At 42.5% G+C, this 1,054,970-nt stretch overlaps 5 protein-coding genes, 2 non-coding genes and 1 pseudogene across 13 annotated transcripts in view; 3 read left to right on the top strand and 5 right to left on the bottom strand.

Moving 5' to 3' along the window:
* Positions 1 to 99,036, top strand: part of LOC126475225 (puromycin-sensitive aminopeptidase) — a 157,633-nt gene extending 58,597 nt beyond the window's left edge. For 2 of the 4 annotated variants that reach the window (XM_050102898.1, XM_050102899.1), the window contains exons 8-14: positions 12,377 to 12,611; positions 35,050 to 35,321; positions 49,164 to 49,383; positions 79,548 to 79,747; positions 83,305 to 83,412; positions 92,023 to 92,145; positions 97,667 to 99,036. In XM_050102898.1, the coding sequence (XP_049958855.1) occupies positions 12,377 to 12,611; positions 35,050 to 35,321; positions 49,164 to 49,383; positions 79,548 to 79,747; positions 83,305 to 83,412; positions 92,023 to 92,145; positions 97,667 to 97,891 (1,383 nt within the window). In that variant the 3' untranslated portion in view covers positions 97,892 to 99,036. Of the gene's footprint in view, positions 1 to 12,376; positions 12,618 to 35,049; positions 35,322 to 49,163; positions 49,384 to 79,547; positions 79,748 to 83,304; positions 83,413 to 92,022; positions 92,146 to 97,666 lie in introns of all 4 variants that reach the window. The other 2 variants (XM_050102896.1, XM_050102897.1) reach the window with 1 other exon arrangement.
* On the bottom strand, positions 79,106 to 79,178 carry Trnat-agu (transfer RNA threonine (anticodon AGU)). Its single transcript has one exon. It is a non-coding gene; the product is annotated as a tRNA-Thr (tRNA).
* A 32,402-nt stretch (positions 99,037 to 131,438) lies between the features above and the next one.
* LOC126475224 (uncharacterized) lies at positions 131,439 to 134,724 on the bottom strand. Its single transcript, XM_050102895.1, has one exon. The coding sequence runs from the start codon at positions 134,509 to 134,511 to the stop codon at positions 133,819 to 133,821; it is 693 nt and encodes a 230-aa protein (XP_049958852.1). The 5' UTR covers positions 134,512 to 134,724; the 3' UTR covers positions 131,439 to 133,818.
* Positions 134,725 to 134,863: 139 nt separating this feature from the next.
* LOC126475223 (uncharacterized) lies at positions 134,864 to 313,935 on the top strand. 4 transcript variants are annotated; one of them, XM_050102890.1, is made up of 12 exons: positions 135,011 to 135,172; positions 146,967 to 147,036; positions 154,566 to 156,697; positions 168,592 to 168,717; positions 186,927 to 187,106; positions 241,773 to 241,922; positions 248,680 to 248,806; positions 272,212 to 272,339; positions 285,916 to 285,990; positions 286,078 to 286,129; positions 295,261 to 295,554; positions 312,871 to 313,935. In XM_050102890.1, the coding sequence occupies exons 3-12, from the start codon at positions 155,306 to 155,308 to the stop codon at positions 313,287 to 313,289; spliced, it is 2,943 nt and encodes a 980-aa protein (XP_049958847.1). In that variant the 5' UTR covers positions 135,011 to 135,172; positions 146,967 to 147,036; positions 154,566 to 155,305; the 3' UTR covers positions 313,290 to 313,935. The 4 variants fall into 4 exon arrangements, with proteins under 4 accessions (XP_049958848.1, XP_049958847.1, XP_049958846.1 ...); XM_050102891.1 differs by lacking the exons at positions 135,011 to 135,172; positions 146,967 to 147,036 and adding an exon at positions 134,864 to 134,920; XM_050102889.1 differs by lacking the exon at positions 146,967 to 147,036.
* A 3,481-nt stretch (positions 313,936 to 317,416) lies between these two features.
* Positions 317,417 to 873,739, bottom strand: LOC126475222 (F-box only protein 32). The gene is made up of 9 exons (XM_050102888.1): positions 873,478 to 873,739; positions 716,836 to 716,892; positions 487,528 to 487,622; positions 350,482 to 350,531; positions 345,820 to 346,006; positions 341,149 to 341,321; positions 339,502 to 339,755; positions 327,184 to 327,420; positions 317,417 to 318,642 (listed from the first exon to the last, which is right to left on the bottom strand). The coding sequence occupies exons 1-8, from the start codon at positions 873,609 to 873,611 to the stop codon at positions 327,222 to 327,224; spliced, it is 1,149 nt and encodes a 382-aa protein (XP_049958845.1). The 5' UTR covers positions 873,612 to 873,739; the 3' UTR covers positions 317,417 to 318,642; positions 327,184 to 327,221.
* LOC126476740 (U6 spliceosomal RNA) lies at positions 635,061 to 635,165 on the bottom strand. The gene has a single exon (XR_007587203.1). It is a non-coding gene; the product is annotated as a U6 spliceosomal RNA (small nuclear RNA).
* Positions 647,979 to 648,096, bottom strand: LOC126475753 (5S ribosomal RNA; annotated as a pseudogene).
* A 127,899-nt stretch (positions 873,740 to 1,001,638) lies between the features above and the next one.
* On the top strand, positions 1,001,639 to 1,021,531 carry LOC126475219 (nuclear envelope phosphatase-regulatory subunit 1). Its single transcript, XM_050102885.1, has 4 exons — positions 1,001,639 to 1,001,776; positions 1,001,972 to 1,002,043; positions 1,002,128 to 1,002,262; positions 1,021,102 to 1,021,531. Exons 1-4 carry the CDS (start codon positions 1,001,749 to 1,001,751, stop codon positions 1,021,245 to 1,021,247), a joined length of 381 nt encoding a protein of 126 aa, XP_049958842.1. The 5' UTR covers positions 1,001,639 to 1,001,748; the 3' UTR covers positions 1,021,248 to 1,021,531.
* The last annotated feature ends 33,439 nt before the right edge of the window (positions 1,021,532 to 1,054,970 follow it).

Below are 1,054,970 nucleotides of genomic sequence, written 5' to 3'. Positions count from 1 at the left end.
GGATACATGATTTTACTTCGGCTGCTTATCTGATGTGCCAAAGAATGTGATATGTGTACAGATATGGCACACTTCTGGACTTACTTTGGAGATAATGCGTCATACCTCAAATACTTTTATACAGTTTCTCATTCCATTATTTAGTTCTGAAAGATGCTTGTTAAGACCCATGAAGAATTTTCTCTCTCTCAATTAATTAATTATTGTATCTGTCATCTCAAATTGTAGGAATTGTACGAAATTTTGGAGGTACATTTGGTTTTTACTTCTAGTCGGGCATTCAGTAGGCTGTCATGTTTGTTGTGAATGTGGTTGTATATTTCCAATTGCTCTAACAAATGCATCTGTACACTCTCTCTCCCCCTCTCTCTCCCCCCATCTCCCCCCCCCATCTCCCCCCTCTCTCTCCCCCCATCTCCCCCCTCTCTCTCCCCCCATCTCCCCCCTCTCTCTCTCCCCTCTCCCCCTCCCCGCTCTCTCCCCTCTCCCCCTCCCCGCTCTCTCCCCTCTCCCCCTCCCCGCTCTCGCTCCCCCCTCTCCCCGCTCTCGCTCCCCCCTCTCCCCGCTCTCGCTCCCCCCTCTCACCCTCCCCGCTCTCGCTCCCCCCTCTCACCCTCCCCGCTCTCGCTCCCCCCTCTCCCCCCTCCCCGCTCTCGCTCCCCCCTCTCCCCCTCCCCGCTCTCGCTCCCCCCCTCTCCCCCTCCCCGCTCTCGCTCCCCCCTCTCCCCCTCCCCGCTCTCGCTCCCCCCTCTCCCCCTCCCCGCTCTCGCTCCCCCCTCTCTCCCCCTCCCCGCTCTCGCTCCCCCCCTCTCCCCCTCCCCGCTCTCGCTCCCCCCTCTCCCCCTCCCCGCTCTCGCTCCCCCCTCTCCCCCTCCCCGCTCTCGCTCCCCCCTCTCCCCCTCCCCGCTCTCGCTCCCCCCTCTCCCCCTCCCCGCTCTCGCTCCCCCCTCTCCCCTCCCCGCTCTCGCTCCCCCCTCTCCCCCTCCCCGCTCTCGCTCCCCCCTCTCCCCCTCCCCGCTCTCGCTCCCCCCTCTCCCCCTCCCCGCTCTCGCTCCCCCCTCTCCCCCTCCCCACTCTCGCTCCCCCCTCTCCCCCTCCCCACTCTCGCTCCCCCCTCTCCCCCTCCCCACTCTCGCTCCCCCCTCTCCCCCTCCCCACTCTCGCTCCCCCCTCTCCCCCTCCCCACTCTCGCTCCCCCCTCTCCCCCTCCCCACTCTCGCTCCCCCCCCCCCCTGGCGAATTTCTGGCCACTGTCCTCCCACCGGAGTTGCAAGAATTTCTGTGCCTTATGTTGTCCCTACCAATCCGGACTTTGTGGCAGAAAATTTCGCTCAACACTTTGCTCAAGCTTCGGCATCAGCTCAGTATCCACCCACGTTCCTCCTCCTGAAAGTGTGTTCAGAACGACTTCCTTTGTCTTTTGTTTCTCGCTGCACAGAACCATATAATGCCCCATTCAGCGAGTGGGAATTTGCCAGCATCCCCGCCCTTTGTCCTGACATGGCTCCTGGACCGGATCGGATACATAAGCAAATGGTCCAACACTTATCGGTGGCTGGCCACTGTCGTATACTGACCCTCTTAAACCGTCTGTGGTATGAGGGAGGATTTCCTACCCAGTGGCAGTAAAGCATTGTTGTTCCGGTGTTGAAGCCAGGGAAGCTACCTCTTCAGTTGGATAGCTACTGTCCAATTAGCCTTACTAACACCCTCTGCAAGCTCCTTGAACGCATGGTGAGTCGGTGACTGTTTTGGATCCTTGAATCCCTCGACCTTTTGTCATCTACTCAAAGTGGTTTTCGGTGTGCTCGCTCTACGGTGGATAACTTGGTCCACCTGGAGTCTGCTATCTGGCTGGCTTTTGCCCATCAGCAACACCTCCTTGCAGTCTTCTTTGGTTTGCATAAACCCTATGACACCACCTGGCACCACAACATCCTCACCACCCTTCATGAATGAGGCCTCCATGCCACTCTGCGTGTTTTTATCCGTAGTTTCCTTTCTTGTCACTCTTTTCGGGTCCAAGTTGGGTCCTCCTACAGCTCTCCTCATCGGCAAGAAAATGGGGTTCCACAGGGTTCCGTGCTGAGCGTCCCTCTCTTTCTCATAGCCATTAGTGGTCTGGTGACAGCTGTTGGGCCGACAGTGTCTCCCTCTTTGTATGCTGATTATTTTTGTATCTACCTTGCCTCCTCTGTAATGGGTGCTGCAGAACACCGTCTACAGGGGGGCAATCTGTCGGGCGCACTCATGGGCGCTCTCCCATGGCTTTCAGTTTTTGGCGGCCTAGACTTGTTTCATGCATTTCTGCTGTCGCCATACAGTCTATCCCCGTCCGGAACTGTTCCTTGATGGCCAGCCCCTCAAAGTGGTGGACACCCATCGCTTCTTGGGTCTAGTCTTTGATGCCTGGTTGACATGGCTCCCTCACCTTCGCTAGTTGAAGAGATCGTGCTGGTCCCATCTCAGTGCTCTAAGGTGTCTGTGCAATACCACCCGGGGTGCAGACCGCTCTGTTCTCCTGTGATTGTATCAAGCTTTGGTCCAGTATCGTTTAGACTATAGAAGCCCTGTCTATGGTACTGCGTCGCTTTCGACACTGGAGAAACTAGACACCACCCACCAGTGTGGGGTCCGACTTGCGACTGGTGCCTTCCGGACTAGCCCTGTACTTAGCCTTCTCGCAGCAACAGCTGATATCTTATGCACTCCGCATTCGCTGCACCCCAAAGCACCTTAATTATGCTCTCCTTTATCCAGACATGGAGATTAACCTGCTGCAATGGCGGCCGCGATGTGGGCCTACCATGGCTGTCTGCATTCAGTCGCTCTTTTCTGAGCTCCAGTAATTGCCTTTACTACCTCTCTTCTCCGCTCACGCACGTACCCCTCCGTGGTGCGTCTCTCGGCCGCAATTCTGTCTTGGTCTCTCTATCGATTCAAGAGATTCTGTCCCTCCAATGGCTCTTTGCCACCAGTTCTCCTCTCCTTAGTTCTTTTCAGGGTTCAGAAGTGATCTATACTGATGGTTCCATGATTGCTGGCTGCACTGGTTTTCCTTACACCTACATGCGACACACGGAACTTCGTTCCTTGCCAGAGGGCTGTAGTGTTTTACTGCAGAATTGGTAGCCATCTCGTGCGCACTGGACCATATCCGCTCCTGCTCAGGATTATCCTTCACTATCGGTAGTGACTCATGGAGCGGTTTGCACGCTATCGGCCAGTGCTTCCCTCGCCTCCTATTGGTCATTGCTATCTGGGACTCCCTTTCCCTCCTCGCTCAATGTGGATGCTCGGTGGTTTTCATTTGGACCCCAGGCCGTGTTGGGATTCCTGACAATGAACTTGCCAGTCGACTGGCTAAATTAGCTACTACCAGAGCATCTCTTGCTATTGGCATTCCGGAAATAGACCTTCGCTTGGCATTACGTGTCAAGTTTTGCACCTTTGGCATGCAGAATGGATCACTCTTTCTTCGCCGAACAAGCTCAGGGCAATTAAGGAGTCTACAACTCCATGGTGGTCGTCCTTATGGGCCTCTCGTAAGGCCTTTTGTCATCCTCTGCCGGCTCTGCATCGGCCATACTTTTTTGACTCACAGTTATCTCCTCCGTCGTGAGGACCCCACCCTCTCTGCCATTGTAGATCGATGTTGATTGTGGCTCACATCTTATTGGACTGCCCCAACTTAGCCACCCTGCGCCTCTGGTGTAGGCTGACAATGCCTCAGCGGCGGATCTCGTTTTACGTTTTATTCGTGAGGGGGGGGTTATCGCTTTATTTTAGGGAGGGACCTTCCACCTTATCGGTGAGCGGAGGGGATGGCAGGCCCTCTTGCTCCCCCCTTCACCCCGACCGGATTGGCTTCAACTGGGCTTGGTGGTTCAGCCCGGCCCTCTGCCTTCCCACTCCTTTCATTATACGGGGTCTGTTATGTCTTGAGCGTCGCTCTTGTCTCCTGTGCTGCTTCCTTCCCGCCCCTGCCATTAGCTCTTTTCCTTCCTTCCCTTAGTTTCTCATTTTATGGACATTGTATTTGCCTCTCCTAATGTGGGATTTTATTGGTTTTTGTTAATCTAAGGTCGGAGGGACTGATGACGTGTAGTTTGGTCCCTTCTACACCCAACCAACCAGACATAATTGTGAATGTTGAAGGTGGTGTCAAATGTAAAATCACTGATTGGTCGAAAGCTTCTGTACAGTCACTCATGGACGAGTCTGGCATGGTGGTAAAAGACAGCAAAAGGAAACCAGAAATACTAAATTTCACCTTTAAGAAATCACTGATGCAGGAGAATTGTACAAACATATCGTCATTTGATCACCACATAGACTCACTTGTGGAGGACGTAATTATAGGCATCCCTGGTGTAGAGAAACAACTGAAAGAGTTGAAAATGAGTAACTCACCAGGTCCAGAAGGAATCTCAACTTGGTTTTACAAAGAGTACTTTGTGGCATTGGCCCCTTACTTAGCTCCATTTATTGAAAATCTCTCACCCAGTACAAAGGCCTAAGTGACTGGAAGAAAGTGCAGGTGTCTCCTGTATATAAGAGAAGAAAAGAGCGGGCCCGCAAAAAATTGCAGGCTAATATCCTTAACATCAGTTGGAATTCTTGAACATGTTCTCAATTAGAATATGATAAATTCCCTTGAGATGGAAAGGTTCTGTCCACAAATCAGCATGGTTTTAGAAGGTATTTGTTCGAAACTGAGCTTGCCTTGATATCCCGTGAACTACGGGTGATGGGCAGTAGAGTGGTTCCAGTTTGTGGATTTCCAAAAAGTCATTTGACACGATGCTCCACTGCAGAATATTAACAAAGGTACAAGCATATATGTAACAGGTTCATATGTGAGTGGCTCCAAGACTTATTAAGTAATAGAACCCAGTACATTTTCCTCAACAGTGAGTGTTCATTAGGGACAATGATATCATCAGGAGTTCCCCAGAGATATGTGATAGGACCGCTGTTATTTTCTGTATTCTTATATAATCGGGCTGACAGGGTTGGCAGTTGTTTCCTGATGATGCTGTGATGCAGGGGAAGGTGTCACAGTTGAGTTAATGTAGGAGGATACAAAATGACTTGGACAAAATTTCTAGTTTGCGAGATGAATGGCTGGTAGCTCTAAATCTAGGAAAATGTAAGATAAAAACAAAGATGAGGTGACTTACCGAACAAAAGCGCTGGCAGGTCGATAGACACACAAACAAACACAAACATACACACAAAATTCAAGCTTTCGCAACAAACTGTTGCCTCATCAGGAAAGAGGGAAGGAGAGGGGAAGACGAAAGGAAGTGGGTTTTAAGGGAGAGGGTAAGGAGTCATTCCAATCCCGGGAGCGGAAAGACTTACCTTAGGGGGAAAAAAGGACAGGTATACACTCGCACACACGCACAAATCCATCCACACATACAGACCACGGATTTTGCAGTTGCTGTCAAGGACTGCCGACGGGTGCTGCAGCGATTCAAGTGACATCCTTCACAGACCAACCTCCTCACTTTTAAGTGTCTCCATGCTAAGGCTTGTTACCTTATTAAGCGGAGTAAAAAGGAATGCTAGGAGTGCTGTGTTTCCACCCTGGGGACATACACCTCTTCATCGCAGGTTTGGTCAAAGCTACGTAGCCTTCTGGGCTGCCAGAGACAGTCATCTGTCCAGTGTCTGAACCTCCAAGGTGCTCTGTGCACTGATCCATTGGTCCTCGCAGAACACCTTGCGACACACTTTGCAACGGCATCATCATCCTCTTCCTACCCTGCTACCTTTCTCCGGCAGAAACGCAGAGTTGAACAGACCCCCCACTGTTTCATTCTGCACCATGTTGAGCCCTGTAATGCACCCCTTGCTGAATCTGAATTGGTGTAGGCTCGTAGTTCTTCACAAGACACAGCCCCAAGGCCGGATTCCATCCACAACCAGATGATCCAACACTTGGATGTTCCCCAGAGGCAATAGCTCCTCTGGGTCTGCAACCACATTTGGCTTACAGGTGCTTTTCCATCACAGTGGTTAGACAGTATAGTTATCCTCATCCTTAAGCCCAGGAAAACTCCGTCTCTCAACAGCTAGCTCCCATTTAGCCTTACAAATGTACTTTGTAAACTGCTCAAAAGGATGGTCAACTTCAGATTATGTTGGGTTCTCGAGTCTCGGGGCCTTTTGTCCCCGTATCATTGTGGCTTCTGGGCAGGGCGATCTCCAACTGACCACTTACTCCGATTGGTATCGGCCATCTGACAGGCTTTTACTCATTGGTGGCACCTTGTTACGGTCTTCTCTGACCTACATAAGGCATATGACATGGCTTAGTGCCGTCACATTTTAGTTACCCTCCATAACTGGGGCTTTTGGGTCCCCTTCAGATTTTTATCTGTGAGTTTTTATCTTACCTTACTGGCTCTTCCAGGTTAGAGTTGGCACTTCACTCAGTTCCCCTCAGATTCAGAAGAATGGTATCCCACAGGGTTCTGTGTGAAGTTCACACTCTTCCTCATTGCCATCAATGGGCTTGGAACCTATGTTGGGCCTCTGGTTACGTAGGCATTATACGTCGGCGGTTTTTGCATCTGGTGCAGCACCCACTCGGTAGCATGTGCTGAGTGCCAGCTCCAAGGCGCCATCCGACGGGCCTCTGTGTGGCCCACCACCCATGGCTTCCAGTTTTCTCCCTCCAAAATGTGGGTTATGTATTTTTGTTGTCAACCAACAGTACACCCTGATCCAGAACTTTATTTAGGCAACCAGCTTCTCGATGTTGTTGTACAGTCCTGTTTCTTGGGCCTTATTTTTAATAACAAGCTGACATGGCTGCCCTACATTCGCCACCTAAAGACTACATGTCTGTGGAAGCTTAATGCTCTCTGCCTTCCCGCCCACACATCTTGGGATGCAGACCACTCAACTCTTCTCCATCTTTACCGTGCTCTGGTCTTGTCCAGACTAGATTATAGTAGTCAGTTTTATGTCTCAGCAGCTCCTTTCACATGAAACTCCTTGACCCTGTCCATCATTGTGAAGTGCGTCTCATTGTTGGTGCCTTTCGCACTAGTCCTGTTGATAGTCTCCTCACAGAAGCAGGGATTCCCCCTCTACGCAATCGCTATTCGGCAATTCCCTGACTATCCTGTGTACCCTGTGCTCTTCGCCAGTGAGGGATGTCTCCCTAACACCTGCCAATGGGTGGGATTGCTGGTTGGCATGCATCTCGTTTCCCTCTGTTTGGATCTCCATCTCCACTCATTGGACTGCACCCCGTGTCTTTCCTCCCATAACCCCCCCCCCCCCCTTGATGGTGCCTAGACTGTGGATTAGGACTGATCTATTCCAGGGTCCTAAGGTCTTTGTCGCTCCTATGGTTTCTCGGCGCCTTGTCTGTGCCATCCTTGCAGAGTTTCAGGGTGCCACCGTCTTTTACACTGATGGTTCTAAGACTATTGATAAGGTGGTCTACTACTGGCTTCAAGCACCTATGTTTCTCAGGTCTCTCTCTCTACAGTGTTTTAATTTGTTCAGACTCCATGAGCAGCCTGCAGGCTACTGACCGATGCTACTCTTGTCACCCTTTGGTCTGTGCTATCCATGACCTTCTCCCTGCCCTTGAGCGTGCCGCCTGTTCAGTCCTCTTTCTCTGGGTCCGAGGTCATGTGGGCATCCCAGGGAATGAATTGGCTCACCGTTTCGCTGGAGAAGTAGATACTTACCACCCATTTCCTTTCAGGGTTCCAGCTGCGGATATACGGATCTCCATGAAATGTCTCTTTGCCCAGCAGCGGAATGCCACCTGGAGTGCTACTGCTCATAGTAATAAACTCCGCACAATCAAGGAGTCTACTGCAGTTTGGCACTCTTCCTTCCACTCCTCTCAGAAGGAGTCCACTGTTTTATCCTGTTTACGCATTGGTGATACCCGGCTCACCCATTGTTTTCCGCTAAGTAATGACCCACCCCCACAATGTAGTTGTGGAGCTAGACTGACTCTCTCTCACATATTGGTGGAATGTCTCCTTCTTTAGGCCCTTCATGTTAAGTATAGTCTTCCCAATTCCTTAAATTTAATATTAGCAGACAATCCCCGGGTGGTTGAACTGGTCCTTGGTTTCCTCTGTGAAACTGGTTTTTATTTCGAAATACGAGGTTCTCCTTTAGTCTTGGAGCAGGGGCAGGTTGGTTGTGGTTGGGACTTATTATAGTCTTCTCAGTCTGTGACCCCATAACCGCTCTCCCTTTTTCCAGTTTTTAGGTTTGGTCTCACCTTTTATGCCTTTACTGTGTGTGTTTAATGTTCATTTTTTATAATTTGACTCCCCTGACAGGATCCGTCCACTTTTAGCAGAGCCTCTTTTTTTCTGTAACTCACTTCAGAATCGCAGGTCTGATGACCTCGCTGTTTGGTCCCATAATCTGCCTCAATCAATCAATCAATCAACATTAACGAGTATTATCTGTTCTGTGCCTTGGTTACTTTTGTATCTGAATTAGAAGGAAGGCAGAGCAAGTGGCCCACTGCAACGCACCATATCAACACTGGGGATAATCCACCAATTAGCCAGCACTCATGCAGGGTGTAGCCAGCTCAAGAATGTTAATTTGGTAGGAAGTGGTAATGATGACATTGAACTGTCAGAGTGTCCTTGATCCTAGACTGCTTGCAAGGCGCAAAGTATTTCTCAGCTGTGGACAAGGAGCCAGGCTACTGGCAAATTTAGGTTGTCAAAGATGACTGGGAAAAGACTGTCTTTATAACACTTGACAGCGTGTAGGAGATTAAATTTATATCATTTGCCTTATGTAATGCTCCAGCTACATCAGAGTGCATGAACTAGCTGTGAAGAAGTTCTTTTTTTTTGCCTTAAGGAGGCACTAGAGTCTTCTCCAGTCCTAGCAATGTATGATGAGAATGCCGAGGCAGAACATCACACCATTGCAAACAGTTATGGGATAGGTGCAGTTGTTGTGCAAATTCAGTGAAGTGTTCTAACCAGTCTGAGGTGATTCGCTCCACAGTTGAGAAAAACTACCTTCTAATTCTTTGGGCCATCAGCAAGTTCTGGCCAATTTTTTTTTTGTGGAAAACCAATCACTGTTCTTTTCTGTGGCTGACTAGCCTGAAGGAGCCATCAGGATGACTGGCGATAAGGACACTGAAGCTTCAGGTGTACGATGTCATATGATACACACAGACACAAGCACAGTGACTGCCTTTTGTTGGCTGAACACAGCAACATAGATGAAAACTGTCATCACTACATCAAATGACATTGCTGCTGAAAAGAGGAAAGACACAGCATTGCTGAAAACTATAGAAGCCGTGAAGGAGGAGGTGTCCAAAGAAGAATTTCAATGAATAAACAGAACATTACGTAAGTGGAATAGGGCAGAAATGGTTACTCGTCACCCCAGCTTTCCATAGTGCTACATCATCTGGTCATCTGCGATTCATGAAGATTAAACAGAATTGTACACAAGTATCAATGGCCATGTCTCTGCCGATCCTTTGAATGCTACATTAATCACTGTAAGGAATGCCAGCGAATGCAGCACATTCCACGATTACTTCCAAGGCATCTGATACCAGTTCAGCTCACAGCAGCACCATTTCATCTCTTTGACAGGTTCCCTAAGCCAACCAATGGGTATTGATGGATAATAGTCTGCACTGTCTACCTCACCCACTGCTACATCACCAAAGCTGTGCCAGCTGCCGAAGCTCTGAAAACTGCAAAATTTCCTTGTAGAAGACATTATTTTGAAGAACAGAGCAAAGGGTCATTCTGAAAGTCAAGAACTTTTGTTTCTGCAGAAATGTTTCCTTGATATAATGAAAATAAACTGTATTTTACTTACAATTTGCTACCCAGCTACTTTTCAGTGTACTCACCGTTCAAATTTATGGACTTTGCATACTGTTTTACCAACTTTTCTGTGCCTTGTGCATAATCAGTTGCCACCAAATTGTTTGAACCACTGATTAATGGCTTCTTTAAGTTTATCACCACTTCTGTAGCATTGTCAGTTCAAAAAAAACTTTCAATTTGGGGAATAAGTGATAATCACTTCGGGCTAAGTCTAAACTGTATGGCAAATGTTGAAACATTTCCCACCGAAACCACTGAAGCAAGCCCTGTGTCACTCCTGCTGCATTTCATGGCACTTGCTTTTAATGGCATGATGAAATCATTGAAGTGTCTGACAGTAGGCCACAGCATTTATGGTCTCATTTCTAGGCATGCAGTCAATCAGTAGGACACCCTTATGATCCCAAGACAATGTAGCCGTATCTTTCTGGTTCTCAAAATTTGTTTTACTTTTTTCATTGAGGATTGCGAATGATGGCATTCCATTATTTGGCACTTTGCTTCTGATGTGAGATGTGATATCCAAGTCTCATAACCTATGATAATATGATTCAAAAATTCCTCACCATCCTTTTCATAGTGACTGAGAGATGTCCGTGCAACTGCCATTCGTTTGGTTTTGTGTTTGTCTGACAAAATTAGAGGAACCCGCCTGGCACACACTTTTTTTATAGTCCACATCTCCACTAGCAGTCTCATACAACACAGTTCTTGAAATATCTGGAAAGAACGAATACAGTCCACTAACAGTGAAATGCCCATGTTCTTTGATGTTTTGTTTCAGCTTTTGGTTTGAGTTCACCAGTCACCAATGAGGGCTGATCCAAGTGATCTTCTTCGTGAGCATTCTTCTGTCCACTGTTAAACACAATACACCACTTCTGAACTTTCGCTTTGTTCATCACATTACCATACAATGTAAACTTCAGCTATTTCGATGGGTTGGACTTTTTGCGCGTTTAAAAAACGGATAACAGAACTCACCACACACTTGGTGGGATTGTCAGTTTTGTTACACATTTTAACGCACAGCGAAGCAGTAAGTAACCGTATTGGATTGCAGCTGCTACCAAACTGAAGCAGATGAGTACCAAGGTCAGTGGTCAGTTGGCAGTGATGGAGGGGGGATGCGGTCACATGTCAAAACAAAATGCTCTTTACTTTCCAAATGACCCTTGTACTTTCAGGGTGTGACATCACCCACCAATATGACAACTGCCTATCCCCCACAGATGAACGATCTCTCAGAATGCTTCAGTGAGACTCTGGCACATAAGCTCTTGATGTACGTTGATGTCAAACAGAGAGATTAGGATACCGTACTGCTGTTGATGACATTTCCAAATAACACAGCAAAGGAAGACACAAAGACTTCACATTCTCTCTCTTGCATGGTCACAACGCCAAAACAACAATGGATACACTCTTCTCATTTAAACCAGAACTGGCCAATGAGATAAAGCCTGGGAGGCTTGGTATGGTTATTTTGGGCTATGTGGAAAGGAGGACCATGGGAAAAGTTACTAAAGCACTACTCTGAGCTGTATCATATTCTTCACCAGATACTGGATATCACATACAAAGTTGAGGGTTATGATCCTGCACCAAGAAGACAAAAGCACAGGGGCATACATATCCTCCATATGAGCTCTACTACCATCCTGAGGTGTAGATTGACGATGGGGCTTCTTCGTCAGGGGAACTGAAGACCTGCTTGATGATCTCAAAGCTTCGATGGGAGAGGTTACATTTGTGAGAAAGATGTGGCAATGCAACAACAATGCAAGGATCCTCCAGTTCTGCCATAAAGAGAACCCTACAAGATCTAGTTCAGAGATGCACCAATGAGAACCTCTGAAACAGCAGGTTGCTGTTTCTTCAGGAGAGTGAGCAGTGCTGCGAACTGTATTGCATGGAATGTGCAGTGGCAGTTATTGTCGCTGGCTCATGTGCTGCAGGTCACAGGCTCAAATTGTGTCACCCACAGTTATTTGTTATTTACTATTTATCATTTCTGGAAGGTGCTCGTAACTTCTTATGTTTTGTGATGCGCGCATATTCTGTAATGTGATGTCTGTATAAATAGAAGTGGTTTTACCCAGGAAGCAGTTCTGTCCTGTTTGGTACATTGGTGTCTGTAATAAACGTACTTTCAGTGCTAAGTGTTGTACTTCATTCACAACCCTGGATTTGATTGTAATTACAATGTGACAATATCACTCATCTTTGCAGTTATTTGAGAATTAAACTTTTGCTGTTATCCTTTGCCTTCCTTTATAGATTAACATTTCAAAATGGAGTACAGCATATCTGCTACCCTCATATGTATATCCAGCACTTGGTCAACTATTCTTCTAAATTTGAGCCATAGTTATTCTACAAGCTCCTGCCCAAATGGAATTGTCTTGTATTCCTCCTTGAGATATGACACTGCTGCCTCTTTATTTAGTTTACTGGACATGCATGATAAGTAATAAAATTTTTTGTGTGTTTTAAATTTGCAGGACTTCCGCAAAGGTATGAATATATATCTTACGCGACATCAGTATAAAAATACTTTCACTGAAGATCTATGGGCAGCACTGGAAGAAGCAAGCAATAAACCAGTGGCTGCTGTTATGTCAACGTGGACAAAACAAATGGGGTTCCCAGTGGTGAAGGTTTTAAGTAAACAGTCAGGACCCACGACACGGACCCTTACACTAACTCAAGAAAAATTCTGTGCTGATGGTAGCACAAGTGAGTGTGAGTAATGTCTGATTAGATTAGTCTTGCTTTGGGCTCCTTTCGGTTGTTAAAAAATAAATTTCAGCATTATGCACTTATTTTTATATATTATACTGTGAAACATGTGTTCTTCAGAATGCTACTGATACCTTTACAAAGAATGAACTTTTAGTGGCTATATTTTTTTGAAATTTTATTTAAGTGTAAAAAAGCCTTCATTTTAGCACAAAATTGGGCAGCATATAATTGTCTGGAATACCCAGTTAAATACCAGGCTCAAATAGTGTTCTGTTAGTTTATTAGGATGCTACAAGTATACCTTATAATAATATGAGGCATTTTCAGAAAGTAAGTGCACCGTGACCATAATGGGCTGTAGTTTTTTGTTTTTTGAGGGTTGGCAACACAGAGTCGTAGAGGGCTATCCCCTGACCAGAGCGATCATTGCAGGAACACGGTAGTACATAAAGTCATGTTGCAGTGTCCAATTATGTGAAAGATGTCAATAAGAAATCCAGCCAGGAGCAAGCTACATTCTGTGATCCACTTCCTACTCACAGAAGGAATAACACCTACGGAAACTTTTTCACGCACCAAAACAGTTGATGACAGAGATGTTACGAACGGAAATAGTGTAAGTGGTGTAGGGAGTTTAGTAGATCCAGAACAAATGTTCCTGATGAACAGAGGAGTGGAAGACCTTCATTTTGATTGATCATTTGGGGCAATAAATTTAGGAACCTTCGTGAAGACTGTTGATTTGCAGTGGATGAAATTTCTACGATGTTTCCACAACTCTCCTAATCTTTCTTATACAAGACATTCGCAGAAATGCTGGGATATGGGAAACTGTTAGCAAGATGGGTCCCAAAACAGTTGACGTAGCAGCACAAGAAAAATTGAGTCAGAAGTGCATGAGAGTTTCTTGAATGACTTGTATTAGAAGGCGAGGATTTTCTGAGTTCTATTGTCACTGGAGATGAAACATATGGCTCATTACAAGTCTGAGACAAAAAGGCAGGCATCACAGTTGCGTCACATCAATTCCTCATCTGCCAAAAAATTCAAAACCCCAATTTCGGATTAAAAAAAAAAACCTCGGTGTTTTGGGGCCGAAAAGCCATCAGTTTGGTCAAATTTCTGCCTCAAGGGGAGACCATCAATGCTCAGCAATATTGTGAGACCCAGAAGAAAGTTAAAAGGAGCATTCAAAACAAGAGGAGGAGAATGCTGGCAAGAGGAGTGTGCTTGTTGCACAACACCACTCATTCTCTCTCAGCCTTAGCTCCCAAGACACTCTTGGATGTACTTGGTTGGAATGTTTTGAACCAAGTCCCCTGACTTGGCACTTTCATATTGTAATCTTTTCACCTCCGTGAAGGCACACAAGAGTGAAATTAAATTTTCAACAGATGAGCAGGTGCAGAACAAAGTTCTGAAGTGGGGGAAGGAGCTGATGGGAGAGTTTCTTGTGGAAGGCATGAAGAGGCTTGTGCAAAGGCTCACCACATGCCCCCTCAGGGGGCTCAGCATTTGGTTGCTGGGTATGGGCTTGGCGACCCCGGGGTCCCTGAGCTGGGGACTGGAAAGTGCCACCAGTCCTCAATACCGTAAGCCCTGAGCGTGCTTCAACAACCACCGTAGGGCGCGACGGTGGAACATTGTACGGTACAGAGCCCAGGGATCTTGGCTTAACTGCCTGGGTCGCGAGGATGGTATAAACCTCTATAAAAAAAAAAAAACACCTCAATCTCAAGGTGTGCTGCGCGCTGAGGAGATGCATGGCTGTTGAGGTAGAACAGTTGCTAGCGGGCGACCTCTGGGGAACCTGCTGCCCCCCCCGGTAGTATTAGGCTTACCCAGGCAAGCGGGGCTCTGTCTCGGTGGACATTCCTTTCCCTAACTGCTCGTGGGACCACCATGAAAAGAAATACGAATAGTGCGCAAGCACAAGTCTCTAAGAAAGGAAAGTTCAATGCTTTACAGTATGACCCCCAATCGTTCCCTTTCCTGCCCACACCAGGGGAGGAACGTTGGTCTAAATTACCTGGTGAGACGTATTCTCCTCGATTTCTGGTTTGCAGCCGAATAGATGGGGGACTCGTTTCTGACCACAAAGCCTCAGTTTTTTGTGGAAAATTTAGAGGACAAGTTTGGAGAAGTTGAGGGCCTGTCTAAAATGAGGTCTGGAGCAGTCCTCATACAGACAGCATCCCCAGCACAGTTACGGGTATTGCTTGCTTGTGACAAGCTCGGTGATGTTGCAGTCTCCATTATGCCTCATAAGAGCCTCAATATGGTTCAGAGACTTATTTTTCATTGTGACCTGTTGTTGCAGTCTGACAACGAGCTCCGTGCAAATCTGGAATGCCGTGGCGTCCACTTTGTATGATGTGTCTTCAGGGGACCTAAAGATAGTAGGATCGCCATCGGCGCTTTCATCTTGGCTTTTGAGGGTGACACCCTGCCCGAGAAGGTCAAGATAGATGATATATCGATATGATGTTAAGTCTTACGTCCTTCCTCCCATGCACCACTTTAAGTGCTGGAGGTTTGGGCATATGTCATAGAGATGACGCCAACCCTGCCTGTCGGGATTGTGGACGTGCCTCCCACACCAACGTCCTGTGTTCGCCGCCCCCTGTTTGTGTCAACTGTGGACAGAAACATTCACCTTGCTCGTCAGACTGCGCGGTTTATCAAAAAGAACGGAAGATTATAAGACCTTGGACAGGCTCACTTACACAGAGGCTAAACTTAAATACGATTGACTTCACCCTGTGCGCATGTCATCGACGTTTGCTGTAGCAGCTTCGATGTCGCCATCCCTGATGATGAGCCCCCAAGCTCAGCCGCTTTTTGTGGGCACTCCAGCCCAGCCGTCTATTCCTGCCCCCCCCCCCCCCCCCCTGGTAGTTGGGGGAACACTCTCTTCTGTTGCTCCCCTGTTTTCAACATCGGGAGTAACAACCCCTCATTCTTTGGGGACTTCAGTCCCCACCTCTGAGCCGGAGAAGTGCCCGCCTCCTCCGGATCCCCTCGCGCGGAAGGGATTGCTTGGTGCCCTCCCTCCCTTCCACGGTTACTGCCCCTCCCGATGTCAGCCAGTGGCTGAAAAAGCCACCACCTGAGGGCCGTAGGGCTTCCAGGTCTTCCTCGATCCATGAGACTGGGTCGGAAAAGCCCACCAAGCCTGATAAACTGGACCCTACCAAAAAGAAGAAAAAGCAAAAGAAGGACATAGAGATAGAAAAGGAGTTCACCACTGCACCTGAAGCTGCTCGACCCGCAGCTCCTATGGAAGTTGATCAGGCTACTTCGCAATTGGTGGCGGAGAGCGCTTCTAAGGCATGACCTATCCCCCCCAGTCGGATACCATTATCCTTCAATGGAATTGCCATGGTTTTTTCCACCACCTTGCTGAGTTGAAACAGCTTTTGTGCCGCTTCCCTGCCACTTGTCTGGCTCTACAGGAAACCTGGATTCCTGTTCGGCTGACCCCCTCCCTCCGTGGCTACCGGGGTTACTATAAGAACCGCGTAGAATACGACAGGGTGTCTGGCAGTGTCTGTGTTTATGTTCTTGCCACTGTTCCTAGTGCCCCAGTGCCACTTCACACGGCTCTCAAGGCTGTGGCTGTTAGAATCCGGGCAGGAATGGAGCTCACCATCTGTTCCCTCTACCTTCTCCCGGATGAGGTTGTCCCTCTTGCTGACCTAGCTGCCTTGTTCGCCCAGCTCCCCTCGTCGTTCCTCCTTTTGGAGGACTTTAATGCCCACCACCCTTTATGGAGTGGGGCCCAGATCTCGGGCCAGGGTAGGAACGTTGAGGCTCTCTTGGCACAGCAGGACGTTTGCCTCCTTAACGTGGGTGCTCCCACATATTTTAGCTTGACTCATGGCACATACTCGGCCATTAACATCTCTCTTAGTAGCCCAGGTCTTCTTCCATACCTCAGTTGGAGGGTCCACGACTACCTCTGTTGTAGCGACCACTTTCCTATCCTGGTTACTCTTCTTCAATCCCAACCCCCTGACCAGCTGCCACGATGGTCTCTTCGTGGAGTTGATTGGGCAGCCTACACCTCAGCTACTGTGGCCATTGCTCCACTTCCTGGTGACATTGATTTGGCAGTGGACGAGGTCACTATGGCCATTGTTTCTGCTGCCGAGGCAACTGTCCCCTGTTCTTCAAGTACCCCAAGGCATAAGTCAGTCCTTTGGGAGTTCCAAAGTGTCCTTACAGTTTGCCCCGATACCTCTCCAGGTCCAGACCGAATTCACAACCAGTTTCTTTGCCATCTCTCGGCGCACTGTCAGGGTGAATTACTCGCCCTATTTAACCGAATCTGGACGGAGGGCGTTTTCCCACTTGTTGGCAGGATAGCATTACCATCCCGGTGCTGAAACCTGGTTCAGATCCGCTGGTGGTTGATAGCTATCGCCCTATCAGCCTTACCAACGTTATGTGCAAACTCCTGGAACAGATGGAGAGCCGGCAGCTCATGTGGATCCTCGAAGCTCGGGGCCTCCTGGCCCAACAACAGGGGGGCTTCCGTCAGGGCCACTCAGCGATCGACAATTTAGTCTCGCTAGAGTCGGCTATTCGTACAGATTTTACTTGGCGAGAACATCTAGTTGCTGTTTTCGTTGATCTTCAGAAGGCGTATGATACCACCTGGCACCATCATATCCTTGCTACGCTGCACGAATGGGGCTTACGGGGTCCACTTCCGATTTTTCTACAGAATTTTCTCTCCAATCACTCCTTTCGGGTTAGAGTTGGCACTTATTTTAGCTCTGCTCGCATTCAGGATAACGGTGTCCTGCAGGGCTCGTCTCTGTGTTCCCCTCTTTTTGGTGGCGATAAATGGTCTTGCGGCTGCAGTGGGCTCATCGGTCTGTTCCTCTCTATATGCCGATGGCTTTTGTCTTTATTACAGTTCCCCAAGCATCAGTGTCACTGAACGGAGGCTGCAGGGAGCTATCCGTAAGGCACATTTTTGGGCATCCAACCGTGGTTTTCAGTTCTCAGCCTCTAAGACCCGAGTGATGCATTTCTGTTGTCGTCAAACGGTCCACCTCCATCCAGAGCTCTACCTTGCCAATGAGCTCCTTCTCATTGAGGAGACGCATCGCTTTCTTGGCATGCTGTTTGATGCTCAGCTCACTTGGACACCTCATCTTCGCGAGCTTAAACAACAGTGCTGGCTGCACCTGAACATCCTTCGCTGCCTCAGCCACACCGTTCGGGGGGCTGCACGAACAATCATCCTACAGCTCTATAAGGCCTTAGTCCAGTCCCGTCTCGACTACGGGAGCGTGGTGTACGACTCAGCAGCACCTTCAACATTGCAGATCCTCGACCCGATTCAACATTGTGGCGTCAGACTGGCAACAGGTGCCTTCCGCACTAGTCCGGTGACTAGCCTTCTTGTAGAAGCTGGAATCCCTCCCCTACAATTCTGCCAACAACTGTTGCTTGCGTCATACATTGCCCGCGTCCATGCCTCGCCCGACCATCCAAACTGCAGGCTCCTTTTTCCATCTTCTACACTCCCCTCCCCATGACGGCGGCCTAGCTCAGGTCTCCCGATCGCGGTCCGCGTTCGTTCCCTTCTCTCATCACGCGAGTCCTTTCCCCTTCCGCCATCCTGCTGGCCCTCTTCCTCTACCCCTCCTTGGTCCCTCCCTCGCTTGCGGCTTTGCTTGGATTTGTCCTGCAATTCCAAGTTCTCCTTTCCACCTGCCAGTCTTCGTCAACAATTCATGGCTCTTCTTGCCTCGTTTTGCGATGCAGATGTAGTCTACAGCGATGGTTCTGTGGTCGATGGACACACTGGGTTTGCTTTCATCCATGGCAACTACATTGAGCAGCATTTCCTGGCTTGTGGGAGCAGTGTTTTCACTGCAGAGCTGGTTGCTCTTTATCGTGCACTTGCTCCTGCCCTGGGGAGTCATTTGTCATATGCAGTGACTCCCTGAGTGGATTGCAAGCACTCAACCAGTGTTTTTCTCGGGACCCTTCGGTGCGCGGTATTAGAGATGCTGTTTTTGCTCTCGCCGAGTGTGGTCGTTCACTGACGTTTGTGTGGACCCCGGGCCACATCGGCATTCCAGGAAACGAACGTGTCGATCGGTTGGCCAAGCAGGCCACCCCTGGAGCTTGGTCTCGTGGAAAGAGACCTCCGGTCAGCCCTACATTGCAAGGTCCGTGATGTCTGGAGCTCTGAATGGTCTGCCTTGAACACGCCAAATAAGCTCTGCATGGTAAAGTCGTCCACGGCCGTATGGAACTCATCCTTGAGGAGCACGCGTACGGACTCCGCTGATTTCTGCCGTCTCCGAATTGGACATATGCGGTTGACCCACAGCTGCGTCCTTCGCCGTGAGAACCCGCCCAAGTGTTGCTGTGATGCAGGGCTGACAGTGGTCCATCTTCTGATGGACTGCCCCCTATTAGCCCCCTTGCGGCAGTCCTTTAATTTACCAGCTGCACTTCCTTCAATTCTAGGTGACGATGCCTCTATAGCTGACTCAATTTTACGTTTTATCCATGCAGCTGGGTTTTATCACTCACTCTAGTGTGTGCACACTCGCATGATTTCTCAGGCTACACCCACTCCAGCAACTTTTAATTGTGACATGGATACCAAAATAGTGTCTTTTATGGTTACAAGTTGTGTTGGTACCTCTATCAACGCTTTCCATCTGGAGGTTTTTTGTTTGTAGTTGAGTGGTTGACCTTTTACCTGATCCATCGACCACTATAGTCTGTTTTACTCTAGTCAACTATTTGCTCTGCTCCTTTTAAGTGTCCTCTATTTTGTGTTATTGCGGTGTTCATTTTAGCTCTGTACCCTTTGGTGTTCCCTTCCTCTGGGTGCAGAGGTTACGCTTTTACTGTACAGGCCTTTTACAAGTATGTCTGTTTGGAACGGGGGAGTGATGACCTCGATGTTTAGCCCCCATCAAACCCCAAAACCAAAAAACCACCACATGCACTGAGTGGGATGGTGATATTTGGAGAAATAGTCAACAAGTGTATCAACAATATCCTGTAACTTTGTGTTGCAAGGACACTTTTTCTTAAAAAAATATAAAAATCTAGTACACAAGTGTTCAGAATATGCCTTGTAAGTTTGAATGCAACATAAGTTAGAATTATGTTGTAAGCTGTAACCCATTTTAGTATGTTTCAAATGCTCTGTTCTGTTGGTTTCTATGTATTTAATAGTACAATACTGGAAAGTCCTGGGTAAACCACAAAAATGGTAGGAGTGAAGGTAAGTTGTTGAAAGGGAGCTAAAGAATATTGAAATCGTACAAAGATTTCAGACAATGTTCTTCCTTGGAGTAAATACACACATTCCAAGTGTGACTGTTTCTGTCCGAATTTATTATTGTTTGCCTGTGCTAAACCACAAGGCAGTGAGTTGCAGGCAACCAGAGTAACAGAGCTAGACATCTCCACTCACATTTCTTGTCCTCATAGCACTTCAGTCCATTCCAATTTGTTCCAGGCCGCCATCCCGTATGGTCATTGTTATGATCTTGTTGGACCTCAGGAACAACCTTGTGTTATTAGGATTTTGCTGATCTTGCTGACACCCGTGTGTTGATGCAGAAGGGAATATTTTGCTCATGGTCCTGTGGTGCTGTTTTCGTAAGTGGGTCAATCCATACCAAGTGGTCTAGCACTGGTTGCTTGACCATCTGAGAAAATTTTATGTTTGCTGGGTGAATTCCTCAATGTTTAGTAGTCACAAAAATATTTAAAAAAAAATTATTGTGTATTATTTTGTAATGGTGGCCATATTTGTTCCAGGCCACATGCGTTTTTTCGTGTTTGCAAGCATCTACATTTTTTGCAATTATTCAGTAGTGGATTGCCTAAGCCTTTCAGATAAAATACATTTCACTCCGGGCTACAATTTAACATCATTATCACGTAGCTGAATGTATTCTTTAATATATTTTTGATAGTTCAAAGTTATCAGCCACAAATTAAAAAACTCAATTTTTGAACAGTAGTTTTCCAAAGAAATATTAATTTCTCAGCTTTAATGTTTTTTCTGTTATCACACTGTATCGTATAGTTACTTTTTATAGAGTATCAATGGTGAGCAGCTACACTTAAAAAAAAAACACTATTTTTTAAAAATTGATTTTTTAATTTTTAATTTTTTCATTTTGTGGCCTGCAGTGTCTTTGTCGGGAGACCAGATAAAAATCTGAAAATTTTACAGTTAATAGACCTTGATGATATCAAACTTCAGTATAAATTTCAACTTTGAGATTCAATTGGAAGTTATGGAAAAAAGATTACAAAGGGGAATCAAAAATATGCTTTTTAACATCTGCGATATTTGGTAGGCTAGTCAGAAAAAATATACCAATTGCATAATGTAACACACCACATTACACTAGCTAATGATTATTTGTCGAAACAATGCTGTGGTAATTGTTTCAGCAGACTAACAATTGCATCTGCAAGCCTGTACAAGTCTGATTGTTGTCTTCCCCCTTACACCAACAGTTGTCTACTCACACTTATTTAGCTAGCAGTTCTTGAAGTGTGCAGTTGAAAAATGGTGTCTCAGTGTTCTGTCGGTGTTGTTATTAATGAAGCATCTCATAAAAGTGTGTATGGAGTGTATCCTAAAGACATTACTTTAATCGAAGATTTCAGTGAAGAAGAAAAAGTGTTTTTTACTTATGAGGCGGCCCAGAGATCAAATCAACATGCTAACACCATGAAATGAAGTACTTAAAAAAATTTCACCACCTTTTAGTCAGTCTTGCATGTACCCTTTTGAGAAACATACGAAACCTATACCAAAAGGTCTGAGAGAAATATCATTTGATCTTTATTCTAAAAATAAAAGCCCCTTTGGCAATCTCATACCAGGAAAATCATTGTGTCCAACATGTTATTCTAAGATATTTGTAATTCACAAGGGAAAGGGTAGTGAAACCTCAAATACAGAATTTTGTGACTTATCAGCAACCATTAAAAAAGTAGATACAGCTTGTGAAATCCTGGGTATGTCGCTTGCCAGTAAAATTAGAAAACTAAGTCAAGATGAAAGACCAAGTGCCTTGAATACAAAAATTGAGAACGTGGCAGCTACAGTCAAAATTTGGAAGTTTCATTTCAAAATACAATTTGTACTAAAACAGGTGGAACTTCTAAAACTTCACCAACCGAATACGATGATTTGATAGAAAAACTAAAAACTAACTGCAGTACTTCAAACAAAGAGGATAAAATTAAGTTTATCAGTTTACTGCTGAATTCTTGGAGTCAAGCAAAAGTTAGTGATGAATTTAATGTTTAGAACATCTTCTTAAGTTAACAAGGCAATTAATAAAAGAATAGGGAATTTTACCAGCATTACAAAAGAAAAGTGCATCTAATTTGGTAGATGAAAACACAATCAATAAAGTTATTAAGTATTATGATGATGACAATAACACCCATTTGCTGTCTGGCAAAAAAAACTGTTTCTGTGAAAGAATATAGTTCTAGGATTCAAAGACAAAAAAGGTTAATATTGTGTAATTTAAATGAACTACTCACTGAATTTAAAAAAGAAAATCCTGACATTAAAAGTGGAAGATCAAAGTTTTGCTAGTTGAGAACAAGATGGTGTATTGCCTCAGGAGCATCTGGCACGCATAATGTTTGTTTCATCAGAACCTAAAGTTGGTGATAAATGGGGCCAATCTTAGAGTTGACTATAAAGACATTTTGGAAGTTATGGTATGCAATATTGACAGTTACAATTGTATGATCAAGGGAAAATGTGAAGATTGTCCAGACAAACAAGCTTTACTTGACATGTTTGAAGAATCCGAAGGTGACGATTTGATGCCTGACAATATAAAATACAAACAATGGGTGACACAAAACAAAGTGAAATGGTGACAGTCATAAAATCACGAGAAGAGTTTTTTGAAGTGTTGGTGGCTAACCTTGAAAATCTGAAAATGCATCATTTTATTGCAAAAGCTGAAAGTAAATTTTTGAAAGACAAAAAGCAAACCTTGGCAGCTGATGAATGCTTAGTTCTTGCTGACTTTTCGGAAAGTTATTCCTTTGTTGTTCAAGATGAAGTACAAGGGCACCACATAATTAAGCAGGCCACAGTTCATCCATTTGTATTCTATTATAAAGATGAAGATAAACTAATGAGCCAAAGCTTTTGTGTCATAAGTGACTACCTTGAACACAACACTACAGCAGTGTACATTTTTCAACTAAAATTAACAAACTACATTAAACAGCACCACCCTTCCAAAAAAAAAAAAAAAAAAAAAAAAAAAAAAAAAAAAAAAACTGATTTACTTTTCGGATGGGACAGCAAGTCAATATAAAAACAAAAACAAAAATCTTTATTAACAACTCCTTTCATAAAGAAGATTTTGGGTTTGATGTAGAATAGCACTTTTTCACTTCATGGTTGGGAAGAATGCTTGTGGTGGTGTCGAGGGTACAACAAAGCGAGCTGTCACAAAAGCAAGTCTGCAGCGGACCGATGACAATCATATCATAACACCTCAAGAAATGTTTGAATTCTGTAAAAAACATATCAAAGGAATTACCTATGTTTTTGTACAATGTGACGAAATACAAGAAGTGTATGACAGTGTCTTGAAGAAAAGGTACAACACTTGGCAGAAGATTAAAGCCACTCGATCTTTTCGTTGTTATGTACCCCATTCACACAACTTACTGAAGTGTAAGATCACATCAACTTCGCCTGATAGTGAACTTCATCAGTGTGGAAAACTTGTACAACTGGTTCTTCAAAATAAAGACATAGTGGCTTGTGTTTACGATGAGCAGTGGTGGATTGGCGAAGTTGACAATATTGACTGTCAAAACCAAGATGTACATGTTCTATTTTATTACCCTCCAGGACTATGGACATCTTTTAAAAAAATTGAGAAGGATCAAGTTTGGATGCCACTTAAAAATGTACTAAGGAAGCTGTCTCCCATGGAATTTACAACTGTGACTGGGCGAACTTATAATCTAACACCCAAATGGAGTGAACAAATTTCTCAAATGTTCAATGAGTGATGTACTAAAAACAAATAACAAGAGAACAATATGATGTAATTAGTAGGCTTATTTTCAATTAAAAAAAGTAAGTAATCATAGATACGTTTAAATTATATACTGTAACTGATGTATTTTATTCCATAAGCCTGGGTATTGCAGATGTTAAAAAAATGTATTTTTGACTCGTGTTTGTAATTACTTTCCATATTATCCAATTGAATCTCAAAGTTGAAAATTATACCGAAGTTTGATTGTTGTTTGTTTGATGTTGTAAAGGTCTATTAACTGGGAAATTTTCAGATTTTTATCTGGTCCCCCAACAAAGATATTACAGGCCACAAAAAGGAAAAATTAAAAACAAATCCATTTTTTAAAATAGTGTATATTTTTAAGTGTAAGTTGCTCATCACTGATACTCTATAAAAAGTAACTATACTATATAGTGTAATAGCAGAAAAAATATTAATGCTGAGAAATTAATCTTTCTTTGGAAAACTACTGTTCAAAAATTGAGTTTTTTAATTTGTGGCTGATAACTTTGAACTATTAAAAATATATTAAAGAATACATTCAGCGAAGTGATAATGATGTTAAATTGTAGCCCAGAGTGTGTTGAAATAAATGCATTTTATCTGAAAGGCTTAGGACAGTCCACTACTGAATAATTGTAAAAAATGTAGATGCTTGCAAATTCCAAAAAACACATGCAGCGTGGAACAAATATGGCCACCAATAATAAACAATAATTTCTTAAAAAATATTTTTGCAACTACTAAACATTGGGAATTCACTGACCAAATATAAAATTTTTCTCAGATACTCAAGAAACCAATTATTTTTTCTTGGACCACTTGGTATGGATTGACTCAAGTGCTATATAGTCTAGGTCTCACAGAATGTTCTTGTTGACTTTGCGGCATCCTTGCAGTCGCCGTGATTTACATTTACTTGCTATTGTGGTTTATTGTTTTTCTCTGAGTATTGTATGGCACGTCTTTGTGGTGATGCACAAGTAATAGTCTTAGTGTTTCAATTATTACCCCAAAAAAATTGGCTGTGACCATAACTCTTTGCACTTTTCCCTCGCTGCACGTTCAGTACGACACATTTTTCCCAATGACTGACTTGGTGGAGGTCTTCATTGTAGAAGTTTGCATTGTGACTGTTCAGACAGTTCCAAATTGAAATTTAACTAGTCTTCTTTCTTGGAAATGCCTGCCATACACTAGTTTCTTCATCTGAGGAAAGAGGAAGGAGTTACTGGATGCCATGTCAGAGGTGAGTCGCCCAAAGAAGCAGTGTGTGTTACCTGTGCAGAATGAGCTGGGGTGACAGTGTATAGCAGAAACAAACCCTCAGGTAGCTTCCTGCAGTGCGTCAATGTGACAACCTCCTGTATACTCATTGGAAAGATTTCAATAGTATGCTCATAGTTTGTCTCTCACAGGCATAATATGTTAGCACCCCAGAAGGCACTCAGTATTACATTGGTTTTTTGCCTTTGTCAGCAGTGGTGAATCCATGTTGCTTACTTTTCTCCTTTGTAGTTTATAGTGGCACCCAACATATCTGCTGCAGCCTTGGTTGGCAGGCTTTATGAATAGTTGTGTGCATTGTTGAATGTGAGTGTGGCCGCTGTTGTTATGTTTAGAATACCATACAAGATGTGGAAAACTAAACAATGGCTGATTTGTACTTTTGTACTACATTGACCTTTGAGCTCCATAGCCCTCACTTTCATGTGATTCCTGTTTCTTCACAAAGAGAAGTTCTCCCACTTTGTTCTTTGTCATTCAGAGTTGTGTGACCAAAATGGTAATGTCGGCACCACCTAACCACTATGTCATATGATTTTTTTTATTGCCATATACTTCAAAACATGGATGTTTTTCCCCTACTGTGCAGAAAGTGAATTACCACACAATACTCCACTTCATCAGTACACTGTACTATTCTGTTGTGTCTCCTCTGGTGGCGTGGTGTGGTGCAGGGGTTTCAGTGTGTACCAGGACAGCAGACATGTACCATGTAAACAAACGAAAGACTAATTATGGAACTTTAATGTTTTGAGATAATGATGATAAATATTTAGGATTACACCTTATATACTTGCAGTGTTTTCCATATATACTTCAAAGACCCACAGTGCTTCACATGCAACATTTCTTAGAATAGTTTTCTGGCAGCACTCCTGCAGAGTTCAGAATCAAGATCTGTATTCTTACAATGAAAAAGTATATGTTCCAGATTCCATTCTGAACCCACACACCTCTTAGCTATTTTTGCATGAATTTTGTGTAAATGTGAAGGATAGGAGCAATGATAAGTGAGAGATAGACCATTCCTCATAGACTCCTTGATACCAGCCATAAGTATTTGTCCATATTTGTTGTCATTTCTTCTCCACCGAACACTGTACTGTATCTGCACTATCCTATAACACTCTAGTTACTGCCTGCACTTTCTCTGTATTTTGTCTTCAGGGCTAGTCCATGGTTTGACTCGTTCCATCTGCAGATCTGTAATGTATGATCCCCAGATTACATGTAGGGACTAGACCTGCATGTGTCAGTTGTAAGGCTATTTCCCTTCACATTTTCCTCAGAAGAAATCGAAAAAGAAATGATAGTCAGAAGGACTAATTCAGTGTGTAGGAAAGTCACAACAATGTTTGCTGAAATTAAAAGTGAGGGTGGTAACATTGAGAATGCAATGGGAAGTCCACTGATAAATTCAGGGAAGAGGGTAGATAGGTGTAAAAAGTACTTTGAAGGCCTTCATGAAGGGGTAGATTTGCCAGATGCGATAGAAAAAGAAGAAGAAGAAGAAGCAGGAGTCTAGTTAGAAAAGATAGAGGATTCAGTATTAGAATCAGAATTTAAAAGAGCTTTGGAAGACTTGAGATGAAATAAGGCACAATGAGTAGATAACATTCCATCAGGATATCTAAAATCATTGGGGGAAGTGGCAACAAAACAATAATTCATGTTGGTGTGTAGAATGTTTGAGTCTGGCAATATATACCGTCTGACTTTTGGAGAAATATCATCCATGCAATTCCAAAGACTCCAAGAGTTGAGAAGTGCGAGAATTACCACACAATCAGCTTAGCAGGTCATGCATCCAACTTATTGACAAAAATAAAAATGGTAAAGAAAATTGAAGATGTATTACTTATGATCAGTTTGGCTTTAGGAAAGGTAAATGCACGAGGGAGGCAATTCTGATGTTGTTCATAATGGAAGCAAGACTAAAGAAAAATGAAGAGCCGTTTGTATGATTTGTTGACCTGGAAAATGTGTTCAACAATTTAAAATGGTGCAAGATATTTGAAATTCTGAGGAAAATAGGGGTAAACTATAGCAAGAGAGTGGTAATATACAATATTTACAACTGCTAAGAGGGAATAATAAGTGAATAACCAAGAACACATTGCTTGGATTAAAAACAGTGTAATACAGGGATGTGGTCTTTTGCCCCTACTGTTCACTCTGTACAGCATAGCAGCAATGATGAAAATTCAGGAATCGGATTAAAATTGAAGGTGAAAGTATATTAGTGATACACATTGCTGATGACATTGCTATTGCGAGTGATCTGCTGAATGCAGTGATCAATCTAATGAGTACAGAGTATGAATTGAGAGTAAATCTAAGAAAAGATGAAATTAATGAAAAGTAGCAGAAATGAGAAGAGTGAGAAACTTGAGATTGGAATTGATGGTCACGAGGTTGATGAAGTTAAGTAATTCTACTACCTAGGCAGCAAAACAACCAATAATGGATGGAGCAAAAGGACATCAAAAGGAGACTAGCTCTGGCTAAAAGGTGTTCTCTGGCCAAGAGGAGTCTACTTGTATCAAACATAGTACTTCATTTGAGGAAGAAAATTCTGAGAATGTATGCTTGGAGCACAGCCTTGTATGATAGTGAAACATGAGCTGCAGAAAAACCAGAAAAAAGAGAGTCGATGCATTTGAGATTGTGCTGTAGATAAATGTTGGAAAATTACGTGGGCCCATAAGCTAAGGAATGAGGAGGACTTGCCTGTAAATGAAGAGGAAAGGAATATGTGGAAAACACTGATAAGGAGAAGGGTCAGGTTGTTAGGACATGGGTTAAGACATCAGGGGATGACTTCTGTGTTACTAGAGGGAGCTCTAGAGGGCAAAAACTATAGGGAAAGATAGAATACATCCTGTGAATAATTGAAAAATAGGTTGCAACTGCTAATCTGAGATTAAGAGTTTGGATCAGAGGAGGAATTCATGGTGGGCCACATCAAACCAGTCAGAAAACTGATGACAAAAAAAAAAAAAAAAAAAGTCAACAGTTACAGAAAGGATAAATTGATGCTCATCATAAAGATGATACATGGCCGGGAGAAAAATGGAGCATCATGCACAGCATGCAGATGAACATAACCTACCAAATTTCAATGGCTGCTTCACAGTCCAGGCCACCTGGTTTGTCCCCGCTGCCGCCGCCACCGCCGCTACCACCACCACCACCACCACCACCACCACCACAAGCTTTCCTGAACTGCTAATCTGGGTGCTATCCTTACAACACATTCACTGCTCCAGAAATCATGCTGGCCTCAACCTATGGTAATCATTTGTCCTTACATACTTACCCAAAATTTCACGCTGCATGCATGATCAGAATCTTTGTGGGTTTGCATCTAGTAGGTAATTCTGTTGAAATATTGATTTCAGAATCTGTTCTGATGTTCTGTAATGCATGGACGTCAATGAGATAGTATGGTAGTTCTGTTAAACACTTCTGGTATCCTTTTTGTAGATAGGTATGTCCTGTCCTTCCTTCCAATCACTGGGTACAGTTCGTTAGCTCAAGGTATCTACAGTGTAATGTATTACAGTGAAAACAGGATCTAACTGAGGTGGAAATTGTATATAGGATATGACAAGGATTTCTTCGTGCCCTTAATCCTTGTTCAATGTCACCGATTTTAGCTGTTTCTCAATGAAAATGACACTAATATCTACATCACTCATCTTTGCAGTGGTGTGAAAAGGAAACTGAAGCATTTCTTCTGTATTTTCCTTTGTAATGGAAAGATATATGTAGTGAGAATTATTAAAACACTGTGGAAGGAAGAATAGGATATCTGGTCAGGGCATTTCAGAGCTGTCAACACAAAATTAAGTAGGGGTAATTCTGGAATAGGTTAAAAAATGAACAATAAGAAGAAGAAGAAGAAAAAAAGAAATGTAACTTACCATAAAAAATGGTTGTATCTGGTTCATAGTGTGGGTTCCTGTAGTCATGTCCTACTTCATGAACCACGGGCAACGTATGAGTGAGTGGCCAATTAAGTGGTCCCAACAGTCGGGATACCAGTTACTTTGGAATAAGGCTGGGCATCTCGGACATATTCTGAGTCTTGGTCACCTTTGTGCTCATACGGCAAAGGCTACCAAATCCACTGGTTAGTCCCTCAACTGTTAGGGGTAAAACTCAATGGGACATGGGGCAAGTAAGGCTAGCAACCTGCTTCCTTGGTACTTTAAATATGATGCTGGCAACAATCAGAGCAAAATGCCTCGGACCTTTGGAGGTGACGGAGTCCCACCTCTAACTGACAAACCAGGGACTCCTAAGATACGACCTGGCAAACAAATGGTAATGAGATGGGGAGCTATTAATATCAATGGGGGCTATTCTGGGAGGAAGGTAGAGCTGGCAGAGGCTGCAAGTAAGATGGGGCTGTTAGTGACATTTGGGTAAGGGGTGAGAAAGAAGAGGTAGTGGGAGAATACAAGGTCTATCTGTCAGGAGTCAAAGCAGGAATAGGACAATGGGGTGTAGGGCTTTACATCAGGAAAGAAATGGAACCCAGCATAGTTGCAATAAGGTATGTAAACGAACGACTGATGTGGATAGATTTGACAGTGTCGAGCAAGAAAATTAGAATTGTGTCAGTACATTCGCATTGTGAAGGGACGGATCAAGATAAGATAGATAGTTTTTATGAGGCACTCAGTGATGTAGTTGTTAGAGTAAAGGACAAGGACAGTGTTCTGCTCATGGGTGATTTTAATGCCAGGATTGGAAATCGAACAGAAGGGTACGAAAAGGTTATGGGTAAATTTGGAGAGGATAAGGAGGCCAACAGGAACGGGAAACAACTCTTGGATTTCTGTGCCAGTATGGGCTTAGTAATCACAAACTCCTTTTTAAACATAAGAACATTCACCGGTATACTTGGGAAGGCAGGGGAACCAGATCTGTCATTGACTATATAATATCACATCAGGAATCCAGGAAGGCTGTGAGGGACACACGTGTATTCAGGGGATTCTTTGATGACACTGATCACTATTTAATCTGCAGTGAAATTGGGATTGTGAGGCCGAAAGTGCAGGAGGTCAGGTCCATATGTAGGAGGATAAGAGTGGAGAAACTTCAGGATAAGGAAATCAGGCACAAGTACATAACAGCAATCTCAGAAAGGTACCAGTTAGTTGAATGTAGTCAATTACAGTCATTGGAAAAGGAATGGACAAGGTACAGGGACACAGTACTAGAAGTGGCTAAAGAATTTCTTGGAACAGTAGTGTGTAAAAGTAGGATGAAGCAAACAGCTTGGTGGAATGACACAGTCAAGGCAGCCTGTAAAAGGAAAAAGAAGGCGTATCAAAAATGGCTACATACTAGAACTCAGGTAGACAGAGAAAGTTATGTTAAAGAAAGAAACAAAGCCAAACAGATAATTGCAGCATCCAAGAAGAAATCTTGGGAAGACTTTGGAAACAGGTTGGAGACTATGGGTCAAGCTGCTGGAAAACCATTCTGGGGTGTAATTAGCAGTCTGCGAAAGGGAGGTAAGAAGGAAATGACAAGTATTTTGGACAGGTCAGGAAAACTGCTGGTGAATCCTGTGGGCAGATGAAGGGAATATTTTAAAGAGTTGCTCAATGTAGGTGAAAATACTATCAGTAATGTTTCAGATTTCGAGGTAGAATGGGATAGGAATGATTATGGAAATAGGATCACATTTGAGGAAGTGGAGAAAATGGTCAATAGATTGCAGTGCAATAAAGCAGCTGGGGTGGATGAAATTAAGTTGGAACTCATCAAATACAGTGGAATGTCAGGTCTTAAATGGCTACACAGGATAATTGAAATGGCCTGGGAGTCGGGACAGGTTCCATCAGACTGGACAAAAGCAGTAACCACACCAATCTTTAAACATGGAAACAGAAAAGATTGTAACAACTACAGAGGTATCTCTTTAATCAGCTTTGTGGGTAAAATCTTCTCAGGTAAAGTGCGAGTATTAGTTGAGGACCAATTGGATGAAAATCAGTGTGTGTTTAGGACTCTTAGAGGTTGTCAGGACCAGATCTTTAGCTTACGGCAAATAATGGAGAAGTGTTACGAGTGGAACAGGGAATTGTATCTATGCTTTATAGATCTAGAAAAGGCATATGACCGGGTTCCTAGGAGGAAGTTATTGTCTGTTCTATGAGATTATGGAATAGGAGGCAAACTTTTGCAAGCAATTAAAGGTCTTTGCATGGATAGTCAGGCAGCAGTTAGAGTTGACGGTAAATTGAGTTCATGGTTCAGAGTAGTTTCAGGGGTAAGACAAGGCTGCAACCTGTCTCCACTGTTGTTCATATTATTTATGGATCATCCGTTGAAAACAATAGACTGGCTGGGTGATATTAAGATATGTGAACACAAAATAAGCAGTCTTGCATATGCAGATGACTTAGTTGTGATGGCAGATTCGATTGAAAGTTTGCAAAGTAATATTTCAGAGCTAGAACAGAAATGTAAGGACTATGGTATGAAGATTAGCATCTCCAAAACAAAAGTAATGTCAGTGGGAAAGAAATATAAACGGATTGAGTGCCAAATAGGAGGAACAAAGTTAGAACAGGTGGACGGTTTCAAGTACTTAGGATGCATATTCTCACAGGATGGCAACATAGTGAAAGAACTGGAAGCGAGGTGTAGCAAAGCTAATGCAGTGAGCACTCAGCTACGATCTACTCTCTTCTGCAAGAAGGAAGTCAGTACCAAGACTAAGATATCTGTGTACTGTTCAATCTTTCGACCAACTTTGTTGTATGGGAGAGAAAGCTGGGTGGATTCAGGTTACCTTATAAACAAGGTTGAGGTTACGGATATGAAAGTAGCTAGGATGATTGCAGGTACTAGTAGATGGGAACAACGGCAGGAGGGTGTCCACAATAAGGAAATCAAAGAAAAACTGGGAATGAACTCTATAGATGAAGCAGTCAGAGCGAACAGGCTTAGATGGTGGGGTCATGTTACATGCATGGGAGAAGCAAGGTTACCCAAGAGACTCATGGGTTCAGCAGTAGAGCGTAGGAGGAGTCGGGGCAGACCAAGGAGAAGGTACCTGGATTCGGTTAAGAATGATTTTGAAGTAATAGGTTTAACATCAGAAGAGGCACCAATGCTAGCACTGAATAGGGGATCATGGAGGAATTTTATAAGGGGGCTATGCTCCAGACTGAATGCTGAAAGGCATAATCAGTCTTAGATGATGATGATGATGATGATTTTTCTCAGAAGCTTCACTGGATCTGCCTGCATTGTTTTGTGTGTCCACATATTGGCCCCAAATGGTTTTTGTTGTTGTTGTTGTTGTCTTCAGTTCGGAGACTGGTTTGATGCAGCTCTCCATGCTACTCTATCCTGTGCAAGCTTCATCATCTCCCAGTACCTACTGCAGCCTACATCCTTCTGAATCTTAGTGTATTCATCTCTTGGTCTCCCTCTACAATTTTTACCCTCCACGCTGCCCTCCAATACTAAATTGGTGATCCCTCGATGTCTCAGAACATGTCCTACCAACCGATCCCTTCTTCTAGTCAAGTTGTGCCATAAGCTCCTCTTCTCCCCAATTCTGTTCAATACTTCCTCATTAGTTATGTGATCTACCCATCTAATCTTCAGCATTCTTCTGTAGCACCACATTTCGGAAGCTTCTATTCTCTTTCTGTCTAAACTATTTATTGTCCATGTTTCACTTCCATACATGGCTACACTCCATACAAATACTTTCAGAAACGACTTCCTGACACTTAAATCTATACTCGATGTTAACAAATTTCTCTTCTTCAGAAATGCTTTTCTTGCCATTGCCAGTCTACATTTTATATCCTCTCTACTTTGACCATCGTCAGTTATTTTGCTCCCCAAATAGCAAAACTCCTTTACTACTTTAAGTGTCTCATTTCCTAATCTGATTCCCTCAGCATCACCAGACTTAATTGGACTACATTCCATTATACTCGTTTTGCTTTTGTTGATGTTCATCTTATATCCTCCTTTGAAGACACTGTCCATTCTGTTCAACTGCTCTTCCAAGTCCTTTCCTGTCTCTGACAGAATTACAATGTCATCGGCGAACCTCAAAGTTTCTATTTCTTCTCCATGGATTTATATACCTACTCCAAACTTTTCTTTTGTTTCCTTTACTGCTTGCTCAATATACAGATTGGATAACATCAGGGATAGGCTACAACCCTGTCTCACTCCCTTCCCAACCACTGCTTCCCTTTCATACCCCTGGATTCTTACAACTGCCGTCTGGTTTCTGTACAAATTGTAAATAGCCTTTCGCTCCATGTATTTTACCTCTGCCACCTTCAGAATTTGAAAGAGAGTATTCCAATCAACATTGTCAAAAGCTTTCTCTAAGTCTACAAATGCTATAAACGTAGGTTTGCCTTTCTTCGAAGATAAGTTGTAGGGTCATTATTGCCTCACGTGTTCCAACATTTCTACGGAATCCAAACTGATCTTCCCCGAGGTCGGCTTCTATCAGTTTTTCCATTCGTCTGTAAAGAATTCACGTTAGTACTTTGCAGCTGTGACTTATTAAACTGATAGTTTGGTAATTTTCACATCTGTCAACACCTGCTTTATTTGGAATTGGAATTATTATATTCTTCTTGAAGTCTGAGGGTATTTTGCCTGTCTCATACATCTTGCCCCTCCAGATGGTAGAGTTTTGTCAGGACTGGCTCTCCCAAGGCTGTCAGTAGTTCTAATGGAATGTTGTCTACTCCGGGGGCCTTGTTTCGACTCAGGTCTTTCAGTGCTCTGTCAAACTCTTCACGCAGTATCATATCTCCCATTTCATCTACATCCTCTTCCATTTCCATAATATTGTCCTTAAGTACATCGCTCAAATGGTATGTAACAATATACCACACAATATGGTATTAAAGGAGATTTTTAACACATCTGTGATTTTTAAATGTAATTGAAGTGTTACTCAGCCAATACATTTTGGTAAAATATTTTGAAAGGTTCATGCTTCAAACTGCACCATGCCCTGTTATTCAATAAAATTTTCCGTAGTAAGTCATACCGTGTGATATAGATGCAACTTTTACAGAGTGTAATACAGGTACTAGAACTCCTGCTGATTAAAATACACATGATTCAGTAGATTTTGCTTCAGGGATGTTGTGGTTTACTTGGTAATTTGAATGTATTGCGTCTGTGTTGGTTACATAAATAATAGTTTGTGAGCCCTGTGTTAGAAGATTTTTAAAGGCTAATTAAAGTGTGGAGAATTGCAGTTTCAAGTGCAGATAGTAAGAAATATAAATAGAAACATCAGAATTAGTGTTTGAATGATATCAGATACAGATAATCTGTGTGCAAGAAAGAAAAAATAGGGGAAGGAAAGCTTTAAGGAGGGTGGACAATTTTCTAGACTCTAGGTTTGACTTTCACAAAAGATATTGCAGTGTTCTAGTTACTAGCTGTGGCAGTAAACACATCAAAGATAATATTGAAACTGTACTTAGATTAAAATAACAGTTACTGTGTCATCTTTATTGTGGGTATGTGTACAGCCATGTCAGCCAGGTAGGTTTTGAATGGAGGGACACACAGTTCCGTGTGAGTTAAAAGCTGGATGTTGGCTGGGTGCAGACAGACAGGCTAGTATTCTATAGTTACCCAACAGGCAAGCAGAAGTGCCATTTTTGTATCACAGTATGGTGCTCCTGTTAAAGCTATGGTTACACAAATTAAGTAAAGCTACAATTTTTATAAAGTTCTACTTTTTGTGTAAGAAAATAATTGTAGGCTAGGTAGGAGTGTTGATGAATGTGATGATAAAAATCTCATAAATCAGCTTCACTGATTTTTCTTCCACATAATCTTGTTTGTGTCATTGATATCCAATGAGATTCTTACATATGCCTTCCATTTTATGCTGTTGCCCAGTATTTATTTTTAGAAAAGGGAAATGTACTAAACTAACCAATTAAGTCCTTACATTTTGGTCTGTTCATGCATGTAATAGTATCACAATATACTATTTTACTAGAAGCTTAGAATTTAATTGTATGTTGCAGGTAATGGTTGTCTATGGATGGTTCCCATAATGCTGAGTACGTCTCGGAATCCACATGACGTTGCTTTCAGCACTGTATTAGAGACACGCTCAGCTAACATCACTCTTCAAAATGTGTCTGCTTCAGACTGGGTTAAAGTTAACCCTGGTACTGTTGGGTACTACCGGACACAGTACCCACCAGATATGCTGGAACTGTTTGTACCTGCTATCCAGAACAAATCTCTGCCACCTCTGGATAGACTTGGATTACTAGATGACCTCTTTGCAATGGTTTGTACAATTTTCTTTTTGTTAATACTACATAATATAGCATGGTGTTAAGGCATAGACTTTGTTATTAATGGTATTCACTGGTAATAATTAGGAAAAAATTACATGGAGAAATGCATGACACACACTGTGCTGTCTTACAATACATTTATTCATTACCGGTTTCAGTCATGTACTTCTTCACAGTGGAAAAATCTATTGTGACAACTTTATATGGCATACATGCTATTTAACCGGAAAAGTATACACGATTGCTGACTTGAAAACATAAGAAAATAATAGTGCATAAATGTTTTGTAAGACAGCACTGTGTGTGTGTGTGTGTGTGTGTGTGTGTGTGTGTGTGTGTGTGTGTGTGATGCATTTCTCCAAGTATATTGATGCTGTTGACAGTTACCTGAAAAAAAAAAATATTGGGAAAAAATTAGTTGTTCTTGTTTCTTTGCAGATTTGCGTAACTAGTTTGTTTATGTGTTGCCGAAGGAAATGATATTTAAATGAATTGCTTAACAATATTATTATGTTTATTTCCTTGTAATAGCATTGTTTTTAGGGACGTAAGTTAGTAACAGTTTTGTCAGTTTTCAACTTTTGTAGTTTTATACTGCTGACTTAGGCAACTGCTAATAAAAACATATGGAATTTGGCGGGTGTGGCTGTGTCACAGAACTATTTACATTTATAGGTCACTTTTTAGCCAAAAAATTGGCTATGTTTCTTGGCGTAGTTTTTAGTTTACAAAGTCTGCTAAAAAATAAACATCCAGATACAATAGTTCGAGTGTTCAACAGCCAAGTGTGCAAATTTAACTGATAATGACAATAAGTAATTAATAGTGATTTGAAAATGTGCCATCTATTACTTGGTGAAATTAGCATCTGTTTTGAGTGGAATTAGCATATTTTTTTTGGCATAATAAGTATCTGTTTCTGGCAAAACAAGTTCTGTTTATTTATGTATTTATTTATTTTAAAGTTTTCTGCTCTATGTGCCTTAACACAAAATTTATAGAAAAATAATATTAGAGAGAGAGTAATAATTAAAGAAAATAAAATTTTTCATTCCTACAATAACAGCTTTCTGAGTGGAATATTTGTTTCTGCAAATAATTCAACAGGTCCCCCCACCCCCCTCCCGCCCCGCCCCCTCTGAGTAAGCTTTCATCAAATGATCGGTTCTGTTCAGAAGCAGCAGCATTTTCTCATCAGTGAAGAAAATGTTCTCCTGATTTAAGGTGTTTCTTGACACTATCTTTCCCCACTCAGTTTGATAATTACAAAATCTATAGCACACTAGTTTTGAATCTGTAGCGTAGCCCTGAATAGCATATTGCAGAGCCTTTTTGTGAGGCGTGCAATCCATACATGACAACAGTATTATGAAAAGAATAGATTGTCACTCACCTTATGGGGAAGACACTGAGTGCAGACAGGCACAATGAAAGACTGCTGCACATTAAGCTTTCAGCCAGAAGGCCTTCTGAAGTAGAAAAACCACACACACACACACACACACACACACACACACACACACACATTCATTTCATTTCATTCTGACCACTTTCTCTGGCCGATATGGCCAGAATGTGGACAGCAACTGTGCCTGATGGGAGAAGCAATCAGGTCCAGGTGGTGGGGTAAGCAAGAGGCTGAGATGGAGAGGGAGAGGCATAGCCAGTAGAGGTGGGATAGGTATAGTTCTATTAGTGGGAGTGTGGATGGGATACAGTAGGCTTGCTAGATGCCATGGGAAGGGTTGAGTATGGGAGAGGAGGGGAGTTGAAGCAGAGAAGGGGACAGATAGATGAAGGATGGGGACTGACAAAAGATGATGCGAGAAGTGTTACGGGAACATAGGATATGTTGCAGGGAGTTCCCATATACGCAATTCAGAAAATTATTTTTGTTATGCCTATCTGCGACTAGAATGTCTCCTCTATATGGTGAGTAGTGATTTGCCCTTTTCATAATATTCTTGTTATTTTGTCCAGCACTTTCCATACTTGACAACACTACAGATAGAATCGACAAGGTTCTTAAGAGTGGAAGTAGAAATAAAAATGACGCTATTAATGCTTTACAAGAAGACTCTTCGTGAAGACTCTTAGTGTGGTGTTATAGGTCAGGAACAACAACATAGCAAGTGGCTGCTGTGAGTAAACAAAAGAAAACTTCAAAAATCCCAACAGGTAAGGAAAATTGTGTGGGGGAACAAGCCCCACTTTCCACTTACAGATCAGCCTGCCCATATCTGTGTTCTTGTGAAAGCAGAATTGACATAGGGATCTCAGATTGTTTCTGGTGTCACGAAAGTTGTACTTGAGCCTCATGATGGGTCAGGATTGCTATCTTTGCTCATTTTGAAATAACAATCTATGCACACTGCAAAGCAAAATGATGTACACTGAGCATTTGGTAATGGCTGCCACACAAATGATGTGCCATAACCAGAAGTAGTTTACTTTTTTCATATTTATACGCAGAAAATAAAGATATTTCAAACTATCTCTGTTGATGTAGTTAATCTGGATACTATGTGCTTTGAAATAGCATTTATTACATAAATTTGCATTTTGTGGCAGAATTTGCATTTATCACGAATGATGTAAATTTTTCAGGTCCCTCTTATTTGTGTTATTTTATCTTTATATTTTTGTATCAATTTGAATGAAAATTGACTTTTTGTACCTGTGTTGCCAATAAAAACTTTCTATGTTCTTGTGCAGTTTTGCATCAGTGAACTAAAACTTGTTTGGTGTAGCTAGGATTTTAGTTCTTAATAGAAGATTATGTACACCGTATCTGTGATGAAACATCTCCTATAATTCATGAGCTAGCGTCTACATGTGTGGTAGCCCTAAATGTTATTCAGTTAATGTTTGCTGACCATTTCCGTTGGATGTCTGTTTTGATTATTCACACAGCTTTGACAAATCAGCTGGTAGAGTTTAATCTACAGTGACATGTTTAATGCAAATCTGAATTTGATATATTTTATATTCCTTAAAGGAGTTCTTTGCTTAAGAGTGCTGAGGCAATTTCCCGGAATCAGAGGAAGAACATATTTTAATGCCATGTAAATAAACTTGAATTAAAAACACAGTGTGATAGGAGTTAAAATACTGCTTAGCATAAAAGTAACCTTCCTTCAGAAAATCTTAAAACACCTATTATCAATACATATCTTTGTAGAACTCTTCCCCAGGTTTTGAAAAGTTCAAGAAAAGTTGTTTAATTCTTCCTTTGGTATAACACACATAGAATTGGAAATAAATATAAAGGCAGGGTTTCACGAAAATAATAACACAATGTCTGAAGCATGCATGTATCATACTTACTGTGAAAGTAGTAGATACATAAAAAACATAATTATGACGAAATTACATAGTTTCTTTCATAACAAGAGTAACATAACAAGGCATGTGCATTTCCTCGATGGAAATTGTTGTAGAAGCACGAACTGTCCTGTTGAGTTACTGCATTGTTAGTACTCCGTCTAACCTCTGTTCTTCCTAATTACCTCAAAATTCTCTTCGGCATTGATTTTGTTGTGGTTTGTAGTTCTTGCAGTGAAATTGCCTCCCATTCTGCTTGTGTTGCTCTTTTCAGGTTGGATAAGGTCTCTTAATTACCATTTCCCTAGATCATCTGAAATCCATGCCCATCCCACTCCCACCACACATCTTCCTTATCACCATTGATGCCACCTCCCTCTGCATCACCATTCCCCATGTATGTTGTCTGTCTGCTGAACATATCCTCAGTCAGTGCCCACCTGGTCCAAAGCCTAAGGCATTCTTGCTGCTCACCTTAATCAACTTTATACTTATCAACAACTGCTTCACCTTTGAGGGGCAAACATACAAACAGGTGAGGGATATGGCCATGGGAACCAGGATGACTCCTTCCTATGCCAACCTTTTCATGGGTCACTTGGAGGGGGCTTTCCTGGGATCCATAAGCCTTCAACCCCTGGTTTGGTTTAGATGTGATGATGACATCTTTGCCATATGTATTCATGGTGGTACTGACCTTTTAAAACTCCTGGAATCTCTGAATTCATTTTCCCAATTAAATTTCACATTGTCCTATTTCGAATCCCATGCCACTTTCCTTGATGTTGATCCCATCCTCACCAAAAGCCAGTTACACACTTCTATCCACATTAAACCTACTAACCAACAACAGTATTTACATGTTGACAGTTGCCACCCATTTCATGTCAAACATTCCCTCCCATACAGCCTTTGGCATTCAGGAAAACATATTTGTTCGGATGTAGACACTTAAGAGCAATACGTTACCATTCTCACCTTAACCTTCACTGGACATAATTACCCCACCAGCCTAGTTCAAAAGCAGATTTACTGGGCCGTCATATCTGATCCTGGTACTGCTGACCCTCCAAAAAACAACCTCAGAGTACACCACTTGTCAATCAGTGTTACCATGGTCTTTAATGTATTGATCAGCTACTTCGACAAGGCCATGTCTTCCTAAAATCGTGCCCTGAAATGAGATCTGTTTTGTCAGAGATTTTGCTTACCACACTTGGAACAGCCTTTCTTCGGCCTCCCAATCCCTGCAGTATCCTTGTCAGACACTGTGCTTCTTCTGCACCTGTCTCCGTACTCTGTGGCTCCTACCCTTGTCACTGTCCCTGCTGGAGGACTTGCCCCATGCACCCTCCTACCACAACCTATAGCAGCCCTGTAACTGACAAAACATACTATCAAAGGGAGAGCCACCTGTGAAATGACATGTCATATACCAGCTGTTTCGTAAAGAGTGTCCAGCCAGTTACATTGGCATGATTAACACCAAGTTATCTGTTATGATGAATGGGCATAGGCAGAGGGTGTACACTGGCAACAGACAATATCCTGTTGCACAGCATGCTCTGCAACATGACAGTCATAACCTTGGTGCCTGTTTTACCACATGCACCATCTGGATTCTTCCCCCTCACACCAGTTTCTCAGAACTTCACAGGTGGGAAGTAGCGCAACAGCATGTCCTTGGTTGTCGCCACCCCCCTGGCCTTAATTTACTTTAATTTCTTCTGTCCCAGCATATCTTCACAGTAACTACTCCTTCCTTAACTACGTTTGTTTTCTACATCTTTCATATTCTGACCTGTCTGTTTTTCGCTGTCCCCCTCCCGTCTCTATTACATACAGTGCAGTATCCTTTTCACTCTTATTAACTTGTGCACTATGTTTTAGCAGTAATTTCTGTCTTGCATATTACCCTGTATTCCACCTTTAAGCTCTTAGGTTTTCAAATCTCATCCGGTACTGTCCCCAACATTCAGTCTTCATTTTCATCTCAGCTGGTAAGTCTGCCCTGAATCAGGGTTCTGGGTGACTTTTCCAAACTCTACCCCTTTTCCTAAACATCCCCAGTCCTTTTCCTTCATCCCTCTTTCTTCCCCTTCAACCCTTCTGCCAGGAGGAGGAGCTACTGGCTTTGAAAGCTTACATACGTAAAACCTTTTTTATATATAAAAACAAAGATGAGGTGACTTACCGAACAAAAGCGCTGGCAGGTCGATAGACACACAAACATACACACAAAATTCAAGCTTTCGCAACAAACTGTTGCCTCATCAGGAAAGAGGGAAGGAGAGGGGAAGACGAAAGGAAGTGGGTTTTAAGGGAGAGGGTAAGGAGTCATTCCAATCCCGGGAGGGGAAAGACTTACCTTAGGGGGAAAAAAGGACAGGTATACACTCGCACACACGCACATATCCATCCACACATACAGACACAAGCAGACATATTTAAAGACAAAGAGTTTGGGCAGAGATGTCAGTCGAGGCAGAAGTCTAGAGGCAAAGAAGTTGTTGAAAGACAGGTGAGGTATGAGTGGCGGCAACTTGAAATTAGCGGAGATTGAGGCCTGGCGGATGACGAGAAGAGAGGACATACTGAAGGGCAAGTTCCCATCTCCGGAGTTCGGATAGGTTGGTGTTGGTGGGAAGTATCCAGATAACCCGGACGGTGTAACACTGTGCCAAGATGTGCTGGCTGTGCACCAAGGCATGTTTAGCCACAGGGTGATCCTCATTACCAACAAACGCTGTCTGCCTGTGTCCATTCATGCGAATGGACAGTTTGTTGCTGGTCATTCCCACATAGAATGCATCACAGTGTAGGCAGGTCAGTTGGTAAATCACGTGGGTGCTTTCACACGTGGCTCTGCCTCTGATCGTGTACACCTTCCAGGTTACAGGACTGGAGTAGGTGGTGGTGGGAGGGTGCATGGGACAGGTTTTGCATCGGGAGCGGTTACAAGGATAGGAGCCAGAGGGTAGGGAAAGTGGTTTGGGGATTTCATAGGGATGAACTAACAGGTTACGAAGGTTAGGTGGACGGCGGAAAGACACTCTTGGCGGAGTGGGGAGGATTTCATGAAGGATGGCTTGGTCGTACTGGAAGCAATTGTGCAACAGGCTTTTTTGATCAAGAAGGCCATGAATTGGCCTTACAAGGATTTATTGCCATATTTGTATGATCTTTCCTCTCCCAACATTATTTGAAATATTGAGTTGACAAAGTCCTCTCTGGCTGCTTTGAACTAGGGAATGGTTTCCCCTCAAAGTATGTTTCAATTGTACCTTGCCTTTGTCACAGCAATTAATAGTATAATGTTGACAATAAGTCTTCCTGTCGTCCTGTTGTGGGATATTTGTTTGTGAATGACTTCTGTCTCTTATTCCTCCTCCAGTTTTGCAACAACCACCTGTCATTTGCTGCTGACATTTAAAAGGTTGGAGATGTAGACAGGGAAGAAATGTTTAAATTTTTTAACTGAGAAATATGTGTTATCTTTAAGCATTCTTGTGTGTTTATAACTTCCATGAACTTGAGAATGAGGCTCACGGTTTTTAATTTTAAATAAAGAGTGAGATTCCTGAACCTCATACTTGATACTATATTATTTTGTTGCCAAATTGTCAGGATGTGAAAGCATATCCCAGAAGCACTAAATGTTTTAAAATGAGTAGCCATAAGTGATACGGAGCATACTGAATGTATCAGCTCCAATTTTACGGAACCTTCATGCTATCTTGGCTTGATGTTTGAATGTGTGATATATGGGCATGCAAGACTCTATTTAGAAATGTTCGACATGGTGCACTATTGGGAAGAATTTTTAGAATCTGCCCTGTTCTGATCCTCTGAGCTGAATTCAGTGAGCTGCCACTTAACCAGCAGATGCTGACTGCTCATAGTGTGATAGTCTGTAAAACATCAGTGCTACAGATGATAGCATACCATATTGTTGTTCACCTATCAGTGGAACAGTTGATGACTGTGAGCAACAAGGGATTTTTGCATTCACACCTTCTAGAAATGAGCGTTGCTGATTTTGAAGCTCACGCAAAGACTGGAACAGGTATCTACCTTAGCATTTTAAGAGTCTCAGAATTATTTTAGGTTTTGAGAAGAAATGCATCCAAAATTTAACTATTAAATCATTATAAAAATAACATTTTGAGGGGTATCACAATTTTAATGTAGTATGCACTGATATGTAGAAGCACAGGGGGCTCTGTTGGCGTTTCACTTACTTGCCCAACCATACATTCAGTATCTGTCTCCATATCAGAGCAGCGTATTTAGTGTAGAATTGCATGTGATCCTGAAGGTGGCAGATGAGACATCACCAAAGCAAAAAGTTTGTCATCTGTTCTGTTTCTCAGAGTGCCCAACATTCATTACAGCAAAAGTATTCAGCAGAGTAAGTGATATAAACAGTAAAGTGCAAAGTGCTACTGCTCTGACAGCAGGGGAAGCATGTATCATTCTGCTGGGTAGCAGAACCTGAGTAGATCTGAGAAAATGATAAACCAGACCATGCTGTGAGAGAGACGTGCAGGAATCTCGATGTGACTAGATATTCCATTCCCTTGCATACTGTCATTGCTCTATTCAGTCAGAGTGCCCAGAAATTGTGACAAGTGGAGAGCCTGACAGTAAAGGACAATAGGCTATGGTTGGTGAACCTAACTGTATGGCATGCATCATACTGATCACGTTGACAGGGTGTACTGGGCCTGACCTGCTTCCAAATTGAACATTAGATTAGATTAAATTAGTTTTTTCGTCCCATAGATCCGTGCTGAGGAGATCCTTGTGGATGTAGAACGTGTCAAGATTTTTTTTTTTAGCGTGTTAACTCATGGTTTTGTACTGTGGTGGAGGACTCCCCCCCCCCCTCACTTTTCATACTTTGATGAGAGGGTAGAAACAAATTGAATCGGTCATTGCAGAAATGGAGGAAGTCAAGGAATGTAATTTTTATATTTTTAGCCTGTAATAATAAAGATCGCAAATGTAATTTTATTGATTACTAGTTTCAGCTAAACTAAAAGCCATCTTCAGATCTGTAATATAGAAAGTTGCATATAAGAACAAAAATGTTCAGTGTTATGTTCCATCACACAATATATACCATAAAAAAATACTATGATTAATGTACAACTGCCAAATAGTGGGACACATTGTCAAACTCATTTGAGGAGGATTGTTTGTCATTCAATCCATTGGAATGGTGATGTATATTATCCTAAAAATATTTAAATTGTGACTATAATATTATTCTACAAGTATGCTTAGCAAGGAAATATACACTTGGTGCACAACTCTTACCCAGAATAGAAGACAGTTTTCACTTGTGGACAGTGAGATAATGCTTGCCACATTACCTTACTCTAAAGTGACATCATGATGTTATGGACTCTGTAAAAAGAGATGTTTAAACATCATGCGTCACCCACGACTTAAGCCATGGTAGACCTGGAAGACCCTGTGCTGTGATTTGTGACATGAGTGATGTATGATGATTATGTTTACCAAGGAAGTTGCACAGTACTTGTTTTAGTATGGAATAGGCTTCTCGTTATATGGAGTCCATAACAATCACTGTTCATGACGTCTCTTTAGAATAACGTAATGTGACAAGTATGCTCTCTGTGTCCACATGTGAAAACTGTCCGATTCTGCCAGTGTGCATTACTTACAATGGCCTTCTATTCTGGGAAAGAGTTGTACTCCAAACGTATATTTCCTTGCTGTGCATTCCTGTGCTATATTAGTATTTTCTTGATTTAAATATGTTTCTAGGGTAATTTACATCATCGTCACATTGGATTGTACATGTTCACACAAATTTTGATCAACTTTCCTACTATTTGGCAGTTGTACACTAACCAGTGTATTTTTTTAAGGTATGTATTTTGTGATAGAACTTGCATATTAACAATTCACGTTTTGTACTTCTTAGATACAATTTTCTATGTTACAGATCTGAAGATGGCTTGTAGGTAAGCCAAAACTAGTAATCAATAAAATCAAATTTGCAATCTTGACTACCGGGGTTTTTCTAAATCCACAGCTTTAACACAACAGATCACTTATCTCCAAATTTGACCATGCCAGACAAAAAGTTCAATTGCGCATGTTTCAAGCCTTATGTATCAAACATGTTTCCAGAATATTCTTTAATCACATCTCGACCTATCTCTTATCTGCAATGGAGTATCTGTCCTGCTATAAGAATGTATTGAAACACATGTATTTTCAGCAGGTATTGTTGGAAAAAGTCTGAATTAGAATGATATAAAGTCTGCAAATGACGTACCCTAAATTTCGCACTTTGTAGCTCGTAAATCTTGTTTTTCCCATAGAAAGAAATGTAAGGCACTGTGTAATAGTGTGTTGCTAATTTCGAGTATAATAAAATCATACGTTACAATAAAATGGAACATGATATAAAGTATCTATGTAAACCAATAAACAGCAGAATCAAGTTTAACCAAAGTTAGGGTAAGATGAAATAGCATAACATTGAAGAAACAAGACAGACTTGCTTTGCGTACCCAGTACTATTGGTTAATAGAGAGCTATTTTAAGTCTTAAAGTAAATATTACAAAGTGAACCTCCTGCATCAGATGTATTTTTTCTCATGGTACAGCATTCCAGTTTGCATTCAATCCCCTTAGTCTTTCAGGGATTCTCCGTCATAGAGCAAATTATACAACTGCTCAACTTGGTTCTTACCTAGACCATACAGACAAGCAAATGCTGTCTTACTAATTTCTGCCTTTGTATTGTCACTATTAATGACATTTTCTTAAGATTTCACTCTCTGACCTTGATCATCTTAATTTTATTTGTTCGAGATCCGTTAGTCTTTATAAGTGAATAATTTAGTGTGTCAAATGTGTGTTAGTATTCCCTTACACCATTTTAGTATATAAAAAAAATGATGGTCGTAACCACTGATGAACTGTATGCAAGCGTAGGGTGCAATCCTTTCTTAACAGTGAGTTTAGTACTAGCCTGAATGATTATCCTATCTTATGGCTTGGTACAGTCTTTCCAACCTAGTTGACATGTTGTATATCTTTAATTTATTCTTCTTGATAATGTTTCTGCACTAATCACTTTCATTACGCTTATAATTTACTTCTAATGAAACAATCTTTTCCTGTAAATTTTGTATTAAATCCAATTTATCCTCCATTTTCCTGGAACTCACTTTATTGACCGTTGGGTGCATGCCCTTTGGTTACTTTAATGCAGAAAAGAGGCCAGTCGCTGACATACCATTTGTGAAACCACCGGGTTTCCTGCAGTAGTCTGCTCTACATTTCAGATAACCAGATTTGTTCCATTCCTGCTTAGGAATGTGCACATATCGTGAAAGAAAGCTATGATGCTCTTAATTAATTTTGCCAATTTTCTTGAACCATCCCGTTTCTGCGGTGACCTGTACAATTTAAGTGAGGGCATTCTCTTTATTTTAGGTTGTCGCTAGTGTGCTAAAATTTTGCTTAGTGTCAAGAATCCACCCTATGCTTTTACGAAGGTGTTAATGTGTTGCAGAATGGCTGACCTTTACTCCAGTGATCACTCAGCCACATTTTTGTGTCAAACTGTATTATATCATGTCATGGAATATTGTAAGTTTTCAGACTGACATTAAAAATGATTTCAGTTGTGTGTGTGTGTGTGTGTGTGTGTGTGTGTGTGTGTGTGTGTGTGTGTGTGTGTGTGTGTGTGAGAGAGAGAGAGAGAGAGAGAGAGAGAGAGAGAGAGAGAGAGAGATATTAACTACTATGGTACATTTTTAATCACACTTGTTTCATCAGAAATTCCAGTATGGGTGCTAAAAACCTAGCTGTCTTGTTTCCAAATCATCAGCGTCAATTTGCCCTCCTTGAATTGGCAGCTCAATGATTCATGTTATGTGGCACTGGTATCACCTGCAAAAACAGTCTGCAGCACAGCCAGGGGTACTTCAAGGGCACTGTTCTACAACAATCTGTTGATAAAAAGTCTTGAGGATTTTTTTCTAGGCACCAAAAATCCTGTTTTATTGTGCGTGTTGTAATGGTCACATACAAATGGTCCTACGAATGCAACTAAAATCAGCTATTTAGTATTTTACTTGAGACAAATTAAGGAAGATGTTACAAACTTCAGTGGAATTGTGAAGAAACTTCTGTAGCTGTTACTTGAGTTTTGATTGCTAAGCTGGCATGGGGTGACAATAATTTGTTTGCTGTAGTTACAGTGCCTGAAACTTTTTGCTTATAAGAACTCCTCCATGCTCTCCACCAAATGACAAACACAATATTTTTTGTGGATTATAGCACTTCACATTAATAAATTCAAAAGTACAAATGTCAAACTCTTGCAGATCGGAATAAAACTGCACTAAAAATCAACTAACTTGTTGGGTTCATTGCTGCACAAGAAATAAAGTTTTAGAGGACAGGTTCATGGCTGTGGGCAATCTAGAGGAATCCTTTGTAACAACCTGGAATCCCAAACCCCTCTTCAGCTTCAGATTCATTGATGACACCTCTATGCTTTGTACCAAGGGTGGGAGCACCCTAATCTGCATTCTTCCAGAACCTCAGGACCTTCTCCCCATTCACTTCACCTGGTCCTCCACAGCCCAACAAGTTTCCACCTCGGCAATGGATATATCAGTGCCTCCATCTGCATCAAATCTACCAACCAACATCAATACCTCCACTTAGACAGCTGCCACTCATTCCACACTGAGAAGTCCTTTTCACACAGCCTAGCCATCCATGGTCATTGCATCTGTAGTGACAAGCTGTCCATCTTCAAATATGCAGAGAGGTCTCACTGAGACCTTTACAGACCCAAATTACCCTTGCAACCTTTTCTGGAACCAGATACCCTGTGTCTTGTCACTCCAGTCTCACATCATCCACTCACATACTCACTATCCAGCCACAAAGGGAAGCACCTTTGTCTTGTCTCAGTGCCACCCAGGAATGGAGAAACTGAATCACATTCTCTGCCAGAGTTTCAATTACCTCTTGCTGTGCCCTGAAATGAGAAATATCCTCCTCATTATACTCCCCACATGTCCCACAGTGGTATTCTGCTCTCCATCTGGTGTATGCAGTATCGTTGTCTATCCATGCTCTACCCCTTTGCTCCTCACTCATATTCCTGCAATAGCTGTAGATGCCAGACCTGTCACATACATACTACCAGCTACTCCAGTCCTGCAACAAGCACCTCCTACCCTGTCAAAGGCAGGGCTACCTGTGAAAGCAAACATGTGATTCCACAAACTAAGCTGCAACAAATGTGCTGCTTTCTACATGGGCATAACATCTAACAAACTGTAGCTGTGAAACACTTGGACTATCTACTTGCTGAGTATGTTGCCCAACATGTGTCATACTGGTGGCTGTTTCTCTGCCTATGCCATCTGGATTCTTCCCACCAACACTAACCAGATGAAATTACCGTCTGCAGCCACGTAAACTATGTTAGTGTTATTCACTCACTCTCCAGGTTCGAGTAGTTTCACCTACAGTCTTTTTCAGCCTTTTCATTGTACATGAACCGTGACTGGGGTTGCCAACTTTTATGAAAGAAAAATAATGTATCTTATTTCAAGAAGAAGTGATATATATTAGTTCGCTCGGGGAAACTTTTTTTGCGTGTTTCACATTAAGGAAATCTCAGCAGGCCATTACTAGTTACTGCGCAAGCTGTGAGAGTGGTAGGTTACTACTTATTTTACTGCCCCTTCCTCCTCCTCCTCCTCCTCATCCCCTCTTCAGCCCCTCGTTCTCTCTCTTCCTCCCCTTTTCACCCCCTCGTTCACCCTGCTCCTCCTCCCCAAACTGTAGCCAGTGGTTATAGTTGCCCACTGTCATCCAGTGTCATTTGAAGTTTTTCCATCAGAAATAGCAGTGGGTACAATCCAGCATTATAGCTGTTAAACACTATTCTAACACAGCAAATGAAGTTGTAGGTAGTGGGGAGTGGACATGGTAATTACAATGATAAATAATCACTTGCACTCCCATCACTTACTGTGAATACTTCTATTCTCGCACCATATATACAAAACGTGTAACATTGAGCATGTACTACAGAGAACTGATCTGGCAAAGATAGAGTTGTTCTTGCTGTGGTAGGGTGGAGATATTATGGGGGGAGGGGTTAGAGCCAGTGGTTTTACATCCCCACAAAGTGCTATGTTGTGGTGGAATGTGGACAGTGTGCTGTGATTGAGAGAATTTTGTTCCAAGTTGTGAACTTTCAGTTAACAATTGTAATCAGGCTATAATTAAGTAGTCTTAATAATCAGTAATTTTGAAATTTGTTTTGTGAACAGAGTAATTGGGTTTGACATCATTAATTTGTATTTGTTCTTACAGTTGTGACAGTGAATATATGTTTTTCATTACATTCTTTGGTCCAGGAGTGCATACATTAAAACAAATGGACCATCAGCTACTTTTATTGAGTTCAATAATTTGCTTCTCAACAGGTTCAAGCTGGACAGACTCCAACAGTAGAAGTTTTGAAGCTAATGGAAGCATTCAGTGATGAAGACAATTACACTGTATGGTCTAGCATCAGCAACTGCTTAAGCAAATTGTCAATCCTACTTTCTCACACAGATTATGAAGATCTTTTCAAGGCATATGGACGCAAGTTAATGGCCAGGGTTGGTCAGAGGCTTGGTTGGGATCCCAAAGAAAATGAAAGTAAGCAAAAAAATAATAATTTTATTATTGGCTTATATTGCTGTTATTCACTTTGTGAGGGTGCTTAACTAGATGCTATGCCTCATTTATATTCAGTACAGAAATTCTGAGAAATATTGTAAAGTGTTGTTCTTTTTATATTGTTTGTCCATTCACAGTATGACCATATCGACTATCAAAACATAAGAGACTTAGGATACGTTACAGTTATGCTTTTCTAAACAATGTTATCATCATACAGATAAGATTCTGATCTCATTCTACTTAAAATCATGTTCTTATGTGAAACAAATGGCTTAGGGGGCAAGTGCCAGGCTACAAATCCAAAGCTTCTGGGTTTGATTCCAGGATTTTTTGCCACTTTAACACTTTCTCAACCTCTGATAGCGACTTGTTAATATGTGAAATGTTAAATTGCACTGTGGTTTGGAGTCGATATTAAACTGTTGCTCCGTCTATAAGTGGTTGTTTCAGCTAGTTCAAAAGTCAGTGTAAAACCTCCAATAGGACCATGTCCAGTAAACCCACTATGGTGGTCAAACTAACCTTTGGCTTCCTGATCACTTTAAGTGGTTTTGTTTCCCAAGTTAGGTTTCCATGGTTGCACAATGAATGTTTTGCATGACATCCACTGCATATTGAAACATTACTGCCTCATATGGTGTGACCAGTCTAATTATAGTGGCTGTCAAACTAAAATATAGTTATTCATTTCCCCAACTCAAAGCAGTTGTGTGCATCACGATTAGCCAAATGGTGATGGGTCGAACCAGACAGTTGCAAAGTAATTACACGATGAGTATGTTTTAGGTAGTTCACCTAATTCTTTGCAAACGAAGTAATCATAAGAGAGCTGTGGAAAGGGCATCAGAAAAATCATCGTATGGGATTACATTTCTTCATTGCACAGCAGACACTCAACTATCCAGCTTGTTACTATCCGACTTCCGTATCATTTGGCCTACTTAATCCAGCCTACTTTATTAAGACCATAATAATACTTCTCCATGATAAAATGAGGATTAATTTATTGAACATAGCAGCCCTTTCCAAAGCTTTAGCAGGCAGCTGCAGGCTACAATGCTGTATGGCCTTTTAATATGTTTTACGCATATTTTGTGCTTCTAGCATATCTGGAGGCACAATTCTACAATACGTACTGTATTGTTAATATTGAGTAAATTAACAGGAGCACAAACCAGAAACTATAATCGACATATGTAAAGAGCAGCTCTGTGTTCTTTGTTACTTCAGTGACTATTGATATGCAACCACACTGATAATCAAAACATTAGGGCCACTGATCACCGCAACGGATGCCGCCTGATGGCTTTGCAACCATGTGACATGGTAACAAAGTATTCAAGTGGAGTAGACGTGGATGGGGTTCATCTTAGTGAAGATATGCGCTGCAAATGGGGAAAATCCAAAGTGGCTTTGACAAAGGGCAGATTTTTATTACGCAGAGCTTGTGAACAAGTATCTTGAAAATGGTGAAAGTGGTCAAATGTTAATGTGCTACTGTTCTGAGCATCTACGGATAGAGGGAGGAGGACAGTGAAATTACCTCTAGGCACTAAGAACATGTCGTTCGGAGATTTCTCTTCTGTAAAGTAGGATAGATGATGGTCTGTAGCACCTCTGCCAAAAGATCACTGTGTTGGTGCATGCACCAGTGTTTCAGAGCACACCGATTATTGTACATTGTTGAACATGGAGCTTTGCAGCATACCACTCTTATGTGTTATTTTGTTGACTCAATGACATCATCAGTTAAAATAACAGTGGGCATGGGACCATTGGGATTCGATCTTCAATAAATGGAAACATGTTGGCTCTTAAGGTGCATCACATTTTTGATACACTAGGTTGATGGTCATCTCCACAGACACTGTCATTGAGGTGAACGGCAGCACGAAATGTGGAGTGGGCCGTGGATGCTGGCTGGTGGAAGCAGTGTTATGGTATGGGAGACATTCTCCTGCACTTGCGTGGGATGTGTGGTAGTTACAAAGCCGGTGTGCACTCTGTGTGCATACTGGGTGGAGTCATTCCAGACATGGAACGGGTCCTCCCAGATGCCATGAAGAGCACAGGGGCAGCCAGCTGAAGGTGGTGGCTCACGTCAGTACCAATGCTGTGGGTCACTTTGAATCAGAAGAGATTCTATCTGGTTTCAAGCAGCTAACAGAAATGGTAAAGGCTGTCAGTCTTGCTTGCAAGATGAAAGTAGCGCTGACTATTTACAGCATAGTCGACAGGACTGAGTGCAGACCTCTGGTACAGAGGTAAGTGGAGGGTCTGAAACAGAGGCTCGGGCAGTTCTGCGACCATGTAGGCTGCAGATTCCTTGACTTGCGCCAAAGGGTGGTTGCCGCTGACCAGTTCAGGAGTCCACTATACACAGGAAGCAGCTGCACGGGTAACAGGGGCTGTGTGGTGTGCACTGGGCAGTTTTTTAGGTTAGAGGTTCTTGGGAAAACACACAAAGGGCTTCAGTCACAAAGGGTGAAGGCCAAACACAGGAAGAATGTAGATCAGGAACCATCGGTATAACAGTTGTAAATTGTTATAGCTGTGTTGGGAAACTTCCAGAGCTCCAGGTGCTAGTAGGAAGCACTGGTACTCAAATCATTACAGGCACTGAAAGCTGGCTAAAACCGGAGATAAGCTCAGCCAAAATTTTTGCAAAGAACCTAACGGTGTTCCAAAAGGATAGGCTGAACGTAGTTGGCAGTGGCATGTTTGTTGCTGTTACAAGTAGTTTATCTTGTCGTAAAATTGAAGTAGATAGTTCCTGTGAGTTAGTATGAGTATGGGCAAAGATCATTTTTGGCATCTGGAATAAAGTAATAATTGGATCCTTTTACCGACCTCCCAATTCAGACAATAGAATTACTGAAAGGTTCAAAGAAAACTAAAGTTTGATTTCAAACACATACCCAACTCATACGATTATAGTTGGTGGTCACTTTAATGTATCCTCAATATCTTCGCAAAATAGATATTTAATTCCAGAGGTACGCATAAAACATCATCCGAAATTGTGTTAAACACATTCTCTGAAAATTATTTTGAGCTGTTGGTTCATTACCCCACTTTAATAGTAAATGGTTTTGAAAACACACTTGATCTCCTAACAACAAGTAATCCTGAGTTAATGAGCATCAAAACAGATACAGGGATTAGTGAACACAGGGTTGTCGTAACGAGATTGAATATTGTAACCCCCAAATCCTCCAAAAATATATGAAAAATATAATTATTCAAAAAAGCAGATAAAAATTCACTTGAAGCCTTCCTGAGAGACAGTTTCCACTCCTTCCAAATTAACAATATAAGCGTAGACCAAATGTGGCTTGAATTAAAAGAAATAATATCAACAGTAATTGAGAGATTTACACCAAATAAATTAACAAACGACAGAACTTATCCTCCTTGGTACACAAAACTGGTAAGAAAACTGTTTGCAAAAACAACGAAACAAACCTGCCAAATTTAAAATCCCCAAGATTGGCGATCTTGTACAGAAGCTCGAAATTTAACGTAGACTTCAGTGTGAGATGCTTACAGTAGTTTCCACAGTGAAACTTTGTCTCAAAACCTGGCAGAAAATCTAGAGAGATTCTGATCATATGTGAAGTATGCTAGCGGCAAGACACAATCAATGCCTTCTCTGTGCAATAGCAATGGAGATACTATCGAAGACCACACATCACATATCACAGTGCTGCCAGAGCAGAGTTACTAAACACAGGCTTCCGAAATGCCTTAAAGAGAGAGAGATGAAATAAATATTCCAGAATTTGAGTCAAGAACGGCTGCCAACGTGAGTAATGTAGAAGTAAATATCCTCAGAGTAGTGAAGCAACTTAAATCACTTAATAAAAGCAAGTCTTCTGGTCCAGACTGTATACCATTTAGGTTACTTTGAGAGTATGCTGATGCAATAGCTCCATACTTAACGATCATATACAACCATTTGCTCAACAAAAGATACATACCCAAAGCCTGGAAAGTTGCACAGGTCACGCCAATATTCAAGAAAGGTAGTTGGAGTAATACACTAAATTACAGGCCCAAATCATTAATGTCAATATGCAGCAGGATTTTGGAACATACATTGTGGTCAAACATTATGAATTACCGTGAAGGAAACTGTCTATTGACGAACAGTCAACATGGATTTATGAGACATTGTTCTTGTGAAACACAACTAGCTCTTTACACACACGAAGTGTTGTGTGCTCTTGGCAAGGGATTTCAGATTGATTCCTTATTTCTGCATTTCCAGGAGGCTTTTGACACTGTACTACACAAGCAGCTTGTAGTGAAATTGCATGCTTATGGAATATTACCTCAGTAACATGACTGGATTCGTCATTTCCTGTCAGAGGGGTCACAGTTCACCATAACTGACGGAACGTCATCGAGTAAAACAGAAGTGATTTCTGAAGGTAGTGTTACAGGCCCTTTGCTATTCCTTATCTATATAAACAATTTGGGAGGCATTCTGAGCAGCCATCTTAGGTTTTTTTCAGATGACGCTGTCGTTTATCGGCTAATAAAGTCATCAGAAGATCAAAACAAATTGCAAAATGATTTAGGAAAGATATTTGTATGGTGCTATAATTGGCAATTGACTCTAAATAATGAAAAGTGTGAGGTCATCCACATGAATGCTAAAAGTAATCCATTAAACTTCGGTTACACAATAAATCAGTCAAATCTAAAGGCTGTAAATTCAACTAAATACCGAGGAATTACAATTACGACAACTTAAGTTGGAAGGAATACATAGAAAATGTTGTGGGAAAGGCTAACAAAAGACTGCGTTTTATTTGCAGGACATTTAGAAAATGTAACAGATCTACTAAGGAGACTGCTTAGAATACGTTTGTCCATGGTGTGGGATCCTCACAAGATAGGTTTTATCAGAGTACATCGAAAAAGTTCAAAGAAGGGCAGCATGTTTTGTATTATCGCAAAATAGCAGAGAGAGTATCACTGAAATGATACAGGATTTTGGGTGGACATCATTAAAATCTGGTGATAAAATGCCATCAGTCTCTAAGTGTTCCACGTCTCAGTACAATGCCAGGAAGTATGATCCTAAATTGTTCTCCTCCCTGGTCACACCATGGAAGGAACACCAGGCTAAGGATGGCAGCAAACCTTATTCACCCTGGTACCTCATATGTACCCGAGTTGATGGGGCTCCTTTGTCTCGATGAAGCCTCAGTTTTTTTGTAGAGCATGCGGCGGGGTGGTTCGTCACTATGTTTGATTGCACTGTGTGAAGCAAGCTGCAGAAATAATGTCCACCTACCTCAGTATAGCGTTCATTCACCACCTGTTGCTCTGCATTCGATGGTATTATGTAGACAATGGTAAAAGCAGTGTTGAAGAAAACCATCGTCCATACTTACGATTGCAAAGTCCGCGTAACTCAGGTAAAAAAAAAAAAAAAATAAACTTGTAAATCTCTAGTACTAACAGGCAAAAATGGATGCTTCATTCCTTCATTGAAAATGTCCGATTATCGATACTAATGTTTTTATTGTCTTTTAGTTATGGTGTCAACAAGCCCACATTTACGTCGATAGCAAATCCACTACTAGTTCATGCAGCTTATATCACACGCTAGACAGTCTAACAACCCTACCACAACAAAGGTCAAAATTTAATAATGATTGTGGTGCTGCTCACGCTGCTAAATACTGCATTTTCAGGCAACAAAAAAGTTATTATGCGCCAGGTGTCATTAAAGCACAGTTAATAAAGTCATTTCATGTAATAATGAATAAACTAGGCACTCATCTTTTTGTGTTTTCCACGCTGATCTGGTTGTAAAATCATGGCTCAATCGTCAAAAATCTAGGTGGTGATGATTCCAAGCTCGCATGCAAAGAGGCCTAGGTTTTATTCTGCTATATTCAAAAGTTTTATGGATGTGTTCCACAAACCATTCTTGAAGATTAAACCTTTGAAAGTTTGCACAATGGTGATGTAAAAAAGTAATCAGCACTCCGAATTTAAGTTACACTTCTTTTTTATTACTTTTGCCGCAATATCACGTAACACACAAAACATCACTTCACAATACAAAACATACTCGAAAAATCTTCCTCACTGTTAAAGTTCACATTTTATAAGCTGACTACAATATGCGTCTTTCCAACATGTCGTCTAAGACTTGACTTTTTCAAGGTCCAACACTCTAACAACTAACTAATAATCGCTTACGCGCCCAAAAATCAGAGTTACAAGTACAACAAAGATCATAGTGACAAAAGAAAGAATACACATAAGAATAATATCATTGCAACACAAACATATCGATGTATCAAAGTACCTCTACATTAATGAAATCAAATCTGAATGTTGTCTCAGAAATATGTTAACTATTCTATAGAAACACAGTAGAATATTGCTGATATTGAGAGGTTGAGTTGAGGTGCCGTAATGGTTGTGTAATTCAAGTACCATTACAACAGCCAGAAAAGCACTAAGTCCAACCCAAAATATTACGAGATTAGTACAGTCAATACTCTGCTATGGAATGAGTTTCACACTCGGTCCTTTTCTGTGGTTTCTTCAAAAGAAGATGCTCGCCAAAAATGTTCTGTAAATGCATACTGAACATGCCACGCAGAATCCTTTACAAAGGCTGATAGTTTCACATGTGGTTTTCTCTACGACAAACACTCCAGAATCTCCCAAACTTCACAGAACTGTCCGTAACTGCATCTGCTTGAACAGCGATATAAACCAAATGCAATATAAGTCATTTCTTCATCTTTTACAAATAATTTTCTCGGACACATCTAACATGACCTCGACTGACAGCTAGTCCACGACAGCATGAATGCTGTTTCTTTCAGGGCATATAACTCATCCCAATGTGTGGGAAAGACTTTAGTCTCATTGGTTGATCAAAACGAACAGCCAATCAGATTAATCTTTCATTATCATATTTGCGCTCAAACTGCTTTACTCCAGTGAACACTCGCAGATGCATCTATGTCATTTCATGCTGCAAGTATTAGCAAAATGTTCCACTGAACCAAATGAAATGAAAACTAACAGTAAACTATGCTTGAAATATACTTTAGAACTGATTCTCCTCTTATTACCTTTCTGGCTGCCTTATTGCAAAATCAAACGCTCGTAGACGTACATCACCCACCAGTTACGGGGATTCACAGTTTCTCATGACATCCTGGTGACGTAACTCTTGCTAGTTACGTAAGGTGTAATACAGTATAGAATTGAAATTTGACATATGTCCCACCTACACTCTCACATTCACTCTCATGTACTCTCACCCTAACACAAAATATAAATATAACTGTTATTTCCATTACGAATGAAAAATTTTCGAAAGTTTAGAATTGAAAATCTTTATAAAATAAATTGGCACACTAAGAGTGCTATTACTGTTTTCAAATAACAAAATAAATATAAACTGTTCTTGTTACTATCTGAATTTACTTTCTTAAGTGTCAGGTAAGTACTTTTTTAATAGTTTTTGTATATCTCCGAAACTATTATAGATAGCAGTATCAAATTTTGATAGAGTTCGTCTGAATAATAAAAGGTCGTGTAGCAAATTTCGAATCAAACAGCTAATATTTAATGTAGTTATTTAGTTTCTTAGGTGAGGTGAATAAGTGATTTTAGTACACACCACGGTCCGCTTTAGCGACAGGTGCGGCTATGGCGCATACAGCAGGCCACATGCTGGCTGCCTCCGAATGCTACTATACTGCAGGCTTCCAAAAACAGCCTGCCATAAAGTAACAAACTTACTGCAAAAATCTGCAGTCGCGCAATAGCTGCAACGCTACACACCCCCTTAGAAACTGAAAATTTTCTTGATCATATTTTTATGTTTCTTACAATTTTTTGCTGTAATGTTTTTCATTCATTACACTGACACTTTTCATTAAACTGTTTTTTCCAAAAAATTCTTTTTCATTTGATCAAATTATTTAAATTACACCACATCACAGCAAGAGATATCTATTTACATCAACTGTTAATGGCTAGGGCTTGATGACGTACAGGAAATTAATTTTACAAAAAAAGAAAATTATTTTTCATCAGCTGAAAACAAATAAAACATCTAGTTTTCGTACCGGATTCTTTACAATTTAATACTTTCTTATTCAAAGAATGACTACAACCAAATTCAACCTTCAAAATTTTCATATTACAAATTTTTTTCTAAATTCTTTAAATTCTCAAACCATTGAGGAATAATATATGACAGCTGCCACCCATTCCATATCAAACGGTCCCTTCCCTACAGCTTATGTCTTCGTGGCAAATGAATCTGCTCCAGTCCTGAATTCCTGAACCATTACACCAATAACCTGAAAACAGCTTTCGCATCCCACAGCTACCCTCCCGACCTGGTACAGAAGCAAATAGCTAGAGCCACTTCCTCATCCCCTCAAACCCAGAACCTCCCATAGAAGAAACCCAAAAGTGCCCCACTTGTGACAGGATACTTTCCGAGACTGGATCAGACTCTGAATGTGGTTCTCCAGCAGCGATACGAATTCCTCAAATTCTGCCCTGAACTGAGATCCATCCTTCAGGAAATCCTCCCTACTCCACCAAGAGTGTCTTTCCACCGTCCACCTAACCTTCGTAACCTCTTGGTTCATCCCTATGAAATCCCCAAACCACCTTCCCTACCCTCTGGCTCCTACCCTTGTAACCACCCTCGGTGTAAGACCTGTCCCATGCACCCTCCCACCACCACCACCACCACCTACTCCAGTCCTGTAACCCGGAAGGTGTACACGATCAAAGGCAGAGCCACGTGTGAAAGCATCCACGTGCTTTACCAACTGACATGCCTACACTGTGAAGCCTTCTATGTGGGACTGACCAGCAACAAACTGTCCATTAGCACGAACAGACACAGGCAGACAGTGTTTGTTGGTAATGAGGATCACCCTGTGGCTAAACATGCCTTGGTGCACGGCCAGCACATCTTGGCACAGTGTTACACCATCCGGGTTATCTGGATACTTCCCACTAACACTAACCTATCCGAACTCCAGAGATGGGAACTTGCCCTTCAATATATTCTCTCTTCCCGTTACTCACCAGACCTCAACCTCCGCTAATTTCAAGATGCCGCCGCTCATACCTCACCTGTCATTCAACATCATCTTTGCCTCTGTACTTCCGCCTCGACTGACATCTCTGCCCAGCCTCTTTGCATTTACATATGTCTGCCTGTGTCTGTATATGTGTGTGTGTGTGTGTGTGTGTGTGTGTGTGTGTGTGTGGGCGCGCGCGCGCGCAACTGCATTGAACACCGCCACGATGCCTTACAGGAGAATTCGTCGTCGTTCCAGACACACAATTTTTAAAACAATCGAGAACATGGAGTTTTCCACATCAGCCGCAGACAAGAAGAGGAATACTGTGAAGAATATCGCCGCTACAGCACTTGTCGATGGACCATGTGTATTTTGTGGTTGTAGACTTAATTATAGTATTGACATTAACGATACCTTTACTCATGGTAACGGTTGGCTCACTGTAGCCATTGTACGAGGTGGTACCGGAGTTCCGTCTGTCGGTGGCCTTGAAAGTTTTGTAGACAGAGACATTATTGCCTACCGTACATATCACATTGGAGAACTTGCTAATAAAGACTTTGGTAAATCAGTGTATATGTCACCTTCCCCATTGTCTTTGTATACTCGTAGTAAGTGTATACCTGTCCTTTTTTCCCCCTAAGGTAACTCTTTCCGCTCCCGGGATCGGAATGACTCCTTACCCTCTCCCTTAAAATCCACATCCTTTCGGCCTTCCCTCTCCTTCCCTCTTTCCTGATGAAGCAACCTTGGGTTGCAAAAGCTTGGAATTTTTGTGTGTGTGTGTGTGTGTGTGTGTGTTTTTCGTTGTGTCTATCAACATACCAACGCTTTCTCGTTTGGTAAGTTACAGCGTCTTTGTTTTTATATATATTTTTCCCACGTGGGATGTTTCCCTCTATATATATTTTTCCCATTACGTCGTCTATTCTTTACACTTTTAGGGGTGTTCCTGTGTTTTCACTAATGAAGTAAAATGAGTATGGGTCATAAGCACTTACGCTGGAATCACAAAATGGCTGATACTGATATTTAGCGTCCAGCTCTGTCTCAACCTCAGGTTCTCCATCAGCACCTGTAATATACGTATATCTCAGCATCCATTCTCAATCATGTATATAAACTTTACTGTCCTCCATTTTTACTTCTTATTTACTCAAATAAATTCTTTCTCGGGCAAATTCATATTTCATTGCAATTTAACATCTTGTTACATTTAGTATTAATTAATTCAGTGAAAAATGAATTAACTGCTCCCAAAATTGGCACTACTACTGAAATCATATTTTCAAAATCTGTGCGTAATTTAAGCAAGGTACTGTTACAAATATTGCTAATTCAAATTTGCTCTTTCTTATCCCTCTTTCAGAAAATCAAAATTCACTGCTCGCCTTCACACAAATGAGCTACTGTACACAAAGAACAAAATATAACATCATAAAGTATCCTGCCAAGTTATCTCCGCCACCATCTGCTGCTCTGAAAAACATCATTACTAATTACATAAATAAACACAGAATTATTGAGCGCTGAAAACAGTTCAGTCCACATCCTGCAGTCCTGCAGCACCTCCTATCTACATCATACTAAAAGAGAAAACAATTTTATTGCATTACTAAAATTTACTTATGTCGACTTCAGTAGATTTGAGACACCTCTTACATACTACTATATACCAAAATTATCTATTCTACATAAAGTCCTTATAAATTTACTGCAGATCATTCTTGACAGCTTCTGTGGCTTTAGTGAAGTCCTCACATTAGACATACATTTACATAAGGAATACATTGTTATTGGCAAAGAATACCAAAAGTCCATGTAGAAAATTTTGAGCATAACCCATGCCACTTCTGTGGCTCTGCACTTCTCGTATACAATATTTAAGGAATACAAGTTATTGAAATTACTAGGATCCACCTAAGCTAACCTCTCTGTGGCTTCCAAGTCATCTCAAATACAAAAATTCTTTTTTACTCGTTAGGCAGGCAGTCCTCTCTTGCCTCTGACACCTTACTCTTACAACATCTTTACAAGTCACAAAAGCTTCTAAAATCTCTTGCCATATTACTGTATTGTCACATTAAAGAAGACTTTCATTCCTCTGTCTTTCTGGTTAGTGCTTTTAGTTTCTACTGGGACACTTTCTCTCTGTATACCTTGTACTACTCCACAAACTCTATTTACTGACACTATTTACATTGATAGGGAAGAAAGAAAGATGATAGTCAAAGTTCTGAATGAAGAAGCAGAAGATTGACAATACGAAAAGAAACAGAAATAGTATTGTCAATGACTCCAGCACCTAGTGTATGTCAAATACTTAGCATTGCATCGAGTGCAACGCCCTCTGAGGCCTGTAGTTACTGCTACTTAATGGCTGCTCCATTATGTTGTCATTCAAATCACAGGCATTACGCCACCCCCTTGCCTCTGATAGATCTACTTCTCTCTCTTCGGCGTACTCATAATAGCCTTCAGTTAATTTAGCTGTCCTGCAAAGGTGTATTGGCAAATCTTGAGCAATAGAAAATCTTTCGCAAATGAAATGAACAGTTATGGTTTCACCCTGTACTATAATTACCACCACCAAACTTCCAAAATCTAATCCACCTTCGTATTTTTGTAAAAAGTCGGCACCTACCAGCATCTCATCATTAAGTCCTTTAATAATCAAAAAGCTCTGTTCCAACTGACCCTCACCTAGAGTAATGGGTATCATCAACTCTTGCTTAACTACCTTTTCGCTTCTACCAGTGGCCACAATAATGTTTAATCCACTCACTGGTATAATAGTTACATCTTTTCTTTCAGGGAGAGCATTCACAAATTCCTGTGACACCGCACGTACTTGAGAATCACTGGCAACAAGACACTTAACTTTTTCGTTAAAAACCATTGCCTCAATTATAGGTTGTCCAGGATTTATTTTTAGACATTTACATTCAGGCCCGTCTAGCAAATCGTGCACCACCTCTTGTCTGTCAAAACCTACCCCTCCTGTGGAAATTAACTGTACATTTATTGACTCCTTTTCCACCTTATTTCTACTACTGCTAGCCTCTTTCACTAAGTTACTCATAATGAAAAAAGCATTTCCTTCTTTTCCTCTTTTTTCCCCTCATATATATTCTGTTTCTACAACCCTTCCTGTGGTGTTCACAGAACTATTTATATTATCCCCTTCTTCTTCCTCTCCTGATTCCTCATCTTCACTTTCTGAAATAACTTCACTTACATTACTCAAAAACTCCTCAACCCAGTCATCCTCTTTCTCCTGCATTTCCATAATATTAATTCTACAATCTACAGGTTGCCTCATCTGTTCTGCGGTGCTGATCCACCCCAACCTCTTGATGTACGTATTTACTTTCTAAAATAAGTTCCTCTTTAAAATGGTTCTGCTGATATCTGTCTGAACTTTCACTCTTACAAAATGGTACTTCCTTTTCAAGAAAAACAAATTGTTTAGCAGCATCACTCTCCTTAGCCCTTCTATTTTCGTTAATATTATTTTCAAAATACTGTTTAGTAGGTGCCTTCTTTGCAAATGGTTTTGCTAGATGGTTTATTCAGTAATATGTACATCTGCGAGTGTCAGCATCATCACAGATTCCTAACAGTTTAACTGCTGTAATCCGCCATCGCCTCTGATGTTTCTACCACCTGACAGGTGACGCTCATCCATTGCGTCATCGTCTCTCAGCTGATTGCAGAGGGCATGCCGGTCTGGGTTAATGAACCTGCTCCTACTGGCACTTCCCTTTTCTTCCCCTTCCTCTATAACCGATCACTGGCGGCACTGAAACCATGTTTATACTGATGTCTGCTCGGTTTTCACTGGGTCTAGTGGGAGGCCTATATTCTTTCCTAGCACTTTCTTCTTTTTTTAAGAGGTTCTCAACTGTTTCCAAATAATGAACAAAACAGTCAATGTTATCCCTGGGAGCAGAAAAGATCTTATTTCGACAATACAGTGGCAACTTGCTTTCGATCCCCATAATAATTTGTTCTGCTTCAACCTTGGCATTTAAATATCACAAAGTAGTTATCCATTTCTGTACAAATCTTTTAATGTCCTTTCTTTTTGGATCATACTTTTCCCATGACCAACATTTTTCCTCATCGAAAAAGGCTTGTTTGAAATCTGTTAAACTGTCATATTTATCAGAAGCTAAATTCCCCCAGATTCTAGCTGCTTTCGTTTGTCTCTCCATACTTTAGGTAACACATCTTCATAGTCACTCCAAAATTCTTAGGGTGAACATTCTTATTTGGATCAAATTTCAAAAATTGTTGATGAGTTACATATGCAATTTCAGATGATTATACTACTACACCATTAGTTGCTACACAGCCACTATCGTTGTTAACATTTTGCTCTACTCAGGTTAGTCTACCCTCGTGCTCACACAATTTCTCATTCACACTGGTACTGAATTGTTGGATATTAGTTTCTGTGTTAGTAATTTTACTAGCCACTTGCATACCAAACTTTGCAGGCCCATCTTTTTCTTCTTTGATTTTATTTTCTAATACAGTGTGGCTTTCCTCACAGCAGCTCTCTGTTTTGTGTACCTGTTCATTAACTTGGTTTAATTCTAAATTTATTTTCTCTTTGGTTTAATTCTAAATTTATTTTCTCTTTGGTTTAATTGTAAATTTATTTTCTCTTTAATTTGTTCAGTATCCTCAGCAACTTGTTCAGTTCGGGAATGTAATTCACTTTTCACCGTTACAATAGCAGCATTGCATTCTCGCCTGACCTGATTAATGTCACTTTTAATGTTATTACTAAACTAAGTCATATCATTTTTTATAGAGCCCTTCAGCTCAGACATTTTTTTGTCCATTTTAGATTCCATTTCAACTGACAAGTTACTAAATCCCTGGTCAAATTCAGAATGCAGTTCATTCATTTCTGAACTTAATTTACTCATTTTAGCATCAGGCTTAGTACCCATTTTATTTATTTTATCGTAAATATCCAAACTTAATGAAGATTTAATTTTGTTACCCACTCCACTTATTCGACCATTAAGATCTGACCTCATTTCTTTCATTTTCGTGTTCATATCACATCCCACTTCCTTTACATGTGTCAAAATATTTGTTACCATTTCGGAAATACTATCCATTGGAACACTAGTAACAGATATTGGTTTTGGCTTTGTTTCAGTCACAGTGACTGGCCTATACTTAGCAGTGGCTTCTACCATGCTCTGTTCATTTTCTATACCATAACTAGAACGAATTGAATCTGGCAAACCACTATCCTCTGTTTGTGACACATCAAAACTGAAACCACTACTGATGAAATCAACTTCATGGTCTACATTACCTAAACTACCTTCAGTTTTTCATATACTAGGTCCTGATTACTTTCCACCATGATGCAAAGTTTTTTCACACACACACAAAGAAGTACGACGACACTTATTTTTTCTTCCTTGTGATCTGCACGGCGAGGCGATACAGCGGGTCCGTCCCCCAACTTCACATACGCCAAAACACGGGTCCCCGTTTCCCTTCCAGCTGCAACCACCCCACAGTGGGCGGTGGTCTTCCATAGTGTGATGTCACCTATCGAGTCTGCTGCCTCATTCCACTCGTTGTCGTATTTTCGATGCACGTTCAATTGCACACATGTCTTTAGTCCTACATTCCAATTCCTTCTTTCCCATGCGTGTAAACACTTTATGAGTTCAATTAAACACTACTGCTTTTTTCATATACAGTTCCTGCTCTTCCAAACTCTTATTTTGTACTAGTTCCTGGCCAATCATCACCGATTGCGGCGGGGCGGATTTTTCGTTATGTTCGATTGCCCTGTGTGAAGCAACCTGCAATAATAATGTCCACCTACCTCAGTTAGCGTTCGTTCACCACCCGTTTCTGCATTCAATGGTATTATGTAAACAATGTTAAAAGCAGTGTTGAAGAAAACCATCGCCCATACTTAGGATTGCAAAGTCTGTGTAACCCAGGTAACAAAATAAACCTCTAAATCTCTAGTACTAACGGGCGAAAATGGATGCTTCATTCCTTCATTGAAAATGTGTGCTAATCGATACTAATGTTTTTTATTGTCTTTAGTTATGGTTTCAACAAGCCTACATTTACGTCAATAGCAAATCCACTACTAGTTCATGGAGCTTAAATCACACGCTAGAGAGCCAGAAAAGCAGTAAGTCCAACCCAAAATATTACGAGACTAGTATAGTCAATACTCTGCTATGAAACAAGTTTCACACGCAGTCCTTTGCTGTGGATTCTTCAAAAGAAGATGCTAGCCAAAAATGTTCTGTAAATGCATACTGAACATGCCATACAGAATTCTTTACAAAGGCTGATAGTTTCACATGTGGTTTTCTCTACAACGAATACTCCAGAATCTCCCAAACTTCACAGAACTGTCCGTAACTGCATCTGCTTGAGCAGCAATATAAACCAAATGCGATATAACAGTAATTTCTTCATCTTTTACAAATAATTTTCTCGGACACGTCTAACATGACCTTGACTGACAGCTAGTCCACGACTGCCTGAATGCCGTTTCTTTCAGGGCATACTCTCATTGTTTGATCAAAAAGAACAGCCAATCAGATTAATCTTTCATGATCATATTCACACTCCAACTGCTTTACTCCAATCAACATTCGCAGATGCATCTACGTCGTTTCATGCTGCAAGTATTAGCAAAATGTTCCACCGAACCAAACGAAATGAAAACGAACAGAAAACTATGCTTGAAATATACTTTAGGACTGATTATCCTCTTATTACCTTTCTGGCTGCCTTATTACAAAAGCAGACGCTCATAGACATACGTCACCTGCCAGTTAGGGGGATTCACAGTTTCTCATGACATCCTGGTGACATAACTCTTGCTAGTTACGTAAGGTGTAAGACAGTAGAGTTGAAATTTGACACATGTCCCGCCGACACACTCACATTCACTGTCATGTAATCTCACCCTAACACAAAATATAAATATAACTGTTATTTCCATTACGAATGAAAAATTATCGAAAGTTTAGAATTGAAAATCTTTATAAAATAAATCGCCACACTAAGAGTGCTATTATTGATTTCAAATAACAAAATAAATATAAACTGTTCTTGTTACTATCTGAATTTACTTTATTAAGTGTCAGTTAAGTACTTTTTTAATAGTTTTTGTATATCTCCGAAACTATTATAGATAGCAGTATCAAATTTTGATACAAAGTTCGTCTGAATAATTAAAGGTCATGTAGCAAATTTGGAATAAAACAGCTAATATTTAACGTAGTTATTTAGTTTCTTAGGTGAGGTGAAAAAGTGATTTTAGTACTCGCCACAGTGAGCATTCTCACAGTTTGCTTTATCGACAGGTGTGGCTATGGCGCATACAGCAGGCCACATTCTGGCCGCCACCAAATGCGACTATACTGCAGGCTTCCAAAACAGCTTGCCATAACGTAACAAACTTACTGCAAAAATCTGCAGTCGTGTAATAGCTGCAATGCTACAAGCATTTAGAGGAGAAGTTAGGGGAGGTGGAGAGCTTGTCCAAAATGCAGTCAGTCAGTCTTGATGAAAACGGCATCCTCTGCCCAGTCACGGGCATTACTCGCTTGTGACAAGCTGGGGGATGTTTCCGTTACCATCATGCCTCATAAGAGGTTAAATATGGTCCAGGGTATTATATTCCACAGGGATCTTCTTTTGCAGTCTGACCACAAGCTGCACACCAACTTAGAGCGACGAGGAGTCCATTTCGTCCGGTGCGTCCGTTGGGGTCAGAGTGATAATCAGGTTACGACCGGTGCCTTCATCTGGTTCTTCAAGGGTGACACATTACCCAGGAAGGTTAAGGTGATGGTTTACCGCTGTGATCTCAAGCCATATATCCCTCCCCAGATGTGGTGCTTTAAGTGCTGAAAGTTCGGCGATAAGTCTTCCCACTGTTCTTCCAGCATCACATTTCGAGATTGTGGACATCTATCCCATCCCAGTACTCTGTGCCCCGCCTCCCATGTGTCAGCTGTGGAGAGCATCACTTCCCTTGCTCACCAGACTGCAGGATTTTACAGCGAGAAAGGAAAATCATGGAATACAGGACCGTGGACCAACTGATCTACACTGAAGCTGAGAGGGCATTTGAGTGCCTACATCCTGTGGCTATGACCACCTCATATGGTACCATTACGAGAACAGTTGTAGCCCCATCAGTTCTGCAAGTTCCAGTCGGCTCTCAGATCCGGAAGATTATACCTGCCCCCTTAATGTTGGGGGGGCACTTCCCTCCCTGCTGCTCCTGCACCACTTACCTTGGGAGCACTGTCCTCCCAACCATCAGGGACACCAGTCTCCACTTCTCAGCCGGAGACACATAAGTCTTCTTCGGCTCCTCTCACTAGGAAGAGGTCCCTTGGGTCACTCCCTTCCCAGGTTTCTGCTAGTGGTAAAGATGACACCCGCCAGTGGCTGAAGTGCCCAAAAGCAGTTGATCGTAGAGCTTCACGATCATTTTCCGTCCCCGAGATGGAATCAGTGATGCCCTCCCAGCAACAGCAACCTAAGGATCAGCGAGAGAAATCCAGAAAGAAGACCCCAAACCAAGGGAGTCTGGTTTACGATTAAGCGGTGCCCTCAGCATCGCGTTTACTCGACCCAGTGCAACACTGTGGCATTTGCCTAGTGACGGGAGCTTTTAGAATGAGTCCAGTGACCAGTGTCATGGTGGAGGCCAGAGTCCCTCCATTGAAGGTTAAGCGTGCACAACTGCTCGCCATGTATGCATACATTCGTAGTTCTCCTGAGATCAGAATTACAGTCTCCTTTTCCCACCCACAGCAGTTCATCTTCCACATCAGCGGCCCAGGTCAGGGCTCACAATTGCGGTTCATGTGCAATCCCTTCTCTTCGAACTGGAGTCCTTCTCTTTACCACCTCTACTTGAGGTCCATTCAAGTACACCTCCATGGTGTACACCTCATCCGAAGCTTTGTCTGGACATTTTGCATGGTCCTAAGGACTCCATTAACCCTGCCGCTCTCCGCTGTCACTTCCTCTCGATTCTTGAAGTTTTCCGTGGCTCTGAAGTTGTTTACACCAACAGCCCAATGGCTGATGGTAATGTTGGCTTTGCCTACGTCCACGTAGACCATATTGAACAGCATTCCTTTCCTGCTGGCTGCAGTGTACTCACTGCAGAGCTGTGACCATATCTCGTGCATTTCAGTACATTCATTTCTGTTCTGGTGAGTCGTTTCTTCTCCGTTCTGACTCCCTGAGCAGCTTACAAGCTGTTGATCAGTGCTACCCTCGCCATCCTTCGGTTGCAAACATCCAGGAGTCCATATCTGCCCTGGAACGGTCCAGTCACTCAGTGGTGTTTGTGTGGACCCCAGGACACGTCAGAATCCCAGGCAACGAACTTACTGACAGATTGGCCAAACAGGCTACGCAGAAACCACTCCTGGAGATGGGTATCTGAAATTGACCTGCGTTCTGTCTTACACCGCAAGGTTTTTGAGACGTAGTGGCATAACAGTGTGCACAACAAACTACGTTTTATTAAGGAGACTGCGAATGTGTGAAAGTCTTCCCTGCAGGCTTCTTGCAGGGAAATCAGATGTCCTTTGTCGGCTCCGCATTGGCCATATGTGGCTCACACATGGTTACCTCCTCCATCGCGAGAACCCACCTCAGTGTCGCTGTGGCTCCAAATGATAGTTGTCCACCTCTTGCTGGACTGGCCATGGCGGTGGACTTTTAACTTTCCCAGCACCCTACCCTCAGTGTTGGGCGACAATGGCTAACAGCAGCTTTATTTTTACATTTTAGTTGTGAGGGTGGGTTTTATCATTTGATTTGAGTTTTAGCGCATGTCCTTTGCCCCCTCTGTGTCCTCCACCCTAGGACTTTTAGGGTGGAGATTGGCTGGCTTTTCTTTTTTATTCACTTGGTTAGCCAGCCATGTGAATATGATTTCTTGTTTTTGATCTCTTCTCGCTGTTTCTTGCGTCTCTGTGGTTTTCTTGTCCTGTTTTGTCCATTGTAATATTTGTTGTCCTTCTGTCATTCTTGTGGTTCTTCCTTTCTCCTGTTATTGTATCGTACATCTTCTTTGTTTTCTTCTTTCCCTTTGGTAATTGTTCTACTGGGAACAAGGGACCAATGACTTCGCAGTTTAGTCCGTATCTCTCCTCTCCCCCCCCCCCCCCCCCCCCCCTTTTAAACCAAACACACATCATTAAAACAAAGGCATTTTTTGATGTGGTGGAATCTTCTCATGAAATTCCAATCGCCAACTTTCTGCTCCAAATGTGAAAATATTTTATTGATACTGACCTACATAGGGAGAAATGATCATCATAATAAAATAAGGGAAATCAGAGCTCATACGAAAAGATATGTGTTCGTTTTTTCCACGTGCTATACGAGATTGGAATAATAGAGAATTGTGAAAGTGGTTTGATGAACCCTCTGCCAGGCGCTTAAATGTGATTTGCAGAGTATCGATGTAGATGTAACCAATGACACAGTGACATCTACGAACCGTCTGCCTCCCTTCATGTTGGATGTCTTCCCCACTGGTGATGTCATCTTTCAGCATTATAGTTGTCTGTGTCTCGGAGCCAGAAGCATGCTTCAGTGGTTTGAGGGGTATTATAGTGAACTCATGTTGATGTATCAGGGACAAAATTCACGTGATGTAAATCCTATGAAACCCATGTGGGTCACTATCAGGCGCCATCATCATGTACACAAATCAACGACCCATTATTTATGCAAATTAAAAGACCCATGCATTGAAATCTGATACCACATGCCTCCACAAACCTATCAACAAACTGTCGGGTCCCAGATATGCATAATCAGTGATGTACATCATTGCAAAAGTGGGCAAATAAGCTATTAACTAGGTGGTCATAATGTTGTGGCTCATCAGATTACATGCTGTAATGTGACTGGATTTTAGGGTAGCAGCCAAAGCTATTGCTTCGTAGTTAGGGTGGGAAAATGCACTGTTGGAGAGTGGAAGACGAATCCAGCAGAACTGGAATAAATTAAATTAATAATTGGTTCCTTTTATTGACCCCGGACTCGGATGGTACAGTTGCTGAACCGTTCAAAGAAGAAATCAGTCCCATTTCAAATAAGGCCAATGGCCGAAAGCTTTAATTGTGAGAGTCTTTTTGTTGTGCTTATCTGCAACTCAGCATCTCCGCTATATGGTGAGTAGTGACTTTCCTTACCATAATATTGTTACATTCCATCCTGGATTTTCCACTATTTGAAATCGTACTGAAGGCATTCTCAGAAAATTACTTTGCCCAGTTAGTTTAGAGTGCACTTGAAGTGTAAATAGGTGTGAAAACATACTTGACCTGTTAGCAACAAATAATCTTGACCAAATATGGAACATCATGATGGATACAGGGATTAGCGACCACAGATAAAAATTGGCTTGACGCCATCCTAAGAGATAGTCCACTTCTTCCACTTTGACTATGTAAGCATAGACCAGATGTGGTTTTTAAATTCAAAGAATAGTATCGATGCAATTGAGAGATATATTTCAAATAAATTAATTAGAGATGGTCCCGATTCCTCATGGTACACAAAAAAAAAGGTCAAAACGTTGTTGCAGAAGCAATGAAGAAAGCATGCCAAATACAAAGGAGTGCAAAATCCCCTAGATTGGTGAAGTTACATGGAGGCTCGAAACTTAGTGCTATCTTAAATACAAGGTGCTTTTAATAGTTTCTACAACTACGCTCTGTCTCAAAATCCAGAGAGATTCTGATCGTATGTAAAACACACCATCAGCAAGATGCAATCAATATGTTGTCTGTGTAATAGTAACGGTAATGTTACTGATGCCAGTGCCATTAAATCAGAGGTTCAAAACACAGTTTTTCAAAATTCCTTCACCAGAAAACACGAAATAAGTATTCCAAAGGTAGAATCGAGAAATGAATAGCTTAGATGTAGCTATTGTCGGTGCCATGCAGCAGCTTAAATCACTTAATAAAGGCAAGGCCTCCAGTTCAGATTGTATACCAGTTACATTCCCTTCAGAATATGTTGAAACAATTGCTGCATACTGAGCAATCATATATGATTGCTCCCTCCCTCGAAAGGTATGTACTTTAAAGACTGGAGAGTTGCACCGGTTGCACCAATACTCCAGAAGAAGGAAAATAGGAGTAATCTGCTTACTTACAGACCTATATCACAATGTAGTAGGTGAATATGGATTGGGGCTAAGAAATGAAAGTTTAATAAGTCACAGCTGCAAAATACTAACGCGAATTCTTTGCAGACAAATGGACAAACTGGTAGAAGCCGACCTCGGGGAAGATCAGTTTGGATTCCGTAGAAATGTTGGAACACGTGAGGCAATACTGACCTTACGACTTAGCTTAGAGAATAGATTAAGCAAAGGGAAACCTACGTTTCTAGCATTTGTAGACTTAGAGAAAGCTTTTGACAATATTGACTGGAATACTCTCTTTCAAATTCTAAAGGTGGCAGGGGTAAAATACAGGGAGCGAAAGGCTATTTACAATTTGTACAGAAACCACCACCGCAGTTATGAGTCGAGGGACATGAAAGGGAAGCAGTGGTTGGGAAGGGAGTGAGACAGGGCTGTGGCCTCTCCCCAATGTTATTCAATCTGTATATTGAGCAAGGAGTAAAGGAAACAAAAGAAAAATTCGGAGTAGGTATTAAAACCTATGGAGAAGAAAGAAAAATTTTGAGGTTCGCCAATGACATTGTAATTCTGTCAGAGACAGCAAAGGACTTGGAAGAGCAGTTGAACGGAATGGACAGTGTCTTGAAAGGAGGATATAAGATGAACATAAACAAAAGCAAAATGAGGATAATGGAATGTAGTGGAATTATGTCGGGTGATGCTGAGGGAATTAGATTAGGAAATGAGATACTTAAAGTAGTAAAGGAGTTTTGCTATTTGGGGAGCAAAATAACTGATGATGGTCGAAGTAGAGAGGATATAAAATATAAACTGGCAATGGCAAGGAAATCGTTTCTGAAGAAGAGAAATTTGTTAACATCGAGTATAGATTTAAGTGTCAGGAAGTCGTTTCTGAAAGTATTTGTATGGAGTGTAGCCATGTATGGAAGTGAAACATGGACAATAAATAGTTTGGACAGAAAGAGAATAGAAGCTTTCGAAATGTGGTGCTACAGAAGAATGCTGAAGATTAGATGGGTAGATCACATAACTAATGAGGAAGTATTGAATAGAATTGGGGAGAAGAGGAGTTTGTGGCACAACTTGACTAGAAGAAGGGACCGGTTGGTAGGACATGTTCTGAGGCATCAAGGGATCACAAACTTAGCATTGGAGGGCAGCGTGGAGGGTAAAAATCGTAGATGGAGACGAAGAGATGAATACACTAAGCAGATTCAGAAGGATGTAGGTTGCAGTAGGTACTGGGAGATGAAGAAACTTGCACAGGATAGGTTAGCATGGAGAACTGCATCAAACCAGTCTCAGGGCTGAAGACCACAACAACAACAACAACAACAACAACAACAACAACATCACAAATGTCAATTTGCAGTGAGATTTTGGAACAAATACTGTGTTCGAACATTATGAATCAACTCGAAGAAAAAAAGTTATTGACAGATAGCCAACAGTGATTTAGAAACACAAAGTAATAAGTGCTGTCAACCAGGAATATCAAATTGATTCCATATTTTTAGATTTACAGAAGGCTTTTGGCATTGTTTCTCACAAAGGAATTCTAATCACGTTGCATGTCTGTGGAGCATAGTCACAGTTCTGTGACTGGATTCGTAATTTCCTGTCGGAAAGATCATAATTTGTAGTAATTGACAGAAAGTCATCGAGTAAAACAGAAGTATTATCTGGCATTCCCCAGTGAAGTGTTAAAATTTGACCAGCCCTCTTGTAGGTGGTGCTGTGATTTACCACCTTGTAAAGTCATCAGATGGTTAAAACCAATTGCAAAATGATTTAGACAAGATATCTGTATGGTCTGAAAAATGGCAATTGGCTCTGAATAATAGAAAGTGTGAAGTCATACACATGAGTACCAAAAGAAATTACTCAATTTCGGTTACTTGATAAATCGCACAAATCTAAAGGTTTTGAATTCAGGGATTATAATTATGAATAACTTAAATTGGAATAGTCACATAGATAATGTTGTGAGGGAAGCAAACCAGAGATGAGATTGTGATTTATTGGCATGCAACTAGTCTATTAGACAGACAGCCTACACTACACTTGCCCATTCTCTTCTAGAGCATTGCTGTGCGGTGTGGGATGTGCTTCAGATACGATTGACAGAGGACATAAAAAAGTTCAAAGAAGAGTAGCTCACTTTGTTTTATCACTGGAACAGAGGGGAGAGTGCCATAAATATGATCGATGAATTGGGGTGACCATAATTAAAACAAAGGCGTTTTTCACTGTGACAGGGTCATTTTCATGAAATTTCAGTCACCAAATTTCTTTTCTGAATGCAAAACTGTTTTATTGGCTCTCACCTACATATGGAAAAAGAATCGTAATGAAATAAGAGAAATCTGAGCTGGCACAGAAGATTTAAGTGTTCATTTCTCATGCACGCTGTTAGAGCATGGAACAGTAGAGAAATAGCTTGTAGGTGACTCGATAAACCACCTGCAAGGCACTAAATTGCAATTTACGTATTAATCATGTAAAAGTAGATGTAGATGAAATTGAAAAGTGGTATGCTTCCCCAGCTAGTAGAAGTGGAATAATAGTAAGGAGTACTATATTGAAAGGTAAGCATGAAAAAACTGAAGAAGATTTATTTCTGTGGTATGAATGTGCGAGAGGGAAATGTGTCCCCATTACTGAGCCAATATGTGGGAAATACCATTGCAATTTCAGCAGCATATAAGAAGGGAAGATTCAGAATTTACTGCCAGTGACTAGTGGTTAGATCGATGGGGGAAAAAATTAGTATTCACCAGATTACCATTAGTAGACAAATCTTTATCTGCTAAAAAAAATCTGCTATTGTTTAAAGACTATCTTTAGAAGTTAATTGATGATGAGGGAATTTCTCATGGAGAGTTGTACAGTTTTGATGAGAGTGGTTTGTATTACAAAATGCTCCTTACGAAAATGTTTGCTTCAAAAAAGGGAGCTGTGGCATGTGGATACAAGAAAAGTTAGGAATGAGTTCTTATATTGGTTTGCAGTAATGCAACTGACAACCACAAGCTTAGGCTTTCATTAATAGGGAGATCACAGAAACCTAGAGCTTTCAAAAATCTGAAAAATTTGGAATCATTGTCTCTACCTTACACTCGTCAAAAGAAAACATGGATGGACTCAGAAATCTTTAGAAAGCTGTAGAGAAATATTTGAAAGATGACAGTTTACTGAGGAATGCTCTGCTGCTTATTGATAATGTGCCTTAGCGTCCTACCAATAACTAACTCACAAATGTTGATATCAAGGCATTGTCTTCACCAGCAAATGAGACTGCTCTTTGTCAGCCAGTGGACCAGAGCATCCTCGAAATGTGAAAGTAGTAGTATTGCTGCCATTTCCTCAGTTCGTTGGTATTAGCAGTCGATAATAATGAAGACTGTGTAACTATTCTGAAGAGAACTGATTTGGTGGATGTCAGAAGGTGGTTAGCTGAAGTCTGGGAACAGACCCTGAACATATCACTTGTAATAATGTAAGGTTGTGGAAAATTCTTGGACCATGAAGGTGGACATTTTATTTTTGAACCCACATGTGTAACTGAAGTCAAAGACAGAAATGATGATATTATTTTATTGCTGACAAATGTACTGGGTTGTGAGCATGTTGATGAAGAGGATGCCACAGAATGAATGGCAAATGATGAAGTTGATGAACTGACAGTGGTGTTGTGGAAATGGTGAAGAAGAGGGAAGTAACACAAGAGTTGGAGGCAAATTTAAATGACAGGAGATATCTCAACCTACATTTAGAAGGGTTCAAGATGATTGAGGCAGCACTACGTACATAAGCGATCAGGAGGAATGAATTCCAGCTGATATTATCTGTTTGAGTAAGTGGAGTGATATTGCGGCATGAAAGAGGGCTAATGGAGGAAAGAGTCATCTATTAAAGACTTTTTTAAATGCAAACCTGTAAGTTTCTCCTGTTTTGTTAGGCCAGGCTTTTCACATGTGTGTAATCATACATTCATACTTAACAATGCAGATAGATTTATTTTTTCTGTAGTAATTTTTGAAGGATGCAGTATGTATATAACAAACGCTTACAACTAGTATGTATTACATAAGAAGTAGGGAAACATTAATGATATTGAGCTTTGGTACAAAAATGAGTGTTTTGAATGGTACTGCTGGATATTAGCAAAATTTTATTAATAGGACTTGTGAAGTGTCAATTGTGAGATGCATTGTGCTCAAATACACATTATATTTCTGAGACTAGATAGTAAACAAAGGAGGGAAATGGTGTGAAGAAAACTGAAGATAATTATTTGACAACCGTTAGAAGAAACACAGCATAAAAATATTATGTGCTACAAGAAATGCTATTTTGGACACCTTTATGACAATCATTGCAGTTACAATAATCGTAACTGCCACATCAGGCAAAGATGTCTTTTTATTTTGACATTTCCTGTCCCGTCCATAGGAAGATTGTTTGAGTCGCTCTCAGTTTGTTCGGCTTATAGATTATACACCAGTAGTGCTAATTTGGCTTTCCTCTGGAGACTTGACTGTGTGGTTATACAAGAAGAGAGAGCTCTCTAGCTGTAGGTGCCAGAAACAGAACAAATTATACACTAATACAGCTGAATTTAGCAAAGAACTGTCACTGTCTAATTGCTACCATAAATTAAACAGTTTGTTTATATGAGTTTTGCACCAACCCACATATGTGTAGTGCAGGGTTGAATCTGTCTGGTCATTGTATTTGGAAACATAAGTAGTGCAGATAATGTTCTTAAGAAAATTGTGAATTGCATCAGTTGAAGACTGATTGAACATAACAATATAATATAGTGTTTAATGCAGTCATTTGATGACTTCACAGCAGAACAAGTCAATGTAATTTGCATTCGATCAGTAAACTAAGACTGAAGCTGATTGTTTTCTCTTTGAGCAGTTATAAAAGAACTATGACTTCCATTCTGTACGTGAAAAAGGCTGCAGTAAGAGTACAACCTTTTGTATCGCACCTGGAAGGCGGCGCGTGGGTCTGCTCCTGAAAACTGAAAGGTTGGCCGAATGACTAAAGCGAGTAGGAGTAGGAGGGGTAAAACACTTTGTACTGCATGTAAAATTATAGATGTTTATTATAGGCAAAAACCAAGTTAATAAATGGTTACATAACTTCGCAATGATGAGCACTTAGGTGCGAAGTCTTAGACCCGTCGTAAGTAGTGCAAAGTCTCTATATGAAGCGTAGTACCCTGGCCGTTTCCTCTTGATCAAAATGGGTAGAATCTGCAGCGGCACTCATAGAGCTGAAAGCACCTGCTAGAGGGCCCTGTCGTCGGTGTCGTAGTGCCAACCTATGAACTTGCACCTATGCCGTGGCATTGTAGCTATCGATACCGCATAACCCACAAATAATGTTTAGACTGCAGGAATAGTGGGATTACTGTAAATCCATTTGCAACATCTTACATGTTAGTTGTCCAATGTATTAAATCGTAGAAATTTTCTCTACTGAGCCAAATGATAAGACACTGGACTTGGGAAGACAGCAGTTCACATCACCATCTGGCCATCCAGATTCAGATTTTTCATGATTTCTGCAAACTGTGTACAGAAAATGTTTCCTCTGAAAGGTCAAACTGATTTCCTTCTCCATCCTTCCCCAAAACTTAGCATGCTTCATCTATAATGGTTGTGCTGTTGATGGGCATAAACCCCAATATTAAATTTATAGCCATTATCTCACTTAAGGATTTAAATGGTGCTACCAACATTACCAGTTAACGGTAATGTTATCATTACATGCTACGATACTATCCCATCACAAATTAGTGTGTCTGTTAAGTATCGCCACTTGAAAGGCTGCAATTTGACCCCTTTCAAACTCACTCAGGTTACTGCAGGAAGCACAAATGCATCTCTGTGGCATGGTTTCCTGTTTGCTCCACACATTTGCAACTTACTAAGTCTTCCCCAGTGTAACCATTGCCTGTTAAAGTGTAGACACAGATGATGTTATGGTAGCTATGCCATTATGCTATCTATTGGTGGATTACGTTGGAACCATTATCAGTACATCTACTATCCCCAAGGTGGCCTATTCTGTCAATTTTGAAGCAACAGGTCATCTTCAAGAGAAATAAGTTGGGTTGTAGCCTTCATAGGAGGGTGGGAGACCACTTTGGCACAGTGTTCCTTGAGGATCCAGACTATCTTTGAGGCAAGATCACCAATGTAAGGCAGAAAGACAGTTGACTTGAAACTATTATTCTCTTTAACAGATGATTTGGGAAAACTGATTCCTAATGGTGGAGTGTGCAGTACATGCATGCATGCACACACACACACACACACACACACACACACACACCACATACATACATATTGACGATCACGGACCCTAAAGATCATGCACAGGCCTTATAATGTTCCTCCATAGGTGGTGATCTTGTGCACTTTGGATCCAGTTCTCATTGACACCTAACTGCCGGAGGTCCTTTGCAGTCCCCCCTACCCCATACATTCCTTGCCCCGTTATTGGAATTTTGTATTTTTAGTATGCAATGTATGATTTTTACTGTTTTTTATGTCTGGGAAGAATTTATAGTATTGCTCGCAGTTCACCTTTAAGTCTTATTTTCCTGGTACTCTGCATCAGATGAAAGCTCTGTCTTCCTATCTCGAGATAAATGGAAAAACTGCTAACGAAGTAACAAGTACTTAATAGTTTGTAAATATAATACAGATGCGTAGAAGAAATACAAATGCTCCTTCTGTGATGGTACATCAATTCACAATATCAATAATAGCACCATGACTGAAAAAATGAAGTGACAGAACAAGAGTACTACTACATCTGGAGCAAGAAAGAACTGTTACTGAATAAAATTAGCCATTGTAGAAAAAACAACACACTCTGAATGTAAATGAAAAGAGGGGCAGAAAGCATTAGAAAAGCATTTGGAGACAAAATTGTGATAATAGTGAGGGAGAATGTCACATGAAGGAAAATACAAGGAGCATTCATTAAGTAATGCAACACACTTTTTTCCTTGGACAATTTGAGTTGAAAAAAATGTGGAATTTGTTGTGAGACATCTTGGAATATTTCTGTTTCAGCCCCTATAGTTCCATGAATTCAGATTGGTGGTGGCACTATATGTAGCATTCAAAAAGGCATCTGTAACAGAGGTGCATTCCAAGCATAGAGCTGTCATTGAGTTTCTTTTGTTGGAACACCAGAGCATCGCAAATATTCCTAGGTGCTCGCAGAACTTCTATAGAGACCTGGCATTGAATTGAAGAACAGTGAGTTGTTGAGCAAGGCATCAGTCATAATGCAACAAGGTCCGGCAAACATGTCTGATCGCCCACATGCCGGACAGTTCTATACAACTGTGAATCCTGCACTATTGGAATGTGCGGACACACCCATTCGAGGTGATAATCGGATCAAAAACAAACACCTTGCTGCACCACTGGACGTCTCTGTTGGTAGTGCTGACATATTCACCCACCAGTTGGGGTAATCAAAGATATGTATTTGCTGCGTTCTCTCACCACCTAACAGAAAACGATAAAGAGCAACTAAGTACCATCTGTGTGGAATTTCTTGCGCATTACGTGGATGAATGCGAAAAAAAATTTTGAACACTGTCATAGATGATGAAACGTGGATTCACACTTCGAACTGTAAACAAAACACCAACCCATGGAGTGGTGTCACAGTACCTCTCTTCTTAAGAAAATGCTCAAATCCACACCCTCAGCTGCAAAATCATGGCGACGGTCTTCAGGGATTCTGCAGGGGTTATTGTGTTTGATGCCCTCCCACATGGTGCAATGGTATACTCCGAAGTGTATTGTGCTACCCCCAGAAAACTGAAGAAACGACGTCTTCTGTTTGTTGCCCCAAAAATGCTAACAAGCTTCTGCTCCATGACAATGCAAGGCCTCACACAAGTCTTCATTCCCAAGAGAAGCTCACAAAACTTAATTGGACTATTCTTCTTGATCACCCTACAACCCAGATCTCACACCTTCTGACACCCATCTGTTTGGCTCAAAGAAGGGTGTACTCTGTGGGAAGCAGTATGTAGATGATGATGAGGTAATTGATATGGCAAGACGTTGGTTCTGGTGTCGACCGGTAACAGTTCCATGCAAGCATACAGGCCCTCCCAGTAAGGTGGCGTACGGCCGTCGCATTGAGTGGAGAGTGTTGATGGTAGGCAGTGAAAACCTCATAACTCCATCTGTCTGTGAAAACCTTGTAATTCAAGTAACCAGTAACTCCACTGACTAAGAAAGAGTTCTCTAATTTGTCAATAACAAGGCTTCCAGAATTACAGACATTGACTGCGAGCGGGCATTGATTGAAATTGGTGGGCAACATTGAAAATTTGTGCTCGACCAGGATTCGAACCTGGGTCTCCTGCTTACTAGGCAGATGCTCTGACCACTAAGCCATCTGGATTCTGTGATCATTGCAACTGGATGGGCTACCCTAGCAGTATCCCACGTCAATTATCGTCATTACTCATGGCATTTTGCAGATTCTCATAGGAATTAGAGCCTTACACACACACACACACACACACACACACACACACTTTTGCCACTTCTGTAAAAGCAAATGGAGTTAAGAGTTTTTCATTGTGTACCAACCTTTATGTTAAAAAATAAGGTCTTGTAGCCAAAAGAGTGGGAAATAATATGGTGTATAGGAATCTTAAATAAAACCAACCTGCTTTCAGAAAAGAATGTGTTGCATTACTTATTAATGGCATGTATTTGTTTAAAGAATTTATTTCCAGTAGCAATTGATACATTTTTTGGATCTAGGTCATCTTGATACCTTGTTGCGGTCACTAGTTATTGGGAGACTGGGCTGGTTTGGTGAAAAATCTGTTATTGAAGAGGCAAAAAAGAGATTTGATCATCACTGTAATGGGAAATGTCATTTGCCTGCTGATCTCCGCAGCCCCGTCTACAAAGCAGTTTTGTCAGTCGGTGATGAAGATACATACAACACAATGCTTAAGGTAAGGTTATTAATTAATACAATCATTTCTCCAGAAAAAGTATGTAATTGTTCTACATGTAAAATATTTTGTGTGTGTGTGTGTGTGTGTGTGTGTGTGTGTGTGTGTGTGTGTGTGTGTTTGGTTTTTCCTTTTCCCCCATCTTTAACTTCTGTGGTAGTTTCCAATCTGTTTATACCAAGTTTAATGTTTGTATAATGCAAATAAGCTGTTGCTTGGATAATGTAATTTTACTGTTACATATACTGGTTGCTCCAAGTTGATGGATACATTCAAATGTTTATTGGAATTCAAAAGGAAGCAGTTGCTGACAAGTATGAAAATAATCGAACTATCAGTTTAAGAGGTCATGGCTGCAAAATTTTAATGCGAATTCTTTACAGAAGAATGGAAGAGCTGTTAGAAGGGAATTTTGGGGAAGGGGAAGGGTAGAAACCCATGAAGTGGTATTGAACCTGTACTTTAGAGTATAGATTAAGGAAAGGCAAACCTACATTTATAGCATTTATAGACTTAGAGAAAGCTTTTGACAATATTGGCTGGAGTACTCACTTTGAAATTCTGAAGGTAGCAGGGGTAAAATACAGGGAGTGAAAGTCTATTTACAACTTGTACAGAAACCAGATGGCAGTTATAAGAATCAAGGGCATAAAAGGAAAGCAGTGGTTGAGAAGGGAGTGAGATGCATGTGTAGCCTATTCCTGATGATTTACACATTGAGCAAGCAATAAAGGAAACAAAAGAAAAATTTGGAGTAGGAATTAAAGTTGAGGGAAAAGAAATAAAAATTTTTGAAGTTTGCTGATAACATTTTAATTCTGTATGAGACAGCAAAGGGCTTGGAAGAGCAGTTAAAAAGAATGGGTAGTGTCTTGAAAGGATGATATAAGATGAACGCAAGCAAAAGCAAGACAAGGATAAAGGAATGTAGTTGAAGTAAATCAGGTGATGCTGTGGGAAGTAGGTTAGGAATTGAGCTGTTCAAAGTAGTTCTGCTATCTGGGCAGCAAAATAACTCATGATGACCAAACTGGAGAGGATGTGAAATACAGACCAGCAATGGCAAGAAAAGCCTTTCTGAAGAACGGAAATTTAACATTGAATATTGATTTAAGTGTTAAAAGTATTTTATGAAGGTATCTGTCTGGATTGTAGCCATGTATGGAAGTGAAATGTGCACAATAAATAGTTAAGCCAAGAAGAGAATCGAAGTTTTTAAGTGTGGTGCTACAGAAGATTGCTGAAGATTAGGTGGGGAGATCACATAACTAATGAGGAGGTACTGATGAGAAAAGAAATTTGTGGCACTACCTGACTATGCACACCTGCTAGTAGCAATGCTCCGGTGCCATGGCAAAACATGAAATAGCCTACAACAAAACTGACACAACTGTTCTGAAGTGGACAGATTGAGAGATAGCAACGTGATGTTTTTCGTATACGTTGGGGCACTTCACACGTATTTTCCAGTGATATAAATTGCTGTTTTGTTTACTTGTGTCACTTTCCTTTCTAAGTGCGATATCGTGTAGAACTTTTGTGAAGTGATATTACAAAGGCAGTAGCCCAAAACACCTGTAGTGACGAGTGATACCACGGTGGAGATTGGTTAATCTCCATTCCCATTAATTGATTCTTCCGTCACTATTTGCCAGAACTACTACATATTTGAGAATGAAAAACACAGAATTCTGAATGTCTTTCAGTATTAATCTACATAGTGAAATGGTTTTCAGTTTACAATACCATTATCAGACAGTAACTACCGTCATCAAAGAGGATGCTTTACTGATCAACAACTTTGATAAAAGATATTGAAGGAGGGTGGTTTGAAAAGTTCTCGGAATGGAATAGAAAAAAGGTACTTACATCACCGAAACTTTATTTTTCAGTGTAGTCTCCTTGTATATCAATGCACTTGGTCCAAAGGTGTTCCAGTGCCTTGATCCCATCTCGAAAATGAGTTTCCTCCAGGCCTGCAAAATAGTTGTCAACTCCGGATATCAGTTCTCCGTATCAGGTGAATAAGGCAGGTGTGGCAACAATTCATACCTTAGTTCGTGTTATTTTGCCAAAGCGATGGCACATGTTTCTGATCCAGCATAAAGTGTCACGGCACCTGTCTTGCAGATATTTTTTTCATTTCTAATTCTTCAGTTAAAATGTGATACATCCTTTCAGATGACATCTGGCAAGCATGAGCAATTTCATGCACTTTCAATCGGTGATGCTCCATGACCACTTTTGCAATGATTTCTGGAATTTTGACACATTTTGGCCGACCACTGTGCGGATCATCATCTGAGCTCTTCTGACCAAATTTAAATCCATTTGTCCACTTGGCAACAGATGAATGTAATGGAGCAGTGTCCCCCAATATATTCTGGAAATCGGCATGAATGTCCTTTGCTTTCATACCTTTCTTTACGAAGTACTTAATCACTGCTCAAATCTTGATTGATTCCCCCCTCCCCTCTTCCTCCATTTTTGCAAATCATTACGCGGGAACAAGAACAGAGCCATGTCACCGCCACTGCTCTCTTCCAAGAGCACTGACATGGTAAGTGTTTACAGCTAGTGCTGATATTTCATGGTGATTCCGAGACCTCTTCAGACGACCCTCGTATATGGAGAGTGAGGTACAGAAGTAGCATAACTATCATCATTGGTAAATAGATGTGAGTAGAACAAACCAAAAATCATTAAGACTAAACATGGAGAAAAAGCTGGTGTACACAAGGATACAAAAAAAGATTGCTACATCTGAACATAAATTTGTTACTGTTATAAATATTAAACGAATGATAGGTTTATATATGTAAGTGTGAAGAATTATGCTCAATAGAAGAGTTTATGTATGAATGGTAGAACAACTAAATATATAACCATTTAAATTATACAGACAGTCCTAATAGAAAAAATACAAGGCATGTGCTGTACAGTATTGGAGAAAAACTTGAAAAGGTATTACTTATAGGAGATGATGCAGAAACAGAGTAAGAGGTATCGTTGGAAATTTTAACATAGTTAGAAATACACAAGTTCAGCTACAGAACAGTAAGTATGAAGAATTACATTTTACTGCAGCAGAGATGTTCATGTGACAAAACAGCAGAATATATGATAATTTGAAATACATTGATAAGAATCACAATAACTTAAATACAAGACAAAATAGATGAAGGCAATGGGACAGACAGTGTGAGAAGACTAAAAGAAAACACAGCTCGATATTTTTGTGGTTTTTTATTTGTGAGTGCACTGAATAATACCATTGCCTATGGTCTACATAGTACACATTTCTTGACTGCTCTATTCAGTATTATTTCTTTATATTAGGTTTATAAAATGAGCACATCTTTAAATTTTGCTTTATTACAACAACAACTTATATTTTCGTAACATATTTGTTGTAAGTAAGTTTTTACATCTGTGTTTCAAATACTGTTTGATAATTACCTTCGTAAAAGTTCTTCTTAACGAATCTAATGTGTTTTGTATTATGTTATGTAACATTTAATTAATATTATTGCTGCTAACTGAAATTACTTGTATAGTTATACAGAGAAGCTGATCTACATGAAGAAAAAGACAGGATATCAAGAGCCCTTGGAGCTATTGGTAATGAGGCCATTCTGAAGAAGGTGCTGGATTTTGCAATGTCTGTGAGTAGTTTCGTTAATAATAGTATTATGGCTGCATATTGATGTATTAGTTTTTTTGTTGGTTCTGATTTCTTGTATTTCTGTTTTCTTGCCATACATTAATCAGAATTTTTACGACAATGCTGAAACAGAGAAGCTTAGAATTGCATAAAAATCAAACTACAGAGATGATATTTTAATGATAAATGTGGTAATCACATTTCACTGTATTGTTTCTCAGTCTTTGCGTAAGGATCTTAATAACATTGGAGAATAACCACTCTGACCTGAGCCTTCACTGGACGTAATCCTCCCAACAGCCTAGTTCAAAAGCAGATTTCCCAGGCTGTCACGTTCAATCCTGGTACTGCTGATCCCTCCAAAAAACCACTTCGGAGCAAACCACTTGTCACCCAGTATTATCATGGTCTTTTATTTATTAATCAGCTTCCTTGACAAGGCCATGTCTTTCTAAAACCATGCCCTGAGATCCATTCTGTCTTGAGATTTTGCCCACCACACCTAGCATAGCTTTTCGTCACCCTCTCAATCTCTGCTGTATCCTTGTCAGTCACTACACTCCTTCTGCACCCATCTCCATACCCTATGGCTCCTACCACCGTCACTGTCCCCACTGCAAAACTTGCCCTGTGCACCCTCCTACCACCACCTATTCCAGCCCTGTAACTGACAAAACATTTACTATCAAAGGGAGAGCCACGTGTGAAATGATACGTCGTATACCAGCTGTTATGTACACAGTTTGGACTTTTACATTTGCATGACTACCACCCAGTTATCAGTTAGGATACATGGCTGTAGGCAGAGTGTGTATACCAGCAACACACAGTATCATGTGATAGAGCACACTCCACAACATGAAAGTCATGAGCTCAGTGCCTGTTTCACCACATGTGCCATCTGGATTCTTCCCCCAGACATCAGTTTCTCAGAACTCTGCAGGTGGGAACTATTGCCACCCATCTGGCCTTAATTTATGTTAATTCCTTCTGTCTCAGCATTTCTTCACAGTAACTACTCCTTTCTTCACTCCATTTTAGTTTTGTACATCTTTCATTTTCTGACCTGTCTATTTTTCGCTGTCCCCCCTCCCACCTCTGTTACATACAATGTACTTAGCTTTTCACTCTTATTAACCAGTGCATGATGTTTTAGTAGTAATCTCTGTCTTGCATCTTGCTCTGCCTTCCACATTTAAGCTCTCAGGTTTTCAAATCTCATCCGGTCCAATCCCCAACAGTCTGTCTGTCATCATCCCATCCAGTAAGTCTCCCCTGATCTAGGGTTCTGAGTGACTTTTCTGAACTTTACCTCTTTCCCCTCTAAGCCTCTCCAGTACTTTTCCTTTACCCCTCTTCCTTCCACTCTTCTGCCAGGGGGAGGAGCCACTGGCTCCAAAAGCTTGTAAAAGTTAAACCTGTGTGTGTGTGTGTGTGTGTGTGTGTGTGTGTTTTGTTTGTGTGTGTGTGTGTGTGTGTGTGTGTGTGTGTTTTGTGTGTTTTGTGTGTGTGTATCCTACATTATGTTGTCAATAATTGATTATTTTATTGTTATAATGGAAGTGTTGTGTTAGTTAAAACTGTGTAACCCCTCACTGATCTTTATTAGTCACAGCAAGTTGCTGCCAAACTACCTCAGTTGCGCTAAGAACACATGCAAGATGTCCCCGGAGGACTGGTCAGTATTCAGGGATATGACAGAAACCATCTTTACAAACAAAAAAAGTCCAGTAACCATGGACTTTACAATCATACCTTAAGAGCTGTGAGCAGTTTTTCTGTAGGAGAGACGAATTTCACGGTAGTGAATATGAACAAGTGCTTATTACTCTTAAGATATATTGAGCAATTCTTCAGTAGGAGAGATGTGTTTCATGGTAAGAAAGATGAACAAGAGCTCATAGTTCTTAAGGCAGGGGTTCCCAACCTGGAGGTAACTAACCCAAAGGGTAAAATGTAATTTTCTGATTGGTAAAAACGAAAGGGTTCATTGTACCATATTTGTGCAAATATTGGCCACACTTTTTTCCTAAATTTTGGCTAAAAAAATCGTGACACGGCCAGTGATTGAAGTAACTTAATACAGTTGCTGTTCTGTTCTTAAAAAAAATTAAAGCAACTTTGTTTCATGGAACTGCAACAGATGGTTCACTTTCTAAGGCGGCATGGTGGGGCGACTGATGGGAGTCGATGTTTCATTATAAGTAAATTGCCTCGGTACCAACAGCTGTACCACAGCCTACATAGCCATCCATAGTTAATAGACAACAGTGTGTTCAGCGCATCTACTTGCTTGTAAACATAAGCAGATGTACGTAACACGTGGAATTCCAAATTGCAGAATTGTTGTGTGTGTTTGAATTTGATAGGGTTTAAATTTCATGATATGTTCGACGAAGCTACTCGTTGCTACAAAATATGTAGCAGCTACTGGATAAATCAAACTTACTATTAAAGGAATTCGAAATCAATGTTGCCACTTCTAATGCATATTTTTACTTTACGCATTTTGTTTTATCTTTTGGAAACATTATCAGCTGTAGCATTTTTGTCTGATTTCTTCTTACATCTGGAAATATCATCTGCTTCTACATGTCTAGTAGTTGCAAATACGGATATTAGATACCTTCAATAAGTGTAAAGCATTTACAAACACTGGGCCACACAAACGAGGAATTGTTATCAAATCTAGAATAGACAGACACAACATAAAATAGATTGACAACAATACATTTTTACTGCTTTTGCTGCAAATACATTACTAAGAATATGAATGCACAGCAACATTACACAGTGTGACTTCATTTATTTATTTATTTATTTATGCATTTATTTTACCTGGCAAGATTAGGGCCTTCAGGCCCTCTCTTACACCTAACCAGGCATACTCAGATTCAACAAATTTCAGTTTCTACAGAACATTAAGGACATATAACGTGTTATACAGTATTAATGTTAAAGAAAAAAATAGAGATTATAAAAGTAGTATAATGATAATTATAACAATCAAAAAATAATTATAACAATCAAGAATAAGAATAATAATAGTAATGACTGTGTATATGAAAGTAAACATATTTTTCTTTTATGAATGTCAGTCCTATTGCTAGTTGGGAATTTTCTCGTTATATTCTTGCAGCTTGTGAGTTATTCTCATCAAGCAGAGACATAAGACGATAGAATGGGGTGAAAGAGATATAGAAGAGGTAGATAGGTTAGAGGAAGAGAAATAGAATGGTAAAATTCGAAGCTATGATTGAGAGGAGGAAGAAAGAGATGAGAGGGGCACAACAATGGTGGCTATACCGTCCCTAATATGTAAGTCTTGAGTTCCCTCTTGAATGTTGAGTGGTTCTGGATAAGACGCAGATCACAGGGGAGCGTGTTCCATAGTCGTATGGCTGAGATGGAGAATGACACGGAGAAAGATTTTGTGTTATGTACTCCAGACTATCAGTTTTATCCAAATCAAGCAGAATCATTTAACTTTTCATAACTGGGGTTCACAGTCACGTAAAATTTTTTGAAAGACATGTTTACGCCAGTGACTGTCAAATTTTTTATTTCCACTATTGCAATTTCGGCCTTAGGCCATTATCAAGTGCAGCCGAAATACAAATTATTTATAAAATATTTTACAAAACTCATTGTGTATTTTGACATTTGGCCTATTACACAATTTGAAAAATGGATTTAGATCACCATGTTTACTTACATGTTTTGGCTTTAAGCCATGTCAACTTTACATACGCTGACACATTTATATGTCATTAGCTGTTATATACAGTTCCTGGACTGCAATGGCACTGTACTCGGAACAAGTAGCCTGTAAACAGTTGTTCGATGCTGCAGTTTAGTGCAAAAGTTACTAGTGATGGTGGAACAAACATGTGTATGTACAGACTGTGCTGTTTTAAGATATATGAACATGTGTGCATGCACTACTTAGCAGTGTTACGAATGTATATAACAAACAAATGACAACGACATTTAAATGTGTCAATGTGTGTAAAGTTGACATGGCTTAAAGCCAAAACATGTAAGTAAACATGGTTATATAGCTGCATTTTTCAAATTGTGTAATCGGCAGAAAGTCAAAATATACAATTTTTGTGCAGCTGCACTTGATAATGGCCTAAGGCCGATATTGCAATAGTGGAAATAAAAGTTTAACAGTCACTGGCATAAACATGTCGTCTTTCAAGCACAACACTTCTCAGCATCACCAGTGTCTGGTTCTTCACCCTCGCTAGATGATCGAGAATGTTGCTCAGTCACTACCACAAAGGAGGTCATCTTCAGTCTTATCAAGATGATTGGAAATTCCGTTCTCCCCCCCCCCCCCACCCCCCGCCCCCTCCGCCCCACACACACACACATTTCATGAAGTTCTTCCAATATTGACCACCAAGCAGCCAAAATCAGATGGAACACTTCTGCCAAAGAAGCATGCTGCAAACGGCCTCCTGGCATCAAAGTTGGCTTGCTCTTTATGTAATCTCACTCACTAGAACTGACATACTAGTCTTGAATGGATGATTTTATACACATCCAAAGGTTGCATCACACTTGTCATGCTGCCGGGAATAATAACTACATGACAGTTTCAATCAGTCACCAGCGTCCCCACAAAATTGTCTAGGACCAGTTCCTCTGTCATCCACCCACCATCTCAACCTCTCAAAATGATACCAGGTGGGACTTCCACCCTTTTTTTGGGGGGGGGGGGGGGGTAGTTAAAGTTAAAAACCACACAGCGGCACTTTTTGTCCATCAGCCATAATAACATCATTGTGCACCACTACTTTTCAGCACCACAGGTACATATTTGCACGCTAAGTTTGCCTACATTATTTACCGTAGTGCTGCTGAGTGTATCAAAATAGATCAGTGTTTGGTCTGCATTCCCTATGTGGCAAAGTGAACAAAAATTTTTGTGTTGAAGTTGGATTATGTAAAGCTGAAAAGATATCAAACTTTTCATAAGTTTGTGGCAGTTTTTGTGCAGTTGTAATTCTGCACCGAACAGATTGATTGTTTTGTTGCATAAATCGCCAAACCTATGATTATGAAACTTTAAATTCTACCAGCAAACTGTTTCTTTTATGTGCTACTTTCCAGCTTTCAGTTCGAATCATTTCTATCATAATGGCACTTCCACATTTCCTATTTTAAATTACAAAGTCAAGAAAGTCTCTTTCCACGTATGGATATTTGCACTTTTGCCCTTGAAATGCGCATGGACTTTTTGTACTGTTTAGAAGTTTTTTTTTCTTTTTTGCACACAATTGACAAAAGTCTTTTTCAACAACTTCAAATCTGTGTCCAGATTCCCACTTTTCGTGTCCTTTGTATTGCTGTTCATTTGAGTTTAAATGTATATAGCTAGTACAACCCTTTCCATCGTCACTCACAAACCAAAAGCTCAACTTTCCTCTCACTCTCAGCTTCCTTACACTGTCCTTTAAATTAGTCACATCACCAGACCTCCCGATATAGTATTTTCATAGCAGTGACAACAGACATGTACAAGTCAGTTGTAGATAGTCTGCCATCTAGGGGCAGAGGGATGAAACTAAGATTTCAGCATATCTATTCTATTCTGTCAACTTAATAGAAGAACTGTAGTTACGAGGGAGTTGAAAACGGAGGAGGAGAGAGATGCAACACAAAGTAATGTTGAATTGAATTTTTCACAACTTTAGTAGTGTGATCAATATTAGAGATAGACTTTTTACTGTAATTCGTGTCAGAAGTTTAGGTGCGGCCTGTATTTGCATGAAGCCTATATTCTTGCAAACATGGTATTTCAGTCATGAAACCAAATTATTTTTAAAAGATCAATTCTATTATCGCCATTTTGTAAAACTGTAATAACTACGAAATTTACCAATAATTACATTTTGTTTTTTGAAATAGTGTCATTAATGTGTTCACAATGTGATGAAGGTTACACTTAGTGAAACAAATGTACGAACACCACCTTGCTCGCATAGTCCACCCCCAACCCCCTTGTACACACAGTTTTTACCATGTATCTACAACAGTAAAACTGACCCATATACATCACATATGCTTAAATACCTCATGGAAATACAGCCCTCCTTTTTCCATAATTGTTAGATCCCAGTTTGGCAATCATCTAACAGTGTACCCATGCTGTGCATGGTGGAGGGTAGTTGTGATACCCCAGACCTACTCTGCATCACCATCATAGTCATCATTATTATTATTATTATTATTATTATTATTATTATTATTATTATTAATGCTGGCGATGAGACACGAAACATTGGCAGCCGACATCTTCACTTTTTTCTGTTAATTGTCGAAGTATTTTGCAACTGTGGAAGCATGAAATGTCTTTCCCTGGACTCTTTTTCCATTACACAATGATCTATTATAATTGCATCATAGCAACACAGCAAAAGGACCACTTCTTATTGGTACAATTCACAATGCTCACAACATGATAATTATGTGAACTGGACACTGTTTGGTATCTAATGTTTTCCATTAGGACTTCATGTATGTTGCGCATGTGCATGGAGCACATTCCTCTTACCATGCCTCTTCCCGCCTAATAGCAAACAACCTGTGATGCAGTCATAGCATTTTGCATTTGAGCTGTGTTTTTCATTGTGAACTGAGACTGAAGCTTGTTTAAAATACTTTGATTACACTATAGTAGAGTAAAATATTTTTTATAATGAACTCTAAAAATATGTAGTTCAACAAATTTTATAAATTAATGAACAGTTTCTTTTAAGATTCACACCATGAAAGCGGTTACATAAAGCCTTTGTACCACTAGCTTGCACTTGCAGTTAATTACACCTGTCTGTTTTAAAGAAATCATATCAGAGTAAAAGTCTTAATTTTACATTACTCCTTTCACTCTGTTCTTTTCTGTGCTTATTGATTCATCTAAATTGAGAATAGAAAATTCTGCACAGAAATGAAAAAAGATAGTTGGCATGACCAAGTATTGACAAAAGAAATAATCATATGATACAGTTAAATGATTTTCATTTCTGAATGAAGTTTAGTTATCATTTACATTTTTATTGATTTCAACACACAATTTTCCAAACTGCAGAGTTCTGTGGTTTTGTTAAACTGCTAAAAGTGTCAGTATGATTTCACTGAAAAGGGGACAGATGATTTCCTACCCAATACTTGAAAAATCAGAGCTTTTTGCAGTGTTATGTACTTCTTTTCGGGATCTTCTTTTGGTTGTAATATGTTAATTTCAGTGTCCCATTGAAGTGTTGGCCCTTTTCAAGTGTCATGATACTTGTAGTTGTATAATAAATAAAGTGCAGTACATTTGTTGTATTGTTATTCAGAGCTTATAATATTAAATGTTGTTATGAAGTTGCTTTATGCACATAATCCACAATGTATCTCCAGTGAATTTATTGAAAACTTATTGTCCAATTTGGTCTGGCATCAACAGGGATGAGCGTATTTGTATTAAAATATTGCAGTTCTTTTCTGATAGAAATTACACTGTGCTTCTTTTCCAAAGAGACTATAAACCAAAGGGTAACACTAGCACTGATAAGAAACTATCCATTGTATTTTCTTTTAGTAGTTGTTTATTTTTAATATACTAAAACTACCAGATTCATTTAGATAAAAGATCAGGTTAGATTTGATGTATGTATGTATGTATGTAAGAAAAGAGATTGATCATTATTTTATTAAGATTAATCATTAAACATTATTGTTGGTTAAATGACACTGAAAATTTTGCAATATCTCTGCTGTTATCTCACTGCTTTTTCAATTTTGTTAAAACAGCACTTTCTTTGAGATGTTCATATGAAAATGCTGTTTTACCTATCGGTTTCGAATTTTTTACGATTCAGTCACCTGAATATCAATGCCAAGGGAGTTACTGCTTCAGGCAGTTAAAAAAATTTAATTACCATCCAAAGAAAACTGCAAGAATCACTACATTTGGCAATCAGTGTTACATGATCCAAGTACTGTTGCTCCTGCCTGTAAGGCTTGTCGTATTTGGTTACAGAAATGAGAGAGTTGAAAATGTACTTGATTTTGTTGTACTTCCAGCACTGAAGTGATATAATGGATGTGTGTAGCACCCACTGCAAATATTAGAAAATAATAGTACATTTGAGTAATATCAAATTCATTTAGTGCAATGCAGCAGCAGGTATTTTTGTAGTATTTGGAATGAAATCACCACAATAACACATATTATTACAAAATCAAAAGGTTTGTTATGAAACACTGTAGATGATCCAAATATTTATTATTAGATAGTAAAACTTCATCACTGGCTGTTCTACATTGTTCATTAAGATATTTAGTAGCAGATGGACGTACAAAGCAAGTTTAAATTTAGTATAGTTGGAGGAGAATCTGTGCAACCTTAACTATTGAGTCTGCCAATTATAAAGCTCAGATAAATTAACTGTGATATCCTAGGTCTTGCATTGCTCATTGCTGAAAGTGTGAGGTGGTTTATAGCCTCTTCACTCTGCTTGTTGTAATGCTGCATCTGGATTTGAGCCCTAGTTATAAATTATATATTTTTTCTATAAGCAAGACTGTCTAATTAAAATCTGCAATTTATTTCCAGGAAGAAGTTCGTTCTCAAGATACAGTATTTGTCATTATTTCTGTGGCAATGACAAAAGTTGGGAGAGAGCTTGCCTGGAACTTTTTCAAGGAAAATTGGCAGGAACTGATGAATCGTTATGAGGTATGTTAAGTGTTCCTCCCATTTCCTTGCAAAATGCCAGTATGTAATAACATTTTGGGTTATCACATTTGTGCCAGCAGGTTTGTTCTGAATGAATTTCTCCTTGTTTGCAAAGACAGAGCCAACCCTTTACACTGGGAATTTGCTTAACCACAAGAAGTCCTGTCAAATGAAATTGCAGATGTAGAAATTAAGTTCCTCATGACAGCATTATTATGTAAAACATTGGTTTTCTAGCTGTATCAGATTAGACTAAAAACTTGAGCTTTCTTTGCTAACCTCCTTCGCCTTCATAGGGAACAGCTGACAGTTGTCATGCTAATACAGATGGCATCATTGTGTTAGATGTTGGTAGGGCCAGTTTCAAAGGAAATTATTCTTATTTCACAGTAGTCTCTCAAAAGTCCAATCTGACTGGTGAGCATTATTTTTACATTAATTAAATAGCATACTTCTAAGGGGCTTATATTTCAATACTTTTAATGTATTTTGGTGGTCTAATTTCTGTAAAAGACAAATATTTATGACAGAACTGAACAAATTATAAACATTTTTACCTTGGAGGACCACGGCCAGTTATTTTGGCCAGTGTAATATTTCTTACTTTTGATGTCTTTAAAGATGCAACAGCGGATTTTTGCATCTGCTTACCTCATTTTATTTCATTGTTGTGATCTCATTCCCTCTTCTTCTTTCCATTTTACTTTATTTAGTGGAACAGTGGCCATACTGGAGATGCGTTCTCTGTCAATGCATTGTTGTACTGTGCAGAAATTTAGCGGTCCTCATTATGATGATGCGCCATTGTTTCCATTCAGACGAGCTTCTGTAAGTCCACAAAATTTGTATGCAATATTTTGGGCCAGATGCCTTGTCGGTACACTGTCAAGCTTGGCTACCAGAGATGGACATTGCCGAATTAAACACGTGGATCATCTACAGAGAGACAACAGGAGAAAAATTTATGGGCGAAAGTTTCTTTTCAGATTAGCAGAGCAACTCCCCTCTGTGTATTTACAATCAAGGAAAGGACTTGTCCATACATACATTGCAACCACTGAAGCACGAGGGTTGGAACTTTAATAGTGGCAACTATTTATTTACAGCTCTTACAAAATAGATATGTGTTTCAAAGTTTTACTGACCTTCAAAGTAGTCACCAGCATTATGTATAACCCGTTGCCAGCGATGTGGAAGTCGTAGGATATTCTTAGCAGTGCCAGTTGTGTTGACAGTTCGAGCGGCGTGGTCTATTGCCTGACTGATTTGTAGCAGTTCTGAAGTGAATGCCATGAAGTGTTTCCTTCAGTTTAGATATTGAGGTGAACTCGTGTGGGCTTAAGTCAGGGGAGTGCAGTAGATGGTATAGCACTTAGCAGCCCCATCAGTCAAACAAATCAGTAACAGCCAGGTCGTGCAGAAAATGTCATCACTTCTGTCTCTAAGCTGGTCATAGGTTGTGTTCCAAAAATGAACAGCATAGAGACAGAAGTGATGACACTTTCTGCAGGACCTGACCATCATTTTGCAGAACAATGCTCAAGCACGTGCAGTGCAAGCTGTTACTGATTTATTTGACTGATGGGGCTGCTAAGTGCTATACCACTTACTGCACACCCCTGACTTAAGCCCTCACAAGTTCGACTTAAGCCCTCACAAGTTCAACTCGATTTCTAAACTGAAGGAAACACTTCACAGCATTTGCTTCAGAACTGCTACAAATTCCTTGGGAAATAAACGACACCACTCGAACTGTCTACACAATGCTGGTGACTACTTTGAAGGTCGGTGAAACTTTGAAACACTTATCCAGTGTGAACGAGCTGTAAATAAATAGTTGCCACTATTAAAGTTCCAATCCTCATATGTAAGGTACTATTACAGAAGACATGCCAGGTAGGAGCATGCAAAAGTTCAAACAAAACTAAAAATCTGTGTTTGCAGTACAAGAAATTCATATGTGGTCCATGTGCATTAAATGTTCAGTACACGCGTGCAAACTTTTTTGATAAAGATGGTGGCTTTGATCGAAAAAGTGTCATATTCTATAATTGCCACAGCAGTTTGTCGATTTCCATTTGTATTTCCTAATAAATATATGTTTATGATCTGTTTGGGCATTAACTGAGAACAAGTCACAGAGATAAAAAATGTTACCTTATAATTACATGCTTGTTTGCATTTGTTACTTTAGTATCCAAGTTCAGTTTCAGTGAATATTGGGAATATAGTTTCTGTGGAAAGTTTAAGCATATCACACTGGTAGAGTATGCGTAATACACTAGTGACTTTAAAGTCTGAATTGATATTTTAGTAAAGAAAAAAAAAAAGGAAAAAGAAAAGAGAGGTCAACATCATCGGTGAAAAGACAGGTAGCAGTCCTTCCGAGTAGTTTGCTAATTCTGGTCCTCCTAGTGTCAAAATTATTGTTGCACATTCTGATCTACAGTCTCTTTGATGAAAAGAGTCCCAGTAGATTTATGCTTGGAACAAGTTTTGTTCAACCAAAAATAATTTTATGTTCAGTTATCTCGCTCCTGGTGGTCTGCTTCTTAATGGGATTGTTCTACCACAGTCTCAGTCAGTCAGTCTTCTTGTGCTCTTGTATCTTTTAACTTGCAATGTAGTAACTTATCTTTGCAAACAATATCAGTTTTTCGACAGCTCAGATAATTGTACATTTTTTTGCAATTTGCCATTCACCACTAACATGGTCGGTCACTCTTCAAAAAAAATTGTGTAGTTTTCCATCTTCTAATAACCTTAGGGAAGTAGTCAGGCAAGGAGATTCCGTATCACCAGAAATATTACAGGCAGCTCTAGATGAAGGTTTCAAATCGCAAGACCCATTTTGCAGACTATTCTATTGATTCCAAATTTATTTTTCTCAGAGCATCATAATATTTGCTCTTCTATGGCCTGACATCAATTTACTCAAAGCACCTTCAAGTGATACAGATGGGGATCAAAATTTCCATAGAGGGCTCATTATAATTATACAACAAAGAAAAAAAGCATGAAATACAAATTTGAGATTGCAATTTTGAACTCTTACATCAATACAAAACTTTTTCACACACAACACCTTTTATGTGATATTATAAGTATACTTTCTGTCAAGTAAATGGCAATGCCACCAACTTTATTATATGCTCTGCAATAAGATGATGATAGGTTATGTTTTGTTGTTTGGAAACAACGACTGTTCTTACTGATTCATGGTGTTCTTTAATAACTTATACATATGGAGCCACTCCTGCAATAATGACAATGTTATGAAAAGAATAGACTTCTACTCATCATATAGTGAAATTTTCCATTGTTCAGTTGTGTAATAAATTATTCAGAAGTACCTAAGCATTGTATGCTAAAAACCAAAAATAATAAATTACTCTCTTGCTAGTTTAGGTATGTGTGAAATATGTATGAATTGCATACACTGTCATTATATAGTGTAGCACAGGTGGTGAGTGTGTCCCACAAAAACATGACTCTTGTTCTGCAGTTACATTGCTTCATTGACATGGCATTTTGTGATTCTTTTCTGAGTAACTCTTAATTTTTTATTCTTGATAGGTATGAGCTTAGTAACACTACAGTGCACATTCAAAATATTGTTCAGTATTTCTAGAATAGTGGAAATTACAGAGTACCTCCCTAATCGATTGAGATTGAGATCATGTATTGTGTACAATCCTCTTCCTGTGCAACTTAATCAACGAATGTTATGTTTTTAAATCTTGTGCATTTACATTGTATCTCTTTTATCTGCTCTTTCTCCCCCCACCTCTCTCCCTCCCTCCCTCCTTCTCTCCCTCCCTCCTTCTCTCCCTCCCTCCTTCTCTCTCCCCCTCCCTCCCTCCTTCTCTCTCCCCCTCCCTCCCTCCTTCTCTCTCCCCCTCCCTCCCTCTCCCCCTCTCCCTCCCTCTCCCTCCCTCTCTCCTCCCTCCCTCCCTCCCTCTTCTCCTCCCCCCTCCTCCTCCTCCCCCCTCCCTCCTTCTCCTCCTCCCCCCTCCCTCCTTCTCCTCCCTATACATTTTTACCTACTCCACTCCACAAAAAATCCAACCCCACAGGTCTCCTTTCTGGTTGTCCTTTTGTGGCTGGCTAAAACGTTCTTACAGAATAAAAACCTCCGTCTTTGTTGACCAACATCGCCAAACTAGTGTCCCTAACCTCCTATCCTACATTCAAGACACTGCTAACTTTCTTTACTGCCTCTCCACAGATTCTGCCCCATTACTACCAGACTCCTTGTTGGTCACTGTGGACACGACATCCGTGCACACCAACCACCACCAAGCCCATAGTCGTGCGACCATGGAACACTATGTTTCCTAACATTATCCTGATACCAGACCTACCACCTCTTTTGTAATCCCCCTATCCAGCCCCATCCTGACCCACAATTATTTCACTTTCAAAGGTCAAATCTAAGAACAAATCTGTGGTACTGTCACAGCACCATCCAATTTCAACTTGTTTATGGGCCATCTGGAGGTATCCCTCCTATCTATTCAGCACCAGATAGATGTCACCCGTTTTACATAAAAAGGTCTTATGGCTTTGCCATTCGTGGATGCCACATCTGTGGTGGAAAGCAGGAGTTGCCTTACCAGAGCCTTTACTGGCAGACAGTATCCTATCCAGCTCATCCACAAACAAGGCTCCCATGCCATCTGCTCCTCTGACACCGGTAAACCTGTTAACCAGCCACTGACCAGCCCTCCCGTGATCACAAAGTTTCGCCCTGGTCATCAAAAGCTCAAAAACATTTCTCTCCAACCCTCCATTTTTCCCCTCTCCCTCTACCTGCATCTGTTTTTGTTGTATCCTCTGTACGCTTTTCATCTTGTTGTGCAGCTGCGAAGCCATCTCTTCAAAGACTTACCTCTTTCCCACTACCCCCTCCTTGGGTCCTTCCCTATCCCATCTTCACCTGCATCTGCTCAGGCAACTGCTTTCCATAACAGAGTATCAATAATTGGTCTTGCTGTGGCCACAGGAGTGTGTGTGTTTGGGTATCAGCATGGTTTGTGTGTGAATATGTGTGCTACTGCTAGAGAAAGAACTGGTGCTCAAAACTTAGTGTGTGCTGTATCCTGTTGTGTGTTGCTGTGCTCCATGAATCGATCTGCTGTAGGTGAGTGAATGTCTTTCCCTTATATTAATTGTTATAACTGGTAGCAGTTTTAGTTGATGTAAAGTAGTGCAAACAAAGGGAAAGATGGTATAGGACTTGCGGAAGTGATGTTCAGTTGTATTTTATGTTAACAATTTTTTGTTTGTTTATACTAGCACACCAAAACCCATAGTCCCTTTAGCTCCAGGAGCTGGCTTTAGTGATTATTTAGTAAAGAGAATCTCATAGTGTTCTGCATCTCAGATATTTTTTAAGTACAATTTTGCGAAAACCCTTGTCACTCACATTATATTTCAGTTTTGTTCTGCTGTAGGGATTTTTTTTTATGTATAAAAATTTTCACTTATTGATACAAAGTCTTCTCTCTATTGCATATAGGGAGGTTTTCTGCTAGCTCGTCTAGTAAAATATACAACGGAGAACTTTGCCAGTGAAGAACAGGCTACAGAAGTGGAAAATTTCTTTCGTGAACATCATTCTCCAGGTACAGAACGCACTGTCCAACAGAGCTGCGAGACAATACGGCTGAATGCTGCTTGGCTAGCACGTGATTCGGAATCAACGCGAAAGTACCTCATTGAGACACAGAAACACTCTTCGTAACTACTTGGCTTGTGTAAAGTCATATGTTGCTAGGGAATGCAGTTCTGTGTAACTAAAATAAAAAAAAGGTTTTTATACAGAAGAAAACTTCTTTAAGTGGAATTTGTGCTTTTATATTGTGCAGTGCACTTGTGGTGTGAAACTATCAATAACAGCAACATTCACTTTTTCTGTGTCGTCTTAATAATGTATATGCTGTTGCCTGTATGTATGTTACGATAGGAATTGAGAAGAGTGTGGAAGAGAATATCGAGACAACTACCTGTAATAATTCTTTCATACAGTACAATTGATTACCCGTAATTAGACTAGTTCTGGAGTAAGTTTTAGCTTAACATTTGCAATAGTTTATCATTTCAGTTGAATGTAAAATAACATTGCTGTCGTGTTACTGTTTACTTAAGAAACATGAGGACATTTTCTTGTGTACACAGCTCATAATGTGTATACAGTTGTCACCTCCCATCCTGTCAGAGAAGTAAACAGGTAATAATTTAAAAAAAGAAAATACCAAACAGTGTACAAATCATAAGTGCCAGTAAATGAACTATAACTTTGTTTTGGTTAGTATTTTCGATGCCTAAAGGCCATTGAGGACAATGTTGGGCTGTGTAAGCCTTTCTTTAGGTCATTTTGGTATCTGTCAATATGGATGTCCTGCTCTGATTTTGGTACTTAATACTTCTGTTAAGAATCGTTTTGTTTTAAAACTGTCAGAACAATAACCAGAGCAGTTCCTGTTGATAATGTGAAGTACAATTACAATATGATACCTGATAGTATGTTGTTAGTTACGTATGCACATATGTACATACTTTTTATAAAATCTTATTTGAGTTCATCTTATATTTATTGATTTGTTTTGTTAACTTAATAAGCTTGTATAATTTTATCTTTCTGGAAAAAGGTCTGACTTTTCATATATTTGACACACAAAATACATTGTTATTTTGTATTATTAAAATTGTATCTTTAAAAAGGCACTTCAAGGCAGGCACTTGGCAAATTGGAAAACAAATATAATGAAATCAGTGAAAAAGTATTGTATCCCAGAAACAAGTTTATTTTCTGTTGGATTCTGTAAAATTTGAGACTTGTGAAAAACTTGAACATTTCAGAATAAATATTCGTGTTGTTCCATCTTATATCCACCTCATTTCACATACCCATACACGTAAATTCGCATTTGATTGTTATTCAATTTTATAATGGTCAAAAGGCTTTCTACATTTATTCATGTATAACTGAATTGTTACTTGCCGCTTTGCGTCGTCATCCTCTGTAAAGATAATGACGAAGACATGGTATGCCAGCTAAAGTCCTCAAATCACATCTGTGAGGAGGCAATGTTCAAATCTGATTGGCATTTCAGTTTTTTAAAGCAATGTGGTTCTTGCAACAATCATCTTCCACATCTTTTTCCCTGCTTTGCTTGGCCATTTTTGAAGAAAAAAGGAAACCAAAAGTAAAATCACAGAATGAATACCAGCAGTTAGATGAAAGCAGCTATCTGAGTATAAGGGTGAGAGACAGCACCAATTATACCATTCTGTTGTTTATCTGTACCACAATGAAAATGACTGCTTTAGTGTACATTCACCAGTGACTCTTCCAGAAAAATTGAGATCTGAGGAACTTCCTTTTGAAAATTCCCATGGAAATGGTTGAATTTGTTTCTACTTTATTCAGATGCAGGTCTGATTCTAAATTAATGTGTTTTTACAGGAAGACATACACGTGTCAAAGTGATTATGTTGTGAGCATATGCTTCAACCCAGTTAAATGGCTGAGTCGTGACAGTCTTGCAGCCAACTGGTTGGAGGTTAAGCTTATAATGAAGTGTGCTGTCGTGCAGACAGCGTTTACTTTACATCAGAGTGGAGTGGGGCCCAGGGATGTAAATCCCAATGTTTGTGCTAAACACAATTGGGTTTGCCAGTGTATACAGAGCTGACAGTATTAAGTTACATGAAACTGCAGACATGCACAATTAGAAAAAGCTTTTGGTCACAGCTTTTATCAGTAAAACACACACACACACACACACACACACACACACACACACACACATCATTCATACACACAAGCAAGCACACCTTGTGTACACATGACTGCAAATTATAGCATTTCGGGCTGGAAGCATTCTTCTTATAGTTAGTGTCTTCTGTCAAGTCTGTAGATAGAATATTACTTCTGAATTTGCTGAACACTTCATACATGGCTCTCTTTAGGCTAAGTTTGGCTCCATGCAGTTGTTGATTATCTGTGAGGTTTTGGAAAAATTTAAATTTGCGGCGAGCCTCTCTTTGCCTTCATAGCAGCTTTCTAACTTGGCTGTTGCACGGTAGATCTTTCCCATTCCTCACAACATTGCTCAGCAGATACTTCATCTAAAGAATATTGTTGAATATTTGATCTTCATCCACTGAAACTTGACATTATTAGTGCTGGAGCTGAAATTTTCGTATTGACTACCCAGGTAAATTGAGACCTGAGGAACTTCCTTTTGAAAATTCCCATGGAAATGGTTGAATTTGTTTCTACTGTTTATTAGGGCTGGAGCTGAAATTTTCGTATTGACTACCCAGGTAATCTGAAATTGTTTCTTGTCTCACTTAAGTAGAAATATCATACTACCTTTCTTTGCGTTCCTATGTACTTCCTATTCAGTGATGCTGTGACAGCTATATGATCACCAATTCCCTGCTTTATGGTTAATGAGTTGAAAAGTTCAGTCAGTCTGTCACTAACAGATCTACAATGTTACCTTCACAAGTCAGTTCGCTGATGAACTGCTCAGTGTAATTTTTGGTATGGTATTTAAAACTATTTCCTGTCCCTACTACCCAACATAATTTCTTGAGTCTCACAATCTCCACCTTATACTGTAACATGACCAGGAAATTTACGTGAAATATTCTCAAACTTTCCCCACAAATGTTCCACCACTACTGCTCCTGTGGCAGGGAGTGTATAAAAGCTACATTTCGCGTTCAGAATCTGTACTAACCTCATGAGATATCGCATTTTTTATGGCTACAAACATGACTCCACCACCAGTGTTCAACCTGTCCAATCGGTGTTTGGAATTTCATGGTTATTAACATCTGTTTCAGCCAGCTTCCTGTCACTTGTACTAAGTGAGTATTTCTACCATTAATAAGCAAGGCTAGTTACAGGACCTGTGAATAGATGCTCCTGCAGTTAACTACTACTGTATTAACATTTTCTTCCTCCAATTTGCCATGAAAAATGCTAATTTCTTTAATTGTGGTAGTATTCTTCCCTTTCTGAAATCGAGACACATCTTATCGGACTCGTTGAGGGTATTCTCAGTCCTAAAAATCCAATAGCAAACCACACATACTCTGCTGTGCTAGTAATGCTTTCTTTCTGCGTATAGTACACACTAGACCTATTAAGGGGGTTCCTACAATTCTCACTCCAGTAGTGGAGATCGAGAAATCTGCATCCAAGATTGTCACACAATTGTCTGAGCCTCTGATTGAAACCTTTCATTCAGCTCAAAGCCAGAGGACCACTATTGATGCTAGGAACAATGCTCCAAAACATTAACTCTGCTTCTACCCTGCAAGTAAGGCTAGCTGTCTTCACCAAAGCAGCAGGCCACCTGTAAGTAAGAACTGAGGATGGCATGTGAAACCAGGTGGCAGGTGTCATTTTTGCCGAGATGAGCCACAATTGCAGCCAGATGCACTCATTGTGCTCAATTGTTGCTTGCAAAGCATCTTTCACAACTCAGACTTGATCCCTGGCAAGCAAACAGCTTGGACACTAACCTTCTTTTCCAATCCACCCACTATTTCCCTAAGGCGTTCCATTATCTGCCAACATTGGAGGCCCCCCCCCCCCCCTGGGAAAAGCTTTTGGATTGTACAAATGAGAATGGGATGTTCCTTAAGACAATCACAACTGGAAATGAGACATGGGTCTACGGTTATGATGTAGAGATTAAGAGTCAATCTTCACAGTGGGTTGGGAAAGGCTCTGTACGACCAGAAAAAGCTCGTCAGGTCAGGTCAAATGTCAGAGTTGTGCTGATAGTTTTCTTTGACTTTGAAGGATTAGTTCATCATGAATTCGTGCCACAGGGACAAACTGTTAACCAATGGTACTATTGGATGGGTTACGACGCCTGCGAGAAAATGCAAGAAGGAAATTGCCTGAAACATGGCGAGACAATTCACGGCTATTGGATCACGATCACGATAACGCACACACATTAATCCCTGTTGGTGTGTCACTGTTGCACAAAAAATGAAATCGCTGTGCTGCCTCATCTTCTGTACTCTCCAGACCTGACCTCTGCGGATTTTTTTTATTTCCGAACTTGAAAACTCCATTGAAAGGATGAAGATTTGTAACAACAGATGAGAGAAAAAAAAATTTGCAGATGGCACTTCATGCGATCCAGCAAGAGGCTTACCAAGACTGCTTCCGGAAGTGGAAACGGCGTTGGGAGTGATGTATCGATTGTGGAGGAGTGTATTTGGAAGGAGACCATGAACAGTAAATAAAAGGTAAGTGCACAAAAATTTTGTGACAAAGTTACGGAATTTTCTGGACAGACCTAGTAAGCTCCTGAATCACCATCCAAGCCAAAATAGGAACAGGATCAATACTCTTGTAATCCCAAGAAGTATATTTGAGGTGAAGCACCTTGGACACACAATACAAAATTGGAGTGTTTTGAGAACCAAAGAGGAAGAGCACTGAAATTGTCAATTTAAAAAAAAAAAAAAAAAAAATAATGTAATTGGATAGATAAAAAAATCTGCTCACCTAGTGGCAGCAGGAGAACACACATGTTAAGGTATAGAAAACGGGAATCTTTCCGAGCCAGTGACTCTTCCTGGCAGAAGGGTTGAAGGGGAAGGAAGAGAGTTGATAGAAAATGACTTTAGAAGAGGGTTTGAGTGATAAGAGTTTGTGAGAGTGGCAAAAAACAAGCAAAAGAAAGAGAGAAAAGAAAGGAAAACAAGGAAAAATATTTAAAAAATCGTGGGGAATGACATGGGGTGAGTGGGTGAGAATTTCTCTTTGGAATGTAAAGTTGGACCTTTTCCTTAAATAAAATGCAGAATTTGGTCAGTTATAGATCACTTAGCACCTAAGACAGAATTACAATCTTTTCCTTCTTATCTTCCCAGAACTACCGTACTTTGTGTGTTTCTTGTGTTCATTTGACACAAACTCCTAGATTGTGAATTTCAAATTTTGCTGTATTGATCAGTAGCCTGAAACTTTCCCCATTTTCTATGCTGTCTTCCACGATGTTAAATTTCCTGAAGTCCCTTCTCATCTCTTCCAGCCATCCCTTGATATTTTATAATTCTGAAATGAAATTACAAATTTTCTTTGTTAGCCTTTTGTTTTTCATTTTGTAAATTGACCATAAAATTTTAATCTCTTCTTTCTTATTGTATCTGCGATTGTTTCTATGTTTCTGTACTGATCTTTATTTCTCCTCTTGGTCCATCTGTTATCTTTGTTCTTTTGTGGTACTAAATTTTTTCTGAGTGTTTTCCTTTTTTCTTCTCCAGTTCTTCTTGTTCACCTCTTCTATTCAGTGTTAGGCATTCAGATCTTAAAGTGCTTCCAGTTTAATTACTGTTCTGCAAATTTTTGCCTGGAATGGTACTGTTCTCTTATTATATCTTGTACCCATTCTCCCAAATACTTAACATTATCATTGCACTTGATGTTCCTGTGTTGTGTTTGTACATATTTTTCTCAATTGTGTTTATGTTCAATGTATTCTATTTTCTCATATGATATTTGCAATCCAGTTTTAGGTGCAATTTTGTCAAGTGTTTCTATCATTAATTTTGCATTTGTTTTGCCGAAAGCAAGGCATTTCCCTCAGGTCTTCCTCTAACTTGTCCTATATGGATTCCTTAATTTTTTTTTCTAGTAATTCTTTATCCCACTCTCTCATGACCATGTCTAAGACCAGCTTGCAGAGAATTGGTGAGAGCCAGTCACCCTGCCAAACACCTGTGTTAATTCTGATGGGTTCAGAAACTTCCCCTAGAAATTTAATTTTTGAAATTGTCTCTGTGAGTGTGTGTTCAACTAACTGTCTAGTGGTTTTGTTGATACCTTCTTCTTCTTCTTCTTCCATGTTAGGAATATCATGTAACAACTGTTCTGATCCTAAGGATGGTTTTCAAGTTACAAATTTGCTCTGGGCACAATCTATTTTTTTTTTTTTTTTTTTTTTTTTTTTTTTTTTTTTTTTAACCCGCTTGGTACTTGCCAGTTTTGTGTTCTACTTTTTGGAGTATATGATATGAAAAAACTATGATTGGAAACAAAGAGTTGTTGTTGGGTTGTTTTGGGGGAAAGAGACCAAACAGCGAGGTCATCGGTCTCATCGAATTAGGAAAGGATGGGGAAGGAAGTCGGCCGTGCCCTTTCAAAGGAACCATCCCAGCAGTTGCCTGGAGCAATTTAGGGAAATCATGGAAAACCTAAATCAGGATGGCCGGACGCGGGATTGAACCAGGAAACAAAGAGAGAGAGAAGAAATGCTATTGGGAAAGCCATCAAAACAAGCAAAATTTTAGAAACAAGGCAAACAGAAAGAGGGAGTCATTATAGAGACATAATCTTCTGTGTTTGAGAAATAAAATAATGCAGAAGATGGCTGTAAAAGTCAATCATTGCGGTCTGGTGAAAAACAAATGCACAAAAATGAGAAAGAATTACATAGAAGCAAGGTAAGTGGAGAGTGGGAAAGGAAATTTCTACCAAATTCCCAAATAAATCAGTAAAAAATGATCAGGAGAAGGCTCTACAGTGTAGTGAATCATAAACAAAGTGTTACACGCAAATTAGTAAATAACAGTGGACCCATCTAATAACATGGAAAACAGTGCTAGAAAATATGTAGAGACAAGATGCTGGTTAATACAGGCGGTATAGGTTAACAAATTAGCGACCTAGCACATAAGGTCAAAAACAGACAACAGTTTGAACGAAATACATAACAACAAAGACTGACAAGGGAGTTACACAAGAAAGAATGCTGGCAACATGGGTAAATATATCAACAGAAATAATCAATTTTTGAAAATATAATGTAACTGGATATACAAAAAAAATTTACTCGCCAAGTGGTGGCAGGTGAACACATGTATCGGTATAGACATTTAAAAACTTTGGAGCCAGTGACTCCTCCTCCTGGCAGAAGCGCTGAAGGGGAAGGCAGAGAGGTGAAGGAAAAGAACTTCACCCCTCTTCCTTCCTCTTAACCCTTTTGCCAAAAGAAGGAGCCACTGGCTCAAAGCTTTCAAATTTCTATACCTTTATGTATGTGTTCTCCTGTAACCGCTTGGTGAGTAGATTTTTTTATCCATCCAACTACTTTATTTGAAGAATACTGAAAATATGACAAAACCAATAACGGCACAAATGAACTAAATCAATGGCCTAACAAACAGTTCCTCTTAAACACGTTGATGATGTCCTCTTTCTTCGTTTGGGTCATCTAAGGACCACACACCAATTTCAATGCTTCCTTCAGTATTCTTTCATCTTTTCATTATGTATCCTTTTTGTCTCCTCAGACCATTTTGACCCTGTCTTCTTCTCCCTCTTGCCTTGGAATCCTTCCATTTTTGACACTTTCCTCTTGAAACTCTCTCTTTCTGTTGCTTTTTTTCACTTATGTTTTTTCTTTCCAAATCTTTCCTAACTTCTTGTATCCAGGCTATTGCTGACTCCTTGTCCCAAAGTTATTTAAAAATCTGTTTGGTTAACCTGTTGCTGTTCGTTATGTATAAGTGTCCAAAAAAATAGCAGTCGCCTCTTTCATAGTGTTTCATTTATGTTTTCTATGTCGCGATAAACTTCTTCATTGCTTCTTAATTTCCATATTTCTGTATTTTTTGATGGTCCAAGTACTTTTTTAATGATTTTTGTTTCTAGGCCTTCAAGTTTGTGTAATTTGTAGTTCAGTACTAAACATTCACTTGCATAAAGACATTCTGGTTTTATTACTGTGTTCTGTATCTTCACATTTTTAGACAGGCACTTTTTGTTGTAGACATTCCTAGTTATTCCAATAAGCTCTCTCCATTTTATGTACTCTTTCTTCTATAGCAAATTTTTCTTTCTAGTGTTATTTGTAGTTCAGTACTAAACATTCACTAGCATAAAGACATTCTGGTTTTACTACTGTGTTCCGTATCTTCAAATTTTTAGACAGGCACCTTTTGTTATAAACATTCCTAGTTGTTCCATAAGCTCTCTCCATTTTATGTACTCTTTCTTCTATAGCGAATTTTTCTAAGCCATTTTCTTGGATAATTTCTCCCAAATATTTAACTTTATTTTCCCTCTTTATCCGGCCAATATCTGTTGCTAGGGATTCCGGAGCATTTTTTATATCTGTCATAAATTTTTTTTTTCCACAGATATTCTTAAACCTGCTTCGTTGGCTATTTCTTCTAAGAGATTGATTTGTATCCCAGCATTTGTTAGGTTTTCAGAAAGAATGGCAAAATCATCTGCAAATGCTAAACAGTGAATTTCAGTGCCTTTGTTTTTAGTTCCCAGTTTGATTGGTGATAGCTTCTCTTCTTTTAGTTTTTGTTTCCATTCTCTTACTATTTTCTCTAGTACATACTTAAAGAGGAGGAGACATGCCATCGCCTTGCCTCACACCTGTTTTTATGTTGAATGCCTTTGATATTTCACACTAAAACTTTACTTTTGATTTGGTGTCTGTGAGTGTTTCACAAATAAGGTTTGCTAATTTAGATTTGATGCCAAATTCTCTGATCACTTTATCTAGTGTTTCCCTATCAACTGAGTCAAATGCCTTTTTAAAATCTATAAAAATGTTACAAGTACATCTTTGGAGTTTGTAAGTCTATGACAAATTATGGACTTTAGATTGAAAATCTGTACTGAGGAAGATCTGCCCTCTCTAAATCCACTCTGTTACTCTTCCAATTGGCTATCAAGTGTTGCTTCTACCTTCTTTAGTAGTATTGTTGAAAATATTTTACAACCCACTGGCAACAAAGATATACCTCTGTAGTTATTTGCATTTTGCTTATCACCTTTCTTGCACAAGGGATGGATGATAGCCACTTTCCAGTCTTGTGGTACCTTTTCCGTTTCCCATATTTCTTCAAACGTGAGCTGAAGGTTAGTTATAATTTTTGGTTGAGACCATTTAATAAGTTCGGCTGTAATTGAGTCTTCTCCACTGGCTTTGTTGTTTTTCAGGGTACTTATTGCTTTTTTAATTTATTGAGCTGTAGGTGGTGGATCTGCTTCTGTATTTTCATGAAGATCTGGGAATTCTAGCTTACAGTTTGGTTCTTCACAGTTCAATTACTTTTCAAAGTACTTTCTTAGTATTTCACAATTCTGGCTGTTGCTTAGGCCTATTTTACCATTTTCTTCTGTGAAGCAAATACTTGGAGCTTGGTTGGTAGCCCTTTACATGACTTTTTAAACATCTGAGAGAAATTCTGGGAGTTATTTTTTACAAAGTTGTTTTGTATGTCAACAAGTTGTGATTTTTCAAAAGATCTTTTGGCACTCTGTATTATTCTTGCTGTTTCTTTCTTTTACATTCTAAATGCATCAAGGTGTTCAGGCTTCCCAGAACATTTCCATTTCTTCCACTGCTTTGTTCTTCCACTGCTTCCTCACAGATTTCATTCCACCAGACTTTCTTCTTCATTTTTTATTGTTCCAAATACATTTTTCGCTGCCCTGTTGATTTCTTTCGATATTTCTGTCCATTTCCCTGATTTAGTTCCTTTAGTTTCTTCCAGAAAATCTTTTATTACCTCTTTGGTGATGTTGAACCTGTCTGTACTATATTTAATTAATTTTTGCTGTCTCTCTTCATTTTTATTGGGGAGAAGTTTCAGTTTAATTTTAGTCACGTTATGATCAGAATCAAATTCCGTGTTTCTTGCTAATTTTACATTCATGATTTCTTCAAAATTGCACGTAGAAATAGCCTTGTGATCTAACTGGAACTCCCCTAGCATTGGATTCAGAGAGATCCATGTTTTTGCCTGTTTTTGGTAATTTTTTGAAGAAAGTTGACATTACCCTCAATTGAAATGTTCTACAAAGACTGATTAGTCTTGTGCCATTTTTGTTGCTTTTATGAGCTGGATAATATCCTACTATTTTTCGAAATGATTTTTCCCTTCCCTATTTGTGCATTAAAATCCCCCATTTGTATAACATTTGATTTTGGACTTTTTGATATTTCTTCTTCTAGAAGTTCCCAGAATGCTTCTACTTTACTTGGACTTTTCTTATTGTCATCATTGATTTGAGCATGACAATTAAGAAAGGTATACTGTTTATTTTTGCATCTAACTGTGAGAAGAGATAGTCTTTCTGAACTGGATTTGAATTCTGTAATGTTATCTACTAAATTTTTATGAACATAGAAAGTGGAACCAAGTATTGGCATGCCTTTCATGATTTTCATTGCTGGGTTACCCTTAAAAAATGTATGGATTTTGATTTCTGTAACATTTTCATTCAAAAATCTTGTTTCTTGAACTGCTAAAATTTGTATTTTATGCTTATCTAAGAGAATTTCAAGTTCTTTTTGTTTACCAATTTTTAGTAATGAGTTTACATTCAAGGTGCCTGCAAAGAATTTCCTTTTGAAGAGTTTGGAAGGCTACCAAGGATGCTCCGACTCATCCTTAATGCAGATGTTGGGACTCCCCAGAACCCTAGATCCCGATGCACTGCATAAAGCAATGGTGGATTCTTCTTTCGAGTTACCACCTGGGGTAGTGCTTTCTTCTAGCGGACTTTCCATTCTGCAATTGAAATTGTACATTGTACATGGTAGGAAATAAATTCCAAGGTAAGATCGGATTGTTAGTCCAAAATGATTATTTTTCAGGGTTTTCTCCATTAGGTTCTTCCGCTCTCTCTGCCATTGGCAGTTAGGATTCCTCTTCCGCCTTTGAGACCATTGACCAGGCTTCACCTCTAGCCCTAGGCAGGGGCCCTCACAAGGTGCTACCATCTGGAGCCAGATGGACCCAGGTTTTTTTTTTTTTACGAGGTGTTCCTCTCTCTCTCTCTCTCTCTCTCTTTTATATATATATATTATATAAACTGTTTATGTGTCTGAATCTGCTCATAGCATTAACTTACATCCATTTGAAATTGCTGACTCAAATGTTCAGCATTTTTCTAAATTCCATATTTCAGAAGCTTCTTGTGTGTATTTTCATATAAGACTGCATTCGAGACAAATGTAAGGAAGAAGAGCTTTAAGAAGACCAAAGAGGTCTTATCCCTGCATATTAGTCACAGGAGCAGAATGTCAGAACTGTCTGAGAAGTGATTACCAGGTACCTAGTATTTTACAACCAAGTGTATAGTTCAGCATGTCACCTTCAAGGATGTAGCCAAGATTTTCTCAAATGGGTGGGGGGTTCCAATTTGTTAAAGAGGACTCATGTTTTTTATTTATTCTGAAAATTTATATAAAGAATGCTAAACCATTTTACTCGACAATGATCTCGAAATGTTCACTAAGCAGAGATATAATCTTGTACTTAGGAGTGCTGTATATTGGCTATCCACTAAGAAGCAGTCAGGCTCCAATCCCCCTTCACGCTCCAAGATCATTTTACACTCTTCTTCTTTCAGTCTGGATTTGAGCTGAGGAAGTGCTCAGAAATGGATGAGCACAATTTTTGGGACACCATAATTATTACCAACAGGGTTTTTGAATGGAGAGATCTCTGTTCAACGGGAAAGCTAGAACAATTTTTGGTGGTGAAAATGCAAAGGATCTGAAATTATTCAGCCTTACACTTCCCCAAATTTCCTTATTTAAGTATGCATCTATCACTTCTTGTAGAGTAAGAAACGTCATTTTCTGCATCAAAGACAAATGCACGAGTCTAAACAATGAGAATTTGGATTATTATTTATTTATCACATGGTTTTTCGTGCCAGGAGTCTCCAAAGAGACCTTATAAGCAGCTCTTTTCATTTAAGCAAAGGTGCTGCATCTTTAAGGAAATTGGAATCTGTTATGAAAGAAAGGTATTGGGAAAGAATTAGCTGTGGCCTATAGGTAAGAGACCAGCCCTAGAATTTGCCCAGACTGAAAATGGGAAACCACAGAAAACCATTTTCAATGTTGCTGACAGGTGGATTCAAATCACCTCGCCTCCCGAATCCAGGGACTGCTAGTTCAACAGCTAAACATGCACAGCCACTGCAAGTCAGTGGAGAACTTGGAAAAACTAGTTGTACATTGTTTTAAAAGAAAATAAAATCCATCAGATCAAAAGACTGAAGTCTGACAGTGCATGTTTTTCCTTCAATTGTGTGTTTAGTAATTTGATAGTGCATGAATGAATGCATATTTTAAGATTTAATTGTGCATGGAATTGGTGGCTTCAGTTATTACGGTATTACAAGAGTGTAAATAGATTTTGGAGGAAAGGGAGAGATACAGGGCACAGTCAGTTCAGATGAATTCAAGCAGCCCACTGAAAAAATCTTTTAGAAATGAAAGAACTGTAGAATGTGCTGTCATCAGATACCCCTTCTGCTCTCCAGAAACCCCTCACCATTGTTTCGTATCAGAACTGATTTTCATAACTGAGTACCACCCAGCTGACCAGATTCAGCAGTATTTTGTCATTTGGGCTACTACTGATAGAATATTCAGCAATTTTTTAAAATAAATACAACAATTACCATTTGGGAGATATTTTTGTTGACCAACGTAATTTCTGGGCAACAAAGACAAATGAATGTGTACTTTCATGCACCAGTTTTAATTTAATGTTATTTACCACTCTGCTGCCTTATAAAATACTGAAATACTGCAACCCCAAAGTTTCACCAGCCTCCAAATAACGTCTCCAGTGCTAATATTAAACTGCTATAGATGGGTAATTAGGCTACTATAGTAGTGCATATATATTTTTAGCGTACTATAATGCCATTAAATGAATAAAAATTAGTTTTCCTCTTCATTCTTGATACAATCTTACCCATAATTAGAAATAATACAAAGCACACAGCAAATAAATAAATAAATAAATGGTAGTAGCACTTGCATTAAATTCAACTGCAAGTAAGAATTGAACTGATTAACAAAACAACAACTGAGCTCAAGCAAGGCTACCAAACTGGTGTTGGCTAAAACAGGAATGGGTGATAACTGATAGTGCTATGGATGAATACAAAGGGCATGCAAAAAGTTTTGCACAGTTGTCTCTAATTTATTTATTTTTTGCAGGAGGAGAATGAAATTTTTGTGAACATACTTGGAAAATTTTGCTATACATTGAGCCTACTCAATGTAGCCTCCATCAGCTGTGACACATCTGGCCCAAAGTTCTTTCCATGATGTAAATGCACTTTGGTAAAATTCTGGGGATTGCCTTTTACACCATCGCTTGACACAGGAAATAAGGTCTTTCTCACTATCAAATGATTTACCAAGCAGGTGGGCCTTCAGACTACTAAAGAGGTAAAAATCAGATGGAGCCAAGTCTGGATTGTAGGGATGATGAGGAACAATTTTCCAACCCATTTTCCTGATTTTCACCTGCGCCATAAGGGCTGTATTGGGTTTGGCATTGTCATGGTGTAGTCTGATGAGCTGACCCTGAAGCTGTGGTCTGTGGGTCTTGAAGGCATATTGCTGCTTGTCCAATGACAAAAAGTAACAGTCCCAGTTAATTGTGGAGCCAAGTTTCAAAAAGTCAATGAAAATGACACCACACTGATCCCAGAAGGAGGAGGCCATCACCTTTCTGCCTGCTGTTTGTGAAAGTCTTGGTTTCTTCTTCCGAGCGGAACCCGGACGACGCCATTCCATGGATTGGGTTTTGCTCTCAGGTTCGGACAAAAACAACCCTGTTTCATTCTGGGTAATGATGCCGTCAAAACACTGTTTCCACCCTTCAGTAAAGGTCTTCATGAGATCCTCGCACACATTCTTCCTAATCATTTTAATTTCTCTTGTTAATAATCTTGGCACCCAAAATGCACAGATTTTTCTGTACCCTAGTGACTGTACCAGTGATAACACACTACCCAATGACAAACAAGTCATTTCAGCAAGCTGCTGTGTCATCACACATCTGTCATTTTTAATGATTTGAGCAACGGTCTCCTTATTCACATCACTCAATGCCATCAATGGCCAACCGCATCATGGATTGTCCAGTAGAGAAAAATCACCTTCTTTAAACCTCTGCAACCACTGTTGGATACTGCTGTGATCCACTGTGTCCTGCCCATAAACAGGTAGCAACTGCCTGTGGATCGATGTTACAGAGTCATCACCGATCTTGAACAGGATTTCCATCACCGACTGTTGTCACAACTTGACATCTATTTCACGGTCCATTATGGCTCACCTGTAAATAAAAGAAAATTATTTTATATACCAACTTATAGCTAAATGTTCCAAGTATGTTCACAAAAATTTCATTCTCCTCCTGCAAAGAATAAAACAATTAGAGACGACTGTGCAAAACTTTTTGAATGCCCTTTGTAGTTAGTTTACATTTATAGTTGCTGACTGTCAATCTTGCTGACTGTCAGTAGTGTGTATCCATTTTTCGTCATATGATTGAAAATCAAAATATCTTCCAGTTTTGCTGCACGGCACATAGGTAATGTGTAATTTCATATAGGTGTTTTTTTTGGGGGGGGGGGGGGTCTGGATGCCTCCCCACACCCCACCCTCTACCTCCTTTGCCTACATCCTTGTCACCTGTTACTCAGGGTCTTCAAAAAGATGATTGTGTAATAATTGTAAGGCATCCGGCAACAATTTGGACCATTGTCTTAATTATACAATTATGGATGATATCAGGAATATTGCTGAGAATGTTGCTCACATTAGGCTGAAGATTGTGTCTCTCATTCAGTGTTATGATAAACTTTGAATCAACTATTTGTGGAACCTGTAGCTGTAGAGCTGGAGAAATTGCCAAAATGAGACAGTCACATGTGGGTGGGCAGAAACATATAACTGAAACTTTCTATTGACCAAAAAATTCACTCTCATATATAACCAGAAACATTAGGGGGAACTTCAGTTCACTACTATGTATGTTCCCTGATCATAGTGTCATCATTGGAGGGTGCTTTAAATCATCCAACAAACAGAATAGTTACAGCTTTGTAAGTGGTGTAGGTGACAGGACATCCTGCGAAACAATGCTAAATGCCTTCTCTGGAAATTAACTAGAACAGGTAGTTCGGAAACTCACTCACGATAGAAATAAGAGAGGAGATTAGTGTTTAATGTCTCTTCAACAATGAAGCCATTATGACTGAAATATATTGGTTCTAATGCAAGCAAATACACCTGACCTGGCCTGTTTTAGGAAATTCATGTTGACACTGGTGATTAGTGACCATCAGGTAGTTACAGCAACAATGATTACTAAAGCATAAAGAACAACTACAGTAAGGGGAAGGGTTTGTGTGTACGATAAATAAATGTCCAGACACTCTGTGACCAAAATGGTACTGAAACAGAGGATGACAGACTAAAGGCCGAAATACTAAATGTCTTTTTCCAAAGCTGTTTCACAGAGGAAGACTGCACTGTAGTTCCTTCTCTAGATTGTTGCACAGATTACAAAATGGTAGATATCAAAATAGACGACAGAGGGATAGAGAAACAATTAAAATTGCTCAAAAGAGGAAAGGCCGCTGGACCTGATGAGATACCAGTCCGATTTTACACAGAGTATGCGAAGGAACTTGCCCCCCTTCTTGCAGCGGTGTACCGTAGGTCTCTAGAAGAGCATAGCGTTCCAAAGGATTGGAAAAGGGCACAGGTCATCCCAGTTTTCAAGAAGGGATGTCGAACAGATGTGCAGAACTATAGACCTATATCTCTAATGTCGATCAGTTGTAGAATTTTGGAACACATATTATGTTTGAGTATAATGACTTTTCTGGAGACTAGAAATCTACTCTGTAGGAATCAGCATGGGTTTCAAAAAAGATGGTCGTGTGAAACCCAGCTCACGCTATTCGTCCACGAGACTCAGAGAGCCATAGACACGGGTTCACAGGTAGACGCCGTGTTTCTTGACTTCCGCAAGGTGTTCGATACAGTTCCCCACAGTCGTTTAATGAACAAAGTAAGAGCATATGCACTATCAGACCAACTGAGTGATTGGATTGAAGAGTTCCTAGATAACAGAACGCAGCATGTCATTCTCAATGGAGAGAAGTCTTCCGAAGTAAGACTGATTTCAGGTGTGCCGCAGGGGAGTGTCATAGGACCGTTGCTATGCACAATATACATAAATGACCTTGTGGATGACATCTGAAGTTCACTGAGGCTTTTTGCAGCTGATGCTGTGGTGTACAATGGAAAATTGTACTGAAATGCAAGAGGATCTGTAGCGAATTGAAGCATGGTGCAGGGAATGGCAATTGAATCTCAATGTAGACAAGTGTAATGTGCTGCGAATACAAAGAAAGATAGTTCCCTTATCATTTAGCTACAAAATAGCAGGTCAGCAACTGGAAGCAGTTAATTCCATAAATTATCTGGGAGTATGCATTAGAAGTGATTTAAAATGGTATGATCATATAAAGTTGATTGTCGGTAAAGCAGATACCAGACTGAGATTCATTGGAAGAATCCTAAGGAAATGCAATCCGAAAACAAAGGAAGTAGGTTACAGTACGTTTGTTTGCTCACTGCTTGAATACTGCTCAGCAGAGTGGGATCCGTACCAGATAGGGTTGATAGAGGAGATAGAGAAGATCCAACGGAGAGCAGTGCGCTTCGTTACAGGATCATTTAGTAATCACGAAAGCGTTACGGAGATGATAGATAAACTCCAGTGGAAGACTCTGCAGGAGAGACGCTCAGTAGCTCGGTACGGGCTTTTGTTAAAGTTTCGAGAACATACCTTCACCGAAGAGTCAAGCAGTATATTGCTCCCTCCTACGTATATCTCACGAAGAGACCATGAGGATAAAATCAGAGAGATTAGAGCCCACACAGAAGCATACCGACAATCCTTCTTTCCACGAACAATACGAGACTGGAATAGAAGGGAGAACCAATAGAGGTACTCAGGGGACCCTCCGCCACACACCGTCAGGTGGCTTGCGGAGTATGGATGTAGATGTAGGTAAACTAGATAAAGCTATAGTTGTGTCATATCTCAACAAGGAAACTTAAACATTTATCACTGACAGGAGCCTGTAGAGGAACTGTGGCTCAAGCTTAAAAGAATACTTGACTAAGCACACATCTACTTAGTAGAAAAGTTCATGATGGGAGTGACCTTCCATGGTATTCAACCACTGTAAAGACAGCAACTACTCTATAATAGATATAAAACAAAGCATAAGCCTATAGACAGACATATTCTGAATTAAACACATTTTCCTGTCAAAAGAGCAATGCAAGAAGAATTCAATGCCTTTTGTAGCTGAAACTTATCAAAAGGTCTCTCACAATATCCAAATAAATTCTGGTCATATGTATAAAGGAAGAACAAAAAGTTTCCATTTGAGGGTGTTGCTGCTGCATATATGAAATGCACACACTTTATTCAACATGTAAACATCACTATAGATATCTGGATCCAGGTTATGACATGTTAGATATGCCTGCCATCCTTGGCAATGGTGTGGTGCAGACGAAAACAAAATTCTGCATGACCCACTCAAATGCCAGAACATTGATGCTATTGATGACCTTCTGAATGGCTGTTTTCAGCTCAGCAATGGTTTTTGGGGTTATTGCTGTACACTTTGTCTTTAATACAGCCCCACAAAAAGGAGTCACATGTGTTCAGATCCAGAGAATATGGCAGCCAATTGAGGCCCATGTCAGTGGCCTCAGAGTACCCCAGAGCCAGAATACAGTCCCTAAAGTGCTCCTCCAGGTCATCAAACACACTCCTACTTCTATGGGGTCGAGGTCCATCTTGCATGAACCACATCTTGTCAAAATCAGGGTCACTTTGGGTAATGGGAATGATATCTTCCAAAACCTTCACATACCATTCAGTAGTCAATGTTTACAGCTTCTGCATAGGTAGTGTTCCTGCTGCTGTCGAAGAATCCTGTCAGTGTGTTCTGACACTTCAGCTGAGTGTTTACTTAAGTTTTCACAACACTGAATGAAACATATATTCTTCAAAGTTCCTACTTTCTTCTGAACATGTAATTCAACAACCTGTGCAGGAACAGCAACACACAGTTGAAGTAGCAGCTTTCCGTGTAGAGCAACTTTATGCATGTATCAATGACCTACATCTACAGGTACTTCCATACTCTGCAAACCACCAAGAGGTGCCTGGCAGAGGGTACATCCCACTGTACTACTTATTAGGGTTTATCCTGTTCCATTAACATATGGAGCACGACAAGAATGATTGTCTGAATGCCTCCATGTGTGCAGTAATTATTATAATCTTATCTCCAAGATCCCTATGTGAATGATACATAGGGGATTGGAGTACGTTAGGCAGTTCTTGAAACTTTGTTAAGAGACTTTCTCGGGATAATTTATGGCTGTTTTCAAGAGTCGTCCAGTTCAGTTCCTTCAGTAACACTATAACACACTTCCATGGATTAAACAAACCTGTGATCATTCGTGCTACCCTTCTCTGTATACACTGAATATCCTATTAATCCTATCTGGTACATGTCCCACTCACTTGAGAATATTCTAGAATAGGCTGCACAAGTGATTTGTAACCAATCTCCTTTATAGACTGGTTGCACTTCCCCAGTATTCTACCAATAAATCAAAGTTTACCACCTGCTTTACCCTTGACTGAACCTATGTGATCATTCTATTTCATATTTGATTTGATTTTTTATTGGTCCAGTTTTATCATACAGCACAAATTGTACAATTGATATTGGACAGGTCAAAGATAAGTTACAATAATACATAGTATTAGCAAAATAGTAGGCAAATTAAAAATAGGTACCTATTACAATTAATTTTGTTACGTATTCAGAAATTCTCTGACAGAATAGAAACAGTGCTTCATTAGAAATGCCTTTAGTTTAACTTTAAATATTGGATGAGCAGCATTTTTTATTTCCTCTGGTATCTTATTGTGTAGTGTTACACCAATGTTAATTATGCTCCTCTGATAGGTGGTGCTTTTGTGATATTTGTGATGTACATTTGATTTCCCTCTGGAACTATAGTTGTGTACATTTTTTGTTCTGTAGCAGTTTGCCTGTTTGCAGGAGGTAGTCCCTAGTGAACAAGATAGTTTCATAAATGAATAAACTTGGAACATTTAGAACACCAAGCTCAGTAAAATGGGATTTACAGGACTCCATCTTTTTAAGGTCACAAATTATTCTTAGAGCTCTTTTTTGCATTCTAAAAACCTTTACACTGTGAGTTGAGTATCCTCAGAAAATGATCCCATATTGGACTAGTGAGTGGAACTGTGCAGAGTATGCCTTTAGTACTGTTGTTTTGCTTGTTGTAGCCTTTAAAATTCTTAGGCCATAGCACACAGATAATAGTTTTCTAGACAAGTTATTTATATGTATGTCCCACTTTTAAGTCTTGCTGAACTCATAGACCCAAAAATTTTTGTGACACATTTTCTAGGGGATCACTTTTTCATTGTGCTTGAATAGACATTTGATTAGTTGGGGGAATTAAATGAAAATCAACACACACAGTTTTTTCAGTATTTATAATGAGATTGTTTTTTTTTGTGAACCACTCAGAAAGTCTTTTCATAGAACTTTCTGCTCTGGACTGCAAAGTTTCTGGACTGGATCCAGTGAGCAATATGCTGGTGTCATCGGCAAACAGGATAGTTTTTGTGGGACTCATATTCAACTAAGTCATCCACGTAAGTTAAGAAGAGTATTGGACCTAAGATTGAGCCCTGTGGTACGTCATATTTTATTGGCAATTCGCTAGAAAGAAAGGAGTTGTTTCTTGTTTTATTCATACTGAAGTGATACTTTCTGCCTGCAGTTTTTTTTAGATATGAACACAACCAGCCATGTGCTGCACCTCTTACTCCTCATCTTTCTAATTTTTCAAGCAGAATGTTATGGCCCAGGACTTCAAAGGCTTTTGATAGATCTAGAAAAATACCTGCAGCTAATTTATGTTGATCACGGGATTTCAAAATGCAGTCTAAGAATTCGAAAATAGCTGTCTGTGTAGATTTATTTTCTAAAACCACGTTGTTGTACTGTAAGAGGTGCATATTTATTTATGATGCTTAAAAGCCTGTCGTAGAAGAGTTTTTCTAGAATTTTTGAGAAGAAACTTAACTGTGACACGGGTTGATAGTTTGATATTTTTTCAGAAGAACCTTTCTTTAGCAGTGGTGAAACTTTTGCTATTTTAAAAATATCTGGAAATACAACAGTTTTTAAAGAGAGGTTGAAAATTTTTGCCGAGTGGTTTGCTATGTGGTGAGCAAACGATTTTAATATGAAATCATGTACTTCATCAAGACTACTTGACATTTTATTGCGTAATGATTTAATTTTACTTGTAATTTCATTGGGGTTATGTTTCATAAACATACATAGAAGCAGTCGAGATCACTGACTTGCTGGAGAAACTTGGGACTGGTCTTTGACAGTGTACTTGAATGAGGTCTTCAGCTAGTGAAGTAAAGTATTCATTGAATTTTTCCACAATTGAATTTGGGTCTGTGACTTTTGAGCCTTCTAGTGTTAATGATACATTCATTTTCTTTGGCACTGAACTACATGTTTCTTTCCTTATAACTCTCCAGGTGGATCTTATTTTGTTAGATGAGTTTCTTATGAAATTGTCATTTCACATAATTTTTGCCTCTTTGACTACTCTACCATAGTTTCTTTTGTAGGCTTTTGAATAATCTGCGAATTCTTGGGTTACTCTATATTTCTTATAACAGTACTGCACAAATCTGTTTCTCTCACTGGAAATTTTTATGCCTTTAGTTACCCATTGCTTATTATTGTTACGTTTTACTGTTTTTACTACTTTTGGAAATGCTACATTAAAATAGTGAAGTAAGATGCTCTGAAAACTCAGGTACATGCTATCAACATTGATCTGAGTGGCGATGCATTCCCAGTTTTCCTTCGCCAGTAAGAGATTAAAAATTTTTCAACTACTTTTTCAGAACTGCTACTACTTGTTGGCATTTCTATACATAGTAGCTGTGCCTCATGATCACTATAACCCATGCTCAGTACTCTGCTTGTGGATCTGTAATTTGTTTCTGAGATGAATATTTGGTCAATAATGTAATTTGTGCATTCTGTTAATCTTGTTGGGCAGTGTATTGTGGGGATCATATTGACTGTGTTGGTCATATTTATCAAAGCATCTCTGATGCTGCTGTCTTTGGAAAAATCAATATTGAAATCCCCTACAAAGTGATACAAACCAGGTATTTGCAGGAGTTGGCCAATTCCAGCAGCAACTAATTAAATTATAGTCATAGGATACTACAGTTTTTCATCTTGTGAAGTGGAAAATTTTACATTTCTGAACATTTAAAGCAAGTTGCAAATCTCTGCACCACTTTGAAATCTTATCAAGATCTGATTGAATATTTATGCAGCTTCTTTCAGATAGTCTTTCACTGCAGATAACTGCATCATCTGCAAAATCCTGATTTTACTATTAATATTGTCTGCAATGACATTAAAAGACAAAATCAACAGCAAGAGTCCCAATACACTTCCCTGGAGCACACCTTAAGTTACTTCAACATCTGACGACGACTCTTCATCCAAGAAAACATACTGTGTTCTCCCTACCAAAAATTCCTCAATCCAGTCACAAATTGCACTTGATACCCCATATGATCATACTTCTGACAATAAGTGTAGGTATGGTATTGAGTCAAATGCTTTTTGGAAATCAAGAATATGCATCTATCTGACTGCCTCGATCTAAATGTTTCAGAACATCGAGTGAAGAAAGTGCGAGTTGGGTTTCACATGATCAATGTTTTTGAAATCCGTTGCTCGTTTTTGGGGGGAAGGAGACCAGACAGCGAGGTCATCGGTCTCATCGGATTAGGGAAGGAAGTCGGCCGTGCCCTTTGAAAGGAACCATCCCGGCATTTGCCTGGAGCGATTTAGGGAAATCACGGAAAACCTAAATCAGGATGGCCGGACGCGGGATTGAACCGTCGTCCTTCCGAATGCGAGTCCAGTGTGTTGAAATCCGTGCTGGTTAGCATTGAGATCATCCTGTTCAAGATACCTCATTATGTTTGAGCTCAGAATATGTTCTAAGATTCTACAACAAATTGCTGTCAAGGGTATTGGACAGTAGTTTTGTGGATCACTTCTATTACTCTGCTTGTAGATGGGTGTGACCTTTTGTCTTTTTCCAAGAACTGGGCACAGTTTTCTGTTTGAGGGATCTATGATAGGTCATAGTTAGAAGAGGGGATAACTCACCTGCAAATTCAGTATACAATCCGACAGAGATTCCATCGAATCCTGGAGCTTTGTTCAATGTTAATGACGAGCTGTTTCTCAACACCACTGACGCTAATACTTATTTCATTCATCTTTTCGGTGGTAGAAGGATTAAACTAGAGCAATTCTCATGGGTTTTCTTCCGTAAAGCTACATTTCAGCTGTTGCTTTGCTATCCTCAGTTTCATTTCCTGTCTCATTCACTAGGGACTGGACACTAACTTTGGTACCACTGACGGCCTTCAGATACAGCCAGAATTTCTTTAGGCTCTGTGAAAAATCACTTGACAATCATTCAGCATCACTCTTTGTTTTACGCCTATTACACAGTAATCTCTGTTTCTTTACTGTGACCGTAAACCATGGAGGTTCCCTCCCATTATGCACTGTTCTACTGGGTACATATCTATCCAGTGCATGGTCAACCATTCTCTTAAACTTGAGCCAGTGTTCCTCTACATGCTCCTGCCCTGTGCTGAAAGTTTCAAGTTCCTCACTGAGATATGGCATTACTGATTTTTTTTATTTAGTTTACTGAACATATATATCTTTCTGCTCGTTTTAGTTGTCCTTTGTACTATGGTAATCACTGTTGCCACAACTGCGTCATGCTCACTGAAAGTTTCACATTCCTCATTGATATATGGCACTACTGATTTCTCATCTAGTTTACCAAACATATATATCTTTTTGATTGGTTTAGTTGTCCTTTGGTAATCATTGTTGCCACAACCGCATCATGTTCTCCGATACCAGTTTCGATGTGGACATCCTCAAAGAGGTCAGGTTTACTTATTGTCATTAGATCCAACATACTTCCATCATGAGTTGGGTTCTTAAGTATCTGTTATAGGTAGCTTTAGTAAAGTTTCGCATGAAGTCTTGTCACACCCACCACTAACAAAACTATAATTTTCCAAATTAACAGTTGGATGTTTAAAGTCTCCACCAATGATTAGATTATGATTGGGGGACTTATGTACATGTGATCTGAGGTTTCCTCTAAAATTTTAGAAGAGCAAATCACTGGACAGAATTACTTGCATTTTCTGGGAAATTCATTTGTTGAACACCCTGAGGATGTTCCTTTGCCACGTAGATAGCAACACTGAAGAGCCAAAGAAACTGGTACACCTGCCTAATATCGTGAAGGGACCCTGCGAGCACACACAAGTGCTACAACACAATGTGGCATGGACTTGACTAATGTCTGAAGTTGTGCTGGAGGGAACTCACACCATGAGTCCTGCAGGGATGTCTATAAAGCTTTAAGAGTACAAGTGGCTGGAGATTTCTTCTGAGCAGCACACTGCATGGCATCCCAGATATGCTCAATAATGTTCATGTCTGGAGAGTTTGGTGGCCAGCAGAAATGTTTAAATTCAGAAGAGTGTTCTTGGAGCCACTCTGTAGCAATTCTGGACATGTAGGGTGTCGCACTGCCCTGCTGGAATTACCCAAGTCTGTTGGACTGCAAAATGGACATGAATGGATGCAGATGATCAGACTGGATGCTTATATACATGTCACCTGTCAAGAGTGATATCTAGATGTATCAGGGGGTCTCATATCACTGCAACAGCACATGCCCCACGCCATTACAGAGCCTCCACCAGATAGAACAGTCTCCTGCTGACATGCAGGGTCCATGGATTTATGAGTTTGCCTCCATACCCGTACATGTCCATCCACTTGATACAATTTGAAACGAGACTTGTCCGATCAGGCAACATGTTTCCAGTCATCAACAGTCTAATGTCAGTGTTCACGGCCCAGGCAAGGTGTAAAGCTTTGTATCATGCAGTCATCAAGGGTACACGAGTTGGCCTTCAGCTCTGAAAGACCATATTGATGATGTTTCGTTGAATGGCTCACATGCTGACACTTGTTGATGGCCCAGCATCGAAATCTGCAGCAATTTGCAGAAGGGTTGCACTTCTGTCACCTTGAATAATTCTCTTCGGTCGTCATTGGTCCTGTTTGCAGGATATTTTTCTGGCTGCAGCAATGCCAGAGATTTGATGTTTTACTGGATTCCTGATATTCATGGTACACGCGTGAAATGGTCGTACTGGCACATTCTCACTTCATCGCTACCTCGGAGATGCTGTGTCCAATTGCTCGTGCGCCGACTATAATGCCACGTTCAAACCCACTTAAATCTTGATAACCTGCCATCGTAGCAGTAGTAACTGATCTAACAACTGCACCACACTTATTGTCGTATATGGGCGTTGCTGACCACAGCACTGTATTCTACCTGTTTACGTATCTATGTATTTGAATACACATGCCTATACCAGTCTCTTTGGCGCTTCAGTGTACGTGCTTCCAGCACGATGGAGCTCTCCACATTCTACCAGATAGGTGAGGGACCATCTCAACCGAAATTACCCTAATTCTGGATGGTCATGGCAGTACAATTAGCTGCCCACCAAAATTGTCAGACATTATGCCATTATATTTTTGTTGACGGGATTGGATGAGTCTGAGTAGTACAAATGAAAGGTGACTACACGAGATTAACTCCTTGGGAATATTGCAGATGCTATGCCCTCATTAGGAAACATGCAGATGCACTCAGATGAGCAACAAACATTTTCTCCCATTCCAGAATGAGATTTTCACTCTGCAGCCGAGTGTGCGCTGATATGAAACTTCCTGGCAGATTAAAACTGTGTGCCCGACCGAGACTTGAACTCGGGACCTTTGCCTTTCGCGGGAAAGTGCTCTACCATCTGAGCTACCGAAGCACGACTCTCGCCCGGTACTCACAGCTTTACTTCTGCTAGTATCTCGCCTCCTACCTTCCAAACTTTACAGAAGCTCTCCTGCGAATCTTGCAGAACTAGCACTCCTGAAAGAAAGGATACTGCCGAGACATGGCTTAGCCACAGCCTGGGGGATGTTTCCAGAATGAGATTTTCACTCTGCAGCGGAGTGTGCACTGATATTTCGCGGGCAAAAGGCAAAGGTCCCGAGTTCGAGTCTCGGTCAGGCACACAGTTTTAATCTGCCAGGAAGTTTCATATCAGCGCACACTCTGCTGTAGAGTGAAAATCTCATTCTGGAAACATCCCCCAGGCTGTGGCTAAGCCATGTCTCCGCAGTATCCTTTCTTTCAGGAGTGCTAGTTCTGCAAGGTTTGAAGGAGAGCTTCTGTAAAGTTTGGAAGGTAGGAGACGAGATACTGGCAGAAGTAAAGCTGTGAGTACCGGGCGTGAGTCGTGCTTCGGTAGCTCAGATGGTAGAGCACTTGCTTGCAAGAGGCAAAGGTCCCGAGTTCGAGTCTCGGTCGGGCACACAGTTTTAATCTGCCAGGAAGTTTCATTTTCTCCCATGCGTGCACAAATACATTCTAGTTGACACCGGGTTTTTCAAACGTTTATTGTGAACTATACAATTGCTGTAATGCGATGTGTACGATAATGCTCAGAGAAGAATGCGTTAATAAAAATTCACAACCCGGTAAGAATACTGACACAACTAAAAAAACGCAATACCTGAGAAAAATTGATTTAAAGAATTCTACACGACTTGTAATGGAATAATATAAACTTCCTTTTAATTTCAGGTAAGTATTTTTGGCAGTAAATTCCATTTTTTTAAACAACAGTAATATAGACATGTAGTTAATTTTTCATAAGCATTGAATTTTTTAGTTGTGTCACTATTCTTGCTGGAGTGCAATGTATTTTCCATTTGATACTCTGTAAAACTATTGTGCATGTGTATGTCTAACAATACACTGAATACAGAAAATAAACAACAATGTTATATTAAATATATTCTACCTAGATAACCATTCAGAACACGGCATTTGTCCACGTAATGTTTTTCACTTCAAATGATATTCCTGAATACTGACCATTCCTCCGGGAACACCCTGTATAAAGAATGTGTAGTTGATTAGCTTCTGTTTTAACTGTAATATACTGCAGATACCTTTTTTGGGGGGGGGGGGGGGGGGGGGGGAATCTGTAACTTCTTGTGACTGGAAGACAGCGCAGGTCATACGCGGCTACAAGAAGGGCAGCAGAAGAGACTCACAAAACTGATGCACAACCTTGTTGACATCCAGCTGTTGAGGATTCCTAGAATATATTCTGAGCTTAAACATAATGACATACCTCAGACAAAATGATCTCTTCCATGATAACCAGAATAGATTTTGAAAACACAGGTCGTGCTAAATTCATCTCGCATATTTCTTACATGACTTTCTGAAAGCAATAGATCAAGAAAATCTCATGGATGCAGTGTTTTGTGACCTCTAGAAAGGATTTGACTAAGCACCCTATGACAGTATGGTCATATGGAGTATCAAATGAAATAGATGACTGAACTGACGGTTTCTTGATAGGGAGGACACAGATTGTTATCTTGGATGCAGAATCGTTGATGCAGGGAGAAGTAAGGTCAGGATTACCCCCCAGGAAAGTGTGGTGGGGTTCTTCCTAGTTATGTCGCACATTAATGAACTGGCAGACAATATTTACAAGAACCTCAGACTTTTGCAAAGACTGCAGTTACTTATAACGATGTACTATATGAAAAAAAAGCTGCACAAATATCCAGTCAGATCTTGACAATGTTTTCTAATTTCCTTTTTAAAGGAACATTAAGCAAAACAAGATACACTCCAAACCTGCACATCATAAAGTAAAAGAGTCCCATCTAGGGTTGTAAGTTGTATCATGGTTGCCACAAGTATCCTCAAGTGAAATTCTCTGATTTCCAGACAAGTTTTAGCATTTATCCTGACAAATTTTGAGATAACAACAATGAGTAAAGATGTAAGTTGACAATCTGACTTTGCAGCCACAGAACAAGAAATAATTGTGCCAAAGAAGGAAATATCTAAATAAAACTTGCAAGCAGGCAGCGTTTGCTAATGTGAGCAAAAATCTTAAGAGCTAACATCAACATCTTTGTAATGAACTGTTTTTAGATGGAGAAAGCAAGCAAAATCACATGTGTATTTCATTTAGACCACTGATGTTATTTTATTTCAATAAAACAAAACACATTTGGTGACAAAAATATGCATTTCCTTGGAGTTGCAAAACAGATTTAAAATAACTTCACTGATTTCGGAAATAATCTTGGAAAAAATAGGTCTCTTGAAAGATTTGTATAAGGTGGGGAAAAGAGTTATGTAAAACCACAATATAAGTGCCCGCCAATAAAATGGTTATACTATGTTCATTACTGTTGGTTATTACCCACTGTGTTACATGTATTATTTTACAGGTATTAATTGATTTTTCTTTCAAGAAATATTTGCACACAATGGGTACAAACCATCAGCGACTGCCAAAATTTTCTTCTTCTTATCGACCATACTTTCTAATATATAAACTACTTTCGAAGTGTCGGAATGTACAAAAACACATAAAATGTCTATAAAACCCCACACATTGCAATATACTGGCGGTGAGACAGTCGCAATTTCTGAAATCCATCACCTGTGGCCTCTGACCTACTGAGGAATACTGCAGTCCTGTTGTTGTGGTCTTCAGTCTAGACGCTGGTTTGATGCAGCTCTCCATGCTACTTTATCCTGTGCAAGCGTCTTCATCTCCAAGTAACTACTGCAACCTTTATCCTGAATCTGCTAAGTGCATTCATTTCTTGGTCTCCCTCTATGATTTTTGCCCTCGATGCTTCCCTCTAATACTAACTGGTGATCCCTTGATGTCTCAGAAAGTGTCCTACCAACCGAACCGTTGTTCTAGTCAAATTGTGCTACAAATTCCTCTTCTCCCCAATTCTATTCAGTACCTCCTCATTAGTTAAGTGATCTATCCATCTAATCTTCAGCACTCTTCTGTGGCACCACATTTTGAGAGCTATTTTCTTCTTGTCTAAACTATTTATTGTCCATGTTTCACTTCCAAACATGGTTACACTCCATACAAATACTTTTAGAAACGACTTCCTGACACTTAAATCTATACTCTATGTTAAAAAATTTCTCTTCTTCACAAACGCTTTCTTTGCCATAGCCAGTCTACATTTTATATCCTTTCTACTTTGACCATCATCAGTTATTTTGCTCCCCAAATAGCAAAACTCATCTACTAAAATGTCTTGTTTCCTGATCTAATTCCCTCAGCATTACCTCATGACTACATTCCATTATCCTCGTTTTGCATTTGTTGATGTTTATCTTATAGCCTCCTTTCAAGACACTGTCCATTCCGTTCAATTGCATTCCAGATCCTTTGCCATGTCTGACACAATTACAATGTCGTCGGCAAACTGCAAAGATTTTATTTCTTCTCCATGGATTTTAATTCCTAGCCCAAATTTTTCTTTTGTTTCCTTCACTGCTTGCTCAGTATACATCAGGGATAGGTTACAATCCTGTCTTACTCCCTTCTCAACCTCTGCTTTCCTTTCATGCCCCTCAACTCTTAAAACTGCCATCCGGTTTCTGTACAAATTGTAAATAGCCTTTCGCTCACTGTATTTTACCCCTGCCACCTTCAGAATTTGACAGAGTATTCCAGTCAACATTGTCAAAAGCTTTCTCTAAGTCTAGAAATGCTACAAATGTAGGCTTTCCTTTCCTTAATCTATCTTCTAAGATAAATCGTAAGTTGAGTATTGCCTTGGCTGTTCCAACATTTCTAAAAAAACCCATACTGATCTTCCCTGGGGTCAGCTTCTAGCACTTTTTCCCATTCATCTGTGAAGAATTTGTGTTAGTATTTTGCAGCCATGACTTAGTAAACTGATAATGCAATAGTTTTCAAAACTGTCAATGCCTGCTTTCTTTGGTATTGGAATTATTACATTCTTCTTGAAGTCTGAGGGTATTTCACCTGTCTCACATCTTGCTCACCAGGTGGAAGAGTTTTGTCATGGCTATCTCTCCCAACACTATCAGTAATTCTAATGGAATGTTGTCTACTCCCAGGGCTTTGTTCTGACTTGGGTCTTTCTGTGCTCTGTCAAATTCTTCACACAGTATCATTTCTCCCATTTCATCTTCATCTTTGTCCTCTTCCATTTCCATAATATTGCCCTCAAGTATGTCACCCTTGTAAAGACCCTCCATACACAACTTCCACTTTTCTGCTTTCCCTTCTTTGCTTAGGACTGGTTTTTCCTCCGAGCTCTTGATATTCATACAGGTGGTTCTCTTTTCTCCAAAGGTCTCTCTTAATTTTCCTATAGGCAGTACCTGTCTTACCCCTAGTGACATACGCCTCCACATCCTTATATTTGTCCTCTAGCCATTATTGCTCAGCCTTTTTGCACTTCCTGTCAATATCATTTTTTGGATGTTTGTATTCCCTTTTGCCTGCTTCATTTACTGCATTTTTATATTTTCTCCTTTCATCAATTAAATTCAATATCTCTTCTTTTCCTATAGATTTCTACTAGCCCTTGTCTCTTTACCTACTTGATCCTCTGCTGCCTTCACTATTTCATCTCTCAAAGTTACCTATTCTTCTACTATATTTCTTTCTCCTGTATTTGTCAATTGTTCCCTAATGCTCTCTCTGAAACTCTCTACAGCCTGAGGTTCTTTTATTTTTTACAGGTCCTGTCTCCTTAAATTCGTGACTTTTTGCAGTTTCTTCAGTTTTAATCTACAGTTCATAATAAATTGTGGCCGGAGTCTGCATTTGTCCCTGGAAATTTCTTACAATTTAAAATCTGGTTCCTAAATCTCTGTATTACCATCATATAATCTATCTGAAATCTTCCAGTGTCTCCAGGCCTCTTCCTCGTATACAACCTTCTTTCAAGATTCTTAAACCACGTGTTAGTTATGATTAATTTATGCTCTGCACAAAATTCTACCAGGCAGCTTCCTCTTTCATTCCTTACCCCCATTCCATATTCTCCTACTTTTCCTACTACCGAATTCCAGTTCCCCTTGACTATTAAATTTTCGTCTCCCTTCACTATCTGAATAATTTCTTTTATCTTATCAAACGTTTCTTCAACCTCTTCCTCATCTGCGGAGCTAGTTGGCATATAAACTCGTACCACTGTGGTAGGCTGGTTTGGGATGTAAAGGGACCAAACTACAGGGTCATCTGTCCCTTCTTCCTGATGCAAACGAGGCTCAAGGTAAAACAACACTCAAATTTAATTTGTGGAGGTAAAATGGGGTAAAAGAATGGGGAACCACACCGAAAGAGAAGGTGTGAGCTTCATGTCTATCTTGGTTATAATAATGCAATCACTATGCTATTCTTAGTGGCTTATCTGTACTCCTATTTTTTTTTTAAATTCATTAATAAACCTACTCCTGCATTACCCCTATCTGATTTTGCACTTATCACCCTGTATTCACCTGACCATGGATAAACCACATAAATCCATGGCATTATGCCACACACAAACAGACCCGGCCTGCACGCTGGTTGGTGAGACTGGATCTTATGGGCAGGATATGCACATTAGTGAGAAAGGAAGAGCTTCAGATCGGCTGGCCCGAACCATTACACACACCTGCAGAAATGGCCTGTCATGAAAATTCACTGGTGTGGCCAGCTATTCAGGAGTCACAGACAGTATGTTGATGAAATGGTACCGCAGTGATCAATCCATGCAAATGATAACTTATGCAAATACTCTGAAAATTAATAATAATGATGATAGGTAGCAACTCACCATAAAGATGATCACTGAGATGCAGACAGACGCATAGCAAAGACACTCCACTCTCACAACTAAATTTTTGGCCATAGCCTTTGTCAGAAAGTGAGGGCACATATAACATTCACACACTCATCCAGACATAACTCATGCACACACATCCGCCACCTCTGGCTGCTGCATCTACAGTCTCTGGGAATCAGATCCAAACAAACCACACTTCACGTCCTCACTTATCTCTTGCAGCTGCAAGGCTAGCGGTGAAAAGTGGTGGCAGCACTGACTGCAAGCTGGGGCGAGTGATAGGAAGGGGAGCAGCAGTAGTAATGAGGGAGTAGAGAAGTGGCGCACGTGCTCAGCTGCACCCAACCAGTGATGATGCACGACATCTCAGTAAACAAACCATTTCATCTACTGGGACAAAAACGAGATTTTTCCAGTGTTTTTTTCCAAATGTCCCTGATATGTTTGGAATTCCCTTATTTCCAGAACCTGTGGCAACCCTGCGTATGCAAAGTAGCCTAAACAAAACATTTTTAAGTAATGGAAAACAGTCATATAATGGAGATGAAGAGTGCTGTATGGTTACACACACACACACACACACACACACACACACACACACACGAACAGTAACATAGTGACACAGCTTACAAAATTATACTATTCTTCAAGCCCCATAGTCATACACAAGTGCATCCACGTGTGTTCATTTACAATCTGTGGAGCATATCTGGGAAAACATTACCATTTATTTCACTCATATTTCTATACATAGTGTGGAACAAGAACCAGTTAGGACTTCCATTTAGTTAGGAAAAACAAACACCCAAAACAGCATTTTCTATTAGGGAATTAAATTGTATAATAAACTGCCAAATAAAATGAAAAAGATTACTACATGACATCCACTTAAAAGCAGAGTTAACACATTCTTCTTAAGTAAGGCATATGACACAATGAATAAGAGGTGGTCTCAGAGTAGAGGGAAGTAATGAAAGGAGGTAACTACAATCCCTGTCACATTTCAATATGTGGTCACGATTCACTTCTTTCACAAGGAAATCATGCGTTAAGGTGCAAAATAGTAATGTCTTGTCGTTTTCCTGGAGTTCAACCTCTCGCTCAACATGGTGGGATGCCAACTCAGTTTTTTCAGGTGGACTAAGGAGTTTAATATATGAGGCATCAAATCTGCTTTCTGAACAGATTGGAACTGGTGCAAGGGACAGGCAGCACCATGAGTTTACAACAGGTACCCTTAGTGCATTCAGCAATGAAGAATGGAACTGTGTTTTACACGAGTTACCTGAAACCACCTGTGTGTAAATCAAGTAACACTGCACAATAATGACCAACCAAACAGGATAGTTAAGCCATCAATAAACCGAGCTTATATTCAGGAGGATGAAGTTGCTCTTTCTGGCTAGCCTCATTTGTGTTTTTCTAAACCACTAAGGCAAGTGCCTAGCTGCTTCCTCAATCAACGCCATGGCTAATAACCTGTCCTATCCTCATAAAGCATATTATGTATGCTGTGTGTTGTACATTTTGAGTCACTGATTTGTTCCGTATTATACTGACAATACCTACATCGTTGTGAGATGATCCGAGGTTGAATAAAGATAAAGATGATGAAATTGGTCCCCTAATCAGGCTGCACAGCACATTAATGGAGATAATAGAGGGAAACATTCCATGTAGGAAATATATATCTAAAAACAAAGATGATGTGACTTGCCAAATGAAAGTGCTGGCAGGTCGACAGACACACAAACAAACACAAACATACACACAAAATTCAAGCTTTCGCAACAAACTGTTGCCTCATCAGGAAAGAGGGAAGGAGAGGGAAAGACGAAAGGATGTGGGTTTTAAGGGAGAGGGTAAGGAGTCATTCCAATCCCGGGAGCGGAAAGACTTACCTTAGGGGGAAAAAAGGACGGGTATACACTCGCACACACACATATCCACACAAATTCAAGCTTTCGCAACAAACTGTTGCCTCATCAGGAAAGAGGGAAGGAGAGGGAAAGACGAAAGGATGCGGGTTTTAAGGGAGAGGGTAAGGAGTCATTCCAATCTCGGGATCGGAAAGACTTACCTTAGGGGGAAAAAAGGACAGGTATACACTTGCACACACACACACACACACACACACACACACACACACACACACACATATCCATCCGCACATACACAGACTATCACAGATGATGTGACTTACCGGACCAAAGTGCTGGCAGGTCGATAGACACACAAACAAACACAAACACGAAATTCAAGCTTTCACAACAAACTGTTGCCTCATCAGGAAAGAGGGAATGTGGAATGTTTCCCTCTATTATATTCATATATATATAAAGTATCCTGAAAGCAACTGTATATGAAAAGATAGAGAGAGAGAGAGTGTTTCAAGGCTGATTATTTCTGAATATACTACAGCACATATGAGTTTATTACTAACATTTATACACATCTGATACATTTCATACATCAGTGTCTAGAAATTAATTTCTTTTGCATAAAAATAAACATAGCAAGTCTCCTCAATAAAAATGGAACATCAAACAGAAAGTACTCAACTGATTATTATGAGGTTCTTAACAATGTATCTCATCACACACATAAATGATAAATCAAGTGAAGCTGTCTCTGTCAATATTACAAATATACTTCTCAGTAGTTCAATGTAAGGGGAGGGGGGAGGGGGGGGGGGGAGAGTCGAGGTATCAGGACCTAGTTTACAGCTAACAGATTAATTACTTATTCGAATAAAACATTATTCAATACGTCATACACATACAAATATTATACTCTTAAGTGATGAAAGTGTTATCAAACCAATCAAAAAATATCAAAGTTACAAGTATGCAGTTCAGTACAGTTTTCATTCTTTCTGTATGCTTTTACTGACAAGTTCAGCAACTGAGTTACAGAATTAATTAGTATGTAAACATGTTGCATCACACACTAACAAATCATGAGAAATTGCTTTCAAAAGTGAGAAACTTTCTTCATGTGCGCGCGCCCACACACACACTACTTCTAAAGGTAATGTAAGGGCATACACCACCTATCAGCTGTCTTAACCACTGACCAAAAATATGTCGGTACTACCTAAAATGATGTGTACGAAACGATGCAAACTCAATATAGGTGTAAAGTTTTGTTAACATTTCTGGTACTTTACGGCAAAACTAACAGTAGTGTTATGAAGTGAATCATAATATGAAACATGTCAAATGACTGCTCAATCTCTGAAAGTTTCAATTGTCACAGTGCAAATGACAGGACTGCCAAAAGGATTGGCCCAAAATTCTCTCCAAATTTAGGTTTTACACTAGGCACTGAAGTATTTATGATATGCTCCGAGGCATCCCACTAGGTAGTGTCCATCACAATGACAACAAGGTATGTATTAGTAATTGCAAAGCCTTTTCCACCTGACATTTAATTTAAATGGGCTGCTTGTAATTGTAAGCTTGTGATTTTGTGTGAAGTTTCAAGTAAAGACCATAAAAGTGTAATGAAATACTCACAGAATACTATAAAAACAGGTGTAGTAAGATGATACTAACAACAGTAATACATCCCAAAAAAAGTAACTTACTGATATCAATAACCAGTTCATAAAACTGGACCCGAGTTTACATACCTATAATTAAAACAAGTTTTAATCCCTAGCTTTCCCACATATACACATTTCCTCACCATAAGGTGGACATCAAAAAAGAAAGAAGTGCAGGGGGCTGAGGAAAAACTAATGTTGCTCCAAACCATGAATAAGACGATATGAAGGCCATGTAAAAATTCTTGAAGTTGCACTACTGTCCCCCAGTTAAAAAGGATTGAGCGTTTCATTGAAAAACAAATTTTCACCTTATTCTCCCACTTATCTCATTCATTATTGCTGAAACAATTTTAAAGGAGGTCTTCATTCCCTTATGCCAAACCATTTAGCACCATTGAGATAAAAGGTTATGTACCAAATGCTATCAAGGCAAAGTTTATATTGTAAGATTTACGTAGCACAAACAAACTAATTTGCCACACATTGAATTATAATGTGATAGGCTGCCAACTGATGTAAGAGTCTGCTGAATCACCATTATAACCATATTAACACATTTCTGCAGACTCTTATCACACGAGCTCGCAGTTGCAAATTTTATTTTATTTTATCTTTTAAGTGACATGTTGTGTAACATTACACAAGAGAAACAACGATAGCCTATAGCCTATGTCTGCTTAAAATCCAGGTACAAACAATCAGTTATTTAGGCTACCTTTCATTTGAATTGACATATAAACTGAAAAAATGGCGGTGTTCTAGCAATATTTAACTCCATTTTTGCAAAAATTCCTTGTTTTGATGGTAAAGAACAGAAACTCCAATCAACATTATTTCGGTACTATTTTGACTTGCAAACACTTACAAGCTACCTGTGCCACTTAAAGTGATTTAACTGCCTTTTATAAAACAATACATGTAGTGCGACTCTGTAGGATAAACTACTATACCAGTATTTTAGGAAGTTTTACACAAAGGCAAACAGGAAAGTAAAATACAGACAAGCATCAAAACTGTCAACTTGTCGGGTAAAATAAAATATGTGACTGAACATGCTACATACAGGTTTACTTCTGCATTAAAAAGCATTTCTTTAACATATTTCACTTACTCAAAATATCTGTTAATCACTACTACTTCAGGACGACTCATATATTGACTATATCCATGTCACACACACACACACACACACACACACAATCTGAATGCGTAATTTATGCACAAGGAATTACACGGTGTGTTCTGTTCATTCATCTTCATTTTCATACAAGTGATTAAGTGACACTTTTCTTAGAGTTGATTGAGAATTGTCTTTTTTGATCTTTTTTGGCCTAGTTTTCTTTTCCATCCCAACAACGTATTCTGGCATCACGAGTTTGGAGCTCCTAAAAACTGAAGTCTTTAAACTCTCTGTTCTACTTGCATTCGAAGTTTCTTCTACCAATTGTTCACTTGCTTTCTTTGCGACCTGATGTGAAGGTTTGAAAATGATTCGTCTGACTTCCTCCTTGTTACCTTCTGGAGTTTGTTTCTGTTTCCTTTCTTCCAACTCTCGAAGAAATGACAGAGCAGCAGCTGTATTAGACTGATTTGTCATATCGTCTGGCGACACATCCCCGAGAGTATACTTCACCCATTTGTGCGGATTTCTTTGGTGATCTGGTATATCTCTAACACGAAAACGAGGAGGGAAGTCGATTGGTTTCTTAAAAATACTCTCTTTACCTCTGAAATGTTTCGTTTCTGATCTTTTCCTCTTCAGTGACACTCTTTCACATGTGCTGTCGACTTCCATAGACTCCGGATAACTCCTGTCAGGATCTTCCTTTTCCTTTTCATGTTTCTCCTTATCAAATGCGTTTATTAAGTTTAATATGTTTCGCTGCTTTTCTACAAAGTCAGTATTTGTGCTTCTTATATAGAACTTACAATCCTGCATCTTACGAACTTTAGTAGTAATTAGATGTGAGTAAATACTACTATTCGCTCCATCCACGATACATAATTTTTATTATGTTGTAAACAATGTAACACGCATTAACAGTTTCCACCGTTTTCGTTCCACTTTTCCCCAAAACATACACTGTCTTCTACAGTGAACAGAGTACAGATTACAGACGTTGTTCACTTGACTAAACCAAAGACTTTAATTCCAAATATGTCCCAAGCATCGTTTAGTTTCAGGTCTCTATAATCGTTTAGGTAGAAGAGAAAGTCTCAAAAAATCAAATCAAAAATTCATATTATATTAGATGAGCCTATTAAAAGCAGTGTACTGAAACTAGCAAATACTCTGAATGTCATTTGTGGGAAAACAATGTACCTCAAAGAATCGAATTGCATGACGTGTATGTATAAATTTGAAATTCACACACGGTTATTCAGAGATCTATTACAAAGTTATTGTTATTATATTATCAAATGCACAAGAAAGTGTTTCAAAAAGAAATATTCATACATTTGCGAAGTGTCATCCATTGAATTTGCTACATATCGACCAACAAACTCAAAGTTGACATGGCGATGGCGGTGGATTATGAATTGCCTCTTATTTAATGTTCCGCGTTTAGTGTTGACACTCTCTGATTTGTTGTATGAAAGTAAGTATTTTTTACACATTTTGTGCTACTTCAAAGTGTCTGAGCGCCGTGTCCATTTTTTTTATGTCCTTGTATTTACGGGTCATCGCAATAGTGTATCGTGAGAAAATGTGAAGGTAATTCGAAAACACATGTGTTGACTTGCACCTGTCAAAGTACTTAACGTATTACCACGCAATTGGGATTTTGACGAATTTAGTTGAATACGACCCAGTAATACAGTGTAGGCTATAACGTGGCCGGCGCCGTAGGGCATTTCTGAATCTAGACCAACTTCGACTTGTTATTGACGTCTTTGCCCTGGCGTAACTTATTATAATATTCCTAACTGCTATGAGTTCAGATGTGTTTGCATTTAAATGGTGTAATCAGTGTGACATATTCCTGTAATTACTGGACGCTGTTCTTTTCCATGAGTTTGTGTAATGTCTCCTAAAACTTTTGAGGATCTCTTTGTATTTAAGAATGTATGAAGGCTTCATGTTAATTCAGACGAGGAAGGACAATGGTTACAAGTTTCGTGATTATTTCCACACGCCATCAAGATGATTGGTAGAAAGTAGATGTAGAACTAAGTGCTCAACAAGTCCTTGTTGTGTGATTCAGCTGTGTGCCCAAAAGTCTTGAGGCAGTAGGGCAGGTGAATCACACTGGAGAGTATTGCTCAGCTGGCTAGAGAACCATTGTCAAACAACCTGAGTGACAGATAGGCTGTGTATGCTGTGTCACCCAGAAAACACGTTATATAATGAAGTATTGGCACACACATTATGCACATATATTGCATATAAAGTACAAAAAATGCAGTGGGGTCCACTATATAACTTTTTACCCATTGTGAGCTTCCACCCGCCACCAGAGTCAGTCAAAAATCATTGTGTGTGTGTTGTGAAAGCATAATAATTAAATTCTGTAGGAATTTCGTTGCAATTGAATGTGATTCCTAATTGTTTTATGCCGTGTTGACTCTTAAAAGTATTGTTTACATTTGGTATGACTTGACCTTCATATGCAAATTTCTGAAGAAGTGGTTAACATAAATATAGCCAACTAAGTATCTGTTGGATCTGATGGGTGGTGGTCAGCAGGAATTGTGCAGCTGTATCCACAGTTTTTGTCAGGAGATGACAACAGAATAATGTAAATGGATGCTATTTTCCAAATTCACTTTACTCCAATGTAGTATAGATTTGTTTTTGGCTTCCTTATTGCCTCAATGGAATGCATATGTTGGATTGTTAACTGAGTTTATGGGTTGAACATAGTGGTCTAAACTCAGAGACCACCTTTCTAATAGCTTTTTTCTTTTTATGATTATTACAGAAATAACTGAAGCTTATAATTTCTTCTGTAGTTTGTATAAATATGTTTTAAGATTTCATTCACAAATTTTCGTTCATATTCAGTTATGTGCACTGTGATGCACGAAGATTACTACTGTTGCTATTGTTTTCAGGTTTATATTCTCTTTATGCTGTTATAACATTTCAAACTAATTTGTATGTTTAGTTGCAATGGAACTATAAACTATTAAAGCTATTCAGAGTACAGTTTTGATGTTTTTAAAAAAATGTTTCCGATTAGGAAAACACACACACACACACACACACACACACACACACACACACATATATGTGTGCACCCCACCTCCCCCGCCACCCCCAGTCAACGGAAGCATCCGATTCCACCTGTCTGCTTTGACCCATGACGTAAGGGTGTTGGGGTGTGTGGCGTCATTACGGTGTGGAGTTTGAGTTGATTGTGTTTGAAGATGTCGTTGTCTTGTGTTTGATAGTGCAACGAGTCAGTAGTTATAGTTGACATATATAGGTCAAGGGATATGGCCGATTCCAATTTTTGTATTTTTATATGTGGGTATATATGTGTTGGTACCGTAAGCTGTGGTCAAGGGAAATGTCTGATTCCAATTTTGTTAGTTTTTTGCTGTAGGCACTGGTGTTTTGGTATCGTCAGCTGCCATTGGGCTATATAGGTCAACAGAAGTCAGATTCTTGTAGATTTTTGTAAAATTTTTTTTTTATCATCTTGTGTGTTTTGGTATCATAGGGTGGTTTTTTTCTTTCTTTCTTTTTTTTTTTTTTTTTTTTTTTTTTTTTTTTTTTTTTTTTTTTTTTTTTGCGCTGTTATATTTAGCTTGTTCTCTCCCTAAAACCCCCAATTTTCCACAGTTCTCTCGTTAGTTTGATTGTATTTTTGGAGGGAGATGTTATTGTCTTTGTTGGAATTTAGAATCGATGCCTCTGCTACATATTTATCTTTGTCGCAGTTGCTAGGGATGCTTTTATAGACGTTCCTATTAACATGGTTGTGTTTTGCCTATCCTTGTGTTACATTCGTTCTGTGTGTGTTAATTAAAGCATTTATGTTCACTTTCAAACCTTAACCGTGTGTTTATTTAAAGTTTAATAACAACAGGTTATGGGCCCAGGTACAGTCACCCAGCAGTTTATTTCAAGTGAATGAAAACATTTTTTTCATCGCAGATACAGAATGCCGATATGAGTTTAGTCAGTGCTAATTCGTTGCTGTTAATTGAAAAACTGAAAGGAAGAGAAAATTACAATACATGGCAATTTGCAATGAAAACTTATTTACAGAATGAACAATTGTGGCAGTATATAACGGGTGAGATCAAAGATGAAGTTAATATATGTACCACAACGGCCAAAATAAGATCTCGATATTTATGTGCATCTGCAGAGCAAGTTATCTGCAAAAGAATTGTGGGATAAATTAAAAATAAAAACTTACGGGGATTCAGGACTTTATCGAAGAATAGGCTTGTTGAGAACGCTTTTAATGACACGATTCGAGAACTGTGTGTCTGTGGAAGAATATGTGTCAAGAATAATTTCAACATCAAATAAATTGAATGATCTTAACTTTGAAGTGAAAGGCGAGTGGGTAGGATGTATCTTGTTAGCTGGGCTGCCTAATGAGTACAAACTAATGATAATGGGTTTAGAGAACTCCAACATGCCAATAATGGATGATCCCATTAAAAACAAATTGCTACAGGAAGTAAAGGACGAAGCGTGTGGCTACTCATATGTTAATCATGTGGCTCTCCAGGCGAATAAAAAAATACAAGCGAATCAGCTCACACCACAATCCCAAAGGTCCGAGATGGTACAACTGCAACAAGTATGGACACACAGCGAAAAATTGTTGCAGTAGAAACAAGGCAAGCGGAAAATCAGTGATTAAAGAAACCAGTTACAAGAAATTCTTCATGATGCCACTGTCAACTAAAGCTGTACACAGAGAGTGGTTTGTGGCTTCTGGTGCATCAGCTCACATGTCAAACTATCCATATCATTTAAATTTTGTAGTGTCAGTTCCCAGTTCACAAGTGGTTGTAGCCATCAATGAAAATTTACCTCTTAAAGGGACAGGTTGCACGCATATTAAAGCTGTGGCAGGCTGAGAGAAAATAAATATTAATGTGACGGATGTACTTTGTTTCTCAGCTGAGTACAAATTTACTTTCCGTAAGCAAAATAGTGCAGCAGGGTCACTCGGTCATTTTTGACAGTAGAGGCTGTTGCATTCGAGATACAGAGAAGAAATTGATAGCTACAGCATTGTTAATCAACAGAATGTATAAGCCGGACCAACCCAGTGATCGCAGTGCGGAAACAAAATATGCATCCATGTCTATTGTTGATGCGAATCTATGGCACAGAAGATTAGGCCACCTACACTCAGATGCGATGGAAAAATTACGAAACGGTTTGGCTAATGGCATCAAATATAAAGGAGCCGTCGACACTCCATGCGTTACATGCGTAGAAGGTACGCAAACTAGATTTTCCTTTCTACACTCCACTTGTAGACCTAAAAGAATTTTGGAGTTAGTGCATTCAAATTTGTGTGGACCCATGCAAACCACATCGATTGGTGGAGCTAAATATTTTCTAACTCTGATTGATGATTTCTCCAGAAAGATTTTTTTGTATCTGTCAGCAATAGATACCAAGTACCTGACATTATACACAATTTTAAAAAGTTCATAGAGAATCACAGGTGAAAGGCTTTGTATCTTGCGAACTGATAATAGAAATGAATATGTAAATGAAAGACTGACGAAGTTTTTAAGGGAAGGAGGAGTTGAACATTTAACTACTGTTCCCTACACTCCAGAATGAAAGGGTGTTGCAGAAAGGTACAATAGAACAATCGTGGAAAAGGCAAGATATGTTATTTGAAGCGAAATTACCTATGAATTTTTGGGGAGAAGCAGCCTCCACCGCAGTGTATCTCATTAACAGATAACCGACAAAAGCTTTGAACAACATAACGCAAGAGGAAACTTTCTCAGGAAAGGAACATGACCTCAAACATCTAAGATTATTCGGCAGTAAGGCATTTGTACACATACAAAAAACCATTAGGCACCAATGGGACAAGAAATGTGTTCAGTGCATACTCGTCGGATAATGTGAAGACAAGGCATATCGGTTGTTCCATCCGGTTCAACAAAGAATCATTAAATCCAGAGATGTGATATTTAAAGAAGAAATAATTAAAAAGAATAATAACAAGCCAGGAACAGGTGATCGTCAGATATCTATTCTGTTCACAAATAAGGAGAACATCATGATTCAAGATGGCTCAAGGGACAACAGATCAGATAACAGCATTTCAGAAGAAACAGGCTGTCGAAATAGAAGAATCTGAACTGCCTCAACAAGTGCTCACTAGGGAACCTCCCCATCGCACCCCCCTCAGATTTAGTTATAAGTTGGCACAATGGATAGGGCTTGAAAAACTGAACACAGATCAATCTAGAAAAAAGGAAGTAGTTGTGTGGAACTATAAGGAAAAAATAAGCAAAATATACGGACTGAGTAGTCCATGCACAAGATAGGCAACATCAAGGAGAGCGTGAGCTCAGGAGCACCGTGGTCCCGTGGTTAGCGTGAGCAGCTGCGGAACGAGAGGTCCTTGGTTAAAGTCTTCCCTCGAGTGAAAAGTTTTTTAAATTTTCAGACAACTTTTATCTGTCTGTCCGTCCGTCCGTCTGATGCGATCACTTTTTTGGGAGTGATTATCACATCCGCAAGGAAACCTAAATCGGGCAAGGTAGAAGAATCTTTTTACCCATTTGCCAATTGTAAAAGTTAGGTGGGTCGACAACATATTCCTGTCATGTTACGCACATGCCGTCACCAGTGTCGTATAGAATATATCAGACGTATTTTCCTGGGGAGGAATCTGTTGACCTATGACCTTGCGATCAAATGTTTTCGGTTCCCATTGGAGAGGCATGTCCTTTCGTCTACTAATCGCACGGTTTTACAGTGCAGTCGCAGAACACATACACTAAACTTATTACAGTGAACAGATGCCAATGAACGAACGAACAGATCATAACTTTGCGAAAATAAAGGAAGTAAACTTTTCACTCGAGGGAAGACTTGAACCAAGGACCTCTTGTTCCGCAGCTGCTCACGCTAACCACGGGACCACGGTGCTCCTGAGCTGAGACTATCCTTGATGTTGCCCATCTTGCGCATGGACTACTCAGTCCGTATATTTTGCTTATTTTTTTCATAGTTCCACACAACTTCTTCCTGTTTTCTCGATTGATGTGTGTTCAGTTTCTCAAGGTCTATCTACTGTGCAACTTATAACTAAATCTGAGGAGGGTGAGATGGGGAGGTTCCCTTGTCAGAAGATCTTCCATAATACCCATACCAAAGCAGGTGGATGATTATGTAACCTATTGTACTAAAGAAGATTCACAAGAATCAGAGCCATTAACTTTGGAAGAAGCTTTGCAATCCAAGGATTCAGAGAAATGGTTTCAAGCAATAGAAGAAGAATTGAAGTCGCATGCAGAAGATAAAATTTGGGAATCAGCTATCCTGCCTCAAGGCAAAAAAGTGATTGATGCTAGGTGGGTCTTTAAGATAAAATGAGACTTACAAGGACGGATAATTATCCATAAAGCTCGACTTGTAGTTAAGGGATGTTAACAAGTTAAAGGTTTAGACTATGGAGAAACATACTCACCAGTGATATGATACAATTCACTCAGATATTTTAGTCTAGCGGATAAATATGACTTGGACATTGATCATTGTGATGTGGTGACAGCTTTTTTGCAAGGTGATTTAAAAGAAGAAATTTGTTAAAATTCCCACAGTTGACTATGTGACAAAAACTGTCAAACATGAAGGTATTAAGATTCGAGAAAGCAGTGTACGGACTTAAACAGGGAAGTCGATGTTGTAATATCAAACTGGACAAAGTTCTACTAAGTCTAAATTTCAGCAGGTCCAACACTGATCCACGTGTTTATCACAGAAACCAAGGAATCGATATATTAATTGTAGTTATTTATGTAGATGGCACGCTGATATTTTGTAGCAATATGCAACAGAAAATTGCATTTAAAGAACCACTAAAGGAACAACTTAAAGGACCTTGGAGAAGTATCCAATTGTGTAAGAGATCATAAGCTTGGACTTTTATGGTTGGATCAGACTCATTATATAAATCAGATTTTAAGGGAGTATAAATGGAATACAGTAATCCCGTATCCACTCTGCTTGACAATAACCAAGTATTAACTCATGAAATGAGCCCAAAAACAGAGACAGAAAAAGAGATGCCATAAAGTCCAATATAAAGAAGCCATAGGTACTAGACCAGATCTAGTGTACACAATTGGAGTTGCTAGTCGGTTTAATAATAACCCTGGAATATCCAACTGGCAAGCTGTAAAGCGAATCCTAAGGTCTATAAAGGGAAATAAAGACTTCAAGCTACAATTTTCCGAGGAAGGTCATGACATCACAGGTTACACTGATGCTGTCTGGGTGCTGGGACATAGGAGACAGAAAATCAACCACTGGTTTTTTATTTGTCACAAGGTGCAGCAATATCATGGCATAGTATAAAGCAACAAACAGTAGCTCTCTCGATGACAGAAGCAGAATATATGGCTTTAACTTCTGCATGTCAGGAAGCACTTTGGCTACAACGTCTGCAAAGAGAGATATCCCTTTTCCCAAAAGAGGGCCCAATAAGATTGTTTTGCGACAACAAAGGTGCAGCTGATCTGTCAAAGACAAGTGGATACAAAGGTTGCACTAAACACATTGACACCAGGCATCATTTCATCAGGGTAAAGATAGATACAGGAGAAATCACAGTGGAGCAAATTTCCACAAATGCAATGCTTGCAGATATGATGACAAAGCCACTGCCAAGAACCAGACATCAGTAACTAACACAAGAATCTGGACTCAGAGAATGAAGTACTGACACACATCACTTCTAGTGGGGGTGTTGGAATTTAGAATCGATGCCTCTGCTACATATTTATCTTTGCCGCAGTTGCTACTGATGTCTATAAAAGCATTCCTATTACATGTTCAAACAAATTTCGGGCTTGCAGCCGGTCGTCGTTCAATACGTCGCACGATATTTCAACTGGGCACCTGCCAGTCGTCTTCAGGTGAGCCGTCGGGGTGCAAGCCCGAAATTTGTTTAAACAGTCAATTCGCCGGGAAAATTTTAAAATTCACATTCCTATTACATGGTTGTTTTGCCTATCCTTGTGTTACATTCATTCTGTAGGTGTTAATAAAAGCATTTATGTTCACTTTCAAACGGTAACCGCGTGTTTATTTCAAGTTCAATAACAACAGTTTTATTTATACATATTTTCGTGTTTGTTGGCATGTGTATGTAGTGATATCATAGACGCCATATTGGAGATGCTTAAAATAGCCATTTCCGTCATATTGGTGATGTCATTGGTCAAAGCAGAGGGGTGGAATCGGACACTTCCTTATTTCCCCTTCCCTTATCCATGTCACCTTCAGCTACCAATTTAATACACACTCAATTTATTAGACAATATGGTGAAATAACTTTTCAGGTTCTTCTCCTCAATCTACAGTGTGACCTTTTTTGAACACATCCGATTAATGAATGAATATTTTACTCACCAGGGTATTGTATGTTGTTGTCGAACTACTTGTTCATTTAATACCATTTCCCAGGCCAGAACTCAGACCTTTTGTGATTTAAGCCCTTTTCAACTAATCTGTTTACTGCCTAAGGAGGATGCTAACAATTGCTTATCCACAATTTCCAGCATAAAAACTCGTAGCTTTCACGGTGCATTTATTAACTTGAGTAACCACTGCTACAAAATCATCATGATCACTAGTCCTTGTCACTATAGTGACAGACAGTAGGGTCAAGCCTGTTTGTAGCTACAAAGTCCACAATTGACCTTGATAGGAATACAAATTTTTTTTAAAAAAAGTGTAATCAACACTTCCCTCCTTATGAGATCTAACCTGTCTGTTTTGTATACATTCTATGCTTAGTTAAAAATTAGGGCATACTGAAAAGTAAGGCCTTCAAGTTTTTTATGTGAAAACTCTTAACACTTTTTAAATAAAATAAGTGTTGTTAATGTTCTACATCTTTATTCTTCATGTCTGCATATTTATTTCTCAACTTAAGTTAGTATGGTGGAAAAATACATTTCCCTTAATGAGAGTCCAGTTTGTTGACACTGTCACTGCAGAATGACTGCCTTTATTGATGGAGCCGCAACCTCAACTTTGCTTGCACTGCTTCATCCTTATCAAAGAGAAGACCTCGAAGTTATTTAAGTTTTGGAAACAGTTGAAAATAGGATAGTACTGAGTCAGGACTGTGTGGACGGTGATTGATGACAGTAATCTCAAGGTGTCAGATTTCTCAGCACTTGTGTATGGACTGGCATTGTTATGCTGAAGGAGAGGGTGCTCTGTGTGTGGGCAAACTCTTCAGGTTGCTTTCCACCACCCATACGGTTCTTCTGATTTTTGTCTCGATTACACATCATCCCACTATACTTCAGAAACTGTGTGTGTAAATTGTAGCAAAACTCCTCACAGTCATTGCCCTTGTGGACAATCTCTTTTGTACCAAGCTGTCCAGAGCCATCACCTTCCAGAACACAGGTTTGCCCAAATTTTTATTTTATTTTTAGGAGAAGGAAATATGGGAATAAAAGACCTCTCCTTTAACAGCTTGTCAAACTACGAAGGCCATATGAACGGCTTATGCAGTGGATATGGTATCAGTTCTCTGTTAAGTCATGACTATTTTATAAATCATGAAACCGTTCGAGAAAGAAGTTACCAACTCCCTTAAACACTACCCATACTGCATGATTGGGCACCCCTCAGCTGATTTAGGTGGTTGCCCTCCATCTCTGGAGTTGCTGGAGAGATGGATGCTCTGCAGAACATTGTCGTCCTGGACTGTAACTGATCCCACACACAAATAATTATCATTGAAGGAAAGGAGCAAGTGCATCAGTATGTATAGTGATCCACTCATCCTCTTACCCGGTTGTTCAACCAGACAAGCCTCCACAATAGTTAAGATCTTCTAAAGAATAAAGGAAGTGAAGGAAAAAGAAAAGATGTAAACAAAATTTGCATTAATGGTGCACTTGATCTTGAATCTACTCCTACAGATGTATTACCTGTAGACATCGTTATTACACAAGTTGTACAAGAAGCTGAAGAAGGAGCAGAGATATAAACATACCACCTCTGATGTTTGTTGCCCCCAACACTTTCTCTTATGCTGATAATGCCATGGAACTGTTAAGACTGTTATCACAACCTAGCTGAACTCACAGTTGATGTCCCTCTTCTCCATTATATGTATTCCACAGGAGGAATTGTGATTCTTGGAAAATCACCTGCCAGCAGACAGGAACTACAACATTTTTAGGAACTACCAAACTATTGCCATGATGGTTACAGGAAGTATTTTCAGATTGGTGCAGCTGTCAGTTTTCAGTGAACAGTTACTGCTGAACACCACACTAGAGTTTGTGGCCAGTTGAATGCAAAGCCATCTACCTTGGCAATGGTTTGCAACTTAAGAGATGGGAGAACTATTGCATCAGTTACCCATCCCCTTTATCCTGCTGGGTGGTTTCAGTGCCCACTATTGTGTGTGTGTGTGTGTGTGTGTGTGTGTGTGTGTGTGTGTGTGTCAGTGAGAATACAAACTGTAGAGGTCAACTAAGTCAGTGGCACCTTGTGCTTTTTAGCCTTTGACTAAAGAATAAAGTAACCCCACTGCACTTTAGTAGTACCTATGTCACATTTATTGCAATTGATTTAACCCTCTGCAGGGCTAGACTCTCATCTCTGATACTATGAAATGTCCAGTGATTTGCATGATATCTTTACACAGCCATTTTATTGATACCAAATTTGAGGCCCACTGGTGGTCTACTAAGGGGGTCCACACACAACCCAATTGGCAAGCTCCTCTGAAGCCATTGTCACAGTATCTCAAGAAAAGGACATTGACGAGATAGTGCAAGAAACAACTAATGTGATTATCCATGTAGCCCATAACAATACCTTAGTCCTCCAGATCATCAGTACACAAGTGTATGCCATGATAGTCTCTAAAATGAGCTGAGGCCATCAGAAACAGGGGAAGAGCCCGACACGAGTAAGGGATAAGATTTTATAGTAAAGTTCTAGTAGAATGTAAACATTTTTGGATTAAAGGAGACCATTCACCGAAAAGTAGACGAGTTGAGCTATGTTTCAGAGGAGGCTGGGGGTGGAGGGGGGTTGCCTGCCTGTGAAGGCTTTTGTAAGACCTTAGCAAAGGAGTCCTCGTCAATGCATGCACCGTAGAGACACACCGTAATATTGAAGCAGGAAAAAAAAAACTACTACTACTTTTTAGACTGCAAAGTGAGATTAAAAAATATTTTTGAACTGACCTTTAAAATCCCTGAAAATTGTCATCTGTACTACTACTTCTTCTTCTTTACTGCCATTGACCACGACTGTTCTATTCACTGACGCACGTTTGACTGTAGGTCGTTTGAAAGCTCCCTTTAGTATGAATTCATTTTGGGTTTTATCCATCATCCATTTGTGCAAAACCTCTCTAGTATACACTTCAAATGGTTTATTTATTGATACATCAAGAGCTTACAGTTGTGAAGAAAGTCCTCCCGGAATAACAGCAAGCTCTGTATTGCCCTATCTCAATTCATCATTCACAGAATTTTTCAAATGACTGCCTACTAAACTAATCTAGCACAAGAAGACATCTCTTCTTCAATAAAGCACCTTTCTTTCTCTCCCATACTCTGTTAATCCAGAATTTCATACCAGTCTTGTCCATCCAACTCTTGTCATGTATGTGAACACAATCACTTGGCGGTATTTCAGAAGGTTTTGACATTGTTTTGCACTTGAATATGATAATTGGCTTAAGTTTAGTGCCATCAGCACAGCATGAAAGAACAACAGTTAGTACTTTTTTATGTCCACTTGTCTTTGTATTTACAGTTTTAGCTCTTTTGATGTCAAGGGCTCTGTTACTCAGCACATCAAATGTCGGCGGAGGAGTTTTGTCCATATTCGCCACTTGGCTGAGTTACACATTGACTTTCTTTTGATGTTGAATAATAAAGTGATGGGAAGATATTTTCTCTTCATACTTTTGTAGCATTTTGTGAGGTATTTTGATTTTGATTCACACGCCAAGTCCATGAGGCTTCACAAACTTGTAGCACAACCAACTCCACCCTTAGTCTGTTAAGCTCCACTGTAGAGCTAGCTTGAGAGCATGTATTTGAATCATTTTTGTATTAATTTCAATGCCGTCTTGACAATGTCCTTGAATCCATTTCAGTACATAATCTAGTTCTGGCCATTATGCATTCAGTTCTTTATTTGCACATTAAGTCTTACTCATTTTTTTTCAGTTCTTCTTTACTAGCCCACCAGTTGCAAGCGGTTTTTCTGGTGGTGGAGGGATGAAATGCTTCTCAGCTGGTCTGTTTACATATTCTTCTGCATATGCTATTACTATCAGTGTATAGCCCGCATCATATGAATACCTTTAATTTTTTCCATTACAAAACTAGCTACTAACAAAAATATTGTACTGTTACTGACAATACAAATCACTTTCAGTTAGAGTTCACCAGCCCCGTAGACTGCAATGATGCATCATACTCTCGGGTAATCTGTATCACTTCTTAGTCTCGGATGTTATTGAATTTAGCATATGTTCAAATTCAGGAGTAAGTAAGAAACAGGTATTTTGTTTTCTCCAAAAAAAATTCCTGCCCTGAATACAAGCCTCCAAAGATGACACTGCGAACACCATTTTGAAGATGTGAACTTAGGAAAAATTATTAAAATGCTGTATCTCTGTAATAGTTCTGGATATTTTGTTAGAGTTTTTTTTATTTAAAAGATAATTGCTTTATGATTACATTGGTATCCTTAGTTTGAACTTATCTGTCAAAGTTCTTTTATTTTGAAATTTTTAATAATTTACAGATTTTTTTTAACAATGCCAATCCAAAAAAGTTAGATTTTTTTGTTTTCTGTCAATTAATACCATGCTATATTCTCTGTAAAGGAGAGCTTCCACTTTTAAGTTGGACAGATTTCATTTTTAAAAATTTTTTTTGTAACTTTCAAGAGTATTGTATGTACTGAAGTTGTTTTGTACTAATTTCTTTGTTACATTGTTTATTTCTATTGTCTTTGTTGCAGTTACTTCTTATCACTTTCTTTTGTTGCAGTTACTTCTTATCACTTTCTTTTGTTGCAGTTACTTCTTATCACTTTCTTTTGTTGCAGTTACTTCTTATCACTTTCTTTTGTTGCAGTTACTTCTTATCACTTTCTTTTGTTGCAGTTACTTCTTATCACTTTCTTTTGTTGCAGTTACTTCTTATCACTTTCTTTTGTTGCAGTTACTTCTTATCACTTTCTTTTGTTGCAGTTACTTCTTATCACTTTCTTTTGTTGCAGTTACTTCTTATCACTTTCTTTTGTTGCAGTTACTTCTTATCACTTTCTTTTGTTGCAGTTACTTCTTATCACTTTCTTTTGTTGCAGTTACTTCTTATCACTTTCGGTGCTGCAGATATTTCTTAAACTTTGTTGTAGTTTCTTGTTAGTTTCTTTGTTGTGGTCGTTCGTTGCATGTTTCTGTATTGTAATTGATCAGTGCTAATTTGTTTACTGAAGAGGCGTCTAAGAAATCTGAGACCATCCAGCGAGTTCTGTGTTTTTGTGAAGGATTTGCCAGTTGACACAGTTGCAGTTGTTTTGTGAAAAGGACTGTTTGAAATGTCTTGCTACTGGGGCCACAGGAGAGTGAAGTGTGCTGACTATTTGCATATCCATAAAATAGTGATATAAAAGACAAACAAAAAAACAGACTTCTTTCAGGTTGAGAATCAGCATTCTCATTTGAAGACTGTTTCAAAGTGAAGATGTTTCCAGTGACGACTTTTTGTGTTCTAAATGACAGTATCTGAACAAGGTGAAGCCTACCATGGTGCAGATGATGCAGATTTTGCATCAATAGAGGGAGAATTAAATATCCTGAATCAATCAACTACAGAGGTAGTTGTTAGTCCTGTTGAGAAACCATGGTCAGTGAAGTCGAGTCTTAAGCTCTATTCATCAAGAAAGTGTAGAGAAATTACGAAAGCTATGGATGAATACACTACAGCAAAACTGACCACACTCTTCATAATAGAAATTCCGTCTTCAGAAGAAAATGAACCAAAGCACTCTTGCACCTCTTGCCAGGAATTTTTCACAAATATCAATTCAACTGTTGAATATTGTGCATCCTACAGTGAAAAGGTGCAAGTTTTAGCTATTATTCCAGAGACATTTTCAAAGAAAACAGTTTTGAACCAAATTCCATCAGTATCAAAGTACATGGTAGACAAATAAAGAAATGTGAGGTCTTTGAAAGGAGTCTTTGGAAGCCCAGATCCCTATTATGGTCATCCTGTAGAATTAGCTAAAGTTCAAATAGTGCAGCCATTTTATCTGGAAGATAAATGGGACTGTTCACACCAGAGTGCAAACAAAAAAGTCAGTATGACTCTAATAGTTGAAGGTGGAAAAAGTTGTGAAAGTGAAGACATACATGACTCGCGGTATCAAAGAAACTTTTGCTATTTATAAGAGCAACTATACAACTTCACATATTGGAAGAGCAAAATTTTATGCACTACGACCTAAGTGGGTGGTTCCACACCCACCTAGATATGTCTGTTTATGTGTATACTGTGCGAATTTTGATCTTTGTGTGGTAACTTTGAAGAACTTGCTGGAGTATGTGTCATATGGCACCTTGGTTGGGCATGTGAAGTCATTAGAGTCTGTGAAGTAAAGCAAGAGACTTTTTTGTTTCAAGAATGTAGTGACTGCTCTGGAAAGGGAGGACTTTCTTTACAGACACTTAGCCTGAACAATGAAGCAGAAATTACATGTGTGACATGGGAGGAAAATAAACGAATTAAGAAAACCATTGCCTTTGACAGTTTCGTTGATGACCTTAGTAAATGTTCAGTGAAAGCAGTAACACACCAGCATCTAAATAAGTTGCAATAACAACACATTGCAGAAGTGAAAGGGTGTGTACAGACTGAAGAACTATGTTTAGTGCTTCACTGTGATTTTGCTGAGAACTGGTCTGTAATACTTCCACAAGAATTACAAGGGTATCATTGGCATAATGACCAGGTTTGAGGTTTTACAGGAGTGACATATTTTCAAAACAAGACCACAAGTGTTGCAGTTATGAGTGATGACACGGAACGTGACTCAGCACATGCTTTGCTAGCAGTGCGCAAAGTTCTTCAGCTGCAAACAGGGGCAGAGAAGATCGTCATTATTACTGATGGTGCCCCTAGTCATTTTAAAAATTGTTACCAGCTGTTTGAATTGTGTAAGTCACTTGTGCCAGTTGACTGGGCATACAGTGCTACTGGTCACGGTAAGGGGCCTTGTCATGGAGTAGGAGGCCTGCTGAAGCACCATGTTTCAAAACATAATCTTTAAAGACCAAATACAGCTGCGATTCAGAATGCTGAGGATTTTATGAGGGTCATTAAATCTCATACATCCACAGCTCTCATTCTTTTGTCCAAAGAGGAAATAGAATAATTCCTTGAGCAGAAAAAAAAGAATGGTCCAAACTATTCTAGTGTAAGGAATTCAGAAGACAGATTTTTGGACTCGAAGTGATGGACGAACTCGTCTTGTAAGCACTGTAAAGAGCAAGAAAGAAGAAATTTTGTTCGTTCGCCCAGCATCTCAGAAACAGTAGGATAATATTCAGATTCACAAGCAGAGATTATAGACACCAGTTATGAGTTAAACGAAATTCCAGCTGAAGGACAGCAACAATGCCATCAGTGTTCACTTCCTGTTCACAATGTTTTGAAGATTGTAAGTGCTCCAGTTCCTATTGGTTCAACAGGAAGGCATCATTCTATATCAAAGGAAGACACTGAACCATTGGAACACATTTTTAGTTCATTGACTGGCTAATTTCAGTACAAAACAGTGCACAGAAGCTGTATAAATTGAAACCTTAAAGTCTTTGGACCTTTCACATACATTTTGGAACCATTTAAAATGCTTGAAAAATGAATCTCTTACTCATCTTTCAAAACTAAAATTATGTTAAATAAGGCTAGGTTTTGATTTTTTGATCCCGTTATGTGATAATGTGGCAATAAAACAGTTTTTATGTATGGCAAAAATTTCAATTGTTTATAAAACCTGTTCAACATAAAAGTGGAAGCTTTCCTTTTCAGGGAATGTAGAACTATATGGTACTAATCAACAGAAAAAAATCAAAATTTTATGGATTGGCATTTTTTAACTTTTTTTCATAAATTATAAAAAATATTCAGAATTATATAGTAAAAGAACTTTGATAAATAAGTCCAAATGGAGGATTTCTTTGTAATCATAAAGCAAAATATCTAGAACTGCTCCAGAGATACAGCATTTTAATATTTTTTTCCAAAATTCACATCTTCAAAATTGTATGTGCAATGTCATCTTTGGAGGGCTGTATCTCGGAGCAGAATTTTTGTTTGGATAAAACAAAAACAATAGGTGTTCCTTACTTAGTCCTTCATTTTAACATATGTTAAATTCAATAACATCAGAGACAATGAAAGTAAGAGTTTTTCCTGCCTGCCTGAATTGATATGGACTATGCTTGCTAGACAATGTCCTACATTTGTGTTGGAGGGACTGGAGGGAGACAGTATTAGGTTTCCCACAGCATTGAATATATTGTCATTTTCAAGACAGGCGGGAATTTTAAGTCAAACAAGGGACATTTTAATATTACTTTTGAGTATAAGATGCCCCTGAATTTTTGAGGCAATTTTTGAAGAAGAAAATGTATCTTATAGTCCGTAAAATACAGTAAGTCATCAGAGGGTGACCTGGTTGCATGGGAGTGATTTTTTTCGCGCGCGCGCGCGTGCGTGTGTGTGTGTGTGTGTGTGTGTGTGTGTGTGTGTGTGTGTGTGTGTAGCCATGAGAGAGGTGGATGTCAATGTCCAAGAATGTGGCATGTTAGGTAGAGAAGGTTCATGTGGAGTGGATGGGAGAGGTGGTGTTGTGGTTGTGAAGGAATAAGGATAGAAAGTCTTGGCTTGGAATCCAGTCATGAAGGTATCATTAATGAACCTGAACCAGGCTAGGTGTTGGGAGGTTTTGTAGGCTAAGAATGTTTCCTGTCGGACTATAAACAGGTAGGTATAGAAGGGTGCCCTTTGGCTGCCCATGCCTGTGCCATGAATTTGTTTGTATACCTTTCCTTCAAAGGAAAAGTGGATGTGGATTAGGATATATGTGGTAAGGTGTATAAGAAATGCGATGGTGGTTTGGAGTCTGAAGGATGTTGGGAAAGGTACTATTTGATAGTGGCAAGGTCATGGGCATGAGGAATGTTGGTGTGTAGGGAGGTGGCAACAACAGTGATGAGTGGGTATCCAGGTGGTAAAGAGATGGAATGGTGGAGAGGCAGTAAAGGATGAAGTTAGTGTCTTTGATGTGAGAGACTAGGTCTTGGGCAATTGATTGGAGGTGTTGATCAAGAAGAGCAGAAATTCTTTCAGTGGAAGCTCAGTAGCCAGCTACTATGGAGCATAAATGGTTGTTGTGTTTGTGGATGTTTGGGATCAGATGGACGGTAAGTTGCAGGGTGTTGTGGCTGGGAGGAGGTGGATTAATTCAGGCGAGAAGTTCTGAGAAGGGCCTATGGATTTTAATAGAGATTGTAGTTATGTCGGCCACCTGGGATGGGATCACTATGGCAGAGTTTGTAGCTGTCGAGTTAAGATAGTTGACGGAGCCTTTCTTCAGGTAGTTGCTGCCATTCATCATGCCAGTGGTGCAGCCTTTGAATGGAGGGAGGATGATCATTTTAGATTATATTTTGAGGTAGTGGATGGCTGTCATTTCCTCTGCTGAGAGATTGGTGTTCTTAGTTGGTTAGACAGGAGGGGGAAGTGGATGTTCACAGTTGGATGGTGTACTTCATTCACTGACTCTCAAGCATTCCCACGCCTTTACCTTCTGGATCCCTACTCGTCACTATTGATGTCACCTCCCTACATAGCAGCATCTCTCATGCCCATGCCTTGCCACAATGAGGCCAAAATGAAGCACTGGCGCCATACAGGGGCATAGGTTTGAAGTGTGTGTAGAGAGAGAGAGAGAGAGAGAGAGAGAGAGAGAGAGAGAGAGAGAGAGATTTGCTCTAGCTTATAAAAGATTTACTCAGGAAGGTAGCAAGTCTTCTTTCCTGTTGTCTGTGTCTATTGATGACTGAACTCTGCTTTTCGGCGAGTACTCACCTTTAACTCACAGGTATTTGCAAGGAGTAAGGGGACACCCTTCTGTGAATAATCTTAGTTATATAAATGAAAAACATGTTATTTAATCAAACAGCAGAAATGGGAGTGTTGGGAACGGTATGTTGCTTCAATGAATTCATCCAAAACAAATGACCCTAACTCTCTTCACCGAGCGAGGTGGCGCAGTGGTTAGCACACTGGACTCACATTCGGGAGGACGACGGTTCAATCCCGTCTCCAGCCATCCTGATTTAGGTCTTCCGCGATTTCCCTAAATCGTTTCAGGCAAATGCTGGGATGGTTCCTTTGAAAGGGCACGGCCGATTTCCTTCCCCGTCCTTCCCTAACCTGAGCTTGCGCTCCGTCTCTAATGACCTCGTTGTTGACGGGACGTTAAACACTAACCACCACCACCTAACTCTCTTCAAATCCTTCCTTTCACTTATTCTATTACTCTGCAGCGCATAGTTAAATAGTGATGACATGTTTCAGTTGTAGAAAAGTTACTTCAAGTCATATTAACTTTTATAATCAATCACAATGTAAAATGAACTTGTGATCTGAAACAATTTCAAATAGCTCAGTTTGTGCTGTTAAGTGTGCCCATTTTTTTTCTAAACTGTGAACTATTGTGAAAAAGGGAATACAAATCAAAACAGCCTCATTCACTGACAAGAGTTCTGGTATTTTACATCTAGAAAATTGATGAAATAAGCATATTTAGTCCCTGAATAATTCCATTTCCTCAGCTACTCCCTCTTTTCTCTCCTCTTCTCCTGTGTGTAGTAATGTTTGATGCAAAAAATGCCAAAAACATATTGTACAAGATCTCTCAAAAAAGAATTAAACTTTCTGTTATCAACAAACTGGATGTTACACAACTACTATACTATACTGAACTGTGTTTTCACGCGGCAAGCAGTTTCATCAAAAGCAGTCAGCTCAGTTACAGTGAATAAGCAGTTTATTACAGGCATGTTCTAGCACTCTTCTGGAAGGCAAAAATGGTTTCCTGCTTAGCTCCACAGAAAACAAAATTGCAAAAGTATTTTGAGCAGTGGCTGGCACAATTACAAATGTGCAGAGTCAGATGAGACCTACCTTGAAGGTTACCACCACTAACCGAACAAACTGATAAGTATGCAAATTAGCTGCCACAGTTTCTTTTTTGTCTGACCTTATATACAACATTTAATGGCAATGTAAAACAACATATCTGCGGTAAACTGCTAATCCACTGCCATTGAGTTGTTTGAATTTGTGACAGTTTAAGGATGCAGTTAAAAGGAATGGTGGAGAGGGGAGGGTCACACACTAACATGCCACATCAAACAAGTGTTTATCTTTTTTTTGTCACAGCATGTATTTTAAGGAAAGAAAGATTTATTTTCTCATTTCATTTACCTTATATTTATGACAGTGATTTACTCTCTTCACTAACTTCGTTTCATTACATGCAGGAAAACAATTATCAATAAAGAAAACACAGATAACCAGTAAAAAGAGTGTATCACCATGCATACCTATTTTTATTTCCATTTTTTGTGTGATTTTCAGGTAAATAGAAGGGTTAATTCTAAGCTTTCAGTTACTGAACTTTGTGAGATGTATTTGTCTCTTGTGGTAGTGATGATGGTTTCTCTTTTCTCCCCACAGTTTAAACCACAAGCCGATCCTCACATTGCCAGATGTGCTTCCAAATTCTCCACTGTGACTAAGTGATTGCAGTACAGCAATTTCTCTTGAACTAACAGAGAACTACTCTGAGTCCGAGCAGCATGCTGCAACATGTACAGTTCGAGATAATCATGTCATTGTAGAGATGTGTTAAAGGAACTAATGAAAGTTGAAGAACAGAGCTACATCATTTTTGCAGCTGTTTGTATGCTGTGAACGAACTATAACAATTTTAATTTTGTGAGACTTTGTCCTGATAATTTGAAGTTCAGAGAAAGTACTGTAATGGTTTTATCATAGCTTTTTAAGAAAACATTTTATGCTGTAGTTATGTGTTTTTCTTGCGTTAGCACTGAATTATTAGTAATGAGTATGTCCTGTAGAACACAAACCTAGCTTTTTCTGAAGCAAGTCTCAACAACAGTAAAGTGAAAAATGACAGTTCCAAAAAGAACTTGTGTATAAAAACAATGTTCCAAACATCATTTTTTTTGCTGTACCAAAACTGTGTGCAGTCTATTGTGAATATATACCACGTTCTAAAAATTCAGATAGTGTATGAGACCAAGAAATTGTGTATTGAAGTTTTAGCTGATTTACATTTAGAAGGAAATGATTATTATTTATAAAATAAAATAAGAAAAAACTTCTGTTTTGTATGAACATCGGTGAACTTTTAATATTAAAGTCGTCATTAAATTAGAAGTGTGAGTTTTGATATGAAAATTTTTGCTAACAAATTTTCATATGCCACAAACAGTAAGAAGATTAAATCTGTACAAGAGAGGGATAATGTAACGTGTTCAGAATTAGCATACAACAAAATAAATTGTGATGAAGTGTCACAGTATAGCAGTTCAGATGTCACAACGGGCAGAATATCACCCTCTCAAAAAAAAATTGAATCTTTGCATGTTTTTCGCAATGAGGAAGGAAATGTTACCAATAGGGCCAGTAAAAGCAAAAGTTTATCTTTGGGGAAGAGCAGAGTACAAACCATTCATAAACTTAAGGAACTACGTGTTGTTCTGAAAAGATTGCCTGAACTGTGGTTAAGAAAAAATCAGTTCACTGTTGGCAGAATCGATAAACTATCAAATCAAAATAAATATACTTCCAGAAACATAGCAGTTAAACCAAATTCTTGTTCTGATGTCAACAAAAGCAATTGCACCAAAGCACAAGTTACAGATAGTTCTGATTCATCATCAACTCTAGATGCAGTGCTTCACAAAGGAATCACTGATTCCTCAGCAGTACAGGATGCTGAGCTGATTTTGTTTTTGTCTAAGTTTAAAACAGAGCATCCAGAATTTTTAGTCAAGAAACTGCATGTATCTTTACACAAATTGTCAAGTAATTTACATTCATATAATTGGTCTCAGATAGAAAACATTTATCAGAGATGCAAAGATTGCCACATCATTACTGTTCATAACAGCATTAATCAAGAAAATTCACCCAACCGAGCGGCAGTCGATAAGAGTTCAACTCGGTTAGAATCAAGTAAGAAACTGAGCATTTTACATGGGAGTGAAAGTTCTTATGAAAATTTGAATGTGGTAGTTAAGAGAAAAAGACAGAGAAAGTGGCATTTCAATTGCATATTTTGTTCAGATGATAATGAGACAGCTCAACAGAACCATTTATCCAAAAAATGTAGAGGACTTGAATCAGTGAAAACATTTTCTCCTTTTGTGCTAACAGAGATAGAACTCAGTGAAAACGAAATGGATTCCTCAGATACGTCTTATATTCCTGCTAAAGAAAGAAAGCGTACTGTTCATAGTAAGCAAAATATCCATAATAAAGAATTATCGAGATTGCGCAGGGTGTCGCCCATGGAACTTATAAATGCTGTAAAGTATGCAATGCATTTGGCACTGACTGAGCCATGGTTGCAGCTGGATGTGTCTGGTCCTCCAGAATGCTGTGAATCTCAACATCATAGGATGGTATTGCATTGGATGAAGCCAGATATAAGTATGTCTGATTTATTCAGAAATGCTCTGTCACAAGGTGTATGGCTCCCATCTTTACTTCACATGATGATTTCTGCTGGGGCAATTCCTCAGCCTGAGGATGTGCAAAACATTCTGCTGTTTGTCATGGTATGTATTTCAGTAAACCTTTTGTTTCTTTTGTTTGTTTGTTTGTGTGTGTGTGTGTGTGTGTGTGTGTGTGTGTGTGTGTGTGTGTGTGTGTGTGTGTGTGTGTGTGTCTAGAGTTGTTACCTTCACTGTTTAAAATATTTATATTTCAGTAAGGAATTTCCATATGAAATACTTTCTGTATAGGTAAAATGTAATAGTAGCAGGTGTCCAGTCAGTTTCTTAAAAGCTTGGGTTTCTAATAAACCATTTGACACAATGTGTTCATTTTAAGTAGGTGAGTATTAGAATTTCATAGTTAGAGAAACTTAAATATTGGGGCAATTTTGGCCTTCACTGTAAAATACATTATTGTTGCTTAACTCTCATCATGAGTTTTACTACTGTCCATTAACATAAGATAGTCAATACCGTGTAATTTGAAGGTGACTGGTAGTGGAAATCAGTTATCCACTAGCAAAAATAAGCATACATAAATACTACATTTTTCAGACTTCTATCTTGCATTATTTTATCCAGTTTTACACTTATAAAGATAGGCCATAGTCACAATCAATAAAATTTTTCTGGTTTGTGACCACATTGTCAATATGTAAAACTACCGACTTTTAGGTCACTGTTGCATATGACCTTCAGGGTGTTTTTGTTTACTGCTGAATGAGAAAATTTTATTCCTTATATACCTGCAGATGTGGCTGTTACCTAATTCTGATAGGCTGTTAAGGATGAAGGAGAGGGATGGTAGAAGTTCTTTGTTGGTATTCTTATTATTTCTTTTGACTGATGGAAACTCAAGGTTCTGATTGGTGTTTGCGTTACTGCATGTTATTGCTGGAAATTGACGAATGGAAAACCAGATGGCAGTTGTGACACGGCGTCATTTTCCTGCTTTCTAGCAGTGACAGAGACGCGATAGTACTCTATGTGCCTGCGGCCATTGCAGTCTCCAGCATGCCTGTGCGTATTGTTTCACGTGAGCTGTCATAGCGTACTGGTGTTATTGCTGGCAGCCAAGATGTTGGAAGTTGATACCATTCTTCTCTCTTCATGTTGGCAGGTCGCTTGGCTATTTCTATTGCCTCTCTAATCTTCCTCCTGAAAGTAAGAGGCTGTTTTACCAGTAAACGAGCTTCACCAAAATCAATCTGCTTTCCACACATATACTGGTGTTCTACCGCTGATTTGGTGTGTTGTCTTAGTCGGATATATCTTTTGTGTTCAGATACACATGTGCTGATGGGTCGTCCCGTCTTGCCTACATACATTAATCAACATTCGCAACTGATTACATAAACTTCAGCAGCATGTAGTTTCTCCAATGCCTCTTTCGTTGTGCGCAGAACATCTTTTATTCTGTTGCTGCTTTGGAAAATTGGCTTGATGCCTGCTCGGCGGAGCAGCAATAACTATCTGCTAGCAATAACACCACTAAGCTATGACAGCTCACGTGAAGCAATACGCACAGGCATGTGGGAGACCACAACGGCTGCAGGCACATAGAGTACTGTCGTGTGTCTGCCGGTGCTAGAAAGCAGGAAAATGATGCCATGTCACAACTGCTGCCTGGTTTTCCATTCGCCAATTTCCAGCAGTCACATGCAGTAACGCAAACGCCAATCAGAACATTGGGTTTCCATCAATCAAAAGAAATAAAGAACTTCTAACATCCCTGTCCTTCATCCTTAACAGCCTATCAGAATTAGATAACAGCCACATCTGCAGGTATATAAGGAATAAAGTTTTCTCATTCAGCAGTAAACAAAAACACACTGAAGATCATTTGCAACAGTGACTGAAACGTCGGTAGTTTTACATATTGACCATGTGGTCACAAACCCAGAAAAATTTTATTGTGTGTTTCAGTTTTACATTTCATTACAGTCTGTGTCATGATTTTCATCTTCCTTACAGTATGAATACTCTGTTGTTCCGTTGCACATGGGCTCAGAAAGTTAGTACTATTAGTCTATGTCCTCGTTCAATATGTTAGTGCAACTGGCAATCATTAAGTTTTGGGAGAAAAGAAAAATCAATGAATATTTTTGTCAGGAACAGCTGGAATGCAGATGCCAAGTGGAAAAGTCACCACATTTCTTGAACATAAAGTCTGACAGGAACTGAAATTGAAGATAGCAGAACAAAAGCAGAAATGCTTAACTTCATTTTCAAATATTCGTTTACAAAGGAAAACCCAGGAGATTTGCCTCAATTTAATTCTTGCACTACTGCGAAGAAAAGTGAAGTAAATTTGTCCCTTGTACTGAGGAACAACTGAAATTAATGAAATTGAACGTAGCTCCAGGACATGATGGAATCCTTATCAGATTCTATAGTGAATTTGTGGCTGAGTTAGTCCCCTCTTTTAACTATAATCTAACGTAGTTGGAATAAAACACTTGTTTACAAGAAGGGTAGTAGACGTAACCCAATATCTTCCACATTGATATGTTGTAGAGCCTTAGAATATATTCTGAGCTCAAAATTAATGTAGACCACAACAACAACAACAACAACAACAACATCTCAAACAGAACGACCATCTCCATGCCAACCAGCATTGATTCCAAAAACATGTAAAACCCACCTCACAATTTCCTGAAGTGTCTTCTTAAAAGCTTTGGATCCATAGTCAGGTAGAAGCAATATTTCTTGATTTCTGAAAAGCATTTGACTCAGGGCCATGTCTACGCTTATTATTAAAAGTTCAATTGTATGAGGTATCAAAGAAATTTGTGACTGGATTGAGGATTTGTTGGTAGAGAGACCATAACAAGTTAACTTGAATGGGGAGTCATTGACAGTGAAGTAACCGTGCACGTGCACCAGGTAAGTTTGTTGGAACCCTTGCTGTTCGTGCTGTATATTAATGATATTGTGAACAATGTCAATAGTAACCTCAGACTCTTTGCAGATGATGCAGTTACCTAAATGAAGTATTGTCTGAAAGAAGTTGCATAAATATTCAGTTGGATCTCAAAGATTTCAAAGTGATGCAAAGATTGGAAACTTGATTTAAATGTTCGGAAATGTAAAATTGTGTCTTGTCACAAAACTTAAAAAAAAAAAAAAAAAAAAAAAAAATAGTGGTATCCTATGACTATACTACCTGAGAGTCAGGGTTGGAATCTGTAAACTGGTACAAATATCTGGATGTAACAATTTGCAGAGAAATGAAATGGAACCATCGTATTGGCTCACTTGTGGATAAGGCAGGTGGTAGATTCCAATTTATTGGTATAATACGAGGAAATGCAATCAGTTTGCTAATGGCATCAAGTATCCCAAGAAATCCTACTTAAAAAATTTTAGGAATTGGCTTTCAATGATGGCTGTAGGAATGTACTGCAATGTTCTATGTATTTCACTCATAGGAATTGAGGCAAAGGTTATATTAATTACAGATCACATGCAGCCATTGTTTAAAATCGTTCATGCTGTGCTCCTTACCTGAATGGAACAGGTGAAAATCCTAACAACTGGTACAGTGGGATGTACCTTCTACCACACACTTCAGTGGTTTGCGGAATATACAGGGTGAATATTAATAAAACTAATAAACTGATGGACCAGACTCCTGACTGGAAATGAAGGAAAAAAATGTCCTTTGAACATGTGTCCAGAAATGGATGATTTGTATGCAGTGCCAACAAATCGTCTCTGAACACAGTACAGAACTGCATCACATCCATGTCACAACAGACGTTCAAACTGGCCTCCATGGGACGCAGTGTCATGTGGGATTCACTTACGTTTATATGTGAGAACGTACTTTGGCTTAAAGCATGTTGGTGGTCCACTTGCCTGGAGCTTGTGTACTAGGGTTCGTCTCGACGTCTTGTAGAACCCCGTCCTCCATTTTGTGATGGTACTTGTTTTGGTATAGCCGTGCTTCCCCTTGACTACACACAAACACCATCTCAGCTTGTCCCTGACATGAATACCAGACCATTCCGCTGCTTACGGTTCACTGCTGCATCGATCACACAGCCTGCATCATACAAGGAACACGTGGCATGTGGTCAGAGGAGCTGCCATTTGACAACGCCATCTACCATGGCAATGATGCATTTCCGGACCTATGTTCATAGGACCTCTTTATCTCCATTCCTGCAGTTTGTTAGTGTTATTAATGTTCACCCTGTATATTCTATGTGGTCTACACCTACAGTGGAGCTTTTAAATTGGACTGCTGATATTTCTTCTGAAAACGATGTTGTGGATGCTTTTAGAATTATAATTATTTACACTAGGCTGCTCGATGGTCTGATCGATGCAGAAATCCAAGTGTACTTCTGAGATCTGGGTTTCATTGCTGTGCATCAAGTGATGAAAGAAGGAGATGCCTCCTTAGTGCCCATATGCACTCTCTTTCTCACTTTTGGTAGAGTGGTTCTTCTGTCAAAGATCATAGCAAGTTATGAAGTTGTCACAGTCAGACTATATATTCTGAATCCGATGGGCTACTACCAGTTTCATTGTTACGACCACAGTCGAGAGTCCTGTCGACACCCAGCCAAATCTGTAACCTGTGGCAGGGATGCTCACGAGGACAATTGCCCGCCTCCTTCTCTCCACTGCATCAAATAAAATGGCGACCATGCCACTGCCTCTCATGATTGTCTCGTGTATCTTGATGAGCGAGATGTCCAGGAGATCTGAGTGAAGGAAAAAGTGCCTTATCCGGTTACTCGCAAGTTGTTGGGTAGTTGGAAACCCTGCGTTCCACCATCTGGCCTCTACAGTACTGTTCTTGCTACATCTCGCTCAACGAAGGACATGGCCATGCTGACATGGGACCTCACTTTCAGCACCGCGGTTGTGAAATCTGCCAGTTTCATGGTAGTGTCCCCGTTCTTCTTCCAGCTGTGCAACATGTCACCAAACTTTCGCCTCACTGGGTGAAGACACAAGCTACACAACCAGCAGGTTGGAAAGGACAGAAGGAATACTCCTTTGAAGACTTCCAATGTCCCTCCCGCCAACCAACATCTGAGTCTTCTTCTGCCAACCATAAAGTCTCAAATAATTCAAACAAAGGCAAAAGGTCACCTCCTTCACTGCCTCGAAGATCCTCTTCGATGATGTCATGTGGTACCCTCGGCCGCCTGATTTCCTTATTGCCGATGCACACCACCAACTGTTTTTCTGCCCTGGACTCCGCAGGGCAAGAATGTCAGGAATGCCGATGCTTCTGCAGACCTCTTGGAGCAGGATCCTCCTGCCTGTGTGCCCTGTAGCAGTGAGTATTTGAAGGCTGGCACCCTGCAGTCACCGAAGTGACGCCTCTTCATTTTTTTCGTTATCATGGCTCTCCTCGAATGGAGTGTTTGTGGTCTTAGATCCAACAAAGAGGATTTATGGCTGCTCTTAGAATTGCACCATCCATTTGTTCTCTGCCTTCAGGAAGCAAAATTGCAACCTCACAACTGCTTTGAGCCCATCTTGGGCGGGAGTCATGCTGCTCATATGGGATGACATTCATAGTCAACCCAATGTGCTAACTACCCGCCTTCAAACTGTTGCCGTTCACTTTTTCCTTCCTCACATGACGTTTTAACTGTGTAATATTCGCGTCCCTCCATCATTCGATGTCACCAGGGCAGATTTCCTCCAGCTTATTCTGCTGCTGGGTTGCTTTAGTGCACACCTCCCAGAACCTGTCCAAGGTGTGTCCTCTTGGCTGACCTTCTCAATCAATTTAACCTCATCTGCCTTAACATGGGAGCAACCACATTCCTTTCGGACTTCACACACACACACACACACACACACACACACACACACGCACACACACACATATATTCCCATTTGGACCTCTCCTTCTGCACTGCCCAGCTTGCCCAATGTCTTGAGTGATCTGTTCTCTCTGACACTTACTCAAGTGACCATTTCCCATATGCTATCTGTTTGCTGACTCCTACCTCACCTATGTGCTCACCCAAATGGCAGCTTACTAAGGCCGACTGGAGGCTTTACTTCTCCCTTGCTACCTTCTACGAACAACATTTCCCCATTTTTCATGACCAGATGGAATATCTTACAAACATTATCCTTACCACCACAGAATGTCCCATTCCTTGCACTTCCTCTTTACCGCCCTGTGTCCCAGTCCATTGATGGACTGAGGTGTGCCGCGACACAATTTGCACGTGGAGACATGCTCTCCGCCTTTTTAACCGACTTCCTACAATGGCAAACTATTCATTATATACAGTTGTGTCCACAGCATCGTTGCGTTCGTCAGGATAGCAAAAAACCTAGGTAGATTTAATTTACTAGTTCTGTTAACAGTTGCACTCCCTCTTCCGAAGTGTGGGCCAATCTGGGACCAAGATCCATTCCCCGATTTACGGTCTGCCAGTAGCAGACAATGTCATCGTGGACCCTATTGCTATCTCCAACACCTTGGTCTGCCATTTTAGAGATTTTGAGCTCCTCCCACTATCATCCTGCCTTCCTCCATCAGAAATGAGTAGAGGTGGCTTGGATGATACACTTCATGTATTGGAATTGTGAGTGCTACAATGCCACTCTTAGTAGGGAGCTAGATCATGCTCTCACTTCATCATGATTCTCTGCCTTGGGGCCAGATGCTGTTCATTCAGATATTGGAGCACATTTCTCTTGGGGGCAAGAACTTTCTGCTTCATAGGTACAACTGCATCTGGGCAGAGGGCATGTTTCGCAGACACTGGCATGTAGCCACTGTCATACCCATACCTATGCCTGATAAAGACCTTCCTTCTCGCTACCACCCCATTTCTCTCACCAGCGGTTTTTACAAGGTGATGGAACATATGATTCATGCTCAGCTGGTATGGCGGCTTGTGTCTCACAATTTACTCACCACTGCACAGTGTGGATTTGAAGCACGCCGTTCTGCAGTTGGCCATCCCGTCACTTTGTCCATCCATGTCATGAATGGATTTCTGCAGAAATCCCAGACTGTGGCCGTGTTCTTTGGTTTGGAGTAAGCCTATGACACATGCTGGAGGACTGGTATCCTCTGTACTCTCTCCACATGGGGATTATGTGGCCAAATGCCCCATTTCCTTCAGGAATTTTTAAAAGACTGTGTTTTCAATGTACGTGTGGTTTCTGCCTTGTATGACACCTGTATCCGCCATTAACCCTATAATTGCCTGTCTCCCACTGGAGGTCTCCAGCTTCTTTTTCGTTGACAATTTTCCCATCTATTGCAATTCTCCACAGACCTGCCTCATTGAGCGTAGCCTTCAGTGGTGTCTTGATCATCCTGACTCAGGGAACATTGACAATGGATTTTGTTTTTCCACTGACAAAACTGTTTGTATGAATTTCTGGCAGCCCAGTTGGTTTCTTCCACCGTATTTGTATATTGGTCATGTTGCTCTTTTGTTTGTTGAAACTACGATAGGAGACTCATGCTCGGTAGGAGACTTTCTTGGTCCTCCCAAGTGTCTGACCTGACAGCCCGCTGTACGCGGTCCCTCAAAGTCCTACATGTCCTCAGTGGTACTTTGTGGGGAGCAGATCGAACGACCATCCTCTAGTTGTACCAGTCCCATGTCCGTTCGAAACTAGATTATGGATGTTTCGTATATGCGTATGCATGTCTGCCCCTCTTATGCTGTCTCAATACTATCCACCAACATGGCATCTGTTTGGCCACTGGTGCCTTTTACACTAGCCCGGTTGAGAGTCGGCATGCAGAAGCTGCCACTACCACTGTCCTACTGCCGTGACTTTCTCCTTAGCAGAGATGTGTGCTGTTTGTATGCCATACGTGGCCACCCATCTTATGCCACCTTCTTCGGTGACTCCTTTGATTGCCAGTATGGGGCGCGCCCCTCTTATCTGTTACCTTCTGGAGTTCACATTTAGCTCTTTGCTCTGCCAGCTTAACTTCACGCTACCTGCAACTTTCCCGGTTGGTGTAAACCCTTCACCACCTTGGCTTTGTGTGGTGGCCCATGTTCAGCTCAGCCTTCATTTGCTTCCTAAGGACACTACTCGAGCCTCTCTCTGTTGCCTTCAGTTTCATGACCTTCGCATGAAACTTCGTGATAGTACCCGATGGCTTCAGATTGAGCATGGAGTTGGGTGCGCCTTTGTCATTGGCGCCGTCATTTTTCGGTATCAGCTTCGGAACACTGCTCGGTATTTACAAAGCTTGTGTGTGCTTCACACCGTCCATCCCTTAGTGCAGTGTGTCCAGGAAAGCTGTCAGTTGCTCATTCTTGATGGAGCCACTGTGATGTTCATGTGGTTTCCGGGTCACATCGGTCTGACAGGAAACGAGGCTGCTGATGCAGCTGCCAAGGCTGCAGTCCTCGTACCTCAGCCCGCATAGTTCTCACATTCCCTCTGATGATCTCTGTGTTGCTGTCTGTCAGCAAGTGGTGTCATTTTGGCATCACCACTGGTCCTTCCTTCATGGGAACAAGCTCTGGGTTATTAAGCGTCTCCCAGTGGCTTGGATGACCACCTCTCGGCCCTCTCGCCATGTGGTGATCTTTTTAGCTGGATTGCATATTGGGCACTATCTTTTTGTGGTGCTCCCCACCACTGTGTGCACATTGTGCTCAACTTTTGATAGTCAGCTGCTTCCTGACGGAATGCCTTTTTTTTTTAACCCTTTACATTCTTGTTTGTGTTTGCTGTCTGGCCATTTTGGCGAACAATACACGGACTGTCACCCCCAGTTTACTTTTTATCTGTTGTAGCAATATGGCGAAGGCCATTTAATTTTCAGTTCAGGACCTACGTTTCTCTATGGTGTATTATATCGACCTTTCTCCACATCCCAGTTTTAAGTTGTCTTCTCTTTCGTCGATTGGGATTGATGTGCTGTCGTTTTTAACTCCTCTTAGTCTTCATGTTATACAGTTTTGACATGGGTGCATATGACTCTACTTGTTTTAATGCCTTAAAAAAAAAAGACCATAATAGTTCAGTTGCCACATGAAAATTGATAATTTACACAATCATAGAGTTTTGCAAGATAACAGAAGGTGCCCAATTATCTTATTCTTCAACTCTGCCAAGACTTGTAGTAGACTAAAGTTTAGTTTCCTATTGTAACTTTTAGAGAGGTGAACAGTTACATTGTTAACATGTTATTATCTTACAAAAGTATCTGTATTCTATCACAGGCCGCCCTTCCAAAAGGTTTTAGGAAGATCCACAGACCAAGGTGAATCTGAAATTTGTTAATCTCACATGATATGCAATCTTATTTCTGTCCTACTACCTGCTTAATAGCGTGTTTGTCCATCTTTGGAATGAAATACATCCCAGATTATTCGTATCAGGGATGCAACAGTTTGTTGGTAAGGTTGTGGAGATGTGTCTATGCACAGGTCATGTAATTTATGTGAATAACGGACTGCCAATTTGCGTATGCAGTGATGTCACCCGATAGTGATGCAGATGGGTTCCATAGGCGAATTTGGTCGCCGATAACAATAATACTCCTCATACCACTGTTGTACGGTTCTGGCTCAGAGACACAGACAGTTACACTGCTGGAAGATGACATCAACGTTGGGAAAGGCTTCAAGCATGAAGGGATGCAGGTGGATCGCAGCTGTTGGTGTGTTGTTGATTATTACAATAGGTTCCATGCAAGTGCAGAAGAATGTCTCCCATATCGTAATACCGCTTCCTCCAGTTTGCATCCATGGCCGCTGCACATTTTGAGCCACCATTCACCTCGATAATAGCTTTTGTGAAGATGACCATCCACCTAGTGTAGCAAAAATGTGATTCACCTGAAGAGCCGAAACGTTTACGTTGATGGTCGAATCTTAATAGTTCTATGCCCACTGTGGTTGTTATTGACGATGCCATTAGGTCAATATGTGAACACATAGGGGTGGTCTGCCATGGAGCTCCACATTCAACAATGTACGATGAATGGTGTGGTCTGAAACAACTGTGCAGGCACCAGCATTGTGCTCTTTCGGCAGAGATGCCACAGATCACCATCTATCCTGCTTTACAGAGCAGACAAGCCTCTGAACCCCATGTTCTGTGTAGAGTGAGGGACATCCAACCATTTAATGTCTAATAGTAGTATCGCTGTCCTATCTCTTTCTGTAGGACAGTAGCATGTAAATGTTCGACCAGCTTCACCATTTTCAAGATACTTGTTCGCATTCTCTGTGTAATAATACTCTGCCCTTTGTCTAAGTCGCTTATCTCAATGGATTTCCTCATTTGCAGCCCTTATCTTTACTAGGGTGATCCGCCATCCGTGTCTGCTCTACTTACACACTTCTGTTACCATGTCACACGGCCTCAATGCCATCGGGCAGCATCCAGTGTCCGCAGTGGGCAGTGGTCCTAATGGTGATGTAAGAAGACCTACATTGTGGTGGAGAAGCCAAATATCTGGCTCAGTAATCTTAAAAGCCTGCTGGAATTTGGAAAAACAACTTAAAAATAGATGCAGAGACTTTGTGTAAAATGTGGAATCTGTCACTCAGTTTGTGAAGAAATTAAAGTTAGATTGCTCAGCACAGACAAAACACACATAGTACAGATCTCCATTCGTATAACTGGGTATAGAATATTATATATAAAAACAAAGATGAGGTGACTTACCGAACAAAAGCGCTGGCAGGTCGATAGATACACAAACAAACACAAACATACACACAAAATTCAAGCTTTCGCAACAAACTGTTGCCTCATCAGGAAAGAGGGAAGGAGAGGGGAAGACGAAAGGAAGTGGGTTTTAAGGGAGAGGGTAAGGAGTCATTCCAATCCCGGGAGCGGAAAGACTTACCTTAGGGGGAAAAAAGGACAGGTATACACTAGCACACACGCACATATCCATCCACACATACAGACACAAGCAGACATATTTCAAATATGTCTGCTTGTGTCTGTATGTGTGGATGGATATGTGCGTGTGTGCTAGTGTATACCTGTCCTTTTTTCCCCCTAAGGTAAGTCTTTCCGCTCCCGGGATTGGAATGACTCCTTACCCTCTCCCTTAAAACCCACTTCCTTTCGTCTTCCCCTCTCCTTCCCTCTTTCCTGATGAGGCAACAGTTTGTTGCGAAAGCTTGAATTTTGTGTGTATGTTTGTGTTTGTTTGTGTATCTATCGACCTGCCAGCGCTTTTGTTCGGTAAGTCACCTCATCTTTGTTTTTATATATAATTTTTCCCACGTGGAATGTTTCCTTCCATTATATGGGTATAGAATATGCGTGTCAAAAATGGAGCAGCTGTTGTTGCCTCACAGTACAGTTGAAGTCCACAGTCAGCATATTTTTGTTGTTAGTCAATATCTTCATTTAATGGTTTGTGTGTGTGTGTGTGTGTGTGTGTGTGTGTGTGTGTTCATGTTTGCCGTAGGGGAAAGGGGTGGAGTTATTTGGCCCTAGTGGTCCATATTAATATTATGCTAGCCAACTTCCCTATTGGACAGTATCTTTTGTGATTCAGATATAATTTTTCCCCATTTAGTAACATTAAAGTTACAAAGGGACGCTATCCACATTTATTATTCGTATCTGTTGCATTTCTTTCTTGTACTGAAATAATGCTCTGTAGTACATTCTTAATTTGGTTCCACAATTGTTAAGTTACATGGTGGAAGGTTTTCATATAGTTAGTATGTACAACTGATCAGCATCTATGTATTGTTTGTTTTTTGGACCATTATTAATGCTATTTTCAAATATTTTTATTTAATATGTTCACTGTGCTCCAATTGACCTGTATGTCTTCTTTTTAGTACTGTAATGTTTTTGTTCCGTTTCATTGTGAGTGAGTGAGTGAGTGAGTGAGTGACTGACTGACTGACTGAATCTTCTTCATTGTGGAATAAGTAGATGGTTGTGATAATGCCTTCCATCTGAGTCACACTGTTAAATTCTGTTGTTTGTTATTTGTTTTTCAGACATCAGAAGACCAGATAGTAAAAGAAAATGCATTAACAATAATACAGATGTTATTTGATGTATGGCCTCCATGCTGTCTCCATACGGGCTCTTATTACAGTTCTGTCTTCAGAAAGTCGCACAAGGTGAGCAAATAAAGTATGGCAACTCACAATATAGTGAAGGCATTGAGGAATAAATAGGCACAAAAACAATACTGAAACATATCTAAAGTATTTAGGAATACAACAGGTTTTGTGAGCCAGTTGATTTGGCATCATTTAGTAATGCTCTTTAAATTCATTAAGCTGATAATGGGATTTTAAGAATTATAGCTGTTGAGCAACCATAACTGTTGTGATATTCTAAATGATTAGAGAATGTAATTTCTAAAAAATACAGAACAGAAAGAAATATCTCTCATTCCAGTTTGTAAATGAGTTGGATTAGATGAAAGTAAGTTGAGCGAACTAGGAAATGTTTACAAGTTTACAAGGGGGCCACATGGCAGTTGAATTTATGTTATTTTTTTATATTTATGGTACATGAAGTAGTACGGAAGTCAGATACCAATTTCCCAAATCAGTTTACGGAACAAAGTGGCGCAGTGTTAGCACACTGGTCTCTCATTTGGGAGGATGACTGTTCAAACCCACATCCTGTAATCCAGATTTAGGTTTCCTGTTATTTCCCTAAACCACTTCAGGCAAATGCTGGAATGGTTCCTTTGAAAGAGCACAGCCGATTTTCTTCCTGATCCTTGACACGATCGAAACTTGTGCTGCATCTCTAATGACTTGATGGTGGTGGTACGCTAAACCCAATCTTCCCTCCTTCCTTCTTCCCAAATCAGTTTGGTGAAACTCTCAAAAATTCTCAAGAAAAGCAATTTTGAAGTTCTCCAAGCATCTTTAACTCTCTAAAATTAAATGGCTTTTTTGATGGGCTGCATAGTTCTGTGGTGGAATGTGTACCTGTTGTATGTGGGGCCTGGTTTAGATTCCCAGCTGACGTAAATTTTTTAGCAAAGTTACATGTTCTATAATCATTCCTGTGAAGAGTAAAATGCATTAACATGAAAAAAATCATTAGTGTTGGAGACTCCGATCTGCAGAACGCCAGTTTTCTTTCTCCTGATAACAAGTCGTCTTGAGTAGTCCCCGCCCGGAGATCCGAATAGGGTACTATTTTACCTCCGGGATATTTTACCCAAGAGGACGCCATCATCATTTAACCATACAGTAAAGCTGCATGCCCTCGGGAAAAATTACGGCTGTAGTTTCCCCTTGCTTTCAGCCGTTCGCAGTACCAGCACAGCAAGGCCGTTTTGATTAGTGTTACAAGGCCAGGTCAGTCAATCACCAGACTGTTGCCCCTGCAACTACTGAAAAGGCTGCTGCCCCTCTTCAGGAACCACACATTTGTCTGGCCTCTCAACAGATACCCTTCTGTTGTGGTTGCACCTGTGGTACGGCTATCTGTACCGCTGAGGCACACAAGCCTCCCCACCAACGGCAAGGTCCATGGTTCATGGCGGGGGGGGGGGAGGGGGGGGGGCTGCAACACCTGAGAGAGGTCTTCCAACAAAATGGCTACAGGTAGGTATTCTAATAGGGGGGGGGGGGGGAAACTGAAACACGTTCAAACCAGTGATTACCAGTTTCAGAAGCTACTGTTTGTTTTCTTTCTTCACCTTTAGGAATTTTTTGTTTCACAGAAATGCTTGTAAAATGTGTGCCTTTGTGTCAAAGCTTGCACATGTGGGAATTGAACCCAGGCTGCCTGCATGAGAGGCAACGATTCAACAACTGAGCAATGCAGACCATTTTCGTTACTTTAGTGAATTATAGCTGCACAGAATTTTTTAGACTTGCACTGGACTACTTTGCAGATTGATATTATAGCTGTGAATTTCAGTTCCATAATACAAAAAATTACAAAAAACTGATTGCCATGTGGTCTTATTGGTAGATGATAAGGAATGTAGGCATATGAGAGATAGTTGCAAAGCCATTACAGCTAATAGCTTGGAAAAAGAGGAATGAAAAAAATCAGTATGACTGTGTAACAACCTGTAACTTAAATGTGACTGTAGGCTTTCCCGGCGTAAACTATTGATGAAGGTTTCTCGGGTCTCCAGCCGGGTGGTAGCGTTGATATCTCGCGACGTTTCGGGAAGTGTCATACTACCCATCTTCGGGCGAAGTGTCGAGATTCGCAGAGAGCGGGCTATGTATATACGTGGTCACCCCCCTCCACTAGACCTCAGGTGGCTGCGGTGGACCAGCGGCATGCGCGTGGTGGTGGGGATGGCGGTCGCCCCCGGCGGCCGCGTTCGGTTCTCGGTGTAAGCATTCTGTTTGCATCAGCGACGGAGGACATTGACGGGCGCGCTCCCGACGGATTGCCGCTATCGCCGGGTTCCATGCTGCGCTGAGTTGGTATCCCTTGTCTCTGTTGACCAGATTCTCGTGAATCGCCGGGGGCGACCGCCATCCCCACCACCACCGCGCACGCAGCTGGTCCACCGCAGCCACCCGAGGTGTAGTGGAGGGGGGTGGCCACGCATATAAATAGCTCGCTCTCCGCGAATCTCGACACTTCGCCAGAAGATGGGTAGTATGACACTTCCCGAAACGTCGCGAGATATCAACGCTACCACCTGGCTGGAGACCCGAGAAACCTTCATCAACCTGTAACTTCCTTCTTCCAAGCACACCGAACCAGGAAGGGATGTTGGCACTTGTCAGTTCAGTATTACATCATCACCCATCGCTCTTGCAGCTATGCTGTCAGTTAACCATATAAAAATAGCTTATACTAATGGCAGGACCCTCATAACTACACTCATAAGTTGCTGATCATTCTTGGATGGCAGTGGTCTGTAGAACTGAACCCTCAAATATCATCCTGTATATGGCAAAGTCCTGCCAGTCTGGTCTTGTATGCAGTACTGAATAAATGTACTGAAATTGTTGTGGTCTTCAGTAGTAGTTGTACTCAGTCCATTCATTGAACCTGAGATCCCAGCCACCTTAGCAAAACTGGGCAACCAAGTTGAAGCAGTCACCACCACCACCTGCAATGGCCCAGAACCTGCAGATGTGCGAAACACATATGGCTCACTGGATATACACTAGGTTAGCCATGCTCTCACATTGCTTACCATACAACACAGAACATCTGTTGTTAGAGGTGCGATTGTTGTGTAAATTCCAGCAGGTGCAGGTATCTGCCCAATCAGTGTTAGTGGTGCAGGTCATCACAGATAAATGGGGGATGATACCAGCATTTGCAACGTGTTTACGCTTGGTCTCTCTCTATCCTTAGCATCCAATATTTATGAGATGTCACTGGGTGAGAAAGTTGACTCGTGTAGGGCAGTTCAACTTACCTTAACATGTTGCTGAGCTGCTTGTGGATAAGCAGTTTGACGGAGAAACTGAATGATTCAAGAATATTTATAATGGTGGAAATCACTTCACAAACCAGGCCTTTTCCCCAACAATGGAGAAGTAGAAAGATTTTTTGAACAGTTTGAGGACTGCAGTAATGGTGGGTAAATCCAGAGTATAGCATAGCTAAAACTAACAGGTTGCGTGGGTGCTCATAATGTGGTATGAGATACTAAGATGTGTGAAAATTTTCATAGGCTGTGTTGCCTGGCCACCAAGAGCTGTTGCAGGACGATTTGATTCATGGATCCAGTTATATGGCTCCTTCTGTGTGTAGCGATTTTACGACTATGACGGGTGGGACCTGAAGATGGCATCAATGTAATGCTGAAACTGGTAGCACATAGAAGTTCATAAAATAAAATAAATTTCTACAATACATATGGCTGTTGGTAAATTATCGAATCAAGAAGTTCATGCCAGCCGTCATCTCACGATCCAAAATGGATCAATGAAGACTATCCACCATTGTGGCATCCGTTTGGCCACGGGCGCCTTTTACACCAGCCTGGTTGAGAGTCTGTATGCTGAAGCTGCTGAACTACCCCTGTCCTACTGCCGTAACTTTCTCCTCAGCAGGTATGCATGCCGTTGGTCTGGCATGTGTGGTCACCCATCCTACGCCGCCACCTTGATGATTCCTTTGATCGGCAGTATGGGGCTCGTCCTTCTTCTCTGTTGCCTCCTGGAGTTCACTATCGGCACTTACTACAGCGGCTTAACTTCGCATGACCTGCACCTTTCCCTGTGGGTGTGAACCCTTCACCACCTTGGCATTGTGAAGCGGCCCATATTAACTTTGGTCTTCATTCGCTTCCTAAGGGCACTACTCCAGCCTCAGTCTATCACCTTCAGTTTCACGACCTTCACATGGAACTTTGCGATATTATCTTTGTGTACACTGATGGCTGTCGGCACCCATGTCTTTAGATATCAGCTTCTGGCACACTCCTCAGTATTTATAGCTGAGATCTTCACCTTGTATCAGGCCACAGAGTACATCCGGTGACATAGCCGTTTAAATTGTGTCCTCTGCTCAGACTCACTCAGCAGTCTTCAAAGTCTATGTGCGCTGTACACAGCCCCTCCCTTAGTGCAGAGGGTCCAGGAAAACTGTCAGCTGCTCAGTCTTGGTGGAGCCAGTGTGATGTTTCTGTGGGTTCCTGGTCATGTCAGTCTGCCAGGAAACGAGGCTGCTGATGCTGCTGCCAAAGCTGCAATCCTAGTACCTCAGCCCGTGAGTACCTGTGTTCCCTCCGATGATCTCTGTGTTGCCATCTGTCAGGATGTGTTGTCCCTTTGGCATCGCCAATGGTTCTCACTCCACGGGAATAATCTCTGGATTATTAAGCCTCTCCCAGCGGTTTGGATGACCTCCTCTCAGCCCTCCTGCTGGGAGGAGGTTAGTTTAACTCGGCTGCATATTGGGCACTGCCTTTTCAGCCATCATCATTTGCTAAGCGGTGCTACCCCACCACTTTATATACATTGCGCCCAAGTTTTAACTGTCCGCCACTTCCTGACGGAATGTCCATTTTTTAACCTTTTATGTTCCCGTTTGGGTTTGCCGTCTGAGTTATCGGCTGCTGTAGCAAATGACGTGCGGGATGTTGACTGTGTTTTACTTTTTATCCGCCAAAACAATCTGGTGACAGCAATTTAATTTTTAGTTTTGGACCTCTGTTCCTTTATGGTGTCTCTTTTAGCCCTTTTTCCATGTGCCTGTTTCTGTCCGTCTTCTATTATGTCAATTGGAACTGACATAGAATCATTTTTAACTCCTCTCTGGCTTTGTGTTCTATAGTTTTGGTTTGAGCGCGTATGGCCCCAGTGTTTTTGTGTCCTAAAGCATAACAAAACAAACAAACAACACTGGTTGATGAAACCCAGTGTAAAATCATTTATGTGTAACTAACTGTGCTCTGACTTTTGAATATGCCTCCAGCATATAATTTACTGTCAGTCTCCCCCATGAACTTCTCTTAAATTTTTTTAAAGCCTTGCTTCCTCTTTGTAGTTCCCTCCAAGTTCTGTTTATTTATTGACTCAATTCACTTTGGCATAGTGACTGGTGACATCATTTCGTAATGCATAACGTTTCTTTATTTAGCTCTGAATTTTGTGTTAGCATGTTGCTTTCCCCTTATGTTTCTGTTTCAGTTATTGGTGCATCATTTCCTGTCTTCATTCCCTTGATTTTGGTCTTTTTTCAGGTCAGTTAGCTCTGTGAGATCCATCTGTATTTCCTCTGCATTTTTCTTGACCTTACCTGTCTTGCTACCGATCAGTCAATAATGAGGTGGTACGTACACCTATACAAATGTTAGGAATGGACTGTTCCCTTTTTACTCCATTAGCTTGTCTCCCTCCCTATGTAAATCCACATTAGCAACCTGCACTTGAGCTAACTGATCCAGCAGCTGCTGAATTGTTTTCCAAGTTGATGCTTTTTCACTTACTGCCATTTTTTCATCTGTTAGTGCCAGAAGTGAACAATATATCCCAGAAAAGAGAAAAGGAAGTGCGGGAAACAGCCAGACGGGCCCATATAGAAAAGAAACTTAGTTGACACTTACTTGTATGTTTTCATTGAACTCTGCTGCTGCACTGCCACAGTAATAATAATAATAATAATAATAATTTCAATCTCAAACAGCTTTTCTGACACCACTTTTGGAGGCTGTGGGATCAATGTGGGTGAGCAGTTCTATGGTGGAGGTGGGAGTCGGTGCAGAAGATGAAGATACCCAGTGGTGACAAATTATTTATTGATGTCTTAAGTTGGACAGGCATCGATACAGTGCCCACTGGAGGCGGGCGGTGGCGGCGGCAACAGGGAGTGAAACACTATTGGAATTTGTTGGCGATGGTGCACTGGAGTCAGCTCTTTTCATCAATATGGCTTGGCAGCAGCTTTGCTAGCAGTGCATTGGACTACCTCAGTGCTGTGTCACACAAAAGCGCCCTTCCTCTCGTAACTGCGATGGGAATCAGCCAACATATGGTCCCAGTGGTAGTCAGTGGCGGCCCTGTGCCAAACCCAGGGCTGGTGCTTGGACAGTAGTGGTTGGTGCTGTCAGACCAAGGTGATTCGGAGCTGACAGGACATTACCTCAACCCTCAGCCCATGTAGGTTGTGGCCGGACCCCCTGGCTGGCGGTTCCATTGGTATAGTGGAAAAATGTTGGCAGGCTTGCAGAGGCAGCTGACACATGGCAGACACTAATTTGAAGCCCAGCTGTCGAAACCTGCCCAGCCTGTCCAGATTGCCAGTCTTTATATACAATGGGTCAGGTCTTGTTGTGACTGAGGTCAGATACATGACCTGCCAAACGCTGCTGAAACTGAAACAGCAGTAACGTGGGAGTGGGAGCACTCGGTTTTCGTGACTGAGGGGGGGGGGGGGGGGGGGCTGACACACACATATTTTTCCATTAATTATTTAATTTTTCCATTAATTATTTAATTTTTCCAACTCAGATTTCATTAAAAATGCTGGAAATCTCACCAAGTGAGCAAAACAATTTCGATAACGTGGTGTTGAATTGTGCTGAAAACACAGATGCTCACTGGTGCAAAACATGAGACCAACACAAAATTAAAACTGTTCTTACACATTAGATCAGATTAGTACTTGTTCCATAGATCATGAATGCGACAATTCGTAATGATGTGGAATGTGTCAGGTTAATAAAAGGTGTCTGTACAAGATATTACATTACATAAAATATTACATGACACTTAATTCCTTTTTTTGGGGGGGGATTCCCCACTTACTATATCCAGAAATTCATTTAATGAGTAGGAGTAGTACTGCATACAACAAACACACACGACATGTGTTCCTAACCCCAGCATCCAGAGACTTAGCCTTCTCTCAGGTGACATGGAGTAGGGCAGAACTAGCCAGAAATATTGGCTGCCTCTTGCAGTTGTGGTGATAGCTTGTTCTCTTTGTGTCACCGAGAAGTGGAGTCATGTATCAGAGGTGTTTGTGATATGCTTTTCGTCATGCCAACATGGGCAATGGATGCATACTGTGTAGTTTTCTTCTGTATAGCTGAAATGCTTCAAGTATTTTGTTCTGGTATTTGATCATGATTACTCATTCATCAAATTTTGGAAGGATTGGATAGTATTCTTACTTTATGCCATCTTCAGTAAAAGTTGTTTCTTGTAGGGACCAGCAAGCTGCCGTCCCCATGCTTTGCAGTGATTTTGTGTGTGTGTGTGTGTGTGTGTGTGTGTGTGTGTGTGTGTGTGTGTGTGTGTTCCTAATCTATCATCATGAATTAGGTGTTCTGAAATATGTTTGTTCCTCTGGAAGTCGTTTAGCAACACACAAAACACACACACACACACACACACACACACACACACTACATTCACCACAAACCATAGGGACATCAACTTGCTGGTCCTTATGAGAAACAACTTTTACTGCAGATGGCAGAAAGTAAGAATACTATCCGATCCTTCCAACATTTAATGAATGAGTAATTATGGTCAGATAACAGAACAAAATACTTGAAGCACTTCAGCTAAACAGAAGAATACTAAATAGTATGCATCTTCACTGTATTGCCCATGATGGCACAATGAAAAGCATATCACAACCACCTCTAAATACATGACTCCACATCTCGGTGACACAAAGAGAACAAGCTATCACCACAACTGCAAGAGGCAGCCAATACTTCTAGCTAGTTTTGCCCTACTCCATGTCACTTGAGAGAAGGCTGCTGGGGACCTCAGGTTGCGAAAACAGCTGCCAAAGATCATCTCTTTGACAGCAGCACTGTACACAGCAGGTGGTGGGATTTCAGAAACACTGGAGGGCAGCAACACAATGGCACAGAAACATCTGAAAACATTGGTTATTACCTCGATGCTTACGTCATAGTTGCTGAGATGCTGGCTTGACAAAAATTCTGAGCCAGTGGGTATCGGCAAGTGCCTGGATTTCAGCATTGGGTTCTGGCTTGAGCATGTATTGCTATACCTCCATGACTGGGATTCAAAATCCCCCTATCAATTTTTACTCATCAGTTTTTATCCCTTTGGTTGTTTTTTGTTAGTTGGTACATCGCTCATCTCCCCCCATGGGTACAAGAGAATGGGATTATGCAGGGCTCCATACTGAGTATTACATTCATCACGACCTATGGACTAGGACCGCTACTGGAAAACCTGTCACCCCTTCACTGCATGTTGACTACTTGTTTTTGGTATAGCTCTCAGTCTGTACCCTTTGCTGAATGCCAGCACCCAGGTGCCATCCGAAGTGCCTCTGCTTGGACCCTGTCCCATAACTTCCAATTCTCTCTTGCGAAGACACAGGTCGTGCATTTCTGTCATCACACAACAGTCCGTCCTTATCCAGAAGTCTACTTGGGTACCAAGTCATGGACTTAGTTGCACAGTCCTGATTTTTGGGACTCTTCTTTAATAAAAAGCTGACATTGCTGCCCCACATTCATCAGCTTAATACTAGCAGCATGTAAAACTTGACTCTGCTTCCTTGCCAATGCCTCTTGGGGTGCAGATCACAGTACTCTCCTTCATGTTTACTAGGTCCTAGTCCCGCACCAATATGACTATGGTTCCCAGGTTTATGACTTGGCAGAACCTTCTGCTTTGAAATTCTTGTGCCCAGTCCATCATTGTGGAGAGAGTTGCCTCTGGCACTTTCCATTCTAGTCCAATAGACAGTCTCCTTGCTGAAGTGGGTCCCACAGTACTTACTCTTGCTCTTTTATGCAATCATCATGCGTATCCCAAGGATTGAACTGGTCTATTATTGGCTTGAGAAGCAATTACTCACCCAACATTCACTTTGAAAATCTTACGTGCAAATTTGCAGGTGCAAAGAAGAACACTCTTGCTTACCTTCTTTGCCAGCTGCCTCATTCATTCCTTTTTACTCTATTCTAATTGCTTTTGGGTTCAGATAACCCCTTTCCTGCAGCAACCTATTTTCCATTTTAGGGGTAACACACTAATGAATAGTGGCTGCTGTCCATCTTTAATGCTTGGACTACAATGGATCAGGGATGGGACTCCCGTGGGAGGGACAGCCTATATCCCCTGGCCCCACCCACTTGCTAACCTGATTATTTTTCTCGCCTTGTTTTATTATTGATGGTCCAACTGACGACCATTACATTTTTAGTCTTCTGATTTTTACTATTACAACTCACCCAGCTAGAAGGCATTCTTTACTCTGTAACTGTCTTTGCCCTTCATGTCAGGATGGCAGGGGATCCGTTGTGGGCGGAGTGTCTCTCGCCATAAATGAGACTGAGAGATCCCACATCTTCTCTAATGTGTGGACTGGCCCTACCCATATGCTTTTACTTCTCCTTAAATTATTTCTCAGCTCTGGCATCAATATTGCATTTAATTCAAGTACTTTCGTAATCCATTCAATTTCTTTCAAATGTCACTAACTGTAGGTGAAGTATGTCTTGACCGAAGGACTGATGACATCGCTGTCTAGTGTCTTAACTCCCAAGCAACAGATTTGGGCTTTTCTTACAAACTTGGTGATTTACTAATCAGTTACTCCTGAGAGCCTTCAAGATTCTGCAAGGATGATTTTCCTTCTTGATGGAGATTTAGGGTCATTTTCAAATTCACTTCATACAGTGAAACCTGGAGGATAGCAGGATAGATGCTGGGGCATTCATTTGAGCTTTCAAAGTTGACTCGCTTCTGCAAAAGGTGAAAACAGTGATCTTATCATTGTGATATCAGATCACATGAACTGTTGGCTGTTCGATGTTTCAAATGCATACACTTTGGTTACATATTATTACACTGTGGGAACAACCCATTCTATGTAGATTGTGGCAGAGCATTACATGAGAATGCTCCATGTGGTCAAACAACTAGTTAGTCCATGAGACTAGTGAAGAGATACAATTTAATACTTCATTGGAAGTGGTAGCCCTACATATACACGTCGATTTTAAGCATTGCAATACTTTCTACATCCAAAGCATTATCGAAATGTCTCGCCAAGCAATCTACTATAACCGCCATTTTATAATTTCAGTTTTTGTGTTTTAAATTCTGTGTCTCCCACTAATTTTAGTGCAGCATATGATGCTTTGTCAGTTGTCAGAATATTGGTCTGTAGTCTCAGCTTTCTCTTGTGGACTCATTTTAACATGCACGATGTTTTATGTGATAGTGACCACTTTGACTGCCCATTCTCTGCCGCAGTGATACCCATCAGGATACTCTTCAGTTTAGAAAAGCTGATTGATTTCTTCAAATCCTGCTATCCCCTCTCAAGATAGAAGTGCATTTATCCTCAGACATATGACAACTGTGATATTACATGCATCAGATGCAGTGATTCCTCTTGCCTCACAAGGGAAACTCCCTATCGCACTCCCCTCAGATTTGGTCTTAAGAAGGCCCAGTGGAAAGCCCATCAAGAACTGAATATGTATTAAGCATGAAAACAGGAAGAAGGTGTACTGAACTGTGGGGAAAAAAAGCAAAATAGAAACAGTGAATGGTCCAATCTCGAGATGTGTAGCATCGAGCATACTTGCATAGCCATGGCATCATGATTATGTGGGTACGATGTTGGACTGGGAAGGGGGATATCCATGTTCAAATCTCGCTCATGCCCCAATTATTATTATTATTATTTTGTTTTTTCCCCACAAAATTATGAACTGTCCGTCCAGTTATTGAAGTGTCTGTTCACGGTATTCACATTTTTGTTTGTGTAGTGGTGTAACGTCCGTTTGCAAGGTGGTGTGAGAACGGAAGTGCCAGGCACACATACCTCCTATTTGTTCTATCCAAGTGCCACATGTTATGACTCTTGCATTCCGTTTTGGAAGTTTTGATGCTTGAATTGTTTTTTTGTAACATAGTTCTTACCCACTTGTGTGTGTGTGTGTGTGTGTGTGTGTGTGTGTGTGTGTGTGTGTGTGGGGGGGGGGGGGTTCCTTTCCTTCTTTTCCTCTTTTTTTTTATGTGTGTGTGTGTGTGTGTGTGGGGGGGGGGGTTCCTTTCCTTCTTTTCCTCTTTTTTTTTATGTGTGTGTGTGTGTGTGTGTGTGTGTGTGTGTGTGTGTGTGTGTGTGTGTGTGTGTGAGAGAGAGAGAGAGAGAGAGAGAGAGAGAGAGAGAGAGAGAGAGAGATCAATGCAGCATCTAGCCTGCTCTCACTATTCATCACATTTACTTCCAACGGTAATATATTCTTACCATATGATATGTTCTGTAACCAGTGTATAATATGACAGTTGCCAAGACTTCAGAAGGAGAAAAGATAAGTGACCAGATGGAAAGTTAATAATTTCGTGAAAAAAAAAATTTGGGGCATGAGCGAGATTTGAACACCAATCTCCTCCTTCGCAGTCCAATAACGTGATAACATAACCACAATGCTGTAGGTACACAACTATGTTTTTCAGTACACTTTCTTCCTCTTTCCATTCTTGATCTGTTTCCAGTCTTTGACGGCGTATACACTAGGCTGTCTTATGACTAAATCTGAGGCGAATGCAATGGGGAGTTTCCCTTGTCAGTTTCCCACTGCCATAAAACTCAGATAACATGACGGGACAATGAATGAAAGTTACCAAAAGGCAATATAGCGGCATAATGTTTGTCAAGGAATGTACTTAACACTTTCAGAAGACTCAGTCCAGACCTGCTATCTAATTAAAGAAAACTCCAGGAAGAGTATTGGAAAAGATTAGTACTCACTCATTATTGGGAAAAACAACGCTGCGAGTACCACTCATCCTGCAGCATTCTGTGGCACCACTCATTCTGACTCCCTATCATTTTTGATGAGCAACTAGCAGTGCAGTTTGCTTGAGCTTTGGCATCACAAAGTTACCCTCCTGCCCCTGACCCCTGCGAATCTGAGTGTATAGTATTTATCCAGCCTTCAGTTCTCAGCTTCTGCAAGCACACAATGACCAATAAAATAAATGTGAACTGTTCAGCATCTTAGTACAGTGCAAAGAGGCACCAGGCACTGATCACATACATGAGCAGATGACACACTATTTATCCATAAATTACAAACATATTCTTGCATTTTTAATCATGTTTGGCATTAGGATTAGTTCTTATCCCACTGGAATAAACAAAACATAGTTTCTGATTTTTGAACCAAGAAAGAACCCTCATGAGGTGAACACAATCACACCAACTTTCTTTTTTTATAAATGCTTTATGCTACTGTTAGACTAAATGATGAACTGGTGACTGGAACTCTTGTGACTGAAAGACCTCTATCCATATTTCTGTGTGGGGTTTGGAAAGGACAGTCAAGAAACAACCACATAATTAACTCTGAATCTGCCATTAGAATGACATCACCCATTATTATTATTATTATTATTATTATTATTATTATTATTTTGAATGGCTCAATGGCGTGGTGCAAGCCTTTCAATTGGACACCACTTTGAGGACTTATCCAATAATCCCATGGGGAAAGTGGACATAATTCTTTAATGTGAAACCTGAACTATGTGTCATTTCTTTACATTATTGGAGGTTGAAGGCTAGGTTAAAGGTGTCCTGAAAAAGTACCTGTGGTTCAGTCGGAATGCACTCCCACAATCTCTCTGCTTCCAAGCATGTTCTTTACCACTAGGCCACCAGGTGCCATCTAATAGCACTTAAGACTTTTAGAGGCTGTGTGACTTGCAGTCTCACCTTCCTTATATGTTGATGTTTTTTGCACCTATTACATGTTTTCAAATGGGAGTATTGTACATGTTCCTACAGGGTGTTGTAAGAAACGTCCAGTTGTGACCACTCACCCATGGCATTCAGTTCACTATTTGAGACATGCATGTAATGCGGTCATTGAAGAGTTCTCCCAGAGTCAGTCCTCTGTAAAACGAGTTACGGAATGTAGTGGAAGTATACTGCTTTCTAGGTCTAGTTTTTGATGCTAAGAAAGCGTAGCGACTTCATATACACTGTCTTAAACAAGTGCCAAACAAAACTTAATCTTGTGTGCTGTGATTGCGCCACTGTTTGGTGACTATATAAAGTTCTTGTCCTATCCCCTCATTGCTATACTTTTAAGATGCAGTTCATCACTGTAGTTTCGGACTTGAAATTAGCGTGTATCAGATGAGCCATGTAGGTATCATCCTGAGAGACGGGCATACACCCTTTCCAATTCGATGGCTCGAACTATTACTTAACTATCCTGCCCATGTACTTCATCTAAAAAAAAAAAAAATCCGAACCACGATATTTTCTTCCTGGCCAAAGGGTATGACGCCCACAAATACACCTCTGTGCAATGTCCTGATACCAGCCAGTGTACAATCCAAACTCTCCAAACTACATGTGACATTTTGAATCTTTTCACAATTGTCTTCACAAACACCCCTGATAAAGTCTCTTGCCCATAACTTATATATATATATATATATATATATATATATATATATATATATATATATATATATATATATAAAAATATAATAGAGGGAAACATTCCACGTGGGAAAAAATATATCTAAAAAAGAAAGATGATGAAACTTACCAAACAAAAGCGCTGGCAGGTCGATAGACACACAAACAAACACAAACATACACACAAAATTCTAGCTTTCGCAACCAATGGTTGCCTCGTCAGGAAAGAGGGAAGGAGAAGGAAAGACAAAAGGATATGGGTTTTAAGGGAGAGGGTAAGGAGTCATTCCAATCCCGGGAGCGGAAAGACTTACCTTAGGGGGAAAAAAGGACAGGTATACACTCGCACACACACACATATCCATCCACACATACACAGACACAAGCAGACATTTGTAAAGGCAAATGTCTGCTTGTGTCTGTGTATGTGTGGATGGATATGTGTGTGTGTGCGAGTGTATACCTGTCCTTTTTTCCCCCTAAGGTAAGTCTTTCCGCTCCCGGGATTGGAATGACTCCTTACCCTCTCCCTTAAAACCCATATCCTTTTGTCTTTCCTTCTCCTTCCCTCTTTCCTGACGAGGCAACCATTGGTTGCGAAAGCTAGAATTTTGTGTGTATGTTTGTGTTTGTTTGTGTGTCTGTCGACCTGCCAGCGCTTATATATATATATATATATATATATATATATATATATATATATATATATATATATATATATATCCTTCAATCCTAAAGACATGACAGCCATACCTATTCTACAATGATTGTTTCATGTGATTCCGAGTTCAGAAATAAGCTGCACTGAAGGATCATGTTGATTACTGTGCAGGCTATGCATCCCCACCCATATATAATACACACACACACACACACACACACACACACACACACACACACGACCATGAAAAACAGTCTTTGCCATCGGAATGTAGTATCTTTACTGCAAAATTAGTTACTGAAAAGGACACCCTTGTCCTGATTTGTGGATGACCCTGTTCAATTACTCTTCATATCTTGGAATAGAGAGTGGTATGCCATTACTGCCATGAACAAGCTGTGTACCATGTGAGTCTAGAACGGCATGTGAGTTGTCTTGCAGAATTTGCGTCCTGCCGAGGATCTGTAATTCTGTGCCAACTCAACACTTGAATGTCCACCTCTGTTGCTGAATCATTAGCATGGCTTGCTGCTGTGCAAGGGACCTAGGTTCGACTCTCGATACTGCAGTTGTTTTTTTTGTGGGGGTGGGGGGAGGACTGGTATGGGCTGTACTCAGCCATGTGAGGCTAACTACTGAGGAGCTACTTGGCTGATTAGCAGTGGTTTGCAGGTCAAGAAACATGACAGTGACCGGGAGAGCTGTTTTCTGACCCCCTGCCCCTCCATACTGTGTTCAGTGATGCAATTGACAGAGGATGACATAGGTATTGGCCTGTCTATGACTAGAAGGTAGAACTTTACTCCCACCCCCTTTTGTACCACATCTGAATGACACATGAATGCATTCTTAAACATTCCACTCCCATCTTCTTGTGTTGGTAGTGCCCTTAATGTAATTCTTGTTTGCCGTATCCCACCCATAATGAACACTGCAGTGCCTAAGTAACCTCACCACACCTAAACTATCAATGGTAAATATTGTACACGCAGCCCAAAGTGTATGCTAAAGGCAGGTGCACAGATGATATTATGGGTTGGTGTGTCTCATAGTACGCTGCTCCTTGCCATTGTGCATTGTGTGACCAGCCTTCTCCTTATGTGTGCACCACTATAGTGGACTAAATTTTAATAGATTGCCTCACTTTTACCATGGTAAGGTGAACTTCAAAGGCAGCCAGCTCATTACCTTCAGTTTTAGCTGATGAAGTCCACGCAAAAATCCTGGTTTTACATTTTGTCCAACAGTGCAGCTTATATTATCTTATTTTAAGGCGGATAATCTAATCTTGCCCATCTCCAGACAGAGGTGGGTGTGGCTGGTTGTATCCCACTTCTGTTTCAGCCCCGGAGGACTTCCAGCTATCCATGGCTAACAGGATAAACTTTTGATTCATTTATGCTTTACATTCCTCACAAATCTAATCTCAGGGTGTCACCTGACTTCCTCTTACCATTTTGTTGACCCTGCTAACTTTTATGATGAAGGGAATGCTTCCAATTCAGTGTGTAGTAGATACTGCTCTCATACCATGATGATGGGAGGCCTTCAACTGTTTTTCAGACACTATTTTCTATCCATCCCATGGCACTTTCTTCTCCTTATGTAACTGGTGTTATCCTTCCTCCCGTCTCCTTACTTTTTCCATCCCAGATGAAAATACTGAGGGTTGATATAGGTCACCATCTGGTTTCTTTTGCAACAATTTTTATTGAGATTACACTCCCTGGAAGAAAAAAACAACAACCTTAAAGTGTAAAGCCCATCATACTAAAACATTGACTTATTTGTTCTACCGAAAATGTGTTTTCTCTGTAGGATGTAATTATCTTGCCACTCACACCAGTCACTCAGGTACTCTCTCTCTGTACTCATCTTGTTTCTATACCATAGTACTGTCACACTTCGTAACTGTTGACTGTTATCTTCCTCTGTGCTTCCCCACCTATGCTAATTCAGTGACTGTTTTGTACTAGAACTGCTGTCGACCGATACTACTTTTGTAAAGTAGTTGACCATAGTATAAAATAATGAATGATCTTCCATGAAATTGCACTGGTTTACAATACAAACAAAACATAAAATAAGCAGTAAAGAATTACAGTTGTAATAAGAATAATAACAGAGTGCCCATTTGGCTGTATATATGTTAAATGAGAACTGTGGTGAATTTCCAGATACATCTTCTATTCTGAATAAATTGTGGCTTACCTTGTGTATTTCTGGCACTGTCACTGATTAGTATAACTGTAAAGTAACCCACAAACAAATATACATTATGAAAGAAACTGAGTTGGTATATGAATCATTTCAGTGCTTCTCTCTCAGGTAATTTGAATTTAGCTGCTTGCTTTTGTGCACAAATATAACATAGCTAATTGTGAGTGATAACCTGGTTTTTACTGTGGCATCCAAACATCACAGCTGACAAATTGTTAACTACTTTTGGAATGTAACGTCTCACAATATTTTAATGAAGAGAGTTGAAAATAGCCATTTGCAAACGTATAGGATCATTGACCATAATCAGCTGTCTTGTTTTTTATATCAAACCGATGATGTTCCATACTTTGCATTGTTGTAGTTCTGCAGTCTCCAGCCAGAAGGTCTCTGGAGCAATAACTTCACTGAAAATTAATGTAACTCAGAACACAGCAACATAATACTGCCTGGCAACAAGAAATGGCTCAAATACTTTGTGGAATATATGGATGGGATCCAGTGAGATGTTTCGTAAAACACACAATTGTCATTACCAACAATGTACACCCACATAATAATTATTTATTGTAGCTGGCAGGGAACAATTGATTCAAAGCTTTCAGTTTCATAACATTAATTTTTGCTATGTCCTCTACAAATTGTAGTTTAAATGTGTTTTCACAGTTCTGAATTCATCTGCTGAGCATGAATGTCCATGTAACAGTTGCTTTTCTGTAGAAACCGTTCTCTCATCTGCCACAGTTCACCTTCCTTCTTTCTCCTCACTGATGAATAAATAACTATTAACTTTTCTGGCAGTCTCTCATATTACTCTGTCGACCCATACTTCTTTCAAAAGAGTCCCAGCAATTCTGGTTCTTCCAGTGTCTTCATTCCTTAGTTGATAATCTTTTGTATTGACATTTCAGCTCATGTTTCTTTCTTTCATCTTCTTACATAAATTACAAAATTTACAATGATGTTGCATAAAACACAACAGAATGTATATTTGGAGATAACATAATATTCCTTTAATTTTAAGCTTCATCTTAGGATTTCTATTTAAAAACAATAAAACACACATTGCCAGTACATCAAACCAGCGTTACAGTCATGGATAATAGATGAGAAGTTCCTATTCAAACTGATCTTACAGAGAAGAAAATCTGTTGCAGTACCAAGAAAAAATTTTACTTGCAGTTTTTTTTTTCTCTCCACTAATGCTACTGATGAGTGATATTGAAGAACTTTGCAGGTTATCCTGCACACATCTACCATATTTACCATATGAAGCACTTCTGCAAAAATTTCTGTTATCTTTTAAAGAAATCATCACTATTTTTTGAGCAGTTCTTTTTGCCACCCACAGTGTAGCCGCTATAACTGAAAGGATGAACATTTTCTGCTCATACACACCATATCTACAGTCTAAGGTGATAACTGACAGTAAATATGCATGAATGCAAATGTGTCTTTAGATAGATTACCAACTTGTTTTGGAGCTGGCTCAGGTTTCTGTCTTGGGTGTGTTGTAAATAAGTAGTTGACTTTTTTATGTGCCAGTTCACTTTTTTGTGTTTTAACTCTATTAAAATGATATTCTGTAAAATTTGTTTGTAGGTTGGGTGCCAGGAATACAATGGATTGCTCTTATCAATGGTTGCAGTCCTCCATTCCCAGTTGAGTTGTAAGGTTGAGATGGCATCTGACTTGGTCACTTATTCAGCTTTAGTCATTAAAATTGTTGTCAGTGCATTGGCAGCTGATGTGGCAAGTTGGCTTTCCCGACATCAGACGAAGGTAATAAATAAAATAAAATAAGTGGGGTTGTTGTGAAACTCTTTAATTAAAAACATTGAAAGCCGTAGCTTTTGTTAGTTTTTCAGTGACTAAAGAAGAGATTACATGCTACATATGCTAAGATGTATTAACTACCTGTGAATGTGTACCCTCCAAACTACCATTTGGTGTGTGCTGTAAGGCATATATGAAGCAGAATCTCTCCCCCTTCCTAAGATCATTTGCTAACAGTAGATTGTAGATACCTATTATGTAAGATAAATCTCTCTAATTTTGCTGTCAGTCTGCTTACTGCAAAGTCTCGCTCTGCCGCCCCCCCCCCCCCCTGCCCCCCAAAAAAAAAAACCCTCCACTGCCCTGCCCCCCCCCTCCCACCCCTTACCCACATGCGTGAACACACACACACACACACACACACACACACACACACACACACAAGAACACACACACAGAGAGAGAGATTATGTTGCACCATAACTTTTTTCCCAGTAGCATGTCATTATTTATTCAACCAACCCATCTAATCTTCAGCTTACTGCTTATCAGCAACATTTCAGTTATGAACATGGCTGCATACAAGACAAATAACTTCAGAGAAGTCTTCCTAGCACTTTGATTTGATTTTGACAAGGAAGCTTAAACAGCTTAGGTCTAAACTGCCACTGCCCGCGCCGAAACGGAGTTTATTGTGCGGTATCACTCCCTGTATATGTAGTAAAGCTAACCAAGGCCCTTAAATAGTGCAAGGAGTCCCTTTACCAGTTTTTTGTTAGACACAATTTCTTCAGTGCCAGTTGTCCCAAATATTCTGTATCTTACGCTGTCCAACACCATGCATTCAAAGATAAGGTGTGATGCAGTTTCTTCACTCTCATCCCCTCATCACAGATCCTACATTAGGGTCTTCTTCCATTATACCCATTGTGTGTTGGTGTTTTATGAAATTCCCCTGGCCGGTCATCAGTCTAGTCATGAGTTTGATCTCTTTCCTGTTCAGTCCCATGATTACAGAGCTTCTTTTAAAACATGGCTTGGGCATCATTACCTTACCATGTTTTTGTTTATGGAGCTTGATCCAATATTATTCGTGATGTTTCCTAAGCCAGTTCCATAGTTCTAGTTTGATCATAACCTTGGTGATTGTCAGGACAGGTTCCGGCCCAATAAATGGAGTCGTCCCCATCCTAGCCAATCTGTTGGCTTGTTCATTGCCACAGATCCCTAAGTGGCCAGGGACCCACACTACATTCACCCTGTGATGTTCTTCAGCAATCTTAGATCTTGTTGCAAGAGCTGCCAGTAATTTTAGGGCTGCCTGGCTGTCTGAATAGATGTAGATGCTACAGTCCTTGTAGCACTTACGCATATTCTCCTCCACACATGCCCTGATTGCTTTAATTTCAGCTTGGAATACAGAGACCAGTATTCCTAGAGAGATGATGCCCGCCAGTCTTGGCTGAACCCCACACTCCCCTGCCACAACGCCTTGGTCTGATTTCGACCCTTCAGTGAACCAAACCATGTCCCCTGTACGGTGTTGAACTGTAGTTTTCCACTGCTCCCTGCTTCCAATTATTATGTTGCAAGGCTTGTTGGAGCAGTTGGGAGTTGTTATATAGTCAGCAGGCATTTCCCCAGCCATTCCTATATGTACCTCACTCACTATGTTAGTGTGTGATTCTGGATATCCCAGTGAGATCCAGTTTTTGCCAGTTTTAAGTCTTTAAGCACCAGCTGCTACCTTCATCTTTACCGAAAGGTGTAGTGGAGGCATGTTCAGCTTGGCTTCCATTCCAGCAGTTGGCATGCTACTAATTATGCCTGTTATGGCTAGGCAGGCCAGTCTCTGCACCTTAGCAAGCTCCTTAGGTCTAACCACCGTGGTGTATATCCAGTGCATACCTCTGGGGATTAGGCCCCAGTTTTTACCACAAGTCCTTCTGGTACTCACTACAGTACTTTTTGCCTTGGAGCAGATGCTCTTAATGTGAGGGGTCCATGTTAGTTTCTCATCTAAGGTTACCCCTAGATATTTCACTATCCCCTTCACAGGTAGAGTTTCATCGAAGAGCTTTAGATTCCAACTTGAGTGTTGGATATGCCTCTTCATAAATGGCACCACAATAGTCTTCTTAGCATTAACCCTCAGATCCTGTTTAATGCACCAGTCTTGCACAATGTCCGATCCTCCTCGTGCCGTGTTTCTAACTGTGTCAGTAAATTTGCCAATTATTACTATGACAAGGTCATCTGTGTATCCTGGGCAGAGGCATTGTCTGGAATTTAGTTCCACAATGAAGGGACAGAGCTCCTCCTTGTGGGCAACCTCTAGTGGTGTTAATTACCATATTTTCGTTCATCATGGTAGCTTCTACCTTCCTTCTTTTAAGCATAGCCCTGGTCCACCTACATATAGTGGTTCCTAGGTCATGCACCTCTGCTGCCTTTACCATGGAATCGAAGGTCGTGTTACTGAAGGCCCCCTCGATATCCAGGAAGATGCAGAGGGCTATTTCTTGGAAGTGAAGTGCTTTCTCCACCCTCCCAATGAGTTGATGGAGAGCTGTCTTGCATGATTTACCTGGTTGATATGCATGTTGGTGTGAATGTAGAGGGGCTGTAATTAGCCTCCTCTCCGCAATGTATACATTAACCAGTTTTTCCAATGTTTAGAGAATGGGAGAGGATAGACTGGTCGGTCTCATATCCTTGGCCTTAGTATGATCAACTCTCCCTGGCTTTGGAATGAAGACAACCTTCACTGCCCCCTAAGCATTGGGAATGATTCCTAGTTCTAAGCTAACCCTGAATAAACTGCATAGGACTCTTATGAGATTCTCTCCTGCCTGTTGCAGGAGAGCTGGAAAGATTCAATCTGGGCCAGGAGACTTCAATGGTTGGAATGTTCCCATTGCCCATTGTATTTTATTGAAGTCCATGCCCTTCTTGGCCGATTCCCAGTCCTCTCTCTGAGTGCCTGAGAACCATTGTCTGTCCGGGATCACGTTCTGTTCTGTGTTGTCTGGCAGAGCATATTGAGGAAAGTGAGTTTTGAGGTGCAGTTCCAGCATTTCATGTGCTGTTTTTGTATATTCCCCATCCTCCTTCCTCTACATACCTATTGGCTTGGTTGGTACTCTAGTGAGGATTATATGAGGTCTGGCTTGAGGAGACATGCTCTCCAATTCCTCACAGAATGCCTTCCAGGATGCCTTGTTTGCTTGTCTGATTGCAAGGTTGTAGTTGACAAGGGTCTCACGATATTTTACCCATTGTCCTTTACGTCTTGCAAGGTTAAACAGTCTTTGTACCTGTTTCTTTGTACCTGTTTTCTTTGCATTTCCAAGTTATTATTCCACTAAGGCACACTCTTATTTGTGCACTTCTTTGTGATTGTGCATTTGTCCTGATAGGAGGTCACTATGACAGAGGTAACAGCCTCTGCTCCTTCATCAAACTCTACTTGACTCCTTATTGAGGTTTTAACTTCAGATAAGACTAAGTAAAGGTCCCTCCTATATGTCTACCAGTCTGTTTTCCTGGGATTCCTATAGGTCATGGTCTGTCTGATTCCCATTTCAACCTTGAATTTAATGTACGTGTGGTCTGGTGAGGATGGCTCTAACACCACATGCCTTTGTTTGACATAGCTGCCCTTCATCATGGAACCAAAGGTTATGCCAATTATTTCTTCCCTTCTGCTATTCCTGAATGTAGGTTCTTTGCCCCTATTCAGGACCTCCAAATTATTAGCTAAAAGAAATTCAAGGAGGTACTCACCTCTACTGTTAGTGTCCTTGCTGCCCCACACTAAGTTGTGGGCATTGGCATCACATCCCACCAACAGCTGGACACCTTGCCGATGGCAAACCTCTACAGTCTCCTCACCTCCAAAGGAGGAGGAGGAGAGCTGTCTTCATAAGGAAGGTATGCTGAGGCCAATACAGTTTCTCTCGTGATACCTTCCTCATGTTGCTGCAGTCTAATGGTCACTAGGTCCCCGGAGCAGAAATCCATCACTGGCATGAAAGAAATTCCATTTCCTATATAGATGCATGTTCTTGAGTTTCTTAGATTTCTAGCATAAATCAGCTTAGCTCCATTGCCTCCGAGGCCCAATACTCCCTGTTTATATAAATAGGGTTTTTGTATGAGGCCCATGTACACTTCCTGCCTTCCCAGGCAGCAGCTCAGGGCAGCAGAGGCCCCTTTACTGTGCTGCAGATTAATCTGCAGCACCTCCAGTCTCCATCCTGCTGCCATCATTACATTTAAGGTCTTTGATAACTCTGATGGTGACTTGCGAGAACCCTATAAACAATTTCAGGTCTTGCTCTCACTTCACCTTCAGGGTCTTCTCTCCGACCACCACCACCACCACCACCACCACCAGGGTTCATGCTTTCAGTACAGCCTTATGGTTGATCACTCTCCAGTCTTCTATCGAAACTTTTGGGTTCTGGGCCCCTATTTTCTCGAACAGAGTCCTAGGAGAGACATCCATAAGGATCTTTGGTACCCGTATTGACACCTTTGTGGTCTTACGAAGCTCCACTGCCGTCTTGACCTGCAGCTTCACATCTTCCCACGGGGATATTATGGGCACCTTGTCCTTAAGCCATTCCACCGTGTGCGCCCCCTCACAGACAAAAATGAGGTCACCGTGATCTAGATAGACCCTCCTGAAGTTGGGTCCTGGACCAGTGTCTCCCCCCCCCCCCCCCCCCCGCCCCCCCAAATCTTTTCAAAGATGGCCATCTGTACAAGTTCCTCCTGCTGCGAGGTGATGGCCACCAGTGGATAGCCTTCCTGGATAACTGCCATCTTAGAAACCGAGACTGCAGTACTATAGGTCTGTTTCCCTATTTCTTGCCTCGTTTCTTTTCTGGGCTCGCTTATCCAGGGAGGAGAGAGTCTTAGATTCCTCCCTTATCCTCTTGCTGCCTGTCTTTGACATTGTGGTGCTCTGCGTATTCCCTTCAACTTGAGACAGTTTTTTCTTGAGGGTCTTAGGTTCAAGTCTCTTTAATTCCCTCCACTTGCCTTTAGGAAGCCATTCCTTCCCTTCCTTGTTTCTCTGTTCCCTGAGTAGTTTCCTGTTCTGGGCCTCAGACAAGGCTTTAAACTTGATCGGGTCCAACTTCTCGGTTACAGTTCCCACTTCTGGCTCAGGTCTAGATCCTGATTCAGTAGTGAGAATGCCTTCCATATGTCCTGACCCTGATGTTTGGGTGTCTGAGGTCTCAGTTTGTCCCTCAGTTAATTTTAATTTATTTTCTTCAGTCGTGTCCATATTGGTCCCACGAGATTTGGGGATCTACACGGTCCGCACCATGAATACCCTGCATGGTGTAAGGCTACTTACTCAGGGAGGTCGCCTGATATATCTGAGGCTCCATTTGTGACACATCTTCGCATGTGCCATGAACCCCTTGGCACAGATCACATCACACCTTGGGTTGGGAAAAGGAATTGGGTAAGGACTCTAGGAATGCATAGGGAAGATGGGACATTGTGGGTCCAGGGGTAAGAATAGGCCCGAGGTATTCCTGGCTGTTTTAAGAGGCGACTAAAAGGAGTCTCACACGTTTTGGACTTTATGTGATGGTCCCCTGTAGGGTTTGACCTCCATTCTTCAAAATTTTTCTGAAGAGCAAGCCAATTGGGGAAGGATGCCTTACATGGTGCATCATGTCCATCGTGCATTGAGATCTTTCGCCCACTTTCTCGTCGTTGCATTGCAGTCCCGCTCATTCTCTGTCTTTTGGGTGAGGACACTTTCATCGGTGTTTTTCCCGCCATGCACTATGCAGTGCCGTTTCCTGTGCCGATGATGACCATGGACTTCTTTGCACCTGATACCCAGCACAGTAGCCAGTCTGTTGTGGTGGGGCTGCCATGTACCCTGTTGGTTGTAGCCCCCTGGCAACACAGGGATCGCTCTGCTGATGCCTGCACCGTTAACTCCCCACATATGCCAAGGTGTAGATGCCTATCTCCCTTTGGCATCGGGACTACTGGCAATGGCCATCTTGCCAGGTCGCTCTTGCTGAGCTGGATGGCGCCCATGGGGAGGGTCCATGGTCGGAGTGTGTGTCCTCAGAGCGGATGACACGCAATGAAGCATGGTACGTCATCTCTTGCTGGTGGGAACCCACCAGCAGTCCCTAAGTGTTCCAGGGCTCAATTCAGTGCCTAGAAGTATGACCCCAAATCGTTTCCCTCCATGGCCACACCATGGGAGGAGTGCATGGCTAAGGATGGCAGCGAAGCTTATTCATCCCGGTACCTCGTCTGTACGAAAGTGTGGTGTGCATACTGTAAGACCTTCGGTACACACACCATCAGATTATTTGACTTGTTGCTCTAACGAAGTAGGCGAGTGTCAGCAATGTGTCTCATGGTCTTATCGTGGCATGTTTATCTTCTGCAGTTAGGTCAGACGATAGAATTGCCACTTGCACACTTAGAGTCGCAGATTGATGGTGACCAACTTAAACAGAACTTGATTCATTTTCGCACATATTTATTAAAATAATAAAAAACATAGATATTACGTAACTTGATTCTGGATGCTGTTTACAATTGACAATCTGAAGTTCCTTTGGTCTTGGTACGTTAATCTTATTCTCACATATCTCTGATATTTGACAAAGTGTCTATACATTTATCTTCATGACTATGTACAGGAATATGGTAATCTTATTAGGCGCAGACTGAAACTTGACTATAGACTAATGCAGACTGACTAATCGGAGGTCTGTACACTCGTTATAATACCTCGCTCATTCAGGTATCACTGCGCGAGTGTGATCCGCGAGGAGAAAAGGTTCTACGTTAGCAGCAATCTCATTGGCTGTGTTACATATTAATACATGGATCGGCGGAAGTAGAATTTGGTAGCGCGGAGACGGGCGAGCGCTGCGCCTGCGCTGTTGTGCTTAGCGGGGCACGCTCTATTGGGAAAGTTGTGTACGCGCTGACTACGCGGAACTATGTACACAACAGAAAGTTGTCGGGGAATCGTTCATGTAAACGAATCATCAGTTTTTTGTGCAGCATTTAGAGGACAAGTTTGGAGAGATGGAGCTCTTGTCCAAAATGTGCTCTGGGTCAGTCTTAATAAAAAAAATAAAAAAAATAAAAAAATAAAAAAAAAAGCATCCTGTGCCCAGTTACGGGCATTACTCGCCTGTGACAAGCTGGGGGGTTGCTTCCGTTTCCATGTTCTTGAGGGTAAAAAACCTTGTTTCACAAAACGACTAGCATCCAGTGCACGTTTGTCAAATCGATTATTCATGTGACTTTGAAACGCATTCCTGTTGGTTTTTGAACATTTTTTAACACATTCTAAGTTGATTTCTGAATGAATCGGAGGTTGATTTGTGAATGCGTGCATAGTGTACATGATTTCTCTGTCAGGGAAATCCTCGTCGCATGTAGAAACAAACTTCCCTACAGACAAAAGGGGCTATATGAGCTGAGCGGAGTAAGGCCGAACGGGTGAATGCCAACCGCTGTCTGATTGTGTGGTTGATTGGGTTTGCGAATGATGAGCGTTGTTATAATTACTAGTGACATCCATAGATTTAGACTGCAGGAGTTGAAATAACGAATAACAGGTAAGAAAGACTATGTATTACCTTCTCGGTGTATCCAAGAAAATGAAATGTTGACAGGAAATTTTTGGCCAGATCGCTCTTCTAGTAAGGGCCAATTGTACAGTCCCCGGCTAGCAGCCGCATTAAGTTCTATTCTGTAGGAAGTGCGGAAAAAGCGTTGTACAAACATGTAACGACGCCTGACCGGAGAATAATCGCGGGATAACTAGACTGGTGATTCTGGCAGAGTTAATGAACTTAACCTGCGAATAAGCTTTGACATTGGCAGGAATAGTTACAGAATTAGTGATAACAAGACAGTTTGTTAGAAATAGGAAGGAGAAGAAACGTGTACATCACACAAATTATGGAACAATATGACGATTCCAAGCTTGTATAAAAATTTCGTACTACTACTTTCCGATTTCATACTTGAGAAACTGGAGCTTGTGAATGAAGTGTGAAACTATTTCCTAACGTAAAGCTTTTTGCTTGTAGTAGTTCTAATAGGCACTTGATATTGGTACATTGGGAATTATATTCTGTCGTTACAAAAAAGACCCTTTGTGCCAAAACAGTCTCGTTTATTTGATGTATGTTACAATTGTTGCAGTATTAGAAAGGCCTATTTTGTTTTATCTAGCAGACAGTGACAAAATAGATGTAATCAGATTGGGAAACCACACCAGTCTTGGGTCCTATTTGTATTAACAGCTTTTTCAGTATTAGACAATGACTTTTTATGTAGCAAAACGTTTGACGAACTTTGAGGTAATAGATTCTTTTGCAGAAAGGAAAGCACGCCATGTAAAGCTGTAGCAAGATTAGAGAGAGAAAATTCTAGGAGCTAAGAATTGTAGAAATGTGTATTGTCTGGCGTGTCTTGTCTCATGTCTTTACTAAGAGGAAGAAGAAGAAGAAGAAGAAGAAGAAGAAGAAGAAGAAGAGGGACAGGATGTCAAACCGGCTGACTGTAAGCGGAGAGGCACCACAGGACATTTTAATTTCCACTGTCCTGAATATGGTTTGATAGCATCCATTACAAAATATACACGTTTCAATTCCACAGAGTGAAGTACAGTGACGTATGATAGAAGAATGCTGTGTGAGGAGGCGAGGCACTGCACTTTGGCACACTTATGACCAAATAACACGTGTTACATTTCCTCAAACACATATGTTTTATCCATCAATCTCTTCAGAAAGATGTGCGCTACAAAATGAAAAAAATTTTTTTTTACGTCCAATCTTAAATGCTCGAGTGGGTGGCGGGGTATTGCCCTGGTTCGGAAATATTGTAGATCCAGGGCTGATGCGCAGAGCAATCTGAGTTATACTGAGGAAGCGGGTAGTCTCCACGTGACCCGTGTTTACATTTAGTGATTTTGCTGTTTCCTGTTTGTTTACTGCTCTCACGTCAAATGAAAACAAAACAGATTTCTGTGGCCGGGAGCTATCGAGTCAATTAAAATACATTCACATAATTACGGAAGGCTAAAATGTGTTACCAGTTGCAGATTTTATTTTATTTCCACCTTTCTGACAGTCAAGCATTAATTGCCTTGCAGAACAATGAAGTCATTTTTGTCGGTTTGCTAAAGAAATTTTCTCTTATTAATCTTTACCACTGAGGCAGACAATATATTTGAAACGAAGTGTTTAATTCCACACACTGTTCACTGCATTTCAAGTGCACACTTTCAACTTCTAGCACATATGACATAAGAGAGAACCAAACATGGGATAACACAGTACTGTTACTCCAAGAAAATTTACATCCCGGAAACCACATTGAAAACTTAATAGTAGGTCGTGGCCTACTTCACTGGGAATCTGGACATATGAATGTGCACTTTAAATGTGTGTGCACATTTTAGTATGGGCCACGAAATTTCGATGCTCTTGGAGTATCCTCTGATGTCTTGTTTCTTTTGTGACGTAATGTAAGATCTTTTAATGTTTTACACGTACGAGCATATGGGCTCCCTGAGTCTTCGTAGCTGCGCAAGCTTGGTGACGCCTGTCATCTGGTGCTCTCTGGCAACTGCAGAAACAAACCTATTTCTAACAGGTCGCAAGAAAATATTCTGAATGATGGTTTGAAAAGTGTTACCATCAAAGTACTATTCTGGCAGTTACACTGGAACTATGTGCGAGAATGTACAATGGATTTCTTAAATCACAGAGCATTTCCCTCTCATTTAAAAATCAACTCTTCAATGACGAGCCATGTAGATGAATTTTGAGCCCAGAAGATCAGAAATTTACCTTGTTATTAAAAATTTTACTGGCACATTTGTGTTATATATCTTAAATTGTAATATGCGCATAAAAGACCAACATTATATGTGAAAGCTTTGCATTTTGTGTGGCAACACTATGTATATTAATTTAAACCATTAACTTTTTCTGTTTGTGTGTTTGCGCTACTTAACAGTGATGTTGCTATTGGCTGGCTACATCACGTGTCCTAAGCTCTGAATAACCGCTGTCATCGGCTGGCGAGATTACGTGACATGAGCTATGACTGGCTAACAAAAGTGCATGCAATCTCGATTTCAATTCTTCGGAAAGTAACATGTTGTGTTTGGTGGAATTCGAATTTATACTTTTGTAATACAAAAATATGCAGCGTACATGTTGCTGCACATCAAAGATCTTTCCAAAACGTGTTTTTTTCCCTGTGTTTAGATTTAGATAGCGCCGGGAAATTTTACGCCTGTGTCTAAAACCATTATCATTCAAAGGACTGATAAGTTATACAGTTCTGAGAGAAAATGTACTGTAAGTTAACAGGGAAAAAGTACGTTTTCACCCAGGAGAAAGTGTGTTTTTAACCGGGAAATCTGGGAATTTTTTTCCTTGTCCGCGTATACACCCTGCAGGATAAGGACAGTGCAGGAAATAACTGTCTGCAATGTATATCTTTCTCCAGATGGTGCAGTACCCCCGAATGTCCTGGCTGCCCTGATTGATCAACTCCCTAAACCTTTCCTACTTCTGGGAGATTTTAATGCCCATAACCCCTAGTCGGGTAGTACCATGCTTACTGGCAGAGGCAGAGAAGTCAAAAATTTACTGTCCAAACTTGACCTCTGCCTCTTAAATAATGGGGCCGCCACACATTTCAGTGAGGCTCATGGTAGTTACTCAGCCATTGATTTATCAATTTTCAGCCCAGGACTCCTCTCATCTATCCACTGGAGAGCACATGACGACCTGTGTGGTAGTGGCCACTTCTCCATCTTCCTGTCACTCCCCTGGCATCATGGCCATGGATGCCTACCCAGATGGATGGGAAGCCTTCACCTCTGCTGTCATCGTTGAATCTCACCCACATGGTGCCATCGATGTTGCGGTTGACCAGGTCACCACAACGATTATTTCTGCGGCGGAAAATGCAATCCTTCCTCTAGGGTGCCCCAGCGAAAGACAGTCCCGTGCTGGTCACCGGAAGTTGCTGAGGGTATTAAAGAGCGTCGGCGAGCTCTACAGAGACATAAGCGCATCCTTCCCTAGAGCACCTCATAGTCTTTAAACGGCTCTGAGCCGTCATTTGCCAGCTTATGCAGAGACGGAAACAGGAGTGTTGGGAGAGGTATGTCTCGACCATTGGGTGCCATATGTCACCTTCCCAACTCTGGACAAAGATCAAACGTTTTCTCGGATACCAGACGCCAATGGGTGTACCTGGTGTTCACATCAATGGCGTGTTGTCTACCGACACAAATGCAATTACCGAGCACTTTGCTGATCAATAAGCTCACGCCTCTGCGTTGGAGAATTATCCCCCAGCCTTTCGCGTCCTCAAACAGCGGATGGAAGAGTGGGTTCTCTTGTTCACTACATGCCACAGTGAACCCTATAATGCCCCATTTACAGAGTGTGAGCTGCTCAGCGCCCTTGCTTGTTGCCCCGACTCAGCTCCTGGGCCAGATCAGATTCACAGCCCGATGATTACACATCTCTCGCCTGACTACAAGTGGCATCTCCTCGTCATCTTCAACCGGATCTGGTGCAATGGCGTTTTTCCATCGCAATGGCATGAGAGCACAGTCATTCCGGTGCTTAAACCCAGTAAGAACCCGTTTGACGTGGATAGCTATCGGCCCATTAGCCTCACAAATGTCCTTTGTAAGCTGCTGGAACGTATCACGTGTTGGCTGTTGAGTTGGGTCCTGGAGTCATGTAGCCTCCTGGCCCCATGTCAGGGTGGCTTCCACCAGGTTTGCTCTACCACTGATAATCTGGTATCCCTCGAGACTGCCATCTGAACAGCCTTTTCCAGGCACCAACACCTGGTTGCCGTCTTTTTTGACTTAGATAAAGTATTTGACTCGACTTGGCAACATCATATCCTTGCCACATTGTATGAGTAGGGTCTCCAAAACTTCCTGTTGCTTCGTACTTTCTGTGTCCAAGTTGGTGCCTCCCATAGCCCCCCCCCTTTCCATATCCAGGAGAATGGCATCCCGCAGGGCTCTGTATTGAGTGTCTCTCTCTTCCTAGTGGCCATTAACGGTCTAGCAGCAGCTGTAGGTCCTTCAGTCTCACAATCTCTGTATGCAGACGATTTCTGCGTTTCGTACTGCTGCTCCAGTACTGGTGTTGCTGAGCGGCGCCTACAGGGAGCCATCCACAAGACGCAGTCATGGGCTGTAGCCCACGGTTTCCAGGTTTCAGCCGCAAAGTTGTGTGTCATGCACTTATGTCAGTGTCGTACCACTCATCCGGACCCAGAACTTTACCTTCATGATGATCCACTTATTGTAGTGGAGACATATCAATTCTTGGGACTAGTTTTCAGTGCTCCATTGACTTGGCTTCCTCATCTTCATCAGCTTAAGCGGAAGCGCTGGCAGCACCTAAATGCCCTCTGTTGCCTGAGCAACACCAATTGGGGTGCAGATCTCTCTACGCTGCTGCAGCTGTACAGAGCCTTCGTCCAATCCTGAATTGACTAAGGGGGTGTGGTTTATGGTTCGGCAGGGCCCTCAGTGTTGCATTTACTCAACCCTGTGCACCACTGCGGGGTTAGATTAGCGACAGGAGCTTATAGGACGAGTCTTGTGACCAGCGTCCTGATGGAGGCTGGGGTCTCTCCAATGCAGATCAGACGTGCACAACTTATCGCCAGTTACACTGCACACATTCGTAGTTCTCCTGAGCATCCGAATTACCGTCTCCTTTTCCTGCCCGCAGCACTCCATCTCCCACATCGGTGGCCCAGGTTGGGGCTAACGATTGCGGTTTGCGTGTGGTCCCTTCTCTCCGAACTGGAATCCTTCCCTTTACCACCTCTACTTGAGGTCCATTCACGTACACCTCGATGGCGTACACGTTGGCTGCAGCTTTGTGTGGACCTTTTGCATGGCCCTAAGGACTCCGTTAACCCCGCTGCTCTCCGCTGTCACTTCCTTTCAATTCTTGACGTGTTGCGGGGCTCTGATGTGGTTTACACTGACGGCTTGATGACTGATGGTCACGTAGGCTTTGCGTATGTTCATGGAGGACATATTGAACAGCACTCTTTGCCAGATGGCTGCAGTGTTTTCACTGTAGAGCTGGCGGCCATATTTCGTGATCTTGAGCACATCTGCTCATGCCCTGGTGCATCATTTCTTCTGTGTACTGACTCATTGAGCAGCCTACAAGCTATTGACCAGTGCTACTCTCTCAATCCTCTGGAAGCGACCATCCAGGAGTCCATCTATGCCCTGGAATGGTCCCGTCATTCAGTGGTGTTTGTGTGGACCCCAGAACATGTCGGAATCCCAGGCAACGAACTTGCCGATAGGCTGGCCAAACAGGTGACGCGGAAACAGCTTCTGGAGATGGGCATCTCCGAAACTGACTTGCGTTCTGGCTTACTCCACAGGGTTTTCTGCCTTTGGGAGATGGAATGTCATAACAGTTCGCACGACAAACTACACCTACATCTACGTTTATACTCCGCAAGCTACCCAACGGTGTGTGGTGGAGGGCACTTTACGTGCCACTGTCATTACCTCCCTTTCCTGTTCCAGTCGCGTATGGTTTGCGGGAAGAACGATTGCCGGAAAGCCTCCGTGCGCACTCGAATCTCTCTAATTTTAAATTTGTGATCTCCTCGGGAGGTATAAGTAGGGGAAAGCAATATATTCGATACATCATCCAGAAATGCACCCTCTCGAAACCTGGATAGCAAGCTACACCGTGATGCAGAGCGCCTCTCTTGCAGAGTCTGCCACTGGAGTTTGCTAAACATCTCCGTAACGCTATCACGCTTACCAAATAACCCTGTGATGACACGCGCCGCTCTTCTTTGGATCTTTTCTATCTCCTCTGTCAACCTGATCTGGTATGGATCCCACACTGATGAGCAATACTCAAGTATAGGTCGAACGAGTGTTTTGTAAGCCACCACCTTTGTTGATGGACTACATTTTCTAAGAACTCTCCCAATGAATCTCAACCTGGTACCTGCCTTACCAACAATTAATTTTATATAATCGTTCCACTTCAAATCGTTCCGCACGCATACTCCCAGATATTTTACAGAAGTAGCTGCTACCACGGAGCGAGGTGGCGCAGTGGTTAGCACACTGGACTCGCATTTGGGAGGACGACGGTTCAATCCCGTCGCCAATCATCCTGATTTACGTTTTCCGTGATTTCCCTAAATCGTTTCAGGCAAATGCCGGGATGGTTCCTTTAAAAGGGCACGGCCGATTTCCTTCCCAATCCTTCCCTAACCCGAGCTTGCGCCCCGTCTCTAATGACCTCGTTGTCGACGGGACGTTAAACACTAACTACCTACCTACCCCAAGTAACTGCTACCTGTGTTTGTTCTGCTATCATATAATCATACAATAAAGGATCCTTCTTTCTATGTATTCACAATACGTTACATTTGCCTATGTTAAGGGTCTGTTGCCACTCCCTGCACCAAGTGCCTATCCGCTGCAGATCTTCCTGCATTTCGCTGCAATTTTCTAATGCTGCAACTTCTCTGTATACTACAGCATCATCCGCGAAAAGCCGCATGGAGCTTCCAACACTATCTACTAGGTCATTTATATACATTGTGAAAAGCACTCCCCAGTGGCGCGCCAGAGGTTACTTTAATGTCTGTAGACGTCTCTCCATTGATAACAACATGCTGTGTTCTGTTTGCTAAAAACTCTTCAATCCACCCACACAGCTGGTCTGATATTCTGTAGGCTCTTACCTTATCAGGTGACAGTGCAGAACTGTATCAAACGCCTTCCGGAAGTGAAGGAAAATAGCATCTACCTGGGAGCCTTTATCTAATATTTTTGGGGTCTCATGAACAAATAAAGCGAGTTGGGTCTCGCATGATCACTGTTTCCGGAATCCATGTTGATTCCTACAGAGTAGATTCTGGGTTTCCAGTAATGACATGATACGCGAGCAAAAAATATGTTCTAAAATTCTACAACAGATCAACGTCAGAGATATAGGTCTATAGTTTTGCGCATCTGCTCGACGACCCTTCTTGAAGACTGGGACTACCTGTGCTCTTTTCCAATCATTTGGAACCTTCTGTTCCTCTAGAGACTTGCGGGACACGGCTGTTAGAAGGGGGGCAAGTTCTTTCGCGTACTCTGTGTAGAATCGAATTGGTATCTCGTCAGGTCCAGTGGACTTCCCTCTGTTGAGTGATTCCAGTTGCTTTACTATTCCTTGGACACTTATTTCGATGTCAGCCATTTTTTCGTTTGTGCGAGGATTTAGAGAAGGAACTGCAGTGCGGTCTTCCTCTGTGAAACAGCTTTGGTAAAAGGTGTTTAGTATTTCAGCTTTACACGTGTCATCCTCTGTTTCAATGCCATTATCATCCCGGAGTGTCTGGATATGCTGTTTCAAGCCACTTACTGATTTAACTTAAGACCAAAACTTCCTAGGATTTTCTGTCAAGTTGGTAAATAGAATTTTACTTTCGAATTCACTGAATGTTTCACGCGTAGCCATCCTTACACTAACTTTGACATCGGTTAGGATTTGTTGTCTGAGAGGTTTTGGCTGCGTTTAAACTTGCAGTGAAGCTCTCTTTGCTTTAACAGTAGTTTCCTAACTTTGTTGTTGAACCATGGTGGGATTTTCCCGTCCCTCACAGTTTTACTCAGCACGTACCTGTCTAAAACACAACTGTGTGTCATTAAGGAGACTACGAATGTGCGGAAGTCTTCCATGCAGTCCGCTCGCAGGGAATCAGTTGTCCTCTGCTGGCTCCGCATTGGTCATAAGTGGCCAGTGGTTACCTATTCCATCGCGAAGACCCACCTCTTTGTCGCTGTGGCTCCCAAATGAAAGTCGTCCACCTCTTGCTGGACTGCCCATTTTTAGCCCTCTTCGGTGGACTTTTAACTTTGCCAGCTCTCTACCTTTGGTGTAGGGCGACGCCAACGTCTCAGCAGCAGCTTTAGTTTTATATTTTATCCATGTGAGTGGGTTTTGTACTTCTATGTGGGTTTTAGTGCAGGTCCTTTGTCCCTCTGTGTCCTCCACCCTAGTGCTTTTATGGTGGAGGTTTTAATGTGTTGCAGAGTGGCTTGCATTTCCTTTTTATTTCCGAGGTCGGCCAGCTGCTGTAATCTGCATTCTTGTTTTACTCTCTTGTGTCACTAGTCTCTCTCTGTTGTTTTCTTGTCCTCTTTTTGTTCCTTTTAGTGTTTGTTGCCTTTCCTTTGTTCTTGTGGTTCTTCCTTTCTTTCCATTTTGTGTTATATTCCTACTCCATTTTATTCTCACACTTATGGCATTGTTTTATTAGGTACAAGGGACCGATGACCTCGTAGTTTGGTCTCCCCCCCCCCCCCTCCCCTCTTTTAAACCAACCAACATTGTTGGACACCCTTATTCTGATCCATCAGCTGAGGCCTTTCTGGCAGAAGGTCCTCTACCTACGGCATAGCCCTCAGCTTCATGCGGATACACAGGCCTCTCCACCCGCACGGACAGTGCTTCGTCAAGGTGGTGTGCCTCGGAGAAGTTCCTAGCACTTAAATTTATATTACATAAAATAAGGGAATGACAACCAGTTACAGTACGTATAAAAGGGCTCCTAGTAAGAGTACACACATTCACACAAAACCAGGAAGACATCTGTGTTTGAGTGTCTGTGTGATTGGGTGTGTGAATGTGTTTACTTTTTCTAGAAGAAGAGCAATTGCTCGAAAGATAGTGTTAACTGTTTTCTTTACTTGTTTTTGTGTGCCAAGCATCTACCAGTCCTCTAAAGTGGTTGCCTTTCCCTTATTCACCCATCATCAGTTATTTTTGTGCTCAAATAATAATAATCATCTCTTCTTATGTACTAATTTTTGTATAATATTGTCTACAAGTTTGTTTACCTGATGTAGACCCTCTATATAGGATGAATTTTCTGAATGAGGACAAACTAGAGAAACAATCCCTAAGAAGATAAGAAGCAAAAAAGGCCTTATGGATATATGGCTGGAAATGCATAGAGTCTGTGCTACGAGGCCTTTTTAAGTCATCACACCTGTACAGTACAGTACACACAGTGCAATGCATGAAGTGCTGTGACGAAGCCATTGTTAGACAAGGTGTTCAAAGTGCCCCACACAGGCCTTTAAGCATAAATGAACATGATGCAGCAGTGTTCAGATATATCATATTGCAACTGAATGGCATCATATGCTGCATGAAAGTATTGTGTTTCCATCTCCCAGGGTGGGTTCTACATAGATGGCTTCTTTCAGATGCTCTCACAGGCAGAAATCTGAAGTGTTGAGGTTTGGCGACTCGAACACCTTGTGTAATAAATCTCCTGAGGTAAATTTTGTCAAGATTCCACCACACAGAAATATGAAAGTTAGCTGGAGCACCATCATGTAGTAGCCCCATTACTTTAGTGCCACAAAAGGCACATCTTCCAGCGGTGCAGGCAGTGTCACCCGCAGGACCTGCAAATACACCTTGCATTTGAGACGTTGTGGGAGAATGACGGTCCCATGAGGTGATTGCCAATAATTCTCACCCACACATTGGGTCTGAATTAGTGTCGATGGTTCACTGTCACTGTACCGTGGAGATTTTCTTTAGCCCACAGAATAATGATGTGTATGTTGATAATACTGTCCCTTGTAAAATTGTCTTCTTCTGTGACTGGGATTGGGGTCAAAAAACTCACTACCCTAGTAGCCTGTGCAACAAACCAGTGACAAAACCATTGCCACAGAGGCAGATTCATAGATAACAAGGTCTGCGTGCATTGTAAGTGATACAGATAGTTGTAGTCGTCATAGAGAATGACCCACATGGTCACAGTGCTATTGCTGTTGATGGGAGTACTTTTCCCAGTATGATCGTGCTGCCACCTGCCCATTGCCATTTGCCTGTTCATGTGTAAAGACCGTGTCAGCCTGTTCATGGTTGGTTTACTGGACCATTGTCTCTCATTGTCGCACTACCCAACCTGTGTCCACGTCATAATCTGTCAGCAACAGCAACGAAGTGATTGCCCCCTAATACCAGCGTGTAAGTACACCACTGTAGGGAACAACTTTGCTGCCCTTTTGAGTGTAGAACTGATACATGAGTACAGACACAACATTTCCACTTTCCTGGTGCATTCTAATGGGCGCTTTCAATCACTGAGCACTACATTCTCAAAGTTTCTTTGTCTCCACCTCCAAGCAGATATACATTCCATGCAACCCATGTCTGTATGACTGTTTTTGCTCCTTGTCCTCTCAGGAATAATTTCCTTCAGTCTGTCCCCATTTAGGAAAAACCAGCCTGTATATTCCTCTCACCTTCCCCTTTTTTTGCTTTGTAAAGGCTTGCCATCTGAGTTATTGAGTCTCAATTAAGATAAGTGTTGATCTCACACCACAACTCTTCTGCCTGTTCTGGAAGACTTTAACACAGGGGTGTTACGGGGCCCATTGTCTAATTTGCCGCACGGGTATGTTTCTAAGGAATTGTGATATTTAGGAGGTGTTTATCCTCAACATTGACAGATAAACACTTCTGAACTGCTACAAAATCCTCCAGTCATTATCATCTGTAAAGATTTGCATCTTTCACAGTCGTTGTTCATTTAGCAGTTATTGATGTTACTGATGATGTACATTCCATTAACTACCCCCCACTTCAGATCTCTTTTCCAGATAGAGCAGTTCCTTAAAAGAAGTCTTCTGAGTGTTACAACAGCTAAACATTGTTCAGATGATTGGCTGTTTTTTTCAAGAACAAGAAAGTGTCCAGGACTGAGAGTTTTACATTATGGATGTTATCCAGTATACCACTGACTCATCCATTCTAAAGTCTTCAAGTCTCCATATGTGGCTGCTTGGCTTTTAGTGGAGTGACAAATGTAAATCATGTGGCACAGTGTTGTTTCAGGCTATGCCCAACCTTAGGGAAATTTTCAAGAGTGACCAATATTTCCAGGTCTCAAATTTGTCTCTGAGCACTCAGGTTTACCACATCTAAGATATCTGAAGGCAAGATCCCCTGCAATTCAGGGCGCTCACCATTCTCTGAGTACTTGCTTGGCTACCACAGCACCCCAATTTTTGCCACACTACTTCCTCTTTCTGTGGTGCAAACCTACACTTCGACTATCTCTTACCTCTCTGACATCCTGTCAGATGGTACATTTTGGTGCAGACGCTGTCTGGACTTGGTTCACAATTTTGGTCTTGATTTCCAGTGTTACTCTCAGCAATGTCTTCAGTTTCCATTAACGATTATGTGGTCCCCATTATTGGGTTTGACCTGTCATTTTTTCCAAAGTTTACAGAAGTGTTGTGCAGGGAACTGTGGTGTGTGTTCCACCTCTGTGTCCTTCTACCCTGGCATCCTTCCTTCTTGTTGTCGTAATATGCTCAAACCCCAGCACGGTAGCCATCCCATTGGGATTTTGAGAGGGGGAGGTGGGGGGGTCATCAAGTACATGCACAGTGGTAGCACCCTGACAGCTATTACATGATGGTGCTCCAGCTAACTTTCACATTTCTGCGTGGTGGCATCCTGATAAAAATTTACCTCAGCAGATTTGTTGGATAAGGTGTTAAAGTCCCCCACCAACGAATTACTGGAAAGGTAGCTATTGCTGTGGCTGGGTGACACCCATGGAAAGAACCCCCTTTTAGAATGGGTGGCACCATGGCGGATAGTTCACACACGAAACGAGTTAAAATTTCTCCTGCTGTGGTCACACAGCCCCAGCAGTCCCTTCAAATGGAAAGGCCTAACACGATGCATTGATGTACAGTCCCAATGCATTCCTTTTCCTGGCCACGCTCTGGGAGTAACACAGGACTAGATGACAAGGAGAAAAGTCCTGCACCCAATATGTGGTCTGTGCTAGGACCAACGAAGACACCTTTTCGACCAAAAGCCTTTATTTTTTGTCAAAGACATTGAGGACAAATATGAGGAACTTGCAGCCATTGTAAGATGAAGAGCAATTCCCTCCTGATTGAAATATCATCTTCTGCGCAGTCACAAGTGCTGCTCTCATGTGAAAAGTTCGATGACTCTCCTGTGACCGTCACTCCCCACAAGTGTCTCAATATGTTCCAGGGCATCACTGTGATCTTCTTTTGTGATCTGACAATAAGCTGCTGGCCAACTTAGTGCGATGGGGTTTGCGCTTAATCTGTCGTTTCCTTATGGGACTGAGGAAACAGTTGCTATCAGGGCCTCCATCTTGGCCTTTGAGGGTGATATATTACCTGAGAAGGTACAGATGATGGTCTATTGTTGTGACGTGAAACCCAATGTTTCTCCTCCTGTGAGATGCTTCATGCGTCTGAAGTTCAGACATATGTCTTCCCATTGCACCACCACTGTCTGCAGGGACTGTGGACGTCAGTTACTCAACAATGTTCCTGGTGCCTCTCCCCGCACCTGTGTAAACTGCAGCGAGCTCCACTCTCCCTACTCACTGGATTCCTGCAGTTTTAAGTGTGAGAAGAAAAGCCAGGAGTATAAGACCCTGGACAAGCTCACGTATCAGGAAGCCAGAATAAAGTATGAACATTTTAATCTCATACAAATGACACAGTCTTGCACTATAACATTGCCTTTTCTGTCAGTGGTGCTTTCCTCTGTTGCGCCTTGTACAGTGGGCCCTCAGAACTGCACACTAATACCTGCCTCCCCTCCCCGGAGGAGGTGGCGCCACTTCTGGTGCTTCCACTTCAGAGGTATTGGCACCCCACCTGCCGAGGACACTGGTCCCTGTCCCCCAGCCAGAGGTGCCTCAGCCTCCTCTGGCTTCTGAAGCAACCATAGGCTGCTGGCCATCAGACTTATTGTTCTTCCTCTGTCCCTGAAACCAATTCAAAGAAGTCTTCTAAGATGAACGAAGCTCTGGTGGCCCTCACATCACCGAACTCTGCATGTACTCCCTCTGTGCCCATGGTAGGGTTCCCGATGCCCCTGGGGCACCAGATCTCCCCAAGCAGTGTGCCGCAGAACCAGTGTCAGTGGTTCCCCTGATGTCTCAACCAGTAGCAGCACATGACCCAGGGTCATGACCTGCCCCACCCTGTTTCTCCGGTCACTTCATGCATTCACTGTATTCAGTCAGTTTGATCCTCCAATGCTTTTGCAATGGATTTTTCCACCACCTGGCTGAGCTACGACAGCTTTTCAGCACGTACCCTGCATCTGTATTGCCATCCAGGAAACGTGGTTCCCAGCAACTCGGGCCTCTGCCCTTGGTGGCTACTGATGCCATTTTAAGAATCGTACTAACATACAAAATCAAATAGGGGTAATGCAGGATTAGGTTTAATAATGAATTAAAAAATAGGAATGCAAGAAAGCTACTGTGAGCAGCATAGTGAACGCATTATTGTAGCCAAGATACACACATAGTCCAAGCCTACCTCAGTAGTACGAGTTCATATGCCAACTATCTCCGCAGATGATGAAAAGATTGAAGAAATGTATGATGAGATAAAAGAAATTATTCAGATAGTGAAGGGAGACGAAAATTTAATAGTAATGGAAGAGAAGGAATAGTAGTAGGAGAATATGGAATGGGGGTAAGGAATGAAAGAGGAAGTTGCCAGGTAGAATTTTGCACAGAGCATAAATTAATCACAGCCAACACTTGGTTTAAGAATCTTGAAAGAAGATTGTACACATGGAGGAGGCTCGGAGACACGGGAAGGTTTCAGATAGATTATATAATGGTAAGACAGAGATGTAGGACCCAGGTTTTAAATTGTAAGAAATTTCCAGGGACAAATGCAGACTCTGACCACAATTTATTGGTTACGAACTGTAGATTAAAACTGAAGAAACTGAGAGAGTCAGGAATTTAAAGAAATGGGACCTGGATAAACTGAAAGAAACAGAGGTTGTAGAGAGTTTCAGTGAGAGCATTAGAGAACGATTGACAAGAATGGGGGGAAAGAAATACAGTAGAAGAAGAATGGGTAGCTTTGAGAGATGAAATAGTGAAGGCAGCAGAGGATCGCAGCAGAGGATCAAGTAGGTAAAAAGACAAGGGCTAGTAGAAGTCCTTGGATAACAGAAGAGATACTGAATTTAATTGATGAAAAGAGAAAATATAAAAATGCAGTAAATGAAGCAGGCAAAAAGGAATATAAATGTCTCAAAAATGAGATTGACAGGAAGTGCAAAACAGCTAATCAGGGATTGCTAGAGGATGAACGTAAGTATGTAGAGGCATTCATCACTAGGGGTAAGATAGATACTGCCTACAGGAAAATTAAAGAGATCTTTGGAGACAAGAGAACCACCTGTATGAATATCAAGACCTTAGATGGAAAACAAGTTCTAAGCAAAAAAGGGAAAGTAGAAAGGTGGAAGGAGTACATAGACGGTCTACACAAGGGCAATGTACTTGAGGACAATATTATGGAAATGGAAGAGGATGTAGATGAAGATGAAATGGAAGATATGATACTGCGTGAAGAGTTTGATAGAGCGCTGAAAGACCTAAGTCGAAACGAGGCGCCGGGAGTAGACAACATTCCATCAGAACTACTGACAGCCAGCCCTGACAAAACTCTACCATCTGGTGAGCAAAATGTATGAGACAGGTGAAATACCTTCACAATTCAAGAAGAATATAATAATTCCAATCCCAAAGAAAGCAGGCATTCACAGGTGTGAAAATTATCGCACTATCTAGAATGAGATTTTCACTCTGCTGAGGAGTGTGCGCTGATATGAAACTTCCTGGCAGATTAAAACTGTGTGCCCGACCGAGACTCGAACTCGGGACCTTTGGCTTTCGCGGGCAAGGTCTCCTACCTTCCAAACTTCACAGAAGCTCTCCTGCGAACCTTGCAGGACTAGCACTCCTGAAAGAAAGGATATTGCGGAGACATGGCTTAGCCACAGCCTGGGGGATGTTTCCAGAATGAGATTTTCGCTCTGCAGCGGAGTGTGCGCTGATAAGAAACTTCCTGGCAGATTAAAATTGTGTGCCCGACCGAGACTCGAACTCGGGACCTTTGCCTTTCGCTGGCAAGTGCTCTACCATCTGAGTTACCGAAGCACGACTCACGCCCAGTCCTCACAGCTTTACTTCTGCCAGTATCTCGTCTCCTACCTTCCAAACTTTCTTTCAGGAGTCCTGCAAGGTTCGCAGGAGAGCTTCTGTAAAGTTTGGAAGGTAGGAGACGAGATATTGGCAGAAGTAAAGCTGTGAGGACCGGGCGTGAGTCGTGCTTCGGTAGCTCAGATGGTAGAGCACTTGCCCGCGAAAGGCAAAGGTCCCGAGTTCGAGTCTCGCTCGGGCACACAGTTTTAATCTGCCAGGAAGTTTCATCGCACTATCTGTTTAATAAGTCACGGCTGCAAAGTACTAACATGAATTCTTTACATATGAGTGGAAAAACTGATTGCAGCCGAGCTTGGGGAAGATCAGTTTGGATTCTGTAGAAATGTTGGAACACGCGAGTCGATACTGACCCTACAACTTATTTTAGAAGATAGATTAAGGAAAGGCAAACCTAAATTTCTAGCATTTGTAGACTTAGAGAAAGCTTTTGACAGTATTGACTGGAACACTTTCTTTCAGATTCTGAAGGTGGCAGGGATCAAATACAGGGAGCGGAAGGCTATTTGCAATTTGTACAGATATCAGATGGCAGTTATTAGAATCCAGGGGTATGAAAGGGAAGCAGTGGTTGGGAAGGGAGTGAGACAGGCCTGTAGCCTATCCTCGGTGTTATTCAATCTGTATATTGAGCAAGCAGTAAAGGAAACAAAAGAAAAATTTGCTGTAGGAAATAAAATCCACGGAGAAGGAATATAATCTTTGAGGTTTGCCAATGATATCATAATTCTGGCAGAGATTGCAAAGACCTGGAAGAGCAGTTGAACGGAACGGACAGTGTCTTGAAAGGAGGATATAAGATGAACATCAAGAAAAGCAAAACGAGGATGATGGAATGTATTCGAATTAAATCAGGTTATGCTGAGGGAATTAGATTAGGGAATGAGACACTTAAAGTGGTAGACGAGTTTTGCTATTTGGGGAGCAAAATAGCTGATGATGGTTGAAGCAGAGAGGATATAAAATGTAGACTGGCAATGGCAAGGAAAGCATTTCTGAAGAAGAGAAATCTGTTAACATAGAGTGTAGATTTAAGTGTCAGGAAGTCTTTCCTGAAAGTATTTGTATGCAATGTATGCTGAAGATTAGATGGGTAGCTCATGTAACTAATGAGGAGGTACTGAATAGAATTGGGGAGAAAAGGAATTTGTGGCATAACTTGACTAGAAGAAGGAATCAGTTGGTAGGACATGTTCTGAGGCTTCAAGGGATCACCAATTTAAAATTGGAGGGAAGCGTGGAGAGTAAAAATCGTATAGGGAGACCAAGAGATGAATACACAAGCAGATTCAGAAGGCTGTATGTTGCAGCAGTTACTCGGAGGTGAAGAAGCTTGCACAGGATAGAGTAGCACGGAGAGCTGCATCAAACCAGTCTCTGGACTGAAGAGAAGAAGAAGAAGAAGAAGACAACAAAAACAACAACAACTGATGTGAGAGAGTATCAGGTGAAGTTTGTACGTTTAGGCTGGAGTCTACGTATAGTGTTCTCGTGCCCCCTTGATACACCTTTGGAGGCTGTGTCTGTTCGGTTAAGGGCACACTAGGATTTTAACAGCTGTGATGTTTATCTGACTCCTGAAGATGTAGTGTCTGCATTACTCTCTCAGCTCTCCCCACCTTTCCTAGTCTTGGGTGACTTAAATGCCTATATCCCTTTGTGGAATGGGGCAATGATCACAGCCATTGTAAAGACGTCAAAACTTTACTGGCGCAGCTCGATCCTTACCTCTTGACCTCTGGTGCCCCCACACACACTTCAGTATGGTACAAGGAACTTATTTTGGCCATTGATCTCTCCTTTTGCAGCCCTGGTCTTCTACCATCTATCCACTTGAGTCTACAATGATCTGTGTGGCAGTCGCTACTTTCCAGCCTACCTGTCCCTCCCTCAGCATTGCTACCCTTGACGCCTGCCCATATGGGTTCTCTGTAATGCTGACTGGTCGTCCTTAGCTACATACAACAGCAGCCATTCTTTTGGCAGCCAACCAAACCATCCCCTCTTCCTCGAGGTCCCCCCGTTGAAGATGGTACCCTGATGGACCCCAGAGATCGCTGTGGCCATTAGAGATTGTAGGTGAGTTTTCCAATGCCATAAGCAACACCCTTCACTAGAGCATCTCATTGCCTTTATAAATGGCTTTGTGCCCCCGTCCTCTATCTCATAAAAAATGAAAGCAGGAATCCTTGGAATAGTACATTTCCGCCATTGTATCACATCTCTCTCCATCACAGGTATAAGCAAAGATCAGGCACCCCTACAGCTTCCAGTCTCCTTTAGGTATACCAAGTCTTTCCTTGAATGGTGTCATTTATTCAGATGCTGTTGCCGAACATTTTGCTGAGCATTATGCTTGTGCACCTGTGTCTGAGAACTGCCACCCCATCTTTTGGCTCATAAAACAGTAGGTGGAGCGAATGCAGTTACCTTTTACTGCTCACTACCTGGAGCCATATAATGCTCAAATCAGTGAATGGGAACTTTCCAGTGCCCTAACCCACTGCCACAATACTGCTACAGGGCCAGACCATATCGACAGCCAAATTCTGAAACTCTCTCAGTGAATTGTCATCATAACATCCTTGCCCTCTTTAGTGGAACCTGGAACGAGGGTGAGTTCCTATCTCAGTGGTGAGAAGGCACAATAGTCCCCATACTGAAACCGGGTAGTAATCCCTTAGAGATGGACTGTTATCACCCAGTTAGCCTTGTCAGTGTTCTCCGTAAGTTTATCGAAGGCATGGTGAGCAAGTGGCTGTGTTGACTCCTTGAGTCTCGGGGCATTTTGGCTGCATCTTAGGGTGGTTTTGGCAAAGACCGCTCCACTGATGATTATTTGACTCACCTGATGTCCATGATCCAGATGGCCTTTGCATGTTGTCAGCACCTCATCGCTGTCTTTTTTGGCCAAGAGAAGGCTTATGACATGACATGATGTCATCACATCCTTACTATGTTACATGAGTGGGGTCTCCAGGGTCCACTCCTGATTTTTGTCAAGAACTTCTTGTCGCGCTGTACATTCTGGATTCAAATGGGCACTTCACTCAGTAGTCCCCATATCCAAGAGAACGGGGTCCAGCAGGACTCTGCACTGGACGTCTCCCTTTTTCTGGTTGCCATCAATGGTCTAGTGGCAGCCTACGGGGTCTATGGTATCGTCGTCCTTATATGCCGATGATTTTTGCTTTTGTTATTGCTCTTCTAATATCGGTGTTTCTGAGTGTCACCTACAGGGCACCATAAGAAAACTGAAGTCACGGGCTCTCACCCATGGCTTTTGGTTTTCTGCCAAGACTCGTGTCATGCACTTCTGTTGCCGTCGTACTGTCCACCCACACTCAGAGCTTTACCTAGCTGATCACTTACTTCTTGTAGTTGACATGCCCTGCTTTTTGGGGCTGATCTTCAATTCCTGGCTGACATGGCTTCCCCACCTTCGCCAACTTAAGTGAAAGTGCTGATTATATCTTAATACACTATGCTGCCTCAGTAATAGTAGATGGGGTGCAGATGACTTTACCATTTTGAGGCTCTACAAAGCCCTGATTCTGTCCCTCCTTGATTATGGGAGTCTTGCATATGGTTCAGCATCACCCTCAGCATTGCAGATATTGGACCCCTATTCATCATTGTGGGGTTTGACTTGCGACAGGAGCCTTCCCAATTAGCCCTGTGAACAGCCTACTAGTCGAGGCTGGATCCCTCATTTACCTATTGGGCACCAGCAACAGGTGTTGAATTACACTACACATGTTTGTAGCTTCTCTGAACATCCCAACTGCCGTGTCCTTTTCCCATGAAGGGAGCTCCACCTTACACAACAGCAACCCAGAGCTGGGTTTAAAATTGTTGCATGCCTCCAGTGTCTCCATTTGGAACTGCAATTTCCTCCACTGTCGCTTCTGGTGAGGGAGTCATTGCATCTGCCCCAATGGTTTATGCCCCAACCTGGGATTTCTCTTGAAGTCCATTTTGCTCAGAAGGATTCCATTGACCCCATCTGCTCTTGGCTGACCTTGAGGCATATCCAGATTTGGAAGTGGCATTCACCGATGGCTCAGTAGTCGATGGATGAATAGGCTTTGCATACACACATGCACAGTGCACACTCTGCCAAACAGCTACAGTTTCTTCACTGCTGAGTTGATGGCCATCAAAATAGCCCTTAGCCATGTTCGCTTTTGCTCTGGTAAGCATATCCTAATATGTGGTGACTCACTCGGCGGCCTTCAGGCTACAGACTAGTGTTGCTTTCCTCACCCACTGGTTACTGCTATCCAGGATCTTGTCTCTGACCTCCATCAAGCTGGATGTCCACTCATTTTTGTTTGGACCCCAATCGTGTTGGGATTTTGTGAAATGAGCGCACTGACCAGTTGTCCAAGCCGGCCACCAGGGTGCTGATTCTAGAAATGGGGGTCCCAGAACTGGGCCTTTGGTTGCTTGTACGCCATCGATTGCTGGAAGTCTAGAGTTCAGAATGGTCTGCTCTGATCTCCCCAAACAAATTGAGGACAACTAAGGAGACCAAGACTACATGGCAGTCTTCCCTATGTGCTTGTTGCACGGAATCCACCGTCCTCTGTCGACTCCGCAATGGCCATACGTGACTGACCCATGGCCACAGTCTCCAACATGATGATCCCCTCACTGCTGACGTAGACTGCCCTAATTTGGCTGCTTTGAGGCAGCATCTTAATCTTCCTGACATGATACCTTTGGTGCTAGCAGGTGATGCCAAAGTGGCTGAGCGGGTGTCAACGTTTTGCCCACCAAGGTGGTTTCTGAACAGCCCTGCAAGGCAGGGCTTTTTGCCTCATTGAACACCTGAGGAGTTGTGGGGGCACGCCACTTGTGTCCCCCCCCCCCCCCCCTCCCTCGCAGGGGTCCCTGGGTCCCTTGACTCCTTTCTCTGTTGGCCAGCTTGGCCTCTACCCTTCCTACCTTTTTATTCTCTTTAATTTTTGTAATTTCTTGATTTTTATGCCTTGTCTTGACTGATCTTTTCATGTCTTGTCTGTGCTGTCTTTTTTTCTAGGCTTTTATCTCTGTTGTTTATTGTGTTAATTACACGTAGACTTTCCAGGATTTGCCTTTCATCCCCCTTCCTTTTACAACTACTTCTGGTTTGCCACTTACAGATGAAGGGACTGATGACTTTGCAGTTCAGTTCCTTTCACTCCAAACCAACCAACCAGCCAACCATTGTCCCATGGTGTGTTAAGTACCCTGAAATGCATTACTATTGGGTATTGGGGAGCAGATATGACACATCTGCTCCACGTTTTATAAAGTACTAGTGTGTTGCTGGCTAGATTATTGGTGCACTCAAGTGACTTAATATCTGAAGACCAGTGGCACAGTCCATAATCAGAGAAGTAGCTGCATATACAATCAGTGTTGTAAGTGTTTCTACATTGGGGCTAGATGTAGGTGCGCATGTTCTTGACTGTTCCAAAAAATACCACCACTCCATACTGTTGAGTTGATTTTTATAACTTCCCCTCAGCTGTGTGCAAAATCTGTCTATTATTCCTAATTGAAAGAAGGCACAGTAGGAGTAAAGTAGCTTTGTTATAGTCCTTCCAAAAACAAAAACAAAACACAACAAAAAAACTGTTCGTCACAATTTATAATTACAAATTAACTCTGCCTCTTCCGAAGACTGGTGCAATGTAGTTCTCCGTGCCTCCGTCCAAGGCTATCCTGTGCAAGTTTCTTCATCTCTGCATGACTGCTGCAACCAGTGTTTACTTGAACATGTTTGGGCCTTGGTTTCTGTCAACAGAGTATTTCCTTCTGAATACTACAGCAAAAATAATTCAGGTAAAATAATTAGCTAAGTGGTCAACTGAAAAAGAGTGCATGGCATGTTCTGTGTTTTGGATCCTCAGTTTTCATAAGTACTTCTCCTTATGCTTATGGAATGGGCACAGTGTGTTGCTATTGGTGAAAGGGTGTAAAACTGTTCAGTACTCGGTTTCCCAGAGCCATGTATTAATTGTATGAAAATAGATTCGTTCAATTGTTATGTCCCCCTGTGAGTTTGGGGGTTAGAATAGGTCCGAGGTATTCCTGCCTGTCGTAAGATGTGAGTAAAAGGAGTTTCCTTTCTTTTCAGCCTTCAGTTTTATGGTTCCCTTTAGGGTTTGACTTTCCAAATTCTTCCGAAATTGGCGACTGGTGCCTTACATGGTGCATCATATATCCATCGTGTGTTAAGATATTGTCATGGCTCTGCAAATCTACCCATAATCCAGCTATTTGGGTGAGGACACCTTCCGGGGTGCATCATCTACATCCATTGTCTGCTGTCGTCTCCTGCATCCATGATCATGATGGATATCTTCACACCTAGTACCCAGTGCGGTGGCTAGTCCATTGTGGAAGGGTCATCATGTATCCTCTTGGTCATATCTCCCTGGCACTACACAGGAATCGCACTGCTGATGCCTGAGCTACAATATCCCCACGTATGCCAAGCAATAGATGCCCATCGTTTTGGGGCATCAGAGCTCCTGGCAATGGCCATCCTGCCAGGTGGTGTTTGCTGAGGCTGGCTGGCCCCAGCAGTCTCTAACAAAGGCAAGTTGGACTTCTGTGCCAAGAAGTATGACCCCCAATTGTAGCCCTCCCTCACTATACTGACTGGGGAATGTAGGACTACTGAAAAAAGAGCCATATTCGCCTTGCCACATTTGCCAAGAGGTAGACACCCGTCCTCTTGGAGCATCAGGGCTCCCAGCAACGGCCATCCTGCCAGGTGGCCTTTGCTGAAACTGGGTGGCAAAACCGATGGGGACTCTTTTCTGGCTATGACGTCTCTACTTTTTGTCGAACACCTTGCAAATAAGTTTGAGGAAGTAGCGGCATAGTCCAAAATACAGAATGGGTCAGTCCTCATTCAGACAGCATCCTCAGCCCAGTCACAGGAATTGCTTGCCTGTGACAAGCTGGATGATATTCCCATTTCGCTCACTCCCCATAAAAACCTCAACATGTTTCAGGGGATTATTTTTCATCACAACCCCGTATTGTAGTCCGATGATGAGCTACGCATCAATTTAGAACAACGGGGCATTCACTTCATCTGGCACGTGTATAGGGTACGTAAAGATAATAGGGTTGCTACCGGTGCCTTTATCTTGGTCTTTGAGGGTGATTTGTTAACTGGAAAGGTCAAGGTGCTGGTATACTGATGTGACATAAAACCGTATGTCCCCCTCGCTCCCACCCCCTTATGTGGTGCTTTAAGTGCTGAAAATTCAGACACATGTCCTCCTGGTGCAATTCTAGTGCCACATGTCGAGATTGTAAATGTCCACGGCATCCAAGTACTCCATGTGCCCCTCCTCCCAACTGTGTCAACTGTGGGTGGCACCACTCTCTCTGCTCACCAGACTGCGCGGTTCTCCAAAAAAAGGAGAACAATTATTGATATAAGACCCTGGACAGGTTGACTTTATCAGGAGGTTACAAAGAAGTATGACTGCTTGCACCCTTTTGCTTAACATGGTCATATGCTGCAACTACAATGATGTCTCCCTCACTGACAATGGTAGTCTCCTCGATTAAGTCTTCTATGGTGGGCCCTGAGGGCTGCCTACCTGCACCTCACCACCCTCTTTCCCCCTTGGTGGTTTGGAGCACCTCTTCTTCTGTTGCTGCCGAAGCACCTACTTTGGGTCTCCTCCAGCTCCTTTCACTTGGAAGGGGTCTCTTGGGACTCTGTCTTCCTAGGTCCCCCTCCCATACAAAAATGGACATCAGCCAGTGGCTGAAGGAGCCACGGAGCCACAAGCTTCTGGTCAAAGGGTTTCACGGTCTTCCTCAGTGAGTGAAGCTACTTCAGAGAAACCCCCCAGCAGGCCTCTTAAGATAAGCAAGAGGGCAAGTAGATGAAGAAGAAGTCTGCTAAGAAACAAGAAACTCTGGTGGGCCAACACCAGCACTCCCTACCAGTTCTGCATCTGAGGATGAGGTGGAGATTTTAACATCCCCCAAGGATCTCACCAACGCCTCATCTGCAATGGAAATGGATACAAGTACTCAACGTGAGGCAGCAGGTGATCCTGAGGCATAAACTGCTTCCTTGGTGTGATTGATGCCTTCCCAGACCACAGAAAGTGTCATCCACCAGTGGAATTGTGGTGGTTTTTCCACCGCCTGGCTGCGTTATGACAACTCTTACGCGTTTCACCTGCTTTTTGCATTGCCCTTCAGGAAACCTGGTTTCCAGCAGGCTCTTGTTTATAAGAAATGCATGTTAAAGATACAGATGTCCCTGTGCTACAGGGATATACACTGTACCACAAGGATCACCTATCGAGGGAAAGGGACAAGGGCTGTGTCAGAGTGTTTGTCACTAATGTGCACCACTTCTCTGCTCTCCCCTTGGCTACTGACCTGCAAGCAGTTGCAGTTCAAATTTGTGTGTGTCAAAGGATCACTGTTTGCTCACTGTATTTACCTCTGCAAGATGCACTAGACTCTGAGGCTCCCATGGATCGTATCGCACAACTCCCATGACCATTTCTCCTCCTGGGAGACTTCAATGCCCATCATGTCCTGTGGGGCTCGACTAATAATTGCCCTTGGGGTCGGGTCTTGAAGGGCCTCATGATGTCTCATGAGCTGTGCATCCTTAACACGGGTTACTCACACACATTTCTCTACTGCTATTGGTCATTCTCAGCCATCAACCTCTCTTTTTGATCTACCGGCCTCGCTGACTCTGTTCAGTGGGAGGTCATTGATGACCTTCGTTCCAGTGACCACTTCCCAATCTGCCGTCACGTACTAAATGACACACCACCTGAAGTTAAGCACCCAAAATGGATGGTCAGCAGGGCTAACTGGACACATTTCAACCAGCTGGCTGTGTTCGGACACAGCAGCAGTGTCCAAGGATGGGTGGACCACATCATAAGAGTGATCCATCGTGCTGCTGACCTCTCCATCCCACAGTCCCCAGGTTATCTTAGGAGGTGACCAGTACCTTGCCGTTCTGTGATCTGAAAATCGTGTGGGGCTCTTCGACATTTTAAATGCCAACCAACAGCAGACAACCTTAGAGCCTTTCAACTCACGGGGGCCAAGGCTCGACGTGTCTTTCGGAAGAGTAAGAAAAGGTCATGGCAAGCGTTCCTGGATACCGTCAATTGCTCCACTTTTTCTATAAAAGTATGGGAAGCCATCTGGAGGATTTCCAGTAAATGCAGCCATTTACCGATAGCAGCAGTGTTGAAACAGGGGTGCCTCCAAACAACACCCAGAGACATTGCTCAGATGCTGGCCGAACACTTTGCTCAAACTACTGCCAGTGCAAGGCAGGGTCTGGCATTCGTCACTATCGTGTGACTATAGAGTGGGAAAAGTTGGACTTCAGGTCCAACAGTTCTGAGGCCTACAACTCCCCTTTCTCCATGTGGGAAGTCGAGTTGACACTGACTGAGATCTGTGACACTGCACCATGTCATGACCAAATCCGGTACTGCATACTTCAACATTTGTCAGCAGCATGAAAGGAATCCTCCTCAAATGTTTTAATCTAATATGGTAGACAGTCAGTTTCTCCAACTCATGGAGGGAGGCAATTCTGATCCCTCTCCTCAAACCAGGAAAGGACTGCAGTAGTTATTCGAGTATCGCTTTAAAGAGTTGTGTAGAAAAGACCCTAGAGCGAATGGTTAACCATCAGCTGGTCTGGTTGTTAGAGACCAGGCAACTCCTTAGCCACTCTGTGTAGATTCTGAAGATTTAGGTTCACTGATGACAGTCTGACCTTCCTAGAGGCTGCTATTCAGCAGGCTTTCCTCCGTAAGCATCGATCTATCGGCATATTCTTCGATATAAGTAAGGCTTATGATACTATTTGCTTTTGTGGCCGCCTCCCCATCTTCGCACTGACTTTCAGTGATTTTTTAGGACCCAAGTTGGTGACACGTTGTCTGATCAGTGTGAGCAGAAGAATGGTGTTCCTCAGGGCAGTGTTTTAAGTGTTACCCTCTTTACCATAGTCATCAACAGTACCACATCTACGGTAAAGAGTCCTTATTTGTAGACGATTTTGCTGTTTTCTGTTCCTCCTCCAGTGTTACAATAGCGAGCTGTCAGTTGCAACTTATACATTGCAGAGGTGAGAGGAGTGGGCTGCAGAGATGGGTTTCCAGTTTTCTGCAGATTAATGTGTGTGTCTTCTTGTTCTCATCGTCTTTTTAATTTGCCTGCCTTGAATATGGGGGACACCATCCCACATTTTAGAGACACAGTGCGGTTTCTGGGCCTCATTTTTGATTCCTGATTGTCATGGTTATCACACCTGAGAGACCTGAAAGCCGGAACACTGAAGGCACTGAACATCATCAAGTGCCTTGGCCACAGGTCTTGGGGAGCGGACATGGCGTGTCTCCTTCAGTTTTATGGGGCTTTTGTGTGTTCGTAGCTGGACTATGGTTGCACAGCGTATGGATCAGCGAGGTCCTCTTACTTGTGGATCATTCAAGCTGTCCATCATGAGGGGATTCGGCTAGCCAAGAGTGCTTATCGGACCAGCCCTATACCTAGCATCTGTGATGAGGTGGGGGAACTGCCACTTACCATCCAGCACCAGCTTCTCATGGTGCATCAGGCATGTAAGTTGCTTGCAGCTCCAACTTCACCTGCACACCATACTGTTGCTAGTCCACCTCTGGAACCCCTTTTTGCCAACCCTCCATGAGCCATGGTGCCATCTGAGTGTCCTTGACTCTCTCCAATGTTTGTACCCAGCAGATACAGTAATCCAGAATGCTCTCCTACAACTACGATGGCTGGGGAAGGAGGTGTCTTTCTGCTGTGTACCTGGGCACATTGGAATTGCGGGTAATGAAAGGGCAGATCAAGCAGCCAATGAGGCATGTCATGATCCTCTGGTATTTCGGTGTGTTATGCCCCTGCATGCTATCATCTCACTGTTGAGGTACAAAGTCATGTGTCGATTGGGAGACGAGTGGCTGACAGTGACGGGTAACAAGCTCCGTGTCATCAAGCCCACAACTCAGCTGTGGAGTACTTCCTTTCAGCGACATCAGCAGGACGAGGTCCTTCTTACTCGTCTTTGCATAGGCCACAGCCCTGACGCATGGTTCTTACTACGGCGAGAGGACCTTCCAATGTGTGCCATATTTTATTGGACTGCATTTTATTTGCTGACCAGCGGATTGCGGCAGATTTTCCGGCGGATCTGCTGTCTATTTTATGTAATGATCAAACGAATGTGGTTAGGGTTTTAAAGTTTTGTGAATTGTGCTGTGCTTTTAACAAGAATTTAGGGAGATGTTCTTAACGTGTCAGAGGGTGGTTGGCTCACCCTAGTTTTTTGTAAGTGGTCAGCCAGTCACATTTCCCTGTGCTTTTCTTGTAGTTCTTCTGTGTGTTGTTTTCTCTGTGTGTTAATTTCTTGATTAGCTCTCTTCCCTCCTAATTGGTTTTAGTGCATGTGATACAGATTGACTGTGTGATCATTTCGAGTGCCTGTGTGTACAACACTTTAAGTTCGTCTCCAAATTTGTTTGTTTTCATAAGTGTAAGGGCACTGATGACCTCGCCATTGAGTGCCCATCAGATCCAAACATACACACTTCAATGCCTGAGTCACACTGAGTGGGGTGCAGATTGCCCTATGCTGTTACAGCTGTACAAAATCCTGATACGATCCCGTCTTGGCTATGGGAACCCGGTGTATGCCCCAGAATCGCCCTGAGCGTTGTAGATGCTGGACTCTGTACACCATTGTGGGGTTCAACTTGTAACGAGAGCTTTCCAACCAAGCCGAGTGAACAGTCTACTCATGGAAGCTGGGGTTTCCACCATTCTGGATCAGATGACACCAAGTGCTTGCAGATTATACTACACACATTCACAGCTTGCCTAAATATCCCAATTACCATCTGTTTTTCACTAAGATGTCAGCCTATCTCCCTCAGTGGCGGCCCAGATCAAGGACTACAATTGCAGTCCATGTCGGGTCCCTTCTCACTGATCTCGAGTCTTTCCCCCTCTATCACCTTTCTTGCAGGTCCACTCATGTACACGTCCATGGTCCAAAGCTTCATCTGGACCTATTGCAAGGCCCAAAAGATTCAGTTTGTCCTGAGGCCCCCCACTGCCACTTTTTCTTTATTCTTGGCAAGTTTCAGGGCACAGAAATAGTTTAGACTGATGGCTCAATGGTCGTGTTGGCTTCGCTTATGCTTACGCTAGACATACTAAACAGTGCTCCTTGCTGGTTGGCAGCATTGTTTTCACTGCATAGTTGGTAGCCATCTCTTAAGCATATCCGCTCCTGAACAGGTGAATCCTTCGTCATCTATAGTGACTCCTTACGCAGCCTACTACCTCTCAACCTCTGCTTCCTCTGCCATCCTCCGGTGCTGACTATCCAGGAGTCTGTTTATGCCCTCGAAAACCGTGGGCATTCAGTGGTCTTCATCTGGACCCCAGGTCATGTTGGAATCCCATGAAATGAACTTGCCGACAGGCGGGCCAAACAGGCTATCGGTAAATAGTCTGGAGATTGGAACACTGGAGACCGATCTCCAATCGATCTTATGCTGTAAAGTTCACTGGACTTGGGATAATGAATGGCACACCCTAAGTACGCTAAATAAATCACATGCTGTAAAAGAGACGACAAATGTGTGGAGGTCATCCATGCACGCCACCCGCAGGGACTCTGTTGTCCTTCGCTGGGTTCGTATGGGCCATAATTGGCTGACTCACAGTTACGACCTCCATTGTGAGGACCCATCCCAGTGTCGCTGCACCTCTCGATCGATGGTAGTTCACATTTTGTTGGACTGCCCCAATCTAGCCATCCTGGAGCTGTATTTTAACATTCCCAACTCACTGTGTATGGTGTTAGATGACAACGCCCATACGGCTGATCTCTTTTCACGTTTCTTTTGAGAAGGGTAAAGGGGGGGGGGGGGTGTTATCACTCAAATAAGGGTGTGTGTGTGGCTTTCTCTCTCAGGCCTTCACGCTGCCTCCATTTTAACTCTCTCTCTCTCTCTCTCTCTCTCTCTCTCTCTCTCTCTCTCTGCCTCTGCCTCTGCCTCTGCTATTTGTTCACCTTGATGTTCATCTTTTCCCTTTCTGTGTTTCTCTAACATTGTGTTTTTAGACTGGAGACGTTAGTGTGTTGCAGAGTGCTGGATCATCCGTTTTTACCTTGCGATCAGCCAGTCTGGGCCATCTGCTATATTTTTTTTAGTGCGCGCGCGCGCGCGCCCACGACTGCAGTCTAGGGCAACTGAAATAGCACTGCAAGCGGTAGCACCAGTGCATGATGGGAGTGGCGACAGTATGGGGGTAAGGAGGAGGCTGAGGCAGGGAGGAGGAGGGATAGTATGATGGGGGAGGTGGACAGTGAAGTGCTTCAGTTTAGATGGAGGGCAGGGGAGAGATGGGGAGGGGAGGTGGGACGGGGGTATTAGTGGAAAAGGAAAGATGTACCGTATTTACTCGAATCTAAGCCACACTCAAATCTAAGCCGCACCTGAAAAATGAGACTCGAAATCAAGGGGGGGGGGGAAAAAAATCCCGAATCTAAGCCGCACCTGAAATTTGAGACTCGAAATTCAAGGGGAGAGAAAAGTTTTAGGCCGCACCTTAAAATCGGAACAAAGTTGGTCCATTGTAATATGAGACACAATTTAGGTCGAATGAAAGACGATACAGCTACAATAGTTTGGTTCGAGTCGTAAGCTTAGCAGTTAAGCTTTACCAGGTAGCCATTGCTATGCGTCAGGCGTTGCGTCCGTATTTATACGGGTACCCTCCCTTTTTCACGTGCTTCATGTGGTTTGAATCGATTGCTTATTTTGCTTCGATCTGATAAGTACTGTTTTCTTTGTTATAGGCGTTTACGTCACTCTAAGCTGAAAATGCATTACTGTACTACGTCATGCATTGTTTGTTTACGGCCTGTCGCCGCCCGCGGCATGGCTTGCTTTTGTGCGCGCTACCGCCGCTTACAATTAAAAAAAGAGAGGAATTGTCTCATTAGCGAAACAATGGCAAGTGACTGCTACTTGTTGTTACTTTCACTGCTGCTTTCTTTGATAATGATCAACAAGAACCAAATAATAGACTGCGTTTGATAGAACATGTTCTGAACGAGAGTTAGGCGAAAATTTTTCTCCGTTTGAAAATCTTTGCAGCCGCTGCTTTAGTACATCAAATTCTGCACAGAAATTAGTCATTTTAGATTTAAAAATCTAGTCAGTTGCCGTGCTTCATTTCTGACTGTATCACTATTAGGCATAAGAATAATACGAATATAAACATGACACGATACGTATATTCTTCCGCGTTTGCTGTTGTCTCTCACTAGTTTCGTAGTTTATTAGGCAGACAGGATTTAAATGAGATAGCAGCAAACACGAAAGAATACATGGCAAAATGTTTATATTCGTATTATTCTTATGGTGAAGAGAAAACTGCACGTGATTCACATTTCATCAGGTTCCTATTAGCAACAGTCTTGCCAGTCGGATTTTTCGTAGTACATTGAAATTCTGCTACTTTCGAAGATGATCAATACGGAATTTGTATTTACTTCGTTGGATAATGTATGAAAATGCAGTGGTCGAAACTTGGGGCGGAGAAAAAAAAGCTCGTCTTCCACTTTTTTTTTTTTAACTGACGCAGAGGTTTTGGCGCCAGTATTTATCTCTGTGCCTACAAAGCATGCCTGTTGGCACCTACCAACATTTTTCAGAACTTCCGCTTGCTTTGCACTCGATTCTAAGCCGCAGGCGGTTTTTTGGATTACAAAAACCGGAAAAAAAGTGCGGCTTCGATTCGAGTAAATACGGTAAAAACACTGGATGTGATGGTGGAATGATGGCTGTGTAGTACTGGAGTGCGAACAGGGAAGAGGCTGGATGGTTGAGGACAGTGACTAACGAAGGTTGAGGCGAGGAGGGTTACAGGAACGTAGGGTGTATTGCAGTAAAAGTTCCCACCAGAGCAATTCAGAAAAGCTGGTGTTGGTGGGAAGGATCCGTATGGTACAGGGTGTGAAGCAGTCATTGAAATGGATGTTCAGCAGCAGGGTGGTCCATTTGTTTCTTGGCCACAGTCCCTCGGTGGCCATTCATGCGGACAGCAGCTTGTTGGTTGTCATGTCCACATAGAATGCAGCACAGTGGTTGCAGCTCAGCTTGTAGATAACATGACTGGTTTCACAGGTAGCCCTGCCTTTGATGGGATAGGTGATGTTAGTGACTGGACTGGAGTAGCTGGTTGTGGGAGGATGTATAAGACAGGTCTTGCATCTAGGTCATATTACAGGAATATGACCCATGGGAGCAGGGGTTGTGTGAGGATGGACGAGTATATTGTGTACATTCAGTGGACGGCGGAATACCACTATGGAAGGGTGGGAAGGATAGTGGGCAGGACATTTCTCATTTCAGGGCACAATGAGAGGTAGTCGAAACCCTGGGAAAGAAAGTAATTCAGTTGCTTCAGTCCTGGATGGTACTGAGTTACAAGGGGAATGCTCATCTGTGGCCAGATGGTTCGACTTTGGGTGGTGGTGGGAGACTGGAAAGATACAGAACAGGAGATTTCTTTTTGTACAAGGTTGGGAGGATAATTATGGTCTATGAAGGCTTCAGTGAGACTCTCGGTATATTTCAAGAGGGACTGCTCGTCACTGCAGATGCAACGACCACGGGCGGCTAGCCTGTGTGGAAGGGACTTCGTGGTATGAAATGGGTGGCAGCTGTGGAAGTGGAGGTATTGCTGGTGGTTAGTAGGTATGATATGCATGGAGGTACTGATGTAGCTATCTTTGAGGTGGAGGTCAACACCTAGGAAGGTAACTTCTTGGGCTGCGTTAGGACCAGGTGAAGCATATGGGGGAGAAGTTGTTGAGGTTCTGGAAGAATGTGGATAAGGTGTCCGCATTCTCAATCCAGATCGCAAAGATGTCATCAATGAATCTGAACCAGGTGAGGGGTTTAGGATTCTGGGTTATTGGGAAGGATTCCTCTAGATGACCCATGCATAGGTTTGCATAGGATGGTGCCATGCGGGTGCCCACAGCCATACCCTGGAATTTTTTTTTTTTTTTTTTTTTTGTAGCTAATGCCTTCGAAGGAGAAGTAAGTGTTGGTGAGGATGTAGGTGGTCACGGTGACTAGGAAGGACGTAGTTGGTTTGGAATCTATTAGGTGTTGGAAAAGGTAGTGTTCAATAGCGGTAAGGCCGTGGGTATTAGGAATGTTAGTGTAAATAGTAATGAGCAGGGCACTGTATGGTAAAGGGATAGGAACTGTGAAGGGTCTTTGGAGAAAATGGTTGGTATCTTTTATATAGGAGGGTAGGTTCCAGGTAATAGTTTGAAGGTGTTGGTCTGCGAGATCAGAGATTCTCTCAGTGGGGGCACAGTAACTGGCCTCAAAGGGGTGTCCTGCTTGGTTAGGTTCATGGACTTCAGGAAGCATATAGAAGGTAGGAGTGGTTGGGGTGAGTAGAGAGATGGACTCTGGGGAGAGGTTCTGGGATGGGTCTAAGGATTTGAGTAGTGACTGGAGGTCCTGCTGGATTTTTGGAATGGGGTCACTGTGGCTGGGATCACTGTGGCAAGGTTTGTAGTTGGAAGTATCTGACAGCTGGCAGAGTCCTTCTGCCAGGTAATTCTTACAGTTCAAAACAACAGTGGTGGAACATTTGTCTGCAGGTAGGATTATAAGGTTGGGACCAGTTTTTAGATGGTGGACTGCAGTTCTTTCTGCAGTTGTAAGGTTAGTTTGCATGTTGAGGGATTTGGGGAATGATGGTGAGGCAAGGTTTGAGGTTAAGAAAGTCTGGAAATTTAACAGGGGATGATTTGGGGGCAGTGGTAGTGAATCACAGTTGGATGGAGGAGTGAACTGAATTAGTGAGGGTTCAATATTGGTCTTTGGTTCAGTCTGATTGGTAGGGCTGGTAGTGAGAAAGTGTTTCCACTATAGGGACCAGGAGAAGGAGAGGTGGTCTCTAACAAGTCCTGCATGACTGAATTTTGGAGTGGGGCAAAAGGTGAAGCCCTTGTAAAGGACTGACATTTCTGTGGGGCCAAGGCTTCTAGAGGAAAGGTTGATGACTGTATTGCAGGTCTGTTTAGGTTCTGGATTCTGTGTGGTGGTGGAAGTTTTGGAGGGTGGGGTAAGTGTAGGTGGTCTGCGAGACAGGGTTTGTCAGCTATAAGGGGACGTGGGAGAGGTTTGGAGGTTGTTGTAGAGGTGGTGGACAGTGGTACTCCAAGGTGGGAGTAGGAAGTGAGCAGGATGGAGACCTTTTTGAGGTGGCATTGTGCATGTTGCTCAAGTTCCTGCAGGACAAGAATTTCAGTGTGTGTTACGGGTTCCAGGAATTTGAGATTGCACAGCAGGAGAATTTTGCGGATGGAGAGTATAGGCACTGCAAGGAAGTTTCGGCTTGGTTGATAAGGTTTTGCAGGACAATATTTGTGAGGGCTAAGGATTGGCGGAATCTGAACAGGTGGAAGTCATTGTAGGAGGGGTGGCAGCCAGAGATGGGTAATTTGATGGTAAGGCAATTGGGGGGATTCCATGATCCGAGCAACGATGCAGGAACAGTGTGTGGGACTGGGATCATTTGCGTCACCTGGTCCTACGCAGCCCAAGAAGTCACCTTCCTAGATGTTGACCTCCACCTCAAAGATAGCTACATCAGTACCTCTGTGTATACTATACCTACTAACCACCAGCAATACCTCCACTTCGACAGCTGCCACCCATTTCATACCAAGAAGTCCCTTCCATACAGCCTAGCCGTCTATGGTTGTTGCATCTGCAGTGACGAGCAGTCCCTCTCGAAATATACCGAGAGTCTCACTGAAGCCTTCACAGACTGTAATTATCCTCCCAACCTTGTACAAAAAGAAATCTCCCATTCTATGTCTTTCCAGTCTCCCACCTCGTCCCAAAGTCGCACCATCTGGCTACAGAGGAGAATTCCCCTCGTAACTCAGTACCTCCCAGATCTGAAGCAACTGAATTACATTCTACACTAGGGTTTTGACTACCTCTCGTTGTGCCCTGAAATGAGAAATGTCCTGCCCACTATCCTCCTCACCCCACCCACAGTGACATTCCACCGTCCACCAAACCTGCACAATACGGTCATCCATTCTTACAGAACCCCTTCTCCAAACTCCTTACCTCATGGCTCATATCCCTTAATAGACATAGATGCAAGGTCTATCCCATACATCCTCCCACCACAATCTACACCAGTCCAGTCACTAACATCACCTATGCCATCAAAGGTAGGGCTACCTGTGAGACCAGTCAAATTATCTACAAGCTGAGCTGCAACCACTGTGGACTGTCTGTCCACATGAATGGCCACTGACAAACTGTGCCCGAGAAACAAGTGGACCACTTTGTTGCTGAACACGCTGCCAAACATGACATCCTTCATTTCAATGACTGCTTCACACCCTGTCTATATGGATTCTTCCCACCAACACCAGCTTTTCTGCATTGCACAGGTGGGAACTTTCCCTGCAATACTACGTACGTTCCCGTAACCCTCGTGGCCTCAACCTTCATTAGTCACTGTCCTCAACCATCCAGCCCCTTCCCTGTTCCCATTCCAGCACTACACAGCCATCATTCCACCATCATGCCCAGTCTTTTTAGTTCTCTCCTTTTCTGCTACTTCCCCCTCCCCACCTCTCTCCTGCCCACCATCTAAGCTGCAGCAATCCAATGTCCACCAGCCCCACCGCAGTATCCCTCCCCCTCCCTGCCCCAGCTTCCTCCTTACCCCCACGCATTCGCCACTGCTATCATACACTAGTGCTGCTGCTTACAGTGTAGTTTCAGTTGCCTGAGTCTCTCTCTCTCTCTCTCTCTCTCTCTCTCGCTCTCTCTGTGTGTGTGTGTGTGTGTGTGTGTGTGTGTGTGTGTGTGTGTTCTGTTGCCTTAATGGCCGAAAGCTTTATTTGTGACAGTCTTTTGTTGTGCCTAGCTGTGACTCAGCATCTTCTCTATATAGTGTGTAACAACTTTCTTTTCATAATATTAATCATGAAATCCACATGCACAAAGACTCCAACTGGAAAAGAATGATAGGAAGAAAAATTGAGAGCAATTGAAAGAGTTAATACAGTGATTAAAATGTGACTAAGGAATAGAAATAAGAAAGTTAAATTTAAACAAATTAACTGAATAAAAATAATAGTCTTTTTGACTATGATTTAAAACTAAAAAAATTTCAAAGCACCGGGTGATGTTTGAACCCACAACTTCTTGCATGTGAGGACTGGATCTTTATCATCACACTACCCGTCCAGTCTGTGAAACATTACTTGTTTAAAGCTGTAAAACATCGAGCAAATTTCCGAAATTTTTTGTCATCAATTACTTGTAAGCGAGAGCGCCCCAGAGTAAATGGCTGCGGTATGTGATACCTGTGACTGTGACCTAAATCACCGTATAGATGGATTCAAAAAGTCAATCACACCACAGGGAATCTTTTCTCGTTAGTGGAAAGAGCTTCCGTGATCCAGCCCAGAACAGCTATGACAGTTTCTGACTAGGATCATTTTTATACTGATATTAAACATCAGGGAACATATTAAAAATGATGATTATGGGCCTCATGACGACAGGTAGCACTCTCCAAGAAACGAAACTACAAAAATGCTTAACGGTCAAGCAATAATATACCTGCTACACTCCCTGCTTGTCAAAATCATCTCTTAAAATAGCTAGTATCTTGAGAAACAAGACGTGAGGTATTTTTTTGACTGTGTAACGAAATCAAATAGATACTGCACCTGGTTAAGGTCAGTCCTGGCCTCAAGATCCGTAGAATTCACATCTCTCGTCAGTGATTAAGCAACTGTATCACTCATTCAGTCCATGTAATTTCCTAATGTTGTGCAGATAAAGACAGAACATAAAAAATGAAGATGCAGAAAAATGATCAGTCACTGAGCACAGCCTCATGAATAAATATAAAATTTTGTTTGGTCTACCTACTGGGACTAAGTCATCCTAGAGCAGAGAAGTTATAGAGATGGATTGTGCAGCAATAATTTTTAACTGAGACAGTGGCTAATCCTTGCGGTGCATGGAAATGACCTTTAACATTAAGAGAATACAGAAATGCTTATATATCAATGGAAGTGGGTCACCATTAATGTTTCTAATTTGTTGATATCAGTATGGTCTGTGGCAGCATGGCATCATTATATTGTCAATCATCTAGTTGTAGATTCGGTATTCCTCAAAAAAGTTGCCACAATAGGTGTTACGGCAGTCAGTTGCTTTTGACAAAGGCGGTGAAGTAAGAAGACTGAGAACATTTTATGTGGATGTTGTTAACTGATGGTATCTTTTATTCAGACAAGGGGCTAGAGATGGTTTGAGCAGCAGTGGCAGTTAAAAACTATGTGAAACAGTGTTATCAACTGAACCCTTTGTAACAGTAATGTAAAGTAAAAGAAAAATCCATTATCATCATAGCTAGAAAAAAAATGCAAGGTGAAAGGATTACATGCATTGGCTTGTAGTTTTACTGAATGAAAGGCCACAAAACAATTTGTTTATATTGCCCAAAAACTTGTACTCAAACATGATTTTCAAGAAGAAGCAGTCATTATTAGTTCATGCACAGTGTACATTTTGGTGAATTTTGGATGCAGCTTCATCATTTTCCTTTCTTTCTCATGAATCATTCTTTTCTCGCTGTACATAAGAGAAAGTTAAGTTTGTAACATAGCATCTTTCAACTTAGATACAGAGTGTTGAAATATTTTCTTCTCCGTGCACCTCATAATATGTTGGGCCTACAGTGAACTGTTGTTATCACTAGACAGAAACTGCAGTTCAGCTATTGATGGTGCTGGGAGTGCAGGCCTAAGAAATGAAATGGCACTCGGTCTGAGGTGATTGAGATGAATATTAGCATAATTAGACAGTTATACTCTGCAGTAGAACACTGCAATAATCACATTACATCTCCCCAAGTTTTAACCTTGTCAAAAATCATTTCTCTACTCCAGCAATATTACAGAGATTGAGTAATTGATAGACATACGAACCACTTGCATACAAATTTGCGTGGCTGCATTGTCCTGGCCAACTTCATTCTATTTAGCCAATTGAACTTCAGTACAGATACAGTGTCATTGACTGGGACAATGTAGCTGAGAGGACTGCAGCAAATGCAGCTGAAATTCAGAAATACCTTCTACGAAGACTACTGCTGTGTACGTTAATGAGGAAATGAGAGCATAATCATTAGTGTTCGCATTGATTCAGCACATAGGAGCAGAACACTAATCTGGATCAGTAAAGCTTGAATCGCACACCTTAATCAAGTTGGATCTATTTTGTTAATCAAAACATGACTGAGTTAGTGAGGCTATCATCATTGTCAACTGAACACACTCACTCATTCACTTGATACAGATACAATTTGGGCAAGTCACATCATGCAGAGCAGGCCAGTGAGTATAGTTGCTACACCCATTGCAGCTTCATTCCTCCAGTCCAGTTCTGTTGTACTATACTTGACAATTGCTGTAATACCCCACTGTGCCAAATTTGTATCTACCTTTTGGGAGTGTAAAAAATGGTATGTGTGTAACTATTAACAGATTCTTTTCTTTTCCTTCAGCCTATTACTTGATCAAACAGTCTATGGATGTACTACCTGGTCATAGTGTTCAACGGGCACAGTATTTCAGTGATCATACATGTCAGCATCGTCAAGTGCACTGATGAATTGGCTCCTGGAGTATAGGGCAGATTTATATCCTCTCCTGTTGCAGGCTGCTTCTGTTGCAGTCCAAGGGCATGCATTGGTGGGAGAAGAGGTGATACATCAGTGGCGGGTATGCCCACCATGGCATCCTGGCTGCGGTAGCATGGATTTAAACACTACGTTCGTCCTGGCCACCATCTAATTGTATTTGCTGAGTGTCTTCTTAATTATACCCAGTGCTGTTTCCTAATCCTTGCCGAGATTATAGCCACAGTCCTGGTTGATAAAATTGCCCCTGGCGCATATATTTCACTAGCCTCTGTAATGACGATGTCCCAGTATTTGGACATTTATGCTAAAACCATGGTCCATTTGTATCCCATCATATGAGCTTCGGACATCACTGGCGACCATATTTGATGGTGCACATCTTTTGTCCAATATATGTCATGCAACATTGGCACCAATCAAGTAAATCTTGGCCTTAAATAAACAGTAACTTTGATGCCCAATCAAGTAAATCTTGGCCTTAAATAAACAGTAACTTTGATGCCCCTGCAAAAATTAATTTTTTTCTTTTCCTGTTAAAACAGTTCAACATTATGTTCCAAAAGCGTTACAATAAGCAAAATTTCTCTCTCTCTCTCTCTCTCTCTCTCTCTCTCTCTCTCTCTCTCTCTCTCTCTCTCTCTCTCTCTCTCTCTCTCTCTCTCCCCCCCCCCCCCCCTCTTCTCTCTCTCTCTCTCTCTCTCTCTCTCTCTCTCTCTCTCTCTCTCTCTCTCCCCCCACCTCTTCTCTCTCTCTCTCTCTCTCTCTCTCTCTCTCTCTCTCTCTCTCTCTCTCTCTCTCTATGCTTCCAAAATTTCAAACAAAACAATTTACTCAAAGAGTTTCCTTAGGCCACAATATTTTAGGAGAAACCGACCCGGTGTGAGATCAGGGTGCAAGTCTGCAGACTGCACATTAAACTCAGAGATAGACCTCTGGCTCCCGATCCACAGCAACATGACGTGAAGTTAACACTGGCTCAACTACCACATATATAAAACCTCTCTTAAATAAAATAGGGATAAAACAATAGTTCATTGGCCCATGTCAAAAGACTGTACTCAAGGCCAGAGCATAAGCTGGCAAGAGAAATTTAACAGTGTTAAAATGCAAACATTAATCTCCAAAAAAAATTGTATTAAAGTTAATCAAGAATGCCAAACAACCGAATAATGCAAGGTCTCTTTTTCAGGGTGCAACTACCAGTTACCTCAATTGTGAACAAATGCTCGCCTAGGGAATTTGATTTAAACATGCCAGCACTTCAGTATGTGTGAAGGATTACTCTGGCAGTTATTAACTGAAACTTGACAAGAATTATAAATCATGAACGCTTTGCACAATCGTTGTTACTACTGCCAATGGGAGCGCCTTTCTTGATAAACAAAAGCTGAACATTTAAAATAAAGTAACACATACAGGTCACAAGACCCTTTAAAAGAATTAAACATGAATAACACTAAAGGGCTTGACTTAAACAGATTTCCCTGCAGGGTTTGCCTTCTTAGTTTGAGGAATTAGCCACAATAGATCCAGGAGTTTGCCTGTGAGGGAGAGTCTTGAGCACACATGACAAACATTCAGAAATAGACACTACCAAAGCAGGGCTGCAAAATGGACAGAAGAGAGTTGGGCATCAAGCAGGCAATAATCACTAAACTGGTGCAGCACATACCAGAGCCATCGCCAGAATGAGTGTCACAGAAATGTCAACGAACGCTCGTCATTAAAAAGGTAGTGGCAGAGCCCAAGCTCTATCTGCGATCAAGCAAGACAAGCGAGCTAAGCAAATGTGTGCTCAAACCACTTATCAAATGGCTGGCATACTGCCATAACTTCCACAGAGCTCTATACCAACAGTGCCAACACATAGGGTGTGCTGCTAGAACATGTACATGGCAGGAAAGCTGATCACACTGACCCAAAAACCAGTAAGCCCTACTTCGTGTGCCATCTTCTCCAAGGCTCCGTACGAGCCTTTGCCCAACTGCCCACCATTACACCAACAACCTGACAACAGCTTTCGCATCCCGCAACTACCCTCCCGACCTGGTGCAGAAGCAAATAACCAGAGCCACTTCCTCATCCTCTCAAACCCAGAACCTCCCACGGAAGAACCACAAAAGTGCCCCACTTGTGCCCCACTTGTGACAGAATACTTTCCGGGACTGGATCAGACTCTGAATGTGGCTCTCCAGCAGGGATACGACTTCCTCAAATCCTGCCCTGAAATGAGAGCCATCCTTCATGAAATCCTCCCCACTCCACCAAGAGTGTCTTTCCGCCGCCCACCTAACCTTCGAAACCTCTTAGTTCATCCCTATGAAATCCCCAAACCACCTTCCCTACCCTCTGGCTCCTACCCTTGTAACCGCCCCCGGTGTAAAACCTGTCCCATGCACCCTCCCACCACCACCACCTACTCCAGTCCTGTAACCCGGAAGGTGTACACGATCAAAGGCAGAGCCACGTGTGAAAGCACCCACGTGATCTACCAACTGACCTGCCTACACTGTGACGCATTCTATGTGGGAATGACCAGCAACAAACTGTCCATTCGCATGAATGGACACAGGCAGACAGTGTTTGTTGGTAATGAGGATCACCCTGTGGCTAAACATGCCTTAGTGCACAGCCAGCACATCTTGGCACAGTGTTACACCGTCCGGGTTATCTGGATACTTCCCACTAACACCAACCTATCCGAACTCCAGAGATGGGAACTTGCTCTTCAATATATCCTCTCTTCCCGTTATCCACCAGGCCTCAATCTCCACTAATTTCAAGTTGCCGCCACTCATACCTCACCTGTCTTTCAACAACATCTTTGCCTCTGCACTTCCGCCTCGACTGACATCTCTGCCCAAACTCTTTGTCTTTAAATATGTCTGCTTGTGTCTGTATATGTGTGGATGGATATGTGTGTGTGTGCGAGTGTGTATGATTCCAATTTAATCATCTTGTTTGGGGTTGAAAGCTCACATTCACTGTTTTTTTTTTTCTGTGTTCGCAAGCTAAATTTGGGTTTGAAATAAATAGACGTGCAGGGGATGACATATAGGTGTTGAAACATGTCCAGGTAATTACAAAAATGGTGCGTTTTGCAGAAGGCAGAGTTTAAAGACCCAGTTTTAAGAGATATTCTTGGAATGAGTGAAGGATTTGGGATGTGAAAAGAAACCACTTGACCTACATCAGGAGAACCAATATCATGCTACTGAAGTGATGATTTGGAGAAAATTGAGTAGCACACAGATATCACAAATTCGTAAATGAATCACTTGAATAATACCCAGAAAAGACTTTGAGATGTTACAGTACAGTCTTGGTAATTCAAGGTAATTGGGACCAAATAGAGCTTGTATTTGAAAAAACTTGAATTACACGAAGAGTAAAAATTTTAGAGAAATTTTATTTAAAAACAGATTCAGAACTTGATGTTTGCAGCATTTTTTACAGTAAACAGTTATTTCATCAGTTAGCATATTACTTACAGTTTGTTTTAGAAATAATGTTCAATTGTAGAAACTCAGACATTCACTTTGAACCCATACATATTACATGAACTACTGTACAACTATTACTACTGTTGTAGAAGCGTAACATCAGCTGGTGTCCACTTAATTGCTGTTTGCATTTTCAGACCTAGAAAAATGTCCCACAAGATATGATAAATATTTCTTTTCATTTTATTCTGATGCTGTGTCACTATTGTTTTCATTATTTTTTTTAGTTTTCATTGTGTTGTTCTGAGGGAATTTCCCAATATCTCTTTAGTGTTTCTGGTTGTAAATGATCCCAAGCTTCTGCAAACCGATATTCAATATCCTAAAAATTATATTTTCAGGGCAGCTTCTATTGATTGGGGCTCATTTTCTGTAGAGTGCAGAAGTGATTGCAACAACTTAAGCCAATATATTTTTTTAAAAAATGCCAGCATTCCTCGAGACATTGCTTGGACAAGGCTAATAAAATTGGAGGTAAAAAAATTGCCTAAATGTCTAGACTATGAAGTTCTTCGGTGTTGGGGTGATATCCTGCATTGTCTAAGAGTAAGAATTGCCTTGAATGAAAATTTTTTGCTTCTTAGGTTTTTTTTTCCTCTCTCCCCCTGGCACAAATGTTTTGTAGCCAGTCACCAACTGTTGTTTCATCTATGTCCAACTCTGCTGCTATCTTTTTTGTAGTCTCCCCTCTTCGAATCTTTTCAGTGCTAAAACTTTTGTCTCCAAAGAGAGAAGTTTCCTGTTTTGTATTGAAGAGTTAGCACTCACTGGGGAAACAATGTCAGGAACAATAATAAATAGATAACACGACCTGACTACACATGCACACCGCAGTGACCCTGAGCAGACACTGGCTGACTGTCGACAATTGAAACAACAATAGCTGCTAAAGTGGGCATGATTGTAAACAGTGTATGCACACCCATCTCAGCCACTGATCACTCCCTCTCAAATTTCTAGGACTCAGTTACCAAGATCTTACTGTAATAAAAAAAAATTACTGTCTTCAGAAAATACCAGAGAAGCAATTCAGGCAGGAAATCAATTGTGGCATTTTGGCAGTGTAAGGTAGAGTGAAATGTTGAAAAATGGAAAAGTATTAACTTGAATGTCCTGTCATTGTAGAAGTCATTTAAGAAGGTGTAAAACATGGGATTGGACAAGGACTTTAGTAGGAAACATCATGACATTTGATTCAGCTTTCAGTATCTCTGGATGGCAGTACATGACAACATCCTGCTACTGCAAGATGATGATGTGCTGATACACATAGTTACTAAGAAAATATTTGTATCATGGAACAAGAATAAGCAGCCAAAAGGGACATGTTGTTATCGTGTGGAACTTTGCTTGCAAGTGCTGTACGTCATCTGAAACATGTTTCTCAACTTCCAAATCATAAAAAAATACTCCTAGCATCTGGTGAAATAGGTGGCTTCTTTAGGGAGGAAAAATGAATTGGTTGGGAGGGAGGGGAGGGGCAGGTCATTCAGACACTAAGCTAAGAGGGACCCATCTGTTATGGAGGGAAGGGGAAAGCTTGGAGCACTGCTTTCTGTTTTGCCTGCCATTCTGTCTCTTTGTGCTGTAACCATTTTTGGCTTTTGATTTTCTTTTTTATAAAATCACAATGAATCACATTGCGTTTTCCCAAATTCTTAAGCTCAATAAATATGAACAAAACCTTAAATGAAACAAGTTTAGGAACTGGGCTGGTTGCTAAATAATAAAATTGTGAACTTCATTATATTGTCGTCATGTTCAATATTGTTGCCCCTAACTTGTAGAAGCTTGATTCACTCCCCGTCTTGATGATTTTTTTCAGGGTTTAGAACTGTGGAAATACCACCGTATTATAAATCTTGTCAAAAGTAATGTAGAGCTGTACATAACGCAAAAATGTCATTTATTGTAAGTAGTCAGAAGCACTGGTTTCAGAGTAGTTAATGTCTAATACAGTCAAAATATAATTTCAAAAGAAACAGAAATATCTGTCAGCCCTGGAAATATCAGTGTTTCCTTTATCTTTCATTACTGTAATGAAAAATAGGTTCATATGGCTGATTCCACAACACACATTACAACAGTTGAAGCATCTACAACTTTCCATTTCTGCAGGTTGATTTCTAATGCTGGAATTTCAATAAATCCTGTTGTACCTTCCAAATCATCACTCAGTTTTCCTGGTTGTAGCATTACTCTGCGTCCCGTAGCACACAAACACAGACAATTAAATTGTTCCAAATAAGTTTTGCGCCACTTGCATATCTGTGAACAATGTGGGTGTAGGTTCCCAGGGAGCAGGCGGTGAAAGAATAAGCTCTATAGAAATTATTACTTTACTGTAAAATAGCAACAAAACAATAACCAACGTAAAGGTATTGTTTAAAATCTGTAAAATCAAAACCTACTCAGAGATAACATTCAGTACTGTGTTGCTCCAGCCCACACTTTGTTAGCGTGGAGTGTTCACAAGATGGTAGAGATATTACTTATCAAAAGGGCCTGTAACCTACAGCTCCAGGGTTTCCAACGTGGAAGGTGGTTTCCTGTGATGGCATAATTTAAATTGCAAGTGATCTGAAGCATAGTCACTTAGGTACATGTTAGCAGATACAGCAGTCTCATTTGGTTGACTCCTCCCTCGTATAGGGAGATGTTCTGGAGGTGGTAGTGTAATGATCTCATCACCAAATATTGATCGTAAGGCTACACTTTAGACTGGAGGATTCTATCCTGACACTGCGCAGTTCATGGTAGTGACGAGAGGCATTTGCCATTAATGAAAGATATTGGCAGAAAACATAACTGACTCACATACATGTGGAACTGCTGGGACATCAAGCCTGATGCATTCATTGGTATTGGCACATTCCACTCTCTTCTATAACTGTACTCTGCAAGCCTAGCGGCCAGACGGAGTGTACTTTGTGTAACAGTCACTCCCCCTCTTTCCTCTTCCAGTCACATGTCATTTGTGGGAAGAAATATTGCTGGTAAGCCTCTGTGTGGGCTGTAATCTCTATAATTTTATCTTCACGGCCTTTTTGCGAGATATACATAGGAAGGAGCAGTATAATGGTTGACTCTTCAAGGAGTGTATACTCTCAGAATTTTGTCAGTAGAACATACTGTGAAGCAGAACACCTGTCTTGCAGCATCTGAAACTGGAGTTGACAGTGTTTCCATGACACTTTTGCACTTACTAAATTAACCTATAATGGAATTTGCTGCTGCTCTTTGAATCTTCTCAGTTTCCATCCTGTCCTCTTCTATGACAGTCATTAGACATCAGACAAAGCGTTCACTTGTTTGCAAAGAGTATCCCATGCCAATGAGCCAGGTTCCGTTTCAGATGTTCTCTCGCTAACGTGAGTCCATCACATTGTTGAGGTTTTGTGCTGCTCATAATGGGCACCTATGGGAAAAATAATTGTGTGGAAATAGTTTGTAGTGTGAATGTGTGCACTTAGGTTAGAAAAAAGCTAGTGCTTGAAAGCTAGTGTTTCTGTGCTCCATGCATCAATCCACTGTAGGCAAGTGATTTCCTTTCCTTTATTTTACTTCTATTAAACATTTTTTAGAAATACGAATGTCAAAAGAAGTGAGTGTAATTAAGAGAGTTCAGTTTAGGGTAAGAAGACCATCTTGTGTGTTCTAAACTAGTGACAAAGGGTAACTCAGGGCTTTGATTATGGTGCATGGGTTTTTATTGTGTTTGAATTGATGTTTCTTTCACATTATTTTGTTGAATTGTTTTGCTGTGTGTCTGTTGTTATACTTAAATGTCATACCATTATTATGTAATGAAACAGAGCCTTTTTGTTTGAAATGTTATTTCGTAAGTCCATTCCCAGGTTTTAAAGAACTAAGAGATCGAGTAATTTTCGTGGCAGAGTCAAAGGTCCTGTCGAGACTTATTGCATGGCCAATCCTGGCTTACAGTACTCTGCATCTTAAAAGTGCCATTTTGTAAGTGGCGAGCTGTATTCTGATGTATCTGTGGCTCACAGCACAGCATGAGATTAGGCTAAGATTTATCGGGCTGTAACATTTCAAACATGCCAAATTTTAGACACATTTGGCTTACAGGCCAATTTTTTATCTTGTTGAAAGAGAATTTTAATCTCCACTCATAAAATGGTTGGAATTATTGTAGTGTTGTTTTTATTGTAGTATTGTTTTTATCTGCAAGGGGGGGGGGGGGGGCTTAAAAGAGAATGCGCATTTGCAGCTTTGCTTGAATTTCAGAGAGGTACTCCATTAACAACTTGCACCAGTTGGAGACGGCTGTAAGGTATGTTGTTGTGTGCATGTGTAACAGTGACAATATCACATGCTGCTTAACATTATTCAGGCAAAAATGTGATTATAACAACAGTGTTAATGGAAAATCTTTGAAATTTAAGGAATGCAGGGTCTTTATGATAAGCTATTTGAAAATTGAATTTATAGTCATAAATAAATAGGTAAAACAGTAAGTGTGATTCGTAACTGATGTATGAAATAGCATTTTTCAAAATAATCACACAGTGGCACAGTTTTTGAACACTACCAGTATGGCTTCAATTAGCTACACAACAAACTTTTACCATGCAGACATGAAATAACGGAAATTGTTTGTCTTGAAATAGCTCATGATTCTTTATGGAGACAATCATCACTGTAAACTTTTATTGTTGTGGCTTGTGGGCATGACTTTGTATGGTCCTCATTCTCTGTATGGTCCTCATTCTCTGTATTATTTTTCTTTAAGTTTGGAGTTCATTGTGTGTTGGCACACATTTCAACAAGAAGATGATAGTATCTTTCAAAGAAGTGCAACTGCTATTTGTTGTGCATTGTGCACATTAAGAGATCCTGTTAAATGCTGATTATGTGCGAGTGATTTTTCTCTTTTCTGTTTATCTTGTTATCTTCCAGTAAGTGTTCTTAGAACAGTTTGTCATAAAATCTCAGAACTGTTTTGCCATTCACCGTGAATCTAATATGACTGTGTCCTACCCTCCCTCCTTTCTTTGCTAAGATCCTGGGTATGTTCTTGTGATGCTGCCAACTACTACTCAGTTATGCAACTACCATCCACCATTTCTCTAGCCATCTCAGTTACCGGATTCTTTTCCACTCCCAATAGTGTCAAGCCCGTGACAACTGACCCAGTACAGACTTCTAAATCAGAATAAGTTTGCAAATTCTTCATATGGACTTGCACCTCCCTTCTCAAGAATTGACCTCATGTGATCCTCCACAGGTATGTACAAGGTCCAAGGCCAAAAACTTATGTTACCTGTATTGTTTCCCAACATAGCTTCCTCTTAATCATTAGAGAATTTCAAGATGCTGTAATCCTTGAACATGGTGCCTCTAATAGATGCAGAAAACCCGGTATATGCTTTGTACATGCTGAAGGCCAGGATCAACACTCTTTGTTAGAGAAACCTCTCTTGTCATCAGGAAGAAAGCTCACCACTAGTATTGTCCACTATTTGCAACCTTCTTGATCTTGACTGTACTGCTTACTCAGTTGTTTTCCTTGGATCGCAAGTCATGTGGGATTTCTGGAATATAAGCTAGCTGAGCACTCAGCCAGGTAAGTGACCACACAGTTGACATTAATAATGGGGATACTAAGCACTGACATACTAGCACTGATGAGATTTTGTTCCATTAGAGCCAGGACAAGGAAAACTGGAAGCCATCAAGAGATAATGTTTGTTCCTGTAGGTTCATCTACATCTACATATGTATTCCACAAGCCCTAGTTTCTCTCATCTTATCTTTGTGGTCCTTATGTGAAACGTACATTGGTGACAGTGGAACTGATCTGCAGGTGGACTCGTGTACCAGTTCTCTAAATTTCCTCAATAGTGTCTTGCAAAAAGGGCATCGTCTTTTCTCTGTACGTCTCTCCCACAGACGGGGATGAAACATCAGTGAATAGTTTTATACTTTGAATACAGCCTTGCAGCCTGGAATTTTTAACTGTAGCACTCAACATTTTCTAACAGATACATGCCTTATAATTTGTGCTTTATATGTTAATTACGTATTGATTCTCACAAAAGCTTTTTCTTGGTTAATTGTTCTATTTAACAAATTAATTTTCATACCATTAATTTTACTTTTCATCTTCTTTATATAGAAAAGCACAAAAACAGAATATGAGGTACCTCTCGCTCAGATAGCCCTAGGGCAAACAGGGGATGCACAAATACAATTCTCTGACGTAAAGATCATTGTGAAACTGTGCATCTGTGATCGGAGAACAACACTGCATCATAATGTTTTTATGGTAAGTAATCACACACAGCCATTCAGCATGTGCATTACATTTTTGAGTGGTGTGCCATAGTTTAATTCTTGAGAACATAAGTATCATTCTTCTAGAGAGGATATATTTCGCCTTGGTGTCTGTCCATGCTAGTTGTTGTGGAATGAGTGCTCCATTCCACAAGACATTCTGCATGGCCATGTTCCGTTTGGGTGTTTGCTGATCTGTTGGTAACTGTGTTGCCGTGTCTGGCGTGCGCATGCATTATTTCTAGGGTTAATTGCACATATTAGCAACACAGTAATTTTCATGCACTATATATTAGGTGGTAATAATTACAGAACAACATAAAGAAGTAAACACTCATCCATATGTCATATGTTCGTATACACAATCGGTAACTACTGACACACTTGGAAAGACAAAGATAACTCCATTAATAAAGCCAGTAAAATAGAAACAACATACAATTACATCTGAAAAAAGCAATAGATGTTGTTGTTGTCTTCAGTCCTGAGACTGGTTTGATGCAGCTCTCCACACTACTCCATCCTGTGCAAGCTTCTTCATCTCCCAGTAAGTACTGCAGCCTACATCCCTCTGAATCTGCTTAGTGTATTCATATCTTGGTCTGCCTCTGCGATTTTTACCCTCCACGCTGCCCTCCAATACTAAATTGGTGATCCCCTGATGCCTCAGAACATGTCCTACCAACCGATCTCTTCTTCTAGTCAAGTTGAGCCACAAACTCCTCTTCTCCCCAATCCTATTCAGTACCTCCTCATTATTTATGTAATCTACCCATCAAATCTTCAGCATTCTTCTGTAGCACCACATTTCGAAAGTTTCTATTCTCTTCTTGTCCAAACTAGTTATCGTCCACGTTTCACTTCCATACATGGCTACACTCCATACATATACTTTCAGAAATGACTTCCTGACACTTAAATCTATACTCGATGTTAACAAATTTCTCTTCTTCAGAAACGCTTTTCTTGCCATTGCCAGTCTACATTTTATATCCTCTCTACTTCGACCATCATCAGTTATTTTGCTCCCCAAATAGCAAAACTCCTTTACTACTTTCAGTGTCTCAGGTCCTCATCTAATTCCCTCAGCATCACCCGACTTAGTTTGACTACATTCCATTATCCTCGTTTTGCTTTTGTTGATATTCATCTTACACTCCTGGAAATGGAAAAAAGAACACATTGACACCGGTGTGTCAGACCCACCATACTTGCTCCGGACACTGCGCGAGGGCTGTACAAGCAATGATCACACGCACGGCACAGCGGACACACCAGGAACCGCTTTGTTGGCCGTCGATTGGCGCTAGCTGCGCAGCATTTGTGCACCGCCGCCGTCAGTGTCAGCCAGTTTGCCGTGGCATACGGAGCTCCATCGCAGTCTTTAACACTGGTAGCATGCCGCGACAGCATGGACGTGAACCGTATGTGCAGTTGACGGACTTTGAGCGAGGGCGTATAGTGGGCATGCGGGAGGCCGGGTGGACGTACCGCCGAATTGCTCAACACGTGGGGCGTGAGGTCTCCACAGTACATCGATGTTGTCGCCAGTGGTCGGCGGAAGGTGCACGTGCCCGTCAACCTGGGACCGGACCGCAGCGACGCATGGATGCACGCCAAGACCGTAGGATCCTACGCAGTGCCGTAGGGGACCGCACCGCCACTTCCCAGCAAATTAGGGACACTGTTGCTCCTGGGGTATCGGCGAGGACCATTCGCAACCGTCTCCATGAAGCTGGGCTACGGTCCCACACACTGTTAGGCCGTCTTCCGCTCACGCCCCAACATCGTGCAGCCCGCCTCCAGTGGTGTCGCGACAGGCGTGAATGGAGGGACGAATGGAGACGTGTCGTCTTCAGCGATGAGAGTCGCTTCTGCCTTGGTGCCAATGATGGTCGTATGCGTGTTTGGCGCCGTGCAGGTGAGCGCCACAATCAGGACTGCATACGACCGAGGCACACAGGGCCAACACCCAGCATCATGGTGTGGGGAGCGATCTCCTACACTGGCCGTACACCACTGGTGATCGTCGAGGGGACACTGAATAGTGCACGGTACATCCAAACCGTCATCGAACCCATCGTTCTACCATTCCTAGACCGGCAAGGGAACTTGCTGTTCCAACAGGACAATGCACGTCCGCATGTATCCCGTGCCACCCAACGTGCTCTAGAAGGTGTAAGTCAACTACCCTGGCCAGCAAGATCTCCGGATCTGTCCCCCATTGAGCATGTTTGGGACTGGATGAAGCGTCGTCTCACGCGGTCTGCACGTCCAGCACGAACGCTGGTCCAACTGAGGCGCCAGGTGGAAATGGCGTGGCAAGCCGTTCCACGGGACTACATCCAGCATCTCTACGATCGTCTCCATGGGAGAATAGCAGCCTGCATTGCCGCGAAAGGTGGATATACACTGTACTAGTGCCGACATTGTGCATGCTCTGTTGCCTGTGTCTATGTGCCTGTGGTTCTGTCAGTGTGATCATGTGATGTATCTGACCCCAGGAATGTGTCAATAAAGTTTCCCCTTCCTGGGACAATGAATTCACGGTCTTCTTATTTCAATTTCCAGGAGTGTATATCCTCCTTTAAAGACACTGTCCATTCCATTCAGCAGCTCTTTCAAGTCCTTTGCTCTCTCTGACAGAATTACAATGTCATCGGTGAACCTCAAAGTTTTTATTTCTTCTCCATGGGTTTTAATACCTACTCCGAACTTTTCTTTTGTTTCCTTTATTGCTTGCTCAATATACAGATTGAACAACATCGGGGAGAGGCTACAACCCTGTCTCACTCCCTTCCCAACCACTGCTTCTCTTTCATGTCCCTCGACTCTTACAACTGCCATCTGGTTTCTGCACAAATTGTAAATAGCCTTTCGCTCCTTGTATTTTACCCCTGCAATCTTCAGAATTTGAAAGAGAGTATTCCAGTCAATATTATCAAAAGCTTTCTCTAAGTCTACAAACGCTAGAAACGTAGGTTTGCCTTTTCTTAATCTATCTTCTAAAATTAGTCGTAGGGTCAGTATTGCCTCACGTGTTCCCATATTTTTACGGAATCCAAACTGATCTTCCCCAAGGTTGGCTTCTACCAGTTTTTTCATTCGTCTGTAAAGAATTCGCGTTAGTATTTTGCAGCCGTGACTTATTAAACTGATAGTTCGGTAATTTTCACATCTGTCAACGCCTGCTTTCTTTGGGATTGGAATTACTATATTCTTCTTGAAGTCTGAGGGTATTTCACCTGTCTCATACATTTTGCTCACCAGATGGTAGAGTTTTGTCAGGGCTGGCTCTCCCGAGGCTGTCAGTAGTTCTGATGGAATGTTGTCTACTCCCAGGGCCTTGTTTCGACTTAGGTCGTCTTTCAGTGCTCTATCAAACTCTTCACGCAGTATCATATCTCCCATTTCATCTTCATCTACATCCTTTCCCATTTCTATAACATTGCCCTCAAGTACATCACCCTTGTATAGACCCTCTATATACTCCTTCCACCTTTCTGCTTTCCCTTCTTTGCTTAGAACTGGGTTCCCATCAGAGCTCTTGATATTCATACAAGTCGTTCTCTTTTCTCCAAAGGTCTCTTTAATTTTCCTGTAGGCAGTATCTATCTTACCTGTAGTGAGATAAGCCTCTACATCCTTACATTTGTTCTCTAGCCATCCCTGCCTAGCCATTTTGCTCTTCCTGTCAATCTCATTTTTGAGACGTTTGTATTCCTTTTTGCCTGCTTCATTTACTGCATTTTTATATTTTCTCCTTTCGTCAATTAGATTCAATATTTCTTCTGTGACCCAAGGATTTCTACTAGCCCTCGTCTTTTTACCTACTTGATCCTCTGCTGCCTTCACTACTTCATCCCTCAAAGCTACCCATTCTTCTTCTACTGTATTTCTTTCCCCCAGTCTTGTCAATTGTTCCCTTGTGCTCTCCCTGAAACTCTGTAGAACATCTGGTTTAGTCAGTTTATCCAGGTCCCATCTCCTTAAATTCCCACCTTTTTGCAGTTTCTTCAGTTTTATCTACAGTTCATAACCAATAGATTGTGGTCAGAGTCCACATCTGCCCCTGGAAATGTCTTACAATTTAAAACCTGGTTCCTAAATCTCTGTCTCACTATTATATAATCTATCTGATACCTTCTAGTATCTCCAGGCTTCTTCTATGTATACAACCTTCTTTTATGATTCTTGAACCAAGTGTTAGCTATGATTAAGTTATTCTCTGTGCAAAATTCCACCAGACAGCTTCCTCTTTCATTTCTTACCCCCAATCCATATTCACCTACTACGTTTCTGTCTCTCCCTTTTCCTACTATCGAATTCCAGTCACCCGTGACTATTAAATTTTCGTCTCCCTTCACTATCTGAATAATTTCTTTTATTTCATCATACATTTCTTCAATTTCTTCGTCATCTGCAGAGTTAGTTGGCATATAGACTTGTACTACTGTAGTAGGCGTGGGCTTCGTGTCTGTCTTGGCCACAACAATGCATTCACTGTGCTGTTTGTAGTAGCTTACCCGCATTCCTATTGTTTTATTCATTATTAAACCTACTCCTGCATTACCACTATTTGATTTTGTATTTATAACCCTGTATTCACATGACCAAAAGTCTTGTTCCTCCTGCCACCGAACTTCACTAATTCCTACTATATCCAACTTAAACCTATCCATTTCCCTTTTTAAATTTTCTAACCTACCTGCCCGATTAAGGGATCTGACATTCCACGCTCCGATCCGTAGAACGCCAGTTTTCTTTCTCCTGATAACGACGTTCTCCTGAGTAGTCCCCGCCCGGAGATCCGAATGGGGGACTATTTTACCTCCGGAATATTTTACCCAAGAGGACGCCATCATCATTTATCCATACAGTAGAGCTGCATGCCCTCGGGAAAAATTATGGCTGTAGTTTCCCCTTACTTTCAGCCGTTCGCAGTACCAGCACAGCAAGGCCGTTTTGGTTAGTGTTACAAGGCCAGATCAGTCTATCATCCAGGCTGTTGCCCCTGCATCTACTGAAAAGGCTGCTGCCCCTCTTCAGGAACCATACGTTTGTCTGGTCTCTCAACAGATACCCCTCCGTTGCGGTTGCACCTACGGTACAGCTATCTGTATCGCTGAGGCACACAAGCCTCCCCACCAATGGCAAGGTCTATGGTTCATGGGGGGAAGCAATAGATAGTGCTGCCTAAGTCTGCCTGTTGTCTCAAGAAGACAATGACATTTATACGCGGTAATAAGATACCATGGCAAATATCATCACTTTAAACTTCCAGGCTGATAGGCTGTGGTCGAAGTATAAAACTCTCCCCTGACGTTTCGTCTCTGACTGCGGGAGACATCCTCGGAGGGACAGCGGCCTCCGAGGATGTCTCCCGCAATCGGAGACGAAACGTCAGGGTCGAGTTTTATACTTCGACCACGGCCTATCAGTCCGGAAGTTTTAAGTGAAGACAATACTGGCCGTGAAAGCTTACGTTGTATGATCATGGCAAATATCAGTTCCTGTGGATTACAGAACAACTCGGAAACAGGAACTAGCACAAAGAAATCGTGCAGTGCCCACATTACGTGGCTAACCACCCAAATCAATTAGATCAGTCACGAGTTTCAGGAATTACCTTGTGTACTGCATCTGTGAATCACGAGCTCCGCAATGGAACTACTGTGTGTGGGAACATTATGCACTAAGTCTATCTTAGATGATAGAGTGGTGAGAGGCAAATCCATATTCATAGCATATTACGATTCTAGAGAAAGCTTTTTATAATGGGGAAATACACTCTTTGGAAGTGTGAAGGGAAGACGGATGAAGTACAGGCAGCTGAAGGCTGTCTGTAACTTTACAGAAATCAGACTGCAAATATCTATGAGTTTAAGGACAAGAAAAGGAACCGGTCATTGAGAAGGGAGTGAGATAGGGTTGTAGCCTGTTCCATGTGTTTTTGTTAAGAATATATTTCGTTTGACGTAGACAGATACATTGACTGTAACTCAGGTATATGCATTTAATGCATTATATTTTACACTTCAGAATGGCCACATAGGCAAAACCATGTAATAGTTAACAGTATAATAACACTTAAAGTTTGTTTAATCCCACATATACCAGCTAGTGTAGGAAATTTATATAATTCAAAAAACCAGTGAGAAACAATAATGGAAATTTGCTGGGTGGACCCATACGTAAAATAAGGGAAAACCAACCCCTGACTTACAGTGGATCGATGCATGGAGCACAGAAACACGCAACAGGAGATAGCATTTGCACTAGCTTTCAAGCTATAGAAAAAGAGATATTGCTTGAAGGTTATTGTGAATGCTGTTTTGTTTCGTGTGTTTCTGTGCTCCACGCATTGATCCACTATAATGTAGTGGTTTCCTTCCCCTTATTTTACATCTTAAACCAAGTAGAAATTCAGAAAGGGAACTAAAGTTCAGGGAGAGGAAATGAAAATTTTTAGTTTGTCAGTGATTTGTAATTCTGTCAGAAGCAGCAAAAAGCTTGTTAAATAAGTTTAAGATAATGGATGGTATGTCAAAAATAAAGTATCTGTAACATAAATATTAATAAAAGAAATGAGAGACTAAAAACATTAGATGAATATTGCTATTTTGGCACCAAAACTATTAAGGATGCCAGAAATGTTGTCACATTTAATATCACTATTGTAAAACATGTACTTTTTGTGTAATGAGTCATCAGTGCCACTTTTTTCTTCATTTATTTGTTTTGCACAGGATCTTCTACACCTCATTGCAGAAGTATATAGAATACGCTACGCAGTTCCACTTAAAGAATATCCAGGCTTAGGAACAAACTGTCATTTGCTTGCTAGTGAGATAGTTTCTCAAATGGAACACTGTGGTGAGTATTCCTCTGCATTAAACAATCTCTTTTTATTCATGTTGACATCAAAAATGCTATACATATGATCTTGTTCCCAATGAAGACAGCATTAAGAGCTATGTTATTCTAGACTTAATAATATAGCAATGAAGTTGTTATTTGCAGAATATTCCATTGGAACATAGACATGTTAAAAATGAAACATGAAGTACCAATGTTCCACTATAATACTTATTTTATATTTTGTTGCAAACTGGTTTTATTTTCCATCCAGTGCACCATCAGACGACTTAAGACTGAACCAACAGTCCACACAATATCAGCAAGAGCTTGTAGCTGTACAAAGATTGTCATCTCCTGTGGTGTGTGACGATTTAAAGAGTGTGCCTCTATACGAAAAGCTTAAAATTTCATTGCTTCAGTTTGACATGGGCACAAATTAAGAAATGTTATGTAATGATACACTGAATGTTGTAGACTCCAAATATGTGAATTTGGGCATTTGTTTTGTACTCATTTAAAATTGAAGCATTACACTTTTGTCTTTTTGTGTAGGTGCATAAGCTTCAAATTGTCACATGCTTGGAAATAGGTCTTCCTACATTTTATGTTACTTTGATTTATTTGTTTATCATAGTCCACTTTCTTGATGACAACAGTGCACTATTATGTAAAGAATTGCTTGTAAACGAATTTTCATGATAATCCATTTTCCTTTCCATGATTTTTTTTAAAATTATTCTAAACATTGAATTAAATTTATGCTGTTTATGTTTTTCTTATCTTTATTTCTTTCTACTATTATTGCTCTAACATTCAGATGGTACGCTCTCTGCATGTAGTTTTCCTGTGGCATCATTTTCCAGTCTCTTCCTTTAGTGTGACAGAAAGGGCCATAGGTTTTCGTTATTTCATATTGTGAAGTTTGATAAGAACAACAGTCTCTGATACAAATATTTGTTTATTGAATTACTGGTTTTGAATATTATGATGATTTTCAGATTGATCTGCCATGAAGTGAGCAGAGTAAACAAATAAAATGTATTTCCACAAATAGTGTCCTCATAGACTACAATCACGATAAACTGATAAACACCATGGCCCATAATGCTGGGTCGTCTCTGGTATACTGTGCTTACAACAATGTTGCAAACAACTGAGGGGACATATCCGCTAGATGTCACTGGCCGAAGACAGTTTGCTAAGGTGTGATTCTGCATAAAACTGGATACATTAAAATGCACTTTAAGATAGAGCTGGAGTTTTAACATGGCTTCCAAAGAGAAATATTAGTTTGAATTAGCACTATAAAGTTAATTAACAGCAATATGTAAACAGATAAAAAAGGCACAGGCACAGTGGGCATACCAAGAATGGATTTAAGAGGCCATGGATGATGTGAGGCCACAGTGTGAGGAAAATGGACAGAATCAGAAATACAATTGATGAAAGCTCTAAAGCTTGAACTGTGAGACTGTTGCGGTATTTACAAAATTTCATAACACTGGATCAGTCACTATGAAGATAACTGTCACCCTTCATCCATTTCAGTCTATCTTGATTAATTTTACAGTTGTTTTTATACCTACTGCTGTTAGCACTGTTACTCCACTACAACTTCAATAACAAATAATGCTACTGTTGTTGTTCTTGTTCTGGTCTTCAGTCCAAAGACTGGTTTGATGCTGCTCTCCAAACTACTCTATCCTGGGCAAGCTTCTTCATCTCCAAATAGTTACTATAACCTGCATCCTTTCGAATCTGCATACGGTATTCATCTCTTTGTCTTTCCCTACAACTTTTACCCCCGCCCCACTCTCCAATACTAAATTGGTGATCCCATAATGTCTTTCTCATGGCAACCAATTTCAGATTTCTTTTCTCCTCAGTTCTATTCTGTACCACCTCATTGATTACATTACCTACCCATCTAATCTTCAGCATTCTTCTGTAGCCCCACATTTCAAACGCTTCTGCTCCCTTTTTGTCTAAACTGTTTATCATCCATGTTTCATTTCCATGGACACTTCTGCAAATGCCTGCAGTAAAAACTTCCTTACACTTAAATCCATACTTGGTTTTAACAAATTTCGCTTCTTCAGAAATGCTTTTCTTGCCATTGACAGTCTACATTTTATGTCCTCTCTGCTTCGGCTGTCGTCTTTTATTTTACTGCCCAGCAAAGCTCATCTGCTACTCTTGGTATCTAGTTTTGTAATCTAATTTCCTCATCACCAACTGATTTAATCAAAGTACTTTCCATTACCCGTGTTTTGCTTTTGTTAGTATTCATCTTATGCCCTCCTTTCAAGCCACTGCCCATGCTGTTCAACAGCTCTTCTAAGTCATTTGCTCTCTCTGATACAATTACAGTGTCATTGGCCGATAATAATGTTTTTATTTCTTCTCCCTTAACTTTGATTCCTTCACCATTATTGCTTGCTCAGTGTCCAGATTGAATAACATTAGGGATAGGCTACAAGCCTGTCACACACCCTTGTCAACTACACTGCTTCCCTTTCACATTTTTAAATTCTTACAAATGCAGTATGGTTTCTGTACAAGTTGAATATAACATTTGATCCCTGTATTTTACCCATTTTACATTCAGAATTTCAAAGAGTGTATTCCAATTGACATTGCCAAAAGCTTTCGCCAAATGTATAAAAGCTGTAAACTTAGGTTTGCCATTCCTTAACCTTTGTTCTAAGATAAGTCATAGGGTCAGATTGCCTTCCATGTTTCTACATTCTCCAGAATTCAAATTGATCTTCAATACTAATACTTCTACTGCAGTAATATATTATAATGTCAGGGTCACTGACCCTTGGAGAACAGTTAAATAGTACATTGTCTTATGCAACTACACTATATTTCTCTTTACTGTAGTCTGAGATGGACACACACACACACACACACACACACACACACACACACACACACACACACACACAGAGTTTACTACTATCAGAATATATGTAGCTTCTCTCGACATTCCGTACCAGATATGCCACTCTATCAGGTCCAGCAATATTTTGCTGCCTCCAGACACTGAGTCTTCTCTGTCTTCTCTGTCTTCTTAGGTATACTTGAGGTTCCGTCCCTTCACTCTTCTGTTGCTGTGCAAAGCGATCATGGAGCTATCGGAATTAATTTGCAATCCTTAGGGCCAAACACTGGTCTTACTTGTCTCTGCTGTGGTGTTTGTGTCCAGTTGTAACATATTGCTTTTTCTGGGAAGTATCAGCTAAAGCATTTAATGTATCAAAGTTCTATTTTGTTCTCCTTCTTCTTCTTCCTCTTCTTTCGCTTCACCATCTTCGGGGTGCATTGGATCAATCATTTTTTTGGTGTGTGTTGTTCTTTTGTCAATGCCCAGTATTTCTTCATTCTTTCTGATCTTCTCTTCTTCTGAGATGATGTGTTTGGGTTTTTGTGTAGATTTGTCTTGGAACCTTGTATTTTCACCTTTAGTAATTAATTGAGCTGTTTGATTGATTAGTGATTTTTGCTGAAATCTTTAGTTCTGGTAGGTCTTTCTGAGTTTCTTCAGACCAGTTTAGTTTTGCTTTGCGGTTATGGAAAAACTCGAAGATTTGCACCTTCATATTTCCGTGGCGCAATGATTGTTCCATAAAATTTCGTATGTATACCATCCAGCCATCTTCAGAGCGAGCTGAGGTGACTGACACTCCGGCACTTGCTGTGTCGTTTTAAACCTGCGGACCGCGCCACTGTGCATGTGGCCACAGATAACACAAGGTGCCAGAGATGTCGATTGGTGGCAAAGACTTATAACAGAAGCATGAAATTAAATTTATGGCTGAGCGGTTGATCAACATGGTGATATCGATTTATCACTGTGAGCTGCGCTGTAGCGACGTCTTTGTGAGTTTATCATAGAAAGTGCCAGATTCCATGATTTGTCCGAAGCTGAAGTCACCATCTCTATTAAATTCACTGCCAACTGAATTTCGATTGCTTCTTTCACTGTTGAGTCCCAGAAAGATGAAGTCGATGCTAAAATTTTTATGTTATTGTATGCCATAGAGTGCCCATTATCGACGCAGTGCTCTGCCACTGCCAGTTTATTACATTGTAAGAGCTGAGTGTACTTGCAGCGTTTTGTGTATCTCTTGCATCTCTCAAGGAATGTACATGTCACCTAAATGATTTGTGAATGGCCACACTTACAGGGAATGTTGTAAACCCCAGGCATCCGAAGCACCAAATCATCTTTAATGGAACCAAGGAGTGCTGCTGTCTCTGGTGGAGGGCAGGAAATAACTTTCACTTTGTGTTTGCTGAGGATCCGTCCTATTTTCGATGATAGGCGTCCCACATAAGGCACTACAACTGAAACCAGCAGCGGGTATAAGGGATGCAGAAGAAGACACAGAAAGTTTTAAATCCATGGCTTTTCTTCCATATGTGGGAAGCCTATTGTCAAAAATAGGACGGATCCTCAGTAAACACAAAGTGGAAGTGATTTTCCGCCCTTCACCAAAGACAGCAGCACTCCTGGGTTTGGTTGAAGATGATTTAGTGCTTCAGAAACCTATACTCCATTCACCGAAACAAGAGACGTACTGTAAACACGGAAGGCGCGTGACCACAGCGTTGCCGTCGAGGGGTGTACAAGGCAGGGGCGTCAGAAATTTAAAAATGAAGGTCGTGTTTTTTATAATTTGGCACCTGAACATGATAAAGTGATCCGAGAACTACCTTCCGACACCTTTTTTTACATTACATTGAAATTTATTATCACTGAAAAATAGAAATATTTAAGCTTTCAGGAAAAGTTGTTTTTTCGCATTACTCTATATTTATCACGCCATATCTCCTAAACTGTGTGTCGCACAGCAAAATAATTTTATAATTGCCTTCAGTACTATATTTAGATGACGTCTGCAAATTTTCAGCCCAATAGAGTCAGTAATAGTGAAGTAATAGATTAAAATCTCACATCTGATGCAGAACTTTACCAAATCATCATCCGAAATATAGTAAGCGACAAACTTTTCCCTTTAAATTTTTTTGTGGAGGTGTAAGCGAGAAAAGTTTCAGAAAGGTTTGAATTTAATTTTGTAGTTTGTTCGAATGCGATGGGTGCAACCGTTTGTCCTTTATGAGCGATGCATTGTGCGGTTCACAGGCGCGGCGCTCAGTCAGTGTGGCCGTCTCAGTTGCAAGGTGTGAGCTCGTTAGTGGGTGTTGTACAGCGGCGATTTTGGGATATCTTAAGTTCATCTGTAAAGACGCTTGAAAGACTAGTTGTTAATTATTAGAGTAAGTATATGTGTTTGTAGTCATGCTGAGCATTCACTGTTTATGTGCGCATCCAATAGCATCGCATGGTTTCTTATTTTATATGCAGGGAAAACTGTTCTCAGAATTCCTCCGTACCACTGTGAATCAAATGCTATGTTTCAGCGAAAAACAAAACATACAAAATGCCGGAAGTTAACGTACTGCTAGAAGAAGCAGTAAGAACAGTGACTGCAGAGGATTGGAACAAGTGCATCCTCCATGTCGTAGAAAAAGTGAAAACTCAAATGTGGAAATTAGACTGCATTATAGAGGAGAGAGAGGAGCGGTTCGTTATAAACCTCAATGAAAACAGTTCAAGTTCGACAGAGTGAACCTTGTTTCGTCCTTTGTCATTATTATTACTGGTATTGTTATTAAAATTAACAATTAATTGTGTTTGAATGGAGCATTTTGTTAGCAACCTGAATGAAAATAAATCTGCTTCGACAGAATGAACTCAGTTTAACATATTTGTTGCCCAGGTTTCTCAAGGTCCGCTGTGACAGCTCGGCAGCCAGCCGAACGCCGCCAGCTGCAAAGCGTGCGCCAAGGATTTTTCCACACCCCTACATATCACGTGAACACCAAATACTTTCTCCGGAAACGAGCGTAGTCACTCACGTGACACTGTTTATATTTCGTCCCAGCTCTCGGTGAATAGACTTTAGGGTTCACAAGATCTCCTGTGAGTGTGGTTGTTCATACATCAGACAGACAATACGTACAGTCCATGGGAGACGCACAGAGCACCGCAGGTACACCCAAGTCTTACAACCTAATAAATCAATAGTGGCAGAGCACTATATTGACACTGGGCACTCTCTGACACACTATAATGTCGAAATTCATTTTCTGGGAGTTACTAGAGAAATAAGCAATGGAAATTCGGTTGGCGATGAATTTGAGTAATAGAGGTAGCAGCTTCAGCTTAGGCAAATCATGGAATCCGGCACTTTCTGTAATAAACTCACAAAGACGTCGTGATGGTGCAGCTCGCAGTGATTCATCTATATCACCTTGTGGCAACTGTCATAGATCTAATTTCATGTGTGCTCTATGATACATCTTTGCCACCAATCAGCGTCTCTGGACCTTGTGTACTGTGGCCGCATGCACAATGGTGCAATCCACAAGTTTAAAAGGAAGGAGCAAGTGCTGGAGCATCAGTCACCTTGGCTCACTCCGAAGATGCAGCCAAAATATTAGAAGTGAAATTTATGCAGCTGCATGCCCGAAATTTTATGGAACAACTCAAAGATTTGTTTGGTTAATCTGTTAAGAGTTCATTCTGAGAAAATGCCCATAAAAATGTATCCTCCTTTTTGGCATTGCATCTGAAAGTTTTTAGATTTGCTTGTAGGGAGTTTCATTTTTTATGTATACTATCTTATTACCTTGGACTTTCAGTTGTATGATTTTCCTTAAAATTTTTCTGCCCTTTATCTCAAGTTTCTCCATTTGGCATCTCAAGTTAATGTTTAGTGTTTCTGCTGCACACAGTGCTACTGGCTTAATCACTGTCTTGTGATGTATGATTTTGGGTCTCCTTTTTTAAGGTATCTTTTGTTAGTTGGAAGGCCAGTTCAAGTTTTTCTGTGGATTCCATTGCTTTGCTTTCTCCAGCATTCCAACTAATCTATTCTCAGAGATATTTAAATTCTTTTGCTATTTCAGTCTTTTATTCTTGGACTTTGAGGTGTTTGTTAGTTCTTAATGTTTGTCATAATTTTAGTTTTTTTCAAAGGCGGTGTGAAGATCTATTTTAACTGCTTGTTTCTTCAGTTCAAGGGTTTATCCCTGTGCTTCTTTCACTGTTTCAGCAAACAGGGCCATGTCATCTACAAAGGCAATGCAATTTACTTTAAGGTTCTTCTTTTTGCAACCCAATGTTGTACCACTCTTTATATATATGTTCCATTCTCTGATTACTGTCTCAAGCGCACAATTGAACAGCAATGGTGAGAGCCCATCCCCCTGTTGCACACCCATTTTTATTTCGAAGGGTTCTGATAGTTCACCTATGAATTTAACTTTCAAAAATGTATTTTTAAGCATTGTTTTTATGGTATTAGTTGTTTTCTTATCCAAATTCATTTATTTCAGGACTGCTAAAAGAGATTCTCTGTGAGTTGAATGATACGCTTTTTTGAAATCAACAGAGGAGATTACATATGTCTGTGCTCATGATTTGTTGCATATCATAATGTTTTTGAGTTCTAGTATTTGTTCTGAGCATGACCTGGCCTTTCTAAAATCATCATGGCATTCCCCGACTTGTGGATCCAATTCTGGCTCTGCCCAGTTCAAAAGGACTTCAGAAAGAATCTTGTTATGTTACATCCAGTAGTGATATTCCTCTATAATTGTTGGAGCCTGTCGTTAAGCTTTCCTTGTGGATCAGGTGAATGAGAGCTGTTATCCATTCTGCAGGGATCTCTTCTTCTTTCCAGATTTTATCTAAAACACATTGAAGGGATGTAATTGCATTTTTGTCAGATTTTTTCCATATTTCGGTTACTATTTGGTTTCCTCTGTATGCTTTGTTATTTTTCAGTTCTGAAATTATCTTTTGTCGTTCTTCAGACGCTGGTGGTTCTGAATCCAGCTTCTGACTGTCATTTCGGATAGATTCAAATTTTTCAAGGATGGGTTCACAATTCAGGAGCTTCTCAAAGTACATGCTAGTATCTTGCAATTTTGTGTGTCTTTGTGAGCAATGGTCCCATTTACAGCTCGAATTTGGAGGGTGGGAGCTTTCTATCTTGATAACATTTGTTTGAACATTCTGTGAAAGCTTTTTGTGTTTTTTAGTAAATTCTTCATCAATTTGGGAAAGAAATCTGTTTTCATGACTTTTATTAATCCTCTTTATACTTCTATCTACCACTTTTCTAACCCTAATGATCTAATGATATTAATTGCTTTCTTCTGTTTTCTGTGATTACCAATTTTGCAATGCCTGTTTTCTTGTTTCATGGAGGGCATCATATTCTAGCAACCACCAGGCATGCTTTTTGCTTTTTATATTGGGTGCTATTCATTTGGCCATAGTAAAGAGATTTTCCTTGATATCCTCCTAACTTTGAGTCTGAACTGTTTCTCTTGCTTTTATGAATTCATCTGATTTTAATATTTTTTGGTGCTGTATTTTTTACCCTTGTTTTGTTTTGTGCTGTATTTCCTGTTCAGGATGACTTTGAACTTAATTTTAGAGAGGTGGTTGTCCACATCCAAGTTTGCTTCCCCGAGTACCCTATCATCATGATTTCTTTGCGATAAATTGCCGTGATTGTCACATGATCGAGTTGAAATTATCCTGGGTTTAGAATTGGAGATATCCATATCATTTGTTTTCATGGTAGTGTTTTGAAAACTATAAATTTAAGAATTAGATGGTGTGCTTGGCAAAGTTCTACACTCCTGGAAATTGAAATGAGAACACCGGGAATTCATTGTCCCAGGAAGGGGAAACTTTATTGACACATTCCTGGGGTCAGATACATCACATGATCACACTGACAGAACCACAGGCACATAGACACAGGCAACAGAGCATGCACAATGTCGGCACTAGTACAGTGTATATCCACCTTTCGCAGCAATGCAGGCTGCTATTCTCCCATGGAGACGATCGTAGAGATGCTGGATGTAATCGTGTGGAACGGCTTGCCATGCCATTTCCACCTGGCGCCTCAGTTGGACCAGCGTTCGTGCTGGACGTGCAGACCGCGTGAGACGACGCTTCATCCAGTCCCAAACATGCTCAATGGGGGACAGATCCGGAGATCTTGCTGGCCAGGGTAGTTGACTTACACCTTCTAGAGCACGTTGGGTGGCGCGGGATACATGCGGACGTGCATTGTCCTGTTGGAACAGCAAGTTCCCTTGCCGGTCTAGGAATGGTAGAACGATGGGTTCGATGACGGTTTGGATGTACCGTGCACTATTCAGTGTCCCCTCGACGATCACCAGTGGTGTATGGCCAGTGTAGGAGATCGCTCCCCACACCATGATGCCGGGTGTTGGCCCTGTGTGCCTCGGTCGTATGCAGTCCTGATTGTGGCGCTCACCTGCACGCCGCCAAACACGCATACGACCATCATTGGCACCAAGGCAGAAGCGACTCTCATCGCTGAAGACGACACGTCTCCATTCGTCCCTCCATTCACGCCTGTCGCGACACCACTGGAGGCGGGCTGCACGATGTTGGGGCGTGAGCGGAAGACGGCCTAACGGTGTGCGGGACCGTAGCCCAGCTTCATGGAGATGGTTGCGAATGGTCCTCGCCGAAACCCAGGAGCAACAGTGTCCCTAATTTGTTGGGAAGTGGCGGTGCGGTCCCCTACGGCACTGCGTAGGATCCTACGGTCTTGGCGTGCATCCGTGTGTCGCTGCGGTCCGGTCCCAGGTCGACGGGCACGTGTACCTTCCGCCGACCACTGGCGACAACATCGATGTACTGTGGAGACCTCACGCCCCACGTGTTGAGCAATTCGGCGGTACGTCCACCCGGCCTCCCGCATGCCCACTATATGCCCTCGCTCGAAGTCCGTCAACTGCACATACGGTTCACGTCCACGCTGTCGCGGCATGCTACCAGTGTTAAAGACTGCGATGGAGCTCCGTATGCCACGGCAAACTGGCTGACACTGACGGCGGCGGTGCACAAATGCTGCGCAGCTAGCGCCATTCGACGGCCAACACCGCGGTTCCTGGTGTGTCCGCTGTGCCGTGCGTGTGATCATTGCTTGTACAGCCCTCTCGCAGTGTCCGGAGCAAGTATGGTGGGTCTGACACACCGGTGTCAATGTGTTCTTTTTTCCATTTCCAGGAGTGTATTAGCCTGGTGCCATTTCTGTTTGGACTTTTATGGACAGTATAATCTCCAACAATTTTCTTATATTTTTTCTTTACCAATCTGTGCATTACAGTCTCCAAGAAGAATGATGAAGTTTTTATCAGTAATTTTCTGAATAGTGTCATCTAGTGGGTTCCAAAAGGTTTCCACATTTTCTTTGTTTTTCTTGTTATTTTCATTTATAGTGACATGGGCACTGATGAGTGTGTAGATTTTGTTTGTGATTGTGAATGTAAGAAATGAGTATCTTTCCAATGGGGAATCAAAGTCAGCTATTGGGTTTAAGATATTTTTGTCTATTATAAAGGCTGTTCCAAGATGTGGCACATTTTTCATCACACACGGTCCTACTTTGCCTTTGCACATCCTAAAACCTTTGGAGTTGAAGGTATATGTATCCATGTATAGCGTTTCTTTTAGTGACTGCTACGAGTATGTTGTAATACTTTTTCCATCTTCAACAATGAGTTTACATTAAAAGTTGCTAAGTATGTTGATTGTTCATATTAAAATTTGGGTGAGGTTCCAAGACACTATGACTTGTCTGTGTGATGTTGCAGGCTCCTCAGAATAAGAATGTCTGTTGATGTACTGGTGTACAGTGGGCTATCCACCTAGCATAAAATAGTTTACATCACACACTTCCATGAGTGATGAAAGTTACTTTGGGAGTAGCCCACAAGAAAATACAACCACGGTTGTGAGTCCTGAATGTGGTTCTTCCACTCTCTCTGATGTTGGGAATCTGAGTTTCCCTTCCACCTTTGAGAGACTGTTGACCAGGTTTCACCCAGATAACCTAGACAAGGGCCCTCACCAGGTGCTACCATCCAGAGCCAAATGGACCCAGCTTTATTTACAAGGTGTTACTTCCCCCCCCCCCCCCCCCTCCCCCCTTCCTCCATCCCCATCACTTGTGAGATGAGGCCCCAGACTTAGGACTGCAATGGTGGAGTTCCTCTTTTGCCCTATTTATGTCATACACAGTTTTACTTCTTAACACCTGCTGGAAGTCTTTTGCTGGATCTTCAAATAAGGAAGATTCTCATAGGCCCTGATCTGGAATACCAAGTTTGCCACAATCACAGCTGCTTATTCCCCTCTCACTGATTCTGTACAGATATGTAGGAAATGGCCTATGTCCAGAAAGATAATTGACTGCTCCCCTACTTGGATCAGAATGTTACCTGATGCCTTTCATTTACATCAGGAAGAAATTGAAACGTTCTTCTTCCTGTGTCTGATGACTTTCTCTGCTGGCATTCTGAAATTTTACATTATTTATTGCTAATGAATTTGTTGCCATTTCCCCAAGAATTTCACGTCTTTTTGTACCTTTTTTTCCAGCCAATAGATGGCAGCCTTTTTTCTTATGTGTAGGTTCAGGGGACAAATGCTCATTAATATTGTTGGGGCACCCATAGAAGTTCTATATAACATTATTGGCAAACAGCAATCTGTCAGTTAAGTAAAATTAGTCTCGATGACACTCGAACAACTGTACAATTGAGACTATTTTTTACCAATTTATCCATAGAAGTGAAGCCAAAAGACCCCACATAATTGTGCCAGTGTTCCTCGCTGAACTTTCCTGACCACAGTGACAGATCTCACCAGTTACAACCTGTGTGGCTAAGTACTGGCACCATAGCCCACAATTACAATTTATATAGACTCATGGTATAGTAAAGTTTGGGCAAATGAAACCTTTGTGCCATGTTAGTAATTTTCCCCACCATACAACTCCCTTTCCATATGTGGGGGTTGAATGTTCAGTGTTCATCTAGGTGCACATCTAAATACCTGTTGAAGGTATGTCTTCAGATTATAAACTGATTTATATTAAACTATGGATCCCTAATAAATCTTCCTTCAAGTACTGGGTGATTATAAATAGCTCCTGTTTCAAAACACTGTATTAAAAAAAATTCACAGAATGAAGTAAAATTTGAATGGAATATTATCAAAGAAGGGCGAAAAGTTACAAAAACAAAAAAAGTATTTCAATGAAAATTTTACCAACACATTAGAGCTTTGTGCTCCACGAGCAGATGGTGAAAGCAGGCCTGCAAGCAGGGCGTACTGTACCCCCTTCCATCGTCACAAAAAATTGGTGGGTGGGTGGGGAGAGTGTAGAGACTTGTGTTAATGAGGAAATTGGAGAAATTGGTCCTCAGGTAAATACTAGAAGAAATTTAGACTGTGTTTATGTTCCTTATTGATTTACAGATCAGATATGTCAAGCTGCAGTTCAGTGCAAATTGAGTACTCGAAGCTTTTTCATTTTCCCATTAAATTGTGCTATGAATCCTGATCTTGTTTCCCACCAGCATGACTCTCACTCCATGTGTAGACACACGAACTAATAAATTCAGTGACAAATGTGTATTTCCACACTTTCTTCAAGGCTGCTGGGAATATCACAGCTCTGTGCCTGTGATATCTACACTTTTAGAGAGTGCTAAAGAACATGCAACACACACAAAATATTTTGCAAGCAGGGCTGTGAATGTTGTCTGCCATAACGTGCGCGGGACCAGCGATTGTCACCTTTGATAACAGCGCAATGCAAGATTGTTCTACTTCAAGTGGACATAAATATTCAGCAGCAACTATCAAGTATTTATTCATGAAATCACCATCTGTGAAAGAGCACAAAGACTTCATTAAAATTAAGCTGTTTTGAAGCTCGTCAGACCAGCACACTCACTTAATGTTTCCTCCTCCACAGAGAGCGTACTTTGTGTTTTCCGCTCCCTTGTTTCACGTGGTAAGTTGTGTAGTGCCTTCCTGAAAGTAATAAACTTATGGAACACTCAAACATTCTGCAAAGCTAACTTACGTGTAAAATGCTAAGATTCCTCACACCAGTTCCACAGTTGGCACTTCTCTCGTGTTGTTGCAACCGCATAATGTGTGCACATATCCTGCACTCCCCACCTCACTGCAACTGCTCTGCATGTGACTTAGAATGTGAGCGGACACGAGTTCTCACACTCAGAATAAGTGAGATGTTAATCCCTGCAGTAGATGGTGCTGCAAGCGTCATAACATAAATGGATTCGGCTACAAATGACAGCTGAATTGCAGTGTGACAGCTATGGTGTGAGCTGCACGATAAACCAACCGTACTGCGCAATATGCATGACGGAACAAGTTTGACGTTCAACAGTTGTAGTCCTGCTAGTTCGATAAGCCCATCCACCACGGCAAAGTCATACCACTTTGAATGAGAAAAATCAGTTTTTCACTGTCCTAAGGCCAAAAACCACATAAAAAGCAAAATTTGTGAGCATACAAGCTGTGGTGGGAGTTTAGAGTGGCAGTTTCCCACCGCAGAGCACATGGTTGGCGGTTCCTATGGGGCCATGGCGAGCGGCTAGCGTTTACGCAGCCTTGGAAAAACCTGAGTGGGAGTTGGCAGGGGCACCTATGGCTGAGTTTGCGTGCTAGGTGAAATTTGTATGCCAGATAAAAATTGATAAAAACAAAACTAAGAGTGACACAGAGATGCGAGTTGGCACTCATGGACGGAAAAATATGTGAAACTAAATTATCTAGATGCACAACAAATATATATAATAGTTTAAAAGTTATAGTCGTCATAAAAATCGTAAATTTATGAAAGTTCAAAAGCTAATATGTTGGCAATGCTTTGGCCGATTAATATGAACAAAGTGTTTATGGATGCAGCTAGTAGAGCTGCATTGTGCATTCATAGCTGATTTAGCTGAATAAGTACCAATTTTGAACGAGAGGTTGGAATATAGGATTCGACTGAGAGAATCTGTTTTGGGTAATAAATAAATTTAAAGAGGCAAAACTAGTGGCAGCATTTTAAAGTTGAAAGAGGTGGATGAGTAGTTAAGTAAGTATTTTCAATTGTTTATTTTGTTTAGTATCCAAAAAATCTGGGAAAAGCAAAATCATGCCACAAGAACATTATTTGTGAAAACCAGTGGCAGGTATGAAAAATTGGACTTTAAATTGTTATTGCCCAGAAAATGTCCATATTTTTCAGTGTATCATATGTCTTTTTGTGTCTAGTTTTAGAGTATTCATAATTTTTTTGTCAAACATTGTTTTGAGTTAGGCAGTCGTTTCGAGGGTGCATAGGGTGGCCATCTCTGATGGGGGGGAGTTTGTTCTGAGCGACACTAAGAGCCGGATGTGCTGCCCATCTGGGGTAGCCACATCCAAGGACAAGCACGTATATAGCGACGTTCGAAAGCGATAAAGTGGATCGCAATATAGTGGTTTAGGACACCAGACAAGAGTGTATTTTGTGAATTGTGAACAGACTGTCGAGTGCCGTGATCGCAACATGTGAATTTTATAGTGAAGTCTTATAGCATCAATTATTAATATTGAGTTTATGACGTGTGAGAGCTGGCACCACCCTATGACAAAAAATGTAGCCAAACATTGAGATCAGCCACATGTTTGGGCCACTCAATTAAACTGAGTGTAACAAGTACTTCAATGTATAGTGGCCCAGTACCGTCATAAACAACATTGGGTTTTAATTGTCTTGAGGCCAAAAACTACATAAAAAGCAGCAGTGACATTGGGTTCAACTGTCCTGAGGCTTGAAACCGCATAAAAAGCAGCAGTGAAGTTGGTTTTTAATTTTTTTGCGTCTGGCTTGAGACACATTCAGTGTGCTGTCCATCATTTTCCGCCATGATTTGAAATCTGGAAACACCATGTTACATGACCAACAGGAGTGCCCCAGGAATCACATTCAGAATGTCACAATGCATACCTTTGATTCAGTTATGTTTGTATCAGAGCACTGAACACAGTGTCTTTCAGACAATCCCACAGCCAGAAGTCATGCAGATTAACATCAAGTGATCTGGCTGGTCAGGCTGTAGGAAAATGACAGCTGATACTTCTAGTATTTCCAAAACGTTTATGCAGCAGTTGCTTCACTGGCTCTGCAATGTGCAGAGGAGCACAGTCTTGCATAAAAATGATACTGCCCCCACATCCTTTCTGTTGACGGGTCAGACTAATGTTAATACACAAAACACTTTCATAGCATTTACAAGTGATGGTACAGGTAACGGAACCTGCAGGGACCATCTCCTTGTAAAACAAAAAATATGGTCTTGCAATAACTGATAACCGCACCACACAGTTACCTTTGCAGAATGAAGCAGTACCAGTTGATGTAGCTGATTTTCCGTTGCTCATATTCTACAATTTTGTGTATTGGCATTTCTTTTGAGACGGAAGTGGGCTGTGTCTGTCCATAGAATGCTCCATGGCCATTCATTGTCCAATTCCATGCGAGCAAGAAAGTCTATAGCAAACGTTTGTCTTATTGGCAGGTCAGCATGAGGAAATTCCTGAACAAGGGTAATTTTGTATGGCTACCAACACAGGATGTTCCGTAGACAGTCCTCACAGGCATGTCTAAAGTTGAGGCACTTTCCTGTGCACTGTATGCTTGCACACCATTATTCAACTCCTCATGCAGTGCTGTAGACACTACTTCTACTGATGTTGGATCAGTTGTTTTCCTCCCTCTGTCATATTGCACTTCGAAAGAACCTGTCTTTTTCCCACATCATTTTCTCCAGGCCCTTAGCAGACATCAGACCAGTGTCTTTTTCATACCCTTGAGTGTTCAGAATTTATGCAGAGCATTGAGACAGTTGTGCTGAGCATCTCAGACACAACTGAGGAATGGCTGTGTACACCAAGTCTTTTATTTCGATATTCTATATTTTGCTGCTTACAGTGCCATCTAATGGCGAAATTTTAGCTAACCCCCCCCCAATACGTTTCTCCATTCTTCAATAATATTCTATTCAAATGTGACATCATTCTGAGCAGTAGCTATTTTTTACAGTGTTTTGAAACTGGGACTGTAATTGTAATCAGTGTGTTGATTTTTGTGGTGCTGCCTTGATTCACACCTGCAAGCACCAAGTCGTGCACGATTCCAAGGAATTTGCCACAAATATGTCCTAGCAAATTTCAACTGGTGGTGTGCATTAACTGTACAGCCGCCAACAATTCATAACTGTTTTGTGTTCTATCCAGAAATGGTTCTAAATTAATGTGCCAGAGTTCAGGAGCACAGTACGTTTGGTAACTGTTGACATGAGACTTGATATTGTCTCACATTGGTCTCAACAGTAATACAATACACAGTAGTATAGCATTGTTGGGCAGGCTGATTCCCTTAAAGCCTTCCTCACATGGGCGAATGGGCCATGTTTCTCATTGAGAAGCACAGCAGACGTGGTGTCTGTCATACTTGCTGCGCATTCTGAAATAACCTGCTACATCTCAGGGAATGTACTCCTCATCATGATTTGTGCCCTCAGTGCTCTCCAGTGGCAGTCTGTGGCAGCACCTGGCACATAAATCACACAGTTGCCTTACAAAAATAGACATGCATAAAATGATCCATTAACTTTGTATGCAATTGCCGAAGAAAAGTCGAGGAAATTGCGATGAAGATGGCTGTGTCAATGACTTGAACCGCGAATAATGCTGACAACCAGCTGACACACATACTAGTAGAAATTATTCATTAACTCAGTTGAATCTACACCCCATTTTTTGCTTTAAATTGAATATAGTTAAAGTACAGTGTCTAATGTCAATTTACTCGTGCACAATATCCATATTCTCAATGTTGCTATGGTAACCAGATTCGGACACGACCAGAAGACACTGGCCAACCAGCTAAAGATGTCAACAGTGATTTGCTGAAAAATATGGAAAGACAAAACAGTGCTGGACAGACAGCAAAGAAAACAAGGCAGAATGTCAAGTCCAGAGAGTGAATTAAATTGAGACCCTGTACATAGCAATATCAGGAACCAAACAATGATGAGTGCAACAAACAATATGAGGTCACAGTTGGAACACAACTGAGATCCGGGCCTCTGCACAGCTAGCTATATAGTGTGGCCATGAGCACCGATAGTTTGGCATAATTGTGTGGCCCCTGCATAGCATTTGCAAATTTTAGGGGCAACGGCCAGCGGCTGTTGTCTAATTCCATGTAGTTGGTGTTCCAGCAGAGGAGTCACCAGCTGAGAGAAGGAACATGAGTCATGGGGCAGTGCACTAGGAAACGATGGTCTGGGAGATGACTGTTGATTGGATGGATGCTGTGGTGAGGTTTCTGTCTCCTTACTTGCATCCACAGGAATCACAGATGGTGCTCTAGGGTGCAGAGTGTACTAATGTGATTGATGGATTTGCAAGCATGGTAACTCCAACACTGAGCAACCCACTGATTGATGTGCACTCAGTAGGCGGGGACAGAGCTGGTTGGTGTGTTGACTCTTGGAGTATTGACTGTCATAAGATGCTGCCCATGGGTGGCCACCACATAGCTGGCATCCATGAAGATTTTGCTTCTTATGAACGTGCTCAGACCACTGAAACTGGGAGGTATCATCCAGCATGTCAGATTCAGGGTTCTGAGGGCTGTGGCACCAAGAGATGGAAGAGAGTATGTGGCTTTGTCCACAGAGGAGCTGCAGGACAGCGGTGGCCCTGTAGGTGCTTTGGAACATGGTGAGTGCCAATGTAGTGGTAGATGCGCCCACTGCTTTCTTTATTTGTTGTTTAAACCATCGTACCATCCATTCCACTTTGCCATTGGATGGTGGGTAAAAAGTTGGGCTAAACAGGTGTTTGATCCATTGCCATTGCAGAACTGTTCAAAGACTGCCGCCATGAATTAAAACCTGTTGTCTGACACAAGTGTGTGTCCCTTCGGTGGAGAGAATCTGGATAAGTACATTGAGGGTGGCAGCTGTATGGGTGGACACCATGCTAACCTCCTTTGGGTAGTTGGAAGAAATGTCCACAATGAGCCACGTAGAGCCCACAAAGAGACCAGCAAAGTCCAGATGAATGCAGTTCCAGAGCAACAGGGAGTAGGCCTGGGTGCGGAAGTCTTTGATGGAGCAGCATGATATTGAACATATGCAGGACAGCTGTGCACCATGACCTCCATGTTTTGTTCAGTCCTGGCCAGTAGGAATGTTGCCTGGCAAGGGCTGTCATCTGTGACGTACCCGGATGATAACAGGGTGGGTATTGCTTCTGCATCCAGCAGGATGCGGAGGCAGATCAGAGACAACAGACAAAAGACGAGTGAGATGAGCTCAGGCCTGGTTCCAGCAGATTTTGAAAAATAAATAGACCGCCCTTGTAGTACATAGTGTGTGACACGTTGTAAGATAGGGTCAGGGCCCATGTCGGCAGCGATGTGAGTAGCAGTAATGTGCAACCCATCCAAGGTGCTTTGTCATTCTGTATCATTGTGGAAACAAGAGATCTACTGGTCAAATAATGGGTGTGGGTTTGAGAGTAGACAATAGCGCATCTGTGTTTGCGCAGTAGGCTTGTACTTAATGGTGTAATTGTAGGCACTGAGGAAAAGAGCTCGATGGTGGAGCCTTTGAGCCTTCCACATTGGAAGCCAAAAGTGTGGCCTGAAGAGTGCTACCAGTGGCTTGCGGTCAGAAATGAGAGTAAAGTTGATTGCAAAGAGGTACACATGGAATTTTTTAATGACAAAGATGATCACCGGAGAATCTTTCTTGACCTTTGAGTAGCTTCTTTGAGCAGGCAACAGTGTCTTGGATTTATAGGGGAATGGTTGCTAAGTGCCTTCGTCATTAAAGTACACCAGCACTGTACCAGTGCCATAGGGGGAAGAGTCAGCAGCTGGACATTATGGAGAAAAGGGCATAAGGCTGGGCACTAAGTGTAACGTGTTCTTCAGGTCTTGGAAAGCATGCTCACGGGCAGCCAACCACTGAAATTGAATGCCCTTTTTTCGCATTTGGTTAAGTTGGTGCATAATGTGTGTTTCTTGTGGGAGAAACTTAGAATAATAATTCACTATACCCAAAAAGGCCTGAAGCTCTTCTAGGTTTTGGGGATGTGGGAGAGAGTCGACAGCCGAAATGTTGCGGTAAGTGAGCTGAATTCCGTCTTTGTTGACCAAGTGTCCAAGTTATTCCATTTGCACCTGAAAAAACTGCCATTTCTATAGGTGGCACTTGAGCCCTGCATCACACGACGTAGCATAGTTAAGTCGTCCAGGTAATTGGTACAAGCTGGGATGGAGATGGTTAACTGTTACAGGTATCTCTTGAAGATTGCTGGAACACAAGAAATCCCAAAGGGCAAATGTTTGCATTTCTACAAGCCAAAGGGTGTATCGAGGACCATAAAGAGTTGCGATTTTTCATGTGGTGAGATCCGTAAATAAGCATTGGCAATGTCGAGAAAAATATCCACCGCTGACAAGCTTTGTGAGATCATCTCCAGACATGGTATTGGGTGGATTTCCACATGTGCCTGGCCATTGATGGTTGACCCTAAATCTCCAAAGAGTCAGAAGGAATCCTTTTGATTCCTTAACCACTACCAGGCCTGTGGCCCAGGCAATTGTTTTGGCAGGTTCAATTACGCTGGCTTCATTCTGGTGATCTAGTTTGAGTTTAACAGCTGTTCGTAGGGAGCCTGAGGTCAGCAACACTGAAAACTATGTTGTTGTTGTTGTTGTTGTTGTTGTTGTTGTTGTAATACAATAACTGTTAATGAATATTGTTTTATTTTAATTTTCATTTAGAGTGAGCACAAAGTAACCAGTCATGGAAAATGCCTTAATGCAGCCAGGGTTAAAGCTCTGTCTTAGTTGATAGCATCTTGAGCTGTGAAAGAGAAAGGTAGCAGGTTCAGGTCTTCCTCCTTCCATCCTCCCCTCCCACTAAAAAATTCTGGATCTTTATTGTTAATTTAATAAAAGTACTACATGCAGTAGTCAATTTCATTTATTAAAAAAATGTAGTGTGACTAGGGCCTCCTGTCAGGTAGACCATTTGCCGGGTGCAAGCCTTTCGATTTGACACCTCTTTGGTGACTTGCATGTCGACGGGAATGAAATGATGATGATAAGGACAACACAACAACCAGCCCCTGAGCAGAGAAAATCTCCGACCCTGCCGGGAATTGAACCCGGGTCCATAGGATTGACATTCTGTCGTACTGACCACTCAGCTTCCGGAGGCGGACAGTTTTATTTATTGTAATTAATGTATTTGCTGACTTTTGTTGCAAAGGCCCAACAATTGAAATGTTTCCCAGTGACCAAAAATTTTAACATAACTGCCAGTCTGTGTCAGAAAGTAAACTCAAGTTAGTTTTACACAGTGAAAGTTTCTGCTATTCTTTGTAAAATATATATATATAATCTCATGGTTTTGTGTGCTGCTTCATTTTTTTCTCTCTTTCAGTGATGGTTTGCGGCTTTGAAAAAATCTCCTCCTCCGTTCAAATGACCGTAGAAACAAATCTCGATCTTCAAATCCATATGTTGAAGTATAGTGTGATTGGATAGATAAAAAAATCTACTCTCCAAGTATTGGCAGAGCACACACATAAAAGAAGGCTTTAATTAGGCGATATTTCGGAGCCATTGGCTCCTTCTTCAGCCAGAAGGGTTGAATTGGAAAGCAAAGGGGTGAATGAAAAGGCCTGGAGAGGCCTAGGGAAAGCCACCTAGAACCACAGGTCAGCTGAGGCTTACCGGACTGGATGAGAAGGAAAGACTGATTGTTGGGGAGTGCACATACAAGATTTGAAAACATGAGAGCTTATAAGTGGAAGACAGGGTAATATGCAAGACAGAGATTACTGCTAGAACATCATGTAAGATTTAAATGAGAGTGAAAAGCTAAGTGCTTTGAATGTAACAGAGATGGGAGAGGAGGGTGAAAACTGGACAAGTAAGAAAATGAAAGATGTACAAAACTAAAATGGATTGAAGGAAGGAGTAATTACTGTGAAGAAATACTGATACAGAAGAAATTAACGTAAATTAAGCCCAGGTGGGTGGTGAGAACCGAGGTCTTGGTGTAGTGCTAGTTTCCACCTGTGGAATTGTGTGAACTGGTGCCTGTGGGAATAATCCAGATGGCGTGTGTGGTGAAACAGGCACGAAGGTCACAATTGTCATGTTCTAGAGCATGCTGTACAACAGCACATTGTGTGTTGCCAGTATACAGTCTCTGCCTATGTTAATTCATCCTAACATAATTTGGTGGTAGTCATGCTGATGTAAAAGGTCGAATAGTGTTTGCATAACAACTGGTATATGACGTGTCATTTCAAAGGTGGCTCTCCCTTTCATAGTATATGTTTTGCCAGTTACTGGGATGGTACAGGTCGTGGTAGGTGGGCGCATAGGGCAAGACTTGCATCGAGGACGGTCTCAGCAGTAGGAGCCATAGTGTAGAGAAATGGGTGCAGAAGGAACATAGGCCCTGACAAGAGTATTGCAGAGAGTGGGAGGGCAAAGAAAAGCTATGCTAGTTGTGGTGGGCAAAATCTCAGACAGAATGGATCGCATTTGAGGGCATGATTTTAGGAAGTCATGGCCTTGTCAAAGTAGCTGACTAATACACTCCAGACCAGGATGACACTGAGTGACAAGTGGCGTGGTCCAAAGTTGTTTATTGGAGGGACCAGCAGTACCAGGACTGGATTGATGGCCCAGGAAATCTGCTTTTGAATCAGGCTGGTTGGGGTAATTACATCCAGTGAAGGCTGAGGTGAGAATGGCCAACTCCCACCACACACCCTACTTGTCAACATTGATGCCACTTCCCTCTACACCAACATACCCTGTGTACATGGTCTGTCTGCTGCTAACATTACCTCAACCAGTGCCAATGTGATTACAAACCTATGACTTCCTTTCTGCTCAATGTGATCGCCTTTATACTTACGAACAACTACTTTACTTATGAGAGGCAGGCATACAAACAAATCAAGCGTATGGCTGTAGGAACCAGGATGGCTCCTATCTATGCCAACATTTTCATGGATCACTTGGACGGGCTTCCCTGGGATCCATAAGTCGTCAGCCCATGGTTCGTTTTAGGTATGTTGACAACATAATTGTCATACAAACTCGTGAGGCTGACCTATTGAAATTTTTGGGATCTCTACATACATGCTCCCAATTATGTTTCACGTGGTCTGATTCCAAATCTAATGCCCCTTTCCTTGATGTTGACCTCACCTTTTCTGAGGGTCAGCAACACACTTCTGTTTATGTTAAAACTATTAACAAGCAACAGTACTTACATTTTGACAGCTGCCATCCATTTCGTGTCAAACATTCCCTACTGTACAGTCTTGGCATTCGAAGCAAACATATTTGTTTAGAAGCAGACACTTTACAACAGTACACCATGATTTTCACCTTGTCCTTCACTGTACAGGTGTGTCATCACACCCAATCCTGATACTGCTGCCCCCCCCCCCCCCCAAAAGAAAACTTAGGAGTACACCTCTTGTTACTCGATAGTATTCTGGTAATCAATGTATTAATCAACAAGGCTATGATTTCCTACAGTCATGCCCTTAAATAAGACCCAGTCTGCCTCACTTGTTGCCCACGTAGACAGAGGATGTATACTGGCAACACCCAATATTCAGTTTCTGAGCGTGCTCTACAATATAATAGTCATGAGCTTGGTGCTTGTTCCACCACAGGTGCCATCTGGATTCCCCCTCTGACAAGGGTTTCTCAGAATTCTGCAGGTGGGAATGGGCGTTACATATGCTTGATTCTTGACAGCAATCTGGCCTAAATTTACATTAATTTTTTGTGGTGACAGCATTTCTTTTCAGTAACTATTACCTTTATTTCTGCCCTTTTGTTTTTCTATTTCTTTTTATTTAGAACCTAGCTATTTACCCCCCCCCCCTTCCTGTCTGCCTTAGTTGTCTGTTTTTATTGATGCTTATACGATGTTTTTTCAATAACCCCTTTCTTGCTTATTACTGTAGCTTCTGCCGTTAATTTGGTACCAGCAGCAACAGTGAATCTTTACTTTTGATCCCATCCAGTAAGTCTTCCCTGATCTGGGGTTCTGGGCAACTTCTCTGTAACAGACCCCATTTCCTAAACCTCACCAGTGCTTTTCCTTCATCACTCTTCATTCCCCCCCCCCCCCCCTTTTCTGCTAGGAGAAGTAGCCACTGCCTCTGAAAGCTTGTGATTTCCACGTCTTTTATGTGTGTTTTCTCCTGCTCCCACATGGTGAGTGAATTTTCTTAACTATCTAATTGTATTTTTGAACATTGATTATTTTCGTTGATATAGGCTGTTCTGACAGGATTACCACACTTAGTAATTTGGTACCAAGATTTTTGAAATTAATGTTTCTGTGATTATTTTGTAATTGTGTTACAGGTATGAAAAGTGAAAGCATAGGCCAGTTTCTTTGTGTTTTGAAGCCTAATTGGTTGTCGATGCTTGTTGGTCAGAAGTTATTGGAGAAACTTCAAGGACCACTGCGTGGATCAGTGATAGATACAGTGGTGAGTGCTGCAACAGAGACTGTTTGATAGATTTTTTTAGTAGAAGTTTAGTATGAGTACCAAGACAGAGGACACCAAGTTTGTATGTGTTCAGAGTGGGATAATGTACATGGCAAACTGGATGTATGCTGTATAACAGAAAACTTTCAGATGACACAAGATGACAACCTAATTTCTGCACACAGTGTGTGGAATGTGTAGGCAGATAGATATATAACATTGTGTACATAAAACAAGACAGATGTTGATGACACCAACTGTTTGAACACCCAAGAACATTTCGAAAAGATTTTATATATGTAAAAACATTTGAAATTCCTATCACCAAAAACATGCTGAAACAGTCTGTCAGACATAATGGGTAACACTTTTTCAGAATGTGTGCGAGCTCAGGTCAAAACACACATGAACACTACTAAAGACAACAGATGTTTTCTGCCATTAATGAACAGTACATGGACCACACTGCAGTAGAATTGTTTTTTGTATCACAACAATCTCTTGTGCAATATATGAGTGTCAGACATATTAATGAAAACCTTTGAGGCTAATGCAGATAAAAAAAAATGTTGGCCAACCGAGCAACAACAGTGACAAGTGGACACATACGGTCTTAAAAAATTGAACTCAAGATTCTTCTTTCCACAAGAAGGTGGAAAAGAAAAGAAATACGTGAAGTAAAAAAAACAAAAAAAAAAAACAAAAGAAAACATATCCCCTCTTCCTCGTTGTTTCTTTCGTGGTGGTGGTGGTGGTGGTGGTGGTGGTGTCTTCAGTCCAAAGACTGATTTGATGCAGCTCTCCATGCTACTCTATCCTATGCAGGCCTCTTCATCTCTGAATAACTACTGCAATCTACATCCTCTTGAATCTGCTTCTTTATTCATCTCTTGGTCTTCCTCTACAACTTAACCCCCCCCCCCCCCCCCCCACACACACACACACACACACACACACACATTTCTCTTCAATACTGATGATCCTGTGACATGTGAATGTGTCCTATCAAACAAGCCCTTCTTTTAGTCAAGTTGTTTCACAAATTTTTCTCTCCAATTCTGTAGAGTACTTGCTCATTGGGTACATGATATACCTATCTAATCTTCATCATTCTCCTGCATCACCACATTTCACACATTCCTATTCTCCATGTATCACTTTCATACATGGCTACACTCCATATAAATACATCCAGTAAAGACTTGCTCACACTTAAATCTATATTCGATGTTAACAAATTTCACTTCTTCGGAAAAATAAAGTTTGCATTTTATGTCCACTCTGCTTCAGCCATCATCAGTTATTTTACTACCCAGACTTACAGTCTCACTGACAAGCTTTTATCTCTTCTGCCTTCAATTTAATTCCTTCTCCAAATTTTTATTTGGTTTCCTTTACTGCTTGTTCAGTGTACAGACAGAATAACATTGAGAATAGGCTACAACTGTGTCTCACTCCTTTCTCACCCAGTGCTCCCCTTTCAAGCCGCTAGACTGTAATAACTGCCAGGTGGTTTGTGTACAAGTTGTATATATCTTTTGCTCCCTATATTTTACCCCTGTTACATTCAGAGTTTCAAAAGAGAGTATTCAGGTTGACATTTTGAAAAGCTTTCTCCAATTCTACAAATACTATAGTTTTGAGTTTCCTTAGCCTGTCATCCAAGATAAGTCGTAGGGTAACCATTGTCTCACTTGCTCCTCCATTTCTCCAGAATCCAAGCTGATCTTTCCCGAGGTTACCTTCAACTAGTTTCTCAATTCTTTGGTAAACAATTTGTGTTAGTATTTTGCAGCCATGACTTATTAAACTGATAATTCTGTGACGTTCACACATATAAGCACCTGCTTTCCTTGGAATTGCAATTATTACAGTCTGCAACTACTGAAAATGAACCACACATTTATTTGGCTTCTCAACAGATACCCATCTGTTGGAGCTATTTTTAAGTTAAATTAATTTGATAGTTGGAACTTCTAAGATTATCATGCCTGAATTTCAAGTGGGGGCAGGAAGGAGGGATATTAATGGTAGAGGTTTCTGATATGGCGCGGATTTGGTGAGCACCTCACGAAGGTCAGTCCTCATTGGCTGTGTTTGGGTTCAGCAAACATGGCTTCACTAAGCTGGTGGCAGCAAGTGTGAACCGTAACTGTGTTTTGCTCATGAATGGGCAACCACTGTGCAGCAGTGGAACCTTGTGTGTCGAAGGGAGTGAAGATCTTTGCTTATCTGTCCTGATCGTAAGGCACTTCAAATGTGTAAGGGTTACCCAGACAAGTAGGAGTCTGTTTGGGTGGACTCTTACTTTCATAGCTGCTCACGAGACTTCTACAGAAGTTAAGATTGATAGAAAAAACCGCTCCTAGTAAATAGGGTGGATGACTTGGTGAGCACAACAGTCCCAGAAAATGAGAGACAGGAATACAGTAGCACAACACAGTTCAAATTCCAGAAATTGATTTTAATTCTGATGTGATAAGATGAAAGTTTTGAAATCTATCATCCTTTTCTATCCAGAAAACAATGTCTGGAATGGCTGGAAACCTGAAATCAGTGAAAAAGTTCAAAAATCAAACTTTGCTAGCAGAGTCCTCTACCTTGTAACTGACAACATTAAATTCCAGATGTCTTGGGGAGTGGAAAATTGTGACAGGCTGCACAATACTCTTTTAATTACAGCAAAGGAGTTTGTTGCACAAGGGTATCATTGCGATGTAAATATATGAACTGAAAGAAGAATGGGTAAGTGAAAGTGTCATAGATGTAGGGAAATATTATCAAGAGAATTAATGGTGTGCTCTTGAAAACAGCAGCTTTTACCTGAACTTTGACGCCTGAGCTCCCAGCTTACATGAAAGCAGGGTTCTTATGCCTAAAGGGCGACCCTGCATACCCAGGCTGTTAAAAGTGCTTTAAGCATCAGGAATGCGGACGTTACATGTAAGGGACAGGCACTGCAGAAATTGTGAAGCAGCTGATATTCAAAGAACCTTATGCCCACTCTGCTGCCCTGTCTTAGCTGTCATGTCATCTAGAATTGGAATGGGGATGAAAGAAAACTCAAAAATATAAAGAACACCAAATAAGTACCTCACAGTGATGCTAAGATGATGATCAAGGCACAACAGCCACCTGTCTTTGCAACATTGTTTATCATAATGGTAAAGAATCATCCAGCAATAATAAATGCAGTAACGTGGGTACAGATAATTGATGCAAACTAGAGTGCATGTACATGCAAGTGTAATTCTAAAAGCACACCAATATCAAAGCAGGTAATGTCCTCCAGACAGTCAAGCCTACCTGGAGTTACCATTAGTGGACAGTCTACCATAGAAATAAAAACATTCAGTTCAAAAGCAACAACAAAAGAGGAAAGAGCTAAAACAATCAGACCACCTTAGTTAGTTGTATGCAATGAACCAGATTACATAAATTCAGAAGATATGGACATTGAAACCAAAAAGTCTCTCACCCACACCACTTAATATCAGAAATTCCCCAGCCCTGTAAAGAGAAATGGGAAAGGCAGAGAAGGACCTTCCCACTATATTTCAGTGTATCATCAATGAGTTCAGAACGCTCTTGAAGAAATTGAGGCTTCTCATACAGGAAAAACTTCTCTTCCTATGTCTACAAGAGACATATTTTAAAGATACTGATACTTTTTTTACTTGGAGACTATAGCCCCATGAAAAAGGCCTTTCTGGTGACAGGGTGATGCTGGGATACCAGTCTTTGTCAAGACCACATACCACTCCTTTCTGTGATGGACCAAAACACTGGAAGCCATGGCAGACATAGTTCATGGCCCTGTCAGTGTCACTGTGTGCTCTATTTACCTTCCACAACATAAGCCCTTGGAAGGTGAAGATCCCTTAGGCTACTTACTGCTGAACTTGTTGCACTGTGAGACTGTATCTCCACCTGCCCAGGGTTCAAGTATTGAAGGGATCTCACAGACTATAGTTATCATATTGAAGAACATGAGTCAGACAATGCTCATTGGGAGTGGATCACAACTGCCACAGAAGCAACCACTTCCCAGTCAGGATCCATCTGACAGATAGAGCAGATCCCAAAAGGAGGCTGGCAATAAGAGGCCAATTCTAGACCTACATCTGTATCTGTGTGGATACTCTGCAAATCACGCTCAAGTGCGTGGCAGAGGGTTCATCGAACCATCTTCACAGTACTTTATTGTTCCACTCTCAAACAGTGGCGGAAAAAACAAACGCCTATATCTTTCCATGCAAGCTCTGATTTGCCTTATTTTATTACAATGATCATTTCTCCCTATGTAGGTTGGCATCAGCAAAATGTTTTCGCATTCGGAGGAGAAAGTTGGTGATTTCAATTTCATGAGAAGATTCTGCTGCAACGAGAAACGCCTTTGTTTTAATTATGTCCACCCCAAATCCTGTATCATGCCCATGCTTCTCTCTCCTCTGTTTCTCAGTGATACAAAACATGCTGCCCTTCTTTGAAGTTTCTTGATGTACTCTGTTAACTCTCTCTGGTGAGGATCCAACACTGTGCAGCACTACTCCAAAAGAGGAGGGAAAAGCATGGTGTAGGCAATCTCTTTAGTAGATCTGTTGCATCTTCTAAGGGTTGTGCAATAAAACGCAGTTTTGGTTCACCTACCCACAACATTTTCTGTATGTTCTTTCCGATTTAAGTTGTTCGTAATTGTAATTCCCAGGTATTAGTTGGATTTATGGCCTTTAGATTTGACTGATTTATCATGTAAATGAAGTTTAACAGGTTCCTTTTAACACTCATATGAATTACTTCACACTTTTCATTATTTAGAGTCAATTTACACTTTTCACACCAGACAGATACCTTGTCTAAATATGCTCACCATTTTGTTTTGTTCTTGTGGTCCAGTTACTCCGTACACGACCATGTGCTATAAGAGTGTGTCTCACTATTTCCATTTTCTGAATGACAAACATGTCTTCAGTGATAATCTGCTGTATTCTTTCAACTATTTACATCAGTTGTGAAGCCAGATCCAATTATCAATAACTCAGAACTTCAGACACATCATTCAACATGTCTGGCCACACCAAACTCGCCTTAAGATCTACAATTTACACTCTTCATTTTTCTTGGGTGTTTACCTTGTAGTATGTCTTGACCTTCAAGGGGCATCACCAAGACGTAGATGTTTGATTCTTAATTTCTTTCTGAGTGTTTGTGCTCTTGCATATTTAATTACATAAAATCCTTGTGTATTCTCATATCTGAGAGGAGTAATATTGCTTATTGATAGCTATAGAGTATAAATTCGCGGAGTCGTTAGTTATTAGCAGTAGGATGGATAGGGTGTGTGTGTGCTGTGTGCGGGCGCAGGAGGAACTGGCCGCAGTTCGCAAACAGCTGAGCATGCTGTTGGCCATGGTCAGCTGCCTTCAGGCTGCTGCCTTGAGGTGCAGCGACGGTGGAGGGTCTGGTGCATCGCTTGAGACACGCCAGGTGTCGCTTGCTGCGTCCGCTGACTCGGCCGCCAAGGCACCTTCTATTGTACCCGGCGCATTGGGGCCGCCCTCACCTCAGGGTGAGTGGTGGACTGCAACGCGTTCACGTCGCTCAAGGCGGAGGGCCAATGTGGAGGCTGGCCTCGCCTGTTCATCCTGTCAGTGGCAGGTGGCCGCTCCTTCACCAGGGCCCGAGCAGGCACACGGGGGCAAAGGCTTGCTGGTTATTGGGAGCCCCAACGTTAGGCGGGTGATGGAGCCCCTTAGGCAAATAGTGTACAGGGCTGGAAAGAAATTCAACGTGCACTCAGTTTGTCTGCCGGGGGGCCTCATCCAAGATGTGGAGGTGGCCTTGCCTGCGGCTATCGAGCGTACGGGGTGCATTCATCTGCAAGTAGTTGCTCACGTCGGCACCAATGATGCCTGTCGCTTGGATTCTGAGGCGATCCTCAGTTCGTACAGGCGGCTGGCGGATTTGGTGAAGACCGCTGGCCTCGCACGTGGGGTGCAAGCACAGCTCTCTATTTGCAGCATCGTTCCCAGAGTGGATCAGGGTCCTTTGGTTTGGAGCCGAGTGGAGGGTCTCAACCAGAGGCTTCGTCGACTCTGTGATGGTCTTGGCTGCAGATTTCTAGACTTGCGCTATTGGGTGGGGAATTGTAGGACGCCCCTAGATCGGTCAGGGGTGCACTACACAAAGGAAGCGGCTACTCGAGTAGCAGAGTACTTGCGGCATGCACATGGGTTTTTTTTAGGCTAGGCAGGAGTGCGAGGTGTCTTGATGAACACTCACCAGTCAACGTGCAGGCAGGGAAATCAGGACGCGCTCAGGGTAAAGACACTTCAGCTATCAAGATATTAGCAGTAAATTTTCAGAGTGTTTGGAATAAAGTTCCTGAAATTACTGCCCTCCGGGAAGCATGTGGCGCGCAAATTATTCTTGGGACTGAGACCTGGCTGAACCCTGATATAGGAAGTTCTGAAATATTTAGTGAGGGTTGGAACGTGTATCGGAAAGACGGATTAGACACCGTAGGAGGTGGTGTCTTCATTGCAGTTGACAAAAATATTGTGTCTACTGAGGTCGAAGTAGAGTGTGATTGTGAAGTTATCTGCACACGTTTAACAGGGCTAGGGGAAATAAAGTTAATTGTGAGGTGTTATTACTGGCCACCAGGTTCCACCGTGACAGTTCTAGCATCATTCAGAGGGAGTCTACACTCTGTATCGCAGAAGTACCCGGATCATGCTATATTAGTCGGAGGCGACTCCAACCTACCTAGTATAGATTGGGATGTCTATGGATTCATTATAGGTGGTACAGACAAGCCCTCATGTGAATTACTTTTGAATACATTATCCAAAAACTGTCTTCAGCAGCTAAATCGACAGCCAACGCGTAATGGAAATATTTTAGATCTGGTAGCCACGAACAGACCAAACCTCATCGACGGTGTTGGTGTTGAGACAGGGATTAGTGATCATGATTTTGTCATTACGACTATGGTTACGAAAGTTAAAAAGTCGGTCAAGAAGGCTAGGAGAGTATTCTTACTAGAAAGAGCAGATGAGCAGTTGTTAGCATCCCACTTAGTAAATGAATCGACTTCATTTACTTCCGGTACGATGGACATGGAAGAATTACGGGCAAATTTTAAACACATTGTAAATCATGCATTGGACAAATATGTGCCAAAAAAGTGGGTTACGGACGGAAAAGACCCACCATGGTTTAACAGCGCAATTCGGAGAATGCCCAGGAAGCAATACAAGAAAGATCGGGAGAAAGAGGACAGGCAAAAGTTAGTAGATTTTCGTGCTGCTGCAAAAAGAGCGATGCGCGAAGCATTCAACCACTACCACCATCATACCTTAGCAAAAGATCTTGCTGAAAACCTAAGGAAATTCTGGTCTTACGTAAAATCGGTAAGCGGGTCGAAGGCTTCTGTCCAGTCACTCACTGATCAGTCTGGTCTGGCAACGGAAGACAGCAAAACGAAAGCTGAAATTTTAAATTTAGCATTTGAGAAATCTTTCACGCAAGAGGATCGTACAAACATACCGCCATTTGAGTCTCGTACAGATTCCCGTATGGAGGACATAGTGATAGACATCCCTGGGGTTGTGAAGCAGCTGAATGGGTTGAAAATAAATAAATCGCCAGGTCCTGATGGGATTCCAATTCGGTTTTACAGAGTGTACTCTGCTGCATTTGCTCCGTACTTAGCTTGCATTTATCGCGTATCTATTGCCCAACGTAAAGTCCCGAGCGACTGTAAAAAAGCGCAATTGATGCCTGTATATAAGAAGGGTAGAAGGACGGATCCTCAAAATTGCAGATCAATATCCTTAATGTCGGTTTGTTACAGGATTCTCGAACATATTCTCAGTTCGAATATAATGAATTTCCTTGAGACAGAGAAGTTGCTGTCCATGCATCAGCACGGCTTTATAAAGCATCGCTCCTGCGAAACGCAACTCGCCCTTTTTTCACATGATATCTTGCGAACCATGGATGAAGGGTATCAGACGGATGCCATATTCCTTGACTTCAGGAAAGCGTTTGACTCGGTGCCCCACTGCAGACTCCTAACTAAGGTACAAGCATATGGAATTGGTTTCCAAGTATGTGAGTGGCTCGAAGACTTCTTAAGTAACAGAACCCAGTACGTTGTCCTCGATGGTGAGTGTTCATCGGAGGTGAGGGTATCATCTGGAGTGCCCCAGGGAAGTGTGGTAGGTCTGCTGTTGTTTTCTATCTACATAAATGATCTTTTGGATAGGGTGGATAGCAATGTGCGGCTGTTTGCTGATGATGCTGTGGTGTATGGGAAGGTGTTGTTGTTGAGTGACTTTAGGAGGATACAAGATGAGTTGGACAGGATTTGTGATTGGTGTAAAGAATGGCAGCTAACTCTAAATATAGATAAATGTAAATTAATGCAGATGAATAGGAAAAAGAATCCTGTAATGTTTGAATACGCCATTAGTAGTGTAGCGCTTGACACAGTCACGTCGATTAAATATTTGGGTGTAACATTGCAGAGCGATATGAAGTGGGACAAGCATGTAATGGCACTTGTGGGCAAGGCAGATAGTCGTCTTCTATTCATTGGTAGAATTTTGGGAAGATGTGGTTCATCTGTTAAGGAGACCGCTTATAAAACACTAATACGACCTATTCTTGAGTACTGCTCGAGCGTTTGGGATCCCTATCAGGTCGGATTGAGGGAGGACATAGAAACAATTCAGAGGTGGGCTGCTAGATTTGTTACTGGTAGGTTTGATCATCACGCGAGTGTTATGGAAATGCTTCAGGAACTCAGGTGGGAGTCTCTAGAGGAAAGGAGGCATTCTTTTCGTGAATCGCTACTGAGGAAATTTAGAGAACCAGCATTTGAGGCTGTCTGCAGTACAATCTTACTGCTGCCAACTTACATTTCACGGAAAGGCCACAAAGATAAGATAAGAGAGATTAGGGCTGGTACGGAGGCATATAGGCAGTCATTTTTCCCTCGTTCTGTTTGGGAGTGGAACAGGGAGAGAAGATGCTAGTTGTGGTATGAGGTACCCTTCGCCACGCACCGTATGGTGGATTGGGGAGTATGGATGTAGATGTAGATGTCTATGTCCAGCAGGTGCTGTCGTGCTCACCACTCTGTGCCTCGCTCCTGCCGTGTTACATCACTGCATATGTACCATCTGTACAGGTCACAAATCAAGGCAGATACTACATAAAATCTTTATAAAAGACACGATCATCTTTTGCCAGCATGAATATCTTCAGTGGAACATAGGTCAGACTCACAAATAACCCAGTGTTACAGTGCTAATTGCAGAAAGGTGACACCTGTGTTTTGGGTTCCATGGATTAGGAGAACTTCGATGGCTCACCTTCTGATCACTATTGTTGCTCTGTTCTTGCACACACATTTCTTGCCTTTCGCCACTTCTCAGACTAATGCTAAGCAGTGGCGTGAGCTGCTGCAGAGACCCCTGTATTGTTGGGAACTGTGTCAAATTGCAGTGTATCATTTATTGTAAGAGTATGTGTGAAATATAGTAATCACCCGATTAAGGAAGCTATTGCGGTAATAGTAACCTTGCAACTAAGCCAGGACGACTGGGTCAGTGCCCCTGATGCCCCAGATATGCAAATCGTTTACCAGTTTTACCCAGGTCAGAGATCAATCTGTTTTAGGATATGAACACCAGTTAATTGAATATATAGAATGAGAGGCACCAGATGTGAACAAGCATTTCAGTCAAGACTATGATGGAGAACCTGGAGTGAGTGGTGTATGCAATGGTTTGCAAAAAGTGACCATATCACCTATTAAATGTAATACTTAAAGCTGCTGTAGAGTCCAAAAGACTAAGCCATGAATAGCTCTGTATTTCGAAACAGCTGACAATGTCTACAGATATTATGGTCACTACATGCTACAGTGGCAGGATTTAAAAACTTTTTCCACAGGTACTTCCAAGGTAACACTGAGGGCATCAGATTCAGCAGGTTGGGCTGATAGATAAGAAACTACCTATATGCTTAGAAATTCATAAATGTTTTAAGGCTCTGATAAACATAACTCATAAGAGTAAGAAATGAAATGAGCAAAGTGTAGGAGTAGGTCTTAAAAACATAATCTTACCCTTTCTAGATTCAGTACAGACAAGAGAAAATTAATACAGCACCTAAGGCCTTGCAGTCTGAGAGTGTGGACATTGCAGCTGCATATAACTTCTTAAAGCAACTCTGTTTTTGTCCAGTGACAACATTTATTCACAACTTCATATGTGGTTTTAAGGACTGATGTTCGTTACACACACACACACACACACACACACACACACACACACACAGGTATCCGCTGCTACTCAGTTTTGTAGTGATTCACAGAGTAAAGATGGAGGTGTGTAAATTTGTATAGAAAATGAGAGACAATAAATACTGTTTTTTTTTCCCCCCCCCTACAATAATTGAACCATTTTGAAAACACAAGAACGAGGAAAAATTCATTTAAGTAATTTTTGTTTTATGAGTGATAGACCATGTTGGAGACATCAGAGGCTATAAAGAGTCAAATACAGGTACAAACTTTAACAAGATCAGCAAGCTGAAGTGTTACGGAGCTGTAGTGGCGAATAGTTGGTACCGTTTTCTTTAAGGCACTAAGGCTCAAAACTTGTTTAATATCATACTTTAAAAGCATAAAAATATTTTGAACACACAAGAATCCTTCAGAAGTACAGAACAAGTTTAACAGAAAATGGAGGATTGAAATGAGACAAGCTATGGGCCTTAGTGATAAGTAAAGCAAACAGTGCCAGCTCTCACTCACTACAAGCTCCATAATACACATCGACATGACTCCCAATCTTAGACAGTGGTCTGATGATGCTGCGACATGACTGTTTTAGAATTTGTGCTTAGCTTGTTTTTAAGTCTGAAACTGCTACCTGAATCTCTGTAGCCTCTTATGTTACCTCCAGCATTAGGAAACGAAATGTTGGATCCAAAAACATGCCTTGGACGATGGCCTAAAGCCCATAAAACAGAAGTTGCTGGCTGTGAAAGCCCACATTGTATGATCATTTAAGTAAGGCTAGAATTTAAATCAGTAAGTGCATTTCATTAGCAATTTTCATTTTTACACTGATAATCAAACTTACTTGCTTTGAAATCATCTATTCAAATCATCTGTTCATTCTTATTTTGTTGTTCAGCACAGTGTTAGATATTATTTCACTTTTTGTGAATTGTTCAGTGTTGTAATTAATTAATTAATTAATATTCTTTTATTCTGAACATAAAAATATTGTCTTGCCGATAAATGCAGATTCTCATAAAGTGCTGTTTGATTTTGTATTTAATAAAAAAGTGCAGTGATGCAAGAATGAAAAGCTATTTCATGTGTGCATAGGTTAGGGATTATATTTCACTTCACCAAAGTATTTAAAATAAAATAGAGTTTTTTTTAAGTTTATCTCTCACAGGAGACAGTCACAATGAATGGCGAAAGCCTAAAGAGGGTAGAGTGCTTCAGAACAACAGTGGCAAGTTATGGAAATCTGGATTCTGAGATAGAGCACAGAATGCAAGCTGGATGGAGAATTTGGGAAAGGATGTTAGAATCCTCTGACAAGAATATAAATGACCTAGTCAGGGCGAAGACATTTTAAGCAGTTGTAAGGCAAGAATTATTCTATGGAGCAGACACATGGGCAACAGCTAAGAACCAGTGCAACGGGCTAGAGGTATGTAACATGAAGATGCCGAGGTGGATGTGTGAAGTCATCAGAATGGTCCAGTTGCCAGATGAGAAAATCTGAGGAATCGTAAAAGTTGAGGTATCCAAAAAAGTGCAGGAGAGAATACTCCAGTGATATGGACGTACAAGAAGAGGAAAGAGTCATGTTGCAGGGAGACTAGTGGAGATGGCAGTGGAAGGGATTACGAAAAGGAGGATGCTTAAAAAGAGATGGTTGGACTGCATTCGAGAGGACCAGAGGGAACAGCAACTGACAGAGGATGACATGCAGGACTAGGAAAGGTGGAAGAAACTTGATAGAAACATTGACCCTGCATAAGGCAGGAAAAATGACAAGACAAGAGGAGGATGGTGAGGATGATGATGGTGATGATGTGAAGGTTGGTGAGGATGATGATATTATTTCATTTTTTGTCTCAAGTGGGAGGAGAGCAGTTGGGCAATGGAGAGGGTGGTGTGCGTAGTGCGGGTGTGAGGGGTGCTGGCTATGAGAGATGATGTGAGGGCAACATTTTGTTCAGTTGGGAATGGGGTGGATGGGAGGTAGATGTACAGGAAGCAGAGGAGGCTCACTTTGTGTAATTGCTCGGAGGCCCCCATGGCTATTCTTACACCCCTGGAAGATCTCCTTGGCTACTAATGAGACCAAGGTTAACTTTAGGTTTGATGGGTTACAGGAGGGTCTGTAAACCCCAGATTACATTGTTCTTACATAAATTTCATGAGGTTTTAAATCAGTAACAGGAATTTGTTGGTGTTTATAGAGAGAGATCTACACAAGGGGACATCGGCTGCTCACTCATGTTTCTTAGGTGTGTCCTCAGGCAATGGCTCCCAGGGCAGTTTTCAATGTACTACAAAGAACTATTTGTTATCATGAGAGAATTTGAACAGTTTAAACAACATCATGACAAGTTTTCCTTATCTTTGTAGATTCCCAAAGTGCCTTTCTTGCCACTGGACTGATATTTCCAGCAGAACATGGTATATGGTATTCAGGGGTAGAAGAAGAAGAAGAAGAAGAAGAAGAAGTTGCTCTTATACGCCTATGAGTGGGATGTTGTCCTCCAACACGGTTTGTCCTGAGACTGGAACAGTGACCAGTGTGTGAAATGTGTGGAACATAGGTGTCAATACACCATACTTTGATTGTGTTCTATTTGCTGGCCTCTGAGCAGATCTGTTTGTTGTACGGGATAAGCCCACTACTGTCAGTGATAATGAGATGATTGTGGTGTGGGTTTTAATGTTTTGTGTGTTATCTGACCACCTTCCTAAAATATTTGGTGGGAAATTTTTAGTGTGTGCAGAGTAGCTGAGTCGTCCACTTTTATTAAGTGGTCGCACGATCAAAATAATGAGGTCTCTTTTCAAAAGGATTATAATGCTATTTTATAATGGATTTTATTTAATGTTGCCCTGCATTGTTTTTATTTGTGTTTCATGTTATTTTTTGTTATTTCAATATTATATTTTACCATATTGTGATTTTGTGGTGTTCCTGTGTGGTTTTAGAGTTTGTTGTTGTTTTGTTTTTAAGTACATTCATTTCTCTTACATATAATGTTGTTGATGATTCTATAACAATCATCATCATCTTTACATTCAGCTACTGAAGAGTTAAAATTCCAAACATGGCAATACTTTTTCCCTGCTCGTATCCCTGAAACAAAATCTAAATATTGCAGGGATTTCCTTTAGGAAAATTTTCCGATTTTTCTCATGATTTTTCAAAGTATCTCTTCTTTGTTTTAGTAGTATTTTATAATAATTTTCAAATTATTTTTATTAACACTAAAACTTTTGTTTATACAGACCAGTTACATATTGGAGTACAAAGATTTTCTGAAAAGAGAAGTCACATGTGATGAACAGTATGGAAAACATAAGGTTAGTGAATAAATTTTAAAAGGAGAATTTTAGTATATGGCTTTCATTGTCAGACATAAGAGTTCAAAGATTTTCTTTCTTTCTCAGGTCAGCACCAAGGATACAAATGCAAAGAAAGTAAACAAGAGAGACTGCAAAGGTAAATTTAAGTACCGCTGCATTATTAATAGATATTTTTGGTACACATCTTTGATCAAAATTATGAAATGTTTCATAAAATAGTAGTGTAAATTGAGGATGAACTGCCATCACTGCCTCCCTTTTCACTCTTCTTCGGTACCGAGCGAGGTGGCGCAGTGGTTAGACACTGGACTCGCATTCGGGAGGACGACGGTTCAATCCCGCGTCCGGCCATCCTGATTTAGGTTTTCCGTGATTTCCCTAAATCACTCCAGGCAAATGCCGGGATGGTTCCTCTGAAAGGGCACGGCCTACTTCCTTCCCCATCCTTCCCTAATCCGATGAGACCGATGACCTCGCTGTCTGGTCTCCTTCCCCAAAACAACCCTCTTCTTCGGTATGACATTATCAGGTTTCAGTCAACTCCCAGGGGGCTCCTGGTTCTTTTGACTTTGACCTCCACTTTTAAATTTTTCTGTCTTTAGTGTGTGTCATTTGGGGAAGAACCAAGCGTCTATGGCGTGGATTCCTCTCCCCCCCTCCCCCTCCTTCCTTACCTTCTTCCTTCCCTGCTGTAGCCCCCCCTCTGCCCTGCTAGGTCACCAGCATGTGTAGTGGGCCTGTTATGTACCCGCTTGGCAGAGCTCTTCTCTCCCCTGGTATGACAAGGAGTGGTTACTTGTCATCCTGGAGCATCAGAAGTCCCAGCAACAGCTGCCGCCGTGCCAGACGGTGTTAAGTGCATATACAAACCATAATCAAAACTGTAAATATTGCTCACATGAAGCGTTTCTAATTTCCAAATGCAATTTAAAAATACTGTGGGACATAGATACTTCTGATTTGCAGCATCATGTAAAGTAACTTACAGATTTTTGTACAAAAAAATTGATGCAGTTCTATGCAGACACTTTTTGTAATTCATAAAATGTTGAGCTTAAACTCTGTCGCAACCCATGCACACACGAACATCTCTTTGGAGATGCAACCTCTTGCATCCACAGTTTTTCTGTGGTGATTGCCAAAGTCAGATAAAGACAAGGCATAGACAATGTGTTTTACATAAAGCCTTAGGAAGAAATCCAGATAGTTATGTCCAGTGATCTCCATGACCACTTGACTGCCGCATCACATTGTATCTGTCACTGTAGAAATGTTCTGTCCAGGAAGACAAGAATGTATAAACTCCATTGCGATGGAGCACCGTCCTGCAGGAAGATCACATTTTGGTGAAGGGAAAGAAGCTGAGGGACAAAAATTGCTCAAGCAAGGCCAGATCAATGGTTCCTGTTACTATATGCACAATGCAGAAAAATATTCTAACTGTGCTGTCTTTCATGAGCACAAACCACATGTGAATGTTGTTTTATTCAACCTTCCAACATGTGTGTGAAAGGTTGCTTAGTCAGGGAAAACAACATTTCTATGTAGCATCTTGTCAACTGTTGAGTAAGAGATGCTCAGTGAACTGACTTTGATGGGCTTATTTGAAAGGTCTGATCTCCTGTATCATTTTGTCAGGTGTGCTTTTTCTGACAGAACTTGTCTGTCTGTTTACATCCTAGGAGCTACAAACTTGTCATACCAAGCTGTAATTGTCATAATGTCTGGTGGCTCCCTTGGAAATTCATGTCAAAAATTTCTTTGGGCAGTAAAGGGGCCTAGAATAGACCCGCAGCTCTTCCTCGCCTATCATAAGAGGCGACTAAAAGCAGTCCTTTTTTTTTTTTTTTTTTTTTATTATTGGGTCAAGTTTTTTTATCTTGATTTTGTGACTGTTCTTCAAACTTCTGGAGGTTTTCACTCTGTTCACTTTTTTAACACTTTTTGCTTTGCCTTCTTTTGGCTTTTTAAATTCTGATCTCCTTTTTGGGTTTGACCCCCACTTTCCAAATTTTGCCAAAGTGTGGGCCATTTGAGGAAGGATGCCTTACTGTGGTGCATTAACTCCCCACTGTGCACTGTTATCTTTTGCAGCTACCAGTCAGGTGGACCTACATCTGCACCCGAAATCCAGTGTGGTAGCCAGTCTGTTGTGAGGGAGGGGGAGGGGGGGTTGTCATGCACCCTTTCGGTGGTAGCCCCCTGACAACATAGAGACTGCACTGCCAATGCCTGAGCTGTAACCTCCCCATGTCAGCCAAGGAGTAGATGCGTGTCCACTTCGCAGTACCTTTACTCCAGGCAACGGCTACTGTGCCAGGTGGCCGTTGCCTTGGCAGGGTGGCACCAACGGGGAGAGCTTCCAATTGGAGTGAGTGACATAGGGGTGGATGATCCACAGTGAAATCGATCAAACTTAATGGTTGCCTGCAAACATGGCCCTCTCATCAGTCAGGAACAGTGATTTTAATGCAGACGTTTACATCCTATTGCATTTCTGTCATTGACCATGCCTCAAGACTAGAGCCAGATGAGGAGAAATGGAAGTGGACAGTTTGCTGAGTTCTTGGTTTGTTCCTGGACTATTGGCAGTTCTTTTGCTACAACAAAGCCATTGTTTTCCATTGAAAATATTGAAGATCAGTTTGGGGAAGTTGCGGTGATAGAGATGATGAGAAATGAATCTTAGCTGATCAAACCATCGTACACCAACCAATCTTGGCCACTTCAGGCCTGTGTCAAGTTACGAGATAGACCAGTCACCATTTCTCCTCATACCAAGCTCAACAGAATTGAAGGTTTTACCTTCCATTGGAACCTAACACTACAAACTGATGAAGAGCACTAATTTGGCATGGTGTGGAGTCCATTTTGTTTGCTGCATCCAGAAGGGACCCAAGGATAATAGAGTGGACACTGAAGCTTTTATCCTAACCTTCGACGGCAACATTTTACCTGGTAAGGTTTTACTTTAGAAGGTTAAGGTCATGGTTTATAGGAGTGATGTCAGGCTTTCTTGGTCTGATGAGATGTTTTAAGTACCAAAGGTTCAGACACGTGTCCTCTCACTGTACTAATGAGGCTATCTATAGGACATGTGGATGGCTGTCCCATGGCGCAGCCCTTGTGACCAACCCCATCAATGTGTCAACTGTCCAGAACCACATCCTCCTCATTCACCACATTGCCCATTGTTCAAGAGGGAGAAGAAAATTCAAGAGTACAAAATGCTTGACCGTCTGCCTTACCAAGATGCAAGGAAAAAAGTTTGAAAGACTTCATTTGACAAATATGGTCTCCAACTCTGCAACTGTCTTGTCACAGTCCACACTTCAAGCAACGACAAGGTCTCACACACCACCTCCTAGCCCTGGTCGTATTCCGGGGCCTGCCCTACAGTTGGAGGGGGAACACAACTCCTTCATCCTCTACACTGGTAGCACTGGTGGTTCCCACACCAACAGTGCGGCTAGAGATGCCTAGTCATCCTCTTGTGTCAGGGATGTGGACACCTGTCAATGTACCCCCTCTCAGGGCAAGGACCAGCAACCACAAGCTGCAAGCTGTAGAAAAGTATGGTCCTCTTTGGTTCCGGAAGATAAAATGGGGAAATCTTCACCAAAATCGAAGTCTCGGAAGGAAAAAAAACGTAAGCAGAAAGGTAACTACTTTCCGAGGCTTCAGATGTTCCACTTCCCAGCCCCTGCAGTGGGTGAGCCTATGCATACAGATGACAGATCACACAATCAGATGGCCACAACATGGCAGTGAAGTAATCACATCTATCTTTCCCATTCGCCACTTTCTCAGACCTGACTCCAATGTTCCTTCAATGGAACTGTAATGACTGCTATCACCATTTGACTGAAATCTGTCATTTAATGGCTACTTGCTTCATAATTGGCATAGCACTTCAGGAAACACAGTTTACAGCAACACACCTCCCTGCTCTGAAAAACTATAAACCCTACTGTACCAATCACATAAATGTTGAGAGAGCATCCAGTGGGGTCTGTACCCTCATATGCTCAGACATTTTCAGTGAGCAGGTGCCCCTTACCACCACACTAGAGGCCATGACCATTAGTGTCTACCTGTCAGTTCGGATGACAATATGTAATGTTTATCTACCATCAAATGAACCTTTCCGTTATCATGAGCTGTTGGAGTTAGTGGCACAGCTCCCTGCTCCCCTTCCTTTTATTGGGGGCCTCCATTGCCAATAATCCTCGGTTGTGTGGCGACACTATATCTCACAGTGTCTTGAGTACTAGAACACCTTTCCAGAAGTAGACATCTGCCTACTCAACACTGGAGCTGCAACACATTTCAGTGTGGCTCACGGAAAGTTTTCAGCTATTGATCTCTCAATTTGGAGCCCGAGTATCTTACCGCTGATACAGTGGCACATCCATGGCGATCTTTGTGACAGCCACCGTTTTCCTATCATTCTCCCCCTCTCCACTCTCTGACTTCTGGAACATGCTCCATGTTGGTAGATGCAGAAAGCTGGTTGGGTGGTTTTCTGCTCTACAGTCACTCTTGCAACCAGTCATGTGATGGGTATCGACAAATTGGCACAGGATATTGTTGATACTATTACTCATGCTGCAGCAGCAATGATACCCTCCTCCTCTGGCTCATCCTGATGACCACCAATTTCATGGTGGTCTAAAGACATAGCCACAGCTATTAGGGAACGCTGCAGGGTACTTCAACGGCACAAGGGCCACACCTCTTTGGATAATTTAGTAACATTCAAGAAACACTAGGCAAAAGCACGGTTTTTAATAAAGAAAGTAAAGCAGGAGTGTTGGAAGTAATATGTCTCAACTATGCAATCCCACACCCCATCGTCCCAAGTAGTTACTAAACTCCAGCACATTTGTGGCCATCCACCACCCAAGGTGGTTCCTGGCATCCTTGTTGGTGGTAACATCTGCACTGATTCTGTGGTACTTGCCAAATGTTTTGCAGCACACTTCACTGAAGTTTCCGCTTGAAGTAATTACCATCCTCATTTCCTGATACTGAAACACCCTACTGAGTGCCGCCCACTGTTTTTCCACGCACACTGCTCTCTATCATATAATGTCCCCTTTAGTGAATGGGAGCTTCGCAGCACTTTGGCAGAGGGTCGAGATACGGCCCCTGGACCCGACAAAATCCACAACCAAGTGCTCAAGCATCTTTGTGGCGACGGCATGAAACATATCCTCAGGCTCTTTTATTGCATTTGGCGGGAAGATATTATTATTCCTGTCCTGAAACTGGGGAAGAACTCGCATATTTTAACTAACTACCAGCCAATCTCTCTGATGAATGGGCTGTGTAAGCTATTCAAACAAATGATCAACTGCTGCATGAGTGAGGTTTCCAGGGCATATATCCCCAATGGGGGTGCAGGTTACTTTCTTCCCCCCTCGCCTTGTTTTGCCTTTAGACCCTCTTGTGCAAGATTTTGCTAGGGTTATCTCTGTTCTCTATTACTCATCATGTTACAACTACAGCCATGGCCTTTTGACCCCATACCATTAGTTACAAATACTGGGAAATGGATGTCCTCCAGTGGCGGATACATATGGGGGGCGCATGAAGCGTCAACAGATGCAAAATTATTTTTGGCGACATGAGAGAACTGCAAACTTGAGGTCATAAATCAATTGTCAAGACAGAGAATGTAAAGCATTAGGGAAAACAGAGACCATATTGTACCTGTAATCATATTTCATGAAAAGCAAAATATTCCTCTGTGGGGGCGTGGAGATGATGGGAATCTATTAGAGAATGAAAATGATCGTGAAAGTATAGCGAGTAACGAGGAAAACTTTAGAGCTCTTCTAAGATCTAGAATTGATGCTGGAGACTTGCAACTAAAACATCACCTTGAGACCACTAAAGTGAATGCCACTTACAGAAGTAAAATAACATCTAACAAACTTATTTCATGCTGTGGAACAGTGATGTTATCGAGAATTCTGGAGAAAATCAGAGATTCTTGTTATTACAGCATAATCTTCAATGAGACTACGGACATGGTGCACTTCGCGCAACTGAGTTTAGCTGCAAGATATGTTGATGGTGATGGCAAATTGTACAAAAGATTTTTGGCTTTCATTGACATTAATAAAGACAATGATTGTAGTGGAAACATTGACGATGAACCTCGAGAGTCAAGATGAAGAGTGTAGCGTTACTGTTGAAGTATTAGGTACTACAATTTTCTCTGTCACTGGAGAGCTGGGTGGGTATTGGCTGTGATGGTTGCGCAACTAATATGTCATAATCGAAAGGAGCTGTGGCTACAATAAAAAAGAAAGCTATCAACGCGCAAGTAGCACTGTGTCAAAGTTATCAGCTCAACCTCACTGTCTCTCACAGTTGCAAAGTTAAGTGTGAGAAACTCACTTGTTACTATTGAAGTAGTAGTATTGTTCTTTACAGCATCTAGCAAGCAGTTCGCAACAGTGAAGAGTCACCTAAAACACTTGCTGCAGTCACATCGTCAAACAAGATGGGTTGAGTGTCATGATGCTGTTATTCAATTTGCAGCTGATCTCAGAACAGTTTGCAAAGTTCTTAAAGAAATACAGTGTTGTATGGATAGAACAACAGCTGCCAAAGCCAATATTTTCCTTCTAGCTCTCTCTAATTGTGGGTTTATCATCACTCTGTTCACACTGACTGACATTATGAGCATAACATAACCAATCAGAAAAATCTTACAACACCCTAGCTTGGACATCACGATGGCAAAATCAAAATTAGATTTGATGCTTAAGGTGTACAATGGCATGAGAGCTAATGCTGATAGCCACTTTGCTCGTATTGTTGAAGAAGATGTGGAGATGAGTGTTCCTTGTCTTACAGGCAGACAAAGGCACAGGGAAAACTGTGATCGTAACGATGCTGCTATGACATATTGGAAAAGAATTGTATTTATCCCAACACTGGACCATGTTACGACTGACATGAGAGAATGTTTTGCTGAAGAAAATATTTATCATTTAAAATTCAATATACTTTTGCCCTCGCAACTACTGAAACATGGCGGTAATGATCTGGCACATAAATTGAATCAGTGCTTAACTGAACTACCATTCTTTGAAGAATCACTCTTTGTGATTAAAAAGAGATTGATGGGAGAGATTCTTCAATACAAGCAAATGACTATACATGCCCTTAATGATCATGATTCTGTTATGCAAGCGTTGTCTGTTTGTCCTAGAGCTGACTATCCTACTTTGCACATACTTTACAAAATATTTGCTTGTCTACCTGCATATTTTGCTACAGTAGAAAGATGATTTTCAACATTGCAACGTACAAAGATATGGCTGAGGTTGACAGTGGAGGAGTATCAACTTAATGGCTTACATAGAATTCATCATTTAAGAAGAGAACCACAGTTGTAACTTTTTTATATCATAAGATGGCATTGTCTAGTATATGTGTATAATCAGTTTAAATAAAACTTTCTTAAACTTTGCATGTGACTTGATTATTTTTTTATTATGGTAAAAGTAAAGGTAGCTTAAGATATCTTTAGTGCCCCCTCCTTGAGGTTTCTCTGTATCTGCCACTGATGTCCTCTCCATACAATCATAATCACAAGGCAGAGTTAACACTGAAACAATATGGCTACACTAAAGTCATCATAATACTTTTTGTATTGCACACGATATTGAAAGTGAAGGTTGATAGTGACAAGAAACAAGTGAATCTTCACCAGAAGTCACACTTTCTTCTGACTTCTATCAAAACAGTTACTCCTCTCAGCCACCAAGCTGAGTAGAGCTTAGCAGGAGCAGGAGACAAAACACTAGCATCACAAACTGTTCCGACATGTGCAGATTCAGATCTGCTGACAAGGGAACCTCCCCATCGCACCCCCCTCAGATTTAGTTATAAGTTGGCACAGTGGATAGGCCTTGAAAAACTGAACACACATCAATCGAGAAAACAGCAAGAAGTTGTGTGGAACTATGAAAAAAATAAGCAAAATATACAAACTGAGTAGTCTATGGGTAAGATGGGCAACATTTAGGACAGAGTAAGCTCAGGAGCGCCGTGGTCCCGTGGTTAGCGTGAGCAGCTGTGGAACGAGAGGTCCTTGGTTCAAGGCTTCCCTCGAGTGAAAATTTTACTTTCTTTATTTTCGCGAAGTTATGATCTGTCCGTTCGTTCATTGACGTCTCTGTTCACTGTTATAAGTTTAGTGTCTGTGTTTTGCGACCGCACCGCAAAACCGTACGATTAGTAGACGAAAGGACGTGCCTCTCCAATGGGAACCGAAAGCATTTGATCGCTAGGTCATAGGTCAACCGATTCCTCCACAGGAAAACACGTCTGATATATTCTATACGACACTGGTGACGGCATGTGCGTCACATGACAGGAATATGTTGTCGACCCACCTAACTTGTACACTTGGCGAATGGGTAAAAAGATTCTTCTACCTTGCCCGATTTAGGTTTTCTTGTGGATGTGATAATCACTCCCAAAAAACTGATGGAAACATATGAGTTTGTCACAAACTGAAAATAAAAAATTAAAATATTCACTCGAGGGAAGACTTGAACCAAGGTCCTCCCGTTCCACAGGTCTTCACACTAACCACGGGACCACAGTGCTCCTGTGCTCAGACAATCCTCCGTGTTGCCTATATTGCGCATAGACTACTCAGTTTGTATATTTTGCTTATTTTTTCATAGTTCCATACAACTTCTTCCTGTTTTCTCGATTGATGTGTGTTCAGTTTTTCAAGGTCTATCCACTGTGCCAACTTATAACTAAATCTGAGGGGGGTGCGATGGGGAGGTTCCCTTGTGAGTAGAGCACCCGGGACTCAAGAAAGTAAATCATGTAACATTTGTAAACACTGGTTAAAGACAAACACACTGTCAGCATCATTTTATACCCATTACTTCAGTTTTTTCTGCACAAATGATGTTTCATAAAGCATAAGTAACAGTATGTTATAGATATGTTAACAAAACAAATAATTTGATGGGAGCCATAAAAAAAAGGTCGAAAAAACGTTAATTCTGGGAACACAAAAGTGGAGTTGTGGTGTATCTGCATTTGCATATAAATTTACTCAAGTTTGTCAGGTCAAAATAAAAACGTGGATCTTTCTGAGCGTAACCCAATGTTGTAAAAAAGATTAAAGGCAAAATATTTGTTCACGTGTTTGTTTCCATAGACAGGTCATGTTATTTAGTTAATAAGAAACAAAAAATATTAAGAGGTAATAAATTTTTACAGGTGAAGTGCAGCTGCATAGATCATGTAGACGTGGAAACGTAAATGCTGTGCACAGAATTTTAGAAGTGCCAGGTGTAGATGTCAATATTTGTGATAATGCGGGTTGGACACCACTACATGAAGCTGTTCACTACAGCCACACAGCTTGTGTGCAAGCACTATTAAATTTTATACCATCTCCTGGGAGCCCATACGTTTATACAGCAGCACGAGCAGATTGTGGAACAACACCGTTGATTAGTGCAGCAATTGCTGGAGATGCGGACATGTGTCATCTGCTGTTACAGCACACAGGTTGGTGAAAAACATTATCTCCTTTTTTTGCCACTTTCTGTGTCTTTTGTGCTCAAGTTTTGAAATATATTGTTAATTTTTGGTAGAAATGTTGTATATTGCAAGACTAATGAAAGTGTACTTTTCATCCTATGAATAAGTCAGGGTAAATGAAATTTTTCCAGGCCTTGAATTGAATCTAGATTTCCTGCATATGGTGAGCAGTCACCTTAATCACCATCATCAGAGCATGTCTCCATATCTGATACAAAAGTTTGTCAATCACATGGTCTCCCTCAGGGTATGTGGAACAGCACCACTGTAACAATAGATCTGATTGAGTACTGTGGCTTCTCTATGATAGAGCTATATGAAGTTCAGAGAAATGAAATGAAAAGAGTCAATGGGAATGAAATAGATGAAGATGCAATAAAATGACATATCAGTGAAAACTATTCAAAAATGCTGAACTGGCAGTATAGTGAGTATTGCCTTAAGCTGTTGCGCATGAATTGTGACATAGTGGTTAGTGTCACTGACTGGCATTGCTAGTTCAAACATGAGCATCAGAAATTACTTCTTTTTAGTATTTATCATTTCTGGAAGGTTCTCAAAATTTCTTTTGTTTGTAATGTTTTTATAAATAGCAGCACCCTCTTTACAGTAGTGCAGTTCTGTTCTGGCTGTATGTTGGTGCTCGTAACATGGTGGAGATGCTGGGTAGTTCAAGACTGTGACTATGAAATAGACTTTAAAATACTGTAAAGTTGCTAAAAAAAATATTCAATGTTTATTATGAATTTCTTTATTGTTTATTCATTGACAATAAACAGTAAAGAAATTTACAAAAGAAAACCTGTGAATATTTTTGAGCGGCCTTACAGCATTTTCAAAGTATATTTCATAATTACTGTGATGATAATTGCATTCCCCTTTAAGGATTTTCTATCTGTTTTAGCTTAGATATACTTTAAAACGTATACATCACCTTGACCCCAGTTAGGCAATGTAAGAGCCGTCGTCTGCACTGACGGGAACTAGAACATAAGTAGTTCATCATTTCAAGGTTTGTGTATTGAGTATACCAATTGATTCCATAACAAGAAGAAGTCAGCTGCACATCAGTGTTTTCCAGAGATACTGGTCAGAATTTGACAAAATAGCTGAAAGTATTCAACCGTGTCTCCAAATGAAATAGGTCGGATGACATGATGTGTTTAGTAAATGCCAAACGAGAACCCAGAATGCAACCAATGCAGGTACAACCATATTCTCTGCCAAGAACAATGCATGACAGAATAACAGACATTTATAAATTTCGAAGACAGAGGGCAACACACCAGTGTGTTTCCGCTGTGGATGCACTGGGGCACATTGTATGCTAATGATGAGAAAGAAGATGAGTTTCTGACGACGACGACTACTACACTGCCAGGTGTCAACATTATAATGGCTCTGTTCACGGCAGTCAAGTAGAGGTGATTCTAGTTGATTTATGGGACGAAGCCCATCTCCGTGCCCTGGACAAGGTCGCTCCCCAACGTGCTGTAACCATTCCTTGTCAAAGAAGTACCAGCTGCTTGCCTAGCCACTGAGTTAAGAAAACTAAGCGAGATGACCTTCTGTGGAGGTGAAGCTGCCATAGAAGGAAATCCTGTATGGACAACAGTTACCAGGATGTAAAGAAATCCTCTTGATGTCATTATTGATGGCCAACCAGTTCAGACAATAGTTGACTACGGGCTTCTTTGCAATAATGTTGAATGCTTAGCATCTTCAGCTAAGAAATGACTATGTTTCTTGATATGAAAGTTAATGTGCTGAAATTCCCAAATGGGGAAATACTTCCAGCCAACAGCAACATGTATTGGAAGAATAACTATCTACAGCAGAATGCAGCTGTTCAAATTGATCATTTTATCAGAATGTAATCATGTTATTCTTGGATGGGATGTCTTGCAGGCATCACAAGCAGTTGTATGCCCGGTTTCACCAAGCTTCATCTAAATGAGCTAGACAAATGTCAACTCAGTGGCTTCTTTATTTCTGACATATCATCAAAATCTATAGCATTTCATCATCACTAGTCAGAATGAATTGACAATGCATTTATTTTGACAAACTCTGTTCGAAATAGTTGCACAGTAGGTCGTGAAAGTCCTGTATCGTGTACTAACTGGTACTATTGAGCCCCTCCCCCCTTCCCCCCTCCCCCCTCCCCCCTTCCCCCTCCCCCCTTCCATCCCCCCCCCACCAGTGAACAAATGATGATTACTATGTACATAGTGGAAGTTTGGTAAAGCTGTTCAGTCTCTTCTAGTACACCATAATAACACAAAGAAAATGGAAAATACTATTGCAACAAAGAAGAAGGGATCCAAATTTTCTGGTGGTGAGAAAAGTTCATTTATAGGGCCCATTTCCAAAATGAGAGAAGTAACTGAAAACAAGAAAACAGACAGCACAACATCGTGTGTAAAAGACAAAGCACAGGAAGTGGTTGCAAACTGTTTCAATTAAAATTAATTTGTAAAGAAAAGAATGGTGAAGCAACTAAAACTGGTTTATGAGAATTTCCAACGAATGGCAAAACAAAAAAGGAGCCAAGATGAGGCGAACATGTTTAAGACCGGAGGTGGCATTGCTACATCTCCATAACAGAACAAGACATCTTTGGAGCTGCTGCAGATAATCAGAGCTCAGTTGGATCCACTTCCCAGCAGTGTTGATTGTGATGCTTCTTATGCAACATGTGCATCTGATAATCATCAGAAATCACTCAGTGCGTTTTTCCGCACTCAGGATAGCTCAATCTTAATTTTAGAGGAATCTGTCCTAGATATGCAGACATAAATAGATATACCAGTACATCCAGAACAAAAACAACTACTGACCATCACTTCCGAACATCCATTGTCAACGAGAGGCTATCGACAGCAAGAAATAGACCTTCCTTGAAAAAAATAAAGCAGAAGCTCCAAGAGCCTGTGAGTAAATACAGGAACGGTCAGAAGTGAGAAGAAATCTGTTTAACCAAGAACTATATTTACTTTTTGTAAAGCAGAAAGAAGAATGTGAACTGCTACAGATGCAAAAGGAAACAAAAAGAATGAAGCAAGAAAATAAAAAACTGAAGACATCCATGCTGCAACCAAAGCTTTTGAATTATACATATAAAAAGTGAATTTCTGTATTCAAAGGCCATAAAAGTAGCCACTGTAATAATCAACAATGTTGTTACTGATGTATTTAATCCCAATTATAGAGCCAGGAATCTCCTTTTTCAAACTCCATACCATTATTTCTTAGCATTTCTGGTATTAATGTGAGCTCTGTTGTAATTTTCTTCTCCTTGATTTCTTGGTTTAAGAATAACGTTAGAAGGAGTGGCGGAAGCCTTTATCCATTTTCATCAATAAGTATCCTGCTTGAACTCTTTCTGTTTCAAATAACACTCTAATTTCTGAGATGTCAAAAGTAAAACTCTCATGAACTGACCCTGGGCAGCAAGCTACTATATTCCTGACTAGTTGAGTAATCAGGTCTTCTGCTGGTTGTTAGCATTGTTCTTGCATGATATTTCGATGATATGACTTGCTGTCTTGTTAGGTGCTCCCTGAGACAGGTCCTTGGGTGTATTGGGTTCAGGATAGTGCCGGGCACTCCATCTGCAGTCCAGAGGTGGATCTGGTTGTTGTCTCTTGCTGCTGGTGTTCTGATTGCCATCTGCACGCAGCTTGTCCATCCTCTGGTGTCACGCCCATCATCTGATGTTCCCTTTTCGAGCCGCACCACATGAGGCATTCCGTTCGTGGTTTGTACCCATCAGGACGGGTCTATTTGTCCTCCCTTGCCACTGGTGTTCAGTACGCCTTCTGCACCCACTTGACCATGCTTCAGGTCCATGCCAGATGTTCTGCCTGCTGAATGCTGCCACCTCGGCTGTTGTTCGGTTGTCTTGAGTGTTGTGTGTGAAGTATATGCCTACTGGGGCAGGCATTTGGTGTTGTACTTCTCATCAGGCACTCCAGGCATTCTCTCTCCTCTGTGGGAACAGTCAGGTGTTTAGTCCGATATCTGCTTCTGTTGGGCCTGTAAGGTGAACTGTGCATTTCCAGTCTGTAATGCTGATGTTTTGTCCAAGTGATGTTTCCACAGTCTCCACTCACATTTCTATTTCTCATGGAATCTCGATGTTACCTAAGTTGTGTTTGCAGAAAATTAAGTGTTGGATTTCAGGTGGTGCTCACCTGGTATCCAGTGTCATGGTTGATGAAATTCTCTGTGGCTGACTTTGAGATCAAAATATCCTTTTATGGCACTCTCCCATTATCTCGTGAGTCTGTGTCACAATCTTGGTGTCATCATAGGTCATCGAGTGACGGAGTTCTGAGCAGTTTTCTTTACACTGATGTTAACCATCTGGTTCTCCAGCTGGTGGATGATGTCCCACACTGGCATGGCTTCTGCAGCTCCAGGTCATCCTTTACATCCTGAATGGAATAGAGTTCCAAGTGCTCAGTTTTTCTGTGCCGGATGGTGGCAACTATTGGCTTGTAAATACGTCAGTGTGAGTAGGTTTGTGGTACGTACTATGCCCAAAGATGCCAAACTGACCATAATGTCAGAGTGTGTGATGTGTAGCTGCCTAAAACATTATAAGAAGTCTTCAGAGTTCTGAATGTGGTATACTCATTTATGCACTTGGGATGAAAGCATCTTCATCAGGTAGGTAACTGTGGGATAGGTAGCTGTACCATTGTTGCTAACAATCGGTCCCAGAGGTATCCTGTCCTTCTGAATTATGGGCAGCCTATAAAGTCTGGGTGACACTGGTGCTTTTGACTGCAGCTCCTTTACGATCTTTTCAGGAAGGCCCATCTCCATCAGATCATCTCTGGTCTTTTTTGTCCACTTTGCCCGTGGGGTCGCTCCCTACTGGTCTAAATGCTGGATCTTCCAGAAGTTGTCACACCGGTCTGTCATAGTCTGCCTCCTGTAGGATGACTGTGGAGTTCCGATTCTACAGTGCTGTCATCCTACTGGAGTTGCGTGAGTACCAGCCTTTCATTGCCCAAGATGTTGCATTTGGGATATTGGTCCTAGTGAGTGCTCTCTAGGTCTCTCGTCGGACTTCTTCGGCCACTCTATAAGGAAATATGTTGGCTACTTGCTTGACTGCACTGATGAAGGAAAGCATGTTTCCGGGGGTCACTGCAAAGTTTAGACTCCTGTTGAGTACTTTTAAGTTGGTCTTGTTGAATTGATTGCCACTCAGGTTGACCACCATGCGAGTATCCCCATTCTAATGCAACTTCTTGTTGAGGTGGTCAAATTTGCCTCTTTGGCAGGCCATGGAACTAGAGAAAGATGCTCTAATACCATTCATGGATGTACTAGTTGAGAGGGAGGCAGATAGCACCATTGGGCATATTATGTACTGCAAACCAACTCACGCTGACTTACTGACAAGGCAATAGTTGTGACCATCCGGCAAGAAGAACAGAGTGCTCAGAACTTTAGTTCATGTTGCATAGACCCTTTCAGATCCCAACAGTCTGGCGGCAAAAATAGAACATGTACAATCAGTGTTCTGCAAAACATGGATACTCGTCCAGAGCTATTCAGAAGGCGTTTCGCCTGGCCAGTCTGCCAGAGGGTCCAGAAGATGATCAAGAAGAGACAAAGAACATGGCATTTCTGCCATATGCTGGACCGATCTCTGCCAGAATCAGCAGAATCTTCTTGAAACATATCAAAAGCGTATTCTGCCAACTCACTAAAATTTGGGCACTGATGGGGAGTATAGTGGATGAGCTGGGGCTGTGGATGGTGTATATTTACAACTAAACATGCCAGTGTAGACGTCATACATTGGCCAGACCACCAGGATGGTGAACATCAGCTGTAAAGAGCTCCAGAGTCATACCAGACTTAATGCAACCAAATCAACAATAGCGGAGCACTGTCTAGAACTTGTACCTGTCACAACGTGGCAGCAGTCAGCATTTAGAACGCCTGGCATGGTGCAGACACATGAAACAGAGCATCAGACGATGGGCACAATACCAGAGGACAGCCAAGCTGGGTGTGGGAAGCTGTCAGGAGCACCAGTGGCAAGAGAGGACAACCAGAACTGCCCCTGACACAGTGTGGACGGACAAAGAACATGGCTTCTGCTCCAGGCATAAATACTGCACTCGACCCACTCAAGGACCAGTCTCAGGGAGCACCTGAAGAATACAGTGAGTCATGCCATCAAAATATCGTCCACTGCAGACAATGCAGGGAGGAAGCTAGTATTGAACTGCCAATTGGATGTGCACGTGACTGAGAAACACTGTCAGCAAGATTTAGCTGTTCTGCCCTGTTTTCGGATGCTTACAAATCCAGAGCTGTGAAAGACAGACCGTGAGGACCATGGTAAAACACTGTATCTATACTAGGAATCATCCACCAATTAGCCAGTGTTCATGTAGGATGACTACATTGAACCTTACCTCTGGTCCTAGTGAAGAAGAAATATGGAACATGGCATAACGTATCTTTGTTGACTACCAATGACTGAACAAAAGCATGAAAACAGGTGTCTACCAGAGCTACCCATTGATGCTAACCTAGACTGCTTGAAAGGAATAAAGAATTTCTCAACTACGGACATCCAAACTGGCTTCGGGCAAATCAAGGTTGACTATGCTCAAAAACAAAAGACTGCCTTCGTAATTTCTCTATGGGTTCAGAGCACTCCAGCTACATTTGAATGTATGATGGACACACTGCTTCAATACCTTAAATGGAAGACATGTCTTTGCTATCTGGGTGACACTGTCATTTTTTAAAAGACAGTTGAAGGACATCCAACACATCCATTCACAGATGGGCATCATCCCCCAAACCCAGTCTGTGAATAGATTTCCCGCACCATATTATCACACACCCTTAATCCTCACAACACACACTAGAATCAGTGTGGCAGGTGGATTGGGGTAGGGATTGTCAGGTGGGAGGGATAGAAGGAAAAGAGGTGGGAAGGAGGAGGAGGGTTTAGGGAAGGGTAGTTTAAGGGATAGAGGGTTAGTTGGTAGCTCGGGGAGGGTGTCAAGAGCTTGCCAACAGTTTTGTATGTATTAGCTGATATCAATCCAGAAGTGAGAAGAAGAGGAAAAAGCAGTAATTTGGAAGGCATTGCAAATAATATGATCCAGTTTTCACTATAGTGCATAATATGGGATTTTTTTACAAGAAAGAAAGAAAGAAAGAAAAAATACCCTTGTGGTAGTGAAAGCTTTTTGGATTATACTATGTCCTGAATTGAATCCTTCTTTGCTAAGATCCATATGTGATTCCTAGTCCAGCCCACTGTTTTAATCTGGCCATTTTCTTCATTACAATGTAGATGACTGCAAGTAGCTCTGTTATACAGCACCAATAACATTAACTGATATCCGTACACTTGATTTTAAATGCCCCCATAATCAAAAGCTGCGAGATTGGATACTGTTAAGGCCATTACTATGGGAGAGAGTATTACTGACACAGTTACTGCCACGTCCATTATGATAGTTGTTGGAGATGATGTGTTGTGTACAGGCACTTGCCTGTCCTGCGGAGATGAAGTATTGCCATCTTTCTTAAAGACATCGCATAGTAACAGAGCACATAAGTTTGCAAAAATTCACAGTAGTACAGTTAGTACAGTTAAAAGAAAATGGACCATAAACAGTGTTGTGGGAAATATGTACTATACTGTTGGGGCGGGTTGATTCAAAGATTTGCACTATTGCTTGTTGGAACTGGACCATCATATTTAAAAGTGAGTCTTTTGTATCTGCCACTAAGTGAAAACTATGTCTTGCCGGACCACATGATGTTTAGTAGGCAGTCCCTGTTATTTTTCTATCTGTTGAAAACCAAATATGGAAATTCTTTGAGGTCTTGCATAAGTTTCAGTTCCTGTACATGTTGAATCTTGTCAGGGTAATTTTTGAGGATCATCTTAAGTGATCGTAAAACAGTGTTATTTGTAATGTGAATTAATCTTCAGATTTTGTACACGTGTTCAGCGTGTGCAGATGCTGCTAATCTTGTGTCACCGTCATATTATATTTTTGCACATCTTCAGTAGTTTGCTTTGGTCTTCCAGTTCTTTCAAGTGCTTTCAAACAGTGTACCATCTTAAATATTTTCATCATTGTTTTCAGTAAGAATAAGTAGTAGCCTCTTTCCGCATATATCATCAGATACAAATGGAAACTCCTGGATGGAAAAATACATAAAGAAGCGAGAGGCAACCAACCACCTACCTAAACAGGAATGGCGTGTGGCACACACCGATATCAGTGGCTTGAGTAAGGATAGATTATTATGGCCCAAGAAAACCATCTTGGAAATGGTAAAGCTGTTCTGCTGCTACTGTTGTAAGCATCTAAGGTAGTTAAAGTACTGTGAAACCATGAGTATGCAACAAGGTGTTGAAGATCCACACCTCATCACAGAATGAGGTGGTCAGAGGCTTGCTCGCCCTCTAAAGCAGAGTAGGTGGTGATAAATGGCAGCTCTGATGACAGAGTACAATGCTGGTGCAGGCAGAAATGTTGAGCAACACACTATTTAGTGCACATTATTGAATATGGGGCTCTACAGTAGGCAACCCCAAATGTTCCCAGTCCCATGTTGGCTGAACATCATCATCATCAATTTTGATTGCAATAGGCACAGGATAATCAGTATTATACTATGGATCAATGAAAACATGTTGCCTGGTTGGATGAATCACATTCTTTGTTACACCAAGTTGATGGTCATTTCTGGATACACTGCCATTGAGGCAAAGAGCTATACTAAACGTGTACCGTGCCATGGATGCATGCCATTGGAAGCAGTACAATGCCATGAGGAACATCCACCTAGGCTTCCATGAGACCTTTTCAGGTAAAATGTAATGTAAAGACTTAGAATATTTCTCAGCAGCAGACACTAAACAAGCAATTCTATTTGGAGATTAAGAAAAGAGACTGCACAGAAGTTTGTCGCAGAAATGTCTGACATTGTGGACTTTCAACAAGTGGTTGCTGCACTGTGACAATGCTCCTGTGCACACAGCTGTGTGTTCACCAGATTTAGCTCCCTTGGACTTCTTCCTTTTACGTAGGATGAAAAGGGACTGGAAAGCAAAGAATTTTACTGATGTCGACGATGTAAAAAGTTATGTCACAGTGATGCTTACTAAAATATTCTGGGCCATTATGCCATGGTCGAATGAAGTTCGTATATCTTTGAAGATCAAATGCACATCCTGACTTGCTACCAACTGAAGTGAAATTCCAGTTCTGCATGCTCCTGCATAAGGCGTGTGTCACATATTTTGAATACTCAACACAATTGGCCATTGTCAGTTGCTGTAACCCATAGTGGAAGATTGGTATACATCATCTTCAGCACTGTAATCTATATATTATTCAGGTCTACACCCTCTCCCTTCCAATTAAAATTATTGGGTTGTTTAGCAATTTCTGCGGCCTACCTGTATAGTTGTCCAGCGTATTCACTTCTGCCTGCCAGTACCTCAGTTTTATGGAAAATGAACCCCATGCTGCAGTGCATGTTCTGCAGCAGCTAATCCATCTGGTTCTCTCCTTGTACAGTTTTCCTTGTGTTCTTCTTCTTGTTTTATGGCCATTCTTGGTAGCACCTATGTACACATACCCACAGCTACACAGAATCTTACAAATTCTAGTGTTTTCCAGTGGTTTACATATGCCTGTGGCCAACATTGTATTCCTGTATTTTTTAGGCTGTTTTGTAGATTACAGCAATGTTCCATTTGGCAAGATCTTTCCTATGCCATCAGTGACACCTTTAATTGGCATTAATAAAACCTTGAATTTCACAGAAGCCTGTACATTGCTATGATATTTTCATGGTTTTCTTAACATTTCACGTGTGTAACACAACCAATCACATGTGTACTTTTATTTTTTTTCTGTGGCAGTACCTTACTGTTCTTGCAGTTGTAGGCAAATGTGGCGTTCAGGCAGTACAGCTGGCAGCCTTTTGCCCTCACACTTGAAGAAAGCTGGCAACAGCAGCATACAGAATGTAGATCTGGAGAGTAATGCTTATCTGTGAAGGCCTGAGTTCAGCTTACTGGGCAAGGATTTGCTCATTATTATAAATGTGCTGTCCACTGGTGGCTAGATTGTATGAGACAGAACTTCTAGTCTTGCTAAATTTGTTAGGGACCTACTCTTCTAGTCTTGCTAATTTTGTTAGGGACCTACTCTTCTAGTCTTGCTAATTTTGTTAGGGACCTACTCTTCTAGTCTTGCTAAATTTGTTAGGGACCTACTCTTCTTTTCCTAAACCCTACAGTGAAAGCCCTTCTTGCCACCAACTTCTCTGACCAAAATTCAATGTTCCTCACCCATATTGTACCTCTGTCCAACTGTAACCCTCCCTATCTTCTACCCTGTTAACTCCTGGCCACCTTTCTGCAATTTCTTATATCCAATCTTGCCTTGTCCTCTTTTTGTGTGTCCTTTACCAATAAGACAAACCTCACAATGGAGAAAGAACAGTCACCCACATCTCTAAGATAGCCTGTGATTTGATCATCCTTCCTGCAAAAGCTCCAGCACTGTCATGATGAACCACCGTGATTATCTGTCAGAAGGTATCCATCAGTTGCTTGCCTCTTTCAGCTACAATACCTCAGCATCATGGGTAAGGACGTGCTCGTTATTACAGATGTTCTGTCCACTGGTGCTAAGACTGTGGGGGACAAAGTCCAGCATATCCTCCAGTCATTACTCAAACCCTTTGTTCCATCTCAGACTCTCTCCCCCAAATCCATCTCGCATCTTACCCCAGTTACATCTTGCACATGCACATGCTTCCTAAAACCCATAAACCTAAGCATCCTGGGTGCCATATTGTTGCTGGTTACTAAGCTCACATGATAAAGAATCTCAGTTGATGATGACTAACAGCTTCTACCCATTGGCTCCGTCCTAGCTTCCCATATAAAACACACAAACTATTTATTTCATTGCCTATCAACCACCTCTATCCTTAAACATTGGATATCCACTTGGCACTCTCCTATGCCATCTTGTTCATGATGAGTTGTAATGAGGAAACCACCTTAGCCACCCAACGTCCTAAACCCCTTGTCTGGGTCAGAGTACTCAGAGATACTTTCATGATATGGACTCACAGGAAGACATCCACACCCCTCATTCTTCCACTAACTCCTGTCAACTTACCTTATTCCTCCTCAATCCAATTCGCTGCCATCTTGTATACTGACCTATGTCACTCTGATATTTCCATTAAAAACCTCTGTCCACATCAAGTCCACCAACCATTGGCAGCACCACTGTTTTGAAAGCTACCATATCCTCTACAGTAAAACGGCTTTTGCAGCAGTCTGGTCACCCATGTACAGCACATATTCCTAGCCCAGTATGCTGAAGGTCATACTAAGTTCTTCACAGGCAGACACAGTCCACAAACAAATTGCCCATGTCGTATCTACACATATTAGTCCTCCAATCACCCTCACGAACCAGCTGCAACACACCTCCTCTATTAAGCAATATCACCCCAAACTTCTGGAAACTTTCACAAAATTCACATTTGACGGTGCAGTCATTTGGCTGTAAGTGTTGCAACAGCTGTATGTGATACAGTTTCTGCAGAATCTTGCACACAGTTGGCTGCCTTGCATTACGTGGATTTCTTTGGGCTAGGAAGGAATACATATTGGACGCTCTCAACTGTTTCCTCCGTGACAGGTGGTCACTCAGAGCTTTTCCTTACAGAGGCAGCCAGTACCTTTGAACTATTGATAACATCACAGAATGTATTGGTGAGTTGGTGGCTGTATGTTGTACTGTGTTCGGAATCCATGCTACACACTAGTGATGGATTCTGTCTTCTCATATTGCAACATGCAAAATGCTTTCTGTTTATTAGTCGCCATTTTGTGAACTGTTACCACTCTGCCACCTGATGAATCAAAAAGGAATGATATAAACAAAACTTTAAAGTGTACTCGTTCGAATGGATATTAGTACAAATGGGAGGCATTAAGTATTTGAGGCTATAAGATGTCAAAACCCAATAAATCATTTGTTAACCCCTCTGTATATTCAAGGAACTGAAATTGTTATTATCTCTCAGGTTTTCTCAGCATGACTCACTGAGTGCTATTATTGTTGTTGTTTCTGCTGTGTGCTGTTACTTATACTCTAACCAGACAGTGAATACACATAGCAGCACAACTTGCACCACTTGAAGAAGCCGACTAGGTTGGTCATCAAAATATTGTGCATAAAATGGAAACAATATCTCAGTTGAACTCCTGGAAACTGCTGAAACAGTTACCTCTGCTGACAGTGAAAGTATTATAATCAAGCCTAATTGAGAAACTTCAACACTTGTAAAAGTAAAGTTTTCTTGAAAATTAACAACTAGTTTTCTGCAGATGGACTGTCACTGAAGTTGGATGAAAGACACTGCATGTAGTTAGTTATACACTGAGGTGACAAAAGTCATGTGATACCTCCCAGTATTGTGTCAGACCATCTTTTGCCTGGCCTAGTGCAGCAGCTCTATGCGGCATGGACTCAACAAGTCATTGGAAGCCCCCTGCAGAAATATTGAGCCAGGCTGCCTCTATAGCCATGCATAATTGCGAAGGTGTTGCCAGTGCAGGATGTTGTGCATGAACTGATCTCTTGATTATGTCCCATAAATGTTTGATGGGATTCATATCAGGTGATCTGGGTGGTCAAATCATTTGCTTGAGTTGTCCAGAATGTTCTTCAAACCAATTATGGACAGTTGTGGCCAAGTGACATGACATTGTTGTTTGGGAATGTCAAGTCCATGAATGGCTGCAAATGGTCGCCAAGTAGCTGAACATAACCATTCCCAGTTAATGATCTGTCCAGATGGACCAGAGAACCCAGTTTATTCCAAGTAAATACAGCCAACACCATTATGAAGCCACCACAAGCTTGCACAGTGCTTTGTTGACAACTTGAATCCATGGCTTCTTTGGGTGTCACCACACTCTAACCCTACCATCAGCTCTTAATTAAAATTGGTAATTACTGACCAGGCACAGTTTTCTAGTCATTTAGGGTCCAACTGATATGGCCACAAGCCCAGCAGAGGCACTGCAGGTGATTTTGTGCTGTTAGCAAAGACACTCTAGTGGGTCATCTGCTGCCATAGTCCATTAATGCCATATTTCACTGCTCTGTCGTAATAGATTCATTCATTGTATGCCCTACTTTGAATTTTGCTGTTATTTCATGTAGTTTTGCTTTTCTGTTGACACTGACAATTCTACACAAATGTTGCTGCTCTCGGTCATTAATTGAAGACCATTGGCCACTGTGTTGTCCATAGTGAAAGGTAGTGCCTGAAATTTGGTATTCTCGGCACACTCTTGTCATTGTGGGTCTCAGTATATTAAATTCCATAATGATTTCTGAAATGTAATGCCCCAAGCGCCTACCTCCAACTACTGTTGTGCGTTCAGTGTCTGTTAATTCTCGTCGTGCGACCATAATGATGTCAGAAACCTTTTCACGTGGATCACCTGAGTACAAATAACAGCTCAGCTGAAGCACTGCCATTTTACACTTTGTATATACGATACTACCACCATTTGTATATGTGCATATCACGTATTCCATGACTGTTGTCACCTCAGTGTATGCTGCGCTGTGCCTGATCGAATCATCCTAAATAAAGCCTCAGGATAAAGCAATAAATGGAACAAAATATTTAAATTCTGACGTGTTTATATTGATAATAATGTGATCTGGAAGCCACATGTTACGCACTTTCTTACACATGTGAATTCTGCAACTATGTCACCATGGATAACAGCAAATTTTGGAAACGAAAATGTCAAAAAGATGATTTACTTCTCTTATTTTCATTTCACCAGTGCCTCATTGCATCATTTTGGTGGCACATCATCAGCCTGGAAGAAAATGTTTACTCTTTTATGAATTTTGTTCATAATAACCATACAGCAGTTGGAAAGTAACTGTAACATTCATAAACACTATACTGTAAGGGGCAGTGACTATTGCAATCCACCACTGCACCTCATTCTCATTTCACTTAATAGCAAAGAGATTACACTTACGATCTGGGCAACATATGAATAACTAATTGACTAACTGTAGTGCAGCAAATGAAGATGATGTGACTTACCAAATGAAAGTGCTGGCAGGTCGACAGACACACAAACAAACACACAAAATTCAAGCTTTCGCAACAAACTGTTGCCTCATCAGGAAAGAGGGAAGGAGAGGGAAAGACGAAAGGATGTGGGTTTTAAGGGAGAGGGTAAGGAGTCATTCCAATCCCGGGAGCGGAAAGACTTACCTTAGGGGGAAAAAAGGACGGGTATACACTCGCGCGCACACACACACATATCCATCCACACATATACAGACACAAGCAGACATATTTAAAGACAAAGAGTTTGGGCAGAGATGTCAGTCGAGGCGGAAGTGCAGAGGCAAAGATGTTGTTGAATGACAGGTGAGGTATGAGTGGCGGCAACTTGAAATTAGCGGAGATTGAGGCCTGGTGGATAATGGGAAGAGAGGATATATTGAAGAGCAAGTTCCCATCTCCGGAGTTCGGATAGGTTGGTGTTAGTGGGAAGTATCCAGATAACCCGGACGGTGTAACACTGTGCCAAGATGTGCTGGCCGTGCACCAAGGCATGTTTAGCCACAGGGTGATCCTCATTACCAACAAACACTGTCTGCCTATGTCCATTCATGCGAATGGACAGTTTGTTGCTGGTCATTCCCACATAGAATGCGTCACAGTGTAGGCAGGTCAATTGGTAGATCACGTGGGTGCTTTCACACGTGGCTCTGCCTTTGATCGTGTACACCTTCCGGGTTACAGGACTGGAGTAGGTGGTGGTGGTGGGAGGGTGCATGGGACAGGTTTTACACCGGGGGCGGTTACAAGGGTAGGAGCCAGAGGGTAGGGAAGGTGGTTTGGGGATTTCATAGGGATGAACTAAGAGGTTACGAAGGTTAGGTGGACGGCGGAAAGACACTCTTGGTGGAGTGGGGAGGATTTCATGAAGGATGGATCTCATTTCTGGGCAGGATTTGAGGAAGTCGTATCCCTTCTGGAGAGCCACATTCAGAATCTGATCCAGTCCCGGAAAGTATCCTGTCACAAGTGGGGCACTTTTGTGGTTCTTCTGTGGGAGGTTCTGGGTTTGAGAGGATGAGGAAGTGGCTCTGGTTATTTGCTTCTGTACCAGGTCGGGAGGGTAGTTGCGGGATTCGAAAGCTGTTGTCAGGTTGTTGGTGTAATGCTTCAGGGATTCCGGACTGGAGCAGATTCGTTTGCCACGAAGACCTAGGCTGTAGGGAAGGGACCGTTTGATGTGGAATGGGTGGCAGCTGTCGTAATGGAGGTACTGCTGCTTGTTGGTGGGTTTGATGTGGACGGACGTGTGAAGCTGGCCATTGGACAAGTGGAGGTCAACATCAAGGAAAGTGGCATGGGATTTGGAGTAGGACCAGGTGAATCTGATGGAACCAAAGGAGTTGAGGTTGGAGAGGAAATTCTGGAGTTCTTCTTCACTGTGAGTCCAGATCATGAAGATGTCATCAATAAATCTGTACCAAACTTTGGGTTGGCAGGCCTGGGTAACCAAGAAGGCTTCCTCTAAGCGACCCATGAATAGGTTGGCGTACGAAGGGGCCATCCTGGTACCTATGGCTGTTCCCTTTAATTGTTGGTATGTCTGGCCTTCGAAAGTGAAGAAGTTGTGGGTCAGGATGAAGCTGGCTAAGGTAATGAGGAAAGAGGTTTTAGGTAGGGTGGCAGGTGATCGGCGTGAAAGGAAGTGCTCCATCGCAGCGAGGCCCTGGACGTGCGGGATATTAGTGTATAAGGAAGTGGCATCAATGGTTACAAGGATGGTTTCTGGGGGTAACGGATTGGGTAAGGATTCCAGGCGTTCGAGAAAGTGGTTGGTGTCTTTGATGAAGGATGGGAGACTGCACGTAATGGGTTGAAGGTGTTGATCTACGTAGGCAGAGATACGTTCTGTGGGTGCTTGGTAACCAGCTACAATGGGGCGGCCAGGATGATTGGGTTTGTGAATTTTAGGAAGAAGGTAGGGGTGCGGGGTGTCGGTGGGGTCAGGAGGTTGATGGAGTCAGGTGAACGGTTTTGTAGGGGGCCTAAGGTTCTGAGGATTCCTTGAAGCTCCGCCTGGACATCAGGAATGGGATTACCTTGGCAAACTTTGTATGGGGTGTTGTCTGAAAGCTGACGCAGTCCCTCAGCCACACACTCCCGACGATCAAGTACCACGGTCGTGAAACCCTTGTCCGCCAGAAGAATGATGATGGACCGGTCAGCCTTCAGATCACGGATAGCCTGGGCTTCAGCAGTGGTGATGTTGGGAGTAGGATTAAGGTTTTTCAAGAAGGATTGAGAGGCAAGGCTGGAAGTCAGAAATTCCTGGAAGGTTTGGAGAGGGTGATTTTGAGGAAGAGGAGGTGGGTCCCGCTGTGATGGAGGACGGAACTGTTCCAGGCAGGGTTCAATTTGGATAGTGTCTTGGGGAGTTGGATCGTTAGGGGTAGGATTAGGATCATTTTTCTTCGTGGCAAAGTGATACTTCCAGCAGAGAGTACGGGTGTAGGACAGTAAATCTTTGACGAGGGCTGTTTGGTTGAATCTGGGAGTGGGGCTGAAGGTGAGGGCTTTGGATAGGACAGAGGTTTCGGATTGGGAGAGAGGTTTGGAGGAAAGGTTAACTACTGAAATAGGGTGTTGTGGTGCCAGATTGTGTTGCTTGGAATTTTGAGGTTTTGGAGGGAGTGGAGCTGGAAGTGGGAGACTGAGTAGGTGGGAGAGACTGGGTTTGTGTGCAATGAGAGGTGGTTGAGGTTTGCTGGAAAGGTTGTGAAGGGTGAGTGAGTTGCCTTTCCGGAGGTGGGAAACCAGGAGATTGGATAGTTTTTTGAGGTGAAGGGTGGCATGCTGCTCTAATTTGCAGTTGGCCTGTAGGAGGATGCAGTGAACAGTCAAATCACCTTTGTTTTTTTTTTTTTATATATATAAAGTCTGACACTGATTGATTGTTGTTTGTGAACCATACTACTGCTGTTTATAAGATCTGTATGTAATAATTTAGTACCTAATTCCACATGATGCAGTCTGTGGAGTACAGTGTGTCAATGCAGACATCACACTATCTTTTTGAATCATTCTTCATGCTGATGAATATATTGCTAATTTGTGTTGGGCATGTTGTTGCAGGCATTGTGCTACTTGAAGATGTTCTGGAAGGTAATGATATAAAACCACAACTAAAGGAGCACATACCTGAAGAAATACAATCACTGCTAAAGACAGCAAAACTGAAATATGAAAATATCATAGAAAGACATTTGGGAGTATCATTATCAGTCGAGATATGGACTCGCCTACATCCTCTGCTTTTACCTCTTGTCTGCAGTCACATGGCCACATATCATGTGCCACTTGTAAGAAGTCAATTTGGGCAAGCGCGGTGTGGTGCAGTGCAGGCATCTTCTACTCATGTTGAGTACTCAACTATACGACAAATCATGAGAACTCTCCGAAGCTTTGAAAAAATGAGAAAGGTTATAAACCATCTTTGTAAGCGGCATGAAATTCCAATTTCAGCTGTACATAATTTTCAGAGCTACTTTTAAAAAAAGTATTAAGACATTGGAGGCATATTAGTTCCTTTGTTGTTAGTGAATTTGTGACTGCTTGTTGGTGTATTGTAAGACTGTTAGCGTAATTCATTCCTTAAAATGTGTTTATGCCTGTGACATCTCTGACTAGCTTCACAATAGTACTGTCTTTTAAATGTATCTTCTCTGATGGTTTCTTGAATTTTATTTGTAACTTGGAGGACAAAACACCTTTTAGGTGCAAATATTGGTATCATCACTTGTTCCCCGTAAGTCATAAATGTATTGTCTCGTGATCACAACCAAAGCTCAATATGTATTTAGAGCAATGATCTTTTCTACTCAGTATTCTTATTTTTGGTTTGGAGCTATTCAGGGGAACCTTCTATTATTGTTTCCAAAGTGAGTAGTCATCCACGACCAAAGTTGCATTATTATTTTTACAAGTAATATTTACTTGCTATACTCAGAAGCTTACTTTAATTGTATGAAAATGTAACACTAGTAATTCTAAGAATCCTATTTTAAGTGATAAAACTGTTTTGAAACTGATGTCATTCCAGTTTAATTATTTTGATTACATCAGCTATTTTAGTTGCTAATGTGATGATACTTTTTGTTTGTTTTAGCTTGTATTTGATACAGCCACATTTCCTTTTTTGCAGACTAGGGATTTCTATTTTTTAAATAAATATATTATTTAATAATATCATTGACATTCACTCCCACCTCAAAATAGACCATAAAGTGCTTTGTGTAACTGCCTTGTCATCACGTGGACATAGATGCAGAGTGCAGAATGTCTGAAAATTAAATGGTAAATTTCCTTGACTATTCAAAATATATTATAATTTAAGATTGCAGATTTTGTAACTAATCAATGTTTCAGATTCTTTATAGAACATAAAGCTATTACAGAGCCATTGATTTAAAAATACTCAAACAATGGAAAATCCAGGGTGGAATGTAAAAATATTATGAGAAGGAAAGTTGTTACCATATAGCGGAGATGTTGAGTCGCAGATAGGCACAGCAAAAAGATTTTGACACTGGAAGCTTTCGTCAACAATAGACACATACACGCACACACACACACACACACACACACACACACACACAAACCTGTAGTTACACTGGCAGTGTGGTTCCAGTTGCCAGAGAGTGCAGTCGTTTGTGTGAGCGTGTATGTGTGTCTATTGTTGACGAAGTCCATCGACCGAAAGCTTTAAATGTGAAAGTCTTTCTGTTGTGCCTATCTGCGACTCAGCATCTCCGCTATATGGTGAGTAGCAACTTTACTTCTCATAATATTGCTACCAAAATACTCGGTATTTTCACTTGTTGTTATTTCATCACAAAACCAATGTCCAAACATAGGTCACAAAAAGTTTTCACAGGCACAAGCAGCAGTAATTACCTCTTCAGTGACTAAAAAGTGGTGGATGGGGATTGGAAAAAGAAAATAATCCAGGAGGGGATGGTGGTAGGGGGGAGTGGATGGGGAATCACAACAGACCATTGTTGTTCGGAGCAAATAAGACTGTAACCTATAGGCATAAAGCATTTGCAAAAAAATTAATAGCCTGTCAGAAAAAGCATTCACATGCACAATCAAGGAGCTGATACTGGTGTGTTTGCCGGTTAGTTTGTAGCCCTTCTCCCTTTCCCTCCCCAATCACTATCATCCAGCTATTCCGCTAAGTGTTTTAAGGGTAACCCCAAAACGTTGATATTGACAGTACTGCCACTTAATTTATTCAGCAGCCTTCTCTGCCTCCTCCATCCTAAACAGGTGCCTCTGCTCATTTATAGGTTAGTGTTGAAATAATAAGTGAGTCATATTGAGGTCAACTTTTCCATTGTTGCAATGCATTAAGTTCATAAGAGCTGTTTGTCATGAACAAGTTAGTTGTATGTGTAACTAAAGTATATATCATTTAGCTGTCATCATTTAAAAATGAATTTGCAGTATTCTCTAAACTATTATGCAGCAGTAAAGCAGCAACCAAATTAGTTTTTGCAAATTCTACACTTGTAGGAGTAGAGGAAGAAATATGTACACCAGGGAAAGATCGTCTTCATGTGCCTTTGTCCCAGATCAGCGCAGGATCAGCATGGTTATCTACAGATTTGACATGGTTAAGTTGAGGGGTGGTTAGATGCCTTTTTCACCACTCCGTCACCCCAGGACGGAATGTGCATACGCCGTCTGCCTGTGGTGTTGTTCATGTAAAAATGAGCAAAGTTTTCTATATGTTTATGTCTCGTGTAACTAAGACAGGACTTGCCTACCAGCTCAGTATTCACTTAGGGACATGTGGGGAACTGCCTTAACACCACGTCTAGGCTGGCCTGCACACTGGATCTTGTCATGAAACTACCAGGCGGGTTTGATCCGGGGTCAGCGCACCTCCTTATTCCATCCCAGGGCATAGCTACCTGGCCAGGTAAACTAAGGAAAGTCGAATTATTCAAATCATTAAGGCATTTGTGGTTGTCGAGAGACTATTATGAAAAAACTTTTTATTCTCTTTATTGTTTCTTCTTCACACTTACCTTTTTACTTTTGCCTGAATTAGAAAGAAATACACTCCTGGAAATGGAAAAAAGAACACATTAACACCGGTGTGTCAGACCCACCATACTTGCTCCGGACACTGCGAGAGGGCTGTACAAGCAATGATCACACGCACGGCACAGCGGACACACCAGGAACCGCGGTGTTGGCCGTCGAATGGCGCTAGCTGCGCAGCATTTGTGCACCGCCGCCGTCAGTGTCAGCCAGTTTGCCGTGGCATACGGAGCTCCATCGCAGTCTTTAACACTGGTAGCATGCCGCGACAGCGTGGACGTGAACCGTATGTGCAGTTGACGGACTTTGAGCGAGGGCGTATAGTGGGCATGCGGGAGGCCGGGTGGACGTATCGCCGAATTGCTCAACACGTGGGGCGTGAGGTCTCCACAGTACATCGATGTTGTCGCCAGTGATCGGAGGAAGGTGCACGTGCCCGTTGACCTGGGACCGGACCGCAGCGACGCACGGATGCACGCCAAGACCGTAGGATCCTAAGCAGTGCCGTAGGGGACCGCACCGCCACTTCCCAGCAAATTAGGGACACTGTTGCTCCTGGGGTATCGGCGAGGACCATTCGCAACCGTCTCCATGAAGCTGGGCTACGGTCCCGCACACCGTTAGGCCGTCTTTCGCTCACGCCCCAACATCGTGCAGCCCACCTCCAGTGGTGTCGCGACAGGCGTGAATGGAGGGACGAATGGAGACGTGTCGTCTTCAGCGATGAGAGTCGCTTCTGCCTTGGTGCCAATGATGGTCGTATGCGTGTTTGGCGCCGTGCAGGTGAGCGCCACAATCAGGACTGCATACGACCGAGGCACACAGGGCCAACACCCGGCATCATGGTGTGGGGAGCGATCTCCTACACTGGCCGTACACCACTGGTGATCGTCGAGGGGACACTGAATAGTGCACGGTACATCCAAACCGTCATCGAACCCATCGTTCTACCATTCCTAGACCGGCAAGGGAACTTGCTGTTCCAACAGGACAATGCACGTCCGCATGTATCCCGTGCCACCCAACGTGCTCTAGAAGGTGTAAGTCAACTACCCTGGCCAGCAAGATCTCCGGATCTGTCCCCCATTGAGCATGTTTGGGACTGGATGAAGCGTCGTCTCACGCAGTCTGCACGTCCAGCACGAACGCTGGTCCAACTGAGGCGCCAGGTGGAAATGGCATGGCAAGCCGTTCCACAGGACTACATCCAGCATCTCTACGATCGTCTCCATGGGAGAATAGCAGCCTGCATTGCTGCGAAAGGTGGATATACACTGTACTAGTGCCGACATTGTGCATGCTCTGTTGCCTGTGTCTATGTGGCTGTGGTTCTGTCAGTGTGATCATGTGATGTATCTGACCCCAGGAATGTGTCAATAAAGTTTCCCCTTCCTGGGACAATGAATTCACGGTGTTCTTATTTCAATTTCCAGGAGTGTATGACTGAACTGAAGGAGGTCAAGAACTAATGGATTAATAATTAACCTCTTTCTTATATCACAAGGTGGGAGAGGAGGAGGAGGATATTCAATGGTTGCAGCAATGAAAGTTGGAATGCATTACAGCATCATTTAAGGTGGTAAACCACTTCATTTCAAAACTTTATTCATCTAAGACAATGTCAAATAAATGATATAAAAATGTTCACAGAACACATTTAATGTACTTCTGAACCTTGTTTTCTGAACTGATAAGTCACTTTAGAAACAACAGAATTTTCAAAATATAAAATGCTATCCAGTACGTAGCAGAAAAATTCTTTGTCACAATAGTTTGGTTCAAAGCTAAGAGTTGAATGTACTTATACAATAAGAATTGTGTGAACATCACAACACAGCTCAAATAAGCAAGAGCCACTCATGAACTCTAATAATAATTATTCAAACGGCTCAACCAATATTTGATCATAGTGTAAAATTATAATTGAGATCTAAATTACCGTACATTGGAAGACAAAAGATTATTGTACAGTTTATATTGTCCTTTCATCAAATTAATACACTTTGAAAGATGTCATGTGTATAACCCAACTAAATAATTTTTTTGAAATGAGCTGAACTTTCATCCCATTCTAATATCACAAAATGAAACAAAGGAACACTGCAAATGACAACAGCACAAAATAAAATGACACTTTTTTAACCATCAGAATTCATAGAGCTTTCTCAAAGTTTTTTTACACTCATATAAACACTGTAATGATACTACTGAAATGATTGGAATTGTTCATGAGCTTCCCATATTAAAGTGCTGTGAGTTGCAATATAATTCCAGTGTACGTAAGAAAATACTGAACTTGTCAAGATTGAGACACATACATTGGCTTACTTCCATGATTCACTCAAAAAAAAAAAATTAGAATCTAATCAGTTTAGCTGCCAGCTACGGCACATATTGTGTCTTGACTAGTGAATAGCACAACTACTGATTACAAGGTAATTATCATAAACATCTCCAGAAATTAAGTAAATGGTACATTTGTATTTACAAACAATGACTGTTTCTTATGTAATCACAATAACACTGATCTTTCTAAAACTGTTATGAATTTAATCAAAACTTATTTCATTCTCAATAGAAATACATTTTAAGCTTAACCCCAACATTTCCAAAAACCACACAAAAATAAGTCACTTTTTAAAGGTTCATATGATTCACTTTTTATATGTTTATTTTAATGCAGTTTTAACGTCAGAGCTGGACTATTTTTAACAATGTTGCACCACGTTTATGTACAGTCTATGAACAAAGGTTGCTTCAGATCTTGACTGCAACATTAGCCTTCCAATTTTTTCTCTGTAACAGAAGCACAGAAAACTGTAAGTACAATATAAATTTTATGTGTAAGAATCACAAATTGGAATATCGTCTCCAGTGCACAAAATGTTGCAGTGAAATATACACTGAAGTACATTCATAAAATGGCTGCATATAAGAACAATGTTGTGTGTCCCAACTTGTGAACATTAGGAGAAACAATACAAAGAACCAGTACAAATTTAAAAATGTATTACAACCAACTATTTTAAAAATTACTAAAAATTCATTAGAACTCCATTAATGTACCTTTACTGTTTATAAAACACTGTCTACCTCTTAAGGAAATCATACAGTAAATGGGAAATACACGATAAGTTCTTGAGAATCTATCTATGGAGGAGAGGAAGAGAGGCAAGTGGAGCAACTGTTGCTTTAAGCAATTAGTGCTGTGATTTGGTTGACCATTATTTATTTTCTTCAATAATTGTAGCTGTGGCTGCAGATCAGTGTATTTGGGAGTCTCTGTACTTCACTACTTAGCACTCCTTCAAGTCAGAAGTGTGTATGCTGTTACACATGCCAACATGCTACATATTAATTAGCTACAGGTGGATGGTTACTTTTTCTGTACCCTGAAATTTTGTTGGTTGGTTGAGAATTGGGAAAAAAATGATTTTTTTGCCAGCTAAAGAAACATGAAAATGAAAGCTTGACAAATAATCGGATGTATTTATTTCTGTGTTCATGATTGTGGTGCAAGGAGGGAGTGATACAAATAAATACCTCATGGTTCAGTGTTTGCTTCGGAATGAGGTTCTGCAATAGTTAACATTCTGGATTGACAAAGAGGAATAACAATGTTAAAATCACCTTCTGGCAATGATAACATTGTTTCTTGAAGTCCACAGCCTATTTCTTTTCCAAGCCTTGGCCAACTGAGGTTGATGCCTAAGAAGTAAATATCTTTTCATGGTGTGCCCTAGCCAACGAAATGGATAAAGCATTGTTTTGCACTTCAGACCTTGTTTCAGTTAAAGACCTAAGTGCTACTTGTGTCAAAAGCATAGTAATATCCATATCAGTTATATATGTAGGGAAGTAAACTCGTCACAATGACCATTAATAAAATTTCATTTACAAATAAGAGTACTTAATAAATCACTCCTCAAAGATCATCATCCCTTACACTACTTTTCCCCTTTAAAGTAGAAGAAACCTTGTCCTTGATCGAGACAAAACATTTTGTGATCTATTCAGTATATATTACAATTATAAAATGTAAAGCAGACAAGCAGAGCTTTAACATCTTCCTTTTGTTTCTCGGCTCAGAATATATTCTCATTAATTGTAGTAATATATAACAATGCTTTTATTCAAATTATCAGTTGTGCTCACATTGTTAATTTTTATTTTGTTTCTAGACTTGTCAACTTGTAATTCAATGCAGGTCTAGTTTGAAACATTTTTCCAAACACACAATGAAGTATATCATTTTACACCCCCATCCCACCTCAGATTGTTGGCTTTTCTTGATAACACCTTTAAAAATAAATCTCACATTTAGTGGTTGTGGAAATCTGTTGTTTTCAGTACTAATGATAGTACACCCTGTAAGCAAATTTTGGTCTCGGGCAAACCAAGCGGTTGCTTATAGCACTTTGGCGTTAAATTGGACCCCACTTCAGCCTTAAATTAGCCCTGCTTATATGAAATATATTATGTAGAGTAAAACTGAACACTGATGATTACAGAAAGGAAAATGACCTGTCCACATATCATGTAATATGGTAAAGAATTTCTTATATTGTTAAGCATAAATGGATGTCCCTTTTAAAAATGAAGGTGTAGGGACAAGTGTTATCTACAATTAATTGTACATTTCAATGTTATGAAAAGGTTAGTTGCTACTCACCATATAGCAGAGATGCTGAATTGCAGAGCCACAACAAAAAGACTGTCAGAAAGTGAGCTTTCAGTCACAAGGAATTCATCGGAAATTATATATATATATATATATATATATATATATATATATATATATATATATATAATGGAAGGAAACATTCCACGTGGGAAAAATTATATATAAAAACAAAGATGAGGTGACTTACCGAACAAAAGCGCTGGCAGGTCGATAGACACACAAACAAACACAAACACACACACAAAATTCAAGCTTTCGCAACAAACTGTTGCCTCATCAGGAAAGAGGGAAGGAGAGGGGAAGACGAAAGGAAGTGGGTTTTAAGGGAGAGGGTAAGGAGTCATTCCAATCCCGGGAGCGGAAAGACTTACCTTAGGGGGAAAAAAGGACAGGTATACACTCGCACACACGCACATATCCATCCACACATACAGACACAAGCAGACATATTTAAAAGTCTTTAAATATGTCTGCTTGTGTCTGTATGTGTGGATGGATATGTGCGTGTGTGCGAGTGTATACCTGTCCTTTTTTCCCCCTAAGGTAAGTCTTTCCGCTCCCGGGATTGGAATGACTCCTTACCCTCTCCCTTAAAACCCACTTCCTTTCGTCTTCCCCTCTCCTTCCCTCTTTCCTGATGAGGCAACAGTTTGTTGCGAAAGCTTGAATTTTGTGTGTGTGTTTGTGTTTGTTTGTGTGTCTATCGACCTGCCAGCGCTTTTGTTCGGTAAGTCACCTCATCTTTGTTTATATATATATATATATATGAATGATTGAATATAATAGAGGGAAACATTCCACGTGGGAAAAATATATCTGTAAACACAGATGATGTGACTTACCGAATGAAAGTGCTGGCAGGTCGATAGACACACAAACATACACACGAAATTCAAGCTTTCGCAACAAACTGTTGCCTCATCAGGAAAGAGGGAAGGAGAGGGAAAGACGAAAGGATGTGGGTTTTAAGGGAGAGGGTAAGGAGTCATTCCAACCCTGGGAGTGGAAAGACTTACCTTAGGGGGAAAAAAGACAGGAATACACACACACACACACACACACACACACACACACACCCCCATCCGCACATACACAGACACAAGCAGACATTTGTAAAGGCCTTTACAAATGTCTGCTTGTGTCTGTGTATGTGCGGATGGATATGTGTGTGTGTGTGTGTGTGTGTGTGTGTGTGTGTGTGTGTGTGTGCGCGCGAGTGTATGCCTGTCCTTTTTTCCCCCTAAGGTAAGTCTTTCCGCTCCCGGGGTTGGAATGACTCCTTACCCTCTCCCTTAAAACCCACATCCTTTCGTCTTTCCTGATGAGGCAACAGTTTGTTGCGAAAGCTTGAATTTCGTGTGTATGTTTGTGTTTGTTTGTGTGTCTATCGACCTGCCAGCACTTTCGTTCGGTAAGTCACATCATCAGATATGTGTGTGTGTGTGTGTGTGCGCGCGCGAGTGTATACCCGTCCTTTTTTCCCCCTAAGGTAAGTCTTTCCGCTCCCGGGATTGGAATGACTCCTTACCCTCTCCTTTAAAACCCACATCCTTTCGTCTTTCCCTCTCCTTTTCTCTTTCCTGATGAAGCGACCGTTGGTTGCAGAAGCTAGAATTTTGTGTGTATATTTGTGTTTGTTTGTGTGTCTATCGACGTGCCAGCGCTTTCGTTTGGTAAGTCACATCATCTTTGTTTTTATATATATATAACATTCCACGCGGGAAAAATATATTTAAAAACAAAGATGATGTGACTTACCATACGAAAGCGCTGGCAGGTCGATAGAAACACTAACAAACACATACATACACACAAAATTCTAGCTTTCGCAACTGCTTCATCAGAAGCGAAGCAACCATTGGTTGTGAAAGCTAGAATTTTGTGTGTATGCATAAAACGGGAAAGCGCTAGTAGATAGACACAATAAAAAAACACACAAAATTTCAAGCTTTCGCAACCCCGTGGGTTGCGAAAGCTTGAAATTTTGTGTGTGTGTGTTTTTTTATTGTGTGTATCTACCAGCACTTTCCCGTTTGGTAAGTCACAGAATCTTTGTTTTTAATATATTTTTCCCATGTGGAATGTTTCTTTATACACACACACACACACACAACACCAAAGTTTCTGGCTGCTTAGGTCAGACTGTGAGCAGCAGCGGATGATGGGAGAGGCAACCGGGTGGTGGGGATGAGGAGGAGGCTGTGGCAGGGAAGGGGAGGGATAGTAGGATAGGGGTAGGGCACAGAAAAGTGCTGCTTATGGGAGCATAGGGGGACAAGGTGGAGAGAGAGTAGAGCAGTAGGTGCAGTCAGGAGTTTAGTCAGAGGGGAGGGGGAGGAGTAGCAAAAAAGGAGAGAAGTATAAAGACTATGGGTGTGTTGGTTGGATAGAGGGCTGTGTATTGCTCTAATGGGCTAGATGGATAATGACTAATGAAGGTTGAGGCCAGGAGGGTTACAGGAACATAGTACATATTGTGGTGAGAGTTCCCACCTCTGCAGTTCAGAAAAGCTGGAGTTGGTGGAAAGGATCCAGATGGCACAGGCTATGAAGCAGTCATTGAAATGCAGAATGTCTTGTTGGGCAGGGTGCTCAGCAAGGACATGGTCCAGCTGTTTCTTGACCACAGTTTGTCGGTGGCCATTCATGTGGACAGATAGCTTGGTTGTTGTCATGCCCACGTAGAATGCAGCACTGTGGTTTAGAGCTTATCTTGTAGAGCACATGACTGGTTTCACAGGTACCACTGCCTTTTTGATGATGCTTGTGACCAGACTGGAGTCGGTGATGGTGGTGGTGGTTGTGGTTGTGGTTGGAGGATTTATGTGACAGGTCTTGCATCTAAGTCTGTTACAGGGATATGACCCATGAGGCAAGGAGTTGGAGCAGGGGTTGTGTAGGTTTGTGGGTGGTGGAATACCACTGTGGGAGGGGTGGGAAGGATAGTGGGTAAGACATTCTTGATTTCAGGGCATGACAAGAGGTAGCCAAACCCTGGCGGAGAGTGTAATTCAGTTTCTCAAGTCATGGGTGGTACTGAATCATTAGGGGAATGCTTCTTTGTGGCCAGACGGTGCGACTTTTGGGGTGGTGGTTGATGGGAGAGATAAGGCACGGGAGATCTGTTTTTGTACAAGGTTGGGAGGATAATTGAGGTCTGTGAAGGCTTCAGTGACACCCTCGGTATACTTAGAGAGGGACCACTCGTCACTATAAATGCACAGCTGTATGGAAGGGACTTCTTGGTGTGGAATGGGTGGCAGCTGTCTAAGTGAAGATATTGCTGGTTGTTGTTAGGTTTGATATGGATGGGGGTACTGATATAGCCACCTTTCAGGTTGAGGTCAAGATTGAGGAAGGTGGCTTGCTGGGTTGAGTAGGATCAGGTAAAGTGAATGGGGAGAAGGTGTTGAGTATCTGGAGGAATGCGGATAGGGTGTCCTCAGCCTCGATCCAGATCATGAAGACGTCATCAATGAATCCAAGGCAGGTGAGGGGTTGGGATTCTGGTTGTTTAGGAAGGATACCTCTAGATGGCAGACAACTAGGTTGGCATAGTATGGTGCCGTGCAGATGCCCATAGCCATACCCTGTTTTTTTTTTAATACCTTCAAAGGAGAAGTAAGTTTGGGTGAGGATGTAGTTCGTCAGTGCAACTAGAAAGGAGGCTGTAGGTTTGGAATCCATCGGGCCTTGGGAGTGTAAAGGGAAGATGCATCAATAGTGACGAGTAGGGCACCATGTGATGAAGGAGCAGAAACTGTGGAGAGTCAGTGGAGAAAATGGTTTATATCTTTTATATACAAGGATAGGATGCGGTTAATGGCTGAAGGTGTTGATCTATGACAGCAGAGATTCTCTCAACAGGGACACAGTAACCAGCCACAATAGGGCACCCTGGAGGTTGGCTTTATGGACTTTAGGTAGAATATAGAAGGTATGGGTGCAGGGGGGGGGGGGGGGGGGTTTAGGAATGAGGAAAGAGATGGACTCTGGGAAATAGGTTCTGGGATGGGCCTAAGGCTTTAAGGAGAGGCTGGAGATCAGCTGGATTTCTGGAATGCGGTATGTTGGTGAGGGTTAAGGACTGGTGGAATCTTGAACAGCTGGATGTCATGTGGAAGGAAGGGTGCTAGCTGTCAGATTCCTCCACCTGCAGAGTCCTTCTGTCACTTAGTCCTTGCCATTCAAAAACGACAGTGGTGAAGCCTTTGTCACCAGGTAGGATTATAAGGTCAGGACCAGCTTTTAGGTGGTGAATCGAAATTCTTTCTATGGAAGTGAGGTTAGTTTGAATGTTGAGGAATTTGGGGAATGATGGAGAGGCAAGGTTTGTGGTTAAAAAAATTCTAAAAAGTTAACAGGTGGTGATTTTGGGACATCAGGGGTTGATCACGGTTGGATAGAGGAGTGAACTGAGTCAGAGTTCAGTACTGGTCTTTGGTTGAATCTGATTGGTGGGGTTGCTGGCAAAATGTGTTTCCATTGTAGGGACCGGGAGAAGGAGAGATGATCGAATTTGGGAGTGGAGCAAAAGGCGAGGCCTTTGGAAAGGACTGATATTTCTGTGCGGCTAAGGCTTTTGGAGGAAAGGTTCGTGGGTCTGTTTAAGTTCTATATGGTGATGACAGGGAGTTTTTGAAGGTCAGGTAAATGTAGTAGGTCTGTGAGTCAGGGTTTGTCAGCTATGAGGGGATGTAGTGGGGGCTTGGTTGCTGTTGTAGAGGTGGTGGATAGTAGTAGTCCAAGGCGGGAGTAGGAAGTCAACAGGGTGCAGAGTTTTCTGAGGTGGCATTGTGCATGTTGCTCTAGTACCTAAAGGGCAAGAGATTTGATGTGTGATATGGGATCCAGGACTTTGGGATCGCAAAACAGGAGAGTTTTGTGCATTGAGAGGAGGTATTGCAAAGAGATTTGGGCCTGGTTGATATCGTTTTGCAGGACTATATTGGTGAGGGTTATGGACTGGTGGAATCTTAAACAGCTGAATGTCATGTGGAAGGAAGGGTGGCAGCCGGAGATGGATAATTTGATGGTAAGGTCATTTGGAGGCATTCCATGAGCCAAGCAACAATGCAAGAACAATGTGTGGGGCTTGGTTGTGGCTAGGGATAAAGAAACATAACCCCTGCTCTCAATCCCTTGCTTCACATTGCTGTAATAGACCTAGATGCAGGACCTGTCCCATACATCCTCCCATCACCACCACCACCACCACACCCACCACCACCTACTCCAGTCCGGTCACAAGCATCACCTATCCCACCAAAGGCACAGCCATCTGTGAAACCAGTCATGTGATCTACAAGCTAAGTTGCAACCACTGTGCGGCATTCTATGTGGGCATGACAACCAACAAACTGTGGCTAAGAAACAGCTGGACCACCCTGTTGCTGAGCATGCTGTCCAAAACGATGTTCTTCATTTCAATGACTGCTTCACAGTCTGTACTATATGGATCCTTCTCACCAACATCAGCTGTCCAGGTGGGATCTCTCCCTGTAGTACACCCTATGTTCCCGTAACCCTCCTGGCCTCAACCTTCGTTAGTCATTGTCCAACACCCATCTATCACCTTCCCTGTTCACACTCTGGCACTACACAACCCTCGGTTCCACATATGCGCCCACACACTCTTTACTTCTTTGCTTTCCTGCTCTCCTCCTGCCCTCTGTCAAACCTCCTGATTGCATCTAGCTGCCCTATTCTTTCTCCACCTTGACCCTGTATGCTACCCTTATCCCTCCCCACCAACTGGTTGCCTCTCCCATCATGCGCTGCTGCTAACAGTCTAGTCTCGGCAGCCAGAGGAGAGAGAGAGAGAGAGAGAGAGAGAGAGAGAGTCTTTATGTTGTACCTGTGACCCAGCAGCTATTCATTTCATAATACTGTTACGTCCATCCTGGATTTTCCATTGATAACTGTATATTTCATACGAGAAGTAATAATCTCCAATAATTTGAAAGTTCAAATGTAACAGCCACCACAAGTACTTACTTCCAACTTACACAGTGCAGATGCAAAAGAAGAATGAAGAAAATGTACATCATATTATCGTATTCAGTCCAGTGCTATGAATGTTTTTGCTGACATACTATTTCTGTGTATAGCAGAGCTTTAATTATGTGGAAGTTTCGATATCATGTCACCGATGTTGAAGGGTTAATCACTTCACTGGGGCAGAGTGCTAAAAAAAAAAAAAAGGTGTGCCTCTTATGCCACAAAACATGGAAAATTTGGTAAAGCAGTAGTACAGCAGTTCAATAATGCTCTTGGATACGCTGAAGTGTATGAGATATAAGTTAGAAGATTTAATGGTGGAAGTAGTTTTATGAATTAAGGCAATAATAAATACACACACATAAGTGATTGATGAGGATAAAATGGAAAGGACAGAGCTACGTTCCATGTGATTACCAGTACTACACTGATCAGTCTAAGCTAAAGAACATTTTGATATTCTCTGTGCGAATCACTTAAGGTTTATTTTGTGCAGTTGTAGACTCATCCACTGCAAAATGCATATTAATCGATCACTAGACCAGTCTCCATACTATTAAAAATAATGGACATTTTGAGCAAATGGTTTAAACAAAGATGTTTGTTGTGGCTGTGAAACAGTTATACAATACATGCAATGAAAACAGGCTGACCTCCGTGCAGAATAAATTCTTCTGTAGAATTTCCCATATCACAGAGAGAAGAATTTCAGGAAGGCTTGAGGTGGTATGGGTACATAAAGTGTGTTCTTGTCAACATTTTCCAACTTCTCCTGGAATTCTGGATCTTGGTCCACAATGCAAGGATGTCCAATAGATTTCCAAAACAAACAGCGGCAACTTCTACACAATTGTATCATTTCTGCATATTCTTCTCGCAAACCAAAGGCTCTGTAAAATAAAAGCAATCTCTCAAATTTCCTCGTTCACATGGCATTATATTATTTAAAACCTGCTATCAGTTTTACACATTTAGGAATATGTCAATGATAAATGACCAAAATATCAGGAATATTTTCAGTTGTAGAATATCATTCAATTATTCTAAAAGTATATATAATCTGGAACTTAAAAAAACCATTTCACATTGCAAAGGTATTTGTCAGCAATACTACAAGACAGAATACGTGCAGTTTGTCAGATTCTGTTGTCTAATTATCCGCATAGTATCCTTAAACAATGATGTCTTTGTTCCACTTCAATTTTGAGTTTATAGTACTGTTGCACTGGGTGCCACAGATGTAGAAGCAAACCATAAATATGGCAATGCATGCACTGTATGACATGCAGTTATGCATTTATCGTAGCTCCTACACACAAGTTTTGCGGGGCCAATGTGTGAATATTTTTTTCTCTCCATACAAAACAGCCTCTGTTGACTTCTCTCTGGAAGTGGCTCTTACATTTTAATGCATACAGATAAAGTGACTAATAACATTTCTCTACATATTACTTATCATCTAAAGCTTAAAGATACTTATTTGGGATATTTACTGCTGATATGGAAAGGAAAATTGCAGACACAATGTCGGGCCAGAACCTGGCTTTTGTCAGTAAAATTACAAGAACTACTAATAGGATTACTTTTTCTACTTCAGTGTGTTTCTATCTTTTGGGACTGTTAGTTCCTTTGTCAGTGCAGAAAGCGACTGAGATTAAAAGGAAGAGGCAGAGAAGTCCAACACCAGTCTGAGAGGAAGACAAAAATGAAGCAGGTCGAAGGTATATTCCCTCTTCATCTTTGTCTCCCCTCATCCTGACAATTGGTGGGTCCTTAGCAGCCAAGAGTTTTGACCACCTCGTCCTCCTCCTCTTACTGAGGGTGGGGGGCAGGGGGTGGGGGGGGTGGGGGGGGGGGGGGGGGGGTGAGGGAACCAATAGTTCCAAAAGCTAGGCTAGTTTTCTCTACTTTTAAATGTTTCTGTTGACTTTACATTAAACTTCGCCACTTGACAGTAAATACTAGTCAGCCTATCATCTGTGTGTGTAATTTCTACACTTTAGTTACTGAAAAGTCTTAGATTTTTCTTTCTTTATCAGCCCACCCAAACTATTTCATTATAGAATCAGAAAGACAATCTTATTGCATGCTGCTTTACTGCTACCATTGTAACACTGTGCATTTTTGCTTTACTTGTTTATTTTTTTGGTAGGAGTCTCTAACAAAAAGCACTTGTCCATCTCCAATTTGACAATTTGTTTCTTAACACATTATCTACAGTTTGGCCCTGATTGTCTAGCAGCTGGAGCACTGTACTGCACTCCTGAAGGCCCCAGGTTCAATCCCAGATAGGCTTGCACCCCAGACTTCATTTACTTTTACCCACAGGTTACATCCCTGGTACATCATTGTGGAGACTTTTATTGCATGGCTTGTTTGTCAAAATACAATCTGTGATGTCAGTTGTGTCAATTGGACGTGTGATTCGTCATGACAATATTCCTCACTCTTTGGCTATTGCAGTGGTAAGGGATATATTTTCATCAACTATCATGCCTTGTTGTTGGCATTTTGTTACTATATAAACCTTCATGCGCTTATCTTCCACAGGGAGTCGTCTCTACTTGCTCCAACAAACTTTCCACGAAATTATGGCTTGTTTCTACTGGAAAGCATCAAAGCTTTATCTAATGTGATCTCCATGCATGGAGAAACTGCAATGAAGCTTACCATGACAGCATTCAAGTGTTCTGTCATTCTTAATGGTCTCTACAAATTACGCATTGTACCAACGATTTTCTTGTGTGCTTTGTCTGTAGGTGGTTGGACACTATCATCACATTTTATTTTTGGTTGGTGACCCAATGGCATGCAGCATTAAATTTTTATATTGTTGTACAAGCGTATTATAAGTTTTCAAACACTGTCCCGAATTTACTTGCAATCTTTCTTAGGTCATATGCACCCATGTCAGAACCTTAGAACACTAAAACAACAAAAAAAAAAAAAAAAAAGTTAAAAGCTACTACACGGTAAGCCCAATTGATGGGTTGGAAAGAAAGCTAAAAAAGGACTTCGTCTTGGAGACAGATTCCTAAAATACGCCACAGAGACAATGTAGGTTCTGAACTAAAGATTAAATGTTCTTTGCTGTATTGCTACGGCAGATAAAAGTAAAATGCAGGTGACAGCTCACGTGTCATTTGCTAAAAAGGCCTCTAACTCAGACAGCAAACATACATTAGAATGTAAGTGGCTTAAAAAAATGGGCATCCCATCAGGAAATGGTGTACCATCAATGATTGATGACAATAAGTAGAAAGTGGTGAGGGTTCACCATTTAACAAATGGCGATGGCTAAAACAACAGTGCCCAATGCCTAACCTTGCTAAAATGATCTTTTGGTGAGCGGGCTGAGAGATGGTTAGCCAAGCCGTTGGGAGACGCTTAAGTTCCCGGAAGGGAAGACCAGTAGTGATCCAAAAGTGACACCACCTGCTGACAGATGGCAACATGGAGGTCATCGACAGGAATGGAAGAACTAGTGAGCTGAGGACTACAGCCTCGGCAGCAGTGTCCGCAGCCTCATTTCCCATCAGACAGATGTGACCAGAAACCCACATAAACATCACAGTGACTCCCTCAAGAGCGAGCAGGTGGAAGCTTTCTTGGACCTGTTGCACTAACTGATGGACTATGTACAGCACACACAGGCTCTGAAGGGCACCGGGAGAATCAGACCAGATGACAAAATTGAAAAGCCTGTGTCGCTGGATGTACTGTGTGTCCTAATAGAGGACAAAGAGCTCTGCTGTACATACTAAGCAGTGTTCTGGAAGCAAATACCAAAAATCGTTGGTGCAAATGATGAAGGCACAGCGGACACCATGATCAATCTGAGAGCCACCAGTGTTTACAAAAGTGCTATAAGGAAGTTCTGTGTGTGAAGGTCAAGAAACTTGCAGCAAGAGATCGAATCTGGGGTAGTTTCCTTAGGAAGTGAGTGAAGTCAAAGGTAACGTGCGTGGCGCACAAAGACAAGGTGGTGAAGGGTTCAGACCCATCAGGAAAGTGGCAGGTAGTGTGAAGTAAGCTGCTGTAGCAATAGCTGAATGCAAACTCTAGGCGGTAACAGAGAAGAGAGACGTTCCCCATACTGGCGGTCAAAGGTGACATTGAAGGAGGAGGCATAGGGTGGGTGCCCAGGTATAGCAGACAAATGGCATGCCTATCTACTGAGTAGATTATCATGCTGGTATGACAACGGTAGTTTGACAGCTTCTGCACACATACTCTCAAATTCCATGACAGTGGATTGTATTTAGATAGTGTACGATTGCTGAATGTGCGTATGCATAAATGAAACACCCATAGTTTAGTTTCGAACAGAGAAGGGATCAGTGTAAACAGAGAAGAGTAGTCCGACTGCTCTCCAAAAAGTACCACTTAGGACACTGAGGGACCACAGGCAGCCAGGGAAAACATGGGAGGATCAAGAATGTTTCCTCTCAAGCATGAGTCCGAGGAACTTAGTAGTTTCAGCAAACGGAAGAGCAAGATGTAAAGAAAGTGGAAGAAACTCATTGTGCCACCAGAAATTCCTACAAACGGTTTTATCAGTGGAAAAGGGGAAGTAATTGTTGATGCTCCAAGAGTAAAGATGATTGAGACATCACTGAAGGCACTGCTCAAGGGGACAAGTCCACGGAGAATTACAAAATCATCGACAAAAAGGGAGCCAGATATGTCTGATGGGTGACAGCCATAAAAGGGTTAATGGCTATAGCGAAGAGGACGGCACTCAGGATGGAACCATGAGGCTTCCCGTTTTCCTGGATAAATGTGTCCAACAAGGCAGATCCCACACGAATCTTGAAAACTCTGTCTTTTAAAAATTCATGAAGGAAATGGGGCAGGTGGCTTCGGAAGCTCCATGTTTATAGAGTAGGGAGGATACCAGTCCTCCAGCAGATGTCATAGGCTTCTTTACAAATCAAAAAACGTAGCCACAGTCTGGTATTTCTGCAAAAAATCAATCATGACAAAGTGAGATAGTGAACTACAGAATGATGCACTCAAAATCCACATTTTGCTGCGCAGTGGTTAGTAAATTGCGAGGCACTAGTCACCATACCAGCCAGGCATGAATCGCATTTTCCATCACCTTGCAAACACAACTAGTGAGAGAAATGGTGTGGTAGCTAGAAGCAAGGTGTTCGTCCTTAACAGGCTTAGGTAGGCATCTGCGAAACATGCCTTCTGCCCAGATGCAATTGTACATATGAAGGAGAAAGTACTTGCCTGCAGGCAAGTGAAAGGTGCTGCAACATCTGAATGTGAGCATCGTCCGGCCCTGGGCCGGAAGATTGGGATGTTGTGAAAGCATGATTTAGCTCCCTCATGGTGAAGGTGGCATTGTAGCATTCATGTCCTGAGGGGAGAAAGGTATCACCCGAGCCTCCTCCACTCGTTTCCAGTGGAGGAAGGCGGGGTGATAGTAGGTAGAGCTCGAACTTTCCACAAAATAGCGGCCTAAGGTGTTGGAGATAGCAAAGTGGTCTGCAATGACATCATCATCTACAGTCAGGCTGAAAATTGGGAATGGACCTCGGTCCCAGAGAGCTGTCGGAGGTTGGCCCACAACAGAACAGGTACAGAACTGTTAAAAAGGACTAGGTAGTAAATGAAATTCAGTTACCTTTTTTGTTATTGCAAAGAATGTGATGACACTGCGCATGCAACTGTTTGTAACAAAAACAGTTCGCCATCGTAGGATGACAGTTGCAAACACAGAAAGCAAGTCTCTGTGAGTGAATTGCGCTGTGACACATCTCAGTCACCAACGGACTAGGACACAGTGCAGTAAAGGTGAAGTGCGAGGAATGGAACATTCTGCAGTGGTAAGGGCAACATTGATAAGGTATTCTACCTGGTTATCACAAATGGAGAGATGATGAAACTTGGCTGCGAAAGGCAAAGATCCTGAGTTCGAGTCTCAGTCTGGCACACAATTTTAATCTGCCAAGAAGTTTCATATCAGCAGTGCACACACGGCTGCAGAGTGAAAATTTCATTCTGGGGAAATGATGTTTGTCGCTAGGGAGAAGTAAAGCCTCCAGTCAGCCTTAGAAAGCTGCCAGTTGGATTTACACTTAGGTGGGGTATGAGACTGCAAACAGATAACATATGGCGAAGTGGTCACTCGAGTACATGTCAGAGAGAACAGGCGACTCGAGATGACAGGCAAGCTGAGCAATGCAGAACGAGAGGCCCAAATGGGAATATGTGAGTGTGGAGTCTGAAGGGAATGTGGGTACTCATGTGTTCAGACAGATGAAGTTGATTTGATTGAGGCCAGCCAAGAGGACACCTCTTGGAAGGGCACCTATGTAAGAGCCCCATGGGGATGGTGGGCATTGAAGCCACCGAGCAGCAAAAATGGGTGAGCAAGTTGACCAATAAGCTGGAGGAAGTCTTCCCTGGAGACAATGGATGACGGAGGGATGTTACAAATTTAATGAAGATAGTGCTATTTCTCCAAAGGGATATAAAACAACTATGTCTTCATTTTCTTGTGACAAGCATAGAGTCATCATATTATTTTGCCCTTGGTAAGATATTTGTTACCATCCTGATTTTGTGTGTTTGCACAACAAATGGAACCTTACTACTGATACTTTAAAACTGTTAGGTCTTACTGCACAAGGCAGATATTTTGATCTTCAGTCCAGATACAGCCTGGAAGATGGATGTAAAATGAGTTTTAAAGATATTAAATTTCTTGCGTGAACAAACCAGTGGCCATTCGTGCTGCCCTTCTCTGTATACATTAAATATACTGCGTTAGTCGTATTTGGTACATGTCCCACACACTTGAGCAGTGTTCTAGAACAGTCGCAACATTGTTCTTTCACTATGCAGCTAGGGTTACTCATTGAAAATATGGGGCATGCCCAGAAAGTAAGTACTGTTTGGGGGGAAAAACTCATAAAAACAATTTTTTCAAATTAAAATTTATTTTTATAAGAAAGAGCATTTTTTAAACTATTTTTTTACGTAGTTGCCACTATTGTTCAGGTATTTGTCATAGTGGGGAAACAAACTTTTTTTTGCGCTCTTCATAGAAAGATGCCACCAGTGAAGACAGCCTCTTCTTAACACTGCATTTTGAGTCATCATTGTTGTCAAAGTACCTTCCTCCATGATCATGACCCAAGTTCAAGAACAAAGGGTTGTTGGCAGGTGGGGACTGGGGCTGTGCGACAGGTGGTTGAACTACTCCCAACCAAATTGTTGAATAAGATTTTGAGTGACACCAGCAAAATGGAGACATTTGTTGTCATGAAGCAAGACAGTGCCCTGACTGAGCAGTCCATGTCTTTTATTTTGAATTGTGCACCAAAGTTTCCTCATGGTTTCACAGTATTGTACCCCACTGTCAGTTTCACCTTTGGAAAGGAATTGAACTAGCAAAAAATGACGCAAAAAATAAGTGTTAAGCAGTGGATGTTTTCACTGGCAGCATTTTTCTATGAAGAGGGAATAGAAAACTTGGTTTCCTGTTGTGACAAATGTCTGAGCAATAGTGGCAACTATGTAGAAGAATTGTTTAGGAAAAGCTCTTATCTGTAAAAATAAATTTTGGTTTGAAAAAAAAGTTTTTGAGGTTTTTTCCAGAACAAGACTTTCTGGACATGCCTCATATATGTAATAAGTGCTATAACTTCATGAACACTACTGAAATCGAGATTTCTGTTCTGTTGGAGAGAGCCTACTGCCATTGTCACGTCAATTGGAATAGTTCACACATCCTGTAACTTTGAATCATCAAGCCTTGACCTGGGTGACAGTGTAGTAGCCTAAGCTCAGGATTGGTCAAAATGTACAGTGTCAGTGCATTAGGTCACGAATGCTTGATCTGTGAGGAACTGCAGCTGTTGTTATATAAGCAGTATGGACTTTTCCATGCCATCATATCAAGAATGATTGTAGGTAACTTTATTCAGGGAGCATACTGCAGTGTACCACCCACCAATTCATTGCCAGAAAACATCAGCAAGTAGTGATAAGATACAGAACTCAATCTCCTCCCTACGGGTGCAAAGGCCATGGGAGACTGTCTGATCAGACTCGCCACAGTGCACAGAGATCAAAAAAATTGCAGAAATGCCCTGGTGGACACATGAAACAAATAAGCGCATCTCACTTGCCAACTGGGCACAGCTAAGGCAGTTGAAAAGAGATTTTTGTGTGTCAGGATATACAGCTAAGGCAGTTGAAAAGAGATTTTTGTGTGTCAGGATATGTACATAGAACAAATTGGGGATCCAGATACATGAACCAAAGCTACTCACCAGCGAGCTACATAAGAACCCACTGTCAGTATGGCATACATTGTTACTTGTCCTGTACAGTCTATTTTGGACACCACTAAACAACATAGGCATATCATGGGCCCAGCTCTGACCAATCACAGTGAGTTGGGGCTGGTTGTTCCATGGTTGTGGATCGGGGTGGTTCTGTAATGCTTTCAGTGTCTTGTGAAGTTTTCCCATTATCATTAACCTGAAAGGGGCTGCTACATGCTACTAGGTTGGTGTCTAATTCAGTTGCTCACTGGATATGTAATAAATAGTAATATTACAGAAAAAGATGACATGCTTAAAATATTATATTGACATTATTTCCAGTGTCATGGGGAGTGAGTACCAGATCACCAGCATTGTGAAGCCTAGTGCAGGGTTGGCTCAGTTGACTGACAGCATAGGGGAGTTATGTAGGAATTGTACGAAGGAGGATCAGGTAGTGACAGTGGGTGGAGCAGGGACTAGTCTTGATAGGGACGGGGAATATGATGCAGGTGGTGATCTGGTGAAGACAGCTACTCAAACTTGTGGCACGAATGTGCATTTCGTGAAACTGTTTGAGCATCGTGATCAGCCTCATCTTAATGCGGCTGTTAGGTGCGATAACATGGTGCTAGAGAAGGCACTGATGGCAGAGGACATGGGTCACATTACAGTGGTACTGGTTGAGTGTATCAGTAGATCAGGTTTCACTAGGCATGACCTGCACCTCAATAGGTGTGGGAAGGGGAGGCTAGCAAAGCTTATAGGTAACAGTGTAGTTGGTGGTGGCAGGATCACTCATGGAAAAATTTCTGTAGTAATAGGTGTTAGAGCTGCGCCTTTTTTAGATTAAAGGAAGGTATACCTCCTTAAAGGAAGTCCCTCTAGCAAAGGAATCACCTTCAGGGTATGTCATGTTTCCAAGTAGAGAAGGAATTAATATATTTCATCAAAATATAAGAGGTATTATAGATGTTGAGCTGAAATTATTGGTATACCTGACCGGTTTTCAAGGAGTTCCTTGTGGCGTGGGGGAGTGGCCATATATGTATTTAAAAAAAAAGTAATTCCATTTGAGTCAATAGACATATCACAGCACTGCACTGAACAGAACATATTTGAAAGTTGTGCCGGAGCAGTTGAATTTAGTGAAATTAAACATCTAATTTTTGTTGTTTATATGTCCCCCCACTCTCACTTCAGAGCATTTCTGCTCAAGCTAGAGAGGGTTCTTGATTCACTTTATAGGAAGTACCAGAAATTAGTTATATGTGGTGGCTTCAGTATTAATTATGTGTATGATTGTACAAGAAAAAGTAGATCTTCTAAATTCATAGGATCTGATGCAGACTGTGTTTTTCCAAATAGGATGCATGGGAGCAGTAGTACAACCATAGACAACATTTTTATTCATTCTTCATTACTAGATGGGCATTCTATTAGTAAAAGGGTGAATGGCTTTTCAGATAATGATGCACAAATTTTAACACTAAAAGGCTTTTGTACTCAAACAAAATGTCACTATGTAGGAATGTTAATCCAGCAGCAAGAGAGAGTTTTTTTAAACCTCGTCAAGGAACAAGAGTGGCAGGACGTTTATAGTGCCAGTAACATAGATGACAAATATAATGCTGTCCTTAACTCATTTCTCATGCTCTTTGAGAGATGCTTTCCATTAGAATGTTCTAAATGTGGTACTAGCAGTAAAAGGCAGCCTGGGTGGCTGATTAGCCACACTCAAGCTACAGTAGCCCATTACAAACAGTACTGTAAGGTGCTTAAAAATATTATTAGGAAGACAAAGAGTATGTGATGCTCAAATAGAATAGCTAATTCATAGGATAAAATTAAAACCATATGGTAAGTTCTGGAGGTCTGGTCAGCAGCCAAGGTCGACAGTATAAAGTCAGTTCGTAGTAAAAATATTTCTGTTACTGATAAGTCAAATTTATGTACAGTATTTAACAATCATTTTCTGAGCGCTGCTGATGCATTAAATAAAAATTTAGTTTTGACATGGAATCATATAACTCTGTTGGAAAATGCCTTTCCGAGATTGAGGTCTGAAATACTCCTCTGTGATACAGACAAGGGGGAGATTGAGTAAATGATTAAATCACTGAAGACTAAGGACTCTCCTGGATATGAAGGAGTGCCTAGGAGGATATTAAAGTACTGTGCTGCACATGTTAGCCCTGTACATAGCCACATTTATAACTTTTCCTTTAAGAATGGTCAGTTTTCTGAACAGTTAAAGTACTCAGTAGTAAAGTTGCTTTATAAAAAGGGAGAAAGTGCTAATGTATACAACTTTAGACCTATTTCCATGCCATCAGTGCTTGCCAAAGTTATTGGAAAGGCTGTGTATGTAAGGATAAGTGATCATTTTATATCACTTAATTTGCTATCACACATACAGTTCGGCTTTAGAAGTTGTTTAACAACTGAAAATGCTATGTTCTCTTTTCCCAGTTAGGTACTGGATGGATTAAACAAACGGTGTCAAACGCTAGGCATATTTTTTTGATTTAACTAAGGCGTTTGAGTCTGTTGATCACAAAATATTGCTCCAGAAGTTGGACCATTATGGAATACAGGGAGTAGCTCACAATTGGTTCACCTCTTACTTTAACAACTGACAGTAAAAGGTCATTATTCACCGTGTTGAGAATGGGTGTGTTGTGGGGTCTGAGTGGGTTGCAGTCAAATGTGGAGTGCCCAAGGGATCAGTGTTGGAGGCACTTCTGTTCCTTATTTATATAAATGATATGCCCTCTAGTATTACAGGTAACTCTAAAATATTTCTGTTTGCTAATGATACTAGCTTGTTAGTAAAGGATGTTGTGTGCAACATTAGCTCAGTTTCAAATAGTGCAGTTCATGACATAAGTTCATGGCTTGTAGAAAATAAACTAATGCTAAATCACAGTAAGACTCAGTATTTACAGTTTCTGACACACAATTCAACAAAACCCTACCTTTTAATTTCATATAATGAGCATTTGATTAGTGAAACTGAACAGTTCAGATTTCTAGGTGTTCAGATAGAAAGCAAAGCCCACGTTCAGGATCTTGTTCAAAGACTTAATGCTGCCATTTTTGCTACTCAAATGGTATCTGAAGTAAGTGATCGTTCAACACAAAAATTAGTCTGCTTTGCTTATTTTCATTCACTTATGTCATATGGTATTATATTTTGGGGTAACTCTTCCCATTCTCAAATAATAGTTTTGGTTCAGAAACAGGCAGTATGGGCAATAAGTTGTATTAAGTTCACGAACCTCTTGTCGACCTCTGTTCATTAATTTGGGTATTCCGACGTTGGCCTCTCAATATACAGAGAGAGAGAGAGAGAAAGAGAGAGAGAGAGAGAGAGAGAGAGAGAGAGAGAGTGTGTGTGTGTGTGTGTGTGTGTGTGTGTGTGTGTGTGTGTGTGTGTGTTTGTTTGTTTGTGTCTCTAACAACATACCAACGCTTTCGTTGGGTAAGTTACATCATCTGTGGTTTTAGATATGTTCTTCCCCAGATGATGTAACTTACCAAACGAAAGTGTTGGCATGTTGATTGACACACAAACACACACACAAAATTCAAGCTTTCGCAACCAGCAGTTGCTTCATCAGGAAAGAGGGAAGGAGAGGGAAAGATGAAAGGATGTGGGTTTTAAGGGAGAGGGTAAGGAGTCATTCCAATCCCGGGAGCGGAAAGACTTACCTTAGGGGGAAAAAAGGACAGGTATACACTCGCGCGCGCGCACACACACACACACACACACACACACACACACACACACACACACACACACAAGCAAAAATGTCTGCTTGCTTTGTCTTTAAATATGTCTGCTTGTGTCTGTATATGTGTGGATGGATATGTGTGTGTGTGTGTGTGTGTGTGTGTGTGTGTGTGTGTGTGTGTGTGTGTGTGTGTGTGTGTGCGCGCGCGCGCGAGTGTATACCCGTCCTTTTTTCCCCCTAAGGTAAGTCTTTCCGCTCCCGGGATTGGAATGACTCCTTACCCTCTCCCTTAAAACCCACATCCTTTCGTCTTTCCCTCTCCTTCCCTCTTTCCTGATGAGGCAACAGTTTGTTGCGAAAGCTTGAATTTTGTGTGTATGTTTGTGTTTGTTTGTAATAGTATCAGCTTATTCCCAAGAATAAGCAACTTTCACTCTGCAGAAATCCAACCTGCATTTGGATCGGACTTGCTGCGTCCATTTTCAATAAGCTACCTCAAGAATTCAAAAATCTTTGCAGTAATCCACACGCTTTCAAATCAAAACAAAAGTTTCCTCATGGGTCACTCATACTCCATTGAGGAGTTCCTTAAAAAATTAAGATGATTCTTATGTTATATTGTTGATTGTGTTTACTTAAATGTATGGCTTGACATTTTTGGGTTCATAAACATTTTATTTTTGTCTGTTATTACTTTTATGTTTATGTACTGACACTTTCCATGACCCTGGAGATTGCTGTGTCTAGTCAGGATAAAGTTGCTGTAACTCTGAAATTATGTATCCAAGCTGTGGCTCCCCTGACTACAAAGTCTTCTGCATAAATTGTTTAGCTTTGTAGTTTTGACTGGTGACTACGTGTTCCAAGTATGTTCATAAGAGACAAAGTATTAAAAAGGACAGTAAGTGCAAATGTGTTTATTAAATATGTGAACAAAAATACATACTTTCGTAGTTTGTGGTATGTGCTCTGCCAGTCATGAGGAGGAGACTGTCCTCCTTGGACATGAGAAATCTGTTGTTGTGTAAAGTGGAACTGACATAATTCTCGCCAGATGCGCTGCTCATCAACAAGCCGTCGCATGACACTGTAGGCACGTCCACTGCTCTCTAAATCCTTATGGTCAGCAAGACGGAGTAAAACTTCACGGACACATTCTTCAGGCAAGTTCTGTAGCTTTGGGAAGACATCATCACCTGGCTGCAAAGATATTTTGTTCATACTGTATTATGCAGAGGATGACTGAACTCGAGTACCAATGAAATTTCTGTTATTGAAGTAACAATACTTTCACAGAACGTGTTTACACATACTCTTTAACCTAATACAAATATTATCAGCTTCGTAGTAGTTCTTTTTATGTGCATAAATACTTCACGCTTATGAGTGGGAGTGCAAGTGATAGAATTTAATAAGACATGAGCTCTGTGTATAAGACCCTCAGAGCATAGTTCCATATATAGTGGCTGCAAAGGAATTATTTTAATTTACTGTCAAATGCTACTCTAAAATTAATTTTTATATACGTTACAAAACCTTCCACTCCAATTTGGCTTTATATTGAGAACTTTCTGTTCTTGCTGGCTCCAGCCAGATTGCATCTCTGGAGTGGAAAGCTCGCAATATACAGGGTGATCAGAAACTTGAGAAAACAGCAAGTAAGGTGGGATGAGAGATAGTTGTTAAGAAAAAATTCATTATGTTGCACTGTTTCCAATGTAATTGTCATTAAAACCAGCCAATCAGGTCATTGCGAGCAAAAATTCAAGCAGCCTGCAAGATACAATTACTGTCATTTGTTCTCACAGCGTAGGTGATAGCACACAAGACTTGGGCTTTGATTCAATCCTTACTACTGTCCAATGTCCAGTTTTTGTATCACTCTCTTGTTTGGTTCTAGGAGACCTAATGAAAAACACATATAACAACACTAACTTTGGCAGGCTGCTTGAATTTGCACATACAATGACCTGACTGGCAAACTTTGATGAGAATTAAATCAGAAACAGTGCAACTTACAGAATGTTTTTCTCAACAATTATTTGTCAGCACAGCCTTACCTGCAACACCCTTACAAGCTTTCCAGAGTGTCTGACTACCATGTATATAATGTGAGTTTAGTTATCGAACACCACCACCACTTGCGCTATGCTCAGTACTTCCCCTATATTGTGACTGGATGTTGGCCACATCCCACTTTCAAATGTCGTCTGAGTTGATGTGGTTTAGTAGCATATGCAGTAAGCATTATGGGACTGCGCAGACAACAACAGTAATGATCTGGGTGTCACCAAGAATCATAATAATAAGTACATCTTTCCAAACTTAATGCTAACTAGACTTGAAAGAAATGGTTTTTAACAAATGTGAACAAATCTGCTGGAGAAACAATATATTTTTTTTTTAAAGTACAATAGCCTGAATTTCTTTAAAGCAAGCCTCCAATTAAACAAATTGTCATATAAAATAGATGTATTAAAAGCATAAAAAGTGACTTCAATTTATCACAAGAACCCAATAAATCAGATACAAAAAGATCAGATATTCAAGTTAACATTAAAAAAATAGGAAGAACTGCAAATAGATCACAAACCTCACGGATTTCTATACAGTTAGCTATAGAGAGTATACGATTTATTGTTCGTAAGTGCTGCTCCCACAAAAGTGTGCTGCCCAGAGGTCGACCCCAACATGCGCAGTCAATCATCATCCTCAGCTGTTGCAGCAGTTTGTTAAGCATATGGATGTTCTGTTGGCTTGCAGACACTATAAATAAAAAGATAAAGACTCATTTCACTGTCAGGGTGAAGAGGGTGTTGAAAAGTATATCTTGTTACAGCAGACAGTAATGGGTAAAACATAGGACCAGAAACAAATACTTTTCTAGATATGCATTATTCTGTCCTGTGTGTGTCAATAATGAGAGGTGCTCAATGTCATCACTCATTCTTCAGCATTCCTTTTCAGATAATCGTGAACTCATGTGAACACACCCGACTTTTGTCGCACACATGGACACACATTCCTGTAATGTGTGCAAATATCAACAAGTTTGAAATGTACCAAAGCTCTTAAATGTGTCCTTAGGCAGAACTAAGAGATTAAGGTCTTTTGAATGAGGATGACATGCTACTGAATGTCACTGACGAATCCATAATCATTAAACTTTTGTATTATTGATAGTCATATGACATAGAAAATTGTGCGGATTCCCATCATGCACAAACCACATCTATTGTCTTTCTATGAAAGTAAAATTCTCCAATAGCACAGGTAACTTGTCATGATAAAATGCTGATAAACAGTACCAGTTAGTGTGTTCAGTGAAGTGTGTTGCCTTAGGAACTTGTCACCCACAATTCCTGTCCACACGTCCATATTACTAAGCGATTACCCTGGAACCTAGTACCAGTTGCAGGTTTCCTATTTAACAGCTTCCACAAGCAAAAAAACATTTACTTATTTCAACATTTCACATAATTACTGACCAAATTTTAAATGCTGTCATAATCTAATATTAAAAAAAGGTAGAATCTTATGTTAAAAGTTGAACACAATAAGGCAAGGAGTACAGTTAGAAATTGTGTGGCTTGAGGCTGCATAACTGATGGTGTGCAAATACCTGGACTTCATTCATCCAGAATTTGAGACTGAGAGCCCTTTGTGTCTTCCAACAAACCTCAAGCATAATTTCAAATCCTTCCTAAAATTTTTCCTGCTTACATGCTTAAGATCAGATATTTAACACATCAACGCATTTGTAAATTAATGAAATGTTTGAAGCCATTTTATACCTGAGAGGTAGTGTCATTAAATTATCAGGCGTTTACTTGTTGATACTAAAAAAAATCTGATGCTTTCCTTCCACAGTTGTGTAAGGATCTGCTTGTCTCTTATATGTAATTATTGTGGTAATTTACCATCCCACTTTACGAATCCCAGCTCATACATAAATAAAAATGCAAGCAGTGATCTTTGGACCTTTAGTGCTTATCTTATAATCTTGCATGGTGGTCTTATGGCTTGAACCTGGTACATGCTGTAAGCAACATGAATAATCTAAACTGTCATGCAGAACTGATAACACTGAGTGTGGGTTAGGCATTGAGTAGCTCCAATTCCAAACACACAAATTTTATGATCTTCAGTGTTCTCATCGCAATAATGGCTTCTCCATATCGGGTCCAGGCAGATGACTAAGTACAGATACTAACAGGAAGGCAGCCTTCACCATTTGTGACAAACAAAATGACCCATATCTCAAGTATTTGTTTTTAAAAGTGAGAGAGTCTCTCTCTCTCTCTCTCTCTCTCTCTCTCTCTCTCTCTCTCTCTCTCTCTCTGTGTGTGTGTGTGTGTGTGTGTGTGTGTGTGTGTGTGTGTGTGTGTGTGTGTGTGGAGGGGTCAAATATGTTTACAATCTATTTATTTCTAGTTTAGAAGAAATGTAAGCATTTATTGAGAAAGTGAATTGTGAAGGTTGGAAAATCACCTTTTAGGATGTACTTGACAATAAATTACAATGAATTGCATGCAGAAATGTTTTCCAATCTTTCATTACTTTTCCTGTCAGAATGAGTCATAAAAACCAGCGTATTAATTCTGATGCAGCTCTGTTGTTCAAGCTGCTTCTATGTTAGCTCTAGTCAAGACTTCACTGCTTGGCGAAAACTGCATATATGGACCAGCAGCCAGTCACAGAGCCTCTAGACCACAGCTAAATAATCTGATAACATCTTTATCTCTCTTGCATGATGATTTTTAATTGATTTGATTATTTTCACTGCAGTTGTCATTTAAATTTGTACCGAACTAAGAACTGGTTTAGCCAGAATATAGTTATTTATTGTAGGAGAAGTGTAACGTAACTTCTAATAACCATACAATCCATCATAATTAGTTACTTTTCTAAGAATTTTTTTACTGCAAGAGCTACTTATCAATTAGAAAAGCTCTTATAAGTATGTTGTGCTTCTGTACTTACGGGTTTTTGCGCAAGCTTCAGTATCTTATGAAATATTTAATGAAATTTTGCCGTGTACTTCGAGATGTGTGTCAGTGTATTAAGTTAAATGTGAGTGATATCTTGGTGTGATAATTCATGATAATTATCTCATCAGAGAACAAAACAGGTCATGTAAATTTAAGAATAAGCATAGCATTCAAATGATGAGAGCCACGCAACATATAGTTGGCAGATGGGAACTGCCATTTGGGACGAATATCAGCATGAGACACAGATAACACAAAGAACAGAAACAGACTCGTTATCTGCCAGACATTCTGAGTAAGAAATGTGTGGTATCTTAAACTGGCAAAGAATATGTTCATTTATTTCTCCAGTTACTAGACATCATCTAACTTTACAAGGAAATCATAAAATGAGTGAACTTGCCAATAACATGAGCAAACTAGGTCGTGGAGTAAAGCTCTATTCTGTAAAATTGCTTAGCTGGGATATTCAAGTTTCAGTGTCACCTTCCCACACATTTCAAATCGGTTTCCTTCAAAATTTATCAACTTACACATTGCATTACAGACACCTTTCAACCTTAATCTGTGAATACCCTGCCTTGTTTCCTACAATGTTTAAAATTCTGTCAGTACAAGCACAGCAATATAAGTCTCATAGTACTCAGAGCCCAGCACAGCAAAATATCTTATCCAATACACTGAAGCGCCAAAGAAATGGTACAGGCATGTAAATACAGAGATATGTAAATAGGCAGACTACAGTGTTGCAGTCGGCAACACCTATGTAAGACAAGCAGTGTCTGGCACAGTTGTTAGATAGGTTACTGCTGCTACAATGACAGGTTATCAAGATTTAAGTGAGTTTGAACGTGGTGTTATAGTTGGCGCACGATCGATGGGACACAGCATCTCCCAAGGTAGTGATGAAATGGGGATTTCCCCATACGAACATTTCACAATTGTACCGTGAATATCAGGAATCTGGTAAAACATCAAAACTCCGACATCGCTGCGGTCAGAAAAAGATCCTGCAAGAATGGGACCAATGACACCTGAAGAATATTGTTCCACATGATAGATGTGCAACCATTCCACAAATTGCTGCAGATTTCAATGCTGGGATGTCAACAAGTGTCAGCGTGCAAACCATTCAATGAAACATCATCGATATGAGCTTTCGGAGCCGAAGACCCATTCGTGTACCCCTGATGACTGCATAACACAAAGCTTTACGCCTCGCCTGGACCCGTAAACACAGACATTGGACTGTTGATGACTGGAAACATGTTGCCTGGTCATTTGAGTCTCGTTTCAAATTGTATCAAGTGGATGGATGTGTACGGGTATTGAGAAAACCTAATGAATCCATGGACCCCGAATGACAGCAGGGAATCATTCAAGCTGATAGAGACTCTGCTATGGTGTGGGGTGTGTGCAGTTGGAGTGATATGGGACACCTGATACGTCTAGATATTACTCTGACAGGTGACATGAATGTAAGCATTCTGTCTGACCACCTGCATCCTTTCATGTCCATTGTGCATTTTGGCGGACTTGGGCAATTCCAGCAAACAATTGACACCCCACTCATCCACAATTGCTGCAGAGTGGCTCCAAGAACACCCTTCTGAGTTTAAACTTTTCCACTGGCCACGAAACTCCCCAGACATGAACATCATTGAGCATATCTGGGATGCCTTGCAATGTGCTGTTCAGAAGAGATCTCCACCCCCTTGTACTCTCACAGATTTTTGGAAGCCCCGCAGGATCCATGGTGTCAGTTCCCTCCAGCACTACTTCAGACATAAGTTGAGTGCATGCTACATTATGTTGTGGCACTTCTGCATGCTTGCGGGGATCCTACATGATATTAGGCAGGTGTACCAGTTTTTTTGGCTCTTCAGCGTATGTGCTTACTACAAAAAAATTAAAATGATTTATAAATTAAATTGTCTAACAGACCTATGTCTGAAATTATGTTGCCTGAATATAAAAAGAAAGTTTAGGCGCAGAGTTCAAACAACCCAGGACTCAGAATAGCACTGGTTTAAGATTTTTTGTTTTTCAGTCGTAGGTTTGTTTCATCTTTACTAATTGTACTGTTACAGTGCAAGTACTTTGCAACACAAGATCACAGTCGTAGTGATTTTTGGAGACACTGTAATGAATGAATTAATTAATTAATTGCTATTTTATGTGGCCACACAAATAATTTAGGTTTTGAGAAAGATGGTTTGAATAAATGAGATTGGCATCCTCAAGAAAACATTTTTTTAAGTAATTTTGCTTACCTTGATAAGCAACTTCTTCCAGCATGTTGAACAGTACCTTCTGTGCACAACCAGAGAGCATGGTAAGCTTTTGTGAGATCAAGAGATCAAGAAGTTTACAGATATAGTTGAAACGTCTAACATCATGAACTGCATTCCTAAAGTCAAGACGCTTAAAAGCATCACTCAGTCCATTGAATCCAGCTATCTGAAAAACAGATGTGAGTCTGGTTAGAGTACATTACCAAAATCTTTTCTGGTGGTTTCTGTAAAATGTTTTTCTTTGTCAATTGCCCCTCTTAATGTGAAAATTCAAAGGATAAATTCGCATTTAGCAATTTTGAAACATCGTGAGATAATGCTCAAAAGAATGAACTTTATGCCTTATCTGACTAAATGTTCTGGTAACCAGTAAATGATAGAAGCACTAGATCACTAAAATCACATAATGGATAGCAGCCCATCCACTTTCATATCTCTATACTAATTACTATGGAAAAATATATTTTAAAAAATGCTGTGACTTACCAAACGAGAAAGCGCTGGTAGACAGACACAATAAAAAACACACACACACACACAAATTTCAAGCTTTCGCAACCCACAGTTGCTTCATCAGGAAAGAGGAAAGGAGAGGGAAAGACGAAAGGATGTGGGTTTTAAGGGAGAGGGTAAGGAGTCATTCCAATCCCGGGAGCGGAAAGACTTACATTAGGGCGAAAAAGGAACAGGTATACACTCGCGCGCAAGAAAATATCCCTTGGACACCCACAAATGGGCAGAAGCAGTAGCATGAATATTGCCTTGTCAGAATATTACACCAAGATTCTGCAACTTTAATCATGTAGTGATAACAATATCACTAATTGAAAACTTCCAGACCATTCTTTCATGTAATATGATGTTACACAGTGCAAATTATGATCTGGTGATTGTTGCCTGAGCAGCTACTACTATATTTCAACTACTATGTGCTTTTATTCAACACACTAGTGCCTCAGACAATCTTGACCTCCTTTTGAAGCAGCTTGACTTGCTCTTACTTCATCTATTTAATTCTAAAAGAGGTGTCACTGTACTTGCAGATTTCAGTAGCAACTTCCTAACACACAGTAGTGGGAAGTCATATCTGGAAAATTTTATGTACTTTTGCAATCTTATCCCAGTGTTCAATTTTTCCACCAGAATAATTTCTAATTCAAGCACCCTAATTGACAACATATTTATAAACCAAGGGAATCTGAACTGTATCAACATTAGTAAAATACTGAATGGCCTCTCTGATCATGATGATCAGAGACTTACCATTCATAATATGATTACCTGCCAGAAAAAACTGAGCCCCAGTGGAAGGTAATCAGGCCTATATACGATGAAACAATTAAAGCCTTTATGTCATGCCTCCAAAATGTAAATTTGACTCACACATACTAAGAAACGGATATCAATTCAAAATATAATTTGTTTAGCAATGAAATTGCATCATTATTTGAAGTTTCCTTCCCAAAAAAGGTTTATATGAATTAATCCAAAGAAATCACAAGAAAATCATGGATCCTACAAACACAAGTGTGAACTGTACTTCACACCAAAACTTTAGGAAATCCTGCCCAAACAGATCATAAAAATACTGCAAAATATTAAGCAGAGTAATTAAATTCCAAAATCAACCAATCTTGTAATGAAATCAAAACAATATGAAATATAATCAGGAGTGAGAAAGGTGTCAGTAGTGCTAATAAACATATATACTTTGTTTTAATTATTGATGATAAACATGCAAGCAATCAAGAGATAGTTGCAAAAACTTTCAATGACCACTTCATAAGTGCTGCTGTGCAAATAAGCTGTGATGTCTCTTTAGGAAGTTCCATGGACATACTGCGACATCATTTTCCCAATCCAGTAAGTAATTAAGTGTATCCCCCATAACCAGAAATGAGGTAAAGAAAACCATTGCATCATTAAAAAACAAAGGATCATCTGGTGTAGATAATATGTCCAATAAACTGGTAAAAGCCTGCTCTGATCAACTATCCAAAGTTTTAGCCCACATTATTTAACAGCTCTATGTATCAGGGTGTCTTCCCAGATGGAATGAAGCCACTCCACAAAAAGGGAGACACAACACGTCACTATCTATCATCCCATATCACTTTTGACCATTTTTGCAAAAGTCCCAGAAAAATTATTCATTCCAGAATTGTGATGCACCTTGAAAATTTTTATACTCTCAGTAGCAGATAGTTCTGTTTCCAAAAAGATGTGTCCACTACTGAAGAGCCCTTAAAAAAAAAAAATGAAGCCACTCTGTATCTTCTGTGATCTCTGTAAGACTTACAACTGTGTGGATCACAAAATCCTTGTCAACAAAGCAAGCCAATATGACATCACAGGGGCAGTGGAAAACTGGCTACAATCTTACCTAATTGATAGGAAGCAGAACGTAGTTCTTGATTAGAGCAGCATAGCAAGGGAGGATGTGGAGTCCGACTGGGGTACTGAACTTCATAGAGCCCCTCAGGGATCGGTCCTCAACCCACTGCTGTTTCTGATTTAAATAAATGACCTACCTTTGTCATACAAAACATCCACATTTGGTATGTTTGCTGATGATACTAACATTGTAATAAATAACAAACAGTCCACAGACATAGAAGCTGAAGCCAACAAATCGCTTTCAGGACTCTCTAACCTAGTTCAGAGTAAACTCAGTAACAGTAAACCTAAGCAAAACCAATTACATCCATTTCAGCTTAGATAACCAAGTCCCACAAGAGATTCCTATTTTACCTGACAGTCAACAAATACAAAGAGTATGTTGCAGCAAATTCTTAGCTGGAATCATCATATCCTCCAAACCATAAAACGTTTGCCCTCCACGCTACTTTTGCCATTAGAACAACCTCACAAATTGGAGACATCAGTGTCACAAAATCTACTTATTTTTGGTACTTCCACTCCATAATGTGCTATGGAATTATCTTTTGGGGCAATTCACCTTCATCAAAGAAACTCTTCTTGCAGCAAAAAAAGGTGGTCCAAATAATGTGCAGATTACACCCGAGAATTTCCTGCCATAATCTGTTCAAGAAGCTCGAGATACTTACTGCAATGTCCCAATATATTTACTCAATTATGAGTTTGATGGTAGACAATCCTGACCACTATTAAACTCACGAAATGTTCCATGATCACAACACAAAGAGGAAGGCTGACATCCATCGTGAACTAAAAGAGCTAACTTGGGTGCAGAAAGGTGTACAATACTCCAGTGTTAATATTTTTTTTCATTGCCAAACTCCATCAAATGCCCAACAAGTAACAAAGTGTTATTTGAAAATAAATTAAAGATACATTTACTTGAAAAAGCATTTTTTTCATTAAATGAAGTTTTTGAAAGAGATGCATAAAATTTGGATATATATATGCACTGCATGTTTCTCAGGTTTTAAACAACATGTGTTACTCCTTGTCTTTATATATATATTTTTTTATTTTTTCTGTTATAGTTTTACATTATGTACTTTTCCTGCAACTGTTCCAGTAAAATAACTGTTATGTCCTATGTCTGTTTTTGTAAAGTGACTACTATGTTCTATAAAAATACACTTGTTTGTTCTTCGACTCATTCCACGTCCTAGTTTCTCACACACAGGTGTATGTATAAAAAATAAATAAAACAAAAATGTGTACACTTCAGTCTGATGGCTCAAAGCCTGGGCTACAAGGAGCATGCCACAAATATTTATGAGAGTAGACATTCTTACACACTCATTAGATTGTGGAAGTAATGTCATACTTCCAGAAATACTAAGAAGAATCATAAGACTGCAACGTCACTCAGAGAATAGCTTTCAACATATGAGCTCATCTGATTTTGATATTTACGGATGGCTTTTTGGCTATCAGTTAATTCTCGCTGTTCTTTATTAGAGTAGAAGATACAACGAATGTTTGTGACCACCACTGTAATTCTTTACTTCAATGTGTATGCATCAGAAACTGCCTCAAAGTTCCAACACATCACCCATTCCAAGCAAATGGTAGCACACTGCTTACAAAAGGCAAGGATTTGTGCTCAAGTGGAATGACACACCATTTTAACATGTCTTAAATGTTCACAATAAGTCCAGACATGGGTATTCACAGCAACTTAGCTGATCTACCAAGTTTGCAATTCTGATCATTTGTTCATGGATCTGCAGTTTATGCTAATATAGGTGTAATTTAATGTGTTGACTGTCGTGTGGCTGCCAACAAGCACGGCAGAACTGCAAGTCTGACATCATGTAGCCGGCAGTGGCCACAGGATAAAATCTTTCAGCATACCTCCATGTGCTTGGCCTGGCCTGGCCTGGCCTGGCAGTAAAACATCCATCACTAATAGTGTGGCACTAAACATGTGAGAGATGTACCATCTGTTTTAAAATGCATACAAATAGCATGTGAACATCAAGAAACTTCCATCCATGAAAATATTTTTGTGAAATTAAGGCATTCTCTAACACCGCATGGAACCTTTTCTGTGGAGTGATACAACTGAAAAAAAGTAACAACACAATAGCAGAATTAACTAGCTCAAGGGGGTAGTGAATAGCCAACTTTGTCCTCTGCTTGATCTCCTTTCCACCCAATGACCTCTGAAGTCATGACTAATATATAACATTTGGTGAAAGTTACCTCTCGTGTACACTTGATTGTGATGTGGCAATGTGGCTTCACTGTCCCATCTGAAACAAGAACAATAAAAGTGCCATATTACACAATCATTGCTGTAAGACATAATGAATACTATTTTACAAAACCACAAATGAAGATTAAAATGGTGAAAAGACTGTATAAATAATTTCTAATTACAGTAAAATATTAATGACAAAGACAGCATTATCCTTTGTTCAGGCCATTCAACAGATGATTCTGTTTCAGAGGCTCCAAGTATTGTTGAGACAACTTTTTAACATCTTTTAGCACTTATGCGATTGTCCCTAAACCATACTGGACGTTTATCCAAAGTGATTATTGATACATAGAATGACCTACCATTTTTATAAAATTGGCACAAGAGGAATTTGAGGGTAGTTATAGTTTGTCATATTGCGAAACATCTATTGTAATCTTGAAGCAGGGTGGAAAATAACAGCTCATAAAAATCAAATGTACTGCTATACAAAGTAGCTGTGGTATGTCAGTTACTTTTTAATAACAGAATGCGAAGGGCTGTACAAGACTTCTGTTTCTGACATTGAAGTAGTCAATACAAAGCTGCGTAACTCAGTGAAAGCAACTTCTGTCTCATTTTCAATGTGTTGGGTGAAAAACTTAGTACCTTCTAGAATCTAAATTTTTTTTGAACGATAGATTTGAAATCTTCATTTTTTACGGTGAATAACCTATGTTGCCAGAATGTTGTGCAACTGCATAAAGTATCATTTTCCATTTGTTTTTATTTTATTAATTCTGATTTGTATCTATTTTTTAGTTTAAGATAATTAAATCTCTCTCTTTAACTGTTTTTGATCTGCCAAAGTTCATTTACATAACTCATTATCTTTTCAGGGCAGGTGCAAATCACTGGTGAATACTTCTACAACTACTTTTCTTTTGTGTTTCTATGTTTCTTTCTACTGTGTTCGGCAACTCTTGTTAAATATATCGCAAAGAAAAAGGCAATTCTCTCAGAAGCATAATCAGTAAAATTGCAAGTTAGGCCACTTCATTGTACTCCACTGTGATCTACAACCATTAATACCCATCTGATTAACAATCCCTACATATCTAGGTTGCCATTTTTTATTTTGTCTGTAATTTTAGCTGTTTTTCTTCATTATCTGATAGACACAAAGCATTGATAAACTCTGTTTTATGCAAATTCATCTGTATGCTAGTTAAAAAACATATTTTGTGATCTGAGGAAATTTGGCAGGTGCACCTACTTTATGCTAAAATTAATGTCAGTATTTCAAAATATTAAACTTGTATGGCTGTTATATTTTTCCAAGAAGGAAGTTGCATTTTCTAAGAGCTCTAAAAGCACATTAATACTGCCTTAAGGGAACACTATATGGGTAATGCAATCAATTTGAAATCTGAGAGTTATATTTTCAACATAGTAATTTCTAATGCCAATGGTAGTGAATTTTTTTACAAGACCATTACTGAGATAAGCTGATGAGCAAAAACATCATGACCATGCCACCGTGAGACTGAGTGCCACCTGACAGTGTTGTCAGCATGTCTCGTGGTAAGGAAAGTAATTGAGAGAAAGGTGAATCATTCTAACAATAATATGAGTTGCAAATGGCAATATCCAAGAGCAGATTGATATGGCCTGGCACCTGGGAATGAGCATCTCAGAAACCGTGAAGATAGTTGGCTGCTCATGTGGTACTGACATGAGCATCTATGGAAAGTGGTTGAAGGATGGTGAATCCATGAGTAAGGGACAAGGTGTTGGACTTCCACAACTCATCATAGAACATGAAGTTTGGAGACTTGCATGCTCTGGAAGAGATAGGTGGTGTCTGTGGCATGCCTGATGGTAGACCACAATGCTGATCCAAGTACAAATGTTTCAGAGCACATCATAAAGCATTCGTTGTTGAGCATGGGCCTTTGCAGGAGATGACTCGTATGTGTTCCCCTACTGAACCATTGACATCATCAATTACGACTGCCGATAAGTGGAAAAATATCGCCTTGTCTGATGAATCGCATTTTTTGCAACAGCAGTTCAATGTTTGTGTCCAGATATACCATCATATTGGCAAATGGTTTTTCGAAACCATGACAACTGTGGATTACATGAACATTAATGCGTACCACCTTGTTGATGGCATCTTCAGCTGAGCAACTGTCTGTGACACATGGCCAGAATTGTGCTATAGTGGTTTGAGAAGCATGATAATAAAAGCTGATGTCTTGGCCACAAAATTCACCTCATCTGAACCCGATGGAAATCTCAGATGCTATCAGGTACTAGCTCCACACTCAGAAACTACCAGCCCATAATTTTTGAGAATTGTGTGACCTGTACATAGCTTGTTGAATCCGTGGCACACAGAATAGCTGCTGTATTGCTTTCCAGAGGTGGACCAACAAACAATTAAACTATTAATTTTTTGGCTCATCAGTGTATACTGAGTAACCTCCATTGTTGGTAAAACTTGTACAAAAACTTAATACAAAGTTGTAGTTTAGTGGCACATAACAAATCATTTCATTTCATCAGTGTTCATTAACATACAAAATAGAATTTTTGGTTTCTCCTATTAGGATACTAACCTCATCTACTTCATTTTTGATAAACTGATATTTTCAAATGAATGTGCAAAGCCATTAGAAGTGAGAGGACATGTGACCCATCTGAGTGCACTGGCACAATTGAATAGGTTGCTAACATTTCGTTGAGACTTAGTGAGGATCTAGTGAGCCCTTCAGTGCTAGGATATGAGCCATAAAAATTGATGCTTCCCATTGAGATTAATTTTTTTGGTCGATTTTACACTCAAAACAGTAGCTTTTTTGGGAGGATATTCATTTGAGTGTTGAGAGTGAGGATGGAAATCATGTGATAAGACAGAGGCTGTAGGGTATGAAGGTGTCTTAGTGCACACCAAACTTCATAGTGCAAACATTTTTGGAGATGGACAGAAAATGCATTTAATGTTACGTCGAGCCAAGATTCTGACGATTTTGTTCAATACTTTGCCAGTATACAGCAGATATACCATTTCTTATCCTCCTCATCTTGTTCTACTCATTTGACTGTAGATTCTGCTTAAAAGCATACGGAATTTTTCTCCCACAGTATCCACTCTACTTGAATATGTCCTTAAAGTGGTTGAACTCACTTGGCAGGCTTTCTTTGAACAACACTGCATGGGGCATGTGGACCAGTGCATGTGGCACACCTCATTTTGAAGGAGAATGGCATCTGGAGGTGTTGGAATCCGAACATGCTTTACAAGATATGTTAATCACAAATTGTGATGTGATGTGGCCACTCAGGAGTGAAAGGCTTCATGGGTTTCTCCAACTGAACTCCCTGCACCCCTAGATTCACTATGGAGGCGGAAGACAATGGCGAACTCTTTTTTGAACGTCCTATTGAAGTGCAAACTGGACAGCATTGTGGGACACAATGTTTATAGGAAAGCCATTTGTGTCTCCACATCTCCATCTGCTATTATTCTTTACAATGTGGCGGTTTGCCATGTACTCTGGTCCACAGGGCCACTGCAGTATCAGACAAAGACAGGCAACCAAGGGAGCTTTACCATCTAAAGGACGTATTGAAGATGAATGGATTTGGTGGGAAACAACTGTACATGCTTTCAAGCAGAATAAAGAGCCCAAGAAACTAGAGCAAGATGAAGAGGATAAGACAATGGCAATGTATCGAACAAACTCAGAAGACTCTTGCCTCAGCGTAGCATTAAAAGCACTTTATGTCCACCTCCGAAAACAAGCCCAATAAATTTCGCTGAAGGATAACTTGGGCTCTGTAAACTGGGTGTCAACTGTGTTTCAAGCAAATGTGGTAAGGCAGACTGTGCAGACAGTTGAAGAAAGGTGGAACTGGCTTAGGAGACACACTGATCTTAGGCAATCAACAAAATCTGCAGTTGCAGAACATTGCTTGGCTACAGGGAACTCAATGATATATGAACATTATTTAGGGTCTGTGTTCTAAAGGAAGCTGATCAACAGAGCTAATGAGCTTCACTCTCAGCAAAGTGTGGGACCCAGCACTCAGCCATCTTAAGTCACAATGTCAACTGAGTGTGACTTATGGGGATGGTTGAAGCACTGAGACACCAGATTCGTACCCAGCAGTTGGCGATTCGCCCTCGTCCTCCCCCCCCCTCCCCCCCCCCCCCACACACACACACACACACACATCCCGATGGTGCATGTGACCAGGTAGTGAGGGAAGGAATGGGGAGTGGTAGAAGTATAAAGGAGGCATGATGTAGCAACATCTTGTGACGCCACATGCTCGTGGTACCAATGCTCAAGGCATCAGAGGCAGCTGCTGTCACAATAGCGATATCAGCCACCTACGTCACCTTCATGTCAGCATACCGATCACCACGTGGCATTCTCGAGCCAGCAGACAATGGGGAGCTATTGTCTCTCCACAGCAAAATCTTTGCCACGGGGGACTTAAAAGCCAAACATGCCACCTGAAACTCGAAATTCATGAACACTAGTGAGTGTCGCCTACTGTGAGCTACAGAAGACCATGAACAATAATTGTGGTGTCAAACGACTACACCATCCTCACATGAGAATGCCACACTGATGTCCTCAACGTCGCAATTGAGAGCAGTATCCTGCAGCTCATGACAGCTTCAACTGGGATTGTCCAACCATCAGACCACATCCCACTGATCTTCAAGTCTGTCGGGGATGCTGCACACGGAACTCAGAGAGATATCTCAAAATGAGTAAAACAAATTGAGATGACTTCCAGCAGGAATTCACGCCAACAGTGGCAGCAGATACGAGGTACTTTATTTTATTTCATTTCAGTAACAGTACAGTATAACCCACCACCTTGAAAAGTGAGTTGAATGCTTCTAGATCTAACAGCAAAGACTTATACTTATTATTATTATTATTTCAATCTTATTGGTATACAGTTGTTAATGCTTTTTCAAATAATATAAAGAACATAATATATGACATGAGGCATAGTCACATGAGACATTGTGTCACTTCACTTGAAGGCTGTCATAGCATCCACACCACCTGATGTCGACAGTCAAGCAAAGCGTCCCCCTCCCCAGATATCTTGGCTGCCATCACCACCATGAAGAGCCACGTGAGTGGCACCTCACCAGCCACAAAATGCATCCTCAACAAGATGTGCTAAGAGCAGCCTGCAGTGGAAAACCACAGAAAGATGGAATGCTCCTGGTCTTGTGTCTTTGAAGGGCTGGATGACGGATCAGCGCAGCGCCTGGTGAAATCTATGTTGTGGAAATCACAATACTACCTCTAGCAATAGGGCCAAACATCATCTCACGGACAAACACCAAGGCAGAAGAAGCTCTCGTGATGTCTTCGCCGAGAATATTCGACCAGTGGCAGACTTGGCACACATCCAAGAGGTAGCCACTCGCCTGCCACGGTATATTCAAATATGGGATAACGAAGGTGCCGTCAATCCGGCATCTGGGGAAGAGGTAGCACAACTACTACGCAACGTACACAGCAGTAAAGCGAAAAAGCCCTACCTTGTAATGAATCAGATCGTAAAATAGCTAGCCGGCCGTTGTGGCCGAGCGGTTCTAGGCGCTTTAGTCCGGAACCGCGCGACTGCTACGGTCGTGGGCTCGAATCCGGCCTCTGGCGAGGATGTGTGTGATATCCTTCGGTTAGTTAGGTTTAAGTAGTTCTAAGTTCTAGGGGACTGATGACCTCAGATGTTTAGTCCCATAGTGCTCAGAGCCATTTTAACCATTTTGAAGTAAAATAACTCCTACCACTAAGCAGAACATAGAGCAGAGACTTTCAACAAGATCGTGCTACAGAAGATGTTACCATGGCGTGGAAACACGCAGACGTCACAGTGCTGCCAATGGCAGGTGAAGATCTATGCTCACCTTCCATTTGTCAGCCTGCTGCCAGCCTCATGTAAGCTACTTGAAAGACTATTACCTTCGAAGACTGATGTCTCACGTAGAGGCAGAATAACTCCTTCCCGGTGAACAATTTGGCTTTTGGAGAGAACACGTTACCACGCACCAACTTCTGAGGTTGGTAGAGGAGGCTCTATGTGCTCTACAACATAGAGAGGCCGCCCGCGGTAGCCGAGCGGTCCTAGGCACTTCAGTCTGCATGCGGCTGCTACGGTCGCAGGTTCGAATCCTGCCTCGGGCATGGATGTGTGTGATGTCCTTGGGTTTAAGTAGTCCTAAGTCTAGGGGACTGATGACCTCCGATGTTAAGTCCCATAGTGCCTAGAGCCATTTGAACATAGAGAGTATTTTGGAGCCATCTTTCTGGACATCTCTTGCGCCTTTGGCTTTGTGTGGTTCGAGGGATTCCTCTAATGTCTACTACTACTTGGGTTCCCTGTGTCACAAGTGCATCCCTTCCAGTCGCACCTTCAGAGAAAAACCTTTCGCATCTGCGCCCAGGATGACGGTTACGCCAAGAGGGACATCACAGTGGAAGTGCCACAGGGTTCACTCCTCGGACCAAAGTTATACGTGCTGTACACGTCTGACCTTCCCAGGATAACCGGATATCATGGCACTGTATGCAGGCAATACAGTGCTGTATACCTGCAGTATAAATGCCATGACGCTGCAGCGACACCTACAAGCAGCGTATGATGACCTCGAGCACTGTAAAGCAAAATGGCCCTGCACAAGGTCGCTGATGTTCCCTATCTACGAGAGCTCTTCGAGCATGCAGTCAACAAGTTCTGTCGGAGGACACGCCATCAAGGAATGAAATAACAGACGGCTAGGCGTACGACCACACTGGCTGCATACGACGAGATGGTCTGATCTGTGCACACTTCATTTATAAGTACTTTTGTGGTCCTACTCTCATGTTACTACTATAAAGCACCATGGGCAGGGGAGAAAACTCACGCCGCTATTTTTGGCGATTCTTGTCTGTAATATTTTGGTGAGTGTGGGTTCTCGTTACTACGTTGTTTTAAATTGTCCTGCCTTGTACATGCCAAGTGTGTGTTTTAAATCCTGTGTCTTCTATATATACAGCTTGTTCACTTCTCCGTGTCACAACTATGAAGCCACAGGTGCAGGGCAGACAACACACGCTGTTGCTGTATGGCGATCCTAGTATGTAATGTTTTGGTCGATATGGGCTCTTGTTCTTGGGTTGTTTATTTCGGGTTTGCGTTAGGTGTTTAGGGAATTTTTGTTCAGGGTTACTTACATATGTATCGTAACATACCTCCCTGTCACGATTGCAAAGTCGTGAAGGCAAGGGAGACAACACATGCCTATATTGTATGCCGATTCCAAGAGCGAAGACGCGAATTCTACAGGTATTATCTTAACATGACGGCAAGGTACGCTGTCGAAATATCGTGTTACGTAAAGGTCGGCACACTGCTGGACACCCGACAGTGCAAACCACTGCTACTGATGAACAAGGAAGCTAACAATGTAGCTGTTTCTAAAACGCGCTATCAACTTAAGCCAGCGTTGAGAATGAAGCTATCAAAATGCCCGTAACTGGCAAATGAACACTTATTATGTTACCAATGCAATCTCCAGGGCCTCGCAATAATTGGTAACTGCTTCAGGAGAAATAGTGGAACGGGACAGCAGCAGTAGCAGCAGAAGAAGAAGAAGAAGAAGAAATACGATGACCCGCTCATTTTGCCTTAGACCAAAACAAATGGTCTGAGACCAAAGCAGAAAAAATAATTCCACGCCAAATGCTTCCGCTACACTGAACTTCGTTGTTAATACTCTGCACGAGGATGAATACCATCTGCACTTCACCCATCAGGCCCACAGAAGCCCATCTGAGAAACACAACACAAAAGAAGGTAAAGATGTCATCAATCTGAAGTCTGGTCTGAACACCGTCGTCCTTTAAAAATCTTTCTTCAGATGGCATACTGTTACCTTCCTCCAGCCTTTGAACGGACTTACCCAGCCAGTTACAGTGGGACCTACAGTCTAACGTGGGCTCAGAACCGCGGTTCAACCCGGTATTTGTCACATCAACAAACACTGCTAGAGGTGAAAGAAGTGATAACTGACGGAGTGGAGATCAAACACAGTTTGGCACTTCACCACTGAGCAACAACACACCACTTTATAAAAGCTTATGGCCTTGTGCACTCATTTTCTTGGTTAGGATCTAGGCAGTAACACAGTTATGAAAGGCAAGTTTTATGGGCAACTGAATTCGATGAAATGTAAAGACAAGAAATTACAAAGTGAAATTCGTTCAGAACTTTTGAATTTGCGACGTAATAAATATGTCCTGACAGGTGAAATAGTGAAAAAAAATTGTTGAATGGGATAGAGAGTATGAATTATCATATTGTCTGGGATTCACAGACTGTGTCCGAGTTCCAATAAAAAAAACCTGTCCTAACAGCTCTTGAGACTCATCTTTATGTAGTAGTATACATAATTTAAGTGGTAGTTTAGCGTTGCTACCAAAAGTTCATTATGGATTTACTTCAGACGGGTACAGGTTACAATTTCATTAAAATGTGCGGTATATAATTAGATATTACTTATAAATGAAGAGAAGCTGTAGTTTAAGGTTGTTACCAAAATTCTCGAAAAAATTCTAGACCGATTTACTTCAAATTTGTACATGACGCTCTAATAAACGTTCGTACGATATATATATATATATATATATATATATATATATATATATATATATATATATATGAGTATACTAAACAAGTGAGAAAGACCGTTAGCAGAAATATTGAAAAGTTCTTCATCGTTTCACTTCAATTTTTTCACGATATTAGTTTATTTATGGCTGTAATTTGTCAGCAACTGCACTACCTATTTTTCAATATAAAATTCAGTCATCATTTGCAAATATATTTTTATTACGCTTTACAAGGTTTGACAAATTAATTTGTCATCGTGAGAAGCCTACAGAACTGGAGATATTATAAATCTTTAGACCTTGGCTATAAATTTATATGAAGTATATGTTCATGTTGTATGTGAGTATTGTACACACAGATTTACAGTAACTGAACCACATCTGTGTGCGTGTCAAGATGTTGTGCTAGCAGCAAGGAACATAAGAAAACGTATAAAAATTTAACGAAGGTATATAACGAAGACCGGAACTTTTCGACTCCGTGAATGTAGAAGAGGGTATCAGTGATCATAAGTCAGTGGTTGCATCAATGACTACAAGTGTAATAAGAAATGCCAAGAAAGGAAGGAAAATATATTTGCTTAACAAGAGTGATAGGGCACAAATCGCAGAATATCTGAGTGACCACCATCAAACGTTCATTTCTGAGGAAGAGGATGTGGAACAAAAATGGAAAAAATTCAGAAACATCGTCCAGTACGCCTTAGATAAGTTCGTACCGACTAAGGTCCAAAGCGAGGGGAAAGATCCACCGTGGTATAACAATCATGTACGAAAGGTACTACGGAAACAAAGAAAGCTTCATCATAGGTTTAAGAGTAGTCGAATCATAGCTGATAAGGAAAAGCTGAACGAAGCGAAAAAGAGCGTAAAGAGAGCAATGAGAGAAGCATTCAACGAATTCGAACATAAAACATTGGCAAACAATCTAAACAAGAACCCTAAAAAGTTTTGGTCATATGTAAAATCGGTAAGCGGATCTAAATCCCCTATTCAGTCACTCGTTGACCACGATGGCACCGAAACAGAGGACGACCGAAGAAAGGCAGAAATACTGAATTCAGTGTTCCGAAACTGTTTCACTGCGGAAAATCGTAACACGGTCCCTGACTTCAGCCGTCGCACGGACGCCAAAATGGAAAATATTGAAATAAACGATATCGGAATTGAAAAACAACTGCTATCACTTAGTAGCGGAAAAGCATCCGGACCAGACGAGATACCCTTAAGATTCTACAGTGATTATGCTAAAGAACTTGCCCCCTTTCTATCAGCAATTTATCGTAGATCGCTGGAAGAACGTAAAGTACCTAGCGACTGGAAGAAAGCGCAGGTCGTTCCCATTTTCAAGAAGGGTCATAAATCAGATGCGAATAATTATAGGCCTATTTCGCTTACGTCAATCTGTTGTAGAATAATGGAACATGTTTTGTGTTCTCGTATTATGACGTTCTTAGATAATTCAAACCTCCTTCATCATAACCAACATGGATTCCGCAAACAGAGATCATGTGAAACTCAGCTCGCCCTATTTGCCCAAGAAATTCACAGTGCCGTAGACACTGGCGAGCAGATTGATGCCGTATTCCTGGACTTCAGGAAGGCATTTGATACGGTTCCGCACTTACGTTTAGTGAAAAAAATACGAGCTTACGGAATATCGGACCAGGTTTGTGATTGGATTCAGGATTTCCTAGAAGAAAGAACACAACATGTCATTCTTAACGGTTCAAAATCTGCAGATGTAGAGGTAATTTCGGGAGTACCGCAGGGAAGCGTGATAGGACCTTTATTGTTTACAATATACATAAATGACTTAGTTGACAACATCGGTAGCTCCGTGAGGCTATTTGCAGATGACACGGTTGTCTACAAGAAAGTGGCAACATCAGAAGACTCGTACGTACTCCAGGAGGACCTGCAGAGGATTAATGCATGGTGCGACAGCTGGCAGCTTTCCCTAAACGTAGATAAATGTAATATAATGCGCATACATAGGGGCAGAAATCCATTCCAGTATGATTATGCCATAGGTGGTAAATCATTGGAAGCGGTAACGACCGTAAAATACTTAGGAGTTACTATCCGGAGTGATCTGAAGTGGAATGATCACATAAAACAAATAGTGGGAAAAGCAGGCGCCAGGTTGAGATTCATAGGAAGAATTCTAAGAAAATGTGACTCATCGACGAAAGAAGTAGCTTACAAAACGCTTGTTCGTCCGATTCTTGAGTATTGCTCATCAGTATGGGACCCTTACCAGGTTGGATTAATAGAAGAGATAGACATGATCCAGCGAAAAGCAGCGCGATTCGTCATGGGGACATTTAGTCAGCGCGAGAGCGTTACGGAGATGCTGAACAAGCTCCAGTGGCGGACACTTCAAGAAAGGCGTTACGCAATACGGAGAGGTTTATTATCGAAATTACGAGAGAGCACATTCCGGGAAGAGATGGGCAACATATTACTACCGCCCACATATATCTCGCGTAATGATCACAACGAAAAGATCCGAGAAATTAGAGCAAATACGGAGACTTACAAGCAGTCGTTCTTTCCACGCACAATTCGTGAATGGAACAGGGAAGGGGGGATCAGATAGTGGTACAATAAGTACCCTCCGCCACACACCGTAAGGTGGCTCGCGGAGTATAGATGTAGATGTAGATGTAGATATATACAATTCATTTGAAAAAAAATGGCACATAGATCTAATATACAGGGCGTTCACGTTAACTGAAGACATTTAAATATCTCGAAAACTACACATTGGATCAAAAAACGTTAAGATGCTAATTTGGTTGTCTCGGAGGGGGACATCCAACGATACCACACTTGAACCCCACCCCACCCCACCCCCTTGTTTGTCTGACGGGGGCAACTTTGAAATCTTCAGTGGGAACCTCCGTTCATTATTGCAGATTACGATTCTACAGAAAAATCTCCATTCGTTATATCTGAAGCATTTTCTTCGTTTCGTCATAGATGGCACTGTGATCGGGGGAATACAAACGGGTACACAATCGTAATTTACGACATGCTACTCAACGGCCCTTGGATATCCAGTGGCACGTGGGACACCACTTCCATGCTGAGAAGGTAGGACAAGTCAGTATTTCATAACTTTTAATTGGAAACCCCATTCGCAACGCTGTATTCCTCTGACATGGGGGGTGGGTGGGAGACACTCGACGCGCCAGCGCCACTGTGGCCGTGGCTCCAGGCGAACGCCACTCTACTTTTCCAATTATGGTCTACATTCCAGTAAGGCATGTTATGCTGGTTAACGCTTCCACGGTTTGTGACTGCAGCCTCGTCGGAAAATAGTACCTCGGCAAAGAACGTGGGGATCATTTGCATTTGTTGAAGTGACCATTCACAAAACACTACCCGGTTGTGGGAATCGGCGCCATGAAGTTCCTGATGCAGTGACACGTGGTATAGATGATACTTATGACGATTAAGTATTGTGACAATACTACCTATAGACATATCGGAATCGTGGTGTAATTGGCGGGCGCTTATATCCTTGGGTTGTAGTGCACTGTCGCCATTACAGCCATTTCACTAGCTTCTCCTGTAACACGTCTGTTTCGTTTCTTTTTGCCGGTCTGTACGCTGCCGTCAGACATAAAGGCGTTCACAACTTTGTAAAAGAACGAACGAGCTTTCTCTGGAGGCGCTAGGCTACAAAGCAGCAGCAGTAGCCTCAACATTTCTCCTAAATTCTCCGTAAATCAGAATCATTTCAATTTTTTTCTTCTATGGTTGGAATATTCATTGTCCACTTGAAAGTCTGTTCTCCAAATGATTAGGTAGGTATGCAGGCAATAAATACTGCGCAACAATTGTAACGTTTAGAGCTGCTATCAATTCTACGTCTGCACCATTCGTGAGCTTCGATCGCAGTGTACCACCAGTTATGATACGTTGTAGTTCGCAACAAGCCCACGGTGGCGCGTCGAGTAGTCGCCTCTGTTCGATATGTCGGAGAAACAGAACTTTGCGAATCGTGTTTCCAATTAGAAAAGTTACGAAATACTGGTTTGTCCTACCCTCGCAGCATGGAGGTGGGGTCCCAAGTGCCATTGGATATTCAAGGGCCATTCCTCCGATTACAACGCCATCTATGGCGAAAAGAAGAAAATGCTTCAGACAAAATGTCTGTAGGTTTTGTCGTAGAACCGTAATCTGCAATGAAAAACGGTGGTTCCCATTGAAGATTTCAAAGTTGCTCCCCTTAAGCCACACACGGGGTTGGATCAGGGGTCGAGTGTGGTAGCATTGAATGTCCCCTTCGGAGACAAACAAACTGGAATTATAACTTTTTTTGATCGGGTGTATAGTTTTCGAGATATTTCAGTGTCCTCAGTTAAAATGAACACCGTGCATGATAGGAACGGGCTAATTTCAGACACAACCACTGAGCTTGCAGCCTTATGTGACAATCATAGGAATAACGAAATTAGATGCTAGTGAGCACTGAAATTAATCAATGGGGAAAGTTGTAAGTTTGTGCCGGACCGTGACTCGAACCCGGATTTTTCCGTTTCTCGCGAATGGTCACGTTCACCGCCTCGGCTGTCCGGGCATGGTCCCTGACCGACCCAAATTTCCAACTGATACACACACAACTAACGTAGTCGTCCTGCCAATTATCCTCACCACTCGGAGATCGCCGATTCCCCTAGGAGTTCGGGCTTGTCTGCGCATCTGCAAGGGAAGGATCATTGGCCGCCGCGCCCTAGTCTTCGCTGGTCATCGAGACTCAGTTCGAAGCAAGGCTATCGTTGAAGACAACTCTACTCCAGTCAATGGAACTGCAGGTCAAAGACATGTCTGGAGATGCCCTGGACAGCAGTGGGATACCAACCTGACTGTCGTCCACCATACGGCCTGGCAGCCAGGAGTGATGGTCTGGGGGTGCCACTTAGTTTCGTATCAGGGCCCCTTTGGTTGTCATCCGCGGCATACGTCGACGATATTTTACCCCCCCCCCCCCCACGCCCCCGTTTTTTTTTTCGTCATGGCAAGCCATCCTGGGCTTACATTTCAGCAAGATAATTACCGTTCGTAAGCGGCGATAGTTTCTACCGCTTGTCTTCGTGCTTGCCAAACGCCACCAGGAAGGTCGCTGGCTATCCCCAATTGAGAATGTATGGAGCATTATGGGCAGGGCCTTCCAACCATCTCCGGATTTGGCGATCTAACGCCCCAATCGGACAGTATTTGGAACGGTATTTCCCAGAAGGACATTCAACTCTATCAATCAATGCCAAGCGGAATAACTGCATGCATAAGGGCCGGAGTTGGACCAACACGGTATTGACTTGCTCAATTTGTGAAGCTCTTTCCCTTGAACAAATCATCCAATTTTTCTGAAATTGTAATTTTTTTCCTTCTCGGAGTGTGTTATGTCACTTCAGTGAGTACTTAGAGATATTTTGCAGTGGTTAGGACTGTTTCATTACTGCCTGTTGCCCCGCAGAACTTGAATTTTTTCAAGTGAAGCCAATGTGGACTGAGTTATTTGCAGTGAATCTGATTTTTAACTCAGGTTGCCAGTGGGGTCTGTGATTATTTTCGTCGCTAATCGGTACTTAAAGATTATTGTTTCGCGTGGCGATTAGACTACTATTTATTTGTGTCCGTGTGGAGCTTGATTTCGATTGTTTTCACAATGATCACCGCCTGTGTTTTGCAGCTATTTTATTTACACAGGATGAACATTAATAAAACCGACAAACTGCAGGGATGAATTCCTGACTAGAAATGAAGGAAAAAAAGACCTATGAACATGCGTCCGGAAATGGACCGAGTGAGTGCAATGACAACAAATTGTCCCGGGACTCGGTATGGAGCTGCATCGCATCCACCTCACAATAGACATTCAAAGTGGACTCCATAGGATGCAATATCATGCAGGATACACATAATCGTACCTTGGCTTACACCAAGTTGGCGGACCACCTCCCTGGAGCTCGTACTAGGGTTCGTCTCAATATCCTGTACAACTTGGTCCTCCAGATCTGTTGTATGTACAGTCCACTGCCTCCCTGCACTTTCGTCTGAAGGGAATCATGATCACACAAAAGCGCAACAAGCGCTTTAAGTGTTGTGTGATGTGGTTGGTGTCTTTGAGGGCACTAGTTTTGGTATAACCGTGTTGCCTCTCGACTGTTTCCATTTGCTTGGCCGTACACAGACACCATCTCGGCTTGTCCCCGACATGAATACCAGACCATTCTACTGTTTACAGTATGCTGCGTCATTCGCACAGCCTGCAACACAAAAGGAACACACGACACGTGGTCAGAGGAACTGCCATTTGTCAGCGTCATTTACCGTGGCAGCAATGCATTTCCGGACACTCGTTCACAGGACCTTTTTTTCCTTCATTTCCAGTCCGGAACCCGTCCCTGCAGTTTTTCGGTTTTATTCATGTTCACGCTGTATAATGTTAGCCAATCACTATATTGAGGGCTCGAGCTACATTTCAATTCGCTTCATTACGTAGAATTTTACCAACAACATACCAAATTTTGTTTGATATTAAGAACAATAAACTTTATTTGATAAACTTATCAGTCTGTAGTCGCCGGCCGGAGTGGCCGAGCGGTTCTAGGCGCTACAGTCTGGAACCGCGCGACCGCTACGGTCACAGGTTCGAATCCTGCCTCGGGCATGGATGTGTGTGATGTCTTTAGGTTAGTTAGGTTTAAGTAGTTCTAAGTTCTAGGGGACTGATGACCTCAGAAGTTAAGTTCCATAGTGCTCAGAGCCATAGTCTGTAGTCGCGGTATATTACTTAGTTTTGCTGCACCTAGTATCAACGTAAAGTTATTTCAAATTTGATTAATACATGAGTGACAACTTTATTACTGCTATTTTTATTTAAATTGACAATAACTGGAGTCAAATAATCATTCCTTAAGAGAAAACAATTATCAAGCTATAACCTTAGAATCTATCGCACAGTCGAACTAAAGTACCAATAAATGAAACAAGAATTGATGGCTTTCAGAACAATTCAAGAAATACATGCAGGAAAGATGTACGTAACACACTTGGCATCAATGAAAAATTTTAGTGTATTGTACAACATAGGCTACAGTTCCGAAAAAACATCTCAAAGCAAGTTTAATAAATTACGCTTTTTGATTTATTGTTTCCAAGTATTGGTGAACAAACTGTGCCGTTCAATAGACTAAATGAAATTGCTTGGTAAATCGCTCGAGTGTGATGAGGTCGAAGAGAACGACCAATGGCAGGCGATATCGCTGAGGCCCTTATTTATTTGTTTATTCATTTATTCCTTTTGGAGGGTACCATAAAAGCAACTTTGGTTTCGCTCCTTTGTGTTTAATTTTCGTTCCTCCCAGACTTATTTCATCCTTCGAGTTCGTCATCCCTCTTCTTCCTGGGTCCACTTTCTTCCTTTAGCAGACCTCTTTCTTTGCCGAAATCCTGCCTTTTGTGTTGCTTCTCGAAAATGTATTCTGTAATCTATTATGTCCATTCTAATTCCTCTGTTTTTCATATGTTTGTCAACTTCGATGCACAATGTGGATTTGCAGCTGTTTAGTAAGCTGCTTGGTTAGTCTGTTCTTATCCATACGGTATGTGGCCATAGAACTGTAGTCTTCGTTTCCTCATTACATCAGTTAGCTTTTCCATTTTCAAACAGAGCTCTTTGTTTGATCTTAATTTGTGTTCAACATTACTATTAGTTCTAGGTCTCAGTATTTTCCTTAGAATTCTTCTTTCAACTTTTTCCTGTTTTAGCTTTGTGCTCCAGGACGAAGTTTTTTGTTTACATGTTTTTTGTCATTTGGAATGCCCTCTCCATTTTATGTACTGCGTTTTCTGTGACCGCCTTTTCCTTTGTGTTGCTTGTTATCCATTCTTCTGCTACTTACAACAGTTTATTTTAGATATTGTGTTGTTATGAATTTTTAAGACTTGTGGGGGGGGGGGGGGGGGGTCTTATTGATATTTGTCATGAAACGTGTTTTCTCAAACGATATTTTAATCTTATTTTAGCTGCTTGTTTCTGGAGGTCTGTGATTTTTTCTTTGGCGCTATCCAGCGAGTCAGTAATGAATGCCATGTCATCTGCGGTCTAGATGATTTTATTTGGGTTTCTTCCTAGTTCAACAGCCTAAATGCTGTGAATTTTTCTCCATTCTCTCACTACATTCTCTATAGTGAAGTTAAAAAGAAGGGGCGATAAGCCGTCTTCCTATCTTACTCCTGATCTTATTTATTTTCATGTTGTGTTAAAGTCTCTTTAATTATTTCTGTTGTTTTATTGTCGAGTCCAGATTCCTGTAAAATGCCGATTAGTGTATTTCTGTCAACTGAGTAATATGCCTTTTTAAAATCTACAAATCTATCACGTATGATAGCCCTGTGTACTAGTGTCCTGCCTCATAACATCTCGCCTGGCGGATGGTATTGGCAATTGTGCAGTGCACTCGACAGCAATCCAGCGCACCGCCACGCTAGAGATATATCGCTCGATCTGTAGAGGCTGAGCAACGGCGAGGAGGGCGTTGACCCGACTGCGACTCCCACACACTGTAGCTGCTCGCCCCCGTGCGGCGGGATCACCCAAGTGGTGGTGGCGGCCGTAATCCCGAGAAATGCTGCACGCAACGTGATCAGTGACAATCGAAGGTGAAACAGAAAACCGGCGAATACACGTACCCCAGAGGGCGACTGGAGAAACACAGCGGGATGCGGAGTTTTTGATATGCTGTCGCCAAAACAAAAACATTTTAAGAAAGCGCTGCCAGTGAAATTTTCATGCGCGTTATGAACCATTCACGAATATAACACACCATTTTTCCGCAAACTTCACATTCTGCGTCACGCGAAACTGGAATTACGGGACAGCAAAGAAACTCTGAGAGAAATTGTTATTTTTTGGAGGTATGGTTTTAAAAAGAACACAAATGACTGCGTGATCATGTGTGAACCATGAGTACACAGCTTGGTACACGACCGTTACTCCGTTAATGGTTAGTTAACGAAGTTAACTTTTCGAGAAACGGGGTAATTTTTCAGTTTGCTTTGAGAAGCGTCATTGAGCCCGCTAATCGCTAATTAAGTACATATTATTTATGACAAAAATGATGCCGCACGGCCCGCGTGGATCATGTTCTGACAAAGTTTGGGTCATGTAGGTGTTTGACTACGCCGGGGTGCAAACAATCAGCCGGCCCCTGTGGCCGAGCGGTTCTAGGCGCTTCAGTCTGGAACCGCGCGACCGCTACGGTCGCAGGTTCGAATCCTGCCTAGGGCATGGATGTGTGTGATGTCCTTAGGTTAGTTAGGTTTAAGTAGTTCTAAGTTCTAGGAGACTGATGACCTCAGATCGCTGGGCGGAAATTTCAGGGGAGCGCCAAATTCATATTTCATATTCTTGAAGAAAGAAAACATTGTTTCACAAAGCGCCTAGTATCCAGCGCACGTTGGTCTATCGATTTTGAAACGCATCCCTGTTGGTTTTGGATCATTTTTGAACAGATTCTAACTTGATTTCTGAACGAGTCGTAAGCTGATTTTTGAATGCGCGCAGAGTGTACGTGGCATCTCTGCCAGCGGAATCCCCATCGCATCTAGACACTAAAAACTTTCCCGCAGATAAAAGAGAATGGGGTTATACGAGCTGAGCTGAATTAACCCGAACGGGTGAATATCAGTCACTGATTATGTGGTTGATTAAGATTCAGACTACCGGTACCAGAGTGGAAATAAACGACTAACAGGAATAGTAAGTAAGAAAGATTACATATTAATCTTCTCGGAGTATCCACGAAAATGAAATTTTGAAAGAAAATTTCTGCCAGATCGCTAGACTACTAAGGGCCAGCTGTAGAGCCCCCGTTTAGCAGCCGCTGAAGTTCTGTTCTCGGAATAGCGTGGAGAACGCGTTGTACGAACACGTAATTACGCCTAACCGGAGATTAAACGTGGGCTAACTAAACTGGTGATTCTGGCAGGTTTAGTGAGCTTAACTGGTGAATAAATTTTTAGTGATGACAAGATCGGTTGTCAGAACGAGGAAGGGGAAGAAACTGGGACATCATACAAATTACAAGGAAGAATATGACGATTTTAAATTTGTACAAAAATTTCGTACTACTACTTTTCGATCTCATACTTGAGAAACTGGAGCGTATAAATCAAATGTAAAAATATTTCCTAGCATAAGACTTTTTTCTTGTAGTAGACCTAATAGTCGTTTGATATTGGTACTTCGTAAATTAAATTCTGTAGTGTTATTTCTGCAAATGAGATAGATAAAAACGACCATTTGTGCCAAAACAATCTCGCTTATTTGGCGTGTGCTACTGCTGCAGTATTAGAAAGGCCTATTTCGTTTTATCTAGCAGACAGTGACAAAATAAACGTAATCAAATAAAAAACCACACCAGTCTTGGTTACTATTCGTATTAACAGCTTTTACAGTATTAGACAACGACATTTTGATTTTTCGTGTAGTAAATCGTTTGACAAACTTTGATGAGGTTTTTTTTTTTTTTTTTTGGTGGTGGTTAAGGGCGCTCAACTACTGAGGTCATTAGAGCCCAGTCACTGTTGTTAGAGCACGTGGAATCTAGTAAAACTCAAGGGTAGGGGGGGGGGGGGACACCAGAAATACCTGACAAAGATGCAGATAAAATAAGTAAAAAGGTTAGATGTCTTTGGACAAGCCACTCAAAGTTATAAAACGCAGAACACGAGCAGCTGCTCGAGCGTCATCAGCTAAAACATCCGGTAAAGTAGATGGCAGGGACAGGACAACACGAGATTGACTAAAGCGGGGACACGACAATAAAACATGGCGCACTGTTAATGCCTGACCACAAGGACACTGCGGGGCTGGGTCACCAGAGAGCAGGTAGCGGTGGCTAAACCGGCAATTCCCAATCCGCAACCTGGTCAGAAGGACCTCCTCTCGCCGAGATGGTCGGGAGGAGGTTGTCCAAGCAGTTGGGAGCGGTTTTACTGCCCGGAGCTTGTTTCCTTGGAGGGATGACCAAGCATCCTACCACAACGGCACAAGCCTCTTACAAACATCCCCACGAACGTCAGACGACGGGACACAATGGGAGGCTGGCCGAGGCAGGAGGACTGCAGCCTTGGCTGCAGCATCCGCAGCCTCATTCCCGGGCACTCCTACATGTCCGGGAACCCACAGAAAGCTGACAGGAGGACCATTATCAGCGAAAGAATGGAGGGACTGCTGTATCCATTGAACCAAGGGATGGACCGGATAGGGAGCTCCAAGGCTCTGAAGAGCACTGAGTGAGTCAGAGCAGAGTACATACGATGAATGGCGGTGGCGGCGGGCATACTGAACGGCCTGATGGAGAACAAAAAGCGCGGCCGTAATGCTGGAACATTGGTCGAGGAGCCGGTATTTAAAGGTGGGGGCCCCGACGACAAAGTCACAGCCGACACCATCGTCAGTTTTGGAGCCATCGGTGTAAATAAAGGTGTGACCGGCAATTCGAGCACGAAGTTCGACAAACCGTGAGCAATAGACTGTACCCTCCTTCGGGAGTGAGCTGAGGTCGAGATAAATATGAACCGGAGCCTGGAGCCAAGGTGGTGTCGGGCTCTCACCCTCTCTGAAGGTGGTAGGGAGGGCAAAATCCAATTGTCGAAGCAGGCGACGGAAGCGGACTCCGGGGGGCAGCAGGGCAGACACATACAACCCGTACTGACGGTCGAGAGAATCGGCGAAGAAGGACTGGTAAGAGGGGTGGTCGGGCATAGACAACAGCCGGCAGGCATACCGACACAGCAGTACGTCGCGCCGGTAGGTCAATGGTAATTCGGCAGCTTCAGCATAAAGACTCTCAACGGGACTAGTGTAGAAGGCTCCGGTCGCAAGACGTAACCCCCGATGGTGGATGGAGTTGAGACGGCGTAAGAGGGATGGCCGAGCAGACGAAGCTCCCATAATCCAGCTTCGATCGGACTATGGACCGATACAAGCGAAGCAGGACAGTGCGATCCGCTCCCCAAGATGAACCATTAAGATCTCTGAGGACATTAAGGGAACGTGTACAACGGGCAGCCAAATAAGAGACATGCGGAGACCAACACAGTTTCCTGTCTAACGTGAGCCCTAGAAACTTAGTTGTTTCCACGAATGGGAGAACAACGGGACCGAGATGTAAGGATGGCGGAAGGAACGCTTTATATCGCCAAAAGTTGATACAAACCGTCTTCTCTTCAGAGAACCGGAAGCCATTTGCCACGCTCCATGAGTATAGGCAGTCTAGACAACGCTGAAGGCAGCGCTCCAGGAGGCATGTTCTCTGGGCACTGCAGTAGATCGCGAAGTCATCGACAAAGAGAGAGCCTGAGACAGTAGGTGGAATGCAATCCATAATTGGATTGATCGCGATGGCAAAAAGGGCTACGCTCAAGACGGAGCCCTGAGGCACTCCGTTCTCCTGGAGGAAGACGTCGGACAATACGGAACCCACACGTACCCTAAACTTTCGATCCGTTAAAAAGGAATCAATAAAAAGGGACAGGCGACCGCGTAGGCCTCACCTGTGCATAGTGCGGAGGATACCTCCTCTCCAACAGGTATCATAAGCCTTCTCCAAATCGAAGAACACGGCTACCGTTTGGTGCCTTCGCAAAAGGTTGTTCATGATGAATGTCGACAAGGTCACAAGGTGGTCAACAGCGGAGCGGCGGTGACGAAAGCCGCATTGGACATTGGTAAGTAGCCGTCGAGATTCAAGAATCCAAACTAACCGAGCATGAACCATGCGCTCCATCACCTTACAGACACAGCTTGTAAGAGAAATGGGGCAGTAACTAGAAGGAAGGTGTCTATCCTTCCCGGGTTTGGGTATAGGAACAACGATGGCGTCACGCCAACGCATGGGGACCTGACCTTCGGTCCAGACGCGATTGTAGGTACGAAGAAGGAAGCTTTTGCCCGCCGGAGAAAGGTGTGCCAGCATCTGAACGTGAATGGCATCTGGCCCCGGAGCAGAGGACCGGGACAGTGCAAGCGCACGATCGAGTTCCCGCATAGTAAAGGGGGCATTATAAGTTTCCAGATTCAGCGAGTGGAAGGAAGGTCGCCGAGCCTCTTCTGCCTCTTTCCTGGGAAGGAAGGCAGAGTGGTAATGGGCGGAGCTTGAAACCTCCGCGAAAAACCGGCCGAAGGTGTTGGAGACAGCCACAGGATCAACGAGGACCTCATTACCTGAGGTCAGGCCAGGTACCGACGAGTGGGCCTTAATGCCCGACAGCCGGCGCAGGCCACCCCATACGACAGAAGAGGGAGTAAAACTGTTAAAGGAGCTGGTGAAAGAGGCCCAACAAGCTTTTTTGCTGTCTTTGATGACTCTACGGCATGGCGCCCGGAGTCGTTTGTATCCAATACAATTCGCCAACGTAGGATGGCGGCGAAAGGTGCGTAAAGCACGTCGTCGAGCACGGATAGCGTCTCTACAAGCCTCGTTCCACCAGGGGACGGAAACGCGACGTGAAGAAGAGGTAGTACGAGGAATGGAACGTTCGGCAGCATTGGTGATAACAGCCGTGAGGTATTCGACCTGACTGTCACAACTGAGAAAATCGTGGTCCGGAAAGGTCGCCAGGGAGGAGTAAAGTCCCCAGTCAGCTTTCGGTATGTTCCAGCTCGAAGGACGTGGGGATGGGATGTGGTGCAGGAGACGAACGACACAGGGGAAGTGGTCACTCGAATAGGTGTCAGAAAGGACATACCACTCGAACCGACGGGCAAGAGTGGTAGAACAGATCGAGAGGTCCAAGTGGGAGTAGGTATGAGTAGAGTCCGAGAGGAAAGTCGGGGCGCCAGTATTGAGGCAGACAAGATTGAGATGGTTGAAGACATCCGCCAAGAGTGAGCCTCTTTGACAGGATGCAGGAGAGCCCCAAAGGGGATGATGGGCATTGAAGTCGCCAAACAATAAAAACGGCGGGGGAAGCTGAACAATCAGGTGCATCATGTCAGCCCGACTAACAGCGGATGACGATGGAGTGTAGATGGTACAAACTGAAAAAGTAAAAGCAGAAAGAGTAATACGGACAGCTATTGCTTGGAGTGGGGTGGTCAATGAGATGGGATGGTAATAGACATCGTCCCGAACGAGCAACATGACCCCACCATGATCTGGGATACCGTCGACAGGGGTGAGGTCATACCGCTCCGAGGAATAGTGGGTAAAGGCAATACAGTCAGTTGGGCGCAACTTGGTTTCCTGGAGACCAAGGACGAGCGGACAGTGCAGGCGGAGGAGCAGTTGTAATTCCTCCCGATTAGATCGAATACCTCTTATGTTCCAATGTAACAAGGCCATCGCTAGTCAAAAAAGAGGGGGAACGAGACGGGGGAAGAGCTGGTCACCTCGACGGCCGCGGAGGACCAGGTTTCGAGGGAACAACGCTACAACCGGCGGGAGGCGGAGCCTGTTCCATCGAGTCGTCGCCAGCTGCGGCCGCTGTCCCTGGTGGTGTAGGAGGGGCAGCATCATTTGCCGACAAAAGGCCGGCGGAACACCTGGCAGCAGAGCGTCCCGGCGAAACTGAGGACGGCCGGGAGCAGCGACTCACGGATGAAGCGTCAGATGAAACGCGCCGGGGTGGAGAGGGGGATAGAGACTTCTTCTTGGAGGCCTTCTTGGAAGGCCGAGGAGGCACAGGGATGGTGGGCTGGACTCGAAGAAGGTCCTCACGCGCGGGGTCCGTTTTGGAACGCCGGACCTCGGAAGCTGGGGTCCGGAACGTTTCCCCGATGGACGCCTGAGAAGAGGATCGCTTCTCAGGCGGCGAGGGGGGGGGGAGGAGGAGGAGGAGGAAGGATGGCCCCTGGGGCAGAGGGGGCGGGGGCCACGGGGGAGGAGGATTTGGAAGGGAGGGATTTGGGAGGCGGAGGCAGAGACCCCGGATGAGGGGAGGAGGCAGAGGGAGGACAGGATAGGGGTGAGGATACCGCGGAAGGAGTGGACACAACTGAGGCAAACGAAGTGGTCAACGGCACGGGATGGAGGCGGTCATACTTCTTCCTGGCCTCAGAATAAGAGAGCCGATCCAAAGTTTTGTCATACTTCTTCCTGGCCTCAGAATAAGAGAGCCGATCCAAAGTTTTGAGTTCTTGTATCTTCTTCTCCTTCTGATATGCGGGGCAGTCTGAGGATCTAGGCGAGTGGATGCCAGGACAATTAACGCACCGAGGTGGTGGGGTGCATGTATGTTCCTCACGAAGAGGACGTCCACAGTCGCCACAAAGGGGCTCAGCCTCACACCGTGACGACATGTGCCCAAAGTGCAAACACCGAAAACAGCGGATAGGAGGCGGGACGTAAGGTCGCACGTCGCACTGGTAGCACATCACCTTTACCTTCTCCAGGAGAACGTCCCCCTCGAAGGCGAGGATGCGGTGGCCGTGCGGTTCTAGGCGCTCCAGTCCGGAGCCGCGCTGCTGCTACGGTCGCAGGTTCGAATCCTGCCTCGGGCATGGATGTGTGTGATGTCCTTAGGTTAGTTAGGTTTAAGTAGTTCTAAGTTCTAGGGGACTGATGACCACAGCAGTTGAGTCCCATAGTGCTCAGAGCCATTTGAACCATTTTTGAAGGCGAGGATAAAGGCCCCGATGTCGATGCGACGGTCTTTGGGGCCGCGCTGGACTCGCCGGACGAAATGCACGCCTCGGCGCTCCAGGTTGGCCCTGAGCTCCTCATCAGATTGCAGCAGGAGGTCCCGATGAAAAATAACCCCCTGCGTCCTATTTAGTGCCAGATGCGGGACAATGGACAGTGGGATGTCCCCTAGGCGGTCGCACGCCTGGAGCGCCGCCGACTGTGTGGCAGAGGTGGTCTTTATAAGAACGGACCCTGAACGCATCTTGCTGAGAGCCTCGATTTCCCCAAAGATGTCCTCAATGTGCTGAAAAAAAAACATGGGCTTGGAGGTGGCGAACGTCCCCCCATCGGTTCGAGAACAGACCAAATAGCGGGGGAAGTACTTCGCCGCAAGCCGGCGGGCCTGTCCCTCCTCCCAGGGAGTGGCCAAGAGAACCAGAACTAGAGATAGTACCTTTCCTTTTGAAAGACTCGGCCGCAGAGCGACCTGATACGTGTTGACGTTTCATCTGCGAAACATCCGCCCCGATACCACCCACTCCGACCAGGGGCTCTCCCCACGGGCGCCACCCAGCCTCAGCAAGGGCCACCTGGCAGGATGACCGTTGCCGGGAGTCCTGATGCCCCAAGGAGACGGGCATCTACTCCTTGGCCGACGTGGGGAGGGTGCAGCTCAGGTATCGGCAGTACGATCCCTGTGTTGTCAGGGGGCTACAACCTAGAGGGTACATGACGACCCCAACACAACGGGCTGGCTACCGTGCTGGATTTCTGGTGCCATGGAAAGTCCATCATGATCGTAGGTGCAGATGGGGACGCACTATGGGCGTAATTTGTACATCCCATCAGGCGTTTAGGCCCAATTTGAGGAATAGTGGGCATGGTTACAACTCCGGTACAATGCTGAGTGCCAAGGTCTTAGTGCACTGAGGACCAGTGGTACACCACGTAAGGCGTCCTTCCCCAAAAGGCTCGTACTTCTGTAGAATTTTGAAAAATGGAGGTCAAACCCCAAGGGGGACCATCACATGGAAGGCCGAAACGGTTGAAACTCCTTTTAGTCGCCTCTTACGACAGACAGGAATACCTCGGGCTTATTCTTACCCCGGACCCGCAGGGGGGACTTTGATGAGGTAATAGATCCTTTCATAGGAAGGAAATCACGCCGTGTAAAGCTGTGCAAGATTAGAGAGACAATAATGCCGGGACCCAAGAATTGAAGAAATGTGTACTATCTTGCTTGTCTCTTTTCTTTATCGGTTTTATGTTTCCTATATTTAATTTTATGTCGTACAACAGAGAAATTTATTAGCTAATAGGCAATAAAGAACGCATTATTTTCTGACGGGTTCTTATTCTTCTGGATACAAATAATTGCACTCAGTATTAATTTTGAGTTTTCTGAAGGGGGTTAAGCTGTCAAAAGGGCCGACTGGGAGCAGGGGAGGCTACAAAGAACATTTTAATTTACAATGTCCTGAAAACAGGATTGATGGCTTCCATTATAAAATATACACGTTAGAATTCGACAGAGCGAAAGACAGTGACGTGTGATAGAAAAATGGTCTGCGAAGAGGCGTTATACTGCACTTTGGCACACTTAAGACCAGCTGGCCGTTGTGGCCGAGCCGTTCTAGGCGCTTCAGTCTGGGACCGCGCGACCGCTACGGTCGCAGGTTCGAATCCTGCCTCAGGCAGGCAGGTTAGTTAGGTTTAAGTAATTCTAAGTTCTAGGGGGCCGATGACCTCAGATGTTAAGCCCCATAGTGCTAAGAGCCATTTGACCTTAAGACCAAATAACATGCGTTACATTTCCTCGAACATATATGTTTTATACATTAGGCTTTCAGAAAGATTTTCGCTACAAAATGAACATATTTTTGAAGACTTTTTTTTTTTTTTTATTTTTGACGTCCTATCTCAAACGCTCGAGGGAGTGGGGAGGGGCGCCACTATCAAGTTTTTGTGCCGGTCCGGAAATATCGTATATCCGGGGCTGGCTCTACAACTGATGACAATCCGTGGCTGCATGTAAGTGACCACTTTAATTTTGTATCCATATCTGGAGAACAAATACTTTTCGATTGTAGACTGCACCGCCTATAAAACCAACAATAGTGCTCACACTTCGAGCCTTCCCAGTTTGAAACAACACATATAGAGAGCACGTGAATCGCAGTATGTACAGTGTGAAAAAACAGTGAAGGCAGGGTCTGGTCGAGGATAGACACAGAAAAATCTTGGGCATTCAGACATCGACAGCGGAGGTTAAGAGAATACGACAGAGAAGCAATGGAGAGTCTTCTGGCGTTGCAGTAATTGCCAAGCGGTGTATCTCAGGCTAGTGTGGATCAATGCATAGTAAACTTTTCTATTACGAATATAGTTCCATGACTTCTTGTATGGAAGTCTTGAGAAGCTGATAAAAACTCTAATCCCCAGCAAAAGTTCAATTTCGAGGGGAACATTGGGCAGTTGCGTGGTTGATGAATACATTCAATAAAGCAACACCTTGTTAAGTAAGTAGATACTTTTTCTTTGAAATTCGAACTAACCTGCGATTTGACTAGAAGGAGTCATTACTTTAAAAAAAATCCTTTTGGTAACAAAGACAATATTAGTTCCACTTTTTTGTGAACGTTGACGTACTCCTCCTTGAACAGGGTTTTTAAAACCTAATGTACGAACAGACATAATTTTGACAGTATAGATATTACGATTATAACGTAATTACACTGAAGGCGTAAAATTAAATAATTTTGGATTTTTTGCAATAGTTGTGCTGTTTATAAAGTATAATGTCCGATTTATTCCACTAATACTTTTGATTCACTTGTTCATTTCACTACAACCACAACATGAAGTTTATTATTAAGAGTTAACTATTAACTTCTTATAAAACTCATGAAAAGCAACGCTTGAACGTTTAAAGAAGTAACTTCTTTAGTTACGGATTAACGATTAGCGAAGTTAACTTTTTGATTAACGTTGCCCAGCTATGACGATAAGTCATACCTTCAGACTGCACATAAGCGTTTAGCGCTAATGAAAAAAGAAATGAACCATCAAAATTCAACGGCCAGTGACCGATTTACATGAAATGCGGATTCATGCTCATTCTTAAGTGCATAAATTCTGGCGAGGTCACAGTATGCGAGCTATCTTGGAGAAACACAATTCCTTCAGTCAGCATTTAACGTTTGTGCATGCATGGTGTAAGATTGTCCACATTCCATGTTCTCTGCTCGCATATTCATCTGGTGCCCCGACGGTACTCGTAGGTACCTCTCGTTTTAGAGCCTTTACTATCTAACTATGAAAGCATAATATTATGTTCACAAATCAGTTATAATTTTTATTTTGGCACTACTGACTTATGTATATTTTGTCACATGTAGCATATACTGTGTTATGAGAAGTGATCGTGATTTGTCTTTACTTTTTCATTCAAACTCGAGGACTCCTGTCATCAAACAGGTAACTGATATTTCAATGCATTTATGTTGTCTAATGTTATTTACATCATCATTGTTATAGTAACTATATTTTTGTGTCCTGAATACGCTGAAACTCTTTATGTACCAACAGGACATGTGAGCTGATTTTGCTGTGTGTGGCATAAAATAATGGATGAACAGTAGTTTCTTTTTTATCCATGAAACTCATATTATTGGACTTACGTTAGATTTTCAAAATGTCACATTTTTTTTAAAGTATGCCAAAGGCCTAACTGAAACAGAAATATTTAAAATACTGATTGAAGACGTCCCTTTCGACAATGGTACGGCTACTAACACTAAAAATGATCAGATAGAAGATACAGACTTGTGTACAGTTGTAAATAATTGTGACGATGTTTTTGAAAGCTAGCTAACAGCTGCGCAAGTGATACGTTGAATCGATAACTGGCCGACCATTTCAATCATAAAAGGAATATAATACAGAGGACATTTCTGAACTAAATAAAATTGAAGAAAAGAGGTATGGATACCTCAGTTCCGAAATACACTTACCATTCTAGTGTCACTGGAGAGAAGTTTGGACACTAACACAGCAACAGATGTTTTCTCAGAAATATTGTCTTCTGTTTTAGAAAGCGTAATGTTTTTTATAGATCAATCTTTATGCTGTACAAAAAATAAAACAGCGCATATCAAGGCACCAGAGCTGATTCCACTTATTGGTATCAATTTTGTCGTTGGCTATTATAAGTCACCTCAGGGTATCACAACTGGAGTCACAGTCAAGTTCAAGGAACTCCAGTTAGCAAAGCTGTATAAGTGTCTGAGTTTGAAAAAGTGCTCAGAGACCTCAAAATCTTGATTTCCAAAAATTTAAATGATATTTCTCAAGGTAAAAGCAGCTTGTAACTAAATGAAGCTTATTAAACGTACATACAAACTGTGGTGTACAACAGATATGAAAGGATACACACAAAGGAATGTGATGTTTATCAAAAAGGAACGAAAAGATTGAAGAAGTATTTGCCATGTATGGACCAGAGAGATAGTTGTTCCCCAAATGATCAGAGACTTCTAGTACATCCATAGAAAGGTTTTTTTGACACTTTCTTTATATCCCGGCCATTTTCAAATGGAATGACAGGGGAAAGCGTTTTAGTTAGGGGAGTAAGTAGAGGTAATCGCAAAAGAATGATACGAAACGTTTTTAAATGTAGATCTGTGGCAAGGAGTGGCTATGATCACAGAATATCTTCTACTGAATTAGTTTTTCAATGGAATGACAACAAAGTTGTATTATTTGCCTCTAATTTCCATGCTGCTGAGGAAACAACAGTGTCAAAACACAGGAGAATTGTCAAATTGGCTGTTACTTGTCCCATCGTTACTCAAGATTACAATAGATGCATGACGATCGCCTGCTTTCCATACACGGACCTGAGTGCAGACTGGTAACAACGAATTTTTAGGGGAATGGTTCAAATGGCTCTGAGCACTATGGGACTTAACATCTGTGGTCATCAGTCCCCTAGAACTTAGAACTACTTAAACCTAACTAACCTAAGGAAATCACACACATCCATGCCCGAGGCAGGATTCGAACCTGCGACCGTAGCAGTCGCGCGGTTCCGGACTGAGCGCCTAGAACCGCTAGACCACCACGGCCGGCTTTTAGGGGAATGTTGGAAGTAACTTCTGTTAACCCATATCATATACTGCGAGTTATTAAAAAAAGTCTTAACACCGGAGTTCAGGCGAAATGTCACTTGGCGTGGTGAATACATGGACGAGGTTGTGGAAACCAGCAACACAATCTTCAAAAACAGGAACAGTCTCGTACAAAGAAATGTTGTCAAGAGATGCACATCATATTATTCCACGACCAAATATTTTAGTACTGAAATAATTTTGTAGCCACACTGTCAAATTCGTAGGAAACCAAGGTACACTATGTGATCAGAACTATCCGGACACCTGGGTGAAAATGACTTACAAGTTCGTGGCGTCCTCCATCGGTAATGCCGGAATTCAGTATGGTGTTGGCCCACCCTTAGCCTTGATGACAGCTTCCACTCTCGCAGGCATACCTTCAATCAGGTGCTGGAACGTTCCTTGGGGAATGGCAGCCCTTTCTTCACGGAATGCTGTGCTGAGGAGGGGTATCGATGTCGATCGGTGAGGCCTGGCACGAAGTCGGCCTTCAAAACATCCCAAAGGTGTTCCATAGGGTCCAGGTCAGAACTCTGTGCAGGTCAGTCCATTACAGGGATGTTATTGTGGTGTAATCACTCCGCCACAGGCCGTGCATTATGATCATGTTGAAAGATGCAATCGCCATCCCCGAACTGCCCTTCAACAGTGGGAAGCAAGAAGGTGCTTAAAACATCAATGTAGGCCTGTGCTGTGATAGTGCCACGCAAAACAAGGAGTGCAAGGCGCCTCCATAAAAAAACACAACCACACCATAACACCAACGCCTCCGAATTTTACTGTTGACACTACACACGCTGGCATATGATATTCACTGGGCTTTCGCCACACCCGCACCCTGCCATCGGATCGCCACATTGTGTACCGTGATTCGTCACTCCACACAACGTTTTTCCACTGTTCAGTCGTCCAGTGTTTAAGCTCCTTACACCAAGCGACGCATCGTTTGGCATTTACCAGCGTGATGTGTGGCTTATGAGCAGCCGCTCGACCATGAAATCCAAGTTTTCTCACCTCCCGCCTAACTGTCATAGTACTTGCAGTGGATCCTGATGCAGTCTGGAATTCCTGTGTGATGGTCTGGATAGATGTCTGCCTATTACACATTACGACCCTTTTCAAATGTAGACGGTCTCTGTCAGTCAACAGACGAGGTCGGCCTGTACGCTTTTGTGCTGGACGTGTCCCTTGACGTTTCCACTTCCCTATCACATCGGAAACAGTGGACGTATGGATGTTTAGGAGTGTGGAAATCTCGCGTACACACGTACGACATAAGTGACACCCTATCACCTGGCGACGTTCGAAGTCCGTGATTTCCGCGGAGCGCCCCATTCTGCTCTCACATGATGTCTAATGACTGCTAAGGTCGCTGATATGGAGTACGTGGCAGCACAATGCACCTAATGTGAAGAACGTATGTTTTTGGGGATGTCCGGATACTTTTGATCACGTAGTGTAGCTGCGATGTGGCATATAAATTTGCAGCCGAGGTCCTACTCAAAATGGAGTCCATGCGATACGAGGGGCGTTCAGTAAGTAACGCAACATTTTTTTTCGAAAGCTGGTTGATTTTATTTAGGATTCCAATACACCATACTATTCCCCATCCTTTGTCTACAAAACCCTATTTTTCAACATAATCTCCGTTCAACACAACGGCCTTGAGCCACCTTACTGTGAGGGCCAGTATGCCATTATACTGGTCGGCGTCGGAGCCGATGTCTTGTTGCATCAGTAATCTCCACGCCCTGCTTCCCGCGGAGTGCATCCTTCGTTCGCCCAGACAGATAGAAATCGGAAGGCCGGCCGGGGTGACCGTGCGGTTCTAGGCGCTACAGTCTGGAACCGAGCGACCGCTACTGTCGCAGGTTCGAATCCTGCCTCGGGCATGGATGTATGTGATGTCCTTAGGTTAGTTAGGTTTAAGTAGTTCTAAGTTCTAGGCGACTGATGACCTTAGAAGTTAAGTCGCATAGTGCTCAGAGCCATTTGAACCATTTTGAAATCGGAAGGTGCGAGGTCCGGGCTTTAGGGTTGATAAAGAAGAATAGTCCACTGAAGTTTTATGAACTCTTCTCGTGTGGGCAGACTAGCGTGAGACCTAGTGTTGTCGTGGAGAAAGAGAAGTTCGTTTGCATTTTTGTGGCGACGAACAGCTGAAGACGTTTCTTCAGTTTCTAATAGCAGCACAAACACTTCCAATTTGCACCATGAGGGAGGACATCAAACAGAATAACTCCTTCAGAGTTCCAGAACACCGTCACCATGACTTTACCGGCTGAGGGTGCGGCTTTGAACTACTTCTTCGGAGAAGTGGTGTGCCGTTTTGTTTCTTGTTCGAAGTGACAAACCCATGTTTCATTGCCTGTCACGATGTTCGACAAAAAATTGTCAGGAGCAGCCTAGTAACACACAAGCTATTCCGCACAGATCGGCCTTCGTTGCATTTATGGCCTTCTTTCTAGGCGGCGCGGAACCGGAAGGCACAAACCTTTGAATTCCCCTAATGGTGGACAAATGCATCAGCACCACCAACAGAGACGTTCAGTTGTGCAGCGAGGTGTTTGTGTCCCGTCGATCACCTCGAACGAGAGTGTCCGCACGTTCCAACATTACAGGACTCACAGCTGTGCGCGGCCGGCCGTTAGGTGAGAGATCTGACAGGTTTGCGCGACCTTGCTGAGATATGACAGACGCCTCACGCAACGACTCACCGTGCTACTGTTCAATGCCTGATCTCCGCAGACATTCTGCAAGCGCCTATGAATATCTGCGATGCTCTGGTTTTCCGCCAAAAGGAACTCAATGACAACTCTCTCCTTGGAACGCAACTCCGCTACAGACGCCATTTTGAAGGCTTCGTAGCCTACAGCGCCGCCACCTATCGGAAGTTCGTGAAACTACAGTGGCTGAAGCGGGAATAGTCCACGGTGTTCTACAACAAATTCTGCACATTTTCAACCGACATTGACCGAGAAAAGGTGTTGCATTACTTATTGAACGCGCCTCGTATACTTCTTTATTGGAATGGAATGAAAAACGACTAGGCCGCGTATCATGGTATTTCTATTGACTGGAGAGTAGAAATGGACAGCCACATCGAATTTTATATTACATACAATAAATGTTTGTCTTAGCTGAGACAATTTTTGTGTGAAATGGCATTAAATGTTACTTTATTATTTTCAAATAGTATATTTCACTAGATCTGAACAACGAAACTCTCAAAGACCATTTTTTTAATATATATAATATACTAATAAGCCTAAGTGTACGTCGCGCTGGGGCTCATGGTACCAAGTTTCAAAAATAAATTGGAAATCTAATGATTCCTTAAAAATATTCTGACTTTTGAAACTAAAACATTTGAAAAAAGAAAAAAAATGGATTACTGAAGTCCGGTAACAAAGTGATATGATCCAGTAAGCAAATTACAGGACTATCATGTAGAAATCAGCAGGAAAGAAAGATCTTATTACATTATAATCCCCAAGAAATAAGCGGTTCTGGTAATTCTCTAAACTATAACAAGCAGGTAGCAAACTAACCTTCCTGTGGTTTGTGAAAAGATGAAGTACTGATCTGCCTGGCCAGTTATTCTATGTTATCAGCCAGATATATGGAAAGCTAAATCCTTTACTTAAATGATGTAATAACAACTTTCTCATGTTGATTACGCTGACAAAGTTTCGGAACAACATGGATGTGTTTTCTTCCGGTCGCAGCTCCAAAGCGCACGGAAGGGATCTTGAAATTTGCACAGAATAAGATCCGTATTCGTTGGCTGTCAAGCACCTCGATGTCGAACCATCAACTAATAAAGAATGATGCTGTTGCTGAGGTGGTATTAGAAAAAAAAATGCGACGTCTCGCTTTTAAAAAAAATTGCTACTTAGAACAGCGGTGCTTTAATGTAATAAAAAACAGAAAACACACGGACGTGAATTCAAGTGAGGAGTCATCATTATAGACCATATTGGACGACGGAAGTAAAAACACCTGTGACAACATCAGTGAAAGTAGTTCCACGGTGACTGCTTGCTGACCATCGCGAGCACTTAAAAGTTAGATAGACGTACGTCCTAATCCTTTTCTAGTTCCAGATGGGCATTTTATTCAATGAGGCGCTCGGAAATACAAGTTACAGCTTATGACGGCAGTCCACTTGTTGAGGCTGGTGACTATATCTCTCTACCGTCAACATGACAGTGCTGTCATCATGGTCAGATCTTCGGCTGGCTTGGTGACACAGATGGTTCGAACCACAAAATGAAGCGCGACTGAGTGTCACCCAGCGGGTAATCTGACAGAGAGCGGAGCGTGCACACATCCTATTCGCCAGGGCCCCGCGCTCTGCTCAACTCAACCATTGGCTGTCCGCGCGGCTAATTGGCTGCGTTTGAAGTGGAGCGCCGGAGCGCGCCGCAGCTATATGTGAACGCGTTCACGGATTACTTCGACCGTGTATTATCTGGCCTTCGTTTGTCCGCGATCCTCGCGAAAATGTCGATACTCTAACCGACCTATCTCACCGCTGTAGAGGGACGTATTTTTGCCGGCTCTCAACTAATAATAAACCGCGCACCATGCAGCAGCGGTGCGCAGAGCGCTCTACATAATCTTTCAAACCCTTTGTGCCGCAACAAGCGTCGAGTTGGGGCCGACCGATACGTGAAACAGCCGCATTTGCACGTGACACTGTTGCCGAAGATTATCTTCAGAACATGTAGAACTAGCAGGTATACATCTGATACGCCCGCGCAACGTGCAGTGAACTAGACACACTGGAGGACATAATATTGCGTCGAGCGGTCGCAGCCTGATCAAAAGAGCCGCGTCGAATCATTCTGGCGTAACAACAATCACGGCACCAGATCTTACGTCATTCCCTGTATGCAAGGGATCAACCATCACACGGCCGCTAGCCCACACCGTGCACGCTATCTTCGACCTGCAATACACCGAGAAATTTAAATTTATCAGCTATTTATGGGACCGACGCCGACATGGAAAAAAAATCAGAAAAAACAGATATAAAGGATATTCCACGAACTTTTTAATCGTGGCGTTAGATACGGGCTTCAAAAATCCGTAATCGCTGTCACCAACAACTCTGACGACGCAGCAACACAGTGCGACAAGTTCGGGAAGAAAACTGTACCCGCCAGACGACCGAGGCATCCTCTATACGGAGTCGCCTTCTTAAGAACATCTAGTCATAAACCGAACCTCCAGCTGCAAATATTACCAATGGGTCAGAATTATGACTACTACTTTTCGTGAAATACTGATCTATATATCTGTTTTTTTGTTATGTCTCTCAATATTCATTTCGCGCCGTTACTGTGTATTAATATTAGCATTGCACAAATTGAAAAAGTTGAATTAACTTGGTAAAATAGTAAGATAATAACATAAGCTACTTCATTTTTAAAAGTTGTAATACACAGGCCAGCCTGAGTATGGCTGCCAGACGGTCTTCTGTGTTCTTTTAGGCAAATTCTGGACACTGCCAATTCTCTGCCTCTCAAAATACGATACCCCAGACTCTGGAATAGGACAAAACACAGAACGAAAGTTTACACTATTTACAGACAGATGGAGCAATGGACCTTTCTCCCTTACGTTAAGTGGCGACTGTGACAGAGGATGGGGATCATGCCACAAAGTTTAAATTTAAAAAAATAAAAATAAAAAAATGCTAAATCATGAAAACTGCAGACGCCATATGACCAGGTAGATTCTAGGGGATATATACAATGACAGAAAAAAATCTCAAGGCCCAAGATGTGTATGACAGAAAATAAAGTTTTTTGGCATGTTTCTACAACTGAGAAACGATTTCTATTCAAATTTCGCGCCAGGCGCATGAAGGTGGCAACAGCAACGCCACTATGCGGATGCAAATCTGGTTTGCTTTAAATACACGCTATAACGGTCGTGAACGTTAGTTACCTTTGAAATTAGACATGATGAGTTGATCTTAGTTAAGAATGCATTTAAGGTGACAAAGACGAGAATATCAACACCTCACAGTCCTTGAACGATGGCATGTAGTAGGGCTATGAGAAGGTGGATGTTTCTTCTGCGATACTGCAGAAAGACTTGGCAGGAATGCAACCACTGTACATGATTACTGGCAGCGGCGATCAAGAGAATGTACGGTCGCAAGAAAACCGGCCTCCGGACGGCTACGTGGCACTACCGAGAGGGAAGACCATTGTGTTCGGCGTATGGCTCTGGCGCGTCGTACTCCACCTGCAGCAGCAATTTGAGCAGCAGTTGGCACCACAGTGGGACAACGAACTGTATTCCACCGACCCCAAACCACCGCGATTTGTGACTTCAGTGGTGTCAAAGGAGAGCTCATTGAAGGGCTGGGTGGAGATCTATTGTGTTTTCTTATGAAAGCTGGTTCTGCTTCGGCGTCAGTGGAGGGCCTGCAACTAACCTGTCTACGTGCTACACAAGCTAGACCTACACCTGGAATTATGGTCTGGTGCGTGATTTTGTATCACAGCACGTGCACTCTCGCGGTTATCACACGCACCCTGACTGAAAATTTGTACGTCGATCTGGTGTTTCGACTTGTTGTGCTGCCATTCAAGAACAGTATTGTAGGGGATTGTTTTCCAACTGGATAACGCTCGCTCACTTACTGCTGTTGTAACCCAACGTGGTCTACAGAGTGTCTACCGTTGCCATGGCCTGCTGGATCATCAGGTCCGTCTCCAATCGATCACATATGGGACATCATCGGACAACAACCCCAGCGTCATCTGGAAAGAGCATTAACCGTCCCTGCATTGACCAACCAAGTGCAACAGGCATGGTATTCCGTCCCACAAACTGACATCTGGAATCTGTACAATACATTGCATGCGAGTTGGCATGCTTTTACTCAACATTCCGGCGGTTACACCACTTATTACTGTACCAGCATTTCACATTTGCGATGGCTTATGTCGCGCTACATTAACCTGTGATCTTGCAGCGTTGATCACCGAAATATGTTACCTAGACAAATGTATTCTCGAAAAAATGGTTCAACTGGCTCTAAGCACTTTGGGACTTAACACCTGAGGTCATCAGTCCCCTAGACTTAGAACTACTTAAACTTAACTACCCTAAGGACATCACAGACCTGCGACTGCAGCAGCAGCGCGGTTCCGGACTGAAGCGCCTAGAACCGCTCGGTCACAGCGGCCGGCTATTCCCGAAATTTCATTACTCTAAGTTAACTATCTTTTGGTGTTGCAACTTTTGAGAATAAGACAACGTATAACGGGAAAGAATGAGTGACATTTGACGAATGTGCTTCTGTCACCAGTGATTTTCGATATATTATCATTATTATTATTATTATCATTATTATTATTATTAAGGAAAATATCATTCGGCAACATCAAACGATAGGTCTAGCAGCTAGCAGCAGTGGGAACTGATATGGCCATGTGAATAGCATCAGTCATCATCCAATCAGCGACACCCAAGTAGCAACCAATGCCATCGCTCAGTGCTTGCTGGAAAGTGAAAGCAGAAAAGTTCTTCGCAAATGGGCGCGACTGCTCGCTGTTAACGTCATCTAGTTTACTGACAATAAGCAGGAAGAAAGGGCTTCAGTGTCAATGGAGGAGATGGCAGTTCGTGCTTGCAGAATGCTGTGTACATTACGGAAAGAGAAAGATGCCAAGGGGAGACGAATTCGATCAACAACTCCAAAGAAGAAAGTGTTCACAAGAAGTATTCCATTGATTAAACTTTGTCTATGTTGTGCAGTACTATACTTCGGGATTAGCGAAGGAGCCCCCAGAGAAATCTGTGCTATCAAATTAGACAAATAATAATACCTAAAAAAACTAAAAGGGGGCGCAATACGTTACTTTTTTCACAAATAAAACTACAGAATTAAAGTGAGGTGTGGTTACTTAGACGTGAAATGGATTCGCACGTGTTGCTGACATTGTGTTATTGTGTGAAGAGCTAGGATATTAAGTAAGTGAGATATAGTATTTTGATGATGAAGAGATGACAGGCACTCAGTCTCTTATGTGAGGTACTGTAGTGGATGCGCTGAGTAGCCGATGAAGCAGAAATAACGTGTGATAGTCACACAACTTGTCTGGCCGCACGTAACCTAAGTGGGCGTTTGAAGCATCGCCATGGTCGATTACACGCGTGTTACACACGTAACACACGCAAGCATTCGCGATAATTTCTAACGTCTAGAGTCCTCGCTACTTGCGCTCTGCTGATTTACCTCGTAATAGTGGAGATTCGGTAGAAAGAGTGCTTGCACAACTTTAACTTTTTGAATGTATCGAGCGAAGTCGAAGTAGTCCATAGTGTAGCACTTGTTTTGAAAATAAAGCAATTCCACATCATTTTGAAAATAAAGCAGTTCCAGGTCAGGACAGACAGGTTGTGGTGGGAGGGGGATGGAGGGGGTGCAGGCCTGTCAGATGCACGTTATGGAGATCTGTACAAGCGATTCCTGCTTTGGAAGAGTGCAACTCAGTGGAAACCAATGTTTTCATACACGATGAGATACAAATGTCGCTCGCCCAGTGATAGATCTGCTAACTGCAACCGTCCACGAACGCGTTATTGCCCGTGGTTTTCCAGATGCGTGTCTAACAAGATCACCTGATCTGATTCCAAATTGGGGATATCTAAAAGAACACGTTCGATCTCTACCTGTTCCCCCAGTATACGAGAACACGTTGCTGAGATTCCACTGGAATTGCCGCGAGCAACTGTTCGTCACGTCGTTTTACGGATGCAGCATCTCGTCGACGTCTCCAGTGCTCATATTTAACAAATTGTGTAAGCGGCGGCTAATATGAAATGCCTTTTCACTTACTTGTCCTTTTATGTCCACGTCCCGTTCGTAATCCATTACCTATGGAAACATTTCTGTTTGTCTTTTTTGTATTTACACCCCCAGGTATGCACCGGTGGCTACAATTGGAACCAATTTGTTTTCCAGCGTAAATCGATTCCTCATTAACGCATGAGACTATCTACCAAACTTCGCTCCCATATGATAATTACAGCCCCGACTGGAACTCTGCGAGTACTGCACTTTAATTATAACGACCCAGTATTTATACTTGCTAATTGTTTTTTCCTTTTGTTCTTCTAAGAGACATTTAAATTTCCACCTAACAATCAGTATAGCTTCTCGGGTGTTTGTGTCCAGCAGCCTGGGAACTTGAATTGGTTAACTTCTTTGCATACAGTGCTGTTGTCTATAGGATGTTTTTGACGCCAGACGGCTGTAGCGAAATGCAGGAAGACCTACAGAGGATCGGCAGTTGCTGCAGGACTAGCAATTGACCCTGAACGTAAGTAAATGTAACATACTGTGAATAAATAGGCGAAGAGATCAATTAATGCTCGATTATAGTATTGGCGATAAACTGATGGAAACTGTAACAGCCATAAATTATCTGGGAGCAACTGTCCAAAAGGCCCCAAAGTGGAATAACCACCTAAAGCAAATCATAGGAAAAGCAGCTAGCGATGCACTGAAAGTACCCTAAGGAAATGTGGATCATTCGTGAAAAAAAAGGGAAAAACGCACGTCCGACGGTTTCTCGATTACTACTCGTCAGTCTGGGACGACCATCAAGTAGGATTAATGGAGGAGATAACGAAGATCCAAAGAAGAGCGTCAAGTCGCGTCACGAGTTAGTTTAGAAAGTGAGAGAGCGTAACGAAGATGCTCACCAAACTGCAGTGGCAGACGCTACAAGAGATGCATCTATAGCACAGAGAAGTTTACTGTTCAAATTCTGATAAAGTACGCTTCACGAGGAATCGGACGACATATTACTTCCTCCACATATGTCTCGCGAAATGATCACGTCGAAAAATCACAGAAATTGGCGTTCACATGGAGCCTTACCGATAGTCATTCTTCCACGTATCACTCGCGAATGAACGAGGGAAGAGGGAAATTATAATAGTACCACAGTTAATGTGGTTTTCAGGGTATATATTTTCAATGATACTGGTTCCGACGATCAGCCTAGAGGTAATGATAAGGATGCTAGGAAGACCATTACTTTGCGTATATCTAACACTCTTATATTTACATAATCATTCGTAATGCCTAAGTTCTCGTTGTAAGACAGTTTGCTCGTCATAAATGTAGCACCTGCAGACATAATAATGAAAATGAAGTTACGTCAGCGCTTCCTCTGTTAACAATATCTTCGAGTTAAGTTTCTAATTTCTAATGAAATTGTCAAAATGTAAACTAAGAAGAGAGTACTACGCTCAGACGATGGTTGGACGTTTCGCTCACTGTACATCAGAGGAGAAGAAGAATTGAGTACGGCGGCATTGCCGGAAAGTAATGAACAGAGAAATACGCCACACTTTAGGTCTTCGGCATTCTCGCGTATCCAACTTCACAAAAGATTATAAAAATTTGATATTTTCATAAATAACCCAAAACACATCACCACATGCTAGCAATGAGTGGACCTTTTTGCACTGATAACAAAAAACTTCTTGTAACTTAATGTATACTTCACTTGCTTGCATTTTTAATAGATCTTGGGTTCTTATTTCGTAGCTAGCTGAGTACCCAGCATTGTTCGGGTATGTATTTATTCCAGTCTTCTATTAGTTCATCTCCTCCTCTTCCCCCTCTGTCTGTCCACCTCCTCCTCAAACTTCTCTCAGTCTATCTCCTTCTCCCCTCTCTCTGTCCATCACTTTATCCCCTCTTTTTAAGTCCATCTCTTCCTCCACCCACCTCTCCTCTTCCCCTCTTTGTCCACCTACCCCTCTCTCTGCCCATCTCCTCCACCCCTTTCTCTCTCTCTCTCTCTCTCTCTCTCTCTCTCTCTCTCTCTCTCTCTCCCAACTCGTCTCACAATATCCCCCTCTCTGTCCACCTCCTCTTCTCCCCTTCTCTCTCTACGTCATCACCCCCACACTAACAGGAGGTTGATAGTTCTTACTTACCATCTTTCCAGATGGTAAGTAACATGTGTGCCAAATTTGGTTGATACCAATCCAGGGATTTAGGAGCAGCTTTTTATCTGCGGCTTTGCATATGTATGCACATTTATTTCACACGTATCTGTACAGATATTTCACCGGCATGTATAGTGAACTTTGCGCTGCAGTTTCTTTTTCACGCAACTCAGTGTGTCATACAGTGATATAATTTTGTAGTTATATCCAATGGTATACGTGGAGACTGTCTGCGAAATGTGTTGCGACTAGTTAGTAGTAACTAAGAAGTAATAAATTAAAAAATCGATCCACAGATGGACATAGAGAGGGGTAGAAGACATGGACAGAGAGTCGGGGATGGAGAAGGTGGACAGAGAGAGAAGTAGAAGGTAATAGAGAAAGTGGAAGGAGATGTGGAATATACATACATACACTTTTATAAAATGTTTGGATAACGCACACACTTTTCTTGCAATTATCCGTTAAGTTTTTGCAGTTGCAAGACAGAGTAACAAGTATCGTCACAGCCAATGATACAGTGGTAACCAAGACACATACTTCGTTCGACTCACGTAGAGCTAGAACAATTGTCCAGCGGCCTTCATTGTTCACCTATATATATGGCTATAAATCAGTTTATCATGGTTTATTGTTACGTGGATTACTTACAATTGCTGCAACTATTTTGCACCAACTTAATATCGTTTATTATATCGTAAGATGTTCAGTTTTATGATTTTTTTGAACAGTTAATGTTTTCTAGTGTCAATAACGTATACATATTACTGAATTTTAAATTTATTACATCAATTTTTGTTTTCTCTACTATGATGTACACTGACGGGAAAAAAACGCAACACCAAGGAGTTGTGCGACAGAAACGAAAGTTGGTAGGCGTGTTTCTACATCTGAAAGGTGTCTGTTCAAATTTCGCGCCAGTCGCCTAGGAGTGCCAATAGTGCCAGTACGAGTTTGCAAATCAGGTTTGCTTTAAATACGAGGTGTAATTGGCGCGAACGTTAGTCACCTTTGAGGTTGAATGTCGTGAGTTGATGTTAGTCAAGAATGCATTAAAGAGATCAACACCCGATTATCAACACTTCACTGACTTTGAATGAGGTCCTGTAATAGGACTACGAGAAGCTGGATGTTCCTTCTGCGATACAGGAGAAAGACTTGCAGGAATGTAACCACTGCGCACGACTGCTGGCAGCGGTGGTCACTAGAATTTACAGTTGCAAGAAGACCGGCACCGGGCTGGCGCGTGGCACTACCGAGAGGGAAGACCATCGTGTTCGGCGTATGGCTCTGGCATATCGTACTGCATCTGCAGCAGCAGTCTGAGCAGCAGTTGGTACCACATTGAAACAACGACCTGTTACGAATCGGTTACTTCAAGGACAGCTCCGAGACAGACGTCCTTTAGTATGTACTCCACTGGTCCCAAATCACCGCCTTTTGCGACTTCAGGGGTGTTAAGTGAGAGCTCACTGGAGGGCAGGGTGGAACTCTCCTATGTTTTCTGATGAGAGCTGGTTCTGCCTCGGTGCTAGTGATGGAGGCCAGTTGAGGTCCTGCAACCAACCTTTCGTCATGCTAGACACACTCGACCTACACCTGGAGTTACGGTCCGGTGTGCGATTTCTTACGACTGCAGGAGGACTCTCGTGGTTGTGACACGCGCCCTGGCTGCAAATTTGTTCGTCAGTCTGGTGATTCGACCCGTTCATGAACAGTATTTCAGGGGGTGTTTTCTAACAGGATAACGCTCGCCCAAATACCGCTATTGTAACCCCACACGCTCTTCTGAGTGCCGACATGTCTTAGGCTGCTCGATCACCAGATCTGTCGCCAATCGAGCACATATGGAACATCATCGGACAACTCCAGCGTCATCCACAGAGAACATTAACCGTCCCTGGGATTGACCAACGAAGTGCAACAGGCATGAAACTCCATCGCACAAACTGAGATCCGGCACCTCTACAACACAATGAATGCACATTTGCATGCTTGCATTCAACATTCTGGCGGTTACATCGGTTGTTAATGTGCCAGAAATTCACATTTGAAATGGCCTATCTCATTACGGTACATTATTACTTATTTATTTTCGTTACAGCCATCTGTGGACTACGTTTACACAACTTCCCTCACTTTCTAAAGTTCTCTTCCTTTTTCTTTCGCCAGTACTCCATCCGTTGGCTCACTCGTGCACGTTCTTCTGCCGCGAATATTCTGTTCTTCCTCGTTTTCCTCTCGAAGGAATGCTTCACCTCCGCAACCTTTTTCCTAAAGATCTGCCTGTTCACAATTTCTTCTTCCGTGATCCCGCATTTTTCTAGATCCCAGTGCACTTCTTTCACCCATGGAACGTGTTTCTTCCTGTTCGCCTGGAAGAGAAGAATCTTGTTGGCGAGCCTCTCTGATTCCATTCTTTTAATATGTCCATAGAAAGACAGTCTTCTTTTCTTCATTGTGGTGGTGATATTTTCAAATCTTTGATAAATTTCTTGATTTGATCTTAGGCGGAACGTAAATTCATTAGATATTTTTCTGGGCCCAAGAATCTAAGGAATTTCCTTCCTTTCTTTTCCAAGTCTGAAAGTCCCTTCGTGGCTATTGTCTCAGATGCATATAAACATTCAAGTTTGGCGACTGTGCTGTAGTGTTGGAATTTGGCCTGGTATGAGAGTGAGTTACATTTTTGTGTGTTCTGACACAATCTGAATGCTATTTCCATTTTTCTTGCCCGTTCTTCAATTGCTGCATTTTCATTTTTGTTTGAAGTCAAATTCTCTCCTAGGTACGTTAACTTCTGAACTCTTTTGATGTCGCCATACTTGGTCCTCATTGTCCAGACTGGATCAGTGGCATTTTTGTTCATATATTGTCTTCTCAAAAGATATTTGCAATCCTGCTTTCACTGCTGTTATCTTGAGGACTTCAATGTGTTTAGTTGCAATTTGCAGATTCACTATCATCTGAAAAAGCGAGGCATTCAAATGTAGGCACAGACTGTTTGCGGCCTAGCCTGATTCCATTTGGAAGTTGAACTGACTCATTTCTTCTTGCCATTTCCTGATAGCTTTTTCTAAAACACAGTTGAACAAGATCGGAGAGAGACTGTCTCCTTGTGTGAAACCTGTTTTGATTTCAAAGGGCTCTGACAGTTCTCCTACAAATTTAATTTGTGATCGGGTGTTTGTTAGTGTTTGCTGAATAAACCTCGTTGTCTTATCATTATTCAGCACTTCTATTAATGTGTCTCTATGTACGGAGTCGTACGCCTTTTTAAAGTCCACAAATGTCATGATCACTTTCTTATCAGCTGCTAGTGTGCTTGTTTTGATTAAGGTTTTGATGGTACATTGTTAATTTTTACTTTTTGAACAGTCTGACTACAAGTGAATGAAACATAATTTTAGAGCCATACGCGTTTCGCCTTTGTTCACTGCAAGGCATCTTCAGTGGCCTGGAATATGCACATATTTTACTATTTAGTTTACATTTTGGGGCAATGTACCTATAGGTTATAAACGGTTCTGGTGGTTGGTTTTTTGCAATGATGTAGTAATATTTTAAATTCTACTTACAGGTTCGAAGAGAATTTTCTACTTACTACGTTTCTGTTCCATTTTTGGTGCCGTTCCTCCTCTTACAATTGGCACTTGGGGCTTTTGGCAATTATGAGAAGAGAATTCGTTGCCCCAAAATAGTAAAAATATGTACATATTCCATGCCACTCGAGATGCCTTGCAGAGAATAAAAGCGAAATGCGTATGGAACGAAAATTGTGTTTCGTTCGGTTGCAGTCACACGGTCCAAAAAGTAAAAATTATCAATACACCGCAACATTACACGCAACTGAGGAAGACAGGAGTACAAAAGTTGAAGATGGCTTATCTCATGCTTACATTAACCTGTGATCTTGTAATGTTAATCACTTACTTATGTTACCTAGACTAATGTATTCCTGAAATTTCATTACTCTACATCAATCATTTTTCAGTGCTGCGATTTTTTTCCGTCAGTGTTTTATTTTGCTAGTACTGGGTTTTAACAGTCGACCACATGATTTCAGTTATTTTTCAGTGAATGGAATATGAAATTAATTTTGTCTTTTACATCAGCGTTACAGTTAAAGATAAATTTGAAAATTGCTTGACATAAACAACTGATTGCCCTCATACATTAGTATTTTTATTGGGCATTATTATTTTAGCAATGTACTACTTTCAAGTCTTGAAAGAATACAAATTCTCTTAGAATAATCAAAATTGAGAACTCTTTAAGTAAAATTAAAAGCGAAAGTAGTGCAAAGACTGCGATAAAGTAAGAAACGTAAGATAAATACCTATGTATCGGGTTGTGCACTAGTTTTGTGTATCGTGTCCTACAGTACTATTTGTAGTTGGCTGTTCCAGTACACCGTCCACGGGACTCAAAAGCTTCCAAATTGTTTCGCTGCCTTTGAAATTGGAGCCTGCTCGCTCCGCCCGAGCGCCAGCCGCGCAGGCAGCGGCTAAGCTGGCCGGACAGGAAGAGGGAACCGCGGCTTTCACCGCAGCTCCTCAGCCTCGTCTCGTCTCGTCTCGCCTCGCCTCGCCACGGCTCGCTCCGGCGCGCCCTGCAGTCTTTGTCCAAGGCGGTCAGCTGCGGCGGCACTTTTCCGGCAAAGAGATGAGGGAAAGTCTGCCGCGGTGCCCAACGAGCGCTCCCTATTACCATCGTCCCGGCAGCCCGGCAGACCAGCCCTTGCAATTACTACACGCTGGCGGAAATGGAAAGCGCTACCACACTGATATGCCATTGTTTCCACACCTGTGGGACACGTTGGTTACAATTTCATCCTTATACGGGCTTATTTTCAGGACATAAAGAAGTCTTTCATACGAATGATGAATGGTGTGAGAACGTGACAGCTAATGGGTGTGACGGACGTTACTGGAAATGTATTAGATTACTGTTGTTTTTTCCCATATTAATGTTACGAGGAGAGCACGGAAAGTGCAGTAACCCAATTTCTCAAAAACTTTGCTCAATGGAAGAGCGCTCAAAATAAGCGATCGCGTGTCCCGGGTATCAGTTTCTGAGAAAACGACGCTCAACTTTTACGAGGTAATTTGTGTGTCTTTAAAGGAGGTAACCGTGCAACCGATGCGGTGGCACGGTTTCACACTTTTGCGTCCTGTGATCGAAATCCGATTGTTACTTTTCTATTTCAGTTATCTGCCTATGTTCCGTGGAAGATAACTACACGAGTGTTTTCCACTGCAAAATGAAGTAACGTTGTCCGTTTTCGTCTACTAATAGCATGTCTGTTAAACGAATCAAAATAAGAAAATGAAGAAAAAAAAGGAAAAACAACAAATCAACGTAAAAATTATTTGAAATTGTTTTCGATGATTCAAAATCAATTGCAAGTGCCAGATTTCGGAAAAGTTGTCCATTACGCGTTGTTTCACGCGAAACTATTGTCAAATCGTGAAATCTTCAACAATGTTTTACGACGTTTCTTTCCCGAGTGGTATTCATAGAAATAAATGTCACGGTGCTCACGTTGTTCGGAATTTGTATGTTTCCAATGTTTCTACGATGGGTATCGTTCACAGGAATGCACCAAATCTTCCCGAAGAATAAAAATATGAATAAAATATAACAACTGATGTTGTTGTTGTTGCTGTTGTGGTCTTCAGTCCTGAGACTGGATTGATGCAGCTCTCCAAGCTACTCTACCCTGTGCAAGCTTCTTCACCTCCCAGTACTTACTGCAACCCACATCCTTCTGAATCTGCTTAGTGTATTCATCTCTTGGTCTCCCTCTATGATTTTTACCCTCCACGCTGCCCTCAAATGCTAAATTTGTGATCCCTTGATGCCTCAGAGCATGTCCTACCAACCGGTCCCTTCTTCTTGTCAAGTTGTGCCACAAACTCATCTTCTCCCCAATTCTATTCAACACTTCATCATTAGTTATGTGATCTAACCATCTAATCTTCGCATTCTTCTGTAGCACCACATTTCAAAACCTTCTATTCTCTTCTTGTCCAAACCAGTTATCGTCCATGTTTCACTTCCATGCATGGTTACACTCCATACAAATACTTTCAGAAACTACTTCCTGACGCTTAAATCTATACTCGATGTTAACAAATTTCTCTTCTTCTGAAACGCTTTCCTCGCCATTGCCAGTCTACATTTTATATCCACTCTACTTCGACTATCATCAGTTATTTTGCTCCTCAAATACCAAAACTCCTTTACTACTTTAAGTGTCTCATTTCCTAATCTAATTCCCTCAGCATCACCCCAGTTAACTCGACTACATTCCATTAACCTCGTTTTGCTTTTGTTGATGTTCATCTTATATGCTGCTTTCAAGACACTGTCCATTCCGTTCAACGGCTCTTCCAAGTCCTTTGCTGTCTCTGATAGAATTACAATGTCATCGGCAAACCTCAAAGTTTTTACTTCTTCTCCATAGATTTTAATACCTAATCCGAATTTTTCTTTTGTTTCCTTTACTGCTTGCTCAATAAACAGATTGAATAACATCGGGGAGAGGCTACAACCCTGTCTCACTCCTTTCCCAACCGCTGCTTCCCTTTCATGCCCCTCGACTCTTACAACTGCCATCTGGTTTCTGTACAAATTGAAAATAGCCTTTCGCTCCCTGTATTTTACCCCTGCCACCTTCAGAATTTGAAAGAGAGTATTCCAGTTAACATTGTCAAAAGCTTTCTCTAAGTCTACAAATGCTAGAAACGTAGGTTTGCCTTTTCTTAATCTTTCTTCTAAGGTAAGTCGTAAGGTTAGTATTGCCTCACGTGTTCCAACATTTCTACGGAATCCAAACTGATCTTCCCCGAGGTCCGCTTCTACCAGTTTTTCCATTCATCTGTAAAGAATTCGCGTTATTATTTTGCAGCTGTGACTTATTAAACTGATACTTCGGTAATTTTCACATCTGTCAACACCTGCTGTCTTTGGGATTGGAATTATTATTTTCTTCTTGAAGTCTGAGGGTATTTCGCCTGTCTCATACATCTTGCTCACCAGATGGTAGAGTTTTATCAGGACTGGCTCTCCCAAGGCCATCAGTAGTTCTAATGGAATGTTGTCTACTCCCGGGCCCTTGTTTCGACTCAGGTCTTTCAGCGCTCTGCCAACCTCTTCACGCAGTATCGTATCTCCCACTTCATCTTCATCTACATCCTCTTCCATTTCCATAATATTGTCCTCAAGTACATCCCCCTTGTATAGACCCTCTATATACTCCTTCCACCTTTCTGCTTTCCCTTCTTTGCTTAGAACTGGGTTTCCATCTGAGCTCTTGATATTCATACAAGTGGTTCTCTTTTCTCCAAAGGTCTCTTTAATTTTCCTGTAGGCAGTATCTATCTTACCCCTAGTGAGATAAGCCTCTACACCCTTACATTTGTCCTCCAGCCATCCCTGCTCAGCCATCTTGCACTTCCTGTCGATCTCATTTTTGAGACGTTTGTATTCCTTTTCGCCTCCTTCATTTACTGCATTTTTATATTTTCTCCTTTCATCAATTAAGTTCAATATTTCCTCTGTTACCCAAGGAGTTCTACTACCCCTCGTCGTTTTATCTACTTGATCCTCTGCTGCCTTCACTTCTTCATCCCTCAGAGCTACCCATTCTTCTTCTACTGTACTTCTTTCCCCCATTACTGTCAATTGTTCCCTTATTCTCTCCCTGAAACTCTGTACAACCTCTGGTTCTTGCAGTTTATCCAGGTCCCATCTCCTTAAATTCCCACCTTGTTGCAGTTTCTTCAGTTTTAATCTACAGTTCATAACCAATAGATTGTGGTCAGAGTCCACATCTGCCCCTGGAAATGTCTTACAATTTAAAACCTGGTTCCTAAATCTCTGTCTTACCATTCTATAATCTATCTGATACCTTCTAGTATCTCCAGGATTCTTCCATGTATACAACCTTCTTTCATGATTCTTGAACCAAGTGTTAGCTATGATTAAGTTGTGCTCTGTGCAAAACTCTACCAGGCGGCTTCCTCTTTCATTTCTTAGCCCCAATCCATATTCACCTACTGTGTTTCCTTCTCTCCCTTTCCCTACTCTCGAATTCCAGTCACCCATGACTATTAAATTTTCGTCTCCCTTGACTACCTGAATAATTTCTTTTATCTCATTATACATTTCATCAATTTCTTCATCATCTGCAGAGCTAGTTGGCACATAAACTTGTACTACTGTAGTAGGTGTGGGCTTCATGTCTATCTTGGCCACAATAATTCGTTCACTATGCTGTTTGTAGTAGCTTACCCGCACTCTTATTTTTTTATTCATTATTAAACCTACTCCTGCATTACCCCTATTTGATTTTGTGTTTATAACCCTGTATTCACCTGACCAAAAGTCTTGTTCCTCCTGCCACCGAACTTCACTAATTCCCACTATATCTAACTTTAACCTATTCATTTCCCTTTTTAAATTTTCTAATCTACCTGCCCGGTTAAGGGATCTGACGTTCCACGCTCCGATCCGTAGAACGCCAGTTTTCTTTTTCCTGATAACGACGTCCTCTTGAGTAGTTCCCGCCTGGAGATCCGAATGGGGGACTATTTTACCTCCGGAATATTTTACCCAAGAGGACGCCATCATCATTTACCCATACAGTAAAGCTGCATGCCCTCGGGAAAAATTACGGCCATAGTTTCCCCTTGCTTTCAGCCGTTCGCAGTACCAGCACAGCAAGGCCGTTTTGGTTAATGTTGCAAGGCCAGGTCAGTCAATCATCCAGACTGTTGGCCCTGCAACTACTGAAAAGGCTGCTGCCCCTCTTCAGGAACCACACGTTTGTCTGGCCTCTCAACAGGTACCTCTCCATTGTGGTTGCACCTACGGTACGGCTATCTGTATCGCTGAGGCACGCAAGCCTCCCCACCAACGGCAAGGTCCATCGTTCATGGGGAAGTACAACTGATATAACAATGAAACATATGAATTTTATCCATGGTTCATGCTGTTGATCTCCGTGATTGTTCCTTTATAGGGTGTAGAAAAATTTCCGCTACCAGTCACAATAAAAGGTTATTTGTGCTTACGCCCATCTTCACGTGTTTATACTTTCATGTACATGTTTATATGCTGGAGATCGCTGTATAAATACAAAAATATTATTTGCTGGTGACTAAACAGATACAAGTGGGACAATTGTGAGTGGCAAGGCAGCATCAGTCGAAAATATACCCGTCGTGTGACAAATAAATAACCTTTTATCGTAACTGGTAGCGGAAATTTTTCTACACCCAATGAAATATAAGAATGTGAGAATTTAAGAAGATTGTAACCCCTAAAATTACCACTGACACAAGTAATATATAATAACTGTCTGTCAAGTTCTGAGAGCCAGTTGTAACTTTACAATTAACATAACGCTCCTGCACCCGTAACTTGATAACAAACATTCGTGCTGTAATCTTCTCAGGAGATGAGTAGATACATGAAAAAAAAAAAAAATTAATCGTGTTTCGAACACAGAAAGCGAGAATCTGGCCTAAGCTTATTGTGCGCTAAAGCCATCTAAACTACGTCGCAACGCTGACAACCGTTTTCTCAGAAACGGTCGAGTATCTATGGATAAGCCGAGGCAGGTGTTCACTTATGTTGACTCCTTTTCCAATTGGAAAAGCGGGTTAAGGCACTCGCCGTGTTTCCCTCGGCAGTACAGTTTAGTACTGTTTGCACGAAAAGCGTTTATTTTTTATTGACAAAGCGATTTGATTGGTAACTGCTGTTATTCCTCTTTCTTTTACGTGTTCTGAAGTCGACACAATTTTATCTTCTCGCTCACGGAAGCAAAGTCGAAAAAACTTGGTTGCACTTTCACCTTTAGCAGTTGCTCCGCTTTCACGAATCCTTTTTCATTTTGCTGCATTTCCGTTTTTCGCAGTTAACTTCACTTTTGTGAAACTTCACATAAGTTGTCTTCATAGAGATGTCGGTGTAGTTTGATCTCTTCCGCAAACAGCACAGTGTTTCCGCCCTGTTTGCAAAATTTTAGAAAAGACAGAGGAAAAAGACGCATTTGCAGCAAACAAAAAGGCGGGGGCGTGAAAAACGAAAAATCGCAAATAGTGAAAGTGCAACCACTTTTTTTCTGGCTTCAACCTTGGCTAACAACGAAGGAAAAAGCAGAAGTCGTGAAGTAGGCTTAAGATGGAAAAAAAATCAGTAATATGATATACCAGATGGTTACATTAAACTGACAGTGTTCCGAGTGCTGAAGTGTGGGCTGTACCCATCTCAGGACGCTGAAACACTGTAACTATGTTCATTAATCCATGAACTCGCGGAGTAAGAGGAAAAAAGAAAAGTTTTGCTTCCACTTTCTGCCACCAGTTAAAAATATGGCGCTGTAAGCAGTAAGCGTGAGGTGTGGATGCAGGAAAAGGGGTGGAACGACCAAACAAATGGTAACAGTGGTTCTGGCACGTCTATTAGGATCTGGCAACAAATTATAAAATATGTTCCCCATTTTCTCCCGACTTGGCAACTTGCTGGTCAGCAACACACCATGTTCGACAGTTGCTCGCAGGATATCCGATGGAATCAGAACGATATGTCGTCATATGCAATCCTTCAGATCAGGAAGAGTCCGGATACATTGCTATAACAGACAAGACTTTCCAACAAGCAGAAGTCACATGGATTTAGGTCGGGGGATCTGGTGAGCTAAACATCTTGAAACTGCCTAGAGACGATGCAGTCGTTACTGAAAATCTCTCGAAGCAAATCTTTCAACTGGCATGGAATAATTGCGTTCTTGCAAAGTTGGAAACACATGTGGCACAAGGAGACCCTTATAACGTACAGATGTCACTGTACCCCTAACAGTGCGCGAGGTGTCGTTCCTCGAAGAGCAACGGACCGAGAATGAAGGAGCTTGTGAAACCACACCATACAGTCATACACGCTCAGAGCAGTGTATATTCATGCACAACGTGGAGCGGAACAGAACCTCAAAATATTTCCCAGCCACACGTCATCTATTTCTATACGTGACAAAAAAACGAAGTCCAAATTCAAGGAGTTGTAGCCTATCTTGGGGCTTCATTTTGTGCACATTCTGAATCTTGTAGGGACACCAGTGTAAAATGCGCTGCAAAATCTTTTGAACTGTTGACCTTGGGAGAGCCAGCTCCCGTGGCATAGTTCGAGCACTGGCTGTAGAATTTGAGGCATGCGCTGCATGGTCGGCTATAGCTACAAGTTCATTAACTACTGCCATGGGAATGGGGCGCTTGCTTCTACCTGCTGCGCCACGTAATTCACCAATTTTTTCAAATTTCTCGATCATATTATATAGCCTATTTATTGACATGGGGCCTCTTCACAGCTGTTTCTGTCGACGATATTCCCGCAATGCAGCGTTGCTATTACTGCAGTTCTGATAACTTTACCAGCAATGCAGGGCCTTTCTTTTCAATAGCCATTGCGTTTCGCATGGAAAACTTAAACCGTTTTACCCCTTTACACCAACAGCCACTTAATAAAAGAAATCAACACACATCGCCAAGCGACAAAACATTTCACATTCTAACTGCTTACAGCGCCATATTGTCATCTGGTGGCAGAAAGTGGAACTTATTTTTTTCAGCATATTCTGTCATTAGATGACCCTGTCGAGGGTCACAAAAAGAAGTGATTTCAAAACCCATACGTCTAGAACTCCTGGAATGATGGTGAGGGAAACCACTAGATATGTCAGCAGGACTCATTTGGCAATTTTTTACGGGAGCGCCAGTGTGTGTTCACAGTGATAAACGCTACTGTCTCAACTTTTAAGTCGAAGATACCAAATGGCATAATCCACCAGGATAATGTAAAACCCTAAACTGCAATTCGTACCAAAAATGCCGTAAGCAATGTACACATCATTGACTGGGCTGATTTGTCGCCCACAAGGCATATTTCGGATACTATCTACATCTACGTCATCTAAAACGACACCCACAAGCCACGTGACAATGTGTAGCGGAGGGTACTTCTGGTACCACAAACTGATAACTCTTCCCTGCCTGTTTCATTCGCGAATGGCGCGTGGTGAGGGGGGGGGGGGGGGGGGGGAGAAAGTGCTCTCTCAAAGTTTCAATAGTAAACCTCTGCATAATGCACAAAATGAAGGCTCTCTTGCAATGTCTGACACTGGAGTTTATTGAACGTGTCCGGAAGGCTCTCGCTTAGACTAAACGATCCCGTTACGAAACGTGCCATTCTTCATTGGATCTCCTCTCCCTCTCTCTCTCTCTTTCTCTCAGTCATACCTGGTAAGGGTCCCAGACTGATGAACAATACTCAAGAATCGCCTTGTAAGCCACTTCTTTAGTGGATGAGTTACATTTCCTTACGATTCTTCCTATGAATCTCAGTCTGGCATCTGCTTTTCCCTCTACTTGTTTTGTATGGTCATTCCACTTAAGGTGACTCCGGATAGATTAGATATTGTATGCTAGTTACTGTTTCCAGCAGTTTGTCATCAATAATATAACTGTACAGTAGAGGATTTCTTTGCCTATGGGTGCGCAGTATGTTAAATTTATTCACGTTCAGGGACAAGTACCAGAGCCTGCACCATTCATCAATTCTCTGGAGGTCATTCTGCAAATAGTTACTTTCTTCTGACGTTACTAATTTCTTGTAGGCAACTGCATCATCTGCGAACAGCGTTAGAGAGGTACCAACGTATTCTACTAGATGATTTATGTGCACTGTAAACAGTAACGGTCCTATCATATTTCCTTGGGGTACTCCAGAAATTACATTTACATCTGTCGATTTTGTTCCGTTAAGAGCGACGTGTTGAGTTCTATCTAAAAGGAAGCATTGAATGCAGTCACAAATCTGGTACGATACTCAGTAAGCTAGAACTTTTTTCACTAAAAGCCAGTACGAGACGATGTCAGATCGGGAAAAACAACGTCAACCTGAGCGCCGATGTCTACGGCGCTGTGGATCTCACGGAGGAACAAAGCGAGCCGTGTTACGCGAGCTCTCAGTTTGCGGAATACTTATTGATGTTTACAGCGTGGTTTTCGTTCGGCAAAAACGTCATAATACAGGAGCATGAAACATGCTCCATAGTTTTACAACAGACTAACGTCAACGATATAGGTCTATAATTACGTGCATCTGTCCTCCGACCCCTCTTGAAAAAGGGAATTACCTGCGCTTTTTCCAGTCACTTCGGACCGTTATTTTTCCAGCCGCCTACGATAAACTGCTGCTACAAGAGGAGCAAGTTCTTTCGCATAACTATCAGTTACCTCAATATCTGCCACTTCCAAGTTCGTTCGATGACTGAAGGTAGGGATCGTGTTACGATCTTCCGCGGTGAAACTGTTTCGGACGACCGAATTCAGTTTTGAGTATATGAACCGTATTCTTTACTATCAGTATCCAGCCAGCGATCTTAATGAACTGACACATCTTGTGTTTCAAACGTGGCGAGATTGTCCTCAATATGATATTACGAGGCTGTTTATTACAATGACACAACGAATACGAGAGTGTATTCAATACCGTTGGGGGCACACTCCTTACTCGTGCGTATGAGGAACGTTAGTTCGGAATGAAATAAAAATATTATCGCGTAATACTAGTTATATGATGAACATCTTCGCAGAGTTGTAGTTACATCGCACTGTCGTTTTCTGGTGTAACACATTCCATTTCTGTCAGCGCATTATTACGTTAGTGTATAAGTTCGTAGCTTTTACCCACACCTTTTATAAACACAGCAGATGCACCAATAATTCATTCTCCTTCACTATTTACAACAGTCTGTCGACGACTCCGCGACTGTAGAAATCAAGTGCGCGACTATAGAAATCAAGTGGTTTTAAGGCGAAGAATTCGCCGAGCCATGTTCGGTGCGAATTTTCATCCGGAGAGGAAATTCCAAGGTTGTTCGATACAGAGCGGAAAAGGTAAAGGTCTGAGGCCGCAATATCAGGTAATAAAGTGGGTGCGGAATGATTTCCCAACCCAACTCTCATGTAGTGTTTTTGTCAGTCTAGCAGAATGCGGGCAGGCGCATCACTCAGGCTTCCTGGTCGTTGTTCTCAGTTGTTGGCAAAAAAATGTCAGCAGCTATGGGTACACCTCGGGGAAGTAATTCTTAGTGGATCACACTATCGCTGCTCCACTAGATCCATAATGTTATCTTCTGAGGATGCGCGCAGGTCTTTGTACGGAGAGCTGTTGCTTTGTTTGGGCTCAACCATTCGTTTGTTTTTGCTATGTTAGCATAAAGACACCATTTCTCGTCAGCAGTAACGATACACGATAGGAATAGTCGGTTTTGTTCATGAGCCAATTGATGACGACCAAGAGAGATGCACATATGGCCACCCGCTGATTTTTGTGATTTTGGCTTCTCATTTGCACGCAAATGTCACTCGATGATGGAATGATCGCAGGTCATCACATTTGCCAGGTCTCGAGCAAACTGACGTGAATAATTGTGGATTAATACGTTTAAATTATCTCCATCAAATCCCGACGGTGTTCCTGAACACAGTCACTAATGGCAAGAAATTCCTCCAGAAAATGGGAAAACCATTTTCTTGCCGTGCTATGTCCAATGGTATTATCCTCATACACGGCGCAAATGTTTCTAGCTGCCCCCACAGCTGTCACCCCTCTTTTGAACTCAAACAGAAGAATATGCCGGAAATGTTCCGATGTCTCCACTTGGCTCTCCATTTTCTAGCGTTCACAACTCCACTCGCTACGTCCAGATGACAAAATAACAATATGTAAAATCAAACAGCAACAGTAAACTACAAATAAAAAATGAAAATGGATAAATAAATCCACAGCAACCGGCTAACCAACACGAAAAAAACTGCTATCACCTGCATTAACCTAATAATTATCCGAAATTACAAATATTTATCAATCTATGTTTTATACGCAAGCAAATACGGATCCACGTGCGGTAGTGGTTACATATGAAACCAAACATTTAGCCATCTTTCTGTTCCATTCGTGGATGATGCGCGAGGAAGTAGTAGTCTGAACCCCTCTGTACGGGTTTGAATTTGTTGTAACTGTATTCTCGTGTTTACTACGCAAAATTTGGGTCGATGTCAGTATTACCGTGATGAACACAACCAGTTTGACGACCTACTTAATAGCTTCTGGGTCAACTCTATTTTCGAGCAACTTTTGTAAATGTCATCTGTTGGAAACGCGTAAGTTACAAAATCATTGTTCTCCCTGTAACCGAGCAAAATCTGTTCTAATTTTGTAAATTTTGTATTTCTTTCCTATTGTCTCTTCTTTTTTTGTTTACAAAATACGCTAGGTTTTTGTTGTACTTTGCAGTTAATCAGCGGAGACCACGAGACCGGCACATAATATAATAAATCTTACCTCAATGTCAACATACAGTATTATAACGCAATGCAAAAAATAACTTCCTGCCATGCAAAAGACAACTGCAGGCCAGACGCAAGACTCGAACCCTGTGCCCCACGCGCTGAAATCGGGCACGTAGGCCGAAGCCACACCGACGTGAATACTTACTTGACTTGGTACGGGATGATCAGATGCGCCAGACCGATAGGCTACACCGCTGCACGTGCAGCAAGGTACGTCGTCTGGTGACATCACATGTTCAACATTTGACTTCCACTTTGGGGGTATTTCCCGACATTTGCGGCCCCATGTGTCTTGTTGTTGTTGTGGTCTTCAGTCCTGAGACTGGTTTGATACAGCTCTCCATGCTGCTCTATACTGTGCAAGCTGCTTCATCTCCCAGTAAGTACTGCAGCCTACATCCTTCTGAATCTGCTTAGTGTATTCATCTATTGCTCTCCCTCTACGATTTTTACCCCCCACGCTGCCCTCCAATACTAAATTGGTGATCCATTGATGCCTCAGAACATGTCCTACCAACCGATCCCTTCTTCTAGTCAAGTTGTGCCACAAACTCCTTCCCATATCTATTCAATACCTCCTCATTAGTTACGTGATCTACCCATCTAATCTTCAGCATTCTTCTATAGCACCACATTTCGAAAGCTTCTATTCTCTTCTTGTCCAAACTATTTATCGTCCATGTTTCACTTCCATACATAGCTACACTCCATACAAATACTTTCAGAAACGATTTCCTGACACTTAAATCTATACTCGATGTTAACAAATTTCTCTTCTTCTGAAACGCTTTCCTCGCCATTGCCAGTCTACATTTTATATCCTCTCTACTTCGACTATCATGAGTTATTTTACTCCGCAAATAGCAAAACTCCTTTACTACTTTAAGTGTCTCATTTCCTAATCTAAATCCCTCAGCATCACCCCAGTTAACTCGACTACATTCCATTAACCTCGTTTTGCTTTTGTTGATGTTCATCTTATATGCTCCTTTCAAGACACTGTCCATTCCGTTCAACTGCTCTTCCCAGTCCTTTGCTGTCCCTGACAGAATTACAATGTCATCGGCGAACCTTAAAGTTTTTATTTCTTCTCCTTGGATTTTAATACCTACTCCGAATTTTTCTTTAATTTCCTATACTGCTTGCTCAATGTACAGATTAAATAACATCGGGGAGAGGCTACAACCCTGTCTCACTCCCTTCCCAAGTTATATTAATTGTTTCAGTGTCATCTACGTTGTTTCGTTGATTTTTAAACGTTTGTAAATATCATCCTGTAGGGAAAAGAGCGGTCCTATCACACTATCCTGGGGCACTCCTATCGACACCCTTGTCGTGGAACGACAGGATATTCAGCGAATGGACTAGGCTGTCCGTTCACCCCACTTAAATCCCATCCAGCACGTTGGGATGCTCTGGGGCGTCACATTCCAGCACGTCCAGATGCACCAACGACCATCCTCAATAGTCAGCTGTGATGTCCAGTATGGGAGCACGTTGCACAGAATGCATTGCCGTCGGTGGTGGTCACACCCTATTATGAACTATGTCCCATATTTTACGATGTCCACTGGACTATCATGAATGGAGGTGACTTCAGTATAATTATTGTCTTTGAATAAATGTGTCATTTTTGTTCGTCTCAACTCGTATTTCTTTCAGTTATCTTCTGTATTATACTATACCACTTCCGTTTAATGCGTGGTCCAAGTTTCATCGCGCTATCTTGGCAGTGATACATAATACAAAAGTTACTATCATCCTTAAGTTTAACCTACCAGTGTATCTTTCGTGCCTCCTACGATACTTGCAGTTGGCGTTTTCCCATCCTCCTTATGCATTTGAATGTGTTGTGGATCAAATGAAGACGTCCAACTTGGCTGTATAGTTTTATTTTCAAACAAATGTAATACGCAGTTGTTTGTCGATAGTTTCCTCGAGTATCAGTGTCTCGCTATATAGATAAACGCATACAGAGTACAGGAGTGCCATGATAAAGCATCTTAGAAAGGGGTCTCCAGGGCATTTACAAACTTAGATGTGGGAATTTCGTGCAAACCAACAGTCGAGACAGGCGTATAAAATTCGTGCTTTCATGTAGTAGATCGTTCTGTCAATAATCGTGGCACTAGCGTTGGTGGTAGGCACTACATGTGAACGGAGTTCCCACTGTGGGAAAGATGAATGTGCGATGAATATCCACCTCCACGCTAAAAACGTTCGAGGAAGGACGTTTCAAATTCGTATTAAGATAAGTTGAAGCGTAATTCAGAGGCAACTGAGCTTGTTATGTGACTGTAAGTTAAATGTGTATCGACGGTTAATTATAACGAGAAAGACAAAAGTGCAGTCGAACAGTGGTGTTACGTTGGTGACAGGATTGAAGCAAAAACTCCTTTGCCCACTGCGCCTGTATTCTGTGGCTCATTTTGAAAGAAAGCTAAACGGTTATCGGTTCTTATCTTTCTACGTTATCTAGCTGTTAGCATAGTGAGTTGGAGTAGAAGCGACCCAGATTAACACGCAAAAAAGTGCCCTTCAGCAATGTCAATGCCCTACCTGAATTGCTCGAACTAGGGTCCAAAATCATACTCCACCCATACTCTTCAGCGCAACTGATTTTGCCTAACATGTATCGTAAATGAAAATTACACATAGTTAGAAAAAAAAATCTCTCGACAGATGAAATGCACTGATCCTAATCGATTATTGCGTCGGTTGTCTGGTTGCGTATAATCTGCGTTTTGGTTTGTCTGTAGCGCTATAAAAAGAATCAGCGTTGCTATCTTGCTGTGTTGAATTTTTCTGACCTGTGCATTGTTACTACGACCTTTCGCTGTGTTACTCTGCTGGTTGCCGAATTCGGCTAGCGACCATATTGTATTCTGAGTTACAGTCCTGGCTAGTTCTGAAGTTTTTCCCCGTTGCTTGCCCTCCTTTTCTGTTTTGCTATTAAAAAAGCCGTGCGTCGCCAGTTTTCACCATGAGTTGGAGTGGAGTTGCATGCGCGTCTGAACCGTGGTGTTGAAATTCAGTGACTGCTTCCACATCCCTCGGTCCATTAATAAGAACACTGCAACCAACGTGGCGTTAACTCCAGTCAACACAGTTGCATTCACCATGTTACACAATGTTTTGCTAGCAAAAAGTTTTCATAACCCTCTCTCGGAAATAGCTAATTCAAGTTGAACTTCCTTCGTCCGACAGCTTGTTAGTGCCTCCTTTCCTGATGCTGTTTCCTTCCTCCTGCGCAGGAGAGCTTCTGTAAAGTTTGGAAGGTAGGAGACGAGGTACTGGCAGAAGTAAAGCTGTGAGTACCGGGCGTGAGTCGTGCTTCGGTAGCTCAGATGGTAGAGCACTTGCCCGCGAAAGGCAAAGGTCCCCAGTTCGAGTCTCGGTCGGGCACACAGTTTTAATCTGCCAGGAAGTTTCAGTGCTAACACTGTTGTCTGTAGACTTTCATTCTTTTTTTTAAATTATTTTCTGCCTTTTTTTTTAAAAAAAAAAAAGAAACCTGCCATTAAGACAGGTACTTATTGCTGTTAAAAGTTAGTATAAAATTTTACTATTACTACAAAACCAAACATTATTTCTACTTATGAAGCGAATTATTTGTGCAGTTTTAAATAATAATAGAAAAGTAGATAAGAATAAAATCACGAATAAATATAATAATTAAATATGAAATTCATTGAAATAAATAGTTATTAATTATCCTGTTTGATCATTCCAAGCAATACTTGAATTTTAAAAATGCTTGCATGTTCCCCAGCCAGTCAAAAGTAGGCACGTTCCAGATCCTCAATTGCCACTATCTTCAGGCCAGGCGAGGAAAGGTACGTTCGTACAAATTGGTATGGAAACTTCATTTCTTTCACATCCATTTACGCTATAGAATCTTTTTACAACCACGTGGGACGTGTTGCACCCTAAGCAGTCTGCAGCAACCAGTACACAAAAAATTGAGCCAGATCTTCTGAATAGTGTACAGGATTTGGAAACCTGTTCCGCCGGCCGCGGTGGTCTAGCGGTTCTAGGCGCGCAGTCCGGAACCGCGAGACTGCTACGGTCGCAGGTTCGAATCCTGCTTCGGGCATGGATGTGTGTGATGTCCTTAGGTTAGTTAGGTTTAAGTAGTTCTGAGGTCTAGGGGACTGATGACCACAGATGTTAAGTGCCATAGTGCTCAGAGCCATTTTTGAACCTGTTCCGAATTGAGTGGCTCAGTTTTACCAACAATTTTCCTGTAGCACTCTTCCGATTGGAAAGGTTTTCAAACGTCTTCATTCCGTGTTTTACCACTGCGCCACTCGTTCGCTTTGTAGTAAAGGTAAGTTAGACGCATGTGTGCAGTCGTTGCACAAATGTATCTGTAGCGCGAAGGTACTAAGCCGATTGTCGAAAGATTCTCCCTTAAGCTTGAAAGGTGGCTACACTGAGCCACTGCGCCAGAGATTGCGCCAAAGAGTATTATTAAGCCGCCTCCACAGTGCTTGTTGAGAGCTCGTAGTAGTCAGTGCTTGTCGAGAGCTCGTGGTAGTCAGTGCCTGTCGAGGACTCGGGGTAGTCTGTGCTGAGATGTTGTAGCAGAGAGTGTTTGTTGAGATATGCTATTAGGCAGTGCTTGCTGAGATGTGATATTGGAGAGTTCTGGTTGAGATGTGATAGTAGAGAGTCGGTGTGAGATATAATGTAAGGATTAGAGTGATTTTCATCAATATAAATGAGGTAATAAACTCCGTTTCTTTTTATTTCAGTGTCCTAAATAATGCGTCATTACAGGTTCAGTCAACAAAGCATCTGGCGTGTGTTCTTGTATTAGAGTTTAATTCTGCTTTCTTGCGCAATTATAGTATTTCTAATTTTCTTTTATCACGACAGTAAAATTGGTATTTAAAATTCTTGTCTTGTTGAAGAAGAACCGTGCCAGATGTGCGTTGAGTCATACTTCCACATACAGAACAGTTACATTTGTGCTTTGGTTTTGTAGGTTTTATAGTTGCTGGGGACTTAATTAATGAATTGTATTAACTGAAATTTTCATTTCATTCTTTGTTGTTGTTCTTTGCAGTCAGATAGCGTAATAATACTAGTCAGGGCCAACCGATTACGAGACACAGCGTAATCGGACATACAGCTACTAAAAACTAAAAGTATTTTCAATCATATTTAATTAAGCCCCCATGGAAGCTTCATATATTAAACTCCGTTGGTAGCTCGGCGAGATTGCAGGCGAAGCCCTCTTTCTAGACTCGGTCACAGGCAACGGGTGGAAGATGATGATGAGGTCCCATACTCCTTGACAGAGCGTAGGGGACGATGCGTACTAGGCAAGATCCTTGCCATTGCCTTCCTCCGACCGTAATGGGGATGAATGATGATGATGATGATGATGATGATGACAACAACACCAAGTCCTCTCGAGGCAGGTGAAAATCCCTGACCCCGCCGGGAATCGAACCCGGGAAGCGAGAACGCTACCGCGAGACCACGAGCTGCGCACGGGTGGACAGCCTTCCAAATACTGCTTGAGAGTACGAAACCGTTTTAGTGACACTGAAAGCTGCGGTTCCTTTAAACTTTAAAAAATCCCGAAGCGACGATGATGAAGCTGAGACAAGTAATTTAATATAAGACACATGCGGCCCTAAATGTCGGGAAATACCCAAAAGTGGACGACAAATATCTGTTGCCCTTAGATGCTATTAGATAGGCAACTGGATGAATCTATATTATTGAACGGTCAAAACGATCCAGTTGTCGTCAACTGCCTTACATAAAAGAGATGGGCAACTGATTTTATGGCTTCATTGTCAATTTGAAATATTTTCTTTTCGATGTGTTCATTACGTATGAGCTGTAGCGATGGTTTTTGTAGGTCAATTTGAGGTTGTTTCCCGGCTTGATATACCACAAGTGTCCTGCATCAATTTGTTCGTCTCGATTTCACCTACACAACTGTGGTATGTTGTAAACTGTTACTGTTTACATATTGTATAGTGTTCTGAATTTGTACATGAGAATCTACTACAGTCTACCTGACGCCCCCAATGAAGTTTAAATTCCCTCGTGTCCCAACTTATATTAGCTGAGTGAACCCATCGTGCGCCTCCACATTATATTCAATGAACGAACTAGCTGCGCCTACAGCATGAAATCTAGGAGTGAAGGAAGTGCGTAGATCATTTACTACACTGGAACATGGAAAGGATTATAAATCCGTAACAACTACCAAAATATATATAATCTGCTGGACAGCGTGAACAGCTATTTATGGTTGTTTGCTGACAACGCTGACGTGTATGGGAGGGTGTCGTCCTTGAGTTACTGGTAGGGCAGTGGTTCCCGACCTGGGGGTAATTACCTCCTGAAGGATAAATGTAATTTTCTGTGGTCTAAAAACAAAAGGATTCACTTGTGCTTCGGTCACGAACCTAAACTATTTTTAAAAGGTCTTTGATATTATTACCATTTCGTAAGGCTGTAATAATGATTACGGTGGAGGTTACATCTAGTGAAATGAGTGTATGATCATTATGTTTCCCTTCAAGATGAATAAATCTTTCGCCTTTTTTTATCTTCCTCACATAGTCTTCCAGCCACCCACAAGCATTGTACTATGCATTTATGAGAGTAAGGCTGTGCCATTTACATCGCATATGATTAAATATATCATGGAATTCGTTTTCTGAGCTGTAGGTAGTTCTCGAAATAGAATATAAATTGCTTAATTATTCGTTTCGTGACACTAAATGAACTAATTGACAGCAGAACATAATTGGAACTGTGTAATGGCTACAACGCTGCAGCAGGGCCCACGCTGTATTATTATTATTATTATCGTCTGTGGCTTTAGACAAAGCATGGCACCCAGAAGCCTTCCAGTTACTGCCTAATCAGGAGTAGGCCTAAAGTATAGTGCACACATTTTAGTTTGGTGAATTTTAAATAGGTGTCCAGGGTATGGGTGAGGCAAGTGTTGCTAGGCAGAGTGATGTGTAACAAGTGCCTACCCTCAGTGTGGATAGTTAGCATTATTTTCTAAGAAGGAGCTGTAGATAGCACTCGTGATACACTGAGAATTGCTTCATCATTTATAAATAAAGGTTGTTAGAAAGAGGCAGTGTCAGTTGTCTCACTGACTCATTACTTTATAGTTTAAAACGCCTAAAAACTAAATGTCATTTAGCTTTCATTAGTTTGAAAATTAAAACATTTAAAGAAAATTCTTTCTAATTTTACAGGTTAGTTAGACACTGATGTTCATAAAGGTGTGTGGGGATGGGAGAGGAGAGAGTACTGACTAGTATCTGATTGCATTTGACAGTTTCTAATTGGTGTGGTGAATGACAGTTTGCTTTAAATGTAGGAAAATGTAACCAGTGGTGCGGAATGCTACAGAATGTTGCAGAGTGTCCATGACTTGTTCTGGGATGGCAGGCGCTGGTGAAAAGCGGTTACGATGCGCTTGGTGCACAACAGAGCGATTTGTCATTTTGGAGGTCAGATACGGTCAACCGTAACTTTCAAAGTCTGCCCTCAAGTTCCCAGGCAGTCAACAACGGACTGCTGTCAGCCGAATGTCCCGCAAATCTGGGTACCGCACGACTTGTCCAGCAGGCCAAATGGAGATGCACATTGAGGCTCCTTGCAAACTCCGCCACGCGCTGATAACTGTGTCTCATATGACAACGCGATATTTCCGTGTTCTTCACAGTGATCACTCGACGTCTCACACTGTCCACGCTCCTTAAAGACACTCCGCCAGTTCTGGTAAAACTAAACAGGAACAGATTAATGCACTTTGTCGGCCATTCTATCTGTCGCAGAGAATTGCAGTTATTATCATTTACACACCCACCGATGGTGTGTACGTGTACGCAGTTTAATTGACATCCGACCAAGTATTCTGCGTGCTTCTACTTTTTTATCAGGCGGTGTATGTATGCAGTTTTACTCTTCGGCAGGTGTGTTTTGTGGAAACTACGCCGACTCACTGCCAAGCAGAAAGCATTGTGCAAAATTTTCCCCGAGCTAGAATTGAAGGTAAGAACTGTAACGGAAATCAGGAAGAGGAAGACGAAGGTGGACTAGGAGAGTCGAGGGCAGGGCGAAACTGTGTGGACGGCAGCGGCGGCTGGTATTGGCTATTTCCAGCCTTCCGGCCCGCCCACGCCAATCCACATCACAGCGACGCTGGGGATGCAGTGGGGCAGGGCGAAATGGCGTAGTGGAACCATGTAACGTCATTAACCGCGTCTGCTCAATATCGAGATTTGCGCGTGGGCGCCGGCTTTACCAACGCACAAACCCATAGGCGTTTACCTGTAAAGCTACGGGATACCCAGCTTGCGACGAGTGTTAAGGTATTACTGAACGGTGACATCCAAGTTTATGGAGTCCATTAAGTACATACAATAAAAACTGGCGAATAAAGTAGGTGAGTCTCCGTAAAAGAAAATGTGTAAAATTTTGAACTTGTAATTGGGAACTCCCATGTATCAGGGCCATAGGTATACTTTCTCTCCAGGGCAAACCTAGCGATAGTTGATACTTCACGTGCTGGAGGTGTCTTCCTTCAACCAAAGCGCTCAACGTCACGCCAGAAATGTTCGCCGTCGCCAGACTGCCACACCAAACGGTCAGTTCACTTCTAATTCATTATTTGGCTTTTTTTCTTGTACTTGGTCCTGAATCCTGGGTTCGGCCTTTTCTTGCGTATTTCATCACATAACATCTATGGTTTTGGTGCTCCAGTGTTTCCAGGATTGGCCGACTAGGTCGTTTCCAGGGAAAGCCCGATTGCTTGTTGTTCGAGTGCTGAACGCAAGGGAAGATATAATTGGTGCATCCGGATACGGAAGCAGAAGAATCACATAACATAAGCACACCCAAAACAACACACACAAGACGGTAGCAAGGAAATAACGCACATTTCGTACACATCACTTGCCAAAGACTACCGGATTCTTTAGCAAAAGACGCGATTCGGCTTCACATATTCAATTATTATCATCACAGAGATCGGCTCACAGTGGATTAAATTCATACGACCTGGCGTGAAACCGAACTTTTTTAAGGCACAAATGATCGTTGCAATTGGTTCTATAGATAAATACGAAGGGTTTCGCAGAAAGTAATGAAGCACTTTTTTTTCTTCTACAATTCTTTATTTGAACATATGAGAATTACACACACGAAAGATTGGTGTTTTATTTACATACGCCATTTTTCCACGTAATCTCTATCCCGTTCTATGACCTTCCTCCAGCGCGAAAAAAGGGCGTGTATGCCCTGTCGGAGCAATCCTTGTCTGGTGGCGGAGCCAATGCTTCACTGTGTGAATCGCTACCGCAACGTCCTCAAAATGTCTTCCACGAATGGCATGCTTTAATGACCCAAACAAGTGGAAGTCCGCGGGAGCTAGGTCAGGGCTGTAGGGTGGATGGGGTAACGCTGTTCAACACTGCTTTGCAATGTGGTAAGCAGTCCACGGACTTGTGGGAGACCGAGTGTTATCGTATTGCAGCAAAACATCTTCTGGGTTGCTGTGGCTCCGAAATTGCCGGAAGCGCGTCTCGAGATTTGTTAATGCGTTGACATGTGCTTCTGAATTAATGATACCGCCTCTTGGCATCACATCAATGAGAATCACACCTTCACAGTCCCAGAACACTGTGATCATGACCATACCGGCGGAAACAGTTGCTTTGAATGTTTTCTTCTGTGGGGGTCGGAATGGCGCCATTCCATCGACTGTCGTTTTGTTTCAGGTGCAAAATGGAGAAGCCAGGTTTCATTACTGTCACAATCCGGGTCAAGAAGGCCTCCCCGTCAGCTTCAAAACGTTGCAATAAATCAAGACAACTGTTTTTTTCTGTGCGATTTGTGATCCACCTTTAGACAGCGCGGGACCCATCTTGCACACACTTTTGAATATCCAAGAGTGCGGATAATTGCGTCCACACTTCCTTTGCTGATTGACAGATGCAGCGCCAACTGCCGAGTCGTAATGCGTCTGCCCTGGCGAAAGACATCAGCTCGCTGCACGATGTCAGGTGTGACAGCCATGGCTGGTCTCCCCGATCGCTGCAAATCGTGGAGCTCCGCCGGACCGCCCTATGGTAACCTCATCCTTCGTGCCCAGTAACTAACTGTACTTCTGTCGACAGCAGATGCTCCATAGACTTTGCACAAGCGTTTGTGAATATTCCCCATAGTTTCTTACTCTGCAGTTAGAAATTCAATGACGGCACATTGCTTGTAACGTACATCACCTACAGACGCCATTTTGAAACTGTTCTGCACGTACACTATCCTTCGGAAGTGACGGAAACTTGGCGCACTCACTCAGGAGACTTCAAATAATACACACGCAACGTTTCGCATTCGTAGCATTGTTTTCGGCTGAGAAAAAAAAAATGCAGTGCAATACTTTCAGTGCAACCCTCGTAAATTAAACACTGTAATTCGTAGGTCTTCCATAGTGCAGTAGTAAAGTTACAGTATGGGATGTAGAAGATCGTCGATTCCAATCCCGTCGAATGGTAGTATTTTCTTTAATCTGTAAATCTTTATCAAAATTACTCTATTATTATTTTCAGTTAACTGATTTCAATGCAATGTTTTTTTTAATCTTTTGTCACATTATTTTTTCATCATCGTATGGATTTTTTTTATTTGCTCTTATTTTCGTCCTGTCATTCTTTTTTCGCTTCATAAATGCCTGTGTCGCCTATAACCTGTAAATGAGTTCCACGACTGCTCGTCGGTCGGTATCGCGTCAGCTCGAGCAGTAAAAGCGAAATGTTACAGTTCGCTTTTAGCGCTGAAATTGACTTTTTTTCTGTCAGCTTTAATCGCCATGAACAAAGCGAGATGGAGTAATTGTTTTGCCGAAGATTGCTGGTCGCCGTTTCCTCGGGTACATTGCACATCAAGCAGTTAGTATTAGATTAGGGGGCCGGCCGGTGTGGCCGTGCGGTTAAAGGCGCTTCAGTCTGAAACCGCATGACCGCTACGGTCGCAGGTTCGAATCCTGCCTCGGGCATGGATGTGTGTGATGTCCTTAGGTTAGTTAGGTTTAATTAGTTCTAAGTTCTAGGCGACTGATGACCTCAGAAGTTAAGTCGCATAGTGCTCAGAGCCATTTGAACCATTTGTTAGATTAGGACACGAGTTTAAATTCACGGCTACAAAATGCATTGTCTGCCGCAGTTCAGTCATTGGTCACTTAAAATCAGTTGTGGACAGAGAAGCTTGCTCTCCCGCCATAGCTGATGACAGAAGCTTCCAACATCGCGCCCCGTCACGTGAACAGCATTTCAGCACTTGTGAAGTGATCCAGCGTGTTTGAGTGTCGCCTTTAACCGAGCGATAGCCGATGGGGCAACCTTGCAGCGCCAAGTGACAGACATCAACTACCAAGTAATTTTAAACAGACTATAGAATTTCCGGTTCAAAAATGGCTCTGAGCACGACTTAACCTAACTAACCTAAGGACATCACACATCCATGCCCGAGGCAGTATTCCAACCTGCGACCGCAGCAGCAGTGCAGTTCCGGACTGAAGCGCCTAGAACCGCTCGGCCACAGCGGCCGGCTGACTACAAGTACCGCACATCGGTGCCTCATACCGGGTGTTATTAGTTGTAGGCCATCAGGCACGAGTGAGCTGAGTAATATAATAGAACGTGCATCCATTGCTTTTTTTCTGCATGCTCTGTCAACGGAAAGCCACCACATGAAATGGATAAAAACTGTGAATGTTCTGTATTAACTTGTTACCATTGCACCGCTTCGCTTAGTGTAGAGTGTAGAAATGGTAAAGAATATTATCCGAAAATTATGACGAAAGCGATGCTTTACTATAAGTGTTAATGCAGCCCACATTTCGGTGAAAATAATTTCGCCAAAATTGTTCACTAATATGTTATCGTCGTCGTGGATTGTATCCGGTTACGTCTGATCAAAGCATTATAATTTGAACGTATCTCATAGGATAAATAGATCACTGGATGATATTAACAATTCGTGTTTTCATTTACAAGTGCACACAGGTCTACTGTAACAAAACTGAACTTTTTCAGAACAAATTAACAGGCCAAAAACATTCTTTTTAGATGTGTCTGTTCAAGTTTTTAACATTGTACTAGACAGGTTCGAGCGCGAAATGTTTCTGGGCCTATTCCATGGAATTAAAGTTATTTTAACTTAATTTTCACAGAATAAATTGTTTGTTTTATTTAAGGGCGTCAGGCGGAAGAAACTTTAAGCGCATTACGAACCGATAAAAGATAAGTGCCCTGTCTGATGACTAAACTATGATGCTTTCGTGAGGTAGGAAACTGGGTTGCATTTACAAGGAGCAGAATTTGAGTCTGTTAGGCGACATACAAGGAACTCGAACCTGAGAGAAAAGAAAAAAGAAGATATTGCAGGCATTTCATGAAGCGCTCTAAAATATGCTAGAAAATTATTTATTTAGCGGCTCCTTCTAGAGCTATAGACTAGTAGTAATCTTTGCATATTTGAGGGATATTTATAGTAAGCACTAAATTATTAGGCCACAGGAGATCCACAGAACACGAAGAGCGGGTAACACGTAAATAAGATCTTCCGCGCCAATGACTGAGTATAACGTAGCTCTCGAGAGCTCTTAAGTGATAAGAGGCTTTATTTCCAGGCCTGTGATGACTTAAAATAACGCAGAGACTCGACGTCTCCCCAACACCAGCTTGTGCTTCCGTATACTCAGCGGCAGCAGCAATACAACCACGTCTCTGATGCCGTTTTAGAAACATACTGTGCCATAACAACAAAGAAATTTCATAATTTGTGATTTAAGACTTTTCACTTCATACTAATTCACGATAGGTATGAATATTGGGTGTGGTGGCGCCTATACATGACAAAGTAATTCCTATAACGCCTTTCCCACATGGTGGACTGTAAGCGGTCACGATGCTCAGAAGGCACATCACTATATACTATCTGTTGGGTACACCCAACACTTGTAAATTTACCTGTCTCAAAAACTATTCAACAGCCTGAGTGATATATGGAGGCATTTGTTGACACACTATCCCCTTTATCCACGCAGAAAAACGGACTACACTCCAATTACGCAATTCTGCTTGTTGTGTTACGAAAAGAATTTTACAAAGAGATAATTTTAATAAGATGATTTTCATTACGTTTAGAGACCTTCTGTCTGACTCTGCCATGTTCTATCTAACTGAATCTTACTACGGCTACTTCGATCAATGAGGTGCTCAGCCGAATGTACAATGGTTCTCGAATCTGACCTTACTACCTTCGAAATTATCACCCACACACTCTGGTCAAAGTCTGGTGATATGTGTCCAGTCTCAGAGATTTTAGACAAGTTTTGAATAATCATTTGGTTGGCATTTCCTCCGATGATTTTAGAAATTCCGTGTGTATTATTATCTATACCTTCTTTCCCAAAAGGCACACAGGATGTGCCCAAACCTCAGTCTAAGCAACTCCCGTATGTTCTACAAATCGTAAGCCATTTCTTCTTCTAGCAGGCTATGAGCCGATCCTCTTCCTCGTAGAGGTCCTCACTGTCCTCTTTTCATCCATGCGATCTCTTCTCTGCGTTCAGCAGCGGAATTCTTTATGCACTCTCAATGCTTACGTCTTAGTTTTTAACTTCTCCGAAAGTTATGCACAGTTCTCTGTTTGATGACCTCACAATCATGTTTTTCCTGCAACCATTTCGCTTTAGCTTCCTTGCATTTCCAACTGATTTAATCTGTAAATGTTTTATACTGCTGTAGTCCATCCATCCCGTGAGCTTGTTTCTTCTTCAGCCGACCAACTCAAGCATTTCTTATTTTAACCATAATTTCTTCGCAGTTTTCTTTCTATATGTATATTCGTCTGTCGAACTTCTGCTACTTCTGTAGCCCACTTTCTTGCATGTTGACTCCGCCTGGTGATTCTCTCTTCCTCTAGCCTACCCTTCATCAGCATCGTAAAGGTAAGACGAAACAAAGGAAGGCGCAACAAGTCAAAAACTGAGTGGGCGACGCGTTCTTACTTGCTGATACGTAGTGTGATAACGAACGAACAATAGCAGCTGGGCCTTATCGTCTAATGCAGATCAGCGCCTTTGTTTCTTAACACAATTGATGAAAACTTCGCGCATGTTAATATCCGACTCTCTCTCTCTCTCTCTCTCTCTCTCTCTCTCTCTCTCTCTATGTTTTTCGTTTCAGCAACGACGCTTGTGCTCCTTTCACTTTGCTTTCAAACGTGTCGTTGTTCAATTAATCGAGCAGAATCGGATACGCTAAGCAAATTTTACACCGTTTTTCCATCGCAATATATCGATGTAGTGGCAAAAGTACTACGGAAAATAGACGCGCGTGTTGAAGTTGGTACAGAATGCTGCTTACGCCACAGTTTCGATCCAGTGCACAAATGGTTTATAGTTTCCATACAAAAGCAATTTTAATCAACTTAATAGCACAAACAAAACAAGTAGCCAAATTTATCGCAAATGGCTGACGCCTTTACTTACACAACGTCCGAAAGGCATTTGCTTCACAACAATACTACTATTTTGTACCAATTACCTGCGCACAGTGGGAATTACTCAGACACGAGCATCAGGCTCTTTGGCACCATCTGTGTTGAATCTTCCAACCTAAACTACTTTTAGTACTTTCCACAGTAATTTCGACAAATCAGGATAGTAATTAACTTTTGCACCAGTTGCTTTATGCCGCCTCATTTAACCTACGAACTGCCTTTCGGGAACAGAATAATCCTACTTTTTCGGATTTTGGTTACTTGCTGACAAAAGATAACATTCATTAAAAAAGTTTTCTTCTCGATGGGACATCCATAACTGTCATTCATTATTAACGATAGAATCCGCTACAGCTGTAAAAATTATTTATTTTTAAAAAGGAAAGCACAACCTGGTTTCAGGACATATGTCCGATCTTCAAGGATGCACAGTTTTAACACATTTTAATTAAGAAACTTCCTGGCAGATTAAAACTGTGTGCCCGACCGAGACTCGAACTCGGGACCTTTGCCTTTCGCGGGCAAGTGCTCTACCATCTGAGCTACCGAAGCACGACTAACGCCCGGTACTCACAGCTTTACTTCTGCCAGTATATCGTCTCCTACCTTCCAAACTTTCTGGAAACATTTTAATTATTTTAATCTCATTTATGCATCCTTTGAGCACTCACATTTTATGCACGTATAGGGCTGGGGTCTAAGAATTTCTGCTGGTTTTGTACAGGTTTCATTGCCTTAAGCATGTGGATAGGTATTATTATTCATTTATAATTTTGCAGATGCAACTGAAGAGGATACATATGTCCTGAAACCGGGTTGTGCTTCCCTTTTTACAAATAAATAATTTTTGCAACTGTAGCGGATTTTGTCACTGATGAAAAAACAAAGTCTAAGTTGGTTAGACTTTATACTGATATTTCACGACGCATGAAGGAGTGAATTATCATCTAGTCCGCAGCTAGGTCGTATAGCTGGAATATAAACTGACAAATAGTTGTCAACATTCTAACAACATTATGCGTGGCTGTTAGCCGTTTATACGCCGGCACTTCACGCACGGACCTAAACCAGCTTACGAGACAAGTAGGTAAGACAGACAAGAATCGAATTTGTGCGCCGGGCTAACGACCACTGGTCTGTTATATTTCCGAGCCTGAGGCAACTGCTGCATTTATTCCGAATTCCTACCACAAAACACACACACACACACACACACACACACACACACACTCACTGAAAGTTTCCACCTTATGCAAGATACTATTTATTTATACACTGTTGACGCAAAGCATTATGCCTTCCTGCTTAATAGCGAGAACGTCCACATTTCGAGCGCAATACAGCATGATTCTGCACGACAAGGTTTCGACATTCTTTGAAATGATTCTAATGGTATGTGGCATAGATGTCTACGCACAGGTCACGCAATTCCCGCAAATTACGGGCCAATGGTTTGTGGGGGCGGAGCTGGTGCCCAACAGCGTCCCACATGCGTTCGTAAGACTCAAATCGGGCGAGTTTGGTGGCCATGACTGTTGTTGTTGTGGTCTTCAGTCCTGAGACTGGTTTGATGCAGCTCTCCATGCTACTCTATCCTGTGCAAGCTTCTTCATCTCCCAGTGCCTACTGCAGCCTACATCCTTCTGAATCTGCTTAGTGTATTCATCTCTTGGTATCCCTCTAAGATTTTTAGCCTCCACGCTGCCCTTCAGTACTAAATTGGTGATCCCTTGATGCCTGAGAACATTTCCTACCAACCGATCCCTTCTTCTAGTCAAGTTGTGCCACAAACTCCTTCCCAATTCTATTCAATACCTCCTCATTAGTTATGTGATCTACCCATCTAATCTTCAGCATTCTTCTGTAGCACCACATTTCGAAAGCTTCTATTCTCTTCTTGTCGAAACCAGTTATCGTCCATGTTTCACTTCGATACATGGCTACACTCCATACAAATACTTTCAGAAACTACTTCCTGACACTTAAATCAATACTCAATGTTAACAAATTTCTCTTCTTCAGAAACGCTTTCCTTGCCATTTCCAGTCTACATTTTATATCCTCTCTACTTCGACCATCATCAGTTATTTTGCTCCCCAAATAGCAGAACTCCTTTACTACTTTAAAGGCTCATTTCCTAATCTAATTGCCTCAGCATCACCCGACTTAATTCGACTACATTCCATTATCCTCGTTTTGCTTTTGTTGATGTTCGTCTTATAGCCACCTTTCAAGACACTGTCCATTTCATTCAAATGGCTCTGAGCACTATGGGACTCAACTGCTGAGGTCATTAGTCCCCTAGAACTTAGAACTAGTTAAACCTAACTAACCTAAGGACATCACAAACAGGCATGCCCGAGGCAGGATTCGAACCTGCCACCGTAGCGGTCTTGCGGTTCCAGACTGCAGCGCCTTTAACCGCACGGCCACTTCGGCCGGCTGTCCATTCCATTCAACTGCTCTGCCAAGTCCTTTGCTGTCTCTGACAGAATTACGACGTCATCGGCGAACCTAAAAGTTTTTATTTCTTCTTCATGGATTTTAATGCCTACTCCGAACTTTTCTTTTGTTTCCTTTACTGCTTGCTCAATATACAGATCGAATAGCATCGGGTAGAGGCTACAACCCTGTCTCACTCCCTTCCCAACCACTGATTCCCTTTCATGCTCTTCGACTCTTATAACTGCCATCTGCTTTCTGTACAAATTGTAAATAGCCTTTCGCTCCCTGTGTTTTACCCCGGCCACTTTCAGAATTTGAAAGAGAGTATTCCAGTCAACATTGTCAAAAGCTTTCTCTAACTTCATGCCCCTCAAAACGCTGCAGCACAATTATGGCCTTGTGACACGAACTGCTAGCGTGCTGGAAGATGGGCATCGGCGTCGGTGAAGGCATGTAGCATGAAGTGATGCAATAATGTTGACGTACTCCACCGTTGTCATGGTGTCTTCGTTTGCTACCACTGGACCCATGGAAGTCCACGTGAAAGTACCCCACAGCATAATATTGCTCCCAACGGTCTGCTTCCGTGGCGCGGTGCATGTTTCAAGTAGCCGCTCGCTTGGATAACTAAATATCGTGACATGACACCACAGATCTGGTGTGACAGTAGAGGTTGCTCACCCTGCTAGGCGAGCCCGCGGGGCTAGCCGTGCGGTCTGATGCGCTGCTTCTCGAGCGGGAAGGCGTGCCGATCCCTGGCACGAATCCGCCCGCCGGATTCTTGTCGAGGTCCAGTGTGCCGGCCAGCCTGTGGATGGTTTTTAAGACCTCGGCGAATGCGGGCTGGTTCCCCTTATTCCTCCTCAGTTACACTATGTCGGCGATTGCTGCGTTAACACTGTCTCCACGTACGCGTACACCTTAATTACTCTACCACGCAAACATTTGGAGTTACGCTCGTCTGGTACGAGACGTTCCGTGGTGGGGGGGGGGGGGGGGGGGGGGGGGCGTCCACTGTGGGCCGAACTGCACAATAACCCTGGGTTTGGTGTGTGGCGGTGGTGGGGTGGGTGAACTGCTATGGCCTGTTGTGGGGTTGTGAACCACTGAGGGCTACGGCGGGACGAAGCCTCTCCGTCGTTTCTAGGTTCCTAGATCCCCAGTTTAATAGACAATACACCCTACGATGTGACACGGTTCCATTGATCCACTGACCAGTCGTATTCGATTGTGTCGTTTGGTCAACATGGGACTAGTACTCCGCTGCGAAGCCCCCTGCTCAGTAATGTGGACTGAACAGTGTCCTCTGAAACGTGCCTGGATGGTGCTGTGTCGTCAAATCTGACATAGGTCGCTGCCTATTCTGTCTTACAGAGCGAGCGAGCTTCTAATACGTTCTGTGATGAGATGTGACCATCCAACTCCTTGTCACCTACTCGTGGTTTCAAGGTCCTTCAAGACACAAACTGTCGACCAGCTTCGCCGTTTCCGAGATGCTCGTTCGAAGGCGCCGGGCTGTAACACTCTGTCCTTTGTCAAAATCACTTATGTCAGTGGATTTCGCGGTGGGCAGTGGTTTTAGTGTTTGGCTCACGATTGTATTTCTTTCATGCAGACATGCTGGAGCACTCTGTCGTTTTCAGTGATATTTTACTGTAGAACATGAAAAGTTTTCGTTACATGGCGACACCTTTTGAAGTTTGTTGGTCACAATGTGGAATTTGTAACGAGCCACGAGGAATATACCTGGTCTGGTGAAGAGTCAGTCATCTGTTTGCAAAGCAAGATTTGAGAGAACTTTCGCCTCAAGTAAGAGCAATTTGAAAGATTCGTGAATGGAGAGAGCCATCTTCTTGCATGATATAGCAACATTTTACAGATCAGTTTGACTTGTGCCGCGCGGGATTAGCCGAGTGGTGTTAGGCGCTGCAGCCATGGACTGTGCGGTTGGTCCCGGTGGAGGTTGAGTCCTCCCTCGGGCATGGGTGTGTGTGTTTGTCATTAGGATAATTTAGGTTAAGTAGTGTGTAAGCTTAGGGACTGATGACCTTAGCAGTTAAGTCTCATAAGATTTCACACACATTTGAAAATTTTTTGACTTGTATTATAGAGACTTTTAGAGAAACAGGCTGTCTACCACTTACACCACGAAGAAATTTAGCTTATAAAAAACAGTTTGTCGATTGTATTTGTAATGTGTCTATTTACTGACACATAATTTGCTACGGTACGAGCCCATCAGTCATTTGCATAACAGATAGACCGCAAAGACTTTAACGTCCATGGATTCATGAGAGGATACATTGTCTTTTGAGTATTAAGAAAAGCATTGTTGGGTAAAATAGCGCGCGGTAGCCGGAACAGCAGCAGCCGGGGAGACGGTGTCGAGTCGAGTCTTGGTCGTTGGGCGAGATGCGACGGTGATCGGTTGGTCTAGCTGAGGAGCTCTGGGTCAGAGCAAGTGGTTCCCGTTTGGAGATGAGAAAACTTGAGAAGAGGAAATAGCTAAGAGTTGAATATTATTGCAGGAAAGATTTTTGGAATTTGATTTTGACATAGAAATGACTCAGCAACCGAAAGGTATTTGTCGCATTGCTTTTGCGTGCTTTTAGCAATTACTATAGTTAGTTAATTTTCACTGTTCAGTGATTTGGAGTGTTATGTAAAGGAGACGATTTACGTCCAAGGTGCTAGCAAGTTACATCCACTTCCGTTTGTTAAAAGGTCATTTTGATTTAATAAAAGTAAAACTGGTAGCAGTTTTATACTACAATAATACTTGGTGATTGTGATACGGTTAAAAAGAATGAGTAATTTCATCAAAAGAAGTTTAAATGTTAGATCTACTACTCTGAGAAATTTAAATAAGTTCTGATTTCATATTATTTTTCATTTATAATTATCCTCTCCCACATTTTGAATGCAATGAATACTACGAACATTGTTAGCAAATGAACAGAACGAGGAGAGGATAGGATGTTGTCTTTCCTGAAAAGCGGTAAATTATAGCACACAGCACAGCGCTTTTCTCTTTCAGCTTATTATGCCGCAACAGCACTGCCAGTGACAGCCACTCCGATACAGAACAGAACCAAGCGTTCGCTGCAGGTAAGATATTATCACGGCCTACTTACAGAACTCATTTGGAGGGAAATTTTCTTGTTGCGTCCAGTGAAATAAATTAAACATAGACATATTCTCTACACGTAAAGTTTCATTTAATACTGTCAATGTTCGAAGTTCCTATCGTTAGATATTTCCAAATTAAATAATACACTTTCCGCCATCATTAAATATTTTTCATTCGATGCTTCCAAATTACTTTTATTTCTTTTTCCCACACATGTTTGAAGTTGACACATGAAATACATAACAAGTATGGGTAAAAGAAATGTAAATTAATTGCGCCTTGAATAAGATGTAAATTCTCTCTTATTTATCTTTGCGAACACTGGATTTGGATAAGGTGAGAAGATTATTGTTTAACGTCCCGTCGACGCAGACTCGTATTGCTGAAGGATATCGGTCCGACCCTTTAACATGAACCAACCAGATATTTGCCTTATAAGTTGTTTAGGGAAATCACAGCCTGGATGGTAGGACGGGGCTCGAACCGCCGCCCTCCCGAATACCTCCCTGTGTCTTACCACTGCGCCACTTTGCCCGGTGCGCCACAATGTCGAAAGACAGTACACAGAGCAAGGATTACACAATTCGCAGACAAATGGTACATGTCACTTTGTCCGTTAAATGATGCTGTCGTCGGAAAGGACACACGACCGCGATGTTAAAAGTGAAATACATTGAGAAATCATGAGACACGTGACTTCAGTACACGGGAATCCCGTCACTGCTAAGTAATCGGTAGGAAGTCGTACAGGATGCTTCAAATACACTCATCCAATTTCTCAAGGCTATACAGTATACAGCGTGGTTGGAAACAGTAAAGTTTAGTGATAATTAAATCATAAACGTCACAACTTAGCGAGTTCTTTTTTTATTTCTTAGCGCAACCTGCACTCCAGCACCCTTACAAGCTTTTCACACTGTTTCTGGCCAACTTGTATATATGAACATAGAAACTTAAATTAATTCTAACTTTCGTATCGAAAGTGAAGTTTACTTGGCACCATTTCGAAGTTGGTGGTTCATGTGGTGAGTTTCGCTCGCCCGTAGATTAAGCAATTGCGAAAACAGGATGAAAGTTTCATTTCTGAACGGGACGGTGCTACCGGAACAGGCGGGAGACAGATTTTTTTAGTTTTCCGCCTGTAGAATGAAGTAGTAGTGACTCTCGAGTATCCTTCGTTGTTTTTTCTTTCTCACGCCCCACACTCGGATGGGTAGGGCAGGCTGCTATGCCTGGTCTACTGAAGAGCTCGCATCTTTTGAACTAGATCGATCCCAGTAAGCTAGAAGCGTCACGAAGATATTTCAGTCAGGCATTTATCTTACAGCCGGGGGAAACTCTGGACAGTAATCGGTTGGAACAAAATGGGGCGTGTGGCATGAGAGAGTGGTCAGATAATTCGGTTACTTGTTGGACTAGTACTAGAACGTACCGGCGACCAGTCTCACTTGCTAGTCTGGAGTATTTACGAAGTCAAATTCAAATTGACGATCGACCTAGAGAGAGAGAGAGAGAGAGAGAGAGAGAGAGAGAGAGAAAGAGAGAAATAAACTTCCAGAGAAGAGAACTGATTCATCAGGGTTTGAGTTCTCAGCAAGAGTGCGTCACAGCTGATGACGCTGCAAGAAAAACTCTGCACATCTTGGAAAGGTTTATACTCTTAAAATTCATCAGTCGGGTTTTCCAATATGATGATGACGACGTAGTTGTTTTAGTCTTCAGTCCGAAGACTGGTTTGATGCAGCTCTCCATGCTAGTCTATCCTGTACAAGACTCTTCAGCTCTGGATAACTACCGCAACCTACATCCGCTCAACCTGCTTACAGTATTGAAGCCTTGGTCTCCCCCCACAGCGTTTACCACCTCCCCCCCCCTATCCACTCCCCCTCCCCCCACTCCTACAAGCAGGAACTTCCCTCCAGTACCAAGTGGATAATGTCTTAACGTCTCAGAAACCTATCAACCGATCCATTCTATTAGTCAAGCCGAGCTCCGAGCCATGAACTTCATTTCTCCCCAATCCGATCCAGTACTGCTCATTAGTTACGCGATCAAGAAACTTATTACTCCGCACACTTGTTTAGCGTAATGACCTTGAGCCTCAATAAAAGGTATTAGCCTGGACATCCGACTAACAGGTCGTACGACTACGGCCGACCGACGAAACTCACTCACTGCAGCCGAGTAACACACACTGCCAGCAACTGAAGACTTACCTGATGAGACCACTGCCAGTGTCGAAACTTGGACCAATGCAAACTACTTTTAACAAATGTCCTTCTGAGGATTTACAAGTGATGGAATGTGCGTTTGGAATAATGACTAGTAAATGAAGAAGATTCGTGTAAAGTGGTATTGAAATTGATAAACCTGCTAATATTGGCATTATAGTCAAATGTGTATGTAATTGGCAAGGAGGGGAAGAACCAGCAGCTGTAATCGCTTGCCAACGAACACAATCGACAAAAATATACGCTTCTGTCGGTGAGAGCCTTGTTGTCAGTACAACATATTCGACCCTAGATGTATGTACGACGGTTATTTACTCAAGGGAAGACCACAAATTAAAGCGGTTTGAGCACTTTACAGAATTCTAGTACAAAGAGTGAACGTATCGTTGAAGGTGGTATTCTAAATTTCATTTTTAAATACAGTTTCTGCAACTGTGTTACTCAGTGTCCACTGTACGTCACATATCAAATACAGACTAAATCTGATTGCACATTGTTATGCTTTTTATTATTCATTATGATTAGCGTTTCCTCTTCCACACTCACATCCCCTGCAATTTTCAACCATAGTTTGCACAGTAAGTTGCGGTGGTGATAACTCTTGTCTTGCATGTAGCGCAGTGTCCTGTTCTCATTCGCGTGACTTGTAACTTCGACGTCCATAGTTGGAAATTAAGTACGACAAACACCCAGACACAAGCAACGACAGGTGCTCGCTTGCAGCTAGTACGTCGCATAAATCCCGTTTCATTGGAATTCGTCCGTCAGCCAGCCGTATACTGCCAAGCGCGGCCGTCCAACTAGTCGGATGAATATGGTTCCAGTGAACGCTCACAGGGCCTTAGCGTAGGCAGCCTTTCTTCCCGTGTGCGTTCCGCAACAGCTGAAGGAGGGGAGTGGAGAGGAGGCAGGGAGAAGTCACGGAGGGGAGGTGGTACTAGCGCAATGATTACCTTCCGCCTTACATCTGACATGCCAGCGGATGACACTTGATGATGTAATTAATCACGTCGCATCAAACGATTGCTCGAATGTCGAAGCAAGGGCGGATGTAGCGCATAGTGAACACGTTATCCAGCTAGCGTAGAGAGAGCGATAGCGCAAGTCAGCGCCGGGTAATGAGGAAGGTGAGCGCGGAGGAGAGCGTTCCGCATGCTCGCGGCGCAGCGCCGTCTGGCGGCAATGACCTCGGCTGAGTCAGCGGCAGCCAGCAGGGCCGCCGAGGAGAAACAGACACAGCTGCTGCCCCCCCCCCCCCTCCTACCCGCCCACCCATCACTTCTCCTCTTAGCCGACTGCAAGCCTCTCGTCCCCATCGCAGCTCTCGCCTGTCTACCAGCTGACGCTACCTGCTACCAAACAACTTACAGGGTGCTGTACAGTAAACGTTGGATTTACCAATGAAAACCTCAGCAGAACGTTTTTAATTCATGTCTTTACATGCTGTTCGGTTCCCCACAACCACATTTGGCGTCCGTAAGCCGACGCGCGAAATGTAGCTTACTTGGCGCCTATATTTCCCGTATGGGACAAGTTACAGCCGCATTGCGCACAGGTGTATACGCACCTTTTCATCGCGCTTCTTGCCGGCCAGAGTGGCCATGCGGTTCTAGGCGCTGCAGTCTGGAACCGCGCGACCGCTACGGTCGCAGGTTCGAATCCTGCCTCGGGCATGGATGTGTGTGATGTCCTTAGGTTAGTTAGGTTTAAGTAGTTCTGAGTTCTAGGGGACTGGTGACCAAAGAAGTTAAGTCCCATAGTGCTCAGAGCCATTTGAACAATTTAAACCGCGCTTTTTCCGCTGCCGAATGACATTCAGCAATACTGACTGACTGCACAACAGTGTGACGGTCCAAATTATTCTAATTTGGTGGCAAAGTATTATGATGTCTCTCCACTCTTCTCAGAAAGTGGCTCCTTTGAAATTTTTGTACCAAATCCACACATCACGGAGACAAGAAGAATTAGAACTTTTGCATAAGGAAAATAAGAACATTTGGAAATTTGTGGTAAGTTCCTATAGGACCAAAGTACTGAGGTCATCGATCCCTAGGCTTACACCCTACTTAATCTAACTAACGTACGCTGAGGACAACACACACACCCATGCCCGAGGGAGGACTCTAACCTCCGACGGGGGGAGCCGTGCGAACCGTGGCAAGGCGCGTCTACCCCGCGCGGCTGGAAAATAAGGGTCACAGGTTTGGCCTCCTACGAGAATTAGAGATTTTTAAACCTTCTACTCATAAAGATAGATCCATTTTAAATGAAGAGGTGGAACTCAAAAACAGAAATTTCCTAGATAGTTTCAAACCCCTACTTTCCTTAAAGTAACAGAGAAATCTACATCTACATACATACTCCGCAATCCACCATACGGTGCGTGGTGGAGGGTACCTCGTACCACAACTAGCATCTTCTCTCCCTGTTCCACTCCCAAACAGAACGAGGGAAAAATGACTGCCTATATGCCTCTGTACGAGCCATAATCTCTCTTATCTTTGTGGTCTTTCGGCGAAATGTAAGTTGGGGGCAGTACAATTGTACTGCAGTCAGCCTCAAATGCTGGTTCTCTAAATTTCCTCAGTAGCGATTCACGAAAAGAACGCCCCCTTTCCTCTAGAGACGCCCATCCGAGTTCCTGAAGCATTTCCATAACACTCGCGTGATGATCAAACCTACCAGTAACAAATCTAGCTGCCCGCCTCTGAATTGTTTCTATGTCCTCCCTCAATCCGACCTGATAGGGATCCCAAACGCTCGAGCAGTACTCAAGAATAGGTCGTATTAGTGTTTTATAAGCGGTCTCCTTTACAGATGAACCACATCTTTCCAAAATTCTACCAATGAATCGAAGACGACTATCCGCCTTCCCCACAACTGCCATTACATGCCTGTCCCACTTCATATCGCTCTGCAATGTTACGCCCAAATATTTAATCGACGTGACTGTGTCAAGCGCTACACTACTAATGGAGTATTCAAACATTACGGGATTCTTTTCCCTATTCATCTGCATTAATTTACACTTATCTATATTTAGAGTTAGCTGCCATTCTTTACACCAGTCACAAATCCTGTCCAAGTCATCTTGTATCCTCCTACAGTCACTCAACGACGACACCTTCCCGTACACCACAGCATCATCAGCAAACAGCCGCACATTGCTATCCACCCTATCCAAAAGATCATTTATGTAGATAGAAAACAACAGCGGACCTACCACACTTCAACCGGCCGCGGTGGTCTAGCGGTTCTAGGCGCTCAGTCCGGAGCCGCGCGACTGCTACGGTCGCAGGTTCGAATCCTGCCTCGGGCATGGATGTGTGTGATGTCCTTAGGTTAGTTAGGTTTAAGTAGTTTTAAGTTCTAGGGGACTGATGACCATAGATGTTAAGTCCCATAGTGCTCAGAGCCATTTGAACCACACTTCCCTGGGGCACTTCAGATGATACCCTCACCTCCGATGACCACTCACCATCAAGGACAACGTATGACTGTAGGATATATCATTTTCCTATTAATGTTAGTAGTATATGCGTTTCTTCTTAGTTATGATGTAAATATATTTCTAGAGATTTGATGTACACAGTTTTTCAGATAAGTTATATTTGACAGTTAAACACTTTTTAACATCCCCCCCCCCCCCACCACCACGAACAACAACAACAACAACTCTCTCGATCCCCCCTTTTTTCCCTCCCCTCTCCTTTTCCCCTCTTCCAACTCTTCTCCGCCTTGGTTGTTTTTGTGTTGTTTCTTTCCAATTATTCACAGTTTTACGTAATTTGTTTTTACCATAATGTCCGTTTTTTAGATTTTTTATACGTACACAGCTAAGTATTACCTGGTTTTTAATCTCATAATAATAATATTAATTTTAACGTTTTAAGCAACTTTAGCATGATAAAGTTTCATTCACTATCACCGCATCCTCCTTGCGCCTACTCTTGCCAGAAGCTTTCCTTAACCCAAGCGTTGCTTACGTGACGCTAGAGCACTAGCTGTACAGTGATGAGGAGATACCAAGTGAGCATGACTTCTACCAGAATGAAATACAAAAAGTCACTTTAAAGGCCACGTATACATAGTTCGTTGCTGTGTGCTTCTACAGTGACTACAGACCTATTTCTAAATAACACAGGGCCTTAAACTTACTGCAGGTGATTTTTTTGTCAATTGTTGATGGTGTATTCACTGTTACTGTGTTACTTTCGGCTAAATGGTAAGAACCTAAACCGCATTCAGCCACGACTCGTTATTTTATTACAACGCACGATTCATTTTGAACCCTGGGGGCTCATTTTCAGGTGCTTGACATCAGTTTCACTGGTCTCTACTGTTCCAGTTCAGTGTACAAAGTCATATTAAGAGGTAACTCACCATGCTGTAATGCGCCTACAATTTTTTACTGAACTAAATAAAAAAGTGAATAATTTATTGTTTCCTTTAGTAGTTACATAGTCTTTATGCTTAGCATTTGCAAACATACACTATATGATCTAAAGTATCCGGACACCTGACTGAAAATGACTTAAAAGTTCATGGCGACCTCCATCGGTAATGCTGGAATTCAATATGGTGTTGTTGGCCCACCCACAGCCTTGATGACAGCTTCCTCTCTAACAGGCATACGTTCAATCAGTTGCTGGAAGGTTTCTTGGGGAATGGCAGCCTATTCTTCATGGAATGCTGCACTGGGGAGAGACATCGATGCTGGTCGGTGAGGCCTGTACAAAGTCGGCGTTCCAAAACATCCCAAAGGTGTTCTGTACGATTCAGGTCAGGGCTCTGTGCAGGCCAGTCCATTACAGGGATGTTATCGTCGAGTAACCTCTCCGCCACAGGCCGTGCGTTATGAACAGGTGCTCGATCGTGTTGAAAGGTGCAATCGCCATCCCCGTATTGCTCTTCAACAGTGGAAAGCAAAAAGGTGCTTAAAACGTCAATGTAGGCCTCTGCTGTGATAGTGCTACGCGAAACAAAAACGGGTGCAAGCCCCACCCATGAATAACGCGACCACACCATAACACTACCACCTCCGAATTTTACTGTTGGCACTACACAAACTGGCAGATGACGTTCATCGGGCATTCGCCATACCCACACCCTGCCATCGGATCGCCACATTGTGTACCGTGATTTGTTACTCCATACAACGTTTTTCCACTGTTCAATCGTCCAAATGTTTACGCTCCTTACACCAAGCGAGGCGTCGTTTGGCATTTACTGGCGTGATGTGTGGCTTATGAGCAGCCACTCGAGCATGAAATCCAAGTTTTCTCACTTCCTGCCTAACTGTAAAAGTAGCCGCAGTGGAACCCGATGAGGTTTGGAATTCTTGTGTGCTGGTCTGGATAGATGTCTGCCTATTACACATTACGACCCTCTTCAACTGTTGGCGGGTTCTGTCAGTCAACAGACGAGGTTGGATCAAATGGCTCTGAGCACTATGGGACTTAACATCTGAGGTCATCAATCCCCTAGACTTAGAACTACTTAAACCTAACTAACCTAAGGACATCACACACTTCCATGCCCGAGGCAGGATTCGAACCTGCGACCGTAGCAGTCGCGCGGTTTCGGACTGAAGCGCCTAGAATCGCTCGGCCACCACGGCCGGCTGATGAGGTTGGCCTGGACACTTTTGTGCTGTACGTGTCCCTTCACGTTTCCACTTCACTATCACATAGGAAATAGTGGACCTAGGGATGTTTAGGAGTGTGGAAATCACGTGTACAGAAGTGTGACACAAGTGACACCCAATCACCTGAGCACGTTCGAAGTCCGTGAGTTCCGCGGAGCGCCCCATTCTGCTCTTTCACGATGTTTAATGACTACTGACGTCGTTGATATGGAGTACCTGGCAGTAGGTGGTAGCACAATGCACCTAATATGAAAAACGTTTGTTTTTGAGGGTGTCCGGATACTTTTAATCACATGTATTTCCATGCACACAAACGCTTTTACTTGCACAGATATATCTGCACAAAACTTTAACAAGACAAAGAAGACCTGAATTTAGAGATAGTACATTTAGATATATAAATAGGAGCTGTTAAGGTGATATAAATGTGTTGCATTTTCATCTACACACAGATGTTACTTGCAAAATGGATTTTTTCCCCGCATATATCAGATGTGACTGTATGTTGTAAAGCTATTACACCTTATGAATTATGGCTTCTTTAGGGGTCAGATAAACTTGTGTAATTGTTTAAAAAGTGGTGGCTGTTGAGGTCAGCTCGTTCACACCACACTGCAGAGTGAGACTTCATTATCGAGTATTTCTAGTTGCTATATAATAAAGGACCAAGTTTCCTTTCATTAGCTTCTGTTTGGAGAGCAGTAAGGCTGTAATAGATATCATTTCGTATATATCTTCAAGTAAATATACGTAGTCAGCTATTGTGGATTTATCAAAGTGGTTGGTCCTGAAAGCATGGCGTACTCTTTGTTATGCGTTTTGGAAAGTTTCCCCTCTTTTTCCTATGAAGAACGCAGGGCAACTGTTACCTTGTAATTTATGCATATGATTTCAAAAATGATTCAAATGGCTCTGAGCACTATGGGACTTAACATCTATGGTCATCAGTCCCCTAGAACTTAGAACTACTTAAACCTAACTACATATGTTTTCAATTCATTATTTTTCTGATTTAATGAGAGCCAGGAATGTCATTACCGAAACAACTACTGTGCAGGATGTACTGAACATTAAATAATTAACCACGTTCTCTCTCTACAGTTGGGTTATATCTGTATTCCGATGAACGTTGAGCAATATTTCGGAAATACGTTCGACGGAAAAATTCGTATGGCACGCTGCAGTAGCTTACCTTCGTGCTAAACATCATATCTGAAACGAATCTGACAGGTTCAGATCAAAAACAGTCTCTCCACTCAGGATCACGCGAATTTCCGCATTTTTTAGTGTCTATTTTTAAATTGCGAGCAATCTTTTTTTTTTGTATGTGGCGTTTCTCTGTTCATGTGACGGTCCATGATAGGAGCTCTGTTATGATCCTCTTTGGTGAAGCAGTTAAGTATTTCCTCGCACGGATGTCTTAGCTGTTATAGTGAATTACTTTGGCGAGCTGATGTCGCCTTTCCAGACACTATGTATGAGTTCTACATTAGTAAGCTGCAAATTTGTGGACTTACCAAAGGTGTGTAATAGTTGGTGGTTACCATCGAGGTGGCATCCATTTGAGTCCACATATCTTTTTCGCGAGACAGGCCTTCTTGCGGAGCACAAGATCACGTCTGCAACAAATTTTGCTCCACTGCTACTTGCCTGATCGATTTTGGAGAAACCTGTCACAGCGCAAGGACACAGTTCATCGTCGATAAAGAGTGTTACACTACGGCGCTACGACCGAAAGTTCCTTCACAATACTCACAATCTAAATTCCTTTTGTCGATATATGTTTTACCGGCATGTTATTTCCTTATAGTCCCGGAGTTTCGTATAACTACTATATATTTATTGTTCGTTTATGATGAACTTCCGCAAGTCCGCTCGCTGCAATTAGCTCCTCTTGCATCTGTTAAAAATCTCTATGATTTCGATCATAGTTATGCTAGGCATTCATTTGTTCGATGCTTGTATACTGACATTGTATTTGTTAACGTGATTCCCATGTCCTCGTCCAGATATTATGTGATAAATGACGTCATATTAATGCCTTAACATTAGATGAAATTGGTGATACACTGAAGCGCCAGAGAAACTCATATAGGCATGTGTATTCAAATACAGAGACATATAAGCAGGCAGAATACGACGCGGAGGTCGGCAACGCCTACATAAGACAACAAGTGTCTGGCCCAGTTGTTAGATCGGTTACTGTTGCTACAATGGCAGTTATTAAGATATAAGTGAGTTTGAATGTGGTGGTATAGTCTGCATATGGGCGATGGGACACAGCATCTTCGAGGGAACGATGAAGTGGGAATTTTCTCTTACGACTATTTTACGAGTGTACCGTGAATATCAGTAAACAACGTCAAATCTCCGACATCGCTGCGGCCGGAAAAAGATCCTGCAAGAACGGTACCAACAATGACTGAAGAGAATCATTCAACGTGACAGAAGTGCAACCCTTCCGCAAATTGTTGCGGAATTCAATGCTGGGCCATCGACATGTCAGCGTGCGAACCATTCAACGAAACATCATTGATGTGGACTTTCGGAGCCGAAGGCCACTCGTACACCCTTGATGACTGCAAGACACAGCTTTACGCCTCGCCTGGGCCGTCAACATCGACATTCGACTGTTGATGACTGGAAACATGTTGCATGGTTGGACGAGTCTCGTTTGAAATTGTATCGAGCGGATGGTTGTGTACAGGTATGGAGACAACCGCATGAATCAATGGACCGTGCACGTCAGCAGGGGACTGTTCCAGCTGGTGGAGGCTCTGCAATGGTGTGGGGCGTGTGCAGCTGGAGTGATAAGGGACCCCTGGTACGTCTAGATACTACTCTGACAGGTGACACGTACGCAAGCATCCTTTCTGATCACCTGCATCGATTCATGTCCATAGTACATTCCGACGGACGTGGGCAGTTCCAGCAAGATAATGCAACAGCGCTCACGTCCAGAATTGTTACAGAGTGGCTCCAGTAACACTCTTCTGAATTTAAACACTTTCGCTGGCCGCCGAACTCCCCAGACATGAACATTATTGAGCATAATTGGGATGCCTTGCAACGTGCTGTTCAGAAGAGATCTCCATCCCCTCGTACTCTTACGATTTGTGGACAACTCTACAGTATTCATGGTGTCAGTTCCCTCCAGTACTACTTCAGACACTAGTCGAGTCCATTCCACGTCGTGTTGCGGCAATTCTACGTGCTCGCGGGGGCCCTACACGATATTAGACTGGTGTACCAGTTTCTTTGGCTCTCCAGTGTACATCGTGGGTACCGATATGGCTCTGCTGTTGTTAAACGGGTACTAAGTACATTGATGTTGAATTTAGAACGATGCCCTACAGATAGCTGGCAGAAACGCGAAGTTCACAAAAGAAACCAACAGTACGGCCGTAGATAACACTGTGGGTGTACAAAGGAAAGGCCTAGAACACCACGCCTCTTATCAGCCGTATCACGCTTGATCTTCAGAGATGCAAAATGTTTCTGCGTATAGCAGTATATTGTACATATTCGCGCTAAAGTAGCTCTAATGCTATCACCTACGCATTATTTTTTCGTTCAATTACTAAATCCGCAAGTATTGCTATTATCATCGTCGTTATCTGAAGTTTATGCCCCCTATTTTCATTAAGTGGTTTACCTTCACAGTTATGAGTACTGTGCTTCTTCGTCCATGTTGGACTGTTGTAAGGAACTGCGTCGTTTGTGTTCTGTGAGAAAAATTAAGTTAAACACGTATATTTACGACGAACCGCAGGGTTCTGTTCACTGGGACAGATTGTAACTATCACCGTTTAAAATTTATAATCTTAGTGTCATATTGCTCCAACAAGTACCTGTAATGTGTTTTTGTAGCATAATGAAACCACAACAAACAACTGGCTGAGTCCGGCTAGCAAATATGTAACCAAATCATTGTTTCCCCTGAAGATAAGAGCGTAAACTCTCGAATCGGATCGTGGGATGAAACAAAATATGTGACTTTTATTATTATCAGGATTGCACTATACGAGATTTGTGAGTCCACCTCGAAACCTTCTGTTATCTCCAAGCTAGTTTCAGCGATTATTCGACGTCATCAGTTATTGTTCTGAAACATTGTAGATTGCTACACAGTGAAATTACGTTAACTTTGAAATGTTGTAATTACTTTCATATTGATGTTAAACACCGTCCTTTAACGTTTTTCTATTCCTTACGTTTCACAACATAATTAACGTGTTGCGTCGCCTCATACAGCAGGTCAATTGAAACATGAGCGCCTGGTGTTACAGCAAGTTAATTTCAACGTTAAATACCTTTCGTATTATGAAAAAGGGTATTGGTGTTGTGAAGCGATGATTCGTCTTGTTTTAAGAGAGCATAAGTATTGTCCACGGTTTCCTAGGTGCTACCTTTGAAACCATCTTCATGGGTAGAAAACGCAGTCAATCCACCGTGTGCGTGCGTGCGTGCGTGCGTGTGTGCGTGTGTGTGTGTGTGTGTGTGTGTGTGTGTGTGTATTTTACAGAGTTGTGTGCTGCTTCATTACGTTAGCAATTCTCTACGCAGCTTCGTTACTATAGGTTAGTATGTACCACTTGCTTCTTTTCTTTCTCTTGCCATATGCTCTGTAGTGTTGTGTGTGCTCCTCCTCTGTATTTTCCATGGTTTCTTTGATTACCTTTAATTTTTATTTTGAAATTGTTTAATTGTCTATTGCCAACGAACTTGCCGCAGTGGTAACACCGGTTCCCGTCAGATCATCGAAGTTAAGCGCTGCCGGGCTTGGCTAGCACTTGGATGGTTCATCGTCCGGATCTGTCGAGTGCTGTTGGCAAGCGAGGTGCGCTCATCCCGAGTGAGGACAACTGAGGAGCAACTTGACTGAGAAATAGCGACACCTGTAGCGAAAACTGACAACGACTGCGAGAGCGGTGTGCTGACCGCATGCTCTCCTTATCCGCATCCGGTAACGCCTACGGGCTGAGGATGACACGGCTGCCGGTCGGTAACGTTGGGCCTTAAAGGCCTGTTCGAACAGTGTTTGTTTGTATTGTCTGTTGGCGTTCATTCACAATAGCGATTTGTTTAATTATCTTAATTCTGGGGCTTGAGGAGTGTTTTGTTTAGCGTGTGAAGCATTCGCGCAGTGCTGGCTGTACATTTCTATGTTGTTGGGTGATTGGATGCGTTGTGGGTTTCCTGCAGATTGAAAATCCATTCCGCTTGTTTCTTGTAATTGTGAAGTTCGTGAAATTCAGTTTCCTGCTTTCTTCATTTTCCAGTGTAAAGTACGTCTGTGGGCGAAATGTATTGATGTTGCTGCGAGACTTATTTGTTACGCATTGTATTTCATCTGTGAGGTAAATTATGTCCTTTAGATTTTGTATGCCTTCGGCGAAATGTTGTTGAATTTTTTCTTCTTTATAGGTCCAGCAAAACATTAGCTGAAATCCCACTCTGCAGTCAGCATTACGATGGATGAAACTTCAGTTAACAGTGCGTTTCTGTCATTTTTGTGTTGTTTTAACTGATGTTTTATGTTGATAACAGTTTCTCCTATGAGTATGTGGGTTCATATTGAGGTAATGTCAAAAGATGCAACTGTTGCTGTTGCATAGATAATTTGTTTTTCCGCAAACATAGGTCAATCAGGACAAGAGCTTAACCGTACACTGATTGATGGTAATTTTCATAAACTGTTACTGTACCGCATATTAAGATAGGACAATAAAATTTTAAGTGATTTTTAGGGTTTCCGTCTACAAAATATTTCGATTCAGTGACGATTACCCTGAGCTCTTAATTACATGCTGAACAAACCCACTAGGGCAGTGATTCTCAAACTTTCCGATAACACGGACATCCTGTTCACTCGGAACGGAATGTCATCTGCAGACCCTCTTGCAATACTAGCTGAAACTTAACAAAATGGCTCTGAGCACTATGGGACTTAACATCTACGGTCATCAGTCCCCTAGAACTTAGAACTACTTAAACCTAACTAACCTAAGGACAGCACACAACACCCAGTCATCACGAGGCAGAGAAAATTGAAATTTAACAGTATATATAAAGTTAAAAACACCATTGACTTTCTCCCGAGCTATTGGGCCTGTCTTCAAACCTGTAGAAACACGTGCTCCGTTCGTAGTGATAGCTACACATTTATAGCACCTGATATCGTTGTTTATCATGAACTCATGAAGTGCACAAAACACATCTCCTGCCGTTGTTCGAAGGATCTCCGTAGAGAACTAAAGCTCTTCGCAAATTATTTCTTTGCACTCAAAACGGAAGAATACCAACAGACTTGCGTTTCCCTCTATTTCTGTACCTTTATCAGGTTGTAAGGAATAAAATGAGCTACCTTGAATTTTTGGAATTAATTGTTCTTTCACATTGAAAGACATGTTGTTAATTCTTTTTTTTTTATTAAGTGTGCGTTGGAAAGGGAAATTGAGTTTATTTCGTTAGCAGCTCCATAACTTACCATAATTTCACAGACAACTTTCGTCGCTGGCAGAATAAAATTTTCCGCAACTGTGAGGGGTTTTCCAGATTTAGCAACGACGCTAAAGTAGCTTTCGCGTTAGTATTACGAACCACTACTCTCTTTGACACGATATTTTTATTGTGTTTCACCTCGCTGAATTCGTTTATAAAAAAAAATCTCTCGACTTACCAATGCTTTCCGTGTGCCTCGCGTTTCTTCTCCAAACACCTTCGAAGATAAACAGGTTTCATGCTTATGTTGGTCAGTACTTCATACCACGAGACACATTGAGGCTGCTGGTTGTCATCACTGACTATGCATGTAAATCCATAAAGAAGGTAGTCCTCACAGTACGTGTGTAGTTTTCTCTTCTTTCCCTCATGTTCACTTATAGTAACTTGCGAACATGAAGGCTCGCTTTCAGAAGCATTTTCCGACTTAACATCACAAGTAATCTTTCGTTTCACTGCAGACGACTGAAACCACAGATCCACTGAGAACTTAATCCGCATTGCCACACAAAATAACGTTAAGCAGCTCAGGAATCGAATGGGCGATGACAAATTAGTGTGTATATATCTGCTGTTTATCCCTCGCCACTCATATGGCATGTGTCATGCCATGAACACGTGGCATCTATGACTGCCTGTAATACCTGATTTCTTCAGTAAAACTTTTTCCCTCGTCTATTGCTTGATGTATTGTTGAGGGGAAAAACATGACGCCATTCGTTGAGGCTGGAGGTGTGTGTCGTACCGTCATACTTAAAAGCCCACTCCAGTTAAACTGGCAAAGAAAATGTGCTTGTTCAAGCTTATTATTGTATCTAGCTTCCAAATCACCACTGGCTAAAACTGTAAAGCGGCGATAAAAACTCGAAAAGGTGAGAGGCAATTAAACCGCGTTTTTCTATCTAATAACATGATCTCGCTATTGAAGAAAAAACAACATCTAGTGTAGTTTCTCTTTGTTGCTTAACAATACAGCAAGTTCCAAGTTTTATTGTTTTTTTTTTATTTTTACCTGATCACTCATGGAAAAGTACAGAAGCAGAAAATTTTTGCTTCAACAATAATAAGACCGTAGTGCAATAATATTGTTTTAGAGTTGTTCCTACCTTCGCTGGAAAAGAAGCGGATAAAAACCAATGTTGTGTTTATATCTCATTTTGATGTTTTTAATCTATTCATAAATTGACTGAATCGAAGCAACGTTCTTATTTCTCTGTTGAGATCTATATTCTAAGATAATTTTACACTAACCGCACCGAATGTGAGTCAAGAGTTACTCGCAGTGGTGGATCCAGAAACATATTTTGGGAGTGGTCGCTCAGCGTTTTTTAGAAATCTCGGAATTGGGGGGAAGGAGGCTAGACGTTTATAAAGATAGGAACGGGTAGCATTAATTTAAAAAGGAAAAAAAACCGGAACTGGTGTTAGTGGTGGTAGCTATCCGCCACTTGAAGATGAAATCCATGAAATTCCGAGGAGTTGCGAAACTGCTTGTGAAAAACTGCCCTAGCAAAGAAGGAATCTCTCTCACTTTAAGCAGTCCCGAATAACGGTTGTCTAGTTTCAGGGCAGAGATTTAGTAGAGTAGAAAAACATTTAAATTTACAAACGTAGGTATAATTTCTTGTTGCTTTCTTCTTAGTAACTGAAAAAATACGTCTAGCATAACAGCTGTAGGTTCCATTTTATTACAATAGATTTCAGTTTTTAGGCGCCGCGGACTTCCTGGCTCGGACCTCCACCCCACTTTGAGAAACACTGCACGGGGGACAGTTTTAACTCCTGCAACAGTCGTTAACCTTTTTTGGTTAGATTTCTGCACGATGCAACGACAACAAGGAATTAATTTTGAATTTAATGTGCTGGCCAGGTTTTTAGATCAGTTTGCTGAAATAGTAAGGGTGTCTGGATATGTTTTTCAACAAATTCTTCGCAGAACGAGTTGAATGTCAGAGTACTACTCCACATTGGGTCGATAGCACAGCAGTTGGACAAAAATATAGAAACGCCGTGAGAAACGTATTCTTGAACATAAATGCAGGTGTTATCCAAGCCTGCAAGTTGCGCTGTTCTATTTGACCACGAACAGCACTTGGGCAATGTCCTGGATACGTTGAAAGTGTCAGTCGTCGTAGTTGTGACTGTATTATATCGAAGCCAAGTGGATTCGAACGTGGCCAAATTGATGGCGCTCATGTGGTGGGTACTTCCGTAACCAAGGTAGACGAAGTGTTTGCTGTTTCAAGAGGCACCGTGTCAAAGGTTTATACCGCGTACAGGAAAAGCGGCTGCCGGCCGCGGTGGTCTCGCGGTTCTAGGCGCGCAGTCCGGAACCGCGCGACTGCTACGGTCGCAGGTTCGAATCCTGCCTCGGGCATGGATGTGTGTGATGTCCTTAGGTTAGTTAGGTTTAAGTAGTTCTAAGTTATAGGGGACTGATGACCACAGCTGTTAAGTCCCATAGTGCTCAGAGCCATTTGAACAGGAAAAGCGGGAAAACATCATCCGCTAAGTCACTTGCGAAAGCGTGAGTTCAGTGATCGTGACGGACAATTATTGAAGAGGAGTGTGACGAAAGATAAGGAGACCGTAGCTGCAAAAGTCACTGCAGAAAAAATGTTGCACTTGCGAACCCTGTCAGCTCCAAAATGACAGGAAGAGAGCTACATAAGCAGGCAATTGGAGAGCGAGCTGGAATTCCAAAACAACTCATCAGTGATGCAAATGCGCTTGACAGGACAACGTGATACAGACGCCATAAAACCTGCACTGTGGGGCAATGGAAGAAGGTAATTCGGTCGAATGAGTCATGCTGGACACAGTTGCCACCTTCTGCCGAGTTTACGTCCCAGCAGTGAAACATGGCGGGGGTTCGGTGACGATAAGGGCAGCCATATTGGCCCATGGTACAATGTTTGTTTCCCAGTGCTGATGCTGTGTTCCAAGACAGCAAGGTCCTTGTCGACACGGCTGGCATCGTCCAGCACTGGTTTTGTCACCTCGAAGATGAACTGTCGTATCTTCCCTGTCCATCACAGTCACCAGATCTCAATAATATTTGGGTACTATTTTGGAGAGGAAAATGCGTAATTACTATCCACGTCCAAATAGACTTGCCTCTATTTTGCAGGAAGAATGGTACACAATTTCCTTGAAAACCACACAGGATCTGTATTTATCCATTCCGAGATGACTGGAAGGTGTTTGAAACGCCAACGGTTTTCCTACACCATATTAGGCATGGTAATGTGTTGTGTTTGTGATGTTTCCACGTTTATGTCCATCCTCTACAGACTTTCTTGGTTGCTGCGTTGCAGTACCTATTTGGAAGACTTACCTGTCATCACATCGCTGCCTGAGAGAAGTTCAATTGCAGTTTCCACCATCTTTGTGGATGCTTCCTCTACGCCTTACCATTCAGTGCTTGGCTTTCCTATCTAATATTGCTCCTACTGATCTAAAAAGAAAAGCTGCTAAGGTGCACATTCTGGGGGAGGTAGAGTTCCACAAGAACTCAGTACTAAATCCACTAGCTATAACCCCGAAGTCAGACAAGCCACCTCGGTTGGATTTTCGGGTCACAAACGTTTTCGCTGTCAACGAGAAGTGGAAAGAACGCTGGAATGAATATCCATACTAGAAAGCCCATCTTATTCAAAACCCAACGATGAAGGTCGGTTGGTCTGATCTTATCCATCGCAAATGATCGAGACTCAGTCCAACCAAACGGAAAAAAAATCTTGAGAAGTGGAGTTATTGAGAAAGTGTTGCGTGTGACTGTGATGTGCAGGAATAGGGAGTAGGGCACGTTGTGGAGACCTGCTCACTCCATGCTTTTGAAGGTGGCCTGAAAGTCTTTGACGGAGTGACATCGAAAGCTTTGGTCTGGTTGTCAGATTTAAGCATTACCTTGAAATTCATTGTGTGTGCATTAGTGTATGCTCTGGAACGCCATATGAGAACAGTAATAGTACATCAATTACATTTACGTAGTATTCTCATAGTGGCTCGGTGCTTTTCTGATGATAATGACACCTTATGTTCGGACCAATATTCTGAACTGCGGGAATGCTTTTGGCAAAACTTGGGACGTTCTCTTTGTAATGGGATGTTCAAATTCAAAATTTTTTCCTAGAAGAAAATATGTAACATCGTAGCAAACAACACTCACAATGCTCCAGATGAAGTCTGGCTTAGAGACGAAAACCAAATCCGCTGTGGCCTCTGGGTACAATCTTTGCCTTGGAAAGTAAAGGTGCAGCTTGAAATTCAGCCTTGGGTGCAGGTTTTAATAATGATACCATATGTATACTATATAAATACATGAAATGAACGTGTGTGCACTGTTTGCCAATCAATCTGACATATTTTTAAAAAAGCTATGGTTGCCTTAAGATGTACACCTACATCTACATCTACATTTATACTCCGCAAGCCACCCAACGGTGTGTGGCGGAGGGCACTTTACGTGCCACTGTCATTACCTCCCTTTTCTATTCCTGTCGCGTATGGTTCGCGGGAAGAACGACTGTCGGAAAGCCTCGAATGTCTCTAATTTTACATTCGTGATCTCCTCGGGAGGTATAAGTAGGGGGAAGCAATATATTCGATACCTCATCCAGAAACGCACCCTCTCGAAACCTGGCGAGCAAGCTACACCGCGATGCAGAGCGCCTCTCTTACAGAGACTGCCACTTGAGTTTGCTAAACATCTCCGTAACGCTATCACGGTTACCAAATAACCCTGTGACGAAATGCGCCGCTCTTCTTTGGATCTTCTCTATCTCCTCCGTCAACCCGATCTGGTACGGAACCCACACTGATGAGCAATACTCAAGTATAGGTCGAACGAGTGTTTTGTAAGCCACCTCCTTTGTTGATGGACTACATTTTCTAAGGACTCTCCCAATGAATCTCAACCTGGCACCCATCTTACCAACTTTACCAACAATTAATTTTATATGATCATTCCACTTCAAATCGTTCCCCACGCATACTAGCAGATATTTTATAGAAGTAACTGCTACCAGTGTTTGTTCTGCTATCATGTAATCATACAAGAAAGGATCCTTCTTTCTATGTATTCGCAATACATTACATTTGTCTATGTTAAAGGTCAGTTGCCACTCCCTGCACCAAGTGCCTATCCGCTGCAAATCTTCCTGCATTTCGCTACAATTTTCCAATGCTGCAATTTCTCTGTATACTACAGCATCATCCGCGAAAAGCCGCATGGAACTTCCGACACTATCTACTAGGTCATTTATATATATTTTGAAAAGCAATGGTCCCATAACAATCCCCTGTGGCACGCCAGAGGTTACTTTAACGTCTGTAGACGTCTCTCCATTGATAACAACATGCAGTGTTCTGTTTGCTAAAAACTCTTCAATCCAGCCACACAGCTGGTCTGATATTCCGTAGGATCTTACTTTGTTTATCAGGCGACAGTGCGGAACTGTATCGAACGCCTTCCGGAAGTCAAGGAAAATAGCATCTACCTGGGAGCCTGTATCTAATATTTTCTGGGTCTCTTGACCAAATAAAGCGAGTTGGGTCTCACACGATCGCTGTTTCCGGAATCCATGTTGATTCCTACAGAGTAGATTCTGGGTTTCCAGAAACGACATGATACGCGAGTTGGCTGTGTGGTCTAAAACCAAAATCTCAATTTTATAGGTACAGGGAATTTCAGTCTTTCCAACAAACGTCTAACGGAACAACATTTGTTAGGGACAATATTCATATACGCTTCCCAGCGATGCTCGGTCTTTTATTTTTAGTTATGCCCCTGAGACGTGGCAGGGCGCAGGCACTTTGCAGTGTGTTGTCTCTAATCCAGTTATCTGCTCCGAATGAAAGGGGTTAGGCCGAGCAAAGCTAAAATTTCTGATTCGCTTCTAGAATATCTTTCTCCACATAGACACACTTGGTTTTCTTGTTGAAAATCACTTTCAGTTTACTGGGACATTCAGCATGCAGATGCAGCACACCTGGTTTGCCGACTCTCCTAGTTTGGTGAACTCTCTTTGTCCGACGACCGGTGAATCTAACAAGGAGATTATGTGACAAACGCCGAGAGGTTGTAGAGGGTGTCTTGAGGAACGAATCGAGGATGGGAACCCGGTCCAGAAACATCTCCCAACGACGCTACACGGCGTCGAAGTTGTAGGTGCTGGCACCTACCTGTAGGCCACCCCTTCATCAGCAAATGTGACTTACAAGGGGAAGGCCTCAGACACGGCCAACCGATTCGGCTCAAGTTTGGCAGGTCGCTTGTGTACAACCTAAAACGAAGGACTCTAAGTTATTTTGTGTCAACACCCCCGCAATTTTGAGAAAATCACCCCTAAGGGTTATGACGAGCAATCGACTCAAAATTGGCGGGATCGATAGATAATTGTAAATAGAGCATTTTTCATCATCAGGTATGGGGTCCGCAAACGCAAAATTTTCCATAAATCGATGAAAGAAACTTTTACAACTGCCACTTCTGTAGCCACATGGTAAACGCCTTTCGCCGACAGCGCAAAAGCCAAGGTAATTGGCTGGTAATCGGAAAACCCAGGATCGAATCTCGAAGAAACGTAGCGGATGTTATTCTTTTCGTTTGTATTTTTCCATATCTCAGCTGATAGGGATAGGAGGGTTAATAAGGTAAGTAAATCAATAAGGAATGGTAATAATACTTACCTTATTAACCCTCCTATCCCTATTAATTGAGATATGGAAAAATACAAACGAAAAGAACAACATCCGCTAGGTTTCTTGGAGATTCGAACCCGTGTTCTCGAAGTCGTAGCCAGTTACCTTGGCCGTTGCGCTATCGGTGCTATCGCGAAAAGCGTTTACCATGTGGGTACAGAAGCGGCAGTTGTAGAAGTTTCTTACCTCGATTTCTGGAAAAGTATGCATTTTCGGACCCTATACCTGATAATGAAAATGCTCTATTTACAATTCTCTATCGATCCCGCCAATTTTGAGTCGATTGCTCGTCATAACCTTTAGGGGCGATTTTCTCAAAATTTCGGCGGTGTTGACCCAAAATATCTTAAGATTCCTTCGTTTTAGGTTGTACACAAGCGACCTGCCAAATTCGAGCTGAATCGGTTGGCCGTGTCTGAGGCCTTCCCCTTGTTAGTACGCTGACTTGGCCGTGCGGTCTAACGCACGGCTTTCCGGATTGGAAAGGAGCGCCTGGTCCCTGGCACGAATCCGCCCGGCGGACTTGTGTCGAGGTCCGGTGAGCTAACTAGTCTGTGGATGGTTTTTAGGCGGTTTTCCACTTGCCTCGGTGAATGCGGGAATGGTTCCCCTTACTCCGCCTCAGTTACACTATGTCGGTGATTGCTGCGCAAACAAGTTCTCCACGTATGCGTACACCACCATTACTCTACCACGCAAACATAGGGGTTACACTCGTCTGGTGTGAGACGTTCCCTAGGGGGTCCACCGGGGGCCGAACCGCACAATAACCCTGGGTTCGGTGTGGGGCGGTGGAGGGGTGAGGTGGACTGCGGTAGTCGTCGTGGGGTTGTGAACCACTGCGGCTGGGGCGGGGACGGAGCCTCTCCGTCGTTTTAGGTCCCCGGTTAACATACAGCACAGTACAATACAATACAATAGTACGCTGGCGGACTTTAGACGAAACGTCTCACAATGTTGTCTGTTCTTCAGTGATCGCGACTGACTGCCACGATCGCCAGTGGAGAAGATGGAGCGTAGAAAGGCGTTGTCTCCTATGACTTTGGTGCTCTGTTGCCTCGGTGGATCACTGTTTCGGACACGGGTTTCCATCGACATTTTATTTTTCTCCTGGAATCCTCTAAAATCTGTTTTTCTGTAAACAGCTAGCTCCACCTTCTCCATTGGCGCTCGTGGCAATCAGCTGCGATAACTGAATAGCAAACAATATTGCGAGGCGTTCCGCCTACAATCCGTCAGCGTACCAGGTCACGTTTGCTGCCGAAGGGGTTGCCTTGTGACAGGTGTCGGTGCCTGTAACTTTGACGCTCTGCAGCGTCGTTCTATGACGTTTCCGGACACGTGTTCCTACCCTCGATTTGTGACATTTAAGTCCAAGTACGAAGTCGGGACTCGGAATCAGGGTTCGTTTCTGTGCAAGTGATTTAATGCATTTGATTTGATCGCCGTGCGAATGGCAGCGTCTTTTTGTTTTTGTTTCTTTTTCTTTCTTTTTTTTTTTTTTTTTGTAAATTAGGCTATGATCCAACTCATCATACATTCGAATCAACTCTAACATCTCTAGGCATGTATCAAAGACTATCCTTATGCGCACTAAAGCCAAGTTTAGTTTCTCTAGCCTGTAGAATCATGCCCAGAGCTTGATACCTACACCGACATAATATCTACACATCCGATCTCGGTCCTGTCCGTGGAGATCGTGTCGATAATACTGATATCCACTTACTCTTCTCGCCACTGAAAACCACCAGACTCCATTTGGTGGTCTAGGATCTGTGTTCTTCAGCGAATCCATTCTTACTTTCCTCCAGATATTACTGAGTGGAATACTCAAAAATGCAGTTATCTCTCACATTTGGCACTGACCGATAGTTTCAAATCAGTCCTATTTGAAAGGAACGGATGTTTAGGCCCTTCACATCAGTCTGCTTATACTATTTGTAATCCTCAGTTTTATAACCTTATTAATTGTATAATTTGGAAGCCCTAACTCCTTAGTGATAGGACTATGAAAGACGCCCCATACTTTCACTTCAACAAAGAGTTTTTCCGTGGGAGATGGTAGCAATTATAGATGAACGCTGTTTGTAGACGTGTCTCGACCAAACCACTTGATTGATTTGTTTACATTCCGCGTTTCCGGATGCCTGCAGAAGTGACGTTTTACGAATTTCTTCTTATGAAACAGGGTGTCATTCGTACGTACGTGCTGTGTTATACCGTTAGGAAACCTGTATGATATGTAACGTAAGTGAGTTGCAGGAGCAAACAAAAATGATGTTAGTAGTGAAATACAGTTGCTTTCGCATTAATTCATCGCACTGTATAGACGGTGCAACGATAAATGAGACGCATAAAAGTGAGTCAACATTGGAGGGCCGCTGCCGGTGATAATCCAATTCATAAATCATTTATTTCAATCGATCAGCATTAGTATTCATTGTTTCAGGTGTACGCAGGGATGTCATCAATTAGAAGCGTTAGGAACGTAATCCAGCCGAGGCTTCATTCCAAGGATTACTTCCTCATCACAATCCGCTCCCGCAGATTGCATCATCAGTCAATGCCCTAGTGTTCTCATCGTACGTAGCCACCAACAAAGGCACACGGCATACAGAACGAAGATTAACTACTCTGCTTTATAACGTTTGGAGCATCGTTCATCAAGATACAACGACATGTTTAAGACTTTCGAAAGGAAGAAGAAAACAAAATGAAAGTTCATCTTACTGTCGACAACGAAATAATTCGAGACGGAGCACAAGCACGGAGTAGGATGGAGATCAATCGTGTCCTTTTCAAACGGACTATCCCGATAATATCATAAGGGATTTGGCTCATCTTATGTTAATTTAACAATATTTTTACAAAGAATGAAAACTGATTTCATTATTACGGAGTTTCAACCAAGTGACAGAATAACATCCGAGTATTTACATTAGACAACGTATACTTTTTCTTCCATAGATCGATAACGAAGATGTCCTCGAGAATGCAGAACACGTCATAAAACAAGAATACATAATAGATATTTACAAAAGAGTCAAGAAAGACGCTGATGTCCTGCCACAGGTCCTCAGTGAAATGGTCATCATGGACATGGAGTAAGTCCAAAAAAAAACTTAAACATATTTCATTTAAGGGATATTAACACACTTGTCACAAGACATGCAAATCTACAGTACACTGAAATGAATACGATAATGCTTAAAGCTATCGTAGCCACTCCCGTCTCCTCTCCGACTGAATTTTATTACCAGTTAAGCTTTTTTATGCCTGTGGGGAAAGTCTTGAAAAATGTGTTTTTCTGAGTAAGGGACCTCTTTCTGAACAAAAGTAAGTAACTCTAAATCCTTAGGAAGATTATTCTCATTTCTGGTATTAATTCTATAGACTGAGCTGTTGGTCTGAAAAAAAAAGAGACATGATTTATTGCAAATTTCATTAAGGAACAAACACACAGGGAAGCATTAGTTAGTACCCACAGTTCCCTGAGTACGCATCAGGATGTTCTTCATTCAGCATCACAGATAATTCTTATTATACACGCTTTTAGACTCTGAAAATTTCACCTTGGCTGATTAGTTACCCCAAACAATGAAGCCTTATGGCATTATGGAATGAAATTTGAACACTCAACATTTTTTTCAGTCACAAATTTCTTTGGATGTGGAAAAAGTTAGAAAACGCCAGAGCTGGGAAATTTCAAATCCTTTAGTTACATCTACATCTACATCTACATCTATACTCCGCGAGCCACCTTACGGTGTGTGGCGGAGGGTACTTATTGTACCACTATCTGATCCCCCCTTCCCTGTTCCATTCACGAATTGTGCGTGGGAAGAACGACTGCTTGTAAGTCTCCGTATTTGCTCTAATTTCTCGGATCTTTTCGTTGTGATCATTACGCGAGATATATGTGGGCGGTAGTAATATGTTGCCCATCTCTTCCCGGAATGTGCTCTCTCGTAATTTCGATAATAAACCTCTCCGTATTGCGTAACGCCTTTCTTGAAGTGTCCGCCACTGGAGCTTGTTCAGCATCTCCGTAACGCTCTCGCGCTGACTAAATGTCCCCATGACGAATCGCGCTGCTTTTCGCTGGATCATGTCTATCTCTTCTATTAATCCAACCTGGTAAGGGTCCCATACTGATGAGCAATACTCAAGAATCGGACGAACAAGCGTTTTGTAAGCTACTTCTTTCGTCGATGAGTCACATTTTCTTAGAATTCTTCCTATGAATCTCAACCTGGCGCCTGCTTTTCCCACTATTTGTTTTATGTGATCATTCCACTTCAGATCGCTCCGGATAGTAACTCCTAAGTATTTTACGGTCGTTACCGCTTCCAATGATTTACCACCTATGGCATAATCGTACTGGAATGGATTTCTGCCCCTATGTATGAGCATTATATTACATTTATCTACGTTTAGGGAAAGCTGCCAGCTGTCGCACCATGCATTAATCCTCTGCAGGTCCTCCTGGAGTACGTACGAGTCTTCTGATGTTGCTACTTTCTTGTAGACAACCGTGTCATCTGCAAATAGCCTCACGGAGCTACCGATGTTGTCAACTAAGTCATTTATGTATATTGTAAACAATAAAGGTCCTATCACGATTCCCTGCGGTACTCCCGAAATTACCTCTACATCTGCAGATTTTGAACTGTTAAGAATGACATGTTGTGTTCTTTCTTCTAGGAAATCCTGAATCCAATCACAAACCTGGTCCGATATTCCGTAAGCTCGTATTTTTTTCACTAAACGTAAGTGCGGAACCGTATCAAATGCCTTCCTGAAGTTCAGGAATACGGCATCGATCTGCTCGCCAGTGTCTACGGCACTGTGAATTTCTTGGGCAAATAGGGCGAGCTGAGTTTCACATGATCTCTGTTTGCGGAATCCATGTTGGTTATGATGAAGGAGATTTGTATTATCTAAGAACGTCATAATACGAGAACACAAAACATGTTCCATTATTCTACAACAGATTGACGTAAGCGAAATAGGCCTATAATTATTCGCATCTGATTTATGACCCTTCTTGAAAATGGGAACGACCTGCGCTTTCTTCCAGTCGCTAGGTACTTTACGTTCTTCCAGCGATCTACGATAAATTGCTGATAGAAAGGGGGCAAGTTCTTTAGCATAATCACTGTAGAATCTTAAGGGTATCTCGTCTGGTCCGGATGCTTTTCCGCTACTAAGTGATAGCAGTTGTTTTTCAATTCCGATATCGTTTATTTCAATATTTTCCATTTTGGCGTCCGTGCGACGGCTGAAGTCAGGGACCGTGTTACGATTTTCCGCAGTGAAACAGTTTCGGAACACTGAATTCAGTATTTCTGCCTTTCTTCGGTCGTCCTCTGTTTCGGTGCCATCGTGGTCAACGAGTGACTGAATAGGGGATTTAGATCCGCTTACCGATTTTACATATGACCAAAACTTTTTAGGGTTCTTGTTTAGATTGTTTGCCAATGTTTTATGTTCGAATTCGTTGAATGCTTCTCTCATTGCTCTCTTTACGCTCTTTTTCGCTTCGTTCAGCTTTTCCTTATCAGCTATGATTCGACTACTCTTAAACCTATGATGAAGCTTTCTTTGTTTCCGTAGTACCTTTCGTACATGATTGTTATACCACGATGGATCTTTCCCCTCGCTTTGGACCTTAGTCGGTACGAACTTATCTAAGGCGTACTGGACGATGTTTCTGAATTTTTTCCATTTTTGTTCCACATCCTCTTCCTCAGAAATGAACGTTTGATGGTGGTCACTCAGATATTCTGCGATTTGTGCCCTATCACTCTTGTTAAGCAAATATATTTTCCTTCCTTTCTTGGCATTTCTTATTACACTTGTAGTCATTGATGCAACCACTGACTTATGATCACTGATACCTTCTTCTACATTCACGGAGTCGAAAAGTTCCGGTCTATTTGTTGCTATGAGGTCTAAAACGTTAGCTTCACGAGTTGGTTCTCTAACTATCTGCTCGAAGTAATTCTCGGACAAGGCAGTCAGGATAATGTCACAAGAGTCTCTGTCCCTGGCTCCAGTTCTGATTGTGTGACTATCCCATTCTATACCTGGTAGATTGAAGTCTCCCCCTATTACAATAGTATGATCACGAAACTTCTTCACGACGTTCTGCAGGTTCTCTCTGAGGCGCTCAACTACTACGGTTGCTGATGCAGGTGGTCTATAGAAGCATCCGACTATCATATCTGACCCACCTTTGATACTTAACTTAACCCAGATTATTTCACATTCGCATTCGCTAATAACTTCACTGGATATTATTGAATTCTTTACTGCTATAAATACTCCTCCACCATTGGCGTTTATCCTATCCTTGCGGTATATATTCCATTCTGTGTCTAGGATTTCGTTACTGTTCACTTCCGGTTTTAACCAACTTTCCGTTCCTAATACTATATGCGCACTATTTCCTTCAATAAGAGATACTAATTCAGGAACCTTGCCCTGGATACTCCTGCAGTTTACCAATATTACGTTAACTTTTCCTGTTTTTGGTCTCTGAGGACGGACGTTCTTTATCAACGATGATAATGTCCTCTCTGGTAAGCCGTCAGGTATTTTATCGTTTCGCCCAAGGGGGGGGGGGGGGGGTCCCTCTAACCTAAAAAACCCCCGTGTGCACGCCACACGTACTCTGCTACCCTAGTAGCTGCTTCCGGTGTGTAGTGCACGCCTGACCTGTCTAGGGGGGCCCTACAGTTCTCCACCCAATAACGGAGTTCGATGAATTTGCAACCATTATAGTCGCAGAGTCGTCTGAGCCTCTGGTTTAGACCCTCCACACGGCTCCAAACCAGAGGACCGCGATCGACTCTGGGCACTATGCTGCAGATATTAAGCTCAGCTTGCACTCCGCGTGCGATGCTGGTTGTCTTCACCAAATCAGCCAGCCGCCGGAAGGAACCAAGGATGGCCTCAGAACCCAAGCGGCAGGCGTCATTCGTTCCGACATGTGCTACTATCTGCAGCCGGTCACACCCAGTGCGTTCAATAGCTGCCGGAAGGGCCTCCTCCACATTACGGACGAGACCCCCCGGCAAGCACACCGAGTGCACACTGGCATTCTTCCCCGACCTACCCGCTATTTTCCTGAGGGGCTCCATAACCCGCCTAACGTTGGAGCTCCCTATAACTAATAGGCCCGCCCTCTGTGACTGTCGGGACCTTGCCGGAGAATCGGCCACTGGCCCAACAGGCGAGGCATCCTGTGGTGGCTCGGAAACGATGTCATCACCACTAGGAAGCACCCCGTACCTGCTGGAAAGGGGTAAGGCAGCTGCCACGCGGCCAGATCCCACCTTTGCCTTTCGGCCAGGCACGCGCGAGCCCACCACTGTCCGCCATTCACCCTGGAGTGATGGCTGACCGGTAAGATGCTCACTGCCGGAAGACGCAGCGACATCAGGGGTTCCATGTGATTCCAAGGCCACCGAAGTAGGCATAGGTCTCACCACAGTTGCCCCAACGCCACTACGAGCCGACGCCTGCGCCTCGAGCTCGATGAGCCTAACAGACAAAGCCTCCACCTGCCCCCGAAGAGTGGCCAATTCTCCTTGCGTCCGCTCACAACAACCACAGTCCCTACACATGACTATGTTTACCCTACTCTATACGGTGACAAATTCCCAAGATAATCTTCTGATGAGCTACTCTGATAATCAAGAAACACTCACTGAAATACGAGACGCGAAAACTACGCTAGGTTTTCCCAGAAAAACTATTTAAAAGCTAAGCACAGCAAATAAGTACAAAAACGCTTTATACAAACAGTACTCGCTGCTGCTGGTGCTCTCGCGCTGGCTGTCACAAGACAACTATACGACTGCGAAAAAATATCTTTATGCGCATGTGTTGTGTCCTAATAGCAAGTGATTATTTTACTTTGTAACGTACCTGGGATCCGTACGAGGTCGGATTGAAGGAAGACATCGAAGCAACTCACAGGCAGGCTGCTACATTTGTTACCGGTAGATTCGAACAACACGTAAGTGTTACGGAGACGCTTCCGGAACTCAAATCCCGGGAGGGGATGCGACGTTCTTATCCAGGAACAGTATTGAGGAAATTTAGAGAACCGGCATCTGGAACCGACTGCCGAACGATTCTACCGCCGCCGACATACACTGCGCGTGTAGTCAACGAAGATAACATTCGAGAAATTAGGGCTCATACCCGTGGTCTAGGGGTAGCGTCTTTGATTCCTAATCAAAACGTCTTCGGTCCCGGGTTCGATCCCCGCCACTGCCTAAATTTCGACAAATAATCAGCATTGCCGGCCGAAGACTTCCGGCATAAGAAGTCAGCCTCATTCTGCCAACGGCCTTGTCAAAGAGGGCGGAGGAGCGGATAGAGGTTCAGGGCACTCTCTTGTCCTAGGGGCGGGAAATTGCCCCTAAAGGCGGAAGAATCTGCAATGATCAACGACATGAGGATGCAGAAGGCAATGGAAATCACAAGACATGTGGCCTGTATTTGAAGAAGTGTCATGATGATCTCTCCATTGGCAAAAGATTCCGGAATAGTCCCTCATTCGGATCTCCGGGAGGGGACAGCCAAGGGGGAGGTTACCATGAGAAAAAGATTGAATAATCAACGAAAGGATAACGTTCTACGAGTCGGGGCGTGGAATGTCAGAAGCTTGAACGTGGTAGGGAAACTAGAAAATCTGAAAAGGGAAATGCAAAGGCTCAATCTAGATATAGTAGGGGTCAGTGAAGTGAAGTGGAAGGAAGACAAGGCTTTCTGGTCAGATGAGTGTCGGGTAATATCAACAGCAGCAGAAAATGGTATAGCAGGTGTAGGATTCGTTATGAATAGGAAGGTAGGGCAGAGGGTGTGTTACTGTGAACAGTTCAGTGACCGGGTTGTTCTAATCAGAATCGACAGCAGACCAACACCGACAACGATAGTTCAGGTATACATGCTGACGTCGCAAGCTGAAGATGAACAGATAGAGAAAGTGTATGAGGGTATTGAAAGGGTAATGCAGTATGTAAAGGGGGACGAAAATCTAATAGTCATGGGCGACTGGAATGCAGTTGTAGGGGAAGGAGTAGAAGAAAAGGTTACAGGATAATATGGGCTTGGGACAAGGAATGAAAGAGGAGAAAGACTAATTGAGTTCTTTAACAAGTTTCAGCTAGTAATAGCGAATACCCTGTTCAAGAATCACAAGAGGAGGAGGTATACTTGGAAAAGGCCGGGAGATAAGGGAAGATTTCAATTAGATTACATCATGGTCAGACAGAGATTCCGAAATCAGATACTGGATTGTAAGGCGTACCCAAGAGCAGATATAGACTCAGATCACAATATAGTAGTGATGAAGAGTAGGCTGAAGTTCAAGACATTAGTCAGGAAGAATCAATACGCAAAGAAGTGGGATACGGAAGTACTAAGGAATGACGAGATACGTTTGAATTTCTCTAACGCTATAGATACAGCAATAAGGAATAGCGCAGTAGGCAGTACAGTTGAAGAGGAATGGACATCTCTAAAAAGGGCCATCACAGAAGTTGGGAAGGAAAACATAGGTACAAAGAAGGTAGCTGCGAAGAAACCATGGGTAACAGAAGAAATACTTCAGTTGACTGATGAAAGGAGGAAGTACAAACATGTTCCGGGAAAATCAGGAATACAGGAATACAAGTCGCTGAGGAATGAAATAAATAGGAAGTGCGGGGAAGCTAAGACGAAATGGCTGCAGGAAAAATGTGAAGACATCGAAAAAGATATGATTGTCGGAAGGACAGACTCAGCATACAGGAAAGTCAAAACAACCTTTGGTGACATTAAAAGCAACGGTGGTAACATTAAGAGTGCAACAGGAATTCCACTGTTAAATGCAGAGGAGAGAGCAGATAGGTGGAAAGAATACATTGAAAGCCTCTATGAGGGTGAAGATTTGTCTGATGTGATAGAAGAAGAAACAGGAGTCGATTTAGAAGAGATAGGGGATCCAGTATTAGAATCGGAATTTAAAAGAGCTTTGGAGGACTTGCGGTCAAATAGGGCAGAAGGGATAGATAACATTCCATCAGAATTTCTAAAATCATTGGGGGAAGTGGCAACAAAACGACTATTCACGTTGGTGTGTAGAATATATGAGCCTGGCGATATACCATCTGACTTTCGGAAAAGCATCATCCACACAATCCCGAAGACGGCAAGAGCTGACAAGTGCGAGAATTATCGCACAATCAGCTTAACAGTTCATGCATCGAAGCTGCTTACAAGAATAATATACAGAAGAATGGAAAAGAAAACTGAGAATGCGCTAGGTGACGATCAGTTTGGCTTTAGGGAAAGTAAAGGGACGAGAGAGGCAATTCTGACGTTACGGCTAATAATGGAAGCAAGACTAAAGAAAAATCAAGACACTTTCATAGGATTTGTCGACCTGGAAAAAGCGTTCGACAATATAAAATGGTGCAAGTTGTTCGAGATTCTGAAAAAAGTAGGGGTAAGCTATAGGGAGAGACGGGTCATATACAATGTGTACAACAACCAAGAGGGAATAATAAGAGTGGACGATCAAGAACGAAGTGTTTGTATTAAGAAGGGTGTAAGACAAGGCTGTAGCCTTTCGCCCCTACTCTTCAATCTGTACATCGAGGAAGCAATGATGGAAATAAAAGAAAGGTTCAGGAGTAGAATTAAAATACAAGGTGAAAGGATATCAATGATACGATTCGCTGATGACATTGCTATCCTGAGTGAAAGTGAAGAAGAATTAAATGATCTGCTGAACGGAATGAACAGTCTTATGAGTACACAGTATGGTTTGAGAGTAAATCGGAGAAAGACGAAGGCAATGAGAAGTAGTAGAAATGAGAACAGCGAGAAACTTAACATCAGGATTGATGGTCACGAAGTCAATGAAGTTAAGGAATTCTGCTACCTAGGCAGTAAAATAACCAATGACGGACGGAGCAAGGAGGACATCAAAAGCAGACTCGCTATGGCAAAAAAGGCGTTTCTGGCCAAGAGAAGTCTACTAATATCAAATACCGGCCTTAATTTGAGGAAGAAATTTCTGAGGATGTACGTCTGGAGTACAGCATTGTATGGTAGTGAAACATGGACTGTGGGAAAACGAGAACAGAAGAGAATCGAAGCATTTGAGATGTGGTGCTATAGATGAATGTTGAAAATTAGGTGGACTGATAAGATAAGGAATGAGGAGGTTCTACGCAGAATCGGAGAGGAAAGGAATATGTGGAAAACACTGATAAGGAGAAGGGACAGGATGATAGGACATTTGCTAAGACATGAGGGAATGACTTCCATGGTACTAGAGGGAGCTGTAGAGGGCAAAAACTGTAGAGGAAGACAGAGATTGGAATACGTCAAGCAAATAATTGAGGACGTAGGTTGCAAGTGCTACTCTGAGATGAAGAGGTTAGCACAGGAAAGGAATTCGTGGCGGGCCGCATCAAACCAGTCAGTAGACTGATGACCAAAACAACACAGAGGGATACAGACAGTTGTTCTTCCCTCGCTCTTATTTGCAAGTGGAACAGGAAAGGAAATGACTAGCAGTGGTACAGGATGCCCTCCAGCACGCACCGCACTGTGGCTTGCGGAGTATCGTTGTAGATGTAGATGTAGATATAGATAGCCTTTGAAAGATAATTAACGGCAAGAACTGCTTTTAGGTCCCGGAAACCAATGGTTATAGATACTGTCTGCGGCAGCTTGTCTGATAGAGGAGGACCAGCTTCCACACACAGACTGCTTTGATTGTTGTTTCGTTTTTGGTGTGAATATGGTGACACTATATCTCATCCTAGGTGACATATCGGTGCACAAAATCAGGTGTATACTTTTTCTAACATCCTAAACATGTCTGAGAACTGGTTTTTCTAATTGTTTGTGGTTAGTATTCAATTAATTCTGTACCTACTTTGCATCAAGCATCTAAGAGTTAGTTCTTCATGCAAAATGATCGATAATTGTCCATCGGACATGCCTTCATCTACATCTAAATCTACATGATTTTTCTGCAACTCACAATTAAGTGCCCAGCAGAGGGTTCCTCGAACCACCTTTAAGCTACTACTCTACCGTTACACTCTAGAATAGCGAGCGGGAGAAACGAATACTTAAATCTTCCGAGTGAGCTCTGATTTCACTTACTTTCTCATGATGATCATTTCTTCTTATGTAGGTGGGCACCAATAAAATATTTTCACACTCCAAGGAGAAAGTTGGGAAATTTAATGAGAAGCTCCTGCCGCAGCGAAAATCGCCTTTTTTTAATGATTGCCACCCCAATACCTATATCATATCCGTGGAACTCTTTCCTCGGTTTCGTGATAATACGAAACAAGCTGCCTTCTTTAGAATTTGCGATGTCGTCCGTCTGATGCGGATCCCACACTGCACCACAATATTCCAGAGGGGGAGGGTGGGAGGGTGGGCGGACAACCTCTTTAGCAGACCTGTTTCATTTTCTAAATGAAAATAAATAAATAAAAGACTAAATAAATAAAATAAACCTTTTTTGATGCAATGTTATTCCAATATTAATCCACCGTAACTAAATGCACGCAACCCGACTGCTCGAACAAACGCTCTGCATCTAACCAAGATGACCATTTATTGTGTGACATGTACATCCCTCTGCTAGGGTTTGAAATTTTCTGCTTCTCTTAATGTGTGTCTGGCAGGAACAGTTAGCAGTGGCGTGTATTTACATAGCGTGTTCCATACATCCCATCGTAAAGTACATTGTTCAGGACCGTGGAACTAGTACAGTTACGCACTACTCAAACTTCTGATTACAAAGGAGTTAACGTGTTAAATTTTGACGTTAACCTTTCAGACTTGATTTTTTTTCTGGAGGCAGGAAACTTTTTCTTTATGCTCTAATGCTCTTAGGTATTTTTTAAAAATTTGGATGCAATACACATTTATGTAGAAGTTTTAAAAACATGCTTTGTACACTTCGGTTCTTTTTACGGATTAAAATAATTAATTTTGAAATATTCTCTGGTGTAATAAATAAGCTAATCATTCGATAACTACCATGAAAAATAACAATAATATTCAGTTACTCAGTGGAATATAACTAACCAACCTCTTCTGAGTATTCTGGCATCGACAATCTGCTGCGTACTTGATATTTTTACAGTGAAGCCCAACAGGTGGTAGCACTTGCGCATGGTGTAAAGATTGAACGTTCACAAATGTGTACATGAGGTTCCCACTGAGGTACAATATTTTTCTTGCAGCTGATACACAGCAAACATTGATGAAAACAATTGTAGCGAGAGCGATAAAATGTTTATAAAAGGTTTGAAATTATGTTGAAAATTCGTTGGAAGTCGCTAAGTGCTCTCAATATTAAACACTGGGTGAGTATAGTGTGGAAAACTTGCGCTTCGTTTTAAGCAAAACCTGGTTTTACACGCTTCATTGTTTATGACGTCACTGCAGGAACATGCACTCGCATACGTGGAAACTGGCTGAAAAAATGTGTTGCAAATAGAGTTGGTAGTAAGTAAATAATAAATTAAAACTTTATGCCGGATGATTAAGTTTGACCGCACGAACGGCGAAGATGTAAGTGATAAAATTTCTTTCCCTTTCATCATTTCGTGGGGCGGTGTCAGCGAGAAAAAGTTTCGTAAGGATTTAAACTTACGTTTTTTATGTTGGAAGTTGCTATGTGCTTTCATTCTCAAATACTGGATGAATAAAAGTCGGGGCATTTGCGCGCCTGGATTTACGCTATCTCAAGATGTGGGCACAGTTTATAACTGTAATACTTGTCTTATCGATTTAACTTTTAACACAAGAGTATAACTGTTAAAACATAGATTATGACCAACTGATTGGCCATTCATACAATATAACGCAAGTGGCCACATAGAGGTGCTGCAACTAATATAAAACTAAGTGAAAAGTCAAATAGTCTGCAGTAGCTGTATTTATTGAAGTCGATCAGTGACTCACACAATTGGTTACGCAACGTTTAACCCTTTGTTGCCTGACGGTACTTAAAAGTACCAGTAAGTTTTGACTCTCATTATTTTCTCGTGGTGCAGTTTCGTGATCTGAGAGCCCGTCGGTACGTAACAGTAACTCTGCTCTACTGTTTCATAGATGTTATTGTGCAATATATAGACCTCTCTGGCGGTCAGAGCTTGAAATTGTTTTTCGCGCGCTGATGTGAAAAAAGAAGATCGTATGTGCTTGTTTCCATGGTGTTGCCTGAATTTGTGCGCAATTTATTGAAACTTCCGTTGAGCTTTCCATTGTACGTACTTACCTTCTTTGTTTTTTTATAATAGTTTGAAGCATTACGTTACAAGCGAATGAGATAAAGTGGAAAATATAAAGCGGACTTATTAGTACCGTCAGGTTGTGCGAACACTTTATTGTAGCAACAATGCGTTACCTCTCAATAGTTGTTCTGTCCACTTTTTCTCACACAGAAATCGGTCAATACATTTGCCTGTGGAACAATTAGAACAAACAGGAAAGCTAAAGAAAAATGTCTAAATCAAATCACAGAGTCATCTTTAGACCTAACAGTATTTCAATGGAAGGAAAATAAAGTAGTATATTTTGCGTCAAACTTCCATGGCATTGAACAGAGGGTAGTGACAAGAAAACAGAAAGATGGAACTAGTATGACTATACCATGTCCAGTTATTGTATGTGATTATAATAAAAACATGGGTGGTGTGGATCATGCAGACAGATTACATTCAACTTATGGTCTTGACAAGCGATCAAAGAAATGGTGGCACCGTCTCTTCTGGGGAGCAATAGAAATTGCTTTTATCAATGCTTACGTCATTTTCAGTTATCTACATGGGGCACTGCCACTGCTGGAATTCAGGTGTGCTGTGGCACTAGGGCTAACGAATGAACAGCAAGTGCCAAATCTCAAAAAGAGAAACTCTGGTAAAGATGAAATAACTCTCCCAAAGAGAAGGAAGGATAACTTTTCTGTTCCGAAGGATGTACGTCTTGGCAACCGAGGAAACCATTTTGTAGTGTTCAGTTGTAAAAGAGGACTATGCGAAATGTGTGCGAAAAATAAAATTCGGTCGAGACCACATTCACAATGTAGTACATGTATTTGTGCTGCAATGAGAAAAATAACTGTTTCCTACAATTTCATGAGGTATCACTAAATATGTGATATGTGTATACCGTCAAAAATGTATAGCTAAGTTACTATGTATTGTGAAGTTGCTCTAGAATAAATTTATGCGAAATTAAAAAAAAAAATTCAGAAATATCATATTTCGGTTAATTAATTTTCTAATGTAAAAATATTTAATATTTATGTGGAATAAGGTACAAGTTATAAAAATTGGAACATTTTTCTGCGCATGTTGTGATTCTGTACATGGAGTCTGACGGTACTTCTAAGTACCAGGAGAGAAAAAATTTGTGAAAAATAAAATAAAATTTTACAAAAAATCCTACCGTCATTTGAGGCCACAATAGCATAAATTCTGCAAAGAAAATGTTAAAAAATAAATTTTTTCTTATGTCAGGAAACAAAGGGTTAAGTTGCACCTTCTGGTGTATACCTGTACAGGAATTTCTTTTTATAAATTAATATTTTGATGACTGGGAACTGAAGATATGAGATATTTTAGAGTAATAGTCAACAGATATATAGATGGAAGTTCAAATGGTTCAAATGGCTCTGAACACTATGCGACTTAACTTCTGAGGTCATCAGTAGCCTAGAACTTAAAAGTAATTAAACCTAACTAACCTAAGGACATCTCACACATCCATGCCCGAGGCAGGATTCGAACCTGCGACCGTAGCGGTCGCTCGGCTCCAGACTGTACCGCCTAGAACCGCACGGCCACTCCGACCGGCTATATAGATGGAAGAAAATATTGTTTATCTAGTTAGGAAACTACACTACTGGCCATTAAAATTGCTACACCAAGAAGAAACGCAGATGATAAACCGGTATTCATTGGACAAATATATTATACTAGAACTGTCATGTGATTACATTTTCACGCAATTTGGGTGTACAGATCCTGAGAAATCAGTACCCAGAACAACCACCTTTGGTCGTAATAACGGCCTTGATACGCCTGGGCATTTAGTCAAACAGAGCTTGAATGGCGTTTATAGGTAAAGCTGCCCATGCAGCTTCAACACGATACCACAGTTCATCAAGAATAGTGACTGGCGTATTGTGACAAGCCAGTTGCTCGGCCACCATTGACCAGACGTTTTCAATTGCTGAGAGATCTGGAGAATGTGCTGGTCAGGGCAGCAGTCGAACATTTTCTGTATCCAGAAAGGCCCGTACAGGACCTGCAACATGCGGTCGTGCATTATCCTGCTGAAATGTAGGATTTCGCAGGGATCGAATGAAGGGTAGAGCCACTGGTCCCGTAACACATCTGAAATGTAACGTCCACTGTTCAAGGTGCCGTCAATGCGAACAAGAGGTGACCGAGACGAGTAACCAATGGCACCCCTTACCATTACTCCGGGTGATACGTCAGTATGGCGATGACGAATACACACTTCCAATGTGCGTTCACCGCGATGTCGCCAAACACGGATGCGACCATCATGATGCTGTAAACCGAAAAAATGACGTTTTGCCATTCGTGCACCCAGGTTCGTCGTTGAGTAGACCATCGCAGGCGCTCCTGTCTGTGATGCAGCGTCAAGGGTAACCGCAGCCATGGTCTCCGAGCTGATAGTCCATGCTGCTGCAAACGTCGTCGAACTGTTCGTGCAGATGGTTGTTGTCTTGCAAACGTCCCCATCTGTTGACTAAGGATCGAGACGTGGCTGCACAATCCGTTACAGCCATGTGGATAAGATGCCTGTCATTTCGACTGCTAGTGATACGAGGCCGTTGGGATCCAGCACGGCGTTCCGTATTACCCTCCTGAACTCGCCGATTCCATTGGATATCGACCAACGCGAGCAGCAATGTCGCGATACGATAAACCGCAATCGCGATAGGCTACAATCCGACCTTTATCAAAGTCGGAAACGTGATGGTACGCATTTCTCCTCCTTACACGAGGCATCACAACAACGTTTCACCAGGCAACGCCGGTTAACTGCTGTTTGTGTACGAGAAATCGGTTGGAAACTTTCCTCGTGTCAGCACGTTGTAGGTGTTGCCACCGGCGCCAACTTTGTGTGAATACTCTGAAAAGCTAATAATTTGCATATCACAGCACCTTCTTCCTGTCGGTTCAGTTTCGCGTCTGTAGCAAGTCATCTTCGTGGTGTAGCAATTTTAATGGCCAGTAGTGTAGGTGTAGATCATTTACGGACCGTGAAGAACACACCTATTTTCAATACAAATGAGACTTGTAATTTTCATACAAGAAGATGATTACTTACGACGTTATGTAGTTTAGTACAGGGAGCTATTACACAACGTCCCAGAGACCAGTTTGTTGATTCCACCACTGTAGAACCGAGCGAGGTGGCGCAGTGGTTAGCACACTGGACTCGCATTCGGGAGGACGACGGTTCAATCCCGTCTCCGGCCATCCTGATTTAGGTTTTCCGTGATTTCCCTAAATCACTTCAGGCAAATACCGGGATGGTTCCTTTGAAAGGGCACGGCCGATTTCCTTCCCCATCCTTCCCTCACCCGAGCTTGCGCTCCGTCTCTAATGACCTCGTTGTCGACGGGACGTTAAACACTAATTTCCTCCTCCACCACCACTGTAGAATGTTTGCCTTCAACGACAAAGCCACAACTTCGCCTCTACTTGCACCGCTTCATCACTATAGAATCAAATTCTCCGAGGTGTACTTTAATTTTTTGAAACAGATGAAAATCGTATAGGGCCAAGTCGGGACTGTATGGAGGACGATCGATGACAGTGAACGCAAGGCGTCGGATTGTTGCATATGTCGCAGCGCTCGTGTGTCGTCTGGCATTGTCATGCTGATGGAGAGGGTGCTCCATGTGTGAATGAATACTTCGAATTCGAAACTCGTTTACGGCACGTTGTTCCTCACGCAGCAATATACACTGAAGAGCCAAAGAAACTGGTACACCTGCCTAATATCGTGTGGGGCCACTGCGAGCACGCTTAAGTGCCGCAACACGACGTGGCACGGACTCGACTAATGTCTGAAGTAGTGCTGGAGGGAACGGATACCATGAATCCTGCAGGGCTGTCCATAAATCCGTAAGAGTACGAGTGAGTGGAGATCTCTTCTGAATAGCACGTTGGAAGGCAACCCAGATGAGCTCAATAATGTTCATGTCTGGGAAGTTTGGTGGCCAGCGGAGGTGTTTAAACTTTGAAGTGTTTTCCTGGATCCAGTCTGTAGCAATTCTGGACGTGTGGGGTATCGCACTGCCCTGCTAGAATTGCCCAGGTCCGTCGGAACGCACAACAGATATGAATGGATGCAGGTAATCAGACAGGATGCTAACATACGTGTCACCTGTCAGAATCGCGTTTAGCCGTGTAAGGGGTCCCATATCACTCCAACTGCACACGCCCCACAGCATTACACAGCCTCCACCAGCTTGAAAAAATGGTTCAAATGGCTCTGAGCACTATGGGACTTAACATCTGAGGTCATCAGTCCCCTAGAACGTAGAACTACTTAAACCTAACTAAGCTAAGGACATCACACACATCCATGCCCGAGGCAGGATTCGAACCTGCGACCGTAGCGGTCGCGCGGTTCTAGACTGAAGCGCCTAGAAGGGCTCGGCCACATCGGCCGGCACGATGACGTTTCCTTGAATGGTTCGCACGCTGATACTTATTGATGGCCCAGCTTGAGATCTGCAGCATTTTGCGGAGGGGGTGCACTTCTGTCACGTTGGAAGATTCTCTTCAGTCGTCATTGGACCTGTTCTTGGAGGATCTTTTTCGGCCGCAGCGATGTCGGAGATTTGATGTTTTACCGGTTTCCTGAATTCACTGTACTCTCGTGAAATGACCGTACGGGAAAATTCCCACTTCATCGCTACCTCGGGGGTGTTGTGTGCCATCGCTCGTGCGCCGACTGTAACACCACGTTCAAACTCAACCTTCCACTGTAGCAGCAGTAACCAATCTAACATTTGCGCCAGACACTTGTATATGCATTGCCGACCGCAGCGCCGTATTCTGCCTGTTTACATGCCTATATCAGTTTCTTTGGCGCTTCAGTGTAGTTACGATATACAGCACCCGTTACACGTTACAATTCGGACGGTCTAGCGCCAGAGGGCTGCATATACAGACATGAAGAATGAACATGTAGAATGTTAATAATGTTTGTTTTATTTAAACAGCTTTAAAAGTTTTCACATTAAAATTTCGGAGGCATTGCTTTTCAGTGCACCCTCGTAATTGCAGAGAATATAAAATAAAGTTCAATTTTTTTACGTGCTTCATAGGTGTTCTACATGATTCCTCCCACTCTCACAGACAACATCTAAACGACAATTCAACACCATATATTTGAAGCATACGTGGGGAGCAGTAGAAACGTTCATTTTGAATTCAGAAATTGTTTCCGGCAAAGTTGGCACATTCATAATAGCTTTCATATAAACACACAAAAAAATTCGTGGGTGTCAGTCTGGATATTTAACTACTCAAGAGAAGAACACAGCGTCTTCATGTGAAGCGACCGATCCAACAACTAGGAAGATGCTGATTGATGAGTGTACGAACTTCCATAACTTAAGGCGCGGGTGCTCCATATTGCTGAAAGATGTAATACGTGGAATTCATATTAAGGTGTGACATCAGCCATTGCTCAAGCATGTTCAGGCAAAAATTTGTTGTAACACTCAGTTCAATGAAAAGAAATGGACCCTACAATTTTTATGCCGACATCGCACAGAACATATTAACGGTGGTGTTCAATTGCACGTGAAGGCTTTTCTGATTCCCATATTCGTATGTTGTGCTGGCTAACCTTGCCAATTACGCGGAGGCATGCTTCATCGCTAAAAATGAACAAATATTTCTTCCTCAAAGGTTTCCAGCATTACCGTACCATGCCTGTGCTTGCGCAACGATCAAAACTTTGGACTTGCTCTGTAATTCTTCTCGGTGTATCACCATGCATTAAAAAGCGATAACCATTTGTAATCGCTGTTTCAATTTTCAGTTGACCAGTATATTGTTTTGCTGATTTATGTTACAGTGAGTGTAGTAAATTTAGCACAAAAGACGTTATACGTTGCGGCAAGATTTTTGCACGAAGTTTAAATCACCAACATTCTCATCTCAATGTGAAAATATATTGTTGCCAAGGTACGTAGGGAAGAATGATATCATAGGAAAATAAGAGAAATCGGAGCTTGTACAGAACGAGATAAGTGTTCATTTTTCCCATCCGCTTTTACAAAGTGGAACAGTAGAGAAATAGTCTGACGACGGGTCTAAGAACCCTTTGCCAGGTACTAAAGTGTGAACTGCAGAGTAGTGATGTAGATGTAGATGCAGATGCAGATTAAGAAAGGTTGCTTATTCAACAGTACTACTGCTTGCGTAATATTTACACCTTATCACATTTGTTTGTTTTGATGCGATGAAAATTGTTACGTGCTTCACTTACTACTTAACAGCCTTGTTACATAGGCGTCTCTTGGTGGCGGGATGCAAACGAATAAACGTAAGACTTCATAAAGTATCTTTCGAAAACCATAACTTCATTAGTTGTTTCTTTTCTATGATATGTTAGTGAACTATAATGTAGGAAAGTGTTCCTCGAACTACACTCGCGACAGCATTTACTAAAAAAAAATTACAAACTTTAAACCAACCGATACCTGTTACGAGAGCCGTAATTGGAAGTTCTGGATATCAAAGATGAGCACATTAAATTTTCATCTTGAGGTTGAAGTTCTTCTGCCCGTATTTGCATATAAATAAATTTGTTTTTTTGAGGGGTTCTGCCTTGAACAAAACGCAATTTTTTTCCTTTTCCTTTCTTACCCAAGCATGTTTCGCTGATACAATAAGTGCTCTGTACTGTTTGTCCAGATATAAATTTGAGTTTTTAAGAAAGTATTTACAAATTTGAAAAACAGACGAAGTTTTGTGCGTATGTACTTTGTTACCACATGCTGTGGTTTTCCAGGTTTTATGTCTTGCGTTATACTTTCTATTGTTTCACTGTTTGTCATCTGCGACAGTATAGAACTTAATGTAGAGAAGTTATTTATTTCGAAATTTTATGACTGGAAATGTTCTGGTTAGTGCACACAATTTTATATTCCGGGAAAACGCAGCTGTTGAAAGGTATGATGCTAGGAAGAACTCCGCTTACTGGTGGTACAATTGTTAAGCCGTATCAACAAATGAACCTACACGATAAAAACCAAAGTACAGTGTCACCACATTTTGTGGATATTAAAATTAACAGAGGAATTTCTAAAATATACTCACAACGTTAAAAGATTGTAGGCATACTCATCGCTTCTAGTCAATATTTACTATTCAGAGAACATCGTCAATAACGTGGCGAGCGAAAGGTAAAGAAGACGTGCTCCATTCTTTAGAATTTGCCTGCATTTAAAAAGAAAAAAAGAGAATATTTTATAGAGAGCGAACGCTAAATTATTTTTAAAAAGAGGTCAGATTGGCGATATAGAATTGTCACTGCTAACATGATTAGTCGACACATGCAAATTACTATACGGAAAGCACCAGAGTGGACATGGTGATCAGACAGGATGCTTACGCGTGTCACCTGTCAGAGTCGTATCTGGTATACATGAGTGGACCTTAGGCTCCGAAAGCCCATATCGATGATGTTTCGTTGAACGGTTCGCACGCTGACACTTGTCTATTGCCCAGCACTGAAATCTTCAGCAATTCGCGGAAAGGTTGCACTTCTGTCACATTGAACCATTCTCTTCAGTCGTCATTATTCCCGTTCTTGCAGGATCTTTCTCCGGTCGCAGCGATGTCGGAGATTTGTTTTACCGGATTCCTGATACTCACAGTAACTCGTAAAATGGTCGTACAGGAAAATCCCCACTTCTTCGCTACCTCGGAGATGCTGTGTCCATCGCTCGTGCACCGCCTATAGCACCACGTGCAAACTCACATAAATCCTGATAACCTGCCGCTGCAGCAACACTACCCGATCTAACAAATGCGTCAGACATTTGTTGTCTTATATACGTGTTGCCGAACGCAGCGCGGTATTCTGCCTGTATACGTATCTCTGTATTTGAATACGCATGCCCATACCAGTTTCTTTGGCGCTTCAGTGCCTATTACTATAAAATACGGCTAAGAACCGCGGCCCGCAAGAATCCTTAATTCGGACCGCAGTTTGACGACCACTGGTTTAGGGTATTGCATGGCATGTATTGTAAGTAGGCTGTTTAGGTTTTTATGTTGGTAACGCCGTTAACGCTCTATATGAAAATCACAGACTGCGCTGTGTGCAGTCTGTGGCTGGTGGGCATTGTTGAAATAGTCGCTATTGTAGTGTCGCTATTGTGTGTTAACAACACGTAGCGTTGCGCAGTTGGAGGTGAGCCGCCAGCAGTGGTGGATGTGGGAAGTGAGATGGCGGAGTTTTGAGAGCGGATGATCTGGACGCGTGTCCATCAGAGATAGTAAATTTGTAAAACTGGATGTCATAAACTGATATGACTTTTGAACACTATTAAGATAAATACATAGTTTGTACTCTATCAAAATCTTTCATTTGCTAATTATGCCTATCAGTAGTTAGTGCCTTATCAGGGCCATTCTTTTGTAGGGATTTTTGAAAGTCAGATTGCGTTGCGCTAAAAAAATTATGTGTCAGTTTAATGATGATCAGAATAAGTAAAGAGAGAAATGTCTGAGTACGTTCAGTTTTGCTCAGCTGTTTGAAAATCAAATAACGTAAGGGGTTTACCAGCACAGTAATTTATTAATTTTTCTAAGGGTATGTTTCAGTCTTTTAGGGATCTAGGTCTCAGAAATGTTGGGGGACCATGCACTACATGACTGAATATTCAGACGGCACAGCACCCATAGAGCCGCTTAGAGTGGCGAGAATACCTCAGGCTACAATGATCCTGAAGGTTCCTGCAACATTTTATGAGAGTCACGCCCGTCATTTCGGTGATTCCAGAGGGGCATGCCACCCAGCCTGGGCGACTACTGGTGAGGTGTCGTGGGCCCGGCAGCGTAGGGTCGCAGGTCGTCCGTCGTTATCTGCGCGTGCGTAAGCGGCGGCGCTATCTGCGGAGCAGCATTGGGTCCAACCGGCAGCCGGCAGGGCCATATCGGGAAAATAGCCGACCAGATGCCAAATAGGGGAGAGCCGGGACCGGACCCGCCGGCCTTGGCGGCGCCGTGACGGTCAGCGGTCCGCGGTCGGCCTCCAGGAAGCAGCCACAGGCTGGCGGCCGCGTCCAGAGGCTCCGCTCAGCTGCACAGCAGCCACCACCGACCCAAAGCGTTCGGCAGTGTGTCACCTGCGTCGAAACCGTCACGAACATACGGCGTCGCTGCTGGTGCATTCTATTGGGGTTGGGTTGTTTGGGGGAAGAATCCAAACAGTGAGTTCATCGGATTAGGGAAGGACGGGGAAGGAAGTCGGCTGTGCCCTTTCAAAGGAACCATCCCGGCATTTGCCTGGAGCGATTTAGGGAAATCACGGAAAACCTAAGTCAGGATGGCCGGACGCGGGATTGAACCGTCGTCCTCCCGAATAGGAGTCGAGTGTGCTAACCACTGCGCCACCTCGCTCGGTATCTACATCTATTGGGTGGATATAATTTACTTCCGCTACTCACAGAGGTCCAGTGTGGAATGTAACCGTCGAGTGGCAGCGTAACCTGGTAGGATTCTAATGTGTTAAAGGGGAACCGATTTCCGTTGGAAAAAATTAGTTCCAATTCTGGCTGCCAGATGCAAATGTGGTGCTGTGAATGCAAGAAAATATAGAAAAGTTTCCCTGTGTAATAGATTAGGAAGGGGACGTGGGGAGAGGAGGTCAAACAAATTACAAAGGCATAATGTTAATAATAAAATCTACTACCCCTTACAGGATTTGTTCAATACGGAGATCGAAGACGTCGATGAGATGCTGTACAGCGCCAGATTTGCACCTCGTGGCCAAAATTGGGACTACTTTTTTTTATAGCGTAAATCAGTTCCGCAGTAATGCATCAGTATAGCTACTGAGTTTCGCTGCCATACGATAGGATTACAGCCCAAACTGGACCTCCGTGAGCAGCTGCACTTTAACCCTCTGCCCAGAAGGTGGCTTGGAAGGACAACGTCGGGTGTAATCCCATCTGGGTAGTACGTACCACGAGACAGGCGACCCGTCGAGTACTGTAAGCGTGACGGGCTAGGAGGATACAGTAGCTGGGGATAAGACCTGAGCTACATTCCAGATGCGCACTAAGGCAAAAAGGGTGGGCGGGTGCTGTTCCACCCCCCCCCCCCTTGTGGGCAGAGAGTTAATTATAGCCACCCGGTACCGCTGTGTTCCTCCGTATGCAACCTTAGTGTGTATGACGGAGGGTACTTCTGGTACCAGTAATATTTACCTTCTGCTCAGTCCTGTTCACGAATGGTGTGTGAAAAAAAAACGACTGTCTGAAACCTCAGAATTAGCTCTACTTTGATGTTTTCATTGCCGTCATTTCGCGAGGAAGTAGTATATTGTCCAACTATTCTCGGAATGTGAGCACTCAGTGAGACATTACTGTTTCCCAATGCGACTGTTAAGTTTGAAATTTAGTTGAAACGTGCCTGAGACCTTCCTCTGTACTGGTGCAAAAGCATGGTGCTCTGCGACGTCACCCTCGGACTCGGCGACACTTCAAACAATAAGGCGTCGGCACGTGCGAAAGAAAGCCCAGATCTCAGACGTAACGTGGGTTAATGAAGTCTCATCGGCACTAAATTTTACCACAATGCTGCCCAACGCCACCGTGGACGTATCACACAATGGAAAGGTCGTCACATTTCACTTCTCCTTCTGATGTCTCTGCGACGGAGGTCAGAACTCCGATACGCAGGCTTGGAATATAGCGCTGTTCTTATGCGTTAGGTTAGGTTAAAGCGTTGCAGATACACCACCGCTGAGAATCGCTACGTGAAGACCTTAGGGGATACACCCTACCCCCCCCCCCCTCCTCCGTCTGCCGCCCCTGGAATATTTAACCCTTCTCTAAGAACATTATTGTGGGCTAGCGACCCTATCGAATGTCCACCCCTTTGGAGTGCAGTGTGACTGCAGGTCTTGCTCTGGTGTATGAGTTGGTACCACTAGGGACCGTTCAAAATCGCTGGATGAAATCTGACACTGATCCAAAGCAGCAAAGGGTGTTCATGTTTTTTTCAGCCCTGTTGTTTCGCGCCTTCCTGTGATGTGATCATAGAGGGGTACGACCTTGACACATGTGGGAATAAAATGGCAAAGGGTCTCTTAAAGACTCCTCATGAGGGCACCAGTTCGTTAACATTCTTGATGTCAACTGCCTGCCTTTGTTGATCACTTTCGAAAGGTACCTATACAGAGACAAACTGAGTGCTATGCGCCTTCTGGCGGGCTACACTGCTGCTAGTAGGCTCGTGGAAACGGAGGGGTGTCGAGGGGTTGCCTGTCTGCAAGCTCCTAGGACTCCGTCACAGTTTGTCTCCATGCAGGCACATTTTTAAAGCGCAGGGCAGGTGGCAGCGAGGGTGTTGCCGAACTGTGTGTGTGTGTGTGTGTGTGTGTGTGTGTGTGTGTGTGTGTAGGGAGGGGGGGGGGGGGGTCTTAGAGGCAATCTTTGCCGGTTTATTCACGTCACGCATGCGTCAATGCTGCACCCCGTCGTGAACATCTCACTGGACTGCACAAAACAAGAGGGCTGTAAAAGCATAAGCATTCTTTGCTGCTTCAGATCGCTTTCAAATTTCGTCGAATAGTTTTGAACGGTTACTAGCGGCGCCACTCTGTACACTAGAGCAAAAACTGGCATCACTGTAATTACTAAGCAAACTAACCATTACTGATGACAAAATAAATACCACGTTTAAATGCGATTCCATACACGGGAATATTCGTTTGAGATTATAGAATTCAGTACAGAGTATGAGAATGGCGCTAATAACTACAGAACCATTATCCCATCTGTCTTTTTTTAATTTGCTGTATGAAATTAAATTAAACCAATTGCAACACTTTAATTATACAAACACAAGCAGCCATGTAAAGGGTCGCTAACACTTTTACAGTGTGTAGATTTACACATGAGAAATGGGCTAACAACGCACAAATTCGATTAAAGGAAAACAAAAAAATCTATGCAGACCATACGTCTGCGTGAGCGAAGCAGTGGTTCCTAAGCTAGCACCTTACGCATAATTGTAATGCTTGTATATTCTGGAATATGCTCAAGCATATTAATTACCTGTTTCAATGCGCATCAATATGTAACAACCGTTTTATTAACAACACATGGTGGACCAATTCGTGCCTCAAAGTTGCTACTATAACATAAATGCTCTCATACCTTTACTTTAACGAAAGAACAATGAATGTAATGAATGTCATAAATGATGTTCCTTTAAACCTATGTTATAGACTTATAGATATTTATAATTGCATCATTCGTAACACGAATGTTGACTGGTGTGTCAGCCTTGTCGGATGCATTTATGTAAGCGCCTCATGGTATTAGCTTGGACACCTCTTAACATCTCTGCAGATTTTGAAGTGCAAGAATGACGTATTCGTTCTTTTAACACATCTGGCTTTTGCGGTTCCGTTTCGTAAACACTGGCTTCGATATAAGCCCATAAGGAAAAAAATCCAAGGGTGTTAAATAAGACGATGTTGCTAGCCACCGAGTGCAACCACACTACCTATCCATCGTTCGGGTACTCATTGTTGAAATATTCCCTAACCCTTCGACAATAATGGGGTGGTGCACCATCGTGCTGAAGCCAGTGCCTTACAGGTAACTGAAGTAGGATGTCTTATAGGAGACGCCCAAGATTCAGCTCATGCTGTAGGCACTACAAATACAACTGACCAGTTAGTCTGGGAACCAACCAAACTCGTCAAATGAGTCTGGGAACCAACCAAACTCGTCAAATGATGTGGTCTCCAAGAATGCCGCACCATTCGTCAACAGCCTAGTGCATCTGAATGTGATGTTGTCATAACCAATGAGGAATTGCAGGAGCCCAGTCTTGTATATTGTGTATGTTGCCAGTGGCGTCACTGGCGAAATAAATAGCATTTATCTCCCCATAACATCTGCCTGATGAAATCCGGATTCACAGCTACTTTATTTACGAGATGTCTGCAGAAGGATACCCGATTTTGGAAATCGTTTCCATATAGCTGTTGGTGCAGGTGCACCTTAAATGGATGCCATTTTCGTTTCTCCAGAATCCTTTGTACCGAAGACCTCAATATCCCTAGATCCGCTGCAGCTCTTCTTTGTCCTAATTACGATGAGAAATTATTGGGCGAGATCTAATGACTTTAATCATATTAACAATAATGACCATATTATTATTATTATTTATTATTATTGTTGTTGTTGTTGATATAATATACTGCAACCTAAATGCAATAGGAAGATAAAAAATGTTCAGATGTGTGTGAATTCCTAAGGGACCAAACTGCTCAGGTCATCGGCCCCTAGACTTACACACTATTTGAACAAACTTATGCTAAGAACAACACCCGGTCCGTGACACGTGGCCACTCCGTGCGCGGCAATAGCAAGATAACACTTTCGTTAATACTACTCTGTACGTACGCGAGTGAGAGAGCACTTCGATTTCCTGCTGCTAATAAGGCGAGTACACCGTTCGCTTGTTACACATTTTTACGAGCTTCAAACAGGTACAACTTATTTTCAGTTATCTGGGTAGTTACTATTTTATTTTTGTAATTTCTTGCGTGTTTGAGTGCCTACTAGACACAACCTTTTATTTTAATAACAGTGTAGTGTACAGTATCGCCGTTGCTATCGACCCTCGTATCGTACAGGCTTTTGTTTGTTTGGTTAGAACAGCTCAGTGTCGGTTAGACCGTCAGTGAGAGAGCACTTCGATTTCCTGCTGCTAATAAGGCGAGTACACCGTTCGCTTGTTACACATTTTTGCGAGCTTCAAACAGGTACAACTTATTTTCAGTTATCTGGGTAGTTACTATTTTATTTTTGTAATTTCTTGCGTGTTTGAGTGCCTACTAGACACAACCTTTTATTTTAATAACAGTGTAGTGTACAGTATCGCCGTTGCTACTGACCCTCGTATCGTACAGGCTTTTGTTTGTTTGGTTAGAACAGCTCAGTGTCGGTTAGACCGTCAGTGAGAGAGCACTTCGATTTCCTGCTGCTAATAAGGCGAGTACACCGTTCGCTTGTAGGGTAAACATAGTCATGTGTAGGGACTGTGGTTGTTGTGAGCGGACGAAAGGAGAATTGGCCACTCTTCGGGGGCAGGTGGAGGCTTTGTCTGTTAGGCTCATCGAGCTCGAGGCGCAGGCGTCGGCTCGTAGTGGCGTTGGGGCAACTGTGGTGAGACCTATGCCTACTTCGGTGGCCTTGGAATCGCATGGAACCCCTGATGTCGCTGCGTCTTCCGGCAGTGAGCATCTTACCGGTCAGCCATCACTCCAGGGTGAATGGCGGACAGTGGTGGGCTCGCGCGTGCCTGGCCGAAAGGCGAAGGTGGGATCTGGCCGCGTGGCAGCTGCCTTACCCCTTTCCAACAGGTACGGGGTGCTTCCTAGTGGTGATGACATCGTTTCCGAACCACCACAGGATGCCTCGCCTGTTGGGCCAGTGGCCGATTTTCCGGCAAGGTCCCGACAGTCACAGATGGCGGGCCTATTAGTTATAGGGAGCTCCAACGTTAGGCGGGTTATGGAGCCCCTTAGGAAAATAGCGGGTAGGTCGGGGAAGAATTCCAGTGTGCACTCGGTGTGCTTGCCGGGGGGTCTCGTCCGTAATGTGGAGGAGGCCCTTCCGGCAGCTATTGAACGCACTGGGTGTGACCGGCTGCAGATAGTAGCACATGTCGGAACGAATGACGCCTGCCGCTTGGGTTCTGAGGCCATCCTTGGTTCCTTCCGGCGGCTGGCTGATTTGGTGAAGACAACCAGCATCGCACGCGGAGTGCAAGCTGAGCTTAATATCTGCAGCATAGTGCCCAGAGTCGATCGCGGTCCTCTGGTTTGGAGCCGTGTGGAGGGTCTAAACCAGAGGCTCAGACGACTCTGCGACTATAATGGTTGCAAATTCATCGAACTCCGTTATTGGGTGGAGAACTGTAGGGGCCCCCCTAGACAGGTCAGGCGTGCACTACACACCGGAAGCAGCTACTAGGGTAGCAGAGTACGTGTGGCGTGCACACGGGGGTTTTTTAGGTTAGAGGGACCCCCCCTTGGGCGAAACGATAAAATACCTGACGGCTTACCAGAGAGGACATTATCATCGTTGATAAAGAACGTCCGTCCTCAGAGACCAAAAACAGGAAAAGTCAACGTAATATTGGTAAACTGCAGGAGTATCCAGGGCAAGGTTCCTGAATTAGTATCTCCTATTGAAGGAAATAGTGCGCATATAGTATTAGGAACGGAAAGTTGGTTAAAACCGGAAGTGAACAGTAACGAAATCCTAGACACAGAATGGAACATATACCGCAAGGATAGGATAAACGCCAATGGTGGAGGAGTATTTATAGCAGTAAAGAATTCAATAATATCCAGTGAAGTTATTAGCGAATGCGAATGTGAAATAATCTGGGTTAAGTTAAGTATCAAAGGTGGGTCAGATATGATAGTCGGATGCTTCTATAGACCACCTGCATCAGCAATCGTAGTAGTTGAGCGCCTCAGAGAGAACCTGCAGAACGTCGTGAAGAAGTTTCGTGATCATACTATTGTAATAGGGGGAGACTTCAATCTACCAGGTATAGAATGGGATAGTCACACAATCAGAACTGGAGCCAGGGACAGAGACTCTTGTGACATTTTCCTGACTGTCTTGTCCGAGAATTACTTCGAGCAGATAGTTAGAGAACCAACTCGTGAAGCTAACGTTTTAGACCTCATAGCAACAAATAGACCGGAACTTTTCGACTCCGTGAATGTAGAAGAGGGTATCAGTGATCATAAGTCAGTGGTTGCATCAATGACTACAAGTGTAATAAGAAATGCCAAGAAAGGAAGGAAAATATATTTGCTTAACAAGAGTGATAGGGCACAAATCGCAGAATATCTGAGTGACCACCATCAAACGTTCATTTCTGAGGAAGAGGATGTGGAACAAAAATGGAAAAAATTCAGAAACATCGTCCAGTACGCCTTAGATAAGTTCGTACCGACTAAGGTCCAAAGCGAGGGGAAAGATCCACCGTGGTATAACAATCATGTACGAAAGGTACTACGGAAACAAAGAAAGCTTCATCATAGGTTTAAGAGTAGTCGAATCATAGCTGATAAGGAAAAGCTGAACGAAGCGAAAAAGAGCGTAAAGAGAGCAATGAGAGAAGCATTCAACGAATTCGAACATAAAACATTGGCAAACAATCTAAACAAGAACCCTAAAAAGTTTTGGTCATATGTAAAATCGGTAAGCGGATCTAAATCCCCTATTCAGTCACTCGTTGACCACGATGGCACCGAAACAGAGGACGACCAAAGAAAGGCAGAAATACTGAATTCAGTGTTCCGAAACTGTTTCACTGCGGAAAATCGTAACACGGTCCCTGACTTCAGCCGTCGCACGGACGCCAAAATGGAAAATATTGAAATAAACGATATAGGAATTGAAAAACAACTGCTATCACTTAGTAGCGGAAAAGCATCCGGACCAGACGAGATACCCTTAAGATTCTACAGTGATTATGCTAAAGAACTTGCCCCCTTTCTATCAGCAATTTATCGTAGATCGCTGGAAGAACGTAAAGTACCTAGCGACTGGAAGAAAGCGCAGGTCGTTCCCATTTTCAAGAAGGGTCATAAATCAGATGCGAATAATTATAGGCCTATTTCGCTTACGTCAATCTGTTGTAGAATAATGGAACATGTTTTGTGTTCTCGTATTATGACGTTCTTAGATAATACAAATCTCCTTCATCATAACCAACATGGATTCCGTAAACAGAGATCATGTGAAACTCAGCTCGCCCTATTTGCCCAAGAAATTCACAGTGCCGTAGACACTGGCGAGCAGATTGATGCCGTATTCCTGGACTTCAGGAAGGCATTTGATACGGTTCCGCACTTACGTTTAGTGAAAAAAATACGAGCTTACGGAATATCGGACCAGGTTTGTGATTGGATTCAGGATTTCCTAGAAGAAAGAACACAACATGTCATTCTTAACGGTTCAAAATCTGCAGATGTAGAGGTAATTTCGGGAGTACCGCAGGGAAGCGTGATAGGACCTTTATTGTTTACAATATACATAAATGACTTAGTTGACAACATCGGTAGCTCCGTGAGGCTATTTGCAGATGACACGGTTGTCTACAAGAAAGTAGCAACATCAGAAGACTCGTACGTACTCCAGGAGGACCTGCAGAGGATTAATGCATGGTGCGACAGCTGGCAGCTTTCCCTAAACGTAGATAAATGTAATATAATGCGCATACATAGGGGCAGAAATCCATTCCAGTACGATTATGCCATAGGTGGTAAATCATTGGAAGCGGTAACGACCGTAAAATACTTAGGAGTTACTATCCGGAGCGATCTGAAGTGGAATGATCACATAAAACAAATAGTGGGAAAAGCAGGCGCCAGGTTGAGATTCATAGGAAGAATTCTAAGAAAATGTGACTCATCGACGAAAGAAGTAGCTTACAAAACGCTTGTTCGTCCGATTCTTGAGTATTGCTCATCAGTATGGGACCCTTACCAGGTTGGATTAATAGAAGAGATAGACATGATCCAGCGAAAAGCAGCGCGATTCGTCATGGGGACATTTAGTCAGCGCGAGAGCGTTACGGAGATGCTGAACAAGCTCCAGTGGCGGACACTTCAAGAAAGGCGTTACGCAATACGGAGAGGTTTATTATCGAAATTACGAGAGAGCACATTCCGGGAAGAGATGGGCAACATATTACTACCGCCCACATATATCTCGCGTAATGATCACAACGAAAAGATCCGAGAAATTAGAGCAAATACGGAGACTTACAAGCAGTCGTTCTTCCCACGCACAATTCGTGAATGGAACAGGGAAGGGGGGATCAGATAGTGGTACAATAAGTACCCTCCGCCACACACCGTAAGGTGGCTCGCGGAGTATAGATGTAGATGTAGATGTAGATTTAAGGCATACTTGCAGTGCGTGCGATGTGCTCCAAAATACTCCATAACGTTCCAGGCAACATCGGGTTCGTCACAGATTGGGCTTTCCACGACATGTTGTATCTGGAAAGCTCCCTCAGTTCTTAAACGCGTCTCTTTACGTCTGAAAACGTGCTCAGTAGATAGACGTCGCGTTGGAAAACGTTGTGAGTACAGCCTTCAGGCTCATAGATAAGGCTCGTATCGGTGTAGTCTTCGCAGGAGTACATTGCAGTTGTTACCTGTCTGGCTGTAAGACCTGCCTAACTACCAACAGATGGCCACACGACCCCATCTGAGCGAAACCAGGAGGAAACGCACGCAGATGGCGGCAAAGCTCGCTGGAGTTTCGCTTGTACGTGCACCTCCCTTTGGACAGCAGTGACGGGGCAACTCACCTGGCACTGACGTTTGCGGTAAACATAGAACTACAGAGGACGGCCTGCGTGGACCACTTGGTATACAGCGCACACTATCGAGCAGTTCAGTGCTGTTCTGTTTGTACGCTGATGTTCGTACTAAACTGCTTCATTGGTAAGTGTTGTCATTGACTTTGATTTCGGATTTCGACTTGACCGTGGTTTCGAAGTGACAATGTAATTGAAAAAGATTCGCAGTCGAGCTTTTTTTCATCCAAATGATCCATCTGAGCAATAGGACCATGGTACCTCTGAGCAAAGAAACTTAGCGACATGGTTGCAGAGGAAGCCAGTCGTGGTCGAGGCGGTTTTTGAGAAGCGAACAGCAGGTGCCGTAGTGAGACGGAGAGCCGTTAAGGACGGAGTCACGACTAGAGCCCAGGGTCGCGGATATGCACGACCGGCGGTCTCTGCCCCGGCGTAACGGTGCTGCCAAGGCTGTAGCACCTCACAAAGAACTGTTCCGCTTATCTCTGCCCGCGTCAGGTTCCTTATCGGCCAAACAGCTGGTGCGCCGACAGCTTTACCTTGCGCAACAACGGGCGCAGAGCTGCACGTTCGCAGTTTGAATAAACACATATCCTTACTTTCAACAGGATGTTCGCAGCCCAAACTTAACGTTGCCAGCCTCGAGTAATACTCCTGTAGTTATTTACGCCGTCTCAGAGAGGCCCTTCAAGTAACTACACTGTGTACTTATTCGCCACAAGTTGCAGGTTTTGCTGATAAGTTAGTGTTGTTGACTGTGGCCGACCACAAAGACGTAGTTCCTCAACGTTTTGGTCTCACAATAGCACTTGAACGTGGTGTACGCCATTTCGGCGGACATTTTCCAAATCTGACAACCCTTCTTGTCGTGACGTGATAATACGCGCGATGTCTGACATTTCGAGAAATGCTGATAGATTAGACAGCGGACAAACCGTATATTCTCATTTACGAACACACAGAGCGCTCTAGTCAACTGCTGTGAGAATGCAGATTTACTTTTGCCTCCAAAGAAAAATAAAACGCATCCATCAGAAAGGCAAAACAGTCGAATCTCGTTATTTCGCGTCTCGATAAATCGAAGAAACACTACGTGTTTTGGTACACTCAATGGATCGAAGCGACTGTCGCGACAGACTACCGCGCAAGCGCACTATAAGTCAGCAGCCATTGAACACTCGATTCGATTTGTTTCGTGAACTGTTGAGATAATTATTTCGTCACTCTACTATTCGCCATACTCCTGCGTTTTTTCAGCAATGCATAGCTTACTACAGTACACACACCAGTTGTAGAACTGACTTCCAAAAAGTACAAGTGTTCGGTTGTCGCAGGAAACAAGTAGCTTTAAACGCTGTGGACTGTTGTGTGGAAAAAAAGGGCATGAAACGAAAACTTTCGACAGCCCGTCATCCACGGAACCGACAATAATGAAGCAGAAAGATGGGATTGTTGAAAACTTATAATAAGGACACAGGAGATGAGATCCCGCGTCTAGAAGAATGCTTACTGAAATGGCTTCACCAATGCAGAGAGCGTAGCATACTGTTCAGGGATTATATGTTTAAAAACAGGCTACGTCATCCACTGTTAGTCTGGACATTGAAGAGTTTGGCGCTAGGGAAATAGGTATGTGAATTTCGTTTGAAATGTTAACAATCAATACATAATAATTAAGTAGGCACAAAATCAAATTTCTTTCCATTTGAGTTCGACTTATTACTTTATGATTCCTCTGGTAAAGAAATACGCATGACATTGGAACTACAGTATCAGTTTTCAATTAGACCCTTATTTCGACTTTTTCCTACCGAGATCAGTCAGTCTTTCATTAAATCGAACTTCCAATTATTGGAACTATTGGTTAAGTCTCTTGAACATCGAATTATCGAGCGTTAGCTGTCCTTGCAAGAGCATGGCTGTAGAGAACTTAACTCTTCTCTTACTGAACAAGACCTGACTTTTTCGTTCACATAACGTACATGTCGCTTACACTGGCAGTGTTAACATCTGATGTCGTTTATACGGAGCACATGTGAACTGCGCTAACACTTTATATGATTTATTGTAATGACTGCAGAGCACACATATTTCACTGTTTCTACTATCTTTCACGTTATCTTTCCTTTGATTCTATTCACATATCTCTTGTCTGGGTTTTTTTTTTTTTTTTTTTTAAATTCGTCACTTGTGTGTATTATGAGCGTAGCTAGCTGATGTGTACTGTACATACCACTGTTGAACATGGTTGTATTTGGTATGTTTAGTCATTTATGGGTAGTATGTATCTTTGAACCATTTGATGTACTACTTTTCTTACAGTGATGATAGTTATAAAAATCGAAATTGGTGAAGAATGAAGCTGAATGTGTACATCTGCTGGCTAAAAAAAACGCTTTTCGTCAAATACTTAAGAACTGTAGTAAGTTACTTATATAAAATAGCAATTACGTAAATAAGGAGATGAAGCTGTCCTCAGTCCGAAGGCTGTCATGCTCGACTAGGCATCCTCCTTGCCTTCCTCCGACTTCAAACTGACTTACAGTGTAAAGTGGATTCAGGACCACGTTACAAGCGGGCATGTTTCACGTTAACAACAGTCGCCAAAGATGAAAGGAGTGACGTGTGACCAAAACTTGAACCTCTGGTTTTGCAGTCTCACAGTCACTTTGCTACTAACCAACTACTATTAATCATGCTTCTACTGTTTTTTCACAGCTCATGTGTGGAGAACGTCTGATAGCATTAAAGCATCTTCACCTGAAACCACACTGTAAAATAGCTTTCACTTGATCGTCAGATGTACGACTTTACATTGGTATTAGACAGAGGGCATTTCCAAATCCAGGTGTCTGTAACATTCAGGCCATGGGATGTGACCTAAATGGAACAGTGCCTCAATCGGCTGTCTTACAGTTCAGCTTGAGCAATAAACTACTGTGCATTGAGTGTTGTATTTGATACGTTGGAAGAAGTTTACTGATAACCTGATTGCACATCAGCTTATATATTGCTCCTTACATATCGGAAAAATTAAAAGCAAGAGCGTCAAAATTAAAATGCAATGGGAATTCCGATGTTAAACGATGAAGAGAGGCGGATAGGTGGAAAGAATACAATGAAGGTCTCTATATGAGGGCGAGAACTTGGTGCATGACGTGATGGAAGAAGAAATGGGAGTCTATATGGAAGATATAGGAACTGCAATATTAGAATTAGAGTGTAACAGAGCTGTGGAAGTCTTACGATAAAATACGACAGAAGGCATAGATAACATTGCTTTAGAATTTCTAAAATCATTGGGTAAAGTAGCAACCAAACGACTGTTCAAGCTGGTACGTAGATCTATGACACTGGAAACATTCCATTAGACGTTCGGAAAAATACAATCCCCACGATAAATTAGAAAACCGTAGCATTCTCAGCTTAAAAGCTCATGCATTCAAGTGGCCCACGAAAATAGGAAAATGAAACAGAAAATTGAGGACCAGTTGGATAATATCAGTTCTGCTTTAGGAAATGTAAATGCTCCAAAGAGGCATTTCTGGCGTTGCCCTCTACAATGGACGCAATACTGAGGAACTATCAAAACACTTTCACTTGATTTGCAAACCTAGACAAAGCGTTCCATGCTGCAAATTAGGGCAAGATGTTCAAAGCTCTGACGCGATCTTAGGCGTCTTGTCACAGTCCGCGCCCCCCTCCCCCCTCTCCCCCACCCACCCGTCGGAGGTTCAAGTCCTCCCTCAGGCATAGGTGTGTGTGTTGTCCATAGCGTAAGTTACTTTAAGTTAGATTAAGTAGGGACCGATGACCTAAGCAGTTTCGTTCCGTAAGATCTTACCACAAATTTACAATTTTTTTCTAAGTTGTCGGAAAAAATAGGCGTAAGCTATAAGGAAAGATGGGTAATATACAGTAAGTAAAGAACAAAGAGGGAACAATAAGAATGAAAGATCAAGAACGAAGTGCCCGGATTGTAAAGGGTGTAAAATAGGGATGCAGAGTCTCGTCCCTACTCTCCAATCCTTATGTTGAGGAAGCAATGACGGAAATAAAAGAAAGGCTCAAGAGCGGCAATAAAATTCGGGGTGAAAGGATATCAATGACCACATTGCTATTCTCAGCGAAAGTGACGATGATTTGCAAGAATTATTGGATGGAATAAACAGTCTAATGAGGACAGAATGTGGATTGAGAGTAAACTATGCAAGGCAAAGTAATAAAGAAATGTGGTTAGTGATAAACTTAACATCAAAATTGATGATCAGGAAACAGATGAAGTGAAGGAGTTTCGCTCCCTTGGAAGAAAAATAAACGTGGCGGTTTCAGCACGGAGGACATAAACAGCAGACTAGCACAGGCAAAGAGCGCTTTCCTGGCCGAAAAATTTCTATTAGTATCAAAACATCGACCTCGATTTGAGGAAGAATTTACGAGAAAGTGAGCGTAGCATTGCATGGAACTGAATCACCAACTGTGAGAAATCTGTAAAAGAAAAGAATTAATGCGTTTGAAATTTGGTGCCATGGAAGTACACTGAAAATTAGGTGGACTGATAATATAAAGAGGAAGGGAGTTCGCGTAATGGGCGAAGAAAGGAACATACAGGAAACACTGACAAGAAGAAGGGATTGGACACAAGGAATAACTTCCATGCTACTACAGGGAGCTGTTGAGGGTAAAAACTATAGGAAGACAGAGATTGAATTGTATTCAACAAGAAATTGAGAACGTAGGATGCAAGTCCTACTCTGAGAAGAAGAGATTGGTAAATGAGAGGAATTCGTAGCGGATTGCATAAGGCCAGTCAGAAAAAAAGTGATACAGAAACGCGCAATAGTAAGGATTAATAAATATACCTGATTTAGATTATTTTGTGTAGAAGTGAACGGCTGAGACCTGTAAACATTGTACTAGTACAGCAGCAGCGCGTTTTAGGTGGCTTTAGAAATGCTTTGGCTGAGTTTGTATACATGGTCTCAGACATAAAAAGATGATTATAGAGTCATACAAATAGACCAACATAGCTACACAATTCTTATTGCAGGATTCTAACGGTTGTAGAAGGGACTTAGTACATAAAGTTTTGATATGAAACCATGTCCGGAAATGTACAGTTTCGATACAAAATAAATTTGAAGATCTGATCGCTTTCAAATTTCGGACATGGGAAATTTTATCAACCCAAGTCACGTCTACAGCCCCCAGGAGCCTGCAATAGGAATAGTGCAACACCACATATAGTTTTCTCCGCACATAGCACAAATGTTCGCTAATGACATTCATATTTCTAGAACGAATTTCACTCTGCAGCGGAGTGTGAGCTCATATAAAACTTCCCGGCATATTAAACTTTTGTGTCCGACCGAGAGCACTTGTCCGTGGAAGGCAAGGATCCAGAGTCCGAGTCTCGGTCCAGCAATCAGTTTTAATCGACCAGGAAATTTCATTCATTTTACTATTGGCATACGGTATGGTAACTGTATGAATGTTACAAGCAAACAAATTGGCGTGTACTGAGAAAGCAGAATATATAAAATACCGCTGTTGAAGGGGTATGTTGGCCTGACAGTATTCCGGCAAAAGTACGGAAAATCTACAGCATATTGGGCAACTTGCGTCAGTATATACATAACAACATGACACGTTTTCATTTACATTAGATTACATTAATACTTGTACCATAGATCATGAATATAACATTTCTGAATGATGTGGAACGTGTCAGTGTAACATAAGTTTTCTTTACACAAAATAATTAATTTTTTACAGTTACTACTTCACATCTAAAAATTGATCTAGTGAAGAGAAGGAGTTGTCATTCAAAAATTCTTTTAATTTCTTTTTAAATGTTAGTTGGCTGTCTGTCAGACTTTTAACGCTATTTAGCAAATGGCAAAGATTTTTGTGGCAGCATAATTCACCCTTGTTGTGCCAAAGTCAGATTTAACCCAGAATAGTGAATATCATCCTTTCTTATTGTGTTGTAGCTATGCACTTCGCTATTATTTTTGAATTGAGATGGATTATTAACAACAAATTTCATAAGTGAATATATGTATTGCGAAGGTACTGTGAATATCCCGAGTTCCTTAAATAAATGTATGCAAGGTGATCTTGGGTGGGCTCCAGCTATTATTCTCATTACACTCTTTTGTGCAATGAATGTTTTCTCTTAATGATGAATTGCCCCAAAATATGATGCTATATGAAAGCAGTGAAATGAAAATAGGCATAGTAGGCTAATTTACTGATATGTTTGTCACCAAAATTTGCAATAACCCTAATATCAAAAGTAGCTGAACCTGACCGTTTCAGCAGATCATCGATGTGTTTCTTCCAATTCAATTTCTCATCAATGCACACACCCAGAAATTTTTAATATTCTGCCTTAGCAACAGACTTCTGTTCAAAGTCTATCTTTATCAATAGCGTTTTGTCGATTCCTGTACAGAACTGTATATATTGTGTTTCCTCAAAATATAGTGAGACTCCATTTGCAAGGAGCCACTTAACAATTTTCTGAAAGACATTATTTACAATTTCCTCTGCTGATTCTTGTTTGTCGGGTGTGATTACTAAGCTTGTATCATCAGCAAAAAGAACTAGTTTTCCATCTTCATGAATATAGAGTGGCAAGTCGTTAATATATATTAAGAACAATAAGGGACCCAAGACTGAACCCTGTGGGTCAACATTCTTAGTACCTCCACAGCTGGGGGATGGTGCTGATTTTTGCAGACTATCTGTACTGTTAATTTTACCTTCTGCATTCTCCCAGTTAAACATAAATTAAACCATGTGTGCACTGTCCCACTCATACCACAATACTTGAGCTCATCAAGAAGAATTTCATGATTCATACAGTCAAAAGCCTTCAGAGATAACAAAATATCGCATTGGGTTATGTTCAGGTATTCGAAGCATTAATATTTGATCAATTAAAGCATATACAGCATTTTATGTTGAAAAGCCTAACTGGAAACCAAACTGACATTTTGTCAGTACTTCATTTATACAAATATGTGATAAAAATGAAACACTGACAAAATGTCAAAACTATCAACATATGAGAGATGCACAGCACCACACATATAGGACAGACAAATAAGTAAGCACATAAACGTGTGGACTCGGGCTAGGTTAGGTGCAGGTGGGTAACAATGCAGAAGAATCAGAATAAGCACGCACCAGAGGCGCCCCTGCTGATGCTCTGCGCGATGGCCAGCGTGTCGGTAGGCGGCGACTCCTCCGTCACCATGTTCTCCTTGTCCTCTTCGTCCATCCTGAAACAACAGGCAGGCGTTCAGGACAGTTGCGCGTGCACACACGAAAATGGTTACCTTATATTTCATACATATAAAAATTTTCAAATTTTTCAGTCACTTTTGGAAACTAAGTATCAGAAATAGAAGGAATTCTAGAAAATTACAACGATACTTTTAAGTTCCTTGCAAGAATGGGTTTGCAGGAAACATTCGAGTCTGGAAAAGGCACAGATTCACAGGCTGTCGACTACAAATCTTACAGGGTTCGTGAGTCCACAAGTAAAAATTGGCAATACCACACGATGTTAGTAAGGCAAGACGGACGAGGAAACACACTCCACAGAGAGAGACAGAGAGAGAGAGAGAGAGAGAGAGAGAGAGAGAGAGAGAGGGGGGGGGGGGAGAGAGAGAGAGAGAGAGAGAGAGAGAGAGTGGGGGGGGGGAGAAAATAATAATCTTTTTTCCCGAAAATAGGCAGAAGTGACTGAAAGAAACAACACTGCCCCCATTTACATACTCACGTATCCACAGTCAGCTGATCTCAGTTGTGACCTGAGTGTTAAGTGACAGACTGAGGATGGTGAGTGCACACATCTGTAATGCGCTGTGTAAATTTTAATTTTGTCGAAGGTGAGAGTGCTGATAAATCAGTTGCATGGAGTAAGTACTTCTCAAATTTTGGGACGAATGTTCTCAAATGGCGTATCTCTCTGAATTGCAATTCGTAGTTATGCTAAAGTGCTACACACTGAACCCGCCTAGACAGCTGCCCACGTTAGCAAGCCACTTCCAGCAGGTGCGAAGGCCCCGAATAGAATCCGTCTGGCTTGTGTGTCGGCCAGCCTGAATGTGGTTTGTAGGCAGTTTTCCACTTTCGAAGGAGCAAATACCAGGCTTGTACCCTCACTCTGTCGCATGAATTACAGTAAATACAGACAGGTTTTCCATCCCGGGTTAATGTTGTGGCGACAGAAAGGGCATACAACCACCTCTTAAATTAACCACGCCAAATCCAATAGAAACCATGCAGACACCGCATAGATGCGGGACTAAGGCACAAGAGAAAGAAAAAGAAGTACTACTTCACACTTGTGTTAAGAAATTATTATTATTATTATATTAAAAACATTTTATATGTTTGTTATGACGTATATCCTAGACATCTGAGGCATGTTGAAAGTGGATATGACAGAGGATAACGGAGGGTGGGGAGGGAGGGAGGAAAAAAGAGATTGTGAGATATAGTACCAAACTATGATCCACAAGCGACGCCTCCTTCGTTTTGTGATTCGAAATGCACATCGACGAAATAAAAATGCTAAGACAATAAAGGACTTCATTGTTACGTTTTAATTCGATGAAAGGCTATCCTTGCAGCAAAATGAAACACAGAAATTAATACTGTCGACTCTTGCTACTACGAACCTCGATAAATCGAACTTATTTGTACGTCCCTTGAGAAACCACGAAAATACGAAATAATGTTGTGTGGTTTGGTGCACTTGATAAATCGACACGATTGACATGACAAATCACCCCGGAAACATTGTAATTTGAAGTCAGCAACTACATAACATTCAATAATTAGAATTGTTTCGCCGGTTGTTCAGAGAATTGTTTCAACACTCTGCTCTTCGCGACACCCCTTTGTTTTCTCGACAATGCACAACTACACGCATAAATTAGTTGTAAAAATAGCTTCAAAGAAGAAAAGAAACGGGTTGTTGAGGCCATGACAGGCGTACTGAAAAAAAGAGTAGGATATTGCGGAAAGTTTCGGCATTTCGTCATCCACTATGTCGGCAATAATGAAGCAGAAAGATAGGATTGTTGGAAACTTATCATAACGAGACAGGAAGTGGATCCAGGTAGGTGAGTTCCCACTTCCTGAAGAATGCTTACTGAAATAGCGTAGTTAATGTAGAGAACAAGACATATCCGTCGTAGGTTATATCGAGCTGCCACTGGTTATATGCTTAAATAAAAGTCTAATTCATTCGCTGTCCATCTATGCATTGAAGGGTTTGCCGCCAGTGGCTCATCAGCTTCATAATAATGATATATCTTCGTTTTTAAGAAGATCAGCGGAGAAAATGTGATCGCTGATCACACAGCTTAGAAAAAATGAATGAAATTAAGAGTTTCCATAGGAATTACCGGAAATTTGTGGGCCTTCCTTTTAAATATTATAATAAACAAAAAATAAATAAGTAGGCAAAAAATCAACTTTCTTTTAATTCAAATTGTAGTTGTTACTTTTTGCTTCCATATGTACAGAAAAGTTATTTGATAAACTAAAATATCTAGAGGATAAAATCATGAAGTAAGAGACATGTCACAGTGCCTGTCAGTTTTTACACACAACAGATGAACGCAATTATCTCAACATATTCGAAGAAGTAGAAACTGTTACCCACATGTAAAAAAGTACACGTAATACTGCAAATGAGGAAACATAGCTAAGAAACAAGAACTTTATCTATCAGTTGGCAGATATCCTCGTTCAGGGACAAAATTACCTCTGAATCTACACACAACAGTATTTTATTCTAATTGCATTTTATAAAGTTTTATTTTAAATGAATTGTATTTTATATATTTATTATTAAGAAACGAAACAAAGTAATTAGATAAAACGATTATGCTCATCACCTATAGCTCGGAGGAATAAAGCACACGACCGGAATATTTGAGATTGAAACAGAATACGCCGGCCGCTGTGACCGAGCGGTTCTAGGCGCTTCAGTCTGGAACCGCGCGACCGCCACGATCGCAAGTTCGAATCTTGCCTCGGGCATGGATGTGTGTGATGTCGTTAGGTTAGTTAGGTTTAAGTAGTTCTAAGTTCTAGGGGACTGATGACCTCAGAAGTTAAGTCGCATAGTGCTCAGAGCCATTTTTGAAACAGAGTACGTCGCTGGTATTATAAAGCACGATACCTCATACAAAATACAATGAAGACATGCTGAAAACTAGCTAAAAAATTTTAAAAAATGCTTTAAAAACATCCGCAAAAATTCTATGCAGACAAAAAATTATAAATTACGTGTATGCACTGGACAAAATAATGCAAGATTGTAACACTCACAAATCCCACAACAGACAGTACTATGCACTGACTGACAGTTACGTTGGTTCTTCGTAGAATATTTTATACCTTTTGAATGAAAACATTTATGTAGAATATTACAGCGGTACTTCGTGAGTTTTCATTCATAATTTAGAACTATGTATTGTATTACTATGTGTCTTCTATAGGACCACTGAAGATAGGCATGTATGCCGATACCGGTCAGGGTGAAATAAAACAAACAAGTAGCCTTTTCTACACAAATAAAACGTGTTAACGAACACTATCGACACCACGCCAGGCATTCTACGTCCAGAGGTTGGTAGTAATATCCTGTCGATCTGCAGCCGGCTCGTAGGCACACCCTCTGATGCAACTGTGAATAGCACCACCGCCCAGCCGGCTTATGGGGTCAGCGCACGTTCAGTACTTATTGACGATATTTATTTGTCGAATCTTCAATATATGGAAGCGACCATCACACCAACAGTAACATTGGCGAAAACTGTCAGCTGAAAACGCGATTTTACAAGATTAATGTGTCGAATAAACTGAAGAAAGCGTGTGCTGCAGTTATATAAGCCACTGCTTGCAAGCAACAGTAAACAACGGAAGTAAATGAGTCCGGGAGAGGTAAAAAAAAGAAGCGACTGATCACATGACAATTTACTGACTGTAGTCAGAATTACGTACTCGAAAGATCTCATAAGTTATCTCCCTGCATCATAGAAGTTATTAATGCTGTTATGAAATAAAATAGAGTAGCAAAATACGTAAATGAGAGAGTCAACCGCAGTCGAGGAGAGATTAAGGGTACTGAGATTTGTGGCGATAGGCAGGTCATCCGAATTCTCCAAGTTTAGCTCTGTGACATCGGAAACCACAGTTAGTAAAATTCTATGGAAATAATTCTACGGAGCAATTGTATCTGCATGGCAAGGATATGGTAAGGAAACTGATGTAATACCTGTTTTTACGTTTTGTGTTAATTTGGTAAAATTCAGATGCATTTCACAGACCTCTTACTAATCTTTGCAGATATATGATGAATTTTTCGAGGTGGAAGCGTTTTTTCTAACTGCTATGTAAATCACCAACCTATAATATATTTTCAAATTAATAAAGTAAACATGGTCCTACGTTGACGATCCTAAAATGCTAAATACTATGTTTACCCTTGCATAGGCTTATTAAAACTACGTTGGAAATTGATTTTGACACACCGGTTTCCGCGAGATCACCGAAGTTAAGCGCTGTTGTGCGTGTCCGGCACTTGGATGGGTGACCATCCAGCTGCCATGCGCTGTTGCCATTTTTCGGGGTGCACTCAGCCTCGTGATGCCAATTGAGGAGCTACTCGACCGAATAGTAGCAGCTTCGGTCAAGGATACCATCATAACGACCGGGAGAGCAGTGTGCTGCTCCCACGCCCCTCCTATCCGCATCCTCCTTGAGGATGACTCGGCGGTCGGATGGTACACTCGTGGCCTGAAGACGGAGTGCATGTGTTATGTACCAAGGAGAATTGAGAACATAACTCCGGGTGGCTGGTTCATGAAGCTGTGCCAACATCTAAATGCAGAATATTGTCAAAGAGTCAACACTTGGCCTTACACGTTCAGTATGTATTGACAATATTGAGAATATTTTGAGTGCCATCAGTACTGTTCGTCAGTGTTTCTTCTATTGACAATAAGTCAGTACGCGCCCTGAGACTTACAGTACACTGACGGTCTTGGATTATTGAACGTGTGAGGACCCCTTTAAGGAGTCGCAGCACCGACGCCAGCCAGCCTAATCGTGTTCACTTGGAGCCTTCGCAGTGTTACCATCTTATCTCTCTGTTACTGGAATTGTTTATAAAGAACGTGTCTGGACAAGTGCGGAATACTATTTGGACTTGCAGAAGAATGTTAAGTAAACAAAGTTACATACATATTACGTGAGCCAATTGTTTTGCTCTCTGTTTCCGCACCCACCTATTCCTTGGCATCCACCCCTAGATCGACCCAACACAACGTGTTCGTCAACTGCGGGACATAGTGAATACAAAAAGAAATATATACATTATGTTACTGAAAGTACATTACTATTTTACTTGTTTTTCGACTTTTTGCTGATTCCACCTTGAAGATCAAAACTTTCGTTCAATCGAACGTTCAGTTATTGTTAGATCCCTTGGAATTATCGAACGTCGAACTGTGAAATACCGAATTATGTGAAGATCTATGGAAGCGACGTTCGCCATTGGTGGAGACGCGTGTGCGCAGTGTGGCGCGGAAGTGTTGCGAGGAGAGTCGCTGACCGCAAACGCGGACTGCCCCACCAGAAGAGACGGGAACGTGGTTAAAAATACGCGCGCGCCTGTGCAGCCTTGCGACTCAGACGCAGCGACAAGCAAGCCTGCAAGCCTTCAGGCAGGTGAAGGGGGAGGCGCGGCCGCGCCCTGGGGCGTTATTAGCCGGCATTGCTCATTAGGCGTGACGCACGGGGGTCCCCGTCTGCTTCTGCTACCGCTACCCGGCACCCAGGCGCCACTGTCCGCTCTGCTGTGCTCTACATTGCGTTATAACGTAGCACTCTCTTCTGTGAGCGCCGAAATAGCTCATTAGTGGCGAAAATCTAGGCTTGCTTTCCCCGTTCATTCGCCTGCGCTACGTGCGACGCAATAGATAAATTTGTCGCTGTTCAATGACTGGGAGAAAGGTTTGCATTTGTAGGTTGTGTGGGAAACAACGAGAGACGAAATGCGTAGGTAACGTCGTCCAAAGCAGAGGTTAAACTCTGAGGTCTACTTATTACGCCTGCAAGCTAGAGTACAGTATAGCAAACATATACAACACCTAGTTTCATACTAACGCAGTAATATACTTGCAGATGAAAGCAAGTTATTTGGAAATTTCTGTGTGCAATGCGTTTATTGCCTGTTAGGAGCGTATTGCAAGTCTATAGAAAAAGGATACTAACAGCCATAATTCTTCTTAAAATTGTATTACGCTTCTGGACATTAAAAATTGCTGCACCAAGAAGAAATGCAGATGATAAACAGGTATTCATTGGACAAATACATTATACTAGAACTGACATCTGATTACATTTTCACGCAATTTGGCAATCCTGAGAAATCAGTACCCAGAACAACCACCTCTGGCCGTAAAACGGCCTTGATACGCCTGGGCATTGAGTCAAACAGAGCTTGGATGGCGTGTACAGGTACAGCTGCCCATGCAGCTTCAACACGATACCACAGTTCATCAAGAGTAGTGACTGGCTTATTGTGACGAGCCAGTTGCTCGGCCACCATTGACCAGACGTTTTCAATTGCTGAGAGATCTGGAGAATATGCTGGCCAGGGCAGCAGTCTAACATTTTCTGTATCCAGAAAGGCCCGTACATGACCTGCAACATGCGGTCGTGCATTATCCTGCTGAAATGTAGGGTTTCGCAGGGATCGAATGAAGGGTAGAGCCACGGGTCGTAACATATCTGAAATGTAACGTCCACTGTTCAAATTGCCGTCAATGCGAACAAGAGGTGATCGAGACGTGTAGCCAATGGCATCCCATACCATCACGCCGGGTGATACGCCAGTATGGCGATGACGAATACACGCTTCCAATGTGCGTTCACCGCGATGTTGCCAAACAGGGATGCGACCATCATGATGCTGTAAACTGAACCTGGATTCATCCGAAAAAATGACGTTTTGCCATTCGTGCACCCAGGTTCGTCGTTGAGTACACCATCACAGGCGCTCCTGTCTGTGATGCAGCGTCAAGGGTAGCCGCAGCCATGGTCTCCGAGCTGATAGTCGATGCTGCTGCAAACGTCGTCGATCTCTACGTGCAGATGGTTGTTGTCTAGCAAGCATGCCCATCTGTTGACTCAGGGATCGAGACGTGGCTGCACGATCCGTTACGGCCATGCGGATAAGATGCCTGTCATCTCGACTGCTAGTGATACGAGGCCGTTGGGATCCAGTACGGCGTTCCGTATTACCCTCCTGAACTCACCGATACCATATTCTGCTGACAGACATTGGAGCTCGACCAACGCGAGCATGCAATGTCGCTATACGATAAACCGCAATCGCGATAGGCTACAATCCGACCTTTATCAAAGTCGGAAGCGTGATGGTACGCATTTCTCCTCCTTACTCGAGGCATCACAACAACGTTTCACCAGGCAACGCCGGTCAACTGCTGTTTGTGTATGAGAAATCGGTTGGAAACTTTCCTCATGTCAGCACGTTGTAGGTGTCGCCAACGGCGCCAACTTTGTGTGAAAGCTCTGACAAGCTAATCATTTGCATATCACATCTTCTTCCTGTCAGTTAAATTTCGCGTCTGTAGCACGTCATCTTCTTGGTGTAGCAATTTTAATGGCCAGTAGTGTATTTAATCAACTAGTTCCGACGCTTCATTAATCATCTTCAGGCCCCTATACGAAAAAATGACGCTAACGTAGCTCCGAAAATCGTTGCTTAAATAATGGAATGTTTAGGAAGAATTACGGCTGTTGGCATCCCTTTGCTATGAGTTACTGATCAGCTACAGTCCCGCATACACGTCTATATGATGGATCTACAAAAACTAAATATACGTACTGGAAGTGGTGGGGGGCTTGGAGACAGGAAATATGCAACTTACGTGTCCACTTCGAAGCGTTCAAACTGTTAAGATTAGTAGGCTGCAAGTCGAATCAACGATCGTGTGAAACTCATCTCGCTCTGTTCGTCCACGACGCTCAGAAAGCAACAGACACCGGCGCCCAGGTCAGATTGATGCCGTGTGCTTTGACTGTTAGAAGGCGTTAGATACGAGAGTACGGAATGTCAGAGCAGCTGTGTGATTGGATTGAAGTGTTCGTAGCAAACAGAACAGAGGTTTTAACAAAGGTAACACGGCGAGTCGTTCTCTACAGAGAGAAATCTTCAGACGTTAACGTATTTTCGGGGCACCCCAATGGAGTGTTGTAGGACCACTACTTTTCACAATACATGTAAATCGGGTGACTCGTGAGGAATTTTCGCACTTTTATAGTTTTAGATAATGACAGTATTTGAAATGAGTGCAGCTGTTGCGATAAGGTAGTTGTGGGAATGAAGGTAAAATATCTTCGCCCGCATCTCGTGGTCGTGCGGTAGCGTTCTCGCTTCCCACGCCCGGGTTCCCGGGTTCGATTCCCGGCGGGGTCAGGGATTTTCTCTGCCTCGTGATGGCTGGGTGTTGTGTGCTGTCCTTAGGTTAGTTAGGTTTAAGCAGTTCTAAGTTCTAGGGGACTGATGGCCATAGATGTTAAGTCCCATAGTGCTCAGAGCCATTTGAACCAAAATATCTTCAAAAATAAACCGAACGACGTGAAATAATAATCACGAAAACATCCTTGCATACATATTTCCATGGACGAAACTCCGAACAAATTTTTTTTACAGGGCATTATAATACCCCAGTATAAACGGTGTTTGTCGTAAGAATATAATCTTCGAGTACTTTTTGTTTTTCATTTTCTTTAAGGAATAGAGGCAGAAATGTTCAAATGTGTGTGAATTCCTAAGGGACCAAAACGCTGAGGTCATCCATCCCTAGACTTACACACTAACCTATGCTAAGAACAAAACACACACACACACACACACACACACACACACACACACACACACACATGCCCGAGGGAGGACTCGAACCTCCGGCGGGAGGGGCCAGGGGCAGAAATAATGGACTACCACCGTGGTCACGCTTATTATCTATGATAGTGCTGTATGAAGTTATTCTGTTAATAAGTACTTTAAAACAAATAAAATGGTTTTTGTAATAAGATAAAATGAAATATTACACTCGTGATTAGTAAGTCAGCTTTAATATAGATATGAAGCTAGGTGCTCATGATGCACTTTTGCCTACTGACTGTTAAAACTCTCTTTTATGTTAAAATTTTCCGCGGATAGTAAGTTTTGGTGCAAAATCGGTATAGAATGTCAGCCGCCGCTTAAAAAATGTTTCTAACGGTAACCCATTCGTCCCTGTATGGTTAGTATGTGCTGAGTGTGAGAGAAATGGATGTTGACTTGGGAAATAATATATGCTCAGCTAATGGGTAACGTCGGAAATATCACGAAGCTTTTCGTGGATGATGCTGTCATATAAATAGAGGTAAAAAGCTAGTAAATTGTAGCGACTTGCGAAGGCTCGACGCTTTGTGCAGGGACTGGCAGTTGACTATCAACATAAACAGATGTAACGTCCTGAGCAAAAATAGGCACAAAATTCAGCTAGTGTATGATTACAGGATTGCAAAACCATCACTGGAAGCAGTCACATCCATTAAATTTCAAGGAGTATGCGTAGATGCATAGGCAACCGTTTAAAGTGGAACGACCAAGTGAAACCAATCGCAGGTATGACAGCTGCCAGAGAGAGAGTCATTGGAAGAGTCCCCAACAAGCCTAGTCCACCCATACAGGTGATAGCTTACAAAACCCTCGTCGTTCGACCAATACCTGAATACTGTTCGACCAATACTTGAATACTGCTCGTCAGTCTGGGACGAGTACCATGTAGCATTCGTAGGGGAATTATGGCAAGATCCAAAGACGAGCACCGCGTTTCGTCTTTTCATTCCTGCGTAACAGTGTCGTTTACTATTAAAGTTCCGACAGGGTTCATTCCTAGAAGAATCAACCAGTATATAACTTCCTCCAACGTTTATCTCGCGAAAAGACCATAAAGGTAAAATTAGAGGGATTGGAACCCACTCGAAACTTCCTAAGAAACGTTCTCCCCGCGAATCATTCGTGATTGGTTCAAATGGCTCTAAGCACTAAGGGACTTAACATCTGAGGTCATCAGTCCACTAGACTTAGAACTTCTTAAACCTTGAAAGGTCTCTGTTGGATTTCCTCCATGTTAATTTCTTAAATCTGTTGTCATTTACGGCATACATTCCACTTCTGAGTTTACTGTGGTGTTTCTGACTCCATCTGGGAGGAGACTGAGCAGTGGAACGTGTTACTTTAACATATAAACAAGAACGATCTGTCACACTACTACACTTTAAAACACAGTTTATATGTAATTCATGTCACACAGTCTCATATTGAACCTACATGCGCTTTTTTTGGTTCAAATGGTTCAAATGGCTCAAATGGCTCTGAGCACTATGGGACTCAACTGCTGAGGTCATTAGTCCCCTAGAACTTAGAACTAGTTAAACCTAACTAACCTAAGGACATCACAAACATCCATGCCCGAGGCAGGATTCGAACCTGCGACCGTAGAGGTCTTGCGGTTCCAGACTGCAGCGCCTTTAACCGCACGGCCACTTCGGCCGGCTCGCTTTTTTTATATAGTGTATATGATAAGATACTGTCATACCCCTTCCCTTCTGTGTGAAAGGATGAATGAGCAAATGTATTTGTAGTTGCATGCTTGATGGTAGCAGACAAGCCTGTCTGCTAGAGAACAGTAGGACCAACGTCGGAACAGGCAGCTACGCTTTCTAAAAGAAAAGAGGTTTCTATTCTTAGTACGGTCCTGTCCGTCCCTTGTCATGTTGGTATAGGAAGCTGCCTCTGTGGTCACTTCCGTTTGTATCTGTGAAGCACCCTCGGTAGGGGCCCATGTCAGTCTGTCCACGGCGAGTGTCTGAAGTGGTAAGATCTCCGGCTAAGCGCGTCTCTGCTAAGTCCGTAGGACAATGGATTTCTTAAGTTCAGCCTAACTGAAAATTTAATCACCTTTGTTTCAGGTTTAGGTCTAAAATATCTTATGATATCTTAAATTGCAACGCAGTGTAATTCGAGTGTGAAGTTCAGAGTATCTCCCAGTAGCTGCTTTGTCACTACTTTGTGAACAAAGTGGAACCACATGTTGATGATCCGTAACTCTAACTAAGATCATCAGTCTTAAATGCGAATGTGCGTGAGATTATAATGACTCGTCTTGACAATATTTTTCAATATAGCAACTATTGTTTATGTTTCACCCACGTGGGGTGTACTTTGTAAGACCAGTACCACGTGCTTATACAATTGTTTGACCCATCAGGTTAATAGTATGACGATAGTAACCAGTTCGAGGTTTTTCTTTTGTAAATTGCGTTTCGATGTAATTTATTTTAATTATCAAAATTATTGTGGAGTTACAGTCTTTGTGTAAACCAAGTTGTGTAAACCAAGCACGTGGTGTAATCATCAAAGTAGCCCTCAGCTATTCTTTTCGGGAAGATTTCACAGACAGTTAGTATGAATTTAGTATGCCAATGTGTGGTAATTTCATGACGGACAGGATTGCGCTGCGACCGTAACTTCTTTGGCTGAAAATTGAATCGGTTGGTTGTGGTTAATTTCCTCTTACATATGTTTCAACGTTCTTCGTGTGTTATTTTATGAATGCAGTGTTGTATACAGTCTCCCAATCTTGGCTCCATATTTGATGTGTTCCGTAAGACTACAAACCCACATTTTCACAATCCTAAATAAGGCACCAGTTTAGTTATGAATCAAGTTTAATATGCTGAAATTTTAACGGAACAATGATCAATGTTAAAATAAATGTCCGAATATAAACTGATTTATTTCTTTTTATTTAAATTCTCTTTTTATATATGTATCACCGGTTGTCGTAAGATGACTATTAAAAGATTATAATTAATGTTAGTCTGGTTGGGAATTTGGTAAGCTAGACTGGATACCTGGTGAAACAGTTGCTCAGTAATGTAGATAGCTCACAGCTTTTAAACCGCTTTCATTGTCTTGAATATCAGCACCGCTTTCAGAACAACATAATGCATCAACATTACAACCTGACTAACCTAAGAACATCACACACATCCATGCCCGAGGCAGGATTCGAACCTGGACCGTAGCAGCAGCGCGGTTCCGGACTGACGCGTCTAGAACCGCTCGGCCACAAAAGCCGGCATTCGTGATTGGAAAAGATCGCAAGTGACAGCGATACAGAAATTACTCTCCACCACACGCCGTAAAGTGACTGGAGGAGTGTAAATGTACATCGCACTGAGGGTCAATGGAACAGCGACATAAAACAGTGGTTCTGTTCACACCAGAGGGAACGTCGGCGTAAAGTCGCGTCACTCACTCCTGCATTCAACGATGACAGAAGGGCAGCAAAATAGTATCAGCATTAACGAACTAGGATCGGTAGTAACGGCCAAAGCAAAAAAGAAGATAGGTAAGGGGCGTTTTTGCCAAGGTTGATACAGCAGATTTTACACAACTACTTGGAACTGAAAGAATAGGTAAAGTGTTGTCCAGACATTTCAAAACGAACTATATAATACGATATTGCAGTCCTGTGTTATTCTGAAATACGATGCAAAGTTCCTTTGAACATATATGCACCGGCAAGCGACATTCATGTAAAATGTTCCACCCGTGCCGGCCGGTGTGCCCGATCGGCTCTAGGCACTTCAGTCTGGAACCGCGCGACCACTACGGTCGCAGGTTCGAATCCTGCCTCGGGCATGGATGTGTGTGATGTCCTTAGGTTAGTTAGGTTTAAGCAGTTCTAAGTTCTAGGGAACTGATGACCTCAGATGTTAAGTCCCATAGTGCTCAGAGCCATTTGAACCATTTTTTTGTTTTACCTGTACGGGAATATAAACTACGTAATGGATGTACGAGAATAGGTTGTAGACGCGTGTCTGACGAGATATGTAAGAATGGGTGTCGCCCTGAGTCGTGCACGGATAGCCATACCGTAAGGTAACTACTCGCAATTAGCGAGAAATCCGGGTTCGAGTCCTGGTACGCCACGAATTGTCATTATCGTCATTCCATTCTACAGCCCGACGGTAGTCCACATTCGCGAACACATTTACGTTACGCTCAATATATATTTACCCCTGACGTACGAGTATTTGCGAACATATTAAGCAACACTTAGAAGCCAGTACAAAGAGCCTTTTTACTTTATTCTTTGCTACTTCTTTATAATCATTCATAAAGTAAACTGACATTTTTCACTGTTTTAACACTTAACATTAAAGGACTTACTATCCACTGCTCTTCTTTTTTACGGACAACATAACTGCTGCTTTGACTTTTATCGTTTTCAGATATTTGGGTTGTTTTTGCGATAACACATTCCCGGGAAAAATGTGAAGTCCTGATGCATCCTTCGCGAAATATCATGAAAACAAATCAAATAATGAAACACAGGTTGAAAAGTGATTAAAGCACAAAATCCAGCACCATAGCATGAGAGCGCCTAGCGAGAACTGGTTCACACGCGAACTTAGAGGAACACTTCAACGTCATAACTTCCTTCCCCGGAAACCTTGACGGTGACGTTGCGTTCCTGTGACGACCTGTGTGAATCCCGCAATTTGAAATGCATTGTGGAATTTTCTGACTTTCCGGTCCGTGGCGTTCAATGTGAATAGAGCTTACGAAAGCACTTTTTTAAATGCAGTAAAGAGTATGTAAAACTTGGTACACTAAGAAAGAACGGTTCGAAAGTGTCCTTATTCCGAGGATGTGTAGAACAGTTAACGTCCGAAACAGCTCTTTTTTTTACGAACGGATGGATGTTAATAGCTCTCCGGAAATAGGCGGCAAGCGAAAATCTCCTTAAATACCTAAATACTATTTTGCCTTGGATTCATAAGCATATATATCCATACTCTGTAAGCCATCGTAGGGTATGTGGCGGAGGGTAACCTGTACCACTACTAATCATTTCCTCTCCTGTTCTACTCGCTAATACAGCGAGGGAAAAACGACTATCTATATGCCTCCGTATGAGCCCTAATTTCTCGTGGTCCTTATGCATAACGTGTGTTGGCGGCAGTACAACCTTTCGGCAGTCAGCTTCAAATGCCAATTCTCTAAATTTTCTCAACAGTGTTTCTCGAAAAGAACGTCGCCTATCCTCCAGGGATTCCCAGCTGAATTCACGAGGCATCTCCGTAACACGTGTTTTTAGAACCTACCGGTAACAAATCTAGCAACCCGCCTCTGAATTGCTTCGATGTCTTCCTTCAATAGGACCTGGACGGATCCCAAACACTCGAGCAATACTCAAGAAACCGAGCGAGATGGCGCAGTGGCTAGCACACTGGACTCGCATTCGGGAGGACGATGGTTCAATCCCGCGTCCGGCCATCCTGATTCAGGTTTTCCCTGATTTCCCTAAATCGCTCCAGGCAAATGTCGGGATGGTTCCTTTGAAAGGGCACGGCTGACTTCCTTCCCTAATCCGATGAGACCGATGACCTCGCTGTCTGGTCTCCTCCGCCAAACAACCAACAAGGAGTAGGACGTCGACGACAAAAATGTGGAACTGCCAGAAACGCATCACATTACCGTGCCTAATGCAGTGGAGGAAAACCGGGGCATTCAAAACGGCTTCCAGTCGTCTTAAAACGGATAAATACAGGTCCTGTATGGGAAAGTCCTGTATGGTTTCCCAGGGAATCTTACATCATATTCCTGCAAAATAGTCGCAAGTTCAGGTAAAGATTATGGAAATGGACACCGATCCCGCACTCTTCTCTCCAAAGTAGACCACAAAGGCTGAATAATATTGAGCTCTGGTGACTGTGGCGGCCAGGGGCTATGCGACTACTCATCGCCGTGCTCAAAAAACCGGTCCTGGACAACGGGAGCTGTGTCAAAAAGGGCTCTGTTGTCTTGGAACACAGTATCACCATTGGGGAACAAACACTGTACCATGAGATTGACTTGATCAGCCAGAACGGTCACATAATCCTTGACAGTAATGTGAACTTGCAGAGCACCCATTGGGCCCATGGGTTGTGGCCGAGCGGTTCTAGGCGCTTCAGTCGCTGCGGTCGCAGGTTCGAATCCTGCCTCGGGCATGGATATGTGTGATGTACTTAGGTTAGCTAGGTTTAAGTAGTTCTAAGTCTAGGGGACTGATGACCTCAGATGTTAAGTCCCATAGTGCTTAGGGCCATTTGAACGATTTTGGGCCCATGGACTGTCACGATATAGATGCTTAAATCATTACCGAACCCCCAGTGTTTCACTCCTGGGACGTAAACTCTGCCAGAAGTTGGAAACAATATGAAACAAGACTCATCCGATCAAATGGCTTTCTTCCGTTGCTCCACGGTGCAGGTTTTATAGCTTCGGCACCAAGTTTTCCTGTTGCAGGTATTTGAATCACTCGTGTGTGGTTTTGGAATTCCCGCTCGCCGAGCAATTCCCTGCATATGCAGTTCCCTTAGTGTTATTTTGGAGGTGACGGAGTTCGCGAGTGCGACTTTGTTCTGCAGTGAGCTAGCAGCCGTCGTTCCCTTATTTTCCGCCATAGTTCTCTTCAATAATCGTCTGTCACGATCACTCAACACACAGTTTCGTTCGCGTCATGACTTAGTGGATGATGTTTTGCCGCTTTTCCTGTATGCGGTATTGGTCTTCAGTCCTGAGAAGACCAATTCGGTATACATCTTCAATATGGTGCCTCTTGTAACATCAAACTCTTAGGTTATCTTGATTACGAAAGCTTCAACCATACGAGCACCAACAATTTGCCTACTTTCGAATTCACTTAGCTCAGACATAATGCGTTCAAAACTATGCAGAACAGTCTTCTGACCACTGACACTTGACACGTACTGAGGATATCCCAGAGGTGCAGTTCGTGGTCAAATGCAACCTGCAGGCTTGGCTTCCATCTGCATTTATGTTCAAGCGGTGTTTCCGTATTTTAGTACAATCCCTGTATCTTCTATGCGAGCAAGATCGGATCATTTAGTGATACAGTCCAGGTGTGGTAAGGTGCCTGAGCGTTCGTCAAACCAAGAACGTGTGCGTGCAGCCCTTTGAACAAAGCTGTTATCACCTTGGATGACGGGGTATTCATAGCATTCTCATCATGAAAGTACATAGAAACCGCAACACTTGTGTCACTAAAAATATGGAAATGAACATTCTTCAAGTTTCACGGTAGCCTGAACTTGTGGGCCCTAGTCACAGAACGAAAAACACTCTCAAAACGTCACAGAACCGCCTTCAGAACGAACTACGACCTCGACAATACGGGTTAAAAGTGTCACTAGGGTTACGGTGCATTCGATACATCAGCTTAAAATAGGAAAAAATCGGGACTAGACGGACGACACCACACGCTTTCAGTGAGCTACTGTCCAGGTCCTGTAGTTTTTGTCCCAATGTATACGTGCAGCTTCATGGGCTGCTGTGAGCAACGGCCTGCTCCAGATGTCCATTCCATACAGTTCCCTTCCTGCGTTCGCACGGAAACTGGTTGAGGCGGACCTAGAATTTACTGTCAGCAGCAATTTCTGTCGGGTTTCGAATACACAGTCACCGAGAAGCCTACCACGCGTCCCTGGTCCCCGCCGGTTAGGATCTTTTTTCGACCATCCACATTTACGTCTGCATGAGTACTCTGCAATTCGCAATTAAGTGCTTGGCAGAGGGTTCATCGAATATCTTCAGACTACTTTTCTATCATTCCACTCTCTAACGGGTAAAACGATACTTAATTCTTTCAGTGCGACCCCTGACTTATTTTATTGCGATGTTCATTTCCCCCTTTGTAAGCGGGCTCCAGCAAAATATTTTGGCATTCAGTGGACGAAGTTGTTGATTGGAATTTTGCGAAAAGATTTAGCTGCAACGAAAAACGCCTTTGTTCTAACGATTGCCACCCCTACTCGCGTATCATATCCGTCACACTCACTCTCATATTTCCTGATAACACAAAGCGAGCTGCCCTTCTTTGAACTTTTTCGATGTCCTCCGTCAGTACTGTGCGCTAAGGACCCCACACTGCACAGCAGTACTCTAGCAGAAGACGGACAAGCGTAGTGTAGGCATTCTTTTTAGTAGATCTGTAGCATCTTCTAACAAGAGTTCTCCCAATAAAACGCAGTCTTTGGATTTCCTTCCCCACAGCATTATCTATGTGCTCGTTCCAATTTAAGTTGTTCCTAATTGTAATCCCTAATTATTTAGTTGAATTCACATTTTTTAGATGTCTATGATTTATCATCTAACCGAAATTTAGCGGATTCCCTTTAGTACTCACGTGGATGACTTCACACTTTTTATTATTTAGAGTCAATTGCTGCTTCTCACACTGAACATATATCTTGCCTAAATCATTGTGCCATTGGTTTTGATCATCTGTTGACACTACAGGAACAGTAGAGGGCCTATAGCACTTGCCTGGGAAACGCCAGATGTTATTTCTGTTCTACTCGATGACTTCCCGTCAGTTACTACAAACTGTGACCCCTCTGACAAGAAATTACAAATATAGTCGCAAAAGTGAGACGATACTCGATAGACTCGCAGTTTGATTAGAAGTCGCTCTTGAGAAATGGTGTCCAAAGGCTTCTGGAAATCTAAATATATGGAATCAGCTTGACATTCCCTGTCGAATGCAGTCATTACTTCGTAAGAACAAAGAGCCAGTTGCGTTTGACAAGAACGATGCTTTCTGAATCAGTGTAAGCTATTTGACGACAAACCATATCTCCGAGGTAATTCATAATGTTCGCACGCAGCTGACGTTTCAACATCCTACTGTAAAACGACGTTAGCGATATGGGCCTCTAATTTATCAGATTACTCCTATTTCCTCTCTTGGGACTTTGTGTGAAATGTACAACTTTCCAGTCTTTAAGCACTGATATTTCAACGAGTAATCGGTTGTACATGACTTTTAAACCTAGAGATATTGTATCAGCTTACTCTGAAAGGAACGTAACTGCTATAAAATCTGAACCGATAGCACTGCCTTTATTAAGTGACTTAACCTGTCACGAAAACTGATAAGGCAGGGAGAGCAGTGCGCTGACCACATGCCCCTCCTTATCCGCATCCACTGAAGCCAATAGGCTGGCGAAGACACGGCGGTCAGTCGACACCGTTGGGCCTTCCGAGACACGTTCGGACGGAGTTTAGTTTGAAGTGATTTAAGCCGTCCCACTACACCGAGAATACCTGCATCTAAGTTGTTCATGTTCTTGTTAAACTGCTCTCAGTGGTTGCACTTTCATTGTAAACGTGTTGTGCAGGCCGCGTTGATGTAGCAACAAAACAGGCAACTTCATTCAGTGTGGCCATGGCCACATACAAACATGATTTTGCAGGTCTCCACGCTGAACCACTTCAGCTAGAAATGGAGAACCCCACATGAGCGCTTGCTAGCAGTCCTATCCCAGCTACAGCGCTAGAAAGTGACCATTACGCTCTTAAAACAGCATTTTAACACGTTTTTACTAGCTCGCTTTCTTGTCTGGTGGTGGCGGAGGGTACTTTGTTTACCACAATCATTTCCCGATGAGCTAGAGACTTAAAACTTTGAACACAGCTCAGAAGTCGATGACAGTGCAATATGAAACCCACCTTCGTGTCTACTGTGTGGCGGGGAGTAGTTCGTGCACCACTGCTACTTCCCCCTTTGCCTGTTCCACTTGCGAATGTTTCGTGGTAAGAACGGTTGCTGGTAGATCGATTCTCTCTAATTTTCACCTTCTAGGTCTTCTAGTGAGACAATCGTTGGAGGGAACAAAGTATTAGTTGCCTCAGGTGAAGAGAAAGTGGAATAATCCTGAAATTTACCAAATGTCTCTGTTGTAATCTTATCGTAATGTTTGAAATCGATTGCAAAATTTGATATACATGAAACTAAAAAGCGTAAAATAATTATTTGAATAAACGACTTTTTAATATAATACATTTTTAAAACGGACTGAAAAGTATAACATAATTTCTCTTAGCCTCATACAGACTCCTAACCCCATACAGATAATTCTGAAAATATGTGCTTGTGAGGTTTTAACAGCTATGGAAATACTTGTTGAATTTAAAACGCAAAACGTGGTGTGCGCGCAATACGGTCCACCACATGCGCTCCGCGTCTCTCGTTTTAAATTGTACAAGTATTTTCGTAGCTGTTAAAAATTTATAAGCAAAACTTTTCAGGACTATCTGTATGAGGTTTAGATCTATATGAGGATAGGAGAAATCATTTTACATTTCTTAGTCCGTTTTAAAAATGTATTATATGAAAAAGTTTTTTATTTAAACGATCATTTTACATTAACAAATAACTGCCAGAAGTGAAAATTGGGTTAACTTGCAGAAAAAAATCCCAGGAGCAACTGGTTATCATACCCTGGACATGTGGATTTGTAGTCCGGTATACATCCACTAAGCCACTACTCTAAAATTAGACACAAAAATTCTGTCAGTTAAATAGGAACGAAAATCATAAGACTTTAGAGCATTTCTATCAACAACCACAACAAGTAACGGAAAGCCTGTCCTTCTGAAGCCACGTATTATGACAACTGTTTCCTCTTTAATCGCTGGAGGAATTTTAATACAGTTTTCAATACCATACAAATTCGTTTATTCCAGAATATTTAAGGCTTATACTTAAAGGAAATTGTTGATGAGACACGGGGATGCAGGATTTTTCGCCAACTGAAAGCTCTCAAAAGCGATACAACGGATCGATAATTTTTTCGCTAGCTTCCTGAGCTTACATATTTCTGTATTGCACCAATTTTGTGACAGTGTTTCCTATCGCATTTTTACAAAATGGATGATGGTAGCCGAGATACACGTCTGCTTACAGCATTGGTTCAGGACAATCGTTCCACCCTGTTGTTTTTTCTCCAACTTAAAATAACAGTCCTGCATTTAATACGCAAGAAAAGCCTAACACTATTAATACATACCACTTTAGAGAAAAAATGACTTTGGTTTAAACGCTTTTAAATTTTGACTGATTTTATGTGAATATTGGTCAAAACATTAATATGTTATCACCATGTTTCCCTAGTAACTAACGTAAAATAATACGAGATAGATTCACTGAAATTCCCAAGACAGGAAAGAAAGTAATTCTGATCGGCAGTTGTAGCGTTCTCCCGGGGCGACACTCCTCCCTCACCAAAATGATCACTCTCTCCTTAGTTTACTCACAGAATACAGCAAATCTTCTAGATCTATACTCAAGGAAATACTGTAAAGTACATGGTACAGAGTGTTTGTCCCATTGTACCAGCTATTGGGGCTTCATCCAATTCCATTCGCGTATTAAGTGCCGAAAGAACTGTAGCATAAACGCCTCTACGCTGTCTCTGTCGCTGGAGGAATGGTAAATATTCCGGAATATGACAGGAGCGACCATTCGAAAGGAAAGAGTCTAGAAAACGTGGGCGCTAAAATGCATACCTTAACAGCTACGAGCACTTACTTTATCTTCGATACTGAGAAACAAATCTCTTCTACTTGCGTGCTCTCTGCTTTCCATATTTTGAGTGGTGTCAAAACTAGAAAAAAAAGTCCAGTAAGCACCGGCTCTGAAGTGCACACTTTAAGAGATGCGAGCACTTATTCATTATCGCTACTGCGAGACATCTCTGCTATTGAATAAGTGCTCATAGCTCTTAAGGAACGCATTTTAGAGCCCATGTTTGCTAGACTTTTCGCTTCCCAATATCCTATCCCTAAATATTGACCACTCCTGCCGGGACAGTCTGTATATTGTCTTCGACGATCAACGGGAATAATACTTAGGAGCTGTAGCACTTTCCTAGATTCGTTATTTGTAGCTGATTTTGAAACTTTGCAAGGAACATTTGGGGGATATTTTGAGTCTCCAAGCGTCTGCCATTTCTGATTTCACAAGACCTCTGTGAGTCTCTCCGACCCGCAGAAATTGAGAAAAAGAAATAGGAAACCGACCCCAGGCATCCCCTGTTCGGACATGAAGTACACAGACCTAGACTGAGGTCAAGAGGTCCTGGCGCGCCGAGAGGGCGAAGTGTGTTTTGGGGCTCACCATGTTTCAACTTGTCACACAGCGACCACCGTACACGTACTAAACGCTGCCGCATTGGACGAAATCGAGCAACTTACATCGTTGAGTGGCGAAGTGGAGGACCATGAAGCGTTATGAGGTGAGGTACCAGCTGACGACAGTCGCGATCCCAACTTGTACCTGGTGGTTACAATTAAAGTGCAGCTACTCGCAGAGGTCAAGCGTGGCCTGTAGTTATCATACGGCAGCTGAGCTTGGTAGATATGTCAATGCGTTAATGCGGAACTGATTTGTGCTAGTAAACAAATTAGTTCCAATAATGGCCACCAGGTGCGTATCTGGCGCCGTACACTTTTCGTATGGCGGTATGACATCCATGCTGCTGTTAGACAAGCCATTACGTGAATGAACACTATGACCATCGAGAAGGGAGACTGTTCGTTGTTAATGAAACTGTTTTATGCGGACGGCATGAATTAGTGTTGGACTGATAGAGTATTGCCAACTGAAAGGTTTGAGGGGAGGCCCGATGCCATTAAATGATTTACAGTAGACGATAATGAAATTTGAACACATGGGTGACCTTGGTGTCGCACCTGGAAAAGGAAGGCGTCCTATCCCGCAGGAAGTTATTGATGAGTTTTGTGTTGCTGTGACTGACCATGCAGCGTGTGTTCCGGGTAGTGCTCGTGCACTGCCAGTAGACTTGCCCATTCCGTGGTCGACGGTAAGTTTTGTGGTCCATTTTACTCTGGTACACGTACAAGACCCAGGCGGCTCAGCAACTGAAGGCTCTTGATCCGCAGCAACGGTCTGAATTTGCTCTTCTGTTTCTGCTACTGATCGAAGTGAACGACATGTGGCCGGGAAACATTCTCTGGAGCGGCGAGGCACATTTTACACTACAGGCTGCAGCGAATACACAGAACTGCGGCTTTTGGGTTACTGTCAAATCGAATGTTACGAATGAAGAGCCGTAGCAATCGGCGTCTGTGGTTGTGTGGTTTGGATTCTCAAGCACCTCTATTCTCGGTCCGTCCTTCTTTGAAGAGAATATACCCGGAGGACACGTCATATTTACAATGACGTCTATACGCTATCAAGACCACCTTGTACAGCATGTGATTCCTGCTTCTGGAAGAGCGCAACTGTGTGGAAACTATTGTTTTCATGCAAGATGGGGCCAACACCCAGTGAACGATCTGCTTAATGCAATCATCCACGAACGTGTTATCTCCAGAGGCTTTCCAGATGCACGGCCTGCAAGATCACCTGATCTGAATCCACGTGACTTTTGGCTCTAGAGACATCTAAAAAATGTGTTTACCAGGGACACGTTCTGTCTCCATCTGATCTGAAGGCCGTTACACAGGAACACGCTGCTCAGATTGCCTTGGAACTGCTGCGAGCAACTGTTGATCACGTCGTTTTACGAATGCAGCATCTCGTCAAGCCTCTGGTGCACATATGGAACAGCCGGCCGTTCTAGGCGCTTCAGTCTGGAACCGCGCGACCGCAGCGGCCGCATGTTCGAATCCCGCCTCGGGCATGGATGTGTGTGATGTCCTTAGGTTAGTTAGGTTTATGTAGTTCTAAGTTCTAGGGGACTGATGACCACCCATAGTGCTCAGAGCCATTTGAGCCATATGAAACAAATAGTGCAAGCCATGGTTAACGATAAAATCAACATTATGCCTTTCTCACTTGTTTGACCTTTTCTACCCAAGACCCGTTCTTAATATATTGCACATGGAAACATTTCTATGCGTCTTTCTTGCATTCACAATGCCAGTGGCCAAAATTGAAACTAATTTTTTCCAGTGTAAATCGGTTCCGCATTAACGCATAAGAATGTTTCGTTCAAATACGATAATTACAGCCTACACTGCACCTCTGTTTCGAGCAGCACTTTAATTTTTTTTCTACCCGATACATAGTGAGGGCAGTACGAGTAGCAACCACTATGCAAGAGAGGCTTTCCAGACTGTTAAGCACACGTAAGTACTAGACGAACAGAAAAAGATGTTAACCAGACAAAGTATAATTTGCTAATCATCAAAAACCCATTACGAAAATTACATGCAACTGAAATAATCATTGCGATGCGCCTGTTGACGAACAGTTGGCGTCTGTGAACCATACGCAGCTGGTTTCATTGAGCTGCCTTTTTTCTTTTAACCCATTTGGGTTCACTATGAACCCCAGCTGCTTCGCACCTCAGTGTTCGTCTGACAACCTGCGGAATTGTAGCGTAGTCAATCTATCACAATACTGAGCTTCTCTGTAACTTCTTTGCAATTCAACCATTTATCTAATCATGAAATAAATTCGCCAGAGTAACTAAGGTGTGAATGCTGTTCTGTCATTTCTTACAGGTCTTTTAATGGACTCTGCGACTACGTTAAGAGTTAAAAATGCCAAGTTGGAATTTTATTTAGATTCCTTGCTAACTTACATACCTGTCAATGCCCTCTCCCCTTCCAACTTCCCCTCGCCTTTGCAGCACACAGTACACACTGTAAATGACTGGTACACTGGTTTACAGAGTGGACGTTCAGAGAACGTAAGTTTCAATTGGGTACGTCCTGTCCTACTTTGACATAGTTCTGCTACGCGTCAGTGCCGTACGGAGTACGTTCGTAAAGCAAGGTTAGGGTTTAATGTCCCATCTTTAACGTCATCAAAGATGGAGTAGAAGTTCAGATTGTGGAAAGAAATTGGCAGTGCTCTTTCAAAGGAAACACCCCGAAATTCGTTTTAGGCGAATTAGAGAAAACATGGAAAACCTTCGTTCGGCCAAGTAAGAATCCAGTGTATTACGACAGCAACGCCTCGCTCGGTGCCATCCCTTTTTTTCAAATTTAAAGTCTTATTACGATATTTCCGTGTGGCTTATGTTCCACCCATTCCCAGTTAATCTTAGTGACAATGTCCCACACGCGCATCCTATGAAGACGTTGCTTTAAAGCTTACTGTGTGAGGTGTCTAAGCGTGACGCGAACAGGCTAGGTATTTCGCACTGCAAGTAAACCATATGACTTTAACCATACGAGAAAGAGTATGAGAACGTCGTGTTTGAAGCAACCAACTTACGAGCAGCATTAAGCAAGGGTGTCACACCAAGAAGTCGGACCTTCCGGGGTGGATATTTCGACAGAGTAACAACGCAGCGACGGCGGTCCATATATCAACTGCAGCTGCCGCACCGTTCCTGAAGCCAGTCTCATGCCTGTCACTGGCAACCACTTCCTAGAATGGCTGTTTAAGAGGACAGATTGAGGGCTCGGTTTACCCAACAGGAAATATCGCGCAACACAGAAGAATAGGAGAGACAGGCGCTGGTTCTCCGGGACACATAGTAGAAAAGCCAAGGACGCTAAACTAGTCATCACGAGCAAGGGTCACTGTTAAGGAGCTGTTGCAGCGCAGACGGAAGCTGGAGGAAAGAGGACATACCCACAGCGGCTTAACATCCACATTGTACCGTGCCCTTAACTTGGCCAGTAACTCCCCTTTAGTGCGTCAGTAGCGTCTGATTCATTCTGTGAGTTCTAGAGTCATCAGCCTCTTGACATTTGATGCGACACGGCACGACTCTCCCGTTCCAATCTCTTCAGCTCAGAGTAGCACTTACTACTACTCCTCAATTACGAGGGGCGTAATGCATTACTTTTTTGCAGAATTTTTTGTGGGACATCGTGGAGTTTCTCCCTTCAGGATATGGACAACCGTCAGCTGTGTAATGGAACGAAGACAATGTAAATTTGTGTCGGACCGGCACTCGAACCCGGATTTCCCGTTTACCATTTGGCCACCCGAGCACGACACACGTCCAAACCCAATATTCCGTATGTCGTCAACCAAGTGTCCACAACTTGTACTCGCCCATCCATTATGTATATTCTCGAACAGCTGAGATATTTTAATTGAAAGTCACTTGTCCGGTGTCCACGGATAAATACTATATTGCAGTGTGTGCGTTATTATGCATGCCCAAAGGAACATTGCGTCGTAATTCGGAATAAGGCAGGCACCACAATACATCGAATATATCGAACAATATTATCAGGTGTCCCAAGAAGAGCAAATAAGTCTGAAATGTTGATCAGGTTTTAAGAATAAAACTATAATTCGGACTGTTCCTTTTAGTGGCGCAAATTACAGAGAAGTTAGTAACTGACATCTTGTTAGGGCATTTCGGAAAGTAAAAAAGCCAATGTCTTGGTCTTTCCGCTGTGGAGTACTTCATTGAAACAGTCTACTGTTTTAGTTTCCATTGCACACAAGTTGATTTCCATTTCGTCAATGGGCGAAGCGTTGGTTTTGTTATAGTAACTATGCCGTTCTCCAAATAATTCAGGAGCAAAACCACCTCTCCGATATATTAATAGGTTAAATACATTTGCCTTACTAAAGGGCTACATTGAGACACACAGCATTTCGTTAATTATCTTATGGGTTACTTTAAAAGCGGTTTCTCTCTCAATATTTAGCGTCCATGTAGGTAAATACAAAGCAGGCGGCCACATCATCAGCAGGAAATTCTGTGGTGCAAAGGTAAATGGATGTGTGTCAGTTTTGGACGAATGAGTACAAATTACATAAAATATTTTCCCCGATTTTCCCCCACAGTGAAATGTACATCATTTTGCGAAAATGAACTACCACACTAGGATTGATGACACGATTTCAGTCTTGCACTTAACTTCATTCTGGATGTTTCCTCTTACATAGCACTTTAACCAGGAATCGCAGTATTATTGTCTCAATGCTGAAATACAGTGCTCTAGTAGTACTACACGTCCTTCTACGTTAATTTACTCAGCAATCGCTAAAAAATGTTGCAGTAAAACTTTCGCCAACTTGTGCAACTCAATTGTAATCATAAATTTGGGGTGCATCACTAGCGAGATTTAAAGCAAACCAATGACAATTTGCCATTTTTCTTTTTTCACTCGTAGCCATAGTATTTACCTATTGTTACCGTGACGTCATATTACGCTAAACAAGGCGATTCACCTAAGCTGTTCAGTTCACCTCAAAGAATTCCATAACTGTTTAAGATATAGTAATTCTGCTACAGGGAGATGAAACGTGAGAAAGTCTTCACTAAAGTACTTACAGCCTCCTTTCATAGTTACATTAATTACAGAGACATCGGTGTCAACTTCGCTTTTTCAGGAGCAACTAATGTAATTTCTACTGCCAGTATTGTGGTTGTAGAACACAATAGCGCAACGAAACTTCAGTCTTCAAAATACGATTACCATTTATGGAGTAATTACTCTATTTAATACTTACAATTTATTTGTTTTTAATATGAAACCGACTGCTGTCTTATGCGGAAGTTCGTTATTTCAAACCCAAATAATACGTAACATCGGATGAGGAGGAAACAGTTTTGCACCTACTCGATACATGTATCAAAAGAACACGGAGGTGGCAAAAGAAATGGGATATCACCTAATATAATGTCGGACCTCATTTTGCACGCCGTAATGCAGCAACTCAATGTGACGTGGACTCAAAAAAGTCGTTGGAGCCCTGCAGAAATACTGAGTCACGCTGCATCTATAGCCATCTGTAACTGCGAAAGTGTTGCCGGTGCAGCATTTCGTGCACGAACTGATATCTCGATTACTTCCCATAAATGTTCGATGGAATTCATGTCGGGCGATCTGGCTGGCCGAATCATTCGCTCAAATTGTCCCGAATGTTCTTCAAACGAATCGCAAACAATCGTGGCTTGACCAACATGGCGCACTGTCATTCATAAACCATACATCGTCGTCTGGGAACATTGTAAGAGGTCCATGATTAAAGAATTTGTTGCTAGCGCACTCGAGCTGATGTAATTTCGATGGATTGCTCACGTGCTGCCTGCGATATGTAAGCTATAAGAGAATCTGAGACCAAAGAGCAGTGTTGACTGCAGTAGGAACTGTGTGGCAGTAGGAGTTAGCAGTTGCTAGCTGTCGTGTGTATCGTGTTGGCTGGGCCGGTCGTGGTGGAGCGATGGCGGAGCCTGACCTTTTTAGTATAACGTAAAAGCAGCCTCGCGCATATGTACTATTGTTATATCAAGTCCCATGTAAATGTTTTTAAAAAATCTCTTAATAATAATCTTTCTCATAAACAGTAACTTTTGACAATAATTCATCCCAATTTAAAGAATTTACTAATTTCTCCAATCCATGGTCATCCCGATTATTGCAAAGAAAAATCAGTTGTTTCCTTTTATGTATGACAAATCTATCGGCCAGCATTGCACTGGCCCGCATCTCGTGGTCGTGCGGTAGCGTTCTCGCTTCCCACGCCCGGGTTCCCGGGTTCGATTCCCGGCGGGGTCAGGGATTTTCTCTGCCTCGTGATGGCTGGGTGTTGTGTGCTGTCCTTAGGTTAGTTAGGTTTAAGTAGTTCTAAGTTCTAGGGGACTTATGACCACAGCAGTTGAGTCCCATAGTGCTCAGAGCCATTTGAACCAGCATTGCACTGGGCTGTGCCAGAACATTTTCTTATAGGAGCAGATATATATTGCGTTATCCGGCGACCTTATTGAGGTAAGAATTTTCAAAGTATTCAGTATGATCTTTCAGGGCCATGACGCAGCACTGCTGACGTCCAAAATTTACCAGTTTAAATTCACAGTCGGTTATTGAGAGGTTATAAGTGAGTCGCAATTTAATTGACAGGTTAGTCACATTGTATTATTGGTAGTTTACGAAATTTTACTGTTGGGAGGTTTTTGAGTGTATCTGTTGGAAGGTTACGCTGAATGTGAATTATAAATGATCATATTTCTACTGTTGGGAGGTTTCGTATTTTTTCTGTTGGGAGGTTACACTAAATGTGAATATTATTTATATTATTTTATTTTGTGGGGAGGTTACAACATTAAGTGCATGAATGGCTGCAAGTAGCCCAACAACCATTTCCCAACAATGACCGGTTCAGTTGGACCAGAGAACCCAGTCCATTGTATGCGAACACCATTATGGAGCCACCACCAGCTTGCACCAGTGCCTTGTTGACAACTTGGGCCCATGGCTTCGTAGAGTCTGCACCACGCTGGAACCCTGCCATCAGCTCTTACCAGCTGAAATCGGGACTCGTCTGACCAGGCCACGGTTTTCCAGTCGTGTAGGGTCTAACCAAAATGCTCACGACCTAGGGTGATGTGCTGTTAGGAAAGGCACACGCGTCGGTCGTCTGTTGCCACAACCTATTAATGCCAAATTTCGCCCCACGGATGCGTTCGTAGTACGTCCCACATTAATTTCTGCGGCTATTTCACGCAGAGTTGCTTGTATGTTAGCACTGCCAACTCTACACAAACTCCGATGCTCTCGGTCATCAAGTGAAGGCCGTTGGCTGGTGGGTTATCCGTTGTGTGCATTACTGCCTGAAATTTTGATATTCTCGGCACAGTCTTGTCACTATGGATCTCGGAATATTGAATTCCCTAACGATTTCTAAAATGGAATGTCGCATGCGTCTATCTCCAACACCCATTCCGCTTTCTAAGTCAGTTGATTCCCGTCGTGCCGCCATAATCACGTCGGACAAATGTCCACATGAATCACCTGAGTATAAATGACGGCTCCGCCAAGGCACTGTCCTTTTATACCTCGTGGAAGGGATACTACCGCCATTTGTGTATGTGCGTACCGCTATCAAAAATGGTTCAAATGGCTCTGAGCACTATGGGACTTAACATCTGAGGTCATCAGTCCCCTAGAACTTAGAACTACTTCAACCTAACTAACCTAAGGACATCACACACATCCATGCCCGAGGCAGGATTCAAACCTGCGACCGTAGCGGTCGTGCGGTTCCGGACTGAAGCGCCTAGAACCGCTCGGCCACGCCGGCCGGCGTATCGGTATCCTATGATTTCCTTCATTTCATAGTGCAACTTTCGTTCTGACTTGATCATTCACGTGTGTTGACAATTAACAGACCTTGAACGCGGAATGGTAGTTGGAGCTAGATGCAAGGGACATTCCATTTCGTAATCAATAGGATATTCAATGATCCGAGACCCACAATGTCAAGAAAGTGCCGAGAATACAAAACTTCTGGCATTACCTCTCGCCACGGACAACGCAGTTGATGACGGCCTTCACTTACCGACCAAGAGCAGCAATGTTTGGATACAGTTGTCAGTGCTAACAGACAGGCAACACTGTGGGAAGTAACGGCAGAAATCAATGTGGGACATATGACGAACGTATCCGTTAGGACAGTGCGGCGAAATTTGGTGTTAATGGAAGACCGACGCGAGTGTCTTTGCTCACAGCACGACATCCCTAGCATTGCCTCTCCTGGGCTCGTGATCCGTTGGACCTTAGACGTTCGGTCGTTATTGAAAGTTTGGTGCAGGAAGTGGACAATAAGGTGAGAGCAAACAGACGCTTTACGATTTCCTCCTTGCGGGATGACTTTCCTAATGTTTCTCGTAGTGTTTTGTATGGCATTGTGACCGAGCGCTTGAATTATCGAAAATTGTGCGCACGTTGGGTACCGAAAATGTTGACGAATGTGCACAAAACAAAACGTTTAGACAGTGCATTGACTTTCCTTGAGCGGTACCACAACGACGGTGATGATTTCTTAAGCCAAATTGTTAGGGGCGATGAAAATGGGTGGTCTACGTCACACCATAATCAAAGTAACAGTCCATGGAAGTTGAGCAAGGGCATCGTTTTGCTGCAAGACAATGCCCGTCCGCATGTGGCGAATCAGACCAAAGATCTCATCACATCTTTTCGATGGGAAACTCTAGATCATACTCTGTACAGCCCCGATCTTGCGCCCAGTACCTACCACCTTTCCCTGCACTTGAAGAATCACCTGGGCGATCAGCGTCTTCAAAAACTGGTACAACGTTATGACAAGTGCCTCAATATTGACGGAAAGTCAAGGTACAGGCTTTCATGTAAAAATAAAATTATTGAGATATCTTAGCACGTCTTTTTTTAATTTCAAAACGGTACTTACTTAAGAAACACGCCTCGTAGACGGTAATAGGAGTAACAAATCAAAATTTGACACTGGAAGAAGGGATGGAACGATTACACATACCGAAGAGTACAAATATTTTGGAGTAAACGCAGGATGGTAAACACGACAAAGAAAGTAATTGCCGGCCGGAGTGGCCAAGCGGTTCTAGGCGCTACAGTCTGGAACCGGGCGACCGCTACGGTCGCAGGTTCGAATCCTGCCTCGGGCGTGGATGTGTGTGATGTCCTTAGGTTAGTTAGGTTTAAGTAGTTCTAAATTCTAGGGGACTGAAGACCTCAGAAGTTAAGTCCCATAGTGCTCAGAGCCATTTGAACCAAAGAAAGTAATTCACGAATAAATGCTGCAAAGTTCACTATTGGAAGGTCCAACTATGTTTTATGGGATCAACAGATTAGAAAGGAACCGAAAAGAAAACTCTCCAAACCAATTATTTGAAGTGTTATGACAAAAAGATAGAAATATGGACAGTTAAAACTCAATTAATCAAGAGATTGATGGCAACTGAGACAGTCTGCAGCGACATGCAGGCGGGGAATGTTTAAAAACGGAGTCGTCAGGAACAAAATGGATATCACAAGTTCGATTATTGGTTTCGTGTTAGAACGACAACTCACATGGTACGGACATACGCAAAGAATGTCAGAGGAGAGATTGCGACGATGGACTGTGACATGGGGACCATAAAGGAGGAGGCAAGTGGGAGACGACCGATCACACGGAATTCAGACATTAATTAGAAGAATAAATACTGAAGAAAATTTATGGACAGATCGGCAAAAATGGAGAACGAAAATTAAATCTGATTATAATCTTGGGTTACCAGTAAATGTAAATGCATTATAAAACTGGTAACAATAATAATAATAATAATAATGATAATAATTCGATGAATGCAAACAATTTTAAACGAATGGCGGCAGCACATTTACGGCACTTAATGTGGAAGTACGATTTGTAAAGCTCTTAATACGTGGAGATCACTCACTAAACCTATTGGAGAACAAACAGCGAATACGTAAGCACCTAACCAGAGGCAAAGACCAACGAAAATAGAAAAATATATGACGTCATCGCAAATACATTTACGTTGACGAAATGGGCGAAATCGAACTCATTCCTGAGCAGTACCGCATTTGATATCTGAAACAGCTCGTGTTTCAATGGAATCGGGTCTGTAATGCAATAATACCTCTACTTTTTGCCACTACGACAACGTGGAATTTTAAGTTAATCTGATTTGCTGCTGTCGTCACTGGTCTGCTAAACATGCCGAACAAATGGGACTCCCGTGGTAAGGTTAAAGTTCAGCACAGACGTTAACAGTAACGGCAGGGGCCCCACCCTCGTTGAAGAGGTCACGGAGTATTGAGCCCGATCCAGCGGCACGACGTGGGGCAAAGATAGAGTGATCTCGCGTGCTGCGTCAAGCAGCTCGCATCCGGGAGCTCGGGTTAAGTTACAGAGCGGGCATCAAGTCAAAGCAACGAGCTGCAAAAATAAGACAACCACAACAGCAAGACGAAAGCACGTGAATGAAATCTGTTATTTACGAAACGTCCAGCAAACAGGCACCTGTCTGTGTGTGTGTGTGTTTGTGTGTGTGTGTGTGTGACCGCGTTCGTGTTACACAAGGGCTAATATGTAACGGTCAGTCACAAGAGCACGGTCACCTGTCCGCCGCGGGAACAGGCAAATCGTCATACCCAGTGTGCGTAATAGGTTCCGGGGACACAGAGAATTCATTCCGTCAGCTACATATAAAGGATAAACTCGAGATCCAACGATAAAATTTCGGAGGTTGTAGGGGCATATTTCCTGAATGCAGTATTTTGGTATAAGGGACCCATAGCCCCCTGTAGCTCGTTATAGATTAATTACACTTCGTTTGATTTCGTATTCCCATTTACTTTTGGTCAAATGTTTGAACAAGACTTCTAATAAATTACACAATGGATTTTTCCGGAATTTTCATAGCCAAATGAAGAGTAGAAAATGGAAAAATGGGGGTATTAAATAGGCCACACGGTCTAATTTTGAAAAAAAAAAAATCAAGTGCTTCAAAGTAGCCAGGGTAGTTAAGAAAAACTTGATTTGTGATTTGAGAGGAAATTAAAAATTAAAATAGTTTACGAATAGCAGCTGCTCGCTATGTAAATGAAGTCCCGAAAAGCATCAAACTCAGTATAATTTGTATCGTTTCTGCTTTCTCTAGATCTACAAACTGTTAAGAATAACAGAATACTGATCGATAGATAAACATATTTCAGGCTGTCTGGACAAACCTTGAAAACAACAAAATAAAAAAAAACGGTCAAACGTTGAATGAAATGATCTGTCTAAAATTAAGAAATAAAATAGATTAGAGAAACATCTGACTCCCGTTTTAATGATGCTTGAAATCATGTACAGCAAATGAGGTGGTGATTGACGATTTAAAGTTCATTGTTTAACTTAGAATCTTAGTTTTTTAAAGACTACTAGAGATTATTTGTTTGGCAGAATTTCACTCGTTGGTTTCCTTATGTCATTAACGTATGGGTATCTCATTTGCTATGCATGATTTCGAGCATCAAAGGTGAGTCAAATATTTCTGTTTTATTTCTTACTTTTAGACGAATCAATCACAAAACATTTGATGCTTTTCCTCATTTTTTTTGTATCTGCAGCTGTGTAGAACCCGCACAGAAAGATTTACGTGTTCATTTTTCCCCACGTGCTATTAGAGAGTGGAACCGTTTAAAAACAGCCCAAAAGTGGTTCTGTAAACCGTCTGACAAATACTTTACTGTGAACTGCAGAGTAGTCATGTAGATATAGCTCCACAGCAGATCAAATTTCGGCAGTATGCTTTTTCTGGAAGCATTGGAAGAGCCCAGTTTACTAGACTCCAGTCGATACTGACATGGAGCGGGTTGCTAGGACAATCGCAACCGCTGAAGTAACACATCAAACTCAAAGGATTCTTGAGTATGTTAATACGGTGTATTGTGCTATTACTATTTTGCATTGTCTGTTTTACGCTGTACAATGTAATGTCCTTCAGACATGCATGCGTCTGAGTTTGAAATAAATTGTGTGTGACATGAACCCAAAGGAAATCTCCGGCTCAGGGATCAGGTACATTACGACCTAACCCACCCAGCCAGTTGAATATGTAAATTGATTGTTAGATGACAGTAAGTTTATGAAATTAATAGTTATAAAACTACATATGTACACTAGCTTTCTCCTATGCCAGTTTGTGATTTACTCATTATACAGATCCAAACTTTGCGACTTTGTACAAAAGGATACCAAGATGGTTTAACAGAGTAATTTTCACTTCTTACTTTGCATACAAAGAGCTCGTATTTATAATTTCAAGCTATAATTTAAAACAAGTAACTTACTGTTCATGAAGAATAATAAAATCTTACGGTCTTATGCTCGTGACGTTCTGGAAATGCTAAAGTATGATGCGAAGCTTTGTCAAGATTCTCCATCGTCACATTATTCTCTGTATATCGTATGACTTAAACTATATGGCAAGGAATACTTTCATGAAACAAGCTCTAATGAACAAGTAAACAAGTTAGTCATTGTACAGAAAAATAGCACAGTTACAGAACGTATGTAAAACTATTTACACCAATCTTCAATCTTTTTTCGAGATATGTGCGTGCATTGGTACCCTGAGTACACGGCAGACTCGGCAGTTCCGAAAAATAAATAAATCAGCAGTTGTGTAGCTCAGAAAACCTTACACCAACCTTCTCGCTTTCAGAACTGCAGCAAAATGACAACACAAAATATGCCGTCTAATATTACGCCGTGGCACCACATGAGCGCTGGGCAACGTGCTACAGCTCAACTACGTATCATCTTTTACTTTTTAGTGTGTCACCACACCATCCCATGTGCATTTGGTTTGCTCGTGGCTCCGTACTCACCAAAGAGTTGGCCAGTTCATGTGGTTTCTTGAATTTATAGCCTAGTATCTAGCTAGTGGAAATCATTGCATCGAAGGAACCAGAAAAAACGTTTCGTGTTCTTGTTTGCCCACAATATCCCACACTTCCAACGAAACAATCTTTCGTTTGTCAGACTACGCAACGAACGTACGACTGATTATAGCTAAAACCTTGCTTTGGCCGAAATATAATTCTACATGACACAGCGCAAGAATAAAGACTCGCATCGTATTTGCGGTATCCAACTTCTAATAATTTACAATGAGCTCAAGATAACGGAACACGAAGAACTTTACTTCATTATTCATCGATATACGGAATTAACGGCAGATTTTTAAAATTCAGTGTTGAATTTTTATATTTAAGAGTTCGAAAGCTCTCAAGAAGAAATTGCTGATAGGACTCTTGTTAATGCCTGCATCGAAATTTCTCGCAAAATTAGCTACAACAGGTGGCAAAAAGTAAAGCTACGTCCATCCAACGCAATTTCAGTATCGTCAAACTATATTTACGAGCCCAAAATTGTCGAGATCCTTGTCCTTGGCACTCACTGCTATTTTTTCCACTACCTCTGCGAAAACTTTATACTCCACAGAATAACAACGACTGTAGGATTAATATCCTGTGTTGTAGAGCTCTCTAAAAATCTCTCTTTTTATGAAGGAGGACGGGCTAATGCAGGGCTTTTATTGTGCCCTTTACAGCCAAGTTGCGAGAGTTTATCTGTAATGAATACTAGAGGCGTCCACATTTCGCGCGGCGTTCTGTGCACTATTTCCCGAACTGACGTTCTTGGCTATAACGCTTGCGGACGTTGCAAACGGCGCGTGACGTACCACGGTTCAAACAACAGGATGGCACGACGAGCTAGCCAGCCAGCTAGCAGAATCGTGAAGCGCGCTGCGCACTCAGCTGGAGAACATGGCCTGCCAGTGATCGACTTGTACAGGTCCACACATAGAGAGCCGAGCGAACCCAAACGTAGGGGGCGGGGGTGTTCAATAAATGATGCAACACTTTTTTTCTGAAAGCAGGTTGATTTTATTCAGTATTCCAATACACCATATCTTTTCTACTCTTCTTGCTATAAAACCCTATTTTTCAACATAATCTCCGTTCAGTGCGACAGCCTCATGCCATCTTACTGGGAGGGCCTGTATACCCGCATGGTACCACTGTGCTGGTCGACGGTGGAGCCAACGTCTTGCTGCATCAGTAACCGATGTTCGACAAAAAATTGTCACGATCAACTTCGTAACGCGCAAGCAGTTCCGCACAGATGGTCATTTGCTGCTCTTTACGATCTTCTGTTAGGCGGCGACGAACTCAGCAAAAGCACACTGGTGGACGAGTGTGTCAGCACTACCAACAGAGCCGTCCAGCTGAGGAGCGACGTGTTTCCGTCTATCCTCTCGAATGAGAGTGTCCGCACGTTCCAACTGTGCAAGAGTCACTGATGCGTGCGACTGGATTGTACACGGGAGATCGGACATGTTTGCGCGACCTTACTGCGACGGTAGCAGAAGCCTCGCCCAATGACTCACCGTGTTTTTGTTCACTACCAGGTCTCCGTAGGCATTCTGCAAAGGCCTACGAGTGCCTGCGATGTTCTGGTTTTCTGCCAAAATAATCTCAGTGACAGCACTCTGCTTGGAAACCATCTCCGTTACAGACGCCATTTTGAAGGCTACGTAAAGGAGCGACACATATCGGAAATTCATGAAACTCTAGGGGCTGAAGCGGGAATATTCCAGTATGTCTCACAACAAATTTCACATTCTCTCAACCGAAACTGGCCGATAAAAAGTGTTGAACTGCTTACTGAGCGTCATTCGTATATCTTTATTCTTCATCTCTACATATTTTATTTCTCAACATAGTCACCCTCGCAATGAACACAAGAGACAAGTTTGTTCGTATCGCCACTGTACAGCCGGCCGTTGAGGCCGAGCGGTTCTAGGCGCTTCAGTCCGGAACCGCGCTGCTACCACCGCCGCAGGTTCGAATCCTGCCTCGGGCATGGATGTGTGTGATGTCCTTAGGTTAGTTAGGTTTAAGTAGTTCTAAGTCTAGGGGACTGATGACCTCAGGTGTTAAAACCCATAGTGCTCAGAACCATTTGAACCTTTTTTGAGCCACTTTAGAATGTTTGACTTCGTTGACGGAGTCACAACCTCACCTGTGCTTGCGCCGCTTCATCATTTTCAAAGCGAAGTCCTCGAAGTTTTTGAAACAGACAACAATGGGATGAGGCCCAGACGGCACTGTATGAAGGTCCATCGATGAAAGTGAACACAAGGCGTCAGACTTGCAGATGTCGCAGCGCTCGTGTGTGGTCTGGCATTTGTCGTGCTGATGGACACCGAATGTTCCATGTGTGGACCAACTTTTCGAATTCGTGAAACTCGATTACAGCGCGATGTTTCTCACGCACCGGCGAAGTTACATTGCACTCCGCGTACGTTACAGGCTACAATTCGGAGCCTTCTCGCTACAGAGGGTTGCAACTTGCGTCAGCGAAGCGGGAAAGTCGATCCCAGCAATATGCGTGACACGTAATACTTCGGCTGAAATTGAGAGGAGAATAAAAACTTCGGAGGCATTACTTTTCTGCACGCCCTCTCACCACTTCATACAACGAAGCGCCGAAGAAAATGGTATAGCCATCCGTATTCATATACAAAAAATGGTTCAAATGGTTCTGAGCACTATGGGACTTAACAGCTATGGTCATCAGTCCCCTAGAACTTAGAACTACTTAAACCTAACTAACCTAAGGACATCACACAACACCCAGGCATCACGAGGCAGAGAAAATCCCTGACCCCGCCGGGAATCGAACCCGGGAACCCGGGCGTGGGAAGCGAGAACGCTACCGCACGACCACGATCTGCGGCCTATTCATATACAGAGTTATGTAAATAGGCAGAATACGACGCTGCAGTCGGCAACGCCTATATAAGACAAGAAGTGTCTGTCAGGTTATCAAGATTTAAGTGAGTTTGAACATGGTGTTATAGTCGGCGCACGAGCGATGAGACACAGTATCACCGAGGCGCAATTGAGTTGGAATTTTCTCGTACGACCATTTCGCAAGTGAACCATGAATATCAGGAATCCGGTAAAACATCAAATCTCCGACATCACTGCGGCCGGAAAATGACCCTGCAAGAACAAGATTGACGACGACTGAAGAGAATCGTTCAACGTGACAGAAGCGAAACCCTCCCGCAAATTGCTGCAGATTTCAACGTTGGACCATCAGTAAATGTCAGCGCGCGAACCATTCAACGAAAAATAATCGAAATGGGTTTTCGGAAGCCGAAGACCCACTGGTGTACCCTTGACAACAGGACGACACAAAGCTTTACGCGTCACCTCGGCCCATCAACACCTACATTGGACTGTTGATACTGGAAACATGTTGCCTGGTCGGGCGAGTCTCGTTTCAAATTTTATCACATGGATGGACGTGTACGGCTATGGAGACAACCTCATGAATCCATGGATCCTGCATGTCAGCAGGGGACTGTTCAAACTTTTGGTGGCTCTGTAATGGTGTGGGACCCGTGATACGTCTAGATACGTCTCTGACAGCTGACACGTACGTAAGCATCCTGTCTGATCACTTGCATCAATTCACGTCCATGTGCATTTCGACGGACTTGGACAATTCCAACGGGACAATGCGACATCCCGCACGTCCAGAATTGCTAGAGAGTGGCTCTTGTAACACTCTTCTGTATTTAAACACTTCCGCTGGCCACCAAACAGCTCAGACATGAACATTATTGAGCATATCTGTGATGTCTTGCCACGTGCTATTCAGAAAAGATCTCCACCCCATCGTACTCTTTCGGGTTTATGGACAGCCTTGCAGGACTCATGGTGTCAATTCCCTCCAACACTACTTCAGACAACCGGCCGGTGTGGCCGTGGGGTTCTACGCGTTTCAGTCTGGAACCGCGTGACCGCTACGGTCGCAGGTTCGAATCCTGCCTCGGGCATGGATGTGTGTGATGTCCTAGGTTAGGTAGGTTTAAGTAGTTCTAAGTTCTAGGGGACTGATGACCACAGATGTCAAGTCCCATAGTGTTCAGAGCCATTTGAACCACTTCAGACATTAGTAGGGCCCATGCCACGTCGTGTTGCGGCACTTCTGCCTGCTCGCGGGGGGCCTACACGATATTAGGCAGGTGTACCAGCTTCTTTGGCTCTTTAGTTCATGTAGAGCTTAACTTGTCACTCAATAACTCTGTAAAACCCAATACTAAGTCTGTACTAACTGAGCCTTTCTGCTCCCTTTCCTTTTACAAACTGCCCGCCTTGTCCACACGAGTTCGTAGCCGTAGCCGTAGCACGTAGAGTGTGCTGTTTATATAGGGGGCAGGGTGGGGGTGTCGTGATCGGGGAAGCGAGGAGCTGGCGCAGGGAGTAGCTAGCTGGGATCGGTAGCGCTTGGGCGGCCACGTCCTCCTCTCTCACTATCAAGAGAGCCACGTGGCTAATTTGAGGCGAGGCATACTGACTTTGGGCACTGGGAAGTTTATGGGTTACCACGGCTTCCTTTCAAGTGTTCCGAAATTGATTAATTTGACGTGTGGTAATCTAGTTGCGCTTGGTAGCCGATTCGTGGCCACTGAATTAAGCCCCCTTGTTGCTTGGTCACCTACTATGACTTTTGGCTCGGAGAAATCTGCTGTTTCTCTAAAAGGGTAGATCGAACTTTTACACGTAAGCGTGATTGTTCAGGCCTTGTAAGCGTCTCATTGCCCCGTCTGTCTCGTTGCGGGTGCCTTTGTAAATAGGAAAGGAACCGAGTTGAGTTGCATACTTCTGGCTGTTTAGATTTCTTAGTTCATGCTCGGCAGTACTTCTGGAATTATTCTGCTATTCTATCATCTTCTATCAGACCCACAGTGCTGAGCGGTGTAACTGCGGCAGTGTTGAGCGTGTACTGGCGACCCGGACATAGACGCACTATTAGTCTGTTCCAGCGTCAAGGACAGTGTGTTGTGTCGGCTTATGAGACTCTTGGACCACAGTATCTTTGCAGTTGTGCTTCTACACGCCTCGCCGGCCAGCATCATCTTCTTCGTGGTGGTCGCCGCTCGCCAGTTTATGTAATTGTAATGTTAACTGTTTCATTTTACTGCGGTTCTCCTCATTCTAAAGACCTAAGCGGTCAGTGGGGGTTGCCATTCGCTGACTTTTGTAATTGTACTCTCGTAGCTCTTTTATGTAACTGCTGTTTCTCTCGTTCTAAAGGCCTAAGGGCCAGTTATTCTATGTCAGTCTCGTAACCCTCCTTTTAACAGTGTAATATGGTTTTAAATTTGACCAACGTATTCCTGTTGTAAGCTGCTCAATCTTTTGGTTTAGTAGTCTATTTAATGTGGCAGCACCCCACCCCTCATTTTTCTTTTAAAGTTGGGGGATCTAACGGCACAGGCTTTTGTTCGTTCGTTTGGTTGGTTGATTTATTTATTTGGGGGAGGGGGAAACAGCTAGGCCATCGGTCCCATCTGTTAAGGTAAGGGTGGGGAAGGAAATCTGCCGTGCCCATTCAAAGGACCCATTTCGGCATTCGCCTGAAGCGATTCAGGGAAATCACGGAAAACCTATAACAGGATGGTCGGACTCGAGGCCGGCCGGGGTGGCCGAGCGGTTCTAGGTGCTACAGTCTGGAACCGCGCGACCACTACGGTCGCAGGTTCGAATCCTGCCTCGGGCATGGATGTGTGTGATGTCCTTAGGTTAGTTACGTTTAACTAGTTCTAAGTTCTAGGGGACTAATGACCTTAGAAGTCAAGTCCCATAGTGCTCAGAGCCATTTGAACCATTCGGACTCGAGCTTGAACCTCGTCCTTCCGTATTCGAGTCCAGTGTGCTAAACACTGCGCCACCTCACTCGGTGCTTGGTTTGGCCACAGTTGACTGCATTTCGTAGGCGCGGGGACTAGTGCAAACAGATTGTTTTTAGTTATTCGTTATTTGGTCAGGACACCGCCCTGTTGGGTTCTATTTATTGTGTTTGATGTCACCAGTCAAACTTGTAAGAGGAAAAGCATATATTATGAATTGCGTGCTTTAACACCGCACTTAAGGGATTTATCTTTGTCGAACATTTCGGCCGCACATTGTAACTGTGACCGATCTTGCGCGGGGCGGAGTTTCTCGATTCTGAACGTAACACGCCACTGCGCCAAATATCAAATCTGTTTCTTCATTCATCGAATTTTAAGGTTAGCTACGGCGCAGAAATTGTTTTTCTCATGACAGATATAGAGACAGGAGAAGCTTCTACTCCTAACATTTCACATACATATGTTTTTTTTTTGTTTTTTTTCCAATTCAAAATTCAGGACGTTGTGCCTCCGCCTCAGGGAGGTTTAAATGTTGAGTCAGTCCAGTGGGGAAAGTTTAACTTATTTGCATCCACTACTGTTTTATCGAGCTGTGCCCTTGTTAAAATAAATACAGTCTATGGTTTAAATGATCAAAACATTTGGTTGTGATTTGACATTAAAGATTTCCGGTTTATGAACTTGTCTATAAAAGGTCATAATTTGATAAAAAGCCCTGTTTCATTTTAAAACTGTAATTGATATCAAACTGTTGTTCTGTTTACGTATAGAGTGTTTTTTTAATGGTAATAAAGTTTATCGAATGGTGAATGATGATTAGAGTTTTAGATTAGATTTACTTTCATTCCAATTGATTAAGATGCCTGTGAGCACTATGGGACTTAACAGCTATGGTCATCAGTCCCCTAGAACTTAGAACTACTTAAACCTAACTAACCTAAGGACATCACACACATCCATGCCCGAGGCAGGATTCGAACCTGCGACCGTAGCAGTCGCGCGGTTCCGGACTGCGCGCCTAGAACCGCGAGACCACCGCGGCCGGCTCCAATTGTTTACTTAAAACCCCGACTCAGTCCTTTCGCGTGTTTTGTTGTTGTTGTTGTTGTTGTTGTGAAGCCGCATTCTGAAATGTGGCATTTCACCAATGGTGAAAATACGTGTTATATGATTGTACACTAATGACTGTGAAAATGCTGCACTCGATCAGTCACGTGGTCAGTTAGCTACTTGCATGGTCTGTGCATCAGAACTGCGATATCTTTTCTCGGTGGAAATTGTAGCACGACTTTTAGACGATTGTTTTAAACTGTTTTTAGCCAAATATTGGAGCAGAGCAAAAACAAGACTTCCTACAAATTGCACAACGGTTATTTGTCCTAACAAACGGGGTATCAAACTGACCATTGTGAGGTATAGTCTCCGTTAAACGTTAAACTTTAAACTTTAAATTCTTAATCGGCACCTCATTTGCTGTACAAGAGCATCTTTAAAAGCTGCATCAAATGTTCTCAAATCTATTTTATTTCTTACTTTCAGACAAATCTGTTCACATAATATTTGAACGTTACATTTAACATCCTGTCTGGAATGGCATCATGTTAAACCGAAGTAAAACAGCGGTGAATCAGACAGTTGCCAGCGGCAGTCTTTTTCTCTAAATGGCTATCTGTTAACGTTGCCAATATGTATCACACAAAAAGAAATTTACCTGTCTGATTCAACAGTATGGGAAAAATAGCGAAACTATTGCGAAGAAAGGAAACATTATCGACGGCACCATTGACACGCGCTTGTGGCAACGTATCACCACAATGCACAATATGGCCTGGTGAAAATGAAGATCGTATATTTGCGAAGACACACTACATGATCGTATCTTGTTTAAGAGGTGACAAAGTAGTTGAGTGTCGAGCGTCTTTCTCTGAACTAGTTAGCCGAATAGTTCTGCCATTGAACCAGGTGCCAGTAAAAGCGACGAGTACGCTTCTGCTACCATCCTGTGTGTGCAGCTGCTTTATTCTGTTCTGAACGCGTGCTACATACAATCCATGTAACACGTTACTGAGATACGCATAAAACCATAAAATATGAGGTTAAACAGAATAAACTTTTCGCTCTGCAGCGGAGTCTGCAACATTTTTGGAGCTACATGGCAGAATAGTACTGGGTGCCTATCGAGACTCGATCCCGGAACATATCTTCGTGAGCAGTGCTATCCAGGCACGAATCACAACGCGTTCCGCACATCTTCGCTTCTGCTAGTATGTCTCATCTACTTGCTAACTTCACAGCAGGCGTTTGGAGGCAAATCCAGGATCTCTCTCTCTCTCTCTCTCTCTCTCTCTCTCTCTCTCTCTCTCTCTCTCTCACACACACACATACACACACACACACACACACACACACACACACACACACTAAAACCTACGTAGAAGCTAATAAACAGTTACTCTCGCACGTTGTCACAACTTTAGGTCAGCGAAGTATGTTATGTAAATTAACATCCCATAAAAGATCTGGTTTATAGTACCTTGACTTAAAACTGTAGACGCACACACTCATTCGATATTCGCATTCAAGTCGATGATACACACGAAAGGGTACTAGGAAAAATTATCCATGGCATTGTTTTTCCTCAATGCTCGTCGACTCTGACTTTGATCATCGCTGTTTGTATACACTTATCACAGCATGTGAAAATCCCGACACAGCGTTTTCGTGAAGGCCGCAAAAATAGACGCGACCTTGCGATGCGCCCGAACGATGCCCCTCGGCACTGACCCCGTGACGCGCACACACTCACAGCGGATTACTGGCAAACACTGGCGTTTTAAATAATTTGAGGCAACAGCATTAGTCATCAGTGCGACCCAGAGATCCAGGCAGCTCGCATCCTTTCTTGTCCCTGCGGTGATTTCAGCATCGAACGTTGATAAACGCCGGCTAGCGCAACGTCTCGCTCGCCTTCTGGCTGTGCGCTGCTCTGCTTGCTGTTAGCGTTTGCTGGGGCGCCCTTTCCTCGACCGCAGTGCCTACTGAACGGCGCCAGCAAACGCTAAAGCTACGTTTCCCTTGATGCGGAAATTTATCGATGCTTGCTGAGGAACGCGGTCGTGTCTTTCGCTGTCCGATGCGGGCAGCAGGACGCTGCGTCAAACGTTTTCATTCGCGCGAGGCCGCTGCGCATCAGAACGTAAAAATAAAAGGGGTGTTTTTTTTTTATAAACTGACAGCTGTAAATGACAGTGATACGAGAACTCCTCCAGACATATTTTTATTTCAATGAAAAATTTGTGCTATTACAATAGAGGAATATTTAAGCATCTAAGGAAAATGGTTCAAATGGCTCTGAGCACTATGGGACTTAACTTCTGAGGTCATCAGTCCCCCTAGAACATAGAACTACTTAACCTTAACTAACCTAAGGACATCACACACATCCATGCCCGAGGCAGGACTCGAACCTGCGACCGTAGCGGTCGCGCGGTTCCAGACTGTAGCGCCTAGAACCGCTCAGCCACTCCGGCCGGCTTCTAAGGAAAGATAGTTTTTCGCACTAGTCAGTATTTATCACGCCATACTCCTAAACTTTGTGTCGTACAGCAACATAATTTCATAGTTGGCTTGCCGGCCGCACTGGCAGAGCGGTTCTAGGCGCTTCAGTCCGGAGCCGCTCGACTGCTACGGTCGCAGGTTTGAATCCTGCCTCGGGCATGGATGTGTGTGATGTCCTTAGGTTAGTTAGGTTTAAGTGGTTGTAAGTTCTATGGGACTGATGACCTCAGATGTTAAGTCGCATGGTGGTTCAAATGGTTCAAATGGCTCTGAGCACTATGGGACTCAACTTCTGAGGTCATTTAGTCCCATAGAACTTAGAACTAGTTAAACCTAACTAACCTAAGGACATCACACACATCCATGCCCGAGGCAGGATTCGAACCTGCGACCGTAGCGGTCTCGCGGTTCCAGACTGCAGCGCCTAGAACCGCACGGCCACTTCGGCCGGCTAAGTCCCATAGTGCTCAGAACCATTTGAACCATAGTTGGCTTCAGTATTTCATGTCGATATTGTGTGCAAACTTTCTGACCAATAGAGTGAGCAATAGTACGACGAGGAATTTTTAGCAAACCAATATCCGAAATGTAGTAAGCCACGAACTTTTTTCCGTTTGCACCTTTTGTGTGCGTGTGTGTATGGGGGGGGGGGGTCAAAACTACAAAGAGTTTCAGAGATGTTTGAATTTATTATTACAGTTTGTTGGAAGTCTATGGGTGGTACAGTTTCCCCAAGATGACAGAGTAGTGTGTAGTTCATTGGCGCGACGCGAGTTTCAGCGCGCTGCGAGGAACATTTCACTAGGCGCCGTCCAGTGCGGCGTGACAGTACTAGCGGAGGCAGGAAAGGCGAAACATGCAGTACAGTGATCGATCAAAAAACCTGTTACTTTTGGCACTCAGAAAGTACATGGAAGTCAGGGAAGAGGAGGAAGAATATCTTATTTTAAAGAGTACTCAGGAAGCGCGAAGCAGTCACGCGAATGTTTTTATATCGCGGAGAAGAGCGAGCGTATAACATTTTAGTAACAAAACAGTTGATCGACGATGCGTAGGAATGCCAGTTCCCACTGTCTGTATTATAACGCAAACGTAGCAGAAATTAATGAAATAACAAAGGACAACATGACACCCTTGGTAGGTGTCGACGGTTACGCCAAAGCCGAGGGATTCACTGTGAGGAGCGGATTCACGAATCACTTCAACGGGCCGAATTTTAATCGTCGTACACAGTACTGATCACACCACCAAAAAATCCAAGTCATTACAACTGTGGTTAAAGGCTCAGTAAAAATTTCTTTACAAATGTTTACATTAGATATAATCAAAGACATCTCTTCTCACACATTTCATTATTTTTTTCTGATTTCTGTTCAAAGCAACTCCTTTTGCATTTAGTTTTTCAACTTGGCATCACCTACCTTCCACAAAATTTGTTCGGACACCAACTCGATAAGCTGCTCACCCTCTAAGGCAGTGAAGCGGCTAGCCGACATTTCTAGTGAATGTTTCAATTACTGGATCGGAAGAATTAGCCTCTCTGAGAATGCCCGTGCGCGCGAAACGAATACTGCATTTGTCGCTTAGCAGCCGCTGCTGGGTCAGTTAGACTTCCCCCACTCCTCCAACCAAGCCAATCGCTGTGACGTGCGGTTCGCAAGCGTTTTCCGCAGCAGCAATGCGTTGCCCGCATCCTAGAAAAACGGTCTGGTCTGTTTGTACTGTGCGAACGGGGAGAGCGGTCTCGCGCGCGTTTTACGCAGAACGTCGCGGGAAATTCCCGCGGCTAGGGGAAACGTAGCTTAACCGATGGTTCGATTAGGTCTATCGTTAATGACACTAACAGCCGTTACCAAGACAATTACAACGCAGCCCTATAAGTTCGACAGGTCAGCCGCGCAGATAGCTTCGAGGAGCAGTCATTCAAGTGAAGTCGCTGGTGGATGCAATAGGGTCACTTCTCGTCTGTTTAGACACCTCAATGTCAACTCCTTGTTACTCTTAGATACACCTATTTCCGACTTTACCCATGTCACTATAAACTTATTACCAAATTGTTCTTTCCTTAATTTGACGTTATATCACAGTGTATAATAGTATTCTTACTGTTGTGTTATCTCCACTATAGCACATTCATTAACAACAGTTTCATTCCTTCCCCGAAACTGAAATTCATGGCATTTTCCTTGGCATTGCAGTTTTAAAATTCTACTCATGATAAATAGGAATTTTTTTCAGCATCTTGTACGAAAATATAATACACAAATGTCGGAGTAAGGATTTGTAGGTGACGAGGACACACAACCATGTTATCCTGGATGGAGACTCATCAGCAGATGTAGGGGTAACGCTCAGTGTGCCCCTGGGGAAGGTGGGGATCGTTACTGTCCACGTTCCACATTAGAGACCTTAAAGGTACTATTAACACGCACATCAAAAAAAGTTTTGCATCACCCCCGTTCCCAGAACTCCTGAAGATAGATTCCGACTGTCGATTTGTATCACACACACATAGTCCCTTTGCCTGTTCGGAGATGTCACTAAACCCACCCAAAGATGTAAACAACCATGCATGAGCAGTGCCTATTAGATGGAGGGGGTCCGACAGCCGATCAGTTCCAGTCATTCCACCAGGAAGGAGGTACGCGGTTCGTGTTGTCTGTAGTTTAACCACGCCTAGACGGTCAATACCGCTGTTCGATCGCGTCTACATTGTTACTTTGTGCCAGGAAGGGCTCTCAACAAGGGAAGTGTCCAGGTGTCTCGGAGTGAACCAAAGCGATATTGTTCGTACACGGAGGAGATACAGAGAGAAAGGAACTGTCGATGACATGTCTCGCTCAGGTCGCCCATGGGCTACTACCGCAGTGGATGACCGCTACCTGCGGATTATGGCTCGGAGGAACCCTGACAGCAACGCCACCATGTCGAATAATGCTTTTCGTCCAACCACACGACTTCGTGTTTCCACTCAAATAGTGCGCAATAGGCTGCATGATGCACAACTTCACTCCCGAGGTCCGTGGCGAGGACCATCTTTACAACCACGACACCATGCAGTGCGGCACAGATGGGCCCAACAACATGCCGAATGGCCCGCTCAGGACTGGCATCACGTTCTCTTCACCGATGAGTGTCGCATATGCCTTCAGACAGACAATCGTCGGAGACGTGTTTGGAGGCAACCCGGTCAGGCTGAATGCCTCAGACACACTGTCCAGCGAGTGCAGCAAGGTGGAGGTCCCCTGCTGTTTTAGGGTGGCATTATGTGGGGACGACGTACGCCGCTCGTGGTCATGGATGGCGCCGTAACGGCTGTACGAAACGTGAATGCCATTCTCCGGCCGACAGTGCAATCATATCGGCGGCATACTGACGAAGCATTCGTCTTCATGGACGTCAATTCGTCATGTGAATGACTTCCTTCAGGATAACGACATCGCTCGAATAGAGTGGTCAGCATGTTCACCCGACATGAACCCTATCGAACATGCCTGGTATAGATTGAAAAGGGCTGTTTATGGACGATGTGACCCATCAAACCCTCTCAGGGATCTACTCCGAATCGCCGTTGAGGAGTGGGACAATCTGGACAACAGTGCCTTGATAAAGTTGTGGACAGTATGCCACGACGAATACAGGCATGCATCAATGCCAGAGGACGTGCTACTGGTTATTGGAGGTACCGGCGTGTACAGCAATCTGGACCACCACCTCTGAAGGTCTCGCTGTACGGTGGTACAACAAGCAATGTGTGGTTTTCATGAGCAATAAAAAGGGCGGAAATGATGTTTAGGTTGATCTCTATTCCAATTTTCTGTACATGTTTCGGAACTCTCGGAACCGAGGTGATGCAAAACTTTTTTTGATGTGTGTAGTGAACACAGACTTTCGGCAGACGCTGCATATCTATAATGAACTGCCTGAAAAAATGCTGCATACATTTTCATTCGGATCTTGATAAGACTTAAAAGTGGTACACAGACTGAAAACTTGATTTAAATATTCAAAAATGTAAAACTGAGCACTTCACAAAATGAAAGTAAAAGGTGGCATCTTATGACTACAATACAACGAGTCACAACTATAATCTGACAACTCATACTTAATACACTCAGTCATAGGTAAAGCGTGTGGCAGACTTCGGTTGACTGGCAGAATATCATGTGAATTCAGTCGGTCTAAATGGTGACTGTTAAAAAATTACTCGTGTGACTCATCTTGAAATATTGCTTAGGTATGTGGGACGCATACCAAATAGGACTAACAGGGTGGTATTCAGCTTGTACAGACAAGGGCAGGACGAATGATCACAGGTTTCATTTATCCTTGGCAGAGTGCCACTGAGACTGCTCCAGATGCTTGAAGATAAATGTAAACTATCCCGAGAAAGCCTACGTACGAAGTTATAATAACCGGCTATAAATGATGACTCTGAGAACGTAATACTTCCCTACGTATCGTTCCCATAGGGATCGGGAAGATAAAGTCGGAGTAATTACAGTACGTACAGAGGCATTTAAGCAATCATTTTTCCCTCGCTCCATATGTAAATGGAAAGGGAAGAACTCATAGTAATTGGTGCAATCGGAAGTACCTCCTGCCACATGCTGCACAGTGGTGTGCGGCGTATATATGTAGATGCGAAGAAGCGTGTCTGTGTTGATACTCATCGTTCTCAACGTAAGCTTATTTCAAACAATGCTATGGCTGTAGATGACACAGTTAATGTAGAGATGTGACACGTGTCAAGAGCGTAACCAGGATGCGAGCTGGAAAGAGCGTCCAACGGTGAAATAGCTTTCAGATTTCACGAGAGATGGTTCTGGGTACACTTGACACCAGTCAGTATCCATTACAAATACCACCTATCTTCAAACTGATACTGAAATGTTATGTCGCCGTCCGCTCCGTCTGGCCCCCTGCTGGGCACGCCTATACCATCAAAACTTACGCCTTTTTTCATGTTAACACTACTACTACTGTTGTACTTGTTTATGATGAATCTGCGTTACTACAGCAACATTACGTTATAGTGAGTGAATTCTATCGATAGTGGATGCTGTTTAACTCCGTCACTGTTCCTTTATAGGGTGTTGCCTCACACGATACGGTGGTTGCAAATTGAAAATAAAATTTCTACATCTACATTTATACTCCGCAAGCTACCCAACGGTGTGTGGCGGAGGGCACTTTACGTGCCACTGTCATTACCTCCCTTTCCTGTTCCACTCGCGTATGGTTCGCGGGAAGAACGACTGCCGGAAAGCCTCCGTGCGCGCTCGATTCTCTCTAATTTTACATTCGTGATCTCCTCGGGAGGTATAAGTAGGGGGAAGCAATATATTCGATACTTCATCCAGAAACGCACCCTCTCGAAACCTGAACAGCAAGCTACACCGCGATGCAGAGCGCCTCTCTTGCAGAGTCTGCCACTTGAGTTTGCTAAACATCTCTGCGTAACGCTATCACGCTTACCAAATAACTCTGTGACGAAACGCGCCGCTCTTCTTTGGATCTTCTCTATCTCCTCCGTCAACCCGACCGGGTACGGATCCCACACTGATGAGCAATACTCAAGTATAGGTCGAACGAGTGTTTTGTAAGCCACCTCCTTTGTTGATGGACTACATTTTCTAAGAACTCTCCCAATGAATCCCAACCTGGTACCCGCCTTACCAACAATTAATTTTATAAGATCATTCCACTTCAAATCGTTCCGCACGCACACTCCCAGATATTTTACAGAAGTAACTGCTACCAGTGTTTGTTCCGCTATCATATAATCATACAATAAAGGATCCTTCTTTCTATGTATTCGCAATACATTACATTTGTCTATGTTAAGGGTCAGTTGCCACTCCCTGCACCAAGTGTCTATCCGCTGCAGATCTTTCTGCATTTCACTACAATTTTCTAATGCTGCAACTTCTCTGTATACTACAGCATCATCCGCGAAAAGCCGCATGGAACTTCCAACACTATCTACTAGGTCATTTATATATATTGTGAAAAGCAATGGCCCCATAACACTCCCCTGTGGCACGCCAGAGGCTACTTTAACGTCTGTAGACGTCTCTCCATTGAGAACAACATGCTGTGTTCTGTTTGCTAAAAACTCTTCAATCCAGCCACACAGCTGGTCTGATATTCCGTAGGCTCTTACTTTGTTTATCAGGCGACAGTGCGAAACTGTATCGAACGCCTTCCGGAAGTCAAGGAAAATGGCATCTACCTGGGAGCCTGTATCTAATATTTTCTGGATCTCATGAACAAATAAAGCGAGTTGGGTCTCACACGATCGCTGTTTCCTGAATCCATATTGATTCCTACAGAGTAGATTCTGGGTTTCCAGAAACGACATGATACGCGTGCAAAAAACATGTTCTAAAATTCTACAACAGATCGACGTCAGAGATATAGGTCTACATGCTGTCGTCAAAATGACGGCAAATAGTAAACATAATATTAAAGATCTGTTGTTCTTTATCTATTATACACACAGAAATGTAAATTCAATGTGTACGTCATCGAGGCGAGGAAAAAGTTAAAAGATGTGTTACACTTTTTTTACTACATTAAATACACTGCCTGACAAAAAAAGTGAAGCACCCAGAAAGGGACAAAGCAGCGAAATGAATGTTCACGGGTTGACAAGGTATGTGATGTTATTTCCTTGATTACAAAATCGAGTCGAATTTACACAGAACTTGGCAGTATGAGGTCACTTACCACCATGACGTTGCACCCCCTCTGGCCTGAATGCATGCTCTGATTCCGTTGGGGTATGGTGTCATACAGCCCTTATTGCATCCTTTCCTGAGGCATGCTGGACCACGAGTAACTGGTCCTTGACATCCTGGATACCGACACTGGGACATTTACGTCTGAGGTGGTCCCACATATGTTACCTAGGGAACATATCTGGGGCTTTTGTTGGCTTCGGAAGTACGTCAACATTACACACAGTTCTGAGAAACAGGTGCCATGCGTGGCCGCGCATTGTCTTGTTGAAGAATGGTACCACGATACTGTCACATGAGAGGTAACACATGGGGCGCAGAATGTCTTTGACGTACCGTTGTTGCCGTTATAGTTCCCTCAATTGTTATCAACCGTGACCCCTACTCACACCCATCGGCTTCCCACACTATGATGCCGGGAGTAAAACCGCTGTGCCTCTCCACAGTACTGCAATAATGGGAACTCTCCCCTGGTCGCTGCTATTCTCGCCGACGATGGTCATGCGGGTATTGCAGAATACGATGCCATTCACCAGTAGTCGATGATTTCTGGTCACAGCGCAAACCCAAACGCAATAGTTTGTGTTTTAGTGTTAACAGTAGCCAAGGTTGAGACGGTCATTCCCTAGTCCAGGTCCTGCTAGTCTGCGTCAAATGGTGCAGGATGATAGAGGATATTGCAGAGAGACCAATACTTGTTCTCGAATGGTAGACCTGGAAGAGAAGGGGTTACAATGTGCTAGGTGCACGATATGGCGATCTAGAATTTTGACACTGTGCCTGTCATTATGTCGCCGTGAAACCCGACACTTCATAGAATCTAACGCTCAAATATGATTTTGCGTTCCACCCATGGCGCGAAGTCCTCAGACAGAGGGTAGCGTAAACTTCAACAGCCGCAACTCGTTAACAAACCTCAATTCGATGAATTTTTACTTAGTTTTCAACCGTTGGCCTTAGTCTCTGACGTGATGTACACGTAACTCATCAAGTATTTTGTCCTGTGATGCCTATTACAATTTTGTGTTGACATGAGCCTTTACCTGTGTACCTGTGCGGCATTTACTAGTGACGATTTATTCTGAAGTACGCTATATGTAATCTGGCTGCGATTTAAAGCCATGCTTGGGATAATTCTTGCTTTGTCAATTTGATACATGACAAGAGCCGCTCGACTTCATCTAATCCAGTTTACCGTCATGTGATGTAACAAGACCATTTCTTCTGAAGAAGATATTTTTACAAATATCGAATCCTATGTCAAGGGCTAATAAAGCTCTGCTTGGAATTGGTTGGCTGATTTTTCAACTTCCTCAATTTTTACTCAGTAATTTCTAGTAAGCCATATACAAGCCTTATATCACTTCCTCTCAGAGATATGCTATTCCATTGTAACAAAAGACATCAGGCGGAAAGGCAAAAGACATAAATATCTTTAACAAGTCAAAAGTGATTTTAGGCGAAGTTTTTCCAAGTTTTGTAAGATGGACGGCTTCCCGTAACTGTAGTTTCACTGCTCTTTTCTGGCTACTGAGACGTAACAAACTAGTCCCCGAGAGATACAAGGTGCGAGCAGACCGTACCTAGCGATTTAACGCCAGTGTGTCGACTATATTCTGTTACATAGAGAGAAGCATGTCTGTATTCATTACGTTATCCTCATTTCCTTTTCTTTCATGGTGACGAATACATTTGGTGGAGGGGGTAATGCATTAACATCTCTATTACTCTGATAATGATACTATTAATTTGCAGCGTATTTAAGCTAATAAGAAAGTACTAACATCTCTATTTCCTTTTTCAGTATTACATATTGCTGGAAAAGCTGTGTCACCTTGAGAGACATCTCGTAAAGACCATCGAACTACTTGTACAATTTTTACCGTCAAATGGAGTTGCTACACAGGAAAGATCCTACTTAATGTCACTGAAAATACGAATAAAAATCTAAGAATAAGAAAAATAACAGCAATTTCGTACCTGTTAACCTTTACGTTACAGGCGAAATCCTCCACTGTCGGAAACAATGCTGAGGAACGTAATTTTGAAGAACATTAGTTTTATCTAGCCATTCCTTTCTCTTGTGTTATAACTGGTACAAAAAGGTAACATGTATCTCCAAAACTGAACTGATCTGCATGTAACTCGGTTCATACTCTTTAATTGTATTCTTTCTCTTGTAAAGGACATTATTATTCTAACCAGGATATTTATGTGAATTAATTACGTTAATCACTGTCTTGATGCGTAACTTCGTAAAATAATATTTTTTTTTAGACAATAAAACTATTATCATTGTAATAAGTTGAATTCATAGTTAGTTAAACATGACAATAACTAATCCCTTACTTTGTTACCTTTTTAACTGACATTTGTTGTAACATAATTAAGAGGTATTATCCACAATTAAAGTCTGTATAGACCGAAGTTTCTAACAGTTCCATATGAAGAATAATTAAGTTCGTTTTTCATTCTTTAACTACAATGTTGACCATAAATAATTGAAATGCGGCCTGTTGAACAGTTTCAGACAGTACGGAAGTTCTCATAAGAAATAATTTCTTTACCATTACACCTCGAATTACTCTGAACCTTGATGCAGTACTTCAATACGGCAGCTGCCGCTGCAACTACTGTTGAGCAAACAATGAGGTGTAAAGAAGTCATGGAATAGCGATCTGCGCATACACAGATGGCTATAGTATCGCGTACACAAGGTATAAAACGGCAACGCAATGGCGGAGCAGTCAAAAATGGTTCAGATGGCTCTGAGCACTATTGGACTTAACAGCTGAGGTCATCAGTCCCCTAGAACTTAGAACTACTTAAACCTAACTAACCTAAGGACATCACACACATCCATGCCCGAGGCAGGATTCGAACCTGCGATCGTAGTGGTGGTGCGGTTCCAGACTGAAGCGCCTAGAACCGCTCGGCCACTCAGGCCGGCGCGGAGCAGTCACTTGTACTCAGGTGATTCACGTGAAAGGCTTTCCGACGTCATTATGGCCGCACGATGGGAATAAACAGACTCTAAAGGAGGGATGGTAGTTGGGGCTCGCCGCATGGGAAATTCCATTTCGAAAATCGTTAGCGAATTCAATATTCTGAGATCCACAGTGTCAAGAGTGCGCCGAGAATGCCAAATTTCAGGCGTTATCTTTCACCACGGAGAACGCAGTGACCGACACCCTTTACTTAACCATTGAGAGCAGCGGCGTTTCCGTGGAGTTGTCACTGCTACCAGACAAGCAACACTGACTGAAAGAATCCCAGAAATCAGTGTGGGATGTACGACGAACGTATCTGACAGGACAATGCGGCGAAATTTGGTGTTAATGGGCTACGGCATTAGACTACGGACGCCAGTGCCTTTGTTAACAGCAGGAAATCCCCTGCACTGCCTCTCCTGGGCTCGGGACCATATCGGTTGGACCTTAGACGACTGGATAACCGTGGCCTCGTTACATGAGTCCTGATTTCAGCAGCACAGATCTAGAATCGTTTGTTTATGTACGTGGGAAGTTAGCAGGCCGGCCGATGTGGCCGAGCGGTTCTAGGCACTTCAGTCTGGAATCGCATGGCCGCTCTGGTCGCAGGTTCGAATCCTGCCTCGGGCATGGATGTGTGTGGTGTCCTTAGGTTAGTTAGGTTTAAGTAGTTCTAAGTTCTAGGGGACTGATGGCAAATGTTAAGTCCCATAGTGCTCAGAGCCATTTGAACCATGCACCCAAGTTGTCAACAAGACACTGAGCAAGCTGGTGGTGGCTCCATAATTGTGTGGGCTTTGTTTACATGGAATGGACTGGGTCCTCTGGTCCAACTGAACCGATCATTGACTGCAAATGGCTATGATCGGTTACTTGGGAACATTTGCAGCCATTCATGCACTTCATGTTCCCAAACAAAGATGAAATTTCTATGGATGACAATGCGCTGTGTCTGAACATTCCGGTCAGTTGGACTGACTGATTTTGCCACCCAGGTTGCCTGACGAGTCCCAATGAAGATTCATGAGACATAATCGGGAGTTCAGTTCATGCACGAAATTCTGCACCTGCAACACTTCCGCAGTTATAGACGGCTATAGAGCTAGCATGGCTCAATCTTCCTGCATGGGACTTCCAAAGACTTGTTGGGTCTATGCCACGTAGAGTTGCCACGCCGGGCAAAAGGAGGTCCGACTCGATATTAGAAGGTATCCCACGACTTATGTTACCTCAGTGTACGGAGCGAGAGTCTTATTGTACCACGATATTCCGCAAGCATGCTGTGGTTTCTTTTTCGAATAACGAGATAAAGTGAAATGCTCAGCCGAAGTTACGGTTCCTTGTGTGGGATTTTACGATCTGAAAAGTTTATGTTGGCAGCAGTGCCTGTAAGTTGCACAAGGTTAGCAAATATAGTCTTGAATTTAAAGCAGTTCCATTGCTAAGCCAATAAATAACTTATATTGTTTTAAAATCGTACTCAAGTCCCAGCAGTAGTAGTTCTGCCCTATGATTAATATTAAACGAAATGTAAAACAATTGTTAGACTTATTTTTACATGTTTCTAAGTACTGTTTGGAAATCGCGAGGGTGGATTGTATTGCCATGTAACGTTGACGTTGCCGCCAGTGTGGCCCCCACACGTCCATGGATTGACATGGCGTACCACTGACTTCCAACATGAATCGCCTTTCATTTGCGCAGACCGAAGTCTATTTTACACCTTGAAACGTGCTGGTAGTTTAAAATCGTATTCCTTATCGGGACGCAAACGTCGCACATTGCTTATCCGTGACAACACTCTTTCCTCGAGGAAGTGGTAGCCCCGCGAGCTACGCAGTAGAGCTTACGTGATGTTTGGGAAGTAGGAGAGAGGTACTGGTAGAAGCGAAGCTGAGAGGACGGGTCGTTAGTCGTGCCTGGATAGCACAGCTGGTAAGGGCAATGCTCGCGAAAGGACATGTTCTGGGTTCGAGTCCCAATACGGCACCCAGCCGCGACGATCCGTAAACAGCGCACACTCCGCTGCGGAATGAAAAGTTCATTCTATTTAAACCTTATATTTTACGCTTTTATATGTACGCCAGTGGCGTTTTATAAGGCTCTTTGTAGACCACTGGTGGGCAAGCAGCGGCTCGCGGCTCGGAACCGGCCCGCGGTTGGGTTCAGTCTGGCCCGCGTAAAAAAAATTCGTGGGTGAGAGTAAGGCGCTCGTACTGTACTCCGCCTGGGACGCACTTTTCGGATATTTCCGCCGACACTCAGCTCACCTCTGGTTTGCAACTCATGTCGTAGACCAGTGAAAGCTTTGTTTACTCTGCGTATGTTCAGTTCCATTTCGCATCCGCTGGGTTTACACAATAAACAGAAACACGTTTCCAGACCCATCCGTAAAGAATTAGCTGCAACCACTTGGTTTCTTTAGGTGATTATTTTTCGTTCATGACATTTCAAGATGCCTGTCATCCCATTTTCAGCTGTTTAAATTTATTTACATTTAGTGAACGGTGTTTCTTTACTAACAGCAAGGCAGAATTTTACAGCGGAAGTTTTTAAGAGAGATATTCTAAGTAAAGAAACAACGTTCACAACGCATAAACAAATGAAAACATCTGAAGATCGGGTGAACATAAAATTAATGTACATTAAAAAGCCTGTTTATTTTATCGGCAAGGCACGTCGGAAAATGGATGCCATAATATCGAAGCATTATCTCCAGAATATTAGACACTGTAGACTATTCAGAAGGTCGTTGTCTTGTAGCACAATTTCAAAATAAAATAATGCAATTACACGCATAGTACTGTAACGGAAGGTTCCTCGTCGCTTTTACTGACACGTGGTGCGATTGCAGAACTATCCGGCTTCCTGGATGAGATGAATGCGTCCGACACCGTACTACATACATCGTCGCCTTTTAGCCACGATAAGCTCATATAGAGGATCTCCGCAAATGTGCCACTGGCTCGATGCCCCCTGACCCCCTCCCTGCCGGCTAGTTGTGCGTCTCAGCACGGCGCTTCCGGCATTCGGACAGGCGCCGCTTTCGGGACGGCGGATAAGCGACGAGGGTCAGTACGCCGGCCAGCCTGGATGTGGGTTTTAGTCGGTTTACCACATCCCATGAGGTGATACCAGGTTGGTACGCACGTCCTGCCTCAAGTTACACGATTTGCAAACCTTTAGAAACCGTTCGCATACTCTCCCAATACATGCAGACATTGGGAGGAAGAAGGGGAGACCGGGGGGGGGGGGGGGGGGGAATGAGAAGAGCCGGGACGTGCACGAGGGGGGGGGGGGGACACAGGAATGGCATCCGCTCCCACTCTAACATTAAAACAATGTCAAATCCGATTATAATCACGCCAACCCCGTGCAGGAAAGGGATAAAGGCAAAAGAAAAAGCTGCGACTGTCTAGAGAAATGTTTGACTAATACATTGAAGAACCAAAGAAACTGGTACACATGCCTAATATCGTGTGGGACCCCCACGAGCACACAGAAGTGCCGCAACACGACGTGGCATGGGCTCGACTAATGTCTGAAGTAGTGATGGAGGGAACTGACACAATGAATCCTGCAAGGCTGTCCATAAATCCGTAAGAGGGCGAGGAGGTGTAGATCTCTTTTGAACAGCACGCTGCTAGACATCCCAGATATGCTCAATAATTTTCGTATCTGGGTAGATTGGTGGTCAGCGGAAGTGTTTAAACACAGAAGATTTTTCCTGGAACAACTATGTAGCAATTCTGGATGTGTGGGGTGTAGCATTTTCCTTCTGGAACTGCCGAAGTCCGTCGGAATGCACAATGGATATGAATGGATGTAGCTGATCAGACAGAATGCTTACGTATGTGTCACCTATCAGAGTCTTATCTAGACGTATCACGGGTCCCATGTCACTCCAACTGTACACACTCCACACCATTACAGAGCCTCTGGCGCTGTTGTTAGATCGGTTACTGCTGCTACAATGGCATCTTCGAGGTAGCGATAAAGTGGGGATTTTCCAGTACGATCACATCACGAGTGTACCGCGAATATCAGGAATACAGTAAAACATCAAACCTCCGACATCTCTGCGGACGGGAAAAGATCCCGCAAGAACGGGACCAACAACGATGAGAATCGTGCTACGTGACAGAAGTGCAACCCTTCCGCAAATTGCTGTAGATTTCAGTACTGGGCGATCGACATGTCAGCGTGCGAACCATTCAACGAAACATCACTGATATGGGCTTTCGGAGCTGAAGGCCACTCATGTACCCTTGATGACTGAACGACACAAAGTTTTATGCCTCGCCGGGGCCCGTCAACATCGACATTCGACTGTTGGCTGGAAACTATTACCTTGTCGGACGAGTTTCGTTTCAAATTGTATCGAGCGGATGGACTTGTACGGGTGTGGAGACAAGCTCATCAATCCGTGGACCCAGCATGTCAACAGGGAACTGTTGAAGCTGGTGGAGGCTCTGTAATGGTGTGGGGCGCATGCAGTTTGAGAGATACGGGACCCCTAATACGTCTAGATACGACTCTGACGGGTGACACGTACGTAAGCATCCTGTCTGATCACCTGTATGTATTCATGTCCATTGTGCATACCGATGGACTTGGCAATTCCAGCAGGACAATGCGACACCCCACATGTCCAAAATCGCTACAGAGTGGGTCCAGGAACACTCTTCTGAGTTTAAACACTTCCGCTGGCCACCAAACTCGCCAGACGTGAACATTATTGAGTATATCTGGAATACCTTGCAACGTGCTGTCCGGAAGAAAATGGTTCAAATGGCTCTGAGCACTATGGGACTTAACTGCCGAGGTCATCAGTCCCCTAGAACTTAGAACTACCTAAACCTAACTAACCTAAGGACATCACACACATCCATGCCCGAGGCAGGTTTCGAACCTGCGACCGTAGCGGTCGCGCGGTTCCAGACTGAAACGCCTAGAACCGCTCGGCCACAACGGCCGGCTGTTCGGAAGAGATCTCCATCCCCTCGTACTCTTACGGATTTATGGGCATCCCTGCAGGATTCATGGTGTTAATTCCGTCCAGCTCTAGGCCTACGTCAGACATTAGTCGAGTCCATGCCACATCGTGTTTATCATTTCTTATTGTGTTACCAGTAGGATTTTATAGGTGGTGGGTGAGAACTACTAATTCACATCTATCTTTTTTCTGGTGTTTCTTTACGTACACGGGCTGCCTCTACAGGATTTACCGACGACTAATAGTCTGCGATTTGGATCAGTACACAGTTGACCGTTGCTGGGTGCGACAGTTCGATGAGTTTTAGTGTGAATTAACTTGTTTCTAACTCAGTCAATAATTGTTATTACCCAAGGATTTCTTTTGTAAATTAGTGATAGTGCTCTTCTGACATATTAAAGTGTGAAAAACTAAATTATGGTACCAAATAAACGCATACGTGTGACACTGTCTTTACAACCGGACGTTAAGCCCAGTGACGTGAGTTAACCAGTGCAGGTGACGTTGACGGCACGACAGAAGCAGCAGTAACTGCCGACCAAAACATTGACGCTGTAATTCTAACAACCAATGAAAACTAGGAGGATGGTGATGACAACGAAGACAATGAACCTATGGCTCAAGTATCTCACGCAGATGCTAAAAATGTATTTGAAATACTCCTTCAATAATTAGAACTAAGTTCTACGTTTACCCTAAAAGACATTTTGTGCATTAGGAAATGGCGGAACTTCGCAGGATACTCAAGGTTGTCGTCTGCTAAGAAAAATAACATTACAGACTTTTTCTGTTCTAGTTAAGAACAGAACTTCTTTCACTGTCATTTTTTAAACAGTTAAATGCAAATCAGTTGTGTAATAAGGTATGAGCTTTCACACATAGTAACTCACTGTACGACGCGGATGTATTTTACAATACAGTGCACTAATGTACATTACGCTTTCGCGTACGACTTTTTAGTTTTTCAACGTTTTCTTCTCGTTTTATTACTATTTTGACATGAAACAATATTTCCGACTTTTTTTCTAGTTGAAAACTACAGTTTTGCTGTACTATATTGTGATACTAAGGGTCAATAAAAGTATTCGTCTGATAAACCGACATTTTTTGCGTTCCTATCATGCTCCACAGGAAACCGATGAGCGCGATTCTATTGTAGTACAGAAAAGCAATAATATTGGCACTATGTACAATGGCTTGCGGAGTTTGTAAGAGGAGGAAAACAACCGGGTAACGTCAGAGTATGGTAAGGGGCGTCGCACGGAGCAAAATTTTTCCGGACTGCCATAGGCTGGGAGTGCAGCGTTATGGAGATAAAGCCACAAAATGACAGCCAGTCAGCGACGATCGTGCAGAAGTGTGGGCACTTAAACCAATTTGTCCCGGCTAAAACCGGTCATGTTAATGAGCGCCGTAACTAATTGCATTAGCTGAAGATAATGTTTTCAGTTCAACACTCAAAACTAGGCGAAGTTAAAATTCCTGTCTAGGCTGGTTACGTTAACGCGAATTTTCTGTGACGTTTACTGGTAAAGCTTGAATATGAGGTCAACTACGTTAAAGTACCGTAATGCCATTGATTTGTTAAAGGAACCTTGCATGAACAGGAAGGAATTTCATCCTTCCTTTCAGAGTGCATTACGCTTGACCTATAGCATATAGCATGCTGCGGTATTATGCCAACACTGAATAACATTAAGTAAAGCAGTATAAGAAATTTTTTTTTATTTCTATGAAAGTTTAATTAGTACAATAATTTATCTACGAAATGAATGTTTAAGTAAAACAAACGTTATTAAATTCTACATCTTCATTGTTCGTGTCTTCATATCTATTTCTCAACATAGTCACCCTGGCAACGAACACATTTCTACCAACGAACCAGTTTCATGATACCGTCACTGTGGGATGCTTGACTTTCAGAACCACAATCCCCCCCTATGCTTGCACCACCTCATCGAAGTGAAGTCGTCGAAGGTGTTCTTCAAGTTTTGGAAATAGATGAAAATCGGATGGGAAAAAGTCGTGATCGATAACAAGGAACCCAATGTGTCGGAGATTGTTGCTGATGTCGCAGCGCTCGTGTGTGTCTGGCATTGTCATGCTGAAGCAGAGGGTGATCCGCGTGTGGACGAACTCTTTCAATTAGTGAAACTCGGTTACAATACGCTGTTTCTTAGGCTTCGGCCTGACTGCAGCTTGGCGGACAGCGGGCAGAACGCGAGGCGACGCTGTAGTGTCCTGAGTACCAGTTCTTTGTTCAGCGGTGTGCAGCAGCATTCTGCAGAGATCAGACGAACCATGAGGTCCCCGTAAACTATCAAACATTTTGTCAAACGTAACTGTGCTTGCCAAATATTTGACCGAGTACGGTGCAGAGTGACATATTGGTCAAGCATAGATCGTGTTTGACGTGTTTGAGAGAAATTTTGATTGACAAGAAGTTTGCCAAGATGGCGGACGTTGCGTATGTTGACGTTTCGCCGCATACGATCAGTAAAAAATTGTTTTATTGAGATTTATCTCATTGTTTCGTGTTTCCACTACTATGAAAACTACGATCAAGTATAAAAACAAAATAGCACTGACAATTACCAAAATGGTAGAGGTACCACATCTTACCCAGCGATATATTACGCTTGAAGAGATTATGAACAAAATCAATATTTTACGCATACAATGACATACAAGCGGAGTGGAATGAAATCAAAGTAATCGAAGTTCTCTGGTTCTTTCACGGAAAATGTGGGATAAATGTTTCCAAGATGCGGTATTTTAATGGCCTATCATTAGAGGCCGAAGTATAAGAGAATAAATTTTCGCACATTTGTGTCTTCTTTTTCAATGTGAGAGTGATGTAACGTTAAACAAGTTATTAAACGTTTGACTGTCCATCCGTAGAAAGTAGAAATCATAAAGTTCTGAGTGAAATATTTCCATTAACAGATTTCCAGTTGCAAATTTCTCATTTTAAATCATTTCCCAGACCAGCGTCTTGTTTCTTCTTCTCTAAAACATTACCAGAGGCAACGTTAGAAATGCTTTATCTGCATTTGTGCCATTCCCACTGGTGCCAAAATACAGCATGCACGAAAAGAGTCTGCTTCAAAAGTACGGTTAAATTGACAAGCTTCCATAGTACGTGTACGAGCTTGTTCGACACATTCGTTGCTACACAAAAGCGAACTTGACAGGCTAGTTTGTTGCTCTTTTAGGAGGAACGTAATAAGTTTTAAAAAAAATTCATTGTCCATTCGAAGAAAGTTGATGTAATCATTGGGTCCTGAGAGTAATATTTCCTTTAGCATATTTTCATGGGTAAATATCTCATTTTAAGCCATTCCGTGGATCAGTCTTCTTCTTCTTCTTCATCTTTAAACACAGTGCCAAAGTCAGTGGCAGGACTTCTTTTTCTGTATTTGTGGCCGTGCTCACTACACTCAAAATACACACAAACACAAACAACGTCTGCAGTGCGGTTCTAGTCGCTTCAGTCTGGAACCGCGTGACCGCTACGGTCGCAGGTTCGAATCCTGCCTCGGGGATGGATGTGTGTGATGTCCTTAGGTTAGTTAGGTTTAAGTAGTTCTAAGTTCTAGGGGACTGATGACCACAGTTGTTAAGTCCCATAGTGCTCAGAGCCATTTGAACCATTTGAACAAACAACGTCTGCTTGAAGTGAGGTTAAACTGACAAATACTGTTTAAACGTGTACGGGGCTGTTTGGCAAATCCGTGACTAGATAAGAGCGATTTTGCCAACACGTTTGATCGTTTGTGGGGCCTTTTAAGTCGGACGCAATGGTATCCGATTTGATACTGACAAGAAATACATATATGAAAGTTTATCTATTCAGTGTAAGGAAAGGCTATTCTAGTGAAACAGAAAGAATTGTTTGGGGAGTTCAGTACATTGTATGAGAGTTTACAATGAGATCCTGATAAATTCTATGAACGCACGAGAATATTTCTGTGTACGTTTCGCTACATTTTGAAAAATATCGATGCACGCTCAAGAGTACCCTGCATAATTTCCATTCAATTATATCGCGAAAGGAAAAACTTGTGAGTCACCTTAACGGAAGTAAAATTGAACTCCACATCTCTTTGGTTCCTGATTTTCTAAATTTTATATAAAAAAATATTTACTTACCGTCAGTATTAATCTTCGTTACTAATTCACTCTATATATTCCTTCCAATCGACCTATTTTTATACTGAGAATGACTAGATTGTCAGATTTCTGGCACGCGCCTCCCCAAACGCATGCCTTCAGGACATTCCCGTCTCGTCAAATAGGTTTGTGCTGCACGCTGAAGGGGAAACCATGTTCAACGCTGCCCGCCGCGCTCCACTCAGGCCAAAGCCTTAAAACCCATCGACGTGATTACACACTGCCATGTTTCACGCTACAGGTGAAAGCCCTATAGCGGGAGAGGGTTGCAAATATACAGACATAAAGAAAAGGGACGTTGAATTAACAGCGTTTGTTTTATTTCAAAAGTTTTAGTAGTTTTCACATGAAAAATTCGGAGGCATTCCTTTTCAGCACTCCCTCGTATGCTGTGTCTCATCTCTTGTAGATTGGAGTATGTTACATATCGTTTTGATAAGCTGTAAGAAATTTTTGTGTATTTAAAAGTATAACATGCGAGAGGATAACGCAGTTAGATGGATGTTGACAGAAGCCTGACAATTCGAGTGATGTTACACTCATGACTTTCTCCAAACAATTGTACTGAAAAATAAAATAAGATTTGCGAGCTGGCTTTGATAGGCCTATCGAGATCGACCGAACGTCGTGTCATCCTCTGCCAATGATGTTATTGCACGCAGTATGGGTGATGTTACTGCATACGGCATGGAGAGGCATGTGGTGAGGACACCGTTCCCTAGGTCTTTGGCTTTCTCTATCTCGGAGCCGCTACTTCTCACTCGAGTAGTTCCTCAATTGCCACCATGGGGCTCAGTGCACTCGATTCCAGTCCTCCGACGAAGGAAAAATCCCTGGCAGTACCCGGAATCGAACCCGGATCCTCTTCATACCAGCATTGCAACCAGAGACGCTGATCACTTTTTATTTCAACCTGTTCCTTCGCCATTGTTTCATCTATGGTTGTGTGTGAATATCGAATAACATATTACAAATTCAATCGATAAGAACTTCACTCATTTTATTGCGATTATCTCTCGCATCACGCTGGCCCGTTTCGCATTCATCAGGGGCATAGATTTGTCTTACTAAATGGTACGGGAAGAGCTTCAAACATGTGGCCGTTACATTTTGTTAGAAGTACAGTTGCACCTTACAGTGCCACATGTCAGCTACTTTAGCGCAGTGCTGTTTTTGCAGTACGGCTTATTATCTGAAGGGGGTCGAGACGTGAACATGTAGCATTTTCATCCCATTCTTTCATAGTGCATTTAACCTATAGCACTTTGGGACGTAGTGGTTTTATGGTTCAAATGGTTCTGAGCACTATGGGGCTTAACATCTGAGGTCATCAGTCCCCAAGACTTAGAACTACTTAAACCTAACTAACCTAAGGACATCACACACATGCATGCCCGAGGCACGATTCAAACCTACGACCGTAGCAGCGCGGTTCCGGACTGAAGCGGCTAGAACCGCTCGGTCACAAAGGCTGGTGTGGTTTTATGCCAAGACTGAATAACATTAGGTAAAGCAGCATTAAAAACTGCATTTATTTAATTATGGAAGTTTAATTACTACAACAGTTTTTGGGTCCGCCTCCGTACCTTAATTGTCTGTTCCGTAACACATCTGACAAGCCCCCTGACCGAACACAATGTGTTACGGAGCAGACAACTGAGATGCGGAGGCGGACCCAAAAACTGATCGTGCATTCAAAATTCGTCTCAAAGACTAACTGTTGTAGTAATTAAACTTCCATAATTAAATAAATGCAGTTTTTAATACCGCTTTACCTAATGTCATTCAGTCTTGGCATAAAACCACTACGGTCCAAAGTGCTATAGTTTAAGTGCACTATGAAAGAATGGGATGAAAATGCTACATGTTCACATCTCGACCCCCTTCAGATAATAAGCCGTACTGCAAAAACAGCACTGCGCTAAAGTAGCTGACATGTGGTACTGTAAGGTGCAACTGTACATCTAACAAAATGTAACGGCCACATGTTTGAACCTCTTTCCGTACCAATTACTACGACAAATCTATGCCCATGCGACTGGATGAATGCGAAACCGGCCAGCGTGTGCGAGAGACAATCGCAATACAAGCCGACACTCAGATACCTATTATGTAGCTACACGTTTCTTTGATTTCACATGGGCTGCTCTTTTAGGCGTTAACACTAATTTAATTTTTGTTCCTTTCTCTATGCCTTTTTATATAAATGTTTCAAACAATACTTCAAAATATAAATTTCACACATTAAACAATAATTTAAATTCTAATCTTCGTGGGTGTCTTCAGGTGAGACTTCTTCAGGACTGTAATAACAGGACGCCTAAACGTAGAAACTGTCAACAAAAAGAAAATGTGATTACAAGAAGATTTGCTCCCCTTGAACGAATTTCTAATGGGGAAATACCCACAATTCCAAAAATTAGGAGTCCTGCGTGACATGGCATTTTCGAAATCATTATGGTAGGTGTATCACAAATTTACACTCCATGCATTCCAACGTCGTTTTGTTTCGTACTTCGTATTTTATGCAAACTTGCACATCCTTGTTGGGGTTTTTAAGCTTCGGGTGGATGTGTTTCGGGAAATTGACCCGATATCGAGCTTGGAATCGAAGGGGTGTTTCACCTAATGATGGTTTTGCACGCCTTTCGTAGTCCGCCAACTGGACGTATTTTAAAATCACATATGTTTCCTTTATACGTTTGTGTGTTGTTTTTTGTATAATGCACGTACTGAATAGAGCAATATCCGACACACACACACACACACACACACACACAGAGTTTGGCCCGACCTCCGTCCCCACGAGGGTGACTCGTGATTTTTACGTTTGGTCTGCATTTGATTCCACGAGCGGGACACGTCAAATTACTGCAAGGGGTTAATGTTTAATAATGAAATAATGAACAGAGGCCAGAAAAGCAACAAAAGCAGTGGAGTATAGCCTCCAAAGCATAATGCTACAGTAGATTAGTCGGTCAAAGCCGCACTCCGAGACACACACAGTTTGCAGGCAGATTCATGGACCTCCTCGAGAAGATGGAGATATACTGTCACCTGAGGTCATCTGGTGTTCACACACTCGATGAGCAGCTGTTGGTAAAGAACAGCTGGTTTTGGCAGCTCTTCGACGGTCTCCTGCTTCGAGGCAGGGAGGGGACTAATATGGAAATTTTGTCCTGCTTTTGCCGGCCGCGGTGCTCTCGCGGTTCTAGGCGCGCAGTCCGGAACCGTGCGACTGCTACGGTCGCAGGTTCGAATCCTGCCTCGGGCATGGATGTGTGTGATGTCCTTAGGTTAGTTAGGTTTAAGTAGTTCTAAGTTCTAGGGGACTGATGACCTCAGAAGATGAGTCCCATAGTGCTCAGAACCATTTGAACCATTTTTTGTCCTGCTTTTTATATGACAACAGTGGGCTTGATAGCACGTGAGAAGTAACTTATTATCAGTGGATCGTTTCGTCCTCCATTTTGTTGGTACTATTAAATGTTATATCGGTTTTACCATCAAACAAGAATAATATTCAGCTGTTAACTTTGGTGGGTAAATGTAAGGTAATTGCTATATTGTTCTTTGCAAGCAGCGTACCGCAGTCGGAGCTACACTATATGCTACGTAAGAAATTTATGGCATTACGGGTGGTTTGTATGGTTTTATTAAATGTGCCTGGTTAAATTAGCCTTGTCATGTTGACCTTTAAATTAGCCTTGTTATGTTTGTCTTCAGTATTTTATTATGATGTTAACAGATCATCATAAACACGATTTGGATGAAATTTTTTGTGATTATTTATATTAATTATTTAGGGGACAGGTAGCCACTATGATATGAGCGACTACGTTAGATTTTAGCTTTTCACTAATTTCAAATTGCTATGGAACTATATTTTATCAAGACGATCGTCAAAAGAAATTAATTTTTTTTTTTACTTCTAATGTGATGCAGCAATTCTGTATAGGACAGCTAAATGAACTTATTAATGATTTTTACACAAGATCTGGTGGATCGCTTCACCATTAATATATTAGCGAACATACCGAAATCGGCATTTCTTTAAGTAAAGCTGATACGAAAATTTACGCCGACTAGGGTGGCCGAGCGGTTCTAGGCGCTAGAATCTCGAACCGCGCGACCGCTACGGTCGCAGGTTCGAATCCTGCCTCGGGCTTGGATGCGTTTGATGTCCTTAGGTTAGTTAGGTTTAAGTAGTTCTAAGTTCTAGGGGACTGATGACCTCAGATGTTAAGTCCTATAGTGCTCAGAGCCATTTTTTTTGTATTGAAAATATACTTGCTTATTTTATTTATTAAAAAAAGGATTTTAAACCACTACATCCGAATGAAACTGGGGTAGTTATTTTGAATTATAGAAGGCGTTACTTTACTACATGACGCAAACTGAGGCTGCTGTACTTCTTGTAAACAACCACCTCAGTTTCCCTCCACCTATAAACCAGTGAAGTCATATGGTGACACGTACTGTTGCGTGTTTGTTGGATGGGAACTCACTCAAATGTTGGATCACTGCTACTGGATAACGCGGTGTTTTATTCGATGTTTTACGTAAAACTGTTCGGCTTCCGTAATTTCTTTGTATCTTAGCACTGAAGATGTCTATGTGTAGCCGACGTCTAGATATGCAAGAATAACTGCTGTGTTCTTATCCTGCCTTAACACACAGTTCGTTTAGTAAAAAAACTACTGAGCATTCGCAGATGTTGGTTTGTCGTTTTACGGTCGTATCTCCACAACGGGGCATCTGCGACCTACGGTGATCTCTAAAATTTGTCACGAATCGTTGCCCCCTGTCCTCACCCGATGAGGTGCTTTTGGTTCAAATGGTTCAAATGGCTCTGAGAACTATGGGACTTTATTCTGAGGTCATCAGTCCCCTAGAACTTAGAACTACTTAAACCTGACTAACCTAAGGACAACACACACATCCATTCCCGAGGCAGGATTCGAACCTGCGACCGTAGCGGTCGCTCGGTGCCAGACTGAAGCGCCTAGAATCGCTCAGCCACACCGGCCGGCGGAGGTGGTTTTCCTCCATCCGGTACGTACATGCAGATCTTTGCGGCGGTACGGCGACAGTGAGACAGCTTTCTTTCCGTAGGAAGGACCGCATACCCCGCCAGTGACAGCGCCTCGTGACCAAAAGTGCGTCACGGGAGTAACGAGTCCCATTTCGGAGCGCTGTGAACTCCCTGCATGAGTGCCTGGTTTTCCCGGATCTTTCACGCGCAAGCGCCTCTGACGTAGATATAAGCGCGGCTGGTGACGGCTACCGGGAAGTGACGCCGTTCCCAGCGCAACGCCACAGCCTGCGGAGTCGCGTCCTGCCCCGCAAACAGTGAACGTCGTGACTCGCGCCGCACCTGCTCTTCCTATTACCCGCGCGTTCGGTTGCCTGCAGTTCGCAGCGTGATCAGTATGTCGCCGTTTACTCGCCTGATAGTGCCCTCCGCACTTATCCTGGTAATGACCGCCCGGCTGGACGCTCGTCCGTCGACTGTTCCCAGTGCGTCACAGCTCGAGCCGTGGTCCAAAATCCACGACAAGAGCATCTGCCAGGCATACGTCGCCTTCAACGAGTTCCTGCAACTCCACGAAGTGTGGTGCGCCGACGGCGTCGAGGGCCGGGTGTTCGACGCCAGCGGAGAGCTTTTCGTCTGCAAGACTGTCCGGTTCCCCGTGCCCTTCCACGACTCCGACCTCGATGTAGCTGCGGGCTGCGTTGCCGTTCGCGAGGGAAGACAGCCAGATACGTGGATGCCGATCGACACGAACCCGTAAGAAAACCACCGCTTCGCATCTCTGACTTCTCCTTCTTATTTATCAGTAATGCCACCAGTTCCTATCACTAGCTATTACAAGCCTAAGAACTCTCACAATGACGCGTGATGACGTCTTTACAGCTTAATGAGGGCAATATATCAGGCCCTTCTTGACTTATCGACAATTTCATTTTCCTCTCAATGTTGATATTCCACCTTCAACTCGTGCAGTTCCACTTCAGAAAAAACGCTTCGGCACTGTAGTCTTCCAGCCACGACCAAACAGCAGAGTGAAGAGTAACTTTTGAAGATCACATACAGAACAACATCTGGCACATTCTGTTTAACTGCAATTAAGATTTTGCATCTGCATGTCATTATAGACGAAGGTAGTATTCCCGAAACATCTTATGCGAGATTGTAATACATGGTTTCGCTGCCAGAGGCACCGAGCTACGCCTACCAGAAGTATTTATTTGTGAATAACATTCCAGAATATGGATCTTTATCGTCCAGAGGTAGCGTCGTGTTATCGAGGTGCCGTGTTACCTAATTATACTGCAATTTATTCCATACATTTACGGCTTCAGTTGTTAAAGACTGGAATAAAAAGACTAGTTTCCTATCGTTGGAAAGTAATTAATTTATTGATTTATGTGTGCTTTATTTATTCGCGTGAACTGTAAATTATATAATAATATTACTTCTCTAGTATCTTATTTTTGTAAATGCTATTGCAACAAGACTCGCTATTGTTTTATCAGCGAAGAATCGTAGTTGCCTGTTTTCTCGTCAATATACATGTATATTTTCATTATTCGTTTACAATTCAGAAAAAGTCATTCCCACGTACAGTTTTTTTTTTTTTTGTAAATTCATGTGTCGCTGTACTTTTATGAGTGATGAAATTAGTTGTGTGAGACACAGCTCTTGCGATCTGACTGCGATCGTACTGTGAGCTTTAAAATAATGCCATAAGCAGTATTAGCAGCCAAAAGGGCGACAGAAAACTCGACTGCTTAATTTAAGAAGGTAGTTAGACACAAATAACTTTAAATGTCTTATTCACAATAAAAAAATTCAACCTGAGAATAATTAAGTGCTTAATGTTATTTGTATGCGCATAGTTCATGCGTAATGATTTCTCTTTTTCTGTGCGTTCCTATGCTTGCGAAATGTATTTTACTTTATGTTTTATTTATAATAAAATGACATTATATTTAAATGTTGTCATTTGTCTCAGCTATATACCAAGTCCTATTCTGATAAGAAGAAATGAAAGGTTAAAAATGAGTAATTTATTGCTTCAATCCCCGTGGATCTACACCGCCTGATTTTTCATTACTTAGTGCAGTGTTTAATTATGAATTCCAAATGCGAATCTGAGAGGCAACATATATTGAACAGAACCAAGTAAGTAACAAAACGAAAAATAACACGCGCTATGCTGTATTTTTATAAACATGAAGAATTAGGCAGCATGACTGCTCAATTTCCTTATTTACATGGGGACCATAAAGTTTGATAATTTAAGACCTGGGACGTACTGCTAGATCTAGAAACTGTACCATCTAAATTACTAAACAACTAACCCGGTTTATGATTCCAAGGGTACAGTCCCTGTTTCATGTTCACCATCTAACTGCTTCGAAGAGCAACAAATTTTAATTTCCAGCAGTTCATATAATTAATGACCCAATTCAATAATTTAAAATCACTGTCACGATCTACTTATAAAGATGTATAATCTTATGTTAAAGGTTTAATAAAATAAGCCAAGTATTGCAGATAGAAACTGTGTGTATGTACTGAGGTAGTGCAACGCTCAGCAGGCAAATTACGCGGTTTATACGCACCCAGTTACTGAGAATGGAAGGACTTAGCGACTTCTAATAAACGTTACACACAATTTCAAACCTTTACTAAACTTTCTCTCGCTTCACTTGCTTAAAGTCAAATATTTGAAACACATTATTAAAGTAATCAGACGGTTCTACTTGTTTTACACATGGAAGTTTGCTAGTATAAAACCAAATGAAACGACAATGGACTTCCAGAGTTGATTATTCACGAGCAGGTTTTATTATAAACAAGAATATTAAACGCAGAATTATTAGCATCACAGGAGTGCCAGGAGGAATAGCAAGATCAGTTTCAAGACAATTACGTGAGTTTATGCCCTAATATTCTGTCATCTATGATAAGTTACACGAACTACTGAACATAAGTGAATAGCGATTCTCTATTAAATTTCTGATCGGAGGGAGCAAGCAACATAATTTTATACTATCAACAAAAAGTACACCATAAATACGTGTAAAGACAAAGTTAAAGTGAAAATGGGTGTGGAAAAGAATAAAGAGCGATATTTTAATCTAGCAGAAAACAAACAAATTATGCTGTATGTGGCAGCCCTGAACAAATTCAGAACCACCCATAATCACAAGGTTAGTAGGTGTGTTCTGGCCAATTTGATAGGTCCATCACTGCACTTTCAATCTTGATGTCGTCTGTTAGCTGGTATCTTCTGCTACCTCTGGTCCTCTTCTCAGTCACCATTCCGCCCAGTGCATCCTTTATTATGCCCTTTCTCATCCAGTGTCCTAATCAGTTTCCTTTCCTTCTCTCAGTTGTTTCCAGTATTTGTCTTTTCTCGTTCGTTTTTTGCAAGTCAACCTAATTCATTATTTTATCTGTCCACTCCACAGCTTCCAGTCTTCTCCAGATCCAAATCTCAAAAGCCTCTAAGCAATTCTTCTCTCTCGGCCACAGTGTCCATATTTCGGCATAATATAATGTTGCGGCCCATACAGAATACTTCATTAATCTTAGTGGAAAGTATAATAAAACAAGACACTAAGATACAAAAAACTAAAATAATTGAACAAAAAATCGCTGATACGCTTGCATTAAATAATCAAGAGGAGTACCATTATGAAACCGGACTACGAAATGAAAAAGGTGAACTTAAATGGATAATCCAACATATGTAACAGTCTTAGTTCACTAGTGAAGAGAAGATCATATGGCGTGGTTAGCTGAGCGATTACAAGTGGTAGGTGCAACATTTTAATTGTAAAGTTTTTTCTTCTTCCGTGCTCAATGCCTTTGTTGTGGCACCTTTACTTTGAGAGATTTATGTAACTGTCTCCCGTACGTCACTGTTTTGGGAATGTGAACAGGGGAGTGCAATGATCTTGACGATGATGACGGCACGGAGAGGGAATATATGCTAATATTCTCTATTATTACCAAGGGGACTGCAGAACTGACGCAGTCCCGTAATTCTGGACAGATGAACAGATGAACAATGTCCTCTCTTCAAGGCACAACAATGTGAGGAGGTTCAGAATTTAATCCATGACAATGACGTAAATTCCAGTGACCACGAACTTTATACCACCTCTCTCCTCCCACAACTGGACAAATACCGGCGGCGAAAATTTTTGTCCACGAGTATAATTCTAAACTGATATTTCCGAGTCGAGCGGCGCTGCAGAATCATGTGTTAGCGACCTTTTTTAACCTAGAAGTTCTTTTATTGTGCTGAAATACAATGAACTACTCTGTTGTACCGATGTTACTGCCAACATTATGTACGCTACGGAGACGGGTGCGAAAGCGCTGGGGGCAGGTAAGTGTGTTGCGATGAAACACGTTCAACTTCGAAATGAAGTTACAGAAATACGCACAGAGCATTGGTTACATTTGTGTCTTGTATTTACTGTCTTTTACATAAATTAGTTCATTAAACAACGCCAAAAGCAAAAACTCAGTTCGAATGTTTAATCATCAAGAAGTAAACTAATTTTACACAAAACATCTGAAACTGTGAGCGCAGGAATAAATATAGCTGCCCTTCGAAACTAGAAGAAAATACGAACGGTGGCCAGGTCACACAATAAACAGACATACACAACAACAGTAACGTGTTTATATTTTAATATCCGTGTTACCCTTTTGACAAGTGGATTACAAATCTGGACTATGGACACTACCGCTTTCTTTCAAATAAATCATAAAGAAATCAACACAAAGATAGTGTGAGCAGAGTCGAACAGAGACTTGCACTTTTTTTTATTGCATGAACAACAAAACGGAGCAACAATTTACACGTATTGCCATCTGAAATGTAAGATGTACAGTTGGGTAACAGAAAGAACTGAGAGAAGAATAAAGAGAGTAAAAACAAGAAATATATACATTTTATAATATTGGATGTATGTACATATATGTTCGACATATTCTCCTAAACCACTGGACAAATTCCAACTAGCCTTGTTACACATATCACTTACTGTCCGGAGAGAATCGCTATGGGGTAAGAATCACCCATCTATCAAAAGAGTGACGGGTGAAAAAGCAATGTGGCGAACTTCCATACTTCAGTCATTCAGTATCTGGGTATGAGAGCACTTAGTGACTTACACAAACTTCGCACACAATTTCAAACCTTTACGAAACTTTTTGTCGCTGACGACCTCCACAAAATGATAAAAGGAAAAAAGTTTACCGCTTTCTACATTTTCGCTGTTCATGTCGTGAAACTACCTCATGAAGCATGGCGTTTCAAATTATTATTTCTTTGTTACTAACTGTATTCATAAAACATTTTCCAGACAGTATTCACAAACACCACTGAATGTTCCCGCAAAATTAAAACATTGTACAAGGAGATAAAAAGCCATAAATACTGAGATGCGTGAAAAACTGTCGCATCATACAAGACGTTTAAATTTATTACTGGGTTACTATAACTGTATTCATAACAACGTATATCGATGAACGTACAAAGAAAACAATAGCCTTGTACGACACTCAGTTCGGGAGACATGTCGTCATAAACACTGATCTGTGTGAGAAACTGCCACATCATTCATAATGTTTTAATTTATTACTTGTTTACTACTAACTTTATTTACAGGACAGTTAGCAGAAAGTAGCCATATATACCACTGGACGTACCTGCAAAAATCATGACTGTACACCATATAGTTCAGGAGATACGAAGTCATACAGTTGCGTGAAAATGAAACTGCAGGGCGGAATTTGATATACAGGTGAAATGTGCGAACAAGTACGCGTGAAATATATTTGACATATGCGTATGCGAGCAAAGCCACAGGTAAATAGCTGAAACGATTTCAACCAAATTTGGTAAGCATATTAGCTACAATCTGGAAATAAATACTATAGGGGTAATAACCACCAGCCTACTATTGGGGTGAGTGTGATTACATGAAGAGAGAGATGGAAGACGATGAGATGGACGGAAAGAGGGGAAAAGACGAGGAGGACAGAGAAATGGGGATGAAGAGAGAGGCAAAGAGGGGAGTATATGAAGGAAGAAGATGAACAAAGAGGGTTAGGAGATTATATATATATATATATATATATATATATATATATATATATATATATGAGAGAGAGAGAGAGAGAGAGAGAGAGAGAAGATGAACAGAGAAAGGATAGAGGAGAGGGAGGTGTGTGTGTGTGTGTGTGTGTGTGTGTGTGTGTGTGTGTGTGAGAGAGAGAGAGAGAGAGAGAGAGAGAGAGAGAGAGCATGATGGAGAAGATGGAAAGAGACGGAGGGAAGGAGGAGACGGCCTAATAGAAAACTGGAATAAATACATTCCCGGGCACTGCTGGCTATTCAGCTATTAAGTTTGTACTGCTTGCAGTAATCAAGTGCTGCAAATAAAAAGCACAATGAATGAAACCTTTAAATGTAATGGATTACCAAGAACGCTGTGATACGAACGTGTCCCAGTAAGCCCTATACATGCAGAAAGAAGACCAAATTCTACCTCACGAACAGAATTGTGAACGTGATAGCAAAAATGTGTCATGAAAGGAAATAAACATGCATTCAGAATGCTCATCAAATAAAAATATTAGCCTGCCCCAAGAAAAATAACGCTAATATTATTATGTAACACCGTCTTTAGCCTCAACAATAGCTTCAGATGAGCGAGTAAGGGAGTACACTAAGTTCTTCAGTTATCCCATATACAGCTGACGCTACTGAATGGTGATCAGGTCCTATGGAGACATCAAATTGTGGGGATGTTGGCTGCTACGTTTCACCACTGTCCAAATATACCCAGACAATTCCGATCGGGCGATTCAGCAGACCAATCGAGGTGCGATAGAGCGCCTGATTGTTCGTCAAACCGGGGGCGTTAAGCGCTCAACCTTGTAACCACGGCTGTTGTCATCTTGGAAAACTGGACTGTTCACAACGTAAACTCGTCTTGTAGACATAGGAGAAAGGGCTGCACTTGGTCACAGAGAGCGTCGAAAAAATATATTATGGTTCGTGTGCTCGATAGTCTGAACGAGAGGCTCCAAATAATGATATGAAAGACATCCCCAAAACGTCAAAAACGACCTCCAGCCTGAGTTACGCCACCACCACACTGCGTCCTAAACGACACATCAGCCGTTGATGCACTAGACACGTTGCATCACTTGCACGATCGTGACTCATCGGAAAACAATGCGCGCTTGCAGTCGCTGTGAGGAATGGCCATTTGAGAGATGCCAGACTCGACACGCCTATTATGCACAGTTCTCTTCCGAAACATGTTGGCGTTCACTGACAGCAGTAATTCCTAGCGCGTTTTTAACAAACTGTCATTGACAGAATGTGATACTACACACCGGTCCTTTCGGATTAGGTAGATTTTCCTTACGTACACTGTTCTTACACCGTTTTGCACGGCTGCGTGACGTACACCATGCGTTGTAAACACGTTGAAGAATGCACGCGGACTCGTCAACAAATCAGACAACTTTATTCAAAGACTTTTCACTAACGCGTTCACCATTTGAACTACTTTCTGTTAAAACGATAATAAGCAATCATTTGGCCTGATTTATTCACACTAAACTCAGAGCAGCAACGTACGAAGCGCTGTTTTCGCGTTCACATAGGTCAGAATTCGAACACTACATGGTAGCCCAATGCACAGCCCCTTCCTCGTGCAGTCTACGTGGTTTCCGACAGAGGGAAGGAAGTGCAATGGCAGCTACTAATTTTTACGCACTTCACGATCTACACTCGGACGCCGACCGCTTGACCACATGTACATCCACGTGATTACTCTGCTATTCATAATAAAGTGCCTGGCAGAGGGTTCAATGAACCACCTTCAAGCTGTCTCTCTACCGTTCCACTCTCGAACGGCGCTCGGGAAAAACAAGCACTTAAATTTTTTCGGTGCGAGCCCTGTTTCCTCTTATTTTATCGTGATGATCATTTCTCCCTATGTAGGTGGGTGCCAACAGATTGTTTTCGCAATCTGAGGAGAAAACTGGTGATTGAAATTCAATCTAAGGAGAAAACTGGTGATTGAAATTTCATGAGAAGATCCCGTCGCAACGAAAAATGTCTTTGTTTTAATGATTGCCACTACAATGCAAGCATCATGTCTGTGGCACTATCTCCCCTACTTCGCGATAGCACAAAACGAGCTGCCCTTCTTTGTACTTTTTCGGTGTCAATCGTCAGTCACTAGCTGCCGTTGCACGACTCCTCCTCGGGTTCCATGTCTAAGGTGTTAAGATTCTTGCATCTGTTTTTTCTTCAAGTACTTTTACGTGGCCACTCCGCTTTAGCGAGCTCCGAACGGTTAATGCTACACACTGTTTTCGCCAGCCGGTATGGCCGTGCGGTTCTAGGCGCTTCAGTCTGGAACCGCGTGACCGCTACGGTCGCAGGTTCGAATCTTGCCTCGGGCATGGATGTGTGTGATATCCTTAGGTTAGTTAGGTTTAAGCAGTTCTAAGTTCTAGGGGACTGATGACCACAGATGTTAAGTCCCATAGTGCTCAGAGCCATTTGAATCATTTTTGAACCACTGTTTCAGCGATTTGCGCCAATAGCGTAATGAAACATGAACGGATCTCTTCGCTTATTTATACACAACAAGATACCTGCATTTACATTCAGGATCAACTGCCGCTTCCTGTACCAATCTCCCTTCCTCTGCAGGTCATCTTGCATTTCCGTCAGTTTTTGGCTGTGGCGAACTTCAGTCTCTTCAAAGGAATTCGAAGCTGACAAACGATCTCTTATTTTAAAAAATGAACCTTTGATATACTGCATGTGACAAATCCGCTTGCCGCACAGGAGCTCGAGCTGCAATCCGCAGCCTTTCACTGGCAAATTGGCACACCCTCCTTTAAAGTCATTTCAAACGCCTACGACATTGTAAAATTTCCACGCCGTGGAAAATGGATTTAGTTCGATTTCTCCAGTCTCGTGGTTCTTCTCTGCCATTTTTAAAGTGTAGATCCTATTTTGATTGGACCATTACTTATTCCGAGACAATCATAGATGTTTGCAGATTAAATTATAGAACTGGGTTCTACCAGTTTTTGTGAAACACAAATTCTTGTTACGTTAGTTTTCTTGCCCAACACATTTAGCGCATCTGTACCATATGAACGCTGATCTGTAGAAGTACTCAGCGAACTTTGAGTGGTATTATTAAAAATGACACGTAGTGTTTCGTTATGCCTTCGTCACAGGAGAAAAAAAATATAAGGTCCTCGAAATAAGTTATCAAACCTATTAATGAACTTTCAAAAATACATAACCATCCAGTAAATACCACTTGAACAAAGTAAGCACCCACCAGTGAAGGCAAAGGTATGCAGAAATATGATTGGGCTGGACAACTAACGAAAAAGAAAAGAAAAAAGAGGTGGGACTGTCTTGTAACCTGTACAGAAAAGCTAAAATATCACAAATGATTTTTTTTTTTTTTTTTTTTTTTTTTGAGGCAGATATTACGTCCACCGTGACTCAGTGACTGTGCCGTAGAATTGTGAGTATTGCCCCACTCTCCCTTCGTACTGGAAATTTGTGTTAAGGTCTTACGGGACCAAACTGCTGAGGTCATCGGTCCTTAAGCTTACACACTACTTAATCTAACTTAAACTAAGTTATGCTAAGGACGACACACACACCCATGGCCGAGGGAGAACTCGAACCTCCGACGGGGGGAGCCGCGCTGACCGTGACAAAACGCCTACGACCACGCCGCCACCCCGCGCGGTGCACTTCGTACTAAATGTTTCAAAATAGTAAGGTTTTTATTTTACTTCCATGACTTAACTAGTGATTGTTTCATTGTTTTGTTTAACATAATGGGCGGTCAAACAAATACGCGGTAGATGAAAGAAAGAAAGAAAGGAAACTGTTTATTATTTCAAAAATGAACGCCAGAACCGTTAATACATTTATCCAATGTGAGACAAGACGGTCAGTGCCTTCAGGGAAAAATGTTTGCGATTGCCAAAGGAACCATGACTTACTTTTTCTTCTGCCTGTCTCTTTTTCATTTGACTGCTCCATATGAATAATCATATTCATGATGCAGACAAAAATAAGTATTATCCACCTATAATAATTAATAGTATTATTTTCTATAAATTTGCCCATCACTCGCTATATCAGTTTTCTTTTTTCGATGTATGTAGCATACGATGGATACCACCACTACTATGCTATAATAAGAATTACCTTTTAATATTCTGGTGTGCAGCATTCAAATGTTGAGCAACGCATGCTAGCCCCCCCCCCCCCCCTCCTCCCCCACTCCCTATCCCCTCACCCCCTTTCATTTACTCTTCAGTTGCACAGGATTGCATAATCTTGAGGGCATGTGAACGATTAACGCATTGGTTTGTTTTATTCCAAGTATTCTTGATAAATTTCATCCGGAAATCAGTAACATTTTTGTGGCTAGTGTTTTTCTCAATTGCGCAGCGTTGCAAAATACGAAGCAATAATGAAGTCATGTTTTCCGTTCTTTGTATTCTCGCTGAATCTTATCCCAAAATCTGTAATACTTCCTTTTCTCCCTATCCACTCTGCTTGATTTCTCATATAATTCCAGTTTTTACAGTTATTTCTTATAGCCAGATACGTCAGTGGAATCGGCGATTATGGGGCAACGCAAACCGTAAACATGGCTTTTGATTTGACTTTGTGAAAGCAGTCTCAAGAAATTTCATCATTACGGGATGGAGGGAGGAAAGACGGGAGAGTATCGTCAGGAGTTCCCCAGGGAAGTGTGATAGGACCACTCTTAGATCGCTTTACATACAAATGGTCTGATGGATAGGGCGAGCAACAATCTGCGTTTGTTTGCTGACGATGCTGTACGGTGAGGGACAGTGTTGACGTTGAACGTAGAAAAATGTAAGTTAATGCAGGTGAGTAGGAAAAAGAAACCTCTAATGTCCGAATACAATGTTAGTGGTGTGCTGCTTGGCAAAGTCATGTCGATTAACTCTGGAACACTTAAGTTTAGTTCTCGACATTTTATTCAAAGGAACCATAATGTATAGGTTATGCGTTAGTTAACCCTTTCAGACCCGTTGGCTAAAACTGTGTACACTAATTGTTACTGTGTCGTAGTGACAACAGAAATATTCTTCCCCAAAGGAAACATCATTTACACATTTGTGAATTTTTTCATCATGCAGAAGTGCTTCCACCTGTCGCGCATCGCTATAAAAATATCAGAATGTAAATGCAGCAATATTTATGATGTAGACAAAAATAAATATTATCCGCCTGTAAAAATTAAACGTATTTTTCTGTAAACTTGCCAATCACTCACTAAATCAGTTTTCTGTTTTCGATGTATGTCGTATGCGAATTGCCAGAATACATTAAGTGGCTAGTTAAGTATATTACATCGTATAACTGAATGTTGATATTTTTCTTTTGCAGGATAATTATTGAATGATCTAATTATTACAGCAGTGAATATTACAATATTATTTATTTTTGTCCGTAAAATGAAGCGTTGCGTACAAACCATATTTTAAAAATGGGTACATATATTTGAATTAATCTTGTTTCTAAAGTTATTCAGAAAATCACCTAAGAAGCTTCGAGCACGAAAAATTTCCATTCTCTAAAAAAAAAACAGGTCTGAAAGGGTTAACTACAATTATTAGATCTGCAAAGGTATGTTATATACCAAAGTAAGTACATCGTGACCTGTTTTATAACATACTTTGATCGTAAATTGTAGGACAGTTTGGTAAGCTAGAGCAAAATATCTAGGTGTAACAAATGGAACGAGAACGTAAGTTCGGTTGTTGGGAAGGCACATGGTCAATTTCGGCATATTGGGAGAATTTTAGGAAAGTGTGATTCATGTGTGAAGGAGACCGTGCATAGAACACTTGTGGGACCCATTCTTGAGTCTGGTCTAGAGTTTAGGATCCACACTGCGACGGGCTAAACGAAGACATCGAAGTAATTCAGAAGCACGCTACCGGATGTGTTACCGGCAGGTTCGGTCAACATGTGAGTGTTACGGAGATGCTTCGGGAACGCAAATGGGAAGCCCTGAAGGAAAGAGTATTTGCTAAATACCGTTGAAAAAATTTAGAGAATGCAGAACGGTGCTATTGCTGCAAGCGTAAATTTCTCGTAAGGAGCACGAAGACAAGGTAAGAGAAATCAGAGCTCGTGCCGAGGCACATATACAATCGTTTCTCTTTCACTCTATCTACGAGTGGAACAGGAAGGGAAACGACTAGCTGTGGGCAAGCCATGTCCAGTGTGGTGTCTTAAGGAGTATGTAGATGCAAAGCGAGACCTCTAACCAACAAATACTAAGTAAATAGAAAGCGTCATGAACTATACAGGAATTGCTGATCACAAGGTCTGTAGCAAGATTGAACGCCGTAACATTCAAACCCGCCAACACTAAACGCAAATTGTATCTATTTAAAACGGCAGATAAAAATTCGTTTGTCGCCTTCTTAATAGAAAGTCTCAATTCCTTCCAAACTGGCTATGTAAGCGTAGACCAGACTGCAGTTCAGAGACATATACCAAATAAATTAATAACGGATGTTACTGATCCGCAATGGTACTCAAAACAGGTCAGAACAAATTGCGATATTTAAGAGAATACAGAATGCACAAGATTGGCGAAGTTTCACAGAAGCTCGTAATTTAGTGCGATCGTCAATGCGAGATGCTTTTAACAATTTCCACAACGGAATTCCGGCTCGAAATTTGGCACAAAACCCAAACAGATTGTGGTCCTGTGTAAAGTACATTAGCGGTAAGACACAAACGATACCTTCACTGCTCGATAGCAATGTTAAATTAGAGATGACACGCCACTGAAGGATGAATTACTAAACACGGTTTTCCGAAATTCCTTCACGAAAAGAGGACGAAGTAAACATTCTAGAATTCGCATCTGGAACAACTGCCAACATGAGTAACGTAAGGTGGGTGTCCTCGGAGTAATGAAGCAGCTTAAATAACTTAATAAAGGCAAGGCCCCCGGTACAGATTATATACCAGTTAGGTACGTTTCATAGTTTGCAAAGTATGGAGGTATTGTATCAGCAATCACATATAAACGCTCGCTCGTCGATACATCCGCACTTAAAGGCTGGAATGTTGCGTAAGTGACTCCAATACTCAAGAAAGGAAACAGAAGTAATCCGCTCAATTACAGACCCATATCACTAACGCCGGTTTGCAGTAGAATTTTGGAACGTGTACTGTGTTCGAACATTCTGAATTATCTCAAAGCAAACGATTTATTGACAAACTGCCAACACGGATTCAGCAAATATTGTTTTTGAGAAGCTCAAGCAGCTCTTTATTCTCACGAAGTAATGAGTGCTATGAAAGGGAATGTCGAAATGACTCCAAAGTTTTAGATTTCCAGAAGGTTTTTGGTGCCGTTCCTCACAGGCGATTTCTAATCAAACTGCATGCCTATGCAGTATCGTCTCAGCTGTGCGACTGGATTCCTCAGTTGTTGTCAGAAAGGTCACAGTTGGTAGTAATTGACGGAAATTCATCGAGTAGGCGTTCACCAAGGTAGTGTTTATAGGCACTCTGTTATTTCTTACCTAAATAAAAGATTTGGGACACAATCTGAGCAGCCCTCTTAGGTTGTTTGGAGATGCTGTCATTTACCGTCTTGGAAAGTCACCAGATGATCAAAGCCAATTGCGAAATGATTTACACAAGATATCTGTATGGTGCGAAAAATGGCAACTGACTCTAAATAATAAAAAAAAATGTGAAGTCATCCACATGAGTACTGAAAGGAAATCGCTATATTTCGGTTACACAATAAATCACACAAATCTAAAGGCTGCAAATTCAATTAAATACTTGGCTATTATAATTACGAACTTACACTGGAACAATCACATAGATAATAATGTTGCACGGGAAGCAAATCAAAGAGTTCGTTTCATTGGCGGAACACTTAAAAAATGCAACAGATCTACTAAAGAGAGTGCCTACATTACGCTTTTCCGTCCTCTTCTGGAGTACTGCTGCGCGGTATGGATCCGTATGAGATACAATTGACCGGAGGACGAAAGAGAAGTTCAAATACAAGCAGCTCTTTTAGTATTATCGTGAAATAGCGGAGAGAGTGCCATGGATATATTACATGAATTAGGATGGCAATTATTAAAACAGGCGTTTTTCGTTGCAGCAGGATCTTCTCACAAAATTCACCAACTGTAAGGTGGTCCTGTCATTTTGGTTTTTGTATGATATCGTTGTGCACGTCAGAGAGACAGCAAGTTACGTTACTGTTAAACAATCTTTGGGCTTGTGGAACATTCTTTGCCTCTGCCCAGTGTGTTACATTCGTAGTTGAAATGTGGTAGGTGATGGACGTATTCTATAGCGATGTGTTGACTTGTGAGTGTATCTTTTAGGTGAGGAAAGATGGATTATAAAGGACAACAAGGGTGAATAAGATGTTTACATTAGAAACCGAAGAGAATACAAATTTTGAATAACGTTCTTATTTTTTGAAGAGAAGAAGTTTGAGGTAAGACTACAGCACTGCGCAGCTAGTTCGTCAGACTGATGATTGTCAGCTAGTTAACTTTGTTCATTTGCTCAGAGCTGAGAGAAAGACCACACCACTTCCCTGCGTCATGCATTAACAAATTAACTGATTTTCATAGAAACTCTCGGGTAACACTGTACCGTCTTTAAATCATTGTTTACTTCGTTAAGCATAGCATTGTTCAAACGTATGTTACGTGCGAAGATCACACGAATTTTGCACTATCTTTTTTAATATATGCTTCATTCTAAAAATCGTTGTCTTGGAATATTGTTTCATAGGAATAATTACTCTCCCCAGCCCACGGTTTGTCAGTAAGCATTATCACATTTCACAGTTTGAATATAGTTTGGAAATTTTATTTAGAAACAGAAATAAAGCTTAGCCGCTGCCTGCATGCTGTTCGCTGTTGTGCTTTCGAGAAATGTGCAACAATATTGTCAAGACTCGAGGTAAGTGGAAATTTTGAGTAGGGGCAGATAATTGTTTTACTTCAAGTGAGCATTTAAAATATAGACAAGCTGTATTCAGATCAGTTATAGTTCACTTCAAATTAGATTCTGTTTAGTCAAGTTTTGGTAATATGTGGACTATTATAGATTGGGAGGTAAAGTTGGACTAAATTTCATACAGAAACAAATACAGTGGGGAGGTTACAAAACTTTCTCCCCGAATGCGAGAATATTTTACCGTCGCCCACCTGTATAGGAGGAAATGGTCATCGTTAGCGTCCGCAGACGAAAACGTAAACGTACCGGAGGACTATGGATTAAAGAGGTATAATGGTTCGAATCCGTTCAGATTGTAACGAAACACGAGAGGCGAGATAATCACTTATTATTCATAGGTACATTGTGCGCCCCTGGTCAGCGTGACGGATTGTCAATCCTCTGGGCCCGGGTTCGATTCCTAGCTGGGCCGGGGAACTTTCCCCGCCCAGGGTATGGGTGTTGGGCTGTCCTCATCATCAGACAATCATCCTCAACGACTGCAGGTCGCCGAAGTGGCATCGAATTGATGAAAGACCGGCACCCGGCGAACGGTCTGCTCGACGGAGAGGAGGGGGGGGGGCTCTCGCCATACGATTAAATAAAATAGGTACGTTAACAACCAAAATATACATCTTTGCCGTTTACAAGGCGCGCGGCCACGAGCTAAGGACAGCCGCCCGACCGACAGCCCATTCACCACTGCGGCACTGCACTACCAAATCTCTCCCTCGCCGCGGCGAGTGTACCATTAGGTGCCCTTGGAGGGGTGGCCCAAAGACCATTGTCCCTCATATACAAATAGCTCCAGAGAGGGCAGCACTGTCCAGAGACTCAGTCAAATGTAACGACCGAACAGTCAACATAAGACGATCAATAATTCAAAATGACAGTCACAATCGCATTATTTATGCCAACCGGTTTCAGCCCGCGATGGGGTCATCTTCAGGGCAATTTACACCATTTGGTCGCTCGCTGGAGTCGTCACCCTGCCTGTGCACGGTTGTGATAGTTACCAACCATGCACAGGCAGGGTGACGACTCCAGCGAGCGACCAAATGGTGTAAATTGCCATGAAGATGACCCCATCGCGGGCTGAAACCGGTTGGCAGCAAAATAAATAATGCGATTGTGACTGTAATTTTGAATAATTGATTATAAGTAAATTAATCGCTGCTTATCTCCATACAACTATGTTGTATAAAATTTGACCTACGATAATACTGGAAACAGCAAAAATGAATCAAAATTACAGGATTTCCCTATTACGTCCAACGCTGAAGTGCTATTCCAATGGCCGGCCGGTGTGGCCGTGCGGTTCTAGGCGTTTCAGTCTGGAACCGCGTGACCGCTACGGTCACAGGTTCGAATCCTGCCTCGGGCATGAATGTGTGTGATGTCCTTCGGTTTGTTAGGTTTAAGTAGTTCTAAGTTCTAGGGGACTGATGACCACAGATGTTAAGTCTCATAGTGCTCAGAGCCATTTGAACCATTTTGCTATTCCAATGCCGGAGAACCCTGGCAATAATGACAATTTAGGGGGAAAATAAGCTGAATATATGAACTGAAGTTTGCGTTGGGAAGGGCATTCGACTTGGGCAGGTCGTGCAGCAAAGTTGGCTATAGTGCTGCGGTGGTGTAATGGTCAGCATTTCTAACTAGACTGGACCTGATACCGCTTTCAATAGTAATGCAGTCCGCAGAATTGTGTCTGTGTCTCTCCCTCTCCCGCTCCATCTACATTTACTGTGCATCGCACAATCAAGTGCCTGGCAGATGGTTCATCGAACCACCATTAACCTATATCTCTAGCAACGATAATGCTGGAAGCTGCCGTGGCACAAATTTTAATTCAATTCTGCTGCTTCCGGCATTATCGTAGGTAGGGAAATAGGTCGATGGTGGTTCGATGAACCCTCAGCCAGGCACTTGATTGTGCGATGCACAGTAATAGTGTAGGTAGCCGGCCGAAGTGGCCGAGCGGTTCTAGGCGCAACAGTCTGAAACCGCGCGACCGCTACGGTCGCAGGTTCGAATGCTGCCTCGGGCATGAATGTGTGTGATGTCCTTAGGTTAGTTAGGTTTAATTAGTTTTAAGTTCTAGGTGACTGATGACCACAGCAATTAAGTCCCATAGTGCTCAGAGACATTTTTGATGTAGGTAGAGAGAGAGAGAGAGAGAGAGAGAGAGACAATTGTGCGGACTGCATTACTATTGCAAGTCGTATCAGGTCCAACAACATGTAACAGAAGTCTACGGAGCTCCTGATCGCATCCTGTCGACGTGGCCGTTCTTCCCCTCTCCCGCCGGTCGCTGGATATTCCTGCGTGATAGCGGCTGACGAAACCCTGTGACTGTGACTCACCAGTGCCGAGAGGCGGACCTTTAAAGACGAGGAAGCGCTGTCGCTCGGTTCAGTGGCGTCCAGTGCCCCTCCGTTACAACACAGGCGCACGCCGTCTCTCCCGCCGACTCACACTGTTTCCTCCGACGCGGTCTTCGAAACTGTGTCCGTCATGGCACGCTCGGTGTGCAGGTGCGTGTGCTCTTCGCTGTTGGTGGCTATCGTAGCAATACCGGCAGTACTCTCCGCTCCTTCTGTTGCGGGATCATCCGTCTCCGCGAAGCCAAACTCCAGGCCCTCCCTTGACGACTCCGTGGACTGGAGCAGCGTTCGCGACAAGACGATCTGCCCAGCGCAGGTCGCCTATAACTCTCATCTCCGGGTGCTGGAAGTCTGGTGCGCCGACGACGTCGAGGGACTGACTTTCGCGGCGCGAGGTGGGGAGTACGTGTGCCGGAGCCTGCGGTACACCATAACCCTCGCGGATTCAGAGGTCGACGTGCTGGGAGGCTGTATCGCTCGTCTGGCCGAAACTAACGCCGACATAAAGGACTCCGGCAAACTGGATTCGTAACTCGTATGCACGCGACGATGCGACGTTTACCTGTATCTAGTTAAAGGTATTTTATACATTTACATGCCCTTCCAGCGGGGCGCAATATTAAAACTTCTTAACCAAATATCTGCAATGTAATGGCAAAACCTTGTGTTGTTAGCTGCCTAGTGTACGTAACTGCTGTTTAAAACTAACTCAACACATTGCTCATGTTCATTCATTCTGTACTCTATCGGTTAACGAGTGTGTTTTTGATAAAAGGAGTCTTAATATTTATTCTGTTGTGATCGTCGCCTATGTCAGATAAACGAGACATATGTATTAAAATGCTTTACATAGATCTGTTAATGTCGACTGTATGTCTTCTAGAACTTGAAAAGTACCATACGTCGTCGATACCTATACTAACAGGAGGTATTAAATTTTTGATAGGTGGAAGAAGAACATTAATCATAAAGATAAACAAAACTTATTTCAGTGTGCGCACGAGTTGCAACAATGTATGATAAAAATAACGGTTAGATTCTGATTCACGTTATAAGGAAAGTGAACTACGAGCACATGTAATAAGTAACTGCTTAGTGTTTGTGTTATCTGCATTGCCAACTGTGTATCTTGTGTAATGGCTTGTTTCTCCAATAATAAAAGGAAGTCCAATGAAAATTCAAAATTTTCTTTTTCTTTTCCCAACTAGGCCTATACCGACACTGATGGGTTAAATAAAACGAAAACACTTCTCTAGCAAGAGCAAAAACATGATGTGTGTCACCTTACCAATGTAGTTAGTGTATTTCACCTGTTTTCTACGTTGGTATGCGCCACAAGCAAAGACATCTGAGTAGCACAGAAAGGTCACAAATCTATTGGCTAGTATATTTCAGAAGTGATATCATATACTTCATGTGCGATTAATAGACTGACATATTGGAATATTATTTTGGAATGGATTAAGCGAGAAGTGAAAGACCTACTTTATTTACAGTTAATGAAATGTCACATCGAGAAGGGAAACAAAAAATGATATTTTAATGGTTTTTATTGTATGTTACTGCCAAAACTGTACTCAGTTAGTAGGTTGTATGAGTAATTCTTAAAAATTCTCAGCAATATTTTGTTGGCTAACTATGTTTCACCATTTTGCACGTCTTTTGGAGAAGTGCACTTGTTTGAATAAATTTAGATTCCTTCGTGTAGACCAATTTCTTGCTATGTTGGCCTCATCGAGATTAGCAAGCTTTGTGCTACGTTCGTCACTTGATGTCCATCTTTAACAACATTAAGGTAAAGGTCGATTTGCTCTGTGTGTGTGTGTGTGTTTGTGTGTGTGTGTGTGTGTGTGTGTGAGTGTGTGTGTGTGTGTGTGTGTGGATAAATGAGAAAAGTAGTTATAAGAGACAGAATAAAACTAAGTTCACCGAAACCGAAAATTTGACATAAATACTCGACTCGTAAAACGTAGAAGGTAAGGAAATTGTTATTTTGCTCAGGATAGTCGCAGCGTACACAGTGTAGTCGACATCAACCTAATAATGATTATATAAATGTATTACGCCAATTCAAGCTTGTTTAAAACCCGAAACGCGCGGTGTCATAAGTAAAGACGTATAAAAAATATGTTGTATATTTTCGTGCAATAAAAACGCAAGCAATTTGGGCAACACCAGCCAGAGTTTAAGAGATTGAGTCAAGTGGCCCGAGACGATGACGCAGGGCTTCTTCCGCTAGGCTGCAATGATTCGCTCTCGGCGGAGAACGCCTGCGCGCGTGAGCCAGTACGCAAGAGGAAAGCGATGTCACTATGACGCGCTCTAAAGCGCGACGAAAACAACCGGACGGCGCGCTAGAGCTGCGGGCATTACAGTTGAGAGAGCCTCCCAAGTCTCATTACCCTACAGCTGTTGTTAGCCTGTCCCTTTTAGCCTTCACACTCACCGCGTGCTTGTACCATTGTCTTAAAATATTCAAGTTCGCTGAGCATCCGCTGCCATTCACAATGCGGTTGTCCTCCTATACATCGTTCCGCTTATCGCGCATACGCCTAATCTAACCTAGCAACTTGCGGTCAAGCTGCGAAGGACAGCTGCTTAGTTCCAGAGGCCTAGAAGAATATCGCTCTGTAGTAGGTATGCGAAAAACCGACCGGTTAAAACCGATACTACTATTTTGGTTCTGAGTAACCGCTATTTTTCGGTATTTGTTTGGTCTCGTTTATAACAAGTGCTTTTTTTTATTTTTACTAATGACCGGGTAAAAAACCGAAATATCAATTAGCCGTAGCAGCAGTGCTAATTTTTCTATTTTTAAATAAACCTTTAAAAAACGAGTAATTTTTATTCGTCAATTTTTCACTGCTTTGAAATATTGCGTTATTATAGATATGGGAAAAAGCGATCAGCGATATTTTAGTAACAATGCCGACAGAAACTAGCAATGCCGACAGAAACTAGCAACAAACACACGGCATAATACCTGGTACAGCACTGCGAAGACAATAATGTACCGTTTACTATGTAGGGTGCCCTAGTGGATGGCACGCGAGTACATGATTTGTGCGGGACTTGCCCCATCTGGTCTAAATGGTAGTTTCACGCTGTCATCGTCAGATATTACTTCTAGTACGGAATGGCACCATCCCTAGTCTGGAAGAATTTTACGAAGTGCGGTACCAATGGAAGTTCAATGCTCCATTCCCTTTGAAATATTAAGAACATGGGAAGCCACAGCAAACTTGAGACATCATATAAGGAGAAGTTTTTTAACGTAACAATTCATTTTAGTCAACAATAAAAATAGAAAGTACCTGATCTGGTGCGTGTGTCTACAGAATCTGCCTTTATCTGCTTGTAGTCCTTGAAAACGTATAATTCATCCTTTAGCGCTGACTATTCGTCATGCCTAAATAGTGGTATGATCCTCGATCACATGATTTTTGAGCAGAGGTTCAAACCAATTGAATCAACAGGAGAATACTGGTGATTCTTTGTAGCATTCAGCCAGTTGCCATTTTTCAAGAAAAACAGCGTACAGTGGACGGACTGCGTTTTTTATTTTTTTTATTGCCTGTTTAGTGTTCTGAATCTATGTATCTTGAAAGTAAAGGAGACAAAAGTTTTGAACCTTTGTTCGATTTCTACTTTTATTACAGGAAATAATAGGATTAAACCCGAAAAACTGGTTAAATCAGCATTGAAAAAAAAGTTATAACCGAAAACCGATTGTCAGCGATAACCGCCGTCTCTAGTGTGAAGTAAGTGCTGACTGATGGCGTCAAGAGAACACAAAGAGCTCCACAGTCAACAGTACGTCACCGTAGTCTAAGGTTGGCATCTTCTGACACAGCACGTCTTTAGGGGGGCGCTCCACCATGCACTGAAAGGTGGAATACGGAAGCTGTGCGTTCTTCCGCCGTTATTTTAAGAATAAAAATAAAATAACCTGCAACTTCGGAGTCAATAGCTTCGTGAAGGCACCGTTCTGCGCTTTTGAATCTCGCCTCAGTTCGCTGGTGGTTGGTTCTCGTCATATGTAACAATGCGGGGAGTTGCATTAAGAAATTATGTTAGTGCACACCATGAAAGATCCTCAGAATTGTGAATAATCACTGTGGAGGTCCGCTCTTTGTTCTTGTTTTACATAAATAATCTGCCATCACATATCAAAGACGCAGAAATAGTTTTCTTTTCTTTGCTGATGATGCTAATATGATAATGAAGCCTAATACAGAAACATCAACACTTGCAAAAGTAAATATAATTTACTTGAAAATTAATAACTGATTCTCTACAAATGGGTTGTTCCTGAACTTATATACAACAGAATATATCTACATGATTACTCTGCAATTCTCAACTAAGTGCCTAGCTGGGCGTTCATCGAACCACCTTCGAGCTATTTCTCTACCATTCCACTATCGAACCGCGCGCGGGGAAAACGATCATTTACATCTTTCCGTGCGAGTTCTGATTTCTCTTATTTTATTATTAGGATATTTTCTCTTATTCAGGTGGGCGCCAACAAAATAGTTCAATTATATGAATGAGTGGTGTCTGTTCCTTCGAAAGAACAGACAACTCGCAGGTCCCGCAGCTGTGGAACACTATATGTAAATTGAAGGGGATGACTGCTATTAGTCGCAGCAGGACACACACTTTGCCGTCAAGACAAGAGGAGGATCACTGTCTAAATAAGATTCGTAATCTGACTTGTAATGTATAAAGTGGATAAATACTTGAACGATTTACTCCAAGTTCGTACGTGCAGATGAAACAATGAAGAAAATTAATGAGAAATTAAATGCAATGCCTAACGAACGAAATATATTGTGGCAAACTGACTAATTCGTGTCGCGAGACTAAATTACAGCAGCAATGCCCGTTTTGGAGATGATACCATCAGATGTCACTAGACCGCACGACAGCTCGAGAATTTTCCAGAAACATGATTGCAAACTCTTATTTATTGATTAGTTTCCGTCGTTACATATGACATGTACCCCAGAAAATATTTTAGTCCATATATCCCAGTTATTTTCGTTATTAAAATCCCCAGCGCCATACGAACACTAAGGCAAGTCGTGGATATAGTACCAACAGAAGTCACTAAACCGCGGGTCGATCAAAAGATCCATCAGAACAATAACGTAAACTATTCGAAAAATTCGAGTCGTGCTCAAACACAGCCTTGCTTCAAACAGTGAAAACTGAGCTCAAACAACGGAAGACGAATTCTCCAAAAACGTAATGAGGTACTCATCGCAAAATGTAACAACATATAGCGCAACTAACCATCTTTTCATACAGGTAAAGATGTACTTACTCGTCGCATTCCGTTGACACTCAGTGATTCAGATATGTTGGTCGAATAAAAGCGACTGCAATTTCCCATGAGGCTTGCATTCACCCTATCAACAAGATACTTGGCCAATCAGTTTTTGTGACAGACATTAAACATCCCAGGCAAAGCCGAGCACTGCAGCTAGTTGAGCAATATAATTCTAGAGAAAGAAATGATTTATACCATTCATAACTTAACCAAACTGAAACAGTATCTGCATGATAACTCATTCCGCTCCATAGAAGAATTTCTGAATGAATAGTACGGGGTGTTTCAAAATGAATATACGGGTTTTAATGCTTTGTAACATTCGTTATATTTAACTTACAATTATAAATAACACATCACGTGAAAGAGCGACTATAACAGTTTTTCTTAAAAGCGTTCAATGTCAGCACCATCGTCACACATCGATTCGATAGGCGAGTTCTCACAAAACCTTTGAACTCTGTGCCTATAGCAATTGTTGCAACGATGCTGTTTCTGAAGTCGGATAGATTAGCTGGTAGCGAAGATATACAGGGTCGTCCATTGATAGTGAAAGGGCCAAATATCTCACGAAATAGGCATCAAACGAAAAAACTACAAATAAAGAAACTCGTCTAGCTTGAAGCGGGAAACCAGATGGCGCTATGGTTGGCCAGCTAGATGGCACTGCCATAGTCAAACGGATATCAACTGCGTTTTTTAAAATAGGAACCCCCATTTTTTATTACATACTCATGTAGTACGTAAATAAATATCAATGTTTTAGTTGGACCACTTTTTTCGCTTTGTGATAGATGGCGCTGTAATAGTCACAAACGTATAAGTACGTGGTATCACGTAACATTCCCCCAGTGCGGACGGTACTTGCTTCGTGGTACATTACCCGTGCTAAAATCGACCGTTTACCAATTGCGGAAAAGGTCGATATCGTGTTGATGTATGGCTATTGTGATCAAAATGCCCAACGGGAGTGTGCTATGTATGCTGCTCGGTATCCTGGACGACATCATCCAAGTGTCCCGACCGTTCGCCGGATAGTTGCGTTATTTAAGGAAACAGGAAGTGTTCAGCCACATGTGAAACGTCAACCACGACCTGCAACAAATGATGATGCCCAAGTAGGTATTTTAGCTGCTGCCGCGGCTAATCCGCACATCAATAGCAGACAAACTGCGCGAGAATCGGGAATCACAAAAACGTCAGTGTCGAGAATGCTACATCAACATTGATCGCACCCGTACCATATTTCGTTGCACCAGGAATTGCATGGCGACGACTTTGAACGTCGTGTACAGTTCTGCCACTGGGCAAAAGAGAAATTACGGGACGATGACAGATTTTTTGTACGCGTTCTGTTTAGCGACTAAGCGTCATTCAGCAACAGCGATAACGTAAATCGTCATAATATGCGCTATTGGGCAACGGAAAATCCACGATGGCTGCGACTAGTGGAACATCAACGACCTTGGCGGGTTAATGTATGGTGCGGCATTATGGGAGGAAGGGCAACTGGCTCCCATTTTATCGATGGCAATCTAAATGGTACAATATATGCTGATTTCCTACGTAATGTTCTACCGATGTTACTACAAAATGTTTCACTGCATCACAGAATGGCGATGTACTTCCAACATGAAGGGTGTCCGGTACATAGCTCGCGTGCGGTTGAAGCGATATTGAATAGCATATTTGATGACAGGTGGATTGGTCGTCGAAGTACCATACCATGGCCCGCACGTTCATCGGATGTGACGTCCCCGGATTTCTTTCTGTGGGGAACGTTGAAGGATATTTGGTACCGTGATCCACCGACAACGCCTGACAACATGCGTCAGCGCATTGTCAATGCATGTGCGAACATTACGGAAGGCGAACTACTCTCTGTTGAGAGAAATGTCGTTACACGTATTGCCAAATGCATTAAGGTTGACGGACATCATTTTGAGCATTTATTGCATTAATGTGGTATTTACAAGTTCGCCAAGTTTCGTTCTTCGTAGTTTTTTATTTATTTATTTATTTTTAAGCTTATTTCGTGAGGTATTTGGCCCGGTCACGTTCAATGGACCACCCTGTATACACATCATCCTTTATGAACTCCCAAAGGCATTGGGTCAGAACGTGTGTGAACATGAAAGTCATAAAACTAGCTCTGTCATCCAGTGCCTTGTGGACAATCCGGCCAATCCAGCGGTCGGGTACAACGTCGTTTAACCGGTAGCAATCTCAGTTATGCCAGTGAGGTGGCGCACCATTTTGCTAACAAATAAAATTCTGCTGTTCAGCTTCTTCCAGTTGAAGAAAGAGTTATAGTTTTAGAGCATCAAGATGAGAAGCACCAGTTACAGTTGCTTCACCGAAAAAGTCGAGAGTTTCAAAAAATGATTCAAATGGCTGTGAGCACTATGGGACTTAACATCTGTGGTCATCAGTCCCCTAAATCTTAGAACTACTTAAACCTAACTAACCTAAGGACATCACACACATCCATGCCCGAGGCAGGATTCGAACCTGCGACCGTAGCGGTCACGTGGTTCCAGACTCAGCGCCTAGAACCGCACGGCCGAAAGTCGAGAGGAGTCTCGTTGCAACTGTACCATCTCGTGAGGATTTGCTGACCCCCAATACACATATTACGTGTGTTCATGTTTCCATTTAGGTGAAATGTCGATTCACCATTGAAGACGACACGATCCAGAAAATCTCCATATCATGCAGCAAAATTTCGTTTGCGAAATTGGCACGTAAACTGTAGTATGTAGGCTTTAGAGCTTGTAACAACTGCGAACGGCAAGGACGAACTGATTTCCTGGGACTAAGCGTGATAGACTCTCACGCGTTCAGGATGTTTTTCATTCATTCTTGGCCGTTCCATACTCTTCACTTTGTGCACGGATATACAAACAAATCTGTTTGAGTTGGTATTTCATTTGATGCATTATTTATAACTGTACGTTGAATGTAATAAATGCTACCAAGTAAGACTCGTATATTCATTTCGAAACACCCAGTAGTATGGTTGTGTGTGTGTGTGTGTGTGTGTGTGTGTGTGTGTGTGTGTGTGTTCCGTATAGAACTGAAAAATAAGAAATCAATAGTAATAACGAAGCAAATATGTTTTGCACAGATGTTTCCTACAGAGTAAAACTGAGCTGTGCAAAATTTACACTCACACTGCAATAAAGATCAAGTTTTTCACAGACCTTCATTGGAGAGCTGCAAAATTTCGTGTGAGCTGTATTACATGTCTGGACAAATTTGAGACAGCGTAATATTGAAACTAATGGTAAATAAGAGAAATATCTGGATACGATCCACAACGTTTTCTGCTCTTTACTCTGTTAAAATTTCAATTCTGAATCAGTCCCCTTTTTTATGATGCATGTGATCAAAATTATGGAAAAAATCAATGACAACAATTTATCAACCATTTTATAACTGATATTTTTTAATCTACAAAGTATACTCATACTTATTATTAGATCCTCAGAAAAGTTACATATTATCAATTCTGGTGAAATAAATCAGTTATTTTCAAGTTTTCTAGAAGTTATACATCATTTTAAAAATCAAGACTTGGCGCAATTTTCACTTATTCCATACTTAAAGGTAGAGAGGTTATCCTCAAAGGGTACAGACGTCTATGAGTTGGGGATACAAAAGCTTACAGAACGTTGTGACAGATGTTTAAGCAAATATGGAAACTATATTGAAAAAACACAGAAAATTGGAAGAAATTATACAACGACAGTTTTTTGAAGAAACCTGTGATGAAACTTTCTGGCGGACCGAGACTCGAATTCGAGACCTTTGCCTTTCGCTGTAGAGCACTTGCATGCGAAAGGCAAAGGTCCCGAGTTCGAGTCTCGGTCTGGCACATAGTTTTAATCTGCCAGGAAGTTTCATATGAGCGCACACTCCGCTGTAGAGTGAAAATGTCGTTCTGGAAACCGGTGATGGTTTATGTTTTATTAGAAATCGGACCTCACTTTCCTAATAAACCTGGTAAACTCGTAAGAGAAAACTGTTCATCAGGAGTATCCACAGTACTCAGTATCAGATCTTTTACACAAAAATCTCTACACAAAGTGGATAGTTTTTTTAATACGCTCAATATTTTGAGGTTTTTAGTCTTCAGACGTGCAAAATGAGTACACGGTACATGCAGCACGCACCTGTCTATCCCATCCAACCCTCTCTCTGGAAGATTTGTTCGAGACTATCCCAATAAAAATTATTTGCAATCTACAAAAGAACTGAAAACACACCCGCTTAAAAGAATGAAGGTGGTGGTATGTATGTACGTATGTATTAAACCGGGGACCTAGAAACCATGGGGAGGCTTCGTCCCGCCGGAGCCCTCAGTGGTTCACAAACCCACAACAGGTCACAGCAGTCCACCTACCCCACCGCCGCCCCACGCCGAACCCAGGGTTATTGTGCGATTCGGCCCCCAGTGGACCCCTCCGGGAACGTCTCATACCAGACGAGTGTAACCCCAAATGTTTGCGTAGTAGGGTAATTATGGTGTACGCGTACTTGGAAACGGCGTTTGCGCATCAATCGCCAACACAGTGTAACTGAGACGGAATAAGGGGAACCAGCCCGCATTCGCCTAGGTAGATGGAAAACCGTCTTAAAAACCTCGACACTAATCCGCCAGGCGGATTCGTACCGGGGATCGGCACGCCTTCTCTGGAAGCAGCGCGTTAGACGGCGCGGCTAGCCAGGCGGGCTAAGGTAGTGGTTATAGGTACCACCGAGAAAAATTTATCAAGTGTAAGTTTCCCGGTATTTGGAAATTTGTGATAAGGTTCTATGGGACCAAACTTCTGAGATCATCTGTCCCTAGGCCTACACACTAATTAATGTAACTTAAACTAACGCTAAGGATGCCTGAGGGAGGACTCGAACCCCGACGGTGGGAGCCGCGCAAACCGTGACAAGACGTCTTAGACCGCGCGGCTTTCCCGGTATGTTCGGACTTGAGAGGAAGGTAAAGGTAGCAGTAAATGTTACCAGTGCACTTGGAACTTGGCAAAATTTCTCAAGTTATTGATACTGGCTTGTCATTAGCGTGGGGTCCACAGCTGTAAGCCTATTAGGACTTCAAATATAACGGAGAAATTTCACTTTGACTAGGCCCGGCGCGCCACGAGCTTCGTGAGGAAGGCCCATGCGGATGAACGGCTTTAGCACTTTAACCTACACCACCGATCAGCTGGTTTCCGGTCCCTCTCCCCTTGTGAGCGCTGATGCTGCCGCAGCTGAGAGATGGTCTCGGCCGGACACGGGCTGGCAGCGTGCCCTGGAACTCGCCGCACTGCGTGCAACTGGCCACTCGCCGCTTTCTGCGCAGATCTCGCGACTCAGAGCCGGGAGTCCCCACATTCCGCGCGGATATAGCACGCCGCCCTCCCAGCTGCCCAGGACCGACGTAACGCTAGCTTGCGAAACACAGGCTGCATTCACACTGTTGCGAACAGTTGAGTGCGATTAAACGTGCTTTATCTCGCGCGATTCTTAATCGCACTGTGCTGTACTACACGACAATCACTGACGTGTGCGTCGGTGGGACGGATGGCTCGATGCTTACGCGATTTTGTGTGATTGGGGTACCACTTCTAGAGTGTGGGGCCTTCGAACGGAAACTTTTTAATCATCCATTATATTTCTCAGATAATTTCGAAAATCTTGCGTTGTCCGACGCATTTTCTAGGTTCACAAGCACTATGAGGTGCTTTGTTAGGGTTCCATACCTCAATCGGTAAAAACGGAATCCTTATAGGGTCACTTTGCTGTCCGTCCATCCCACTGTTAAGATCCCTTTTTCTCAGGAACGGATAGAGCTATCAAGTTGAAATTTATGTCAGATACTAAGGTCTAAGGCCGGCCGCGGTGGTCTAGCGGTTCTAGGCGCTCAGTCCGGAACCGCGCGACTGCTACGGTCGAAGGTTCGAATCCTGCTCGGGCATGGATGTGTGTGATGTCCTTAGGTTAGTTAGGTTTAAGTAGTTCTAAGTTCTAGGGGACTGATGACCTCAGATGTTAAGTCCCATAGTGCTCAGAGCCATTTGAACCATTTGAACTAAGGTCTAAGGTCCCTTAGCGGTATGAAAATGTAAACTTACAAGTCAATGCAATCAAAAGATACTGCCATTTAAATCACGTATTTTGACAATCGCATTTGCCCGTTCCCTCCCCCCCCCCCCCAACCCTTTGTCCATCTCCTCCCCCTCCCCCTCCAAGTCTCCCTGCCTCGTCTCTGTCCATTTCCTTCCGCCTTCCTCGGTCCTCTTAACTGTCTTTGTGACCCTTACTCTTTTTGCTGTTACTGCAAACTAAACCAAGAAGTCACTTAAAATGAACGGGTAAATCTGTTGGAATTATTGGTATACGGCTACCGACAGATACTTCTCCAGTTACTGGATCTGTGAGGAATGTAGCTTGAATGGTAATATTTCGCGTAGTTTTAATATGGTAATGGGTAGGATTACAAATTTTCGGACGATTCATAGACTGTAGTAACATTCTAATCATAACCAGATAAGCCATAAATAGACTTTCCCTGTTTTCTGTAAAACCGACGACAAGGAAGAAAACAAAACAGTACAGTGTTGTGTACACAGTTTTTGTTTCAAACTTTACATATTTATACAACTGAAGCGGCAAAGAAACTAGTACAGCATACGTTCAAAAAATGGTTCAAATTGCTCTGAGCACTATGGGACTTAACAGCTGTGGTCATCAGTCCCCTAAAACGTAGAACTACTTAAACCTAACTAACCTAAGGACATCACACACATCCATGCCCGAGGCAGGATTCGAACCTGCGACCGTAGCAGTCGCACGGTTCCGGACTGCGCACCTAGAACCGCGAGACCACCGCGGCCGGCACAGCATACGTCTTCAAATACAGAGATACGTAAACAGGCACAATACGGCGCTGCGGTCGGCAACGCCTATATAAAATGACAAGTGTCTGGCGCAGTTGCTACTGCTACAATGGCAGATATCAAGATTTAAGTGAGTTTGAAATGGTGTTATACTCCGCGCACGAGCGATGGGACACAGCATCTCCGACGCAGCGATGAAGTGGGAATTTTCTCGTACGACCATTTCACGAGTGTACCGTGAATATCAGGATTCCGGTAAAACATCTGATCTCCGACATCGCTGCGGCCGGAAAAAGAACCTGCAAGAACCGGACCAACGACGACTGAAGAGAGTCATTCAACGTGAGGGAAGCGCAACCCTTCCGCAAATTGCTGCAGATTTCAAAGCTGGGCCATCAACAACTGTCAGCGTGCGAACCACTCAACGAAACATCATCGATATGGGCTTTCGGAGCCGCAGGCCCGCTGGTGTACCCTTGACAACAGGACGACACAAAGCTTTACGCGTCGCCTGGGCCCGTCAATACCGACATTGGACTGTTGATGACTAGAAACATGTTGCCTGGTCGGACGAGTCTCGTTTCAAATTGCATCAAGTGGATGGACGTGTACGGGTATGGAAACAACCTCATGAATGCATGGACCCTGCATGTCAGCAGGGGAGTGTTCAAGCTGGTGGAGGCTCTGTAATGGTGTAGAGCGTATGCAGCTGGAGTGATATGGGACCCCTGATACGGTTAGGTACGACTCTGACAGTGACACGTACGTAAGCATCCTGTCTGTTCAGCTGCATCCTTTCATGTCCATTGTGCAATCCGACGGACTTGGGCAATTCCAGCAGGACAGTGCGATATCAAAAAGTCCAGAATTGCCACAGAGTGGTTTCAGGAACACTTGTCTGAGTTTAAGCACTCCAGCTGGTCCCAAAATTCTCCAGACATGAACATAATTGAGCATATCTGGGATGTCTTGCAACGTACTGTTCAGGAGTGATTTCCACCCCCTCATACTCTTACGGATTTGTGGACAGGCATGGAGGATTCATGGTGTCAGTTTCGTCCAACACTACTCGTACTTCAGACATTAATCGAGTCCTATTGTCATGTTTCGGCACTTCTGCGTGCTCGCGGAGGCCCTACACGATATTGGGTAGATGTACCAGTTTATTTGGCTCCTCAGTGTATAAGGAGAAGCAATATATACACCGATCAGCCAAAACATTATGACCACCAACCTAAAATCCGGTATGTCCGCCTTTGGCACGGAAATCAGCGGCGACGTGTCGCGACGTGGAAACAGTGAGGCCTTGGTAGGCTAATTCTCGTATAGCCCGGGGAAGGGTGCGAAGAGCTCAGACGCCACTTTCAATCACAGCCCAGATTTGTTCTGTCGGTTTCAGATCTGGTGCCCTCGCCACTGTATTCCTCGAACCACTCCATCACACTCTTGGGATTGTGACATGGTGCATTGTCTTGTTAAAAATGCCACCGCCGTCGGTAAACATGGTCGTCAATGTAGGGGTGTACGTGTTCTTCAACCAGTGTACGATATTCCTTGGCCCACATAGTGTCTTGCTTGAGCTCCTCCGGAGCCATAGATGCCTACTTGAATGTTCCCCAGAGCTTAACGGTGCCGCCGCCAGTTTCTCTGTGCCCCGTATTACACGTGTCAATGAGCTGTTCCCCTGGAAGACGACGGATTCGCGCCCTCCTACCGGGATGACGAAGAATGTATGAGAATTCATCACGCCATGAAACGCTCTGCCATTGCGCCAACGTCCAGTGCCGATGGCCACGTGCCCATTTCAGTAGTAACTGTCGATGTCGTGGTGTTGGCACATGCATAGGTCGTCGGCTGCGGAGGCCCATCGTTAGGAGTTTTCCGTGCACTCAATGTTCAGACACATTTGCACTCTGCCCAGCATTAAAATCTGATGCTAGTTCCGCCTCAGTTCGCCACCTGTACTGAATAACCAGTCTGCCCAACTTACGACGTCCAACGTCTGTAATGAGGGGCGGCCGCCCAATCCCAAACATCTGGACGCGTTTTCACCCTGGTTTCGCCACGTGTTATGGACACTAACCACAGCATTCCTCGAACAGTCGACAAGTGGTGCAGTTTGCGTAATGGTCGTGCCGAGCCTGCGGGCCTTCACTATCTGCCTTCGGTCAAATTCAGATAGATCGCGCGCATTCCCAATTCTACAGACGGACGGCACGCTCGCTGATACTACATGCACCGTGCGTGCGTTTGTGTAGCAGTCATTCCTCGCCAGGTGACGCTGCTATAGCCTGGACGGGTTTATATCCATAGTAGGTCGGTGAGCATAACGTTCAGTCTGATCAGTGTATGTGAGAAACAATTCGTGAAATGGTTAACATGCCTTGCTGTCGTAGTTGAAACTGACTACAAGAAAGAAAACGAAACAGCTCATTTTCACAGCACAGCACACTATTTCGTGTCTCGCAGGGGGTTACAACAGAAAACCTGTACACTGTCTTTTTTTTTTTTAAAAATATGTAGCCTGCGTCCGTATGGATGTTTATCAGTGCGTCGTGTAAAAATAGAAAGTAAATCGATGAAGGACTTTTCGAAATTTTCGCCAACGACGATTCTCCTTTCTATATTAAATATATATTTATACGTTACATAAATTAAGAAATATGTAGCCTACGTCCGTTCGAATGTTCATTAGAGAATCGTGTAAAATTTGAAATAAATCGATCAACAACTTTTCGAAATTTTTGGTAACAACGTTTCCCAATTATGTATTACATGTATATTTATATATTAAAATGTATATACCCCATGACCGTCCGAATGTTTATTACAGAGTCTTGTAAAAATTTTAAGTAAATCGGTCGATAACTTTTCGAGAGTTTTGATGACAGTGTTTTCCCTTTACACAGGCTGCTCTAAAATTCCCTTTACGAACTTCTAGGACTTGCAGAGGGGACTGAGTTGATAACATTTGGAAGTGGAATCCATGTCCGGAAACGTACCGTCTCCGTGCTACAACCATTTGAAAACATGTTGGTAACGCGACCACTTTTACAAGTAAATTATTAGGGGTGATCCAGTATATCAGCTGTCTCAGAATTCCACTCATTAACAACCAAAGGAACAAAAAGGAAACTTAGTCAGTATTCACAAACTTTGCGGTATTGCTTCTTCCAATTCAGGTGTGCGGCATCTCCTTGGAGCACCACCTTCACGCCTGCTGACTGAAGATACTCTTTTCTCGAAGCCGTTGCGTAATTGTGGCGAAAAGGGTCTGCGATGGAGTCGGACGTTGTGCATAACGATCTTGATAAAGGCTACAAGCAGCTCACCAAGACTACCCTGCTGCATACCTACCTAGCAAACATGTTTTCAAACGGTTGTAGTACGGGAACGGCAAGTTTCCGGACAAGGGTTCCTATTCAAAATATTATCTACTCACTCCCCTCTAGAAGTCTTAGACGTTTGTAAGGGGAATTTTAGAGCATCCTGTGTATTACATATATTTATATATTGCAACTATAAAAAAAATGTAACCCATCTGTCCTACAGGTCGTTAGAGTATCGTGTAAAAATTTGGAGTACATCGGTTAAGGACTTTTCGAGATGTTTGGTAACAACATTAGACGACCGACCTGTGTTTCTTTAAGAGTGTGCAAAAATTTAACAGGACATAGATGATGCCCCACTGAACAGTTTGAGGTAGGGAACCTGGGGTCGGAGAAGCGAACTAAGATCACATTACTGTGTACTTTTTTATTTACATTAGTTACAATTAACTGCAAATACCATCACTGACACAATGAACGTACGATTTGTACTGTATCTTACAAAATGTTTTGAAACTGATGGACATCGACCTCAATGAAAGCACGACATCGATGAACAAGATTTTGACCCACCCTGATAAATATCGCTGGTGTGTTTCGAATCACATCACAGGCAGCTAAAATTCTTACAACTAATTCCATCTCAGTATCACCTGGGGCCTCATAAGTAAGTGACTGAAGACATCCCCATAAGAAACAATAAAGGGAATACAGGTCAAGTTACCAAGAAGGCTATGGAATAGGACCTCCCCTTCCAATCCAGCGATCAGGAAATATAGCATTTGTTAAGTAGGCTGTTTAGGTTTTTATGTTGGTAACGCCCCGTAAAGCTCTGTATGAATATCGCTGACTGCGCTGTGTGCAGTCTGTGGCTGGTTGGACTCATTGTTGGAATATTCGCTAGTGTAGCGTTGGGCTGTTGGATGTGAACAGCCAGCAGTGGTGGATGTGGGGTGAGAAGTGCCAGAGTTTTAAGAGGTTACTATAAGCGGACGATCTGGACGTCTGTCCATCAGAAAAAGGAAATTTGTAAAATTGGATGTCATGAACTGGTATATATACAGGGTGTTACAAAAATATACGGCCAAACTTTCGGGAAACATTCCTCACACACAAAGAAAGAAAATATGTTATGTGGACATGTGTCCGGAAACGCTTACTTTCCATGTTAGAGCTCATTTTGTTACTTCTCTTCAAATCACATTAATCATGGAATGGAAACACACAGCAACAGAACGTACCAGCGTGACTTCAAACGCTTTGTTACAGGAAATGTTCAAAATGTCCTCCGTTACCGAGGATACATGCATCCACCCTCAGTCGCATGGAATCCCTGATGTGCTGATGCAGCCCTGGAGAATGGCGTATTGTATCACAGCCGTCCACAATACGAGCACGAAGAGTCTCTGCACTTGGTACCGGGGTTGCGTAGACAAGAGCTTTCAAATGCCCCCATAAATGAAAGTCAAGAGGGTTGAGATCAGGAGAGCGTGGAGGCCATCGAATTGGTCCGCCTCTACCAATCCATCGGTCACCGAATCTGTTGTTGAGAAGCGTACGAACACTCCGACTGAAATGTGCAGGAGCTCCATCGGGCATGAACCACATGTTGTGTCGTACTTGTAAAGGCACATGTTCTAGCAGCACAGGTAGAGTATCCCGTATGAAATCATGATAACGTGCTCCACTGAGCGTAGGTGGAAGAACATGGGGCCCAATCAAGACATCACCAATAATGCCTGCCCAGACGTTCACAGAAAATCTGTGTTGATGATGTGGTTGCACAATTGCGTGCGAATTCTCGTCACCCCACACGGTGAATCGGGGAAGTACAGTTCATACAGACGAAACTAAAATGAGCTCTAACATGGAAATTAAGCGTTCCCGGACACATGTCCACATAACATCTTTTCCTTTTTGTGTGTGAGGAATGTTTCCTGAAAGTTTGGCCGTACCTTTTTGTAACACGATATATATATATATATATATATATATATATATATATATATATATATATATATATATATATATAAAATGACTTTTGAGCACTTTCATTTGCTGACTTAGCCTATCAGTAGTTAGAATCTTTTATTGACCTGGCAGTATTGGCGCTCGCTGTATTGCAGTAGTTGAGTAACGAAGATTTTTGTGAAGTAAGTGATTCATGAAAGGTATGAGTTATTGTTAGTGAGGCCTATTCTTTTGTAGGGATTATTGAAAGTCAGAATGCGTTGCGCTAAAATATTGTGTGTCAGTTTTGTGATGATCAGAATAAGTAAAGAGAAAACTGTCTGAGTACGTTCAGTTTAGGTCAGCTGTTTCTGTATCAAATAACGTAGAAGTTTACCAGCACAGTCATTCTTTACATACAAAGGGGAAGTTTCCAATTGAGTTAGTTGCGGATATGCACACTGAATTCAGGCAGTGCACCGTATCCACATCCTCCCACGAACAGCCAAGGGTACGTTCTCCAACTAGTCAGGTACAACTATTTGCACGAACCCAAATTACAGGTGGCCATTCAGACGGCCAGGTAGCAGATATGGCCCAGTGAGATTGTCGCCTACAAAGCCGGCCCAGATATTCACAGCAAAACGTACTTGATCGTTTGACTATTACGACGTGCGGGTTTTCCTCATCCTACATATGGCTATTCCTGCTGATCGAAATACGATCACGATCAAATGAGGCCTCGTCAGCAAACAGCACGATTTGGAGGAAGGCTGGTCGATCAATTCATTGTTGGAGCAACCCCTGACAGAATGCGAACCTTGATGCAAAGTTTGTCACAAACATTGCACGGACTCTTTGTGGGTGATAAGGGTTTAATTGTTATTCGTCGAGTACTCGCGACACGCTACTATGCGCAGCGCCCATTTCAAGTGAAATACTACGTGTACTTTTAGTGGGGTCCACTGAAACACGTTCCAGCACCTCCTCTTAAAAATCGGATGTGCGAGTGATTCTTGTGTTGCCAAGCTCCTCGTCTCTTCTGTCCACTGAGCCAGTATTCCGCATTCGTCGATCGAGGGAAAAACACTTGTCGTGACGGATGATGCTTATTAGTAAATCGTTCCCTGTACAGCCTTTCAGCGGCGAGAACAATGCAACGTACTTCCCCGTACACAAAGTGCATGTCAGTAAGTTCTGCGAATCTGTACCGGTACTGCTCCATCGGATTGTACTGTACGTCTCTGAACAGCACTGAGTAATGACTGGGACTGTCGTTGATTCATAGCAGGTTCTGTCATGGGAAATTGTAAATTCCACAGAGCCACCTTACGGACAAGCAAAACGAGCAAAACCTGCATCATGACTTTACCTGCAATCAGGCTCGTCGTCCTCCTTTTCTTGCAGGAAACAAAGAATGTACATGTAAATAAACAGTACAGTACATGTAAGCTTTTACGCGTGTTAGTTGTAAATAGGATGGAAAACAGTAATGCAGGACAAAACGGTAGACAAGTTTACTTCCAATATCTCCTTAAGCTGGTTTCTTCGACCCCACGTTCCCTACCTCAAATTGTACAGTTGAGCATCCTCTATGTTCTGTTTCATTTCTACACGCTCTTACGGAAACGCTCTGTATAGTAGCATAGATTAAGTTCTTGCGGAATCGTCAGAGCGCGAGTCCTACTTGCACGTTTCCTTTTTTTTTTTTTTTTTACAACCAACCTCCGCAATCGCCGACGAGTCTCTCCGTCAGCACGTGAGGTCTTCCTGGTCTTGGTTTAGCCACGTCACAATCACAGCAGTCGACCTGAGCAGCTTAGAAGGGTTGCGCCGGCCGCGGTGGAAGAGCGGTTCTAGGCACTTCAGTCTGGAACTGCGCTGCTGCTACGGTCGCAGGTTCGAATCCTGCCTCGGGCATGGATGTGTGTGATGTCTTTAGGTTAGTTAGGTTTAAGTAGTTCTAAGTCTAGGGGACTGATGACCTCAGATGTTAAGTCCCATAGTGCTCAGAGCTATTTGAACCATTTAGAAGGGATGCAACGTCCGTGATGGATTTGTTACTCAGGTGATACTCAGTGAATGTTCCACCTTACATGGCGCTGAGCTCTCTTGACTGACCTATTCTGCTGTTACCTCTTCTCTACTCGCAGTGGTTAGCACGCTGGACTCGCATTCGGGAGGACGACGGTTCAATCCTGCGTCCGGCCATCCTGATTTAGGTTTTCCGTGATTTCCCTAAATCGCTCCAGGCAAATGCTGGGATGGTTCCTTTGAAAGGGCACGGCCGACTTCCTTCCCCGTCCTTCCCTAATCCGATGAGACCGATGATCTCGCTGTTTGGTCTCTTCCCCCAAACAACCCAACCCTCTTCTCTACTAACAACACAGTTCTCTCGGCCTCCTTTTACATCGGCGGGTCCGCCTCTCGTGACATCTAGTGGTCAATTCTGAATTACATAGGGGTGTCGGGGAATTTTTGAATATCGTGTAGGACCCCGCGTGTACGCAAAAGTGGTGCCACACGACGTGGCATGGACTCGACTAATATCTGAAGTCGTGTTAGAGAGAATTGACACCATGAATCTTGCAGGGCTGTCCATAAATCCGTAAGAGTACCGGGAGATGGCGATCTCTTCTGAACAGCACGTTGCAAGACATCCCAGATCTGATCAATAATGTTCATGTCTAAGTGCAAGTAGTTTGGTGGCCAGCGGAAGTGTTTAACTCAGAAGAGTGTTCCTGGAGCCACTCTGTACCAATTCTGTCGCATTATTGCAGTCTCTCTCCCTGCCACGGACACCTTGTACACAAAATAGCGTCATTGGGCTAGTACGCACACTATTTTTGTAAAAATACAGTTTTAATTCTGCATGTGTGAAAGTTTTACAGTGTGTAGATACATCCTTCCCGCTTGTTTTCAAACTTAGTTCAACCTGTTCCCGTGAGTGGCACCGTCACATCATGTCTTCAAGATGGCTGCTACACTTCGTCAGAGGCAACGTGCTGTCATAGAATTCCTGTGCTGTGAAAACGAGACAGTGGGAAACATCCACAAGAGGTTGGAAAAGGTGTATGGAGATGCTGCTGTCCATCACAGAACAGTAAGTCGGTGGGCGAGCAGGTTACGTGATGAAAGCGGGCACGGCAATTTTGAGCATTGTCCTCGCAGCGGCATGCCTCGTACTGCACACACTCCAGACAATGTGCAGAGAGTTAACGAATTGGTGACTGCTGACAGACGCATCACAGTGAACGAATTGTCACGCTACCTTGGGATAAGGGAAGGAAGTGTTTGCAGAATACTGAAAGTGTTGGCGTTAAAAAAGGTTTGTGACATGTGGGTTCCCAGGATGTTGACAGTGGCTCACAAAGAAACAAGAAAAACGGTATGCAGCGAACTTTTGGAACAGTGCGAGAATGGCGGAGATCAATTTCTTGGAAGAATTATGACAGGTGATGAAAAGTGGCTTTCACCAGGGACGAAGAGGCAATCAATGGAGTGGCATCATGCAAATTCACCCAAGAAAAAAAAAAAATTCAAAACCACACCTTCTGCTAGAAAAGTTATGGCTACGGTGTTTTTCGATATCGGACTCTTGCTTGTGGACATCTTGCCAAGTGGAACCACCATAAATTCTGATGCATATGTGACGACACTGAAGAAACTTCAAGCTCGACTGAGTCTTATTCGACCACATCGGCAAACGCAGGATGTTTTGCTGTTGCACGACAATGCACGGCCACATGTCAGTCAAAAAACCATGGAAGCCATCACAAAACTCGGAAGGACAACACTGAAACACCCGCCTCACAGTCCTGACCTGGCTCCATGTGACTATCATCTCTTTGGGAAACTGAAAAACTCTCTTCGTGGAACACGGTTTGAGGATGATGACTCCTTTGTGCACGCTGCCATCAGGGGCTCCAACAGGTTGGTCCAGAATTTTACCGTGCGGGTATACAGGCGCTGGTTCCAAGATGGCGTAAGGCAGTTGAGAGGGATGGAAATTATGTGGAGAAATGAAAATATTGTTCCTGAAGGGTGTATCTACACACTGTAAAACTTTCAAACATGTAGAATAAAAGATGGACTTTTAAAAAAATAGTGTGCATTTCTTTTGGAGTGACCCTCGTAGTTAAGCAGTCTATGACCGGAAATCACGTGACCGGCAGTGCAACCATCTTGGATTTTTAGAGTATAAAAGAAGGCTTGACAGCCCCAACCGATCAGTCTTCCGCGGTGGTTGAAAGTGTCGACATGGATTCCTCCAAAGTGCTAAGCATCCCTCAGCTATTAGGGAGGAAGACAAAACCAACGGACGAACGTTTCGGTTTGTCGTTATGACAGTGGCAACATAAATTACACAAAGAATGGTAAACTACTTAGCGAGAAGAATGTAAAAGTGCTTATACCTATTGCAGAACCGTTTTGCGATAACTTTACGGTGACTAAAATCTGTGATCAGGTGGACTGTCAAGAACAATTAGGAGGAGGACGGTCTGAAATGTTAAAGGAGGAGATGTGTGGCTCATTTAACTATTATCTACGTAGTAAATTCTCCAATTTCGTCGCTGCAAGACATGGTGTCAAGGCGAAGCTGCTCTTTCTCCTACACGGGAACGACAGTGTCAAAGCAAGAGGGATACGGTAAGAAAATCCTCAAGGAAGCACTGGAAACTATTTCGAAGAAATATAAAAATCCTGTGGTTATACCATATAAAGTGGAATTATCTGACGTTAAAATGAATGTTCTAATGGATGAGTCGCCTGGAATATTACAACAGCTACGTGTAAACGACTGTTACCTTCTGGATTTGGACATAACGCAAGACTTCGCCTGAATTTTTAACAAAATGGAGGTGTGCGACTACTTAACGTCAACCTAAGACTTCTGCGTGGAAAGAGACCACCAGGGAAACAACAATGTGATTGTGGACAACGATAAGACAGTTGGAATAGACTGTCTAACGTGGTTAAGCTCCAACTGTAGAATAAAGATATATAACAAATTTATATGTCAGTATCAAACTAGTCTCAGGACTGAAGACCACAACAACAACATATGTCAGATCACAAGACCAGCGTTGAACAAAGATATTGGTAACCACATTACAGATTTTATAAAGTGTCCAGATATGCGACTACGAGAAACTTTTAGGTCTTTCTTGGCTAAGCAACATGGTATTACCAGGTTGTAGGTTACAATATACAACTACAGAATGGATCGTGTATTCGACCCTGTGCATGAGTGTTTACGTGTATTAGACATCAATAAACAGTATTTACAATGCGCTCCACTTTATTCTGTGCTACTTGCTTCTATGTGGCGTCAGTTAACGGATAACGTACAGAATAACTGTTGTGTTTTGTTTAATAACGTTCTGCAGTTTGTGTACTGGAGTAATAAGAATACCCGAAAACTGACAGGTGTACAACTAAGTCTTCCAGATACTCCAGACAGAGAAAAGCTTATCAGTTATGTTCTGTCTACGAACAGTTTTAACTACCTACCTACAAACTATGTAGAGGTTCTTAACTCTGACACGAATAAAGATGATGTAGGTATTATACAGAAGTGTTATATTAAAGCTGGAGAAACTTATTTTAGTCAGTCTACAACATTGTTCTTTACAATACCGTCCGATATAGATATTGCACAAATGGTATTGGTTGGCACGAGCAACGTTATCCCTCAAAGTCTTAAGAAAAAGAGTTAATGTATCACACAGGCTTAAACCGTTTCCCATTAAAGAAATTGCGTCTTTAAGTACAGTTAATGTGTTAGGTGCACGGAAAAGGAAACTGGAAATGGAAGACATCGAAATAAAGAAAAGAAAACTAGAATATACCGATAAGACAACTGCTATCAAGGAAGAGGAAGAGGCGATTGCGGATGTGCAGGCCAAGTTTACATATGGCTTTAAGCACAATGTAAGAAGAAATCTAGCTACGACTGGGAATACAATAAAAGAGCAGTGGTAAGTGGTCATGTGTGGGAGTACTGGCAGAAAACTACAGACTGGAGCATGTTTACTATGTTAAAGTACACACGAAAAATCTGTTTATCAAACTCCATTCCTCCTTGGAGCTGCTTAAAAAAGACACACACATTATATCGAAATGTGGTGGGCTCGATGTCATACACTTAGCTACAGAACAATCGTTTGCAGAGCTTAAAACCAACGGAATAACAACCTTTAATGGCAATTCGTTTGCAAAAGTTGTAAATTTAAAGTTCTATACCGTGGGTTAGCGAGCATTTCGCTCTCATTGAAATATATGGCCGAAAGAGTCAGCCTTCAGGAATTGTGAAACGAACCCTGTCGTCCAGGACCGGATGCCACAAAGGGCGCAGATTCACCACGAGATGGGGAAACTCACAGGCGCCTATTGTCTATTGAGGCCTAAGCGCTGTAATGTGCGAGTGACACAGACGAGAACCTGCGTCATAGCGAAACCCAGTAGAAGGCTTTTGTGGCCAAGCAGACGTAGCAGGGTTAAATATGGGGGACCTAAGATCGTCCATAAAGGGAAACATTTATGAAAACTATTTAATTTTGTAGTAGTGCAGGGAATTAAGCCACAGTAATTTTAATGTGCCATCCTCCATAAATTTTCATGGTGATCCCAATAAAACCTGAATACTGATCATATCTATAACAGTTTAGGATTTACTGTTAAAGTGAAATTCACAAGTTTTGTAATAAAGACCTGAATGCTAAAATCTGAACGCTTTAGTCGATCTTAACGATAGACATTTCATACAGAATCACATCATTAAAATGACAAATGTTGTAAATATCAATTCTGTAACTTCATTTGTTTAAAAGATATGGAAATTTAAATTCTCAGTATTCTCAGTTAAGCATCAGATCATCATTTCCTCCACACAAAACACAATGAACGAACACAGCATTACACTTTATTGAATCATTAGGTAATAGAAAACTTGTTGTAAAGTTTAGTGCATAATACTTACTTCCGTTCCTTATTTATTTACAAGAAAGCTACTGGCTACTGGCTGCTGGCCGTGATATTCAATGTTAAGAAGGAAATTGTATTGGTTTTATGTAAAAGAATTTAACGTTTATTATGTAATGGATATTATTGTTACTTTATTTAGAAAGTGAAAGTGGTCGAGCTTTGATTATTTAAATATATTAAAATGTAAAATAATGTAGAATAAGCTGTAGCCAATCAGATGGACGGCTTCAGGAAAGGGAACTGCCCTAGTCAGTTGAGCTATATTCGGAGCGCAGGAAATGCGTTCGGAGACAGGCAGAGGGCAGTTCTGGTCGAGACACCAAAGGGGACAGTTCGGCTGGAGACACCAAAGGAGACGTGAAAGCGGACGGTCGGTCCTTAGGTAGCTGGGAAGTTCGCGTTGTGTGGTATCGCGGGACTTAGTCTCTGAGCGGTGAGCAGCCGCGCGCCTGGTGTGAAATCTAGCTTTTCGCATAGTTAACGAGGTGGAGTATCGAACTTGTATTTCGCCATGAGATTGTCAATGATCGAACTGTGTCAAATGGATATGTGCTCGAGTGTAACAGTAACTCTAAATACAACCACTTTCGCTATTAGTTTGCTTTCTGAATAAACATTATTCTAACCAAATCGCAACTGTGTGGCCTACATAATTTATGGGTCGTTAATTTAGTTCCCGATATTATTATAACTTTGTATTTCGCAAACTTCCCATCAGCCAGACAATTTAACCAAGGGGTCACAAGTGTCTAATTTAGAACGTGTAATGCGACACGTGCGGTTCAACCCCTAGCCGAGTTTGAGCCAAGACATTTCGATGAAGAGGAACCGCATGTGAACCCGAACATCTTTGGGATGTTTGCGCTCAGTACCGAAATTTCGCAAGAATGTGCAGCAGAAGAACTTGCAGCTTACACCCGGGAGGATGCGGAGTGGTATAGTAAGTGCCATCAGGAAATAAGAGAAAAAATTAAATCCCCGATTGCTGTGGTCTAGAAGAACTGCCGGAATGAACTAATTGTTAAAGCCATAAAAGAGGTAGTTTTTCAGGAAAAAAATTAGATGTATACTGTAGTTCGAAAACATACCTTCTCTGTATTTGTCAAATTACTGGCTGGAGAAGGAATAGATGATTCATATGTGGATGTAAGTTACAAGTTAAAAATTAAATTGGACATTATTGAAACTACACCTAAGAAAAGTAAGGAGAGAGTTGTTTTCCGTGCGTAAATGTATATGCAAAAATTAATGAAAGATTCGGTACTAGAATATTTGCTTCTCTTATTGGCTAATCTACCGAAAATCCTAAGACATATCATATATTCAACGATCTATGTGCATTTATTTCGGATGTGGAAGTCAGTGGATGGATGACCTTGAAAAAGTACTTGAAACTAGGTAGTTGAAAGTACAGTGACCCCCTTTTCGTACCTACATGAAGCGATCGGAAGTTAAACAAGAGTATCCATGTCCTATGAAATGCAAATTATGTACTTCTCAGAGCATAATTCTCTGATTTCCCGACCTCTGAATTGTTTTTTTTTCTTCGATTTCTACCCCCTATTCCCGTTTCATAAACAATTTCCATCAACAATTTCTGTTAATATCACGTCCTCTGAACTGACAACTGATTTGTACAGCGAAAATTAGAAATTGCCGGTAAAATTCGAAATTCCCGCCAGTAGGGTAGGTTGGTGGAGGGAGGTGGGTGAGGAAGAGGGCGGCTGGCGCCCACGTGCAGGCTGAGATAAACACGTGACGTCATCCGGGAGTGAGCGTGGGCGTGGGCTTGGTCGGGGGCAGTGGTGGCCGAGGCGGGGGCGAGGGTGATTAATTGATCAGTTTAATTAATTTGCATATCAATTTGATATCAAAATTGCGCTCGTGCCACGAGCTCATCGCTACATCGGAGATGCTGTATCCCATCGCTCGTAGGCCGACTGTAACATAACGTTCAAACTCACGTATATCTTGATAATCTGCCATTGTACCAGCGGTAACCGATCTAACAACTGCACCGAAGACTTGCTTTATACAAGCGTTGTCGACCCCAGCGTCGTATTCTGCCTGTTTACATATCTCTGTATTTGCATACACATGCCTAGACCAGTTTCTTTGGCGCTTCAGTGTATATCATTAATGGTTACAATGTCTGTTTTTTTTTTCAATTTACAGTGTCTATATCTTCACAACATGTATGCATGCCCGAAGGACTTAAAAGCTGCGGACACTGTAAAAAAATGGTTCAAATGGCTCTGAGCACTATCGGACTTAACATCTGAGAACTTAGAACTACTTAAACCTAACTAACATAAGCACATCACACACATCCATGCCCGAGGCAGGATTCGAACCTGCGACCGTAGCAGTCACGCGGTTCCGGACTGAAGCGCCTAGAACCGCACGGCTACTGCGGCCGGCTGGACACTGTAAAACCACACACACTAATAATCAATGATGTGTCACGCATGCCTGATCGAAACTGTATTGTGAAACTGCATACACTGTATGAACACAGACATTGCAGCCATCAATGACGTATCCATTCCTCGCGGGCTAAAATGACGGTATAATATCCCTGTGTGTGATTAACGAATAGTGCGAACATATGGCTTCTGGACTCCGTGACATACCGAAGTTTGGATCGGTCCTAGAGAGGTGCTCGGATAGCCGAAGTGGTTAAGGCGGCCGCTCGCTACAAGCGGCTAGCACAAAATTTCACAAGTTTCAAACAGCTGACGTCAGTGTAAATAGTAGTATGCGAATCTATTTCGTTATGACTATCGTACGTTAACTTTTCTCCCGCAGATATAGGAGCGGCCCGTCCGATGAATGCTGCGCGTGGCGGAATACTGTCGCCTAGATAGAGCTGACACTTTTGGCTCGGAAGCACGAGTCCGCTTCTAGCAGGCAGCGAGGCGCCGTGGGACGCGTTGCGCAACGGACGTGTCGCCGCTTTCCGGCTGTGTCACTGCGTCGCTGTCCCTGCAATGTCGCCTGCGCTGTCACGGTCCAGAAAGAGGCTCTGCTTTCTCGGTATCTCCGCGTCGCATAGTTGCTGCCACTGAGCGGTTCCAACAGCTGCCCACCAACACTTCCGTTACGCAGCGTTTTTACGCACTAAAATAAGGCGTAAATTGTGCTTGGGTAATTAAAACTGCCCTTACAGTTAGACCTTCTCGGTGCGATAAACCTGTTTCGCACGTTCCTGCGTGTAAATCAGCCGCCAACAGTGTCGCGAGTGGGTCAGTGACGTGAATCACCTCTTGATTATAATGTAACCGTAACGTAACTACCACGTTGAATACAAGAGCGATTCATTTCGGTGTATATTGTGTATGTAGTTTCTTACCTTTATGCAGACTCACTCTACTGTGCTTGCGACATGGCTCTTGATCGCATGTTTTGTGGAATCGCGGGTATACTTATACCAACAAATGTATTTGGATTCAGAATGGACGACTATGAGGCCATACTTTGGGATTACACCCCTCCAACCCTCCAATATTTTCCACGCCTGCAAAACCCTGATCCTACCCATCCCCTGATCTGCAAATGTTGCACGGATCTTCGCCCCACGAAAGTCCTCAGAAAGCCTCGAACGCCATGAACTCCTCCTCGCTTTCCGCATCCGTTTGCTTCCACCACCTGGATGCTCTGCCGTCTCACCCACGTCGAACTCTTCCTGACCCACGTCGAACACCTCCTCATCTCCTCCGCTATCCGCAAAGTAGATTCCAGTCACCCCATTGTCTCCCCTCTGACCACCAAGCCCGGTATGCTGTCGCGATTTAATCTCCGTCCGCCCGTCCGCCTATACACTCTCCATATCCTATTCAAACGCAACTTCAGCAACTTCTTCTCTCAGACAATGAGGTCGGCCCGATATTTACCCTCCTACCAACTTTAAGTCTTCCCCACTCACGCCACTGCTCATCAGAACTCCTACCTCCTTCTCCTTCTCCTTCTCCATCCATCCCAATCCCTTTCTTCTTGCAACCACTGCCCTAGACACACAAAACACTGCTCCTCACCCTCTGTCTTTCCCATCGACTGTATTTCCCATTACGCAACGCCTACCTCTCATTTCCATAGTTTTCCTACCCCACACCTCTCAACCCTATGGAACAGACTTTTTCCTCTAGAAATACTTCTCACCCTAGTGCAGGTCTTTCAGATTGTAAGTATTATAATAATGTCGTGTGACGAGGGCCTCCCGTCGGGTAGACCGTTCGCCTTCTTTCGATTTGACGCCACTTCGGCGACTTGCGCGTCGATGGGGGATGAAATGATGATGATCAGGGCAACACAACATCCACTCCCTGAGCGGAGAAAATCTCCGACCCAGCCGGGAATCGAACCCGGGCCCTTAAGATTGACATTCTATCGCGCTGACCACTGCTTTTATCAAAAGAATTTCACCTTCCTGCACTGTGTTTTTAAAATGTATACGTTTTCGTGTTCTTAACTGTCCATCTTTGACTTTGAACTAAAAACAGAAAACAGCCCGAAATTTTGCTTCTATTTCTCATCATAATTTTTTTATTTTTATTTTTATTTTTATTTATTTTTTTAATTCGCTTGGGTGAAACGTGGAGAATCGTTTCGCTGACAGCATACACGCGCCCAAATGGGGCGAGGGGGATGAAATAACAATAAAAAAAACGGATTCAGACTGCTTGGAGCTAAGTTCCAGCGTGTTATGACAGGGCGTTGAGGAGTGGGCTTAAATATCCCACCATAATTCAAGAAGACAACGTCGGAAGCACAATCGCAATAATTATGCGTAACAGCCCTAAGTGCAATGCCTACAGTCAACAAAGACTTTAAGGCTGTGGACCCAATCCTCATCAAAATACTTATTTTCGTTGTTAGGGTTTTCGTTTGCAGTAAAAACGAGTTTCTCAATTAATTCTGTAAAACTGCGCAACGTGTTTTCATTCTTTAGTTTAGTGTGTGCTGATTTGATACTTTGTGGTAGATTAAAACCGTGTGCTGGATCGGAACTTGAACCCGGAACCTTTGTCTTTGACGGGCGAGTGCGCTACCGACTGAGCCAAGACGAAATGCAAAGGTTCCGGGTTCGCGTGCTGGTCCAGCACCAACTTTTAGTCTCTCGCAAAGTTTCAGATTAGCGTACACTCCGCTGCAGCGTGAACGTGACTGAAAACAATCCCCTAAGCTGTGGCTAAGCCATTTCTCCACAACCAGTAAACCCCCGAGTCCTTAAACACTGCGATACCAAGGGGGTGGGTGGGTAAGGGAGTGGGGAGCGGTGGACTCAATGCCCACAATCTGAAAATATTGTAATGTACTCAGTCGCATTATATTTTTAAATTTTGAAAAGTATTTATTGCTTTTAAGGAATTCTTCTACCTGATTCCATAAATGTTTCAGTTCAACTTAACACAAAAATTTAAGTCTCAGCAGCCGATGTCACTTTTCCCATTTAATGTCTCATTCTATATTTTCAAGTTCGGGACCTTACTTACACATTAACTTACACATTAATAGCTTTTTAAAAAGCATGTAGTGAGTAAAATTATTTTATTGTTGGCATAAAGTACGCGTTATGGGAAATGCGTTGGCATTACTAGGGTTAAAGAATCGAACTTCCACATATAAAAACGCATGTTTACTATACAAATGAACTAATGTCTTAGACATTCGACGTTAAGCAAGTACTGAAGAGAACGTTTAGAAAAGGTTTGAAATCATGTTTAAAGTTTGTTGGTAGTCACTAAGCGCTCTCGTTATCGAATACTGGATGAGTATAGTCTCGGTAATTTGCGCTCCGTTTTAAGCTAAAGCTAGTTTTTCATTGCTCTTAGTGTTTATAACGTCATATCTCCTGAACTGCGCACTGTACAACGACATAATTTTGCATGTACAATCAGTGGTATATATGGATACTGTATGCAAAATGTGTTGCGAACAGAATTAGTAGTAAAGGTGCAGTAAATTAAAACTTCACACCCCATGCTGAAGTTTTACTGCATGAACAGCGAAAATGCAGTACCGTAAGCGGTCATCTTTTTTCTTTTATCATTTTGTGACGGATGTCAGCGAGAAAAAGTTTCGCAACGGTTTGAAATCATGTGTTAAGTTTTCTGGAAGTCGTTAAGTGCTCTCATTCGCAAATAGTAGAAGATTATAGTCAAGATAGTTTGCGCACTGTGAGTTACACTGCCTCAAGAGACATACACAGCTTCCAACTGTAATACTTACCGTAATTGTGTTAGCCCTTTATATTACCTGTGAATGTGTAGATGATAGCATCCGTCAATTATTATATGAAATACTGAAATTCAAATTTTTGTTTCGCCTGGAAGACGTTAAATAGGCAACTTCCAACTGGGAATGTATGACTGTGCATCGGGTTTATCGTTCAGTAATATACACTGGAGCGCCAAAGAAACTGGTATAGGCATTCGTATTCAAATACAGAGATATGTAAACAGGAAGAATACGGCGCTGCGGTCGGCAACGCCTACATAAGACGACAAGTGTCTGGCGCGGTTATTAGATCGGTTACTGCTGCTAAAATGGCAGGTTACCAAGATTTAAGTGAGTTTGAAGTGGTGTTATAGTCGGCGTACGAGCGATGGGGGCACAGGATCTCCGAGGTATCAATGAAAAAGTGGGGATTTTCCTGTACGACTATTCCACGAGTGTACCGTAAACATTAGGAATCCAGTAAAACATCAAATCCTCGACATCACTGTGGCCAGAAAAAGATCCTGCAAGTACGGGACCAACGATGACTGAAGAGAATCGTTCAACGTGACAGAAGTGCGCCTTTCGCAAATTGCTGCATATTCCAGTGCTGAGCCATCAACAAGTGTCAGTGTCCGAACCATTCAACGAAACATCATCGATATGGGCTTTCGGAGCCCAAGACTCACTCGTGTACCCTTGGTGATTGCACGACACGCACCTTTACGCCTCGCCTGGGCCCGTCAACACCGACATTGGACTGTTGATGACTGGAAACATGTTGCCTGGTCGGACGAGTCTCGTTTCAAATTGTATGGAGCGGATGGACGTATACGGATATGGAGACAACCTCATGAACCCATGGAACCTGCATGTCAGCAGGGGAGTGTTCAAGCTGGTGGACGCTCTGTAATGGTGTGGGGCGTGTGCAGCTGGAGTGATATGGGACCCATGATTCGGTTAGGTACCACTCTGACAGGTGACACGTACGTAAGCAACTGATCATCTGCATCCATTCACGTCCACAGTGCATTCCGACGGACTTGGGCAGTTCCAGCAGGACAATACGACACTCCACACATCGAGGATGGCTACAGAGTGGATACAGGAACGCTCTTCTGAATTTAAACACTTCCGCTGGCGACCAAGCTCCCCAGACACGAACTTTATTGAGCATATCTGGATGCCTTGCAACGTGCTGTTCAGAAGATACCTCCATCCCCTCGTACTCTTACGGATTTATGGACAGCACTGCAGGATTCACGGTGTCAATTCCCCCCAGCACTACTTCAGACATTAGTCGAGTCCATGCCACGTTGTGTTGCGGCACTTCCGCGTGGTCGCGGGGACCCTACACGATATTAGGCAGGAGTACAAATTTCTTTGGCTCTTCATTGTAGATATTCGTTCTTCCAGGAGTGTTAGTCTCGCAGAATACGAAGGAGAACTTTCTGCGAAATTTAGAAAGTAGGAGAAAGGTAATGGAGAATGCGATGCTGTGAGGGAGGGTTGTGAGTGGTACAGCATTTGCTCGCGAACCGTACAGGTTCCGTGTTCACCATCACCACGACCATCAATCTTTTTTGAGTGGGTAGCAGTTCTCCTTTTAGGTCCACTGCAAGCTAACTCCTTTATTTCAGCGTACTTACTGACTTTCGCATTATGGTTCGTTTGAAAAATGTGCCAAAGGATCTACCTCGCGCTTTCTTTTTTGATGTTGACTCGCTACAACGTTTACAAGGAAGCGTTTGCGTTTTATGTGACATATTCACGCATGTCGTCTTCGTTCAATTGTTTTCCTTAACGTTCTTTCCTCGTCAGGTCTTTGAAAACTTCCTGGTTGGTGGTTATATCCATCTATTTTATCTGTGACGCGTCTCGGACAACACTTCAAACGCTTCAATCTACTTGTATTTCCTTTTGCGGTTGCTTCATGTTCCATCCGCAGCAGTTCCGCTTCTAAGCAGTTCTTTCCTCACTTACGTATTTATATTTTTGAGCAAAGCGTTTTCCTTTTATCGATTGATATTTCTTGCCTCCTTAATTATTTGTTCTGTATCTTCTGTGCTTCTTCGATCTTCCGCTATCTTGCTCGTTCTACACATTTTTATTCGTTACTGTTTGTAACCACATGTGATGAAACTTCTTATTGTGTGCATATATGTACATAAAAAAGTGCATTATACAGTTTTCGCTGCTGCAAGATGATGAGCAATCTGCACTGGAACATAATGGCGCAGATTCTTCATCGGCACCACCACCCCAAGGAAATTTCGTCAGGTGGGGAAACAAAAGGCGAAATCTGATGTAAAACGTGAACTAGCCGTCTGAAGATGAGCCTGTCGGTTCGAAACCGGTAACGGCGCTGATTAAATAAATAAATATCATTGTTAAAAGTGTCAGGTTGCTGTAATCTTTCGGCAGGGTCAGGGATTTTCTCTGCCTCGTGATGACTGGGTGTTGTGTGATGTCCTTAGGTTAGTTAGGTTTAAGTAGTTCTAAGTTCTAGGGGACTGTTGACCATAGATGTTAAGTCCCATAGTGCTCAGAGCCATTTGAACCATTTTTTGCTGTAATCTTTTCTGTAAGAGTCAACCTACACACTACAAAATAACACTCCATGTGCCAGTCGATTTTGCCTCTACGCTATGCAAATGTCTGTTGTCTGTGTTACGGTGTCAGAGGTGAACAATGAATGACAATCCGATATCTGATCGCAGCTTCCACCATTCTGTTCCTGACGGTACGTGGTGACCCTCAGCCCAGATTTCAGCTGTCATCATCCTATTCGTGAAAGCCAGTAAAACTATTCTACGATTTTCTCGTTGTAGAGTTCTGGAGGGAACTGTGCCTACTCTTCTTACCTCTCTATTTTGCTGATTTTCTCTCATCACCGCTTGTTGTACAGTAACTACATTACAGACAACTGATGTGTGACCTGTCAGTATGATGCTCCCATGTCCCTCGTGACAATGATTTGAATTTTCTTGAAGCCTGAAAGTTGGCGATTAGCTGCAAGCACACATCCTTTGTTGCGGTCTCCACGTGAAAAGTTGCAGTAATCTTGATAGATCGTCATCATGTGTCACGCTATTCTTCATCTGCAGCAAAGACTTATTTTCTGTACTGAATAATTAAAAATAAGGTATCGTATAAGGATAAAATTTTAATGCTAGTATCCGAAAGGCATCGAATCTCTGTACTGAGTAATTAAAAATAAGGTATCGTATAAGGATAAAATTTTAATGCTAGTATCCGAAAGGCATCGAATCTTGGAGTATCAGTTTGGCAGCGTTCGGACAATGTGTAACTATTTCCACTTCTATTAGTGTAGTTCCTTAGTAATGCGATAAGCTTCCTGTCTCTTATATGTCATGCAATGACTGCACCAAAGCAAACCCTCCTCAACATATCTTACGGTGGGAGTACTTACTTGATATTGACTGTAATGACTGTAGTGAAGTCACAGTACGCCTATTCTGAACTTGTATCAATTCGCACTCAGGAATCGTGGCTCATTATGTGTATTCTGAACCGCAAGTCCACGTGTGCAGTTTCACAGCTTCAGTCGAGCCTGGTGAGCAAAGATAACTTTTGATGTGATCAATAAAATATTGCTTGCTTACTTATTTATTCAGAGTGCTCTAGTTAACCGTATTATTACTATCCACCTCAGTAGCCAAGAAGACAACAACATGACTGTATAAAATCTTAATTTCAATCACTAGAAATGGGCGGGGGGTGGGAAAATTGACGATCAATCACTGCCTGCTGCTTGAATGATTCTGGCATTAATTTGGGAAAATTCATGGCAAATCCAAATAAGCTTGGCAAGGTCTGGTAACAATCATAAGTTCTCGAAAGAAGAACAATATATTCTAAATTTCACTGATGTCAATATGAATCATAGTTAAATGTATCTTATGCATTTCTTTGTGAATACACGTAGAGCTGCAAAGTGTGAGTAAATTAATGCATTGCATATTAGTCACCTTTATGATTCAGTATGACGAAAACTTGCGTATCTGCATACACTTTCGTTCAGAGTCGCGCCTCAAATGCTAATGCATCATTAGTCGTGACGGGAGAGAAAGATACCGGGTGGTTATAATTAAACTGACAGTGATATGAGTGTTGCTATGCGGGATGTATACATCGCAGGACGCTGAAAAGTCGAAGGTACATTCATTAACCGGTACGCTCGTCGAGTATGCTGAAAAGAATAATAGCTCCACTTTTTGCCACCATGTGAAAACATGTAAGCAGACAATGTGGTGTGGGTGCTGGACGTGGGGAGGAACGATCAAACACATGATAACGGTGGTTCTGGCACGTTTATTAGGAGATAGGCACAAGTTACAACATGGTCTCCCGACTCGCGACATGCTGCACCCGTAATACGGCGTTGTCAACGGTTTCTCACAGCATATCCAGTGTAATCATGTTATATGTCGTCGTATGCTGTACTTCAGATCAGGAAGAGTCCTCCCGGCCGCTGTGGCCGAGCGGTTCTAGGCGCTTCAATCTCGAACCGCGCGAACACTACGGTCGCAGGTTCGAATCCTGCCTCGGGCATGGATGTGTGTGATGTTCTTAGGTTGGTTAGGTTTAAGTAGTTCTAAGTTCTAGGGGACTGATGACCTCAGATGCTAGGTCTCATAGCGCTCAGAGCCACTTGAACCATTTTTGAGAAAGAGTCCAGATAAACTGCTAATAGACACGATGTTTCAGACATCTCCACAACCAGAAGGAGATCCTATAGAGTGCAGATGTTGCTCTACATCTAACAGGCCTGCGAGGTGTCATGTCCTCTAAGAAAAACGGACCGACAATGACGGAGCTTGTGAAACCACACCACACAGTCACCTAAGCTGAGAGCAGTGAATGTTGCCTGCGCGACATGTAGCGGTATAGAATAATTCTGTGTATCCGCGGCACTGTGCAGAATAAAATGTGCCTCGTCAATCCAAAGAATATTCCCCGGCCACGTGTCACCCATTCCCACGGGTTTCTACAAAGGACAAAGCCACGGCGTTGTAGCCTATCTTGCGGCTTCATTTGGTGCACATTCTGAACCTTGTAGGGATAACAGTGTAAAATGAACTGCAGAATATTTTGAACTGTTGAATAGGGGGAGAAAATTCCCGTGACAGAGCTCGAGAATTGGTTGCAGAGTTTGAGGTCTGTTCTGCACGGTCGGCTACAGCTACAGCAACTTCATCGACAACTGCCATAGGCAATGGCCGCCTTCCTTTCCCTGTTGCACCACCGAATTTCTTGCTCGTATTCGTTATCACATCTACTGCCGTGAGGCCTCTTCGCAGCTGTTTGTCGGCAGTACTCCCGCAATAAAGCGCTGCTATACAGCGTTCTGACAAAACAACTTTACCAGCAGTGCACGGTCTTTCTTCTCAATAGCCGCTGCGTTTCGTACAGAAAACGTCAGTCTTCTTAACCCTTTACACCAAAGTTACTTCACAAAAGAAATTAACACGCATCTCGAAGCGACATACATCATACAGACACCAAAATAGGAATTATGTCACATTTCGACTGCTTACAGCGCCATATTTTCCCCTGGTGGCAGAGAGTGGAAGTATTATTTTTTCACTGTACTCCGCGAGTGCACCGATTAATGAACAGGCGTACGACGCTTCAGCATCTTGTGATGTATATAGCCCGCACTGGAGCGCTTTGGACACTATGAGTTTAAATATAACCACCTGGTAGATAATGCTGTTGAGTCTACAACCAACCTTCAGTGACATCTAGTGCCTTACCACATTGTCAGCAACTTAGGACTCCATTGGCCCCATGTCTGCGTCTATGTACGAGGGTGAGTCAAACGATAATCTTAAATTTGTAATAGAAAATCGAAATTTCGCGCCGTTACCCTGTAAGTTGCTAAGCTTGCTACAAACAGCGTGCAGAATGGCCTGTAGGTGGCAGCATAGTGCAGATGCACACATACCGTCGCAGTATCAGTATAAAGATGGCCGCCCCAGTTGCGACTTACACCAGGGGAGAACAGCGTTATGTTATTCGGTTTTTGCGTAGTGAAGGTGTGAAACCTATTGAAATTCATCGACGAATGACGGTTCAGTACGGTGATGCATGTTTGTCACAGCAGCAACTCTACGAATGGAGTAGGAAGTTCGCAAATGGTGTGACTTCAGTGGAAGGTGCTCCTCGTCCAGGTCAGGCACAAGAAGTTGTAACTCCACACAACATTGCAGCAGTTGAAGCCATAGTGAAGGAAAACCGCCGAGTCACACTGAATGGCATTGCAGTATGTTTACCGATTAGTCATGGGTCAGCACACCACACTGTGCATAATGTGCTCCAGTTTCACAAAGCGTCTGCGAGATAGGTGCCAATGCAGCTGACTCCTGAAATGAGAGAACTACGTGTTGATTCTTCTCAAGAACTTCTTCGGCGCTTTGAACGAGAAGGTGATGGCTTCCTTGCAAGAATCGTTACTGAGGACGAAACCTGGGTTCACTTCCACCAACCGAAAACGAAGAGAGCGAGCAAGGAATGGCGCCATTCCTCGTCACCAAAACAAAGCAGGGAAGGTTATGCTGACTCTCTTTTGGGACGAAAAAGGTGTCATTTTGGAACATTACATACCTAGAGGGACCACTGTCACCAGTGCATCAAACACAGATCTCCTAAAAAATCATCTGAGGCCTGCAATCAAATCAAAACGACGTGGATTGCTGTCAGCAGGTATCCTTTTGCAACATGACAATGCAAGGCCCCACACTGCCCGTACAACAGGTGCAAGAATCACAGACCTGCATTTTGAGTGTCTTCCTCATCCATCATACTCACCAGACCTTGCCCCAAGTGATTTCCATATGTTTGGACCACTCAAAGACGCAATGGGAGGAAAGAAGTTCCGTTCTGATGAAGAGGTACGCCACGCGTTGCACGAGTGGTTGCGCGGACTACCAAAAGAATTTGTTCTAAAGGAATTTATGCACTTTGTAAGCGCTGGAGGACTTGCATTGAGCGTGGGGGAGATTATGTTGAAAAGTGATACAGAGCTTTTTACCACTTCTGCACAATAAACAATATTTAAAAAAATATGTAAGGTTTTCATTTGACCCACCCTCGCATATACTTTGTAAACCACTGGCACAAATATCATTTCGTCGTGGTGCTTTTTCTAGACCTGCGTGCAAGAAAGTAGTACGTTGGTCGACTCTTGTAGCAATGTATGTCCTGGGAAATTTAACAGTAAACTCTCCGTGTCAGCCAACACTATTTTGTAGTACAATGGGTGTCTCTGCAACGCTGCCGCACTTAGTAAACAATCTTGTGAAGAAATATGTCTATCTTTGTAGGATCTTCTCTCTCTCTCTCTCTCTCTCTCTCTCTCTCTCTCTCTTTCTTCTGTTAGTGCAACCTGAGAATGATGAGCAATTAAGAATTCGTTTTAAAAGAGTGATGTTGTCATACAAACTCTTCAACAAGAGCTTAAAACTGAACTCGAAATTTAGATAGTGTCGTGTAATTTATCGTTAAATTACAGAGTACGATAAAATTTCTGTCGCCAGTGGCAACGAAAGACCACTAATCCCGAGCTACTCAGTGTAAGAAGGATCAGTCTGGTGAACCGCAAGAACGGTACATTGAAGATGGTGGGTTTAGTAATCTGAGGGTTGCGGCCCAATGACTTTTTCCGCAGTGTTCCGACATCATGCTGCTGTGAAATTATTAAGCAAGGCAGTGTTGACAGTGGCGCGGTGCAGACTGTTCGCGCAACAGTGAGTTTGTAATTTGTGGCAGTGGTGGCGTCAGTGGAAACCACGGGAAGCACCGTTTGCAACTGACACAACGTCTGAAACAAAAGGGCAAACTTTTCGTGCAAGTCTGTCGAAAGTTCTGGATACAGTGGATAGAAACGGAAACCTGTTTTGTTAATGACGACATTTAAATACGTGACAAGAGACTAATCGAGTAGTATGAACTTGGAAAAATATTAACCTGTCTCCTCAGAATCGAGTGTTCTGCAAGGTTCGCAGGAGAGCTTCTGTAGAGTTTGGATGGTAGGAGACGAGGTACTGGCAGAAGTAAAGCTGTGAGGACAGGGCGTGAGTCGTGCTTGGGTAGCTCAGTTGGTAGAACACCTGCCCGCGAAAGGCAAAGGTGATCACATATTGCACAAACCAATACGAGGTATAATTTATACTAAACAATTAACTTTTAGGAACATGGTTCTTTACAACTATGCAACTCTCGGCTTTCTGAGCCACAATTTGATTGGAACTACCTCCCAGAGCAGCTCATTACTGCAGCGGATACGATATACGAAACTGGATATTAAAGTTTCCTGTACAATACGTGAAAACATAAATTTACATCAAAAGCCCTTTTACGTGTGGTTTACACCTTCCCATTTTTTTTATTTTGCAGTGCCCAAATTTCTAGTTCCAAGTTGTCCGGAGCGCCTCCAGACACGTCTTTGGTCTGGCATCTTATTGAATGGAGTAGAAATGTCTTCAGTGGTGAGCCCCGCTTCAAACTGAGCCCCTGGGAGGAGCGAGGACATGTCTGGAGACGTGTCTTGAGATATCCCGGACAGCGGTGGGGTACCACCCAAACTGCCGCCCGCCATAATGCCCAACAAGCACTAGTGATGATCTGCTGTGCCATTTTTTTCATAACAGGACTTATTTGGTTGTCATCCGCCGTACCCTTACAGCACAGCAGTACGTCGACGATATTGTACGCTCCGTTTTGTTGCCCTTCATGACAAGCCATCCTGGGCTTACATATCAGTAAGGTAAGGCCCGCCCGATGTTTGTCTTCGTGCTTGCCAAACCCTGCCTTGGTCAACAAGGTCGCCGCATCTCTCTCCAGGTGAGAACGTTTGTAGAATTATGGGCGCGGGGACCTCCAAACAGCTCGGGATTTTGACGATCTAACGCGCCAATTGGATAAAATTTGGCACGATATTCCTCATCAGACATCCAAAAATGGTTCAAATGGCTCTGAGCACTATGCGACTTAACAGCTGAGGTCACCAGTCCCCTAGAAATTAGAACTACTTAAACCTAACTAACCTAAGGACATCACACACATCCATGCCCGAGGCAGGATTCGAACCTGCGACCGTAGCAGTCGCGCGGTTCCGGACTGAAGCACCCAGAACCGCTCGGTCACAGCGGCCGGCTGTCTGTGGAGCGATGAGGTTCATTTTACACTACAGGGTGCAACGAATACACAAATTGCGGCATTTGGATTACTGTTAAACTGCATGTTGTGCACGAAGAGCCATAGTACTTGCCGTCTGTGGCTGTGTGGTCTGGTTTCACAAGCACATCTATTCTCGGACCGTCCTTCTTTGAAGAGAATACACCCTGAGGGCCTGTCAGATGTACCATGTCGTCTGCACGTTATGGAGACCACCTTGTACAACATGTGATTCTTGCTTTGGATGAGCGAGACTGTGCGAAACACCTCATGTCGATCGCCCAGAGAAAGATCTGCTAAATGCAACCTTCTATGATCGTGTTATTTCTAGAGGTTTTCCAGGTACATGGCCTGTAAATACACCTGGTCTGAATTCAGGTGACTTTTGGCTCTGGGGATATGTAAAAGAACGTGTTTACCAAGGACACGTTCGGTCTCTACCAGATCTGAAGGCTAGTATACAGGAATACACTCCAAATTCCACGGAAACTGCTGCGTGCAACTGTTCATTACGTAGTTTTGCTAGTGCAGCATCGCATCGACGTCTCCGGTGGTTGTATTGAACGAAGTGTATAAGCGGCGGTTAATAATAAAATCAACATTATGCCTTTCTCACTCTTTTGACCTTTCTTGCCCACGTCCCATTCCTAACCCATTACATAAAGAAATATTTCCACGCATATTTCTTGCATTCACGGCGCCAGATTTGCGCCTGGTGGCCAAAATTGGAACTTTTTTTTTTTTTTTTTTTTTTTTTTTTTTTTTTTTTTTTTTTTTTTTTTTTTTTTGCAGCGTAAATCGGTTCCGCGTTAACGCATTAATTAGCACATCTACCAAGTTTCACTGCCGTATGATAATTAAAGCCCATACTTAACCGCTGTGAGAAGCTGTACTTTAAATACAGCAACCTGGTAGAACAACGGAAGCATTACAACCACCATCTTGACTTTTCATCTTAACTCAGTCTCAAAACGTTTTGGGCTGAAGGGACATGTACGATACAAGTTGAAACGCAAATAAGGAAACAATAGTGGCACCAATTAGGTTATGTTCTGTTAATATATCGCATCATAATTCTCTGTTTGATGACTGAGTGTTGTGTGATGTCCTTAGGTTAGTTAGGTTTAAGTAGTTCTAAGTTCTAGGGGACTGATGACCATAGATGTTAAGTCCCATAGTGCTCAGAGCCCTTTGAACCATAATTCTCTGTTCTTGGAAAATAAAATAAACGTTACGGTGCAGCGTGTACCCACTGCCATCGAAGGGCGCGACCTTTACTGGAGAAACAGCTGAGCGCTACGGCACAGCCAAGCGGCTGGGGGGAAGTACGGAACGAGACGGCAAGGAACGCGGTCGGGCTATTTGGGGCCTAGTGGTCTGTGGTCGCTCTTCAGACGGACCTGTGCTCTCAGAACGTCGTCACAGGCAAGTCGCTCGCTCCAATTCCTCTGTCTGACTTCCGTGTCTCTCCGTCCGCACACCACGCTATTTTCGGACGCTGCTTTGCGGCCACAATTTACTGCCAGTCCGCAAAGAGCTCCCGCAGACTGACTTTGCGATGTACCGCAATAAGCGCATCTTCTGGCGGGAAGTTACCGGTAACATAATGAACTCAATACTGAACTGTAGAGACTACTCCACGGAACCAAGCTGTGACGTAATATGTCACAGCCACCACGATATGTCGGGTCGACCTGTCAAATCGTCCTACTAAACAGCAGAAATGAAATTACTATATACTGATACTACCTGACGCTGTCTAGATTTAGTTTACAGTCCAGTGAAAGAATCGCCCGAAATGTCGCGGGCACACGCAGTACTAACAAGCCTGAACACCACTCCGTCACTGTTTGAGTTGCCTCTCAAGTTTAGTACTGCGGTAACGTAACTGTGCCAGTCCTTCCAAGTCCCGCACAACTCATCGTCCTCTTTCATTAGCACTTTCCACACTAAGCAAATGCGCCTCTTTAGACGGAGCCCTTATGCCGTACGTTGCTTTGTTTCCCGCGCGTTTGTAATGCGTAAATGGACGCTGTTCGTTCGTCAATTGAACTGGCGGCAAGAGTAGTTCATTTACTTTCCGGCAGAGGTCACTATGAGTCTGCAGCTTGAGCGTAGGCAACACGCGATTGGTTTTCACGGGCGCAGTCGCATAACTTCTGATATGGGTCCATTGCACTTTGCATGTTTGTACTGTGTGGATCACGGATGTTTTTGATGGTTCTTACGGATCATAGGAGGAAAACTCTGATGTGGATATTGATTACGAACATTCAGACGTATTTTTTGAAACTTCAAACAGTTCAGGTACGGATTTATAATAATGAAAAATATCGTTAGAAATAATATACAGTGTGTTTGAAAAAAAAACTCCCTAGTTTTAATGTGTCCTAGAATCTGCACGAAATGACATACACTATTCTAGTTTGTGATGTTTGATCATCAACTCTCCTAGTTGGGCTTCCCTGAAGTTCCCAGGTTTGCTACACCACGAGACGGCACCAGTGCTGTGGTTTTCCTCTGTTCCCTCAGTTAAGTCCAGGTGTGCGTGCGGAGAAACTCAGCAACAATGCGTACTCCGCACCAGAAACTGCAGTGTGTTATTTGGCTTGTGAACAGTTAATCGTCATAACTGCAGAATTTGGGGGCTGAGCATCCACATGAAGTTATTCAGCATCAACGTGACTCTCCCAAAGTTAATGTCTGGTGCAGTCTGATGAGAGATCGTGTGACTGGTCCTTTCATTTTTGGAGAAAAAACAATAAACGGGGACGTTTACAGTGACATGTTGACAGAGGATGTCTTTCCCCAGATGGACGATGTTGAGGCGGAAAAGGGGCTTGTTTTTTACCAACAAGATGGCGCCCACGTCATTGCAGTAACCATGTGCGTGCGGCTCTTGACACTCGCTTTCCAGGACGGTAGATAGGCAGGGTTGGCTCAATAACTTGGCCACCACGAAGCCCAGACTTAACCCTGCTGGACTTTTCCTATTGAGGCCACATAAAAAATATTGTGTACAGTGAAAAGATCAGAGACTTCAATCATTTACGGGAAAGAATCATCGCGGCGGTTGGGACAGTTAACTTGAAATGTTGCTGAATACGTGGCGAGAAGTGGAGTATCGTCTCGACGTGTGCAGGGCAACAAGTGGATCCCACGTTCACGTCTACTAACATTAAACAAAACTTGAAGGAATTCTATTTCACGACATGTACTCATTGATGTAATTTTTCATTAATTTCCCCATTAAATTTATACTTAAAACTAGGGAGTTCTTTTTCGAAGACTCTGTGCATGTTACTATAAAAGCAAATATTGGCTCAAATTACTTTGACACTTTTATAGGGGTCTGTATGTATATTTAACTATTATCCTTTCTGTCGGAAGACACTGAAGTGGTGGAAACGGTTTTCTTTCCAAATGGCTCTGAGCACTATGCGACTTAACTTCTCAGGTCATCAGTCGCCTAGAACTTAGAACTAATTAAACCTAACTAACCTAAGGACATCACACACATCCATGCCCGAGGCAGGATTCGAACCTGCGACCGTAGTGGTTGCTCGGTTCCAGACTGTAGCGCCTAGAACCGCAAGGCCACTTCGGCCGGCGTTTTCTTTCCCTTATTTCTTTTAGCGGTAGTGAATATATGGGTTGCGTAAAAACAAACAATCAAAAAGACAACGTCTCTGGTGCGCTTCATGCCAGCCATAGGTAAGCAGCTAGCGACTCATGGTGGTATGGAGGGGCTTCAGGATTCATAAGGTGGACCACCACCATGTGCAGACAGAGTGTTTGGGCGACACTTCCCAGAAAATATCCCAGCGACAGCAACAATACAAAATGTAAGCAAGGTGGTGTAAAGCGTGTGCAGACAAAGGGAAAAAAGAAACTGGGAAAAGAATAAGAAAAGAAACACGATAGCGGTGAAAGCAGTGTAATGTGGCTATCTGCGGACCTCACAGTTTAAAGAATACCGTACCCGAATAAATTACGCCTAATAGAAAAAAAGCTGCACTTCTGTATTGAAATTTTCTTGTAAGCACATGTTGTTGTCAATAAAAATCTGTTCTTTTGTACATGCTCACTTCTTTCAAGCATTAAAAATAGCGAGTTTTAGAAGCTAGAATTTTTTTTCTTTTTGGAAAGACATTCGACCATCAAAGTTCTAGAAAAAATATCATTTATGTTCAGAAAAAAATTACAGCATTAGAAAGATGTTTCAAACTTTAATGTAAATGGTTTACTATCTTTGTATTTCCTTCATGACTTGTATAAAATGCCCATGAAATTGCTTGAAAAGTGTCAGTCCGCATTGACAAAACATATCTGAATGACTCAGTGTGGAAAGTGATAACATTATAATTGTAATTTTAATCTTGTGGACTCACGATTAGTCATAATAGTAACTCCATGTATAAATCCGTCAAAATGGTTCTGAGCACTATGGGACTCAACTGCTGTGGTCATCAGTCCCCTAGAACTTAGAACTAGTTAAACCTAACTAACCTAAGGACATCACACACATTCATGCCCGAGGCAGGATTCGAACCTGCGACCGTAGCAGTCGCACGGTTCCGGACTGCGCGCCTAGAACCGCGTATAAATTAGTCAGGATATGTCAGAGTGTGTTATTTTGACCCAGTGCTTTGAAGTTATACGAAACTGAGATGAATTATATGCAATCTCGCTAATAGGTGGTCAGTAAGACTTAAGCTGGGTTCCCAAAGGCATCAATTTCTTACACGTGCATCCTCCTACCACCACTCGCTAAAGCCAATGTGCATGTAGAACCACTCTACTTGCACAGTGTCACGTCAACCTACGCGTAAGTGACGAAAGTTGAAAGACGTTCTACCTTCTTGCACATTGTCGCTTCTCCTACCATCGACTAAGTGCTTCAGCAGGTGGATCTCCTCTCATTCCGCTGCCATTCGTTCGACAGCACAGATCTAGAATCGTTTGTTTATGTATGTGCGAAGTTGGCGTCACGCCAAAATAACGGAGTAAGTCTTCAACCAAGTAAAAAAATACTTTCTAAAGTGGCAAAATATTCTTAAACAGTGTGATAGAAATCATTCTAGCATACACAACTCTTTATAATCACTTATTTGCAACTGAGTAACACACCATCGTTTGAAGGGACGAAACGGATTAAAAAGTATCGAAACTGAAAGTGTGAATTGGTTGAGGTTTGTGTTACTGCGAAAGAGTCGATAATGCAAAGGTATTTTGTTTTTTCAGTATAGTGGCTATGAGTTTTTGCTTTATTCATTGAGTGTAAATATTACCGTGAAATGGAAATTTATTTGTGGCATTAGAGATTTAAAACCACTCTTGATCCTCGTTAAAACACTATTTAAATCTAACAATTTCGTATTGGCGATATCGTTCAGTAGTGACTGGTCTGCACGGCATTACAATGTTTGGTTACAAAATCAAATACCACGCTGGTAAAATAAACGTAAATTTACAGCCACTGTGACCTATCAGATCCTTGACTAACTCTGAAACTAAAAATAAAGCTCTACTGTTGAGACAAGAATCTTACTTTCCGTTGTACAATTTAGTGTACTGTAGATAACATAAAAATTTAGAAATAGTGCTCTTCGGAATGCAATGCGTAACTGCAGTGACTCCATTTGACAGACATTTCAATTTTCCTTTTAATTTCATGCGAACTGGCACGGCATTTCTCATACTTGCCCTCGACTTTTGTACAGAGCCACAGATATGGCTCATAAAGATTTCAAAATTGATTTTATTCATCCGAAAATGACTTTCGAACGAAACGTCGTCCTCGTTGGAGAACTCTCTCATTAGCGTATTTGTTGTACCCAAACGATTCCTACGAGATGTCAGTTTCCATTATCCAACATCTGTGGGTTCGTTTTCTCTTCGTCAACGTCAATATCAGCTCTTCGCCTTAAAGCTGCGCAACTCCCATGCCAATCATTTCACTTGTCGCCATCTTGAAAGTCGCGAAAGTTCTGCGGCGGGGGTGGGTTACATTCCCTGGACTCAAGTCGGAAGCACAAGGCCGCCGGGCCGTCCCAGCGCCTTCAGACGCAATGCGCGCCCGGTAAGATTAGAGGAATCACCTTGTGTCCGAAGTAAAGATCGCTTCCACAGGTTACTGTAAGGAAATGACCAGGTGGAAAATTGTCAGACGTATACACCTAACGCCTCCTGAGAGAGCAGGCTGCACCCAAAACACAGGATTTTTTTCACTTTTAGCTACGTGAAATGGAAACCAGAATCCGGGGATTTTTGTGACTTGAAGTGCAAGCTTCTCATTCGTTAACAGCAACAAACTGTCGAGTAGAGAGCAATGGAGGTAGCCAGGGGGAGACGAAACATAGTTGTAACCGAGAGGATTGGTGGTAGGGAGTAAAGTATATGCTAGAAATTTAAACTAACCCCGCCATTGGCTGGAGACAGCGAAGTGAATTCTAGAGGACATTTCCCTCACCTGAAAAACTAGTGGTTAATCATAATATTCTAAGGTATAGGAAGTAGAGGTTTATCAAAGTAGTGACAACAATGTTACGCTTAAGTTCACCTCACTTAACCTGAGAGGCACCTCACGCTCATAAACCGAACGGAAAAGGTAAATCTCGTAACTTCAGAAAAGTCTCCTGTTGCTGCTGTCGAGTGAGACTGTTGTTGCTGACCTCGTCCGAGAAGCTTTACTGTTGCTGCCGAGCTTTCTGATCCAGTACAGCCCTCGTAAGATTGTAAGTTCACACCAGGCGCCGTAATACTTCACAACTTGCAAGACATCTCACGCTTTGGCATCTCAACAGATACCATGGTGAGACTGTATCAGCAGTAGTTAGGGACTTTTACTGGACGAGCATTGCTCAATAAGCTTCACTTATTCCAGTTTAGAATCCAGATTCAGACTTGCATTTCGTAATGACTTGATTTCAACTACAGGTTGTTCGCTGCATTTTCAACAATTTCATCTCTGAGGTGCGCATTCAAGACAATTAGTTGTGCGTCATTGTTTTTACAGTCAATCATAGGTTCCCATTTAACTTTGTAGTTAGGTAGTTTATTTGCGTGTTTGAATTTTTTAAAAGTCAGATCGCACTTCGAGAATCTTTAATCTTTCAAAGTTAGATTGCATATCAGGAGCCATTAATTCTAATTTAGGGTCAGAATGCTTATTAGGTGCCAAGCACATTTGAATACTTTGAAGATTTTATGCATTTATGTTCTAGAGTGCAACTAATGAATAAATTATATTAAATATAAATCTAAAACCTTTCTCCCCATTCATTTACCTACAAATCCCCTTACAATCTCTCCCTCTCTGTGATGACTGGGTGTTGTGTGATGTCCTTAGGTTAGTTAGGTTTAAGTAGTTCTAAGTTCTAGAGGACTGATGACCATAGATGTTAAGTCCCATAGTGCTCAGAGCCATTTGAACTAAGGTAAGCGAATTTCTTCTGTCCTGCACTTTCTCTTGCAGACTTTACAGGTCGGAATCCATGATTTTTGCAGTTTCATCTATCCACCTCATCCTTTGCCGCCCTCTTCCCCTTATGCCTTCGATCTACCCCAGCATTAACACTTCTTTTCCATGGAATCATGTTTTCTCATAATGTGCACAAAGTAGGTCATGTTGTGTTTCAATATCAGACTTTTCAAGGAGCAGTCTCATTTTTCTTGCTGCAATACTGACCTGTTCTCTTTGCGGTCCATGGACTGTAAGGAGTTACCAAGAACATCTCAGTTCAAAGGTAGCTATTCTATTCCACACAGCCTTTCTTATGGTCCAGGGCTCAAGTCCGTATATCACAGCTGGAAAGACCGTAGCCCTCGCCATACGAATCTTTGTTGTCAAAGTTATTTCTCTACAGTTATTTCTCTACAGTTCTCATAATATGCAAAGATCAGCACATTCCTCAAACTGGGGAACTATCAAGAATGGGGTTCCACAAGGGTCAGTCTTGGGTCCTTTGTTGTTCTTAATATATATTAATGACTTGCCATTCTATATTCATGAAGAGGCAAAGTTAGTTCTCTTTGCTGATGATACAAGTATAGTAATCACATCTGACAAACAAGAATTAACTGATGAAATTGTCAATACTGTCTTTCAGAAAATTACTAAGTGGTTCCTTGTAAACGGACTCTCACTGAATTTTGATAAGACACAGTACATACAGTTCCGTACAGTGAATGGTACGACGCCCTTAATAAATATAGACCTTAATCAGAAGCATATAGCTAAGGTAGAATATTTCAAATTTTTAGGTGTGTCCATTGATGAGAGATTAAATCGGAAGAAACACATTGATGATCTGCTGAAACGTTTGAGTTCAGCTACTTACACAATAAGGGTCATTGCAAATTTTGGTGATAAACATCTTAGTAAATTAGCTTACTATGGCTATTTTCACTCATTGCTTTCGTATGGCATCATATTTTGGGGTAATTTATGACTGAGGAATAAAGTATTTATTGCACAAAAGCGTGTAATCAGAATAATAGCTGGAGTCCACCCAAGATCATCCTGCAGACATTTATTTAAGGATCTAGGGATATTCACAGTAGCTTCTCAGTATATATACTCTCTTATGAAATTTGTTATTAACAACCAAACCCAATTCAAAAGTAATAGCAGTGTGCATAACTACAATACTAGGAGAAAGGATGATCGTCACTATTCAAGATTAAATCTAACTTTGGCACAGAAAGGGGTGAATTATACTGGCACTAAAGTCTTTGGTCACTTACCAAATAGTATCAAAAGTCTGACAGATAACCAACAAGTATTTAAGAAGAAATTAAAATAATTTCTGAATGACAACTCCTTCTACTCCATAGAGGAATTTTTAGATATAAATTCAGAATAAAAAAGAAAAAAAATTATAAAAAAAATAAAAAATAAAAAAATAAAAAACACAAAAATAAAAAGTTGTTATATTAACTTAAGTATGTTGTTAAATTAACTTAATTATGTCATGTATTGGAAAATTTGACTCGTTCCACATCATTACGAAATATCGTATTCATGATCCATGGAACTAGTATTAATCTAATCTACTCCTTAAAACATTGTCAAGGTTGGGCATTGCCGTTCTACCAAGTAACAAGCGTCTCTCGCTTTCGTGGCGGCAGTATTTGGTACACGCCACTGTGACGTGGTACAGATCCGTCACTGCCGTTGTGTCCTGATCACTGTGTCCAGAAGCGACGATTTTCAACCGGTGTAGATGGGCGGCGTAACACCCTTGTCCCAGCCTCATGCGGATGAGAGAGATCACTAAGCTTCACCTGGTGAACCATGACCGAGAAGATCGTTCAGTTGTTTGGCCGCTAGGTGGCCACCCTTATAATGCTGGGATACATGTCATTCACAATTCCAGTCGTGATAAGCAACTTTCTTGATCGTCGTGTTGAAATCCATGTAAGGGGTCGGTGTTGAACGGAACTCTCCTTCCGTAATGCACCTCTTAGTGAGGCGAGAATACTATGATGCCCTTTTATCCAGTCAGCGGACATCCATGTCCAACGTCCGCGCAACTATTTTGGCCTCCAAGACATACCTGGTAGTCTGTTTACCAAACAAATGGTTCAAATGGCTCTGAGCACTATGTGACTTAACATCTGTGGTCATCAGTCCCCTAGAACTTAGAACTACTTAAACCTAACTAACCTAAGGACATCACACACATCCATGCCCGAGGCAGGATTCGAACCTGCGACCGTAGCGGCCACGCGGTTCCAGACTGAAGCGCCTAAACCGCACGGCCACACCGGCCGGCAGAGAGAGAGAGAGAGTGAGAGAGAGAGACAGAGAGAGAAATCGTCAGAAAAAAATATTTTTTGTCTTACTTAATGCCCATAGTTGGGCGACAGAAAATGAGGGCTGTGCAGCAATGTGTCATTACATGTTTACAATATGCATTACTGCTTTTCTACTTTCTTACTTTCGTGTACTGGATGAAGGTGAATCACGCTTTGAGAAAGTGGCGACTGCGCTATCCATAAAAGTAACCATATAATCATACCAGTTCCGTTATGGAGAGCTCATTATAAAGTTGCAAGCTCGCATCTGACTGGTCGCAGGGAATAAGATCGTACTTTTTATTCCTGCTCAGACGGTTGACGGGTTTAGGTGCGGCGTAATTACAGACCATGATTTCTTTATAATTAATTCAGTTCACAAATGCTTTGGTCATAGTACCTAGTATGTCTCTTGCGTTTCCACTGATACAGAAATTACAGGTAAGATCTACAGCTTGGCAAAAATCTACTTTTTGTGAACAAAGCAAAGGCAAGACACTGACTTGTTGTGGGCCAGAAATGAAAAGATCAATTAAGTTTCCGTGAGACTGCGCAAAGGAAAAGGAAGACTGATAACCATTGAGTGTTCAGAGAATCCCGTAACAATTAGACTGACTTAACACTCGATACGTATCTACACTGGAAAAGGGAGAAGATGTAGAAACGGCAGCACCTAAGAAAATTGCTGTTGTCGGTAACACAGCGTGCGATCGTCATGTCATTCATTTCAGTTGAACTGAAAATTTCTGTTAATACTAAAGCTAATGTATTACTTTGTACATCTGCTCTTCTGTAATTGTTCTTACATACAGCCTCCTTAAAAGAGAAAATAATGGAGCGATGACTTCCTCGACGGCAACATACAGGTATTGTTTTTAACACTCTGTAAGCAGACAACTAGTTTAAAGTTTCATTCAAGCGTGACCAGTCACAAATTTGTTACTAAGATAATCACATTTTGACACATGGGCATCGTCGAAAGCTGTTGTTGCCATCCACTGTAAAGCGACTCTCTCGCAGGCCATATGCTTCGTGTATGTGCGCTTCCTACTTTTTTTTTTACGAGTATTTGTCGAATTATTGGCTGACTCCTGGGTACATACCATTTGACAATGGGACATTTATTACAGGCGTCATGGTCGCATTTTTTTGAGTGGTAACATCAAACTTGTGCTTTTTTTATACATGAACTTCTCTCGGCACAGGCAATTTGACAATGAACTAAGGCGCTTTATAATAGTTGTGTTAGTAAAGAATGTTAACGCAATACGTTACAGACGAGGGCGCTATCACCTGGGAGTATTCTGCTCCACATTTTGTACGGATATAACCCTGATGATTGGCAAGCTTCAATCTTTATATGGCATGATGCCCTGATCTCGATAGGCAGTTCACGTGTGCATGCTTCCAACACATATCTCGCATCACAGTACTATCAATGTCCTTCAAAAAACTATTGTACGCACTTTTGTAACAAAAATTACCATAGTCTTCTTGCGCATGAAGGAAAAAAAAAACATTTTTTTCATAAACAGGTGTACGTATAATATCGAAGAACGCTAAAGTTTGCACTAAAATATGAAACTTTGTCTTTAAGCACTTCCCACCTTTTTTTGGAGAAATGTTCCATTGTAAACATTAGCGTCATATCGCAGTACTTACATTTCAAATGCTTTCAAACGCCGTCAAAAAATTACATCGTACTAAAAATAAAGAAGAAGAAACTGGTTTCGCGTTCATATCTTGGTAGACAAAAATGATACTACGATAAACAAGCATAAAAATGCTTACTTCACCCTCACTTAGACCTCTTAAGCCGTTAATCAAATATTCTGGCCGAACACATGACGTGTGACACTCTTTGAAACTGGAATAAACACTAAAGAGAAGATAAACACTAAAGAGAAGATCAGAGCATGTCTCCCGCAAGTTTTGATCAGACTGCTCAGGTATGGCGGGGCCAGGTAACATGACCCCTGCAAATGTGTAGGTTTACAGAAAAAATTTGTTTAGGTCACAAAGACAGATTTCTTCGGAAACTGGAGTAAACGAACGATGCTGAAAAATACAAACCATTAGACGTACATCATTAGTAGCATCATGCAAGTAGTATTATTTTATAGAGCCAGTTGATGATACAGTTTAACCGCTGGAATAATTGAATGTAGTGCGGTTGGGGATATCGTTTTGGTAACCTATTCTCTAACCCTTCACACACATTTTTCTGTTTTTCAAATGATCGTAATAATGTCTAGTAAAGCAGTATGTAGGGTGGTTCCATTCTAACTACAGTGGGATAAAACGATACGTCATTTTAAACTTTATACTTACGTGTTCTTAATTTCAGTGAAGTGCACTGTTATGTACTTGAATTTCATCTTCTTTAAGGCGATCGCTAACGGTAGACTTATTGCTGTGAATGACTCCACAGTCCATTCAGTTTCATCGTGAACAAATTTTCTGTTCTTTGAATCATTTCATAATAATCACTATGCATAAACATGCCCAAAAGTTTCCCCCGAAAATAGTGAACGAGTAAATCGTACATCTGACGACATATAAATTTTGTTATGAAATAATAACAATGAAGGAAAATATATTTAATGCAAACTTAAATCATTTGGATATTGACTTTTATTTCCGACTATATTTCTGTTCTTATGCATCGACTATTTTTACATGACGTTCATCGAAATTTTGGTTGTAGTTATTATCAGCAACCAAGGAAAATAAAGAAAATACTGACTGACAGTTTAAAAATTAATTTATTAAAAATACTTCCACGGTATACGAGCGAACGACAAGTGATTTAACAGTAAGATTCTTAATGGCTGCGGCAATTCCCCGGAGCTGGGTAGATCCCAAAACCGAAGCGCCTGTACTCCTAAATTCAAACTAATAAAGGAATGGTCCAATCAGACATGTCGACATCTGTCCTAAAATTTTTATATGTGAAGAATACACCGAAAGAAAGACAGTGTCCATATTTTAGTTGCTAAAACACACTGCAAGTATTTTTTATAAACGCCGAAAACTTCCAAAATCGTTGCTTGCCGGACAGTTGGAGAAATGTATACCCCCGTCTTAGCTGCAGCAGACAGCGCTTGCGCAACATGGTGGGCACATATTTCTTGCTTGACGGCACATCGGTAAATAGATAACATGGCAAACGCGATGGTAATTTGTAAAGTGAATTTCAATATCCAATGACAGTTGTCTGAGATGAATGTTCACAATTACTATTCGCTCGAAACTTGAACTCATTTTATACCCGTAATAATTTGCAGTGTTTGCTAACAGCATCCGTCTTTATGCACGTTCCAGAGTTTCACAGTAATGTGGATTCCAATTATTGTTTGTTCAATATTGCAGAGGTGAAATAAGAATGCGGTGTGAAGTCTATATCACCCACTTCTCCCTACTTACTTATCTGTTAATTTCTTGGACATTTATTCAATTCATGTCGGCGTTTGTTAGAAATTGTGGAAGTACGCGTATTACAAGAAACAGCAAAGAACTCGGACGATTCCGTGAATTTTAATTCGAACAACGATTGTTGTGCTAATTAAAGTCTACAACAAAAATAGACCAAAGAAAATACGTGCTTTAATAGCTTTTAACTACAAAGAAAAGGCTGTAAATTTTTTGATTAAACGAAGAGGGGAGAAAATGCTTAAACAGTGTGCAAAACCGGTTTCGTTTCCTAAAATCTGGACATGAATTGTATAAATGGAAGAAAGATTTGCGCCGGCCGGAGTGGCCGTGCGGTTCTAGGCGCTACAGTCTGGAGCCTAGCGACCGCTACGATCGCAGGTTCGAATCCTGCCTCGGGCATGGATGTGTGTGGTGTCCTTAGGTTAGTTAGGTTTAATTAGTTTTAAGTTCTAGGCGACTGATGACCTCAGAAGTTGAGTCGCATAGTGCTCAGAGCCATTTGAACCAAATATTTGCACAAGGTTGGAAATATGCCCCAAAATGAAACTCGCAAAGGAATGAAAGAGAAACTATTCGGAGGATTTAGAATTGCCCGTGAGAGTCAGCGCACTGTTACCGAAGGATATCTATCAGACAGGGCACACTGAATTACAAATGAGACTGAATGTTACTGATTTCCAGACGTTCTCGACGTGATTCAACTGTTTCACTAGATTACACGAAAAGGAAGTAGCAAAATTACTATGTCTACCTCAAGTAAAGGTGAAGAGGAGATATCATTAACAGGTAATACTATAGAGAAATTCGTAGATAAGGTAAAGATGAAACTCCTTGTTATCCCATAAAAACTGCATATAAAGCAAAACTGACAGGTTTCGTGAAAAAAGAAAAAAAAGACAGAGTCGTTTGTACAGTCGATGAATGCTATGACACAGTCGTATACAACAAAGACAGTCGTAAATATCAGTGGATTAATGTTTCCGCAGCTTTATATCTGTCTTCAGGAACATCAAGGCATATCAGGACAAAAATAAAAAAAATCGCTTCCGTGCAAAACTTTTGTAATCTACCTAGCATAATCTTGAAAAATAGGAGAGAATAATGTTACACTGTCACGTCAGAAACGTCGTCTTACTACTTGCAGAAAATATTGCATTACTTTTGTTGGACTGTTGGCCTGGACATAAATACACCTCTGTCTTTACTAGTATGACGAAAAGTCAGTTAATACAATTCGGGTTCCATCCGGAACTAATAGTGTGATTCGTTCTCTCGAAAAATAAATTTTTTAAGATATATTTTGCGATAGCCCTCTGTCATTACAGGTTTATGAGCGGTACGTATAGTTAAACTTCAGTCATTTCTGCACTGTTTATTTGCATCACCACATTTCAATGGCTCTGAGCACTATGGGACTCAACTGCTGAGGCCAATAGTCCCCTAGAACTTAGAACTAGTTAAACCTAACTAACCTAAGGACATCACAAACATCCATGCCCGAGGCAGGACTCGAACCTGCGACCGTAGCGGTCTTGCGGTTCCAGACTGCAGCGCCTTTAACCGCACGGCCACTTCGGCCGGCCACCACATTTCAAGTATTCGATGAAGTATGCCTGTCACGCAATGGCCCCCACCATTTCTTACTCCATTCGAGTACTGCATCAATAAAACTACTAATTAATGTGAAGTGCCTGAATGCATGAATATTTTGTCGAGTGTGCCTGGAGTGAGGAAAATGTTTGCTTTTCCGCATTTTTGTGACGATTACAGGGAAAAGAACTGCTCGATTATTAGTAAAATATGCATATTTCAAAAATTGTTATACGAACTGTGCTACAGGAATTGTTATAGAATACTTAATGGCAAAAAATTCAAGTCCAATTGGTGGAAGTCATCCTTAATCTAACGCCATACACTGCCCCGATTTTCTTTCTTCTGCTAGTCAGTTGTGTGGCAAATACATCTGCGACAGCTTAGCTTTCGATATGAACTGCAAGTTATTCAGAAAAAAAATTATAATTTGAGACATTTTTAGTATGGTTTAAGTGTCTAAAATTCGCGTGTATGCACTTTGGACTTCGTGCTATGCGGCGCTACGTTCTCACGTCACGGACGCTTCTGCTTATTCGCCCATCGTGCGCTAGGCTATAAAAACCGTCATTGAAAGCCATTCTTCGTGAGGCAAAAATGGGTAATAGTAACACTTTCTTAAAATACTTGCAGTGCGCCTTAGCAGCTAAAATTCTGACAGTGCATTTCTTTCGCTGTGTTCTTCCTGTGTGAAAAATTTCAGGGTAGCTTTCGACATGTCGGATTGTACCATTTTCTTTTAAGCTATAAACAAAACAATTTATATAAACATCTGATCACTCTATTTTACCCACCGCTGTAGTTTTTATTTTCACAAAAACTAGACAATAAAAAATGGGATCTACACGAAAAGATCGAAACCAGCAATATATTCGAAAATAGAAAAAATTACAATGCGCAAAGACAGAGCCCAGTTTTATTGTCACATAGGAATGAATGATTTTGAGGAAAATACATCTTCAACGTATATGACTCGACAACCACAACAAAAATCTAGAAGAAATCGGTGTACAGCTGGAAAGTGTGAAAATCCGAGACAGCTTCAGTACAGCTGTAACGACGTTTGGGAGTTTTTGAGATGAGAAATGAACTGCTGGCACCAAACGTTCAGAGGAACGCCGTGCTAGACACAGTCCACTGATGAAAAATATCTGGCTTAACGAAAAACTGAGAGCAACTGGCTGTAAGCTTATCGTGGTCCTAAGACTGCTATAAGCTAAGGATTATCTTCTGGTCCTTCTGTAGGTTACCCAATCAAGTTCAGTTAACACACGTCTGGCTGCATCTATCGCTTCCTAACAATGTACGTTAACACTTCGACCACTTGAGTTAAGGTAGCAGCCAATAAATTATCAAGCCCCATATCCTCCTAGTTTGTAGCTCCTGACCAACGTCACACGGGAGTAACCTTCCTACAGTAACGAGGCTGCAGTTGGTGAGATGCAGCTGGTATGACGCAGTGTCTAACGGGAAAACACGGTCAGACCGACCAGTCAGGGAAGCCCACGAGCTAAGTGGTAACGTCATCCATGCCTACGGGGCTTTGCAGCCCTTATAAAATCTCAGTCGCCCCACTTTCTACGAGAGACTTGCTGTTTACCTCCGACTTTCTAGCCACTGGCGAATCATCCACAAAGCGTTGCGCACGCGAGCACCGTGCGATTGCAGCTGTTTGCCACGTCCCGAACACGCGAGATGTTCTGAGTGGCCCGATCAGCAGAATTACATCTCCTCTTACGGCGTTTAAAAATAAAAAGAGAGAAATAAAGGGAATGAGATACAAAAGCGACGAACATCGCAATGTGACAAGAGATTCACTTTTGAGTGGAACTTTCTTTTGTTTGTACTACTCACGGGGACACAAAAGAACTTTCTTAACGAAGAGTTCAGTCGTCGTTGATAGTAATTGCTGCCAGCTATGAGAGAAACAACAGAAATAAGTGTCTAGAACTATAAACGAGCACGGTAACTTCTCAAACATGGCAGGGAACTGTGTGAAGCTGGAAGTCTAACGATGTCATCTATCCGAAATTAATACTTAAGTGCTACTTCATCCGCACTGGATCTTGTAGAATTCCATAGGTATTCTTGATTAGGTACTATTGAGGGAGGCCGTAGTCAGAATCAGCGACATTTAAGAAGCTGCATATTATTGCAGGGACCATTTCCGGGAAATTACATCCATCCTCAGATGGCTACACTTGTTTTAGAACAGTATCAGATTCGTCAGAAACAGTCTCCGAGTAACTTGTATTAGTGAACGAACTTTTGCCTTTCTTCTTTTGTCCTTACGCATTTCTGCGAGGAAACATAAGGTGATCAAATGTAAGAAGCACGCACATATTCAACAATAAAATAGAATAGAATAGGAGATATATTTGAGACTCCTTTGAATGCTTCTCGAAATCACGTTCACGAAATGAAATGCCGATTTAGTATTTAAACATTAAACTTAGAATTTTAAAGCGTACTAGAGGATATTAGTCTGTTGGTCCTTTAAATTCTCAACTGGCACCTCATTTGCTGTACATGATTTCGATCATCATTCAAAGGTGTACTTCTCTTATCTGTCTGATTAATTAGCTTTGAAGAAATCATTTCAACTTTTATATATAATTTTTACTATTTTGAAGTTTTTGTGAAAAAGTAGACCTCACGTTGGTCAATTCGATACACCATTTGTCCGTTTCCCACTCTTCATTTGGCAATGAAAATTCGGAAAAAAATCATTGCGTAATTTGTAGGAAGCCTTGTTTTCGGTCGGCTCAAATATTTGACCAAATCACAGATTACGTCTCGTACCTCAAAACAAGGTTGGCGATCGTTAATAACCGGACTGGCCCTCTTCGATGTACCTCATACTTAGGAGGTCTGAAGGACAGGGCCCTGTCGTCTGTTTCCTAACGCGATACGAAGTATTTCTCCAAAAAGCCGGAAAATAGCCTTTGAAGTTTAGGAGCTTTCCGAGCGCTTTTAAGTACACAATATTTTTGGTTAATTAACATATTCGTCATTAGGTGAATGCGTAGCGTAATAGTATTGTAATTATCAAGTTTTTCTCCGCTCAGGGACTGGGTGTTGTGTTGTCCTTATCATCATCATTTCATCCCCATCGACACGCAAGTTGCCGAAGTGGCGTCAACTCGAAAGATTTGCACCAGGCGAACGGTCTACCCGACGGGAGGCCCTAGCCACAAGGCATTTCCCAGTAAGTCATGATGTTCGAAATCACTAGTAAGACACTTTTTTTACTTTTATTTCAATTCCATATTCATTAAAAATGGCACTGTTACTTATCAAATATGAATCATAATTTTTTATTAAAAATAACCATTTTTAATGACTGTTCCCATGGAAATGCGAGTATTCACAATTATAAAAAATGTCTCGTAAAAAATAAGGAACATCAAACAGAAAATAAAATAATCATTTAATTTCTGCAGACTGGACAGTATTATTGATGTACATAATCTTTTCCTTCGACAAAAAGCCACTTCGCATTTTACAACAGTTTTTTCCCTACAACCATTAGTTAAAAATAAAAAGGCATTGTTTTCATCGTTTTAGGCCTCTTTCCTGCAGGTAAACAAGTAATATACGTTATACACCATACTTACAACTGTATAAAAAGTATTAGTTAGACCACACGCGTTTCGCTTTATTTTCAAGGATCTCCGGTAGTCACTGCAACAGCGTGGTTTTTCTAACGAATCTGTTCCCAATATAGTAAACAATTCTCATGTTTCAAATACTACTATTAAATAGTATTAAATTACTACTACTACTATTACTACTACTACTCAATATTTTTTTTGTTGAGTACTTCATTCCCACATTTCTTCTACAAACAGACGTTCAATTTTAGGAAACTGCACTTCACTGACACAGAATATATTTTCAAGTTGCACAGATCCACTTGCATCTTATATATATATATATATATATATCCTCCGCACTGTCCGTGCGGGCGAGGAGGTTTGCGTGCTCCGGATCCGGAGGGCTATGCCGGCGGTAGCGCAGCTACCAGCAGGGTCACCCATGCCGGACAGGCCAAAGGGGAGGAGCCAGACAAAGAGTGTCCCACAACGATCTATCGCTCCCCTTTCCTATCCCAAACCTGTCCTCACCATTTCCTTTTTCTGTCATTCTCTGTATATGTACAAAAGGGCAGAAAGACCTCTATAGGCGTGGAGAAGCCAATCATTCTACGGGAGAAAACCCCGAATGAAAAATCCTGGTCCTCCAGGTTGGGGGTTGGCGACGGGCTACCAACCCGTCCTGGAAAAAATAATCACCGGTACTAGCATCACAGAAGAGCCTCGGATAGGACTGATCTCTGTAAAACGACCTAAGCAAGAACAAGGTTCAAATGGCTCTGAGCACTATGGAACTCAACATCTTAGGTCATAAGTCCCCTAGAACTTAGAACTACTTAAACCTAACTAACCTAAGGACATCACACACACCCATGCCCGAGGCAGGATTCGAACCCGCGACCGTAGCAGTCCCGCGGTTCCGGACTGCAGCGCCAGAACCGCTAGACCACCGCGGCCGGCCCAAGAACAAGGACTACGGAAGGAAATACAACTAGGGACCTGGAATGTCAGAAGCCTATACCAACGTGGGGCAGCAAAATGTATAGTATGGGAGGCAGATAAGTATCAAATTGATCTATTGGCCCTGCAAGAAACAAGGTGGACAGAAACCGGAGCTACAGAAATGGAAAACTATGTCATATTCCATGCAGCCTCAGAAACAAACCACTCACTAGGAACTGGTTTTGCAGTGAAGAAATCACTCTGTACCACTCTCATAGATTTTAAATCAATCAACACCAGAATCTCACTCCTAACCATAGACACGGGAAAACACAAACTCACATATATAAATTGTCATGCCCCAACCGAAGAAAGCGATGACATCAAAAAAGATATTTTCTACGAGGAATTAGAAACGGTTTTAGACAATGTACCAAGTGAACATTACAAAATTATCCTTGGAGATTTTAATGCGAAAATAGGGCTGGCTCTGAGCACTATGGGACTCAACTGCTGAGGTCATTAGTCCCCTAGAACTTAGAACTAGTTAAACCTAACTAACGTAAGGACATCACAAACATCCATGCCCGAGGCAGGATTCGAACCTGCGACCGTAGCGGTCTTGCGGTTCCAGACTGCAGCGCCTTTAACCGCACGGCCACTTCGGCCGGCGCGAAAATAGGGAAAGAAGCAGCCTTCATGGGGACCATCGGAAAGCACAGTTTACATGATGTGAGCAGTGATAACGGCACTAGGCTGGTTAGCTTTGCGACTGCAAAAGGCTTGTTTATAAGTAGTACTGATTTCGACAGGAAGAGAATATATAAAGGAACCTGGGTGTCTCCAGATGGGAAAACAGTGAACCAAATTGACCACCTAATTGTAGAGAAGAGAATAAAGAAGTGGATACAAAATGTTAGAACGGCAAGAGGTACGGAATGTGGATCAGACCACTTCCTTGTCAGAGGAAGGATGAAAACAAGATGGAGAGCCAGGAAGCGCAAAAGAATGCAAAGAATCACTCGATATGACCATGAGAGTCTGACAGAAGATAATATAAGAAGAACTTTCAAGATAGCACTAACAAACCGTTTTGAGGCTTTGAATGAAGAGGAAGGAGATACTGTGGTAGATCAGAACTGGAAGGCGATTGCAGAGACCATTAAAGAAACAGCCCAAGAAGTAATCCCAAAGCGAACTAGGGGAAAAAGAGTGTGGTTCAATGAGGAGTGTGAGGGAGCTATCAGGGAGAGACAACGGACCAAACTACTGTGGATACAAAGCAATATGCAAGAAGAAGAAAAATCGAAGTTTGAAGAAACGCGACGCCAGACCCAAGCCACATTGAGGAAAGCAAAGAGAAAATATGTCAAAAGTATCATGGAGGACGCTGAACAAGGCTTTCATGGAAATAGGTATAAAGAACTTTATAGAAAAGTGAACAGTTTTAAAGGAGGGACATACCATCAACACAGATTCATAAAATATGCCAATGGAAGAATGTTAACAGAAGATCAAAAATTGGAAGAAGATGGATGGAATACTTCAGAGAATTACTAAACTCTGATGAACCAACCGAACTACTTGAGTTTGATGAACCAGTAACAGTAGACCCAGAATATCCTCCACCCACCATTGAAGAGATAAGGAACCAGATTAAAAACCTTAAGAATGGTAAAAGTCCAGGTGAGGACGGTATTCCTGCTGAACTTCTCAAGGCTGGAGACGAAATCCTCTGTTTCAAAATCCACAAGCTAATCGAGCAAATTTGGGTAAAACATGAAATACCAGAGGCATGGAAGGTAGCTGTGATATGCCCCATATATAAAAAGAAAGACAAATCCGTATGTGACAACTACAGGGGCATAGCGCTACTCAACACCTGTTATAAGATCTTCTCCAACTGCCTATTAGAACGAATGAAACCTATAGCAACAGACATAATTGGAGAATACCAAGGAGGTTTCCAGGCAGGGCGATCAACCACGGACCAGATTTTTGTCCTAAAACAGGTCTGTGAAAAAATGTACGAATACGGACGAGAGATACATCTCCTGTTTGTAGACTTCAAGAAGGCTTACGACAGTATACATAGACCTAGCCTGATTAGAACTATGACAGAGTTTGGTATACCAAAGAAGTTGGTCAAACTGGTAGAGGTATGCCTAAATGACACAAAACTTAAGGTTAAGGTAGGCAATCAAATGACAGAAAGCTTCCAAGTTGTAACAGGATTACGCCAAGGAGATGGGCTATCACCTGTCCTCTTCAACCTGGCACTTGAGAAGGTAATGCGGGATTTCAACAAAGAAAACATCAAGGGCATTCAAATTGGTAATGAACACATTACATATCTGGCCTATGCAGACGACATTGCACTATTAGCATGCACACAAGAAGATCTGAAGAGAAGTATCCAGACCTTGGAGTTATTGGCAGTTAGGATCGGTCTACAAATTAGCTCTGAAAAGACAGAGTATATGACCATAGGAAGAAAGATCCAGAACTCTCAAGATTTAATTGTGAACAATACCAGGTATAAACATGTGAAAGAGTTCAAATACTTGGATCATTTTTTACAGAAGTAACATCAACTGAAGCAGAGATAAAAGCACGACTACAGGCGGCAAACAGATACTATCACTCTCTAGACCCTATATTAAAATGTAGAAGTGTCTCGCAACAACTAAAGCTACGGCTGTATAAGACATTAATAATGCCAGTAGTACTTTATGGTTCTCAAACCTGGAGCACTCGAAAACAAGACCTTAAGCGACTGCTAACATTTGAAAGGAAAGTCCTCAGGAAAATATTTGGACCAGTCAGAGATCAGACTACTGGAGAATGGAGAAGACGCCACAACACTGAATTAGAAGAGCTGTACAAGGAGCCTAACATCGTGGGAGTGATGAGAAGCAAAAGACTGCAATGGGCTGGACATGTTGTTAGAATGGAGGCAACAAGATGGCCCAAAATCACAATGGACTGGATCCCGTCAGGCAGCAGACCAATGGGAAGACCTAGAAAGAGGTGGATCGATGGAGTGAGAGAAGACCTGCTGTAGCTGGGAGTCACGGAAAACTGGAGACAGACAGCAGAAGACAGAGACGGATGGAGAGCTCTAACTGTGGTGGCGCGCGGTCCTCTGGGCCTGGTCGCGTGAAGGAAGGATATATATATATATAATTGTGATTTTGGAATAGTCTACTATATTTTTAGGAGCAGTAATTTAAAAGTGTGAACTGCTTGCAATATTGTAAAATAGATGTGTAAGCAAATCCACGTTGTTACAGTGACCACGGAAGATGCTTCATGATAAAGCTATACGCGGATCGTCCAAATAAGACTTTTGTTACAGTCGGAAGTTAATTCAATATTTGTTAATTTGGAGGTCCATTTGTCGATATGTAACTGACATAAAACCAAAAAAAAAGGTGTGCCACTAGTGACATTCAAGCCAGCGATTTCACTATTACAAAGATCCTACCTTACGTACTAACGCTTCACGATATTGCATGCCATCCTTGCGCAGGGGCCACGCCAAGCTTCTCTGCATCGTTCCAGTTTTAGTATATGCACTACAGACGAATTTGTCATAAACCTAGGAACTTTTTATGCTTAACAGCGCTCGGAAATCTTCTGATATACAAAGGTGATTATTAGGAGAACTGCATCATACTGCTTTAGAAAATTAATGTCCGTGCACTAAACTTCAAATCTTATAGATGAGAGGAAAATCGAAGAGGTCGAATCCTTAAGGTGCCTTGTAAGATTATTTTGTATATGAAGCACTCCAGAGACCGGATTCCGGCCGCCAATAAGCATTCCCTTCTCAACCTCCGGAGACGTACGTCACGTGATGAATCTACAAAAAGGCGCTTCGCGAAGAAATTATTCGAATGGGACGAACATTGGTAGATGTGATTTATTTGTACAGACGAACAAATGGTTACAATTTCAGAAAAAATGGATGATTTATTAAAGAGGAAGAGCTTCACAAATTGAGCAAGTCAATAACGTGTTGGTCCATCTCTTGTCCTTTGTGCCAGGATTATTCGCCTTGTTACTGATTGATACAGCTGTTTGATGTCCTCCTCAGGGATATCACGCCGAAGCCTGTCCAATTGGCGCGTTAGAACGTAAAAATTCTGAGATGGTTGGAAGGCCCTGCCCATAATGCTCCAAACGTTCGCAAGTGGGACGTTCTCCAGCGACCTTGCTGGACAAGGTAGGATTTGGCAAGCCCGAACACAAACACTAGAAACTCTCGCCGTGTGCGGGCTGACATTACCTTGCTGAAATTTAAACCCATGATGGTTTGCCATGAAGGACAACTAAACGGGGCTTAGAATATATAAGGGTGCCGTGGATGACAACCAAAGAGAAGAAAAGAAATGGCACATTCTGGTTGTCGGGTCTTACGGCGAGCGGCAGTCAGGTTGTCCGTGGCGTCTCCAGACACGTCTTCTGGTCATCGGGGCTCATTTAGAAGCAGGACTCATCACTGAAGACAACTCTATTCCAATCAATGAGATTCCAGGCCGAAGACTTGTCTGGAGACACCCCGAACAGCTGTGGGATACCAACTTCACTGTCGCCTGCCATACGTCCCGACAACTAGGAGTGATATATTATATAGGGTCCTGATTAGTTATCATTTCATTCATAATAGGAGTGATGGTCTAGGATGCCATTTCTTTTCATAGCAGGGCCATTTTTGTTTTCATCCACGGCACCCTTACAGCACAGCGGTACGTCGACGGTATTCTACGCTCCGTTTTGTTGCCCTTCATAGCAAAGCATCGTGGGCTTACATTTCAGCAAAACAAAGCTAGCCCGCACACGGCGAGAGTTCATATTGCTTGTCTTCGTGGTTGCCAAACCCTACCTTGCACGGATCCCTTTCCAAATGAGAACTTTTGTATCGTAATGGGGAGGACCCTCCAACCAGCTCGGGATTTTGACGATCTAACCCACCAATTGGAGAGAATATGGCATGATGTACTTCAGGAGGATATCCAGCAGCTCTATTAATCAATGCAAGCCGAATAACTGCTTGTGTAAGAGCCACAGGTTGGTCAAAGCGTTGCTGGCTTTATCAATCTATGAAGCTTTTCTGTTAAACAAAGCACCCAATTTTTTCTGAAATTGTAATCATTTGTTTGTCTGCAAACGTGCATCACCGATTCCCGACGCATTCAGATAATTCTTATTTTTTCTTGTCTTGGGAGTTCATTATCTCGCGCGTCATGAACGCGAGGATACCAGTCGTGGCCGCGTGTGGGATATCACGCGATGTCACGGAAGCTTCGACAACGAAGTATACCTCTTGGACCGCGACTGTAAAGGCACGTGGGGTCACAGTGTTATTTCTTGGAGGCGCACCAAGCGGTCGCTCTGATTGTCGTAGTCATGCGTCCTGTATAGAAATCTTATTTGCGGTACCTATGGCGCCCCAAACAGCGGCTTGTGTCGCTTGGGCTTTAAAATGGCCCTTCAGCTCGAGCGTTTCCAATAACGGAGCTCTTGCTGCTACCTCGCCAGGGTATTTTACGATCAAAGGTGGGTGAGCGGATGCTGGAGCAAATATGCTATTTGACCGAAGGTTTCCGACTTTTGCTGGTTTCTGCCGAGAGAAGACCGAAGTGAGCGGCGACAGTGGAGGAAGCAAGTACAAAACGTGGAAATGATGAAATATTACTTGCCCCTCCAGCCAGTACTTCACAGTTCTGAAATTTCAGCTGAACAGAGCTTAACGTCCCGTCGACAGCGCTGTCATTAGTGACCGAGTACAAGCTCAGATCACGAAAGGATGGGGAAGGAAATGGGCCGTGTCCTTTTCAAAGGAACCATCCCGGGATTTGCAGTAAGCGATTTACGGAAATCACAGAAAACCAAAATCTGGATGACCAGGCGGGGATTTGAATTATTGTCCTCCCGAATGGGCATCCAGTGTGCTAACCACTGCGCTGCTGCGTTCGGTCAGTTGGGCCAGTCTACTGCATAAATAAAATAGAACTTCAGAATAAGCATTCTGCGAATGGTTAATAAAATTACGGGAGATGTCAGTCCTTTGCCTAAACACGGTTTCCCAAGTTGTGTCCCGTGGAACTTGATGTTATGCCGAAAGTGATTAAGCGGTCTGCGAAAAACGTTAATAAAATGGCTTTTTTCGCGACATTTTGACGATGCTAATTAATTTTATTATATTATCTGCATGATTACTAATGATTTAAAATACAAGCAACAATTGAATAAAACAAGTTTTTCAGATTAAAAAAACGTATTAGCCTTCAACATAAACAAGGCGTTCCATCAAAGTACCAGGATACTCAAAGCGCTTCGTCAGAGGAAAAAATTGGGGACGCCTCCTACAGAGAAATACACTCTGTTCATCTAAGTTGAACTCCCGTGGAAACAAATGTATGGTCTGCCACGTGTCATCAGCTGCATCGTTCAAGCATCTGGTAGGGTAAGACCACTGGAAGTAGCCCTTACTTATGTATTGGGCATTTTGTCGTTACTCTAGTGCGAATGAAACAGTGAAACATGCTAAAGCGCATGTCTTACGTTTCTTTGTTAGTCACTGTGATGAACACATTTAATCGATGTACGTCTTGTACGAAATCTCCCTGGAAAGTCTGTTTTTCTGTGCTTCCTTAGGATTCCGTGCTTCAGTCTATAAAAACTGTATAGTTATAAAGTCGCTTTATTGTCCGTCCGTCTACCGGTCTGTCTGTCTGTCCGACTGTTAAGAACCCTGTTTTCTCATTAACGGCGATACGTATCAAGTTCAGATTTATGTTACATATTAAGGTCTATGGTCCCTTAGCAGTGTAAAAAATTTACGCTTCTAAGTCAATTCAATCAAAACATTCCGCCAATTTTTCACATATTTTGATACTCGAAAACTCACTCAGCAAAACCTACATTGTACTTCCAGTTGAACGAGAGTCATGAAATTTGGCAAGAAGCAAGGTTTCACAGTACAAGTAACGTAAAAAAAAGTCTGAGAACTGATGAATTGTAATTGTACCACGCAAAAAATATCTGTTTTCCATTACAAAATACACAGCATTCATCGTCAAAAGCATAATAGACGAGCAATACTGCAAGCGGACACAAAATATAAATAGTAGTCATGTTTCAGTAAATAAAAAAAGTATTTTATTAATCTTCTATATCTACATATATAAAGTGAAGTGACATGCTCGCTTCTTTTTGTATGTCCGGGCTAATCTGAGTTGCTACTGTAGAGATTTTCATATGGTCTTGGAACTTCCGGGACCGATACATTGGCACTGCTAGTATCTGTATCACAAACAGACTTTCGATTCCCAGTGCGAATGAACTATATATATATATATATATATATATATATATATATATATATATATATATATATATATAATCTATTTTGCACGGAACCCTAGTGCGCGAGACCGCCGGCCGGGGTGGCCGAGCGGTTATAGGCGCTACAGTCTGGAACCGCGCGACCGCTACGGTCGCAGGTTCGAATCCTGCCTCGGGCATGGATGTATGTGATGTCCTTAGGTTAGTTAGGTTAAGTAGTTCTAAGTTGTAGGGGACTGATAACCTCATAAGTTAAGTCCCATAGTGCTCAGAGCCATTTGAACCATTTTTTGCGCGAGACCTACTCGCCCATGGCCATTTTTTTTATTGTACCTACCCATAAAATCATGAAATTTGCTAAATCGGCGTACAAAAAGTTGCAGAGACGTCTACGGGGGATGGGAGGTGAGGGGAGGAGGTGGGGATGGCAGTGCAAGGGGTGGCGGGGAGTGGTGCAGCTTTAGGAGTTTTGCCGGAGGCGGACGATCACATCGGTACGTTTTGCGTCGGACATGGAAAACTTTGCCGCAATCAGTCAGAAGACTAGAAGATTCCGGATTTTGCCTCGAGTGCCGGAAGCACGGAGCGGTTGGCAGAGGTGTGGCGGGCAGGTGGGCACCCACAACACGAGCAGACTGCACAGTAGTCGGTCAGTGTCACTGCGCGTGGGCGGAGGGGGCGCGCCAAGTGTGCCAGCTGACTCATACTCGGCAGGCACCGTTAGCCTTCACACACTCTGCTCCGCCCCACACGGTGACTGCGCTTCCGCTGTCGCCGTCGCGCCGTCCGCGCTAGCTGACCCGTGTGTTTCAGATCGACGCCACACAGGACGTAACCACGCAAATCGAACGAGTGAAGCAGGAGCCGACATTGCTAAGCCTTCATCGGAAATCAGAAGAGGGATGAACTCTCATTAACAAGATAGAGGCTTACCGCCCGTCTCCGCGCGCCACCACAGCGACCGGATGCTGGTCCAGCTGTTACAACAGGTCTCCAATATGACCGGCTGAATAAGAACCTGTGTTTGGAATAAAGAAGCCCTTTATTTTCCAAAAGCACATTATTTATTTCGATCACAGTCACCTGGCTAACTAGGATACACTCTTTGAAATGTTGAAGGTAGCAGGGATAAGATACAGGGAGCGAAAGTTTATTTACAACTTGTGCAGAAACCGAACTGCAGTTATTGGAGTTCCGTGTCATGATAGGGAAGCAGTAGCGAATAAGACGGGGTTGTAACCTAATCCCAATGTTATTTCATTCATATACACCGAAATGACAAAAGCTTTGGCATAGCGATATGCACATATAGAAGATGGCGGTTGTTATACCGGAGCCAAGGTAGCCCCTGAGGGCCGGCAACCCATATTACACCACAGAGGACGAGGTTGTATATGCCCAAGGCGTACCAAAAGCGCCATGGTAAACACCGGTTATTTACATACAAGTTAATGGAAACAGACATTCCAAGCACTACTTCCTGCAGCGGGGAGGGGGGGGGGGGGGGGGGGGCTCGAGCCACGGCCTGCAGGAAGTATCACTACGGCAAAACCTGATTGGCTGAAGACAGCTATGTAGGGGCTAGAACCAGCCCCGAAGTTCAGTTCACGCCGGATGCCGACCTCGTCTACTGCGACCGTTGAAGATTACGTCTTCGTCTCTGAATTGGATTGTTACTAGTGTGTGAGTGTGTTACCACGAACCTTTGTGGAAAATTAGAAGTGAACTTTTGTTTGCCTTAATTAGGAGACTTTTACTGGCATCGTTATCGTTACCTTTCGTTTGTATGTTCAGTCATCAACCTTGTGAACTTACACCAATAAAAGTTGTGTTTGTGAAAAATTGCGAACTGTCAGTCACAACAGCGATAGTATTGCATACACGAGGTATAAAAGGGCAGTGGATTTGTGGAGCTGTCGTTTGTGCTCAGACGATTCATTTGAAAAGGTTTCCACGTGATTATGGCTTCACGATGGGAGTTAACTGATTGAACACGGAACGGCAGGTGAAACTAGATACATGGGACATTCCATTTTGGAAATCATTAAGGAATTCATTAATCCCAGATCCATGATGTCAAGAGTGTGCCGTGGATACCAGATTTCAGGTATTACCTCCCAGCACGGACAACGCAGTGGACGATGGCCTTCACTTAACGACCGAGTCCAGCGGCCTATGAGTAGAGCTGTTAGTGCTGACAGACAAGCAACACCGCTTGAAATAACCGCATAAAACAGTGTGGCACGTACAAAGGACATAACCGTTAGGACAGCGCACCGATGGCTATGACAGCGGACGACCAACGCCAGTGCCTTTGCTACCAGCACGACACCACCTGCAGCGCCTCTCCTGGCTTCTGACCATGTCGGTTGGACGCTAGACGATTGGAAAACCGTCGCCTGGTCAGTTGAGTCCCGACGTCAGTTGGTAAAAATTGTTCAAATGGCTCTGAGCACTATGGGACTTAACTTCTGAGGTCATCAGTCCTCTGGAGCTTAGAACTACTTAAACCTAACTAACCTAAGGACAGCACACACATCCATGTCCGAGGCAGGATTCGAACCTGCGATCGTAGCCGTCACACGGTTCCAGACTGTAGCGCCTAGAACCGCTCGGCCACCCCGGCCGGCCCAGTTGGTAAGAGCTGATAGTGAAGTTCGAGGGGGGCCAGACCCCACGAAGCCATGGACCCCCGTTGTCAACAAAGCACTGTGCAAGCTGGTGGTGGCTCCATAATGGGCTTTGTTTACATGGAATGGCCTGGGTCCTCTGGTCCTACTGAACCGGTCATTGACTGGAAATGGTTATGTTCGGCTACTTAGAGACCGTTTGCAGCCATTCATGGACTTTATATTCCCGAACTATGATGGAATTTTAATGGATGACAATGCGCCGTATCACCGGGCCACAATTGTTCACGACTGGTTTGAAAAACATTTTTTACAATTCCCCGAGGCGAATCCCGTCGAACATTTGTAGGGGATAATTGAATGGTCAGTTCGTGCACAAACTCCTGCACCGAAAACACTTTCGCAATTGTGGACGGCTGGAGAGGCAGCATAGCTTAGTATTCCAGCAGGAGCTTTCGACGACTTTGTTGAGTCCACGATGCGTGGCGTTTCTGCACTACGCTGAGCAATAGGAGGTCTGACACGATATTCGGACCTCAGCAAACATCATGGAATTGCTACAGTGTACTTAGCTTCGTGTAGTACATCATTCATTGTTTTCTTTTCTTATTTGGAAACTAGCTTCTTCACCGCGGCTTCCCTCGCAAACGTACGTCATGCATGTTACCACCCCCCCCCCCCACCCCCCCACACACACACACAATGTAAGATATTGTCCCGCCTCAATGACTCATTCGTGCCTTTCCAAATAAGGGGATGAAAGGTTTTTTGGAAATATGTCGCTATTAACGCAATTTTGAAGCTAGACCTACGAAAATTGGTATTTGGTTTCTCGATTGGAAACAAAGAAATAAGTGTTTAAGCATTTTTGGAAACTGAACCAGTGTGGGAGTGAAATGGCGGGTGAAAGTTTTCCTTGTAAATAAATCATTATTACAGAACTACTGATGTATTTTGAAAGCTAAAGCTAAGACAACTGGTATTTGACTCTCTGTTAGAAATAAAAATATACGAGTTCCACTGATATTGAAAACATGCCCAGAATGATTCACTGACTCATCATCCCCCAACCCACACCGTTACAGATAGGTATTTGAAATTTAAGAAGGGTGTTCATCTTTTACTGTAGGCATCATTTAAGAAGGAATTGTTCGATATTTTACACCTAAGAGTCTGAAATAGAAGATGAAAAGCCTTTTGAAAATATATCACTATAAGGCAATTTCGGAACAAGAACTACGAAAATTGGTATTTGTTTCCTCAGTCAGAAATGTAAAAAATACGTGTTTCAGCATTTTTGGAAATTAAACCACTAACTCAGTAAAAAGGCGGATGAAAGTCTTTTTTAAAAAAGGTAAGTCATTGTTAAAGTCCCTAATAATAATTTATTTTTAAAGCAGCGTCTAAGAACATTGGCAGTTGACATCCCAGTTAGAAACAAAAAATAATTTTTCCACAGTTTTTGGAAATTCAACTCCTAAGAGGGTGAAATAAGGGACGAGAATTTTTTAAGAAAATACTTCGTTACATTAATAATTTTTAAAGTTAAATTTATAAAAACTGGTATTTTACTTCCCGGTTAGAAACAAAGAAATATGTATTAGGAGATGAAAGTTTCTGTGGAAATAACACCACAAGAACGCAAAAGGCATGCTTAGCAAAAACCTTGGACTCTAGCTAACAGAATCGCTCTTGGTGAGACGTACATTCGGGAAAGACCGTGTTTCTATGGCCTTGATTACTGTGAAAAGTTTAGAAGGTGTTACAATTTTTTGAACAAAGTGACAAAACTCGTAGGATAGCGATGTGCACATATACAGATGATGGTATTAACGCAAACATAAGGTATAATAAAAGGGCAGTGCACAGGCGGAGCTGTCATTTGCAGTCACGTGATACACGTGAAAACGTACCTGACGTGATGATGGCCGCACGACGAGAACTGACAAATTCTGAATGGTAGTTGGTATTATGCATGGGACAATCCATTTCGGTTATCGTTAGGGAGATCCATAGTGTCAAAAGTGGAGCGAGAATACCGAATTTCGGGCATTACCTCTTACCACGCACAACACAGTGGTCGATGGTCTTCACTTAAAGACAGAGAGCACCGGCGTTTGCGTATTGTCAGTGCTAACAGACATACAACACTGAGTGAAATAACCGCAGAAATCAATGCGGGACGTACGAAGAACGTATCCGTTGGAACAGTGCATCGAAATTGGGCGTTATTAGGCTATGGGAGCAGACGACCGGCTAGGGTTCGAGTGTGGGGCAGATCCCACGAAGCCACGGACCCAAGTTGTCAACAAGGCTCTGTGCAAGCTGGTAGTGGCTTCATAATGGTGTGGGCTGTGTTTAAATAGAATGGACTGGGTCCTCTGGTTATGTACGTCTACTTGTAGACCATCTGCAGCCGTTCATGGACTTCATGTTCCCAAACAACGATGCCATGCCACAGTTGTTTATGACTGGTTTGAAGAACATTCTGGACAATTCAAGCGAATGGTTTGGTCACCCGGATTGTCCAACATGAATCCCATCTTACATGTATGGGACACAATCGAGAGGTCAGCTCGTGTACAAAATCCTGCACCTGTTCGCAGTTATGTAGGCCTATAGAAGCAGCATGGGGACTTCCAAAGACTTGTGGAGTCCACGTCACGTCGAACTGCTGCGCTACACCGGGGCAAATGGAGGTTCGACACAGTGTTAATGAGGTATTTCATGACTTTTGTCACCTCACTGTATATACACACATTAAAAAAAAAAGTTGCATCACCTCGGTTCCGAGAGTTCCGGAACCTGTACAGGAAACTGGAATAGAGATCAACATAAACATCATTTCCGCCCTTTTTGCTGCTCATGAAAACGACACATTGCATGTTGTACCACTATACAGCGAGACCTACAGAGGGGGTGGTCCAGATTGCTGTACACACCGGTACCTTTAATACCCAGTAGAACGTCCTCTAGCACTGATGCATGCCTGTATTCTTCGTGGCGTACTATCCCCAAGTTCATCAAGCCACTGTTGGTCCAGATTGGCCCCCTCCTCAACGGCGATTCGGCGTAGATCCCTCCGAGCCATAATCCGTAGGTAGCGGTCATCCACTGCAGTAGTAGCCCTTGGGCAGCCTGAGCGAGGCATGTCATTGACAGTTCCTGTCTCTCTGTATCTCCTCCATGTCCGAACAACATCGCTTTGCTTCGCTCCGAGACGCCTGGACACTTCCCTTGTTGAGAGCCCTTCCTGGCACAAAGTAACAGTTCAGACGCGATCGAACCGCGGTAGTGGCCGTCTAGGCATGGCTGAACTACAGACAACACGAGCCGTGCACCTCCTTCCTGGTGGAATGACTAACTGATCGGCTGCCGGGCCCCCTCCGTCTAATAGGCGCTGACCATGCATGGTAGTGGCCGTGCGGTTCTAGGCGCTGCAGTCTGGAGCTGCAAGACCGCTACGGTCGCAGGTTCGAATCCTGCCTCGGACATGGATGTGTGTGATGTCCTTAGGTTAGTTAGATTTAACTAGTTCTAAGTTCTAGGGGACTAATGACCTCAAAAGTTGAGTCCCATAGCGCTCAGAGCCATTTGAACCATGCATGGTTGTTTACATCTCTGAGCGGGTTTAGTGGCATCTCTGAACAGTCAAGGGGACTGTGTGATACAACATACACAGTCAACGTCTATCTTCAGGACTTCTGAGAATCGGGGTGATGCAAAACTTTTTTTGAAGTGTGTAAACGAAATTAAAAACGCAACAGGTGGAAAAACGTAAGTAAACTGTTATTTCAAAAGCAATCGCTACAACTGTTAATACATTTATCCACTGTGAGACAAGAATATCAAGTGTGTTCGGCCTACGAAACGTTGATTGTATCCAGGCGTGCACCTCTTGGCTCGAAGCAAATGGGCGGGCCCACATGGTGCCACGTTTGTTTGGATTACGCTGTGGAAGTTCCGTGGGCAAACTTTATACATTCTCCGTACACCCCTCTCTCTCGCCATGCGATTTTCATACTTTTGGAGCTCTGGAGAACGGTATTCGTGTCCGCCGATTTGCTTCGCACGAAGAGGTGCACGCCTGGGTTTTCGTAGGCGCCCGCAAACAGTTTTCCAGCAAGACATAGCGGCAGAAATATATTGTTATTTGACTGCTCCTCACAAGACTCCAGAGAGGACGTTAAATATATCTGTGATATTCAGGCGCTTGGCATGACATTTGGCGCCGAAATGTGCTGATAAAATTGGCTCGCTGCGGTGCTCATTATAGCTACCTGGTTGACGTACTGAACAACGTAAGACACACACAGCGCTTCATAATTTAAAGTATTGCAGATCAAATAAATACAGGAGCGAAGTAGCAACAGGCTGCTTTCGAACATTTTTAGATGTCAACCCGTCTTATTTCCAAACCCACTAATAGGGCAGTTAATGCTGTCTTAGTCCCCAGTATTTTTATACAAATAATAAGTCACATATACACCAAATTTAGTTGAGATTGCTCCAGGTGTTCCAGAGTTACCTTTGCATGTTACACATTTTCACCTCCACTCTCAGCAGCAGGGGTGCTAGGGCTCTCTCACAGTACTTTTCTTTTTCCTGGCAGGAAGTGAGATGTGTGTCAAATCTGGCATAAGTTGCTTCAGGCATTACACATAATGCTGATACGTCACACTCTTTGCAAACCCCACCCCAGCGTTAAAGTTTGTACTTCACTGGAACTGTCACGAACGAGGCTAGAGACCCAAAAAATTATGGATTCGATGCCAGTATCAGTCGTTACCGAGTATTTTTTTCCTGGCCCGGCTTCTCACATCGATTAACATCTTTAGAGGTGGTGGAGGACTATTACCCCCTCCTCAAGGTATTTTTGTACAAATAATACATATAAAGAATCATGTACATACAAAATTTTGTTTAAATGGCTCCATACCTTCCTGAGTTATGCCTCCACGTCAGCCTCTTTGCAACCACACCACCACGCCTTACCCCACAGTGATTCTTTCCAGACATCAAGTGATACATGCATTAAGTTTGGTTGAAATCGACCCAACGGTTAAGGTGGAGTTGTGGAATGTGCATACAAACATCCAATGATTTTTATCGGTATGCATGTGACAGCATGCTTGCCTAGTATGTTTCAAAACGCCGCGCATAAAAACGGATTTTTCGCTGCTCGTACCTCGGGTTCTACAGAGGTATGGTCAAGTGTTCTGGATAGCCCTCGGACTAGGGACCATTTGTGTAACCAACAGAAAGATCGTGTTAGTGTCACTGCCCTACAGTACAGGCTCAAAGTATGAATATTACACGCTTCCTCCTGCTTACGGAAATAGAACAAACCGATTCGTTCATTTTGCATTTGATGTCCTCTGCGGTGCGCCTTAAAGAGCTTACGGAGGCACCATTTACTTCCCGGGCGATTCCTGAGAAAACCCCAAAAAACACTTTTTTTACTGTATTTTCGCCTTCACCAGCGGACAAAAACTCAGCAGAGTATTCCAAGACGGAAATGCACAGCAAATGGCTGTAATTTTTAAGATATATTTTTAAGATCCCTTTTTCGAACAACCTTGAAAAGTTTCTTCATATCTTTATTCGTTTCCGAGATACACAGGTTCAAAGTTACTTTACTTGTACAAGTAAAACAGGCACGTAAAATCCGGTATGAAGTTAAACGTGGTTTATAAAGTGACGTAGGATGCAGAAATATTCTTTAAATTGTCTCTGTTATCTGGGAACGCCATGTTGTAGTGCTGAAGCACATGCAAAATTTCGGTCTGAGGTGTAAAATTAGTTTTGCATTGTTTGAGTTTGACACAAGTAAACTATCTAAATTTTACTGATCAACACATTTCTTTCGTATGAGTTACATGTCCTGCTGCAGAGGAAAAATGCTCATATCGGCGAATGCACTCCTGTTTAAAAGACTGACTGAATAGTGCGTACCAGCTGCCTCCCTCTACCTTTCTCAGCACGTTTAAAATTATGGGCCAGAAATGTTGATTTGCGAACATAATGTATTCGCACTTTTTTGTGCTTGGAGAGAAGAAAACAGAGGCAGAGGCAAAGAGACGTAAAAGTAATAAATACTGGAAGATAGTAGACATGGTGGTGGTACAGGAAGAACGAAGGAAACAATGGCAGTGTGAGAGAAAGAGGGGAACACAATGGCAGTCGATCATAGTTGATAGTGACAAAACTAAAACTCCTCCCGAACGTGCCATGAAGGCCCAACGGCACCGACAGGCCGCCGTGTCATCCTCAGCCCACAGGGGTCACTTTATGCGGATATGGAGGGGCATGTGGTCAGCACACCGCTCTCCCGGCCATATGTCAATTTCCGAGAACGGAGCCGCTACTCCTCAATCAAGTAGCTTCTCAGTTTGCGTCACAAGGGCTGAGTGGAGCCCGCTTGCCCACAGCGCTCGGCAGACCGGATGGTCATCCATCCAAGTGCTAGTCCAGCCCGACAGCGCTCAACTTCGATGATCTGACGGGAACCGGTGTTATCACTGCGGCATGGCCGTTGGCACAGTGACAGGACAGTGCTAGGAAAAGAGTGAAGCGGACAGTGCTGGGGAGGGGGCAATAAAGAGGAAGTAGAAGTGGGTGAGAGCCAGTGATAAAGAGAGACAGAGTATACGACAGTGACAATCAATGCGGAAGACAGAAATAGTGACAGTGAGAAGAGAGAGAAGCAGTAGGAAGGAAAGGATGAGATATTAGCAGTTAGAGAGGGAAAAAGGGAGACAGTGACAGTGAAAGGAGACTGTAGTAGCAGGCCAGAACGAAGGAGACTATAGCTGTAAGACAGGAGACAATGAGACAGACAGACAGACACAAAGAGAGAACGACAATGAGCTAGACTGAACGAGTGAATGAGGAAGGTCAACTGGGAGTGGATGGGTGTGAGCGACTTACAACGATGGAGTAGTGTGTATGCGTGAGTTACACTTAGGAGAGCGTGTGGGAGTTTGAAGTGAGTTGTATGGTAAAAAAAGCGGGTATATGTTCGCACGCCAAAAGTTTTGGGAAAATTTTAAAGGTGCTGAGGAAGATAGAATGAAGCAGCTGGTACATCACTTCTCAGTGTTTTAAATGATCAGGAACATTTTCGCATTGTTTGTGCTCCGATAGCAGCATTTTTCCACTGGTAAATACGGGGTGTTCAAGATGTCTCTCCGCAGTGCCGTGTGATTGTTGCCTGCGCGTGCCGTATGCCGCAGTGAATATACCAAATGAAACACAGTGAAAAACAAGTTATTAATTCATTGAATATTCTTTTTTACTTACAAATTTTCACATTAGATGTTGAAAGTGTCCCCCCTGTTGTTGAATACACAATTCAATTCGTATAATCATATTTCCCAACACAACCTGTAACATTTCTTCTGTAACAGAAGCAGTGAAAGTGGATATTGCAGTTTTCAATTCATCTATGGATTTTGGACGGTTTTTATAGACAGTTGCTTTCGCTTCACCCCAGAAGAAAAAGTCAGTTGGTGTTAGGTCAGGCGATAGTGAAGGCCAAAAGTCCATGTGAAATTAAGCGATCACCGAAAACGTCAGCAAGCAGTGACATTGAAACGCGAGCTGTATACGCGGTTGCACTATCTTGTTGAAAATAACCGTTCAGTATTTCACTTAACACAAGTTCTCTGTGAATGGGTACAGAATATCACTGCAGTATCGTTGTGCGTTTATTGTTTCGTTGAAAAATATGGTACCCACAATCCGACGTCTAGAAATTGCAATCCGAACTCCTATTTTCACAGAATGAAGTGGTTCCTCATGAATACACAATGGATTTGCAGTACTCCACATATGAGAATTTTGCAAGTTCATGTACCCGGGTAAATGAAACCATGCCCCATCAGTGAAAAGGTTTCATTAAGAATATCCCTTCCATTTTGTTGAACGAAATTTTTGAACCATTGACAATAATGCAGTCTCTTGCCATGTTCAGTATTTTTCAATTCTTCCGCGAATGTCGCTTTGTATGGGAAAAAGTTCTAATTTTTTCCTTACAGCTGTGTGGGCCGTTCCGACACTAACATAGATTTCCTGGGCGAGTTTTCTTGCTGACTTGGTAGGACTCATGGACATTTTATCGGAAATGTCGAGTAGTTTATCCTCAGACAAAACGCTAGGACAACCACTTCTCGGTACATCTATCACTGAACCCGTACTTCGAAATTTGTTAATCAAATCTCGCACAGTATCGCGATGTGGGAGCGTTATCTCCGGGGACAAGTGAATTAAATGTTTGACGATCTGAAACTGTGTATTTACCGCCAGCTTTGAACACTTGTTCGACTAAAAAGACACGTTCTTCAATGGTTAGCATTTTAACAGTGACAAAAACGAAATAAACGAAGGAACTAAACGTTCACGTCAACACGTAACGACACACACCAACGATACTACTGACGCTGATGGTGATGATGATGATGATGATGGTGATGATGTGTGGCTAGGGCCTCCCGTCGGGTAGACCGTTCGCAAGTCTTTTGATTTGACTTGCGCGTCGATGGGGATGAAATAATGATGATCAGGATAACACAACACCCAGTCCCTGAGCGAAGAAAAATCTCCGACCCCGCCGGGAATCGAACCCGGGTCCTTAGGATTGACAGTCCGTCGCGCTGACCACTTCTTTTTTTAAAAAAAATCTCATTTTGTTCGTTTTCGTTCGTTGTATCTGCTCGAGGCGGATGTCGCAAGACACCCGTTTCACTTCGTCATTGGTCTATTAACTCAGTTTTTTTATTACAGTGGGTATCTAACCCGCTGACCAAACACGCTGAGTTACGTGCCGGCTCGGGGCGGACGTCGTAAGACATCCGTTTAAGTTCGTTGTTGATCCATTAACGCAGTTTTTTTATTACAGAGGGCAGCTAACCCTCTGACCGAACACGCTGAGCTACCGTTCCGACGCTGGCTGAGATAAACGAAACAGTGGAGTGTTGGGAGAGTCCACTTGAAGGGAAGTAACATAAGCAGGCGAACAATCAAAAGGCACGCGCGGCTAACAATCATACGGCACTGCGGAGAGACTTTTTGAACACCCCGTATATACACAAGTGAAGAGAACAATCCTGATCAGTTACGGGGTCGATGACGACTCCCGCGACACTGGAAAATCCAATCTTTATGAGGATATTTCAATTCTGCTGCCGTGGAAGAACAAATCTAGGAAATCAGGTGTCAGTACAAGAAGAAGAAGAAGAAGAAGGTAGGGCGTGAAGTCGCCTCCTCCCTCCTCGTCCGTTAACGCTGGCGGCCACGTTTTGTGTTCTACTATATAGAGGTCAAACGTGATAATGTATTAACGCGAGTCCTAACTGACTGCGTCGCTTCAGTCCGCTGCGATCTGCCGAAACGTGAGGCCGATCGAGAGGCAGGAGAGCGGTTTCTTTGTCCGCCGGCCGTGGAGGCCGCTTCCGCGAGGCCGGCCTTGTCTGAGCGGTCTGGCGCCTGGCGTGTATCGGGATTTGGGTTGCTGGCTGCTGGCTACTGGCTGCTGCGTGCACGTGCCGCCACTTGACCTTTGCGCCGTTCTGCCCTCCACTCCTCCCCCCCCACCCTCGCGACGTGATGGCAGTCATTACCGTGAACCGTGGCTGCAAAGGGCGATGCGATCCTCACACTAGACCTGCATCTACAACTGAATCGTTCGCCGTTGCAACCAACATTTTTGTAGGAACTGAGTTGAAGTTGAAATGGCATTATCAGTATGCACTAGCCTTTTCCCCGCGGCTTCACCCACCCATGCGTTCAACACATCTCCTCCCTCCATTCTACGCGTCCACCTGTATGAGCCGTGGAAAAAATTGCTGTTTTGAAGGGCGCGCCGGAGCGCGTAGTGTAAAGCAGTCGCCCTCCGTTTCTGGCGGTGGCGCCGCTGTGGCAATCGCAGCTTTGGTGTCTCCCTCTGGTGGGAAAGGGGAAAGATTGCCTGTTCACGTGCATTTAAGGGGCGCTATGAGCTTGCCTAGGGTCAGTCTGTCAGTCTTGGCGAGTCTGGTCAGTTGGTCAGCCGGGTCAGTGTGGGGCAGTCAGTGTCTGTCTGTCGTCCGGAGTGCCAGTATGTGTTAGGCCGCCAGTTTGCTCGAGTTTTTTCAGGCAATGGTCACTGGCGGTTGGATCGATCGGTTGGTCGGTCGCGCACTGGGACACAAGATGACTTGCCCGTCTTGAGCGTCGGCGCATGTGAGATCGCCACGTCAGTCCAGTGGGCCGCGCCGTATAGCGAGGGGTTGTGGCTTCGCGGCCGACACGAGAGCAACAGGAGTCAACCCACGACATCGGGCTGGCCGGGGCGAACTGTGACGCCGCGAGACGGGAGATCGGCGCGCCTTCCTGCGTCCGTGGAAGCGGCTGGCAGCGGACGGCTCGGGAGAGCGTTTTGGGGGTGCTGCGCCAAGTCTTCGCCAGAAATCGCAGTTTATTAGAACTTAAGTGACTGGAGATGTGCTGTTCATTTACTTTTTAAATTATACTTGTTTTCTTGGTCAGTCTCTCGTCCCCAGCTTGCTCGTCTGTTCTCTCGTCCGCATTTGTTAGCCAGTTAGTGTCTGTCTGTCTGTCTGTCGGTATTCCGTACGTTAATAGCTGCCTCTGTCATGCTTGTCGGATTCGGTCTTAACGAATTTATTGCTTAAGGTTTAAAGGCCAAATTCCTGAAATATGTTTTTATCTTGCCTATCATCTTGAGAGGCGGTATATGTGTAATGTAAAGCATATTTGTACATTTTATGTAAGACTGCATTTCAAGGGGTTTTATTTAAATGGTCATTTTAGTATATAAAGTTGCCACCCTTCCACCGTAAGAGTGTTCCTTTAAAAACAAGTTGCACTTTCGGTGGCAAGTAATTTTTTTAAAATGTGTTGGTTTTGTATCATTTCCATCCCTCTTACGGGGTGCATAGTTTGTGTGTTTGTGTGAGTTGTCAAAATTTTTAGTTTAAAGTAATCTGGTGTGTTGCAGATTTGCACCAGTGTAATCTTTCAGAGGTTGTTGTGAGCGGTCGTGACTACGGCCGTGGTCTAAGGGAGCAGCAAGCTTCTCAGCCCGAAAGCTCATACTGTAAAAATACAGGGTGATTCAAAAAGAATACCACAACTTTAAAAATGTGTATTTAATGAAAGAAACATAATATAACCTTCTGTTATACATCATTACAAAGAGTATTTAAAAAGGTTTTTTTTTCACTCAAAAACAAGTTCAGAGATGTTCAATATGGCCCCCTCCAGATACACGAGCAATATCAACCCGATACTCCAACTCGTTACACACTCTCTGTAGCATATCAGGCGTAACAGTTTGGATAGCTGCTGTTATTTCTCGTTTCAAATCATCAATGGTGGCTGGGAGAGGTGGCCGAAACACCATATCCTTAACATACCCCCATAAGAAAAAATTGCAGGGGGTAAGATCAGGGCTTCTTGGATGCCAGTGATGAAGTGCTCTGTCACGGGCTGCCTGGCGGCCGATCCATCGCCTCGGGTAGTTGACGTTCAGGTAGTTACGGACAGATAAGTGCCAATGTGGTGGCGCTCCATCCTGCTGAAATATGAATTGTTGTGCTTCTTGTTCGAGCTGAGGGAACAGCCAATTCTCTAACATCTCCAGATACTGTCGTCCAGTTACAGTAGGACCTTCGAAGAAAAAGGGACCAAAAACTTTATTGGCTGAAATGGCGAACAAATGTACAACTAAATGAAACTTTATAGCTCCCTTAAATCGCCGACGGATAGTGCTTAGCTCTGCCTTTGGTCGTTGCAGAGTTTTAAATTCCAAAAGTTGTGGTATTCTTTTTGAATCACCCTGTATTGTTATTTCTGCCTCTGAATAAATTGTAACTTGATATTTAGAGGGTGCTTCCTGATTATAATTTTAAATCTGTTTAAAAAAAGGGCTTTTAGGAACAAAATTTCCATTTATTGAAAAAAATTTAATTTGTTTTCATCAGTTACCTACTGGCAACTACTTCCACGCTCACATAGTGTGATTAAATGTGTTAATGCTCTTGCTGAATCGCTAGTAAATAAAGTAAATTCTTAAGAAAAGGTTTTGAAAGTAAATTCACGGTTCACTCTTCCTCCCCCTGTCTGTCATTATCCTCCCACCTCTATCTCTCTGTCTCCTCCTCCACACTCTGCTTCTTCATCTCCTTCTCCCCCTCTTTTTGTCCATTACCTCAACCATCTCTCTAACCCTATCATCCTTCTCCCTTCCTCTGACCACATCCTCCTTCCACTATATCTTTCCGTCTCGACCTCCCCCAATTCCTTTTCCACCTCTGCACTAACCCTCTACACCTTCCACCTGCCTCATACACTTCTCCCTCCACCCCTCTCTCTGTCCATTTCCTGCTTCCCCAGACTCTGTCCGTCTCTCCTCTATTCATTCCAACCTGACCCAAGCCATGCTCAGCAGCACACATAGCCCATAGAATGCACTTCAACAAAGGCTTGAAAATCATTTATTTACCTCTGACACACGCCACCAGCTGAAGCAGGTCGACAAGGCAGGCTGATACTACTCCAATACAAGATGCGTGTCATGGGCTGCAACCTACATGTTGGGGCCTGGAAAACTGTTTCTTACCTCTAATGTATAATTGGCTGGCCGATATTGTTCCTACAAAACATGCCTGCAATGCAGGGCACCTTGTACATCTGGGGCTGGAAAAAAAAGTTTTTGCCTGTACCTCTATTCCTATATGAACTAGGAAGTTTTAAGCTCCACAGTGCTCATGATTGTGAGAAATGCTCTTTCTGTGCCAAATTTAGTTGAAATCGATTAGGGGTTTGAGAGAAGATCCCAGATACACGCACACACATTAACTCTGCTTATACATACAATAGATTTCATATGCTCTACGAGGCTGTTTGCAGGCGGAGCTGTTGTGTATAGGAAGGATGCAATGCCGAAAGACTGTACAAAATACATATTGATGGTCGATGACTGGTGAAAGGACTGGCGCCTGACTCTGGACTTTAGTATCGTGCATAAAGAAACGAAGAGATCCATTATTGTTCGACAACACTATTTGTGACTCAAAGCGAAATGACACTTAAAACAGATTGAAGGAGAAGCAAATGCCAGCTGAGATTCATTGCAAGAATCTTAAGGGAAATGTAAGTCATCCATGAAAGAAGTGACTTACAATACACTTGTTCGCCCAATTCTGGAATATTGTTCATCACTCTGGGACCTTTACCATGTAGGGTTAAGAAAGGAGATAGACGAGATCCAACGAAGAGAAACACATTTTGTCTCGGGACCATTTAGTAATCATGAAAGTTGGACGCATCTTTGACCTCGAGTAGAAATCCTTACAAGAGAGGCATAAAGTATGTGTTTGTGCAAAGGAAATGACTATGTCCAGTCGTAAGGAAGGTATGGATATGACGTGGAGTACTGTGATAGCATGGGAAGAGTATGTCAAGTCATAAGAGTGGTACCGATATTTCTATTTCCAGGACCACAGCCGTCAACAGAGTGTATTTCCGATACTTCATTCATTGTCGAATGTCGTTCAACTGAGACTGTGATCATAACATTTAGTTGTAAGTACAGGAGTAAAATAAATATGTGACCGATTTCTTAGGATAAATATTCTACCTGTGTGTGCTCGACCTCAAGCACTGGTGACCTGTGCTGGGGTGATTCACGTTTCCCTGTTAACGGTAGGAGCTGTCAGACTGGAGATGCCTGTTGGAGGGTAGGAATTTCGATGAATTAACCGTGTTGACCTCTATACGACCGAATAGCGAACTAATACTTAGTATGTGTTTGATAGCTTTCGTGAATGCGTGGAAATTTGAAAACATTGAATACGGAGGTGCGTTTGTGCTGGATCGTTATTCCCTCCCATGTAATTTGTTCGGTTGACTGCTTCTGCACATTTTGCGCCTTTATTTAGTTGAGAGAAGATCGGTTGTGGTGTGTGCATCTAGCATATGGAAGACACATTTGCCGGTTCTCTAGACATGAGAAACGCTTTAGTTGATCTTGTAAATTATAGAGATGATTTGGAATCTACTACATCACCAACATCGGTATTCGAGAGTGGAAATATCAGTTTCCTCTATTTGTTTCGAGTTGCCGAGTAAATGTCTTCACATACGTGACAAGTTTTTAGGTAGTCAGTGGTTAACAGCACACCCCACCTAACTAAAGTTTTGGGCTTGTAGAGAAATATTTTGACTCTATATCTTGGGAATTATGTTGCACTAGCGATCGATAGGATGCTGCCTAGTGCTCGATATCGAGAAGTACCGCCAAAATGGTATAATATTATGGTGAACCATGCGAAAATACGTGTGTTCTTGTAATCCCCGAGTATGGAGATGTGTGTAGGAAAGCGAGCAAGCAAGGATTCAGGTTTGGACCAGAAACAATAACGTGTTTGTGATGAGGGGAAACGAGCCCGAATTTGTAGAACAGTTCTGAGAGCGACTTCGGTCCACTGAGGGTGCTCTGGTCCCGTGTTGGAGGTGGACGACTTGTGATTGTCGATTGCGGGAAAATATCTAGTGCTGTGAGTGGTATATACGGTACTGTCCATCTTTGCGGTATATGTACCAATGATGTAAAAGGGATGATTTTCTTTGGCACAGGATATGAACTGTATGTTTACGACATCAACACAGTACATAGTGATATATTGTTGGGTTGGAGATCAGTTTCGCGCACTAATATTCAAGCTCCTGTCTTCAGTGGGAGAGCAGTGTATTTGAGTAGGAGTCTTTCCATATTTGACATAATGTAGGGTACGCAGTGATATATTGATGGGTCACAGGTCAGTTTCACGTTCTAATATTCAAGCTCATGTACTCGGTGGGAGAGCAGTGTCTAGTTTGTAAGATTTAATTGCCAGTGCAATATGGCGATCTGTGTAAAATAACCGCTGAAAGTCTTGTCTGCAGAAGGAAAGAAGGTGGATGGTGTTTCGATACCGGCGGCATCAGTAATTTGGCTAGTATATTCGATAAGAGCCAATCACAATGCTCGATTCATTCACATCCTTTGTCCTGGGATACAGGAGCCTCTACATAGCGGGGGAACGTTTGTGTGTGTTGAAAGCAGGAAGTGTAACACGTGATGGACGGAGTGGCACGTTAGGTCCATGAGGAAGACTGCATTTGACGTTACTCTGCGCTATTTTCGTAAACAGGTTCTGTTAGGGGAAGAATTTCCGTGGATACAAGCTGAGACATCACGAAAACTCCTACAAAAGGGAGCGTTAACTATTTCCGGGACACTATACAATTTCCACAAGGTCGACTCGGTTCTTATTTTAGATGGCCATTTGGCTTCAGTATAACATTGAGAAAGTTGCTAGATACACTTGCGACAGTATGTAGCTACGCGCAGTGTTGCGTCAGTCACGCTGGGCAGTGAAGTACAGTTAGATGCGTCTCTCATGATGCATTAGGAACAATGTACGCTGTGCTACTCTGCCATCAATGGTAAACACACGTGCTGCCTGGAGACGTCTTGCGTATAGGAGCTGTGTGAGCGCGCCTTGGAGCAGCTGCGGTCGCGTCAGCAGCGGTGTCTAGGTGAACACATATTTCGAGAGGAATTTCTCAGGTGTCAAGTATGAAAGGGATGTTGCCACGACATGCATGTGGGCATCTGTGCTTGGTTTGACAGCTGACGGCCACGTCACTTCGCAGGGACTGCAACTAACCTCCTGTGCGGTCCAGTGGACAGGGGGTGGCAGATGGTGCTTGCACACGTTGATTGCGTGTCTGTTGCATAATTTTGTGAGTGGGCCTGTAGGCTGTGCTATGCGCTATTTGGACAGTTTACGAGTTGATTTCGTGTCTGCGCATCTGTGTACTGCATTATTTAGGAGCAGTTTGCATGTCTGTACTGAAATTATTTCAGTAATTTAGGAGGAGTTTGCGTGTCTGCAGAGCGTTATTTAGGTGCAGTTTACAGGTCTGTGGGCTGTGTGGTGTGACCCCAAGCATGTGTTTTGTATCAGTGTGATAAATATACTCCATCCCTAAGTAAATTGTTCCAAAATAAATAAAGTACGCTCCTTCCTTACTCCCTCCAGCAGGACAGTGCAGGCTGAGTCATTTTCGGGCCATTTTCCCCCACCCCAGACCACCATCTTGGATTACATCACAGGAGGGATGACATGCATTCATAGTGTTTCAGTTTCTTATATTTTTATCCTCAGACTCGATGTTGACATTGCGGAGGCAAAACCAAGATTGAAGGTCAAACAGTCTTAGTATGAAGTGCGAGCCCTCACCCTTGCTGTACCTGGATGCCCGGAAATGTATTGGCACAATCGCTGCTGATCAATAATGGCTGGCAAAGTTGCAGAACCTGCAGCTGTCATTCATGTGACAGACATTCTTGTTAGACAAGATCGGCAGGTCATTTCTAAGGGCAGTATAAATACACCTTTATGGGTGTTGCTCAGATATGACCTTACCAACAAGCCCGTGTTGTGTTGAGCTTCCTCCGATTTCCTACACAATGATAAGCAGAGTTTACGCTACAGAATGGTGCAGTAACTGGCATCGTAGGAAAGTGGGACAGGAGCAGAAATGATTAGTGAACAAGTATTACGGCAAACAGAGGAATTACATAACTTTTACTTCTCCAAATGTGTGAAGACCCATTACAGATAATGCGGCAAGAAACAGAACCCAGTATTACAGTAGTAACAACAACAGTTATGGAGCTGTAACTAGGCGGCGTCTGCATAGCTTCATGTAAGGAAGTCGCTCCGAGTGTGAGTGGGGTGAACCACTGTCGCCGTCCCTGCTATACTGCCGCCGTCCCTGCTATACTGCGGCGGCAGAGGGCGTTCGAGGTACGGAGCCACTGGAGGTGTGGCAAAGCTGACGTGCACGACTGAGTCCGCTAGATCCCGCGCGACCACTATCGGTGTCAGAAGGAAACCTGCATTTCCGTTGCTATCACGCCGATGGTGTGGTAACGACACGTGATACCAACTCATTGTAATTTGTAAGACCATGTGTAATGGAGAGCTCTAGTAAACTACGCGTCAGTGTGAGATGTTTTATTATTTTAAGAATTTACTGTAGTACAGGAAATTATGATTTTGTATGTGCACTGTTAACGCCAGTGATTGAATTGTGAATGGACGCTTGCACATGATGTGGTCCCAAATACATCTGTAATCTGTAAGCCACCTTACTGTGTGTGATTGGGAGGGGGGGGGGGGGTACTTTGTGTACCACTGTCTCTTCCCCCCTTTATTATTCCTGTCGCAAATGGTCCAAGAATGATTGTTAGTAATGGTCTATGCGAGCCTGTATCTCTGTAATTTTACCTTCATGATTTCCTGCATGTAGGAGGAAACACTATATTGGTTCACTCTTCTAGAAACCTGTACTCCTGGAACTTCAATAGTAAACCACACTGAGGTGCAGCACGCATCTCTTGCAGCATCTGCCACTGGAGATGGCTGAGCACATCCGTTACGCTTTCGCGCTTACTAGATTAACCTGTAACAAAGTGTGCTGCTATTCTTTGGATCTTCTGTAATTCCTCTATCAGTCCTATCTGGAATGGATCCCCGATTGACCAGCAGTACTCAGTGCAACATTGCAACATCAGCCTACGTTATCCACGCGAAGTTTGATCGTACTTCTACTAATAGCTACCCTTTTTTGTTTCACACGTAAAGAGATTACAACAAAGATATTGATTTGGCGCCGACTGGTTAGCGGTAAGAAACTATTTGCGGTAACGACTGGCTAAGGATGCAGAAGACAGTTGATTCTTTAGAGTAACTACTCCCTCTGCCAGTAGTTCAACCAGCTGTCAAAGTCACATATCTTACTCACAAACTGGCGTTGATGGCCAAATGCTAAAGACTGTCTGTGAAATTCCTCTTATCTGTTGTGTCAGGTACGTATCTATATAATGCACTTGTGGCTACTCTGATCTGTGCAGTGTTATGTTTGTGCTACCGATGAAGGAAAGAGAGAAGGGGAAACCAAGTCCGGCACACAACCCACTCCTCTCTAACGTCATCAAGGCGACCACCGCGTTCAACGTCCCCCTACGATGGACAGATCACCAACAATAGTGTCATACGCCATCATTCCAGGGGACATTGTGTAAAGGTTTAAAATTTAACCCAGGACACAAGCGTCCGTCATCTGGTGATTAGCATCACTGGCTACCAACACGAAGGCTGGCTCTGAGCACTATGGGACTTAACATCTATGGTCATCAGTCCCCTAGAACTTAGAACTACTTAAACCTACTAACCTTAGGACAGCACACAACACCCAGCCATCACGAGGCAGAGAAAATCCCTGACCCCGCCGGGAATCGAACCCGGGAACCCGGGCACCAACACGAAGATTCTGGGTTCGATCTCTGGTGACCACCTCAGAATTTTCTGTGGTAGTAGGCCTCTTGATGTCAAATGAGAAGGTTTTTGATAAAAAAAAAGTAGCAAAACTGACTCACAACCTGCTGCAGTGGCCTCAAATAGAAAGGCTGGAATGCACGCGACATTTACGAGGATCTATTCAACCAGGACATTGGTACTAAACTTGGTGATCAGTAACTGTAAGTCACAACCTCTCCACCTCTTGCCGGTCTAATACTTGTGATGAAAATTTCTTCCACCATCAGGATTAGAGTTGGCTTACTCAGAGTGGAGCGGTCACGGCTGAGGAGACGGGCGTGATTCCAGTAGCAGCAGATTTCAGGGTGAGGGAGCTTGCACATGGGAAGATACGAACTCGTCTCCTGCAATCGGTGACACGGGTCATCCGCCACGTTCCTGCAGGGTGCAGCCAGCGCACATCTTTCCAAATGCTGCGTGCCTCGCGCAACATCTCGCGGTCGCACGTTGCGAAATTCGGACTGGCTAATGTCGCACTCGTTAAGTTTGGTTTCACTTCTCGCCGCCCGCATTCTGCAAACTGAAAAACGACCGTCACGAAATTTACTAACTTATCATGAGACATTTCCCAAGTCACGATGCGACGCAGGAGTCTGTGATGAAAGATGTCTTCTTGTGCAGCAAGAGCGAAGCGGTGGCAACCACTAAATTAGTAGCCCTCAATCGTTGTCTCGATTAATTAATTTTGCCAAATAATTTAGGGAATTTTTAGGTAGTATATTAACGTCTTACGATCTCATGAAAAATTGAAATTCTTAGGCAACACAGAACGAACAGACTAAGGCGAAGCTCTTGTCGGTATTAGAAAGTAATCTTATTAGGGTTTTCCAAATATTTAGGGACAACATGATATGTACAATAGACTATGCTAAACAGAGTATTTTCAGATAAGGAACTAAAGGTCGGGAATGGATATTTACTTTTGTAACGTTCCTTTCGTCTGGGTCTCAAACTTCCGTGGCATCGCGCAAAATCCCATTAGTGGTCGCGGCCAGAATCGACAAACTCTTGGCGTTGCGCGGCGCGCAAGACACATCAGGCGGCGTATGCTCCACTGATTTAATCGGAAACTTTTACTGGCGGACAGATTAAATCGCTGGTCTGATACAAGGAACGTTTCGAAATTAAGTTTCTCTATTTTTTTAAAAAGAGAAGATGGTACACAAGTTGACACAAATACGAGTAAATGCCGTAGGTATCCACACTCGTTGCTGATTCAACGACGGAAGGTGCGTCAGCGGAAGAGGAATCACGTATGCGCAGAGAGCCGAAGAGGAGAGAGCAGCAGCAGACCGACGTGCCCGAGACTATTCGAGTACACATCACAATGGCAGACGGACGTGGTTGTCAATGGAAGTGTGTGCTGTAGTCTGGTACGAATAGGTAAGTGGGACTCGTGCGTCTTTCAATCACGAAGGCGTGCAGACCATGTATTGTAAAAGCTCACGTCTCGTCAAACGGTTGGCCGCTGGTGTTGCATGTTCAGAGAAGGAAGGCAGTTTGTGGAGGAAGATGGTCGAAGTGAGCGTCTCTCCATATCCACAAATGAAAAACAACACTGCTAGAGTCCAGGAAAAATGTTAGCGGACGGGCGCATAACGGTGTCAGACGTGGCGTCCACATTGCGTTTGGCTTGGTTCAGACTCATCACTCCATGGTGTACAAGATGGTTGTCGAGAAACCTGACCACGGATCACAGGAGTGCAGGAATGGGAATCGGCCTCGATCACTCGATTCGGTATGCGTGAGAAGGAAATGAGATCCTCTTCAGAATCATCACAGCCGATGAGACATGGGTGCACCACTTTATCCCAGAATCCAAGGCCGCCTCAATGACGTGGAATTATCACAATTCACCAGTAAGCAAAATATTATAAGTGTCACTCTCCATAGCAAACGCTATCGTCACAATGTTCTGGGATGGGCAAGGTGTGGTTCTGCTTTATTTCCTCCAGAAAGGGACCATCAATAGGGCACGCTACTGCGGCATCCCCACAAGCTCAGTTCAGCCATTCGATGAAAGAGACCGGGGGTTCTGAGTGAAGGTCGTGTGCTCTCTGACGACAACGCAAAACCATACATAGCAAGGACCACACAGGATCAGATTCGTCGCTTCGGATGGGGGAGAATGGATCACCCAGCCTACAGCCCTGATCTTGCCCCTCGAACTTTCACCTTTTCCAACATTGGAAGCCGCTCTCTCGGGACATCACTTCCAAACCAGTGCTGAGATGGAGCAGGCTTCAGACTTCAAGAAGAAAGTAATAGTTCCAACTCCAAAGAAAGCAGATGCTGACAGGTGTGAATGCCACTGAACCACTAGTTGAAAAAGTCGTGGTTGCAAAATACTAACAGGAATTTTTTACAGAAGAAAAATGGAAAAAGTGGTAGAAACCGATCTCGGGAAACATCACTTTGGATTTCAGAGAAATGTAGGAACACGTGAGGCAGTACTGACCCTACGCCTTCTCTTACAAGCTAGGTTAAGGAAAGACAAAACTACGTTTATAGTTTTTGGAGACTTGGAGAAAGCTTTTGATAACGTTGAATGGGAACCACTGTTTGAAATTACGAATTTAGTAGAGGTATAAATACAGGAAGCGAAAGGTTATATACACATTGTACAGAAATCAGACAGCATTGTAAAAGTAGCGGAGCATGAAAGGGGAGCTGTGGTTGAGAATATAGCCTTTCGCTGATGGTATTTTAAATCTTTACATTGAGCAAATAGTAAAGGAAACCAAAGAAAAATTTGAAGAAGGAATTAAAATTCAGGAAGAAGATATAGAAACTTCGAGGTTTGCCGCCGACACTGTAATTCTGTCACAGACAGCAGAGGTCTTGGAAGAGCAGTTGAACGGAATGGACAGTATCGTGCAAGGAGAGTATCAGATGAACACCAGCAAAAGCAAAACAAGGGTAATAGAATGTAGTCGAATTAATTTAGGAGGTGCTGAGGGAATTAAGATTAGGAAACTGGACACTTAAAAGTAGTAGATGAGCTTTGCTATTTGAGCAGCAAAATAATTTGTGACAGTTCAAGCAGAGATGATACAACATGTAAACCGGCAATGGCAAAAAAAAGAAAAAAAATCGTTTCTGAACAGAGATTTGTTTACATCGCACATACATTTAAGTGTCAGGCAGTCTTTCCTGAAGGTGTTTGTCTCCAGTGTAGCTACGTGTGGAAGTGAAACGTGGACGATAAACAGGTTTGAGATTTATTTATTATTTATTTGCTGCCATTTACAAAAGACCTGCCACCTTGTTACTAACACAGGTCGTACATTCACAAAACGAAATTGTACATGTACAGAACGTGATACTTATTTGTTATTAGAGAAGATCATAGAAGCTTCTGAACTGTTGTGCTACAGAATAATGCTGAAGATTAGAAGTGTAGATCACGTAACTAATGAGTAGGTGCTGAATAGAATTGAGGAGGAAAAAAAATTGTGGCACAACGTGACTAAAAGACGTGATCGATTGGTGGGACACGTTCTGAGACATAGACAGTTTGCTACTGCAGGGAAGTGTGGAGAGTAAAAATAGTAGAGGGAGTCTAAGAGATGAATGCAGTAAGCAGATTCCAAAGGATCTAGGTTGCAGTAGTTACTCGGAGATGAAAAGACTTGCACAATGTAGCTATATCAAACCAGTCTTCGGACCGAGGGTAACAGCCACAACTAGATATCAGCGAACAAGTGGGTAGTGGTATGAATATTTACCGATGGCCTTTGAGACGCTAGTCTTCAAAACTGGTTTAGTGCTCAGCTAGAATTAGTCACCTGTGGATTCGCCTTTTCTGATATAAACGACGGTAGGTTCTGTTTACAGTAACATTTCGTACATTATAAAGTATAAAATCAAAATGGGAGTAAGCATATTTAGAGCCAGTCTTCCTCCGTGCCGGTCATGTAAGCAAATATATTTTTGTGAATTCGGCTCCTAGTTACATGGAATTTGACTGATTATTTGGTGTGAAATACTTCTTCTAATGAACACTGAACACTGTAGGTACTATTGTTTCGTAAATGATCTACAAAAAGTTAGCCGTTGAGATAATATAAATTATTTCCGCTCACAGTGCCCACGTAGAATGGTTACTGAAAATACGCGACGTGACAGCAGTAGAGGTAGCGTCATTCCATGGCATATGTAAGTTCTGGCTGATCGAGAAATGAACTGCTGGAAAGCGGTTACAGAAGAGGCTGCAGCAGGTTAAGAATCTGGAGGAGACTCCGATGTAGATTATTTAGCTTCTATCTCCAAGTTTCAAACACTGCTACAGTAACTGTTGGCAGTGTTGGTAACGCGGTGTCAGGCGAACCAGTGGCTGAGTACAAATGCAGCATGTAGGATAGACTGGTCACCTGTGCTTCGAGGAGCATTTAATTCAAGTCGTGAAACTGACTCATAGTGAAGGGTCTGCGTTGTCGATTTATACGCATGGTCTGAAGATGGTTGTTGAGCCCCAGTCCTTTGCGAAATGTCTTCCTCCGGAGGGCAGAAGCTGAGATTGCCAATTTCCTGCATATTTTTTTCAAACCTATTCAGGACATATTTTGTGGTTTTCATCCGTTGGAACAATATTTAACACCTGATAACTCGTGGTGGACATGGAAATACAGGGTGTTTAAAAATGAGTTATACAACAGTAACCTTTAAGTGAGAAAAGGTTAAATAACTTGCAGAAATGTTTGATACAGCAAGTTTTACTCCCGCCTAACACTTTTAGTTCCCGACGTTCCCTTTAGGTGGCTCGTACGAGTGAGTTATTCCAACAGTTATCATGGTGTCTCGTACAACGGTGCAATGCGTGCGCAGTGATGGTAACAGTTTTATGAATCCAAATCCGCTACTACAGTTCAGAGAAAATTCAGGACTAGGTATCGGCATAATATTCGGGTGTGGGCTGAGCAGAAATCATGTCACGTCATCGAACATGTACGGAACGCCCCTAAGGTAAATGTTTATTGCGCTGTAAGCTGTAACAATATTTACTTTTCTTTTCGCTGAGTCTACCGTAAATGGCGTATCATACCTGGACGTGTTTTAATATTATCTAATACGTCAATTACAACAGGATGTGGGCACAGAATTTATTTTCCATCAAGATAGCGCGCCACCATAATATCGCGTAGGTCTGTAGGGATGTGTCGACTTGGATTGGGTGGAACAATATCCTGCTTTAATCTGTATGGACTTTTGCGCATGGCGTTACATTAAGAACGGAGTGTTTGTTCCTCCGCTTCCCGTATGCGTCGACGAGATACGGCAACGGATAACGCAAGCAGCTACCACCATATCTAAAGACTTGCTTCATAGGATTTGACAGGAAACTGATTCAGACTGGGCATTTGTCCTATTACGAAAGGAAGCCACAATGAACATTTGTAGCTGCGTTCAGTTCTGTATCAAACATTTCTCTAAGCTATCTATGTTTTTCACAATTAAAGGTTACCTCCGTACAACTAATTTATGAACACCCTGTACATAGTAAGTTGAGCGGTATTATTGATTACTATGCCCCAAGAGTCCACACTGACATGTATCTCATTGCTACGTTGGAGAAACATTTTGTCACTGACAGGGTTAAGGCCCACTGTCACGCTTATTCTGGAGGAGTAGGCAGGCCTGGATCAAAGAGCTTTTGAGCAAGGCGTGGGAGTGCGATACCGTAGCGCGCGCGGCCGCAGCCCGAGGGAGGAGCGCAGGCCCGGGCCGTTGCGAGTTAACGGCGCACGGCGAGCACGTGCGGCCCACCGCCCACGCACAACCGCACAGCCCGCCGCCCCGTATGCGCGTCTTCTGCCAGCCGGTCACGTCGCGCCCTCGCGCCATCAGCACCGCAAATGTTTGCCCGGCGGACCAATAAGGCTCCAGTTTCATCGCCGCCGATATTAAGGCCGCCCGGGAGCAACACGGCGCGGCTCGAAATAAAGTTCCTCTCCCTTGCCGCTCGTCAACGCACACTGGGAACTTGCCTCGTCGTCGCCAGGGTATGGGACACTTTGGTGCCGCCCGAAGTTGTGCGCTGAGCAAAGACCCAAAGGTAGGAGCGCACGCAGTCCGTCCTATCTCACGGCCACCGGCATCTCAAATTAACTAAAGCCTCTTCTCCAGATAAAAAGGTAAAAGACAAGTTTCGAAACACATATTTGAGATTGAGATTCCTCAAACACTTTAAAACAATAAAAACAAAAGACAAAATGTAGAGCTGGGCTCTAACAATGCCAGAGACGCGTAGGTTCAAAAATGGCTCTGAGCACTATGGGATTTAACATCTGAGGTCATCAGTCCCCTAGACTTGGAACTACTTAAACCTAACCTACCTAAGGGCATCACACCCGTCCATGCCCGAGGCAGGATTCAAACCTGCGACCGTGGTAGCTGCTCGGTTCCGGAATGAAGCGCCTAGAACCGCTCGGCTACAACGGCCGGCCAGACGTGGAGGGATCGCGCGATATAAACCGAGCGCTAACTCATCATCTGTTCTGAGGGATGTCTGTATCACTCTTTAAAATGGCAAAACGTCATTTTTTCGGATGAATTCAGGTTCTGTTTACAGCATCATGATGGTCGCATCCGTGTTTGGCGACATCGCGGTGAACGCACAATGGAAGCGTGTATTCGTCATCGCCATACTGGCGTTTCACCCGGCGTGATGGTACGGGGTGCCATTGGTTACACGTTTCGATCACCTCTTGTTCGCATTGACGGCACTTTTAACAGTGGACGTTACATTTCAGATGTGTTACGACCCGTGGCTCTACCCTTCTTTCGATCCCTGCGAAACCCTACATTTCAGCAGGATAATGCACGACCGCATGTTGCAGATCCTGTACGGGCGTTTCTGGATACAGAAAATGTTCGACTGCTGCCCTGGCCAGCACATTCTCCAGATCTCTCACCAAATGAAAACGTCTGGTCAATGGTGGCCGAGCAACTGGCTCGTCACAATACGCCAGTCACTACTCTTGATGAACCGTGTTGAAGCTGCATGGGCAGCTGTACCTATACGCGCCATCCAAGCTCTGTTTGACACAATGGCCAGACGTATCAAGGTCGTTATTACGACCAAAGGTGGTTGTTCTGGATACTGATTTCTCAGGATCTATGCACCCAAATTGCGTGAAAATGCAATTACATGTCAGTTCTAGTATAATATATTTGTCCAATGAATACCTGTTTATCATCTGCATTTCTTCTTGGTGTAGCAATTTTAATGGCCAGTAATACTGTATATTATAAGATTCACGAACAGAGGGCACGAATAAGGCTGACCCACGATGACGGAACAGTCTTCACACTTGTTACCTGATAGTGAAGCTTACCTGTCTATTACACGTTTGGTATATGTCCATGTAACATTGTCAGTTTACGCAACCCGGATACTAGGTTTGTGCATCTCTAGGTGACTCACTCACCATCGTCTGTCTGAGTAGTGTGACGTAAGAAAGTTGGCACTGCAGTATTGTCATTACGTGTTGCTGTAGCTCTCATTACACAGATAGGAATAGGCGTTTGGCGCTCGCTCGGAGACGTCGTTAATGAGCCGCGCCTGCGGTCTGCGCCTCGCCTCTGTTTCCTCTCCACCCCGCCCCTCCCATCTCCTCTCCTGGCTACCTCCCCTCTCCTCCTCAGCCACCTTTCCTTCCTCATTAACGCCCCCCACGCGCGGGACTGATTAAGCCGCCTGCACGTGCGAGCATAACACCTCCCCGCTCATCCTCCGTCGCGCTTCAGGGAAGCCATTGGCATCCTTCTGGCGTTGTTAAAGTTCCCACAGCTGTTTCATGTCGCCGGCACCTCGCTGTCGATTGCCTGCTAATCATCTTCGTGGGTCAGCCGTATTGATGCCGTCTCCTCTTGGTTCTAAGACGAATACACTCGAGGCCAACGAACAACGGCCACTGGATTCGGCTAAATGTTGGTTTGGCCTCTCATTCTCACCAAACAAAGCGGCTGGGGATAAGGGTTTTGGCGATGTGCAATCGCTTTGGCTCTGATAACTTGCCGATATTGTTTCCGATTTGTTATTGTTATCAAGTAGCGTTTTTATTACAATTTCACCACAAGAAGAGAATTCAGCAGTTGTCGCAAGTACAACGTTTACTTTAGCGTACTGCAAGAAGATGATCATCAAAAAACGCTGGTGGACGGCTTTTCTTTTAAAAAGTAGGGAGTAATTTTTGTTTATTAATGTTTAACATGCTACAAAACAATGGTTCAAACGACTCTGGGCACTATGGGGCTTAACATCTGAGGTCATCAGTCCCCTAGAACTTAGAACTAGTTAAACCTAACTAACCTAAGGACATCACACACATCCATGCCCGGGGGCAGGATTCGAACCTGCGACCGTAGCAGTCGCGCGTTTCTGGATTGAACCGCCTAGAACCGCTCGGCCACCGCGGCCGGCTAACATACTACATTACAACGTTTGTAATACTACATGTGTGTGTGTGTGTGTGTGTGTGTGTGTGTGTGTGTGTGTGTGTGTGTGTTTTCTATGATGATGATGATGATATGATGATGACGACGACGGCGAGAGAAGGGAGAGGGTGAAACCCAGTGTCGCACATAGCCTGTGGGGAGATTTGGTATTTAAACTAGCAGATCGGCGCTTAGTCTGGTGATCGCCACTATCTCTCCTTCCCTTGCCAACCAAATATTGGCTGTGAAAAGTTTTTCACCACCAGGATTCGAACCGGCTTACGGGTCGAGCTCCACCGCACACGCGTGCGTTACCGACCTCGCTCACGGAGGCAGGTTAGCAGGGAGCAGTATGGTGGAACAAAATTAATGTCTGACCTTAAAGCAAAATTGGAAATGAGCTGTTTCATAATTTTTTCCCCAATAAACGTTACAAATTTCGAATCGTTATTGAATTGTGTAGGTCCTAAGACTTCCAAAGATGTCACTTCTTTTAGGCACCACTCAGCACAACGCCCAGTTTTATTTTCCTCCTTTTTTTGTTTACGCCGAAAAGATGTTTATAAAGACAATTTCTTTTTTCACATTGAACATTCCTTCTAACGGTTCCGTCATTTCCTTCCAAGCGTCTAATCTTGCCTATTTCTTTTTATTATTGTTGTCTATTTCTTTATATTATTGCAGGCCTTGGAGTCCCATACACATTATCGTTCATGATGAAGCTCTATCAGCTTTAATGCCGTATCCTTATTCCATTCCATACTTCAGTATTTTTAAATACAATACATACATACCCATTCGACAGGCGTAGCAAATCGCTACGGAACCGCCGAACGTCTTACTCGGCTTCCACATTACGACAGCCGTCCGAAGGCCAAGCAACAGACAACACTTTGATTTATCGCCAACAGAGCGAGCAGCAACCAAGGCCAATCGTTTCGTTGGCTCCGATTTGTCGCCTTTACAAACTAAGCAAATATCTGCCACCGAAGCAACTGGTTGTCGTTCGTTGGCCTTAGTTTTTCCTGTAAGTACCCGCCTCAGTACTTTTCCCACGAGCCAAGACTTTATGACCAACTGATTAACAGCGTTTTCATCCACTTTTGGGACGCAATACTACACGGATTTTGCAAGGCACAGATTCTACAAGTCCTTGTTTGGTTTCTGGAGGTATGTGGCTCTTTATGTCTGTGCACAGGTTACAGAAATACCCTAAGTTATGGGCCCCCGGTTTGTGGGCGCGAAGCTGACGCTCGATAGCGAATTAAATGTGTTCGATCTGGTTCAGATCAGACGAATTTGGTGGTGAAGATATGAATGTGAGTTTCTATCATGCTTCTCAAACCACTGTAGCACGAGTCTGGCCTTGTGACATGGACAGTTATCCTGCTGGAAGATACTAGCACGCAGTGGAGTCCATTTATCATGTGCTACAGCACACTGTAAATATCGTACTAAAATTATAACATTTCTATTCGAACACGAGCTGGAAGTAGCACTAAAATTACGCCATTTCTTTTCGGCTGCATGTTGGTAAGCAAATGAAACTGACGAAAAAATGCTTTATAGTGCTCTCTCCGTGATAACTAAAAACCAGTGTCGAGGGCTGTAATGATGGTGAGCCACACGCTACGATCAACTCAGAAAAGGGACACAGCTGTGTGTTTTCGACTGCGCATGCTCACATGTGATGTCATCCCCCTCGACACCATGAGTGCTACGTTGCTTACAGCACCAGGTCATTATTTTTCTTCGAATGTATGTGTAATGTATTGTGAAAGCGTAGAGTATGAGGGATTTTTGAGCAGCAGTTGACCTAACAGCTCTGTCGCCGAGCGATGCCGGCACTGTAGCACAGCATGTTCGGTCAGAGAACTGGCTGGTCTCTGTGATAAAATAACTGAGTTAAGAGATCAACAACGAACTTCAACGGATGTCGTGTGACGTCCGCTACAACCAAACACAACGAACAATAACGAATAAAATGCAAAAAGTGGTCAAGTGCCTTGACTGGCACTTCGTCCAATCTGGTTCGAGTCCCACTACTACCATCATTTTTTTCATTTTATGTTGTTCCTCGAAATGTTAAACAATTAGTTACAAAATTTAAATATATTTAAGCGCTTCGGGAACAGATACTACCTTCTTGTGCGAACGCACACGCTATGCCCGAACTCGTACGGGACTTGGTAGATTAATCTGCCACTAGGAATGAGTATGATGGGCAAACATCTATTAGGCGCACTACGAATGTAGTGGTGTGGACATGTTGGGAATGTGGATCTCACGGGGAGCGTGCAATGGATAAGTCCCTGCAGACGCACTATCCTCTGTGCCCTCGGTGGCTCAGATGGACAGAGCGTCTGCCATGTAAGCAGGAGATCCTGGGTTCGAGTCGCGGTCGAGGCACACGTTTTCAACATGTCCCCAATGAAGTATATCAACGCCTCTTTGCAGCTGGGGTGTCCATTTAATTATCAAAAATGATAATATTCGTCTTTCTGTCTGGAAGATATATTTCACGTATATAGTGCACTGAAGTTGAATAGTCGATGACAACAGTTATCTGTAATAACAAAATGAATAAACAATCATAACAGGCAAATTATCTAAAATAAAAATATTTTTAAACTTTTTCTTATTTGTGAAGAAATTTATTTTGTAGAATCTGAGAAGTTTCTTGTAAAAAGCCTGAGATTAAAAAAAAGGCACGAATTTTAATGACCAGAGAATTGCGTAATAGAAGCCATTTATTACAGCAATGAGCTGCAGTTGATCTAAAAAATACTTTTACGGAAGCAATTACTCTGTCGGAGATGTCTTCTGTGTCTAACAACGCAAGCGAGCCTGGAAGAAAAAAAAAAGAGAGAACGAAAAATATGTCACAAAATATTTGACACAAATTCTGTTAGAAAACTACTAGTTTGCTGTCGTGTGGTTCATACGGACGAAGTCCTTTTCGTATATCGTCATCGAAGTTTCGCAAAGTGGTATTGTATCTTTCCGGAAACACGGTGAAAGCGGTGGCTAATGGGGAGGACTGCTCTACCTGTTAAGTTCTAGCAATTAATCACAACAATTGATCTGCATTTCCTGCATCTGTTTTAATGAATCCTTGCGCACTTTTGACGTTTACCACATTCTTTCACAAATCTCAAGCGAGTTACGACTAGTTCTAGAGGTATTCAGGATGTGTTCCTGAAGTAATTCCTCAGTGTCACTCCTATTCGCTATCAACTGTAAATTTTGCAAGGCATCTGCTTTAACCAACCGTCTTTCATACGTTCCATTTACGGCATTGTCGATTACTGGCATGGACTTTATCTTTTGTATCGATAGTTCATAGATCTATTTCCGCGTTTCCTCTGCTACGTTTGCTATACTTACGTCATTCGAGCGAGTTTGGCTCACTAGGGGGAGGGTACGAACTTTCCCTCACTGACTTGATTCAAATGGTTCAAATGGCTGAGCACTATGGGACTTAACATCTGAGGTCATCAGTACCCTAGAACTTAGAACTACTTACACCTAACGAACCTAAGGACATCATACACATCCATGCCCGATGCAGGATTCGAACCTGCGACCCTAGCGGTCGCGCGGCTCCAGACTGTAGTGCCTAGAACCGCTCGGCTACCCCGGCCGGCCGACTTGATTCACGCAGATTGGGTGTGTAGGGCACGACTGGGACTTCAACATATGCAAAAAGGAAGACGCAACTCTTAGCCGTTTTCGACAAAATCGAGCTTGAAAGTTGTAGGCGCCCTTATATACTTTCTATGCTCGCTCGTCTGCAAGGAGTCGGCAGCTGAGCGAGTAAGTCTTTAGTTTCATAAGGGTGAGATCTCGGGATCGAATCTCGCACTCGGCACTACTTTTCTTACGAGCTCTTTGCATCAATATCCGGTGGTATGCTTCGATATGTATGATAGGCCGCGAATTTGGTTGACGACAGAAAACCGTTTATGAATGTAAATGAAGTTTGTTTTGCAATAGACACATCGAGAAAAAAACCATGCACATGCAAAAATTCTGCGTTAGTTACATTTGCTGTAAGCCACAGTAATTATTGTTTTCCATGTATCTAAGATCAGTATCATCCGGATACGTGCAGTGCTCTCTAGGTTACTCATATTTGTCACAAATGCAGATACAATAATACAAATCAAATGACTGTACTGATTCATTCACAGTTATCGTGTATCCTTTTTTTATTTCCAATATCTTTAAGAGAAATGCTTTTTTTCCTTTTTTCAGGAGATTATCTATAAAAAAATACATGAATGGGTAAATATTGATAATTTACACAGTCATAAATCTGTTTTTATAACTGCGTGGAATGAGAAAAAAAAACACTGGCATCAAGATTCGATCCAGAAACCTTGCGCTTATGAAGCTGAGCGTTTACTCGCTCGGCTGCAGATTCTTGAATACGAGCCGCCCTACAAGGGATATAAGCACGCCTGCAATTTTCAAACCTTATTTTCTCGAAAACAGTGGAGAGTTGCGTCTTCCTGTTTGCGCATGTTGAAGTGCTCGTCGTGTCCTACACACCCTGTACATATGAGTTAAATCAGTGAGGGGGAAGTTCGTAAGGTCCCCTTGTCAGCCAATGAGTAGCGACGGCGTGGTCGCCTTACTGGGACAGGCTAGTTTATGAAACGAGGAAGTGCCAGTCGGAGCGAAGCAGTCGTTTGGAGTGTCCATGTCGTTGCGGTTGCGCTCGGGCAGACAGTGCTGGCAAGGAAGTGGTCGCTGGAAGTTGCATGTGATGGTAAGGCAGTTGTCAGATGTATTCTGTTTTGGCTCTGTTGTAGATAACAGGCGTGACATTGATTTGAAGTGGGAATGAGCGTAGTCACAATAAGACGTCCTGGATGGAGAAAAAGAGCTATGCATGAATGCAGTAATAAATTTGGATAGAGGACGTAAGAATAAGAAGCACATACCGCTCCTCTATATTCGTCTGCTCAGCGACAAGGTAATGTGTACTTTTTCTTTAAGAGTTGAAGTGATACACTGGGACAGTGTGGTTCCTTAGCTCTTCTTATCTGATGTGTAGCAAACGGGCACTAATGGCTGCGATCAATATGTAGTGAGTCTTGCCCTGTTTATGAACTGACTGTAACTCGTAATAGAGGATAGTAAATCGGTACTCCATTCACTAAACAGATCTTGCAGTTTTCATCCCGTTTCCAAATGTGTATTAAGGACTCGATCTTTGTGTGGTTGTGCTGAGAGCGGCAGCTGTTTGTACATTAATCAGTTGAAGTGTGTAAGGTTTTTGTAAATTTTGATATACAATAATTATAAATATCGTATATTCATTTGAATTAAATTAACTGAAGGATCAGTTAGTAATAGAGTGTAAGCGTGAGACGTAGCCCAATGCGTGCATGGAAGTAATCAAATTAAACATTTCCGTACCTAACCCAAGTCAGTTTTTTCAAACAAAAAAACATTTCTCCTCGTATTAGGTGCTCACAAGGAAAAATATTTCATTAATAAATTACTTTCAGGTTATGTAAGGTAAATCACTTATAGAGCTTAGAGACGGTGGCTACTAAGCATTTTATTCACTTGTTTTGTGCCGTTTCGAGGTTACTTCGATCAACATATAACAACTTTATACATGCAAGCATAAATTTGAGTTTGCCTTGCTAATCTAAGAGAGATTAAATGAAACAAAATGTTCCGTTGCGCTGTGTACGCTTGGATGTCTATAGAACCGTTGAGTGTGAACAGTCAGATTGTATTTTGTTAATTTGGTCCTTATTTATTTTTGAAGGAAATTATATAAATAGATCCATACAATTTAACATTCGGGAGGACGGCGGTTCAAACCCGCGTCCGGCCATCCTGAGTAATGTTTTCCGTGATTTACCTAAATCGATTAAGGCAAATGCTAGGATGGTTCCTTTGAGAGGAGATAACCGATTTCCTTCGCCATCCTGCCTTCATCCGATGGGACCGATGACCTCGCCGTTTGGTCCCCTCCCCCAAATCAACCAAGCAACAATTTAACAGACGCCAACCAATATCCCCAGATATAACAATATATTGACCCGCCGCCAGCAATCTACCAGGAGTGGTGGGCGCCAGTTAGTACAGCATGAACAATGCAACTGCAATGAGTTGAAGCAAGATCTTCGGAAAACCGATGACTGATCCTGTATTTAGAGGTACACCGTCCAGACGAGCAGGAAGAGTACGGCGTCGTGGCAAAACCTTATGGCTCTATAACTCACTAATCCTGAACTGTTGTGCTTTGATACGAAGTGCTGAATTAAAAACGATAAGCATACAGTGGATGGAGTAGAGCAAGGAGAATTTTGTCATTATGGGATTGACTGACGCATCTGCTTACGTGAATACTTCATTTAACTGTAGCTCGGGGCGACAGTGGATTCACGAGTTGTTATTGTTGTTGTGGCCTTCAGTCCGGAGACCGGTTAGATACAGCTCTCCATGCTACTCTATCCTGTGCAAGCTTATTCATCTCCCAGTACCTACTGCAACCCACATCCTTCTGAATCTGTTTCGTGTATTCATCTCTTGGTCTCCTCCTACGATTTCACCCTGCACGCTGCCCTCCAGTACTAAATTGGTGATCTCTCGATGTCTCAGAATATGTCCTACCAACCGATCCCTTCTTCTAGTCAAGTTGTGCCACAATTTTCACTTCTCTCCAATTCTATTTAATACCTCCCCATTAGTTATGTGATCTACCCATCTAATCTTCAGCATTCTTCTGTAGCACCACATTTCGAAAGCTTCTATTCTCTTCTTGTCTAAACTATTTATCGTCAACGTTTCACTTCCATACATGGCTACACTCCATACAAATACTTTCAGAAACGACTTCCTGACACTTACATCTATACTCGATGTTAACAAATTTCTATTCTTCAGGAACGCTTTCCTTGCCATTGCCAGTCTACATTTTATATCCTCTCTACTTCGAGGATCATCCGTTATTTTGCTCCCCAAATAGCAAAACCCCTTTACTACTTTGTCTCATTTCCTAATCTAATTCCGTTAGCATCACCCGATTTAATTAGACTACATTCCATTATCCTCGTTTTGCTTTTGTTGATGTTCACCTTGTATCCTCCTTTCAAGACACTGTCCATCGAACATATTCATCAAAACACAGAATAATATAGATGTCTTTGGGTAGATGCCTTTGAGAAAACCAGACATTTTATTAATATTTCTTACTTTTATTGATGACAGTGACCAACTCTCAAACCTTGTACACTCATCTGACTACAGCTGTTCAAAATGTATTGCACACAAATGCCACAATTTTCCCCTATGTTACTTTTTCTATGAAGTTATGGAAGCGGCTATGCTCTTTTTTCAATAGGAGTACCCGCTTCCTTCGTGACACCCAAGAACTGTGGAGCAGAAAAGTAAAAAACGCTTGTCAGTTTTGTGGGGAAGTATCTTGTGAAAATAGCTAATTAGCTATAAATCAAACTCAAAACTACCGCACATAGTGGATCCATTCTGTTTCTACCACGCTGACGCACCACATTCTCCAACTCTTATTGCGAAACTTTTCACTGCTGACTATAAGCGAAATAATACCATATTTGTTCTTCCCTGATATTTAAACTGCTATGAATAATACATAGCTCTAAAAAATCCTTCATCTGGAGTTTTAGTCGTATAGTAGTAGTAGTAGTAGTAGTAGTAGTAGAACAGTTGTGACGAAAACGAAACTGCTTTCTACTTTAGCCAATTGCGAAACACTAAAATAAGCAGCAAAGCAAAGGAAAAACTACCTGTTACATAACCATTACAGTAACAAGAACTGATGTAACGCATACTAGCAATGAAGCAATACGCTGTCGCACCTGCAATTGATTTTCAAAAGAGAATTTATAATTAGGAAGCTAAAATGCAACGGAGAGAACAGTTGTCTAAACTATTTATACGATCACGTGATTCAATCTGAGAGCATGGTATGGCTGCATTCCAGCGATATTATGATTCACTGTTCATGGTTCCTTGAACGTGTTTCATTTTTACTTATCTATGAAGTCATAATACCCATGAAGAACGATTCAGGCACTATGCTACCGATATCTGATAATGCAACGTCTCTCTCTCTCTCTCTCTCTCTCTCTCTCTCTCTCTCTCTCTCTCTCTTTCATAGAAAATGTGCAGGGTTAAATAGTTCTGTCTACTGAGCCATCTGAGCCCGTTCACAGGCAGGTTCACCGAGTCTTATGTCCCGCTCGGGTTTTCTTTTGCTTCAGAAAAGCTCATGCGTTGACGCGTGATTACTTACACTCACACTGCAAGGCCGACTTCGTAAAATACCGCGCTGAAAGGCCGACCGGTGACAAAGTTCGTCTCTAGGAGAAGGAAACTTCCTATGAAACTAAGACATCTAGTTGTAGCAACCTTTTCCTGAGAAACCTCTACTACTGTCACACAACACTACAGAGCAATTAGAACTATTGAAACAAAACACTAAAAAAATAGATACGCCACAAGCGGACTGATGTACCCGGTTTCTCACTCATTTAAAACTTGTCACCGAAGTCTGACACTGACAAGTGTTGAAAATCCCAACTGATTTTATCATCATGGAATAAGAAAACTGTGGAAGTATGATTTACATGTAGCAGCTCTCAAACTGACTCTAGATCGTGTCATTAGTCTAAGCACTCGCGAGCAGTGACTGAAAACAGGTAAATCATCTAAGCAGCTCCCATCTATTAACAATTATTCAGAGAGCGATCCGTATAAACATGCAGTTGCCCTGCGCTTCAGCAATCTTCGGCAGACGTGAGCAACCGACATGCGCAATGAAACATGAATCTATTGATTCCTGAACGATAACGAGGAGCGACGTACAACCGCTGCCCTCTGCGCCTCGCTGTTCTCACAGCACTTCCCAGCTAGCATACGAAGTCCGTGGAAAAACGGAATCTCTGTTGGTATTTCCTTTTCAGGGAATACCCTTCCTTTCGATAGAAATACTGTGACTTATACTGAGGGATATAGTAGTGGTTGTTGCTTTCGTGACCAGTGTTGCGGTGCCAGGCGAGAAAAAACAGAAGGGTATATTAAGAAAGTCAAATCTACAAGCTGAGCACGTACCACCGATACGTGTACGGGAAGCAGGCCACGTAAGTCTCGCCTGTCGCAATGCGTTCCTGTTAATCATTCCAATGAAACTAATCCAATGACTAGACTGGCTTGCATTACACTGTCAAGGAGATTTAACATATTAACTCCTTGCTGTTCACCATTACATAATACATTTGTGCTCAGACGAAAGTCTGCTGTTAAAAAGAACTCTGCTCCGAGGAAAGTATGCATTGGTCTCGTAGAGGACAGTCAAATAATGACTTCATCGTTCCACAGCACTCACAATATAAACATATATTAGTCAAGAGAGTAGCCCAACCGTCCTGACACATTGATCGACATTTAAAAAATCTCATAAGGGCAAATGATAAAATATCTCGGCTTGCCGAAAGATTCTATTGATGATAATCAAATTCTGTGTTACACTTCAAATGGCTCTGAGCACTATGGGACTTAACTGCTGAGGTCATCAGTCCCCTAGAACTTAGAACTACTTAAACCTAACTAACCTAAGGACATCACACACATCCATGCCCGAGGCAGGATTCGAACCTGCGACCGCAACGGTCGCGCGGTTCCAGACTGTAGCGCCTAGAACCGCTCGGCCACCCCGGCCGGCTCTGTGTTAGGTTCGCGTATGTTGAGCTGTATCTTTGTCACTTGGAATGGATCTGTTTAAGAGTTTTGTTTGTATAGGTTTTTAAAAGTACGCGTACAGCTGATGTATGTTTCGCGTAAGAGAATAAAGTGTAATACCGAGGCATCACGAAAACCTTAGTCGTGGACCGTTTATCACGAACGGACATAGATAAACAGATGATCTATCTTACCTGATCCAAAGTATTCGGACACACATTAATGGACATTATTATTGAGTGTGTCCACTCTACGCCTTTATGGCGGCTTGAAACCTCCTGCGGAAACTTTCGATGAGAAGTGTGATGCCTGTGGACGAATGGCAGCCCATTCTTCCTCTAGAGCGGAAACTATAGAAAGTAGTGCTGTTGCGTGCTAGTTTCTGGAACGAAGTCTACGTTTTGACTCGTCCCAAAGTTGTTACATTGGATTCACGTCGGGGCTCTGAGCAGCCATGTCCATTTTAGGAATGCTGTTGTGGCGTCGATAGTTACGACGCCACAACGTAGGTGCACATTCTCCTAAGTTGGCACTACGAGAGAAGACTAACTACGCCGACCACAGCGCCCTTTGGCCGACGCTGTAGAGCTCAGGGAGTGCCGTCTGGATTTCTGTCCATTTCATCAAGAACAGACGGCCTGGAAATATCGCTTCTACTACCGAGTGGGCTAGCTTGCTATTGAGACTTTGTATTAGTTACGTTCAGTTAAAGTTTTGACAGCAACGAGTATTTGTTAGTTCCGAGATTATACAGAACAGTCATCCTAACACTACAGGATTAGACATGGACTACTGCTTCACACCTACGTGCTCATCTTAGCCAAAGTTATGTATGCATTTGTTATTTACTTGTGTTTTTAACTCTATTAAAAGTGTGATTCTTGAGTTTCTCCCGGCGTATTTCATAATCAAAATATCCACGTGTGTACTGGCGGTCTACAGTGTCCAACGGGCACAATATTTCTGCGATCATACAAGTACGACGATTAAAAAAGAGCACAAGATGTTATTGGGCGGTTAGTCATTAAAGTTGGGCAAATAACTAATACCATACGAATGTAGGAGGAAAGACCAAGGTATATTTTATGTTGAATTAACAACTGAGAAAGAGTCGTCCGAGATGAGTGTCCAGTAACCTTGGCTTTCCTGAAAAGAAATAAAATTGTTTTCTGCTGGGATTTGTCACTGTCGACGAGACTGGGCTCTTCCATACCAGCAACCGTAGACAAAGCAGTGGGACAGGAGATAAGGGAGACATTTGGCCGTGCATAAAAAGAGCAGAGGCCAATTTCACCTTCCAGAAGACAGAGTACTAAAAGAAAAACATGACTAGCGGTTCTCCGCCGAATGCGAAAATATTTTGTTGACACCGACTTACATAGGGAGGAACGATCACCACGATAAAATAAGGGAAATCAGAGCTCGTACGGAAAGATAAAGGTGTTCATTCTTTCCGCGCGTTATACGAGATTGGAACACTAGAAAATTTTGAAGGTGGTGTGATGAACCCTCTGCCAGGCACTTAAATGTGATTTGCAGAGTATCCATGTAGATGCAGATGTCCCGGCGACGATGCAGTCATTAATGACAGCTCAAGCTTGGACTGACAAAGGAAATCGGATTGGTCCTTTCAGGGGAATCACCCCAGCATTCCCTTTAACCGATTTAAGGAAACTACTGAGAACCTAAATCTAGATGCCCAACCCCACCGTAGCACATCTGCCACGAGAGACGACTAGTGTTTCCTGGGATGCAAAGCATAAAATAGCTGGCGAATGTTACTCAAATCTTGTGGACCAAATATCCAGAGAACAGGAGCGTATTTCAAACCACATTTTTCGAGTTTCCAGAATGTAATCGTTCCTTTTGAAGCACTGTATTTCAGGACGCGCGTTCGTCTCCCCACTGTACGGTCCCACATACTCCATACTCGCCTGGCTCCTTAGAGGCAGCCAAAGGCCTAGACGTGGCCTAGACCAAAACGCGATTTCTGTGCGGAAGAGAAGCGGTAGTAGGTCCTATGTTGTCCGCATCGGTAGTCAACCACCGCTGATGTACAATACTCTCATGAAAAATTCATTTACACATAGCTGGTGTTCTAGGCAGAGGAAGGTTGTACGTACCTTTAAAACAAATTTCAAACTTCTGCGTCAAAATAGGAGACAATTAAAGTATTTCGAAAAAGTTACACTTTAACAGTGTTGCGCAGTGTGTATACACTGGTATGCAAAACACGCAAGATGTGTTATCCAGGTAACATAGGTAAATGAACCTTGCACCATACTACAACATACTACATAAGATAACTGTAAGAAATACCTAATGAGACGAACAGAGATGACACTTTTATTCAAAGACAATAATTACGCTGAAGTCCGCAGCTTGTGGTCTCGCGGTAGCGTTCTCACTTACCGACCACGGGGTCAGTTATTTTCATCTGCCTCGAGATGACTGGGTTTAGTTGTGTCATCATCATTATTCATCCCCATTACGGTTCCATCCTCCACCAGCGCGGTTGATAACTGCTGGATGGTCGCTGGTGCATGTGGACGTGCTGCAATATATCCCTCAAAGAGTTCCAAATGCGCTCGATGGGGTTTATAATGGGGAATTGCAGGCCAGTCCATTCGCCGAATATTCTCTCGTTCCGAGAGCTACTTATCTGCGCTATTCGATGCAGCCACCCACTGTCATCCATAAAAAATGTCAGGGTCGAATGTATCCCTAAAAGACCCACTTCGGGAGGGATCATCTCACAAAAATGTTCACCAGTACGTTTACCGTGTTCAAAGGTCATGCAGAATCAGGCCTCTTCACACAGTAACATACAGACCACCAAAACGATCATGTTCGACAAAGTTCCTGGGTGCTTTACATGTTCCCACTTCTCGCCCTATGAGAGTACGTCCAGAATTCTCGATCACAACCGTTTGATTGTCCAGGTGTTATGGTGTGGGAAAGCGTAATGTTATATGGCCGTACTGACCTCCAAATCCTTGAACAAGCTCCACTCACCGATCGACGTTTTTGTGACACTGTACACCTTCCCATGTGGGTCCTTTCCGAGGTGCATTTGCGCCCGACTTCATCTTTATGAATGGCAATACGCGACCTCATAGAACTGCGCAGGCGGTGGAGCTCGTGGAACAAGAGGATATCCAGCGAATGGACTCGCCTGCTCTTTCCGACATAAATCCCATCGAGCACATGTGGGACACGTTGGGGAGACATATTGCAGTACATCCCCATCTGCCAACGACCATCCAGCTGTTGTCACATGTGCTGGTCGAGGAATGAAATGTCCTACCACAAGAACACCTAACCACCTTTTTGGTCAGCATGGGAGTACCTTGAAGAGCAAGCACTGCAGTCCGTGGTGACCACACACCCTATTATGAACTAATTCCCGCCTTCTTTACGTCCAGGGAACCATCAGAAATCGCTAGGAGTTTAGTGTAATTACTGTCTTTGAATGAAAGTGTCATTTCTGTTCGACTTATTGCATATTTCTTTTTGTTATATTGTAATTCTGTCAGAGACAGCAAAGGACTTGGAAGAGCAGTTGAACGGAATGGACAGTGTCTTGAAAGGAGGATATAAGATGAACATCAACAAAAGCAAAACGAGGATAATGGAATGTAGTCGAATTAAGTCGGGCGATGCTGAGGAATTAGATTAGGAAATGAGACACTTAAAGTAGTAAAGGAGTCTTGCTATTTGGGGAGCAAAATAACTGATGATGGTCGAAGTAGAGAGGATATAAAATGTTGACTGGCAATGGCAAGGAAAGCGTTTCTGAAGAAGAGAAATATAACATCGAGTATTGATTTAAGTGTCAAGAAGTCATTTCTGAAAGTATTTGTATGGAGTGTAGCCATGTATGGAAGTGAAACATGGACGATAAATAGTTTGGACAGGAAGAGAATAGAGGCTTTCGAAATGTCTCTATCCTGTGCAAGCTTCATCATCTCCCAGTACCTACTGCAACCTACATCCTTCTGAATCTGCTTATAGTATTCATCTCTTGGTCTCCCTCTGCGATTTTTGCACTCCACGCTGCCCTCCAGTACTAAATTGGTGATCCCTTGATGCCTCAGAACATGTCCTACCAACCAATCCCTTCTTCTTGTCAAGTTGCGCCACAAACTCCTCTTCTCCCCAATTCTATTCAATACCTCTTCATTAGTTATGTGATCTACCCATCTAATCTTCAGCATTCTTCTGTAGCACCAGATTTCGAAACCTTCTATTCTCTTCTTGTCTAAACTATTTATCGTTCATGTTTCACTTCCATACATGGCTACACTCCATACAAATACTTTCAGAAACGGCTTCCTGACACTTAAATCTGTACTCGATGTTAACAAATTTCTCTTCTTCAGAAACGATCACATAATTAATGAGGAGGTATTGAATGGAATTGGAGAGAAGAGAAATTTGTGGCACAACTTGACTAGAAGAAAGGATCGGTTGATAGGGCATATTCTGAGGCATCAAGGGATCCCCAATTTAGTATTGGAGGGCAATGTGGAGGGTAAAAATCTTAGAGGGAGACCAAGAGATGAATACAGTAAACAGATTCAGAAGGATGGAGGTTGCAGTAGGTACTGGGAGATGAAGCTTGCACAGGATAGAGTAGCATGGAGAGCTGCATCAAACCAGTCTCTGGAGAGAACAACACAGCATCAACCACTACCTCTCGTACCACACTGTAGCAGATCTGTGTATGGTCAAGATTTCTTACAGCTATTTCACTTCGCTGTGACACATCATGCGAAAGTTATATCCATTCTTAAGTTTCCCGCACCAGCGTATACAGTGAAATCTACCGACATAAACGACTTTGACAAAGCGCAGATTGTTATGACCCTACGGTTGGGGAAGAGTAGCTTTGAAACGGCAAAGCTGGTCTCCTGTATGAGTGCTACTTTTGTGAGCATCTATGGAAACTTGTTTTAAGGACGGTGAAACCGTGAATAGGCGACGAGGTGTCGCGCGCCCACACACCACAGAACGCTGATCTCAGAGGCCTCCCTACACTGTAAGGCAGTACAGGCGGTGATCTGTGGCAGAGCTTACGATAGAATACAGTGCTGGTGTAGCTAAAGTGCTTCGGAGTATACCGTTCAGCGCACAATGTGGGAAATGGGACTTTGCAGCAGACAACTCCTGCGTGTTACCATGTTCACCCAGAGACAGTCAATTACTATCGCAGTAGGCAGAAATTGGACGATGGGGCATTGGGAAGGTGTCACTTGGTTGCATGAACAAAGTTTCTTCTTGCACATGTTCGGTGGCTGTGTCCGCATGCGCCGCCATGCAGGCGAAAACAGGTCCTGCACCGCGACAACCTGCCCAAGCACCACTGCGCTCACAAATGGCTACTACCCGTCTTGAGACACGCAAGTGCATAATGAAGACTTTTATTTGAAATGATTGAAATTGGCAGAATATTATTTCGTAATTCCAGACCGTAATGACAACATCGAAAGGGTATTCTGTTTCACAAACTCCCAGTGGACAAAAAATGGTTCAAATGGCTCTGAGCACTATGGGACATAACTTCTGAGGTCATCAGCCCCCTAGAACTTAAAACTACTTAAACCTAACTAACCTAAGGACATCACACACATCCATGCCCGAGGCAGGATTCGAACTTGCGACCGTAGCGGTCGCTCAGTTCCAGACTGAAGCGCCTAGAACCGCCCTCCCACCCCGGCCGGCCCAATGGACAAACGAACGCAATAGACTGCAAACCGACACAACCATAAACATGATGCTGTTGTCCAATTTAAAATTATGTCAAGAATTCCCCGAAATGATTTCGAAGAATTGTAACGTTCTTGATAAAGTGGGTTTAAAGAAGCAGTGGTCCACCCCATTAGCTGAGTGGCCAAAGCGACTGATGGCCGAGCGGTTCTAGGCGCTTCAGTCCGGAACCACGCGACTGCTACGGTCGCAGGTTCGAATCCTGCCTCGGGCATGGATGTGTGTGATGTCCTTAGGTTAGTTAGGTTTAAGGAGTTCTAAGATCTAATAGACTGATGACCTCAGATGCTGAGTCCCATAGCGCTCAGAGCCATTTGAACCAAAGCGTCTGACTTCCATGAAGCAGGCACGAGTTCAATTCTCGACTGGGTCTAAGATTTTCTCCACTGAGGGACTTGTTGATGTTTTTGTTCGCATCATCATTTCATCATTGACGTAAGTCGCCCAATGTGGCGTCAACCGGAAAGACTTGCAACTCGGCGGCCCAAATTCCCGAGATGGGGAGTCGCAGTCATCAATCAATGCCATACGAACATTTTATTTTCAGTAAATAACTACAGATTATTATTTCTTTATACGTTTGGTTATTTCATTAAGTTATTTAATATCTTGCTTTACGTCCCAGAAGAATAGGTAATTATTTAGTTTATTCTGACAAAATATTTTTGCAGGAAGAAAACGGAGAGATTAAGAAGACTGACCACTTATTTATTGTCACAGCTGCCAAATTATAACAACTTTCATCGACAGTTTTTTTAATTTTAAGCACCTTTTAATCTGATCTCTTAAAAAGCTGACTGTAATTGATTATTAATCAACGACTAAAAGTATCCAACTGACTATTTCTATTCTCTATAAGTAGTTCGGCTTTCAGGGCAAAATATCTGGCTAAATACAACGCAGAATGCGGCTTTTCTAGTTTTGGACTTGACAACCCTATATGAGGGCATTAACCTGAGCTTACAATCGGACCTATAGTAGTAATAGAAGACACAATGACAGCTGTCGACTACATGAACAATATTGTTGTCCACCGGCATTCCTTCATACTTTGTCCTCCCAGACAGCGACTATATCTTCCAGCAGGATAGCTGTTAAGTTCACAAGGCCAGTCAAAGTACAGTGGTTTGTAGGGTCTTATAGTAAACTCAGATTGATTCCTTGGCGATCAAATTCGCCTGGTCTGAACCCAATAGAACACATGTGGTACACTATTGGGAGCCACCTCCATGCCCACAAATCACCGGCCCTTAATTTACGGGAAATACGTAGACAGATTGGTGCCACAAGCGTCCGGAAATCTGCCACGGACTTAGCACGCAGGATCACGGGCGTTTGGGTTCCAAAGGTGCTGGTCTTGAGGCGCTGTTCAGCAGATAGTCAGAATGTTTTTGCTGTTTTATTCTTGTTTGCGTTAGATACAAATAGCAAAAAGCTATTTTGTGAACCTGTAGAGAGAATGATCAAAGTGACGTAATGGGATTGTCGGAAACGTCGGCGGTTCTCGCACAAGGCGCCCCGGAGACAGGAAAGCGGGCAGTCGGCCTTTGTCTTGGGAGCCCGCCACAGGTGGCAGCGGGCCAAGGGCGCAGCTAGCCGCTGCAGGCGCTGGCTCGCAGTCCAGCGCACCTGTGCTTGCGCAGTCCTGCCTGCAGCGGCGGAACAGCTGGCCTGGCGGTGCCGATTTATAAATACGCGCGCACAAGCCGCGCCACTGCAGAACAATGAAGCGGGCGCGTAGGCGCGTGGCGGCCGGCCTGCGACCGTTCACCCCGGCGCTGTCGTTAGCCGATGACGTCAGCTAATTAGCGGCCGTACAGAGTGCTGGCAACCGCCACTTTTCCCGCACAGACAGTACTGCAAAGTGCTGCAGGGTGTCGTCAGACGAGATGAGAACGCGCATTACACAAAGAAAACGAGGATGCCTCGGAACAAAATTACAGCTATCCTGTCTGCTGTGAAAAAGAACCAGGGCAGAAAATGAGTACTCAGCAAGATTCAGCTTTACTTTGAGAAATGACCCTGTTGTGAATCTAGTAATTGAATGCTACTATTAAATCTGCCCAAACATCGACAGTAACAGGAAACTGTGTAGTTCATTCAAGGTATCCATTGCACGCTTATTCTTCAGCTGTTTAATAGGATAGCACCATTATCGAAATAAGAAATAACAACTAGATAGGAGGCCGACCGCTGTGGCCGAGCCGTTCTAGGCGCTTCAGCCCGGAACCGCGCTGCTGCTGCTACGGTCGCAGGTTCGAATCCTGCCTCGGGCATGTGTGTGTGTGTGTGTGTGTGTGTGTGTGTCTGTGTGTCTGTGTGTCTGTGTGTCTGTGTGTCTGTGTGTCTGTGTGTCTGTGTGTGTGTGTGTGTGTGTGTGTGATCTCCTTAGGTTAGTTAGGTTTAAGTATTTCTAAGTCTAGGGGACTGACGGCCTCAGATGTTATGTCCCATAGTACTTAGACCCATTTGAACCATTTTGAACAACTAGCTTTTGTTGAGAATACGTTACAAAATGGTACTGGACTTTCGTACAATTTCGTGCGTGGTATCAGATGTCCTAAAACTAATAAAATGAAATCTAAGTAACCTTGCTGTCCCTTGGCAGTCTGTGATACTGTTTCTTGTGACGCAATGTAATTTCCCACTCACTCTGTTGCTGATCCTAGTTCTCCGTAAATAGCGACTGCTAAGTCGGAAGGTAGTCTTCAGAGTGTTGTGCTGAGCAGAGTGCAGGCACTGAACTGAACTGTTCAAATGGCTCTGAGCACTATGGGACTTAACATCTGACGTCATCAGTCCCCTAGACTTAGAACTACTTAAACCTAACTAACGCGCGGTTCCAGACTGTAGCGCCTAGAACTGCTCAACCACCCCGGCCGGCAACTATACTCCCTAGCTGTGGTTCGTAACTGAGTGTACACGGCGCAAGATGTTCCAGTGCCTGTTTGTGGAAAGATTCCCTTGTTCTCCTGTACAAAGCGGAAGCGATATAGTCTGCAGTTGAAAGCACTCCCTATGGGCTGTTGTCCACACTGTCAGCAGATGTACACGACCAGCTGGACGAAGGATCGTGGAAGCAGGAAGAGATCTGGGTTCATGAGAGCCATCTGGAGGCTACTGCCCGGAATTGACATACACCAGGCGACTGATTGTTCCTGATTGGTTCGGCCTCTCACAGTATTGTTGGGTATTTCTTGCATGGTACAAAACAGATACTATTAGCGATCGATGATGTTATTCGGACTCTTTAATAACCACGTCTTCTCGATAGATATGGAAATTTAATGATCCATTTCCGAGACTGTAGGTGTGGCCTGTCATATCAGTTAATTATCCTATTGGGTATTTAAAACGGGTAACGGTCCTGCACATATTAAATGCATTAACAGACACCACGCATTCATGTAATTTGATAGGCCTAGATGATGATGGTGTTTGATTTATGGGGGCGCTCAACTGCGCGGTTATCAGTGCCCGTACAAATTCCCAACCGTTTCTCAGTCCAATCTCGCCACGTGCATGAATGATGATGAAATGATGACAACACAAATACCCAGTCATCTCGAGGCAGGTGAAAACTCCTGACCCCGCCGGGAATCAAACCCGGGACCCCGTGCTCGGGAAGCGAGAACGCGACCGCGAGACCACGAGCTGCAGATGATAGACCTAGATGGACAATGCATCCACCATCTTCACTTCGGATGCACAAATACGTCCGACCTCCTGTGGGCATCTCAGAGAGAAGACATCAGCCGTTCTGTTCACACGGAGGAAACCGGTTCTGAACGACAGACTCCCAATAGCTGATCAATTTATCCCATGGTCGCCGGAAGTGAAGTACCTCGGTGTCTCTACCTTGACAAAAAATTACTCTTTACGCAGCATATTGACGACAAGACGTATGCCCAGAAGATGGCCAGGTCATTGATTCCGTTCCTGAAGAGTAAGGATCTCAACCCAAAGACTAAACTCCAATTGTATAAGGCAACGGTGGAACCCACAATGTTATATGGCTCCACCTCGTGGGGAACTACGTGCGTCTCCAGCTACAACAAACTCCAAACGCTGCAAAACATTTGCTATTGATGGATCGCAGGAGCTCCATGGTGGGGAAGAAACGTAGACGTCCGCACCGCACTCCACGAGACCATTATACAAGAGAAGGTCCGTGACAAGGCTCTAAGAGTTTTTGACAAAATTGATGCCCTTAGGGACGAATTTCGACAATTAGAATCGGTAGGAACGGTAAACCCTGCAAGATGGCACAAGTATCAAGTACCGAAGTCAATAACGTTTCACCCTCCATAGGCAATCTGTCATAACACGAGGAAGAAGTCACACATAACAGCCTAGACACATCTCACCCTACACAGCAGACATCACCAAAGACAGCAGGCTAAAGGACCCATTGAGTGCCCAACCCTAACTGAACGTGTAATAAATAGTTTTCCTTTTATCCTTACATCCCATCCTAGAAGAATAAGTCATCAAGGATGATCTCTTCAGCCCACAATACACAGTAAAAAAAAAAGCATCTCAGAGAGCGAACATGGAGGAAATGAACAAGAACTACGGATATGTGGCACTCGATGGGAGTGTGGATCAGCTGTGAGGCGTACCGAGATAGTCCGTGCAGTTGCGATAGCGCTGTGTCCCGAATGACGCGGTGATTACCGCACCTTCCTAGCAAGCAGGAGATCACGCGTTCGAATCCCGGTCCGATACATATTTTCACTCGCCGCCCTTTCCTTTCCTTTCCTTTCCTTTCTGCCCCTGTTCACTTTCAATTTCCATATACGTGCATTGCATTAGGCCGCTGTAGCTGGAAAGTGAGTTTTCCTGTCATGCGAATGCAAACGTTCCAGTACATTTTCCGCACTAGATGAAACCGTCAGCGCGCCGGCAGGGACATTCACATGGGGATGTATCCATTAACGCTTGGTATGATCTTACCTAGACTGGGAGCCGAAGTAATGTTTCTAGAGCTTTTTGGGCTTGCATAAATTATCAGAGGGTTCCGAAAAGATGTCTTCGGTTGTTGAGGACGCCAGGATCAGTACATAGCTACCAGTGGAAGCAGTTTTTGTCCAACCTCAAGATGATGCGTCTGTAATCTGTGGTTAAGTGCTATCTGATGGCTTAAGTGCTATTGGCTTTCTCACCATGGTGTTTGCCAACTCCTGTTGCAAATAAACATGCATGCTATTAGTGGAAATAGAAGAAAGGTTAACGAAAATACCTGGGTTCTGCTGCTGTGGCCGCTTTGCTGGAAGTCTTGGATGTTTCAGAATTTCATAGAGCTGCCTCCAGCTCGCAAAATCGTGGAGTAGGCTGGCGGCTGTGGCAGGTATAGGAGGAAAGTTTTATGTCCTGACCGGCAGCGGTGGTGATTAAATATGTTTAAAATTTCGGTAGTCGGCACAAAGAGATGTTTTGTGATCGACATTGTCATTTTTTCAGCCGGCCGGTGTGGCCGTGCGGTTAAAGGCGCTTCAGTCTGGAACCGCGTGACCGCTGCGGTCGCAGGTTCGAATCCTGCCTCGGGCATGGATGTGTGTGATGTCCTTAGGTTAGTTACGTTTAATTAGTTCTAAGTTCTAGGCGACTGATGGCCTCAGAAGTTAAGTCGCATAGTGCTCAGAGCCATTTGTCATTTTTTCAGGCTGGAAGGTTCGCATCTAAATCGCCACCGACAGATGTGGATTTCTGATAGTTTTTCTCATTTGAAAAGGTGAAAAATTAGTTGACAGGTAAAGGAATTTCAGTGGAATTTAGAGTGGCATTCGCTAAGTGCTTTGCTTGGACTAGTGTTTCTTGTGTGTTAACGAATTGTGGACAGTGAAATGGAAAGTGCAAACGTGCTTGTATGGCTATGAAATGTGGTTGCGGAGAAAAATGCTAAAACTAAAATGGACTGAAACAATGTCGAAGGACGAAGTAACTGTAAGAACAGAATGGGGGAGAAAGCTAGCGGAACTGATAAAGGAAACATTTGGCCTACTTTTTAAGATGGTAGTTACGTCGTAAGAGCAAAGATCTATGATGCCAAAGCAGTTAGATTTTTATGTTAAGGCCAGGATCTCTGTTGGGAGTTTCAATGTACTGCTATTTATAGCTTTAGATAGTTGGTTGTTGCTATTGGGCGACAGCCTTGGTGAGTGTCTGTTGCTAATACGAATAAAGTATGCACTCTTGGACTTCCAAAACACATAATATTCGCTAGACTTCCTTTTATTCACACATGGTTAAATGAAGGATATTCATATAATTGCAGCACTGTAGCCATACTATCGCACTTACTAGGTTAGACGATGCAGTGATACAGCAACATGTGGACTTCATTTCGACAACTGTGCCTGACTGCCAGAAAATCAAGCCATAAAATGCTTTCAAATGAGCTTAAATTGATGCAGAGATAAGTGGAAAATCAGTTTGAAATTTTCTTGTAAGCTTAGTAACAATATAATTTACAGCTTATGTCCTCTTTAACCAGCACAAAAAGTATAGTGGTATGGGCTAACACGTACAACTTTTTGTTGTTGGGATTCGATGGCACTTCTAAGAGTATAATATCTAGATACAGAAATGAAAAGAGGAGGAAGGCGACAGAATCAACTTTTGAATCTATGTGAAGACGCATACAAGTCTACTATCAGTTTTCACAGTAAGTCTTTTATGAGATCGGCGAACATCTTTGTTGTTGTTGTTGTTGTTGTTGTTGTCTTCAGTCCAGAGACTGGTTTGATGCGGCTCTCCATGCTACTCTATCCTGTGCAAGCTTCTTCATCTCCCAGTACCTACTGCAGCCTACATCCTTCTGAATCTGCTTAGTGTATTCATCTCTTGGTCTCCCTCTACGATTTTTACCCTCCACGCTGCCCTCCAATACTAAATTGGTGATCCCTCGATGTCTCAGAACATCTCCTACCAACCGATCCCTTCTTCTAGTCAAGTTGTGCCACAAACTCCTCCCCAATTCTATTCAATACCTCCTCATTAGTTATGTGATCTACCCATCTAATCTTCAGCATTCTTCTGTAGCACCTCGTTTCGAAAGCTTCTATTCTCTTCCTGTCCAAACTATTTGTCGTCCATTTTTCACTTCCATACATGGCTACACTCCATACAAATAGTTTCAGAAACGACTTCCTGACACTTAAATGTATACTCGATGTTAACAAATTTCTCTTCTTCAGAAACGATTTCCTTGCCATTGCCAGTCTACATTTTATATCCTCTCTACTTCGACCATTTTACTCCCCAAATAGCAAAATTCCTTTACTACTTTAAGTGTCTCATTTCCTAATCTAATTCCCTCAGCATCACCTGATTTAATTCGACTACATTCCATTATCCTCGTTTTGCTTTTGTTGATGTTCATCTTATATCCTCCTTTCAAGACACTGTCCATTCCGTTCAGCTGCTCTTCCAAGTCCTTTGCTGTATCTTGATAGAATTGCAATGACATCGGCGAACCTTAAAGTTTTTATTTCTTCTCCATGGATTTTAATACCTACTCCGAACTTTTCTTTTGTTTCCTCTATTGCTTGCTCAATATACAGATTGAATAACATCGGGGATAGGCTACAACCCTGTCTCACTCCCTTCCCAATCACTGCTCCCCTTTCATGCCCCTCGACTCTTATAACTGCCATCTGGTTTCTGTACAAATTGTAAATAACCTTTCGCTCCCTGTATTTTACCCCTGCCACCTTCAGAATTTGAAAGAGTATTCCAGTCAACATTGTCAAAAGCTTTCTTTAAGTCTACAAATGCTAGAGACGTATGTTTGCCTTTCCTTAATCTTTATTCTAAGGTAAGTCGCAGGGTCAGTACTGCCTCACGTGTTCCAACATTTCTACGGAATCCAAACTGATCTTCCCCGAGGTCGGCTTCTACCAGTTTTTCCACTCGTCTGTAAAGAATTTGCGTTAGTGTTTTGCAGTTGTGACTTATTAAACTGATAGTTCGGTAGCGAATAGAATTATACATATCTTGGTCACCAATAACATTTTTATAAACATGTCATTACACGTAGCGGGATATCGTCATCACCACATCCGTTCAAACCAATATACAGTCTTATGGTGCCTCCGTCTCCTACTACTTCTGGTAGGCCATCAGTGCCCAACATATGACGGAATGACAACTAGTCTTGCAAAGATCAGTGCGTCGCACGTAACAGCTGTAGTGTCAACCGTATCAGGTCTTTCTATATGGTCCGTGATCATTGTACATACTGATTAAATGGATGAAAACAGTGAACACAAATCTCTGGAAATAGTATCAGCTACCTATTAATACATTGTCATCAGCACGCTGTAGGACATCAGAGTTGCCTCTGATGGTGTCGAAGGTGGTTTCCCCGAAACGAGATACTGAATGTATACTGTTGAAACGTCATGTGAAAACAACAGTGTCCCATGCGCGGGTCACACGCGACCTGGCCGCTAGCTAATCGGTTGATGTGGCGGACTTTGCACACACTGTACTCTGCTGTCGCATTGATCCCCAGTAGGAGATCTGACGACCCAGCCACGTGACTCGCTCAGCTGCTCCATTTGACGAGGCGAGAGAGCTGCAGTAGTTCCATGTACGGTCAAAGTTTCTTGGAGCTATTTTGCTTAGCTGTGAAACATCATGTTAAAGTTACATTCGTCGTTTAGTTTTGTACACCAGCGTACACAGTGAAACCCACGGCGCCCATAACCTTCTTCTGTAATGGTGCACAAGCGTAGCGCCCTGTGACGTCACCCTCGAGTTGGTCGATGCTTCGAACAGGAAGGCCTAAGCTCGGAAGTTCATGTGAATGTGAAGTGGGTCAATGATGGTACATTGGCACGAAATTTCGCCGCAATTCTGGCCAATACCACCTCGAACACCATGGGAGGTTCGTCACCTACCCTCTTACCCACATTTCCACACTTCTTTTGAAGCCTCTGCGAATGAAGTTAGAACCGCGATGCCTGGCACTGAATTCTTTTGCGTGGCCTAGGAAACATTTTAGACACACCGCTGCTCAGTATAGACACAAAAAGATCTAACGGGATGGCATAAAGAGCATCAATGAAACCACCCCCTTCCCCCGGGGGCGTTGATTCCCACATATTTCGCGGAGGGAAACGAGACTTCGGAGTGCGATGAGTAGCAGGAAGACTTTCTTCGCAACCTTTGAACTGGTGACACCATCGAGCGTTTCAACCTTTCTCTAAGGATATTGCGGGACGTGATTGTCCCCCTTTGGAGTCTTAGCATGACTGCAGTTTTTGCTCAGGAATACAGGGTGCAACCACTAGGGACAAAGACCATTTGACGAAATTTGAATGTGATCAGAAGCAAAAAAGAAAGTTTATGCTTCTTGATTTCTCCTGTTTCGGACCCTCATGTAACGTGACGAAAAGAAGGTGGGACGTTGACACATGTGCGAATAAAATGGCAAAAGGTCGCTCTAACTTCGGCAACACACTCGTTGTCACCGGCGCATCTTTATTGAGCACGTTAAAAATATACCTGTACAGAGACAGCCAGCGACTGATTACAAGACACGGGGATGGGCATCCCTTTCGACACCCCCCTTAGATTTCGCAAGCGGCCAGCCGGCGCTAGTTCACCAACGTAGCGCCACGCACTTCAGACGTGTCGAAATGGTTGCCTGTCACACCGGCGCTTAATAATCAGTGACTGACTGTCTCTCTACAGATACGTTTTCAAAGGTCCAGACGACAGTCTACGGGTAGCACTGAAGACGTTGCCGAACAGGAGGAGGAGGGTATGGGGGGGGGGGGGGGGGGCGGGAGGTGTCCAGAGAGACCCTTTCTCGTTTTATTCGTGCATGTGTCAAACTCTCATCCACCCCAGTGATTATGCCACAGGAGGGTGCGGAACAGGGGGCTGAAAATGCATAAATCCCCTTTGGTGCTTCGGATCACGTTCAGATTTCGTTGAATAGTTTTGAACAGTCACTGATGGCTTTATCCTGTATACCAGAGCAAAAACTGCAGTAAGGCTATACTCTAAAGGGGTGCGATCACGTTCAATGGCGTCGCAGGCCCACATCGTCCAGGGGGTGTCAACAGTATCAACGGTTGTGAAAAATGTCACACTGTTGCTTACTACACTGCGAACTGTTGTTTTCGACTGTTAAACGTGGGGGATTCAACGTTCCCATGGAAGGGGTTCTTTCACTGATGCCATTTATGCCACCCCCTGAGCCCTTTTCGTATTATACTATATGGCGGTATGTCTGAAATGTTTGTCTCTGCCACCCGTAAGAAAACCTCGTGATTTCAACACGGTCCGACTTCCGTCGCAAAGGCGTCAAAAGAAAGGGGGAACCGTGGCAAGAAGGGGTGTGACGACCTTCCCAACGCGTAAGCCGTCCACGGTGGTGTTGGGCACAATTTTGCAGGAATCTGGTGTCAATGTGACATCATTAACGCACATTACGCCTCACACGAAGCTCTGGCCTTTCCTTCGCATGTGTCGACAGTTTGCTGTTTGAAGCGCCGCCGAGCTCGAGAGTGACATCACAGGGTGCGATACTTTTGCGCCATTAGGGGGGGGGGGGGGGGGGGGAGAATGTAGGCACCTTTGAGTAAAATTTTTAACTTATGCATTGCAATGGGAGATGATTGCGGGGTTTCTAAGAAGTGACCCTTCTGTGATGTACGACCGAGCGAGGTGGCGCAGTGGTTAGCACGCTGGACTCGCATTCGGGAGGACGACGGTTCAATTCCGCGTCCGGCCATCCTGATTTAGGTTTTCCGTGATTTCCCTAAATCGCTTCAGGAAATGCCGGGATGGTTCCTTTGCAGGGCACGGCTGACTTCCTTCCCCGTCCTTCCCTCATCCGATGAGACCGATGACCTTCCCGCAAATAAATCTAATTCAATGTGTTGCACAGTGTATATTTTCCCACCGATATATGACTTGGATTGGAGGTTGGTTAAAGAAGCCTGCAATTAACGTTCCACCTCAAAATCACTTTATCATTCTGGAACTGGTTGCCACAGGATGGTTGCTTCATCCACGGAAGAGCTTGAAGTTTCTGGGTGTCGTGTCAGGAGAGTAGAGGAGTGAGGCAAAGTCTGATAACCTAAATAAGCAGCGTATGTCACTGTGCCCTGTGCAGAATGAACTGAAGTGTAGGTGTGGGGCAAAACCATTCACTTGGACACCTTCCTGCGACGCTTTGTCTTTTTAGCCACCCGCAAACTAGTCTCGTCAGGAGATCACGTTAGAACGCTCCTTAGACGGTTTTTCCCCTCATGAACGACATGTTAGCCCCACATCACGGCAGCCCAGAAACCAGCATCAATTTACCTATGATTGTTGCGTCGTAACCTTTTTCAGTGGTGGTAAAAATGGAAATGTCGTGTGGCTAGGGCCTCCCATCGGGTAGACCGTTCGCCTGGTGCAGGTCTTTCAATTTGACGCCACATCGGCGACCTGCGTGTCGATGGGGATGAAATGATGATGATTAGGACAACACAACACCCAGTCCCTGAGCGGAGAAAATTTCCGACCCAGCCGGGAATCGAACCCGGGCCCTTAGGATTGACAGTCTGTCACGCTGACCACTTTTTTTGTTTTTTTTTTTTTGTTTTTTATTTATTGTTTTATTTTGTATTTTATAAATTAATTATCACAGTGGACCGGTGGGGGCTCGGGGGGCAAAGTGGGCAGGGGTCGAAACCTGAGGCCTGGCCACAGTGTCCCCCGCACCACCACCGAGCCTGTGGTGCTTAGGGAAGTGGGAGAAACAGGAATCAACAGTAGTGGAAGGCGTTGTTATTTATTTATTTGCATGTGTTTTTGTAATATTCACTAATAGCATGAAATTATGGGAACACATATGCGAAAGATAAAAGAAATATAAATTCTAGGTAAAGAAAAAGAAAGGAAAAAGGAAAAGCAAAAAGAAATAAAATCCGCGCAATCTGCGACGCGCTCTCCCATCCGCGGAGGTCAGAAGTAGAATAGATCGTAGGCGGTTGAAACTCAGACACCGCCGGGGGAGGAGGGGTGGGTGCCCTCTGTGCCAGGCACCCCCCAACTCAGTGGAGGTCTAACAAGGACCGCTCGAAGATAGTTAGCAAATAATGTTCGGTAACGTGGCGTGTTTTCGAGAGCTGCATGGGCTGTTCGTAAATAGGTCCAGAAGTCGAGGCGGGATTTAGGTCCCTCATTAAAGAGATAAGCGACCGCCCACCCTTTGACCCACGTAATAGCATGACATTTGGCGGCGGGAAAATGTCGGTCCTCCGGGTATAGAAACATTCGAGGCTCGACTGTGTCCGGTGGCACCCGGAGATAGCAGGCAATGATTTGCTGCACGAAGCGCCATACATCTTGCGATGAGGCGCATGTCAGACGGTGTTCATCAGTGTCCAGTTGCTGGCAAAGGAGACAAAGAGGGGATTCTGACAAGCCAATGTTGTGCAGGCGCTGCTTCGTGGCAAATTTCCTGTTGACTATGTGATACCACAGCGCCCGGACGTTCGTAGGGAGGAAGGGCTGGTGGACGGTAGTCCACACTATGGGCCACTGGATGGAGGGGTGTTTGGTCTCCATCACATTCCGGGGAACACAGCGCAGCAACAGGCTATAAAAATCCTTAGTCCTAGGTGGGCGTGTATCTGGGAGACTGGTATGTATATAACTGTAGTCGACGAAAAAGGTCGAAAGATGGGACAAATGAGGCACGATATGGCCGACAGACACTGGTGGTGAGGTGGCAGCTGGTAGGAGGACCTCAAGCAAGCTGCGTGTTAGAGACGTACCCTGGCCCATCCACTGTTTTCTCATGGTACTCATGTACAAGGCTGCAGATCGCAAACGGACATTGACGAGCCCGACGCCACCATACCGTGTGGGCAGGGTAAGTGTCTCATAACGGACTTTAAACATTGAACCAGCCGTGAGGTAATAGCCAAAAGCCGCCTGAAGGTTGCGCCCAATTGCAGTTGGCAGAGGGAGAACTTGCGCGATGTGAACCAATTTTGATGCCACATAAAGATTAAGAAACGCAACCCTTTGAAGTGTGTCCTGGCGGCGCAAGAGGTTCTGGCGGACGTCGTTGCGGATGATGTGTAACAGGCGACGGAAATTCGTTGCCGCCGTGCGTGTGACCGTGGGGGTAAAGGTAATGCCCAGGTACCGGAAAGTCCGCACAAGCGGCAGTGGTGCCACTTCACCCTCCTGGAGGCCTCGTCCAATGTGCATTGCAGAAGATTTGGCGACATTCATGGCACTGCCAGCGGCAGCCCCATAACGGGTAATCAAGTCGAGGACATCCCGAATCTCAGAGCCGGAGCGAATGAGGAGGAGGAGGTCATCAGCATATGCCCGACAGCGAAAAGTGTGTTGGCGTAGGGTGAGGCCAGAAAGCTTGGTCGTCAAGCCCCCAATAAGGGGCTCAAGGGCAATAGCATACAGGAGGGTAGAGAGGGGGCACCCCTGCCGTATCGAACGGCAGATAGGTACCGGCCCTGCTATACGGCCATTGACTTGGACGCGTGAACTGGCACTGTCGTAAAGACGCCGGATGACGTCGAGAAACGGAGGGGGGATGCCCATTCGGGCTGCCACCGAAAACAGGAAACGATGACGCACTTTATCGAAGGCGCTGTCGAAGTCTATAGCGACGACCGCCGCCCGGAGCCTGCAGGCCGCCGCTATCGCAATTAAGTCGCGGCATTCCCCTGTGGCAGTCTGTATGTTAATCTGTCCGCCAGGCGTCGTTTGTTCTGGCGAGAGGATATGAGGGAGTGTAGTTCGGAGCCGCATTGCCAGTAAGCGCGCGAAAATCTTGTAATCGGCATTGAGGAGGGTGAGCGGTCTGTAACTCGTGACCATCGAACCACGGGCTGGTTTGTGGACTGGTATAATGATGCCCTCAGCAAAGGCGGGTGGGATTGCTTGGTCAGATGTTATCAGTTCTTGATACATAGTCGTCCACCGTGGGGCCATGAGGTCCCGAAAGGTACGGTAAAACTCAATCGGTAAGCCGTCAATGCCGGGCGAACTGTTGACTGCACCTTTGGCGATTGCGTTGTTGACTTCGTCTAGCGTGACCGCCACTGTCAAAGCATCCGCCTCCGTGTGGGGGAGGGTGCGCGTGACGTAATTCAAAATGGAGTCGTCTGCTGCAGTTTCAGCGTCGTCATCACTATAAGTACGACGGTAGTGCTCGACGAATGCGCGGACGATGTCATTCTGAGTGGTCACCTGCGTTCCATGAGGCGTTGTCAAAGTGCTGATGATCTGCCGACGACGCCTTCGGTTGTCGGACACTATATCATGCATGGATGGAATTTCTAAATCCGCGTGATCGTGGCGCCGCGTCCGTATCACGACCCCTTGCAATTTCCGGCGTGCCAGCGCAATTATCTTCGCCTTAGTTCTTTGCCGTTCCAACTGGTTGTCCGGGGTTGGCGGTTGAGCATCCAGATCTCGGAGAATCGCGTAATAGAAGTCAACAGTGGTGCGATGCCAGTCGGCCATGTCCTTCCCGTATCTCATCAGTGTCCTCCGGATCGCCGGCTTGGCGCAGTCCAACCACCATGTCAATGTCGAGCGGTAGCGGGGAAGGCGTCGTTCGCAGGCTGTCCACGTGTCAGTGACTTGTTGGCGACACGCCTGGTCACGCAAGTGTGAGGTATTGAGTTTCCATGGCGCACGGCTGCGCCATACTGATTGCGGCGGAAGGAGGACCGTACAGATGTAAGCGCAATGGTCGGAAAAGGCCAGCGGCCAGCGTTCGGCGCCCCGTATCGCAGATCTAAGAGTTTGTGAGACATATATCCTGTCTAGTCGGCTTGCGGAATGACTTGTAAGAAAGGTATGGCCAGTAAGGTCGCCGTGTTGAACTTCCCAGGTATCGTGAAGCAGGAGGTCTCGCACCACTATACGTAGCTCCTGGCATGTAGTATAGTGGGGAATCTGATCTTTAGGATGCAGAACGCTGTTAAAGTCACCTCCTAGTAGGCAATGGTCATAACGCCCTAAAAACAGGGGAGCGATTTCCTCGGAATAAAACTGGGCTCTTTCATGCCGTCGTTCGGTGCCTGAGGGAGCGTAGACATTAACGATGCGTGTCCCCATGGCAGTGAGTGCCATGCCCCGAGCTGATGGAAGGAAGGCGACATCGGTCACAGAAATCCCGTGGCGGACGTAGATGGCCACCCCGCGGCCCATAGGATCACTCGCGGAGGCGTGGGCGGTATAGCCATTAATATCCGGGAGACTAGCCAAGTGAACTTCCTGCAGAAGGGCGAAATCAATATCCGAAGCCCAGAACATCTCCTGCATAAGGCGGATTTTCACCCTGGAACGGATGTTGTTGGTGTTGATGGTTGCTATCCGGTAGGCCTGGTGTCGGATTGCTGGTGGCTGGTCCACTCCGCCGTCCGCGCAAGGGTGTGGGCGTCGCAGCGGAACGTTATCCCGCTGGGCCGCAGGGGAGTCTGGGGAGAGTATGATTAGTGGTGCGGCCGTGACGGCGCAGGGTCCCGTAACGGCTCCTGCTCCGTGACCTCCTCCTCGTGCCACGCCGTCGAAGCGGAAACTGGTGTATCGTCCATTGTGTCTTCAGAAGATGTTGTAATTGTGCGTAGTGTCGTGTCGCCTGTGAGACGTTCATGATTTAGTTCAGCGTCAGCACGGGGCGCAGGCACACCGATAGATGTCTCCGCGCTCATGACGTCTTCGTCAGCAGTAGCGGATTCTGAGGCTTCGTGCTGGTCGACGGGTACGTCCTCCTCGACTTGTAACGTCTCCTCTTGGCCGGAAACGGTGCGACGTCTTCGCTTGCGACGTTTCGGGGAACGTTGTTTCCTTGTGCGACCCTCCGTGTCCGACGACGGAAGGGAGTCACGTCGTTCTGGCAGAAAGGCCGCTGTAGGAACGATGAGCGAGTCGATCTCCATCGTGTTTCCGAGATCAGGGTCAGCGTCTGGTTGCGTCGGCATCTTCGGAGCGGCGTCAATGGCCGGCCGAGGCGGCGGGTCGTCCGAGGCGCTCTCCGTCAGTGTCTGGTCGGGCTCGTTGGTGGCGTCGTTTGTGGTGACCGGGCGACGTTGCAAAGTGGTAGGAGAAGCCAGAGCAGCGGCATAGGTCACCGGCAGGACTGTAGGTTGCGACCTGGGTGGTTCTTCGGCCGCTGGAAGTTGCGTAATACGCCGTTGTAGGCATTCGGATCTAAGGTGGCCTTCTTTGCCGCACCCGGAACAGGTCCGAGGCTGGCCATCGTATATAATTATGGCACGGCATCCGCCGATCTGTAGGTAGGACGGGACGTGGCTTCGGAGATCTATGGTGACCTGTCGGACCCCGTTTAGGACAGGATACGTCCGAAACTGTGTCCACTTCTCCGCAGTGTGGCCGTGGACTGTGCCGTATGGGCGTAGTGCCGCGACGACTTCCTCAGCTGGAAGTTCGAATGGCAATTCGAAAATGCGTATCGTTCGCATACCTAAGCCTGCGTGGTCGACGGTTACCTCTCCCACATTGCCATCAGCGTGACAGAAGCGGAGCCCCTGTTTGGTCTCACGTAGTATGCGTTCGCACGCCGCGTCGTTAATGATTTTCACATAGACCGTGCTGCTCACGATGGACAAATGTATGCCTATAATATCGGTCGCCGGGATCTTCACTTCCTCTCGCAGAAAACGCTCCACCTCAAGTGCTTTGGGTCGGGCATAATCGTTGCAGAAAGTAAATCGGAGTGTTGATTTACGGTAACGGTTCGCCATGGATCGTACAAGGTAAGCCGGCACTTAAGCAACGGCCGTCAGAAAGTAAACAAGGCGAGCTCGCGCGCCGCACGAAGTCAACACGTACGCGTCCGCTCTGTTGCCCTGCCGAAGGCAGACTGACCACTCTGCTACCGGGGCGGACTCAGTGGTGGTGAATCCACGTGTTCCCACTGGTTACTTCGCTCCTGTGTCTCGGGGTCCTAATGGACGAAAGGCAATAACATCTGCAGAACATCAATGTTTGGTGCAGCAACTGACTGTTGAAAATCCACGTGAAAAGTTCCTTTTCGTCTGTTCTGAGTTTTCGCCGCGTCACGATACGTAACACACGATGCCGCGGTGTGAATCCACACACTCTTGGCGACGAGAGGACCACGATGCAAATTACGTGAAGTACGTCTCCGTGGATTTAAACGAAAACCTCTAGTAGCTGATCCGTATTTATTCTCCGCTCTGCTACGCCATAAAACCATTCTAAATAAGGGCCGCCAGCCTTGCAAAGACCCACCAGACATAGTTAAACTTCAAAACTCCGAAGTCAATAACTGAATGCCCTGTAGCTATCTGACTACTTTCGGAGATTCGGACTGGAATAGGTTCGCTGTTAACAGATCATATACCGTCTCCAAACTGACCCCTAGCAACTCCCGTCAATAATTTTCACTCAACAAACCAACAGCACTGTTGAGTCAATAAAGAAACGGCCACACAAAAACATCATTCTCAAATTTGCAAGGAAAATATTTATTTGGTATCAATTAACCCTGGCTACGTCCGTCGCCTTTACCCACCTGCACGTAGCTACTGGCTCCACGGTCTGCCCTGAGGTGTCTTTTTATGACACGAGTGCATCCTCAGTCACCACACCACATTCGTCGAGAGAAACAGGAAACGGGGCGCTTCATGTTTGTATCTCGTCAGTAAATATCTTTTCCAGTGCTGATGAACAGCTTCGAAAAAGAATCTCCTCTTCCATTTAAAATCAATTACGAAACGAATCTCCATATTGAAATGTGTATGATGAAGTACGTTCCTTCGGAGTGATGGTAGTCAATGCAACATCGAGAATATGGATATTATGCATGCGAAGACTGACATTAGACACTGTGCTTTAACTATAGTCAGTTTAACCCATTTTGACTTACTAATATTTTTCCCCATGGTCAAGATACCTCGTTTCACACACACCTCAAAATTTTACAATTTTTTTGATAGGAATTCTTTATAAATTTATCCTTATTATTTATTGACGTGATGAGGAGCGAAGATAAAACAATTTTAGAAGTTTTCGTTGGTGTGGCATGCTGTTAGAAATACAGACATATGCAACCTCACTAGACATTTCTCACACTCATGCCGTGTATCACTTTCCTTCCTTCTTGCTTTCAACACTACACAATTTCTGGAGGGTTTTTTGTTGACGGGACTGGAGGAGATAAACCTGACAAAATTCGAAAACTATTGTTTATAACCCGCAAAATATCGAAAGAAATCGAGTGTATTATACACCGCTAAATACCTCGACTTCTCGGCTTTTCAAAGGTAAATAACAAGTCATGCCATCTATTAAGAGATAAGAACAAACACTATGAAGAATCTGCAGCATCTCGGCCCGGCTCACAGCCGGCAATGTAATAACGGACTTGAAACCTGCGGCTGACAGTGAGCAGTCAGTATAATCCACAGGGTTAAAAGCGAAAATGAGAAGAATATTCAGTTAACTAATAATTTCTACAAGTATGTGTCTTAAATGGATCTACAGCACTGCTCGCTGTTCAACCCATCGAAGAGTCCACGATATTCTTCGACATTCCTCCGCTTTCTTCAATAATCGCTAAGTGTTATCGTAACTATTTTACACGATTACACGCGTCCATTTTCGTGAAGAAACAGTGTGGTTTACACGCCAGATGCCGCACACTGCCGCTGGAGAGCGCTGACGTCGCAGATCACGATGAGGAATACGTTAGGTTCTCTGAGATGTGGAAGGTGGTTTCAGGCGTGCACCAACCACGACGGACGCCAGTTGAACGTTATCATCGCCGTTAGAGGTGTGATGCAAAGACTTCGAAACACCCTCCATAAGATGGCATCCAGTGGTAGATGAATCAACCATCAGGACTACCTTAAAATGGCAAGTCAGGTCGTCAAAATAGTGCACCATTTGGATGTCACCTGGCTGAATATCAAACAGCTTTTCAGGAACCGAAAACGTCGTCTCTCGTTATTTAAAGGTGTGATCTTCTGGGTCTGCTCCGCCTTAGCGCATTTAACTACGAACTACGCCTGAGTAAACGCCGTTGCCTACCTTCCAGCCCCTGGAACCTCACGCTGCTCCCCCTCTACCTTTGTTGGGAACACGAACAACAAATCATCATTTTGAGGAGGCGAGTTGTCAGTACAGGACGCGTGGAGAACCGCAGGAAAACGAGGCGTGTGGGTGAGGCAGCCGGCATTATTTACGGAAGGCGGTATGTTTGATCCGTTGGCACCCGCGCAGCCTACCGCTTGGTCGCTGTCTGCGGCCGTGCAGCCGAACCGGTTATATCCGGATCGCAGAGTCGCGCCGCTGAGGGTCGTCGGTTCAGAACTCGTCTCCTCCTCCTCCTCCACCGTTGGCCTTTGTTCACGAAGCGGCTGAGCGAGGCCACTGCCGTGGACGCAGATATTAACTAGAGAATGTTGCAGCCGACAACGCAATGTCACCAAATGCGTCGGCGGTCCAATGCAGTACTTACCAGTTTTCTATAATCGAAATCTCCCGAATTAAAACGTAACTGCTTGACTTTGTTGCTGACTTATGCTTTTCACATGACAGAGATGATGATGATGATGATGATGATGATGATGATATTTGGTTTGTGGGTCGTTCATCTGGATGGTTATCAGCGCCCGCACAAAGTCTCGATCTTTTCTCTGTCCAGTCTCGCCACTTTTCGCGAAACATGATGAAATGATGACAACACAAACACCCTGTCCCAGGGTGGAGAAAAACACCGACCCGGCCGGGAATCGAAACCGGGATCCCGTGATTCACAGGCAGCAACGCTAGCTACTAGACCACGTGCTGCGGGTGAGAGAGAGAGAGAGAGAGAGAGAGAGAGAGAGAGAGAGAGAGAGAGAGAGAGAGGGGGGGGGATATTGTGATGTGGTGCACGTAATGTTTATTGAACAAGAAGCCCAAGAAGAGTTACATGAAGTAGAGGTCCAATACCGAGCGAGGTGGCGCTGTGGTTATCACACTCGGTTTCCGGAGGACGACGGTTCAAACCCGTGTCCGGCCATCCTGATTTAGATTTTCCGTGATTCCCCTAAACAGTTTAAGGCAAATGCCGGGATAGTTCCTCTGAAAAGGGCACGACCGACATTCTTCTCCGCCCTTCTCTAATCCGAGCGTTTGCTCCGTCTATAACGAGCTCGTTGTCGACGGGACGTTTGTCGACGGGACGTTAAACACTAGTCTCTTGCTCCCAGAGGTCCAATACATAGAACTAAACCCAGGCGTAGTGATCGGTGAACAGCAATTGAGAATTCAGCCGACACCGTAATCCGTTGCGACTCCATGAGACATGCAAGAGTCGTCGTTGTCGAGGTCACCGCAGCGTGGTATAACATCATCTGGGGAGCACTCACAAAAATCTGATACTGGCCGCGCCGTCTGGTGTCACGTGTTCCAACGTAGAGCTGGGGGTGTGTCCTCTGCCTGCAGCGCTGTTCTCAGCATAAAAGACAGCGTTTACAGTGATACCGACATCAGCGCATTCCGCCAACTACCTACATCGGCCGATATTTTCAAATTAGTACACCAGTACGTTTGAAGCCTCGATGCGACCGGACTCAACACCACAATGAACACATCGGACGATGGTGGACGGAAGTGAAATCAGTTTGTTTCCTTCAGTCAAAATGTGTGACGTTGCCACACATAAACCACGGATTGTGATAAATTTTTAAGTTCAATACAAGAAAGGAAAAATTTGTAGCACCTCGAAGAGAAACATACAACAGCATGAATATATCTGAGTCTATGGTCTGTAATTGCTACTCACTGAAAACCATAAATTTCGAACAATTTAAACAATAATAATTAACTGACGTTACCTTATACTTTATTATGCATGTTTTGTGGATGTTTAGCCATTTCAGCTTGTCCTCTGCAATACTGGCAGAATATGTGTCGAAATATCATGTCTAGATTACTACCTCAAAAAATTGTGTTCCAGTGAGAAAGGTGGTTGTGTCAGTTTTTATGCCTGAAGTGACTATAACGGCCGGCCGGAGTGGCCGTGCGGTTCTAGGCGCTGCAGTCTGGAACCGGGCGACCGCTACGGTCGCAGGTTTGAATCCTGCCTCGGGCATGGATGTGTGTGATGTCCTTAGGTTAGTTAGGTTTAAGTAGTTCCAAGTTCTAGGCGACTGATGACCTCAGAAGTTAAGTCGCATAGTGCTCAGAGCCATTTTGACTATAACGGATCTTTTTTGGACTGTGATAGGTGGGCATTTGCTGTAAACGAATTATTATGATTGCTTACTGATATTTATTATGCCAGTGGTGTGTTGATTCTGTTATAACTCAGTTTCTGAAGAAAAAAAAAGTACAACCTACGACTAGAGATAGGAAGTTCATATTCACAGGACATGTACATCAGTATGTTTTCCAGAAACGATTGGCATTTCAGTCACCTCCGTTCGGCATGTGACCTGTCACCTAGCAGGGGCAGGATTCATCAGAGGCCGTAATAAGGCGCGAATGGCGCCCTGTGGTTTAGCCATCCATGCTGCATTCATCTAATTCGAAAGTTCATCTGTGGTGGTTGCCATTCGGTCAAAGCGCTGCACGCGTCGTTTCGTCATATCCCACACATTTCCAATTGACTACAAGTCCAGTGATCTGATGGGACAGGGGAAAAGGCTGACATCCGTTTTCGTGCAGCAGTATGTGGTCGTGCATTGTCTTGCTGCAAAATGACGTCTGGGGTACGGGTCGCAAGATGTCATTCACGTAGGTCACACTGGACACAGTGCCTTGGACACGCACCAACTGTGATTTGTGGTTGTACCTAATAACCCCCCCTCACACACACACACACACACACACACACACACACACACACACACTGTAAGGCTTTGAGTCGGCGCTGTATGTCTTTTGTGGATGCAGTCACTATGAACCCGCCCCCTCCTGTCTGCCGCGAAACAAAACGCGGTCATCATTTTCATCATTCGTCCGAAAACACTATCTGATGCCATTCCTGCCTCCAGTCACGTTTTCCATACACCAATGCCGCCTAGCATGTTTCTGTACATTCGTCAATGGAAGGCGAAGTGGCCGACTCGCACTTAACCCTTGCCATAATAAACTTCGACGGACTGTCATCTCTGACAGTGTATGGTGCATTACACTGTTCCACTATTACGACAGATCCGAGGAGGGCGCAGATCTGTTCTGCAATGCCATTCGGATGATGTACTGATCTTCTCGGGGGGGGGGGGGGGGGGGAGTGGGAGGAGAGGGGGCTGGGTGGTGCGACCTGACCCATCTCGTCGTGTTCTATGGCTTTCCGTGAACCATTCTGCAGACAACCGTTGCACTGCTGAAACATTTCACCCCACATGAGCAGCAATTTCCCGATTGGATGCATCACACTTTCTCATGCCGATAATGCGCTCTCTTTCAGATTCAATGACTTGACGATGCGGTTCGTGCATACGTCTGCGAGACATTCGGCATGTCTGCTCAAGTCACACTGATCCATTACCTTCGGTTTATAACGACAACCAGAGCCGCAGCCACATTTTACCGGTAGATGGTGTTGCGCCGCGATATCGATGTTGACCTTTAACCCGCAGGCCGACGTGGATCGAATGATAATCATTTCTGCAGAACATATTAATGTATATTTCTGTGAATATGAACGTCCTATTTCTACATCTACAACCATACTCCGCAAGCCACCTGACTGAGTGTGGCGGAAGGTACTTTGAGAGCCTCTATCGTTTCTCCCTTCTATTCCAGTCTCGTATTGTTCGTGGAAAGAAAGATTGTCGGTATGCCTCTGTGTGCGCTCTAATCTCTCTGATTTTGTCCAAATGGTCTTTTCGCGAGATATACGTAGGGGGGAGCAATATACTGCTTGACTCGTCGGTGAAGATATGTTCTCGAAACTTCAACAAAAGCCCGTACCGAGCTACTGAGCGTCTCTCCTGCAGAGTCTTCCACTGGAGTTTATCTGTCATCTCTGTAACGCTTTCGCTATTACTAAATGATCCTGTAACTAAGCGCGCTGCTCTCCGTTGGATCTTCTCTATATCTTCTATCAACCCCATCTGGTACATATTCCACACCCGTGAGCAGTATTCAAGCAGTGGGCGAACTAGTGTACTGTAACCTACTTGCTTTGTTTTCGGATTGCATTTCCTTAGGATTCTTCTAATGAATCTCAGTCTGGCATCTGCTTTACCGCCGATCAACTTTATATGGTCATTCCATTTTAAATCACTCCTAATGCTTACTCCCAGATAATTTATGGAATTAACTGCTTCCAATTGCTGACATGCTATATTGTAGCTAAATTATAAATGATCTTTCGTTCTAGGTATTCACAGCACATTACACTTGTCTACAATGAGATTCAATTGCCATTCCCGGGTTCCCGGGTTCGATTCCCGGCGGGGTCAGGGATTTTCTCTGCCTCGTGATGACTGGGTGTCGTGTGCTGTCCTTAGGTTAGTTAGGTTTAAGTAGTTCTAAGTTCTAGGGGACTGATAACCATAGATGTTAAGTCCCATAGTGCTCAGAGCCATTTGAACCATTGCCATTCCCTGCACCATGCGTCAATTCGTTGCAGATCCTCCGGCATTTCAGTACAATTTTCCATTGTTACAACCTCTCGATATGCCACAGCATAATCCGCAAAAAGCCTCAGTGAACTTCCGATGTTGTCCACAAGGTCATTTATGTATATTGTGAATAGCAACGGTCCTTCGACACTCCCCTGCGGCACACCTGAAATCACTCTCACTTCGGAAGACACCTCTCCATTGAGAATGACATGCTACGTTCTGTTATCTAGGAACTCTTCAATCCAATCACTCAATTGGTCTGATAGTCCATATGCTCTTACTTTGTTCATTAAACGACTTTGGGGAACTGCATCTAGTCGTCCAAGGTTTCTGTATTTTCTGAACATGAGTATACGAGGTGGTTTCCAAATGTGTGTTTCCACTTTTCAGTGCTTTAGGAGTTCAAAGTGTCTAATTCTAAAATATGTTTCCGTTTCACACATTTACTGAGTTAGTCATTGAAGGCTGACTGACTGTTTTTGAATTTATTCGAAGTAGTGCAGAGTGTTGCAAACTTGTTTGTCAATGGCACCAAGCATCATTTCGCGTACGTAATAGAACGTTTCTCTCTTCATCCCACGTACTCTTGTATATCTCTAAAACTTGTCTGGTTAATCCAGTAACTGACGAAAGAGTGTCCAGTACTTGCTGCATTCTCTTCGACACAGATACAGTTCATTCATACGCGTTCGACATCATTTTAATATCGCAAGCCGCAATGTAGCACTTTTCTCCAGCCACAGAGATATCGTGGCATCCATTCCACACAGCCTCCTTGATGCAATCAGAAATTCGCGAAGGAGATCGGATGCACTGTTACCAAACTGTCGGCCGATGTTACCAGGTAGCAGAATGGGAAGCCATAGGTGGTGCAGTCTGACAAACCTTGTCTCTGCGTGCGTCGCTGTCGTAAATGGATACATCAGGGACGGAAGGGGAAGGAAGGAGGAGGAATATTCTGGAGTTCCGTCAGCGACTTGGCTATTGCAGGCGAAACTTTGACTGGGGAAGGAAATCGGCTGATCTTTCGGAAGGATTCATCCGGGAAATCAGTGTAAGTAAACGAAGGGAAAACTTAAATCTGGATATCTGGACTGGGGCTCGAAAACTCACCGTTCCAGACGCGAGTCCCTTGTGCTCCTACAGTGGCACCTCGTTCGGTCTGACAAGAAGACGGCCCGCGACGACCAGGAGAAGTCATTTTTCACCCACTTTCCCGCCTACAGAAAAATTTTCGCGTACTGTTCTCGCACCCTGCCTCGTCAGATACACTGACGCATCATTTCAGTGTCAGTTCAAAGACAACCAGGACACATCGTCGTGAATACTTGACTATTTCGTCATTCACCGCGGAGCTAACGTGAGCGACTCTCCAACGCCGCCGCCCCCCCCCCCCCCCCCCTCCAGCCCTCGCCACCACCACAAAAAGCGAAGATAGTAAACACACTTTTGGAGGTTGTGTATCACATTAGTAATGCACTGGGCACACACTGAGCGCCTTATCAATTTGATGTTTGTAGTGCACCCTTATTGATTCCATCTCTCTAAGTGATTTGTGACTTAGCCCTTTCACACCTGAATTTTTGCTGGAGGAAGGAAAATTTTTCTTTATGCGCAAATGCTCTTAGATGATTTTTTAACGATTTTAGATACAAGATTTATACAAAAATATGAACTCGTTTTCAAAAAATACTTTGTTCAATTGGCTTAATTTTATGGAGTAAAGTAACTAATTACGAAATATTCTCTATTGTAATAAATAGTAAAATTATCATTCAATAATTAACATGCAAAATAACAATAACAATATTCAGTTATACAGTGGAATATCGAACCCATCACATCTGTATTCTGGTAGTCACGAACTCCTACGCACTGCTACACTAACTTCCTGATATTTTTATAGTGATACCCTACAGTTGGCAGCACTTGCGCATGATGAAAAGGTTGAATATTCACAAATGTGTACCTCCCATTTCGATTGGGAAAAAATACTTCCGTTGAAGCTAAAACACAGTAAAAGTTAGTGAACACAATTGTAACGAGAGGGTCTGAAAGGGCTAAGTTGAGTTAGGAGATATAATCTGAAGATGGTTGATCTGAGAAGATCTCTATTTGCTTCAGAGAGGCTAACGCTGTCGCAAGTGTTGTCTCTCCGCTAGGTGGCGCGAGGGGCTGCGCGAAGCCTTCAAGAACGATAGAAGAGACTGTCTCTTAGCATTTATCTTTCTGCTCGCATGTGTGATGTTGCGGGAATTGTCGGCAGTCGAGTCATCTTTGGGTTGTTCGTAGTAAAGCAGGATTGTGCCTTGGCTGGAAGTGTGCATCAGAGCTCGGGAGGAGGCTGGAATTAAACACTAGATTCCAGCCAGGTGGGTGTGGCTAGGTAACGTGTTGGCCTGTGCTGTCGGAACCACAAGACCGCCGCGGCACAGAATGAGGTGCTGATCCTCTGTTATAACTTTCCACCTTGTTCCTCGGTGGATGGAAAGTTATGTGGGAACCAAAACCAAGGAGTTCTTACGTAACTTGGATTTTATGGTGAGCATCCTTTCTTGTTACATCACGGAAAGGATTGGGTGATGCCTATGCACTACTTTTAGTGAATCCAGTACTGCCGGTTGGTTAAATAGCGAGAACTGAGTTTGGTAATTTGAGTGCATTTCTTAAGGAGGCGTTGTCTTTGTTGTTGTAAACTGCCTTAACGCAAAAGCACTGCAATGTTCAGCTATGAATTTCCGATCTATTATTCAGTACTTACGGTTACAAGCGAAATTTTAAAGTATGGTCATGTTTAGTAGCGCAGTTGTCGCTTTTGGACTTAAGTACTTTTATTAGTTTAATAAGGAAGTTCCCATTTTTAAAATTTTTGGGTCATTTGGCAAAATCGAATAAAAGTCATAAGTTCGCTCGAACGTTAACCCCGTTTGATTAACTGATTTTCTGTAAAAATTTTGTACGTGTAAGAGTGCAAACGGTATCTTGTTTCTGTTTTAGACTGATTGCTGTTTTAAGGTTGCTCCAATGTTATTTGCCCGAAGGGCGACCTCTGCTGTTTGCGGGGCTTATGGTACTCGCTTGTGATTAGTGTTAATACTGATTTGCATTGTAGAATATTTTTATTATTAGTTCTAAATCTTTAAGCATAATAAAACGTCGGTTTGTAAAACTTATGGCGTTCGGGGATCAGCTAGCTTCTAAACGTGAATGTAAATTGTCCTTCCTACTCATCTTGCTTTATTTCCCTTTTTTTTAAAAATGTATACCTGTGGTGTTCAAATATTTGCTACCTGACATCTACGTACGAGAGTTAAGTTCTGAAGTTTGTGCTAGTAGAATGGGACTGTCTGCTTTTTCGTATTGTGATAAGGACAAATAAATTTATGAAGAAGAACTTTTTCCTGACATGATCTCTGTGAATGCAACTTGAGAATCAGAGAACAAAAATTTTGGAATTCAAAATTCTGTCACGCACCCAATACCACTGCAGGTTATGAGTATCTACCTCCATACTCTGGAAACCATTGAAGAGCACGTCAGTGGGCATTCCCCACTGTACCAGTTAGTAGGGCTTCCTCCCGTCCCATTTACGCATAAAGCGCGGGAAGAATAACTGCTGAAACGCTTCTGTGCGCGCTGTAAATAATCTAATCTTGACCTCGCGATCCCTACGAGAGCGATATGTGAGGGGTTGTAGTATATTCCTAGATTCATCATTTAAAGCTCGTTCTGGAAACTTAAGTAGACTTCCTCGTGACAGTCTGCGTCCACCTTCAAGTGCAAGTGTAAACAATAGCTTTTCTCTTGCTACAGTGACCTACTGTATAAATATCAGTTAAAGCACATTGTGAGGGCTTTCGCTGGTATTCGGGAGTCACGTTTATCGAGCGGCGTTTAGAAGAGGGTCGCTATGGCACTAATTGCTGAGGGAGGATTTCGAGGGCCCATTAGGGGAACTAATTACAAGGGCTCGACCGGATAATTACCCAATAACGAGTTCTCGGCTACTAACGAAGATTTTCATTTGGAGGCAGCGACTGAAGTTCGATAACAACTGTTGCCCTGCGACTCGTCCGTTTACGTCAGCAATAAGGAAGCTCATTGACCGTCAAGGGTCGTCTAGATAAAGTGTTCTGAGAATAATGACTGTTGAACGATAAAACACCAGGAGACTAAATGGGGGAAAGTAAAGAAATTGGAACGTGAACCTCGAAAGTTTCCGGAATCGAGGCAGGGATCCATTATCGTAGCTGTATCGCTGTTATCTTTGACGCATAGCGCACCATCTCATATTGATGTTGTCACACCTCATACTCATTCACTAATGTAATTAAGACTGTAACAGAATTTTTGAAACGTTAGCACATGTAGCTACAGCAATGTTGTTATCGAAATAAATGGTTCAGGGATCACTGTTCGTAAGTCGTTCTGCAATTAACTCAGTGTGATACCTCTTTAAAATAAAATGAAAAATTAGCTAAAGCATCCCGTGTGGAGTCTGCTGGTCTCCCATCGGGCGCCTCCCCAGGTGGCGGATAGGGGAATGCTCACCAGATATGGTGGGTACCGGGGAAATAAAATACCCGGGGTGGACCAAAACTAGCAACTGCTACCTTGTAGTATGATATTGGCTTATCAAAGGCTAAAGGAAGAAAACCTTGAGTAAAAATTACCTGGTCCTCCGGGTTGGGGGTTGTGCAGTGGGCCAGTTCCTCACTCACATAAAAACCTAAAAATGCTAAAAAACCTAATAATATGCCTCGGAAAAATTGGAACTTTGGACGACGAACTGGCGATGAGAAACGGAAAATGATGTTTGGATGCTGGAATGTGCGAGGTATTTCCACTAAAAGAAATTTACTACCTGCAGAACTTGACATGTTCAACATGGATGTTGTCGTACTCTCTGAAACAAAGAAGAAAGGCCAACGACAAGAAGAACTGGATAATTATGTACATATCTGGAGTGGGGTATCAAAAGCAGTAATAGCCAAAGCAGGAGTCTCCATTAGGATAAAGAAATCATGGAAAGAAATAATCACAAATTGGACATTCATCAATCAACGTATTATAACTGTTGAAATGACATTATTTGCTAGGGAAGTTGTGATTATTGGCGTATATGCACCCACGAACGACACAAAAGATAAGGAGAAAGATACATTCTGGGCCACCCTCAGGGAGACTATTGAAAAAATCCCAAGAACAAAGGAGCTGATTATCATGGGACATCTGAATGGAAGGGTAGGAATTAGAGAATCCTGTAGAATAGTAGGAAAACATGTAGAGGACGAATATAATGACAATGGGGAACGACTGATTGCAATTTGTGAACAATTTGATCTAAAAATTACCAACACATTTTTCAAACATAAGGACATTCATTGATAAATATACTTGGAAACAGAACACTAAAGAACCGTTCTATAATAGATTATATTATCATTAGACAAACAAGCAGTTTCAAGGCAGTAGAAGTCAGATCTTATAGAGGAGCCCAATGTGGATCAGACCACTATCTAGTAAAAATGAAGTCTTTCTGGCCATGGAAGAATGCAAGGAGTGATACAAGTAACATAAATAAAATGAACCAGACTGAGAAAGATGAAAATTTACCTTTTAATATTGACAGCCTACAAGAAGAAAGTATCAGAACACTCTTTGCGGCCAGGATGGAAAGGAAACTGGTTGAATCATTTGAAGGAAGTACAGAGGAAATATATGACTATATAAAAGCTAATGTGAAAATCATAGCAACAGAGGTGTTGGGTAAAAAAGATAGCAACCACAATCGTACAGCAGAGTGGTGGTCAGAGGAACTAGAGGTCCTCATTAGAGAAAAACGAAATGCGTTCCTTCAGTGGTTGAATGATGAATCAGAAGAAACAAGATCAATATACAAGGAAAAAAAGAATGAAGTGATGAAAATACTAAGGTTGGCAAAAAATAGGGATGGCAAAAAATAAGGATGGCAGAAAATGAAGCATGGGAAAGAACATGTGCCTAGGTGAATAGCAAATTAGGGTTTGGGAGAGCAAAAGAAGCATGGTCAGTATTAAAAGGGCTTCGACAGGATACAAAAAGCAAAACTAATCTCCAACTGATAACACAAAAGGAATGGGAAGAGTATTTCCAAAAATTATTAAATTAGGACAGAGAAGAATATCTAGAAGGAAGGAAAAGGTCATGAAGATGAGATCCAGATTTTAGAAAGTGCAGTACTTCAGGTGTTGAGAACAGGAAAGAATGGTAAATCACTGGGACCAGGCAATATCAATCTGAAGTGTCTGAAATGTGGTGGTGACAAAATTGTGAAACTGATAACACAGCTCTTCAACAAAATGATACATGCAGTTTCAGTACCCAACGAGATGAAGCTAGGTTACATTAATGTTTAAGAAAGGGGATCGCAAAATTTGTTCAAACTATCGAGGAATTTGTGTTACAAACACATTAATGAGAATTTTTGCGAGAGTAATTAAAAACAAAGTGGCAAAAAATTTTAGAACCCAAGAAGAACAATGTGGATTCACGGCTGGGAGATCATGTGTAGACCATATTTTCACATTACGACAGACTTTGGAGAAACATAGGGGAAAATCAAAAAATATAAGATTAATTTTCATAGATCTAGAAAAAGCGTATGATTACTGTGAAGAGCACTACATATGGCAAACTTAAACCCTTCCTTGATTAAAATAATACAACAGATGTATAAAGATAACATTTGCCAAGTGAAAGTTGGTAATAAAGTTTCACAGAAATTTAGAACAAGCAAAGGCCTTTTACAGGGCTGTCCCATGTCACCATCAATATTTAAAATATATACAGATATTAGCCTTAGAACATGGTCTCATAAATGTAACAGTATGTGATTAGAAATAAGAGATGGAGTTTACCTACATCATTTATTGTTTGCTGATGATCAAGTAGTCGTAGCACAAGATGGGGAGGATGCTAACTATATGTGCAATCAACTAGCAATAGCATACAAAACTTGGGGTTTGAAGATTAATTACCAAAAAACAGAATACTTGACTGATGATTCAGATGAGCTATGCACTGAAAAGATAAGGAAAACTGAAATAAGAAGGAGAATGGAAATAAAAGAAAGAATATGACGTAATGGATAGGAAGAAATTACAGTGGTATGGGCATGTACGACGAATGTAGAAAGCCAGAATACCAAAATTGATACTGGAGTGGGAACCGGAGGGGAGAAGAAGCAAAGGACGACCTATGACCAGCTGGCTCCAAAATGTACGGCACACAGTGAGGAGAGTGGGCGCAGAGGAAGAGGACGCGCAAGATCGAAACACCTGGAGGAATATTTTCAAAATATAGTCTAAGAACGTTTATTGTTCGTATTGTAATTTCCAAGTAAATTATTATGTTGGAGATAAGTCTCTGTAATGAGGAAAAGCTCAAAATAATAATAATAAATAGCTAAAGCATATACAAGGTGGTCAGAAACAGCTTGAAAAACTTGTGTTGGAGAGGAAGAAGTGCTAAGAAATAACAATTAAGAAAAACATCCGGTAAGTTGCGCCGTTTCAAGTTATTGAAGTTAGCCAATCAGGTCATTGCGCGCGCAATTCAAGCACTTGCACGCGCTAAAATTCGGTAATGCACAGACGTCTGTGAGTCCATGAATGACAGCTTGCTCAGATGCTCATTAACAGTTACACTGTGTCTTTTTTTAAAGTGATAAACTGAAACTATATGAGCAAAAGCTACGTTGGATCGGTTTGAGGAGAACGAATTTGGTGACTCTGTCTCTGGCAGGCTGCTTGAATTTGCGTGCGAGACGACCTGATTGGCTAACTTCAATGGTAAATAACTGGGCGTAACGTATTTAATGTTTTTCTCAACAATTATTTCTCAAATCTACCTCCTTCAATATTCTTACGAGCTTTTCAGACTGTTTCCGACCACCTTGTACAAGTAAATGCAATTTGGTACTGTTGGTTCATACATTCCCTAGAGCAGGGGTTCCCAACAAAATTTTCTCGAGGACCCCTTCATCGAGCATGATTGGTACCTTGTCATATCACAGTATCAAGTTCCTAATAAAGCCAAACTGAGAGTCTTTTTATACGTTTTCTATTTTTGGTACTTAAAAAAACATTGACATATTCATACTGAAAAAATATTGAGCTTAAAACTTTTTCAATTTAGCCATCATTGTTGTTGTTAAATTTCTGATTATTGCTCAAAATCTTTCTTCAAATCTGGGTGTTTAGTATAACAAATTCTTTAAAATAATAATGGCCGATTGTCGTCTGAAATGAGAGTTTCTGTGTGAAGTGACTGTCAGTTGTCAGCTGCAAAGAGGCAGCGCGTGCAGTCTAAGGCATACAGCAGAACTACTTGCCTCTATGTAATTCTAGTTTTGCGCTAGAGTGTGCTAGTGTCGGTTGGCTCTAGGAAGACGCCAGACGCAGAAGACAGCGTTCGATAGAGCTCTGCTCATGCAGGAACCGGCCAAAAAGAATCTGTTATCATACGAAATATATTTAATATATTTTTTATTCTAATAGCATCTTACGGACCCTTCTTGCATAGCTCGCGGAACACCGGGGGTCCGCGGGCCACCTGTTGGGAACCACTGCCCAAGAGGTTTCTTAATTCGCACCCAGTGGTAAGAGTATTGTCTTATGTGAGACTTCTGTTAGTGTATGTTATTAATAAGTGTCGTTTATGATAATCATGATAATCGTAAACAACAAAATTCAGTTCCACATGCATCATGACTCTACACCCAATACATACGTGATTATCGTGCTGTTAATGGTCGTGGTAGTAGTGATACAATGAAAATATTTTAAAACCTGGTGCTACTCCTTACTAGTAGGGCGAAGGGGGCCGCAATGCTCAATATCCCCGTCCATCGGACGTACCGCCGTCAGCAGTGGCACAAGTCCACAAGCCAGTATTCCTTCAGACATTGTGGAGAGTCTCGGAATTTAACCCTGGTCATTTGTTCGAGGTCTAGTGATCAGAAATGTTTACAATATTTTTTCTCTTCCCCTTCCCAGTCAAATGCTAGCAGTGAAAACTACTTCCATCACCAGGATTTGGATCAGAGTCGAACGCCAAAACCAACGCCTAAGTGTGCGTTAGCTGCCTCGTTTGCGATGGCGGATAATTTCTTAAAACCACACATGCATACCACCAGACGTTTATAACACGATCTGATCACTGAGAATGTTTCAAATGACGTCTCATCCGAGACAAGAGCGTCTCCCTGGTTCCTGATTCACGGTGTCGCGCGCAAGCTGACTTACCACCTGTTGGAGAAGCTCAGGTCTGCGCTGAACGTTCCGAGGGCCGTGGTGCCGCATCTGGAACAAATGAAACCACGCTCTGAGACATTAGTTTTATTGCGACAATGTTACTGGCAATATCCGCAGTTACGTTCAAACGCTGGGTTGTGGGCAAAACACAGCAGTTCCCTAAACATTCTAAGATTTTCCATTTGCAATACCGATAACGAGCGCATCAGCGAAAGGAACGTATGATATTGTACGCTTTTGACTTGCAGTTACAGTGCTGTTACGTTGTCCATCAGAAAACTGATTACTTTTCTGTGTGGTTTATTTAGTACTAAAGCAGTCAATATGCTCCTTTAAACAAGTATTTCATCTCTGCACTCTTTCTTCAGGAGTTTCTGAATGCTGTTAAAAAGGGCATTGCTCCATTTTTTAAAAAAACTGTACTTCATTCAATATTTTTGCTGATTCAAAATGTAAGAGAATTAAACATACAACAAAATTATGTGCTCCTTTTGCGTAATATCTTTTGCCGAATGTCTCGTTTTTATATCTTAAACTGCCCATGAATTAAAAGGGTCAGTGATTTTCTCTGCCTCGTGACGACTGGGTGTTGTGTGATGTCCTTAGGTTAGTTATGTTTAAGTAGTTCTAAGTTCTAGGGGACTGACGACCATAGCTGTTAAGTCCCATAGTGCTCAGAGCCATTCGACCCAATTAAAAGGCTTGTTACGTCTTATGGGATTCACATTGGGTACATGTAAATGGCGTTCAAAAAGAAACGAGCCGGAGTCGTAATTACAGAAACCAGTACCTGTATGTTAGACGTATTGACCCTGGCTGTTGAGACACTTGTCCCACTGTGACACAAGGTGGTGAATGGCTGTCTCATAAAATTCCCGGGGCTGCGATGTTAATCAGTTCCGCACGTACAGCTGGACGTCGTCGTCCGAGGTGAATCGTTTGCCCCTCAGAACCTTTTTAAGGGGACCAAAAATGGTGTAATCATAGGGAGAGAGGTCCGGACTGTATGGAGGGTGGCCGAGATCCTCCCATTTGAATTTCTGCAGGAGTGCCGCGACTGTGTTGGCCGTATGACGCTTTGCATTGTCGTAGGGCAAAATGATCCCACGGGTGAGACTACCTGGTTGGTTTCATCTGATCGCTTGGCGAAGGCTGGTCAAGGTCTGCGAGTAACGCTGGGCATTAACTGTTCCGTGTTGCAGGAAGTGAATCAGAAGAGGGTCCCTTAAAAAGGCTCCGAGGGGCAAACGATTCACCTCAGACGACGACGTCCAGCTGCACATGCGGAACTGGTTAACATCGCAGCCCCGGTATTTTATGAGACAGCCATTCACCGCCCTGTGTCACAGTGGGACCAGCGTCTCAACAGTCAGGGTCAATACTTCTAGCATACAGGTACTGGTTTCTGTAATTATGCCTCTAGCTCGTTTCTTTTAAACGCTTATACTATAGGGAGAAGCCTTCACTTTTCCCATCTCTTATATGAGAGGCGATCAAAAAGTTTCCGTTTGATGGTGTTGCTGCAACGTATATGCAACGTAGAGCGACATAGATGGTGGTATATAAGCACCGACATGTAGACAAGGGATCAGTGCGGCATTCGTGTCTTTCTGACGAACGTGCGGTAAAATTCGGAAACGTGGACCATGGCGACGTTATTATCAAATGCGTCCGAACAATGCGAACGTGTCCATTTTCTTTTCTTGGCTGCCGAAGGACAAATACCAGCTGACATCGAATGGAGAAATAAGAATGTGTATGGGACAGCATGTCTGTCGAAAACCTCTGTTGTGGAATGGTATGCCAAGTTGCGTGCTGCTGCTTCATAACGCACGTCCCCATATAACAAATGTCGTAACTGAGAAGTTTCGCCAACTCAGCACCCGCCCTATAGTCCCCACACGATTATCAAGCGTTTGGTCCCTTAAACAGGCCTTGAAGGGTTGACGATTCCTGTCGGACGAGGATGTGCTTCATGAAGCAGGATGCGGTGTTTTACCTAACGGGTATCTTCAACTTGGTCCGTCGGTGAGATGCCTCTATGCTCACGGCGATTTTGCCTGATTAGAATTCCGATTTCGGACTGTAAAGGCTTTCTAACTGAAATTTTTTTGATCGCTCCTTATAACTTGACTCTTTATGCATTTCCATTTTGTGGATGCTTGTCAGTTCCGCAGCTTTATAATCTGTTTATGGTTGGTTGGTTTGGGGAAGGAGACCAGACAGCGTGGTCATCGGTCTCATCGGAATAGGGAAGGATGGGGAAGGAAGTCGGCCGTGCCCTTTCAGAGGAACCATCCCGGCATTTGCCTGGAGTGATTTAGGGAAATCACGGAAAACCTAAATCAGGATGGCCCGACGCGGGATTGAACCGTCGTCCTTCCGAATGCGAGTCCAGTGTCTAACCACTGCGCCACCTCGCTCGGTAATCTGTTTATAGGAGAAGATCCACCAAACAGTTTCTTTTTTCCTCTGAACTTCATTTACAGATAGATTTTCGAAACTTATATTTCCATTACCAATGTTCAGTGATGCGGCAGGATTAGCATACACGATTCGGAAGAGCCATTCATTGTTAACAACTCTGAAGCCCCGCCCCCAAGCTGCTGTCGGCGCTCAACCACGATCGAGTTGAGAAGCAGATGATACGCAAGTGGTTAACAAAAGGGTCTGGCAATGCCAGTCGGCAGAATGTAATTAGTCTCTCTCTCTCACTCACTCACTCACTCACTCACACACACACACACACACACACACACACACACACACACTCTTTGAGGAACAAAAGTGTACTGGACAACGGCTAAAAATATTTTGCAAACCACCATTACAGCTGCCAATTAAATAAAATAATCATCTGCACTTAACAATAACAAGGTTCTCAGGGTCGTTATCAGGGTTTTAATCGTGGTTGCGTAAAAATGGTTCAAATGGCTCTGAACACTATGGGACTTAACATCTGAGGTCATCAGTCCCCTAGAACTTAGAACTACTTAAACCTAACCAACCTAAGGACGTCACACACACCCATGCCCGAGGCAGGATTCGAACCTGCGACCGTAGCAGTCGCGCGCTTCCAGACTGAAGCGCCTAGAACCGCTCGGCCACCGCGGCCAGCTCTTCTTCCATATTCTATGATTGTTTTCATTTTTCGTTTAAGCTTAATCGGAAACTTTAAGGGAGGTGGTCATAAAGTCTCTCTCCCCCCCCCCCCCCCCCTCCATGGTAGTAGATGCGACTTCACACAACTGTCGTCTTACTCCACAAATAACAACATTACATGACCTTAGAACACATGGACATTATATTTCTCTGGGTTGACAGCAACAATGGTCTCAACAATGATTCATTTCCCCGTTGGTTCTTTATTGTTTCCTGGTCAGTAGCACTTGTCCAGTGTTAGATACAACTGTGATTGAAAATGTACCGACAGCAATTTACTGACAGAGAAATATCAGAGATTTTGGAAGAATCTACAGATTCTCAAATTGAATTTGATGAAACTGACGATGTAGTGAGTGAATCTGAAGAGGAATATGTCGTGCGCGAGGATGTGGACAGCGATTTAGTACCTACAGACGCTGAAGATGAACTCCGGGCATCTGAAACTGATGACGACGCAGCTTGCGAGATTAGTGGCAAATACTGGAAAAATTTATAGCTCCAAGCCTCCTCACATTAGAAGACGTGTAGCACAAAACATAGTGACAGAAAGAGAAGGCAAAATAGACGAAGGTAAAGTAGGAACAATAAGAGCATCATCTGAAAAGCTTTGGTTGGTTGGTTGGTTGGTTTTGGGGGAAGAGACCAAACAGCGAGGTCATCGGTCTCATCGGATTAGGGAAGGACGGAGAAGGAAGTCGGACGTGCCCTTTCAAAGGAACCATCCCGGCATTTGCCTGGAGTGAGTTTAGGAAAATCACGGAAAACCTAAATCAGGATGGCCGGACGCGGGATTGAACCGTCGTCCTCCCGAATGCGAGTCCAGTGTGCTAGCCACTGCGCCACCTCGCTCGGTGAAAAGCTTTGGTCTCAGCATTTGTCAACATCATAATAAAGCATAACAATGAAGAGGCATTGAGGCAGAAAATACCCGAGGCAGGCAGACTTGAATTCATGGCATACATAGGGCTACTTGTTGTTATGGGGAAGGAAAATGACAGTAAGTCATCTGTTACAGATTTATGGTCCTACACTTCATGAAGGTTTGTTTATACTGCTACCATGAACCGAACCAAATTCTAGTAGCTTAGTAAAACAGTAAGATTTGATGACCAGAGAGTCGCCAAGCGGTCGCACGAAACGTGATAAGTTTGCTGCAGTACGAGAAGGTTTTGATAAAATGAATGAATTACTGCCTAAATATTATTCTGTTGGGAAGCACACGGTTATTGATGAAATGTCGTTATTGTTCTGTGGCAGGTGTCCTTTCAAGGTGTCCATGAAGGAAAAACCTGGTAAATACGTTATACACATGCTCACAGACGCTAAAACCAGATTTATTATCAGGATGGAGCCTTACGCTGGGAAAAGAAATGATGGTACAAAACAAATTCCGCTGAAGTTGTGGTTCCCATATATAATTCGGGGCGAAATCACAAGTTAACTTTCGTGGGAACTAATAGGAAACATATACCTCAAGAACTGAAAGGTATCTCAAGACGAGACTTACATTCTAGAAAATTTGCTTTCAGTGATACTAGTACTGGAAGTATTCCAATCACAACTGTTTGTTATACCCCCGTGAAAAACAAAAGAAATCTACTGTTTCTACCATCTCAACATTATGACGCTTCAATTGGTTCACCTACTGACACTATGAAGAATAGTTATAAATTTATATTATAGTGAGACTAAAGTTGATGTTGGCATGATAGATCAAATGGTGAGGAAATATTCAACTAGGAGGCCTACAAGAAGGTGGCCGCTGTCTGTTTTTCTGTACTCTTGTGGACACAACAGCGGTCAATAGTTATACACTGTTTTTGTTGAACTTGCCGGACTGGAATAAGAAAGAGCCTAATAAGCGACGACCTTTTCTTCAAGAACTGGGACTACGGCTCACGAAACCATACACTGAAGAAAAGGCTACAAATATTGCAGGAATGCTAAAGCCTGTAATTTCAAGTACGGAAGGTATTCTTGGACGGAAAATGAAGCAGAACTTCGGTGCAAAGAAAGCTCATAGAGGTAAAGGTAGATGTCATTTGTGTGTCAGTGAAAGACGTTCAAGACCAGAAAAGTACAACAAAGTTAACAAAACAACAATAATCTGCAACTATTGTAAGATATGCACATATGGTAAACACAGGAGAAAAACTGTTGTATGTTCCAAGTGTGAAGTAGATTCCGAAGAAAGTAGTGAATAATTTCTCTCACAAAACTATGTTATGTACTTAAGCTATATTACCTTACGTTTTTGTAATATTTTTTAATTATAGTAAAGTGTACTTCAATAGTACTATAACAACTTTTACTACTAATTTTTCTTAGGATAATGAGACTTGTTAAACTTAAATGACGAAGTAAGTGAATGTTATAAAATGCATTTTTGAGCCGGCCGCGGTGGCCGTGCGGTTCTAGGCGCTTCAGTCCGGAACCGCGGGACTGCTACGGTCGCAGGTTCGAATCCTGCCTCGGGCGTGGCTGTGTGTGATGTCATTAGGTTAGTTAGGTTTAAGTAGTTCTAAGTTCTAGGGGACTGATGACCGCAGATGTTAAGTCCCATAGTGCTCAGAGCCATTTCAACAAATTTTTTTTTTTTGCATTTTTGAAAACAGTTTTAAAAGAAATATTCAGGTTCTGGATCCTGATTATGCATCAATAGATATTTCAAAAGTACGTTATTAATGTAACTGAAGAGCAAGTGATGAATTTTATTTAATTTTTTTTGTGGCGGACACAAAGAACCCCCCCCCCCCCCCCCCCAGGTAATACAAGTTACTGAAAATAGTTTAGCATTGCGAGGGTTAAGGTTTCTATTCTTGCATCTCAAAGTGAAGTGTTGTAACGTGACGCTTATGCGTATTGTTCGCTGTGCTTCGTGAGTCGACAGTGAGACAGTGAGGGCAAGCTGTCTGCCACACTAGCGAACTCAAAACAATTCTACAAGTTGTTCTATACCTTGTAGCTTTCAACCTCACAGACTGACTTTTGCAATGATAACCACTCACGCTGCTTAGTGCAGATGCAGGTGCAGCGTAATTACAAAAAAAAGAGAAGAAACCTTAAAATTCATAAAAAGTTACCTTTCCTGGTTTACCGAAAATGTTCCTCGTAATGGCACGCGTTTTACACCGAAATGTCGATACAGCGAGACCACAATGCAGCCGTATAGAACTACTTACATTTGTTAAGAAGGAAAGGGGTGCCTCATGAGAGAATCACAGGACAGAAAATGGTAATATTTGTTAAAATTAACCTTTAATTTATTGATCCTTAAAAATGATTCACAGACAAAGGTAAACTACGGTGACAATTCACTATGTCAAGAATAAAACTTACTAAGCATCGAATTACAAACAGAAACACAGTAATCAGTAGTGGGACAAAATTTCTGTGTTTTCAAAATATTGTATAAATGTTGAAGGCACCTGAATGCTATGTGGAAGATTGCTACACAACAAGGAAATGCGGTGAAAACCAAGTGCGTCCTCCAATCTATCTTCCATCCCACTCTTGAACGCTACTAGTTGGAGGGGAGGAACCGTTAGTTTTGCAACCTTGACAACCGGGAATTACTCCGCGCATTCTATAACGCGGGGGAAGTCCGGAGAATTTTCTCCAAAAGCGCCTGCTGTAAGAGTATCTCCGTAAACTGACTAGATGTTGGCGCTGGATGAGCTCATACGCAGCTCGTTTCTCATGCTGTGTACGGTAAAATGGCTGTTGCTCATTATCTGCAGATGCTTCTAGGAAACACTGTGGACGTTTCTGGTCCTCTCCCCTCCCCCCCCCCCCCCCCCCAGGGTCACTCATAGTTTGGACAGGCCTGAAAAGGCACTTTGTGGTATCCCAGCATCGGAGCGCAATTACCTGCGGAGGCCTTCTCTCATTGCTCTACTATCCTTGTGGTAATTCGGGGGAACCTCCCAAAATCAACTCCTCGAGCACCCGTGGCGTAAAGCTTGCAGCTGGCCTTTCTCACCACATTCCAGCAATGGGCAATTTAACAAGCTCATACTCCAGACTTCACAAACCCTAGTCCTCCACGAAGGAAATTTAGGATAGTACAACAGCAATGAATTAATTTATCGTCGCTTAACGACATGTGACTAACCCTTTATGTCATCGTGTGTAATTTCAAGAGAAGCGTTTTCTTCGCTATCTCGAAGTCGAGTACCCCATTAGGAGACTCTCCTTCCAAAAGTTCTGCAAGTTCACGTTATTTTTCTGGTAATTCAAACTGAGCTGGCATCGCGGCCAAAGTAGTGCCCTGGTCGACCGTGGTTTAGTCTTCCGATCAGAGACGCTGGTCTGAGACTATTTAAGCGCTTGTCGGTTGCTCTCGGGTCCTTCAAATTTGGTTCCGCGGTGGTGCGAGAATGCTCCGCGAGGTGGCGGGTCACGCGGCTGCTGGCAGATTGAGTGGTCGAACGAGACGGCGGTGAAGTGAGGGGCGCATTGTCCGCTGTGAAAGTGCGGAGCCGGCGTGATCGCTGAGTAAGAGTCCGACGAGAGATGTATACTAGAGTCTGATGGGCCAGTTTCACTGGTTTTCACAAATAGCGGCAGCCGTTTGTTGGTTTGGTAGCTAAAAGGCTTTTTAAAGCATTAGTGTCTCCTACAGCCTGGTTACAGTAGAAGTACGAGTACAATTACGATATTATATGCTATTCTGTGACCGTATTGCACTACGGAGGGTATATGTTGTGAAACAACTGGTTGACGTAAGTGATTTGACATTAGTAATTTGTCCATGTTCCACTGTTAAAATTTCTTTCGCCCATTATGAAATGTTTGAACTTCAGCTGGCTGTATTTTAGCACGCTGTGCATATTTATAGAACTAACGTGCTGCTGCTGCTGTTGTTGTTGTTTGTGCTTTAAAGAGGGTTCCTTTCACTTAAGCATTACCATTACGTAAAGATCAGCTGGACGGACGATCACTGAATTGCTTATAATTCTAGTACGGTTAAGTGGGCTGAGCCTGTTGCTTCTCGTAAACCGAGAAGGTATTTGTGAACTAGCTGGTGACTTTGCTGTTGATACGGAATTGTTTCATAAAGTTCTCTTGCCGGCATTGGTCAAATAATTATTTCTTACTTTAAGTGTCTGCAAGTCACTGAAATTGTTGATTTGTAACTTGGTTTGAGAGGTAGCAATCATCTATTGGCTTAATTTACAGACGGCTAAATTAAAAGGTTAAAATTAAATAGGTTTTGAGGTGTAACGCCAAATGATAATTCTCATATTAGTAAATGCTTTATATTCTTGGAATTCTTTGTACATATCGTTTATTGTCACTTATTTTACTGTCAGCAATTGGAGTTGTAAAGTTAATAACGTTCTTTAATGCTGGTTATCAGTGTCCTGTGTTAGTGTTTAAAAGTTTTGAAGAGGCTAGCAATAAATCTGTTTTTAAGGTATGTTGGTGAAGTGGCTTGGCATCTTACCACTCCCCTCCCGCTCCTATCAATTCGCAAATTATTTTGTAACAAATTTCTTAACTGTTGCGAACCAGTGACAATTGCAACAGTAGGAATAGCACGAACAACGTCTAAGAAAGTTATTTCTAGAAGGCAAGTTGCATCTCGTCCGTAAAGCATTTACGTCCAGTGTCCTATGTACGTGTTCATTTATCTTGTTTGCCTTCGACAAACGCCTTTACATCTCCTAAACACTGCTTTCACTCCACCCTCAAAGTAGGTACGGATGCACAACCTGTCCGATAGCTGTTCAGACATACAATAGAGCCTTGGGACGGTTGTCGGGCAATGTCTCTAAGCCAGTGGTTCCCAACAAATACGACGTGAAGGTCAAATTAAATTTTATGTGGGGTAAAAACGAAAGGGTTCAAATGTGTTTGTCATAAACTTAATAGTGATGATCTTTTAAAAATAATTATCACTACTTCATAACACTATAGTAGAGGTAAAGGTGGATAAATGGGCCCCCACTTTGTTTTTTTTATATAACACCTTTTATTTTTAGTATACTCACCTGAAATTAACATAAAACATTTCTCTAGTATGTCCTGCAAATAGTTACATGTTTTGGTTCAACTTTTTAATATTTAAAACAAAATTTTATTTTTCCTGATAGTCTGCATTTTGTTGCGTCAAGAATTTGTGATGGTAATATGGGCCCCCAGGTAGTTTGAAATAAAAAGAAACAAAAATTTGAAAAAGAATTATTTAATTTTTGTGTATAATGAAAGAAAGATTCACTCTGAACATTGTTAATTAGTCTACTGGTGGGATGATGTTCACAGCCCATGTCTAGTCTATTCACAATAGTCACACACATAAGCATCTTTTTACACGTTACAAGTGATCCTCTTTCAGCTGCAGATAATGCACCAACTTGTCTTTTTCCCCTCAGGCCGATGACACGAGAAATTTTTCTTTGAACGACACTAAGACCTGACTCGTCTGCCGGCCGCGGTGGTCGAGCGGTTCTAGGCGCTACAGTCTGGAACCGCAAGACCGCTACGGTCGTAGGTTCGAATCCTGCCTCGGGCATGGACGTGTGTGATGTCCTTAGGTTAGTTAGGTTTGAGTACTTCTAAGTTCTAGGGGACTGAGGACCTCAGATGTTAAGTCCCATAGTGCTCACAGCCATTTTTTGACTCGTCTACATTAAAAACTCTGTCCGCAGGATATTTGTAGTTACTGAACGCAGCTTCAAGTAAACTGAAGAAATTGTCGACAGCTTGTTTATTAAACCCATTAGCACGTGAAATCGAAGTTGCGGATGGCTTCAAAATAGACAGAATAGTTTTGTGCCGTGACATAAAATGGTCAAACCAAGTTCGACCAGAAACTTCGCCTTTTACAAATGGATGAGGGATTTTATTTCTTGTGCAAAGCTGGTAGGCCATGCGCCTGACGTCATTTCTGGTAAGGCTGTAGAATTTGGATGCCATAATGAGAAGATATTTAACCAGTTCGTCCTCAAGTCCCTGTGGTAAAACCGGTGGACGGCCCAGTTTGATATTAACTATTTCTTCGACCGGTTCATCGATTCGTGAAAGCCTTTGGAGCGTAGAACGAAGGACAGAGTACACTTTAACCGTTTTTTTCAACCCCATTTTTTTCTCTTTAATAGCTACAATAGCATTTGACATATTTGCTTTGTCCCACGATTGCCGTTTCGATTTTTTAAGGTAAATGATGTCTTCGAGGCATCTGAAACATAAAGAGCAGCAATATTTGTAAATGGTCCCATAAAATCTGATTGATTTTATGGGGCCCATAATAACAGCAGCAAAAGGGGCCCATATATCCACCCTCGACATCTTGGGAAAAACGATTTTGCCTACGGATAGTTTGGTTCGCAACCGACGTTAATTAATGTAAAACGGCATCCCAACAACAAGCCAAATACGTGCCTTACCTTAGTTTTAGTAATAACATGTTAGAAATTTGAGTTTTATTCAAATAAACACTAACCTTTCAAACTTTTGATGACAGCGAAAAAATTCACAGCACAACTACTCACAAACCATGACAGCTACTACGTCTGCACACTGTACAGCAGGGCCGGCCAAACGCTGCACAGTGTGCAGACGTGCGGAAGTGCTGCACATGTGCGCACGTGTGCGACAGCGAGCGACAGCGACATCTGTTATTAGACATGTGTCCTAAATGAACGACGGCGGCCCCACTTCCCTGTTTATGTGGTACAAGCAAGAGCGCAACATATCCAGTCTCGTTCACCCCTGGTGACCTTAACCTTAACAGAGAAGCACTGAGAAATGGAAAGTACTGTGAAAAAGCAATGGACAGGAGATCTATGTTCTCAGTCGTTTAAAAATGACTGGGAACTGCAGTTCTTTTTTGTAGCCGTTGGTGAAAACTCGTAGTGTTTGCTGTGCCGTCGAATAATAGGCGTCCAGCGTAAGTTTTCAATTGAAAGACATTACAATACATATCACAAAGACGAGTGTAGTGAACTCAACAGTGAAGAACGGCAAGCAAAATTAAATGTCGTTCAGAAAATGGATGAGACACATCAACTAGATTTTACTGTACGTCAAAGTAACTGATACTTCTTGAACTCTTAGTTTATTGTGTTACATTTATGTCTGTTGTACTGTACGCTGTACAATGTACTGTTTTCAACTTTCCAGAATGACAACCACACTAAATCTTCATTGCGAGCAAGTTTTAAAATCGCATTAAGAATTGCACAATCTGGGAAACCCTTTTCCGAAGGGGAGTTTGTGAAAGGGTGTCTGATTGATGTTGCAGAACTTGTGTGTCCCATGAACGTTAGCAGGTTTCAAGAAATCAGTCCATCCAAACAAACGGTGACAAGACGTATCAGTGCTATGGCCGGCGATCTGCACAGGCAACTAATAAATAAGGCTAAATACTTTGTTGCTTTCTCTGTTGCGCTCGATGAAGCAACAGATCTTACAGATACAGTCCAGGTTGTGATATACATACGAGGTGTCGATAACGCACTTTGTGTAACAGAGGAGCGGCATCTGTGCGTAGAAACATGAACTACATGAACGCTGACGGCTGCGGCGTGCACGCTGTGACGCGGAAGTTGCACATGTGCAAGAGCACCGCACGCGTGCAGAATTTCTGGCCGGCCCTGTTCTACAGTGAAGTTTAGCAACTAGTTCTAGTAGTTCATGCGCTCTCCACTAGAATTCGTGGCCTGTACTTCCAAATACGTAGGGAGCCCATAATACCAGCAGGGGCCCATTTTTCCACCTTTGGCTCTAATGGTTACAAGAAATACCTTTTTTCGTATACTGACATTAATGTGTGACACGATGTAGCGGAGATTATAGACTGTTAAACAAATGTAAGAATAGTATCTTCCACGGATAGTTTACCTATCACGCACATATTTTGTACCATGCACACATTACAGTACATTTGGGACATAAATATCACGTACTCATAAATATATCCTGAAAATATTCGTACATCCATATTTAAATTGGATGATGGTGGGACTTCAACTGGTATAATTTGTATTAAAATGAAACTCCTCCATACGTGCTCCACATGGATGGCCGCCATCAATGTGGAGCACGTATTCGTCTCACCGCGGACTTCTATTACTCAGCGACACACAATTGATATCAAAGTGTACGGGCCTGAAGATTGCGTTGACGCAACGTCGAACCTACTAGCCAAATAAATATGAAATCTTAAGCACAGCTAGAGGAGTTTCATTTTAATAAAAACAAAGTCCTGAAAATGCCTTCTCCAATTTGTGGGTAGTTCAAATGGCTCTGAGCACTATGGGACTTAACAACTGTGGTCATCAGTCCCCTAGAACTTAGAACTACTTAAACCTAACTAACCTAAGGACATCACACACATCCATGCCCGAGGCAGGTTTCGAACCTGCGACCGTAGCGGTCGCGCGGTTCCAAACTGTAGCGCCTAGAACCGCGAGACCACCGCGGCCGGAGTTTTGGGTAGTTCCCGCAACAAACCAGACATTGCTTCATTACAGCAACAAAGCACTGGCAGCCTGAAGTCTTCCAATTTCGGTCAATTGAGAACTACAGAGTCCACAAATAGTGATTTACAGTATGTATAGCGTTCGCACTTTAACGTACCTGCATTTTTATTTGAAATGGTGAGGGTGAAGCAAGTGTCGCTAAGGAGTTGCGCAAGGGAAACAAGTTTTGTAAGGAGTGCCTGCCCTATATGTGGATTGTTAGGTTGCTTTTCTGAGACGGAGTTGCAGTGAGCACTTGCAATGGAGTGAGAATTCCTTGGTCGTTATTTGAAAAAAGACTGTTAGAAATAAACAGAGCCAATTGTGCCAATGACTCAATAGTTCGTGGTTTAACAAAACACCTACAAAAATTTAATATTTATTTTTCGTCTCGTTAAAAACAATAGTATTCCAATAAAATTCTTTTTTCCTTAAATTTAGTTCGGCTAATGGCGTTGATGGTGGCGGGATTGAGGGGGACAATTGCTAATACCTGACTGCAGTCAGGGCAGTGGCCTCACAGAGGTCGGGAACTACTGCTCCGAGCTGCATGGGTGTTTTCAGCTCCGGCGTCATCGGCTATTGTATCTGCGCTGCAGCCTAAGCGTCTCGTATGGTCGGTGTATTAAAGGTTTTAACAGTTGTCAGATAGGCCGTTCCTTCCCTTTTCCATTAGTGGTCAGCCAGCCCAATTTTACGCTTTTAAGTTATGGTATCCTCAACTGAAAATTATTTTATGCTATGTCTGTTAGTATTGTCCAAACGAATGGATGGAAGTTTTTTTAATGGCCACTCGTCGAAGGGAAATATATTGGGACGCTGATAACCTAGATAGTGAGCGTCCAAACGCAAACAACTATTGCGATCTTTTGGGGAAACACGGCAAAAAGAGTTTTGGCGGCAGTTGGCCTTAGTTTCGCAGCCGCCACTCGCCACTGGTGTATGGAGCCGTCTGAACGCCGCCTCACCTGCCAGGCCCACGCTCACCGCCGGCGGCCACACAGTACCGCCGACGGTCCGACTAACCGGCCGACAGGCTGTGCTCGGGTCGCCGACAATCAGCTATGCAAATGGCGGCAATTAGCGTGGGAGGGAGCTGCCCGGACGCGCCCCCCGGAAATCGACGCCGGCGGTGAACGCTCGCTGTCCGGTGCCCCGTGCCCGCCACACCGTGCTTTCTCATTCCCTTCACGCAGCCTGTCTCGTAAAACAAGTGCGGCACTCCGTTACGATGCGAGATAAGAAAAATATCTGCTACCAGTCGCAAATACGAGAGGACTACCCATAAATCAAATACAAATCCGAACTGCATCTACATCTAAATACCGGGTCATTCGTAAGCAACCACAGGGATCCAAAGACGCCTGCGCAAAAACAAGACGTACAGAAGAACGACTCACATCAGAGGATGGAGCCTCTCGCAAAGTTTCGATTCGCAATACACGCCGTGGCGTAGTTGCAATGCGCACCAATAGGGGCAGCTGCGTCAGCACACGTAGACCATGTATTTGCTCCGTATTGTCGCATGGAATTAGTTCGCTCCTGCATGTAGGCAACCCAATGAGCAGATTTCCAAAGCTGGCTGCTGTCACCTGTGCCCGCCCCCCGCAAAAGCGTAGTTTGACGTATGCCGAGTCACAAACGGCGCCTATATTTAGGATCTGTAATGTGAATTAAAAACTTTGAGAGCTGCACTGTCCACTGATGTTTTCTATTTTCTGCATATCTTGAAGTTTTTGCGTAGTCTTTTAAAAATGTGAGGTACTTAGAAATAATAATGTATACAGGGTGTGACAAAAACTTACGCTACTAAACACACACACACACACACACACACACACACACACACACACACACACACACACAAATTATCTAACCTGTACCCACATTTAACTAGATCTGCCACTCACTCCTTCAAGTCGAAATAACTCATCATCCTATAGTCCCTTATAGCAATCCTGCAATGTTACTTTCGAGTAGCTAACAGCATTGGTAGAAACAATTATAAGTGCTCGTGACTCTAGTCTGCAAATCAGTTACGCATGTTGAACATTATCGGTCCTATCAAGATCCCATGGATGCACCTGATGTCCTTCGCTTTTGTTGAATTTCTCCCATACAATCGAGTACTCTGTCAAACACACACTGACAACAAACTCAGTACATTATAAAATTATTCTTGTGTCTAGTGTGTTCATCTTGCACGTAGGATCACCGCACCTGATGTTAGTAACTGGAGTAAACAGCAGCTTCAAAAGCATAAAATATATTTTGTATAACAACCTGCTACCAGGAATTATGTAACACAATAGCAGTCGCGTTGCTCGTCCCGGTGTTCTCCATTGTGACCTAAAATATGTGTTATGCAACTGAAGCTGCGATTTGTTCCAGTGCAACTGCCACTGCAAGAGAAGGAAGCTGAACACTGATAAGGTACAAGACACAAGAAATGATCAGTGCAACATATTCAATGGCTGTTTTGTGTGTTGCGGCATTCACGGCAAGTGTGGTTAGTTGGTAATATGCTTTGATCGGTGTGCTAGGTCGTCGGCCAACATGTTTTCCTCTCTTCTGAGGTGTTTTGGACGTCGCTGCGCCCGGCATCTTCAGAGACGTACTACTTCTCCAACAGTCGAGCAATACATGATGTCTGAGCACCACCTTTCTGAAGGTCGGTGTAGAGTCGGCCGTACTGCCACGGAAAAGACGCAGAAATGTTGGACCACAAACAATCACACCGGTGTGCACATTACTTACGATTCAACTATATTTCACTGCAAGAAACATTATTCACTGCCCTTGTAAAGCGGCGACACGAAGATAATGGAGCCATAGACTGTAGCACAGACGTCGAAATAATTTCCTTAAATGAATCTGCAGTCGTAAATTTTTACGAATAATACTGTATTGATCACGTAATGCGTTTTCATTTATTGCGACATATTTCGACCGCTGCCATCATCAGGTAACTCAGGACTCGCAAAACTAGAGTTCAGTGGCAGTTGCAACAAAACATATGCGGTTATATTTCAGCATAGGTTGTGTTGCGTCTGCGACTGAACTTTATTTAGCGAGTCGTAAGTTTTCATCTTATTATGGCAGCGAGTTGAAACATGTAATAAATGAAAATCCGTTAATCAACCGAGACGGTGTTACCTGAAAACACAATTATCTGCAGACAGTTATATATATTCATGTTATCTACGAAATCTAGATGGACTATTCTATCTTCGAGAACAGTGGTAGAGACAGAACTGCACCGGCTTTCACACTACGCTAATACTGAAGCTTTTGTCATCTCCAGTACAGTCAAACTGGTGAATGGTACTCTACACTATGCAAATTACGTCTTGTTTTCTCTCTCCCGGACTACACGTTCCCGAGAGCGGAGCTGCTGCATATATAGTCAAAGACATGCTCGGAAAATCAGTACCAGCTATATTTGTCTTCTGTTTTAGTGCCGAAATTCCCCAGCACCTAATTTTGTTTACAATCAAGGCACCCTAAATGTTCCAGCTGCGTTCCAGAGCAATACAAGCTAGTCCACCACTTCGGCAGACGTCTTTTGCAGCTATCTTACGATGAAACTAGGCTACAATTGTTCTGACGCTGGAAAAGTAAATATGGATATGACCAAAGAACTAGGATGCCATAACAGGATAGCGAACGACAATGGTGCTCACATCGTTAACTGTTTCCATTCGGTGCCGATACATGCACATCAGAAAAATTAGCCGCCTCGGAAGACCCCACACTAATAACGTTTTAACACGGCTTATAGCCTTGATAACAAGACTCAGTTCGACGAGACGCCACTAGTTCTTACATGTATAGGATATCCAGTTAAAGTCACTCACTGATAATGAGATACGGTAGACCTACCAAATCGCTAGGCTGTTAACCGTGTGATTCACTTACAATCAATACCAAAAATACTCTCACATTTCGTTTGGGGCTAGCGCGCGACCCAAGTGTAGCATTAAAAAGGGGACCAAGCTTCCTATCACCGATATGATTCATACTGGCAGGGTGTGTAGGGCACGACTGGCGCTTCAACATATCCGAACAGGAGGACGCAACTGTCATCCGTTTTCGAGAAGACCGAGTTTGAAAATTTATTCGTGCTTATATACTTGGTACGGTGATAAATACGTAAACACTCCTCAACCGAGCGAGTAACGTGAAATTTCGTAAGAATGCAGTCTCTGTGTCAATTCTCGCTCCTGGTACTTTTTTCATTCCCATATAATTCGAAAAACAGATTTATTATGAATGGACAGATTAATCGATATTTAGTGATCAGTTATTATTAACGTAATAAATAACCTGAAAAAGGAGAAAAACCTTTTTCGTAAGGAGACTTCAAATAAAAAAGGATACACGAGATCTTTGAAACAATTCAGTATAGTCATTTCATTCATATTATTGTAGGTACATTTCTGAGAGGTATGTGTAGCCTATGGAGCCCTGTACGGAACAGGATGATACTGATCGTAGGGACATGGAAAACAATAACTATTACGACATGCGGCACGTGTGACCGCCGAATTTTTGCAACTGCATGATTTTTCAATGTTTCTATTGTAAAACAAATTTGATTTACATTCATAAACGGTTTTCGGTTATCACGCAATTAAGCGGCATACCACACATATCGAGGCATATCACCGAATATTGGTACAGACGACCAATGGTGTGCGACTGATCGATTTTTTATGCATTCTTCTCTAGAATCTATCTCTGTTCTGCTCGATGATGTACGCGCAGTTTTGTTATCTTTCGTAAGGTTCTTCGCGTGCAAGTAAAAATAGCTTTCGCAAGGCTGCACCAGCGGTGTATAATTCAGAGGTATCACTGTAATACTGCATGTTGGCAGAATAACGTGGGAATGATACAAAATGTACTGGTAGCCACATTCGATCCAAGGATCTCATGGTTATTAAACCACGCGCTTACTAGCCCAGCTGCGGACTCCCTGAATGCTAGCGACCTTACAAAATATTGAAACACGCCTACAATTTTCAAACTTGATTTTCTCGAGAAGGGTTGTAGTTGCTTCTTCCTGTTTACATACGTTGAAGTTTTACTCCAGCCCTCAAAATCCTATTAATGTGAATCAAATTGGTGAGGGGGACTTCGTACGATCCGCTTGTATCTATGGCTAGACGACTTCTTTGATGTACCCGTAATATACTGTATATAGGAATCTTCCTCGTGAATCAGTCTACCTATGAGTAAAAACCGTATCAAAACCGCTACAGTGGTTCCTAGGATTAGCCTTCACATACAGACAAAAAAAAAACACTGCAGAAAACTTCAGTTTTCAGTACGTATAGTCTGACAAAGCGTTAATTTGTGGTATAGTCACCGTTCGAAAAGTTGCATGAATCGTCATCAAACGAGCACCTTATGCACGCGGCCCTGTGAACACGACTGTTGTCTTACTGGAGGAGGGGGCAGCACACTCATCACGAAGATGTAAAAGAAAGGGCAACATTTGGCAACTGAGAATATCATAATAAATATTGTCGTTCGTGTCCATGGTAACCTAAATGAATGGGCTCGAATCATGGGGAGAACAGCGCCCCACCAACATCAGAGAAGCATCTGCGGCCTGAACAACTCCCTCCATCCACACACTGCAGATTAAACACTCCATTGTGACGTCGGTGGACATCACGCCTTGCGTTATATGAAAACGGACACCATCGATACCCAACTCCAAATTCCACTGCATGTAATTCTTTTCGCAATGTTGTCTAGGAAACTGAATGAGATGGACTCGCGTTCATCGACAGCAGAAACTCCTGTCGGATTAGAAACCCACAGTCACTTCCAATTTACCGGCCGCAGTGACAGAGCGGTTCTAGGCGATTCAGTCCGGAACCGCGCTGCTTCTACGGTCGTAGGTTGGAATCCTGCTTCGAGCATAGATTTGTGTGATGTCCTTAGGTTAATTAGGTTTAAGTAGTTCTAAGTCTAGGAGACTGATGACCTCAGATGTCCCATAGTGCTTGGAGCCATTTGAACCATGTGAACTTCCAAGGCGTGACACTCACCCACAGCCTCTGTGGATCGTTTTACAACCGGTTTCTCACGCCGTGTTACATAGCTGCAAGTGGGACAACATACCTTGTAGACAAGCTGAACAGTCTGCGTTGGTACACCAACTAATTGGACAACTTCATTCAGGGCGTGGTCATTGGCAGTCAGGTCATCAGAACACAATAACTGCTTTCTGCTATTCCGTCACATCTCCACACTGACTCATAATTGTGCCGATTCCACACAACCGACTAGTACAAATTCACTGTTCAGACAGTACACCATGACCACCGACCTACTATCGACATAAACCTGTCCAGGCGATAGCAGCGCCTTCGGACAAGAAACGACTGTCAGTCACACACACGCACCGCGCATGTAATATCAGTGAGCGTGCCGTCCTTGTGTAAAATGGAGAGGCGCGCGACCTATCTGAGACTGACCGTGGGCAGGTTGTGACAGCTTGCAGGCTCAGCACGAGCATTTCGGAAACTGCACGACTTGTCGGGCTTTCGAGGAATGTTGTGATGAATGTCTTCAACACGTGACGAAACCAAGGTGAAACCACGACCAGACGTCGCGGGGTTGGGCGGCCACCCCTCTTTACAGATGTCTGACGTCGTAGGCTGGGCAGAATGCTAAAACAGGACAGGTGGCGAACTGTGGTGGAACTAACATCAGACTTCAATGCCGGGCAGAGTGCAAGTGCGTCTCAACACTCCTAACGACGGGCCTCCGCAGCCGACGACCCATGCATGTGCCAATGTTAACACAACGACAGCGGAAACTACGACTAAAATGGGCACGTGAACATCGGCACTGGTCGTTGGCGCAGTGCCAAAGCGTTGCATACATGGCACCATTACAGCCAAGGAGTATCGTACACTGGCTGCAGACCACATACACCTCTTCCTGACGATCATTTTTTTCCGACGGCGCTTTCAACAAGATACTGCGCCATGTCAGAAGGCGTAGACGCACGTGACTGAGGGCTGAACTCTCTGCTGGGGACGAAGTTCTAGCGCTACTAGGGCGCTTCGCCTTCTTATATTGTGTGTTGAGGATGTGGGTTAACATGGTCGTTGTGGTCGTTTCTTGGCTTTTGTGCTGGTTTTTTAAATAAAAAAAAGGTTGAAAGGATAGTCAGAGCGATAGTGGAAGAACTGGGAAAACGAATGGCCCAATTGACTGGCCAGCGTTTTTTTTCTTTAAGACAGGACAGTAGAAGCGACAGTAGAAGAGTGGGGGAAGACGAACGGCCCATTGACTAGCCGGGAATTACGGTTAAATTACAGAATAAAGGAGAGGAGGAGTAATAGTAAGAGTTAGTGAAAGCGAAAGGCCATTATCCTGGCCTCTTCTTCTTCATAGCGGCGTCTTGATGGTGGTGGCAGACAATCTTGAGGTGGTGGGTTGGGGGGGACTATGATTGAGTGGTACGAGGAACACTATGGCGAGTTCCAATTGATGTGCTGGTCCCTCAAACTCTTCAACTCTGAACCCGATCGAACAAATCTGGAATGTGACAAAGTGGCGTCAGAGCTCACCGCCCCCACCCCCACCCCACAATTTACAGGAATTAGATGACTTGCGTGAGCAGATGTGGTTCCAACTCCCTCCAGCGACCGACCAAGGCTTCACTGCTTCAACGCCACGATGCGTCGCCGCTATTATCCGTGCCAAAGGCGAAAAAAAAATGGCTCTAAGCACTATGGGACTTAACATCTGAGGTAATCAGCCCTCTAGACTTACAACTAATGAAACCTAACTAACCTAAGGACATCACACACATCCATGCCCGAGGCAGGATTCGAACATGCGACCGTAGTAGCAGCGCAGTTCCGGACTGAAGCGCCTAGAGCCGCTCAGCCATAGCGGCCGGCGCCAAAGGTGAACACATAGGCTATTAGGTATGTGGTCATAAAGATCTGGCTAATCACTGTAGAGCACTTCGCTGCAATGACTTGCATCGGCGATGTACGGTCACATGACCGTCTGGAACCAGTTCTACAAAATATGCAACACACTAACGTACTCTCCTATGCGGGTGACCAATATTTTGTCCGGTCAGATGCTAATTAAATTATTAAGTACTTCTGTTTAAAATCTACATCAGAAGAAAAATGAGGGCTCTTCTTCAGTATTGCTACCCTGAAACTGAGAACTCAGATTACTTGCTGAATGTAAGCTTATGTTGACGAACTTCAGTTATATATAAACCCTGTCAGCCCAAAAAGTTTCGTGGTTGGATTCATAGAAAACAGAGAAAAGTTAATAGGTTGGTTGTAATGATTTTTGTGTTCCACACTGTTAGAACATGCGCTTCGGTAAGTGCCGATGTGGTAAGGAATAACAATCCATGATAAGAATATTGCCGCACTGCATTGATACCAATTGTCATCACTTCCAACACCTTCTGCAAGTGGAAGTTCATGCTCCTCTATGATCTTCGTTAACCTTCAAAGTCCTTGCTGTTACACACTATTGGATTCGTCTCGATAGCCGCTGTCAGAAAATAACTACCAAACTATAGCATCCCATAAAAAAAGTTGGCCTTCATATGTCTGAAACGACCCCACTTAGCAACAAAAAAAGTCATATTATGGCCCCCGTTGTCCCATGCAACTTCCGTCTCAAACTTTTCAGCGCCTATCATACTTTCAGAGTTATTGTTGATGCAATAGTTAGTGACTCACACTGTATTCTGTCATAAAGCAGCATTTGGGGAGATTGGTTTGTGGATAACATCATTCTTCAAATGAACTGGCCTTATAAGTCGTGACCTGAACCCAATCTGAGACGAGTTACGACGTCCACTTCGCTCCAGACCCTAGGGTCCAACGTCATCTCCTTCTCGGATTTCGCTCTTTAGGAGGAATGGAGTGCCTCTTGTTCAAAGGCGTTCAGACACCTTAGTGAAAGTATTTCCAACAGAGTTCAAGCCGTCATAAAGGCGAAGGTCAGACATACACCACATTAACGTCTAGTGATTAATGTTCGGATAGTTTTGATCATAATAGTAAATATAAATAAAGTCGTTCATCGACTTCATGAAGGCTGTAGGACATCGTGAATACAAAATGTTAGCATAAGGCCTGTGAACTAATAACCACACAACAGGAAACACAACAGCTGCAGTATGGGCTCAGGCCCACATCTGAAGACTACTTTACAACTTGCGCACTGCGGAAACTGGTTCACAAAGTCAGTAACGACCGCCTGCTGTCAGGTGGCTACTGCCGGTCTGACAGGGACAGCAGCAGAGTGCTCTGGTGTTCTGGAAGGCCGTTATTAGACTATCGCATGCATACATTAGCCAGGCCCCACCAAATGAGACGGACCACTCCCTTTTTCGTCCACTGTTCTTGATGGCTCCAGTATCAATTACAACGTTGAGGGATATCTGGCGTCGTCTGCTATTAAACCAAGTCTGACAGCGAACCGGAAAGTGGTTGGAAATTGCTATGTGCGCCGTAAGAGACTAGGGAAAATACTCAGAAGAAGGGCAGAACGACTTTTGGCAGAAATTAAGGCAATATTGTCCTACCGATACTCTGGCACAACTGAACGAGAAGTCGTTTATGTGAAAAGGCAGACATCACACCGAAGTTGATTTCAACACCACACTACTTTATCAGGGATATAATTAATGAAGATCTTTTTTTTCTGCTGCGGCCTATAAAACGGTTCACCTTGCTCACACGTGGGAGGACCTCATGTTCAATCTGAACGACGATTCGTTTAAAACACTCCCGTTCAGGTTGCTTTACCAGATGAGGTTCGGTTCCGAGCTTTGGTCTGATGATAGACCCGTAGACCACTGGGTTAATTTCTTGATACGTTGTTATAATTCTCCTCCTTTCCTTTAATCGGTACAAATTGTTTTGACACCAAAGTGGGGCGGAGGAGGGAAGGCAAACAAAAAAATCAGTCCTTTGTTCTAATTCTCCTGCTCAAAGGTTCAGGGCTTGAGATATTTCTTGTGGACTGCAATCCTTTCATGGACAGTACTGTAGATTTTTCCCTATCACTGATGCGCTACTAAAACAACGTAGATAGTTCCCAGCTACAGAAGTGTGTTGAAACGACGCTGTGCTTTAGATAGAGAGATGCAAGATTTACGAGTCAGGGCATGGTGATACTATTTTGACGCATACCTCCAATCTAATTCAAAGTTATCCGAAACCATGCTCGTACACTGGGATTGTGTGACACATTGCACTGTCCTGCTGGTAGATGCCGTCGTGTCGAGGAAAAACAAACTGTAAGTAGGGGTAGAGATGGTTCCAAATGATAGATACATATTTGTATACTGTGCCTCCTAGAATAACCAGGTCACCCAGAGAATGCCACGAAAATATTCCCCAGACCGTAACGCTCCCTCCTCCTGCCTCGACTATGCCGACGATTGTTGTACGCTGTTTGTTTTCAGACGCTTAACGCACATGCCAACACTCTTCTATCTAGTGGGGCATAAAACATGTTTCATCTGAAAAGGACACCTGTCGCACTTAGATGACGCTCAGTTGCGGTACTGGCGTGCGTGAACCAGGCGCCTGCCGCAGAGGCCCAAACGTAGCAACGTTCGGTGGTTGAGGAGACACTGATGTTAGCCCCTTGGTTCATCTGGGCGAGCCGGCCGCTGTGACCAAGCGGTTCTAAGCGCTTCAGTCCGGAACCGAAAATAGGTTTTTTAAAAATCGGGTATTTTGATAGGTTTTTACGGTCAGATTAAATTGGCGTGAAAGAAAACCTGTATAATCGAAAACCAGTTATTTCAGCGATAACTGCCGTCACTAGGCTATACATGCGAGGCACGTAAAGTGAAATATTAAGTGACGACCATTGTGCGGTAGACTCCAGCTGTTTGCCACGTCGTAGGCAGAGTGCGTGACAATCTGCAGCCCTGCGTGACGCGTCACGCAAGCTGATGTTTCACGCCAACCTCGTCGCAACGTTCTCGCTCATTAGCAATGTAACGTAGCATGTCTCACCACAGTTGTCGCTAAAATTATGTCTCGCTCAAATGTGTAGTCGAGATTTGCTATTAGCATAAATAGCGTAATTTTGTAACGAAATGTGTGTAAGGGCCAAAAATCAGAGACATTATTTTCATCATTTCGTGATTTTGTTTAATCATTGGGAAGTAAATTTTCGAAAATTTTCACCTCACAGAAACGAAAAATGACTTCGTTAAATTCACAGAAGAGAGTTCGACAAGTTATGTGTCATCGAATGAATGGCTGAAGTTACCGGTGATGAAACAGGCATTTTGAAGTATTGGTTACACTAGTTAGAGCCTTGACTCCAGTCGGCCCTAAGTTGTAGTGAGTTTTATCCCTTGCAATGCTCTTCACATCAGGAAAGAAACCAAGTTCAACTGTTAGTGACATTTTTTACTTTAAACTGCATCCACTTCCCCAGTGACAGGGTGAGCCGGTTCAGAGGTTGGAGCAGTATTTCTCGTGAAGCACAGCGCAAAGACAGCTAAAGCTCTGTCTATTGGCTCTGATATGCCTTCTATATCGACCGGCCGCCGTGTCATCCTCTGCCAGTGGTGTCATTCAGATGCAGTGTGGAGGAGCATGGGGTCAGCAAACCACCCGCCGGGTCTTTTCAGTGTACCAGACCTTGCAGCCGCTACTTCTAACTCAAATAGCTCCTCAGTCCTTGCACTAACGAAAAATTCCTAGAAATACATCGTCTAGTCACATCAATGCGACCACCGACTTCGATCGACGTCAACGAACAATAACCGCTCACAGATGGCAGGTGGCAGCACTACGGTGGAGGGTACATAAAGATTGTCGGAGGGACGCGGAAAACAGTGCAATCATTGTCGCAATGCGTAAACGGAGCGATTTATTTAACATCCAAAAGGTCAAGGTCATTGGCTTTCCAGCCAAGGGTGGGAGCATTTCCGAAGCGGCTAAGTTTGTAAACTGTCAGCGTCTAGTCGTGTTTTAAGTATACCGTCTATAGCAAAACGGTGCTATCCAAAACCGCCGCCGAGGCAATGTGAAGCCCCACATGGCAGGAATGGATGACGGCTGCGGAGATGTGTACGGGAGAATAGACGTGCAGCTGTTTATTAACAAACCGCCCAGATGGGTCAAATGCCTCTAAGCGCTATCGGACTTAACATCTGAGGTCATCACTCCCCTAGACTTAGAACTACTTAAACCTAACTAACCTAAGGACATCACACGCATCCATGCCTGAGGCAGGATTCGAACCTGCGACCGTAACGGTCGCTCGGCTCCAGACTGTAGCGCCTAGAACCACACGGCCACTCCGGCCGGCCCGATTTTCGGTTTTTATTCCTGTTATTTCATGCAATTAACGTAAAAATGCAGCAAAGATAGAAAAATTTTGAAAACTTTTGACTCACTCAGTTTCAAGATAGGTAGCCTCTAAATATTAAATTCAACAGACAAATAAAACTTAGTTCGTTCAGTTTTCTGCTTCTCTCAAAAGGTGATAAGTGGTTGGATAGCACAAAAAAATCACTTGCACGCTCCTATTGATCCTAATTTTTTGCAAAAACTGTTCAAAATCACGTTGTAATCGGGGATCATACTACTATTTGGGCATTTTGAATAGTCAGTGCAAACGGTGAAAAATGAGCTTAAAGAACCTTATTTTTCGTATTATGTCCGTTTTTAAGGGCTACAAGCAGATAGATACACTATGTGATCAAAAGTATCCGGACACCCCCAAAACACACGTTCTTCATATTACGTGCATTGTGCTGCCACCTACTGCCAGGTTCTACACATCAGCGACCTCAGTAGACATGAGACATCGTGAGAGAGTAGAATGGGGCGCTCCGCGGAACTCACGGACTTTGAACGTAGTCAGGTCATTGGATGTCACTTGTGTCATACTCTGTACGCGAGATTTCCACACTCTTAAACATCCCTAGGTCCACTGTTTCCGATGTGATAGCCAAGTGAAAACGTGAAGGGACACGTACAGCACAAATGAGTATAGGCCGACCTCGTCTGTTGACCGACAGAGACCGTCAACAGTTGAGGAGGGTCGTAATGTGTAATAGGCAAACATTATCCAGATCATCACACAGGAATTCCAGACTGCATCTGGATCCACTCCAAGCACTATGACAGTTAGGCTGGAGATCAGAAAACTTGGATTTGATGGTCGAGCGGCTGCTCGTAAGCCACACATCACGCCGGTAAATGCCAAACGACGCCTCGCTTGGTGTAAGGAGCGTAAACATTGGACGATTGAACAGTGGAAAAACGTAGTGTGGAGTGACGAATCACGGTACATAAAGTGACGATCCGATGGCCGGATGTGGGTATGGAGAATGCCCGGTGAACGTCATGTTTTTCATGGAAAGGGCTTCAATCCCTTGTTGTTTTGCGTGGTGCTACCACAGCACAGGCTTACACTGATGTTTTAAACACATTCTTGCTTCCCGCTGTTGAAGAACAATTCGGGGATGGCGATTGCATCTTTCAACACGATCGAGCACCTGTTCATAATGGACGGCCTGCGGCGGAGTGGTTACTCAACAATAACATCCCTGTAATGGACTGGCCTACACAGAGTCCTGACCTGAATCTCATAGAACACCGTGGAGATGTTTTGGAACGCCGACTTCGTGCCAGGCCTCACCGACCGTCATCGATACCTCTCTTCAATACAGCACTCCGTGAAGAATTGGCTGTCATTCCCCAAGAAACCTTGCAGCACCTGATTGAACGTATGGCTGCGAGAGTGGAAGCTGTCATCAAGGCTATGGGTGGGCCAACACCATATTGAATTCCAGCATTACCGTTAGAGGGCGCCACGAACTTTTAAGTCATTTTCATCCAGGTGTCCGGATAATTTTGATCACAAAGTGTATGTTATGTGGACACAGGCAACAGATCAGCTGTTTTCTATTTTTATTGTATACTATGAATGAATTGTTAAGTTTTTTCATACCATTACCATAATTTCTTTTCTCTTTTAATGTTTCACGGAACTGGCAGATTAATCTTTAATCTTTTAAAGCATTGCACCTCATTGCTACGTCACTTCGTAAAATTATTTCCAGAGTGCAATACAATGGCTGTCCAGCGACGACAACGGGAAACTTGCGTAGAGAGCCGATGGCGGCAAGTCATGCACTTTGCACGTACATGCATACCTCAAGCCACGACACACGGCAACAGTATATTATTGCCTCAGCAATGATGTACCAGTTCTTATTCCACGCCTTTGTTGCTCGTTTCTGTCGGCATTGTTATTAAAATAGCACTGATCGCTTTTACAATTCTCTATGGTAACGCAATATTCCCAACCAATGCAAATTTTACGAATAGAAAATACGCCGTTCTTAACAAAGATTTATTTAAAAACTAAAAATTTTAACACTGCTGCTAAGGCTAATAGTTTTTACTCGATTATTGGAAAAGATAATAAACACCTGTTATAACAGAGACCAAACAATTGCCGAAAAATACCGGTTATTCAGAACTAAAACACCGGTATCGGTTTTATCCAGTCGGTTTTTCTCATCCCTATTTCAGCCACGTACGTGCACGCTGGATGCAGGCTGAGGTGACATATACCAACCAGGAAAATACACTCCTGGAAATTGAAATAAGAACACCGTGAATTCATTGTCCCAGGAAGGGGAAACTTTGACACATTCCTGGGTCAGATACATCACATGATCACACTGACAGAACCACAGGCACATAGACACAGGCAACAGAGCATGCACAATGTCGGCACTAGTACAGTGTATATCCACCTTTCGCAGCAATGCAGGCTGCTATTCTCCCATGGAGACGATCGTAGAGATGCTGGATGTAGTCCTGTGGAACGGCTTGCCATGCCATTTCCACCTGGCGCCTCAGTTGGACCAGCGTTCGTGCTGGACGTGCAGACCGCGTGAGACGACGCTTCATCCAGTCCCAAACATGCTCAATGGGGGACAGATCCGGAGATCTTGCTGGCCATGGTAGTTGACTTACACCTTCTAGAGCACGTTGGGTGGCATGGGATACATGCGGACGTGCATTGTCCTGTTGGAACAGCAAGTTCCCTTGCCGGTCTAGGAATGGTAGAACGATGGGTTCGATGACGGTTTGGATGTACCGTGCACTATTCAGTGTCCCCTCGACGATCACCAGTGGTGTACGGCCAGTGTAGGAGATCGCTCCCCACACCATGATGCCGGGTGTTGGCCCTGTGTGCCTCGGTCGTATGCAGTCCTGATTGTGGCGCTCACCTGCACGGCGCCAAACACGCATACGACCATCATTGGCACCAAGGCAGAAGCGACTCTCATCGCTGAAGACAACACGTCTCCATTCGTCCCTCCATTCACGCCTGTCGCGACACCACTGGAGGCGGGCTGCACGATGTTGGGGCGTGAGCGGAAGACGGCCTAACGGTGTGCGGGACCGTAGCCCAGCTTCATGGAGACGGTTGCGAAAGGTCCTCGCCGATACCCCAGGAGCAACAGTGTCCCTAATTTGCTGGGAAGTGGCGGTGCGGTCCCCTACGGCACTGCGTAGGATCCTACGGTCTTGGCGTGCATCCGTGCGTCGCTGCGGTCCGGTCCCAGGTCGACGGGCACGTGCACCTTCCGCCGACCACTGGCGACAACATCGATGTACTGTGGAGACCTCACGCCCCACGTGTTGAGCAATTCGGCGGTACGTCCACCCGGCCTCCCGCATGCCCACTATACGCCCTCGCTCAAAGTCCGTCAACTGCACATACGGTTCACGTCCACGCTGTCGCGGCATGCTACCAGTGTTAAAGACTGCGATGGAGCTCCGTATGCCACGGCAAACTGGCTGACGCTGACGGCGGCGGTGCACAAATGCTGCGCAGCTAGCGCCATTCGACGGCCAACACCGCGGTTCCTGGTGTGTCCGCTGTGCCGTGCGTGTGATCATTGCTTGTACAGCCCTCTCGCAGTGTCCGGAGCAAGTATGGTGGGTCTGACACACCAGTGTCAATGTGTTCTTTTTTCCATTTCCAGGAGTGTAGCTCGCTATTAGGAGCAGCTTAATGCTTCTGTATTTGTGGATGTGCGACAGTAAATATAACCTCCATTACTTCTTTAGCCTTATCACGTATTATATGAACTACCATTAGTGTCCATATCAGCTGAAACGGAGAGCTAGAAATTCAGGCTGGTATTTAATTTACATGATTCGTTCTCTACATTTTCCACTGAATCTATGTAGTAATTAGGAAATAATATAACAACCACACGCATTCGTAACAGTAAGTCGAAATATCGGACAAATATGTTTCAGTAGGAAGAGGCAGCGTTGCCCGAAATGCACTGTGCGTTAAGAGAAAAGTGATAGGTGTTTTGTAAACTGAAATGAAGGACATAGTCACGGTTTCTATTATCATGCCAACGGATAACATGAACTTTGGTTATTGTCTGTATCTTACCTCTGATAACACTTGAGCGAGGGGGAGTAACGTTTGGAAAAATTCATTAGCAAATCCTGATTTAGATGTTCTGTGATTTCTCCTCAGTTACTTCAGACGAATGCTGCAGTCTTTTTCTCTCCACTCGACAAGATCTCGGTCGATTTCTTTCTTCATCCATGTGTAATCAGACGTATTAGGCAGTCTGGAAGGAATGAAGATTAAAGTTCAAAATCCCGCCGATGACGAGATCATTAGAGACAGAGCACAAACTCGTGTTCAGGAAGGATGGGGAAGGAAACTTTTTCAAAAGAACCATCCCGGCATCTCAATTTGAACCATCGTCCTCACAAATACAAGTCAAATGTGTAACCACTGCGCCACCTTGCTTGGTGTGTGTGTGTGTGTGTGTGTGTGTGTGTGTGTGTGTGTGTGTGTGTGTGTGTGTGGCGCAACTCCAATGAGGGTATATAAGCACCAAGGACCTAAGGCGACGTTATTACCAAATGCGTCCAAACAGAACCCACTTGCTGTTATTCTTTTCTTGGCTGCTGAAGGACAGACACTGGTAGACATTCACTGGACAATGAAAAATGTGTATGGGGCAATAAGTCTGTCGAAAACCAGCGTTGTGGAATGGTGCGCCAAGTTCCGTGCTCGTTGTGATTCTGCCCAAGACGCCGCTGACTGTAGTCAATTTCTTTTTCTCCTTTAAGTTTTAGTTAGTATGTTAGACTGAAATTGTAAATTGAATTTTATATATTTTTCATCAGCTGTCAAATTGGGTTCCCCATAAGGACTGCTTCATTTTTCAGTTAATGCAACCATTTCTGCTTGACAAAAAATGTTATATTTTCCTTTGTAAATACTCTACTAGCCATTTTTGGTATATTTTGTGTAAACAATATCTGTGTAAGACGCACATCATTTTAGCTCTGTTTGTGACACTCAGTTGTCAGCTGACTATAGCGAAGTCGTTTCGTCACCAAATATAATTATGTATATCGCTATGGAATGTTCGATACTTAATATCACCGTGTTCTGCCAAGAACAGACGGAAAACTCAGTTAATGTTATTTCCCAGAAACTTTCTTTCGATGTCTTGAATCGCTTATGAAATATTAGCGGTATTATGACTTTGATGAGTCATGCTGCGTAAGCAGCGACGGTAAGATTAGCACAATATAGCTTCGTATCAATCAATCGCATGATGAGGGAAAATGGATAATCTCCGAAACTGTCGCGGCTCGAGGTTTTCTGTATAGTTACCAGTATTTTTGACGACTCCTGGCAATAAAGTGCTCCAAGTGAATTGTTTTATCCGCAGGCTAGCACACAACATCTCAAAACTGGGATAACAATTCGGTCCATCAAAATGCTGTTAAGAAGAGATGTCCGACCTTTCAGCTTACCTGGGCCGTATTGGAGTCACATTCGAAGAAGACGAGTGTAGTTAACACTAAAACGCTGCTTGGAGGGGGGATGGAGGGAAATATATATATATATATATATATACATATACAGGGTGGTCCATTGATCGTGACCGGGCCAAATATCTCACGAAATAAGCGTCAAACGAAAAAACTACAAAGAACGAAACTCGTCTAGCTTGAAGGGGGAAACCAGATGGTGCTATGGTTGGCCCGCTAGATGGTGCTGCCATAGGTCAAACGGATATCAACTGCGTTTTTTAAATAGAAATCCGCATTTTTATTACATAATCGTCTAGTACGTAGAGAAATATGAATGTTTTAGTTGGACCTCTTTTTTCGCTTTGTGGTAGATGGCGCTGTAATAGTCACAAACATATACGAGGGCTATCCACAAAGTACATTACGTTTTGGAATTAAAAATAAATAAAGTACTGGAAATTTTTTTATTATATGCAGATGAAAGCCACACTTAAATACTACTTTTCTACATAGTTGCCATTTAAATTAAGGCAGTTATCGTAGCGATTGACGAGCTTGGAAATTCCTTCGTCGTAAAATTCGGCCGCCTGCGCCTTCAACCACGTAATGACTATCTTTTGGGACAGAAAAGGTGTGATTTTTGTGGATTTCCTGGAAAGAGGTACTACAGTAAACTCTCAAAGGTATTGCTAAACTCCGCACAACCTCAGAAGAGCAATACAAAACAAGCGCAGGGGAAAGTTGGGCTCAAAGATCTTGCTGATTCACGACAACGCCCAGGCCCACACGGCAAATGCCACTCGTGAAGTTCTCGAATCTTTTAAGTGGGAGTTGTTTCCTCATCCGCCGTACAGTCCCGACCTGGCACCGAGCGACTTCCACTTATTCCCAGCAATGAAGAAGTGGTTGGCTATGCAGTGTTTTGATGACGACGCACAGCTTCAAGAAGAGGTAACCACGTGGTTGAAGGCGCAGGCGGCCGAATTTTACGACGAAGGAATTTCCAAGCTCGTCCATCGCTACGATAAGTGCCTTAATTTAAATGGCAACTATGTAGAAACGTAGTATTCAAGTGTGGCTTTCATCCGTAAATAATAAAAAAAATTCCAATACTTTATTTATTTTTAATTCCAAAACGTAATATACTTTGTGGATAGCCCTCGTAGCTCACAATTTTAGACGAACAGTTGGTAACAGGTAGGTTTCTTAAATAAAAATACAGAACATAGGTACGTTTGAACATTTTATTTCGGTTGTTCCAACGTGATACATGTACCTCTGTGAACTTATCATTTCTGAGAACACATGCTGTTACAGCGTGATTACCTGTAAATACGACATGAATGCAATAAATGCTCAAAATGATGTCCGCCAACTACAATGCATTTGGCAATACGTGTAACGACATTCCTCTCAACAGCGAGTAGTTCGCCTTCCGTAATGTTCGCACATGCATTGACAATGCGCTGACGCATGTTGTCAGGCGTTGTCGATGGATCACGATAGCAAATAGCCTTCAACTTTCCCCACAGAAAGCAATCAGGGGACGTCAGATCCGGTGTACGTGCTTCGACGACCAACCCATGTGTCATGAAATATGCTACTATTTAATACCGCTTCAACCGCACGCGAGCTATGTGCCGGACATCCATCATGTTGGAGTGACATCGCCATTCTGTCATGTAGTGAAACATCTTGTAGTAACATCGGTAGAACATTACGTAGGAAATCAGCATACATTGCACCATTTAGAATGCCGTCCATAAAATGATGGCCAATTATCCTTCCTCCCATAATGCCGCATCATACATTAAGACGCCAAGGTCGCTGATGTTACACTTGTCGCAACCATCGTGGATTTTCCGTTGCCCAATAGTGCGTATTATGCCGGTTTACGTTACCGCTGTTGGTGAATGACGCTTCGTCGCTAAATAGAACGAGTGCAAAAAAATCTGTCATCGTCCCTTAATTTCTCTTGTGCCCAGTGGCAGAACTGTACACGACGTTCAAAGTCGTCGCCATGCAATTCCTGGTGCATAGAAATATGGGATGGGTGCAATCGATGTTGATGTAGCATTCTCAACACCGACGTTTTTGAGATTCCCGATTCTCGCGCAGTTTGTCTGCTACTGATGTGCGGATTAGCCGCGATAGCAGTTAAAACACCTACTTGGGCATCTTCATTTGTTGCAGGTCGTGGTTGACGTTCCACATGTGGCTGAACACTTCCTGTTTCCTTAAATAACGTGACTATGCGGCGAACGGTCGGGACATTGCGATGATGTCGTCCAGGATACCGAGCAGCATACATAGCACACGCCCGTTGGGCATTTTGATCACAATAGCCGTACATCAACACAATATCAACCTTTTCCGGAATTGGTAAACGGTCTATTTTAACACGGGTAATTTATCACGAAGCAAATACCGTCCGCACTGGCTGAATGTTACGTGATACCACGTACTTACACGTTTGTGACTATTACAGCGCCATCTATCACAAAGCAAAAAAGTGGTTCAACTAAAACATTCATATTTCTTTACGTACTACACGAATATGTATTAAAAATGTGGGTTCCTATTTTTAAAAAAAAACGCAGTTGATATCCGTTTGACCTATGGCAGCGCCATCTAGCGGGCCAACCAAGGCGCCATCTGGTTTCCCCCTTCAAGCTAGAAAAGTTTCGTTCTTTGTAGTTTTTTCGTTTGATGCTTATTTCGTGAGATATTTGGCCCGGTCACTATCAATGGACCACCATATATATATATATATATATATATATATATATATATATATATATATATATATATATATAGAGGGGGGGGGGGGAAGACGACTGTAGGGACGGTCGGAGGCATGGTAGATAAGTAGATAAAATATTCATTGTATCGTAACGTTACAACAGCGGAATTTTTTTTTCCGGTCGTGTGTAGACACTCTGAGTCCCATGGGCTCACAGGCCGCGGGTTGGACACCCCTGCAATCTTGCTGTAGGGTAATACGTTCTAGCATACGACAAATGTTCCGTGTCGCTGACTGAAAAAGCAACTGTATCTCTAGTAGAGAAGAGTGAAATGGGACTAGTTAGGTGAAGGGGATCGAGGCTTACAGTGAAGTACAGTGAGTTCGGAAAGAAGCCGTTATTAATCGTAGTTGCCTGTAGTTGAAAGCGTCTTGTAGCAAGTTTGCTGGTTAATGTCTTTCGACGTTGATTTATTTGAAAGAAACATCCATTAGCCGGAAGAAACTTGAGATGAAAAACTTTAACACAGCATCCGCTACGGAGCGTCTACGTCAAAAAGGAATTAGGGAAAAACTTGGGCGCGGGGTAGGGAATCTGGGTTATTACGAGACTAACGAAGGCGCGGCACGGCGAGGCGCGTGGGCGGAATAGGCGGCGCAGGGCGAGGCGAATGGGGAGGCGTGGCCGTGCGTGAACAAAAGAATCGATTACTTCCCGTCTTTAGGCGGCCACGGTCGCGACAGCCACCGGCCGCGACCGGTTGCCTCCGTCTGGAGACATCGCCTCACCTGCCGGAGGGGAGGGGGGCTGCAGCATGCATCTGCATACATCTTTACAATGACAGGAGGGCTATTCCGTACGATACATCACACCGTACTTCAAAATATAAACAAAACAGAATAATATCAAAGAGGAAAACACTTCTTAACGTTCTGAACAATTGTATTTATTTTCTCACAAACCGGCTTTCGGCTTCTCAGGCCATCTTCAAGTGACAACTGAATGTCGCAAACACAGATAAACGTGATGTGCGACTTACACAGATATTATTTTACAGAAAATACAGAAGTGACAAAGTGTTTACATAGGATACGTAAGAAAAATATTACAATAATTACATGAAGTAAAAAAGGGGAGGGGTCAACAAAGAAAGTTTTTATGTGGCGATACAAATAAAAAATGATGAGAAATAAAATGAATTTACAGTTCGAATCTAGTGCGAGGGTAATCCCAAAAGTAAGGTCTCCTATTTTTTTTATAAGTACATAGACTTATTTATTTCTACAATGGTTTACATCAGTTTACAGCTTGAACGTTTAGCTATTTTTCGACATAATCACCATTTCTGTCAGTGCATTTTTGTAGACGCTGTGGCAGTTTTTGTATGCCCATGTCATACCAGCTCGCCGCCATGCTGTTCAGAAAGTTATGAACCTCTTCTTTCACGTCGTCGTCGGAGCTGAATCGCTTTCCTCCCAAAATTTCTTTTAACCTAGGGAACAGGTGATAGTCACTGGCGCCAAGTCAGGACTATAGTGTGGGAGGGTGATTATGTTCCACTGAAGCTGTTGCAGGAGAGCAACGGTTTGCCGAGCGATGTGTGGGCGAGCGTTGTCATGGACAATGTGTACGCCCTTGCTCAACATTCCTCTTCTCCGGTTCTGAATTGCCAGTTTGAGTTTTTTCAGAGTCTCACAGTACCTGTCAGCCTTAATTGTGGGCCCAGCGATTCAGCTCCGACGACGAGGTAAAAGAAGAGGTTCATAATTTTCTGAACAGCATGGCGGCGAGCTGATATGACATGGGGGGTTGCCACAGCGTCTACAAAAATACATCCACAGAAATGGTGATTACGTCGAAAAATACCTAAATGTTCAAGCTGCAAACTGATGTAAACCATTGCAGAAATAAACAGGTTTATGTACTTATAAAAAATAGGAGACCTTACTTTTGGGATTACCCTCGTATTTGGAACGAAAATTTAATTGGACAAGGGAGAAAATGGAAACTGTGTTTGATGTTTAGTACCTGGCTGGCATTCTGTGTCATGTGTTTGTTGACGAGTAGATGGTTCAAATGGCTCTGAGCAATATGGGACTTAACATCTGAGGTCATCAGTCCCCTAGAACTTAGAACTAATTAAACCTAACTAACCTAAGGACATCACACACATCCATGCCTGAGGTAGAATTCGAACCTGCGACCGTAGCAGTCGCGCGGTTCCGGACTACAGCGCCTAGAACCGCATTGCCACCGCGGCCGGCCGAGTAGATGGAATCAATCGTTAATTCCAAAGTGCTGCCCACAGCCAAGCTAGCACACTTACTGTGCGTAGAGAGTTGGAAAGAATGCGGTAAAATAGTCGAACACCTCCTCATAAGCCATACATTTCTGTAGTCAATACTAAGCGACGTTTGAGCTGATGTAAAAAGCTACGGCACTTGACAGTGGATGATTGGAAACAAGTGGTTTGGAGTGATGCATCACGCTGTACCCTGTAACAATCCGGTAGAAGAAGGTTTGGGGTTTGGCGAATGCCTGGAGATCGTTACGTGTCAGCACGTGCAGTGGCAACAGTGAAAGGCAGAGGAGGTGGTGTTACGATATGGGGGTGTTTTTCATGGTTAATGTATGGCCCACTTGTTGCGCTTATGAAAACGCTAAATGCGGAATGATATGAAGACATTGTACAGCATTCTGTACTGCGCACAGTAGAACAGTTTGGGGACGATGATTGTATCAGCATGAAAGTACATACTGTCGTAATGCAGCATCTGTGAGGCAATTGTTTGTGAACAAAACCATTCTTGAAATGGAGTGGCCTGCCCAGAGTTCCAAACTGAACCCAATGGAACACATCTGAGATGAGCCAGAAAGTCGACTTCGCTCCAGATCCCAGTGTCCCACATCACTGCTTTCTCTGTTTTCGCCTCTTGAGGAAGATTGGGTTGCCATTCCTCCAGAGACACTCAGACGCCTCATTGAAAGTGTCCGCAACAGAGGTCGAATCGATATAATGACCTTTCACAAATATTCAGTGTGTCCTCCACTGGACATGTGACAAATATCCAGACGATATTTTTTCACTTTACACAAAATGCTTTTGAGAAGATCTGCGACCATGTTTGCATAAACAGTAAAAGACTTATCTTGATTGCCAAAAAGCTTTAATTTATTATCTCATGACGAGTTTCGCAAGAACCCCGTCATAAGAGCCATTAAAATCAATACAGAGTATCTTGTCAGTTCCTGCTCCATCCTGTAACAGCACTGGGTACTGGCGGCGTCATGGAATGGAACAGGCACTTACAAGATACCCTCTACTGATTTTAATAGATCCAGACGATACCCAAAAGCGATCCATACTATCGCGAGCATGACTCATGTTATCGCATTCATTTCTATTGCTGCACAGTATTGCAGTTCAACTACAGTTGTTGCAAGGAGACGCGCACTGAAAGAGCCTTTCCCAAACGGCCACAAAATATCATAACACACCGTCAGATCAGGCAACCTTAGACACCAGATAAGATGCAGGATGAGCCGCTTAGGGCCGAAACATCATCCTGCATGCAAGTGCAAGTGCAGTGTCGCTCAGTCTTGTTAAAAGTGGAATTTTCGTCCCGTTCTCGCAATTCTGGGAAAAGCCAGGTCTCCATCTGAACTGCCGTTTGAAAGGAAGAATGAAAAACTGTTGTTGTTGTTGTTGTTTTTATCGCTGTGTCGACTGGACGTACACTGGAAAATGAAGGAAGGGCCTACCGGCAACGCCTACAGTCAAGTGTGTGGACCAGCAACATACAATTGCCCCGTGGAAAACTTTAGATCCACACATAAGGCACAATTTTTTGTTTCTACCTTCACTCGTCTAGAAGATATTGTCTTGTGCAACTGCTTAAACCTTCTTGAAATATCCTGTATCAGAAACCTCCACATGATGTCAGGACACTGCAAGGCTACTACTGTGTACTATGGACATTTCATAGTCGTGGGTAATTTTGAGTAGCTTCTATGTCATCAGTATTTTATTGTAACTGATTCAATAATTAACATCTCTAATACATTCATTAAATCTTTGATATCGTATCTTAATATCAGTTGCAATTTTTTCTTTTTTGTGTGAGCTGTCGATTTACAGTAATTCGCATTCTTTTTTTAAAACCTGGTTTACGAGATTTTAAATCGAATTAAAATAATCGCTTGCCTTTATAAACTGAATTTAAAACACAGTCCCACCATAATCAACCTACGGTATGAACATACGTTTCTGTAAGAAGATAACTGAGATTTTGCATTTACATCTGCATACACTGATGTAAAAAATCTGAACATCAAAAAAATAATTACAGTAACGAAATTTCGGGAATACATTGGTCTAGGTAACACATTTAAGTGATTAACATTGCAAGATCACAAGTTAATGTAAACGCGAGATAAGCCGTTTGCAAATGTGAAATGCTGGTACATTAATAACCAGTGTATCCGCCGGAATGTGAGACGCAAGTATGCAAATGTGCATGTATTGTGTAGCACAGGTAGCGGATGTCAGTTTCTGGGATGTGGTTCTATGGCTCTTGCACTTCGTCAGTGTACACAGGAGTTGTCGTCCGACGATGTTTTATAGGTGCTCGATTGGAGACAGATCTGGTGATCAAGCAGGCCAAAGCAACATGTCGACACGCTGTAGAGTATGATGAGTTACAACAGCGGTATATGGGCGAACGTTATCCAGTTGTAAAACACCCCCTGAAATACTGTACATGAATAACAGAGCGAATCGCCAGATTGACGTACAATTTGCAGTAAGCGTATGTGGGATATTCACGAGAGTGCTCCTGCTGTCGTACGAAATCGCACCCCAGACCTTAATTCCATATTTAGGTGCAGTGTGTCTAGCAAGCATACAGGTTGGTTGCAGACCCTCAACTGGCCTCCCCCTAACCAACACACACTCATCAGCGACACCGGGGAAGAACCAGCTTTTATCAGACAACACGATAGACTTCCACCCTACCCTCCAGTGGGCTCTCGCTGGATACCATTGCAGTCGAAAATGGCGGTGATTTGGGGTCACAGGAATGCACGCTACATGTTTCTGGCTCTGAGCTGTTCTTGAAGTAACAGACTTAACATTTCGTTGCGGACTGTGGCTCCAACTGCGACCAAAATTGGTGCTGCAAATGCAGTACGATGCGCCATAGCCATACGCTGAACACTATGGACGTCCTCTCGCAGGGCCGGCCGGTGTGGCAGAGCGGTTCTAGGCGCTTCAGTCTGGAACCGAGCGACCGCAACGGTCGCAGGTTCGAAGCCTGCCTCGGCCATGGATGTATGTGATGTCCTTAGGTTAGTTAGGTTTAAGTCGTTCTAAGTTCTCGGGGATTGATGACCTCAGATGTTAAGTCCATAGTGCTCAGAGCCATTTGAGCTATTTTTGAACCCTTTCGCAGGTACCACATGGCCTTGGGGAGCCTGGTCTTCTTGCGACCTTACATTCTCTTGACCACCGCTGCCAGCAATAGTGCACAGTGGCTACATTCCTGTCAAGTGTTCCTGCAATATTGCAGAAGGAATATCCAACTTCTCGTAGCTCTATTACACAACCTCGTTCAAACTCAGTGAGGTGTTAACGGCGTCTTTGTTGCCTTAAAGGCATTTTTTTACTAACATCAACTCACCTCATCCCATCTCAAAGGTAACTAACACTCACGTTACAGCGTGTATTTAAAGCAAACCTGATTTGCATCCTCATAGTGGTGCCATTAGCGCCACTCTTATGCGACTGGTGCGAAATTTCAATAGATATCTCCCAGATGTAGAAACACGCCTACCAACTCTCATTTATGTCGTGTAACTCCTTCCTGGTGCTGCATTTTTTTCCGACACTATATATACTCCGTAAGCCACCATACATTGCGTGGCAGAACGTACCACGCACCAACACTAGTCACTTCTTTTTCCGTTCCACTCACAGACAGAACGCGGAAAAAACGTCTATCTAACTATGCGTATGCCTCCGTATGAGACATGATCTCAGGTATTTTATCTTCGTTGTCCTTACGCGAAATGTATGTTGGCGGCAGTAGAATCGTTCTGCAGTCAGCTTCAGCATCACCATAGCACTTGCGGTAACAAATAATAAAGTGACAGCCAGAACGTGTGGTCACTTGATGCGTTTAGTCGACATGTGTATCTCCTGTATCTTTACGCGTTTACCTCTGTGCTCAACTTCAGTAGTCATTAATACCGTTATATATATATATATATATATTTGTCGTGTGACTAGCGCCTCCCGTCGGGTAGACCGTTCGTCGGGTGCAAGTCTTCCGATACGACGCCACTTCGGCGACTTGCGCGTCGATGGGGATGAAATAATGATGATTAGGACAACACCCAGTCCCGGAGCGGAGAAAATCTCCGACCCAGCCAGTAATCGAACTCGGGCCCTTAGGATTGACATTCTGTCGCGCTGACCACTGAGCTACCGGAGGCGGCAATTAATACCGTTAATTCTACATTATGCTGTACACTCTTTATAGCAGTTGACAAATAAGGATTTGGATTTTTTTCTGTTTTTGAGGTGATGCAAACGCTTTTAGTTGGATGATGATAATGTGTTGGCTCTCTCCAAATCATGTGAACAGCAAATGACATGTGACGGGGTTATTTTAACAAGCCTGACAGGAGGTTACCTCATGTCTAACAGCATACGTGGCGCCCCATTTCTTGTCCTGGTACTCATGAGCAGCCCTTACGCAGGTCCGCATCTTTTTTCCCTTCATACTGCCACGTCTCTTTTTATAGGGAGAAGAGTGGCTGCCTATTTTTTGTGTGCGTTTGTATCTGAAAAGAAGGGAGAGTGGGGCCAGGTGAAAGGGGGGGCAGGAGCCTGTATTCAACTGTAATCACCTCCACTTTTTCCCATCATCAACTCCGAGTGCGAAAATATTTCGTTGGCACCTACGTACGTGGGGACAAATTATCGTCGTAATAAAATAAGAGAAACCAGATCTCGCACGGAAAGATTTAAGTGTTCGTTTTTCTCGCGCGCAGTTCGAGTGGAAAAGCTGACAAATAGTCTGAAAATGGTTTGATGAATCCTCGGCCAAGTATTTAGGTGTGAGTTACAAAATAATAATGTAGATACAGAAGGGAAAGGTGAACTCCAGTACAAAATTTGCCGACAATTTGTCTGATACCTGTTGACGATGTTTTCGTATCATATCTGTGTCTCCAAACTGGGTGTCTGAGGCGAGAACAGGGAAGTTGTCCCGCACTTGTCAGAACGAGTGAGGAAAGAGACTTTTGTTATTTGGCCTCCAATTTGTGCGTTGTATTTAGCAAGGGAAGATATTTGTCAGAGTACAAAATACAGAGCCGAGTGTCGGGTTCGTCAACCTCGAATAAGGTAGCCCCACGGGGTGAGTTCTGTCAACAGAAACACGGTAAAGTAAAGTAAAGTTGAGTTTATGTTTCCAGTAGGGCAAATGAAGTTTTTAACTTCAGCTATACCTATAGTTGGTTCTGTAATCTTCCATAATTTGTCTGTTCAGCTTTTCAAATTCGTGAAATGAAAACGCTTCTCTTCTTGCAAAAAAGTCAATCCAACATGAACTATTTTACACATACACGCGTAGGATATCATTAAAGAACTACTTGTAAAATAAAACATTGGATAATAGCGCAGCTAATATCTAATAATAGTATTAAAAACAATTAAGGTCGCTGCATTGGCAAACATGTAATTTTTAAACAAACACAATTACTTTATCTTGTCGAAAAAAGATATTTTCGAGAATATCCTTACGTGACAATGCTTTCTTTTGCTTCAGGCAACACCAGTTCCTGTGAGATGACTACCACGCGATGCAACAGGTCACGTAACCACTTTCATTCCTGACAGGTTTGACTGTGGTCCGCCTCGAGACATGAATTCTGATATTCGTTTTAAATGCTCAGAGACATGAAATCTGATATTCGTTTTTAATGCTCAGTGCCATAATATGTACGTTTCTTTAGTCCTTTCTTCGGATTTTCAGCGAAATCTGGAAGAAACACACTTTCTAAGGCGACTGGTGAGCAGAACGAAGGACAAATCCATACGTGCCACGTCCAAGTTAGCAATCGCAGCAATACATAAGAAACCAAACGATCTCATTGCATGATGGAGGCAATGAGACAAAATCTAACTCAAGACGGAGGGACAGGAAGATGCGAGACATATCTTCGGTCAGTTCATCTCATGACGATCACCACCAATCATAAAATCATTGACGATGATGGAAAAGCTTCGCTGGATTGAGGTTTATCTAAATTTATTATAAGAGTTATGAGCAGTTAGATTCTACACTATCATCTTGCAAGCGAGGTACACAGTTTCAATGAAAATATTGAAACAGATGTGCCTCTCTCGCAGAAGTTTTAAGATTGTTTTACCAACTTATGTATCGTTTAGGTATTTCCAGCATACGTGTCGGTGCGGCGCTTCTCATTTTTCAAATTTACGCATCCTCTTGCAGTTTTCACTGAGACTGTTTCTCATACGTGAAAAAATGTGGTGCAGCGTGAGGAAGCTACAGAGGAAATGCTTAGTAGTGCAATGGCTTCACGGCTCTGCTTACGTAACCCCGGCTCACAGCGGTTTCACAGCATTTGAGACTATGCAGCCAAGCGTCACCTCCGCGTGCGCAGTTCCGTAAACACAGTCATTGTATTGATACTTGGAAAAGGCTTGGAGGTGCGAAGAAGAAACCAGCTGTATTATGTGACGGTAAGGCAGAGATTCCGACCTCAATACTGGATTATTAAGGCATACTCACGAGCAGCCACAATTTAATAATGACGAAGATTACGGTAAAGAGCTAGTTGTCACGAAAAATCGGCGTTTACAGAAGTGTGATACTGAAGTACTGAGGAATGACAATATGCATTTGACGTTCTCTAATGGTATACATATTGCGATAGTGAAAATACCGCAGTTGGCAGTTCAGATGAAGAGGAATGGGTATTCGTAAAACGGGAACTCACGTATGCTGGACAGACAAATATACGCTACCTGATCAAAATTATATCCGGACGCCTATTAGTTGACATTAATATGAGGGTGTGTCCAGCCTTCGCCATTGCGACGGTATGTACTGAAGGTGTCTGAATATCTGTCTAGGAATAGCAGAGCCAAAACCAGAGAAATTAGCGTAATTGGACGCTGGGATCTGGAGCGAAGTCGACGTTTCATCTCATCTGAAAGGGATTTCGTTGGGTTCAGGTCGATACTCCGGGCTGGCCACTCCATTTCAGCAATGTTACTGTCATCAAACCATCGCCTCACTCTTTATCATATAATGCATTGTGATTTTGGTACAAGCATCATCTCCGAACTGTTCCTCTTCTGTATGCAGTACAAAATGCTGTAAAATGTTTCCGCTCTTGGCGTTTTCTTAAGCGCAACAAGGGGGATACACACTAACAACAGGAAACCTCCCAATAACTTAACATCGCCTCCTCCGTCTTTCACCGTTGGGACTTCAGATAATGGTGGGTAACGTTTTTCAGGGATTCATCAGATCCAAACCCTTCCATCGGATTGTCACAGAGTATGCGTGGTTCCGAACTCCAAATCACTCGTTTCCAGTTATACATTGTCCAGTGGCGTTGTTCTCTACATCACCCTACCGCCCCAAGCGTCTTTTAGTATTGACTACACAAACATGTGGCTTTTGAGGAGCTCCTCGACCACTGTATCCCATTCTATTAATCTCCCTAGGCGCTTCATTACGTCAGCTGGACTTCTGGCAGCACTTTGGAACTCACGAGGCATTCCTTGTACTGATATGCAACCATCCTCTTCAATGCTAGACAGTCCCTGTCCGTCAATGAGTGAAGCACTCCTCGTCTTGCTTTAGCTGCAGTTTTTTCCTCGCGTTTCCACTTCACAGTTACATCCAAAGTCCAGTCTATGTTCGAAGTCACTGAGCTCTTCTGACCGACCCATTCTGTCATTACTGCTTCTCACGGACAAAATGGTTCAAATGGCTCTAAGCACTATGGGACTTAACATCTGAGGTCATCAGTCTCCTAGACTTAGAACTACTTAAACCTAACTAACCTACGAGCACCACACACATCCATACCCGAGGCAGGAATCGAACCAGCGACCGTAGCAGCAGCGCGGTTCCGGACTGAAGCTCCTAGAACCGCTCGGCCACAGCGGCCGGCCTTCTCACGGACAACACGGTACTTTCTGCCTCCTTTCACACCGGCGTGTCTGCCTCTCTTGACATCTAGTGGGCAATTGCGCATAACATAGGGGTGTCTGTATAGTTTTGATCAAATGGTGCAGATACAGCGAAGGTAATTACGAAGAAATCTTGAGTGTCGGAAGAAATACTTCAAACGGTCAACTTAAGAAGAACGTACAGAAATATTCAGAAAATGAAAGGATGGCATTCTTGTAAGATATTTAAGAACGAAATCAACAAAGTGCAAGGAAGCTACGGTGAAATGGCTGCAGGAAAAATGTGACGAAAACGAAAAAGACATCGTTGTTAGAAGGGCGGCTTCGGCATGGAGAGAAGTCCAAACAACCTTCAGTGAAATTAAAAGCACAGGCGTCAACACTAAGAGTGCAAAACGAATTCGACAGTTAAGTAAAGGGTAGAGTATGGACACGTGGAAAGTCTCCACTGAAGACCTCTACGACAGAAAGGAACTCCCTCTCGACGTAATAGATATTGCATCAGCCTCAATGCAGCCCCACTGTGAATGATATTATTGTGGATAAGATGAGACACTTCCTGTCTGTAAGTAGCTGGAGATGGTGTTGGCTACTGCTACGCGATAGGGAGCTGCTTCCTACACGTGTTTTCAGCGGGCTGACAAGAGCCATGTACCAGTAGTACCACAGGAACCCAAAGTACTATTCTTTCCTGTGACTACTATCTTCTATACAGAAAGTACAGGGCATGTCACTACTCGGCCACTTGACTATGAGTGGCGTGTCACTGACAGGTCGACGAGGGCTTGAAGAATATGTCAAGCAGCAGGGCGAACACAGCTTACTACACACATCCCCGTAACATACCTGTTCGGTGTGCTGTGTTCCACTGATACTGAGGATGTGATACTCATTCCTCCTGTTGGGAAACCTGATGTGCCCCGTGTCAAGAAGAGACAAACACAGAAGGGTAAGTGGGCAGTTGATGTGTGCATAAAATTATGGTAACCCTTAGGAAAAGGGCAGCAGTGGATGTGTTTGCCTGGAGGCCTCAGTCAACATGTCGAAGAAGCTGGTCCAACAGCCAGAGAGGGGACAAGGTACAATCGACTGCGAACTATGGTGCACGTTCGAATAAACGTATGGGCTCCGAGGTTATACTTGGATCATTCCAGCTATTGGGAGAGATCGATGAGAAGACCAGTCTTGCCCACTGAGTTTCAAGGGAGCCCACCGTCTTGAGTACAAGGTAGCTAACCGTACAGTCGCCCTAAATGGTTCAGGTGTGCAACGCACATCGGTGACCTCTCCCCAGTTAGGATTTCTCAGATTAAGCGGCTCTCCAGCCAGTCCAGATAACACTAGCTGTAGTATCAGTGTAAGATCCGTACAAATATCCCCCCCCCCCTCCCCCTCCAACACAGACGAGCATATAAAATCCGTGAGCAACTGCCGAAGCATTCACAACAAAGTAACATGGTTTCAAGAGCTCCTAAATATCAGTGGAACTCACAAAAGATTAGGTGTAGGAAACTGGTTAAAACCCGAAATAGACAGTAGTGAGATTTTTGGGAAAAAATGGTGTGTGTATTGAAAGGGCGTGCTGATGGTGAATGGAGATAGTGTATTTGTCGCAGTACACAATAAATTCAAACTTGAACAAGACTCTGTATTAAGGATGGGAATATATTTATAACTGAGTCGTTCTATCGAGCATCAAACTCACCCCTGACATAACCGAGAACTTTACACAAAACCTCAGATCACTAGTAAGTATCTTCTCCAATCATAATGTCTTCATCTTAACGACCAACAATCGGCCGTGATGGCCGAGCGGTTCTAAGCGCTTCAGTGTGGAACCGCGCGAGCGCTACGGTCGCGGGTTCGAATTCTGTCTCGGGCATTGATGTGTGTGATGTCCTTAGGTTAGTTAGGTTTAAGTAGTTCTAAGTTCTAGGGAACTGATGACCTCAGAAGTTAAGTCCCATAGTGCTCAGAGCCATTTGAACCATTTTTGAACCAACAATCGAATGGTAGGCGTGACAAGATATCCTGCGAAACAATAGTAAATGCTTTCTCTGACAGCTACCTAGAACAGAAAGTTTCTAAGCCCACTCATTATGGAAATATACTGAATTTAACGGCAGTAAACAGAACAGACCTGTTCGAGGATGTTCACTCTGAAACTCGTAACAGATCATGAGGAAACTGTAGCAACGAACATTATCAAAGTACAAAGAGCAAGGTAAAGAAGTAGAAGTATTAATATGTTCACCGAACTAGATAAAAAGGCAGTAGTGCCGTATCTCAGTAACGAAATCGAAACATTTAGTTGTGGAGAGGAGAATGTAGAATACCTGTGGACTCAGGTATAAAAGATAGTTGACCATGCTGTTGATAGAAATATAGTTATTAGAACATTTCATCATGGGATGGATCCTCCATGGTACACAGTCACTATAAAGAAATACGAGGGCAGTTCAATAAGTAATGCAACACATTTTTTTTCTCGGACAATTTTGGTTGAAAAAAACCGGAAATTTCTTGTGGAATATTTTCAAACATTCCCGCTTCGTCTCGTATAGTTTCATTGACTTCCGACAGGTGGCAGCGCTGTACGGAGCTGTTAAAATGGCGTCTGTAACGGATGTGCGTTGCAAACAACGGGCAGTGATCGAGTTTCTTTTGGCGGAAAACCAGGGCATCTCAGATATTCATAGGCGCTTGCAGAATGTCTACGGTGATCTGGCAGTGGACAAAAGCACAGTGAGTCGTTGGGCAAAGCGTGTGTCATCATCGCCGCAAGGTCAGGCAAGACTGTCTGATCTCCCGCGCGCGGGCCGGCCGTGCACAGCTGTGACTCCTGCAATGGCGGAGCGTGCGAACACACTCGTTCGAGATGATCGACGGATCACCATCAAACAACTCAGTGCCCAACTTGACATCTCTGTTGGTAGTGCTGTCACAATTGTTCACCAGTTGGGATATTCAAAGGTTTGTTCCCGCTGGGTCCCTCGTTGTCTAACCGAACACCATAAAGAGCAAAGGAGAACCATCTGTGCGGAATTGCTTGCTCGTCATGTGGCTGAGGGTGACAATTTCTTGTCAAAGATTGTTACAGGCGATGAAACATGGGTTCATCACTTCGAACCTGAAACAAAACGGCAATCAATGGAGTGGCGCCACACCCACTCTCCTACCAAGAAAAAGTTTAAAGCCATACCCTCAGCCGGTAAAGTCATGCTTACAGTCTTCTGGGACGCTGAAGGGGTTATTCTGTTCGATGTCCTTCCCCATGGTCAAACGATCAACTCTGAAGTGTATTGTGCTGCTCTTCAGAAATTTAAGAAACGACTTCAGCGTGTTCGTAGGCACAAAAATCTGAACGAACTTCTCCTTCTTCATGACAACGCAAGACCTCACACAAGTCTTCGCACCCGAGAGGAGCTCACAAAACTTCAGTGGACTGTTCTTCCTCATGCACCCTACAGCCCCGATCTCGCACCGTCGGATTTCCATATGTTTGGCCCAATGAAGGACGCAATCCGTGGGAGGCACTACGCGGATGATGAAGTTATTGAATTCAGTACGACGTTGGCTCCGACATCGACCAGTGGAATGGTACCGTGCAGGCATACAGGCCCTCATTTCAAGGTGGCGTAAGGCCGTAGCACTGAATGGAGATTACGTTGAAAAATAGTGTTGTGTAGCTAAAAGATTGGGGAATAACCTGGTGTATTTCAATGCTGAATAAAACAACCCCTGTTTCAGAAAAAAAATGTGTTGCATTACTTATTGAACTGCCCTCGTATCTAACGCAGACTACTGCAAGGCGCAAAACAAAGCATACAGCTATTCACAGATCCTGGATCAAACGCATTTGGCTGTCAAGAGGGCAATGTGTGAAGCCTTCAACAACCATGGCACAGTATCATCGAAACATCTCTTTTAAAAACCAGAAGGAAATCTGGTCACATGTAGACACTATTGGGCGGCAATAAAGTTGTGTCCAGGCACTCATGAATGGCACAGAAAATGAAGGTGGGAACAGGAAAGCATAAGTAAAAATGCTGAATTCCGTTTTCAAATGTTCCATTACAAACAAAAATCCACGAGTATTGCTCCAAATTAATTCTCGCACCATTGGAAAGATGGGTGAACTAGATATTAGTGTTAGTGGCGAACAGCTGAAATCAGCAAAACTCAACGAAGCTCAGGGGGCTCATCAAATCCCTATCATGTTCAATACCGACTTTGCGACTGAGTAAGCCACTCTTTGAACCACAATGTACAGTAGATCCCTCGAACAAAAAATTATATCATGTAGCTGGAAGAAATCCCAGGTCACCCTCACCTAAATGAAGGGTAGCAGAAGTAATCCACAAAACTACCATTAAATAAACCTGACAATCGTCTGTCGTAGACAGAACGCATTCTCCGTTCAAACGTAATGAGATATCTTTAACATAAAATTACCCCCTCGCTACTAGCCGAAAACATCGGTCATGCAAATCCAACGTGCGCTTTTCTGACGTGACGCTCTGAATGTCACCGACCAGTGCAGTAAGGTGGGCGCAGTACTTCTAGACTTCGAGAAGCATTGAGCTCAGTACCACATCTACGCTTATTATCGGAAGTATGGCCATAAGCGATATCAAGGGAAATTAGTGATTGGATTGACGATTTCTTGGTAGATATAACGCAGCATATTATCTTGGATGGAGAGGCATTGAAAGATGTAAAAGTAATTTGAGGTGTGCCTCATGGAAGTGTGTTGTGATCCTTTCTGTTCATGTTGTATGTACCTCAGACATTTAGCAGGTGATAGTTATCTACAATGAAGTACTTTCTGAACAAAGGTGCACAAATATCCAGTCATAAGATTTCAAAGTGGTGTTAATACGGGCAACTCAGTTTAAATGTTCATAAACGTAACATTGTGTGTTTCACAAAAAGAAACAACATAGTACCCTATGATAACAACATCAATGAGTGACAATTTGAATCTTAAGTCATACAATGTTAGGTTTAACGACTGGGTTTACATGTACAACTGGGTTTACCAACAGGGATATGAAATGGAATCATCTCATAGGCTCAGTCATAGGTTAAGCAGGTACAATACTTCGGTTCATTAATAGGATACCAAGAAAATGCCTTAAGTGTACATCCTTGGAGTCGTAAGCTATATCGTGAAAGGCTGCTTACAAGAACTATCTGTAAGTGAGGGAAGTAAGAATACACAACAACTCTCTATCACTCTACGTATCACTCCCATAGAGACTACGAAGACAAGAAACGACTACTTAAGCGTTCATAGAGGCGTTAAACCTATCATTCCTCCGACGTTTCATAAGCGATGTGAACGGAAAGAACCTCTAATACACTGAGAAGCCAAAGAAACTGGAACCTCTGCGTAATTTCATGTTGGGCCCCCGCGAGCACACAGAAGTGTCGCAACAAGACATAGCATGGACTCGACTAATGTATGAAGTACTGCTAGAAGGAAATGACATCATGGATCTTGCAACGCTGTCCATAAATCCGTAAGAATACGAAGAGGTGGAGATCTCTTCTGAACAGCCCGTTGCAAAGCATTCTAGATATGCTCAATAGTGTTCGTGTCTGCGGAGTTTGGTGGCCAGCGGGAGTGTTTAAACTCCTAGCAGTGTTCGTGGAGCCACTCTGTAGCAATTCTGGACGTGTGGGGTGTCGCATTGTCCTTCTGTAATTGTCCAAGTCCGTAGGAATACACAGTTCACATGAATGGATGTAGGAGATGAGACAGGACGCTTACGTACGTGTCACCTGTCAGAGTCGTATCTAGACGTGTAAGGGGTCCCATATCACACCAACTGCACACGCCCAACACCATTACAGAGCCCCCACCAGCTTGAACATTCCCCTGCTGACATGCAGGGTCCGTGGATCCATGAGGTTATCTCCATACCCGTACACGTCCATCTGCTCGATACAATTTGAAACGAGACTCGTCCGATCAGGAAACATGTTTCCAGTCATCAACAGTCCAATGTCGGTGTTGACGGGCCCAGGCGATAAAGCTATGTGTCGTGCAGTCATCAAGGGTACACGAGTGGGGCTTCGGCTCATAAAGTCCATATCGATGACGTTTCGCTGAATGGTTCGCACGCTGACACTTGTTAATGGCCCAGCATTGAAATCTCCAGCAGTTTGCGGAAGGGTTGCACTTCTCTCACGTTGAACGATTCTCTTCAATCGTCGTTGGTCCCGTTCTTGCAGGATCTTTTTCCGACCGCGGCGATGTCGGAGATTTGATGTTTTACCGGATACTTGATATTCTCGGTACACTCGTGAAATGGTCGTATGGGAAAATCCCCACTTCATCGCTACCTCGACAATACTGTGTCCCATCGCTCGTGCACCGACTATAACACCACGTTCAAACTCACTTAAATCCTGATAAGCTGCCATTGTAGCAGCAGTAAACGATCTACCAACTGCGCCAGACACTTGCGTTGTATAGGCGTTGCCGACCACAGCGCCGTATTCTGCCTGTTTACGTATCTCCGTATTTGAATGCGCATACCTATAAGAGTTTCTTTTTTTTTTTTGCGTATTTCCCCATTGTATTAATTCAAGAGGGGTGCGGGGACTTCTCGGGCGGCAGATACACCAACTTAGTGGTCTGTTGTTTGAAGAGAAACTGGAAGCCGAAACAGTGACTCCGTCCAGAGGGACTTCGAAAGTTTGAAGAGCGTGACGCTGCCCCCTGAGACGATGCCGGACGCGACCCGAGGACGGCAGTGATTCGGCGAGTCAGACGGCAGCAGGGAATGTGCCGCGCGTCCCTGAGAGCAGACTCTGGTCGATAGTCGGCGCCACGGTTCCGCCGTAATCGCTCCAATCCCATTTGGGGCGACCGCGTCATCTCGTAAAGTGCTCTGTGGCACGGCAACAAATTTCAGAAGCCTTTCTCCACGTCCCGCCGCCAATTCGCCTGCCATCGATTGCCGGGGCGCAGGGAATGAGAAACCAGCAGCAGTGGCGTCCGGCTATAAGCGGCGTAGCTGTTAGTGGCAAAGACGGCTCCTTATTCCCCTGTGGCAACATACTCAGGATATGAAAGGGAAGTAGTAATTGCGAAGGGATGAGAGACGGTTGTCGACTGTCCCCTTGTGGTTTTCAATCTGTTCATTGAGAAAGCTGTGAAGTGAAACGAGGAGAAATTTAGAAAGGGATTTAAAGTTCAGGGACTACAAATACAAACTTTTGCGTCTGCTTATGATATTGTACGAGGATCATTCAATAAGTAATGCCCCTCTTTTTTTATTAGCCATTAATATACACAGACAAACGTCCTTGTTGGTGCTTCACATTTGATGTTTGATCTGTGCGCCGGTGAAGTTTCGAACTGTTCTGGCAGATGGCAGAGCCGTAGTACAGCGTCAAAATGGCGTGTACATACGACTCACGGTACAAGCAGCGTGCTGCTATAGAATTATTGTGTGCATAAAAAGAAACCGTGGTGAACATCCATAAACGTTTGTGTGCAGTGTATGGCGATGCTGCAGCTGATAGGAGTACAGTTGGGTGGTGAGTAAAGAAAGCTACAGCCTCAGGAAATGCAGAAACAGAGCTCCATGATCAGCCACGCTGGGGATGTCCTGTCACAGCCACTGCTCCAGACGTGCTGAATCGTGCGGAAGCCACTATTCGTGCCGACCGGCCCATCACAGCTCGTCAATTGGCTCTGCAGTTGTCGGTCAGCATTGGAAGTGAGCTGCAATGGTCGAGACTTTCGGATATTCAAAGAGGTGCTCACGATGAGTTCCACGAATGCTCACAGCGGACCGTAAGGTTCAAAGAAATGCCATTTCGTCTGAATTGTTGGAACGTTTTAAGACCGACGGAGAGGCGGCCTTTCTGTCACGGATTGTTACGGTGGACGAAAGGTAGGTGCACCACTTTGCGCTTTTACCAGCAGGGAATACATGCCCCTCCACAACGTTGGCGTACGGCGATAGAAGGTGATGGAGACTACGTAGAAAAATAGGAAATGGACAAGATATGTTGATATACCGGGTGATCAAAAAGTCAGCATAAATTTGAAAACTTAATAAACCACGGAATAATGCAGATAGACAGGTAAATTGACACACATGCTTGGAATGACATGGGGTTTTATTAGAAAAAAAAATTCACAAAATGACCGACAGATGGCGTCGTTTGGTGATGATTGTGTGCTCAGCCGCCACTTTCGTCATGCTTGGCCTTCCAGGTCCCAAGACCTCACTCCGTGCGATTATTGGCTTTGGGGTTACCTGAAGTCGCGTGTATCGTGATCGACCGACATCTCTAGGGATGCTGAAAGACAACATACGACGCCAATGCCTCACTATAACTCCAGACATGCTTTACAGTGCTGTTCACAACATTGTTCCTGACTACAGCTATTGTTGAGGAATGATGGTGGACATATTGAGGATTTCCTGTAAACAACATCATCTTTGCTTTGTCTTACTTTGTTATGCTAATTATTGCTATTCTGATCAGATGAAGCGCCATCTGTCGGACATTTTTTGAACTTTTGTATTTTTTTGGTTCTAATAAAACCCCATGTCATTCCAAGCATGTGTGTCAATTTGTACCTCTCTATCTACATTATTCCGTGATTTATTCAGTTTTCAATTAACACTGACTTTTTGACCACCCAGTATATTGTCACCAAATTCTGACTCTTAACAACGAACATTTTCTGAGAAAAAAAACGACCCTTGTAATTCTGCCAGAAACAGCAATGGACTTGAGAAAGCAGTTGAACGAAATGGATTGTACCTTGAAAAGAGTTTGTAAGATTTATAATAAAAGTAAAAACAAGGGGTCATGTATTGTATTCTGACTAAATTAGGTGATACTGAGCCAATTAGATTCGGAGATGAGGCACTAGATGTAGAGTATTTTTGGTCAGTAAAATAACTATGGCCGAAGTATAGAGGATGTAAACTGCAGACTGTCAGCAATAAGAAAACCACTCCTAAAAGGGATAGATTTGTGGATATTCATACATATTATAAAACAGAATTTATGTTCGTATGTTCCACATCTCCGACTAAACCACTGGACCGGTTTTAACCAAAGCTGGTACACGCATCACTTACCGTCTGGAAAGAATAGCTATAGGGGTAAGACCCGCCCATCAATGAAATGGGAGGTGTTGGGGTTGAAAACGTAGCGTATCCCATGACGCGCAAATAGCCAGATTAGATCCATCCAGTATTTGAAAATGAGAGCACGAAGTGACTTGCTATAAGCTTCATACCCCTTTACGAAACTTTTTCCCGCTGATACTCCCCACAAAATGATGGAAGAAAAAAAAAAATTATCGCTTACTACATTTTCGCTGTTCATGCAGTAAACCTGCCGCATCGGGATGACGTTATAATTTATTACTTTCTTACTACGAACAGCTCATTTCGCAACATATTTGGCGGACAGTATTCACATATGTCGCTGAATGTACTTGCAACATTATATCACTGTATGACACGCAGTTCAGGACATATGATGTCCTAAACACTGAGCTGCGTGTAACCGACCCTGCATGGCGAAAATTGCTAGAGATACCGGTGAACTTTATCTACAAATACGTGCGAAATACTCTGAATATAGGTAATATATATATTACATCGGGTGTAAACGGTATAAGGCGCCAAAATTATACAGATGGTACATCTCGGTGTGCTTGACAAAAAAGTCTAATGACATTTTCAGGTATCATGTACTTTATTTTTGTATTATTAAAACCTAATGTTCGTAGGATAGATAGTATGCGCATTTCTGTTTACGTAGTCAACCGACGGCGTACCGAGCTTATTGCCTACAATGACGTGGCGGCCAGAGAAAGGCAACCAGCCGACCAGAGGATTGAAATCATTAGACGTGTACAACGGCGTGGTGTGATAATCAGGTGGTACCGAAAAAAGGAATGTAAACGGTTTTTGGGTTGTCAAGAATGTGAAATTCGCTTTTCGTGAATTGAATACAACCAGTCTGTTTCTCAACAAGTCGATAACGAAGGTCGTAGTAGCAATTAAGAGCTAATATCAAACACAATCTATTTCCATTAGTACAAATTCAATCAATCACCAAGCAGATAGTTGTGCATTAACTACAATGAACTGTTTCACCTTTTTACGGCAATGCCATAGCGAATACTAAATTCACATTATTTTCCTTCTGTACAACAACAACATCGTAACGAAAATAAAACCCATTACTTCGTTTCCTCTTACACCAATACTACAATAAATGTTCGAAATGACCACCATTCGCTTCTACACAGGCTTCATTACGGCGAATCCAGTTTCGTCGCACTCTTTCACACACATGAACATTGGCCTTTATGGTATTGGCAGCATCTAATATCTTCTGCGTGAATTCGTCCACACTATTTACTGGCTCAGCATAAACCAGTTCCTTCATATGGCCCCAAAAGTAAAAATCCAGCGGATTTAAATCAGGGCTGCGTGCTGGCCATCGACGTGGACCCGAACGCCCGATCCATCGTCCTGGAAATCGAATATCAAAAAATCTGCGTACTCTGTGACCAATGTGGGGTGGAGCACCATCGTGGAGTAACCACATGTTACAACGTATGCCTAACGGAATGTCTTCTAACAACGTTGGTAACAATGTTTCCTCTAGAAACGTTCGGTAATAGTTACCAGTCAAACGTGCAGGTAAAACATAGGGCCCAATAATGTAATTATCGAGCATACCCGCCCACACATTTAAGGAAAATCGTCGCTGCAAATGTGTTGAAATAGTTCAGCTATAGTAAATCTCCTTTCCATCCTAACAGTTAACAGAGTTTCAATAACATCTGCACAGGTTACTCGCCTACTGTCGTCGCTCGTCGCTCGTACAATGACGCAGCCACTCAGGCCGCAGTTGCCTATGTGTTTACGATTTACGCTTGCGATGTCAATACGCGCAGCGGGCAATAACAGCAACCGATTGTTTACGTACGTGCACGGCCAAGTATCTACTTTTCCGAAACCATTATCCTGAGACGAACTGTTTTTTTTTTTTTTTTTTTTTTTCTCTGGGACAACCGTTGGAAATACGCAAACATGTTACTAGACTTTTTTGTCAAGCATTGCGAGATGTGCCATCTGTATAATTTTGGCGCCTTATACCGTTTACACCATAAATATATATATATATATATATATTAGCTCGGATGGTAGAGCACTTGCCCGCGAAAGGCAAAGGTCCCGAGTTCGAGTCTCGGTCCGGCACACAGTTGTAATCTTCTGAAGCCCTTGATGACGTATTTATTAGGCCATTATCAACTGGAAATTAGTGGTAACTTCTGCCACTAGTTCTTCCTTATTCACTTTTACAGAACGCCAAGCAGCAGCAAGGCATCTGTAAGGAATAATGAGTATTTCAGACTATAACAGACCGTATTTCATACTATTACAGATAGTAGAAACGAAGTATCAATGTCCTTTTAGCGCAAATATTCAATACTATCAGCAACACATATAACTGTAGCGCGAATGCAAATATCATAATATTTTAAACATGATATTCTTTCTTTATTGCTTACATTCATTAAAAGATGACTGCAGCTAAACAATAATCTTCAAACACAACAGCTCCAACAAATCATATATTGCTTATTCGCTATTCACAGCCTACACAAGCACATGAGCTTTTGACACTAACAATGCCACAGTCTAGGAATGGCTGGGAACTGTTGGTATGTGGCGCCACGTACGGGAAAAACTGCGAACTCCACCGACATGCATACCGCCATATGATCTCGGTAAGCACCGAGACTGTTAGAGCATACTAGCGCGGGTCCGACCCACTGGAGAGGATCACTGGAATGGTGAGAAACCAGGACCTGAAAACAGGCAACAATCACCCCCGCGGAAGGCAGTGGTGTATCACGGATGGCCACTAAACATGACGTCAGAATTGTGACCGGATAAAGACCCCGACTGTGAGGGACCGGAGGCGAGTGTGAAATCAAAATCGCTTGCAGCTGGCAGTGAAAGAAGGTTCATCCCAACTCGTTAGCGAGAGAAAATTGAGACGGGAACTGCACGCAATGATCGTTTGTAGTCTTTCACCTCGCGAGAGAGCATTGATCGCAGAGGGATATATAGACTCTGTGCACGCTATCACCCTCATCCTAATGGGAGGTTGCTGGTTTTTACTTCCACAATGGTTCTTTCCAGATAGTACGTAATATGTGTATACCAAATTTGGTTGCAATCAATCCAAGGTTTTGCCCTCGTTTGCACATGTCACATATACATAACACATATTTACATATTTCGTACCTAATTGTACATATATTTCATCTGTATCTCTAGCGAATTTCGCCCTGCAGTATTGTTTTCACGACGCTAAGTGTTTATGACGTCGTATCTTCTGAACCATGTGTCGTACAGTCATATAATTTTGCAGGTACATTCAGTGGTGTATGTGAATACCGTAGGCAAAATTACGAATATACTTAGTAGTGAAGAAGGGAAAAATTAAAACGATATTCCTTACGCGGCAGTTCTACCGTATGAACAGCGACAATGTAAGCGATAAACGTATTTGATTTCGACATTTTGTGGAGGCTGTCAGTGAGTAGTAGTTCCGTAAAGGTTTGAAATTACGTGTAAAGTTTGTCGTAAGTCACTAAGTACTTTCATTCTCGAATAGTGGACAAGTGAAGTCCGGGTATTCGCACGTCGTGCGCTACACTTCTTTTTTGCCCAAACCTCTCTGATAGGGAGGTGGTTCTTACCCCTGCAGCCATTCACTACAGACAGTGTACCAAGTTCGACTGAAATCGGTCCAGTGGTTTAGGAGATATGGAACATTCATAGGTTCATACATAGGTGCACGTACATACATACGTTATTAATTTTTATAAGATGTATGGATTAGCATTCTCACAAAGGAGCCGAACCAGCTGTGTGGTTGCCAGATCAGACAAACAAACAAAAAACTAATTACGTGTTGTTTTAGACAGTGTTTTGCAGCTACCGTACCTATCTGACTTGTTACCTGCTCTTGTTTTCGAGGCTCAGTCCCGCCGTAGTGCTCGAAAATACCGATACACACTTGTTTCGAAGAGCGGCACGGAAAAATGCTTGTTTACAATTTTCATCATTAAATTAGCAGTGAAAACATTCCTGAGATATCATTCTGCACTAGTTATGCAAATCTAACAACCAATCTGCAGAAACTTCCCATTGTACCAAGCACGGGAGTTTCCTCCCGTTGCATTCGGGTACATAGCGTGGGAATAATGACTCCTTAAACGCCGTGTGCACGCGGTAATTAGTCCATTCTTGTCTTCGTGGCCATTGCGGGAGTGCTACGCAGAAGTCTCTGATTCTTCGGTTAGTACGGTTTCTTTAAACTGTGTAATAGGGGATGCTGCGATCGGCGTTTTACCCGCTGTTTCAACCTGTCCCATGGATTTTCTATGAGGTTCAAGTCAGGTGATATTGCAGGCCAATCGAGATGTAACAGAGGAGGGGTGGGGGATTAATGTTAAGAAAAACTTCGCTGTTGCTGTCTGTATGTCCCTTTGCGATCAATGGCCTCTTGCGAGGTGACCGACTACAACCAATCATTGGAAGCAGTTTCAGTCGCAATGTTCTCTCGCTAACTGGTTGTGATGGACCTTCATTCACTGCCTGCAGCATTTTTCTGTAGGGTTTGCAAGCGATTTTGATTGACAAGCCGTGAAACGCGTCTCTGGTCCCGCATAGTCAGGATCTTTATCCGATCACAATTCTGACGACATATTTACTGGCCATGTGCGTAACACCACTACCTGTAAACCCACTGAACAGTCCGCTGCGAAACATCAACAAATCCAGCAACTACGCACAGCGTATGGCCGCATGCACAGCAAAACACGATTGCCCATTTTTGCCACCCTTTGACGTCCTTACATTTACCCATGTTAACGTACAATATCCGCTTCAGTCATAAATGTCTCACTGATCGCTAATGCCCTATGTCACGCAAAGGCAGAGGGCTTGCGGTTGTCCACGTGACTAGATCGTTGCACGATCTGTGAAGGTTTAATGAATCATCTTTGCGAGCGCGCGAGGGTGACATTGTTTGTGCTGTGGCATATGACACCTGTCAGGCGTTGTGCTTATAGACAGCTACACTCTACTCAATTATAGGCGATGCTGCAGTGCCTGTGTTGTTCAGAAGTACGATGCAAGTTCGTTCAGACACACCAGGCAAGCGATTTTCAATAAAAGCATCTCCCTGTATGGGAATATACAGAACGAATGTACGAGCTAAAATTGTAGACACATGGTTGATGACAAATGCAAGTTTGCGCCTGGCTGTCAGTCGTACACGGATAGCCTAATGGCAGCCGGCACGGTAGCCCAGCGTGTTCGGTCGGAGGGTCTAGCTATCCTCTGTAATAAAAGACTGAGTGAACGGATCAACAAACAACCTGAACGGGTGCCATCGGACATCCGCCACGAACAAATTCAACGAACAGTATAGAACAAAATGAAGGCGACCGCACGAGTTAAGCGGGAAATCAGGGTTCGAGTCCCGGTGTGGCACAAATTTTCATTTTCGTCACTCCATTATACAGCTGATGATTGTCCTTGTTCGCAGCTGCGAATAAATTTCACATATGTCTTCAGTTGGTTTGAAACGATGTATACTCTGCCAATGGTCATCCGCTGCGTTAGGTATGTGTATGATATTTTGCTGTTATTCTAGTGCGAATGAAAAACTAACACATGCTACAGCACGGATCGTTCTAATGTTTTTTTGATAATCACAATGATACAAGATTTTATGGTTAAACTTTTAGCAAATATCACCAGACATTCGATTTAGCTGCGCTTAGTTTTTGTTACACTTTAAGTACAAAATTGAGCAAGATGTATGAGACAGGCGAAATTCCGTCTGACTTCAAGACGAATATAATAACTCCAATCCCAAAGAAAGTAGTTGTTGACAGATGTGAAAATTACCGAACTATCAGTTTAATAAGCCGCAGCTGCAAAATACTAACGCGAATTCCTCACAGACGAATGGAAAAACTGGTAGAAGCCGACCTCTGGGAAGATCAGTTTGGATTCCGTAGAAATGTTGGAACACGTGAGGCAATACTGACCCTACGACTTATCTTAGAAGATAGATTAAGGAAAGGCAAACCTACGTTTCTAGCATTTGTAGACTTAGAGAAAGCTTTTGACAATGTTGACTGGAATACTCTCTTTCAAATTCTGAAGGTGGCAGAGGTAAAACACAGGGAGCGAAAGACTATTTACAATTTGCAAAGAAAGCAGTTGGCAGTTATAAGAATCGAGGGACATGAAAGGGAAGCAGTCGTTGGGAAGGGAGTGAGACAGGGTTGCAGCCTCTTCCCGATGCTATTCAATCTGTGTATTGAGCAAGCAATAGAGGAAACAAAAGAAAAGTTCGGAGTAGGTATCAAAATCCATGGAGAAGAAATAAAAACTTTGAGGTTCGTCAACGACATTGTAATTCTGTCAGAGACAGCAAAGGACTTGGAAGAGCAGTTGAACGGAATGGACAGTGTCTTCAAAGGAGGATATAAGATGAACATCAACAAAAGCAAAACGAGGATAATGGAATGTTGTCGAATTAAGTCGGGTGATGCTGAGGGAATTAGATTAGGAAATGAGACACTTAAATTAGTAAAGGAGTTTTGCTATTTGGGGAGCAAAATAACTGATGATGGTCGAAGTAGAGAGGATGTAAAATGCAGACTGGCAATGACGAGGAAAGCGTTTTTGAAGAAGAGAAATTTGTTAACATCGAGTATAGATTTAAGTGTCAGAAAGTCGTTTCTAAAAGTATTTGTATGGAGTGTAGCCATGTATGGAAGTGAAACATGGACGACAAATAGTTTGGACAGGAAGAGAATAGAAGCTTTCGAAACGAGGTGCTACAGAAGAATGCTGAAGATTAGATGGGTAGATCACATAACTAATGAGGAGGTATTGAATAGAATTGGGGAGGAGTTTGTGGCACAACTTGACTAGAAGAAGGGATCGGTTGGTAGGACATATTCTGAGGCATCAAGGGATCACCAATTTAGTACTGGAGGGCAGCGTGGAGGGTAAAAATCGTAGAGGGAAACCAAGAGATGAATACACTAAGCAGATTCAGAAGGATGTAGGTTGCAGTAGGTACTGGGGGATGAAGAAGCTTGCACAGGATAGAGTAGCATGAAGAGCTGCATCAAACCAGTCTCAGGACTGAAGACCGCAGCAACAACAACATAACTACAAAATTAAAATTTGTTAAGTACGTGCAGGAAAAAAATTGAGTAAAGGTGTTTTCTGCGGGAGGGGGGGGGGGGAGGGGTGGGGAGGGGGGGCGGTGTCAGTTTTGGTAGCTTTGCCATGGGCGCAGAATCTCCTCAGTAGGGGTCTATACTCACCTAACACAAACCCAGAGTGTTTCCCGGTTGAGCCACTATGCTCAGTGAAATCAATTATGTTATCCTGCATTAAAGAGTTCCGTAGCACATGTGCTCCTGTTCTCTGAGAGTCCGCAGAAAAATCGTGGAGAAGACGAATGTCTGAATTCGAGGTGTTTACAGCGGTAAGGGCGCAGCGAAAGTGGGGGCCCCGGGCGGTGCGTGCCCTTGGCGGGCCGGGGGCGGTCGACCTGACCTGGACCGCGGCCGATCGATGTTCCCATGGAAACGCCGGGTGAGGGACGAACGCGGAAAATGGGTCACTCCCGCAGCCGCGGCACCTGCTGCGCCTGCCGCCGGGTCAGAACGGGGCCGCGGGCAGGTCACAGCCGCCGCACGAGGCTCCGGGCCCGAGGAGTTGCCCAGGGCGAAGCCACACGCGTCCCTCGCCTCAAGGTCGCAGCCGCCGCAGCGGCACGTGTCGCCTCCCCAGTCGAGTCTCGGAACTTCTGCGCACCCCACAGAAAGCCATTACAGAAACAGTCCTTAGGGGCACACAACTGTTCTCAATTCACGAACAAATGACAGTCGCAGATGAACAGGGTGGGTCGAGCTTACCGATACCGATTTTCGGCTTTGACTCACGAGGATGAAATGCATGCGTGCGTAAACAGATACGGAGCAGAATACTGATGATTATGTTGCTCCTAAGCTATGGCTTTGAAGGGTGAACTATGGAGAATCAATCTTTAGCGTTTATGTGGTTTTTGTGGTGTGCTGTGTGAAACCACCAACTGTTAGATTAATGAAGGAATTACGAGAACTTGTAAGCACAAGTTTTCTCAAAAGCAAGCTAAACATATATTTTGTTTTACCAGCGTCTTAGTACAGATGGGTTGGCTGATAATTTGTAATTGTTGAGTAACCCGAAAATGATTTGATAGAAAAGGTAGTTAGATATTCCACTTTTGTAATGTTTCTATGATTTGTTAACAGAGCTATACGTAATTTTATGATCTGCATTTATTCTGGTTTAGTCAGGTTGGATAACACTTGCTGTATAAATCTCATTGCTCCTGGATCAATCAGTAAATATGATATATTATTCTAACCAATGCAACTTCAACTGTAGATGTTTTCTGAAAAGACAAAGTTAACTTGCAATATAATTTTGCTAAAAAACACAGTGTTAGTAATTCACCAAAATCAGTACCGCCTCCCTGTCCAGGTCATTTGCTTTTCAAAGAGGTTGGATTTTTCATAAATGTTTTCATGTATCAGCCAAAAGAATTTCATGTACATTTCAAAGTATTATGGCCAGAATTGCACACTTCTGAGCCTGTAGCTAGTATATATTTTATTTTTTTCACGAGAGACCAGAATATATTGTGTTCCACCGTTTCTGCTTTAGAGGTAAGGCAATTTAATTTATTTGTTATGTGCACAGGGACCAAAGTTGTCAGTTTTGAACAGGGCCAGAGGATTGAGTGCCTACGGGGTTGAATGTATTTTGCGGTAGCTATTTCTTTATTGGTGGTGGGAGCTGCATTCCTCAAACAGCTAGTATAAAGTTTTTGCTAACAATGACACACAGTAAGCACACCACTTGCACTTACAACACGCTACACGATAATTGGAGTTTAGTGCCCATTCCACATATCAGACATTCATTTTTTTTAAAAGAACTTTACAATATCATCAATATAGAATGTTTGATTCTGATGACGCAGTCACGACCTCACCTCTGCTTGCACCACTTCATCACTATCTTAAGTGAAGTCTACAAGTCGTTTTTTAAGTTGTGGAAAAAGGTGAAAATCAGATGCGGTCAATTCGGGACTGCTCGATGACAGTGAACCCACGGCCTCGGATTTTGCAGATATCGCAGCAGTCGTGTGCTGTCTGGAATCGTTATGCTGAAAGGGAAGGTGCCCCACATGTGGAATAACTCTTCGAATTCGAAACTCCATTACGACATAGTTACGTCACATATCGTCCTCTTACACACTACAATTCAGAGCCCTCTAGCGGCAGAAGGCTGCAAATATGTACATATGAATAATATGATGTGGAATGTTATTAACATTTCTTTTATTTACAAAGGATTAAGAGTTTTCAAAGAAAAAAATTCGGAGTAATTACTTTTCAGCACTCTCTCATATTATTCATTGTAACAGAAATGAATAATGAATTGATTTTTGATGGTTCAAATGGCTCTAAGCACTATGGGACTTAATATCTGAGGTCATCAGTACCCTAGACTTAGAACTACTCAAACCTAACTAACCTGCCCGAGGCAGGATTCGAACCTGCGACCGTAGCAGCAGCGCGGTTCCGGACTGAAGCGCCTAGAACCGCTCGGCCACTACGGCCGGCTACTGCTTTTAGAATATCAGTTTGTAATCAGGTATGTTCCGGTCGCAATACACCACAAAACATGTTTAAATTTATTTAAAGTTTTAAATAAGTGGTACGTAGTGTTTGCTGTTTCATACACCAAACTGGCGTGATTTTTAAGATAGAAAGCAAAAGGCCGAAGTGAATAACGTATGCCTATTTTATGAGCCATACATGTAGCAATTTATTTCATGGTATGTTTTTTATGGAAGTTTGATTAACTCAATGAATGTGTCGAAAGAATTAATTAGTGAGCAGAAAGTGGGGAGAAATATCTCTTGCCTTGAAATAGTTCGCCATAATACGTTTCCAGAACAATATTTGGTGTTCATAAGGAGGGTGTGAGCTAGTGACGAAATGCGAATGGAAGATATTTTACTCCGATTAATAGAAATCGTGAAGCCCGTTAATCCTGAAATCATTAATTTCTGCCTGACTGAGGCTGCACATTTCAGAGATACAGTGTACTAAGGTCAGCGCTCTGTTACGCAAAGACTCAATCTAGAATCAGGCGGGAGACACTATTTTCTAGGCATGTTTAGGTGCTAACTGTGCGCTCAGAAATGAAAAGAGCTACGTGACGCTATCTACGGGCATACTAGAGACACTGCCGAACACGCCTGTGCAAAGCTTCATCTGATTTTAACTGTTTCCATTTCGCGATCGGTCGGATCTTAATACACGAACAGCCCTCATATGACAAAATTGACACGTATCAGAATCGTTTCAAAATCCGCATTTTTGTTACTGATTGTGGCGCATTTCGGAGACGGAAAAATGAGTTCTATTCCCTAAGCAAATCATTAATACCTCGATCGCTTTCCTAGCGGGAAGGAGCGCCTTGTCCCCGTCACGAATCCGCCCGGCGGATTTGTGTCGAGGTCCGGTGAACCGGCCAGTCTGTGGATGGTTTTTTGGCGTTTTTCCATCTGCCTCGGCGAATGCGGGCTGGTTCTCCTTATTCCGCCTCAGTTACACTATGTCGGCAATTGCTGCGCAAACAAGTTCTCCACGTACGCGTACACCACCATTACTCTAGCAGGCAAACATAGGGGTTACACTCGTCTGGTGTGAGACGTTCCCTGGGGGAGGGGGGGGGGGTCCACCGGGGGCCGAACCGGACAATAACCCTGGGTTCGGTGTGCGGCGGTGGTGGGGTGAAGTGGACTGCGGTAGTCGTCGTGGGGTTGCGGACCACTGCGGCTGCGGCGGGGACGGAGCCTCTCCGTCGTTTCTAGGTCCCGGTTAACATAGAATACCTCGATCACGGCCAAAATTTAGTAAAATGTCAGCACACTACTTATCCAGTTGTGAGGTGATATAATAAGTTCTTTTGTTCATTCTTTCCCGCTAGAAAACGTATTTAAAAGTAAGTAGCAGATGATTTTTTAAAAAGTCGCTACTCCTGATTAAGAGGAAGCTTCTGGCGGATTCGAGCTGTGACGACAAGCGTATCGCGGAGCCAGCAGGCGGGTTCTGGCGTTAACGTCCGCGGTGGCGCCTCGCGGCGGTTCAAGGTTCCGGCAAACCGGTCAGCGCAGCGGCGGAAGGCACAGCCGAAGGCTAGGGCGCGCGTGGGCGGCCGGCGCGTGCCGCCGCTGCCGCTGCCGCTGTCGGCCGGCGATTACGCCTGGGAGCGGCCGTCGCCACACCAGAATTGCTGGCCTGTCTGCGGCGCGGCCGCCACTCGGCTGCCAGCGCCCTGTGGCCGGCGCCGCTGTCTACATCTACACCCATACTCCACAAGCCACCCGACGGTGTGTGGCGGAGGGTACTTTGAGTACCTCTATCGGTTGTCCCTTCTATTCCAGTCTCGCATTGTTCATGGAAAGAAGGATTGTCGGTATGCCTCTGTGTGGGCTCTAATCTCTCTGATTTTATCCTCATGGTCTCTTCGCGAGATATACGTAGGAGGGAGCAGTATACTGCTTGACTCCTCGGTGAAGGTATGTTCTCGAAACTTCAACAAAAGCCCGTACCGAGCTACTCCTCCTACTCTCTACTGCAGAGTCTTCCACTGGAGTTTATCTATCATCTCCGTAACACTTTCGCGATTACTAAATGATCCTGTAACTAAGCGCGCTGCTCTCCGTTGGATCTTCTCTATGTCTTCTATCAACTCTATCTGGTACGGATACCACACTGCTGAGCAGTATTCAAGCAGTGGGCGAACAAGCGTACTGTAACCTACTTCCTTCGTTTTCGGATTGCATTTCCTTAGGATTCTTCCAATGAATCTCAGTCTGGCATCTGCTTTACCGACGATCAACTTTATGCGATCATTCCATTTTAAATCACTCCCAATGCGTACTCCCAGATAATTTATGGAATTAACTGCTTCCAGTTGCTGGCCTGCTACATTGTAGCGAAATGATAAGGGATCTTTCTTTCTATGTATTCGCAGCACATTACACTTGTCTACATTGAGATTCAATTGCCATTCCCTGCACCATGCGTCAATTCGCTGCAGATCCTCCTGCATTCCAGTACAATTTTCCATTGTTACAACCTCTCGATACACCACAGCATCATCTGCAAAAAGCCTCAGTGAACTTCCGATGTCATCCACCAGGTCATTTATGTATATTGTGAATAGCAACGGTCCTATGACACTCCCCTGCGGCACACCTGAAATCTCTCTTACTTCGGAAGACTCCGCTCCATTGAGAATGGCATGCTGCGTTCTGTTATCTAGGAACTCCTCAATCCAATCACACAATTGGTCTGATAGTCCATATGGTCTTACTTTGTTCATTAAACGACTGCGGGGAACTGTATCGAACGTCTTGCGGAAGTCAAGAAACACGGCATCTACCTGTGAACCCGTGTCTACGGCCCTCTGAGTCTCGTGGACGAATAGCGCGAGCTGGGTTTCACGCCTGCACCGATAGCTATACCAAAAGCGCTATACGCACGCACCACCCGACCGACCAGCTTACGTGCAGCGCACACTCGTCCCGACCAACTTTACTCAGCAATTGCAGTGCCGGCCTGTTCGTATCGCTGTTTGCTGATTTGTTATAGAACATTCACTGAGGTTATGTTCGACGAGATTCCTTCTTTTCTCATGCAAAACCAAAAACTGGGATCTGCCTTGGCTGTATTGCAGATCACAACGCCAAGGAAAGCAGAGCGAAAACTGTGAGCAAAGAAGTGACATAGACAAAGTAAGAAACTCATCCATGCTCTTTTGCTGAAGAAGCTGGGCGCATATCATCTACGTCATTATCTTAGAATGCACGAAGGATGCTTTTCGGAGCAGCTGAATATAATGAAATCACTTTTAACAAGACAGGACACTGTCATGAGACAGGTTGTAAGCTGAGAATGGCTCTAAGCGCTATGGGACTTAACATCTGAGGTCAGTAGTCCCCTAGACTTAGAACTACTTAAACCTAACTGAGCTAAGGCCATCACACACATCCATGCCCGAGGCAGGATTCGTACCTGCGACCGTAGCAGCAGCACGGTCCCGGACTGAAGCCCTAGAACCGCTCAGCCACAGCAAGGGTTTAACGTCCCTTGAACATAGAGGTCTTTAGAGACGGAACACAAGCTCGGAATGTTTAAAGGGTAGAGAAGGATACCGATCGTGCTCTTTCAAAGGAACCACTCGGCATTTTCCTGGAGCGATTTTCGGAAATCACGGAAAATCTAAATCTGGACGCGGATTCGAACCATCATCCTACCGAATGCGAGTCCCATATGTTAATCATTGCGCCAACTCCATCAGTCCCAGGCTACAAACGTTGCTCAATATGACGACCATCTGCATCCACGAGAGCCTGGAACAGCACTGGAGATGGCTCTACCACTACCCTAAACATCTCAGCTGGGATGTTGGCTACCTCCCTCGCTATGGTTATCTTTGACGGCCAACGTGTGTTAGTGTCCCGTTGATAAACCTGTCCTGCAAGTACCCCACAGCCAGAAATCACAAGGGTTCAAATTTGGTAACCTTGGTGGCCATGTAGTTTGGAACGATCGGCCAGTGACTCTGTTTCTCTCCAAATGTGCGGTGCGGAAAGAAGGCCTCTCCATATTCTTCTAATGTTGTCGACACTCGCGAAGAGCAGCAGCAGTGTTGCTGTTGTGTTGTTGAAACAGCTTTACGAGTAAAGCCCCACTCACCTTGTCCAGACTCCAGTCAGGTACTGTAATGCACACTGATGCTTGTGATTCAACCCTAAGTCGCCGTACCACTATCGGCCCCTAATGGCAAGTAACGAAACTAGCACTACTAACAACGCAAATCCTGCGGCGTACAGTCTGAACATCATTTCTAAACCCGTACGCGGTAAATAGTTTTCCGCTTACACTGGCTCACGTAGCGAAACTTTAATTATAATCGTCATGCAGCTATTGTTAAGCGAGGATCGAGTGCCTATCTAGTCTTTAGAGCAATGAACTTATTGCATGAAGGAATGAAAAAAATAGTCTTTGTTGACTTGGTTTGTGTTACGAAGGAGCCAGGATAGCCTCTGAGGGCCGGCAACCCATATTACATTACAGAGGACGGGGTTGTCTACGTCACAGGTGTACCAAAAGCACCATGGTAAACACCGGCTATTTACATACAAGATAATGGAAACAGACATTCCGAGCATTATTTCCTGCAGGGGAGCTCGAGCCACGACCAGCAGGAAGTACCACTAAGCCAAAACCTGATTGGCTGGAGATCACTATTTAGGGGCTAGAACCAGCCCCGAAGTTCAGTTCACTCCAAATGCCGACCTCGTGGACTTAGGCTGCTGAAGATTACGTCTTCGCCACTGAATTGGACTTTTACTAGTGTGTGTGTGTGTGTGTGTGTGTGTGTGTGTGTGTGTGTGTGTGTGTGCGTGTTTTACCACGTACCTTTGTGAAACTTAGAAGTGAACTTTTGTTTGCCTCAATTAGGAGACTTTTACTGGCATCGTTATTGTTACCTTTCTTTTGTTGTTCAGTCATCAACCCTGTAAACAAACATAAATATAAGTTTGTGAAAAATTGCAAAATGTCTGTCACCACAGTTTAATGGATATTAGGCCGTTGCTGTTCGTATTGCATTATCCCTACCGCGGTAGACATCATAAGCGGTTGTAAGATCGTAGTTAATTTTAAACGGAGCTCGCCAAAACGACCGCGTTCGCTAGTTAAACAAGTTTACATCTGGAAATTAACTAATTGCGTCTTTATAACCGCTGAGGATGTCTGCCACGGTAGGCGACGAAACGTCAGACGGCTCAGCCCACGGCTTAATGCACATGAAATCAATCTCCTGTACAGATATAAATACTGGTCTCCGAAAGCCTATATTATATAATGAAGAAAAGTCTAAAAGAATTCCAGAAATTGGTAGTAACCAACCGATGTCGCACTGTTGAATCACTGACCAGGCACTGGTCACTCCAAGACTATCGACTATCCTTTAGGAGCAAGTACCGTGCAGTTGCATGTACGAGGCCCACCGAATGCCAAGGGCGTCTCCTGCGTCTCCCAAGGATTCATCAGTGAGAACTTCTCGCCTAGGGCAACGAGCATGTCGAGTCGTCAGCTAGCGACATGGAAAGTGTTCTGCCGGACCAACAAGTCGAGGTTTTTAACTCTGTCAATAGCGTGACGTCTGCTTATTTGGCGATGAAGCCAAGAGACTGCGATCTATCGTCAATCCAGATCGCAGTGTAGGCCGTTAGCATTGCTTGTGCGGTATGGATCTTGTTGGCACCAAATGAGTTCGAATATCTGCCGTCAGAAATTCTTTAAAACAATGTTCTCTCAAATCGGTGTTGCACGAACAGGCAGAAAGAGTTCACATGAGGGTGCAGACAGTTCCGTGATCGCAGCGTATGAATATCTACCAGGAGGAAATACGAGGTCGGAAGTGCACGCCTTGTTAAGCAGTGCTTGCTTCCTGTGCATTCAGAACAGTGAAAGCGGGCGCGAGAGTGACGGTAAGCACGACTACTTTCACTATGTTAGTGGCGTGTCCGTCAGTGCTATGTGCAGGGGGCCATAAAGCAGCCCTATTAGCGCTATGAACGTTCATTATTTTACGGTTTTCAATCCAAATTGCTTTTCTCATTCTACTAATCCAAACACACGCTAAGCCTTATAAATTCAAGATTTAATCACTTCCCCAACACCATAAACGTTTAGATAAGACCCAAAAAGCACAATATAACGAATATACGCAAGGTAATACGTAAAATTACACAGTCGCAGTTCGAGATAAGCATTCATAACAAAACAAAAGGCACAGTTTATGGTCTTAAGACATTAAGTAAAAAACCAACCAAAAGAATTGTATAATATTTTTCAGAAATAAAACGAGATCTATTGAGCATGACACACAACCGTCTAAAAAGGTTTGGATGAAGAATAAGAAAGGAAAAACATTTTGTTTTTCAAAAGGTGGAGTTTTGTCAAAAAAATGATTCACTAACACTGGACAGCGAAATGAGGAGCTTCCAAATGCAGTGATGATTATCAGTGCGAAAATAGCTGGATCGGAATATCTTCTTCTTTTGATTGTGCCTTTGTCCCGCAGGGTCGACATGGTTACTATCGGACTTGGTATGGTTAATTGAAGGGATGGCCGGATGCCCTTCCCGCCGCCACCTCATACCCCCCAGGACGTAACCAGTGTACCCTAGCTGTCTGCGTGTAGTGTAAACCGTGAAATAGTGCGAACGTATTTCAAATGTTTGCGAGACGTGTAACTGAGGCGGGACGCGGGGACCAGCCCGGTAGTCACCTAGTGGGATGTGGAAAACCGCCTAAAAATCACATCTAGGCTAGCCGGCATAACTGCCCTTGTCGGTAATCCGCCGGCCGGATTCGATCCGTGGTCGGCGCGCCTACCCGGGTCCAGGAAGCAGCGCATTAGCGCTCCCGGCTAACCTGGCGGGTCTCTGGATCGGAATATGGACACCACTAGAAGACAGTAGACCCCCTCCAGCTTGTTTGTAGCAACTTCCTCCGAGAATTTCGAATTAGACAAAACAAGATTACAGTTAAGAGCCAACAGTCACACAAAAGCATCGCACTTGAATTTTCCACAGAAACAAACTGTAGTTTATTTGTTTTAATTTGACTTTGCCAACCCTGTGTGTTTCACTAAGCGTCACCTCCTGCTGGATAATGGCACCACAGTATGATATGAAGGCTCAGCCTAATATTTGCGTACTGCCCACAAGTGGCATACAGGCAGACCTCACTATTTCGCGAACTCCATGAAACTCCACCAAGTTATTTAAACATTCGTGCAAACAGATTCAAAAGCAGAATGCAGCCATTCCGAGTGGACATTTGCTGTTCCAATTGACAGCACTCCTTTGAAAACTGCTGCTCCTGCCATGACTTCTCATATCTTTATTTCCCGCAGATGCTGGAAAACAACTGTTGCAAGGTAAAGTCGCTAATCCGTCAACCAGCCTATCAAGTTGCAACTACAAACCAACTTACCTAGTCATTCCCGCAAGTTTCGAGACTACGTTAAAAAATTAAGTGCTGGTTTTAATGCTTCAAGGCAGTTGATTGTTAGGTGCATGGCAAGTTGGCTGAACATCATGGAGACGTCACGGAGTCATAGACCTTCGATATGCTACTGGAGACTTCGTAGATTTAATGTGGTGTCGGTCCTCTGTGCAGTGTTCTGAAATCGTTCGCATTGTCTGACCAATGTAACTGCTACCACATTCAGTCGCAGACATCGACGTAACCTCTGGTAGCATATGGAAGTTCGACGACTCTGTGACATCTCCGTGACATTATTAGACCAACTTAAGTACCTAACAGCCTCCTGAAATATTTGACAAACCTGTCGCGGCAAGAAATCCATTAAATATTTATTCAAGAACGTCGCCGCGAAGAACTGCGTTTGCATTTTCTCAGTCACTTGTACGCTTTAAAGATTTATTTGCTAAGGTTTTAAAACGACAGTCTATGGAGTGCGCTCACTATTTCCGCCATTCCCACGCAAGCAATTCTAGATTATTACGCTAAGTGAGAGATGAATCTTCAGTCCAGAGAGCGCGTTTGATTTGTTTTTCCCCACTTGCGCCACATCTGCGACTATACATTTCGCGCGGCCAAATCACATTAATTCCGAATTCATTAGAGCGGACGCGAGCGATCCAGCTGCGGCGTCCTACGCTTTCGCCGTAAGCAGGCTGTAATGACGGGCATACATTAGGAGCAACCGGCTAGCCGGCTTGCGGGACACCGCCGGCGGGCGCTCCAGAGAGCGGCCTCTGTTTTAGTGTCCCAACTCTGACAGCCTGGCGCCCACGCTGGGAGCAGGCTAAGGCTACGCTACAAGAAGTCAGCTGACAGCGAGGAGAGCAGCCCTCCAGAGCAATGTCTGTTCAAACCAGCAGTTTACTCCTTCTCTGTCTTACGGCGGTCGCTCCCATTTCTTGTCATCAGTCTTCCGAGTGGTTTGAGGCGGCCCCGCCACGACTCACCAAGCCCCGTGTCAACTACTTCATCTCAGAGTAGCACCTACACACAACGTAATTATTTGTTGCATATATCCAAATATGTCTTGCCCTACAGTTTTTACCCTTTACAGCTCGCCCTAGCTTCAAGGACGTTATTCCCTGATGCCTTAACACATACCTCTATCATTCTGTCCCTTCTGTGACCGTCCGACTATATCGGCCGTACATGCGCCTTTCTACTTACTCCTCAAAAGTAATAAGGCTAGGGCGACATTGGAGAAATATTTGCTAAATGATGGAATTAAAGCTACAAGGGAGAGACAATGAATAAAACAGACATACTCATCATTAGCGATTGTCCGCTATCGTTACTTATACCAAACTGTTAAAATTATGTCTCCAGATAGCTTTTTTTGTTTCTGTCCGGCTGCCTATTTTCAGATCTATTACAAAAAAAAATTGTAAATTACTATTGGTTCACATTACAAATGGTTTAAGAGTTATGTATTGAAAACTTCAAAATTTTTTAGAAATTAGTTATATACCACAGTCGAGCAACATACCATTTGTTACAGTTACAGAGTAACCTGTCGAATATTCCATTGTCATAACTAGTCATACACTAGCCTGTTGGCGCTTGATAAAAGATGTTTTAAGGAACTAGATTGGTACAGAACCCACAGCGCCGAAAAGCGCCCTCTATCTGTAGAGAGAGGACTACTCTCATACATAAAAAATGCTTCTACGCATAGCTTCGAACACTGATGTGCAATTTAATGACATTAAAATATTTTAAAAGAACTTTACAAAACATTTACAAAAAATTAAACAAAAAATTTTGTGAGTACTCTAATTGGTACAAAGTTTTTAGCGTTCAAAAGTGCCCACCATGGACTGAGAGAATAGATCGCCAAATGGAAGGAGGAGAAGATATTTTTGGAATGTTCTAAAGCTCCTTTGAATTTTTTAATAATATTCATCTCATCTATGTCTCACATGTAACATCTAGGGACATCTTTTATGTACTCTATCATTCCATGGGGGGGGGGGGGGGGGGGGTGGCACCACTTTTGGCAGCTAAAACTTTGCACCAGTGAAGATCATCATTAAAAATTTAAATATTTTTATAAAGGTTTTATATTAATGCTATTAGATACCACATCAGTGTTACACGCTATACGTAGATGCAGTTTTATTTATTACAACAATCGACTCTCTACAGATAGAGGGCGCTTTTCAGCACTGTAGATGTTGTACCAATCAGGTTTTTTAAAAAAACTATCAAAATAACTAAACACTTCTATAGTGTTTCCGTTCATTATTTTGTGACGATTGTCGGCCACGAGTGTTAAGGTCAATATTGGCCTCGCCAGGGATGCTGGGGCGCCGAGTTGGTGGCGAGTGGCCCTCTGGCGACGAGAAGTGGAGGATTAGACCGTACCGAGCGAGAAGGACAGAACGGCAGAGTGTTGGGGTCCGGATGGTCCGAATTGTTCATTTAATAATTTTGGCACTCTGTGGTTGTGTGGACTGATGGTGAAACCGAGACGCTTGGGAATTCAACGCTGCTGCGGAACGATAACCCGTGGGCTCTGCAATTGTATGGACGCAATAATGGCGAGCTGTGGCCGACGTCGCTTGTGGGTGTTTTGCCACTGCAGATAAACAAGACAGCGCGGGCCCAACCTCAACACGCTGTGCTGTAGCACGTTCGCCCACAAGAGGGATGTCATGATATTGGAGAAGAAAGTAGTGGAATACGGTACGTGTATTGACCTTCAGACTTCTGCGGTGTTAGTTTGCTTAACTGTGTGGAGACTGAGCAGTAACTGTCACATTTCAAAGGAACTGACGATTATGTAAAAGTGTGGCCAATGCCGGATGGGCGTTGTCATAAAGTTATTACATTTCTTATTTGTGAACATAATCTTGTTATCAGGATTACTCATTGCAGAGACGTGGAATTCAGTTCTGCGCTGTAGTTCAGCGTGTTATAAATACTGGAATTTACCTGATCTGCTAACTGCGAGTTTTGTATATGATTTCGGATCTGCGTGTTAAATGAAAGTTAATTTTGAAGTTTGAATGGTACCTTCCTACCATTACGATTCTGTAAGCTTTTATTTGGTAGTGATGTTGTTTGCTGCTGTTACTGGCTGAGAATTTATTACCGAAAGGAACAGTTATTTAATCAGTCTTTTATGAAGTGTTTTAAGATTTGTTGTTTTTGGTGAACTGTTACTAATAAATTACGTAAATTAGTAATGGAGTGTAAGCAGTTATTGAAGGCACCCATCTCCATTAGCTGTTCAATCATGGCCAGTTGGGAACGGGCATGGATGTAACATTAGGGAAATACAGGCTATTTGTTGTGGCAACGCTAATCCTGATGTTTGTTATTGCTGAAGTGTCTAGTCGTCCCTAAATTAAATAATAATTTTGCACAATTTTGTAGTCGTATTTTTCTAATACCAGTATCTAATGATGGGTACTGGGCTCTCCCAGATTCCTCCATGGAATATAGTTTCCGTCATACAGCTCCATATTGTTCCTTGGTGTTTATCATCTTCCCATCCTTCCAACATGTCATCTTTTCTTCTGCAACTCAGCTCCCTCCGTCGCCTGTCTACATGTTCTGGTCACGTGGGTTTCTTTTACAAAAAGGTATGATTGGTTCTCCACTGCAGTCTGTTCCATGTTCCATTTGTTTTCTGTCACTCTCAATAATTTAATCGCTGGCTGAGGAACTCTAAGTTTTGGATGGTGTTCGGATTCACAGCCCACGTCTCACTGCCCAAAATCAAAGTTAGTACCACCGCATACCGATCGTAAACTTTTGATTCAGGAACATCGGAAGCTTAGTTTCAAAAAAAAGTGTTCAGCTACAAAAAGAACTACTCCTCTTTACCATAACGTAACTGCTCTAATTAAAAATAAGATCACGTTAGCTGATCCCACGCCTTCACTATTAATTTATACTATTTTTCTCTTTCACACGTTCTTTATACCTTACATCACTCTTACGGCAGCTGATCTTCAGGTCCAATTTCGAATTTTATTGGGTTATGCCATTTAGTGTTGCATGTTATCCGCATTAGAGGCAAATAGTACGTTATCAACAAAAGGAAGACGTTTCAGATAAATCTTCATCCACGTACATATTCCGCAAGCCACTGTATGGTGTACGGTGGAGGGTACGTTGTACCATTACTAGTCATTTTCCTTCCTGAAACTTCCTGGCAGATAAAACTGTGTGCCGGACCGAGACTCGAACTCGGGACCTTTGCCTTTCGCGGGCAAGTGCGAGAGCACCACTTACAAATAGAGCGAGGGAGAAACGACTATTTATGTTCCTCCGTACGAGTCCTAATTTATCTCGTCTTTACGGTCCTTACTAGAAATGCTCGTTGACGGCTGTAGAAACGTTCTGCAATCATCTGCAAATTCCTTTTCTCTAAACTTTCTCAACAGTGTTTCTCGAAAAGAACGTCGCTTTCCCTCCAGCGTTTCCCATTTGAGTTCACAAAGCATCTACGTAATACTTGCGTGCTGATCGAGTCTACCGGTAACAGTTCTAGTATGATTGCTTCGATATCGTCCTTTAATCTGACCTGATGTGGATGCCAGACACTCGAGCAACAATCGAGAACGGGTTACACACCGCTCAGCTGCCATGTATTCCTTCGTTGTTCTTCCAGTTTAATAATCTGGATAATTTCTCTAGGTATGCTGACAGCAATTCTGGCGATATGAGATCTACTTGCCTAACTAAATGTTACGTTCTGAATTTCCTACAACCTGATGACTTGCTCAGATGTTGGGAATTTAAGATCTAGATTATTTAGTACACTAAAATAACATCAACCAGTACACTTTTTCCTTACAGATGTCAACAATGGTTTTATCACTTTCATTTAATCTGTTGAGTACTTTAAAAGTTTGTTCTCTTTTCCCAGATTGATGTTCTGTACAGTGTATGTGGCTGTTGTCGACCTTGTGCGCCTCACTTGTAAAAACACTTAGGTGTTTTTAATACATATTTGTGCAAGTCGGAAATGGAACATTTATGACACCTTATTTTATAGGTTACAGTGTATGAAAATAGGTCATAAGTACGGTTTACATTGTGTATTACCGACTGCTGCGTTTCTTAGAGGTACAGAAGTGCTTAATGGAAGCTGCGATGGAGACTTTACAAAATTGCATTATATTGGAAAGTACAGCGCCAAGAAAATGTTATACGTGACCACTTTTATTGATCATCCGTACAGAAGTGGAGTCCTCCCATTTCCCATTCAAGAAAATGTGTATACCCGAAATATTTGCGTCATGTTACGGCTCCTGCCGCGGCTCTATCGCCAAGTGAGTTGGAAGAATTTCAGAAAACGCCCACTCATGGTTCTGGCCCCCTAATCTGATTGGCCCTACAGACTGCATGCTTCTGCTGTGAAGTAATACTTCGAAATCGATGGGCACCTACACAAACCGAAGCCGTTTTCGCTGGATCTCACTGAAACTCGGTAAATATGTAGCTACAAAGTTTTGGTACGTACAGTTGTGGCAGAAAAAAAAATCTGGTACACATACCGGATGTGCTAGGAGTCTTTAGGCACATTTTCTCTGGTATTCTGGCAGGTATCTGCACTTTTTCGTGCAGTAGCTGGAGTCAGCCCAAACAAAATCTACTCTTCACGGCTTTCATACGACCCCCAGCGACGGTTTGTTTCCCATTACAAATAAAATTATTTTAAAATTCGATGGAGCGGTCACAGATTAATCTAGTGCGATTTTCGTTTCATCGATATAAAGTAACGGGGACATTAAAACACATAACAAGTAATCCAACAGCACTGCTGCATGGCGGCAGTAGCCAGAGCGGGCCATGGCGGTGAGGTCGCTGATGGAGCTCTGGTGATTCTTTGAGTTTTACTGTCCCTGTCAATACATATCGATAGACGAATGGTAAGACACTATGGAATGGGCACGAAAAATTCCAGTGTAAAAATCGTTTCGTTTGTAACGGGAAACAAACTGAGATTTTCCATCGACACTGACTGTTGCGTTTAAACGTGGCGATCAGTATTTATTTGGGCTGACTCCAGCTACACATCGCAAAAAGGAAAATGCAAATATCTGCCGAAACACCAGAGAAAATGGGCCTGACTACTCTCAAGAAGCACACCCTGTAACTTCGAAACTTCTGCAGTGTAATTAACAGTGAGCTTCCGGGTATCCAGCCGAGCTGTTTTCATTTTCCGAACAATTTGACGACCGACCGATCCATCTTCTTCAGTTGCTGAGAGATATGTTATTGTGTGCAGTCGCTGTCTACTATGACCCATTGTTGGTCTGACGCCTCTATTTATAGAAGAGTTCGATTCCCGACGTTCACTGCGCCCTTTGATGCTACTTTATTTTAGAAAGCACGCACTGATACTCCGTGAAACGCAAATTCTCTCAGCGTTTTCCAATTTTATGGACGTGGCACACTATTATTCACTCATACTGAGGAAACTGAGAGATCGCTTCTGCAGCGTAGCTGAAACAACCTTGCAAGATGTCGGACCGCCCTAACATTGCCAATGCTGTTTTGACAACGCTGCAGAAGTTTCGCTGGGAATCCCTTACACGTCCTCAATAGAGTCCCAATCTCCCTCAATCCGATTTCCGTATTTTTGGAGCCTTTAAGAATGGCATTCGCTGCCGTCCACTTGCTTCGGACTAAGAGGTGCACGCCTGGGTACAACAATGGATTGGTACGCTCCCGCAAACATTTTTCCTTAAAGTGGGACAAATGTTAACAGTTACTGAAATTACTTCTGAAAAAATAAACAACTTTTTCTATATGTCTCACTTTCATTTGACTGGCCCTTATATACCAACTATTCTTCTAATTTCGAGCTACAACTTCGTGAACCAAAACTTTGGAACTATACATTTACTGATTTACAATGATGAACCAGCGCAATTGTCTTCCATTTGTGTAGGAGCCCATCGATTTCCAAGTATTACTTCACAGCAAAAGCATGCAGTTTGTAATTTTTTTTTCTGCGACAACTGGATGGACCAAAATTTTCTTTTTACATTTATTCGTAACACGAAAGCGCATGTGTGCGGCCGTTCCTTCAGTTTTCGCTTTGTACTAAACGTTCCAGAGAGAGCGCCTTGTCGCAAGTGACACGACTAAAATTTGATGCTCGTACCGGTGTTGGAGACCGCCTCTGTTGGCAACTTTGGAGGTTATGCCAGCCCCGAAAGGCAGTGAAGCGTCACTTTTTGGCGGGTCCCTCCCTTCGTCGGTAGCGCATCAGCGCACACCTCCGGATGGACGCTCTGGTTGCCGCCTGACGATTTTCCGGCGAAACAGTTCCCCGCGGGACGCGCCCCAGAACTTTGAGAACGTGGCTGCCAGCTCGCGCGAGACCGGTTCCAGCAGCGGCCGTTGCTGTCTCCGCAGATTCAAAGCCGCAACTCCAACGACCGCCGCCGCACCTGCGAGCCATTGTCTTTTGCAGCCCTGCAAGGTCGCATACGCCTGCCGTCTGATGCATCAGCCAGGCTACAGAATCAAACACGTATAACGAGTTGCTTTCCGGTGGCACAAGCATTTTCGCTACGTCTCTAAATTTCAACTTTGCCATTGCCATCATCATCATCATCATCATCAGTAGCAACTGCAGCAGCAGCACCAGCCGACCTTTTTGCGACATTACAACTTACACTCAGACCAAAGACTAAGATATTTCAGGTTAACCCTAGGACGGCCAAGCCTTTTTTTCTAACTTGGATGCCCAAGCTGGGGTTCGGCAAACCCACAGGTATTAAATAAGTTTTCTGGCGAAAAATTAAAACTTTCAAAATGGTTTATGTATTTTAACTAAGGCATCGGTTTATAAATGTTGTTAATTGTTATAAATATTGTATTGAGTGAATAAAAAATTGACATATTGCAATACAAAACACAGATGTGTTCATATACAATAGACTACTCGGAGTCCTCAACTTCAAGGCAAGAGACACACTTTACAATTTTTTTCTGAATGTGTGTACACACATGTTTATGACACTGTCCACAATACTGTTTTGGTTTACTTAGATTGTTGTACTTCTGCTTCCTTTGTTTTAGCTTTTCTTACACAAATATGGCACTGACCTTTCCTGCAGGAGGCTGATGTGCTTCTGTTGTCACTTCTTTGATTTTCCTTTGCAGAATAGTCTCCATTGATTGAACAATTTGGGTAGATAACCCTCTTGCATTGGTACTTCTTTCTTCTACCTGCAATTTCACTAGTTCCATCCCAGCTTGCAGAAGATAAAGTTTACGTTAGTTGTGTTTCTTTTCATTCCATCTTGGATGTTGCTGGATGCATATGGTGGTTGCACTGATAGCACAAATGTATATGAAAGAGTAAAATACAGATAGAGGCCATCCTTTTGTTCCCCTCTTGCAGGTGTACATACGCGCCATTTCATCAATGGTATCAATTCCACCCTTAGTGGAATTATAATATGCATTTATCTCGTTTTTATTCTTCTCTCCTCCAACACTGCCTTTATCTTGGTGCACTGTTGCCAAACATCAGTAGTTTTTACTTGGTTTCGTTTTTGTTGTGTAGGACACCAAAGTTACTGGAGGTCTACGTGTTGGGAACTGCACCAACTCACTGCAAGTTTAAAAGATAAATAACAGCTGACTGACATCAATAATCACTTCTTCTGAAAGTAAACCGATTGTTGTGAATAACAAGAATACCAACCAACAAGAAACTGACTTGCATTGTTGTAGAGATGAGAAATACGAAATCCTACTAAGGGAAATTTTCTATAGCATGAAGGCCTAAGGGGGGGGGGGCGCTATAATAAGTTTGTTTATTTTTTCTTTCAAAGCAGGAATTTTCTATAAAATATATTGACACTAATGTTTCATAAAATAGCCAACAAACAATAACTCAAAGGGAATATGCAGTATGAAAGTTACTTGGGCAAAAGTAGGGGACATAAAAAAAAATTGTGAGTTCAACGAACCCCCATTAAGGCGTCCTAGGGTTAAGACACAGTAGCGTAACTATGTTACAGCAGCTGGGGTCTGTGCCCTGAGAGCCATTTCGTAATATTAACAGAAAAGAAGTAATACGGCATAGGAAGAAGGAGGAGAAGAAGAAGAAGAAGAAGAAGAAGAAAGAAGGGGAAGAAATGGATTTGAATTCACTAAAATGGGAAGGCGACGAAGACGTATGAACGGGAAATATGAGAACTTTAATATTGGACTGGGCTGAGCAGCAGTTTCATAACACCTATCTTCCCCGTAAGGACACGCTTCTGTCTTCTTTCCAGCTGTTAGATGGAGCCAAAGCAACGACAATGATAAGATTAAATTAAAAACTGAAATACGTAGTGTTAATATTCCACAATAATATTTCTTTTACTTGTCGTTTGACGCGGCTTTCGGCGTTCCCGGCCGATATCAGACAATTTAAGACCACACGTCATCGGCGAGAGCTTCTAACTGTATGAACATTATTATTTACAAAGGTATTAGGCCATTCACGACTTTATAGTGGAGTGGAAGACCAAGAACGAAGTGCTGGGGTTAAAATGAGCGTACGACAGGCATGTAGACTTTCGCCTCTACTGTTCAATCTATGTATCGAAGCAGCAGTGAGAGAAATAAAAGAAAGTTCCAGAGTGGGACTGTCCTCAGTGAAATGGAAGAAGAATTACAGAATCTGTTGAACGGAATGAAGAGACTATAGAGAACAGAATACTGATAGAGAGGAAAACCAAGAAAGACGAAAGTAATGAGAAGTAGTGGAAATGAGAACAGCGAAAAACTTATAATTTGTGTTCACAATGTAGATGAAGTTAAGGAATTCTGTTACCTAGGCAGCAAAATACCCCATGACGGACGGAGCAAGGAGGACATAAAAAGCAGACTAGCACTTGCAAAAAGCCGGCCGCGGTGGTCTAGCGGTTCTAGGCGCTCAGTCCGGAACCGCGCGACTGCTACGGTCGCAGGTTCGAATCCTCCCTCGGGCATGGCTGTGTGTGATGTCCTTAGGTTAGTTAGGTTTAAGTAGTTCTATGTTCTAGGGGACTGATGACCACAGATGTTAAGTCCCATAGTGCTTAGAACCATTTTTGAACTTGCAAAAAGGGTATTCTTGGACAAGACAAGAATACTATTATCAAACAAAGGCCTTAATGTAAGAAATTTCTGAGGAAGAACGTTTGAAGTACAGCATTGCATAGTAATGTAATATGAACTGTGGGACAACCGAGACATATGCTGTGAAATCGACGGCAAATACACTGAAAAAGCCACAGTTGGCGGGAGGTAAAATGTTAATAGAATATATAGTTTTCATTCTCCATAATAATATTTAGTGGCTAGTAATGCCCAAATTGCAAGGGACTAAGACAGGGATGTAGTCTTTGGTCCCATTGTTCAAACAATACATCGATGAAGCAATGGCCGAAATGTACGAAAGGTTCAAGAGTCGGATTAGAATCGAGGGTGAAAGGATGCCAAAAAGATTCGCTGATGACATTGCTATCCTCAGCGAAAGTGAAGAACTACAGCATATGTTGACTGGAACGAATAGTCTAATGAGTACAGAATATAGATTGAGAGTAAATCGAAGAAAGACGAAAACAATAAGTAGCAGAAATGAGAACAGCGAGAAACTGAACATCAGAATTGGGTAGCAAAATAACGCGTGATACATTAAGCAAGGACGACATAAGAGGCGCACTAGCACTGGCAAAAAGGGCATTCCTGACCAAGAGAAGTCTACTAGTTCCAATCACTGGCCTTAATTTGAGGAAGAAACTTCCGAGACTGTGAGTTTTTAGCACAGCACAGTGTGGTAGTGAAACAGGGGCTATGCGAAAACTGGAACAGAAGAAAATCGAGATATTTGAGATCTGGTGTTGAAAATTAAGTGGACGGATCATCTAAGGAAAGAGGAAGTTCTCCGTAGAATCGGAAAGGAAAGGAATATATGGAAAACGCTGTCATGAAGAAGCAACAGGATGATAGGACAAGTACTAAGACATCAGTAATTTCCATGATACTAGGGCGAGCCGTAGAGGGTAAAAACAGTAGAGAAAGGCAGATATTGGAACATATCCAACAAATAATTGAGAATGTAGGTTGCAAGAGCTACTCTGCTCTGAGATGAAAAGGCTGGGATAGGAGAGGAATTCGTTATGGGCCGCATCAAACCAGCAGGAGTAATGACTTTAAATAGTCTACAAAAAAAAAAAAAAAGTATTGTTTCAGTCTCACGTGTGTATAAAGTAAGAAATCTTATGTAGTGATGTATGGAATGTTTTAATTGTAAAGATTTGAGTATAAACCCACTAAACTGACCGACTGACTAGCGTACAACATATTTTACTACAGAAGTTTTTGCATCTTCGGGAATATCGTTTTTGACTATGCTGCGATGATCTGAAAATGGGTCACGGCCCGAAACTAGTTATACAGTGAACAAAAAAAGTGAAATTTGCAAATTTGGCTGGTTTTTCGTCGTACAAGTAATACAGACATTGGTTAAAGTCTTTCAACTGTAGACAAACTGATAAACTGTCTTAAGCATGTGATTCTCCAACTTCTCCTGGCGTAATTCATGACAAAACAGCTGTACTGTTTACAACAGCAAATTATCTTACGGTGAAGAAAATGATACCTGGTTGCTGCTACTTTAGCAAGAGCAAATGGTGGAACTGTGTCCAACCCGCCGGACGCATGTGGCCCAAGAAGAAGGTATGTATTTCATGACAAGTAAAAAATCCTGCAAAATATCGTTTGTGTAAAGTTATGATACTTGACACACGATGCTATTATTCTCTCGTCTTCTACCAATGTGGCCCAGCTAAGCTAAAAGGTTGGATTCCCCTGCTCAAGACTTTTTCGTGCATTACGTTCTCAGCGTAAATCCATACTGGCTTTCAGGTTACACTTCTCGTTTTTCATAGGAAGACCACAGCACATTTCAGGGCAAAATCAAAGTACATTCGTTAGACATTTCTGTTTTGCCAATGTCGCCTGATAAAGCGATAGTACCTCGAAACATGTTAAAATGTTAAGTAATATAATCAAGTCAATAAAAGATTGTGACTGGAAGGTGTCTTTGAGAAACATATCCATCACACTCCTCTTGTAATCATGAAATTTTACGAGTAGGTGGCTTAAGGTAAATACCGTGATAGTTGCTCTTGAGTTTCTTCCCCAGTCTTCCGTAATTAGAGCTTGCTACGTCGACGAGAAAGTGAGCCTTTATCTTTCGTCCTAATAGCTGTGCAGCCAATACTTCTTCATTAACTTTTCGGCGTGGTGAAATCAGTATTTCGGGACGCTGTCGTAATAATAGCCTGATGTAATCCAGTTTCTGAAGTGTTTATATTTTACAAATCTGTGTAGTTCGATGCAAATGTCCCTCAGACATGCATACATGTCTGCTGACGGTCTATAGCAGTATTAAATACATGAAATGTATTCGGAAATTGTGAATACCATTATAGGTCAGCTTTACTGTTAACTAGAAGCACGCTTGCAAGTCGGAAGGATATTTGCATCGAACTGCACATATACTGTAAAATACAGACGCTGCAATAACAAGGGCAAACTGACGAACAAAACATTCTCTTCCTGCGCAGTAATCACATAATGTGAGAGCAGTATGGGACGAGACAGTAGGACATATGGAAGTTTCAATCAATCCTGGAGACGTGCTCGAATAGCCGAAGTTGTTCAGACGACCGCGATAAGCGGGAAATCCGGATTCCAGTCCCGGTCCGACACAAATTTTCTTGTGTTTCTAGTAAATACTACAGATTATGTATAATCGTATTCGGAATTTGAGAATACATTTCATGCGTTATGTAACCACATTTTTTTTAGATTTTCCGAGTCCGAATTTACAACTCTCACACCATCTTGTGGGGCCTTGTCGAACAGTAACACTTCTCATCAGTTGAACAGTTTTCTGGGCGAATGTATGAGAAAGGCAACTATGGTAAACTGTCAAGACGTCAAGGAGACTTGCTGGTACCAAAGTCTTTCTGGAGCAACATTAAACTTTCGTTTTCGTTTCGGTAAAAGAGGGCACTGTGCGACACGAAAAAAAAAAAAAAAAAAAAAAAAAAGAGCTGGGGACACGGCGCTGCAGGCAGAGCATAATGCATTCGCGCTCCACTTCGCACCCAGCATCAGCTACGCAGCCCGCAGCTCACGTACACCTGAGGCTCCGCGACAGATTGAGAATCAAGAAGGGCTCCGGAACAGACTCTCGCCCCACTTTCCACTTCCAACCGCGCTAGGAGCAAAACTTCTACAGTGTCCCAGTCACCGGCATCTGGTGAAGTTCAGTGTGTTACAATATCATGCCATTGTAATAGGACACAAACTCAACATAGCCTTTTCGGTACGTTTGAAACTTCTTTATTTAAATGAGTGTGTCTATGCTTAAATTGCTGAATGACCGAGATGATGAAACTTCAACGTTATTTGATTCTGAAACTGCTGAGTAAAACTGAACATACTGAGCCTACTTTCGCTTTACTTTTTCTTGTCATGTCAACACTGACCCACAATATTCTAGCGCAACGCAATCTGACATGCTCAAAAAATTACAACCGGACTTCAAATAATTAATTCAAAAGAATGGCCCTGACTAAAAAGATATCTTAACAGTAACCTATACATTTCATGAAGCACTTACCTCACAAAAATCTTCATTACGCGAACTACTGCAATACAGCGAGCGTCAATACTGCCAGCTAAATAAAAGATTCTAAATACTAAAGCCACTAACTACTAATTGGAATGTGGTTAGCAAAGGAAAGATTTTGTCGTAAGCCAAATAATGTATTTTTTCCCTTAATAATGTGACATCCAGTTCAAACACGAATATAAATCGTCATTGACATCCAGCACAAAGATATATAATCATGAATAATTTTCAATCTCCAAGTCGGATACTTCCAGATCGTTAGCCTACGCTAACACTTCAGACATCTACCCTCCATCAACGCTAACTTCTCACATTTAACATCCATCACTGCTGGCTGTTCACCTCCAACTGCCCAACAGTACTTCCATCACTGCTGGCGACTAACTTCTAACGAGTCCAACCAGCCACAGAGTCTCTTACAAAGAAAGCGCAGTCAGAGATCCAATGCATAACACTACACAGAGCTGCCAACACAGAAGCAAACCCACTTACACGTTGTTCTTTTGGTAGTGGTTCACGAAACAAGATTTTATGTGTTTCTCGCACAAGAAACTACATCTGTAAACAACTTCTTCTCACGCTGTAGCTTTATTATCCTTGCACCAACCCTCGATGTACCTCACTTTGAGCCGGCCGCTGTAGCCGAGCGCTTCTAGGCGCTTCAGTCCGGAACCGCGCTGCTGCTACGGTCGCAGGTTCGGGCACTGATGTGATGTGATGTCCTTAGGTTACTTAGGTTTAAGTAGTTCTAAGTCTAGGGGACTGATGACCCCAGATGTTAAGTCCCATAGTGCTTAGAGCCATTTGAACCAATTTTTAACCTCACACTTTAACGACCACCTTTTCCGTTCACCAGAATACTCGTACATTGGCAAATTTTGTCACCGGTAATGAGCAGTTCCAAAAATTATTGAAATCAATTTAGCTTTAATTATTTTACGCAGATGTAAATTTGACCTACCGTCAGATAATGTGGAAACGGGCTATTCTTATACAGCATTATCCAAATGCTTCGAAACTGTTCCACGACAGTTTCTTATAAATACCATGGCTGCTAATGTGGCAGCGAAGCTCTATTGTGCCCGTGATTTCGTTGAGTTTTTCAATGCTTTGTTAAGAGGACTGAGGTACACCTTTGACATCACAATTTCCAGGCAGAAAACGTTTAAATTTGCTTTGTGTCTCACGCGGAATTCTTTCTGTATGTATGAACTAGGTTCATCGTCTTTTGTTTTCGAAACGCATCGGTTTCCTTTTGTGTTTTCATTCAAATTTATGATACATAACCTTTTTTGGCGACACTGAGAATCGAGAACACCAAATCTGAACAACGTTTCCAAAATTATTCGATCGCAAAGTCAACTACTGCGGAATACGAAAAAACTTTGTTTCCAATCCTTTTAGAAATGTTAGTTTTCTTCTTATCTTGCAACAACACTAACTTGTAAATGTAAATTATCTCTTTTACATGCCCAAAAAAAGCCGGTGTGTATTGTTCTCAAAATATCTTTCTGAAATAATATTGTTGTGTGGTCTTCAGTGCAAAGACTGGTCTGATGCGGTTCTCTACGGTAGTCTACCGAGCAGGTCTCATCACCTGTGCCTACCAGTTGTAACCAACATTAATCTGAAGCTGCTTCCTATAGTCAAACCTTGGTCTCCCTCTACAATTTTAAACCCACCACATCTCCTTCATTTCGAAATTGACTATTTGATGTCTTAGGGTGTGTCCTATGAGGCGACCCTTTCCTTAAATAAAATTGTGTCATACATTTCACCCCCCCCCCCCCCCAGTCCCCACCCACGTGCAAGAAATTACTGACCTTACCCACTGTTGGGTGGCTTTCGTGCCTCAACGACATAGGTAGCCATATCGGAGGAGCAACCACAACAGAGGGGTATCTGTTGAGAGGCCAGACATACGTGTGGTTCCTGAATAGGGGCAGCAGTCTTACAGGGTCAACAGCCAGGGTGTTTGATCTGGCCTTAGTGTGCTAGTACTGCGAACGTCTGAAAGCAAGGGTCGGAATTCTGGGCGGGAGGAGGTAGCCAGTTCAGAGGAAGAAAATACATAAAAATTAAAAATCGATAAGTGGAAGTGAAATTGGTGAAGTGCGATCAGATCACTACATCTTTATTAACACAATGCAGGAATAAATATAATAATGAATGACAAAATACGATTGGCGGTAAGCTGCTGTGAACAGCATAGTGAACTCATTATGGTAGCCAAGGCAAACAGAAAGCCAATATCCACCATGTTCGACTCGGTAGCTGCGCCTTCAGCGTGACGCATTGACAAGCCAAGGGGCGCAGTTTCGATTCCCGGCCAGGACGAAGATTTTCTCCTCTTGGAGACTGGATGTTGTGTTGCCCTTAGGTTCGTACCGTCATAAGTGACATTCCACTATTGAGATGGCTGAATTGCCACGTCACGAAAGGCAATAAATTGGAAAAAAGGAGACCACCACAGACGATTAAGAGGTTGAAGCACTATATGACGACGTAAAGAAAATTAATCAGATAGTTAAGGAAGACGCTACTTAAATAGTGGTGGGTAACTGGATTTAGATAGTAATAAAATGAAGGGAAGGAAATTTTGTAGGAGACCGATGACTGGGGAAAGGAATGAAAGACGTCTCTCTCAACGCTGAAAATGAATTCAAATGTTGTGAAGTCTCTTCTGAAGGTCTGGAATGTGGCCTTGTACGTAAGCGAAACAGGGAAGATAAACAGTTGGGACGAAAAGAGAATAGAAGCTTTTGCGGTGTGGTGCGATTAGATGAATAAATCGAATAACTAATGAGGAAGTACAGTATCGAATATGGGCAACGCAGAAATTTATTGCAAAACCTGAGTAAACAAAGGTGTCAGTTGTTAGACCACACCTTGACGTATGAAACAATTGCCAATTTGGTAATGAGTTGAAAGTGTGTGTGTGTGGGGGGGGGGGGGGGGGGGGGGAGTAAAAATTACGGAGGGAGAGCAGGGCATGAACACAGTAAATAGGTTCAAATAGATGTAGGTTGCAGTAGCTGTTCAGAGATAAAGAGGCTTGCAGATGACAGAGTATCGTGGAAAGCTTCATCGCACCAGTCTTCGGACTAAAGACATCGTCATCAACAATACGTTTGACTATAGACCTTCCGGTGCCAGAAGATGATGATAGTGACACTCATCGAAACACCACAGAATTTTAACGCAACTATCCGGAAGGAAAACCGAGAAGATTTCGTCAACAACTGAAACCCATTGTAAGAGCGCAAAAAATTTCCTATATAAAAACAGTTCCTACTATTAAGGTAAATAAAGCCTTGACATCAGAAGTAGTAAGATTGCACAACTGGAAAACTGTATTAAGTGTCCTTATAGTTTCACTTGACGTCAATACAAGAACTAAGTTAATGCCAAGTGCCTACATGTATTTCTAAGAAACTGAAATCTTCCTGTGAGAGCCCCTATCCGAAAGAAAGTGCATCCCAGCGTTAGATATCACTAACGTACAGCAACTGAAAAAGAACAGTTTAACCGTTGGCATTACCCTCGTAGTTCTGATTGACCAGAAGCACCTCTGAATTGATTTCTATTCTAGTCAGTTCTCGCTTTTCCATTTGCCAGTGACTAAACGGTTATCTCTTAAATCTGTCTTCTTCACACAACAGTGGCCACAGTAAGTGCTACGAATACTAAGCTCTTTTTGGTTTTCTCGTTGCGTAGAACGACGATTCCACGAGCTCCAGGCCGTTACGACAAGCGATCATAAAAACCTTATAACTACTCGTTTCTTCATCCTCGCACACACGGTATACTGTATGAGTGTTTATTAAATTATCTAATTTGACCTCCTGTAGCCGATTTGGCAAGCTTTACATTTTATATTTGATTATTACTGATGTACAGTCACAGTGTAAAAGACATGAGTATAAGTTATCCGTTGAGATAAGCGGCACTGTTCATTTCAGACTTGAAGATCAGAAGACACGATTTACAAGATTCTAGCTAGGTGTTAGGGTCTTCATGGAAACGCGAGTCTATTGAATGAATTTATGCCAACATGTTCCGGTGCGTTACAATTTAGAAGGCTTTTTTGAATAAGATATCCGTTTGTTGCACTGTGTGACAGATTTGTTTTGCGAAGAGTCAGTCATCGAAATAGGCTAAACAAGCTTGGGAGATTGGCTAAGAATGTCTTAACTTGCGATTATTAATACTCTTCAATAAACAATAATTCGTGTTCAGTCACAAGAGGTCTTGCGCTAAAATTAACAAAAAGATTTTTTTTGTAGTGATTCTATTTCGGTAAGACTAAATCTTATCCGTATTTCCGGCAGTGCTAGAAATTTCTCCTTGATTACAGGACTGGAATGGGGTCCATTCACATTCGGCTCTTGAGGAGCTACTTGCATGGAAGGTAACTAGCTATTCCACGGTGTGGAAAGCCAACAACTGCCGGGAGAGTGATGTGCTGACTCCATACCGCTCCATACTGCATCCGAAAGACGCCATAGGGCAGAGGACGACACGGCGGCCGATTTACATAGCGCCGTCCTCTGTGCCGGATCCACAGGGCCTTTATTAATGGTATATTAGTGACTATGTTAACCTTGTTTTGCGAGTCTTGTTACTAGTTAAGCCCGTTTTAAAAGTGTAAGAGAGGACAGAATTAATCCGGGTCCGCCGACAAATGTTTCCTTATCGAGAAACTCTTGACGTTATTTGACAACCGTTCCGCAGATTCGCTAGGAGCACATAAATTTCCTGATGCGACCGACAGTGAAGTGTTCGCCGGTCATAGCGTAATTCTCACTCTAGATCACTCGTTTACAGTCATCATTGTCCAATGATGTCGCTCTCTCCTGCACCTCAGGCGCCGTTTAGCACTGACTACAGAAATGTACGGCTTATGATGAGCTTTTGTTCTTTTTGACTCCCTAGGCACAGTCACTGTGCTAGGTGGACTGCCGCTAGCACTTTGGAACTTACTTCCACTGACTTCATGCGATTTTTTTTCCAACCACACTTCGCAATGCTCGCTAGTACCTGTACGTCAGTGCATGAGGCCTACCTAGTCTTGCTTTAGTGGTAGTTGTTCCTTCGAGTTTACACTTCGCAATCTGAATCACCAACAGCCGAATTGGGCAACTTTAGAAGAGTTGAAACGTTCCTGATGGATCTGCTGCTCAGCTGACAACCAATGACTAGCCCGCGTTCGACGTTACTGGGCTCTCCTGGCCGACACATTCTGCTGTTACAGCTTCCATTCTGACAACACAATATTCCCCGCTTCCTTTTATACTGGTGGACCCGCCTCTCGTGACATTTGGTAGCCAGTTCAGTATTATATAATACTGCCAAAGTAATTTTGATCAGATACTGTATATTATATCATTATATGTCACAATTTGGCCACAGTAGTGACTTACTGATGTGATATGTCAGCGACATGTTGAAAGGTTTGAGTTTAGAACGTGTTATTGTGTGAAATGAACATGTTACAAGGTGCATTCAAGTTCTAAGGCCTCCGATTTTTTTTTCTCCGGACTGGAAAGAGATAGAAACATGCGCATTGTTTTAAAATGAGGCCGCGTTCATTGTCAATACGTCCCAGAGATGGCAGCACCGTATGGCAGATGGAATTTTACCACCAGCGGCGGGAATGAGAACTGTTTGAAATACTTAAAATGGTGACGTTTTCCTTACTTGAACAGCGTGCAATCATTCGTTTTCTGAATTTGCGTGGTGTGAAACCAATTGAAATTCATCGACAGGTGAAGGAGACATGTGGTGATGGAGTTATGGATGTGTCGAAAGTGTGTTCGTGGGTGCGACAGTTTAATGAAGGCAGAACATCGTGTGACAACAAACCAAAACAACCTCGGGCTCACACAAGCCGGTCTGACGACATGATAGAGAAAGTGGAGAGAATTGTTTTGGGGGATCGCCGAATGACTGTTGAACAGATCGCCTCCAGAGTTGGCATTTCTGTGGGTTCTGTGCACACAGTCCTGCATGACGACCTGAAAATGCGAAAAGTGTCATCCAGGTGGGTGCCACGAATGCTGACGGACGACCACACGGCTGCCTGTGTGGCATGTTGCCAAGCAATGTTGACGCGCAACGACAGCATGAATGGGACTTTCTTTTCGTCGGTTGTGACAATGGATAAGACGTGGATGCCATTTTTCAATCCAGAAACAAAGCGCCAGTCAGCTCAATGGAAGCACACAGATTCACCGCCACCAAAAAAATTTCGGATAACCGCCAGTGCTGAAAAAATGATGGTGTCCATGTTCTGGGACAGCGAGGGCGTAATCCTTACCCATTGCATTCCAAAGGGCACTACGGTAACAGGTGCATCCTACGAAAATGTTTTGAAGAACAAATTTCTTCCTGCACTGCAACAAAAACGTCCGGGAAGGGCTGCGCGTGTGCTGTTTCACCAAGATAACGCTCCCGCACATTGAGCTAATGTTAAGCAACAGTTTCTTCGTCATAACAACTTTGAAGTGATTCCTCATGCTCCCTACTCACCTGACCTGGCTCCTAGTGACTTTTGGCTTTTTCCAACAATGAAAGACACTCTCCGTGGCCGCACATTCACCAGCCGTGCTGCTATTGCCTCAGCGATTTTCCAGTGGTCAAAACAGACTCCTAAAGAAGCCTTCGCCGCTGCCATGGAATCATGGCGTTAACGTTGTGAAAAATGTGTACGTCTGCAGGGCGATTACGTCGAGAAGTAACGCCAGTTTCATCGATTTCGGGTGGGTAGTTAATTAGAAAAAAAATCGGTGGCCTTAGAACTTGAATGCACCTCGTACAGTGTGGCTGATGCTGCAACATTACTGCTGCAGGATGTGTCTGACCTACTTCAAGGTAGCTCAGGAATCTACCATGTAAAACGCGGTGTACAGTAACACAGGCTGTATCAAAACGAATCATGTGATTTGGTACGTCTATATTTCTAAAACTAATAAACATATACAATGAATTTCGATTTCTGATTAACTGGAAACTCAGTTTGTTTTCATACCTCTTCATAGGTATTCAATTTGGCCCCCTTAAGATGCACAGCATATATTAATGTTGTATTCAAATTGTTCCCACCCTGCAGCGAGCATGTCCTCAGACGCATTTTCCACAGCTGCTGATGTCTCAGTTCATTCACTGTTGTTCGTAACGGAGGCACTTAGGTCTTTTATAAACCCCCCTTCAAGAAATAATCACATACAGTCAGATCCGGTGACCTTGGAGGCCAGTAACGTAAGGATGAATCATTTTATGATGATGATGATGATGATGATTGGTTTGTGGGGCGCTCAATTGCGCGGTTATCAGCGCCCGTACAAATTCCCAACATTTGTTCAGTCCAAACTCGCCATTTTCTTGAATGATCATGAAATGATGAGGACAACGCATACACCCACTCATCTCGAGGAAGGTGGAAATCCCTGATCCCGCCGGAAATCGAACCCGGGACCCCGTACTCGGGAAGTCACAACGCGACCGCGAGACCACGAGCGGCGGACTCTGAATCATTTGGTCCAGTGCGACCGATCCCTCGCACAGCAATAACTTCGATTTAAAAATTTCCGCAGTTCCAGATGCCAGTGTGGCGGTGCCCCATCGTGTTGGTAAATGAAGTTTGAATCAGTCTCCAACTGTGGGAAAAGGAAGTTTTCAAGCACATCGAGATATGTGCTTCCTGTAACAGTGTTACCGACAAAGAAAAATGGACCAACCACCTTTTTCCTACAAAACACATTAAATTTTGGAGAGTCCCTCTCGTGTTGTACAGCTTCATGTAGTTGTTCCGTACTCCATGTTCTCACATTATGACGGTTCACCTTTCCATTTACATGGAATGTTGCCTCGTCATTAAACACTAAGCGTGGAAGAAAACTGTCATCCTTCACTTTGAAAAGAACGAAATTACAGAACTCCACACGTTCTTGTTTGTCACCTTCACGAAGAGTTTGCAGTAGTTGAATCTTGTTTGGTTTGACGTGTAACCGTCGACGCAGCACACGCCAGACTGACATCAGGGGCATGTTGAGATGTCGAGCTGCACGGCGAACTGATTTCTAAGGACTCCTTGCGAAAATATGGCGGATGCGCTCGATGTCTGTGTCAGACACTCGGAGACGGTCCAGCGATTCGCTTTTACACAAGCACCTGTTTCTCGGAATTGTTCACGCCATCGCCTAATGCTCTGTGCTGCAGGAGTATCCACACCACACCTAGCATGAAAGTCACGCTGAACCCTTATTACTGACCCGCACTGCGCAAAGCTTAGAACACAAAACGCTTTCTGCCGTCCCGACACCAATATTAATAGAACTGAAGTGGGCGCACAATGCTGATACCTAGTGGAAACCTTGTAAAACTTGAGGTTTTGCTCTTTCCAACAGTACGTTGTTCACAAAGATATCTCAAATAACATAAGACTTATGATTTTTAAGAAAATCGGATTATTCTTTTGATACACCCTGCATTCTCGAATGAGTGTAACCTTTTAACGAAGTGAGTTTTAATGGACTCACCTGACTGAAAACTGAAGTACTTTATATTACTCGTACATTAACTCTGCGGGAACGACAACGAAAATATATTTTGTGTCTTTGTAGCAAAATATGTCAAACTTCACGGAAAGGCAACATTTCTCACAACGAAATGTGCCCGCCACCAATGCAAACGGGCTTGTTGGTACACAAAGGTCAATGATATTCGGTTCAAGGGGAGCCATGAGCCCAGCCCCCTTCCAGTGAACCGCATACTAATGGTCCTCGTAGTCACTGAAGCGCCAGTTACAAGGCTGGTTCAAATGGCTCTGAGCACTATGGGACTTAAAATCTGAGGTCATCAGTCCCCTAGACTTAGAACTACTTAAACCTAACTAACCTAAGGACATCACACACATCCATGCCCGAGGCAGGATTCGAACCTGCGACCGTAGCGGTCCCCCGGTTCCAGACTGAAGCGCCTAGAACCGCTCGGCCACTCCGGCCGCTAGTTACAAGGCGGGTCGATAATAACATATCATCCAGGGTTCTGCTCAGAGTGCCTCTCTGACGATTGCTCGGTCCTCTCGTTCTGCCGTCTCTCTAGGTCGACCGCTTTCTTCTTCACGCTGTGTTCGGTCATGGACACCCATTCTTGCCAGCATCGTCAAATAGTGGCATCGTTCGCATTCAAATGTCACGCGATTCGCCGGCTGCTCCAACCGGCTTGTTTGAGCCGAACAACACGTCCTCTCTGATATGCTGACATCTTCGTATACTGTTCACTCGCCTGTCTGCGATGCATCGTTACTGTGAAACTGAGTGCAAGGAATGAAATTCGCAGAGCCTTTATGCTCTGGTATCGACATGGCCCCTGTTTACCATCTTCCCTAGCTACGCGGTGAAACTGCGGTGTACCGTCACACGTTCATCCATCGGCCACCAAAGCTTACAGTTTTTCTTTCTCCCTCGAGACTTGTATGCGTATCAGTTTGTGACCAATTAGCGTACCTCCTTCGCGTTGCGCCACGTTTTCCTTCTCTCTCAGAGTTTATTACAGCGTTTGTGGAAAATTCATTATCTTTCCACATCCTAACTTCAGTTTTTTCGATCAACAGTGGTGTAACTGGTGACTTTTTGGTCCGCTTCATCTGCCGCAATGGTGTCCCATGCTAAAGTCCAAAGGCGTAACTCCTATTTCTACACTACTAGCCATTAAAATTGCTACACCACGAAGATGACGTGCTACAGACGCGAAATTTAACTGACAGGAAGAAGATGCTGTGATATGCTAATGATTAGCTTTTCAGAGCATTCACACAAGGTTGGCGCCGGTGGCGACACCTACAACGTGCTGACATGAGGTAAGTTTCCAACCGATTTCTCATACACAAACAGCAGTTGACCGGCGTTACCTGGTGAAACGTTGTTGTGATGCCTCGTGTAAGGAGGAGATATGCGTACCGTCACGTTTCCGACTTTGATAAAGGTCGGATTGTAGCCTATCGCGATTGCGGTTTATCATATCGCGACATTACTGCTCGCGTTGGTAGAGATCCAATGACTATTAGCAGAATATGGAATCGGTGGGTTCAGGAGGGTAATACGGAACGCCGTGCTGGATCCCCACGGCGTCGTATCACTAGCAGTCGAGATGACAGGCATCTTATCCGCATGGGTGTAACGGATCGCGCAGCCACGTCTCGATCCCTGAGTCAACAGATGGGGACGTTTGCGAGACAACAACCGTCTGCACGAACAGTTCGATGACGTTTGCAGCAGTACGGACTATCAGATCGGAGACCATGGCTGCGCTTACCCTCGACGCTGCATCACGGACTGGAGTGCCTGCGATGGTGTACTCAACGAAGAACCTGGGTGCACGAATGGCAAAATATCATTTTTTCGGACAAATCCAGGTTCTGTTTACAGCATCGTGATGGTCGCATCCGTGTTTGGCGACATCGCGGTGAACGCACATTGGAAAGGTGTACTCGTCATCGCCATACTGCCGTATGGCGTGATGGTATGGGGTGCCATTGGTTACACGTCTCGGTCACCGTCTCGCATTGTCGGCACTTTGAACAGTGGACGTTACATTTCAGATGTGTTACGACCCGTGGCTCTGCCCTTCATTCGATCCCTGCGAAACCCTACATTTCAGCAGGATAATGCACGACCGCATGTGGCAGGTCCTGTACGGGCCTTTCTGGATACAGAAAATGTTGGACTGCTGCCCTGGCCAGCACATTCTCCAGATCTCTCACCAATAGAAAACGTCTGATCGATGGTGGCTGAGTAACTGGCTCGTCACAAAACGCCAGTCACTACTCTTGATGAACCGTGGTATCGTGTTGAAGCTGCATGGGCAGATGTACCTGTACACGCCATCCAAGCTCTGTTTGACTCAATGCCCAGGCGTATCAAGACCGTTATTACGGCCAGAGTTGGTTGTCTGGTTACTGATTTCTCAGGATCCATGCACCCAAATTGCGTGAAAATGTAATCACACATCAGTTCTAGTATAATATATTTGTCCAATGAATACCCGTTTATCATCTGCATTTCTTCTTGGTGTAGCAATTTTAATGGCCAGTAGCGTAGTTACACGTTCATTGTCCAGCAATCACGCTAAATTTGTACTTGGCCACGAAATGCGTGTTGCACTGCAAGTCGCGAAGGGGTTTCCTGCAGAGGGTCGGGCGCCTACGAGGGCGTCGACCGGGGACAATACGTCGGCTGGCCGGTGCTGTACCTCGTGGCACACCTGGGCGCAGTTCCGTATAAGGCGGCCGCCCGCCGGATCGGAACGTAGTACGGCCGTGCTGGTCAGTATCTGTGAGAGCGTCCGCGGCTCCCCATGTAAGGTAAGGCGGCGGGCGGCGGCCAAAAAACAAGACGAGAGCAGACCACCTGGACAGGCTGCTGCTGGTCGCGTATTCTGCGGGAACACCACGCCCCGACGGCGGCGGCGCACGACGTGACCTGCACACAGCCTGCGCCCGCACTGCGGTTACAGTCTTCCGCGGTGCCAGGTACGGGGGAAGAAACAAGCCGAAGAGACACAGTCGTAACTACTAGAGGAGTTACGCTGCTGAAATTTTGTGTAATATTTTTAACTTGCGATAAGGTCGCGCAAAAGGCCAGCTACCACAATACGATTAACTCGGCACACCTTCAACACTGCTTCAGGTCGCTAAATAATGACAAGACTATTACATTATTATCCACCACCGTTCTGGCCACAGATGGGTCATCGGGGGCGGCCGACTGCCGTTTCATCTTCTGCCAATTGCATCATTTGGATTCGGTACGGAGGAGTGAGATTCAGCGTACTCCTCCGGACTGTACGGCTACCAATCGGTCAAGTAGCTCCTCAATCGGTATCACGAGGCTGAGTGCACCCTGTTCTTATGCTCTCACGAAGGAAACTTACCTGGCAGTGCTGGGAAACGCACCCGGGTACCTTCCACGATAGCCATGCTACCACTCAGCTACAGAAGCGACCAAACAAGAACCCAATAGTTACAAAACCTTCATTGACTTCTCATCAGCATTTCAGGAACAAATCTGATGCAAAGTATCGTATCAAGTGGCAAGCCAATCAATCTTTGTTAGTGCAGTTACCACTTGACATAATACTTTATGATAACGTTATTTCTGTTCTATGAAATTTCGGACTAACTCCTTGATGTCACTAACCTGCTGCCATTATATCTCGGCGCTGAGTCTGCTGGCGATCTTTTGGTGGATACAGCTGAAGATGGTCAGAAGACTGCGCCGACATATCGTAGCAACAAGTTACTCACATCCGGCAGTTGGCCCGAAATTTCATGGAGCAATCTATAAAGCCGGGAAGTATTAAATTTAACAAGTTCGTTTCGAATGTTCTGATGATGTGCCAAGCTCCAGACGAGTCAATCAATTTTTTCAAGTAGATTTTTGCTTAACGAACGTTAAGGGTATTCGATTAGGGTTGAACGTAGTCTGGTGCCGCAGTACAGGTGAAAGCCTCTGCAAGCGTTCTACCTTCCCACACGGTCCCGCTGTTTCTCCTTGCGACCAGTTAATGTTCTCGCAACTGAAGTCTGCATTCACAACAGACTATTAGCGTCCATGTAGCTCACTATGCATCCAAGAACACCTCTTTCAAAGTGTAGTATCTCAGAGCAGGGAACTCTTTGGAATGACAGTTCTGACAGAATTTGCTGTGGAGTGACTGCACTTGCTCATATCGGGCATTATCTACATCTATACTAAGTAAGTCACCTTATGGTGTGTCGCAGAGGGTACTTTATGCACCACTGTAACTTCCCCATTTTCCTGTTCCAGTCACCAACAGTGCGCTGGAATGACAGTAGGTAATTTCCCGATTTTTATCTTCATGGTTTTTTAGAGAGATATGTATGATATGTATGAGAATTTTAACAGTAATCCTCACAGTGATGCGCAACCATCTCTTATAGCGTTTGTCACTTAAGTTTGACGACCATTTCCATGACGCTTCATTGCGAGTTACCTCTTTCGTGAATGTACTACACTTCCTGAAGATTTTTTAGCGAATTATTTGGCACCTATCTTCTTTCCATCAGTGGGTCGAAATTCGTCAATATCGGTAAATTACATTCGTTAGATGGAACCGGGCAGTCGATTCACGCATGGGCTGGTACATGGTGCTGATGAATTTAGATTACGAAGTCGGAAGTTGGTTCTAAGTGCAGTTGTTCGCGCGATATTTAGTTTATTTTATGTTCTAAAAGGTACATAATGTACGAAGCATGAAGATGTAAAGCCTTTCAACCAACTGCACAAAGAAAATAAGAGCAACACTATCTATATTCTGTTTGTACAGAATTATCATTCAGGGGGTTTCTCATTCAGAAATTGCATTTGAAAGTTAGTTGCTTGGGGGGAAGATCGTGGTATGTCTTCTGAAAGAAAGAGAAACGTCTACCAGCACGTGCTGGAGTTCGACAGCAGCTGGCTCGCAGGATATAGAGACTGAAATTTCATCGTTCTGCGATATTCCTGCTTGTCTTGGTCAGGATCCGACAGCGGGAATGTAATAATGGAATCGATAATCTAGGAGGGCCATACCAAACGCCATATAGGTTCTCAACGAACCCACGCAACTAGCGCCCGAGAGGACAAACATTGTTCGCATGGCTGTACGGCAACGTCATGTACCTTCATTCCGGGAAAGTGCTTGTTTGCACAAAGAGAAGTGTCCACGCGGGCTGTGCGACGACGTCTGGAGCACCACGGATACTCAGACCGGCCACCATGGTTGCGCCTTTATTTGACGTGGTAGAAGAGAGAGGGGTGCCAGGAGTGATGCACCCAGCTACAACATTGCCCACGGGATTAGCAAATGTCGTCTTGTCTGAGGAGTCCCGGTTCTGCGATGGACGTATCCATGTCTGGAGGCTCAAACGAGATCGAGAGTTGCCACATGGCATTCATCATCGTAATACAGAGGGTGTTCGACTGTTGCCCTGGCGAGTTGGTTCTCCAGACCGCTCACACATTGAAAACATCCGGTCAAAGGTTTCTGAGAGGCTATTGAGTCTCTGGTGAGAATGAACTTTACCGGAATGCTTTCGTTATCCTCATATGTGGCGAGCACATGGTGTGATCTGGCTACTGAGTACACAAAATGATCAAGTCTAGTTTGCGTAATTGGTAATGTGGAAAGCAGCCGTTACATTTCTGGCATGTTAAGTCAGATGCTGTGCTCTGCATCTACATTTACATCATACTCCGAAAACCAAAAAACTCTGTGTGATGGAGGGTACTTCTGTTACAACGAACACATCCCTCTTCCACTCGCGAATGGCGCGTGGGAAGAATGATTGTCGGAAAGCTTCTGTATTAGCTCTAATTTCTCGAATTTTCTACTTGTAGTCATTACGTGAGCTGCGTGAGGGAGGAAGCAACACGTTGTCCGACTCTTCCCGGAAACTGCTCACTCGAAGTTTCAATAGTAAACATCTCCGTTATGCATAACGCCTCTCTTGTAACGTATGCCGCTGGAGTTTGTTGACCATCTCTGTAACGCTCTAGCGCCGGGTAAACGATCCCGTGATGAAACGTCCGGTCTTTGTTGAATCTTTTCTACCTCTTCTATCAGTCCTACCTGTTAATGACCCCAGATTGATGAACAACAGTCAAGAAACTGTCGAATAAGCACCTTGTAAGCCACTTCCTTCATGGACGTGTTACATTTCTTTGAGAAACTTCCTATGACTCTCTGATATCTGCTTATCTTAATATTTGTTTTATGTGATCATTCCACTTAAAGTTCCTTCGAATAGTTTCTACAACATATTTTACAGTAGATACTGTTCCCAGCAATTTGTTACCAACAGCGTAGCTGTGCAGTAGTAGACTTTTTCCTATGTGTGCGTAATACGTTAATTTATTTACGTTCTGAGTCAATTGCCAGAGCTTGCGCCAGTCATCTGTCCTATGCAGGTCACTCTGCAAATGGATGCTATATGCTGGCGTTGATAGTGCGTCATTTGCGAACTGTCTTAAAGAGCTTCCGACGGTTTCTATTACATAAGATATACACATCGTAAACAGCAATGGTCCGATCACTCTTCGTTGGGGTACTCCAGAAATTACCGTTACATCTATCGATGTATCTTCCAAGTCTGCAGGACGTTGTTTTTCGACAAGATAACGCAAGGGCGAATGCTGCCTGTGGTGTCTTGACGAACCGGGTGTTCGACTGTTGCCCTGGCCAGTAAATTTTCTAGATCTCTCACCTGCTGAAAACATCAGCTAATGCGTTGTCAAGAGACGTTGAAGCAGCATGGAATGGCGTACTTTTATCTGTCATCCATTTTAATTTCAACTCGACGCCCAGTCGTATTAGAAACGCTGGTGCTGCAAGAGGTGGCAGCTCCGTGTACTAAATTTCGGACCCACTACATCCTTCCTATTACACAGCATACGTAAAGTCTGTAAAAGCTTCGCTATTTCACACTGTCCTGTCACATTAGTGCAACCACGTATCAGAAGCCTGAATAACCAACTTTTGCAACACGGGCCGCTACGAGACGTGCAGGTAGAGGGTCCACGAGGTTCTCTAAGGTACCGACAGGAATGCAGAGCCATGTCGACTCCTGGGCCGTGGCCAGCTGCGCTAGGTTTCTCGGCTGAGGATCCATGGCGCTTACAACCCGATGGAGGTGGTTCCACAGAGTCTCGATTAGGTTTAAAGCCGGGAATTTGGTGTCAGGGAAGTACGGTAAATTAAGCCTGGTACTCCTCGAGCCAAGCACGTACACTGCGACCTTTTGTGTGATTCGTTGCACTGTCCTGCAGGTAGATGCCATCCTGCCAGGGAACAACAAATTTTATGTAGAGGTGGGTAAGGTCCCAACAGTGCATACTGGAGTTAATCCATAACGCTCCCTCCTTCGGCCTGAACTCTTCCCACGATTGTTGCACGGTGTTTGCTTTCAGGCTTTTCACGCTGTACACGCCTACTTGCACCTGTCCCACGGAGCATAAAACGTGATTCATCTGTAAAGGCCACCTGTCGCCAGCTAATGCACGCCCAGTCGGAAGCTGTGGTACACGAAATGGAAACCGAACATTGTCACTATGGTCCTGACGTCAGCTAATAGTGCGTGCGATGTCACATTACGAAATAATGTGTGTATAGTGTGTGCAGTGATTGGGAGTGAGAAATGAATTTACAGGTAGAACTGGCTTTTTACATTGTTTAATAACTTCGGTGCAGAACAATATTGTAAACTAAGAATAACATGAAAGCAAGGTAGCACTGTTCAAATCAGACTAGCCTTGTATTCGGGAGAGTGAAGAATCCAGTTTTCATCTGGCCATCTTGATTTAGGTGCCGTGGTTTCCCTAAATCGCTTGAGGAAAATGATGAGATGATTCGTACTGTAAGATCATGGCCGACTATCTATCCCATCCATGTAATACAAGGCCTGTAAGTATACTTATGCCTGTATATAAGAATTATGTTATTTTTGTCGTTCTTAAATTGTAATATTACGACATGCTCAGTATCCTTGTAAAACTAATCCGCGAATGAATAAAATTACTACTACTACTACTACTACTACTACTACGTAAGGGAAATTCGAGATGAAGTGGCGTACCGATGGCTCCTTTTTACGCCGCACCGTTCGCGAATGGAAGAGGAAGGTGGAGGAAATGGTACTGGTACACACTCTACAATGTCACGCCGAGTACAGATATAGGGATCAAACAAGAAGCTTCATAAAAAATATAAAACCAGAGGAGGTGGCGCAGCGGTAACGCAATGGATTCTCACTCGGAACGAAGGCGGTTCTATCCCCCTGTCCACATTTAGGTTTCTAGTTGTTTCCCTGCATCATACGGCGTACTCCGATATGGTTCCTTTAAGAGGGCTCGCCAGACATCGTTCCCATCCTTCCCCAGCAGGCGCTTGCTCTCCGTCTCTAATGACCCACTCGTCGACGACTCGTTAAACCTTAAAACTGCCTTAAGAATAATACAAAACCGCTAACTTGACGAAAAAAATGGTTGTACTTACTACCAATAAGTGTCTACATCATTTACATCGAAATTTCGTTCTTCATTACCCTAGCTGGGTGCTATACTTATCTTCGAACGTTTGTAATGATATTTCCCTAAAGCAAATCAAATCGTCACTCTGCAATGTGGAAACCAGTTAGCAAATTAGAGAGAAATAGTTCAAATGGCTCTGAGTACTATAGGACTTAACTTCTGAGGTCATCAGTCCCCTAGACTTAGAATTACTTAAACCTTACTAACCTGAGGACATCACACATGCCCGAGCCAGGATTCGAACCTGCAATCGTAGCAGCAGCGCGGTTCCGGACTGAAGCGCCTAGAACCGCTCGACCACAGCGGCAGGCATTTAGAGAGAAGTAGGACTCAAAGAAAGGGGAGGGAGGGGAGAGGTAGAGCAGATAGGGGGCAGGGAGGGAGAAATGCAGTCCTCCGAAATAACAATATGGGGATTAGCCTTGCGTTATGGTAAAGCGTCGGCAGACTTCGGTTCATTGGTAGAATCTATATTACTAAGTGGTTAAAACGATCACCCTTATCCAGTTTCAAGTTACCTATCTAGCGGCTCCCAGGAGCAACAAATATTTGATTTTCAGTGGTTCGTAGTATGATTATCGGCAGAATCTAAAAGCGTGGAATGTTATCACAATCTAATCATCAAGCGGAATAACTGTTTAATACGATAAATCGTGTATAAAGTGGATATGTCTCGAGGCAATGTAACTCACGGCGTGCAAATTACCCAGACTATAATCAACTAGTATTTCAGAATCACAACACTTAGCGGCTCCCAACTAAGTTTACACATAATTTCAAAGCTTTTCAAAATCTTTCTCGCTGACGCCCCCACGAAATAATGAAACAAAACAAGATTATAGCTTACAAAATTTTCGCTGTTAATGCAGTAAAACTTCAGCCTCAGGTAAGACGTTTTAATTTATTACATCTTTCCAATAGTTCAGCAGGTATGACGTCATAAACGCTGAGATGCGTGAAAAACAAGGTTTTAAGGGAGCGGAAATTCCGCAGATTACACTAGTATGATGTTTAACACTGTGACCATTTAGCGACATTCAACAAATTTTAAAGATAATTTCAAACCTTTTGTAAGCTACTTCTCGTTTAGAGCCCCACAAAATAATGGAAAGAAAATAGTTTATGGTTTATTAAACGTTAATGAAGTAACGTTGACGTTTGAAGCTGATTTATACAAAAAGAGTTCGATTCTTTAAGCAATCGACTGTGTGTGTGTGGGGGGGGGGGGGTGGAAGAGGGGTTGGAGATCGACTTAAACTACCTCGTTTAATAATTAATTTGAAGAGATCCGCTTCAGTTGTGCTTATATTATTCCAACCACGACCGGTTTCGAGATTCTAAAATCCCAGGTGTATGAAATTATTGTTTTTGTTAACACGTAACATGCGGTGGGGCCAGTCAGTACAAGAACTCCAGTCACTGCATGCTGGCGGATACTGTCCGCCACCGGGCAGCCACACGGTAGAAACACCAACCATAAAGCAATTTCATACACCTGAATCTGATTTTAAAATCTCGAAACTGGTCATGGTTTGAATAAATACTCTCAAGTTGCGGATGTCCTACGTACCAAATCTTTCACCTCTTGTAAGCCTATTTGTGAGCAGTTTACAAGAGTCAGCTTTAAGTGAGGAAGCCAGAGATACACTACAGCCCACCACATACCGTTCTCATAAGGATTCTAAAGACACGATCAGACTAATTACGGCGGGCACAGAGGAGTTTAAGCAATCACTCTTCCTCAGCTCTATACGTGAATGGAATGGGAAAAAGTCCTAGTAGCTAGTGCTATGGGTAGTACCTTCTGCCGTACACTTCATAGTGGTTAGCAGGATGTGAATGAAGATTTAGAAAATGACGTGTCAAGCAAACAGAGTACAGTTCTACCTACACAGAGTCTGCTATACTTTGGCTTTTCGCGCGTCTTACACAGAGTTTAAAACGTTCTAATTTTGCTCTAGTGTCAGGTGGTATGCATGCGGGTGCTTATGGAAAAGTTAACTTCTCGTGCACGCAGTAAGTTTACAGAAAGCATTTTTTGAGTAAGCCCACAGTTGCCGGACCAAAATGCTACTGCAAGTTCAAAAACGACATCCATTCGATAACATAATCCGTACACTGGCCGTCACATTTTTTACGTCACTCCGAACCGCGAGGCAAGTTTAGACACTGACGTACACTTGTTTTAAGAGGCCCGTGCGTCAGTCAGATCGCCGTTAACAGGACGGAGAATGCAGTCTCCCTGCGACACTGCAGAATGTGAATGTCCCTTCTGTCCGATGACGCGGTTAGCACGCAACTGTGTCAACAGCGTTCATCTGTCTCCATTCCGCATTTCGTGGTTAGCGTTGCTGCCTCCAGATCCTGGGGCTCCAGGTTCGATTTCCGGCCTGGTCGAAAATTTTCTCCTCTCAGTGAATGGGTGTTCGTGGTGTTGTCATTTATCTCATCATCGATGCGCACATCGCCGAACTGGGGTCAGGACACTAGCTGATGAAAAGTATCCAGACATTCATTAGTGTACAATAATACTGAATGTTTGCACCTTTATGAGGGCTTGGACTCTGTTGGGGACACTTTCCATTATATGTCTGTGAAGGAATGGCAGCTTCTTCTTCCTCAAGTACCGAAATCAGAGGAGGTAGTGGACGCTGGGGTCTGGAGCAAATTTGACGTTCAGACTTTTGCAAACCCTCGTCGCCAGTTTTGTAAAGGCCTCGTCGCTGTTGCTGTGGAGGGCGAATTTGTCAGTTCGTGAAACGGCTTTTGGTGCAGTACACCGCTAAGACAATTTCTCCCTACCACTATTTCACAGCTTTGCCCCATGGCCAGGTAACAGGATAGGAGAACGAAGGTCCTACAACGCTTCTACAAATTAGTAACAAAGTTACACAAATGAGTTAAAAAGTTTATTTATGTTTGTGACTTGCTGAAACATGAAGTCTGCAACACTGCTTGTAATATATCAAAAAAAGGCCCTCAATGGCTAAGTGCAAATCATCGGAGAAATCTTCACAATACATAGGAAATGCAATTTAGAACAACTGTCTGTTCACTTTTAAGAGTTCACTAAACGACGTTCCCTGTCTTACTTGGCCCTGGACGATGATCTATGACCAGGTGGGGGAGAGCTGCTCTTCTCTTCCGACAGGCTTCTGTGCGTTCTCGCCCGGTCATTGGCAGATTGTACTCGGCCGGCAATTGGCCGAGGCAAAGTCGCTGTCTTCACCCTCAGTGCCGCCCGTGGCGCTGGTGGAGCTCGCGCAAGTGTCGAGTCTCTATGGCACTGGCACCAGCTCGCATCTTTGCGCCTGTGGTGCTTTCGACCTGGCTGTGTCTCGTTCGGACGACACAGCACTAACTTATCCCAGAATTGCTCCACATGGTTCAGATCGGGAATCTAACCATGCCAGTATATTCCGGGAACGTCATTGTCCACAAACCATTGCCTCGGACATGCTGCTTTTTGACAGTGTGCATTGTCATGCTGTTACTAACAACCATAGTCTCCCAGCTGTTCCCCTGCTCTACACAGTACACAATCCTGTAAAATGCATCTGTATCCTTCTGCACTTAGCGTCCTCTTAAGAGCAAAAAAGGGACCACATCGTAACCACGAAAGAGACTCCCCTACCGTAACACTACGTCCTCCGTACTTTACTGTCTGCACAACACATGACAGCATCCGGCAAACCAAACCCTTATGTCGGGTTGCCACAGGATGGGTGTTTCATCGCTCGCAAACAGTTGTTTCAGTCAACCACTGCCCAGTGGAGCCGCTCTTTACGCCACTTCAAGTGTCGCTTAACACTGACTACAGAAATGTGAGACCTACGAGAAGCTGCTTGACCATTGTACCCCTTTCTTTTTTTAATCGCTTCGCACGTTTAGTGTGCTAGCTGGACTGGTGGGAGCACTCTGGAACTCACGAGTGGTCCCTTCATGCCATTTGTTACCACAACCTCCGCAAAACTTGACGGTCCCTGCACTTCAGTACAAGAGGTCTGCCTGGACTTGGTTTAACAACTGTGGTTGTTCCTTCGCGTTTCCACACTGGACTCGCATTCGGGAGGACGACGGTTCAATCCCGTCTCCGGCCATCCTGATTTAGGTTTTCCGTGATTTCCCTAAATCGCTTCAGGCAAATGCCGGGATGGTTCCTTTGAAAGGGCACGGCCGATTTCCTTCCCCATCCTTCCCTCACCCGAGCTTGCGCTCCGTCTCTAATGACCTCGTTGTCGACGGGACGTTAATCTCCTCCTCCTCCCTCCTTCGCGTTTCCACTACACAGCCATCAACAATAGTTGACTTGGGCAAACATAGTAGGGTTGAAATATCCCTGATCGATTTGTTACGCAGGTGACATACAATGACTAGCCACGTTCGAAGTCACTGGCCTCGCACGTCCGACCCATTCTGCTGTTCTTACGTCCCTGCTGACAACACAATACTCTCCGTGTCGTGCTATACTGGCGTGTCCGCTTCCTGCTACAACTACTATTCAATTTCGCTTTACTTAGGGTCGTCCGGATACTTTTGATCTGATAGACTTTGTTGGCGGCCAAACTATCCCCAGACGGCGTCTGCTGTCCTCTGCCATTTGTCGATCATTTCATTTCATTTCACATCGTTTGATAGCTTCCGTAATAGTAATTCGGAAGACAGGAAAGAGTTTTTAGATCAGGGTCATCGTAAACAACAATGTTTATCATACAATGAAGGCTTTCACGACCGGATGTTTCAGCTACCGAGAATTCTTCTGGGTTGTATGGCCGTTGTCCATGGAACTCTTCTATCCATGACGTTTCGTCCAAAGCTACGTTCTAAATCTTCGGAGGTGCTCCTGATTGTGCTGACTCTTGCCGACTGACGAGTCGGACGACGAAGTAGGGCCTAAAAACCATGGAAAGTAGGCGTGGTCTGGATTTCACGTGATAGTAGAGATAAATCTTGTCAAGGATAAAATATAACTATCGATCATAGTACGTCTATCAAGAATATTCTTAAATTATCTACCTGTCCATAATGTAGGTTTTTTATGTCGATAAATCCCCTTCCTCCTTCCTTTCTGCTTAATTTGAATCTTTCTGTTGCTGAATGTATGTGATGTATTCTATATTTGTGGCATTGTGATCATGCAAGTGTATTGAGTGCTTCCAGGTCTGTGTTACTCCATTTCACTACTCCAAATGAGTAAGTCAATATTGGTATAGCATAAGTATTTATAGCTTTTGTCTTGTTTCTTGCTTTCAATTCTGTTTTCAGTATTTTTGTTAGTCTTTGTCTATATTTTTCTTGTAGTTCTTCTTTAATATTTGTATTATCTATTCCTATTTTTTGTCTGTATCCTAGATATTTATAGGCATCTGTTTTTTCCATCGCTTCTATGCAGTCGCTGTGATTATCCAATATGTAATCTTCTATTTTAGTGTTTTTTTTGTTTTGGTTTGGTTTTAGGGCGCAAAACTGCTATGGTCATTAGCGCCCGGTCCGTGACTTAGGGAACAGTAAAAAACCGAAAATGGAACCCAGCAGTGGGAACGAGTCATAAAATTGGAGAAACTAAAAGCAGAAGGAATGCTTAAAAATCCACTACAGAAAGGGGTTGGTTGTCCCCAAAAAAAGCTTCAAATGACTGACGTCATTTCACTGGCACTAATAAACTCGAGAACGCGATCGGCTGAGCGCGTGTCATCTGCTAAAATCGACGATATATCAGGCGACAGCTGTAGACGGGAGCGTAACGGATTAAAATAGGGGCACTCAATTAAAAGGTGTCTTACCGTCCACAGCTGAGAGCAGTGGGGACAGAGTGGGGGAGGATCGCCGCTTAAAAGATGTCGATGGCTAAAAAGACAGTGCCCTATCCGGAGTCTAGTTAAAATTACCTCCTCCCGACGACGCGTTCGGGAGGAAGAGGTCCAAGCACAAGGAAGAGCTTTCACGTCCAGCAATTTATTATGGGGAAGTGTCGACCAATGGGCGTGCCATAAAAGAACAACTCGACGACATAAAACGCTCCGTAGATCGGCGAAGGGAATCGATTGAATAGCTGGCCGAAGAAGAGAGACATCAGCCTTGGCTGCAATATCGGCCGCCTCATTTCCATAGATACCAGCATGTCCCGGGAGCCAGAGGAACGCCACCGAGACGCCCCCCAGGTAGAGCAAGCGCAGACAGTCCCGAATCCGGTGGACCAGAGGGTGCACAGGGTAAAGAGCTTGGAGACTGAGGAGAGAGCTGAGAGAATCTGAGCAGATAACGTACTGTATCCGCTGATGGCGGCGGATGTAGTGGACAGCCTGGAGAATAGCGTAAAGCTCCGCAGTATAAACCGAACACTGGTCGGGAAGCCGAAAGTGATTTGGGGTGTCGCCAACAATATAGGCACTCCCTACACCTAACGATGTTTTCGAGCCATCGGTGTAAATAAATGTGGCTTCCGTCATTTGTGCACATAGAGCAGCAAATGCCCGACGATAAACAAGTGAAGGGGTACCATCCTTGGGAAATCGACAAAGGTCACGGAGCAGGCAGATCTGGGGACGGAGCCAAGGCGGTGCTGTACCCCAAGTTGTCAAGAAGGTTTTAGGAAAGCGGAAGGAAAGAGAATGGAGCAGTTGACGGAAGCGGACTCCCGGTGGTAGTAGGGAGGAGGGGCGGCCTGCATACAGAGGCGTCGAAAAAAATGTCATGGGCTGGATTAGCAGGCATGGAAGACAGATGGCTAGCATAACGACTCAGAAGGACTGCTCGCCGATTGGACAGCGGAGGTTCAGCAGTCTCATCATAAAGGCTTTCCACAGGGCTGGTGTAAAAAGCTCCAGACACTAAACGTAATCCACGGTGGTGGATAGAGTCGAGACGCCGAAGAATAGACGGCCGAGCAGAGGAGTAGACTATGCTTCCATAGTCCAATTTCGAGCGCACTAAGGCGCGATAGAGGCGGAGAAGGACCACTCGGTCCGCTGCCCAGGAGGTACCATTCAGGACACGGAGGGTGTTGAGGGATCGCAGACAGCGAGCCGAAAGATAGGAAACGTGGGAGGACCAGCACAGTTTTCTGTCAAACATAAGACCCAGGAATTTAGCGACGTCTGAAAACGGAAGGTTGACAGGTCCTAGATGTAAGGAGAGTGGAAGAAACTCCTTACGTCGCCAAAAATTAACACAAACGATCTTACTGGGAGAAAAACGGGAGCCAGTTTCGATGCTCCACGAGTGGAGGCGATCGAGACATCCTTGAAGACGTCGTTCAAGAAGGCTGGTCCGTTGAGAGCTGTAGTAGATCGCAAAATCGTCCACAAAGAGGGAGCCCGAGACATCAGGAGGGAGACAATCCATAATTGGATTTATGGCAATGGCAAACAGTACAACACTCGGCACGGAGCCCTGGGGTACCCCGTTTTCTTGGGAGAAAGTACGGGAGAGAGTAGTGTTTACCCGCACCCTAAATGTGCGCTCTGCCATAAATTCGCGAAGAAAAAGGGGTAGCCGACCTCGAAAGCCCCAAGAGAACAGTGTGCGGAGGATGCCTGTCCTCCAACAGGTATCGTATGATCTCTGCAGATCAAAAAATATTGCTACTGTTTGGCGTTTCCGGAGGAAATTGTTCATGATATAAGTGGAGAGAGCAACAAGATGGTCAACTGCAGAACGATGCTTTCGGAATCCGCATTGGGCAGGTGTTAAAAGACTGCGGGATTCCAGCCACCAAGCTAAACGGTAATTCACCATACGCTCCAAAACCTTACAGACACTACTCGTGAGAGAAATGTGGCGATAGCTAGAGGGGAGATGTTTGTCCTTTCCAGGTTTCGGAACAGGAACGACGATAGCTTCCCGCCATCGTCTGGGAAAAGTACTGTCGGTCCATATTCGATTATAAAGGCGAAGAAGGTAACGCAGACTATGGGTTGATAAATGCAGCAACATTTGGACGTGGATACCATCCGGTCCTGGGGCGGAGGAGCGAGAAGAAGAGAGTGTATGTTGGAGTTCCCGCATGGAGAAAACAGTATTAAGCTTTCGCGATTTTGAGAGGAGAAAGCAAGATGTCGCACTTCCGCTGCACGTTTCTTCGGGAGAAATGCTGGTGGGTAATTTGAAGAGCTCGAAACCTCAGCAAAGTGCTGACCCAATGAGTTAGAAATTACGACGGGGTCCACTAATGTATCATGCGCGACAGTGAGCCCAGAGACCGGGGAGAAACTAGGCGCGCCCGAGAACCGTCGAAGCCGACTCCAAACTTCCGAGGAGGGAGTGAAGGTGTTAAATGAGCTAATAAAGAATTTCCAGCTTGCCTTCTTGCTATCGCGGATGACACGACGGCATCGCGCACGGAACTGCTTATAGCGGATACAGTTGGCCATAGTAGGATGGTGGCGGAAAACGCGAAGAGCACGTCGCCGCTGACGTATTGCGTCACGGCATGCCTCGTTCCACCAAGGAACTGGGGGGCGCCGGGGCAATTCGGAGGTACGTGGTATTGAACGTTCCGCAGCTGTAAGAATAACGTCGGTAATATGTGTGACCTCATCGTCGACGCTGGGAAAGTGACGGTCATCGAACGTCGCTAGAGACGAAAAAAGTGTCCAATCGGCTTGGGCAAACTTCCAGCGTCGCGGGCGCATATATGGCAGTTGAGGCTGCAGTCTAAGGACACATGGAAAGTGGTCACTCGAGTGTGTATCATCAAGGGCGAACCATTCGAAGCGCCGAGCTAGCGGAACAGTACCGACCGCAAGGTCCAAATGAGATAAATTTGTCGTGGAGGCAGACAAAAATCCCAGTGTTGAGGCAAACTAGATCCGCTTGGTGGAAGACGTCTAGCAATAGTGAGCCACGTGGACAAGGATGTGGAGATCCCCAAAGCGGGTGGTGGGCATTGAAGTCCCCAACCAGCAAATAGGGGGGTGGAAGCTGACCAAGAAGATGAAGGAGATCAGCTCGTGCCATTGGTGTGGACGATGGAATGTATACAGTACAAAGAGAGAACGTGTATCCAAAGAGGGAAAGACGGACGGCGACAGCTTGGAAGGAAGTGTGTAAGTGGATTGGATGATAATGGAGAGTATCATGGAGAAGAATCATGAGTCCTCCATGGGCTGGAGTGCCTTCAACAGAGTCCCCTCTGATCATATCGGACAGACTGAAAATGAGGGAGAACAAAGCAGTCATGGGGACGGAGCTTTGTTTCCTGAAGACAGAAGATGACCGGCGAGTAGGATCGTAAGAGGATCGACAATTCATCCCGATTGGCTCGAATGCCGCGGATATTCCAGTGGATAATGGACATAGGGTGAACAGAAAATGGAGGAATGTGACCAAGGTTGCTGTCAACTCATCGACTGCTTAGAGCTTGCGACCGACAGCATGGTATGGCATTCAGCCGAAGGCAGAAGATCCTGATCCATAGGTTGTTCAGGAGCAGCTCCTGCCACCAACGATCGGCCGGTTGATCGGCCGCCAGCAGTGCGCCTCGGCGACACAGAAGACGGCCGAGGGCGATTTCCGCCTGGTGGTGCTGTAGATGAGACACGCCTTGGCGGAGAAGGAGATGAACTGGGTTTCTTATTAGCCTTCTTGGAAATATGATGTTTAGATGAAGGAGGAACCGATGGTTGTGAAGTTGGGGTACGCAAAAAATCTTCACGAGTATGCTCTTTTCTCGTAGTCTTGGTGTCTGACTTTTGGGCTCGAGATTTAGCAGAACCCGATGAAGGGTGAGCCAGAGAGTGGGCAGGCGAAAGTGGTGAGGTTGAACGGGCGATCTTTGCGCTGGCCGATCTGACGACCGTGGCACTAAAGGTGAGGTCGCAAGTCTGCATGGTCGCCTCCTTTGTTGGCCGAGGAGAAGCAAGGACAGTGCTGTATTTTCCAGTCTGAGGCACGGTGGGCTGTCGACTGGCGAATAATTTTCGAGCAGCAAAGGTCGACACCTTTTCCTTCACTCTGATTTCCTGGATGAGCTTTTCGTCCTTAAAAACGGGGCAATCTCGAGAGGAAGCAGCGTGGTCACCCATACAGTTGATGCAGCGAGGGGATGGAGGTGGACAAGCACCCTCATGGGCATCCTTGCCACACGTAACACATTTGGCCGTATTGGAACAGGACTGGCTGGTGTGATTGAACCGCTGACACCGATAGCAACGCGTAGGGTTTGGGACGTAAGGGTGAACGGAAATCATCTCATAGCCTGCTTTGATTTTCGATGGGAGTTGAACTTTGTCAGATGTCAAGAAGACAGTGCGGGTTGGAATGATGTTCGTGTCAACCCTTTTCATAACTCTATGAACAGCCGTTACGCCCTGGTCAGACAGGTAGTGCTGAATTTCTTCGTCAGACAATCCATCGAGGGAGCGTGTATAAACGACTCCACGCGAGGAATTTAAAGTTCGGTCCGCTTCAACCCGGACAGGGAAGGTGTGGAGCAGTGAAGTACGTAGCAATTTTTGTGCTTGGAGGGCACTGACTGTTTCTAACAACAGGGTGCCATTCTGCAATCTGGAACAAGACTTTACAGGACCTGCAATTGCGTCGACACCTTTCTGAATAATGAAAGGGTTGACCGTGGAGAAGTCGTGACCTTCGTCAGACCGAGAAACAACAAGGAACTGTGGCAACGATGGAAGAACTGTCTGTGGCTGAGACTCAATGAACTTACGCTTGTGAGCAGACATAGTGGAAGGTGAGGAAACCATTGCGGAAAAATCCCCCATGATTACCGGCGTCTCCGATGGCGCGCTCCTCCCTTGTGGGGGCCCTCTCTGAGGGCACTCCCGCCTTAGGTGATTGTTCACACCTCAGGTCACACCTCCCGACAAACGGACGGAGGGACCAATCGGCACTTTCGGAAGGTATCAGCTCGTGTAATCACCCCTCCCTGGGCCTGGCCGTTACCAGGGGGTACGTACGTGTCCTACCTGTCTACACGGGGCGGGGAATTACGCGTTACCCCGTCACCGGCTACGCATGGAAGTGCGTGGGTCGGCCTTCAGACACGCACAGGGAGGAAAAAAGAGAAAGGAAAAGGAAAGAAGAGGGGTCTCAAACGCCGCAGCGGAGAAAAGGGCAAAGAGAAGAGGTAAGGAAAAGAGAAGGACAGAGGAAGGACGAAGACTTGCAAGCGTAGAAAGCAAGGAATTTGTAACAGTTTCGAGCGTCCGTCTCCGGACGTAGGCACAAACCATACTCCCAGAGGGGGAAAAGGGAAGGAAAGAGCCAGTGGTGAGAGGGGGGGGGGGGCGAAGATGGGGGACGGGGAAGGATGCGGAAAGGGAAGGTATGCAACCCAGAAAGGAAGGAGGGCCACATTACCTCGGGGTCCCGTGTTCGTTACGCACGTATCCACGAAAGAGTTGTGAACCCCTGGGGGGCTATTTTAGTGTGTTTTCCCTTGACTATGCTATTTTTCTTACATTTGTCTGTTCCAAAAGCCATATTTATATCATTGCTGAATACTTCTGTTATCTTTAGTAATTGGTTGAGTTGTTGATTTGTTGCTGCCAGTAGTTTTAGATCATCCATGTATAGCAAATGTGTGATTTGGTGTTGGTATGTTCTCGTAATATTGTATCCATAATTTGTATTATTTAACATATTGGATAGTGGGTTCAGAGCAAGGCAGAAACAGAAAGGACTTAATGAATCTCCTTGGTATATTCCACGCTTAATCTGTATTGCTTGTGATGTGATATTATTTGAATTTGTTTGGATATTAGGTGTGGTTTTCCAATTTTTCATTACTATGTTTAGGAACTGTATCAATTTAGGATCTACTTTGTATATTTCCAATACTTGTAGTAACCATGAGTGGGGTACACTATCAAAAGCTTTTTGGTAATCAATGTATGCGTAGTGTAGCGACCTTTGTTTGGTTTTAGCTTGATATGTCACCTCTGCATCTATTATCAGTTGCTCTTTCCATCCTCGTGCTCCTTTGCAACAGCCTTTTTGTTCTTCATTTATAATTTTGTTCTGTGTTGTATGTGTCATTAATTTTTGTGTAATGACTGAAGTTAATATTTTGTATATTGGTGGTAGGCATGTTATGGGGCGATATTTAGCTGGGTTTGCTGTGTCTGCTTGATCTTTAGGTTTCAGATAAGTTATTCCATGTGTAAGTGTATCAGGGAATGTGTATGGGTCTGCAGTGTAACTGTTAAATAATTTAGTTAGATGTGAATGTGTTGAGGTGAACTTCTTTAGCCAGAAATTTGCTGTTTTATCTTTTCCAGGGCTTTCCAACTGTGAGTAGAATTAATTGCTCAGGTGACTTCATGTTGCAAAATCATCACTGCAGGCATTTGTGGTATCATCTTGTATGTGTCTGTTTCTGCTTGTACCCACCGTGCATGCCTGTTATGTTGTACTGGGTTTGACCAGATGTTGCTCCAGAACTGTCCCATGTCTGTTATGTTTGGTGGATTGTCTATTTTAATGTGTGTGTTATCTAATGTTTGGTAAAATTTCTTTTGGTTTGTGTTGAATGTTTGGTTTTGTTTCCTTCTATTTTCACTCTTTATGTATCTTCTAAGTCGTTTGGCCAATTCTTGTAATTTCTGCTTCTTTTCATCTAGTTGCTCTATCGCTACTTTTTGTGAGATGTTACCTAACCTTTTTCGTTTTTTGCCTGACATTTCATTTCTTATAAATTGTGTTAGCTGTCCGATGTCTTTTCTCAGTTTTTCTATTCTCATCCGTAGCCTGTGTTGCCATGCTGGTTTTGTGGGTTTCTTCTGTGTGTTTGTTGGTTCTGATCGCTGCGTAGTGTGTATATTTCGTGTAGTGAGTGCTCCTATATAAACCAGTAGTTGTAACTCTTCCATAGTTGTATTTTCATTTATTTTGTTGTGTATGATTGTGTTGATAGTTGTTATTGTTGTTGTTGTTTCGACTTGTGGGTTATTTGGTGGTCTATGCAAGAACGGTCTAATGTCTGGTCTTTGTATTCTGTATATGTCAGCTGAAATTTTCCTTCTATATCTAACATGTGTGTCACTTCGTGTTCTATTTGTGCTTGATCTGGTGGCCGTCTTAAGATTTCGTTTTCCTCTGATTGTTTAATTGATGCGTGTTGTTCTTTGTTTGTTTGCTCTGGGATGTTTGAGTCCATTACTGTATTTTCTTCTTCTTCTGATTGTACATTATTTTGTTCCAGTATTTGTTGTTTGATGTGTTCTAATTCTGACTGGGGCATTCTGTTATTTTTGATTATTACACGGATCTGATCGGCTAGTCGTTGTTCTGTTAAAAATTTTAATTCTGGGTATCTGGTAATAAATGTTGTGTATACTTATGATCTGTATCCAGTTGTGTTGGTTCCTAAGTTTGTTGCTTGGTAATAACAGAACATGAGGTGTCGGTTAACTTCATCTGACCATCTCATCCTCTGCCTTTGTTTTCCTTCTAGAGTGGTTGCAGGAAGCATATCCTGCAAAACAACTCTATTTGGATTTAAATCATTTTCCGTATGGCTAGCACTGTCGTTACCATTGTGGACGGGCATAGGGTTCAAGCGTCGTCCCCGACCATGACAGCGCTTGTCCGAGGCTTCATTAGTTCTGTCCTGAACCAACTAATCACATTAAAAGGGGGGGTTAGCCCTATTAGTGGTTTGTTCTTTTCGTCGCCTTTTACGACTGGCAGATCATACCGGAGGTTATTCTTTTATTATTATTATTAATTATTATTATTATCTCTTCATTTTACCTACTTACGAAGTGCGTTGAAGTTTGGTATTTGGTTTGATAATTTATGGCTTCTAAAACTAGCAAAAGCTCTTCAAGAAGTCACTATGTTTTACTTCCTTTCAGCCATTGCTTCTCGAGTCTTCTTTTTAAGCTTCTCCGTCAATCAGCGCTCCGTTACTAGTGCACCAAAAGCTAGACGACTCATTATGTTTTCTTCTGTGGCGTTTATAACAGTAGATCTTGCCATGCTTCTTCTAACCACCTGATTTGAATTAACAGCAGTGAGTGGTATTTTGGTGAATCATTTATTGAGCATTCTATAAACACAGAATTTCTGGCACTTCATTTCTCTTCTTTCTTCGTTGAGGCCACGTAGAGAGCGTGTTTGAACGTGTTAGTTTGATCTGACAGCTTCCTTTTCAAAATCTCATCAAAAATTCGCTGAGTAGTTTCATACATTCCTACGTTTTCAGAAAGCTTGACATCCTGTAACTGGGGAAATCTACAAAAACTTAAGTTCTCAAATATTTCTTATAGCAGTCTAATGGCGCACGCTAAAAAAAATATGTTGAACATTTTCAGATCATAGAAATTGTTCAAAAACCACTCACTTGCAGAAGCTGTGTGCGCCATCCGTGAAAGGCTTTGCGGGACGCTCCGGGGATGACATCAGAATCCTAATAAGTAAACGATATGGGGTTCTATGAGAAGATCATGTACAAGCATTTCGTCGCCTATATTAGCCAACTTACCAACAAGCCATCTACCACCGTCACCTCTCCTCCCTTTTCCACAGTTCCAGTCGCGAATGACGCGCAGAGGAACAATTGTTGTTCAGCCTCCGTGGGAGCTCTGATGTCTGTAATCTTGCCTTCACGGTCGTTCCGACAAATACAAACAGGAGAAAAGAATATATTGGTTGATTCTTCTAGAAACGTAAGCTCACAGAATTTAAAAGTAAACCACAACCTGATGCATAACGCCTCTCTTATATCGTTTGCAGAGTCTGTCAGTGGTGCTGAATGAACATCTCTGTGGCGCTTTCGTGCCTACTAAACGAAGTGGACATAACGCGCTGCCACTTATTGGATCTTTTCTATTCCCTCTAGCATTCCTATCTGGTACGGGTTGCAGATTACTGAATTATCGGTCGAAAGAGGGTTTTGTAAGTTTCTTGAATGATGAGGCTTCTTCCATTGATTCTCCGGCTGAAACCACTTATTGATAATTAGATCTCTTAGAAGTGTCAAACTGGTCGGAACTTAATTGCTACGTTTCATACCTGTTCCAAACAGTCCCATTTACTTCCTACAAGATTAAGATCGGCTGATTTAGCGGCTCATTCGAGGTGCGGAAAGGGCCTGAGTGCTCCGTCAAACCAGGAACGCCTACCCTGTGAATACGGGTGTTGTCATCTTGGAAAACGTATGTGTCCACGTTATTCTCATTATGAAGACGCAGACGAAAGGAGAACACTTGATCCACGAGACCACGAGAATACTGAAACAAACATCCAGGATCGTTTAACGGTAATCTGAAGAACCACTTGCGCATTGAACTACACCCCACACTGCCTCACTGGGGTGCTGTTACACTCGATGTCTTACATCATCAGGGAAGCGGCAAAAACCGCGAATAGTCACACCGCTCTAAATGTTGTTTGGTCATTTGAAGATACGATGCTTTATGTGTTTCTGTGAGGTACCCGACTCAACATGTCCACTGCATTGCACGCAGTCAATTCACAATTTTCGTTCAGAAACTGTGGGAGAGGGATCTGCAATCACTGACAATAGCAATTCCTGTCGGACTTAAAGCCGGTTTTGTTGACCAGTCCCTGTCGGTTGGAGTCTTTTTACGATCAATGTGCTTACGCCGTGTTACATGGCTTGAAGCGGTACACCATTCCTTGGACAGTCAGCGTTGGCACACCAGCGAACAGGGCAACTTTATTCACGGCGGGATCACGGGCACGTCTGTACATTCATACAACATAGCTTCTTTCTGCCATTCTTCCAAGCTCTTTCGACCAGTTTTTCTGCGCTGATTCCATACGGCAGACTGACACATACGAGGATCATTTTCAAAGTCCTGCACACTGAGCATGCGCGACCGTTACGGTGGTACGATCAAGCTGAAATTCACGTCAGTTGTGAGCGAGACTTCAGGCGCGACGGTCGTGTATGTGTTTGCTGGTTCGCGTGGCTGTGTCGTGAGTAATCCAGTTTTAAAATGGAAGCTGAAACAGAGCCAAGCAGACTACACAGAGTGCGCAGCGTTACTGCATCAAAACTGAATCCCTAAATGGAAAAAACCCAACGGAAATTTACAACGCTTTGAGAAGATGTCTGGGAATAGGGTAGTGGATCGTAGCACAGTATCACGGTGGTCTGTTCGTTTCCGTGAAGGTCAGGTAAGCACTGAGGATAACCAAAGAAGTGTAAGACCATTAACTGCAACAGAGTACATCACACAGGTTATTGTTAATGACATTTCGAGAGAAGATCGACCAAAAACATTTGAGGAAATTGAATATCAGGCCAGAATGTCTGTCACTTCAGTTTAAAGAATCATAACTGAAAAGTTAAAGACGAGAAAAGTTTCTGCCAGATGAATTCCGCATGATATGGACGTCGAGAAAAGAATCGCTGAAGCGTAGCTTCAACGTTATCGGAAAGAAGGAGAACAGTTTCTGAAAAGAATGTCGTACATGATGAAACCAGGATTCGAGATTCTGAGACAGAAGTGAAGTCTCAGTCTTCGCAATGGAAAAGTTCTGACACTCTACGCCCGAAACATTTCCGTTGCCAAAAATCAAAGGTGAAACCGATGATGATCTTTGCGTATGGCATGAGTGGTGTCACAGTTACAAACAGTGCTCAACGAGACGTCTGTAACACGCCAATAGTACAAGCTGCTTCAGCAGAATGTTTTGCGCCCGTAAATCCGTCAAGGAAGGCTTGACATGCTTGCAGCTGGTGTCATCGTTTTCCATGATAATACAAAACCCACATATTGCCCTATCAGTGAGAGAAACATCAGGCAAATATGGATGAAAAATACTTCCCATCCACCATACAGCCATGATATGAGCCCACTTGGCTTTGATTTGTTTCCCAAACTGAAGGAAGAACTCCGTGGAAAACGTTTCGACACAACTGTTGAAGTTTCCAGTGAGGTGTCCCGAGTAATTAGACAGCTCAACAATTAAGATGCCCTATCCGAATTACGGAAGCTGCCAAATCATTTGAAAGCTGTCAGAAGGTAGAATAGAGATTATATTGAATGCCTTTAAAGGTATTTTGTAAAATACATTATTTTCTTCAATTCTGTCTAACAATGTGGAGAACTTTTAATATGACCCTCGTACAAACAATGTCACGATTTACTTTTGGTGTGTAGGGCCAAATGACCGACTGGTGCCACTTCGAAGCAATCTACGGCGTTCCAAAGCTATTGGTGTCCTCCGTTAAAGGGATAACTGATATTTTATCCGGTGATCTTATGCGGTAAATAAAAGTACTCTATATCCGTGGATAACTTTCCCTACAATTCTGCATGCCACTTCAAACAGAGGGGGCTACAAATTATTTACGTGAAACTTTCTATAATTGTGAAACTGAAATTTGTGGTAAGATCTTATGGGACGAAACTGCTGAGGTAATCGGTCCCTAAGCTTAAACACTACTTAATCTAACTTATGCTAAGGACAACACACACACACCAATGCCCGTGGGAGGACTCGAACCTCCGACGAAGGGAGCTACGCGGACCGTGACAGGGTACAACAGACCGCGCGGCTACCCCGCTATAATTGTGTGTCCTCTCCTGTTCTGGTCTCAAGTATTTCTTACAACGACCGACGTGACACTGTGTGTATTCCTACGAGGGAGTCAATAAATAAAGTTACACTTCTTTATTTTCTGAAAGCTGGTTGGTTTTATTCAGAATTCCAATAAGCCATGTTATTCCCCGTTCTATTGGCTTCAAAATCCTGTTTTTCAACATACTCGTAATGTCTTACCCCCCACCTTGCTGGGAGGCTTATATCCCTGCGTGGTACCACTCTACTGGTCGACGTCGAAGCCAACGACTTGCTGCATCAGCAACCTTCCCATCCTCCACGTACTGCTTCCCGCAGAGCACGTCCTTCATTCGACCAAACAGATGGAAGTCGGAAGGTGCGAGATCCTGATTGTAGAGTGGATGAGGAAGAACAGTGCAATGAAGTTCTGTGAGCTCCTCTCGATTGCGCAGACTTATGTGGGGTCATGGAGAAGGAGAAGTTCGTTTACATTTTTGTGGCTACGAGCACGCTGAAGTCGTTTCTTTAGTTTCGTGAGGGTAGCACGATATCCTTCAGAGTTGATAGTTACACCTTGAGGGAGGACATCAAACACCTTGCTACTCTCAGAAGAGCGTAGCCATGACTTCAACAACTGAGGGTGCAGCTTGGAACTTGGTCTTCGGAGGGGAGGTGGTGTCGTGGCACTCCACGGACTGCCGTTTTGCATCCGGTTTGAAGTGGTAAACCTATGTTTCATCGTCTTTGATGATGATCGACAAAAAATTGTCACGACCAGCTTCGTAGCGCGCAAGCAACTCCACGCAGTCCGTCCTCTTAGCTGAGGGGTTCAAAATGGCTCTGAGCACTATCCGACTTCATTTCTGAGGTCATCAGTCGCCTAGAACTTAGAACTAATTAAACCTAACTAATCTAAGGACATCACACACATCCATGCCCGAGGCAGGATTCGAACCTGCGACCGTAGCGGTCACGCGGTTCCAGACTGTAGCGCCTAGAACAGCTCGGCCACTCCGGCCGGCTGCTGAGGGGCCATCACATCTGACTGCCATGCAGCGGCCCCAGCTTCGGGACTCTGTTGTGCTGTCCTCATCATCATTTCATCATCATCGTCGACACGCAAGTCGCCCAATGTTACGTCAACCGAAACATCTTGCAACTCTGCGGCCGAACTTCCTCAGGTGGAGACTTCTGACCCCCAATGCCGCACGATCATTTCGTTGGTTTTTATGGTCTTCTGTTACGCGACGAGAAATCCAGCGGATACACATCTTTGAATACGCCAACTGGAGGAAAAGCGTGTCAGCGCTACCAACAGAAACGTCCAGCTGTGCAGCGAAATGTTTCACTGCGATCCGTCGAGCACCTCGAATGAGAGTGTCCGCACGTCCCAACACTGGAGGAATCACAGCTGCGTGCAATCGGCCAGCATGTGCGGTCGGCCGGCACGCTGGAGATTGGACAGGTTTGCGCGACCTTATTGCGATGATGACAAGACACCTCGCCCAACGACTCACCGTGCCTTTGTTCAATACCAGGCCTCCGTAGACATTCTGCAAGAGCCTATGAATATCTGTAATGCTCTGGTTTTGCGCCAAAAGAAGTTCAAAGATAGCTTTCTGATTGGAACGCACCCCCGTTACAGACTCCATTTTGAAGGCTGTCGAAATGGAACGGGAAATGGTCACGTTCGTTCTTTTTAAAATCAAATGAACGAATCCACAGTGTATAGTTTGTTTTTTTAAACGACTATGAAATAAGTCACGCTGGCACTTGTTCACGTTCCATTCAGCTTTGGCTATGCTGAAAATCTTAGAAGTAATGAAACACGGGAGCAACGGTCAATCGTTCAGTGCCGTGAACAGCAGCAGCCGGACAAAGGTGAAACTGCCGCAAGCGGAATGCCGTGAACACGACGCTATTTAGACGGCTGGCGGACAAGTATGATCTTTCCTGCCTATGAATGCCCAACTGCGATGTCTCTGCGCCGCGCCGGGCATCAGTGAGCCATCGCAAAGCCAGTGCTGGCGGCTGCGCCCTGCCGCATGCCCACGCCTACCTTTGTGGCCGTGTCGGGCGTTCCCCCAGCACAGCTATGGCGTCAGTAGCGCAGGAAACGCCAAATTCCGACCAAATAGCTCCCACTGTCCGCTCAAGGGCGCCGCGCCACGTCTCGTCTCGTCTCGCGAATGCCTCAGTGCGGACGTGACTGCAGCCTGTTTACCGAACGCCGCAACCAGGGGTGTGCAACTGTCTCTTAAAAGCGCCAAGCTTCACACGAATCTTTGCAAGTGCTAAACGAATGTATTTTCGGTTGTGTTGGAAGGATCTAAACATCGAGGCCAGAAATCTCTTATTTTAAAATCTCAAATATTGCCGTAAATTCAGCATCTGTATGACAGTAAATTTAGTGAGGCTAGAATAGTCAGCAAATCAGTTGCAAATAAAGACTGACTGCAACTCTTACCTAGGTTTCGACGATTTTAAAATTTTCTTCTTCAGAAGGTATAATCAACTTTGTTGCATTACAAGCTGATAAAGTACATTGAATAAAGCCGAGACAATTTTTTTGTCAAATGCATACTGTTATAACCCAGATGCCATCATTGTATTTTAAAGTACGTAAGTTAACTTGTACATCAATAAGAGCTTTATGATAATGGCCGCTATGTTCGACCTTTATATTTACGTCTGAAATACTACGTTGCTACAGTCACGGCTTGTGATTGTGTTCGTAAGATGACTCCCTCATATGACAAGTGCCGTTTGGCTTTATTCAATGCACTTAACCAGCATGTGACATAACAAGGTTCATTATACCTTTGAAGAAGATAGTTTTAAGACTGTCGAAACCTAGGTCAAGTGTTCAAATAAATCTTTGCTTGCAACTGGCTGGCTGAATCTTTCAAGCTCTCCAAGTTTAGTGTCTTTCTTTCCTTTAACCTTAGAACCACCAAGCACGGACAAAAATTGACGATACATTTTTTAGGAAAAAATGGTAACAATAGCCTACTACGTATTTGAATTCTTTTCTACCGTCCTTTCACGTTATCACGTGCTTTACTGCACATTTGTGGTTAAAATTTTAAAAACTGAAAATAAATAACAGACCTTTCCGCTCAAAGGCATATTTTATTCTGGGTTGATACGACATCTGACCATAATTCTAATTGTCTAAATTTCATTTGGCAACCTTGAATGTGGGTTTTACTGTGTAATGATGCAAGTGCACTGAGCATGTCGTCATATGGTTAAAGTGACTGCATTGAACACATCAGTTATGAGCACCTGCGAGTGCGATTATACACTCAATCTAAGCTGTAACAGGCCCCTCTCTACTGTGGCTCAGTCTGCTTAAATGGAAAGGAAAGAAAAGAGAAGAGAAAGCATACGTTTCTAATATGTATAGAAACTGGATAATCCTAATCTTCTTCTCTCCCCTATTTCTGTCCATCTCCCTCTCTCCCATTCTTTATCTATCTCCTCCCTCCCTCCCTCCCCCCCCCCCTCTGCCTTTCACTTTCTTCCGCTCCTCCTTCCCATTTCCTATGTCTGTTTTCTCCCATCCCTCTGTCCATTTGATCTTACCCTCTCTTTGACCACGAGCCTTGTTTATTGTTATAGCAAACTCAGAGTCTATAGTAGTATTCTAATCATAAACCAATAGACAAAGCCGGCCGCGGTCGTCATGCGGTTCTAGGCGCTGCAGTCCGGAACCGCGGGACTGCTACGGTCGCAGGTTCGAATCCTGCCTCGGGCATGGATGTGTGTGATGTCCTTAGGTTAGTTAGGTTTAAGTAGTTCCAAGTTCTAGGGGACTGATGACCTAAGATGTTAAGTCCCATATTGGTTTCCCATATTGGTTCAAATGGCTCTGAGCGCTATGGGACTCAATTGCTGTGGTCATAAGTCCCCTAGAACTTAGAACTACTTAAACCTAACTAACCTAAGGACATCACACACATCCATGCCCGAGGCAGGATTCGAACCTGCGACCGTAGCGGTCGTGCGGTTCCAGACTGTAGCGCCTTTAACCGCTCGGCCACTCCGGCCGGCTAGTCCCATAGTGCTCAGAGCCATTTGAACCAATAGACAAATAAAACTTCCTGCTAACAACGTTTCACACCTCTCTCTCTCTCTCTCTCTCTCTCTCTCTCTCTCTCTCTCTCTCTCTCTCTCTCTGTGTGTGTGTGTGTGTGTGTGTGTGTGTGTGTGTGTGTGTGTGTGTGTGTGTGTGTGTGTAAACGTTTGTTACAGAGACATGTATAAATTTGAAGTAAAAGAAAAAGCAGATATTTTTGTAACAATGCTTTCCCTAGAATGCTTTGAAATTTTGACACAACGTGGTGCTGGAATACATGTGTGTTTTTATATACCTTTATTTAAGTATGTAATATATATTTTTTATCAATTAATAACAGGGAAACGTTGTTACAAGAATATCAACGGCTTATATATTACCTAAAAACAGACCTGTATTAGACTGCAACGTTTTGTCAAAATTTCGAAGCAATCGGTCTAGAACTTTCGGACATTAACAATTTTGAACAAATGAACATTTACATTTTTATTTAAATAGGTAACAAGGAAGTACATCGTTTCCACAAGATTTTATCCATTGAAACGCCATTATTGAAATTTTTGCATTCATCTATGGTGTGGTGTTAAGAACGTCTATTTATGTTACGTGACGCGCGCGGACAGCCGAGCGCTTTAACACACCGCTTCCGGGATTCGGGGAGACGAGGCTTCCTGTGATCGAATCCGCCTCGCTGACTGACAAGGGCTGGTGAGCCAGCCAGCCTGAATGTGGTTTTTAGGCAGTTTCCCCACATCAAACTGCGTGAATGCCGGGCTCATACCCACGTTACACCTCGCATACACGATACGCAAACATTTAGAAAACGTTCTCACACTTGAACATGAGACTTGGCTCTAAAAGCAGAGAGATGGGATACACAGATTCCTCCCCAGGGGAGTGGTGGCCTCGGAAGGTCCAAGACCACCCTTACACTGTCTAACAATGCCCACGCCGTAAAGAAAGCGACATTGGGCAAGGAAGAAGATCACGATGATGTAAGTTCCGTAATGGTGGAAATATGGTCTTTTGGTTGGATGCGGTCTGGCTTTTTAGGGCGCTTAACAGAGTATTAGCACTAGGCAAAAAAAGTTTCTATAGAAAAGATCGCGTAAATACGAGTACTTCTTTATTATAGACAGCCGGTATCGACAACTTTGCTGTCATCTTCCGGTCTTCAAAAGTTTTCGTTACTAAATGTGTTCACATTGTGACTTTGAATCTCCTGTCAAGTTGTCACACGTATTAGAGGATTAAATGCGGCACATTATACAATGATCGACCTTAGACGGCGTACGTGATAGAACTGTCGTACCATATACGCCGTCTGAGGTTGATCATCAATGAATGGGACATGTCAAGCTAACGTAAACAGATGTGCTAATGTGCCTTCTACTGTATGTTGTGAGTTTTGAAACTTAACAATCGTCTGTAAGAGCTACATACACAGACATAGCCACGTGCACGAGGTATGTTTTCATTGTAAATGTTTTATTTATGAGATTCCTTTGCATTTTGTACTACATTTCGTCCACTAACGTAGCAACTTGGCAGGAGACTCCAACTTGTAATATTCCTCCTTTTGACTTGCGGTTATGCTATTTACTATCCTGATATGTAAAACCAGATGTAATACTTGCGTGTATTTTGTATTCTCTGAACTGGTTTACAAAAATACTGTCATGCAAAGCCAATTATAATATTCTTATACTATACTGTTAATAATAAGCAATGTAACAAACATAAATACAGTTACCTGTCCGGACAGCAAAACCACAAAAACAAGTGTAATAACCGTGTGTGTTACCCTAAGCAATAAGCATCCGTCTTTAACTAGTTTCTTCAAATAAGTCACTAGTTCAGAGGTATGGCAAATAACAGTAGTTAGATTACTATTCTGCATCAATAACAATATATGTGGTTGGTGGTACACTATTATTCGCCAATCTAATTAGGCACACGTAATGAAGCTGAGTAAGCCAGCAGAAAAGATTGCAACTCCCTACTTACTTAACAGACTTCACTTTAGATTTAGACAAAAGATGGTTCAGCAATACAAAGAAAGTTTAGCCTCTCGAAACAAAACTACAGCACCCAATTGCTTAATCAAACAAACTGATTTCATGAAAACGAAAGTAAATTTGGACAGTGGGGGTTTCTACATCAACATATTTGGTACTCAACATTTCATTGTTTCACTACAAACTGTTAAACGTTACTATTTATCTCCATTAATCATCAATTTACTATTTCCTTTTATTAATACGTAATGTGAAAGCAGCAAACAATTTACCTAATGTGGTCTCTGAATCTGGCATAAGCTATCATTTTAACAAAATCACGATGAACACCTTCTGTAATTCAATTTTTTGAAGACCAGAAGATGATAGCAAAGCCTGTCGAAACAGACTGTCGATAATAAAGAAGTATTTATGCCATCTTAACTATAGAAAGTAGGACTGTTTGATAAAATGTATATATATCGATATTTTTTAAAAGAGTATCTATATATATCGGCAATATTTTTCTACCCGATATATCGATATCTGAATAGCAGTATCGAGTACCGATATTTTTATTTCTTATTATATTTTTTTCGCAATTTTCTGTAAATATTTGAAACTGGTCTTTTGATATTGTAGTAAAACGTAACTCTACTTTCACTGTGTGAAGGAGTCTTAGTAGTGTCTGAGCTTTCATCACGTCCAGTCTTTCTCTTTGACTGTATGAAGCAAATATGGGTGGCAAGAAGAAGTCCGATTGCACAGAGGGGAGGCGGTGTGACTGAAGTAACAAGATGTGAAGAAATAACACACCAGTTGCGTTAAAAAAAAATCTTTAACGCAACTAACGTGCTGTTTCTTCACATCGGCATTCTTCAAAAAGAGTTGCTGGAAATAATGAACAAAAATCTAAATGACAAGATTGGTCTTTCCGGTGGGCGGAGACGCGTGAGGGGAAATCCGACGTAATCGCCACTTGGCGCTACCAACACAAAGTGCCATGTTTAACTTCACCACGCAATTTTGCGCTACAACTGCAAGGTTGCTGGCGTTTGCAGAAATGAAAAAAAAAGGCAAGACTACATGAAGTGTTCATGGCAAATTCTATATGTGACGAAATCGAACGACGGACCTACCTGGCACCTTTTATCGTGCCACTTTCAAACAGTTACCATTGTTCGCGAAGTGGTTATTGCCAACTATGAATGTGCGTAGTTTTCCTTTAAATTCTTGCTCTAAGGGGGATAAGTAGGCTGCTACCGCGTTAATGTACAGAACATCTAATAATACATCAATACTTAAATATACAGCTCTGAAATCGGCAGTACACTTACAATGTGCATCCATAATTTAACAGGCCAGCACTTCGATATTGTTTTCATCGATATGTCTATTAACCCATACATCCCCGAAGTTCGAGGGTCGATATTGAATAATTACGAAATATCGATTATCGGCTTGTTGAAATTTTTAAAAATATAACAGTTCTAATAGAAAGCTTTTCACCAAGTATAACCGATCTCTCCTCATTTCTCAGCATGAGAAAATTCAGTATTAGCACTTAATCTTTTTTCCATTCACAATCGGTACTTGGATGTGGAACTACGTCGACTCCAATGCCGTGGCAGCTGCGCTAGGTCTCTCGGTTGAGGATTCATGGCGCGAACAGCCCAATCGAGGTGGTCCCACAGATTCTCGATTGGGTGTGAATCCGGACAGTTCGGTGGCAAGGGCAGTACGGTAAACACATCTTGGTGCTCTTTAAACCACGCACGTACACAGCGAGATGTGTAAAACGTTACATTGTCCTGCTGACAGATGCCATCTTGGCGAGTAAAAACAAACTGGACGTGGTCCCCAAGGCCCCAAGGATATATGCATACTTGTGTTGATCCATTACGCCTTGAGATAACCCAAGGAATGGCACGAAAACAATACCGAAACCATAACGCTCACTACTGCGGCCTGGACCTTCCTTGCGATTGGTTACAGAGTGTTTGCTTTCAGACGTGTCACGCCGATGGAGTATAAAACGTGATATCTGTAAAGGACATCCGTTGTCACTCAGTCGATGTCCAGTTGCGGCACTGGCGTGCAAATTCCAGCTTTCGTCGCCGATGAGTAGCAGTCAGAATGGGAGCATGAAGCAGACGCATGTTACGGATGCCCATACGCACAACGTTCGCTGAACAGTCGTTAGGGAGACACTGTTGGCTGCTCCTTGGTTCATCTGAGCTGTCACCTGCTCAGTAGTTGCACATCCATCGCGGTACTCATTTCCGCAGCCGTCATTCGCCGCCTGTCATCCCTGGTCCGTGGTGCACCAAAGTTGCCTCGGCGACTGGTTTGGATAGCGCTATTTTGCCTTGCAAGGTGTACTTTATCCGCGACGGCACGCCAACTGTTCAAACTTTGCCGTTTGGGTAATGTTTCCACCTTTTCCCCAAAAGCGAATGATCATGTCCTTGTGTCCGTAAGATAAATCTCTCCGTTTCCGCAGTTAGAGTTTGGGACGCGATCTTGTCAATCACCGTAGTTGGCTGGTGCAGCCTCGCAGGAGGTGGCAGTGGCGGCCACGGGGGGGTCACAGCTTTCTGTATCAACTGCCCGGCCAGGAAGGTGGCTGCGCCGTGGGAAACGCCGGCCGCTGGGTTGGCCTTGCTGCCACGGCCGGTCGGAGGTCGTTGCTTGGCCTTTCACTTCCTAGTGCTGCTTTCCTCACTGGAAAGCCGCGCTTACCACCAGCTGCAGCCGGACACTTTCCCGTGGTGACACTCACTACCCTGTCTTTTAATGTAATAATTTATCAAAGAGTCGAAGACTTTTCAAACTCGGGAAAGAAACCAACGATTGGGCTTTCTTCATCAAAGTGTTAGGCATTTTTAACTGCACCTTCACAATATACACGGTCCAGTCTATTATGACCACCACCGCCTATGTTTGACGTCAAAGTACAATAACCATTCACAGATGGCAGGTGGCAGCACTAGCAGTGGAGGATATATAAAGCGTATCGGGGGGGACGCGGAAAAAAAATATAGTCGTTGTCGTAATGCGGAAACAGAGCGATTTCTGACGTACACAAGGGCATGATCCTTCGCTTTTGGGGAAAGAGTGGAAACATGACCCAAACGGCAAAGTTTGTGAACAGCTAGCGTGCCGTCATGGATAAAGTACATCTTGCAAGGCAAAATAGCGCTATCCAAACCCGTCGCCGAGGCAACTTTTGTGCACCATGGGCCAGGGGTGATAGGCGGCGAATGACGGCTGCGGAAATGTGTACCGCGATGGATGTGCAACTACTGAGCAGGTGACAGCTCAGATGAACCAAGGAGCAACCAACAGTGTCTCCCTAACGACCGTTCAGCGAACGTTGTGCCTATGGGCATCCGTAACATGCGTCTGCTTCATGCTTCCATTCTGACTGCTACTCATCGGCGACAAAAGCTGGAATTTGCACGCCAGTGCCGCAACTGGACATTGACTGAGTGACAACGGATGTCCTTACAGATATATCACGTTTTATACTCCATCGGCGTGACACGTCTGAAAGCAAACACTCTGCAACCAATCGCAAGAAAGGTCCAGGCCGCAGTTATGGTTTCGGTATTGTTTTCGTGCCATTCCTTGGATTATCTCAAGGCATAATGGATCAAAACAAGTATGCATATATCCTTGGGGCCTTGGGGACCACGTCCAGTTTGTTTTTACTCGCCATTATGGCATCTGTCAGCAGGACAATGTAGCGTGTTACACATCTCGCTGTGTACATGCGGGGTTTAAAGAGCACCAGGATGTGCTTACCGTACTATCCTTGCCACCAAACTGTCCAGATTCACACCCAATCGAGAATCTGTGGGACCTTCTCGATTGGGCTGTTCGCGCCATGGAGCCTCAACCGAGACCTAGCGCAGCTGTCCACGGCATTGGAGTCGACGTAGTTCCACATCCATGTCGGTTCCTTCCACAACCTCGTTGACTCTCTTCCTACCCGTCTCACGACGGTCTGCACTGCAAAGGGTGGTTATTCAGGCTTTTGACGGATCATCACATTAACAGGACTGAACAGTGTATGAGGAGGAGTCAAACGAAAACAAGATAGATGGAAGAAGTAAGTTAACTATTTATTTTTCCATAAGTAATCGCCATAACTGTTAATACACTTATCACACTGGAAGAGAAGACAGTGAATGCCATCATGGAGAAATATCTGTGGTTGCCTCCGGAAAAATTATTTCCTCGGGCGTGCACCTCTTAGTCCGTAGCAAATCGAAGTCCACAACTTTTTTTTTCTCATGGCTCCAAAAATATGGAAATTGCATGAGGAAAGATCGGGACTGTATGGAGGATGCGAAAGGGCTTCCTAGCGAAACTCATGCAGCGTAGTCTAAACAACCTTGGCTACATGTGGGCAGCCATTATCCTCCAACAGAATGATACCGTCCGTAGACAGTTCTGTCGTTTGGACCTGATGGCGCGCTTTAATTTTTGCAAAGTGACCACGTACCGCTGTGCGTTAATTGTGGAGCCGAGTTCCAGAAAGTGAACGAGCAGCGGGCCCTTGTAGTACAAGAAAAAGGACATCATGACTTTCCGGTACCTGGGTGCCTGTTGCTTCGATTACGCTCCAGAAGTTTTGCTGAAAAGCCCTTATACATCCTCCGTACTGTCTCGATCTCTCCCCATGCGATTTACATATTTTTGGAGCCCTGGAGAAAGTCATTCGTGGCTGTCGATTTGCTTCGGACGAAAAAGTCGACGCCTGGGTACAATCATGGCTCTGCAGGCGAAATAATACACAGCTTACTTTTTCCCAGCTGCTTCGTCTTCATTTGACTGCCCTTATATACAGGGCGTAAATTTTAAAATTACGAACCAGAATAACTCGAAAAATAAGCTTCACACGAAAAAATCTATAGAATCCAAAGTTGATTATTTTCGAGGGGGACGTCTCCTGGTGCTAAAATTAGCCCACCACGCCAGCCCCCTGGGGGTGGGGCTGGAGGCAACCTTCAAATTTCAAATGGCAACCGCCATTTTTAATTGCAGAATCAGATTCTACATGAAAATACTACGTACATTTTGTCTTAAACATTTGTTTTCATTCTTGGCAGTTGCCGCTGTAATTCAAGAAAATCCAGGTTCTCATTTTTGCGTGGAAAATGGTTACGGATAAATAAAAAATACTTATTCGCTTCATAAATTTGATTCGCTAAAACTAAAACTCTCCCTCTCTCCCCATAGGGTGGAGTTTGAGAGAGAAGAATTAGAGTTTTACAAATGTTGAATCTGCGGAAAAATTTAATATTTGGGTTAGTTTGCGGCTGGTAGGCAGTCGTCATGTGATGAGTAATGTTGCACCGACGGTTTTATCTCTGTCACAAGATTCGATTGAAAAACTTTCCCTCGATCCGTAATTAACGATCTTGGCGGCACCGTGTTTTAATACAATGTCTTCTACGATGAATTTGTCTACCTCGAATGCTTCGGCTGTTTTCACGGCTTTTGTAATGGCATAGCATGTCAGATAATCAGTGCAAACAATAATCCATCTATTGCCACTAGCAGACGTTGGAAATCGTCCGAGGAGATCAATCCCAACACGCTGGAAAGGCGTTTCGGCTGATGGAATTGGTATGAGTCGGTCATGTAGTTTCTGAGGAACTGCCTTTCTCCTCGTGCACTCTCGACAGTGCGACACATAGTGACGGACACTCCTAAATAAACTTGGCCAAAAAAATCTCTTGCGGGTCCTATCGTATGTCTTAATAAATCCTAAATGTCCCGCCTCAAGTGTGTCATGGAATTTCTGTAGAACATCTAAGCGTATGTGCTTAGGAATCACTGGTAGCCACCTCTTTCCAAACGGATCAAAGCTTTTCTTGCAAAGTAATCCATTAACTATCTTAAATTGTCCTTTCACATCCTCTGACCGATTTAAGGCAAACATAATTTGAGATATCTTGGCGTCCTTCTGCTCAGCAGAGAGATCCTGGAGTGCAGCGAGACAGTCACTATATTCATCAAAGTCTTGATGGTCTTCTTGAGAGACAGTCCGTATCTTTGTGTTTTCTTCCACTTTTGTACACTATGGTGTCATACTCTTGAAGACGTAGTGCCCTCCTGGCGAGTCGTCCTGTTGGATCCTTAAGACCTGTCAACCAACAAAGTGAATGATGGCCTGTAACAACTGTGAATGGCCTCCAATAGAGATACTGTCGAAATTTGCTGATGGCCCAGATCACAGCAATACATTCTTTTTCTGTAGTTGAGTAGTTTCTCTCGGCTTTTGTAAGAGTCCTAGAAGCATAGGCTGTAAACTTCTCTTTTTCATCCGAAATCTGCACCAGAACAGCACCGATCCTATACCTACTGGCATCTGTGTGTAGTTCTTTAGGTGCTCTCTCATCATACAGACCAAGTTCAGGGTCAGTCGTCAGAGCTTTTCGCAGCACATCGAAAGAATCTTGTTGAGCACCACCCCAGATAAATTTAGCATCAGCTTTTAAAACTCTTGGAGTGGCCTGGCTTTGATACAAAAGAACAATTTGTCCATTTTATTTGGACTGTTGAGCTCCGTGGCAGTCGATAATGATATTTTACTATAAAAACATTACATGTATCTTCAGTTTCTGCAGTGGTATAATATCGACAGCAGTCGATATTTCGGGTTAGCACCCATCTTCAGCTGGAAAATTACATGTATCTTCAGTTCCTACAGTGGTAAAATATCGACCACTGTAGAAACTGAAGATACATGTAATTTGCCAGCTGAAGATGGGTGCAAACCCGAAATGCATATTGGCATAAATAAATGGGTTTGCACCCATCTTCAGCTGGCAAATTACATGTACCTTCAGTGTCTACAGTGGTAAAATATCGACTGCTGTCGATATTTTAGCACTGTAGAAACTGAAGATACATGTAATTTGCCAGCTGAAGATGAGTGCAAACCCGAAATATCGACTGCTGTCTATATTTTACCACTGTAGAAAGAAATGCATATTGGCATAAATAAAACGCATTAAATGAAAGTGGCTGGTCGCTGTATTTTTATAGTAAAATATCATTTGATACAAAAGTCTTTGATAAAACGACGGTAATAAGAACACTATCCGAGGAAGCTTCTCACATCTCTAATACTTTTAGGAATAAGAAATTACGTTATAGATCTCACGTTTTCTTGGTCTGGCCGCACACCTTCGTTTGACACAAGGTGCCCAAGTATTTTGATTTCCTTTGCTCCAAAGAGACACTTTCTTGGATTAAGTTTCAGTCCAACTCGTTGGAGACACTTAAGAATGGCCCTCAGTCTTTTTACGTGTCATCAAATGTCTCTGAGAACACTATGATGTCATCTAAATAACAAAGACACATCGTACACTTCCGGTGCCTTAGAAGATTATCCATAATTCGTTCAAAAGTTGCTGGTGCATTACACAAACCAAACGGCATTACCTTAAACTCAAACAGGCCCTCAGGGGTGATGAATGCAGTTTTCTCACGATCAGCCTCATCTACTTTGATTTGACAGTATCCCGAGTACATGTCCATGGTTGAGAAAAACGTAGCCCCCTTCAGACAATCTAGTGTATCGTCAATTCGTGGAAAGGGGTAAACGTCCTTTTTAGTTATCTTATTAAGCTTCCTGTAATCAACACAAAAGCGCCAACTGCCATCCTTCATCCTGGTGACGACCATGGGCTCTGCGAAGGCTGAATGATGTCATTCTCCGTCATTTTCTCTAGCTCGTCGCGAATTATTCGACGTTCCCTTGCTGACACACATTATGCTCTCTGGCTTATTGGTTGATGATCTCCAATGCTAATCCGGTGCTTCACCGTCGATTTGTCTAATTTGCTCTTCACCTGTGGATTTAAGCATTCAGACAACTCTTGAAGAATGGCAAGTAGCTTCTTCTGATGTTCCTTAGTGAGATCTGGTGATAGTTGAGCTACAAGATCTTGTCTCGTAGTGGTAGCACTAATTTCCCCCACAGACTCGGCATGGGAGGTATCTATGACACTCAGCTGTTCTTCAATTAACGGCTCAGCGTTTGCTACGTACATGTGTCTTGAAAGGATCTGCAGCTCTCGGCGACAGTTAACTATCCACAGTTCACCGAATCAGTTCTTAAACGAGACGACAGAAGATGGCATGACCAAGTTATTTTTCAGTGGTATGCTTCTCTTACATTGCACTACAAGATCCATGGGTTGATGCATGGCATGACACATGACAGTTACCTTTCTAGGGCTGACTGCAGGAATGATCACTTCATGCAGCACACATAGTCTCCACACACTCGGATGCGCATCTTCCTGCCACAGTATCTCATCTTGCCTAGCATAATCTTCGATCAACCACAATCTATAATGGACTGAAAAGCTTTCAAATAGTCAAAAAATGTTCAAATGTGTGTGAAATCTTATGGGACTCAACTGCTAAGGTCATCAGTCCCTAATCTTACACACTACTTAACCTAAAGGACAAACACAAACACCCATGCCCGAGGGAGGACTCGAACCTCCGCCAGGACCAGCCGCACAGTCCATGACTGCAGCGCCCTAGACCGCTCGGCTAATCCCGCGCGTTCAAATAGTCCCATCCGAGAACGACGTCATGACCACACTCTTACAAGACGATGAATTCTATGGGCTGTACATAGCCACTTATACCCACATGAATGACACATCTTCCTGTAGGTTTTACATATTTCCCATTAGCCACCTTCAGCAGAGATGTTTTGTTGCCGACGAATACGGTTTTCTGCAACTGGCGACTGTACTCCTCCAAAATGACTGAATATGATGCTCCAGAGTCTACAAGAGCTTGGGCTGGTCGGCCATCCATGAGGGTATCGACGTAGTTTACTATCATTTTTGTAGTGATCGACTGCGGAGGATTTTTCTCTTCGGCGGCCTTACCTCCAAGGAAGGCCGCACCCTTTATTTTTCCAGGTTGTGGCGGCTAGGTGATCGGCTGGAGCTTCTAAACGGCGACGGAGACCCTTGATCGGCGTGTTGGAGAGCGTCCTCTCCAGCGGCTAGCTTGCGGCATTGGTGACCTACGTCGTCCTGCACCCACATCATCTTGGCGTCGGCTAAGATCGATCTGCTGTCTTCTGGCGCGGGCGTCATCAAATATCCACCCGTCTTTCTCGACAATAGCGCACCACATGTCCCGGTCGTCCGCAGTAGAAACATGTTGTTGTTGTGGTCTTCAGTCCTGAGACTGGTTTGATGCAGCTCTCCATGCTACTCTATCCTGTGCAAGCTTCTTCATCTCCCAGTACCTACTGCAACCTACATCCTTCTGAATCTGCTTAGTGTATTCATCTCTTGGTCTCCCTCTACGACTTTTACCCTCCACGCTGCCCTCCAATACTAAATTGGTGATCCCTTGACGCCTCAGAACATGTCCTACCAACCGATCCCTTCTTCTAGTCAAGTTGTGCCACAAACTTCTCTTCTCCCCAATCCTATTCAATACATCCTCATTAGTTATGTGATCTACCCATCTAATCTTCAGCATTCTTCTGTAGCACCACATTTCGAAAGCTTCTATTCTCTTCTTGTCCAAACTATTTATCGTCCATGTTTCACTTCCATACATGGCTACACTCCATACAAATACTTTCAGAAATGACTTCCTGACACTTAAATCTATACTCGATGTTAACAAATTTCTCTTCTTCAGAAACGCTTTCCTTGCCATTGCCAGTCTACATTTTATATCCTCTCTACTTCGACCATCATCAGTTATTTTGCTCCCCAAATAGCAAAACTCCTTTACTACTTTAAGTGTCTCATTTCCTAATCTAATTCCCTCAGCATCACCCGACTTAATTCGACTACATTCCATTATCCTCGTTTTGCTTTTGTTGATGTTCATCTTATATCCTCCTTTCAAGACACTGTCCATTCCATTCAACTGCTCTTCCAAGTCCTTTACTGTGTCTGACAGAATTACAATGCCATCGGCGAACCTCAAAGTTTTTATTTCTTCTCCATGGATTTTAATACCTACTCCGAATTTTTCTTTTGTTTCCTTTACTGCTTGCTCAATATACAGATTGAATAACATCGGGGAGAGGCTACAACCCTGTCTTACTCCCTTCCCAACCAACCAACATACTGGTTGGTTATCCTGGGTCCTCCGGAGATCAGTCTTCCTTGGTGCCCAGACAGGTTCCTCATGTGGCATTGTAGGAACGTAACTTCGCCTGGGTCTAGACTTTCTTACCGTTTTAACGGAAATGAAGGACAAGAGATTGGGTTCAATGTCGTTCCACTTCCTCCCTTATGACCTCTTGAAGCGTCTGTTTTCTGCTCGCCGAGCAATACAAGCGTCTTCTGAACTTCCTCTCTCACTATCTCACGAAGAACACTTGTGAAATCAGTTCCTTCCTCCATCACAGACACCGATATGACGTTTGGAAGTCGGTCAGACTTTCTGTGATCCTTTTTTGATGCATTGTCTCGATACACTGACACCATTTTATGAAGTCGTCTGTTGTCGAAACCTCCTTCAGGAGTAGGGCTTGATACACGTCCTCCGCAACATCCTTCATGAGATGTGCAACCTTATCTTCGTCATTTATTCTAGGATCCACTATTTTACACAGCTCCAAGACGTCTTGAATGTAGGATGCTGTAGTTTCTCATGGATGCTGTACCCTGCACTTAAATTTATCTTCAGCCTTGCACTTCTGTCGTTGTGTGTCGCCGAAATACTTACGCAGTTCCGCCTGGGATACTTCCCAACTTGTGAACTACTTATCGTTGTTCTCGTACCATAGCTTGGCAGTGCCTTCCAAGTATAAAAATACGTTAACCAAAACACGGAGTCATCCCATTTGTTAAATTTGGCTATACGCTCATATACCTTCAGCCACTTGTTTGGATCTTGGCCATCGTCACCAGAGAACCTGGAAGGATGTCTCATGTGGTGGCACACAGTTGCTGTCATCGTGACGTCGTCTTCTTCTTCTTCTTCTTCTTCTTCTTCTATCTCTGATAGATTGCGATCTGTTGAATGCGGCTAGAACTCTGGTTTCTCGCCACGTAAACGGCGGCTCTGTCATGGTCTGATGGGAGCCACTGTGTCGTCGATAACGTGCGGTATCACAAGTCCCAATACTCAGCGTCTCCACCAGAATAATGTCACGTAGAGGAACGTGTAAGTAGATGAATGGGTTGGGTTGGGTTGTTTCGGGGAAGGAGACCAGACAGCGAGGTCATCGGTCTCATCAGATTAGGGAAGGACATGGAAGGAAGTCGGCCGTGCCCTTTCAAAGAAACCATCCCAGCATTTGCCTGGAGCGATTTAGGGAAATCACGGAAAACCTAAATCAGGATGGCCGGACGCGGGATTAAACCGTCGTCCTCCCGAATGCGAGTCCAGTGTCTAACCACTGCGCTACCTCGCTCGGTAAGTAGATGAATGACGAACACTAATGTCACTTAACGAAGGTTTATTCATGACTTACACATACAAGAGCGCGGAGCGAACTGCCTCCGGCCAGGACACATATGGTATATATACAGCTACAGAACATTCCAGTACAATGCTTCTTGCCGTTTGTGGATACTTCTAGAATGTACTCGAATCGAATATAGAAATTAAAATTTTTCAGTTCAGGTGAGTTTTGAACTCACGACCCTCCATGCAACAATCTAGTACCGTAACCACTTTTTTTATCTCATTTTTTTCTATATATTGTTTGTGGCGGACATCCGATGACACTCGTTCAGGTTGTTCGTTGATCCGTTTACTCAGTTTTTTATGACAGAGGGTAACTAAACCCTCTGACGGAACACGCTGGGCTACCGTGCCGGCCACTAGACTACGGCGACTGCGCTACTCGGCTCCTTCTGCGACAGTATAAAAGGATGAATTAAATTAGCCTTCTGGAAAATGTAAATACAAATTCTGCTCCACCTGGTTTCACACAGCGGGGAAAAAATTATTCATAAGTACAAAGAAAATTAAAGTGTACATAAATATACTGAAGCGCCAAAGAAATTGGTATAAGCATGCGTATTAAAATACAGAAATATGTAAACTGGCTGAATATGGCGCTGCGGTCGTCAACGCCTACTTAAGACAGCAAGTATCTGGCGCAGTTGTTAGATCCGTTACTGCTGTTACAATGGCAGGCTATCAAGATTTAAATGACTGTGAACACGGTGTCACAGTCGGCGCACGACCGATGGGACACAGCATCTGCGACGTAGCGATGAAGTGGGGATTTTTCCGCACGGCCATTTCACGAGTGTATCGTAAATATCAGGAATCCGGTAAAACGTCAAATCTCCGACATCGCTGCGGCCGGAAAAAGATCCTGCAAGAACGGGACCAACGACGACTGAAGAGAATCGTTCAACATGACAGAAGCGCAATCCTTCCGCAAACAGCTGGGGATTTCAACGCTGGGCGTGCAGACCATTCAACGAAACATCATTGATATGGGCTTTCGGAGCAGAAGGCCCACTCGTGTACCCTTGATGACTGCACGACAGAAAGCTTTACGCCTTGCCTGGGCCCTTCAACACCGACATTGGACTGTTGACGACTGGAAACATGTTGCCTGGTCGGACGAGTCTCGTTTCAAATTGTATCGAGCGGATGGACGTGCACGGATATGGCGACAACCTCATGAATCCATGAACCCTGCATGATAGCAAGGGATTGTTCAAGCTGGTGTAGGCTCGGTAATGGTGTGGGGCGTGTGCAGTTGGAGTGATATGGGAGCCCTGATACGTCTATACACGACTCTGACAGGTGACATGTACGTACTGAATGGGGGGCTCCATATGGTTCCCATGAACGTAAGCATCCTGTCTGATCACCCGTATCCATTCATGTCCACTGTGGATACGGACGGACTTGGGCAATTCCAGGAGGACAATGAGACGCCTCACACGTCCAGGAAATTTCTGTTCCGACACTGACAATGTTGAGTGTTTATGGAAAAAGTTCAAGGCAATCGTAAAATGCGTTATGGACAGGTACGTGCCGAGTAAAACTGTGAGGGACGGGAAAAACCCACCGTGGACGGGAAAAACCCACCGTGGTACAACAACAAAGTTAGGAAACTACTGCGAAAGCAAAGAGAGCTCCACTCCAAGTTTAAACGCAGCCAAAACCTCTCAGACAAACAGAAGCTAAACGATGTCAAAGTTAGCGTAAGGAGGGCTATGCGTGAAGCGTTCATTGAATTCGAAAGTAAAATTCTATGTACCGACTTGACAGAAAATCCTAGGAAGTTCTGGTCTTACGTTAAATCAGTAAGTGGCTCGAAACAGCATATCCAGACACTACGGGATGATGATGGCATTGAAACAGAGGATGACACGCGTAAAGCTGAAATACTAAACACCTTTTTCCAAAGCTGTTTCACAGAGGAAGACCGCACTGCAGTTCCTTCTCTAAATCCTCGCACAAACGAAAAAATGGCTGACATCGAAATAAGTGTCCAAGGAATAGAAAAGCAACTGGAATCACTCAATAGAGGAAAGTCCACTGGACCTGACGGGATACCAATTCGATTCTACACAGAGTACGCGAAAGAACTTGCCCCCCTTCTAACAGCCGTGTACCGCAAGTCTCTAGAGGAACGGAGGGTTCCAAATGATTGGAAAAGAGCACAGATAGTCCCAGTCTTCAAGAAGGGTCGTCGAGCAGATGCGCAAAACTATAGACCTATATCTCTTACGTCGATCTCTTGTAGAATTTTAGAACATGTTGTTTGCTCGCGTATCATGTCATTTCTGGAAACCCAGAATCTACTATGTAGGAATCAACATGGATTCCGGAAACAGCGATCGTGTGAGACCCAACTCGCCTTATTTGTTCATGAGACCCAGAAAATATTAGATACAGGCTCCCAGGTAGATGCTATTTTTCTTGACTTCCAGAAGGCGTTCGATACAGTTCCGCACTGTCGCCTGATAAGCAAAGTAAGAGCCTACGGAATATCAGACCAGCTGTGTGGCTGGATTGAAGAGTTTTTAGCAAACAGAACACAGCATGTTGTTCTCAATGGAGAGACGTCTGCAGACGTTACAGTAACCTCTGGCGTGCCACAGGGGAGTGTTATGGGACCATTTCTTTTCACAATATATATAAATGACTTAGTAGATAGTGTCGGAAGTTCCATGCGGCTTTTCGCGGATGATGCTGTAGTATACAGAGAAGTTGCTGCATTAGAAAATTGTAGCGAAATACAGGAAGATCTGCAGCGGATAGGCACTTGGTGCAGGGAGTGGCAACTGACCCTTAACACAGAAAAATGTAATGTATTGCGAATACATAGAAAGAAGGATCCTTTATTGTATGATTATATGATAGCGGAACGAACACTGGTAGCAGTTACTTCTGTAAAATATCTGGGAGTATGCGTGCGGAACGATTTGAAGTGGAATGATCATATAAAATTAATTGTTGGTAAGGCGGGTACCAGGTTGAGATTCATTGGGAGAGTGCTTAGAAAATGTAGTCCATCAACAAAGGAGGTGGCTTACAAAACACTCGTTCGACCTATACTTGAGTATTGCTCATCAGTGTGGGATCCGTACCAGGTCGGGTTGACGGAGGAGATAGAGAAGATCCAAAGAAGAGCGGCGCGTTTCGTCACTGGGTTATTTGGTAACCGTGATAGCGTTACGGAGATGTTTAATAAACTCAAGTGGCAGACTCTGCAAGAGAGGCGCTCTGCATCGCGGTGTAGCTTGCTCGCCAGGTTTCGAGAGGGTGCGTTTCTGGATGAGGTATCGAATATATTGCTTCCCCCTACTTATACTTCCCGAGGAGATCACGAATGTAAAATTAGAGAGATTAGAGCGCGCACGGAGGCTTTCAGACAGTCGTTCTTCCCGCGAACCATACGCGACTGGAACAGGAAAGGGGGGTAATGGCAGTGGCACGTAAAGTGCCCTCCGCCACACACCGTTGGGTGGCTTGCGGAGTATCAATGTAGATGTAGATGTAGATGTAGATGTAGATTGCTACAGATGGCTCCAGGAACACTCTCCTGAGTTTAAACACTTCCACTGGCCACCAAACTCCCCAGACATTAACATTACTGAGCAAATCTGGGATACCTTGCAACGTGCTGTTCAGAAGATATCACCACCCCCTCGTACTGTGACGAATTTATGGAGAGCCTTATAGGATTCATGATGTCATTTTCCTCCAGCACAGTTTCAGACAGTAGTCGAGTCCATGCCACGTCGTGTTGCAGCAGTTCTGCGTGCTTGCGGAGCCCTTCACGATATTAAGCGGGTGCCCAGTTTCTTAGGGTCTTCAGTGTATTTGTACAGTTTAGAAAGAAAACCCCATACTGTTGCATTGTATAGTACTGTATGTTAACGGGGGCCCTAGAAACGACGGAGAGGCTCCGTCCCCACCGCAGCCGCAGTGGTCCACAACCACACGACGACTACCGCAGTTCACTATGCCCCTCCGCCGCCTCACATCGAACCACTATTTCAGGGTTATTGTGCGGTTCGGCCCCCCGGTGAACCCCCCTAGGGAACGTCTCGCACCAGATGCGTGTAACCCCTATGGGTTCAAATGGTTCTGAGCACTATGCGACTTAACTTCTGAGGTCATCAGTCGCCTAGAACTTAGAACTAATTAAACCTAACTAACCTAAGGACATCACACACATCCATGCCCGAGGCAGGATTGGAACCTGCGACCGTAGCGGTCGCTCGGCTCCAGACTGTAGCGCATAGAACCGCACGGCCACTCCGGCCGGCTGTAACCCATATGTTTGCGTGGTAGAGCAATGGTGGTGTACCCGTACGTGGAGAACGTGTTTGCACAGCAATCGCCGACATAGTAGTGTAGCAGAGGCGGAACAAAGGGAACCAGCCCGCATTCGCCGAGGCAGATGGAAAACCGCCTAAAAACCATCCACAGACTGGCCAGCTCACGGACCTCGACGCAAGTCCGCCGGGCGGATTCGTGCCGGGGACCAGGCGCTCCTTCCCAATCCGGAAAACCGTGTTAGACCGCAACGCTAACCGGGCGGGCTCTCATACTGTTAGTTTACCAAATAAAACATATCTGGTTGTCATCTTTAGTTGCAATAAATACAGTTATTCACCATGAACAACGTTGTATCAAAACTTTTAAATTCAATTTAATGTTTTCGTGGCAGCTGATAGCGAGACTTAGCAACTAGTGAAACGAAAGTCTAAGTAAAAGAGACCACGACAGACGGCGAAACTGCTGGCCGCGACTACTGTTCCGCTGCGCACGCAACGAGTCGCGTGGTGAAAGAGAGGGCTACTGCTACTGCGAGGCGGTGATTCACCCAGCGAGCGGCGGCTGTTGCGCTGGCTACGTTGTTTAGGTTGTTTTAGTCCGGAGGGTCAGGGGGGGGGGGGGGGAAGAGGGAGCGAGGGGGAGGGAGAAGAGGGGTCGAGGGGAGAGAGGTCTGGCGCCGGGCCAGGCAGGCGCCGAGCCGCCGCACCGCACTCTGCCGCATAGCGGGGGACCCGTCCACTGCCGACTCCTTACGACATGTCACTGTCAAGAACATGCCTGATGCTGCTTTCCACTGCGTCACATACTTACTGTCTGGCCCCTCCAGTTAGATACATAGCTGTGTGAGAGCTAGGCTCTGTTATTTTACCTCGCCATAGGACTGTTTTCTGGAAAATGTCTTAAAGGATTATTTATGTCATTTTATGCTCCTGACATGCCTTTTTTTCCACTTGAATTTCTGTATTCTCTTATAAAAACGGAAATGAAATTCAAATAACTTGAAAGCCCGCTAAAACGCTGCAATCGAGTCACGCGATGCGCGTTACGTCACTGGCTAGCTCGCTGCCCCAACTGTCGTAATGTTAATTCAAAGCGATGTCTTAATTTCGACTTCACATTTCGGAAAATGGGCTACAAATGCTGTATAATAGCGTGTCGTAAAAATGCATCTATAAAAACTCCGGAAAAGTTGTTTTTGAATGTTCTAAAGAATACGAAGACGCGTAAAATGTGGTTACAATGTACCGACAAATTGTCACTACGTCGACGCAGGAGTTCACTAAAAATGTGTTACACTGTGAAGGCAAAATTAACTTATCTCCGAGATATGCTCTCCCGCTGTTAAAACGAAGGATAGCATCATCCAACGAAATTGAACTCCTGCGCTTCAATTATTCGATAGCTCAATTGTTAAGGCGGTAGACCATCGAATTTAATATGATGTCCACAGTTCGCTAGTTCGAATATAACCCGAAAGAACATTTTAACTTATTTGTAAAGCGACTCGACAGACCTCTCATATGAAAACCAAATCACAATTGCAAAACTTCATCAAAATGGTTCAAATGGCTCTGAGCACTATGGGACTTCTATGGTCATCAGTCCCCTAGAACTACTTAAACCTAACTAACCTAAGGACATCATACACATCCACGCCCGAGGCAGGATTCGAACCTGCGACCGTAGCGGTAGGTTCAATACCGCGTCCAGCCATCCTGATTTAGGTTTTCCGTGATTTCCCTACATCGCTCCAGGCAAAAGCCGGGATGGTTCCTTTGAAAGGGTCGACTTCCTTCCCAATCCTTCCCTAATCCGATGAGACCGATGACCTCGCTGTCTGGTCTCCTTCCCCACAACAACCCAACCCAACCCCCACTCCGGCCGGCAAACTTCATCACACCGATCAGAAACAGAATATTATTGTGTTTTCCTTGCTATTTACAATTTGCAATAACTGTTCATACACGCCATGTTCAAGAAGATATTTTCTAGTTAATGTGACCATACTTTTTACTATATTAGGAACAATGTTTTTATCTTCGTACTGTCCACCTAGGATCATTATCGTATAAACCTTACATAAATAGGAAGGAAATCTGCTTCAAACACTAACGTTAGTTTTCACTCACAAACTTCACATCCCTTATATTTATATCACCTGCATGTTGTACACGCTGTATCTCTCTCTGTATAGCCTCATTGTACAGTGGGCGTTACTGGTATTTCACTACTTGCAATGCTTTCCAAAAAAAAGTGAATTGCTTATTCGCAAAGTAAATGCATTATCCTCTGTTGACCATTTCTCAGACTAAGACTAACGTGAAGCTATATATAACACATCCCACAATCGGAACAATTGCTAAAATCAGTTCTTGCTAACGCTAGTTTCATATTTCGTGTAAAACTTTTAAAACTACATGCCCCTTTCACGATTCGAACATGTGACCTCTTTACTTGAAGTCGATGCGCTATTGGTTGCGCCACCGAACGCCTGCTGGACGCAGTAGCTCCGCTGAGTGTGTCTATATGGGAAATCAGCACTAAGTTTTGCCAAGAATAATTTTATTGTGCTTTGGGTCGTAGCTCATGACTGATAGGCAACAATCTAATTATAATATATGGACCTATTTGCAGAAGTTCAACAATTCCTTCGTTTTGAAAGAGTTAAATCATATTGCCAGGAACAGGGAAAAGATTGTACGTCATTGCACATATCTCCGCTCTAAATGAGTGGACTACACACGCATCGACCTTCGCAAGGCTGCTACTATCAGCGTTCACAAAATTGCTTTCTATTGTTCCTTAAAAGTTGTAACTGCGTTTTTCATCACTAAAAAGCCAAACTGTTAGCAGAAAAAGTGTGTAAAAGCCTCGTAACTTCGGCTAACGCTCCTATAACACACGTAATATAGTAGAGCTTCGTCTGAGCTCCTAGTCTGCGACAGCAAGAGAGCATCAGCCAATAACAGAGCGCTTTCGATCAAGTGACCAGACCTCCATATTTAATGATTTTAAAGTTATAATTACATAAAAAACAACAGATATTTTGTGAGAATATTCAGCGTAAATGCGCATGCCTATACGAAACTGGTAATTATCGCCAGTTGGTACTTTTTGTGATCTCTCCAAGGCATTTGATTGTGTGGATCATGTCACACTCTTAGAAAAACTCGGGTTTTATGGAATTGAAGACTATACACACAGCTGGTTTGAATCATACTTTATGAACAGAAAACAAAAAGTTGTGCTGAATAGCACAAATAATGCTGAGAGGGTGGTAAATTCTAGTGAATGGGGAGTTATCACAAAGGGAGTCCCACAGGGTTCAATTGTAGGTGCTCTGCTGTTCCTTATTCATGTGAATGACCTCTCACTTAACGTTCAGCAAACGGAACTAGTACTTTTTGCTGATGACACGAGTGTTATAGTAAATCCCATTCCAGAAAAAGCAGCTGAAGATATTGTTAAGGATGTCTTTCAAAGAATTAAGTGGTTCTCAGAAAATACTCTCCCTTAATCCTTAATTTTGAAAAAAACTCACTACATCCAGTTCTGTACACCGAATAGTCACACCGACAATCGATGTAGCATATGAACAGGGCTCAGTTAACAGAGTAGATTTCTCCAAATTTTTGGGTGTTCACATTGATGACAACTTGGACTGGAAGAAGCATATTACTGAGCTTCTCGAACAACTAAGTTCAGCTTCTTTCGCTCTTCGTATAATCGCTAGTCTTGGTAATAAACAGATCAGCCTCCTAACGTACCTTGCATATTTCCACTCAATAATGTCTTATGGAATAGTTTTCTGGTGTAACTCACCACTTAGACATAAAGTATTGATTGCACAAAAGAGAGCAGTGAGAATAATTAGTGGTATTCACCCAAGGAAATGATGTAGGCAACTTATCAAGGAGTTAGGTATTTTAACTGCACCATCAGAGTAGATATATTTGCTAATGAAATTCGTTACAAATAATCCATCTCAATACGCGAAGAACGGTGATGTTCATACGTATAACACTAGAGGGAAAAATGACCTTTCCTATAAGTTATTGAAGCTGTCCGTTGCTCAAAAAGGAGTACATTATTCAGCAACAAAAATCTTTGATCATTTGCCCAACAATATAAAGTGTCTGGCAGGTAGCAGATCAAGTTTTAAATCTAGATTAAAATCATTTCTTTTGAACAACTCCTTCTACTCCATGGTCGAATTTCTGTTTCAGAAATTCGAAAAAAAATAGTACCTCTAAATGTAGTTGCATGTGTAAAACTAAAAACTTCAGTAATATTAATATTAGCACTATTCATGTGTGTGTATATATATCTTGTAATCTGACCTGTTCCACATGATTTCGATAAATAATCGGGAAAATGATCTACGGAACATAACTAAAACTAACACCAGAAGACATGAACGATTTTCAGAAGGACCTACAGAGGACTGAGGAAAGCACAGGGACTTGAGGTTTGCTCTGAACGTAAATAAATGTAACGTATTGCGCATACACGGAAAAAGAAATCCACTACTGTGCAACTACACTATTGATCACAAATCGTTGGGAACAGTATCTACCGTAAAATATCTAAGAATAACTATCCACAACGACCATAAGTGGGATGACCACACAATACAAATACACCGGCAGAAAAAAATCGCAACGCCAAGGAATTATGCAACATAAACTAAAGTTGATGGCGTGTTTCTACATCTGAATGATGGCATCTATTCAAATTCTGCGCCAGTCGCATAAGAGTGGCGCTGGTAGCGCCAGATGTTTAAGTGTGTGTGAAATCTTATGGGACTTAACTGGTAAGGTCATCAGTCCTTAAGCTTACACACTACTTAACCTAAATTATCCTAAGGGCTAACACACACACCCAAGCCCGAGGGAGGACTCGAACCTCCGCCGGGACCAGCCGCACAGTCCGTGACTGCAGCGCCCCTGACAGCTCGGCTAATCCCGTGCGGCGCGCCACTATGACGATGCAAATCAGGTCTCCTTTACATACAACCTGTAACGGTCGTGAGATTGGACGTGGTGAGTTGATGTTGGTCAATAGAGCCTTTAAGGCAACACAGACGCCATTATCAAAACTTCACCGAATTTGAACGAGGTCGTGTAATAGGGCTAGGAGAAGCTGGATGTTCCTTCTGCGATATTGCAGAAACACTTGGCAGGAATGTAACCACTGTACATGATTGCTGGCAGCGGTGGTCACGAGAATGTACGGTCGGAAGAAGACCGGGCTCCGGACCGCCAACGTGGCATCCCTGAGAGGGAAGACCACTCTTTTCGGCGTATGGCTCTAGCGAATCGTACTGCATCTGTAGCAGCAGTTTCAGCTGCAGCTGGCGTCACAGTGACGCAGCGAACTGCTACGAATCTGTTACTTCAACGACAGCTCCGAGCTAGACGCCTTGTAGCTTGCACTCCATTGACTCAAAACTATCGCCATTTGTGACTTCAGTGGCGTCAAGCGAGATGTCCTGGAGGGCAGGATGGAGGTTTGTTGTGTTTTCTGACGAAAGTTGCTTCTGTTTCGGTGCCAGTTAAAAAATGGTTCAAATGGCTCTGACAATTATGGGACCTTCAGTAGTAATGACTAAATACTTAGGGATCACAATTACAAATAACCTAAATTGGAACGATCACATAGATAATGTTGTGGGTAGAGCAAACCAAAGACTGCGATTCATTGGCAGTACACTTAGAAGGTGCAATAGGTCTCCTAAAGAGACTGCTTACACCGCGCTTGTCCGCCCTATTCTGGAATATTGCGGTGCGGTGTGGGATCCGCACTAGGTGGGACTGACAGATAACATCGAAAAAGTGCAAAGAAGGGCAGCTCGTTTTGTATTATCGCGAAATAGCGGAGATAGTGCCACAGACATGATACGTTAATTGGAGTGGCAATCACTGAAACAAAGGCATTTTTCGTTGCGACGGGATCTTCTCATGAAATTTCAATCACCAGTTTTCTCCTCCGATTGCGAAAACATTCTGTTGGCACCCACCTAAATAGGGAGAAATGATCATCATGATAAAATAAGAGAAATCAGGATTCGCACAGAAAAATTTACGTGCTCGTTTTTCCCGCGCGCCGTTCGAGAATGGAACGGTAGAGAGAGAGCTTGAAGGTGAATCATCGAACACCCTGCCAGGCACTTCATTGTGAATAGCACAGTAATCACGTAGATGTAGACTTGACATCTGAGGTCATCAGTCCCCTAAAACTTACAATTACTTAAACCTAACTAAGCTAAGGACATCACACGCATCCATGCCCGAGACAGGATTCGAACCTGCGACCGTAGCAGTCGCGTGGTTCCGGAATGAAGCACCTAGAACCGCTCGGCCACAGCGAACGGCCTCTGTGCCATTGATGGCCCTGTGTTGGTAAGGAGGAGACTAGTTGAAGGCCTGCAACCAATTTGTCTGTGTGCTAGTTACGCTGGACTTACACCTAGATGTACGGTCTTGGGTGAGATTTCGTATGACAGCAGGAGCACTCTCGTGCTTATCCCATGCACTCTGACTGCAAATTTGTGTGTCAATTCGGTGATTCGACCTGCTGTGCTGTCATTCATGAACAGCATTCCAACCGGATAACGCTCGCCCACATACCGCTGTTGTAACCCAACATGCTCTGCAGAGTGTCGACATGTTGCCTTGCCCTGCTGGATCACCCCATCTCCAATCGAGCACAGACGGGACATTATCGACGACAACTCCAGCGTCATCCAAATACAGCATTAACCGTCCCTGTAATGATCGCCCAAGTGCAACAGGTATGGAACTCCGTCTCATAAACCGACATCCGGCACCTGTATAACACAATGCATGCACGTTTGCACGCTTGCATTCAACATTCCGGCGGTTACACCGGTTACTGATGTACTAGAATTTCACATTTGTTATGGTTTACCCCCGTGTACATTAACATGTGATCTTGCAATGTTAGTCACTCAAATATGTTATGTAGACAAATGTATTTCCGAAATTTCATTACTCTGTTTCTTTTTCGTTGCGATTTTTTTCCGTTTGTGGAGTAGGAAAGGAGTATGCCATATTGACATTCATAGAAAGAATCTTAAGAGGATTAACTCATCTACTAAAGAAGTGGCTTACAAGGCACTTGTTAGATCTATTTTTCAGTACTGTTCGTCAGTCTGTGACCCTTGCCAGTAGGACTGATAGAAGTCCAACAAAGAGCGCTGCGTTTCGTCACTGGATCGTCTAGACGTGACGAGAGTGGTATGGAGATGCCCTTTAAAATGCAGGTGCAGATGCTACAAGAGAGATGTATATGAGGGAGAGTATATTGTTGAAATTTCGAGTGCATACTTTCCGGGAAGACCCGGGCAACATATTACTTCCTTCTAAGTACGTCTCGCAAAATAATCACGAAGAGAAAATTCAAGAAAGTGGAGCTTATATCGAGGCTTACCGACAATCGTTCTTCTCACGCGCCATTCGCGAATGACATAAGGAGAAGAGGGATCACTTAGTGGCACCAGAAGTACCTTCCGCCACAAACCGCCAGGTGGCTTGCGGAATACTGATGTAGACGTAGATAATAATTGGAACCTTTCTTCGATTTTTGACCAATACTGCCTCCTGTAGGATATATGACACTTTTTTGAAACATCTTTCATGATATCCCATCTTGCTCCTTTTTATTTTCATATACCATACAAATTAACTCGTTTCTGCTCCAGCCATCATAAGAACCATGAACAAAAACCTCTATACACATCTCGTCAGGATTCAACGCATGACCTACAACAACAGCACGGCCTCATTTGATTTCAGCTGTGCAATTCTTAGCTTTGGAAATGATGGGGTAACAGTTTCTTATGAACTTTCAACAAATACTGGTTCATTGCCGTTGTCGGAATTGCTTACATTTGTAAGACAATTTTTCGATGAATCCCAAGCAGTTTCCTCCTGGACTCTCTGACAATGTCAGATATGCTATCAATCATCACAGCAGAGTTAGCTAGCTAACGATATTCAAAGAGAGAATGCTGTGTTATAAGCACAAGCACTGTGTTTCAACGCCTCCCTTCCATTACTACCACCTTCACAATATCAACAAACACTACTAGATATACGCATTCATCAACGTCACCCAGACAGTTCAATTTCGCTTTCTCCTTTCGGGAATGAAAGTTGTCAATGCACACATAGAACGAATACCTTTTTCTATTAGACGGCTGAGCCTACCTCTCGTGGTATCCCAGCTAACGGGGGCCCATGTAGTTGCTATTCTAATCAACACTCTGCCCAGTTTTCTAAAAATAGTATGAGAAACACCCAATAACATGGCTGTGTAAGCGCAAATTCATCGTTCAATAAATCCACAAATATCTAAAACACCACACTGTTCTAACAAATGATTTTGGGCGCCCGCTGTTCCGAGATCATCAAGGGTGTTGGGGATGGGTTGATTTGGGGGAAGAGACCAAACAGCGAGGTCATCGGTCTCATCGGATTAGGGAAGGATGGGGAAGGATGGGGAAGGATGGGGAAGGAAATCGACCGTGCCCTTTCAAAGGAACCATCCCGGCATTTGCCTAAAGCGATTTAGAGAAATCACGGAAAACCTAAACCAGAATGGCCGGACGCGGGATTGAATCGTCGTCCTCCCGAATGCGTGATTTTAGGGAGGAGGAGGAGATTAGTGTTTAACGTCCCGTCGACAACGAGGTCATTAGAGACGGAGCGCAAGCTCGAGTAAGGGAAGGATGGGGAAGGAAATCGGCCGTGCCCTTTCAAAGGAACCATCCCGGCATTTGTCTGAGGTGATTTAGGGAAATGACGGAAAACCTAAATCAGGATGGCCGGAGACGGGATTGAACCGTCGTCCTCCCGAATGCGAGTCCAGTGTGCTAACCACTGCGTCACCTCGCTCGGTCGTGATTTTAGGATTTCGTTTCTCAACAAAGAAGGCTTATTCATATCGAAGCGTTAACTTTTCGTGTCACATCCCGTGATATATTTCTTATCCCAGGTATACAAATTGTTTGGGGAGGGCTGCAGCTCAGGGTGAAATTTGGAAGACACTCTTTTCTACGCATACACAAACCGTATTTGACTGTTGGTGAACACTCGTACGCAAACCCTTCAATTTCCATTCCTAAACCTACTCCTCTGGCGTACTGGAGACAAAAATAAGAGATTCAAAAATGGTTCAAATGGCTCTGCGCACTGTGGGACTTAACATCTGAGGTCATCAGTCCCCTAGAACTTAGAACTACTTAAACCTAACTAACCTAAGGACATCACACACATCCATGCCCGAGGCAGGATTCGAACCTGCGACGGTAGCGGTCACGCGGTTCCAGACTGACGCGCCTAGAACCGCTCGCCACTCCGGCCGGCCATAAGAGATTAACATGAGGGGAGGGGGGGGGGGGGAGGTAATATCTTACTACTATAATACAAATGAGTCCCACAGTTGGAATCAGTCAACTGATACAAATGCAAGGGTTTAACATTTTGTTAGGATTTGCTATGGAACGATCACTTAGGTTCAGTTGTGGGTAAAGCAAGAGGGAGACTTCGGTTTACTGGAAGATACAGTTCTAGGGAACTGCAGTCAATCTATAAAGGAGACCAATGCGCAAGTGTGTGGGACCCGTACCAAACAGAACTAACAGGTGATACTGAACGTATATAGAGATGGGTAGCGCGAATGTCACAGGTTTGTTTAACCCGAAGGAGAGTCACAGAGACGCTGAAAGAACTGAAGTGGCAGACTCTTCAAGATACACGTAAACTACCCGGAGGTCTACTTACAAAGATTCAAGAATTGGCTTTAAATGATGAGTCTAGGAATATGCTACAATCCCGTACACATCGCTCCCATGGGAATCGGGAGAAAAAAAACAGGTTAATTGAAGCACCCACAAAGGTACTTAAACAACCATTCCTTCCGAGCTCCATACGTGAATAGAAAGGGGAAAAAAATCCCTAATAACTGGTACAGTGCGATGTACACCCTGCCATGCAATTCAGTTGTTTTCCAAGTACACATGTAGAGAAGAAGCAGGTACGTGGAGAAAGGAAACTATTTTCAAAAAAGGCGGATAATCAAGAAAACTACTTTTCCAGATCTGCAGTGCGTGGCGGTGTGCATCACGAGGAGCATTCGTGAAAGCGAGAAGACACAGAAGAGTGCTTCAGTTTCGCTTCGGGATCAGAGAACTCTTACGAAGGCTCCGCATCCGCGAACAAACGCGTTCCTCGGCATAGTCTAATTACCAGGCGTCACGCTTCTCGCTTCGAATACTGTGAATATCCAGCTCCAGTGGCTTTGAGTGTACCTAGTACAACATTTCATAACAAACAGGAAATGACTTTGGTGGAGAAATGATTTTAAAGATACACTTTGACTACTGAAGACTGTAAAATCACGCAAAGGTAAATCAGGTACTCCGTCACAGCACTATTATTTGTTTCACTGGAGAAGTCTGTGGCTGATGATCACATGAGACATAATGAGATTTTCACTCTGCAGCGGAGTGTGCGCTGATATGAAGCTTCCTCGCAGATTAAAACTGTGTGCCGGACCGAGACTCGAACGCTGGACCTTTGCCTTTCGCGGGCAAGTGCTCTACCATATGAGCTACCCAAGCACGACTCACGCCCCGTCCTCACAGCTTTACTTCTGCCAGTACCTCGTCTCCTACCTTCCAAACTTCACAGAAGCTCTCCTGCGATCTTTCTTCCAGGAGTGCTAGTTCTGCAAGGTTCGCAGGAGATCTTCTGTGAAGTTTGGAAAGTAATAGACGAGGTACTGGCGGAAGTAAAGCTGTGAGGACGGGGTGTGAGTCGTTATTGGGTAGCTCAGATGGTAGAGCACTTGCCCGCAAAAAGCAATGGTCCCGAGTTAGTCTCGGTCCAGAACACAGTTTTAATCTCCCAGGAAGTTTCACATGAGACAGTTAAATACACTCCTACATCTACATGGATACTCTGCCAATCACATTTAAGTGCCTGGCAGAGGGTTCATCGAACTCCAAAGAAAAAGAAGAGGCGCGCCACGAAGGAATTGTCCGAATGGGACGGAAATCGGTAGATGTGATGTATATGTACAGACAAATAAATGATAACAATTTCAGAAAAAATAATTATTATTCTATAGAAAGGGCTTCACAGAGATTGACCGAGCGAGGTGGCGCAGTGGTTGGACACTGGACTCGCATTCGGGAGGACGACGGTTCAATCCCGCGTCCGGCCATCCTGATTTAGGTTTTCCGTGATTTCCCTAAATCACTCCAGGCACATGCCGGGATGGTTCCTCTGAAAGGGCACGGCCGACTTCCTTCCCCGTCCTTCCCTAATCCGATGAGACCGATGACCACGCTGTCTGGTCTCCTTCCCAAAAACCAACCAACCAACCAACAGAGATTGAGCAAGTCAACAACGTGTTGGTCCACCTCTGGCCCTTGTGCAAGCACTTATTCGGCTTGGCATTGATTGGTAGAGTTGTTGGATGTCCACCTGACGTATACCATGCCAAATTCTGTCCAATTGGCGCGTTAATTCGTCAAAACCCCATCTGGTTGGAGGGCTCTGCCCACAATGCTCCTAAGGTGCTCCATTGGGGAGAGATCTGGCTACCTTATTGGCCAAGGCTGGATTTTACAAGCACGAATACTAGCAGTAGAAACTCACGCCGTGTGCTGTACTGTAAAGGTGCCGCGTATGGCAACCAAAGGGGTCCTGCTGTGAAAAGAAATGGCACACCAGACTATCATGGTTGTCAGCCTGTATGGTAGGTGACAGGTTGATGTCCCGTATGTCTCCAGACAGGTCTTTGCTAGTCATCGGGGCTCATTTCGAAGCAGAACTCATCAATCAAGTCAATTCTACTCCAGTCAATGAGATTTCAGGCCGAAGACGTGTCAGAGACGCCCCGGACAGCGGTGGTATACCAAACCGATATGAAACTTCCTGCCAGATTAAAACTGTGTGCCGGACCAAGACTCGAACTCGGGACCTTTGCCTTTCGCGGGCATGTGCTCTACCATCTGAGCTACCCAGGCACGACTCACGCCCCGTCCTCACAGCTTCACTTCTGCCAGTACCTCGTCTCCTACTTTCCAAACTTTACAGAAGCTCTCCTGAGAACCTTGCAGAACTAGCACTCCTGAAAGAAAGGATAATGCAGAGACATGGCTTAGCCACAGCCTGGGGGATGTTTCTGTAAAGTTTGGAAAGTAGGAGACGAGGTACTGGTAGAAGTGAAGCTGTGAGGACGGGGTGTGAGTGGTGCTTGGGTAGCTTAGATGGTAGAGCACTTGCCCGCGAAAGGCAAAAATACCGAGTTAGAGTCTCGGTCCGGCACACAGTTTTAATCTGCCAGGAAGTTTCATATCAGCGCACACTCCGCTGCAGAGTGAAAATCTCATTCTAGACCAACCTGATTGTCGCCTGCCATGCGGCCCCGCAACCAGGAATGATGATCTGGGGTGTAATTTCTTTTCATAGCGCGACTCCTTTGGTTATCATCCACGGAACCCTTTCAGCACAGCGGTACGCCGACGATTTTCTACGCCCAGTTTTATTGGCCTTCATGGAAAGCCATCTTGGGCTTACATTTCAGCAAGATAAGGCCCGCCCGAAAGTGATTAAAGTTTCTACTGCTTGTCTTCGTGTTTGCCAAACCCTCCCTTGGCCAGCGAGGTCGCTAGATCTCTCCCCAGTTGATAATGTCTGGAGCATTATGGGCAGTGCCCTCTAACCATCTCGGGATTCTGACATTCTAACGCACCAATGGGACAGAATTTGGCACGACATTTCTCAGAAGGACATCCAGAATGCGTAACGGCCAGGGGCGGTCAAACACAGTATTGACGTGCTCAAATTGTGAAGCTCTTTCTCTTGAATAATCCATCAATTTTTCTGAAATGGTAATCATATGTTTGCCTGCACACACCCCCCAAATCTACCGAGTTCCATCCCATTCGGATAAGTTCGTGGTGCGTGTTTTTGTCTTGGAGTGTATCAACAGCTCTCTTTAAAGTTGACTGACTCAGAAATATCAAAACGATGAAAAATACAATGATGAACATCAGTACTGACAGTTACAACATTAATTAACATTCAGTGTTACGGTTGGCTTCATTAAACGAGGCTCAATGGTGGAGAATGTTCCTGCCGCGAAGCATCAATAGGAATCTACCCAGTGTTCACCTGCAATTATTTGGAAAAATCACAGATCAGTCAAATAAAGATGACTGGACTAGGTAAACAAGCCTTTATCCCCTTACATAAATAGTGTTTTCCTACATCACCACCCAGTTTAATGTTTTACAGTTTCCATAACATTATTAAGTAGATATGAAGTCTTGCTGTAGGAACTATAGGAAAGGGGAAAAAACCTTATTGTTGCTTTCACAGTACTGGAGAAGTTGCGGCATTACTAGCTGCTAAATATATTAAGTAGAATAAAAACTGTATATTGTATTATTTTATCTCCTGTTAGCCGTAGTTTTTTATATTTTGATCTGTATGTCAACTACTTCACGAAAAGTTGCGAAATAAGCGGACCAGACTACGCTGGCTGACGATAACCCGACTTGCTTTCGGAGGTATTTGATATCTATTATCAGGCTAATAAGCTTGGAGACGACGACTTGGAGTTTCGAAATCGGTTGCAAAGAGGCAGAAAATAAACATAACTGATTACAGATCATGTAATATGAGAACAAATACTGTTTACGTTACGTAAGAGTGACACATGTAACTTGGACTTGAATATGTGCCATGTAGCATGAAGTTTTCCATTCCTGTGGAAACTCACTGAAAATGAACGTTTTAGTTTGCTGCACACGGCGTTCAAGGAAATGCTCGAAAGATTAAGCTCGTTCATCTGTCTTGGTTACAATAGATGGATATTACTATTACTTTTAAGCAAGTTCATGTTAAGACAAATCTCGCAATCAAATAAATGTACGGTGAGAAGATTCCATTGTAAGAACAGTCAGCCCGTTTGATGGATCATTCGCCGGTTACTGGACAGGGTAAAGTTTGGTAAGTAAATGTAGTCTACGGAAACGGCGTGACCTGGTTAAAGAAGGCTTCCACTGTTCGCCTAAAATGATATACCTGTACAACTTCGACTTCTTCCTGCAGTGAGTTACACCAAGGGGAAACTAAACCGGCTATGACAAGTGTTTTTGTTTGGTGTGATACTGAGGGATTCCCACTATTACACTGCAAAGGAAAATTCAGTAATCACCGAAAACTAGGCATTCTTCTTTGGTGAACTATAAGCAAAACGATGCCTGGGTTAGAAAGGGGGGAAAATCATTTCTCGTGAGGACAATATACGTCTCCACAAACATGACCGCATCTGGATACAAACTGAAGTAACGTTGGCTCGAAAGGGAATTACGGCATACTACTTAAGCCACGAAGCTTAGCCAATGCGCTGCCCAACAATGCGTGAGCAAATAGGCAAAATGTAATCAAAACTATGCAATTATTAAGTCACTTGACTAAATTACATCCTATACAAATATGCAAACAAAAAGAAAATAAAAATGGAAAGGAAATAAATACGTCTCTGTGCGGGACATGAAGCAATAGCAAGGGTATTACGCTGTTGAACAATGCAGATGTGTTTCAAAATGTTAAAGAGCAGCAAATCAGTCCTCGTTTCTATTCTAACTCCATTATAGCAATTCCAGCTAGAACGGAAACGACGGCTGATTGCTGCTGTTAACGATTTTGAAAGTTATATCACATTCGTGGAGCGCATTCCACCTTCTTAACGGAAGATAATTTGATGACTGCAGGTATCCCCCTGGTCAGCTACCAAGGCCTTGGGATTCAGAAAGAACAGTTGCGGAGCTGTTCACTCGCTCTTCGCTTGGCATTAATTTACCCGCATCGACAATCTTAACTTCCGAACGTGTCCAGCACGAAGCAGAAAACTAACGGTAAGAAAACTTCACATCGTCGCTGGTTTCTACCGTAAACCACCTTGAATCACCTCCAATTAAATTCTTGACCATTTGCTAGGCAACAGTTATGGAAACACCTCAGTCGATCAATTTTACAACATTTTTGATATTATTAATCACCCCCTTTCAGCTTCTGCGTATCTTTATTTGGGACTAACGCGAATTTATTTGCTTTGATTAGCTCTTCGTGTATTAACTTCTGGAAAAGCACGGAAGCGTTTAGGGAGCATGTCAAATTTTAGAACAATAAAACTTTTCTGGGTGCATTTGTTACAAAACAGCCATCAACCTTTCCATTCTCCAAATGAACACGTTCTTTACCGCTATAACGTGAATTCAAATTAACGTTTGTGAGATTTCACTTCCACTGAAGTTTATGCATTTTTTCCTACAGATTCTTCAGTTTTTCTTAACATTATTTATCCAAAAATTCTAACGAAATTTCACTTTTTTACTAAGTACAGCCTGCCTTAAAACAGACATCTCGAACGGTACAATGGAAGGACATTTATTTGCTTGGCTAAACATACTGGAACTAGAGTTTAGTGCAAATCGGTACGAGGCATTACGACACATTTAAAACTAAACCACATAAAAATATCTTTGTCAAAAGCCGAGTAGCAGTCTCGAAATCAACCTTTAGATTAAGGCCCAATAACGGAAAAAACTACTTGCTGAATTTAAATGTATTAAACTACTATAATGAATTTTAATTAATTGTGCTCCATTGTCTAGTAGTGTGTGCCACGTTTCCTTGCGTCAACATGTTTCAATGAAGTATGTTAGCCGAGTCGCTGTTATTGTTTATTTTCTTTTGTTTGTCTGAAAGGAAGACAAGAACATTCAGTCTTATAAAGTAAAATAAAACATCATTCTTTGAAAATGCATCATTTTTGACTTCACGCTGTGAAATAAGTAGGCTTGTGTTTCGTGAATTCACTGGCAACAATCTCTGCGGATAATTCCACATTTACATCAATTTCTGTGAGGAAGTAGAATGAAACCACTGTTTTTCCGAAAAATCTTGTTTCTATTTGCGTTGCCTGCCTGTTCGCAGATTGTACGCAAATAAATATAATGTTAATGAACCGTTTTAAGACATTTCTTTACAAAATCATGGTAGGTACACACGCCTCACAAATCCCTTGGTTTGTGAATTATTGGCATAACAATCCAATTAACATAAAAATGTGTCACATTATGAAACTGTGGAGGACAATTATAGAGCGTTAGAAACGAGACGTATATCAGTGGAACTTAGTCTGTATCGACAGTGCTCCGCGCATCATAGAAACAACTCGGCTGACATTTGAAAATGGCGCTTGAAGAGAACAAAGACTTAATTATATACTCCAATTCACTTCATTTAAATCTGGTATGAAAATGGTTACTACACAAAACTGACGTTTCTGGCAATACTCTAATTAAACATTTGCCACCATTTATGGAAAATAAAATAATAAACGCAGTTTCTTGACTACCAGCTGACGAAACGTAGTTTTCCGTCCTTGAAAACGGTCGTTTGATTTATTAGAATCAATAGCATAAAGAAACAAAAGAAAGGCAGTGACACATGTGAAAATGTCATTTCTTTGTTAAATGAAATTTGCGTTAACTATGCAACGAACCGATATTAACGACGGCATCAGGAAATACTACGAAGATGTGCTGCGCGTAAATCAAACAATTGATTCAAAACAAACAAACAAACAGCCAGCATACGAATCAAAACAAAATACGACAACAAACCTGGTATCCATGTTGTCCTGCGCACTGCCGTTAATCTGCCGCCCACATTCAAGTATTTTCTTTTTCTCCCATCCCTCTTCTGTTTTAACCCACTCCTCCCCAGGAGATCTCCAGTCTTTAGAAATGAACGGCATCGTTAAGTGACAAGACACCAACGCAACGCGCACACCAGACGAGCACCAGTCGGAGAACTAAACCATCAAAACATTGAGCGCATGGCTTTGTTGACTGCTTTGACGTCTTCCAATCAGCTGACAGAATCATATGTTCTTTCTCTCCTTCCAGCGTCCAATTACGTCGCAGCCCCTAGCACTGCCCTGCCCTCTGCAGGTTAGTTTGGAGACTTACAGAGTTCAGGAAGTGAGGTAACTGCGACATCTGTCGGTGTACGCACGAACTAGGTCGATGAAAGAGAGAGCCGATTCTGATGTTCGGTGCCAGAGAACTGTTACATATTGTTAGCGTAATGAATTGTACAGGAATTTACCTCATCTTTTTTTAAAGGCTGTAATTTTTGTTGGCATTTTACTTACACAACTGCTTAAATGACGTGCACCAAAATAAAAAAAACGAAATTGTTTTTTTGATTAAAAAACATTCATCAATTCCGTATAGGAGATGTGAATCAAAGTACAGGCAGAAAATGATGGCTTAAGAGCGCTTTCGAGTAGAGTATGAATGTAACTACTGTATATGCTACTTGAGAAGAATTTCTAATGCCCCAATAAAAGGAATGTGAAATGTATAGTCTGTAAGAGCTTCTAACAAAACCAAGCGAAGCTTTCGTAAATGTTTGGTACAAATGTCGTAGAACGGCAAGAAACGACAGTGGGATCCTGAATGCTTCGAATAATGAGTCAGTGTTCCAGTAAAAAACAGAGAAGCAAACTAGAGCATTATAAAATAGCATAACGAATATAACAGCGAGACAAATGAAACTGATTTCCGAGATAATAACTGTGCCAGAATTGACAACTAACTGAAATTATTGAACACTAATTTCAATAAATGCTTCAATGTAGTTGTAACTACTGAACTTATTACAATACAACCAGAGATGTGCTACGTCTGTCCTGGCAGACAATGTGAAAAGGCACCAGTCTGGAAGTACAGCCAATAGAGAGATTTAAGAAAAGTTATTATGTCACTAAGATGTAGTAATTCTGCCTGGTGGAGGGTTTGTAATGGATCATTTAAGTCTTGTGCTGATTTCACAGAACAACCTATGAACAACGTTTGTGACAAGTCATTGAGTCAATGGATATTTTCTAATTGACCTAAGCATGCAGTAATGACGGCCATCTATAAAACTGGAGATGATTAAACCATATACAATTACAAGCCCATTTCATCTCTGTCTTTTCAGTTTTGTTAAACAAATTTGACTACAGTAAAACACTGATTCATTTTCACTATCTGCATCTTAGTTTGGCTTCCAGGATACGTTACTCAAAAATTACATCCTGGCAGAGGCAAACATTAAAAGCTACTCATTTGATGTGACCTATGGCGCTGGCAATACCTTTGATCATGTTGACTGCAAACTTCTCCTTTCTTAACAGGGCTGGCACGAGAATGTTTTTCCACATACGTGATTTATCAGTTGTTGCTGGCCCACTTCACTTCCCCTTTTCCTTGTACACTTCTCTTCATGTCAGACTTTGCTACTAATTGTGGTATGCGTTGCATACAAATCTTGCACTTGACACCCCCTGTGGCTGCTACTAATTGTGGTACATTCTTTGGCTTGGCACCCAGAGCAGTGCTTTTGTCACTTGGGGCTTAAACCAGCCCTGTTGGTTAAAGTGTTGTGATATTAATGGCATCCTCCTTCCAGGGCCAAAATACTATCTTTGTTACAGAAGGCAGTGATTCACAGGAATAAAAATAAACACAGAATGGCACATCATAAAATGTGAAGCCAACAAGGTTTATTATTGGATCCACTCTCATTCTAATTTACATGCATGACAGTCTAACAACTTTAAAAAGTTATTGAGAAAACCTAATATCTAATAATGACACAAGCATTATAATGAAGGTGCTAAACTCAATTGTAACAGTTAAGATAGTTGCTGTCTGGCTTACAAATGACTCACAGCATTTTATAACAATATTATGATGAGGATAGTTGCTACTCACCATGTAGTGGAGATGCTGAGTCACAGACAGGCACAACAGAAAGACTGTGAGAAAGTGAGCTTTCAGCAAACAAGTCCTTCATCGGAAATAGACAATACACACACACACACACACACACACACACACACACACACATACTCATGCAGATGCAACTCAGACACACATTTGATCACAGTCTCTGGTTGCTAACGCCAGACTGCACTCAGCAATCAGAGACTGTCTATATATATATATATATATATATATATATATATATAGACTGTATTTCCGACAAAGGCCTTGTTGGCCAGAGGCTCACTTTCTGACAGTTCTTTCATTGTGCTTATATGGAACTCAGCATCTCTGCTATATGGTGAGTAGCAACTACCCTTTTCTTTTCATACTATTGTTACATTCCATCCTGGATTTTCCATTGCTTGATTTCACAGCATATTACTTGATTCTTCATCGCATAAGAACTTAAACCCTGCAATGTCAAACAATGACTGACCTGATGGTAAGACAAACTGACTATAGTGCACTTGTACAAAAAACTAAAAAGTCAGCACTTTAAAAGAACTAACCAAGAAGCTCAATTCACACATTTTGGACTTAGAAATGTCTCTCACTGCCTGTGCTCAAAAATCTACCCGATAAAAGCAAGAAGAAAAAAAATACTGTGGAAAGGAGATGGCAGAAGGCTCCTCATATACATCAGAATTGTCTTCTGAAATGCTGTGGGCAGAATAAACATGTTTACTCAGTAAAAACAAGCAGTAAATAGGCTACATAAAACAGATAGCAGAATGGTTTTAAGGTATCTTAGAGATGTTGCATTGACTTCTGAATATGAGTTATGTTACCAGTGGCAAAAATCAATTTCAGTTGAAGTATGTTTTACACCACCACAATGCAAGATAGAAAAAAGTCTGTCCCAACTTTGCATTCTTGTCAATTGTTCAGAGTGGGGAATCTATTCTGGTATGAAGTTCTGCAATAACTTTCCATCACACGTAAAGCAAAAAGTGAAGAAGTCCTATATATTGAAAGAAAACTAAAATGCAGCTTATTAGTCACTTCCACAAATTATCTGATTGCATTATTATTATTATTATTATTATTATTATCATCATCATCAAAGATTCCTGTTAGGTGCATAACAATGGTCACCCATTTGATGTGTCCTTTGGAACTGGCAATACCTTTGATCGTGTTGACTGCGAACTTCTCCTTTCTTAACAGGGCTGGCACGAGAATGTTTTTCCACATACACATTACAGGTCTTGAGTTTTTCACCAGATGATAATCATAGTTCTACTATAAAAAATGTCGCATTGATAATGTAGATCTCTAAGCTGGCAACAGACAAAATTAGCAGTTTTTTTAACATTACTGAGGAAGCAGCATCTTCTTTGTTTTTGAAAATAGTGTTTTTCTTATTAGTTTTGCTGTGCTAAACCTAACATTTGCTAGCACAAATAGTTTGTAACAGCTCAATAATAGTTGAATAGTAATGCAACCACAGCAGCTGCTTTACTTTGTTAATATGTACGTAAATTTGTTCCAGACTTCTGAAGATGCTCCTTTGCAGTGCATTCTATGAAACATGATGAATGAATGAATGGATAAGAACAGCAGCAAAATCAAGGAATGAGAGGATTTGGACATTAAGTTTCTATCAGTTAATTACAAAACCTACATGTAAATAATATATGCATTTGATTGCTGGTTATAACATACAAGAAGATCCCATTCACAGTCTATAGAGTCTACATGCTACACTGGAGCAAAAACTCAGTTATAGCTAATCATGAGAGTAAGACAGCAAACTGTAAGACAATAAATTTCAAACGCTCTGAATTCAAAACTTCTCACTTTGAGCATATTTCTTACATAAATTATGACCTAAATTGTTAGGATATTTTGCACCAGGAGCAGTAATAAAAATTTATCATGAACATAGTTTCTCAGACATTCAGATCACTTATGAAGTTGCTTCTCTGTCAATCAAAACTGCCATGCTTTTCTGAAGACATGTCAATACCACATCAAAACCAAATTTATATATATATATATATATATATATATATATATATATATATGTGTATGTGTGTGTGTGTGTGTGTGTGTGTGTGTGTGTGTGTGTGTGTGTGATAGTACCAGTGCCGAGGGCTGACAGAAAGCAAGGACTAAAAATCCTCTTTATAAGAATTGCCAGAAATGAACTTGGGAGTGCCAAAGATTATGTGCTATAAACAGAAAAGGAAAATCACATGGATAAAACAATGAAGTGAAAGTAAATCTGAAAACAATAAAAGAGGACAATTAGATACAAAAAGTCACAACAACTAGGGACATTATTACTCCCTGACAAAGAAATTGGCAAGAGTGAACTGTGTAAATCATCCACACAATTGGAAAAAAAGGACTCACAACAAGCCCACAGAAGCTATAATAACAATGAAAGGTATGACAGCTATTAGGCAGCCAAATCAACAGTTATTATAATAGCATTTTCGTATCAGTAGGTTAGATTCCTGACAGATTAAAATCATGTGTTGGACCAGTACCCTAATCTGGAGGACAATTTTAATCTGCTAGGAAGTTTCAGTTCAGCATGAACTCCACTAAAGAGTGAACATTCATTCTAAATATCAATAGCGTGCTTATGGAGGTAAGTTCTGCAGTTTTTGCTGCGAGAGATAATTATCACTTTGAAGTGGGTAGCTAAACTCATTGCCATACTCTCCAAATCTCCATCGATTTTTTTCTTCAAAATTATTGTTAAGTCTGAAAATAACTGACAAAATTTATACATTACAGAAGTGGACAAAATGAGTGATTGACAAGGTTATGCAATATACAAAATCAAGAACGGTACTAACAACTGAGAAAAAAAAAAAAAACAAAAAAAAAAAAAAAAAAAAAAAAAAACAAGTAGATAATTTTCTTATTTAGCTCTGTCAAAATTGAGATGAAACTTACATGACATTCTCCATAGAATAGCCTTCATAGAGTTCTAATAATGAGAACATCAATGTATTTTGTTTTAAAAGTAGGTCTGCCTTCAGAGAAGAGTGAAATGTATCTGTGACAGAATGTAATTAGCTTACCTGTGCTTTTAGAAATATGTTTTATCACTGCTTTAACCTTTCAGAAAATATGTCTTGAGAAACAGACTCATTACAAATGTAGCCTAAGGGGAGACTGTTAATATTAGCAATGGATTTCCACATTTTGCTAAACTTACCTTCATGGCCAGGTGGCTTACAGCTTTTTAATATTTTAATCTTATGACTTGTTTAATCTCTTTATAACATGAGTTATTCAAGTTGATGTCTCCCATCTTCCATCTCATTGCCTTTTCATTGTAATGTTTGTATATAGTCCACAACCACTACACAGAAACTGAGAAAAAAAATTTATGCTGTAATTAACTACTTTCTTTCTTGTTCCACTTGTTAATACAATAGAGGTCCCAATCTCTTGTGTTCTTATAGTCCTTATGTGAAATTATGCCAGAGAAAATGAAACTGCTTTTAGGCTCTCACAAATTTTAGTTCTTTGAGGTTACATAACACTGTTTTGGTTGGAGAAAGCTTTTCTTTCACTTTTTGGTAAATGAGCACTTCTACACTGCTTGAACTAGCAAGTTCCAGCACTAACAGGTACATTTACAGAGTCTTTCTTTTACATGGATTTGGAGAAGACACAAAACAATCAAGCAGTTCTAAGCATAGCATGCATGCACCAGAGTAATGTATGCAACCTCCTTTGAATGCTTCCAAAAGAGAAGAGACTTCCATTTTTTCTTTCTAGAATGGGCTTTATGTATTCTTTTCACTTCATGACATTAAACTTACAGAGAACTGTGAGGTCCTACCTCATGGAGACGTGGTTTACACAGACAATCTAGAAGTACTTGCATGGCTGTTGATGGTGGCAATGTATGGGACTGTGCTGCAATTGGCCAGGAAAGCTTTTGAAAATGCTCTCTTGTTCAGCCTTACATGCTGGGGAGAACCTTTAGGAAATCCACATGTAAATCCATACTCCACAAGGCACCTTATGGTATGTGGCGCAGCATACTTCTAGTCCCATTATCGTTTATCTCCTTCCCTGTTCCATTTAGGAATTCCACAGGGGGAGAACGACTCTGAATCTATGTCTACATTCATAATACGCAAACCATGCAAAGAGTAATTGTACCACTTATTAAAATTTCTTCCCATTCCATTCATGCATGGAACATGGAAATACTGATTGTTTAAATGCCTCTATGCACATTGTAATTAATGTAATCTGGTGTCTGAGGTCTGTATGGGAGCAGTATGTAGAGGTTTGTAGCATGTTCCTCACTTGAAGCTGTTTCTTGAAACTGTCTAAGCTGGCTATCGCAGAATAATTTGCATTTGTCTTGAAGTGTTTTACAGTTCAGATGTCTCAACATCTCCATTACACTCTTTCATTGGTTTAGAAAATCTGTGGCCATTTGTACCATGTTCGTTGTATACAATCGAGATGTATTTGGTATAGGTCCCACACATGAGTTACAAATTCATTTTAGATAGGAGATGATTGAGTATATATGGCTGCCTCTGCTTCCCGGCTTTAGATATTTTAGAATTAGTCACATGAGTGTTTTATAGGAAATCTCCTACGATTTCATTTTTTATTATGCTTTTGATGAATCAGAGTGTATAACTTGTTTTACCTATGACTGAGCTTATGTGATCATTACATTGCATACCCCTACAAACTGTTGCATCCAAGTACTTGTACGACTAGAATGATTCTGGTTGTGACTCACTGATATTGTAATCATAGAATACCAAAATTTTTAAATTTTGCGAAGCAAATACTTTTATATCTCTGAAAATTTAAAGCAAGTTGTCCATTTTTGCATCACTTTGAAATGTTGGCTGTTGATACTCAGCATGAATGGCAAAGGTCCCAACACACTTCATTGGAGCACATCTAAAGTTACTTCTGCATGTGGAAAAGTTGGACGCAAAGTCAAAAATATACAGCAGCCAAACGCCCCCAAATGGGGCCTCCCGGCCGACAATTCCATGAAACAAATAGTTTTCATTTTGATCAGAATCTAGAAGCACGTGCTTGTGAGCGCTTTTGCAGAATACTTCTCTGATAACTGGGACAATCTACAGAACTTTTAGCTATTTATGAATAATCTAGATTCGTTATTGGGCTATCTGTCAAACAAAAAGAAACAGTTAGTAGTTTGTGAAGATTTCAATGTAGACTTCTTAAAAGATATGGAAAGGAAAAATGAACTAGAATCGTTATTTAAGTGTTTAAATCTAATTGCAGCAGTCAATTTCCCAAGTTGTGCGCAGCAAGACAGTAGGACACTAATTGCTAACGTTGTTACAGACAATGTTCAGGCTGAAACAATAAATATATACCCAATTGGTTATGGAATAAATGAGAATGATGCACAATTGATGAAAATATACAATTGGCATCTTACAGCCATGAGGCAGATTCGTACAAAGCGGTGAGACTTACTAGTGAGACCAAAATATAATGTTGTAAGAGTAAGTTAAAAGGGGTGACATGGAATATGGTATATATAGAAAGAGATGCTAATATTAAAGTTAACTTATTCCACAGTAAAATTGTATCAATATTTGAAAGTTGGTTTCCTAAAGAATAATCCAGAATACATTAAAAAGCAAGTAAGCCATGGATAACTAAGGGAATTAAAATCCCATGTAAGAGGATGAAGCAAATTTATACAGGGTGGTCCACTGATAGTGACCGGGCCAAATATCTCACGAAATAAGCATCAAACGAAAAAACAACAAAGAACGAAACTCTTCTAGCTCGAAGGGGGAAACCAGATGGCGCTATGGTTGGCCCGCTACATGGCGCTGCCAAAGGTAAAACGGATATCAACTGCGTTTTTTTAAAATAGGAACCTCCCATTTTTTATTACATATTCGTGCAGTACGTAAAGAAATATGAATGTTTTAGTCGGACCACTTTTTTCGCTTTGTAATAGGTGGCGCTGTAATAGTCACAAACGTGTAAGTACGTGGTATCACGTAACATTCCGCCAGTGCGGACGGTATTTGCTTCGTGATAAATTACCCGTGTTAAAATGGACCGTTTACCAATTGCGGAAAAGATCGATATCGTGTTGATGTATGGCTGTTGTGATCAAAATGCCCAACGGGCGTATGCTATGTATGCTGCTCGGTATCCTGAACGACATCATCCAAGTGTCCGGACCGTTCGCCGGATAGTTACGTTATTCAAGGAAACAGGAAGTGTTCAGCCACATGTGAAACGTCAACCACGACCTGCAACAAATGACGATGCCCAAGTAGGTGTTTTAGCTGCTGTCGCGGCTAATCCGCACATCAGTCGCAGACAAATTGCGCGAGAATCGGGAATCTCAAAAACGTCGGTGTTTAGAATGCTACACCAACATCGATTGCACCCGTACCATATTTCTATGCACTAGGAATTGCATGGCGACGACTTTGAACGTCGTGTACAGTTCTGCCACTGGGCACATGAGAAATTACGGGACGATTGCAGATTTTTTGCACGCGTTCTATATAGCGACGAAGCGTCATTCACCAACAGCGGTAACGTAAACCGGCATAATATGCGCTATTGGCCAACGGAAAATCCACGATGGCTGCGACAAGTGGAACATCAGCGAACCTAGCGGGTTAATGTATGGTGCGGCATTATGGGAGGAAGGATAATTGGCCCCCATTTTATCGATAGCAATCTAAATGGTGCAATGTATGCTTATTTCCTACGTGATGTTCTACCGATGTTACTACAAGATGTTTCACTGCATGACAGAATGGCGATGTACTTCCAACATAATGGATGTCCGGTACATAGATCGCGTGCGGTTGAAGCGGTATTGAATAGCATATTCACCGGATCTGACGTCCCCGGATTTCTTTCTGTGGGGAAAGTTGAAGGATATTTGCTATCGTGATCCACCGACAACGCCTGACAACATGCGTCAGCGCATTGTCAATGCATGTGCGAACATTATGGAAGGCGAACTCTTCGCTATTGAGAGGAATGTCGTTACACGTATTGCCAAATGCATTGAGGTTGACGGATATCATTTCGAGCATTTATTGCATTAATGTCGTATTTACAGGTAATCACGCCTTAACAGCATGCATTCTCAGAAATGATAAGTTCACAAAGGTACATGTATCCCACATTGGAACTACCGAAATAAAATGTTCAAACGTACCTACGTTCTGTATTTTAATTTAAAAAAATCTACCTGTTGGCAACTCTTCGTCTAAAATAGTGAGCCATATGTTTCTGACTATAACAGCGCCATCTATCACAAAGCGAAAAAAGTAGTTCAACTAAAACATTCATATTTCTTTACGTACTAGACGAATATGTAATAAAAATGGGGGTTCCTATAAAAAAAAAAACGCTGTAGATATCCGTTTGACCTATGGCAGCACCATGTATCGGGCCAACCATAGCGCCTTCTGGTTTCCCTCTTCAATCTAAATAAGTTTCGTACTTTGTAGTTTTTTCGTGTGACGCTTATTTCGTGAGATATTTGGCCCGGTCACGATCAACGGACCAACCTGCATAAAGACCAGAGTAAATCAGGACCTGACATTACTTGCTTATTACAAAAAATACTGTAGTATTTTAAGGAAAGTCATTAAAATAACTAGAAGTAGCTCTTCCTGACAGAAATAAATAATGCAAATGATAAGATTAAAGCTATCTGGGATATTGTCAAATGTGAGACAGGATAGGCAGTCAATGTACAAGAAAGCATAATAGTTAAACTAAATGACAATGTTATGACTAATGATTCACAAGATGTGAGTACTTTTAACAGTCGCTTTCTAAATGTAGCAGCAAAAATAGGATTAAATTATTCAGTTAAAAAAAGCAATATTTCAGTGACAGTAATTTTGTTGCAATGAATATCACTTATACATGATGTCTTATGCAGTTGAGAACCCCATGAGCTGATACACCTAGTAGTAATTGTACACTCTAAGAAAACTGTTGGAGCAGTGGCTGACGGGAGTAGCTGTTTCGGTAGAAGTTGAAAGACTGTGTGTGACCTAGGACTCATGTTAACTCTTCCCCGGTCACTAACAGTCTTAGTTTTTTATACTGACTGCAAAGAATATATTCACTGAACATGTCAAGGAATTTAAGACATTTGAAATTCAGTTACAGGTATCATTTCTGTGATCTTTAACTACAAGTGTTACGCCTGGTTTCGTTTACGAGTACTTAGGCGTACTAAACACAGCGTCTTCTAGAATGAGATTTTCACTCTGAAGCGGAGTGTGCACTGATATGAAACTTCCTGGTAGATTAAAACTGTGTGCCGGACTGAGACTCGAACTCAGGACCTTTGCCTTTCGCGGGCAAGTGCTCTACCAACTGAGCTACCCCAGCCCGACTCAGGTCCCGTCCTCACAGCTTTACTTCTGCCAGTATCAGCGTACACTCCGCTGCAGAGTGAAAATCTCATTCTGGAAACATCCCCCAGGCTGTGGCTAAGCCATGTCTCCGCTATATCCTTTCTTTCAGGAGGCTAGTTCTGCAGGGTTCGCAGGAGAGCTTCTGTAAGGTTTGGAAGGTAGGAGACGAGATACTTGGCAGAAGTAAAGCTGTGAGGACGGGGCGTGAGTCGTGGTTGGGTAGCTCGGTTGGTAGAGCACTTGCCAGCGACAGGCAAAGGTCCCGAATTCGAGTCTCGGTCCGGCACACAGTTTTAATCTGTCAGGAAGTTTCACAGCGTCTTCTGTTACTTAAAGTTTTCTAAATGATTCCCATTTCTTTCCATCAGAATGATTTCCAAACCAAGTTTGATTCTTTTAAACAAAGGTAAGATTTCACTTGTTTCAATAGTTTTACTGATTTTTGGTCTTTAGTTTTTAATTTTTTTCGTTTCTTTCTTTAGGGTACCAGGCGCCCATCGACCTCGGGGTTCCGGGTATACGCCGGTTCGTCCACCCTAGTTGCGCCCCTGCGTAACGGAATCTTTTATTCCCAGAATAGACGCCAAAGGAACACCTATTTATATGCTGAATCACGCCAATAAGAAAATACTGGGTGTTTCAAAAATGACCGGTATATTTGAAACGGCAATAAAAACTAAACGAGCAGCGATAGAAATACACCGTTTGTTGCAATATGCTTGGGACAACAGTACATTTTCAGGCAGACAAACTTTCGAAATTACAATAGTTACAATTTTCAACAACAGATGGCGCTGCGGTCTGGGAAAATCTATAGTACGATATTTTCCACATATCCACCATGCGTAGCAATAATATGGCGTAGTCTCTGAATGAAATTACCCGAAACCTTTGACAACGTGTCTGGCGGAATGGCTTCACATGCAGATGAGATGTACTGCTTCAGCTGTTCAATTGTTTCTGGATTCTGGCGGTACACCTGGTCTGTCAAGTGTCCCCACAGAAAGAAGTCACAGGGGTTCATGTCTGGCGAATAGGGAGGCCAATCCACGCCGCCTCCTGTATCTTTCGGATAGCCCAAAGCAATCACACGATCATCGAAATATTCATTCAGGAAATTAAAGACGTCGGCTGTGCGATGTTGCCGGGCACCATCTTGCATAAACCACGAGGTGTTCCCAGTGTCGTCTAAGGCAGTTTGTACCACCACAAATTCACGAAGAATGTCCAGATAGCGTGATGCAGTAATCGTTTCGGATCTGAAAAATGGGCCAATGATTCCTTTGGAAGAAATGGTGGCCCAGACCAGTACTTTTTGAGGATGCAGGGACGATGGGACTGCAACATGGGGCTTTTCGGTTCCTCATATGCGCCAGTTCTGTTTATTGACGAAGCCGTCCAGGTAAAAATAAGCTTCGTCAGTAAACCAAATGCTGCCCACATGCATATCGCCGTCATCAATCCTGTGCACTATATCTTTAGCGAATGTCTCTCGTGCAGCAATGGTAGCGGCGCTGAGGGGTTGCCACGTTTGAATTTTGTATGGATAGAGGTGTAAACTCTGGCGCATGAGACGATACGTGGACGTTGGCGTCATTTGGACCACAGCTGCAACACGGCGAACGGAAACCCGAGGCCGCTGTTGGATCACCTGCTGCACTAGCTGCGCGTTGCCCTCTGTGGTTGCCGTACGCGGTCGCCCTACCTTTCCAGCACGTTCATCCGTCACGTTCCCAGTCCGTTGAAATTTTTCAAACAGATCCTTTATTGTATCGCTTTTCGGTCCTTTGGTTACATTAAACCTCCGTTGAAAACTTCGTCTTGTTGCAACAGCACTGTGTTCTAGGCGGTGCAATTCCAACACCAGAAAAATCCTCTGTTCTAAGGAATAAACCGTGTTGTCTACAGCACACTTGCACGTTGTGAACAGCACACGCTTACAGCAGAAAGACGATGTACAGAATGGCGCACCCACAGACTGCGTTGTCTTCTATATCTTTCACATCACTTGCAGCGCCATCTGTTGTTGAAAATTGTAACTACTGTAATTTCGAAAGTTTGTCCGCCTGAAAATGTACTGTTGTCCCAAGCATATTGCAACAAACGGTGTATATCTATCGCTGCTCGTTTAGTTTTTATTGCCGTTTCAAATATACCGGTCATTTTTGAAACACCCTGTAAAATGATAATTGCCGGCCGATGTGGGCGTGCGGTTCTAGGCGCTTCAGTCTGGAACCGCGTGACCGCTACGGTCGCAGGGTCGAATCCTGCCTTGGGCATGGATGTGTGTGATGCCCTTAGATTAGTTACGTTTAAGTAGTTCTAAGTTCTAGGGGACTGATGACCACAGATGTTAAGTCCCATAGTGCTCAGAGCCATTTGAACCATTTAAAATGATAATTAATGTGTGTAGGTCACCAGCCAAGACGATTAATTTATTGGCGCAATGCGCATCATAATATGGCGTATACAGGCACTGATGGTACTGTACTTCTTCATCGTTTGAGACAAAGTGGTGGTTTTTCTCAAATAAATTTACTTTTATATCTCTCATAATGGAGCGAGGAAGAAAAGAAGGCTGGCAAAGACTCAAAACTCGTACGCGAAGCATCTGTGAGCTTTATTATTTCTTTGGCACAGATTATAAATGTCACAAGCATGCGAGATTCACCTCGAGTTACGTTACAATCTGCACAGCTCGAGCGTTCTTTTTTTTTATCTCTCTACTACATCAGATGGCACCGCAATCTCAGCCCTGCGTAGGTTCTTCATAATCGCTTGTACTGGTATGAAATACAAGTCTCATTAAAACTGTGGGTACGATGATTCAGGAACCACAAGCTATCCCAATCTCTGAAAAAGTTAGTAAAGCATAGCTACAAGCTCTCCGCAAGGCATCAAAAATATTTGAGAAACACGTAGAAGAAGGGGAAGAGAATTTATTTTTAGATAATATTTCTGGGCAAGTTGTCAGGGTATCATCACGTAATTCCCACATGACAGATATTCACAATATCAGCGTCGTAATGAACAATGTTGTCTGATACACTACATGTTCTAGGCATTTGTCCACCTCCTTAGCTGAGTGTCAACGCATCTGACTTCCATTCAGTGCGCTCGGGTTTGATTTCCGACCGCGTCGGAGGTTTTTCTCCGCCCAGGAACTGGGTGTTGTGTTGTCCTCATTATCGTTTTCTCATCATCGGCACGCAAGTCACCCAATGCGGCGTCAGCTGAAAAGATATGCAACCCGACTGCTGAAGCTCCCCAGGTGGGGAGGTCGTCAATGCCATACGATTATTTCATTTAATTTTAGTCCCTTTTTGTTTTATGAGATTTCCTTCTGGCAGATTGTTGTTGATCTTGTTTTGCTTTCGCTGATTGTTTATGCGACTGTTTATTTTTCGGTACTCTAGTGAGAAACTATTGACTTTTAACGTCTGTGTTTCCCGACTTGTTGGTCGTACTGGCATAATTTATTAATGCCGTCGTCTGCACCCTGCTAGCGATGGCTTCCGAGTTAGGTGATACTGCACAGTAGAATAATAAGTGAGTGGAGGAATAAAATTTCGTTACAAACTGACTGAGGCTTGGTTTAGTAGTACGGACATGCATGTTACGCAATAGTGTTGTAACCGTATGTCAACACGGGAGGCCCGAAGTAGAAACAAGTTGGGCGCTCGTTTCACTATAGGGGGAAGCCAAGAACAATTGATTGAGCACTTTAACAACAGTGAGGAGCAGACAAAATGCTCTAATTTAACGAGGCTAAATGTAGTAGTTCCACCTAGATATGTCATACATGTCATAAGAACGCCTTTCAGGATGCATGTTTGGCAGAAAGGAAAGCCTTGAAGCCCCGAAGTTAAACACTAGACCCGCCGACAGCGCAGACAAGCTCAGGAAACGAGAGTACATTCAGTCTTCAGTGTGGGAGGGATAATGTCATCACTTGTTAAAACACCTCCACCGTCCTCAAACTCATTCTCAGAGTGAAACCATTTCATCTGCATCATGGAACCGATGGAAGACCAGCTGTATTAAGTTGCAGTATGCTCTGGTGAATTCAACAAGTGTCTTCAATCTGCCGCCAACTTGGAGTCCACTGCTACAGGTTTACAGTCGTCTGGTCGTGGAGGACACGTCTGATCGGCAAACTGCAACTCTGCTGGTCACAACGGTGCTTGCTAAGGACGGGGGCCGCGCCGACCTGTCCACCTGCAAGCTGCTCTGCTTGGGCCCTGGGTGCCCATGTTTCCGCTAATCGGGCAGTATAAGTACCGCCTTACCGGCTGTATACTGGGACCGCCATTAGGGCTGTTCTTCGTGTTGCTGGTGAGTCTTCTGCCTTCGCACCTTCTTGACAACCGACTAGAGGAGCGTGCAGTATTCTGGGAACTAGACTAAGTGCATCTGCACTTATCGAGAGCGCTGAGGTTCCAGCGGAAGTCCACAGTCACTCTAGTAGGCTGCGGAGATATGCGGTCGCAGCAGCCTCCTACGGGCTCGGCACTGACCACAGTCAACGCCAGGGCCTGCTCTCATGCCTCAGACACGGCCAACCGATTCGGCTCAGATTTGGCAGGTCGCTTGTGTACAACCTAAAACGAAAGACTCTAAGATATTTTGGGTCATCACCCCCTAAATTTTGAGAAAATCACCCCTGAAGGTTACGACGAGCAATAGACTCAAAATTTGAGGGATCGATAGATAATTGTAAATAGAGCATTTTTCATCATCAGGTACGGGCTCCGCAAACTAAACTTTTCCATAAATCGAGTAAAGAAACTTTTACAACTGCCGCTTCTGTACCCGCGTGGTAAACGCTTTTCGCCGACATCGCCGATAGCGTAACGGCCAAGGTAAAGCCGGCACGGTAGCTCAGTGTGTTCGGTCAAAGAGCTGGTTGGCTTCTGCAATAAAAAAAAAAAAAACTGAGTGGAAGGATCAACAAACAAACTTGAATGGATGTCATGTGACTTCCGCAGCGACCAAACGCAACGATCAACAACGAACAAAATTTAAAAAAAAAGAAAAAGAAAAGAAACGTAACTGTCGGGGAATCGGAGAACCCGGGTTCGAATCTCGAAGAAACCTAGCGGATGTTATTCTTTCCGTTTGTATTTCTTCCATATCTCAATTGATAGGGATAGGAGGGTTATTTGCCCACATTATTATCATTCCTTATTGATTTACTTACCTTATTAACCCCCCTATCCCTATCAATTGAGATATGGAAAAATGCAGACGAAAAGAAGAACATCCGCTAGGTTTCTTCGAGATTCGAACCCGGGTTCTCCGATTCCCAGCCAGTTACCTTGGCCTGTGCGCTATCGGTGCTGCCGGCGAAAGGCGTTTACCATGTGGGTACAGAAGCGTAGGTTGTAAAAGTTTCTTACCTCGATTTCTGGAAAAGTATGCGTTTTCGGACCCCATACCTGGTGTTGAAAAATGCTTTATTTACAATTATCTATCGATCACGCCAATTTTGAGTCGATTGCTCGTCATAACATTTAAGGCTAATTTTCTCAAAAAAGCGGGGGTGTTGAGCCAAAATATCTTAGATTCCATCGTTTTAGGTTGTACACAAGCGACCTGCTAAATTTGAGCTGAATCGGGTGGCCGTGTCTGAGGCCTTCCCCTTGTCAGCAAGTTCCTCGCCGGTCACTAACCCGCCAACTTCTGCTTACAACCAGCGTGGACTCAGCGTGTCGCTGCTGGGCAGCGCCGGGAAGAGACAGAGTGATGGTAATACTCTCGTCAACAAATGATTGTTAATTGAATGATATTTCATTAGTGCCCCGGCACTCCAAAGCATCACTCACCCCCGCTCTTCGCTAGACCCCCTGATGTCAAACGACCCCATCTTGTGTCGTAATAGTGCGAAACACAACACAATTGCGTAACGTGCAGATCCGTCCTACTAAGCCATGCCTCAATCAGTTTGTAACGAAATTTTATTCCTCCACTCACTTATTATTCTACTGTGCGGTATCACTTAACTCGGAAGGTATCGCTAGCAGGCTGCAGACGACGGCATTAATAAATTATGCCAGTACGACCAACAAGTCGGGAAATATAGATGTTCAAAGTCAATAGTTTCTCAGTAGAGTACCGAAATATAAACAGATGAATAAGCAATCAACCAAAGCAAAACAAGATCAACCACACTCTGCCAGAAGGAAATCTCATAAAACAAAAAGGAGTAAAATTAAATGAAATAATCTTATGGCATTGACGACCTCCGCACCTGGGGAGCTTCAGCAGTCGAGTTGCAAGCGTTTTCAGTTTGATGACGCATTGGGCGACTTGCGTGTCGATGATGACAAAACGATAATGAGGACAACACAACACCCAGTTCCTGGGCGGAGAAAAACCTCCGACGCGGTCGGGAATCAAACCCGAGCCCACTAGATGGAAGTCAGTTGCGTTGACACTCAGCTAAGGAGGTGGACAAATGCCTAGAAAATGTAGTGTATCAGACAATATTGTTTATTACGACGCTGACATTGTGAATATCTGCCGGCCGGAGTGGCCGAGCGGTTCTAACCGCAGCAAGCTGGAACCACACGACTGCTGCGGTCTCAGGTTCGAATCCTGCCTCGGGCATGGATGTGTGTGATGTCCCTAGGTTAGTTAGGTTTAAGTAGTTCTAAGTTCTAGGGGACTGATGACCACAAAAGTTAAGTCCCATAGTGCTCAGAGCCATTTGAACCATTTGAGCCATTTGTGAATATCTCTCACGTGAGAATTACGTGACAGTGCCCTGAAAACTTGTGCAGAAATATTATCTAAAATTAAAATTCTCTTCCCCTTCTCTTGTGTATTTCCGAAATATTTTTGATGGCTTGGGAAGAACTTGTAGCTATGCTTTACTACCTTTTTGAGAGATAGCCTGCATCTCGTGGTCGTGCGGTAGCGTTCTCGCTTCCCACGCCCGGGTTCCCGGGTTCGATTCCCGGCGGGGTCAGAGATTTTCTCTGCCTCGTGATGGCTGGGTGTTGTGTGCTGTCCTTAGGTTAGTTAGGTTTAACTAGTTCTAAGTTCTAGGGGACTTATGACCACAGCAGTTGAGTCCCATAGTGCTCAGAGCCATTTGAACCATTTTTTTGAGAGATTGGAATAGCTAGTAGTTCCTGAATTCTCGTAACCACAGTTCCAATGAGACTTTTTCTCTCTCGTTTGCCTCTTCTGCCAAAAAGGGAGGGGCATTTCATACAAATACAAGCGATTATGAAGAACCTACGCCGGGCTGAGATTCCGGTGCCATCTAATGTAGTAAAGAAATAGAAACAAGAACGCTCGAGGTCTGCAGGTTGTAATGTCAGTCGAGTTGAATCTCGCATACATGTGAATTTTATAATCTGTGCCAAAACAACAGTAAAGCTCACAGATCATCCGCGCGGGAGGTTTGAATCTTTGCGAGCCTTCTTTTCTTCCTCGCTCCATTATGAAAGATACAAAAGTAAATTTATTTGAGAAAAACCATCAATTTGTCTCAAACAATGAAGAAGTACAGTACCATTAGCGCCCATATACGCCATATTACAATGCGCACTGCGCCAAGAAATTAATCGTCTTAGCTGGCGACCTACACACATGAATTATCATTTTATTTTCTTATTGACCTGATTCAGCACATAAATACGTATTCCTTTGGTGTCTGTTCTGGGAATAAAAGATTCCGTCACGCAGGGCCACAACTAGGGTGGACGAGCCGGGGCAATACCCGGAACCCTGAGGTCTATGGGCACCTGGTACCATAAAGAAAGAAACGAGAAAAAAGAAAAACTAAAAAGGGATCAATCCGTAAAACCGGTGAAACATGTGAAATCTTACCCTTTGTTAAAAGAACCTAAATTGCTTTGGAAATTATTCTGATGGAAAGAAATGGGAATCATTTAGCAAACTTTAAGTAACAGAAAACACTGTGTTTAGAACGCCTAAGTACTCATAGACGAAAGCAGGCGTAATACCTGTAGTTAAAGATCACGGAAATTATATACGTAACTGAATTTCAAATGGCTTAAATTCCTTGACACGTTCAGTGAATATATTCTTTACAGTCAGTACTGAAAACTATGATTTACTATTAAAAACAGTCTTGATCACGATTTATATTTATTAAGGTGACCGGTTTCGACCACTGCTGTGGTCGTCTTCAGACCATTGTGTAGGAACCTCTTTCAGCTGTAGAATCACTACTCGATAGAAGTGATTCTCCAGCAGAAAGAGGTTCCTACTCAGTGGTCTGAAGATGACCACAGCAGTGGTCGAAACCGGACACCTTAATAAATATAAATCGTGATCAAGACTGTTTTTAATAGTAAATATTTGTAACACATTGATCACCGTCACCCCCATAATGTATTCAAAAGCAATAGAAACCTAAGACTGTTAGTCACCGAGGACAAGTTAGTATGAGTCCTAAGTCACACGTAGTCTTTCAACTTCTATCGAAACAGCTACTCCTGTCAGCCACTGCTCCAAGAGTTTTCTTAGAGTGAACAATTACTACTAGGTGTATCTGGTCATGTGGTTCTCAGCTGTATAAGGCATCATGTATAAGTGATATTCTGCAACGAATTACTGTCACTGAAATGTAACACAACATTAAACAATGACGTCTGTGGTGTTAGCCCTACTGCAGACAGTATCATTTTATCACCAAAGCTAGCATCGAGAAGATTCAACAAAGTAGCAACTCGAATTTCAGTGACGCCTACCGACTCACTACTAGAGAGACTTGAAGCCAAGAAAATGTTGACCCACTGTATTGGTATTGAGGATAACAGGAACAACAGTTGAAATCGCATTTCATACCGTTTAGAAGAAACCCATGATATAAGGTAAATTAGTTTCCTAATGAAAATGCAATTAATGATGGAAATCAGTCTGAAATCATTAGAAATACTTATAAAAATATATTATTTCTTATATGTACATGAAAACTGTTTGTTTTCAGAAGAAATTGTAACACGCTTGACTTGTCGAACAATATTTTTAGGAGTGAATACAGAGATAATTTGCCACGGAAACTTCGTCGGTGAATGTATAATTTATAGCATTCCGATTTTCCTGTAATTACACGTATTGTAAAATTTATGCCCCTCCAAATCAAATTGCCTCCGAAAAACCTTGATAAACAGAATGAGTGACTGGTTTGCAAAATCAAATTACTGTGAATATAACTGCAGAGTCGAAGATCTTCACATTTATTAACTATACATATCTGTGAGAATTTATGTTATGCGTACGCAGAAGGTGCGGATAAAGAGGAGTCTTCGATACGAGTTTGGTGAGTGACCTAAAAAATATGCGACAAACGTAATTATTGTGCTGAAAATGACGTGCTATGAATGTGGATTTCTTTAAAGTAATAGACTGAAAGAACGAGTAAAAGAAAACTAACAACGTCGCTAAACAAACACTTCGGATTACGAATATAGTAATGAAAGAAATAATTTCTAGAACGAAAAAGGAATCGAGTGTGTCCTATCGTAAGAACGGACGCCACCGCTATACTGGACGTTAGAACGTAAAATATGAAGTGGAAAGAAATGATTCTCGTAAAAATGTAAACTATTCGAAAATACACTTCTCATTTCATTAAGAATTTACAAATACTTTGGATGAACAGTTGGACACTAAATCGAATCATAACCAAGAACTATAGCAACCGGCATCTATTGAAAACTCCAGAAATTACGAAAGTAAGAAATAAACATTCGTTTTCTCAAAATACAGCCCGTGTAACTGAAAGAAACCTGCTACTAAAAGAGTCAAAATCATACAAAAAAGTAAACTAGAAATACACTTACAGGCTCAGCTACTTTTCCAAATTCTGATACTATTGACAATGGCTCCCACGATTCTCGGAAATAATATTTGCTTCGCAAATAACCATAGCTCATGTTATACTCGGAAACAGTGAAATATTTGTAACGAATAATTCTTCGTAAGTCGACTCACATTCGATCTAAGCCAAACGAACATCACAGCAGACAAACAGTTAACGTTAAATCGTTAGTATGTTGTCAGCCAATGACAATACTCATTCGTAGATACCAGCTGCAGTTTTCTACTAATAACTCGTAATTGAACCACATACTCCAAATATTCGGAGAAGTCGTAAATACAGGTAGGATATTGCGAAGAGCTTCATATATAACGACTTAAATAGGCCCCAGGTTATGTCTGCCACCACAGACACCTTTTCCACTACAAGATTCATTGGCTTTGTCAACTCACATCCATATTGTCACATTCGACTCTAACCCAGATCTTCCATTATCGTGACATGAAGCTGTTCTAGTGACTCAAGAGGTCACCACTCTCTCGTAAATTCTGAACTTCTTCCATAATTCCAAAAAATACCTTTCTCTTTTCACTCCACCTCCTCCTCGAAATGGACTCAATTGCTATCTACAAATTCGCTAACGCCATCGTCAAACGATTGCCAACATCAGGACACAATGCAAGAACCACCACACAGCAAGTCACTTTTAGACAAAACTAGTACAGAAATGAAAATTATGGTAACGTGGTACGCACCAGTAGCTACCAACAGCAGAATAGTATGCCAAATACTTTTACATGTAAGAAATCAAGGCTATCTATGACCTATCGAAAAAAAACATCCTAGTACTTCACAACCAAACATGAGACAAAATTAACGAAACAAAAGTAATTGCAAAAATTAAAATAAAAAAGAACGAAAAATGCACTTCCGTTCCATAACAGAAACTTAACTCTATTTTTTTGGCACATACATTCTCACCACACCCTCAAAAGAAAAAAAGGTCAAACAAGCACCGATTTTGAGGAACATTCTTCCTCCAGACATACTCATCTAAATGACTTTGTAGTATGGAAATTCCCCTTTTCCTTCGCCCAATAATACTCTTTATTGCCCCCCCCCCCCCCCCCCCCCCCCATGTCCTTCAGTTATGTTTGTAAGGCGCCCCTGTCTTTTGACCCTAAATTCAACGGAATGAGTTACAGCCAAATGCACGCACCCAATTATGTCTGGAAAAATATTTCTATAATTACTGCGGGTCCACCAATTTTGTCCATTCTCATAGCAAAATCTGAACAAACTTCCCAACAAAACGAATACCAGTCTCTTTAACAGTTTTACGGCCTGTGTCTGTCTCATGAGCAGCAGGAAGCCAAATAAATCTTTAAAAAGATAAGGAAGTGCTGTTCATAGGAAGCCTAGATTTATCAAACCACGTTCCTCTGCGAATAGACCGCCACACACGATCTTTCGCATAGCACCTTACATACGAATCGCTTGTGCGTTTCTTCGAAACCTTGGACAATGTCATGTCATTGCCACAAACTCTACATTTATGATAGCAAGCAGTTAAATTGCACTGTCTGGCAAAACTAATGACATTCATTGGTTGCTTCAATTCAGCAGTCAATTACACAATAGTGAAACGAACGTGAGGAATATGTACTTACCCACTGCCACTACTTTTCCACATCTTCAAAATCAGGAGGAGAACTTGGACCCGCACTTGCCTCCACATTTCGCGATGCTACTAATAATTGAAAAGCAATTTCAAATCCCGCACAAAGATTAACAGATTACTTCCTGTATCAGCTAACGAGATTACGATCGACAGACTGTAAGGCTACAGAGAAATTCAATTCAAAAACGGGACGCACCAAAACGTGACGTCACAGCAGATATTACACTGCCGGTCACAGTCGTCGACTAGTATCGAACATTCTTGTAGACCCGAAAGTTACAATAGACTTTCCTACGAGTTGAGTGCTACGGAATAATGAACTTAGATACATCTTGAGGGAGTGCCTTTTGACTGCTTTCGCTGCACCGTGCTCCTGAGGCATTTCACGGTTTTCCTAAGATTTTGCTGTCTGGCGGAAGAGGAATTCATGTTGCTCGCCAATCGCCTTGTCTTGAACTGATGCTAAGCAACGGTGTGGGCCACTGCAGAGACTCCTGTATTGTTGAGAACAGAAGCACGCTGCGAGATGTTGCTTACTCTAAGAGGACACGCGGAAAATAATCACTGTGAGATTAGGAAAACTACCTACCGATAATAACAGGGGCATACCCAGGCTTCGCGTCCGGGGCAATGCTCTCGAGAATATGGCGCCTCTGCAATTAAAAAATAAATAAAATAAAAAACGAAGAAAAATAAAATGAGTAGGGTAATTGGAAAATGCAGTAAAATCGGCGAGTCAAGGGAAGTCTATGGGAAAATAGTAAAAAATCTGTTTTGGATATCATTACGACGTAAAGATATGTGAAACATTTATCTTCTGCATTGAGGTCAAAGATCAGTATGCATTAGGACACGAAAATCAGTTAATTGAGCATACAGTGTGAGGCAGCTAAGACAGGCCACCCCTCCTCCCCCTTCCCTCCTCTCAAATAAATCAAGAATGGATCAATACATCGAGGTGCAGTTTTCGCCAAGTATTACGGACAATATGGTGAATTTCATGATATTCGCAAGTAATTTTTGGCGTTTATAATCAGCGAATTACGATAGCGATTCTGTTCTTTTTTCTAACGGAACTACGTATTTTTTTCTGTGGCATCTGAAAGAAGCTTCAAAGAGAACTTCAACGACTTAACATATATAGGACTTGATCAGATAGTATCAAGGTAATAGCGCCGAAAACTAGGAGAAGAGGTTCAAAAGACTTCTGCCCTGTTACGCCAACTGTATGCAAAAACATATCTCAGACATGGTTCTTGTGTTTATCTGTACTGTTGTAGCAGTCAGATAACTCGCTCGTGAGGCTATTGAGACATTCAGAGTATATACAGCAGTCGAAAAAGTGTCTATAGCTTATGGCGAATGCCACTAAACTACTACAGCAGCGATGCGGTTCTGTGCTTAAGAGTATCCACATCACGCCAAGCTATTACGGTCTTTGCAAATATTATTAAAAAAGTTCAAGAAAGTGAAAGTATTGAGAACAATACACACCAAGGAAAAAGAAGGCAACTATTGCAAGAAATGAAACTAACATTTTACCAGCATTAATAGACAATGCAAATGTCGCTAAGACGCATCTCGGAAGTACAAGGGCGATCAACCGAACGTATGTTCACCAAACGCTGCGTCCCATCGTATTTCATCGTCTTCACATTTCTCTGCATCTACAGTTTCACGGAAATGACCTTCAAAATTGATTATAGTTCTCCGAATGTTATATTCCAAAAGTTCAGAGCAATGCGGCATATCTAAGCAAGATTTTGTTTAAGGAAGATGTTGTGGCTGTGCCCTCTTGTAATGTTTTGTGGTTCCTGGGTGGATGAGGAGAGGGTGGTATGATAGTTGGGTGGCCGGTTTCCTCTCAATATAACATAAAATGCATACTTGATTAAAATACAGTTTATTACACGAACAAATTAAGTACTTAACTTCAATGACGTCCAGTCTGAAGTTCTGTGATTAACAGCAATCAGATAACATATATTGAATTCTTGAATCTTATCCGTGTCCATATCGCAACTATGTACAATGTCTGACCTTCCCCCACAGTTAGCTAAGGTGCGAGGCGACGACTATTACTGTGGAAAACTAGAGCACAGTGCGACCTATTAAGGTACAATGTGAACTGAGTTCCGATGCGACGTACAGAGGCACTGAGATTGAGAGGTTGACAGATTGAGACATCTCGGTCGGCGGTGACGGTCTGTATGCACGCTGCCCAGGGGGCGTTATCGGCACATAATCTGGGGGCGTATCTTGGTACCCTCGTGTCATAGGCGCGCCTAGCTCACCGCCTGCTACTCAATGTTTCCTAGTGCCGACCAGTGTGCTGGTGAGGACGTGTGCCAGTAAAGATGAAGTATTGTTTTCAAACCAAGGGCAAGTTAATGTGCCCATGAACTTATTGTCAGCTGAAATCCAAGCTATCTCAAAGAGATGGCTAAAAACAAAGCTCTTGGTCCATCAACGTTTGGTGCGTCTTTCGACTGTATCATAGGTCCATGTTTTATTGGTGCATCAGGAGCCGTTAAGATATGGTGTCACCGCAGTGATCGGCAGACAACCTACTGGACACAAGGCAATCAGTGTGGTACCAATACGACGGATATCCCTCCCATTTTGCACATGAAATGACTGACCCTCTTAAGTGAACATATGGAGAGTAATGGAACGGTCGTTCAGGGAACGCAAAATGATTTGAACACTCGCCAGACATTTCAAATTCAATTACATACGAGGGCAGTTCAATAAGTAATGCAACACATTTTTTTCTGAAACAGGGGTTGTTTTATTCAGCATTGAAATACACCAAGTTATTCCCCAATCTTTTAGCTACACAACACTATTTTTCAACGTAATCTCCATTCAGTGCTACGGCCTTACGCCACCTTGAAATGAGGGCCTGTATGCCTGAACGGTACCATTCCACTGGTCGATCTACATCTACATCTACATTTATACTCCGCAAGCCACCCAACGGTGTGTGGCGGAGGGCACTTTACGTGCCACTGTCATTACCTCCATTTCCTGTTCCAGTCGCGCATGGTTCGCGGGAAGAACGACTGTCTGAAAGCCTCCGTGCGCGCTCTAATCTCTCTAATTTTACATTCGTGATCTCCTCGGGAGGTATAAGTAGGGGGAAGCAATATATTCGATACCTCATCCAGAAACGCACCTTCTCGAAACCTGGCGAGCAAGCTACACCGCGATGCAGAGCGCCTCTCTTGCAGAGTCTGCCACTTGATTTTATTAAACATCTCCGTAACACTATCACGGTTACCAAATAACCCTGTGACGAAACGCGCCGCTCTTCTTTGGATCTTCTCTATCTCCTCCGTCAACCCGATCTGGTACGGATCCCACACTGATGAGCAATACTCAAGTAAAGGTCGAACGAGTGTTTTGTAAGTCACCTCCTTTGTTGATGGACTACATTTTCTAAGCACTCTCCCAATGAATCTCAATCTGGTACCCGCCTTACCAACAATTAATTTTATATGATCATTCCACTTCAAATCGTTCCGCACGCATACTCCCAGATATTTTACAGAAGTAACTGCTACCAGTGTTTGTTCCGCTATCATATAATCATACAATAAAGGATCCTTCTTTCTATGTATTCGCAATACATTACATTTGTCTATGTTAAGGGTCAGTTGCCACTCCCTGCACCAAGTGCCTATCCGCTGCAGATCTTCCTGCATTTCGCTACAATTTTCTAATGCTGCAACTTCTCTGTATACTACAGCATCATTCGCGAAAAGCCGCATGGAACTTCCGACACTATCTACTAGGTCATTTATATATATTGTGAAAAGCAATGGTCCCATAATACTCCCCTGTGGCACGCCAGAGGTTACTTTAACGTCTGTAGACGTCTCTCCATTGATGCTGTGTTCTGTTTGCTAAAAACTCTTCAATCCAGCCACACAGCTGGTCTGATATTCCGTAGGCTCTTACTTTGTTTATCAGGCGACAGTGCGGAACTGTATCGAACGCCTTCCGGAAGTCAAGAAAAATAGCATCTACCTGGGAGCCTGTATCTAATATTTTCTGGGTCTCATGAACAAATAAAGCGAATTGGGTCTCACACGATCGCTGTTTCCGGAATCCATGTTGATTCCTACATAGTAGATTCTGGGTTTCCAAAAACGACATGATACTCGAGCAAAAAACATGTTCTAAAATTCTACAACAGATCGACGTCAGAGATATAGGTCTATAGTTTTGCGCATCTGCTCGACGACCCTTCCTGAAGACTGGGACTATCTGTGCTCTTTTCCAATCATTTGGAACCCTCCGTTCCTCTAGAGACTTGCGGTACACGGCTGTTAGAAGGGGGGCAAGTTCTTTCGCGTACTCTGTGTAGAATCGAATTGGTATCCCGTCAGGTCTAGTGGACTTTCCTCTATTGAGTGATTCCAGTTGCTTTTCTATTCCTTGGACACTTATTTCGATGTCAGCCATTTTTTCGTTTGTGCGAGGATTTAGAGAAGGAACTGCAGTGCGGTCTTCCTCTGTGAAACAGCTATGGAAAAAGGTGTTTAGTATTTCAGCTTTACGCGTGTCATCCTCTGTTTCAATGCCATCATCATCCCGTAGTGTCTGGATATGCTGTTTCGAGCCACTTACTGATTTAAAGTAAGACCAGAACTTCCTAGGATTTTCTGTCAAGTCGGTACATAGAATTTTACTTTCGAATTCACTGAACGCTTCACGCATAGCCCTCCTTACGCTAACTTTGACATCGTTTAGCTTCTGTTTGTCTGTCTGTTTGTCGATGTCGGAGCCAACGTCGTACTGCATCAATAACTTCATCATCATCCGCGTAGTGCCTCCCACGGATTGCGTCCTTCATTGGGCCAAACATATGGAAATCCGACGGTGCGAGATCGGGGCTGTAGGGTGCATGAGGAAGAACAGTCCACTGAAGTTTTGTGAGCTCCTCTCGGGTGCGAAGACTTGTGTGAGGTCTTGCGTTGTCATGAAGAAGGAGAAGTTCGTTCAGATTTTTGTGCCTACGAACACGCTGAAGTCGTTTCTTCAATTTCTGAAGAGTAGCACAATACACTTCAGAGTTGATCGTTTGACCATGGGGAAGGACATCGAACAGAATAACCCCTTCAGCGTCCCAGAAGACTGTAAACATGACTTTACCGGCTGAGGGTATGGCTTTAAACTTTTTCTTGGTAGGGGAGTGGGTGTGGCGCCACTCCATTGATGGCCGTTTTGTTTCAGGTTTTCGAAGTGATGAACCCATGTTTCATCGCCTGTAACAATCTTAGACTAGAAATTGTCACCCTCAGCCACATGACGAGCAAGCAATTCCGCACAGATGTTTCTCATTTGCTCTTTATGGTGTTCGGTTAGACAACGAGGGACCCAGTGGGAACAAACCTTTGAATATCCCAACTGGTGAACAATTGTGACCGCACTACCAACAGAGATGTCAAGTTGAGCACTGAGTTGTTTGATGGTGATCCGTCGATCATCTCGAACGAGTGTGTTCGCACGCTCCGCCATTGCAGGAGTCACAGCTGTGCACGGCCGGCCCGCAGGCGGGAGATCAGACAGTCTTGCTTGACCTTGCGGCGATGATGACACACGCTTTGCCCAACGACTCACCGTGCTTTTGTCCACTGCCAGATCACCATAGACATTCTGCAAGCGCCTATGAATATCTGAGATGCCCTGATTTTCCGCCAAAAGAAACTCGATCACTGCCCGTTGTTTGCAACGCACATCCGTTACAGACGCCATTTTAACAGCTCTGTACAGCGCTGCCACCTGTCGGAAGTCAATGAAACTATACGAGACGAAGCGGGAATGTTTGAAAATATTCCACAAGAAATTTCCGGTTTTTTCAACCAAAATTGGCCGAGAAAAAAAATGAGTTGCATTACTTATTGAACTGCCCTCGTACAACATTTCTGTGTTCTTTAACTACAACGTTTCGAGCACTTGGTATGACAGCCGCGTTAATAAAGACACGAACCGTACATGAGTTAAGTGCTCGCTCACATTCGGTGTAATAGGGCAGACATTTGTGGAACCTCTTCTCCTGGTGGCGGGACAGTGGCCTGCGGCGCTGTTATCTTGATACTACGAGGGGCGTTTGAAAAGTCCGTGCAAAGTCCGAGAGATGGCACCACCGGCGCATATCGAGGTCATGTTTAGTCAGTACCATCTTTGGTAAGAACGCACACTAAGGTTCAGCTATATTGGTCTACTTCTTTGTATTCAGCATTCGTGTGAATCAAGGAAGTCGAGTGACTGTCAAGAAATGGACGAAGAAGAATTTCGTGTGGTGATTAAAAATTACTTTATGAAAGGCAAAAACCTCAGGAGACTAAAGAGAAGCTTGATAAACATTACGGTGACTCTGCACCTTAGATTAGAACAGTTTATAAGTGGTTTCAAAATTTTCGGAGTGACCATATGGGCGCAAGTGATGCTGAATGTTGTGGAAGCCCTGTGAAGGTTACGACTCCAGGAATCATTGATAAAAACCATGATATGGTGACGAATGACAGAAGGGTTAAGGTGCGTGAGATTTCTAGTGCTGTGAGCATCTCCGAATGAATGGATACATAATTTGCATAAACATTTGGACATGATAAAGCTATCCACAAGATGGGTTCTGCGATTGCTCACACTTGACCAAAAACGGAATCGTGTGAAGGATGGTTTGCAGCTGTTCAGGAAGAATCCACAGGACTTTAAGTGTCGTTTCGTCACTGTGGATGAAACATGGATACATTACTATACTGAGACCAAACAACAATCTAAACAATGGGTTACCAAGAGAGAATCTGCATCAAAAAAGGCGAAGAGCAGTCCTTCGGCCAGGGAGCTTATTGCGACTGTCTTTTGGGATTCGCAAGGGGTAATCCTCATCGACTATCTGGAAAAGCGTAAAACTATTACAGGTGCCTATTATTCATCGTTATTGGACCATTTGAAAACGGAGCTGCAAGAAAAACGCCGGTGATTGGACCGCAAAATTGTCCTTTTCCATCACGTCAATGCACCAGCACACACCTCAGCAGTTGTGGTTGCAAAATTAATGGAAATAGGATTCCAACTCGTTTCACATCGCCCCTACTCTCCAGTCTTGGCTCCCTCAGACTACTATTTGTTTCCCAATTTGAAGAAATGGCTGGTGGGACAAAGATTTTATTCAAACGAGGAGGTGATTACAGCAACTAATAGCTATTTTGCAGACTTGGGCAATTCCTATTATTCAGAAGGGATCAACAAATTAGAACTGCGTTGGACGAAATATGAAATAATTTGGGAGAAGGTCACGGTTAAAGAAGCCTCAGGCATAGTAATTGGATGTCTCTATAGGCCCCTGCCTATATCTCAGCAACTGTTGTGGCTGAGCACCTGAAGGATAATTTGGAAAATATTTCGAGTAGATTTCCCTACCGTGTTATAGTTCTGGGTGGAGATTTTAATTTGCCGGATATAGACTGAGAGACTCAAACGTTCATAACGGGTGGCAGGGACAAAGAATCCAGTGAAATTTTTTTACGTGCTTTATCTGAAAACTACCTTGAGCAGTTAAACAGATAACCGACTCGTGGCGGTAACATATTAGACCTTATGGTGACAAACAGACCCGAACTATTTGAAACAGTTAACGCAGAACAGGGAATCAGCGATCATAAAGCGGTTACTGCATCGATGATTTCAGCCGTAAATAGAAATATTAAAAAAGGTAGGAAGATTTTTCTGTTTAGCAAAAGTGACAAAAAGCAGATTTCAGAGTACCTGATGGCTCAACATAAAAGTTTTGTCTCAAGTACAGATAGTGTTGAGGATCAGTGCACGAAGTTCAAAACCATCGTACAATATGCGTTAGATGAGTATGTGCCAAGCAAGATCGTAAGAGATGGAAAAGAGCCACCGTGGTACAACAACCGAATTAGAAAACTGCTGTGGAAGCAAAGGGAACTTCACAGCAAACATAAACATAGCCAAAGCCTTGCAGACAAACGAAAATTACGCGAAGCGAAATGTAGTTCAAAATGGTTCAAATGGCTCTGAGCACTATGGGACTCAACTGCTGAGGTCATTAGTCCCCTAGAACTTAGAACTAGTTAAACCTAACTAACCTAAGGACATCACAAACATCCATGCCCGAGGCAGGATTCGAACCTGCGACCGTAGCGGTCTTGCGGTTCCAGACTGCAGCGCCTTTAAACGCACGGCTACTTCGGCCGGCCGAAATGTAGTGTGAGGAGGGCTATGCGAGAGGTGTTCAATGAATTCCAAAGTAAAGTTCTATGTACTGACTTGGCAGAAAACCCTAAGAAATTTTGTTCTTATGTCAAAGCGGTAGGTGGATCGAAACAGAATGTCCAGACACTCTGTGACCAAAATGGTACTGAAACAGAGGATGACAGACTGAAGGGCGAAATACTAAATGTCTTTTTCCAAAGCTGTTTCACAGAGGAAGACTGCACTGTAGTTCCTTCACTAGCTTGTCGCACGTATGACAAAATGGTTGATATCGAAATAGACGACAGAGGGATAGAGAAACAATTAAAATCGCTCAAAAGAGGAAAGGCCGCTGGACCTGATGGGATACCAGTTCGATTTTACACAGAGTACGCGAAGGAACTTGCCCCCCTTCTTGCAGCGGTGTACCGTAGGTCTCTAGAAGAGCGTAGCGATCCAAGGATTGGAAAAGGGTACAGGTCATCCCCGTTTTCAAGAAGGGACGTCGAACAGATGTGCAGAACTATAGACCTATATCTCTAACGTCTATCAGTTGTAGAATTTTGGAACACGTATTATGTTCGAGTATAACGACTTTTCTGGAGACTAGAAATCTACTCTGTAGGAATCAGCATGGGTTTCGAAAAAGACGATCGTGTGAAGCCCAGCTCGCGCTATTCGTCCACGAGACTCAGAGGGCCATAGACACGGGTTCCCAGGTAGATGCCGTGTTTCTTGACTTCCGCAAGGCGTTTGATACAGTTCCCCACAGTCGTTTAATGAACAAAGTAAGAGCATATGGACTATCAGACCAATTGTGTGATTGGATTGAAGAGTTCCTAGATAACAGAACGCAGCATGTCATTCTCAATGGAGAGAAGTCTTCCGAGGTAAGAGTGATTTCAGGTGTGCCGCAGGGGAGTGTCGTAGGACCGTTGCTATTGACAATATACGTAAATGACCTTGTGGATGACATCGGAAGTTCACTGAGGCTTTTTGCGGATGATACTGTGGTATATCGAGAGGTTGTAACAACGGAAAATTGTACTGAAATGCAGGAGGATCCGCAGCGAATTGACGCATGGTGCAGGGAATGGCAATTGAATGTCAATGTAGACAAGTGTAATATGCTGCGAATACATAGAAAGAAAGTTCCCTTATCATTTAGCTACAGCATAGCAGGTCAGCAACTGGAAGCAGTTAATTCCATAAATTATCTGGGAGTACGCATTAGGAGTGATTTAAAATGGAATGATCGTATAAAGTTGATCGTCGGTAAAGCAGATGCGAGACAGATTCATTGGAAGAATCCTAAGGAAATGCAGTCCGAAAGCAAATGAAGTAGGTTACAGTACGCTTGTTCGCCCACTGCTTGAATACTGCTCAGCAGTGTGGTATCCGTACCAGATAGGGTTGATAGAAGACATAGAGAAGATCCAACGGAGAGCAGCACGCTTCGTTACAGGATTATTTAGTAATCACGAAAGCGTTACGGAGATGATAGATAAACTCCAGTGGAAGACTCTGCAGGAGAGACGCTCAGTAGCTCGGTACAGGCTTTTGTTGAAGTTTCGAGAACATATCTTCACCGAGGAGTGAAGCAGTATGTTGTTCCCTCCTACGCGTATCTCGCGAAGAGACCATGAGAATAAAATCAGAGAGATTAGAGCCCGCACAGAGGCATACTGACAATCCTTTCCACGAACAATACGAGACTGGAATAGAAGGGAGAAGCGATAGAGGTACTCAAGGTACCCTCCGCCACACACCGTCAGGTGGCTTGCGGAGTATGCATGTAGATGTAGAAGTAGATGTAGAAGTGTATAAAAAAAATTAAAAATAGGTTTACCCCAAACACGTAAGTAGTTTTTATTTTTGCACGGACTTTTCAAACGCCCCTCGTATTTGACGAAGGCCCATACATGTGTCGCTAAAGTTCTCTTAGTAGCTTCTTTCAAATGCCACAGAAAAAAGTATATAGTTCCATCAGAAGAAAAACAAAGTAGGTGTCGTAATTCGGCGATTATAAACGATAAAAATTACTTTCGAACGTCAAGAAATTCGCCATATTGAAATTACTTTCGAACGTCAAGAAATTCGCCATTTTGTGCGTACCTTGGTGTATATATTCACTGTTGTTACGATACAAAGTTCCTTTGGGCATGCTTGCATGTGCCTGTGTTATTCTGAATTATGATACAAAGATCCTTTGGACACGCATGCATGACCAAATGAACTTTGCATCGTAATTCAAAATAACACAGGCACTGCAATATCGCATTTATCCGCCGATACCGGTAAGCGACCTTCAAGTAAAATGTCTCCACTGTACGGGAATATATCCTACATAATGGATGTGCCGGTACAGGTTGTAGACGCATGGTTGACGACATATGGAAGTTTGGGTCTGGCCGTGAGTCATGGACGAATAGCCAAATGGTACGCGGGAAATCCAGGTTCGAGTCCTGGTCCAGCTCAAGCTTCCATTGCCACCATTTGATGGTTGTCCATATTCGAAATTGCGAATACATTTCATGTTCCTTGTAGATTATGATGTGAGCCCAAGATGCAATACTAGCAACAGAGACTTCCCTCCAACAGCAGAAGGTGAACGGGAGAGCCTATGGCGCAGGCGAAGACAGTCCGCCAGCGAATTCTAACAGACACCTGCAGAGGTCGTTAGCAGAGTGGAATTATGTTTCACGTCACGCATCACATGGAACAAATAGCGCGAAACTTACAATCACTGCGCACCAGTATACAGGGAATTTCACATTTCATGTTACAGACTTGTAGAGATTGTAGATGGGATCTAGTAGATCAAGTTTTACATAGAAACTCATGTCCATAAACGTCATCCAATGACACTACAGAGCGTCAAAATTATAGACATCTGCATGTGTAAATGTTTGTGTATATCGGGTGATTCCGTGATGATGTTAAAAACTCTAGGATGATGGAGAGGGATACGTGTATCAATCTGAGGTAAGGGTCCCTGTACCGGAAACGAACGAGTCGACAGTTAACAAGCGAAAACCGTTCTGTTACCTCTGACAGTGGAAAACATGTACTGGTACTGTTGTTCCTAAGACTGCAGTATAAGTAACTTTCACAACTTTCAGAGGAGGTAGTATGGACCAAAACAAGGAAAAAATGTCCAGTAAACATGGGACCTACAGTGTATACTTGAGGAGCTATGAACGATTGTTCATCTTCGCTACAGTCAAACACATCTCCTATATTCAACAGGTGTTCATAGATCTTAAGGTATGCATCTTAGAGCCCATGTTTACTGGACATTTATGCCCATGCCACCATCTCTGAAAGTTGCCTATCATACAGTTTTAGCAACAACGGTACCAGTACATGTACTTCACTGCCAGAGGTATCAGAACGATTTTCGCTCACAACTTTCGACTCGTTCGTTTCCTGTACAGGGACCCTTACCTCAAATTGATACATTTCTCCTTCTCCATCATCACAGAAAGTTTGTAACATCATCATGAAATCACCCTCCATATACAAACATTTGCAGGTGCCGGCGCCTGTAACTTGGATGCTCCGTAGCGCCGTTGGATGACATTTCCGGACATGGGTTCTTATGTAAAACTTGATTTATTAAGTTCCCTCTACAACCTGTAGAAGTGTGTAATGTGTATTGTGAAACACCCTGTTTAAGTCGCGCTTCTTGGTTTCACCGGCAATTCCTGCAGTGTCACATCGAGAGTGGATTCCAGAGTTTCATCGTCGCAGCTCACTTGTCCGAAGAGGATCCGCCGCTATTCGACGGTGCCTATGACGGATGGAGGGCAGCATTGTGCGCCGACTGGACGTGATCCCAGGACCGTTCCATTCTAGGTGCATTGTGCAAAGATCTCTTCAAGTGAAGAATTTGTGAGTAACTGGAAACAGAATTGTAGTCATTTCATTATAATTTATTGCCTTGACTTCACTCAGATGTTTGGTTGGTGCTTACGGGCGCTCAACGGCGAGGTTGTCAGTAACTTCACTCAGTATACTAATTTGAGCAACAGCAAATATCGATCATTACTACCCGTAGTGCTCTTGTCATCCTGTTTTGAATCCGTGATCAGAAATTGTTGGCACAAACTATTAATAATAGAGGAATGGACGTTAACTATATCCTCACTCCGTCGTGTATGACTTGCTTCTCACCTGCCAACGACGCTCCATCTTCGTTTCTCCGGCAGATGGTGCATCGACGTTATTCAAGCAACCAGCTGTTATTCTGCCACAACACCAGGCGCCGAGATACTCTCAAATATTCTGCTGACAACTATGATAAATAAAGCAACAAGTTACGCAGCTGCTGCGGTGTTGTGATATATTGAGCAGCAATATTGTGGTACCAACATGCCAAAATTTCATGTTACTTGGTTATGCTCTAACCACGTTTTGTCGTTCTTGTAACTTTTCCCAAATTTTTGGAAAATATTGTGTATTGGTAGACTTTATTCCAGTCGAACGATCCTTTTTCTGCATTAACTGTATAGCTACAGGCGGTTATCAGACTGTAATTGTCTTATGGAAACTTCCCTTTGCTGGTAAAGCCCATACCACATTTTGGAACTGATTCATCGGGATACGAAAATTTATTTCTTTGGTTATGCAACGTGGTCCAGGAGTAGCTCTTACATTAGTGATTAAAAAAGACCAGGAGCCCGGGTTCAAACCTAACCATTACATAAATTTAGACTAAAAATCATCAGCAATGGCGGACGTAAGACTTCCGGTATAAGAAGTCATCCTGTTCTGCCAATGGGTTATCAAAGTAGGCGGAGAATCGGATAGATATGCAGGGCACTGTCTTGCCCTTGAGGTAGAAAACTGCTCCAAAAGGAGGAAGAATGATCAACGACATGAGGAGGCAATTGAAGCCACTGCATTAAAGACACATAAAGAGTATCCACAGGACCTGTCGCCTGTAATTGAAAACATGTCTCTCCATAGACAAAAGATTTGGATTAGTCCCCCATTCGAATCTTCGGGAGGGTACTACCAAGGGGAAGGTGAGCAGGATAAAACAAAATAAGTCGACGAAAGGGCTCCATTCCACGAGTCGGGGCGTGGAATGTCGTAAGTTTGGACGTATTACGGAAGCCGTAAAATCTGAAAAGGAAAATTGCTAAGGTTCAGTGTAGATATAGTGTAGGTCAGTGAAGTGAAATGGAAAGAAGCTAAGGTTTTCTGGTTAGACGAATATAGTGTAATATCAACAGCAGCGGAGATTGGTATAATGGGAGTAGGATTCGTTATGAATGGGAAGATAGCGAGTTAATGTGAATAGTTCAGTGATAGTGTTTTTCTCATCAGAATCGACAGCAAACCAATGCCAACAACAATAGTTCAGACATACACGCCGACATTGCAAGCGGAAGATGAAGAGATGGGGAAAATATTTGAGGATATTGAATGTGTAATTCAGTATGTAAAGGGAGGTAAAATCTAATAACCATGGGGCATTGGAATGCGGTTGCAGAGAAAGAATTACGAGAAAGAATTACAGGAGGATATGGACTTGGTAGCACAAATGATAGAGGACAAAGACTAATTGAGTTGCGCAATAAATTTCAGTTAGTAACAACAAATACGCTGTTCAAGAATCACAAGAGGAGGAGATATACCTGGAAAAGGCCCGGACACAGGAAGGTTCCAGATGGATTACATCATGGTTACACAGAGATTTCGAATTTAGATGTTGGATTGTAAAGCGTACCCATAAGCAGATATAGAGTCAGATCAAATTTTAGTAAGGATAGAAGAGTAGATTGACGTTTAAGAGAGTCATATGGAAGAATCAGTGAGTAAAGGAAAAGGGATAATGATGTGCTGAGGAATGATGAGACGCATTTGAAGTTCGCCAAAGACGTAGATACTGCAATATAGAATACCATAGTAGGCGTTTCAGTTGAAGAAGAGTGGATATTTCTAAAAAGAGCAGTAACAGACCATGGAAAGACAACCAAATGTACTATGAAGGTGACTGCGAAGAAACCTTGGGTAACAAATGCAAAACTTCAACTGATCGACGAAGTACAAAAATGTTCAGAGAAAGAAAGGAACGCAGCAATATAAATCCCTTAGGAATGAAATAAGTAGGAAGATTAGGAAATGCAAGGCGAAATGGCTGCAGGAAAGTGTAAAGAAATACAAAAAGAAATGATCGTTGGAAAAACTGACTCAGCTTATAGGAAAGTCAAATCATTCTTAGATGAAATTAAAAGTAATGGTGATAACATTAAGAGTCAAATGGGAATTCCATTGCTAAACACAGAGGGGAAAGCAGATAGGTGGAAAGAGGACACTGAAGGCCGCTATGAGGAGGAGAACTAGTTTGATGTTACAGAAGAAGAAATTGGAGTCTATATGTGAGAGATGGGGAATCCAGTATTAGGGTCATTATTTAAAAAAAGCTTTGATGGACTCGACATACGGCAGAAAGGATAGACAACATTTCATGACAATTTCCAACTTCTTTGGGAGAAGTGGCAACCAAGCGACTATTGAAGTTGGTGCGCAGTCTATAAGACTGGCGACATACCATCAGACTTTCGGAAAAACATAATTCACACAATTCTGAAGATAACAAGAGGAGGTAAGTGTGAGGATTATGGCGCAATCAGTGTAACAGCTCGTGCACCCAAGATGCCTGCTCACAAGAATATAGAGAAGAATGGAAAAAGAAAACTGACGATCTGTTACATGACAATCAGTTCGGTTTTAGGAAAAGTAAAGACACCATAGAAGTAGTCCTGACGTTGCATTTGATAATGGAAGCAATACTAAACAAAAATCAAGACACGTTCGTGGGATTTGTCGATCTGGAAACAGCGTTCCCTCGACAATGTAAAATGGTGCAAGATGTTGTGAGGAAAATAGGAGCAAGCTACACCGAAAGGCGGGTAATACACAATATGTACAAGAACCAAGAGGGGACACTAAGATTGCGAGACCAAGAACGAAGTGCTCGTATTAAAGTGGTATAAGACAAGGATGCAGCCTTTCACCCCTCCTGTTCAATGTGTATGTCTATGAAGTAGTGACGAAAACAAAAGAAAGATTCAAAAGTGGGATTCAAATTCAAGGTGAAATGACATCAATGATCTGATTCGCTGATGACATTGCTATCACAGTGAGTGTTGAGACGGCGCCTAAGGTTTCCTGCTGCTGAGTTGCTCTTCTTTACAGTGTCCCATATGAACAAACCAGTTGCGTGTCCTTGCCTGAGGTTACTCGTATTTTAGGTACTTGGGCTGTGCATTGCTCTGTTTAAAAAGAATCGCTGAGGTAATTATAGGGTTGAGCTGCACACGTCTGCTTTCATGCTCCGCAGCTAATTCGCTGCAAATGATCTGTAGCTGTAATTCTGCAGTGAAATGGTCTACCCACTGGCTAGAATAGCGAGTTCGTAAGGTACACAGAAATACAAAATAAATGTTAAATGAATCATTTAATAACAAGGCTCCTATTCTAACATGTGTAATTGATGTAGGAGACAGAGAATTATGTTGAATAATGTTTGTTCAACAAAGGACATCTCAAATAAACAGGAAATCGTATTACGATATTCATTTAAAATACAGACAGAAAATAGCCTAATCAAATGCATAAAAAGTGATGTTGAGAGCGTTACAAGAATGGCAGCAAAATCCCCAAACTAAATAGTCATCAAAGACATGCGAAAACTAAGACCATTTAGTGATCACAATAGATGAGATATTCACGAGCTCAAAACAGTTCAGACTTTAGTATGATGATTCTTGCTTCACAAATTAACACTAGCGATACACAGAACAGTAACTCATACTCAGTCCATTGTCAGTGTAAGTGGTAAAAAAATAAGAGTCCTACTCTGGAGCACGTTCAAATGTCTCTAAATATGAAGTCCCTTCAGAAGTCAATGTATCGTAGCGGCCGTTCACAGCCCAGAATCAATAACCTATGTGATTGAATAGCACTCGTTACCACAGGCAGGTCTGTCTCCTTCAAGCCCAAAATAAAACAGCCAAGAATCGCTCTCTTGAACTCTTCACTCGAAAAAGTACCAGTCTCCACTTGACTTCCATAGCGTTCCACCACTGTCTGCTTTCGCATTGGTGAAGGCCATCCCCACCAAAAAACACATCATTTGTAAGTTCTACAGACATCATTTGATTTAACTTGACCAGTGCCCAGACTAAACTAATATGTTTCAACAATTTTTAATTAAATAAATGTTATAAACATTGAGTCGCACTCGGCCCACTCACAATAAATATAAATAAAATTTAATCCATAAACAGATAAGCTAGTATTCCTGTACAAGTGCACTCATATTAAATGACAACTAATTGTTGTTAAATATTGTTTAAAAAATATTCATGGCTTCATGATAGAAGCGTCTTTTGGTTCTCTTTTCAGTTGTGGTGTCCTCTAATACATGCGACTGACCACTTTTAAATTAGCATAGTTCTTTAATAGCGCTTGCGATCAACGCTTAAATAAAGTTACTGGCAAAGTAGTAAACTGTTCATGAAATAAATACACAAGTATGGCAAAATATGTGGTATTCATCTGTATTCATTTGCTGTGTAACTGTGAAGGATGCCGCGTTCTGACAAATATTTTCGTAATCAACAGACATAAAAAAAACATAATAAGTCAATAAACAAAATAGATGCAGATGAATGGCTTTCTGGAATGATAGATGCTATGATATGAGATATCGTTTGTTGAAATCGCATGAAGCGTTCAAAAGTTGTTAATTCAGAGGTTTATTGTGAAAATGTTCATCCTCTGCGAAATACTAACCTCTGTAGTTTTAAAGATATTGAAAATATTGTCGTGTTATTGGATGTGCCTTATTTTTCTGAGATCGAGGATGTATTCGGATTTACATTAATATTTGACTGAGAATAATTACAGATTCTCAAATTGCAGTGAGAAGCCGTCTTTCGAGCGCAGTCTGAGAGCAATAAAATATCATCCCATTTTTAACAGCAGATGTATGTTTTCTTTTCTTGTGCTCCAAGATAAATCTGTGTCATGTGGTCCGAGCCGCTACCAATTTTGAAGCTCTTGTTAGAGTTTTTGTCTTCTTCCTATAAAGCTGCCAACAGCGACAATAAAGATTCATGTTGGCTCGGTGCCTCGGAATCTGCCCCAGCAATGTGAGAGTCGTTGGATACTTGCCAGAAAGCAGGCAGATGAGTTCATAAGCGCCATTACCATGGTCACGCTACTGCAACACATAACAGGTACATTGGTTCCAGCATATACACTGAAGAGCCAAAAAAGCTGGTGCACCTGCGTAATATCTTGTAGAGACCCCGCGGGCACGCAGAAGTACCGCAACAAGAAGTAGCATAGACTCGACTAATGTCTGAAGTATTGCTGGAGGGAACTGACACCATGAATCCCGTAGGGCTGTCCATAAATCCGTAACGGTATGAGGAGGTGGAGATCTCTTCTGAGCAGCACGCTCAATAAAGTTCATGTTTGGGGAGTTTGGTGGCTAGCGGAAGTGTTTAAACTCAGAAGAGTGTTCCTGGAGCCGCTCTGTAACAATCCTGGACGTGTGGGGTGTCCCATTGCCTTCCTGGAATTGCCCAAGTCCGTCGGAATCCACTATGGACATGAATGGATGCACGTGACCAGACAGGATGCTTCCGTACGTTGTAAAGCCAGAAATGCATATCCTCCCATTTCCATCTATTGTACTATAATTTTACCTCAAGATACGACATTTCTGTGTCTTTATATATTGTAATTGTTTTACTATTTGTATATATATATATATATTTATGCATTTATGTTGATGTATAATTTGTTGTTTTGTAAATATTATTTGTATTTTTGCGCTGGGTCTTGTCTAGGGAAAACTATGCTATCGAACGAATACATCGGTAGGTCGTGTGGAGAACTAAAGTGTTTAGGATCTTTGGTAGTGTTAACTCTGTCGCGTGGAGCGCGGGCAGAGGGGAGTCTGGCTGGAGTAGTGCAGTGGAGCAGGTGTGTTGGGTGACGCTCCCGCGAGTTGCCGCGCTTTCAGGGTTTGGCAGCATGTAATTGCGCTCGACTTGCTATGATAGTTTCTGACACGGTGTCGCGGACGGGAAGCATTAGCTGGCGCACATCAAGAGCCCGTTTCGCCTGGTGACCGTGTCGAGAAGGAGGCGCCCCAACATCCAGCTTCTGCAACAGCGACGGCCGACAATGAGTGACTGTCGCCACCTCCTCGATCGACGACTGCAAACCTTCAATCAACCATCAAGGAAGACTAAAAGCACATAAAGTTTTAGAACTGTATGGCAGACCTCAGCTTTTTTAAACTGTTGCATCACAAAATTACAGCAACTTAGCATGAACCTTTGTTGCTCATTGTCCCAATTGCATTACCAAGCAGGGTCCCTTCCTTTTCCGGAATGAACCAGAGTGTCGTTGAAATTCAAACGCCAGCATTAAAGTAATATCATTCGATTTCACTGCTTTAATTTCAAAGATCAGTTAAGGTATTCATAGCTGGCTACGATATTTAGATTACACAAGCACAAATTAAGAGTATGAGTTTTGTTATCGTATTTTAGCTTACCTGTGATTGCAGCTCAGCTTGGTACGTACTAAATTTTACTATTGTTAATTGTTCAGAATCATTTAATTCAAGTTCAAAGTTAAATCTCTTATTTCTAAATTGCGTAGATTCAAGTAGCTTTTGAAATGATTGTTGAGGTAGCCCAAGACTAACCGTATTTTACTGAATTTCGATGTGCTTCAGAAACAAATCTTACTATTAATTTCAGTCACTAACTTAACTTTCAATTTTCCGGTTTTATTAATTCTTTTGCTAAAATAAGTCAGAGTGTAGCGAAATTTATTACTTCTGACAAACATTCAGTTTTCACACAACACATGTCAACCTTCAGTTGCCACGCTTTTAGTACTAATTATATGTGCGATTACCTTTTTTTTTTCAGATGCTATAGTAATTGTCCATAGGATTGGCGACCGTAATTTTTCCCAAATCTCAAATATGTAATTACTGTTAGTTAATTGTTAACGTAACGACCGCACATTTACTTTCTTTATTAACTTTACCCTTTTTCATAATTAATTTTCACCAATTTCATTTGCATTTTTCCTTTCATTTAAATGTAACCCTTTCCTCCCTCTTTACCGACAGATTAGCCTTCGGTGACGATTGCTTTTGCCAAATTTCCATTAGGTACACGCGGTTTAAGTTTTCACTGTCATTAAGGTCGGTAAGTGAGGGGGAGGTTACACGTGGCGAGCTGGTGACAGGACCGTCTTCAGTTTTGAGGTTGTTCTGGACACGAATTTTGTATTGTGCAAATCTCGTAACAAAGTACTGGTTACGAACAGGCCGTTACGTTAGCGAGAATAAGTAGTGGGAGTAATCCTAATTTTATTTGAGATTTGTCATTTATATTGAAAATTATTAAAATGAGTGAAGGCAACAATTACCAAAATTTGGTAGACTTGGATACGGAACAATCGGTCGAACAGTGGGAAACGCGCACCGCGGTACCCATTGTTCAGGGGCAGGCGGCTAGCATGAAAGACGCGACCGCCGGAACGCAACAAAGAGCAGAAATGGAATTCCAAACTTTAGAAAATGTTTCGGAATCGGAAGTGAAAATCAAATCTGAACCCCTTGATGACGAATAGGGGGGGGGGGGGCGGAATTAAAGAGGAAGCCGCTACGGAAGTAAAACCGGTAGTTTCCGGGAATTTAACTGATTTATTGAATGTTTTGACTAACGAAATCAAGAGTCAATCGGCGGAAATTAAAGCTCAGGCTGCCAAGCAAGAAGCTCAGTCTGAAAAAATTGAACGGAAGCTAGACAATCAGAACAAAGCTATTAATGTTGTTAACAACAATGTTGGAGTTGTTAACGCAAAAGTTGATAAAATCAAAGAGGATATTGTTTTAATTAATACCGAAATCGGTAATCTTAAACAGGAAACGACAGGCGCTCAGGCGGAAATAGCGAGCATAAATACTCGTTTTTATTCCGAAATTAGCAGAATCGAGAAAAGTGTAGGAGAAGCAGTTGCTCCGATCATCGAGAATAAGGTGACTGAACAAATTCAATTAGTGAAAAAAAGAGGAGCAACAGAAGGTGGAAACTTTAAAGCCTTTAGTATCCGAAGTAGATACCGAAGTGAGGAAGCAGGCTAATACCTGGGAAGAGAAAAAGAGTGAAGTGGAAACGCTTGCGACAACCACTTGCCAAGTAATTACGAGAATTTCGGAATTAGAAAAGAAACTTGACGAAAAACAGAGCTATGTGACAATCTGTGCACACAGTTCGGAATTGTTGACTAAAGAGGAGCGGTTCGACCCCTTGAAAAAAGGCGGTATACACGCGACGGATTTCATTAAAAATTGTGAAAGAGTTTTACCCAGATCATGGACTAATGAGAGAAAAATTAATGCGGTTATTGACGTGTTGGCTGGTGATGCCAAGCGTTGGGGCTAAAAACCTCAACATTACGAACCTGACTTTTGACGAGTTTAAAAATTTGTTTCTGGCTGAATACTGGTCAGAGCAAAAACAGCAAGTGTCTGGCGCGAATTTGTCGTATCGAGGCCTTTCGATGCGAATTCGCGCGGCTCGATGAAGGAGTTTTGTGTTGGAATATTTGCGTGATCGCCGCACGGAATCCGAAATAGTGTGGGAATTCTACAAGAAGCTTCCAGATGATACAAAATGATACGTAGGAAGCAATTACAGGACAATCAATGATTTTCTGGAAAGAGTTGAGGACGAGGACAATTGGCGCAATAATCGCGATAGTGGTAGAGGCCGTGGTAACAACAACGGGTACCACAACAACAACGATAACCATGGGAATAATGCATACCGCAACCTTGGCAGCAATAACAACAGTGGTTCAGACCGTGATGACAATCGGTACAATGCAAATAATAACAGGAATGACGGAAATCAGTATCATACTAGCGTGATACGGGCTTCGCGGAATAGTAATAACGCCAGAGGGTGTGATCAGCCGCCTCAGCAGCATCCGGGGAGCGTATCTGCTGGGACGAGACAGGGAAACCATTAGCCGCGCCGGTGAGGGGCCGACCGGGCGTGGAGAAATTTTGGCGGCCCAATAACAGTAGAAAACCGAGGTGTCGTCGTTATGAAAATTCCATATGGAATAATCAACGACGGGATAGTGTGCCAGTGTTAGGAGAAAGGAGTGCGCCCACAAGTAGTAGATCAGCTGTAGACACGGCAGTAGAAAATACATTCACTGTCAGTGAGAACAATTTAAGTAGTGTTCCGGAAATCGATTATAAAGTGGCAGCTGTAACACCCACAGCGGAACTGGAGATTGAGTTTAAGAATGATTCGCAATTGTTGAGAGAAGACCAGATGTCGGATAACACGTCCGTCATCGAGCGAGGGGATGCAGAGAGGGATAAGGTCTGGTTAAGGCAGTTCGGTCGCTTATACGACGAACTAACAGATTATAGGGGCATGTATGGGAGAAGTGTTTATGGGGAGCGCGTGCAGGATTTGCCGCGTCTCGTCCCGCAGGAAGATAGTGTTTGTGAAGTGATAGGAAGTTCTGGCCCTAACCTGCAGACTTTACCAGAAATAGTTGATGCTAATGGGGAGCACGAACAAGATTCGTCGTGTTTCGTCCCGCAGGAGTTTGATGTTGAAGTAGTAACGGAAAGTTCTCGCCCTGACCGGCAGACTTTACCGAAAGTTATAGTGGTAGAAGTGGCCGACCCATCCGACGCAAAACTCCAGTTTAAACATTACGAAAGTATTAAGGAGAAAGATTAAGAAAATTTTAGTGATAGCCGGACACGACTGGTAGAAAAGCACGTAGATTACAGCGTGTATGAGGTTAGAGCTGACGTTATACGGTCAGAAAGTAGCAGTGTGGGTTGCGCAGATCCAGAGGAAGTAATTGCAGATACTACTGGGCACATTCCTCCAGGTAGATTGACAGATGAGATCAATCTGACCAAAGAAGAATCAACGAAGGTGACAATTAGTGAATTGATAGCAAAGCAACACTCACTAGTTGACGAGTTACAGGAAAAGGTTTCGGTATTGGAGGAGAAGCTACAGACTAAGCCTCGGGACAAACGTGTTGAAATTAAAACTGTATGTGAACAGAGGCTGAAAAGGCCGCCAGATAAGCCGGATTTAGGATCAAAGCCGGATGGTTTTTTCTGGAATGACCTGGGTATAGACGAGGATTTACTGTGGGAAAATAAAGAAACAGTCGAGGATAAGTGTAGACAGATAGTAGTGTCTGTTAATATGCACGACCTACAACTAAACCTGTTTATTGACACCGGTGCAGAACTGAGTGCTGTATCTGGGAAAATATTTGAGTTACTGAAAGACAGACCTGGCATCGTAGTTATGCCAGTAACAGGAGTGAAAATTATCGGTGCTACTGGGAAGGCCAGTAAACCGGTCACAAAACAGATTTTCGTCAACTTCGAGATATGTGGGGCACGATTTGAACAAGAGTTTGTCGTCGTGCCAGACTTAACTACGGAAGTAATTATCGGGTTAGATTGGCTATTAAAGTACCGTGCAGTGATAAATTGCGAAAGCAAAACTTTGGCATGTACGTCACAAGATAAAACAATAGTAGTTAGTTTTGACGAGGCAGGAGACGGTGTGCATAGTCAATACCAGCCTATAAACATTGTTAACCGGTCGGATGCCATTGACGTAGGCATGAATTTGAACTGCTGGAACGTGAGGAGTCTCGGCATTGACAATATTGTAGAAAAAAGTGAATTGGAAAGTATTGTAGACGGTGTGTCAAACGTAACACACGAACAAAGATAAGGCCAACGCGAGCTTGGCTGATTTTTGCCGTACCTATTGCCATCACAACCATAGGGCATGGGGCAAGTATGTAGCAGAATTTGAGAGAATTATGGACACCTTGAGACATGAATCTATGGGATTTTCTCCTGAGGAAATCCTGTTAGATGACAGGAGTAAAAGTTTAGTGGAAGAGATAATCAAATTCCCTCCATGGATTGACATTAGTATTTGTGTGACAAAAAAAAAAAAAACGTTTGCGAGAAATAATGAAGCTAAAAGCCGATGCTCGCATACGTCGTCATGACGCTAAAGCGCGTTTCGCTAAGTTTGCAATCGGAGACTTAGTATTTGTAAAAGCTCGTGAGAAATCGAACGAGATAGACAATGAAATCTCTAAATTTAAATTTGTTTATAATGGATCATATAAAGTCATTGGTATACCTCACACAATTGCTTATTGCTTAGAGTATGGAAAACTATTAGGTATACGGAATATTGTAGACTTGAAATTGTACCAACCTAGGATCGATTAATACCACACAATGGATAATTTGTACAGTATGTAAGTATAGAGTGTAAGATTTAAGGTTTGCTAGATTGGCATGCTTTTGCCTGACCAAGAGGACATTAAAGAAGTTGTAATTAATAAGTAATTAATTTTGACTAAATGATTTAAGAGGACTTGATTAATAATCAATTGAAAAATCCAAGCTGCTAGTTTAAGTTTTCAGCTGAGTCACAGTAAATTAAGGAGTGTAAATATGATTTTGAACTAGCTGTAAGACTTCATAAATACGTGATTTACTAGTCATTGCCGGTGTACTTAGACGCTGTTCTTAAGTTTCAGGCTAGTACATGCGTGTGATGATGGACAGTGTTGAGTTATCCACTGTGATAGTGTTAATGGACTCCTTGAGATTACTCGAGAGTGAGTTTTTCCGAAAGAATTCAGTGAAACGGACGTTCTGGAAATGCCGTTACACATGTGAGTGAGATCAAGCGTGCCGCACAGGCGGGCGCGACAATACTGGCGAGGCGGAGCCGCTGTCGGCTCTTATGCCGCTCTCGGCATTCTTTGTACTTGCGAGTACGGAAGGCGGAGTTGTTTTTCTTCCCGGACAGCTGATGTGAAAGAATTCTGCTGTCAATATTTATGTTTTTGTCGATCTGCTGAATATTATTTTCTTGTTTAGCGTTAAGTGGACTCTCATGGCGAGAATATTAATTATGCAAAGGTTACATAAAAATGTGTATTCTATGTAATTAATTATTAATTTGCGTATTTTGATCTACCTGTTTTTATGACAATGTACTCTGATTAATTTTGTAAATAGTATTCCATTTCTTGATATTGTTACGAATTTTAATGATTTTGGAATAGCTAAACCATTTTCTACGTTTTCTATGAATTTTAATATGTTGTCGACCTGTTTTATTTTGTGCAAAATGACAAGAGTGGAATAAGATTAGGAGTGTCTCTACTCAATTATTATGGTCTAAAAATTGATTTATGCTGAATCAGACGAATGCTAAATTTTGTAGATGTTTTGAGCATATGCATTTCCGCTGTTTCTTTTTTGGGACATTTTCTGAGTCTGGTTAGGTTACACGAACATCCTCAGACAATGTGGGGCACGTGTAACGCCGGAAATGCATGTCCTCCTATTTCCATCTATTGTACTATAATTTTTTTCATTGTTTTGTTACCTCAAGATATGACATTTCTGTGTCTTTATATATTGTAATTGTTTTACTATTTGTGTATATATATATATATATATATGCATTTATGTTGATGTATAATTTGTTGTTTTGTAAATATTATTTGTATTTTTACGCTGGGTCGTGCCTACGGAAAACTACGCTATCGAACGAATACAACGATAGGTCATGTGGAGAACTAAAGTGTTTAGGATCTTTGGTAGTGTTAACTCTGTCGCGTGGAGCGCGGGCAGAGGGGAGTCTGACTGGAGTAGTGCAGTGGAGCAGGTGTGTTGGGTGACGCTCCCGCCAGTTGCCGCGCTTTCGGGGTTGGGCAGCATGTAATTGCGCTCGACTTGCTATGATAGTTTCTGACACGGTGTCGCGGACGGGAAGCATTAGCTGGCGCACATCAAGAGCCCGTTTCGTCTGGTGACCGTATCGAGAAGAAGGCCAACATCCAGCTTCTGCAACAGCGACGGCCGACAATGAGTGACTGTCGCCACCTCCTCGATCGACGACTGCAAACCTTCAATCAACCATCAAGGAAGACTAAAAGCACGTAAAGTTTTAGAACTGTATGGCAGACCTCAGCTTTTTTAAACTGTTGCATCACAAAATTACAGCAACTTAGCATGAACCTTTGTTGCTCATTGTCCAAATTGCATTACCAAGCAGGGTCCCTTCCTTTTCCGGAATGAACCCGAGTGTTGTTGAAATTCAAACGCCAGCATTAATGTAATATCCGATTTCACTGCTTTAATTTCAAAGATCAGTTAAGGTATTCATAGCTGGCTACGATATTTAGATTACACAAGCACAAATTAAGAGTATGAGTTTTGTTATCGTATTTTAGCTTACCTGTGACTGCAGCTCAGCTTGGTACGTACTAAATTTTACTATTGTTAATTGTTCAGAATCATTTAATTCATGTTCAAAGTTAAATCTCTTATTTCTAAATTGCGTAGATTCAAGTAGCTTTTGAAATGATTGTTGAGGTAGCCCAAGACTAACCGTATTTTACTGAATTTCGATGTGCTTCAGAAACAAAGCTCACTATTAATTTCAGTCACTAACTTAACTTTCAATTTTCCGGTTTTATTAATTCTTTTGCTAAAATAAGTCAGAGTGTAGCGAAATTTATTACTTCTGACAAACATTCAGTTTTCACACAACACGTGTCAACCTTCAGTTGCCACGCTTTTAGTGCTAATTATATGTGCGATAACCTTTTTTTTCAGATGCTATAGTAATTGCCCATAGGACTGGCGACCGTAATTTTCCCCAAATCTCAAATATGTAATTACCGCTAGTTAATTGTTAATGTAACGACCGCACATTTACTTTCTTTATTAACTTTACCCTTTTTCATAATTAATTTTCACCAATTTCATTTGCATTTTTCCTTTCATTTAAATGTAACCCTTTCCTCCCTCTTTACCGACAGATTAGCCTTCGGTGACGATTGCTTTTGCCAAATTTCCATTAGGTACACGCGGTTTAAGCTTTCACTGTCATTAAGGTTGGTAAGTGAGGGGGAGGTTACAACGTGTCACCGTCAAAGTTGTGTCTAGACGTATCAGGGGTCTCATATCACTCCAACTGCACACGCCCCACACCATTACAGAGCCTCCACCAGCTTGAACAGTCACCTACTGACATGCAGGCTCCTTGGATTCATGAGGTTGATTCCATACCCGTACACATCCATCCAATCGATACAATTTGAACCGAGACTCGTCCGACCAGGCAACATGTTTCCAGTCATCAACAGTCCAATGTCGATGTTGACGGGCTCAGGCAAGGCGAAAGCTTTGTCTCGTGCAGTCATCAAGGGTACACGAATGGGCTTTCGCCTCAGAAAGCCCATATCGATTATGTTTGACTGAATGGTTCGCACGCTGATACCTGTTGATGGCGCAGCACAGAAATCGGCAGCAATTTGCGGAAGGGTTGCACTTCTGTCACGTTGAACGATTTTCTTCAGGCGTCGCTGGCCCGTTCTTGCAGGATCTTTTCCCAACCGCAGCGATGTCGGAGATTTGATGTTCTAGCGGATTCGTGATATTCACGATGCACTCGTAAAATGGTGGTACGGGAAAATCCCCAATTCATCGCTACCTCGGAGATACTGTATCCCATCGCTTGTGCGCTGATCATGGCATTAAGTTCAAACTCACTTAAAGCTTGATAACCTGCCATTGTAGCAGCAGTAACCGATCTAACAGTGGCGGCAGCCATTTTGTGTTTAACATAGGCACTGCTGACCGCAACGTCGTATTCTGCCTGTTTACGTATCTCTGTGTTGGAATACGCATGCCTTTACCAGTTTCTTTGGCGCTTGTTTGCATTATTCGCACTGAGAGAAAGGATAATTGGTCGTCATCATGGATGTACACCAGGCCCGATCTTTTACGGGAATTAGGAATCTTCGAGTAAGGGGTTTATGGGTAGGTGATGCTAGATCAGTAGTGTAACAGTCTGGGTCGGACGGGAAGCATGCTCGGATAGCTGAGTCAATTAAGGCGACCGCTCACGTTAAGCGGGAAATCCGCGTTCGAGTCCCAGTCCAGCACAAATTTTCACCTGTTACATTTCAACGCCCAGCTGCAGCTTACGTCAATGAAACCTTCGAGCAATTTTCTGTGTGTTTAAGATCAGGTGATTAAATTGGCCAGTCCAGATGCCATAGGGTGCCTAAGTATTGCTTAATCTAGGAATGTACGCATGCTGCCCTGTGAATATGGCTGTTGTCATCTTGGAAGGTGGGAGTGTCACCATCGTACCCATTCTGCAGTCGTAGAAGAAGAAGAAGAAGAAGAAGAAGAAGGCGTGTGAAGAGGGCCTCCCATCGGGTACACCAAAAGTGTAACGTATGGTCACCACACTACTCATGTCCCGTTACAGTGGTTCCTACCCCTTTCTAGATAAATAATTAAGTAGGGTGAGATAAGCAATGTTTCTGCCACGACACTTTTAGTGCGTGTGACATGCTAACAACACAAGTAGTTCCTGGTGGACTGATGCACGTGGAGGGCAACGTTGACCAACTCGTGAAGAGGCGGTCCAACACACCTGCAATTTTCCCACTTCAGCATTGAGGTATGCTTCGTTGAGGTCTTGTAAAATTGTCTCGATGTGCCATTTGGTCTTTTTGTTACCCGAAACTCCTGCCCCCACACAAGCTTATAACAGATCTTAGATATCGGAATAGCAAGTGGAAGAATTTCAAAGCTACTTTAATGAAAGTCTTGAAACGATGGGATGCGACCTTGTTTTTAAATAGAAAAAATCAAGGAAAAAACAGTATTTAGAGCCAGTCTAACGGTAAACCTTGAATGTAAGTTCATGGATTCTTGTCATCACATATTGAGCAGCATTTCAAGATTATAAATTTCAAATGGTTCAAATGGCTCTGAGCACTATGGAACTTATCATCTGAGGTCGTCAGTCCCATAGACTTAAAACTACTCAAACCTAACTAACCTAAGGACATCACACACATCCATGCCCGAGGCAGGATTCGACCCTACGACCGGAGCAGCAGCGCGGTGCCGGACTGAAGCGCTTAAAACCGCTCGGTCACAGTGGCCGGCATTATAAATTTATCTCTACACGAATTACGTGGTCGCTCGAAGTCACACACAGGCGTATTCGCTTGTGAATTTTTTCCTACGCACTTTTAACTCAGTAAATCATTTTTACTCAAAAACATGTTTGGTTCAATGCACATGCACGGTGCGTCTCCAAAAACTAGTCCGAGACTGCCTAGTGAACATCTCAAGTGGCTGACTAATACTTTGACTTAATTTGAACAATATAAAATATTCCAGCGCAGTGAATACATGTTGTCAGCCTGGATACTAGTCGATGATTGTCTAGTAAGATAGCTTCTGCGTTTCGTACCTGCCTGCACAGGGAGCGTATCTGATTGGTCGGTTTAACCATCCAGTGATTGATAATGTCCAACAAAAATTCTCTGAGTTTGTGTTTTGAGTTACTGAAATCATGACTAAGAAGCTGGCAGTGTCGATATTGTCAACAGTCTATGTTGAGTGGTACATAAACATTTGAACAGTTAATATTAATAGACAAAGTTCTCAATTTGCTGCCAAGCCCCTCAATGTGAATAATCGAATTCTCTATATGTTCTAGTACAACACAGCTCCTGCTCGCTTCTTCTTGCTCACGCTCCGTGGCCATATATCGTTATGTGAGATGGAGATTGCTATTTGCCACCAATATTAAGTGCGTGCTGGCATGAAGCTACGCAAGCCTTTCTACACTGTAAGCTGAAATGTAATAAAATGTGTGTCGTCGTGGGGCATAGAAGCCTCCCTGTCAGCTATTGGCTAGTTTCGGTGCTGTTTGGTCCATTTCAGCTTTATTCTGAAATTATAATTTATATTTATACATAAATGACCTTGTGGATGACATCGGAAGTTCACTGAGGCTTTTTGCAGATGATGCTGTGGTGTATCGAGAGGTTGTAACAATGGAAAATTGTACTGAAATGCAGGAGGATCTGCAGCAAATTGACGCATGGTGCAGGGAATGGCAATTGAATCTCAATGTAGACAAGTGTAATGTGCTGCGAATACATAGAAAGATAGATCCCTTATCATTTAGCTACAAAATAGCAGGTCAACAACTGGAAGCAGTTAATTCCATAAATTATCTGGGAGTACGCATTAGAAGTGATTTAAACTGGAATGATCATATAAAGTTGATCGTTGGGAAAGCAGATGCCAGACTGAGATTCATTGGAAGAATCCTAAGGAAATGCAATCCGAAAACAAAGGAAGTAGGTTACAGTACACTTGTTCGCCCACTGCTTGAATACTGCTCGGCAGTGTGGGATCTGTATCAGATAGGGTTGATAGAAGAGATAGAGAAGATCCAACGGAGAGCAGCGCACTTCGTTACAGGATCTTTTAGTAATCACGAAAGCGTTATAGAGATGATAAACTCCAGTGGAAGACTCAGCAGGAGAGACTCTCAGTAGCTCGGTACGGGCTTTTCTTAAAGTTTCGAGAACATACCTTCACTGAAGAGTCAAGCAGTGTATTGCTCCCTCCTACATATATCTCGCGAAGAAACCATGAGGATAAAATCAGAGAGATTAGAGCCCACACAGAAGCATACTGACAATCCTTCTTTCCACGAACAATACGAGACTGGAATAGAAGGGAGAACCGATAGAGGTACTCAAGGTACCCTCCGCCACACACCGTCAGGTGGCTTGCGGATTATGGATGTAGATGTAGATGCACTGCTGTGAGCAACGGCCATTTACTAGGTTAAAACGGTAAACCTATTAGAAATTGCAGCCTGATATCAAACTTGACAGTAAAAAGGCATGGCAATTGCTGAAGAGCTTTGGAAACGAACCAACAGCTACTCCCTCGGCCTTTCCTCATATAACACCTAACCAGATAGCGTAGCAGTTACTATTGAATGGTAAAGTTAATAAAAAAGGTCTGTAACTCCAAAGATCCAGAGAACTACTCAGGAAAGTAACTATACTGGCACACTTTTCTCGCTGGAAGAATTAGAAACCGCAATATGCTCAATGAAGAACACTAAAGCCACTGGATTAAATGATCTGAGGACGGAACAACTAAAAATGTTTGGACCAGCAACCAAGAAGTGGGTCCTAGATATGATGAACACCTATGTCTCAAGATTGCAAATACCAAAGATCTGGAGGAAAACCAAAGTTGTGGCCCTACTGAAACTCTGGAAATAGCCAACAGACGCAAAAGATTTTCGACCGATATCAGTCCTATGCCATCTACATAAAGTTTTAGAGAGAATGATCCTCAATAGAATCTCGAACGAAGTTGGCCAAACACTGATCAGAGAACAATAGGGTTTCCGCCCCGGGAGGTCGTGTTGTGGACAGATCTTGAACTTGACACAACATATAGAAGATGGATACATATGGGGGCAGATCACCGTGTCGCTTTTGTTGATCTCACTGCTGCATATGACACCATCAATCACAGGAAACTGTTAACAACGATCTACGCCACCATGAAAGACCTCCACCTAACACTATTTATAGATGTCTGCTACAAAACAGACGTTTATTTGTTACTCTACAAAACAAGAGGAGCCGATGGAGGACACAGAGAAATGGTATCCCCCAAGGAAGTGTGCTAGCCCTACTGTTGTGCAATATTTACACTAATGACCAGCCAGCTAGTCCTGTCACAAAATCATTCATTTATGGAGATGACACAGCGCTTGGTTTGCAAGGTAGAACTTTTGAGGTGGTGGAAGGAAAACTCACAACAGGCCTTAAAGCACTATCTGACTATTATAATAGCAACTACCTGAAGCCAAACGCTTCAAAAATGCAAGTGTGTGCATTACACTTCCGGGACAGAGAGGCTAGGAGGAAACTGAGAATAACCTTGAGAGGTCAACAGCTAACCCACTGCGACATCCCAAAATACCTCGGAGTAAAGTTGGACTGTTCCCTCAACTTAAAAGACCACTACACAGATACAAAAATGAAAGTCAGTGCTAGGAATAACGTTATTAGGAAACTGACCGGCAACAACTGGGGAGCATATCCACATGTCCTCCACACATCTGCCCTTTCTTTGTGCTTCTCCGTTGCTGAATATGCAGCACCTGTATGGCAGAACTCCAGCCATGCCAAACATGTAAATATTGCCCTAAATGAAACATGACGAATTGTAACCGGCTTCTTGCGGGCAACCCCTGTTAACAAAATCTACTACCTCATGGGCATAGCACCTCCAGACATCCGAAGGAGAACGGCAGCTGAAATGGAAAGAAACAAGTGGGAGACGGACCAAAGATACCCTCTATTTGGAAAAGAACATCAACCACCAAGACTCAAATCGAGAAAAAGTTCAAAAATGGTTCAAATGGCTCTGAGCACTATGGGACTCAACTGCTGAGGTCATTAGTCTCCGAGAACTTAGAACTAGTTAAACCCAACCAACCCAAGGACATCACAAACATCCATGCCCGAGGCAGGATTCGAACCTGCGACCGTAGCGGTCTTGCAGTTCCAGACTGCAGCGCCTTTAACCGCACAGCCACCTCGGCCGGCCCGAGAAAAAGTATCCTCCAGACAACGTAACCAATTCAGTCAACACCTGCAAACCATAGGGCGCAACTCTGGCATAGCTCATCACCAGAGAAATATTGGGACAACCCCAAAGAAGAACTTGCTGCAAGGTCATCATCTCCCATACGAGACATGGAAGATTCTCAATAGACTGAGCACTGGGGTATCTCGGTATAATGTGAACATCAAGAAATGGGGATTCATCTCTGGGGGCGAACTGTGTGAGTGCGGTAAACCTCAATACCAGCAGCACCCACTCAACTGCAGGAAACTATCAGAACCTGTTTCCATAGACGATCTGGTTATCCCCAATGCTAAGGCAGTCCGCGGAGCTGAATTTTGGGCAGCACATGGAATATAAATATGCACATATACTTTGTAATCATATGTATGTATGTATAACATGTTCTGTTCTGGACACGTATAAATAAATTAGAAATTGTATGCATTTGTCTTCCTCCGACCTCTGGATTGATTTACAAATCCATATAGAGGGGATCTACAGTTTAACTTGGGTTCTTGCCGTATATTCACGGCGTATTGACTTGTACACCGTTAAGCACAAGGCTGCGGGAAGTCAGCGAGGGGACTCCAAGACAGGAAATCAGAGTCGCAATGCAGAGAGCAAAGTGTCAGCGTTTAGGTAACCGTAGAGCCCTGACAATTGCAAATGATTTGGGCTACTGTCCCTCAGGGAATTGACTAGTAAGTTCATCCGTCGCCTAGACGCTGTTATTAGGGGTCTCAGTACGAGATGGTCACAAAAAGGCGGGTCTTAGCAGAGGCAGCAAGCTTAATTATTGCCCCTGGGAACCGCTACTTCAATGGATTTACACAGGTTAGATAGGGAGGGCCAAGTGATGTAAATCTCTGTGTTTGCTGCCATAGGAGGAAGGGCAGTGCCGTTTAGCTTTCAGCTGAACGCTGTTCGTACCAAACTTGGAGTTTGTTAATGTGAAGGCCAGAAACATCCTTACTTATCGAGCAGGAGAAGGGAAGGAATCTTATGTGGTGCCGCCCCCCACCCCCCTCCCCCAGCAGCGCCCTGGAGATGCAGATGCACTCATCAGATTGGCTGAAGCCTATAAAGCGCCAGTGGATGGGTGGGTCAACTATAGGAAAGGACAAATGGTGCGCCGCCACAATCGCATGTTTTTGCATTCAGTGATCTCAGCCAGATCAGTAGGATGCCAACTCCGCGTCGCTCATCGCCAGCCTTGGGTCAGCTCTGACTTGTCTGTTTTTCTCACGTGGAGTGCTGCTTTCAAATTTCGTACCGCAGAATGCTGCTACTGATTGCTATTTCTGTTAGCTCTCTCCCCATAGACTCGAACACTGACTTCTGTTGTGCAACCAGTTGCATCCTTTGTTTTTCTAATATTTAGAACTAGGCTTATGTATAATTATCAGTCTGGCTGCAAATAAATAGTGTTAATAACACCTCTGAGTTTCTTGGGTTTTTTGTTGCAAGCATCCTCTCAAAATCCACTCCTTTCTTACATGCTCTGCGACAGTGTTTGGCGCTGATCCAATAAAATCAACCTGTGTACTGGAAGTCGGTATTTCTGCATTTGCTCCTAACTGCTCGCAAATTGCAGACTTATCTGTAACCCACTGTCCTTCGTAGGACATAACATTCAGAATCATAGTTGAGCTCAAAATTTTTCACATTAACAATCATTGCCAGAGGTGAAAGAAGTGAAAAGTGACAGACAAAAGCTCTTGGTCTCATCTAGGTACGCAGCTCTTAATGTTCATTGCATGCAGTCCTTCGCAATGTTAATTCAGAAATTGGGTGAGATTGATCTGCGATTACTGACAGCAGCAATTCCTGTCGGGTTTAAAACCAATTTTCATTGACTAGGCATAATTCTCGTCTTGGGTCCCTGTGGGTTAGGATCTTTCTACGACTACTATTCTTAAGCTGTATTAACATGGCTACGTGTGATACACCATAATTTGAAGACAAGTGGGACGGACAGCGTTGGCACACCAAAAAATTGCATAACTTCGTTGGTGCCAAGATCATAGACATGTCCACATATTCAAATACGATACCTCCTGTCTGTCGTCCTGTCACGCTTCCACTTCCTCCCATCCTCCATCCCACATTCCACAGCTGAGTGGCACATGCACACAGCTTCACTATCTTGAATAGTGAGCCACTGATCGCCTGGTAAGTGTTCTACACAATTTATAGCGCTTGTAGCGTCTCAACCAGGCAATATTTCAAATCCACTCTTTTACAGTAAGAGAAAATAAATTGTGTCTATGGTCTAGCTGTGTATGCTTGCTAAACCAGAGAAGCAAAGCAGCTCAATTAAAGCTCTGCCATCACATATATTTTTGCTCATTGACTTTGGTTTTGGAGAGGAAGAAAAAAGTGATACAATTTTTTTTAATCACTATACTGACAAGATGCGAATATTTGTTACCTACATTTAAGTAACCATTTTAAGATTGGAAATAATAAAAAAAATCTTATATTCTCTTGAGCAATACAAAAGGCAATGACCGTATTACTGTGTTTCTTTATGCTTGACATTACTACCAATGAGTATTTATATTACTGTTTAGTATTTTTATTGATTTTGATGAAGCCGCAAAGCAGATGCACAAAGAAAGAATTTTATTCTGGTTAGTATGGCTTTATAAGTAAATCTTAACCATTATCAACCAACTTTCAATAACTTTCAGTCTGTGAGTGATACGATTTACTTACTGTCTTTATTTTGTCAAAGATGAGATTTCACATTTTCAGCACATTACACATTCAGAAAGTAATATCACATAGATAGAGTTAATAAGGTTAGAAATGGCGACGTGACATGATGGCAAATAGAAACCTGCGCCATTCAGTTTACCTTTTTGCAATAAGATAAGCACTATGGAACTTAACATCTCAGGTCATCAGTCCCCTAGACTTAGACGTATTTAAACCTAACTAACCTAAGGACATCACACACATCCATGCCCGAGGCAGGATTCGAACCTGCGACCGTACCAGCCGCGTGGTTCCGGACTGAAGCGCCTAGAACCGCTCGATCACTGCGGCCAGCATAAATGAAGTACAAGAGTGTTCAATAAGTAATAAAACACTTTTTTTTCCTCGCCCAATTTCGGTTGAAAAAAATGCGGAATTTTCTGGGTGACATCATGGAATATTCCAGTTTCAGTCTGTATAGTTTCATGAAGTTCCGCTAGGTGGTGGCGCTATATGTAGCCTTCGAAGTGGCATCTGCCATGGAGATGCTTTGCAAGCAGAGAACTATCCTTGAGTTTCTTTTGGCGGAAGACCAGAGCGTCACAGATATATAGAGGCGCTTTGCAGGATGTCTACAGAGACCTAGTAGTGAAGAAAGGTACAGTGAGTCGTTGGGCGAGATGTCTGGCGCTATCACAACAAGGTCGCCGGCCGCCTGCACACAGGTGTGACCCTTGAGTTCACTCTCACTGGAGGTGATAGACAGATCACAATCAGATACCTCGCTGCTTAACTGGACGTGTATGCTGGTAGTGTTGACAAAGTCGTCCAAGAGTTGGAGTACTCAAAGGTGTGTGCCAGATGGATTCCTCACAGGCTAACAGAAGACCATAAACAGGAGCTGTGTGGAATTTCTTACGCGTTACGAGGTTGATCAAAGCAATTTTTTGTGGAACATCGTCACAGGCGATGACACTTGGTTTCAGCACTTCGAACAGGAAAGAAAACGCTATCTATGGAATGGCGTCACACCATCTCTGCTCCATAGAAAAAGTTCAAAGCCTCGCCTTGAGCCAGTAAAGTTATGTCGACTGTCTTCTGGAACTCTGAAGGTGTTATTCGGTTTGATGTACTCCATCACGTTGAAACACCCCCGTTTAATTCCTTTACTGGATTTTGTGTAATTTATCGAGGCCGCCAAACAGTTAATTATTATGATTATATGACCGTGTGCTTAATGGAAGAAAGGCTATCAGTGTTTCTGCTGGTTTCGGGGGTATTTCAACCGAGTGCGGCTGTTCTGATATTGAATAGTGGAAATGATAGAAAGATTGTCTATTATTAAGGACCACAAAGACTGCAATGTACAAACTGATATACATTTCCTACTAACACACAAATGCTGAAGCAGTTGCTACCTTCGCCTTACACGTCTAATTACGGTTATATCTCTTGTTGGTTGCTGACTTTAGATATTTCGTCACATGCAATGATGATGGTTTACATCCACAACAATCCTCACTACAATCCATGGCTGTTGCTGGCCGACGCAGTTGACGCGAAACACGAAATTCGGCACTTGTCACTTTTGGTGTCATATCACTCGTGAATCGGTATCGATGAGGGTCCACCCCACGACGATTAGGGGGACGCGCTCATCTGTCACACTTCGGTGAATTTACTCGACCACCATTCTTGCCCATCTCTCCAACACTACTCGTTACTCGGCACTCTCCAGTACTACTCTCCACTCAACACTCGTCTCACTGCCTACTGCAGCACTCGACAATCGACCCCTGTCTGCTATCGACCTGGGTGTCGGATACTAGCATCTATGTTCGTGGGATCACGGATCTCTTACATCCCCGTCCTAAGAACCTTCTTTGTAGCCACAGGCGAAAAAGAATAATAGGAAAAAAATTATCACACAGCATATAAATGAAAATAAGGAACATAAGTTCTGGTTCACATACTGAAAAGCCTCTATAATATCATAAATAATACCCTATTGACTCCGGTGGCAAACTGCTCCTACAGAAACATCATACAACATGAATCTATCTTAATTAACATAGCATGGTAAATATCTTACATTCAATTACCAAAAACCTCGACTTTCAAAATTTTATACGAGCCATTAACTACATATTTGTTATAACTTGCTACAGCAAAGACAAGAGAACAAACTAGTTAAATGCCAGCGACCCCTTTGGTACGCCGTCCTTTCAGCGGGGTTCCTGCTGTCCATACTACTATCACTCGAACTATAACTCACTTGGCCAACACACATCAAACTTAAGGAAGAAATTCACAACTTATTCGTTTGAGTCCTTAACACAAGTGAAATTGAATATCAAAACAAAATTTAGCATTTACACCTTGACTTATGCAATTATTTTACAATCTCTTATACCTCTACAGATTCAATAATATTAAATGCTCTATTATACCACTAAATATGTCTTACATAACTATTTGCATCCCAATAACTAATGTGTCCACCTAATGAAAATTTTAAATTACTGATCATTTCATTTCGCCAAACATTTACTGCCATCACTAATGCTCAGATGAAAAATATAATATTTCCTATTATACTGACATTAATCCAAATCTGCTATATGGATATTTATTATTCATTACATAGTGCCAGAATTCTGCTTCGAAAGCTCGATGTAAGTACAACCATACTTGACTTTGATAGCTAATTGGATACATGAATTACTCATTACTCATGAGTTACACTTTCTGTTTTATTCAGCATACTTCAGATAAACATGTATACCTACAAATAACTTGCAAACAGATGTTGCTCATGTGCTAAATGACATACTTCAATACTTCAGACATCTCATACTCCATACATTTCATTACACACAACTCCCTCAACTTAACAGCAACTTCAACTGCAAATAAATATACATCTTCAAACTACATCAACCCTCCATATTCGCTGCAATAACTACATAAAAATACTACTCCAGGCTCCTTGGCCTCTCCGTACATAATATTTCACATCATTTATTCGAACAAGTATCTCCTCATGTATTTGTTTCATTATATGCCTTCCTATTTGCAAGCTGATACATTACTTCGATTCTCTTACACTTGGTTGATCTTTTCATGCCCCATAAAACAACTCTGTAAGATTACACAAACTCTTGTTTGAGCAATTAGCTTCCCACCACATTTCACAAACACTGGCTTTCTGATCTGGTTCTCATTTTATTACTTCTGGCACTAATAATTTTGCAATGTACTGACACTAAGCTTATTTTTAACTTATTGATTCTTTGACATCTCATACTCTACATCAACAGTAACTACTTATCCTTATTTTAAGTCAACTATAAATCTGCTACATGGGTCCTGACTGAATTACTTGGATGACCACTACCAATCCCAACTACTACACTAACTTTCTTAACCTACGGATAGAGAAAGATGGTAGAGGAGTGAAACTTGAAATAAGAAATAAAGTCTCACCCAGCTGGGAGTGTACCAGTCGCTACTTGGTATACCAGCAAAAGAGTTGCTGGCTCCCTACACCTAACTTTCTTCAATTCATACCTCATGATCCCTTCGTCTATGTTCTCCCCTCTCATAATTCCTGTCATTATCATCATCATCATCTCTCTCATAATTGTAGTGAAACTGTCGACCATTGCCATGCATGGTTCCTATGTCCATTACCCCCCCCCCCCTTTTACCTCTGTAATTTGGTGGGCCATTAAAATGACTTTGATGGTAATTATTTCCATCTGGGTTCTGATCACGCATCTGATTGTTTTCCTGTGCATGAATAGTTTCCAATTGCTCCAATACTTCCATTAAAGTATCTTTATCTTTAATCAGGCTTCCAGATAAGTTTTCTTGCATCCTATGACTTAACCTCCTTTTAATTGCTGATATCATTATGTCATCATTCAAAGGGTGCTCTAATGTTTCATTCAACTCCTATAGATGCTCAGCAAATTCTCTCAAGGTACCTCTCCAGATATTAAGGGACTTGCGATGCAGCAAATCTTCAAGTGCTGCACACTGGTGACTTTTGGACCAGTATTTCTTTAAAAACTCTTCCTCAAATTGACTGTAGCTGTAAATTTCTTCTTTCTTCCTAACTCCCCAGGTGAAAGTTTCACCTTCCATTCTGCCTATTGCGAACTGAATTTTATCTGCATCCCGTAAGTGTGCTGGGAAAACTCCTCGTAACCACTTAGTAAATACCATTTGATGCAATGCCCCTTTGGGTTTATATTTTTGCCCCATGTGGGTCTGGGTATACCTATTATCAGCGTTCACTAATGTAACGAGCTTGCCCTCCCCTACTGTTAAGGTGGCACTATTTATCTTCCTATCAATCTCTTCGGTTTTAGTTTCTAGCTGTTGGACTCCCTCCTGCAGCTGTTTGATCTCATTTGTGACTGTATGTTCCACAGCCTCCTCCAATTTCACTTGCCTGTTTCCCAATTTACCAATATTAACATGGCACTGCTGTTGTATTTGTACCACGTCTTGAATCTGTTAGTTCTGGTGTGCTTCAACTTCTTGCATTCTCCCTTCCAATTCAATTTTGACACCCTCAACCTCTTCCTCAGCTTTTCCAATTATCTCTGCCTTCGTATTGTTCATTTCCTCTCGGAGTCGATCTACTTTCACTTTTATCTTTTTACCTCTCCCCTGAAGGGTTATTCTCATCTGTTCCTGGAATTCCTGCAGCCCTTTCCTTACGTTTTCTTGGTTTTCTTTGGACATCTCTTCTATACTTTTCTTGATTTCTTGGAGCATCTTAAATATTGTTAACTGTGATTATCTATCCTCTAGACTCAATTCTTTTCCAATAGGTTTTACTGGTGTCTCAGTAACCGGTTGATGACCCAATGGGCTGTTCATTGACATTCCACTACTACCAATTCCTGACTCATCCTTGTCCTCCTGCCCTATCTCCATTTTTCTAATTACCTCCTCTACAACCTCTTCTTTCAATTCAGGATCCATTCTAACTATTCACTATGCACAGACAAGAAAAAAATAAAATAAAATTAACCTCCTAGTAACCCAAACACTCACTAATTAACTAACAACGAAATAATCCTTCACTGGATTAGGCTAACCCAGACTGGCAAAATAGACTTCTCCATTGAACAGCATAAATTACAGAAGCCTACTCAGATCGAACATCAATGACTGCATTTATACACAAAATCTCAAAGTAACCTAAACACAACTTAAAAGACCTATAAACATGTAGTTTACAATAAATAATGCAAATGAGACGCTACTCTGTGCTGTACAGCATGAAATCTCGAACATATTAGCATACCACACTTCAGAGGAAATTCGCAAAGAAATGTTAAAAAATATAGTTTTTATAATTTCTCCAATTGTAAAATTTAATTTGAAGTTCCTTCCGCACTGTGAAGATAGTGCAATATTAATTAGTTTCGCGCCAGCAAATTGTCCTCACTCACTCCTCGGCGCTCGTCGAAATCGCGATATTTTGACGTTTCAAGTCGCGCTACTAGTCGTGTTGGCGTTGGCTCCTCCGGCGCGGCGGCTGTCTAAGGCGATGCGTTGCTGTAGCTGGTATATAGAGCCGTATGCAAAACGAAGCTCGCGGCAAATTGCGCTGACGCAGTCTCGTAGTTCGGTGGTTGGCGACGGGATGGAGCTGTTGTCACGTATTTCATTGCTCGGCGGGTAGGTGGCGCAAACGTCGTATATTTCGAGGGTTCGACACTAGATGTCAAACTCCGCGTCGTTGTTGTTTCTACCTCAACCACTTGGCTCCACTGTAGTCACCCGTCAGTGTGGTACATCTCCGCTATCCAAATCCTTGCTGTCGCGGCGTGTGGAACTTCTTCACTGCTTCAGATGCTTTGGTTAGCCGCTCACAGAGTCCGGGTGATGTCATCCAACAATTACGCCAGTCAGCACTCGCAAATGCGGTAACAGTTTATGGGTCCACATCAAATTGAGCGATACACACCTTTCAAAAGATAATTTCAGATACAAAGTCACTTGAAAACATGTTCCTGATACTTTCGTAACGGAATTTTGGCTGGTTCACTCGCGGTTATGCACAAATGTGCCTTTTCTTAGAATATGAATTTTACAGCAATTCGCGCAAATTCTCGTGTCCATACTTCAATATATTGTTTACTAACACTGCTTTTGTCACTTGAACTCATAAAAACAAATTGTTTACTGTTTCTCAGTCACTTTTGCACTTAATTGTCTAAATAATGTGCTTCTTTCCCGCGATTTCTAATTTCACCATAAATACGTAACATTACACTGTTTCTAGTTGGAATACTATAATTTTAGTCACGGTAACGACAATACCGGATTGCTCTTGCACTAAAATTGTTCGATAATTGTAAATGTCATTCCACTGAAACGAAAAATTGAGGTAAATAAACTATTGTTCGGATCCGAAGATTGCAACTGTCCTTTTCACGGGAGCCAAGATGAAACACCCCTGTTTAATTCCTTTACTGGATTTTGTGTAATTTATCGAGGCCGCCAAACAGTTAATTAATATGATTATATGACCGTTTGCTCAATGGAAGAAAGGCTATCGGTTTTTCTGCTGGTTTCGGGGGTGTTTCAACCGAGTGCGGCTGTTCTGATATTGAATAGTGGAAATGATAGAAAGATTGTCTATTATTAAGGACCACAAAGACTGCAATGTACAAACTGATATATATTTCCTACTAACACACAAATGCTGAGGTAGTTGCTACCTTCGCCTTACACATCTAATTACGGTTATATCTCTTATTGGTTGCTGATTTTAGGTATTTCGTCACACGCAATGATGATGGTTTACATCCACAACAATCCTCACTACAATCCATGGGTGTTGCTGGTCGACGCGGTTGACGTGAAACACGAAATTCGGCACTTGTCACTTTTGGTGTCATATCACTCGTGAATCGGTATCGATGAGGGTCCATCCCACGACGATTAGGGGGACGCGCTCATCTGTCACACTTCGGTGAATTTACTCGACCACCATTCTTGCCCGTCTCTCCAACACTACTCGTCGCTCGGCACTCTCCAGTACTACTCTGCACTCAACACTCGTCTCACTGCCTACTGCAGCACTCGACAATCGACCCCTGTCTGCTATCGACCTGGGTGTCGGATACTAGCATCTATGTTCGTGGGATCACGGATCCCTTACAACGTGCAACAGTCAACTCCAAAGTGTATTGTGCTACCTTCAGGAAACTGAATAAACAACTTAAGCGTGTTCGTCGCCACAAAAGTGCAAATGAACTTCTCCATCTTCATGACAACGCAGAGCTTCACATAACTGTGCAGTGGAGAGCAGCTCACAAACTTCATTGGACTGTTCTTCCTCATCCACCATACAGACCAGATCTCGCACCTTCCGACTTCCATCTGTTTGGCCCAGTGATGGATGCACTCCTAGAGAAGCAAACATGGATGATGGGTAGGTTATTGATGCAGCAAGAAGTTGGCTCTGACGTCGACCAGTAGTGTTGTACTGTGTGGCATACAGGCCCTCCCAGTAAGGTATCGTAAGGACGCCGCATTGAACGGAAATTATGTGGAAAAATACGATTTTGTAGCCAAAAGCGCGGGGAATTCGGAATAAAACCAACCTGCTTTCAGAAACAAAATGTGTTGCATTACTTATGAAATGCACTTCGCACACTCCATAGGCGCCATACATTCGACCAGCTCAGTTTCTGGACTAGTCATCAGTCGAATGTATAGCCTAGTAGCTACCGCCTCACTGCGCAGTGTCATCAATTAGGTGAAACTGCTGGTCTACGAACCGTCAGATAGCTCTGGTGCTTCAGGGCTTCAAACAGCACCCACTGAGGTGAGACCACCCACTGGGTACCATATCCTGTCTTCACCTCTATATATATACATAATAATATACACATGTCCGAAAGAACAGATACCATTTTCATATATATAGTTTATTCCCGAAAGAACAGATACCATCTTCATATATATAGTTCAGGCTCACCGGTTCGTTTGTACATCTTCTGTGCGGATGCACAAACAGAGCCCAAACTCCTACGGGAATCGGTAAAGCCCCGAGTAATGAGTGTCATGGGCAGGGGCACTACGAGTATAGTGCGGGACAATAAGTTGAGAATGTGGGTCTCAAGGGAGGTGTGCCAGAGATAAGTCTCTGCAGTCGCACTATCCTCTGTGTCCTCGGTGGCTCAGGTGGGTCAGCCGGCACGGTAGCTCAGCGTGTTCGGTCAGAGAGCTGGTTGGCCTCTGTAATAAAAAAAAACTGAGTGAAAGGATCAATAACGAACTTGAACGGATGTCATGTAACGTCCGCAACGACCAAACACAACAAACAAAATAATAAAAAAAAGATTGATAGAGCGTCTGCCATGTAAGCAGGAGACCCCGGGTTCGAGTCCCGGTTGGGGCACACATTTTCAACTTTCCCCGTTGACGTATATCAACAGTATATCAACGCCCACATGCAGCTAAGGGTATTCATTTCATTGTATTGATTTAACTGTATTTCATGTCTTCAGCTCGCCACGTCTGCACTTCCAGCCTTGTTTTGTGTGCATTTTGGCCAACCCAGCTTGTTGCGTTACAGATCCGACACCTGACTTGTGTCAACGGGGCCACAGCCGTCGCCGACTGCTCTCATGCTGCCACAGCATTCTGCTGCTTCAGCATACTACTTTGTGTTTTGCTTGCATCTAAGTTTGCTCTAGTACTCTCACTATTCAAAATTCAGCTAGTAGAATGACTAATTTTCATTATTAATATAATTGCTACAAGTATTTTCACGGGGCAATGTGATGGTCTTTGGCTGTAAAATGCAATGCAAAACGCTGCCAGATCGTTTCTTTATATTAGATGTCATTATGTGAGTATATTTGGAAATAAGATTTGCAATAATTGTGAGAGAATAATTAATTCGTTTAGCGACCAAATAAGTAAGATTTTGATTCAGGAACACAGTTTTTCAGGTGTTTCAGCTCTGTTTGCAGGCTATCGGCATCTGAGATGGTGGGCTTGGTGGATTAAGGTCTGTAGAACGCCCATCGTTTCTGGAGGATGGTGGCAACTAGTAGATTTTAAATAAAGGTCAGTATGAGCGGCCTTTTGAAACACTCAATCCTCAATCGTGCTATCGCCCTTACGCCGCACCAAGGGCGTCTGAAAACAGCAAGCAACCATCTTTCTCCATCTCCATAGTAAATTTTATTTTTCCATGTGTGGAGTTCAGATGTTGAAGGAATTCTCTCAAACTATCAAACTATGAGGTCAAAGTATAAAAGTGTCATCAACGTATCGCCAAAATACTGTCGGTTTTAAATTAGCTGAGGCAACTGCTCCCTCCTCAAATTCTTCCAAAAAGATTAGCCGCTAGAGGAGATAAAGGACTTCCCGTGGCAACAGCGTCAGATTGTTCAAAACATTCCATTTTAAATAAAAACAGCGTCAAGGAGAGAGTATGCTCACACGACGCCGTTATGTCAGCCCCAAAGCTACTGACAGTGGCATGTAATGAGTCCACCAAAGGCATATTTGTAAAAAGCGAAACGTCATAAAAACTGAGCAGCAAATTGCTGCGTTCCAGCTTAAGTTACTGGAGTCTAATGATAAAATCACTCGAATTTCTTACATGATGTGTACACTTACCTACAATGGGTCTGAGTAAATTCTGTATGGGACCAGATTATAGAAAAACATGGTGCTCTGCATAATCGGCGAGGTTTTGCGATCTTACCGTTCGAGGATACCGGAAAGGCGCGCTTTCAACACGGACGGCGCGTAGAACAGCGCATAGACTACCAGAAGCACTTGCGCTCAAGCAGCGCATGCACAATGCCATCTAGGAACATCACGCATGTGCCGGAGGAATCTTAAATAGGAGAGCTTAGTGTATTGCTCCCCAGTATTCACATGAAGATGGCCAGAAGACGCTGCGCCGAAATATCGTACCAGCACGGTACAGACATGCAGCAGTTCTCCCGAAATTTTACAGAAGAATCTGTACGCTGGGAAAGTTTAAATTTCACGTAAATACAGTATTCACTGAACCTGTTTTTGTTGTATGTTCGGTCTTCAAGTACAATGCGGACTGCAACTGGCCGGTCAGGACTTTACTCGTCAGTAACTGAACCCCGACCGTTTTTTATCTGTTCTACTCACTGATAAAACTTTTCGCAGATCGTACAACTTTCACCAATATCTTGCTCGATCGGAAGCTCCTGTTGACGGCGCTACGCAGTTTATTTCTTTTTATTCACCCAGACATTTTTCGATACCTACGTGTCATCTTCTATGGATCAGATTTATTTTCGTAAAATATGATACAAAGATCATTTGTCATTTATTTTAGGCTTAAAAATTATAATACATGTATTTTGTTTCGTCTGTTTCGACTGCTCACCTGAAAATTACGTTGCTACTTAAAATGTACGTTTACAGATCGAGTTTTTCGTGGCCTTTTTTGTCGTTTTGACAGGATGCCATCTACGAAGTACTCATGATGAAATTTGTGCACTTTTTTAAATACTTTTTCTGGGTAGTGGTTATGTATGCCACTGTACTTAGATTTCACTGCTTTTGAGTTTCTCTGGTAGATATCTCTTTCTGTTGCTATTATGTACACGTTTTCGCACCATTTTTTTAATTATTCACACTCACCCTCCCTTCGCACGTATATTCCACAAAACCTGTTTTGAGCAGACATTGCTGCCTCCACCTTCACTGAGAGGAGTTATGTTGTTGTTGCTGCTCACTTGTTCATCGTTTGACTTATGTCAAATGTGTGGCATTAATTTTGGCGATTTGCGAGAACTGTTGTGGTGTGTCTACTGGTTGAGAACTTACGTATATATATATATATATATATATATATATATATATATATATATATATATATGGAGTGTAGCCATGTATGGAAGTGAAACGTGGACAATAAATAGTTTAGACAAGAAGAGAATAGAAGCTTTCGAAATCCGGTGCTACAGAATAATGCTGAAGTAGATGGGTAGATCACATAACTAATGAGGAGGTATTGAATAGAATTGGAGAGAGGAGGAGCTTGTGGCACAACTTAACTAGAAGAAGGGATCGGTTGGTAGGGCATGTTCTGAGACATCGAGGGATCACCAATTTAGTACTGGAGGGCAGCGTGGAGGGTGAAAATCGTAGAGGGAGACCAAGAGATGAATACACTAAGCAGATTCAGAAGGATGTAGGCTGCAGTAGGTACTGGGAGATGAATAAGCTTGCACAGGATAGAGTAGCATGGAGAGCTGCATCAAACCAGTCTCAGGACTGAAGACCACAACAACAACATATATATATATATATATATATATATATATATATGTGTGTGTGTGTGTGTGTGTGTGTGTGTGTGTGTGAAATGGGAAAGAGAGAGAGAGAGAGAGAGAGCTGAAAAAAAGGGGGAAGGTTCTTAGGAACTAATGTTTTTGGACATTTGAGAGTATTTGATTGCCATGTTTTATGTGGGGAAGTTTCTTTGTATGGTTCATTGAGTGTTCCAAACAGAGTTTTGTTGCACTGTGTTATTTCTTCTTTCAAGACTTGCTTTCCTTGTATTACTGCGTTTCATATGTCGTAGTTCTCTATTGTGAGTTTTTGACACAGATTATTGCTTTCTCTGAGGATCTTAAGATCAGTTTTGTAGCGCAACTTTACGCTAGCACAGGAAAGGGTCAGTTAATGAAAGGACTAGGCCTCAATTCTCAAACATGATTGACTTTATTACAATATACCTCTCTGAGCAAGTTTCATTCCTTGGTACTTATTTAAAAAAAGGCACAGAGCATAAAATTTGAAGACAAAGTTTATCATAAAAACATTACTCTAATTAAATATAGAAATCTCAAAAACAAATTCAAGCTGACAAGTAAATGACTTTTGAGTTAACTTCTGCAGTAATTCAACACAGGATCATTAAACAAACTCGTGGTCTTAAAATTAAGCCACCACTCACACGACTACCAATGCATCAAGAGATAGTGGCTATAATTAGAGGCGTATACTTAAAGCAGGATTACACAGCTTTCTTTTCATTACACACGAACTGCCGCTCTTGGTACGAGCCCTTTCACTCTCCAACAATCAACGGGTCCAGCTCGCCCGTCTCGTCAGGCAGGTCGTTGTACACACGGGAGAGAACACAAAGTAACAAGACAAGCTTCTAAAACACACAAACAAATGGTGTTAATTCAACAAGCCTCCAAAACATGTTCATACGTGCTTCAGGGATACAGGCCAGACAATAATGACAATTTAAACTATGGTCTAGAAAACTTCTGGCAACCAACTGGTCCAGTAAATAAAATAAAGAAAATTTAACCACACTTGATAAACCATCAGAACACGGGATTTCACTACTAAGGAAATCGCTGAGGACTGGCAGTTGGCAACACCCATAGCACAGTTTGAAGTAGCTGACGAGAATTTCGAATCAGGCAACAAGAGGCAGCAATACATTAAATTACGTTGTTACCACAGTTCATGGGCTGAAATATCGCTCACCCAAAAAAAAAAAAAAAAAAAAAAAAAACCTATCCATGGTTCCTATGACATAGTGAGCAGAAACAAGGCTGTCCAGTCAAAGCCACGTCAACCAATGAACGTCAGAATCATCAACGCCAGTACCAACAGTCTCAGTACTAAGCGTTGCCAGCTTATACTGCCGCCCAGCGTGCTTCCAAACACAGTGCATGCGCCGACTGACGCCTCCTAGCGGCTGCGTGTTCACTCTCTCTTCACGTGCCTCAACTCAGACGCGCGCTATTAGACAAACTTTACACCAAACGGGATCGATAGCCGCAAGGTCGATGTGCACACATCAGGTCTCAATATTGATTGGGTGGTGATTTTCTTGTACGAGATGATATGCAAAAGTGGAGTGTGTACTGTCACTTTTGAAGGACCTAACGGGTTCAGAATATCTCCTTCTAAAATTTCAGCGTGTTCCGCTTATGTAGACAGATTAGCATGAATTCCAGGTTAACTGATATATTCCCGCTTTGAATTTGACTGTGGAGGTATTTTTGATATTAAAATTTTTCTGGACTGTGTTGTTTGTGTGGAATGATATTTGTAGTCCTTGTTTCTTCAGATTTTCCCCACCCTTTGTACATTTTTGTTACTATATGTTAGTGTGAGCCATGCTGTGTTCCTTTTAAGGTATTCGTGGTTCCCTGTGTTTGTCAAGTGTTTACGTTCCAGGTTCTTTATTGTAGCTGGTAATTTGTTACTGGTTTGTTCTTTTTTAATTTCCTTTTTGATTTTGTTGTTCAGTTTTTTCATTACTTGCGTGTTGTGCCCACTCTTAGACTATTTGGTGTATTGTGTTTAGTTTCTGTGTGTGATTGAGTTTATCCTGGAGTCCTGTTGATGCTGTGTAGCATATATATGAAACTTGAGAGTCTGTATGCCTGGCAGTGACTGTAATGTTGTGAATGGTTTCATCATACTGAACATTGTTCGACGAATGTGGGAACTTCAAGTGGACACACAATCGCTAAATGCAATGTTAACGTTACAAACAAAATAATTTTTACTCGTTAGCTGTCCTCAGCTCATCCCAGTTATGACAGCCTGAAGTTTATATTAAAAAACTAAAATCCCGCCTCTATTGCAAAAAAAAAAAGCACCTAGTGTTAAGTTTTAACCCAGCGGGTCAGGCTTGTAAGTGAGTGACCGTTTGTAGCTGCAGTTTATGGCGGGTCATGGCCCATCGAACATAGGCAGGTGTGAGATGGAGCGAACACCATTGAGTTAAGGAGTGGTTTTGACTTTGTACATATGTACTGTTTGTGTTTTCCTTTTCTTTTTCGTTTATAAATGTATAGCTATGGTATTCTTTTGATCATTGACAAAAGTCTTCTTAGGCACTTGTGGGTTTTATTGTTGTTCTGAAGAAGGTGTAGTTATCTACGCCGAAGCCTGGGTTAAAACTTAACACTAGGTGCTTTTTTCGCAATCGAGGCGGGTTTTTAGTTTTTTAATATATTAACCAACGATTGCTGGTGCGCTGCGATGCTGAACGTTCTTAAACAGCCTCAATTCATGAAAATACAAAACTCCTCCTACAAACTGTTTCGTTTCTACATGAGTTTGTATCTTTAATTATTGAATGTCCCTCGTAGACAGTCACTTCGCATCGAGGATTTCTCTCCCCCCGATAAACACATCACTATCTTGCTCTCTTGCGAGATTCCAGGGCTTCTTAGGCAATAAAAATAACTTCGAATTTCGATAGGTTGCTTTCCGCACTCTAACCTCACTGGCAGAATAACTTATTGTAAAATAGTGAGTGTTCCTGACACCCAGTGGCGTACTAGGTAGGGAGTGGGTGACTGTGAGGCAGATGCCTCGGGCGGAAAAAAATTCTCTGATGCCTATAATTTTTATCATAAAAGAACATACACATTTCCTATGTCCTTTGTTAATATTTTTTCAACAAGTATTATTTTACATATTCGGTTGTGGGAGTATGGGGTCGTCCGCGCTCTTGAAAGACGGATTGTGAGATTTCCGATTGGTTGCCCTATTTCGCTCGTGGCCCACGCACAAAAAAAGTGCTCCCGCTTGCTTCAACACTCCATTATTGTGGTTCTGTTCGGAAATAAAGGTTCTCCCTAGTACCCTGGATCAGGTCTGAAAAGACATTAGAAAAAATTGCCCTTGGATACAACTCACTGGTAAAATATTATTTTTGTATTATAGAATCGGCATAAGAAACTTACCTTTTCGTAAATTTGTTTTCGAATTGCGGGAACAGCAGCTATTTTATTACCAACGGTAATGGTAAAAAAAGCTGTTGTCCTATAGTAAACAGCAGCTACTGAGGTTGGTCATAACCCTCAGGGGATATCAGAGTTACGCTAAGGAAGCTTTTTATTCATAATTTATTAGCTTTTGTATATAATGGACTACATTTTTTGTATTTGTCCATTCAAACATCTTTAAGAGACACTTTTTTGTAATTTAATGTAAACTGTAAAAATATATAATCTAAAGAAATAATCTGTCGTAGCATGAATACTCAACTCCATGTTTCAACAACAACAGGACTTTGGACTCACTGTGCACTTTCTTTCTTGTTTGCCGTTCCTGTCCTACCATGTACATACAGTACGTACGCCACTTATTTTAGCCTCGGCTGCCTTCTTGTCTCCAGCAATACCATGCGTCGCCTAAAAAGTTTCTGCACTAGTTACCTATCAGTTATGTTCATTTGTTAGTTGTTTATGTTCATTTTTTACGATATTTAATATTTTTGCAGAATTTGTCTCATCCATAATGCATCTGAAAATGCTTCAACGTATATGCAGATAATCACTCTCCTAGAACATATTGATTTGAACGTTTTAACTGATATTATTTATTGCCCAGAAAATGTAAGCGAGACACTGAAAAACGAATTTGTTAAGGGAGGGACGTGTGGGTTACGGACTAAAAATGAATTTTTTCAGCAAATAATATGACTTGGATTTATATGAAGTTAGAAAATGGCGAGAGAGTTTTAAGGATGTGGTTTTTGTATTCTCCTGTGAAATGTGCTATATACTGCTTTCCTTGCACGCTTTTTTAAAAAAAAATAATAAAAATAGAAGTTCTTTTGTACTGCTACGTGGTTTTAAAACACGAAAAAAGATCAAGCACAGAGTGTCAGACCGTGAGAAAAGCTGTCATCATACTGAAACATTTGAAAACAGGAAAGGTCTTGAAATGCGACTACAGAAATCAGAAACAACCGGTGAGGCTGTTCAATTAGAACAACACAAGTCATTTGAGAAATGGAAAGCTTTATTAACAAGAATTCTTGATTGTGTATTGTATTTAGCCAGACAATCCTTACTCTTGCATGGTCACTCAGAAGATCTTTTTGGTAGTGATAATTGGAAATCCCCTTGAAACTTTCAAGCTACTTGCCATATACGATGCAGTCGCGAATCATCATATGCGCAAAGGTCAGCAAACAGACAGTTATGTTGTGTCTTGTATTTCACGACGAAGCCAGAATGAATTCATCAAACTGCCTGGTGATCATGCCGGGATAGAGATATTTAATGAAATTGTAACGATAAGTATTTATACATCACACTTGAAAGTACAGCATAAAAATCGCATACCGACAAAAGGTCTCAAGTAATTCGTTATGTACATATTCAAGGTTCAGAAGTCACATTAGAGGAATCCTTTGTTGGCTTCACCTGTTACATAAGATAACAGCTAAAGAAATTACAGAACGAATTTGTGACAAGCTGCAAGGAGGCGGTCTAAAACAGGAATACTAATATGGACAAGGATATGATAATGCTGCGTCCATGGCTGGACGCATTAGTGGAAGTTCAGAGACACGTTTTGGATATAAACCTCAAAACACTGTTTGTGCCACGTAACGGTCATTCAATCTTGCTGAAGTATATTCAGCTATTGTTGACACAAAATTGGTGATTTTTTTGGCAGTCTGCAAAATGTGTACACATTTTTTTCAAGCTCTGTCCATATGTGGGATGTTCTTGAACAACATGCTCGCAGAATGTGAAGCGATTGCGAGACACAAGATGGATTCATAGCATGATCTGTGCCTTGCTTAGCACATTGTAAGCATAATAGAAGTTTCGGAACGCTTGAGAGATGGGTCTGAAGAAATCCTAGAGACCAAACGAGATGCAGGCAGTTTGCTGCTTTGCATTATGAAGTATCCTTTCTTTGCATTCCTTTATTTTTGGAGATCAGTGCTCACTGGAGTGAATGATGTTCAGATATACCTAAAACAAAGAGAACTTGGAATTGATCAGTATGCTAAATGCACTGACTCTGATTTGTGAGGAAAAACGTGATCAGTAGTTACAAAAGTAGCTGAGAGGACCTTGGACACGTGCAATATATTTGATATTTCAACAGAAAGAAGAATCGGAAGACGAGAGAAAACGTCTGGTCAGAAAAGTATCGACTCTGATTTAAAATTAATACAGAAAACTCGTCGGGAACAGTTTGAGGCACTAGATAAGCTAACATCAGAATTAAAAAGAAAAAAAAAAAAGTTACAAAAGAATATACTCCATGAGTATTTGCCTTCCTCCAAATACAAATACTATGCTGAAAATATGAATTCATTGTTCGAAACATTCAGCATTTATGTGAGAAATATTCCGCATTGTGTGCTTCAGCTGTGACTGCTAAAGTACATTGTACGATACGCCAACTTTATTTATTTAAAGATGTTCATCCAGAAGAATCATGGACAACTTCAGAATTATTAAGCTGGATAGTTAAGTGGAAAATGCAAGAGAGTTTAATTAATATTGTTGTGGCACTAATAAGACTTTTTAACAATCAGTGTCAAACGCTCCTTTTGAAAGAAGTGTTCCAAACTAAAGCTAATAAAGACCTGTCAGACACCGACTGTTAGCCGAGAAAGTTTAAGTAACCTTGCAATTTTATCAATTGAAAGAAAAATAATTTGTAAATTTTAGCTATGTAGTCGAAAAATTTGCAAAGGCAGAAACTTAACATAAATACAATTTTTATACTGCTATGTCTAATGTTTAATGTCTTCTTTATTCCTGTTCTGTTATAATGTACAGGGCACAAATCCTTTTAGCTCTGTCCACTAGACTATGATTTGTGCGCCGGAATACCTTGACGCCGAGTTAAAACATCTAAAGCAAGCTTTTGAGAAGAATGGGTACTTTAGTAAGGAAATAGTTTAGCGACTGAATAACAGGAGGCCTAAGAACAACGTTAGGTCACAGCGGTGGAATAATATGGTTTCTCTACCCTTCATCAAAAAAGTAACGGATCAAATCGGCAAGATTTTAAGGAAACGTAACGTTCGACCGATTTTCAGACCAACTAAGAAAATAAGCCCAGCACTTCGTTCCGTGAAGGATAAACGTCCCACTCTGTCTGCAAGTGGTGTATACAAGATTCCGTGTACATGTGGTAGGGTCTACATTCGAACTACAAAGAGAAGTGTGAAAACACGGTTGAAGGAACATAAAAGTCTTTGCCGACTGGGGAAAACAGACAAGTCAACCGTGGCGGAAAATGCTCTTCCTTCGAGTGATCACATAGTTAAATTTTCGGAAACTGAAGTTTTGTGTACTATGACGAACTATTATCCCCGTCTGTATAGAGAAGCCATCGAAATATATAAACATGGGGATAATTTTAACAGAAAAGTAGAAGCTATGAACAGAATCGATGAGAAGGTATTATCTTTGACGTACTATGATCGATAGTTATATTTTCATCCTTGACAAGGTTTATCTCTGCTATCACGTGAAATCCAGACCACGCCCACTTTCCACGGTATTTAGGCCGTTCTTCGACGTTCGACTCAGTCGGCAAGACGCAGCACAACCAGGAGCACCTCCGAAGATGTCCAACATAGCTTTGGACGAAACGTCAGGGATAGAGGAGTTCCATGGATGACGGCCATACAACCCGGAAGAACTCTCGGCAGCTGAAACATCCGGTCGTGAAAACCTTCATTGTATGATTAAACAGAATAGGGTATAATGATCGAGCAGCTCCACATAAGCCAAACATTTCTGTAGTCAGTGCTAAGCGACGCATGAGGCGGTGTAAAGAGCAACGGTACTGGACATTGGATGACTGGAAACAACTGATTTGGAGAGAAGAACCAGGTGATACCATGTGGCAATCCGATGGAAGGACTTAGGCTTGGGGAATGCCTGCAGGAAGTTACCTCCCATCATGAGTAGTGCCAAAAGTGAAGCACGGAGGAGAAAATGAGTGTTTTTCGTGGTTGGGGCGCACTCCCCTTATTATGCTTCAGAAAGATGTAAATGCCGAACCGAAGGATATGAACACATTTTGCAGCATTGTGTACTCCATACAATAGGGGGACAAAGGTGACTATGAATCACAAAGCACTCTGGCCAGCCCAGAGTGCCGACCTGAAAGGGTGGAACGCCTCTGAGATGACTTAGAACATCAGCTTCGCACCAGACCCCTGTGTCCACCATCTTTGGTTTCTCTTGTTGAGGAAGAAGGGGCTGGCATTCCTTTACAGACATTCGGTCACCTTGTAACCTCCCCCTCACTTATCGACCTTAATGACAGTGAAAAATTAAACTGCGTGTACCTAATGGAAATTTGGGAAAAGCAATCGTCACCGAAGTTAATTTGTCGGTAAAGAGGGAGGAAAAGGTTACATCTAAATGAAAGGAAAAATGCAAATGAAACTGGTGGAAATTAATTTTGAAAAGGGGTAAAGTTAATAAACAAATTAATGTGCGGCCGTTACGTTAACAATTAACTAGCGCTAATTAGATATTTGAGATTTGGGGGAAATTACGGTCGCCAGTCCTAGGGACAATTACTATAGTAACTGAAAAAGAAAGGTTATTACACATATAATTAGCACTAGAAGCGTGGCAACTGAAGGTTGACACGTGTAGTGCGAAAACTGAAAGTTTGTCAGAAGTAATAAATTTCGCTACACTCTGACTTAATTTAGCAAAAGAATTAATAAAGCCGGAAAATCGAAAGTTAATTTAGTGACTGAAGTTAATAGTGAGCTTTCTTTCTAAAGCACATCGACATTCAGTAACATACAGTTAGTCTTGAACTACCTCAACAATCATTTCAAAAGCTACTTGAATCTACGCAATTCAGAAATAAGAGATTTAACTTTGAACTTGAGTTAAATGATTCAGAACAATTAACAATAGTAAAATTTAGTATGTACCAAGCTGAGCTGCAGTCACAGGTAAGCTAAAATACGGTAACAAAACTCGCACTCTTAATTTGTGCTTGTGTAATCTAAATATTATAGCCAGCTATGAATACCTTAACTGAACTTTGAAATTAAAGGAGTGAAATCGAATGATGGTGGCGTTTGAATTTCAACGACACTCGGGTTCATTCCGGAAAAGGAAGGGACCCTGCTTGGTAATGCAATTGGGACAATGAGCAACAAAGGTTCATGCTACGTTGCAGTAATTTAGTTATGAAAATGGAACAGTTTGAAAAGCTGAGGTCTGCCATACAGTTCTAAAACTTTACGTGCTTCCAGTCTTCCTTGTTGGTTGATTGAAGGTTTGAAGCCGTCGATCGAGGAGGTGGCGACAGTCACTCATTGTCGGCCGTCGCTGTTGCAGAAGCTGGATGTTGGCGCGCCTTCTTCTCGACACGGTCACCAGGCGAAACGGTCTCTTGATGTGCGCCAGCTAATGCTTCCCGTCCGCGACACCGTGTCAGAAACTATCATAGCAAGTCGAGCGCAATTACATGCTGCCCAACCCCGAAAGCGCGGCAACTCGCGGGAGCGTTACCCAACACACCTGCTCCACTGCACCACCCCAGCCAGACTCTGTCTGCCCGCGCTCCACGCGGCAGAGTTAACTCTACCAAAGATCCTAAACACTTTGGTTCTTCACACGACCTATCGATGTATTCGTTCGATAGCATAGTTTTCCCTAGGCAAGACCCAGCGTAAAAATACAAATAATATTTACAAAACAACCAATTATACATCGACATAAATGTCATATCTTGAGGTAACAAAACAAGGAAAAAAATTATAGTACAATAGATGGAAATAGGAGGATATGCATTTCCGGCGTTACAACCTCACTGAACGCGTCCCCACAGAGTTCAGACCGTCATAAAAGCGAATGGTGAGCAAACCCCATATTAATCTCCACTAACAGGTGTCCGAATACTTTTGATGAGACAGTGTACATGTAATGCTATCGGCCACTACTGCCCCAGAACTACACTGATGCGCCAAAGAAACTGGTATAGGCTTACGTATTCAAGTACAGAGATACGTTAAGAGGCAGAATACGGCGCTGCAGTCGGCAACGTCTATATGAGACAACTAGTGTCTGGCGCAGTTGTTAGATCGTACAATGGCAGGTTATCAAGATTTAAGTGAGTCTAAACGTGTGTTATAGTCGGTGCACTCTTGTACCCTTGATGACTGCACGACACAAAGCTTTACACCTCGCCTGAGACCGTCTACACCGACATTTGACTCTTGATGACGGCAAACATATTGCTTGGTCGGACGAGCCTCGTTTCAGATTGTATAGATTGGATGGACGTGTACGGGTATGGAGACAACCTCACGAATCCATGGACTCTGCATGTCAGCAGCAGACTGTTCAAGTTGGTGAGGGCTCTTTAATGGTGTGGGTCACGTGCACCCCTAATACGTCTAGAGACGACTCTGACAGGTGACACGTACGATAGCATCCTGTCTGATCGCCTGCATCCATTCATGTCCATTGTGAATTCCGACGGACTTAGGAAATTCCAGCAAGACAATGCGACACCCCACACGTCCAGAATTTCGTGCTGCGGCACTTCTGCGTGCTCACGAGGGCGCTAGACGATATTAGGCAGGTGTACCAGATTCTTTAGTTCTTCAGTGTATATGTTCCACACCTTCTCCTAAACCATTCGATCGATTTTATATATATACGATTGGTACATGATGATTGGTACATGTATCAGCTACTGTCTGAAAATCATTGCTATCATTGCTATGTGGGTAAGAACCACTTACTTAGCAAAACGATGCGAATGGGGGTGATAGAGCAGTGTAATCCACGTTGCGTGAGTAGGTATATTTTCGTCATCTAGCATTTTAGAATGAGAACACTTCGTGATTCGGAACAAACTTGGCACGTTAATTTAAACCCTTACAAAATTTTTTCTCGCTGACAGCCCCCACAAAATCGTGAAAGAAGAAAGGTTTATCGCTTACTGCATTTTCGCTGTTCATGCAGTAAAATCGCCGCATGAAGCATGGCATTTTAGTTTATTATTTATTTACTACTATACGTACTTGCAACACATTTTGCACATATACCACGAATCTACCAGCAAAATTATATCATTGTACGACACGCAGTTTAGGAGATCAGTGTTCATGAAAATGAAATGCATGGAAAACTATCGCATCATGCAAGACGTTTAAATTTGTTACTTCGTTGCTACTAACTCTGTTCGCAACGCTTTTCACAGAAAGTATTCACATATGATGCTGAATGTACCTCAAAAAATGTGTCATTGTACGACACTTAGTTCTAGAGAAAGAAAGTCATAAGAAGTGATATGCAAGAAAACCTGCTGAATTATGGATGACTTTTTGATTTATTGCTTATTTACTACTGAATCTATTCGAAACACAGTTTGCAGATAGTATCGACATCTGTCGCTGAATTAGCCAGACACATAATTCAGGAGATAAGACGTCAAATACTGAGATGCGTGAAAAACTGCCACATCATTTATTACTCTTGTCGCAACACATTTTGCAGACAGTATTCACATATCCTGCCGAATGTACCTAGAAATATGTATCTTTTGCGACACATAGTTCAGGAGATGATGATGAGATGAAGAGGTTCCATACTCCGAGGAGCGTAGGGAACGATGCGGGAGACCCGCACCGCCGACTAGGCAAGGTCCTAGCGGCCTTCCTCCGATCGTAATGGGGATGAATGATGATGACAACACACAACACCCAGTTATCTCGAGGAAGGAAAAATCCCTGACCCCGCGGGGAATCGAACCCGGGACCGCGTGCGCGGGAAGCGAGAACGCTGCCGCAAGACCACGAACTGCTGACAGTTCAGGAGATATGATGCCATATACATTGAAATTTCGTGAAAACTGCTGCATCATATATGATGTTTTAATTTATCGTTTCTTTACTACTAACTTTATTCACAACACATTTCGCAGGCAGCAGCCGCTGGATGTACCTGTAAAAAGATATCATTGTACAGCCCATAGTTCAAGAGTTGCGACATCACAAAGATTAAGCTGTGTGAAATTGAAAGTGTAGCACGAAATTCACTCGAGATAGAGGTGAAATCTGTGTTCAAATACGTGTGAAATATGTTAAATCTATGCGAAATATTCACTCATGTTCAGAAAAAAACAAAACACCTTGAACGACTAGAGATAGAACGTTTATATTGACAGGATACGTACATTAGAAATGATTATCATTTGAAACATGTCGGCCCGCAGATTCAAGGTCAACTTCGAAATCGCGGCGCAACACCACCTGCCTGTAAAATACGCCTGCGGCTCTCGTCGTCGCTATAATCCGAAGGTTATGCAACAATGTGACTTGAGCAGCCGTGCAGGATGGCTCGCAGACGTATGCGCGATCCGTACAGTTAGCTTGACAGAGGGCGCGTTATTGGCATGCGAGAATGTAATGCATCCATTCGGAAAATTGCTGCTCGTGTGGGACGAAGTGTTTCGGCAGCGCAACGGGTGTGCGCAGAATGGTTCACGGAAGGCCTCAAAACACGACAAATGGGTCAGGTCGCACCACCCAGCCCCCCCCCCCCCCCCACAAGAAGATAGACACTCGTTCGAGTGGCACTGCAGGGCAGATCTGCGTCCTCATCGGCTCTGGCACAACAATGGAGCAGTGTAACACATCGTACACTATCAGGGGTGACAGTCCGTCGCCGTTTATCATGGCATGGGTTACATGCGCGTCGTCCAGTTCTCCGCCTACTTTTGAAAAATCTGCAGAAACGTGCTAGACGGCAGTGGTTCATGGAACGACGTCGCTGGGGACAGGAATGTCATCAGATAGTGTTTTCGGACGAATCCGGCATACAGCTCCAACTCGAGGCGTTATGGTGTGAGGGTCCTACAGGTATAAGCACAAATCACAGTTGGTGCGTGTCCAGGGCACTGTGACTAGTATGACCTACGTGAATGACCTCCTGCAACCCGTAGCCATACCTTTTCTGCACAGCACCCCAGACGCCATTTTCTAGTAAGACAATCCGCGACCACATGTTGCTGCACGAACACGTGCCTTCTTGGTGTCACAGGATGTCAGCCTTTTGCCCTGACCCGTCAGATCACCAGACTTGTCGCCAGTCGAAAATGTGTGGGATATGGTGAACGACGGGATCACCACAGATGCCACCACGCATGGAACAAGTTATCAGGGCCCATGGTGGACCCCGTGCCTACTAGGCGACAGGACACATGCTAATAAGTTCTGCAGAACATTCTAATGAACATGTGAATATGAACGTCCTATCTCTAATCGTTCATGATGTTCTGTTTTTTTTCTGAACGTGAGTGTATGTGACATGTGCAGGCAAAGGCTGGGGAAAAAGCTCATTCTAAACACCTGGAACGTTTCCATCCAAGTACGGAACACATATTAGTTACGAATAAAAACCATCAGCGTCCTGTTGGGATGAGAGTGATAAGTGTGAAAGAGAACGGTGGAGGAGGACATGAACAGATAGCACGGAGGTAGGAGGAGATGGACACTGATAGGGGGAGGGGGAGATGGCCAGAGAGAGAGGGGGGAGATACCAATGGACAGAGAGAGCAGATAGGCGGAGATGGGCAGAGAAAGGAAAGAGAAAGAGATGAACAGAGAAGGGAGAGAGAAAGGGAGAGAGGAGAGGATGGGCAGAGAAGGAAAAAGAAAGAGATGGACAGAGATAGGGGGAGAAGGGTTAGGCAGAGAGAGGGGAAAAGAGAAGATGAACAGCTAGAGAGAGTGGGAGAAGTGGATAGAGAAAGAGAAGAGAATCAGATGGACAGAGAGTGGAGAGAGAAGGTGAGGAAGGAAAGAGGTGGAGATGAACAGGCAGAGGGGAGAGAAGAAGATGGACAGTGAGAGGGAGTAGGAAGAGATGGACAGGGAGAGGTTGAAGAAGGAGGTGGACAAAGAGAGGGGGAAATAAGAGTTGGACTAATAGAAGACTGGAATTAATACATACCTATGCAACGCCAGATACTCAACTGGTCTCTGTATATTATTTGTTAGTATAGTTGTGTAGTAATTTAGCCAGCGTGTCCACAAATACAATTAACCGATACTTCTCTTTGATACGTTCTCAATCCCTCTCACTACTTCACTCACTACACACCTGGACAACTGCGTTTTCAATGGTCTACTTTAATGACAGAAAGATATACCGAGCAAAGAAGGTGAACACAGCGATGTTGGTTGGGTTTATAATAAAATGTCGAAGAGGATAGGTGAGTCACACACATACGTGCAAGCTGCTAGTCCATACTCAAGTGCTCGTTAAATGTGTAATATAGTGGAAACCATTCGGAACAGGGCATACGTCCACATGAAGTTTTTGGCTCCAAATGAGCGTTCCTGTCATATCCCTGAATATTGACCATTCCTCCTGGGACTCCCTGTATATGTAACTGTGGATGTAGATTCCGGGATGTGGCTTAAGCGAAATATGTGAACCTAAGGGATTTAAACCACCGTACCCCAGAACACGAGTACAGTATGTTACCACCGTGTCATCTCGCTCGGTCGTTTGTCCCGATCGCGATGCTCAGAGCACCTCTAATACCTGATACAGAAATGGATCAAACTCAATACCGCAAATTGCACGAGCTTCCAATATAGTTCAGCCACAAAAAGTTCGGCCGGCCGGTTTGGCCGAGCGGTTCTAGGCGCTTCAACGGTCGCAGGTTCGAATCCTGCCTCGGGCATGGACGTGTGTGCTGTCCTTAGGTTAGTTAGGTTTAAGGAGTTCTAAGTTCTAGGAGACTGATGACCTCAGATGTTAAGTCCCATAGTGCTCAGAGCCACTTCGAACTACAAAAAGTTCTTGTGGGAAAATTATTGCTTCAATCACTAGCAACGTTTTCTCCGTCTGTTGTCTGTTCTGAGCCGACGACGTTCTCCTAGGTGGTACATAAAAAGCTGATCCTTTGCTGACAAGAATCGAAGTGCGCACTCCCAATAAGCACCTACTCACGTCGAATATAAAACGACAGTCGTGTTTCGTGGTCTTCTTTCTACTCGGCACATAAACTGTTTGCAGCGTGCGTTTTCATACCAATAGATTAGTTCGAGTTCACCTATTCGAAAAGCAAGCAGGAACCTATTTAGTGGCGTAGATTTGAGAACAATATTGCGGCAACACAATAAAAGTGAATCTTTCAGAAGACATGATCGAACATCAATGTAACTTCGTACACGGACACACCATCGACAGGTATGTAAATGATACGACTTGCAACTCTCCATGACAAATATAGCGTCCACCAGAGCACAGAATTGTTGTGTGTGTTTAGTGTTATTAACAGTCCTGGTAGGATAAATAAGGGACGTGAACAGCATCAGATGTTGAGTGATCACTGTGAAAGACGAGGAGATGGCGTGCACGCGTTACCACCGCCCGACAGAGTTTAAAAGGGATCTCATCGTGGATCTTCATTTGGCCAGCTGATCGTGTCGTGCAACATTCAGATTTGTGAGGCATTCGGACGCGATAGTAGCCCGATGTTGGACTGCGACGGAACGTGACGGTAGGCACACTCGCCGTCACGTTTCTGATTGACCACGTCTTAATACCACAACGGAGGACCTCCGTGTTGTGCACCAAGTGCGTCGTAACTCCTTCACATCTGCGCGTGCTATCTGCAGACACGTAGTAGACACACTCTGTGTCATCCTGCACTATTGATAAAAGACTAGCACCAGCTGGAGTAGGGGACTGTCATCCCATCCATAGGCTACCATTAACACCACAAAACAAACGGCTGCGTTTAAATTGGTGCCGTGTCCAGAAAGTATAGACAGTTGACGAATGTCATCGAGCTCTGTTCAGCTGTGAATCACGGCTCTCCACCACCCTGGATGGTCATCGCTGGTGAGTATGGCGTCGACTTGGGAAGAGGTTCCATTGCTATAACGTTTTGGAAAAACACAGCAGTGCTACCCCTGGTGTCGTGGTGTAACTAACGGTCGGTCACGGCTCGTGCTGATTGACGGAACTATGACAGCACATGGTACGTCACGGACATCGTGCGTTCTCATGTGTTACCTCGCATGCGACAGTATCGTGGTCCATTTTTCAACAGGGCAATGCTCGTCCACGCGTGGCACGTATCTCTATGAACTGTCTGCATGACGTTCAGATTCTTCCGTGGCCAGGAAGGTCCTCAGATCTGTCCCCTATAGAACATTTGTGGGACCAGTTCGCACACTTCTGGGCCATGCCTCAGGAGAAGATACAATGGCTCCATGACACCCACCCCAACCGAATCAGTATATGCTTCCAGTCCTGAGAATGTATGATAAATGGGCTCATATTGCCACGTTCTTTGCCAGCGTGACTCTATTTTGTTATTATTGGAATAATATCACATACCCCATCAACCTGTGAAGTTTCATTTCGCTTCCTCCTCCCTTTCTTGGTGCTTAATTTCAGTGTGCAACAATGAAAATGTAAATCGAATGAAAATAGCCAATTCCTATCCGTTCTAACGTGCTGATCGCGAATATCACAAAGAAAATTCAAAATTAGCTCTAGTTTTCATTTAATACTGTTTTATTATGGTTAGATAATTATATACCGGTTTTTGTGTTAAATTTAAAATAAAATCTTATAATGGCTTTCAAAGTCATAATAACTAGAAACAATGGATTATATTATTGTCCCTGGTCTTACCTGCGTGCAATATTTTGGATATAAACATTTTGATACGATGTATATATGGTTCTCGGGCGAGGCGTCAGATGTCATAGTGAAAACTCCACAATATTTCTTCAGCGCAACTGGCCGACATCTTCAGGTGCGACGAACACACTGCTAAGGCAGGTTTTTTCTTTTTTTTTTCTTTATTGTTATTTTCAAACCCGTACAAACAGGCAGGCTGTCACCAGCATGGTACGCCGCTCTTCAGCCGTAGAGGAGATAAAGAAAGAACAGAAAGAATACACAAATGTGACATAACGGTGGGTAATAAAACAGTAGACACATAAAGACAAACACGGAGCCGTTCACACTCGACGATAATTCACAACAAACTGTTGTCACGACGCACTAACACTGAAGATGGCGATGGCACAGGTGAACGATGGAGTATGACGGGAACACTGAACACTAAACATGACGGCACTCACGAGACACTGATGGCGATGATCTCCGGCGCGCGAATGTCCACTCAGCGTGTACGAGTCCGGGGTCCTGCCAAGAGAGGAGGTGGAGGAGGAGGAAGGGGAAATAGGAGAGGGGAGAGCAGAGATGCCATGGGCAAAGGAGAGAGGGGGAGGGAGGGAGGGGGAGGGAAGCCCGGAGGAGAGGGTAGGAGGGAGGGGGGGAAAGGAAAGAGAAGGGAAGGGAAAGGGGGGGAGGGAGGGTGCCTGAAGGAAAGGACACAGGAGGTGGGGGGGGAGGATCAAAGTTGATAGGAGGGGTAGATGCAGGGGAGGAGGACATCATCAGGGAGGGGGAGCTGGCGGAAGCCACCTTGGGAGAGGGTAAGGAGGGTGAAGAGATGGAGACCGGGTGGGACGTGGGAATACAGGCGCGGCAGCGGGCGGGGGTGGGAGAGGATCGGGGACACGAGCGGGTGAGGAGGATCAAGTTTACGGGAGGTGTACAGGATGCTAAGGCAGGACCAGGGCTCCCCATTTATGCCAGTTTTAGGCAGGAAGTGCGCATGCGTGGAGGCGCCAAATTCGATGGCCAATAGCGACGATATCAACTGATAGCTGGAAGGACAGTAACGCCACCTACAGGATGAAGAACCAAATACTTCGGCGCACGCGCGGAGGCTGCCGCCGCTGCTCTGCGCTACCGTCGGCAGCCCCAGCGACCTCTGTCAGAAGCCGCAAGCAGTACAGCGCGTCCACGTAGGCGCCTTGATTATCCTCCCATTGTCAACAGAATATTTATGTTGCTGGCGACTCGTCGTCCGTCTTATGACCAAAAGTATTCCTCTCTGCTCGAAGCGACTTCAATATGGCCAGTGCTGGATCCCATGCTGAACTAAGCTGAAAGCCCGTGTCACTGTTTACAAGATTCGTCGAGCTACGTATTTCCACTGCTTCCTTAATAACACTGTCCCAGTGCGAACTCGTCGATGCGAGAATTTTTGTATGTAGGTAATTCATAGAATGGCCTGTACTGAGACAATGCTCGGCCACTGCAGACTTTTCTGGTTGCTCCAGACGAGTGTAGCGTCGATGTTCAGTGCATCTCTCTTCTACAGTGCGACACGTTTGTCCGATGTACGACATGCCGCAGCTACAAGGAATCTCGTAAACACCGGGTCTTCTTAGGCCAAGACTGTCCTTAGATGAGCCCAAGAGAGCTCTGAGTTTTTCCGGCGGACGAAAAACACTTTTAACTTTATGCCTCTTCAATAGTTTTCCCATTTTTGAAGAGACACCGCCGATGTATGGCAAGATGACCATTCCCCTTTGTTCTTCGCCTTCTTCCACTTCCTCACGTTGGGTAACCCGCTTTGGTTGTAAGGCACGGCGAATCTCCCGTTCGGAGTATCCATTTTGTTGGAAAATGGTACGCAGATGGAGTAGCTCATTGGATAAGCTGTCTGCGTCTGATATGGCTCGTGCTCTGTGGACCAACGTCCTCAGTACGCCACTTCGTTGCGAAGGATGGTGACAGCTGGTGGCCTGTAAGTATAAGTCCGTGTGTGTTGGTTTACGGTACACTGAGTGACCTAACGTGCCATCTTCTCTTCTCCGTACCAACACGTCCAGGAATGGAAGTTCGCCGTTTTTCTCCATCTCACTCAGTGTACCGTAAACCAACACACACGGACTTATACTTACAGGCCACCAGCTGTCACCATCCTTTGCAACGAAGTGGCGTACTGAGGACGTTGGTCCACAGAGCACGAGCCATATCAGACGCAGACAGCTTATCCAATGAGCTACTCCATCTGCGTACCATTTTCCAACAAAATGGATACTCCGAACGGGAGATTCGCCGTGCCTTACAACCAAAGCGGGTTACCCAACGTGAGGAAGTGGAAGAAGGCGAAGAACAAAGGGGAATGGTCATCTTGCCATACATCGGCGGTGTCTCTTCAAAAATGGGAAAACTATTGAAGAGGCATAAAGTTAAAAGTGTTTTTCGTCCGCCGGAAAAACTCAGAGCTCTCTTGGGCTCATCTAAGGACAGTCTTGGCCTAAGAAGACCCGGTGTTTACGAGATTCCTTGTAGCTGCGGCACGTCGTACATCGGACAAACGTGTCGCACTGTAGAAGAGAGATGCACTGAACATCGACGCTACACTCGTCTGGAGCAACCAGAAAAGTCTGCAGTGGCCGAGCATTGTCTCAGTACAGGCCATTCTATGAATTACCTACATACAAAAATTCTCGCATCGACGAGTTCGCACTGGGACAGTGTTATTAAGGAAGCAGTGGAAATACGTAGCTCGACGAATCTTGTAAACAGTGACACGGGCTTTCAGCTTAGTTCAGCATGGGATCCAGCACTGGCCATATTGAAGTCGCTTCGAGCAGAGAGGAATACTTTTGGTCATAAGACGGACGACGATTCGCCAGCAACATAAATATTCTGTTGACAACGGGAGGATAATCAAGGCGCCTACGTGGACGCGCTGTACTGCTTGCGGCTTCCGACAGAGGTCGCTGGGGCTGCCGATGGCAGCGCAGAGTAGCGGCGGCAGCCTCCGCGCGTGCGCCGAAGTATTTGGTTCTTCATTCTGTAGGTGGCGTTACTGTCCTTCCAGCTATCAGTTGATATCGTCGCTATTGGCCATCGAATTTGGCGCCTCCACGCATGCGCACTTCCTGCCTAAAACTGGCATAAATGGGGAGCCCTGGTCCTGCCTTAGCAGTGTGGTCGTCGCACCTGAAGATGTCGGCCAGTTGCGCTGAAGAAATATTGTGGAGTTTTCACCATGACATCCGACGTCTCGCCCGAGAACCATATATACAACATGTCCGTCGGGAAAGCCTCAAGCAACACATTTTGATACGATTTTTAGTTATCTTTTTGTCTCCCTTCTCTTCAACTACAGCGACTTTATTAATGCATGTAATAATTTTTGTACATTTGTTTCCAGATTAACTACCAGTTGTTCAAGTTGACTTCTACTGAAGTGAACCAAAAATGCCACGACTTTGTGATAACAGTGCTGACACATTTTGCTATGTGTGTGGAGAAGTGACATTTGCTCCACAAAAACAGCAAATAACTCCATTGATTAAAAAAGCTTACAGTTGTTATTTTGGGTGCAAAGTAGGTGTTCAGGATAAACCCTGGGCTCCAATTGTGATCTGCAACACTTGTGCCAGCAACCTCAGGAATTGGATGCATGGGAAAGGACGTTCAATGGCCTTTGCAGTGCACATGATCTGGCGTGAGCCAACTAACCATGTCAGTGACAGCTACTTTTGTATGGTTCCTCTATCATGAAGGGAATATCTAAGAAGAAGAAGCGGACAGTGGCCTACCCTAACATTCCATCTGCCATACGTCCATTTCTACATGGGGAAGAATTGCCAATACCTGAACCACCGACAGAGTACGAGATTACTTCTGATGGGGATTCTGAATGTCCTGAACCATGTACATCACAAGATCCAGAGTTTCTACCAAATATATCATCAACTGATGATCCACAAAAATTGTCTCAAAATGAGTAAAGTGATCTCATTAAAGATTTAGAGCTCTCTAGAGCTAAGGCTGAGATTTTAGCATCAAGATTGCAGCAGCGCAATTTTCTAGAAAGCAATCTAAATGTTTCATTCTACTGCAGAAGAGAGCAACAGTTCACTCCTTTTTTTAACATGCAAGATAGTCTTGTGGCATGTGTAGACGTAAATGGTCTAATGAAGGCTCTCAGAATTAATTACAACCCTGATGTGTGGAGACTCTTTATTGATTCGTCAAAGTTGAGCTTAAAAGCAATTCTTTTACATATTGGTAATGAGCTCCTTCTATTCCACTTGGGCATAGTGTGCATATGAAAGAGTCATACCAAAACATGAAAATTTTACTAGAAGCCATCAAATATAATGACTCTCAATGGCAGATCGGTGGTGACTTGAAAGTGGTAACATTGCTATTAGGTATGCAGTTAGGGTATACTAAATATTGCTGCTTTCTCTGTGAATGGGATAACCGAACTCGTGCATCTCATTACAGAAAACATGAATGGCCCACCAGAAAATCTCTTCAACCAGGTATAAAGAAAATTAAGAGTGAGCCTCTAGTAGACTTTAAAAAGATTCTGCTCCCGCTCTTGCACATCATGTTGGGTCTCATGACAAAGACAAACTTTGTTAAGGAAATGAAGAAAGATGGTGACGAGTTTAAGTACACTCATGCTCATAAATTAAGGATAATGTTGATACGTGGTGAAACAACGCTCTGGTGGGCGGTTTGTGGGCTTAAATCGCCTCGGGGTAAGACCATGCGGTGCATTTGACCTGCGGTCGTCGCACGGTGGCGCTGGCAGCAGTCCACATACGCAGATGTGTGGTGGTGCATGTCAGAGTACGGTGCAGCGAGTAAGTGTTCAGACGTTTTCAGACGTGCTAATGGTGACTGTGTGTTAAAAATGGCTCAATGAACACTTATTGATGACGTTATGAGGGGTAGAATGCTAGGGCGACTGGAGGCTGCTAAAACACAGCAGTTCATAGCATGGGCCCTCTGTGTGCCACAAAGTGTGATTTCATGATTTAGGCAACGATTCCAGCAGACAGGAAACGTGTCCGGGCGCTACAGTACGGGACGTCCACAGCGAACAACACCACAATAAGACCGATATCTCACCAACAGTGCCCGCAGACGGCCATGGAGTACTGCAGGTAGACTTGCTCGGGACCTTACTGCAGCCACTAGAACAGTTGTCTCAGACTACAGACGACTGAACAGACATGGTTTATTCGCCCAGAGACCTGCAAGGTGCATCCCACTGACCCCTGGTCACAGGAGAGCCCCTAAAGCCTGGTGTCAAGAACACAATACATGGTCATTGGAACAGTGGTCCCAGGTTATGTTCACGGACGATCCCAGGTATAGTCTGAACGGTGATTTGGTCCCAGGTTATGTTCACGGACGATCCCAGGTATAGTCTGAACGGTGATTCTCGCCGGGTTTTCATCTGGCGTGAACCAGGAACCAGATACCAACCCCTTAATCATCTTGTAGGTCGTGGTTTGATGGTGTGGGATGGGATTATGATTGGTGCGCATCTACCTCTGCACGTCTTTGACAGAGGAACTGTAACCGGTCAGGTGTGTCGGGACGTCATTTTGCAGCAGTATGTCCGCCTTTTCAGGGGTGCAGTGGGTCCCACCATCCTCCTGATGGATGATAACGCACGGCCCCACCGAGCTGCCATCGTGGAGGAGTACCTTGAAACAGAAGATATCAAGAGAATGGAGTGGCTTGCCTGTTCTCCAGACTTAAACCCTATCGAGCACGTCTGGGATGCTCTCGGTCGACGTATCGCTGCATGTCTTCAAACCCCTGGGACACTTTAGGAGCTCCGACAGGCACTGGTGCAAGAATGGGAGGCTATGCCCCAGCAGCTGCTCGACAACCTGATCCAGAGTATGCCAACCTATTGTACGGCCTGTGTACGTGTGCATGGTGATCATACCCCATATTGATGTCGGGGTACATGCACAGGAAACAGTGGCGTTTTGTAGCACATGTGTTTCGGTACGGTTAACTTAACACAAATACCGTGTCATGTGTGTTCCCTATGTGCCTATGCTATTAGCGCGAGTTTCGTTTAGTGCCATGTTGTGTGGCACCAAATTCTGCAGTTATCCTTAATTTATGAGCAGGAGTGTACTTAAGGCAAAAATTCCCTTACTTAAGTGATTCCAAAGTTAAGGAGGGCATCTTTGTAGGCCCACAGATTTGAGAACTTTTTACAGGCTATACTTTTGATGGAATCATACAAGGTGATGAGAAGCATGCATGGGAATGTTTTAAGAAAGTCTGTTTACCGTTCTCGGGGAACAAACGAGCAATAAATTACAAGGAGAATGTAGATAACATTTTGTCATCTTGTGAAAAACTTGGTTTCAACATGTCATTGAAAACGCATTTCTTACGTACTCATCTTGACTTCTTCTCCAAAGATTGTAGTGCAGTAAGTGATGAACATGGGGAGCGATTTCATCAAGATATTGCCACATTTGAGATGAAAAATGGTTCTAATGGCTCTGAGCACTACGGAACTCAACATCTGAGGTCATCAGTCCCCTAGAACTTAGAACTACTTAAACCTAACTAACCTAAGGACATCACACACATCCATGCCCGAGGCGGGATTCGAACCTGCGACCGTAGCAGTCACGCGGCTCTGGACCGAAGTGCTTAGAACCGCATGGCCACTGGGACCGGCATTTGAGGAGAAGTATGCCGAAAAGTGGAGCCCTACTATTTTAGCAGATTACTGCTGGACTCTCATAAGGGATGTTCCCGCGTATGTGTATAAACGTCAGGCCATGTGAAAACGGTCATCTTCCGAATTTATCTCTGACTAAAATACGGAATTGTGTGTACTTTACATATGGACATTTGACATTTGTAATCCTTTATATACATTTGTGACCAGTTAATTTATGTATTTTCTTTTGTTCTGGTACAAAGTAGACCTACAAAGTATTTTCATTCATGTAATATTTTCTTCATTTTTTCTTAATATTTTACTATTGTACGTCTAGAATGGCACTGAAATTTATCAACGCATAACATGAAACATAATTCAAATAATTATTCACTTAAAATTTGTTATGCTGGATCTTGGAACATGAATGCGTATTTAGTTAGTGAGCTATGTATACAAAAATGTAGATTACTTTTTTTTAAAACTAGAGATAAATATTTATGAAGATGATGATTCTACACCATATTACACAGAAATAACTCAAGATCAAGCAATTTGCACACATTCGCTTCAAATTTGTTGTTCAGTGTTTTTTTTTTTTCAGGCAGTGTAGTACGATAATACTGGTTACATACCTACACTCCTGGAAATGGAAAAAAGAACACATTGACACCGGTGTGTCAGACCCACCATACTTGCTCCGGACACTGCGAGAGGGCTGTACAAGCAATGATCACACGCACGGCACAGCGGACACACCAGGAACCGCGGTGTTGGCCGTCGAATGGCGCTAGCTGCGCAGCATTTGTGCACCGCCGCCGTCAGTGTCAGCCAGTTTGCCGTGGCATACGGAGCTCCATCGCAGTCTTTAACACTGGTAGCATGCCGCGACAGCGTGGACGTGAACCGTATGTGCAGTTGACGGACTTTGAGCGAGGGCGTATAGTGGGCATGCGGGAGGCCGGGTGGACGTACCGCCGAATTGCTCAACACGTGGGGCGTGAGGTCTCCACAGTACATCGATGTTGTCGCCAGTGGTCGGCGGAAGGTGCACGTGCCCGTCGACCTGGGACCGGACCGCAGCGACGCACGGATGCACGCCAAGACCGTAGGCTCCTACGCAGTGCCGTAGGGGACCGCACCGCCACTTCCCAGCAAGTTAGGGACACTGTTGCACCTGGGGTATCGGCGAGGACCATTCGCAACCGTCTCCATGAAGCTGGGCTACGGTCCCGCACACCGTTAGGCCGTCTTCCGCTCACGCCCCAACATCGTGCAGCCCGCCTCCAGTGGTGTCGCGACAGGCGTGAATGGAGGGACGAATGGAGACGTGTCGTCTTCAGCGATGAGAGTCGCTTCTGCCTTGGTGCCAATGATGGTCGTACGCGCGTTTGGCGCCGTGCAGGTGAGCGCCACAATCAGGACTGCATACGACCGAGGCACACAGGGCCAACACCCGGCATCATGGTGTGGGGAGCGATCTCCTACACTGGCCGTACACCACTGGTGATCGTCGAGGGGACACTGAATAGTGCACGGTACATCCAAACCGTCATCGAACCCATCGTTCTACCATTCCTAGACCGGCAAGGGAACTTGCTGTTCCAACAGGACAGTGCACGTCCGCATGTATCCCGTGCCACCCAACGTGCTCTAGAAGGTGTAAGTCAACTACCCTGGCCAGCAAGATCTCCGGATCTGTCCCCCATTGAGGATGTTTGGGACTGGATGAAGCGTCGTCTCACGCGGTCTGCACGTCCAGCACGAACGCTGGTCCAACTGAGGCGCCAGGTGGAAATGGCATGGCAAGCCGTTCCACAGGACTACATCCAGCATCTCTACGATCGCCTCCATGGGAGAATAGCAGCCTGCATTGCTGCGAAAGGTGGATATACACTGCACTAGTGCCGACATTGTGCATGCTCTGTTGCCTGTGTCTATGTGCCTGTGGTTCTGTCAGTGTGATCATGTGATGTATCTGACCCCAGGAATGTGTCAATAAAGTTTCCCCTTCCTGGGACAATGAATTCACGGTGTTCTTATTTCAATTTCCAGGAGTGTATTTAGCTGAGTGATCAGCGTGAATGACTGTCATGTGGAGGATCTGGGTTCAATTCCCAGTACTACTAAGGATTTTTCTGTGGTGGGAGGACTTGTACAGGATACGCTCAGCCTCGTGATGCTAATAGAGGAGCTACTTGACTGTATTGTAGCGGATCCACGCTCTGGAAAGTCGGGAGAACGGTGTAATGATCACATGCCCTGCGTACTCGATTCGCATGACGCCTTAAGACCAAGAATGACCCGGCGGCTGGTAGACAACCTTTGAGCCTTTACCACCTGGTGAGGAGCTCGTTAATGTATTAAGGTTGTGGTCGACTGTAAATTCAATCAATTGTGCCATTTCCCCTGAACGACACCAGTTTCCAACACCAGTCAAAAGCGTAACTACTTCGTGTAAAAGTAGACACGTAACGTGGGTAGAACTGAGATCCACGAAACCAATATACACAGGCAGATGCAGCTTTTATTTTAAAGATGTACACACGTTGAATGTAATGCTTGCATGCAAGCATTACATCAGACATATGTGATATGGTAACTATCGTTAGATTCCATTGCATCGTAATGTCTCTATATTTTAAAAGCAACATTCAAGACATTCTCTTTAATAAACGTATCGTTGCTAAGGTAGTCAGAGGTACTATGACCTTAGCTTATATCTTATTAACAACAGCTGAGTATTCATGAGACTGTATCTTTAGAATGAAAATATTGTTATGATGACTCGCTCCTCTCTTCACATGATATCAGGTGCATTCCTGCAGGGCGTATCGCTCGATAAGATAAGAGTATTAGATGTTTCACTTACGGATATACGGAGATATTCCGACACAGAGCACTAACGAACAGAAATCGAAGAGACAGAAAAAGTGTGTCAGATCGGTTAGTTATAGAATTTTGTTTACCGTTTTGTACCTACCAAGTGATCTCTTCTTGTATCAGAACGAAAAAACTAGAAAAGGCATGGGTGTTAAGTACGAAAAGTTATTAATTGGTATTTTACATCTTAGGATGTTTTACTGCTTTTGGCACTGCAAAAGACGAATTACATTTTGCAACATACTGAAATATATATTTAAAAAATCTGTTTTAACTATATCAGTAGCAAACTGCCACAAAGGATTAGTAGTCGATCGGTTAATGACCATTACCAGATCTATAAATGAAAACACCGGACAGGAGCGAGGAGGATTCCGTATTAACTTAATTATATAAATTGATAATAATAAGAATTTCTTATGACTCTGTGGCCCGGTGCAAGCCTTTCTATAGGATGCAACTTGCATGTCCCTAACCTAACCCTGGTACCCAACAGGGGAAAGCTACAGTTTAATGTGGAACGAGAGCCACGTGTCGTTTCTGGCCACTTCTCACGTCGCTGGGAGGTGAATGGTAGGTTAAAAGGAAGACTAAAAACACCGTGATCTATTCGAGATTCGACGATATGATCTTTCGGTTTCCAGGCATCTGCTTTAGCTTCAGACCACCAGGCCCAGGATGTATACAGATAAGTGCATCTATAGTTTGATGATTGAGCCTACGGCTATCAAAATAAGTGACATATACTGACGCATATTTTGATGGCATTGACTTAGAAGCTTAAGTTTTTCACATCACCGAGTGACCGTAGTACTTAGTATTTGACATAAATTTCAACTTAACCCACAATAGGTTCCTGAGAAAAAGGGAACTTAACAGCAGACAACAAATGGCAAACAAATTTATTTAATATGATTACAAATTAATAATTTCCGTATTTTTTCCTTTACTTTAAGTTGGAAACCTTGCATCTTGCCAAATTTTATGAGTCTAGGTCAACTGGCAGAATACTATACCCTTTGAGGAGTGATTTTGCGAGTATCAAAATGTGTGACTTAAATAGCCGAATATTTTGGCTGCGCTGACTTAGAAGCAAAGTTTTCACTCCGCCAAGGGACCGAAGGCCATAGTATGTGCCATAAATTTCTGCTTAGTACCTCTACTCTGATAAAATGGTATCTCAACAGTCGGACAGACAGACAGACGGACGTACGGAACCCTATAAATTAGACAACAGCAATTATCTTTTTGAGCAGATCTCTCTGACCAAAAATGTTTAAACTTAGAAATGCTTAAAACAATATCTGATGTAGCAGGAGTTGTGAAAGGTATTTTTAAAAAAAAATCAGTCATAAGCTGTAGAATAAGACGAATAGCTCTATACCGCACTTGTATCAGTTTTCAACGGTATGCAGTAAACAGGACGTTTCGAGAGGAACAGTAAATATTTTAGGAGACGGTAGTGTAGAGTAATTGGATTAAAACAATTTTCATTGATTACAGAGATACAACTGGTTACAGAGATAAGTTTACATTTCGCGTGTTTGTACTCCAGTTATGTATGAATGTATGGTATTCTGCCTTACGGCAGGTCTTGTCATTGGTTAAGCCTCTTCCACTTTTGTCTGTCCATAGCCAGTCTTTTCATTTCTGAATATGTGCCTCCTTTGATATCGTCCAGCATTTGATATCTTCTTTTTCCTCTTCCCCTTTTTCCTTCCATTCCTTCCTTCAATAAGCAGTCCCTCCTCAAACAATGTACTACGATACTGAGGTACTAAGGAATCAAGAGATACGCTTGAATTACTCTGAGGCTATCGGTGCTGAGATAAGGAATAGCTCTGTAGTCATTTCAGTTGAAGAGGGCTGGACATCTTTAAACAGGGCAATCATGGAAGTTGGAAAGAAAAATGTAGGTGCAAAGAAGGTAACTGCGAAGAAACCACGGTTAATAGAAGAAATACTTCGATGAAAGAAGGAAGTACAAAAATCTTTATGCAAATTCAGGAATACAGAAATACAAGTCGCTTACGAATGAAATAAATAGAAAGTGGCGAAATGTCTGCAGGAAAAATGTGAAGAAATCGAAAAAGAAATGATTGCCTGAAGAACTGGTTCAGCATACAAAAAAATCAAAACAGCTCTTTGTAAAATTAAAAGCAAAGGTGGTAACATTAAGAGCGCAACGGCAATTCCACTTTTAAATGCAGAGGAGAGAGCAGATCGGTGGAAAGAGTACATTGAAGGCCTCTACGAGGGGAAGACCTGTTTGATGTGATAGAAGAAAGAGGAGTCGATATAGCAGACAAAATGGATCCAATATTAGAATCAGACTTTGAAAGAGGTTTGGAAGACTTACGATCGAATAAGGAATGAAGGGTACACAACATTCCATCAGAATTTCTATACCAACAGGGGAAGCGCCAACAAAACGGTTATTCACGATGGTGTGTACAATGTATAAGGCTGGCCATTTACCACCTGACTTTCGGAAAAACAGCGTCCTCACAATTACGAAGATTGAAAGAAGCGACAAGTGCGAGAATTATCGCACAATCAGCTTAACAGCTTATGCAGCCAAGATGCTGACAAGAATAATATACAGAATAATGGAAAAGAAAATTGAAGAAGTATTAGATGACGATCAGTTTGGCTTTAGGAAAGGTAAACACACAGAGAGGCAGTTCTGAGGTTGCGATTAATAAAGGAAGCAAGCCTGAAGAGAAATCAAGACATGTTCATAGAATCTGTCGAACAGGAAAAAGTGTTCGACAACGTAAAATGGTGATGTTCGAAATTATGAGGAAAAAGTGGCAAGCAATAAGCAAAAATGGGTAATTCACAATATGGACAAGAATCAAGACGAAATAATAAAAGTGGGAAAGACCATGTACGAAGACTTGGATTAAAAACGGTGCAAGACAGGAATGTAGTCTTTCGCCCCTATTATTCAGTCTATACATCGAAGCTGCAACAACGGAAATAAAAGGAATAGTGGAATTAAAATTCAGTGTGAAACAATATCAATGATAAGATTCGCTAATGATATTGCTGTCCTCAGTGAAAGTGAAGAAAAATAACAGGGTCTGCTGAATGGAATGAAAAGTCTAATGATTACACAATATGGACTGAGAGTAAATCAAAGAAAGATTAAAGTAATTAGAAGTAACAGAAATGAGAATAGCGAGAAAACATCAGGATTGGTGATCACGATGTAGATGAAGTTACGGAATTCTGCTACCTAAGCAGAAAAATAAACCATGTCGGTCGGAGTAAGGAGGACATAAAAAGCAGACTAGCACTGGCAAAAAGGACATTCCTGGCCAAGAGAAGTCAACTGGTATGAGACGTAGGCCTTAATTTAAGGAAGAAGGTTCTGAGAACGTGCGTTCGTAGCACAGCATGATAATGAAACATGGTCTGTGGGAAAACAAGAAAAGAAGAGAATCGGTTTCTTTTTAGATGTGGTGTTACAGAAGAATGTTGGAAATTAGTTGGACTGCTATGATAAGGAGTGAGGAGATTCTCCGGAGAACCGGCGAGGAAAGGAATATACGCAAAACACTGACAAAAAGAAGGGACAGTATAGTAGGACATCTGTTAAGACATCACGGAATAACTTCCACTGTACTAGAGGGAGCTGTAGAGGGTAAAAACTATAGAGGAAAACAGAGATTGGCATGCATTTAGCAAATAACTGAGGATGTAGGTTACAAGTGCTACTGTGAGATAAAAGGATTCGCACAGGAGAGAAATTCGTGATGGGCCGCGTTAAACCAGTCAGAGGACAGATGCCTCAAAAAAGGAAGGAAAAATCTAGATTGCCAGTTGAGGTATCACGGATCACTTCTGTGTCTGCGCCAAGGATACAGATATGCTCCAGCCTGAAGCCAGTGTTTGGATCTTGGCAATAGGAGTCCAGCTCCATATTGAAATCTTGTGCTGCAACGAGAGCCGCAGAATCGAAGCAACAAGTGATCTCGGTAACTTCTGACAGACAACTGGATGTGCCAAATGTCTGTGCTGAAATGAGAAATATATTCGAGTTGACGGATATGTCGTGCTGAATAGTGATTGTTGATTGATGGAAAGCGTGCGTGATGGGCTTGTGGTGCGAAAATATCAATAAAGTTCGTAGCCTCATAGATGACAAGCGACTCCCTGTCGTAGGCACTCCAATGACGTTGTGTAGGCGTGAGCTTCTTTGAAGGGAACTCTGCACCTAAGGTGTGTTGGCTGGCGTCGACCACCAGTGCCAAGGCATCATGTCCTGACTGAGCCAAAAGTTCAGCAGTTGCAAGGCTGATCTTGGCAGCAGCGAAAGTAGCGTCCATCTGCTCTGTCCAGTTGGCAAAATTGTTGCCCTTGATGTTATACCAACAAGAGAATCTGTCAGCGACTCTTGAATGGAGGCTGTGTCGAGTGGTAGTTCAAATTTCCAAGGAACAGACAGAGTTCTCGAAAAGACCGTAGAAGCTGAGTTTCTCGAACAGCTGTCAACAAAAATCTGGTGGCCCAGGAACGTCACCTGGGAGGAACCAAAGATCCATCTGGAGGGATTAATGATAATCCCAAAATCGTCTAGACATCTAAACACTGCTGTCAGATGTTAGTGGTGTTGCTGTAGTCAAGATCAAAACACCATCATGTCGTTGAATTGCCGAAACAAAATAATAGGTCACATTGCACTTAAAAGGAAAAGTTTTCACATAACGACAAGATAATGACCCTAAAATCTGTCAGCGTTGTGTAAGTAGTACATTGCATCAAAGAGTAAACAGAAGGTACTGAAAGGTATGGTGTGCCTGTCCCAAAGGCCTGATTGTAATCCTATTGAAATGGTCTGGGATGAAGTGGGCAGACGTATCCAGAAAGTTCACATAACTAGCAAGGAATGTCTCTGGAATGTCATTAAGAATGTGTGGAATCATATAGACTCACAATCCCCGCATAATGCACGGACTGTATGCCTAGAATCTGTGAGACAGTTCTTAATCTCAAGAGAGGATACTTTGATGAGAGTCAAATATAAGGTGTTTTTTTTTATTTTAAGTTGCAAATCCGATAATAAACTCTGAAGATTGCTGAGCCTACTGTATTTTGCTTGGCCATCAACTTGTCAAACAATAGTTGTATCACTCATAGAATTTCACGTATTAAGTACAGAGTATTTCTAAAACGACTTTACAACTTTAAAAATTCATATAAATGTATTGAAAGAAGATACAGAGCTGGGTTTGGGTCTTATTTTGTAGGGAAACACATTATGTTTTTTTTTACCTGGCTGATGTCCGTGGCTTCCTTTGGTTATCCTGCTTACATCCCATTGGAAGTCCATTTCTTCCCAAACTCACTGAAGCATTGCAGGTTGCTCAGTGGCGGCGTAAATTCTTGCTCTAAGTTCAGTTAGAGAAGGTGGCACAGAAGGTATAAACACAATATCCTTGATGAATCCTCCTAACAAGAATCGAGTGGTGTCAGGTCTGGAGAACGTGGGGGCCATGCAACTGGCGCACCACGGCCTGTCCATTGATCTGGAAAGCGGTCACTGAGAAAATCGCAGACATTATCCAGGTAGTGGGGCGGTGCATCATCTTGCATAAAGTAAACATTTCTTTCTTGGTCATCCTCATCGATCTGTGGTATCAAAAATTGTTATAACATATCCAGGTACACCATCCTGTTGATGATTCTCTCACAGAAAAAAGGGACTGTACACTTTGTTCTTGCTCAATCCACAAAAAGTGTTCAGTTTAGGGCTATCACTAACATGTTGCAATGTTTGACATCGATTTTCACTACCCCAAATCCTACAGTTATGTGTATTAACCTTGCTACTTTTGTGAAAAGTTGGTTCGCCAGGAAAGATGATTTTGTCCAAGAAATGTTCATCCTCATGTAATCGATTTAACATATCCGCACAGAAGTTCATGCGAGAAATTTTATCTGTGTCTTGTATAGCTTGTGCGATCGTCAATCTGTACGGTTTCAAATGCAAACGGTTTCTCAACACACGCCAAACAGTCTTATGTGGGATTTGCAGTTCATGAAATGCACGTCGGGTCGATTTCGTAGGGCTGTTGACAAAACGTCGTCTCACTCGCTCAACGACGTCGTCAGATGTGCTTGGACGACCTGGTGATATCCCATGTCTTACCAAGCAGCCTGTTTCTACAAAACATTTATGCCACTTAGAATTGTAGGACTACTAGGACGATCTTTAGCGTGATTGGTACGGAAATTACGCTGGAATGTTGTCGCCGGCTTCGATTTTTCAAACCAAAACACACAGAAGCCAGTGAAGGGTGCCATCTTTAACGCAACTGCTGCTAGCACTCATTACGGTGCGGTTCGGCACTAGCGAACTACGTGAGACAAAACTTGATGTATTTTCATACAAACTGACACTACAATCACCTCTGTAAGTACTATGAATTAATTTATATGAATTTTCAAAACTGTAAAGTCCTTTTTGACGCACACTGTACAAATAATAATGACGTGGAAAGTTAATTCACAATCTAAAACAGCAACTATAATTTTCAGAATTCTCACAAATGGAATTATTTTATTATTACTCAGACAATTAAACATATAGCATATCTAGTACAATTGTGCTTGTTATTTAAGTTCTAATTCAATTTTCAGTACAGCTGTCTCAGCCTCTCTTAATAATATGTCTTCTCTTCAATAGTGACATGACCAGAATAACTGTAAATTAATTACTTCCAGGAGCAGCTACAGAGTAGTTTAAGGACGGCAGCGATTAAAATATGTGTGCATAGTGCCTCTGACAGATACCGTCTACACAACCACTACTCTGATTTGCATACAGCGATTTGTTACAACAAGATATTATAAAGTTCCCGGTGGGAGCAGCCATCTTTAATTATTAAATTTGATTGCGACCATTCAACTTTCACAGCCCTCATTCTCTTTATTTATTTTTTATTGTATTTTGAAACACTTTTCTTATGATTATTTTTTGTTTCAGTAGGCTGGGATAAGGATTCATGGTTTTGTAAGTTACTTTTGCACATAACCACATATAAGTATATCGATGCAAATATGAAAACAGAGCATATACATTGTACACTTACCACAGCATTCAGTCTTTTATCCAGAGTGCGGTATGTTATCGTTGATACATTTCAATTTCATCCCTCATTTGTTCTATTTTCAGACAGTTTTTACATCACAATATTAATTATTTTTTCAGCATCTAAAGCATTTATTACAATACCTCATCAGTATGGTTACAGATTTGTTTCAGCAACTACATTTTTGTACTACGATTACTTCAACTCTCAAGTTTGAAAAACATTACACCCTGTGTCGGTTGTTTTTTATGTGCTTCACCACTCAATCAAATCTTGAGTAACACCTCGGGAAAGAGGAGCATTCGTGCTTGAACTATTGGCTTTACAAAATTCAATATAGTAAACACATCTAAGAGCTGAACTTTTTAATTTGCAAGTTTTCATTCACGTATTACAGTGCAGTATTGCTTAATTCATGTAGAGATTAGTAGCTCATGTGAAAAGCACACGACCCTTTCCTCCATCATATCTCTGCAGAAAATCTTGCCAAGATTCCAAGGAAATTCTGGTCCTATGCAAAATCAGTCAGTGAGTTGAAGGCTTCCGTGCAGTCGGTCATTGCCCAGGCTGATGTGGGAATAGAAGACAGCAAAACGAAAGCTGACGTTTTAAATTTCACATTTAATAAATCATCCACGCAGGAGGATTGAACAAAAATACCATGTTCGACCGTCCCACAGACTCCTGTATGGAGGACACAGCAATAATTATCTCTGCCTAGAGAAGCAACTGAAAAAGTTGAAAACAAATAAGTCGTGAGGTCAGGATGGAGCCCCTGTTCAGTTTTATAGAGAGCAATCTACAGCATTGACCCCATACGTAACTAGCATTTATCGCGAATCTCTCGCTCAGCACAAAGTCCTGAGTGACTGGAAAAAAGCGCAATCGACTCTTGTACATAAGAAATGTAAAAGAATAGAACAACAAAATTATGGACCAATATTTTTAACATGCATTTGCTGCAGAATTCTAGAAAATATCCTGAATTCGAATACAAAATTCCTTCAAACAGAAAACCTTCAGTCCACAAACCAACACACATTTGAAAAGCATCTCTCACGCAAAACTCACCTTGTCCTTTTCTCACTTGATATTCTGCAAACCATCGATGAAGAGCAATAGGCAGATTACACAATTCAAGATTTCCAGAAAACGTTTGACACGATGTCCCCTTGCAGACTGTTAACAAATGTCCAAGTATATAGATTACTTTCCTAGATATGGGAGTGGCTCGAACCCAGTATGTTGTTTTCACTCGTGAGAGTTCATCAGAGACAATAGTACCATCAGGAGTGCCCGTGGGAAGTGTAATGGGACCACTCTTATTCTCTGTATACATAACTGATCTGACAGACAGGGTGAACAGCAATCTGCAGCCGTTTGCTGATGACGCTGTGGTGTATAGGAAGGTGTTATCCTTGAGAGACTGTCGTAGAATACAAGATGACTGAGATACAATAATTTTTAGTTTGTGTGATGAATGGCAGTTTGTTCTAATGCAGGACAATATAAGTCCATTTATATGAGTGGGGAAAACAAACCCTTAATTTTCGAATACAGCATTGCTAGATACAGTCACATCGATTAAATATCTAGGTGTAACGTTGCAAAGCGATGTGAAATGGAACGAGCACATGGAGGCGGTAGTAGGAAGACGAGTTGTCAACTTTGGTTTATTGGGAGACTTTTAGAAATATGTAGCTCATCTATAAAGAGGACTGCATATCAGACACCAGTGCGACCTATTTCTGAGTACTGCTCAAGTGTCTGGGATACCCACCAGGTCGAACTAAACGAAGACATTGAAGCAATTCAGAGGCGAGCTGGTAGATTTATTACTGACAGATTCGATCAACACGCAAGTATTGTGGAAATACTTCTTGAACTCAAATGGGAATCCCTGAAGGGAAGAACATTCGTTTTGTAAAACACTGTTGAGAAAATTTAGAGAAACAGCATCTGCAGTTCACTGCATAACGTTTCTACTACCACTAATGTACATTTTGCGTAAGGACAACATAGGTAGATAAGCGAAGAGAAATTATGGCTTATAAGGAGACAAATGGACAGTCGTTTTTGCGTCACTCTATTTGCGAGCAGAATGACAAAAGAAATGTCTAGTAATGATACAAGGTACCCTCAGCCATGCATCCTATAGTGGCTTGCAGAGTATGCATGTAGATGTAGATATACATAACGAATATTTTCCTTGTAAATGATGAACATGAATAACATATCGATTTTCAACTGAGGTGACTGCAGGAGGAAAATTTAATGTTTGATAAGTGGCATTACACTTCAAATCACTGCAAATCTTGGGGACAGATAAATCAGATCAGTAAGTTGACACATTTTTGTACTTTCATTCAATAATGTCATATGGAATAACGTTCTGGGGTAACTCAAATTTAAGAAAGGAAATGTTTCTTGCTCAAAGCGTGTTGTAAGAATAATATTCAGTGCTCACCCACAGTCGTCTTGTACATATCTGTTTAAGGAGATATGCATTCAGACTACTCTTCACAGTATCTATAATCGCACATGAAGTTCATTGTAAACAATCATGTGCAGTTCAAAAGGATCAATGATGTACATAATTACAATACCATAAGAAAAAAAGACATTCATTACTCCACTTTAAGATCGTATTTAGCACAAAAAGGGGTGCACAGTTCTGCCACCAGAATTTCTGATCAGTTACTCTCTGATATAAAACGTCTGACAGACAACAAAGTTAAATGTGGAAATAAACTGCAAGGTTATCTCCTTGACAACACCATCTATTCCGTAGAAGAATTTCTAATTTTGTAATGTGTAAAAGGCGATGGGTAGGAATTATTAACTCACAATAGCACTAAAGAGAACTTATAGATGATCAGTATTAGCCATATTTACACATGAATGTGTAATGTAAGTATAAATTACTCATAGCCCATTATTATCATTAGTCACACAAATGGTCCACCAAACATAATACCAACTGACTAACTCTCAAGTGACAATAAGTTCCTTGGAACGTTTTTAACAATTTCCTTTACTGTCGCTAATGTCACCATCATCATCATTGTTTGGTTGTTGGAGTGACATCGGAATGATTTCGATGTGTTGTTGGTACAGCCTGTTCTCACCCTCAGGGAGGTTGCAGGAGAAGAGTTCTTGAGAAATGTGATACAGCTCAGCTGATCACAGGATTGCGTGAAACATTCAAATGACAAACATCAGAAATAAATTGGGGAAAACATTCCCTGAAAGTGAAAGTGGAGTGTAGTGCCTGTTTTTATATGAGAGCAGATTGTAAATCTCCAACTACAATTGGAAGGAGTTTGAGAGATAGCAATCTGTGACACAAATATTGCGATATTTTCACTGACATATTTCATGTATTGTTTATTAGCAGATGGCTTTCTGTCGAAAACATGAGTCTCAGATTAACATGACCCTTAAAATCTGTTCATACATCCCAAAGCGCAATTCTTTAGCATCTTTTCAGTGTATAAATCACAGCATTTTATGGTATATAGTTTCAGACAAACTCCATCAGGCAATTTGCAACTGTCGACTGGCATTTCAGTTGAGCACAATGTCTTAAATGTTCATAGTGCATGTGTGTGGGAACTTAAACATGTTCTTGATGACATTTCATTAATTTGTGTTCATGATTAAGCTTTACACATCACACTGAAGGTTCTTGCATTCACACCATCACGTCACCAGGAGGTGGGAAGTGAACATCACAGTTGTATGTACAAGTAGATGTACTCCTTCCATTGCTTGTTCCTTCAACTAACAGTATGATCACAACTGATTCACTCCATTACTGCAAATATGTTAATAGGTATTTTTTGTTCATATAAGTCCATATGATTACATCACAGTCTCATTATATAACAGCTCAGATTGTCCCTCAAATCACATGTGTGCCCAGAACATATGAAATGATTCTACTAAAGACACTAAGTGTGTTGAGAAATACTTATATACTTTTAAAGAAATGTTAAAAATCCTCTGCTTCTCGTACTGAATTCACTGAAAACCCATGCCTGGTAATTATGCACAATGACATTTGCTCTTGCAAGTGTGCTGGGAATTGATGAAGTAAATCTGACAGGAGAAAGTAGTCTGCCAAAATAGACTCACAGTCTCATTGGAAACTGACTATACCTATTCTATCATAATCTGTATAACCTCAGATTTTAAAACTTCAGGTAAATTTCAAGGTTATTTTTTATTTTTATATTTAATTTATGAGAATTGTGTTGTCAAAACTCTGTACCTAACATTTAATGAAATACATTGCTGCTAATATTTTTCCTTTACATAGGCACAACTTAACATAACTTCACTTATTTGCAAGGCACTTAACATAACTGTCAATGAAAGGACAGTATCTCACTATCACATAAAAAGATAAAATCAATCATTTGCAGGAAGGAACCACAAATAATACTTTGCTCTACTTCCTCACAGAAATGTTTTCTAGTTATCAGCTATGAAGAGAGTATTTCATTAGCACATATATATACCATTATTATACTATCTCTGTTGATCCATAATCAGTTGGTTACGTAATTGTCCAACAGCTGTGTACTCCATTGTTATTTTATTTTATTTTGACGACAACCCTGTTTTGGCATTCCACTACACTACCTTCAGACCCCATATGTATCTCCCAAAATAAACTATAATGCCATACAGTGCCATATATCCCTGGGTTTCGTGAATTCAAACCGTTTCACAAGTGGTTCACTCATAGAATTGATAGAAACTGTGCAACCCTCTCAGTTGTTATCAGGTCTTTGAGTGAAGCATTTGTGAAACAGTTTGAATTCTCTGAACCCAGGGATATATGTCACTGTGTGACATTATCATTTATTTTTAGAGATACATATGGGGCCTTAAGTTGGTGTAGTGGAATGCCAAAACTGGTTGTTGTCAAAATAAAAGAAATTAACATCTTAGTTACACAACTGTTGGAGAATTCCATTAATATTGACAATTATTATCCTTTTGTATCAATGTACACACATATGTTACAATAGACATGTCCAGCAGAGTGTTATTAATCCTATGGTTATGTACAGCTTTTTTCATTTTGAAATAAAGTTTTCTACTAATAAACATACACTACAGTGAAAGTCTCCTCACATGACAAAAATATACACTACTTTACTTATAACTACTAGTGCAAATACATGTACAAATCCTCATGAGCATAGAGCCATTTTATCTTGTTGCTCTCAGGATAAGAAAGCTCCTGCATCTGGAATTCTTGTGATCACAAATGGACCTGTATGCAACAGTTGCCACCTCATATTCCTTTTGCTTTATAGTGAAGACCTAGGACGATTCCTAATCAAAACAGTATTACAAACAGCAAATGTTTGTATTCTAGATAACTTCTTTCCCAAGTACTTTCTCCTTTGACTGTCTTTATCTCTCAAAATAATTGCTGGATGTTACACTTCCTCTTCTTGTGAATTTGCTTTCCTGGGATCCTCTCTGTCTTTTTAACATTAACTCAGGTGGAATGCGCTCTGCTGATGTGTGTTGCAGGTTGTTTACAATCTCTTCAATCGGTTTCTTATAACTGACTGATGTCATCTGCTTGATATGAATTTATTTAACTGCCTGAACATTTGATCAACAGGATTTATCTTCAGTAGATACTTGAATGTCAGTAAATGTTTAATATTGGTCTTCTAGGAAATTTTGCCAGCAACTGACTTTCCTACCCTTGGAATACAATCTTCCACTAGCTTCCTGATTGTAGGAGAATCTGTAGCACTTTTTGCAGGATACAACTTTATATATTTGCTGAATGAATCATAAACATCTACAAATTACTTGACTTCTGAACGTGCTCTCAGGTGTGGACCACAGATGTCCATGGCTACTATCTGAAATGATTCATAAGATAGTGTTGGTAGGTAGCACAGCTTCTCAGTAACTTTTGCACATTCCTACACATGTTTGGAAATGATAATTCTTGATCTTCTTTGCTCATTTTATGTTATACGAAAGAATTTGCTCCCCTTCTAGCAGGAATTTTCTGTAGATCGCTTGAGCAACAAAGGGTATCAAGCGACTGGAAGAAAGTGCTTGTCATTCCTGTTTTAAGAAGTGCCATAGGGCAGATGCACACAACTGTAGACCTATATCGTTGACATAAATATGTTGTAGAATTGTGGGACATGTTTTATACTCAAGAATTATGACGTTTTTGAAGAATGAAAATCTCCACTTTAAGAATCAACATGGGTTTCACAAATAGAGATCCTGCGAAACTCAGCTCACTCTGTTCCTGGCTTCAGGAGGACATTTGACACCATCCCACACTGCATTTTAATGGAAAAAATACTAGCTTACAGAGTATCAGAGCAGATTCGCGACTGGACTCAAGACTTCCTTGCAGACAGAACTCAGCACGTTGATCTTAACAGAACAAAATCGACAGATTTAAAAGAAATTCTAGAGTACCCCAAGAAAATGTGATAGGGATGTCACTGTTTACAATATATATAAATGTTATAGTAGAAAGCGTTGGATGCTCATTAAGACTGTTCACAGACGATGCAGTTGTCTATAACAAAGTAGCGGCGTCAGAAGATACTAATTATTTGCAGAATAACCTCCAGGGAACTGATGAATAGTGCAGGCTATGGCAGTTGATCCTGAACATAAGTAAATGTGACATACTGCATATTCGCAGGAAAAGAAATGCACTATTGTACAGCTACACTATTGAAGACAAACAACTGGAAACAGTATCTACTGTAAACTACCTAGGAGTAACTATCCAGAGTGACCTTAAGTGGGATGACCACATAAAACGATAATAGGAAAATCAGATGTCAGAATCAGATTCATAGGAAGAATCTTAAGAAATGCAACTCATCTACGAAGAAAGTAGCTTATAAGGCACGTGTTCAACCCATTCTTGAGTACTGTTCATCTGTCTGGGATCACAATCAGGTAGGACTGATAGAAGAGATAGATAAGATCCAACAAAGAGCGGCGAGATTCGTTAAGGGATCGTTTAGCTGGTGCGAGAGCATTATGGAGAAGCTCAACAAACTCCATTGGCAGATGTTAAAGAGAAGTGTCATGATTCATGGATCGATCTAGTACTGAAATTTCAAGAGGCCACATTCTGGGAAGAGTTGGACATCATATTACTTCCTCCCCTCTACATCTCATATAATGAGTATGAGGAGAAAGTTTGAGAAATTAGAGCCAATACAGAGGCTTACCGAAAATCATTCTTTGCATGTGATATTTGGGACTGGAACGGTGCAAAAAGTATGCTCTGCAACACATCATTAGGTGGGTTGCAAAGTATGATGTAGTTGTGGATGTAGAATTAACACCTCAATTTAATTTACTTTCATAATCTGTAGGGATTCAAATGTACCACTGATCAGATTGTGGTGCTTCATGACAGAACAAAACATCGCTGACTATTGTATAAGGCTCAGTTGGTCTCTGATTCGGATTTCACAGCAGTTGTCGCTTTACATAATTTCATCAAAAATCTGTATTTTGAAATTTTGACATATTTCTGCATAGATCCACATAATATTTTCTATTCATTTCATCCTTCATCAGTAATACCCTAACATCCAAAGACTGCCGGCTCAAGAACTTTCACAAACTCCAGTGTCAAATTATGTTTTATTTTATAGATACAATTATCATGTTATATTACACTTTTCTGATTGTTACCTATCTTTATAACTTTTAGCTTTCTTAGATCTATGGCCAGCGATGTAGCATGCTAAGTGAATCTGAGTACATGCTTGTCCACTTGATGGTTATCACTGAGATATTTGTTTGTTATAAGTTGCAAATATGATAATAAATTTTGTCGATTGTATGCTTCAACATAAAGCTTGTCAAACAATAGAATACTATTCATAGAACTTCACACATGAAATGCAAATAATAATGATGCAAAAGATTAATTTACACTTAAAATAATATGTATAAATTTCAAAATAGTGAGCACTGGAATGTTAATATGCTTCAGACAGCTAAACATATAGAACACCTAACAAAATTATGCTTGTAAGTTCGAGTTCAGTGTTAAAAATGATGCATCATCTTTTCAGTAACAACAAGATGAGAGTAATTATAAATTAATCATTTCAAAGAAGAAGGATGTAGTAACAACTAGGTGAGAGTAATTATAAATTAAACATCTCATAGAAGAAGGTGTGGAATCATTTAAGGATGCAGCGAGTAAAATATGTACGTTTAGTGCCTCTGACCCATGTCATCAATGCAATAACTAATCTTATTCGCACAGATCGAGTTATTATCACGAGATACAAAGTATATTGTACACCACCACTATCAGGTAATAATTACATTTTATTCTTGCATCCCATTATCAGATCATTAAAATATAAAGCTAATGAGATTATTGATATACTTGAACAAATCGAGAATGCTGCTTTGCATGTAAATGTACATTGTTTGGATAACAATAACTTAGTATAAAGTTATTATAGGGATTCAAACAGTTATGGAGATTCTTTAATGTATGTTAATAATGTTCTTGCAACAAAATCAACTATTCCTCACATTATAAACTACTTCACATTACTTTAGTAATTACTACAATGAATGTGTTTGAAGCAACTCCTATAATACACCAGTACAAAATTTTTAGGACAAAAGTGACTTCTGCATTTTATGTCACCACTATGTAACATGGCATGCTGAAACTTTGACCACACACAGAAAGAACTGCTACAATATAGTACAGAAGATAACAGAAGGCAGTACACAATGAAATGAACAGATATGACACTTTCATTCAAAGACAATAATTACAATGAAGTCACCATGATTCATTCCTCCTTAGGTATTAAAAAAGGTGGGACATGGTTCTTAGTGGGGTATGTTATTACCACAGGGGCGGTTCATACTTTGCAATATGGTACCATGTTGCCAACGATGTTGGTAAGGAGCTCTGATGGTGGGACATACATTCCTCCAACAGTGTATTTCACAACTGGTGGATGGTCGTTAGAGTGTGTGGACATGCTGCAACATGTCTCTCCAGCACATCCCATTGGAAGCCATCACTAGCTTTAATCTTAAATATATACTGAGTGATGCTAAATGCATTATTTTTATATAAATAAAACTATTATCGTCTCAATAACCTTCAAATTGTGACCTAAACCCTTAATTTTTATATATGAATTAGTGAATTTACTCATGGTACTTTTGTTACCTATGCCTGTGATCACTTTCAGAACTAAAATTAATAATCAGATTAACTAATTTAAAAGATTTAAACTTGAATTGCTGGTTTATCCATGTACCACCACAGTAAAATGAAATTGGTGACTAGCTGAGGGAGTATGAATGAGAACAGTAGCGTATTTATGTTTACAAAAAAATGATAAGTTTTATTGACCCTTTTGTAATTACAACTAACTGATAAATTTTACACAAAAATGACAAACACAAATCAGAAAAGGAATCGTGCCTGATTGGCAAAGCATACATTGAGGTGGAAGCTATACAAATACTCCACTGAATTAATCCCTTTTACAATACTGTTTGCTTTTGTTTACATGTATCCATTGTGAGGCCCAACTGTATTCAAGAGGAATCAACTACGACCAAATATACGACAAAGTATGCTGCGAATATCATATAACAGCCCTATGTTGGTGCAGCAGTGTTTTAGCCTTTCACCTTATTCAGATAGCAGCATAAGCGGCGCGCTGTGAGCCCGACCAGTGCACTGCAGCAACTGTAATGTTTTGGCGTATCCGCGAAAATTTGCTAACTATGTGGTCTGGCGTTCTTATTGTCAGGACATGAGAAACTTGCCTATCAGACCCCTGGAATCCCAGTAGATTTCAGTGAGAGGTGTACCCATTCGCTGGTCTGGCTGAACCAATTTGACTAAAAAAAAATGGTTCAAATGGCTCTGAGCACTATGGGACTTAACATCTGTGGTCATCAGTCCCCTAGAACTTAGAACTACTTAAACCTAACTAACCTAAGGACATCACACACATCCATGCCCGAGGCAGGATTCGAACCTACGACCGTAGCAGCCGCGCGGTTCCGGACTGCGCGCCTAGAACCGCTAGACCACTGCGGCCGGCCCAATTTGACTCACAGGCGTGAGAGTGTGCATTGGAATTGTCAGACAGGAGACCCAGGGCACACGATATATCCAAGAAGATATGTAGTTCTAATGTCGGTACAGTTGGAAACTGCCACTGGCTCTTAGTCCACCACAAGATACAGATCACAGGTCTCATCCACTAGGAAAAGACATGAAGTTGTCCACTAGGAGAGGACCAACAGACGAAAAATGGAAAGAAACGCAACCACTTTCCACCAAGCCTTGGTAGGTGAGCCAAATTAACAAAAATGAAACCACCCCCACATTGAAAAAACCAATCGCACTATCCACTTCTCATTGAATTTCCTCTCTTGACTGTTCTATTGGCCTGGTAGCCAATCCAGACACAGCACTCACTTTCCCATTCTTAGGGAGCAAGCCTCCGCTTTGCATATCCTGAGAGAAGCCGGTCAGCAACTCAAAATCTCTCTTGTTTGAAAAAAAAAATAGATCTTAGGCTAGGGAGGCGTCAATCTTCATCAACTATTACATCTGCATGTATACTCTGCAAACCACCATGATGTGCTTAACAGAGGGTACATCCCATTGTACGAGTTGTTAGGGTTTCTTCCTGTTCCATTTAGGTACAGAGTGCAGGAATAATAATTGTTTGAATGCTCCTGTGTGTTGTATTGTGCCACCCTTTAGATACCACTAACTCGTAGGAGATATACAGTATGAAAAGGCTCTGACAGCACTGCAATATGTAGGTAAAATGTAGCTCACTCTTGTAATACTATTATAATTTGTGCTGACAAGACCTTGCCTGCTTAATCTGTATGACTGGAGGTAAGTCTGTACTAACACGACGACGTCACGTGAGATTTGATATTCACACTATAAATTACACTACAGCTCGCTACGACATCACTATGTATGAAAGCATGGACACAATAATACTTTCGTGGTCTAATGATGCCAGTGACAGATATCTGGATATTAATTACAACAACGCATTTGACTATCAAGCTTCACTAGGTTAGGAAGATGAAGTATCACCAAAGTTAGTATCAGTCACCAGAAAAATAATAAATGCGAGAGTCTACAAGGAATAGGAGTGATGTGTTTATTTTGCCTGTAACAGAAACCTACAGTGAACCTTACTCTGTGTACTCTGACAACACCACTAAACACTTTCTCAGCAATGTAGGTACCAGAAACCATAGCTTTTGTAACAACTGATGAATACGTTATGTAGATCCATTGCCTCCTGTAGTTGCTACTCTTTTAAGGACACTTAATCACTGCGAACATTATAAATTTTTACGTAAATTGGAGAATACGTTCACAAGGCAAAGATATAATTTTATACTGTTATGTCCTTAGTAAGTCTATGTTGTCAATCAACGATAATCCCTATAATTATTCCATAACATGCAAACTTCTTTTTCCTGTCTACAGATTAATTATCTTTCTTTTTGTTACAAGATATTCACTTAAAAATACCATTCCATTTCTTCAGTTTCTTCGAAATTTGATTTTACCAATATACCAGTCTTTTACCTTACTGGCCTTTGGATTTACTTTATTCCGAAAACTGATATTCCAGATATTAGTCTGCTTTCAAATGAGCCTTTGATTATTTTTTCTTGTAATACTTTGGGAATAAAGGACAAGTCACATACTGGCTTTTTCAGTTTAAAATAGTTTTCTTCGTTTCCTACAATTAAATCACTTAGGTACAAGTAAGCGTTTTAGTTTACAGGTGCTGGTTATCTATTCATAACCTCACTAAGCGGAAATGTAACAAAAAATAAACAAAACAAAAAAACCTGAGTGTCTAAAAATGGCTCTGAGCACTATGGGACACAACTGCTGAGGTCATTAGTCCCCTAGAACTTAGAACTAGTTAAACCTAACTAACCTAAGGACATCACAAACATCCATGCCCGAGGCAGGATTCGAACCTGCGACCGTAGCGGTCTTGCGGTTCCAGACTGCAGCGCCTTTAACCACATGGCCACTTCGGCCGGCCACCTGAGTGTCTCCACCAATTTTGAGAAACGTGAACTTCAAATAATCAGACAAATCTCAACCACTTCAGGCGTTGACATCCGCTACCACTAATATTTAAAACTCAAAACACAGCCCTCGATGACCTCATTCAGACAGAATTAGCGTTTTCTCTTTTAAATGGTTCTGGATTTGTCATTTAGAGTCAAAGGGAAAAGCTATCACATTTTCGATAAACTTCCGATTATTTCTCAGTAAACAACTATTATGCAGCATGACCGTTCTTTTTAATATAGACTACACGATCAGTGCATCCAACTAGATTTCCGAATTTACTATATTACGACGCTCACGCCGAAGTCACACAATGAATCCCAACCCAAATATCGCTAAGTCACTACTCCTTAGTATAGGATACAACCACAATAATACAATGCAACACTACTATCCCGTAGTGTGTGCTGTAATTCTTAACTACAAACTAACTAAGAGACTTCACTTCAACACATCTCTCACAAAAAATATTGAAACATTGTTCGCCAACAAACACTTGACTTTTAAGCAGCACAAAGCATGGTTAATCACAGGTAGGAAAAACTAATCTCACATTTCAACAAATCAGAGCTTTTCCTATGCCTGACAAGCCTACACTTTCCCAAAATTGGCGAAATAATTATTTTCTACATAAGCCGATAATCTCTCGGGATATCTTGCTATACGACTTAGAACTGCCTTGAAGACAGTTGTTCTATCGCCATTGCAGACTAATTCACGTATTGTACATGTGAGCCAATCTTATCACAATCTTGAGATATCTCACTACTCGAACAATACTCTGAGACTACTTCTGAAATTCTAAAAGGACAAGCCAAGAACCATTTTGTGTGAACAAATATATCATGCTAATTCTCTCTATAACAATAAATGTTTCTTCTTTGCAGTCGCTGGCAAACGTTCGTAGTGGACAGCTGCATCATAGTTGTTACCTTTGCCGCATGCAGGGATTCAGTAGTCGACTGGGTGTTGCAAACTAGCTGACTTGAAAGGACACTGCTTTCCTCAATCATCAGGTATCACACATCTACATTTTAACACAAATACATAAGAAAACTATATAAAAAACTTAACCTCTTCATTCTTCTAGCACATAAAAATCGACAAGTTGAGGTGATACAAAGAAGTGATGCTGTTTTTTCGGGCTGAAGACGGTTTGGCACATTACAGCAGGCAGTAATTAATCTAATCTTATCCTCACCATCCCTATGTGAGCGATATGTAGGGGTTGTAGTATATTCCTAGAGCAATCACTTAAACCCAGTTCTTGAAACTTTGTTAATAAATTTTCTCAGGATAGTTTATGTCTGTCTTCAAAAGTCTTCCATTTCAGTTACTTCAGCATCTCTGTGACATTCTCTCACAGATTAAACAAACCTGTGACCATTCATGCTGCCCTTCTCTACATACCTTCTCATGGTAAGCATGGTTATATTTTGGCAAAAAACATCTACCTAGACAGGACCACAGTCCCTCGTTTATGGAGAGATCTTTCCAGGTCGACCATTTCCAGTTTCTGAAAGAATGCTGTTAAGCTTCCCAGACAGTTGTGCCCATGAAATATATATTTTTTCCACTTGCTAAAAGAACATGGTGACTTCCTGGCGTCAGGGGGTCTACAGTGTTGCCTCCACTAAACACGTACACCAGCCACTTTGTCCATATCGTCCCAGGTTCTAACATGAGAATGCACAGAGTTTTATGACCTTCCCACCATTTGCACAAAATCTCGGTTTACAGCAGCCTCTCTTAAATGGCTTCCTCCACTCACTTTCTGGCAACTGGCCACCATTGCGATGAACTGCCGCCTGGCACAGGTAAAATGTTTTCCGGACTGGCGCCCTTTTGTCTGATCCTAAGTGCAAGGACGAGAAGGCCAGAAGTCCGTCTGTAGGTAAAATCCACTGAGCGCTACTTCCCAGAATCACTCAGACAGCCAGATCACTGCACTCAGAATTTATGGCCCCGAATTCATCTCTCTCCCTGTTTTCTGTCATCGCCACTATGGCCCCCCAGGTACAAGTTCTATGCATTTTACACATGCAATTATAAGTATATATACCATGGATACCTAATGAAGTACTGACTAACACCAAGATTATGACCTAAAATTTGAATGTTAATCTGACTGATATTGTTGTTAACATGAGAGTGTGGTGTGCCACCTCTCACCACATGTGATCAATGGAGTTTAAGTTGGGGAAACAGGCAGCCCAGACCATTCACAGAATATCCTCTCATTCCAAGACCTTCTCCACCTGCATTGTTTGATCAAGTCATTTACTGCCATCTATAAAAATAAAGTCAGGGACAGATGCAATCCTGAAAAGATGCACATGGGGAAGGAGTAGTGTGTCACAATAATGTTGAGTTGTGAGTGTATCATGTTCAAATTGTTTGGAGGTCAGTATGTCCATGCAACATTGTGCCTTCCCGCATCATAACACCCAGACCACCAAAACTATCATGTTTGACAATGTTCCTGGGTGCATTATATGTTCCCACACTTGACCTTATGAGAGTATGTTCAGTGCTGTCGAAGATTATCGTCTCTTTGCTTGTTACTTTCAATTATCTTCTGTACTGTGCCCTACTGTACTCTACTGTAGCTGTTCTTTCGATGTATGGTTCAGTTTTTGTTGAGCTATGTTACTTGGCAGTGATATTACAAGCGAAAGTTACTTTCATACTTGTGTTTTGCACATCAATGTACTAGCTGATTTCAAACTGACTCTATCCTCTAGCCACTGATGTGTGCCATTTTTCTGTATGTCTTGTAGTTTCCATGCACATGTTTTCTTAAGTCCTGGAGGTACTTGTAAATAACCCCATGTTATGTGATCTGGGGTTATTAGCAACTTCATGTGTTTTGTTGCTACAATCATAATGTCAATAATGAAAACTCTAAAAATTAAAATTCTGTTGTTGCTGTATTTACCTTAGTGGGAAGTGTTAAGACTGTTGCATTGTCTTGAATCACAGGCACTCAGGTAGCAAATAGAAATAGTTTTACAATGCTAAAAACAAGAGTGGAACAAAATTTTCCCAGTTAATGAATTAAGAACAGTTTATACAGTATCAAACATTGACAGAGCGGAGTAGGAAGAAGATTATGAAATATTCTCTGTCAACTTGCAGTTCTTTTGTTTATAGTCACACATAACAACAATGTTAGTTCTACACCAAGATCATCTGTGGTTAGAGATTGTTATTATACATAGCAAAAAGCCTGACTTTGCCTATGTGCCTACTGCGTTTGTTTAGAACACTATTTTTAAACTGCAGTAAATTTATAGAACAACATTCCATACAACTAGTTTTGACAGTAAAATGACAAAATATATACATTTATAATCTGAAATTGCTATCAAAAACGCGAAAAGTATGAAGTAGTGTGGTTTAGTGTTCTGCATACCCCACATTTCATTGATCTGTTCTGATAGGAATAGACTGAACGAAACTTCAAAATATGCAACACAGCTGTCTGTATGTCTCCTGTGACACCTTTGTTTCTAATAAATCCAACAATGAACATACACATCATTACATAATATTGCAAAAAGGAAAGTGTACATGTAACATAATAAGTAAATGTATCATGAAAAAAAGAGAAATAGTTTTGTAATATGTCACAAAAGCCAGTGTGTAACATTCTGCTACAAAAGCAAACATACTGTGACACACACACACACACACACACATATATATATATATATACAGGGCTATTACAAATGATTGAAGTGATTTCATAAATTCACTGTACCTCCATTCATTGACATATGGTCATGACACACTACAGATACGTAGAAAAACTCAGAAAGTATTGTTCGGCTGAAGCCGCACTTCAGGTTTCTGCCGCCAGAGCGCTCGACAGTGCAGTGAGACAAAATGGCGACAGGAGCCGAGAAAGCGTATGTCGTGCTTGAAATGCACTCACATCAGTCAGTCATAACAGTGCAACGACACTTCAGGACGAAGTTCAACAAAGATCCACCAACTGCTAACTCCATTCGGCGATGGTATGTGCAGTTTAAAGCTTCTAGATGCCTCTGTAAGGGGAAATCAACGGGTCGGCCTGCAGTGAGCGAAGAAACGGTTGAACGCGAGCGGGCAAGTTTCACGCGTAGCCCGCGGAAGTCGACGAATAAAGCAAGCAGGGAGCTAAACGTACCACAGCCGACGGTTTGGAAAATCTTACGGAAAAGGCTAAAGCAGAAGCCTTACCGTTTACAATTGCTACAAGCCCTGACACCCAATGACAAAGTCAAACGCTTTGAATTTTCGGCGCGGTTGCAACAGCTCATGGGAGAGGATGCGTTCAGTGCGAAACCTGTTTTCAGTGATGAAGCAACATTTTTTCTTAATGGTGAAGTGTTTAAACCTCCTCTACCAAGAAACGTGCCAGAACTGCGAGCTCGCATCAACGATGCTTTCGAACTCATTGATGGGGACATGCTGCGCCGAGTGTGGGAGGAACTTGATTATCGGCTTGATGTCTGCCGAATCACTAAAGGGGCACATATCGAACATTTGTGAATGCCTAAAAAAACTTTTTGAGTTTTTGTATGTGTGTGCAAAGCATTGTGAAAATATCTCAAATAATAAAGTTATTGTAGAGCTGTGAAATCGCTTCAATCATTTGTAATAGCCCTGTATATATATATTCGAATATCTGCATCGCCTATTACATGAAACAGGCACTTTCTGTGCAGATATTCACGATACAGGTCGAAATCAAATGGAGCGAACTTCCAAAATTGAAGACTAGATTCTGCAACTTGCTGAAGACACTCCATCTACAAGTACACAATATATTGCACACATCCTTGATGTCAGGCATAGCCTTGTGTGGGGTGTGTTACAGGACTAGCAGCTTCATTCTTTCCATCTTCAGCACATGGCAGCACTGGCACCTGAAGATTTTCTCCAATGCTTGCAGTGCACACAATGGTTTTTACAAGAGACTGCCCTGCACCCCTTATTTCTGGCCAAGGTGTTTCACACTGACAAGACTTTGTTTACTCCTGAATTCCGTTTCAGTACACACAATTCGCATATATATATATATATATATATATATATATATATATATATATATATAAATAATTACTGGTTTTCAACGATGGCTGTAGGAAAATACTACAATATCCTACATATCGCTCACATAGGTATCATTAGGATAAGATTAGAATAATTGCAGCATGCACAGAGGCATTCAGATGATCATTCTTCCCACAATTTGTACATGAATAGAATGGGAAGAAACCCTAGTAGTAACTGGTACAATGGTATGGAGCATCTACCATACAGTTCGTGGTGTAGATGTAGATGTCGATATTTTTCTACACAACATTGGAACATTTGCACAAATCATTTCATAAAATTAGCATTTCCGAAAGAGGAAGTTATTACTTTGGCACAGACTCTTTCACTTCTCTTAATGTTTCACCATTTGCTGATGCATATTAGCCATGTCTTGAGGCATATATTTCTCATAATTGCCTTTTTCACTTATTTTGTCCTTTCATCACTAGATTCTTTCGTTTGTGACCTTTAAATTTGTAACGTTTTACATAACTTGCAGCTTACAAACAAATTCCAATACATCTGAATTTGGGATTTACATCCATTAGTAATTCCTTTAAAACAATTCTTACTACTAATTACTATACAAATTAAATTTATTTGTATTACATAAAATAATATGAAATGTAGAAAATGTATAGGTTTCGTATCTACCATGGCTTGCATCACAGAAAGGAGCTGTCAGCTCTGCTATAAACTACAGGGTGTACATAAAGTCCTGGAAAACTTTCAATTATTTACTGCACAAGATCTACACATTGTACAGATGTCATACATATTGCATTTTCAAGAGAAACTCTGAAAGTTTTTTTTTTTTTTACAAACATTCGATATGCGAACTACGAGTGGCCCGGCAGACATCAATACGGAAATCGAATTCTTGCCATACCCATCCCAGCATGGCATCATTGACTGTGTCAGTTGCTTCCCGTATTCTCTCCCAGAGCTCTGCTACATCACATGGTGGAAGTGGTACATGCACCAGATCTTTAAGGTGCCCCCCAGAAAAAAGTCATACAGAGTGAGATCTGGTGATTGGGGAGGCCATTTCATGAGACAGCTGTCCCCTCCTGTTGCACGGCCGATCCATCGATGCAGCAGCCCCATGTTCAGGTACCCATGAACTTCATGATGAAAATGGGGTGAAGAGGCATCAGTCATTGCTGCAACATGTCCAATATTCCTACTTGGACAGTGCTCTCGGGGAAGAAGGATGGCCCATACCGTTTTCGATGTGATAAGGACAAAACACATTTATCTTTGGGGAATCACGCTCAAATTCAATGTATTCATTTGGATGCTTTGTACCCCAGATACGACAACTATGCCTGTTCACTTTCCCATTAGCGTGAAAAGTGGCTTCATCGCTAAACATTAAGTGATCAACAATGCCAACCCCATCCTCATTCAAATGTTGCAACTGCGAACAAAACTCAAAACACTTGTCTTTGTAGTCGTCATTGAGCTTCTGCACTGGTTTTATAGACAGCTTCTGTTGCAGGACTTTCCAATATCTCATTGGAGCCATTTCGAGTTCATAGGATGCACGATGCACCGATTTCTTTGGACTCCTTACGAATTTCTCTCGTATGTACTCCACATTCACTTCACTCACACTGGGACATCCACTTCTCTTTGCCAGACACAAGCAACCAGTCGTAACGAATTTGTTGTGCCAGTGGTAAATGGCCTTCCTTGATGATGGCTTCTTGGTCCTAAACATCCGCTGAACAGCTGTATCACACTGCTTTTTTGTCGAACTCCAACACCAGAAAGCTCGCTCCGCACCTGAACTCGCCATGTTTGCAACTAGCTCTGACTATCGACAAATTACCAAACTAAGCTGTGGCGGTATACATGATAAAAAACTTTCATGTTTTCTCTTCAAAATGACATATGTATGATATCTGTACAATGTTTGGTTCTTGTGCAATAAATAATTGAAAATGTTCCCGGACTTTATATACACCCTGTATTTGTGGACCATCATGGTCTGAAACGTCATAAAACGAATTTATACACAAATAATCATGAACATGTGTCAGACAATTCGGCCATATATACATAGTATCACATAGTACATAAGTTAATCATTCATACTCAGATAATGTTTTAAGTCTATAATGTTAGGCACACCTGATATTGTATCTGACTAAGGTTATACCAGACAGAAAGTATTAGAGTGAGGAAAACTCTCAATTCGGAAATTTCCTTTGTAAATGGGTTGTAATTTCGTGATTTTGTGTGCATACATGCCCCACGCCCTTATGGCGGCATTATGCATGGAAGTTGTTTATTTGGAAGTTTTTCAACCTTTTTTGATTTACATCTTTCACATTTTTCAACTGACATAAAATGTGCCTTCCCAGCATGGTAGTCACTCTACTTTTATTTAGAGGTTCTTTCAAAAGTCCATACCTAAAATTATTTCGCTACTCAACTGAAGTTCTGTCAACAAGTTTTGTTCATATGTAACACCCCTGATTGAGAACTTGAGTCTCAATGAGTTTATTACAGACAGCAGTAGCACCTATTAATCTCACAATCACAACAGGAAATTCAGTTGCATCTGATTCTTTCGTCATGTGTTCGTAAACTGTCTGAGATAGAACGCTGATTTGACTACTATTGTCTGCCAAAAATTGAGTTTCTGTTCCATACATTTCAACAGGAATTACGAATTTTTCACATTGGTTTGATTCACTACTCTTATGCTCCTATAAATCTTCCCATAACAAGTCTTGTTCTATCAGCAGTGACAGCAATTCTAGCGCTGAGGTCTTCTTCTGTGTCCACAACGGTTTCATACAGCAGCTGCTTCATATGCTCCCAGAAGAAGAGATCCAGACACATGAGGTCAGGTGATCTTTGTGATCAGTCCATAGGGCCACCATGGCCGATCCATCGATTCCTGAAGGCCGCTCTCATATGACTGCTCACAGCAGTGCTGAAATGGACTGGTGCCTACCATGCTGGAAGTATATCCTTTGTGTTACATTCAGAGATACATATTCTAGCAGTTCTGGCAACACATGTTCCACGAAGATACGTTATCTCTATCAGTGGAGGCGGAATAGACGAATGTATAGTCCAGTCAACCTATCACTGAGAATGCTGGCCCCACACAGTAGCAACGAATCACTGTTGATGAGGATAAGGTTGAGTGCCTCATGGATTCACATATCCCCATAAATGCGAATTGTGTGTACTGAAACGGACTTCAGGAGTAAACAAAGCCTTGTCAGTGTGAAACACCTTGGCCAGAAATAAGGGGTGCAGGGCAGTCTCTTGTAAAAACCATTGTGTGCACTGCAAGCATTGGAGAAAATCTTCAGGTGCCAGTGCTGCCATGTGCTGAAGATGGAAAGAATGAAGCTGCTAGTCCTGTAACACACCCCACACAAGGCTATGTCTGACATCAAGGATGTGTGCAATATATTGTGTACTTGTAGATGGAGTGTCTTCAGCAAGTTGCAGAATCTAGTCTTCAATTTTGGGAGTTCGCTCCATTTGATTTCGACCTGTATCGTGAATATCTGCACAGAAAGTGCCTGTTTCACGTAACAGGCGATGCAGATATTCGAATGCGTGTTGTTGTGAAACCCGTTGGTTGGGAAAGTGCTGCCAAATACTCTCTCACGGCAATTCGTCCATTTCCATTTACAGACCTGTATACCAGATTGTCAGCAATTTCAGCATACATAAGCCGCTCCATGTTCATTGTTGTCACACGTTGGTAATTATTTTGATCAAATCGCTGTGTTTACAAGAAAGTCACCATTGTTGTCACAAGGTGCTGATGCTTGAGAATGAACTGGCGCATTTCCAAGCAGACATCAGATTCAACCATCCATAGACAGAGTAGTTTTGAATGTCAGTAAACAACCCCAATCTGTACACCGACACACCAGCTTACTTCAACACAACTGACAATATGACCCTAACATTACAGATTGACTTCAGATACCATTATGTTCCTTTTCAAAATATTTTCTTTTTGATGTTCTCTACCACCTGTATTAATTTGAACATGTAGTTTCAGAACACCCTGTTTAGATACAGGAAGTGAAGCAGATAAAAGTGAATACATATATCTAAAAAGTGAAATTGAAAGGATGTGCTAAATGACAATGGTAATGGGCAGAGGAGAAATGCTAATCAATAGGAAAGATAGATGCTGCTTACAGCGAAATTCTGTGAACGTTTGGAGAATAGAGAAGCAACTGTAGGAATATAAAGGGGTGGGCAGCTGGTACTAAGCAAAGACAGAATGGTTGAAAAGTGGAAGGACTATATTATGGGTTATACAAAGGAAATTAACTTGAAGAATTACGTAACGGTAAGAGGGAATAGATGAAGATGGGAGGCATAATTATGAGGGAAGAATGTCACACAGCACTGAAAGGCCTAAGTTAAAACTAGGGATCTGGAGTAGACAAAGTAGACAACACACCCTCAGGGTTACTGAGATTCTTGGAAGACTATTCCACTTGGTATGGTAGATATATGAGATCAGTATTTCAAGAAGAATGTAATAATCTCAATTCTAAGGAAAGCATGTACTCATAGGTATCAAATCAGTTTAAGAAATCGCGGATGCAAAATACTGACACAAATTATTTAGAAAAGTATGAACATACCAGAAGAAGCCACCCTGAGGCTTAGAGTAGTAGTCAGTTTGGTAGTGGAGAGAATTGTAGGAGTAAAAATAATACAGTGAGACCAAGGCTTCAGTACCTAAAAGGGTTATAATGGATCAGATTTCAGGGGATTATGCAGAGATCACAAGGTAGTTAAGTATAAAGGGCTACTTCATATTACACTTCACACTGAAGAAAACAACACAACAAAATCAACAAATCTTTGAGATACAATATGCCAACATGTATTCATATTTTTGGAACTTATCCTACACAAGATAATTTTAAAGAGTTGTTCCCACACAGCTCTATGATGCCCAACCAACTCAGATGCCCACAATATCATTGCTTCATCAACAATACTCTACATGAAAAGAACAGCATATAGTGTTCAAAGAAAATTTTAGATGTATAAGAGCCCATTTGGTCAAACAGTATTGTATTGTATGTTAACCGGGGGTCTAGAAACGATGGAGAGGCTCCGTCCCTGCTGCAGCCACAGTGGTCCACAACCCCACAACTACTACCACAGTCCACTTCACCCCTCCATCACCCCACACTGAACTACTCTTTCAGGGTTATAGTGCAGTTCAGCCCCCAGTGGACCCCATCCCCCCCCCCCCCCCCCCCCAAGGGAATGTCTCACACCAGACGAGTATAACCCCTATGTTTGCATGTAGAGTAATGGTGGTGTACGTGTACATGGAGAACTTGTTTGTGCTGCAATTGCCGTCATAGTGTAGGTGAGGTGGAATAAGGGGAACCAGCCCACATTTGCTGAGGCAGATGGAAAACTGCCTAAAAACAATCCACAGACTGCCCAGCTCATCGGACCTTGACACATAATCCACTGTGAGGATTCGTGCCGGAGACCAAGCTCTCGTTCCCAATCCGGACAACATGGCTAACTGGGTGGGGTGGTCAAACAGTACTGACAGCCAAGAAACAGGAACTTGCAAAGACATTCCTATGGTGTACAATAAATGTTCGTCATGAAATATTTTGTCTTGAAATATTCATACATCTCAGAGTTGCTTTATCTTCGATTAAGTCGAATTTATGTTTTTGCATCAAGTGTAATCATGTAACCAGTATTTTTCTCCAGCTCACTTATTACATGTATCTATTGTTATATTTTTGCTTAAGACAGATTTATTGGATATATAATTGTCTACAAGCAGCCATTCTTCAAGAATATAGCGTAATTTTGTCGAACTATTCCTTATGATTCGATATTCTGTGAGTTACTGAGTAAGAGGAGAAAACAAATAAATAAATAAACAATGTATACCTTGCAGAGGTGTTATTAACATTCATATCATCACCAGCCCTTTCATGAGCACTTTCCTTCGCAACTGTTGAGGATTATTTACTGAAAACGTTTCATGGAGGAATATATGTATAATAGCTTAAATATGAATCTTTTAACTTCTTATCCATAAGATTCTAATTACAACCTTTTGTGTAACAAAGCATTTCTTTGTTGAACTTGAGTTCTCTCAGATTCTCATGTGATATTATTAAAAGAAAATTAATAGTGTATGTTAACACAGTGGTTTGTACTTATCTATGACTTGCAATCACACGAATTGCAAAATGGCTTACCTAAGTTCTTTCAGAAGATCTGTAATAGCTTTTCACTCATTTTTTATCTCAATGTAAACCGAAATATTTTCGAGATCCTTTCCTACTTATGAAGTCTTGTGCAGATGAGAAGACCACTGGCAGTATTGTGATGTGCAGATGTAAATCTTCTGTAACGATTCTTAACAATTAAAATAACTATCTGCAGAATAGCAGCCAACAATTATTTTAAAGATATAGTTTGTCATATGTTAAAGTATGTCTGTTACGATTTGGATGAAAAAATTATCAGACTGTATGTTAAATGACCTAATGGCATATGTATACTGAATGGATGGTCTTTGATTTACATCCATGAGAAACATTAACCCCACTAGAACACCATCAATGAATTCAAATAAATCTTGAAAAATTCCTCTTTCTACTATTAATGAGTCAAATAGTATACAATTAGTTCCTTTTTATTGAATATGATGCAATCCAGTTGTTGGTTGTGATCATTCATTCTTTGACCAACATTATTTCTTCCAGAGCACCTATCAAATATTATTATCTGTGTTTAGAAATGCCATAAATATCTCTCATTTCTTACTCAATGCTTGCAAAAAATTTTGAAGGAATGTGTAATTAACATCATATTTCGAACTACTTCCTTGAAACTGAAATTGTGATTCATCAAATTCTAATTCACCATGTTGTTATAAACAATATGAGACTATATTCTGAAGTGCATAGTTTCCTCAAAAGACTTATAAAATGAGTTTAGAAAAAAGGATTTAAAAAGTGTATAATATAATCTTTCTGACTAATTGCTCTGAGTTAATGATGTATCAGGTATCTTAGGAAGAATAGTGCTTATTATACCATGATATCTCTTTAATATTTCGTGGAACACCATCATATTCATATCAACATTTTTTAAAGAATTTATAATTTTCTCAACATTATAGAGTTGAAAATGACTGAATTTTATGGTAAGTCACTTTTTAACACTCTTACTTGTTTTTTTGTGTTCCAGTAGTTGGTAGGCAACAACACAACATTTGCATTTTTACAGTCTGATAAAGTATATGGTAGTCATTTGTTAATACACGAAGCAGATTCAGAAGGATGTAGGTTGCAGTAAGTACTGGGAGATGAAGAAGTCTCAGGACTGAAGACCACAACAACACAGTCATTTGTTGCCACTTTTCTCCAGACTCTTTGGAATTAGTTTCATCTATGAAAATTTGGTTTATTGAGGCATCTGCAATCAGTTATTGTAGACACATTTACCTCTTTTCTCGAAGTTGCAAGGAACTTAACGTTCTCTTGCTTGATGTGTATCTCGAGCTTGGCACAGTCTATGCCTTTGGAGTAAACCAAGTATCTGACTCGAGTTTTCCATTTCGCTTAAATGAGCCAATCAAGATTAGGTGTACCATTAATGTCAGAGATACCGAAATTCATTGAAATTCAGTGAGCAAATTTGTCATCGTATTTTTTCCAATTTTTCGGAGGTCCAAGCTGGTGATCAGAACTCAAGCTAGTGACATAATTTTGTTACAAGTCCACAATCCTTTCTTAGTGCATCTGGCATAAACGATATGAGGACTGATCAGAAAGTAATGCACCGCATTTTTTTCTCTACCAAAAACAATGCTACAAATGCGAAACGATACTTGTGTACTATTTGAAGTCTCCTGAGTGAGTGCGTCAAGTTTCTGTCACTTCCAACAGATAGTGTAGCTGCAGGAAAGTTTCAAATGGCGTCTGTAAGTGATGTATGTTACAAGCAAAGTGCCATCATTGAATTTCTCACTGCAGTGAAAGAAACTCTGAGGAATACTCACAAACACTTTTGCAAAGTCTAAGGAGCACCTACTGTCAACAGAAGTACAGTTATTCGCTGGGCATGGAGGATGAGGTCTTCAGAACGCAGTTCGGCCGAGCTCCACGATTTGCATTGGTCAGGGAGACATCTACGGCTGTCGCACCTGACAGCCCTGACCTAGCCCCCTCGGACTTTCTCTTGTTTGGGCCATTAAAGGATACCATTTCTGGAAGACATTTTGAGGACGATGAGGAGGTGATTCACACACTGAAGCACTGCCTTCGCCACCAGGACAAGGATTGGTACCGATAGGGCATATACGCCCTTGTTTCACGCTGGAGGAAGGCCGTAGAACTGGATGGAGATTACGTGGAAAAATACGATGTGTAAGTAAAACACCATTCTCTCGTTTGTGTAATTCTCATTACGATCAGTAAAGAACAGTTGAAGAAAAAATTGGTGTATTAGTTTCTGGGCAACCCTCGTAACACTTTACAGTGCTTAAAGTTTAGTAAATCCTAAGCTGATTGACCACTTCAATATGTCAAATAATTTTCTTAGGTGAGTATAATGCATGTATCATGTAAGTTTTCTTTCCATTTTGTACCATTTTCCAACTTTTTCACCAGTAAGAAAAAAAGATACATAACTAGGCTTTTCAGTGGAAGTGTGTCACAATGAATCTAACTCATTGTAGGTTTTTAAAGTTCTTCTTACGTTTTAGGTATCGCTCTCAGTTATTAATAAACACTGGCTTCCTGAACAGAGCCCCTGAACTATGAGATCATTAACGTGGGATTCTGTTCACAAATGAATTTGAACAGATACATAGAAGGATATAAGATAAACCTAAAACGCTGGATGCAAGGTTGTACGCTAACTGGTGATGATTTTGAACAGAGATTTCTTTTTGTTATTAATTAAAGTCTTACGCACAAAGAGAAGGTATTGTGAATTTTATCATAGTTGTCACCATCTAGTAATTCAAACTGAAAATGAGCATTTGGCGATAAAAATCTGCACATATAGATTCCATGAATATTGTCCGAGTGAAAAAGGGAACTTTCACATTGCGAGTCTTTGATATTTGAAGTCGCTTCACGCTGGACATCAATGGATTGGAAGAAAATGTCATTGTCAAATAGAGGGTTGTTTGCACTGGATGAAATGTCAATACAGTCGCTGAGCCCAGTACCAAACGATGAGTGTGAATGCTGCCTTTTGAAATGCATTGTGAAATGTTATTCCATTCCATTCACCGACGTGCAGTGTGAATCGACCGAAAAGCAACGATGTTATCATAACTTCTGAATTGCGGCACAGAGTTAAGGCCGATTCAGACGTGACAGAACGGATCAAAATTACCATCAAAACATCCTACAGTGCATTTCATATGGTGGCATTCACATAGGCAGTCTAAGGCACGGATGCCGCCGTCAAGGTTTTTCGATAAGAAAATGTTGACGTTTATTTTGGAGCGGCGGTCGGGGGGCTGGGGGGGGGGGGGGGGGCGTGTCACAGCCCGCTAGCATCGGAAGTTAACTTTTTTCGCCACGCTTCCTTATGATATCGTAATGATTTTGTGATTTTAAATCTTCTTAGTCTTTATTTTATTATTCAGCTTTCCTTTAAAAATTACAAACTTTCCGTGACGGCTTAGATATTTTTTCAATTGAGTGTTCTTCCACAAGACGTGCCAGATCTGTGAAAACGAAAAATTGTTTAGGATTTACAATAACTAAATATAGCTGATGCCTACACTATGTATAAATAAGAATTTAAATTGATGAAGCGATTTTCAGTAAGTAACTTTTCATTAAGCGGAAACGGTAACTCTACTGAAAGAGAAAAATACAACGGTCCCTCTCGTTTCGTTGACTAGTATATCAGTATATTCCTTAGCTTTCGTTTACTTTCAGTGAGAGCATGCCGTAAGTTTTTTGAGCACTTGTGGCTTGTATTTGTTCTCATGTTTTACTCATTACAATTCACATTATGATTATCTTGTTTACGCGTCGAGGAGAGAACTCGCTGCCGCATCTCAGTGATTGCTATACTGCCGGGATCACTGATCGCGACTAGTAACCAAAGATGTTAAAACCATAGTATCATGCGCTGTGAAGTCTTGATGTTTATTATTACTGTACCGTGGTGTTTTTGAAGTTTGTGAGTGATGTCCTTAGAACAGACAGCTTGTGAAGGTTAGAAAAATATGATATTTTCTTTAGAGTTTACGTTTACTTTTTCCATCTGCTACAAATACTTCTAAGCTTTCTTCCACGAAAAGAATAGCACCATACTCATTATTATCAAGTAATGTGTTCAGCGTGCTTGCGTGACATTTGCAGTGTGTTTATACTTTGTAAGTGTTTATTAACATATCGTGTTATTAATAGACCTGAAAGCGTTTGAGCGGCGATTGACGGAGGTTATTGCTTGCCTTCAGCCGTCCACCATACGATGGAGAAGTATGTATAATTATCACTATTTTGCATTCCTTGGATTTGCACTACACATAACGTTTTTGCGTATGCAACTGATTTTTATTTCAGTCCTGCTGGCAGTGATATCCGTTTGCACAGCAGTGGGTGCATGGCACTGGCTAACGGACCCCGTCACAGCATCTGTGTCGTTTATGCAGTCTTTGTGGAATCATCCGTTCTTTACGCTTGCTAGCATTTCATTAGGTATGTGATTTCTACGACCAGTGTGTCTCAGTTTGACGTGGTTACAGATAAATCAATCGTACTCAGAAATTGTGGATCAAGCTTAAAAAGTAGAGGCTTCGTATGTTCCCAACAGACAATGTTGTCACCTTCTCTCCCCGTCTCCCTCCCCCACTTACCCTCCCCCGGCCATACTAAAAAAGGTGCATATTGTTAATCCGTGTGATCCAAAGCTATGTTTTGTAAGCATATGGTTTTTATAAATTTGTTACATGTTTGAGGTTAAAATCATTAGATCTTTTTTGCTAAAAAATCACAAATAACAATTTTAGGTATGAAATGGGATATATTTCACTTTGTGGAAAACTTAATTAAATCTCTCTCTTTAAAGAAAAAAAATTATAAATTTATTTTTAGTTTTGACTGCTCTGTGCTAGAGTATATAGTATTACCTCTCCTCTTCCTCTCTGCTGAAATCTGATTGTGGTGACAGAGATATCTGTAGAGTAGCCCAAGGTGCTTGTGACTCGGCAAATCCAATGAATGTGAAAGCCAAATTTTCTGTGGTGACAGATTGACGTGCAGTGTAGCTTTTTTTTCCATATTTAAATGCACTTTCCATATTAGAAACTGAAAGTGCTAAGTGGACATGTCTCAGAGCATTTTAACTTTTATTTCTTTACATATAACAGACATAAACTATAAGACATGAAAGGGGTCAGGTCCTATTTAACTTTTACCGTGCTTTGTTGATGGGGAATATTATGCTCAGATTGAATGGCACCTTCAATGGAAACACTGAAGATACTGATACCACCTATCTGCTTTGACCCATGACAAATATCAAATCCTAATATTTGTAAAATGTGCACTGTGTCACTGAAATGCTCAGAAGCAGTAATATAGAAGCGACCTGAAAAAAAAAAAAAATGCAGACTGTCTCTGGAGCTTATACAGTTGATTAATTATCTTATATTTTCGTGTTAGAACACTCACAAAAGCGTTTGCATGTTTTGCAAGTGGTGACGTTGAGTTTCCCATTGTATTGTTACCAATTGAAGCATGTCACAGTCTGCTGACAACCAAGGGCTTGTCAAAACTCATAAATGCTTTTGTAACTCCTGTTGTGAGGAAATAAAAGAAGAAAATAATTGTCACAGTTCTGATCAGTCTCTTTTTGTCCCCATTCATGACATCACACCTCACCACATTATTGTCACCTCTAAAAGTAATGTCTTAATTCCATGCATAATTTGAACGATTAATTCTAGGGGTCGACAGAAGCGTCCGATCCAACGCGTCGGCTTTGACCCGTGACGTAAGGGTGTTGTTGTGTGCGCCGTCATGACGGCGCGGAGTTTGGTTTGAGTGTGGCTGTCTCCAGTTCCGTTTTATCTTATTTTATTTACTTTTCTGGTCTGTTCGTTCTATCTCGTGAGGGTTCTTTTTTTTTTTTTTTTTTAATTTAAAAACACTTATTACTTATTTTAGTTATGTTTCCTCGAATTTCTGTTTTAGTTTATTATATTTATCTTTCTGATCTGTTCATTCTATCCCGTGAGATTTGTTTTTAAAAAGACAAAAAACACTAATCAGCTACTGAAGCATCTTTATCTTCTATGGGTTGCAGGGGTTACGACCCTTGGGGAGGTGGGTGGGTATTCATGCATGGCTGTCTTCACTTACACGTTGTAGCTACGCAAGGCGTCTAAATTTGTTTATATTTAGTTTGCCCCCCCCCCCCCCCCCCCCACCCACCCAAAACACCCCACTTCCCGCGCTTGTCCAGTTAGTGTCATTAGGCTTCTTGTGGAAAGTGTGTGTGTTTGTTTTTGTTTCCGCCATATTTGTGACGTCATGGGTCAAAGCAGACGGGTAGGATCGGACGCTTCCGTATTTCCAATTCTAGTGATGTGGACTGAGTCATTTTACATTCACATTAGTACACATTCCGATGTAAATACAGCTACTTGTTGACAATTTGCAACCTGTTGTTTCTCTTTTTTTTGGGGGGGAGGGGGGGAGGAAATACAGAGGAATAGGAGAGAGAAAGAATTGTCAAGGAGAAACTTATTCATTTTGTTTGAAATTTAACTTTGCCATCAGTCAGACAATTTGTATCATTGGGTATGTGTCAGTAATTTTTGTGGCAGCATTGTGCATACCTTTTCATGCTAAAGACAATCTTAATATGGAGTAATGAATGTAATTTTTTCTTTTTGTTTTGTGATCATGTGCATCTTTTTTCCTTTTGAACTGCTGCGGATCATTTACGATAGACCTCTTGAAAGAATAAATATACTATGAAGCAGTGGTCAAATTCCTAACTTCTTAAACAGATGCCTACAATATGATTGTGGGTGAACACTGCATATTATTCTTACAGCACATTTTACAGCAGCACAGACTTCCATTCTTAAAGACGAGCTACCCCAGATTCCATATGACAGTAGTGAATAAAAATATGTCGATGTACTGATTTGTCTCTCCCAAAATTTACAATGATATGAAGTGCAAATGTGGCTGAACTAATTTGTTTAGGATTTCCAGTTTTTTTTTTCCTCTCGTTCAAATTCTCATCCGTATGGACACCTATAAATTTTTGATGTTTTTATCTTAGTTATTATTTCTTCATCATGCGTTACACTAATTATTTGTGTAGTACCTCTAGATGTACAAAACTGAACATGTTGTGTCTTTTTGAAATTGAGAGTGAGGCCATTTGCAGAAAAACCATGCAATAATACTTCTAAGAATGATATGTACCATTTCTTCTCTTGCTGTATGGATGTTTAGATTGATTACAATACTGTAGTGGAGTCAGCCTAAGAAGATTCTTGAAAGCTAGAAGCTCTGTTGCCACCTTGCAGCTCCATAGCCCTGTTGGGTGCAGGTGTAAATGATAATCTATGTACCTGTGGTGTTGGCATTGCCATAGAGACATTTACAAAATTATGTTACATGACTGCTTGAGATAGGCCCATGAAGTCATGGTGCTCAGCCCACTGGAACTGTCAAGGATCCTCTTAGGTCAGCTTGACTATGTCATCTTCAAAAGAATGACTTTGCTTGTCGTACATGAGATGGAAGATTGTTTACGTATATGAGAAACAACAGTGGACCTTGATTGAGCCTTGTGAAACCCTATGAGTGATTTATCTCCAGTCAGAAGAGTTTTCCCTGCTTATATTGATTGAATTATTAAGGGCACCTATTAGCATCCTTTAGGTTAGTTATGACATCCATTTGTTAGCTATACCATAAATTCCATAAAATACCACGTCATCTAGAGAAAATTGTGATTCATACAAATGCCTTAGATAGATCACAGAAAATACCAACTGGTCCTCTTCTGTCATTTAATGCTTCCAAAATTTGGTGAATGAATGAGTCAATGGCATTCTCAGTTAAGCAGCTCCTCTGAACTCAAAACTGTGTTTTTTTTTTTTTTTTTTTTTTTGGAGATACTATTGTTGCTCAAGTGGAATAATATTCTAGAATACATCACCTTCTCTGAAATTTTGTAGAATGATGTCAGTAGTGAAACCGGCTGATAGTTACAGACATCTATTACTTTTCTTTTAGAGGGGATCAACAGTGGCATATATCACTCTCTTTTGGAAAGTGGTCAGAGGTGCTGGTGCATTACGTATTTCAGAAAACACAGTGGGTATTATAAGGGAACAAGTCTTTAGTATTCTGTTGAGAACACTATCAAATTATATTTGACAGAATATATAATTTTCTCAGTTGCATAAGGAGAAATGGGTGAGACATCCATAAGATTCAGTTTTTAGAGTTGGTTTTTCAACATGCTACTGTGATTTTTCTCTTAAACTGTTTATGTATTTTCTTCTATATTTAAGAAATGGTTATTAAACATACCTGCCTCCTATGACTGATCATTTAGAGCCCTTCTACTTAAATCATTGCCGGCCGCGGTGGTCTAGCGGTTCTAGGCGCTCAGTTAGGAACCGCGCGACTGGTACGGTCGCAGGTTCGAATCCTGCCTCGGGCATGGATGTATGTGATGTCCTTAGGTTAGTTAGGTTTAAGTAGTTCTAAGTTCTAGGGGACTTATGACCACAGATGTTGAGTCCCATAGTGCTCAGAGCCATTTGAACCATTTTTGAACTTAAATCATTATTGATAATATCTTATCTTCTGTGACTTGTTGTCCTATGTCTCCTTTCACTACATTCTATGGATACTTAAATAGCTGTCAAAATTACTTATTTCTAAAATAGTGTGCTTTTCTTTGATTTTTACTAACTTTTCTTAGTAATTATGAGTAGTTTTTTCCAGTGTGCAATTACTGAAGTGATCATGACAACAGATGCATTTCCCTTTTCCTTTCACAATATTCTTTGATGCATCTAGTGATCCATGATTTTTTTCATGACTGCTTTTAATGTCCTTTTTGATTAGCTTATATGGAAAACTGTTTTGAGTTGCTATGAGTTTATCATGGACTATATTAAATTTTATGTCAGCATTTAGTTCCTTATAAATTTCATCACAGGCTGTATCTTGTAAAAGATTCTTAAAAACATTTTTCCAGGTGTCATTAATTATTCTGATTTCCACTGAGGAGTATCTGTAGTAAGGCATTATAAATAAACTAAGAGAAGTTCTAGCAGAATATAAATAAAGGAGACCACTGACTGAATAGCAGAGGCATTGATTTGTTGACAGGCACACAAGAAACCGATAAGACTTTGATGGCCTGCAGAAAAAAAAATCCTTTAATGAGCTATAGTGCTCGCCTCCCTCCACACACACCCCTGTACACCTACAAGACTAGTATGTGCCAGCTGGACACACAGTGTGTTTGTGTGTGGGGGGGGGGGGGGGCAGTTGCTGATGTGTAGATAGGTGGCAAAGTTTTGCTTGTTGACAACTCACTGCTTCTGCTATCTGGTGCGTGGTATCCTACACATCAAAATTATTTACATTCCGTAAGGCTCCATCTAATTGTCCATCATAATCAAAGACAGCATTTGTTATTGGGTATACAGTTACTGATTGCTTTGAGCTTCATCAAAGAAAACATTGTCAGTTCGTCCTACTGTCTTTTATCAACCCTTGTTGGAAATTCAATTACTTACACCAAATTGTAGAATCCAAATAAGGGTTCTAAATCATTCTTTTATGTCATAATCATTTACAAAATCTCCACTGAAATCATCAAAGACTATTTACTGCTCACTGCTGCCTGGAGATGGTATGGTAAGGACTCTGTGTGCCACATAAATAATACAATATTTTCCAGTGGCACTCTGTCTACAGTTACAATGAAAAGTGAATTATTTTTAAGTATTGATTCACACACACACACACACTCACACACACCACCACCACCACCACCACCATCACAAAACACCACACCACACACTTCTGTGCGCAGATCACTATAAAATCTACTTGTGTCTGGTATGAACTTGTATTCTGTCCTAATATATGCAACGCCTCCTCTTTTTCCCATATTAGTTTTGCACGAATAAGCTACTGTGGTGTAATCTTTTATATTTAACTTCTTTAATTCTGTTGTTATGTTGCGCTTGCAAAGGCATAGGACGTCTTACCTTTTAAGGGCTTTAAAATTATCCAGACAGAAAAAAAGTTCTTCTGGTTATTATTTAGTACCCTAATATTCTGATGAAATAACCTAACCTTACTTTTCTGTGCATTTCTTAGCATTTTATGGTGCTTTTCAGGGTTTTAACCTCATTCTCAGGCATCAAGAGATTCAACTAACTCATAATCATTCTTAATTTACTTCAAAACCATTGTATTGTGTGTTTCAATTTTACTCTGAAAAGTCAGATTTCTTATTGATATCTTTTCCTCCTTCCATAACTGTTTTTAACTGTGGTGGGAAATTTTTTAATAAACTTCAGTGTAACTCAAGATCAAATTAATGAAAATTTTGATTTTCAAGTTTCAAAATATTTATCTTTGTATATTAAATAAATTGAAGGAAGTTTATGCTAGTATGTATACTGATTAGCTGCATTAGTTATATACCAGACTAGTAACTGGCTGAGAAAAGCGAGTAATATCGTCATTCGTGCACCAATTGTGCCATAAATAAGTTTTTGTTATTAATCTGTGGAATGATAGTCACTTTGAAAAGGCTTGGAAGCTGGCAGACTTTTTATTATTATTCCTGTTGAGCTAACATACAACAGCACTATTATCTCACTGAATTTTGATTCAGTTTGTGGTTACTTTATTTTTATTTATCACTTTTGCTGTTTGCATCATCTCTCTGCCAGCTTGGAAGAGTTACTAGCCCCCCCCTCCCCCCCCCCCCCCCCCCCTGCGGTTTAGGGGTTAGGATAGGCCCGCGGTATTCCTGCCTGTCATAAGAGGTGACTAAAAGGAGTCTCAAACGTTTCGGCCTATACGTGATGGTCCCCTCTCGTGTTTGACCTCCATATTTCCGAATTCTTTTGAAGAGCGAGCCAATTGGCGAAGGGCGCCTTACATGGTGCATTGTGTCTGTCGTGCATTGAGACCTTTTGCCAACTTTCTCGTTGTCGCATTGCCATCCCGCTCATTCTCCATCTCTTGAGCGAGGATACATTCCTGGCTGAGATTTCCACCATGCGCTGTGCAGTGTTGCTTTTTGTGGAGACGACGACCATGGACTTCCTTGCACCTAATATCCAGCATGGTAGCCAGTCCATTGTGGTGGGGCCGCCAAGTACCCTGTTGGTTGTAGCCCCCTGACGACACAAGGAGCGCTCTGCTGATGGCTGCGCCGTATGCCAAGGAGTAGATGCCTATCTCCCTGGGGCATCAAGACTCCCGGCAGTGGCTATCCTGCCAGGTGGCCCTTGCTAAGGCTGGGTGGTGCCCATGGGGAGGGCCCTTGGTTGTAGTGGGTGGCATCGGGCAGATGACCCACAATGAAGTGTGGTACATCATCTCTTGCTGGTGGCGAGCTGCCAGCAGTCTCTAAGCATTCTCAGGCTCAATTCAACGCTCAGAAATATGATCACAAATTGTTCCTTTGCCTGGCCACACCGTGGGAGGAGTGTAAGTCTCAGGATGGCAGTGACAGTTATTCGCCCTGGTTCCTAGTTTGTACAAGAGCTGATGGAGAGTCTGTCATGTCAACAAAGCCTCAATTCTTCATAGAGCATTTAGAGGACAAGTTTGGGGAGGTGGAGGTCTTGTCCAAAACGAGCTCTTGGTCAGTATTGATAAAAACGGCGTCCTCTGCCCAGTCACGAAGGTTACTTGCTTGTGACAAGTAGGGGGATGTTTCAGTTACCACCACACCCCATAAGAGTTTAAATATGGTCCACGGTATTATTTTCCATAGGGACCTTCTTTTGCAGTCTGATGATGAGCTGCATGCCAATTTAGAGCGTCGAGGTGTTCATTTTTTTCAGTGCATTCATCGGGGTCCAAAAGATAATCAGATTGCTACCGGTGCCTTCATCTTGGCCTTCGAGGGCGATACATTACCGGAGAAGGTCAAGGTGATGGTCTACTGCTGTGATGTCAAGCCCTATATCCCTCCCCCGATGCGGTGCTTTAAGTGCTGGAAGTTTGGCCATATGTCTTCCCGCTGTACTTCCAGCCTCACATGTCGAGATTGCGGACGCCCATCACATCCCAATACTCCATGTGCCCCGCCTCCCATCTGTGTCAACTGCGGAGAGCATCATTCACCTTGCTCGCCAGACTGCAGGATCTTACAGAAAGAGTGGAAAATCATGGAATATAAGACCCTAGACCGACTGACCTATACTGAGGCTAAGAGGAAGTATGAACGACTCCATTCTGTGCGAATGACTTCCTCATATGCCACCACTATGACAACTGTGATAGCCCCATGAATTCAGCGAATTCCAGTCGGCTCACTGAGCCATACAACTCCGCATGCCCCCTTGCCAATGGGGGACACTACCCACACTGTTGCTCCTGCGCCACCTACTTCGGGACCAACTAACCCTCCCCCCCACCCCCCCCTCACCTATCAGGGACATCTGTCCCTGCTTCCAAGCTGGAGAAGTGTCCAACTACTTAAGCTCCTCTCACTCGTAAGGGGTCCCTAGGGTCCCTCCCTTTCCAGGTTTCCACAAGTGGGAAGGATGATGCCTGGCAGTGGCATAAGTGCCCACAAGCAGCTGGTCGTAGGGCTTCGCGATCCTCCTCCGTCCCGGAGACTGAATCAGTGAAGCCCTCACAGGCAGAGAAACCCAAAGAGCAGCAAGAAAAGCCCAAGAAGAACTTGCGGTGGCACCCACCCCACCGCAGCCTACAAGCTCTGTCTCTGAGGGTGAGGTAGAGATTCTGGCGTCCGCCGAGGACCTAGGTCTCACCGGACTCTCAGACACAATGGCTGTCACTCGCACAAGTACTCAGTCGTGGTCATGGAAAATGTCATCCTCCAGTGGAACTGCATCGGTTTTTTCCACAATCTTGCTGAGCTCTGACAACTTTTCAGCCTTCACCCTTTCCTCTGCATTGCTCTTCAGGAAACGTGGTTTCCGGCGATGCGAACCCCCACCCTCCGTGGCTATCGGGGTTATTATAAGAACCGGGCAGCTTATGAGAGGGTATCTGGTCGTGTATGCATCTACGTCCTTCACTCCCTTTACAGCGAGTCTGTCCCTCTACAAACACCTTTAGAGGCTGTCGCTGTTTGGGTGTGGATGCCTCAGGCTGTTACTGTTTGCAGTCTCTATCTTCCACCGGATGGTTATGTTCCACAGCATGTCCTGGCTGGTCTGATAGCCCAATTGCCACCACCTTTTCTGTTACTGGACGACTTCAATGCCCATAACCCTCTCTGTGGGGTGGATCAGTGGCTACAGGCCGAGGCAGCATCATTGAGCAAGTATTGGCACAGCTCGACCTTCCTCCTTTAAATAATGGTGCCTTCACACATTTCAGTGTGGCACATGGCACGTACGCAGCCATCGATCTTTCGATCTGCAGCCCTATCCTATTACCATCTGCCCAATGGGGTGTGCATGACGACTTGTGCGGTAGTGACCACTTTCCAATCTTTCTGTCACTGCTACAGCGTCACTCTTCTGGGCGTCCCTGCAGATGGGCTATGAATAAGGTTGACTGGTACTTGTTCACCTCCATTGCCACTATTGAGCCTCTTTCCAATGACGCCATTGATGCGGTGGTTCACTTGGTCACCACCGGCATCGTTACTACCGCAGAATCTGCCATTCCCTGTTCTTCTGGGTCCCATTGGCGGAGGACTGTGCCTTGGTGGTTGCGCGAGATCGCTGAGGCAATTAAAGATCGCAGGTGAGCACACTAGTGTCATAAGCGGCAACCCTCATTGGAACATCTCGTCGCCTTTAAACGGCTCCGTGCACGAGCCCATCGCCTCATTCACCAACACAAGCAGGAGTGCTGGGAAAGGTTTGTCTCCACCATTGGCCTCTGTACCTCTCCATCGCAGGTTTGGGCCAAGATTAGGCGACTCTATGGCTATCAGACCCCCGTCAGCGTACCTGTGCTTTCACTGAATGGAGCAGTCTGTACTGACTCCGACACAATTGCAAACCGCTTAGTGGAGTGTTTTGCTCAGAGTTCTGCTTCTGCGAATTACCCACTGGCGTTACACTCCCTAAAAGAGCGGTTGGAATGTCAGAGCCCTTCATTTCACACGCGCCACCCCGAATCATACAATGCTCCGTTCAGTGAGTGGGAATTCCAAAGTGCCCTAGCTGCTTGCCCTGATGCGGCTCCCGGGCCAGATTGCATCCACTGTCAGATGCTCAAACACCTTTCCGTGGACTGCCAGTTACGCCTCCGAGACCTTTTCAATCGTATCTGGGTTGAGGGTGAGTTCCCAGCACAATGGTGGGAAAATGTTGTAATCCCTGTGTTGAAACCTGGCAAGAACCCACTGGAGGTGGAGAGCTGCCGCCCCATTAGCCTCACCAACGTTCTTTGCAAGTTGCTCGAACGCATGGTGAGCCGGAGGTTGAGTTGGCTACTTGAGTCTCAAGGCCTTCTGACTCCGTGTCAGGGTGGTTTCCGTAAGGGCTGCTCTGCCGCCGATAATCTGGTGTGCCTGGAGTCCGCCATCTGTGCGGCCTTTGCCCGCCATCAGCATCTGGTCGCCGTCTTTTTTTGACATGCGGAAGGCATACGACACGACATGGCGACATCACATCCTCTCTACTTTTCATGGTTGGGGTCTTCGGGGTCCGCTCCCGATTTTCATACAAAATTTTCTGTCGCTTCATTCCATCCGTGTGCAAGTTGCGGCCTCCCATAGTTCCTCCATAGTTCAGGAGAATGGGGTACCGCAAGGATCTGTCTTAAGTGTCTGCCTCTTTTTGATTGCAATGAATGGGCATGCTGCTGTCTCATCTTCCTTGTATGCTGACTACTTCTGCCTATACTATAGCTCCACTGGCATTGCAGCTGCTGAACGGCAGCTGCAGGGCACTATCCGAAAGGCGCAGTCTTGGGCTGTAGTGCGTGGCTTCCAGTTTTCGGCTGCCAAGACCTGCGTTATGCATTTCTGCCAGCGACGCACTGTTCACCCTGAGCAACGGCTTTATCTTGATGGCGTTGCTTTATCTTGATGGCGAACCTCTTGCTGTGGTGGAGACGCATCAGTTCTTGGGGTTGGTTTTCGATACCCGGTTGACTTGGCTGCCTCATATTCGGCAGCTTAAACAAATGTGCTGGTGGCATCTTAATGCTCTTCGTTGTTTGAGTCACACCAGCTGGGGTGCTGATTGGTCTACCCTTCTACGGCTGTACCAGGCATTAATTCAGTTCCGTCTAGATTAGGGGAGCCTGTCTTATGGTTCGGCATCCCCTTCTGCATTGTGGTTGCTGGACCCCATCCTTCAGAGCAGGATCTGACTTGCCAGTGGAGCTCTCCGGACAAGCCCTGTCAACAGCATACTTATGGAGGCAGGTGTCCCTCCATTGCGGTTCCAGCTGCAATGATTACTGGCCACTTATGCTACACACATTAGTAGCTTGCCCGGGCATCCCAGTTATCGTCTCCTGTTCCTTCAGGCGGTCGTCCATCTTCCGGAACGGCGGCCCGGGTCAGGGTGTACGATCAGTTTGTGTCGGAGCTCTTCTCTCTGGGCTTGAGGTTTTCCCTCTTCCACCTCTTTTCCGGGCCCCTCTGCATGTACCCCCCATGGTGTGTGCCCCGCCCATGCCTTCGGCTCGATTTGGCACAGGGCCCGAAGGACTCAGTCCCTCCTGAGGCCCTCAACCGCCACTTTCTTTCAATCCTTGCCGTGTTTTAAAGTCTCTGACATTGTCTATACTGATGGTTTGATGGTTGCTGGTCATGTCGGTTGCGCTCTTACTCTAGGACATCATTATGAACAACGCTCATTGCCAGCTGGCTGCAGTGTTTTCATTGCCGAGCTGGTCACCATCTCTTGCGCCCTGGAGTATATCCGCTCCTGCTCAGGTGAGTCCTTCGTTATCTGTAGTAACTCCCTGAGTGGTTTACGAGCTATCGACCAGTGTTTCCCTCGATCTCGTCTGGTGATGGCTATCCGGGAGTCCCTCCATACTCTTGCCCGTTGCGGCCGCTCCGTGGTCTTTGTGTGGACCCCGGGTCATGTAGCATCCCGGGAAATGAATGTGTTGACACACTGGCCAAAGAGGCTATTGGTGCCCCAGCCTTGGAGATTGGCCTTTCGGAGAGTGACCTCAGGTCAGTTTTGCAGCAGAAGGTACTTCACACCTGGGGTGAAGAATGGCACACCCTTCCTTCACCCAACAAACTTCGGGCTAACAGGGAGGCTACCGGTGTGTGGCGCTCTTCCTTGCTGGTCTCTCACAAGGACTCTGTTGTCCTCTGCCAGCTGCACATTGGCGACACCTGGATAACACACAGCTATTTATTACGCCACGAGGATCCGCCTTTATGTCGCTTTGAGTCAGCTTTGACTGTGGTCCACATCTTGTTGGACTGCCTGCTTTTAACTCCGCTCAGGCAGACGTTTGCACTGCCTGATACTCTTCCTGCACTTTTATCAGATGACATTGCGATGGCAGATTTAGTTTTGAGTTTTATTCATGCAGGGTTTTTTTATTGCTTGATCTAAGTGTTTGTCCTTTTTTTTGTGTTGAGTCTGGCATTTGGCCTACGATTTTAGACTGGGGTTTTTAGTGTGTTTCTTGGTTGTTGGCTTTTCCTTTTTTTTTGTTTCTATGATCGGCCAACCACTGTCTCACTCGGTGTGATTTTAATTCCTTTTGTCTGGTCTCTGTCTTTGTCTTTCTTGTCCTGTGTCGTCTCTTGTCATGTCCATTGTTTGTTTTTATTCCTTGTGGGGGTTTCAAGTTCATGGAAAAAGGGACTGATGGCTCTAGTAGTCTGGTCTCTTCAATCCCACAAACCAATCCAACCAATTACTAGGCTTATAGTATAAAACTTAAGGTTTGTGTGTATAATTTAAAGCTGTCCTCAGTCAAATTTTAATTTGAAGACCACAGTGCATTACTAGGATCAGTGTATCAGGTCAACAGTATTTCTAAACCTAGTGCTACCCAGGGCCAGGTGACAGAGACATGAGATGACTGTGTAAATATTTCGTCAAGGAAGGCTCTGTGGTTATAGTAGGAGAATTGTGCAATAGGATTTTCAGAGGCCATGAGTACATTGTAAGAGTATGAGCTGGAACACAGGGTATCAAGCTCTCAGTTTTGCATTTGTACTTATTCTGAGCTGCCATTATTATCCTCGTTTGAATTCTCATTTCAGGAGAGTTAATTCTGAGTTGAAAGGGCTGCTTATACCTGGGCAAGGGTCATACATTCTTAAAGTTCCTTTTGATTATTTCGAGTACTTGGGATCGTACTGGGTATGTCCTCCACCTGAATGGGAAAGACAAATCTCTCTCATTAATTTCTTTGATATAAATCTCTCAACTACCATCAATATCATTTCTTTGAATTTAAGCCGAATCGGGTCTGCATTTACATAGTTAGTTTAGGAGTAGTGGAACTCTCTCTTAGGAAGGCGTTGATCAGATTTTTTTTCTGCATTCTTAAATAGTTTATTTTTGGTGAATTTGGTTGTTATGGTGTTCGGTATTGTGACAATGATCTTGTCACCAACCCCTGTATACTGCATGATGCTCCCTATTTGCTTATGCTTATTTTTTGCTACATTTTTGTCATTATACTGGAGTACTGAGTAGATGAATCATCAAAATGATTTGATGTAATCTGTCTCCCTTATCGTGTGACACATTAGTATAGATATGTTAAGTGTTACATGAATTAGTTTAGCGTATCACTTATGTATAGCAGAAGTGGGGAATGAAGGAGTAGCCACATTCACCAGGAGTTGCCATACATATATTAACATAGACATTAACAAATGTTGCATAGAGCAGCATCAGGGAGCATGTGTAGAAGTGGCATTTCAACAATACGGAAATGATATTGCCACTGACCACGTACAGGAGACAGTCATACACAAGCGCAATGAAAAATAATTCTCGATATGCTAACAGACTAAGTCCTTAATCAGACATAGAAAGCTCATGCACATTCACTCACTCACTGTCTCATTCTAATAGTCTCCCAAATAATAAATTTACTCATTAATGAATTGTGCAGGAACCACCTGCCTGGAGAGGGTAGAGGTAGTAGTTTTTTTTTTTATTTTGTAATGATAGTTCATAATTCTTTGCTACAACCATGGATGCTTGACTGACCACCCACAGTCTCTCATGCCGTCATCATTAGATGATGACCTGTAAATGTTCTCACAGTAAGGAGTGCTGAATGAGGGATACCTTCAGTGAACTTCATTCAACCTCCTTGGCCAGTGGGGTAGTGTAAGAGGGTCAAGTGGTGCCTTGGGTGCAGACCTGCAGGGGCAGAGTGAAGAGATGTCACTTGCTCAGCAGCACCTGAACAGCTAACAAGCTCCTCTCTGGCTCTCCCAAACCTCCCATTAAGTTTTGGTCTTAGTGGCCATCTCTTCACTTCCCTATGTGCCACCAGTGTATCCCTTTTTTCGCGGTTCAGAGTTTGGCATTTCACATCTTTGTCACTGATTTGACCATCCTGACCTGGGTGTCCACTTCCAGACCACTGATGCCTCTATGTACAGAAATTTGTCATAAATAATACATCATTTTATAATATCAACAACACAGTTAATGGGTTGCCAGCAAATAATAAAAATTTAAGTACTGACGAAGTGCCATTTGAAAGAAGCTTCAGTCAACATGTGTGTGTTGATCCCTGTTGGGTCTTTTCATGAAACACGGAAGAGAAAGTTTAGAGAACAGGTATTTGCAGCTGACTGCAGAGTGATTCTACTGCTGCCATCTTACATTTACTGGGAAGACCACAAAGACAAGACAAGAAATTTGGACATACAGAGAGTCATTTTTCACTTGTTCCATTTGAATGTAGAATAGGAAGGGAGAGACTAGTATTGGTACAACGTACTGTCCGCTTCGCCATACAACATACGGTGATTTTCAAGGTATTTATGTAGGTGTAAATATGTAAGCCCAAGGGATTTATTGGTGATCAGATCCTTTTGCTACTTTGACAAATTTATTAATAAAACCATCTATTTAATAATATCAAATAACCAGCAGAGAGCCATGGTGGTGGCCAAATATTTATTTATAGCTGTATGTCCACACCCGTACCCCACAGCGTGTGGCCTCGTGCTTAATGTTTATGATGTCATATCTCCTGAACTGTGAGTTGTACAGTAGTATAATTTTGATGGTATGTTCAGCAGTGTATGTGGATAGTGTCAGCAAAATGTGTTGCGAATAGATGTAGTAAGAATGAAGTAACTGATTTTAATCTCATGCAAAGTGCAGGTGTTTTTTATGCACATCAATATTTATAATGTCACATCTCTTCAGTTGTGTGTCTTACAATGAAGTAATATTGAAGGTATATTCAGCAACATATGTGGATAGTGTCTGCGAAATTTATTGCGAGTAGAGTTAGTTGCAAAGAAGTAATAAATTCAAATGTCATTCATGATGCACCAGTTTTTGATGCATCTCATTGTTAATGATATCATACCTCCTGAACCACATGTTTTACAATGATATAATTTTGCAGATAACATTCAGTGCTGTATGTGCATACTGTGTGCAAAATGTGTCGTAAGTACAGTACTTAGTGAAGAAGTAATAAATTATAATGTTTTGTCTTGTGTAGTACATTTATTGCGTGAACAGTGTAAAAGAAGTAATTGATAAACTTTTTTCCTTTCATCATTTTGTGGGAGGTGTCAGTGAGAAAATTTTTTGTAAAGGTTTGAAATCGTATGTAAAGTTTATTGCGAGTCACTAAGGGCTCTCATTCTCAAATACTGGGTGAACAAAGTCTGGAAACACATGCATGCAGCCTATGCTTCATTTTCATTTCTGCCCTCCACTTCTTTGATAGGTAGGGTTCTTACCCCCACAGCGATTGTTGCCTGACGGTAAGGTATAGTTCATCAAGATTGCTTGCAATTGGTCCAGTGGTTTAGGAGGAGATGTGAAACACACACACACACACACACACACACACACACACACACCCCAAATCCACTTTTATAATATATATGGATGTATTATATATACATCTGACTTCTGCTCTCTTCATTGCAGCAATGTGGCCTGGTCAGTAAGTGTTGCAAAATTATCTTATGGATTGTAGTGTATGTACATTTGAATGTCTGTGCTAAAGTTGGTATGAATTTTGTAAAGATTCCCCCCCCCCCTCCCCCTCATGTGTACTTCATTGACCCTCATTTTGAATAGCATCTGTAGAGGGGACATACACATATATCTTCTTTTGTAAATTTTTTTGTCATAACATTTTGAACATGCATCCTGATTATTGATCTATGGAACAAAAAATATGTCTACTGTTACCTACTGGGCACAGGCCTATTAAAGGTACAAAGCCCTTGACTTTGTCTGATGTACAATATGACTTACCAAGCCAGTTACATGTTAACCAGCAGTGTAAAGTAGATTTCGAACTACAGTGTAACTTGGTGTATTTCATTTACGTAATTCATTCCCAGAAGTGAAAGAAGAGATATGCAAAAGAAAAAAAAAATTAATAATGAATCTCAGACTTCTGTATTTTTGATCTAACTTTTACACACACACAGCCACCGGTAGAATTACCAGTTAGACTTGCATGTCTAACCCTCCCCCTTGCCTTTTTCATAGTGGATTTATGATGTATGTATGTACATTATATGCATCAAAATACTCAACAGAGATTTTTTGCAAAACAACTTCTGTGAATTTACCTGGTAATTTTAGTCATTCATGATGGAAAGTATGTTGCATGTGTCTTGAACATGGACACTCAGCTATGCTATAGGTAAGTTTTTTTATTACAACCTTCATTTCATATTCATAATCTTTGGCTCTTGCCATTTTACAACCAAATTTTCACCTTTCGAGCTAAGCTAGACCTCAGGCTACACTATGGATTCGTCTCACTGCAACCAAGATTGTAATGGTTGAGAGGCACATAAATTGGTTGAATCATTGATAAGCTTTCATATGAATCATTCCTCTGAACTAACAAAATATACTTGTAGCTAAAGACTGACCAACAACAATGTAATGAGACTGCAGTTTCACTGGAGTGAGGGTTGTTATCAGTGACTGGAGTGAGGGAGGGGAGAAACGAAGCAAGGAGTGGGGGAGAGATGGTTGGAGGCAAGGGTGACTGATGGCTGAGAGGAAGGGGCAGTAAGAGCATGTTTTAAAATGAGTGAAGAAGTGTGTGGAGGCATGGGGACAGGTGGAGGTGGGCATGGGATATGGCTAGTGGGGATAGGTGCCAAGAGGATTGTAGGATTGAAAAGTATATTTACGTATTTCAGAGAAGTTCGCACTGGGAGAGAGGGGTGGGAAATCCAGGTATCATGGATTGTTAAACAGCCATGGGGATGTTGTGCTTAGAAGTATTTTCTCCTATTGAGTAGTCAGCTCAACAGTTACCCAATGTTTGATGGTGGCCATTCATTCATGTGGATGGTCGGTTGGTGGTCATGCCCACAGGAAAGGCTGTGCAGAAGTTACGGCAGAGTTGATATATGATATGACTAGCTTCACAGCTGTTCCTGCCTCTAATAGAATAGGATGTGCCTGTAACCAGATGAATAGGACAGTTCTTGCACCTGGATCTTCCACAGTCGGCAAGTGATTGTCATTGGGTATGGGATAAGTTTGGTGCAGGGTTACCTCTGAGTCTGTAAATGTCGAGCGTCTTACCCACAATCCTTCGCGTCTCTTCAAAAGTGGTATTTCATGCTAACACAGACTAAAAGATGTTGTGGTCAATATGTTTGCCACAGCTACTCTCAAACCATTGCCAGAGGACATACCCTGCACAAGCCATCTCTCATCTCACCCCCCTCCCTTTTCGTCCTCCCAAAATACCATTTTCTTTGAATTACATAGGTGTCCTTATAATAAATCCTTGAAACTGATAATCCTCCTGACCTCAAACTCTGGCAACCTGTGTCCCACACTCATTCTCATCAGTACCATCTTGCCCCCCATTTCACTCATTTTATACCCTCCCCCTGCACTCTATAATCTCTTTCTTCCTCCATTCTGTGTCCAATCATTCAATACACCCTTCTCTCTGTGGTCCCCTTATTCCTATGCTCCATCTCTCCCACCTCATCCGCTCCTCCACATTACTGTGCATCGCACAAAACTCCTTTGCCTGCACCAGTGCGAGATCACAGATTTCCATACCCCAGCCATCCTTGCCTCTAACTCTCCCTCTGACTCCCCCCCCCCCCCCCCCTTTCTCCCCGACCCATCTTTTGTCCTCTCTCCTACTCCTTCCAATATAACCTCTCTCCCTAGTCAAACTGCAATGCCAATGCAATGTAGTTGGCTAGGATGATGCAGCCATGGGGGTGTATATGGATTGAAATAACTTGTGGGAATGCAAGCCAGGTAATGTCTTTGGCATACAGTGGCTGATGTGTGTGTGCCCCATCTGAATTCCTGCAAGTTATATGAATATTTGATATGCTAGGAGAAACCAAGTTTGACATCAATGTGTGTATTCTGTTATCTCTGAAGGAGGATTTATATGAAACTTAGCTTTTATGTGAATATTGACCACCCAACACCTCAAGTATATGGTGAGTTGTTACCATTATTACTTTCATTGTTCATATTCCATCAATGACTTTGCATTATCACATATAAATAAATTTGAAATATAAGTTGCCAGAACTATAATTTAATTTTACTTTTAGTGAAAAAATGTTACGTAGAACAACATACTGAGAGGAAAAAGTTATCATCATATGATGAAAACTGTTTTTCAAAGAATGAAAAGTTTGATAGTAGAGCAATCAGACATGTCAGCACACTATATGTTGAGTAATTATTTAACATTTTCTTTCTCAAGTTAACATTTGCATGACGGAGGTGTGAAGCACTTTCAAAAATTAGTTTCTTACCTGAATAGTTTTACCTGATAAATATACTTTTGAAATTCTTTGTGAAACATTTCTTTTGCCTGTGTATCAAAGCTCAATCAGTATCATTTTTAAAAGTGACAGTAAGTGTCTCAAAAGTGATCAGCTCTGTGTAGTTACATTTAAATGCCCTACTGAAAAATCATAATCTGTTTTATGAAATGTGCAATATAAAAAAAATGAAGGATGAGACAAAAGTGCAAATTATCTAATCTAGCAGGGAAGCAATTTTTTTTTATATTTTAATCTAAATAAAATAAATTTTATGGCAGTGCAGTTAATTATGTTATTCATCCTTATATTTTTTGTGCTAAACATTATTAAATCACACATAATTATGGGATATACTTACATTTGTTTTTGTTTCTGTTTTCAGTGATTCTGTTTTTCCTCGGCATCCATAAACGAGTGATTGCCCCATCCATTATAACAGCAAGGACTAGAGCAGTTTTGGGAGATTTTAATATGTCATGTGATGACACGGGGAAACTAATTCTAAAACCTCGGCCAACAGCTACCTGACTAGTTCCTATCGACAAAGACTGTTCTCACAGTGTTGGTGTTTTTTAGATGTGTAAAGTGATTCCCCCCCTGCTGTTGCCACTTGAAATGACTATACAAAATTGTAAATATTGCCTTTTAAAATAGATATAAACATAAGGACTGTGATTTTAGAAATATAATTTTGTGAAGGTTTTATGTTCCTTTTCATTCTGTAAACCAGAATTAATTTCAGCGTGACTCATCTGATATTTAATTCATGTCCAGAGAAAGAATACATATACCAAATCAAATTGTAATAGTCATTTTTTGTGTTTTTCCTGTCCAGCAAAGAAACCATTTATTTGAAGGAGGTGTAGTGTGCAGTGACAAAACAGGGAATGATTGTCTTATTTATTTTTTATTTATTTATAACATAGTACGTATAACTCACTGTAAAATGGAGTGTGTGTCTAGTTAATATTTTTATCTCCCTTTAGTTAGAAATCAAACATTTTTCCAGAAATGTTCAAAGATCGAGTTACATCAATGTTTCTGCTACGAAACATTAGAGGAATGTTCGTTGCATTTGTATGGAAATGACATTTTCAAACAAAAAGACAACAAACACAGCCAAATCAGTTTTCACAATTCTCATTATTTTTAATTTTTTTATATTAATTTATCAAACTTTTGTACTTCACCTGTAAAAAAGTTATTTAAATGTATTAGTTTTAATTTCTATCAACAAAAATAATAAATTTGAAAATCTAATTGGATAGACAAAAATCCAGTCAACAAGCGGCAGCAGGAGCAAACACGTACAAAAGTTAAGGAAATGCAAGCTTTCAGAGCCAGTGGTTCCTTCTTCTGGCAGAAGGGCTGAAAGGGAAGGAAGAAGAATGAAGGAAGAGAACTGGCAAGATTTAGGAAATGGGTGAATTATGGAAAAGTCACCCAAAACAACAGGTCTGGGCAGGCTTACCGGACGGGATGAGAAGTCTTTTCTTCTCATCCCGTCCAGTACGTCATCACTGACCTGGGGTTCTGGGTGACTTTTCCATATCCTCCCCATTTCCTAAACCTTGCCTGTCCTCTTCCTTCGTCCTTCTTTCTTCCCTTTCAGCCCTTCTGCCAGAAGAAGGAACCACTGGCTCTGAAAGCTTGCATTTCCATAACTTTTGTACATGTTTGCTCCTGCCAGTGCTTGATGAGTAATTTTAATTTATGATTCATAGTAGCAATAAATCGAAGCAAATTGTGTTTACTGTTAAAGCATACAAAGCTCCTTTAGTCGCATTCCAGCAGCATTCTGCATATTCATTTTTATTCACAAATATTTTTGGGTGGTGTCATGTAGGATTTATGTGGAAATGCTTCTCTCCACCATATACAATTTTGCACTCTGCTGATATTTCTGTAAATGATATTCAGAATAGTATATCTTTGCACTCTTAGTTTCTAAAGTATACATAGTGAAAACGTGCTTTGTCAAATGATTTTCTAAACATAAAATTTCTCTCCAGTTATTCTGTAGCCACCCTTACTACTGCTTCCACGCTATCATCACTCTGCAATTCTTTTGCAGCCTCTAAATGACAATATCCATGGTATACCTCATCCTCACTACACAGAAAATCACTGTCATCGAGTACACTAAGTAACTGTTCCTCTGTCAATTTAACACTTTTTCTGCTCCTTTTCTCATTGGAAGGTCAAGGTGTTGGTTCATTAGCCGCCATTACCAACAATATAAGTTCGATATCTGACCATACAAAACAAAAGTTCACACGCTTTGATGCTAGCTTAGATGCTACAACTAAACTGAGTAATCCGACAGTGAGCGCGGACACTTATAAGCGTCAGCCGCACTGGCTCGTGGCTTGTTGTGACACTTATAAGCGTCAGCCACAGCGAAAGTGTTAACCTACAAGCCGTGGAAAATAGGCTCCGAAATCGTTTGGAAGGAAGTATTACCGGATCTCAAAATATGCATGTAAATAATACACAGGCTACAGTGAACAAACTACAATCTGTTGGTATTTATCCACAAATTGTCACGAGTCCCACAGCAGGTACCAGTGACAATTGAAGAGTTCAAAATGTAAACATACCCACAACTCCAACATCTGAGCAATTACCAACCGGAGTTACAGTTTATGTAGACAACATGCTAATAGCCACACCCACTCGATTAGAACATATCAGGCTGATTGAACAGGTACTTCAATGATTTGCAGATTATGGAGTAACAGCCAGTTTAAAAAAAGTCTAGTATTAGTAAGGATTAAGCCAAATTTTTGGGACACTTGAGTCGGAAAAAGGCATATTACCTTATCCGAAAAAACTTGATACCACACACAATTGTCCAGCTCCAAGAAATAAAAAACAACTAAAAGCTTATTTAGGACTAGCATCCTTTTCTCATAAATTCGTACCCCAACAAATGATGAACAGTAATGCATTACTCAACTTGTTGCAAAAAAATAGGCCTTAGTTATGGGATGATAAGTGTCAGGAGGACTTTAATAACATTAAGCAGGCATTAGTCAAGGGCGTTTTATTTCATAGGAAACATGAAAAATCTGATTTTGGTGTGTGTGTGTGTGTGTGTGTGTGTGTGTGTGTGTGTGTGTGTGTGTGTGTGTGTGTGTCAATATGTCAAAAATCAAAACAGTCCAATTTGTCAAAATATATTGAGATACACGCAATAGTCACAATAAACCCTCTAGATTTAGTATCCCTGGACAACACTGTGTGATTAAAAGTATCCGGACACCCCCAAAAACATATGTTTTTCATATTAGATGCATTGTGCTGCCACCTACTGTCAGGTACTCCATATCAGCAACCTCAGTAGTCATTAGACATTGTGAGAGAGGTCTGCGGAACTCGTGGACTTCGAACGTGGTCAGGTGACTGGGTGTCACTTGTGTCATACGTGTGTGCACGAGATTTTCACACTTCTAAACATCCCTAGGTCCACTGTTTCTGATGTGATAGTGAAGTCTGAAACGTGAAGGGACACGTACAGCACAAAAGCGTACAGACCAACCTCGTCTATTCACTGACAGAGACCGCCGGCAGTTAAAGAGGGTCGTAATGTGTAATAGGCAGACGTCTATCCAGACCATCACACAGGAATTTCAAACTGCATCGGGATCCACTGTAAATACTATGATTGATGTGTGGGAGGTGAGAAAACTTAGATTTCATGGTTGAGCGGCTGCTCATGAGCCACACATCATGCCGGTAAATGCCAAACGACACCTCGTTTGGTGTAAGGAGCGTAAACATTGGACTATTGAACAGTGGAAAAACATTGTGTTGAGTGACGAATCACGGTACACAATGTGGCGATCTGATGGCAGGGTGTGGGTATGGTGAATGCCCGGGGAACGTCATCTGCCTGCGTGTGTAACCCCAACAGTAAAATTCAGAGACTGGTTTATTAGGACATGCACCCCTCACAAACACACTCGATGGGTAGAATACATAACTTCTTTCATGCAAGTTTTTAATAACTTTCCACATTTTTCAATAGGTTTCACACCCAATGAATTGATGTTCCAGACTAAACAAACAAATGAGTGGGCGTCGCCCATACCAAAAGTATCCACTACAGAAATGACACTAAAAGACAATCAAACAAGCCATGGTTACACTAGAAAAAAAGGGTTGAGTATAGAAAGAAAATGTATAATAAGAAACTGAAATGTGTTAGACAGTTTTTTGAAGGGCAACGAGTCCTCGTACAGACACACCCTAAATCGACGAAATTTGACAAACTGAATAAGAAGTGGCACTTACTCTATTCAGAACCGTATATAATTTCCAAAATACCATACCCTCGTACGTACATATTAACCCATGAGAAAACAGGGAGAGAGAAGGATCTCCATCCTCGTAAAGATATAAAAGCTTTTATAGAACGATGAAAGTAGGTAGTGTTTTTTTTCTGTCACAAGATAATTGTATGTAGTGTATATAACTCTTTAAGTGTAATTTTTCTTCTGGGGTGTACTTTAAGATAAAGTAATGTGTACAGGCATAAGTAATTCTTTTGATTTGTACACATAAGCATGTAATCAACAGCAATGAGAAGTAGTACACCGCTTCATGCAAAGTGAAAGTATAAACAAAATTAGCTTATGGCTCAGCTGTCCACGCTCAACAATATGCGCTAGTGTCAGTAGCAAGAGAGGAGGCATTGACCTGTGCGCATGCGCAACAGACTGGCAGAAGGTGCAACCAAATAGGAATGCGATATGTACATGTACCTAACTTGAATATGAGCCGGCCGCTGTGGCCGAGCAGTTCTAGGTGCTTCAGTCCGGAACTGTGCTGCTGCTATGGTCGCAGGTTCGAATCCTGCCTCGCGCATGGATGTGTGTGATGTCCTTAGGTTAGTTAGGTTTAAGCCGTTCTAAGTCTAGGGGACTGATGACCTCAGATGTTAAGTCCCATAGTGCTTAGAGCCATTTGAACCTTAAATACAAAGTAAACAGAAGTACCAGTACTAAGGAACTGCATCTACTATCTAAGAACTAAGGAACCTATTGATATATGTAATATATGTACACATAACTTTAATTAAATACTAAGCTATATACAACATATTTACAAGCCAAAGGAAGCATTATGGAAAAATATAAGAGGCGTGTAAGCTAAGGAGAAATGGCAAAATACCATTAGAAATGTCAAATAATTTTCTTTGCAGGGTAATGATCATAATGGGTAACAGAATAAATGAATATCTATGAATTTAAACAAAGTATGGAAATCTCTGTAGATGGATGTAATGACCAAATGTATCAGTGGCCACCGAGCTACGTAATGCAATTAAAGTTTGTTTTAAGTTCTTGTCTTTCAGCGACCAATGCACCGTCACACTGCAGAAGATGAGAATTACGTCAAGAGTAGCAAGCACCAAGAAAAGAAACGAGCTGCAGCTCGAGTAAACAATTTAGTTATAAGGATATTTATACAAAGGTCATAAGGCAAATGAAAAATGAAAATATGCATCATCGCAGTATATCTCTGTGACATTTACCAGTATCTGTTTGCTGCAGACTACACATAAACATTTAAGCATGTGATCTTACAAAATCCAATTAATTTTTGTCGTGTCACATGAAAGCTTAAATATTGACATTTCCAGGTATTCAAGGAAGGTAAGTCCATGATGGCTGAAACTTCTTCACATTTCACACTAAGCTCCTCGTGAATTGAAGTAGACAGCACTAGTTCATAAAGAAACAACATGATACTGTTGTTGTTGTGGTCTTCAGTCCTGAGACTGGTTTGATACAGCTGTCCATGCTACTCTATCCTGTGCAAGCTTCTTCATATACGGTAGAGCTGCATGCCCTCGGGAAAAATTACAGCTGTAATTTCCCCTTGCTTTCAACCATTCGCAGTACCAACACAGCAAGGCTGTTTTGGTTGGTGTTACAAGGCCAGATCAGTCAATCATCCAGACTGTTGCCCCTGCAACTACTGAAAAGGCTGCTGCCCGTCTTCAGGAACCACACGTTTGTCTGTCCTCTCAACAGATACCCCCCCCCCCCCCACCCCCCCCGGTTGTGGTTGCACCTACGGTACGGCTATCTGTATCGCTGAGGCACGCAAGCCTCCCCACCAACGGCGAGGTCCATGGTTCAATGGGGAGGGAACATGATACTATGTGAATGATTAGTCAGTACACATTATTCCCATGAAATAAAAGTTTCCTTGGCCAATAGTTTATGTTGTATGAGTAACATTTCCTCATAAATCCTTGAACCAGTAGATGAGTATTTTCTTTCTTCCCAAACAAAAAAAGGAGGCGGTGCCAAGTTTAGTTAGGTTAGCAATGCGTAATGTTTTAGTCCTATTTTGAATGTTTTTCCTTCCTGTACCTAAGGAAGAAATAAGCTCCCATATGTTATAAGAGCCTATCTATAAAATGAAGTATAAATATATCATATGCTTGTATTGTACTATAACAATGTATTATGTAATTAATTTGTATATGTGATGTGAACAAAGATAAGTTAAAACTTACAAACAAACTGTAGTAACAGAACCCAGTTAATGGAAAATTTATGATGTTTTAAAACTTAGGAAATCTATGTTCGTAACATAAGTGATGGATGGAATGTTATCCATAGGTATAAGCTGTGTCATGTTATGAATAACTCAATACTTGTATGAATTTTCATTGTAAACCAAACTCCATGTGAAGGGATGAACTTCAAAGACAAGCAATTTATACAATGTTTTGGTCGGCTATATGTGTCTTTCAACAAGTAGATGGTCAAGTGTGGTGACATTAACATACGTGTGCAACGAAATAATTTCTGAGTATTATGGCTCACAACATGTGATACATTAGTAAGTGAAATATAGTTGTTTGAGCCAGTACTTACCTCGTCAACAGATGCTGTTAGCCAGAGTCTGCTGAAAATGCGAGTATGATGGGTAATAATGATGCCCAGGCCGTAAAAATGGAGATCTGCCACAGCATCCGATTTTGAACAATAAGCACACACCCACCGCACCCAGAATGAAGACAAACGCCACAGCAATTCTTTAATACTCAGGTGAAAGTGTGACACTAAATGTGAAATCGACACTAAGAAAATCAGTGCACGCACATGCGACGGTAGCAACTAACATGTTGGCCATTAACGACTAGTGGTTAACCGCCAAACCTGATAGGGCGCAAGTGCGAAACCCGGCAGTGAGGCTGAAGCAAACTGTGAACATTGTTGTCAGCGCGCTAAATTCAGATATGTAATGAACCATCATATTATGTAAATAATCTTTCAATTTCTTGTAGAACTTTAACATACAAAGGATAAGCTAGCATATCCGTTCCACTAAATAAAAGAGAGCCGACAAATAAAGGGCATCAACCCCTATTGGCAAATGTAAATGTAAATATGTACATGCAAATACGCCGTGCATCTCCGTACCATGTCTGTGTACAGTGTGGGGGCAATTGCGTAGGTACATGGTGAAAGACCCCCTGTATTGGCTAAGGTTAAAATTTATTTATTTAAAAAAAAAATTGAAACAGCAATCGACCATAAGTGTCAGCAAAGACATCAATTATGAATGCGCAGTAAGGTGCAGACAAATGAAAAAAAAAAAAAATCATCATTCATTTTTCTTTGTGTGTGATTTTGTTTTTTCTCTTGTGTATGTGGAAGAATGGTTAAGATGCATTGCTTACAGTATGAAGTATTAAGAGTGTTATGTATTATTTGTGTGTACGGATAAGAGGATACTTAACAGCAGTATTAAGTATTTTTATTGAAGTTAAGTGGAGCCAAGTAAGGAGGATTTTCTTCATTTTTTGATGTGCACTGGTGTCCTTGAATTCGGCTGCCTTCATCTGCAATTGAAATATAAGAGAAGAAATCCGAATAGCCTAAATTTATACTAGCAGAACATTTTTAATAATGCTATTCTATTACCATTTAAATTTTTTCTATTCACTCATATGTTTCTTTTTTCATTATTATAACATGAGTGGAGAGAAGCATAGTTGCCAGCATGAGCTGGGTGCATCAGCAATTGACTGCGTGAACAGCAAGCCATGCAAGCTGGCCGATCTGCGATCTTTCTTAGTGGACTGTAAAGAAACTATCAGCTAAAAACATCGGATTCTCAAACATCTTATAGGTTAATTCATCAGATTCATGATAAACTGCATATCATTTCGTTAATGCTCGTAGTTATTGTGATATTTCAGTATTCCTGCAAGAAATTCTTAAAGTATGCTGTGAAAAATAAGGGTTGCTGTGAATTTGCATTCTGTGTGTGTTGCCTCATATGAAGTGTAGAAACATACTGAATTACTATTTAAACTTGGGGGGATCTGTTTGCAGTCTCGAGAAAATGGAATGTATATAAACCACTCTTGTCATGAAAGCACATGCCAGCGAAAAAGCCGGAAACAAATAGTTATAAATCCCACTTATCAAATAAACTGTTTGAGGTATCAAAACAAAATTTTAGCAAATGATAGCACTTAAAAGGCAGATTATTTTGCCTTATGATCAATATGTGAAACTTTCATATCCACTGTGATAATAGAACAACTAAAGATTCTTTTCAGTGAAATAACATAATTTTTAAAGACCATCAAAAGCTGGCGAAATGAGAACTGTTGTGACATTTGTGACAGTATAAATGAAGTTATGCGTTTATTTTATTCTGAGAATGGGCTGTTTCATAAACTACTGACCTGACTTAGCCTCATTTACTAGTTTAATAACGCACTGTTTCATGAGTCTGTCGCAATTTCAACTGCATTAGAATGTTAGTGAGATGGATATTTGTAAACTATGCTTTATTTTGAGAAAAAAAAGTAGACTTTAACATGGCAACAAGGGCAGGTATGTGTTACTCAAAACTCATCACAGTCTTCGTGAATCCGTCCCTCAACTATCTTTTTGGTGTGGCTGACAACTTGAGACCTGTACTGTGGTTCAGCATTTCAAGTGGCTTCATTTTTCAGCATTTTAGCCTCACTGAGTGTATTATCAGTTGGATTTACACAAGTGTGATACAGGCGAACCCTGATTAAACTATGTCCTTTAGCATCAGTCAGTTTGTCGACCTGGTACCGTAGGGTTTTTGGCTTGTAGAACACTTCAAGTCCCATTAACTTTACCTTATACATGCTATGCTCAACTTTATCCAGTGGAACATTTCTTTGTACCCAGAGCGAAATATCCACTTTCATCCACTGGATTTTTGTAGCTTTATCCATCACAACAGAGTGGTATTGCGCAATGTCCATTATTATTGTTGAATTCAGAGGAATATTTTGCAGCAGAACATTATTTTCAAAGCCATTGAATGTGAATCTTTTGTTTTCAGACGTGGTGCACTGTTTTAATTAATACAAATCCAACACAAAACACTTGTTCACATTACCTGATGATGGCATAACACTTCAGTGCCAGAAAATACCATGCTCCAACGAAAGATGGCAAATGTAGATGCTTCTATTGCGTGACACAGCGTGGTGATGTTTATCCACGGTGTGACAACAGAGGTGCTTTACCAACAGCAGCGCTGGTGACGTGGTGGGGAAAGCCTGTTTGCCATTGGTGTTACCTGGGCAACGGCATTATGTTCCCTCCGCTGAGCCAAACATCAAAAGTCACAACTAATTTTAAATGGACTATAATGAGGAGAAGACCCAGGTTCGCGTCCCAGCCTTGGTACAAAGTTCCTTTTGTTACCTTAGTCTAGATATACATCATAGATGTTTGAGAATTGATAAGTTCTTTAGAACCGTATAGTTTCATTTTGTTCCATGATTATTTATATAACAATTAGCTAAGTACCTACTGGTGTTTTTCCTTGTATGCAGAACAGATGGATACATGTACTCAGCTGGTGCAATAAGAATACCCAGTTTTTGAAAATAGTTCTTTAGTATGAGTCTGACTAATTCTTTAAGTTATTATTCTTATGGTCGTTTTCTACAGTTTCAAAACTGTGTCTTGTGTTTTCTTCTTTTTCCTCCTCCCCCTCCCTTTTTTCTCAGAAAAAGAGTTCCATGGCTAAGAATTGATTTTATGAAGTAATAGTGTGTCACCACAAGTCATTGGCTGTTACAAACTTCTCCTAGAACCCTAAGAGCATAACATTCTGAAGACTTTTTTTTTTTTTTGCAAGTACCTTTGTGTGTTCATCATAAAAGACTTCTTGTTTCTTACGCTATATGTAGGTTCATCATGTTTGTCCAGTATGAGAGATTGTACTCCCTCTTTGTGCAGAAGTGCATGCTGATTGCTTTTTTTATGTTCAGTTAATTTATCACATACTTCTCACTTGTAAACATCATTGAGCATTTCATTTGCCTTCTCAGTTTGGATTAACTGACAGAGGGATTCCTGACTAGAAATGGAGAAAAAACCACATGTGTCCAGAACTGCATCATTGCCACAGTAGATGGTGCTGACAAATGAAAGTTCATCATGTGCCATGTGTTCCTTGTGGATTGCAGGTGATAGGTATAGTAAGGGTTGGCTGTAACTCATTACTCATATCTCTCACGATTGATTCAGTTGTTTTTGGGAATACTGGCAATAATGAAACTGGCCTGTAGTTTTCTAGTTTTCTATACTTTTTGCATTACATTTCTTTAGTAAGGGTAGAACTTACGTATTTTTTAGGTACTCTGGAAAAAATACCTCACATGAACAACACATTTATTCTGACTTATTATTTTTTTAATTTCTGTATTGTCTTCCTGATTTCAGGTTCTGTTATGGAAAACACCACTATATACACACACACTTACTTACTTATCGCGAATGGACCCAGAAGGATCACGCAAAGCTTTCTGACGTCGTTTCTTCCATACTTCTTTCATTCGTTCTCCATGTTTTCTTTTTCTTTCTTCTGTCCATTTTGTTCCTGGTCTCTTTAGTGCTTCCTTCTCCGACAATACAATCCACTTTTCCACCTTATTTCTAAAAGTTTTTCTATCTTTGACATCTTTAAGTTCAATATTTGCTTTTTGTAAATCTAATTTTACTTGGCTAATCCATGGTGTTGTTGATTTGACTTTTTCTATGTAAGTGAGAATTCTGTTGGTGAGTCGTGTGGGGGGAAGTCTAGTGACATGTCCATAAAATTTTAATCTTCGCCTTCTTATGTCTGCTGCCAGGTTTGATATAGTTTCTGTGGTTCTTCTTGATTGTATCCGGTATCCTTCTTCTGTTAATTTTGGACCTAAAATCTTTCTCATAATTTTGCGTTCTTCTTTTAGTATTTTTTCTAAATCACATTTTGTGTGGAGTGTGAGCGTTTCACTAGCATATAGTGCTGCTGGCTTAATTACTGCGCAGTAGTGTCTGATTTTTGTGTTCGAGGAGATGCATTTTTTATTGTATATTTCATGTGTCATACCATATGCTCTCTTCATTTTCTGTTGTCTGATCTTCTGTGCAACTTTCTCTCCTCCGGTTGGCTCCAAAATTTCACCTAGGTATTTAAAATGTTTTACTCTATTTATTTTTCCATATTTTGTGTTCAAACTGTGTATATGGAATTTCGTACAGAAAAATTCTGTCTTTTGAAACGAAATTTGTAAACCTACTTTATCCGCGCATTCCTTAAGGATCTCTATTTGTTTGGTGGCGATTTCTTCATCATCTGCAAGTATGGCCAAGTCGTCCGCGAATGCTAAACAAGATATCTCCACGTTGTCTTTGGTTCTACCAAGATGGATTGGTTTCCAGTAGGATTGATTTTTTAATTCTTTTTCCCATTCCTTAATGACTTTATCCAGGACTATATTAAACAGAAGTGGAGATAGCCCGTCACCTTGACGTACTCCAGTTTTTATGAGAAAAGGTTCAGAGATTTCTCCCCTGAATTTAACTTTAGATACAGTGTCTGTCAGTGATTCTTTGAGAAGCCTTAGTGTTTTGGAGTCAAGTCCAAGTTCCTCTAAAATGTTAAACAAAGATTGCCGGTCAATTGAGTCATAGGCTTTCTTAAAATCTACAAATGTACAAATTATGGGGGCATTTCTAATTGCTTTGTGTTTTAATATTGTCTTTAAATTAAATATTTGTTCTATGCATGAGCAACCGGGGCGAAAGCCTGCTTGATAATCACCAATTTGGCGTTCCAGCTGCTCTTGTGTTCTTTTCAGCAGGCATGTTGAGAGAATTTTGTAGGTGACTTGTAAAAGTGAGATTCCCCTGTAGTTATTGACATTTGTTCTGTCTCCTTTTTTATGTAACGGGTGAATAAGGGCACATTTCCAATCCTCTGGTAATTTTTCTGTTTCCCATATTTTTGTTATTATTTTTGTGAGCTCTTGCAACATCTTTGGTCCTAGGTTTTTTAATAGCTCTGCAACAATGCCATCTTCGCCAGATGTTCTATTATTTTTTAAGTTTTTAATGTGACATTTGATTTCTTCCTGTGTTGGTGGTAATGAATCCGGTTGAGCGTTGGCACTGATTTCTTTGGGAAACCTTAAACTAGGTTCTGGGCAATTTAGTAGGTTAGAAAAATATTGAGCCAATACTTGACAGTTTTCCTGGTTTGTTAGGGCTAATTTACCATCAGGTTTTCTGAAACATAAATTTTGAGGGATATATCCTCGTATTTTATCTGCGAAAGTTCTGTAGAAGTCTCTTGTATTATAGTTTTGGAAATTTTCTTCTATGGCATCCAGTTGTGCCTTTGTGTACTTCCTTTTTGCTTGCCTAATGGATTTTGAAACCTGTTTTCTAACCTCGTTAAATAAATGTAGACTTTCTTGTGATTTTTTACTGTTATATTCTTGAAATGCCTTTTTTCTCCTTTCCAATGCATTTTCACAGTCTGAATCCCACCAAGGGTGTTTGAATATCTTTTTCAAGGGAATAGTTTCCTTAGCTATTCGCGTGATTTTAGAATGAAATTCTTCCCATGTGTTTGCCTTTTCCTTCTCCCATTCTTCTTTTACTTTAGATTCTTTAATCTTCTTGGTGTCATATTTCTGTATTTCTGTTTTCCTCTGATGACTTCTTCGTGCTGTAAACTTGATTTTAATTCTAGTTAGGTAATGGTCTGAATCAATGTTTGCTCCTCTGCGTACTTGGATGTCGTAAATTTCTTTTTGTACTGGGTATGAAATCGCCACATGATCTATTTGAAACTCGCCAATTTGTTGTATAGGAGATCTCCATGTCTTTTGTTTTCTTGGACATTTTCTTAGAGATGTTGACATTATCTTCAGGTTATTCTGCTTACATAGTTCGACGAGCCTTGTACCATTTTTATTGGTAAATTTATGTGCAGGATATTTGCCTACGGTTTTTTGGTGGATTTTCTCTCTACCAATTTGGGCATTAAAATCGCCGAGTAGAACTTTTGTATCATCTTTTGGAATCTTGGCCATTATATTCTCCAAATTTTCCCAGAACTTTTCTGTTTCTATGGGGTTTTTCTTGTTGTCTCCGTTTGTGGGAGCATGAACATTAACCATTGTGTATGTTTTGTTGGCACATTGTAAGCGCATCGTCATTATCCTATTATTTACGGGAGTAACTTCCTTGATGGAGCTGAGCACGCTCTTGTGTATGATAAACGCCATCCCGAGATGGGGGGCTCCTCTTCCGATTCGTTTATCCTTCTTGCTCTTAAAGATGCGATAGTTGCCATAATCTGATGTTTCTTCATCTGTAAAACGTGTCTCCTGTAAAGCTAGTATTACTATCTTTTGCTTTTCAAGTTCTGTTGTAAGGTTTATAAGTTTTCCTGGTTGGATTAATGTATTTATGTTAAAGGTTCCAATGTATGTAGGTGTTTTAAGTGGAAGTTTGCCAGAGAGCTCCGACTTTCTCTGGTGTAATCGTGTAAGTCCAGGTTCCCCAGAATCCGAATTCCTGGTTGCCATCTGTTGATGGGTGGATTGGTTACCACCTGGGGTAATGTTGTTATTACTTGCACGAGTCATACTTGCTTGTAATCAAGTTGGTCCAGTGTTTCCACTGGGTGTTTAGAACCAGGGATTGTTAGTTCCTGGCGCATTATGACCAGCCACACATTGTGTGAACAGACGCTGACCAGGATGCCGATGGTTCCCACTTCAGACGTGTCCTGGATTTGGGTGTATATATATATATAATAGAGGGAAACATTCCACGTGGGAAAAATATATATAAAAACAAAGATGCTGTAACTTGCCAAACGAGAAAGCGTTGGTATGTTGATAGAGACAATAAAAAACACACACACACACACACACACACACACACACAAATTTCAAGCTTTCGCAACCCACGCAACCCAAGGTTGCTTCATCAGGAAAGAGGGAAGGAGAGGGAAAGATGAAATGAACGAAAGGATGTGGGTTTTAAGGGAGAGGGTAAGGAGTCATTCCAATCCCGGGAGCGGAAAAATATAGGGGAAAAATATTCATTGCAGGTGTTGTATGTGTTTGTTTCAGGAAGATTTTGCTGAAACTTCTCTGAAATTCTAAAGAAATATTCATATGAAAAAATTGCAAATTCCAGAGGACTTATCAGGAATCCACTTCCATCTTTGATTTGTGTGTTACTATATTTGTCTACTCTCTCCAGTTTAGTGCTTCTGCGGGCTGTGGTAGATATACTTACCAATAACAGTTTCTTGCATTCATGGGAGTGTGTTGTACTGTTTCTGTATGCTCTTGAAACTAGTGGCAGTCTGCTGCACCAGCTGTAGTTTCTATTTGCTGTGAAATATAGCTTTTAGGGTCTTGGGGAGGTATAGATCTTACCGAACAATGTTGTTTTACAGGCTGTGGGAAGTGTGCTTACCATCCAAAGTAGATTACCAAAGAGGCTTGCGAAGTATACGTACAACAAAATTAATATTACTTCTGTGGGCTTTGGGAGGCATACTTACCACCAGTTTAGTAGTTTGACAAGGGTTTTGTGAATACTTCTTACACAAGGTTTTGTGAATATTTCTGACCACCTCTGGATGTGCCTGATCACATACCAGGTATTTAAAAACTGCTGTATCAGTCATTTTCTGTTTGTCGTGATATCATTACTGTTGTCACTGGTAAAAGTCAGAGGACATTTTTCCATTTCTACTGTATATATAATTGTGATTTGTATCCACACATTTCTTTATTGTGTTGAAACGAAGTTTTCAGAATTGTTTTCACATTGTTTTAAAAACAATAAAAACACAAAACACTGTTTTTCTTATTTTTTCATGGGTAATACATAGTCATCACTATACTTTTAACACCCACAAAATGGCCATAGAAGATGTATTTGCCATGATAGTTTTTGGTCCTAAATCACAAAAATGGAATTATCAAAAACTATAGTCAATTGATTGCCATTCTGATACGACACAAAAAAATTAGCTTTGCCAAGTCACTACAAAAAATGCACCTTCAAAAAAGTTAATGTTTTATGACATACTGTTCTGCTTTACTTTTATTGTCTTCTTTATACAGGATGTATCATAATTAATGGCATGAATTCACACAGTTGGAGGTATACTATACTAGAAGTGGAAAAAGTCTCAGTAAACATAGGTCCACATACAAATCGTTTGTGAGATAATTGGGATTTTGTGATTACCAATTACTACTGACAAGATTCTCTGTAAACCCCACATGCTGGTCCATTGTGCGGTCTTTGGTTACATTTTCGATATGTGGAGTTGTAAACAGAATAGATATGATAGTATGGTACAGAGCCAGAGTGCCATTCATGTCAGTTAGTTGCGAAGTGTCATTTGTGTTGTAGAAATGTTGATGATAACATAGAACACTACAATAATGAGGAGTATATGGATGTGCATTTCATGTTTGACACGGATAACAGCAATGTGCGGTAGGCTGCATGCTTATACCTAGAAGCATATCCTACCCGAAGACACCCTGAGAGAACAACATTTACAAGGATACGTCAACGCCTCTGAGAAACTGGGAGCTTTGCACATGCTGCGGGAATGGGTAGGTCTGCCTGAATTACACCTGTGTGTGAAGATGTGGTACTGGAAAAAGTCAAACACTCACTAGGAATTTTGACAAGGAAACTTGCTACACAAATTCCTGGAATTAGCCACAGTAGTGTTCGGAGACTAATGCATCACAATGCAGTGTACCCATACCACCTCCAATTTCAGTGTCTTAATGAGGTAGACTTTGGTCCTAGACTAACATTCTGTCAGGGGGTGCACCAGTTTGTACGGAACCACTATGTTTGACAGTAACATTTCCTTTACAGATGAAACAGGGATCACTCATCATAATGGGTTTAAATATCATAATTCTGACTGTAGCCTCAAACTCATATGCTGTGCATGATTCTCTGCATCAATGTATTTCACTTATTATGTAGTTAGTGCTACTAGGTGATCGTCTTAGTGATCCATACATGTTACCAAATGAAACTCAAAGGGTTTCTGCAGCATCATCCCGCAGGGTTTCTTGAGGATGTTCCCTTAGAACAAGATCGCAGGATGTGGGTCTTGTGTGATGGAACACTGGCACATTTTGCTCCTAAGATGAGATCTCACGTGCCAAAGATAGACTGAGCGAGGAGGACCCGTACTGGGGCCTCAAAGATCACCTGATCAGAATACCATAATTTTCTGTGTTTGGGGCCACTCTGGTTAACATGGCTGAAGAATTGGAGCAGACACTTGACAGTGCTTGTCAAGAATGATCCAGGCATGCCTGAAAGGATTCGAAACTCATAGCAGTGACGGGTACAGACCCGCTTTCAGGTAAAAGGACAACACTTTGAATATGTCCTTTAACTATGAGAACGGTCATTTAACAGTTGTCATGTTCATTCAGACCACCTGCACTTCTACCAAAGTATCTGTAATAACTTCTCTTAATTTTTTACAGTTTTGTTACCTTTTCCTAACTAGGATGATGTTTACACAGAATCAAGTCAGTGGTGGTTGGTGACTGTAAAAATGCTATCATCTCTCGAATAGTTCATTTGCAGACCTATGTTTACTGAGACTTTTTTTACTTTTGGTATCATGTACTTTAAACTGTATACATTAATGACATTAATTATGATACACCCAGTATATTATTTTGTCACTGAATGATTTTTCCTGTGTATCTTTTTGTAACTGTGTTAATAATTTAGGAACTAAGGATTAGTGTAGTGCTTCTGCAAAGAAATGAGAAATGTAATTGTCTAGAACGACTTTCTAATACCTGCAGTGATCCATCTGTTACCCTTAGTTGCTGTTGTTGAGGTGGCTACATTTGGAAGTACCTGTTTAAAAAATTAAATTATACAGTGCACAGAATTTAGAGAACTTAGCATTTAAATTGCTTTCCATGTACCCTTCAACCCAGATTTGTTTTGCCAGTGCCCAAGAAAATGTATATAATTTGCATTCTGAGAAGATCCATTTGTAGGCCCACAGATTTATGTGATTTACCAAGCTTGATTACCTAGACTCTCTTCCTGTCTGGTAAGTCTGCCCAGGCCCGGGGTTTTGGGCGACTTTTCCATATTTGTGTGCTGTGGCCATATCTGAGCTGTTCCCTGCCCTAGTCACTACCATTGTTTGAACATCTTTCATTAAACACTTGCACAAAAGACCTAAACCCTCAGTCACCTGATTAAAGTCAGCATTCTGTTATAAAATGCTGTTGACTTGATGTTTTTCACTAAAGTTCCCTTGTGATTGAGGACCTACACCTTTGCCTTCACTTAGAGGAGAGTGCAGTTACTGTTCAAATTCAGGACACACCACAGTAATCTTATGAGGCTGTCAATTGCTTTAGCATGAATTGTAGTAATGGAACAATATGGAAAGTTTACAACTTTAGTCATCTGGAGAAGTCTGCTGTGGACATTCTGGAAAAGTGAGGAACGTCTTATGTCTACAAAGAAGTCAACAAATTTGTTCTCAAAGCTTTTCAAATTCTTTTCAGTGTTTTAATCTATACATAGAAGTGTAAAGAGCTAAGTCACTGGAAATAACTTAAAGAGCAGTTATTGGATTGGGTCACTAAAGCAACCGGAAAATAGGATTTCCATTGTGTGAACTGGTGCTGTCATTTGCATGAAAAATATTTTAGTATATGATCTTTTGTTTGTGAAATTGTGAGCCTACATTCAGGAAGGACATAATGCTCAGAGATAGATTTCAAGAATTTCTCATATTCCTTAATTTCAACTAAAAATGAAACCAAGCTGAATACTTGGTCAAGCCTTAAAAAAAAAAGGGGGGGGGGGGGGGAAGGCATATTGTTGGCAACATCATTGGTTATTTAGTTTAACATTGAGTGATAGCGGTGAAATTAGTACAAAAAGGAAAACTAGGTGCAGTTTTGCCAAAGTGATTCAAAAATAAATAAGATAAATACATCCTCAAATTAGATGAAGTATGTGTGCATAATACATTTTCATAACACTTCCATACAACCAGCCATTAGGCGAGTATGTTGTACTTTCTCGACAAATTTCTAAAATGAAGAAGAAATATGATAATAGACAACTTCTTTACCTTTCTTCACGTAGCTGTGAAGATGTACGAGAAGAAAATTTTGTTGCTGAGAACAATAAACCACATTATTTGAGAGTCCAGATGGCATGAAACAGCCCAGTGCTGAAATGTACTCATCATCCTGCAATAGTTTAGCATCAGGGAATCAAGGAATGAAGGATCAAAATATCTTCCAAGTACTTTTCATGCTTTTTACCAGCACACAAAGTAAGGAAAAAAAGACTGTAATTTCCTGTAAAAGCACATTGTTTGGTGTCAACATGACTGATAAAATGACAGTTGACTGTATTATAAGGAATGCATGTGCGAGATGGCAACTGGACGTCTTCTGTATCTTGGGCATGGTGCTAATAAATGCACGGGTCGTCTGAAAGAAAGAGGGAGAAGGAAATAGTTAATTATGTACTCAGTAAGTGCACATTGTGAAGATGCTGCAGAAAGGCAAATGAAGAAGAGGAAGAAGTATTATTTTATTTATAGCTGTTATTTTTCAGCAACTGTAGTATGTACAGGGTGCAGCAGTGTTCATAGCGTAATTTGACTTGCGTAGTATGATGACATAGTGCAAGAATGCGCGCCAGCTCGTGCCGCATTCGTGTACTAATGAGCAGCCATTTTGAGTGTGACAGTGATCTGGAGCAGTGGAATGCACAGCATCGTGCCTTTGCTGTTGAAAGTTATTTCAAGAATAAGGACTCTGTTATTGCTACCCAACATTTCAACTTGGGACGTCATGGGAAAGTTCCATATGGATGGACCGTTGTGAGGTGGGTATGTGCATTTCGAACAACGGGTTCTGTTTGCAATGGCAAACCAGAAAGAAGTGAAAGAACTGTGCAGACACTAGAAGCTGTGGAAAATGTTCATTCTGCACTATTGTGTATCCCAAGAAGATCTGCTCGTAAACTGTGCATATGTCTGATCGCTCATTCAGGAGAATATGGCACAAAGATCTCCATTTTCACCCATATAAGCTGCAGATTGTTCAGGAAATTAGGCCTCGCGATTGGGTTTCACGCGAAACATTCTGCTTAACCATGCGTGATCTCCTTCACCAAAAGCCACAAATGTTGCACACCATCCTTATGTCAGATGAAGCTCATTTTGAGTTATGTGGTTCAGTGAATAAACAGAATATGCATTCCAGAATGAGATTTTCACTCTGGGTAGCTCAGTTGGTAGAGCACTTGCCTGCGAAAGACAAAGGTCCCGAGTTCGAGTCTCAGTCTGGCACACAGTTTTAATCTGCCAGGAAGTTTCATATCAACGTACACTCCGCTGCAGAGTGAAAATCTCATTCTGGAAACATCCCCCAGGCTGTGGCTAAGCCATGTCTCCGCAATATCCTTTCTTTCAGGAGTGCCAGTTCTGCAAGGTTCGCAGGAGAGCTTCTATTAAGTTTGGAAGGTAGGAGATGAGGTACTGGCAAAAGTAAAGCTGTGAGGACGGGGTGTGAGTCGTGCTTGGATAGCTCAGTTGGTAGGGCACTTGCCCGCGAAAGGTAAAGGTTCCGAGTTCGAGTCTCGGTCCGGCACACAGTTTTAATCTGCCAGGAAGTTTCAGAATATGCATTATTGGAGTGATGTAAACCCGCATGAACTGCATATCAAGCCCTTGCACAGTTCTCATGTCACAGCGTGGTGTGGAGTTGCTTCCTTTGGGATTATTGGCCCTTACTTCTTTGAGGATGACAGTGGTGTGGCTGTAACTGTCATCACTGAATGCTACCTAAAGATGCTGCAAGACTTCGTTCTTCCCCAATTTGGTATGGTTGATGTGGATGTGGAACAATTATAGTATCAACAACATGGAGAAACCTTGTATACAGCCAGAATTTGCATGGATTTCTTGCAACAGGCATTTCCCAGTAGAGTAATTTCCCATTTGGTAACATTTCCTGGCCGCCTCGCCCACCTGACCTTACATGTGCAGACTTTTTCCTTTGGGGCTACCTGAAGCAACAAGTGTTTCAAACATGTTGTGCCACCATTCCTGAGTTGAAGGATCGCATCAGAACTGCTGTCGGCAATGTCCCAGGGAATACATTATGCTGAGTTATGGAAAGCTTCGAACGCCGCCTAGATGAAAGTGTTGTGCAGAGAGGGCATCATTTGACAGGTGTCATATTCAAAAAGTAATCCACGCAGTGGACAATGACTTACACATTAGTAAATGGCATACCTTTAGCTATTAATTGACATAAGAAGTAATAAATAAATTACAGTTACTGCCTGATGGTGTGTTTTTAAAATCTTACTATAAATGCTGCCACACCCTGTATTTCAAAATAAAATTCAGACATCACTTGCAAATATATTTTAAGCAAAATAAAAATATATTTGCAACAGATGACTGAATTTTATTCTGAAAAAGAAGAAGTGCCATATCAGCTTCTACAAAAGCAAAAAATTCAGTGAACTGTGTGTCAAGTGCAGCGTGTAAAATATAATTCTTTGTATAAACTGTTTTGTTCAGGATGAGCTGTGGTGTGGTGAGGGGTCATGACATGCAAGCAGGGGACTGATACTAATAGCCATAATTCAGTAAAATGTCCCTGTCTTTATCCTCATCAAGCTATGTACATACACGTACACACTCAAGGCCTCGGCTGCACACCAAATTAAAGCAGTGCGGACATCACTGGCGGGGATGAAAACGTGATCAATAGCTTTGATTTCGCATATACAACTTTTATTCACTACCAGTGGCACCACATGGAGTCAGACGATATGGGAATGTATGTACTCAGTGCTGCAAGGTGAACACTCTCACACCCTACCTCTGTGGGGCCTTACAACAGTGACACAATTGAACTGTGTTGTAAAGACAAGTGCTAAAACATGCTTCTAAATAAATAGTATGTTTAACAGATGCCATGTTCATTCTAAATCAGAAATTATATTAAAATTGCAATGTATAGTTATTTCAGATATGATGTCATACTGCATACCGGATAAAAATTTATAATGTAATATTAAAATAAAAATAATCACAAAGGTAGTTATTACTGTATTTCTGAAACTAGACATCTGCTGGCTCCATGACAAAAATAAATATGCTGTGATTCATTACTCCATAACATGAACACTGCTTGCCTGCAGTCCAATGATGGTATTGTTTGCACTGCTCTCTGTTACAGTGAGAATTTGTTCTTGCGATTAGTAACTTCTGGGAGCACCACAAACATGAAAAAAGTCCAGTCACCATCATTAATCATTCCCTCAAGTTAAGAACAGAACTGTTGACAACACTAGTCTGCATGTCATCATCTAGTTTAGCAATATCTGATGTACTTACTAAGTCTGTAAGAAGAGTGTGGCTTAAATCTCTACCCGACCATTCTCATTTAGCTCCTCTGCAGTTATCCCTAAAGCATGTTATGGGGTGGTTCCTCCAAAAATGGTTCCTCCTTGATAGTTTTCAATACTTGTGTTTCAACTACTTTGTTTCTTCTGTTTGTTTGTCAACCCTCTTCGTGCTTCAATGCTCATAATTATATACTTCTCTATCCCTTCTGTCATGCTGCATTTCTCATTGCGTGTAACTCCTCTGGACACAATAATCTTTATTGGGGATAGTTTTTTCCTGTTGTTTGACATTTTTATTTAAAATTTTGTAATGCCTGTCTTTGCAACACTTTCACTCTTCCTCCACCATCTGTAGTGTGTTTAATCTCAGTTTTGTACCACTCCGTAACTCCCTTTCTCCTTCTAGATGTTTGATGTGCCCAGTCTTTTTCTCACACTGAGTCCAATATCTTATGCTTCGTGTATTGTATTGTACTCATCATGCTGCCTTCACTCATCATACTCCCTTCTCTCATCATCTTTGTTCAATTCTGCCATTCTTGTGCAGGATTTCTTCTCTGTTGCACTTGTTGAAGATTAATTTTTATCTAGGACCTACACATATTCTGACAACAGCACTAAAAACGTCTGCCCTGGCAGTCTAGTAAATACTGGTATCTGTAGCTAAATTTTCCTTATAGTCACTTAATAGCCACAATTTTTGTATTGCAGAAATAGTCTGTAGGTTCAGTGTTCAATGGCATGTAAGTTTTAGCATTTTTCAAATATGTACAGTGTCTTTCGCCTGCTATAAGCAAATGTGTATGTGTAAACAATACAGTACCATGCATCTGAAAAGACCCAAATTAAACTATATATAGGTAATCTAATACACACTGGATGTAAGTGCTACTCTGCAATGAAGAGGTTGGCACAGGAGAGGAGGTCATGCCAGGGTGCATAAAACCTCTCAGAATACTGACTGCAAAAAATATCCCTACCTAACAGGGTAACCTAGTTGAAAGGGCATATAAAGGAAAGTGCATTCCCCTTTGAATAGAACTTAATAGTGTTTGTGCTTTGTCATGTGTATTGGATATAAGAAATTTTTAGTAGTTACACATAGATTTTAAGTTTACTGTTCTGGCTTCTTAAATTTTATCAATTTCACATTGTTTTGGATTCACTTCGCAAATCCATACACCCAAATGCTTCTACTATACGAGGGGCGTTTGAAAAGTCCATGAAAAAGTTCAAGAGATGGCACGTATTGAGATCATGTTTAGTTAGTAGCATCTTTGGAAAGAACACACACCAAGTTTCAGCCATATTGGTCTATTTCTTTGTGTTTGGTATTTGTGTGGATCAAGGAAGTCGAGTGATTGTCAAGAAATGTACGAAGAAGAATTTCGTGTGGTGATTAAACATTACTTTATGAAATGCAAAACTCCTCAGGAGACTAAAGAGAAGCTTGATAAACATTAAGGTGACTCTGCACCTTCGATTAGAACAGTTTATAAGTGGTTTCAAAATTTTCGGAGTGGCCATATGGGCACAAGTGATGCTGAACGTTCTGGACACCCTGTGGAGGTTATGACTCCAGAAATCATTGATAAAATCCATGATATGGTGATGGATGCCAGAAGAGTTAAGGTTCGTGAGATTGCTAGTGCTGTGGGCATCCAAAATGAATGAGTACATAATATTTTGCATAAACATTTGGACATGAGAAAGCCATCCGCAAGATGGGTTCCGCGATTGCTCACGCTTGACCAAAAATTGAATCATGTGAAGTTTTGCAAGGATGGTTTGCAGCTGATCAGGAAGAATCTGCAGGACTTTAAGGGTTGTTTCGTCACTGTGGATGAAACATGGATACATTACTATACTCCTGAGACCAAAAAACAATCTAAATAATGGGTTGCCAAGGGAGTATCCGCACCAAAAAAGGCAAAGACTATTCCTTTGGCCAGAAAGGTTATGGTGACAGTCTTTTGGGATTCACAAGGGATGACCCTCATCGACTATATGGAAAAGGGTAAAACTATTACAGGTGCATATTATTCATCATTATTGGACCATTTGAAAACTGAGCTGCAAGAAAAACGTCAGCAATTAGACTGCAAAAAAGTCCTTTTCCATCAGGACACGAGCACACACCTCAGCAGTTGTGGTTGAAAAATTAATGGAAATAGGATTCCAACTCATTTCACATTCACCCAACTCCAGACTTGACTCCCTCGGACTACTACTTGTTGCCCAATTTGAAGAAATGGCTGACAGGACAAAGATTTTATTCAAACGAGGAGGTAATTGCAGCAACTAATAGCTATTTTGCAGACTTGGACAATTCATATTATTCGGAAGGGATCAACAAATTAGAACAGTGTTGGATGAAGTGTATAAGTCTAAAAGAAGACTATGTCAAAAATTAAAAAGGTTTAGCCCAAACACGTAAGTAGTTTTTATTTTTGCACGGACTTTTCAAACGCCCCTCGTATGTATATATTTTGTATAGCTACCATAAACTGGGAAGTATGATTTCCATCTTGTCACTACAAAACTGCTAACAAAAGCAAGAACCAAATGTTTTTGTTTATGCTGGGCATGGATAACAGAAAAGAGTGTGTCATGTTAAATGTATATCCAACAAAACAACATTTTACGGTGTATCACAGATACCAATATCGATTTTGCTTTTGTTCTTGCTATATACAGGGTGTTCATTTTAACCAAAGACATTGAAATATTTCAAAAACTACACCTCATCACAAAAAAATTATAATTTCAATTTGTTTGCTTCGGGAGGGGGAACATCGAAAGATACCACACTTTTGACCCGCCACCCTATCACTTCTGTGGTTGCAGGGGCCAACCTTGAAATCTTGAGGGGAGCCCCTATTTTTTATTACAGATTACAATCTATATGGCAAAATCTATATATGTTTCATGTGAAGCATTATCTTTGTTTCGCCACAGATGGTGCGGTAATCGGAGGATTAGAAATGGGTATACAGTTGTAATTTATGACATGCTACTCAATGGCCCTTGAACATCCAATGGTACATGGGACCCACCACCATGCTGCAAGGCTAGGACAGGCCAGTATTTCATAACTTCAGATTCGAAACCCCATTTGTAATGTTGTATTCCTCTGACATATCGAACTGGGGACTACTCGATGTACCAACATGTCCATGTAGTGAACTACAATGTATCATAACAGGTAGTGCACTGCGATTGGAGCTTACATATCATGCAGACATAGAATGGATAGTGGCTCCAAACATTATAGTACTTGTGAAGCATTTATTGCCTACACGTCCACCTGTCATCTGGGGAACAGACATGTAAATGGATGATGAATGTTGCAACCACAGAAGGAAAAAAAAATTGAAATAATCCTGATTTATGGGGAATGTAGGCAAAACGTTGAGGCTGCTGTTGTATTTTATGCGAGCATAAAACTTGCTCTTGTTCTTTCTTTTACAAGGTTGTGAACACCTTTATGTCTGATGGCAGTGTACAGACCAGCAAAAGGAAACAAAGCAAATGTGTTACAGGAGAAGCTAATGAAATAGCTGTATTAGCAGCAGTGTACCACAACCCATGGATAAGCATCTGGCAATTACAGTGGGATTCTGGTGTATCCTTTGGCAGTATTGTCACAATATTGCGTCATCATAAGCATCATCCATATCACATGTCACTGCATCAAGAATTTCATGGCGCTGATTTCCATAACCAGGTAGTATTTTGTGAATGGGCGCATCAGCAAATGCAAATGACCCTCTAAGTTCTTTACTGAGATACTATTTTCTCAAGAGTCTACATTCAGAAACCAGGGTAGCATTAGTCCATTAAATTTTGGGTATGCAGCTGCGCAAATAAAATTTCTTCCACAAATTTTATTTGCGCGGCTGCATGCCCAAAATTTAATCGACTGTTTATTATACCATGGAAAGTTGAAAATGCACAGGGTAGCATTAACTGACATAACATGCATTACTGGAGTGTAGACAATCCCCACTTGTCATGGCAAGTTGACCATCAACATCCTTGGTTGGTTAACATATGGTGTGGCATCATAGGTAACAAACTCACTTGTCCGTATTTTATTAACAGCACGTTGAATGAACACAAATATCAAATCCAGGATGTTGCCCTGGACATTCGACAACATATGTCATTTCAGCATGACAGTTGCCCAGCGCATTACGCTACTGAAGCACAGGAAGTATTGGACCATTTTTACTCTTGTTGGTGGCTCAGCAGAGGTGACCCTATTAACTGGCCCATTAGGTTGCTGGATTTGATGTTGCCACATTTCTCTCTGTGAGGATATTTAAAAGATAAGGTGTACCAGCAAGTGCCAAAATGCTGCGGAGATATGGCCGACTACATCGGAAAGTCTGTGCTTCTATCCTGCGTATGGTCATTTGAAAAGTAGATCAGTAAGTGTATCGAGGTTGACAGTACTACATTTGAACACATACTCTAATTGGAAAAGTAGATTAGATTCAGTTTTTGTTCCATAGACCCATAAAAGAAATGATTCTCATGGGTGTGGAGCATGTCAGAAAGTATAACATAAAAACATAAAACATTTAAATATAATACTAAATATCCTGATCATTTGTCAACAGGTTCTGAAAATAGGTGAATACATTACAGTAAACTGGAAATGCTAATATTTACAGAATTAATACACTGTCAAAATGAAACATTGTTATGCACTTTTAATAGGTTCATCATACACAAAATACCCAATCTTGACTATTGTGACCAAGTGCTGCAAAAACTGAAATCTAACAGGCATTTTTACTTAAGCTGGTCTAACAGTCCCTGTTAAGATATTCATCTATGGAGTAGGAGGAGTTGCCTGTCAAGAAGTCTTTCAGACTCTGTTTAAACCATGCTTTATCTTAAATCAAGTTTCTAATGGTAGCTGGAAATTCACTGAAAATGTGTCTTCATGAATATTGGACCCCTTTTTGGATCAAGATAAGTGATTTTAGGTCTTTAAGTAGATTGTTCTTATTTCTAGTATTTACACTATGTATGGGTTGGAAATAGAGATATATTACCTGCAACAAATTTCATTAAGGAATAAATATACTGTGTAGCAGCAGTTAGAATACAAAGTCCCCTGTTCAATATGTCAGAGGAATACAGTGATGTGATGATGTGAATGGGGTTTGCAATTCGAAGTTATGAAATACTGGCTTGTGTTACCCCCCTGTAGCATGGAGGTGAGGTCCCATGTGTCATTGGATATTCAAGGGCATTGAGTTGTATGTCATAAATTACGATTGTGTTCCCATTTCCATATTCTCCCATCACAGTGCCATCTGTGGTGAAACAAAGAAAATGCTTCAGACAAAAAATATTTAGACTTTGCCATAGAATCATAATCTGCAATAAAAAATGGGGTGGGCTAGGATATCATTAGAGCCCCTCTCTGAGACAAACAAATTGGAATTATGACTTTTTTTTGATCCAATGTGTAGTTTTCAAGATATTTCAATGTCTTCTGTTAAAATGAACACCCTGTATATAAATTAGCTGTCATTATGTAAATATAATATGCATTGTACATCAAGAAAACAACACTGATGACACAAGTGTTACAATCAATGTAACTGGATAGATAAAAGATCTTCTCACCAAACAGTGGCTGAAGAAAACCTACATAATGGTTAAGTAAATGTGCAAGCTTTTGGAGATTCGGAGATAGTGGCTCCTTCTAGCAGAAGAGTTGAAGAGGAAGGAAGAGGAATGAAGGAAAAGAACTATCGACGCTTAGGAAATGGAAAGCATTTGGAGAAGTCACCCAGAACACCAGGACAGGGAAAACTTACCGGATAGGGTGAGAAGGGAAAGCCATTACCAAACTGTGGCCAGGAACAAACTTGACCCCACAGTGGCTCAACATGCTGCTAAGCACAACATGCTTCAGTTCAACAGCTGCTTTGCAACCCGTGCCATGTGGATCCTTCTCTCCAGCAGTGGCATCTCTGAACTACAATGAGTGCTATCCTTGCAACACATCCTCTGCTCTTGTAATCCTCCTTACCTTAATCTCAATCTCTACTAACCCACTGTCCCCACACTTCTACCCTACATAGAGAAACAGAGAGAGAGAGAGAGAGAGAGAGAGAGAGAGAGAGAGAGAGAGAGTATACTCTAGGTCATTAAAAGATTGGTTCTGAAAGCTGGCAAGTTTTCATTCTCTTTTGTATGTGTCTATCGATGACTCAACACTTCTGCTGTTCGGTGAGTAGCCTTCTTTAATAGTAAGTTTTTTACAGTCTTCCAGAACTTTCCTTACTATGAATTTTTTTCTTCAGTTTGTGTCACAGTTGCATTTCAGAATTTTTATTTGCAGTGACTAGTTTTGAACTACATTGTCCATTCTCAAACAAAGACAGTAAAGGAAATTAATTTAGTGTCTTCCATCAAAACACTGGGTACCTCATGAATAAAAATGGTAAACCTACGTTCATTCAGGAAAATGAAAAGATAGATGGAAGTTTAGCAGACCTGTGCATATCGAAACATCACATGGAAATCACTGAAACTGAACAGATTCATCTTGACGGATACGAGCTAATGTCATACTACTGTAGAGCCAATAAAAATTACAGGGGAGTTGCTGTAATGCAAAAAGTGGTGTTAAGTTCCAGACTCTTCGGATGAAGGAATATTATGTTGACCAGCTTTTTGAATGCTTTGCCTCAATAGTGGATCAGAAAATAAAAAAGCTTGTACTCAGGACTGACAATTCACAGTAGACTGGTAGGAAGGATCTGAAGATTCAAAAAGCAGCTAGAAACTGTTTTAATAAGTTTATGCAGTCTTAACTGGAAAATCGTTGTTAGTGGAGACTTTAACACGAGTTTTTGTCAGATCATTCTGCCAGAGGGTGCCTATTGTTGATGAGGTCCAGCTTTGGGTTATTTTCCACATTAAAGTTCCCTAAGATTGAAGGGCATAGTGCAACAGCTATTGACGATTTGTTTTTAGAACCAACAAACTGCAGTGATTTAGTTGTAAAACCAGTTGTCAATGGTTATCTGGCCATGATGATCAAATATTAACAATAAAATTTACCTACCATTTAGGTAAAGATTGAAGAAGAAAAGTATTGTATTACAAAATCATAAACAATTGTTTGATCATAGTGTTTTGAGATGAATTACAGGAAGAACGCAGGGGAGAAATTTATAAAGAAGACAGTGTTTATGGAAAAGCTAACTCTTCTTTAAGCATATTCCTATAGAATTTTCAGTCTTGTTGTCCCACAAACAAGTAAGAGTAAAATTGAACAAAAGCTCGGATAAGGTGTGGATAAGTCCTGGGATTAATCTTTGTGCTACGATATGAGAGCTTTACATAATCCACAGAACAAGCAGTAGTCAAGATTTGAAACCCTATTACCACCAGTAGTGTAGAATCCTCCACTCTGTTATTAAACGGAAAAACTCATGGACAACGCCAAAAACTACAAGAATAAAGCATAAAGTAATTGTAACATTATTACTCAGGAAACAAACAAAACTAGTCAACCAAATGAAACTGAGGCCCATGAGATGGTGACACTTTCAAGTCATTGGCCATTAGCCACCAAATCCAATGATTACTTCCTCATAGTGGCTACAAATGCTATGTCTAGTAATGAACAACCAATTACAAATGTGTTAGATTTACTTTTACAGACACTGCATGCACCACCAACAAACAGAAGTTCCAAAATACAACCTGAAAAAGATTAAACGGTTGCTAAAGAGAAGTAAATTTGATGGCCAAGATGATGTTTTTAGCAGAACATTAAAATCTTATGCTGAGATGATAGGTTTACTCTTATGCTATATTAGTAATTAGTCAATGAGTGGGGGCATATCATGTGATAGACTTAAATATGCTATAGTAGCACCATTCTACAAAACTGCAGATATATAGATCACCCTTAGTTACAGACACATATTGCTCCTTCCAGTCTTTTCAAAAATGTCAGTGACATACCGTAGAATACGACTCATTTAACTGTGCAGAAATTGTTAACTGCATCTCAATCTGGCTTTTGTAAAGGATCTCCACACATACAGCAATACAAGGTCTCACAAATGAAGACTTAGCAGAGCTAAATATAAAAATTATCGTGTTGGCATATTCTGTGACCTTACTGAGGTCTTTGATTGTGTAGATCACAAAATTCTACTTACCACACTAAAGTGTTATAGCATTAATGGCATCTTTCTAGTATGGATGGCATCCTCTATCTAAAATAAAAAGCAGATGGTCGTATTAACAGACTGTATTTTGGGCATGAAAATAACATCAGAAAGGGGGAAAATATATGAAATGCCCCATAGTTCAGTTTTGGGCCCACTCTTGTTTCTAACCTATGTACATGATGAAACTTCCTGTCAGATTAAAGCAGTGTGTGAGACTGAGACACAAACGTGAGACCTTTGCCTTTTGTGAACAAGCACTCTAACAACTGTGCTACCGAAGCATGACTTATGAGCTGTCCTTTCAGCTTTACTTCTGGTAGTACCTCATCAAGTCTCAGTCTGGCACACAGTTTTAATCTGCCAGGAAGTTTCATATCAGTGCACATCCCACTGAAGAACGAAAATTTCATTCTGGAAACATCCCCCAGGCTGTAGCTAAGCCATGTCTCTGCAATATCCTTTCTTCCAGGAATGGTAGTCATGCAAGTTTCACAGGAAAGCTTCTGTGAAGTTTGGAAGGTTGGAGATGAGATACTGGTGGAAGTAAAGCTGTGAGGATGGCTTGTGAGTTGTGCTTGGGCAGTCAGTAGAGCACTTGCCCGCAAAAGGCAAAGGTCCCAAGTTCTAGTCTCGATCTGGCACACAATTTCAATCTGCCAGGAAGTTTCGTATTAATGCACACTCTGCTACAGAATGAAAATTCCGTTCTGGTATGTAAATGATCTTCCAATGACTCTAAAGGGCAATTCAAGAAATGTGATGTTTACTAACAATACAAGTATACTAATAAAGAGTCCAAACTCAGCCTTGGCAGACACAGCTCAGGGGATAGCTGAACAGACGTACAAGTGGCTCACAGCTAAAAGTTTAAGTGTGAACCTCACAAAGACTCATGTACAGTTTCAAACTAACAGTAATGACCTTTTAGCAGCAGGAGTAGACATTAATGGTTGCACACTGAATGAAGCACACTGCATAAAATATCTTGGGATTTGGCTGAAAAATGAATTAAAATGCAGTCAACACATGCATAAACTAATTAAGCTCAGTTCTGTGTGTTATGCCCTTAGAAACATCACTCACTATGTTGACCTACATTTTTCATATTTCCATTCCCTGTTGTATTGTGGCATTATCTTCTGGGGCAGCATACCTAAAGTAAATACAGTGTTTGTTCATCAGAATTGAGCAATAAGAATACTATGTAAAGTAGATAATCATATGTCTTGCAAAAGTATTTATAATGATCTTGGAACTTTTACACTACACTTTTCCTTTATGGCTTTTGTTGCTGATAATAAAAATCAGTTTCAACTGAACTGTGGTGCACAATCACAATACAAGACAAAAAAATAATAATCTTGTGGACTTTGCCTCCTTTCTTCCTTGTCCAGGCCTCAGAAAGGAATTATGTACTCTAGTGGTAAGACATTTGGTAAGCTTACGTCTAACATAAATCTAGAAATTGGGAATCCATATCAATTCAAAAGAAAATGAAAGTATACCTCATTGACCACTCTTTCTACACATTATCAGATATCTGGATTCAGGGATTGAAAGATTCTCTTACCTACATGGCAAGCAATGACATTTGTTACAAAACTTTATGACAAGTAATAACGTACTATAAATAGAATGCCATATTTATAGATGTAAAAATATTTTCTTTGAAAAGCAACATAGTAATCAAGTAAACATGAAGCTACCAAAAGTGGATAAAACTTGTTATGTAATAAAACTGAGGTGGCAGAATCTTCTTCCTTCCTGATAATTTAGGTGGTACATGTATGAATATCAATGAGCAGCATAATACTTGTTTTATGTTAATACAGCATACGAATTACGTTTCTTCAACATCTTTGTCTTACGTTAATGTATACCTATACTAGTTCCACATCTCTGAAGGCGGTTCTTGTTGGAATCTACAGAACTCAATAAATGAGTTGTTAGGCACATTTTAGATACAAGTCATTGCTGATAAGTATAGTTGAAGAGACGGTGCAACAAAAGAATTGAAGAGTCAGGCTCATATGTATAAGCAGAATGTTGAATTTGTAGGATATATAAGTTATGCTTAAATAAAGAGGGTAGTTGGCAAGTGCCAAGAATGGAGAACTGCTTCAAACGAATCTTAAGATCATACAGTTGCACTCTGCCAAAGCTACGCTTTGGTAGTTTTGGTACAGTATATAATAAATGGCATAGTAAATGCTAGCATTACTGGCTGTATTGGTAGCATTGATAAGGGAAGAGATATAAATGAAAGTACGCAAGGAAAACTGGGAGCTGATGAACTTTCTTTGTTTTTTATATGTTTTTCACATAATTAGAATCACACATTGCTCAGTATTAGTGCACTGCGTATTTTATATTTTATATATGTTGTTGTTGTTGTTGTTGTTGTTGTGGCCGTGAGTTCTGAGACTGGTTTGATGCAATTTTCCATACATTTCTTCAATATCTTCATCATCTGCGAAACTAGTTGGCATATAAACTTGCACTACTGTAGTGGATGTGGGCTTCATGTCTATCTTGACTACAATAATGCTTTCACTTGCTGTTCATAGCAGCTTACCTGAATTCTTATTTTTCATAATTAACCTACTCCTGCATTACCCCTGTGTTTTATTTTGTATTTATGGCCCTGTAATTCACCTAACCAGAACCCCTGTTCCTCCTGCCACTGAACTTCACCAATTTCCATTGTATGTAACATCAATCCATCCAATTCCCCTTTTTAAATTTTCTACCTACCTGAGTGATTAACGGATCTAACATCCCACGCTCCGATCTATAGAATGCCAGTTTTATTTCTCCTGATGATGACATCCTCCTGAGTAATCCCTGCCTGGAGATCTGAGTGGGGGGACTATTTTGTCTCTGGAATGTTTTATCAAAGTGGATGCCATCGTCATTTAACCATTCAGTAGAGTTGCATGCCCTCAGGAAAAAATTGCGGCTGTTGTTTCCTCTTGCTTCCAGCCATTTGCAGTACCAGCACAGCCAGGACATTTTGGTTGATGTTACAAGACCAGATCAGTCAATCATTCAGACTGCTATCCTTGTAACTACTGTAAGAGATACTGCCCCTCTTCAGGAACCACACATTTCACTGGCTTCTCAACAGATCTCCACCGTCATTAAACCTACAGTACAGCTATCTGTATTGCTGAGGCACACAAGCCACCCCACCAACGGCAAGGGTGGGAGGGGGGGGGGGGGGTATTATGCAGGTTACATGGCCGTTTATACAGGGTGGTCCATTGATAGTGACTGGGCCAAATATCTGACAAAATAAGCATCAAACGAAAAAACTACAAAGAACGAAACTCGTCTAGCTTGAAGGGGAAACCTGATGGTGCTATGGTTGGCCCGCTAGATGGTGCTGCCTTAGGTCAAACGGATATCAACTGCGTTTTTTAAAATAGGAACCCCCATTTTTATTACATATTCGTGTACTACATAAAGAAATATGAATGTTTTAGTTGGACCACTTTTTTTGCTTTGTGATAGATGGTGCTGTAATAGTAACAAATGTAACATTCCGCCAGTGCAGACGGTATTTACTTCGTGATACATTACCCATGTTAAAATGGACTGTTTACCAATTGTGGAACAGGACGATATTGTGTTGATGTATGGTTATTGTGATCAAAATGCCCAACGGGCGTGTGCTATGTATGCTGCTCGGTATCCTGGACAACATCATCCAAGTGTCCAGACCGTTCGCCGGATACTTGCGTTATTTAAGGAAACAGGAATTGTTCAGCCACATGTGAAACATCAACCACAACCTGCAACAAATGATGCCCAAGTAGGTGTTTTAGCTGCTGTTGTGGCTAATCCACATATCAGTAGCAGACAAATTGCGCGAGAATTGGGAATCTCAAAAACGTCGGTGTTGAGAATGCTACATCAACATCGATTTCACCCATACCATATTTCTATGCACCAGGAATTGCATGGCGACGACTTTGAATGTCGTGTACAGTTCTGCCACTGGGCACAAGAGAAATTACAGGACGATGACAGATTTTTTGCATGCGTTCTATTTAGTGACGAAGCGTCATTCACCAACAGCGGTAATGTAAACCGGCATAATATGCACTGTTGGGCAACGGAAAATCCACAATGGCTGCGACAAGTGGAACATCAGCAACCTTGGCAGGTTAATGTATGGTGCGGCATTATGGGAGGAGGATAATTGGCCCCCATTTTATTGATGGCAATCTAAATGG

Source organism: Schistocerca serialis, chromosome 4 (genome assembly GCF_023864345.2).
Source record: "Schistocerca serialis cubense isolate TAMUIC-IGC-003099 chromosome 4, iqSchSeri2.2, whole genome shotgun sequence".
In the NCBI taxonomy this organism is placed as follows: domain Eukaryota; kingdom Metazoa; phylum Arthropoda; class Insecta; order Orthoptera; family Acrididae; genus Schistocerca; species Schistocerca serialis.
Note: the sequence above shows the minus strand (reverse complement) of the source record. Positions and strands in the feature narration are given on the sequence as shown.

Coding starts and splice junctions, on each gene's coding strand:
- LOC126475224 (XM_050102895.1), bottom strand. CDS start 134,511: ATGCAGGATTGTAAGTTCTATATAAGAAGCACAAATACTGACTTTGTA.
- LOC126475222 (XM_050102888.1), bottom strand. CDS start 873,611: ATGCCGTTCATTTCTAAAGACTGGAGATCTCCTGGGGAGGAGTGGGTT. Junction 716,893..873,477: donor CAGGACAACATGGATACCAG/GTTTGTTGTCGT, acceptor CATTTGTTCCAG/ATGCGGCACCACGGCCCTCG. Junction 346,007..350,481: donor CAATCAAGTGTACACGAGAG/GTAACTTTCACC, acceptor TCTGTTTTTCAG/ATAGCTGGATTCAATGGACT.
- LOC126475223 (XM_050102891.1), top strand. CDS start 155,306: ATGAAAATTTTTGCTAACAAATTTTCATATGCCACAAACAGTAAGAAG. Junction 156,698..168,591: donor ACATTCTGCTGTTTGTCATG/GTATGTATTTCA, acceptor TTTGTTTTTCAG/ACATCAGAAGACCAGATAGT. Junction 285,991..286,077: donor AACAGTATGGAAAACATAAG/GTTAGTGAATAA, acceptor TTTCTTTCTCAG/GTCAGCACCAAGGATACAAA.
- LOC126475219 (XM_050102885.1), top strand. CDS start 1,001,749: ATGTCCTTAGAACAGACAGCTTGTGAAG. Junction 1,001,777..1,001,971: donor AGAACAGACAGCTTGTGAAG/GTTAGAAAAATA, acceptor TGTTATTAATAG/ACCTGAAAGCGTTTGAGCGG. Junction 1,002,263..1,021,101: donor GCTTGCTAGCATTTCATTAG/GTATGTGATTTC, acceptor TTCTGTTTTCAG/TGATTCTGTTTTTCCTCGGC.